The 1081994-nt window shown below is 45.5% G+C and overlaps 2 protein-coding genes across 2 annotated transcripts; one reads left to right on the top strand and one right to left on the bottom strand.

The window, feature by feature from the left end:
* Window positions 1–221054: 221054 nt before the first annotated feature.
* On the bottom strand, window positions 221055–296478 carry DERL1 (derlin 1). Its single transcript, XM_078686823.1, has 8 exons — window positions 296157–296478; window positions 252922–253033; window positions 238682–238746; window positions 238264–238290; window positions 236667–236762; window positions 228336–228388; window positions 223940–224050; window positions 221055–222068 (listed from the first exon to the last, which is right to left on the bottom strand). The coding sequence occupies exons 1-8, from the start codon at window positions 296307–296309 to the stop codon at window positions 221927–221929; spliced, it is 759 nt and encodes a 252-aa protein (XP_078542949.1). The 5' UTR covers window positions 296310–296478; the 3' UTR covers window positions 221055–221926.
* A 514-nt stretch (window positions 296479–296992) lies between these two features.
* TBC1D31 (TBC1 domain family member 31) lies at window positions 296993–967554 on the top strand. The gene is made up of 22 exons (XM_078686822.1): window positions 296993–297361; window positions 399669–399815; window positions 462269–462384; window positions 471733–471911; window positions 482267–482418; window positions 529323–529482; window positions 568134–568334; window positions 590476–590667; window positions 619834–619913; window positions 634984–635130; window positions 658930–659063; window positions 667933–668066; window positions 669477–669656; window positions 731773–732005; window positions 751111–751263; window positions 831174–831309; window positions 854327–854419; window positions 896985–897125; window positions 903770–903964; window positions 909191–909344; window positions 930200–930325; window positions 967177–967554. Exons 1-22 carry the CDS (start codon window positions 297285–297287, stop codon window positions 967320–967322), a joined length of 3276 nt encoding a protein of 1091 aa, XP_078542948.1. The 5' UTR covers window positions 296993–297284; the 3' UTR covers window positions 967323–967554.
* Window positions 967555–1081994: the final 114440 nt, after the last annotated feature.

Raw genomic sequence — 1081994 nt, 5'->3', positions numbered from 1 at the left:
AGCTCTGCTCAAACTCTTCAATTCTACTCACTTTGACTGGGATTTGAGGTTCTCTTTTTTCAGTTTTCCTTATTTGAAGTTCCTTATTCAGACCCTCCAGGATATCGCGATTTCCCGCGAAATCGGCACTTTTGTAGAAATGCTGCGATTTTTACGAAAGTGCCCGCGAAATCGGCACTTTTGTAGAAATCACGGTATTTTTACAAAAGCTAATCCATGTCCTGGGGGGTCTGACTAAAAGTGGCCTCGGAAGATGTCCCCCCAGATCCTCGGAGGTGGGAGGCATGCAGGTGCGGGCCCAGTGCTGCTCGGCTTTTAATCCTGCTCGGAGCTCTGGCCTTGGCAGTGCCTTTGATCTGTGTGTCACGCTGCAGCCCATGCTGGCTCCTGTGGAAGCAACACTTTGTATCTTGTAATCTGATATATTTTTGCAAGGGGCAGCCCGAGCCCCCGGCCATGTGCAGTGTAGTCGTCCTGTCAGCTGTGAAGCTACTCTCAGTGAAAAAGAGAAACCTGCTTCCTGAACAAAATCATATAGTAGGCCAAGATCTGAAAAGAAAAAAGTGTCATGAGTAAATTGTGTCACTAGCACTAATATAAAATAAACAACAATCCGTGAGAACTGGAAACGAAAGTACGCTACGGGAACCTGTGATAGGTACTTAGAAATAATTATAGACTGTCTGTAACAGAATTGTTTAACAAGACGCTAACATATGAGATCAATTAAGAACAGTTTTTAGATCTTGCACTGGATAGCAGTATCTGTCTGTTGAACACCTATTGTTTATACTAAATTGTATATACTTAGAAAAGGCATAGGGTCTCGCTTGCACATGACTGAATGTATTTGTTGTTGAGGCTAACATTGATATAAAATCAAGCCTCCTGATTGGCTGAAGATTTTTTGGGAGCGAGTGCTCTGATTTGCTGGCTGCAGCGTGACTAGAGATATTCTGTACTCGGTTCCATGTCCTGAAAAATATTCTTCAAAAAGTATGTACTGGGGAAGGGTAGAGATACCCTGAGCATCTAGCTATTGGGAGCCCCAAATGATTATTTTTGAATTGGTTATGTGTCCTCTGGTACTCCATCAGTACTGGAGGCAACAAGGCAGGACACATTGGCGGCCTCAGCTGCAATGTCATCAGTATGTAGGTCACACCAGAAATTAAATTAAAACGCCTAAACAAAAGTGAAGATAGTTTAATATTTCCTTTATTTGAGCCATCACTGTAAAACTAGAATTATCAATGTTTTAACTATTCATGTGCTTTCTGCATTAGAGAGGTGAAAGTACATTTACTGTAATAATGGATGCCTTTGTACTGCCACATGATGCTGTCATTTCGATGGATGAATTAGGATATTGACACTCGACAGCTAGAAGCCACAATCCAGTTGGTAGGATGTCAGAATTTGCTTCTTCCAACAAGTCAATTTGACTGCCATCTTAGAATGGTCCATGTTTATCTTAGAGCAGGGTTACTCATAGTACGGCCCGCGGGCCTCCAGCGGCCCGGCAAGCCATCCTGGGCGGCCCACGGACCTTGTAGACACCCAGGTTTAAAGAAAAATAATTACATTGTGTTAGCAAATACCGCCGCAACAGCGAGGACTCAAGAGACTCTGCTTTGTCGGGGCCGGAGAGGGTGATTTAAGTGATTGTCAGAGGGGAGCTGCAGGGGCGCTAAGAGGTGAAGTTAAGTACAACAAAGTCTCATTAACATGTAAATGGTCTTTGTAACGACCTGTGAAGTACTGGGGCGCGGCTGCGTGGGGGCACTGAGGAAGCTGTCTCAGCCCGGGCTGGCACACACACAGGACGGGGTGACAGAGGTACACCTTCACAGATCTCTTGCTTCCTTCTTGGGTTCTTCACATTGCACTCATTGCCTCCCCTGCAATGGCATAATGTTCCTCCAACTCGAACCCTCCTTTGCAGGACTCAGCTTAAATAGCACGTTGGGGTATAGGGAAAAAAACTCGGATTGCAGAAGGAGGAATACTTAAGATTCGATTTGGTTGTCACACGCATCTATTCACCAGCAACTCAAACGATATCGGGTGTCCCCCCTTTCAGTTAACGTGCCAACTTGCTATCTGCACACTTGTAGCGCCATTTTACACGCACCACTGTCTTTGTACTGGAATCTCGGCCTGCTTGGCTTGGCAGATATTACTTTCCTACCGTCCTTTCTGCAGACGAGGGTCTCCCTCTAGGGAACATGGTGACGAGGTCATGGTGCCAGGCTAAACGCATAGAACAAATCGTTCCCACGCAGTGGTGACAGTCGGGGAATCCTTTCTCCTAGCTTCAGAGGATTACACTCCTGCGCTGCATTCGTCATTATCCATGCAGCAGGGATAATTTACATTAACTCCACCTTGAGTCTTCTTTAAAAAGAAAAACACTTGTTCCTGTGTATTTATAATACAGAAAAATCCCACATGCATTCAGATATGGCATACCCTGGAGTGGGGTGGGCAGAGCATAATGGAACATAAGGCTCAATTGCAGGAATTATGGTCTCTCACATCCTGTTTATTACAGTTCGGTCCCACGGTGCTCTTAAATTTTTGGTGCTATGCAGTACTTTTAAGACCTTCTTGCAGTTTCTCTCGTTCAAATGGGTGTAATGTCTGATATTTATACGTTTCCCTCGTCTTCAGTCCTTGATTATGTTTGCGAGGAAGTGTCACTCATATTTGTGGAAATGTCACTCATAATTACACTGAAAAAATGAAAATGTCACACATATCAATCTGAAACCTTGGCAGCCATGGAGGGTGAGGGAGGGAGAAGGAGACAGAGGGAGAGGGAGGGAGGGTGACAGAGGAAGGGTGACAGAAGGAGGGAGGGTGACAGAGGGAGGGAGGGAGACAGAGGGAGGGAGAGGAAGGGAGACAGAGAGAGACAGAGAGAGAGGGAGACAGAGGAAGGGAGGGAGACAGAGGGAGAGGGACGGAGAGGCAGAGGGAGGGAGACAGACAGAGGGAGGGAGAGAGACAGAGGGATGGAGAGAGACAGAGGGAGGCAAAGAGAGGGGGGTGACAGAGGAAGGATGACAGGGGGAGAGGAAGGGAGACAGAGAGAGACACAGCGAGGGAGGCAGAGAGGGAGGGAGACAGGGAGAGAGACAGAGGGAGGGAGAGAGACAGAGGGAGAAAGAGGGAGACAGAGGGAGAGAGAGGGAGACAGAGGGAGAGAGACAGAGGGAGGGAGAGAGACAGAGGGAGAGAGAGGGAGAGAGAGGGAGAGAGAGGGAGAGAGAAGGAGAGAGAAGGAGACAGAGGGAGACAGAGGGAGAGAGAGGGAGAGAGAGGGGGACGAAGGGGGACGGAGAGAGAGGGGGACGGAGACAGAGGGGACGGAGACAGAGGGGGACGGAGACAGAGAGAGGAGGGCGACAGAGAGAGGAGGGCGACAGAGAGAGGAGGGTGACAGAGAGAGGAGGGCGACAGAGGGCGACAGAGGGAGGAGGGCGACAGAGGGAGAGAGACAGAGGGAGAGAGACAGAGGGAAAGAGACAGAGGGAGAGAAACAGAGGGGGGAGACAGAGGGAGAGAAACAGAGGGGGGAGACAGAGACAGACGGGGGGAGACAGACGGAGGGAGACAGATGGAGGGAGACAGATGGAGGGAGACAGATGGAGGGGGAGAGAGAGAGAAAGAGATCCGTGTATGCTGGGTCTGGTGGCTCAGTGGACGAAGGTGTCTGCTGCAGGGACCTGTGTTCAACCTCATGGTCACAATTTTTGCTTTAGCCCCGCCCCCCCCCCCCCTCTGACCCCGCCCCCACCGGTGCGGCCCTCGGCCACAAATCACACTGTAAATTTGGCCCCCAAGAGAAAGTTTATGAGTACCCATGTCTTAGAGAAAGAATCACAATACGTTTCAGGCTAACCAAGCTTTTAAAAGGAAGTTTATAATCAGGGTTACTGCAATGATGTGGCAGTAGAAGGCTAAATTATGCAGTAGGGTTGAGTAATTTTGTTGGCGATAAAGGGCAAATTTTGTGGTATAATGTAGCAAATTTGTCATTGGATTATGTCATTATTTCGGTACTTTTCAACTTGGTAACACTCTATGGGCATTGGATGCACCTCAGTACCAGTTTAACACCTCAATATAGCGATATAGCTTCATGTTGTTAAATAACTAAAAAAGCTAAGATATCTGTGTTTGTTGTAGGGAAAATGGCCAAATAAAATGCCGCAAAATTGCCGCTAAATTTCCATATTTGTGCCGCTAAATTTCCATTTTTGTGCCGCTAAATTTGCGAATCCATGCCGCTATATCCTGGGGGGTCTGCTTATTCTTCTACCATGGCTGATGAGGAGAAAAAAGGATTATTTAGAGCTTGTGCCACCTGCTCAAAAAAAAAAAAAGACTTTATACAGATGACCCTCATAAAGACTGCACATACTGCCTCTATCCAGACCATCAAGCAAAGGATTGTAAGGTATGTCGAACCTTCTGAAATAAAACCTTGAGGGAACGTGAGGGAAGACTACTAGTTTGGCTTCAGAAGGTTAAAGCACTTGATAGCCAAATAATCACAATCAAACGGAAATACGTCTGAAATAGACAATTAACACCACAAATTTAGTGTAAACTTAAAAAAATTGTGAAAAAGGCAAAGTGACCCTCACGGCGGACCACCCAGGGGAGAGCTGGCAGGTACTCACCAGGTCAACCCACTGTTCTCATCATTGGTGATCCCTTTGTCTAAAACAGAAAAAAAGTGTCAAACAAACATAAATGGTGTAGGTGCACAGAGAGTGATGGCGAAATACTCTCTCTGATAGTGAAAGCGGCGATGATGTAGACGGGGATCACGTTGACTGGCTCGTCGACGAGGGGAAAAAACCCGGAAAAGAGGTTTTTAGCCTGGAAAAGAACAATAACACCAGAGATTACATCTCCGTAAGGTGTCTCCATTAGTTCCTTCTCACCTTCTAGAAGAAGAGGAAGGTGGTCCTTTTGGATATGCTAGTAGCCCATCGCAGTTGAGGGTTAAATACCAGGAGGAAGACCCGGAGGGAGAGTATGAGGGATTTCAAGATCATCCCCAACAATAGCAACACTACCACCAGGAGCTTCACGAGGAGATGACCAGTGTACCGTCTTCTTTATTGAAGGATCTAAAAGGCATGTTAAAAGATTATAGAAGAAGATATCCGGTGCCTCAGACCTCTAAAGAAAATCCAGAGGTTACGCCTCGACCACGCTCTGTACCGGGTACACCAGTGCGAATGAGGGAGATCTTGCCGGAGCCCTTTCCTAAATCTCCAGCACCAAGATCTCAGCAGGATCCAGATACCACGGATGATGACCATGAAGATGGAGACATTACGGACCGTAGCAGAGAGTGGGACGATTATCTCATTCCTTCACCTTAGCGGCCTTTCTCCTGAGCACTGTGAGTTTCAGCATCTAAATATCTCAGAGGAATGTAAAAGAATCCTGTCAAAGGCTAGAGCTGATAGTACCAACAAAACCTACAGAATGAAATGGAAGAGGTTTTGTCTGTGGTGTCAGAGAAATAAAATTCATCCTCTAACTGCGGCACCTCATGAAATTATCCCATACATCTTACTTTTAGCCAAATCAGAATTGGCTCACGCTTCTATTAAGGTGCATTTAGCCGCATTATCCCGCTACAGAAGGTCTGCCTTGGGCCCATCCTTCTGGTCGGCAAGGCTCATCAAACCATTTATGAAGGGATTATTCAGAGTTTTTTTCTCCAATAAAACCTCCACCACCACTTTGGCGTCTAAACATAGTACTATCACAATTAATGAAACAGCCTTTCAAACCTATACACGGGGCAGATATAAAATTCCTATCATGGAAGATGGAGCTTCTCATTGCTTTGACATCAGCGAGACGAGTAGGAGAACTACAGGCTCTCACGATTCAAGACCCTTTTTTGCAATTTAAAGAAGACCGGATGATTCTTAGAACTAATCCAAAGTTTATTCCTAAAGTACCAACTGACTTTCATTTAAATGAACCATTAGTGTTGAAATGCTTCTTTCCTCAACCAGTAACAGCGGCAGAGAAAGTTCTGCATTCGCTGGATGTACAGCGATGTCTTAAATTCTATTTGCAAGAGACTAAGAGCTTTCGCAAGTCCTCACAGCTCTTGGTCGCTTACAGCGCACCCAGAAAAGGTTTCCCTTTATCAAACCTGGGATTGCCAAGTGGATTTCCAGTGCAATTGTCTACTGTCACCAAGGTGCTGGAAAACCTCTGAATGCACGGGTTCGTGCTCATTCGACGTTGATCCATGACATCTGCAGGGCAGCAACCTGGACATCGCTGCATACCTTCACTTGGCACTACTGCTTAGAAGCGGCTGCAGAAACAGATGTGGCAGTGGGAGAAGCGGTACTGAGAAATATCATCCAATGACTGTGAGCCCTCTTTACATCCCTCCTTCTTTTGTTCTTGATCACAAAGGCACATTTTTAGGTCTCGGGCCTAGCGTACACTGCGCAGCAGTGTTGCACAGCCAGAGTCCTTTTCTGGGGGTTTTGAAAATGGACCTGGCAATTACACGCAGCTCGTGGGTATTATTTCCTAGGTCCATTTTCATTGGCCTTTGCGTGCGTGTGCTTTTAAAACAGAACACGCAATAGGGCATGGGCTGTCGCGTAGCTCCGCCCTTGGCCTATTGGTGTCTGTTACGTGCACCAGAGGCCATATGTCTTGGCCGCGATAATTGAAGACATATGCTCGCAGTGGTGCGCGCTCACCAATTGCGAGCTTCTTTAATTTTTTTTTATCCATTTCACGGCAAAGAGTGCCCTGAGCCTCGATCTCATAACCCAAGCTCAGCTCGGCTTGAGCTCTCTCGTTTCCCAGGGCCACAGCTTTCCTCTTGCCACATGTTTTCCGTTTGTAGGATAGCAACGTGTTGGTATAGCGCATCATTCCCCAAGTGTCACTTCTAAGCGCTGTACGTACCGGAAGTTATGATGAGTCAATTTAAGACACTCTATACTTGTGCGTCCACGTTTCGATATATCCATGCATCTGCACAAGTTCCTTTCTTTACATAAGACTGCCTTAATGTCTGGTGAGTACGTCCAAGTACCGACGCGCTAATCTTTAAACGCACCACTCACGAGCTTCTTTTTTTTTTTATCCATTTCACGGCGAAGCAACTAAACGCTGATGTCTTGTTTTATTATGAAATAACAAACAGGAACCTAGGAGGTCTAGAAGCCAAGCATCTTGCTGACGAACACTGGCAGATATATCTCTATGTCAATGGGTGCTACAGTCACCATGTAACAATGTCTAAAGAATAGGAAGGGAGAGAGAGACACAACTGTGACACAGGAGAGTCGTGATGTCTAAGACCCAATTGAGAAACTGGTCAAACCAGATCCAGTACGCATAGTTTGTGGATAACCATCAAACAAACCAGGTGACCGGTCCTATCATTTGGCAGTCCACACTGTGACCTGGCAGGTCCTTCGATCATCTAGACCTCATGCCACACAGTCATAATATGTACTGGATACGGTCTACAGTAGATACTGAACCTCCAATTGTTGGTCTGATTGTGATAGTTAGTGAAAAAGAAAGAAACCAGTGCAACACACAATGAAGTGGTGAGACTAAAATAGGGTGATGTGTCTTGACAAACACTTTAATCGAAAAACAGGCATATCCCCTAATTAAAAACTAGGAACAGCGCAAACGACAGTATGGAACAAATGACTGTCGCAATTCGGGCCAACATGTTTCTGCCTATCGGGTAACTAGTCCCTTGGCTTTCATCAGGGCCACTGCTCTAAAATATTTGCTACTGTTATGTGTGAATGGAATCAAAACATATAAATATATACGTAGGAACGATACAACCTGTACCTACAGTTATATACACATCCTCCTTGTCAGTGGACGCTCAACGTGATCTGAAAAAACATATGTGATAATAATTTGACACACAGATGTGCTCTCAAATCTCTCTTCTACATATGATAGACAGTTCGAAAAAGAAGAAAGTATAATACAATTTAATTGCTCACCCAGCATGACAGGGGACTGGACCTCACCTCACCTGGACCGTGCTCAGGTATATGAGGCCCCGCACTGTAGAACAGAAAATGTGAACAGGGGAGGCATCAAGAACTCAGTACTTAATGTAGAGTATACAGATGTCATATTTTATTCCCTGCTTAGTACGTCACTTCTGTCCACCTTTAGACTCGATGGTGGAAGACCAAAAAAGGAATCTGGCTAAAACCCCATAAACTATTGCGAACACTCAAATCTGACATTGTGTATGTACTCGGTATCAGTACAATTAATCTTGATGTATATGTATATGTAGAATGAAGTGTCTATGTACAAGATGAAGGCTGCAGAAATTTAAGCTGCGAAATTTTGCCATAGACTGGCAGAATAGCTGAGATTCTAGACATTAACCACTGTTCTGAAAATCAGTATAAGTAATCTAGGTAGTGTAAAACTAGTATGTTACCTAAACAGTGGCATTAATCATGCAGTTTACTTTGTTCAACATTGCTAAAAAACGACTAACACACTAAAGAGGGACTCACCTCTCCGTCGGTGCCACCAAACTAGCCTGAGGTTTGGGGGAGGCACCGAAGAGAAGGAGGCGTGAGTTTAAATTCGAAACAACAAAGGGGACTACTTTACGTTCGTTTTTGTATTAACATTCACCACTAATGTTGTACCTCTGTATCGAATCCCACTGTGGAAGCCAATGTGTGGGCAAAATCATGGCATTACTTAAAGATAATTCACCTTATGTCATTGAAACACTACGAGAATGATCGCAATGCTTTCACAAACACCGAGCGTCCATATCACTCCGCGGAACTACAGAATGACGTCACGACGCCCATTACTGTAGTTCCAGCGGCGCGAGTGCTCCGAGCGCGTTGTTTGTCTAGTAAACACGAAGGTGGAGTGGCTACTCTCTTAACAGAATCCACAGTCAGTGTCTATTAATATATTTAATGTCTACTAAAATATTTAGAGCAGCTCGCCCATCAACATAGAAACAATGCTATTTGAAGAGGTAGAAATGGAAGTGGGAAAGGGGGAACTACATAGTGACACTAAATCGGCCATTTTGGTAGTTCCAATCATATGTGGTGCAGTTCTAAAGAGCACTATAACTGGTAGACAATTGAAACAGAAGCAAAAACCACTGGTGCACAAATCAAAACCTAGTATGAATCATAAGATATACTGGTCAGGAGGGAGACTATATTTTCTTGATCAAAGCTTGAATAATAGAAGGACAAGTGGAGCAGAGGCTATTCCCACATTAAGCGGTCTGTGAGCATAGTCTCGTAGTGGGCACATCTCATTAATATCTCCCTATATGTTGGAAATTACAAAGTGTGCCATGGTATCTGATCATTGAGTCCCTTTGTGTCTGCCGAAAGTTTAAAAACCCATCTTTGCTCTCTCTTGAACAGGTATTTGGAGACATTCTTCACATGTGAAGGTATGAATGGTTTCTCCAGGACCGCCCATACAAAGTCCGATTCACCATGTTGTTTCTCAAGAAAGTGTCTTGTGAGTTGTGTCCTGGATTTTTTACACCGGAACGAGCTCTTATGCTCAAGCATTCGTACTCGAACCTTGCGGGTAGTCATCCCTACGTATTGACAGGAACAAGGACAGGTCAATAGATAAACAAGGTTATCGCTATTGCAATTGGTGAAGCGATTTTGTGACCAAGGCCTGTCAGTGCCTATGTCTACTACAGTAGAATGTTTAGTCTGTGGACATATAGAGCAATTACCACAAGGATGATGACCAACCGTAGTAGGTATATCCCATAAAGTGCCCAAAGTTCTTTTAGGCATCTCTCTCGGGCGCGTGTGTATTGGGCAATCCGTGATGCTGTTAGATCTTTTGAAGGCAAATAAGGGTAGTGCAATCTTGTCATTGCCGTGGTTCAGGATCCGCCAATGCTTCCTAATGATTTTCTGTAGGCTGTTACTTTTTGTGTTAATGTACCCACAAGTGTAAGTCTATCAGTAAGTGCATATCCCCGGACCACGACGAGGCCAGCTGTATGGCCTGTTCCAAGTTCCGGTCGAAGAAAACGCTTCGGCTTCGGCTTCGACGCGCCACGCGACAGTCGGCCCAGCAGACAGCGCCAGACCCTGAAGATATCTTCGCGGCAGACGACATCGAGGGAGCCGATCAGGAGGATCCAGAACAGCAGTCGGACCCTGCATCGGAGCACGACTCACATTATAGTGTGGACGAACAAGAAGACTACGTCCATGAGGAAGACATCGTCTAGGTAGGAGACGACGCAGAAGCCATCGGAGCCGTCGATGACGACTCAAGCGATGAGCAAGGCCCGTCCGCAATCGCGGGGCCCAATACTGACACTATACTCTCTAAGGCTCAGGTCGAGGCATCGCCGGAAGGCCTTAGCCAAGATCTATAGCCCCGCGTCCAGGCCCGGCTAAGAATACTTCTACAGAGCCATCGGTCAATCAGCCACTTTCAGCGGCAAAATCAAAACCGAAACCGACAGCAACTGTATCGAAACAGAAACTGCTGAAGGCGGTCCTCTGATCGACAGCCTCGGATTCGTCGGCTCCAGCCCAATCTAAAAGTGTCATCAACCCTTCGGGGTCACAAGGGGGCGTCAACCCGAAACTCGGGATGCCAAAACCTGACTCTGCCGTCAAGCACGTCGCGCTGACGCTGTCGACGTCTGCGCCGAAATATGGCGACACTGGCAAAAAACTTAAGGCTAGGAGGACTGTCGATCCAAAACTTCCAGCCTCGGCGCCGATATCCAGCAAGGCCTTCGAGTCGAAAAGTGCACTCGACCCGAAGGAGCACGTCGCGTCCAAGCAGAAAGGCGTACCTGTTGCGCACCGACAGCTTGAGTCGACGCAGGGCCGCAAGCAGCCCAGTGATCCTACAAAGTTGGTTGGATCGAAGACGGCAACACCCTCAAAGGTCGGTTAGTCTCCACTGCTTACACAGCCTATTAAATATGGGCTGCCCCTGACCGCTCGATCAAAAACCTTCGAGCCACAAAAAGGCACAGACACTACCAAGAAAGTGTCGGCAATTTCAAGGAGTCAGTCCGCTGAAGAGGATGTGATGTTCCAACCACCCTCTTATGACAATCAGTCAAAACTGTTCATCGACTCGGATCCGGGTAGACTCACCATTTACAAACGAAAAATAGCTCCAGAAACTCCTTTGGAGTCATACAAAATCCCTCTAAAAAGGAAAAGAGACTCAGCAACCTCACCTGTTCTTTCTGAGCCTGTGGAGTCCTATGAACAAGACTATTCCTATTCGCCCACACGCACCTATGAGGACATAGGGGAGGGATACAATGAAGATGAGTTCAATTATCCTGCTGACACAGATCAGGATGAACAGCAGACCTGGACTGACCCTGTTGACCCTGGTGAGCCACACACCACGCCTGACACCCAGTCCTATACCATCAAAACCTCGCCTACTGAAGATACTGCTGCATTTAACGCTTTGAAAGGGCAGCCAAAAACCATGATGTGGACATGCATGCTGACCCAGTAGAGGAGGACTTTTTGTTTGATACTTTCTTGACTTCTGAAAGATCAGTAAAAACATTGCCTATGCTGAAGGGTGTCCTTAAACATGCTACTGACATCTTCAAGGAGACCACAAGCGCACGGGTTGTAAACCCAAGGATTGAAAAGAATTACCGGCCTGCACCTGTGGACCCAACGTACATCAAAGGCCAGCTCCCTTTGGACTTCCTCGTGGTGGCTAATGCTCGTAAAAGGGCAAACTCTCAAACAGTGGTGATGCTCCCCCTCCGGACAAAGAATCCAAAATCTTTGAAGCATCTGGCAAGCGAGTAGCGGCTCAAGCAGCAAATATCTGGAGGATCTCTAATACACAGGCCCTATTAGCCAGATATGATAGGGCGCACTACGACACGTTAGAGCAGCTACTGCAACACCTGTCTGAGGCTTATAAGGAGGGAGCAGAAATGCTGATACAGGAGAGAAAATTAATTTCAAATGCGTCCATCAAGTGTGCACTAGATGCAGCAGACACGGCAGCTAGAGCCATAAACACAAGTGTGATGCTTAGAAGGCATGCCTGGCTATGCATCTCTGGTTTTAAGCCGGAGATACAAACTACTTTACTCAACCAGCCGGTTAACCCTAACTTTCTCTTTGGGCCTGATGTAGACACCACCCTTGAGAAAATTAAAAAAGACACAGACAGCAAAATCCATGGGGGCTCTGCAGTCACAACAGTTTAGGGGCAGTTCCTTTCGTCGCTCCGGTAACAGGGGAGCCTCCAGAGGTCAAGCATCACAGCAAGCCCAATACAACAGAGGGGGCTCGCAGACCACCTATAACAAAAACAATAGGGGTGGCTATCGTGGGAACAGCACCAAAGGCAGAGGACGCGGAAATAATAATACCAGATCCTCTGCCACCAATAAACAGTGACGTGTTATCACTGCCCCCCGACCATATAACACCAGTCGGGGGGGAGACTTCAGCAGTTCCTGCCAGTCTGGGAAGGCATAACCACAAACAGGTGGGTGAGAGACCTTATCCAATACGGCTGTTGTCTAGAACTAACCTCACTCCACCCAACATACCCCCAAGGCACCGTCCTATGTCCGCAGAGCACATGCACTTATTGCAGCAAGAAGTACTCTGCATGCTGCAAAAAGGGGCCATAGAACTCTTGCCTTTAAATCAGCAGGGTACAGGGGTGTACTCACTGTACTTCCTAATCCCAAAAAAAGGACGGGTCTCTCAGGCCCATTCTAGACCTCAGACCCCTGAACCAGTACATCTTGTCAGAACATTTTCACATGCTGACTTTACATCAAGTTCTACCATTGCTCAGTCAGGGGGACTTCCTAGCAACCCTAGACCTGAAAGACGCATATTTCCACATCCCCATTCACCCAGGACACAGGAAATATCTCAGGTTCACCATAAACAACCAGCATTACCAGTTCAAGGTCCTGCCTTTCGGGGTCACTACTGCCCTCAGGGTGTTCACCAAGTGCTTAGCGACAGTGGCGGCGCGTCTTCGGAGACAACACATCCATGTCTTTCCTTATCTGGACGACTGGCTTGTTCAGGCAAAGTCAGCCCAGCAATGTGCCAGCCACATGTCCCGCACAATTCACCTCCTACACAGTCTAGGATTTTCACTAAATTACCCAAAATCACACCTTCAACCCGCACATGTACAACAGTACCTGGGTGCGACAATCCACACTCTGACAGCAACAGCGCACCCAAACTCTGCCAGAGTCAACAGCATGCAATTGCTCATTCAGAAATTCAGGCCCCAACACTCGCTCCCAGCGCAGGTATTCATGCAGCTAATAGGTATGATGGCCTCGTGCATCTTTATAGTCCCTCACGCACGGCTACACATGTCTGCTTCAGGAGTGCTTAGCACGACAGTGGAACCAGGCTCAAGGACATCTAAAAGACCTAGTGTTGGTGACCGGTCGTGCATACAGCTCTCTGCATTGGTGGAACACACAAAACCTTTGCAGGGGACGACCGTTCCAAGAGCCTGTACCACAGATAGTGCTGACAACGGACGCATCTCTCCAGGGTTGGGGAGCGCATGTCCTCCATTATACAGTGCAGGGACTATGGACAGCGCAGCAGCAAAAGATGCATATCAACCTATTGGAGCTCATGGCAATGAAGGCCTTCAGATTTCAACTGTGCAACAAAGTCGTGCTGATCCGGACGGACAACATGACTGCCATGTATTACATCCAGAAGCAGGGAGGCACGCACTCTCCACAATTGTCTCATCTAGCCCAGAGCATGCGGAAGTGGTCCATTCAAAGGAACATGTTCCTCATGGCGGAACATCTCCCAGGCAAAGACAACCAGATGGCGGACCTGCTCAGCAGGCACAGCCACCAGATGCACGAGTGAGAGATACACCCCTCAGTGCTCCAACCATATTTCCAGCAGTGGGGTCATCCAGAGATAGACCTATTCGCCACAAAGGAAAACGCAAAATGCCAAACCTTCACCGCCAGGTTCCCACACCCGCAGTCTCAGGGCAATGCGATATGGATGAACTGGTCAGGCAGATTTGCGTACGCTTTTCCTCCAGCACCGCTCATACCGCTAGTGGCACGCAAACTGCGGCAGCACTCCATGACGCTCATCCTAGTTGCTCCAACGTGGGCACGGCAAGCGTGGTACACCACGTTCCTAGAACTTTCAGTGGTGCCTCACCTACGGCTGCGACTCAAGCCCAGTCTCCTCACTCAGAACCGTGGAGACATTCAGCACCCAGATCCGCAACAGTTGAGCCTTGCAATATGGCTCCTGAGGTCATAGTTTGGCTACCTCAACCTGCCCCCTGACTGTATGAACATCATCAAGGAGGCAAGAAGACCTACAACCAGGGCATGCTATGCGGCCAAATGGAAGCGATTTGTCATTTACGGTTCTCATAATGACATAAATCCGCTTGATGCATCCACGCAAAACATTATATGTTAATTGTTGCACCTGTACAGATGCAATCTGGCATATAGTTCCATTAGGATACATTTGGCCGCAATGGCAGCTTATCTTCAGAACAGACACCATCTTTCTCTTTTTAGAGTGCCAGCCATTAAAGCTTTTATGGAAGGGCTCAAAAGAGTGATTCCTCCCAGACACCCTCCTTCACCTGTCTGGAATCTAAACCTAGTTCTCACCAGACTAATGGGACCACCCTTTGAACCTCTTCACTCCTGTGAGATACAGTTTCTAACATGGAAAGTGGCTTTTCTAGTGGCAGTCACATCGCTAAGGAGAGTTAGTGAGCTTCAAGCCCTAACTATTCAAGAGCCATTCATACAGATTCATGCTAATCGGGTGGTGCTGCGTACCAACCCCAAATTCATGCCTAAGGTGGTGTCGCAGTTCCACATTAACCAAACCATAGAACTGCCCGTTTTCTTCCCAAACCCAGACTCAGTGGCAGACAGAGCACTGCACACGCTAGATGTTAAAAGAGCTCTCCTGTATTACATAGACAGGACGAAGGATTTCAGGAAAACTAAGCAACAGTTTGTTGCCTTCTCTCCACAACACAAAGGCAACCCCATTTCCAAGTCCGGTATAGCCAGATGGATTAAGTGCATACAAATCTGTTATCAAAAAGCTAAACGCACATTAACAGTTCCCCCAAGAGCGCATTCCACACACAAGTTAGGGACATCCATGGCTTTCCTAGGTAACATTCCTCTAGAGGATATATGTAGAGCAGCCACATGGAACACCATACACACATTCACCAAACACTACTGCGTGGATGTACACTCCAAACAGCAAGCTGCTGTAGGTCAGGCTGTTCTCAGAACTCTTTTTCAGACTGCTGCAGCTGGCACGGGTAACCGCCGCTAAAGAGGGTACTGCTATTTATTCTATGCACAGATATAAATTCAGCAGCGCACATGCCTCGAACGAAATATGCTACTTACCAGTATGCATCTGTTCTTGGCATGTAGGGCTGCTGACATTTATATCGCCCGCCCTCCTCCCCGGTGCTTGTCGCAGCTGTAGCACTCAGAATCATTCTCAGGCATGGTCATCACTTACTGTATTACACTCCATCTCTGCCACAATGGAGAAAAACAATCTGAAGATGGAGAGGATGCCCATGCGCACTGTAGTCCAAGGGAGGAGACACCTATCTCGTGACACTTCGAAGACTCTTCCAGGACAACAATGTGCAATCATCCGGACCCAACACTAGGCAGCGATCTATGCACAGATATAAATGTCAGCAGCCCTACATGCCAAGAACAGATGCATACTGGTAAGTAGCATATTCCTTTCTGTCACCTGGATACCCTCCATACCAGTATATCCCCACAATTCGCTCCCATAGATGGCTATAGAAACACTCTTGGCTTGGTAGATTTTCAGCATTGCAGCCATTGGGGGATTGCCCATTTTAGCTGCAAAGCTAAAAATCGCTGCATTGGACCTGGTCACCTCACCCCTTTTCTTCTTGATTAAGGCGCCCCAGTCCAGGCGATCGTCCAGAAGGACGCCAAGGTAGGAAAAAGTAGGGAATATCGGTACTCTCTCTCCATTCACCCTAAAGGTGTACTGTCGTTTTGGACGGAGCCCTCCCTGCATTGCATAGGATTTCGTGTTATTTATAGCCAGATCTAGCTCGGCCATAAACCCTCTAAAGGTATCCAGCAGGATCTGCAAGCTTTTGGGGGTACGAGCCAGGAGAACCGCATCGTCTGCATATAGCAAGACGGGCAGTCCCCTGCGTCCCGCGTACGGGAAATCCGCCCCAGTTTTCAGCAGGGTTTTATCCAAATCGTTGATGTAGAGATTGAAGAGGAAGGAGGCTAAACTACACCCCTGTCGTACCCCCCTTTCTGTGTTAAAATCCCAGGTGACTCTCAAATCCTGGGCATATCTAATCTTTTCCCTAGTATCTCTATGTAGGTCCCTCATAAAGTCCACCAAATTTGCCCCCACACCCATGGCCCTCATGGACTGCCACAACTTTCCCCGATTGACGCAGTCAAAAGCGGAGGAAAGGTCCATGAAGGCCATGTAGATTGTCCCCTGGCGGGCAATGGTGTACTTTCCGAGGATTAGATAGAGGTTGACACATTGTGCCACGGTTGAACGACCAGGGCGGATATGATCTTGTTTTCTTCCGCCCAGGCAGTCAGTCTATTAAGTACGACTCCGCCAACAACCTTAACCACGGAGTCGATAAGGGAGATTGGTCTATAATTCGTGGTGCAGTTACGTTCTTCTTTTTTAAATACTGGGACAATTGTAGAGACTCCCCATGATTCTGGGCACCCTTCCTTGGCAGCCGCATTCAAAACAGCCACCAGGATTGACTACCATAAAGAGGGGTTAGATTTTAAAAGGTCCGGTGGGACGCCATCCGGACCTGGAGCTTTCTCACTTGTAAGACTAGTAATACCATCCTCCACTTCTCGTGCCGTGAATACCACCACATCCCCATTCTGGGATCTTGCCTGCAACTGGGGTAAAGTTGACGCACTTTTAAAAGTGGCACTAAAGTGGGACACCCATTCCTCCTCCGTTATATTGGTGCCCAGATCCTCCGCTCTTTCCCTTATAAAAAGAGGTCTATTAATGATGTTCCAAAATCTGGAACTACTGCAAAGAGTCAGGGGATCTAAGAGCTCCTGCCAAGTGTCCTCCTTTAATTCCCTTTTTCGAAGGGTCAACAACTTTTTATAGTTGGCACGTAAGGTACGGACCTGTGAGTTGTCCCTAGGGGTTACTTTTAGTGCAGCCTTTAGTTCTCTGGTGATTCAGAAAAGGGGGTGGTGATGAAACAGAGTGCCTGAATTAAGCAGACCACTCTTACCCAGTCCAAAGATCAGGGCTTGATCCATCACCGTTTTTTAGCTCACTGCACCATCCCAGCTCAGAACTTGGCTGTATGCAAATTAGTCTGTTCCTGTCCCAGTGCATGATGGGAACAGGGCAAACCAAACTACCAAGCCAATTCTTATACTGGGAAGGAAACAAGCTTCCGGGGACCGGTTTCTGCCATTTCAGGCGTCGTCGGCCCGGCATGCTTGAATCCTGATGGTGCAATGAGCAAGGGACTCACATCTGAGTATACCCTTCCACGCTTATGGTGGACAAAATGATTCAGAAAAAGGGCTGGTGATGAACAGAGTGCCTGAATTAAGCAGACCACTCTTACCCAGTCCAAAGATCAGGGCTTGATCCATCACCGTTTTTTAGCTCACTGCACCATCCCAGCTCAGAACTTGGCTATATGCAAATTAGTCTGTTCCTGTCCCAGTGCATGATGGGAACAGGGCAAACCAAACTACCAAGCCAATTCTTGTACTCGGAAGGAAGCAAGCTTCCGGGGACCGGTTTCTGCCATTTCAGGCGTCGTCGGCCCGGCTTGCTTGAATCCTGATGGTGCAATGAGCAAGGGACTCATGTCTGCAAATTAGTCTGTTCCTGTCCCAGTGCGTGATGGGAACAGGGCAAACCATAAGCGTGGAAGGGTATACTCAGACATGAGTCCCTTGCTCACTGCTCCATCAGGATTCAAGCAAGCCGGGCCGACGACGCCTGAAATGGCAGAAACCGGTCCCCGGAAGCTTGTCTCCTTTCTGGTGAAGAATTGGCTTGGTAGTTTGGTCTGCCCTGTTCCCATGATGCACTGGGCCAGGGACAGACTAATTTGCATATAGCCAGGTTCTGAGCTGGGATGGGGCAGTGAGCTAAATAACGGTGATGGATAAAGCCCCTGATCTTTGGACTGGGTAAGAGTGGTCTGCTTAATTCAGACACTCTGTTCATCACCACCCCCTTTCTGAATGATTTTGTCCACCATAGGCGTGGAAGGGTATACTCCGACATGAGTCCCTTGCTCACTGCTCCATCAGGATTCAAGCAAGCCGGGCCGACGACGCCTGAAATGGCAGAAACCGGTCCCCGGAAGCTTGTCTCCTTTCTGGTGAAGAATTGGCTTGGTAGTTTGGTCTGCCCTGTTCCCATGATGCACTGGGCCAGGGACAGACTAATTTGCATATAGCCAGGTTCTGAGCTGGGATGGGGCAGTGAGCTAAATAACGGTGATGGATCAAGCCCTGATCTTTGGACTGGGTAAGAGTGGTCTGCTTAATTCAGACACTCTGTTCATCACCACCCCCTTTTCTGAATCATTTTGTCCACCATAAGCGTGGAAGGGTATACTCAGACATGAGTCCCTTGCTCACTGCTCCATCAGGATTCAAGCAAGCCGGGCCGACGACGCCTGAAATGGCAGAAACCGGTCCCCGGAAGCTTGTCTCCTTTCTGGTGAAGAATTGGCTTGGTAGTTTGGTCTGCCCTGTTCCCATGATGCACTGGGCCAGGGACAGACTAATTTGCATATAGCTAGGTTCTGAGCTGGGATGGGGCAGTGAGCTAAATAACGGTGATGGATAAAGCCCCTGATCTTTGGACTGGGTAAGAGTGGTCTGCTTAATTCCGACACTCTGGTCATCACCACCCCCTTTTCTGAATCATTTTGTCCACCATAAGCGTGGAAGGGTATACTCAGACATGAGTCCCTTGCTCACTGCTCCATCAGGATTCAAGCAAGCCGGGCCGACGACGCCTGAAATGGCAGAAACCGGTCCCCGGAGCTTGTCTCCTTTCTGGTGAAGAATTGGCTTGGTAGTTTGGTCTGCCCTGTTCCCATGATGCACTGGGCCAGGGACAGACTAATTTGCATATAGCCAGGTTCTGAGCTGGGATGGGGCAGTGAGCTAAATAACGGTGATGGATCAAGCCCTGATCTTTGGACTGGGTAAGAGTGGTCTGCTTAATTCAGACACTCTGTTCATCACCACCCCCTTTTCTGAATCATTTTGTTCACCATAAGCGTGGAAGGGTATACTCAGACATGAGTCCCTTGCTCACTGCTCCATCAGAATTCAAGCAAGCCGGGCCGACGACGCCTGAAATGGCAGAAACCGGTCCCCGGAAGCTTGTCTCCTTTCTGGTGAAGAATTGGCTTGGTAGTTTGGTCTGCCCTGTTCCCATGATGCACTGGGCCAGGGACAGACTAATTTGCATATAGCCAGGTTCTGAGCTGGGATGGGGCAGTGAGCTAAATAACGGTGATGGATCAAGCCATGATCTTTGGACTGGGTAAGAGTGGTCTGCTTAATTCAGACACTCTGTTCATCACCACCCCCTTTTCTGAATCGTTCTCTGGTGGCTTTAGAGCATGAAGGGTTAAACCACTTAGGGTCACCAGTAGTCTTGCTTTGTCCTGGAACAGAGAACATTGTCCCTACTATAGAAACAATACCCTTAAAGGCGTTAAGTGCACCTAAGACTGTAGAATCAGGATTCATACAACAAACGAATCCTTCCTCACAAGATTCTTGAAGCTTTTTTATAGAAGAGGGACGGTGTTACTTGGGTCCATTTAAGGCGCCGCCTACCATCGGTTAGCTTCAGTGTTCCCGCTGTTATTACAGAATCCCTCCTTTTCAATCCATTCACTCCTAGGCACACACACACGGGGTTATGATCACTGAAAGGACTTGCTAGGATTATTTAACCCAATAAATAGATGTGGAGATCAAAATGTGGTCTATAAACGATCCACCACTGCGACCTTTAAAGGTCGGTACATTTTGTTTGCTAGATGGGGATACAAAGCTCATAGCTGAAAACAAATCAAAATCATTGAGCATGTCATTAAGGACATCTCCCTGTAGAGTGCTCAAAATGAAGGCCCTGGATCCTTGGGCACCCCAAGTCACACATTTTAGTGAGTCCAGGTTCTCCACATGGGTCACCCACGATCATAAGACTGTTTCTGTAGGGACCACAGTACTGCTTAACAAAGTTGTCCAACTTAATTATCTTACATTCCTCTTCTCAGAACCGGTCGCTCCACCCGCTCCAGACCGTCCTGGTATTGACCCTGCCTGCATCCTGCGCTGGTACCGGACTGACACTGCCTGAATCCTGTGCTGGTATCGTATTGACACTGCCTGCACCGTGTGGTAGCTCGCCTGCATCGTGACCCTGCTTTAATTTAAGTATTTGTGCCAGACTGTAGCGCCTGCATCGTGACCCTGGTTTAATTAAGTAACTGTGCCAGACTGTATCGCCTGCATCGTGACCCTGCTTTAATTAAGTAACTGTGCCCCCGATCTCGCCTTGTTGTTGTTTGGTGCCATTTTGTTGTCCCAGCCCGTCTCTCCACCCCGCTCCCTGCCGCTACTCCCCCGCGGCCCCACCCCCGCTCCCTCCAGCATCACCGTTCCGCTCCCCTCCCCACTCGCCACCCCGCTCCCACCTGCTCCTCCCTCCCTCCGCCCCCCTCCACTATCCACTTATGACAGACTCTCACGCGCAGCGAACGCGCCCTAAGCGCGCCGAAGGCGCGCCAAAGGTACGCCCGTCTACGCCCGTCTACGCCCGTCCGCGCCTGGACCGCGCCCAGCGCCAGTCCCCCGGGTACCCGCAAAGGCCATCCCTCTCGCCGAACATACGACTTCGCAACTCTCACTGCTCTCAACACCGGCCGCCACCACGAAGGTTACCGAGCCGCCCCAGGACGTACCCATGGACCCTTCACCTGCCAATCCTGCAAGTTCTGCTGCATCAAGACCCACTCTACAACCACAAACGCCAAACTGAGCTCCAATACAACCACCTGAAGTGCTTCCTGCTCAACACCCGCTCGGTCCACAGACACGCCATTGAACTTTGGAACCTACTCGACACCACTTCGCCGGACGTCGCCTTTCTCACAGAAACCTGGATGAACGCCTCATCAGCGCCCGACATCGCTATAGCCATCCCGGACGGATACAAGATCATCCGAAGGGACCGTATCAACCAGATTGGAGGAGGCATCGCCATTGTCCACAAGAACTCCATCCGCATCACGACCAGCTCCGACGACACCCTCAAATCCGCCGAACACCTTCACTTCCAGATACACACGAACCCCAAGACCACACTCAGAGGCACCCTCATTTACAGACCCCCAGGACCCCGCGCACAATTCAGCGATGACATCGCTGACTTTGTCAGCCCACACGCCCTCCCCTCCGATGACTATATTCTCCTATGGGACCTCAACTTCCATCTGGAGAATAACAACACCACCACCACCACCACCACCACCCTGCTGGATAACCTCGCCAATCTCGGACTCAAACAGCTGGTGAACACCCCCACCCACTACGCCGGACACACGCTCGACCCAATCTTCTCCTCCAGCAAGCACATCTCCCTCAATCACGTCACGGAACTCCACTGGACAGACCACAGCTGTGTCCACTTCAGCTTCAGAAAGACCACGAACCACCACCAACCGCAACGAGTTCCCCGCAGAAGCTGGAACAAAATTACCACCGATCAGCTCACCACATCTCTGAACCAAAACCCTCCCACCACATCAAAGGACTCAAATCAAGCAGCCATCAATCTCGCACAGTGGATCACTCACTGCGCTAACGAACTAGCACCCTTGAAAAACCAGCCCAACAAGCCAGGAAGCAAGAAAGCCTCCTGGTTCAACGACTACCTCAAGAATTACAAAAAGAACTGCTGCACCTTCGAGAAAGCCTGGCGAAGAAACCCCACCATAGACAACATGACCGCCCTCAAGAACGCCACACGCAAACACCACCAGCTGATCCGCACCACCAAGAAATCAGCATTCAAGGATCGACTAGACAACAACGCGCACAACAGCAAGGAACTCTTCAGCATCGTCAAAGAACTCACCAATCCTAGCACCGGAAACAACAACATCACTCCCTCTCAAGACCTCTGCGACTCTCTAGCCTCGTTCTTCCACAGCAAGATCGCAGACATACACAACAGCTTCGGCGACCATCCCACTCCCCTCTCCACGGAACCGAACCCCACCACCACCACCACACTTCGCGCCTGGACCCCGATCAGCACCGATGACACCATCCGCTTGATGAACTCCATCCATTCCGGATCGCCAACCGACCCATGCCCCCATCACATCTTCAACAAGGTCAACTCCGTCTTAGCAAACCAACTCCGGGACATCATCAACTGCTCCTTCATCACCGCTACCTTCCCGGAAAGCTGGAAACATGCCGAGCTCAGCTCCCTCCTGAAGAAACCCACAGCTGACCCCACCGAACTTAAGAACTACCGCCCCATCTCGCTCCTCCCGTTCCCCGCCAAAGTCGTAGAGAAGACAGTCAACAGTCAGCTCGCCGCCTTCCTCGAGTCCAACGATTCCCTCGACCCCTCACAATCCGGCTTCCGAGCCAATCACAGCACCGAGACCGCCCTCATCGCAGCCACAGACGACATCCGCACACTGCTCGACAAGGGGGAAACAGTGGCACTCATCCTCCTGGACCTCTCCGCAGCGGTCGACACGGTCTGCCACCGCACACTTATACAACGCCTCAGGAACGTCGGGATACAAGACAAAGCACTAGATTGGATCATCTCGTTCCTCGCCGGAAGAACCCAGGGAGTCCGTCTCCCCCTTTCAGATCAGAGGCCACCGCAGTCTTATGCGGCGTCCCACAAGGATCATCGCTCAGCCCCACCCTCTTCAACGTCTACATGAGTCCCCTCGCATCCATAGCACGCCAACACAACCTCAACATCATCTCCTATGCAGACGACACCCAGCTGATCCTCTCCCTTACCAAAGACCCAACCACCGCCAAAACCAACCTACACGAATGGATGAAGGACGTAGCAGAGTGGATGAAGAACAGCCGCCTGAAACTGAACTCTGACAAGACGGAAGTCCTCATCCTAGGATCATCCCCCTCTGACTGGGACGACTCATGGTGGCCCCCGTCCCTAGGCAACGCACCCAAACCAACAGACCATGCTCGCAACTTGGGATTCATCCTTGACTCCTCCCTCTCAATGACCAGACAAATCAACGCCGTCTCATCATCATGTTTTAACATCCTACGCATGCTCCGAAAGATCTTCCGCTGGATCCCCACCGAAACAAGGAAGACGCTCACCCAAGCACTCGTCACCAGCCGTCTGGACTACGGAAACACCCTCTATGCCGGAACAACAACCAAACTGCAGAAAAGACTTCAACGCATTCAAAACGCCTCCGCTCGACTCATCCTAGACTTACCTCGCCACAACCACATATCTGGTCACCTAAGTGACCTGCACTGGCTCCCCGTCAACAAGAGAATCACGTTCCGCCTCCTCACCCACGCACACAAAGCCCTCCACGACCTAGGACCCAAATACCTCAACACTCGCCTGACCTTTTAAACTCCCTCCCGCCAATTGCGATTGTCCGACCAAGCCCTCGCCGCGATTCCACGCATCCGAAGAGCCACCATGGGAGGAAGATCCTTCTCCTACTTGGCGGCCAAGACCTGGAACTCCCTCCCCACCCACCTCCGTCTTACACAGAACCACCTCTCTTTCAGAAAACAACTCAAAACCTGGCTGTTCGATCAGTAACAAACCCATCTCCCCTAAGCGCCTTGAGACCCTCTGGGTGAGTAGCGCGCTATATAAATTCCTGACTTGACTTGACTTCTGTATGTACTGTATTATAAAAGTTAATCAGGCATAGGCTGAGATTTCCTCGTTCAATAACAATTGCTTGAAAATCTCTATGGGAAGTGGAAATGATCTTAATCCTGCATTTCTAAGACCGAGAGGTGAAAATGACCAGACCGCCCTTTGCTCTCCCACTAGATGCTGGAATTGCAGGAACAAAAAAAAGCTTTATACCCCTCCAAAAAGAGGTTACAGTTGACCAGCCAAGTCTCCTGGAGACATATAACAGGGAAATTGCTAACAAACTGGACCCATACCGGGTGTGTGAGCTTCTCTGCAATACCCGCTATATTCCATGATAACACATTATAATCATGGGTCTTAAGTAGATCCTCTAGTGGGACAATATTTGTATCCTGATGTGAGGCAACAATAAGAGTTCCTGGCGGCTCTCGTTCCATTACCCCAATGTCTATAAAGGTTTCTGGCGGTACTGCACTGATTGTTGCTGTTGGTATATTAGGTGGAGGCTCAATACCCGGCAGAACTGGATCAATGGGCTCAGGTATCTGGACTATCTGATCTAATTGAGCTATGCTCTCCCTCAGTCAATCACAATCAATTAGCCCTGAAAGAGCTGCAAGTCTATTCTGTCCCTTGGTGAAAGGAGAAGAATGAAAGGCCCCCCCATGGATTAACCCTTTCCACCCAGTGATTGAGATTGCCGTTCCTACTAGGGTCCATAGGCTTATGAGGCCATGTATAATGTTCAGTGTTCAAATAGTTCTGCCTAAGGTTCTCCACCCTATAAAAGAATCCTAAAGGCAGTGCCTGTATACCTTATTCACTGTGTGACAATCCAGCATGGACCTCCATGAAGATTCTCTCAACAGGTAGGGGGGTTACTAAAATTTACCACAACACAATCCCCCCTTCTAGTTTTCCTGGAGCCTCCTAACCAAGCAACACGCCGAACCATGATGATGTTATGTACAGTGTTTGGTCCTGCAGCTGTGTTGCGAGCCAACCAGTGAGATACTTTGTTTTTTAGTTGGCCATAATCCTCCTTTGCTCCATCTGGGAGGGGTGGGACGTTACCCAATATTACCACCAGCGGGGTTGATTGAGGTGGTAGATCAATGGTTGGTAATTTCTGTGGAACAGCATTAATTTGATCCTGAGGCATGCCTCCTTTCTTTCCCACATCTTTAACTGCTACCCCGGAACTCTCTCCTTCATGAGTTTCGTCTAAAGGTAGACGACCCGGAGTTTTATCATTCCGCCCCCTGCACTACTAGTAATCAGGTCCATAGGCCTTGGGGCACATGTATTTTGAACACAAGGAGCAACAACCATCCCCTCAGTAGGCACCTTTACGAAATCAGAGGTGGTTGCAGCAGAGGTGGCGACTGCTGCTATACAATTATGGTGTTGAAAAGATTGTATAATAGTATACTGGTCAGCTATACTATGCTCAATATTATGTAGTTTGGTCATAATTGGGCGTAGTTTATCCTCTAGTATACTGATCAGAGTGGATTTAAACACTTCTATTAGTGAAAGATCAGGCACAGGCGGGACTTCGCCACCTGAGGGCAATGGTACAGTAGTTTTAGATTTTTTTGCTTGACTGCCCATTTCTTTTCCTTTTCTCTTGGTGAAAAGAGAAAAGTGGAGCAGCGTCCCCCCCCCCCCCCCCCCCCCCATTGTTGCAGTGAGTTAGGCTTGCTAGCAGCCTTAGTATTGCTACGAGTATTGATGATCGGGCTTTTTCCCCCCACCCGTGCTGCCGGGAGCTGGTTGAATAAGTTGAACAGCCCCCTGCTTATTAATTGTAGTAACAACAGGAAATAGGGGAGCAGAAATAATGTCCGTCTGAGACTCCAAGACCGGAGAGAGCGCTCCCGAATTGGAGATACCATTCTCCAATCCCTGCATATGAGTGGAGTTCACAGTTTCAACGGTACAATTAGTTGAATGAGCTATTTTTGCAGCGTGAATCTTTCTGGATTCACTATGCTGTGCATATTCCGCCATCTTGTGGTTGGAGTCGGAAAGTGCTTTTTTTTTGTTTGTTTTTTTGCTGTGGGAGGTTGCGAAACCTGATCCCTCTGGTGATGCTACAACCCCCATCGTGTGTGTGCAGGCTCTCAGATTATTTTTTCCGCCATGGAGAACGGAGGTGCCCCGAAGACTTTGGTGAAAAGACAGCAGCAGACGCAGCAGGCAGAAGAGGCCCACCAGAAACTCCAAGGAGATAGGTGGTAATAACAGAGTTGCATGAGGGAGAAATCTTGAGCAAAGCAGCTTGTTTGGCGCTGCTCACATTTTTCCTCATGCAGCAAGGCAAGTACACTTGGTTGCCTTTACAAAACTGTCCCCAGACGGTAAGGGAATTTTCTGCTCTGAGCGAATACTTCATCCACAAAGGAGGTAAGATTTGCATCTTGAATGTATGATAGCATCATGACGGATGAAATGCTCCACGCACAAGCGCAGGGCTTTAAAAATGTAAGCCGGATTTATTTAAACAAATTCGGAATATAGACTAGTCTGTGTAACCTGCCGGTATTTACAGCACTGTGCGGGTACGCATGCAGGATTTTGATACTGCAGTTCAAAAGCGCAAATATTCAAAAGGCTTCATGGGAAGGGATAATATCCCAGCCTTTATTTCATTTTCAAACATATAAGGTAAGGGGTGTAGTCTTGCATTAAAAGACCGTTTAACCCCTTAACAGTGGCCAGCAAGCAGGGTGCTTAATTCCCGACTATCTACCTAGTGGGCATAACAAATATTTATAAAAAGTTTAACTAGCGGCAAAGCCAAACCTTTTCGTTTGCACGTAGCCCAATTCTCAGCACAGCCCCTGCCCCCTCCCTAATACACATAGCATCAAGGAGGCTTCCAGCATTCCACTGTAAGGGCCATAAAACTCGCCCGTTCCTGGAGACTGCACGAGGCCTTCATCGACCTCCAAGGTCTCATAAATCAGGGCCTTGTCTCCGGGAAAACGCATTCCTGAACGGCCTGGCTAACTGGGCCTCAAAGGGGGTTTTAGGTTCTCAGTAAGAGTCTAAATGAATTAAAGCGCTTCATTTCCTTCCAAAAGGGGACATTTGCGGTAAAGGTGTTTTTCTCTGCAAAGCCAAGAGCATGCTATATCTCATACCATAGGGCAACATTTAGCAGTTACTAAAGCACTTGGCTATAATAATTCACTGCAAAGCTTTCTCAAGAAATACACGACAAAGCATTTCCTGCAGGCAGTACAAAGCAAGGGTTCACAGCTATGCTGTGCATAAGCCTCAAACATTGCACTGCCAAACAGCCGCTGATAACATAACACAGCGACGAGGAAACAATTATTTACGATAAAGCATAGGGCATACAATAAATGGAAGCCTCATTCCTGCGCAAACAGGCAGGCGCTGGCAAAATAGCACTAAGTACTAATATGCCCGCAATGGCTAAGTTCCCTACTGAGCCACTACATTAACAAAGCTAAATTAGTAGGGGGCCTTGTACTTTAAGCCTCATATGCACATAGACAAAGGGCCCAATAAGCCAAAGCAATATGTGTTCACAAATGCAGGAAACGATCTTGCGGCACAATGTTTACAACATATAAGTACAATATTTAGGTGTTCACAAATGCAGAAAACTTTGCGGCACAACGTGTGCAACATATAAGTACAATATTTATGCACAGTTTTCTAAATTAGATCGCAAAATAGTGATTGATAGCTAATGCTCTATGGACGCTATCCACAGCAATATGTGTTCACAAAGGCAAAATAAATTATATTTGCGGCACAACGTGTGCAACATATAAGTACTATATTTATGCACAGGTTTTTAAATTACATTACAAAACAGTGATTGATAGCTAATGCTCTATTACGCTATCATGTATGGTATGACCCCTCCATTGCTGGTAATTTAAACTTTTACTTGTTACCTAAACTTTTACTGGTTACTGCAGTACCTTCACAAGGTTTATACACTACATGTATAACAAGGAAACGGGCAGGATCACAGATCATGATTCGTCAGTTACTGCGCCAAACACAAACAATGTTTATCAGCCGGCTGCATAGTATTGTAACAGGCGATGCAAGGGAGGGACCCCTAACTACGAGATATACACGCAGTAGGGTAACTTGGCCTACTAGGCCTCCTAAGACTCTTAGGTGGCAAATAGGAGGCTGAAAGGAGATACATTCTTCCTATACCAATGACCAGGTACATTATATCAAACAGATACAATTGGGTGTATACTGCTATATTGGTAGGTATGGGTTTATGAATATGCTTGCATATAATACACAGCTACATGTTTTAGTGCGGGGTGCATACATGTAGATATACACAATCAAGAGGAAGATACCCCAAGTACTAAGGTACAGGTGAAGTTCTATATATGCAATTTTCAGGCATGTGTATATAAAGGTATTTATGTGTCTGTGTATATATATATATATATATATGTGTGTGTGTGTGTGTGTATGGATATATATATATATATATATATATACGTATTAGGCAAAATACAGTATTACATATGCAAGCAGTCCATGTATGTGTGTTAATATATACATATACGCCCCCCTTTTTACCGGTAACATGCACCGCATGGCACCGGGGAGAAAGATGAATACATAAATACAAATACGCTGAAAAATAGAAAAAATGTTTCTATGGGGAGCACATACAATGTCTTTTGGAACACTGTCACACAAGACATTTGAAACACATACCTACTCCCTCCTCTATTCACCACTAGTGGACGGCACAACCATGTTTTTAAAACTGGCGTGTGTCACATAAACACTATGCACAGTCTCTAAGCACAACAGGCATAGTCATAATGGGGAATTGAGTCTCACACAACAGGACTACAAACCCCAGAAGACAAGTACATAGTTTTCAAACGCTGCACAGCATTACCCCACCGCAACATGTACTTGCAACACAACATTAAGTTGGCTAGAATATCAATGGCGAATCACCTTCACTAAGGGGACTGATCGCCTCGAGCTGCTGGGGCATACCACAACTGCTATCCTCTCATGCACGTTATGGGTGGTTCACTGAGGCCGGTGTAAAATATACAACATACATAAGGCCTATAACAGACGGTGCTGCAGATATGACACTATGCATACTCTAAACGCACTGTCACTTCTAAGGGGCAATTGAGTCTCACTCAGCAAGACTACAAACCCCAACATACAGGTATATATCTACGCACGCTACACAACATTTATTTAACCAATGTATATGTACTTGCAGCACAACATGGTTTTGCTTCAATAACAAAAGCCGATTCAGCTTCACTAAATGGGCTGATCACCATCAGAGGGGTGGGCTTACCACAACCACACTCACCTCACACACACCATGGGCGTGGCGAGCCCAGAAAGGTGGAAGTGTTCTCCTACCACAGAGACTGATCTTCACACCATAAGGATGCCGGCAGCTCTTCAAGGGGAGTTAGCCACCGATTCCAATCAGAAAGCCGGCAACTGAGGTTCACTGCGGCCTTTCTGAACACCATAAAGAAGCCGGGGGCTCTTCAAAGGAGTTCACCGAGACTTCCAAAGGTATCCCATATGGCCGGCCAACTGCAGTTCGCCGCGACCATAAAATTCGCCAACTACAGTGGGGGGTGCACACCCTTCCACCATGTGCTGCACATACACACAGTAACACAAACGCAATCAAAGCAATACCTCAAACATTGCATATGCCTACCCTATAGCAAAGTAGGTTGACTGGGATTATGTAGGAACACGTACCCCACATGTGGCCCACCGGAGGGGACCTCCTACTCATCACAAGGTATAAGGGCAAACGCAACACACACCTACCACGGCGTGTTCCCGTTACAACTACCATTACCATCCATAAGGGCAGAATGAACACAAGCAGGGTGCAGTTCTTCAGGCTTCCTATCTAAATGATAGAAACTACACATGGTCTGCACACAGCGCAGTGAAAGGTCACGGTGTTTCTCCCTTGCACGGAATCACAAGGCAGCTCAATATCAAATAACACCAGGCAATAGCCTAATTAATATTACGAGACCATTTGCAAGTAGTTAGCCAAAAGGCCCACTGTGCGCGATACACTCAAAGAGCCGTCACCTTCCTTGAACCCAGTGGCCAACTAAGTCCAGGACAACTTCTCCTGTACAAATCAATATTTGGATAGACCACATGGGTGGAGTATACTTCGTAAGGAAAGGATAAGCGCACACATATGTGGGCCTCTGCATCAAATATATATTAGATATATAGCTGATCTAGCATCCGGTACGTTTATATGTACAAGCGAAGGCAGATAATAGGGTAAGGCCTTTCTTTCCTCTACCCTCTTTTCTCTCCTAAGAACATTAACAGGACGCATAAGCAGGTAATAGCGCCCGTGTTCTAAAATACCATAACCATGGAAGGGTGGTAACAAATTTCAACAGGGCATCAGCATACCCCTGCAGTGGTCTGGGCTACCAAGGTGAGCATCAGACAAGAAATATGTACTCCCGTAAATCAGCCAGGCACCCCAAAAAACCATTAAGCCTTATCTACTTATGGGAGTAAAACTGGCCCATTGCATTAAAAAAAGGGGGGGGGGAAGCTTGTGGTTGGTAAGGACCATTTTAAAAATAGCACGCACAGAATATAACAAGGAAATCAGGTGTTAGCCTACACAAGGATGAATGGGCCTAGGACGTTAAGCCATTTGAATAAAACATCCAAGGGGGTCGTTCCTGGTCACATGTAACATTATTAAACAAATACAGATTAATACGCAAAGTAGTACGTATATGGGTACTTTTCCTCAAAGGAAAGCCGTATGGATACCTACTAGGTAAACAGGTAGGCCAATAACTAGCAGGAGGGGCACGGGCCCACTCTACCAGGAAGAAGGGTGCAACAATAGCCTCCCTGGCTAACACCCTTTCAAGACATATGGCTGGCGGCAACATGGGCTTCAGTGCACACGTTCACGAAGCACTACTTTGTGGATATACAAATAAACAAGGAAGCAGAAGTCAAATACAAGGTGCTTCAACATATATTCAACAACCAACACTCATCTTCCACCCAGCTGCCGCAAACGTAACTAAACTGCTACAAAGTCTATGCACAGCATAGTGAATCCAGAAAGATTCACGCTGCAAAACTAATAGTTTTCTTACCTGTCGGTGTAGCAGCTTGAAGATCTTTCTGGATTCACGAGCGAACCCACCCACCTCTGCCAGAAAGATGAGCCTGGAGAAGTAGGTGGTAATACAAGGATATATATCTATAGAGATGTATGCATACGTAGGTAGACACATACATGCTAAATAAATAAATAAATAAATAGATAACAGGTGTGTACATGTCAGTATGTATATAATATTTATTAAAAAGTCACCTTTTGAAAATCGACAAGTGTCCCTGCACTCTCAGCCCCTTAGGCAATATATATAGTAGACTTATTAAGCAATAAGACAAAATCGCAAGGCAGAAGGGGAAAAAATAATCTGAGAGCCTGCACACACACAATGGGGGTTGTAGCATCACCAGAGGGATCAGGTTTCGCAACCTCCCACAGCAAAAAAAGCACTTTCCGACTCCAACCACAAGATGGCGGAATATGCACAGCATAGTGAATCCAGAAAGATCTTCAAGCTGCAAAACTACACCGACAGGTAAGAAAACTATTCGTTCCCCCTCCAAAAGCGCCACTGAGCCAGCAATTGGAGATCTTGAAAGACGTCTGTTTACCAGCTCAATCTCCCTATCTATCACCGTAGCTGCTCTGCCCAAGAATGCGTCCATCGTGGTCACGGTTACTTTAGCATTGCCCAAAACCTCGTCCTGGTTTACCTGAGTCTTGCGTCTCCCCATAGTTCTAGCTTAGTTATCAGGGACCTCTAATTATCTAGATCAGGCAATTCCCCCACAATATATAACATATACCAATTTAACAATTCTCTCCTTCAAAACACAAGTCACAATTTCAAACTGCAACCAGAGAGTGCTCTAAAAGTCTAGCAGTTATAGTTCAAGTTCTCCGTGTAAAGGGTCCAGGATCACTAACCAGCTCATTAGGGCTCCTCTGCAGCAATGAAAGGGGGGTGGCCCAGCCTCTGCCTGCCGCTGACGGGTCGGCTTTAAAGGCCTCCGATGACGTGCGATATAAGTGCCTCGCGCAGCCCCCTGGGAGATGTAGGCACGGGTGCTCGAGGGCAGTTCCCGTCACGGCGATGGCAGGAAGCAGCAAGTAAGCCCTTTATTAGCATCAATAACGAGTGGCAGCAGGTAGGTCTGTCCAGGAAGATAAGCGCGTCCCGCGCTGCGGGAGGGCCGGGCCGGCTTTAAAGGCTCCTGGCGCCCTCCGATGCCGTGCGATGTAAGCGCCTCGCGCAGCCCCCTGGGAGAAGTAGGCACGCGGGCGCTCGAGGGCCGTTCCCTTCACGGCGATGGCAGGAAGCAGCAAGTAAGCCCTTTATTAGCCGTTCCCCTCACAGCAATAGGTCTTTTACCGGCGGCGGCGTGCTAGCTAGGCCTGCAGCGGGCGTCGTCCTGATTTCCTACGCCTCCTGCTTCCAGTGTGTCAGTCTCTGTGTGTGCGTGACTGTCTGTGTGTATGTTTACATGTGCGTGTCTGTCTCTCATGCCACATCATTTCACTACACAAATACACTCCACACCACACAATTTCATGCCACACAATTCCACAACTAACAATTCCAATCCAACCCACACTACACACCACATGCTCCTACCTGGCTATCAAATTGCACGTAGGGACCGCGCGCAGGGGAAATTCGGGGGACTCGCAATCATTTATAAAGCTCAATACACTTGCCATTGCGCTTCGGACACTATTCCGGACTGTGAAAGTATGTCCTTTTCTATTAAATTCTCCTCCAACGACTGCTTCTCAGGGATCCTCATCTATCGCCCCCCAGGCCCACTGAACCAATTTCACACTGCACTACCCTCCCTTGTAGCAGAATTAGGTACGTCTCCCTCCAATTTTTCATTGTTGGGGGACCTTAACATTCACTTTGGCAATAGCTCAGATAACATGGTCAAAGAGCTGATAGCAAGTCTGGCTGCAGTTCAGCTGGAGCAATTAGTTCTAGCTCCAATGCACATTAAAGGACACTTGCTGGACCCTGTATTCAGCAACGGTACACAACTCAAGACAGGCTCCATTATCCACCTTCCATGGACAGACCACTTCTTAATTTCTCTTATCTGGTCAATACATAGACCCGTTCTTTGCACTCCCAATCCGCGAAAGATGAGAAATTGGTCTAGGCTCCCATTAGAACAGTGGACCAGGGAATTCGACAACTGGATTCGGAAATCGCTAGACTCTATACTCCCCTCTAGAAAAATCATTTTAAAAAGGCCACGAGAAACAGCTCCATGGTATTCGGAGGAGCTTAGAGCAAAAAAGCGACACTGTAGAAAGCTCGAAAGAAAGTGGCGCCTGGGATATGCCACCATAGATAAAGTCTTGTACTGGGAGACTATTAGAGCCTACAAATTAGAAATACAATCTACACAATCTACCTACTATAGTGGTGAAATCGTGAAGGCCAGATCGAAACCGAGAGAGATTTCCAAATTGTCAAGTCTTACCAAACTCCCCCCACCTATGGTTCCCAATGACAATCCACCCTCCCGCTGCAATGAGTTAGCGGAATTTTTCTATCAGAAAATAAATAAAATGTACTCGTCATTTGCAGCCACAGCCCTGGAGCCTCCCACTAATGAACCCTTCTTCCCCAAGGAAGCTGATCATTCCCCCCAAATAACCTTTGATCATTTCCCTCTGCTAGACCTAGAAACATTAGAACCTTTGAATAAAGTAAAGTCAGGTTCCCCATGCGATCCCGCCCTCCTCGCACTATGGTTGCAGCCAGCCAAATGATTCTCCCCACTCTGTGCGAGCTGCTCAACATCTCTCTAACCACGGGTAGTGTCCCACCTACTTGGAAACAAGCTATGGTGAGAGCACTTCTGAAAAAGCCTAACCTTGACCCAACCAATTTCAACAACTACCGCCCCATTTCCCTGTTACCCTGGGTGAGCAAAATTCTGGAGAAACACGACAATTTCCATCTAACAATGTTCCTCGAGAATAACCATCTACTTGAAGTCTCACAGACAGGTTTTCGCCCCAAACATGGGACGGAAACGGCCCTGTTAGCCGTGACTGAGGAAACCAGGCGGATCTTGGATCGAGGAGGATCAGTGGCAGTCATCCTCCTCGATCTAAGTGCAGCATTCGACACGGTAAGCCATAAAACCCTGCTGTACCGACTCCTCAATCTTGGAGTATCAAGGAACGCTCTGACTTGGTTTTAATCCTTTTTGAGCGGAAGGACATTCCAAGTCTTTGACGGAGACTCCATCTCCTCAAGTAAATCTCTGGATTGTGGGGTACCGCAGGGATCGTCATTAAGCCCTGTGCTATTCAATGTGTACATGAGACCACTGGCTGAGATTGTTCACCCATATGGTATCGTCACATATGCGGATGACACTCAGCTAGTGGTCTCCCTCGCACAAAAGATCTGTGAACTGGCGCAGATCAACCTGACTACCTGCATGGAAGAGGTCAAAAGCTGGATGACTGCATCATCCCTTAAGCTTAACTGTGACAAAACCGAGCTTATGCTACTCGGCCCGCCAGCATGGTCTACCATCCACCTATTATTGCCCACCAGCTTGGGTACACCGCCCACCCCGAAAGATAATATAAAAAGTCTTGGAGTCTGGCAGGATGAATCTTTGACCCTTAACACCCAAGCAACCAAGACATCCGTGACTTGCTTTGGAATCATCAGGATGCTGAAGAAAATCCTTCCGCTCCTACCGTTTGAAGCCAAGCAAGTTGTGATACAAGGCTTAATTCAATCCCGACTGGATTTCAGTAACGCCTTGTACCTAGGGGCACCGGAATATATCCTGCAAAAACTCCAGCGGATTCAGAATTGTGCCGCACGCATGCTGCTCGAGCTCCCACGAAGAGCGTCAGTAGAATCCGGGATGAGGACTCTGCACTGGCTCCCTGTTAGGGAGAGAATCAAATTTAAAGCCATGTGCATCTCCCACCAAGCCTTCTGGAAAACTGGCCCAAAGATTAATCATCTTCTGCTTTCCCCTTACCATCCCAGCAAACAACTCCGCGCCGCCAATGCATTCTTGGCCGTAGCTCCTCGGATTAGGAGATCAAGAGCTGGAGGCAGGTCTTTTACCTACAAGGCCGCCAAACTATGGAACTCGCTTCCTTTACACCTAAGATCCAATCCCAACCTGTCATCGTTCCGCAAGCAGCTCAAAACTTTCCTCTTTACTAAATAAACTAACTCCTAAGCTACTGTACCACGAGGCACTATCCTCTTTCTTCTCCAGCGCTTGGACGCCCGAGGGCAGCAGCCACTCTCAATAAAACCCCATTTCATTTCATGCATACACTCTATAACACATGGCTAAAAGACATTGCCATTTACAATGCCATTAGCTCTAACTCAAATCCGAGACCTATTGCATTTCCAATGCTTGTTATTACTTGCTGTGTATAAGGTTATTCATACTGTCTTACATGATGTTGGAATACAGAAAACAAATGTGCTTTGTTATTCACTGCTCGCTATTCTGATTCAGGCATGTGAATCTATAAAAGCTCCAATACTGGAGTAAGGAAACAAGTTACTTACCTGTAACTGTAGTTCTCCAGTATTGGAAGCTTTCATAGATTCACATGCAACCCACCCTCCTCCCTTGAGAGGCTCACCTTGGATTCAGCACGGAAAGTTTTTTATGCACAAATGCGCGACAATCTGAGTGGCAAAAGGTTCTCTCAGGAGAGTGAAGAGCTCTGATTGATTGTTTCAGGGAAAAGTTTGGTCCTTTTTACAGAACACGTGTAATGGGTTGCAAAAGGAAAAGGGGCCTAGGCCTCTTTCAGTTTCCTATACTGCTAAGCATTGCTTTTTTATATTCCCGGAGACTCCCGTCTCAGCGACGGGGAATGATTCAGGCTTGTGAATCTATGAAAGCTTCCAATACTGGAGAACTACAGTTACAGGTAAGTAACTTGTTTTCTTCCCTTTCATTGCCAAAGCAATAAAGAAGTACTTTGCTTCTGTAGAGCTCTGACACTAATTGATCCAGTGCCTGCTGGATCACGCTATGACACTATTTTACTACACGTTTTAATAGTTTTGGTTGTTCATCATATGGTAAATATTGACTATTTGACTGTAAAACGTATTACTAGTCTACATCCATTTTCTGTTTATATCGAACAAATGGGGTCTGTTTATTTTACAGTCTTGAAGTGCTCCACAGAAAGAAGTTGTCGTGGACGATGCAATTGCCTGCAGATGTTGGGACTTACACAAATCTCTTCTTTGGAAATATGCAAACCGTTTTTTTTTTGTGTGCCCAGAATGTACTTTTCAGTGAATACCCCACTAAATATATTTCTGCTCAATGATTTCAGAACCAGAATGTAGGGAAGTTATGTAATTAATTGTATTATGTAATTTCAGCAAATGGAGACTTCACTTAAATATTTTTATAAGACTATAGACTTATAGCTGGAGCAGCGTGTACCTTGGGTAGTATCATGGAAACAGAACCTCTTGGTGCCAGTAAAATAATACAAGGATAAGTATAATTCATAGATGTGACATCACACCCATCCATGCATTACAGGCTATATTTGCCTACGTTAGTTGATAAAAGTAAAAACAAAGAATAGTCCGTGGCATTTGTAAAGGGTGTTGAGAGAAATTGTCCAGGTTCATTTGGATCTCCCAAGCAGGGATAGTAAGAAACTGGAGGAAACCTGTTTCTAAGTCCTTTCAATAACTGCAGAAGAAACAGTAAAGACAAGACAATCCTAGCTTACGGAGACATCAGGCATCTAAACTGGGTCTAAATGACCTTTAAATGAAAACATTTTCAAATGGAAAGAAGCTTTCACAGCCAAATACGCACAATATAGCTAAAATCACAAAAAACACCCATTGGTAAGGCCATTAGGTCTGGCGTGTCCCGCTAGCCTTTTGGCAATTCTTGGTTTGTTCATGGTTTTTGCAAAACTTTATTATTCTGAAGCTGCCAGGTGTTCTTCAAAATATAAAAATTACTAAAGGCAAAAAAAAATTTGGGTCTCAAAAAAGCACACATTATCATAGTGCTACCTGGAACGGAACCAAACTACTGTGTATGTTGATGTGGTCCTTGTGAAAGGGTAGCAAACTGTAACAGACAATGGCTGAAGTGGGCTGTCACATTGCGTCTTGATGCATGCTGAACATAACCACAGATAAATGAATGAAGCGTGGCCAGAAACCCTTTTATGTTACTTAATTTAAGTAAAATTAAAAGGTCTTGGCTAGCCCAGAACTAAAAAGCCAGTCATTCTGCCATTGCCTGCCAATATCTTGCCTTTGAGAAAGAAGGAAAAAAATAAGGCAAGAGAGAAGGAAGGAAAAAAAACAAGCTGTTAGAAATAAAGATGGAAGGAAAGAAAAGGAAGATAAAAGGCAAGAAACATGGCAAAATAGAAGGAAAGAAAAAACAGGCATTGGAAATGCAATCTGTCTTGCATTTGTTTGCATTAGCGCTATTGGCATTGGAAATGGCAACGTCTTTTACCTATGTGTACTTGGCACACCATATTGACAAGGTGCCAAGTCCATGAATAAACACAGCATTAATATACTGCCCTTACCCTCCGTAACAGGATCAGCGTGCAGGAGGAATCCCACTTGATAAAACATGAGAAGCGTGCTGAATCTGAACGCGTTACATGCGCAAGTAATAGAAATGAAAATGGTTCTTAAAAGCATGGTAGGGATCTCCCAAAGGCGTCGTCATGATTGAAATTGTCGCCCATCCGAATTTCACTGACCAAGCTACGCCCCTGGTGTTTACATAGATCAGGATTGACTCCTACTGCTGGTAAAAGGATCACAGCTATGTTAGTGACAGCTCTGTAATCAACAAACCAGTCAGTCGGACTGGGTTTTTGTTAGGCAAAAACCTGCTGAATATCACTGCCAGTGGAGCTAAAAAGTACTTGCATGCAAATGTGAGCATCTGAACTTAATTTGGAAAAATATAAACGTTTCTACCTTGGTATCATGTGAGCATTGGACCTCTCCCACCCTGAAGAACCCTGTGGTGTTCTGGAAGGGTTTACTATGTGCAAAACGGCGGGTGTTCCCTCTGGGTAGTTTCTTCAAAACCTGAGGGATGGAGGAGGGGGCTGGCCAGTCCAATAACGATAAAGCGTTCATCTTGCTGAACGCCAACCTTTTGTCCTTGTTAGTTCCCGTTCCTTTTAACTATGACGTAAAGCACCTACAAACTTCCACGGTCTGAGTGCATTCTGTGAAATGTTACTGCTTCACAAGCAAAGTTACACAGCAAAGCTTAAACTGGTGGGAAAAACGTCTGTTTCCTATAGCTGTCAATACCTGGAAATTTCTCCGCAAGGGAGGAGTAAAAGGTACTGGGAGAGATGGTTAGACAGTCATATGCTGGCGGACGCAACTCAAAACCGTCCTGAGTAGACTTTCCAAAACAAAGGGCAGAATCAAGAATGCCTAAGGGTTGGGGGGTTGTGTTCAAGAATTCCCATCTTCCACTGTGAGGAGGGAAGTTGCACAATCGGTTTTCCGGCACTGCACCCTCGAGTGCATAGAAAATACTGTAAGGTGGGTCAATGGGTGATTCACGGCCGTCCCTAATTTTCTTTTTTTTAAAAAAAAAATTAGGTTTTATATTGCGTTGACTCTGCCTGAAGGTTTTGCCTTCTATCATCAAGTGGGTGTTTAAACATGTTTGTTGGGATGATATATTTGTGCAGAGAAAGAGGTGAAGTACTCCCGCTTTTTTTCTTTTTATGTTTTACACACAATCAATTTCATGACTTTCCTTATTAATGCAATTACAGAAAAAAGTTGTACTTGTCAAGTGGTGCTGCTGGTGTGCCAATCACACAGTTAGCTGTTTTTCAACTCTGCCCGAGTGTGGTCTTTTCCGCTGGTCGACCGAGGGTAGGGTTCCCTCCCAACCTGCACCGGGGCAGGCTTTTTAAAGAGCCAGGAGTGTTGGCACCTCAATCCAGGCTGGAGACTAGGTGCCCAGCTGCTGATGGGAGGTGCCCTCTCTGGTGTAGAAAGGTGCCTACTGTGGTGAAAGGGTGCGCCCCACCTGGTAAAGGGGGGTCCTAGGCTTGTGAAAAGAAGTTGCGTGGTAGAATAGCCCCCTTCAGTTGCAGTGCAGCGGTGTCTGTGACCTCTTATGCCTGTAATCGGGCTACCACCGAAGATTCACTGTGACTGCCAGTAACAACACACCCAGGGCACTGAGGGCCCTTATCTGCAGAGTAGGCTCAAAGCAGCAATGTCGGCGCACTACGAGTTACCACCACTCCGAATTTCAGCAGGTGATTGTGGTTTTTTTTTAGGCCTAAATGGCTTTGTTTTTTTACATTTTTTCATCTTCAAAATTACTCCATTTTAATTAGTTAATGTAGAAATGTAATTCCCTGAGTTTCTGTTCCTAAATCTTCAGCTTACCTTCTGGAAAAGACGGCATACCGCAAGTTCTGCAAAGTATTCCTTTCGTTGATTTACTTATTAAAAGGATGCCTCATCCAGAGGCTCATGTAGACCACAACTCAAATGGGGCTCCACCCCCGACCCCTCCTTCTCTCCGCGTTGCTCGAGCACAATGATGAAGAGTGAAAATTTAAGAAAGCATGTGAAGATTGGAGACATCCTGGGAACAGAACCTGTGCTGTTGTTGGAGACTTATTATGTGGCAATTTCTGGTTGATATTTGACAACTTTTCCCTTTCTTTTGCTAACTCACCTCTGTGCAACTCTAAACGGAAAATTAAAATGTCCCTATTTGTGCTGCAAACTCTCATCTTCGGAGTTCCCAGCAGTCAGGTGGACCCCCTTTAGCCAATTCTCTTCCAGGGGATCCTCCTCAATAGTCATAAGCACTGAATAATCCCGCCCATGTGCGGGGACCCCGGAAAAAAACCGAAAATTATATATGAAAACAAATATGTTCAAGGCATACTTTTGCATAGATCGCCATCTTGTGTTGGGCTCGGATGTTTGCACTTTGTTATTGTAAAAGTCTTTGTAGTCTCCTTTGGTTTGTAGTGCACATGGGCATCGACTCCATCCCCAGATTGTGTTTTTTCCACCATCGGTTTCTGATGCTCCGGGTCGGTGTCATTTCGATTCCCCTTTGACGCGCAAAGCTCTCACCGCTCGACGGTATTGTCTCGATCGGCGCCATCAACCAGCATATGGAAATGACTCCATTTAAAAAATGCAAGTGTGGGGCTAAATTCCCCCACACACATCTCCACGAGAGTCAACATTACCAGGCCTGTGATTCTTTTAGGTCCAAGAAGACCATACGTGATCGCCAGGCTCAACGTCACAAAATGTCTAGATGAACAGTCTAGGGGCCAGAAAACCTCTTCGAGGAAAGCCCGACGATCCGGAACCAGAGACAGGAGATGAACAAGCCAGCATCTCCGAAGCCGACAAATCTGATTCAGAAGACCAGTTGATTACTCCAGCTCAACGAACCGGGAGTACTGACGTCGACGCCCCAGCCCCGAAAAAACACGAGGCTTCGGTAACCCCTTCACCTTCGGGTCTGGGTCGACACTGTGATAATGCTTCAGAAGCCCCACCTCCGAGCCCGGGTCTGAAGCCCACTGAGCCTTCGGGCAGCTCAGGATCGAGCCAGTCACATCACGGTGCCGAAAAAACGTCTTCGGCACTGAAACATAAGCTCAAGGTACCATTGACTCCAGACTCTTAGGCAGCGATACCAAAATCCAAGGTACCAGAATCTTCAGCACCGAAGCAAATTCCCACCAAGACTTCGAATCCGAAAAAACAGCCGAAATCGTTGGAGTTAAAAACGCCACCTAAACAGAAGGATTCAAAAACTCCTCCTAAAACTAAAGGAAGATAGGCCAAAACACCACTCAGAGCCCAAGTCTTCAGCGCCAAAAAAAGACACTGGATCCAAAGATCCTAAGCAAAAGACACTCCATATTGACCCCATTACCGGACAAGTCACCTCTATACCACCTAAAATGAGGAAATTGGACACCCCAGAAATACCTGAGATACCCTTAAAGAAAAAAGACTCGGCCACTTCACTTATGAGGCCTTCTTCTCCACCTCCACAGCTTCCAGTCATTATACCTTCTCCAGCACACTCTCCATTACCTCCTCTATCACCTGCACCACAAGATAATGATGAGGATTTAAGGGGTGGGGATGAAGACATAAACCCACCACATCATGATACAGATACTGATTATGACACCCACAGTATTCCACCTCATGACTCTTGGGAAGATTATAATGTCCCAGATGTACGTGAGCCAGATTTATACCCCTCCAGACCATCCCCTCCAGATGATAACGTAGGGTTTGCACAGCTAATAAATAGAGCTGTACAATACAATGGGGTTCAACTCCATTCAGACCCCCCCCCCTGGAAGAGGATTTTTTATTTGAGACATTCTCACAGCCTCAAAAAACAACAAACACCCTCCCTATGCTTAAAGGATGATTAAACATGCACCTGAGGTTTTTAAAGACCCTGTCAGAGCTAGGGTACTCAATCCTAGAATTGTGAAAAAATGCAAACCAGCTCCAAGCTATCCAGCTTACATTAAATGTCAACTTCCTCTGGACTCATTGGTAGTGGCAAATGCCCGTAAACTGGCAAATTCCCACCCACAGGTGATGCACCTCTGCCAGACAAAGAGTCTAAACTACTAGGTGCATCAGGTAAAAGAGTTGCATCCCAGGCGGCAAACTTATGGCGTATCGCCAACTCACAAGCCTTACTAGCAAGGTATGACAGGGCTCACTATGATGAGCTTGAAAAGCTCATGCAGCATCTACGATACCAATATAAGAGCAAGGCAAACCATCTTATACAGGAGGGAAATTAATTACAAATACCTCAATTAAATGTGCCCTGGATGCAGCAGATACAGCATCATGCCCAATTAATACAAGTGTTTTACTACGCAGACATGCGTCGTTACGCATGTCGTGTTTTAAGCAAGAAGTAGTCTACCACCCTCAATCAACCCTTGGCTCAAGAACACTTGTTTGGGCCTACTGTGGCACATCTTTAGAAAAGATGAAAAAGGGCACAAACTGGCAAATCTATGGGGGCTCTACAAGCAACAACTAGTAGAGGTTCCTTTCGTCGCTCTTCTTATAGGGGCGCTTCCAGGACAACTGGCACAGAAAACACCTCTTCAACACACAAAAGCCCCACTCAAATTTCCCCTAGCAGAGGATATTTTAGAGGCACTTACAGAGGCAATAGCAATGGGGGCAGAGGACGTGGTTCTAAAACCCGCAACACCCCCACCACAACTTCCCTCCAGACCACTCCACTCCGGTCGGGGGGGGGAAGACTATCACAGTTCCTACCTGACTGGCATTCCATCACCACAGACAAGTGTGTAAGACAAATTATCCAGTATGGTTACTGCCTGGAACTTACTTCTACCCCAACTCCCCCACATACCTCCCAGACAATGTCCACTGTCCACAGAACATGTAACACCTCTCAACTGGAGGTTCTCTCTCTCTCTTGCAAAAACATGCAATAGAACCGGTTCCCCGACACCAGCAAGGTACAGGGGTTTACTCCCTTAATTTCCTCATTCCCAAAAAGGACAGCACTCTCAGGCCAATATTAGACCTCAGACCGTTAAACCTGTACATACAATCCGACCACTTCCACATGGTCACGCTACAACGGATCCTCCCACTGCTCCAACAAGGCGATTTCCTTGCCACTCTAGATCTCAAGGGCGCCTACTTCCACATTCCTATTCACCCTGCTCACAGGAGGTACCTAGGGTTCGTAGCGGACAGACAACATTACCAGTTCAAAGTCCTTCCATTCAGGGTAACAATAGCACCCAGAGTCTTCACAAAATGTCTCGCTGTGGTAGCAGCCCACTTAAGAAGACAACACATTCATGAGTTTCCTTACCTAGACAACTGGCTAACAAAAGCCAAGTCACACAGCAATTGTATACAACAAACACACAACACAGCTGCTGCACAACTTAGGATTCACAATAAACCTCACCAAGTCACATCTCCAACCCTCCCACACCCAGCAGTATCTAGGTGCAACAATTGATACTTCCAAAGCCCTTGCATACCCCAATCCAGCCAGGATAGCCAGTATGCAAGCACTCATAACAAGATGTTCGAGGCATATGAGCTGCAGATTGTACACTTAGCAATAGATTGCCACCTGGTGTTGGGCTCGGATGATTGCAGGTCGTTGTCTTCTTAGAAAAAGTCTTTGAAGTCACGAGATAGGTGACTCCTCCATTGGACAATACTGCGCATGGTCATCGACTCCATCCTCAGATTCTTTTATTCCGCCACTGGGTTCGGATGAAGGTTTTCTGCTCCGGCTAGAAAAGACTATTTCTGCAATCTCGAAGCGTGAAACTTTAGATAAACTTTTTTCGACATCGAATAGAGTTTTCGACATCACCAGCTACATACCGGTGCGTCGACGCGGGCCGTTGGGCTTGTCGGCGCCGTACGGCCTACGCCTCATGGACAGAACTCCATTCAAGAGATGCCCGGTATGTCCAGCATAATCCCCTCATAGCGACCATCACGAGGTCTGCAACCTCTGTCTCTCGCCAGAACACGACGAGTCGACCTGCACAGCTTGTACGTCCTTCCGATCGAAGAAGACCATTCGGGATCGGTGGGCCCGTCAAAACACGAAATGAGGAGATCAGCGCCAGCACCGGAGGCCATCTTTGAGGAGGAGATCATCGAAGAAGACGTCTCCAAGGACGAAGATCCAATCGAAGATATCTCCGAGGACGAGGCTCCACTCGTCGGCGAGGAAGACTCGCCTGATCTCCAGATCATATCGGGGGCAGAGGACTCAGACGATACGATTCGATTCCATCTTGACAACCCATGAGTACCACTGCCCCTGCACAACATACACTACCCAAGACAAAGGCAGCGGTCGGCACTCCGCCCATGGGGCCCAGTCGAGACCGAGATTTACCCTCCAACGTCTCGCCTTCGGGCTCGGCTCCGAGGAAAAAGACTACGCCTTCCGATGCCTCGGCGCCGAAAAAACCACATGTGCCAATTCCACCTCCTCCATTGGCACCGAAACATCCTTCGACACCGAAGGACTCTTCGACACCGAAGCCAAAACGCCCTTCGGTACCCAAAGACGAAGACCCTTCGGCACCCGAACCAAAAGACACATTGGTGCCGAAGCCAAGAACCGTAACGGACCCGAAAGCTTCGACTCCGAAACCCTCTGGTTCCAAAAATAAAGAAGGGAAGCTAGATCACGGCGCCGCAGGCCCAACAAAACCTGTCTCCACGCCGAAATCTCCAATATCGGTACCAAAGACTCCAAGGCATGATACAGACACGCCTAAACCTTCGGCACCGAAAAAATTACCACAGGACTCAATCACTCCTCCTAAGGCAAAGAACACTAAGCAACCCCTATCGGCACCGAAACAATCGACGCCGAAGAAGATTATAGAACAAGAAGAACTGTTTAGGCCAGATCTTAAACTGAAAAAAGTCTATGTTAATCCAAAAACTGGACATGTGGAAGCAATTCCTTATAAGAAAAGACCAGCAGACACCCACTTCCACCTGTGGTTCCTGCCAAAAAGAAGGATTGTGCAACTTCTCCAATGCACCCTTCCTCTCCTTCTTCCTCTCCTTCACCTTCTTCCTCTCCTATCCCTCCTTACATTGAACCTATCACTTCTCCTGTTCAATCTCCTGCATCATCACACCACACTGACGAGTAGTATGATTTAGGTGGAGGGAATGACGTAACATACCCTCTACGTGAGGATGTCAACCCCCAATATCCCAAGGATGACGAGGCATATGGTTTTCCACCAAACAATGCACCTGACATCCCTGATCCTCAGTACTACCCAACAAAACCTTCCCCTCCAGAGGATAGTATTGGGTTTAATCATCTATTAAACAGAGCTGCCCTTCACCATGGAGTGTCAACGCACTCTGATGCCATTGAGGAGGATTTCTTACTAGACACATTTGAGCAGTCACAAAGGTCCACTCAAATATTACCCATGATCAAAGGAGTCATTAAACATGCTCCGGACATTTTTAAAGATCCAGTAAGATGTAGGGTGCTAAATCCCAGAATAGAAAAAAAGTATAGACCAGCACCAGCTGATCCAGTCTATATTAAGGGACATCTGCCACTAGACTCTTTGGTAGTGTCAAATGCACGTAAAAGAGCCAATTCCCAGACCTCTGGTGATACGCCCCCGCCTGACAAAGAATCAAAAATGATTGATGCGTCGGGGAAAAGGATTGCTGCACAAGCAACAAACATATGGCGCATAGCAAAAACACAAGCCTTACTTTCACGCTACGACCGGGCTCACTACGACCAACTAGAAAAATGAATGGAACATCTCCCAGATCAATACAAAGATCAGGCAGCAGAGCTCTTACAAGAAGGCAAACTAATATATAATGCCTCAATTAAATGCGCACTAGATGTAGCTGACACAGCATCCAGAGCAGTCCATACTAGTGTTATTCTCAGACGTCATGCATGGTTACACATTTCAGGTTTCAAGCCAGAGGTACAAACTACCATCCTGAACCAGCCCTTCAATCAGAACGAGCTGTTCGGGCCGGAGGTAGACAACACACTAGAGAAGATGAAAAAAGACACGGACACAGCTATGTCTATGGGTGCATTACAATCCACCCAGACTAGAAGTTCTTTTCGCTGCTCCTTCTATAGAGGAGGCTCCAAGCAGACCGGCACAGGTACCACATCATCTTTTAAGACAAACACACAAACCTCCTCTAACAAAGGCTACTTTAGAGGAGGATACAGAGGCAACAACAATAAGGGAAGAGGTAGAGGTAATAACAACAACCGCTCCTCTTCCACTCCCAAACAGTGACTTCCCTCTGCCTCCCCTACAGGATTCCACTCCTGTGGGGGGCAGACTTTCACAGTTCCTACCTGTCTGGAATTCCATCACAACAGACAGGTGGCTAAGACAAATTATCCAACATGGCTACTGCCTAGAGCTCACAGCAACCCCCCAAACCATCCACCCAGGCAGCGTCCAATGTCCATAGAACACATAACTCTGCTTCAACAGGAGGTTCTACAAAAAGATGCTATTCAAGTAGTTCCTTTAGAGGAACAAGGAACAGGAGTTTACTCCCTGTACTTCCTAATTCCCCTAAAAGACGGGACATTAAGACCAATTCTCGACCTCAGGCCCCTCAACCACTACATACAATCGGATAATTTTCACATGATCACTTTACAACAAGAACTCCCATTACTACAACAGGGAGACTTTCTTTCCACGCTAGACCTAAAGGACGCCTATTTTCACGTTCCTATACATCCTGCGCACAGGAAGTATCTAAGGTTTGTCATACAAGGACAACACTATCCGTTCAAAGTCCTTCCATTCGGGGTCACAACAGCACCACGAGTGTTTACAAAGTGCTTAGCAGTAGTAGTAGCACATCTCAGAAGACAACAGATACATGTCTTCCCTTACCTCGACGACTGGCTCATGAAAGCAAGATCGTTCAGCCAGTGTGTACAACACACAAAACAAACAATTCAAACATTGCACGACTTAGGGTTTACGATAAACTACACCAAGTCGCACCTAGAGCCTTTCCACGCTCATCAATATCTAGGAGCTACCATAGACACATCTGCAGCTCTAGCGTATCCCAGTCAAGCCAGGATTCAAAGTATTCAGAACTTAGTCTCCCTTTTTCAATGCCAGCACTGTCTCCAAGCCAGAGTGTTCATGAAACTAATAAGCATGATGGCGTCTTGCATCTTCATAGTTCCTCGCACAAGACTGCAAATGCGCCCACTACAAGAATGCCTAGCACAACAGTGGAATCAGGCTCAAGGTCAGCTCACAGACCTCGTGTTGGTAGACAGCCGTACAAATTGCTCTCTGCAATGGTGGAACACCAAAAACTTGACAAAGGGACGGCTGTTCCTAGACCCTGCTCCACAGATAGTGCTCACAACAGATGCATACCTCAGGATGGGGAGCCCATCTCTTGCATTATACCACACAAGGCCAATGGAACAATCAACAGAAACAGTTCCACAGCAACCATTTGGAGTTGCTAGCAATTTTCCTAGCACTCAAAACTTTTCAAGTACAAATACAAAACAAAGCTGTCCTAATCCGGACGGACAATATGACAGCCAAGTGTTATATACAAAAACAGGGGGTACACACACTCTGCAACTGTCCCAGCTTGCACAGAACATTTGAAGATGGGCCAACCCTCAAAACATACACCTGACAGTAGAACACCTTCCAGGAATTCACAACCAGATAGCAGATCTGTTGAGTCGTCAGTCACAACAGATTCACGAATGGGAGTTGCACCCACAAGTTCTCCAACCATTCTTCCAAATGTGGGGCATCCACAGATAGACCTGTTTGCCACCCACGAAAATGCAAAATGCCCAACCTTCGCCGCCAGGTTTCCACACCCACGGTCGAAGGGGAATGCAATATGGATGATCTGGTCAGGTAGATTTGCGTACGCTTTTCCGCCTCTCCCACTCATTCCACTAGTAGTACGCAAGCTCAGACAACAGTCTCTCAAACTAATACTAGTGGCCCCGACATGGGCACGTCAGCCGTGGTTCACCACGCTACTAGATCTCTCAGTGGTTTCATATCAGAAATTACGGCTCACGCCATCCCTGTTAACACAGAACCATGGAGAAATAAGGCACCCAGAACCAAGCCAACTGAATTTGGCGATCTGGCTCCTGAAGTCCTAGAGTTTGGCTACTTAAACTTACCACCAGACTGTATGAATATAATTAAAGAAGCTAGAAGACCCACTACCAGAGCATGTTATGCTGCTAAGTGGAAAAGATTTGCAATATACTGTAACAACAATCACATTGATCCACTGGATGTTTCCATCCAAAATATTATTTGCTACCTTCTACACCTACAAAGGTCCAATTTAGCTTATTCTTCCATACGCCTGCATCTAGCAGCAATTGCAGCGTATTTACAAAATAGACAACATCTATCTCTCTTTAGAGTACCTGCAATAAAAGCATTTATGGAAGGATTAAAACGAATAATCCCACCTAGGTTACCACCTGCTCCAGTATGGAACCTAAATGTGGTCCTTACAAGACTTATGGGTCCCCCTTTTCAGCCTTTACATAAGTGTGAACTGCAATTCCTAACATGGAAAACTTCCTTGTTGCCATCACCTCCCTCAGAAGAGTTAGTGAAATACAAGCATTCACAATAGAAGAACCATTTTTTCAGATACATCCTAACAAAGTGGTTCTTAGACCCAATCCTAAATTCCTGCCAAAAGTTATTACTCCTTTTCACCTTAACCAATCAGTAGAGTTACCAGTGTTTTTCAAAAACCGGACTCTGTTGCGAAAGGGCTTTACACACCTTACATGTTAGAAGAGCTCTATTATACTACACAGACAGGACTAAATCCTTCAGAAAGACAAAACAACTATTTGTATCTTTCTCTCCCCCACACAAAGGCAATCCCATCTCTAAAGGAGGAATTGCCAGATGGATTGTAAAGTGTATTCAGATATGCTATCAAAAAGCTAAACGTACACTAACGGTTCCCCCTAGAGCGCACTCCTCTCGCAAACTAGGAGCCTCTATGTCTTTCTTAGGAAACATACCACTAGAGGACATATGCAAGGTAGCAACACGGTCTACAATACACACCTTCACTAAACACTATTGTGTTGATGTGCAAGCCAAGCAGCAAGCTGCAGTAGGCCAAGCTGTCCTTAAAACACTATTTCAGTATGCTGCAATGGATACAAGCGACCACCGCTAGGATAGACACTGCTGCACAATTGTTGCTAAGTGTACAATATGCAGCTCATATGCCTCGAACGGAATATGCTACTTACCAGTATGCATCTGTTCTTGGCATGTAGAGCTGCAGAGTTGTACACGCCCTCCCGCCTCCCCGGGACTTGTATCCGTTCCAGTACTCATCTTACTTAGATGCACACGCATGGACATCCTTTCTCTTTACTTCTACTAACTCCATCATTTCCCATCATGGCGAAAAACAATCTGAGGATGGAGTCGATGACCATGCGCAGTATTGTCCAAGGGAGGAGTCACCTATCTCGTGACTACAAAGACTTCTTCCAAGAAGACAACAACCTGCAATCATCCGAGCCCAACACCAGGTGGCGATCTATTCCTAAGTGTACAACTCAGCAGCTCTACATGCCAAGAACAGATGCATACTGTTAAGTAGCATATTCCTTCAACCACAACACTCACTACCACCTAGAGTGTTCATGCAGCTAATAGGGATGATGATTCAGAAAAGGGGGTGGTGATGAACAGAGTGTCTGAATTAAGCAGACCACTCTTACCCAGTCAAAAGATCAGGGCTTGATCCATCACCGTTATTTAGCTCACTGCCCCATCCCAGCTCAGAACCTGGCTATATGCAAATTAGTCTGTCCCTGGCCCAGTGCATCATGGGAACAGGGCAGACCAAACTACCAAGCCAATTCTTCACCAGAAAGGAGACAAGCTTCCGGGGACCGGTTTCTGCCATTTCAGGCGTCGTCGGCCCGGCTTGCTTGAATCCTGATGGAGCAGTGAGCAAGGGACTCATGTCTGAGTATACCCTTCCACGCTTATGGTGGACACCCCCTTTTCTGAATCATTTAGTCCACCATAAGCGTGGAAGGGTATACTCAGATGTGAGTCCCTTGCTCATTGCACCATCAGGATTCAAGCAAGTCGAGGCGACGACGCCTGAAATGGCAGAAACCGGTCCCCGGAAGCTTGTTTCCTTCCCAGTACAAGAATTGGCTTGGTAGTTTGGTTTGCCCTGTTCCCATCATGCACTGGGACAGGAACAGACTAATTTGCATATAGCCAAGTTCTGAGCTGGGATGGTGCAGTGAGCTAAAAAACGGTGATGGATCAAGCCCTGATCTTTGGACTGGGTAAGAGTGGTCTGCTTAATTCAGGCACTCTGTTCATCACCACCCCCTTTTCTGAATCAGCTAATAGGGATGATGGCCTCTTGCTTTTTAATTGTCCCTTACGCAAGACTCCAAATGTGTCCATTACAAGAATGTCTAGCAGAACAGTGGAACGAAGCTCAAGGTCAACTTACAGATCTGGTGTTGGTGGACAGCCGCACATATTGCTCTCTGCAATGGTAGAGCAAACACAATCTTTCCAAAGGGCAGCCATTCTTAGACCCGGTTCCACAAATAGTGCTAACAGCGAACACATCGCTCACCGGCTGGGGAGCTCATCTCATAAACCACACCATTCAAGGTATGTGGACCCCTCAACAAAAACTCCTCCACATCAATGACCTGGAGTTACTGGCCATATTTCTCGCCCTAAAGTCATTTCAAAACAACATCTGGGCAAAACTGTCCTAGTCCGGATGGACAACATGACAGCAATGTACTATATACAAAAACAGGGGGGGGGGCATGCACTCTGCAGCTTTCATGCCTAGAACACAGCATCTGGAGATGGGCTATTCCTCAAAAGATATACCTCTTCTCAAAGCATCTACTTGGGATACACAATCAAATTACGGATCTGCTCAGTCGTCCACAACAGCAGATTCACAAATGGGAACTTCATCCGCAAGTTCTTCATCCATTTTTTCAAATGTGGGGCCATCCAGGCACAGATCTCTTTGCCACACATTTAAAGACAAAATTCCTAAACTTCGCCTCCAGGTATCCACACCCATTGACCAAAGGCAATGCGATATGGATGAACTGGTCAGGCAGATTTGCGTATGCTTTTCCGCCTCTTCCGCTCATTCCGTTACTGGAGCGCATACTCAAACAAACGTCTCTCCTAATGATCCTGGTTGCTCCAGCATGGGCCCAACAACCATGGTTCATGACACTGCTGGAACTATCAGTAGTTCCACACCAAAAGATGCACCTTTCCCCAAAGCTTTTCACAAAGAACCATGGAGAGATAAGACATCAAGAACCATCTGAACTGAACCTAGCGATCTGGCTACTGAAGTCTTAGAGTTTGGTTACCTTAATCTCCCACCAGACTGTATGAATGTCATTAAAGAAGCTAGACGTCCTACCACTAGGGCATGCTCTGCAGCTAAATGGAAAAGATGTGTTATCTACTGCAATAACACAATTAATTCACTAGATGCTTCAACTCAAAACCTAATCTGTTATCTCTTGCATCTACAGAGATGTAATCTAGCGTACACATCCATACGATTACATCTTGCTGCTATAACGGTTTACTTACAAAACAGACAACATTTGTCATTGTTTAGGGTACCTCCCATCAATGCATTCATGGAAGGCCTTAAAATGATAATTCCTCCCAGAATTCCACCCTCTCCAGTATGGAATCTAAACATTGTCCTTACTAGGCTCATGGGTCCCCCATTTGAACCTTTACATAAATGGGAGTTACAGTTCCTCACATGGAAGTAGCTTTCCTTGTGGCCATCACATCTCTCAGAAGAGTAAGTGAACTCCAGGCATTAACCATTCAAGAACCATTTTTGTAAATTTATCATAACAAAGTGGTTCTTAGGACAAACCCTAAATTCTTACCTAAAGTAGATTCAGCTTTCCACCTTAACCAGTCTGTTGAGCTCCCAGTATTTTCTCCTCAACCAGACTCAGTAGCTGAACGGGCTCTTCATTCGCTTGAAGTCAAAAGAGCTATTCTTTACTACATTGAAAGGATAAAGTTTCAGGTAAACTAAACAACTTTTCGTAGCTTTCTAACCACCACATAAAGGCAATTCTATATCAAAATCTGGAATTGCTAGGTGGCTCGTTAAATGCATTCAAATATGCTACCGCGAAGCGTACATTAACCATTCCCCCTAGAGCGCATTCCACACGCAAGCTAGGGGCATCCACGGTGTGTGTGTGTATATATAATCTTCCTCCTGGCTCGGGTAACTGCCACTGCACTCCTGAACAGAGGGTGCGTCATCGGAACGGACCACACCAGCAACGTCTGTGGAAATTGCAAAGCTCCTCGCAACACAAGGGTGACGCCGCCATGTTTTGGTCAACAAAAACTTTATTAAAGTCGACTAGTAGGACGCATTTCGCCTGTCCAGCAGGCTTGTTCACCAATGGCTTGCCCGTTTCAATTAGCCATTTTAAATACAGAGTTCGCGTTTCGCCTGTCCAGCAGCCTTCCATCAAAACTTGAGAACTACCCAGAGTTCTCTCCTTTTTTGCATACTTTATGTATCACTCTATGCCTGCAAGGGTATTGTTTTGACTTATACTGGGTGCTCCCTTGTGTCTGGACAAAGCTAAACCTGTCTGAAGAGCTGTAATGACAGCAAAACACGTGTCAGGGGTTGCTATTATTCATTTCAGGTTGGCTTGGATTGTATTTTACCAATCCAAAGCTGTAATACTGTGCCTGGAATGATAAATTGCTTTTATCATTTTACAGCTTGGCGTGGATAGCACCGTGCTAATCCTATGCTTAAAGACTTTGCTGTACAAATGGCAAAAGACTTTGTCTATTTCTATCTCAGCATGGATAGCACTGCTAATCCTATGCTTAAAAACTTTGATGGAAAAGCAGACATTTGAGGTGAGCAAATTTAGAGTGTCGCTGGTGTTGAGGGTGCTCTAGACAGGAGCTGCCTTTCACCTAAACCTGGGAACTACCCAGGGTTCTCTCCTTTTATATATATATATATATGTATATATATATATATAATTTCTTCCTCCCGGCTCGGGTAACTGCCACCGCACTCCTGAACAGAGGGTGCGTCGTCGGAACGGACCACCCCAGCAAGGTCCATGGAAATAGCAAAGCTCCTCGCAACACAAGAGTGATGCCGTGTTTTGGTCAACAAAAAGTTTATTGAAGTCGACTGGTAGGACGCGTTTCGTCTGTCCAGCAGGCTTGTTCACCAACGGTTTGCCCGTTTCAATTAGCCATTTTAAATAGAGTTCACGTCATGACACATGACTGAACTACACAAACAGTGCATTAGACAAAAGACTCGTAGTTTCTCACATCTACATAGCGCGCATTCAGTCGCGTTTTAAAATTTGATTTAAAAACATGTCATATAAATTTCAATTTGTTCATGATTTAATTATTTAAATCAAAAAACAACTTCTAAATCATGAAAGCGTTTTCATTTTCAAACTCATTGCCCTGATCGTTAGCATAGCAATTTATAGTTTGACTACCTATGAGCTACATTGTTGATATTAATAACTCACATAATAACAATCTCTTGAGCAAAACGATGTGCATAAGTGATACGCATCAAGGCCGTACTTGAACGCACATCGCGACACACAATACGAGTCATAAACCCAAGTAGGTAACCTATTTTATCTAGACTAACTCTTTTCGCACTAATTGACATGTAAACTAATTCAGCCCAAGTGGGCCAATAATCTAAGATACTTCACCCCTCTTTATTACCCTGTGTGAAAATATATAGTACTAAAGTTAAAAACGGAGCAGGGAAGTCGCCAGTGCTATAGCCCATTAACTTAAAGCTTATCAACACTGGAATTATTTATAAATGTGTAATTAAATCTTCAATATTCAATCCCGAGGGAAATCGTGTATTTAATTCCAGAATATAACAGGATTACAGTTTTCGCAACTTTTTCTCTCTGTTGCCGCCCTGCATATTTGGTGGGACACAATCTATTAAAAAATACATAAGTCCTTGCGTATTTTTGTTATGATGTGATTCAAAGTGGCGTGCAACACGGTAGGTTCTATCCCCGTTTCGTTTTGCTCTGAGGTGCTGTAGCACTCTTTTATGGACCGGATGGATCGTGCTGCCTACGTACCTCTGGCCACAAGGGCACTGAAGGACGTAGACAGCAAAGTCTGTCTTACACATAAAGTATCCTTTGATCTTTTTTTACTCGTTTTGACAATCCCAAAGTGTATGACTGTGTTTTTTCCAAAATTACACGCTTTGCACTTTGTACATTTTATGAACCCTTCTTTAGCTTTGAGCCAAGTCATAGTTTGCCGGCGTGATTGTTTTTTCGGGGCTAGGTTGATGGAGCAAGGATTCGCACGTTACGCGACTTTCTTGAATTCAAGAACCTCGAATAACATGTAACAGAGTAACCCAACATGTTTGTCTTACTAACTTCCCTTTATTTTAACATTTGGGGTGTCCTAGCGAAGCTTGCCTATGTGTTTACTAAAACTTAATAACGATTGTCACTAAAAATGGCCGCTGCTTAGCGGGTTTTCTTCTGCGCATGTGTTAGTCACACTCACATGACGTGACGTACTTGCAGTTCTGGTGGGAATCTTTGCACTCGCGCATTGGCATTAAGATGGCCGCCTTGTATTCTCACATGGTGAAGCTTGTGCTGCTGCTTTTGTGTTATTGTTTGTTTTGCATTTAACCATAATGCTATAGTTTATATAAAGTAAAGGGGTATAGAGTAGCTATTCATGGTATACAGTGTAATCATTTATTTCTGTGTTTTAATTTGTTTTCGCTTACTTTTCATGTACCGCGTTCTTGAGGGTCTGAGAGACACTCGTGAATCCATCTTTAACAACCTTTCTGCGCATGACAGTCTTCTGCCGGTGGCATTCAATCCCTGCCAACCAGAGGTCTCAGCCAAGATGTGCCTGGGAAGATGCACCCTCACCTAGCAGAAGAAACTAAACTGTCCCGCAAATGAAACAAATGTATTTTATTCATTGTATTCTGTAGAGTATGTCATGGGAACCCCAAAATCAATAGGCGGTCCCAGAATATGTTAATATAGGCTTGTAGAATTGAAATGTGATTGGTGTGTTGACCTATCCTACTAGGGGACCAATCGAAATTGGGGATTCTGACACTTGCAACATTTTGGGGGTGGTACACTGACCCGAAAACGGTATAACTAGCCTAGGTTTAGCTAGAGAATTTGTCCCACTTGTCCGAATGCGTGACCTGTCACTGACCCAACGCACTCAATAGGTGACTTGATACAGAGGGCTGCGGAGCACTCTGTCCGAAATTTCCATAGACTCAAGGGTTTTGTTGAGAAACCTTAAGTGCTGGCGGAGCACTTTGCTGGGGAGTTCGATAACCCAATCAGGGTTCTGACTGATAGCTGCAGAGAGGGTGGAGCGCAGGCGTTGCTTCCAAACTGCGGGTGCCGGTCGTGCCTTGGTGGTCCTGTCCTGATCCTAATCTGGGTTTCCTGTCCTGTCCTGTGGTGTCCATTCTGCACCTGCTGTCCTACTGATGACGGGTTTCCTTTGGGGTTCCTCCTGTCCTTAACTGACCTGTGGCCAGGGTTGGTCTTCACACCATTCTAGGTAAATATAGTACTGAAACTCTATACTGCACCTTTCTATATTTTTCCTGTCTTTTTGCTTTATTAAAGTCATACTCTTGCAAAATTGATTTTCCATGCTTTTTGCATTTCTGAATGAACAAATCATACATAAAATTGTCGTTATTCTAGCATGTTCCATTTTCTTACCCATCCTTTAAGTTCATTCCTTTTCAGTTCATGATACATAGATGTTCCTTGTCTTTACCCATTATTTAGCCGATTCAAGTAATTGCACCGGTTTATTAGCATGGTCTCTTTGCACTTTACCTATAGTTCCTCTTTATGGGGAAATATTTCACTGTGAAATTCTAGTATGTTCTTTATTCTTCCCAGTCTTTTAGTCTCTCCATACTAAGTTTAACCACTTTGATGCTAAGGCCCTGGACAGATTTATTAACAATTTCCATTGAAATCAATGGAAACTCCATGACGAGTTACCCTTGTCATTAGCATCCAAGTGGTTAAACTCTGAAACTGCTGCCTAGCATGTTCCCTGTTCTTACCTCCCTTTAGATTCACAAATGGTTGGTTTTATTTACTTCCTTTATGGATACGTGCTCTTTGTAATTCTGGTTATCGATTGCTTGCTCGTTGTAAACCTCATGTTTTCTGAGCTTGATGAATTTTAGTTAAAGGTTTTCAAAACTTCCTGAGTTTGTGGTTATTATAGTACAAATAGAATATATAAGGTATAAGTATTTTGGTATCTGCCTTTCTTTTACAGCTAGCTTCCTGATCCATTGTGATCTTAGGTACCCGTAACGGTGGATTGGTAAGTCGAGTACATGAGAAATATATAGGAAGGAACTGGGATACTGGTAGTAGAGCGTAAGGTTACCTGATTAATGTATATGATAAATTGAAGTTTATGGGCCCGATACGTATATGGTAAATTTGGTAGGTCGGGTGACCTGCGCGCTCTATCAGTATTTTTCTGGTAGCAGAGGAAATGGTTAGGGACTAGTTAAAAGTAAGGTAGGACTAGTTAAGATAGGTAGGTAGGTTGGATGCTGCTAAAAAGTTATTGCTGCTAATTGAAAAATGTTGCTACTAAACGCATTTGCAAATGTTTATTGCTTTGAAAATTACGAAATGTTTTAAATTGTTTTTCTTGCTGTTATATTGATAAATGTACTAATATTACTCGTTAGTAAATGTTATATGTTGTCTGGAATCCCCGGGGAATTGAATAACGGGTGGTGAGGAGAATCCACGCCGTACTGAGGTCACTGGCTTGAGGAAAATTGGTGCAGGTTAGGCAGAACTGGAAGCACTAATTAGGGTTTTCTGAATGTATGTTCGAATAACTGATAGCAAAGAGTTCACTGGCAAAACTTCTATTGTGATATAACCTAGTAAGGGTTACACGGGAGGAGTAGCAGGTTCGTCTGAACTTGGGTGATAGCAAAGGGGTTCGCTAGTATAACTTTAGACTTAGTATATGTCCCGAAAAGAAGTGGATGAGTCGAAGAAGTAGCAGGTTCCTTAATACTTGAGTGAAGGGTAGGCAGAAGAGATCTATCTGTAGTATATGAAAAGTAGACGGAAGAGGTTTACTTGCAGTAAAACGTATCTTTCCTTTTTAGACACTCGAGTACAGTGGCGAATGTGTTTACGTAGTTGAGTAAATTAAATAACGCACTTGCACTTTAAGAGAGAAATAAAGTTTCCGTTACCTTGTGAGGGAGGGAGTCAGTTGCGGAGCTGCTCTGACGTCACTCTGTGCCGCGCTGGTATTGGTCAAAACAGCGGGTGTGTAGCAGAGCTGGAATTGTAAAGGAGGGGTGAGCGCCGAAGCGTGAGAACCTGTCTCGCGAAAAAGCCGCACACCCATTGGTCGAGATTATTTGAAACCGTGCATTTGATTGGTTGCACGAAAATAAAAGCCGCATTTGGATTGGGAGTGATTTTGTAAACAAAGTCGCTTGCAGGAAGTTATATGTGGCATACGTATAGGCCTGATGCAAGACATTTGGGGTTTGAGAACGATCAGTGGAAAGGTCATAACACCAGCATTATGTACGGAAATAAGAGAAAATTGTCCCTTGTAAATAAAGTGAAGAATTTTTCAAAAGGGACAAACCTATTAAACGTAGAGAAGGAGTTGTCATACCGCCACCAAATACTACCGCATCTTTCATGATGTTTGATAAGGGGTATCATTCATGTGTATGGTTGGAAAACTGGGCGGAGTACACAAAGGATGACTGAATTTTGGCTTTCCCATTAGAAGGTACATTTAATGGCAGGATTCTATTCAATTTGAGAACCCGAATGAATGATTTGCATCCCAGACCTAGATTGACCCAGTACGAAGCTTTAGAAGAATGGGAGATAGAGGCTTTTGAAAGAGATAAGCCCCACGTGGACAAAGGGTTAACCAAATGGTATCCGAAATTGAAGCAAGAGACAAGAGATAAAAATATGAAACAGTGGAGACAGAATATGATAGTAGAAGGACTGTATCCAATGATGGCAATGGGTATTCCTGGGGGAGAGAAAAAGACAGAAAAGACCAAGCATTGGGTGTCCAGTAGGGATTCAGATGACGATGTATTGGATGACATGTTTATGAAAAATCCGCCTCCTTATAGTGAAGGACCCAGATCTTCTAGTGTAGGGGATGCTTCCCAACGACCCCCATGTCAGGAAGGGAATAGATCTGTAAACGCAAGAGACAGCTGTCAAATACCTTCCTATAACGAGGGCCTAGGACCCATAGGTGCCAGAGACACCTGTCTAAGACCACCATTTAGTGGTGAATCAAGATATTCAGGTGAAAGAGACTTTTGTCCAAGACCTCCTTATGAGGAAGAACCGAGATCCTTAAACACAGGAAGCTTGTTCCCGAAACCTAATTATGGTGAAGGACCAAGTATGACGCATCCAACTGCCCCAACATTGACTCCGCAAATAGTACCTGAAATAAGCCTGGAAAGAATACTGCAGGAAAGAGAGCGAGAGGCTCTAGCCAAACAAAGGACCGAAATAATTCAGAAAATCTTCCAGTTAAATACAAGCCCCGAAGCCTTGACAATCCCAGTAACTATTGGACCAGTTGTTCCTTTGTATGGGGATAGACAAGGGAGTCCAAAGGCTCCGATCATTACCCCAACTGTAGTGCAGCCAAGAAAAGAGCCCTTAATTGTAGATGATCAGACGAGCGAATGTGAATCTGAAGTTTCTTTAATGGATTTGCCGATTAGGGACCCAGGAAGGAGGTTGCAGAAGAGACATAATCCTTTCAATACGGGAGAGATTCAAATGGAATCGACTTCAGGTACCAAGAGTGTCACATTGGTGACTCCTGAAGAGATTGAGAGATGGAGTCGAGAATTAGAGAGACAAACTCCTCAGACAAAGCCATTAGATATTTACAAATTGAGAATAGAAATGGAAGAACTGATGGCTGGAAATGTGGGGTTAGACAGATTAAATACTTACTCTGAAGAAGAGCTGCTGTTTATCTGCAAGAGTCTTACCCGTAATACCAGAGTGTCCCATGAGAAATTAACAGACACTGCAGCTAGTTTGGGAATAGATATTTCGAAATCAAAGCCATTACAAAAACCCTATAGAGCTGAGTTCTCAGACAAAGATCTGGAAAATATGAATGTGTCAGGGAAAAAGGTGCAGATCAAAGAATTGTTGACCGTGTTGCAAAAATGGGGAGACTTAGAAAAGTGGAAAGCCAGGTGGGCAAAGAAAAAGGAAGAGGTTAGATCCAAACAGACGACTTCTGAGTTTGTTTTAAAGGAAGCTGACAAGCCAGAACAGTTATATCCCATGCGAGAAGTGCCAGGTGGGAAGTATGTGCATGTTCCATGGTCCAGACAGGATATTGTGTCCTTTACTAATGACTTTCCGAAATTACGAGAAAAACCCGTGGAGTGGTACAGACAGGTAGAAAGGTTTGTGAAAGTACAAAAATGCCTGTGGAAGGATCTGGATGGGTTTTTCGATATAGTAGTTCCCGTAGATTTGTGGACAGAAAGTAAAATTGCCATTGGTTGGCCTAGTGAGGAATACCCGAGGAACCCTAATACAGGAGCTCCTTCCGATGAAGTAATGAAAAAATACGATCAGGTAATGTTGCACCTGAAGGGAAAGGTACCTGCAAAGGAGACTGTTTGGACCAGAATAGATAGAACTACACAGGAAAGAGATGAGACTGTGCATTCCTTTTATGAAAGACTGTTACTGGTGTTTAAAACATACAGCGGCATAGATAACATCGAGATGAAGGATATGACCCACTTCATTTACAGGTTTGTAAACGGATTAAGACCTGAAATTTGTCAATGGATCAAAGACAATAAAATCTGTTGGCAGTCTAAGAAAATAGATGAAGTCCTGCGATACGCAAAGTATTGCGAAGACGAGATGGCTGATAAGAGAAATTAGTAAAATTAGCTGAGCAACAAGAAAAGCAGTTAAATAAAATGAATACTAATACCCAAAACCAAGGTTCTGGGGGTGGAGGGAAGCCCAAAGTGAAAATGAGTCGAGAGGAAGCTAAAAAGAAGTTTCCATGTCACGGGTGCGGACAGATAGGACACTGGAGAGACGAGTGTCCATATGCACAGAGTAATAACCCCCAAACCCCTGATTTAAATCCACAGACGCAGAATGAAAAACAAAGAAAGACCCAGCAACAGGTAAAAGCGAGTCAGTTGCCTCGTGCGCCTAGACTGAATTTTAAAGGAAAGACACCGCAAGGGGAAGACATAGCAATTTGGGGAGGAAAGGAGGATAGAAATGCAGCAACTTCGCAATTTCTGTTGAATGACACTTTCCTCTGTGATGAACCTTACTGACGGTGCCTGAGGGGGGAGGACAAGGAGTGCGTACTTGGCGCCTCCTTGCCGGTAGACCAGTCAGGGCCATACATTGAAGGAAAGGTTGAAGGCAATGATGTCACCTTTCTGTTGGACACTGGCGCTACCCGGTCTACTGTAAGAACAGCAGATGTTCCAAACCTACCCCTCTCGGGAGAAGCAATCCAAGTAGTAGGTGTATCTAATCAATTGATTAGTACCCCAGTTACTGAACCCATGGAAATTACAATAGGGAATTTCAAAGAAATGCATAGATTTGTTGTCTGTGATACCAGTCCTGTAAACTTATTAGGACGTGATTTGTTGTGTAAAATGAACTGCACCATCTTTTGCACACCAAAGGGCGTCGAAATTCAAACCCCAGACGAAGATGGAAAATACTAATTAATGTTAATAAGACCTGACTCAGAAATTAAACGACTGACTATACAAGACTTACCTGAAGAACTCCAACAGACAGTGAAACCAGAAGTATGGGATTTTACTGGAAAAGATGTAGGACTAATGGCAAATGTAGACCCAATTGAAATAGCCATAAAAGAAGATGCAGTTTACCCCAATACTAAGCCATACAAAATGAGTGCAGAAGTGGCCATTGAAATAAAAAGATTGCTACAAGCCAACATCATACAAGAAGTGATGAGTAGCCCATGTAACTCACCCATAATTGGAATCAAGAAACCTAGTGGCAAATACAGGGTAGTACAGGACCTGAGAAAGGTAAACAAAATTGTTGTTCCTTGCTGTCCTATTGTTCCGAACCCTGCAGTGATCCTGTATCAAATTCCCTGGGATGCTGAGTGGTTCACCGTGATTGACCTATGTCACGCGTTCTTTTCGATCCCATTGCATCCAGACAGCAAATTTATTTTCTCATTTGCATTCGACAGTCACGTGTTCGTTTGGAATCGCGTCCCCCAGGGGTACACACAAAGCCCCTCAATCTTTAATCAGATTCTGAAAAAGTGCCTTGAATCCCTAGTCTTACCTGGAAATTCAGTTTTGGTGCAATATATAGACGACCTCTTGGTGGCGTCTAAAAGTCAGAAAGATTGTGTTGTTGACACTATTGCCTTACTGAACCATTTAGGTGAAGGAGGACACAAAGTATCACCTGACAAACTACATTTCTGTACCAATTCAGTAAAATATCTGGGGCACCAGCTAGAGAAAGGTATCAGGAAAGTTACTTCAGAAAGAATTAGGATAATTCGAAACATGCAGTTACCTAATACTCAGAAAGAAATCAGAATGCTCCTTGGAGTTGTAGGGTACTGCAGGCAATGGATTGTGGGATTTGCAGTCCTAGCAAAATCATTGATAAAAATGACAAAGAAAGGAGCAAAAGACCCAGTGGAATGGGACGAGGAAAGCCTGACAGCATTTTCTAAATTACGAGAATGTTTATGTACAGCTCCAGCATTGGGAATGCCTGATTATTCAATGGAATTTGCACTGTTTTGTGACACACGAGACAACTGTGCATTGTCAGTCCTAACTCAAGAGCATGGTTTAACTAGACGTCCAGTAGCATATTTCTCTGCTACTTTGGATCCAGTGGCTGCTGGATTACCTGGATGTCTGAAAGCAGTAGCTGCAACTTACATGAGTCTTGAACAGAGTGAATCCATCGTTATGGGACATCATGTAACTGTGTATGTTCCACATGCAGTTGTAATCCTACTGACCAGAACTAAGACCCAGTATCTCACACCTAGTCGGCTGACTAAATATGAGAGGATTCTCACCAAATATAGAGGGCCTTGTGTGCGTGGGTGAGGAGACGGAACGTTATTCTCTTGCTGACTGGGAGCCAGTGGAGGTCTTTCAGGTGACCAGAAATGTGAGCTTGACGGGGGATGTCCAGAATGAGTCTGGCTGAGGCGTTTTGAATGCGTTGGAGTTTTTTCTGTAGTTTGGCTGTGGTTCCGGCGTAAAGGGTATTTCCATAATCCAGTCGACTAGTGGCTAGTGCGTGAGTGACTGTCTTTCTTGTTTCGGTGGGGATCCAACGGAAGATTTTTTGGAGCATGCATAGGATGTTGAAGCATGAAGAAGAGACTGCGTTGACTTGTCTGGTCATCGAGAGGGAGGAGTCTAGGATGAAGCCCAGGTTACGTGCGTGATCCGTTGGTATGGGTGCGGTTCCGAGGGCCGGAGGCCACCATGAGTCGTCCCAGGCAGAGGGGGATGAGCCTAAGATGAGGACTTCAGTTTTGTCTGAGTTTAGTTTTAAACGGCTGTTCATCATCCACTCGGCTACTTCTTTCATTCCTTCATGTAGATTGGTTTTGGCGGTGTTTGGGTCTTTGGTGAGGGAGAGGATCAGCTGGGTGTCGTCTGCGTAGGAGATGATGTTGAGGTTGTGTTGTCGCGCGATGGATGCGAGGGGACTCATGTAAACGTTGAAGAGGGTGGGGCTGAGTGATGATCCTTGTGGTACGCCGCAGATGACTTCGGTGGCTTCTGATTTGAATGGGGGAGGCGAACTCTCTGGGTTCTTCCGGCGAGGAACGAGATGATCCAGTCCAGAGCTTTTCCTTGTATTCCGACGTTGCTGAGGCGTTGTATGAGGGTGCTATGACAGACTGTGTCGAAGGCGGCGGATAGGTCAAGTAGGATGAGGGCAACTGTTTCTCCGTTGTCCAGTAGCGTTCCGATGTCGTCTGTAGCAGTGATGAGGGCGGTTTCGGTGCTGTGTTTAGCTCGGAAGCCGGATTGTGAGGGGTCGAGGGAATTGTTGGATTCGAGGAAGGCGGCGAGCTGACTATTGACGGCTTTCTCAATGACTTTGGCAGGGAATGGGAGGAGTGAGATGGGGCGGTAGTTCTTAAGTTCAGAGGGGTCTGCTGTGGGTTTCTTCAGAAGGGCGTGTTTCCAGCTTTCCGGGAAGGTAGCTGAGTTGAAGGAACAATTGATGATATCGCGGAGATGGGGTGCGATGATGGAGTCTGCTTTGTTGAAGATGTGGTGGGGACATGGGTCGGTTTAAGAAACTTAGTGGATGGAGTTCATCAGGCGGATGGTGTTTTCAGTGGTGATTGGGTTCCAGGCGTAAAGGTTGTGAGAGTGCTGTTTTGGTTCGGCGGTGTGTGGAGTGGACTGTTCTTCGGACTGGTTTTCAAAGCTGTTATGTATGTCGGCGATTTTGTTGTGGAAGAAAGAGGAAAGAGAGTTGCAGAGGTCTTGGGAGGGAGTGATGTCGTTGGTGCCGGCGGTGGGGTTGGTGAATTCTTTGACGATGTTGAATAGTTCCTTGCTGTTGTGGGCGTTGTTGTCAAGTCGATCTTTGAATGCTGATTTTTTGGTGGAACGGATCAATTGGTGGTGTTTGCGGGTGGCGTCCTTGAAGGTTGTCAGATTTTCGTTGGTTGGGTTTTTTCTCCAGGTTTTCTCGAGGGTACGACATAACTTTTTGGATTTCTTAAGGTCATCGTTGAACCAGGGGGCCTTTTTGCTACCTTGTTTGATCTGGTGGTTTTTCAGGGGTGCTAATTCGTCAGCGCTGTGAGTGATCCATTGTGTGAGTTTGGTGGCAGCTTGGTTTGGGTCCGATGATATGGCAGGAGGGTTTTGGTTAAGCGATGTGAGGAATTGATCGGTGGTGATTTTGTTCCAATTTCTACGAGGAATAGGTTGTGGGGGGTTGTGGGTCGTGGTCTTTTTGTAGCTCAAGTGAACGCAGCTGTGGTCTGTCCAATGGAGAGCTGTGGTGTGGTCGAAGGAGATGCGTTTGCTGGAGGTGAAGATGGGGTCGAGCGTGTGTCCGGCTAGGTGGGTGGGGGTGTCGACAAGTTGTTTGAGTCCGAGGTTGGCCAGGTTGGCCAGAAGGGTGGTGGTGTTACAGTCGTTTTTCTTTTCCAGGTGGAAGTTGAGGTCTCCCAGTAGAATGTAGTTCTCGGAGGTGAGGGCATGTGGGCTAATGAAGTCAGTGATGTCTTCGTTGAATTGTGTGCGGGTTCCTGGTGGTCTGTAGATGAGGGTGCCTCTAAGTGTGGTCCTGGGGTCGGTGTGGATTTGGAAGTGAAGGTGTTCGGCGGACGCAAGGTTATCGTCGGAGCTGGTCGTGATTAGGATGTTGTTCTTATGGACGATGGCGATGCCTCTTCCTGTTTGGTTGGTGCGGTCTTTTCGGATGATCTTGTAGGCGTCTGGGATGACTATAGCGATGTCGGGTGCTGATGAGGCGTTCATCCAGGTTTCTGTGAGGAAGGCGACGTCCGGTGAGGATGTGTCGAGTAGGTTCCAGAGTTCAGGGGCGTGTCTGTGGATCGAGCGGGTGTTCAGCAGGATGCACTTCAGGTGGTTAGAGTTGGAGCTGTGTTTGGAGGAAGTGGGATTGGCGTGGGTTCTGATGCAGGTGAACTTGCAGGAGTGGCAGGCGAATGGTCCATGGGTGTGCCCTGGGGCAGCTTCGCAGCATTGAGGAGTGCGTCCGGGGTTAAGGGCAAAGAGGGTAGCGGCGTCATACGTTATGCGGGTGGAGTGGGTATTGCGAGGGCCAGGGGGTCTGGCGCTGGGCGCGGTCCAGGCGCGGACGGGCGTAGACGGGCTTACCTTTGGCGCGCATAGGGCGCGACCGCTGCGCGTGATCGCTGCGCGCAGATGCGTCTGTCATAAGTGGATGGGGGAGGGGCGAGGGAGGGGCAGCTGGGAGGCGGGTGCGGGGCGGAAATCCGGTCAGGGGGGCACAACAATAACAACAAAAGGGCAGCGAGCCAAAGCGGAAAGGACTGGAGCACAAACAGAAACAAGGCAAAGCAATATTAACAATCAGACACAGAAGAAAACAGCAGGCAGCACAGCACAACTGTAAAAGCGCACTTTGGCAATCTAGCGCTACGATATGTTCGGCAAAGCAATTTGATTAGGCACCAATCAGGCAATCTAGCGGTACGATATGTTCAACAGAGCAGATTAATTAGGCAACAATCAGGTAATCTAACGCTACGATGTGTTCAGCCAAGCTAAATAAATTAGGCAACAATCAGGCAATCTAGCGCTGCGGTCTCAATCGGATAAGTTAATATTGCAGAGGCGCTTGTGTGTGCAAGGCGAGGTAGCGGGTTGCAGTCAGGCTGTAAGCGCTACGATACCAGGCGGTCAAGGCAGGGCCGGGAGCAGTGTGCGGAGCGACCGCGTCTGAAAGGATCAGGGCGGTCACAGCGCAGCTGTGGGAGCGCAGGGCTTACAGTATCAGTGGGAAGGAGGGGCAGCTGGGAGGCAGGTGCGGGGCGGAAATCCGGTCAGGGGGGCACAACAATAACAACAAAATGGCAGCGAGCCAAAGCGGAAAGGACTGGGGCACAAACAGAAACAACGCAAAGCAATATTAACAATCAGACACAGAAGAAAACAGCAGGCAGCACAGCACAACTGTAAAAGCGCACTTTGGCAATCTAGCGCTACGATATGTTCGGCAAAGCAATTTGATTAGGCACCAATCAGGCAATCTAGCGGTACGATATGTTCAACAGAGCAGATTAATTAGGCAACAATCGGGTAATCTAACGCTACGATGTGTTCAGCCAAGCTAAATAAATTAGGCAACAATCAGGCAATCTAGCGCTGCGGTCTCAATCGGATAAGTTAATATTGCAGAGGCGCTTGTGTGTTCAAGGCGAGGTAGCGGGTTGCAGTCAGGCTGTAAGCCTATATTATTTCTTATATATACATATAGACCACAGGAAGGCAAGTATCACTTGAACTCCTTTTAATGAGCAGTCATGAAAGAAAAACTGCAAAAGAGCAAGCATTGTTAGCCTGCAGGCTGCATTGGAAACCAATAGCACAGAAAATGAAAGCAAATGCACACAAAAACTGGCACCCTGCCTTTAAGACAGCCATGACCCCAAGCTTCCCATCATGCCTCAGGGGTGACAGTTAGGTCAGTTGTTCTTTCCGGCTCGTTCAGTCAGGACCCTGGAATTTACAGCTGTCTTTTATTGTCAGAACATTCTTCTTGGATTGTGATTTTCTACCTCACGATGTATTTTAGGCTCTAGAGTGAGGTACAACAGCTTTTTTGACAGAAAGGGATTTATTTTCTGCCATAATGCCATCGCTTTTTGACCCTTGCCCCTCCTGTGGCAAGAAGGTCAGGTTTGCTACACAACCTGTGTGTATCCCTTGTCTCCCTGACTCCCATTCACCAGATAACTGTCAGCATTGCAAGAAACTGTCCAAGAGAACCCTCAAGGACAGAGAAAGGATCCATATATATGGTCTCACCGAAAGGGGTAGGTCTCCAGTGAGACCAAAGAAAAAGAGAGCAAGATAGACGTCGAGAAGCAAGATTCCGATCTGTTCTCCATCGGGATCGGCGTCAAACCAACCAGAGGCGAAGAAGAGGTCTCGCCGAAACCTTCTACGGTGCAGGCGCACCATTCGAATTCAAGATCTAAGACGACGTCGAGTCACAAAGTAACAGACCCTCTGTTGACGTCAACCCGACGATCAACATCTAGGAGCAGGCCTCTGTCAGCATTGGGTTGAACGTTAGTCGTAGAGGCATGACACTCCGCCGGTGCCACCTGGTAGGCGATCGATGTCAAGAGACCATTCTCCATCGACGTCGTCCTACAGACGATCAACGTTGAGGCATAAGTCTCCAACGTCGTCCCGCAGACGATCGACGTCGAGGCCTAAGTCGCTGTCATCTCAACAACGATCAAAGTTTAGGCAGAAGACTACATCAAAGAAAAAGATTCTATCCGTGTCGTCCCAGAGGTCGATGCCGAGACACGAGACACTGCCACCGCAGAGGCGATCGACGTCAAAACAAAGGGCTCCGTCTGCATCATCACAGGGATGCTAGACGTCGAGACGCACCCCTCCTCCGTTGACCCAGCGATCGACGTCGAGGCACAGATCTCCCCACAGAGAGAAGTCGACGAGGCATCGGTCTGTCTCACGTCCTGTGACCATTTCTCCGTCCAGATCACCAACGTCGAGGGTAGGATCTACAACGCTGGTGCATTCAGCGACTCCACGATCAACGTCGAGGCACTCCCACCAGTCGGTGTTGACCCATCACACTGGTTTAAGACGTTAGTCGTCCTCCTCAAGATCATCAGAGGTGGTTATTCCGACATTGAACAGCCCGCTTCTTCACATTAACGCCCCGTTCACCTGAAGCTCCTGCTAGGTAGGAGAGTCAGAAATCACCATCTATGCACCTCTCTCCTAGATGGATGTTGCCTCTACACCACTGTCAAAAATCGGGCACTGCATAGGCACAAGGTAATCTGGACTATTCCAGTCCTTTGCACAGATCACCTCTAACTCGACTGGTGCAAGCTGTAGATCTGTCTCCTACTACTCCACCTAAGGGACAAGATTGTTCACGTACTCCTGCACCCTGCTCAAAAAAGAGATCCGGGTCTCGAGGTAAGAGGCGAAGACACAGATCTCTGACACCTTCTTCCACCCAGTCTTCAAAGAGAGACAACTCACTTACCCTTACAGATAGCCCACCATCAAGTATCTCTCCGGTGGGTGACGTCTGCACCTTTCAGGATGTTCTGGCCAGAGGGGCGATGAAGCTGAACATCGTTATGCCCACTCAACAAAGTTCATCTTCAGTGATCTTTGAAACGTTGCATCAGAGGTTAGCAGCCAGGCCTTTGCTGCTTTGGTTCCGGGGCTACTTCAGCAGTTGTTGGACACTTCCCTTACGCCGGCAACTCTTAAACCCATGCCTGCAGGATTTTAAAGTAATACAGACCTGAAGAGAATCCATTGTTTCTCAAATCTGACCCTCCATCCGAACTCAGTGATTTTTGCCGCTGCCAAAAAGACCCATGCAGTGGCCTCCTCATCAACAGTCCCACCTGATAAGGAGAGCAGAGCACAGGATGCTTGAGGGAGAAAGGTCTGTTGCACGTCAGCTTCCATGCTTAAGGTCTCCAGCGTCTCAGCACTGTTAAGGCATTACGATACATCTTTGTGGGACTCTCTTCAAAGATTTACAGAAAAGTTGCCTAGAAAAGACTGCAGAGATTTGGAAGAGATTCTGCAGGAAGGCAGCTTGGTGGCTAACCAAGTTATCAGCGCTGCTGCTGATAGAGCGAGGCTGGCTGCACAGATAGAGCGAGGCTGGCTGCACATGGAATCTGTGCCAGAAGATCATCATGGCTCAGACTGAATGCACTAAAACCAGAAGCGCAATCCCGCATTTCTTAATCTTCCCTTTTCAGGCTCATCCTTGTTCAGCACTCACACAGATGAGGAGATTTCGAGGATGAAGACTGAGCTTGATACCCTAAAGGCCTTGCAAAAAGAAAAGAATTCAGGTAACGTTACTGGCCTTACGATCGGCGACCCTTCCATCAGAGGGCTCAAACCCCTCACTGGCAGAGACCGCAACATCAAAGCCAATCGAAGTCGCATTACCAAGGCCATCATACACCTAGAGGAAAAGTAACTCCTCGCCAACCTACAGCCTCAGCAGAGACACCATCGAAGCAATGAGTGCCCGCTTCCCCCGTCACTGTTACCCACTCCAGTAGGGGGAAGTATCGCCAACCATCTAGAAGAGTGGTGTGGTATCACAAAAGACAAGTGGGTGCTAACTGCGCTGCAGAATGGTTACTCTCTACGTTTTCGGCATCGGCCTCCCATGATCCCTCGAGTAAAGGCAGCGTGCCACCAAATGAAAATGCTGCAGCAGGAAATATCCACCCTCCTGCAAAAATCAGCCATCGAGGAGGTTCCTGTATCACAACAAGATCGAGGGGTATAGTCAAGATACTTCCTAGTGAGAAAGAAAGGTCGGAAATCGGACTACGGACGGATTCTAGAACTTCGGACCCTCAATAAATCCATCAAAAGAGAAAAGTTTTGCATGTTGGCTCTCCATCAAATATAGCCACATCTGCAGCAGGGAGATCGGATCTGTTCGCTGGATCTGCAAGATTCATACTTTCATGTTCCGATCAGCTCTCATCACAGAAAATTCCTGTGTTTTCTGGTGGGATAACCCAATTACCAGTTAGAGGTTCTGCCCTTCAGGTTAAAGTCAGCCACTCGAGTGTTTACAAAGTGCATGGCAGTAGTGGCAGCCGCTCTACAGCACAGAGTCATCTTTGTGTACCCCTATCTCGACGACTGTCTTCTGAAGGCTCCTTCCCCCAGATTGTCAAGAATCATTTTCAACAATGTCTAGACCTTTGTCACCAACTGGTTCTCCACGTCAATTTCGAAGAATCGACTCCGCAACCCACGTAAAGAATTCATTATCTGGGTGCAACAATAGACTCCGCAATAGGAAAAGCGTGTCCTCCGGAGGAGAGGCTGTCATCTATCATACTGAAGGGCAAGCAGATTCTACACAACAACCTGCCTTCTGTACGTCAGGTTGCCTCTCTCCTAGGGTCGATGGCATCCTGTTTCTTTCTGGTCCCCAACGCCAGGCTGAGAATGCATCCTTTGCAGCAGGATCAGGACAAGTGGGGTCAACGAACAGATCAGTGGGACGACAGGATATCCATGTCAGAAGCAGCCAGAGCATCTATTCCTTGGTGGATGCGATAGGAAAATCTGCTGGTAGGAGTTCCACACTCCACCCTCTCAATCGCTGATCACGGATGCCTCCCTCCAGGGTTGGGGAGCTCACATGTGGGAGAGGTGTGGCGCCGCGGCCAGGGCGACTGACGCTGGAATCTGGGGACCACGGTTCGATCCCCGGTTCCGGCGGCAGGTTAGCCCAGCACCATGTGACTCTGGGCAATAGCTCGCTTAATCTTCCCGACGGCCCCCCAGCGCCTAGAGACCCTTACGGGTGATTGTGCGCTTTACAAATGTGGACTTTTACATGGGGTCTCTCCAGACTCCAGGTCGAGGGTCAACAAAAGAGCGGTTGTACCACATCAACATGCTGGAGCGGAGAGCGGTTCATCTACCCCTCAAGCCTTTCCTCGCTTCGATTCGGACCAATTCCATCCTAGTACAGACGGACAATACAACCACCATGTACTATTTGAACAAATGGGGTACTCGATCAAGGACACTGTCGCTGGAGGCCCAAGCTCTCTGGCATTGGCTTTTGCAAGGAATCTATCAATAACTGCAATACACCTACCGGGAGAGCAAAATTCACAGGTAGATGCTCTGTCGTCACTTCGAGGACCAGCAGGACTGGGTTCTAAACGACGAAGTTGTAGAAAGCATTTCCCAAGAATGGGGTCGGCCAAGCATCGACCTGTTCGTAGATTACACAAATAAAAAATGCAGAGACTTCGCATCGAGATACTACCGACCAGGGTCGAAAGGGAATGCCCTTTTGATCAGCTGGTATGGGGCATTTGTTTACGCCTTTCCTCTCCTTCCACTCATACCGAAGGTCATGACCAAGCTCTCCCACTCATAAACGAGGATGATTCTGATTGCTCCGGACTGGCCAAGGCAGTGGTGGTACCCAGATCTTCTACACCTGTCAGAATTTCCACACAGGAGGCTGCCGTGCAGACAGGACCTACTGTCCAAGATGAACGGGAGCATTCATCACCCCATCTTCCATCACTGAACTTGGCAGCATGGCTCCTGAGGTCCTCCATACCATCATTTAGACCTTCCACAAGACTGCATGTTCATCTTAAAATAGGCTAGACAATCCTCTACAACAGTGGTTCCCAAACTTCTGACTCCTGAGGACCCCCACTGCATCACTACTGGAAGCCGGGGACCCCCAAGCAATTAGTACAAATTAAATTTTAAAAAATTCAAACAGTAATTCGCAAAAAATACACAAACAACTACACACCAAACAAATAATTGCAATTCTAAAGCTTTTATTATTTTATATTGAAAAATATTCAAAAATCAAAACATTTTAAGGGGAAGGATGGTGCTGAATCTCGGCGACTAACTTTTCAATGTTCGGTTTTATTTCGAAGAGCTTGATAAGTAAAGTGAGCAATCGGACAGCAGCGGGAAAATCCTACTGCTGATCCAGGCTGCATCTATTTTTACCCGCCTGCAAAGTAACGGTAACCTATACACATGTGCCTTTCCACTGCAGCAGCCACAAACACAAAAATCAACATAACCAGCTCTGATGAGCCATGTTCTTGCTCACGTGCTGTAGGTGAGGAGCCACGCCAGCAATTGCGCATTTTCATCTACCTGAGAATAGACACTGATTCTGTAGTGCGGCGTGTTAAGTTATTGAAAGATCATTTGTGTAGTCGTAAATTCGAAAAAGTAATGCAGATTAGTAAATCAGGTGACAGTTCTCTAGTCCTAACATGAGGCACTTCTTACTTAATTACTGGCAGACCAAGCACTTGGCATTAGCAGTGTGCCTATTCAAAGAGCAGCATTCATTTTGTGGAATGGCAAAGCTACCTCACTGACTAAGTAACCCATAGTGAGTTAAATAAAAATGCGCGCACAGCCCATTGAAGTCAAGTGTTTTATTTAATCTGCAGTAGAGCTGGGGCAGGGCAGGAGGTAGATCAGAAAACCCTCCTAACTGTGTTTATTCAGAAGCACTTTTAGAAAAAGCCTGGATTTTTATAGCGTCCACGTTCACTTACATCAGCCCTGCCAAGTACCACACATCAGGAGTTAGACTAATGCATTTTAGTGTGGTGGTCGGTATCACAGCACTAAAATGCATAGACACACATTAGCACCCCTTCCACACGACCAGCTTGCTGCGTGCTGAAGCCGGCCGGGAGGCTCGAAGGACGATACTGAGTGAAAGCTCGAAAACATAGCAGCGCGGTGACTATGTGTGCTTAATATAATGGTCTGGCGCCAATGAAAAGCAGCTTGTAAATATGACAGCTAATGGCTCTATTCTAACCTGAGGCCACACTAATTAGATGATGTCACATGCACCCACCTCGGGAATCAGACTTAATGCCCATCTGCCACTCTTGTTGAAAAGTAACAAAGAGGGGAAGGAAGGAACGAGAGTTTCATGCTTGCTTGTAGCAAATCCACAGCAACGTGCTTGAATCCTTTCAATTGAGCAGAAAGGACAAGCAGGTTTGCACGCAGACATGAACAGAAGGAAAGGCCTCTGTTTTTACAGTGCATTTCTTTAAAAGTTTCCTGCTCAATTGAAATGTTAAGAAAGGAAGTGTCACATTTCTTTGAAGTCTTGATGTGGTTCAGGCAGACTCTAAACACAAAGACAAAACATGCCTCTTTCTCAGGTGCTTCTATGCCTCCTCCTATGCTTTTCTTATTTATACCAACCCTTCCGTTTGATTTTTTGACACTGGTTTGTCAGTGTCAAAATGCTCAAAGGGACCCGTTGTAAACGCACAAGCGCTCAGACGGCATTTGAGCTCTCTACGGCAGAGTCCAGCGGCAGGAACTCTCACTGTTGCAGTTTAATGTTGGTAAGTGCTTGTGATAGTCTATGATTGCTTGATTTTTGCTCACAAATAAGTGTCACTGATAGTCTTTGAATATCAATCAAAATTACACTGAAATTAGGAAAAGTGTAAAGTTCCATACCCTGGTACCGTGGTCATCTTGCACAAAACTTTTCATTTAGGCCTCAAGAAGAACAATGTCATGAGTCCTTCAAATCACTGCCTACTGGTTTTAAACTTACAATAAACAAGATAAAGGCCGTAAGGTGGAGGACTGCACTAAAGGTGGACTGTCCCATGAGGAAATGAGGACAGGTAGCCGAGGTGCCGCCCTGAGGTACTCAGGATTAGGTAGAGAGCGCATGAAATGGCTACGGGTCACGGAACGAGCATCAGTGTCATACAACAAGGGAGCTAAGCTACTCTATAAAGGCTTATCTTTAAAATGCAGTGTCTTATTACACCTGGAAGCCGCTCGATGCCAGCTCACCTCCGCCATCCTCAGCAGCTGAGAAGTGACAGGTGGTAGGCTCTCTACCAAGCACTGCTTTCCTAGCTTTCCTTTTGAGTCACTAGTTGAGAAAAAGCTCCATTAAAAAAAAAACACACATGAAAATGTCACACATTAAAATGTCGCACATAGGCAATCTAAATGAAATATTTGCAGCTATGTTACATGAGACACTGATGAAAGGAAACACGTTTTTAAAGCATGCTCGCGCTTTTATTGTAAATGTTTACACACACTAATTAAACACTCACATGCAGTGTCAGATTGAGAAGAGCCCTCCTGTCCGTTTGAGGTGATCCAATGCTCTTCGGCCTCGACATACGAGGCAAAACTGTAGCCTGCTTTCAGGGCAAATGGGGACATATGGTAGCTAAGTGCCCTGGGGCTGGCTAAACAGAAGAGGAAACGCACGCACTGCCGTGCGTGCACGACTCCGTGTGACGGGCAGAAGCGAGTAATAAAATAAGGCCAATCACCCTTCAGCTTGCACCTAAAGCTGAATGATGATTGGCCAGATTGTATTGTAGTCTTGCCGCTCCTGCGCCAACATTTACAGCTCTTATGTGTTGTGAGAGCGGGCGTTACATTTTTTTACAATGACAGTAGCACTCAAGTCCTGCGGACCCCCTAGGAATGTGTCACGGACCCCTGGGGGTCCGCGGACCACAGTTTGGGAAACGCTGCTCTACAAGACACTCATACGCTTGTAAATGGAAATATTTTTATTTACGGTGTGTACAAAACAATTGTGATCCTACCAAGGAGCAGGAGGAAGTGGTGTTGCCCTACCTGCTTCATTTAGCTAAGGCAGGCTTAAAATTCTCTTCCATCAAGGTACACCTTGCTGCCATTACGGCATATAGGCGTTCCCCTTTCAGCCTTACTTTTTGCAACTGCAGGTAATAAAGGACTTCTTCCAAGGCTTGAAGAAGGTCTATCCTCCGGTTCGGCCTCCTTCTCCCTGGGAGCTGAACTTAGTGTTATCTAAATTGATGGGTCCCGCTTTTGAACCTATCCTCAAAGCAACCTTACAACACCTTACGTGAAAAGTAGCTTTCCTTGTGGCGATTACTTCAGCTTGCTTGGTGAGAGAAAAACAAGCTTTCTGCTCAAAAGAACCATTCCCAGTGTTCCATTTCAATAGTTTTCTTGAGAACCCACCCCTCCTTCCTTCCCAAGGTGATGTCGTACTTCCATGTAAATCAAACTATTTCACTTCCGACCTTCTTTCCTAATCCCTCTACTCCAGCTGAGAGGGCACTCCACTCCTTAGACCTTAAAATGGTTTTAAAGTTTTACTTGGACAGGTTGAAATCGATTAGAAAATCTGATCAATTATTCATTAATTATGGCTCGATCAGAACTTGTTTTCCAGCTTCCAAACGTTCCATCTCCAAGTCAAAATGGCTTATCAGCTAGCGCAAAAGCCTCTTTGGTCTAGACCAGAGGTCTTCAAACTGGGGGGCGGGCCCCCCTGGGGGGCCTCAAGTGATCCCAGGGGGGGCGCCAGGCTCTGGACAGAAGAAACATTACACTTTGTTTTCAGTCTAAAACAGCAGCAGTAAGCACTTCTGTAATGGGCCATCATTAACATCCTTTGTAATTTAAATCCTGGCTGGGGGAAGGTGTCAAAGGAGATCCTTGCACATCTTTTGCACATTAGCAAGGCCTGCCTCACCGGAATAGTATGTTTGGAAATCATGTTTTTTTGCATTTTTAAAACAGTGACAGAACTTAGCGGCAATGTTTAAATAAGTCTAGACATATTTAAACATTGCCAGTTAAATAGAATAATTGTGAAATATTTTTAGGGGGGCCCGGCGAATTGTTTTTCTACACTGGGGGGGGGGAGGGGGGGCAGAATCAAAAAGTTTGAAGACCACTGGTCTAGACCCAAGGCTCATTCTACAAGAGGAAAAGCTGCTACAGCTGCTTTCCTCAACAATGTACGGATTCCGAGATCTGAAAAGCAGCCACTTGGAGATCTATACATACTTTCACTAGGCACTATTGTCTTGATTCGGATACCAGAACAGACGCACAAGTAGGCCAGGACTCCTTGAGGAATCTGTTTCAACACTGATTAATACTGTTTATTTGTTGGGTTATTCCTTCTCATTTGCCCGCAGGCGGAGGATGGGCTTGCTATTCTATTCAATGCTTATGATTATTGATGAGGATCCCCTGGAAGAGAAGGATACGTTATTTACCTGTAATCCTAGTTCTGTTCCAGGTGTATCCTCATCAAAGTCATAAGCAACCCACCAGCCTCCCCAGGCAAATGAGACTGGTATTTTTGAGCTATATCTTTGTGCCCTGACTATCGGGTCTCCGCAAAGAACTGACCTAACTTTCACCCCTGAGGCATGATGGGAAACTAGGCGTCATGGCTGCCTAAAAGCACGGTGCCAGTTTTTGTGTGCATTTGCTTTCATTTTCTATGCTATTGGTTTCCAATGTAACCTGCAGGCTAACAATGCTTGTTCTTTTGCAGTTTTTCTTTCATGACTCTGCTCATTAAAATGGGTTCAAGTGATACTTGACTTCCTGTGGTCTATATGTGTATATGTAAGTAATATGTGATTGCAAAAGAAGTTATTTGTTCATTATTGCATTGTTTAGCCTTCTCTATGGGGGCTGCATTTGGATGAGGAAAAAATATATATGAGTATATACATATAGAGCTATATATATATATATATATATGTTTTCATATATACATTTTTTTGTTTTTCCAGGGTCCCCGCACATGGGCGGGAATATTCAGTGCTTATGACTTTGATGAGGATACCCCTGGAAGAGAACTAGGATTATAGGTAAGTAACTTATCCTTTTGGGTTAATGTCAATAACGACATGCATTCTTAGCCTTGCAGTTTTGCTTCAAACATTGGCACAAAAACCTCACATGTTATGTTATACAGTTTTGTATAGCGCTCGAATCACCCTGGGGCATCTCGGCGCTTACTCAGAAAACCAACCAGGAAGAAACAAAGGGAAGGAGGGGGGGCCTTAGTACAGGAATGCTTTTAGATGTTTCCTGAAAATTTGGTAAAATGGAGTCTCTCGTAGTGATTTTGGCAGGCTATTCCAATATTTCAGGACCAGGTAGGCAAAAGCCTTGCCCCCTGACCTATGGAGCCTGATACGAGGTAGATGAAGTAACTTCAGCAAGCAAAATCTCAACGGGCGACTCGTAATGTGTTTTACTACTTTGTTTTGCAGATACTTCGGTCCCTGACCCTGAAGCGCGATGAATGTCGGGCAGCAAACCTTAAAGAAGGATCTTTGTCTAATAGGTAGCCAATGTAGGAGTCTCTGCAAAGGTAACGAGGGGGAGCCAGACGGCATATTCAGGATCAACCTGGCCGCCGTATTTTGGATTACCTGCAGTTTGTTTAACAATGTTACCCCCACCTCTGCTAGTAAGGCGTTTCCATAATCCAAGCGGCTCATGACCATAGCTTGGGTCAGCGTTCTGCAGTGCTCCGTTCTGCGGTGCTCCGTGGGAATAAAAGGAAAGATTTTTAGCATCACATGCAAAACGCATGTGATTCCACCCCCCCACTCCCCACCTTCTGAAGCTGCATAGGACTCTCACAACCAGCACAGCTATCAGTTAGCCAATCGTCATATGTTAGTTGTGATTGAAAGTAATCCAAAACGGGAAACAGACTTGTGGTCCACTTTAAATGATGGAGAAAGGAACCTACAAATACTGTGGGCTTAAAGTTGGCTCTTGCTGAAAGCGGTCCGGAGGTTGTACACAAGACATCTAGCATACATGGGACTTACTATGGCTAAGACCCACATAATCCAGTCTAAACAACTGCGTTGTGGCAGTTGTAGTCTGTTTCCTGAAAGTGAATGCCACTAACAACCCTGACAGCAATCATTTTAAGAGTGTTAGCAGAAATACCCAGTTCAAAAATGTGTCTGCTCATCTCTGGACCTTCCACCAATTTTTGAACTCTTGACAATCTTTTGAGTTGCAGTTCTGTCTGCGTCATGATTGTTGTCTTCACTCTATTATATGCACAATGCTCACTACAGCGCTCTGACACCCAGTAGGGTGGGGTCTGCACAATAGGTTGCCCCCAACAAACAAACGTTCGCAAACAAAAGCCATTTGCCGTTAGAAATATCACCTCAGTCAGGATTAGTGGAAACTTGAAAGGGCAGCTAGGTGTCTGCTGGTGGGGTGGGGCTCACACTACCTTGCATAAGGGTTAGCTGAGTGAAATGGGGGCTTGTCGTATTATACAAAGGTCCGCGGCGAGATGCCGTAAACACCCAAAACATGTAGTTTGGGTACATATGTCCCAGGTGTACCCTGCCGGCGGCGGTGACACAACAGCATCCCCGGGAAGCCGGTCACTGGAAGCCATGAGTCACAGACCACCCCACCTATTCTGGGGTCTGGTAGACCATTCACCGCCTCTCTTCGAGACTTAGTACAGCAGGCAGCTAGTACCCAGTGTTCTATGCTGCAGTCCGACGGCATGGAGTGAGCTTCCCACGCAGGTGTGCAGACACAATAGATTAAGAAAAGCTCTCACCAGGGCTGCCTGCAGAATACATGTCGTCTTAACTGTGCTATGGGGGTGTGCATCACTGGGGTAGGGAACATGGCGGAGGTAAAAGTCTACAGCTGTCCCGTTCCTAGTACGAGGAGCCCCCCTGGGCTTCAGGGAGAGGCCAACAGGAGATTTAAGATAAATAAATATATATATATCGAAAACTCCACTGCCAGCCGGCCTTTGAAGTATCACAAAAGATGTAGTATGGACCACCATTCAGTGCACAGAATCGCCTTTATTTGGGTTAAACTCTGTCGGCCATTTCGCGTTTTGGCACCGAAGTACCTTGATCACATGACACGTTAGTCAGTCACCTGACTGCTTTTGTACCAACACTTTTTTTCATTTCTTTTTTTCTCTTTCTTTTCACCATGCTGTGTTAAAGTGACAGTGCTTTTACAATCTGTAACTGCAGGAGGGATGCACACAATTTTCCAGTTTCTAGATGGACAGTTCTCTGCCCCTCTGTAAACAATCAATGAATGAATTGCTGTGCTATGGGGGCGCGCATCACTGGGGTAGGGAACATGGCGGAGGTAAAAGTCTACAGCTGTCCTGTTCCTAGTACGAGGAGCCCGCCCCCCCTGGGCTTCAGGGAGAGGCCAACATGAGATTTAAGATATATAGCTTTGATAGCGCGAGCTCCTGCAGACCAGTGTACTCCGTGATGGAAAAGGAGTGGGGGAAAGGCCAGAAAGTGGCATATGGGGAGATGTGACTGAAGGGGTGGTGCACTGGGGGAAACACTGAGTGGTTCATGGTGATAGGGCACCGGACTGCAAATGTGTATTGCACGAGCCATGATGGGTGTGGTAAATCCCCGCTTCTCCTGCCCCTAAACTTTGCTAAACAGGGATGTAAAGTTACAAAATTTATAAATAAACCAGAGCACTTTTGAATTCAGTTGCTCAAGCCAACTTGAAAAAAAATAATGCGTGAAAGACCCATGCAGCTGAGAACAGCGAGGTGGAGGAAACAAAGCTGTGTATGGGGCTGCAATGCCTATACAGGAGGAGGGAAGAGAGGCCATCACACGTTGTACAATGTGATGGCCAACCAAAATGTTCTCTGAGCGAAATTGCCAGAAAGAGAGCTTATCACACAAAGGAGGGACTTTTTCAGAAATGCACCAATAACAAGCCAGCACTTCTGAATACCACAGATATCAATCAATGGCAATCGGCGGGTAGGCCAGAGCCCATTGAAGAGGAAATAACAGGTCTACGGAACAGGGCAGGGACCAGGAGTTGCTATTCCTATGCAGCAGATTGGTCAACCTGGAAGATCGGAGCAGGAGGGACAATGTTCGCTTCTTTGGATTTCCGGAGAAAGTCGAAGATCAGAATGCCAGAACATTCCTGCGTAACATCCTTCAGAAACTAGTTGGCATTACCTTTGGCCCACCACTAGAAATACAGCGCGCACATCGCATTGGCCTTTCACGCGAGGACTCTGCAATACGCCCACATCCCCTCGTCGCCTGTTTTCTTAGGAACGAACAGGTGAGACAGCTGTGGGCTGCAGCGCACGTACATGGTCCACATACATATGATGGGCAGGACATCCGTATGGTAGCTGATTTTTCCAAGGAAACCAACGAACGGCGAAAAGTATTGCTCACCCCCAGACCTCAGCTGCAGCAAATGGAAATCAAATATGGCTTAATCGAGCCCGCTCGCCTTCGCATCTCAAAGAATGGGGACTCAAAGGACTTCTACGATCCCGAGGACCTGCAGCACTTCCTAGATTGCATGAAACCACAGGATCTGGACACAGACACCATACTTCAATGGAACAATCACAACCCGGTCCTGGAATTTCTCACAGAAGCCAGACAACAGACGAAGTAACACCAGTTCCCGTCACCGAGGCAGAGAACTTGAAAGATCTGCCCATACTCATGAGGACAAGGCTCCGCCCTTGAAACAGAGTCTGTCTTCACGCAGAGCATCATGGGGACAAATCCCGCTCCCCTTAAGTCCACCTCGGATGAGAATGAGATTTAAGTAGTTACAGTTACGGTTGCAATTACACTTACTGCCATCATCTGGATCGTTACTGTGATTATAGCTAGGACCGCTAATACTAGAGCTAGAGTAGGGAGCAGGCAATGACAATAATACAATGTGGAGAAAGAAGGCAGCTGAGTATTTCCCTCCTGTTTTAGATGTAATGTGCTATTATTTAATGTATTTATGCTTACTATATTGACTGCATTAGCTATGTTAAAAGCCTGACGAGGTATATACGTAGTACATGTTATCCACAGATTTAGCCCATTTGGTCTTCTTTGTTTGTTAGGTACAATGTAACTGACGTCACTGCCACTAAATTAACCCCACTTGCAACATATAAGTAACTTTACCTTGCACTCTCAGGTATGTCTAATAAGCAACTACTACATGTTAACATGTTACACCATTGCATACCTCCCCTAATCAACAACCTATACCACATACCCCAATCCGTCGGACACAGCTACGTTTTAGTTTGCCTAGCTATTACCCTGCCCTCCTGACGGGGATGTCGAATTCCTATAGCCCGACACCCACGACATATTGTTTGTGGTCAAGGGCAACAAGTTTTCACGTGTATATTGTCCTTGGGACAAGTAGGCCCAACCCCCTGCTGCACAAACCCTTTGGCTGCCAGTTTGCAGTACCACATTATGGATCAGGGAAGGACACTTTCTGCAGTTAAGGTAATATTTTTGTCCATATGTTAATGCTGTTCAAACTTGTAATTATGGTTCATTCATTGAAAGCCTTTATTATCGGAAAGAAACACATTAGTGATAGATTCCTTACCTTAGATTTACCCCCAGGCGTCAGACTGGATCCTGAAAGTTTTCATCAGAAGTACCCCTGCGCGTCAGAAGGCTGCGTCGTGCTCCTCCGCGTCAGTTGGAATCGTGGTCGCCGAGATGATGTTGCTGCAGCTACTTAAACGCCGCCCTCGTCAGTTCTTTCTTTTTCCGCGCCAGCAAGCGCAGATCCGGTGAGAGCGGTACCCCCAGTCATTTTTGGACTTAGTTTTTTTAGGCTTTTTGTCTCTGTGTTTTTTGAGTCGATTGACTCTTGGTGCCGTAGGGATGCCCGGTTTCAAGTCCTGCAGGGACTGTCATTGTATGATGTCGGTGACGGACCCGCACCGCGTGTGTCTCTACTGCAGGGGCGCAACCACAACCCCAAGTCGTGCCTCGACTGCCGGGCCATGGCGCCGAAGACCTTGCGGGAGCGGTCCCAAAAGTTGCTGGAAGTCCGGCAGTCGGCTCCGCGCCGTTCATGGTCCCATTCCCGTGGGAGGTCGAGGGACCTGTCACGGAGCCATCACCACTCGGGTCAGGTAAGGCGAAGCACAAGAAGTCAAAGAAGCGCCATCGTTCTCAGACTTCCCGATGCGCGAAGAGGGTGTGGGTGGGGCCACCCCCCGCGGCTCCGGCGGAGCCTACACAGTCGCCGTCGGCCTACCCGCCCTTCCCGGGTCCGTCGGCGACTCCGGCCCAGCTGCAGGAATTTCTGTCTGCCATGGCACACCTCTTTCGGCCGTCGGGCCTGACTGGGGACCCTCGCTCTGTATTGTCGGCAGCTCCTGCCCAGCACCGCGGTCTGCTCCGCCATCGCAGGGCCCCCCAGGATCCAGACCTGGATCCCGATCAACACCACCTGACGTTGACCCCACCAGCACCACCTCCGATGTCGCCCGTGCCCCCGGACGACGTTGCCCCCGGTTTCAGCCCCGATGTGGAGGCGTTGCTCGACTCCGATTCCAACGCCGATGGGGCCTTTCTACCCCTCTGTCCAGCCTCCTTATTTTCGGCCTCTTCATCAGCCATCGGAGGAAGGAGAGGACTGGGAGGGGTCTGAGGACCCTCTCACAGTGCAGTGTGAGTATGACCCGGACTGGGCAGAAGAATTGTGGGAAGCCAGTGGTCTTGACACCTCTCCTGACCTTGGCATGCTATCTCCTCCTACCATGGCTATGGAGCAGGGTGTAAGCTACGCTGTGGTGTTGCGTAGGAGGAGCACTCTCATGGACATGACCTTTGATGCATACGCCTTTTTGGCAACAAGGCAGATAGTGCGTTGGAGCGTTTTAAGGACTCACAGGCTACAGCCAAGTCCTTGGGCCTTTCGGCCACCCGACCTCCTCTGCCTTCTGCTTTTCGCTCCTTTCATGGCCATGGAAGTGGCGCCCCTACACGTTCGCTTCAGAGCCACAGGCCTGCGCAGCAACAGTCTCAGCGTGGTCGTGGAACCCGCTTTGGCGGGTCAGGGGGCCAGCGGTCGGGTCAGTCCACCTCCACCCCGGCCCCCACTGCCTCCAAACCTTCCTAGTCCGGTCTTTCAGGCCCATGAAACTCCAGTGGGCGGCAGGATTAGCCATCACCTCGTCTACTGGCGCACCATCACTACGGACAGGGGTTTTACAAATAGTCCGAAGGAACTACTCCCGCCCCTTTAAGACTATCCCTCCAGCCATGCCACCCCAGTACCACTGCATGTCGGGGAATCATTTGGCACTTCTCCAACAGGAAGATGTGGCCCTCTTGGCCAAGGGGGCCATTGAGTGCTTTCCAGCGCCAGAAGTAGGACATGGTTGCTACTCCACTACTTTCTGGTGCCCAAAAACGACAAGGGCCTACGTCCTAGATTAGACCGCCGGAACGTCAATTGCTTACTCGGGAAGGAGAAGTAAAAGATGTTGACTCTGGTTCAGATCTTGTCTACCCTCGACCCTGGATGGTAGCGTTGGATCTGCAGGACGCATATTTCCATATTCCCGTCCTGCCGGCCCACCGGTGTTACCTACGGTAGGCCACGAGCACTTTCAGTTTACCGTGCTCCCCTTTGGCCTTACCAGTGCCCCTCGGGTGTTCACGAAAGTGATGGCAGTGGTCGCAGCTCATCTGCGCAGATCAGGGGTTCCAGTCTTCCCCCATCTAGATGACTGGTTGTTGAAGGCGGGCTCACCCCAGGCATTCGTTTCCCTCCTCCAGACTATGGCCGACCTCCTGCACTTGCTGGGGTTCTCCATCAATGTGCCAAAGTCGCACCTGATTCCCTCTCAGAAGCTCCTCTTCATCGGAGCGATCCTGGACACAGTTCAGTTTCGGGTCTTTCCTCGCGAACGACGAGCCAGGATATTGAGTCGATGATTCCAATCTTTCAGCTTCTATCTTGAGTTTCGGTCAGGATGACCCTGAGGCTGCTGGGCTTCATGGCCTCCTGCATCCTGCTGGTCGATCATGCCAGATGGCATATGCAGGCTCTGCAGTGGGACCTAAAGTTCCAGTGGGCGCAGCATCAGGGGAACCTGTCTGAGTGCGTCCAGATCTCGGAGGGCACTGCTCATCAATTGCAGTGGTGGCTCACAAACCAGCTTTGGGTCAGTGGCAGATCCCTCTCCCTTACCCAACCGGAGCACAACGTGGTGACGGATGCGTCCCTCCCGGGATGGGGCGGCCACATGGGAGAGGCGGAGAGGCCTCTGGCGGAGTCCCGGCTCTATATCAACCTTCTGGAGCTCCGGGCAATCCGACTTGCACTGAAGGCATTCCTTCCCTCTGTCAAGGGGAGAGTAGTGCAGGTGTTTAAGGACAACACCACCGCCATGTGGTACTGCAACAAACAGGGCTGGTGGGGTCATGGTCACTTTGTCAGGAGGCTCTGAACCTCTGGACATGAGTGGAACATCAGGGCATTTCCCTGGTGGTTCAACACCTGGCAGGTTCCCTGAACACCAGGGTGGACGAACTTAGCCGCAAGTGCATGATGGATCACGAATGGCATCTTCACGCGGATGTGGTGCAAGGTCTCTTTCAACAGTGGAGAGAGCCTTGGTTAGATCTATTCGCCACCGAAGAGAACGCACAATGTCAGCAGTTCTGCGTGTTGGAATTTGCAAAGCGGCACTCGCTAGGCAATGATTTACTTAGCGAGTGTAGTTTCGGTCGGTTGTACGCCTTTCCGCCTATGCCACTTCTACCCAGAGTGCTGAAGAAGATCAGGCGCGACCGGACCTAAGTCATTCTTGTGGCTCAGGACTGGGCTCGAAGAGTATGGTATCCCGAGCTACTCCATATGGCAATCGATCCCGCGATCCGACTGCCTCTTCAGTAGGATCTTCTGTCGCAGCAGCAGGGGACGGTCCTCCACCCGAACCTGTCCAGTCTCCACCTCCTTGCGTGGAGATTGAGCGGCGGCAGTTGATTCCTTTCGACTTGCCTCCTGAAGTCTGAAATGTAATTCTGACAGCCTGGCGTCCCTCCACAAAGTTAGTATACGCCTGCCGGTGGAACAAGTTTGTGGCATGGTGCACAGCATTGGCTGTGAATCCCCTTTCTGCCCCTCTTTCAGAAGTCCTTTGTTCCTTCTTTCTTTGGCCCAGCAGGGCTCTGCTCTGGGCACTATCAAGGGCTATCTCTGCTATTTGAGCCTTTCTCAGGCTTCCTGATCAGCCCTCTCTTTTTAAGTCCCCTGTTTTGAATCGATTCCTCAAAGGCATTACTCACCTTGTCCTTCCTATTCCTTTTGTGATGCTTCAGTGAGACTTAAACGTGGTTCCCACATATTTGATGTGCGCTCCCTTTGAGCCTCTACACAATTGTCCTCTACGTCTTTTAACTTTGAAGACTGTTTTCCAGGCGAGTGAATGAGCTTCAGGCTCTTTTTTTTGTAAACCTCCTTTTCTGTCTGTTCATCTGGACAAGGTTGTGCTCAGAACCAGTCCGTCCTTTTTGCCCAAAGTTGTCACTGCCTTTCACATCGGGCAGCCCATCACTTTGCCCACCTTCTTTCCCCCTCCGCATCCTTCTGGAGAGGAAGAGAGGCTCCACCGTCTGGACCCAAAATGTGTGCTATCGTTCTACTTGAACCACACACAACAGTACCGGGTAGATGACCAGCTCTTTGTTGGCTACGTTGGCGCAAAGATAGATCGGGCTGTACACAGGCAAATTATCTCTAGATGGGTCGTCTTGTGTATTAAAGCCTGTTATTCTTTGGTTAAAAAGGAGCCTCTGGTGGGGCTGCGTGCCCATTCCACCAGGGCGACTGCAGCCACTACAGCATTGGGATGTGATGTCCCCCTGCAAGACATCTGTCAGGCAGCTACGTGGACCTCGCTGCACACTTTTACTAAGCACTACTGCCTGGACAGCCAAGTCCGGAGAGACAGCTTCTTTGGCTGTTCTGTTTTCCGGGACTTTCTGGTGTGATCTTTGTTCGCAGTCCTACTACCGGGATTGGTATTATTGGAGTATCTATTCTAAGGTAAGGAATCTATCACCAACATGTTTCTTTCAGATGCACAAGTTACTTACCTTCGGTAACGATATATCTGTAAGAAACATTAGTTTGTGATAGATTCCTTACCTTAGAATTACCCCCAGGCGTCAGACTGGATCTGTAAAGTTTTCGTCAGCATCCTCTCATCCTCTTCCCTCCCCCTTCCTTGAAATACTGGAAATGCGGAGTAGCGATCCTCATCCGCAAATCTCATCCGGCCACGGTGTCAAAGACATGGGTAGATCCAGATGGACACTACGTCTTTTCTAAGTTCGGAATAGGAGAAGCTCATGTCTACGTGGGATCAGTTTATGCCCCGACAGGAAAGAAAAACTCGTCCCTTCTCCAATTGAACTGTTTACTTACAGAAATAGTTGCCTCGCAGTACCTTATTGGTGGTGATTGGAACTTGGTGAGAGATCCAGTATTAGACAAAATGGGTACCCTAGACCGGGGCAATGCTGCAGATAAAGCCTTGATGGGTGACATATTAGCGGATAATGGGCTGGTGGATTACTGGTGCTTTTGTCACTCAACTGATGTAGAATATACATTTACCTCCCCTAATCATGGAACACTTTCTCGCTTATATTATTTCCTGGTATCCCAAAGAGCAGTACAGCTGGTCCAGGAATCCTGCATCTTAGAGGCAGCACTCTCTGATCATTCTCCGGTCCTTTTATCACTGGAATTAGGACTCTCCAGACAGGGACGCAAGCCCTGGTGCATGAGGATTCAGTGTCATAAGATCCCTAAGGGTAAAACACAACTAAGAATGCACCTTCAGGATTATCTTTCCACCAATCAAGGGTCAGTGGGCTCGGGTAGGATTATCTGGGCTGCGACTAAAGATACCATTAGGGGCCAACTTATACGAGACACAGTACAAGCCACTAGGCAAAATGCTGCCCGACAGAAGGAGCTGGAACAGGACATTGTGTCCTATACCCGCTTATACACAGCAAAGCCAACTCTACAGCACCGCAAATCAATGGAGCAAGCCTGCATGGCGTTGAATGGCCTTTTCCCATCCAAGGCAGAGTACGCCCTACAAAGAATGAAAGGGAGACACTACGAGCGGGGAGAAAAGGCACTGAGACTACTGGCGGCACAGCTACACCAAAGATAAGCCGCTATGGCAAAACCGGCCATACAGGGGGCGTGGCTAGCAGCCGATGATGGCGTCTGTCAGAGCAGGAGAAACGAGGCAGGATGTCCGTGATAACTGTTTAATCCAACTTCTAAAAACAGATCTACCAAATGACGAGTTGGAATAACAAAATAGGAATATAACATGTATTACGGTTTATAAAAATTACGAAGACCGAAAAGGGTGTCATTTTCAGCAAGAATAAAGGATATTAAATCTTAAAATCCACGGCAAAAAGCAAATGCCCCCTCTGACTCCAGACATCAAGACAAAGAATAATCCCTGATTCTTATAACAGTGATAAATCTGGGGGTTTGTTTGTTCATCTATAGTAAAGAAAAGTCATCACCCGTACACTAAAGAAACTAGATATTTCTGGGAATCACCAAATTGAAGGTACCCTGCACACACACGCTGAGGAGAGAATAAAACTATTTCTAATCTGGTCCTGAGGAAGGTGGTCAGAGTCCACCGAAACGCGCGTAGACCTGGCGTGGAAAACAAACAAATAATACCTGTGTTACCTCAACCTTAGAAATAGTTTTTTTGGGTTTGGAAAGAATGTGGAGATGTATGAGTGAGCTAGTGTGCATGTTGATTAGTGTGTGATAGACAGGGTGTTGTTGTTTTTCTTTATAGAAACACTTGTTTTTTTTTATATGTGTATTATAATGCTTATGTAATTTTGCACTGTATTTTTAACATTGATTAGATTTCAACCTATGTTTATGAACTGATGTATCCAAAAAAAAGGAAACATTTAAAAAGAAGAAATATTTTTGATACACTATAGAAAAAAGAAAAACTAATAAAATATGCAAAATGAGAGAATTTATTGTGTTGTACCTATGTTAATATGAAGGCTGACTGATTAATTCTATGAGTCTTTCCATATAAAAAAGCACGAATTGACCACGGGGGAACTTTTCTCTTACCACATGTTTTCCTCTCTTTTCCCTGGTCACTAATTAAACCACAGAGGGGGTCCCAGAATTCATGCTATGGCGGCCGCATAAGGGACAGGCTCCGTGATTGAGGCGACCTCTCCGGCTATCCGACCAGTAATCCGATAAAACTCTGAACTCTGGGACTGAGACCCGAACCCTATGACCGGGCGGTCCAAAAGGCGGCAACTTGGAGAAACCTCCGAAACCGGGAAAGCAAGTTTTGGCAACATCCCGAAGCGGCCTGCGAGGAGAAGAAAGACCGGGGAGTGTCCTCGCGGGAGAGCCCGACTGGAAGTGGTGCTGATCCGGCGACACTACACCGGAAGTGGCCGACCGAGGCCGGGATCGCGAACGAGGAGAAGGCACCCGGAGCTGTTGAGGCGAGAAACCGAGTGGGAGGCAGCGGCTGCACCACCGCGGACGGACACAAGCTGACAGGCGCGACTATCGAGAGCGACTGAGGCGGACGAGGGTGAGGAAGGTGGCCGCCATATTGCCCAGAACGGGGCGGGGCGGGACGTAGCCGGAGCCAAGCATCGGCTGGAGAACGAAGAAGCCTAATCGAACACTGGCGCAGAGAGGGACGGTGGTCGCGGGTGGCGGTCGTTGGTACCTGGAACCCGAACCCAGACCGTGACGCGGGCCCCGCCGTTCGCCCCTTGCGGCCATCAGCCGTCCTGAGCGCCCGACGAGCCCCGAGGACATCGAACGAATAGACCGGGGCAGCAGCAGTGGGAAAACCTGCCCGGACTTACGGAGACAGCGCATAACAACTGGCCCCCGGGGGCCTGATCCTGGGTCTTTATCCTATGGTGGCGGAGGGCCCCAACAGCCACTGATTCTAACCACACAGGCCCTCCGGAAAAGGTGTTCTTGGGGACACGGTGGTGCAAATCGCTCGCAGTGCAGGACGGCGGAAGTCCCACAGTACTCCAACGACGGGGGACAGCTACACGACGCACGGAGTAGGCGCATTAAGCAGTGGAGGAGACGGCGGACCCCTGCCTAGTTCTTACGGAAGACCGACCAATGCTCGACCGGCCGCATCAGTCCCGCTTCTAATGCCGCAGGCACAAAACGCACGATAGGCCCCTACTAAATACAAAACTCGCCTGAAGCCTCGCAGGCCCCGGTAGCCCCACGAGTATCCTCTGCACAGGCGACCACGGCTGGACTTACGACCACGGACCAGGAGTGACAACACCACTAGCGACACGTCACCGCGACTGGGTGGGGAAAACGCAGCCTCCTACTCCAGTACGGGCCTTACGCGGAGCCACTCGCCCTGCGCCTGCAGGGATTGACTACACCCTCGGCACCCGGAGGGCTGGAAGACGGTGACAGGATAGTAGTGTGCAGGGGTGGCCGACAACACACCGACGCAGTGCCAACACGCTAAAGGACAGCTCTGGTGACAGTAGGTGCCTGCAGAGGACCTTAAAACAATGGCTGGTAGGGGCCCCAAGAGTGGCACCACGCAGACCCGCATCGACAAATATGCGTGTGACAAGACCACGTCCTCCCCGAAGGATGGGAAAACGCCGGCCGGTAAATCCGGAGATGGAACGGGCAGCAAAGGGGCGACACTGGACGACGTGATGAGAGCATTAGCGCAGGTGCAGGCAACTGTGGGATCGATCTCCACTGAAATTACGCTGATCAGAGCAGACTTTCATAAAAGGTCAATGAGATGGAGATTGTGACGAAATCGTTGGTGGGAGATATCTCTGAACTACAGACGGCGGTGGAACGGATGTCTGCTGAGAATAAAACTTTGAGAGAACGTCTGGATGATCAAGAAGGACGCTCCAGACGTAATAACGTCCGCATCCTTGGAGTGCCGGAGTCTGAGGGAACGAGGGCTGTGGACCTCTATGTGCAGGAACTGATTAAAAACGAACTGAAACCGAAAGGTCTGTCCACCTTCTTCTCCGTAGTAAGGGCACACCGTGTTCCGGGAGGACAACCAAAACAGGGAGCTGCTCCACGACCTATTATTGCCCGACTGTTCAACTTCCGTGATAGGGACGCGATCCTTCAGGCGGCGCGAACATCCCCTCCAGTCAAAATACAGAACGCCACGCTGGCTTTCTTCCCGGACTATACGGCGGAAGTCGCACGTAGAAGTAGAACATTCTTCGAAGTGAAGAAAGAGCTCAGGACAAGGGAGATTCCATACTCGATGCTCTTTCCAGCCAGACTACGTATTGTGGCGGATAATAGGACATGGTTCTTTGACACCCCGGAGCTTGCACAGGACTGGCTGGAAGGATGGAGACCGGCTAATCCACCACGCAGATCCAACAGGACACAGAAACATCGGGACAATGGCCACCGTCCGAGCTCCCAAGCCTCGGGAGGCGAGATGGGGGAAAATTCACCACTGAGAGAAATTGAGGGCGACAGAGAGGTCGAGGAACAATACCTTGCCGACTCGAGCAATACGACTTTAATACAAGGCTTGCCCGACGGACTGCCATTGGACTCTGGGCAGAAGGCCTCCGAGGAGATGACGAGAGGCCGCCGAATCCGGAGATTCCTTTACCCCAGCGCGCAAGTACACTGTATTGGGGATGGGTCAAGCACTCTGCTAAGTTGGGGGGGCGGGCAGTTCTAAGTCCGTACAGCAGGGAGGCAGGGAGGGGGGGAGTTCGGGGAAGGGGTGTTTTCAACCTTTTAAATAGTTTAACTAGCGAGGTTAAATGTTTGACTCATGACATTACGACAAGCCACAAGACTATCACTGAGAGGGATCACAAGCGGGTAGAACTGACACACGTAAACACGAATACATCACAGACATCTAGCTCACCACGGGTGAGACGCCACAATCCAGGCGAACAGGAATGGGTTTACCCCGCGGGAGGTTCACTCATAGAGGGATGGGTGCATTCATTCCAATGGAATAATGATGGCCCCAAGACGGAATACCGCATTAGGCGAAGTGGACTAAATGGCCCCGGTGGTGCCGCTCCAGATAGTGTCTTGGAACGTCAGAGGGTTAGGGGACAAAATAAAGAGAGGACTGGTACTTCAGGGCATTAAGAGAATGGGCCCGGCCCTGGTACTTCTTCAAGAGACACACTTAGCGGGCAATGCTCGACGGGCGTTAGATAGACGGGGGTATCAAATGATAGCACATGCTGAGTTCACTTCCGGCTCACGCGGAACAGGTATATTGTTACGAAAGTCCTCACAATTTATACTTCAGTCCACCAAGATAGATGATCAGGGCCGCTTTGCTGCTGTACACGGACAATGGGAGGGTAGGCCGCTAAACGTGGTATCGGTTTATGTCCCCCCAGCACTACATGCATTGGCATTGCCGGACCTCGGCAGGTTCCTACTAGAACTTCCGGAAGGCGATTTAATTATAGGGGAGATTTCAACGCAGTCATACACAACACACGTGATAGGTTCCCCGCACGAACGCAAGTAAATGGCGTTAATAGGTTCAGCTGCTTTTTGGAGGCACAGGGCTTGGTCGATATCTGGCGTCAGACACACCCGGAAGAGCAGCAGTACACCTATTATTCCGCGACACACAATAGCCTGTCTAGAATTGATTATTTCCTCACACTAGGCAATGGTCTGCTCACTGTAGATGATGTTCAGATAAAACCGAGGGTCTTCTCGGATCACTCACCACTGATTCTAGCCCTGTCCAGTCATGAGAAGACCCGCAGGAGGGTATATCCGGGGTATTTGAAGGTACCGTCCATTGGTAAAGACCTGAGGACGGCTACCCGGCATTACTTTGAGGAAAATCTAGCCTCAGTGGATTCCCCCTCGATACTCTGGGAAGCCTACAAAACAGTCCTCCGGGGACAAGCCATTTCCGCGATAACAGAATATAAACGTGCTCAAAGGAGAGAGTTGGTAGAGCTTGAACGGGAGCTCGGCAGGGCAAACGCGTCACACATGGCGAACCCCACGAACGACACACTACACTCCTTACAACTGTGCGAATGCCTCCACGATGACCACTTGAGACGCCAGACGACGGCGGACATTGCAGCAACCACACATAGGGTATATGACATAGGAGATAAGGCAAGTAGACTCTTGGCTTGGCTTGACAAGAAGAAGGGGGGCAGCAGATGTATACTAACTTTAAATGATGTACACGGGGAGTCACACACACGGCCTGAGGAGATGGTGGACATACTGACGGGGAGTCACACACACGGCCTGAGGAGATAGTGGACATACTGACCGATAACTTCCGGGAGGTCTACACCCCGAATATAGAGGTGAATGAAGTTACAGCTTTGGCAACCCTTTGTGACATACAAACACCAACACTGACGGATGAGGCGGTAGATGACCTTGACGCTGATTTGTCGATTGAAGAGATTCAGTTGGCTATCAACGCGACTCGATCGGGGAAAGCTTTGGGCCCGAATGGGATACCCATTGAATGGTTTAAAACGATGTCTGAATCCCTGAGTGCACCTCTTCTACGGATGTACACGGAAAGTAGGGAGAAAGGAATACTGCCCCTTGACCAACGGATGGCGACCATTGTGGCTATACCAAAGCCAGGCAAACCACCTAGCGAATGCACGTCCTACCGGCCCATATCGCTCCTCAACGCTGAAGCGAAAATCCTCGCGAAGCTGTTAGCGAACAGGCTGCTGCCATACCTGCAGCAGCTGATACATCCGGATCAGTCAGGCTTTATGCCACATAGAAGTACAGCGCTGAACCTCCGGAGGGTACATGGGGTGCTGGCGAAAGCACCGTCCTTAGAGGAACCGGCGGCAATACTGTCACTTGATGCCAAAATGGCATTCGATATGGTGGAATGGCACTACCTGTTTGCGGTACTGATTCGCATGGGGTTCGGTCCCAATTTTATTTCCTGGGTGAAATTATTATACACTGACCCCATGGCGCGAGTAGTGGCGAACGGGCACATATCACGCGAGATACGCCTGGCAAGGGGGGACAAGACAGGGCTGCCCGCTGTCGCCTATCTTGTTCGCGCTGGTACTGGAGCCGCTGGCGATTACCATCAGAACAACGCCACTGCTCAAGGGAATACGCTGGAATAACGACTGGGAGGACAGGGTGTCTTTATATGCAGATGATATGCTGATCTATCTGACAGATCTGGAGAGAAGTATCCTGAATCTTCTTGCAGTATGTGACACGCACGGTCAAGCATCGGGCTACACTATCAACTGGGCGAAGTCGATAATTTATGTACTGAAGGGCTCCCCCCCTGTGCTTCCTGACACCTGCCCTCTGGCAGTGGCCACCACAGCCTTCAAATAATTAGGTATATACATCACACTGGACTCTGCGGTGTTTTACGAATCCAACCTGCTGCCTCCCCTCACACGACTCCGTAACGACGTGAAGCACTGGAAGGGGCTTCCACTGACTCTACTAGGCAGGGCAGCCCTGTTCAAAATGATGGCATATCCTCGTTTCCTCTACATACTCGAAAACACACCGCTTCTAATACCTCAGAGTTACTTTCAAAAAGTGACGGCGGTGATGTCGGGTCTACTGTGGGGTGATCATCAGCCCAGCACGCATAGCACATATAAAGCTGAATAGGAGCTGGTATGAGGGCGGGATTGCGCTACCAAATATGCAATTGTACTACTGGGTGGCACAGCTTAAAGTTATTAATCAATGGCTCCATGCCCCACAGACCGACCCGGCATTCATGGCTGACAGGGCGCAACTAGGTGTGCATAGCCTACTGACACCGCTATATCACAAGGGAGCTGCTGGAAAACTGATAGGGCCCACCAAACATGTAGTAACACTGTGGTATAGGGCACAGGCGAGACTTAAGTGGGGAGGAGTTATAACAAAAATGACCCCATTATGGGATGCGAAAGTGCTGGGACACCTTAGACGCACTAAAGGCTTCACCCGATGGGATGATATAGGGATTTCGACAGTCGGGGACATGTGGTCGGGAGAAGGGGTGGTCCCATTCACATATCTTCAACAACACTACGAGATGGGATCCACATAAAGATTTAGATTCATCCAAATCACACACGCTCTGCAGGCAGCTATCCCACCAGGGACACACATCCCAGAATCCTCGCCACTTGAGGATCGCCTACTTACGGACATTATGCAGGAGGGCGCGACTTCCCTCACGTACCGGAAATTACTGAACAATTTGCCCAATGCGTTGGAGAAGTTGCGAGAGAAGTGGGTGGAGGATGTGGGAGCCTTGGATGATACAGAGTGGAATGCAGCTTTGGCATCGCCGCGGGAGGCTGGCGTGTCGGCTAGGTTCCGTCTTGTACAATTGAAAATCCTACATAGGATATACTGCACACGAACCATACTGCACAAACTACAGAGGGCAGATCATCCACATTGTCTCAGGGGATGCGGAGAACAGGGTGCCTTCATACATACAATTTGGGGTTGCCCGGCCATCGAGGGTTACTGGCAGCAGGTGCTGCGCACCATTTCACAGACATTGGAAATCTCAATGACCCCCGAGCACCGAGTATGCTTACTGAACATATGGGGGCCTACTGATGTATCATACCACGGACGGCTGTGGACTACGATCGGCCTCATGACTGCCAAGCGTGACATCGCGCAGAAGTGCGGGGCGGCAGAGCTTCCTACTTTGGCGCAGTGGTGCAGAAATGTAGACGCACTTATGGTAACAGAAAGGGCGGTATACAAAACAAGAGCTAACCCACGTAAGTGGAACAAAATCTGGCAGCCGTGGAACACATACAGGGGGGACATTTGTGACCCATTATCAGAGGACGAAGTGGATAGCTCCGAGGATGAGATAGAGGAGAGCTAATTGTTTCCCGTAGCTAACCGGGGATATTGTTAGAACTTTAGGGTAACTTGACTACTGTTTAGATTAGGATTGTGGACCTTCCGGGTGGGGGATAGGTGCCCATATCCCGCACTAATGAGATGCCTAGCAGGATAAAATGTGAGATCTATGAAACAAAGTAAGACGTGTGTAATTCTACTGAGTCACAAGTTGAGTTGTTGCTGGTATAAAAGAGAAAAGCAAGATGGTAACACATGTATGAAATAAAATGAATCACAGCCTGATATATGTAACAACCCGCAGAATCCGTGAACCATGTGACAGTAACAGCCGGCCTCAGGGTTGTAGGCGCAAAGATGCATGTTGTTGGAACTTCAATAAAATCTTGCATTTAATAAAAAAATTAAAAAAACGGACATACAATCAGCTGGAGGCACCATGCTCACCCGACCCCAGGATATTGTGAATGAATTTGCTCTACACTCCGGAGACACAGGCTGATACAGATAAGATTATTCACAGGGGTATGAGAGGTAATATATTTAAAAGCTCGGTCGTATGTGCATCAAGTATACAAATAATGAATGAGTCCACAAAGTTGCTTGTATTCTTTCGTTTGATTTTATTCGTGATGCGCTGGAGGTTCAATACAGCCGAAGCGAAAAGATACATAAGAAGCAACCCTTCTCTCTTGGACGTCCGATCATTTCTAGCATTGGCTCCATGACTGAAGCCATGTCCAATTTTGTAGATACCTTCCTACAGCCTTTAGTAGCCAATCTACCATCTTACGTCAGGGATAGCACTGACATTCTGAATAAACTTGAAGACCTTGAGTGAAAGGACCGGATGTGGTTCGCCACATTAGACGTGGTATCTGTCACTTGCATCAGGAAGTACCTGGGAAGAATAGCCACGGATTTCTCCCTTGGCAAGAGATAGGCGACCCTGTTTGACCATAATACCATGCTACTGACCTTGATTGATCTCATGTTGGACAACAATTTCTTTTTGTTCAACCATACCTGGTACAAACAGGAACATGGCAACACGATGGGATCCAAATTCGCTCCTTCATACGCGAACCTCTTTATGGGGTGGGTAGAGCACACCTTTTCATGGTTAAGGGCGGCCCCAGAAAGGACTGGACATATCCAGTTCAGGGGCTGCTATATTGATGATATCATCATCATATGGACTGGCCTGGACGTGAGCTGACAGAGTTCTTCAACTTTCTCAGTCAGAACACATTTAATGTCACCTTCACCATCGAGATGTCACCTTCAACCATACACTTACTTGACCTTGAACTCTATGTCCGGGACAACAGAATTCACAGTACCCTGTATAGGAAAGACACTGCTTTGAACAGCATCTTACATTACACTAGCTCCCACCAACATCCTCGACGAAGGCTATTCCATATGGGGAAATGGTATGCATTCGCAGAAACTTTAGCGAAGATGACAAGTTTGAAAGTCATACTACTCTCACTATGGACAGATAGCACAGGAGGAACTGGGCTACGAAACTCAAGAGAGAAGACCTACTCAAGAACAGTAGCAAGGTCAGCAATATGGGCAAAGAGAGACTCTCATTTATCACAACACACTCTAGACTTAACCATGAGGTGTTCAAGATAGTAGGCAAACACTGGCCACTGCTTAAGGGGGCACCAGGAGTGAGCAGCATCATATCACAGAAACATTCCATGACCTTCAGGAAAAGCAGAACCATCAGGGACGGTCTATGCCCTAGCTATACAGTACCTAAAACACCCCTTAAACAGAGCTGGCTACACAAACCTCTGGGATTCTACACTTGCAGTTTCTGCAACATTTGCAACCTAGGGTGCAATAAAACCATCACCTTTAGATACAACACTGGTACACATCACAAGATACGTCACTTCATCAACTGTCTCACGAGCTTTGTTATATACATACTGATATGTGGATGTAGTAAAATATATGTGTGCAGCACAGTGAGGCAACTCAAAACCCGCATACAGGAACACCGTAGAGCAGTTATGAATGGTGAGACTACATGTGCCCTAGTATCACACGAATGCAGGGATGGTGTAGACCGATCCAAGTTTCGTTTTCATGGCATAGATGTGGCTCTGCCAGATAAAAGGGTTGGAAACAGAGAATTGACCCTCAGACAACTAGAAGCCAGGTGGATTTGTATCCTTCGGTCAGCCACCCTGGGCCTCAACAGTGATAATGAAATGCACTACTTCTTGTAGACCTTTTTATAAATACACAGCTTTAACATCACTGCTATCCATTTTTGATATTTAGCAAACACAGTAGTGCTGACTCTGTGCAATATGAACACTGCTATATGTATTCCTATACTCATAAGATGCAATTGTGGACTCAATTTGTGTTTTTTCATGTGTCTCTCACCCAACTATTAATATGATCGCCTTCACTGCATCCAGGTACCTGCTACTACCATTTTATCCCCAGTGTTGAATGTAACATCAAACACTAGTGCTGTTTATTTTTAACAAATACTCCATATGGAATTGAAACAAGGCTGTGCTCTCCACCAATTTACTGTTTATCTACACTTATTTTTACCTTTGAGCACATTTCTTCTATAACTTCACTAACGACATTGTCACCTTAATACACTTATGTCACCAATTTGCTACTTTAACAGATGGAACAACGTCACCACAAAAGTATGGAGTACTAATACGTATTAAATGAAAGACTCGTTATTTTTACTTTTTGTTATCTTTACTTTTTGCTAAGAAGCCTACTTATGTCACACTCAACCTATGGCTGTAACACATGTTGCTCTTTCTCTTAGATCTCCATCTATCCGCTCCCAGTCCTGCTACTACTGATCAGATAAGTTCCTCTCATCTATGCCTACAGGGCACTCTCCTCTTATCGTTCAGCCAGTCTTCAGCTGTTATCACAGCGTTACTTCTTAACAACACCTTAAAAGCCAACACGTGCCCGCAGTACGTTTAATTTTGTCTGTGGCTACGTAATTCTTAGCATTGCCTGCTTATCCGATATGACTGAGTAACTTTTACCATTTTCCTGTTTTGCGATCTTGGGTATGGCAATGATGACATCACATCATTATACCACATCGGAATTACCCACCCACTCGGGCCGTACTTACTAACAACATGGAAGAGTGGGTGCTTTGGGTGACTGTCTAGTCTTCCTTCACTGGATACTGACCCTCTACCCGGAAGCACATTACCGGCACTAACACTTAAGAATGGCTTCTACACGTTTCATACGCACACCCACAACCTATGAGGACGGACCAGCGCTGAAGGCTCCCCGTACAAGGAACATTGCTTCTCAAACAAGTAAGCATCAGGACCGCTGCCTGCGTTTTGAATCTTTATGGGTTAGCGTATCGGGTGGCCACTTGATTGTGCTTTACTTTGACCTGCACCTACCCTCTTTTGCCGACCTTGGGTGATTTATTTTAGGAACTTCTCTTGTAACATCGACATAGATGTTAAAGAGTTTCTTAATCGGGTTGCTATTGCATTGTGGGAACCCCTAATACTTTGCCCCGCGTGCATGCTCAATTGCCGACATGAGGTGATTCTTCTTTATTTTGGGAAGCTTTCCTGTATTACCAGCTGATAAACTACGTTCTCTATACTTATTAAGCTCGCTATGGTGCTAGTATACTAGAGGCCGCCACACAGTACTCGTTGTGGCGGTAACTTCCGATGGTATCCCTCGGACAGTTTTCATAGGAGCAACTAACAATGGCGGCACTTAGACGGATCATTACACTTAAAGCCTTCATTGTTTTTTTCACTCCTCGCAACAATGCTGTTTTTAGTTGTTTTTAGAGCATGTTACTCTGCGCTAGAGGGACTTGCCTCAGCAACCATGCTATTTTGTTGTAGCTTTTCCTGTACTTTACATATCATTAATAGCGTCACCTTTCTCATAGATGTCGATATCCCTACCACGGATGAGCCCATAGGAGGCAGAAGACCGTGTCCTTGTAAATCTTGGATTACCTCAGTCATACCACTGAGAGGTCAGTTCGATCATCTCCCTTATAACCATATACGAAGACTGATCGTAACACTTTTCTGATGTGGCCTTTTTCTCATACCTTATCAGGTGTCTTTAGCCCATATTCTTCCGGTCGCGGACGGACCATACCTATTATTGACGTAAACTCTACCAGAGGCGCCCTTCCTTTGCTCATTCTTGGGATCCTTTTAACCACCTTTCTTTTTTAATGCACTATTCAAGGGCAGATGGCCCGGTGAACTCTACGGTCTTTCTCCACCTCCGCTGAACACTGACTCACCCTTCCCTTTTGGATTAATGGGTCTCCTTCCGTCTTTTTGCTTCGGCTGTATTGAACGTCAAGCACATCACGAATAAAATCAAACAAAAGAATACAAGCAACGACAAGTACTCATTAACTATTTGTATACTTGATGCACATACTACAGAGCTTTTAAATATATTGCCTCTCATACCGCTGTGAATAATTTTGTGATTTATGGTCATATGGCAGCTGGCCATCTGAGTCGGGCAGTATTTAACCACTTTCTGTGACTTGTCTAGGCGGTGCAGTCTTCTGCAACCCAGCTGCTTGTCTCTTGTAACTGATACAGATAAGATGGTTGCCTTCCTCACAGGGGCGGATCTTCCCTGCGTGAAGGCAGAGAGCTCCTTGAAGGAGAGATCGTTAACCTGCCTTAGCATAAAACTCCGGGGGAAGATTGCTTCCCAGCTGAATTTTATCGATGGGCAGGAGACCGTGAAATTGACACTTTACACGCCGCATTCCAAGAGGGGGTAAAGCAGTGATTGCCGTCTTACCCAAACACGGAAAAGATCCCCTACTTTGCGGCAGTCACCACCCCATCTCGCTGTTAAATTGTGACATTAAAATACTGGCTCACATCCTGGCCTTCCGTCTCCTTAAAGTTCAGCCATTTCTGATCTATCAGACGCAAGTGGGATTTGTACCAGGACGCTCCTCTAGGAAACGCATGCGCATTTTAGCCCACACGTTGTGGTCTGCCAAATGCCTTTCAAATTACGCACTAGTATTAACACTTGACACGGAGAAGGCGTTTGATTTCATCGAATGGAATACCTTTTTAAAGTAATGGAACAATTCGGATTGGGGGACCAGTTTATAGCCAAAGTACAACTGCTATACGATAACCCCACTGCCCAAGTAAATAGCGGGCGTTTTATATTGGATCCGTTCCCGATTCACAGAATAACACGTCAAGGGTGCCCCTATCTCCACTCCTCTTCCTTTTGGCTACGGATCCCTAGCATCCACAATACGTCAAGCAGCCAGCGTCATGGGCATACGCCTCCCGACGGGAGAGTCTAAACTTTACTTGTACGCGGATCACACCCTGCTTACTTTCACGGATATTCCCCACTCTCTGCCGGTTCTACTTTAAATTATAGATGATTTAGCCACCTTTTCCGGCTACAAAATAAACTGGGTCAAAGCTAAGTGCGGCACATCTCAGAAGGAACCACAAAAGCAGTTTACACGGATTTCCCTTCCACTGGCAACCCTTGCGTCTTAAAAACCTGGGAGTTTTGGTGAACAAGGGTATGGAGGGGATGGTTGCAGATAACCTAAGCCCCCTGATCACCCAGTTGCAACGTGACTTTGAAAAATGGAAAGCGCTGGGGCTTTCCATTTGTGGTAGGGTCCAAGCCGTTAGAATGGTCACCCTTCCTCGTTTCCTATACACCCTCGGTAAGCTCGCCTTTCAGGCCCCCCTGTCCACGCTACGATTAGTAGATTCTATGATAAAATCCTTTGTGTGGGGTTCAGCAAGACCTTGCTTTGCTGCGGTGAAACTGAAAGCACATCGCTCTTATGGAGGATTGTGCCTCCTACCGGTTGAACACTTTGCCCTTGCGTTGCAATTATGTTAAGTGGCGTACATGTTATCCGGCATCCCTTATGCGCTGCAATGGGTACATATAGAAAGGCAAACACAAGGAGATGATGGACGGAGTGCTGAAAGTTTTCAGACATTCGCCCCCCAGTCACACATCTGGGTTTAATCCATCATCGTTCTTTAGCCTACTTTACCACCCCAGTTAGGACACAGCTATATGCAAATCAGTCTTAACCTTGTGCCTCATGGCAACAAGCCATGTCTTCCCTGGAACGGAAACAAGCATCCTGGGACCGGTTTCGGGGTAACAGCCCTCATCAGCCAGGCTACCTTGAATCCAGTGGCAAAGTGAGCAAGGGACCCACGTCCGGGCATACCCTGCCAACTAATGATGACAAATTCAACCCAGATCTGTGACTGAGGGTGAGTGTCTGAAAAGTTTCAGCGTTCCGTCCGTCATCTCCTTGTGTTTGCTTTGTTTGCCCTTAGTTGGCAGGGTATGCTTGATTGATAATTGGCTCCAGCTACATATGCTAAACCCAATTAATGCCACCCTTAGGGCTGCACACATTAGGCCAGCACTGGATTTTCTATTATCGTTATATATATCAGTTCTCAGATTTCTTGTACTTCTCCCACCCTTCCCCTCCTTACCAGTGTTATATACCTATTTATAAGTGTTTCTCAACCATTAAGAGCTACAAGCCGCACACATTTCTTATTAATTTGTTCACTTGGCTATTGTAAAGGTGCGGCTGAAGCCATTGTTTTCATGATGAAATCTTATGCAAAATGTGAATAAAGAATTACAACACAAAAAGAAATAACAGGTCGATCGAGGCTAGACCTAAAAAGAAAGCTGGATGGAAAAAGAAATATGACAAAGGCAAGAAAAGGGAAATAACAGAGATAAAGAAAAGCAAGTAATAAGGCAAGAAGAAAAAAAGAAGCAACAGAAAAGTGTAAGAAAGAAGGAAAAAAAGAAAAAAGTTTTACAACTGCTGCAAATTGAACATTGTAAAGGCTTTTTTTCTTGATAAAGTTTATCAAAGAACCATTGGTGAAATTGAGCTCAGAATAAGCACGTTCTGAAGAATTGTCTGCTTATGAATACACATTCTGTGATAGGTTCAGTTTGTGTACTATGTGCAAAAGGGAATAAAGGATCATTTAATACAGAACCGTTTCCAAAGGAACAATCTGGGGTGCTGTGAAATAGATAAACAAAAGGAATTTACATCAGCACTGGCAGGAGACAAGAACTGACAGACCGCAGGAACGGACAATCCTGGACTGTGCCCTGTGCTTGCATCTTGTACAAAGCTCCTGTTATCACATCAATCAGCAATTATAAAGTAAAAACAGGGGCACTGAAGGGAACTATATTGTGTGTAGATGCGCTCATTGTGTGAGAGCAAAATGCAGTTACTCAAAGAGAAGTTAACCAGTTCCTTATGTAAGCTTACTCCCAACCCCAGGATAGAATGCAGATGATGGAAGCAAAATGTAAATGACAGACCAATGATTGAAGAAAGCTGGATGAAGGCCCTTTTCAGTAAGTATATTGTACATATAATGTTATTAAAATCAAAAAGTCTTCGGTAACACCAGACCAAAAACTAAACTTGAGCAATCCACTCGTGCAGTATCCACCTGATCTATATTGATGCTTAGTTTGCATAAATGTCACTGGCAGGCAGGTCAAGATTCTGTGTTTTTAAAAGATCTTTTACTCAATACAGTTGTTCTAAATGGGCTGCGTAGCTCATGTTCAAACTTTTGCCCCTTGGAATAATTAAAGCATGCACGTTAAAATTTAGGCCTACACTGCAATAAAAGACAAACCTTTCTAAACCTGCTAACTTTTTTTGTTTACATTTGGGCAAGGCTTTGAAATTGAGCCTGAGGACAACATAATGTTTTATAAGGCAATGAAACATATACCAGACACACAGAAAGTAATGGATAAATGTATGGCTGCAATATGTCTAACCATTGACGTTCGCGCGGGGTATCATTCCAACCCATGTCACCTCAGTTTGGACCTAGCCATATACAAATCAGTCTTGCCCCTGCTCCAATACTAACAGCCCTGTCCTAACTGCCTGCCCATGTCCTCCCGGAACCAGAACACAAGCAACCCAAGACTGGGTTTGTCATGACTGGGGCTAGTCAGTGAGGTTTAGCTTCAGTGGCACATTGAGCTAGGGACCCACATCTAGGCATAACCTTGGCAACCTAAGTCGTTGCATCAAACACACAAAATGTGATGGATGAATGCCATAGGTGGATGAGTGTTTGCCCGTACGTGGGTCACGTGCACACTGTGCCAATAAAACCAAACAACACTCAACTGACCATTCCCAATTGGGACAAAACCAGTCTTGGGGTGCTTGTCTTCTGGTTTAGGGAGGAGCTGGCCTGGTAGATTGGGTTGATCTGTTCTTATTGGAGCAAGGCCTAAACTAAAGTGGCATGGTGGGCAAAAAAAGAATAGGGAATATGCCCCTTCAAAAAGTACAAGATTTAATTCTTGTAGGACTGTAACACACCTTCACAAGGTATGTCTCTGATGTCTAGGGCCCTCACACGATTCCAAGACTTGTGGGTACTGTGCCTGGATAAATCCTAGATCAATTCAGGAAAACCAAAGTATGTCGCTGAACACAGTCTGAAAGAGCATAAGATCTAGTTCGCATGAGGGGGTGTGGCTTGATGCCGATGTAGGGAGAAGCGGATCTCAGAGCTCCTCCGTGGCCTCCCTCCATTGCAAATGATCCTGTCAAGCTGCGGGGGCCCCTTGTCGTACAATCTATGGTGGAACACCTGGTGCCACTGTGGCACAACTGCCAACGAACGAGGTGGCTGCGGCACAAAGTTGTCAGCAACTTCTTGCTCAGTCTGTATTCAGCCTGTATTCCATCCATGGCGGCCGCGACCTGAAGGGGAAGTCTCTGCGGGCTGCGGCGCTGGGGATGCAGCTGGCTACACTGGGCAGTGGTGAAGAGCTCCGGTGACCCCAAGATGTCGGCTCTGGGAGCTAGGAGAGAGGCCCGGTGAGCTTGCGAGCAGTTGGACAGTGCGGCGCTGTGCTGGGGCCCGTTGCCTCTGAGCGGGCGAAATAGCGTGCCCATAGTGCTCCCTGAGACTGGTGGGGCTTCGCAGACGGAGGAGTAGAGAAGACACCGTTCCTGTTGCCTTTCACTGGAGTCAGATTCTGATAGAGCATTCTAACCGCAGGCCCCCCAAGTGTCGCATTGGATCCAGAAAATCTTAAGCAGTACTCCTCCAAACCAACTGATGGCGCCATCTGATTTCAAACTGATGTCTCTCTGCAGGGAAGACCAGTAACCAAAAGCACAGCTGCAAGATGGATAGCACAAGCCATACAATTGTGCCTCAAGCAAGCAGGACAAGTTTTACAAGGGGTGCCACAGGCTCACTCAACAAGGAAGAAAGGAGCAACTATTGCATTTCTTGCTAACGCTCCAATTCAAGACATCTGCATGGCTGCAACATGGTCTTCAGTACACACATTCACCAAACATTACTGTGTGGATATTCAAATTAACAAAGAAGCACAAGTAGGACAAAAGGTCTTACAGCATGTATTTACAAACCAAAGTTCATTTTCCACCCAGCCACCACAAGACTAGCAAACCGCTACAAAGTCTATGCACAGCATAGTGAATCCAGAAAAGATTCATGCTGCAAACAAATAGTTTCTTACCTGTCGGTGTAGTTTTGCAGCTTGAAGAATTTTCTGGATTCACTAGTGAACTCACCCTCCTCCGCCAAGGAAGAGAACTATAAGGTGGAGAATAGAAAAGAAAAAAAGAAAATCCGAAGATGGCTACCAAAGGTGGGAGCTTCCGGAGGAAGCCCGTGGACGTCACAGAAGGGCACCAAATTGTACTATGTCGACGCCCACCAACAACAAAACATTTTTAAAAAGAGAAGAAAGACTACAATTCAGGACCCAACTACTAGATGGGGGAATAATGCACAGCATAGTGAATCCAGAAAATTCATCAAGCTGCAAAACTACACCGACAGGTAAGAAACTATTGGTTACAGGAGTACACATGGGTACATGGAATCACACTTCCAAAACTGGAAACGGTGTTGGGGTATGATTCCTACATGTTTGATGCCAAACATGACTGGGTTCGTACAACCACTATATATTTGGACATCTCCTAAAGAGTGATGTCCACTTTATGTATTAAAATGGCTGACTACACTTACTAAGCCTGGAAAATCGACTCTGGGTTTTGTAGGGGTGTCCTGTTCCTACAGGCACACCCTCACACTTATAACCAACCACCTTACCCTCAGGACTGAAGAGCCTGCCATAGGTGTGACCTCTTATGTTTAATGTGCAGTGACCTCGGATATAAAGAATCTTATATTTGTCATGCAGCACCAACTCACACAGGCTGCAAAGGCATGCCTGTAGTTACAGTGTAAGTGGGCTCCCATGGATGGCATAATACATGCTGCAGCCCATGGGAGACCCCTGGTGTACCTATGGCCTGGGTACCTTAGTACCATATACTAGGGACTTACAAGGGTACACCAGTAGCCAAACGTGGAGGTACAAAAGTACTTACCAGGTCAATTTAGGGGAGAAAACACAGTAACTGGTACTGATTAGTAGTATCCCAGTCAGACTAGGTCTAAAACACCAAGCAAAAAGTGGGGTAGCCAAGAAAGCAGATCCTACTTTCCTACAAATGTTATTGCTGATACTCTCAATTTAATGCTATACAATTACGATGGTTGATAATAATACAACTTTTAGAGCACATGGTTACTTACAAAGAGTCCCAGTGCTGGGAAGCTGCCTAAGGAAAGAAGAGTTGCTCGCTAACGAGGAGAAACATAGACAAATCTAAAGAGCCATTTTTCAGCTTTTTTCATGAAAATGGTTTCAGAAGAAGCTAGCCGGAGTTCCGAGGTTAACAAGATTTTGCAGCGTGAATCTTTCTGGATTCACTATGCTGTGCATTATTCCGCGGTCTTGTGGTTGGGTCCGGAATCGTAGTCTTTTCTTAGTTTTTTTGTTTTTTTTTGTTTTTTCGTAGCCCAGGTGGGCGTCAACGTCCCACCTTTTGGTGTATTTCCGGTGACGTCGGCACGCTTCTTGCGGAAGCACCCACTCTTGGGTTCCATCTTCAGATTCTTTTTTCCGCGGTTGGGTCTGGATCGTTCCCGAGAGGGCTCCAGACATTTTTGGAGAAAGAAGAAGAAAACACGCAGTTTTTGGACGAAAAACATTGGAGAAGACTTCAGGAGACTACATCATCGAGAAGATCGACGAAGGAGGGAAGGAAGTTCAAGAACTTCGAATTTCCATCGAGGAATGCGAGCGCAGGGGGCCACCTGAACGCATGAGATGTACAAGACTCCTTTCAAGTTCTGCGCAAATTGCCACCACAAGTACGCGCAGAAGGACCAGCAACCGCTTTGCAACCTCTGCCTACCGGTAGACCACGAGAGCAGCGACTGCAACGCCTGCTCCGCCTTTACGCTGAAGACTCTTCGAGTTCGAGCGAGACAGAGAGTAGCCAACGCCACGATGCAGGGCAAGGGCCAACCTCCATCCCTTCGAGACCTGGGGCTATCTTCAGATGAAGAAGACAACAACGCTGCCGAAGACGACGGCTACACGGTCGTAGAGACCGATATTACGAAGACTCCAAAGAAGGTAGGAGACTCTACGGCCCCTAAACCCCCGAGAGACCCTGAGTCTCGAAAGATCGAGGGAAAATCCCCGAAAGCGCCGACGCCGAAAGCTTCGGCGCCCGCACCTAAACCCAGGCCCAGTGGATCCTCTGAGAAGGAGTCCCCGGCGCCGAGAGCTGAAGAACAGCAAAAGCCGTCGAAAAACATCTCCGAAAAGGAACCTCTGACACCGAGGGAGAAGGACCCGAAAAAGGCTCCAGCGCCGATGCCGAAAATAAGCTCAGCGCCGAAACCTTCGACGCCGAAAATAGGTTCGGCTCCAAATTTACCGCCACAAAGACCGGCCGACCCATTGGACGCAGATCTTGCTGCCGAAATGGAGAAGAAGAAGAGGCGTCTCGAAGCCGAGATGGAAAACATCCTGCAACGAAAGAAGGATTTCGACGCAAGGATGAAAGACTTCATAATCCCGACGAAGCCCAAGCCACAGGTGCTCGAGGTGGTCGAGGAGGAAGAGGATGAAGTCGAGGAACAGTCGGAGAATGTCGAAGCATTGGACGAACCGGACGAAGACGAGGCCGCCTTCGACTACTATGAGGAGGACGACGACCGCAGGACGCTCCTGGGTTCGGCGACCTCGGAAACTCAGGAGATAGACTGGCAAGAAGTAGACACAGAGAGTCCTGAAGAAAGCATCGACACGTATCCTTCGAGGCCTTCGCCGCCAGATGACATTGGGGTGTACAACACAGTCATCAGGAATGCAGCAGCTGTCTTCAAGGTGAAACGCGACGAAGAGCAGCAGAAGGCTGACTTCCTTCTCGAGACATTGCTCCCCACACAGACCAGGAGCCAGTACCTGCCAATGCTGGAAAGTGTCATAGCACAAGGGAAAGAAGCCTTCGAGGAGCCGGCAACATGCAAGGCAGTCACCCCAAGGACTGAGAAGAAGTATAAACATTCATCCAAGGACCTACCCTATATCCAGGGCACGGTCTCAGCTGACTCAATCATTGCTGCCACAGCAAGGAAAAGGGCTAATGTGCCTACTACCTCAGGGTCACCTCTAGACAAGGAGAGCAAGAGGATGGACTTGGTAGGGAGAAGAATTGAAAGGAATGCCGCGATCCACTGGCGAATGGCTAATTCCAATGCACTACTAAACAGACATCAGTACCAGATCCTTGAGGAACTGGGCCAGTTGATAAAGAATATGCCTCAAGAATTCAGGGACAGAGCTGAAAACCTAGTCGAAGAGGGGAAGAATGTGGCAAACTCTTGCATCAAGACAGCTCTGGACGGAGCTGACACCTCCAGTAGGCTCATGATGATGGGCATCACAGAAAGAAGGCAAGCCTGGCTCAGGGTGTCAGGCTTCAAACCAGAAGTACAACACAGCATCCTGAACACCCCGTTCAACGGACAGACCTTGTTCGGGGCCCCAGTAGAAAGCTCAGTCAGCTGAAGAAAGACAATGAGACCGCAAGGTCCATGGGGGCATTGCAGTTCAGAGGGTTGAAAAGGGGCACCCCACCAAGAAGGCCCAACGGCAGGGGTGGTAACCAGCCATGAACATCGCACCAGGCGTTCCAACAATCCCACCAGGCGGAGAGCCAAACACAGCAAGGACAACAGAAGTAGTCCTGGCAATACCAGCAGAGGGGCCAGTCCTTTCGCGGGAGAGGCAATGGACGTGGCCAGAATAGGAGGGGAGGACATCAGCCCCCCGCCAAGTGACTTGGTCAGGCAATGTGTGTCCACCCAAATAAGAACTCCCAGGGTGAGGCACAAGGACAACACGCAGGGGTCAAGCGCACTAAACACCTCCGTACATGTGAGACCAGTGGGAGAAAGACTAAAGCATTACTTCCAGGAGTGGAAGGCAATAACTTCGGACAAATGGGTTCTAAACATCATGCAGTTTGGATACTGCATAGAACTGGAAAATACACCAACAAGCAGAAAGACAAAAAGAAGGCAACTAGCAAGGAAAGAGCTGCAGCTACTTCAAGAGGAAGCAAGAGAGCTCCTGCAAAAACAAGCCATAGAACCAGTACCTTACAGAGAAAGGAACAGGGGAGTGTATTCAACGTACTCCCTGGTGCCAAAGGTAGACGAAACAATGAGACCCATCCTGGACCTAAGGTTCTTAAACAAATTCATAAGAACGCAAAAATTCAAAATGACCTCCCTACAAGAGGTGCTTCCTCAATTGCAAAGAGGAGACTTCATGGTCACCATAGACCTAAAGGACGCCTACCTACACATACCAATGAACAGAAGTCACAAACATCTGCTCAGATTCGCCATAGGGGAACCCCACTATAGTTCACAACCCTAGCGTTCGGTCTAAAGTCGGCGCCAAGGGTCTTCACAAAGTGCCTAGCAACAGTCGCAGCACACCTAAGAAGGGAGGGAATACACGTTTACCCGTACCTGGACGACTGGCTAATAAAAGCAAGGTCATACCAGATATGCAAGGAGCATGCACAGAGAGTGACAGGAACACTGATGGACCTGGGATTCTCCATACACTGGGGGAAATCCTCAATGGAACCAGAACAAATAAAAATCTTCCTGGGAGCTCAGATCGACACCGTACAGAGCAAAGTGTTCCCAAGCGAGAAGAGGTTAGTTGCACTGGTGAAGGAGACGAAGCTCTACCAGAGGGGGCAAGCTCGGACAGTGAGAACAGCGAGCAAGATCATGGGCATGATGGCATCATGCATACACCTAGTGCCAAATGTGCGGCTGCACATGAGACCCTTACAGGAGTGGTTACAAGAGCAATGGTCACAAGCAACAGGTCGTTGGGAGGATCTAGTGGTTGTAACGCACACAGTGCAGAAAGAAATGGCATGGTGGAACATGGAGAACTTGACAAGGGGAAAGCCTCTTGCGCCGCCAATGCCAACGGTGACCATCACCACAGATGCATCCCAGAAGGGATGGGGAGCTCACATGAAGAGACTCAGAGTGAGGGGTCTGTGGACACCAGCAGATGCGGTCAAACACATCAATTACCTGGAGTTGAAGACAGTTTTCCTCGCTATAAAAGCCTTCCAGACAAAACTGTACAACCAGAGAGTGTTGATCCAGACGGACAACACGACAGCGATGTTCTACATCAACAAGCAGGGTGGAACACAATCGGCCACGCTTTCGAGGCTGGTGCAGGAGATATGGTCATCGGCCATCCCTCTCAACATAGACCTGCTAGCCATACATCTGCCAGGGAAGGACAACGTAGAAGCAGATTGGCACAGCAGACAGACATCGGCAACCCACGAATGGGAGCTCAATGCACAGGAGACGAGAAGGCTGTTCGACAGGTGGGGGACACAATCGGTGGACCTATTTGCAACAAGCCAAAATGCCGAAACTTCGCATCCAGGCTGCCCGGGAAGGGGTCCCTGGGGAATGCCCTATGGATAGACTGGTCGAGGATATTTACCTACGCTTTTCCCCCAATACCGCTGATGCACAAAGTCCTCAGCAAGTGCAGAGCGAGCAACATGACACTGACACTGGTCGCACCACAGTGGGCCAGGCAGACATGGTATTCGCAGATCATGGAGATGGCACAGAGCGCACCCCACAGATTCGGAAGGAGAAAAGACCTGCTCTCCATGCAAAACGGGCAGGTGCTACACCCAGAGCCAGAAAGCCTGAGCCTGGTGGCTTGGCTCCTGAGGACATAGAATTTGCGCATCTGAAACTACCAGAGAGCACCCTGAGGGTACTTCGGGAGGCACGAATGCCCAGCACCCGAAAGTGCTATGTATCGAAATGGAAGAGATTCACTCTATGGTGCAGGAGAGAGAAGCTGCACAATAAGATGCAAAGGGACTCAACGGTGCTAAGATACCTCACGCACCTACTAGACAAGAAACTAAGCTCATCCTTCTTGAGAGTTCACTTGGCAGCAATAGTCGCTTACACAAGAGGGGAAACGTGTAAGAGTTTTTTCACTTCACAAGTGGTTAAAAGATTCCTGGAAGGAGCTAAGAGGATTGCGCCTCCAAAGAGAGTGCCACCACCTGCATGGAACCTTAACCTGGTCCTAACAGAACTGATGAAACATTCTTTTGAACCAATTCACAAAGCATCCCTAGAGAAGCTAACAATGAAAACAACTTTCTTGGTAGCAATCACCTCGCTGCGCAGGGTAAGCGAACTACAGGCTCTAACGTTACATGAACCCTACATCCAAATTCACAATGATAGGGTGGTAATGAGAACGGACCCACACTTCATGCCGAAGGTGGTGTCAGGGTTCCACATGAATCAAAGCATACAAATACCAAGTTTCTTCCAGAAACCGACAACAAGCGCTGAACGAGCTCTTCACACCCTAGACGCCAGAGGGGCAGTCATGCACTACATTGAAAGGACGAAGGAACACACGAAAACAAAGCATTTCTTTGTTTCCTTCGCAAAGAGTTTTATGGGAAAACCAGTAACTAAAGGAACAATTGCGAGATGGATCGCACAGACAATACAATTCTGCCACAAACGGGCAGGGCAAGAACTGGCAGAAGGGACACGGGCCCACTCTACCAGGAAAAAGGGAGGTACAATAGCTTTCCTAGCCAACACACCCATTCAGGACATATGCCTGGCGGCAACGTGGGCTTCAGTGCACACGTTCACAAAGCACTACTGTGTGGATATACAGATGAACAAGGAAGCACAAGTCAGACAAAAGGTGCTTCGACACATATTCAATAACCAACGCTCATCTTCCACCCAGCCGCCACAAACATGAGAAACCGCTACAAAGTCTATGCACAGCATAGTGAATCCAGAAAGATTCACGTTGCAAAACGAATAGTTTCTTACCTGTCGGTGTAGTTTTGCAGCTTGAAGATCTTTCTGGATTCACTAGCGAACCCACCCACCTCCGCCAGAAAGATGAGGCTGGAGAGGAAGGGGGTTGAAAACATGGACAATTACTTGAACAAACAAACCTTGAAGGTTAAAGCGGTGAATGACTTACTAGAACATTGCCATTACTTCGGTAACAGAACAAACACGAGAAAAAAGAATCCGAAGATGGCGCCCAAGAGTGGGTGCTTCCACAGGAAGCGTGCCGACATCACCGGAAATACACCAAAAGGTGGGACGTCGACGCCCACCTGGGCTACGAAAAAAACAAAAACAAAGAAAAGACTACGATTCCGGACCCAACCACAAGACCGCGGAATAATGCACAGCATAGTGAATCCAGAAAGATCTTCAAGCTGCAAAACAACACCGACAGGTAAGAAACTATTCGTTTTGGTGTCAGCTGACTAAAAGCACAACAAACAATTCTAGCTTTTGTGTATTTTAGAATGGGAGCCTGTTTTGTAGCAGATGATCTAAGATTTCTAGTTGGGACATAGGAAGCGATCAAAGACTGTATACAAGCAGAGCCTTGAAGAAAAAGAACCTTGGAGCAATAACAGAGAGCCTTAAAGGTAATTCTCTGTTTCGCTGGCAGCCAGTGCAGGTTCCTAAATTTAGCGCTCATAGGTGTAGCTTTGAAGTCCATGCAGTGTCCAAGCTGCCGCGTTCTGGACCCGTTGAAGCCTATTTAACAACAATTAGGAAACACCCAATTAAAACACATTATAGTAGTCTAATCTGGCTATAACCAGAGCTTAGACTACCTTTTTTGGTGGATTGTCCTCAGAGATTCCCACATCCTGAAACACTTTCCTGCGAGGGCATTAATCTGGGAATTAAGACAGTTTCTCATCAAACCAGATTATTGTCTTCCAGAAACTGGAGAGATGTCTGATCACATGTTTTTCTGCTAGCTTAGAAACACGCAGCACCAGTGATAAAGTGTGGTAAAAAAACAAGTTACTTACCTGTACACTATGGTTCTCCAGTATTGATATCTTTCATAGATTCACATGCTTGTATCTTCTCCGTCATCATGGTGGGAGTCTCACGGTAAAGGAAATAAATAGCAGTAAAAGAAAAAACTGCATAAGGGTAGACTTTGGTAGCCTAGTACCATCATTATGATGACCAAATGCCAGCCAATGAGACACCAGCCCTGGGATCACAATCCCCAGCAGAGCCATCATACCTCAGATTTCCAGCCCATAGTGTGAGCCAAGAAAATATCCAGAGATAAAAATGGTCTACCTGAGTAAGGGGGAGGGGTGCAGGACAAATGTGAATCTATGAAAGATATCAATATTGGAGAACCATAGTGTACAGGTAAGTAACTTGTTTTTTCTCCAGTATTGAATCTTTCATAGATTCACATGCTTCTATCAGAATAGAAAGCAGTACTCATACAAGGAAGCGTTTCCAGGATAGAACCCTTTTTAGGTCTCGCCTATTCCATTCCGCAGGAATGAATATGCGAGTCTAATGCCGTCAAACCAAGACTTAAACCTAAGGCTCCCCAAAAGCGGATGTCCAACAGTTCACGTGAATCACGTAACCACAAGCACGTGCATTTCCCCACCTGAAAGGCATCAACCTCCCTCCCACAGGCTTCCCCAGCGTGCGCTCGGCCGGCCTCTGCCAGTTCTCCTCCCCTAATTATTCACTTCACTTTTCACGGCCACAGGCCGTGACTCGCATTTCTACTCCCCCCCTGGTCTCACATCAAAGGCATCAGCCTCCCACAGGCTTCCCTCCCACAGGCTTCCCTACCCGCCCCCCCCCCCGCCTGCACTCCCCAACCAGGCTGCCTCGCATAATTGCATCAGACCCGAGCCACATGTCATCCTCTTCCTTTTCATGCCCCCCTCTCCTTTACACTTCAGTGTTTACCCCCGTCTTTTTTCTGTGAGCGTGGACCAACCCCAGATGTATTTACCTTTAATTTCTGTCCCTCCACTTCAGGTACTGTTTGCCGTGTCTGTTTTTCTTTATCCCACTCGCCTGTTCTTGTTTCTTTATGTTGTTCCTCTTTCTTTCTTTCTTTTTGTTATTTATACCTCCCACCCGTCCTTCATTCGTGTTTCTATACCCCCGCACGTTGTTCGTGTTTCTTAGCCATTGTTTATTTACCCCACCCCACACGCAAGTTGTTTGTTTCTTTATCCGCCCTGCCCCCTGCTGGGTCCTTCTATAGTCCCCCTCCCCCCCTTCCCTCCTTCCCATCCCTTATTTCATGCTGATTTACCCCACAACCCTGTCGTCATAGCGCTTTTCCCATAACTTTTAGCTGTGTTGCATAGCTGAAACTTATGATGAAATAGCGCTGAGGTGCATTTGAGCACTATGAAAAAAACGCTATAACGTGCTAGTCGGAATGAATGGAGCCACAACACACACATCTTTTCACAGGCTTCCCTCCCACAGGCTTCCCTCCCCGCCCCCCCCCCCGCCTGCACTCCCCAACCAGGCTACCTCGCATAATTGCATCAGACCCGAGCCACATGTCATCCTCTTCCTTTTCATGCCCCCCTCTCCTTTACACTTCAGTGTTTACCCCCGTCTTTTTTCTGTGAGCGTGGACCAACCCCAGATCTATTTACCTTTAATTTCTGTCCCTCCACTTCAGGTACTGTTTGCCGTGTCTGTTTTTCTTTATCCCACTCGCCTGTTCGTGTTTCTTTATGTTGTTCCTCTTTCTTTCTTTTTGTTATTTATACCTCCCACCCGTCCTTCATTCGTGTTTCTATACCCCCGCACGTTGTTCGTGTTTCTTAGCCATTGTTTATTTACCCCACCCCACCCGCAAGTTGTTTGTTTCTTTATCCGCCCTGCCCCCTGCTGGGTCCTTCTATAGTCCCCCTCCCCCTCTTCCCTCCTTCCCATCCCTTATTTCATGCTGCTTTACCCCACAACCCTGTCGTCATAGCGCTTTTCCCATAACTTTTAGCTGTGTTGCATAGCTGAAACTTATAATGAAATAGCGCTGAAGTGCATTCGAGCGCTATGAAAAAAAACACTATAACGTGCTAGTTGGAATGAATGGAGCCACAACACACACATCTTTGGCTGCACCAGGCTGAGCCCGAGCACAAGCAGGAGATACTCCAGATTGTACTACTAAACAAGAAGAGGTCCACCCCACCGGATCAAACACTGGCCCATATAGAGTCCAATACTTTTCATACACAACTGGGAACTCACCAAGGGGCGACAAACAGGTCACACGGTATATTCGATTTTCAAATATAAATATACAAAATCTTTATTTTCTTTTTGTCATATTTTCTTTTTTATTTATTCAACACACTTTTTGGTGTCCAGAGTATCTGATAACATAATAAATTAATTGATCAATTCATAAAACATGTATTGGTATATATACATCAATGAAAACACAATACGAACACCCCACACCTCCTCAACCCATACACACACATGCTACTCTTTCAATCACACACACACACAAATCGACTAATAACCCAAATACAATATACACATTTGTCACAAAGGTCCTCAACGTAATCCCAAGAATGACAACAAGAATTAGATCCTGCAGGGTCCTCCTAGCAAATAGCCAGAATGTCCAAGTTGATAAAACAGGATCCAAGAAACACGTATGCCAACGCGCGTTTCGGTGCAAGGCCTAGATCTGCGGGCGCACCTTCATCAGGGCTCTCACGTTGAGGGAGTGGGGCGAACACAACACATAGAAATAACCTGTGACCAATCTGCTCTGTCACTCGTATCTGAGTCAGGATAACGCCGTTATATCCTCCACAGATGATATCACTAACCCAAAAATTAGGGGAACGTATCAGTCCAAAAAGAAACCAGTAATCGGAACTTCTTTCAGTAAGTCCATTTAATAAATCTCATACGGGGTCAACTTCATATTCCAGGCAGCATCCAGTCAAATCGCCGGCCTTAAACGGTCCTCACACTCGCCAACAGTCAGTTAGGGGCGGAGAGCTGCATTTTTCGGTGATTGGAATAGATTTCACGTGTTCTGTGGTTCAGAACTAGCAGTGTCAGCATCTGCTCGAGATCGAATACTCGCATGTTTCAGTACACTATACTGCTAGGTGAAATTACCTGCGTTCTCGGGTGGCTGTCTGTGGAGGGGGTTGGTCTGAAAGGGAATAGATGATAATTTATGGATGGGGCTTAGAAAAGCAGAGCCCAGAGGCCCATTAAATATGCCCGTGCTAACAATTCCAAACAAAAAGCAGAGGCCAGCGCAGGGACTTTACCACTCACCAGCTGGACCACTCACCAGCTGGCCCCCGGGTTCTATGAGGAGCTCATATTGCAAAGCATGACAAGTGCTAATATATATATATATATATATATATATATATATATATATATTATACACACACACACACACACATTCTCTTCTGTCCACTGATTGCATGTGTAGAGATTGTGTGCATCAGCAGGCAAAGCAAGGCACGCACATTTCACTGTCACGATATGGAAACCAATACAGATGTACACGTGTTTCAAACCTTTGCTCTAATAACATAATAAACAGTGCCCGCCGTCATAGCACTTTCCCCATAACTATTAGCCATGTTTCATGGCTGAAAATTATTTAAAAATAGCTCAGTCCTGCACTGTAGTGCTTTGACAAAAGTCATTACACAGCCAGCACTGTCCGCATTATACCACTTTTGTATTTTCTTTCAGTCATGCTACACGGCAGCCGTGCTGCTATACAATGAGGGTAAAAGACAATGACAAAGCCAATAGCTCTCCCATTTGCGAAACCTTTTGGCTTTGCCAATGCTTGTGGTGCTTTGTCTCTACTCAGTTCAGTGGTTTGAAATCTCATCCTCCTCATTGCTTACAGTTGTCTTCTATTCATTCTGTTCAGAAGGAACACATGCCAGACCCGGCATCATGAACCGTTCTTGGTATATTATTGTCTGCGTTTAATTGACCATTTCATTGCTATAGTGCACACTGTGCTAAATATACCCTTTTTTAAATTCAATAAATAAACGTTTGCATTAACCGCTCCTCTAGTCACCAACGAGATGCTACTTACAACTGTGCAATTTCATACACCTGGCAGAACTTGCAATTTTTTTTTATTTGTGAAGTTTGCAAAGTTTCTTAGTTTACTTACCTTTTTTCCCCTGCGAGATTTTGCTTCACAGTAACTACAAGATACTTTCACTCTAAACCAAGAAAGTGGCATACAATTAAGATACCTACCACTTTGAATCATATGTCCAATGACACCGAGCGAGCACTGCAAGCTAGCCCATCCTCCTTACAAAACTTCCCTTCCACCCTTCCTTTCATCAATTAATCTATTCGTCCTTTCCACTTCATACGCCCATCCATCCTTTCCCCTCCCATCCACCTATTAATCCATTTCTTTAATCACCATTTAATTAATCCACGATTCATGTATCCACTATTTCACCTTTCCCTCCACCCACACATTTTTCTATCAATCACTCATTTTCTCTTCTATTATCCTTTCACCTAATATCCATCTATTCACTAATTCATCCTTTCACCCTTCCCTCCTTCCTGTCCTCTATTGATCCTCCCAGTCATCCTTTCTCTGTTCATCCATTCACCCATCATTTCTTCCTTCCATTCTCAACTCATCCAGCCTCCCAACTCCCTTCCATGCACTCTTCCATCTTTCCACCCATTCATCCTTTTATTCCAGCAGTCTTCCAGTCCTATTTTCATTCATCCATCCTTTCACTCGTCCTTCTATCTTTCCCAACCTTCTTTCACCCTTCTTTGTTTTCCTCTTTTCCTCCAACCCTCTTTCCTTTTGTCCCTATTTTAATTCTTCCTCCCACACTTTGCACTGTTCTTTTGTTTCAAACTTCCTTCCAGTCTTCCCTTCACATTTCTTTGTTTCATCCTTCCATTCATACTTGTATCCTTCCTCGTTCCTTCCTTTTTTCCCTTCCTCATGTCACCATTTATATTTAGCAATCTTTTTTTTCTTCCCCCTTTGATTTTTACTTTCTTATCTTTTTCTGTACCCCTATCTGTTTGATGCCTCTACTTTTCTGGTTTTCCACATTTTATTCATTCAATCCTTTGTCTCCTTCATGCACTTGGCTGAGTTGTCAGCCATAGACCTACACGCCTCAGCTCTTTCTGTTCTGCAAACCTGAAGACAGACAAAGCCCACAAAAGAGTCAACATTTTAGTGCCTTATCAGCCAAGTGGCTCACTGCAACACCCACCACACCTCTAGCTGCTATAGTAGTTTAGGCATAGCCAATAGGTCTCGCGTTTGGGACCTTATAAGTGTTTAGTTATCCAGTGCAATATCCTTGGTGCAACAACATCAACTGTTGCATGGCTAAACACATAAGGTCCCAAAGGCGAGACCTATTGGCTATGCCAATGCTTTTTTATATATTTTTTGTGCAAAATTAGAACCCACACCCACACTGCACCCTCAAACACACTGCACCCTCACACACACTGCACCCTCACACACTGCACCCTCACACACACTGCACCCTCACACACACTGCACCCTCACACACTGGACCCTCGCACACCGCACCCACACACACCACACCCTCACACACTCTGCACCCTCACACACTCTTCACCCTCACACACTCTGCACCCTCACACACTCTGTACCCTCACACACACTGCACCCTCACACACTCTGCACCCTCACACTCTGCACTATCACACTCTGCACCCTCACACACTCTACAATGGAACATACACTCCAAATACCACTCAGTGCCACATAATTACACTGCACTCAATGCAACATACACTCCAAATACCACTCAGTGCCACATAATTACACGCCACATAATTACCCTGCACTCAATGCAACATACACTCCAAATCCCACTCAATGCCACATAATTACACAGCACTCAATGCAACAAACATTCCAAATACCACTCTGTGCCACATAATTACACGCCACATATTTACACTGCACTCAATGCCACATACACTCCAAATGCCACTCAGTGCCACATAATTACATGCCACATAATTAAACTGCACTCAATGCAACATACATTCCAAATACCACTCAGTGCCACATAATTACACGCCACATAATTACACTGCACTCAATGCAACATACACTCCAAATACCACTCAGTGCCACATAATTACATGCCACATAATTACACAGCACTCAATGCAACATACACTCCAAAGACCACTCAGTGCCACATAATTACACGCCACATAATTACACTGCACTCAATGCCACATACACTCCAAATACCACTCAGTGCCACATAATTGCACTCAACGTAATTACACTGCACTCAATGCAATATACATTCCAAATCCCACTTAGTACCACATAATTACACGCCACATAATTACACTGCACTCAATGCAACATACACTCCAAATATCATTCAGTGCCACATAATTACACAGCACTCAATGCAACATACACTCCAAATATCACTCAGTGCCACATAATTACACACCACATAATTACACTCTACTGAATGCAACACACACTCCACACAATACCACTCAGTGCCACATAATTATATTGTGGAAAATGACAATGTATATGTACATAAGCGGCGTTCATTTGTGTTCACCCTCGTCACTGTTGAAGGTAAAGCGAAAATCACGGCACAGTGGCCCCGCCATCTTGTCCCCTTTTAGGCCCCATCATGAACATAGATAGTAGCCATTTTGTGTGTCATGACCTCTCTGCCCACTGCCAATAGCCTGCATCTCTCTCTCTCTCTCTCTCTCTCTCTCTCTCTCTCTCTCCCCCCAGCCTCGCAATTACCCCCCCCCCTGCGCCCTGACAGCCCCCGGTCTCTCCTGTTCGGGCCATAAACGCACCACTAAACACGACCCTGTCTCCGTGCTGAACCCCTGCCCCCTCGCTCTTTCATCCTACCCATAGAACAGGCCCTTTTGGTAACCTCTCCCCCCCCTGCCCGATTGCCCGGCCTGATCCCAGGCCATCACCTAGTCCAACAGATGCAGTTTATTGCTCCCTACAGTAGGAACTCGCCTCACATCAGAGGAGCGGTGATTAATCAAAGCCTTCACACCCCTAGATCTGACCGACACCCCTGCATCCCTCCCAGGAACACCCTTCCTCTCTTCTGATGACCCCCCCCCCCGGCTACACCTGGCCTCTCGACCCAGTCCCATGTCATAAACCTAGGTCTCGTGGATGTACCCCCCCGGCCTCGCATAGCGAAACGTGATCTTATCGCCTGCCCAACCTTAGATCCGACCACCCCTCTTGCCCTCGTGTCCGGTTGGAATGTCCGGCTGCAGATTACGATCACATGTTACATTTGGGAGGGAGAAACAACATCAGAGCGACCGGTATGGGAATAGGCCTGAAGCTGGGATTCCAAACATGCCTTTTCGTACTTCAAAGTGTCTTTATTGCAATAAGGAATGTTTGTACATCATAAACCTGTGTATAAAAGACAGAGCCGTAGAGAAACTTGTTAGAGCATCTCGAGAAGATACCCTGTTGTCTGATTTGACGTGTTCTGTTCCGTCGGAAATAAACTCCTGTTTCCTGCCTTCCAGTCTCCAGCGCCTGCCTCTTTATTTGGTAATCGTGAGTTGGGTGAGAAGCGGCTAACGCCGGGCAAACCTAGAAAAGGGGTAAAACGACCTGATCTGCCTGAACCCTTTTTCATCAATTGGCGTCCCAAACGTGGGGCCCATCAGCGACACGTGGATCCAGTGAGAGAGGTCCCAACGACAGAGTGAACGACTGCAACGATCGGGAAGAGCTCCTGCCCGATAGACCCTTGTCTGGCAGCCGATCATCCGAACTTCACTGGTTCCGAACAGACCTCTCTCGTGTGATCTACGGTCCTGACTGGGAACCATCAGGAGTGCCACAGCAATTACGGAGAATAGAGGACGATCGGGCGCTGGAAACAGAAGACGAGAAACTGTCCATACGGTCCGGGTAAGGTCGTGTAATCACGACAAATTGCGAATTGATTGTTTGATTGTCATTGGAAAATACTAGTATTACGCGTTTGATTGTTTTGTCCTGAGAGATTCTCTGTCTACCAACGGGGAAGGATAGGAGTATTCTCCCTTTGCAGATAGTGAAGGGTGGGTAGCGCAGGCTTTTGCCCCCGTTGTAACCCGTCGCGCCTACTTCCCTCTCCATTTGATTGATTGTTATCCAAGCATTTATTGTTTTGGAATTGGTTCTCTTTGGATCATTCTCTATTTGCAAACAAGCACAGAGTCGCCATACTCTGTTTAGTCTTTGCAGATAGTGAAGGATAGGTAACGCAGGCCTTTGCCCCCGTTGTAATCCGTCGTGCCTATTTTTATCCCCCACTGATTGATTGTTTGACCGAACATTCACCGTTCGGAATTGGTTCTCGGAAAGGATCTTCTCTGCCTACAAACAGAGAGGAACAGGAAGATCTCTCTCTTTGCAGATAGTGAAGGGTAGGTAGCGCAGGCTTTTGCCCCCGTTGTAACCCGTCGCGCCTATTTTTTTCCTCATTTGATTGATTGATTGTTTGTCCGAACTTGACTGTTTGGAATTGGTTCTCTCTTTGGTATTCCCTATTTGCGAATACTGTAGAATAGAAATATTCTACCTAGTCTTCGCAAAGTAGTGAAGGATAGGTAGTGCTGACTTTTGTCCCCGTTGTAACCCGTCATGCCTATCTCCTCCCCATTGCTCAGTAGTTGGTTCAGCCTGGACCATTTATTAGAGGTAGACCATCTGGCTCCACCGGAGGACACCCCTAATAAAAAGGACATATATAAAGAAAATGCGGATTAGCTGCTGTATCGTGCTGGCAAATAAAAGAACATAAAAATCGGTAGGAAAAACAAAAGGAATCGTGTAAAATCAGTAGGCCACTGATGAGATCTCTTTTCAACCTCACTGAAATGGAAGCATTGGGAATAACCCCTCAGGAAATATGAAACTAGTGAGGAAAGCCGAGCTCAGCGCCATGATGACTGCGAGACAGCTCGGCTCCACCGACCACCCCGCCCAATTAACGACAAACCCTAGGCAAATATTAGAAATATACAACACTATAGCAAAGTAACAGGTTAAAACGTTTTTATTTGAACAAAAATATATTAAACAACTATTTACATGGCAAACGGCTGCAACAACAAACCCACAATGCATTTCGCCGTCTGCTTGACGCCGTTCCTGTCCCTCCTTCCCCAAAGTAGCAATGTCGAGCTACTTTGGGCTACTTTCTAGTAGGTTTTTGGGCATCAGAAAGTCTACAAAAGCCGTCGACGGCGGCCTGGGGTGGAGAACCATTACGCGAATAGTCCGGAGGCGACACCACGCGCCAAGGCCTGTCCCCAGGATGAACCAAGGGACCCGTTCCTGGGTCCGTGGCAAAGAGCGGCCGGCCGGAGAAGGCATGGGCCCGACCCGGAATGTACTGGTCCTCCCATTCCCTTCTTCTCCCGGCGCCTTGCAGGCCACGGGGGGGGATGTCTTGCATATGCCTCCGACCCCCCCCTCTTCTTCATCGCCTGGTCCGGCCATAACAAATGTCAGCGAGATGCCGTGGGGTGCACTGGGAGGGAGAGGCGGCGCGGACGAGCCTCTCCCGCCTCCCCAGGTGGAGGCCCCTCAGCTGCACCCCCAACGCTCCACGCACCCGGCAAAGGGTTCGTCCACTCTTGCGGTGCAGGGACGCTCAACACACCCGGCAAAGGGTTCGTCCACTCTTGCGGTGCAGGGACGCTCCACGCACCCGGCAAAGGGTTCGTCCACTCTTGCGGTATAGCGACGCTCCACTCACCCAGCAGGGTCTCGTCCACTGTGGCGGTGCCACGACACCTCGCCCAGCAGGCTGGAGTCCGTCTGCTCATTTGACCCAGTGACTGCCGGTAGCTGCAGAACTCCTAAAAATGGCGGTCGACTTTGCAGGAATGGGCCTGGCGTGCAAAGTTGGCCTGGTCGCCTGTCAACCAGAAAATGGGCCCCTGTCCAGAGGCGTTCTCCTCAGCTTTGAAGATTCTACGAGAGCTGCGGAGGGCCCTCGACCTCCGCGGGCCCCCGACCGCCCCGATGGGAAATGACTGCCATGATTGCCCGCAGAACGACCAAGACGTAGCCACGAGACGTTGGCGCGCTCATGCTGACGCCAGCCTCAGTTTGAATGACCAAAAATCCTGCAGACTACTGATTTGATCAGTTCCGGTGGAACACCAGTATGACCCGGTAGGAAAGATTGTTGCCCCCTCCCTTTTCTTTGATTAATGGTTCATGTCACCGGTCCCTTCTGTTGCCCCTTAGCGGAACTTCTGGACTGCCGAAAGAGATTCTGGACCAGCCCCGAGTTGGTGGAGACATTTTGACTATACTTGGACCCGCCTGACCCCACCCAAAATGGCGCCGGTACAAACGAAACTCGCAATTCCCCGTTGTGTTCCAGATGCTCAGACTTGATATCATGAGATATGTATGCAGTTTTTTTTTAAGCACATGGCGGGAGGGGATGAGTATTGCTTGAACATTCGGACAATGAATTGATATTAAGTTCTGACGCATCATTGATTACAGTATTATTGAAAGTTCGAATTTTTTGACACTGATGGTACTTGCCCACAATGAATTTTCGATATGATTTTATTGCACTTATCGTACCTTGATGAAATAAAACGACCACCGACTCAGTTATGTTTTCCTCAGATAAATATGCCCTCATGTACAGTTCCAGTCTGCTCCGTGGCTGGCCCACGTGGTTGTAGGCCTGCATTTGTACGTCAACATTTTTTTAAATAAAGATTTTGTGAAAGACAAATATAGTCGTAGCTCTTGGATTGGTAAGTTCGAATACATAGCCATTGTTTCCGATCTATGTAAAATACAGGCGAAATAAAGCAAGTCGATTACTGAAAGGTTAAAAAGCAAAGTACCCAGACATATTGAAAATGTGAATGGTCCAAGTTTGTTGCGTATGTTTTTTTTTACTTTTGTGCAACATAAGGCAATCGATAAAGGTCCCGTTGTTCTGTTTTACTTTGTATGCCACATATCTCAGGGAAATTGTTTCAGATGCCCCTAAACCAGACCCGGTATCACTGTAAACGCACCCCGCCTCCTCGAAGGAGAACACGAGTTCACCCCCACTTTACACTGACTGCCCTTTTGTTTTGACCCCCCCCCACACAAGATCCGCAATACCACACGTGGGCGATCTATGCAATGTGCAGTCCATCAATGATTATGCCCCCGCGCTACCAGTCCCTCTGGGCTTAAAACGCCGAGATGGAAGGGACTGCACCCCGCGGAGATAGGTCGAATACGTGGTAAGTAAAAGCCTTTTGGGTTTATGCGCGCGGATGTGTCTTAAAACGCTGCCCCCACCCCTTCTTTTTCCCCTTCTTTCTGCAGGTCACATCGGAACATCGACTAAAGTATGGAGAAGACCTAAGCAACGCGCCATGGTTCCGCGGGGACAAATGATACATTATCCATGGGGACTGCCCCTGAGGACATGACGACTTTGGGTGATATGAATGCACGCGTGTATGACCGTATGTGTATAACTCGACTGGATATACGTTGCACACTTTAACTTGATAAGAGAGATGTTTTTGTACGACTTGAGTGATGATCGAACGACCGATGGAAAGGGAAAAAAAGGGGGGGGGCCGAAACAGAAACTTGACGGGTTATTGCAGTATGACAAAAATATGACTCCAACCGGCCCCCGAATGATGCAACCAAGAATGACGTGCACCTACGAGTAGGTTCATACGATAACTAAATAGGGGAAGGTTCAGGGCTATTCCAGGGTGAGGTTTACCCAAGTACCCTCCTCCTGGAAGACTAAGAATATTGTCAATGTTTAAAGATTTACCACCTCCTTCTTGCACCCTCATGGACATGAAACTCGAAGCTGCCCATTGTTCCCCCGACTGACACCCTCCGTTGCCTCAGCCTGGATACCCATTCGCTAATAACGATTCAAAGATCCCACCGTAAGTACTAGCCCGACCAGGTTAGTTCCCGAACAATTGACGAAAGTGTAAGAATTTGCAACAGAGGCCAACAGCAAAAGACAGCCAAGCGAATTAAATAGGATACTAAGGATGCGCAGCATGCAGGAGGAAATATCTTTGGCCAAGTACTGTTCTATGTGTTGTCTTGAGTTCTGTATATAATACATGTACCCCCCGCCTGAATTCATGTGTACGTAGTATATGGATTTACGTTGTCCCTCAGTCTGTGTTTCTATATAACGTGACCCCTACTGTTTTGTGTTGTGTGCGCATTAAATGGCCTATTATTGTACACGTTTCTCTCTCACTCTCTCTCTTTTTCTCTCTCTTCATATTGTACGTGTACCGAATAGTTCATTTAAAATGCGGACGACTCTCCCTCCGAGGGTCCCCCCTGCTCCCTCTTCCTTTGTGTGGTAACGTTGTGCCCCGCCGGCACGAGCCTAATTGGTTTTCGAAAACGAAGGTGTTCGGCAAATTGACAGAAACTAAAACAATTGTGATTTGCCATATTACTACCTCTCCTTTCTGTAAAATGATGGAACTTGAATTGGCTATGAAGGAAAGGACAGGTTAGACGACTGAAGTCCCCTGATCTGGCCTTCTTACAGGAGGACTATATGTCAGTGGCTTTCTGTTCTCAGCTCGTTAGAAACAATGGCCAGATTGCCCCACCCCTCTGCACCCAAGTACGGATGTCCAAAACGTCCCCGTTTTCTCCCGATTGGCCCCAGCTCCATAACACGAAGTATAACTGATGACCCCGATTAACTGTTACCCCCCCCCCCCCCCCGAGAAAAGAATGTTTAGCCACTATCCCTCTCTCTCACGTTGATAGAAGACTGCCAGGGCTAGGGTCAGAAAGCCACATACGTCATGAATGAATGCCAAATAGACTTAATACAAACTCAGTAGACATGCCTGTATACATGCTCCACAGTGATAACTCCTGAACGTGACCGATGAAACGTACCCCCAACTACCTAGATCTGGGACGGAATTGAAATGCATAAATGTCTTCTCTTGCCAGTTCGCTAAAACCTGTTTTGTACCCATTCAAGGATACACAGTCACCGGAGGAGAGGGGCTGGACGTGACGCACAGCCTGGCCACAGATCATGAGGCGCGTGTGACCTCGACCTAAGATGGAGCCGCAGAGCAACGGGACGCGGGACGATGCACCACTCTCAAACGCAGAAAACGAAGGAATGGAAGGCTGCCTTGAAGCCCTCTACTTGTTGACCCACGCGTGCCAGAAGTCCCCGCCCCTTTGAGCCCGATTGATGGACCTGCCTGCGCATCACCCTTTTGCTCCCTTGGTCCGTCTCAAAGATCCGGTCCCACTCCGCCCTCTCCTCCCTCGATTATCCGACAAAACCCCCTTCTATCCTTTCCACGTGGATTTTGACTCCGAGAAAGAAATGCAGGTGCCCAGCATGAGGCACCCTTAAAAGAGATTAGTTAGGAAACAGGACTGTGGCCTAACGGCAAAGGACAGATCACACCCTGCGACGTGTAAAGAAGGATCCGAGCTGGACCTATAGCTCCACCGCCGGTGCTCAACAGCGCCAACGAAAGAAAACGAACTACCAGTGATGATTCACTACCAAAAAAAAAAGACACTGTGACGAAGACCCCCCCCCTTTTGTTTCGGAACTTTCTACACTCCCCCTTGACTAATTGCTTGTATTGGACTAAATTCCTCCCTCAACCACTTTTTGCCTGTAAAATGTTTCATCTGTCACTTTTTAAATACGACAAATGTAAATTTATATGTATTCCACCTCATATGTCGCATCAACTGCACACGGTTATATGCAAATTCACCAGTATTAACAAACGCTATTCCATTGACAACACACGACTATATGTACACCCCGTCAGCTATGATAAACACGCAAATGACCTAACTTATGTTAAAAAGCGGCGACTGTGGAAAATGACAATGTATATGTACATAAGCGGCGTTCATTTGTGTTCACCCTCGTCACTGTTGAAGGTAAAGCGAAAATCACGGCACAGTGGCCCCGCCATCTTGTCCCCTTTTAGGCCCCATCACGAACATAGATAGTAGCCATTTTGTGTGTCATGACCTCTCTGCCCACTGCCAATAGCCTGCATCTCTCTCTCTCTCTCTCTCTCTCTCTCTCCCTCCCTCTCTCCCCCCAGCCTCGCAAGTACCCCCCCCCCCCTGCGCCCCGACAGCCCCCGGTCTCTCCTGTTCGGGCCATAAACGCACCACTAAACACGACCCTGTCTCCGTGCTGAACCCCTGCCCCCTCGCTCTTTCATCCTACCCATACAACAGGCCCTTTTGGTAACCTCTCCCCACCTGCCCGATTGCCCGGCCTGATCCCAGGCCATCACCTAGTCCAACAGATGCAGTTTATTGCTCCCTACAGTAGGAACTCGCCTCACATCAGAGGAGCGGTGATTAATCAAGGCCTTCACACCCCTAGATCTGACCGACACCCCTGCATCCCTCCCAGGAACACCCTTCCTCTCTTCTGATGACCCCCCCCCGGCTACACCTGGCCTCTCGACCCAGTCCCATGTCATAAACCTAGGTCTCGTGGATGTACCCCCCCCCGGCCTCGCATAGCGAAACGTGATCTTATCGCCTGCCCAACCTTAGATCCGACCACCCCTCTTGCCCTCGTGTCCGGTTGGAATGTCCGGCTGCAGATTACGATCACATGTTACATTTGGGAGGGAGAAACAACATCAGAGCGACCGGTATGGGAATAGGCCCGAAGCTGGGATTCCAAACATGCCTTTTCGTACTTCAAAGTGTCTTTATTACAATAAGGAATGTTTGTACATCATAAACCTGTGTATAAAAGACAGAGCCGTAGAGAAACTTGTTAGAGCACCTCGAGAAGATACCCTGTTGTCTGATTTGACGTGTTCTGTTCCGTCGGAAATAAACTCCTGTTTCCTGCCTTCCAGTCTCCAGCGCCTGCCTCTTTATTTGGTAATCGTGAGTTGGGTGAGAAGCGGCTAACGCCGGGCAAACCTAGAAAAGGGGTAAAACGACCTGATCTGCCTGAACCCTTTTTCATCAATATGTTACATCATTACACTGCACTCAATGCAACATACACTCCAAACAATACCACTCAGTGCCACATAATTACACGCCACACAATTACACTCCACTGAATACAACATACACTCCTCATAATACCACTCAGTGCCACATAATTACACGCAACATAGTTACACTCTACTCAATGCAACATAAATACACTCCACATAATACCACAGTGCCACATAATTATATGCTACATAATTACACTGCACTCAATGCAACATACACTCCAAATACCACTCAGTGCCAGATAATTACACACCACATAATTACACTCTACTGAATGCAACACACACTCCACACAATACCACTCAGTGCCACATAATTATATGCTACATAATTACACTGCACTCAATGCAACATACACTCCAAACAATACCACTCAGTGCCATATAATTATATGCTACATAATTACACTGCACTCAATGCAACATATGTAAAATGTAAATGTAAATTGATACTTGTATAACGCACTACTCACCCGCAAGGGTCTCAAGGCGCTTGTATGAATACCGCTGTGGAACCCATCCTGGCTTTCCCTGTGAGGTTTTCACTCCTGGGCACCCCCAAGGTGGAGGCCAGCCATCCTTAGCGTTGTGGGGGCCGTTGTGGAGATTAAGCAAGCTATTGCCCAGAGTTGCAGAGTGGGACTCCATGATTGGCATAGGCACCGAGGTGAGAATTATCAGGTCCTTGGAATTTTGAGCCCAAGACCCGCCGAGGCGGGGAATTGAACCCTGGTCCCGGGCTAGACCTCTGCATCAGGGTCTGCCAATCTAACCATTGAGCCACACTTCTCCTTTCAAATACCACTCAGTGCCACATAATTACACGCCACAAAATTACACTCTACTGAATACAACATACACTCCCCATATTACAACTCAGTGCTACATAATCACAGGCCACATACTTACACTCTACTCAATGCAACATAAGGACACTTTATCTGTCTATCTATCGCCCTCACTCTATCTGTCTATCGCACTCACTCTATCGCCATCACTCTATCTAACGATTGCCCTCACTCTATATATCTATCGCCCTCACTCTATCTATCTATCTATCGCCCTCCCTCTATCTATCTATCACACTCACTCTATCTATCTATTGCACTCACTCTATCTATCAATCGCACTCACTCTATCTATCTATTGCACCACCACAGCATCACTCAGTGGCACCACAACATCACTATGCGCTACCACAGCATTACTCGTAGCCACCACATCACTCTGCGCCACCACAGCATCAATCTGTGCAACCATTCAACAACAACTGGTTCAAATATGTTCTCTCAATGTTTCAAGCTTTATTACAAATGTCACAAAAACATGTTAATATTTCACTTCAGTTCTTGGATTTTCGTCACAATAAAATACAATGAACATAATCTTCACAAAAGTTATTTACAAAAGCTACTGCCATTATAAATTACAATAACTTTTATTTAAGTATTAATGATTAAAAAAATTAAAAGCCATTGTTATTTGTAATATCAATACATCTAAGTCACGTGAATACAACACATATTGCATTACAAATGCTATAGGTGTCACATTTACGAAAGTTAAAACTATTGGCATTGTAAATGGCAAAGCTATTAATTTCGCTATTTTCAAAACCAACACATAAATAAAAAAATTGTCATTTACAATGACCAATAGCTCAAACTTTCCTAATGCGAGACCTATTGCATTGCAAATGCTTGTTTCCTAAGGCTCTGCTTCCTCATTGCGAGGCTAATATATCCTCTAGAAGCTAGAATGGATTGTGTGTCTCAGCATGTACCATATGATATAAAAAACCAAAGACGCATTAGACAGTACTATCCAATGTAACATTTAAGAGAAAAACATTAACAAGAAATACAGCATTTTTTAGAAATTGTAAGGAAAATAATGTCCCACCGCTGAATCTGCTTTCTAAGCTGTGTCCAGACAGTAGTGCCCAGTAAACGTGTGGATATTCGTCCACGTTGCCGCTCTGCAAATATCAGGGAGCGATACTCCCGCAAACAATGAGGCAGACGTCGCCATTTTTCTGGTTGAGTGACCTCGAACTGTTGAGTGTAGAGGATTTCCGGCCTTCTCGTGGCATAAAGTAATGGCTGAGGTTATCCATCTGGATATGCTAGCTCTTGATAGAGCCAAACCTTTTATTAGGTTCTGCAAGCGCTATTAACAATTGATTTGTTATTTATAGGGGAACACTGAAGACGAGCATCGAGCAAGATGGCTGTAGCGTAACTCTCGGCCACTGCTACCCACGCCTCACGCAACCTCTGACATCGGCTATGCTGTCTGGCTTGGACCCGCCGGTCTTTAGACATTGGATCTTGCTGCGAAAGGACTCCTGATACATTGTTTCAGAGGAACTGGGCTCACCGCTGACGCAGTGCAACTTGGCATTGCAGCAGGGTTAATAAGTAATCTCATCCTACTAGCATCCAAACCTCGGAGCTCTTTACAAAGAAACTTCTGGACACCCTGCAGCCGTAGAGCAGACTTCACTGTCAACCCGGCTGCAATCAGAAATGCCATCATGGTGGATCCGGGACTTTTCTCTGCTGGGAGCTGCGGCATCTCTCATCTGTTTCGCGGCTCCCAGTGATGTTTCCCAGGCCTTAAGAGGAGCCCTTTGCCGACTTTCGGAGCAGACACCTGAGCAGGATACCGCGCCAAAAGGTAAAAAAGACAACCTAAATGCTAGGAGGGCCACAGGGAAAGCTGGGGGGGTGCCCTTAAGGAGAGTGGAGGGTCTCAGACCTCAATTGCTAAATTGTTTTCCGGAGTGAGCTCCACTGCCACATCTGCCCCAACGGGAGAAAAATCTTCAAAAACTCTGGAAAGTGAGGCTCGTAACACTGAATCTCTGCAGAAAGGTCCTGAGTTGCTTGATCCTCAAACTCAGAGCCGGTTCATTCTGGGGGTACATCTATAGGAAGTTCTCCTGAAGAACCGAAAGGAACTCCTGAACTTATTGACTTCGCTGCCCCCTCTCCGAGCATAAGGACTGAATTTCCCCAGGTAGAGGTTCTAAATGCCTATTTTGATTCAACCCACCCCGGACAAGTCCAGCAATCTAGTTGCAGCTCAAAGACCCAACAAGGCTATGATCTAGATTCACACCCCCAGGGTGCCCAATCTCCCGACCCGGCTGGCGATTACTTCTTTTCAGTATCAGATGGCACAGACTCAGCAGCTGAAGATAATTCAACTACCTCTAGCGATGGTAATCACTCCGACTCCAACTGCAGCGATTCCGGCAAAGAAACTGGAACGGTACAACGCAGGAAGAGTGCACACAGTAAACAAGAGGGGCAACGTACTGGGAAGTAACGCCAATTAAAGTGGGACTATTCTAATTCTCAGATTGCCTTTCCTTTTGGCGAGGATTCCGACAAGCCCCTAGGCACAGTCAACTCGCATGCTATTTCAAATCCCCATGAAGAACCCTCGCTTTCATCTATTTTGCTATTGATCAAACAGTTCCAGCAGGAAGTTCGATCAGATAGCAGACAAACTAAGGGTGCCGCTAAAAGCTGAAAGGCGGTCTCAGAAGGTTGAGCAAAACTTGTTCGGATATCGGCGAAAGGCTCAATATGATTGAAAGACGCACGGAAAACCTGGAATATGACGTTGCGACGCTGAACAACCTATGTTCCTCCCAAAGTGCTTGTATGACAGATGTCATGTGGAAGCTGGAAGAGCAGGAGAACAGACAGCGCTGGAATAATCTCAGCTTACTTGGTATTCCTGAGGGGGCAGAGGGGGACAATCCCTGGTGCTTCATAGTGAAACTTTCGAACGGAGCCTTCTCAGATCATCCAGACTGGAATTGGGATCACGAAATCCAACTGGCTCATTGCTTCCCCCTCAGGCTGAAAAAATCACAAACAGGCAGTGGAGCTAAGCCCAGGGCCTTCCTTGTGTTTTTTGGAAACTTTCTGCTCCGACAACTGGTCTATGACCAGGCTCGACCAAACTCCCCGAAAAGCTTTGAGGGAGTGACATTTTTTGCAAAACCAGATTTTTGCCATACTACAGTGGAGCTGAGATGGCGCGTCTGCCAACTAATTACTCCTTTTCAGCAACTGGGGGGCCACGCCTTTTTGATGAACGCTGCCAAACTCAAAGTCATCCTGACCGGCACTCCTCGAATGTTCTTCTTTTAAGTTAAAGCACAAGAGTACTTTAACAAGTTAAAATCCAAGAAAGGACAGAGTTAGGCACTAATAGGTTCTAATAGTCCAATATTGTCATCATAACCTTCACTGACACTGCCTAATTTTTCACTATCTGTTTTGCTAAGGTAAGACCGGGGCAAAATGCTAGGGTTGGCAGGTCTTTTGGCTGTTCTCTTTATCATGCCATGAGGCTCCTTAGGTGTAAGCATTTGTCACCAAAAGGATCTCCCTCCCTATTTCTAGTATGACCAGCATAGTCTAGTCTGTCCTAAGGTGTGGATTCCCGAGGCGGGGCTGGGTGGCGGGGTGTTATTGCTGGCGACCATCATTCAGGTTATTCCTGATTGCTCATTTTGTGTGGGGGGGGGGGCGGCGGGAGAATGGGAGGGGGAGGGTTCAGGGAAGTTGCTGGGAAGGGCATCAAGATAGTGGTTGGGATTTTTCTGGGGGGGTTTGTTTGGTTATCACTTCGGTTTTTTACACCATTTATTGCAGAAAAGTCAAAGCTATTAGAATTTTTGATAGTGCAAATTTGATAATTGGGGCAGCATGTATTAGGTGTTCTCGGTATGTTTTTTCAATGCAAACTTTATGCATATGCTACATTTTATAGTGCATCACAATGACCAAAACAACACAATTTAGAATTGTTTCAATAAATATGTGTGGCTTGAATGACGCTCACAAAGGGCAAAAAGTCTCCCAAGGTCTAGACTCATGGGAGCGGACATAGTGTGCCTCCAGGAAACACACATCAAGGGCTTGCAATTACATCTTTTGAATTAATTAGGATTTAGCCTAGTGGGGGGACCTCGCAGGGCTCCCGGATTAAAGGGGTAGGCATTCTGGCTCAACGTAACGATCTAATGCGATCCTCTCACATTAAATCTGATCCCCAAGGGAGGTGGGTTTTAGCAGAATGCCGGCTTAACATGAAATCCTCTTTCCCCCTTTGTTCAATCTACGGTAGCACTGTGGACGATCTTGGAGTATTTAACTACATTTCCGAAGAGCTAGTCCATTGGCCCCTCCCAATAATTTTCTGTGGTGATCTTAATATCAACTTAGCCAGTAATTGGGGAACAAACAGCCATTGCAACTAAATGGGTAGGAAACCTAAAGTATTTCAAGCCTTGAAGAACTTAATGCACACGCACGGGCTGATGGATGTCTGGTCTAACCTCAATCCGAGATACACATTATTCAGCCCCTCATCACTCCTTTGCCAGATTGGATTATTTTCTGATATTAACTTCTCTACTTCATCAAAGTAAGATAGATGTTTTACCATGAATCTTGTCAGATCATAATCCTTTGATCTTAAGTTTAAGAGGCACATTGTTTCGTAAGCCAGTTTCGACTTGGAACTTCGAGAGAGCACTATTGCTCAATGTGAATTATCAAATTCACATGACAGGCTGGATCCAGGAATTTTTGGAAGTTAATACTGGGATCACCTCCAATTATGGTCGTTTGTGACGCCCTGAAGGCAGGTATCCAAGGGGAGACCCTGCAGTTCTCCTTAGGAAAGAATCCATGGGGAGACCCTGCAGTTCTCCTTAAGAAAGAATAATCTCGACCGGGAGCAGATTTTAAAACTCCAGAAAAACTGGGCCAAGCTGAAGAAAAACTCATTGGTGCAGTCCAGAAGGGGCAGACATCAAACCCGCCCAGTTAAAATTAGCCATCCATAGGGCCGAAATTGCTTAAATCTTGGCAGGAAAAGCCTCGGCAAAATGGTTCGCTGCAAGGGAAAATATATATGAATATAGTGAGCAAGTCGGCAACCTGCTAGCGGTAAGGACAAGGCAACATCTTACTACAAATGGGATACACTCTAAACAGACTCCCACAGGGGACGTCACTAGCGAGATCAGGGTGGCCTTTCGCGACTTCTACTCACGATTATACACTGAAGAAGGTAGTCATTCTCAAGCTATGAGACATGAGAAGATAGATAAATATCTAGACTCGGTGTCATTGTCACATTTTGATACCGAGGACCGTAGGCAATTAGAAGATCCCCCCTCCTGGGAAGAAATAGCTAACGCCCTGGCAAATCTACCAGATGGTAAAGCGGCGGGCGCCAACAGCATCCCAGTGGACTTTTATAAAGTTTTCAACAGTCAGATTAGTGGAATATTTACGGCTTTGGTTGAACAGATTTTTAATGGGGCCACTCCTCCAGCTTCCTGGGCAACAACCAACATAATTATCTTCCTTAAAAAAGATAAATCCCCTTTAGAAATGGGCTCGTATTACCCAATTACACTCATAAATGGTGACTCTAAAATTTATGCTAACATTTTTGCCTCCCGACTTTCCGCCAAACTTGAACATCTGGTATCCATATGGCAACACAGCTTCATTCCGGAGAGGGGTACTACCGATCACATTCGGAGAACCATCACCCTGTTTGATGTGCCACAAGCATCAGGAGACCCGATGGCACTTATACTAGTTGCATTCGATCTGGTCTCCTGGTTGGTCCTGTGGCATGCCATGGAAAGGTTGAACTTTTGACCTAATGCCATTCAAGCCATAAAAGGTTTATACCTTAATCCTACTGCAAGGGTTCTAATAAATGGGCAGTTAGCCAAGCAATTTGAAATCATGCACGGGACCCGTCAGGGCTGCCCCTGCTCCCTGCTGCTCTTTTCTATATACATAGATCCCTTTATTAGAAAACACATCAACAATCTAGAAATCCCGGCTTGAAGTAGACACGGACTGCACACTAAAATCATGGCCTATGCAGACGACTTAGCTTTCGTCACGCCCAATCCTGAGAGGGCCATTAAAGCCATAGAAAATTTCAGGGTACTCGCTAAATAAGGGGAAAACCCAGATTGTAATGAATAGGCAGATCAATTGGGCTGATCATAGAGTGTTAAAAAAGGCCAAATACCCTAGGGGTAAATATCCTGGCAGATCGCGACTTAATAGTGAATGAGAACTTGGAGCCTCTCGCTGCAGACACCAAGAAGACTCTGAATAGGCTCGCTCAACAACCTACATTTGACTATTGTGGGCCGTTGTAACATTATTAAAATGATTTTTTTCCCCAAAATTCTATACTACTTTAGAGCTATCCCTCTTAGGTTTACGAAGCAAGCCTTTTAGAAATTCTGCTGTTTGTTTTCCCAATTTATTTGGGCTTATTCACATCCCAGATGATCACTTAAATTTCTTTTTCTTCCATTAGAGAGAGGGGTCTGGGCTCTTCCAAACTTGCGACTATATTATTGGGCTACCGCTCTACAAGGGTGCACCATAGTGCTCCAAGATCAATTCTCGAACTCCCACCACCATTTGAATTATTGTTCGGTTCCGAAGCCAAAGGCTGCCTATGGCGCCAATTAGAGTTTGGGTACTTTAAGACGGTAAGATTTAAGACCCTTATCGGAGCTTACCAGGAATTAACGGCCACAAGTAAACTTCTTGGGCTGGGTAGACTTAATTATTATACCCCCACTAATAACAACTCTAATTTGCCCGGAATTTTCGAGAGTTCCTACTTCCATAAATGGTTTAGTTCATGGATTAAAACTCTAGGGGGCCTGTATTTGACCAGTGGGGTCTTGGCCTTTGAAGAACTCCAGACGAGATTTAATCTGAGCCAGAACGAAGCTCATAAGTATTATGCAATTAGGGACTTTCTTTCACAGAAGGCCGGGGGCCCTCGGGCTTTGAAAAACACGAACTCGTAGAGAGAATATCTGCACCCTGTGTTCCCCGGCTAGGGTCCATCTACACCTTGTTAAATACACTTATGACTGTTGATATGGCCTTAACTCTCAACAAATGGCAGCAGAAATTGGAAATTTCTGATAATACTTTTCATCTAGCCTTTCAATAAGCACAGAACGACCTTCTATCGGCCAACTTAAAGGCACAATTTTATAAAACCTGCTTCTTTCTTTATTATACGCCAAGTAGAATTGCTAAGTGGGGTACTGCCCCCGATGTGCTGAATATGGTGCAGACTCTGTGCATATGTTTGCTTTGTGTATAGAATTAGGGCCCTTGATTGCCCAAATACAAGTCTTTTTAAGGAAAATTGTAGCACGGGACATTTTGCTAACCCCCACAACCATCCTGCTTGGGATCTGCGACTCTATCAGCAGAAGAGAAGGGGGGCCTTCATTTGTGTTGCCATGGCTGTCTTTAGGCTCTGTATTACCTGGATCGATTCAACTCTCCCTTCATTCCCACACTGGCTGTCCCTGTTATTGTCGATAGGGAATCTGAAGAAGGCCATTTATGCTAAAAAGGGGGATACAAGCTAAAAAAAGGGAATTATAATTTGGTAACCCCTGTGCAGATGCCTCTCCCAGGGCAATCCATAATCTATACTGCGCACTGTGTACTGAGTTATAAAGATCGGACCGAATTGTATAGCCCTGCCTCTTTGGCACTCAAAACTTTTCTCTGCAAGCCATGTATACATCCTAATATGCTGCTTTAGGTCCTGTCTGGCCTTTTGCATTGTTTATATATTTTTTCTCTGTTTTGCACTCTCAGCATTGGTCACTTTTTCCAGGAGCTACTCAAAGCTGGACTTATAACATGATACTCGGACTTTATATTCTGGATGGTATAAAATTCATATAGCTGAGTTGGTATTTTAAATCAATTTACTTTGGAATGTGCAATTGAATTATCACCTTTTTCTTTTCTTTTGCCCTTCTTTTTATTGTATCTGTGATTTTACCATGTGGTAGGGTGGGGGGGTGGACGGAATGTTTTGTATCTTTGAAGGTTTTTTCTTTGCAACATGAAAATAAAAAAAAACATTTAAAAAAGGAAAAGATGATTTTTATATGTCTGTTCGCTAGCATAGGGACAGCGCCTCCATTCAATGTCTGCTCCTGCATTCAATGATTAAAGTTCGTACATTAAAAAAAACAATTGATTTGTCTTTCTAAAGGACTTTGTTATCTCAATATAACATTTTAAACACCTCTTGATATCCAATGTGTGCAAAGATTTTTCCGCTGCAGAAGATGGGTCTTCAAAATATGCAGGCAGAACAATAGGCTCATTGAGGTGAAAATCCGAAGGGACTTTCGGAATTAATTTAGAATTCATTCTTAGGATCACCTTGTCTGTTTTGAACTGAAGAAACGGCTCTGTGATGGAAAAAGCCTGAAACTCACTGACACTTCTGGCTGACCTCAAAGCCAGGAGTAAAGCCACAAATTGCAGCTCCGCTTTGTGAATTTGTTTGAAAGGTGGTTTCATGAGCTGTGCCAGGACTGTGTTAAGTTTTCACGGCACTGATGGATGTTTAATTGGAGGGAAAACTCTGAACAATCCTTTCAAGAGTTCCTGTATCACTCTCTGAGACCAAAGGGATGGATGATTCGGTCTTCTGAGGTATCTTGAAATGGGATCACTGATAGAATATCGACAGTCAGAATATCGACTTGCCAAAATATCGAGGTAAATATATAGAATGCCAGAATAACGACTTCCTATCTACAAACAGGTAAGTACAAAAATATCGACTCCAAAATATCGATAGGAAAAAATATATACAGTCAAAATATCGAATTTTTTAAATATCTTAAAAGTAATTTAAAACGAATATAATAATAAATATAATTAATTTAAACATACTTAAAATACTTAAACTTAAAATTAATAAATAATTAATGTAACTTAAAAATATTTTTTTTAATTTTAAAACATATATATATATATATATACATATTATTAACAAAACATATACATTATTTTTTCCGTAGGATAGCGAGAGGGTTACATTTACTATTCCCACTCCAGAGACTGCAACAGTAGGGAAAGTGTTGGATAGCGTAGGGGTAAAAATTAAAATTCCCAATCCAGAGAGCGCAACAGTAGGGAAAGCGTTGGATAGCGTTGGGGTAAAAATTACTATTCCCACTCCAGTGAGCACAACAGTAGGGAAAGCGTTGGATAGCGTAGGGGTAAAAATTACTATTCCCACTCCAGTGAATGCAACAGTAGGGAAAGCGTTGGATAGCGTAGGGGTAAAAATTACTATTCCCACTCCAGTGAGTGCAACAGTAGGGAAAGCGTTGGATAGCGTAGGGATAAAAATTACTATTCCAACTCCAGAGAGCGCAACAGTAGGGAAAGCGTTGGATAGCGTAGGGATAAAAATTACTATTCCAACTCCAGAGAGTGCAACAGTAGGGAAAGCGTTGGATAGCGTAGGGGTAAAAATTACTATTCCCACTCCAATGAGCGCAACAGTAAGGAAAGCGTTGGCTAGCGTAGGGGTAAAAATTACTATTCCTACTCCAGAGAGTGCAACAGTAGGGAAAGCGTTGGATAGCGTAGGGATAAAAATTACTATTCCCACTCCAGTGAGTGCAACAGTAGGGAAAGCGTTGGATAGCGTAGGGGTGAAAATTACTATTCCAACTCCAGAGAGCGCAACAGTAGGGAAAGCGTCGGATAGCGTAGGGGTAAAAATTACTATTCCCACTCCAGAGAGCGCAACAGTAGGGAAAGCGTTGGATAGCGTAGGGGTAAAAATTACTATTCCCACTCCAGTGAGCGCAACAGTAGGGAAAGCGTTGAATAGCGTAGGGGTAAAAATTACTATTCCCACTCCAGTGAGTGCAATAGTAGGGAAAGTAAATACTTCATATATAAATAACATAAATATTAATGCCAATTACAAATAATTAAAATATTTTACAATTTTATAAAATATTTTAATTAATCAATCAAAGTTACAAATAAAAATTAACTAATAATAAAAATTACCTACTAATACTAATTATTTACCAATTACCAATAAATTAATTTACAATATAAAAATTATTAAAAATTAGACACAAATAAAAATATTTAAAAAATGTAATTACTTACAATTAAATTACTTCCCAAGCTATTCACCTATAAACACACAACCCACTACAGAAAATAATGTAATATAAGTAACATATTTATCAATTACAATAAATTACAAATTATATTTTAATTAATTAACAATAATTAATTAACAATTAATTCTAAATAAATACCTATAAATCAAATAACATATTTAATTAATTATAATTAAATTACTTCCCACCCTATTCCCCTATACCCCACAACCCGCTACTGAAAACAAATTACTAAAATTAACATATTTATCAATTAATCAATTAAAATTAATTACCAATTATATTTTAATTATTTACAAAGTAATAATTAATTCACAATTATTTCCCAAAAAAATACCAATAAATAAAATAACATATTTAATTAATTATAATTAAATTACTTCCCACCCTATTCCCCTATAAACCTACAACCCGCTACAGAAAATAAATTACTAAAATTAACATATTTATCAATTAAAATTAATTACCAATGATATTTTAATTATTTACAAAGTAATAATTAATTCACAATTATTTCCCCAAAAATACCAATAAATAAAATAACATATTTAATTAATTATAATTAAATTACTTCCCACCCTATTCCCCTATAAACCCACAACCCGCTACAGAATTATATTACACAAAAATTAAAAATTAATATTAACTTACCTTAAATTCGATATTTTTGTTGTCTATATTCTGTCTAGTCGATATTATGTCCATTCTATATTTTTGATTCGATATTATGTCCATTTTATTCGATATTAAAATTTTCTAGTCGATATTTTGGTAGTCTATATTCTGTCTAGTCGATATTATGTCTATTCTATATTTTTTACTCGATATTATGTCTAGTCGATAATAAAAACTCGATATATTGACTCTATACCCTTGAAATGGCAGCAAGATGCACTTTGACAGATGCGTGAGAAAGGCCTGCCTTGGCCAAATGCAATAGGTAAGGAATAACTTGTTCCGGAGAAGAGTGCAAGGGGTGAAGAGATTGTGTCGAACACCATTGGCAAAACCTTTTCCATTTTGCCTCATACATTTTATTTGTGGAAATTGCACAAGAGTGCGAGAGGATATCTCTGCATTCTTGGGGAATATTTAGGGACTGAAATTCATGCTCATGAGGTTCCATGCCGACAAGTTGAACGAGGCCTCTGGGGACGTAGAACTTGCCCCCTGTTCGTGGAAATTAGATTTTGAATTAGAGGAAACTGCACCCTGGGAGTCACTGACTGCTGAAGGAGCTCCGAGAACCAGAATTGTCTCGGCCATGCCAGGGCTATCAGAATTAAGTGACACAGTTCCGATCTCAATTTCCTGAGCACCCTTGGGATCAGAGAAAATGGCGGAAATGCTGAGCTGAAGAGCATTCCCCTAGGATCCCTGCTGAGGGAATCTGCTTGCGAACTGTTTGGATTTTTTGTTGTTTTGATTGGCAAACAGGTCCAGAGTTGGAGTGCCCCACAACATTGACTGATTTGATCCTGATTCAGTTCCCACTCGTGACAAACACCTGCTGATCTGCTTAGCGAATCTGCTCTTGTGTTGTGAATTCCAGGGACATGTTGAACCTCCAAGAGATATTGTGCCTAGAAGCCATTTCCAAATTTCTTGAGCTTGCGCCGATAGGGGCTTAGATCTTGTTCCCCCTTGCTTTATCAGAGTAAACATTGTGTTCGAGGCATATGAGCTGCAAATCGTATACTGTGCATTATATCGCCACCTGGTGTTGGGCTCGGATGATTGCAGGTTGTTGTCTTCTTGGAAGAAGTCTTTGTAGTCACGAGATAGGTGACTCCTCACTTGGACAATACTGCGTATGGTCATCGACTCCATCCTCAGATTGTTTTTTTCCGCCACTGGGTTCGGATGAAAGTTTTCCGCTCCGGCTAGAAAAGAAATTTCTGCAACTTCAAAGCGAAACAACTTTAGAACAACATCATCGACATCGAAAAAACAACTTTCGACATCAACTACATTCTGGTGCGTCGACGCGGGCCGTTGGGCCTATCGGCGCCATACGGCCTACGCCTCACGCCTCATGGACAGAACTCCATTCAAGGATGCCCGGTATGTCGAGCAAAGTTCCCTCATAGCGACCATAACGAGGTCTGCAACCTCTGTCTATTGCCGGAACACGACAAGTCGACCTGCACAGCTTGTGCGTCCTTTCGATCGAAGAAGACCATTCAGGATCGGAGGGCGCGTCGACATGAGATGAGGCGATCAGCACCAGCATCGGAGGCCATCTTTGAGGAGGAGATCGTCAAAGAAGACGTCTCCGAGGACGAGGATCCACTGGAAGATATCTCCGAGGATGAGGCTCCACTCGTCGCCACGATTTGATTATATCTCGACAACCCGTGAGTACCCTTGCCCCTGCACAACAGACACTATCCAAAACAAAGGCAACGGTCAGCACTCCGCCCGTTGCTCTTTCTCTTAGATCTCCATCTAGCCGCTCCCAGTCCTGTTACTACCGATCAGACAAGATCCTCTCATCTATGCCTACAGGGTACTCCCCTCTTATCGTTCAGCCAGTCTTCGGCTGTGATCACAGCGTTACTTCTTAACAACACCTTAAAAGCCAACACGTGCCCGCACTGCGCTTAATTTTGTCTGTGGCTACGTAATTCTTAGCATTGCCCGCTTATCCGATATGACTGAGTGACTTTTACCATTTTCCTTTTTTGTGATCTTGGGTATGGCAATGATGACATCACATCATTATACCGCATCGGAATTACCCACCCACTCGGGCCGTACTTACTAACAACATGGAAGAGTGGGTGCTTTGGGTGACTGTCTAGTCTTCCTTCACTAGATACTGACCCTCTACCCGGAAGCACATTACCGGCACTAACACTTAAGAATGACTTCTACACGTTTCATACGCACATCCACAACCTATGAAGACGGACCAGCGCTGAAGGCTCCCCGTACACCGAACATTGCTTCTCAATCAAGTAAGTATCAGGACCGCTGCATGCGTTTTGAATCTTTATGGGTTAGCGTATCGGGTGGCCACTTGCCTGATTGTGCTTTACTTTGACCTGCACCTACCATCTTTTGCCAACCTGGGGTGATTTATTTTAGGAACTTCTCTTGTAACATCGACATAGATGTTAAAGAGTTTCTTAATCGGGTTGCTATTGCATTGTGGGAACCCCTAATACTTTGCCTCGCGTGCATGCTCAATTGCCGTCATGAGGTGATTCTTCTTTATTTTGGGAAGCTTTCCTGTATTACCAGCTGATAAACTACGTTCTCTATACTTATTAAGCTTGCTATGGTGCTAGTATACTAGAGGCCGCCACACAGTACTCGTTGTGGCGGTAACTTCTGATGGTATCCCTCGGACAGTTTTCATAGGAGCAACAAACAATGGCGGCACTTAGACGCATCATTACACTTAAAGCCTTCATTGTTTTTTTCACTCCTCGCAACAATGCTGTTTTTAGGTTTTTTTGGAGCATGTTACTCTGCGCTAGAGGGACTTGCCTCAGCAACCATGCTATTTTGTTGTAGCTTTTCCTGAACTTTACATATCATTAATAGTATCACCTTTCTCATAGATGTTGATATCCCTACCACGGATCAGCCCATAGGAGGCAGAACAAAGTGTCCTTGTAAATCTTGGATTACCTCAGTCATACCACTGAGAGGTCAGTTCGATCATCTCCCCTTTAACCATATACGTTGACCGATCGTAACACTTTTCTGATGTGGCCTTTTTCTCATACCTTATCAGGTGTCTTTAGCCCATATTCTTTCAGTCGCAGAACGGACCATACCTATCATTGACGTAAACTCTACCAGAGGCGCCCCAACGTTTACTTGCCCTGGTAAGCGCTGCCTCTTCTATTAAATCCTTCCTTCGCTCATTCTTGGGATCCTTTTAACCACCTTTCTTTTCTTTTTTAATGCACTATCCAAGGGCAGATGGCCCGGTGAACTCTACGGTCTTCCTCCACCTCCGGTGAACACTGACTCACTTACCCTTCCCTTTTGTATTAATGGGTCTCCTTCCTTCTTTTTGCTTCGGCTGTATTGAACCTCAAGCACATCACGAATAAAATCAAACAAAAGAGTACAAGCAACCACAAGGACTCATTGTGAAGCACATACTACAGAGCTTTTAAATATATTGCCTCTCATACCCCTGTGAATAATTTTGTGATTTATGGTCATATGGCAGCTGGCCATCTGAGTCGGGCAGTATTTAACCACTTGCTGTGACTTGTCTAGGCGGTGCAGTCTTCTGCAACCCAGCTGCTTGTCTCTTGTATCTGATACAGATAGGATGGTTGCTTTCCTCACAGGGGCAGATCTTCCCCGCGTGAAGGCAGAGAGCTCCTTGAAAGAGAGATCAGTAAAGAGATTTCATGTGCGATAGTTAATCTGCCTTAGCATAAAGCTCCGGGGGAAGATTGCTTCCCAGCTGAATTTTATCGATGGGCAGGAGACCGTGAAATTGACACTTTACACGCCACATTCCAAGAGGGGGTAAAGCAGTGTTTGCCGTCTTACCCAAACACGGAAAAGATCTCCTACTTTGTGGCAGTCACCACCCCATCTCGCTGTTAAATTGTGACATTAAAATACTGGCTCGCATCCTGGCCTTCCGTCTCCTTAAAGTCCAGCCTTACCTGATCTATCAGACGCAAGTGGGATTTGTACCAGGACGCTCCTCTAGGAAACACATGTGCATTTTAGCCCACACGTTGTGGTCTGCCAAATGCCTTTCAAATTACGCACTAGTATTAACACTTGACACGGAGAAGGCGTTTGATTGCATCAAATGGAATACCTTTTTAAAGTAATGGAACAATTCGGATTGGGGGACCAGTTTATAGCCAAAGTACAACTGCTATACGATAACCCCACCACCCAAGTAAATAGCGGGCGTTTTATATCGGATCCGTTCCCGATTCGCAGAGTAACACGCCAAGGGTGCCCCTATCCCCACTCCTCTTCCTTTTGGCTATGGATCCCTAGCATCCACAATACGTCAAGCAGCCAGCATCATGGGCATACGCCTCTCGACGGGAGAGTCTAAACTTTACTTGTACGCGGATCACATCCTGCTTACTTTCACAGATCTTCCCCACTCTCTGCCGGTTCGACTTTAAATTATAGATGATTTATCCACCTTTTCCGGCTACAAAATAAACTGGGTCAAAGCTGGGTGCGGCACATCTTAGAAGGAACCACAAAAGCAGTTATACAGGGATTTCCCTTCCACTGGCAACCCTCACGTCTTAAAAACCAGAGAGTTTTGGTGAACAAGGGTATGAAGGGGATGGTTGCAGATAACTTTAGCCGCCTGATCACCCAGATGCAGTGTGACTTTGACAAATGGCAAGCGCTGGGGCTTTCCATGTGTGGTAGGGTTCAAGACGTTAGAATGGTCACCCTTACGCATTTCGTATACACCCTCGGTATGCTCGCCTTTCAGGCCCCCCTGTCCACGCTATGATTAGTAGATTCTATGATAAAATCCTTTGTGTGGGGTTCAGCAAGACCTTGCTTTGCTGCAGTGAAACTGAAAGCACATCGCTCTTATGGAGGATTTTGCCTCCTGACGGTTGAACACTTTGCCCTTGCGTTGCAATTATGTCAAGTGGCGTACATGTTATCAGGCATCCCTTATGCACTGCAATGGGTACATATAGAAAGGCAAACACAAGGAGATGATGGACGGAGTGCTGAAACTTTTCAGACATTCGCCCCCCAGTCACAGATATGGGTTGAATCCATCATCGTTCGTTAGCCCACTTTGCCGCCCCAGTTCAGACACAGCTATATGCAAATGAGTCTTGACCCTGTGCCTCATGGCAACAGTCCAGCCCGAACTGCCAAGCCATGTCTTTCCTGGAATGGAAACAAGCATCCAGGGACCGGTTTCGGGGTAACAGCCCTCATCAGCCAGGCTACCTTGAATCCTGTGGCAAAGTGAGCAAGGGACCCACGTCCGGGCATACCCTGCCAACTAATGATGATAGATTCAACCCAGATCTGTGACTGGGGGTGAGTGCCTGAAAAGTTTCAGCGTTCCGTCCATCATCTCCTTGTGTTTGCTTTGTTTGCCCTAAGTTGGCAGGGTATGCTTGATTGATAATTGTCTCCAGCTACATATGCTAAACCCAATTAATGCCACCCTTAGGGCTTCACACATTAGGCCAGCACTGGATTTGCTATTATCGTTATATATATATCAGTTCTCAGATTTCTTGTACTTCTCCCGCCCCCCCCCCCCCTTCCCCTCCTTACCAGTGTTATATATCTATTTATATGTGTTTCTCAACCATTAAGAGCTACAAGCAGCACACATTTCTTATTAATTTGTTCACTTGGCTATTGTTATGGTGCGGCTGATGCCATTGTTTTCATGATGAAATCTTATGCAAAATGTTAATAAAGAATTACAACACAAAAAGAAATAACAGGTCGATCGAGGCTAGACCTAAAAAGAAAGCTGGATGGAAAAAGAAATACGACAAAGGTAAGAAAGGGGAAGTAACAGAGATAAAGAAAAGCAAGTAATAAGGCAAGAAGGAAAAAAAGAAGCATCAGAAAAGGGTAAGGAAGAAGGAAAAAAATAAAAAAGTTTTACATCTGCTGTAAATTGAACATTGTAAAGGTTTTTTTTCTTGATAAAGTTTATCAAAGAACTATTGGTGAAATTGAGCTCAGAATAAGCAAGTTCTGAAGAATTGTCTGCTTATGAATACACATTCTGTGATAAGTTCAGTTTGTGTACTATGTGCAAAGGGAAAAAAGGGATCATTTAATACAGAACAGTTTCAAATGGACACAATCTGGGGTGCTGTGAAATAGATAAACAAAAGGAATTTACATCAGCACTGGCAGGAGACAAGATCTGACAGACCGCAGGAATGGACAATCCTGGACTGTGCCCTGTGCTTGCATCTTGTACAAAGCTCCTGTTATCACACCAATCAGCAATTATAAAGTAAAAACAGGGGCACTGAAGGGAACTATATTGTGTGTGGATGTGCTCATTGTGTGAGAGCAAAATGCAGTTACTCAAAGAGAAGTTAACCAGTTCCTTAAGTAAGCTTACTCCCAACCCCAGGATAGAATGCAGATGATGGAAGCAAAATGTAAATGAAAGACCAATGATTGGAGAAAGCTGGATGAAGGCCCTTTTCAGTAAGTATATTGTACAATTTTATTAAAATCAAAAAGTCTTCGGTAACACCAGACAAAAAACTAAACTTGGGCAATCCACTCGTGCAGTATCCACCTGATCTATATTGATGCTTAGTTTGCATAAATGTCACTGACAGGCAGGTCAAGATTCTGTGTTTTTAAAAGATCTTTTACTCAATACAGTTGTTCTAAATGGGCTGCGTAGCTCATGTACAAACTTTTGCCCCTTGGAATAATTAAAGTATGCACGTTAAAATTTAGGCCTACACTGCAATAAAAGACAAACCTTTCTAAACCTGCTAACTTTTTTTGTTTACATTTGGGCAAGGCGTTTGAAATCGAGCCTGAGGACAACATAATGTTTTATAAGGCAATGAAACATATACCAGACACACAGAAAGTAATGGATAAATGTATGGCTGCAATATGTCTAACCATTGACGTTCGCGCGGGGTATCATTCCAACCCATGTCACCTCAGTTTGGACCTAGCCATATACAAATCAGTCTTGCCCCTGCTCCAATACTAACAGCCCTGCCCTAACTGCCTGCCCATGTTCTCCCTGAACCAGAATACAAGCAACCCAAGACTGGGTATGTCATGACTGGGGCTAGTCAGTGAGGTTTGGCTTGGTTTCAGTGGCACATTGAGCTAGGGACCCACATATAGCCATAACCTTGGCAACCTAAGTCGTTGCATCAAACACACAAAATGTGATGGATGAATGCCATAGGTGGATGAGTGTTTGCCCGTACGTGGGTCCCATGCTCACTGTGTCAATAAAACCAAGCAACACTCAACTGACCATCCCCAATTGGGACAAAACCAGTCTTAGGGTGCTTGTCTTCTGGTTTAGGGAGGAGCTGGCCTGGTAGATTGGGTTGATCTGTTCTTATTGGAGCAAGGCCTAAACTGAAGTGGCATGGTGGGCAAAAGAAGAATAGGGAATATGCCCCTTCCAAAAAGTACAAGATTTAATTCTTGTAGGGACTGTAACACACCTTCACAAGGTATGTCTCTGATGTCTAGGGCCCTCACACGATTCCAAGACTTGTGGGTACTGTGCCTGGATAAACCCTAGATCAATTCAGGAAAACCAAAGTATGTCGCTGAACACAGTCTGAAAGAGCATAAGACCTGGTTCCCGTGAGGGGGTGTGGCTTGACGCCGATGTAGGGAGAAGCGGACCTCGGAGCTCCTCCGTGGCCTCCCTCCATTGCAACTGATCCTGTCAAGCTGCGGGGGGCCCTTGTCGCACAATCTGTGGCGGAACACCTGGTGCCACTGTGGCACAACTGCCAACGAACAAGGTGGCTGCGGCACAAAGTTGTCAGCAACTTCTTGCTCAGCCTGTATTCCATCCATGGCGGCCGGGACCTTAGGGGGAAGTCTGCTGGCTGCGGCGCTGGGGATGCGGCTGGCTACACTGGGAAGTGGTGAAGAGCTCCGGACTTGCTCCCATGCCGGAGGATCGCGAAGCCACCGACGTTGGCAGAGCGCGCTGGAGTGGCGCCGCATTGAGACCCGGCGCTAAGAGTTGACCCAACGATGTCGGCTCTGGGAGCTAGAAGAGAGGCCCGGTGAGCGCGCGAGCAGTTGGACTGTGCAGCGCTGTGCTGGGGCCCGTTGCCTCTGAGCGGGCGAAATAGCGTGCCCATATTGCTCCCTGAGACTGGTGGGGCTTCGCAGACTGAGGAGTAGAGAAGACACCGTTCCTGTTCTTGTGGCCTTTCACTGGAGTAAGATTCTGATAGAGCATTTTAACTGCAGGCTCCCCAAGTTTCACATTGGATCCAGAAAATCTTAAGCAGTACTCCTCCAAACCAACTGATGGCGCCATCTGATTTCAAACTGATGTCTCTCTGCTCCAGAAGTGGTGCACAGGGCACCATATAGGCATCCTGCTTGTGAAGCACGCCAAATGGCATATGCAGGCTTTGCAGTGGGATCTGTAGTCCCAGAGGCAGTGGGACCAGCACAACCGATAGGGATTGTGGGCACCACAGGATGCAGTGAAACACTTCAATATCTTGGAACTAAAACGGTGTTCTTAGCCTTAAAAGCCTTTCAGAAAGAGCTTTACGGGAAAAGGGTGTTGATACAAACAGACAACACTACAACAATGTTTTACATAAACAAACAAGGAGGAACTCAGTCTGTAGCACTTTCAACGCTAGCACAAGAGATTTGGAGATGGGCAATCCCAAGACAGACATTTTAGCAATCAACCTACCAGAAAGGACAATAGAGAAGCAGACAGACTTGAGCAGGCAAATAACATCATCCCACGAGTGGGAACTGAATCAATCAGAAGTGCAAAGAATTTTCAAGAAATGGGGGACTTTGCAACACCCCACAATGCAAAATGCCAAATCTTCGCATTCACGGGACCTTGCAACCAGTCCCTAGGGAATGCGCTATGGATAGACTGGTCCGGGATATTTGCATACACCTTTCTCCCAATACCATTACTGAACAAGTTGATCAGTAAATGCAGAATCAGCAAAATGACAATGATTCTCATCGCACCACAGTGGGACAGACAGACTTGATTCTCGGAACGAATGGACATTTCACAAGGAACAATGCACAAACTTCCAAAAAGAAAAGATTTGCTAAAAATGCAAAACGGGAAAGTGCTTCATCCAGAACCAGAGAGCTTAGGCCTATCGGCATGGCTCCTGAAGTCTTAGAATTCTCACATCTCAAACTACCATAAATCCCAATGGCTGTTCTAAGAGAAGCTAGGAAACCAGCAACAAGAAAATGTTATACAGCGAAATGGAAAAGATACACACAATAGTGTCTTAAAAGGAGTCTTTCAAGAAAGATTACAAAAAAAAACAGTGCTAAAATACCGAACACATTTACTACTAAGTAAATTATATTTGACATCACTAAAAGTACACTTAGCAGAAATAGTCACGAATACAAGAGGGGAAACAGGGAAGAGTTTCTTCACCTCACATGTAGTCAAACGGTCCCTAGAAGGAGCAAAAAGAATTGCACCACCAAAAATGGTACCAACATGGAATCTGAACATAGTTCTAGCACAAATGATGAAAACACCTTTCGAACCACTATACAAAGCAATGCTACAATGCTTTCAATAAAAACTGCATTTTTAGTGGTAACAAAATCCATAGTAGAGTTAGCGAACTATAGGCATTAACATTACAGGAACCCTTCTTCCAAATATATAGTAACATGATTGTCATGAGGACAGATCCACAATTCATACCAAAGGTGGTATCAAGATTCCACATAAATCAGAGTATACAGACACCAAGTTTCTTTCCAATTCCAAAGAACAAAGCGGAAAGAGCTTTGCACACACTTGACACAAGAAGAGCCTTCATGTATTACGTGGAAAGAACTAAAGAATACAGAAAAACGAAACAGTTATTTGTATCCTTTGCAAAAAGTTTTCAGGGAAGACCAGTAACCAAAAGCAGGGTTGCAAGATGGATAGCACAAGCCATACAATTGTGCCACAAGCAAGCAGGACAAGCTTTACAAGGGGTGCCACAGGCTCACTCAACAAGGAAGAAAGGAGCAACTATTGCATTTCTTGCTAACGCTCCAATTCAAGACATCTGCATGGCTGCAACATGGTCTTCAGTACACACATTCACCAAACATTACTGTGTGGACATTCAAATTAACAAAGAAGCACAAGCAGGACAAAAGGTCTTACAGCATGTATTTACAAACCAAAGTTCATTTTCCACCCAGCCACCACAAGACTAGCAAACCGCTACAAAGTCTATGCACAGCACAGTGATTCCAGAAAAGATTCATGCTGCAAAACAAATAGTTTCTTACCGGTGTAGTTTTGCAGCTTGAAGAATTTTCTGGATTCACTAGTGAACCTACCCTCCTCCGCCAAGGAAGAGAACTATAACGTGGAGAATAGAAAAAAAAGAAGAATCCGAAGATGGCTACCAAATGTGGGAGCTTCCGGAGGAAGCCCGTCGACGTCACAGAACGGCACCAAATTGTACTATGTCGACGCCCACCAACAACCAAAAATCTAAAAAAAAGAGAAGAAATACTACAATTCAGGACCCAACCACTGGATGGGGGAATAATGCACAGCATAGTCAATCCAAAAAATTCATCAAGCTGCAAAACTACACCGACAGGTAAGAAACTATTGGTTACAGGAGTACACATGGGTACATGGAATCACACTTCCAAAACTGGAAACGGTGCTGGGGTATGATTCCTACATGTTTGATACCAAACATGACTGGGTTCGTACAACCACTATATATTTGGACATCTCATAATGACTGATGTCCACTTTATGTATTAAAATGGCTGATCGCACGTACAAAGCCTGAAAAATCGACTCTGGGTTTTGTAGGGGTGTCCTGCTCCTACAGGGACACCCTAACACTCATAACAAACCACCCTACCCTCAGGACTGAAGAGCCTGCCATAGGTGTGACCTCTTAGGTTTAATGTGCAGTGACCTCAGACATAAAGAATCTTATATTTGTCATGCAACATCAACTCACACAGGCTGCAAAGGCAGGCCTGTAGTTACAGTGTAAGTGGGCTCCCATGGATGGCATAATACATGCTGCAGCCCATGGGAGACCCCTGGTGTACCTATGCCCTGGGTACCTTAGTACCATATACTAGGGACTTACAAGGGTACACCAGTAGCCAAACGTGGAGGTACAAAAGTACTTACCAGGTCAATTTAGGGGAGAAAACACAGTAACTGGGGTCCTGTTAGTAGTATCGCAGTCAGACTAGGTCTAAAACACCAAGCAAAAAGAAAGTGGGGTAGCCATGAAAGCAGATCCTACTTTCCAACAAATGTTATTGCTGATAATCTCAATTTAATGCTATACAATTATGATGGTTGATAATAATACAACTTTTAGAGCACATGGTTACTTACAAAGTGTCCCAGTGCTGGGAAGCTGACTAAGGAAAGAAGAGTTGCTCGATAACTAGGAGAAACTTAGACAAATCTAAAGAGCCATTTTTCAGCTTTTTTCATGAAAATGGTTTCAGAAGAAGCTAACCGGAGTTCCGAGGTTAACAAGATTTTGGTGTCAGCTGACTAAAAGCACAACAAACAATTCTAGCTTTTTTTAATTTTAGAATGGGAGCCTGTTTTGCAGCAGATGATCTAAGATTTCTAGTTGGGACATAGGAAGTGATCAAAGACTGTTACAAGCAGAGCCTTGAAGAAAAAGAACCTTAGAGCAATAACTGAGAGCCTTAAAGGTAATTCTCTGTTTCGCTGGCAGCCAGTGCAGGTTCCTAAATTTAGCGCTCATAGGTGTATCTTTGAAGTCCATGCAGTGTCCAAGCTGCCGCGTTCTGGACCCGTTGAAGTCTATTTAACCACAATTGGGAAACACCCAATTAAAACACATTACAGTAGTGTAATCTGGCTATAACCAGAGCTTGGACTACCTTTTTTGGTCGGAATCAGATAGGAGATGGAGGATTGTCCTCAGAGATTCCCACATCCTGAAACACTTTCCTGCGAGGGCATTACTCTGGGAATTAAGAACGTTTCTCATCAAGCCAGATGCCCAGGTTCTTAACCTTGGGCTCAAGAGGTGCTGAAGGACAAAGACTGCCTGGCTACCAAGCGTTAGACCAGATGATAAGATGCTTTGCCAATACCAAGACCTTGGTCTTCCTGGCATTCTGCTTCAAGCAGTTAAGTAGTCCATCCATGTGGTGACCTCTGACAAACATGCGTGGAGAGGAGAGGCCTTGAGCTCACTGTTCTGAGATATAGGGATGAAAGTTGAGTGTCATCAGCCTATGAGATGAGGGAAAAACCATAACACTCAATGACCTCAGCCGAAGGACTAATGTAGAAATTAAAAAGGGTTGGACTCAATAAAGAGCCCAGTGGCACTCCTTACTGGAGAGAGCAGACCATCCACTGAAATGGTCTGTGTGAAACCTGAAAAGTGCATCCCAGCAAAAATAAGGTCAGCCAATACAACGCTTTGCCAAGGATGTCGCTGTTCCAGAGCCGCTTGACCAAGATATTCTGGGATACAGTTTAGAACACAGCACTGAGATCAAGCATAAGAATAGCTGCAGTGTCGCCCTTGTCCAAAATCCGCCTCACTGACTCTGAGGCAAGCAGCAAGGCTGACTCAGTGCTATGCAGGAGCTTATTGTCTTCCAGAAACTGGAGAGATGTCTGTTCACATGTTTTTCTGCTAGCTTAGAAACACGAAGCACCAGTGATAAAGTGTGTTAAAAAACAAGTTACTTACCAGTACACTATGGTTCTCCAGTATTGATATCTTTCATAGATTCACATGCTTGTATCTTCTCCGTCATCATGGTGGGAGTCTCACGGTAAAGGAAATAAATAGCAGTAAAAGAAAAAACTGCATAGATACCATAGATAAGGATAGACTTTGGTAGCCTAGTACCGTCATTATGTGGACCAAATGCCAGCCAATGAGACAACAGCCCTGAGATCACAATCCCCAGCAGAGCCATCATACCTCAGATTACCAGCCCATAGTGTGAGCCAAGAAAGTATCCAGAGATAAAAATGGTCTACCTGAGAAAGGGGGAGGGGTGCAGGCCAAATGTGAATCTATGAAAGATATTAATACTGGAGAACCATAGTGTACAGGTAAGTAACTTGTTTTTTCTCCAGTTTTGAATCTTTCATAGATTCACATGCTTGTATCAGAATAGAAAGCAGTACTCATACAAGGAAGCGTTTCCAGGATAGAACCTTTTTTCCTAAGGCTCTGCTTCCTCATTGCGAGGCTAATATATCCTCTAGAAGCTAGAATGTATTGTGTGTCTCAGCATGTACCATATTGTAACATATGATATAAAAAACCAAAGATGCATTAGACAGTACTATCCAATGTAACATTTAAGAGAAAAACATTAACAAGAAAAACAGCATTTTTTAGAAATTGTAAGGAAAATAATGTCCCACCTCTGAATCTGCTTTCCAAGCTGTGTCCAAACAGTAGTGCCCAGTAAACGTGTGGATATTCGTCCACGTTGCCGCTCTGCAAATATCAGGGAGCGATACTCCCGCAAACAATTAGGCAGACGTCGCCATTTTTCTGGTTGAGTGACCTCGAACTGTTGAGTGTAGAGGATTTCCGGCCTTCTCGTGGCATAAAGTAATGGCTGAGGTTATCCATCTGGATATGCTAGTTCTTGACGGAGCCAAACTTTTTATTAGGTTCAGCAAGCGCTATTAACAATTGATTTGTAATTTTTAGGGGAACACTGAAGACGAGCATCGAGCAAGATGGCGGTAGCTTAACTCTCGGCCACTACCGCCCACGCCTCACGCAACCTCTGACATCGGCTATGCTGTCTGGCTTGGACCCGCCGGTCTTTAGACATTGGATCTTGCTGCGAAAGGACTGCTGATACATTGTTTCAGAGGAACTGGGCTCACCGCTGACGCAGTGCAACTTGGCATTGCAACAGGGTTAATCAGTAATCTCATCCTACTAGCATCCAAACCTCGGAGCTCTTTACAAAGAAACTACTGGAAACCCTGCAGCCGTAGAGCAGACTTCACTGTCAACCCGCTGCAATCAGAAACGGCATCAGGGTGGATCCGGGACTTTTCTCTGCTGGGAGCTGAGGCATCTCTCATCTGTTTCGCGGCTCCCGGTGATGTTTCCGAGGCCGTGAGGGGAGCCCTTTGCTGACTGTCGGGCAATGGCGTCCCGCAGTGGGAGAAGCACAAAACCAAGGACAGCTGGCAACAACACTGCCTCCCTGAGCACGGGGGGCAGACACCCGAGCAGGATACTGCGCCAAAAGGTAAAAAAAAAAACCTAAATGCTAGGAGGGCCACAGGGAAAACTGGGGGGGTGCCCTTAAGGAGAGTGGAGGGTCTCAGACCTCAATTGCTAAATTGATTTCCGGAGTGAGCTGCACTGCCCCAACGGGAGAAAAATCTTCAAAAACTCTGGAAAGTGAGGATCGTAACACTGAATCTCTGCAGAAAGGTTCTGAGTAGCTTGATCCTCAGAGCCGGTTCATTCTGGGGGTACATCTATAGGAAGTTCTCCTGAAGAACCGAAAGGAACTCCTGAACTTATTGACTTCGCTGCCCCCTCTCCGAGCGTAAGGACTACATTTCCCCAGGTAGAGGTTCTAAATGCCTATCTTGATTCAACCCACCCCGGACAAGTCCAGCAATCTAGTTGCAGCTCAAAGACCCAACAAGGCCATGATCTAGATTCACACCCCCAGGGTGCCCAATCTCCCAACCCGGCTGGCGATTACTTCTTTTCAGTATCAGATGGCACAGACTCAGCGGCTGAAGATAATTCCTCTACCTCTAGCGATGGTAATCACTCCGACTAACTGCAGCGATTCCGGCAAAGAAACTGGAACGGTACAACGCAGGAAGAGTGCACACAGTAAACAAGAGGGGCAACGTACTGGGAAGCAGCGCCAATTAAAATGGGACTATTCTAATTCTCAGATCGCCTTTCCTTTTGGCGAAGATTCCGACAATCCCTAGGTACAGTCAACCTGCATGCTATTCCAAATCGCCATGAAGAACCCTCGCTTTCATCTATTTTTCTGTTGATCAAACAGTTCCAGCAGGAAGTTCGATCAGATAGCAGACAAGCTAAGGGTGCCGCTAAAAGCTCAAAGGCGGTCTTAGAAGGTTGAGCAAAACTATCGATATCGGCGAAAGGGTCAATATGATTGAAAGACGCACGGAAAACCTGGAATAGGATGTGCGACGCTGAACAACCTATGTTCCTCCCAAAATGCTTGTATGACAGACGTCATGTGGAAGCTGGAAGAGCCGGAGAACAGACCGCGCAAGAATAGTCTCAGCTTACTTGATATTCCTGAGGGGGTAGAGGGGGACAATCCATCGTGCTTCATTGTGAAACTTTTGAACGGAGCCTTCTCAGATCATCCAGACTGGAATTGGGATCACGAGATCCAACGGGCTCATTGCTTCCCCCTCAGGCTGAAAAAATCACAAACAGGCAGTGGAGCTAAGCCCAGGGCCTTCCTTGTGTTTTTTGGAAACTTTCTGCTCCGACAACTGGTCTATGACCAGGCTCGACCAAACTCCCAGAAAAGCTTTGAGGGAGTGACAGTTTTTGCAAAACCAGATTTTTGCCATACTACAGTGGAGCTGAGATGGCGCCTCCACCAACTAATTACTCCTTTTCAGCAACTGGGGGGCCAAGCCTTTTTGATGAACCCTGCCAAACTCAAAGTCATCCTGAACGGCACTCCTTAAATGTTCTTCTTTGAAGTTAAAGCACAAGAGTACTCTAACGCGTTAAAATCCAAGAAAGGACAGAGTTAGGCACTAATAGGTTCTAATAGTCCAATATTATCATCACAATCTTCACTGACACTGCCTAATTTTTCACTCTCTGTTTTGCTAAGATAAGACCGGGGCAAAATGCTAGGGTTGGAAGGTCTTTTGGCTGTTCTCTTTATCATGCCGTGAGGCTCCGAAGGTGTAAGCATTTGTCACCAAAAGGATCTCCCTCTCTATTTCTAGTATGACAAGCATAGTCTAGTCTATCCTAAGGTGTGAATTCCCGAGGCGGGGCTGGGTGGCGGGGTGTTATTGCTGGCGACCATCATTCAGGTTATTCCTGATTGCTCATTTTGTGTGTGTGGGGGGGCGGGCGGGAGAATGGGAGTGGGAGGGTTCGGGGAAGTTGCTGGGAAGGGCATCAAGATTGTGGTTGGGATTTTTTGGGGGGGGTTTGTTTGGTTATCACTTCGGTTTTTGACACCATTTATTGCAGAAAAGTCAAGGCTATTAGAATTTTTGATAGTGCAAATTTGATAATTGGGGCAGCATGTATTAGGTGTTCTCTGTATGTTTTTTCAATGCAACTTTTATGCATATGCTACATTTTATAGTGCATCACAATGACCAATACAACACAATTTAGAATTGCTTAAATAAATATGTGTGGCTTGAATGATGCTCACAAACGGCAAAAAGTCTCCCAAGGTCTAGACTCATGGGAGCGGACATAGTGTGCCTCCAGGAAACACACATCAAGGGCTCGCAATTACATCTTTTGAATTAAATAGGATTTAGCCTAGTGGGGGGAACTCGCAAGGTGCCCGGATTAAAGGGGTAGGCATTCTGGCTCAACATAACCGTCTAATGCGGTCCTCTCACATTAAATCTGATTCCCAAGGGAGGTGGATTTTAGCAGAATGCCGGCTTAAAATGAAATCCTCTTTCACCCTTTATTCAATCTACGGTAGCACTGCGGACGATCTTGGGGTATTTAACTACATTTCCGAAGAGCTAGTCCATTGGCCCCTTCCCATAATTTTCTGTGGTGATCTTAATATCAACTTAGCCAGTAATTGGGGAACAAACAGCCATTGCAACTAAATGGGTAGGAAACCTAAAGTATTTCAAGCCTTGAAGAACTTAATGCACACGCACGGGCTGATGGATGTCTGGTCTAACCTCAATCCGAATCAGCCGGGATACACATTATTCAGCCCCTCATCACTCCTTTGCCAGATTGGATTATTTTCTGATATCAACTTCTCTACTTCATGAAAGTAAGATAGATGTTTTACCATGAATCTTGTCAGATCATAAACCTTTGATCTTAAGTTTAAGAGGCACATTGTTTATATTGGATCACTCCCCGGTGTGGTTGGTTGTGGATGCGCAGCTGGGGACGGAAGGTCGCGTGGCCCCGATTAACTCCTGGTACCTCCGTGATCCCAAGGTTAGAATTTAACTGATTAAGACACTTGACCACTACTTTGCTGACAACGTTGGCTCCGTCTCCTCCTCGGTTTCGTTGTGGGAAGCATATAGAACTGTTATTCGAGGCCAGGCCCTCTCTTTGATTAGTAACATTAAGAGGAGTAGCCGAGACGACGTTTCCGTATCGAGGGTGAAATTACTGCCCTGGAGGGGGAACTGGAGTCCGGGGTCACCCCGAACGGACTACATCTGTTGGGTCTCAAGCAATTTGAATATAGAGCCTTGGTCACAGATGCTGCGAAGGTCATGGGCAGGGAACAGCAGGGACGCCTGTACGATGTTGGTGATAAAGCTGGGAAGTTGCTTGCCTGGCTGGATAAGAGGGAGAGTGTGATTTGGGTGGTCCCTGCGATTGTGGATGTGAATGAAGTGCTTCTTACTGATCCTGTTGAAATAGTTGAATGTTTTGCTGATTGTTTCCGGGGAGTATACTCCCCTGTGTCTGATAGATCTGAACGCGACTCCCACTTGCTTTTGCGTGATATCGGGTTGCCCTGTTTGTCTGCTCCTGAGAGGGAGCTCGTCGATGCGCTGCCCACGGTGGAGGAGGTTTCGGCTGCCATTCGTTCGGTTCGCTCCGGGAAGGCCGCGGGTCCTAATGGGCTTCCTATTGAGTTCTACAAACTCCGTCCGGACACGATAGCCCCGCATTTGCGATCGATGTTCCTGGAATCGTTAGAGATGGGTACCCTCCCTCCTGATCAGAGACTAGCCTCTATCGTAGTGATTCCTAAGGAAGGCAAGCCCCGCGACCGCTGCGCCTCCTATAGGCCGATATCGCTGATTAACGCTGAACCGAAGATCCTGGCCAAATTGCTTGCCAATCGCTTGGTTACTGTTATAGCCGACCTGGTTCATCCGGACCAATCCGGCTTTATACCGCATCGCAATACCGCGCTTAACCTCCGGCGACTGCATGGCGTCCTCGCACGGGCGGGAACGTTGCGGGAACCGGCCATCTTGGCGTCCCTGGACGCCACTATGGCGTTTGATACGATAGAGTGGCCATACCTATGGGCAGTCCTTGCTAAATTTGGTTTTGGTCCGGTTTTCATTAACTGGGTGAAGCTGCTTTACACTGACCCCTTGGCTCAAGTGGTCGTGAATGGTCAACTCTCTGCTTCCTTTGCGCTGGGAAGAGGTACGCGCCAGGGCTGTCCTTTATCTCCTCTTTTGTTTGCCCTCGCCTTGGAGCCGCTTGCGGCTTGGCTGAGGTGGGAGCCGTCATTGAAGGGCATTAGATGGACTCCGGAGTTTGAGGACCGCGTATCCTTATATGCGGACGATATCCTGTTATACCTCACGTCGCCGCGAAAATCGTTGATTGTCCTTTTTGACGTATTGACCTCCTTCCGTAAGAATTCTGGCCTTGTCATTAATTGGTCGAAGTCTTGTGTTTATGTTCTTTCGGGAGACGCTCCTCTTTTGCCTCGTGGCTGTCCCATTGCGGTAGTGCGGGAGGGATTTAAATACCTGGGAATCTTTGTTACCCTAGACCCGGGGCTTCGTTATGAACGTAACTTGTTGCCCCCCCTCCGGCGCCTCCGCGCTGATGTCCTTGCTTGGGGTAGGCTCCCTCTCTCTCCCCTGGGAAGGGCGGCGCTGTTTAAGATGATGTCGCTAACCCGGTTCCTTTATGCGCTGCACAACACACTTGACGCCGTACCTGCTAGTTATTTCCGAGAGATTGAAAGTTTACAGAGACAACTGTTGTGGGGGGGCCGCTCTCGTATTGCTATCGCTAAGATGACGCTCCCGTGGTACGACGGTGGCATCGCGCTCCCTGATATCCGCCGCTATTACTGGGCCTCGCAGTTAGGGGCTATTAATCACTGTACCTATGGGCCCTCGCCGAATCCGGCCTTTGAGATGGATAAGTGGTTGCTGCCCGGTGGGAACTACGATAGAGCTCTTTATGCAAAATCGCCTGGTGGGACTCTCACTGGCCCTACCAGGACGGCAGTCCAGGTTTGGCATCGTGCTACGGTGGCGTTGGGCTGGGCGGACCGGTTGACTCGTGCGACCCCGTTGTATGCATCGGACAAACTTGGTTCCCTTTGGCGGTCGAAGGGGTTTGACAAGTGGGACGTCATCGGTATCAGCAAGGTGAATGACGTTTGGATTGGGGGCAGGGTCAAGACGTTTGATGAGCTGAAAACTGAATATGAGTTGAATGATAGAGAATTCTTCCGGTATGCGCAAATTCGACACGCGGTCCTGTCTGTCTTTCCCTTGGGCACGGATATACCGGAGGCATCCCCGCTTGAGGATAGGATATTAGATGGGTACGTCCCTGACAGTACGATCTCGCTTATTTATAAAAAGTTGATCAACTCTAGAACTGACCTATTGTGTCGCCTTTGTGAGGCGTGGACTAGTGACGGGCTGGAACTTGATGACGAGGAGTGGCAGGCCGCGATCTCCTCCCCTCGGGAAGTGGCGATCTCGGCGCGCCTCCGGTTTGTCCAGCTTAAAATTCTCCATAGGATATATGTGACCGCCCCCGTCTTGTACGCATGGGATTTTCTGAGGATGGACTGTGCAGGCGTGGCTGTGGTTCCGTGGGAACGTTTCTCCACATCATTTGGGAGTGTCCTGTTGTGATGCGATATTGGTCGCGTGTGCATGAAGTTATGAATGAGGTCACAGGTGTGCGGTCGATGCCCGAGGCGAGGAGATGTTTGCTGAACGTTTGGGAGCCGAATGATTATAGTGTGGCGCAGCTTCGATGGGTGACCTTAGGTAATATGATTGCCAAACGAGATATCGCACAACTGTGGGGTGCCCAGAGACCGCCGACTGTTCTGCTATGGAAACAGAATTTGGATTGGTGCATGTTCAGAGAAAAAACAGTATATGTTTCTCGAGGTGCGCCTCGCAAATGGGGGAAGATATGGTCTCCATGGAATGTTTATCGTGGTGCGATATGTGCTCCTCCCCTCCTGGACTTGGATACGGAACCGATATCTCCCCGGCCCAACGTTTCCCCTATGACGATTTAGACATCTTGATTGCTTTCTGTCCCTCTGCCCCCCCCCCCCACTCATATGATGTGTTCCTAAACTCGCTTTGTAGTGCACCCCCCGCGCGATGTGACACTGTATTGTAAAGTAATGCCTTGTTTGTGTTTTTGTTATTGTTTCTGTATTTTGTCATTTTATTCTTTAATAAAAAGTTAAAAAAAAAAAAAAGAGGCACATTGTTTCGTAAGCCAGTTTCGACTTGGAGCTTCGAGAGAGCACTATTGCTCAATGTGAATTATCAAATTCACATGAAAAGCTGGATCCAGGAATTTTTGGAAGTTAATACTGGGATCACCTCCAATTATGGTTGTATGAGACGCCCTGAAGGCAGGTATCCAAGGGGAGACCCTGCAGTTCTCCTTAAGAAAGAATCCAAGGGGAGACCCTGCAGTTCTCCATAAGAAAGAATAAACTCGAACGGGAGCAGATGTTAAAACTCTTGAAAAACTGAGCCAAGCTGAAGAAAAACTCATTGGTGCAGTCCAGAAGCGGCAGACATCGAACCCGCCCAGTTAAAATTAGCCATCCATAGGGCAGAAATTGATTAAATCTTGGCAAGAAAAGCTGCTGCAAAATGGGTCGCTGCAAGGGAAAAGATATATGAATATAGTGAGCAGGTCGGCCACCTGCTAGCGGTAAGGACAAGGCAACATCTTACTACAAATGGGATACACTCTAAACAGACTCCCATAGGGGACGTCACTAGCGAGCCTAGCAAGATCAGGGCGGCCTTTTGTGACTTCAACTCACGTTTATACACTGAAGAAGGTAGTGATTCTCAAGCTATGAGACATGAGAAGATAGATAAATATCTAGACTCTGTGTCATTGTCACATCTTGATACCGAGGACCGTAGGCAATTAGAAGATCCCCCCTCCTGGGAGGAAATAGCTAACGCCCTGGCAAATCTACCAGATGGTAAACTGGCGGGCGCCAACAGCATCCCAGTGGACTTTTATAAAGTTTTCAACACTCAGATTAGTGGAATATTTACGGCTTTGGTAGAACAGATTTTTAATGGGGCCACCCCTCCAGCTTCCTGGGCAACAGCCAAGATAATTATCTTCCTTAAAAAAGATAAATCCCCTTTAGAAATGGGCTCGTATTGCCCAAGTACACTCATAAATGGTGACTCTAAAATTTATGGTAAAATTTTTGCCTCCCGACTTTCCGCCAAACTTGAACATCTGGTATCCATATGAAAACACGGCTTCATTGCGGAGAGGGGTACTACAGATCACATTCGGAGAACCATCACCCTGTTTGATGTGGCACAAGCATCAGGAGACCCGATGGCGCTTATACTACTTGACGCCGAAAAAGCATTCGATCGGGTCTCCTGGTTGGTCCTGTGACATGCCATGGAAAGGTTGAACTTTGGACCTAATGCCTTTCAAGCCATAAAAGGTTTATACCTTAATCCTACTGCAAGGGTTCTAATAAATGGGCAATTAACCAAGCAATTTGAGATCACGCGCGGGACCTGTCAGGGCTGCCCCTGCTCCCTGCTGCTCTTTTCTATATACATAGATCCCTTTATTAGAAAACACATCAACAATCTACAAATCCCTGCTTTAAGTAGACACGGACTGCACACTAAAATCATGGCCTATGCAGACGACTTAGCTTTCGTCACGCCCGATCCTGAGAGGGCCATTAAAGCCATAAAAAATTTCAGGGTACTCGCTAAATAAGGGAAAAACCCAGATTGTAATGAATAGGCAGATCAATTGGGCTGATCATAGAGTGGTAAAAAAGGCCAAACACACTAGGGGTAAATATCCTGGCAGATTCCGACTTAATAGTGAATGAGAACTTGGAGCCTCTCGCTGCAGACACCAAGAAGGCTCTGAATAGGCTCAACAACCTACATTTGACTATCGTGGGCCATTGTAACATTATTAAAATGATGTTTTTCCCCTAAATTCTATACTACTTTAGAGCTATCCCTTTTGAGTTTACGAAGCAAGCCTTACAGAAATTCTGCTGTTTGTTTTCCCAATTTATTTGGGCGTATTCACATCCCAGAAGATCACTTAAATTTCTTTCTCTTCCATTAGAGAGAGGGGGCTGAGCTCTTCCAAACTTGCAACTATATTATTGGGCTACGGCTCTACAAGGGTGCACCATAGTGCTCCAAGATCAATTCTCGAACTCCCACACGGTGCTCCCGTCACCATTTGAATTATTGTTGGGTTCTGAAGCCAAAGGCTGCCTGTGGCGCCAATTAGAGTTTGGGTACTTTAAGAGGGTAAGATTTAACACCCTTTTCGGAGCTAACAAGGAATTTACGGCCACAAGTAAACTTCTTGGGCTGGGTAGACTTAATTATTATACCCCCACTAATAACAACTCTAATTTGCCCGGAATTTTCGAGAGTTCCTACTTCCATAAATGGTTTAGTTCATGGATTAAAACCCTGGGGGGCCTGTATTTGACCAGTGGGGTCTTGGCCTTTGAAGAACTCCAGACGAGATTTAATCTGAGCCAGAACGAAGCTCATAAGTATTATGCAATTAGGGACTTTCTTTCACAGAAGGCCGGGGGGCCCTCGGGCTTTGAAAAACACGAACTCGTAGAGAGATTATCTGCACCCTGTGTTCCCCGGCTAGGGTCCATCTACGCCTTGTTAAATAGACTTATGACTGTTGACATGGCCTTAACTTCCAACAAATGGCAGCAGAAATTGGAAATTTCTGATAATACTTTTCATCTAGCCTTTTAATAAGCACAGAACGACCTTCTATCGGCCAACTTAAAGGCACAATTTTATAAAACCTGCTTCTTTCTTTATTATACGCCAAGTAGAATTGCTAAGTGGGGTACTGCCCCCGATGTGCTGAATATGGTGCAGACTCTGTGCATATGTTTGCTTTGTGTATAGAATTAGGGCCCTTGATTGCCCAAATACAAGTCTTTTTAAGGAAAATTGTAGCACGGGACATTTTGCTAACCCCCACAACCATCCTGCTTGGGATCTGCGACTCTATCAGCAGAAGAGAAGGGGGGGCCTTCATTTGTTTTGCCATGGCTGTCTTTAGGCTCTGTATTACCTGGATTGATTCAACTCCCCCTTCATTCTCACACTGGCTGTCCCTGTTATTTTCGATAGGGAATCTGGAAAAGGCCATTTATGCTAAAAAGGGGATACAAGCTAAAAAAAGGGGATTATAATTTGGGAACCCCTGTGCATATGCCTCTCCCAGGGCAATCCATAATCTATACTGCGCACTGTGTACTGAGTTATAAAGATCGGACCGAATTGTATAGCCCTGCCTCTTTGGCACTCAAAAATGTTCTCTGCAAGCCATGTATACATCCTAATATGCTGCTTTAGGTTCTGTCTGGCCTTTTGCATTGTTTATATATTTTTTCTCTGTTTTGCACTCTCAGCATTGATCACTTTTTCCAGGAGCTACTCAAAGCTGGACTTATATATAACACGATACTCGAACTTTATATTCTGGATGGTATAAAATTCATAAAGCTAAGTTGGTATTTTAAATCAATTTACTTTGGAATGTGCAATTGAATTATCATCTTTTTCTTTTCTTTTGACCTACTTTTTATTGTATCTGTGATTTTATCATGTGGTAGGGTGGGGGTGGTGGACGTAATGTTTTGTATCTTTGAAGGTTTTTTCTGTGCAATATGTAAATAAAAAAAACATTAAAAAAAGGAAAAGATGACTTTTATGTCTGTTCGGGAGCATAGGGACAGCGCCTCCATTCAATGTCTGCTCCTGCATTCAATGAATAAAGTGTGTGCAAAGATTTTTCCGCTGCAGAGGATGGGTCCTTAAAATATGCAGGCAGAACAATAGGCTCATTGAGGTGAAAATCCGAAGGAACTTTCGCAATTAATTTAGAATTCATTCTTAGGATCACCTTGTCTGTTTTGAACTGAAGAAACGGCTCTGTGATGGAAAAAGCCTGAATCTCACTGACACTTCTGGCTGACGTCAAAGCCAGGAGTAAAGCCACAAATTGCAGCTCTGCTTTCTGAATTTGTTTGAAAGGTGGATTCATGAGCTGTGCCAGGACTGTGTTAAGTTGTCACGGCACTGATGGATGTTTAATTGGAGGGAAAACTCTGAACAATCCTTTCAAGAGTTCCTTTATCACTCTCTGAGACCAAAGGGATGGATGATTCGGTCTTCTGCGATATCTTGAAATGGCAGCAAGATGCACTTTGACAGATGCGTGAGAAAGGCCTGCCTTGGCCAAATGCAATAAGTAAGGAATAACTTGTTCCGGAGAAGAGTGCAAGGGGTGAAGAGATTGTGTCGCACACCATTGGGAAAATCTTTTCCATTTTGCCACATACATTTTATTTGTGGAAATTGCACAAGAGTGCGAGAGGATATCTCTGCATTCATTGGGAATATTTAGGGACTGAAATTCATGCTCATGAGGTTCCATGCCGACAAGTTGAGCGAGGCCAACTGGGGACGTAGAAGTTGCCCCCTGTTCATGGAAATTAGATTTTGAATTAGAGGAAACTGCACTCTGGGAGTCGCTGACTGCTGAAGGAGCTCCGAGAACCAGAATTGTCTCGGCCATGCCAGGGCTATCAGAATTAAGTGACACAGTTCTGATCTCATTTTCCTGAGCACCCTTGGGATCAGAGGAAATGGGGGAAATGCATATGCAAACATTCCTGTCCAACTGAGCTGAAGAGCATTCCCCCAGGATCCCAGCTGAGGGAATCTGCTTGCGAACTGTTTGGATTTTTTGTTGTTTCGATTGGCAAACAGGTCCAGAGTTGGAGTGCCCCATAACATTGACTGGTTTGATCCTGATTCAGTTCCCACTCATGACAAACACCTGCTGATCAGCTTAGCGAAACTGCTCTTGTGTTGTGAATTCCAGGGACATGTTGAACCTCCAAGAGATATTGTGCCTAGAAGCTATTTCCAAATTTCTTGAGCTTGCGCCGATAGGTGCTTAGCTCTTGTTCCCCCTTGCTTTATTAGATTAAACATTGTTGTTGTGCTGTCTGTTCTGACTAGGACTGGTGAATCGTGAAACCTGGGGAGAAAGGCCTGGAGGCCCAAGAACACCGATTTTAGCTCTAATAAGTTGATGTGCAATTGAGCCTCTTGTGTGCTCCAATGTCCTTGAATTTCCAGGTCTTGGAGGTGAGCTCCCCATCCTTGCAGGGAGGCGTCTGTTGTCATTACATAACTGGGAGATTGGGGCTTGAAGAGCAGACCTTCCGATAAGTTCTCTCATTTTCCTCACCATGACAATGCTTTCTTTATTTGAGGATTGATGAGGATCCGATCCTCGAAGGAACCTGGATGTTGCACCCATTGAAGGTCGAGAAGTTCTTGAAGAGGCCGCATGTGGAGCCGACAATTCGGAACTAAGGGGATGCAGGATGACATCATCCCCAACAATGATTTGAATATCCTTACTGAAGTGGACTTTCTTTTCTTTCTTTAGTTGTGAATTCAGCTTCAAAATCTTCTGGATGCATTCCTCTGAAGGGTATGCTTTTGCTTCGCTTGTTCGTAATAAGGCTCCTAGAAATTGAAGAGACTGGGACGGAATTAGAGAAGATTTGTCCATGTTTATTTGTAAACCCAGAAAGTGAAAGAGAATCGTGCAACATTCCAAGGATTCTTGAGTGTCTTGATACGATGCGCCCTTTATTAACCAATCGTCCAGATATGGATATATCTGATGACCTTGCTGTCTCAGATACGCTGCGACCGGTGCCATGCATTTCGTGAACACTCTTGGTGCGGGATCTGAGACCGAAGGGTAACACTCTGAATTGGTAGTGGTGCCCTGCCATCGCGAATCTGAGATATCGCCTGTGTTTGACGTGGATTGGAACATGGAAGTATGCTTCTAATAAATCTAAAGATGTCATATATTCCCCTCTGCTCAGTATCATCAGAATTTCTTGAAGAGATAGCATACGGAAAGATTGTTTCCTGAGGAAATTTGTTTAAGCTGCTGAGCTCTATTACCTGCCTCAATTTGTTCGATAGCTTTTTCTGTATCAGGAAAAAATGTGAGTAAAATCCTTTCCCTCACTGTTGAAGAGGGACCTCCTCTATTGCTCCTTTTACAAGAAGAGACAGAGTTTCTGCCTTGCGGGGCAGAGAGCTGTTGCTGTTTTCTGTGAATGGGAGGTTGGTCCGGTGGTTTGTAGAGGAACTCTAGGATGTGACCCTGATGTATTATGTACAGCACCCATCTGTCCGATGATATAGACTACTTGAAACAACAAGAGAGGAAGGGAAACAAGAAACGCTCCTATTCCCCTTGGGTGAAAATTCAATAGAACAACAAAGGAGCGTCACTAATTAGAATGACTACAAAAGGAGTAAGCAAGTAGTCTAGCACATGGTCTAAGTCGCTTGCGAAGGAAACCTTTATTGGTTAATTTGAAAGCCCTTACTCACCGACCTGGTCGGTAACATGCTTCATCATCGGGCCCCACCAGGAGTGGCCAAATGCCACCCTGGTGTGCTGCAACGGCAGGTTACTGCAGAGCGGGTTTTTTTGTGAATGTGAAGTGACTAAAGAGTGCAAAGTTAAAATGTCACAATTGAGCAATCTGAAGTGTCCTTCCAAGCTCTGGTGATATCATGCTTAGCCACCGTAAGGACCAGCCCCAAAAATGTGCGTCTAGCGATTGTCATCAATATCATCCGAGATATGAAGTATAGCACACCTTGGACCTCCTGGCAGGGGGAGACTTAACACCTCCACCCCACGGGGTTGAGGACGGGGCAGTCCCAGATCATATGGAGATACTCGCATGGTGCAGACACACAGTGCAAACAATCAGCTGAAGCAATGAGGTCTCGTCTCCACAACCGCTCCCTGGTATAATAGACTCTATGCAAATACCTCAGTTGTATGAGGCGGAATTGAGGCGCACCCGCTGCTTCACTTGGGGAGGCCAACGCCTCTCTCCAGTCATCGTCATCCAGAGGGCCGAGAGCATGCACCCAGATGTTCCTAAGGGCCGAAAGAGTGTCTCCGGCCTTGATCACCACTGAACGGTAAGTAACTGAAATGTTTATGTTGTGGGATATGGTTAGCAAGATTTTAGCCTCTGAGGGGCCTACTCTGGAATGGGAGCCATTCGTACCAAATAGGGCGATAGCGCATGACGGAGCTGCAGGGACCAATGGAGTTGGAATTCATCTTAAAGGGTGAAAAAGGATTTGATTACAGCCCAGTCAGGGACATCCCCCAGTCTAGAGATGCTTATGAGGTCCCACCTGCGGAATCCAGCCACCTAACGAAGGATTATACCCTCTCACAAGGTGTCTCCTCAGTAAGATGGCCTTCCCATCCCATGGATCTACTCATCACCCTCCATGTCTCCAGTATCACCTGGGTCGCCGGGGGGAGTGCATGGGGTATCAGATCCCCATACAGGAAGTGAAGTAGAGTGTGCAAGCCAAATGCAGATACATCAGTCGTGTAGGCAGGATCAGAAAAGCCCTCAAACCGCCATTCATTGAGTACGCTCAATAGCGCTGCCCGATAACAGGATCTAATTTCCAGAGTGGCAATGCCTCCATCAAAGGTAGACTTATACCATTTAGAATGGTCTATGCGTGCAGGGCCTGCAGCCCACAAGAAACCTCTTAGTAGGGAATCAAGTCAGGAGAAAAAGGAAAGCGGCACAGGGAATGGGATATTCTGGCACTAATAAAAAAAACAATGGAGGGCCACCATTTTAAAGATGGCAGATCTGCCCAGAAGAGAGAGAGAGGTAACGCCGCACAGTGTTTCAGGTCAAGCAGCAGCCTGCCCAACTGCGGTTGTATGTTAGAAGACCAGGCTCGGGCCTCATCCGCAGTGAAAAAGATCACCAAGTTTCGAAGCCCCTAGGGAAGAACCTAAAGTCCTGACGCCGAAGACCACTCCTCTGCACCCTCACACACCAGGCACACCAAGGACTTACTAGGGTGAACCTGGAGTTCCGAGAAGACCCCGAAGATATCAAAGATCTGGAGCACATCATTAGCATACAACTCTATCCTCTCCTCCAGTCCAGGACTCCATTTGAACCCATGCAACTGAGCATCAATGACCATCCAACTTGCTTGCAGCTTGATGGATAAAGCAAATAGGAAAGGGGCAGTCCTAATGCGTTCCAGGCTCCTCCGAAAAGGGTATGCAAGATTCACTACCAACCCTGACCTGTGCAAACAGCACTGTATATAAGAGTTTCACATAATTTATAAATAGAGGACCACATTTTAATCTAGCCATGAGGGGAAACAGAAAGGACAAAGAAAAGGAATCGAAAGCTTTGTACAAGTTAGCGGTTAAAGCGCACTCTCAGTAGGATGAGTCAGTGAAAGGGCAATGGCATTCCACACTCACCGTATGTAATGTCTCACGGTGTGGACAGGCATAAGCCCAATTGATCGGGATGAACTAAGGTAGATATGACCGCTAATAGCCTATTAGTGAACACATTGGCCCATGCCTTGACCTCTATATTGAAGAGCGAGATCCGCAGCTCTCCGACGACTGGCTGGGTTTGAGGAGGACTACAATGTCTGCAGTTCTGAGCAGCAACGACAACAGTTTTCATTTCATGGCCTCTTCGAAAACCCTCCAACAAATGGGTGCAGTGAGCACCCAAGTGGTCTTATAGAACTCGAGAGGGGGGCCATTTGAACCTGGCAACCTCCATGGGCAGGGCTACATCAATACTGCGCTCAAGTCTCCCGCCATAATGCCAGCCACCAAAGCCTCTCTTTTGTGCGGTGAGAGAACTCGGACGGGGCGGCCCTGGATGAACAACTCCACCTCAAGGAGCTCTCCACATCCTGGCAGGAGTAAAGCGGACTGTGATAATCTGTGAAGGGCTCGGCAAACAGCCGATATCCGACAAATTGGTCTCCTTGGGCGTTGATGATTCTAGGGATGGGGTCTCGCAAGAGTGCGGCTGAGCAGAGGCCGTGGACGGTTTAGCTGGATTTATCACCCCACTGATAGATATGACTATGAGTCGCTGCTCAGGCTATTTGTGCTGTCTCCATCTGTGTTTGATGCAGCACGGTGCTATTGTGGAGTGAGTCACGGAGAACCGCCGGATCAGAGGAGGCGAGATATTGGGCCTCTAGTAAATAATCTTTGCATCCAATTCCTCTATCTATGTGGCCCCATGGTAACGTTTCATGAAGACTCTCATGGGAACTTATCAGGCTTCACACAAGACAGAGTCAACCAAACCCACGATATGGTCGAAGTAGTCACGAGTTGCCTCTTGGAGGGCCCACTTAAACCAGGCATCCACCATTATCCAATTACTCAGTCTCACATTGGAGGGGGCTTCCCCTTTCCTCTGCCTGTCTCATCTCAACCTGGGAGTGTTTTGACAAACCCCTAGGGTCCAATGTGCACCTTGCTGATGTTATACACCAAAGCCTTAGGGATGATGAAATAGTTAAGGCGAGAAGGTGAGAAAATGTAATGTGTACCCAGTGCTTGATTTGTAAAAAAAAAAGAAGTGCAGGTGCTGAAAATTTTGCCAAGGAGGCCACCGCTCACGCCTTCCTCCGGTCAGCCCCACTTTCAAAACTCTCACTGCGTCAGTCTCCATCTTCTAACCTTGATCTGTTGTCCGTCCCCTAAGTCTTTGCTCTAAGAGTCTATCCTCTCACCTCTCTAATTGTTTTCTATCATATTTGTCACACCCTGTATTTCTGATTTGCCCTCTATTCATTTTAGCCCTGCCCTTTTTTCTCTTCACTTTTATCCATGCTCTGCTCTCTCTCCCCTAGATCTTGGCTCTTTACTATCACTCTAGCAGTGATTAGCTGTGTCTCCATTTTATCATTTGTCTGCTTTTTTTCCTCTGTCCAGTCCCCCACATCCTTTCATTCCATCTTCTCTCTTCTTAATGCTCTCTTCGTCACCTCATGTCTGCTTTCTCTTTGCATCTGATTTGCTCTCCTCTTTTTCTTCTACTTCGCTCCGTTTTATCTCTCTCTTGTTGTTTCTTCTCCTCTTTACTCTTGCTGTCTCTCATCTCTAACACTGCTGCTGCCTGTGACCCCTGTTGTCAGCCTGTACATGTCCCTGCTATTTTGAACTGCGTTTTCCTGTTTGTCATTCCTAAAGATGCGGAAGATGACGTTTTTTACTTTCTTACCTACACCAAGTGCAAAAACAAAATGTACACCAAATGAAAATGCTTTTTTGCATATATTAATCAGTGTGGTATGACTGGGTTCATTGCTGAACAGGCGGCTGCTTGAGCACAGCAGGTCATGTCACCGCTAGTGCTGCCTGTCATTAGTAGGTCCAGGGATGGCAACAGCATCGACATCCACTGCTTAGCTTGCTTTGACCCTGCCTGCTACAGCACAAGCATTGTCCCCAGCAGTAATGCTGCTAATGCCGGTAAGTTTGGCTGTGGTGCTACTGGACTCACTCACGCTCAGCAATTACCATGGTGGGGTGCAGGGCACAGATTCTACAGGTGACACCATGGCGCACAAAAGTTGTGTTGGGCCACAACCGCATCGAGCACATTGATGATAGCAGCAATGCAGGGCTGCCGGATATGCTACTCTGGCTACGCAACAAGTGGAAAGTCCACTTTCATTTATTCTTCCTCAAAAGCCCTCACGTCCCAAGTTCCAAATGAGCTCTTGCAGCTTCCTTGCTTCAACTCCGTCATGAGCCAGCCCCCAGCTACAATTATCCAATGGGAGGTTTAGGCTCAGGCAGAGGCAGGGTGCAGCAGACTAGGGGAATAGAATGCAAGCCATAGTTTGTCGATGACTTCTTGGATTTGTGATCAGCGTGATGACATCATCACTAATGTGGTGATCCACAATCATGCCTGCCTGGACAGGCGTATGCCGGCCTGCCTATGAACATTTACCAGCCAGTAACTATGCAATGTATGTTATTCTTTTTATTTTGAATTTGAACAATTAATATTGAGACCACCACCTGCAGGTTCAGAAATTGTAGCCCCGGCCCTGTGAAAGAAGTGCAGGTGCTGAGCACCTGAAAGCACCTGATCAAATTAAGCACTGTGTGTACCCCAGAGTAAAACATATACTTCAGGTCTGTAGGAAAACTAGATATGCCTGTCGAGGCACGAGCGTCAGATCATAACCAACTGGGCGAACTGGAACGCAAATCCCTCCCTGACTGTCGCACAAAACTGAGCCGAACTAAGTGCCCATCTTAAAAACTTGTTTGGTTGGGATGCACTTAATTCGACAGTAGATTGGCTAAATTTAAGGACATTAATTTTATCAGCATTTTTTAATCAGTGTTTAACAATGTAGTGGCCTATATGATCTGCACACCCCTGCCCTTTTACCAGGCTTTAGAAACGATACGTGTTTCCCAAGGCAAATAATTTGTGGAGATGGGTCAACTTTGAGCATAGGGTTCAAGAGATTTGTAATTCTCAAGGAGTGTGTCAACTTTGCATGGAAGGCTGGCAACACCTAGGATTTTTGAGGAGGGTAGGGACATAATGGCTGATCTAATTATTTCTCTGTTATTTTACTAATCAAAGCTTCTTGAGAATCTGTTGGTAATATTCCTCAGTCAGCTGTTGCTAAAAATCACTTGCCTTGATCTCAGCAGTTGCTGAATACAATTTTTTCATCATAAATATTTGAAGCATTCCTTCAGGATCCTCTTCTCAAGTGCTGGACACAAGGCAAATTGACGGAGATGGATGGTATGATGACTAAAGCTGGGATAATCGTCATTGGAAGCAAGCTTGCCAGCCAGTGGAGAGACACGTAGCTGGAAATCCCCAGGAGGAAAAAGCAACAAGAAAGAAAAAAACTCTGAAATTCACTAATACAACAACAGCAAGCTGGGAACAAAGGAAGAAGAAGTGGGAACCAGGAATCCGGTAGCTTTGAGACCCATCAGAAAATCCTTCCAAGGCCTTTAAATAGAAAGAAAAGACCAGGACACAATGCGATGCCTGGAGGAAGTAAAACTCCTCCATCTTAGGTTAGGAAAGTTTCATAGGGAACACTGAATGGCGGCCATGATAGATTGGGAGGATATATGAAGCCCTGCAACCCCGCGGTTGAGTAGAGTATGGAAACCAGGAAGCATGGCAACTGTTCCCTAGATGTCAACCCTAGTGCCCCCAGACAATCTGGCAGACCTTCACCCCTGCGAACAGAGCCAGCATTGCCAGGTAGGTGCAGGCACCGACGCCTGCCGTGCTCGGATCCAACTGTGAAATACATTCGGCAAACGCGTCTCACTGCAGCACCGCTGCACGTCCTGCTAGTCAAGCCGCAGTCATGCCTGACAGTATAGCCTCCCCTAGCACCAGGTTTGTCCGGGTGGAAGCAACAAAACCTACGAATGAGCTGAGGGGCATGAACTGCAAAGTCTGGTTCCAAAAACTGTTCACTAATTTTCAACAGCCCAAGAAGTGCAACATCCCACGCCTCATGCGAGAATCGCAGATCTCAAAAACTTCAAATGCAGGAACCCTATGAACAAGCACAAGAAGTGGGGTTAATCAAACACACATTGCAAATGATCTGGAATAACAGGTTGCAACTGGGAGACTTGGAACACTGGATGAGCCCACATGAAGGGGGAAGTTAAAGGTGAACAGGAACCAAATTAATGATATGAACAATAGAGAAAGAGCCAAGGAAATGGGGACCAAGTTTTGGATGTTGCTCATGCCAAGGCAGAAAATTAGAGGAAAGCCACACTTCATCTCTCACTGAGTATATTGGGGATGGGCAACAACGTTGATCTGCTTGCCCTTTTATCCTATCCTTAGCTAGACATAAACTGTGTTTAACAGTTTCACTTACTGACACCAGATGCTGTAGTTACTTTGCAGAAGCAGGGACCAGGGAATCAGTAGGAACAACTTCTGGACACATCATAGTATGGCGACCTTGAAGACAATAAAAGCGTGACACCCCAATGATACTATGTGTGTGGTTGTGGTAGACAAACTCTGCACATGGCAAAAGGGAAGTCCAATTATCATAGGTTGTGTTACAAAAGCAACAGTATCTGATTTGTACGGTCGGTGAGCCCATTAGTTTGGGGGTGAAATCCTGACAACAAGGCTCTGGAGATTCCAAGTGCTGTACATACTGCTTTCCAAAATGGGGAAATTAATGGGGGTACCCTATTGGAAACAATGATAGATGGTAAGCCATATAAGTGAAATATGTCAGATATAAAACATTGCGTCATCTCCACAGCAGTAGGAATTTTCTTGAAGGAAGAAAAGTGAGCCATCTTGGAAAACTAGTCAACTGTTAGCATAAATAAAGTGTAGCCCTTCAGCTGTGCTAGCTCTACACTAAGGTTTGTAGATATAGGGTGCCAGGGGGCCACATGAAGTGGATGAAGGAGACCATAGGATTTGTCATAATAGACTTTTTTCTGGTTACATGGCGGACAAGAAGACACATACTGTTCCACATCCATGGCGATGGCAGGCCACCAAAAAGATCGAAGGACTAACTCCAGGGTATTCTTCTTTCCACAATGACCAGCACTTACAATGACATGACATTGATGCAAGACTGCTCTCTACAGTCTAGACTTAGGAATTGACAGAGATATCTTGAAAAAATACAAAGCATCTTGTTTCCTTGGAACAAAAGTGTCACACATTGTCCTTAATTCATCCATGGCCAATGAGGAATATTGTCAGAAGCACATACCAGAACTTAGTCTTCCACGGGAGCCGAACCGCTGAACTACTCTGCAGCTGAAGTATATTTCTCAATTCCCATTCACCACTGAGGGCGAGCAGGTACGCTGCCCACAGTACTGAGGGGGAAGAGGAATGGGAAGAAAAGAGAGACTGCCACTGCGGTGCTTCTTAGCGAATTTCCGGAGACGGGACCTTCCAGCACCTGAAACCACAAATCACAATATTACTAAAACCCCACCCACGGTACTTCTATAAACACTTCTTCAAGTTATTTAATACCTGTTAAGCACAGTGGGTTAGCTTCTCTCAAAAGGATTTGATAAGTCTTGTATTAGTTGTATTACTCCTTGCCTGCTCTCTCAAGTTCTGTCTTTCCTTCTTTCTTTTTTACTGTTGCGGTGGGCTTGATACCAGTTGCGAAGTTTAAAGTTGGTAAGTACAAGTATATATATATATATACATACAAAAAAAAAAATAATAATATATATATATATATACATATATATATATATATATATATATATATATATATATATATATATATATATATATCAGCTCGCAACAAGACACTGCTTACACGCGGAAATCACGGGCATGGACCAACTTGATTATTCAGCATTATTTTATTGTTCCCACATTTCGTCAAGACGCGTTTCGGCCGTCCAAGCGGCCTTGATCACCTGATCATGCGCAGAGACTTTCCCAAATTTAAAGTGCCAGTGCATCACATTGTTAATGGACATAGAAAAGTTACTTTCCGGTATGCATACCTAAACATTGTCATTTGTGCAACTGATCATAGCCTCATTTTTTTGGATATTTTGTACATAACTGCCTAAATGCATACAGAAATAATTACATTTCTCTAATAAAAATATTTCCTTAGCTCGTGGGCTGACCATAACAAAAACTTTTTTTGCATAAATGCTTTCTCTCATATATATGTCTTTTCCATTTGGTGTTAAACTCCTGTGATGTGTCAAAGTAATTTTTACAACATAATTTGTGCTCACCTCTAGTGTAATAGATTATCATATAAACTAAAAAAACAAAACTTAAAAACATATTATCCTCACAAAGCTAAAGTATCCATAGGCAATAATCATATCATATTTAGAAAAAAATATATATACACACAAAGTTATTGCACCAAAAGGAACCTTATATATTATATTCTTATTAGCTATCCCAATAACATTCAATTTGAAAAATTCATTGAAATGTAAAGTGCTATCGTGCTTCAATACTGTATTTCCACAGCAATTCAATTAAATATTTCATTGAAAGAAGAAAGTGCAATAGCGCAACAGTACTATGATTCAAAGTGCCATGTGCCTGAATACTTGAAAGTGACTTGTGCTTACAGGGTGCAAATATGGAAGCAAATACGAAGATTCATACCATAAAGCGGGCAATGTCTGCATATTTTAGTCGTGCAAATACGCAAACTTCTGGTAGGTCCTAAGGTGTGCAAAACTCACTAAACAGGTATATACAGAACTTTATGTATAAATAAATACGCTACACTATGTGACACTTCTAAAACAATTAATTAAAAGACACCTAAATAAAAAGTACCCAAATGTCTTAAAACCAATTGCTAAAAACAGTCTTCACAAAGTATGTTCACTAGATAGAGTTATCATCATATTCATCATATTCATGTTCCTTATACCCCGATAGCAGATTAACAATGGCTATTTTTCATCAATTCATCTAATTTGAAACCTAGCAATCAGATTACCCTTTGACATACAGGTAGACAAATGGCAGAGGGGCATTTCTTTTATATTCACTAATCACAAGAATGTATGAAGATCCTCAGTCGCATTTAAACCCCCAGGCCACTTGGAGTCGATCTCCAATATATAACTAGTTTCTGTTCTTCTTAACTTGGCTTCTCTATCCCCTCCTCTTTTGGTCGTTGGTATTGACTCTATTGCAAAATGTCTTAAATGTTTGGGGTTACTATCATGTACGGCCTGGAAGTGTCTTGCGACTGGGTAATTCTGATCTTTATTAGTGATTGCCCTCAAGTGCTGTACACGCAATACTCTGTTTTACAGGTAAGGTGTTGTTTTATTTCTATGTCTGTCCTGGAGAAAGCTGTTTTATAGGTTTTAGTATTAGTGCCAAACGGGCAGGCTCTGCATGTCAAGCATTTATAAAAACCCTTTCTAGACGATAGCCAAATGTCCCGTTTGAAGCTTTCCTGACTGTTTTTTGATAACATATTTTCAATGCTCATAGATTTCCGGAAGGCTATAGCTGGGTTTGAGGGCATTTGGTCACCAATCACAGGGTCATTCTGGATGAAGTGCCAATTTCGTCTTATTATGCTCCTCAATTCCTTCTCCTGTTTGGAGTAGGTTAAAATCAGTCGGACCCATTCAGGCTTCTTCTTTTCAACTTCCTGTATTTTGTTTGCTTTATACATGAGGAGTTCCTCTCTTGATTTTAACTGGGAATTTTTTACTGCTGCTTCTACTACCTTCTGGCTGTACCCTCTATCTAAAAACCGTGCACAACTCTCCAACTGCTTTTGCTTCGCATCCAATGGATCGCTACATATACGTCACATGCGAAGCATCTCCCCATACGGTATGCTTCTTATTAAATGGGGAGGGTGCGCACTGGTTGCGTGAAGCACTGTGTTGCCTGAGGTCGGTTTTCTAAAAAGGGTAGTTGTTCATACATTGTTTTGAATTAAAACCTGTACATCTAAAAATGTCACAGAGTGATTGCTGATGTTAAAAGTAAATTTCAAATTAAGATCATTCTGATTAATTTCATCAATGAATTTTAACACACTCTCCTCTGTCCCACGCCATACAATAAAAACATCATCAATAAAACGCAGCCAGGATATGATATGTGATGTGCAAACTTGTTCAAAGTTTCGCCTAAGGACCAGCTCCTCCCACCAGCCCATAAACAAACAGGCATAACTGGGGGAGAAGCTGGCCCCCATGGCTACTCCTTGCACCTGCTGATAGAATTTGCCATTGAAGAGGAAATGATTGTTTTCCAAGTAAAAAGACAACATATCAAGTAACATTTTAGTATGTTGGGCGTATTCCATTGATCTTGTACTCAAAAATTACTCTGTAGCTCGCAACCCACCTCTGTGCTTGATACAGGTATATAATGAACATTCGTCTAATGTTACCAATAAGAAGTCCGGACTCCATACTATATCTTTAGTTTTTTCAAGGAAGTCGCTAGTGTCCTGCACATAAGATTCTAAATTCTTCATGTGTTCTTGCAGAAAATAATCAATGTACTTTGAAAGATTTTCCAATGACCCTTCACAGGCAGCAATGATAGGTCTTCCTGGGGGAGCCGTTATACTCTTATGGACCTTTGGGATGAAATATATATATGGTACCAAAGGATGTTCCTTTTTGATAAACTTATATTCATCCCAACTCAGGAGATCTAAGCCCTTCCATGCCAATAGTTTTTTAAACAAAGTCTCCTGTATGACTTGGTACTTCAGAGGGTTACTCTTTTTATAGCATTGGACATTGTTCAATTGGCTATAGGCTTCCTTTAAATAGTCCTCAAATGGCCACAGAACGACATTCCCGCCCTTATCACTGTTCCTTATTATCAGATCTTCCTGCTGCAATTTTAAAATCAACTGCTTGAATTTCCTTTCCTCATTTGAATATTTTTTCTTCGTTCTATTGTTTGCGTGGGTCAGTCTTTTAATTTGTGCTACCACATGCTCACTAAAGGTGTCCAGACCATTGTGTGCTGCCAATGGAACAAACTTAGATTTTAATTTGAAGTGTGTTTCCGGTTTTTGCTGGTCTATCAGGGTGGATATTTCCTGAGTATTGGCCTCTTCCCTCGAAGCCAATTTGCACATATCCTGATACAAACTCAGATCTGAGACCAATAGTCCTGAGGTTACAATCTTACTTGCAGAATTGTTCTGTTGTTGTTGTTGTTGCTCTATTGCTGGTTTTTATAAATGTAATTTTTTGAGCTTCAATTTCCGGATAAACTGATAAATATCCGCCCGAGTTCTTGTGTATTTGAAATTAGATCCTGGGCAGTAACTTAAGCCTAAGGAGAGCAGTTGCGTTTCCGCTTTGGACAGATCTACAGAGCCCAAATTTATGACTGATTTTGTTTCCAGATGTTCATATACTCTGCCTGGGCTTTCTTCCTCCTCTCTTATGGAGGCTAGTTTCTCCGGGCACGCCCCCGGCCCCGCTTCTTTGGTTCTCCACTGTTTGCGGGCCTGGCGTCTCCCCCTTCTCCTTTGGCACCTTGTTTTGCCACTGTGCCTCCAAACCTTGGTCTCAATGTATCCCGCCTGCTTTGCTTTAAAATATCCAACTCTTCCCCAATGTCAGTTTAATTCCGGTAGATTTTCTTGCACCTTCATTATCAGACTCACTTTCTGGAGCTGAGCTTGACACTGAGGAGAGTTCTGTTTGCTGTTTTTCAGTCCCTTTACTTACTTCATTCCGTTTGCTCGCAGTAGCTGCCCTTAAGCTATCATAACGGCGAGGAAACGTAAAAATCTGTCCATTGGCATAATCGTCTCGATCCCTTTTAAATTTATGAATCTTCCGTTGTTTAATCTTCTCCTCCTCTTTGACCAATCTACTAGTCATCTCATCTCTCAGTTTAATTTCTTTTGTGGATTCACCTCCCTGCTGTTTTATGCTGGCTTCCAGGGCATCTATTTTTGTCTGTAGTTCTGCCCCATCAATTTCCGCATACTTAACAAGGATTTGCACAAGGCGTCTTTATGATTCGAGGTTACATTCACCCCACTCCGCCATCATCAGGGGGTTTGGCACCTCACAGCTGGGGGCTAACATGATACGCAGCCCCCTGGGTATTCTCCCCACATCTAGATATCTTTTTAATGAGCGCGCCTCCCACCATTTAGACTGCTCTTGCCTTTTGTATTTCTCCAACAATTTAAACGAATCCCTTAGACTAGTAGAATCTGCTTCTGCCTCCACATTTGCCCCCGAAATAGTAGTGGTTTCAGTCTCTAGGGCTTCCGAAAACATTTCGTCTGCGGTGAGCTCACGGGCTCTACGCACGTCTTTTGACATTGTGTGGGAATAAAATTATATATATATAGCTACGTAGGAGAATGAAAGACTCTCTTGTAGTTAATGAGTTAGAGCAGAATGAGAAGATAGTTGAAAACGCATTGTTCAAAAGCCTCTTCTGGTTAGCGTTAACAAGCTGAAAGCGTGGCAGGAAATAGATATTAAGCAGCAAGTCTCTACTGAAGTCTCTTGTAAAAAAGAAGGCGCTGAGGCATAGAGGTAAGTATAGAGCCTTGGGCTTTCTCTCTCTAATGATAGTCTTTAAGCTTCACCAAAAAGGTAAAGGCTGTAACAAAAAATAAAGGCTAGAGAAAATTCCACAGCCAGAAAACCTTCTCTTGTTCACCTTGAAAAAATACCTAAACTCAAATACTGAGGAGTTCCCAGAAATATTCAACTTTTTACAGACCTGAAAATTGCTGATGATATTACTGAAAAAACCGGACTAGAAGGCAAGCGAAAAATCTCCCTTGCAGAATCCTTTCTTCTTCTTGAAAACTGAAGCACTTCTCAGATACGATCTTCTCACTGCAAAATGACAGTTGAAGTGTGCTGCTCCTCAGGTGCAGGCACGCGATATGCTTAATGCGGTAGAGAATACCAAAACACTAGACCGCTGGCCTGAAACTCATGTGCGGCCGCCAACTTAGAATTCCGCAAAAATAGATTGGCAATTCTATTTACACTTTCCTTGACTGGAACCATCTGGCAACTAATTGGCTTCAATTAGACTGTGTATTCCGGCCTCGTGTCTTCTGCCTTACATTGGAACTGGTAAGAGATCTACTCACACTAGAATTGAGGCTCTCACTCCTGACAAATATGCTTGGGTGACTTCTTACAAAAAGGAGGTGACTGAAGCTATTATTTGTGCTGGGGCCAACAAAGTTTATGGTTGAGTATCCAGAATAAGGGAATCTTGACGGGATAGATCATCAGCTAGAACTTTACGAGAACCCAGAAAGTAAGTAATCACAAAATCGAACTGGGAGAAGAAATACGCCCACAGGGCATGTCAACTGTTTCAACATTGAAAACTTGCAAAATCTCAAGATTCCGATGATCCGTCCTGATTTCAAAAGGATGTTGACCTCCTTGAAGATGTCTCCATTCCACACAAGCTTCCTTCATTGCTAATAGTTCTATCTCGCTCAGTGAATAATTTATTTCTGAAGGTGCTAGAGATCGAGAATAATAGAAGATGAGATGTCCACGGTTGTCATCTTCTTACACTTGTAAAACTATGGCACCCAACGAGTTTCCTGGTGCATCAGTCTCCACTATACATTTCTTTGTGGAATCTGGTTGCCTCTAGACTATTGCTGAAATAAAGGCCTTATTTAAGGCTTAAAAGGCATCTTCAGCAGCCTGATCCCAATGGAATACTGTACTCAGATTCTCCTTCTTTAATAATTGAGAAATTTGGGAGGAATAATTGAGGAAATTATGGATGAACTGCTGATATAAAATAGTGACTCCCAAGAAACTGAGTTTTTCTGATGAATGAAGGGGATGGCCATTCTTAAACGGCTTGCAATTTCTTTGGATCCATCATAAGCCCTCTAGAGGAGAGCAGAAACCCCAAATCTCCACCTCTGCTTGTTCAGACACTTCTCAGGCTTGCATGTTAATGAATGTTTTCATAATCTATGCAAAACTTCTGACATGTTGACAATATTCATCTAGAGATCTTGAAAAGATGAAGATGTCATCCAAATATACAATTGCGTTGAGGTTTAAGATGTCTGAAAAGATAGAATCCATAAAACATTGAAAAATAAAAGAAACATTACATAACCAAATGGCCTTACTCTATATTCAAAGTGCCCAAATGGAGTTTGAAAGGCAGTCTTCCACTCATCTCTTGGGTGTATTCTCCGCAAATGGTAGGCCCCTCTAAGATCTAGCTTAGAATACACTTGAGCTCCTCTGACAGACTCCAAAATATCCTTGATTAATAAAAGAGGATACCGATCCTTAATCATGATCTTGTTAACTCCGCTATAATCTATGTACAGTCTTAAATCATTGACTTTCTTAGGTACAAAGAATAGAGGAGCTCCTGCCGGGGATGTAGCGTGAACAATGAGCACCACCAAAAGGACATCATTCAAAGAGCGGCTGGACATCAACACCCACAAAAGCAAGGAACTCTTCAACATCGTAAAAGAGCTCTCCAACCCCAATGCCAGCAACAATAACATCATCTCCCTCACCACGTTCTTCTACCGCAGGATCGCAGACATTCACAACAGCTTTGACACCTAGACTCCGCCTCCTGTCTCCAACTCAACGACCCCCACCACCACCCTAAGCGACTGGACCCCCATCAGCACAGAAGACACCACCCACGTCATGAACACCATCCACTCCAGCTCTCCCTCCGACCCATGCCCTCACCACATCTACAACAAAGCAGACGCCATCATCGCACCCCACCTCCGGAACGTCATAAACAACTCCTTCGCATCAGCCACCTTCCCAGAGAGCTGGAAGCACGCAGAGATCAACGCCCTTCTGAAAAAACTCACAGCGGACCCTAAAGACCTCAAGAACTTCCGCCCCATCTCTCTTCTTCCCTTCCCGGCTAAAGTCATCGAGAAGACCGCCAACAAACAGCTGACTACATTCCTCGGGGTACACAACTCGCTCGACCCATCCCAGTCCGGATTCCGAGCCAACCACAGCACCGAGACAGCCCTCATCGCAGCCACCGACGACATTAGGACCCTGATGGACAATGGGGAGACAACCGCCCTCATCCTCCTAAACCTCTCAGCCGCCTTTGATACCGTATGCCACCGCACCCTAACAACCTGCCTCTACAACACTGAGATCCAAGGAAAAGCACTGGACTGGATCACCTCGTTCCTCTCCAACAGAACCCAGAGAGTCCGCCTCCTGCCGTTCCGCTCCGCGGCCACCAAGATCATCTGCAGCGTACCCCAAGGCTCCTCGCTCAGCCCAACCCTCTTCAATATCTACATGAGCCCCCTCGCTGCCATCACACGCAAACACAACCTCAACATCATCTCCTACGCCGACGACACCTAGCTGATAATCTCCCTCACTAAAGACCCAACCACCGCCAAAACCAACCTCCAGGAAGGAATGAAGGAAGTCGCGGAATGGATGAAGCTCAGCCGGTTGAAACTGCACTCAGACAAAACGGAGGTCCTCATCCTCGGACAATCCCAATCCGCCTGGGACGACTCCTGGTGGCCCACTGCTCTGGGCACCGCACCGTCACCCACGAACCAAGCACGCAACCTGGGATTCATCCTGGACTCCTCGCTCACGATGACCAAACAAGTCAACGCCATCTCATCCTCCTGATTCAACACCCTGCGCATGCTCCGAAAGATCTTCCGGTGGATCCCCACAGAAACCAGAAAGACGGTCACGCAGGCCCTCGTCACCAGCCGACTCGACTACGGGAACGCCCTTTACGCAGGAACCACAGCCAAACTTCAGAAACGACTGCAGCGAATACAGAACACCTCCGCACGACTCATCCTCGACGTCCCTCGCCACAGCCACATATCGGCCCACCTGAAAAACCTGCACTGGCTCCCCGTTAGCAAGAGGATCATGTTCAGGCTCCTCACCTACGCACACAAAGCACTCCACGACACAGGCCCCGAATACCTTAACAACCGCCTCTCGTTCTACACTCCCACCCGCCAACTCCGCTCCGCCAGCCTCGCCCTCGCAACCATCCCACAGATTCGCAGAGCCTCCGCCGAGGATCATTCTCCTACCTAGCCGCCAAGACATGGAACTCCCTCCCCGCTCACCTACGACTGACCCTGGACCATCTCACCTTCAGCAAACACCTCAAGACCTGGCTATTTAAGCAGTAGCACCGCCCCCCGGCCCCCCTCTGCCTCAGCGCCTTGAGACCCTCGCGGGTGAATAGTGCGCTCTATAAATATATTGATTGATTGATTGATTGATTGATTGAGCCCAAAGTCCAAATGTTCATCCAGGTACTGATAAAGAACCTTCTTCTGTTTCTGAAAGCATGTACATCCAGCCATATGATATTTCTGTCTCTGGTACGAGATTAATAGCACAATCGCATTGACAAAGTGGAGGTAACATTTGCACCTTCGCTTTTTCAAAGATTTCCCAAAAGTCATGATAATGTGCAGGAATGGAGGACAAGCGAGCCACCAGCGCTGTTAGTTCCATAGGAGTAGGTAAAGTAGCTATTACCTTGCTCTCACTGGAAGAAATACAGTGGTGATTACAATATTCTCAACTGAAAGATATAATCTGAGTTATCCAGTTAATATATGGACTCAAACGTACTAGCCACGGTACTGCAAATATTACAGGATGATGAGGTGAAGAAATCACATCAAACTCTATGCTCTAATAATGATTAAAAGTCCTTACTTGCAGAGACTCTGTACATTGGTGTTATACAGTTACTAATAATCTCGTCGGACTGTCTATTTAGAACAACAACACTTCATTATACAAAGACTGAGTCTTCTTGTGGGGCGGAGCTTGCCAGCAGCTAAAATGGCTGCTTGAACCCAGAGCTCCGCACAGCACTGCTTATAATCCTGCAATATCCTGCCATAGAGCGAATATACATGCCCTGTTCCCACTCTCCCTGAAGCGGGTTCACACCAGGTCCCCAGCGACCCCGAAATCGCAGCGATCGGGTGTCCTAGCGCCCGGCTGCACTCGTGTGAGGAACCCCGCAGGATAGGCCAAGAAGCCGCGGCCCCCGGTCAAAGCCCCGCCGACCGGCGTGACCTTGCGTGCGGCAGGGAAGGAAGCGTTTGCCCCGGCCGGCGACAAGGGCGCCACGGCGCCCCGCAGATAGCACCTGGCCTCCAGGGGGGCACCGACCCGACGATAAATTATTCGTAGGGGAAGACCTACCCTCTACAGTGCCCTGGAGCTGCCATTCAGAGGAGGGGGAGCGGCGCCGACTGTATCGCGCTGTGGCGACTTGTGGCGGCAGGGCCCCTGTGGTCTGGGCAGCGCGAGACCTAATTAAAGACATCGGGCTTCGCTGCAGGTGAGCGGTGGCCATCCTGTGGGTAGGTGGGAAGCGCCCCCGCCCCCTTTTTTCGAAGGAACGCGATTGTGTCCTGCGACGTGGCAGCCCTGTGCCCTGGCAGGGGATCCCATGAGACAACTGCGGAGTGGGGGACCCAGAGAAGTGGATCTTGTACACCGGTGCGACCTAGTGGGGGTAGCGCCTGCCCCGGACGGGGCAAGGTACCAGCTGAGTGCTGCCCATCTTGCGGTAGATTGCCCGCGTGATCGTGCTGGAGTGGCCGTCGCTGAATGTTAGAGGCGTCTCCCATGGTGCGGTGAGGGCGCCTCGCAGTGACTGAATTGGGTGGCTGGAGATACGGTCGCCCCATCGCTCCCGAGTGCTGGTCATTAGCTAAAGGGCTACAGCGCTGGGCAGGCGTGTGCGAACCACAGTGGACAACTGACGCGGTTGACGGATCCCCAAGCCGGGACTACATAGCACCGACACTCTGCCAGGAGACCCCCTGAGGTACCACTGGGCGCCCCTTTCTACTGCGGAGCGACTACACGGCTGCGGTGATAGGGAAGGGGGACAAAACACAGAGCAGGCTTCCGTTCGCGCAGAGGCGAATACAAACGCAAAACCCCCCTGTGGAGCGCAGGGAGCCTACACCAACTGCGGACGAGCAGGCGCCTGATAATGACATAAAGAGCATGCTGCGCTCCATGGAACAAAGCCTACAGACCAGCATATCAGCGCTGGACGCTAAGATGGATGCCATGACATACAGGATGGATCGGATGGCTGAACGTCTCGATAAGCATGCTGAGAAACATGACATGGCCGAGCGGTGGATAACGGAAGTGGAGGAAGCGCAAACCGAGTTAGACACGGCGCACGGGAAAATCGAACACCTTATGCGCACCCTTCAGGAATAGTTGGAGGACTTGGAAGCGCGCTCGCGACGATGCAACCTTCGCATAACGGGACTTCCGGAAACCACGCAAACAGGCAAGATGGAACTCTTTGTGGAAAAGTTACTCACTACACTTCTGGGAGAAGGTGTGTTCTCTTCGATGTTTGTGGTGGAGCGGGCGCATCGCTCCCTGGGCCCTCGTCCGAAGCCGGGAGCGCCCCCCTGCCCGATTATAGCTAAGCTGCTTAATTACAGGGATAGGGACACGGCTCTCCGGCTTGCCAGATCACAGGCTTCGCTGCAATTCGAAGGATCGGCGATATCAATCTATCCTGACTTTACGGTGAAAGTGCAGGAAGCACGCAAACACTTCCTTCCCCATAAAAAGAGACTCAGAGAACTAGGTCTGGACTACGCCATGCTGTACCCCGCCAAGCTGCGTGTCAATAGGCAGGGTCACTCACACATATTCACAGACCCTAATGAACTTATGCAGGCGATGAAGCGGTGGTCAAGAGATCAGAGAGACGAAGACGCGGATAAGCCGGCAGATGAGGAGACTAGCCACCTAGACGAACAGGAATGACCAGGTCGTGGATTCGCTATGGGGATCTTCCCCTGGGATGCTGCTGTCAGGACTGAGTGCAGTGGTGCACGGATTGCCCAGCGGTGGCTGGTGCCTGAATCAGCCCCCTCGGACGATGGAACTCTGTACAGATAAGTTGCGGGGTTGGCTGCGCACCAAGGGGGACATTTGGTTGATATAGCTGCGCTGGTGTGCCCTCTGGGGCGAAATACGTAGATGCATATTGAACAGAATATGATTGAGGGGTGCGGGGAGGGGGGAGCCGCGCGATAGGGGAATAGTGCGGACACCATTGGACAATTTGAGGCACTGATAGGATGCTCTATCTTCCTATATGGCAGTGCACGGCGGGGGGAAGGGGGGACAGCACGACATAGTGCATGGAGGACATTGGACGAAACGAGCTGTTGGTTAATCTCGACCCCCGAGCGCAATGCACTACTGTCGTTCTGGTTGATAAGTTGGGAGAGTTAGCATTGGGGCGGCGAGGGAGGGTAAGGCACCTGCATGGCCGTGTTAGGGGGGTCAACTGTGGGAGGGGGTGGAGGGACGGGGGAATGTTTGGAGATGTTATGGTTTGCTCTGCCTGATTGCTCTGTCTTCATGGGTCTTTGCGATTGCTACTATATTTTACTGCATTACCCCACCACTGCGATGGCTAACTCAGAAAGTATAACAGCGGATAGGGAGGCTGGGACGCTGAGAGCATTGACGTGGAATGTGCGTGGTCTGAATGATTACAGGAAGCTTAGGAAAGTACTGCATTATTTACAGCGACATAATGTGGACCTGGCTCTGATACAGGAGACACACCTCCCACTCACGAGTAAAATGCTTCTTAGCAGGGGTCTGGCGGGCAACTGCACCGCCGCAGGTTTCACAACCCACTCTAGAGGGGTTCTGACGTGGGCTAACCCAAGATCGAAACTGTCACTATCTTTGCTGAGGGCAGACCCCGAGGGCCGATTTCTGATCACTAGATGTGTGGGGAGGGGTCATGATCTCGTGGTGGTTAACGTTTATGGCCCCAACTATGATTCCCCAGATTTTTATGGTGCTCTAGCAGAGCACTGTCACACATACTCTAATACACAATTAGTATGGGGTGGCGACTTGAATTTGGCATTAGACCCGGAACTAGATAGATCCACAGGTCCTGCGCGTAGACCTACAGCGGCAGCCTTAAAAATACACTCTGAACTAATTAAACTAGACTTAGCAGACGTTTGGAGAAGTAGGCACACTACTAGAGGGGGGTACACACATTACTCGGCCTTTTATGACATACATACCAGAATGGGCTACTGGTTGGCGTCAACCTCGCTGATGAGACTCATAAAGTCCTGTGCTGTGCTACCGCGTACCCTTTTCGATCACTGGCCGCTCCTCCTAGTCCTTGAGACGCCTGCGAAACGGATTCCGCCATTCACGTGGCGTTTCCCCCCGCACTCACTGCTGGACGAGCACTTCCGGGGTGAACTTGCGGTGGAGATCGAACACTTCTTCGACACCAATGTGGGCTCGGTGGAAAGCTTCCAACCAGTATGGGAAACCTTTAAGGTTTACATCCGGGGTATTGCTATGGCGAAGCACTCGAGTGTTCTTAAAGCTATATGCCAAAGGTTGGTACATTTGGAGTCCAGACTAACTGAGCTGGAGAAATCCCAATTGGAGAGATCCAGCTCCGCGGTAACGGAAGACATTAAGAATCTCATAGCAGAATACAATGAGGAAGCTGACAGAGAAATCCAACACATGCGGAAGTATGCGACTGCCCGAACGTATGGCGAGGGAGAACGCCCGGGCGCACACCTGGCCAGGATTCTGCGCAACTCAAGACGCCCACAAGTAATATCAGAGCTGGAGGCAACCGATGGTCGCCTCCTCACGGAAGAGTCTGAGATTATCGAGGAATTCAGGGAATATTACTCAGAGCTATACTCTTCACGTACCGCTAACAATGAGGAGGCAATGGACGACTACCTGGGCCATATACAGCTGCCCTTCTTGAAGAGTTCCGACCGGGAATTCTTGATGCAGCCCATACACAGGGACGAGATCGCGGACGTGCTAGCGACTATGCGTTAAGCTAGTGCCCCAGGTGCGGTCGGGCTGACAGTGGGCTTTTATAAGGCGTTTAAAGAACTATTGATTCCACATTTATCTACTCTATTTGATGACATTGCCGTGGAGGGGTGCATGCCTCTCTCTATGCGAGAAGCCCTGCTAGTAACTATTCTTAAACCAGGCAAGCCTGCAAACGCTTGCAGCTCCTATAGACCGCTGTCTCTCCTAAACGTGGACGCCAAACTCTATGCCAAGGTCCTAGCGACGAGATTGGCGTTACTGGCCCCATAGCTGGTGGCACCGGATTCATCCCTGACAGAAATCTTACTTATAACATCCGGACAGTCTTGGGGACTATGCAACATGTCAGGCAGGACACTAAGGCCTTGGCCGTTTTCCTAGACATGGAAAAAGCATTTGATTTTGTGGAGTGGCCCTTTATGCTCCGAGTACTGAGACGCCTGGGACTGGGCGAACCGTTCTTACAACTGGTGGGAGCGCTATACTATCACCCCACTGCCCGGATTCGCATTGGAGACCGGGTCTCGGAATCCTTTGCGATTGGCAGAGGCACTAGGCAAGGCTGCCCGCTTTCGCCACTGCTTTACGCTCTGGTGGCCGAGCCACTAGCGTGCGCTCTTCGGCAGTATCATGGCAACGAGGGAGTGAACTTCCCCACGTACAAAATTGTTATATCGACATACGCGGATGACACCTTGCTATACGTCCGAGACCCTGAGTCGAATCTCACCTCAGTCTTACGCGAGGTGGTGCGCTTCGGCGCACTCTCGGGACTCCGAGTCAATTGGCCGAAATCAGTGGCCTTCCCCCTGACACCGAAAACTGTTCAGTTCGATATGGAATACCCATTGCACTGGACCACGGAACCGGTCAGGTATTTAGGGATTATGCTCCACTCCGATCCGGAACTCCGGATCCGTGAAAACTACGGAGTTGCGTACAGCAGGCTGGAGGACAACGTGGAAAAATGGATCATCCTTCCTCTGTCCTTACTGGGACGCATAGCCATTATGAAGATGGTGATCCTCCCTAGATTCTTGTTCCTCTTTACTAAACTCCCGATAGTGCTTTCCAAGTCCTTTTTTAACAGTCTGACACAGCTCCTTATGAGACTTGCTTGGGGGGGAAAACAGCCGAGAGCGAAATGGACCACTCTAATACAGCCGTACGAAACGGGAGGTTTGAATGCCCCAGACCTGGAAAAGTACTACAGAGTGGAGCAAGCGTCACATATGCACACGTGGATACACGGGAAAGAGGAGATACCACATGTCCGGTTGGAGCGACTGTTTGCAGCACCGCTCCCAGCTACGGTGTTTTGCCCGACTGACCGCAGGATTGGTATACTGGACTCGATCAAATCCACTAACCACGCCTGGAATGCACTACTGCGAATGCAACAGGGTGCCTTGTTGTACTCCCCCCTAATGCCCATTGAATGGACACTATGGCTGTCCCCGACAGCGGAAAGAGGAGTGCTCCAGGCGTTGCGGACATTGGGTATCGTGAAGGCGGGAGATCTATTCATAAACGGAGTAGCGAAAACCTGGGAGCAGGCTGCAGAGGCTCCAGCCACTGCTACACTAATCACACGTTTTCAATATCATAGGATCCGCGGCGCCCTGCAAGCTCTCCTGGGCTCTGAGATGGCGGAACCGCCAGAAATGACGGAACTCACCTACGTTATTAAATCCCCCTCCCCCCGCAAACTGGTCACAAACTTATATCGGATGAATAGAGTATGCGACGAGCTATGTCAATCCAAGGCCAGGACCGCTTGGCAGAATGACCTCCACATTGCAATAGATGACGGCATGTGGACGCACTGCTGCCAGAGCACCAGAAAACTGTCATTGAATGGTAGATATAGACTGATCCATTTCAAATTTCTCCAGCGTGTGTATTACACCCCGGAGAGGCTGCATAGGTATGGGCTCCGTCAGTCTGCCGAATGCGAGCGCTGCCATGCGCCGACTGCGGACCTCATTCACTTATCGTGGCAGTGCCCGGGAATCCAGCGCTTCTGGGACGGGATATTCACCGCAGTGAGCGGGATACTAGGAATAGAGCTGCCGGTCGACCCGGCCCTGGCACTCTTAGGTCACTCCAGGGGCCTTCCAGCAGCAGTGCGGCGACTAACCGATATGGGCATGCTGATGGCTAAGCGAGTTGTGGCAATGTGCTGGATGAGAGGTCCATTGCCGACCATCGCGAGATGGGAACGGGACATGCAATATTGTTGCACACAGACTGAATACTACAGTGAGTTACTCCCTCCCAGGAGTCGCCCAAAGAATTTCTGGAGCCTCTACCGGGATTACCTCAGGGTTCGGGACGCGGAAAACACATTGCCCACGGATGTCCCGGAGAGACAGGAGACTTCAAGTGGCGAGACACTTGAGCCTGAAACGCACTGAAGCATTGTGAGGGTAGGACGCTGTGTTCTACGCATGGAGGTGCAGTGGTCCTGGAATAGCGGATGCGGCACGCAGTGGTGACACAGCAGATGATGCATGATCCATGCCTTGCTAGCTTATCCAGAGCGTTTCTTGCGTGCTGCGTGCTTATGCAGATGGAATAGCGGTCTTCCTTGATTTTAAAATACCTCGTTTTGTATTTGCGTTAAATATTTTATTTGTTGAGTATTCCTTGTTTATAGTATCCAGCCCCCCACTTGCACCATAATTACTTGAAACTCACTGCTGTTGAGCGGGCCCTCTTCCCGGTTCGTGTAGGATTTTGTGGCGACCATATTGGGTGTACTTAGGGACGCCTGCCGGCGCCATTTGGGAGCTTGGACGTTCTAGTCGTCATAAGGACGATAGACGTCTTCAAAAGGAGGTCATGTTGATGCGCAGCGGTCACGCGCAGCGGGGACGCCGGATTTCCACCGGAGTTACGCCTGAGTTCAGCCCGTCTGCGCCAGTCCGCGCTGAGGACGGGCTGGACGCAGGACACTCTCCTCCTACCCCACAGGTAACATCTGTCTATACTTTTCAGGAGCTAATGGCACTTAAGCCTTCTCCGTTGCCTTGTCACCATAGCTTTTCTCCTGAGGGTATATTACACTCTTCCCTCTGTCACACCTGTAAGTCGATCCTTTCGCTCCCCGTGACTTTTAAAAGTAGACCTCAGATCTCGCCGGTAGCACAGAGTGCCACTCCATCCAGAAAGGGCTTTTTTATCAACGCTAGGTCTATTATTAAAAACAATATCGCCTTTCACGAGTTTGTGACCGAAAGACAACCCGAGTTGGTTTTTGTGACTGAAACGTGGGCCTCTGACTCGTCAGGTCATGACTTACTATTGGCGATTCCTGATGGCTTTAATTTGCACAGACAGGATAGAATTAGACGTAGAGGGGGGGGGGGGTTGGCCATTCTTTGCAAAGCCTCTCTGTCCTGCACTATAAAAGCTCTGTCTGTTGCCTCGGACCCTTTTGAGGCACTATACTTCTCTATTCTATGTTCTCCGTCGGTTGCTTTCACCGGTATTCTCATCTACAGGCCGCCTGGCCCTAGAGCCAGTTTTAGCGGTGACCTCCTGAGAATTCTGGAACCCTATTTTGGTAAGCCCCATCTCACCATTCTGGGGGATCTGAATTTCCACTTAGACGATTTGGGAGCCAATGACACTGCCATGCTGGTGGACTCACTGGGAGCATGTGAGTTCACTCAACTGGTACATAGCCCAACCCATCGGCGGGCCACATTTTGGACGGTGTGTTTACTAACGACCCCAGACTCTCAGTTGGTCCTCCGGTGCCTTTGGTCTGGTCAGACCATCTGGCAGTGCCTCTTGAACTGGCATCCCTCCCTGTAGAGATGTCTTTTCCGAGTGCTATCAATAGAGGTCCTAAAAGGAGTTACAGGAATATTACGAACGAAACCCTTGCACCATATATAAAAGCTAGCGGGCACTTCTCTTCGAGAGAAGCTGGGGAAGCGGCTCAAGAGCTTTTTAATTCCATCTCTAAAGCTGTTGATGAGCTTGCCCCCGCATCTCTTCGGTATTCGGCAAGGCGTAAACCTTCAGCCCCCTGGTTCACGGAGCCGTTAAGCCTTCTGAGACAGAGTTGCCGGAGACAGGAGAGAAGCTGGAGGAAATCCTGGGATCCTATTGAAAGAGAGGCACACAAGCGTCTTTTGCGAGAATATAAGACTAGAGTAATTAAAGAAAAACAGGAGTTTTTCTCTAATCTTACCACATCCCTCACTTCGTCTAGGGAACTCTTTAAGATTGTGGACTCTCTGTGTTCCCTCCAAGTGCCTGATCCAGTTGTGGGATCACAGGAGTTGTGCAATAATATCTCAGAGTTCTTCCATAAAAAAATCGAGGATATTTATCTCGCCCTGGAAATTCAGAGGAACACTTTGGGGGATCTTTCCTCCCTAACTCTAGCCAACTTAGAGTCTTGGTCGAGAGACCCCACCAAGACCCTTACTCATTTCCCCCCGCTCTCCCTTGATGGGCTTGATCGCCTGTTAGACAGGACAAAGTCGGCTTCCGCTGCGGACCCTTGTCCACTGAAGATTCTGAAGGAATGTAGGGATACCCTTTTGCCGCCTCTTCTTGAAGTGATGAATGGTGCCATGGCTCAGGGTACCTTCCCTTCGGTTTGGAAAAAAGTAATAGTGAAGCCCCTTTTAAAAAAGCCCACCCTGGACCCCGAACAGCTTAAAAACTTCAGACCTATCTCTCTGTTACCGGCCCTTGCAAAAATCCTCGAATCTCATCTGAATTTTTATCTATCTTCTTTTTTGGATTCCTCGGGGTACCTAGACAACTCCCAGCACGGATTCAGAAAGCTCCATAGCACTGAATCCGCACTTACTATGGTGGTCAATAACATCCGCCTGAAGGTAGATCTGGGCCAAACCACTGTGTTGGTCTTACTTGACCTCACAGCAGCGTTTGATACCCTCTCTCCCTCTACTTTAATATCTCGCCTGAGGGAGGCAGGGATTGCGGGGTCGGCCTTGAGCCTTCTGCACTCTTTTTTACATCTAAGAGAGCAGAGAGTCATGCTCGGAGAGTTCCTCTCCCCTGCCAAATCCGTGCAATATGGGGTGCCACAGGGGTTGGCCTTGAGTCCGACCCTTTTTAACATCTATGTAGCCCCCCTTTCTAGGTTAGTAAAATCGCAGGGGATGGAGGTTGTGTCATACGCCGATGACACTCAAATTATGGTGTCCCTGGCCCACTCTGTTACTACATCCGCTGTCAACTTTAGGACTTGTATGCAGACAGTCGCGGAGTGGATGGTCCAAAACTCCCTAAAGTTGAACGGCGATAAAACAGAGATCCTGGTCTTTGGCAAAGACCTGGACATTTGGTCTAAGGAGTGGTGGCCTACATCTTTGGGAACCTGCCCCTCTACTTCCCAATTGGCCAGAAATCTCGGCGTTATATTTGACACATCGCTGTCCATGACTCTTCAGGTCAACAGAACGGTGGCCACTTGCTGGGGGAATATTAATAGCCTTAAAAGAATTCTGCACTATCTCTCTCCCCAAGCACGTAAGCAGACGGTTGTTGCATTAGTGGGCTCCAGGTTGGACTACTGTAATGCGCTTTATGCAGATTCCAACAAGGGCCTTATCCAGCGCCTTCAGGTCGTGCAGAACGCGGCTGCGAGAATTGTTTTGGCCCTACCTAATGCATCCTCTGCTACAATGGCCAGGAAGAGCCTGCACTGGCTTCCCATTCAACAGAGGATCTCATTTAAGATCCTTTGTCTGGCCTACAGAGCTCTTTTAGCTGGCCCTCTGGACCCTTTGGGCTCTCTTTTAATTCGCTATGCTCCTAGCAGGACCCTTAGATCTTCGGAGATGAATCTGCTTATAGTTCCCCGCGCAAGAAAGGTCAGATGGGGCAGCAGAGCTTTTTCCATCATTGCCCCTCGGTTGTGGAATGCCCTCCCTCTGGAGATTAAGGCCCAACCGTCTCTGGCCCTCTTTAAAAAGGCGCTCAAAACTTGGTGCTTTATCAAGGCCTACCAGTAAGAGAGTATATTTGCTCTAGCTAGCTTCTTTTTGGTTAGGCGCCCTTGACGCCCATTGGGCTTAGTAGCGCGATACAAATCAGATTTCATTTCATTTCATTTCATGATTCATTATGGGAGCGATGACAGCTAATCGGTAGAGCAGTTGCAAGATCCAGACCTTAGACACACACCATACTACATTTCACCACGGGGATGGGAGACGAACAGCAGAGCTTAGAACCATTTTTTAGATAAGGTAGAGTAGAGAGGGAGAGGGGAGTTTGGTTCATGGGTTATGGGAGGTTGGGGAAATATGTTAGTTAGGAACCTTACAGTTACCATGGCTATACAGGGAACGGCAGAGTGGCCCTGGGGCGTGCGCAGTGGGGTGCGGATTGCACACGTACCTCCATGGTACAGCGCAAGGCGCGCGATTACACTTACGCAGAGGCCCGAAGGGGCGAACATGATATTGCTTAAGGTGCCGCCGGACCCCCGGGTTGTCGGCTAACAGGCTGTGTATCCTCATTGTTACTAGTGATTTCGCTCCTGTTCCCGCTGCCGGCCTCCGGGTTGTGGCTATAAGCTGTGTATTTCAATTCTGCAAAATAAAGGTTTTTCAAACTTTAAAAAAAAAAAAGACTCAGTCTTCTTATATAATCAGTTTAATGTTATTCTATTAGCTATTTAGCATTCAAACTCCTAAACCTCCAGAGATATAAAATCATGAGTTATAGATGTGGTCAGAAACCTTGAGCATGACTCTCAGATTCTCAAGGAAATCATGGAAACAGATCTAACCCTTTCGTTTGTCACTCTTACAGGCCTAAAGTGTCACAAAGAAAATAATATATAATATTGCATTTTTAAACATTTATTGAAAAGCTCTAATCTTAACAAATAAACATGAACTCGATTGTAAGAAAGATTAGACAATTTATTGTAATGAGTGTTATTAGAATAGTCAAAAATACAAACAATCTGATCATGGTAACTGTAACGTTGTCAATGTTACTTCCATCTATTGCTAGCATCAATGCTAAAGAGAGCATATTGGGAGTACCCATCTGCAGGGTCTGTTGGAATGGCCTAACTCCATGCATTGATAGTGTATGTCAGGAACCCAGGATAAGTGCATCCACGGATGCAACTCTGTGTATACAGCTATCTTCCTTCTCAAGGTGAAGGTCGGGACAACGGAGCTGCATCTTTCTGCAGCATTCCACGAGGACTTTGGCAGATGTGCACCTCTCACCAACTTCAGCACGGACGTGGTTTAAATAATAAAACAAAGCTAATCAAACTGTGTCAAAGGTGCAGGACAGAGTTTTAATAAGACTGAAGCAGAAGAGTGGTCTCTTTGAGAGCACAGAAAATAAAATAATACCACATGTTCTGAATATGTGTGACCCTAGAACTAACTGTGCAGACTGTAGGGTGTCAATACCTATTAGGAATAACTTTGTGTAAGGGCCATTCTAGCAATAGAAAAACATATAACAAGCACCATTAGAAAATGAGGCCAAGTTGACATGGGAAATAAAATAAAAGCTAAATGCAAGTTGCATAACACTGGGTTGCTGGGCCAGAATAGATAGGTGAGCCAACCATAGTCTGTACCAACTCAGCCTTTGTTTTCACTTGCATGGTAATATGATTTGATAATGCCCATTCCTTATTCATAAACATGTCATTGGCATCGGAACCCAATAATGTAAGGATGGGAGCATACGGAGACTAGGGCTGGGCGTAGTTTGCGAAGTAGCGCTATGCGAAGCTACGCAAAGTGCACTTCCCACTACGCGAGCTCCGTGTAGCACTACGCGAACTGCGTAGTACCCTGTTAGCACTGTGCAAGATGCCGTTTTCAATGATTGCACAAGCATCCGGCACTGTGCGATCATTGAAAACGGCATTTTGCACAGTGCGAGCTGTAGTTTTCTGCCGCTCAAATGGATTTTTACTCGAGGGGCAGCTTTCTCAACGCGGACTGGTAGTTTCTCATCGCAAGCAGTCGTGAGCATACGCGACCACTCACAATGAGAAACCTGACCTCCCCACGTTGAATCTCGCCGGGAGTTTTATTTTCCACGCTTGCGATTGGCAACTTGATGTCACTGATCGCGAACGAGGAAAAAATCTCGCCGGGATGTCATTTTGCTTGCTCGCGGTCGCCAACTTGACGTTGAGGACCGCGAGCAAGCAAAAAATGACCGCTACGCATGTTTGTACTGTGCTACATGCAGTTCGCATAGTGCAAAGTAGCGCAAACTACACAAGCATAGCGTAGTGCTTTGCCCAGGGCTAACTGAGACGTGCTTCTGATAGTTATTCGTAACAGAAATAAATAACCATCTTCCATAGTATCTGGGGACCCAGAAGACATTATTTGAGGGAGGGTTTCTTTCTCTCAAGAACAGGACGTACTAGTTTCCAGACAACCTTCTGGGTTTCATAGGACACTGACAAAGAACACATCCCCTTTCTCCACAATACAGACAGAGCCGCTTTTCACTGCATATAGGTCTTTCTTCCTCAGATATTGGGCCTCTTGTGGTTCCAATCTGCATGGGTTCTTCAATGGCTGACATTGGCAGAAGATTTTCAGTCTTCCTGGATAGGGGTGATATTCGTAGAGTGGAGGTAGAAGTTGAGTCGGTGTTCTATGTATAATGCTGATTCGATAACTTCTGACACTGGACTGGGTTGTATCCATACATTTGTCTTCAATTTCTTCTTTGAGCCCCGGCGTAAAAAGGTTAACAACGTTCGCTCCACCCAAGTTGTTCCTACAGCCAGGCGCTTAAAGTGGGTCACATAGGATAACACATTCTGTGTTCATTGTTGGATTTCACAAAGCACTTCTGCGGAACTTTCAAGATTAGGTCTCTTAAACATTTGTCAGAATGCTACTACAGAGGCAGAATAATCATCCAGTCTAGGATCCGCAGTGGTTACTAAGGGTGTTGCCCAGGCCAGGGCAGCTAGTGTAAAGCAGCTAATTAAGTAATCTACCTTGGTTTTGCCTTGAGCAAAATGAGTGGGTGGGAATGTAAAATGTATTGTTCAGGAAACTAAGAATTCTTTCAACTTATTAGGATCTCCATCAAAATGCAGGACTGCTGCAGGAACAGGCAGGAACTCTGGCACCCTGGCTGTCAAGGCTTGACGTAATAATGTGTTCTTGTTACATAAAAAATCCAACTCTACTGATTGCTGCAGAATGGTGTCCTGTAGGGCTTGAGTAGAATCCATCCTTCCCTGGAGAAGCTGGTGTCGCAATCTCTCAAGTGCTGGATGCAAGGCAGATCGTCAGGACTGGATGGTACGATGACTAAAGCATGATGATCACCTTTGGACTCTACCTTACCAGCCAGTGAAGAAACACACAGCGGGAATGTGCCCTCTAAGGAAACCATCAGGAGGAAAAAAGCGACAAGGCAGAAAAAAACCTGCAGAATTCACAAATACAACAGCAGCAGACTGGGAACTAAGAAGAACTAAACAAACTGGAAACCAGGAATCTGGGAGCGTTGTGACGCATCAGACAACCCTTCCATCGCATTTAATAGGAAAAAAAGACCTGAAAGCAATTAGATGCATTAAGGAAGTAAAACCACTTCATCTTAGGTTGGGAGAGATCCATAGGGAACATTGAATAGCAGCCGTGATAGGCTGCCAGGGTATAAGAAGCCCAGCCCCCATGTTGCCGAATAGAATATGTCAACCAGGAAGCATGGCAACTGGTTCCTGGATGTCAACCCCAGTGTCCCCCCACTGGCCAGACATCACCCTGGAGGACACCCCCCTCCCAAAAAAAGTCATCATTGGCAGGAAGTTGCAGGCTTGCCCACCTGCCAAACCCCAAAAAAACTTTGAGACGCATTCGGAAAAAGCGCCTTACTACAGCACGTCACTCAGGCCCGACACCTCTATTACCCTTTCTGCTTCGTTATTTAAAAAATTTTTAATCAGGATTGTTGGTATTTTGAGCCTGATATTATAAGATAAAAATGCACTTTCTTTATTTTCTTTTTCAAAGTCTTGCTGATAGGCTGTTTTTAAAAATGTTCTTTTTTTTCACTTTTTTTCAAACTTTGCTGTTTTAATCTTTATCTAATAGATTTTACTTCAGATGCATTTTCTTATAAAGCCTGCTTGGGCAATCAAAATGCCTGGTGTATGCACCCTCATTTAATAAAAAAAAAAAATCATTGATTATATTTATTTTTCAAAAAGATACATGTTCAACAGAGATCGATGATAACCACAACCAGTGGTCATACATTATTTGTTTTACCACGCACAGCTCAGCTTATTAATATATCCCATCTCATCACTGTTAAGGTCAGAAATTGTTGTGTTAATTTTCAAACTGTCAGCACGCATGTTGGGTGGGTTAATAATAATAAATATAATCATAGTATTTTTACTTTTTTAATTATATTTTTATTGTTTTCAAACACAACACAAAATGAATGCAGGAGCAGTACATCAAAACCTTGACTGATCATAAATCCAGCAGTACATTTTGATAATGTATTCATCCCGCCCCCTGCTTGCACTCAGAAAACCCCCCTGATCGGCATGATCAAGGCGTGTAGTGCAGTCTAAAGTGGGACCTAATAAAGTAACTCTCCACCTGCGTCTCCGCTCTCTACTGTATATCTCCATTAGGAGTACGATCAGGTGGTCCTTTCCTGTCTCCCCTTCTTCCTTGCCCCATATCTTCTCATTTTTTCTTTATAGATCTCCTCTTCGATAATTTTACAGCGTGTCATTCCTTCCTACGAGTGTCTGAAAGTTAGAGGCACTGGTTAGGCCCCCTGCTTATGTGGAAGCATCTTCTGTGGACCAACAAGAGATTCGTATTTGAGCTATATCCCTCTTAGCCACCACGTATTCCCTGTTCACTAGGATCTTGTGGTAACTTTTGAGGCAAGGGGGTCCCACACACCCAACAAAGCCCTGCAAGGTGGTCTTTGTCCAAAACCACTGCTTCGTCCAAAGATTCACTTGGTCCCAAAATGTACAGATTACAGGGAACTGCCACCCACTGGTAAATGAAAGTCCCCTTCTCCCCGCACCTGCGGAGGCACAAAGGGCTCTCCGCCCTCCCCTCCCTGTGAAGCAGTGTTCTAGTATAGTAAGTCATGTGCAGTACCTTAATTTGTTTTAGCCTAAAACTTGCCTTCATGGCTTCTTCTGCTGGGAATCTCAGAGCCTCCTGCCAATCTTCGTCATCAAAGTCCCCAATAGCTGCCATCCACCTTTTGTTGAGGTTGTTCAAAAACCCCTGTATATTACGCATTAGCATCCCATACTTCAGCAATATCAGTTTGTGCCTAATCTGCCCATCTAATAACCTTCACTCCAGCCGGGAATCCTCCTGGGTCTCTTCCGCCTTAATAATACTGCATGTGAGTACATGGTGCAGCTGCCTATATTTCAGCCATTGTGTGATAGGCATCTGATACTTCCCCTGTAAATAGTTGAAAGGGGCGACCCCATTAGCGTCCCATACCCGAGTCAATTTGTTGATGCCTATCCTATCCCAGCCTAAGAAGCCCTTCAATTCAGCCACTCTCTTCAAACGAGTGCCCTTCCAAAGGGGAGTTTTGGGTGTGAGCCTTTTGTCCTACTCCATTTCCCTAAGCAGGCGATTCCAGCTATATTGAACCTTGGTCGTGGCTGGTGATGCTCGCTCGTCTAAGGAGCCCCCATACAACACATGCATATAACTATGGTCCCCCATTCCCTAGTTATTGACGTGACCGCCAGGTCCTCCACACCTGTAGATGTCCGATTATTCATTACCCCTCCTGTGCTGCTTCATAGTGTTTCCTAACATTATGCAGAGCAATGACCCTGTCGTACTTAGACCGCTGTATCATGGACAATGCTATGTGGGGCTTCTCCCAATTAATCGTGAACCTGGAGAACCCCCCGTTGAGCTGGAAAATCTCATGGATCTGTACCAATGACTGGTCTGGGCGGGTCAAATAAAGCATGATATCGTCTGCATATAATGATATCCGTTCTTCCCATCCTGAGTTCCCTGTCCAGACTCATATTCTGGCGCCCACCCTCCTAAGAGTCACCAGGGGCTCTATCTCCAGAGCGAGGAGCATTGGGGAGCAGGGACAACCCTGTCTCGTACCCCCTCCCCCCAAATAGGAAATTCCCTCAAAAGAAACATTTTCACTTTTACTTTAGCATGGAGTTCCTGATAGAGAAATTTGACCCAGTTAATGAAGCAAGGCCCAAGCCCATCTTCTCCCAAAGCAGGAATAACAAGCACTTGCAATGCAATAGGGCTCGCATTCTCAAGAGTTTGAGCTATTGGCATTGTAAATGGCAACGCCTTTTATTTGTGGTTTGGAAACTACCTCGCAAGGCAAGATGGCCGGGGAAGGAGCTATGAAATTGGGCACTAGGGTTTGATATCACTAACATAGTGTAAATCCCACCCGACCCCCCTGCCACAGCCACTACCCGAAAATATTCAGGACTCACCAGAACCGAAAAGGAGATAATCCAAACGGCGGTGAGCTGAAGCACTTGGAAATCATCCCTCGCCCGGTACCTCCAGGATGGCAAGCGGTCTTGCAGCGATGTCCACTGCGACGGAACCCTCCAAGTGATCCCTGGTCAGCCCCGGGTTCGATTCGCAGGAGTCACGAATTCCGACGGGGGTCCACAGTAGGGATTGAATAAACCATGAAAGTACTCTCAGCCAGCTCTGCACGGAACAGCGTCCCGCTACTATGACCGACTGACCCCATGATGGCCGCCCTTGGTCAACTTTCGGCTCCCCCCGCTGTACACCGGAGCACTCAGCGTAGCGAAGTGCGGCTCCCTCCTCCTTCGAATTGATTGGAGGAGGCCCAGGACGGAGAATAAACCCTCTTTAGACTGGCAGGAGCTCAGGTCGAAATCGAAACAGCCTGTCCCCAAGATGGCCGGCGCTAGAACACACCCATCAAAATGAGAATTTTATGCAGCCAATGACTAGGACCAAACACGATAATCATGCGCCTAAGGTCGCTTATTGAAGTGAATAACAACGGTCAATAAACATGACGGCTAGAGATGAATAAGTACCTCCTCCACGAAACAACCAGACTTGCCTGACCCATTGATGGTGGCCAAAAGAACAACTCACAGACCGCATTAGCGGCGCTGGTGACTCCCGGTCCACAGAAAGGAAGCTGGCCTTGTTTCAGGTCGTTCTCACCCCCCTACAATAGACCCGCTGGGCAATTCGCTCCATCAGGGCTGAGGTCGGTCCTCCAGCCCTAATACCACAATGTTTCGCTTAATCTCAAGATGCCCGCCCTCAGCTTCTCCAACGAACTCATCTAACACACGTAATGGTCCAAATGAGACCTGGAAACCCGATCTACCCCTGCAATCTACAAACAAGAGAGTCAAAGCGAGTGCCCCTTGCAGTAACTCGCATTTAAGGAGGCACAGACCAGCGGACAATTGACTCGGATGCCTGACCTCAAAATGCCGGCTCCGTGAGTACAGTAATCACTGATATGTATTCCTAGTCAGCGTGAGATGCGATGCTGTTACACACACCAAACCACGACTGACCCCCAAAATTAGCGGTCAGAGGAGATCAGCCCCCACTGATAAACAATTGCAGTCAGTGTGAGAATAGACGCTGTTCCTCGTCATCCCGCACTAAATCTGTACAGTAATTTTAGCAAAAATACGACCTGTTCATTTGCCCAAACTTCTACTGAGACCATAAACCCTGGGAGTGAGAGGAAGCTAAAGGGCCATACAGCAGGTCAGGTAAGCCGTTCCCCCCCCATCCCAACTTAAGGTGGCAAATCCCATCCACCCCCGGCTGAAGCGCCCAGGACCTCATTTTCCCCCAGAGCAATGCTTGCAACATTGCAAGCCCGCTCTATAGCTGAACCCGACAGCCAGAGAAAGGGGGTCCCACACTTTACACTCAATCTGCAGTGGATGAGTGCCCCCCACATCATACTCTAGCACACTGTCTTCCTTCCACCTCAGAACAGAGCAACAAGATACCACAGACACCTATTTCCACCATCCTTACGCTGAGGTTATTCTCCCCATCTAGTCTCACGGCTCCATATTAGTGAGGGCCCTCACGTGCCTTTCAGCCTCACGCCGTGACCAGCTTCCCCCAGATGACACTCCCTGACAAATGTAGATCCCCCACCCCATCAGAAGCAAGGCCCCCCTTCAAAGAAATGCAACAATGCCACCGTCATGCCAATTTCCACCAACCCCACCATTCCGACCCACTTGAAACAGCATGGCATGAACTACTTTGCAATTAGCTCCCCCCACCTCTCCCTGAAAGCAAAAAGAAACTTCAAACACAGCATTCAGAAACACTATTCGTGGACACATCACAGCGCCACCCGCCCCCCCCCCCCCCCCCCCCCCCGAGACTCACCGCTGCAGACTCACCAGCATCAACATCTTAACCCTGCCCCGCTGGCACAGTCCACTGACTTCTCTATCACTCCCGCAGACATCATGAGGAAGAATTCACGACACAACCCTTTGCACCCCCTACCGAGGGTCAGAAACAGAGGCAGTATGGTCTACACAATTAGCAATAGACACAGACGGCCCTAGCCAAGACTTCCTCACCCGGTCCCTGAAAGCATGGTGCACCGTCTAGCCCTATTAGAACGTCAGTTACATATATTATTCCTGGGCCTAAATGAAATCTTAACTAACCTCCCGGCCCAGGGCTCCCACCCCGACCAGCTCCAACCATCTAAAACACCCTATCGGGTCCTTAACCACCCACGTGACCCGGTTACAGAGACCCGCTAGAATTGACTCAGAGATCATGACACAGAGTCCCATAAGAACCAAAGCCCCTGTGTCCCGGGTACAAAGACACCTAAAAAAGGATGCAGAGATCCAGACACAAAGACCTACAAGAACCAAAGAGGCAATGTCCGCAGAAGAAGCAGCGGATCTAGCCTCAACATAAGATTCTCCTCCCACAGCATCCCCTGAATCCAAAATCCAAGTGATCACGGGCTTCAGAAGAGACTAACCCCCCCACTAAACCCACAAGACCCCCGCCCTTCCTCACCACCATACCTAGGGCCCCACCTGGAAAGAATCTCAGCAAAAAAGGTCTTTCCACTCACTGCACGCTCATTAACTGCAGATCAGCCTCTAAGCATGCAACGGAATTAGCAGAAGCCATCTTCTCGCAGGACATAGACATTGCGTTCATCACGAAGACGTGGCTAAATGAGATCTCCCCACCATGCTTGGATATGCTTGTGCCCCCAGGTTTTACTATTATCAACAAAGTCAGAAAAGATCAACGAGGTGGAGGTGTAGCTATCATTCACAAGGACAACATCGACATTGTTGAAATGGACACTTGCAAGTATAGCTCCTTTGAATGTCTTACCATCAACATCAAGACTAAGGATAATAGTACAATACTCTGCCACCTTCTTTATCACCCACCAGGCAACACCCCCACATTTGGGGAACACTTCTCCGATCTGATTGCCCATTGCTCACTCGGTGACGCTAACAACCTAATCCTTGGTGACTTTAACCTACGCTGGAACGAGGCGAACAACCCGCTAATTCAAACTCTAAACAATCTTCTCTGTGACAATTATCTATCCCTACACTGCTCAGAAAAAACTCACAATAAAGGTCAACCTTGGATGCCATCATCGCTCATCGAGACGCAATTACAATCAACTACATTCTCCCCGTGGACTGGTCGGATCCCCTGATCTCACCTTGCTCTATAACTCTAATATGGTGGTCTTGCTTGATCGACTAGCACCCCTGAAATTAAAAAAAAGCCGAGCTATTCCGTCCAGATCATGGTTCGACTCCGACCTCAACGCCGAAAGGAGACAATTAAGTGCCACAGAAAGACGCTGGAGGAGCAATCCTACTACTATCCACCGCGAACAACTGAGAACAGTCTGGAAGAAGTACAAAAGTCACATCAAGAACAAAAAGTCCATGTTTTTCCGCTCCGCACTGGATAGAGCAAAAAACAGACCCAAGGAGGTCTTTAACATCATCAGACAACAAACCTCCCAACCCGCTACGTCCTCAGTGTAGGCATCCAAAGAACTTTGCGACAACTTCACCAACTTCTTCAATGACAAGATCTCCAAGTTCGAGCTCTCACTGGACATCATTAGCGCCCCGCTTTCAAATAGCAGCCCGTCTGGGACGTATGTTAGCGCTCCCTTACCCCACACCAAGTCCTGGTTACTCTTTCATTCCATTTAAGAAGCTGAGATAGTCAAACTGATCTCCACCTCCAAGCCCTCATCTCACGACCTAGACCCTATACCGGCACAACTGACCAAAAAGCTGAAACTCTCCTTAGCCCCACTTTGGTGCAAGATTATACACAGCTCCCTAAAAAGCAGAGTCATTCCAGACTGCTTCAAAGTGGGACAAGTCACCCCACTGCTAAAAAAACCTGGCCTAGATATAAAGGATTTGAATAATTTTAGACCCGTCTCTAACATTCCTCTTCTATCCAAAATCCTAGAAAGGTGTGTACTTCAACAATTAACTCAACACATGGACAGAATCAACCTCCTTGACTCCCATCAGTCTGGCTTCAGGAAAGGCTGCAGCACAGAAACCGAGATCCTCAACATCATCGATGATTCCAAAAATCACTTGACCCAGAACAATGCTGTCTCCTCATTCTCTGAGACCTATTGGCAGCATTCGGCACAGTAGCTCACAAACTTCTCATTAACCCCTTGGCTGCGGGGCCGATTCCCCCGCTGTGCTGGGGGGAGTGGGGGCGAGCACAGTGCCCCGGTGCTCATGACGAGCTCAGCTCGTCATGAGCCACGTTTCTCGTGTGCTCATGACGAGCTGAGCTTGTCATGACCACGCCTGGTCCTTAGAACGCCAAGCACAGCAGGGGAATTAGCCCGCGTCGGAGCGTTCTAACGGTCATGACGAGCTCAACTCGTCATGAGCATGGAAGGGGTTAAGGTTCTCCAAGAAAGGGTCGGACTTGATGAGGTGGTCCTCCAATGGTTCTCCTCCTTCCTACACAACTGCACCCAGAGAATCAAAATCAAAAACTTTGAGTCTGACCTTCACCCAGTCAGTAGGGGAGTTCCTCATGGGTCAGTACTCTCCCCCCAACTTTTCAACATTTACATGGAACCCCTCACCACCCCACTCAAAAAAGCTAACATTTCCTTCCACCTATATGCTGACGATACTCAGATTTACTTGGAAATCTCCTCCGTCAAAGACATTCAAAGACTCAACGACATACTGAGGGAAGTGCAACACCGGCTGTCAAGTAACCACTTAAAACTGAATCCTGACAAAACAGAATCACTCGAACAAAGAAGAGAACCCCCAAATGGTCGATTGGCTAAAAGTTATCGATGCGCTCAATGGGAACCTCACCCTGGCCGACTCTGTTAAATCACTAGACATCACGCTAGACCCAAAACTGGATATGACCAAAAACAGTTAGGAACTCAGCTAAAAGCGCCTTCCTCAACCTGAAGCTACTGAACAAAATAAAACCTTTCATCCCGCCCAAAGATCTCAAACAAGCAACCCAAACATTGGTGCGGTCAAGATTAGACTATGGGAATGAATCCTCTCAGGAATAGCTAAATCACATCTTGCTCCTCTTAAAACAACTCTCAACGCGGCAGCCAGAATGGATACCGGAATCAAGAAATGTGATCACATTTCACCTGCACTCAGAGAACTCAATTGGCTCCCAGTCAAAATGCGGGCGAACTTCAGAACAGCCTGCCTCACACACAAAGCCCTGCACACTGGCAAACCCGAATATCTGGCTGCCAAACTCAAAAAAGCCGGTCTGATGAGGAACCGCAGAAGCTCTAACACCCTACTACTCATCCCGCTGAGATCATGAAAACAAAAAACTGCGGCCAGGTCCTTCGCCGGAAACGCACCCAAAATCTGGAACTCTATTCCCCCTCACATCAGAACTATTCCCTCTTTTGCTAAATTCGAAAGTCAGCTCAAAATCCTGTTCCTCGAGCAATCCCTAGTGAACCGATAGGAGCAGTCGGAGCGCTATAGTAGACACCTCACTCCTCTCCGAACTGGAACTCTCCGTCATTGACATTTATTAGTATTTTTATTACGGGATTTTCCGCATTACTGTATTATGTTATGTTCTGCTTTGTAACTGATGTAAAGCGCTCCGATATCCTCCGGTCAGGTCAGCGATATATAAAACTTCTCAAATAAAATATCAAATAAAATCTGCAAGCGGTGCGTAAAACACTCACTTTGTACTGATACTGCCGCTACGAAGGGCGTCTTCAAACATAAGGCGCATTGGTCTGGACGTTATTCCAACGGTTTTGTGAAAAAATCCACAGGGAGCCAGTTAGGCACCAGGGCCTCTTTTAACTTCCCTCTCAGTGAGACTTGACTCCAATCCTTCCCTCTGCTCCGTAGACAAGATTTTCATGGGGCAATCAGTCACAAATCTTCTGATTTTCAACTCCATAAAAAGCCTTCATGTATGTCGCAAATGGCTCTGTGATCTGTTTGCTTACCTTCACCACCTGCCCAGTGTTTAATCTTAGTTCCTTGACATCCATGGATTCCCTTTCCCTGCTACCAATCCATGGCAGCAGTTTGCCTCACTTGATACTTGCCTCATAAATTAGTTCCTGCTTGGCTAGGAAGGAAGTTTTGACTTTGTGGCACACTACCTCCTAATATTCTGTACATTCGCACTCTAGTGTCCCTCATACCTCCTCAGCAATCAGCACTCCCCTGATCGTGGCCTTGTATGCCTCCCATATCACACTGGCACTATCAACAGTACCCACATTTTCACAGAAATAGAGATCTCTGGACTTCCCCAGTACCTTGACCACAGGTTTGTTTACTAGTCTCATATTGGCCATCTGACATGAATGGACCTCCTTGACTTTGGCAGTAGTTGTGGTAACCTGTAGAGGAGCATGTGAAAACCCACCCCCTGCTAGGTCTCTGGCATCGGAAATTTTCTCTACACTGCCCTTGGGTACCAGAATATAATCTAGTCTGGAGGACATACTATGGGAGTAAAAATAGAAGCCCTATTCTTGACTGTGTAAATCCCTCCAAACATCTAGAAGGCCAAAGGCCTGCATAAAGCCCCCCAGTTTTCCTTTCATGCTTTACCCTTCCAACATTGTACTTATTCTGTCCAGGAGTGTGTCAAAGACTAAATTAAAGTCACCCATGATGATCGTGAATGCCTGTGGGAAACTCGTTAAAAGTGGACTTTTTTTGTAGTGTTGGTAAATGAAGAACCAGTGGTGCATAAAGGAGGATCACTTTTTCGCCCTCCCACTCCCCCATTATCGCCATGTAACATCCTGCTTTATCCGACCAGGTACGGAGGATATAGAAAGTCGGGGATCTTTTCAATAAGATGACCACCCCACGTGAACTGGAAGTATATTGTGCAAATGAGGCCTTCCGAAGCTGTGTTGTGCGCCCATCAAATGGGTCTCCTGAAGGAGAATTAAGTCGGCCTTGTATCTATTTAAGGCTCTAGCAACTAAACTTCTCTTCAGTTTATTACCCAGCCCGGTTATATTCCACAAGACTAGGGTTAAATTACGTGATTGAGCCATAGTGGGTACAATCGTCCCTGCACGCTGTACCTAGTTGCGCCGAGGGGGGAGGATTGCTGCCCCGTATCCATATTTAGTGTTGGTGTGTCAACTCCTGCATAAACTATTACATTCCCCCCAACTTACCGTGCTGTAATCCACAACTCAACCACCCCCTAAATTCACTGTGTGAACCCTTGAACCCCAAAACATAACCCTACAACTTTACACTACTTGTGTGGGGGGAATGCCTCCACAGGCACCTATTCAGATAAAATAGCCCACCTATTTGTAGACCGCCTGTCCCCTCCCGCCCACGGCAGTCTCGGAGCCTGTCAAGGTATCTTTCGATCCCCACCGGGATCCATTAGTCACTTGGTCAATTTCCTAAGCCCTTACCACATAACCAGTACTTGCATACTATATGATCCAATGTCCTTGGGATAGTCACCAGCAGGGTCTCATCGTCAGTCTCCGTGCCAGTGCCTGCAGATTCCGTCCCCCCTCCACAACCAGAGCTCTCTATTTGTTGTGTCTAAAATATCCCTGCTATCTACAGCATTCACAACTTGTGCTTGCTCACCTTTCATGTGCTCCCTCGTAGAAGATCTGCGGCCAGCAGTTCTCCATTTCCTGTGTTTTCGTTGTTGGCATTCTGAATCAGTCTTCTGGGATTCTGCTGTTTCGAATTAGAGTCCTCTGGCCTCCAGCCATTGCCATGTCTCATTCACAGACAGTAGAAAATATGCCCTCTCTTGACAAAACGCCTGCAGTTTCGCTGGGAAGATGAGGGCATTATTAAGGGCCCAATTGGCGCAGTGCTTTCCTAATAGGTGTGAAAGCCTCCCTTTGGACCAGGGATGTATAGTCTGGGGGAGTATTTGTTAACCTCTTGTCCCTTCAGCAACCCGGGCCAGTCTCGTCAGGAGAGTTGAAGGATATTGTCCCTGTAGGCATGCAATTATCAAACAGGGAGGGCGCCCTGGGGACGGGGCCCTAGCCGGTATGTGGTGTGTTCTGATCACCCACAAATTCGTGAGGGCTTACCCTGCAGCACTGTCTTTTCCAACCAGCCCTCTATGAAGAATTCAATATTCTGGCCCTCAGCCTCTTCAGGGACCCCCTCAAGTCTTACACTGTGCCTCTGAGACCTCCCTTCTGCATCCTCAAAAAGATACAGGACAGCCATATCTTTTTCCAGTGTTGCGCAGCACTTCGTGAGGTCTCGAATCTCCAGGTGGGCCACATCTAGTTTCATTTCAGCGCCTCGGACCCTCTCCGATAGTTTCCTGTGGTCTGCTCATAAAATACTGACATCATTCCCCACAGAAGCAATCTGCTCCTCCAGGGACAGCCTTGTGTCCTTAATAGCAGCAAGAATGGCGAATGTGAGCTGAAAGCGGATTCCCCTCAGAGTCTAGGGTCAAGACCGCAGGGGCCGCCACCACAGTGGACTTTGCTACATTGGGCTTCCCCATCCTGTTTCAGTCAAGTTCACAGCATACAGTGATGCAGCTTAGGGGTCCCCTCAAGGGTCACTGATTGTATGGCTGTGATGCCTTACAGCTTATCCATCCACATCTCACTCCATTCTCCCCAAGCTCCAGGCGCATATGGCCAGTAGCGCAGGCAGAACAATCCAGAATCCCTAAGAATGGATCCAACCACTCCTCAGTACAGTGTCTCCAAGGGTGTGCTGGAGAGATAGGCAATTCCTTATGTTGCCAACCACTGCTCCAGTGGTCTACAAAGGAGTCAGGGCCTTCAATTATGCAGCATTAGTGCGGGGGGTCCCCAGGCATCACTGTGTGGCCCCACCCCTACACTGCATTTCAATACTTGAAGCCAATGAGATCTGGGGCCCAAATGTCCTGGTTCTGTCCACATCCAGGGCGGCTCGGGGGGCAGGAGGGGAAGGTCACCAATCCCACCTCTCACTATGCGGGCTCGATCCAGGTTTGCAGCCCGTCCGCTGGTACAGACCGCACCCACCTTCGGTCCGCCAGCAGGATGTAGGCCTCGCCCAATCACACTCCGACGGCGCCACTTACTCTGCTTCTCCTCGTGACAACATTCGTCTTCCAGTATCCACAAGCTCTTAAGCTCCTCTATTGGTGCTCATGGCTTCAAGAGCAGCCTCTGATGAGGCCGGGGATGATCTTCGCTTAACGCCAGTCAGGGTGCTATTTTGCAGAGGTCCCGGGCCGCCACGTCCAGACTTCTTTCCTATTGCTGTTTATGTGGGGCCAGCAGCACATCTTCTACAGAGCCACCGCCGCCATAGCAACCAAGCTACAACGCACCATCAACGCCACCTTTGAATCCGGCATATTCCCAGATGACTGGAAACGCGCAGAAACCACTCTTCAAGAAACCCTCTGCAGACGTGACGGACCTCAAAAACTACCGACCCGTCTCTCTCCGACCCATTGCCGCCAAAGTCACTGAGATCATCAAGTCCAGCTGACGAACTTCATCGAAGAGAACTCCATCCTCTACCCTTCCCAATACAGATGCCGCAGCAACCGCAACATTGAGATCGCCCTCCTCGCTGACACAGGTGAATTCCGCACTCTTCTCGACCAAGGCCACACCACGGCCTATATCCTACTAGACCTCTCTGCAGCCTTCAACACCATCTCCCACCCCCAGACTCCACGACACCAGCATACAGGGAACCACCCTCATCTGGCTCCGCCCCTTCCTCATTGGCTGAACCCAAAGAATAAGAATCCCGCCCTTCCTCTCCAAACCCACTGAGATCAACTGCGGAGTACCTCAAGGATCATCGCTCAGTCCCACGCTCTTCAACATCTACATGGCCCCCCTCGCCGCCATCGTCAGACAGCATGGACTCAGGATAGTCTCCTACACCGACGACACCTAGCTCAGCCTCTCCCTCACAAAGGAACCAGACACCACCAGACTCTGCTTCTCGGTAGGAATTAAAGACTTTGCATCCTGGATGAGCAGCAGCTGTCTGAAGCTCAACTTGGAGAAGACAGATGTCCTCGGGCCCACCCCCTCAGCATGGGACAACACCTGGTGGCCCACTGCCCTCAGCAACCCCCTCATCCCCACGGACCATGCCCAGAACCTTGGCTTCATAATCTACTCCTCCCTCTCCATGACCCGACAGATCAATGCCATCGCTTCCACCTGCTTCAACACCCACCACATCCTTCGCAAGACCTTCAAATGGATCCCACCCGAATCCAGAAAGACCATCACCCATGGACTCATAACAAGCAGACTGGACTACAGAAACGCCCCCTGCTACGCAAACTCCAAACCATCCAGAACACCGCAGCAGACTAGTCCTCGGCATCCCACGGCATGAACACATCACCAAACACCAAACACCTGTAAGACTTCCACTGGCTCCCTGTCGAGAAGAGCGTAACCTTCAAGCTACTCACCCACACCTACAAATCCCGCCACAACACTGGACCCAAATACCTCAACAAAAGAGTCTCCTTCCACGTACCCAAAAGAAACCTCTGCTCCACCGACCTCACCAAAACCCCGCTCATCCGCAGAGCCAGAGCGGGTGGGAGAGCCTTCACCTACATTGCGGTAAAGACCTGGAAAGAGGTCCCGATCAACATCAGATGCTCCCCCACTCTGCACACCTTCGGGAAGAGCCTCAAGACCTGGTTCTTCGGCTTACTCAGAGCTGCACCCCCCTCCCATGAGACCCTCATTCATGGGTGAGTAGCGCTCTTCACAATTCCCTGATAGATAGCCCCCGGTGCAGCTCCAGGAACTATTATATTGGCCACCCTCCCGCGCTGCCTGCAGTAGGAGACATATATCAGGATTCTTGGCTCCGGGACCTATCGAATGACAGCTCAACCAAGCACATCCGCCACCATTGCCTTACAGGCCACACCCCCTAATCACAGTATTTTTAATGGCACTTTTCTTCCTAGTATATAAGAAATAGATAAGTGTCCTGACAAAACAGCCCGGCATATTGGTCTCCCCGCATCTACGTATCCTGGAGAAAAAGAAAAAAGGTAATCTTGCTTGACTTAAATATTTTTATTAAGGTGGGTATAATCAGCACCCGCAGATGTTTTGCGGGCCACACATCGATTAAATCACAGCTTTGATGTATGGTTTCAAATATTCACCACACTATTGTTACTCTTTTATCCATCTGTTGCTTTTGAAAGAACATCGCTAGCTCCAGAAGCAATTCTTCTAGAGGGCATGTTTCATCAGAGACAGGCCCTCAGTAGTTGACCACTGCACAATTTTGCACCCTCCCCAATCACAAGATGCACAATGATCCATCTACCAATCTTTTTATGCTCCACTCTTAACCACCACTCCCCAATTTCTCCCAACTATGCAGGCTACCTCACTTATGCGAGCCAAAGCATTTGAATACTAGCCTCCTTCCCTCACCTCTCATGCAATGGAATTTGTGCATCAATTTTAGTAATGCAATAGATTCTTAGACTCATGTTATGCATACACGACATTTACACTCATCATAAAGACCATTGACGTGCACTGAAATAACCTTAACACTATTTATCAGAGATCAAGTTCACCTTTAAAATATAGTGGATTACACAGAGGATTTTTATGCCAACTCCTGTTTTTATTATTTTCTCCCTCATCAGCCTTTCGTACATCTCTTCATCCACCATGGTACTGGCTAGGGTCCATGTAGCCCAGTGCTGAAGGTCAGGTGAATGCTTCATCATTACTCACCTATAAGGAAGATGGCCGTGGGTTTGGCAAGACCATAAACCTACATCCATAGGATACAGACTATGCATTGTGTACATATTTATTATCCAAAGCATTTCCCAGCTGTAGTTTTATCCCAATTTACTCTGCTTTATTGGCTGCATCATTGCTTCTTCCCCCGCGTCCCAAATCTACCTGGATTACGTGCGTGTTGCATATGTGGGGATGCTACATCAACACATTTTTGCAAGGAAGAATCAAGCTTCTTCAACTTCTATAAATACTTCATAGTCACCATGCCAATGGATTTTCATCAATTGTTGTATGGTCTGTGCTGGTCAACTATCATTCTTGAACTCGGAAACAAGGACTAAGATACCTTTACCAATTTTCTTGGTTTCAAATGAAAGGTCTGAAGAAATCCTAAAAGAGAAGCCGCCAATAGAAGTAAGTGACTTAGTGCTTCAAGCCTTTTCTAGAATGTGTTTTTATCCGAAAATCTATGGAGTAAACAATAATGGCCCAACCTGGTCAGCCAGTTTTTGGTTTCTCGAATGGCACTCTAACTCTCGGTAAATCTTTCAGGGCCCTGGTTGGGTCTGGGAGGATTGTTTCACTAATTTCCTGATTTCAGAAGGCTTCTACTTATATACCTCCGTCCATTCCTTTTGGTACCTCCACAAAATGAAAGCTCACCATCCTAGAGTGATCTTCTAGTTCCTCATTCTTTCTCTGAAGTCTCCTAAGCACCATGTCAGTTTCGATTTTTCTCTGTTGGCAAAGGCTCTCAAGGGTCTTTCTCCCTGTTTCTCTCGACATTACTCTTTTGGAAAACCCTTACATTTTCAATCAATGGCATCAAACTTTCAGTGCCCTCTTCATTAAAGGTATTTTGTAGTGTAGTGAGGATCTGTGCTAGAAAACTAGAATTATTGTCCCAACTCTTTATTTTGCCGTTCCCTCAGTTCCCTTTTGCAGATGTTGCCCTCAGTTGCAGCACTTTTCAATCATCTTCATTCGATCATATTAAAAGGATCATAAAAGCACATATAAATAATTCACAATAATTTTTTTTCGACATTCTATCTTTAAGATTAGATATATTTCATCACAATTTCAGAATGATGATGAAAATACATAATTTTTTTTTTAAAGAGAGCCATTTCATGTGCTCAGTCTAGATACCTGTGTTATTGTTATACAGACTCCATAATCTACGCACTATCCCTTTTCTCTTCCTCATGCAAGCCCATAGGAATGACGCAACTGAATAACAGACCAAAGGGTCAGGGAGTGTTTTTAAAAAGTATAATGCTACCAAACACGGTTTAAAATTCATTTTCTTTAAAATTGGTTTATGATGAGCATTCCTTTCCTCCTCATATAGGCTACAAAATAAAAGTAGTTGCAGCACTTATTGTGCCAGTTTTCCTGTATGTGCTGCTGTTCTTGTTGGCAGGAGGGCAAAAAAAATCTTCGTAACTAAATTAGACTTTATTTATTCTATAATAATTCCAAGGACTTCAATCATGTTGATGTGCATACACGTGTGGACATGTCTGGATCACTAAATTCGGAGGTACAAAGATCCGGTAAAGAATGGAATGAGGGCCCGCAAATTTTTTGCATATGAACATTAAAAGACTGAGCAAAAACAATGAACCTATTAGCAAATATAAATGTTATGCATGCATTTACCTATGGCACTGATTATAGAACAGTTATGCTCATCATGCACACCATTCATGACACACAAAAAAAAAGTCAAAACATGCTTACAAATGGTGTATGCATTAGTTCAATATTTACCCACAAATTTGTTAAAGGCAAAACAAGAGAAAGGCAAAAAACTTTAATGTAAAGCTTTAATTTAAAACATTAACAAAACAATACACACATGTAGAAACCCAGTACAAAATAACAGAATCCCAGCTTTAGATAAAATTGATTTTTACACGTTGCTCATTTGGAAAGCTTATATTTTAAAGAAAGTATCAAAACTATTTTGTTTGGAAATTCCGGACAAGTGAACTAGTATCTTCTTAAATTTACCAAAATAAATGATTCCCTCAGCTTGCATGCCAGCAAGGCTAGCATGTACATACCTTTATCAACACAATCCATACTTAGCAAAAGCATTGCCTTCAAGATTAAGGACTCAATATCAGAATTATGATATCAGTAGAGAGTAAAAGCAGACAACTCTCTAAAACGAGAAAAGTATTTTACATTGTTGGCAGCCAAATCAATTGTGTACTATTAATGCATCTCCCACCACTCATATACAGATTTAAAAATACACTAATATCATTTAAGAATGGATTACCATGGACAGTAACATTTTTTTTCAACAGACACTCACTTTTCAGACAGTGAAGTGGAAAATAATTACATGGATTTTGACAGTGTAAAAAATATACATTAATAAAGCTATTTACCCGGATAAGTTATTACTAGAAGTCCTCGTTTTTACCATCTCTACACTGAATTGTGATCACTCAAAATAATGACCCAGCAAACAACCTTAAATCACAGAACAAGCTAATTTCACATTAAAGATAAGGAGTGCTTAAGCACATAAAAGTATGTAACTTGGGGATAATCACAATAAAGTTTAGGCTGCAGGGCATACATATTTTCATACTGCACATATTCTTGAATGTGTCTCAGTACACCAGCAGTTGTCGATTTGTTACTATTTTCATCATATTTGCTTTAAAAAATCCAGAACACGAAGCAGGATGATGGAAGTTTTACACAGTTTACCATGCAAGGGATGATACTTATACACAATGAAAATGGAACCAAAACAAAAGTAAGCACATTAATGTTTTAAAACCAGCCAAACTTACAAACTCAACATTATTTATGCTGCCTGCCTGGCACGTCAGTTCACAGGCATACATCGTGTGCTCAACTGGCAAACCATAAAGTACAGTAGCCATGATTCACAAAGCCATTTATGGTCTAAAATGGCTCCATTTACAGCTGCCATGTATCCACAGAAGGAACCTATAATGCAAAAATGCCTTTTCTGTAATTGTATGCTCCAACGGTGTTCATTTAGAGTAGTAAGCCCAAATCAAGGTGTGGGAAGTGAGTGAACCAATGCATAATCAGAAAAACTCCTCTCTGATCCTTTTCCAACCTGGAAATGGTTGATTTGCTCCAGCAAAAGACTGGAGTAAATCCCCATCCACAGTGGAAAGAGGAATGGAACACACCAAAACTTGTTGGGGAGGTTTATGGGGAGATGCTTCACCACAGGGAAAAGTGATTTCCCAATGGAGAAAGAAACACACACATTAGAGTGTCTTTCAGTTTGAGTTTTCAAGCAGGAAAACACTTCATGGGTAAAAATGGCCTGTTGTGCTCCATGGCCATGACTACTTCCTGTTCTCTTTGATGTTGTACCGAGCAGTTGAGCTATAAGAAGAAACAACATATTAGAGCCTAAACATATAGGGACTTATCTTCGAGTGACTTAAAATGCAACCTATAAAATGTGCTGATTCTATGAATTTGATAAGATCAGTATTCTTAATAATTATAAAATTATTAAATACCAAAGTGCAGCCTTTAGTCTTGTCGGTGGAATGCGTTTTGTTCCTCAAGCTCTCACGAGTTACTTAGTGGTAAAAACGGTGGGCAAGGCAAAAATCGTCCCCCAGCCAAACATGTTGTGATTTTGTCTTAGTCATTTGAATAGGCAATTATGTTAAAATGTGGCAGGAACTAGAAGGGGGGGAAGAGAGAGAGAGAGAGGGATCAGAGAGAGAGAGAGAGAGATCGAGAGAGATCGATGAGAGAGAGAGAGAGAGAGAGAGAGAGAGAGAGAGAGAGAGAGAGAGAGAGAGAGAGAGAGAGAGAGAGAGAGAGAGAGAGAGAGAGAGAGAGAGAGAGTGTGTGTGAAGCAGAAGGATGGATTATTTGGACTGGTAGACTAAACTACTGAACAGGCTGTTCGGATGGCATGGGTCTTTAGGACACTTGCAAAGCTTTAGGATGTGTCCATGAACTCTCAGAGGTGTATGAAAACATTCCCATGTGCTGATATTTGCATGTCCTGGTATCTACCCAATCTGACAAGGCGATTCTAGGGCAACAATATCAGTTCTTTCGATGGCTGATAGAATTGCTAACCCTTTGAGAGAGTCATGTGGATATGGCACACACCATCAGGGTCATGGGAGTGAGACACATTTTCTTGAACAATGCTCTTCACTTAATAGGGAGCGAGGTATTTAGCAATCAACAAGGGTGCAGTGTCATCACAGCATTGTAGACGGTTCTTTGTAATTTACCTGCAGTAGTCTGTTTTTTCATCCGTCTTTGAGATTCGCATGCTCATTTCCACTTTCCACAGAAGTAGACGCTTTTATTTTTTTTTAAGGTTTGCTTAATAGGGGTGGAACAGGTGGGGAAGAGGGATTTGGGGAGTACAGATTCTGAGATATCCTTTGAAGCCACCCTTTTTAAATCTGTTTAATCCTTCTGGAGGAACCCTAGGCCCCCCACAATATATGCTCTTCACTGAAGATTTTTTAATTTTTGAGCCTCAGCAGCTCATGTTACTGTCCTTCATTATTTCTGCATAAGGGATGTGCAATCTATCCCTGCTTTTTTTTTAACAATGCTACAATTTAAGTACTTGCACTGTGGTGCTAAGGGAGAAATCACTTGTGGGCAGTTGCACATGATTGTAAAGGAGCATTGCTCTGTATCCTTAGGAGCTTTCTCTGAGAGGTCTGTTAGAGTGATGTTGCAGTTGTAGAATACGGATCCCACTATTGCTAGTACCAATATCATTTCATTTGGCAACAGAATAAGGGTAGATGGATTAACATGTTCTTGCAGGCCGCAGTGATTTGGGGAGTGATTAACCGGTTATGAGCAAACTGAACTCTCAGTGTATGCATATTCACGATTGGAATCAATGAAAGTCCTATAAGAGAGGGAGCACCGAATAGGAGATGTGGAAGATAGCAAGTGCCCAAGAGTAGAGTTTTTTGTCTTCTTGCTTTTGTGCTGGTTCAGTCATGGACCTCTTTCCCGTAGATTTGCACATAAAAGTGTACTCCAGATCCACTTTCGTGGTTGAGGTAGATCTGTGTGTAACCATTACAATTGTAGGTATGGTTGGGTTGCACATTCATATCTAGTTACATAAAGTAATCTGGAATGTTTCCATGCTCAGAAAAAATGCATCTTGCTACCAGGAAGGGCAATCGAGAACTAAACAAAGGATAGGTTTTAACAATTTAAATCCCAATTTGTGTCATAACATTAATAACATAAGTTAAACAGGCGCAATGAACATTAAATTAATTACAACAGTCAGAACAGTAGTTAATTGCGGTTTGATTTTGTTCTTCGTAAATGCTGGTAACCAGTGTTGCTGACCAAATTTCATTGGTTGAATAAGTACCCTTCATCAGAGATTATAAAAATAACCACAGCTTACCCAGTGAAGGGTCTTCTCTGGAAAAGAGTGTGTTCAGTCAATACTTTTTTCTGGGTAGGAGCGGGAGCATCTCATACGTGGGAGTCCTCCTGTAAATCCACTGTAATGGTATGATTTCAGTTTCCAGAGCCATCCTTTACTGCAGTATTTTTACTCGTCTTGACAATGCATCTCTGATCATCAAGCTTCTAAGGCACATTTATACCGCCCAAAGAGGCTTTGCTGGGACTGCAAAGCCTAGATTTATAGCTAACTAATCCTGCACCGGGGAGCATAGAGTTCTCTTTTCTTGTGGTTACCAATAGAAGAGAGAGTTCATTCGCCAGGTCTTCGGGCAACTATACCAAGATAAAAGGAAACCACAGTCGGGGCATGGTCCGACACATTCACAGCTCCTATAGCACTGTGTTGCACCTTGAGTAGTAGTTAATTTATAGCCAAAAAGAAATCGATTTTTTTTCCGTACCATGGGGGCATCAAATAAGGTAGTCCCTTTCCACTCGGTGAAGACGCCAAGTATCGTCGAGCCCATGGTCAGGTATTACATCAGTGAGTATCAGAGTTCAGGCCAAACTAGCAAATACATGGTCCAGAGTTGAGATCGAGACATCAACAATAAATACTTGTTTGAGTCCAAATCCGTAGAGCCTGGTGAGTCTCGATAGAAAACCATTTTTCTGGGTGTTGGCTGTGTAAACCAATCCCGCTACAATAAAATGGTTCTGAATCAAAGAAAGAATGAATCTCACTTCCACATCTATTCAAATCTGGAGCATCCTGGACTTTAATCACATGTTGTGCTTTTCGCTCTGAGCCAGTAGCTAAATGCAAAAGTAGGTCACTGTCCTGCAGGGCAGCCATTAAGAAATAAGACTTTGGTAATCATGTATGTGCTGCAGTTTAGTGATACCAAGTATGATAGTCATTGATGAATTTTCATGCCTTCAGAGGGATCAAGATTCATTGATGTGGGGTATGGGTCCTTGCCGGCTATCTTAGTATGGAATGCATCTCTTTGTCTCACAGGTGGCAACCCAAGTTGTTCTTGTGAGTATTGAACACTGGTGGGGTCCCAGTCAAGTGAATTAAGGGATTCTGCCACTGCAAGGGAGCCAATATCGACTGTACTGTCCCCCAATTTAAAAAAAGAATTGTTCCAGCTCTCTTGGGTCATAAACGTTTCTTGTTTTACCATCCACTGTAATTATCATGGTTTCTACTTCCAAGAGATCATACCATATGTCTATGTTTTTAAGCTGTTGGCTAAGCGCCAAAGATGTATTCCTGACAACGTTCGTTTCATAAGACTCTGCTGCTATGAATATTCTGCTTTCTTTGTAATCCAAGGGGCCGTGTTTCTTAAAGGCCTGGAGTAATTGTCACACATGTTGGTATTGCAATAAACAAGTAATGACTGTTGTGTTGGAGAATTCTGTTCTAGTTCTCCTAGATCGAAGTCTGTGTACTCTCTGTAATTCCACTACCGAAAGAGAATTCAAGAACGGTTAGTGCAGGAAGTAGCTTAACCAGAAACGGTATTAAATGTGTGCAGTGATTTAGGTCTGGGAGCCCAAACATTCGATTGTCATTCCATCTACTCCGGTCTTCCAGGTCTGTAACTTAACATTTAAGATGCCACAACTCTTCACCTCAGTTAGTATAGATTATGTGCTGCAGATCCTCGAGGCGCTGATCTATGGTGCATTAGTGTATTTCGAAATTGGCAAGTTCCCCCTATAAGGCTTCAGTTCCTGGTTGGTTGAGGCTGTGGACATCTTAAATGTATCCCAGCAAAAATAAAGCCCCTTCCAGTCAATCATAAGTCCTCTAATGTTATGCCTCCAGTGTTATCATGCTCGGAGGTCTGGCTGTATATTGTATATTAACTTATTGTTGGGATTAGTTGATCAGTTGTCACTCGATCATATGGAATAGCTTGTAATTGTCCACTGTAAATGAAGCAATGTGCAAGCACTAGCACATGAGAGCAGGTGACGATTAGTAGTGTTGACATAAGCTTCTAAGCACACGCAAATATGTACAAATACAGTAGTATAAATAATCCAGACGTCCTTGTATTGCCACGTTCCTTCTTTATTAATCAAAATCTGCCAGCCAACACGAACGCCCGAACGGGTGCACTCGCCGCGGATGGGTCTACGAGTTCGAGCTACACTACAGGCAAACACCGATATGAACCGAGCGGACTCGCCTGAATATTGTTGACTGTTTTGACAATTATAACATATTGTGTCACTAAGATTGGACCGCAGCCGGGAGCAGAACTCCTCCCGACTAGAGACTAACACTGACACATAGGGAGCGGACTCGATTGAACACTGATCATTGGGAAGAGTCTTGACTCCCAAAATTATAGCGTGCCACTAGGATTGGACCTCAGCTGGGAGCAGGTTTGATCCCAATTAGAGATTTGACTTATACGTAGCAGCCCTGAGAAAGTCGTGGGGTGAATTCCCCAATGACGAAACATGTGTTGGCTGGCAGAAAAATTTGGCATTTATAAAGAAGAAACTTGGGAATACAAGAACGTCTGGATGATTTATACTACTGCACTTTTACAGATTTGCGTGCGCATAGAGGCTTCTGGTTTAAGGAAAGCAGGGCTGACATCCCTCCTCTTTCAAGCACCGCACAAATTAGCATTTAAGCTTTAATAATTGTGTTTTTGAATGCTGAATTTACCCATTTGCCACCCCAGCTTAAAAAACCCCCACTGAATAGTGGTCATGCAGTTCTGCCTGTGGGTCTTGGGTGGCGTCTGCACTCCTGTTGGAAAGGAGAAGGATGGCAGCCTTCTATTCTTTGCATGACTTCTTCACTGGGTGATCTGCCCAATTCAAAATGGCAGATCTGTGTTGCGCTGCTTATCGGCTTGCCCACTTGGCTCCGAAATACTGGAAATCTTTGCCCATTGAGCTACGTAACTGCACCAATCTCCTTCTCTTTAGGAAACTCCTAAAGACAGAATTGTTTTGCTACCAGGGGCTTCGACCTAGCATACCCTTCTTCTCTAGCGCAGAGATACCTCTTAGGGGTGATTTCAGCGCTTTACAAATCTGTTACAAATACGTTACAAATACAAATTGCTGAAGGGGTTGATAAGCTGTTTTAGTGGGGCCTAACAGGAGACACTCGTTGATAAGCCCAACCACTCAGCTGTTCCCGTCTGTGCCTCGGTCATAATTCCATTGACTTACTGCTATATGAAAGAAATCTGTATCTGGATGGACAGACATTACCTTAAGTTGAACTCAGAAAAGACAGAAGTGATGCTCTTTGGAAACGATCCCTCTTCTTGCACTCCTGACTGCTGGCCATCAGAAATGGGCCCACTCCCCACTCTGAACTCAAAAGCTTAAGTGTGATTCTTGACGTTAAACTTAATCTTAATAAACAAGTTAATACTATCATATCCACCTCCTATAATATGCTAAAAATCAAAGAAAGATTCTGCCCTATAGTCCAGTCAGTGGAAGGAAAATAGTCATCCTATCACTCATTTTATTGAGAATTGATTACTGAAATGGCCTACACTCCAACTTGCAGAACCAACATTTAAACAAATTACAGGTGCTGCAGAACTCAGCTGCCAGAGCCCTGCTAAATTTGCCAAAATATCAGTCCGAGTCTTCCCCCATAAAAGAACTACACTGGTTGAAGGTCAGAAACCGCATTACATTTAAAACACTCTGTCTCACTTATAAGGTCCTACATGGCATTGGTCCAGAATTTTTGAGAAACTCAATTTCATGGTATATTCCTAAGAGGAACCTTACATCTTTGAGTTCACACTCTGTTATTCCATCAAGGTTTAAAAAAACTAGATGGGGAGGTAGTTGCTTCCAAGTAGGAGCATCTAAGCCAGTTCTGTTACTTTGCCTTCTATTAGTGCCAAGATACCCTTGGGTAAATGTTGTGCTTTATAAATCTACTTAACATAACATAACTGATGTGTATTCTCTGGGGTGTCTCAGGCTTCCGCGAGAGGCGGTTTGCTGGTCTGTAAGATCTGGAGCATTGGCAGCACCAGAACCTCTCCCATGCAGACTGGGGGTTTCTCCACTTATATCAGCAAGAGAGTTGGCCACAACTTCTTTTCTGCCACTGAGTTATGCCACGAGCATCTCCGGTGCTCACCAGCCTCCAGCTTCTTTCACCCTTCTAATCCACAAACTACATGATGAGTGGATCGTTTTGATATCTTCCAGTTCGCAACCTGTTAAAGATAGCAAGGCTATATAAGACAATGTGAACTATTGTGACTATGTCTTAAGTTATGAAACAAAGGAGATTGGCATCGGGAGCTGTTCACCCCGCCTCCACCTTCTGAAGCACTTTCAAACATTTTCTCTAATGAAGAAACGCCAAAATGCCTTTTTTCTTTAAGTAAAAAGAAAAAGGATTTAGAGTGAAACGTCTGGAACTAGTGCAAATAAAAAGAACTTACCTTTGCAATGCTTTGAATGAATCAAAGCGGGACTTATTTTAAAATCTGATTTGCTAATCATGGTAAGTACAAAATAATATATTACATTTGTTCCATCACAAATAAAAATTTGGTATGTTAACTCTGCTATATAATGCACTTCTTACTAAACAGTCCTTACTTCAAGAGGGATTATCCATGTCAGAGAGGCGCGGAACCCCTACTAACATGCATTAAGTGCTCCAAAATCATAAGTGGATTTGTAGGCTTTATTAATGCAATTATTATGCAACATTTGTACAACACAGGAGTATCTGATCAAATTTCCAAATCACGCAAATTCGGCACCCTGGCTGCTAAGAGTGTGCTTCATCGCAGGAAGAAACACTTTGAAATGCAGGGCCAATAGCTATGGACACACTTTCAAATGTACTGCCTAAGATAATCGTCAACTTCACCTTCTCTTCAGACAAAAGCCGATCACCATTTTTTTATTATACCATCGCAATGAACCTTCCATTAATAAGGAGCATGTCTTGAGGCAATTTTGTTCACATTGCAGTCCTGTATAAATTCTCACTCTATCTGTGCGAATGATAAAGTAGGACTGTATCAGGGTAAAAAAAAAAAAGACTGAACTTTTAAATCATTGAAAGAGGACACTTCAGTCTCCTTCAAGAACATGCAACACTCTATGCATTCATATTTTGGGTAAAAGACTTGGTTCAACCATCGATATGAAAGACAAACAATGTGGGATCACAATCACCTTACTTTGAGGAAAAGGACATACAAACACATTTCTCAAAAAACATATAAAAAGGATTACCCCAATTATCATTTGAAAAGAAGATTTTAATTGGATTTTTGGCCAATGTAAATGAACAGATAAAACAGGATTATAAACAGGTCAAGTGTGGTTACCTTCTTGTTCCCTGATGCAGTCATCTAGTCATTTATCAAACACCGTACTAAGTTTCTATCTCTCATACTTCCCCAAAAATTATATTTCAGCTATCTCATCTGACAGCAGCGCATCAAGGAAATTTGATTTTTGTAAAACATTCCGAAATGACTTGGGCTAGAGACATATTTTGGATGAGTTGTCCACGTTACCAGATCAAAGTATTTATTTTCCCTAGGAAGGCATCAATGCTTTATCTTCCTAAAGGAAGACAGTAGAAGTCAAGAGCCTACCAAGAAAACTAAAAATCAAGGAAATGCAATTTTGAAATATATTGCTTGCATGTAAAAGGTTTACAAAAGAGGCATACTGAACTCAAAAAATATACTGGGTAATTCTAAAAATCAGTTTTTGATTCAAAATATTTCACAAACAAGATGACTATTATATGCTCCATTGATAGAGGCCAGGCTGCAAAAAATAAAAAAAATAGAGGAACCCATTCATTAAGGAGTCCTGAATTTGCATCAGCGATAAAGAAAAAAACCCATATCCAACTCAAATGGAAAGATGCTCCCAAAAGAACATTTTGAAGATATGTTAAGATGTAAAGGCTGTGTAGAGCATTGCTCACTATTTTGAAGGGTTTTTACCTCCGTTAAAATGTTTACTTTGCCTTACATCAGAAAGTTTTCTCCAGGGGTTAAATCCAACAGCGCTAGAAAGAACGGTCCTCAAAATATTATGTGCCAGAGTTCTATGTGCAACAGCATTGTTTTTTGTGAAAAGTGCTTCAAGTGGGTCACTGTTCACCTAGCCGGAATCCTTGACCCCAGGCATGCCTTCCACCTGCTGCTCCTTGATCTTCTGGAGCCCGACGCATACTAGCTGGTGGAACACCAAATCCAGATACTCCTCCTCTTCTACTAGGAAGCCATCGATACCTGGAAGCATAAAAAATGTGTGGAGCATTAGAAACAATTGTGATGCACATTTTTAAATTTAAACTTCATGGACATGGCCTAAAATTTAATGTGAACTAACGCTTTCACTTGTAATACCATATAAGCAGCAACTTCTCCGAGAGGCCTCTCATTATTATTAAAACGGATAATGTGTGAGGTTTTACAACAAGCATGGACACACCTAAACGTGCTGCACTAAGGGTCATATTATACATGCGGGGCATTTTCCTTCATTGGCTGGGCACACCTTTTAAAATGTGCGCTCAGCGCAATGAAGGAAAATGTGTCATATTATGATGAAAGTTCTGCCCTGGGGGCAGCGCATTCATGTGAAAAACGGAGCGGCTGCTTTGAAGCCGCTCCGTGTTTTCACAGTGCAGGCAGCAACCTGCATGCACTCTGCGGTGGGAATATAGATCCTCTTGCTGGCAAGTGCAGTGAGTGGACTGCACCCACCTGCAAGGGGATGTCTGGGGAGTCCATGGGAACCCTTTTTCCCAACTTCAGAGCACTGAAAGATGGCACAGTTAGTACACCTCCTAAGAGCTTTTTTGCCACTGCGCCCACGTCTGTAATAGGCAATAGCGTCTGCTGCCCTTCTGTAATACCAAAGTTCCCCCCGGGTGCGCAAAGCAGGCGCATACGCCAGTTCGCCCACAGAGAAATGTTAAAAAATCTTGTCATACCAAATGTGTGTTGTACAGGGGAGATATTACTCTAACCGTGATGCTTTCAATTGTAATAATTTCCATAAACTAACAACTTAAGCAAGGTCAACACATTTTTTTTTATTACCTTCATCACCATGAAAGAGGTTTCTTCCAAATCTGAACTTGGAAAATTACACATTGGTTGTGCTAGAAATATCTGAATGTTGGTGAGATTCACTATATTATCTGTTTTAGGATAATAGAAGTAAACGTCAGTGTCTGTGCATTTTAACCCATTACCTGCACCGCGAATTCCGCCGTGGCGCGGGGGAGCTAGGGGGTGAGCGCGGCACTTATGACGGCTCCACAAAGTCATGAATCACGGGCCGCGTGTGCTCATGACGGCGTTGTACCGTCTTGACCACGCCCACTCATTAATTCGCCCGCACAGGAAGGGAATTAGTGCCGCGTGGGCAGAGCGACAGCGGCATGACGGCTCCACGCAGTCATGAGCACACGCCTCCCGTGGCTCATGACGGCGTCGAGCCTTCATGAGCATGCAACGCATTAAAAAAAAAAGAAGAAATTAGGGGAACCTACAATACTACTCTATTCTACCTTTTTTCGCTTGATGTTCTCCACCCCCCCATCCACTTACTTTTCTGAAATTCTTCCAAATGCTTTTTTACATCATTTTTATTTTCTTAACCTTTTTGTGTATGCACATTTAAGCAGAATTAAGCGAAAACGCTAAACAGTAAAACAGAATATATTTGTAAAATAAACACTGTTCTATAATACAGAAACATTTTGTATTGCAGTATTTCTTTTTTTAGTTTCACTGATCTAATGTTGGACTGTCTTGCTATGCTTCCGTTTAATATGTATTTCACACAACAATCAGTATGTAAATTTCACTTTTATAGCTGGGGTCACTAACTATTTCAGAATTCTACTTTATTGTTCTTACATCACTCTCAAGCAAAGTCCAAACAGACTCTGTTGCTCTCTATATGGTAACTATACAATAGCTAGTGCATGAATAAAAATACCAGAACAGAAGTACTTTTAAGTTCTAATTAAAATCCCTACCTGTTGACTCTTGTTAGGCCAGTTTTTATAATTAAAAAGAAGAGAGTAAGCCTGGACTTCTTGTTTAAAAGAATACTATGGAATACAAATAAATATAGTTAAACTCACAGAAATTGCGGGGTGGACAGGAAACTCCTTCCTCCTAAATCCATTGGATATTTGAACATTAAAAAGAAGTAGAGATGGCCAACTAGGTTTCCTATTAGTTCATTGATTATGCTGCAAGAGATAAAAACAAATAATAATATTGCATTTTGCAAGAAATATTTTAAAATGTATTTTTGTACACCACACATAGGTAATGAAATCAACAACAAGCAAGGCAAATATCAATCATTTGACATTCTCCACTTCTTACAAAGATTTTTGTCATACATGTTTGAGAATGCATAATCAAACCCTTAGAAATATGTAGGAAAAAGAGTGGACATCCATTGTGCTAGATGTACTGCAATCAGTGGAGTAATATTGTAGCAAGTTAAAAAATCTAGAACTTGAGACATACGGTAGATATTTTTTGTTTTCCTTAATGTAACACTCTAGGTGTGACAGATATGCCCAGACCCGGGTCCCACGTTCACTGTTCCATTGTGCTCCAACTATACCCAGCAGGCCAACTAGTCCGAAAACAGTCAGGGTTGCTTGGGTTCCGGGTCAGAGGGTATTTGGCCTGACAGCTTGGGCTGGACGGTTTTTACTGAAGCAGGGCCAAAGCTCATGTGTTTATGTACCAGTACCTGAGGTCCCTGACCAAGGAAATCCACTTTAGGAAACAACTAAAAACATGGATCTTCAGTCTTTCAGACGAGTATGTGCTGGGTGCCATCTAATCCTGACCAATTTCATCCTCCTTTTCACTTTCCAGTTAGCGCCAGGATGCTCCTTCCGGAGCGACAGTCGCGCTCTACAAATACCATTACCAATACCAATACCAATGTCTGGTTCTGTCTGAGGTGGCATGACGACAACTAAAAATTGTATGTTGTTCTAACTAATCAATCAATCAATCAATCATGCCATTTGTATAGCGCACTACTCACCCGGGAGGGTCTCAAGGCGCTTGGGGGGAGGGGTATGCTACTGCTCGAACAGCCAGGTCTTGAGTTGTTTCCTGAAGGCGAGATGGTCCTGGGTCAGCCGAAGGTGGATGGGGAGGGAGTTCCAAGTCTTGGCAGCCAGGTAAGAGAAGGATCTTCCTCCGGCGGTGGCTCTTCGGATGCGTGGTACGGCTGCGAGGGCGAGGCTGGTGGACCGTAGCTGGCGGGTGGGCGTGTAGAAGGTCAGGCGGTCGTTGAGGTACTTGGGGCCCAGGTCGTGGAGAGACTTGTGTGCGTGGGTGAGGAGCCGAAACGTGATCCTCTTGTCGACGGGGAGCCAGTGCAGGTTCCTCAGGTGGCTGGAGATGTGGCTGCGTCGGGGGACATCCAGGATGAGTCGGGCGGAGGCGTTCTGGAGTCTTTTCTGTAGCTTGGCTGTAGTTCCGGCGTAGAGGGCGTTTCCGTAGTCCAGTCGGCTGGTGACGAGTGCCTGGGTGACAGTCTTCCTGGTCTCGGTCGGGATCCAGCGGAAGATCTTGCGAAGCATACGCAGGGTGTTGAAGCACGATGAGGAGACGGCGTTGACTTGTCTGGTCATCGAGAGGGAGGGGTCCAGGATGAAGCCCAGGTTGCGTGCGTGGTCGGTTGGCTTGGGTGCGGTGCCCAGGGCTGGGGGCCACCAGGAGTCGTCCCAGGCGGAGGGCGAAGATCCCAGGATGAGGACCTCCGTCTTGTCCGAGTTCAGTTTAAGGCGGCTGTCCTTCATCCACTCGGCGACGTCTTTCATCCCTTCGTGTAGGCAGGTTCTGGCGGTGTCGGGGTCTCTGGTGAGGGAGAGGATCAGCTGGGTGTCGTCGGCGTAAGAGATGATGTTGAGGTTGTGCTGGCGTGCGATGGCTGCGAGAGGTTTCATGTAGATGTTGAAGAGGGTGGGGCTGAGTGAAGATCCTTGCGGGACGCCGCAGATGACTTCGGTGGCCTCGGAGCGAAACGGGGGGAGGCGGACTCTTTGTGTTCTTCCGGCGAGGAACGAGATGATCCACTCCAGTGCCTTCTCTTGGATACCGATGTTGCTGAGGCGCTGGCCTAGGGTGCGGTGGCAGACCGTGTCGAACGCAGCGGAGAGGTCCAGGAGGATGAGGGCCACTGTTTCCCCCTTGTCGAGCAGGGTCCGGATGTCGTCGGTGGCTGCGATGAGGGCGGTCTCGGTGCTGTGGTTGGCTCTGAAGCCGGACTGCGAGGGGTCGAGGGATCCGTTCGTCTCGAGGAAGGCGGTCAGCTGTCTGTTGACGATCTTCTCGATGACTTTAGCAGGAAAAGGGAGGAGCGAGATGGGGCGGAAGTTTTTGAGATCGGTGGGGTCCGCTGTAGGTTTCTTCAGGAGGGCGCTGATCTCGGCGTGCTTCCAGCTCTCCGGGAAGGTGGCGGTGTTGAAGGAGGCGTTGATGATGTTCCGGAGTTGGGGTGCGATGGTGGAGTCGGCCTTGTTGAAGACGTGGTGTGGGCAGGGGTCGGTCGGTGATCCGGAGTGGATGGTGTTTATCGTGCGGGCTGTGTCTTTGGTGGTCACCGTGGTCCAGGTGCGAAGGGTGGCAGTGGGGGGCGTTGGTTCGACGGTTGGGTGCGTGGGTGGGGCGCCGAAGCTGTTGTGGATGTCGGCGATCTTGCGGTGGAAGAAAGAAGTTACAAATATTAAAATTAGATGTGTTTAGTGATCATTGCTCCCGATGATCGAACAAAATGCAATCATTTACAATACTAAATGTTGTATTTGTATTTCTATACATGGTTAAGCACTAATGTAAGCATTTCCCCCCTCGGATTTACAAGATACTAGAACATCAAACCTCCACAATAATGGAGAATGAGGGAGGAAGGGCAATACAATGAAAATTGGTCTCAGGTATAACACTTCTATTGCTCGGCCCTCAAAAGCCATGTCAGAAAAAAACCACAAGAATATGATTCTTGCATAGACGTGTTATTATTATTTTTTATGGAATTAGATGCGATTGTGAACTGTAGCTTTACATCTCTGCAGTCTCTGTTTAGAAGGAAAAATTCCTCCAAAACGTCCATCTGAAGGGGAGCAATCCTTCCATCTCAACAACAATACTCGAAAGGTCATCTTACGAGACAGATGTATGCAGGTTTTCGAAAAGAGAGCCCTGTAACATTTAAAGCGTTGAAAATACATAGGATCTTGTACATCAGTACTTAGTGTAATAGAGAACTCCAGCTAAAGAGGCGATTAGGTTTTGATAAAAAAGTACGCTCTCAGTCAAAAATTTAGAAATCAAACATGATCTATGGAACTTATGAAAGACCATGTAAAGGGGTAGTTAATATCCTGCAACTACTAGCATCATAAGCTGTGCATAAAATGGTATTGATGGAGACTGCTACCTGCAAAGTGGTAATCTTGGCACAAATATTACAACTGGAGTATATTGTATTAACTTTCCTATGAGTAACTACATTTGAAATGTACATGATTAGGGCTTTACAGAATTTGAAGCTATATACCTCTACAATAATTCAAAAACGAAAACGAGAATAAAACAATGCAAAACAAAGGCTGCATGAACAAGGGCAGAAAAGAAAGCCATCATTAAAAAAGAAACTAGATGATTTATGTACAGGAGGACTACTCTAATGGAAATTTGATGAGGAGACAAAAGTAGCAAGATAGTGCTCCCAAGTTATAGGAGACTTAATTTGCTGTCCCTTTAAAAATTGGTGTTTTCTGATTCTCAAATCCAGACTCTGAAAATTGGAAAACAATGGGTACAATTAATAAGTATGTGGTAGAGGTCTTTTAGAAAGTTGTTAACATTTGTTTATGTTCCTTATTGACCGCAACACAAGTTCTAGATGGAAAGTATAGATTTCTTCAAATCCAGCTTTGAAAACGTGACCAATGCATTCACAGCAGGAGTGGGAGACGCTACACAGCCTTTAAGTTCAAAATATTTTTTATTAGTAGGAGGATTTTTCCTTCCTCCTCTTATCTCATGTGTTGACAGAAATGTGAAGCTTTATATATTTAGAAAAACCTTGTAGTATTAAACACAGTCAAATGACAAGTGCCAGATAACAGTTGACTGCTGCACTCATTTGCGACATTCCTGTGATAGACAAATACACTGTCTATAAGCCAATTACAAATGAATTCGAATAACAAATTGATCTAATAAAATGCATAAATGAACCGCAGATTAAGTAGGTGAAGATAGTTATCCCACAGGATTGCCCACTTATTACCACCGAACACAGATCCTGAGAAAAAGATAAATTCTCTCTCAGATTCACAAACAAACATTATTATTACAGATTCATAAGAAATATGGCCTTTTGGAAATACTAATGTTACAAAACTGAGTAGATTGTCTGTTTGAAAGTAGGTGGTCAGAAACTGGTAAGAGTACTTTCATATTTGAGTCAAACAGAGCTCTACAAATACTTACGATCCACCAATGACATAGTTGAATCCAAGAATGACCCAGGGTAGATAACAGGCCTAGTGGAAACATACAAAATACCCAATGAACGAACATAATTGAACTACCTTTAATGAGTCAAGTTATATCATAGCATTCATTAATTCTGTATAATCTATTTCAGTTACAAAAGCATTTCAGTGAAAGGGGAGGCTACTCTGTCTGAAAACAGAGAAAGTAAATTTCGAATGGCATTCACAACATCTTTTGTCCTAGTACGTTTAATTTTTTTTATAGAACAGGTGGCTGAATCCCCATTTGGCAAACAGTTTGTGCCAAACAGACACTAGAGTCTGAGTACCTTCTACAGAATACTCCTAAAACTATCACATTAAATCCACCGTGAATACTATTATGACAAGACCAGAAATAGTTTTCTTATAAAAAAAATTCTATGAATCAACACAACAAGAAAACAAAAGAAAGACATTTTCCATACTCAAATGCAACAAAAAAGACATTTATTGCTTTGGTAAGTGAGCGCATGACTATATAGGTACACATTTGCTTTGTTTCTTGCTATGATTTGAATAAATTACTTACATTTTGTATCTTCTATGTAACTTAAGGTTTCTGAAGTTTACATGGTTATAGTTGTTTTCTGTGATTATGTGCACTCCACTTTATTTCTCCCCTAATGTTCAAACTGCAACTCTCCACTGTTATGACAAGTGCAAGCACTAAACTACTTTGAGCAGAGTGGGGAAATGCTGCACCAAACGTAAGCCGCATTCTGTCCCGTGTAGAGAGCAGATCAGTGGGTATTCATGAGGATACCAACCTTTTGGCCTCGGGTACATGCCCTTGCCCGCCTAAGTTAATTATGCCCATATGTACTCTTTTGTCTTCCCACTCCCGAGTACATAGTCTGCATTAAGTACTACCACTCACTATTTTAAACATATTGCAGGTAAATATTAACTTTTTTTTTATAGATTTGGTTTTGAAAAAAATGAAACAGCAATAAACAGCATTCATAGACAATACAATATAGCATTATATAGGTAGCAATATTAGAGTGGGGTTGATTTTGGTTGGGTGAGCATAACCAATAATTTCAGAAATGAGAAAAGTTCGATCCCACCTCGGTGTAGAGCTGGTGAGTATTCAATGTCGTGGTGCATGTCTGTACAACAAAGCTAACTACAATACGAAAAGCAGCAGATATGCGTCTGGTGGGTGGGTAACTCAGGAGATCCAGCTTAGAGAGGTAAGCTTTCAAAGGTTGCCATACGTTGGTGAAACTCTTTTCTTCATGAAAGCTGATGTAATATGTGTACAATCACCGGGACCTGCCAAAGTTTGTAAAACCAGGATGCCATTGAGAGGGGGTTCTGATCATTTCCAGTATAGTGCAAGGAGTGGTTTGTCATATGTTGCGTCAGTGCCCAGTTGGCGTGCGTCATGCCCTCCAGTTCCCGAGGTTTCATGCCTAGCACCAGGATGGCTACAAGTTTGCTGGGAGGGGGTATCCCAAGACCCCTTTAATATGCCCCAGGATTTCCTTCCAGTATGTTTGAATCATAGAGCAGGACCACCAGATGTGAAGGAAGATTGGATTATCAAAGCTTTAAACTGTTGTTTTCCTAATGCCATGGAGATGTTTGTTTGTCACGGTACAGGTTTTTAAACTTTTCCTTGCCATTCCTCAACATTGGTTTGTTGGTATCTATCTGCTTTAGCATGGATGGTAAGGAGAGGGATCACAAGGGAGTAGGACATCTCATATTTCAAGAAGATCTCAAAGATTTGCTATACATCAGCAGTCTTCTCCCATGCACACAGTTCCCAAAGTCATTAGGAACTCAATGGTGCAGGTGTAAGCCTGATCTGGACTCTAAATAGTAACTAAAAAAGGCAAACTATATTTCATATAGGTTTTTCCGAATTCCTGTTACAGATGCTAACTTATTGTGTTCTTTTTACAAAAGGGTAATTAATGATTAAGATTAGGTCCACTAACAGAATATTTGGACTTAGCGTAGGAGGTTTGGCTTGGTGACATTCCAGTGGGTGTAGAGGTACTGTAACAATGGGGACATCATTGTACTGTATTGTACCACATTGCTGTATTTTGGATCGCATAAATACTGCACTTTGTTTAGAGTGTAGAGAAAGCATCTTCTTTTAAAACTGCAAATTGGAGGAAACTGAGGTCTATAAAATATACTGATTTCAGAAGGCAATGGTTCCTTTTTTAGTAACCAATTCATAAAAGAGTAAGTAACTGAACAAGCTCTATCTTGGAATATGGAATCATGGAATGTTCCCAAAGGCACGAATTGGAAAGGTCTCTTTACCTACTGCGTCCTGTAGATCCCTGAAAGATCAACCTATGACAGTGATAAAAAAAGCAACCTCTTCCTTAAAAGGTCTAGGATTTTACAACCATGCGTAACAAGGTTGGGGAAAAAGTCACTGCTTTAATTTAACGCTCCTCTTTTTTACCTCCCTAGGCAGCGACTATCCTTTTGCAAGCTAATTTGCAATTAATCACATTAGATGTCTGAATTCTAATAATGTGTTATGGTTTGGGTACAGAGTTAGACTGCACACTAAAAATCATTAAAGGTAGACTCAGATGTGGTTAGAGAGGATTTGAAGAAACGTTTCTGGAGATGAGGGTACACAATTTCTTGATCTCGGAGGGTTCTCAGAAACATTATTCTTGGACAAATGAAGAACAAGAGATTACACCCAGTAATACATTTATAGAGCTCTAAAAATGTACTATATCCTTATCTAAAAGCATAACTATGCGTTTTCTGTGAACCCTTCTTCAAGAAGATTGGCTGGCATACTTTGATTTAAAACGATGGTCACCGTTCTGTGATTTCTTCACTACACAGGGAGTCTCTCCACTTAATCTTGGAAGATTGATGTTGACGATACCCGGTGTCTGCCTTGCAATCTCTCTTCAGCTCTGCAGTATCTACAATTCTCTCTAAGACTTTGCTGTTATTTTGGAGACATGCATACGACGATCCAATTAGACCACATGTTAGGGTACAGGATTAAGCAATGCTGTGGAATCATGTAAATCTGTAATGGTCGCTTTTGAACTTCTCTAGCAACTGAAATGTGTGATCGTTTGAAGTTCTTGTTTTGAATATCCTGGTGAAAACTCAGTCATGGTATTCTTTTGCAGGTGAAGGTAAAGATCATCAAACTTGAATTTAGAGGGGCTTTGTCTCAATCTCACATTTCTCTCTGTCTACTTGCTAAACTGTCGTAATCCCAGTGTCTTCTATCCAGGATGTTATGCTGAGGCTTTTACATTATCGATTAAAAATTGTCCTTTTTTTAGATACCCCCTGTACAGATAACATTTGATCTGGACACTCATTTAAAAAATAAAATAAATTGTAGCCGGGTCACCTCATGTTACTGTTAGATGCTAACCTTTTAGAATCTGGATCTTAGTAAGTACGTTTAAGACTGAAGCAGGTGTAGTGGGGTGGGAGAGTCCACAATGAACAGCAGCTGTTTACTACAGATGGTGGTAGGATCCTCTGCTGCCTTGAATTTTCAGAAAAGAATTGTCGTATCCTTCACTAGATGGACAATTTATCTTTGGTCTAGAGAAAAAGCCTCTGCGACACGTCTCAAACTAGGATAAATACTTTTTTTAAAAGGCATTTCCACCAAGGTCCTATAATTATTATTCATATGGACTTTCTTACCGGGGTGTCCCACTTACCAGCAGGATGGCACTCTAAGCTTTACCTAGATGACAACTTTGGAAAATTTGTGAAGTAGTATTATTAGTTTTTAAAGGATTGAGGGTCTGTTCCTCACAGACTGCATCTAAGAGCACTAGCAAAGAATATGTCCCTTCAATACCTGTTGCAAATGGTGAACTATACATTTTCATCATTAATAACAAATTTAAATTTAAGAATGCAGACAGGAGCTATAATTAGTGGGGGTCACACCATCTGGATGAAATCCACCTCTTTTGGAACTATTCTTACTGGCAAGATACACAACCTGCAATGACATGGAGGTTGTGGGCCATGGAGATCTTTTGTTGGGGCTTTGGAATGCCTCAAACTATGTTTGGATTTTGAAATAACTTGCATCTGCAAATCAGTTAGGGTTGGTTGATCTCAATAGTGTTTCGCTATAAATACTGATCCCTTTTCATCAAATATCAAGGTCTTGTTAAACAACCTGGCAATCCACAAGGGAAATCTGATCATAGTTGCAATGGTTTCTAATTAACAGTTTCATCAATACACATCAAGAATGAATCCACTTGGTGTGTATATTTTGCATTGTAGACCGTAGAATGTCATACTGCTTCTGGCTAAACGACAAAGTTACAATTGTTTCTAAAACCTACTATGCTGGTTTGTATTTATTTTCTCCTCCTTCATGGGTTTGTTTCTTGGCTTTTAGAAGTATTAAAAACAGAAAGAACTTTTAAACAGCTGCAGTTTTCTAATCACCCAAAACTGTGTTTTTTTAATGTTTATGATTAAAAAATATGCAATGTCTTCTCATCTGGTCATTCCCTTCAGATAAATGACTAATTCCAGATTATGACATTCAATTGATCATATAACATAAGGAGTGAACATCTTAAGACGGTTCTGATTCATCAAGAGAGCTTTCTGAGCTATGGCTGCAGTAGGCTATTTTTAAATGGGATGAATCGTAAAGCAATTGTATTTTTTCCCCATAATAAGCCAATAGAACATGCATTTGATTACTGTTATATGTTTTAAGCTAAGAATGATATATGCCTCCGGACTAACTGTAAAATTACAGTTGCTAGTCACAACAGCAGAGGAACATCAGGATTTAATTGTAGATACCGAAGTGACCATTACTTCACCTCAGCATATTCAGTGAAAGCTCCCATTTTAGTGATCATTTGCTGTTTTTCTCTTAACTCGTTACTTCCATGAGGAAAAAGCAGTTTGGAGATGGAAGGAGTGTTTTGGGAATTGCAAGAGATGCTTCTCAATTGGCTTTTAATTTACAAAATGTATGTTCTATATTCCTTTGGGGTGCACTCTGTAGCAGAGCACTTTAAGGAAAGATTTGTCCTATAATAGTTCAAATGTATTCTCAAGTCATTGGTCGTGTTGGTTCCCTTCTAGAGGTAGTTTCTTTCAGACTATTAAGACTTTCCTTCTCAGATAAATGAGGGAAAAACAAATTTTATAATCAAACTAGGGGGAAATCACATTGAGCGTCCCACAAAAGGTATGAAGTTATGGTTGAAAGGTAGGCAGAATGCTATGAAAAGAGAGAAGAAAACAGGCTCATCATATTCAAGGGATATCATAGAAAAAGACTGAGTGAGCAAAACATTCAGTTGAACTTAATAGGTCTGATTAGCCATACTCGCTCACAAGTTTAATATTCTAGTGAATTTAATCCTGTATGCTCTGTGATGAACAGGACTAAGTAACATATGGAGGGGAACGTGTTGTGTGAGTACAATACTGGTGAGAGATTACACCATTTCCCTCCAGTACTAAGAAGCCAGTTACAATGCAGGTTGTGGTTTCAATACATAAAGCAGAAATATGGATGATGAATGGTGGACGAGAAACCTTTTTGTTTGCAGTAACACTACTCACAAGTTGTTTAAAGCATACAAATTGCAGAGGCTAGTTGAGAAAGTAGACCTCGACGCAGGATTCATTCGCATTTTGAAATTATCTATCAGATAAGTGACTCTTCCAACTGGAAATGAAAAGCATCAGTGAAACCAGTATTGTGGAAAATAATGGACTGGAATAACTCACTATCTAACCATTTCTCTTACAACGTAATTAAATGGAACAGAACAGGTTGTTTAAGATTTAATTTCTTACAATTAAAATCACCAAAATGTAATTGATCCACATATTTCATCCAAAATAGTGGAGCGGGAGAGTAAGAGTCGCTTATTGTATCTGGCATTCCTTTGTCTGAAAGTATTAGATTTCCCAGTCTCTGAGAATGTTGGCAAATGGGGGGTGAGGGCACGTGACAGATGGTGTGGTGTTCATGTTTATTGTAGATGGTTCCCTTCGTCGGGTAGAAATTAATTTCCATCATCCTCTAGAAATATGCTGTGTGGTTTACTGCTATGTGCTGGTGGATGTTGATGACCTTATCCTTGTAACTGTAAAGATTATTCATGTTTCACGGAGTCAGTTATTTGTCTGCCTCTCTAAAATGCCTTGTCGGAACTTTTACTAAACCTGCAATTTGCTTTATCTTCTCCAACCAGTTAGTCGTTTGTTGACCAAATAGGGTAGTTATGTCAAAATGTGTATTCTGTGCTTGGACGTAAGTCAGATACTTAGTCAACAGTGTTTAGAAGATTAGGCCCGATGCATCTGTATTGCCAATTTCTGAGCTTGATCTGATGTTTTGATTCTTGGATTTGCAATTGCATGATTTAGTATAATGTAAGTGCTTTAAATCTGACTGTTGTGATACGTGGTTCGGTAATCTCCTCCATGTCACCACACTGACGTCAGATGTAACTTGTAGACAGAACAGCTGAAATGTCATAAAAACGTCTGATTTTCTGCTCTTGTTAACCAGAGGTGGGCCCTGCTGCACCAAATAGCAGATCTTGGGCAGGGACTTTACTGAACAAATTGTTCCTGGTTTTGCTAATATGTCCTTAGTTAATTTCACTATGTGTGCACACTTTGGTAGATACCAAGTTACTCTAGCTAGGTGCAATATTCTTTGTTTACAGTTTTCATTTGTAAAGGAAAGAATTCACTTCTGGCTACCTTACAGGAACGCAAACAGGCAAAAACAATGTATATGGATTCAGGTATAGAATTCTCCTTTAGACTATGTTCTTCCTCCTCTGTCTTACCTTCCACTTCATCCGTCACATCAGTTCGAAGCCAAGCACAAAACAAGAATTGAGTCAGATGCATGGAATCCTCTCCGAGAATCTTAGGTAATGGTATATTGCTCATACCTAGATTTATTGGTGGTTATTTTCCCCTTAAGTCCATCATAATATTTTTCTAAAGTTGGGGCAGATTCTAAAGCTTCATTTAAAGCCATGCTTTTTTGTGACTTTGAGGTGACTCACGTTGCTGAATCAAAAGGTCCTTGTACGTCTCTATAATGTTTTCAGGCTATGTTGACATTTCATGGTTTCTTTGAACTACTTACTGATGTTCTCATTAACACTATCATTATATTTTTGAGTGGGCCTACGCTTTCAAAATGCCTGTTTCTGCCATTAGGGGTGAACGTTTTGACTATTACTAAACTCCTTCGACACTATGATCAATTTTTGTGACATGCATCATGTATAATATTTTTTAGAGGTGGAAAGATTTTCTGGTCTAAGGGTGTACAGGTCTTTGGTGCTGCTCCACTGATGACACCCTCTCCTGAGTCCTTGAAAAGCTACATGCATTGGGAAGGTGCCCTTCACCACAAGACCTTTAAGTGCAATGCTCATTCCATCCTTAGGATTCCAAAGTGGCTCTTAGTTTTAAGAATTTCAGATATCCAAGCACTTAGCATGAAAGGTCCCAGTGCTCTTGTCTCAGAAGTGTGAATTGTTTTCCGCTTGATTCTATAAGATAGCTAGTACAGCTTAATTGTTTTACAAAAATCAACAACTACAAATTGGAGGAGTTTCCATCAAGGAAAAAGTTTGTAGTTTACAGACGTCTTCCCATCTATTTCCTGTGACCAAATCTTAGAAAAATATATCTAAAGAGCAAAAGAGTATAGAAACACAGTCAACAGCATAGATAAGTCTCATCACTGAACACTTACATGGTTAGGGAATACAACTTTAAAAATGTTTAGACTAAAACAAGTGAACTTTCCCAAACCTAACCTCGGAGTGATAGTATGTGAACAGAAAAATAATCTGCAATGGATTTATGCAAACGAAAAACAATCAGCCCCTATGGCAAGCAATTGTATCTCATTATTACTGAGAAATAAGCAAGGAGTTATGTCCTGGAATCAACTTTCAGTCCCGCAGAGACTCTAGACAAGGAGAAAGCATTTCCATTGGCAAAAGACAGGCCCCAAAAGTGTAGAGTCCCAAAATTGGCATGAAATAGGAAAATCATTATAGGATGGATTTTGAGCCCCTTAAGTGATTTCTGCTAAAAAAAAGTTACCCTCCAGTTTTTAAGCGAGAAGAGAGTTACAAAAAACCTGCCATCCTTTGCTATCAATTTATTGGTGCAAATTGCTTACTGGTGTATATTTTTCACAAGGTTGTTTTCAAGAGGATGCATAACATAACATTTTGCTTTATCAACCTAGCTACATGCATGTCCAATATATCCATCATACCTTAAATCTTGTTCCAAACCAAAATGATACAATCATATCTCGATTCAGCTGGGACCAGACGTATAGCACGGACATGATCAGAGGAATCATTAGCAACTGGAAAAGAATCCAAAACCAAGAACAGTTAGTGAAACCAACTTCAACAATTGCAATGATTTTTTCTTTATCAAGTGCAATATATTATCACTTAAAGAGTTTATTAATGACAAACTTCAAACACACTGAATAGAGAAGAAAGATCTTCAGAGTGGAATGATAACATTCTATTTAATATCGCAGACACCATTCAGTTTGTATTGTGTGCTATGCAAATTGGTTCTTTCATTTTCTCTAGCTTAAAATTCAGGGGAAAATCCCTCTTCTGTGAACCTGTAGCCAAGGTATTTTGGTCCCGATCATTGTGAAATACAATGTAATAGGTTTTTTTGTTTTTATGGGATTACCTTTAAAACCTTTGTAAAGAAATATAGGATTCATGTGTCTAGAACTGTGTAGACCATATTGTAAATAGGTGCACTTTTATGTCCTGTAATTCATTTTAAAAGCTTGCAAATAAACATAAACTTGATACATATTAAGAGTCAGCAGCTCTGGGATATTATCGAGCAATGATCAAATCGGGTGATTCCTTCTGCCACGATGTATGTAAGCAGTGCACCTATCATAGATTTTGTAATACAAGAACATGTATGCTTGGTGACCACATAAATCCTCATCAGCAAAATCTGATGTGCTAATACCGCAATCGAAATTACCAATATTATGGGATACTGTTTTTAGGAATACAGTATTACCAGATCATTAAAAGGTTTCATCTACAGAAGACTGTGGTAACTGCAGAAGTATGTGTTTATGCAGCGGTTTCCAAAGGAATCCCCGGCATCCTGGGCAATTTGCCCCATGTGTTATCCGCGAGGCTGAAGTGCCAAAATGTGTCCAGAAAAAACTCATATGGTGCGTTTTTACCACAAATCCTGTAATAGAATTCACCTAAAACCACTAATCAGCAGGATTCTGTTAATGGAAATGGCTCAGGAAACTGAAGGCAAGAAACGTGTTCTTATTTTAATTTCCATATGAAACCAGCTACCTCCATTCTCAACAAGTGAGAAGATTACAAAGCAGGAGACAAGTTGGAGTATGGAAGAAGTCACTGAAAGCGTGGATTGGGTGATCATGTTTATTCAAACTACAAAGTTACCTTCAAGAGAATGAACACAAGAAAACTCTAAAGAGAAAAAAAGCAGGCCAACTGAGGAGCCTAAAATAAAACCAAGAATAAAAAAAGATTACCGTGGGGGACTGTGAAGACAATCCAACCCCACACAACACTCATAATGAGTGACAGAATGAATACAGATTTATTGTCTTGCAGTTGCCTTTTCATTATATTTGGATGGCCGCGAGTATAGGTTGATGGCTATATGATTAATTGTGCAGTTACTCCACTGTGCCTATGGTTTCATTGGGATGTATACAAGATTGATGTGTTCAATGCAAAATTTCAATACAAATATTTTTTTTTAAACAGAATTTTAAAAAACAAGATTGCTTGCCCAAAAATGACACTTATACATACATAAATGCGTCCACTCACCTGCATGTCCATTATTAAACCAGTGATCTGTTATTACATGGTTAAAGAAACATTTCACTTGACAAACAGAAATATAAGTTAGTTAAAGTTGTATGATTATGTTAAAGAAATCATGGCACAAAAAGTTGGGAGCTAGGTAAAGTGAAAAACAGCAACATGTAAAAAAAAAAAAAAAAGATTAAATCAGCTTTTTGGTTAAAGGAGGCTACAAATTTAGATCTACCTTTTGCTGTAAATTAAAAGCTGTATTTAGATGAAGCTGAATTCTGTGAGAAAATCAATCTTACAACTATTATAGTTTTACTTTCGTGTTGTATGTTTCTAGTAACTTAATTTTTGAAGTGTGTAGCACCTTTTAATTTTTTTGGGGCCATTTCAAACAGTATCAAGCAATTGTTACTCTTCAAAGAAAGGATACAACAATGCAAATCCAGTTGAATAGGAGCATAAACAAATAATCAGCGGGTCTCCCATCAAAAGCACCTAAATTGTGAAAAAATAAAATTCAGAAATGTTATAAACTTAACTTATTATAGCAAATAAAGTGTAAACATTGATACAAATAATTACAAATACCTGGGGAGAAACATAAGACATGCAGAGAGTTCAGCAAGATCAATAAGATCCACCTGTGCAAAAGTACCAATAGTCCAAGGTCTAGAGGAAACAGCATTACATCAGTCAATCCTAGTTCGGTAGGCCGCAGGGCAGGAGGGGGTTTCTGGGCCCCAACTGTGGAAGTTAAAGCTTTTTACAACTGCTGTCCTGGGGTATGCCCTAAGATAGCTCTGCAAACTGTGCCATGGACGACACTTTCTACACTTGACTCTCAGTGAGTGATAGCAAGGGAAATCTATTACAGGCTACTTAGGGAGGTTAGTGTGGGGTATGGGGGCTCAATAATCAAAAACACCTCCATAGCAGCACAATGAGTTCAAAGTCCAACACAGTGCCTCTCTTTATACAAAAGACCACCACTTCATTACACAGCAATTAAAGAAATCTACTACAATAGCCTCTTGCTAGTAACCGGCACAAGACTTTACAGTATGCCATCATCTTAGCAGACAGTGTCTTAAGACCACTTCTTTGCTAACCTGTTTCTGAGCTTCCTTCTAAAGGCGCACAAGTGTAGGGCACTTAACATATGCTTTGTGGAATTTATACAGGGTAGATTATCCACCAGCTAACATCCCCTGCAGCTCTAGCAGTGACCCAAACTCCAACACCTGGTCCGTTTCAGATATCTCACTTTGCTCTCACAGTGGATGCCAAGGTCGATGTCCTCTCAGAGTCTGCTGTGATCCGCTGTGTACCGTGTTCCAGTTTCTTCAAATAAGAAATGGCCCAAGTCTCTTCCTGAAACTGAAGTGCAGCCTGTACGCTAGTCAACACAGTAAATATAATCCAGGCTATATTGGCTTTAGCCCTGGTACTAAACTAGGAGTAATCCAATCACTGCCCAGGAGACATCTAGCATCTTGCTTCTCTCGCACCCCTATCTACCACTGAGCTCCAACTCAACTTGGGCAATCGGATACTCCATGTCCTTTTAATCGGCTAATAAGCCTCAGCTTTTAGCATCTAATAGAATCTCTTTTGGCTTGAGATACTTCCTTTCTATAATAGTGCTATTGGCTTCTGTATCCCTTGGGGCAGAAACTTTCTTCCCATTGATACTAGCCTCCAGCCAAAACCCCACTGTGTTTGGGTATGAGTGCTTCAGAGCATAATGGCTAGCTATTACGCATATAGGTGGTACAGGGTCTTTCACCTGACAGGCGGTCTTAAAATGTCCCTTCCTGTGACACTTGAAAAGATTTATCACTTTGGGCTAGGGGGAATCTTACCGTCCCCCTTTTTCCATCCTTTGTTCCGGACTAGGAACCCAATCCCCTTTTTGTTTCTGTCCCCCTGTGGAACCTTGGGAATTGTTCTAGCCTTTACCCTATGATTTGGAACCAGTCTGTGGAGAGATGCTCTTACACTTTGACTTAGAGCCATGTTGTTCCAGCCTTTTGTTAACTCTGTTGGATAGCCAATTGTCAGCCAAAACTGCAGGTTTCCCTGGATCCTTCTATGTGAGATCTGAAAAGTATGTCTAAGTGGGGAATAGCACTCCTCCATGAGTAACTTTCGAACCATTAGCTGGTTCGTGGCATAAAAACCTGTAGCCTTCATTCCTCTCACATACTCATTCCAGATATGCAACACTGTGAATCCTAGTCTCAAACAGAACACCATCCACTCGCTTGCCGTCTTTAAACTACTGCAGGTATTAAACTGGCTTCAGACCAAATTGTCTAATCACAGTTTCTTTCATCCACTCATACCAAACTGCTCCGCCACAGGCATCTTTCCAATGACTGCTATCCCTTCCAGTGGCAACGGACTCTTCAATTATGTGGCTTGGACACATCATTCAAAGACAGAGCCTTACAAGCAATCTCAAAACTCAAAAATCATGCCAAAATAGTTTGTCCTTCCACATACATGTGTACAAGTTCTTTTAGAACCTGAAAGAGCGCATCATAAGAGTGTGAAATGAAATCGCTTTTCTGGGGGCAAATGTCTCAGCTGCCATCCCAAGCTTTTCCTCATCGAAAGCTATTATATCCCGCTCCATTCTCTCTCCCTTTTCTTGTCCTGCCTTTGCCGCTCACTTGTGTTCTCTGCATGGACCCATTCTTCTCTTTCTCCCTCTTCCTGTTATCTAGTGCAAGGCAAGTTAATCTTAGCTTTTTCCTCTCAAACTCATGGTCCTTTTCTTCTTCAACCTCCACTTACTGGAGAGCCACCTTCAAGCTCAGGGTCTCTGCTAGACTTGACCCTTCAAAGGGGATCATTTCTTGAGTCTGTGCAAACTGAACAATAGAAATTGTTAAGAGAAAAACGCAGGGTTTCTCCAGGAGAAAACTGAACTGCGGGGCTTAGAGAGTTTGATTCTACAACACTCCCAACCTGGGTTTGTATCAATATACCCTCCCCAGAATCTACTTCAGTTTCTATTGTCCACTCCCGTTTTTCTCACTGGGTTTTCATTAAACTCACAATTATCTCACTGTACTTGCTTCTGGGAGCCCTCCACTCTCTATCCAGACAAAGATCCCTCAACCTATCTAGTGGCAAGGTGCCACGGTCTACTCCCTTCACCCTGTATACGGCATTCCTGATGTGTAGGTTTTACAGTTAATAAGGCTGGATCTGCTGTTGTGGCTTGTAGCGGGTCTTTGTACGATATTCCAACACCTGCTGCCAAATGTCAGACCCAGTTCCCAAAGGCCAGACAGGGCCTGCCGGGCCAAAACAGTGGAGGTTGAGTCATTTTACCATTGATGTTGCGGGGCCCGCACTCCATGCCTCTGAAAACTGGTACAAGTACAAACCTGTCCATATAATTTCATATAGAGAAATATAAACTCATCTCACTGAAAATTAAGCAAAACAAATGTGTAGACACTATATCACTAATGTGCCAAGGAATCTGGTGGGATAAAAGAGATTGAATAACATTCCAGGCTGAAACCAATGTGACAATATCCCATTGAAATTACCTGGAAACTTAATTTAATGATATCACAACAAACGCTGTTGGGTTGGAAACATTAAAGAATAGACCGAGGAACGCTTGATAAAGGGTTATTCTGAGCACAAAGGTAAAAAAACAACATCTCTATAACAACGAAACCGAGATTGATGTTTTCTGGAGAGGACACAACTAAACTTGTAACCGTTTCTTTTTTTAATAATAAAACCTATGGAAAGCACCTGCACTACGTCTCTGGAGGAAGCCATAAAAGCTAACAATTTGATTTGCAATATTTACCAAAGCAGTATTTTTCCAAGATCCACCTAAGTAAACGTTAACTGGTAAAAAAAGAGTGTTCAGCAACATAAAGGCTGCAATTTCTCTGAAAACCAGAAAATGTGTTGTGTTCAATGGAGTATTTACATTAAATTATATTTGGTTAGAATCTCTAGAACTGTAAATACACCCAAGGACGGTCAATAGCCTAATTGAAATCCCTCTAACTGTTGCAATTTGCATAATTAAATATGCGTATTGCTACTAAAATGCTTTAAATATCTGTATATATATATATATATATATATATTGCAACACAATCCGACAATGTTGTCGAAAAACGGCAAGCACGTAAAAAAAAAAAAAAAGATAAAATAAAATATATGTATATATTGAGGATATATTTATTGGCTAATTTTGATAATTTAACTGGAATCCCAGGTCTACCCCTGAAAGGCAGCAAGTTGTCAACTTTTACATTATACTAATATTTATCAGTCTTTTCTGCAGTAATGTCAAGTGCATTACAGTGCATTTTTAAAATAAACCCAAACCCAAACTGGAGCATGCCTCGAGTCGAATGAGCTATCCTGGTGAATATCTTGTGCATGAAGCCCCTCACGTTGTAGTTCTTCATACCCAATGAAATTCGTATACACCTGTTGGAATCCTTTATTTTTTATTAAGATCACATAGCTCAGTATAGCCTTGTCTAAGCGAAATGGAAATTTTGCATGCAAGGGTAGTCAGTAAAAGTGGTAGGAGGACCTTTGGGTACCGATTCCGGAGGAGAGCTGGGGTCCGTTGTGGAAAAGACCCTTAAGATATCAAGAAATGCATGACTTAAGTTGATAAACTATTATGTGTTGCACAGACCGTACCTCGCACTTGTGCGAATCAGCCTATACTTCCAAGCAGAAGAGGAGGCTCGCCCTAGGTGTGGGGAAAGAGAGGCACATGTACTGCACATGTTCTGGGACTGCCCTGGACTCCGAACTTTTTGGGAGGAAGTGGTAAACAGAGTAGGAAATATTATAAATAAAGAGATACCACAAATACCAGGCCACTGGTTATCGAGCTGGTTCCCACATACGGCCAAGACGAGGGTTACAGGGAGGTTCCAGGACCTTGCATATATATTAGCTAAGCGAGAAATCGGTAAGAACTAGAAGTCGGCAGGGAGACCGAGAAGAGGGACTTGGAAAAGAGAAATGGAGAGGTGGGCAGATGCAGAGGGCAGAACCTTGCTCAGAGAAGCGGGACGGGGTATAGGAACAATGGAAACTGCAGGGGCTTAGTGGAGACTAGTAGATGACGTATGGGCGCTAGACTCGGATGAGACAACAGCAAATCGCTCAGGCCCACCCTCGCCAGACAGAGAAGAAGGTGCAAAGGCCCAAAAGGAATAGGAAAAAGCGACCAGCACATGGCCTCTCTAGCCACAATCAGACCCCAATAAGAGCAATAGATGAGCTAGTAGACATACTTATGCACTGCTAGATTTAACAGGTTGCAATTAAGCGACTCGTTTAGGGGGAGGGGGTAGAGGGAGTTGAATTAAAACTGCAATGTTACAGGGATGAGGAATGTGAGTTGGGAAGATGCTTATATGTCTTGAACACATGGTAAATGTAATGCACTTTTAAGTAAAACCCCAATAAAATCTGTTTAAAAAAAATAAAGGGTAGAGTCAGGAAACTTTGTCCATTGCAAAGATGGGTGAAGTTTACTGACTTTGTCTAAGGACATTTATGCTCACCTGGCTCATCCCAGATCTACTGGGTGCAATGCACCAGAGAATTTCCTGCAGATGTATGTCTTAACCAAGTAGAACATATTTTCATACCTTTTTTTCCGCACTGATCGCTGTGATAATGCACAGACATGCGTATAATTATCCCTATTATACACAAGTCCATCATATTTTTATCTTACAGGACCCAATAGTATAGGGCAAATGAGCCTCCTTGCATGCTTCACGTGTGTGTGTGTGTATATATGTGAATATATATATATATATATATATATATATATATATATATATATATATATAAAAAATTGTCCAGGTTACCCCTATATGGCCGACACACCCGGGACTGCTCCTCATCACAATCAGGTTGGCAGGCAAACTCCCCGTACTTCTAGCCGACGCGTTTCGGATTGTGAAACCCTTCTTCATAGGCAATTCGGAAATGACAGCAGGCAAACCATACACTGGTATAATCCTTCTTTTATTTCAATCAAACATGTTGATCACCCCCTAGGCATTCTGGGACCAGTAGTACGTAATCCGCTTCACAAATGTGTGCCGTCAGGATTTTCCTTTTCCTCATTTATACAATCATTGGGGGATATAGTCCTGCAAAAAACAATCAAGAGGTCGTCTCCCGTTCCACTCAAACTGTCCTCTGTCTTGACAGCAAGCGAACCCATAATGCTGCGGCGGTGGGATTCCCCGCAACGAACCACGTAGGAAACACCACACCGTGCGCCAATTCATCCAAAGGCGCGTGGACCCCCGCAGTAGCAATGGTGATGCCAGGCCGTGACCAAGGGCGGGTCACTAGTATTATTGTCCAGGTTACCCCTATATGGCCGACACACCCGGAACTGCTCCTCATCACAATCAAGTTGGCAGGTATATATATATATATATATATATATATATATATATATATATATATATATATATATATATATCCAACAACGTCAGTCTCCGAAGAAAAAAACAAAATGAGCCGCAACTCAAGGTTGGAATCTGTGCTAAAACAAGAAAATAAACATAATTGTTTTGAAAAGAACAGTGGCTGTGAGTTGCGGCTCATTTAGTTTTTTTCTTCGGAGACTGACGTTGTTGGATTTACAAGCGGCTTGGTTCTGTCGCAGGAGCGACGCACCGCTATGAAGCGCCATTTCAGGGAAAACAGGAACCACATTGTTGGATAGATATATATATATATGTATATATATATATATATATATATATATATATATATATATATATATATATATATATATATATATATATATATATATATATATATATATATATATATATATATATATATATATATATATATATATATATATATATATATATATATATATATATATATATATATATAAATTCGTCTCGAATCCTCCACGTTGTAAAGAATTACCCACACTCACGGGATTTTCAATTTCCAAAGTTGCTTTATTTTTCAACAGATAAGACAGACGCCTTCGCGTTTCGGCAAACAGCCTTTCTCGATGTCGGTAGCCACCGGACATCGGCATGTTCTTAAACTAATTCCTCACAATCAAGGAAGGACTACTGGCAGTTGACATTAGCCAACACCATCTTGGAGTGGTGTGTTATTAGTATTGATGTATTCATCTTTATACATGTTATGATGACGTTAACCATGTAAACCACTCGATTAAACCAAGTACATTAGAACTTAAGATGTATATAATTCATGACCCTTTCACATATACAATTTTCGTATACTAGATCGGATACTGTTTACTTGTTGTTCGAACAAAATTAAGTCGTATATATACACACACACTGTTTGTCCTGGTTTTTTTCCTGGATGAACTGATAGTTGGGGTGATGTACATATAAACTGGTATTATTCCGGGGCATACAATAGTGATTTTGTCCTGAAGAAGCCTTAGGCCTCTCATAAAGGGCTGAAACATATCGACTTTACACAGGGTGTAGGAACATTATCTCCATAGTCTCCCCTTCTTAATCGTTCCATCCACCCTGTGTATCTTTGAAGTGACTTTGATCACTCCTCTGCTATTCGTGTGATATTGAGGAAATGTATGCTCATCTGGCTCATCACAGATCTATTGGGTGCAATGTACCAGAGAATTTGCTGCAGGTGTATGTCCTGCCTGAGTAGAACAGATCTTTCAGCAGTAGGGATTAACTTGAAGGACTATTGCTGTACACCAAAATGCTATTTTAGCTGTCAAGCTGCAGTGAGTGATCAGCTACATCTCATGGCAGTCCTTAGTTCGAGAGTGGGTAACCAACCCATACTCAGCGCCTGCACACTAGCTATTTCACTGCCCAGGTCCACCTAAAAAGACAGTTTGGACTTCTGGTGGCAGGAAACTGCAGTGATGGCTGCTGAGTGTCAGTGGATTACCCACCAATGCTCACAGCACCGACTGTATTGAGAGTGCTTTCCTCATGTTCACTCAAGCTGCCCCTTTTTCTATTGTTTATTTTAATAACTTTACAAAGCTTGTAAAGGTTTGTTTAAAAAAAGTTCTGACGTTACCACACAAAGGTGTGTATAATTTCACACATTGCTAGTCCACACAATGCTAATCTTGGCGTGCAGCAGCGACATATAATATGGACGAGTGGTAATAGTAAGGTTGCAGTCATTGGGTGTCTAATAGGACTACAAAGAATACTTTAAAGCCATGCTTCTCTGCGTTTCCAGGATACAGATATTGAACTTTTTTTTTTTAAATGATAATGCTGACACTAATTTCTTCATTAATTTTTTTTCATTCGTCTGAGAGAATTAACCCATTCCAATACAGCTTCTGTTCAAATACAGATTTTGTTCAATCTACATAAAGTTTTAACACTGAAACATATATGTTGGTGGAAGAATGAATTAACACTTGGATATATATTGGATACAGTGTGATGCAGATACCTAGACACAAACATGATGATAAATTAGTGGTCCGAGTTGCTCTTACGAATACTTGCTACACGACTTCCTTGCGCTGACTCAGAGAGATGGTTTGGATAACAGAGTGATGCACAGATCAGCAATTAGCTTCGCCTGTTTGTAATTTAATCTACTGCAAATTGTTCTGGGAACAACAAAAACTTCAAGAAATGAGATTATAGGTCTTAAAATCTTTAGTGGTAGGAAAGAGGTTCAATCTGTCAAACTGGTAGCAAAAGGAGAAAATGAATGTTTCCTTATGGCTGAAAGATCTCCCATGTTGGTTTAAATAATTATCTTTACTTCAAATTCAAGCATGTTCTAAATAGCTTTCAGAAGATCTGACTGTTTAAAAAAAAATTGATTTCAAGGCTCCTCATTAATTGACACCTTCATTGTCTTGACAAGTTACTCTATCTATACCTTTCATCTCTCCCATTGACCTTCATATCGTTACTGATTAATTGCAAGGGTTTGATATATAGCACGGAAACATTTTATCAGTTTTATTTTGTGAATTAATGGACCATGAGATGGGTCGATTAGCGTAGCTTAACACATTTTGTACTGTTAAGTTATTTACTGTAGTTTTTCATGCTGTAGCTTGCAGCTGGAGCAAATAATTGCCTGTGGTTAAAGATGTATTTAAGAAAATGCCACTAAAGGAGCTGGTAGAAGGCATCTATGATCACAAATCTGTAGAATCACAAAAAGGAGGCAGACGGAGGGAACAGATGACGAGATCACTTTAAACAACTCATTAGATGTCATATGAAACAACTACCTGTAAACACTGTGCTATGTAATGTAGAAACGTTTAGAAATGTATATTTCCCAATGTAGTAGATGTCACCATTGGAGTAAGAGGAGTCATTCTCAGATTATAAACAGCTAGATGATTTATGTGCCACAATTTCAAAGAGTTTCTGATTAAGAACTCAGATGAACGTAGATGCTAATTTATGATTTGTAACGGGGCATAAAGTGCTTGTATTTTCACTGTAATCGCATTCAGTCATTGTGCTAATCAGCCCCGCTTACTCATGACTGTTAGAATAGAAAAAGCTATGCATTATGGCAGATTACAAGCTTTTGAACCAGAGGAACTAGGCCTCACACCGATTTTCCAGCAGACAGTGAATAGTACATTTCATGAGTCTTTAGTAGGCCCTGCTCTAAACCTTTCAAAGCTCAGATTTCAATACTCACCTCTAGTCATGAGTTTGAAGGACTACAAATATGGTGTGCAAAATATTCTTGATATATGCCAGCATTAAGGATTTCTGCAATACTTAATTGGCCTCGACAAATCTACTTGCCCACTTGTTAAGGTGAGTCATTTTATCAGGGCAAGCTATATTTAGGGCCTACTTGCCTCTTGTGGCAAGCTGACAAGCAACAGATGTTCTGTTCACTCACAAAAGTGAAGGAGCATTAAAGATGCCTTTAAATCTTTTTTTAAAATTTGCCACAGTTTTTCTGTGTTCAGAGACAGAAGTCAAAAGTCAGTTTACATCTAAAATTACTTTTTTTTCTCTGACTGCACAGTTCACAGCATTTGTTAAGTTAACTGTCTGACAAACATGCTGTACAAAAAGTGTGAAATGAAAGGCGGTAGGATGTCATGTTTTATTCTAACACAAATTTACATAGCTGAAAAGTGAACTGTGCTAACATTTCAAAATACATTTTAGTAGTTATGAAAGCCCTTGGTTTGTGATTCTGTATGATGGAAAAAATAGTTTTAATAGGATGAAAACAAATCAGAACATTTTACTTGGTGATGTGCAAATGATAAATATGCTTGCTGAAACCCAATTTCCACAGATTGTTTATGCACTATATAGTTTTATATGCAAAACTGCATGTCAGTGGAAAGGTTTCTGGCCATTTCAATGGAAAAGGTGCTGCCTGTATATGACCGTGCACTACCACCTCATGCTTTAGTAATATATTTATTGAAAGTGAGTTTTTAAATATGAACTGAAAAACATTCCTCTCCTACCCTGATGGCAATGCTATAAGTGAACTAGGAGGCAAATAGGAGGTCAAATATACCCCATATATAAGAGATAGATTCTTATAATGCATGGAGCAAACGTTTTATCTATTAAATCAAACTAGATAGATTTTTTTGCATAGCATGAACACTGAACTCACATATTGGAAGGTGCTCTCATATGTGATAATGTAGAACAGAGTGGCTCTGGAAAACAAAATATTTGCCTATGATGACATAATGAGACCAGAAGATGGGTATAGTACATTACAATTAGGTCGAGTAGATTACTCAAGTTGCTAGACCTCCAGGTCTAAAACTTTTCATGATTTTTCGAGGCCTGCAAGTGCTGGATATAAGCTAAACTTATATGAATTTTCTTACACGATTGTGTACCTTCCACGAAAATCTCAATAAAATGTTTTTCAAAATATAAAAAAAAAATAAGAAAGGATAAGGGACAAATAAATACACAATGGAACTTGTCTCAAGGATCAAAGCAAAATGTGGCAAAGATTTTAATACACTATTTCCAACTAAATCTAGTTAAAACAATGCCTTGGAACATGCCGTTGTGATGTGATTCTACCACATTTTCTTCATTGTAAAATCAGTTGTTTTTTTTTAATTGAGGAAACAATGCCCTGTGGATATGAAGAAAAAGCACACTTAGCTACCCTACTCCCCCTTATCCAGCAAGAGAATACACAGCTCCTTGTAGAGAACTGATGGCCTCAGACATCACAATCCCACCATAACAAACGTAGCTCTTTCTTGACCCATTCAGAATCTGCGGGGGTTGCAGAGACTCGGTTGGCCTTTAGGGAGGCGCAAGGCCTTGATTGGTTCCAAGAGTCCTCACAGCTCTCTGAAAAACATACGGTCTCAGTAACCGCATCCTGCTGGTTTCTTTTGGGAGGATTGATCTCCCTCGTAAGCTACAGTTGAACAGGGTAAGTAGAGGATCTAAGTGGGAGTAAAGAGATTGCTACTTGTGCCTGGGTGAATTAAAACTACAAGTTACACGTGCTGTGAAAACAAGCAGCAGCAGCAGTCATGACATTTTCTCACACTATCTACGCCCTCACACCAAGTGAAACACAATTACTGATATAAACACTATGATTTACTCGCTCTTATTTCTAACATACCGTATGTTTAAACTCTATTTCCTTTATAGAACCTGTGAACAGTCAACTATGCACCGAAATGCTTGCGTCACCTGCACTTGCTCTCGAAGATTGTTTGTTTTAACTAAAATAGATCAGATAAATGTGATAATCCAGCGGACACATTTACGTCCAGGATTGTATGTCCTCTTGCTAAGTTAATCATAACATAGATGTCTGCAAGCTTTCTTATTGTTTTCATAAGAAGAAGTAATATGATAAAAAAGATAGGGTTGTTTTTCAACAATTTTCTTGATCAGATCCTATGCAAAACTCTGGTATCAGGCTATAGGTTAAAGAGGTCACGCTAGTTTGCTGCACCCGCTTTAGCGGAAAGAGACAATGCGGAAAGGTGCCTTCACAGGTTGCTGTTTGTGTTCCAGAGCTGCACAAAGGTGATAGGAAATGGCTACGTTGCTATTACAACACAACGCAACAGCTCCTGTTAGGCATGTTGTGAGCACCATCTCTGAAACTCGGACATAGGCTTAAATGGTTCAGCTAAAGTTAGCACAGCATCTAGAATTAGCAGCATGAGACTATTAAGAGTATAGATTTCAATAAACATGTTGTAGGTAATTAGAATAACAGAAATAATTATAACCTTCACATCTTTACTATTTACATTCTGTGTAGTTACCATTCACAGTTTATTTACTAAACTAGGATTTTAAAATATAAATTTTAAAATACATATCCTGTTTTTCGGTTACTCATTTATAAAAGAAGGTTGGGAGCTCCATGGTTGTCCGTGAATTTATCTTATGGGACAGTTACCAGTAAACACTTCCTGCTCAACATTGCTTAGTGTGGGTTGTATTTGGGTTGCAGTCCAACTGGATTTCTGATTTGGGTTGGTGTCAGGGGGTCCAAATCCAAACCACACAACTTTAGGAGGTAGCCCTAGAGAACGTATTAATACAGTGTTCTCCTAATGCACACAAGAGAGGCTCTGCCTCACTGTTTCCAAATCTCCACATTTCAATATATCCCTAATTGGCAAACAGGCTCCTGCACTTGTAAGCAGCATCTTTGTTTGCCTGCCCTACTCCCTCTTCTGTCCAGCACTTTAGCTGGTTAATATCACTACTCAGGCAAATTTGGTGAAGTTCAACCAATGTGGCAAATGTGACAGATTTTTTTCTGCAACATATCCTTGCCAGGCTGGTGCTATTCCTGTCTAAGAAGAATAAGTGAATAAGAACAACTGTGCCCCTGCACTAACACATACATAGAAAAAAAATTTAAAGTTTGAATTAAGTTATTCACATGTAATAGTAAGATTTGGCACATCAATCTAAACAGATAGTAGAGCTTCGTGCTTTAGTGAACAAGAACAGAGTGAAAAAATGTAATTCAATTGGTAGTCTGTTCATCAAGTATCCATTTTCTGTTTATTGTTCCGTTTCATAAGCCAACACGTGTTTCATCGCAGGGAACTACTGCGAATCTTCAGGGCTGGAGGAAGTGGCTTTCGAGATAGGACGAGCTTATTTAACGATAACAGAAGAGAGAGGGGGAGAGAGCCGGTCAGTACGTGGACTCTCGGTAATTCGCGTGTGAGGTGAAAACCGGGAGGAGATGGGTTTTCGTGGTTTAGGCGGGTGCGCTTACAACCACAGAAGCCTGAAAGGCGAGGTTCTCCCTCTTGAGGTTTCCCGGCGCCGTGTTCCGGATACGAAACGGAACAATAAACAGAAAATGGATACTTGATGAACAGACTACCAATTGAATTACATTTTTTCACTCTGTTCTTGTTCACTAAAGCACGAAGCTCTACTATCTGTTTAGATTGATGTGCCAAATCTTACTATTACATGTGAATAACTTAATTCAAACTTTAAAATTTTTTTCTATGTATGTGTTAGTGCAGGGGCACAGTTGTTCTTATTCATTGCAGACCAGTCTTCTGGTCTAATTGAGTGGTTGTGAGGTATTACCACTCGCCCCATTGCCTACACCATCTAATTCTGTTTTCCACTATCTAGCGGTTACTCAGGTGTGCGCCTTGTTTTTCTGGATCTCCTAAAAGACCTCAGCAGTTGTATATCATAAGAAGAATAAGTGATTGCTCAGGACATCAGGCTTAGTTCACTCTTTTTCTTTAGAATGTCAGAAGAAAACACCTGGTGCAAAGTTGCTACTTGCCTTCAATTCTTGACCAGAATTCCAGAGTGGCGTTGCCGAAACGAACATGAACGCATCCAAAATATTAACCATGAGTATTTTTAAGCTTGACAAAAGTAGAAATGTGAGAACCATTGTTACTGATAAAACCATGTTGGGTACCCTGAAAATTGAAAGACTGTATTTCAAAAAGTGGACTGAGCAATCAGAACCTAAGCAGATTATAAGGGAAGGCCAAAAGCTTCAGCCTACAGTCTGACTGTGGAGTAAAAACGTGAGTCAGCAAGTAGTAAAATCCAATCACTGAGACCCAGAAAGAGGTAGAACAAACCCTTTTACTGAGAAATGGATACATTGGTATTGCTCTTCCTGGAAACAGATATAGTAACAATATAATGCATTGTAGGAGTTACTCAAGACAGAGAGCCTTGCCTATTCTAATTGTCAGTGAGGTCAAACAATTACCAATAGACTGGGCTTGAAATATGGAATCAAAAAGTAATGTATACCTTCTTTCGGAATAGGGCTGGCAAAATTATTTATTTTACATTCAGCGTGTTTTACCAACAGAGGAAAGCCCTGTAGCATTGAGAACTTACAGACAAGATGCTGTGGAGAGACTGAGCTCTTCTCTTAACCTTATGTTAAGATCTTTGAGGACATACATGTGAATAAACACACACATGCAAAGGTAACAGGCCAAAGACTGTGATTGGCAAATGAGCAGTACGGGATGGTTATCTTCATCATTTTCATACATGTAAAACTTCATATCTGCAAAAGGAACAGGCATATGGGGCCAACTAAAAGTTGTAATTACAACAGTCATGTTTTACTGAAAATATCATGTACACACTTATATACACATACCTGATTCAAGCCGTGATGAATACTGATATAAGAAATATAAATTCACCATGTACAAAAATCCTGTTCCAGGACCAACTGGGAAATAAAATGTTGCAGTAATAGGTCTCCATATCTGTTCAAACAAGAAAAATATACCCAAGTCATTTCTTGTGATGCATTTATTTCATTCAATGTCTTACAGAACTATTTTCATCAGTATTTACAATAAAGACAGGATGATGCAGCATAAAATGGTAATCCGTTAGTTTATCCTGTCATTTGCAACCACACTTCTACCGATTTGCAGATGAGACGAGAAAAAATCTGCATGATCCTTCTCGACTCTGTGAGAACTGTCAAAATGTTCAGCAACACCATTAAGAAAATAACGGGTGTTTAGTAGAGGATATTCTACGTGGTCATACAGACCTTTGTTTATATTTAAGGGTGGTCAGAATATGCAGGTTATGATAGTGCAAGAAACAACCTCAAGCAGATACCGCTTCTGGTCTTCTCAGCTGGGCCTATCCCCAGTTGCGGCTCAGTATACATGTAGACAATGTATAGACTGCAAAGTAACCACAACTTTTGAATATGGTGGAACTAAATGCAGTCTCAAATTTACAAATTGTAATTCTGGGAATTTCATATGCGAATTTGGTTTCCAACTGATTTTATGTACATAGGACGAATCACTCAGAAAGTGAAAACAAGAATTCTCTAACTTGGAAGCAAGATTAAAAGAATCACAGTAGTAGCACCCTAAATGAATATTGGACCACAAACTTTTTTCTCTTTACTCCCTTCCTAAGCTGAACCAGGTTTTGTTGGCTTTTAAAACTCTAGCATTGGTTAGCAGTGTTAAAATGCACAAAGCTTGTGCTCTCTCCCTAAAACATGGTACGATTGTCTTACACCTGATTGGCACATTTAATTTACTAGTAAGTACTAGTAACATGTACCAAGGGATGTGAATTAAATGCTACTAATGGACCTGCAGCGCTCATTGTGCCACCCACTAAAGTAGCCCTTTAGTAGCCAAAGGTCTACCATTGCAGCCTGCAGTGCAGCTTTAAACTGCCATCTCGACATGGCAAAATAAAATAGAGCTTTTGCCAGATATATATATATATATATATATATATATATATTCAACTCCTCCTTACTTTCGGAAATGCTGCCACCAGCCCGAACAGCGGGCGTTTCGTCGTCTCAAAGACCTCCGAAGTCGGGTCTTTTAAAATTAATCCTCTCAAGTAGAAAACCACAAGTTGACGAAACTGTGTGCTGGCCAAAATTAATTTATTATCAGTCAGCTCTCGGACACGTTTCGCCTGACCAGGCTTGATCACCGAAGTTACAGACATTTACAATCGCCATTTTAAACTTAGTGCACCACCCCTCATCACGTGATCGGAACTACAAATTGGGTAGCGGGGAAGAAAGACTTGTAGTTTTTACACAATTATCTCATACATCAGTACAAATGTGTATATAAAATGTATACATATATGCATTTTACCACACGCTGTCACAGCACACCTGCCATTGTTATTTAAAATGCGATATAGCACTGTAGGTTTCATTTACCAGAAGGCGTTAATTCTATCGTGCAGAGTTTTTTTATCTCTTCTACAACTTTATTAATTAAAGCACATTTCCCTTTACCAGCTTAATTAAATTATTGGTAACGGAATTGCTAGGGAGATACTGCAAGGATTGTGCAAAGCTATATAGTGCTAATCTGTGAAAGCAAATTTACAGGTAATATATAACAATAGTCTGTTTTGCCCAAGTGGGCATTAGTGTCCTTTTGTAATGTGTACTGTGACAACACATTTGAAATATTCAAATTTTGCCCTAGTGGGCATCCCCCGCCCTCCAACTATTGTGCTCACCAGATAAACTACCCTTGGGTAGAAAGTGCAAAGAATTCGAAAAATTAAAACAAACTTCTGCTAGAACAGGATTACGCCGCCCCTCAACATTTTCCAAACACTTCATTCACTGTATTTCTTTGTTTAGCATCACTTGGACCCTAGTGCTAATCTACAACTGAGTGATCAGATCTTCTTCCAGGTTCAGGCCTCCCGGAACCTTTGAATTAAGCTCCAGGATGTATCTCGATTCGAGGCACCTCAGCTTGCTTAGTCTGTCTCCCCCACGAATACTCTTAGGGAAGTGCCAGCTGTTGCAGTCTTGGAGTCCTCATTGTGAATATTGATTTGAATCCTTGTCTAATGTGGGATCCTTTTCTAATGTGACGACGGTGTCGCGCTTAAATTGTTTGCTGTTCTGCTGATACTATCCTGCCCCCCATTACCCACTTTTGAATGCCCTGATGAAGGTGTGGCCGTAGATCTGGCACGGCACCGAAACGCGCGTTGGCGTTGTTCTATCCTGTCCTGCAATTACGCTATCTGGTCCCCGGTTCCTACTGGGAAGACGATACAGGACAGTGAAAGTGTGCTACATCTGAAATCTCAACAAGGATGAGTGATGAATTGTTTGATGGATATATGGGTATGTGTGCTGGTATGTGGTTTGAGAGGAAGAAGAGAATGTATTTAAGTGTTTCTGATTGAATGAAAGATCTTTAGGGTAGTGTGGGGCCTTTTAGTTTTGATTTGGTGATTGTAGTTATTTGTCTTTTGATTATGAAATGAACTATTTTGTGATGAACTTAATAAATAAAAAATCTTAATACCTTTCTATTATGTTGTTCTGTTGATTATGTGGTTTGGTGGTGCACATTAGTGAGCTCAATTCTGCTAATTATAAACTTTGGACTCTGCTTGAGCCACTTGTATAAATTAGAGGGGGCAGACTTTTCTGTTTTTGATAGCATTTGTTTTCCCCTGCCGGTCTGCCCTTGATTAGTTCTCGGGGGCCCCTACTCATTATTGCCTGTTAATTGCTCTGCCATTAAGAGTGAGCATTTGGAACATAAAGAGGACCATAGGGGCCTAGCTGTGGACAGGATGGTCCATCCTGCCAGAATGGTTGGGGGTGGAGATGCTCCCTGCTCCACTTACATTGGTGTCTAGCACCAAAAAAGAAACCCAACTTTAGTCTTTTGTGACCCTAAACTTCATTGAGCCTTTGCAGGGGAAAGGAAGAACTTTCCAGGACCAGATGTGGAGGTAGCCTAGAAAATTCTCCCACTTCGAATAGGGCACTAAAAATGAATATTAGACATCCTGAGCCACTCTTCAGAACACGGCTGTAGCGGCAGACATAACAGAAAGACTGCCTTGTTTTCCAGAGGACTGCTTAAGGTCTGCTTTTTTCCATAGAGGATTGTCCTGCTGTTACCAGAGGACTGCCCTGCTGCTTAAGGCTTGCTTTGTTATCCAGAGGACTGCCCTGCTGTATGAGGCCTGTCCTGCTCTCTGTGAAGGAAGAATGGACCTGCTCCCTTCATCGCAAACTATGATTGATTCAGAGGATCATTTAGCTGACCTCCTGTTGAGCAACAGGGGCACGGCAATCTCTGGAGGCCTCCCTACAACTGCCCAGCTGACTGTCTGCAACTGGAACTGCCTGAACCTGCACCTGGATCTGCTCGAGCCCTGCTGGCCTATGCTAGAGTGAGTTCCTGATCCCCAAGAGGTGCTTCGCCAGGTCCTGGACCCTTGGCTGATGTCCGAGTGTACTTCTCTACAAGAAAATGAGAAATCCTGAAGTTCAAGTGTCTTCTCAGGGGTCTTTGGGAAGGTAACATTTTCAGGAAGACTAACCTGGTCCCGGTTTCCGGCCTGCCCTCCATCGCAGTCGGCTTGAACTTGAGGGATTTCCCCCACAGTCTATCACGACTAGATGACTGAGAGTGGCATTTTTAGGTGTTAACCGACCTAAAACGTGAAATTGTCTATCCCTGGTTCTGCTGATTGGATTTTTGTTGTTTTGTTTTAATTTTATTTATTAAAATGTACAGTTTTGTAGGGCTCGCCTACGCAGCGAACAAACGCTGCTTAGGAGGGACCTCTTGGAAGCGCTCAGGACTTTTGTTTAAACTCGTGCATGTTTTGCACTGTTCTCTATTGGCACTCGTGCACGTTTGGCGTTTTCCTTGCAGGAGTGAGCAGCGGTGCCATGTGTCGGCTATTACCTTGCTCGCGCTTTCAAAACAGATGATGCCGCTGCTCGCTCCCGCAAGGGAAACGCTGTGCGTGTCTGGTCCTTGTTCGAAACGTTATCTGTGTGCTTTGGTTACATCACACTAATCGCCTAGCAAGGGCAGATATACAGCACTCTTCCCCGAAAGCACAGCTGTTCCTCCCAATCTCTCACTGAAGATGGATTGTCAGGGCATGTGATGGAATGCTTTTGAACAGAGATGCCCGGGAGCTTTGCTGATATGCCTTTGAAAGGTATGTATTGTATTGTATGTATTGCGTATTTGTATAGCGCGAACTGTCACCCAAAGGGTATCCAGGCGCTTTGACTTATCCAGACCAACGCAAAACACAGCACTACACTGCCCTGGGGAATAGATGGAACTTCAAGCCTTTCTTAAATGAGAAGAATTCCCCCGTGCTCCTTAGAGTAACTGGCAGAGAATTCCAGAGTTTGGCCGCACTGTATCCAAAGGAACGGCCTCCCATCCGTATCCTCCGGATCTTAGGGACTGTGACCAGATATGCCGATGAAGATCGCAGGGGTCTGGAGGTCGAGTACCAGGAAAAAAGCTCTTGTAGCGGGACAGGCCCCTGATCATGGAGGGCCCTAAACACTATACACCATTTGCCAATTGGCAGAACTCCTCATAGAGGGGGAGGGGAAAACTGTCAAGCCGTGCCTGTTCCATCACAACCTCGGGGGTCCCAGAGATGGACAAAGGGGCCGTACCCATCTGGAACTGGGAGCAGGGGGACCCTAAATCAGAGAGCCCACTCAAGATGGTGGCAATCTTGTTCTCGAAGGCCGCTGCCAAGGAGTCGCATAGGGACTGAGAGGCCGGAATGCAATTAGCCACACTGGCCGGATGGGATAAGTCCTTGACAATATTAAACAGAGTTTGGGACTTATTTACTGCCTGCCTCAGCGTCTCCTCGAGAAACTTGGCTTTGGCACATTTAATTTGCGCTTTATAGCACTGTAAGGTAGCACTGTGCGTCACCCGCCTGAGCAAATGCTGGACTTACAAAATGAGAAATACTAAATACTTCACCATAGCAGCCAACCGCAGACATCACCTCATGAGACTGTTGAGAGTGTAATGGATATGCGGTGGCGTGACGTCGATCCACACCATTAAAGATGGCTGCGAGAGCACACCATCAGCTTCTATTTAAGGAAACACCACGGCCCCTCAAGAAGCAAAGCGTCCCCATTGACTGGCGCTACTGAAAGGCGCCAGTGAAATCTAGAAATCAAGAACTCGGCCGGTCTTAAAGATGAATGCGCCTGATTGTACATGGCGGGAAGTGTCTGAAATCAAATTCACGGCGCCGCCATTTAAGATAATAGAAAGACTTAGCTCGTCCGCTTGTAATCACTGCAGCTAAAAGTGTAAATTCCTCACTAAGAGTATACATATCAACAGGTGCAGCCTTTGACAATACTATGAATGACATACACAGGGTTGTACTGTTATTCCTCGACAAAAATCACTGCACTGTCCTTGGGGTCGCTTATTGTGGGATTTCTGCTGTTCATAGTGGGCAGAAGAGAGGTCTAGTGTCTGCCTACCTATTAAAAGTAAAAAAGTCCACATTTGTAAAGCGCACAATCACCCGTAAGGGTCTCTAGGCGCTGGGGGCCGTCGGGAAGATTAAGCGAGCTATTGCCCAGAGTCACATGGTGCTGGGCTAACCTGCCGCCGGAGCCGGGGATCGAACCCTGATCCCCAGATTCCAGCGTCAGTCGCCCTGGCCGCGGCGCCACACCTCTCCCATTCGACTATTGGTTCTGAAAACAGATTTCTAATCCCAGGCCCGCACATAATTGAAGTTTCGTTTCTAGGTAAATCACATCCCCTGCGTGTGAAACGTAAAGCAGAGAGAAAGGGAAAACTGGGTGTTCTTAAACAGACCAACGTTAACAATAACATTAAACACTACATAAAAACAAGCATTATAGCCAATAGGTCTCGCTTTCGGGACCTTGTAAGTATTTAGTTATGCAGCATAATATCCTTGGATCAACCGTTGCATGGTTAAATACCTGTAAGGTCCCAAAGGCGAGACCTATTGGCTATGCCAATGCTTGTCTAAATTGGTTTGGGATTTTTCTGGTGTTATGTTTATTTTCTTTATAAATGTTTGTGTGCTGAATAAATACTTTACGCTTTGCCTCCAAATTAAAGGTGTCTGCTTTGTGCCAAGCTACCAAAGGGTTAAGCACAGGTAAATTTAGTGAATTTTGTAGTTCACCCTGACAAGGATTGTAGTTGCTGCCCGAGTGGGCCTACCCCCCCCCCCCTTCAACCAATAACCCAATTTATTACAGTGGGAAATTATAAGGAAAATTAACATATGCATGATGAAATGCACTGGCAAGTGACTGAGCTGAGTTCATGCATCTTGCTAGGGATATCTCTACTACTTTGACAGCCCTTGTATCCAAATGGATTGACAACTTGAAATCTGTGGAATTTTGTCTGAACAAACATGACCTTTAGGCAATATGGATTCCTTACTCTGACTTCTGTAGGTCTGTGGTGTTAGGTGGTGTCTAGATATTACTCATGTAAAGGTGTCCAAGTATGAGAAGCCATTATTCTTGTCTTGTTCCTTTAACATATCGTGGTATAAATGTAATCTCGTCCTTTGTCCACTGACTACATTGCTATATTCCTTTTCCCTCACAAACCGGCCAAAGTGCAATCTTTGGTTTCTTTTACTCATGCTCCTGTATTATTAGCCATGAGATCTATTGTTGATTGGTTCTGCAATTTCACATACTGCTCTTTTAGAGACAAGCCCCATTTCCTTTTCCGATTAATTACATCTTTGTAATATGTTAAGATCTTTTTAAAAAAAGAGTAATGTATTTCACTTTCACATTTGTGGCCTTTTTTAAACCCGGATGTATTAATTTCAAGTGGGGTCTCCATTTTCTCAAGGTGGTGTAAAACTACATTTTACATGCAGATTCAAACATGAATAAGACTTTTTTGTAAGATGTTAAAGTTTTTTGTATAACTTTTAGTCTGTTTTCTTTTTGGAGCACAACAGTTACTCAATGTGTTTAACGAGGCCCTTAATTGCAGATAGTCTCATAAAGGTTATGTTGTTAGTCAAGATGGTAGCAAGGACAATTGATTGCTTTATCAAAAGTCTGTACATTATTAATGACTTTAGGTTAGTGTGCATGCAATGATGCATCTGCAGCTGCCCTTCGAATACTTTCAACGCTTGTGTGTGTTTGGCCCTCTTGTCTTGTAAAATCAGAAGTGGAGCAGAGTCCTTTGTGAGCACTTTCCTTTTGTTTTCAACTACCAATCACATGTTCACTAGTGGAGTCTTTGTTATTGGATCATCAGAGCCTACGTGATAAAAAGAGTGGCTGAAAGGCTAATCCCAGGTCATTACTGAATCTTCTCTTCTTGATTTATAGCTATCACTACTACTTCTACCTATCGTAATTATTTGTATTCACTCCTTTGAACACTGACTTCTCCAGAGAGTGCAAAGTACTAAAGTAAAAGTTCACTCTGGTAAATTAGGGGAACATCTCGATTAGGAGAACATATTTTTATTTTTAAAGATTGTTTTCTTCCATTGCTAACAAACGATTTTATGTTTTATTCCTTTTTTGTCCAAGATGGATGACATTATCTGTAGGTAAGGTTTTCATTCAGGTCCACTCTTGATTGGCGAGACGTAACTTGGATCATATTTATTTGTATATATTTTTTCAGAGTGCTACCTATTTATGTTCTGAGCAAGACCCCTAGGACAAATTATTTTTTCGGGGGTTGAAACATTGTTATTGTACTGTTTTAAAATGATTATGAATGACATCAAATATTGAAATCCTACGCTCACATGAATAGGATCTTCTAACAAAACTAACAACTTAAGAGTCACTTTTTGTAGTGCACATTTCACTTTATTTCACCTCCTCTGCCTGGCGCCAAACTTCATTTGGAGCGCCTGGTAATGCTGTAATATGACTTTGGGGGATAAATACCCTGAGTTTACGCATATCATTAATTGATTGTGGTTCTTGGAATTGTTTTGATGAAATATGGATGTTTGTGAACCATTGTTTCCTATACTACTTAATACCCGGGTTCCTGGGGAATATCGGGGTTGCCAATTTTCTCTTTATACTGTAATCCCCTATGCACTACACAAATTTGGTTATTCATTAAAAAGGCTGTGCAATACATGTCATGCAATGCTAGACTTCCAACACATGAATTAAAAATCTCAGACGTCTTTGTAAGGCAAGAAAATTAGATAATTAGAATTAGACAATTGTTTAGCAGGAAAAAGGTAAAGAAGGCTTGAGAGATATGTGCTTTGAGACATTCTTTGGCAGAGCACAGGCTGCAAAAATAATGCACTTGAGGTAAAGTGAATTCCAGAGGAGTTGCTGTGGTGACACTATCCTTTTTGTGTGGATTTTGGGCCATGGTATATGTAGTTTGCTGGGAATAGATCTAATAATGGCATGCCATGTTAGGTGCAGTGTGTCTGTGTGTACATTAGGCTGTGGCATGTGAGTGAGTCAGAGGGCCAAGGATTGAACCCTGTTCTCGAGAAGTCACAACTCAGCCTGAAGGGCAGCAAAGGCTGCTGTCAGAGTAGCATATCCAAGGAAGGGTCCATACAGAAACTGTCTATACTTTACCATTTAGTAGGTGCTATTTCCCCCAAAAACTGAAATCGCAACAGGATATCCACAACCCAAAGTTCAATAAATAAAAACAATCAATGAAAATATTACCTGAATAATAAAGGACAAACATTTTGATCATTACACATTTTTAGATCAAGGAGATTGAAAATTAGTATGTTACTGTGTAACAATTATTAAAGATAGTCAATAATTTTTGTATGCGCTTACACATAGATTTAACCCTGAGACAGTGAGAAATTGAGCAATGATGTCATTGAAATGCTATTTGTATAAATATGTTCCTACATTTCTTTTCGTGCAAATGCCATTGTTCAGATGTAATAAATGTAATATTGTTCTCACTGAGATGGTGTCCTTTAAAAATAAAGATATAGATTTTATCCAGATATTGCTCACAGATTTAAAAAAAAAAAAAAACATTAAAGAGCCAACTGTAGGGGGCATGGATGAGTAGGGTGCCACCATGTAAAGTAGAAATGAAATAAAGCAACACAAATGAATCCCTAGAACTCATGGGTATTCAAACTTTGGTGGAATGTGTGCAACATCTGAGTGTCAGACAAAATGGTGATGAGCAACTTCTGAACCACAATAAGAATCAACTGACATAGATATGTTTGTAAATTGATTTTACACTGTGGAGAACAAAGTACATAGGTATACTATACAGTATGTATATATTACATACATTTGTGTGTGTATATATATCCTGCTTCGTGCCACTTATGCCCAAAGATGCGGTTGACACATTTCATGATATTGTTGTTGATGACCTTAAAAAATTGTACTATAGTGTAAATAACAGAAAACAGAAAAACATGCACTATAAGAAACGGGAATATGATAAGCTAATGAAAAAGTTGGGTGAAAATCATGACATTATAATACGAAAGTCAAATAAAGGTGGCAATTTGGTAATTTGTAAAAAGAAAAAAGACTATATTCAGGAGACGCATAGACAATTGGACAATAATGTATGTTACAGCAAAATATATATTACAAAAACAGCTAGCACAATGGAGACAAGAAGGTCTCATATCCACAGATGAATACAAATTCATGTATAATGTTTATTATTATTTATTTATTTTATATTTTTATAGGAGCGCGAACCAGACCCGTGAGGGTATCAGAGCGCTTTACAGGTTTGAGGGGGAGGAATACAAAGCGTAAGGATGGGAGGGATCACATTGGGAAAGCTAGGGATACATTGTACGGGTGGAGCACGGTGTATATAGTTCAAGCTACACGTGGGAAAAATTAAAGCAAGTAGATAACAAAATACAAGGGGCTGCATTATTCAGGAGGTGCACGCTGTCAATCGTCCAAGCTACATGTGGGATCAATATTAAAGTAGTTAAAAATTAAAGCAGGAAGGTATAATATACACGCAGTCTCAGCTCTTGAGGGGATGCCCCGGAGTGCAGGAAACTGTTTCATCCGTGGAGGCCTTGGATAATGCCAAGGTGGAGGGTGGGGTATGTCGATGAGGTGATTGGAAGGTATTCATTAGATGAGGTATTTTCCCATTAAGAACGTTTTGGTCTCCTTTTTAAAGTGTGCCAAGGACGGAAGTCTTCTGATGGAGGGTGGGAGAGAGTTCCAGAATCTTGGTGCGGCCCCAGAGAAGGCCCGATTGTACGTTTTCTTCTTCCAGAAGCATGCTGGTTGCAGCAGCAGGTCTTTGGCAGATCGGGAGTTACTGGCTCCTCCGGATATCACGAGTTTTTGTGCGAGAAATGAAGGGGAATTCGAGTATAGAGCTTTGTGAGTAATGCAGCCAGTTTAAAATTGTATTCTGGCCTCAAGGGGAAGCCAGTTCAGTGCTTTGAGGTGGGGAGAGATGTGGTCACATTTTTTGAGCCCGTTAGGAGTCTGGCGGCGGTGTTGAGGCAGGCTTTCAATGGGGCCAGAGAGTTCTTGGGTAGCCCTGCAAGAGTAGAGCATCCAAATTCAAGTCTGGAAATGACTAGGGCCTTGGTTGCCGTTTTAAGGTTGGACGCATCCAGGAAGGGTTTTAGGTTTCTTAGGTAGCTCAGGTGGAATCTAGCCGTTTTGGCCATAGAGTTTATATGGCCTTGCATATTCAAGCTGCCGTCAAGGGTTATTCCAAGGTATTTTGCCGAGTCAACAATGGCAGGAGGGCAGTTTAGTGCCGTGATAGTCTTGATCCATTCCTGGATGTCTGGATTGGGTTTGGGTGGGAGATCAGAAGAAATTTGGTTTTTTTTGCGTTGAGTTTCAGCTGGTTGGCAGTGAGCCAATGGACTGTCAGCTTCAGGGCCTCGTTAAGGGAGAGAATGTCCTCAGGGGAAGCGATTTTTATGCAGACCTGTGTATCGTCGGCGTACATAAGGTAGGAGATGTTGGCGGCACGAAGCACCTCGGTGAGAGGTTCAGGGTAAAGGTTGAAGAGGGAGGGGGAGAGGGTTGATGCTTGGGGGACTCCAACAGAAACCGGCGAGGGGGTGGATAGATCACCGTTGATGAGGACTCTCTGTGAGCTGTTTTGGGGGAAGGATCTAAACCATTCAAAGACGGTGCCATCCATTCCCATCCTGAGTTTGAGGCGTTCTAGGAGAATTTTGTGGTTCACCGTATCAAAGGCGGAGGAAAGGTCTAGAAGGATTAGGAGACAGGTTTTGCCTAGGTCTAGGGCTTGGAGGGTGTCATCCACAATGTGGAGGAGGGTGGTTTCTGTGCTGTGCCCAGGTCTGAAACCTGATTAGAAGTCATCTAGCAGGTGAAAGTTGTTGATGTGCAGACTTAGCTGCTGTTGCACACATTTTTCCAGAACTTTAGCAAGGAGTGGGATGTTAGATATGGGTCTATAGTTCTCAGCGGAGCCAGGGTCCAGCGTGTTTTTTTTTAGGATGGGGACAACTTGGCCAGTCTTGAGCGAATCTGGAATTGAGCTCTTTAAGGGGGGTGGGGTTGATTATTACGGTCCAGGAAGGGATGATAGCCTGAGAGGCGGCAGCTAGGCAGTTAGAGGGGAGAGGGTGATTAAAGTGATTGTATGGTTTTAAGGAGGCAAGAATTCCTGAGATAGAGTGATCGTCATAGACTTTAAAGTTGGACATACGCTCGTTTATTTGGTGAGGTTTGGGAGGACAATGCGGAGAGAAGAGGTGGAGCTGGCTGACTGAGTTTGGTGGTGGGATGCGGATTTACGTTCATTTCGTAGAACAGAGATTATTTCACAGAAGAAGGTGGAGAATTCCTCGCTTGATATTAGGGGTTTAGGTTTCTTTGGCGGTTTTCGCTAGTTTGTTGGATAGGTGTTTGACCAAGTCAAACAGCTTGCGAGGTAGATTTTTGGCATTCTCCAGTTCAGTTCTGAAAAATTATTTTTTAGTGTTAAGGATTTTCTTATTGTAGGCATATCTGGCCTGTCGAATAAGTTTAAGGTGTGCTGCAGATGGGTGTTGTTTCCAGATTCGTTCCGTCTGTTGAAGGGATCTCCTTTCCTTGTTAAAGGGTCCGTTGAACCAGGGATTTCGGTTCTTGATCTGGGTTCTTTTTAATTTTAGAGGTGCCAGGTCATCTAGAATATCGGTTATGGTGGAGGAGTAATGATCCGCTAGGTTGGTGACCGATGTGCACTGTGGGGGGTGGGAGAGCAGACTTGCTGCAAGTTTCTTGTGGTCGAGGTTCTTGGTGTCCCTAACCCATCGTTTGGGAATCACAGGTTGAGGTGTCCATGATTTATGGGTGCTGGGCAGGTAGGAGGTGATGGCGTGGTGATCAGACCAATCACAAGGATCAATGGAGATAAGTTTGACAGCCGATTCCTTAGCAATGATCCAGTCTAGGGTGGCACCTTTTGAATGAGTAGGGAGGGAGCAGGCTTGGGTAAGGGCTTGGTCGGCCAAGACGTCTCTGATGGCACTGACCTGAGGGTCCTTAGGATTGTTTCAATGCAAGTTAAAATCGCAAAGGAAAATGTCGTTAAGAGTTTGGGGACACCTTGGCTGTGATGATTTCCATGAGAAGGTCCGTAAAGGTGTCGTTCTTGCCAGGGGGGTGGTAAAAGATGTGAAGTTTGCACAGCTGTGAGGTATTATTGGAGATGGCGAGTGTGCGGTATTCGCAGGAGTCAGAGGGGTCCACCGGCAGTTCCGTAACAAGGAGGTTAGAAAGGTATATACAGGCAATGCCACCCCCCTTTTTTCTTTGAGGGCCGGTCCATCCTTACGATGTTATAGTTGTGCGGGACTAAGAGGTTGAGGTAGGGCGATGAGGAGTCCTTGAGCCAAGATCCAGTCAAGACCGCTAGGTCCAACTTATGACTCAGGATGAGATAGGCGACATCAGATGCATGCTTTACTGCTGACCGGCAGTTTATTAGGAGGCCGGCTGGGGAGGGGTAGGAGTGGGTGTCGCATGTAGAAGCGGAGGTGGGAACTTTAGCTAGGTTGCTTTTGACCACTCCTCTGATGCGGAGGGTAGCAGATCTGTTAGGGTTGGTTGCAACCGTGCAGATAGGGTGTTCTCCCCTCAGGTTTAAGGGGCATGGGGTTGTCAGGCCCGAATCATAGCTACTGAGGAGGTCAGCCACTTCTTCCTCTGTGAGTTCTGAGGGATTAAACGTGCCAGGGGTGGGTTTGTAGGTGTGGAGGAGAGCAAGAATTTCCTCCTCAGAGAGGAGGCAGGGTTGCTTACGAGGGCGCAAGCGTCTCAGGGATAGTGGTAGGGGGTGAAGGCGGGGCATCATGAGGGGGATGTGGGTTGCATTCTGTGAGGGCCGTAGATTGGAGAAGGAGAGTTCAGTGATGTGAAGGAGGTGCTTTAGGTCCAGAATCAATTTGTGGATGCTCAGTGTTAACTCAGAGGATCTGCGGTGGAGAATTTCAATATCTCTAAGAGAGGTATGTTCTGGTAGGCCATGGTCCAGTTGCCAGGGAGCGGTTCTGATGGTATGTGCAGGTAGCCTAGAGGTGAGGTTCAGGCGGGCTGAGGGCTGGTAGGAGGCAAGATGTTGGGTTGGCGTGAGGGGGGCTAGGTCGATTTGCATTCCTATGGGAGGGGCTAGCTCGGCCAGAGTTATGGGCCTAATTAGGCGTGTCCATACCAGAGTTGTGATCCCTAGCGGGTGTTACAGTAGGCCGGTAGCAGGAGGTTATGGGTTTGGGGACACTTATGATGACTTATGCTGGAATCGTGATGGCGGGGCTGGGTGGGCATGTGAGGTGGGCCCTAAGGGGAGTTTTGGAGTTCGACGGAGCGGGGATCCCTAGGAGGTCTAGGTTCTGTGGTAAGGGCGTGCAGTGGATGGCATGCGTGGGTCACTGACGAGGTCGCTGGCAGGAGAGGTTGGTGAGGGGCCAGGTATACTTGGCGGAGTGGGCGCGAGAAGGAGCGGCGGCAGCGTGAACTGAGATGGGTGGTGAACATGTTTTTTAAGGGTGAAGAGGTCCGCACATTTTATGAGGCTTTTGGGAGGCCCTTGAATCAGGATAGTGCCGCTATTGTATAAGGTGATGGTAAGCTCTGCACGCAAATTTGCAGATGGAGTGATTGTGAGTTTTTTTCCGTGAGGGATGTTCCTTGTTTCTTGTACTTTGAGGAAGCTCAAGAAGGCATTACGCCAGCGAGACGATTTCCTGGAATGGAAGATGAGGTCGTTGATGACAGTGCCCTGGTTTAAGCAGAGCCGATGGCCGGAGATCTGCGTATCCGGATGACTTTTTCAGGATGGAGAGCTTAAGGGTTTTGGAGGCAGATTTGGAGGGTAGATAACGGTGTAATAATTGGCTCCCGTGGAAGTCAAGCAGGGCTCAGCCATGCTGGGGAGAGTGGTGATGTTGGAGCCCCCGTGGTCGGTTTGCGTGGCGAGATGACTCCGCGGGTCTGCCCTACAATTAGGGTTTGCGTATGGAAGGTGCTACCGTGACAGGATGGCCTGTCTTGGATGAGTAGCGAAAGGCAAAGTGCAAGGGCAGGTGAGGTCAGTCCCCTTTCAGTAGCTAAGAGTAGTGCAAGTGGGTATCCAGAGCAGTAATTTGAAAAGAAAAAAAAACTGCAGAAGAAGCTGTAGAGCTTAGTCCTCTTTCCGTTGTTGAAGGGGCTTCTGGCTAAGTCCTCTTTCTGTTGTTGTAGGTGGTTCCTGGCTTAGTCCTCTTTCAGTTGTTGTGGTAGGGTTCTGGTTTAGTCCCCTTTCAGTTTCAGTGGCATCAAAGAGCAGACCTCTTACATTTACTATGTGGGTGAGGATCAGTCCCCTTTCACTCGCTATGAGTATGGCAATTTAGGATATCATCAATTATGAAATGCCCGCAGACTCACTAAAAATGCATCAGTACAAAAAATAGTTTAGATGGCCATCTCAACGACCTCCGACCTAGGGTGTCTGCAAAGTAGCGTTTCATAAGTGGTTAAGTCAGGTAAAGCTAAAGAATATGGAGAGGCGCTCACCGCTTGCTAGAATCCGGCATCAGCTGTGCTCATCGTTAAATAAGAGAGGCAGGCAGTCAGCTGCTAAGTCTCAGAGCTGGCAAGGCGGTTGTTCATCAGGGCGCCGAGAGGACATTACATCAAAGAAACGGGCAGGATGGGGTGGGCTCAACCATCGGCAGCAGAGAACCGGCATCAGCTCAGTCTAACTTGTGAGTGGAGGGCCGGCTCAGTGCCGGCAGCGAAAGCAGGCAGACAGAGATGCGGCTCAGCATCGGCATCAGAGGCGGCCCAAACGGGCGGAGAGAAGGGCATCGGAGAAAATGGCCTCAGCAGCACCGGGCCTCACTCCGGCAACAGCTGCGGTCGGTAAGGCGGGCTCAGCGTCGGTGGCGACACGGGCCGAGCGGCGGTATTGACTCCGGCTGGGGGACTTGCAACATGCGGAGTCGGTTCCTCACCTGAGCACCCCGAGCTCGACTTAAGATTCCCTGTGCGACCTCCTGGCAAAGTAAATCGAGGACCTACTTCCCAACCGGGCACCGCGGTGTCTCTTCAAGAGTCGGCCAAGATGGTCGGCATCAGAGTGCGGAAATCTTCTCCAGGGCTCCTCTACGCCGGTAGGTCCGGAATCCAGATCCATGTCTCTCTGTGTAAGCAGCTTGCGCCACCCCGGTGGCGTGCTGCAGCGAAGATATGGATGGCAGGGTTTTTGGGGATAAATATCAGTTTGGTGATCCCCCCTACCAGGCAGCCATCCTGTTCTACCTGTAATGTACTGGATTCCAAAAATACACAAAAATGTAATGCCCATTCCGGGAAGGCCCATTATTTCGGCTATTAATAGTGCAAGTGAACAAGTAGGTCAGTATATTGACTATTTTTTACAGGATCTGGTCAAGGAGTTGCCCAGCTATGTTAAAGATACAGGAGACTTTTTTATAAAAACCAATGAGCTAGTGAGGACTGATGACTTGTATTTAATTAACCTTGAAATTGAGTCACTTTATACTAGCATAGACCACAGCATGGGTTTGACAGCAGTCAACATTTTTGGGATATGAGATCCTGCGAATTCTACGAACATAATAAGGTGATCCTAGAGCTTATCTCGTGGTGCCTTAATAACAATTTTTCCTTTTTTAATAAAGATGTTTTTAAACAATTGAGAGGAGTGGCGAGGGGAGCCTGTTTCTCCCCCAGCTACGCATGCTTGCATGTTGGCTGGTGGGAGGAACAGGTTCTTAGAAAGTCACATTGGGCATTGTTTGATAAACATGTTTTATGTTACCTTAGATACATTGACAATCTTTTTAGTCTGTGGAGGAGCAGGGAAATTGAAGCCCAACAGTTTATTAAAACTATCAATGATAACTCCCTGAACCTAACCTTCAAGTCTCACGTAGATAACACTCAAGTTGAGTTTCTTGATGGAAGGCTTTACATTAAGGAGGATAAACTCGAATCCACTTTATTCAGAAAACCTACGTCTGGGAATGTCACGCTTCATGCGAGCAGTACACACCCTAAGCACCTTATAGCGAGTATATCCTATGGAGAAATCCTAAGGTTAAAACGCATTTGTAGTGCAGGATCTGACCTTACCGAATGTTTACATGACATGTCTAATAGACTAAAAGCTAGAGGATACAGCGGAAACATTATAAAAGAGGCCATGAACAAGGCCAGCATTCGGCCTATGAGCAGTTTATTTAAGAGCAGTAATATTTATCCTCATAATCATGATAATAATTCGGTATCCTTGTCTGGAAATGCTGACACTCCTAGACTCATCACCACCTATAGCAATAAGGAACGGAAAATCAGAACTATCATCAAAAAGCATTGGCCCATTGTATTAACTGATAATGTGTTGCGCAATAGAATAGCAGAAACTCCTATGATTACTTTCAGGAGAGCTAAATAAATGGGTTCTATTCTTGACAAGAATTCTCCTGAATCAAGGAAAACCATTAACTGGCTACAGCCAGCCCATGGTTTTAAGAAATGTTCCTCTTGCTGGGCTTGCAAATGTGGCTGTAACAAGACCCATTACTCAACTCCTTTCAGTGATTTACCCATTTCTATTTCTGGCAGCTATAACTGTAGGACTGAATATGCAGTTTATGTTCTGACGTGCACCTGTGGCCTTAACTACATCGGTAGTACGAAGCTACAGGTGCATGTCAGAATACTGCAACATAAACGAGCCATCCTCCACAGTGATCCAGCCTACCCAGTAGCAAGGCACTTTTAAAGAATTCATGACAATGATGTAAACTGTCTAAACTATTATGTTATCAACGCCATCCCTAAACCACGGAAGGGGGCAATAGGGAGCGTCAACTGAGACAGTTAGAAACCAAAATCATCTTGGAATTCGACAGTAAGTGGCCAAATGGGTTAAACAACGCAGAACATATGCATAATTTCCTCTGACTAATCTTGATAAGTATGCAGATATGCTTTTCTTTGTTAATAACAGCGTCTTGAAACACTTCTGGTTTTATGTCACTTGGCAAATTGTAAGATGATTTAGATAATATTTTTTTGTATTATGAAGTAATAAGAATAATTTTTCACCTGCTGCAGCCAATATTTCAGATTACAGATTTTTCAGTATAATGGATTTTTAGCAATATATTGATATGATTTTTTTTTATTAAACTGTTTATTAGTATTTCGTCATCAGGAGTGTACATTAATCAATAAACATCAATCTTCTCCATTGATAATACAGCAATACAGTATACGGTTCCCTGTTTACAGGGCAAGTAATTGCAATATGTGTTCAGTTGCTTAATGATTAACCTCCACCACACCGCTCTCTCCCCCATCATCACTCTCGGGTTGCGATATGTACTTAACACAGGTTCTCCTTCAAGTCTAGGGGCTATCTTCAGGGTCGGATAATGTTTGCTGAGGTTCACAAATATTCCCCCGGGATTCATTCCATTTCCCCCATATCCTGGACCATTTTTTGGGACATCCCCTGTGGGCATAAACCGCTCTTTCCGCCACCATAGCTGTGTCCATGTCATTTTCCCATTGTGTCTGTGTGGGCACTATCCCTGAGCCCCAGTTCCTGGCAATGTTCTGCTTAGCAATTGCCATCCCAAGCGTTGCCCAAGTCTGTAGTCCCAAGTTGAGGTCCGTGGGTTTCCAGATATTTAATAGGCAACATCCGGGGTCTCGCTGGACTTCTACCTCGTCCACTCCTGAGATTTCATTTAATACATGCTCCCAATAGGTTTGTATTTTTTGGACACTCCCATATTATATGAAAGTATGTTCCGATTAGTCCGCAACCCCTTAGGCAGAGTGAGTCGAGCGTACGTCCCAATTTGTGTAACATGGTGCGTGAATAATATATGCGGTGTAACACTTTGAGTTGCACTAGTTTTGGCCGGGATGGGATCGCTGCCTCTCTGGCCGAAGCCCGCGCGTCCATCTAGTCTGAGTCCTCTATGTCCCCTAATTCTGCCTCCCGCTTGCTACGGAGGACCACCGTAGCGTCCGGAAGATTGTTAATTAATTTACGTTTGTTTGCGATATGGCTTTTTTGTCCATGTAGTCAGTGAGGAGTCTGTCTTCGAGGGGGGAAGAATCAGTTAATTTGGTGCCTGGGGGGATTGCACTCTGGAATGCATGTCGGATTTGGATTTAGCGGTATAACTCGGTACCAGCCATTCCATATTTCTCTTGTATGGCTGCGAATGTAATAATTTCTCCCCTCACCCACAGGTCCCCTATTTTCGTAATGCCAATTAGGTCCCATTGCCGGAACTCCTTGGTGTTGGCCAGGGTGCCAAGGCGGCGTGTCTCCCAGAGTGGGGTGGCCAATGTGAGCACTCCTTCCCATCACAGGGCTCTCTGTGCTGTATGCCAAATTTTGATCGTATGGGCCGTAGGGCCTGTGAGTGCGTGCCTTCTTTTGTTAGTGTAAAGGGCCTTCATCAAGTGTTCCACCGGTAGCACGCTTCTGTCTAATCTATATGCAGGGTCGTGCTGTGGAGCATGTAGCCATTGATTAAAAATCATCAGTTGCGCAGCCCAATAATATAATTTGATACTCAGTAAGGCTATCCCCCCATCGTACCAGCTACGTATCAATTTGGATTGCGCTATACAGGCCGGTTTCCCATCCCACAGCAAGGAGGAGATTTTTGCGTCAATTGCTTTGAAATAAGAAAGAGGGACCGGGAAAGGTGTGTTTTGGAGCACATAAAGGAACCTGGGGAGTGCGAGCATTTTGAAGAGTGCTGCCCTTCCCAGAAGCGTCAGCGGGAGAGATCTCCAATGTGTAACATCCGCTTTGAGCCTCTTCAGGGGTTTCAATACATTTTCTTCCATGAATACCGAGTCTTGTGGGGTGACATATATTTCTAAGTATTTAAACCCTCTGGTCACTATTTGTAATGTGCAGTCAGGGGGAAGAATAGGCACCTGGCCGTGTGGTATAGCAGTGATTTTGTCCAATTTATGGTGTAGCCTGATACTTCTCCATATGTCGTGAGGACGTCCAGTAGGACCTCCAGTGACTCCGTCGGGGACGTTAAGTATATCAGTACGTCATCGGCATAAAGGGAGATTCGGTCTTCCCAGCCCGCCTCCCATGTTATCCCGTGGATCAACGGTGCCGTGCGTATTATTGTCGCCAGTGGTTCCAATATAAGCGCGAAAAGAAGTGGGGACAGCGGGCATCCCTGCCTCGTCCCAGTGTGATCTCTCGTGAAATATGGCCATTAGCTACTACTTGGGCTAGATGCGCTGTGTATAGTAGCTTGATCCAGCTACAAAACATGGGGCCGAAACCCATCTTCTGGAGCACTGCAAAGAGAAATGGCCACTCCACAAGGTCAAACGCCATTGTGGCGTCCAATGAGAGAATGGCCGCATCGTCCCGCAACAGTGGAGTGCGGTTAAGCACCGCATTAAGACACCTTAGGTTAAGGGAGGTGTTTCGTCCAGGCATGAAGCCCGACTGGTCCGGGTGGACCAATGTTGTGAGGTGAGGTTGTAGTCGGAGCGCCAATAGTTTTGCCAATATTTTGCGCCCGCATTCATTAGGGATATCGGACGATATGAAAAGGTCGGTCCCGGAGGCTTCCCAGGTTTGTGGATTGCCACGATTGTGGCTAATCTTTGGTCTCTGGGTAGTATTTCTTGTGTTAAACAGTCATTATACATGGAAAGCAGGTGGGGGGTGATCTTGTGGGCGACTTTTTTGTAGAGTTCCACCGGTAGTCCATTTGGTCCCAGTGCCTTCCCCGTGTGAAGCGCCGCCAGTGCCTTTCCTACTTCTTCTACTGTTAAGTCGTCTTCGAGTGTGCGCATGTCTTCTGGCGGTAGTGTAGTCAGTGGTATATCGTGCAAACATTGTGTGCAGTCCTCTACTGTCATTGTGTCTCGTGGTGTGTATATCTTTTCATAATAGGTGGCCAATTCCTCTACTATTAATTGGGGATCCGTGGTGGTTGAGCCATCTGCTAGTGTTAGTTGGGCGATCCACCTATCTGCCTTTTACTTCCTCTCTAACCATGCAAGCATTTTCCCCGTCTTATCTCCTAGCTCATAAACCCTATGTAGTGTATCTGTGTGCCTAGTTTTCGCCATATCTTCTGCATACGCTCTGTATTCTTGAGCTGCTAGTGTTAGGGTTTGTGCTGTGTTGTTGGTGGGATCTAGAGCGTGGGCCGTCTCCGCTCTTTGCACTGCAGCCTCTAGGTTCTCTCTATGCTCCCTCTTGTGCCGCGTAATAGTTGAAATGGCTTGTCCTCTGATTACCGATTTGTATGCCTCCCAGAGGATGGATGGTGAGTCTACTGTCGATGTATTTTCCTCAAAGTAGTGTACAGTGGATTTTGTTAATGCCTTGGCTATCTTGTGATTTTTTTTATCAAGCCTGGGTATACTGGGTAGAGTCTCTGCCTTCTAGAGAGTTGCGTAGTATAGGTAAGCTGAATCGGGGAGTGGTCTGAAATCCCGCTCGGTAAATGTTCTATCGCTGTTATTCTTTCTGGAGGTACTGCTAACGTCAATATGTAAACTATTCGGGAGAGACTGTTATGCGCTCCCGAATAAAATGTGTGTTGGTGCTCGGTGGGGTTTTCAAGTCTCCAAACGTCCGTCAGTCCCATAGCATCTAGGAATTCTCTAAGAGCTTGGTTGGGTCTACTTGCCTCCCTGGGTAGCTTGCGGTCTATAGCTGTGTCAATCACAGTATTTAAGTCTCCCATATAATCAATTCTCCCTCGGGGAGATCGAGCAGGAGTTTCCCAAGGTCCTGGAAGGCTGCCTGATGTAGTGTCGGGGGGATGTACACCGAGACCATGTTATAGATGCGTCCCTCCCATTGGCAGGTGACAGCAGTAAAACGTCCCTGGTTGTCCGTCCAAGTGCTTTTGATCATCAGTGGAGAGCTTTTATGTATTAGGATACCATCCCCTCGTGACCCTGAGGAGAACTCCGCATGTGCAGCCATTTTGAACCCCCATCGGTTTAATGCTTTGCAGGTCATGCCCGTCAAATGTGTTTGTTGGAGCAACACCACCGTGGGGGCCTTCCGCTTTAAATATTGCAGAACCAGTCCCCTTTTGATTTTGTGTCCAAGCCCATTTACATTCCATGAGATGACTGTCAGGGGGGGGAGATCGTCTGTGGCGTTTGGGTGCTATTCCCCGGTATCTCACGTCGTAGCATAGTGTGTGTGCTGTGATTTCGGCCGTACAGCTGCTCTCCCTATCTTAATCAAATCAAAGTGTATGTCATTCCTCTGAGTGCGCTCTATCGTTGCTAATAATTGCCCCGTAGGTGTAGAGTCTATCCATGTAGGTGACAGCAATAGTTCAAGGAGAGACTGTAAAATTTGAACCGTCATGCCTGTTTGTGTATGTGTGTTCCATAGAGTCAACAATAAGCGTTTATGAAGAGATTGTAAACCAATCAACTTAGAACAGAACAAAAGAAAACTTACAGCATCTAAACCCCTCGCCCCCCTCCCTGCCCGGCGGATCAAGAACCGTCCACCACCCCAACTGAGCAGGGTCCTTACCAGGCGCGCAACACCCATTGGGCTCACCGGGCTTCAGCCCCCCCCGTCGTGTGTGTCAGCCCGGGCTGACACAGCTTCGCGGCTGGCGACGTTTTAATTGCAGCCGCACCAGAGTACTTCACAGGTCTGTAAAAGACCATTTAAATGTAAATGAAGCTTTTGTTATGTTTTTAGCCCTTCTTACATCCACTCTGGTTACGGCTGGAAGAATAGCCCCCCCATCCCCCCCACTCTAGTTGCCCGCCTGCCTCCTGTAGTCGCCTCCACCCACACACCTCTGCTGATTATTTAAAGCAGGATTGGCTGGGATTCGGTATTCTCTGGTGCACTGTAAACCCAGCCTGATGGCGTGAAGCGAGACTTTATTTGCTGGGAGGTGTGAAGGTTTTAACGTGACAGTGGAAAGAAAAAAAAAATGTGACTACCCAGAATCGTGAATGTCCTGAAAGCTGTCTCGTAGTAAATAGGCAATAGGCGTTACGTGAATAAGGAAATTATGCAGTATTCTGCTTCAAGTTAAACAGGTCAAATTTGCTTGATGATGCTGAATCTATTTTGTTCTAAAAATAAACATTCCCTTGTGTTCAGGTTCTTAATAGCAAAGGTTGCTTAATCAAGGGGTTTCATCTCTGGCCAGAGCAACAATTCTTAAGGCTACAGACTACACTATTTAGTGCGCCTTTTACTGGAAGTAGTGCGTACCTAAACATATAGATAAGAGGTTATAGGACGACATATTGTAGATGGTAATATGACATTTCAAGTACCATCCCAATTATTTCCGCAGACTAAAAACATATAATGGACAGGGTGCAACAGTTGCTGAAAGAATGCAAGTTGTGGGATAGGGGTGGGAGGTTACACTTCCTTACCCACATATGACACAGGCGTCCTACTGAATGAATCTCAACCAAATATACATTTGTTAGAAAGGAGGCTAAGATGCTGAAGCAAGTATCGTTTTTCAGTTCAGATGAGTTATGCGCCGCCGATAAAAAAATATTGCCCCTCAGAAAGGTATGGGCTTTGGTTTTATGAGCACAAATACTATCCAGAAGTAAACTTAAGAGAATATGTTACAAACACACTTAAGTTTTCCCCAACTACATGTTTAGACTTTTGACGTTTCTGAAATCAATTTGACAACTATATCGATTAAACATAGAAAGAAAAGGCAAGAACATTTGGCAAACTGAGCTATTAAAAAGCTTCTAGGCAGGAGGCAGATGGGAATTGGGAATGCATTGAAACCCAGAATAAAAGGTGGCCATCTTTATTTAACATTACGCTTAAAAAAATTGAATATGATTAGGCAAGGTGACCAAGCAAACTTTTGGATGGAATTGCTACTCCTAAAACCAAGAAACAATTTATGTAAATGCACTCAACAACTGGTAAATGCCATTTACCATTCAGTGGCATTACATTGTGTCATAAGACCAACAAAAAATCACTAATGTATTTCCTCAAGTGGTTCTATGACAGGTGGTTTATTAACATCAAAGCAGAAAGCTACCCCCAGAGATTTGAGAGGAACTAGAGCAATAAAGTGGCAATGATTCACCTTACTAGTATTTATTTTAACATACAAATACTCCTATGCAAAAGAACACTTCTAAGGGAAATCTGTAAAAGTTGCAAGGAGATACAGGGATGAATCCCCTACCTCCCCCACACACCCCTCAGTTAATTGGACTTCATATACGTCCAGATAGACTGAATGACGTAAAGTTACAACAGCCCTTTTTATTAAGAAGCAGACAAAGCTGAAACATCTTTCCAAAATGGTCACACCGCCCTCTGTGCCAAATTGCATTGACTGAACAATGATGTTGATTTTACCCAAACGCACGTCTAGACATCTAGAAATGGTGAAAATAGGGTTCAGATAATGTCCTCTCCATCTCCGTTCTGATTAGAACAAACCCTGTTGGAGGGCTGCTTTCAACCGTGGTCTTAGAAGTAATGTTTTATTGTTCATTTTCAATTGTTGCGTATGAACATTTTTACCTAGCACAGATACCATGACAACCGCTGTGCTGTTTTTCCACGTTGAGAAGACTGCTTAAGTCATCTTACAACTACTGGTTCGTGGCAGTCAGTGCTTTAGAAATAATAGTTATTAAACTTGTTGCCTTAGAACTTTAAAAAAAAAAAAAAAAAAGGAAATTATGCAGTATTCTCACGTTTCCCCATTCCTTGCGCTAGAAATGTCCAGTTAACGTTTTCTCTGCATTCTGGTTCTTGTAACGGGATGAACACTTCTATACGTGCCTGAATTTACAGAAAAACCTTAACTGGAAAAGCTACTCGCGCACAAAAACAGGAGGCCTGAAACCTGCTTGAACGTTGTGTAAATTGCTGAGGTTCAAAGAAGGGAATAAAGGAAGCGTACTCTTTTATCTGCAGAACTTCTGCTGTTTGTAGACAATCCACGTTCACGAGCAGTTGTGAAAAAGTGGGTGTTCTCAAAGCTGCACTATAAAAAGAATGTACGTCTTCTGCTGAATGGGAATAGTGAAGCTGTTGGTGGAATGGCCAGGGGACGGCAGTGCAAAATGAACGTACCCAGCTACAGATGAGTGTACATATCTGCCAGGCTAAGATGATCATGACCGCATGACACTTTACTGACACGCATTAAAATAATTAAAGCATGGAAACCTTTCTTCCCCAGTTAAATTTCTATTTAGGCTGCGTGTAGCATGGATGCTTTAGCATCCAAGAATGTGATTTTAATTACCCTTTCGGAGAGGCCCAGAACCAACCCCTGCCAGCCCGCCTCTGAAAGGTTTCAACAACCCTCCCTGCCCCACACCTCTTGTTTTGTTTGAGACGGGCTGCCACCGAGGTGATATCCTTGACTGAATGCAGGGATTTCACCTAAGCACTTTTGGTGTGTTGAATTTGTATTCAGCTGTTTTAACAAGGCAAGGCAGCAGCTGCTTTGAGGGGAACATTGGCCCCAGACGGAGAACTATGCTTGAAGATAGGTAGTGCATGTTGTTTTGGGCACATGTCAACGGTACATGAGCGTCAAGGCACCTGGGACATCATGGGCATGGTGTTAGGATCGAGATTTATGGACGAGACTGCATAATTGCTGTCAAATTCACTCAGTCTCCTATGATGGTGAATATCAACAATGGTTGAGGTGAGGTCTGTCACTGACCCTTGGGAGGAAAAAGGGATAAGGGAGAGAGAAAAGGGAGACCCCCCAAAAGATCACCACAAGGACGCGCCAATCAATGCGTTGCCATGGTCCATCTATCAGAGGGAAAGTCTGGAGTAAGTCAGAGAAAATATGATCAAATACAAAGTAAGAAATGTGAACCAAAAGATCTCAACATTAGCACAGAGAATTTTACTGCTAACATTCAGAACAAGAGTGTGACCAGTCTCCCAGCTGCCTGAATCCAGCCAGAGAACCTAAGAGAAGAAAGGCAGGATACTTTGCTGAGGTGGAAGACACTGTCAACCCCATAGAAAGAAGTGAAGTAGCTGCAAGCTCCAGATTCAGGTCCACAGAGCCAACCCCATACGGAACAAAATAAAACTGTGGTGACACAAACATGTGATAGAGCTCACCAACTGCTGTCGCAGGTGAGAATACTCAGGGGACTGTGGCTCTTATTCTATCTCTGCTCATCCCTTCCTGGGTGTGCTCCCATAACCAGTGTTCTACCAAATCTGTGCCATATGTGTTTCCATATTTGTGACCCCAATCTATACTGTCAACCAGTGCATCCTTCAGCCATAGCCTGTTTGGAATTCTCCTTTGACGGGACAGATCAGTCCTACCAATTCTGACACTTTTCATCAATAGTTGAGATACGTTAATGCAGAGAGCAGGTACAGTCCTCACATAGTCATTGTGTTCCAAGAGAGACACACAATGCAGGGCGTATTATATTGTATTTGTAGAGCACTTACTACCCCTATGTGCGATGCTGAAGCAGTTGTCCATGCGGGTAGCAGGTTACACCTTATGCTTGTATGGTTGGAAGAGTGTTGTCTTTGCTTTGAGCCTCTGTGGAAAGCGTCTCCATGCGGTGCATGATGAATACCAAGGTGCAGTTTTGTATTGCAGAATCGCCACTTCTGTTTCTCAGGTTGGCCTGAGCATTACCTGATCCTGATTGTCTGCCATTTTAGCTCCGCCCCCTTGATTACCTTTAGCCACGCCCCTTATTTGCTATGTTAGCCACCCCCGAAGTTAAGACCTAGTTGCGCCCCTGGTCCTTACTATCCCAAACCAGCTGCATTGTTCGCGAGGGTGAGACTGCTGCGACCTTTAGAACCCCCCCGCCCTGAAATTGTCCACGCAGTGCTGCTTTAGTTCAATGGGTCCTACCTGCGGGAGTCCCTGTTTTATATGATTTTAATGGTATTTTCTAAAATAGATTTTACTTTTATTAATAGATGTGAAATTTGCATTTAATTATACTGAATACAATTTTAGATATGTTTTTGCACAATTATATATTTGCACTTTTGCACCATTTTGCATGTCATGTTTTTTTTGCTGATAGGCATTTATGCACTTTACTCTACTGTCCCATCGGAAGTGTACAGGATTGATCCTTACAATATGACAGCATTTTTTTAGCTCTACAAGTGTTTCCAACAATACATTTGGGCTTTAAACCGTGCAGTTGAAGGATCACATACCGTAAATGAATATAGATATAAAAAAAAGAAATGGTTTTGTCATGTATTTAAACAAAGTAGAATTGTAACCTTATATTTATGTATTTATACAAACTGTTCTATTTTTAAATTGTTTTTGTAAACACTTTAGCGATAGTAAAATACAATGCAATTGTTTTTAGCATTTGAGATTGTAGTCTGTCTTCAGTATCGATGGACATGTGACACGGGGCCTTGGAGGTGGGTGTGCACTAAGCAAACACTTAAAAAACCAATATGGCGATGTTGTTCTACATGTGAACATGGGCTCCTGAAGCCCGAAATGCGTCGTTCATGAGAACAAGATTTTAAATACATAACATCTTGCCTGATACTGCGGGGTGTCTGTGTCTCCATCGCCGCCTGGAGGTTGCGGGAGCTCGAGTCTTCTTGATATATTAAATATATATATATATATATATATATATATATATATATATATATATATATATATCGGTACACTACGTGGCGGTGCAAGACAGGGTCCGAGGTTTCCCTGATTAGAAACAGTTCCACAGTACGAGCGTACTTGTTGCACGCCTTCCAAAAAGACGTCATTGCAATTACGTCTTTTTTGTAAGGAGTGCAACAAGTACGCTCGTACTGTGGAACTGTATGTATATATATATATAATATATACACACACATATATACACACACACACACACACATATATATATAAACACACATATATTACCTACTGGCGGTCGCCAGTAGGTATATATAGTTAGGATTTTTTCTCTATGGGTTTTTTGAAAATTCTATGTCTAATAACTTTGGCGTTTGTGGACGGAATTGGCTGAAATTTTCAGGAAAATGGCACATTTTGTTTCTGAGCAGCCCTTGAAAATTGGGGGGGGGGGTTCGTCCAGTGGGGGCCGAGAAAAAAGGGGGGTCCCAAAACGTGTTTTTAACATTGAGTTTTCCATAGGGCGGTTGGCCTCACTTTTAGCCCGAACGGCTGAATGGATTTGCACGAAACTTGGCAAAATTGTAGGGACTGGTAGCCCGATGTGCCTTTTGTAGGTCTCAATATATGTGCTCCAGTGGATTTTGAGAAATTAACGTTTAAAAAAAGATATATATCTGTAACAGCGGACCGGTTAGCGCTCTGGTTCGCGGACTTTTCGCGCAACGGAGCTTTGTGAAGCGAAGCTGATTGGTTCTCCGGCGTCTGTCAACATTCCAAACAGTCCGTAGCGGCCGCCATCTTGTCTCTCGGTAGGATCGAGAGACAAGAGGAGGTCAAAACAAAGGGGGAAATAACTATAAGGGGGCATAGTAGATCCTCGCTGACCCCCTAGGTTTGATGTGGAGGTTTTAAAAGGGCCCCGCGGGGCAAAAAAAAATAATAAAAATAATAATTGAACGGCTGAATGGATTTGCACGAAACTTGGCAAAATATTAGGGACTGGTAGCCCGATGTGCCTTTGCTAGGTCTCAATATATGTGCTCCAGTGGATTTTGAGAAATTAACGTTCAAAAAAAGATATATATCTGTAACAGCGCTCCGCTTCGCGTAACGGAGGTTTGCGAAGCTGATTGGTCATTCTGTCACTGGGCTATAGTTGGGCTACATCTGGCTGATATTTGGGCTACATTTGTTTTTTTGTGTGTCTGGCGGCCATCTTTGGGCTACATTGGGCTACATTGGGCTTCATTGGGCTACATTCGGCTAATTAGCAAATAGCTCATCGCAAACTAGGAATGGTAAAGAATCGCTATTTATTCCTTAAAGTTCGCTATTTAGGAAATGCAAATAACTTTTATGATACATATGGCGGTTCATCTCTAACAAGATAAGAAGCATAGGGATAGATTTATGATGACTGGCGCATCACCAGGGATGTGTTAGTCATTCTGTGCCGCTGTTCCGTCACCTATGGTGTGCTGCATTTACAATGCGGCGCATCATGGGGCAAAAACAGCACAGATGCGTGATGTATCTGTGCCGTAAAGGTGGCGCATTGCTGGAGTTGTATCGCAAGTGTGATGAAGCTCCAGCAAGGGTCGGGGGTGCCCCTGTCGCAGGGTTTCTGTTCTCACACAGAACTGTGGACAGAGGATTGGAACCTCGGCGAATTAGGGTGTCCCAAAACTCACGTTAGTAATCAAAAACTATTTAGCAAGCTAGGTACAGTGTCACATTGGATATAACAAACTCTCAATGTTTAGACAATCCAGAATATGAACTTATAGTACCTCAGGATACGTGGAACTCATGAACAGTCGGTCGTTATATATTTCTTAGAAACCAGAACATGGAGTTAAGAAGAACACATGTGTATTTGAAATGTTTATTTACTAATGCCGTCTTCTCAGGCGTAGTACCTTAGATAATAAAAGTACACATATTATCAGTAGCAAAATTACCAGCATAGTTACTAGTACATAAAAAGCGAATGGTGATAGTATGTTAACATGCTGTAAATGAATAAGAGTTAGCAACACTTATAAGCAGCCGCGGGCCGTGGAGGGAGTTACGGTGGGGCAGGGAGGCGGGGAGGGGGAGGGGCAAGGTAGAGAGGGCTCCACCCTGCTTCTCCCCCTCCCCGCCTCCCTGCCCCATCGTAACTCCCTCCACGGCCCGCGGCTGCTTATATCTCACCCTCCCTAATACACATATTATATTATTTGCTAAGAAGGTCTCTTTGTGTTGGTTTAGGGCGTGTCCATACTTTAGTGTCTTAGATTTGAAGGAATCACATCAGCATACACCAGCTCTCTCTTCATGTGAACCGCATCAACTGTTGTGTATGTGTGTTCGGCAAAGCAATATAAAACCCGCCTCATGCCCAGAATTGGCAGAAGTTGCACTTATGTTATGAGTATGAAGTCGTGGAGATCAGACCTCATAACAATTCTGTATCGTGTTGTTCTTGAAACTTTAGCACTCGCTGTACAGATATAGTTTAACAAGTAAAGCAGATAGTAGACCAATAACATATTATTCTCATGTAAACCACGATGAACTACTAGGTGGAAAGCTAAAGCAACAACTAAGTGTCGTGTGCAGAAGTTGCAAAAAAGGAAAAATGGCGTTTAAACCGGTAATGAGCCCATGCTAACTTAACACGGTGTAAAGATATCCAGGACCTAGATGACACCTCCTCATGATCCGGAAACGAACTGAATAAGATAATAGAAGTGCCATCTCATGAGAGCAGATTGCAAGTTTATATGTGGACGGTCCGCAAGGTAAAGCATTAAAAACTAGGAAAATTCAATGCTAAAGAAAAATAAAACAGCCAAGTACTTTATCGAGTCTTAAGCCAATAGGCAAGGTAAATAATAAAAACTTGACAAATAAGTCAATGAATTGTCAATGAAATGCTAGTACTCAGCATATCAAACATGAAAAAGGTCTATGACATAACTGTGTATGCAAAATAAGCTGCAACAGCCTCCAATAGGAAGTCACCGTCTTCATCCGAAAACAGTTCAGCCATCCAATTTAAAAGCGGAAAAGAACATACGTGCTCTCCCAGCACCGGATCCTCTATCACCATCAGAGGACAGCTCGGTGGGTTTTCAAGAAAGCTGTGTTCCAAGAAAGACTGTGCTGCCGCCAGTAAATTCCAGGGACCAAGTAGTCCATGCATCAATGCCACAGCCATAATCCTTTCGCCAGGACAAATCAACTCGTGAGTAATGATAGGAGTCATCAGCTGATTAAAGTCGACGTCAGGAGAAACCGGTCCGCAGAGACACAAATCAATGGCCCAATCGAAATCACAGGTCAGGCAGTGAAATACAGGCTGGACACAGGTGAAGTAGGAGAACCGAAAAGATAATCCATATGCCGTGCTTAATATCGCCAACGGCATTGTGCCATAATATTCTAGCATGCGATTGCGGAACAGTGTCAGCAGCTGCAGGGTCGGAGGTTGCATAGGAGGGACATCCATATTTAAAAATGTAAAAAAGCACAAGAGCGTCCGCTGGTAATGCAAGTAAAAATGCAATCCACGAACCAGAGTGGAGAAAATGGAATGAAAGGGAGCAGGGATGACTCCAAAGATTTTCTCAAATGAAGTCACGAGACCACTGGTAACAACTTTAAAAAAGTGTGCCAGGGATTTTGTGGAGGATGCGTTAAAGATAGTCGGAAACATGTTGCTGAAATTGAAAGGCAAACCTGTGTACGGGTGTTCGCTATGTGAAGTACGAAAGTTTCACGGGCCGAACTCAAGGCCACCTCTCTCTGAGACAAAAGAGCTCTTATTCTTGTCATGCCGTTGAAACGTGTCCCAAGGTTGGTATTTGTGGCCAGATTGAAAACTCCCTATGTTCATGTGTGGGAGGAAATAGAACATTTCTGCAGCAAATAACCCGTTCACTTACTGTTACGATAAAAGGAATACTTTTTAATTAACTCAGAACAATCTTCATTATTGAGCATCAAATAACTACCATTTTCCAACAACTTGAACGTGGGGATGATAGCAGGAACTGGCGTGCCTTGCAACACGCAAGCCATATTTGGTCGGTGTTTGTTGCATGAATCGTGTAACTGTATGTGCCTACACATTAGTGAATGATCTGGCGTCTCAGTGCATTCCTCTCCATTCAGATAAACTTCTTGATCATCTTTGAAACATCTGTATGTGTATGGAAGCGACCAGACCTCATGAACAAAAGCACTACCTAAAGGTTCATAAAGACCTATTGGTATATATTTCATACAATTTGAAAACTTATATAAAGCAAAAGGCAGCGTTATTAATCCGTGGATAAGGCATGTTGCCAAAAAACCCGCAATCCTCTGCTGATGATGTCACTGAGCATGTCATGAATGATGTAATATGTGACATCATCAGTAGTGGATTATGGGTAATAGTATCTCTAGTTTACTCCCCTATAGCTGTCTTTCTTTTAACATAAGTGTGTGTTTCCTTCCCTTATACTTACTGTTTTTGGTTCGCTTCCAGTTCGCGTACCAGCGAGCGAACTAGGAAGCGAACTAAGAGAAATAGAGGTTGGCACAGTTCCAAATATTGTACCAATTTTTTAATAACGGGGAGGTAGTTCTGAAAAGAACTTTTTTTTTTATTTTTCTGAACATTTTTTTTACTGTTTTTGAATTTTTCGGAACAGTTTTATATTTTTTAGGGTTTTTCTTGGAGGGGGCAATGAAAACGATTCATTGTAAAGGGCTCAACAGGAGCAACAAAACAAAAAAAAGAAGTATTTATTATTTTGGGCGTTTCGGACAAACTTGCATATGATAGTCAATAGCTCTGTTGATCAGAGTGATGCTTCTTTCTCCGTAGGAAATGAATCCATCGCAAAATACGCAGGTGTGTTTTACTTCACCAAATCTCATTTGTATATTTGGCACCATCTCCCTGCCCTCTGGTCCCGTTACTTCCGGTACAACAGATCTTCTGGCCATAATAGGGAGATTATCTAGGTCGTTCCGAAACTGTGCAGCACTGTAGTTGTTAGGATGCCACCTAGTCATATGGCGATGCATTGTGTAGTTTCCGAAACTGTATTTTTTGTCGGTCCCTCTGGACAGTCTATCTTGACATATAAGGCAAGTTACGTATCTTGCATTTACTTTTTTCTGACCTTTGGGAATTTTAAAAAATTGCCAAATGAAGTTTTCTTTCCGGTGAGACGTCTTGGGCTGCTCAGGCAAAAACTGCCTCTCTTCGTGCTCGTCCTCCTGTTCCTCTTCTTCTTCTTCTTGTTGAATTACAACTTGAGCAGGTGGTCCACTCTTCCTTGGATGTGGTGGAGGTGGTGGGGAAGCACCAGCTGAAGCTACTAAAGAAGCCATTGCTCAGTGATCACAAAGGGTCTTTCTCTCACAATGATGAAAGTCAGAGTGAGGAAAGAAGGAGGGATTTTCATCATTTGGGAAAAACAAGAGTTCTCAACCAATCAAAAGTGTTCATTTTAGATTATATGACCTAGTCTTACATCATTAGGAAACCAAAAGTGAAATGAACCAATGAAAAGTGTTATTACCAAGTCACATGACTTGCTGTGTTTACGTTAAGCGCTTTGCAGGGCCTCCCGGTTTGCTTCCAGAAACCTGCGCTTTGGCACTCGCTTCGCGTACCAGTTTGCTAACGTAGCACGTCATATGACGTATCAAGCGACAACGTGGAACGTCATGCGGACGGGAGGCGTCACGATGTTGTTTTCTAACGCGGCACTTGCGGTAAAGAAACGTTTACCGGCTCGCGGTCTATTTCGCGGCATCAAGGTCAGCTAACGGGAAGCTTCCCGATTCGCGAAGCGGGAACGAAGAAAAAAAAATATTTTAAAAAAAAATTATTCATAAACATATAAAATATATTTTTGGATTTAAAGAAGAATACATTTTACAGCTACAGATATTAGCTGTTAAAAAACCAATGAAATTCACAGAAAAAACCATAGGTTATAGACCATATATAGTTAGGAATTAGCATTTACAAAACCTTGAAAATTCACTGAAAAAACCATAGGTTATAGACCATATATAGTTAGGAAATAGCATTTAGAAAACCTTATTTTACTCACACAAAACCATTGAAATTCCATATATAGTTAGTTGCACTAACTATATATCGCGCACCTGCAATCCACTGCTGATGATGTCACATATTACATCATTCATGACATGGTCAGTGACATCACTGATGACATCACTGATGACATCTCAAATGACATCACTGATGACATCACTGATGACAACATCCAGTGACTGTATGCTTCTGTAAAGTTAAAATATGTCTTACATATTGAAGAATGAGTGGATGTATAAGTGTCTGGATGAAGGATTTAGTAGGTGCATGACTGACTGTATAAGTGAGTGATTAAATGTGTCTCACTGAGTGCATGGGTTAGTGACTAAACTGTTTTAAATTGTGCATCATTGTGTCTGTTGTTTTGTAATCTGATGCATGTGTTGATCATTAGCTATATGACTAACTATATGGGTTATTGATTAGTTGCCCAAGTATTTGTATGGGAGACTGAGTGTGTGTGTGGGTGTCTGGGAGGTGTATGACTCTGTGCATAGATGTGTGAGCAGTTGATTCACTAGATGTATGGGTTCAAAAGTGCATGTGGAAACATCTGTATGGGCGGTTGACTGTGTGCATGAGTGTATTGGTGAGTGAATGGATATCTCAGTGCTACATGTCAAAGTAAGTACATATGTAAAACACAGTACATGTGATAGTTGACATATATAAATAACTGTGCATAAGAGCCAGTGAATGTGTGAGTGGCTGTATGGATTATTGTGAACTTGTATCAGGGATTGTATAACAGAGTAAATATGTGTTATTATATGTTCCAATAAGTAAGGTGTGTATAACTATATAGTTGAGGAAATCGAGGTGTGATTGATTCTTTGCAAGACTGACTAGGTGTGTGAGTAACTCCATGGATGAGTGACAGTCTGTGAGTGTCTGTTTACACTGAGTGTATCTAAGGTTATATTAGAGTCTGAAGAGGTTCATTGTATCATCACATGAATGATGTCATCAGTGATGTGATCAGTAATGTCAAATGAGATGTCATCAGTGATGTCATCAGTGATGTCATTTGAGATGTCATCAGTGATGTCACTGACCATGTCATGAATGATGTAATATGTGACATCATCAGCAGTGGATTGCAGGTGCGCGATATATAGTTAGTGCAACTAACTATATATGGAATTTCAATGGTTTTGTGTGAGTAAAATAAGGTTTTCTAAATGCTATTTCCTAACTATATATGGTCTATAACCTATGGTTTTTTCAGTGAATATATATATATATATATATATATATATATATATATATATATATATATATATATACCTACACACACACATACATACACACACACACACACACACACACACACATATACATACATATAAACATACACAGACACAGGCACACACACATATACAATTTGAAACAAAATACCTAGATGCATATTGAACAATATATATTTCAGAAAAGCAAGGGGGCATAGGTATACCTCAGCAAGCTTTGGGAAAATTGCTAATTATATGGCACATATGGCCAGCAATAATGGGTAACATTTAGTTCGATTTTTTTGGGGGGGGTGGGCGGGATTCTCCTGTCAATGAATCTTGAGAACATCTTGTGTTCAAAGGTGTGTCTTAAAGCAGGTTAGAGGAGTAACTTTGTAAAAACAGAAAGGAATTATACAATATTTTAGCAAATATACCATGTTTTCCCAAAGCTTTTTGTGAACATTTTGACACAACTGGCTATTTGAAAGATTTTGTCAGAAACCTTGGTAAAACTTGTCAGGATTTAACTAACGTTATGCAAGGAAGGTTTGAAGGGTTTCTCCACCAATAAATATTTGGAAAAGTTTTGTCTTCATTTAAGCTCATTTATTGCTGTGAGATACTTATCACCCACCATAAAATCCAACACCAATGTGTTCCGAACTGATTGGGTATGATAATTATCAACTATTACAGGTTTTGCACACAAAGCACATTGCATGCATATTTCCTAGGCATTTTTCTTCTGATCATTATCAGCAGGTTTGACCCGCTAAAATGTAACTCAGGAGTTTAGACTATCGCACTGGATATCTATAAGGTGTGATAAAATACATGTGACTCACATTTGATTTATATGACCTACCACTCATCAGTATTAAAAAGGCCACTCATTATGATTCGTACTGGTATTTAAACTTAGCTGAATAGAAACTGTATGCTGTACAATAGTGGGAGATGTTTCTAGATTATGTACATCAACTGGAGATTCCACTTATTTAAATTGCAAAATAACATTACACTGCACATATTTAAAGCTGTAAAGTATTTCATGTAAATTTCAATTTAGGAGCATCACACAGTGTTCCCTCAAATACTGGAGCCAGGTTTAAAACCTAAGTACCTAAATTCCAAAGTCAGTTGCCTAGTCACAAGATCATGAGGCACTACTGTGGCAAAAAGTGGTAACATCAACTAATACTGGTACAATCTTCAAAATACAGGTTTTCATAATAGACGACTTAGCAAAGTCTATTTTGCAGGGTTCCATAATGCTCCCATTATACACACACTTGTCAAACTCCCAGATAACCCAAATAGGAGTTTACATTTTTCCATAACGCCTCAGCAAACTTGCCTGCGAACTTTGCAGTTTTCTGTAAGGTTCATCTAGCCCTTCCATAATTTTCAAGTCAACACTCGTCTCCCCACAAAGGAAAGTGGATATTTGATGGCGATGGGACAAGACAGGCACTGTCCCTTGTAATTAGTTTCACACCACTAATAGAAGGTACATGCACGCAGTCCAGGCAAAAGACTGATGTAGTCACCATCAGTGGGTTAAAAGATGATAAATCAATGAGATGTTTAGGTCCACGAAGGAAAGCAAGGGTGGCATACTTCAAGTAGTGAGGACCAAACATGGGAGTGTGAAGACCAAACAAGGGAGCGTATTGGCGATGTCTTAACAATAGAAGAGGTACCTTCAACGTTTTGTTAATTAAATTACACCACAAAGCGATACGTCAAGCAATCCACAGTGGATTAAACAAAAGTTGTTGCACCTATGTTAGAAAGGGTTCTTGAAAATAGAGGTGACCCAGGAGATAAAACCTATTACTAGGTATAATTAATGGGAAAGATGAAGGTGTTTGAAGAGCAGATTTTCAGACTGCGGATCAGGAGAATCACACTAAACATAATACACAGATTAAAGGAATAATGGCAAAACAGCACAGACGGAAATAACTCAGTCCAAGTACGGAGAATTGATTCGGAAACAGGAGAGGGCTACATTTTAATGTTTTTACAAGGGATCACTATTTTCATATTTAAGAGATAGTGACGAGAAATAATAGAAGACTACCAAAACCAAATCTGGTGTGGAACAGCCATCATGCTCTTTCAAGATCTGTTAGAATAAGGTTATTAAACAAAAGGATAAACAGGACCACTCTGTTCAAATGGTTAGAATTTGGACTTATTTTGAAGGATTACATTTCTTACAACGTGGATATGGGCCTTTCTTAATGAGCATACAAATGAAGTGGTTAGGCAAAGGTGTAAACAATAGCTGGAAGGAACAATACTTTGACTCTAGTGCTGAAAGGAAGATGGTGGTGGGTATCTCGAACAGAATTCAAACTATTTATTTTTTTTTAATACCGTTTTGCTGGTGTAAATAGAGATTATGAAGGAAGGAAAACCAGGGTCAAGACAGGTTTTTCAGAAATCTATTTCCCCTGTAACCCCTGCAAAATAAAACAAAAACTCAAAAATGTATTTCAATTCATAGAAGGAAGCGTCAGGATTGGAGGGGGTGCGGGGGATATCAAAAAAACATGTAAGGTCCATATGAGTATAAGGTCCCAAACTCTAGAATTCCCATAATAGATTCATAAGAGTTAAGAGCACAGTCTTATGCTAACCCGTCCTGAACTTACCCTTTCTAACAACTTTACAAGCCTTACACTAACCATATCAATCACTATAATCTAACCACCCTCGGAATACAGTGTAATTCTAATCTACATAACAATTCAAATATGCTATGTCAAAGTTTTACCTTGCCTACACTACTTCCACACTGTCCGTCATGCGTATTTGAACAGTAAAGTACTCGTAAGCCATGGCCAGAAGACATGGGCATGTCACAGAAAACCGTTCAAATAAATACATATGAAAAGAACTGAACCTGAAACAAAATAGACACTGGTAAAGAAGACAACAAGGGTTTGTGCAAAAACTAAATAAGGTATATTAAATCTATTCAGTGATCACCACAATAAGACGTTTTCAAATGGCTTAATATACTTTATGTTTGGATTAGGAATCGGCATTCATCAAGCAACATTAGCCACAAATAATCTAGTGTCTGCCACAGTCTGTACTGTTCTTTCCCTGCTGCCGGTCGCCTCTTCTAAAGCATTTCGAGTGTTGTAGTTAACCACGATAAGAAATAATCCTTTATGCATGTGCTGATCTCTGTGTTTTTATTTTTTTAAGTATTTCTTATTTTGCGCTTGCTTAAAATACAACCCGGTCATGTTTAAAATACTAAAAAAGTATTCATGAAAGTTAAAAAAAAAATCTAAATCAGATTTATTCTATATAATACACTGGTCTCTCCCCAAAAATATATATAAGCCCAAGCACTGCAGAAACATTTAAGAGCCTCATTTCCAGTCTGAGTAATCGGAAAAGAACACTTTTTCCATTCAACAATTTTTAGACACTTAAGCTTACACCTAGTTGCATCAGCTAAAGAACAAAGGCGTACCAGTCATCTTTCTAGAAGGCTAGCAAGCGAAACCTGCATGCTGGATACAGGCCAGGGAAACAGTACTAAATAAACACTTAAGGCCAAATAAGGGCCATTTAAAAGGGAGATAAGTGTTGCTATGTGGAGGCCCTGCATTACCAGCTTTCATCCAAATTCCCCAGTCTCTGTGATGGTTCTTTTAATTTGTTTCTATTCCATTTTCAATTGGTCAGAACCATTATGATTACAGGTGGAACATACATTCCATGCCAAGTTATCATTACCAAGACTCATACGTCAAAATGCTTGTTAGACTTAGCATCTTTGGTGTGGTTCTCCTGACTTTTTGACTCTACCTCCTGTTTTTTTTATGCTGGGTTGGATTTTGTTTTTGCTGGCTTAGATGCCTTGGGCACTTTGCCAAAGTGCAAGTGCTCCCTGTGTAAATTGTTGTTACAATTGGTTCTCCCTGATTGGCGTATTTGACTTACTGGTAAGTCCATAGTAAAGTGCAGAGTGTGCCAGGGCCTGTAAATCAAATGCTACTAGTGGTCCGGCAGCACTGATTGTGCCACCCACGTGGGTAGCTCTGAAAAGGTATCTCAGACCTGCCACTGCAGTGTCTGTGTGAAGTTTAACTGCCATGTCGACCTGGCAAGTGCACCCACGTGCCATGCCCCAACCTTCCCTTTTTTACATGTAAGGCACCCCTATGGTAGGCCCAAGGTGGCCCCCTGGGCAGGGTACAGTTTGTGTGAAAGGTAGGACATGTACTGGTGTGTGTGAAATGTCAAGATGGTGAAATACTGCAAATTTCATTTTACTGCAATCTCATTTTTCACTATTTAAGGGTATCTGCCCCATAGGATAGAATGGGAAATACGTTGTTTCATCTTACAAGTATAACTTCCCATTGGGACAAGATGGAGAAATAATGTTTAGTCTCTCTGAACTCAGAATGTAATAACACATCTTTTAGTAAAGGTGATTTTTAAATTGTATGTTTGAAAATGCCACTTTTAGAAAGTATACATTTTCTTCTTTAACCATTCTGTGTCCCTCTGCCTGTTTGTGTATTGACTGTCTGGTTTTGAAGTGACAGAACTGGGGATATGCATTCACTGTAGACAGCCACTGGGGAGGTTAAGGTGTGCCTGGCCCTTCCTAGATTACTCAGAGCTAAGCTGAATGGGGCTTGGCTGCATTCACAGTAGTGTGAGAAGATTTCCTTGCAATTGAATAGGGCCTGTCTCCCTTGCACAATGCTGTCGCCACCCCCTGTGGTCGTACTGCACCAGTGAGGACAGAACTGGTTTGGACTGGGCTCAGAGACCCTTGCACAAAGAGAACAAAGACATTTTGGGGTACAAGTATTAGACCTAAAACCCCAGAACTTTAGATTACTTCTGTACTCAAGAGGAACCTTTGCCAAGGAGAAAGCTGTCAGTAGGAGTACTGTCCCTTTGCTGTGCGTTGTGTGGGGCTGGCCTGCAGTTGCGTTTTCTGACAAGGAAAGGACAAAGACTAGAACTCGGCTTTGAACCTGCTTGAAGATGATCTCCAAAGGCCTGTGTGTGCTGGCCTCATCTTCTGAAGTCTCAGGGACACAAAGACTTCAACCCCAGTTTCCTGAAACTCTGTTGCTAAGGGTTCTGATCAGCCAGGAGGTGCCTGTTACAGTTCTCTGGAGTGTGTTCCTGCTGTTTGGAGGAGGACTCGATGTACCACTCTTCTTGCGTCTGTTTTTCTAACGCAGCACCGCTGTGCGAGAACAATCTCCACAAATTCCAGCGCTGCTGCCGAAACAGACACAGCGCCTGTTGTGGCTGCCAGAATCAACGCATCAAGGGACTGAAGAAACCAATGCAGCGCTGCTCAACGCCGCATCGATCCCTGCCGCACCCACATTTCCAAACATCGCAGCTGTGTGGCAGGTTTTCCCGACTTATCACCCGCGGGCCAGAATCATCTTGGAGTCGATGCTTCACTTCCCCCTACAGACCGTTTTTGACGCATCACTTCTCCTGCATGCGGCAGAACTGCTGCATCACCCTCCCCCCAATGCTCTCAGAAACTGACGCATCTCTTTGTTAATCGAAGCTTCCCAGCTCTGTTGGTTTTTGGCCTTGTGAATTTTGACGCATCTACGGGTACTTTGTGAGAAATCACGCATCCATAGTTTTCTATGGACCCAGTTGCTTGAAACCTTTATGATGTCATATTCTTATTACATGTAAGTCGGATTTTTGTCGTTTTGGTCTTGTTGAGTTTAGATAAAGATAATTTATTTTTGTAAACTGGTGTGGTGTCCACTTGTGGTGTTATCACTGTATTACTGTGTGTTTTGAGTACAAATATTTTACACATTGCCTTTGGGATAAGTCTACCTGCTCGTGCCAAGCAACCCAGGGGGTGAGCAGGGGTTATCTAAAGTGTGTATCCCCCTTAACCTGACGAGAAGCAAGGGTCCCTATTTGGACAAAGGTACTTACCAACTAGAGGCCCCCCATTTACAACAATGCCTAATTCAAGTCATGGTTTAATCCTTTGATTTGACAACTGGTGTCACCAAATAAGCAGGAATCACAATGTGTATGGTACGCTCTTCCTAAGGGACAGTTTGTAATGCTCTCAAAAGAAGCATTTGCTTTCAACAGTAATACTGGTTTCCTACAGCATAGCACAGGGCAGTAGCCAGCATCAGTTCTAGAATAGCCAGACAGGCTGGGAATGTAAGCCAATTATAACTCAGGGAAAGAACACTATAGAAACAAAACGGTAAGAAATATTTTCTAGAGTTAGGTTGTCTTATTTAAAAAAATGGGGCACAAACACTCCCCATGTGCATGGGAAAGAAAATAAGCACAGCACAGAGGCTGGATATACTGACTGAAACATATATAGAGCAAAAGGGCCACCTTAAGTGTTTTTTATTGTTGCTGATGGATCAAAACTATGAAAACAGCCCACAGCCAATCTTCTAGGCAGAATGAGAGAAAAAAAAGAAGAAGAATATGGTCAAAAGCTATCAATACTGTCATAACTGTCACACAGCCTGCTGCATAGGTCTGTTGTGTGTTCCAATGTTGCATGAGGCCTCACATAAATACTACGAAAGAGTGCACAATCACAAAACTATTGGTAATGATTAACCCTGGAAGGCTAATCAAATCCGGTTTCTAGGATTTTTTGTTTACGTTGTATATGCATTCTGCCTAGTTGGACAGGATTCTGTGCTGTCAAAGACAATTGAGTGGTACGCATAGATTTTGTTTTCTTTTCACCTACTTGATGGTTTTCAGTCCTTATTTAGATGGATCACTGACTCATGTCAAGTGGCAAAAAAGTATTTTTTTGGTTCGATTTTTTTTTTTTATTTGATCTCACAGATGCTTCTTTTCCAGGTAAAATGAGCCAAGAACTTACGACCTAAGAAGCAGTCAGGGCATTAACGGACTGCATATCAACTGTGTGTGCAAGCTTGAGAAAATTAGATTAAACAGTACTTGTCTCTGGCAGGAGCAATAAATGATGCTCTATAATGCGCCATGGTTTAACACAAATCAAAGAACCTTGAAAAATTCTACTAAATAATAGAAAGGATCAAATCAACCTGAACACAAGTCAAGATCCAATCACCACTATTCTTAGGGACGGGTCCTGTGTCAATTCGCCTACTTCGTTTGTAGGATAAATTTAAAATCACGTCTATCCGCAGGGCTTCAGATGATCAGTGGGTCTTTAGTCGTGGCTGTTGAACCCACAGGATATTTTTATTTAACATATGCCTACAAGAAGCCCAAACGGTTTACTCTTATATTGCATACTCAGCCTCCCTGCTCCCTCCCTCAAAAAATAGTGTCTGGGGTCTAATAGGGGGATTCCTGCTTGGAAATTGTCCTCCTGCTGCGATCTCGAACAAGGGGTCCACTAGGGAGTGGTCCAGCGACACCACCCCTGTCGAATTCGGTGCTGGGGGGGAGCTGAGCTGAGATATGCCCCGGATCACCGATGCAAGTATAAGTAAATGACCCTATCGGCTCATTTTACTTTCACTCTCTGTGTGATGACGATCATCGTTGCACAGAAAGAAAAAAAAACACAGCCTCGGGTGCTGAGTAAGCTCTTCCCCAGCTCCCAAGGCTTAAAATAGTAAAAGGAAATCACCACAGGCCTCGGGTGCAGTAAGCTGTCAGACACACCGAACCGGTAAGGAACCAAGCCACAGTGTTTTGTTTTTAATCAAGCGTAGTCTTTCATAAAGCCCAATTGCTGGACTGTCCGCATTTCATGTACTTTGTGTTTTTTTTCTTACAGTTACACCTTTGGCTTTCATTATAATCATACACAGGGGACCGACTATTGAAGTGGAATTTTTTTTAAGGGAACTGAAACTCAATGAGTGCTCGCAAGACAGATGCACTCCGCTTGCAACATTCAACTCTGAAAAATACAGAGGCATCAAGCGTGACTGTTCAACGCAAATGCCTAACTCAGACAGAGCATGCAGGTGGGCAGAGTGCAAAGCAAGGCTGAGGCATGAGCAGAGTGCAAAGCAAGGCTGAGACATGAGCAGAGTGCAAAGCAAGGCTGAGACATGAGCAGAGTGCACAGCAAGGCGGAGACATGAACGTCAAAAGTTGCAAGGAGAAGGCAGGGTCAGTAAAACAGGGAAACTGTCTGGCCAAACAAGGAAACTGTCTGGCCAAACAAGTTGGAGAAGTGGGGTATTCAAGTCCAGGTCTCTAAGAAATGCAAACAGAACAATTGTTGGACAGAATGCAGAACGTCGTTTTTGCTCCCCATGCCATTCCAGTTTGAAACCAGCCATATGCACATCAGTCTTGACCCTGCGCCCCATGGGAAAAGTCCACCCTGAACTGCCAGTCCAAGTCCTCCCTGGACTAGAAACAAGCATCCTAGGACCGGTTTCATCAGCCAGGCTAGCTTGAGTGGCATGGAGAGCACTGGCCCACGTCTGAGCATACCGTCCATCATCTGTGTGTGTTTTTGCAGGTCTCTAAGAAAAGCAATAAGCAAGACCACAGGCGCCCCTGATGCGCACTCACGTGGAAGCGATGCAGGAAAGCGTCCGGCCACAGCACCAGCCAGGCCGGGCTGATCAGACCCAGTTTCCCAATTAACGGCACTGCGATCGAAGCGGCGAACCAGTAGCGCGTCAGCAGGGGGATGCTGCGGAACCAATCCCCGATGTCCGACATGACGGCAACCCGGGAGGGCACCGCTACAGCTCCTCAGCTGGGAAGGAGCGGCTTCTTCACCAGGACATCCACCCGAAACTGTCCCAGGCTGGCACCAGCAGGCACAGCGCGCATGCGCAGAGCTCCCCTGACGTGTCCACTCAGAATTCGACAACCCCACGCCATTTCCGGGTTACGGATTCAGGAACTTCCGTGTTTGCTTGGCCCGGCCGCTAATGGGCGGAGCGTGTATCTTCATCGAGTTGTTGCAATACGTTTGATACCGTACAGCCTAATATTGGTTTGATGACTTTAGAATGGCTTCCCAGTAAAGACGGGCACGACTACTGCCTCGCGCGCGTGAAACTCACAAGCGGAGCACGGAAGCGATACCCGTCGAGGGCAGGGTGTTCACAAAAAATAGTAAATATGACACGAATGTTTCCAATCCTATATGCGACAGTGGCGCTTATTAAAACAAATTAACCAAAATGCCAGGCATACATAGAGCACAGTAGGGCTTTTGACACGTGTGTTTGCAAGCCTGAAAACTGAGTTATATGTGCAGGAAATTTCGCATTTGCTCAGCAGCGACGTTCACAAACTATAAGTTTGGGTTTTCCCTTCAAACTTTATTTACAAACACCTTACTACCCAGCATGCATTTCAATCTCATAGCAACCAAGATACTCTTCCTGGTTACCGTCCAACTGTCAGCTTTGCGTGCGGCGGGCACGCTGTGTGCGTGAAGCAGCTGCTGGAGCTTAAGGCATTGACCTGCAGGATCACCGTTCTGCCGCTACATTCGTGTTCCCTGCCCAGCTTTCTTTCACAGAGACGTTAGTTCGGCTGTTTCTGGATCCACCGACCTTTCCATAAGGGCTTCACGAGTGCGGCTGAGTCAGAGTTTTGAACTTTTGCGCGGCGTGCAGCTTCTTCCCTTACCGAGGGGGAGAGAGTGAACTATCGGGTCCCTGAGATTGGCGACCATCCAAGATGCAGAGCACAGATATAGCATGCAAGGAGACTGGGAAGATCTGGCACAGGAAGCCCACCCCTTCATCCACCGCAGGGTAAGGACTTGGCTAGAGCGCTACACGAAAGACCTGCAATGGGGCAACTTAAAAGTATTGAGCGTTCTTGACACACCTTCGTTTGCTGCAGCCAGTTTCAGTATTAAAGTCTTTCTGGTGTAATGTTTTCTCTCCTTCAAGTTGGAGGTAGATATCAGTGACAACGCCATTCTTAAACAGGCATTTACCAAACCACAAGTCATGGCTTCTCTAAAGGGATTTTTAAAAAAAATAATTTGACCAGCTGGCAGGAGAGTTGTAACATAGGTACCAGGCAACTTCCAGTTTGCCAGATCCGTGTACGATTGTCCGATCAGATCTTCTCTTTGGAATCCACATGGTACTTAATAGTCCTTAATGTGTAGCGTGACAAACAGGACTGTGGGTAATAGTATCCAGACAATAAATACGGACTCGAACTCATGGCCTGTGCACAGTAGTGCAAAATTATTTTTCATGCATACAACAGGTAAAGCACAGACTGCATCAGTGGAAGCTGCTTACTTACACAAAAATGTTTATTAGTCCATAGACACCAACTTTGAGGCGAGCAATGGCACTGAGAATCTTGAAGTTCTTTATTGCTCTAAGAAGGGGTATGGTGCTAGAGTTATCCCGTATTTCGGGCAGCAACTTCTTTGCAAGTTTAAGTTCACTTCTTATTCACAAGTTCAAGTTAGCATATTGTTCGACTAGCATCATATTCACGGGTACTGTTTTATATAAAACATTATCCATTTACTGAACATCAAATAATTCTACAAACTTCGTTTATTCAGACTTTGCATTGTCATACTATGAATATATTTTTGTCAAACAAGACACATACCCATATAAAGTATATTAAGATTTACAGTGAGCCAAGTAAATTTTCCAGTAAAATATTAGTCAATTGTGCCACCTTCTAGATTCATATAAATCTTGGGAGCTGTTAAAAAACTATCTTAAGAGGTGACTCCAGTGGGTGACTCTCCTATGTAGTTAACGTCTGAATAAGTAATCATACTTATCCTACAGAAAAATCAAATTACCTCTCAAATATTTGTTTCCCCCCCCAAAACACCATATCCTCCTACAGGATCCCTGAGGATTTAGCCTCGGCCAAGTAATATTTACCCTCCAAAAGTGTGCCAACTGTGCCACCTCCAGGCAAATATTCATATGGGGTAACAGCCTTTACTGCGTTGTTTATACCATGTTCAGCCTTTACCACGCATATTTACCATCCATGTTTTTACAACTTATATGCTCTTACAACACATGCTTTACCACGCATGTATGGTAAGTTGGTCTCCCCCCCCCCCCCTCAAATCTTTTTTTTGATATATATGTATATATATATATATATATATATATATATATATATAAACAATGCATGGTAATGGCATGCGTTGTAAAAGCGTATGCATTCCAAAAAAATAAAAATCGGGATAAAATGCAGTGTAAAGGCATGCAAAGTTTTCCCCCGCTTTATTCCATCATACAACTTTCATATGAAGATTTTGACTATAAAGTAATTATCCATTCTCTCATGAAGGTCAACTTGGGTTACCAGTATTTCCATTGATCCTAATAAATGTAGCATTTCTTTACCCAACCGGTATGTCAAGTGTTTGAGCCAAGCACAATTTGTCACCTATACCTTGATCCTTTCCTCTGAAGTTGCATCACAATGTTTAGCCTAAGGCAAGCCCGTCCGCGGCCAGGGCCAGAGATGCTGCCCGTTTTATTAGCAGTCGAAGATACACATATAGCCGCTCAGAGCTGATCTCCATTAGGCCCTCACCCTGTCTCCATTTGCCTTGCTCGACACTCCGGGATCCTTAGGAGGATTATTCTTGGTCGTGTTGTGGGTTTTCTTTAAGTGCTGTTAGTCCAACCAGTTGCAATAAGGACTGTAACTCTAACTGTTAAAACCTGAGTCGGGTCGTGGACAATCGATATTTGCCCGGCGGTATTGCCTCTGTGACCCTCTAGTTATTTAATCAATGAAGAGGCAGGCGCTGGAGACTGGAAAGCAGGAAACAAGGTTTTTATTTTCTCCGGAGGAGAACACAACGAAACGGACAGAAGGTATCGTTCTGAGGTGCTCTAGATACATTTCTGAGGCCTGGCCTCTTATACACTGTTTTATGACTTTATTGTAGATTACACATTCATGTTAAAGCTTTGATGTATGGAAAAGACATTCCCGGAACTCCCCTTTGAGCCCGTTCCCACACACATTTACAGTTGAAGTCCCCACCCTAGTCACAACAGGTGATGAGTATCACGCAGCTGGATATTCCGCCGATTCACGGAATGTGGGGGGTTTGATCGGATCTCATGGAGTGGGGGCTTTGATCAACCCGGGGATCCTTTGATGGGGGAAGCTTTTTATTGTACGGGGAGGGGCAAGGAATGGTATCGGCAGAGCTGGGTGTCGGCCTGGGAACGGGGAAGACAAAACGGGCACACGGGGAAAAAAAGGGGGTTTGCATCTAAGGGCCGGAGATCATGAAAGGGAAGCAGGGAGGTGTCGCGCTGGGAACAGGATGAGGGCCTGGGGCAGAGCAGCGCCGAAGAGGGGTTTATGACTCAAGGCAGGTGCAAGCAGGGGGTGGTCTTAGTGAAGGCGAAGGGCTATGTCAGGGGCCAGCGGCATGCAAATGGGTTCGTTCTGCTCGGGGCATCTTAAAAAAATGGCGGGCGCGCACGACAAAAGTGTGGCATCAGGGGAAGAGGCAAGATGGCGCAGATAATGTTCACCAAAACGTACTAATTTTCAACAGTCCTCCCTTTAACATATTCAAGACATCTTGCTGGTTCATTTTCTACTCGGTTCTATTGTGGTGGGGTTCATTTTCTACTCGGTTCTATTGTGGTGGGCATGAGAAAGAAAACGGTAGGAACCCTAGAGGAAAAGAGTTGTAAACAATACATTTTAACATTTCTAGTTTTTAGGAGGTGGGCCTATTTGATAAACTTTGATCAATTTGTTTAGCAGGAAAGTCATAGGAAATGCAATACAAAAACGATTCTGTAGCGAGAGCAGCAAGCATATTTCATACTGGCAGGTTATTACATATATATCAGGTTCGGATTGGAGCATGATCAATACAATGGCGGCTGGGAGAGAAATGAGGTCTAGCAGAAACGGCGATTGGGGATGTCAAATGTTCGAAGTTTAACGAGTTCTCATCATTCTTTGTTGCCTTTCGTTGGCGCTGTTGAGCACCGGCGGTGGAGCTACAAGTCCAGCTCTGTTCTAAGTTCTGCGTTGCAGGGCACGACCCTTTCCTCGCGTTTCTGGTCGGAAAGGTCCTTATCACCCTGTGTCCTTTGAGGTGATTGTCAGAAAGTTCAGATGGAAGAAGAGCGTACAAAACAGTCCATAGGGTAGGTCAGAGGAAAAGGGGGATGGAGCAAGGCCAAATTAGGAACAAACTAGGGAAACGAGAGACTTCAAATAGGCGGGCGTGTGACCGAATTCAGAGAGCGGGGACTTGTCGACCAACACTGGACATCGAGCAGGGGCATCAGGTCGACCCTTTCTTCTCATGTTGTCGAAAACAGTGCCTCGTCCTGCAGCTCTTTCCTGTCGTGGTCTCGCCTTGGCTAATGTCGCAGGTATTCCTTAGTCTGCAGTCAGGCCTCGTGCTCCCACATCCGGTCCTTCTCTCCTCCAACAGCAGTACCCTTAAACAAGTTTGAAAAGACAGTCTTTAGAGAATTTGCAGATGAAGATAATCAAAAAGTCTATTTCTCTCCCAGCTCCAGGCAAAGAATGAAAATGCCCGTTATATTAGTGTTCACAACTGGCATATGAATGACCGGTGACGGGCCTGTTGGATTTACTATGATTTTCCTTTACAATTATTTATTACAGTCACGACAGTTCATCTGATGGTGACCCACCTTTGTGAGACGAACCTGGCAAAGATATGCCGTTCTCTAGAGTTTTTTCATTTACAAAGGGTACTGTGAGTCGTCAACATGGCACTACACAGGTATTTTGCTGAGAGACGAACATGGCTACCTGGTTTTCAACTACTACGGGGTTCATTTCGATGATTTCTTTACCTTGGACTAGTCTGTTAACCTTGTAAAACATCATTCTGGATCCTACGTAACCCTTTACAGCCCGATTACTTAATTAGGAAGGACAGGGGTTTTATGGGAAACAACCAGGGACATAGGAAACTTGTGGGAAGGGCATAAATCGACCCATCTCTCACAACCGGAAATGAGGGGTAGTTTCATAATTCCAGTTTTTGGGCGGTTGATACAGGGGAGGTAACAGGGGTGATCATTTTTCCGGTTTGGGTATTGCGACAATTCGGGGAGGGGAGGGTCGCGTATTCTGAGGTCCTTGTTTTATACCATAGGAGCCGCTGACATGTGGTTCCCTTATTTCGGGTCAGATTAGGGAACCTCTGTCGTCTTACCTGTCCTTTCCCTTACGGCCCAACCTCGGTTCATTGACTTCTAGCGGAAAAGGAGAGGTAATGACGCGGCCTCAGGGTGATTGTATTAAAGACACGTTTTTGTGCAAATACTGACGGTATTTGAAGCCAATTAGGTGGTGTGCTAGGGGTGGCAGTCTGCCAATTTCGGGGCTAATCACTCGGAAGAGTGGGAGTGCAAAAATAGAGGGAGAGGGAGAGGGAGAGGGAGAGGGAGAGGGAGAGGGAGAGGGAGAGGGAGAGGGAGAGGGAGAGGGAGAGGGAGAGGGAGAGGGAGAGAGAGAGAGAGAGAGAGAGAGAGAGAGAGCGCAACGGCAGGCTAAATAGTACACGTGCAACAGAGAGGGTGGCAGTGTATTCAAGAAAGGCTATTTAGTGCATTACACAGTAAAGGGCATTCACGGGTCTGCGTTAGAATCTTGTAATCATGCAGTTTGAGCATTAGACAGGGTAGAGGGGACGTGCCTTGAGAAAAAGGAAAGAAGAAAGGAGGTACCATTTTGTCGCACTTCTCGCATTCTCGGTCCTTCGACCAGTTGGGTCGACGCCTCAGTCACACACACACATTCCCTCATAGTTTCGCATCATACGTGACATGGGTTCATTCGTCCGGTCTGGTTTAAGGGTGATCACTTTTTATCAGGTTGTGCTAATTTTCCGGGTTTGTTCGATACGTGAGTAGTTTGCAGGCGTGCGTAGATACCACCTTGCGGCGCTAGTCCGCTTCGTGTATTAGACATGGCAAGGCTTCAGATCTTCGCCACACCTCGGCTGTAATCTCTGATGTAACCTGCAGAGGGAGGGAAAAGGGGGGTGGGGGAGACAGCATTCGCGCATATTCAAACACATGGGTTCATAAGTCCTTTACTTACCTCTTACTCGTCTTTCCTCCTCGGGGCAGGGTCCCCGGGGATATGGTTTCTGGAGTCGAGGGGGGTAGTGTGTCCATATAGGTCGTGTGCGGGGAAACGTAAAAAGGAAACCAGAGGTGCTTAGTGCGAGGTATCTAGTTAAAGGATGTATCTCACTATCGGGATCCTTAAACCTCTTTCAACGCTGTGGCGTTCTAAGGTTCTTCGGTTCTTGGGTCAGCTCCGTTCCCTAATACTTTGGAACGTTGTACTTTATCACATTTACATTATTTCATTTCACCCTCCTTTTACATTCCCTCATTTACACCGTTCGTTTTACCCATCCTTGGAAGTCAAGGTCTTCCTCTACGCGAGAGTTCATGAGTCAGTCGCGTACTTTGAAGGCGGAGTGTCGTGTTGTCGATCCGATCCGTCCTCCAGGGCTGGGCAACCATCTTCTTTTAACCTTAAAGAGAGAGCAGAGTAGGGTGCACAGAAAAGAACTTTCCCACCGATCCCACATTTTTTTTTTTTTTTAAATAAAGCATGCAATACCCGTCCATAGTTTCAAAAACTTTATTTTGCAAAATCATTTCAGCATGAGGATTATGAGGGTGCGGTCGTATTTGGCCGGTCGTGGCAATGGCTAAAGTGCGTACAGTGGGGGGTGTCGTTTGCAGCAATAAAAACATCGGAAAGTTTTACTCATTCATTTGTAAGAGACTAAAACGTCTATTAATTGGCTGGGGGCTCGGGGGCATTTATTTTCATAATTTAGAAGCATAATCATAATAGTGGTAATCAGATTTCCTATATGCATACCGTACGTGTGCGTCGTAAATGAGGTTTACATCAGTTATAAAAATATAATACATCGTACATTTGTAATCAACATTTGTAACGGGGATCCTTTCATACTGTTCGTCGAGTGAGTTCTCCTTGTCTTTTCTAGCCAAGTGTACAAAGGATCATATAAAATCTCAGAACATCAAGTTTATATTAGTGCGAAGGAACACCACGAGGTGTTCGTAAGTTCCGATTGATACCAGCGCCATTTTGGGCGAGGCCGGCTCAGTCCGGAAGCAGCATCAGGGGGAAATGTTTCCCATTACTGGCAGTTTGGACCAGAGTCCTTTTCGGCAGTTCTAGAATTCATGCTAACAGAAGGAGTGGCAATGTCATGTTTGCTTCGTTGGCGACCAAGGCAGCCGTCCCTTATCGGAAGCCTGCAAAGGCCGAAGGTTCCGCCGGGGACCTTTGTAGGATCTTCAAGGCTGCGGAGATGCTGTCGGAGATGGGGGCTCGTGCTCCAGGGGGCAAATGTTCGAGTTATATTGCCGGTCAAAGTTACTCTAGTGGCCGGGGCCCGCCTTCCAGCGGACCCAGACGCCATTTTGAGGCCCTATAGGGGCCACTCTCGTCGAGTTTGCAAGAGTGGGAGAGATCCTTCGGAGTGAAAGGAAGAGGTCCCTGTTGTGTGAAAGCGGGACGTTCAGCTGGGGTGCAGCTGTGATGCCCCCACCTGGGGGGGGGGGGCGAGGGAGACTCGTTCGCATCGTCTCCTTCTCCCGGTGCACTCCATGCCGCTCCTTTTCATCGCCCCGCATGAAGGTCTCTCCACATCCGGTGTTTCCCAAGTCCTGTGCTCAGTGCTGTGGGAGTATGGTCACCTGTGGCGCGCATTCGGCGCGGCACGAGTATCAGTGCAGTCATTGCAGGTTCGGTGTTCCGAAAATATGGCCACCATTGCACGTTCGGTGCTGCGCAAGTATTGGCACCATCGCCTGACTGGGGGTGTTCGGCGTCGGGCCGGGGGCTGGGAGACCTCCTATCGGTGGAGGTGGGAGAGGCTCGTCCGCGTCGCCTCTCCCTCCCAGCCCAACTTGGACAAATTGTTGTGGAGGCACGTGCAGGACATCCCGCCGTCCAGAGCTGCTGCGGCTGTTACGGAAGAGAAAAGGAAGAGGTGCCTCGTTCTTCTCTGGACATGTGGCGGGACTACTTAAGTCTATCCAGGCCCGTTGCGGCTGGCTGAGGAGACATGTGGCGGGACTACCTACAACTGCCCCGGCTGCTGGCTCCTGCCTCTCCTCCGGCTCCCCCATACGTTAAGATTTCCTGACCAAGAGTTGGCGGCCGGGCCCGCCTTATATGGGTTGCCGTTGGTTGGGCGTAGCCGTAACCCTGCCCTACTTTGGAAGGTTCCAGAATGGGGGGGGGGCGAATGTTCTGTTTGACTTTCATTTTCTACAGTTTACCGTTATCATTCCTTGTTTGTTGTGCTAAATTAAAAGTTCAAGTTCATTAATGGTCTACGGATTTTGTTTTACCATTTCTTTCTTTCCAGGTTGCTTTTATGCTAAGTTTCTGCTAACAGAGGTTGAGTAACACGGAAACACGTGTAGAGGGATGACGCAGATTTGTACATTACATACACACAAACTCAGACGGGGGACAGTACAAGTACGACATACAAAGACCCAAGACGAATATAAAACAGTTATTGGTCATAATTATCTCTTTCCGTCTGTGAATTTGAAACGAGGCTGGGTTCCCGTCTTGACGTTGCCCGACCTAGGAGAACTTGAGCATGCCGCTGAAATTGTCCTGGCGAAATCTGTGCCATCGGGCATAATCAAACATGGTGGTTCTGTCTGGTCTGTCTATGTAAGTCGGGTTCTTCTTTGTCTCGCGCTTTTTCTCGTACTGCCGGTCTGTCGTTCCTGTCGGCCCTTTGCCTTTACTCACGCTCAGTAGAGTCGGGCATTGGGCTTTCCAGTGTCCGACATACCTACAAAAAGCGCATTGGTCTGGCCCTAAGTCTGGTCGTCTTTTGCATAGTGTCGGGGGATAAGTTGTGGGTAGCGATGTCCTGGGGTTGTCCTGTCGGTATATTTCTCTACTTGGTTTGTCCTCGTCTTTTCTCTGTCGTTGCATAGCCTCTCTGCGCCACATACCGAGACTGTCGAGCATAATTGGCGTTGTCTTATTATTTCGAAGGGCTATTTCTAACGTTTCTATTTTATCAAGGTCAAAGGATCCTGCCAGTGGCCACTGTTTGTCTTGACTCTCTTCGGTATACCTGTGCCACAATTTATTATAGGCTATGGTGACTAATCCATAGTTTATGAACATGTCCTTATTAGGGGTGCCTTCTAGTGGAGCTATATGGTCCACCTCTAATAAACGGTCCGGGCTAAACAGGCTATTAATCAGTGGGGAGAAGACAGACATGACGGCTCGTAACGAGGGACTAAAAGTCAGCACTGCCTATCTTATCACTAGGTGCAAAGACTGGACAGAATATTTCTATTCAACGTTGTTTGCAGGCAGTGAATACCTCATGGATCAAAAAATAACAAAAAGACCAATAAATAACAATGGGGAGAATGAGTAGGTCCGCAAAGATCTGCGTTACCTACCCTTTTCACTATCTGCAAAAAGGGTGGTCTCTTCCTTGTTTGCAGACAGGGAATCTCCAGGAAACAATAGTTTTGCGAACAACAGTTCAGTTTCAAGTAATTATTGAGTGGGGGAGAAAAAAATAAGCACGGCTGCTGCCCTACCTATCCTCCACTGCTTGCAAAGAGAGAGCCCGTTGTTTCTCCGTTTGTAGACAGTGAATCTCCAAATAAATAAAGAACAATACTAGTATTTTTAAACAATCAAACAATCAAGCACTCATTTCGCAACTTGTCGTGATTACACGACCTTACCCGGACCATGTGGACAGTTTCTTGTCTTCCGAATCCAGCGCCCGATCGTCCTCTTTTTCTCGTATTTCTCACGGCACTCCTGATGGTCCCCAGTCAGGACCGTAGATCACTCGAGAGAGGTCTGTTCGGAACTAGTGAAGTTCGGATGATCGGCTGCCAGACGAGGGTCTATTGGGCAAGAGCTCTCCCGATCGTTGCAGTCGTTCACTCTGTCGTCGGGACCTCTCCCACTGGATCCACGAGTCGCTGATGGGCCCCACGCTTGGGACGCCAATTGTTAAAACCTGAGTCGGGTCGTGGACAATCGATATTTGCCCGGCGGTATTGCCTCTGTGACCCTCTAGTTATTTAATCAATGAAGAGGCAGGCGCTGGAGACTGGAAAGCAGGAAACAAGGTTTTTATTTTCTCCGGAGGAGAACACAACGAAACGGACAGAAGGTATCGTTCTGAGGTGCTCTAGATACATTTCTGAGGCCTGGCCTCTTATACACTGTTTTATGACTTTATTGTAGATTACACATTCATGTTAAAGCTTTGATGTATGGAAAAGACATTCCCGGAACTCCCCTTTGAGCCCGTTCCCACACACATTTACAGTTGAAGTCCCCACCCTAGTCACAACAGGTGATGAGTATCACGCAGCTGGATATTCCGCCGATTCACGGAATGTGGGGGGTTTGATCGGATCTCATGGAGTGGGGGCTTTGATCAACCCGGGGATCCTTTGATGGGGGAAGCTTTTTATTGTACGGGGAGGGGCAAGGAATGGTATCGGCAGAGCTGGGTGTCGGCCTGGGAACGGGGAAGACAAAACGGGCACACGGGGAAAAAAAGGGGGTTTGCATCTAAGGGCCGGAGATCATGAAAGGGAAGCAGGGAGGTGTCGCGCTGGGAACAGGATGAGGGCCTGGGGCAGAGCAGCGCCGAAGAGGGGTTTATGACTCAAGGCAGGTGCAAGCAGGGGGTGGTCTTAGTGAAGGCGAAGGGCTATGTCAGGGGCCAGCGGCATGCAAATGGGTTCGTTCTGCTCGGGGCATCTTAAAAAAATGGCGGGCGCGCACGACAAAAGTGTGGCATCAGGGGAAGAGGCAAGATGGCGCAGATAATGTTCACCAAAACGTACTAATTTTCAACATAACTCCTCTTCAGCACCCGTTGTAGTGAAACTAAAAGGCAGGCTGTCAAACTGCAGATCCATGCCCAAACACGCGCTGGATATTTTTCAATCCATCGAAGACAATAACTGGGACTTTTTGTTTCTGACGGAGACGTGGCTTCGGGATGACACCAACCCCGCTTTGACCTTAGCTATCCCTGAAAACTATGGCATAGTCTGTGCCAACAGGCAAAATGGGAAACTGGGTGGTGGAGTTGATACATTTATATGGGAGATAGCAGCCTCTAACTTTGATCAATTAGATTCCATCAAGGGTTTATCTTTTTGTATTAGACTTTCGGCGTCCTCTTCTTGCTCTGGCCTGCTGCTCTATAGACCTCCTAATTCTAGCCTCAACCAAATTCCAATCCTGGCTGATTATATCTCCCAGGCTAGTATAAGTTATTCTAATTTTATTATGCTGGGGGATTTGAATCTGCATGTGGATGATCTCTTCTGTCCTCATAGGTCCAATTTTATCTCCACATTAACTGGGTGCAATCTTATACACCTGGTATCCCACCCAACCGACAAAGCAGGTCATATACTGGACTTGATTTGTACTAGTCTACCTGAGATCATTGTTCACTCTCCGCTGCCAGTAGCATGGTCATATCATTTTTTGATCTTTCTTATTTCAGCTGACTAGCACTGGTAGAGTCACCTCTATTCCTAAAGAGTACAGTAGAAATAGGAGGAGACTTACTCCAGAGTACTTTACACAACATCTAGGGGACTCTACGCTCTCTCTCTCTCTAGCGATCTCAATGACAGTATTTTAAATCTTAATAAGTGGGTTGGTGTCCCGTTGCCGCCTGTCGTCCTAAGTGCCGTTAATGAGGTCGTCGATCTGCGTACATACACAGAATAGATGTCAGTTGTGTGTTATTGTTTTTAAGATGTATAAACTGAAGAATAAAGTTAAAAAAAGTGGGTTGGTGATGCGCTTGATTCCCTTGCCCCTTTGAAAGCAATAAAGTTACATAGAGCTCTCTCCGCTGCTCCTTGGTATTCAGAGGAGTTCAGATCAAAGCAATCTGCCAGACCCCTACGGATGATCATCCGAAGCTGACCCCCAGTATTGTGCTCTCAGATCTTGCTGATGTATCTGCTGAAGTCTCCCTCCTTGAGTTGCAGAAGTGCAAATCAGGTTCCCCAAGTGACCCCTGGCCAGTTAAACAATACAGCGCTTTTTCAGAACTCCTCAATCTCCATTTGGAACTCTTCACTTAGACAGGGTATTTACCCTGCAGTGTGGAAACATGCCTTTTTCTTGCCCATCTTAAAAAAAGTTAATGCAGATCCAGATATTACTAGCAACTATAGACCTATTTCGCTGTTTCCTGCCCCAGCTAAGGTCTTAGAAAAACTATTGTATCAGCAATTTGAATGTTTCACTGGTGAGAGGTCAGTGGCGAGCAGAGAGCTGAGCGCGGTCAGTGGCGAGAGAGAGCAGAGCCGAACGGGCTAACGCTCAGAGGACGCCAGCCCGCCACGCCGCGCCGTGCTGAGAGACATACCAAAAAAGGACCAAGTGGTCGTGAGGGCCATGGAACCAGGGAACCCGGACAAGGAGGTAGGGGGACTGCCAGCTTCGCCGTTAGCGGAGAAAAGGTGGTGAACGGACGGGCTACGCTTACCCGCTACTCCTAGTTCGCCTGCCGGCTGCTGCCTGCCGCCCGTCCGACGTCGGTCCGGGCTCGGGCGTGGCGAAGAGCGGGTGCAGACAAGGGTGCGAGCGTGGGTTCGGTCCCCCGATCCACAAGTCCGTCGACTTTGTTCAGCTGCCTGGGGGGGCGCAGCAGCTCGGTCTAGCAGCGCCACGTCCAGTGGTGACTTGCGGGGGGAGGCGCCGAGGCAGTGCACTGTTGGGAGCTTGTTGGGTCCCAAGTTGCTGGCCGGCAGACGATCTGGCCACCGGCCGAACTCGACCAATTGAGCACCTAACATAAACAACACTTACAGGACCAATAACATCAATCCCTACCGTGACTCCCGTTGTCACCCAACCAATCGCCAGTAAACTAACCTTGACACAGAGCGAGAGTGGCAAGTGGACTGTGGCTGCAGGAAGTGTGAGCGCTGGGAGCTAATGGAAGTCAAGAGATAGCGCTGTGACAACAACACTCCTGCATACACCCCTAACTGCCGCTCTTGTAGTGTAGTTCCTATTAACCCAATAGGCTCTGCGCATTGGAATAATATCTTCAATAGTATAGACGTAGGACAGAGGTTAACTAGGTCTTCTACTGACGATATTAGACTTAAGTTTTGTGTGCCAGCTAGCTCAGAGTTCACTAGAAACTTTCTCGAATAGGCGAGGAGGAGTTTAACCTCCCTGGATAGACAAGAAGGGATTTAGTTTCTGACAACCATAGAACATGACAACTTTGCTCTCCCTGATCAAGAGTATATCTCCAGAGTCGTGTGAAAACAAAAGACAACTATTTTACTCAGTCAGTACGTGCATACTTAGTTCCACCAGATTGTAGAGAAATAAGAGATGGGCGTGTTTCAATAAAAAGATGTTATTTATTGATCAGTCTCTTTTTCTCATACAAGAGAAATGAATCGCTACAGTAGCAATACTTAAGGTTAAGTAAAGTGCATACAGTAAAAGCAGGATTATAAAATAATACTGTAAAAGCATTGATATGGTTTCTTAGCCATATGATACTTTAAAATGGATAAAAGATATACATACATATATACATTGACTAATCGTACTCAACTGGTGCTTCTAACTACGCCTACCCCGGTGTACCTGACCTAAGCCTAATACGTGGGAGGGAGTAAGTAAGTAGCAGTTTAAGTTAAGTTTGTTTGGCCAAGAATCTGACTCAAGAATTCTCTGTAAGGGGTTAGTCAGTTCAGTACCTGGGATTTAGAAGGCAGGAGGGCTGGTATCTCTCTCTCAGGACTCGGTATCCCAGTTACCCGCGAAGGTAAGCCGGAAACGCCGGAGGCTGGATTTCTCGGCAGGAGAAAAGACAGCGTCTCTCTCAGCGCGTCAAAAAGGGAGGGGCAGCGTCCGTGGGCTTCCTGCATCAGCTGGGCTCTCCGGCAAGTAGCGCTGCTCCAAGCTCATCACCACCGTGTGCTTGCTTAGGGAAGCGTTGGTATATTTATACCTGAAAGGTGCCGTGTTTGACGTAAGGATGGACATAATACGTCAGTAAGGATGTCATAAGAACTGGTCGTTCTTGCATTCTTTACAGGAGTTCTCGAACGAAATCAAAACAATAGCTACGGGGGATTTCCCAGGTCTGCTGGAGGTTTGTTTTGTTTTGAGAACTCGGTGTGCTTTCTAGGGGGCTGGATGAATAGGGCTTGCTTAATGTGACAGCATGCACTATGACTTAATCTGAAAACGGGATACTGTGCCGTTGTATGGATATTAGTGAATTATAACTGGACAAGGGTCAGAAATAGGAGTATCGATATAGGTACCTAGATAAACACACTACACCCACTCCACGCTTTTATGTCCATATTTACTAACTAAGCAATAGTAAACATAACTAATAGTGCATGTGTATACCGAACCACCCAAAAATAAATTTTTTGCATTTGAAAATAGGCATATTCGAAATACACGAAAAATGAGTATAGGTACTGTATGTATTCAAGCAGTGTAATCATTCAAAAAAAGGATGCACAATTTCTCTCAGCATGAATGATTTGCGAAATTTACACATGAAATGACTCTTAATACAGAAGAAAAAGTGCGAGACCATCTCATCACAGATAAATACAATTACTTGTACATTAGCTAGAGGTTGAGGTAACGTATTGTCCCTAGAGTTCCTAAAGATAGAAGCTCTGTTCTCTAAGAATAGTTCTACTGTAAGCAGAAGATAAGTGCCAAAGGGTAAATATTTTGGATTTGGGAGAAAAGTTTTCACTTTCCAGGGGAGAGGAGAGAAAAAATAGTTCACAGTAGCTTTGTTTTCCCAAAGCTGAAGGCCAAATTCAGAGTTCAGGGAACGCTATGTGTTCGTTTGTTTAAAGTTATTCTCTCTGTTCGGGTGAAAACATAATTCCAGACAGACTCTCGAAAAAACAGTCTATCGCTTCTGGTGAAAGTTCGACCAAGTTGGAAAATGTCGCTATCATGCAGTCATGGGCATGTTCGCTTTCAGTGATGTTTAGATCAGTACTGCTTACAGAAGGTCGTACCTGGTTGATGCTGCTCTCATCCTGTACTTCACTACCCTTCAATCGTAGTGGTGAAGTCTCCACGAATGCCGTCATCAGGATAGGTAGACGCTGGGGACAGCACAATGCATGAGCCTTTACTGGACCCAACAAAGTATCTGCATCCAATGGTACTTCTGATTGTAGTGTAAGACAGGTGTCCAACACGCATTCTTCGCCGCATAGCATGCATCTTAATACAGGTAAGACACAATTCTGCCATATGGGTCTGAACGAAAGAAACCAGGTCATATTTAGATCTCTTATCCGGGCTAATCCAAGGACTTTAGTTATGCGGTCACGGTAGCGTATAGCTAGGATCGTTTCTTCCATTGTTGCTGGAGTCTTGTCTGTGACATGTTTTGCCATAACGAAGCAGGAGTAGCAAAAATAAAATGCCTGCTACGAGTCCCAACAGGAGAGTAAGTCCGCCAAAGATGGAATGGACGAAATTTGGAAAAATACCCAGGACTGCTTTGAATGGGGTTAACAGTCCCGAAAAAACGGTCTTAAATACACTCACGATACCATTTGTATCAGAAATGTTTAAGATTTCGTTTAGCATTTCTGCGAAGTGTAGGGGGCAATTTGTTGATAACAAGGCATGTATCTCACCTGTTGTCCTTGCAACTTGGAGATCATACGTTTCTTTTGATGACGTCAAATGGGTTGGCGTCTGTAGGAGCACAGTCTTCATTCTGCTTAAAGTATCAATTCGAATAGAAGAGATATTCAAACCGGGCCACATTTTTCCCTCCCTGTCTGGAGTGTCATTCGGAAACAATACTCGCTCACAGCAAATGACCATGGATGTCACGCTTACTAGATAAGGTTTTCCTGGCAGCAAGCCACAACATCTGTGATCCACAATTATAATATAGCTCCTTTTAGAAAGCCGTCTAAAGAATGGTTCTATTCGTGCTGCAGGTGTGCCGAGCTGGTGGCATGAAAGGTTATTTGAAGTCCCCTCGCAGGCCCCATGTAAACGTATGCCCTGACACAGAAGTATACCACTTAGTGATTTTTCACAATTGTTACCACTAAGAAATACACTCTGTCCCTTATCACTGTAACATATGTGTGTGTATAAGGTAAGTTCCATGTTGACTTGATGTATCCTTTACCCAACCTTTCATACTGGCCTGCCTGTATATATTTTTGACAGTATCGAAACTGGAAAGTTGTTATCAGAATAGTTATTATCCCATGTATTATCCATTCAATGACAGGTCGCTCTGACATTGTCAATGGTAATCTCTCAAGTTTTCAATGCTCAGAATTGTATACTCTGCACCCTTTTGTGCCAAACTGATTTGTGTATCAGTAAGGTTAAAGATACTGAATAATGACGTTGTGTTGATTAAACGCCAAGGCACGTAGCCTGAACGCAGATTTTGTAACGTCCAACCAAGCTGTACAATAGAACGCAATTGAGACTGACCGTGTTGTAACATCAGTAAGTCTTGTTCTATTATATCGATTGCAGATGATACAATACTGTCCAGTGAATATATTCTGGAAGACAGTCATTAACCCATTGTCCACAACAGAAAGTGATTTTTCCAAATTAACACGGTCAATTTCCCGTATTTTCTCTGCTGTTTCAATTGGAGTTACTTTCCAAGCTTCATTGTAAGCTGCACATATAGAGGCCGCTATGAAACGTTTTTGACGCTATTTGCGTGGTCCCATAATGAAATCACGCAAGTCAGCACCTTCTTTAAGTAAAGTCAAGTGTTGCTTAATTTCTGCCAGTGTGGATGTTTGTAGCCATTCAAGGCAGAGTTTCCCTACACTGTAAGTAGTTACAATCCCTGGATGATGTCTCTGGGAGTATCTAGGGTCTGGCCTGGTCAATTTGAACCCCTCTTTTTTTGTTCAGGAATCTATATTGACAGTTATTTGTGTGGGCCAGATCAACCATTTCTTCCAATAAGGATGTGTTCTGTTTTGGTTTAAAATATGGGATACGTCTATCTCAACATCTGTAGTGCTATTACTGTCGGGTGTTGGTTTTGGAATAGACGGTTTGTTTAAGTCTTTAATTTTGGCTAGGCCAAGACAGGTTGTCTGTTGAATTGTATCATTCAAAAATATATTTTGTTCTGTGATCATGCAGGCTCTAAATAATGATTCTAAACCTTGCACTTGCCAATCTTTTGTACCCCAGATTGTCTTCGTTTCAATATTTTTGTTCCAGAAATCAAAACCGAATGTTTTCATTTTTTCAAAAAATGTCTCTGAATAGATCAATTTTGTGTTTGTAAGCATCGTTTTCATTCCTATCTTATTTAACAATTTGAAATAAAATGTTTCTGCATCACTTGTGTTAAACCCTGAGAAATAAGAACATTTTTCATAAAATGTTTTTGAACTAACTTTTGGTGGAGTAGCACAATGTTCCCATTGGTTATAATTTAAAACATTTCTAGGTTGAGCAGATTTATGCAGATAATGGTTACCATAGTGGTTATAACAATACATCTGGTCATAATTAGATGAACCTTGTAAATAATCATGTCCTGTAAATTTAGCTGACATCACTAGATCTGACATCATATCATTAATACTTTCAAAGTCCCAATCATCAGCGAATGTGTTTGGTTTTACAAAGTCACTCAATGAAATCTTGAATTGATGAGGATACTCCAGGAGCTCGACCGGACCATAGATTTCGTAATCAGTTCTGTCCCATGCTACCCCACCGGGTATAGGATTGGCTGTGAAGTTTACTGAAGAAAGATCTATTTTCTCGATGCGTGAAGACTTGTGTGGTTTCAGGACCAAGTTGATATTCTGACTTGCTGTGTCCATTGTAACATATTTTCCCTCAATGAAATGTCCCAAGCATAGTACCATGATGAGCCAAAGTATGAGGATGAATACCCCTAGTGTCACCCAAAGTTCAATCCATGGAGAAATCAGATATGTTTTCTTTAGTTGATGGAAGAGTTCCTTTGTTTTGTTTTTAAAGGTTTTTGTTGTTGGTTCTTCCTCAGGTTCACTTGGATCCTCAGAAAAATCATCGAAGTTGATGAAGTAGCCAGATGCTGTTCTGTCAATTGTTTCAATTGCTTCTGGATTCTTTTTTGCCTTTTGAATTTTCTTTGTTTCATTAGCATAGTCTGTGGTTACATCATTGTAGACTGGTGTTTCTTGATGTAAGATTTTGATTTGGGTTTCAAGAGGTTTAAGTTCCATGGCTTTGTTGCACAGTCCTTGTTGATTCACTGTAGGTTTATCAATTGTGATTAGTCTCTCAGTTTGAACCTATGTATTTGTAGCAAACTTTGGTGTTCTACTACTTCTTGGGAGTCCACTTGGCCTACTACTTGTTATCGGCCACATGATTGTGGTTTAACCAGGTCGATGGATACAACTCGGTTCTCCTTTTTACCAGCAAGGGGCGGTAATACTACTGATCTTGTCCCGTTGACAGACAAGACAGGTACTGCTTTTCTGTAAGAAGGCCCAAATTCCTTCTTCACCGCGATCTTCTCTCTGACCAGATCCCCGATTTTTGGAATCCAGACAGGCCTTGCTGGGACAGGTGGTTTCTCTTCAGTGGCTGTTGGCTGTTGCTTCAACTTTATGTTGCTCAGGTCTTTTCTCTTTTCGTTTAAGTCCTGTAAAATAGCCAAACGATCTTTGATAGCAAAGCATTTTTCTTTAACCACTGAAGTTTGACTGTCGAGGTCCTGGATTAACATTCTAGTCCCAAACAATAGTTCGTACGGACTGAGACCTCTCAGAGAATTTCTTGGTAGATTGTTAAGACTACGTTGGACACTTATTAAATGTTTGACCCTCCCAGCTCCCGAACCTAATACCTTTGCCGTTATAGATTGCTCTATGCCTTGGTTTTTTCTTTACACCATCCCGTTTCCCTCAGGAAGGAAGTGATAAGAGTCCCGCAATGCAATGCCCATGCTGGCCATATACCCCCCATAAGCTCGAGAGCTAAAAGCAGGGCAATGGTCAGAATGTAGCATGCCCCATGCGTATATGCCATTATAGACTCGCAAATCTTTTTATAACAGTTCAGACGTCAGCCGAGAGCTGGGGTCTACATTTTAAGTGATGATAGTCTCTATATGTTAATTTGACGCATTAATCATACTGGGTTTTATATATTTATTGTTTAATCCCGTCTTGAGCGAAGCGCCATGGTAAAACACCGTCTCGGTCGCCACTGCGATCTCTGTTGCAGTTTGGACAGTTTTTTGCAAATATGTGATGTTGCAGGCTCATTCCTGGCCACCAGTATGTGGATTGCAATTCTTCCAGAGAATCTTTTAGTTTGAGGTGTCTAAGACCCGCACCCATATGTGCGTCTGCTATTAACAAGCCTCTCCTGTTCGTGTTTGGAATTACTCTATCCCCCACTCCAGGGATTTGAGCAAAAGGAACGGAGTTTGCATCGATTATGTATGTATAATTGAGTGGATAGTTGATGGGTAGCGCTGAGCAGTCGCCTTTTGATGACGTTTTCACCGCCAGCCTTGTTTCCCCCGTCAATGTATTTTCCTGAACGCTTTTTTGTAGCTACGGAAGCCGATTTAGTTGCTTCCGCTGTGGCTGTCTTAGCCAATAAATTCCCTGCAGCGTGAACGCCATCACGCTGATGACTCGGTGAGTGTACCACGTGAGTCTTTGGTAGTTCTTTCTGTAAAAGAACTACTTGTTCCCAAAGCGATTTTTGCTTTATTGTGGCACCTGTGTCATCTTTGTACCCGTTTTCAACCCATTTCTGCAAGCCGTTATTGTATGATTTGACGCAGTAATATGAATCGCACACTATTAGTGTCGGGAATTCGCGATCCGCATTATCTAGCGCCATTTTAACGCTATTATTTCAGTTTGTTGTTCTGAATTATTTTCCACTGAGTGTGTTTTTGTAAACAGAGGTTTCAATTTATCTTCGCGCCACACGTCTTTTGTAATCTCGCATGTGGCGTTATAAGCTTGCTCTCCCCAAACTGAGGGCTGAGCATGTCCGTCTGTATATATTACACAGGCGTACTGTCGTATGGGCAGAATGTCGCTAGGCAGAGGATATTCTCTTTCATATTCTAGATTTTTTAATTTTTTCATTTCCGGGTCAAAATAGTATTTCACTCTGTCTGTAGCAAGAGAATCTTCCCATTGTATCCATTTTGGATTTAGTGCCATTGTAGGTAAATTACATGGGCTTGTTAATGCCTCAAAGGCTGATTCTGCTGTTCTGACTGTAATCCGTCTGCCGTCAGCTTGGTATCTTTCTCTTGCTACAGCTGTTTGAACCGCATGAACAATGTTTTCCTTAATGCTGAATGTTTTTTCAGCTTCTGTGTACAAATGAGATTTATAAGCTATTGGTACCGTTTCTCCCTCATTAGAGGTTAGGTATGTGAATCCGCATCTTCCTGGGATGACCCGAATCACAAGGTTGCGTGTGTTATCGCGTGTTTGCAGTTTTGTTTTAACTAACATGTCTGTTTGTAAAGATCTCAAAATTTCTGTGTGTTTTTGAGTCCGATTGATTCTTTTGAAATCTGGTCTTATTAAGTCATAGAGAGGTTTAACCCTCTCCGCGTAATTTATAATGTAAGTTCTTCCGAAATTCAGGAAACCTAGAATTGACTGTAAGTTTTTCAGCGTTCTTGGAGCTTGGATTACAGCACATTTCTCCAGGAAATTGTCGGCCAGGCTTTTGCCTTCACTTGATGATTCATATCCTAAGAACAGGACAGTTAGATGGGCAATTCTTGATTTTTTTAAATTGAATTTGTAACCCTCTGCTGCGAACCCAAGTATTATGGTGTTCACTCTTTTCAAGTGAGTATCCAAGTCATCATCTGTTAGATAGATGTCATCGACATAAGATAATGCCTCGTCATCATATATTTGTAGTAACTCTGTTACTCTCGCTGAGAATAATCCTGGGCTGTTCTTGAACCCCTGGGGCAAACGACAACATTTTTTCTGCGAGCCATTTATTGAGAAAGCGGTCAAATATCTGCTTTCAGGTGCTATATTTTGACAAAAGAATCCATTAGAGATGTCTAATGTTGTTTTGTATTTTTTGCGCACTATGCTATTCATTAGTGCTGCACTGTGTGAGTTTTGTACTGCAAAGGTTTTGCAGCATGAGTTAAGGTGTCTGTAGTCCAAAACTAGACGATATGAATCATCTGGTTTGGAGACAGGAAACAAAGGATTGTTCATTTGTGAGGTTCATGTTTCAATCACCCCCTGGTATTCAAGTTGATCTAAGATCTCCCTGACCTGTTTTTTAGCTTCTTGCTTAATTGGGTACTGCCTTTGTGCAGTTGGTTGAGAATTTAACTGGATTTTGTGAGGAGGTGAGTCCTCATCCCATCCTACGTGGTTTTTATATAATGCAGGAGCTTGGGCTACTGCCCACTTTCTTGCAAGTGTATATTTTCTATGTATTGGAATGTGATTTGAGAAGGCAGGCATAATCATTTCTTCGCCATGAGGGCACTCCCTGAAAAAACTCTGGTGGCCAGTCTTTTTCAGCTAAAAGGATGTCATAGCCTTTGGAGAGGTTATCCCAAAATAGACCCCTTATTTTCCTAGTCTTATCTCCCTCTATACGTAACGTTACTTCGTATATTTTATGAGGTTTGCTAACTCTGGTATCTGCAGTTTCCACCTGAATGTACTCATTCGTGTCCACTGTCTCCAGATGATTCATCAGGATCTTGCGAGCTATGCTCACTTCTGCTGCGCTGTCTAGCATTGTCTGAGCCCACTCTCCGTTTTTCAGCTGTGTCCTCAGGATCCTCGGCATGTTTGATTACTTTAATACTGGCTACCTTCTTCTTTGGAAATTGTAACTTTTTACTTTGATGAGTAGGTTCCTTGTCTTTGGACTTGACGTGCTCTTCCCTGTGTTCTGACCGTCCTCTTCTTTCCGATTTCTGCGAGGAAGTCTGAAAAGATCGAGATGGACGTGTATCAATATCTTGATATCTATCAGGTTTCTTCAAATTATCCCTATTTCTAAGGTTGTATTTGTTCTCAGAGGGCTCCCTCTGGGGAGACTTGTGTCCTTGGTCTGGAGATCTTTCTCTCCGCCGAGGAGACCTTCCTCTGGACTGGAATTTCTTCTCTTTGGGAGTGGATTGTTTATTTCCATCCCAGCTCTTTTTTGGAGTGTTTAGATTATTTTTAATAAATACCTTTTCAGGATTTTCAGTTAGTTGGGGTTTCCCTGGTTTTCCACCCAAACTATCTCTTCCTAGTTCTTCCTAGGATTTTTCTATAATTCTGGCAAGTTCAAAAGGTTGTTCTGCTATATCTGTTTCTTTCAATCTTTGGCGGATCGCCACAGTTGCTGCTTCCCCCTTTATGTTTGCTAGTAATATTGCCGAGACCTGCTTGAAGTCTTTCAGTAATTTCATACCCAGAGTTAAAGCAGGTTCTGGACCGTATTCATTTTGAATCTGTTTTAGCACCTCTGGTATTACCGCCATGGACGGAACACCATGTGTTTTTGTGTAAATGGAAGCAAAGACTGTACCCCAAGTGTCACAGTCCTCCACATGTGGAGCGATCCCCATTGGAAGACAGTCAGAATTCTGTGTTTCTCAGTAGGGGTAGTATCCGGAAATACTGCCTCTATCTGAGGGATTTTTTTTGTGCTAACCAGAATGGAATTTGTTCCCTTTTAATGGGTACTTTACCTAGACAGGACTGTATGTTCTGTGGTGTGATTTTATTTGTGTTCCCCTGATGAGGGGTCAGCTGTGGAATTTTAATAGCTGTTTGGACTGTTGAAGTCCGCATTACATATTGGACTCATTGTCTGTGTATTTTAATCAGTTGTTTTAACTGTGCTAATAGTTCTGGTATTGACATTTTTTCAATATCTGGATGTGGTGTGTAGCTGGCTAGAACCGGCCACGTTGCTCCTGGTCTACCTAGTGGACCGAGCCTGGTGATGTGATCATTATGTTTTAGGGCACCTTTAAACCAGAGCAGGTGCTCTTGGTATTTGAGTGGGATTTCCACCTCCTCGAAAGGAGTGTACTCATCCGGTGGTTCCTCTATTTTGTAATAGTGGAACTCCTTTGTTACAGCGTTTGCTGCTGGAAAGTTTATCCATGAATAGAATACCTCTGTCTGCCGATATTCATGTGCCTCAATTACGAATATGACTGTACCACCTCTTGATGTAAGTCCATTTTCTATAAGTTTTAAAGTTATAGTTTTTCTTATGCTGACCGGGATGAGTATTGCGTCCGGGTCAGTTTGCAGGAGACTTGTGTCTTCCTCTATGAGACGAGCTGCTATTCTAGCTGTCTCTCTTTCTTCTTCAGTTTCTGACATTTTTCCTGACAGAAGTGTTTTTGTGGCAGATCAGGTTTCCACGGAAACAAAGATTAGATGCACAATGTTTTGGAACAGTGTATCCTTCAAAGTTGAATAAACCAAAAACTATACATAGGAGTCTCCTCCTACTAAGTTTGGCGGATTTAACCTTTGACCCACTCCAGACGTCTTTGGAGTTTTATGGGAGAAAGGGTCTGAGTGGAAAAGCACGACTGAGTTACTCTAATGCCTTGCGTTAGTTTTATCGCCTTACCAAACCGTTGGGCGCCATGTAGTGTAGTTCCTATTATCCCAATAGGCTCTGCGCATTGGAATAATATCTTCAATAGTATAGACGTAGGACAGAGGTTAACTAGGTCTTCTACTGACGATATTAGACTTAAGTTTTGTGTGCCAGCTAGCTCAGAGTTCACTAGAAACTTTCTCGAATAGGCGAGGAGGAGTTTAACCTCCCTGGATAGACAAGAAGGGATTTAGTTTCTGACAACCATAGAACATGACAACTTTGCTCTCCCTGATCAAGTGTATATCTCCAGAGTCGTGTGAAAACAAAAGACAACTATTTTACTCAGTCAGTACGTGCATACTTAGTTCCACCAGATTGTAGAGAAATAAGAGATGGGCGTGTTTCAATAAAAAGGTGTTATTTATTGATCAGTCTCTTTTTCTCATACAAGAGAAATGAATCGCTACAGTAGCAATACTTAAGGTTAAGTAAAGTGCATACAGTAAAAGCAGGATTATAAAATAATACTGTAAAAGCATTGATATGGTTTCTTAGCCATATGATACTTTAAAATGGATAAATGATATACATACATATATACATTGACTAATCGTACTCAACTGGTGCTTCTAACTACGCCTACCCCGGTGTACCTGACCTAAGCCTAATACGTGGGAGGGAGGGAGTAAGTAAGTAGCAGTTTAAGTTAAGTTTGTTTGGCCAAGAATCTGACTCAAGAATTCTCTGTGAAGGGTTAGTCAGTTCAGTACCTGGGATTTAGAAGGCAGGAGGGCTGGTATCTCTCTCTCAGGACTCGGTATCCCAGTTACCCGCGAAGGTAAGCCGGAAACGCCGGAGGCTGGATTTCTCGGCAGGAGAAAAGACAGCGTCTCTCTCCGCGCGTCAAAAAGGGAGGGGCAGCGTCCGTGGGCTTCCTGCATCAGCTGGGCTCTCCGGCAAGTAGCGCTGCTCCAAGCTCATCACCACCGTGTGCTTGCTTAGGGCAGCGTTGGTATATTTATACCTGAAAGGTGCCGTGTTTGACGTAAGGATGGACATAATACGTCAGTAAGGATGTCATAAGAACTGGTCGTTCTTGCATTCTTTACAGGAGTTCTCGAACGAAATCAAAACAATAGCTACGGGGGATTTCCCAGGTCTGCTGGAGGTTTGGTTTGTTTTGAGAACTCGGTGTGCTTTCTAGGGGGCTGGAGGAATAGGGCTTGCTTAATGTGACAGCATGCGCTATGACTTAATCTGAAAACGGGATTCTGTGCCGTTGTATGGATATTAGTGAATTATAACCGGACAAGGGTCAGAAATAGGAGTATCGATATAGGTACCTAGATAAACACACTACACTCTGTCAGCCGCTGCCGTCAGCGGGTCAGCGGCAACAGGTAGTGTGAGCGCTGGAAGCAATAGGAAAGCGCTGTGATAACAACACTCCTGTACAAGCCCCTAACGTTGTTTCTGTCATCATAACCACCGCCTCACAAACGCCAAAATGACAGTAGCGAAAAGCTCCAAACAGCCACAAAAATTGAAGAGACAAAGCGACCAAAGCGAACAGCAGTAAGGAGGAGGTTTGTGCTACACCTGATCCGCACCCCGTTCGGTACAAGGAAAGTAGGACCGGCACGGACCCCCTCAAGGGTACTAGCGTCGACTAGCGCGCAGACTGTCACGGCACCTTGCAAGTATCCCAGTCAGCACCCGAACTAGCGGCAAGTAAACATGAACACGCGAAAAACAACACTAATCTACAAAAAAAATAAAGCAAACCATCTGGGACCATCTGAGGGGAAAGATGAGATCCGGGAGGCCGAGAGTAAACCCACCAAGAAATATCAGGAAGAAGGCCAAGGCCAAGATCAAATCGCCTGCTCACACCCAGCAAGTCGACCAACCCCCCCAGTCTAATATCTCCCATCTACTCGATTTTTGGAACAGTGAAACCCTCCGGGAAGTTCACGTTCATGAAGGACCCGATGTCCGTAATCTATTCAACAACCGATAACCACAAACGGCCTACAGAAGCCAATGACTCCGAATATCTGTAGCACAAAGACGGAGACAAAGGACACGTCGGCCGCCCAATCAGTCCAACCTGTTACACCCACAATACCAAACGGAATTGAGACGAATCCTAACTGCGCAGAACAAGATCGCGATCCAACGATACGCACAATGCAATGCCAAGCCCAAGTCCGTAGGGACAACAACACACACGAACCAGCAGCACGAGCCGACGCAGAGGAAAAAACACATGCAACACGAGACTTAAACACAGTTCCAGACATCCTGTTTGAAGGTTGCACAAGTAAAGTATTACCAAACTGAATTTAGTCTCGCCTAGCAATCGGCGACCAGACAGCAAAAGGGACAGTCCACCTAATAATAACCAGTGTGACCCATCAGATAAAGTTTACCTAAATAATCATTCAACTCCTAGACCGGTCTTATGTTCAAACAAAAACTTAAAACTGAGGACTGCGAAAATAAAAGACCTACACTTGGCATGGAAACCGGAAATATCAACAACAACTAGCAACGACAAGACTACAAGGTATAGGGACCGCCCGTCCATAAATACAACTCGAAGTGTCACGGAGCAACTCAACACAAGCGATAAATTATCGCCAGCCGCGCTTGAGGACCCAGTAATAATAATCCATGACTCGCAGTCAGAAATTCTACCTATTTCGCCAAAAATAAAGGAAGAGTCCATACTAGAGATCTCAAGTTCCTTGACACCAGACATAGTATTTATCGAAAGAAATTCCAACACCAAACAAAAACTAACCGAAGGACAGAAACATATAACACTGCCAGGCGGTCAGAACGCCCTGGAGCAGGCTACTATTCCTAACAAAGAACATAGCACACAACCAGAAGTTCAATCGGACATCAAAATCAACTTAGAATCCATATTCACGTTACACAAAGCACTGGGGCGTATATTGGAAACATCGATAAAAACTCTAAATATGCAGTCGGACAAGCTTGATGTACAAATATACTTAATGGGCTCAATAGGCGAGCACATAGCTGGCATAAACAAAAAACTCGATGTAATGGCTGGCTCATTCAACATCTTAACAGAACAAGTCTGCTCAAGTATGCCAACTCACTCCTGCACCTGTCACCCAATATTGGAAAAACTTCAGGATCTGCCACTTATACTGAAGGACATCCTGCAAGAATGTAAGCAGACCAACCTAACTGCCACCAGCATTCAATTGAATGATGATTTGATTTCCTTTGACAACGTGACTCAAACAAGTAATCCACACAAGCCCAAGAACATAGAGGCAGCCAACATAGTTGTCCCCTACCAACAGCTGGCAGAAGGAAACGACAGACATAACAACCCGAGCTTTACTACAACCAACTGACCAGAAAAGTTAAATTTAAAATCTGACATCGCCCTGATTAATGAACAGAGCAGTACTAAACCTGTTACCATGGACCAGCCGCCAAAAGCTGACAGTAGAACAAAATTAACCAAACGTCAGGAAAAAAAAGGGCTAGAAAAAACAGAAATCAACGTCCTAGAAGCGAACCCGAGCTCAAGCAGACGTTATCAATCTTCCCTATTTTTGAACAAGCCAAAGCAAAAAGCAAGAGTGCTACAACTAACGACCCATCTCAGAAGATGACACCAAAAGACAAAAAAAAATCAAGGGTCAGAGGACGCCCGTAACAACCGAGGCACAAGTCGTGAGAATAAACCCCTCCAATAAGCGGCAACAGAAGATTTTGCCAAAACACCGTACCCAGTAGAGGCTACTCCTACAAAAGCCTTGGGCATATGGAACTCCATGGGCACAGAGCTCTGCGACCTAACGGGATCAAATGTTTCCACTGACCAAGAAGACTCCATCGATGGTCAGCCAAATAAGCCATTAGGAAATACTCAATCCACATCGGGAAAACCCGAACCTCCCCTTAAACAGATCCCAAGTTCGCAGAACAGGAACAAACAGCTCACAACAACTAAGAAAGATCCATCCAAAGACAAGTCTGGGAAAGACAGACCCAACAATCGGGTTGCTGAAAAGACAGCCATCAGTGACACAGGATCTTCACTTCCAATCACCATCTTCAGCGTGGTCACAGAACCCGATAGACGCCTGGCAACAAATGTGACCAGGGAAAACTTTGACCTCATCAAAGTAACCTTCCCAACTGACAGAAATGGTAACTCCGAAATCAGCAGGAAAGCAGGGGGCAGACGCCGCTCGGAGAACTTGCTTGACGCAAACGAGTGCTTACCAGCAATGAGTCAAGTAACAAGCACAACACATGAAGAGAAGCCATCAAGCTTTCCACACAAGCGACCCCCGCACGGTGTTCATTTCCCTATTGGAAACTGCTACTCCGATAACATGAGTCTCTGGGAACCGCAACCAAATGTACCAACGCCAAATTGTCAAAATCCGTGACAACCCATTAACGGCAAAGGAGGAAGCTCCCAACGTAGGAAAGCTTCTTTTCATTCCCCAATTCGAGCAGCAAGGCTTGCAAGACCATTTAAACCGTGGGAACATACTCCGCTTAACATCAGCTATCCCCAGTCTTGGTTACCTTACTTCAGCAGACCTCCTGCCGGTTGAATTCACAACATCGGACGACGAGCCAAAAAAAGAGTGTACAGTCACGATATGGAGGGAGGCTGGAATAGTGACCCACATTATCTCTGAAACTGCCAAATTTAAGGAATGGGGAATTCGTTTGAAGGAAATGGTCAAGGCAGCGTATCCATCCCCGCTCCTAAGAAGGCAGACAAAGAGTGCAAATCTAGCACTGAGGAATCGACCAACACGCTCGGTCCTCCAAGGAGCAAGGGGAGCTGAAGTAGTAGACCACGAGCATCTTCAACCGCAATTGCCATTCCCAATTTGAACGCCCGGTAAGTCAACTAACACTGTAAGCCACGCCATAAAAATTCTCTCCTGGAACATTGCGGGTGCTAAAGACATCATGAACAAAAACGGCAAATCCGCCACTTGGGACCCATGCGCAATAATAGCCCTACAGGAAACGTGGCAAACCGATCCAATTGACATACCCGCCGCTTGCGTTATCACGTAAGTGCGACTCGCCTACAGCGTTTTGGGCGAGCCCGTGGGGGCCTTTCCGTCTACATATCAACATCTTTAAAGATCAGAACAACACAATCGCCTGACTCAACCGCGGACATGCAAATCTTAAAACTAGAGAGTACAACAATGGCCATAACCAGAACCTTCATCTTAAAATCCCAAAAAATCTCTCAAAAAACATTATTTCAACGTATCTCCTTGGTGGTCACTAACATACGTTTGGAACACCCAGACTGGGAGATAATTCTCACGGGCGACTTTAACTCAAACCTTCTACAAGAGCCGGAGGACGAAGCCAACATTAATGCTGCAAATGAAATCTGGAATGTCTTGCCGCAGGTGGTCCCTCAGGCAAGGAAGAAGGATAAGCAGGGTAAAAAACTCATGTGGGACCTTGAAAACCTCGGTCTCAGAGCATTAAACGGAAGAACTAATCAAGACAACCCTCCCTCAATGACCTACACTGGCCATAACTCCTGCTTGGTACTGGACTACACCGTCACACTACCCCTGCTTAGTCAAATACAAGACTTCCACATCATTTGTTCCCTGGACAGTGACCACTCTAAACAACACTTTGAGATTGCGACGGATATACCTAAACTCGCACCAGCCCCCATGCTCGCAGGCAATGTCACTACCATCAACCTGAAGTGGCTCAAGTGGACAAGTGAATCCCTCCCACGGATAGCCAACGATGCCAACAATTTATTAGAAGAGTTCCTGACAGAGAACGCCCTGAACCCAGTCACTTGGAATAATTACTTGAAGAAACTTACTAGGACTAACTCAAGTAACAAAACAAGAACCTCTTTTAAATTTAACACCACATTTAGTAGATCAGTACTACCATTAAAGAGGCACTTGAAAAAACTTATACATCAAGCACGTGGACATATCCAAAACGCCAGTGTCTGGTCTGCAGTACGCAAGGTCAGGACTCCATACAAGAAACTAATATGGACCGAAAAACAAAATCTCCAAAATGAGTTCTGGTCCAAATTACTGCACAACATAAAGAGAGCGGACTCGCGGGCCTTCTGGCTACAAGTTAACTCCGTAAACTGAACAGCACAACCAATAAGCATGGCCTGTATAACCGAATCGGAATGGTCTCAACACTTAACGGACACCTTCTCAATCAATCATCCGAGCACAGCCACTACCTTGGCCTTCGAAGCAACAGATAACCCAGCGCGGTAAGTCACTGCCCCAGTTCATTATGGGAACAGCGCAAAGGTTCTTGGAACAATGGCATCATGGCCCAGGGATGACGGCGAACAAAGTATTCTAAAAATAATTGGAAAAAGCAGGCAAGACAGCGCCCCAGGTCCAAACGGCATTCCACAAGCCATCTACAAGGCGGACCCACAGTATTGGGCAAGTAAACTCAACTTACTGTTTCGAACGGTAACCAACACAGGTGGCATTCCCGAGAGCTGGAGGGGAGCGATCATAACTCCAATCTACAAAGGCGGAGAGTGTAAGGATCCGAACAACTACCGCCTGATCGCTCTCCTCGACGCTGAATCAAAATACTACGCGTCATTGATATTAGCAGACCTGGCTGAATGGTCAGAAACAAACAGTAAAATACCACTGAACCAGACCGGATTTCGCCACGGCATGGGTACAACGACGAATGCCATGGCCCTATGCCTCATTGCCGAGAAAAGTCTACAGAATTCCCAGGAGCTTCACACCTGTTTTGTAGACTTCAAGGCGGCATTTGACCGTGTCAACAGGCAAATGCTATGGGCAAAACTAAAACAACAGGGCCTACCGGACTCGATCCTCTTGCCCGTTATTGACCTCTATACTAAAACCTGGATGCAGGTGAAAATCGACAATGGGCGTTGCCTGACCAGGAAAATCTATACTGTTGACGGACTAAAGCAAGGATGCGTTCTGGCCCCCCACCTATTTAACTTATTTATGACCGACCTGGCAGAAAGCCTAAACAAGGTCAACGCGCATCCGCCCAGGTTAGGTACCCTTCATCTAACACACTTATCGTACGCGACGATGTGGTACTGTTGAGCCAGACAAGAATCGTCCTTCAACGCCTGCTAGACGACCTGTCTAGCTACACAACAAGGAACCTGCTAACAATAAACATCAGAAAAACAAAGACAATGCTCATATCACGATGACGCAAAACCCCGCCAACCTTCCGAATAAATAACGATCAGCTAGAATCCGTAAACAACTACAAATACTTGGGGGTACACCTAGACAAGCGCTTAAATTTCCTAGAGCACTTCAAAGTCATGGAAAGAAAGGGGGCCACCCTACTGCACGCCTTTGCCAGCCTGGCAGTCGAGTTAAAGGGCCCTCTTGTCTCCCCTCTGCTAACTGTAATGAAAGCAACATTTCTGCCTACAATAGCATACGGGAGTGTTTTGCACTACGGGAAAAGCGCCACCCTCCTGGGTAAAATACAAATTAAAGTCTACAAACGGGTCTTCTTGTTACCGAACAATTCCTCTTAAGCACAAGTTAGACTTGAATTTGGATTACAATCTCAAGTTTTACTGAAAAAATACGAGGCCATTAAATTCTGGTACAATGTCTGGAGGAACAAGGAGAATAAAATGAACGGTGCACTCTGGGAAGCGATCCAAACAAGCCCGAACTCTGAGTATTCAAAATACCTAAAGTTCTCACTAGAGGCAACTGAGCTGGAAACATTGTGGGAAACAAAACTGCCAGTTCCTTCGTTCAACCAGGTGGCCAAAAGGATTGCTACGAAACACTCGTTCCTCAATGACAAAATAATTTTTAGCACCCGAACCCACGCTTGGATGACTATTAAATCGTATACAAGGCCTGCACCAGCACTTTATCTAGACACGGCATTCTCGTTGACCCTCCAACGCAAATTTCTCCATTTAAGGCTGGGCACTTTGCCCACAAGACTAGACCAACCCAGATGGAGACCACAAGAAACAACGGAATGTGATCTTTGCGGTGCAGGTAAACAAGATTTCATACACATAGTTTGTATCTGTCCTGCTATGTATCAAGGTCGGCGGCACTGGCTTAAACGTAATGAGCTAGCAGTCCGCACCTGCCGATCCGCGATAGTCCAGATTTTATGTTCAGCGGATGCCCACCTGATCTGCAGATCAGTAAAATTCCTGGACAGTTTCGTGGAGAAAATGAGGCACGCCGCTTCATGCCGGATTCCCACTGAGACTTAAGAACATTGTTTGAATGATAAACTTGTGCTCTGGAAAAGTTCACTGAAACTGGCTAGACTCATTGCCACACAGTCCTCACACTTTTCTATTTATTTATTTATTTCCCCCCCTCCCCTTTTCTTATTTATTTCCTTACTATAGCCTTAAAAGTTTGTTTTAAATGCTGCAGAATGCTATATATTGTAATGGTTTTAATTAACCGAACAATAAAGAATTACTTACTTATTGTATCAGCAATTGGCCGGCTTTATTGAGACCAATGATCTTCTTCATGACTTCCAATCTGGCTTTCGTCCCGGCTGTTGCACGGAATCCGCATTGATTGAAATGGCTGATTCAATATGCTGGGCAGTCGATGGAGGATCTAAGTCGTTGCTGGTGCTGCTGAACTTGTCGGCAGCATTGAACACTGTCTCCCATTCTATCCTCTTAAATCGACTTGGGGATATTGGCATCCAGGGTACAGTGCTGAACTGGCTATCATCCTTTTATCTGAACGCAAACAACAGCTCCGGACCCACCCTTTCATCTCCCCTGTCAAACCCCTTAAATGGGGTGTGCCTCAGGGCTCGGCCCTAAATCCACTTCTTTTTAATGTTTACTTGACCCCTCTCGCAGAATTGATCTAAAAAACTGGGATCAAAATTATATCTTATGCGGATGATATCCAGTTATTGTTCACCTTTCGGGACGTGTCAGCCTCCACTTTTGAGCCGCTAAAAGAGTGCCTTAAGAATACTGCGGCCTGGATGGACGGTAACTTCATTTTTAACCAACCGTCTCCCCTTTCTTCGAAACTGTGGTGGCCTGATGAATTAGGTACTGCACCCCTACCTAAGGATTCGATTAAGAATCTAGGCGTTAGATGGGACAAACATTTGTCTCTGTCTACGCAGGTCCAAACGGTTTCGGCTGCTTGCTCTGGCAAAATTAAAATCATCAGAAAATTCATTAATTATCTGCCAAATGCAACCCGTAAAACCGTGGTCCATGCGCTGATAACCTCCCATCTGGATTATGCAAATTGATTATATCTGGGTCTTTCTCTTGGCTTGCTCCACAGACTTCAGACTGTAAAAAATGCTACGGCACGTCTGATCTGCGGGGTCCCGCCTCGTCACCACATATCTCCCTATTTAAGCCAACTTCACTGGCTGCCCTTTGCTAAGCGAATAGAATTTAAGGCTTTGACCGTAGCTTTTCGGGCAGGTAAAGGCAAAGGGCCGCTCTACTTAAGGAGGAGACTTCGTCCTTATCATCAAACCAGACTCTTGCGGTCTAATAACAAACACCTTCTGGTCACCCCTCGGTTCTCAAAAGTTGGAATGGGAGGAAAATCCTTTGAGGTGGATGCCACTCATTGCTGGATAATTTACCTCTTCACCTACGCCTGATTCAGTCAGATCTCGAGTTCTGCAAATCTCTTAAAACCTGGCTATTTAGCCGAATCGACTAGTTGTGCTTTGCACTTCCCCTGCTCTGTCTGCTACAGCGCTGGGACACCTCATTGGGGATAGCTGTGCGCTTAATAAAATTCTTTATTATTTTTATTAGCCATACTTGTCTAACTGCGTTGGCTCACAAATATATTTTTTTTCTTCTTTCAAACACATCACATGCATCTTAAGGGTGCATGATGATTTGGCCTGAGCTGAGCAAGGCTTTTACAAAAACATGGGTTCATTGTGCCACCCCAGCCAGGTTTCCTATGGGGTTATATTTATTTATTTAAGCAATTTGTAGAGCGCACAAATACCCTTGGGTGTCTCGGCGCTGCGGACTGTGTAGAAGATCGAGCCAGAGGAGGGTGCTTATTGATTAAAAAGCTGAGTTTTTATCAGTTTCCTGAAGGCAAGTAGAGTTGGGCAGGATTTAATATGCAGAGGGAGGGTGTTCCATAATTTAGCAGTAGCGACAGTAAAACTTCTGTCACCCTGGAAACTTTTTTTGTGCGAGGGACCTTCAAAAGGTTGGCCGTTGATGAACGCAAGGGCCTATTGGGAGCGTAAACACACAAAGCCTTCGTCAGGAAATCAGGTCCGGTTTTATGGATGGCCTTGAAGGCAATGTAAAGAGCTTTGAATTTAATGCGGCTTATTATAGGTAGCCAGTAAAGTTTTCTAACTACCGTTGAGATTGGTTGACACTTGGGGGTACCTGTTATCATTTTAGCGGCCAAATTCTGCACCATCTGCAGTCTGTTGGTGAGCTTTTTCTGAGCGTTGATGAAAGGGCATTACAGTAATCGATTTTTGACATTACTAGGGTGCTAATAAGGGTTTTTCCGGCACTAGATGGAAGGAAGGGCAGTTTTTTTTTTATCATCCTAAGAGTGTAAAAAGATGACGAGACAACTGTATTGGCATGTGGTGTAAAAGGCAGTTTGTCGTCGAACGTGACACCTAGATTTCTAACTTTCGTTACCGGGGGAGGCGGTGGTCCCAGATTGGTAGGCCACCAAATAACGGACCAAACAGGATACAGCTTACCAAAAATCAATGTTATGTTATGTTATGTTATGTTATTTATTTTCTTCTATAGCGCACGGCTACTCCCAAGAGCATCCCGGCGCTTTGGCGAAGAGAACTAAGTGCAGAGTGACAACACAGCAGCTAAAAACCAAGGAGAACCAAAGCTACTATTAAGCAAAGAGCCAAGTTTTCAGTTCTTTCCTGAAAGCGAGAAGGCTGTTAGCCTTTCTTAGAGACAGAGGTAGCTCGTTCCAGCCCCGCGGAGCCAGATAACGGAAAGACCGGCCTGCTATTCTGGAACGCTTGATGGCAGGCACAACCACTTTGGCCAAAGAAGCTGACCGCAAAGCCCTGCTAGGCAGGTAGAAGGATAGGCGTTTCCCAATGTACTTGGGGCCTACACCGTGAAGGGCTTTAAAGGCCAAGGTCCGGCTTTTAAATAAGATTCTCTTGGGGATGGGCAGCCAATGTAATGCTTTGAGAAACTCAGCGGCGCTGGCCCGTCTCGGGAGCCCAAAGATGGCTCGAGCTGCCGAATTCTGCACCACTTGCAGGCGGGTCAAAAGATATTTAGGTAGACCCAAGTAGAGGGCGTTCGCATAATCCAAACGCGACCCTATCAGGGCCTGCACGATGGTTTTTTTGTGGTGGAGTGACAACAAAGGAAGAAACTTCCTAAGCATCCTGAGCATGCCAAAGCATTTCCCTGAAAGCCCAATGATATGGGGTCTGAAAGATAGGTCACAGTCAATCAGAATTCCAAGGTTTTTCGCCTTCAGGGAAACATTGTCCGGGGAAAACCTATCCTGTGGCCACCAGGCCTTCCAGCTGGGATCAGGGGTACAGCCAAAAAAAAGCAGCTCCGATTTTTCGGAGTTGCATTTTAGGCCATGCCGCCGGAACCACTCGAAGACAGCACCTAGACAGTCCCTAATCCGTGTGCCGTCGAAAGCCGCCCCTGTCACACCAGAACAGAAGCTGGGTATCGTCAGCATAGGATATGATCTGGGCGCCAAAGGATTCCGCCACCACCGCCAGAGGGGCCATAAAGATGTTAAAAAGCATGGGGCTAAGAATGGAACCCTGAGGAACCCCCACCTCTAGCGGCGACATATCGGCGGAATAAGGAGGCGCCCAGATCGTTTGCCGGCGGCCGGTAAGAAAAGATTTAAACAAGTTCAAAACCGTCCCACGTAAGCCAATTTCCCAGAGTCTTAAAAGGAGGCCTTCGTGGGGAACGGTGTCGAACGCCGCCGACAAATCAAGCATAACCAGCATGGCCTTGCCTCCTGAATCTAAAACCTCCCTGATGGCGTCGGTGACCTCGAGAAGGGCAGTCTCCGTGCTAAAATTAGCACGGAAGCCAGATTGAGACATGTGTAGGAGGTCGTTCTCCTCGATGAAATTGGAGATCGACCGATGCACATGCTTCTCGGTCACTTTCGCCAGCGCAGGGAGGAGAGAGATCGGCCTGTAGTTCGCATGAATGAGGGGATCTAGGTTAGGCTTTTTAATCAGCGGTAAGATCAAGGCACATTACCAGGCCTGAGGGACCACACCAGTGGACAAAGAGGAATTAAGGAGTGGATTCAGTAAGGTGTTAAGGACTGGCGCCACTCTCCCCAGACACTTCCTTTTTATCGGAATTTAACTTTATGCAATTGTTCGCCATCCAAGTACTGATGGCGAGCATTCCATTTTGGAAGCTTGCCGCAATTGCTCCTCCATCATTGTGGATTGCTAGCACCAATTGTGTGTCATCGGTGTAAGATGTAAGAGCCATCCCGTGGGCTTTGATGACCCTGGCCAGGTCCGACACATAGATGTTAAACAGTGTTGGACTCAAGGATGAGCCTTGTGGCACACCACACGGGAGGGTAAAAGGAGAGGCCCAGTAATCGCCGAGACTCACTAGTTGTGTGCGGTTTGAAAGAAAAGAGGCCAGTAGTTCTTTGGCCTTCAGGTTGATGCCATTGTTTGAGACACGATTAATCAGAGTAGAATGATCGACCGTGTCAAAGGCTGCAGATAAATCTAGCAGCACTAACACTGCAGCAGCACCTTGGTCTAAGATTGCTCTAATTTTATCTGCTACTTTAATGAGGGAGGTTTCTGTACCATGGCCTTTCCTAAAGCTGAATTGCATCTCATCCAGGAGGTTATTATCTTCAATGTATTGGGCTAATTGCGAGTTCATCAATTTCTCAAATATTTTTGCTGGGAATGGAAGGCTTGTAATAGGTATGTAATTATTTGTATCTAACAGATCAAGGTGTTGCTTCTTCAGCAATGTTACTCATACAGTTGGGCCTGGCACCCATACCAATCAGCACGCAATCTTGGACAACAAAGGAGAATGCGAAGAACTACGTAAAAATGGTGTGCATCCCACCCTCAAAGAAAACAAGCATTGGAAATGCAATAGGTCTCGCAGTAGGAAAGTTTGAGCTATAGGTGTTATTTATTTTTTTATTTTTTATTTATGTGTTGTTTTTTCTAAATAGCTAAATTAATAGCTTTCTTCTTTACAAAGCCAATAGTTATAATTTTTCTAAATGTGACACCTCTAGCATTTGTAAAGCAACATGTTTTGTATTAACGGGACTTATATGTGACTTATATGTATTGATATAAAAAAAATCAATGGCTTTAAAAAACAATTAATAATTAATACGTAAATAAAATGGATTTTATTTTATATTGCCAATAGCTTAAAGTTTATTAAATATATTTAGTGAAGATGCTGTGGTTGCGCTGAGTGAGGGTGAGTGAGGGTGAGGGTGAGTGAGGGTGAGGGTGAGTGAGGGGTTGAGGGTGAGTGAGGGGTTGAGGGGTTGAGGGTGAGTGAGGGTGAGTGAGGGTGAGTGAGGGTGAGTGAGTGAGGGTGAGTGGGTGAGGGTGAGTGAGTGAGGGTGAGGGGGTGAGGGGTTGAGGGTGAGGGGGTGAGGGGTTGAGGGTGAGTGAGGGTGAGGGTGAGGGGTTGAGGGTGAGTGAGGGTGAGGTGTTGAGGGTGAGTGAGGGTGAGGGGTTGAGGGTGAGGTGTTGAGGGTGAGGGTGAGTGAGGGTGAGGTGTTGAGGGTGAGTGAGGGTGAGGGTGAGGGGTTGAGGGTGAGGGAGGGTGAGGGGTTGAGGGTGAGGGGTTGAGGGTGAGTGAGGGTGAGGGTGAGTGAGGCTGAGGGGTTGAGGGTGAGTGAGGGTGAGTGAGAGTGAGGCTGAGGGGTTGAGGGTGAGTGAGGGTGAGTGAGAGTGAGGGTGAGGCTGAGGGGTTGAGGGTGAGTGAGGGTGAGTGAGGGGTTGAGGGTGAGTGAGGGTGAGGGGTTGAGGGTGAGGGGTTGAGGGTGAGGGGTTGAGGGTGAGTGAGGGTGAGGGTGAGTGAGGGTGAGTGAGGGTGAGTGAGGGTGAGTGAGGGTGAGTGAGGGTGAGGGTGGGTGAGGGTGAGTGAGGGTGGGTGAGGGTGGGTGAGTGAGGGTGAGTGAGGGTGAAGGGTTGAGGGTGAGTGAGGGTGAGTGAGGGTGAGGGATTGAGGGTGAGGGGTTGAGGGTGAGTGAGGGTGAGGGGTTGAGGGTGAGTGAGGGTGAGGGTGAGTGAGGGTGAGGGGTTGAGGGTGAGTGAGGGTGAGGGGTTGAGGGTGAGTGAGGGTGTTGGCTATTGTGCGCCGGGGTTTACACTACTTCAGTTAGGGCCGCACACTGCATGTCAGAGAAGAGAGAGAAGGGGAAGGGGGAGGAGAAATGCGACACGGCGGGCAGGGGAGGGGGCTGTGTTATCTCAGCAGAGTCGAATCAACAAACGGAACAGTGCACCGCCGTTAACATTGTAGAAGTGGACATCCAGAAAAAATACAGGGATGGTTGGAAAAGGTTAATTATCTCGTAGCCCACACGCTGGAGTCAGAGCAAAGTCTTCAATGTTTATCCAGGCGTACTTGACATTAACATACCGTATGATGTTTAATATCCGCTCCCCTTTTTAAAAAAAAAATTCAGCCACAAAACAGCACATGGCGCTTATGATATATCAGTGGGTTGGAAACATTACCGGCGCGCTGGAGCGCCGCTGCGGCGCGCAGCGAAGCACTTGCCCCACTAGGTTTGGGGGAGAGATTGAAGCATTGGACAAGCTGTCAAAGATGCATTTTGGGAATGTTACAAAACGCGCAATTACCCAGCAGCTCACGGCTGCCAAGAGGCACTTCCGGAACTGAGCTCTGAAATGGGTTGGGGAATGAGAGGGGGGGAGGGGAGGGAGAGAGAGTGGGATTCGAAAGACAAAAGGGGGAGAAAAGACAGGGTAAGGGAAAAGAATAGGAGGAGAGGAGGGTAGAAAGAGACGAAAAGCGAGTGAATAAAAGGGTTTTTTTTGTGACAAAGAGGGAAAGTGGTAGTAAAAGGAAGGAGGGGGGAATTTAAAGGGAGCGACAGGAGAGGGAATGGAGGGGTGAAAGGCAAATGGTGTACACAGTTTAAGGAGGATGGATTTGTTGCAAACTACAGTGAGAAGTAGGGGAGCCCGCAGAAGAGTTGGATGAGAGAAGAAATATGTCAAACAGCACAAAATGAAGGAGTCCAGAGTGGAGTGGTAAAGGAGAATAGAAAGGGAGAGTGGGCAGGGGAGGGGGCGGAGCGGGGAGAGGGAACAGACGGAGCGAAGGCAGATAAGGGGAGGGGGGAGGAGAAATGCGACACGGCGGGCAGGGGAGGGGGCGGAGCGGGGAGAGGGAACAGACGGAGGGAAGGCAGATAAGGGGAGGGGGGAGGAGAAATGCGACACGGCGGGCAGGGGAGGGGGCGGAGCGGGGGCTTACGTGTGTGATTAAAAAAAGATCAGAATAAACCATGTTTGTGGGCTGGGTCTGCATGGCGATGTTGAAAGCTTAATTTGCTGTGTTTAATTTGGGGTTGAAAGCAATGTGGGAAAGAGGAGAGGAAGTGAGCAGGCAGACACAGAAGCCAAACAGTCTGTGTAGCTGCCTTTAAAAGAGTGGCGGAAATGTCAGGGGGTCTCGAGGAGCCCCTGCAGGATGAGGTAAAGGTGTTTATCAAAGAGGCATTGAAAGGGTTAGCTCACCCCAGTAGGCAGTTGTCTGTCCTTGAGAGACATTTCAAAGGCATGTGCGGGCAGACCTGGACTCTGTGAGGGCTCATGGAAGGGCTGGATGTTTACACCAATGCGACGTGACCAGGCAGGGGAGGGGGCGGAGCGGGGCTGTGGGAGGAGTGCGGGAACAGACGGCGAGGGGAGGAGAGTAGGAGGAGGAGAGTAGGGGAGGCACGGCCTAGCGGCCGTGCAATCAAGAAGTGAGGGGGCGGGAGAGTAGGCAAGGCAAGCGGCTGGGGGCATGTGCACGCGCTTTTAAGCTCAATGCGCATGCGCATTGAGCTTAAAAGTCACGGGCACTGCAAGGAATCGCCACGATTCCTTGCAAGTTGGACAAAGAGTGGATAAGCCCCCATAGTCTCGCTTGCTCGATGCGCATGCGCATCGACAGGCGAGACCTAAAAAAAGGCATATAAAACAAGGCAGTAATTGAGCATACTCTTTCGATCCGACCCCTACTCTAAGTGTTCCTAAAGTGTGTGTAGGTGTAAAGTCAAGAATCCCCAACCCCCAAGGAACTATCCAACCTCATTACCTGATGGGATGTTGAATCCTTACACACCACACTTTCTTACAAACTCCTTTGTATTGGTGTATGATAGTATCCAAAAGTTTGGGCAAACATAATAATGGCCCTGTGCAAGCTCTAACTATTTGCCTGGTGCCCAACCAGGTAGGTATACGAAACTCACTCGACGTAATTCGTAAGTTCAAGTTTTTCTCAGACAACACATGTTTCGCGACGACCTACGCCACTTCTTTAAGGCTGAAATTTTGGAAGAAAGAGCAATGATTTCCTTTGTTTTGTTATTGAACTTATGTATATTATATTCAAAACACTGTTAAAAATATACAAATTATAGACATGAATATTTTACTACCACTTGAAGACTCATTGCTTTAGATTCCCAAAGCAAATTCTGTGTTCATTTGTCAGTAGAATATTTGATCCTTCACCAAAAATGCAATACAAATATAGAAACATTTTCACATTGCCAGGGCTTGAAAAATCCGATTTTTTTTTTTTTTTTTTATTTTTTTATTTTTTTTTTTTTACTAGACCTGCAGGTCTATAGTGATTTAAATAATCTACTCGACCAAATTATAATGCTCTTAACCAATAAACTGGTTTCAAATTATGTGATCCTGGGCAAGTATTTTAATTCACTGAGACGCCATTTTCTTTTTTATCGCATATGAGAGCACTTTCAAATACACAAATTCTGCATGTCTGCTGTACAGAAAACGCTTTTGTTTGATTTAATAGACTAAACATTAGCTCCATATAGAATGCAAATCTAGCTACATATAAGATACACTTGACTGCAGACTTGCCTCTTAGTTAATTAAATTCATTGTCATCAGGGCTTGGCCAGGAATGTCTCTCACATATTGTTTACAAATTATCACTTTTAATAAATACATAACTAAAGCATGAAGTAGCAACCCAATGTTATTTGCAAGCAGCAGATTTTACAATGAAATCGCCACCGAATTTGTCACTGACATGTGGTTTTAAAACTATATAGTGTACCATGTTTGGAAATAAAGTTTCTGCAAATATTCATCATTTGCATTTCACCAAGTAAAGTGTTCTGATTTTGTTTTCCTCAAATTTAAATCTTTGTTTGCATCACACTTCTGATTTACAAAAAAATGTTCTTTCATAATTTCTGATCTACTTGTACTATTCATTTACAAGCTGTTCACATGTTGTATTAGAGAAAAAAAGACCTTTTATTGCATTTTGTTTCACAATTATTGTCAAATAGTTCACTTGACAAAAAGCATCAACTGTAAAAAGAGAAAGAAAATCAAACCCAGGAACACCTGAGCAACAATTAGTAAAAAGACAAACTGACATCATTTGACCTGTGTCCTTGAGCAGTTGGCAAACATGTCCAGATAAAACAGATCTAAAGGCGTTTTAATTGCTCATTCACTTTCTGAATAAACAGAACACCTGTTTCTTCCAGCATAATTTTACTCGCCAGCAGGGTCGAGTAAGTGCTAAAATTAGCTCGACCTGCAAAAATTGCGAGTGGATTTTTCGAGGCCTGATTGCTTATGTTAAAAAAATAAAATAAAAAATAAAAAATAAAAAGTTTTCAAAAACCAACATAGGGCAACATTTTCCTTTTCGTGGGTGTCTATACCCAAAAATGTTTTTTCAAAGGAAGGTATCACTTTTCAAAATTCAGAAGTTAATGTTTCAGATCATTTTATTTTTTTATAAATGTTTGATTCTTAAGCCTGTGCTTTCTGCTTAGGGATACATTGATACCTGTCCTAATTACTCCCAATACATTATCTCTACTCACCTTTCTTGTAGTAACAACGCATTATTAGTGAACAGAAAAGGAGACTTTCACACCACATTTTTAGACTAAGCAGGGGATTGTTTTTTTTTGTTATCAGTTTTACACTTGGTGCCAACTTTTCCTCACTTCTTTTTCTTTTCTTCAATTCTATTTTCATTTTTTTCCCTTTTCCTTTTACCCTGTTTTTTAGCCTCATTTTTTTAGGTCTCGTCTGGCGTTACAGCGCGCATGCGCTAGTCGCTCTGCGAGGGCTTTTTGCAATAGATATGGATTCAGAAGGGACTGGAAGCCCTGCCCCTGTTTCCCATTGGCTCGCGTCATCGCTTATGGTAAACAGTGGCTTGTGATTGGATCTCTGGCTTCTTGGTTACCTCCACTTTTAGGACGGCACATCTGGACAGGCCAACACCATCTTTGTTTGGCGTGACGTGGGAGGGTTTCACTTTTAAAGCAAGTTAAACTGTCCCCGCAACTGCTGTTCACGTTAGTACGCATGCCACTTTCACTTTTAAAGCGAGGTAAACTGTCCCCGCGTCTGCTGTTCACTCTAGCCCATGAGAGATAAACATGCCCACTGTCTGTGCTTGTTTTCTATTTATTTATGCACTTCGACTGCTGTTGTGGACAGATATACTACCAGTCCCTGGTGTCCACTGGTGGATGCCTGAAAGAGCGCATGCCCTTGGGTACAGAATATATCCCGCTGGCTGGGACCCTTTGAAACCACGGGGGCGGGGGGGCTGTAGGCAACATTACCTCACAGCCCGTGCCTCTCCATTGTTATGTTATAAAAATTTATATCGCGCACAGCTGCTCCAGCGAAGGAGCGTCCTGGCGCTTGACAAGGTAACTAACACAACACAACAGGAAAAGAACAAACTAGGAGGCAAACAGGCTCAAAGGAATAGAAAAGTCTTGATAGCCCTACGGAATAAAAAGAGATTATCAAGCGCACGAATCTTTAGAGGGAGAGAGTTCCACAGGGCCGCAGCCCGTACTCGAAATGAGCGGCCTCCAGCTCGGCTAAGCTTAAACCGAGGGACCACTGCTAAATCCTGACCTAAAGATCTCAAAGAACGGGCAGGGACATACGGCGACAAAAGATTCATGAGAATCGGGGCAGAAAAGCCCTTAAGAATTTTGTAGGACAGACAGAGCACTTTAAATTGGATCCTCTGCTTGACTGGAAGCCAGTGGAGGGAACGCAGAGTGTTGGCAGCAGAACAGAACCTAGGCAGACCCACCACGGCTCTGGCTGCCGCGTTCTGAACACGTTGAAAACGTGCAATTTCGGCCTGGTTCACCCCAACCAGGAGAGAACTGGCGTAGTCAAGCCGAGAGACCACCATCGCCTGCAGCACCAGCTGCCTGGTCGGGGCGTCAAAGAATTTCAGGGCTGGTCTTAGTCCTCGCAGAATGCCAAAACAGCAGGCGGCAGTTCTCTTAGTATGGGAGACAAAGCTAAGGACGGGATCTAGCCACACCCCAAGATTTTTTGTATCCATTACCGGAGTCGGGGTAGGCCCCAGTTCCGGAGGCCACCAAATGTCGCCCCATAGTTCCGATTGCTTGCCGATGATCATTATCTCAGTTTTTTTTGCGTTCAGCTGGAGGTAGTTGGAATTCATCCAACTGGCAAGCGCCCTCAGTCCGTTCTGGAACCTAGGGGCATCCAAGTCAGAATCCCCGCTGAGCGTGACCGCCAGCTGAGTGTCGTCAGCATAAGAGACCATAGTCAGGCCCCACTGCTTGACGACATCAGCCAGCGGCCTCACGTACAGATTAAATAACGTGGGGCTCAGCGAGGATCCCTGCGGAACCCCCTGGTCCAGCGGATGGAATTTGGACTGGTGGGGTGGAATAGCCACGCAAAAAGAACGGTCGGCAAGAAAAGAACGGAACCACTGAAGGGCAATCCCTGTGATACCAGCTTCTTCCAGGCACTGGAGGAGAATTTTGTGAGAGGGTGTCAAAGGCGGCGCTAAGATCTAATAAAACGAGCGCCGCCGTTTGACCCGAATCTAACACCATGCGCAGATGTTCCACCATGTAAAGAAGGGCTGTCTCCGTGCTGTGATCAGCACGGAAACCATTCTGCGTAGGTTCTAAGATATTTGCCCGCAAAAGGTGGTCAGAAAGGGCCCTATTCACATGTGCCTCGCTACTTTCGCCGGCCACGGGAGAAGCGATATCGGACGGTGGTTCTCTGGTTTAAGAGGATTTGAACCAGGCTTCTTCAGAATGGGCGTGACCACCGCATGCTTCCACTTGGTGGGGACCATACCAGTAGCAAGCGAAAGGTTAATCAGAGAGCACACCGGTAGAACCTCAAAAGATGACGGGTCCCTAAACAAAGCCGGTCTCAGCGGATCTGCCGGAGAACCAGACTTAGTATGTTGGGCCAATTGATTAAAACTCTCAGGCGATAAGCAAGGGAAGGTATGCAGGACAATAGATTCCTCGGGACAAAGGGACGGTCCGTTATACAATGTAGAAGTAGGAAAGGTACGGCGGATAACTTGGACCTTCTCAAGAAAGAAGATCGCCAAGGCCTCACATTGTGAAATCGAACCAGTGTCGTTAATCGGGCCCTTTTTTGCCATCAGATCTTTTAGAGCCTTAAAAATGGCTTTGGAAGGGTTAGAGCTATTGCGGAACTCAAGAGAATAGAATGCCGCTCGGGCTCTGCAGACAGCGCGATGGTAGGATTTAATAGTGGCAAGATACGACACTTTTTTACTAATGTCGTAGGCTTTCCGCCATTCTCTTTCAGCGCGTCTGCACGCACTTTTTAATGTACGTAGAGAGCCATCATACCAGGGACTAGGGTCCCTTGAGCTACATTTGCTCAAAGTCACCGGGATGAGGGAATCCAAAGCACGGGTGATCCAGTCGTAGAAAAGGTTGTAGCCCATTTCCACGTTATCAAACGGGCCGAGTGGGTCTTCAGACAGAGTACGGTACAGATCCTCTAATCTAAGTTTATTCCAATGTCGTCTAGGGACGGCTCTGGCCATGGGTTTAGAGGGGGGCTCATACAGTGGGCACTGGATCCTTACCAAAAAATGGTCAGTCCAGGCAAGAGGGGTAGAGGTTAAAACCCTGGCCTCTGTAAGGTTGGTAAAGAAAGGGTCCAAAGTATGCCCTCCCACATGAGTGGGGTAGGTGACCCGTTGGAACAATTGAAAGGCCTCCAGGTCCGCCAAAGTACTACTAACAGCAGGGATGGACAAATTCTCGAAGTGGAGATTCAAATCCCCTAGAATGGAGAAATTAGCACATCCTACGGCCAGCATACTTATCGCATCTGGAAGAGCCTCCCTAAACGCCACGTCACTACCCGGTGGACGGTAAATCAACATGCCGGAGAAGGAAAACTGGGGGCTGATAGAAATCTGGAAAGAAGCACTTTCGCAGCCCGCAATTTTTAAGCCTCTCCAGTCACAGGGGTAGCAGGACCTAACAACAAGCGCTATTCCCCCACCTCTAGTAGGGCGATTAAGAGTGTACACCGAGTATTCCGGCGGGAAAGCCAGGTTAAGGATAGCTGTATCAGCCTCCTGCAGCCAAGTCTCAGTGATACAAAAAATATCCGGAGACTCATCCTTGATCAGGTCGTAAATAGCATGGTGGTGATTCACCAGCGACCTGACATTCAGGTTCCAAATGCTAAGTTTGCGTGAGAGGCAATTACTCCTGGGTGCTGAGAATTTACCCATAGAGCAAGAGAGAGCGGGAGTACAAAGCGACCACCTACCGCATACACATTGGTAGGGGCCACACAAAGGGCTCCCAGGAGCCACATCACAACTAGGGACCTGCTGTCTAATAGACAATAAATCATCTCTAGAATAGCAGATCAACGCACTCACCGCAAATCTGGCAGGTTGGAAATTAGCCATGACCAGCACATCCGGCACGTCCAGACGCGGATGGGCGCAGACGGGCAGGACTCTGGCACGACTCAGGCTAAGCGAAGGCGCGTCCGCTGCGCGATACCGCTGCGCTTGGCGGGGAGCATTAAGTAGGTGTCACTCACTAGCTCCTGCGCACTAGAGCGCTCGCAGGTGATGGCGCCCGGTCAGATGACACCACTCCAAGATGGCGGCTGTGAAATGACCCCACCCCGGGAACCGGACCTGCTCAAACAGCGGTGCGTTCCAATTAGAGTGCGAGTGAAGGGGGCAAAAGTCCCTGGTTTAAAAACAGGATGAAATAACCAAAGAATAAAAAAAATAATAAAACAGGTAAGTTAAAAACGGAATTTCAGCAATGAGAGCGCGGAAGCATACATAGCACTCTAATCACTGTGTTCTCTAAGCCCCGTGATGCCGTGCCTGCATGCTTACAGTGTCTCAAATCGCTTTGGAACAGAAGGCAGTCAGCATACGAGCGATACATCACAATTTTTCAACCAACAAAACAGTTAAGGCAATCTTTGTCACTCTTGTTCTTTACAATGATGTCCTCTTTGTGTTCGAAACCAGACCATTAATCCCCAAACGCACACATGGCGCCCAAAAATATTAGGAGGAGCTCAGGTCACCAGTCCGGAGTCCGGTAATAGCGCCAGAGGTACATGAGGCCGGGTGTGAGGTTGAATGAAATTAATTTATTTCCCTGTGTGTCTTGCTGCGCTTTGTTAGCATTAAGTGTGACATTCTCTTTTCACAGAGCACTGTATAAACCGGATCGCTTCTGGGGGCTATATTTAAATGTAATGCTGCGAATCATGTCCCAATGAGAACATAGGAAATGAAATCGATGCAACGCAATGGCAGATCATGCTTTTCCGGTTGGGCAATGGGCATCATGGTATTCGTAGTCTCTCAATTGTCAGTCATTTATTCGCAACCCTGTAAGTCTTCACAAACATATGTTGATTTTTCTTTAATCTTTGTCCACAAAAAAAGCATCTACTCACAAGTGTAAACAATGACGCAGGTCAAAGGACAAGGGACAGAATTTCCTTGCCGGGGGCACCCCCGCACAGCAAGCAAGTCTCCAACGGACCACGTTCATATGCTTGAATGTCTGAGAGCTCACTCCGACAAATCAGCTCGTTCAACATTTAAAAGTACTCGGCCCCCGTTGAGGGATTCATTTCACCCGAGGCATTATGGGACTTGTGATTTTTATATTTTCCATTCAGTCATGTTTTTTCGTAATTGTAATTAACGACATGTACAGATACTTTGCTTTCTTTTATGCTAATCAATTAAAAACCCACATTTCCATACAGTTAAATAATTTTAAAGGCAAATAGAAGAGTTCTTTACATGACCACACTGATAAGATATTCCCTGCTGTCCATTGTCGTGAATCTAATTTGAAAGATGCGTTTGCAGCCAATTTATCAATAACCCCAAATATGAAGGAAACACATTTAATGTCTTTTACGTCATCTTTCCTTGCATTAGTTCCACATTTCTTTTTACTTTTGCACTTTCTATTGCTACCAGTAACAATGATTGGGGAAGTGAACAAAGTGAAAATAACGCTTCACACCACATAGGCGCTATGCTGAACACAGAAGTAAACATTATTTGCACCAATTGTTAGGGCGGGGCCAACATCTGAGTTAGAAGTGGGCAGTTTAAACTTCATGCGTCTCACTATGAGGCCTCAGTTGAGACAGCCCACGGGGTGCAAAGCCGGCTATGGATCCTTTCTGAAGAGGAAACCGAGCCCCTCAAACAAGCATTTGCAACCTCAATCTATCTGTTCTTGACCGGCTGCATCAATGGTTATTTATTATTACAAGCAAGCGCCAGAAAAAGAGAAAACCTGACCTATCCACTATATGCTTGCAATCAATATATTGTAAAATGAAAAATAATAACAGCTGACTGTTTTACTAGTGATGTTTTGTAACAAGCAATGCATTTCAGTTGTATTGTGCATTTTGTTATGGGAAAGGGAGTAAAAGTAAATCAAAACCCTTCTGAGCAATTAAATTAAAGGGAGCAATTTTAAAGACAATGTTTTGGGTTGTTCCTCCTAGACCGTGCAGGAGGTCTGGTTGCAAATGACCTATTGTTGGCTCATCAAGAACATAGAGGGCCTTGCAGCCATCTGCAGGTGTACTGCCTTCAACCTGTATTATTACCACGTGGAAGCAAGCAGGCTTTAAATGGAGCGTGCTATTGGGGGCCAAGACTCAGTATGTTTTGTTCTCTTACTCTCAGCTTAAGTCCCTTGGATTATTTCGTACTTAAAAGAAAACATAAGTGTTTCTTTTGTTTTTAATGAGGAATCTCTTGCTACCCTGTGACATCTCACTTTGACATTGAATATTTTTACAGCATCATAACGTTGAAAAAGCTCTCTTGAAAGGGGTTCGTTCTGGCTGTGCGCTAATCCAGGCTATTTATCATGTGACTGTTTGGCCTCTGATCACCGCAAGATTGTTAAAAAATGTTGAGTGTGTAGGCATGCTAATAGGGAATAATCTGCTGCATGGCTAAACTTATAAGGTCCCAAAGGCGAGACCTATTGGCTATGCCAGTGCTTGTTCTATTATCTTGTGGCTCCTTTCCATTCAATTTACTTTGTACTTTTTCAACCTTTCTCTTTAAATTCAAGTTATACCAATATATGGTCAAATAGAAATATGGATGTGACTTGAAACAATATTTGTGCACACCAGTAGCGACTTAGTGCTTGCATGTCCATTACCTCACCTAACTGCTTGGAGATTTGGTTGGTATGGTGTTGTGGTATATGTTTGGTCTGGATAAAATTAGAAAGTTTGTATTTGTTGTAATTTCCAAGAATTTTGTATGGTTAACTTGTCTCTGGATTTCTGCAAAGAGGGAGTTCTATTGATTTTTTTTTTTTTTGCTTGTGGGTAAGAAATACGGGTTATCACGATAGTTCAGATGATGACTGCAAGAATTGAGTGTAGTGCTTCGATCCCTGTCTGAGGATTTGGGTGTATTCGTTTTGAATGGTTGGTATTGTGTTTAAAGCGATTGCCAGAATAGGGCTATTAATTTAGTTACTATTTTCAATTTATTAACTGTTATGTAGATTTTCTGAATCAAGATCATGCATCTAAGAGTTATCTACCTGTAATATAGAAGTAGTTTTGTTTCTACTCCCCATGCAAAATCCAAAAAGCTCAAAAGCAAAAGATGAGGGAACGTTGGTAAAAGGAACTAGGGTTCGAATCCCGGGTATAAAGATTTTGATCTTTTGAAATTTAGGTGCAATGTAGTTGGTTTAAAAGTCTCTGTTTCTTCTTCAAGTATAAGAATCCTTCATAGATACGTCTTACTTTGAGGATCGTTATCAGAATGTTTCCTAGATATTACGGGTGCCACATTAAATTGATATCTTTAGTGCAATGAGTAGATATAGGCGCAACCATTGATTATTAATCCAGTTCAGATTTTATTAATGATAGAGGACAAGTTGGAGATTTGAATTTATTTAAGGTAACAGTTGCTCTAATTGTTTTGGGTATTTAAACTGTCAGAACGCAAGGGGATTGATATTGGCACAGGGAATCGACAACATGTTGGAGAAATAGTAGGTGAAAGAATAACAGTATTACTTTGTAACTGAGTATAATTAGAATTGTTTTAGATAGAAATGGGCAGCACCCAGTAAATGGACTGCTTGTTGTTTTGATCTCTCTTTATTTAGAAATTAACCCGTAGTTGAAAGGCATCAGACACGAGGAAACATGATTTGTGATGTAGAGGGTGAATAGTAGGATTAATGGAATATAGGGGGAAGCCATGCCAATTTGGTGAGTACGGGATACGTTTTGTAAGCTGTTGTTTTTTAAGTAATGCGGAGCGATGTTTGCGAAATAATTATTTATGATGAGCATAAAATGATATTTAGCTTAAAGCATTTGTTTTAGACATCTTTTATTATTTGGACCTGAAAACCGCAATATAAATTAGAGAAAAACAATAACTACAGCCATCCTCAAACATTTAACATGCAGTAGGAAGGTATTGCAGATCAAAGCCCACAGAAGGAAAAATTATAAGTGTCATGTCCCAACACACTCCTCTCATGGCACAGCAGGCGCAACAGCGCCGGTGGTAGGAGGTACCTACAACTCATCCTCAGAAGAAACTCCCCGCAAACCCCCCACCACCTTTCCATCCCACAAATGTAGTCAGCAGTGTACCCCAAGTCTGCAGGTTGTCTTCAACTATATCATCATGTCTACATTTCTGGAGGCGTACTTCTTCTGCAACTGCCCACTCATTTACATCCCTCACCCAGCCATCCACACTAGGCTCAGCCTGCCCCATCCAGCTAATTGTTACTCCTCTCTTTACCAGTTGCAAGAGTAAGTGCAAGAACTTAAATGATTTTTTTTTGTTGCCTTTATGCTCTTATCTCCTAACAGACAAACTATCGGTTCCAGCACTATTGAAGCCCCAAAGACCGTGGGCACTCGCCTCATGACAGATTCCCATAAAGTTTTAAACAAAGGACAGCACCAAGCAAGAAAGACACCATTAGAGCCTGACTCCGATGGCAACCACTGGGCCTACTGAGGTCTATCCTATGCAGCAGCGCTGGAGTGATGTATGTACTGTGCAGGAATTAAAAAGGACATTACTGAATACCGTCCAGACCATAGAACAGGACTTGCTCCACTGCTCGTCTTCCAGTGACGCCCCAATTCCTCCTCCTTGGCAACTTTGCCTCGAACGGGGTTCAGGGATTGTCAGTGATCATGGCCCTATTTAGGTGCGAGACCATGTGGCCAGCTCCCTCCAACTGTAACAACCCTTGAAACAAGAGTGAGTTGGACGGAGAAGTGAGAAATGTAGGCCATATTTCCCTAGTTATGGCAGCTATACTGGCATGCATTAAAATTGCCCATTCCCTAATCCATAGGCCCCCTGAGCTGCTTTAAAGGGGATAAAGTCCTCAGTGGGATACAAGTCTGCAAGGATCTCTCTTCCACCCCACAGCCAGGCAGTAACATCGACCAACTCCGCACGTGTGCTAAAATCTGGTTGGTCCCCAAAATGTTACTCCTGAGCAAAGGGGGCTCTCCTCCGCACTACCTTGACAGCTCGCTCCCAAAGGAACCATGTGTGCCTAATAAGGTACGAAATAGGGCCTCATCCCGCCCCCTTGATAACAACAACCGAGGGAGAGTAGTACCACATTTCTTGTTGGCTAAAAGCGCCATCTCCGGATTCTCCCCCTCTGACAACCCGATGAGCGACATGCTGCAGCTGGAAGGCCAGGTAATACATCTCCATATTCGGGACCGCCAACCCAGTTTCCTGTGTGGTAAAAAACAGGAACTCATGTGCCACTCTACTCCTCCTGCCCACCCATACAAGTGATGTGATAAGAGAGTGCAATCTCCAAAATATTGTCTGGGGTCGAGTGTCAGACTAATTCTGCATAGTATACAGACACCGTGGTAGAAACATCATCTTAGCTACGGCCACTCATCCCAGTAGGGCAGGAGAGTGTTCCAAAATTGGACCGAGTCAGTCAGACCCTCCGTGATTATGTCAATATTGCAATAACAAAATAGGGCAACCCAATATTCCCACGGAACTGGGTATAATCAATATCATAAGCAAAAAGGTTCCTGCAGGACTTATTTCACATTATTTAACAATTTATGTGTATGTCATAACAATGAACATAATCAATAGAAAACAAGAGATTGTAATTTGATCAATGTATTTTATATAATGACATAAGATATATACAAAAAATATATCCTATTTGATCAGCATAGGTAGACATCCATATGAAAATTCATGTGTGGCAACTCAAAGAATAAACTGCTACTTCAGTTTTTTATATGAGCAGTAATGACTGACACTTTTGCAAATTATATGGACAATATATACAATTTATGCCATATATACATTATTTAACAACTATATACATTCTTGATATACATAGCTTGATGATGTTATTAGCAAAAAAGTGTCAATTCGTCGACGTTTCGGTCTCACACCCCGAAATTAACCGAGACCATCATCAGGACAACCGTTGCACCATGAATCTATAGTACAACAACATATGATATAATCAATAATAATCTCCTGTATGCATGCTGTGTACCGTCTGCCCACACCGGATATGGTGCCCAAAAACTGAGAAACTATATACAGTGTCTCTATACATATATACAACTATACAACTGTACAACAAACCAATCACCAAATAACCATTCTATAAGCTTAAAAAGAGTGCAAGGGCCACAAATTATTACCGGGTGAACACCTCTAACTTATTAAAAAGTCACCTCATCTGTAGATACTCACAGATGTAATGTCAAAGTAGACCCGTCCGGTCCTACAACAGAACAAGAGTACCAATGCTTAGTACAACCACATACATATAGTCACCTAGAGCTGACATGGTCTAATAAAGCATTCAGCTTACCTCCTATGTCTTTTTTTTATAGAAAACTAGGAAGAGGTAGGTCCAAATTCTCAATCAATATCTTCGGGCATGCTTAGTTTGCCTTCGTGGAATCTGCATAACATATAAGAACAACGCATATCCCTTAGTTCGCACTCATAACATAATCAAATCAAGGACCTAAAAACGCTACACCTCAAAAGACTCTAAATAAAACGAGATAAACTTGCTGTCAGGGAATAAAGCACCAACACGGTCCACCACTCGCTCAAACAGTCGAGTGAAGGTTGGCGTCTTCCTGGAACTCTATGGCCATTTTCGCTGATCACGTGGTATCGCGTATAACGTGGCGGCCATATTTGTCTTATTATCACTGCCTGACTATCCATACAACATTAGGTGTGGGTCAGGCAAGCTTATTCGTTTGCACCCACGGCTAAGTATACTAAATACCAGTGAGATGTAAAACACACAAAGTGCCGGAAGGGTCTTCCTATCTAACTCAATATTCAAGTCGAAGTCAAAAAATGTCAATGGAACCCAAACCTGTACATTATACTATAGTAAGCTCTATTATTCCTGAACTCCTAGGGATAACAACAACCTATATACAGCCATCTTATATCAAAACTTAGAGGGTATGTTCCTACATATGAGGACTACCTAAGAGTAGCTAATGTATGCCATTCAACAAATTAATTAAGCCCACTTTCCACAGTTTTAGCTGACCATATCCATCTGTTCTCTTTTTGGGTGAGCAGACGGTCCACGTCACGCCTTCTAGAGCTTTTAACTGCTTCAAGAACGAACCACTTCATATCATGTGGAGCATGTTTTTTAGCCAAATAATGCTCAACCAATGGTGCTGTTTCTACTTGACAGCGTATCCTCGACTGATGTTGTGTGATACACTTCTTAATTTCTTGGGTGGTTTTGCCTATGTAGTAAAGAGAACAACAGCATTCTATACAATAGATGACATTTCTAGTCAAACAATTAGTATGTTGTCTCAGCGTCCAATTCTTCCCAGTAATGCAGCAGTTTTTTATGACTAGCGTTGTCTGGCAGGCACTACATGAGCCACAGGGGTAATGGCCCATTACAGGAGTCATTCCCCACATACTCTGGATCGAATTTTGTGTTGGTTCTTTGTATGCCTTTACTAGATGATCCCTCAGGTTGTGTGATCTTTTGAAAGCAAACCGAGGTACATGAAGTTGTGGTTCAATTTTGTGTATTAAGTGCCAGTTCTTTGTCACTATCTTCTTAATTAGATTAGATTCAGACCCGAATGTAGTAACACATGTAATCGGGTTGCTAGTCACGCTTTTGATACTTTTAGGTTCTAGTAGGGCTTGTCTGTCGTAATACCAGGCATGTTTCATTGAACGTTTAACCAATCGGTATGGGTAGTTTCTCATTGATAGTTTTGTTTGTAGGATCTTTGCCTCTTTGAAATAATCCTCCCTTCTGGTACAGTTTCGTCTTAGACGTAAAAACTGACCAAAAGGAAGGTTATCTCGTAGGTTACGTGGATGGTAACTTGTATATTTGAGTAATGGTGTTGCGTGCTGTTGATTTTGTAAATAATCTTGTAGCTAGTTTACCGCCGTCATTCCAGATTTTCAGGTCTAGAAAATTGATACATTCTTTGTCATACTCCATCGTAAACTGAAGATTACATTCTTGTCTATTGAGCCATTCATGGAACTCTTGTAATTGCGAAATAGGACCCTCCCAGATTAGACAAATATCGTCAATATAGCATAGGTATTCTTTTATGCAGTTCACAAAGGGGTTATTGTTATGATAACCTTATCTTCAAATGCTGAAACAAATAAATTGGCTATGTCCGGGGCAAAAATCGCCCCCATAGCCACTCCTTTCAGTTGCACATAAAAGTCACCATTGAGGATAAAATAATTATCTTCCAGTGCGATCTTGGCACAATTGACAATGAAGTCCGTCGGGACTTGGTGGGGGCCTGGTCTTTTATCTAGCACATCTCTGATCACTTCGAGAGCTTCTACTTGAGGAATGTTTGTATATAAACTTTCTATGTCCATGGTGACTAGGGCATTGATTACATGATCATACTCTCTTCCTTCTAGGCGGTTGATCACACTGGTACTGTCCCTAGTGTAAGATTTGGTTAGTATCACATCAGATTTTATGAAAAAATCAACATATTCAGCTAGTGGCTGTAAGATTGATTGGTAGCCCGCAACTATAGGTCTGCCAGGTGTTTTTTTGTAATTTTTATGCACTTCGGGAAGTGTATAAAATGCAGGAATTGAAAAATCTTTTTTGTTTAGGTAGTCAAATTCTTTTTGGCTCAACCATAAACCATCAAGACCCTGCTTCGAGAGATTAACGTAATCAGTTACAGGATTACGTTGTCCTTCGACATTTTTTCCTGCTACTAACTTAATACCGAAAGAAATAATAACGTTTGAAAATGTGGTGTTGACAGAGGTGGAACAAATGTTTAATGACAGGAAATTTGTTAAGTTCAACTTTTCTAAAGATGAACATGAGACTCTCAGAACCCTTGCAAGCCGGGATGAGCTGGTGATCAAACCGGCAGACAAGGGCGGAAGTATCATAATACAGGACAAAACTGATTATGACCAGGAAGTACTAAGACAACTACATAATCCTTCTCATTATAAAAAACTGTCAAGAGACCCTACTGATAGGATTAGATCAGAGATTCTTAATCTTACGAAGCAGGGTCTTGATGGTTTATGGTTGAGCCAAAAAGAATTTGACTACCTAAACAAAAAGATTTTTCAATTCCTGCATTTTATACACAAAGTGCATAAAAATGACAAAGAAACACCTGGCAGACCTAAAGTGCGGGCTACCAATCAATCTTACAGCCACTAGCTGAATATGTTGATTTTTACATAAAATCTGATGTGATACTAACTAAATCTTACACTAGGGACAGTACCAGTGTGATCAACCGCCTAGAAGGAAGAGAGTATGATCATGTAATCAATGTCCTAGTCACCATGGACATAGAAAGTTTATATACAAACATTCCTCAAGTAGAAGCTCTCAAAGTGATCAGAGATGTGCTAGATAAAAGACCAGGCCCCCACCAAGTCCCGACGGACTTCATTGTCAATTGTGCCAAGATCACACTGGAAGATAATTATTTTATCCTCAATGGTGACTTTTATGTGCAACTCAAAGGAGTGGCTATGGGGGCGATTTTTGCCCCGGACATAGCCAATTTATTTGTTTCAGCATTTGAAGATAAGGTTATCTACAACAATAACCCCTTTGTGAACTGCATAAAAGAATACCTATGCTATATTGACGATATTTGTCTAATCTGGGAGGGTCCTATTTCGCAATTACAAGAGTTCCATGAATGGCTCAATAGACAAGAATGTAATCTTCAGTTTACGATGGAGTATGACAAAGAATGTATCAATTTTCTAGACCTGAAAATCTGGAATGACGGCGGTAAACTAGCTGCAAGTTTATTTACAAAATCAACAGCACGCAACACATTACTCAAATATACAAGTCACCATCCACATAACCTACTAGATAACCTCCCTTTTGGTCAGTTTTTACGTCTAAGACGAAACTGTACCAGAAGGGAGGATTATTTCAAAGAGGCAAAGATCCTACAGACAAAACTATCAATGAGAAACTACCCATACCGATTGGTTAAACGTTCAATGAAACGTGCCTGGTATTACGACAGACAAGCCCTACTAGAACCTAAAAGTATCAAAAGCGTGACTAGCAACCCGATTACATGTGTTACTACATTCGGGTCTGAATCTAATCTAATTAAGAAGATAGTGACAAAGAACTGGCACTTAATACACAAAATTGAACCACAACTCCCTGTACCTCGGTTTGCTTTCAAAAGATCACGCAACCTGAGGGATCATCTAGTAAAGGCATACAAAGAACCAACAGAAAATTCGATCCAGAGTATGTGGGGAATGACTCCTGTAATGGGCCATTACCCCTGTGGCTCATGTAGTGCCTGCCAGACAACCCTGGTCATAAAAAACTGCTGCATTAATGGGAAGAATTGGACGCTGAGACAACATACTAATTGTTTGACTAGAAATGTCATCTATTGTATAGAATGTCGTTGTTCTCTTTACTACATAGGCAAAACCACCCAAGAAATTAAGAAGTGTATCACACAACATCAGTCGAAGATACGCTGTCAAGTAGAAACAGCACCATTGGTTGAGCATTATTTGGCTAAAAAACATGCTCCACATGATATGAAGTGGTTCGTTCTTGAAGCAGTTAAAAGCTCTAGAAGAACGCGTGACGTGGACCGTCTGCTCACCCAAAAAGAGAACAGATGGATATGGTCAGCTAAAACTGTGGAAAGTGGGCTTAATTCAATTGTCGAATGGCAGACATTAGCTACTCTTAGGTAGTCCTCATATGTAGGAACATACCCTCTAAGTTTTGATATAAGATGGCTGTATATAGGTTGTTGTTCTCCCTAGGAGTTCAGGAATAATAGAGCATACTATAGTATAATGTACAGGTTTGGGTTCCATTGACATTTTTTGACTTCGACTTGAATATTGAGTTAGATAGGATGACCCTTCCGGCACTTTGTGGGTTTTACATCTCACTGGTATTTAGTATACTTAGCCGTGGGTGCAAACGAATAAGCTTGCCTGACCCACACCTAATGTTGTATGGATAGTCAGGCAGTGATAATAAGACAAATATGGCCGCCACGTTATACGCGATACCACGTGATCAGCGAAAATGGCCATAGAGTTCCAGGAAGACGCCAACCTTCACTCGACTGTTTGAGCAAGTGGTGGACCGTGTTGGTGCTTTATTCCCTGACAGTAAGTTTATCTCGTTTTATTTAGAGTCTTTTTAGGTGTAGCGTTTTTAGGTCCTTGATTTGATTATGTTATGAGTGCGAACTAAGGGATATGCGTTATTCTTATGTTATGAAGATTCCACGAAGGCAAACTAGGCATGCCCGAAGATATTGATTGAGAATTTGGACCTACCTCTTCCTAGTTTTCTATAAAAAAAGACACAGGAGGTAAGCTGAATGCTTTATTAGACCATGTCAGCTCTAGGTGACTATATGTATGTGGTTGTACTAAGATTGGTACTCTTGTTCTGTTGTAGGACCGGACGGGTCTACTTTTGACATTACATCATCTGTGAGTATCTACAGATGAGGTGACTTTTTAATAAGTTAGAGGTGTTCACCCGGTAATAATTTGTGGCACTTGCACTCTTTCTAAGCTTATAGAATGGGTATTTGGTGATTGGTTTGTTGTACAGTTGTATAGTTGTATATATGTATAGAGACACTGTATATAGTTTCTCAGTTTTTGGGCACCATATCCGGTGTGGCGCAGACGGTACACAGCATGCATACAGGAGATTATTATTGATTATATGATATGTTGTTTTACTATAGATTCATGGTGCAACGGTTGTCCTGATGATGGTCTCAGTTAATTTCGGGGTGTGAGACCGAAACGTCGACGAATTAACACTTTTTTGCTAATAACATCATCAAGCTATGTATATCAAGAATGTATATAGTTGTTAAATAATGTATATATGGCATAAATTGTAAATATTGTCCATATAATTTGCAAAAGTGTCAGTCATTACTGCTCATATATAAAAAAAACGAAGTAGCAGTTTATTCTTTGAGTTGCCGCACATGAATTGTCATATGGATGTCTACCTATGCTGATCAAATAGGATATATTTTTTGTATATATCTTATTTCATTATATAAAATACATTGATCAAATTACAATCTCTTGTTTTCTATTGATTATGCTCATTGTTATGACATACACATAAATTGTTAAATAATGTGAAAAAAGTCCTGCAGGAACCTTTTTGCTTATGTTATGTCAATATTGCAGCACCAACTTAATAACTGTAGTTAGAATGTAACCTCGAACTCATTTAATTGTTGCATTTCATTTATTTATCTTTTTTGTTTGGAATTATTATTATTATTATATTTATTTTTGTAGAGCGCGCAGCTACCCAGAGGTTTCCCGGCGCTAAGGACTAAAAGAGCAAGAGTACAGAAAGGGACAGAGGGCTATTTGAATAAATTATTGGTTGAACAGCCATGTTTTTAGGTTCCTACGAAATTGGAGGTAGCAATCATCAGTGCGCAGCTGGATCGGGAGCGAGTTCCAAAGCGAGGGGGCCAGGTAGGAGAAGGAACGGCCTCCCTGTCTAGCTAGGTTGATCCTAGGTATCTGAAATGTATGTTGACTGGAAGAGCGTAAGGTCCTTGGGGGGCGGTATTGGTGAACAAGGGTGCTCAGATAGGAGGGGGCTGTGCCAGCCTTGATTCTGTGCATAAAACACAGAACTTTAAATTTAGCGCGGTGTTCAATACGGAGCCAGTGAAGACTCCGAAGACCAGAAGAAGTTGGGGATTTTTTCGGTAGCATGCATATCAGCCTAACTGCTTCGTTTTGCACTGTTTGAAGTTTCCTAGTGACTTCTTTACATGCCCCCAGATATAAGATGTTGCCGTAGTCCAATCTAGATGTAATTAGGGCTTGGACTACGGTTTTTAGTGTATTCTGGGGGAGCACCACATGATTTTCTTAAGCCACTTGAGGATAGCGAAGCAAGTGGCTGCCACTCTGACCGCTTGTTGTTTCATGGACAAATGTTCATCAAAAATGATGCCCAGATTGCGAGCGGTTTTAGAGGGGGTAGGTGTGGGTCCCATCTGAGGTGGCCAATGTTGGGGGCCCCATAGGGTGGTATGTTTCCCAAACAGAAGCAGTTCGGTCTTTCCTCCGTTGAGTTTTAGTTTGTTATCAAACATCCATTTGGCGTTGTTATTAAGACCAGAGCAGAGGGAAGACGGGTTGGAGTGGGAGTTTGCAGAGAGTGAGTAAATGATCTGGGTGTCGTCAGCATATGAGAAAATCGTCAACCCAGATTTTTCGGCTAAGGTGGCAAGGGGACTGATGTACAAGTTAAATAAGATGGGGCTCAAAGTCGAACCCTGGGGAACTCCAAATAGTGATTTATGAGGTTTAGAGGAAGATGTGGAAGAAAAGACTTGGAAGGTTCTATCTGTGAGGAAACATTTTAGCCATGCCAGGGCAGGTCCAGTTATGCCACAGGTTTGCAAGGTGTTAAGGAGGATGGTGTGGGAGACCGTGTCAAATGCGGCACTAAGGTCGAGTAAAATGAGTGCCACGGTCTCCCCCCCCATCAACTTGCCGGCGTATAGTTTCAGAAACCCCAAGGAGGGTTGATTCGGTTGAAAAACCTGCCCTAAATCCCGACTGTGATGTGTGCAGGAGGTTATTGGTTTCTGTGAAGTAGGTAAGTTGGCTAACAATGTGTTTCTCCAAGATTTTGGAGAATAGGGGCAAAAGCGAAATTGGGCGAAAGTTAGCGGGGTCATCTGGATTTGCGGTAGCTTTCTTCAGTAATGGTGAAACCATGGCATGTTTCCATGCCTTAGGAACTATGGCCTCTCCTAGGGAAGAGTTCAGGAGCTCCAGAATGAGCGTGAGGGAGGGGGTGTCAAGTGAAAGGAGAATTTGTGGGGGGAAGGGGTCAAGGGGTGAGCCAGATTTGATAGTTTTGATGATTTCGTGTAATGATGACAGGTTGAGCAGGTCCCAGTTAGCTAGAAGCTGAGGGGAGCCATCTGAGGAAGGGGCTGGACTAACATCTTCAGATTTGGAAATATTATTAGGAAAATCCAGGACTATTGGAAAAGAAGTACCATCTTTGAAGTCAGCATAGATTTTGTCTATTTTGTTTATGAAAAATTCTGCCAGAGCATTGCACTGTGCGGAGTCCAGACAGGGAGCTTTTGGTTGGTAGGAAGAGCCAGAGAGTTCCTGCACTATTTTAAAAAGTGCTTTGGGCCGGTTTTGAGCATTCTCGATAGTTGTTTTGGCATATTCAGCTCTGGCTAATGAACAATTGGCATGATATTTCAATAGGGCTGCTTTATATAGTAACTTTAGTGAAGCATCGCAGTGAACACGCCAACGACGCTCTAGATTTTTACAAGCCGTTTTCTCAAGTTTGAGTGCATCTGTAAACCTAGGGGCCGGGGGATGAAGTGGGATTTGTTTTTTATTTTTTTGTGGAAGGCATACATTAATGGCAGAACTGAGCCAGTTGTGAATGGCTACATCTTCCTCTATGTTTGTTATATTAGAGAGGGGCCTGGTGTTGTTAAGATGTGCATTCAGCTGGTTAATGTCCAGTTTTTTCCAGTTTCTCATTACCCTCGGTCCAGAAAGAGCTTCTGCGAGGAGATTGGTCGGGGCACGGCTATGGTAAATTCCACCAGGTAATGATCTGACCAAGAAATAGGCATGGGTGGTTTACATACAATATTGTCGTGGTTAAAGAATATCGGATCAAGTAAGTTGCCGGCCTTATGGGTAGGACCATCGTTGTAGAGGGTAAGGTTTAGAGCAGATAGATCCGCTATAAAGTTAGTGCTGGTGTGACAGGAGGTATCATTGACATGTATGTTTAAGTCTCCAACTATAAGAAAGTTGGAGGCATCCAACAGAAACGGGGCAATAAGCTCCGGAAAAGTGGATGCCCAGGTGCTGGCTGTGCCAGGAGCACAATATATTAAAGCACCAGATAGAGTGAAGTTTGGGGATAATAGGAGTTTGAAAGATCCGGCTTCACAGTTAGGAATGTCAAGATCTATCCATTGACATGTGTATGTATTTTGAAAGATGATAGCAATTCCACCTCCATCTTTATTGAGTCTATTTTTGCTAATGTAGCTGTAATTAGCGGGTAGCGCTGCTGCTATGTCTGGTCCCGAGCTATTGTTCAGCCAGGTCTCAGTAAGGAAAAGTGCAGCTGGTTGTGATGACGTAAGTAAATCAAAGATGTCCCTTTGTATGTTTGGGTTGTGACCTGCAATTTAGGCTGATGAAAGAGAGGTCATTTAGGGGTGGGGGTAGAAGTTTTTATATGGCGTGCCGGTGGAAAGTCGGCAGTTTCCAAATCAGTTACAGAGGGTAAGGAAAGAAGACAAAGATTGCAGTCGGTGCATGTGGTAGGGGTGTGCATGCAATTAATAACCTTACCTCGTGAACATTGAGGGGGAATGCATGACAAGAGATTCTCTCTGGTGTAGGTAATGCGGGTGTTATAGAGGTTGAGACAAAGGTTCTGGCCCCTGGTCCCGTGTGGTCGCGGACGGGCGCAGACGGGCAGGACTTTGGCTTGACTTCGGCGCGACAGCGGCGCGCCCGCTGCGTGGCCGAGGACACATGGGTTAAAAGGATAGGGGCGGAGTCAGCTGCAATCGCTGATTGGTTTGGGCACAGGAAGTCGCAATCACTTCCTCGTGGTGGGCGTGGCGCCGTCCCTCCACACAAACCAAACTTTTGGCGGTGGACCGGGGACAAAGCGCTGTGCAAATCAGTCAAGTAAGTGCTCACAAGGTTTAAAAACACATACATTTCACAAATTAAAATCGTGTGCATTACGTTTTTGCCGGCGCTCGAGATAGCGTCGTCTCCTTACTTGAATACTGGAATAGAAATCGCAGCTGCGAATATGTTGAGTTTCATGGCAACACGAATTCATGAATTGATATTGGTGTGTGTGTGGGCAATCCACGTTGCTGAATGGTTTATGGCGAAAACAATAATATCAATATGCCGATAGAGAATTGGAGTTGACCAGAACGGAATGTGTGGGGCAGGTGGAGATTTATGAGGCACCATGTGGTGCTTTTTGTGAAAACATGACACATAAAGAATAGGTGTATTCACATAAATGATAAGAACGCAGCAAAAGTGGAAAACTGGAAGGCCACCTATAGTACAGAGAGATTCATTATGGAGACTTTAGATTTTTGAATTGTAAAAAAGGACATTATGTAGAACAGCAGACAGTAATGCATATGATAAGATAGCTGCAAGATAAACTGTAAAAGGTCTATGTGAATTGAAAGCTATAGTTGTAGGGGTTTAATGACAGTGCTGATATGTAAGAGGAAAAACATGGGAACTCTAAATTTCTGTTCTGCTAAAATCTGGCTCTGATGCTTCTTTTTTAGAAATACACATACTTCATTTGTTAAACAATACAAAACGGATGTTAGTATGAAGATTTATTACTGAAACCTGTCTAAAAGAAACTGGTAAGCTACCAGTGAAGCAGTTGACTGCATTTTATGTAGTTGGGGGAGTGGGAGACCACTTGAAGACAATGATTTAAAAACTGTAAGAGACTTAGAACCTTGATGTTTCTCCCCATATGCTGAAGGTACATAGTCTAAACCAGGAACATTAATAGAACAACTTGAGAACAGGAGACAATAAATTGAGAATAGATCATTATTCGCCCTATCCTCAATTTTGACAAGAAGACTACAATTGCTAAAAATTTGCTGTTACTAGAAGAAAAGAAAGGTGACCAGGGACAAGGAATCAATGGACCCCTAAGCAGAAAGCACAGACTTGAGAATCAAATATTAAAGGTATTGCCAACGCAACTCAACTGACTGCTTACATAAATCAGGGCGAACAAAAAATTCACAGTCCAGCCCACATCTCATTTTATCAGGTCGGGCCTTCAAAAAAAATCTCATCGCGAGCCAAAAAACTGTTAAATGCTACTAATATAGCTCTCGGCTTCTGATCTCTTTGATTCGCTCTAATGGAAAAAGGAAAGCGGTGTGCCCGCTCCACCTCCCTCTCCCAATCCCATTTTGTTGTTTCGGGCAGTGCTTTCTTTAATAGTTCTATTATAAACCCACGAGGGTCTGTCCCCTCCTTGCCCTCGGGAATTTGCAGAAACCTCAAATAGTTTCTATGGGATCGGTTTTCCAAATCAACCAATTTCCAATTGATCTCCTCCTTTGTAGCGAGTTGGGTTTCAATTACCTTCTTCTGTTGTACAAGTTCATCTTCTAAGGTAGATATGCGTGCTTCCGCTTCATTTACTCTTGCCACAAACTCAGAGTGTGACTTCACCAAGCGCCTGACCGTGTTCTGAAGTTTCCTGCAGGAGTTCTGAACTCTCAAACTGTCTTCTCGAGTTTCATCCCTGTGCCGCATCATAGTCTTGTAGATCAAAGCTAATGATATATCTTCTGACTCTGGCTCAATCTCTGTCTCAGGAGGGGCTTTTCTTTTATCCGCCACTTTCTCGATATCTCCCACTGTCGCTTCGCCACTTTGATTTAATTGTAATCTCCGAACAGTACGGGAGACAGGGCCCTGATCCTCCTGGTCAAAGCTACTATAAGTACCTCCATCCTCCATACTCATGTAAGTTGCATACTGCTGCACAAGATCCTCCGATGAGGACATAGACTGTTCCGATAAAGAATAGAAATCAGCAGAGTCTGACTCAATAGCATGAGAAATCACCGCTTGAGTACTAGAGCTGCCTACTCTAAAAGCACTCTTCAAATTAACCGCAGGGGCTGATGTTAAATTTAAAGCTGGGGCGGGGGCTGCGACAGAATCAGCTTTTCCTCGCAAAGTTTCTTCATTAATCCCGTCAGTATTATTTACATTCACTTCCAGCAACACTTCCACCAGTGGGTTCACTGCCACACACCCCTGTATCTCCTGCTGTAAGATACCTCCACTTTGCCCTAACGCAGCCTCAGAGGGTAAAATAGTCATTAAAGTCCTCCCCGACACCATTCTGCTGCTGCTGCTTAAATGTTCCCTTCTGTCTAGAAGCAAAGAAGTCTGACATTTTTTTTCCCTGTATTTCCAGTATTAATTTCCACTGCATCTTTACCTTCGGCAGCGGCAGTCGCAGTTTCTATCTCCACTTCCTTGCTTCGATTCCCAGAACGAGAAGCACCTTTCATCAGTGCAGAGGTTGCCTGGTCAGACCCGTCCTGTGTCTCTGCAGCGACGTTTCCCTGCCTGTGTCCTCTCCGCCCCTTCGGCGCCATTCCTCCTTCCAGAGTACTCTGCCTCTGGCTCGTAAGGGAAACAGCCTCTCCGCTTGCCGCTGACCAGGTGAGCCGGTTGAGCCGCCTCCAGAGGAATCCCACCAACTCCGCGGAAAACACTGTGCCTCAGCCCCCGCAGCTTAAAGCAGCCACAGCCACAGCATTCAAGCTAGAAACGCAGTAATATTTTTCAAATCTCACGGTAAGCCTTTTCCTGCAGCTCAGAATGTCTCAGCCGACTCGCACGCCTTTGCTCCTCACTCGAGCAGCTCCAAGCCCCGCAAGGTCCGGCAGGAGCAGCTAGCTCACGCGTCCATCGCGGACGCCATCTTGCCTCAGACCCTAATTCCGGAATTCCAAGCCAAGGGTGCGCAGGCATACTTGTTGTTTCCTGCTAAGATGAAAATAATTTTTAGGGCGCGCACCCATTTCTTTACTACTGCTGCCACTGCTAAGGAATTTTTGGGCAAAATGTAAGGCAATATGTTAGACCTTTAAACTGTTAGGTGTGCAATGTCTCATCTCCTTTTTTCTTTTTGAGTTGCACCTCTACTGAGTAGCATTTGCTGGTTTTTTTTTTCCTATGTGTTGTAAGATGATATTATGCCCCGCGGGCGAAGGCAGGGGGTTGAGGGCAAGCTCGCATCAACAGGACCATAAGTCCTAAAGCCTCTATTAAGGGTGGGGGGCTGGGGGGGTGGGGGAGGGAGGGTAGGGTTGGGGGGATAGGGGTAGCGGGAGGTGGAGTGCACGAGGGGGGTGCAGAAAAAAGGGGGAAAACTGTTCACAGCAAATAAAGCAAAAACTATTATGCAGCAGAAATCATCAATTTGAATTGAGAGTTCTAAGAATATTTTTTGGTTTTGAAAGGGCAATGGCCCTTAAGAAGGGGTTGTATCTTGAGATTATGATTAAAAAATGGCAGATAGAGGGGTACAAATGTGTTCATTGAATGTGTCTGGCCTTAATAACTTTATCAAAAGACAAAAGGTATCAGCCGAATTGAGATACATTTCCCCTGACATACTCTGCCTACAGGAAACGCATATTCCATGGTCCAAAAGGGAGGTGTTAAAAGATTTGGGATACTCATTGGTAGTTGCGACAGGGCAAACTAGCATGATAAGGGGGTTGCTATTCTTGTTAAACAAAATTATGTTTAAACTGGCCGGACATCAATGGACAAAAATGGCCGGTGGGCTATAGCAGAATGCAGTTTTGAAGGAAAGAAACTGACGCTTTGTACAGTGTATGGAGCTAATTTGGATGATCCGGGGGTTCTAAATGAGGTAAATTTCGAATTGACCACTTGGCGGCCACCAGTGGTGCTATGTGGAGATTTTAACATTAACTTGAGGAATAGAGCATTGCAGGATGGGGCTGATAAATATAAGGGGCGTAAACCAAAAGTATATAAGGCTTTGCATAATTTAGTGGGTGATCAAGGGTTGATGGATGTGTGGGGTAATTTGAGGACACAGGACAGCGGGTTTACATTTTACTCTTATCCCCACAAGAAGTTGGTTAGATTGGACTACTTTTTTGCCCCAGTGTCACTATTGGCGGGAGCTACAGTGAGTGTTTATCCTAGGGTCTCATCGGACCATGCCCCTATAGTACTAGAGATAAAAGGATGTTTAAACAGACCTAAATGTCCAAATTTCACGTTTGATCGGAAGCTTGGGCTAAGCAATGAGTTTAAGGCCCATATGGAAAGGTGGATTTGTTTGTTTTTTCAAAATAATAAAGGAACGGCCACTGTGGTTATAGTCTGGGACACCTTTTAAAGCGGGTTTTCGCGGTGAATGTATAAGTTTTAGCTTCTGGCAGCAAAATAAATTTAAACAAGAATTAGCTATGTTATATAGACATTTAATTCAGTCTGAAATCTCTTTAACCAATGGTGTTGCTAGAGGTTTGAATGATTTAGCAGAACTAGAGAATAAGGTGGCAATGGACAGAGCGAAGGTTTTGGGCTTTTGGAGCGCAGAGAACGCTAGAAAGTATTTAATATCTAGAATGGAAAAGCACGAGTATGGTGAAATAATTGGGAATAGGTTGGCTGTCCAGCTACGGATGAAGGAGTCGGCCAGAAACATCCAGGCGATGAAAGATCCCATGGGTGTGTCCCATTCTGATCCTCAGCAGATCCTTAAAATTTTTCAGCAGTTTTATTCTGAATTATATGCACAGCAAAGAGGGATCGGGGATGGATTAGACTGGGAGGAAATGCTTGCTGCGGGCCTAAAAATACTAGATCCTATACTAGCTCAAGAACTTGAATCCTTATTAACTGAGGAGGAGCTGGAAACAGCAGTTAATAGCCTTGCTTTCGGTAAAGCAGCAGGCCCTGACAGAATACCTAGTGAGGTCTATAGACAGTTCTATAAAATTATTAAGAATGAGTTGCTAGCTGTCATGCAGTTGGCCCAAGCAGGCTCCCCTCCTAGCTCATGGTCAGATGCCACGATAGCGGTATTTTGTAAGAAGGGTAAGCCGCCAGACCAGGTAGGATCCTACCGTCCAATATCTTTACTAAATGCTGACAATAAAATTTACTCTAAAATTCTTGCCAGTGTATGGCCTCTTTAGTATCCCAACAACAGCATGGTTTTATACCAAAAATAGGAACGGTAGAGCACGTTAACAATGTTATTACGTTATTTGATATGGCTGCTGTGAATAAAAACGATCTAGCGCTCATCCTACTTGACGCTGAAAAAGCGTTCGATCGAGTTCAGTGGAGTTATATGTGGAGATTAATGGAGGAAATGGGATTCGGATCAAAATTCATTATTGCCCTACAGTCTCTTTATTTAACCCCCACAGCTAAGATTTCTGCCATGGGCCTACTTTCGGATTCTTTAAACATTGTACGGGGAACTCGACAAGGATGCCCGTGCTCCCCCCTCTTGTTTGCCTTATATATCAATCCCTATATTGAGTTATTGAGTCGAAGCAATTTGATCCCACCATATCGCGTGTCTGAATATATTTTTTCTGTGTTCGCTTACGCGGATGATATTGCCGTGGTAACAATTAATCCTGGCACCGCTGTTAAAGAGATTGAGCGGTTGGAGAAGGAGTTTGGAAGAGTAGCGGGATACAAATTAAATGAGTCGAAAACTCAGATTTTATGTTCAGATTCATTAGCTTGGCAGGATGAGAGAGTGGTGAAAGAGGCTATGTACTTGGGTATTGAATTAAAGGCCAATATGACCGAGCTAGTGGATCGTAACTGGAATACACTAATGGTTAAAATTAAGAACTCTCTGGATAGGTGGGAACTACTACATTTTACCATTATTGGACGGACAAATATTATAAAGATGAATATGTTACCCAAGGTACTCTATGTGTTTAGGTCAATACCTTTAGAAATTACCAAAGATAGAATACAGGCTCTACAGTCGTTGTGTGGTAAATTTATCTGGAGCCCAGGTAGACCTAGACAGGCAATGAAATATGACACTACCATCTGTTAGGGGAGGGATGGGGGTGCCTGATTTTTTTTTATATTATGCCGTTTGTTTCTTACTCAAGATGAGGGTATTGATAACTGGGGAGTCTGCTGAGGATGTGGCTTTTGCCCCCTCTATTTTTGAAGTGCAGTTAGGCTCAACTGCGAAACAATCATTTTTTATTGAGCCAGATGAGTTATTATAAACTGACTCGTTTCAAGGTAGTGGTTGGTGCGTTTAAGGTTTGGAAATGGTTTACCAATATAATGGCAATAGGAAAAATTTCTTACTACACTCCCTTTAATACTTTTAGGCTTCTTCCCCGGATATTTTCGGATGATATGGCAATAAAGTGGCAGAGGAAGGGGGTGAGAATGTTAGGTGATATGTATAAGGAGGATGGGACTTGTAAATCATATGATGAGTTAAAGAATCAATTATTTTTTCCCCGGAATTTTAAATTTTTTTTTTTACAAGTACAGGATTATTTATTTCGACGAGGGCTGGTCTTTCAGAAAAATAAAGCAGTAGAAGGTGTCAGGAAGCAGGTAAAAATAGGAATGTTATACCAGCTACTGCTTACTGGGAAAAGAGATGATCTAGATAAAACCAGGTTAAAATTGGTGAGTGCACTAGAGGATCCCGAAACAGTTATAGAAGATTTGCTTTTGTTATCCAAGGAAGCATTAATGTCTGCAAATTTAAAAGCTCAATTTTTTAAAACTTTGTTTGACTTATATTATACTCCGCTTCGAAAGGCAAAATGGGGAGATGGGAATGATGGTAAATGTTTTCGCTGTAAGGCTGATGATGCAGATAGGTTACATATCTTTTACAGTTGTGTAAAACTTCGATGTTTTATAACAGGAATTGAAAAGTTTCTTGCTCATGTTATAAAAATACCCGTACATATAAGACCTGCTATGATGCTGTTAGGGAAAATACCGATGGATAGGCCTGTGGAGTCATTGTATCAATATAGGCACTTTATTTTCTTTGCTATGACTGTTGCACGGCTATGTATAGCTACTGATTGGCTTCAGAAAAAACCACCTGATTTTGATCAATGGCGTGCTAAAATGTACAGTTTGTTTAAGTTGGAGTGGGGTCTTTTTTCAATTAGGGGTTTGAGGAAAAAGAAATTGGGCATAAAAATTTGGAGTGCGTTTCGGGATTACTTTGAGGACTGATATTGGATGTTGAAATGGATAGAAAAAATGATGGAACGATGAAAGACACTGGGTCAAGTACTGCGGGTGGATGAGACGCTGGATTAATATTTGAACTCTCTTTGCTGTAATGAATTTCTAAATGTAAATGAATTTAACTTGTTTGTGTATTTTGCTGTGAATGTATAAAAAAAAAGAGAATCAAATATTAAAATATAAAAAAATGGAAATGATTTGTAAACTTTAACTTTTGAAAAGTTATACCTATCTTTTGAATTTTTTTTTGTGAATAGCACCCATGAAAAGGAAAATGTTGTCCTATGTTGGTTTTGGAAATCGTGTTTTTAACATAAGCTATGTGAAAATGTTTCTATAACTATGCTTGAATTGCTTTTTGGTGCAGGATCAAATGTTTTTCTGTCATGTATACAGAATCGACATTTGAAATCTAAAGCAATTAGTCTTCAAGTGTTATTAAAATGCTCATGTCCATAATTTGTATATTTTTTGTTATATTGTTTTGGATATAATATACATGAGTTCAATAACAAAGCAAATTAAATGTATTGTTCTTTCTTCCAAAAATGTCAGCGCTAAAGATGAGGCATAGGTTGCTGCGAAACATGTGTTGGCTGAAAAAATTTGAACTGTGGCAAACAAGATAATGGCTGATCGAAAGTTCTTGTCTCCTTTTCCTAATATATTGTAATTTTGATTGCATCATTGTTTTGATTAGATTTGAATAAATATTAGCTTTTTTAATTATAAAAAGAGCAATATTGGACAGTAATGTGTTATGAAGGCGTAGCAATAATGAACATAAATGTGACACAGAAAAAAAGTCTTAAATAAATTGCAATGAAAGACAGTCCATAAAAATTATATGTCTATTGGTGATATGAAAGTGTTTTTTTTCTATAAATAGCTCCCTAAGCATTAGATTGTAGTGCATGATGAATCAATGATGTTCATTTTGTTGGCACATGATGTTGTTTGTGTGGACTTACGATGGTCAGAGTATTGGTGTATGATGGTGGGTGCGTCATGTAATAATGGTGTGTGTCTATTAACATTTGAATATATATTGGGTTTTTTTAAATGGTTTTATTGAATTTTCATTCACAGACATGTAACATAACATACACATAACTTCAAGAAGCATGTTGTTGAGCTATCATCATATTATTTTTCAAACATTGCTAGAAATGGGGTCTTTAGTTGGCAGCGGTTTGCAGCCTGTCCAAGTAGCGATCATAACTCTATTCTGGGTAAGTCGGACACATTCCCTAAATTAACCGCTGCTCACACTTTGGTAACTTGGTACAGAGCATTCAGGTTTAACTTAGGCAATGTGTAAAATATTTGTGCAGCACATTAATTACAGTAACTCAATGAAAACACAATAAAAAGACTCCACACCCGCTTAGAAAAAGAGAGAACATGTATCTGATTAAAACAAGGCCAAACGACAAAAATCACACATACACAAGTCAAGATATGAATTTTGCAAGATCCAATCACAATGCAGTGCTTAGAAAACAATAGCTCCAACTGGGGCTATCTTTTTGTGCATGACCCAGCAAATCAAAAAGTTCAGTCCAACTGTGATGGAGTATGGGCCGGATACAGGAGTTATGCAGACCACTGACAGTACCTTAGATGCGTCGAAGCTTGGGGACGATGCATTGAACAACGGAGGGGATGCAACCCTGTCGAAGGTAATGCATCATTTCAACGGTCGGGCAACGTTGTTGATGCGTCAATTTCAAGAGCGCTGTGTGTTGTGCCGAGGTGTTGAGGCCAAACCACTGGGCTGTAGGCGATGCTTTGGCGCGAAGCCATGCAGGGCCAGGAATGCGTTAGAGTTGGGGAGGTACATCACAGACGTTATTGATGCGGTGTTCAAGACTCATGCAGCAGGTGTGATTCGGGGACACTGCGTCAGCAAAGTTTAGGTTGCAATGTAAGTCAAAGTCGTTGCGTTGAGCAGTTGGTGAGTGGTGTCTATGGCTTCAGTGCAGGCAGCGGCGATGTGTTGATATTGCAGAGAAATGCGCCGGATCCGATCAACGCTTCCAAGGACCCAGGACTGGATTAGGCAGCACTTGGCAGAGCAGGGCTCACAGTAGAGGAGCCAAGGTGCTGGTAGCAAGATGCTGATGAAGCCTTAGACCTCCTCCAGACTTCAGAAACAGGAGGCATGACCAACAAGCCCTTGGAGAACCTTTAAAGATGTGGAAAGTCAAGTACAATCCTCTCACTCAAGAAGCAGTTGGCCAACATAGCAAAGCAAGCAGCCAAGTGGCAGCCCCTCCTGGCAGCATAACAGCTCTTCTTCCTGGCAGAATGTCCTCAGTTCTAGAAGTGTTCTGAGCGTATGGTGTCAGAGGTCCAGCACTTATACCCATTTTAGTCTTTAAAGTAGGGAGACTTTAAAGAAAAGTATTTGTAGCTCACAAGACCCTGCCCATCCCTGGCTCCAGACACCATACAGGTGGGTATGCAACTCTTTGTTTAGGGACAGGCCCAGCCTTCTTGGTCAGGAAGATCAATCAGCCTGGTTGGTGATGGACCATCAGGATATGGCGGGAACACCTCTGCTCCTTTTGTGTGAGACTGTCTAGAGGGAATGCACAAACCCCAGCTGTCACCCAACCCAGACATGTATTCCGGAGGCAGGCAGAGGCACTGTATAGTTAAAGTAAGAAAATGCCTGCTTTCTATAAGTGGGCATTTTCAGACCTGCATTTTAAAAACCAACTATACTAGCAAATGTGTTTTTTAAATTGCGAGTCTAGAGACACCAAACCTACTCTTCCTATCTTTTTCCAATTGATAGTTACACTTGTAAAGTGTTAAAAGGCAGCACCAATTCTAACCTATGGGAGAAATAAGCCTTGCTGTAGTGAAAAACGAATTTTGGAGTTTTTAGTACCAGGAGATGTACAACTCAAAATTACATGTCCTACCTTTTAAATACACTGCAACCTGACCATAGGAATACATAGGGCCTCCCTTAGGAGTGACTTATATGTAATAAAAGGGAAGGTTTAGGCCTGGCAAGTAGGTGAACTTGCCATGTCGAAATGGCAGTATAAAACTACACACACAGGCTGCAGTGGCAGGTCTAAGACATGTTTTAAAAGGCTACTCATGTGGGTGGCACAAACAGTGCTACAGGCCCACTAGTAGCATTTAATTTAGAGGCCCTGGGCACATGTAGTGCATTGTACCAGGGACTTATAAATAAATCAGATCTGCCAATCATGGCAAAACCAAATTCCATTTTATTTTAGACACAGAGCACATGCAGTTTAGCAATTTTCAGCTGTGAAAAAGTGCACAGAATCCTAAAGCCAGCGAAAACTTGGTTCAGCACACAGTCAAATCAGGAGTTCAGAAAGCAAAAAGTCAGGGCAAAGCGTGCCAAAAGATATCTCTTACAATAATCCCAATTGAACAGGTCTGAACTGAGGCCGCATCTGTGGAGAATAAAGTGCAACACAAACAAGTATTCCCCACCCCCCCCCATCCATCCAGTCCCTGCATGCCTGTTGATTCCCCCCTGGCCTGATGCTACGGCCTCCCCATCAATCATCAGTAGGGGCTACCTCTTCTGCTACTTCCCATGGGCCCCAGATCTTTTCAAGCTTCCTCTCTCCTTATTTAGTAGCATTTCAGCCCTTCTCCACCAATCCTTGTTATTCTCCTATTCCTGCATAGACCACAACCTTGCTTTCCCCCAGTATTTAATTAAGTTTCTTTGTGCCACCATCAAAGCAACATTGCACACAACAAGGGCGTAGCGGTCAAGGGATTGTTCTCCCCAGATACCCAGGGACGCCAATTGTGGGGTGAGCAACATTTGACAATCTATTACAGTGGAGAGTCCATGGCCCACCCCATACTCCAATACTCATGAGTTATTGGGCATTCCCATATCGTATGTAATAGAATACTCTCCGGAGGCACTGATCGTTCTCAATTCTCCTCATTTTAAATAACTGGGTTCTGGTATAATATGCCTTGTGGGGCAACTTTAGTTGGATCAACTGGTAACCAATCTGATTGCTTCTTCACCTGGGTACCAGCATGCCACTCCTCTAGGTAACATAGGTCACCTCTCATTTTTCCCTCAATGTGTCCAGCAGTGGAAGGCTATTTTGCAGGAGTGTGGAATGGATCTGGGATACCACATGTTGCACCATTTGCGAGTCCCCAATACAGTCATTGACTACTAATAACTGTGAAGCCCAATATAAATGCCAATTGTTCAGAAATGCAATACCACCCTTGTGAGTTGCCTAGTCACGGTGGCCAAGGCCATCGTAGGTACTCTCCCAACCCCCAGTAATGTGCGTGTCACCCCGTCCACTTGGCGGAACAAACTGTCTTGGACTTCCCAACACCCTTCAGGCTTTTCCTTCTCCTACTTCCCACGCTTCTCTCCTGTTTCTTCCTCACGCCACCCCTTAGCCCCGCCCACCTCCTCCTGCACTCCCCCTCCCTATCCCAGAACCTACTCAATGGCAACCACTGCATGAATGTGTGACGTGTGCTGCTATCGTGCCAAAGGCAAACCCATCTATGCCTGGACCATGTCCAGCGTCATAAACCCAGTTCAGATCACCCACCATTGTTACTCCGCCTCCACACTTTCGACCCTGGTTGCTCCTCCACCCGCTGCTGCTGCACCACACTGCATCGCACAGCATGGTAGGACCTATCTCTTGCTCCCACTGTCACTTCGCCTGCAGCAACTCCGTACCACACACCGCCTCACTCAGGCCCCCATGTCACCAGCTCACGATCTCACCTGACCCATCACCACACCTGACCTTCAGCACACCCTCACATGCATGCTCCTAAATACCTGCTCTCTCAAAAAAGGTGTAACTGAAATTCGAGACAACCTCAACAACAGCACAAAGAACCGCCACAATGAACGGAAACCTGGATGAAGCCCGCCTTAGCTCCCGACATTGCTGTGGAAGTCCCAGCAGGAAACAAACTTGCACGCCAGGACTGCCTCCATAAATACTACGGAGGTATCGCTATCATCTACCAAGACACTGTCAAATGCACAACCACCACTGACTTTCATGTAACACATGTACTTCAACCTGCAAACAAAACTACTATAGTGAAGGTACATTAAGCTACAGATCACCTGGTCCACGCGGTAACTTCAGCACCTTATCTCAGACTTATTGCCCCCTCCCCATCAACTTCAAGAGCGTCCTTCTGGTGACTTCAACTTCCATATGGAAGACCCCTCTGACCACTGCTTCACGACCTCCTCGAAAGTCTACACAACCTAGGACTTTCCCAGCTCATCACGGACACTCTAGATGCGACCCTAACCTCCGGCAACTGCATCTGCCACTGCCTCTGCCTCTGTACTAGCCTGGGCGGACCACTTACATCATCAAATTCAATATTTTTAACACAAGCCAAAGCTCCCATCAACCAACCCAGCTGGAACTGAAGCAGAATAACAGAAGCAGATTTTCGCTACTCTTTTGAAGGAAACCAACCCAACACCACCAAGAACGTCTATCAGGGGCATCACCAAATTCAACCAATGGATCTCCAACTACGTCAGCGCTGTCACATAAATCAAAACTCAGAAACACTACAGAACCAGCAACCGGACCTCTTGGTACACGTTAGAACTCAAGGACTCCAAAATAGTCAGCAAAAAGCTGTAAAGGAAGTAGAGAACCAACCACTACTCTGATGGCAGATCGAACTCCTGAGAGTTACCAAGAGAAGATCCCTCCACGATAGGATTGAAGCCAGTTCAACAGCAGTAAAGAGATATTTGCCATCATCAAGAAATTCACCTCCCAAGGTGCCTCAACCAATTCAGTCACCCCCTCCCAGGCACTCTGCGACGACCTTTCAAATTACTTCAGCAACATAATCGAGAAAATTGAAAATAATTTTGAAAAGCAACCGAACCCAGAAGAACTCCACACCTACCACTAAGACAGACACCTAACCAACTGGAGAACACTCACTGAGGAAGGCACCATTTCATTTATGAACACAGACCCATGTCCACACCATATCTACAACCTAGGAGGACCAGTAATGAGCAAATTCCTCGCTCTAATCATCAACTCGTCTATCGTGTCTGCAACTTCCCAGAGGAGTGGAAACATGCTGCAGTCACAGCCCTCCTAAAAAAAGACATCAGCTGACCCCAACAAATTAACCAACGTTCGACCCAACGTTCGACCCATCTCTCTACTACTGTACCCAGTAAAGGTGATAGAGAAAGCAATCAACCAGCAACTCACCAACCACCTGGATCTCATCAATCTTCTCAACTACTCCTAAACCTGATTTTGCATCTATAACCGCACAGAGACTGCACTTTTCGTACCACAGATGAGATCCGCAGCATTCTAAACTGAGGAGACACATTAAAGAAATGTTAAGATGGATTCACAAGAGCACCAGACGTACCGACTCCCCAGCAGACTTTACTATGGTAATGCATTTTATGGCAGAATTTACAGCCACCTCTTCCACTGTCTTCAGACCTTCCAGAACGCCATTGGCTGACTTGTTCTGGACCTCCCCCGTCACATCAATATCACGCCACACCTCAGAGAGTTTCACTGGCTGCCGATACACTAACGCTGCCAATTCAAACTCTGCACACCGCAAACAAGGCACTGCATAACATTGGACCAGCATACCTCAACTCCTGCCCCCACTTCCTTCAGCACATCATATGTCTACGCTGTGTCTGTCTCCATCTTGCACACATACCCCTCATCTGTAGAAGCAGAACAGGAGGGCTAGCCTTCTCATACATTGCATCCAAAACATGGAACGGCCTTCCTCCTCACTTCTGGAATTCAGTAAAAAGCTGAATACCTCTCTCTTCAACTAAGACCCTGCATACAACCTTCACGCCTACTGCAGTGCCTGGATGCGCATCGGGTGATTAGTCAAGCTTTACAAACCCCAGTAACATAACAATACATAACGTTGACTATCATGTAGATTATCTAAGAGATGGCAACTTCACTATATATTATGAATCTGTTGTTGCCACCAGACCTTTTTATCTGTATTGCAGGAGTAGAGGCAGTTTGATCCACTTGCACAAAGATCTACTGCTACATGCTAACCCAAAGGTAGCACTGATTTAAGATGCATTCTTGCCTCTACGTCTGTGCGAGACCTGCAAGTTCCATATGTTGGACCAGAATACATCAACTCCCTCCTCCACTTTCATCAGCCCAAGATACACCTACGCTCTGCCTCTCTCTCTCACACATTCCCCGTAAAGGAAGCCTTTGGATTCCACGTTGGAAGTCCCAAGGCTGTTAATATGCACAAGATAGAGGGGAGATTGTTTTCCCTAACAGTGGAAGTTCCTAAAGGAGAACTAGACACTGCAGAGGAGACAGGTTTCCTTTTAGAAATTCAATTAGATCCTTTGTAGTGCTAGAGACATTCATGTGGTCTGACACCCTGTGATGACCTTTGAATACCATTATTTTAATTGACTTTGGTGTGTTATTTTATCCTAGTCTGAATGTACAACGTCCTGCATATGCCTTGCTTCTCTTACAGGTTTATTTCTTGTAATCTTGCTGACTTTCAGTGGGAGCTGTCACAGAGTAGGACAGACTTGCCAAGAACAGAACCTGTGGTATGACTTGAAAGCATGAGAGGGAGAGAGAGCTGTGGAATGTACTTTTTGGTCTCGAAGTGCAGTGTTGTGATCAGTGATGCAGAAATGTGCTTGGTGTTGTACATTGAGAGATGACGTATGTCAATCTATAAGCAGTTGTTCACAATTATGCATTGTGTTGTAAATTGATGAGTATTATGAAGTTCTTGCTATTGGCGTTGACATTGCCTCATGTCATCCTGTTTTCTGACTCTGCCTTGCTTGAGCTTTATCTGCGTGCACAGCAACGCTTGCAAGTTTGGGTTAATCACGTTCAAGGATTGTTTTGTGAGAGATTGTTTAATGTACTCTTGAAGGCTTTCGTGAGCTTCGTCAAGATAAAGGCTGGAACATGCAAAATTGAAGAGGGAACATGGGAACTTCTTCCTGCCATTGGAATGCTTGCTTGGAAACTGGCCAGTTCTGGTAAGATTCCTCTGGCCCAGGGGGGGTGGGGGAGGGGGAGTGAGGGAGTATTCTTGAAATTTCTAGTGCGAGTTTTGAGACTATCAAGCTGATGTCTGTTGACAGTTGAGCTGGGCGCTTACTTACAGAATAGATGTATTGCTGTAAGACAAACTGAACTTTAGTCCCAGTCGAGAATCCAAGCCAGCTGTGAATGGACCCCTCAGCGAGAATTGGCAAAGATGTTGATTGAACGATTGGGTTAATTTGTTTCTGACTAGTGCCATTGATGTGTGTTTCCAGTGGCTGTGGTCATTTGAAGTGCTTGAGCTTTGATTATTGCCATTGTGATGTTTGCCCAGTGGCTCTGATCATTTGAGGTGTTTTCTTTGTGATGTGTGAGTGAGTTGAGGTGCACATCCAAAGTAATCTAAAACAGACTACATTCAGCTAGAGTTGATCCAACCCTGCGACTGGCCGGACCATCACATCATCACCTTCACCATTAAGGAAACGGTGAAACTGAACTCTGCTCAATACACAAGGCCAAAAGTGTGGAAAAGAGACCTGAAAAAATTCAACCCCAACACCTTGCCTTCATCCTGTTACAACCTACTGTTGCCCCCTGCAGGATCTTCCAAAGTACAGGATCTCACCAACCACTACCTCTCGACCATGACATCAATAATAAACGAGGTTAGCACCTCTGCAACTAAAAAGAGTCTCTCTGAAAGATTCTAAGCCTTGGTACAACGGTATACTCAACGAGGACAGGCGTTCGCTCAGAACTTCGGAACGGGCCTGGAGATCTATGCCATCCGCCAACCACCTCAAGATTCTCAGCACAAAGAGAAACGCATATTTCCGAATATTTCCGAAAAGATCAAATGCACCAAAGCCGACTTTTTCAGCCTTCAACTTGACCAGACAAGAAATCGTCCCACAAAACTCTTTGAACTGATCAAAACCCAATCCAAGGAGGCACCTCACCGGCCACAAGTCACAGAATGCTCGCAGCCAAACTGTGAAGAATTCTCCACCTTCTTCACCTTGAAGACCGATACCATCAAGAACGACCTCTTAAATGATCTAACCGTATACGCGAGACCAAATACACAAACCCATCCAGCTCCCCTAAACGTGCCAGGTCAACTCACATCAAAGCCTAACCTAAAAAATGATGCAGACTGGTCATCATTTACCTCCTACTCCGAAGATGCCATAGGCAAAATACTCAGTGCATTGAACCCAGCCAACCACTTCTCTGACCCGCTTCCGGCAAACGCAGTCAAAGACCTTACTCCACTGCTTCTACCTCTCTGGTCCAAGATCATAAACAGTTCAATTCAACAAGGATGCATCCCAGATACCCTCAAAGTAGGCCAGGTATCACCCGTTCTAAAGAAGCCCACGGCAGACCCCTCCGACCTAAACAACTATTGCCCTATCTCCAATATCCCTACCTTAGCCAAGCTGCTGGAGAAATGTGTGCATCTAGAGCTAACGAAGCATATTGATAACTTTGCCCTTCTTAACAAACACCAATCAGGTTTCCGTGCAGGCCATAGCACAGAATCAGCCATGACACACATTATTGACGATGCCCTGCAAATACTCAATCAAAATGGATCCTGTTTAGTCATCTTACTTGACCTCTCCTCGGCCTTTGATATGGTCAAGCATGAGAACCTGTTAGACCTACTGAAAAACAGAATGGGTTTTTCTGGGGCAGTGCTAAGCTGGTTCACATCATTTCTCTAAAATCGGACACAACAATTCAAAGTCAATAACACCCTGTCCAAGCCTGTCCCAGTATCTTTGGGAGTCCTGCAAGGATCCGCATTATCCCCAACACTGTTTAATCTCTTCCTGGAACCTCTAATCAAAATTTTACAAACCTCTAGCGTGTAATATCACATGTATGCAGACGACCCACAACTATACCTCAAGATCCACACCCTAGAGGACGTCAAACTACTAAATACAGCCCTTAGGAATACCCAAACGTGGTTGGCAGAAAATCACCTCAAACTGAATGCCCTAAAGACTGAATTCCTACTAATAGCTCCTCCGGCCCAAATCCCCAAAATGCAAGATGGATCAAGCATATTACGGCGTTCAACGTTCAACCTACCATCGTGGACTCAGCGAAATCACTAGGAATAACTTTAGACAGTAACCTCAACATGCAACAAGCATTTGCAATGCAATAGGTCTCGCATTAGGAAAGTTTGAGCTATTGGTATTGTAAATGGCAAAGTTTTTATTTATGTTTCTTTTTTTTTAAATAGCTAAATTAATAGCTTCGTCATTTACAATGCCAATAGTTATAACTTTCGCAAATGTGATACCTATAGCATTTGTAATGCAATGTTTTGTATTTACAAACCGCGAGAGGACAAAAAAATCCGGACCACCGCCTCCTCCCAGGCCTTCAAAAGTGACCTCAAAGTTCTCCTCCTCCAGAGACACCTCCAAAAGTAATTCACGTCCTCTTGCTATTTGTGAGGAAGACTTCCCACTACTGATAATTTCTACTTTCCATGACTATGGAAGTGCCTTCCCAGTGTATGCCTGTGATTGGAGGGTCTGCCTTTTTGCAGTATTTTACATGTACTGGTGTTCGGTGCCCTTTTCTAACATGCACACACCACTCTGCCCTTGCAACACACGGCTGCTACCTCTCACATGTCTTTGCCTTTGATACTTGCACAAGTGCCACCTTGCCCATGTAACGCTTGTTCCTGAGCCTGAGTGTCTAGCACTTATTGCAGGACTATACCTCTAATTATACTCTGTTTTCTCTTATAACTGCACACTTGTCACTTTCATTTCCTCTTGTGCACTTTTGACTACCTCATGTATTTTGGTTGCTCACAAATTTTACTCAAGTATTTTGTTTGCTCACGATTGTCACTTTTACCTTTACTACCTCATGTATTTTTGGTTGCTTATAGTTTTTACTACCTCATGTATTTTGTTTGCTCACAATTGTCACTATTACCTTATGTAAGTAACGTATGTTTTTGCAACCTGTTCTTTTGTAATGTTTCTCATTATGTTTCATTTCTGTTCCTAATGTGAAGCGCTCTGACGCCTCCGGGTAAAGTCCGCGCTATATAAAAATGCATAAATACATAAATAAATAAATACCGCCTTCGGGTAAAGTCCGCGCTATATAAAAATGCATAAATCCATAAATAAATAAATACCGCCTTCGGGTAAAGTCCGCGCTATATAAAAATGCATAAATCCATAAATAAATAAATACCGCCTTCGGGTAAAGTCCGCGCTATATAAAAATGCATAAATCCATAAATAAATAAATACCGCCTTCGGGTAAAGTCTGCGCTATATAGAAATGCATAATTAAATAAATAAATACATACCGCAAAACATCCTTGTTACTCTGCCGGCCTGCGACCAGGAAGTCAGGCAGGCCGGCGCGACAACAGGAAACAGGAAGTAGGAGGGCGGGAGCCTACCCGCCTCCCACGGAAGAGCCGCGATTGGAGCCGTGTTTGGAGCACCGGAGCAGGCAGGAGCCTACCCTGCGCCCCGGTGCCGAAGAGTCCTGCTACCGGGCCCTGCAGCTGAGAGCCGCCGCACGAAGGAAGCCGGTGAGTGGGTTGCTGGGGGGGGGGGGGGGGGGGGGGCAGTGCATGTGTGTGCGTGCGGGGCTGGGGGGGGGGGGGTGTGTGTGTGTGTGTGTGTGTGTGTGTGTGTGTGTGTGTGTGTGTGTGTGTGTGTGTGTGTGTGTGTGTGTGTGTGTGTGTGTGTGTGTGTGTGTGTGTGTGTGTGTGTGTGTGTGTGTGTGTGTGTGTGTGTGTGTGTGTGTGTGTGTGTGTGTGTGTGTGTGTGTGTGTGTGTGTGTGTGTGTGTGTGTGTGTGTGTGTGTGTGTGTGTGTGTGTGTGTGTGTGTGTGTGTGTGTGTGTGTGTGTGTGTGTGTGTGTGTGTGTGTGTGTGTGTGTGTGTGTGTGTGTGTGTGTGTGTGTGTGTGTGTGTGTGTGTGTGTGTGTGTGTGTGTGTGTGTGTGTGTGTGTGTGTGTGTGTGTGTGTGTGTGTGTGTGTGTGTGTGTGTGTGTGTGTGTGTGTGTGTGTGTGTGTGTGTGTGTGTGTGTGTGTGTGTGTGTGTGTGTGTGTGTGTGTGTGTGTGTGTGTGTGTGTGTGTGTGTGTGTGTGTGTGTGTGTGTGTGTGTGTGTGTGTGTGTGTGTGTGTGTGTGTGTGTGTGTGTGTGTGTGTGTGTGTGTGTGTGTGTGTGTGTGTGTGTGTGTGTGTGTGAGTGTGTCAGTGTGTCAGTGTGTCAGTGTGGCGTGCGCGCGTCTGTGTGGGCCTTCCTGCCTGCATGTGTCCCGGGGTTGGGGTGGGGGCTGCCTGTGTGTGAGCAAGTTACTCTGCGCATGCGCGGCGCTGACGCGCGCGCTCACGCGGTGAAAACTGCAAAGCACGTGTCAGATTGGTGTCCTCAAAACTACATACGGGCAGCATTAGGTCTGAAGCAGACACCTCAATGCTCACGCATTGAGCGTTCGTCTGCTCGACCTAAAAACATATCAGTAGTGCTACCAAGGGAGCAAATTTCCAAATAAACACACTGAGGAAACTGAAACCCTTCCTACCTCACAATGACTTCAAGCAAGCAGTACAGGCGCTGGTTATACCTAGAGTGGAACATGGATGTGTCTCGCTCGGTGGCCTACCCAAAGCGTCAACTGCACCACTAAGAGCTTCAATCAACACCGCAGCAAGACTCATAACTGGGTCTAAAGGTAGCTCCCACATCTCCTCAGACCTTCAATCCCTGAACTGGCTACCCCTTGAGGCGAGAATTCAGCTGAAATTGCATGCATGACGCACAGAGCCATGCATCACAAGACACCCAGCTACCTGTCACAGAAATTGACGATTTCGGGTGGGTCTAGATCCACAAGAAATGCAGAAAAATTACTACTGAAACCGCAAAAATTCCACAAGAGAAAAACTTATAATAGATCCTTCTCTGGGATGGCGCCTAGAATTTGGAATGCCTTACCCCCAGAAATCAGACTTAACCTGTCCACTACCTCTTTTAAAAGGGAAGTAAAATCCATCCTCATGGCTAAATTCAAATGAGCATGGGCTACTGAAACCCTGTTACGAGATGCACACGCGCTCCCAACCACAAGACATTTTTTTTGATGTTACATCTTACTATGCTGTTTTTCTTTTTTATAATTTGCTTTGTACATATGTTTGGATTTGCTCTTATTTACTGTAAAAGTAACATTTATTGTTTGTATAGCGCTCTGATATCCGCCAGGATCTTGTTCGCGCTCTATAAAACTTTCAAAATAAATAAATGTATCTATATATATCTTTCTAATCTCTTGCAGGACGTCCAGCATATTATATTTTCTTCAGTGTTATCTCATATTATTTGCTGCTTGTTTATTCATGGTATTGTTCATGCATTTACCTGTTATATTTACTAAGTGTGTTATTATTGCTTGTGTGTGTGTGTGTAAATATATATATATACTAGCTGTACCCGGCTACGCGTTTCTGTGGCTCAGTCTGGTTAAATGGAAGAGAAAGAAAAGCGCACGTTTCTAATATGTTTAATTTCACAATGCTTGTGGGTATACAGTATATTTTTGTGACTATTGTCTGTATGCGTCCCTTGTAGTTGTTGCGCGGCAAGCAAATCGATAGGGTCTGTTCGGCCTTTCGATTAAAAACACACGCGTATTGTACACACGCGTATTCAAATCCAACGTTGTGTATATATAAACAAGCGCTAATTTATTATTATTTTTTTTTTTAAACAATTTTTATTGCGAAACTGATACACGGCCATTTAGCCCACAACCCGAGGGTCGGGCGGCAATGTAGACACAACATATACATATAAGCCCAACAGAGGCCCTATGCGGATAAGTACTGCCCTGTGGCCAGTCGCGCTTTTACTTTAATACAAATAAGGAAAACCTATATAACAACCCCCAATATCAAAACGGCTTCCCTCCCCCTCTCCCCTAATACAGCCTATCCCACCCAATGAGCCAAGGGCAAGATGACACAAATAGAGGATCAAGTGTTCTCGATATGAGCTGTGCGTGTCGTCTATGCTCCATCCCCCCCCCCCCCCGCCATTAGTGCAACAGCAGTTCAATTGTACTTGGTGGAGGAAACTACATGGAGTGTGAAGGAGTATGCGGTTAGTCTTTTGCATTACAGGGACGCAGGAGGTTCTGCAGCTTCACTGTCCGTGTCACTGGGGGAATTGTGATCCCGCAGGGCCTGCACCAGTGTTTCCCATGCCTGCGCAGCGTCCAGCGCCATTTCATTCTGTTGCCGCCTCGCCAGCTGGTAACGCAGGGTGCTCTCTCCCTCTGCCCATTTTAGGAACTCAGTGCGCCATTTAGTGCCCGTCGGACCAGCCCGTGCCTTCCAGCGGCGCGTTATTTCCCGTTTCGCCAGGATAAGACCCATGTCTATAAACTTGCTGGTTACCCGCGTCTTAGGGGTATGGGGGAACCAATGCAGAAGCGCCACCGCAATGTCAAACTGGAGGGTACGTCCCGTCACCTCTGCAAGGGTGTCCCCAATCGTCGTCCAGTAAGAGGTCAAGGCAGAACAAGACCACAACATGTGGGCCAAGTCCGCTCCGATCGTCCGGCATCTAGGACAAGCCGCAGTGTCTGACGCAAAGTATTTCCGAATTTTCTCCGGGGTGAGATACGCTCGGTGTAGAACATAAAAGTGAACCAATTGGAACCGAGCGTTCCGCGAGCTCTTCCAGGCCCGACACAGCAGCTGGGCCCATGTGGTCTCCGGGATGGGTTTCCCCACATCCGTCTCCCATTTATTCTTGAGCGCCTCCAATGGAGTCAACTGCTCCTGGGTCATCCTAAAATATAAGCACGTTACGGCCTTGACCGTCCCGGCTGCCATCATCACATATTGGCATGTCAAGGACAACGGCGGCTCCTCCAACCCAGACTGCCAATACGTCTGCAGCGCCCTCGTGACCGCCGCATGCAGAAGGAAATCCCCCCTGGAGATGCCGAAGCGTTCCATCAGCGCCTGCAAGGATAGGAGCACACCATCTTCATATAGGTCCCCCATGACCTGAATACCCGCTTCCTCCCAGGAGCGTAACTGGGACCAATCACCACCGTGGGGGAGCGCGGTAAGCATCCCCAGTGGGATCTCGGGGGCGTATGGGTGGATTATTCCCAATCTGCGCTGGACACGGTTCCAACATAGTCTGATGGTACGTTCCTCCTGCGTGAGGTCTCCCACCGCCAGTTTCTGCCGCAACCCAATGTAGGAAAGGACGTGCCGGGGGACACCTAGGCCTCTCTTCTCCTGCGGTCCCCGGAACTCCCTCGCCACCTCCTGAGTGTAAACCTGCAGTTGAGCAGCTAAGTAATACGTCTCAAAATCTGGGACCGCCAGCCCCCCTTCCGCTTTTGGCCTCATGAGGGTCTGAAGCACCACCCTGCGGCGGCCCAACCCCCAAAGGAACGTGATCACGAGTGACTTCAGATGTTTGAATTCAGCTGGCGGTATCCATATCGGTAATGTTCTGAAGTAGTAAAGGAGACAGGGGAGCGCCACCATCTTGAGCAGCGCCATGCATCCCGCCACTGACAACGGCAGAGTTGCCCAGAAGGACATGCTGCCCCTCAATGCCCGGATGCAACGAGATATGTTGCCCTCCAGTACATCGGCGGACGAGTGATAAATATGGACCCCCAAGTACTTGAAGCAGCAGGGCGCCCATCGAATCTCCCTCTCCGTGATGGGCCGGGGTTCTCCGCTACGCACCAGGAACAAGCAAGTCTTCGACCAGTTCACCCGTAAGCCCGATAACGCTCCGAAAGACGTGAGTGCTGCATCGGCGGCGGCTAATGCCTCTCCAGCATCCTCCAAAAATAGCAACAGGTCATCCGCATAGAGGGAAATGAACTGCTGCCCCTTCACGGTACTCAGCCCTCTGTAGTGGGCACCGGTGCGAAACGACAGCGCCAGGGGCTCCACTGCCAGTGCGAACAGCAGAGGCGACAGCGAACAGCCCTGCCTCGTGCCGCGCTCTACCGAGTATTGCCGGGAGATCAACGGGCCCGATTTCACTCTCGCCACCGCCGAGGCGTAAAGCACCGCGGTCCAGCGCAAGAAGCCTTCCCCTAATCCGAACGCCCCTAACACCCTATGGAGGTAGTCCCATTCTAGGCTATCAAAAGCCTTCTCCAGGTCTATAGAGAGAATCATGGGTTGGGAGGCCTCAACGTGGCTATCCTCAAGCAGAAGAAGCAAGCGGCGGATGTTCATGGTGGTGTTGCGCTTGAGGATAAACCCCGCCTGGTCGTCGTGTACTAGGGCGCCCATGTGCCCCAACAATCTCGACGCCAGTATGCTGCTCAGTATCTTATAATCTACGGTGAGCATCGATAGCGGTCTGTAGGACGCCGGGTCATTAGTCTCCCTGCCCGGTTTGGGCAGAGGTACCACTAGGGCTTCCCGCATCGACCCCGGGAGGTATCCCAGGTGCATTGCCTCTTTGTAGATCAGCAGCAAGCGCGGAGCAAGGAGGTCCATGTAGGTGGCATACAACTCAACCGGAAGTCCGTCCAGGCCTGGGGTTTTATTGCGCGCCATTCTCTTGATGGCGCTGCGGATCTCCCCCAGCTCCACCTCCCTCCCCAGCTCCTTGGCGCCTTCGGGTTCCAGAACAGGGATAGGTAGTTCCTGCAGGAAAGTGTCAATGTGGTCAGCATCCACATCCGCCCTACTTCGGTACAGTGTTTCGTAGTAGTCCGTGAAACAGTCCATGATCTCCGGTTGGGTGTAGACCTCCACTCCCGCCGCAGCGCGCATGGCCACCGTGGGGGAGGAACGCCTCGTGGGACTAGCCAGCCAGGCCAGGAGCGCCCCCGATTTATCGCCCTCAGCCAACGATCTAGTGAGGAAGGCCTTGTAATCGAAGCTACGTAACCTTTCGACCTGAACTGCTACCGCTTCTCTCGCGGCCGCCAACTGCTCTCCAAGTTCAGGTCTGCCGGGGCGCCTGAACTCCAGATCTCGGAGGGTCCGGTCAGCCTTTTCTAGGTCCTCTAATAGGACCCGGCGCACTCCCACCTTCGCAGCTATGCAGTAGCCCCTGACAACCACCTTGAAGGCATCCCATTCGGTGGCCCTAGCATCAGTCGAACCCTCGTTGTCGTCGAAGTAAGTGGTAACCCTGTCCTCCAGTCCAGTTCGGAATACCTGATCCTCTAATAGTTCGGGCCTCAATCTCCACGTAGGGACGCATGGCGCACCCGGGAGCCACCTAAGGTCGGCCACCAGAGGGTTGTGGTCAGAGATGGTCCTCGCTAGGTACTCGGATCTTACAGCCGCGGACATCACGTCCGCCGACCCCAACAGAGCGTCCAGCCGCACGTGCAACTCGTGTAATCCAGAGTAATGAGAATAGTCCCGGGTATGTGGGTGTTGGACGCGCCATATGTCCGACAGTCCCCATTCAGCCTGCCAGGCCAGCCTACCCTTAGCCACTCGATGTGTGGGCGAGGTCTCCAGGGGGGGATGAGATCTATCAAGATCCACGTCCGCCACCGAATTGAAATCGCCCCCAATCAAGAGCGGTCCCGTCATGTAGTGGGCCAGTGATCCCGAGAGCGTCGCAAAGAAGGCCAGCTGGTCCGTATTGGGCGCCTAAACACTGCAAATGTTCAGCTCTCTACCCCCCAATTTACCCGCAATGGCGACAAATCTCCCCAAGGGTCTATCGTGTGCTTCGTCACCTGGAGTGGAACCCCCGCGCGCACCCAGATCAGCGCCCCCCTAGCGTAAGCCGAATATGTGGTGTAATATAACTGCCCCCTCCATCTACGCTGCAGGGCTAAGCCTTCCGCTTTCGTGAGGTGCGTTTCCTGTAGCAGCGCAATCTGAACACCCCTGCGCCTCAGGTAAGCGTGCACTTTGTGGCGTCTGGACATGGTGTGTAGCCCGCGCACATTCCAAGTAATGCATTTCAGGTTGGAAAATTCAACCATTATCCCACTGCTGTCCTGTTAGGCCCCCCCCGTTCCCTCCTGTCCAGAAAAAAACACACAATAATCTCACTGCCCCAACGGCGACCCATCCCCGAAACCAAAAACAGTGTAACCCCCAACCATGACACCCGTCCCTCCCCCCCAGAATAGGACCCAGAGATTGCCCCTCAGTACCCATCCAAACCATGTTCCAGAACCAGAAAACTGCAGGTGTGCCTTATGGGCAAAGGAAGGGGCAGAGCACCCACGGGAGGGCACTCACTTGCTCAAGCCACCTAGTGGCGATCGAGCCTAAATTACTGGCACAGGTCCCGGGCTGAACCCCAACTCACGTAACATACAATTATTTAGCAGAGTCAGCAGGGGTTGTGGCAGTCCATGCCGCACAGATCTCCCAGCGCCACCGGGAGCGACTCACCCAGGCTCACCCTCGGCCATCAAGTAGTTATTCCGCTGTGCCCGGGGTGACCACAGGGAGGGTCACGCTATCAGCCTGGGAGTCCTCCGTGTCCGAGCGTTCTCCACCACCTCTCGTCTCCGGTGCCTCGGTCAGTGGTTCTCCCTGGGAACCCGAGATGCTGGACAGCATCTCAAGTACACCACGCCGTTCCGCCGTAGTCACCACATCAGAAGGGCGACCAAAACCCCCCCGGCGGTTGCGGACCCTCTTAGATCTACGTTGAAGTCCAGCCGCCGCAGTGGTTTGGAAAGAAGAGGCAGGGCCGTCCTTGCCAGCCCTATAGAGCTCCAGCCAGCTGCACACCTCGTCAGGGGTGTCGAAGAATTTGGTCCTGCCAACCAGGATGATGGGGAGTCTCGCCGGAAAGAGCAAGGAATATTGGAGACCTTCGTTGCGCAGTTCACGTTTGATTGCCAGGAAGGAGGTCCGCTGACGTTGAGTCTCATAGGTGTAATCCGGGAAAATGTTCACCTTACTGTTGTCCACCTGGTATGGCCCATTTTTCCTGCCGTTGTTGAGGAGCAGGTCCCTATCTCGAAAATGCAGCAACCTCGCCACCACTGGGCGCGGCGGCTGGCCCTGCTGTGGCGGTCTGGCCGGAACCCTGTGCGCCCGCTCCAGAGTGTAAAAGGAGGAAAGTCCCTCGGGCGCTACCTCCGTCTTGAGCCAGTTTTCTAGATAGGATATCATGTCGCCATCCTCGACTTTTTCTGGCAGGCCCACCACCCTGATGTTATTCCTCCTGTTGCGCCCTTCCACCTCCTCCGCCCTCTTCTCCAGCGTATCAATTCTCGTCAGTGCATCTTTCATGACGACTGCCAACGTCTTCTGCGCCGGTTCCAGGGTACCTAACGAATCTTCCACTTCTTTGACCCTGTCCGAGAGCTTGCCATGGTCAGCCCTGAGCAATCCCAAGCCCGTCACCACCTGGGCGATGTCCCGCTGGAGCGCCGACCTCGTGTCCGTAATGGCCGCCAAGATGTTGTCCAATTGCCGTTGGAGACTCGGGTCGGTCGGCACCTCTGGGTCCATTCGGTCACTCTTGTCCGGCAGTTCGGTATCGGAGGTGGCCTGCGCGTTCCCCTTGGCGCCCTTCGGTTTGCCCATGGTCGCCCCAAGCATCAGCCACTAAAAGTCCTGGGCCCCAAGGAGTGGCCTCGCTCGACACCCGGGAGGCTCCTCGCTGGTCCACGAGCTCGGTCCAACCTCCGCTCGAGTTCCCAGTCGGCACCAACCGCACGGCCAAAGGCGAAGCAGCCAGGCCCCGGCTCAGGGCAAGCAATCAGCAGGCAGCTCGATCGGATCCCGTCAGTCAGGACCAGGGGCACCGCAGCAATCGGCCTATCCTTCCACCATGGTCGAGGCAACCCTCATGCGCACTTGGTGCAGGCCGCTCCGTGTGTGCGAGTATCCGCGCCCCAACCAACCTTGCAGAAGTCGGGGCCTCGCCGGGAACAAGGATAGCCTTAGGAAGAAGGCGGGCCCCTCACTGGTCTTCCTGCACCGCTACTACCCACTTGCGCTTCCAGCAACCACTGCCGCCATCTTGGGGCTCAGACCCTCGCCTCCGCCCTGGTGGATCGCGGTCTCCCGGCGGTCAGCTCCAGACCCCTGTGCGTGTACTCCTTCGTTCCACAGGGCCGGTCCACGTTAGAGGTCCCCGATGGGCACAGAGTAGCAGGCGGCAGCTTCCCCGGTCCGGTGAGGGTGCCCGAGAGTTTCCCCGGCTCCGTCGCCCTGCAGTGGCCCGGGGGGACCCGTCGGGTGCGCACCACAGCCAGCGAGGACCGCCAAGCGCTGGAGGCCACCGGTGATCCAGGCGTCCGGCGCGCCCCGCACCTTGTCAGGAGTAGGAAGGCGGCGGGCCGGAGCCCTCCAGTCCCGCGACCTGCGAGGGCCGCCGAGTGCCTTACGAGCTCCTGGCCGGGGCGGGCGCCATGATGGAGGTTGCGCCACTCGCTCCTCGGCTGCCCGTCCAGGCTCCCTCTCCGCTCCTCCGGTAACTCCGAGGCACTCCGGCCGCAGGTCTCCACGTAGTGCCCCCGCACCGACCCCCGGATGAGGATCGGGGGAGCCCTGGAGCCAGTATACCAGGATAAAAGCGGCTCGATCGCGGAGCCGAGCGCTCAGGCGACCTCCGCCATCGGCGCCCTAGCCACGCCCCCCATATAAACAAGCGCTAATGTTGCAAAGTGAACCAACTCCTCCCCCCTCCCTCCACCCACTTCCCGGTCTGCCATCCTGACACCTACTGTCCATCCTAATATATGTAGACTATTGTCTCTATGCGTCCCTTGTATTTGTTGCGCAGTAACCAAATTGATAAGGTCTGTTTGGCCTTTAGATTAAAAACACGCGCATATTGGACACATATTCGAATCCAACATTGTGTATATAAAAACACACGCTTAATCAAATCCAGCCTTGTGTCAAAATTTCAAATCAATCGGTGAAGAACTTTCGGAGATTTACGATTTTGAACAAACTAACATTTACATTTTTATTTATCTACTAGATATTTATATTTGTGTATGTTAATGTTGTGCATTTGGCATCTGGGAAAGCATTTCTGTTAGAGAGCATTGTGTAAAATAAACCCCAAGCCTTATTCTAGAAAGAGAGTCTTTGCATTTTGTAAAATAAAACCCTTTTCTTAAATTTGTTAGTAGTGTTAAATGTCTTTTGCTTTGTTGGGTTGAGCTACAGTGAGGGAAATTCTGTATTATCTGATAAGCGAAGCAAAACAATTCTTTCACCTTAAGGAGCTGTTTATTAGTCTGCCTGAGCACTGCCATTTGGGAGATGGCGGGGATGAAAGCTGTGACGGTAGTGTCTGTGCAGAGTGTGTCTCTTTTTCTGATCCCTCCTTAGTGTGACTGTTGATAGCCAATCACAGAATGGTCATACCTCCTTGTGCCTCTGTTGTGTGCTCTCCATCCTTAAGGTGACTGTGCTGCAAGGAGCATCACTCCACACCAGTGCTTCTTATCTTTTTGACATCTGTGGACCCACACTTCATCATTACTAGAATCCGGGGACCACCACTGAACCATTATTGGAATCCGGGGACCCCCACTGACTCTTTACTGGATGACTGGGACCCAGGCCTAGAAATTGTTGATTATGTGAACCTTAAAGCAATACACAAACAATATAGGAACAAGCATTTTTCAAATAGGTGCGCAAATGATGAACTATTTTATTTGAAAATGAGATGCTGTTGGTTTTACACTCTTCAAAGAGTGATAGCCAAAACTTGCCCTCTTCTCACAAACGTTGGGCTCCTTGTGTGGTTCATGGTTCACAACATAAAAGGGGCTTGTTGTGCACGACAGGAATAGCATCAAAGGATTTTTCCCAAACTAATCTGAAAAAGAAAAATCTACATTTTAATTTTGATGGAACAGCTTTTCTAAATTCATCTGAGGCCACTCATGTCCATACTGTAGTTTGTTTAATGCAGTTTGTTTCGCTACCATGAATCAATACGAGGACACTAACTTCATTTTTAGCTTCCAATTTCAAATGACTTCATATTTTATCATTTCCACTTTAAATTTTTTTTTTTTTTAAACAAATTTTATATGCCTAGTTTCACATAGATTGCAGGGCTCTGCAGTCCAGAGGCCTCTGCATACAGCAATTACACAATAATAATGACTTTGACTTTTAGGAAGAGTATTGAACTGCATAATACCAACCCCCCCCCCGATTGCGCCCATATCACAAAAGTCCATCAAGTTTGTAGCTGCACACCTGAAGATCACCGCCTCTCCGGGTCATCCCGTCCCCTCCACCAATTAAACATAAATACAACAAATAAATTAATCCGGCAACTGTGCCTCCACCTCCAGTGGCGGGTCCAGTTCTGATCCCCGGTAGTCTGCCCACCTCTTCCATATCTTATAATAATTGCGTGGACATATCCTGGCAAGGAAAACGGGCTGCTCAAGCCCCATACAAAAATCTAGCCCATTTTTCCACGCGGCCAAGGACGGAGCCCGGGGCGCCTTCCACGGCCTGGCAGTATCCCTTTCTGCTAGCGTGAGGCCCAGTAGCAAGAGATGGCGTTTATATAGATTGCACTCCCTCATGACAAGCAGCAAGGCCAAGCGCGGCGTGTAGGGGAGCTCCAAACCCAATACCTCCGCAAGGAAGGAGTATACCCCCCCTCCAGAAGTTATGCAGTGAAAGGCAGCTCCAGACTGTATGGAGGAGTGTACCCTCCTCCCGCTGACAGCGAAGACACTCGGGGTATGCAATCATCCCGGCCCTCCACAGGCGCTCGCTGATGAAGTACACTCTGCGTGGATATTTGAATTGAACCAGCCGCAGGCGCGTTGCTATTGCCTCCCACTCCACTTTTACATTTTGATTCTTTACATTTTCTAAGAAGACATCAACCCCCTGATTAGACTTCGCCGGTCCCCAGACAACAGGTGGAGAATCACTACTCTTGATAAAGGCTGAGTTTGAAAAATAGACTGGAAAGTGTACATGAAGGGAAAAATGACACAAAACGGCTCTGCAAGTGTAAAGAATACACCCCTCCTGAGTGCTTTATATGTATAAAAGTGGAAGCTGCCGACCCACTGATGATTGCAATTCCACGATTTATCATCTGGAACACTCCTTGTGCTGCATCTGTATTTTCTTTTGTCTCATCTAGCGGTACCGTTAGTAGTAATAGACAACAGACAGACAACCTAAGAAATAAGACACTGTATCAGCCAACATTAATCCAGAATAAGACGTCAAACAATGTTCGCTCCACTCGTTCACCATTTTCTGCAAACTGGCCATAAAGATTCTGATTTTTAAATGGGCAATCTTAAGGCAAATCAAATCTGGCAAGGAGAGGGCCTAATTAAGACAGGAAGCCTTTATGATCATGAAGTTACGTATAGAAGAAACTGGCCTAAATGAAATGTCAGAAATTGCCAATGCAGTCTAGATTATCAAAGACTACAATAAGACAACATAATACCTTTATTGATTTCAAGAAATCCAACGGCGTTTTGTAGAAAACCAGAGGATGAATAATGAAGAGCAAATTGAAGGCTTTGTCCACACATTAGGACCTTTACTAAAAATACCTATAGATGAGAGAGAAAAAAATACAGATGCAGCACCAAGTAGTGTTTCAGATGATAAATTGTGGAAATACAGTGCATGTAAAGGATTAAAGGGAATCCCTTCAAGAGCAGGCATAATCCCACACCTGTATGAAACAAAGGATGACGTTCACATACAGCGGTAATGGGCTTACATCAGATGTTAAAACTTGGCAATGTATTCTAGATGGTCGGATCGAAATAAGACATTAGCTGAACATCAGGCCTCCACATCAGAGCCAATTTTAACAATATCAATAGATGTGATAAAATAGTATAACAAAGTATATAATGCAGTGACAAGTGGGTCTCTAGATGAAAACGTGCGAAGACTGCATGTATAAAGGATTGAAGGGAACCCCACAATGAGTAAGTGGAGCCTTAGTACACATTGTAGGAAACATAGCGCAACTTTAACAATATTCAAGCTTCTAGAGACACAGGACTACATTTCCCATCGACAACCGAAAATCTGACCTCTTTGAAAGTGTTATCCAATGTACATGGCTTAAAAGAGGAAAATGCTGCAAGCCGACAATGCTAGAAAGACCCAGCGAGCAGACTAGGAAACGCTGACCTGTTGTGACCTTGAGTATCTTAGAACGCGACCGTAAGGAAGGACCGAGACCCTTTACAAAAGAAGTAAGGTAGGATGCGTTTAAATATGTAATGTATCCTTCAACAACGTGATTCACCTTTTATGAGAGCTTAAAAATGATACATTCCTGTTTCAGAAAATTTGACCAAGCATCCTGTTGGCTCTTTGAACTTAGGACTGCATTGAACACGTGTAGGTGAGCAGAAGAAAAATCTGTGTATTAAACAGGAGAGGCACTGTAGACTGCATGCAGCATGCTACCTTGAAAACATGGATTTTGGAAGCCCCATAAAGAAGAACACTGTACACTTTTTAATAACAAACCCATAAGATAACAGGCACACTAACACGGCATGGTTTGGTGTAAAAAAGAGATCCAGTTACATCTTGAGGGGGCAATCCCTAAAAATATGCACCATGGGCATTTTTCATGTAGGATTCATGGGTCACTCGCGCATCGGGATGAGTATAACAAATTAAACATATACGGGCAGCCGTCGAAATCATATGATATCCACATCACTGAGGTTTACGAGCAATATAGATTTTTTAAAAAAATATAAACATTTGAGTGGGTATAATCTCTTAACACATTGTCCCTCCCTTTTATGTTTGCATTACATTTATAGAGTCCAAACCCAGATGATATATGCAAATCCCTGATGATGACCTTCTAAGAACAAGCTTACCCAGGGTTTGTTGAGGTTGAAACGCCTTGGCAAACGTGGCATGAGGAATCCTTGAATGGCCCTTCTTTCACACTTGAAAGGATCAAGTGACCAGCATTACTGAAAAATTGATTGGGATCAGTAGAGAGGGGGCTTTTGGCGAACACTTTCAAGCTAAGCATATGATTTGTCCTATGGATAGCGTTCTTGAATATTTAGGGTAAGGACTCTGAACAGTGTTGTATGTGTCACTCACCGAATGTAAATGAATCATTAATATCTATGTTCGTGTAAGACGAGGCGATTGTGTGTAAAAGGATTATATCAATGAAAGATATGGAAAATGTTTTGCGTATCTCAATTAATCAATCGATAGCTGGGGGTGGGTTGTTGTTTTGTCCTTTGTGTCCAAAACAGACCAAGTCATTGTAACAAGAGAAGTTGGAGCAACCCTGCTGCATGAAAGCTCTTACACGGACCCCATTACTTCTGACCCCGCCTGATTCAACCATATCTGAAATCAGTGGAGGCTCCTCCTCAAGAGCGGAGAAGCATTGCGGCGCCTGCTCAGTGCAGCAGGTACACACATATAAGTAAAATGGCATGTCAATGCCATTTTACATATAAGCCGCAGTGTGAGCACAGGGGGTGGGTCTGAATACTGCGATTGCAGGATTCCAGCTGCCCCTGCAGTACACGTTGGGTAGCTCGACATGCGCACTGTATACCCAGCAATCCCATGGCTGTGAAACAACCGGGTAATTGCTGGCACAGGCCCCTAGCATCAAAATGAACACTGGGTTAACCTGCTCCCACAAATCCTGAAGCTGCTCTCGTGCTGAAAACCACATGAAAGCAGCTCAAGGATTGGTTGTTGTCGTTCCACTGAGCAGGCTAGAAGTACTTTCCTGCTCGAGGACGCTGATGGGGGACCGAAGTGCAGCACCAGGGGAGCAATATCTATGGTGAGTTTAGCGCCATCGTGCCTTACCATATTTTTATAGCTCTAGCCGCCACTGCCTGGAAGAGGGGCTGTGACCTGTCAACAACACCGGAGACTGCCTACAGGTAGTCCCAGGGTAGTGGGCCCACAGATGTTAACAGTCAGTACTTGAGCCAGAGTGCTATTGCCCTCACAACCAGCATATGGGTCTCCTGGAATAGGGATTAAAGACAAAACGCCTGCTGAGGGCCTGGCTGCTGCCTTTGGAGTACCGAAAGATTCCCATAGGTGAAACTGACATTTGGACTAGTAACTTTAAAACTGAGACCATGCACTATATATACCAGAGGGATAGCACTTGCATAGGATTAAGGGGAGTATGGGAGATAAAAGGGACCTTAAATCCTGAGTACACCGGCCCTGTGCAAGTAGATTATTGCTTGTATACTGTAGCGTGTAGTATCTAGTTTGTGAGAGTATTAAAATACTGTCTTTGAAAAAAGATAAGCACTGGGTTGGACAATTGGTTACTGTGCTGCTGGGAGATTGTTGCGTTCTGAGCATGATCCACCTTCAGACTACCTCCCAGGGGGCAGGGCATCATAGATGGAAAGCTTCTGGGGCAAAAAGGGAAGATAGAGATGATGTGGCTCAAAACCTCCAGGCAAGAAATCCAACAGTGGCTTTGATGTGCACCATCACTGCGTGGATTTGCACATATAAGCCACAAGAATCATCTCCTAAATGTATTCATTGGCTGGGCACCTGGTACCTCTCCACTGATACCGTTTTAGGGCAGAGGATCCAGCCTTAAGGCACAATTTGAACCTTCAGCTAAGTCAGGTGATTCTCAATGCGCAGGGGTGAATTCCTAGATCCTGCCAGCCACTGGCAGGTGGTGGATTTATCCCAGAGAACAACTTAAAAGCTGTACCAGGCGTAGGTTTCCAGGAATACTTTTGTTCTTGTAATGTGAAGTGACTTTTCCCACATGCTCCTATTCCCCCTGCTCAGAGTTCCACATAGCAGAGAACTCTGCGCAGGGGCAATGGAAGCATCCTGTGCAAATGCAGTTCCTTCTCTACAGAGAAAATATTTTTCCTTGCGCAAAAAGCTCTTTCCCTTGACCCCCAGCAATTTTGGGAGTGATCTTTTCCACTTTCCTTCTTGGAATGAGAGTTAATCCAGTTTTTGACTGGAGCAAAAACTCCAGCCAATTCCGAAGTGGAAAGGGGTTGGATCGGAGTTTGGGGATGCTGACAAACATACGTGTTTGTGGGTGTTCGAGAACGGTTAAGCCAAACCATTCCCGGGAGCACCTATTTCTCATCCTTTGAGTGGGATTTACTACTGCGGATTTCAGTGCACTTGGGATGCAGTAGTAATTGGATAAATGCTGCCAGAAATCAATTTGTGGCAAGCGTAAAAACCTTAAACTTACATTTATCACCGAATTTACCTTTGTGAATAGGCCCCTATATGTTGGCTAGGAGTTTATAATGATAATCTGCATCGTTCTAATTAATCTTGTTATTTCTTAAATTTATGACTAGTTTTGAGTATTTCTGTGGCTTGATTTTTAGATTAAAAAAACTTGCAACCTTATTTGGGATTAAAGGAGCAGAAGAAATGTTATAAGCTGGTGTTAATGAAATGAAAGGGAAAATGTTTTTGTTACCCGCATGTCTACCCGGAAGCATCCCAGTGCTGCGGCGATGGGTAGAAAAACAGGTGGGATTAAGGGAATAGCCATGTCTTCAGATGTTTGCGAAATGTCATGTAGTTAGCTTTCTTGCGGATAAAGAGAGGAAGGGAGTTCCAAAGCTTAGAGGCGTTGTAAGAGAGAAGGCGGCCCCCTGACCAGGCCATCTTAATTCTGGGGACCTCGGCCAGATGGAGTTCATCTGAATGGAGGTTTCTGGTGGCTTTGTATGGTTTGATCAGGTTTTTGATGATAGGAGGGCTCTTGTCCTAAATACTTTTATGTGCGATGCTTGGGGCCTTGAAATGTATTCTCTCCTGTATCGGGAGCCAATGAAGCGCTTATAGGGCAGGCTTGGCTGAGCAGCGGGTTTTGGTGCCTGTGAGAATTCTTGCCGCCGAATTTTGGACCACCTGTAGTTTAGAAAGGACTGAGTTTAGATCACCCAGATAAAGGGCATTACCGCAGTCCAGCCTGGAGAGGATAAGCGCCTGAATTAGAAGGTTTCTAGAGTGGCAAGGTAGAAGAGGAAGTACTTTTCGTGCAGTTTGTAGCAGACCATAGCAGGTGGCGGCGTTTTTTCTGGCTTGGGTTCTAAATGTAAGATCGTGGTCGAGCCAGATGCCCAGGGTCTTTATTTCCTTTTTTGGTGTTGGTGCAGGCCCTGTGCAAGTCGGCCACAGAGTGTTAGAATTAAAAATTGCTTGGTTGCCCAACAGCATGAGCTCAGTTTTCTCACCGTTGAGTTTGAGGTGGGATGAGCTCATCCAGCTAGCGACTTCTTTGAGACAGGAGCGCAGGTCCGTAGGGAACGGCTCTGCCTGGTTCGATGCCACGATAAGCTGGGTGTCATCCGAGTAGGTAAATAGTTGAATTCCAAAAGGGGCTACTATCTCTGCTAGTGGAGACATGTACACGTTAAAAAGTGTGGGGCTTAGAGACGAGCCCTGGGGAACCCCACTTTGGAGCAGCACTGGTTGGGACCAGGTGTTACCTTCGAATACCTGGAAGAATCTGTCTTCCAGGAATCATTTCAACCAGGACAGAGCCATACCTGTCACTCCCACCTTTTTGAGACTGTGTACCAAGGTGTGGTGGTTCACCGTGTCAAAGGCTGCACTTAGGCCCAGAAGGATGATGGCTGAGGACCCTCCCGAGTCAAGAATCTTTCTAGACTCCTCTACCACCGCTATTAGTGCAGTCTTGGTGCCCTGGCCAGGGCGGAAACCAGTCTGGGATGAATGGAGCAGTTTAGAGGTTTCGAGGTGCGCAGAAAGTAGGCGATTGACGTATTTCTCTGCAACCTTGCTAATCCAGGGAGTAAGGAGATGGGACGGTAATTGCCCATCTCCGTGGGATCTAAGTGTTTTTTTTTAATTGCGCCCTTTACCATGGCCTTCTTCCAGTTTTGCGGGACTATGCCCAAGGCCAGAGAGGCATTGATTAAGTTAGTGATGGGAGAGACCATGGAGGGTGTTGCCAACTTCAGGTTTTTGAGGGGGGCAGGGTCAAGCGGAGAGCCGCTCTTGATCGAGTCTAGGCTAGGGGGGAGACGTTTCTCAGTGAGTGGAACGTATGATTCTAGGTAGGGTGCGTTGATCTGAGGTTCTGGTTCGAGGAGCTCAGTGTTAGTGAGTGGGAGGAGGTCAAGAATATTTTAGGTTTTGGTGGAGAAGAAGCCTGCTAATTCCTTGCATCGGAGGCCAAACGGGTCAGGGACTGCGGGGGGTCCGGAACTTTCATAAGTTTTTTTTGCGATCTGAAAAATTTCTCTGGAGGAGTCTATGATTTTTTTACTGATAATAGGCAGCCTGGGCTGCTTTTAGTGCAGCTTTGTAGGAGGCAACTGATGCCCTGTAGTCTGTTTTTTTTTCGTTTGCAAAGTTTTTCCTCCATACTCTTTCTAGTCTTTTGCACTGTTGTTTCAGTTTACAGAGTGAACAGGGTGAACCAGGGGGATTTATTCGGTCCGTTTTTTGTTAGTATAGTTTTTCTGGGCAGTATTACATTTAATGAATTCTCAAACCATGAGGAGAACTTCTTGTTGGCTACTGAGGGGTCTGGGTCGTGTGTGGTATGGTTAATTCCAATTCACGGGTCCAGTCCTCTACGATCAATTTGGGCCAGCGGCGGGCTTGGATGCGTGATGCTAGCGCATGAGAGCTCGGGGAGGATGGTTGCCACGAGAAGGGACAAGGATGTGGCCCCACAAAGCCTACAGTTAATCTGCTCTGTTTTCAGACAGACAAACCACTGAACCCAGGCACAGGTCAAAAGGCTCTGTGCATTGGGGTCATTTACTTTTAGTACAGAGAAAATACTCAGAACAAAAAAGTTTGTCCAACTGGCCCATTAATCATGGTAACACATCAAAAGGGGATTGGGGGCAATAAAGGTCCAGCACACAAGCCCCAAGAAAATAACTGTGAATAGTAGGGTTCGCTGTTCCTAAGGAAAGAAAAGGGGACCGGGGTGGAATAGCCCCTATAAGGAGCAAGGGCCCTCACACACCCAAAGAGTGTCATGCTTCATCCTAGGGCAGCTCCTCGTTGGGCCTGCAGGGGGGCTCTTTGCCAAAGTTCTAATAATCCCATCAAACATTAAGTGAGAATAGTGGTCGACATGTTTCATGCCCTTTGTTGTCTTGAAGATCATTACATTTCATCAGGACCTAGAGCGACTGTTAACTAATCAAAAGATGGTGGTTTACATCTAGGTGTAGGAATAGGAAACCATGCCCTCAACGATACACCAACAGCTTCAGAGGTCCTCCCGGTTCAGGACCCTAGGTAAATCAAAGGGGAAAGAAAGGGGAAGGTAAAGAATAGGTAAAGGGTCAACACCAAATGTTTGTTAGGTTATCAACATGGAGTCCATTGGCGTCTGCTGCTTTAATAGTGTGACCTGACTCCTCACCTGATGAACAGTGTGCAGGTCATAAATCCGGTATACTATAAGGGAGAAGTTACAGTAAAACATTGCATGCACCTACAAACCACCCTGCATCTGTGGCCGTAGTGTCTTTCTTATGTCTAATTCATGTTTGTATTGTATCTATTTCAATTTAGGAACTTCGAGTATGGAGTGCCTTCTAATGTGAGTTGTAAACGTTTTCAATCAACACAGTGTGTGATCAATGTACTAGATGGCATAAGGGAGAGGTGCAAGTCTAATTGTTTTAGGTATTGGTAGCCCCAACCTCCACCAAATGACGGGTGATTTATATATTAGTGACTACAAGAAGACCCTCAACAAGGTTAGATGAAGGTCCTAGGATGGAGACTCTGCTAGAGTCTGGTAAATTACTGGGCGAGAGCTGTTGAGGGAGCTGAAGGCTCCGGAGTCATGAGAAGTGTTGAAGCATCGAGACCAACTCCTGCAAGTCAAGGGGAGAGCGCGTAGTCAAAGTACTGTGTGACTTCTGGTTGGGAGGAAAAACCAGGAGCGTAGGGAATTAGGGAGCAGTACTTTGACTACGTGCTCTCCCCTTGACTTGCAGGAGTCAGTCTCAACGCTTCAACACGTCTCATGACTCTGGAGCCCTTTGCTCCCTCAACAGCTCTTGTCCGGTAAGTTCCCAGACTGGATCTCGTAGTTCTCCATGTTTAAGAAGACATCTTTTGACCGGAAGAGCCGTGCCTGAGTCTTGCTACTTCAGTTAAACAGCTACAGCGTGACAAAGCGGGCATACTAACCACAGCTGGGGAGTGGTGTGGGTGCCATTTTGGAATGGGCGAGGCTCACAGAGTGATTGATAAACTATGTCTCTGGTCAGATAGTAGAAGCACCTCTGTGTGTCGGTGAAACACTGGGCAGTTCTCTAAAATGTAAGGCTAGAAGGGTCTCTCGAATTCTATACACTAGGAGTTAAGACTGAGCAGGCAGATGAAAGAGAGAGAAAAGAGGGATTCTTTTTTATCTTGTTGGGTTAGTCTGTGTCAGGTTTGGCCATAATGTGGTGTTACACCGTGGCCATGATGGATTAATCTGCATGTAATTGGAGTACCGGAAGTGAGTTGCATGTCTGAGGGTTTAGTGGGTGATCCCAGACATAGTGATATATATATATATATATATATATATATATATATATATATATATATATATATATATATATATATATATATATATATACATTATTGAAAATTATAATTTAAAATGTTAATTGACCCCTCAGATTTGGCAAATCATCTGGGACTGAGCCGGATTGTATGGATTTTTATACCCCGTAGTGGGGATAGAGTTACTCCGAACCGGTTTGTATGGGTATTAAAGACCCGCACTAGAAAAAGAGTTAACCAGACAAGACTTGGTTCTATTGTTGGAGCTCACTCCAAGGTATCTCATCATTTAACCCTATTAGGTTCGTTGACTGTCGAAAAATCCAGCGTAGTTCTCTGCGGAACAAGTCGCTTTGTTTGTGGGTGTAAGGGTTTCTAGGACTGTCCAGTTCAAATCATCTGGTGAGTGTCCTTTCTCTCTGTAGTGTGAGCTCCTCTTAGTGGTGTATTTTCTACGTTTGTCATTACTTCGGTGTTCTGTTACTCTAACATGTCTGGTAGTCATGCCAATGTATTGTTTGGTGCATGGCCATATGATCATGTATATGCAATTTCTTGTGTTGCAGTTTGTAGGGGATATCTGGGACCATGTGCTGGTGGCACTCAACTGAATTTCTTTCATGGCTTTTGTCATTTGGCACAAACTACATTAAACATGGTGCCTGCTCAGCATACTTCATTCTTGTAAAGAGAGCTTTTCACAGTAGGGATATTTCCACTAGGTCGGTCGCTATTTATGATGGATTGATCTCTGCCAGGGTAGTAGATGTCATGACTTCCACCCCCCCCCCTCCCCCCTGGTGGGACATCGGACCGCCCAGGGGCCAACTAAGACCCTTCCAGTTTAAAAAGGAGCTAACAAAGAATTTTAACCTAGCTTCCTTTAAAGGGAACATGAAAGACCTTTGTTCAAAGATATGGGCACATTTTACATTATGTACCTTTATCCCTATATCTGTCCAACTGTATTTAAGAAATCCATCAATATTACTCTAGGTTTAAATACTTACACTTCAGCCTGATCATGGTACCAAATAAAATTCCATGTGGCATGGTAGAATTCAGATTTTACGTGTTATCATTGTACACTATGAGCTTAGTGCCTGCCCACTGCTTACCATTGATTGGCTTTGTTGCCAGTCACTTCCTCTTTGTGCGTTTCTCCCTCCTCCGGCTTCCTTTCTTTGTGACTGTCCTTCCACTATGTGCGCTTGCTGCCGTGCCTACTTTTTTCTTCTACTTGCAGTGCTCACGAAGAGTAGGTGTCTTTGCAGGTCGTCTCCTTCTCCTCCCCTGAACCCACTTCACATTGTTATTTGCCCCGTCCCCCTCCTGTGTTTTTGCTTTCCTGTTTCCCCCGGTCTCCTTTCTAAATGCTTCATCTCCCAATTGCTCCGTCATCGTTGCTTGCCACACACCCTCACCGTCCCCTTCCTGTTGTTGCTTGCCCTGTCCCTCTCCCCCTTCCTCCTGTTGTTGCTTGCTGATAATTGGCTCAGTTTCTGACTTGCCTACTTTTAAATGAGGCACTGTTTCATCTGGATTCTTACATGAGTCTTAGATGTACGATAACTTTCCTATCCTGGTTTAGTAATTTGTTATATTCCCTGCCGATAATGTTTTCCAGGTTGCCAGGCGCTCTCAGTTATAACACATAAATAGTAATACTGGCGATAATGGTGAGGTGATGGATTTATATTGAATAACAGCGCTCAAAATAGGTATTCTTAGAGTAACAGCTAAACGTAAGTCTTACTGTCAGAAATCTTGTGCTGACCTTAATCTACTTAATTGATCCAGGTGCTTTCGCATTTATAGAGTGAAGTTTCATGAAACTACCTTATTTGGGTCGTTATCACTGATGAAAGTCAGGCTCCTAAGTTGTAAGGGTTATGTTGCTGCTGCTCATTTCTAAAACTTATAGATTTAGTGACTAGGTTAAGCACTAGCATTGTGTGTTTTCCACAAACAAACACGATGGGCAAAACATGGGCACATTGTTGATGCAAACATTTGCTCAGTCTCTACCTGGTCATGATGAGTATCCATTAAGTAGAGTCTATTGAATTCTGAGTAAGTGTTCTAACCAAAAATAGGAAGTGCCCTTTTTGTTAAGTAATGAAAGCTGTTTGTTTATTTACCTTGGTCGAGGGTCAAGTCATGACCGTTCTGTAGGCTGCACTGTCCTGGCTCATCAGTTTTACTTGGTGGAGCTTTCTACCTACAAGACTTTGGTCCTTCTGAAGTTGGTAGTGAGCACTATTGGGAGGCTTAATCGTAAGAACTTTTAGTCACAGACCAAGCCGCAATACGGTATGAAGCACCACATGAAAATGATTATTAAGTCATTGTTATTGAACACTTTATATTGTCTTGAATCGGGGTTTTGTATTGGGATAGTGAAGATATTATCCATCAATAATGTGATGATGTATAGAACATATAAAATATTTAATATTTTTAACCCCCAAATGCAATGTAAATTATGTGTGCTGAAAACTTAGTATTCATTATTGTTTTTTATACTCTCTTTTCAGGGTCATCGTGAATGTTATCCATAGTGCCACATCCTACCACTCTAAAACAATACGTTTTTTGCATGTGGCCTTTGACAGTACAGGTGACGACTTTCTTGCAGGAGACCACCAAGGGAATATCTATGTTTTCAACTTGAACAGAAACCGGTGAGTAGCCACATCTAGTAGAAAATCTTGCCTTAGAGTCTTAGGTGTGGTGCAGCGGCCAGGGTGCCTGACTCCGGACTACGGGGTTCACGGTTTGATCCCTGGTGCGAACGGCAGGTTAGCCCAGCACCATGTGACTCTGGGCAATAGCTCGCTTAATCTTCCCGATGACCCCCAGCGCCGGGACACCACTTCGTAGGTAGCTGTGCTCTTTACAAATACTGGTATTTCATTTCATTTCATGATGCAGAAATCAGTCACAATGGGAACATTAGAAGTTGGCAATAAACGTTTTTCTAATGTTCCCATTGTGACTGATCTCTGCATCATGAAATTAATTAAAGTAGGACTCCAGCTTCCGTCTCCTTCCCCTAACATCAATCTAAAGGAGTGCAGCTCCCAAGTCTGTGTCTCTAGAAGTCATGTTTTGGTAATGTCCCATTCACCTCCACAGTACAAATCAAAGGTACATTTCTTTTTTTTTATATCTTTAGAGACATCCGGGCAGCACTGTCAAGTTTGGGCCCCTCTTCCACAGCAGGCATAACTGCTTCCACCCAGGAGTGTTTTACCAGCATCTCTTGTTAACTCCATCCTCCAGTTCAATCAATGTTTTCATGCCTACAGTTGTCCTTAGTAAGTCAGTCCACCTCAAAGAATATTATGAGATGACATTTCATATTTGAATATCTACAGCAACACAGAACAGTGCCCACAAAGCAACCGCAGTCCTAACAAGTCCAGCAAGCATATTTTCTTTTTGGTATCCGCTACATGTACACAAGGACTTCTTGTCCTAACACCATTTACCTTACCCAAATAGGCGACCCTGTCTTACTCCACACTTGAAGTCTTTAATTCAATATGTTTTATCTCAGGAGCCAGGTATGCTAGTTCAATGATTTTTTCACCCTAATTTATGCAGCTCAGGAGATATCGATTTATTCAATCTTTTTTTCAAGACCGATAAAATATTGGATTTTGTGACTATCTCACCAAAATTAAAGGGAAATGTTACAAATGTTACTGGTATATGTAGGTGCCAGATCCGTACAGCAAATACCTGGTCTGCCCGGCATGGTTGCACTTGAACTATTGTCTTGCTTTACACTCCCAAATGAAAGAAATTCACTCCCAAACAGAGGCACTCCCCACATAAAGCAAGAAAACACCTGGAAAGGGGTCGGTCCCCACACTTACTAAATGAGGCACATCAAGAGACAGTTTTCAGAATTAAACGTGGGGTTTTATTAGTGCAACACTCTCTAACGGAAATGCTTTCCCAGAAGTCAAATGAAAACAACATGCAAGTGTGTGTGTGTGTGGGTTTGCCAAGCAAGTAATAATAACGATAATAATACTGGACGTCCACCACAAGAAATAGGCACTCTTAAATGCAAGTAATCAGACACAAGAAATAAACCCTGTCAAAGGAAAGCATGGACACATATAAAATATATACACATCAGGTGATTATAATAACTGAATACCTGAATGTGCACACAGAAACACTCACACATTGCAATACAAATAAACAGAGAAAATACCTCACCGGCTAAAATAGCTTCATCTTAGCCCACACAAGACTGGAAGATCCTAAATGACAGCACAGCCCTGGGGTCAAGCGACATCTCAAGCCGGGAAATGCAGCACTGGGTGGACGCGTCCGTCCCTCAAGAAGAGGACTCAGTTTCCAAGTCAAAGGCTCTCAGTTTTATAATATTTTCGATGCACTAGAAGTGTCCGAGAAGACCTCCTCTGTGCCAAGGAAGTTTGCCAGAGTTGGCCAGTCTCCCACAAGCATTCCAAAGGCGAAGTATTTCTCTCGTATTCTTCTGCGCTCCAACTCTAGATGTTTCCCTTATCTTGCAGCGGTTTGAGAAAGTATAAAACTTTTCAAAAAGTAGAAAAACACCCTTCATAGAGAAAAACATCTTAAACACGAATACCCTGATTAACCACAAATAACCTGCGGGCCTTCTTATGTGTGCAAAACTCAGGAGTCATAATTCAAGATGTCATGATGGCATATCACAGCAACAGGGGTGTGGAATTTAATAAAATATGTACTTGTCCATGGGACAAATAGCTTCATAAATCTACATGTCCACATGTCCTGTAACAAAATCCACTCGTCCCTTTGGTGCCATGTAGTGCGCCGTCAAATAATGGCTGCAATCTCTTTATAGAAGAGCTCTGGTAATAGCCTCTCTGGTTATGTCAGGCAAATACTATAGAAGGATTTGAATTTTGGAGTTTTTCACCAGCTCTTCTCTAATCTTTTCCAATACTGAGAAAGGTTGGCAATTTACCCCTGACAATGGCAGAAGTAAAGTTTCTTCCAGGGCTGGGAAAAATGTGGTTGGAGAAAAAGTGAACTTGTAAACTCTCAACAGATTTCCGCTGGGGCATATTGCTCATGCTAAGATGCAATTCACAAATATTTTCAAGGACTACGGGTTCCAGGCCTACTTAAGGAAATTCATGTGAATACATGAAAAACGTAAATCTGCATTAATACAAGGACATATATTATGGGTGCACTTTTGTGACTTTCACCTTGAGCCCCTAATTAAATCTGAGTTAACCAAGACCTTTTGTTTTTATTAAAATGCTATCTCTGCCTATCTGTGAGCTAGCTTCATTGTGTGTCACAGCATTCTGCTCTTTTACAAAGTAGTTTTGTTCAGTGCCAGGAATTTCTATGGCAATGTGGCCTTTATGAGACCAAATACTAGCAGTCTAGTATGAACGCGCTGGCATACAGCACCACGCCTACCTGATAATCCCACGGTAGAGAAAGGAGCATAGTGTAGGCCAAGTGAGTAACCAGAAAATTAAAGTACCCCCCACGTTGATCCAAAGTTCTTATGACACCAAGCAAGCGAAAAAAGTAATTGGAATCCTCGCCAGCATAGCTCTCTTGTCTCTTCCATCTAAGCATCTATCCATTCATCCTTTCACCCACTGATATCTAGCATTTCACCTTTACATTGGCACCCATTCATTCTTTTATCCATTATCCTTTCACCAATCTGTTTGTCCATCTGTTAATCTGTCAGTCCATCTGCTCATCCATATCCAAACCTACCCATCCATCTCCAAACCTACCCATCCATCTCCAAACCTATCCATTTCAACCATCCTGCCATCCTTTCACTCATCTATCCACCCTCCCTTTCACTCATCTATCCACCCTCCCTTTCACTCATCTATCCACCCTCCCTTTCACTCATCCTTCCACCCTCCCTTTCACTCATCCTTCCACCCACCCTTCGACCCATCCATCAATCCATCGTTCCACTCATCCATCCATTTATCCTTTACACTCATCCATCCTTTTGCTCTCTAATACTTACACCCTGTAACCCATCCACTCATTCACCCTTTACTTCATTATAACATCCTTTGTCCATCCACCAACCCCGTCACTCAACCATCCCGGTCCCTCAATCATCCATCCACCCATCTAGCTAGCCACACTTCCACTCACTCATCCTTTCACCCAAACATCTATTCATCTTTTCACATTAATTACGAATCTTTGTCTGCCGAGCTGCAGACAGAAGAGGCCCATCAAGAGCTATACCTCTACTGTAGCTACTAAAGCGGGGCGTTCAGGAAGTCCCTGTTCAAACCTATCCTGCGATCTCCAAACCCATCGATCTAACTGATCTATCCCGCCTTCCTTTTACTCTTCCATCCTTTTGCTCATCCAGCCTTTCACCCCACACATCCTCCTTTTCACTCCTATTCATCCACCCTTTCACTCATCCCTCCATTCATCCTTTCACTCATCCAGTCACCCACCCCATCCATCCTCCTTTTCACTTACTCTATGCTTGCGCTCGTCCATTCACCCTTTCACCCGTCCATCTTCCGTTTCCATCATATATCCATCCACCCTTTCACTAATCTCTCCATCACCTTTACACTCAACAGTCCACCCATCCATCCATCAACCCTTCCACCCACCCATCCATCCCAACCCACTCAGCCATCTATTCATCTACTCTCTCGCCCATTAAACCACCCTTTCAATACGTCGTCCATCCTTTCACTCATCAATCCACTTTCAACCTATCCGTCCACTCACCCATCCCTTCATTCACCCTTGCACTTATCCTACCATTCTTTCACACATCCATCCTTACATCCATCCACTCATTCATCCATGCATCTACCCTTTCACTCCACTCATTCATCCATCTATCCATCCAGCCTTTCACTCATTCATCCATGCATCTATTCATTCACCCTTTCACTGATTAATGTATGCATCTATCGTCCACTCTTGCAAGTATTCATCCATGCATTTATACATCCACCCATTCACTCATTCATTTATGCATCTAAACATCCACCCTTTCACTCCTCTCATTCATCCAACTATACATCCAGCCTTTCACTCATTCATCCATGCACCTATCCATTCACCCTTTCACTCATTAATTTATGCATCTATCATCCACTCTTGCACGTATTAATCCATGCATTTATACATCCACCCATTCACTTATTCATACATGCATCTATCCATTCACCCTTTCACTCATAAATGTATGCATCTACCATACACTCTTGCAAGTATTCATCCATGCATCTGTACATCCACCCTTTCACTTATTCATACATGCATCTATCCATCCACCCTTTCACTATTCATCCATGCATCTATTCATCCACCCTTTCACTCACTCTCCCACCCACCCTTTCAAGTCCATTATGGGCCTTTGTCTGCGGACCTGCAGATTGAAGAGGCCCATCAAAAACTCTACAGATGATGTATTTGCTACATCGGTGTGTTCACAATGCCCACGGTGCAGGCACAAAGTGAGATGAGAGGCCTAGTGCAAGGCAAGGACAGAATTAGGGGTGGCTTTAGGCCTGCATGAAAGCCCATGGGGAAACTGAGCTTTAATGTAAGCCCTCGATGACATAAGAAATGAGAGGCCAAGGGGAGTGGGTCAGGGATGTCAGAGAGGGCGGTGGAGGGCGGTGGGGTGGGGTTAGCAGATTTAGGCTCCGGGTGTAACATAAGGTGTACAGGAAACGCAAAGTGCCAAGGAGGGGGTGCATGAGAAGGGAAATCAAAGTGAGTTGAAGATGAGCAGGGCTATTGGAGCTCTATGAGGCCCAGGAGTGGAGCAGAGAATACATGACAGGGAGGGGTCATACAGTTCAAGTCAGAGCAAGGGGCCAAGAGGCAGAAAAAAAGCAGCCTCTCACATGCCATTGCTGGAGTGTACTGGAGCTGCAGAAGCTCAATGTGCATCTCATGCTTGAAGAAAATAAAAGGACCAGGGGAGGGCCTGGAAGCCAAACAAGCTGATCGAGCTGGCTCCAACTTTGAGCTCTGCTTTATCATTTTGTTGTTCTGCTCTGGGGAAATTAAAGTGCAGACCCCAGCTTTTGCATTGACCCTTTCACTGCCAATAAACTGCTCAGAGCAACTTATTTACTGGCTGTGACCTACAGTGTTGAACAGCTTTGTATCATATTACCATAAATCTTTCTACTTATCCTTTGATGTCCTTTGATGCAAATTAAAACCTCTCGCCCTAACAAATCTAGATGTCTCGGGCGTCGGGAGATAGGAATTCCCCACCCTTGGAGCCAATAGTAAAAACGTCATAAAATTCCCAATGTACAACATAATGCACATTTGTGCACCACAGCCTATAGCACCACACACCTCATTTCTCAATGTACAACATAATGCACATTTGGGCACCACTGTCTATAACACTACACTTTGAGACAGAGAAGTACATTCCACACATTTATCCCTCTCATGCTTTCAAACGCACATCCCACGCGTTCTGTTCCAAGCAAGGCTGTAATAAGCAAACACTCCCCACTCTGAGGCTACAAGAAGACACAAAATAAAATCACAAGTTAAACACATAAAGTCAATTAAAACAACGGTAGTCTGAAGCGGAGCTTGCCATGTCTGGAGATGGCTGCTTTTTGAGTGAGGTCCTCCGGTTACTGCACTATCCTGTAATTATCCTGCACCCATGAACCTGCAAACGGTCTGAAAATCTGTGATAACTGTATCGGAGATTAGTGGCTTTCCACAGACCCCTGTCTCGCTGCCTACGATAGCCTGAAGCTGGCGGAGACACGGTGCGACAGAGCTGCGTTCGTGAGGCCCGCAGGTCATGTACGTAAGTTGAAGCTGCGATCTCGTGTGATACCTGATTGTGACGCAGAGCACGCACGGCTGTGATGGCGGTTCCGCTGCGCTGCCCGGTGAATACACTGACTGAAGGGGAGTAACGAAGCTGAGGGAGCTGCTGCCCTCTACGAGTATCGGACAACTGGAGAAAGTACCCTGACTGCGGCTGGCGAGCATCAGCGGAACCCAAAGATCCTGCTCCAGAGGTGGTGGGTGCGCTGCTTTGAGGCGGCCCAAACTGCGTGGCGGGCCTGCTGCCCGACAGCTGCATAGAGGCCGAGCAGCGGCTGAGGCTCCGGGAGAGACGTACCTGCTCATACTGACCACCATCTGCAGCAAGAATGCCGTATTGCTGCCTGGGGGGAGGGGGGAGCACACACAGTGGCGGAGAGGCAGAGCCCAGAGGAGAGTCTGAGTGTGAGTGGGACGCGGCCCCCGCCATTCCCAAGGTGGTGAATTGCCAGAACAAATTTGTAGTCCAGCATATCAAATGTAGAAATACACTATGCTTGCCTAACGGAGGGCTGCGTCAGGGCAGGATCGTAGGCCCAGCACATATATTGCGGATAAAGTGCAAATGCAGAGTCAATCCTTGGTCCACCAAGAAAACGCTGCAAAAATGTACTCATGACGGTAAGCGCTCAGCTGCTGGAATAAAATCGCATACCTCTGTGGTTGTTCTGTGGGGAACTCCAGTTCACATCTGGGTGCCCCGCAGCGTCGCCACCGGGATGCGAATGGCGCTTACATGTTAAGAGCAGGGGGCCCAGCCTTCGAGCCAACTTGCACAGCTGGCATACGCTAGCCGAAAACATTCACTTCTGGACCACTCCATTTGGGAGGGATCGTAACCCCCCGCTGTGCCACTGCTGCGCACCTACCTGAATTCGCATGTTGCACAAACATAGCTGTTCTTTAACGCCAAAGCGAAAGGTCTGTTCATAACCACGTCAATTCAATGCCACCTGCGCACTGTTTTGGTGCAGACCCAGAGTAAGGAACTGGTTGGCTCTCAAGGCTGCACCATGGGCAAACCAGACGGGAACCAACAGAAAATAAACTTTGAACACTCAAAGAAATCCACTGAGACTAGCTTGGATGAGCAAAACCCCACGCAGCAGGCTGCGGCAACTGCGAACGGAGTCACTAATGGTGACGTGCAGGCCATGTTCTTGTCGGTACAAACTGCTCTCTCCAATATCGACGGCAAGAAAGACTCTTTAAGTTACAGGGTAGACCGCATGGACAGGCACACAGAAGGCATTGACATAGCGGGACACCACATCTCAGAAGCCGAATATGCTCCTCAGCAAATGGAAACCAAGCAACAGAAAATGGAAAAGAACTTAGCAACGTTAATGGCAAAGGCTGATGATATAGAGGCGCGCTCTAGCTGCAACAATCTGTGCCTTATGGGAATAGCGGAGACAACAAACCCAGGATCCATGGAACGCTGTATTTAACAACTGCTCATAACTCTTCTGGGAAGGGACACTTTCTCTGAGGGAGCACACAGAACCCTAGCCCCGCCGCCGCCTCCGGGGGCCAGACCGCAACCGATAATAGCAAAACTTTTAAAATACAGGGACCGGGATGCGGCATTTTGAAAGGCTCTGGAGCTGGAAAGCCTGAAACATGAGGGAATGGGCATATCTATATACCATTACTTCACACCACTAATCCAGGAGGCGCAAAAGAAATTTGTACCGGTAAAGAAGAAACTATTCAAACAAACTATCCCCTATGTGATGCTCTATCCGGCCAGACTACGTTTAACAGATGGCGGGAAGGCTACGGTCTACAGCGAACCAAAGGATGTGCTCCAGTACCTGCAACAGAGGATCCCAAAGCACACGCCGGACATCACCTAGAGGAGGACCAGAGGAGCAGGCCAATTCCTCGGACGTCGAATAATAGTACGGTAGTAGCAGAACAGCTCACTGATATAGCGGCGTAGAACAGTGGACACAGAAGCTGAAAACCACAAAAGGAATAATGGACGATGAAATAGGGGACTATATATGCTATGGAGGTGCAGTGATATAGATGATGCGCAGCCAAGGTTGCCAACTCATATATCGCCAAGAACATCCTCCCGGAGCTGTTGTGCTGGCGCCTACGAGACCATGAAGACAATACACAAACATATAAACAAAGGATGCAGAGAAGTGCTAATATAGGGTATGGGTGATGGCTACTGTAGCACCATTTGCATGTTGTATACATGGGTCTGTACAGCGTGCCCAGGCTGAAACACAATCATTGCTTAGGAAGGGCGATCCTGCTCTTTGGCTGTTGGTTTAACGGGAGTATGGGTGCATCAGGTTCCATGTTTAACACAGCGCCCACCTGTGTGCTATATTCATAGGGTAACCCGTCTGGCAGCTTCCGCCAACCTGTGTATACCACACTTGGGTGATTCTTTGTTTGGGGGTTGGGAGGGGGGATGTTAGGTAAGGTACAAATCTAATGGGATTGTCTTCGCTGGAACGGGAATGGCGAATTGGAAAGGCAGTGTTAATTTGAAAAACCTGATCGGCATTAGAATGGTTACTATATCTCACAACAGGACTACACGCACAAAACAGCGTCAAATCCCTCGCAAATACAACACTGAATAAGGCTAATAGAGCAAGACATACCAGACCGCTGACATTCATGACATGGAATGTCTGCACACAACCCGCAGAAAACACGTAAGGTCGTTGCATACCTAGACAGTCATAGCTTAGATGTTGCCTGTCTTCAGGAGACACATCTGACTGAACTCACGGAAAGGAGACTAGGCATGAGGTGGGCATCCTACAGAATGGTATCCTCCTACTCTACCTAGGCCAGAGGAGTACTGCTCCTTATCAGACGAGGCATTCCCTTCCCATTACACAGCTCCATTAAAGACGACCAGGGCAGGCATGTCATTGACCAGGGCGACTTCGGGGGCACAGCTCTAACCATAGTTACAACATATGGCCCAAATAGTGACAACCCATCCTTTTTTGCACAAATATGGGCTAAACTGCATACCCTAACGCCCACAGCTGTCGTGTGGGGTGAAGATTTCAATACATGCCTAGATCCAGCCATGGACAGGTCCACAGGTAACAAAAGATATGGGAAGCAAGCAGCAAAGGTGCTTAGAGACGGTATGGACGAATATGCAATGCTAGATATATGGCGTTTGAGGCATCCAGGTCACACAGAAGGCACTTGTACGTCTACAGTCCATAATACATGGTTCAGAATTTATTACTGGATAGCCACACAAGATATTTGCACATGGACAACATCTGTAGAACACTTGTCTAGGACTTTGTCTGACCACACACCTGTTCGACTGGAGCTCGCCATCCCTACACACACTCCACGACAGTTTACATGGCGGTTACAACAGGGGGCCCTCCTGGACCAGGTTTTCTGCTCAGAATTGCGCCAGGCCGTAGTAGATTACTTTGACCACAATGCGGGATCTGTGAGTAGTGCTAAAACACTATGGGATCTATTTAAAACAACAAGGGGACCCCAATTAGTATCAGCGAGGGACCTCGGGGAACTTATCGTACAGACACAACAGTGGTCCCTAGCAAGGAGACAATAATAACCAACATAAATATAGACCCAGTCAGTTCTATATTGTAGAAGACATGCCCAGCCGGACAGAGGTCTTCAAGTTTTATATTTCAATAAACGTTTTGCGAAACAATAATGCACCTTCAACAATTCACTTTCGTGGGGCACAAGCCTGTACCAACCCACGACAATACATAGACACAGACAACATACACAGAAGGGCTTACAAGGCAAAGTCAAAAAAGTCTCTGTAAAGTTTCAAAATTAAACAGAGAGATTCCAGTAGGTACCATTACATACTTTCATGTAGTAAATCATTGTACTGGTATATGGTACACAAGGTCGACGACGTTTCGGACCCCCTTACTAAATGCTGGGGTCCATCATCAGGACAGAACAGTAGTTGCCTTATTAAAATTTGAGCCTCTTTAGCCAAGGGGCATAAGGTTAAAGAGCTCACAGGCGAGCTTGAGTTAAAAATGATGGGACAGGATCGGTAATATAGTTAGTCAACGGTATGACTTGGTGAATCGGGATTACAAGAATAGTGTGTCAAGGTCCGGGGACGGAGCGGGCAGATTACCACAATACCGCTTGTACCTTGCGGTCCCGGAGATACTGGGAGCGCAGAGTCGCGCTTAGGTCCTGGATCCAGGGGGTGGCCGGGTTAGTCGGCTGCACCGGGTTTCCACTATGGGAGGCATTCAAAGTTACTATCAGGGGCCACTGTGTTGGCAAACGTGCGGGTATCTTAAAATACTTTCAGCAGCAATTGTCTATGGTGGAAGGGGATATTCAACACTTAGAAGCAGAGTACACGACCACACAGGACACCAAACTACTGGCAGAAATCAGGCTGAAGGTAGACCCCTATCACAAATTTGCTGACGATGAGATAAACAACATTTGGGGGAGATATACAGCACGCAGGTTTGGAGAAGGGGGAAGACCTGGACAGGTACTCTCAAATAGGATACAACCCGCACATACAGCGTCTTACATAACTCACATCACAAACACACACGGCCAACTCACATACGACACCCAGTCGATCCTGGGCTGTTTCTCTGCATATTATACCCGCCTGTACTCTACACAGTCAACCATGTCCCCACCTGAAATATGCCAGTACTTAGATGACATTTCCCTGGCATGGCTGTCAGAAGAACATCGTGAATATTTCTGCCATCACATAACTGAAGCTGAGATAAAGTATGCGATTAACTCCCTCCCGAATAATAAGGCTCCCGGTATGGATGGGCTTCCTGCAGAGTTCTATAAAGAATTTAGAGACTTACTGATCCCGCATCTGGCTGATATGTATGTTGAGGCCTCCGAATAGGGCAGGCTCCCTGCCTCACTGAGAGAGGCACTACTGATTACTCTCCCCAAACCAGATAAAGACCTAACAAAGTGCGAATCTTACCACCCGTTGTTCTTAATAAATGTAGACGCTAAAATATTAGCTAAAATTATTGCAACAAGGATACACCCTCTGCCACGCAATCCGATCTTGCCTGATCAAGCCGGCTTTCTACCGACTCAGTCCACAGAGCAAAATCTGATGACCATATTTGCAATGTTCCACCACTTGGATCCTGATGTGCCAGCAGCCGCGGTCCTACTGGACGCGGTAAAGGCTTTTGATTCAGTGGAATGGTCCTTTATGATCACGGTACTGCATAGGATGGGTTTTCTGGTACCGTTTATGCGCTGGATCGCGCTGCTGTATACGGAGCTTAGCGCCTGTTTTCGAGTGAATGGCAATACATCAGACTTGATCAGCATAAGTCGGGGAAGCAGGCAGGGATGCCCACTCTCGCCGCATCTATTTACACTAGTGCTGGAACCACTAGCGTGTAAAATAAGGCAATAACATGATGATACCGCACTACAATTTCAACTTGGACCAGTCGGCCTATCACTGTTTGCTGACAATATGGTTCTATATACTCGTAACCCAGATCTTAACTTAAACTCACTCATCAGAGAATACATTAGATTCAAACACTATTCAGGACTCCGCATAAACTGGGACAACTCAGTAGTGGTACCACTCACACCAAGCACAACATAGCCAAATCTGGATTACCCCTTACGCTGGCAGACTGAACCTGTAAAATACCTCCGCATATGGATTCACCGGGATCCAGAGGTAGTGATCAGCGAAAACTATGGCAGGGCAATCATCAAACTAGAGGACCAGATAGATAGGTGGATCAAGCTGCCGCATTTATTGGCTGACAGGATTGCTATACAAAAGATGGTCGTCTTACCAAAATTTCTATACTTATTTATGAATATACCGATCTGGCTCGCACAATTAGTTTTCACTAAACTTCGTACAGCCATGCTGCGACTAACGTTGGGGGGGGGGGGGAAGCAGGTGAGAGTGGGGTGAAAAGTTCTGACTAGACCATATCATCAAGGGGGCTTTGGAGCACCAGATCTCTAACTGTACTATTACAGTGCGCAGGCACAGCGTGCCATTACTGGTAACATCCACACAGCCATGTACCGCATATAGCAGTCGAACATGAGAGCGTGAGGCCAACCCTACTGATCACCTTCATGTCAAACCCAAGGAGGAACACCCCTAGAGATGTCATACACCCGGTCAATTGCACATCTAGGGCATGGTACATGCTCGCGAAACGCGCCCAGAAACTTCCAATATATGCCCCAGCGCTGCCCGCATCCCACCATCCACGAATAACAGTAACACAAGAAAAGTACATGCTAACTTTACTGGGGGAAATGGGTATGAACACATGGGCAACATATTCCCACATTGACAATTTATATCACAGGATGACCCGTCCCTTAGTATACATCGCACGCCTTTAAGGATATGCGCATACCTATGACTGCGTATGGCAGTTAGGGAATTATATCATCATTCCCAGACAAACAAACAACGCTTAACACACTGCAGATTTTGTTGACAGCACCTACACGTCAACAATTAATAACACGATTGTATAATGTGGCCCTGGGCGAACAGATACAAGTCCATAATAAATCGCTTCAGAGATGGTAGGAGGCAATCCGTTGCCCTATCACTAAAGAAGTCCGGGATTACAGCTGCGCTCAGATGCAGGGACTCACTTCAAACTGCAATTTGCGCATTTTTCACTTCAAATTTATACATCAAATATACTACACACTGGCCAAATTGCATAAATACGGGTTACGACAAGAAGACAAATGTCATAGATATGGCGCAGCTGGTGCGGATGTTCTGCACATGTTGTGGGCATGCCCCCAGCGCCAACCCTACTGGCAAGAAGTAGTTAACACTCTGGTGCTCATGCTGGCAGAGCAGATACCCAACGAACCGCTGGTATGTCTGCTAGGGATACACAAGGTCCAATTAGCCAGGAGACGCAAGCTTCTGGCTGTGGCATTACTGCTGGCCAATTGACGCTTAGCTTTACGCTGGGGGAGCAGGCGCCTACCACGATATAAGGACTGTGTCGAAGACATGACCTACTGTAAAGAGACGATGGAGACCTATGCAGAGGTACTTCCCCAGGCCTCTAGATCCTGGGTTTTTTGGGAACCATTTGTACAATACCTTAGATCCACACAAACCGACGACTAAATCTATAACACACTACATCAGTAGAGCTTTCAGGGGGTGGGCTTCTCTAGAACAGCATTGGTGACGTGAATCATAGAGAGCTGGAGGTTAAGGGGGGATGTAGGTGTGGACCGTGGACAATACGGACATACTGCAACACACTATACAGATGCTACTGGGTAAATACTATAAAAATGATAAATTGTATCGGCTGTACATGTCAATAAGCAAAAAGCATCTGTAATTTGCAGTCATATGAAAAAGGATATCTATCTGTATTTTTTCTTTCTGCTGATCAGAAAAAATAAAATAAAATGGTAGTCAAAGGTCATCACAGCTATGTACCATCAAGAGTATAAGGGGAGTGTTATATGAGATTTCTGTTTGGTTCTGGTAACTCAAAGTCAAGAACTTTGTCAAACAAGAACTCTCTGGAAAGAAAACACCAAAAGCACAAGTGGTCATCTTCCTTCTCCCACAAAGATCTTACAAGAGAAAAGATGGCCTGCAAGGGAACATATAACCTATTTTTGTTTGAGCTTACTCCTGTTTGGGAGCAGCTGAAACCCAAGTTTCTGGCCCTAGTATGGCTGAGGATCGGACGCAGGCCTTCCAGCACCTCAAATGCATTTGTTTATTTATTTGTTTAAGGAGGTTTTTTTTTTTAGTGCGAACATGACCCGTCCGAGTATAAGAGCATTGTACAAGTTAAACATTAAAAAATGAGCAATAAACAGATAAAAATACAGATTGCAAAATGTTGTACCAATAGCAAACAAGTTGAAACATCAAAAGCAAAAAGAAACAAGCAAGAAACAAAGTATAAACAATGTAACCAAATTACTTAGTAGATTCCAGATCAAGAAATGTATACAAGGGCGTGGCCGAGCCGGTGACTAAGATGGCCGACTGACTCTGAAGCTTCAGAGCCACCCGTAATGTAATCAGCCGCCTACCGCACACGCCGCCCCTGACCTAAATAAAGAAGCACGGATGGCGAGCTGCGAACCTGTGGTTGCACGGGGAGCCCTTGATGACCAGGATTAACCCAGTAATCGCGGTGGTTTGGTTTGCACTCTCCTGGGCCTGTCATGGTCCTCGGAGGCCCCAAGACGACAGGGGTCCCGGCAAGCCTAAGGGCAGGGTGCGGAGCTGCGGCAGCTAGATTAGTAGCGGGTGAAGCAGTGGTGGCATTGCCGCGTACGAGCCCGATAGCTACGGGTGATGATCGCAGCACAAATGCAGTAGTGAGTACGCTGGGTGGGGAGGCTGCCATGAAATGACACGCTGAGTTGTGACCCAGGGTAAAGGCGGGTCACAAACTCCTGGAGCAGGCCTACGGATGCGCCGAGTCTCCCCCCTCAACCCCCCCACCACGAATGGGACTTGATATACATGGAGGCTGGGAGCGGCCACGTGCAGTACTGCATCCCTGTGCTCCGTGCTGCAGGCTAAGTACCTCTTAGACGGTGCTATACATACAAGCCTACCGACCCATATCACTTAACTGAGCTGCAATATTCCCCAGATTGGACGCGGCCCTTGAAGGCCATGTGACAGGGGGTCAAAACCTGAAGAAAATGCCTGTTGCGGACCGTACAGCCATAGCGTCATCACATGGGCCCGATGGCCACGGGCGGAGATTGCCACATGCCGCAGCAGTGAGTACACGAGGTGGGGGTCTGCCCCGAAATGGCTTGCTGACCGGTAATCCAGGACACAAACGCAGTTGTGTACCTCCTGGACATGCATACAGAACTGCTGAGTCTTCCCCTCCCTGCCAGCAAGACCTGATGTGCATGGAGGCCGGATCCAGCCTCGTGCGAATCTGCAACCATATGCTCTAATCTGCAGACAAAGCACTTCTGAGATCGTCCACACAGACCCGTGTACAGATCCATGGTGTTCAACTGGGCTGCCATATTTTCCAGGTTGGACCCACTCTACCGGCATTGACTGCGTGACCTACATAGAGACCAGTCATTTTGTGCCAAGCGTACTGCAGGTAGCCATACCTCACGATGGGGCGGACAGACCCCCAAGCAGCGCCAACTGTCCCTTGATGGCACAAAGACCCCCTGGCGGGAAGAGACAGAAGGACCACCAGGCGCTGAGGCCCCCACGCCAGAGAGTGCAGCCGCCATCATGGCGGAACTACGTGCAATCGACAATCGCCTAGACACCCTCACTACATGCCTTGATGACCTACATGGGCGACTCGAACAGCACAATACCCGCATTGGCGATGTAGAACAGCGGATATCTAGCCTGGAAGACTCGCAACCTACCATCAGCAAGAGGCTAGAGAGGGCGGAGCACTTATTGAAGACAGTGGCCTCCAAGGCCGAAGATTTGGAATGCCGCTCACTCCCCAATAACGTTTGGATTGCTGGGGTGGCCGAGTCTATGAATACTGGCCCCATGGCCAAGTTTATAGAGACTTGTCTTGCTGGACATCTTTGGCAGGTAATCATTTTCCCGAACTTTTGCAGTGGAGCGAGCGTACCGAACATTGGGACCGCGGCCAGCGCCAGGGGCACCTCCAAGGTTAATAATAGCGCGGCTCCTTAACTACCACGACCGTGACGTGGCACTCCTCTGGCCCGAGAACGGGGGACCATCGCATACGAAGGCCTAGAGCTTGTGTCTTTCCGGACTTTACTCCAATAGTGCAAGAGGGACGCCGTTAATATGCAGACATTAAACATACACTACAGAAGACCAATGTACAGTATGCTATGCTCTACCCGGCACAACTTCGTATTCAGATCGCTGCAAAGGCACAGATTTCGAGACCCCTGAAGAGGCTACGATGTTTTGGAAGCAGCATCAACACTCACATAACACCCGAAAACAGGGGAAAGACTAAGCATCTGGGTCGGAATAAAGACTGGCTGCTGTATAATCGCTACCCAAGCTGCGTTCCCTTTTTTGCTTAATCGACCTCCACGCCAGACCTAAGCCTGATCTGCAAGACCAAGAAGCGGAAGCACGAATAGGCTGTAAGGAGTCATGACTGTATAAAACATGCTGGATGCCAACGAACATAGCTGCCTAAGGGACTGACACGTGCACGGCGGCGCAGTTCACATTTATTCAATACGCTTTGAGTGGTGGCTCCGCAGAGTGTTGCCTACCCCCCTTGGAAGTTTCTTCCAGTTGCTGATTTTGGGCTTTGTTTTCATTTCAGTAGAATTTAAAATGGGATTCACCAGGTGCTGTTTTATAGGTATCCGATGTGGGAGGGGGGTATGGGAGATTTTTTTTACAACTTGTTTGTTTTTCTTATGTTACGATGCAGAGCATCATTTCTATGAGTATTGTGCATTTACAATGCGCTCCACGATATGACACACCGTTCGCATGTCTCTGCTAAAAGTAAAACCTAGTTTTTTACACCTAAAGTGTTAATCCTGGAACGTAGGAGGCCTCTCAAACCCTCTTAAAGGGCGTGAAGTGTTAGCTTACATGACCAGGCATGCTATTCAAATAGCTTTCTTACAGGAGACACACTATGCACTGCACCCAACACACCAATTTGCGGCATTCTGTGGTACCAACCGTTTCTTCGCCAATTATAGCAGATATTGACAAGAAGAAACCTTTGCTGAGGAGAGGAACCAGAGAGACTGAGGAGAGATTATCCCTAAGCGTGAGGGATTGGCCTGCAGTTGTTGCCTGACTGCTAAAGAGAGGAGAAAGGTATTCGTGCTACTTTCATTCAACTTGTGAAGTATCTCTAAGGGCTTGAGATAGAGCTTGCCTCCTGCTGAAGTCTCAGGGACAACACACTTCATTCACCAACTCCCCAAGAGTTCTTTGGAAGTGCCTACAGTTGTAGTGGGCTTTCTGAGGGACTGCGTGTCGCAAGGAGCTGGAAGCGCGACTCACGAAGAAGAAGCGTGTTGCCGCCACTGCCGCAGTCGCTTCACAACGCAAAATTGCCTCATATAGCCGGAGAAGAGGATCGACGTCGCACTAGACGCCGCCACATCATCGGAGAAGCTTGTTGCAGCCGCTGTCGTCGCATCGCTGGGAAAGCGTGTCGCCGCTGCAAGCTGTTGCATTGTTGCCGAAGCTCCTTGCGTCGCCGGAGAAGAGGATCAACGTCGAATCAGATGACGCCGCATCACCGGGAAGCGTGTCACAGGGCCTGTCACCACTCACAAGACTCGTTGAGTCGCCGCACGACCGTCTAGCATGCGCGCATCGTGTTGCGTCCAAGAGAAGACGCCATCTTTGTTTCATTGCACCGGATCTTCATCGCATCACGGCGTTGCGGGCCGCATCGCCACGGAAGCGCAGTAAGAAACTGACGCATCACCTCCCCTCGCAAAGAAGAACCGACAAATCCCCTACGCATCAGTAGGGACCGAATGCATCACCGTTCTTGTGTGTAAAGAACCGACGCATCACCTTCCCTGCAACACTTAAGTTGTATAGCATTACGCATCCTAAGGTACATTGAACTCAAAGTATTGCATTTTAAATCTTAAGATAACTAAGCTATTTCTACCATTTTTAAAGGACAGTATTGTGGATTTTTGTTGTTTGTGGTCTTGTGTTAAGTCTATATAAAAATACTTATTTTTATACTACAACTTGTGTGGTGTCCATCTGTAGTGTTGTATCTGGGTTACTGTATGTGTTCACAAATGCTTTACACACTGCCTCTGAGATAAGCCTGCCTGCTCATGCCAAGCTACCAAGGGTGTGAGCAGGGGTTATTTTAGGAGTGTATCCCCTTACCCTGACTAGACGCTAGGGTCTCTATTTGGTCAAAGGTACCTACCGCTGCCAACTAGAGACCCCCAAATCTAACAGGCCGCCCATGTTAAACGTTCAGGTTTTAAGAAACGGTTGGGGGAGTTGACAGAATAAATTGCCCGGACGGAACCAGCAAATAAGGTCTCGGCACAGTCTAGTCAGGATGTAAATCAAGATGAGTTAGAGAGTTAACAGGGTGAATATTGGACCGTTCCTGAGCACAAGACACGTAAAAAAGTGAGCATTTTCAATATGGGGAGGAGAGTGGGGTGCTATTGGCATAGAAGACTAAGACCGATCAGGCCAGAAATAGAATAGACACTCTTGTAGAAGCAGGAACAGGGAGGATGCTAAAGACATAGAAAGAGCTCAGACAAGAACTACTAAGAACCCTGAGGTCAGTTATTTTTTGTTTGAATATGTTTATTGCATTTTTGTTGTATCAGTTCGTACATCACAGTACAGTGTTACATAATGGAGACATGAGAATCGATTAGTATTGCTTGATTATAATCAACAAAGCAATAGCTACTACAATCAATCACGTACAGTATGTAGCATGGCCGTGTAGGCCAGCATATAATCAGGGTAGTAAAGTAGCATGTCAATTCCACGAATAATCGGCATAGCGACAGTAGGTAGGAGGTAACATGGGTGATAGTAGAGCAAACGTTACGTTCCGGCATCCATTCAGATTATTGTTCAGTTCGGAACAAAGAATGTACAGTGATAATAGCCCAAGGCAGGATGGGCTCGTCCGATATGCAATAGACATTCAAATCTTTAGTACTAAACAGGTAAACATAAGGAACAATCTGAAAAGGTAGGTGGTAGAACCAGAAATTGGGTGGGTGCGTATTATTGTGTGTGCATGTCTACGTGAAGTGTGCAGGCCAGGCGAGTGTGTGCGGGCACGCGCACCGCACCAGTGGCAGCGGGGATTGGAATATAATGTCCGTCATGTGCTCAGCGGAGCGGGGGGGGTAAGGGGGGGAGGAGGGGGAGGCGGGGGGAGGCCGGGAGGGCAGGGGGAAATCAAGGTGGGCGGGAGAAGGGGAAAGGGTAGTAACTGGGACACGCAGGGGCAGGCAGCAGAGTCTAAACAATGCCACTACGTAAGCACTCTCGATGAAAGGCCGCTAGAAGGCCATCCCAGTCTTGCGCTATGGGATTCTTGCGGAGCCCCGCAGTTTCTTCGCTGTGTAGCGATGTGCTTTACGCTCGTGCCCAGTTGTCAAAGGACGTACGCCAGTGCAGTGTTTGAGGGGGAGTGTCGCTTTTCCAACGCCTAGTGATGAGGCGTTTCGCTGTTATCAGGCCCAGATTCCAAAATCGTTCTCGGACCTTTGTCTGTTTCGTCCGTTTAAACAAACCCAACAAGCCCGCCTCCCATGTATGCGGCAATCGTCCCCCCGTTGCGTTTGATAGGGCCTCCATCACCGCCCGCCAGTAGGCGTGCAGGGAGGGGCATGTCCAGAGGGCATGGAGGAATGGAGCGTCTACTAGTTTGCATCTGGGGCACGCTGATGTGGTCAGCCCAAAGTATCTATTTATTTTGTCAGGCGATAAATAGGCACGATGGATAATATAGTACTGTATAATTCTAAAACGGGCATTGCGAGGTACGTGTAACATCCCAGCTAGTATCCGTGACCATTCCTTATCGGTCCAGTCCCGGCCTCGATCGGCCGCCCATTTGTCACGCAGCCGTTGCGATGGGAACTGCGTGTGGAAGTGTAGCGCCTGAGCAAGCCAGTGTATCACGTGGGAGCCGTTCCCCATCACATGCAGATATTGGAGCAATAGATGAGGTGGGGGCTCCTCCGCCAGTGGTCCCCAAGCCCGTGTCAGAATGTGTAGGAGTGTCGCGTGTGTTAAGAACTGGCCAGCCGGTAGGCCCGCGTCTCTCACTAAAGCCGCGAAAGAAAGTAGGGCTCCATCTTCAAACAGATCGCCCAGGCTCTCCAGATCAGATGCCGTCCAGGTACTCAACGCCGGTCCCGTGAGGGTACCACCGTCCCAAGGCGTTCCCAGTAGCGGTAGGTTGGGTGCATATGGCCTGGTGGCGCTTGTGAGTTTCAGGGACCTGACATAGCACTTTCTGGCCACCGCGAGGTGCAGCTGGTCAGGACAGCGGGTCTTAGACAGGGGTGAGATAGAGCGTGGATTTGTGGGGTCGTCATGATCTCATCCAATGTAGCAGTATCGCCCAAATTCTTGCCGGCCAGCCAATATGTGACCCCTTGGAGTTGTGCCGCCAGATAATAGAGCTCGTGGTTAGGGACCGACAACCCACCGCTCTCCGTTGCAGCGTACATGGTTTTCAATGCTACTCTGGGGCGCCCCTTGTTCCAGATCAGACACCTGATCAGAACTTCCAGGTCTCGGAAAATACGAGTAGGGACGTATACAGGCATGTTCGCGTAGAAATACAGCCGCCTAGGTAGGGCAATCATCTTTGCTAGTGTAATGCGACTCGGGACGCTCAACGGCAGGGAAGTCCAAAAGGACACCTGGGCTGTGAGCGACGAGATTGTCCTTGTGATGTTGCCGTCCAACAGAGCAGCGGGATCGCGATAGACCCGAATGCCTAGATATCTGAAGACGGCCGGATACCAAATTAGTCGCTCCCCTGCCACCGTGATGTCGCACTCCGGGGTGTCCGCAGCGAAAGAATACACCCCCGACTTCGCCCAGTTAACTCGTAGCCCCGATACGTCGCCAAAGGTGTTGAAGATGGCAGTGAGCGCGCGAGTAAAACAGGTCAGATCTCTGACATAGATCAGCAGATCGTCCGCGTACAAGGACACAGAGTGTAGCCCGTCAGCCAGGGGGATACCCCAATCCACTCCAGAGGCACGTAACTGCGCAGCCAAGGGTTCCATCAGGAGCGCAAAAATCAAAGGGGAGAGGGGGCATCCCTGTCTGGTGCCTCTATGCACTCGGATCAGATCCGAAAAGAGTCTACCAGTGCGCACTCGTGCCACTGAGCAAGAGTAAAGGAGTTCCACTATCCGGATGTAGTCGGCACCGAGGTCATATTTTTCCAGAACTTGTATAAGGAAGGGCCACTCCACCGAATCGAACGCCTTTTCAAGATCCAATATGACCCAACCCGAACGCGGCCAGCGGGACACAGCCAGGCTCTGCACACGGAATAATCGCCTGATGTTATAGGACGTGCTGCGAGTAGGCACAAAGCCGTTTTGGTCCGCGTGCACCAGTGTGGGAACCAGAGGCGCCAGTCTCTGGGCCAGGGCGGACGCCAAGATCTTATAGTCCGTGTTGAGGAGGGCTAGTGGTCTATAGGAGCCCAAATTAAGCCCGTCTCTACCAGGCTTCAGAAGGGAGATTACATTCGCCTCGTTAAGGGTGGAAGGGAGAATGGCATCGGCCACCGCCGCTCGATACATCCTTAGGAGCTCAGGAATGAGGATTGTGGAGTAGGCCTTGTAAAATTCCGCAGGCAAGCAGTCGGGGCCTGGGGTCTTACCGTTCGACAAGGAGAATATAACTGTCCGGAGTTCCTCCGCCGAGAGGGGCGCGCCCAGCTCGTTGCGTTGGGTCGCAGTGGTTGCCGGTAAAGGCAGGTCCGACAGGTACTCCACGATGTCGTCCCTAGTGGCCCGGAGTCGGGAGCGGTACAGGTCTGAATAGTGAGTAGTAAAAGCGTCATGTATGGCCCCTTGTGTGTACACCACTGTCCCCTGTATAGTGCGGATCGACATTATCGGCAGTGATTGTGTGTCCTGCCTAATCAGCCAGGACAAAAGTTTGCCTGGTTTGTCGCTAGCATGGTGAGTGTGTGCCGAGTGTGCGGCATAATTCAGATTTTTGAGCCTATCCATAAGCTGGGTATGTTGCACACGCGTAGTTATGAGCCTTGTGTCGTCACCCTGTGCAGCCTCCTGTTCGCATTCCAACAGTGTAGAATCCACCCTCGTCAGTTCTCTATCTACCTGGCGCCTCTGCCCCGCCTGTGTGCCCAAACCGTAACCCCGTGCGACTACTTTGAATGCGTCCCACTCGACCTGCTGGGAGGACGCTGTGTCTGTGTTTTCATCAAAATATTGAAGAATGTGTGACGAGAGTGTTTCTCGGAATGGGGCATCTAGTAAGACGCCAGGTTGCAGTCTCCATGTGGGGATCGGAGGGTGTGGGCGTTCCCAGGCTAAGTCAAGCGTGTGAGGGTTGTGGTCGGAGTGTGTGCGGCCTAGATAGCAGGTGTCAGTGACATGAGGTAAGAGATCTCTAGTCAGCATATATCTGTCTAGTCTGACGCGCAGTGTGTGCGCACCCGAATAATAGGAGTACATTCGTACGGTAGGATTGCGAGTGCGCCAAGCATCATGAAGATCCCACTGAACCGCCCAGTCAGCGAATGTGCGCGAGGTACCAATTACCGGTGCGCTCGCTAGTGGAGGGAAGGAGCGGTCAAGGTGGATGTCCAGTACGCAATTATAGTCGCGGCCGAGTAAAAGTGGAACACCCGGCCATGACGCCAGCACTGTTGATAACTGTGTCAAAAAGTGTCCCTGTTCAGTGTTGTACACAGAGGCTATGATTATCTGTTGTCCATCTAGCCTACCCTGTAATATTACATATCTGCCTTCAGGGTCCAGTGTGCTATGAGTAAGAGCAAAGGGGACTCCCGGTCGAACCCACACCAAAGTCCCACGCGCATAGGCCGAGTAATCGGTGGCGTGTAGTTGTCCCCTCCACCTGCGACGCAAGGTGCGTGTCTCACATTCCGTTAAGTGTGTCTCCTGCAGTAGAGCTATCTGTACCTGACGTCGCTTGAGATATGAATATACCTGGTAACGTCGCGAGGGGGTATGCATGCCACGCACGTTCCAGGTGCAAAACCTAACAGGAGACATTACATTGATAAGGACATACTCCTCCACCCCGTCCCCACCACCCGCCCCACCACCCCACCCAACAGCACCACAGATCAATGTGTCATACCATAGCTCCCACAGCACCCGCACCGCCCCGTCGCCCCGCCCGCACACAGTAATAGGGAAGGGAAAAAGCACCAATTTCAGTAACTTGAAAAACATAAACAGAATACCAAAAGGACAACAGTCGAACATGCCGCTGTCCAAACGCTCTAGTGAGCACTAACAGTTCGTATCTTCAGGGGGGAGAGTACTGAAGTTGCAGTAGGAAGTGTACTAAGGATGCATACAAACAGGGGGAGGGTGTAGACTCCCCAACACAGGCAGTTAGTGTTTCAATGCCCACAAACAATAATAGTCAGCAACACATGGTGGAGGAAGCTCAAATGGGCCGGGCACCTGGGAAGTGACAGCGGGAGTCGGTGGGGCACACACAGGCACTCACCTCTGAGGAGGCATGTCCTCCTCGTCATGGATACCCAGGATGTGCCATTGTTCGGGCCGACAAGGAGTGTCAGTAGTGCATGCATGGGGGGATATAAGGCACAGGATCCTGAATCCTCGCGTGGTAAGTGGGCAGTGGCAGTGTCCCTACCGCTTTTTTTACTGAAGCGCTTCCAGTGTATGGGTGACTACTACCTGTATGCTGTTTGCTGATTTGGCGTGTGAGCTCCTTTTATACTTTTAATTTTTAAAACTTCATTTCTCCTCACCTGGCATTGCGGTGAGCCAGCGCGCACAAGCCTCTTGCACTGCGTGTTTGCTCCGCTTTCTGCAGTCTGCTCGGCAGTGGTCCTTTAAGCTGACTAACAACATCCGCCACCTAGCAACGGAGTGCTGGACTCGCCCCTCCCTCCCGCCTCGTTCTGACGCCGGTGACTAGCACCGTTCGAGCAGAGGGCGTGGAGGGTCCGAGCCAGACACTACCGGAAGTTACCTGAAGCGCTCTAGCTGTTGGGACGCTGGGGGGGATATAAGGCGGATGTGTTGCAGGCAGCGCAGCGGACGAGCGCAGCGGGCGCGACGAAGGCGCGCCGGAGTTGCGCCTGAGTTAAGCCCGTCTGCGCCCGTCCGCGGCCGATTGCGGCCCAGGGCCAGACCCCCTGCCCCTCCTGCAGTTCATATCAGCTGGAGTCGAGAGGATCTTCTTCTCCTCCGCCATGAGCATAAGGGTCCCTGCTTACACAGCATGGAGGCAGGTAATGACGTGGGCTGCAACTACTGCAGTTTTGCCTTCGATATAGGGGAAGCTAAAATCAGTGCCCGACACTCCCTGATATGTGGCCTGCTGAACGTACGCTCTCTACGGAAGCATTGCCTCGATATCTACGACCTCCTTAGCGGGAAGCAATGGGATCTACTTTTCCTCACGGAAACATGGTTAGATCAAGATTCCATGCCAGAAATCATTGAAGCCATCCCAGAGGGCTACTGTCTACAAAGATTAGATAGAATCAAAGGGAGAGGGGGGGGGCATAGCCATAGTGGCCAAACTAGATTATCAATGCCAGCTTGTACGCACGAACATTGAGGGTAGTGAAGCTGGTGCCTTCTCGATCACGATAAATGGCAACTCCACCATAAAAGGCCTTTTGATTTATCGCCCGCCTGGCCCTTCTACAGCCTTTACTGAGAAGCTAGTGGAGGACGTCACTGAAGCTGCATTAAGCACGGACAAATACCTAGTCCTGGGGGATCTAAATTTACACCTGGACACCCCTACGGACAAGGTAGCTAATGATCTTTGTCGTACGATGGCTAGCTTGCAGTTTGTACAGAAGGTACAACACCCTACCCACAAAATGGGCCACCTCCTTGATCCGGTTTTCGCAAATTGGAATCAAGTGGAAGCTCAGTCCCCAGTCCCCATCCCTTGGTCGCACCACCACCTTATCCCATTCACCATTGGGACTCAGGGACCTTGCCTGACCGACCCTCCTGCCGACAAACATCCTAGGCGGAGATGGGCGGCGTTCTCCCAAGCTCGTTTCAATCAGGCACTTACCGTGAAAGGACATCCCGGTGGTGTGGGCGTGGAAGATATCAATTCCAACCTAGACCAACGTATCACGGAGGCCCTGGACCTGGTGGCTCCACTTGGTGCGGCCAAAACGGGGGGCCGAGCTCAGAGATCAGCTCCCTGGTTCACTGAGGACATGCGGGTGGCTAAAGCTGCATGCAAACGGGCCGAAAGGCAATGGAGGATTGCCTATTCCACCCCAGCCAAAGCAGAGTACATAGAATGCAGGCGTAACTATCATAAGCTGTTACGAAAGGGCAAATCACTGTACTTCTGCACCAAGATTGAAGAAGCTGAACAGTCCACCAAGGAACTCTTCTCAATCTATAAAACCATTGCAGTAGGGAAGCCCGCTGTGTGGCCCGCGAAACTATGCACTACGGAGGGCTGCGACCGTATTGCAGAGTTCTTTGCTAACAAGGTTAATAACATCTACAACTCCTTTCCTCAGCGGGCAAATAACAACAACAGTCTTCTACTTGGGGAAGGCACTAAAACCAAAGGAGAACGACAGCTTACCTCCTTTGTCACCCCTCCAACTGAAGACCTAATCCGTATTTGCGGGTCAATAAAATCTGGTTCCCCAAGAGACCCGACGACTCCCAGTCGACTTAAGGGTAGCCTGCAAGTACTCGAACCCTATGTCCGCCACTTAATAGATACCTCCTTCAAATCCCAGAGTGTCCCCAAAGCTTGGAAGCAAGCAATCGTACTCCCCCTGCAAAAAAAAGCCAATGTAAATTTTGAAAAATTTGACAACCTCCGCCCCATCTCCCTCCTGCCCTACATGGCTAAAGTGGCGGAAAAAATAGCCAACGTACAACTCATGCAGTTCGTGGAGGAGACTTCGCTACTCCACAACTCGCAATTTGGCTTCCGCCCCCGTCACTCGACGCAATCAGCACTTCTTGTGGCGGTTGAAGCACTACGACAGGGTGTGGACGAGGGCCAGACTATGGCTTTGATCCTGCTCGATCTAAGCGCAGCATTCGACACTGTAGCACATTCCACCTTGCTACAGTGTCTGAATGAAGGTGGGGTTACAGGCGCTGCGCTTGGCTGGATCAGGTCCTTCCTGTCGGACAGGTGTTTCCAGGTCAGGCTGGGTGAATGTTATTCGAGGGAGATTGAGTTGGGCCAGGGCGTGCCTCAGGGCTCGTCCCTGAGCCCAACCCTATTTAATATCTACGTCTCCCCCCTAGCGGCCATTGTGGAGGGACACGGCCTTCGCCTGGTGTCCTACGCCGACGACACGCAGTTGGTCGTCTCCCTATCGCGTGCACCCGGTCTCGCAGCGGACATCTTCAGGAACTGCATGCAAGATCTTGCAGCCTGGATGTCCGCAAACTGTTTAAAGCTGAACGGTAGCAAGACTGAGGTGCTCGTGGTGGGGGGTGGGCCTTCTGCTTGGTCGTCGGCGTGGTGGCCACCCTGCCTGGGCGAGGTCCCTGTTCCTTGCAAAGAGGCCAGGAACCTTGGCGTGTGGCTGGATAAAGACCTTGCCTTTGGTCCCCAGATCAGCCGGGTGGCGGGGGTGTGTTTCGGTGTCCTAAGAGCCTTAAGGAAAGTCCTAGACCTGCTTCCCATTTCTGCTCGAAGGACGCTGGTGCACGCCCTAGTCACCTCGCGACTTGATTATGGGAACCTGCTGTATCTGGGGGCCACGAGCAAGGTCATGGGCCGCCTCCAAGTGCTTCAAAATGCCGCGGCGCGGCTGGTGCTCAGACTCCCCAGGAGGTCACCCTCCAAACCTGCTCTTCAAGCCCTCCATTGGCTTCCTATGGAGAAGAGGGTTGAGTTCAAGGCCCTCTCCACAAGTCATCGCATCCTGAGCGGTAAAGCCCCGGAACCGCTTCAGAGTCTGGTGACCTATTACGAGCCCACTCGCAACCTACGGTCCTCTCAGGCGGGACTACTAAGGGTACCCAGAGTAAGAAAGGCACGTATGGGAGGAAGATCTTTTAGACATCTTGCCCCTAGATGTTGGAATGCCCTTCCCCCAGAACTGCGACTTGAACCATCGGAAATCCTGTTTAGGAAAAAGCTTAAAACTCACCTTTTCAGCAGGTAGTCTTCAGTGGGAGGGGGGGGCGACCACTCACTTATCACAGCGCGGGGACACGCCAGTGGCGTCACCAGGCGCTTTACAAATGCCCAAAATTAAATTAATGTGACCTCGCTCAGGTGCCCGGGGGGTAGCTCCAGTTCGGACACCGTCTCCAGAAGGACATCAGCATGACCAGTATCTTGTGGGCCAGCCTTTGGAGAAATGGTATCCCCCTTTCCGTGGAGGTCGACTAGTGGGAAAAGATGATCAGTGCAGCAAATCAGCAGTTTGCGGTGTAACGTCGGGAAGGTCTCCCGACACCTGGGAGTCTGACAGTCCGTACAAATACTCATCATCACTTGGCTGACGTTCGGGGCTGGCTCCCAGGGCAGGGTCCCCCGGAAGCGATCCGCTGATTTCCGCAACCATGCGGAGAGCCTCCTGTTGCTCAGTTTGTTGATGTTCAGGGTTGGGCCCACTTCTGTGTCCGTGTGTGTCGAGGCCGTCACCGATGGTCTCCTGCGTCGGCGCCGTCGGGCACCTCTGTCCCGACGCATCCTCGGAGGCATCCCGCCAGGCTCGGTATCAACACCCGAGTCGAGCCAAGTCTCAACCTCCTCAGGGGTATTGAAAAAGTGCGTCTTGTCCTGAGCCACGACTCGTAGGCGAGCAGGGAACAGTAGGGAATATTTGAGAGCCAGGCGGCGGAGGTGCTGTTTCACTCCCAGGAATGAGTGTCGTTGACGCTGTACTTGTATCGTGTAATCTGGGAAGAACATGATCTTCGCGTTCTCGACTCTGACTTCGGTGAGCTTCCTTACTTCACGGAGGATAGCGTCGCGATCACGATAGTTCAGCACACGAATCAACAGTGGTCTCGGGTTGGAACCTTCAGGGGGAGGGCGGGACGGCACGCGATGGGCACGTTCTACAACAAAGTGCTGCGAGAGGGTACCGTCCGGGAGAATGGTTCTCAGCCAACGTTCCATGTGTTCGGGCGCCGCTCTAGGTTCCCATCGCTCCGGAAGACCCACTATGCGAATATTGTTCCTTCGGGCCCGTCCTTCCGCGTCCTCCAAGAATTCCACCCTATTAAGAAGGTCGCGGACATGCGTATCCTGTTGGGTGATGTTAGGTGTCAGTTCTGTCATCGCGGTTTCCAGGGTAGTTGTGCGCTCAGTAAGCTTCTTATGGTCAGCGCGGAGGTGGGTCAAATCTATGGCAACACTGTCAATTTTGGTTTCTAGTGAGGTGCGGGTCAACTGCAGCGACTCCTCCAAGCGCTCCATTGCCGCCAACATGGTGTCCAGCTTGGAGGCCGTGTGATCTTGTTCAGATGGCTTCATCGTCTTGCCTCGCACCTGTACGCAACTGGCCACGGCTCTCGTTTTGGGTCCTGTAGGCATGGAAGGCGTCGCTCCGTAGAACTAAACAAATGGAGTAGGTGCACGTGTATAAATGCCTGGGATCAGCGCTTAGTAGGAGGGAAACGTCGTATGGCCTCAAGGAGAGGGGGTCACCAGCGCCCGCACCGCCAACAGGGCCACAGGAGGAGCAGGGTCTGTTGTGAAATGGCGCAAGTGCCAGGTAAACGTGCCGCAATCTTGATGCATGCAGGGACGAAGAAGCGCGGGTGGGAGGAGGGGGCTCTACCTCTCAAGTGCCCAACCGTCCGTTCACGAAGGTGGCAGCAGTCATGAACAAGGTCGTGAGCCCCTGCAAGTCTCTCCGTGTCGCTGGGTGTTCACCAGTCTCCTCATGCGCCACAGCTATTCACCCCCACTCAGTGCACCGCCTCCAGCGTCTCGGCGGGAAGCACAGCGTGAATGGGCTCGCAGCAGGACAGTTCCAGGGTGCGGCTGTAGTACCCCAATCCAGAGCAGGGGGGGCGAAGGATATCGCGTAGGAGTAGGGCCACAGCGATGTCCAGGGCCGGCGTGGACTGAGGCAGCAATCAGGACCCCTGCGACAGTTCCCTAATGGCGTCCAGCACCGCGCCAGTGCTCAGGGCGGAGCCGCTCTCGAGTTGCAGCCGGGGGGGGGAGGGGAGGGGAGCCGCCAGGCGCAACTCACCACGTTCCCCGTCGTCTCTCAGTCAAGCACCGGGGGATTTCGAGTTGTAGCGGGACGATGAATATAGTCCCAAACAGGATCGCCGTCAAGGCGCCACAGTCCCCCGCCGATGACCCTCCGCGCTGCAGTGGTAAGGAGATCGAGCTCATCTTCCGAGTGTCCGCGGGCGCCGGGCAGAAATGTTCGTAGCCAGGGGCCCCGCGCAAAGTCACCAGGTTTCAGGGTGCAGAAAAGAGCAAGTGTGGTCCTCAGCAAACAGGGGAGGTCCACCGCCAGGTCCTCCGCGGCAGTCTGTAGGTGAAAGTAGTCCCGGCGGCAGGGGGCCTTGCGATTCCAGCACCCCCCTACTGCAGCACAATGGGCGGGGGCGATCCCGTCTAGCCGCCGGAGGTCCTCCGCTCACCCACTCCTTCGAGTCTCGTGGACAGCGCCGTTGAGCGTCGCCGTCTCTCTGTGCAAGGCCCAAGCAGTCGGGCGGATCCCCGGCCTAGAGTGTCGCACCACACCGGCCGGGACCGCTCGCAGGGAGGGCGGGCAGCAGTCACCTCCGCCGGAGCAGTTCCGTGGGGGCCAGCAGCCCCAAACTTTGTCAGGGGATAGACGGGTGCTCAATGTAAACTCGCTGTCAGTTATCAGGCAAAGCGGGAAGTATTCACTGAGAAATGGCCTGTGGTAGGGGAGCCTCTCACGGAGCTCTACCCAGGCACGTCGTCCACCATTGCGCGCTCAGCCACGCCCCCACCCTGAGGTCAGTTATCATGAACATTTAGATTCTGATCCCCAGGATATATAAGCTTGGGTGGCAGATAGGGGATTACCTAGTTTATCTAACAAATATAGGGACTACTTGGAAGCTGTGATTAGTGAGGCAGAGATTAGGCGTCAGGTGGCTAAAATGGAAAGCAGGAAATCAGCCGGCTCTGATAGGATTCCGGCTGAACTTTATTAAAGTTTGAGTGAGAATCTAGTTCCCATTTGTAATTTCCTATTTAATGATATTAACCTTGATAATAAAGAGGTTCCTCTATCTTGGCATGAGGCAACTTTGCTCTTGTCATTGAAGCCAGGGAAAAATCCTAAGAAAGCGGAATCTTATAGACCAATCTCGCTATTAAACTGCGACTACAAAATCTTTGCAGGAATTATCGCACAAATATTATCTAAGGTCTTCCATACAGTGATCAGCACAGATCAAAAAGGCTTTATTCTAGGGAGACATCTTCAAGAACTAACTCACTTGCTCATAGGGTCTATGGATCCCCATTAGCAGTGGCCACAATCGATGCAGTGAAATCTTTTGACCGAGTCAATTGGACCTATCTGTGGGAGACCTTGAAGCCTTTTAGGTCACCTTAAATCTAGTGAAGACCTTACAGTTATTATGATTCTTTTTTGCAAATTCTGTACTGGAAAACTTGGCCTCCATTTGGTAATTGTGGCATTTTGTAAAAGGTCAAGCTAAAATGTTTAGGGTGGAGCTGTGACATGGACCAAGATGGCTGCATTCTCTTTTTTTATTTGTTTGTAAATTCTTTTTATTAACATAGGGGTAAACATCACATGACATTGTTTGTTGCAATAGGAGCGTTGGTTTATATACAATTGGTAAAAACTGATATAATATTTCTAGGTAATTTCTATCTTTCACAGTTGAAATAAAGGTCTGTGGTGAGAGTCTATTGTAAGCATCATTAACAGGACTGTGTTAGTAGGGCAATCCAGTCATCCCTCCTCGTTTTATCAGAACGTAGGGCCTATAAAGTTGTGCAAGGAGTTGCTGCTATTGGGGCCGTACAAGGGTTTCCTCTGTATGTTTTCCATCTGCTCCAGACCCACTCCCACTTTCTGGGACACCCTCTCATATACCGATCTCTCCCCTACCATGGTCCAGTCCAGGTCTTTTTTCCAGTCGCGTAGGGAAGGAGTCTCCTTCGCCCCCCATTTTTGTACAATATTGCGTTTGCCGCCATTATACTCCACTTTACCCATATTTGGTCTGCTCGTGTCATGTCTGTGGCTTCCCATATATTTAGGAGGGATAGTTTGGCCGATGGTCCTATAGTGGTGTCAGTAACTTCGCTGATGCATGCTAACACATCGTTCCAGTATTTATGGATGTTTGGGCACTCCCATAAAATGTGGAAGAAAGTTCCTGGTTGGCCACATTTCCTTAGACACCCCATGTCTGTTTGTCTGCCCATTTTGACCCGTGTAGTGCTGGAGATATATACTCTGTGTAGTATTTTTAGTTGTACTAAACGAAAACGCAGTCATATAGCGACCACTTTCAGGGAGGACAGGGCATCTGCCCAGTCCTCCTTGTGCATGTCTTCTAAATCTGTGTTCCACTGGTCCCTGAGTTGGGTAAGACTGTCTAGGGAGTTATTGATAAGTTTACTGTATGTAAGTGAGGTTCCCCTGGTGGATAAATGTTCCTCTAACAATCTTTCTCCCAGGAGAGACGATCCTGGCAGGGCTTCATCGGGTCCGGGGGGAAGCACTGCCATGAGGGCATGCCGGATTTGTAAGTAGCGGAAAGTCTCTAACCGTGGATATTCCTATCAAATCCCTGTCTATTTGCCATCTTGTAGAGGAGTTCTGAGTCACATTAAGGGGTAGCTTGTGTGATCCTCTTCTCCCATCCCAGTCTGCGTAGGGTTGAGTGCCAGAGGGCCACTGTTAAGGCACTAGGTCCCTCCAGGGATAGGTGGCCTGATTTGGTATATAATGTGTGGCGGTAGCCCCCTGTTCGTAGGACCAGGTGATCCATACGATAGGCAGGTTCGTCTTTAGAGAAAGGGCCCAGTAGTTGATGGTTTTCAGTTGGGCTGCTTTGAAGTACATCTGGAGATCCGGAAGTGCTATCTCTCCCTCATACCAAACTCAGGTCAATTTTGCCAAGGCTATACGGGTTAAACCCCATCCCAGAGCAGTGTCCTGAGTTTGCTATTAATTGCTCTGAAATAGGAGTCTGGCACCGGAAAGGGGGAGTTCTGTAGAATATAAAGGAAACGAGGCAGCGCCATCATCTTTAACAACGCTGCCCTTCCCAATAAGGAGTGTGGGAGGGATCTCCAGTGTCGCACATTGCTTTTGAGGCGTGACAGGAGGCCCATCAGGTTTTTGTCTATAAAAATCTTAGGGTCAGAGGTTACGTGGACACCCTGGTGCCAAAACTTTCCCTGGCGATTTGGAACTCGTTTCCTGGGAGAAGACGGGGCTCTGGGCCGAAGAGGATGAACATCACTGATTTATACCAATTTATTAAATATCCAGAATATTTCTCGAAAATTGAGAGAATATTCATTAAACTGGGGATCATGGACCTGGGCGAGGCAACATATAGGAGGATGTTATCAGCATACAACGATATTCTATCCTCCCATTCCTCTGTCCAGCATAAGCCCTGAATCAGAGGGTCCTCTCTGACCCATGCCTCTAGTGGTTCACGGATCAGGGCAAAGATCAGGGGGTGAAAAGGCAACCCTGCTGTGTTCCTCTACTGTGGGGAAAATCCCCAGAGACGCTGCCATTAACCACCACACGCACCATGGGATGTAAGTATAACCGTGGCACCCAGGAGAGGAAATTTGGGCTAAAACCCATATGTTGGAGAACAGCAAGGAGTTATGGCCACTTAACTGTATCAAAGGCCATGCGCTCATCAAGAGACACAATCAGTGTGTCTTCCTTGATTCTGTGTTTTCGTCCAAGGACTCTGTGGGGGTGCTGTAAATTTAGCGTGGTATTGCGGCCAGGAATGAACCCCCATTGATCCGGATGAACCAGTTTGGTCATCAGTGTAATCAAACGGAGCGACAGGGTTCTGGCAAGTATTTTCATCTCCGCATTGAGTAAGGATATGGGTCTGTAAGTGGTGCATTGATCTGAGGGACGACCTACACCAGTGTTCTGACGTTGGGGTAGCTGGCGGGTGGGATTTATGCTTACTGATGTGCACACACACTAACAAGATGCCTTAATGGTTACCGCCACCAAGAAAAAAAGCTTGGTCTTCAGCAAGTATACATTTCTTAAAAGAAATGGAGCCTGACGTTAAGAACACCTATACAGACATCTGGATGATGAAGATAGTGTCATTAAATGTGAAATGGGTTAAATACCCCAAACAAACACACAGAGTAATGGCAGTGTATTGGGGAAAGGAAATTTGAAGTAGTAGCTGTTCAAGAGGTCCATCTAAAGCAATCAGAATTACATCATTGGGTCTCTCACGTCTCAGTTAAAGAGACAATGCTGCAATAACATATCCTAATTTTAGAAATTGGTTTGACATACCACGCAGACGAGAGAGGTCATCTCAACATTATGCAGGTTCCTCATGGAAGCATCCATGTGCAGTCACCATCCACAAAGAGGCAAGTGGAGAAAACTCATAGAAAAACGCATTAGGTAGGGGAATGGACTCATATCTGGTGGGTAGGCCACTGAAATCAACGGGAGTCGGGCTGACATCCAGTATTCCTTTGAAGGATTTCCAAACAGGCTGCCCTGAAGCTCCAGACATACACATTAGTCCATCTTAGAGGACTTTCAAGCCCATTATTTGGTAATCTCTTGGAAGAACACCCGTCTTTTAAATTATTACTTGATGTACTGCATGATGAGAGGGACGTGGCCCTAACAAAATGATGGAGACCGATTACCCCATATTGTCTCACCATAGTATATGGTGTGAATTGTGTGGCCCTGAAGAAGGGGAATTACTACCATCTTTTACCCACCGCAACACATGTTGACTGCCTTTTCAGAGATCCTAGTCCACAACACAATGGCAGAAATTGGAGATCTTTCCCCGTTGCAGTTTGTAGTGTATGTCACATGTTGCTAGTACAGGAATGAGTGGTGGAGAGAGTAGATTGTGATGTGAGGTTGTGTTTTTTCCAAAATATATGAAATAATTCCCTTTCTTTTGTATAAATGCATTTTTGGTGATTTAAAAATTCAAATGTATATGGTTAAAGTAACTGTAAATAATGTTTAGAACATGCCATTTGTAAAGTGTGGTAGGATATCCACTATGGTTATAATGAATATAAAATAAGAAAATAAAAAAAATATACAAAATAGTTTCATGATTTGAAGTTGCTTTTGGACCTGGCAATGGGCAGTTAGAGTATATATATACATAGATAGATAGATATCCTAGGAAATCACAACATTCTATTGGGAATAACTTTGGCGCCGGTTGAGGAATCTTCCTGAAATGTTCCTTAACTTTGCCTCGCAGCGCTCCGCTCCTTCCCTGAAAGTTTGGGGGGGATTCGTCAAGCGGGGGCCGAGATAAAAGGGGGGTCCCAAAACGTGTTTTCCCCATGTTAATTTCCATAGGGCGGTTAGACTCACTTTTAGCCCGAACGGCTGAATGGTTTTCCACCAAACTTGGCAAAATTGTAGGGACTGGTAGCCCAATGTGCCTTTGCTATGTCTCAAGATATGTGCTCCAGTGGCTTTTACGAAAATTAACTTTGAAAAAATATATATTGGGCTACATTGGGCTATATATATGTTAGAGCCCAAATGTAGCCCAATGTAGCCCAGAGATGGCCACCAGAGACAAAAGAGCCCAAATGTAGCCCAAATATCAGCCAGATGTAGCCCAACTATAGCCCAATGACAGAATGTCCCAGAGTGTTCTAAAGAACAACTAGAACGCTAACAGTCGTACTTATGACAAAAGTATGGCACACCTGAAGTCATCTTGATTGGAATAAAGTGGTAACACTTAATACATTTAATTTGAAAAGGAACAAAATGAGGGGTTTAATTTTGCCATAGAAATGTTATTACCTACTGGCGATAGCCAGTAGGTATATATAGTTAGGATTGTTTTCCATAGGGAAATCGCAACATTCTATTGGGAATAACTTTGGCGCCGGTTGAGGAATCTTCCTGAAATTTTCCGTAACTTTGCCTCGCGGCGCTCCGCTCCTTCCCTGAAAGTTTGGGGGGGATTCGTCAAGCGGGGGCCGAGATAAAAGGGGGTTCCCAAAACGTGTTTTCCCCATGTTAATTTCCATAGGGCGGTTGGACTCACTTTTAGCCCGAACGGCTGAATGGTTTTCCACCAAACTTGGCAAAATTGTAGGGACTGGTAGCCCGATGTGCCTTTGCTATGTCTCAAGGTATGTGCTCCAGTGGTTTTTACGAAAATTAACTTTGAAAAAATATATATTGGGCTACATTGGGCTATATATATGTTATGTTATGTTATGTTACGAACTTTTGTACTGCGCACAGCTGCCCCAGCTAAGGGGCGTCCTGGCGCATGGCAAGTAATAAGCAACACCTACAGGGAACATAACAGAGAAAGACAAAGGAAATTTAATCAAACAAAAAAGTTTTTAGAGCTTTACGAAAAGCCAAAAGATCAGAAAACAGTCGCATGTCAACAGGGAGAGAGTTCCAAAGTTCAGCCGCTCTGACCCGAAAGGAGCGGCCACCTACCCGGCACAACCTGTATCGGGGGATCACTGTAAGAGCTTGCCCCAAAGATCTTAAAGACCGGGCAGGCACATACCAGGATAGAAGGTTCACAAGAATTTGAGGGCTCCCACCCCTCAAAATCTTGAATGCCAGACACAGCACTTTAAACTGGATTCTTGACCTGATAGGCAGCCAGTGTAGTGATCTCAAGGTGCCGGAAACGGAACATGATCGGGGTAGGCCAACAATAGCTCTCGCCGCGGCATTCTGGACACGTTGGAGGCGGGTAACCTCCGCCACATTAGCCCCTACCAGAAGCGAGCTGGCATAGTCCAGACGAGGGACCTGCGGGAAACACCCGTTACACCGAATGGATCGCATCGCGCTGCCATTGCAACGCGCCTATTACATCGCGCATGGCTTTGCAACGCAAGTTATCCCGACGAATGCTGCTACATCGCATTCACATAGACATCGCTAGCCATTACATCGCTAGCGATGCCAACGTGACAACCGACGCCATGAAACATTGCTCAGCTCATGAAACACAATATGTCAATAGATAATAAATATGTCAATATATTTCAACGTGTTTTTAATAAATTGCTCAGCTTGCAGATGTCAATATATAATAAAAGCATTAAACATTGAAAATAAACGTGTATTTGTATGTGAAATCGACGCACAAGGCAAAGGGAGAGGATGTGGTCCGACGCCTAGCTCTGCCGACTTTGGTGCTGTCAACCAAGGTTCGAGCCTCCATTGCAATGCCAATGTTATTTCATAATGGATAGAATGGATTAATAATCATTAATATTTAAGGCTTACAGATGTTAATATATGCATGAATGAATGATGGGTGGATGGTGAATGGATTAATAATCATTCATATTTAAGGCTCACAGATGTTAAGATATGGATGATGCATGAATGAATGATTGATGCATGAATGATGGTGGATATGTGGATGCATGCAGGAATGAATGATGGGTGCATTCATAAGCATGAAACATTGCAAATAAAAGTGTTTTTGTATGTGAAATATGTCAATATATAATAAAAACATGGAACACATGAAACATTGCAAATAAACGTGGTTTTAATAAAAAAAACATTACATCGCTAGCGATGCCAACGTGACAACTGACGCCATGAAACATTGCTCAGCTCGCAGATGTCAATATATAATATGGAAACAATGTAATTATTAATAAACATGTAACAGCCACGCATATGTTAACATTACATTAATAAACATGAAACGGGTGTCAAATAAACGCGTATTTGTATGTGAAATCGACGCACAAGGCAAATGGAGAGGATGTGGGATGATGCCTAGCTCTGCCGACTTTGGTGCTGTCAACCAAGGTTCCAGCCTCCATTGCGATGCCAATGCTATTTTATAATGGATAGAATGGATTAATAATCATTAATATTTAAGGCTCACAGATGTTAATATATGCATGGTGGCTGGATGGATGGGTGGATGGATGCATGATGGATGGATGGGGATGGGTGCATGGTGGATGGATGGGTGGATTACTGGATGGGTGGGTGTGGGTGGATGCGTGGGTGGATGTGTGGGTGGATGGGTGGGTGGATGGATGGGTAACTTTGTGTCATGTGTGATGCTTCAGAGTGCGCTGGACTTTGTCAAAAGCACTCAGTATGCTAGCGTTACCCCCTGACATCGGGCCACGGAGCAGCGATGAAAATTCACAATGACATTTGCAACTGTAAAACAATTTTTTCAGGAAGGATTTCATTATTGTTGTGATGGGGTCCTGAATACAAAGAAACGTATTTAATAAAGGCTGTATACACATAAGGCAAACAAACGGGACTGTACTTTTATTACCCATATTTACGCCAGCCACTGTATTTTTCCACCTCATGTTCTTATTTACTTTACGCAAGCCACTGTATTTTTCCACCTCATGTTCTTATTTACGCTTCCAGCCCACTGCCCTTGGAATCTTATTTTCAGTTCAGTGGGGTAGTCCTCCTTTGTGAACTGTGCAGCTGCCTACCAGCGTCAGCGGTATGGATTATTGTTAGCTGAATCATTTGATCACATCCCGAGGCGTAAAAGAAACTGCTCACAGACATATTTAAGATCACTTTATAGATACGAAGGCATCATCTGACAAATAATCTCGGTCAGCATGCCTAGGCAGGAAGAAGGCCTTGGACGTTTGAAAATGAGATCATTAGAGTTTTGACCCCCGCCCCCTGAGTGCACCTTCATTTTCACACCTACAAGTTTTCACGTTATAATAGTAAGAGGTGAGCATTCGTCATCTTATCAGTCACACCGCACTGATATTAAACAACACATTCTACTGCTGTATTTATTGCCAGGAATTCTTTTTAGCCGTATATTTCCGATAACAACATATATTTAATGGAAGTTATATATAACAAGTTTTAACGTAGTACGAAACATGCAGGCGATATCAAACACCGCGTTGTTTTCCCATGCGACTTGGTGTACTGCGGGGTAATGTACGGGCCAATAGAAAGCAACGGAATCGCGTTGCAACAGATAGCGAGGTAAGAACAGACGATGTCATGGTCACTAATTCAGTTTATTTATTATGATAAAGGAACTCCTTGAAGGTCCACATAAGAACCAAAATATACATACCAAGCAAAAGCACATAAAAAATATCTTATCAACACTACATACAAGAAAAACAATATAAACATCTTAATACAGGTCCAAAAAACATTTAAAAAAACCATATAGTTTAAAACAAAACATTTCATTCGGTTGGTTAATCAAGGCCGCCTGCAATGATGAAGCTGAAAGAATGTTGAGTTGAAGGCAAATTGGTCGTAACCATCTACGCCTAAAAGGCATCAGGGCAGGACAAACAAAAATAACATGATTTAAGTCCTGGTCATACATCTGACAAAGATCACAGAGTGCTGAATGTCCATACCATCTAGCACAAAGATCTTTCAACGGAAGCAGATTTTGTCTTAATAAGTACACTAAGCGGCGAACGCCATGAGAGATGTTCCAGTACATATAAGGTTGAGCTTTCCGCAAAATACAGGACTCTATAACAGGAGTACCACCTTTTTTTAACAACCGGGCATCTCTATCCTGACGAAACCCCAGTTCCCATGTGGTAGATTTCAGGATAGTTTTTAATTGATAAGATGATAAAGAAAACAATGTCTCTTCATCCAGTTTCAATTGTACCACTGCGAATCTGAAGTTTTTTACAAGTAAAGAGTAGTCATTAAAGTTTCCCAGTAATTCATTTTTTATAAGCTCTCTTAAGGTGTTAGACTCACTTTTTGCTATACCTACTACCCAACGTATAACACTGGCCAAACCTTGTACCCAACTGCTGCGTAAACCCAATTCCTGTCTCAGGGAAACAGTAGAATTTGCTGTGCTAACAGATAATAAACTACGCAGAATTTTCCCTTCTGCGGAGTTTAAGAAACTCCACTTTTTTAAATCTGTTAACTCTATACCATATAATAGGGAAGCAGGAACTTTTGCTCTAAAAACATCGAGAAGAATAGAAAAATGCCTTCTACCTGTTGCTTTATATAGTGATACTAAGCTCTTTCCCTGTGAAATAGCCTTCCGGGAATTATTATCCATATGTGCTTTGTCACTTAGATTATTTGTGACAATTTTGCCCAGAAAGGTATAAACTTTCACAATTTCCAATTTTTGCTCCCCCACCATCCAAGGAAAATTTAAGAAATTTAGGTTTCTTCTTACCGGAGAAACACATCACTTTACTTTTTGCCGTATTTATCAATAGGTAATTGTTTTTAGCGTATTCAGACAGCGCTTGCAAACGATTATTCAAGCCCTTCGGGGTAAGATCCAAAATCAAGATATCATCTGCATACATAAGGCATGCAATCGGAACTCCACCCAAAGACGGGGCAATACCAGCGCATGCTGAGAGGGCCGCAGGTAAATCAACTGTATAAAGGGAAAACAGCAAAGGAGCCAGCAGGCAACCTTGCTTTAACCCGTTAGAAGTAAAAAAAATTTGGGATAAACCACGTTCACCTCCCAGTAAAACTCTACACCAGGTATCTGAGTAAAGTGCACGAATTAATTTAATAAGAAAAGGGGGCATACCTAAATCAAATAACTTTCTCCAGAGCAATATTCTATCCACTTTATCGAAAGCGGTGGAGAAGTCGATAAAGGCGCCGTAGACCTGACCACCACGGACTTTCACATATTTTTCCGTAATAACATGAAGAGCGGTCAGGTTGTCTAAGGTTCCGTGACTTTGTCTGAAGCCTGTTTGTTCAACAGGCAGGATTTTAAACTCAGTTACCCATTGGTTCATTAAAATAAGAATACATTTTGCGAAAACTTTACCAATGGCGTCAAGCAAAGCGATTTGACGATAATTTTGAGGGAGATCTCTTGCCCCTTTTTTATATAACGGAACAATGATACTTCCTTTCCAGGAGGGGGGGACTATTCCATTCGAAAAGCAAAATTTAAATACAGGAAAGAGAATTTTGCTCCAAAGTTCACTCTGGTGTTTTAAAACAGAGATGGGGACTTTATCTGGACCCATCGCACCAGAGGAACGCATGTTCATAATAGCAAGTTCAATATCCTTTACCGATGGGCACTCAAATATATGGGAGACATGATTAAATTCCATAGTAGAAAATTGAGAATTATTATTACTGTACAAATTCTCAATATATTGGACCCAAATCTGTTCCTCAATGGCAATAGGGGTGGCACTAACTCTAGTCCCACATCCCTTGCCAATTAAAGACCAGAAAGTCTTGGCTTGGCCATTATAAGAAGCTTCTCTCAGTTGTATCCAGAGAGAATCTTCCTTATTACGCTTTAAACGGGCTTTAAGCCTAACTCTTCTTCTTTTTAAAATTAACAACCTTTGCTTGGCTTCTTGGGAAAATGATAAATATTGCCCCCTTATTACTTTATTTATTTCTATGTTTAAAGCCCGCAAGGGATAAGGGACTGTAGAACATTTTTTCACATAGGGTTTCTTTTTCGCTATGGAAATTATCGATTCTAAAAAATTAGCAAAACCCAACAGCTCTCTCCCTTCCCAAAGAGATAAACTCTTGACCGTTTGGTTCAACAGAGACTCCAAACTTTCAAAGGTGCGGAAATTCCAGAAACATTTCCCAGAATTGGAGTCAAAATTCACCAGGTCCGTATCCATACTCCAAGAATCTACTTTCGGAAGACTGACAGAGACTAAAAGCATCAACGCATTATGGTCACTAAGATTAGACTCTATGACCTTCATATTTTTCAACCGGGAAAATACGGCATAATCTGCCATAACATAATCTATAATAGATTTTCCCATGTTTGATTTATGCGTGAAGGCAGCTGGGGTGTCAGAAGGGAGCCTCCCATTTACTATTAAACAGTCAACTTTATGTAGACCTTCTAGGACAAGTTTACCTCTTTTGTTGGTTTTAACATTGACTGGAAACTGGGCCGATGGTATATTCAAAGACTCCTCCCTGAGATTGTTTCTGAATAAATCCAACCCACAATTGGATATGTTACAATTCAAATCCCCAAACATTAATACATGAGGAGGTGGAGAAGCATCCATAGTTTTAGTTAAAAAGGAGAACAGTGTTTTTAGACTATCATTATAGCAACAATTTGGGGGAATATAGATGTTTATTACTACCAACGATGAATTAGGGGAATCCTTAAATACATCTTTTAAGGTTACTGCCTGGAACAACTTCCCTGGATCGAGATAGTGTGAATAGTTCCATTTTATTCTATTTGTTAACAAACATGCTATTCCTCCCTTTGCATGGCCTCTTCTGGAAGCAATTGCACCGTTTTCCAACACAAAATAATCTTTTTCAAGCGCTAATCTACCTTCCACCCATGTTTCTTGTAAACAGATTATATCTGCCTTATGGGAATATAAAAAGCCTAATTTCTCCTTATGGTCTTTAAAGCCTGCAGTATTCCACGACATAAGCTTCAACTCTTTGTTAAAAATTTGAATGCAGTTTGGGGCAGGAACCAGATGTACTTGCTAAAACTCCAGGTAACCAACTCCACTTAGACTGATCATCATTCACAGTTTGTTTAAGAGGAGGATTTTTATATAACACTCGCCTTTCATTCCTAGATATGCATATTTTTAAATCCTCTGATCTAGTACTAGAACAATCAGATGATAACAAACCTGTATTGGGGGAAGATAACAGATTGGCCACAGCCCTTTGATTTCTTTTTTCCCCAAAGAAAGGCACAACATCTATTCCTCTAATTTGCAATTCCTCCGCCCACTGTAAAATAAGATTAGACACTATTTTAGATTGAAATTTCACCCTTGTAGATCTCCCTATCAAAGAGTTAAGAAGAGATACTACATCCAAATCAGATGTTTGAACTAATTTTAAACTATCAATCTCTTTGAAACAAATAAGTAAGGCAGATCTATTTAGGATCAAGTCCGTTTCAAATAAGGGAAAAAAATCAAGAAACAAAGTATCTACATTTATTTTTTCTTTAGGAGGAATGGTTACAATTGAGGGAACTTCTTGGAAAGGCCTTGCTAAAGGATTAAGAGGGAAAAAGGAAGGATTAACAGAAGGAGAAGGGACCTTAGGTACATCTTGGAGAGACCTTGCTGAAGGGTTCAAATGGGAAGAGAAAGGATTACAGGACGGAGAAGTGGCCTTAAAAAGAAAAGGATTAGTAAAAGATGTGGGACCTGGTCCTGTACACGCAAGTTCCACCTTAGGGGGAACAATCATATTTTCCTGAGAAACAAAAGACTGCTCAGCCTGAGGGAGAACTTCCGAAATCGGTTCCAAACTTTTATCAAATAGCAGTTTTCTCTGTCTTTTTTTAGAGATTCTTCGAATAGGTTTTCTCTTTTTTAATCTGTTCTTTTTTTGTTTTGGAGGGAGCAAATTGTCAGCTATTCCAGTATTTACTATACAAATCTCCTCATTTTTTGATTGAACGGAAAATATAGGGAAGAGAGAGGGTGTTTCCGTCTTATGGTTGACTGGGGACATAGAAATTTCCTCTATCTTATCACTATTGGAAGCTACGCAATTAGCACCAAATGAAACTGCTTTAACAATTTTAAGATCAGCTGGAAGTACTGCTGGGTTCATTATTTTTTGACTATCCACAAAGAGAGGAGTTTGGGCAGAATCCCGTGCTATTTGAGCACTTGGAGAACTTATTTTAGGGATCTCCAACGAAGAAACAAGCGTTGGCGGGCAATCAGACACTGCTCCATTCTTATTCTGCAAAAGAACTTGCAATATTTGAGTTACCGTGTCAAACATACACTCAGAGCCTCCCACAAATTTTTCAAGTAGGCTCAGAATCGAAGATAAAATTGTTTCCAAAGAAAATAATGAGTTAGAGATTAACTTCCCATCATTACTTGGGGACCCCTCAGCTAAATTATTCAAAATAGGTCCAGAACAAGAGGTAAAGTTTAGTTGAGCAAGGGAAAAATCTAATTTATTAGAGGGAGTACTACTTAATGGGCCCGCACTTGAAATGGATATAATTTCATTTGAATTTGGGATACCCCTAGATTTCCCCTGAAAAGCTAACATCCTATCCTTGTGTGCTGTTAAATCGATGTCAGGTAGAGTAAAATCCCTTTCTAAAATGGGCGGATTAACTGGTAAAACTAACGAAGGACTATGGTTCACTATAACTTTAGGAATTTCCATAATGGGCGCTTGAGAAAAAACAGTACTATCGGTTTTCAAAGCCTTATTACCCAATGATTCTGAAGTAGCATTCGGACTTAATTGCAAGTCATGTGAAATCAAAGACAAATCCCTTATTAATGTGGGGCTAGAAGGTATTAATAAAAATGGACTAGGAGCCACACTCAAGGTAGAAGACACATTAATAACCATATTAACAGACTCCGGAGCATTCAAATCTGGTGCCTCACTTAGGGTCTGTGACTCTAACGGCTTGTCTTTCCCTTTGTCCCATAAATTAAAAAGCTGACACTGGCCTTTAAGTTGCATTGAGGACGTAATTTTGTTGCGTAAAGGGTTAGATTTCGTTTTAGACCCGGATTTCCCTACTAAAACACGGCCAGAACGGAGTTTTTTAGCCGTCATGGGAACGGAATAAATAAGATAAAATTAATCAAGCTCTCTAGAATATACAACAAGCCAGTAAATGAATAACAAACAGATTAATAACAAAAATCAAAGGGAGGGGGCCCAGCCCAGCCTACTGCAGCCTCTGACGGCCTCAGACGGTCCCGCCCTTGTCCCGGGCTTCTCCCGGGGCGCTCCCGCACGCTCCCGCGTTGCGGTACCGAGTGGGAGATATATAGCTGCGCTGAGGTGGGGGAGGAGCCAGCAGGGAGAGCGGGTCAGCTGTTGTAGATGCCGAGGGTAAGGCGCTCCTGGGACAGGTAGTCCTGCGCCTCCCCTCGCTCGCAGCCCTGCTTTCACCACCGCCTCAGAAGCTCAAGCGCCAATGCTTTATAGCGCCGTTCAAGAAGACCGCTGACGATGCGGGACCCGCGGAGCGGGTTCCGCGAGGAGTGAAGGCTGAAAGCTGAAAGCAAGTCTAAAATGCAACAGCACCAGGAAGAGCGAGTCCTTCGCGCTCGCAGTCCAGGACGCCTTCAGCGAGTGAAATAAAATGAGCAACAGGTGAGCAATCCGCCGGGGGAACTGAAGCGCTGGCCTTTAGCTGCGCTGAGGTGGGGGAGGAGCCAGCAGGGAGAGCGGGTCAGCTGTTGTAGATGCCGAGGGTAAGGCGCTCCTGGGACAGGTAGTCCTGCGCCTCCCCTCGCTCGCAGCCCTGCTTTCACCACCGCCTCAGAAGCTCAAGCGCCAATGCTTTATAGCGCCGTTCAAGAAGACCGCTGACGATGCGGGACCCGCGGAGCGGGTTCCGCGAGGAGTGAAGGCTGAAAGCTGAAAGCAAGTCTAAAATGCAACAGCACCAGGAAGAGCGAGTCCTTCGCGCTCGCAGTCCAGGACGCCTTCAGCGAGTGAAATAAAATGAGCAACAGGTGAGCAATCCGCCGGGGGAACTGAAGCGCTGGCCTTTAGCTGCGCTGAGGTGGGGGAGGAGCCAGCAGGGAGAGCGGGTCAGCTGTTGTAGATGCCGAGGGTAAGGCGCTCCTGGGACAGGTAGTCCTGCGCCTCCCCTCGCTCGCAGCCCTGCTTTCACCACCGCCTCAGAAGCTCAAGCGCCAATGCTTTATAGCGCCGTTCAAGAAGACCGCTGACGATGCGGGACCCGCGGAGCGGGTTCCGCGAGGAGTGAAGGCTGAAAGCTGAAAGCAAGTCTAAAATGCAACAGCACCAGGAAGAGCGAGTCCTTCGCGCTCGCAGTCCAGGACGCCTTCAGCGAGTGAAATAAAATGAGCAACAGGTGAGCAATCCCATGTCATGGTCTGTGCGATGTAATAGATGCAGGGAAAAAGCGTGCGATCTCAATGTGCGCGATGTAACGTCATACATCCCCAGACGAGATAACACTGTGGACTGGACTATCAGCTGCCTGGTGCGATGGTCAAAGAACTTCAAAACGGGACTCAGTGACCATAGTATACCAAAGCAGCAGGCCGCAGTTCTCTTCGTATGGCTCACGAAACTGAGGGAGGGATCCATCCATACTCCAAGGTTCTTCAGCTCTGTGACCGGGATGGGGGCCGGCCCCAATTCTGCTGGCCACCATCTGTCTCCCCATAGTTCCGACCTCCTACCGACGATCATGATCTCAGTTCTCTTTGCGTTGAGCTGGAGACAGTTGTTCTTCATCCAGCACGCCACCGCCCTGAGTCCGCTCTGAAACCTAGGGGCGTCCCGGTCCGCATCCCCGCTGATCGTAACCGCTAGCTGAGTGTCGTCGGCATATGAGACCATGGTCATGCCCCATTGCTTGACGACCTCAGCCAGCGGTCTCACGTAGAGATTGAACAATGTGGGACTCAGCGAGGAGCCTTGCGGCACCCCCTGTTTAGAGGATAGAATTGGGACTGGAACGGTGGGGTGGCAACGCTAAAGAAACGATTGTCTAAGAAGGACCGGAACCACTGGAGGGCCAGACCACTCAGCTCAATCTCCTCCAGGCGATGCAATAAGATGGGATGCGAGACGGTGTCAAACGCGGCGCTCAGATCTAATAACACGAGCGCCGCTGTCTGCCCCGCATCCATCACCATGCGAAGATGTTCAGCCATGGAGAGAAGGGCGGTCTCCGTGCTATGCCCCGCACGGAACCCGTTCTGAGTGGGATCCAAGATGTTAGCATGGATGAGGTGAGCTGAAAGAACCTTGTTAACATGAGCCTCCAATACTTTGGTCGGCCACGGGAGCAAGGAGATAGGCCGGTAATTTTCAAGTTTCTCCGGATCCAGGGAGGGTTTCTTCAAGATGGGAGAGACTACCGCCCGCTTCCAGCTAGCGGGTACCGTGCCTGACTCCAACGAGATGTTAATCAAGGAGTGTACCACGGCCCGGCCCACAAACGATTGATCTCTAAAAAGAGTCGGTCTGAGCGGATCAGCGGGGGACCCTGATTTAACCTGCTGAGCCAGAAGGTCAAACCCCTCAGGTGTCAGTGGGGGCAGCGTGTGCAAAGAGGTGTCTCCATGGATGTTAATCGGAGACTCAGCTGGTGGCTCTGTATTAGGAAATGTCTTATAGATGTTTTGGACCTTTTCCAAAAAAAACACAGCCAAGGCCTCACAGTGATCAGTCGAGCCAATCGTCGGAATACAGGCTCGCTTTGCTAGAAGATCCTTCATCACTTTAAAGATGGTTTTGGAGGGGTTGGAGCTGACAGCGAATTCAGCAGCGTAGTACGCCCGATGGTAAGTTTTGACGGAGGCGAGATACAAAGCTTTTTTCCCGTTATCGTACGCCTTCCGCCAAGCCCTCTCCGCTCGCCTACAACTACCCTTGAGTGTTCGTAAGGCGCCATTGTACCACGGACTAGAGTCCCTAGAGCTGATCTTACGAGCGGTGATTGGAATAAGGGTGTCCAGCGCCTTGGAGATCCAGGAGCAAAACCTGTCGTAGCCTGAGTCGGCGGCTACCAGAGGTTCTAAAGGCTCCGCGGCGAGGACACGATGTAAGTCCTCTAGCCGTAATTTGCTCCATTGCCGTCTCGCGACCAGCTTCGCAGGGGGAATAGTAATCATTCCCGGCAATCAGTGATGTCATTTGAGATGTCATCAGTGATGTCACTGACCATGTCATGAATGATCTAATATGTGACATCATCAGCAGTGGATTGCGGGTGCACGAAATATAGTTAGTACAACTAACTATATAGGAGCAATTTCATTGGTTTTGTATGAGTAAAATGTCCAGCTAACTATAACACCACTAAAACTTATAGTTTTTTGAGTGAATTTCAAAGGTTTTTTAAAAACTAATTCCTAACTATATAAATCCTGAAACCTATGTTTTTTTCAGTGAATATATATATATATATATATATATATATATATATATATATATATATATATATATATTACCTACTGGTAGGTAGGTAGTTATAGTTAGGACCGTTTTCCATAGGAAATCCGCAACATTCTATTGGGAATAACTTTGGCGCCGAATGAGGGATCTGCCTGTAATTTTCCTTAACTTTGCCTCGCTGTGCTCTGCTCCTTACCTGAAAGTTTCGGGGGGATCCGTCAAGCGGGGGCCGAGATAAAAGGGGGGTCCCAAAACGTGTTTTCCCCATGTTAATTTCCATAGGGCGGTTGGACTCACTTTTAGCCCGAACGGCTGAATGGATTTCCACCAAACTTGGCAAAATTGTAGGGACTGGTACCCCGATGTGCCTTTGCTATGTCTCAAGATATTTGCTGCAGTGGTTTTTAAGAAAATTAACTTTGAAAAAATATATATTGGGCTACATTGGGCTATATATATGTTAGAGCCCAATTGTAGCCCAATGTAGCCCAATGCAGCCCAAAGATGGCCACCAGAGACAAAAAAAACCAAATGTAGCCCAAATATCAGCCAGATGTGGCTCAACTATAGCCCAATGACTTGATGTCCCAGAGTGTTCTAAAGAACAACTAGAGCGCTAACAGTCTTCCTTATGACAAAAGTATGGCACACCTGAAGTCATCTTGATTGGAATAAAGTGTTAACACTTAAAACATTTAATTTGCAAAGGAACAAAATGAGGGGGTTCATTTTGCCATAGAAATTATGATTAGTGCTGAAGAAAGAAAAATTAGGGCACATTTTGAGTGACTTCTCAAATCCTCTTATATTTCATTAAAAAAATTCTGATATGATGGGGCAAGATGGCCGCTATGCAGCTGTAGAGAGCAGTCGCATTTACTCCTTCTCCCAAACCCATGGGACATGCGGCTGGAAACTCGATTAAGATATGCTGATTCTCCAAGGAGCAACTAAGATTAAGAATGCAGGAAGTACTGGGGGGATACAGAAGGCCCTGGCAGCTTTAATTTTCTGCTTTGGAGAGCACTGGAGGAAAGTGTACATACAAGGTATTACTACAATCAGAGGGATGTCACAGCGCGCTGGAGCGATCCCAAAACTCACAACCATGAATAAACGAGTCGCTGCTGCAAATACTGCCGCCCAAAAAAGTGAGCTCAAGAAAAGAGAGAAGCCAGACAGAGCTGTCAAAGAAAAAGAAAAGGCGGAAACCAAGTTAACGGCGCAAGCAGGAACCCCTGGAATGAAAGGAATGCAACAGCAGAGGTGCCCACAATCAGACAGCAGAGGGCTGAAAAACGCGATTGCCGTACCTGTATCTACTAAAGATTTAAGACAATCTACTGTCACGGAGGCGTTTGCAGGCAAGGCTCACCCGGTGATTTCGATTTCCGAAGCTGCTGTAGATACAAACACGGAGACAAACGCGGTTGCTGCTCTCACCGACCGCGAGGACGCAAGCACGGCAGTTGCTAAGCAGCAGGAGCTCCAATCATCCACGCCTCACGCGGGAGCCGCGCTGAGAGGGGAGAACGCTGAGAAGGCAGGCAAAGACACAGATGCAGCTACAGTTACGGAGAGCGAACCCAGTAAGTCGAATAGCGGACAGCTGGAGGAGGCAAAAGACCCGGTGAATTTTAATAATTCCCAAATGCTAGAGGCTTTGATGCAGGTAAACCTCGCTCCCACTCCTGGGGACAGTAATACTTTAACTCAATCTAACTGGGGGAGCATGAGAAGTGTCAAAAGTCGCACATCAAGGGGGCTCAAAGGGGCTAAAGGAAGGAGAGTACGCTCCCCCGACGTGGAAAAATTTTACTCTGTGACTGAAGGGTCTGATTCCTCCCTGATGGGCTCAGAAGAGGAGGGCACTACTACAGATCTTTCATCAGGGGCAGAATCAGAGAGGTCCCACTCTAGCGAACCCAGAAGCAAAGAAACACAAAGGAAGAAAAGGAGAACCATGATAAGACGTGACAGAGATATAGATAGATCAGCATCAAGTACAAATAGGAAACTCCTCTGAGATTACGGTAGCTCTTCTAAAATGTATCAGGAACATGACCCAGGTGAAGCACTTGATAATCACCCAGACAATGCTTCTCAAGATACCGCCGAATTGCCACCTCAAGCAACTTTAGATGGAATGTTTGCTATGTTAAAACAAATGCATATGGAGGCCAGATTAGAAAGTAGGAGAGCCAGGCAAGACACTAAAAAATACAAGCGAGTATTAGGAAAATGAATAAAAAGTATGAAGAGGTGGAAGAAAGAGTGGTGCAGGTTGAAGAGAGAACTGGCAGATTAGAGGATGAAGTCACAGACTGGCAGTCTTCTAGAATGGAGCAAGGAAAGGTGATCGAGGATCTACAGTGGAAACTGGAGGATTTCGAGAATCGCCAGCGGCGGAACAATCTGAGATTTCTGGGTCTGGAGGAAGGAGTGGAAGGGAAGGACCCAAGGGGGTTTGTGATCAAATTACTGAAAGGCGCATACCCAGAGGCACAGTGGCAATGGGAATTAGAAGTTCAGAGAGCACACAGATTCCCACTGACGCAGAAGAAAACAAGAGGCACTAGTCAAAATGTCTTACCAAGGGCAATGCTAGTTTTCTTTGGAAACTTCTTGGCCAGACAGGAAGTTATGGAGACTGCCAGACCAGATAAAAAGAAGTCATTTGAAGGGGTTAAATTTTTCACTAGGCCAGATTTTTGCCATACGACCGTAGAAAGGAGATGGAAACTTAGGCAGTTAATTACTCCTTTTCAGCGCCAGGGCTCTGAAGCATACCTGATGTATCCATCGAAGCTGAAAGTTGTTACAGGGGGTCGTATCAGAATGTTTTACTCAGAAATAAAGGCAGGCGAGTACCTTGCAGAAATCACGGAGAATCAAAAAGGCAAGAAGAGTAGGGATGTTGATCCAGCATGAGATCCATATTACAATACTAAGGAAGTATTGAATATGGTAATATTTGGGTAGGTTGGGTAGGAGAAGGAGGCAACACTACAGCAGTGAGCAGTCACACATAGGTCAAGATTGACCTATTTGCCTGTAGCAGGGGGGGGGGTAAGTAAGGGGAGGGGGGTTGACGGGGGGTGGGGGAGGGAGGCGGGTGGGAAGGGGGTGGTGAAGAATTAAGGTTACGTAAAGCACAAGGTAAGAAGATGCTTAGGAGTAAACAAGTGGCAGTAAATTTTAAGAGGATGATGACTGATGGCTCAACTTCGAAGATTAGATGGCGTTAAGGTTTGCTACTATCAATATTTGCGGTTTAAATGATGGTGGGAAAAGACAGAAAGTCGCGGCTATGTGTAGACTATTGAAATTGGTTGTTATATGCCTTCAGGAGACACATGTGAGAGGAAAGGATAAATATCTTATGGATCAGCTAGGGTATGAAGTCTTAGCATATACACAGCAAGATTCAAAAACAAAAGGAGTGGCTATCTTTGCGAAAAAAGGAATTATGCTGGTAAAGAAAAAGAAGGAAGATGATGGAGGGAGATGGGTGATGGTAGAAGGGGAGACAGCTGGAGGTCGTTATACAATTGTGTCTGTATACGGCTCTAATGAAGACGAACCCGAATTATTTGACTTTCTAGATGTCGAGCTGGCATTGTGGGCAGAACCGGTAATCCTCTGCGGGGACTTCAACATTAATGGATTACCAGGGTTGGGTCTGTTGGGTGGGGGGGACGCAGGGTGACCGCAAGAAGAGAACACGAAGGGCTATTGCTAATTTAATGTCTAATAATGCATTGGTTGATGTTTGGTCAGCATACAATCCCATTGGAACAGGCAGCACCTTTTACTCTGCTCCCCACAAGGTTATCGCTAGATTGGACTACTTAGTCACTAGCTCCTTAGTATCAGACTCAAAAATAGAAAGGCTCCCTCGGGTCTTCTCGGACCATAATCCACTAGTATTAACTATCCCTCAGAATTTCAGTGCTATCTATAAAGAATATAACTGGACATTTGAAAGAGGGTTACTTAGAGAAGAAGATTATGTAAATAGGATGAAGGTATGGATCAGACAATTTTGGGAGGTAAATAGAGGTACGGCATCTACAGGAGTGGTCTGGGATACCTTTAAAGCAGGGATAAGAGGGGAAACACTGGCCTATACCCTCCACAGGAGTAAAAACGAAAAACTTGAATTAACTAATAGGCTACATGATCTAATGGTATTAGAACAACAGCTTATTCAAGCGGTCATTAATCAAGAACCTCTCGAGGAGATTCTATTAGAGATAGAGCTGAAAAGAGCAGAGGCCAGCGAAAAATTGGCAAATAAAGCGGCAAGTAATTATTTAACAAAAAAGGAAAAATGTTATGAATTTAATGAGAGGGTAGGTCATATGTTAGCAGTCCGCATTAGACAAAATTTGGCAGCGGGAGAAATCAAAGAAATCAAGGATAAAGGGGGAAATGTTGTGACTAAGGTAGAAGATGTGAGGGAGGTGTTTAGGGAGTTCTATTCTGGTCTATATGACCAAGATCTGGGGAATGTTGAAGCTGAGATAGAGGACTACTTAACAGGCATTCCTCATGAGGAACTGGGTGAGGAGAACAAGGAGGCTCTGGAGCTACCATTGACATTGGGAGAAATCCATAATGCAGTAACTAAACTCCCCTCAGGAAAGGCAGCGGGGCCCGACCAAATTCCGGCGGAATTCTATAAAAAATTTTGGGACACTCTGGGGATTGATATGCTGGAAACCTTAAGTCAAGCACAGAAGGGGGAAAATGTACCACAATCATGGGCCGGAGCAAATATTATTGTTATTTTGAAAAAAAAAAAACACATCTGAATCCGGGTTCATATAGGCCAATAACACTCATGAATGCCGATGCAAAAATCTACTCCAAGGCGCTCTCACAAAGATTAAGTAGGGTAATTGAGGGTCTGGTATACACAACACAGCATGGATTCATACCCGGTAAAGGGACTACACAGCACACAAGGCAGATGGTTACTATACTGGATGCTGCAGGCGCCACAGGAGACCCTGCCTCGGCCATCTTCTTGGATGCAGAGAAGGCCTTTGACAGGGTCTCCTGGGGGTATCTGTGGAAGGCCTTGGAGTGGTTTGGGATAGGAGCAGGTTATATAAAGGCTATAAAGGCACTATATTTAGAACCTACGGCTAAGGTGAGGATAAACAGAGGGTATACTGCGGGAATACGTATAAGGCGCGGTACACGACAGGGCTGTCCGGCTTCACCACTGTTATTCGCTTTATACCTTGACCCTCTTTTGCGTAGATTGGAAGGGAACCCTAATATTCTCCCGATTAAGTTGCATTCTCACGAATATAAAACACTTGCTTACGCAGATGATGTGGCGGTGGTTACCCCAGAACCAGGGTCGGCTATCCTAGAAATTGAACAGGAGGCTGTAGCCTTTGGTACAATCTCAGGCTACTCACTAAATAAAGGAAAAACACAAATTATACAAAATAACTGGGTGAACTTTCAGGACATAAGAGTAGCTCCCGAAGTTACGTATTTAGGTGTTAAGATCACAGCTGACTTAGATAGGTTAGTTGAAATTAATATGAGTCCACTGTTGGCAAAAATAAAAACAAATACGGAAAGAATTAATAATTTGCATTTGACCTTGTTGGGTCGAATCAATGTAATAAAAATGGTAACATTCCCAAAAGTTTTGTATTTACTTAGGTCTATCCCATTATTTTTTGACAACATATGGTTCAATAAGCTGGAAGTGATCTTGAACAAATTCATTTGGGTTAAAGGGAAGACAAGGAGAGCCTATAGACACTTAACAGTATCTAGAGAAAAAGGTGGCTGGGGGGCACCGGATTTTAGGCTCTATTATTGGGCCGCCGTAATGCAGTATTGCCAGGGGTTAATAGGTGGGGGAGGTACAGAACACACAACGGAAACTGAGGCAGGGTTTACTAATGTATATACTACACTACTGGGAGAGGGGGCTGAGAATGGGTTTTTAAACACAACCGACTTCACTTATTTTAAACACACACGGTTTAAGACTTTGAAGGCGGCCTATAGGGTTTGGAAAGGAATGACAAAAAAATTTGGACTAGGCAGGTTCAACAATTACACACGACTGTACACAAATTGTTCACTACCGAGGGACATTTTCAGGGATGCCACTATGAGGGACTGGCATAATAAGGGTATAGTGAAAATAGGGAATCTGCTTGACAGCCAGGGGAACATGCTACAGTTTGGGGCGCTACAAACGAAATTCGGGTTAGAGCATAATAGTTTTTTTAAATATCTCCAAACCAGAAGTTTTTTAATGCAAAAACAAGGCGGCCTGGCAGGGCTGGGACAATGTAAAGTTATGGAATACATAGAAACAGCTAATAAGTGTACGATAAGACAGCTATATGCGGTACTGAAAGACAATAAAACAGATGAAAGGGCGAAATACTCACAAAAATGGTCAGGAAAACTGGGGTCAGGGTTAGAAACCTTTCAGTTATCTTTGGATCTGGGCAGAACGGTGTTATGCTCTGCAACCCTGCAATCACAACACTTTAAGACAGTGTTCTCACTTTATCATACCCCGGCCAGAATTGCCCAGTGGGGCGGCACATCTGGAATAACATGCCCCCGATGCGATTCAATTGAAGCAGATATTGTACATATGTTTTCACAGTGTCCACAATTGTTCACCTTGAAAATGGCTGTCGAAGAGTTTTTTGATAAATCACTTAGGATTAAGATCAAACTTACAGATGAATTAATTATATTGGGGGTGGGGGATACGGCAGATGCTCTGCCAGTAGAGTTTATTTTTGTCTCACTTGCAGTTTATCGTATATGTATAGCAAGAAGTTGGTTGGACAAGGCTCCCCCCCCATTCCAAGTCTGGATTGCAAGTCTTCTTTCTATGTACAATCTAGAAAAAGCAATCTATGAGAGGAAAGGTAGGAGAGCTAAGGTACTAGGTAACAGAATATGGCAACCTATCACTAGGTGGGAAAATAGTAGGTCAAACTTAGGATAGTGAATGAAAGGCCGTCATAATACTTTATAGATGCTTTCTTTCTGTTTTGTTGTATTGGAATGGGTAGTACATACCACACATATGTTTGGTGAATCTTTTACGTCAAAATGTAGCAGAATAATATTGTAATGTATATAACCACCTGTGAAACTGGTATGTGCTGTAACATATACAGGAATATGCGGGAAAATTATCTTGGAAATGCTTAATAAAAATATTTAAAAAAAAAAAAAAAATTCTGATATGCAGTCTCCCAAGATGGCCACCAGAGACAAAAGAGCCCAAATGTAGCCCAAATATCAGCCAGATGTAGCCCAACTATAGCCCAATGACAGAATGTCCCAGAGTGTTCTAAAGAACAACTAGAACGCTAACAGTCTTACTTATGACAAAAGTATGGCACACCTGAAGTCATCTTGATTGGAATAAAGTGGTAACACTCAATACATTTAATTTGAAAAGGAACAAAATGAGGGGTTTCATTTTGCCATAGAAATTTTATATATATATATATATATATATATTCACTGAAAAAACCATAGGTTTCACTCCAGTTATAGTTAGGAATTAGCATTTAAAAAACCTATTAAATTCACTGAAAAAAACCATAGGTTTCACACCAGTTATAGTTAGGTGGAAATTGTACTAATAAAACCATTGAAATTACCACGTTATAGTTAGTTGGACTCACTATAACTTGCGCGTGCAATGCACTGCTGATGACGTCACATTTTACATCACTCATGACATGGTCAGTGACATCACTCATGACATCACTGATGACATCTCAAATGACATCACTGGTGACATCATGCAGTGAATGTGTATCTTTCTGAAAAATAAATATTTTTTATATATGTATATCTAAAGGTTGATGGAAGAATAAATGGGTAAATAAATGTCTAAATGGATGTTTTTTTGTGTGTAAAATTGATTGGTTAACTGACTTATTAAATGTATCTTAGTGAATACATATATTAGCGAGTAATGTTTAAATATTTAAATATCTGTATCTGTGTCTCACTTTGTGTATAAGTGGCTGCATGGGTTGGTGAGTAGCTACATGAGTGTGTATATGGGTTATTAGTTGTTTTTTTTAGTATCAGTATCGGTGTCTGTATGGTTCGGTGGGGGATATTACTTAGAGCACAGATGCATGAATGAGTGACTCACTATTTGTATGTATTTTGAGGCAGCATGTGTGCAAGACTGTATGGGTGGAGGATTGTGTGTATGGGTGGGTTAGTGAGTATGTGTTTTTATAATTGATTGTTTAAGAGAGTACATATGTTTCCGTTTCTGTAGAAGTATGTGTAGTGGTGTGTGTATATAGCAATATAATCAAGTAAATGTTTTTTTTGATAGTTTATTTGCATGTGTGAATTTGTGTGTGAGTAACTATATGGATGAGTATTAGTGTGTAACAGGATGTATAGGTGTATGAGTACATATGATGAGTAAGTACATGCATGGTGACTATATAGAACTGTTGGTGAATGAGTGGATGTGTATGTAGATGTTGGAATTACCTAATAAGTTGTTGTAATTGGTATTGGTTTCTCCTTTTTTAAGAAAATGTTAGCTTCTATTTTTGAATGTGTGTGTCAAAGGTTATTTTATGCTGATAGGAGGTCTGCCACTTTGTCACAAGGATGTTGTCATCAGTGATGTCATTTGAGATGTCATCAGTGATGTCATGAGTGATGTCACTGACCATGTCATGAGTGATGTAATATGTGACGTCATCAGCAGTGCAAGTTATAGTGAGTGCAACTAACTATAACGTGGTAATTTCAATGGTTTTATGCGAGTAAAATTTCCACCTAACTATAACTGGTGTGAAACCTATTGTTTTTTCAGTGAAATAAATATATAAATACCACAGAGGAAGGCACAAGCCGAAACGCGTCTGGTGCGTTTGGAAGTCTGAAATAAAAACTTTGACTTCCCCCCCGTGAGTGCTGTGTCTTTGTTTAAGGACAAAAGGACGAGGAGCAAGATATTTGGCGGCGGCACTTTCCGCAAAACAGCACCCGTGTATTGAGTGCGTGAACGAAGTGCAGCAGGAGCTAATATATATATATATATATATATATATATATATATATATATATATATATATATAGATAGATAGAGATATATAGATATATAGAGATATATATAGATATATAGATATATATATATATTTTTTTTTTCTTCACCAAAAGAAATACTCGCACTCCACCAGAAGTATAATTATGCAGGTTTAATTTCAGCTTCACCAACGCGTTTCACAGCATCCGCTGCTTGATCACGGTTACAAACATTGGTCCCTTTTCAGTTTCACCTTTTTATACCAGTTAGTCACAATCGCCTTGTTATGAGGCATTGTGGTCCTGGTAGTTCCATATTTACATTTTTTTATATATATATTTTCAACAAAACAAATGACGTTTTTTACTGGCATATATTTACACATATTTACACATGATGTTACTAATGTCTAATCATTATGCAGATGCAGTATATTGGGTTTAAATCCTCATGTAATTTATTTCTTATTTTTATGATGGAAATCATAGTCTCAGCGCTGTGTTCTTTGTAAAACACTCGATCGACCGTTGGATCCACCTCTCTATATCTTTGTTTTTATATGTATATATATATAGGGACTTAGTGCCCTTGTTGTATAAAGATATAAGCTCCATTTACCTATCAATCTTTGCTGATGGGTATACTATTAAACTTTCATGTATAATTCCATTTATTCATTCATTTGAGGGCTCAGTGCCCTATGTTTGCCCAAACTTTGCATACTGTTCATATTTATTTGTGTAGGTCAATTTTCGTCTTTAGCCTTTTACAGGTGTACATGAAGTTCCTCGTCTCCATTGAGGCCCCCGGGTATCTTAGTTTTAAAGCGAATGATCAGCCTAGATTCCATATGCCGTAGCATCATCAGTCTGTTTCCCCCTCTTTCCTTTATTGGAACTGTGGCCAAACCACTGTATGTCATATCTCTACAGTTCTTTTTTTCTTTTTCATGAGTTAGCATGTGTTTTGCCATAGCATAGCTCAGATCATGGTTTTCTATGGCTCGGATATGTTCTAAAATCCGTTTCTGGAGGGGGCAGATGGTACTCCCAATGTATCTTTGACCACAAAAGCACTGTAGCAGATAAACCACATGGGTGGTTTTGCAGTTAATTGTATTTTCTATTGTGAAAGTTTTTCCTTTTGGATCCTTTAGTTTAGTGAGATTGCGTCCAACTTGACAGGCTTTACATTGGCTGCATTTGGTAAAGCCATTTCGTTTTTTCTCTAGCCAATTTTTAGATTTTCTTGTTCTTTCAAAATGGCTGTTGACTAATTTGTCAGATAGAGATGGAGCTTTCCTGTATGTTATTTGTGGGAACTTGCCAATCTCCTTCCCTATGTCGGGATCCTTTTCTAGGACATGCCAATCGTGTGGGACAGCCATGGGAGTATCCTTCTCTCCAAGCTACGCCAACCTAGTGATGGGTTGGTGGGAGAAAATGGTAGCTTGGAGAGAAGAAAACGACCAGTACACAGCCAGAGTAATTCTCTGGCTGCGTTTTATAGACGACCTTTTCATAATCTGGAATGGTTCAAATGAGGAGTTTTTAGAATATTTAAAAATTCTAAATGAGAATGAAGAAGGGTTGACATTCACCCATAACCTCAGTAAGAAAGAAATAATATTCCTGGACACCAGAGTATATGTTGAAAATGGTCATCTGGAGACAACAGTCCACAGAAAAACAACAGCCACGAATAGTGTCTTACATGGTCAAAGCTTCCATCCAGCAACTTTGAAAAAGAACATACCCTATGGGGAATTTATAAGAATGAGGAGAAATTGTTCTAATCAGGAAGAAATGAACAAAAAATTCAAAGAAACTGCAACCAGATTCAAGAGAAGAGGATACAAACAGTGTGATATTGATCAAGGTGAAAAACGAGCTAGAGAAAAAAGTAGACTTGAAACATTAATTCCGAAAAGAGATCAAGAAAAAGGAAAAGAAACACAGGATACAACCGGGGAGCCAATTAGAATGATACTAACCTATACAAAAGAAAGCCACAAAATACGCAAAGTCCTACAAAAATACTCGCATGTCCTAGAAAAGGATCCCGACATAGGGAAGGAGATTGGCAAGTTCCCACAAATAACATACAGGAAAGCTCCATCTCTATCTGACAAATTAGTCAACAGCCATTTTGAAAGAACAAGAAAATCTAAAAATTGGCTAGAGAAAAAACGAAATGGCTTTACCAAATGCAGCCAATGTAAAGCCTGTCAAGTTGGACGCAATCTCACTAAACTAAAGGATCCAAAAGGAAAAACTTTCACAATAGAAAATACAATTAACTGCAAAACCACCCATGTGGTTTATCTGCTACAGTGCTTTTGTGGTCAAAGATTCATTGGGAGTACCATCTGCCCCCTCCAGAAACGGATTTTAGAACATATCCGAGCCATAGAAAACCATGATCTGAGCTATGCTATGGCAAAACACATGCTAACTCATGAAAAAGAAAAAAAGAACTGGAGAGATATGACATACAGTGGTTTGGCCACAGTTCCAATAAAGGAAAGAGGGGGAAACAGACTGATGATGCTACGGCGTATGGAATCTAGGCTGATCATTCGCTTTAAAACTAAGATACCCGGGGGCCTCAATGGAGACGAGGAACTTCATGTACACCTGTAAAAGGCTAAAGACGAAAATTGACCTACACAAATAAATATGAACAGTATGCAAAGTTTGGGCAAACATAGGGCACTGAGCCCTCAAATGAATGAATAAATGGAATTATACATGAAAGTTTAATAGTATACCCATCAGCAAAGATTGATAGGTAAATGGAGCCTATATATTTATACAACAAGGGCACTAAGTCCCTATATATATACATATAAAAACAAAGATATAGAGAGGTGGATCCAACGGTCGATCGAGTGTTTTACAAAGAACACAGCGCTGAGACTATGATTTCCATCATAAAAATAAGAAATAAATTACATGAGGATTTAAACCCAATATACTGCATCTGCATACTGATTAGACATTAGTAACATCATGTGTAAATATGTGTAAATATATGCAAGTAAAAAACGTCATTTGTTTTGTTGAAAATATATATATAAAAAAATGTAAATATGGAACTACCAGGACCACAATGCCTCATAACAAGGCGATTGTGACTAACTGGTATAAAAAGGTGAAACTGAAAAGGGACCAATGTTTGTAACCGTGATCAAGCAGCGGATGCTGTGAAACGCGTTGGTGAAGCTGAAATTAAACCTGCATAATTATACTTCTGGTGGAGTGCGAGTATTTCTTTTGGTGAAGAATTGAAATTGCAGGGAAAGCCCGTCCCTGGAACTTTCACCGGCTGTCTAAAAGCGTGCCCCTGGTAACGGAGCATTTTGGTGATTAAATATATATATATATATATATATATATATATATATATATATATATATATATATATATATATATATATATATATATATATATATATATCCAGTACCTCCTCCTCATCGAAAAAGGCACGGCACACTCCGGATTTCAAGGGCAAGGGTTTTATTAAAATTGTTTGCGCATGGTGCTAGCAGTCCCCTTGAAACGCTAAGACAGATGCGTTTCAAGCCTTCCAAATGGCTCTCATCAGTGCCTGTTCCTGGGTCTCTGTGCTGGTTGAAATGAGGTGCAGGTGAGTGGTAACTTGCTCCTTAATGCTGTCATCATGCTCCTCCTCCAATGGGCGGTGTCTTGACCACTCGCGCTTTCAGCCTGCCAAGCAATGCATGCTGGTAGATGCAGTCCATTGGGGTGCCTGTACAGTCTCCCTCCAGTTGGACAAGTGGTTGAGTATGCAAAGTATTTTTTATTTATTTTTAGATTGTGTGTCCAGTTGCTGGATATGGACTGTATTCCAGCTTGAGTGCCAAGCAGGACGACCAAAAAGCCTCTCTCCCAAACTCCTTGATCAGGCGAACAGCGTCGCCTCCTCTCTCCCCAATACAGTGTATCCTGCCAAGGTGGGTGTCCGAGCTGCTAGGGGAGGGCTCCGTGTTTTTGCAGTTCGTGCAAATGTCCAAAGAAAGAATGCTGGTCTCAACACGGTGCACCAGATCGAGAGGGTGTGCCGTTAGTCAGCGACCCGCTTGCTGACAACACACAAGACCAGTACCTCCTTCTCATCGAAAAAGGCACGGCACACTCCGGAGTTCAAGGGCAATATATTTTACAGGTCATTTGGGATATTGTACTTTTGTTGTGAGGATTCCCCTTTTGCCAGACCTAAAATGAACATATAGGGGGTACATTGTTTTCTCATTTGAAGCAGATCTGTAAAGATCTAAACAAGGCTACACTGCTGTGACACTGCTTGGGAGCTGCAAAAACCACTGTGCTGGCTCATTCGAAGAAGAAATAACCCCCAGCTTTTGCACACTGGCACTCTCGACTCTAGAACTTTATGGCCATGGAAAACAGGCATGCTATCTGTCAGAGAGTGCTTTGGACTCTGAAACATCTTGGGGTTCACTATTAAACTAGCTGTCGGAAGGAACTCCCCCAATGACATACCTACCAAAGATAAAGACATTAAACTGTTCACATACTGGGAAATACAAAAATGAAAAGGCCCCCTGCAGCCTGTCTTAGATGGTGTATGGAATCATAGGCCTAACAACCAAATATGAGAAACTGTGGATGGTGATCCCTGATAGCCTAACGAAACTGTGACCCTGATGGACAGGGTGGCGTATATTGAAGGCAAGAAAGCTGGGGAACGGTGACGAATTTTGTGTGATTTGCCTGAATATCAGAAATGTTTTTTGATCATAGTCAAGAATACAACTGATTGAAAGTGAGAGAGCACTTAAGAAGTATGCTTCTGTTTTTGTCAAATTTATGATTTGTATTGAAATGTAACAAAAGATTTTAGTTCAAAAATACATTATTTAAAAAAATATTTATGGCGTTATGTCCAAATATACCTTTTGATCATGAGCTGACAATGATGTATAGTTCGATATGACCCATTCATTTTCTCCAGAAGAGTAGCAATAAAAGCCGAGCAACACCTATTAGCAATAATGGTGGACTCCTGAAAGCAAACCTTATGTCAATGCCACAGGGATCGAGTTGATATCCCTAAATATAATCATGAACGTACTAGGATCCTAGTAATAATATCTTGGAGATTCTAGTTGTTTTTAAAAGCCCCAAAAATGTTCTAGAACAAGTCAGCAAAATGAGCAGTGTAAGCTGTTTGAAGATGTGAAGAGGTTTTCATGTCTGTTTAGAACACAGTAGAGCAAAAAAGTCTGCTGGTAATGTGACAGCAAAATCTAGTTTTGTTAGAAGCCTTAAAATATATCTCAAACTCCGCACGCAACAAAGAGAACACACTTCCTATAATCGTTGTGGTTTGTCCTTTGTCAGCGGCACGAATGAACCACTATAGGCAAATCCGAATTCAGAGATTCATACATCTGCTAGCAAGGGCATTTCTAGGCCAAATATTTGTCAGGCATGAGCTGTATAAAAAACATAGAGCATAAAAGATGTTCAAATACATTTTCAACTGAGTGACCCTATCTCGTTGCTGTGTCAAGGTAGATGTTGGACTGGCAGTCATTTAGAAGGCTGTGAATGAGCAAGTGATTTTGTAGGTGTTGACAACTGGCTTTTGTTTTCACTCAGATCTCTGGATTTGAAGATAGATATTTAATCAGAAAGTTTACATGAGCTTGCCTGGGCCCATTTGGGAGGATAGCTGTGGACTAAGGTAACAATGTATTTATTCAGATAAGGGAATTTAAAAGATTGACATTGAATCACAAAAGAAGTATGGGCTTGATTGAGCTAATCGGGAAGCTTACCTCTAGACAGGGAGTTATTAAAAATGGCACAGATCTGGAGTGCAAAGTCAGTTGGTGACAGATTGTCGAGCTGGGTAGAGCATGGGTTGAGGACAGGGTTTTTATAGACTTGGCACAGATCTGGAGAGCAAAGTCAGTTGGTGACAGATTGTCGAGCTGGGTAGAGCATGGGTTGAGGACAGGGTTTTTATAGACTTGGTTATCCTTTTCGTTGTGTTGTGTTGGTCTAGTGTGGTTTCCGGCAGTGTAGTTCAATGTTAATATTTGTATTGGCTACAGCGCTTTTGCAAACCGTTAGGCATGGTAATAAAATGAAGGAATTTCATTCAAGTGTATGCTTGTCAATTGCATTTTGACAGTTTGACAGTTTATCCTTCTGTCTAGTTATATATTTTTCATTTTGAACTAAATAAAACCGAAGAATGTGATGTCCATTTTAATTTGGAGGTCGCAGACGTTTCTTTATTTTGACCTCTTTTTGTCCATTTTCTTTTAAAGGTTTGATCTTGTGCAACGAACGCTGCAAGCATGCACTGCATTGTCCTTCAATCTTCGCCGGAAAACTGAGTACCTTGTGGCTCTTGCTGATTATTCAATTAAATGCTTTGATACAGGTACGAGCATTGCATTAAAGGTCAAGGTCAAGTATTTGTAGAACCCATCTTATGTTTCATTACGTTTTCTAATTGGGATGTTTTTAAAGTGCTCTTTGACGGTTATTTCTAACTGCAGATTTCTCACCATTGGGATACCCCAGGCGCCAGACTGGATCTTGATGATTTTGACAGCAATGCCACATCATGCCGGTTTGTGGCACCCTGCGGCTACATGTTGACTGCATCCAGCCCTGGATGTGGCGATGGAGCTGGATAGAAGCGCCGACCCTGCACATCAACGTCCGCTCCTTTCTTTCTGTGCCTTCATATGCAGAACTCAAGCTCGCTCCCAATTTATTTACTCTTCCCTTGACAATTTCTTTCTCAAAATTCTCTTTTCCAATGTGCAAGGGAACTGTGTCCTCCTCCTAAAATTGCAGGGATTTTATCTCTCGGCCCTCTAAACACCTTCTTGCGGAAGGACAAATTCAAGATGCTCACACTAGCCCAGGTTCTGGATCTTGCCCACTGGATGGTGGCTTTGGACCTGCAGGATGCCTACTTTCATATGCCCATCCTGCAGTCCCATAGACTATTTTTTGTTCAAGTTCAAGGGTGCCAGGAGCATTGTCAATTATATGTGACCCACTTCAGCCTCACCAGTATCCCTTAAGTATTAACAAAAGTGATGGTGGTAGTCGCTGTAAACCTTTGGAGATACCAGTTTTCTCCTACCTCGATGACTGGTTATTAAAAGTGAACTCATCACAGTTGGTCGTGGACCACTTTCAGACGGCGACAAACCTCCTGACTGTTGGTTTCATTTTCAACATGCCGAAGTTAAATCTAACTTCTTCGAAGAGGCTCCCTTTTATCGGAATCATCCTGAATATGGTGCAGTTTCGTCCCTTCCCTCCATCACAACAAGTCTAGGACGTTCAGGCTATGATCTGGACATTTGTGCCTTGGTCTAGGGTGTCTTTGAGAGTGACTCTGAGATCTCTGGTTCTCTTGGCATGCTGCATCCTGCTTGTCAACTATGCCAGGAGGCACATACAGGCTCTGCAGTGGAAGTCTCAGTGCGCTCAGCACCTTGGGAACCTCTTTGATTCCATACAGGTTTCGGTGCAGACTGAAAAAAGACCTGCAGTGGGGTCTTAACCGCAATTCGACCTCTCCCTGCTCTCTGCTCCGCCCAGTGCTGATGGGGGTGACAGATATGTCACTGATAAGACTGGGATGGGAGGTCATCTGGGAAAGGTGGTGATCAGAAAGCTCTGGTCTCCTGTGAAACCAGCCTCCACCTCATTCTGATGGAGTTGCGGGTAATTCACCTAGTGCTTAAAACCTTCCTACTGTCAATCAAAGGGAGGCTGGTTCAGGTTTTCATCAATTAAACAAACACCACGTTTTTCTGCAACAAGTAGGGCGGCTGGGGTCCTGTTCCATGAGGTACTTCGTCTCTGGAGCTGGATGAAACATCTGGGCATTTCTCTGGTCGTTAACCACTTGGCAGGATCTTTGGATGCCAGGGCAGCCTAACACTGCTGATGGCATCTGGCAGATCACAAATAGCTGTTAAACCCAAAGTGGCACAGGACATCTTCCTGCAAAGGAAAAAACGTTGTCTAGAACTTGACACCACTGCTGAGAGCACGCAATGTCCAAAGTTTTGCGCGCTGGAATTGCCAAGAAGGCTATCTCATAAATGCATTCTGGATAGCGTGGACCACAGAACTCCTGGATGAGTTTCACCACTGCTTATCCTGTCCTGTGTTCTGAAGAAGATCAGGAACGACCAGGCTCAAGTTATTCTAATGGCTCTGGATTGTGCAAGGAGGGAGTGGTACTGAAACTTTTGGGCATGAACATCTGTCTTCTAATCAGGATGCCTCTACGGAAGGACCTCTGGTTACTTCACCAGAGCAGGGTACGACACCCAAACCTGCACAATCTGTACTTCCATGTGTGAAGATTTAGTGGCAGCAGTTAAAGGAAGATTGGCTTAGCCACATTTGGACACAACAACACTAAAATAAGAAGACTCAAGAACATCAAAATATATTAAATGTACAATTGAATTGACCTGATGTTTTTTTCTCACTTGCTTGATATTTTCAAGTATAAAAACAGGAGCAATGTTTAATAATGAATTGCACTTATGATTCTATTGAGAAAAAGATATCTTCAAGTAGACTGTGAGTTATGGAGTATCTTGTGTGAAGTAGTTGATAAAGGTATGTATGTGGATGAGAGTGAGTGGATGTCTGTGTTTTAATATGTGTTGTCAAATGAATTTGTTCTATAATCGCAAATTGTTTGCAAAATGTATAAAGAAAAATATAAATGACGAAAGGGATCATTTTTATAGCAAAGAAGGAATTGATGTATCACTATAAATGAAGAAATATACATTGTTGATGTATAAACTAATTTTTCTGAGCCTTTATCACATTCTAGTCAAATTGATGATGGTGGTCCACTGATTAAGTAATTTTAGACAGGTTCTTTATATAATTTTGAGTTGTTCTTCCTTGCCCGTCGACTCCTTTATAGCAGCCTTCGTTTTTTCAATAGTGGCTGCAGTTAACTGCATCTGATCTTGCTCCCGCAGTTGTGGATGTCTTCCTCGCTGCCAGACATCTTGCTATTAAGTCTGTTTATGCCGGGCGCTGGCACTAATTTGTAGCTTGGTGTGGCACCTGCAATACCAATCCATTGCAGGCCAAATTGTCAAATGTCCTTCTGCTCGTTTTATCTCTGGCTGAGGAGGGACTTTCATTGGCCATCTTTAAATGTTATTTATCGACCCTTTTGTCCTTTGTACATTTAACAGACCAACCGTCCATGTTCAGATCACTTGTTGCAATGACATTTCTGAAAAGCTTGACTTGTTTGTTCCCTCCAAAACCTTTGTTGATGCCAAAAGTTGGTCCTCACTTTCATGTGCACGCCATTCAAACCAATCCTCAGCTGTCCACTATGTTTCCTGACTCTGAATACTGTTGCTGGTTGTGGTGACTGTGGCTCGTCATATGAGTGAACTCCTCACAGTACAGTAGTGTAGAGGGCCAGAGCAGCCTCTTTACCAAACGTCTTGTTGCTTTTCATGTTGCGCAATCCATCACCATCCTCACTTTCTTTGCTTCTCACACCTCGAAAGAGGAGGAGACATTCCATTGCTGGACTCCAAAAGAGCTTTTACATTGATGACACTGAAGCCCATTGGGTAGACCATCAGCTCTTCGTGTAGTTCACTGGGGCAAAAGAGGGCACGGCTGTACAGAGCTGTTTCAATGTAGATTGTCCTCAGCATTAAGATCTGCTACACACTGCCCAAGGAAACAGCCTCTGGAGGGATTCTGGTCCCATTCCACTAGGGCCAAGGCTTCTACCACTGCGCTGCAATACGACATGCCTATCCTTGACCTCTGTCAGGCTGTGAAATGGGTATTGATACACATGTTTACAAAGCACTACTGCTTTGACAGCCAGGTTTGACGGGGTGGGCATTTTACCCTTTTGGTCCTGCAGGACTTTTTGATCTGAGCCATTCCTGAAACCCACCAACTTGGAAGGTACTGCTTTGGTATCTATTCTGAAGGTGAGGAATTTGTAATTAAAAGTATACTTCAGACGAATAAGCTACCTACCTTAGGTAAAACGTTTTCTGGTATGCTGTAGCTAACCACATATTTCTCACTGCCCTTCCACCTATCCGTCCTGTGGAATGGTTTCTTGTTCATCTAAAAAGTTCAGACTTTAGGAATCTACACACTAGTTCCTCTGATTTGGTTGGGCTCCACGCCTGAGGGCATGGGCAGAGTCAATCAAGAAACTGAAATTTGCACATAGGAGTGGTGCTTATAATTCAGCTCTAACGCCACTTGCGGGGTGGGATGAAGTAAATGCGGAGCTGCAAGGCACCGCATACCAGCATGTGGGACCATTACTGTTGAAGTCTTTTGGATCCAGTCTGGCACTTGGGGATATTCTAAAGGAGAGGAATCTACGGGTAGATAGAGTATCCATCAGAAAGAGCACTACTGAAGGGTAAGTAACTTGTTTGTCTTGTTTATATCTGTCGTCGAGGGGTAGTTATTTTCTAACCTCTCTGTACCCTCATTACCTTTACTTCTGACCTTCTTATCGTTCCAACTTTTACAAATCGTTTTTAGGTCGAATGTCAGCACACATGCACTCTCGGCAAGACCTATTTTAGTCTGTATACGTCATGTAATCCCACCTGCTGCTTACCACAGGCCACCCACTTAAGTAGCCCTCTAAATATGGCTCAGGCCTGCCATTACAGAACCTTTGTGGGCAGTTTACACTGCCATTTTGACATTGCAAAATAAACCTCTTGCCAGGCCCAAACCTTCCCTTTTTATACATAAGTCACCTCTAAGGTAGGTCCTGGACACCCGAGAAGGCAGGGTGCAATATATTTAAAAGGAAGGGCATATTCTTTTAAGTTTTATTTGTCCTGGTAGTGAAAAACTCTCCTTTTTCACTATTTTAAGGCCTATTTCCCGTATAGGAGAACATTGGCATTACCTTGTAACATTTTATAGGTGTAATTCCCAATTGTGAAGAGATTAAGTTTTCAAGTTTGGTGAAGTGAAGTTGGATTTTAAATTGCTATTCTAAAAATACCACTTTTAGAAAGTTGCCATTTTCTTACTTTAGCCATTTTGTGCCTGATGCCAATCTTTGATATACGTCTGGTGAGGGTGACAGCTGTATTCCCATCAGTCAGCCACACACAATCGGAGCTTCGGTGTGACTTAACGGGCCATCCTTGCCTCATAAACACCTGAATAGGCTATGTCCTGTCCCCACACAAAGGGCTGCATACCCCTCTGTAGTGAGTCTAGAGCCAGGACCGGAAGGCAGGACCTCTTGGCACTTTAAAGCAATGCCTTTACAGTCTCCTTCACTTCAAAGGCACAACTGGGTCTAAGTACTGGACCTCTGGCACTGATAGAGCACGCAGGTCACCCGACTTTTCACTTTTCACCTGGGCCCATATTCGATTATATCCATCAGTTTCTTAGAACAAGTAACCTGTGCGCTGGCTATCAGATATTTGTACTTTCTAGGTCCTATACCATAGACTTACCAATCCTAGTCGCCGGTACCTAAACCTGTGGGATCACGGAGTTAGAATAATATCGAGGCAGGTAACAATTTTATTCAAACCAAACTCATGAACTCATATAATAACCACAGACTCGAGACAGTTTTAAAACCTTTATCTAATCTTCATCAAAAGTCATGATCCATAAATTGACAGAAATTAAGCTATCGATAAGTAAAATCAAAAATAGTACGTAACTATGCAAAAGATATATGATGCCAACCATTTCGAATTCTAAAGGGAAGGTAAGAACAAGGAAAATACTGAAATGAAATTATAGAAATCAGACTTGTAATGATATTTTCTAAAGGACGGGAAAGATAAGGGACATGCTATAAGTCACAGTTTAATCGATTTCAGTAGGATGGGGGAAAAAAGGAACACGAAATGTAATGACAATACTAAATTAACCATATAACTATAGGAAAGGTAAGAAAATGGAACACGCTAATAATTCAGAATACCCACTTCAGCTTTCTTTAAAGGTAGGGTAAAGAAAAGGAACATCTATATATTCATGGACCGTACTTTATATTCAAGAGGGGAAGAAATGTCAAGAATCACGATTTTATTATTTATCCCAAAGGAGGGGGAAAGAAAAGGAACATATGCAATTAGGACTGTAGCAAGATTCAGGGAGGGTAAGAAAAGGACGCAAATATACTAATTGTTACCCACACAGATTTATATTTACCTAGAACGGAGTGAAGACCAACCCTGGCCACGGGTCAGTTAAGGACAGAAACCCCGAAAATTGCAAGCCAGTAGGCTAGCAGGTGCAGGTCAGAAACAGGACAGGAAAGCCAAATTTGGATCAGAACCGGACCACCGAAGATTGAGACCAGCACCCGCAGTTCGGCAGCAATGCCTGCGCTACTCCCTCTCTGCAGCTAACAGTCAGAAACCCGATTGGGTTTAGAATTCCCAGTAAAGTGCTTCGCCAGCACTTCAGGTCCCAGAACCCCGATTGGGTCAGCGAGTCTCCTGACAGAGTGCTTCGCAGCACCTCTGTTCCCGGCTGTTCGAGCAGTAGCGGACCCCCCCTCCCCAAGCGCCTTGAGACCCTCCGGGTGAGTAGTGCGCTATACAAATGCTATGATTGATTGATTGATTGATTGTTCTCGATCAGCTATTGAGTGCGTTGGGTCAGTGACAGGTCAGCTATTCGGACAAGTCGGACAATTTCTCTAGCTAAACCTACTCTAGTTATACTGTTTTCCAGGTCAGTGTACCACCCCCCAATGTTGCAAGTGTAAGTATCCCCAATTTCGATTGGACATGAGAGGAGGAGATAGGTATGACCAACGCATGCGCAGTCGAAATTCCCGCGTAGCAGCGACCATTTTGAATGCAAGCGTATTAGGATTAGTAAAACACATGAGCAAGCGTCTCTCGGATACCCAGTGTATACGGGAAAATATAAATTAGTAGGACAAACATGTTGGTTACTTATTAATAATATTATTCGAGGTTCTTGAATACGAGCAAGTTGCTTTACGTGCGAATCCTTGCTCCATCAATGGCACCACCACTTCAGTACACGTCTGGATCTGTGAAGACTATGCCAGGAAAAAGGATGGCTGGAATGCTGCTTTGCTGGAGCCCTGCCTTGCTGTGCTGCCCTTCTGCCTGCTGCCCCCCACCTGGGTGAGAAGCACGGGATCTGCATCACCTGAACCCAGAGTGACTGCAACATCTGGCTGGCTTGATCTGATGTCTCAGGGACATAAAAGACTTCCAACTTACCTGCTTCTGCATATGGACTCTGCCCTCTGAGTCTGCCCTGACAAGTGGTGCCGCCTGAAGCTGGCCCCTGGAAATTGAGATCTAAGGTGCTTGCTTCAGCAAAACTCATGCATCCCCTGTCGAACCAGTGCATTGGCTCCATGGTGTGGATCAGAACCAGCGCATCGGCCCTGTTGCGTGGATCTGAACCGGCGCATTGCTCCTGTTGCATGGATCAGAACTAGCTAATCGCTCCTGCTGCATGACCAGAACCGGTGCATCAAGTCTACCACGTGGACCGGCCCCAATGCATCGCCTTTGGAACCACCACTACACAAGGTCTCTGTACCTCTGTCAATGGCATCCTCAATGACATATCCCCGCAATGCATTTCTGTGTTGATCGGAGCCGACACATTGTCGCTGCTGCATGGATCAGGACCGGCGCATCGACGACCTGCTGCATGGATCAACACAGACTCATTGTTTCGGCTCCACCCGCATCTTGGACGTTGATACAGCCAGGATCAAGGTGATTTTTTTGTTCAGCGAGCCTCATTGGATCCCTGTATCCGGCCTGTGATTTATCGCGTCGGCCTGAAACTTTTACTTTGTCCTGGTCTTGTGCAACCAGATGTCCCAAGTAAGTGCTTATTGCTTCGAAGTGCTATTTTACAGTTTATTCTTTAAAAAATAATATCACAAGTTCTGGATTTTTGTCGTTTAGATCTTGTTTTATTTATTAAATTAAGCACTATGTTGCTAACCTGTTGTGAAGTCTTTGTTGTATGGTGTTTTCACTGTTTTACTGTTTGAAGTGTTGCACACATACTTTACACATTATCTCGAAGTTAAGCTTGACTGCTCTGTGCCAAGCTACGAGAGAGTGTGCACAGGTTCATTTGGGGTTTGCCTGCTTCTTACCCTGACTTGGATTGTGGTTGCTGTCTGACTTGGGCTCATACCTCAGTCAACCAACAACCCAATTTCTAACAACTACCTTGCAAACAAAATGTTAAAATACCTTTCAATATAATGAACAACTTAAAAAGTCAATATGCTTATTTGTGTCCAACTTTCACATGCTAGTGCTATATACATTTTTAAATAAGTAAATACATGTAAAAATACCCCCCCCCAGTGCACAACTGAGCACTGTGTTGAACTTTGAAGTAGTAGTAATCAAAGCTGCTAAACAAAAGTTGTACAATTTGGCGGTGATTTTTCGCACGTCCCAAGGTGCCTAGGGACTTGCAAGCCGACTGTGTAAAGAGAAATCTCTTTGAACACTGTAAGCTAAGAAGCAACATTAGCACGGAAAGTGGGTGGACTCCAGGGGAAGAATGTAATAAGCCTATGCATCTTTTTATAGTAGGTGGGAAACGGTTGAACTGTTTCTCCAGAAACGTCAATATTGCTAACACACTAATTGAAATAACTGACAACAAGTTGCAAATAAATGTAATAAAAGCCCTCTGGAGTAATACCAATATCAATTTAAAATGGATGTGGCGTAATGGCCAGAGCTGCTGACTTAGGAGCTGGGGATTCGAGTTTCGAGGTTTGATGCTTGGCATTGCCTCTTCACTAATTGTTTAAAAATATATACATACAGGTTTTATTTTGTCTGTCTCCCTAATACTGAAGATGGAGGAAAATGATAAATGTGAGATTCCTAAATTGAGAAAAATAATAAAATTACTAATTCCCTAAGGAATCTCCTTGAGTGAAAGAGTAGCCTATTTTAGATACCACAGTGGAGTGCGTGGATTCAAATTTAATTGTGCATGAGTTTGCACCAAAAAGCGTTCTTTTTGATATTGCTATGGTTTACTGGATATCCATTCCTTGCCATTTCATCCAAGATCAATTCAAAATGTAATGTTGTGAATACTGTCATGTTTGATCATAGAATTTCATCATCAGATGTGCCTCTTCCTTGTGTTGTACATTGCCATTATCCACATTAGTATTGTTACTTATATGCATGCATGGTGGTCTGAGGTAGAATTTAAGGCACATTACACTTAAACTTACTTTAAAGTCCACTCATGATGGTCTGTCATGGAAAGAACTGAAGAGTCCTGATAGCGGATCAGCTGTTCTGGGTTGGTTAGTTGACTGCCATCAGTTCTGGTGACATTACTTCTGTTCATTAGCATAGCCTGTGGTGGAGCCAGATTATTTCACCTGTGTCCAGAGAACAATAAATAGGGTGGATATGCTGCTGGATGCATTAAGGAAAATTTTTATCTTTTTGGCAGATTTACTGTAATTTATTTCCCTTTTTCAGATCAGCTCTCAGTGGGTTTAACTCCTGTCACAGCAGATATGCAACAACATGCTAATTCTGGAAACACCCTCTTCAGTAATATTGTAGCTATGTTTAAGTATTTAAATTAACTAAAATATATAATATTTCTTTGCATTCTTTAATTCTTGAAGTTCCAAGTTGGATCACACCTGCCTTATCTAGTTAACTCACTCCCGTTGTCTTTGCAGATACCAAGGATATGGTTAGCTGGATGCGAGGCCATGATTCTGCCATCTCTTCAATATCTGTCCACGGCTCTGGGAAGTATGCAGTCACAACATCGAGTGATACTGCTCAGCTCTGGGACTTGGATACCTTTGAGAGAAAGAGGAAGCTGAATGTCCGCCAGTCTGTGGGAATTCAAAAGGTATATAGAATGATAACTTGTTTTTATTTTTAGATTAAAACTCCAGCTTTCATGTTTCTATGTTATGTAGTCCAAAGCCTGATAAACTCCTGGCTGGGTTTCCAGTCTGTGATAGGTTGCATACCTTTCGGTCCCACCCTACGCCTAAGAGATTTTGTGTTAAAGAAAACTCTTTTTTTTACTACAAGTCTTAGAACTACTGCTTTAGGAACTTCATGTACTATTTCTTTACACAGATTTTCCTTGTTGTCTTTTTAAAAGCACATTTATTCTTTGAATAAACTAACGTCCTGTTGTTTTAAAAAAAAAATTTTTTTTACACCCAAGACTTTCCATGAATAGGGCCTATAGTACGCCATGCTTCCCAAAATACCAAGAATGCTTGAACCACAAACTGACAATGTTATTTGTATAAGTATACAGTTAAACAAGGGTTGCGGCACCAATAGGTTTGACATTTTTATGGTGCCTTCACGCAGACGCATACACAACATGCATGCGTATATTTCCATAAGACCACATATATAAGCAGCCCACCTACAGGCACCTGTACACCGAGCTAAATGCACACAGGCCACCAGATCTATATACACCTATCTACACACACAATCAGCCTTTCAACCATCACAATATAGAGACAAGAAATGTTCAACTATTTGTATACACAGACCAACACACAGAGATTTACACACAAAGACAACATTCACACATACCGGCTCAGCTCAGGTCCCACTTAATACAGACAGGAGGACAAATGAATCACTGGACAGACGGATGGATGCTTAATTGTGTTAGGGATTTGTATGGTCCATGGCCCTTAATAGATAACTCTTCTGCTATAGATTATGGTTGAGGTGGAACAATTTGTAGACTGTCAACACAAATTGATTCCTCTGTAAGTCACTTCTACTGGGTGATCGCAGACAGACCGTTTTTGTGCTCATAAATATACAGCACTGCCATTCACTACCTTCCATCTTTCCCGGCTAAAATATGTTGGACTTAGGGTTGTGAGATCTGTCTTCGTATCCCATTTTGGTCTTATGTTTTCAAATCATTGTTAAAATATGTGCAGGTCAGATGAAGCCAATGAAAATTGAAATTCCTAGAATGCACTTATTTCTTAAGTGCAAACCCAGGACTAGGAAGGTGGTAAAGTATACCACGTAGAGGTCGAGCAACTCTATCTTTACTTGAATATTTCATATATTTACTGTATCAGATGTAATTTATGGCTCTAAGAAGTAAACACTTAGTAGTTGATATTTGTTTCCTGTAGGTTTATCATTTAGTATTTTACTACTTAGAAATCTTACATTTTAGCAGTTATTTGAAGGGTCCTTCGCAAAAGGTATGTTTATTGGTCAAATAAGAGCTGAGAATACTGTAGGTCACTCAGTGCACTTCTAATACAACTCAAACTCTTACAGGCTTTGTTACGTCTTACCTGCCTCAATGCTTTCATTTCATTTGCGTTTTTTTCACCAGCGCCACCACTAAAACACAGCAGATGTAAAACTACCATGTGCATAGGTTAAACCCCATTTTTCATGCATGGCACTTATATTCTTCTCTTGTTCACCCTGTAGCACAGCCTAGAAATCCACATGCCCTTCCTGTTAATATAGCTCCTAAATAAGGTCTAAATGTTCTTGCAGTGTATGTAATGAGGATAAGGGCCTGATTTAGATTTTGGCGAATGAGTTACTCAGTCACAATTAAATGTAAATGCCATTATAGCCTATGGAATATTTCGGCGGACGGGATATTCGTTACCGGTGTGACGGAGTAATCCGTCCGTAAACATCTAAATTGGACCCTTCGTATGCAGGATGCATCTTGTTCTGAGTTAAAACCAAGGGTTGAAGTAGGCAGGATTGGAGGGGCACGACATGCCCATACTTTTTTAATTTAAGGATCCGTTCCCCTACTTTTTGTGAAAAGATAACCGTACCGGGACGGTTAATTCCGAGAGCTGAAGTGTCCGGCAGATTGCTAAACAAGTCTTCTTGCCTGGGTGCTTGCTTACCTAAAAGAAGTTTAAATGTATACAACGGGCTCCTCGGCAAATGTAAAGGGAGCCCGGAAACCAGTATTGGTTTTAATTAATGGATTCAATTGACGCTTCCTGATGACACAGATTTATTCTTTTTAAGTGGTATTGGAAAGGAGTTACAACCTGATGTGTGCGCTTTTTAAAGGATTTTGGAAAAAGGGGGTGGTGATGGACAGAGTTTCTGAATGATGCAGAATACTCCTACCAAGTCAAGAGATCATGGTTTTAATCCATCACCTGTTTTTTAGCTCATTGCACCATCCCAGCTCAGAACCCGGCTATATGCAAATTAGTCTGTTCCTGTCCCAGTGCATGATGGGAACAGGGCAAACCAAACTACCAAGCCAATTCTTATACTGGGAAGGAGACAAGCTTCCGGGGACCGGTTTCTGGCATCACAGCCTTCGTCGGCCCGGCTTGCTTGAATCCTGATGGTGCAATGAGCAAGGGACTCACGTCTGAGTATACCCTCCCACACATAGTGTGGATAAAAATGTTTTTGGAAAAAGGGGGTGGTGATGGACAGAGTTTCTGAATGATGCAGAATACTCCTACCAAGTCAAGAGATCATGGTTTTAATCCATCACCTGTTTTTTAGCTCATTGCACCATCCCAGCTCAGAACCCGGCTATGTGCAAATTAGTCTGTTCCTGTCCCAGTGCATGATGGGAACAGGGCAAACCAAACTACCAAGCCAATTCTTATACTGGGAAGGAGACAAGCTTCCGGGGACCGGTTTCTGGCATCACAGCCTTCGTCGGCCCGGCTTGCTTGAATCCTGATGGTGCAATGAGCAAGGGACTCACGTCTGAGTATACCCTCCCACACATAGTGTGGATAAAATTGATTTTGGAAAAAGGGGGTGGTGATGGACAGAGTTTCTGAATGATGCAGAATACTCCTACCAAGTCAAGAGATCATGGTTTTAATCCATCACCTGTTTTTTAGCTCATTGCACCATCCCAGCTCAGAACCCGGCTATATGCAAATTAGTCTGTACCTGTCCCAGTGCATGATGGGAACAGGGCAAACCAAACTACCAAGCCAATTCTTATACTGGGAAGGAGACAAGCTTCCGGGGACCGGTTTCTTGGCATCACAGCCTTCGTCGGCCCGGCTTGCTTGAATCCTGATGGTGCAATGCGCAAGGGACTCACGTCTGAGTATACCCTCCCACACATAGTGTGGATAAAATTAATTTTGGAAAAAGGGGGTGGTGATGGACAGAGTTTCTGAATGATGCAGAATACTCCTACCAAGTCAAGAGATCATGGTTTTAATCCATCACCTGTTTTTTTAGCTCATTGCACCATCCCAGCTCAGAACCCGGCTATATGCAAATTAGTCTGTTCCTGTCCCAGTGCATGATGGGAACAGGGCAAACCAAACTACCAAGCCAATTCTTATACTGGGAAGGAGACAAGCTTCCGGGGACCGGTTTCTGGCATCACAGCCTTCGTCGGCCCGGCTTGCTTGAATCCTGATGGTGCAATGAGCAAGGGACTCACGTCTGAGTATACCCTCCCACACATAGTGTGGATAAAATTGATTTTGGAAAAAGGGGGTGGTGATGGACAGAGTTTCTGAATGATGCAGAATACTCCTACCAAGTCAATTGATCATGGTTTTAATCCATCACCTGTTTTTTAGCTCATTGCACCATCCCAGCTCAGAACCCGGCTATGTGCAAATTAGTCTGTTCCTGTCCCAGTGCATGATGGGAACAGGGCAAACCAAACTACCAAGCCAATTCTTATACTGGGAAGGAGACAAGCTTCCGGGGACCGGTTTCTGGCATCACAGCCTTCGTCGGCCCGGCTTGCTTGAATCCTGATGGTGCAATGAGCAAGGGACTCACGTCTGAGTATTAAAACCATGATCTATTGACTTGGTAAGAGTATTCTGCATCATTCAGAAACTCTGTCCATCACCACCCCCCTTTTCCAAAATCGATTTTATCCACACTATGTGTGGGAGGGTATACTCAGACGTGAGTCCCTTGCTCATTGCACCATCAGGATTCAAGCAAGCCGGGCCGAAGAAGGCTGTGATGCCAGAAACCGGTCCCCGGAAGCTTGTTTCCTTCCCAGTATAAGAATTGGCTTGGTAGTTTGGTTTGCCCTGTTCCCATCATGCACTGGGACAGGAACAGACTAATTTGCATATAGTCAGGTTCTGAGCTGGGATGGTGCAGTGAGCTAAAAAACGGTGATGGATTAAAACCATGATCTATTGACTTGGTAAGAGTATTCTGCATCATTCAGAAACTCTGTCCATCACCACCCCCCTTTTCCAAAATCGATTTTATCCACACTATGTGTGGGAGGGTATACTCAGACGTTAGTCCCTTGCTCATTGCACCATCAGGATTCAAGCAAGCCGGGCCGAAGAAGGCTGTGATGCCAGAAACCGGTCCCCGGAAGCTTGTTTCCTTCCCAGTATAAGAATTGGCTTGGTAGTTTGGTTTGCCCTGTTCCCATCATGCACTGGGACAGGAACAGACTAATTTGCATATAGTCAGGTTCTGAGCTGGCATGGTGCAGTGAGCTAAAAAACGGTGATGGATTAAAACCATGATCTATTGACTTGGTAAGAGTATTCTGCATCATTCAGAAACTCTGTCCATCACCACCCCCGTTTTCCAAAATCGATTTTATCCACACTATGTGTGGGAGGGTATACTCAGACGTGAGTCCCTTGCTCATTGCACCATCAGGATTCAAGCAAGCCGGGCCGAAGAAGGCTGTGATGCCAGAAACCGGTCCCCGGAAGCTTGTTTCCTTCCCAGTATAAGAATTGGCTTGGTAGTTTGGTTTGCCCTGTTCCCATCATGCACTGGGACAGGAACAGACTAATTTGCATATAGTCAGGTTCTGAGCTGGGATGGTGCAGTGAGCTAAAAAACGGTGATGGATTAAAACCATGATCTATTGACTTGGTAAGAGTATTCTGCATCATTCAGAAACTCTGTCCATCACCACCCCCCTTTTCCAAAATCGATTTTATCCACACTATGTGTGGGAGGGTATACTCAGACGTGAGTCCCTTGCTCATTGCACCATCAGGATTCAAGCAAGCCGGGCCGAAGAAGGCTGTGATGCCAGAAACCGGTCCCCGGAAGCTTGTTTCCTTCCCAGTATAAGAATTGGCTTGGTAGTTTGGTTTGCCCTGTTCCCATCATGCACTGGGACAGGAACAGACTAATTTGCATATAGTCAGGTTCTGAGCTGGGATGGTGCAGTGAGCTAAAAAACGGTGATGGATTAAAACCATGATCTATTGACTTGGTAAGAGTATTCTGCATCATTCAGAAACTCTGTCCATCACCACCCCCCTTTTCCAAATGCGCTTTTTAAAGGGGCATAACGCAGGCCCCTGTACTGCACACTAACTATTCTCCACTGCTCCAACCAGGATTCAATCTCGTGTCTCTCTGGTTACAGACACAGACCTCTGCAGTGCATTAACTAATAGAGGTTACAAAAAGTACGATAGTGCACTTCCCTCTAATTATCTTAACTTGCATTTGTTTTACGTTTAAGCTGTGTTTTATTTCATATGTACATACCTGAAGGTGAAAGACCCCAACAAGTTACAAAATATTTTGTTTTTTTAGCCTCACCTTTGACCCCACCCCTACGCTTACTCGCTCTGCCCCCATTGTGCATAGCATCACAGTCCCTTTCTTTGGAAAAAAAGAAATTCTACTGCTGGTTACAACCTAGTGTACTGCCTTCCTTAGCCTGGATGTTTCATTCAAATAGGAAGGTTTAGAGCTAGAAATTCTCTTTAGGAGTGACTTTACTCCGCTGACAGTCGAGTGTCTTTCCAACAGTCCCCTGCTTCACCTTTACTCAGTCGCCTTGCTCTCCTGATCTCCAAGCTAGCTACAGGAAAGACTAGAAAGCCCAAACAGCTAGCAATCTTTTGTGGCGATGCTCTTGTGCAAGTGTCCCTTGGGTGTGTGAGATGTACCCTCACTTGTGCATCGCAAACAGTCTGTCCTATTCATCCACCTGTCATGCAGGACATGGTGCTTCACTTCTCTGGCACCTACCCTTTTTGTTTCTTTTGCTCTTTACCATTCCTGGAGAGGAAGAGGTTTTCAGTTTGTTCTTTCCATTTGAGAATGATTGCTTGAAACTATTTCCATGACTAATTAAAACTTATTTTATCACTCGCAAAAACTGGAAATTCGTGTGCCTGCAGGACCTAGCTTAATGAAAATTGGCTCATCTGGACTATACCCACTTTTGGTTTTCTTTAGAGCAGGCTCAAACACTTCATAAATTCCCACTCCACAGTCCGATGCTTCAATGGTAAGGGAGAAAAACACTGTAGAAAGAAAGATACTAAATTGAGTGTTTTCCAATCTAGTTACATGAATGAAAATGTAAACTACGAATTTGCCCAACTTAGAGGTCTTGTATATTTGTTTGCTAACATTGCATGTGTCTTGTTTTCACCAGTGAGGCTGCACATTTTGTTGATAGATGTGCTTTAGTTTGTGTTACAGAACATCAAATGTTTAAGCCCCATGAATTTTAAGGCTGTAGTCAACAATCGTTGACATGTACTACAACATTATGTAAGTTTCCTTTACTTTTTTTCTAGTGAACTAGTATCTCGGGTGTTTCAATACGTGTTTCTGATTCTGTCCTTGATTGATGGAGCATTAATTTTAAGGTACTTGCTAAAACAAGCATTGCCATAGTTAATGCGTCCCACTTCCCCTGTTATGTTACAATATGTGTATTTGTATAGCAGACCACTCACAGCGGAGGGTAAAGAGTGTGTGGGAGACTTTTGAATGCTGCATAAAGATCCAGTAGGATGAGGGTCATGGTGTCACCTCTGACCATCCAGATGTTGTCAGTGGCAGTGATGAGTGCGGTCTCTGTACTGTGATTGGCCCTGAATCCTGATTAAGTTATGTTGAGGAGGTGGTTGGCAGTGACAGGGGTGGCAAACCATTTGTTTATCATCTTTTTTGCCTGGTTATCTAGCAGGGATATAGGCCAGGAGTGGGCTTATGTCTGTGAGTCTGGAGAAGGTTTCTTAAGGGGAGTACTGTGGCATGTGTTTAGGCGTCCTGGTAGGTGGTTGTGATGATTGAGTTGTTCAGGATCATGTTGTGTTAAGAGCTCAGCCTAGATGTACCCCGGGAGAGCCACCTTCAGTAGCAGAGGACTGAGTGAGTGAATCTAGTGGGTTTGTAAGTCTCCAGTGTGAAGAACCTGTTAGGACACAAAGGGCTTCTGCTGCTGACAGATGCATTGTGTGTGTGTGTGTGTGTGTGTGTCTGTCTGTCTGTCTGTCTGTCTCTGGCAGTCACCAGTAGGTAGTTATAGTTAGGATGTTTTTTCCATAGGAAGAGCGTCTTATGATTTGCCAATAACTGTGGTATCGTTCGATGAATCTTCGTGAAATTTTCAAAACTAGTTTGCCGCTCACTTCAGCTGCTGTCTTGAACGTTTTGGGGCTATCCATCAAGCGGTGGCTGAGAAAAAGGGGGGGGGGTGTCCCAAACGCTTTTTTCTATGTTAATTTCCATAGGAAACTTTACATGCTACAGCCCGAACTGCTGAACGGAATCGCACCAAGTTTGGTAGAAAGGTAGCTCTTGGTCCTAAAAACAAACTTTTTGTTAAATGGTGTAAATCCGTTCAGTAGTTGCTGAGAAATTTAAAGACATTCCCAGTTGTATATATAGGGACGTGGTGGATCCAAGACCCCTCCCCATCACCTGCTGGTATCTGATTAGCTGCCAACACTTCAAACCAGGAAGTGTTAGCAGCCATCTTGTCACTTAGTTGAACCGAGTCCCAAGAAAAAAGATTTCAAAAAAAGAAAAGGAGGCAAGGTAAAAAAAACCTGACCCCACTAGGCCACTTTGAGCGGGAGGGAGGGGGGTCCCACAAGGACCCCCCAGGGCCCAAAAAGCATTTTTTTTTAAATCCAAAAAACAAAACCGAAGTGCGGTCTTCCGCACTCTGTTTACTATAGACCCCCGAGTGGGCCTGGTCCCGGGGGCATGTTTAAATATGTAGGAGGGGCTACATGGGTCCCTCCTCCTAGAATACCTTAAGCCACCCCCTGCAGCTCCAGGGACCACCACCTCCCCGGGGCTATGCATAACAGTAATGCGGGGGCCACACAGCCCCCTGCAGTCCCAGGGACCACCACCTCACCTTCTTGTGGCTAAAAAAAATAATAATGCATTGGGGGCTCCAGCCCCCCCATGCAGCCCCGGGGGCTGCCACCTCCCTGGGACACAAATACATTAATGAAGGGGGTCCTTTGCGGACCCCCAGCCCCGAGGACCCTGCCCTAGGGTATGGGGTCTCCAGGGCCTAAATTGGCCAAGGAGGGGGTCCGCACAACCCCCCCACTTGGTTTAAAAAAAAGTTTTTTTTAAAAGAATCAGGACCCAGGGATGGGGTCCCCGGGGCCCATAACGGTCCAGTAGAGGCCCCCCTTTCTAAAAACATAGGGAAAAAAAGAAAAAAAGCCAGCAACTCGCCGGAGGCCCCACCCTCTTTCTCCACCTCCTGGCACTACTGGTTGGAGGCTTAAGTCCCGTTGGCTGCTGAGGGTCTTTAGAGCCCAACAAGACCTCCTGTTACCTTCAGTAAGCCCCACACAGTGGGGTTGCTGAGAGGTGGTCTGAGGCCACGCCCCCTTTTCCCACCACTCTACAAACACGCTTCTCTGCGCACTGCTGGTGGGGGAATAAATGACATTACAACGTGTACTAATACCACACGTTCCATTACAAACTGGGTATTATTGCGTCAATGCCATTACCATGAACTACCACGAGCTACCATTACAATGCAAACTTTTACCACGCATATGTCTTTACCACGCATGCAATTATAACGCAAAGGCTTATACTTGGTAAAAATGGTGAAGGTAAATATATCTTTTTTCAAAACCCCCTCCCACCCAAAAACCTAAACTCTAAAATTACCCTTCCCTCCCCAAAACCTGAATCCACCCTAAAATTACCCTTCCCACCGAAAAACCCAAACACACACACACACACACACACAGACAGTATCTAAAGCAGAAGGAGAAACCTTGTGATTATACTGCCCTCTCCTTTGATGACCAAAACAGCATTGACTGTATTTTATGCGATGGGTAAATGTTTATGAAACCATTGTTTGCCTCAAAGGTGCCAATTCTCTTCATGGATAATTTCAGTGGTGTTGAAAAACACTGGTATATTCTTGAGAAGCAGGTTTGCAGACTGCATTTTTCTGAATACCAAAGCAACAAACGTTACAGTAGCGGACATGATGGGCTGGTTTTAGCACTTTGATTTGGCCTCTGAGCTGAGGGTCAATGTGTCAAAATATTTAAGTTTTTCTTTCTGCCAGCTTGTGCTATCTAGAATCTTTAACTATGTAGGTTACTTTATAGAATGCGATCCATTAAAATACCCGGGTTTTCTACCACATATAGACGTGTTTCCCAGGCTGGATTTTGAAGATGTGCTAGCTAGACTCAAGAGGCGTCTTACTTTTGAAAATAGATCAACACCCATTTCCAGGTCATGGCTGTTAACAGTACACGGGAAACGGATTGATGGACCACATCACTCCTTTGATACATTGTCTCTTTCATTTAGCATCTTTTGTGTGTGTTATTTCGCTCTCATTGTTCCTCTCCTTACTCTCTCCTACCCAACCTCACATCTGAACCCCACATACCCTCATCTTTCCTTCTGGTATTGCAATTATAATGAACTGCTTGTATCTAATACTTTAGTGAAGAGTACCAACTGGGTTTGCAGGGAAAGAGCCTGATCTTCCGTTCTTTAGATTAAAGAATACCCAACAGACTAGAATAAACGAAAGGTAAAGGCCATACTGATGTTTAGTGTTAACTGGAACTAAGAGTTATTTCTATATCTCTTACAGAAGGACCTGCTGCAGTAACAGTTTATGCAGGTTATTTTTGTCATTCTGAAGTAGCGTCATTGCAAGCGTATATGGATATAAAATGTATGTATACCTTTGAGTCTAAGTTTGATTTCAGAGGTCAAAGTAAAGTTCTAAGAATTATGTGGCTATTAAAGATGCATTTTCTATTTTTCTAAATGGCAACGTGTGCTGCCTCTCTTACCTGTTATTGCTAGACTAAGCTCGATGTAATATCTCTACGGTATGCTTCTCCTTGCTTCGAGCCTATGACCCGTACAAAAATCTGTCAATAAATTGTTGACTGCTATTTTTATGTATATTTGACGGGCCCCACTGAATCTTACATTTGTGTTTGGTTTTCCTTTAAGGTTTTCTTTCTACCAATGAGTAACACCATGCTTAGCTGTTTTAAAGACGGCTCCATATTTGCCTGGGAAAGCGACACTCTAACTTGTAAATACCAACTACCAGCTCTAGAAGAAGGAGCAAAGTTTGATTACAAATCTTTTGCAGTAAGCAGGTACAAGTAACACAAAAGCATTTACATTTGTACTTTTCTAAATCACTTTTGTATTTTCTTTCTTTGAACTGTTACTTTTGAGTCCTATATGAATTAATTGTATTCATAAAGCGTGCAGCTAACAATCATTATGTCACTAAGTCAACAGCAGGGGCAATGAATGCCAAAATCACGATTGTAGCTGGTAGGTCCTAACAGAACAGAAGTGTTTTCACGGCACTGCAGAAGCCCAGATAGTTTTCAATCTTTCTTAATGTTAAGACCGATTGTGCCACAAATTGGGGACTATGTGGCGAAAGGAGTGCACACCTTGGCACGATCCTTTGACATGAAGTTTCAAGTCCTACAAAAGGCCCTAACCACGCCTCCTCGAATGTCATTCAATCTTTTATCCTGTCGCAGATCGTTTTCAATTTGTTGATAAAAAAAAAGGCAGAGTTGCTTGTCGCAGAACACCTCCGAACAAGGCAAAAGCAGGGTAAGTTGGTGAATGTCCGGAGGATGAGGAAATGGAACACAAGACCAAGTCCCATGCCTCTGTAATTTGTTACACAGATTTTACCTGCCTGAAATCTTTCCTGTAGCTGTTTAGTTGAGTTTTGTAAGTCCTTTTCTCCAGTATTGGATCTTTTGTTTTTTTATAAACATACTTTATTGAATTTTCCGTGCCAAAACCATGCTCCAGGAGCCATTTTATACATGTAAAACAGGACATAATATTGGCATAAATATGGAGAATAGCGCTTTTGTACTTTAATAACATAAACCAGAGAAAAAAGAAAGAAAAGAAAACTAGCTGCGATAGCGATGGAAAAAAGGGTAACATCTTTAAGATATGACTGTGTCCCTGGATGATGTTCTGGCAATCATCCACTTCATCAACTTTATGGCGGTGCATGCAAATGTTACACTATACAAGAGGCAGAACCCCTGGGTCCGACAATGTGGACTGTGGGGTCAGGACAATTCCCCTAACTGCTTCCCAGTGTTTGCTATATATGTGTGGGTTTGAGGGCACACCCGGGCCCTAAATACCGGTTCTTCCAACACCATGGAAAAATCTAGTCCATGCTTCCAAATCCCTAACAGGAGAGGGGACTGTGCTTTCCAACAGCGGGCTATATCTCGTTTTGCCAAGGTCAGACCCTGAAACAGTAGGTGTCGTTTGTATCTGTTGCCCACGATGTCCTGCGTGATGTGAAGTAAAGCGAGCCATGGTGTACTGTGTATTGTCCACCCCAGCACCTCTGCGAAACATCTGTGAACGCCCCTCCAAAACCTGTCCAGAACCGGACATGCCCATAGTGTGTGGATGAAAGTGGCTTCCTCCACCCCACAGCACAGACATGTTGGGGAAGCAATAAGAGACCTGCCCTGTATAGCCGCACCCGGGTATAGTGTGCTCTGTGTAGGTATTTTAGCTTTATCAGGCATGAGGAGATGGCAGCCGGCCTGGGGGACTGAGCCTCCCGCCAGTCATCATTATCGATCTGTTTGCCAGGTCTCCCTAAGGGTTCAAGTGTAGACGCGCTGTGGGTGATAGGTGTTTGGTATATCTTAGAAATGTTATGGTTCTCCAATTCCCCAGTATTGGATCTTTCATAGATTCACATGCTTGAATCATCCCTGTCGTCGTAGTGGGAGTCCCACGGTATACTTATAACAGCAGTAGTTAACACTACCATAGGCTACAATGCAATGCACAGTCACTGCAATAGCCTATCCATTTCATTTTGTAAAAAGAACCAAACTTAAGTAGTAGCCAATCAGGCGACAACACCCTGTAGAACACCCAAGAGAGGCTAGGTTCCTCAGATTTGCAAGCACAAGTGTGAAACTTTCTATCTTGAGGAAATAAGGGAAGCCTCTTAGGGGAGGAGGGTGGGTCGTGTGTGAATCCATGAAAGATACCAATACTGGAGAACCGTAGTTACAGGTAAGTAACTAATTTTCTTCTCCAGTATTGGATCCTTCATAGATTCAGATGCTTGAATCAGAGTAGCTAGCAGTTGCATAGATAAATGCATATAGAAATAATCCAATATATACATATGTACCCTGAGGATGGTGGGTAATAATATACATGCTTATACTGATATATCACTGCACGAAAGGTTGCCCTCCCGGTAAGGAGCACTTGAACACAAATGCTAAGCTTCAAGCTTTATTAGGTATGCACAAAATCAACATATCGATGTGCTTTCAGCTCCGTCATGTAAAAATGCCTGCCACGTTTCTGGGTGATTAACACCCCTTCCTCAGAGGCTCCGGCAGTTCCCTGTGTGCATGTGACACGCCCCTTTCCAAAATGCTGAATAGCACGTCCTATGGGGGCCGTGCAGGTCTGGTATCTACCAGGTCTGACTTTAGGAGCACAAGTGGAGGATTGAGGACATAACTCCATGTCGAGGTCCATCTGTGGACTTTTAAATCAGAAAGCAACATTTCCAGCAAAATCATCAGTGGTTTTAATTACTGTGACACTACAATGCCCAGAATGCTTGATTTGACGTTGCATCCCAGCAGTCCATATAGGACTGCTATTCAGCATTTTGGAAAGGGGCGTGTCACGTGCACACAGGGAACTACCGGAGCCTCTGAGGAAGGGCTGTTCATCACCCAGAAATGCGGCAGGCGTTTTTACACGGCGGAGCTGAAAGCACATCGACATGTTGATTTTTTGCATACCTAATAAAGCTTGAAGCTTAGCACTTGTGTTCGAGTGTTCCTTACTGGGAGGGCAAACTTTGGAGCAGAGATATATATATATATATATATATATATATATATATATATTGTTGTCCAATGTGCCTAAGCTTTTGGGGAGGCACTCGACATTCTTCCGCCCTGCGGGCTTCTCTCTTAGCGCACTGCCTCATTTCACATAAAATCAAATCTGCCCGACGCGTTTCTGGGAGCTTGGTCCCGTCATCAGGGGCTGCATTCAAGAAATGTTCGTTCATGCGATCGTATTTACCGGGCATTGCTGGCATTGTGAGTGAAATAAGGTTTTCTAAATGCTAATTCCTAACTATATATGGTCTATAACCTATGGTTTTTTCAGTGAATTTTCAAGGTTTTGTAAATGCTAATTCCTAACTATATATGGTCTATAACCTATGGTTTTTTCAGTGAATTTCATTGGTTTTTTAACAGCTAATATCTGTAGCTGTAAAATGTATTCTTCTTTAAATCCAAAAATATATTTTATATGTTTATTAATAATTTTTTTTTTAAATATTTTTTTTTCTTCGTTCCCGCTTCGCGAATCGGGAAACTTCCCGTTAGCTGACCTTGATGCCGCGAAATAGACCGCGAGCCGGTAAACGTTTCTTTACCGCAACTGCCGCGTTAGAAAACAACATCGTGACGCCTCCCGTCCGCATGACGTTTCGCGTTGTCGCGTGATACGTCATATGACGTGCTACGTTAGCGAACTGGTACGCGAAGCGAGGCGCAAAGCGCAGGTTTCTGGAAGCAAACCGGGAGGCCCTGCAAAGCGCGTAACGTAAACACAGCAGGTCATGTGACTTGGTAATAACACTTTTCATTGGTTCATTTCACTTTTGGTTTCCTAATGATGTAAGACTAGGTCATATAATCTAAAATGAACACTTTTCATTGGTTGAGAACTATTGTTTTTCCCAAATGATGAAAATCCCTCCTTCTTTCCTCACTCTGACTTTCATCATTGTGAGAGAAAGACCCTTTGTTACCAGTGAGCAATGGCTTCTTTAGTAGCTTCAGCTGGTGCTTCCCCACCACCTCCACCACATCCACCACATCCAAGGAAGAGTGGACCACCTGCTGAAGTTATAATTCAGCAAGAAGAGGAAGAAGAGGAACAGGACGACGAGCACGAAGAGAGACACTTTTTGCCTGAGGAGCCCAGGACGTCTCACCGGAAAGAAAACTTCATTTGGCAATTTTTTAAAATTCCCAAAGGTCAGAAAAAAGTAAATGCAAGATACGTAACTTGCCTTATATGTCAAGATAGACTGTCCAGAGGGACCGAGAAAAAATACAGTTTCGGAAACTACACAATGCATCGCCATATGACTAGGTGGCATCCTAACAACTACAGTGCTGCACAGTTTCGTAACGACCTAGATAATCTCCCTATTATGGCCAGAAGATCTGTTGTACCGGAAGTAACGGGACCAGAGGGCAGGGAGATGGTGCCAAATATACAAACGAGATTTCGTGAAGTAAAACAAGTCTGCGTACATTGCAGTGGATTCATTTGCTACGGAGAAAGAAGCATCACTCTGATCAACAGAGCTATTGACAATCATGCTCATGTCTGTCCGAAACGCCCCAAACAATAAATTCTATTTTTTTTTTGTTGCTCCTGTTGAGCCCTTTACAATGAATCGTTTTCGTTGCCCCCCCCCGAAAAAAAACCAAAAAAATATAAAACTGTTCAGAAAAATTCAAAAAAAGTAAAAAAATGTTCAGAAAAATAATAAAAAAAATATAAAACAACAAAAACCATAAAAATAAAAGTTCTTTTCAGAACTACCTCCCCGGTATTAAAAAATTGGTACAATATTTGGAACTGTGCCAACCTCTATTTCTCTTAGTTCGCTTCCCAGTTCGCTTGCCGGTACGCGAACCGGAAGCGAACCAAAAAAACAGTAAGTATAAGGGAAGGAAACAGACAGTTATGTTAAAAGAAAGACAGCTATAGGGGAGTAAACTAGAGATACTATTACCCGTAATCCACTGCTGATGATGTCACATATTACATCATTCATGACATGCTCAGTATGTATGGAAAGGGGCAGATTTATATTAACTAGCACATCCCCAGAGATGCACCAGTTAACGTGCACCGCTGCTCTGCCACCCACGGTCTGCCGCATTTACAATCAGATAGGACAAAGCTGCATCAAAACCCTGCGCCTGCTTGAAGCAGGCATAGATCTTGACGCAGGTAGGCTGAAAGCTAAAGCAACAACTAAGTGTCGTGTGCAGAAGTTGCAAAAAAGGAAAAATGGCGTTTAAACCAGTAATGAGCCCATGCTAACTTAACATAGTGTAAAGATATCCAGGATCTACATCAGTTTGGGGTTCACGAACCTGGCAGGTACAAGGCACTGAGGCTTTGCACCGTGCATATCTCATCCCAAATCATATGTTGTTTGTGAATGAAACAATTTCCCAGACCAAATGCTTTGGATTGGCTACTTCTAAAAAATTAAACACCCCTACTATCCCGGAGTTAGAGGAATATGATGGTTGGAGTAATTTTACTCGGTTGTCCATTAAAAATTTACAGGCCCTACTCCATAATTCTTCCTTTAACATTTCCAGTATAAATCCAAAAGGTTGGCTGCTTTGGCAACGTGCCTTATCCACGGTTTATTAACGCTGCCTTTTGCTTTATATAAGTTTTCAAATTGTATGAAATATATACCAATAGGTCGTTATGCACCTTTAGGTAGTGGTTTTCTTCATGAGGTCTGGTCGCTTCCATACACATACAGATGTTTCAAAGATGATCAAGAAGTTTATCTGAATGGAGAGGAATGCACTGAGACGCCAGATCATTCACTAATGTGTAGGCACATACAGTTACACGGTTCATGCAACAAACACCGACCAAATATGGCTTGCGTGTTGCAAGGCACGCCAGTTCCTGCTATCATCCCCACGTTCAAGTTGTTGGAAAATGGTAGTTATTTGATGCTCAATAATGAAGATTGTTCTGGGTTAATTAAAAGTATTCCTTTTATCGTAACAGTAAGTGAACGGGTTATTTGCTGCAGAAATGTTATATTTCCTCCCACACATGAACATAGGGAGTTTTCAATCTGGCCACAAATACCAACCTTGGGAGCAGATTTCAACGGCATGGCAAGAATAAGAGCTCTTTTGTCTCAGAGAGAGGTGGCCTTGAGTTCGGCCCGTGAAACTTTCGTGCTTCACATAGCGAACACCCGTACAGAGGTGCAGACCCTTTTAAATACAGATTTGCCTTTCCATTTCAGCAAGATGGTTCGGACTATCTTTAACGCGTCCTCCACAAAGGGCCTGGCGCACTTTTTTAAAGTTGTTACCAGTGGTCTCGTGACTTCATTTGAGAAAATCTTTGGAGTCATCCCTGCTTTCTTTCATTCTATTTTTTCCACTGTGCTTGGTGGATTCCCATTTTTACTTGCATTACCAGCGGACGCTCTTGTGCTTTTTTACATTTTTTAATATGGATGTCCCTCCTGTGCAAGCTCCCGCCCTGCAGCTGCTGACGCTGTTCCGCAATCGCATGCTTGAATATTATGGCACAATGCCGTTGGCGATATTAAGCACGGCATATGGATTATCTTTTCGATTCTCCTACTTCACCTGTGTCCAGCCTGTATTTCACTGCCTGACCTGTGATTTCGATTGGGCCATTGATTTGTGTCTCTGCGGACCGGTTTCTCCTGACGTCGACTTTAATCAGCTGATGACTCCTATCATTTCTCACGAGTTGGTTTGTCCTGGCGAAAGGATTATGGCTGTGGCATTGATGCATGGACTAATTGGTCCCTGGAATTTACTGGCGGCAACACAGTCTTTCTTGGAACAGAGCTTTCTTGAAAACCCACCGAGCTGTCCTCTGATGGTGATAGAGGATCCGGTGCTGGGAGAGCACGTATGTTCTTTTCCGCTTTTAAATTGGATGGCTGAACTCTTTTCGGATGAAGACGGTGACTTCCTATTGGAGGCTGTTGCAGCTTATTTTGCATACACAGTTATGTCATAGACCTTTTTCATGTTTGATATGCTGAGTACCAGCATTTCATTGACAATTCATTGACTTATTTGTCAAGTTTTTATTATTTAGCTTGCCTATTGGCTTAAGCCTCGATAAAGTAATTGGCTGTTTTATTTTTCTTTAGCATTAAATTTTCCTAGTTTTTAATGTTTTACCTTGCGGACCGTCCACATATAAAGTTGCAATCTGCTCTCATGAGATGCCACTTCTATTATCTTATTCAGTTCGTTTCCGGATCATGGGGAGGTGTCATCTAGATCCTGGATATCTTTACACCGTGTTAAGTTAGCATGGGCTCATTACCGGTTTAAACGCCATTTTTCCTTTTTTGCAACTTCTGCACACAACACTTAGTTGTTGCTTTAGCTTTCAACCTAGTAGTTCATCGTGGTTTACATGAGAATAATATGTTATTGCTCTACTATCTGCTTTGCTTGTTAAACTATATCTGTACAGCGACTGCTGAAGTTTCAAGAACAACACGATACAGAATTGTTATGAGGTCTGATCTCCACGACATAAGGCGGGTTTTATATTGCTTTGCCGAACACACATACACAACACTTGATGCGGTTCACATGAAGAGAGAGCTGGTGTATGCTGATGTTATTCCTTCAAATCTAAGACACTAAAGTATGGGCACGCCCTAAACCCAACACAAAGAGACCTTCTTAGCAAATAATATAATATGTGTATTAGGGAGGGTCAGATATAAGCAGCCGCGGAGGGAGTTACGGTGGGGCAGGGAGGCGGGGAGGGGGAGGGGCAGGGTGGAGCCCTCTCCACCCTGCCCCTCCCCCTCCCCGCCTCCCTGCCCCACCGTAACTCCCTCCACGGCCCGCGGCTGCTTATAAGTGTTGCTAACTCTTATTCATTTACAGCATGTTAACATACTGTCACCATTCGCTTTTTATGTACTAGTAACTATGCTGGTAATTTTGCTACTGATAATATGTGTACTTGTATTATCTAAGATACTACGCCTGAGAAGACGGCATTAGTAAATAAACATTTCAAATACACATGTGTTCTTCTTAACTCCATGTTCTGGTTTCTAAGAAATATATAACGACCGACTCTTCATGAGTTCCACGTATCCTGAGGTACTATAAGTTCATATTCTGGATTGTCTAAACATTGAGAGTTTGTTATAGCCAATGTGACACTGTACCTAGCTTGCTAAGGGGTTTTTGATTACTAAGGTGAGTTTTGGGGCACCCTAATTCGCCGAGGTTCCAATCCTCTGTCCACAGTTCTGTGTGAGAACAGAAACCCTGCGACAGGGGCACCCCTGAGCCTTGCTGGAGCTTCATCACACTTGCGATACAACTCCAGCAATGCGCCACCTTTACGGCACAGATACGTCACGCATCTGTGCTGTTTTTGCCCCATGATGCGCCGCATTGTAAATGCAGCACACCATAGGTGACGGAACAGCGGCACAGAATGACTAACACATCCCTGGTGATGCGCCAGTCATCATAAATCTATCCCTATGCTTCTTATCTTGTTAGAGATGAACCGCCATATGTATCATCAAAGTTTTTTGCATTTCCTAAATAGCGAACTTTAAGGAATAAATAGCGATTCTTTACCATTCCTAGTTTGCGATGAGCTATTTGCTAATTACAAATTACCCATTCATTTCCATGCAGCAGGAGGCCCATAGGAATGAAGGTGCAATTTGCGATTAGCAATTACCTCATCGCAAATTACGAATTTTTCCGAGGGTGCAGGGGTGTCTCAAGAACACCCTGCTGCACCCCTGAAAAAGAAATTTGGGGGCATATGGCGCACATAAATTTTGATAACAGTCCTTTACCTCAAAAACGATTTTCAACTCATAATTTGAAAACACTGCACATGGGGAAATGACTTAAAATGTCCTTAAGACACATAAAAGCGTTTTTTGATTGCCTTTGCAGCATGTTTCAGTCACCTTTAACATGCCTATGTAACGCAAACATTCAAAATCTAAATTTGCCATGCACAGGTGGGAGCATATTTACAAGCAATTTGCTCCACAGACAAACTTCTTACATTGAAATGGGAAAAATAACATCAGAGACTCTCAATTACCTTATAAAGAAGCAGACACCAATATGTCCTTGTCATCAATATTAAAACCATTGCTTTTTCTCAAAAACGATTTACAAGTCATAATTTGAAAACACTCCACAGCTCCTATGCACATAAAAACCCTGTCAGTACTAATACTTCACATTTTCTCCAATTACAATTTCTCAAAGAAACAAAATCTATTTGTAAAACACTTGAGACAAAGCAACATTTGAAAAACACAACTTTCTTCATAATTTTCTCCTTAAAGCACACTATTTTCTATCTAAATTAAAGAAATCTTTTCTCACCTTAGCAAATACTTTGAGTTTCAAAACAGTCTCAGAAACACACCAATTTGTCTTCAGCAGAGCAAAAGGTATGCACTCCAGAGTCTGAAGCTATCAAAAGCACAGAAATGCTGTAATTCTTCACACATATCTCTCATGTCACTCAATCAAAACTCTTCCCTCACTTTTTTTCAAATCAAAACCCTTCCCCCCTCTGCCCCCTCTCTGCTTTTTCTGCATAGCAACCACCTCTTGCAAGACCTCTGGTGTTTCCAAGTTCACACAACAATGTTGCAATTGAACTCTGAACTCTCAGTGCACCTGCATATCCAATGCAATCTTTCATTTAATGATTTTTTCTTCGCCACTCAAAATACATCTTTCAACGAACTCATCCATGCACCCTAACTTTCTGTTTTCAGCAATCAAAATCCACCAATCACTCTTACTGCTTCATTAACACAGAAACTCCTCAGTTTTTTTCATTTTACACTCTCATTTTTTCAACTGCCATTTCATTGCCACACTTCATCTGACTGCAGGAGAACCTTCTCTCGCCATGTTTTCTGTCTGGATTGTTGGACATAGTTACATCTATTGGGCTCAGAGGTACGCTGAAAACAGGAATTTACCTAACCTCAATTTACAAGATGTGGAAATTAAGTGGTTTGGCCACAGAGGATTAAAATGTCACCAATTGATACCATTGGTGAAAACCTTTATGCATTTGCCAAAACCTGACCTGTTAATTGTGCACTGTGGAGGTAATGATTTGGGCACTTTGACTGGGGTAGGTCTGGAAATGCTTTTAAAGGACACCTTTGAGCAATTGATGGCACTTTTTCCTCAGACTGCCTTGGTATATTCAAATATATGCCAAAGACAAAAATGGAGGTGGTCGAACCAATTTTGTCCACAAATTGAGAAATCGAGGAAGCATGTAAACAAATCTGTTTCAGCTTACATGAGAGACCATGGAATGGGCTCCCTGTACAACAATAACTTGCGTTGCTACATGCAAGATATCTACAGAGGAGATGGAGTTCACTTCTCAGATGAGGGCAACAGAATTTTCACTCTGAATTTAAGACTGTGCATTGGTACCTACTTATAAGTACCTAAATGTACCATAAACCCAAAAGCTCTTCTCAGAGCTACCCTACATCTATTCACTCACAATTATTATTTTACTCTAACTTTTTTCACTAATTTTCAAGAAAGTACGCTCCCCAGAACGCTTCCCGGTTCGCGAACCGGGCGCACTCCACGCAAAAAAACTAAAAAAACGATATATTTTTTTTTTGCCCTGCGAGACCCTTTTAAAGCCTCCACATCAAACCTAGGGGGTCAGGGAGGATCTACTATGCCCCCTTATGGTCATTTGCCCCTTCGCTTTGGCCGCCTCTTGTCTCTCGATCCTACCGAGAGACAAGATGGCGGCCGCTACGGACTGTTTGGAATGTTTACAGACGCCGAAGAACCAATCAGCTTCGCAAAGCTCCGTAACGCGAAAAGTACGCGAAGCGGAGCGCTGTTACAGATATATATATTTTTTTGAACGTTAATTTCTCAAAATCCACTGGAGCACATATATTGAGACCTAGCAAAGGCACATCGGGCTACCAGTCCCTACAATTTTGCCAAGTTTCGTGCAAATCCATTCAGCCGTTCGATTATTATTATTATTATTTTTTTTTGCCCCGCGGGGCCCTTTTAAAACCTCCACATCAAACCTAGGGGGTCAGCGAGAATCTACTATGCCCCCTTATGGTCATTTGCCCCTTCGCTTTGGCCTCCTCTTGTCTCTCGATCCTACCGAGAGACAAGATGGCGGCCGCTACGGACTGTTTGGAATGTTTACAGACGCCGGAGAACCAATCAGCTTCGCTTCACAAAGCTCCGTTGCGCGAAAAGTACGCGAACTGGAGCGCTGCCCGGTCCGCTGTTACAGATATATATCTTTTTTTGAACGTTAATTTCTCAAAATCCACTGAAGCACATATATTGAGACCTACAAAAGGCACATCGGGCTACCAGTCCCTACAATTTTGCCAAGTTTCGTGCAAATCCATTCAGCCCTTCGAGCTAAAAGTGAGGCCAACCGCCCTATGGAAAACTCAATGTTAAAAACACGTTTTGGGACCCCCGTTTTTTCTCGGCCCCCCCTTGACGAACCCCCCCCCCCCAAATTTTCAAGGGCTGCTCAGAAACAAAATGTGCCATTTTCCTGAAAATTTCAGCCAATTCCGTCCACAAACGCCAAAGTTATTAGACATAGAATTTTCAAAAATCCCATAGGGAAAAAATCCTAACTATATATACCTACTGGCGACCGCCAGTAGGTAATATATATATATATATATATATATATATATATATATATATATATATATATATATATATATATATATATATATATATATATATTTATATTTTCTACCAAAGATTTGCGCCGCACTCAGGAACTTGTTTTGATTATTTATTTATTCGGCAAACTCCAAGGCAAGATGTCGCACCTGTGTATATATATATGTGTGTGTGTGTGTGTGTATATATATTTAAGCTGTTGGTTGAAGACAAGTAATGTAAAGAAAAAAACACCTCTAAGAGTGGAGGCTTACCTTATTGAAATAGATGACATAGAACTGCCTGTCTTACCGCTACTTCACTGTAAATTGTCAAATCCAGACAATAATGCCGCATGAAAGTATGAGTACTCTTCCATGTAGCTGCACTGCAAACCTTGTCCACTGGCACGCCAGTGAAAAGAGCAGCAGAAGAGGAAACTGCTCTCGTAGAATGTTCCTTGGTCTTGGTCGTAAGCGGTTTACTCACCGTAGTATGACAGAGCTGAATAGTCGCAGCGATCCATTGTGCAATAGTTCTTTTTGTGACAGAAGAAGCCAGTCTTAGAGGCTCATAAGAGACTAGCAGTTGATTCGTTCTGCCTAGCTGCTTGGTTTGTTGCAAATACAACTTAAGGCACTGTTTGACATCCACGGAGTGGAGAGATTTCCCCCCTGGTGAAGAACGATGTGGGAAAAAGGTGTACAGGATAACAGATTAATTAAGGTGCAACTCAGATGGAACCTTCGGGGTGAACGTAGGGTTTGTTCGCAGTACAACATAGTCCTCTGTAAAGCGTCAGTAGGGTTCTTTTATGATGAAGGCTTGAATTTCACTTACTCTCCTTGCAGAAGTAAGCGCGAGAAGCAAAGCCACTTTCCAGGTGAGAAATCTTTTTTTTTTGTGTAAATTATTTTATTTTTGTAGTTTCATCATAAAACACAGTACAAACAATTTTTGTTACAATGCGAAATGAACAGTGGACCACTTAGGCACAAACACAAAGCACCAATCCAAATATCACCAACTCAATCAATTTTCAATTAATCAGCGTGCACATTCCACATGCTCCCTGTTCCAAGAGCATTACCCAAACTTGGGAAAAAAGTAAATTTTTTGTCCTGAGTGGAAAAGCACCGCTACAATAAGTAAATCTCCACTGATCTTGGGAGAATAGTAAGTCTCTGCAATATCCTTCTATAAAGACGCTGAATCGTAATGTACAAAAGTCAATGTTCCTTTAATAATCCACTTGTGGACAAGACACCAGCCAACGCGTTTCGTTCTGTCACTCAGAACTTCTTCAGGGCTGTGAGTTAAAAAAGACATACAAAAATATATATAACACCAAGATTGCCACTTAAAACCACATACAAATATACAAAAAATGGGTCCATAAATATATTAAAAAAATTGTAAAAACGTTTTTTCAACAAGACAGTGCCTACAAACACACAAATGATGTGACATATGGTCCTAGAAAAACCAACACATAAAATATTCATTCAATTATAATTGACAAAATATTGTCTATTTTCTCAATAGCATTCAGTATTAACACAATCTTTAGGTATTGTATCTTATTCTGAGAGGTTACCTGTCGGTAATGAAATACCTCCTGAGGATCATTTTATACATGTATATAACACTTAAACTTTGCCAGCGTCGTTACATATCATATATCCACCCCAATCAGTGTCAAAAAATGTGGAATACATCCTGCGCACATCATATCAACATAGCCCATCTCTAAGAACACGGTTTTTAAAAATTCATATAGATCAAATTATGGCAGAACTTTGGTGGCAACTCTGATATCAGATGTTAATGATCAAATGGAGAATATTTTCCACATATTGAAGTGCCCCGTTGTCTGCCCGATCAGATAATAAGCATACATCAGATCTATCAACATTAGTCGAATTTGTCCTACTTCGCACATGTCTCTATATGAGCCTGTTCAGTTAATTCTTTATATAAGTCAACCTGTTATTTTCACATTATGCATATCACTCGAGTACACTGCACAAACTAAATTGAGAACATGAATATAAGGGTAAATAAACAACACATCCTACCGCAATCTCTTTTTCCAGTCATATAATATTTCAAACGGTTTCCTTGTTATCAAAAGTTTTTCCTGTATTTCAGGGTATTCTATCTTTGGTTATCATGTTGCAAAGGGACCGAGAGTCTAGATGCCTTGAGTAATTTCCAAATTTGTATCTAAATTGCTTGATAATTCACAATTAAGGCTCTCAACCTAATATTACCAGAAAGAGAAAGAAGACAAAATTGTAGAAATCATTAGGTCTCCAAAGTATCTAATTCTGTAATCTTTGTACACATTATGACAACACACCTACCTTATGTTTTTCAAAGGTAAGTTCGACGTTGTCAATAACCGGGGGGTCCCAAATCCTATTCCTTGTTGGTAACCAAAATAATATTATCTCCTTACGGCAATTACCTGTGAAAATACATTTGACGAACATCACATAATCATCCCTCATCTTGTATATCGACTAATTTATATCTACCGAGTGGTCCCAGCAGCACCAAACCAATGGTGCTGTCCATGAACTCGTGATAAACTTTAATACAAACGTAAAAAACAAGGTGTCTTAACACGACCCATCACGTGGTCGGTAAGAATACAAGCTAGGCTATTTAAACGTAAACCCTATCTTTATATACTCTAAGCTTTATCGGAAATGATCGTCTTCACTAATCTACTTAGCCAAACTAGTGGTACTATTACAACACATACCTTTTCGTAGATCCGGATTACGTAAAGTCGGCGTCCCGGAAATCCAAAACGCGGTCGTCTCTATTCCTGGAAACGCGGCCCGCCCTAGTTGAGTTTTAAATGGGTGGCCGCCTTAGTCACGTGTATCGGACATTATGTCGTGCAGCGATAACCAGTACTTATGAACCCAATGGTGCCGCCATCTTGGCATGGTCATTATGTACTTAATAGTCGATTGAATCTACCTTAAAACCGCACCCAAATTAGCGTAAAGACGGTTATTAAATAGTATTGTGTCAGACAGCAAGATAGTGAAAATAGATAATTATTCGAGGTATATACATTTGATTTCTTCTACATTAGTATTAACAAGCGGTCCTGTTATCCTCTATTGTACAGAGAGATATATGATCTATTTTGAGATATATTAACCCAAGAAGACAAAAAGGGTCAAATTTATGGAGATGCAGCGTATAGGTCATCCGTCCAAACATGTCACAATGTGACATATGAGACAATACATGAACCATTAGAAAGATGATGGGTAACTACTTGTCTGGAACATAATAATTAGCATGATAGTTGCAATACAAGGAACAATGCAAAAACTACGATGGTACTGTATCAATCATATATGGCAACAAATGTCACAAGGGTATTAGACGGCCGTGACGACAAAAATATCAGCTATGATGACAACAGCCAAAAGAACTCATCTTGGTCGCATGTGAAGATAGAATTTAACAATTAAAATTAGCAATAGTGCAATATGAAACATATAGATATATTATTAAATTGTGTTTTTATATATCGTCATACAGTTTTAAACAATCTGAGTTAATTGTTATCAACACCAAGGAATAGGAAACAACAATTTATTGTAGATGGTAGTGCATCTCATCTTCCGTATTGTGTCCCCTTTCCAAGCATCTCAAACGACATATCCAAGAAGCCTCCTTTTTACGTAAGGTCAATTCTCGGTCTCCCCCCCCCGGGGTGTAAAGGTACATGATCGATGCCTTGAACCCATATGGTGTTATTGTCTTTGTGATGTTCACGCATATGGTATGTCATAGGGTATCTCAGATCATAGTTCCTTATGGCACGTACATGTTCCTGAATTCTCAATTTTAACGGACGTACAGTGCTGCCAACGTAAATTTATTCACATGCACAACCAATTACGTAAATAACATGACTGGTATTGCAATTTATGTAGTACCTTATCTCGTATTCACAATTGGTATTATATTGGAATTTCTTGGATTTATTCCTTCCTAGAGGGCAGATGTTACAGCCCCCGCATTTAAAAAAGCCTTTTGGTTTTGTAGGCATCCAATTTGTGGTTTTCGCAGTTACAGGGTAACTAGGACAAAGTACATTGCGTAAGGTTTTACCTCTTCTAAAGGTGATTTTGGGAGTGTCGCTAATCTCATTTCTCAGATTAGGTATCTCGGTAAGTAGATTCCAATGTCTTCTTAGGGCCTTGAAAACCTCAGTACTATTTTGAGTGTACTGTGTAACAAAGGCCAAGTTTGGTTTTTGAGATTTTGTGTTTTTGGTTCCTCTCTTAATCAAAGTATTTTTTCTAGTAACAGTTTGTATTCTTTTCTCTGCTTTCTCCAAGATTTCTGCATTATACCCCCTGTTTGTAAATCTGATTTTAGTATCCTTAAGATGTTCCAAAAAGTTGTTTTCAGTACTGCAATTACGTCGGATGCGCACCATCTCTCCAAACGGTATATTGTTAATAGTGGACCTAGGATGCGCACTCGAGGCGTGCAGTAAACTATTACAGGAGGTGCTTTTGCGATAAAGACTGCTCTGTATCATGTTATTCTCCACATAAAAGAGTACATCCAAGAATTCAATTTGGGTATCACTTGATTTCATGGTCAATTGTACATTGAAGGGATTGTTATTCAAATACGCAAAGTAATCTGTCAACTGATCTTCACTTCCCTTCCAAAGCATTATGATGTCATCGAAATACCTCCCCCAATAGACGATCATATCCATCCAGGGGGAGGCATATCTTCCCCAGGCATGTTCTCTTTCCCACCACCCCATGAAGAGTCCCGCATACGAGGGAGCAAATTTGCTCCCCATCGCAGTGCCCCTAATCTGGTGGTGCCAAGTGTCACCATGTAGAAAAAAAATTCTAGAGAGTATGAGCTCAGTCATTTCAATCAACATTTCATTGTGTTCGACGTGGTCAGCTGTTCTTAATGACAAAAACGAAGAAAGGGCTCTTATTCCAAAATGTTGTGGTATACAGGTATATAAACCTGTCACATCTAATGTAACAAACATAAGGTCAGGAGACCACTGTAAACCATCAAATTTATTCAATATATCGCCTGAATCTTGGATGTAAGCCGGTAAGTTCCCTACTAGGGGTTGTAAAAACCCATCGACATATTGTGAAAGTCGTTCAGTGGGGGAATTAATCCCTGATATGATAGGGCGTCCTGGGGGGAAGAGCCCCCCCTTATGTATCTTAGGAAGTAGGTAAATACATGGTGCCATAGGACTTACCACTTTAAGATATCGACACTCTTCCTCAGAGAGGAGACCAATTTCACCCCAGTCGTGTACTCTTGCATTGATGTGGGCGACAAGAGAGGGAATGGGGTTGTCATTTAAAGTTTTGTAACATGTTGTGTCAGAAAGTTGTCTTTTAATCTCATTTTCATAATCAACAGTATTCATAACAACCACATTCCCTCCCTTGTCTGCTTCCTTGATAGTAATACTACTGTCCTTTGCCAGGCCATCAAGTGCCAATCTTTCCATCCTTGTCATATTTTGACGTTTATTGATATATTTGTTGGGAGAGTCGATCATTTTATAAAGGTCCTTTGTCACTCGTTCTCTAAATAGATCAATATTTCTGTGTGTATTGACTGGAACATATTTGGAACGAGGTTTGAGACCCCTTGTGATTGTTATATCCTCTTCAATGTTGAGGTCAGATCTTATTTCCTGCAAAGAAGGATTATCACCTGTTTCAAAAGACAATAATAATTGCACGTTCTGCAAATCAGAGATGGTAGTGCTACATGTAGACATAGTAGTGAAATTGTCATTATGAACACTAGGATTGTTTTGAAAGTGGTCTTTTAATTTTAAGAGTCTTACAAATTTAAACAAATCAATCATCAGTGAAGTTGGATCCCCAACTTGTGACGGGCAAAAACGTAAACCTTTTTGTAAGGTATTGATTTCAACATCAGTGAGCATGCGGTCTGATAAGTTTACAATTGTCAGGGCGTTTTCAGCAAAGGAACCGGGGTTTCTGGTGGTTGGAAGTGCATTGTATTCTAAGTTTTCTTCGACCTGGTGTCCATTTGGTGGGTGGTTACCCCTCTTATGGGGGCTGTTTTTCCACCCCCTGCCCCCCCCTCCTGGTTTTTGGTTTGGGTTGATATTTATTTTCTTTTTCCCTTGTCGGATTCGTTCCATCTCCAATAAAAAATTCTGTTTAGGGGAGATGGCCTGACATGCCCCACCATCCTTGGAGGATGAGCTATCCAGAGAGGAGATTGAACTGCTGCTAGCAGTGACAGATTCCTCTCTCGCACGTTTGCCCTCTCCCCTGGTTTTATAGTGTCAAATTTATGGGCAAAAGTGTAAATACGCCCTGTCTTGTAATCATTATCGTCACGCTTAATCTTTCTCAACTTTTTGTCACGTAAGTAAATTTGGTATCGTCCTATCACATCATCAAAGATTTCATAGTTCTTTTTTATACTGTCCTTGAGACTCGATTGGTCAATTTCTCGTTCTAATTTTACAATTTCCTGTTTCAAGGCCGCCACCTTTTTCTCTGAGTGGCGGATCAGTATCCTCATAAAAATTGGTCTCTCTGAGGAAGAGTGTCGATATCTTAAAGTGGTAAGTCCTATGGCACCATGTATTTACCTACTTCCTAAGATACATAAGGGGGGGCTCTTCCCCCCAGGACGCCCTATCATATCAGGGATTAATTCCCCCACTGAACGACTTTCACAATATGTCGATGGGTTTTTACAACCCCTAGTAGGGAACTTACCGGCTTACATCCAAGATTCAGGCGATATATTGAATAAATTTGATGGTTTACAGTGGTCTCCTGACCGTATGTTTGTTACATTAGATGTGACAGGTTTATATACCTGTATACCACAACATTTTGGATTAAGAGCCCTTTCTTCGTTTTTGTCATTAAGAACAGCTGACCACGTCGAACACAATGAAATGTTGATTGAAATGACTGAGCTCATACTCTCTAGAATTTTTTTTCTACATGGTGACACTTGGCACCACCAGATTAGGGGCACTGCGATGGGGAGCAAATTTGCTCCCTCGTATCCGGGACTCTTCATGGGGTGGTGGGAAAGAGAACATGCCTGGGGAAGATATGCCTCCCCCTGGATGGATATGATCATCTATTGGGGGAGGTATATCGATGACATCATAATGCTTTGGAAGGGAAGTGAAGATCAGTTGACAGATTACTTTGCGTATTTGAATAACAATCCCTTCAATGTACAATTGACCATGAAATCAAGTGATACCCAAATTGAATTCTTGGATGTACTCTTTTATGTGGAGAATAACATGATACAGAGCAGTCTTTATCGCAAAAGCACCTCCTGTAATAGTTTACTGCACGCCTCGAGTGCGCATCCTAGGTCCACTATTAACAATATACCGTTTGGAGAGATGGTGCGCATCCGACGTAATTGCAGTACTGAAAACAACTTTTTGGAACATCTTTAGGATACTAAAATCAGATTTACAAACAGGGGGTATAATGCAGAAATTTTGGAGAAAGCAGAGAAAAGAATACAAACTGTTACTAGAAAAAATACTTTGATTAAGAGAGGAACCAAAAACACAAAATCTCAAAAACCAAACTTGGCCTTTGTTACACAGTACACTCAAAATAGTACTGAGGTTTTCAAGGCCCTAAGAAGACATTGGAATCTACTTACCGAGATACCTAATCTGAGAAATGAGATTAGCGACACTCCCAAAATCACCTTTAGAAGAGGTAAAACCTTACGCAATGTACTTTGTCCTAGTTACCCTGTAACTTCGAAAACCACAAATTGGATGCCTACAAAACCAAAAGGCTTTTTTACATGCGGGGCTGTAACATCTGCCCTCTGGGAAGGAATAAATCCAAGAAATTCCAATATAATACCAATTGTGAATACGAGATAAGGTACTACATAAATTGCAATACCAGTCATGTTATTTACGTAATTGGTTGTGCATGTGAAAAAATTTACGTTAGCAGCACTGTACGTCCGTTAAAATTGAGAATTCAGGAACATGTACGTGCCATAAGGAACTATGATCTGAGATACCCTATGACATACCATATGCGTGAACATCACAAAGACAATAACACCATATGGGTTCAAGGCATCGATCATGTACCTTTACACCCCAGGGGGGGAGACCGAGAATTGACCTTACGTAAAAAGGAGGCTTCTTGGATATGTCGTTTGAGATGCTTTGAAAGGGGACACAATACGGAAGATGAGATGCACTACCATCTACAATAAATTGTTGTTTCCTATTCCTTGGTGTTGATAACAATTAACTCAGATTGTTTAAAACTGTATGACGATATATAAAAACACCATTTAATAGTATATCTATATGTTTCATATTGCACTATTGCTAATTTTAATTGTTAAATTCTATCTTCACATGCGACCAAGATGAGTTCTTTTGGCTGTTGTCATCATAGCTGATATTTTTGTCGTCACGGCCGTCTAATACCCTTGTGACATTTGTTGCCATATATGATTGATACAGTACCATCGTAGTTTTTGCATTGTTCCTTGTATTGCAACTATCATGCTAATTATTAAGTTCCAGACAAGTAGTTACCCATCATCTTTCTAATGGTTCATGTATTGTCTCATATGTCACATTGTGACATGTTTGGACGGATGACCTATACGCTGCATCTCCTTAAATTTGACCCTTTTTGTCTTCTTGGGCTAATATATCTCAAAATAGATCATATATCTCTCTGTACAATAGAGGATAACAGGACCGCTTGTTAATACTAATGTAGAAGAAATCAAATGTATATACCTCGAATAATTATCTATTTTCACTATCTTGCTGTCTGACACAATACTATGTAATAACCGCCTTTGCGCTAATTTGGGTGCGGTTTTTAAGGTAGATTCAATCGACTATTAAGTACATAATGACCATGCCAAGATGGCGGCACCATTGGGTTCATAAGTAGTGGTTATCGCTGCACGACATAATGTCCGATACACGTGACTAAGGCGGCCACCCATTTAAAACTCAACTAGGGCGGGCCGCGTTTCCAGGAATAGAGACGACCGCGTTTTGGATTTCCGGGACGCCGACTTTACGTAATCCGGATCTACGAAAAGGTATGTGTTGTAATAGTACCACTAGTTTGGCTAAGTAGATTAGTGAAGACGATCATTTCCGATAAAGCTTAGAGTATATAAAGATAGGGTTTACGTCCAAATAGCCTAGCTTGTATTCTTACCGACCACGTGATGGGTCGTGTTAAGACACCTTGTTTTTTACGTTTGTATTAAAGTTTATCACGAGTTCATGGACAGCACCATTGGTTTGGTGCTGCTGGGACCACTCGGTAGATATAAATTAGTCGATATACAAGATGAGGGATGATTATGTGACGTTCGTCAAATGTATTTTCACAGGTAATTGCCGTAAGGAGATAATATTATTTTGGTTACCAACAAGGAATAGGATTTGGGACCCCCCGGTTATTGACAACGTCGAACTTACCTTTGAAAAACATAAGGTAGGTGTGTTGTCATAATGTGTACAAAGATTACAGAATTAGATACTTTGGAGACCTAATGATTTCTACAATTTCGTCTTCTTTCTCTTTCTGGTAATATTAGGTTGAGAGCCTTAATTGTGAATTATCAAGTAATTTAGATACAAATATGGAAATTACTCAAGGCATCTAGACTCTCGGTCCCTTTGCAACATGATAACCAAAGATAGAATACCCTGAAATACAGGAAAAACTTTTGATAACAAGGAAACCGTTTGAAATATTATATGACTGGAAAAAGAGATTGCGGTAGGATGTGTTGTTTATTTACCCTTATATTCATGTTCTCAATTTAGTTTGTGCAGTGTACTCGAGTGATATGCATAATGTGAAAATAACAGGTTGACTTATATAAAGAATTAACTGAACAGGCTCATATAGAGACATGTGCGAAGTAGGACAAATTCGACTAATGTTGATAGATCTGATGTATGCATATTATCTGATCGGGCAGACAACGGGGCACTTCAATATGTGGAAAATATTCTCCATTTGATCATTAACATCTGATATCAGAGTTGCCACCAAAGTTCTGCCATAATTTGATCTATATGAATTTTTAAAAACCGTGTACTTAGAAATGGGCTATGTTGATATGATGTGCGCAGGATGTATTCCACATTTTTTGACACTGATTGGGGTGGATATATGATATGCAACGACGCTGGCAAAGTTTAAGTGTTATATACATGTATAAAATGATCCACAGGAGGTATTTCATTACCGACAGGTAACCTCTCAGAATAAGATACAATACCTAAAGATTGTGTCAATACTGAATGCTATTGAGAAAATAGACAATTTTTTGTCAGTTATAATTGAATGAATATTTTATGTGTTGGTTTTTCTAGGACCATATGTCACATCATTTGTGGGTGTGTAGGCACTGTCTTGTTGAAAAAACGTTTTTACAATTTTTTTATATATTTATGGACACATTTTTTGTATATTTGTATGTGGTTTTAAGTGGCAATCTTGGTGTTACATATATTTTTGTATGTCTTTTTTAACTCACAGCCCTGAAGAAGTTCTGAGTGACAGAACGAAACGCGTTGGCTGGTGTGTTGTCCACAAGTGGATTATTAAAGGAACATTGACTTTTGTACATTACGATTCAGCGTCTTTATAGAAGGATATTGCAGAGACTTACTATTCTCCCAAGATCAGTGGAGATTTACTTATTGTAGCGGTGCTTTTCCACTCAGGACAAAAAACAGTACAAACAATTGTACACACAGTTACATTGATTCAAGGCATCGTAATACATGTCAAAAGCATTATGCATAAACACAAGTCAAATAGCTGGTGGTTACCAACTTCCTAATGTCAAAATAGGGCACATCCTGGGCAGTATCAGCAGAGGATTCAATGTAACCTGCCATTGTCTCACGCGACTCTCTGCTCTATTCCGGCAGCTCTACCAAATGTGTTATATGTGTGGCCACAATTTCCCTGATCAACTATGTTCCCACCACCTAAGATGAGGTCTCGAGGGGGGTAGTCCGTGGGTCAGAGTCTGTGTCAGTGGTAGTGTGAGAGAGGTATTGTTGGTATGGTCCCCAGTAATCCCTGGGCTGACTTCTGGGAGGGAGTAACTCATTGTATACATCGGCCTGTGTATTAGAATACAGCATGTCAGCATGCCAGTCTTTAATCAGTGGTAGCGGGGCGCCCATCCAGCGCAGTGCCACATGGCATTTAGCTAGGAGGAGCCCAATAGCAAGTAACAGCCTCACTGTCTTGCTAACTGGGAGATCCCACCCCAAGAGAACCATTTTAGGTTTGGTTCCAAATCAGCACTAATGATTGTACCTAGCTCATGAAACACCTCTTCCCAAAATATCTTGATACCCGGACATTGCCAAGCGAGGTGCCAGAATCCAGCGTTCTCCGCCCCACACCTCTGACAGCAGGAGTCCTCCACTAATCCACACCGAAACTTACGTGCAGGGGTGCAGTACGCTCTTTGTAGAAATTTGTAATGGATGAGTCTGTGCCTCCCACTGAGAGAAACTGACCGGGTACGGGAACAACAATACTGCCACTCTTTGCCAATCCAGTCTGACGCGGAGGACCTCAGAACCACGAGTAGCCTGCAGGCTGGTGTAAACTTTAGTAATCAGCTTAAGGGGCTCTTCGACCTTAATAAGGGTAGTAAGTGACTCCATAGCTTGTGATTCCTGTTAGTCATCACCCAGAAGAGCGTGCCATGTGTGTCTAGCCCTGAAGAAATGAAACAGTGCCGTATCCGTCGGCTCTGCCTCTGGCCGTTGCAAAGCCTCCCAGATGGTCAGTATACCATCTCGAAAGAAATCTCCAATTTTTGTGATACCAACAGATTCTAGTGCCTGCCTTGCTCCTATGTCCTGACTCAGTGAGAGCCACAAACCTCACTGAAGTGGCATTTTGGGGGAGCACAGGAAAGTCCCTGCCTGCATGTGTAATAACCTCTGCCATGCATGTGTTCCAGATGTAAAAATGGTGTGTCTTGTGGACCGTGAATCCAGTAATGGGTGAATGTACTATTCGCCGTGTTATAATATTTTTCTAAATCTGGAGCACCCAACCCGCCGAGCTCATAAGGTAAAGTGAGCGAATCCTACCGTATGCGGTGCTGTGTACAGGCCCATGCGAGCCGTATCAGTTGTGTGCGCCAGATTTTGAATAGAGATTTGGGCATGAGAATAGGTATATTCTGGAAGAGAAAGAGGAATGTCGGTAGGATTACCATTTTCATAGTCTCGATTCTTCCCCATGAATGAGAGTGGGAGCAGGATCCATTTATCTACATTGTCTACTAGTTTTCGTGTGGCCTTACTATAGTTTTCCTGAATCACGAGCGTTAGATCAGTGTGAAATTGAATCCCCAAGTACCGTACTGCCCCATCGGTCCAGCGCAGTGGGAAGTCCGTACTGTGTACCATGGTGACGAGGGTAAGGGGAAATATGATAGATTTAGTTCAGTTAACTCGTAACCCCCGAATGCCCACTAAACTGAACCACCTCCCGCAATATAGGGAAAAATTTACCTCTGGGTCATAGACTTTTAGCAATCTATCTTCTACGTAGGCAGAGATATAAAGGGTGTACCCTGGAAAGCCCAACCCTCGCTGAGTGTGATATTCACGAATGGCACAAGCTAAGGAGTCCGCAACTATTGCTTACAAAAGAGGGGAGAGGGGACACCCCTGCCGTGTTCCGCATGTGATACAAAATGTTATTCATGTTCTGTAATTTATACCCCGTGATTTATGCATGATGTGTTTGTGTGAGGTTATTGTCTAATGCGTTTAGACTCATGAGGTTACTGCATAATGTGTTTATACTGGGGAGGTTATGGTCTAATGCGTTTAGACTGGTGAGGTTATTGCATAATGTGTTTATGCTCATGAGGTGGGCGCAGAATGTATTTCACGCTTAATGTGATGCTGCTTGCATAATGTGATTTATGTTGCAGGAGAGGATGCCCTGTACAGTATTTGGCCAGTAGTTACTGGTTGTGTTCTATATGTATTATTAGTTCTACATTTACTATTTGTGCTTGTGATGGTTCTGACAGTGGTCCAATTGGCCCTGTCAGGTGTATATAATTCCCTTAAATCAAAATCAAGGGTTAGGGAGTGAAGAGGTAGTGCTCGTGAGAGTACTATGGTGGATGCACCCTCCTCCATGTAAGGTATTAGAAAACAAAGAGATCCACCTCTAAGAGGTTTACTGTATGTCTAGAAGTGTAAGGCATACACAATGTTTGTTAAAATACCCCTCACACACCAAAAGGACCCTTGGTATCATGCTTCATCATCGGGGTCTTCCCGCCCCGCTGCGGGACCAACCCGGTTGGCGAGAGAGGAAGCATTGACTGCACAACTTAATATGAAAGTTTCATCCTACCTCTCAACCCGGAGGCTCAAGGAGCATTGACTCCTTATGGTTCTAGCTTATACTCAGAAATACTGATAGAGCTTTAGAAAACTTATACCCGTACCACATAGGTATTGTATTTTAAAATCACTTGTACATATTTTCTTCACATATTGATAGCAACATAGTGAGTGACTGAGGGATCATACCTTGTCCTGACGAAGAAGCATTTTCAGCTTTGAAACTTGTTAACACCCAAAGGAGGATCTGCACATTTCTAGCGTGATCTCTCCGACCCACACCTTTTAACAGTACCAGCCTATGACCAAATAAAGTTTTTTTGAATCCATAAGGCCAGGTATTTTTTGACATCACTTTTTCATTCACCCCTGACCCATTTCACTCACAACAGACACACCTCACATAGCATTTCCAATAACAAAGTGCTTCAGCGTAGTCGCAGCACGCCCCGTCCCGCAGCGGGGCGGGACGAACCCGATGATGAAGCATGACACCAAGGGTCCTTTTGGTGTGTGAGGGGTATTTTAACAAATATTGTGTATGCCTTACACTTCTAGACATACAGTAAACTTCTTAGAGGTGGATCTTTTTGTTTTCTAATAAAGTATATAATTCCCTGTCAATATTGTCTACTGGCACAGTGTATGTTGGGTGAATACTATTCTAATGTGTTTTATGATAATACAGAGGCTATTTTTGATATAACCTTGTGTGGAGTTCCTTTTGTGGTGTGCTTAGTGTGTTGCTGCTGAGTGAGTGTGTTGCACAAACGCTTTACACATTGCCTCCAGGATAAGCCTGCCAAGCTACCAAGGGGTTGAGCAGGGATTATCTTTGGCGTGTAATTCCCTTGCCCTGACTAGAGAGGTGGTCTCTGCCTGGCTTTGGCACAAACCAAAGCCAACCAGAGATCCCATTTCTAACGGTGGTCGATCCCGCTCCCCGTAAATGCGTGTCGTTGCATACTTTCCCATATTTTTAATTTCGTCATTGGCGGTGTCTTGAAACTCCACTAATTTTAATTTAAGGTGCGCGGCGCTCCGTGTATTCCCGGTCTCAGAGCCCGTTCCAACTGCCCAATTTCCTTAACTAAAAGATCCAACCTACCCCGGATAGAGCGCAATACTACTGCTTGCTTTGAAATTACCACCCCGTATATAGACTTTAAATGTTTCCCAGACTGTAGCAAATGATTGTACGGATCCAATGTTATTAGAAAAGAACTCTTCTATCGCCGTTGCCAGCTCTTCTTTAAATACAGCATCTAATAGGGAGAACTGAGGGAAGCGTCACTTAAACGCTAGGACGCGGGGAGCACTGTGGCTTAGTGTCAGGCGAACCGGGGAGTGGTCAGAGTATGTGCGCGTGAGGAGTATGCAGAGGAGCACCCTAGGTTCTAAGCCACCAGATATTAACCAAACGTCTATACGGGTATGAGTGTCGTGAACAGAGGAGTAGTGTGTATAACCCCGCTCTGAAGAAGATCTATGTTTCAAAATATCTAGGAGGCCATCTGTAAGCATAATGTCCTTTAAGGCCACTGCTCGGCGCCTGGAAGGGCCCCCAGACCTATCTAATGTAGGATCTAAGATAAAATTGAAGTCCCTCCCCAAATCTGTGAGATCTCACTCCATGGTATTTAGCCGCTAGTGAATTGCAAAATTGGGGATCGCCATAATTCACGCCATACAATCCCACTAGAATGAACTTCAAATCGCCCTTCTTGCAGAGAGCCTTGTGACCCACAACAAGCCCATCATTTCCACACCTGCCTTTCTATCGACCCATAACAGAACACCTCTAGCATGGGATGTGAAATCAGAGGAAAAACAAGTGCCTTGTAATTTACATTGAACATCTTCACTGCGTTCTGGAGGGAGATGCGTTTCCTGTAAAATTGAAACAATCGCAGAGTGCCGTTTCGGATAAGCTCGTATTTTTCGGACTTTCCGGTCATCATTTAGGCCGCTGACATTTGAGGTAATAAGTCGAAGACCTGTGGCCCTACCTCACCTGTGGTCATTCTGTGGAAGCAAGGACTGTGGTAGATGGAACCCCATATCTACGGTGTACACTGTGCGACAACAACAAAACGAAACAAAACCAATGCAATCATACATGCAAACATCAAGAATATTCTCTTCCACGCCACGAAAACCCAGAACAAACACATCTATTTGCATTCCCCCTCCACCCCAACCAAGAAAAAAAAATAAACAATAACCCCAAAATCAATTCTGATTCCCTTCACCAACATGACTACAATTGGATCACAATCAGGTGAACCCTGAATCCCCATGAGGTGCTAAATAACGTAGTATATGCACCCAGCAATCTGTGCCTGATTCCGTCAAACAAGTATTGTTCTTGAAGGCTTTGATCAGGCCCTCTCCCAATAGCACATACAGACCATGCCTTGCTTCAACTTTACGTGCCCCCGCATCAAGTTGCGCTGGTCACCCATAATGTTTCATGAAAAGTCTTAGAGTGTCCACAACAAGACAGTTTTTGCAGTCACTCCTCCTGTGCTCGATCCCCGGAGAGACTTGTGGAATTCTCTTAATGCGACTGCAAAGTTGTCGGTGAACCACGTCTTTTCAGGTGCTGTTCTCTATCCTTGATGGCGCGCAGGACAGCTTAACAGTCAGTGAAGAAGTCGACCTTACCGTCCAGTTTGACTCTTAACTTCGTGGGATAAAGCATACAGTAGTCTAAGTTCAAGTCCCGGAGCTTCTTTTTTGCTTGGATGAAGAGCCTTCGTGCCCTTGAACTTGCAATGTAAAATCAGGAAACAGAGATATATGGGAACCTTCATGTTGGACCGAACCCAGCTCACAGGCCTTTCGCAGGGCAGATTCTCGGACCCTTTTATTCATGAATCGCACAATTATTGACCGAGGAGGTGCCATAGGAATCGGTCTGGGTGCCAATGAGCGGTGCACGCGTTCTATTATGAAAATTTCAGAGAAGGTGCTCCAGCCCAAAAGTGTGATAAGAAGCTGCTCCACATACTGCTCCATATTGCTAAATAGATGACTCTGCCACACCCAAAATGCTAACATTGTTCCGCCTCGACCTCGCTTCAAGGTCTTCGGACTGCGCTTGGCGTGCACGTAGGATTGTGGCCCTTTCTTTGCCCGTCTCTGCGTCTGCGCGCATGAGATCTTCCATGTCTGTGACCCGTTGATCAGCAGTATTGAGTTGGTCCCCATGCTTGTCCAGCCATTCCGACATGCGGTCCAGTCGAAAAGACAGCACATCAATTTTACTGTCTATTTTTTAGAGACTTTGTTGGATGGTGCGGTATGCATGTTTCATATCTACATCTGCTCCGGCTTCCGGGTCATCTAGGGTATTGAAATGTTCAGTAGGAGCGGGGTCCTGTGACCGTGGGGTTGTGCGCAAATCAAAATGCAGCTTGGGCTGGAGCTTGTCTGGTTTGCCCATGATTTGTGAATGAGCACAAGGTGAGGTATATAAGCAGGATTTCTCGTTCGTTCGATGTCAGTCACACAGGGACTCACTCCGGGTGGGGCTCAGAGCTGTTAGAGGTCATGGGAGCAGATGATGCTCTTGTGCCACGGGTCACACTATGCATACGTCTCTTGGTTGTTTGGCTTTAATGGGGCAACTCACTTCACCTTGCTCAGCCAATGATCCTAAGCATGCGATTAACAGCACTGTCCTCGTGCACATACACCCACCTTAATGTGCTTGGCTGGATTACCAGGGTTATGGGCACACTCCGCCGGGGACACACGTCGTCAAAGGCCCCTCAGTTGCTATCTCCCGTGGGTCTTTAGTGCCCCTTGACTCAGAGAACAAGGATAGTCATGAGGTGGTACACGTCGCAGTGCCTCCACGCATCTCCGCCGCTCCTCACGAAGGGCAGCAGCCCGATGCCCTATGGACGCAAAAGCCTCCTCTCGGGGGAAGTGCAGGTTATTTACATGACAGCCCTGGACAGGGACAGTCAGCCGCAAGCCCGTGCCCCATAGTTACTCATAGGAATGCTCCAGGCCCACGACAGTTACTCCACCCGTCACCTCACGGCTGTAACTCTTCAGAGCGAGGCGAATGGGAGGAAAAGTCCTGAATAATCCCTTCATGAATTGTTTGATGATGCGAGAAGAGCAAAGGGAAAAAGCATCAGAAATGCGTCTCTATCGGGAGAGGGCCACGAGATGGACCCTGACTGACGCATACGCCAGACCTGATTTTACCAGAGGTAGGAGATGAGGCAAGATTTGATCTGGAGATGAGAGAAGAGGGTGAATGTCATTCAGGAGCGACCAAGAACAAAAACATTTCCAGTCTATACGTTTTGGTAGTGGACTCAGGTCTAGCTCTTGACAGTATATGTCTACAGTCTTGGGGAATGACTAAATCTTTGAACTCATTGAACTCTGGTGCCAAGCATGCAACTGAAGAGAAGCTGGGTGCAGATGAAGGATTTGCCCCTTGATCATGGGTAGCAGAGTCGTCGTTACTGGTAGGCAATAAGGCTTGGATTGTGATAGCGGGAGTCAACCAATCAGGGGGTTTATAGAGCATGCTACTCACCCGTGAGGGTCTCAAGGCGCTAGGGGGCTGGGGGGCGGCTCCTACTCAGTTGAAGAGCAGGGTTTTGAGGTCCTTCCTGAAAGCGTGCAGGTTCGGGGAGCGTCTGGTGCTGATTGGGAGTTCGTTCCAGGTCTGGGTTGTGATTTAGGAGAACGCCCTTCCTCCTGCTCTGCTTCTGCAGATGCGGGGGACCTCTGCTAGGGCGAGGTCGGCAGACCAGATATTCCTTTTGGATGCATGGAAACAGACTCTTTCGTTGAGCTATTGAGGCCCGATGTTGTGAAGGGATTTGTAGGTGTGTTTGAGAAGCTTGAAGGTTATTCTTTTCTTGACGGGGAGCCAGTGTAGGTCACGGAGGTGTTGCGTCATGTCTTTGTGCTGAGGAGTCCCGAGCACGAGTCTTGCCGCTGTGTTCTGGATGGTTTGGAGCTTGTGTAGGCGGGTCTTGTTGATGCCGGCGTAGAGGGCATTTCTGTAGTCCAGTCTGCTAGTAATGAGTGCGCGCGTGACGTTTTTTCTGTGCTCTGGGGTATCCATTCGAAGGTCTTTCGGAAGATGCTGAGGCAGTTGTAGCTGGTGGAGGCGACGTCATTGATCTGGCGGGTCATCAAGAGGGAGGAGTCCAGGATGATGCAGAGGTACTGCTCGTGGTCTGTCGAGTTGGGGGTGGTGGGGCTCCCGAGGGCGGTGGGCCACAATGTGTTGTCGCAGGTGGAGGTCGAGGGTCCCAGGGTGAGGACCTCTGTTTTCTCAGTGTTGAGCTTCAGGCAGCTGTCCTTTATCCAGGCCGTGACGTCCTTCATTCCTTCCTGGAAGCTGATCCTTGTGTCATCGGGATCCTTTGTGAGGGAGAGGATGAGCTGGGTGTCGTTGGCGTCAGATACTAAGTTGAGTCCATGCTGTCTGATGATGGAGGTGAGGGGGGCCATGTAGATGTTGAAAAGTGTGGGGCTGAGCGATGATCCCTGTGGTACTCCGCAGTTGATCTCTGTGGGTTCGGAGATAAAGGGGGGATTTCTGATCCTCTGGGTTCTGCCGAGGAGAAAGGAACGGATCCAGTTGAGGGCGGTTCCCTGTATCCCGGCATCATGTAGTCTGGCTGCGAGGGTGGGGTGTGAGACGGTGTTGAACGCTGCGGAGAGTTCCAGTAGGATGAGAGCTGCGGTGTGTCCCTGGTCGAGTAGCATGCGGATGTCGTTGGTGGCAGCGAGGATGGCAGTCTCGGTGCTGTGGTTGCTGCGGAATCCGGACTGGGAGGCGTCTAGGGTGGCGTTTTCTTCGATGAACGCGGTCAGCTTGGCATTCACGAGTCTTTCAATAACTTTGGCGGTGAAAGGGTGATTCCTTGACCTCTGGTCAAAGGTAGCACTCTTCCCAGCAGCGCCGCTTGTCAGCCGGTTGGCCCGAGCCTTGTGCCTCTCTCCCCTGGGTTCGAGGCTGCTCTGCTCCTTCCCAGTGTTTGCCGCTTCTCCCCCCCCTACGACACCTATTGCTGCGTGACTGTTGCCTGTATTTTAATCGTATTGTGCATCATTCACTGTCCCTGTACTTTGCCTCTGTCCCTGTAATCTCTTCCATTTCCCACCGCTGCGACCTCACCCCCGTTCAGCCCCGCCTCTCACTCCTCTGCTCCCGCACCCCTCCCCTACTAAAACGACCGCTGCAGGGAGAGCGGGTGATTCCTTGACCTCTGGTCAAAGGTAGCACTCTTCCCAGCAGCGCCGCTTGTCAGTCGGTTCGCCCGAGCCTTGTGCCTCTCTCCCCGGGGTTCGAGGCTGCTCTGCCCCTTCCTGGGGTTTGCCGCTCCCCCCCCCCCCTACCGACATCTATTTCTGAATGACTGTTGCCTGTATTTTAACCGTATTGTGCATCATTCACTATCCCTGAACTTTGCCTCCGTCCCTGTCATCTCTTCCATTTCCCGTCGCTGCGACCCCACCCAGTTCAGCACCACCTCCCACTCCTCTGCTCCCCCACCCCTCCCGTACTGCCTCTTGCCTGGTCCCTGCCGCCCGCCTGTTTTGCCACCGTTCCCCGCTCCCTCCTGCTGCTGCGTCTCTGAGGCCCGGCCCCCAGCACCCCATTGCACACCCTGCTCCCGCCTCCCAGCTGCTCCTCCCTCCTTATCCCCCTCTTATGGACCGCGACCAGCACCAGAACCCCTGGACCCCGCGAACGCCACAACACCAGACGCCGCAACGACGCCAGCACCCTCTACGCACTCAACGCCGCCCGAAACCACACCTGCTTCCAAGCCTCCCCGAAACTGACTCACGGACCTTTCTCCTGCCACACCTGCAGCTTCACCTGCGACAGAACCACCAAACCTCCAAGGACTGGACCCAACCACCTCTGCTTCATACTCCGCAAACACGCCATCGAGCTCTGGGATCTGCTCGACACCTCCGCCCCAGACGTGGCCTTCCTGACCGAGACCTGGTGGAACGACTTCTCTGCGCCCGACATCGCCATAGCCATCCCGGACGGCTACAAAATCACCCGCAGGGATCGCGCCTACGGAATCGGAGGAGGAATAGCCATCGTCCACAAGTCCACCCTCAAGGTCGCCACCCACGCAGACGACACCCTCAACACCGCCGAACACCTGCACTTCCGGATCCACACCGACCCCAAAACCACCCTCAGAGGAACACTCTTCTACAGACCCCCCGGACCCAGAGCTCAATTCAGCGACTCCATCGCCGACCTCGCCAGCACCCACGCACTCGCCTCCACGGACTACATCCTCCTCGGGGACCTGAATTTCCACCTCGAGAACAACAACCACGCCAACTCCACCACCCTGATCGACAACCTCGCCAACCTTGGCCTCAGACAACTTGTCACCGCACCCACCCATGCCGCTGGCCACACACTGGACCCCGTCTTCTCGAAAGGCACCCACATCACCTTTTACCACACCACCGAACTCCACTGGACCGACCACCGCTGCATCCATTTCACCTTCAATAAACCAACCACGCACCACCGCACCCCCGCACCCAACAGCTACCTCGCCGCTGCTGGAGCAAAGTCACCGAAGACCAGCTGATCACCCCCCTCGCCCAAAACCCACCCACCGACCCCACCAACCCAGACACCGCAGCCCGCAACCTCAGACAGTGGATCGACGACTGCGCCAACACCCTCGCCCCACTCAAGAAACCCTCCAACAACTACGCCAGCAAGAGAGCCACCTGGTACACCGGCGAGCTGCAGACATCCAAACGTGCATGCCGGAAACTGGAGAAGATATGGCTCCATGAACGCACTCCGGACAACCACACAGTCCACAAGGACGCCATCCGCAGACATCACCACCTCATCAGATTAGCCAAGAGATCCTCCTTCAAAGACCGCCTGGATAACAACACACACGACAGCAAAGAGCTCTTCAGCATTGTAAAGAAACTCTCCAACGCCAACGACATACCGCCCTCACAAGAACTGTGCAACTCACTAGCCATCTTCTTCCACCGCAAGATCGCTGACATCCATGACAGCTTCAACACCATGACTGCCCCGACTACGCCAGACCCCACCTCCCCTTTGAACAGCGCCAACCTCCTGACCTCCTGGTCCAACGTCAACGACGCCGAGACATGCAAGGTCATGAACTCCATCCACTCAAGATCTCCGTCAGACCCATGCCCACACCACGTATTCAACAAAGCAGATGCTGCCATCGCACCCCAACTAGGGAAGGTCATCAACATCTCCTTCGAAACAGCAACATTCCCGGAAAGCTGGAAACACGCCGAAATCAACGCCCTCCTCAAGAAGCCGAAGACTGACCCCAAGGACCTCAAGAACTTCCGGCCCATCTCCCTGCTCCCGTTCCCGGCGAAGGTCATCGAGAAAATCGTCAACATGCAACTGGCCCGCCACCTGGAAGACAACAACATCTTCGACTTGTCCCAGTCCGGGTTCAGACAAAATCATAGCACCGAGACAGCCCTCATCGCCGCCACAGACGACATCAGGCGCCAACTCGACAATGGCGAAACATCAGCCCTCATCCTCCTGGACCTGTCAGACGCCTTCGACACGGTCTGCCATCGCACTCTAAAGACACGCCTACTAGAAGCCGGAATCCAAGAGAAATCCCTTGACTGGACCACGTCCTTCCTCTCCGGCAGAACCCAGAGCGTCCGCCCTTCCGATCCGAGGCCACCGACATCATCGGTGGCATACCCCAGGGCTCATCCCTCAGCCCGACGCTGTTCATCGTCTACATGGCCCCCCTCCCACAAGTGGCCCGCCAACATGACCTCAACACCATCTCCTATGCCGATGACACCCAGCTCATACTCTCCCTCACCAAGGACCCGCACACCGCCAAAACCATCCTCCATGAGGGAATGAAGGCCGTCGCCGACTGGATGAGGAACAGCCGTCTGAAGCTGAATTCGGACAAGACGGAGGTACTCATCCTTGGACCCACCCCCTCAGCCTGGGACTCCTGGTGGCCGACCACACTGGGAACAGCACCGACACCCACTGGCCTTGCACGCAACCTAGGATTCATCCTCCACTCCTCCCTCTCCATGTCTAAACAGGTCAACGCCGTCTCCTCCTCCTGCTACAACACCCTCTGCATGCTCCGCAGGATCTACAAGTGGATCCCAACCGAAACAAGAACGGTGACACAGGCCCTCGTCAGCAGCAGACTGGACTACGGCAACGCACTCTACACAGGAATCCCAGCCAAACACCTACGACGACTACAACGCATCCAAAACGCCTCCGGCTGACTGATCGTCAACGTCCGCCGCCGCAGCCACATCGCCCCCCACCTGAGAGACCTACCCTGGCTCCCCGTCGACAAGAGGATTACCTTCAAGCTCCTCACCCATGCACACAAAGCACTCCACAACCCCGGACCAGCCTACCTGAACAGCAGACTCAGCTTCTACACCCCCACCCGCCACCACCGCTCTGCCAGCCTCGCCCTCGCCGCTGTGCCCCGCATCCAACGAACAGTCTCCGGCGGCAGATCCTTCTCCTACCTCTCCGCCAAGACCTGGAACACCCTCCCTACCCACCTACGGCAGACCCAAGACCTACTCGCCTTCAGAAGACACCTCAAGACCTGGCTCTACGAGCAGTAGCGGCACCCTCTCCCCTCAGCGCCTTGAGACCCTCACGGGTAAGTAGCGCGCTTTACAAGTACTCTGATTGATTGATTGATGAAAGGGAGCAGGGAGATGGGCCGATAGTTCTTCAGGTCCGTGGAGAAGCTCCGTGAACCAATGCTGGCGGGGTCAACGTGGAGTTATAAAGTCCTACAGATCTTCCATCGCTATCACAGCTAGTTTTCTTTTAGTTACAGGTAAGAAACTCATTCTCTTCCCTGCGTCCCTGTATGTCACTCTCCAGGTCCCTTTTGCCGGTTTTTGCTACAATCCCTAAAGACCTCTCACCTTGTGCTTGGGACTCTGCTGTGGAACTAACCTCGCCGGACCCGCTTCGCGGGTCCCGCAGCGCCGCATTTTAAGTGCGTGTGACACCAGGAGAGGAGCTGTGACCCCGGGGCGTGTGGAGCTGACGGCAGGGCTGCGAGCTAGGGAGCAGGGACTCAACCATCCAGGAGTCCCTGCGAGCCCTCGCTACACCTGGGCTGCTCTCCCTGCTGGCCCGCCCCCCGCCCACGGAGTGAAAAGCGGGTGTGCTGCCTGCTCTGGTGGGACCCTTTTGCCGGTTTTTGCTACAATCCCTAAAGACCTCTCACCTTGTGCTTGGGACTCTGCTGTGGAACTAACCTCGCCGGACCCGCTTCGCGGGTCCCGCAGCGCCGCATTTTAAGTGCGTGTGACACCAGGAGAGGAGCTGTGACCCCGGGGCGTGTGGAGCTGACGGCAGGGCTGCGAGCTAGGGAGCAGGGACTCAACCATCCAGGAGTCCCTGCGAGCCCTCGCTACACCTGGGCTGCTCTCCCTGCTGGCCCCGCCCCCTGTCCATAATCTTTCCCTCTCCACCTTAAAAGGAGATCAACGGGCCGCTGCGCGGGAGCGTGCCCGGGAGAAGCCCGGGACAAGGGCGGGACCGTCGGTGGCCGTCCGGGGCCGCTGGAGGCCGGGCTGGGCCACTCCGCTGATCTTTGCATAAATCTACTAGTTAACAGTCAAGCGGGCTTTCAACATCCCAATATGCCGGACCACTCCAATGGTCCAGTCCTGAGGTCTCCAACGGCCGATGTTGGCCTATCTGTGGTTGGTCCCTTGGACAAGTTTTTCAATCGCCCCGTTAATCCTATTGACAAAGAGCTATCGCTGGCTGATAGGCGCGCAGAGCGCAGACTATCAATTGAACTGTTAAAGAATTCGGGGGACAAGCGCTCTGGCCAAATTTATCCCGCTTTAGTAACACCATTGTCCTCACTCCAATTACCTGATTTCTGTAATCTGGGTCAAGATGCAAGCACGAATGGGGACAACCAGGGTAGTGTGGGTGATTCATCCGTCTCCCGTGCAAGCGGAAGTCCTATCACAACCCCAATCCCCCTATCTGTGGTAGGTGCTCCACTGACCAACTTAAAGCCGGGTCTTAAAAGGAAAAGTAACCATACACCTAGGAAAAGCCTTCCCCCTAAACCACCCCATAAACTCAGGAAAGTTAACAAAAGTATGTATCTTAGCAAGACAGCTACTGTAGAGAGTCGAGGGGGGGAACCCGCGCTAGAGGGGGTAACTACACCTTCTGGCAACATAGATCCTAGTTTACCCACCTCTATAGACACAGAGATGGTAACAGCTGACACACAGCCGTGGCTGACTAGCTTGCTTCCTGAAGTAGAACGGCTATTACGGTCCCTATTGCTTCCACTAGAAGAACGCATCACAAAGCTTGCCGACCGTTTAAACCACTTCGAGCAAGCTACTCTTGACAATTTCTTTTCGACTAAGGCACTATTAAAAACACAATTAAGGCAGGAGGGCAACAACAGCTGTAAGATCATTGCTGAAGCCCCATCACATGCTAAGGGTCAAAGGGAACATCCAAACTCTCCCCTGTCTGTAATAACTAGTGGTGGATTGGCAAAGAGACCCTCGAAGTCCCTTAATCCAGCACCACTAGGTATTGTTGCAAATGCACCCATCATTGCATCAACGGGCCAATCTGTTTTGCAACAGCCAATGCCTAGTAGTATTCGGCTGGGTACTGTAGAGGGAGGAGGATCGGAGGGTACCAAAAAGGGTATTGTTGTATCATCTGCCCCAGGAACTGTAAACCAGTCAACAACGATCAAATCGTTACCCCGCCCTGTCCCGCCTGTTCCCAGACCGCCCCTACCACCCTTGAAAAAGCCCCCACATAAGACACCCCCTATGAACCTCACCCCTGACTCCTTCCCCTATGCAGCGGTCCTGATTAATGTCCCACCACTTACAACTGGACAGAGAGAATCCTTCCAGACGCTTAAGAACAAAGCCATGCACTGGTTAAGGGTGAATCGGCCGCTGCCTGGGGACGTAGATGGTCTCATTCTGGGAGTGAGGCGAATAGATTGGATAGGCTCTACCACTAAAAACCTGGGGGGGGACTGTATTTTGATCAATTGTCAAGATCCAAGGGTGGTGGGGTGGATTACGAGACAGGGCTGGTGCACGGGCAAGGGAGGCATTGGTATTGTCGACCTTACATTTTTTTTTACCCGCGCCCCTCTTGTGTTTTGACCTCCCTGATCGCTGAGGCGAACGGCCCTGGAAATTGCCTGTGGCCAGGGATTGCAGGCCAATCCATACAGAACCCTATTTACCCTACCATCCCGTCCACCTCCGTTGTGGATGTGTGGAATGATTTAGGGAGGGGGCAGTGACAATCCCTTGACTGCCAGGTTAATAATAGGACCCCAACACCCAACAGAACGATTGGTACCCCTTATTGCGGGAATTTAAATTCTTTCGTTCAATCTATTTCGTCGCCCGCTTCTAGGGAGCATAAGGGACTAGGTGGCGCAAGGGAACTAGAGATAGTGCAGATTCCGACAGAGTCTATGAACACCTGTCCCTTGGTGGAAGTTACTGATCTGGTTAATACCATCGAGGCCGGTAGCATCCCGACTGTGACGGATCCACTTTTTAGGATTCTCAGTTGGAATGTGGCCGGGCTGGATAGGAAACTTTCAATGCCTGACTGGAACGCCCTGGTGGAGGACTATTCTATATGTCTGTTCCAGGAAACCTGGTGCAGGGAGCCTTCTCATAAGGCGGGATATTCATCCCACCACATACCAGCAGTACCAACAGAGTGCGGTCGTGGCCGTCCCTCGGGAGGCCTCCTTGTATGGGTAGCTACCGCACTCAATTGTAGGGTGGTTGAGCATGATACCCAATGTCCCGACCTTCTTAATATCACACTAAAAAATTCTAAGGGCCAGGTCATTCTTAATATATTTAACATCTATGCCCGAGGTGTAAAGGGAGGCAGAGAATCCTCCATTATAGCACGGCTGGAAGCCCTGCTACGAGCATCGCCTTACAAGCATTGTACCCTGGTGGGAGGGGATTTTAATTGTACCTTTGAGCCTCTTGGCCTTGAAGTTTTAGAGGATCAAGAGGTTGTCGACAATAGGTGGGGCATTCCGGCCTTAGAGCTTAGTCCAATCAAGAAATGGTCGGAAGTGGCGCTCCAGGTCATCTCTATAACATCTGAGTTTGACCTGAGGGCACTTAATGGTAGGACCAACTCCGATAAAGAGGGAGCTCATACCTACAACAGGCCTGCGCACTCCTCCAGGATAGATTATCTTCTCCTGCACATTCATTTGTGGACGTTTGTTAAGGATATGGTCATTATATCTACTGTAGATAGTGACCATAACCTTCTTTCACTTACCTTGTCCAACTGGTGTTTAGATGATTCTGGTAGGAACAATCTGTGCTCCTCAGTCCCGGATATGTCAGTTGTTTCGAACTGTGGCCGTCGGCTTAAATGGGCCAAGTTGTCCCTTTCACCGGAGAAATTACTTTTTATTTCTCAAAGCCTAGCGGCAGCAGTGGGTAACCTTGATCCTCGGGGGTGTGGGGTGGGGGACGTCCTTGCAAGATTTTGTACCCTAACCCTGGCGCTTAGTGATCTCTTTACTGTCCCAAGTAGCACCAAGGGAAAGAGACCAGGTTCTTGGGCTAGACAGGGGTGGTTTAACCGCGCTTGCAGTGAGGCGAAGACTCTGCTGGTCGCTGCAGTTAAATCCAAATCCCAAGAAAGGACCAGGGAGGCCAGAAGGTCTTATTTATTATGTCAAAATGCCGCAAAGAAGGAGTGGGAAGACAACTTCTGGCAGGAACTCCTGACGGCCAGTCGCGGGAGAAATGCGAGAAGTTTTTGGAATTTGGTGGGTAGTAGGAAGCGTCCTGATGACACCATGAGGACGTGTACTATTACTGCCAAGGCATGGTTTGATCACTTTTTGGGTCTCTACTGTGCTATTGAAGGCCCACTTAACGACCAATTCATTCTCCCCTCCTATCTTATGGATAGAGATATGGTTCTTTTCTCAGCCCAAGAGGTTACGAATATAATTAAAACCCTCACTCCACTAAAAGCAGCAGGCCCGGATGGGCTACCAGGGGATCTTCTTCGTGCACATCCAGGTGACTGGGGGGTGTTGATCTCCGCTCTCCTCAATGCCATCATGGGGGGTGGGTTGGTTCCAGAATCCTGGAAAGGGGCCGAGGTAGTCCCAATATTTAAAAAAGGAAATCGGGACCTACCTGGAAACTACAGGCCCATAAGCCTGATTGACTCGACCCAGAAGGTGGCGGGAAAAGCAATTTTGGGTAGGATCCTCTCATGGGTAGACGAAAACCACATACTATCCGAGATGCAGGCTGGGTTCCGTACTGGCACAGGAACCATTGAACAAGTTTTCAGACTCCTGTTACTGTACTGGAAGGTGGTGGTACTGGGCAGGGGCAGTCTTTATCTGGCCTTTATAGACCTAAAGACTGCCTTTGACCTTGTCCCCCGGGAGGAACTCTGGAGGGTGCTGTACGGCCTTGGGATGCCCCCATACATCGTGGACCTCCTAATGAAATTGCACAAAGCCACCTATGCTCAGGTCAGATGGGGCTTGAATGGGGAGAAGACTGACAAGATCAAGGTAGAGAGGGGTGTACGGCAGGGTTGCGTCCTAGCACCCACCCTTTTTTCGCTTTATGTGAATGGGGTGGTTGACTACTTGCTTGAAGATCCAGCAGACGCCCCCACACTCTGTAATGTTAAAATTCCAACTTTGTTGTTTGCTGACGACACCCTTCTCATCTCGAAAACTCCCCAGGGCCTCCAAAAACTCCTGAACCGGTTCCAGGACTTCTGTTCAATGAGAGATCTCGTTATTAATGTACAAAAAACTAAATACTTAGTAATGAACCCTCCCAGGAAATTGGGGTGTCCCCCTATCTTAAATTCGATCCCGCTGGAAAAAGTCGCCGAATTTGACTATTTGGGAATTCGGCTGAGCGACCGCATGAGTTGGGTACCCCATATCACTAAAATGACACTGGTCCACAAAAGGGTGGGGGGAGCCCTGCTCAAGGAGTATAGCACATCATCGAAACATTGTGTATCACCAATCATTGATATATACAAGGCTAGAGCGGTACCTGCATCGCTATACGGAGCAGAGCTATGGGGTTTGGGCTGCTTGGAGTCCTTGTCCAAAGCAGAGAACAAATTTATTAAAGATTTGATGGCACTCCCGATGAGCACCCCGACTGTACCGATGCTTATGGATGTGGGTTGTAAACCAATGAAAGATCTGGCCCGTCTGCGGCCCCTCCTACTGTGGGTGCGACTTTGGAGAGTCCCGGAACTCAAATCCTATGCAGATGGGCTGGCAAAGATAATGCATTCGGTTGGTTGGTCAAAGATCAAGTGGCTCAGGGACATTAAATACCTGCTTGGGGAACTAGGTCTGGGCAACTGTTGGCTTACGCACTCAGCCCCCCCAAAGGAGATCCTGAAGAAAATATACTGGGGTTGGGTGTCCACTAAGCTTATGAGCAACCATCACCACTGCAATTCCACCGCAGCATATTTAAGGATTAAAGATGTCACTGCCTTTGAACCCTTTTTGGACATTATCACCATCCCAATGGATCGGGCTTTGTACATCAAGTTCAGACTAGGAACTCTACCTCTAGCTGACCTCCTTTCTAGATGGAACTTGCAAAATCAGGTATCACGCTTTTGTGCGCTCTGCTCTGACTGTTGCGAAACTGTGGCGCACTTTCTTCTTGATTGTCCAGACTATGCGCGCCCGAGATCTGTTTGGCTTAAACCCCTCTGCAACGAGATGGGCATTCGCAAGCATTCTGAGGCCCTACGCATTTTATTGACTAATACTGCCCCCCCTATTGTTTGTGCTGTGTCTAAATTTTTTAAATGGGCCTGGTTGATACGTCTCAAAAGACTGTCCTTATCGATTTAATGCTTTTCTTAACCAAGTTATCTATTTATTCTGTTTTTACTATGATGTTTGCACAGTCTATGAGTTCTGATATGTCGTTTTTATATATTTTTGTGTAATGCTTTTATGATATACGCATATCGAAATAAAGCTATCAATCAATCAATCAATCACTCTCCAGGTCAAATGGGCTGTCTGTTTCCTCTCTTGCAGTGATTCATTAAACCAGGAGTTCTGATGTGGAATAGATTTAACAAGTGTGTTTTCAATAAACACCCTTTTGTTCACATCATCCCAAAAGGTAAACAAAAAGACATAGATCACATTTTACTCGTCAGCAAGAGGGTAACCACATATACAGCATTGTACGAGCGTTCTTTGCCAGTGGTGGCTAACCCTTCAACAGAATTTGTGATTTGTATACGGTATATATAAAAAGAAATCTATACAATTAATTATAGCAAGGATGGAGATATACATTTTAACGACAATTGATTAGAAACATCCTTTTAACGCTTCTATGTAAGGAGCTATAGATGTACTTATAAGGCTGGTTTAGAGGAAACTCTTTCTCTTATTCATTTGTTTTTTAATCCTTTCTATAAAGTGTTGATGCACTTCGAGCCAGGGAATAATTATGAGTTCCTTTAGGACATGATCTAAGTGGCTAACTTCTGTGTCCGTTTTTCCCTTTCGAGCCCGAGTGTCTCTTGCACCTTGCCTCTTACGCAATTCGTGTCTCTTCCTCCTTATATTGATTTAGCTGCTCTTTATTTCTCCAGCTGTCAATCGCTTACTGCCTGCTTGGCTGTTGCCCATAATGAAAGCAGCTGAGCAGGATGTGGCACAAGTTTGGGGCAGAAGGGGCATCTAAGGGCTTGACTTCACTGGAGATGTTAACTTCACTGCCCCAAACTAGAACAGAGGTGCAATAATATTGATAACTTTCCAAACCAGGCTATGATCCTCTCTTCCACAGGGAAGGACAGGTTTTCTTTCCATACCAAGGATGGTGTTCAGCCATATCAGAAGTCATGGATGGTTATCAACACACTAGTACCTGCTAATTTCAAGGCTGAAATCGCCATACCTTTGCAATGGCGCCATGCTTCAAAGGGCATCCAGACCATTTCCAATCTAAGCCCAGCATCTAGGTGTAGTGCACATCCCGCTAGATGCAGGTAGATCACCATTCCAATAGTACGGCCCCCTTCTCTTCTCGAAGGATGCAAAAAGGTAAGCCTCCTTATAATATTGTCTAAACCATCTGTTTCCCCTGTGGTTTGCAGTGGTGGAAAAGCCTGTGAATGGTGACGACCTGCTACCCTTGCTAACAGAGTTGAATGTACATAGATTATTAAATGTAACACTGTTGAACTTCATACAAGAATGAAACAGTATAATTATTACCTCAGCATGTTTATATGTTATTGTATCGAGTTTACACAGCTGTAAATATAGGTTGGAAATATTTATTCTGCTTTGAAGTAATTTAATTCAATAGGATAGATTCTCCTATGCACACAGTGGCTGTTATCTGCCTTTTTATGTTATATTTGAATTTACGACACATTTTGAATCATCTGTTATTGTTTTTTAAGCTGGAATTAGGCACCATTGATCTTTGAGGATTTTGTACATATTGTTCTTTTAATTGATATGAATAATATCACCCTTTCTGTAATTACTTCATTTTTTATCTTTGGGGGTGAACTAGAGAATGGATGATTTTAGTTTTTCAATATGTACCTGAATGTGATGCTTTTGTACATATCTATGTATTTGTTCTTTACACTGCATTTGTTTTTTAATTGTATATAGGCATAATTGTTTATTGAAGTGTTCCTTTGGACCTCAGTGCGAGTTATTTTTTTCTGTCTTAACATTTTAACTGCTTTTCAAATTTTTGTTTTTATATCTCCTTTCAAATTTACTGTTATCTTATGTAAAAAGATTTGGCTGCATTTACGTTTGACCCTTTTTTGATGTCACACAGCCTCAGTTTGGAGATATTCGACATCACACAGCGCTCAGTTTTAAAGGCCAATGCTTTTGTGTGGGGTGCTACCAAACCCCAATTGGACGCAGAGGCTGGCGGGGGCAGTGCCACAAGATTGAGATTAGCTTTAAATACGCAGCCGGTTTAGGTAGTTATTGTCTAACTCCTGTGTATAGCTGTTCTGAATAAGCTTACGATGTAGTCTCACTCAATTCTGGACGCCTTCTGCTCCTCCTTGAGCATTATGCACCTGATTAAGTTGTCTTGTACTGGAATGTTAATCTTCCCTGATTCACATTTTCTGTGGTCAGGTAGCTGACATGTAATCCTTAGTTCAGGCCACTTTAAGCAACTTAGCACCATGAGCTTTGTAAAATGATTTAATTAAACGCTTCTTCAGTTTGTTTTTGGCATGTACTGTTTGTGCATTATTATTATTATTATTTGGTTTTTGTAGAGCGCATGGCTACCCAGAGGGTTTCCAGTGGCAAGCGGCGAGTGGGACAGGTTAGGAAGAGAGCTCAAAAGAGCCAAGTTTTCAGCTCCTTCCAAAAGGTGAGCAGAGAGGTGCAGCAAGAAGAGATTCTGAGAGTATGTTCCATAGCTTTGGTCCCAAAAGAGTGAAGGAGTGACTGCCCACCCCAGGTGTGCCTGACTCTAGGAACAGTAAACAGAAATTGATTGCTGCAACATAGAGTACAGGAGATGGGGGTGGAAGGTAGAGGTGAGGTTTTGTAAGTACTTGGGTCTGGAGTGGGAATATAATTTGTGCAAATAACGGAGTGCCTTGAAAGTGATATGTGAGCCAGTGTAGGTCATGAGGAAGGCAAAGGAGTGTTTAGGAAGCTGGAATTGGAGCCCCTTTTTGTAATTATTTTGGAATTGGAGCCTGGCAGCCGAGTTCTGCATCACTTGGAGGCACCTGATAACAGACTTGTCTGCTCCTAGATAGAAGATATTACCATAGTCTAACCTTGACAGAATCAAAGCCTGGATAACGACTCTTTGAGCAGCGAAGGGAAGTATCCACAAGATTGTTCTAAGCCACTTCAAAGTAGCAACACATGAGGTGTTCACCATGGCAACCTGAGGCTTCATGGACAGAGTGGAGTCTTGCCAAAAACGGAGGTTCTTCACCTTGTCCGCAGGGACGGGAAGGGTAACCCAGCAAGGCAGGCTGGTGTTGGGATCCCCAGAGCTGAGGTCCCTACCTAGAACCATGACCCCAATCTTGCCACTATTTAATTTTAGAGAGTAGGAATTCATCCAAGTGGAGACCAAGCCGAGGCAGGAGTTAAGAATTTCCAGGGTGGAATCTTGCTCTGATGTCAGAGAGAAAATAATCTGGGTATCATCCGTGTATGAGAATAGAGTAAGGCCACAGCTTTCCACTAGGCCCGCCAAGGGGCGGACATACATATTGAAAAGCAGAGGACTGAGGCGGATCCCTGTGGGACACCAGAAGTGAGCTAGAGCGTATTAGCAACAATATCACAGTATTCGCAGTGCAGTTTGTTCTACTTTCTCTCCTTGTTGGGTTGCTTCGATTTCTAGTCACTTCCTATCTTCTTTTAGTTTAGTCTTATTTTCAGTTTTTTATGTTTAGATCACAGGGACAGTGTAGCAACTTTTTGTGTAATACTTCTGTTTAATTTATTTGGCCACACTCTGCAGATGCCTAATTGGTTTTGTTTCCAAACGTTTTTTATTTATAATTTTCTATTCAAAGATCTCCTTCTGTACTCAATAATTTTTTTGTTTGAAAGATGACTTTCAAATCATTTGTGGGTCAAAACACGGTCAGCATAAATGGCAAACGGATCTAAAAATGATCTGATTAAATTACATTATACTGTACTGCAATTGATTATCTTTGTAAAAGTTTCTTAAGGCTACATGGTCCATTGCCTTCTCTTGTATACACACATTCACTTTGAACTCTGTAACACGTGTGATCATTTGAGCTTTGACCTCCTTTTTTTTCCTTTCCCTGTGAAAGCAAGAAAATTAAATATTGTAATTCCTTCTCAATTGTTCTATCTTGATGTATGACCTTCATTTATATGGTGCTTTGACAATATTCAGTTTGTTGGAATAATGTAATTGTATTCTAAACACACCACAATTAACCTTTAATAGCTTCTTGCAATAGGGCGTTCCACTGGGCAGCAGTGTTGCTTTGAGGAACTCCTTTGCTGAAGGTTGCTCCTTTCTGAGTCCAGCACTTGGATAAAGTGGCAGCATGCTGTCACACATAGTGCCTGACACTTCAACCCTCCTCATGTAGCATTTCCAAATGTGCAATGACTGTTGTGACAAAGCTAATGGCTGTAGAAAGCTGACTCGTAACATGCTGTGCATGCTAACTTTGGTCGGAAAAAGAATGTGACTGACACTACAATAAAACATTTGCTAAAGGGGTTGCCACAAGTCCCTTTTGTTATACTCATTTAATTTTTCTTTTGTATTACGATCGCGAGGTCTGCCAAATAACAAAAAATGTCTTCAGGCTGGACCTAAATCCAAGCATTTCCCCATCTCTCCTGATTCCAACATGCATGACCAAAGCCCATTCACGTGCTTTGTAAACCATCAGTTATTTAGCTGCTGAAAGAGCATATCTGACTTCAGAAGGTATCGGCGCCTCTTGGTCTGTCACCCTAGCAGCGCGTGTTGCTTACCTCCATTGGTAGAAGCTGCTTCTGGAGTGTTTGTCCACAGCTCATCTCTCATAACGCCTCACCAACTTGTCCATCATGACAACAGTTCCTTTCATAGACATTCGGAGCTGGAAAAAATGAATCGTAATGATGTTGGATGTGTAGTATTTTATCAGACATTGAATGAAAAATGCTCTACTTGTTTAATTTGGCTTTTTACTACTTCACGTGTAAGAAATAGAAGATGTAGCCAATGGAAATGCATAACTAGATCTAAAAATATTGCTCCCTGAACCTTGAGTAAGGAAACTGTTGAATTATCGGAAACTAAAAAACGTTTCATGTGTCAAAGTTGTTTGTTTTAAAACATTTTTTTAAAACACTCGAAGACATGTTTTGATGCCCGTCATGTAAAAAAACCACTCCATCTCTCATTTCAGCAAGGTCGCAGGCAGACTCGTGCAGTCCAGTGGATCCAGACCCATTTAGCTAAACATTGTGCCCAGCTGGGGCACCGGTCCTTAGTAACAGAGAGCCCATATATGCCAAGTGATAGACCGATATGGAGCAGGCTTCTAGTGCTACATAGTCTCCGCAACCAAACATTTGTATGGGCCATGGGGTCAAACCCCAGAGCTGCTGTTACATTGATATAAAAGAGCGTGAGATGGCCCCCACAAGTCTCGCAGACTGAGGTAGTCTTCCTTAGTTGTACTGCTAGTCCAAGGCAGTCACTGGCCAGTCAGTCAGGGTCGGGCAATCCAAGTGTGTCTCAGCTGTGCCATGTGCGACCTGTGACATGTTGATGTTCATCTGGGATCAGGGGTGTCCCTACCAGAGTCCGGCAACACCAAGATCCCAGATAGCGGCATTGAGAGCACCAGCCCCTCCGTAGTGCGCATGTTAGAAATATCTGATCTCTAAGAAACTGGACACACAGAAGCAGGGATGGTCCATGCATACACAACCTGTTCACGCTCAGCCCACATTAGCAGGGGTATCTGGACAACACCAGATGATGGATATGTCAGCTTTAGGAACCTCTGCCTAATTTTCAGTTTGTAAATTGGGATGGAACAACTTGAAAGGAACTGCGCCCCTCTTGTACAACATATGTGTTCAAAGCGTTATGGATCTGTAGCTCATCAGTTACTTCCTATTGTTGTGAATCTTAAGTCCTATAACGCCAATAAAATAATTGTACATTTTCAAACTTGCCTAAAGAGTATTGAACTGTATTGTATGCCAATACAAATTAAAGTTTATAGTAAAAAGGCATTTTCATTATGTGGAAATTAGTGCATTCAATCTATCTTTCCTTTTTGCAGGGATGGCAGGGTCCTTGTAGCTGGAGGAAAGTCTAACTTACTTCATTTATGGTGTTTGAACACAAAGCAGCTGTTAAGGATAATTCAAATGCCTACAAAAGTGCGCGTTGTGCGCCAGCTGGAATTTCTTCCGGATAGCTTTGATGGTGGGTCAAGTCAGGTGAGTTTTGTCTTAACTGAAGAAATTTACTATAGAAAGAAGAAAAAAAATCAGTACCAGAATCAAGTCTGTTTTAGCATTGCTTTTGATGATTAAGTACCATCCAGACATTAGTCACCGAGATAGTAGGTTGCTGACCAGTTGCCGACATGCGCTTCCAACGTGCAGTGACAGGTTCTCATATCAGCAGTCTTAATCAGAAATGAGGGCAACTTTGAGCAGATTATCCAAAATCTCTTATTTAGTCCCAATAAATATGCAATCCACACGTGACGAACACGCGTTTTGCAATTCAGGGATCTCTTCTTCAAGGCCGTACATTCAATACAACATAAAGATTCTGAAAAACAAACAGTTAATGTATACTTAATATCTAAAACAGAGATTCATTTAGTAATTTTACTATCTTAGTTCACAGAAAAGTTAGCTAACGTGTATTCTAGGTTATTGTTGTGCATAGATCACTAGGCAAACATCAGTTTCTTGTTGTAATTTATTAGGATACACCATAGACAAAAGAGGCCTTCTTGGCCAGACAGCAGAATATCAACCGTCCTTGTGTTATGGGCTACTAGGACACATTCCACCAGATGTCACCCTGTTCCATTTAAAGTGCCACATCACAACATATCACCCCCATTTTCCCATGAAAGAAACCGAATACAACACAGAATTAATGTGAATAATAAGTCAATAAGGTAACATAGGGAGTAATTAAATGGGAGAGAGCAAAAAAAACTCTGGCAAAGAATAGAAATGCATAAAACAAGATACAATAGCGGATAAATGAAAATTTAACACAAACTTACAAAAGGGCTCGGAACAAGCATTGAACTACATGAATTGCAGAACTATCTACCAAACATAGTCATCACGTCTGGCAGGCGCTCTCTTGAACATGGGTTGAACATTCCTCCTCACACCTTTCAACCCAGCTTCAATGCTCGTTTCCTATCTACAGCCTGTTATATGATCACCAGGCCCTACATGTGTCCCTTAAAAAGATGCAGCACATTTCAGGCATTCTTCATCGGGCATTAGCATGGGGCCACTGCAACTATCGGAGTCATCATCTTTATAGCATACAGGATTTCCTACACCTCTTTTCTGAAAAAGAGTGTGTTGGAAATCGGGGTCTGGTTGCAATGTCACCCCACTTTTTTTCTCCCAATTTGAGACCCCCAGATGCTGTTTTTCTAACTCTGAGAGTGCCCTGGGCTCTGCTGGGCAGGCCAAGCACCAGTGCTATGTTGATCACACAGTGCAAACACACACATATGCATTAGGGCACATTATGTGTTAAGGTACACCTAAGATTGGCATGACCTACCCTGTAAGTCCCTAGTATATAATAGGGCAGGGGGATTAAAACTACCTTTAAGACTCTAGTGTATAATAGGGCAAGGCAATTTAGAGGCGAGCAATCTTTGTTACACTTGCATGTGTGCACTGCTAAGAGCCTTAGGTCATTTTAAAAGCAGCCCTGTGTTGCAGCACTGCTTTTAAATGTAAAGTGTGCACAACCTCGACTTTGGTGGTAGGGGCACTTAAAAAGTGAGACACTCCAAAATTTTCTGGCATATTAGGTATCCACTGGGCCATGCAATTATAAGGAGGACCCTTATAAAAGAGGTTTTATATGCAATGGGGATAGACAAATTGCACATTTCACTTTCCCCTTTGTAGTAATGTGCCTCCCTAAATCGACTTTGGTGCTAGGAGCACTGTGGAGTGAGGATCTACACTGTTTATGTATATGTAGGACCCCTAAAGTCTCCCCTAGATGTGCCCATGGGACATCTAGGTCATGTAACTATAAGCAGGGTCCTTATAAAATATATTTTATATGCCCTGATGGAGAAATTGCACATTGTAGTTTCCCCATTGTAGATGCCTAGTCCCATAGGATAGCGTGGCAATAGTTATTGTTGAATTTATCCTAAAGTATACAGAAAAGACGTTTCTTGTCTATAAGCCAAAATTCAGCCTTCCTGTAGTCACCCCTGATTGGTTAGAGTTAAGTGGATTTGCCAGGCTGCTTTGATTAAGTAATAAGTGTCCCACCCAGAGAGAGGCTATCTGGTAGGGAGAGCTCTGCTACACAGGAATGGCAGAGCTGGCGAGAGGGTTTGTAAAGCATGGAGCTTCAAAGAGTAAATGGGATAGGTAGGGAAAGCCAGGCCCACCTACCCACCAACCCTCTGTCCCAGCCAGATGCAGGCTTAAGGCAGGAATTTGCAGATAATAGGCAGAGGGGAGCTATGGAAATGAGCCATACTGGAGGCTGGTTTAACTCATTCTCTTTCCTCTGCTGAGAATTCAGCCATACTGAATTTTGGAGGAATAGTGCTTTCAGGAAGAAGATCATGGCACACTTTGGAGGAAGTGGTGATGCTCTAGGGTGTTCACCTGCACCTCATTGGACAGGAGTGCTCTCCTGCTTGACCTTAGAGAACACTGAATAAATATGTGAGTAGCGCAGAACCTCTCAGCTCTACTGCTTGAACTAAGAGGAGAAGCAGGATTGCCTTGCTGGAAACTTGATATGCATCATCAGGCCCTGTTTTCTGACTGACTGCGGCTGCTGCATTATCTGAAACTACAGTCCTCTGGATGTACCTCTTTTCAAGAGGAATAAAGAGGGGATGCTAGGAGGGAAACGTGATTTGCACCATCAGGCCCTGCATTCTGATTGACTGTGGCTATTGCATTATCCAGTATTATGGGTGTCTTTCATAGATTCACATGCCTGAATCATTCCCCGTCGAGATGGGAGTCCCCGGTAGATAGAAAAGTAATGTCCTATAGACAGACATAGAGAAAAGTGGGCCTAAGGGCCTTGCCTTAGTAGCCTATCTATGTCCTTTTGTAAAAAGGACCAAACTCCTGAAGTTAGCCAATCAGCTACCACCTCCCTCTAGAACCTTCCTGCCAGGAGCCTCAGTCCCTCAGATTTTCTACCGCACGTTGTGCTAGGGAGTCTCCACCTGAGTTCTCCTCAGGTTTCTTGGATTTATCTCTTTTCATCATAAAACTTGGATATTTTTCTTCCACAACCAACAATGGCTGATCAGCAGAAGAAAGGTCTGTTCAGAGCCTGTTCATCTTGTGGTAAGAAGAGACTGCACGTCGATGACAAGCATGAAACTTGCCTCTACTGTCTTTACCCTGACCATTCTCCTAAAGAATGTAGAATTTGTAGAACTTTCTCTACCAAGACTCTTAAAGACAGAGAAGGGAGACTGCTCCTCTGGTTGAACAGACTTAAAACCAGAGATGATGATGTCCTGTCCTCACAGGGCAGTGAAATGGCTTCAGTTTCATCAAAACTGTCCTTGAAGAGGCCAAGGGCTGCTTCTCCTAGCCCTACGTACGTTCCTCATAAAAAGACTGCCACAAAGTCTTCTGAGGTAAAATCTGTCACGTCTGTGAAGGATGTTCCCACCTTCAGAAAGCCATCGCAGTCATCGACGACGAGTTTGTCGACGTTTTCCTCAAGAAAAACCACCGACGTCTCCACATCGACGACGACGGTTTCGACGACAGTGGCATCGTCAGCCTCTTCATCGACGACGACCACTCAATCGTCGACGGCGGGTAAGCCACTGTCATCGATTGTACTTATTAAAAAGCAATCGACGTTGATCAAGGTTCCGTCGACGTCATCGTCGACGACGACGACACCGTCGACGTCGAGACCAAAACCGTTGACACCTTCACCGTCGACGAAGACGCCATCAACATCTGGCGCACCGTCGACGAAGACATCGACGACGGAACAAGCATCGTCGGCGTCAAAGTCAGAGTCGACGAGTACGCCATCGACGACGAAGACACCGTCGACGAGTATGCCGCCGCCACCGAAAATACCGTAGACAGGACCGTCGACGCCGAAAACACCGTCGACGACAACACCGCCGACGACTGCGCCGTCGACGAGGGCACCGTCGACGACCTCATCGTCGACGAGGGCACCGTCGACGACCTCATCGTCGACGATTGAAAAACGATCGACGTCAGCCCCGTCGACGACGACGACGTCGTCGACGACAACATCGTCGACGCCATGGGAAAAATCAGATCTGATACCGCCAAAAAAGATTGCTAAAAACCCTATTACGCCAGATTTAACATCTCCAAGTAGGGTACAAAAATTACCCCCATCTTGTCAGCTACAAGATGATGAATCAGAAGATGACCAGTTCGATCAGGCTACTAGTCCATCGGATCTCATTGTTAAATGCCAGAGCACAGATGAAGATGGAGATGAGGTCATTTTTACGGAAGAGACTGTTCATTCACAAGTCCAGACTCATGTCACACCTATGATCTGCCTTCCAGCTGCTATAGTCACGATCTACAATTCTTGATAGAGGACTATAAAAAACGATTCCCTGAATCGCCAGCGGCCCCTTCTAAAGAGAAATCTCCAGCATCATCCAGACCACAACCATCTCCAAAGACAAGACCACCACCTTTGGATATTCCTCAAGAGAGGGAAACGATTCATCACATTCAAACTTCTGAGGAAGAGGGCGATGAACCAGAAGAAGGGGAGGTTCGAGACGACCTGTCCACTCACAGAGACGATGAGGATTATATCGCTCATTCTCCAGCCACGCCTGAACCCAATACTTCCGACTCTCCGCCAGTGGATATTGGCGTATTCCATAATCTGATAGAGAGAGCAGCCACTAGGTTCCACATGACTATGGAATCGCATGAAACGGACTGTTTCCTTTACGATTTTAAGGATCCAATCAAGAAGACGGCTAGATCAATTCCCATAATAGATCACATTTGGGAACAAGGTCAGCAACTAATGCAAACACCTGCATCGGTTTCAATAGTGGTACCTAGACTGGATAAGAAGTATAAGGCACCAACAACAGCACCTACCTGCCTTAATGCCCATCCCAAGCCAGATTCGGTAGTCACCCAAGCCGCATAAAAGAATTCTAGAAATCCGTCCTCCTCACTGTCAGCACCACCAGACAAGGAGGGCAGGAAATTGGACGGCATCGGCAAACGTTTTTCTACAACGTCAGCTATGACTATCAAGGTGGCCAACGCCATTGCCCTACTAGGCAGATACAACAGACAATTGTGGGAAGACATTGTCCCGTACCTAGCAGATATAGCTGAAGATTTAAAGGATGAGGTTCAATCGCTCCTTAAGGAGGGACAAATGTCGGCATCGGAAATCATCGATTCTGCAGTAGATGTCGCAATGACAGGCTTTAGGCAGCTGGCAGGTGCAGCAGTTTTGCGCAGACAAGGATGGCTCAAAGCAACATCCTTCCGCCAGGAGGTCCAAAACAAAGTCTTGGACATGCCCTATGACGGACAACACCTATTTGGCGACAAAATAGATGAGGCCTTGCAGTCAATCAAAAAAGACACAGACACTGCAAGAGCTCTCGGCACACTACAATTCAAAAACCAGTCCTTTCGAGGGCACAGGGGCAGAGGTCAACCCTCTTACAGGGGATCATATCAAGGAAAAACCTCTTATTCCTATAATCAAAATCGTTCCCAATACCAGCAGCGGCAACAGCAACAAGGTCGTCAGACCTCCTACGGGAGATCGAATTACAGGGGGAAAACCTAGAGGAAACCAGCAGGCGGACGCCAATGACCATTTCCAACAGCCAGTCCCTCCACCGTCTCGTTCTTTCAAAATTGGAGGAAAAATGACACACTTCCTCCACAATTGGAGATTAATAACAACGGATCGGTGGGTACTCCAATTGATCCAACACGGACACTCATTGGAATTCAATTCAATCCCACCGTTAACTCCTCCTCGCAAGATCCAACACAGGCACCTAAGGTTACTCCTTCAAGAAATCTCTTCAATGTTGAAAAAAGGAGCAATAGAGCGAGTTCCATCAGCTCAAAAAGGGAAGGGATTTTATTCCCGCTTCTTTCTCATACAACAGAAGAAGAAGAAATGGAGGCCCATACTAGATCCCAGGGCACTCAATACATTCTTGAAAAGCCAATCGTTTCGAATGGTGACCATCCAGGAAATCTTGGGATCTCTAGAGGAAGGAGACTTTGTCGTCTTTAGACCTGCAAGACGCATATTACCATAATCCCAATACACAGGCGCCACAAAAAATTCCTAAGATTCGCAGTAGCAGGTCAACACTACCAATTCTGTGTCCTCCCATTCGGCCTCAAATCAGCGCCTCGCATTTTCACAAAGTGCCTCGCTCCTGTGGCAGCTTTCCTACGTCAGTAAGGACACCAGGTCTTCCCCCTACCTGGACGACTGGCTGGTGAAGGCACCATCCATGACAGACGCACGAATGTCTTCCAACGCCTGTCTCACTATTTTCAAACGCCTAGGTCTGACACTCAATTACGAGAAATCGACCTTACAGCCCTCCAAAGTTATAACATTCCTGGGGGCTACTCTAAACACGTCCTCTTCCAAAGCATTCCCATCTCGGGAAGGGAAACACAAACTGATCACTCTGGCCACCGCAGTGTCTTCAAGGAACACCATCAAAGTCCGTACTTTCAAGTCCCTACTAGGGATGATGTCTTCTTGCATACTACTCATTCCTCACTGTCGGCTCCGAATGCGCCCCCTCCAGGAGGCCTTGACCAAGCAGTGGACTCAATGTCCAGGTTCTTTCGAGGATCACATCATCATTACTCGACAAATAACCAAGGCCTTACTTTGGTGGAGAACAGACAAGAACCTATCGAAAGGTCTAACGTTCTTGATGCCTGCAACTCTACATGTCATAACTACAGATACTTCTCTAGAAGGATGGGGTGCAGTCCTTCAAGAATTGCAAATCAGTGGCAAGTGGACAGAACAAGAACAGCAATTACATATCAACCTCCTAGAACTGAGGGCAGTTCTCCAATCTCTCAAAGCATTCCTCCCTCGCATCAAAAACTCAGCAGTGCTTGTAAGAACGGACAACACGACAACAATGCACTACTTGAACAAGCAGGGAGGGACACGTTCGCTGTCACTATCTCGCGAATCGCAAACAATTTGGAACTGGCTAGTACACAACAACACCAAACTAACAGCAGAGTATGTCCCAGGCAAGGACAACGTCATAGCGGACGCTCTAAGCAGACAGAGGTCTCTGTCCCACGAATAGGAACTCAACCAAAAAGTGCTAAACAACATCTTCTCGGAATGGGGGAGACCGCAAATAGACCTCTTTGTCACCAGGGAGAACGCCAAATGCCACAACTTCGCAAGTTGGCATCCCCAACCGCGGTCCCTCGGAAATGCATTTTCCATCGCATGGCGCAACGTGTTTGCGTACGCATTTCCGCCATCTCCCCTGATACCAAGAGTCATTCGGAAAATGAAAACGGAGCACTGCACATTGATTCTCATTGCCCCTTACTGGCCGAGACAGCATTGGTTCACGGACCGCCGTCGCCTCTCAGTCCGACCATCAATCCATCTGGATCAACATCCCTCTCTACTCTCGATGTCCAACGGCCAAGTACTCAACCCGAATCTGAAATCTCTCAGATTATCGGCATGGCTCCTGAGTACCGAGAGTTCTACCAGCTAAACATCCCGCAGGAGTGCAAGGAAGTCCTCGCTAAGGCAAGAGCAGTTAGCACAAACAAAACTTATTCCTTGAAATGGAAATGCTTTTGTGTCTGGTGCAAGGACAACGATCTCCATCCCTTAAGGATCACTCCGGAGCAATTACTACCATATTTATTACATCTGGCACAATCTGGACTTGCCCATGCCTCTATTAGAGTTCATCTGGCGGCAATCTCCCGCTTTACAAAAACTTCAAAAGGACCCTCTCTATGGTCCAACAGATTAATAAAGCAATTCCTTAAAAGGCTCTATAGATCATTTCCACGGCCACGAAGAGTTCCGCCATCATGGCACCTTAATGTGGTACTCAACCAATTGAGGAAACACCCGTTTGAGCCCATCCATAGGGCTGATATCAAATTCATTTTATGGAAAACTGCACTTCTTTTGGCTTTGACCTCAGCAAGACGAGTCAGTGAGTTACAAGCTCTTTCCATACAAGATCCTTTCATGCAGTTCAGAGAAGACAGAGTAATTTTAAGAACTAATCCTCGCTTCATTCCTAAAGTCCCTTCGACTTCCATTTAAATGAACCACTCGTACTTCGCTCATTCTTCCCTAATCCCAGTACCGCAGCTGAAAGATCCCTTCACTCTTTGGACCTAAAAAGATGTCTTAAATTTTACCTAGACAAAACAAAACATTTCAGAAAAACAAATCAGCTTTTCATCGCTTTCAGCAGACCTAGAAAAGGCATGCCACTTTCCAAACAAAGCATTTCACGATGGATATCATCTGCAATTGCTTTTTGCCATGACAAATCCAGACGTCCATTACACTCCACAGTCCGAGCGCATTCCACAAGAGCTGTGTCCACATCGGCGGCACTATTCGCTGGAGTGCCGATTCTGGACATTTGCAGGGCAGCGACCTGGAAGTCGCCGCACACATTTACCAGGCACTACTGCCTGGATACGGAACTGATGCAGGATGCAGCTGTGGGCCAGGCTGTACTTCGCCATCTATTCCAGTAAGATGAGCCTTCCTCCTTCCCACCATCCTGTACTGGTATGCACATTTATTTACTTTATTCTTTGTATTTGTTGATGGTTACTAGTCGCATGATATGTATTATCTCAGACTGCTCATAATGTTCCATCACAAATGTGCAATATGTATTGCTTGCTACTCTGATTCAGGCATGTGAATCTATGAAAGACACCCATAATACTGGATAAGAAATGCGTTACTTACCTGTAACTGCAGTTATCCAGTATTGGTGTCTTTCAGAGATTCACATGCAACCACCCGCCTCCCCAGGAAGGCCTCATCTCTCCCTCTCTACCATATATTACGTCTACCGAGCTACTAAGGCAAGGCCCTTAGGCCTACTTTTCTCTATGTAAGTCTATAGGACATTACTTTTCTATGTACCGGGGACTCCCATCTCGACGACGGGGAATGATTCAGGCATGTGAATCTATGAAAGACACCAATACTGGATAACTGCAGTTACAGGTAAGTAACGCATTTCTTATCTGGAACTACAGCCCTTTGGATGCACATTGATTCAAGAGGAATAGAGAGTGGACTTCCTGCAAGCTACAGGTTAACAGAGCTCACCTGCATCAACTCCAATAGTCTCCTGCCTGGAGTGCATCTAGTGGACTCTTAAGGGTTTTGGGCAGGTGCATTGTGGGAATTGTGGACCCAAACTTTCCTGGACCATCTTAGAGCTTCCAGACCCTTGGATTGTGTTTTGGACCCTTTGATCCCTCGAGAGGAACTTCAGAAAGAAGTTACAAAAGTTTGGAGCAACTTTGGAAAAAATACTGCATAAGGTGACTGAGTGCTAGAAAGTGTTTATTCTGTAAAAAAAATCATATCTCCGGTTCCCTTTATTGGATTTTGGCTGTTTTGATGTGTGGGATTTTTATTGAGTGTTATGTCTTACTTATTTAATGAATTGTGTAAATGCTTTAAATACCTGCCTCCTAAAGTACGCCTGTCTGCTCGCAGCCACTCTACCCATGGTTGAACATGGGAATAATTTGAGACCTATCCTGAGCCCTAGACTGTGTTACTGGCCTTATTGCCAGTGGTAGATGCATATTTACCACTAACCCAATTTTCATGACAGCCACCCTATGTCTGTTCCCATTTGTGCCCATTGCCCAGCTCTAAATTGTGACTACCATATTTTCACATACCCTGGCTTAATTAATCTCTACCCCATTGATACTCAAAATGTGGCCCTCCTGACTTTCAAAATAGGCCCTCGGGTTAACAGCTGAGCTCGGCTGCTGGTCACGTCTGTGAGCACTAACATTCAGCAAGATGTTAAATAAATGGTGAAGCTTTTAATTACAAGCTAAGTGAACTTAAGTAAAATATTCTACTGAAGTGTCTTGCAACATTTAACCACCCACAAACCCCTACTCCCATCCTTCTACCATCAATGCGGCTCTCTGGCTCACCACAGACCACAATTTGCGGCCCCTCTGAATACATTTTAGGGTATCTATGCCCTGCCCAATCTCCTACACTCACCCAGCTTCTATGATTGCCCCCACGTACATTCTTAGAACCTTGGCTTTGATCCCATTCAGTGACTTCCTTCAACCAAGTGGAAATAAGTTTGGTTTGCGCAATGCGACCACTAATCATGAAGAAAGTTTTTCAGTTGTCACATTCACACAACAGCGAAGTGTCCAGACCGCATCCAATACACCTTTCACTACATCTTACCTACCTTACACAGCCATTTCTGTCACTCCCTTGACCATGCGATTAACCCTTTCAACCATACTTTTGGACTGAGGGTTGTAAACGGACATCCTACAATGCTTGACACTTGTACTCCTCAGATACGCCCTCATTTCCTCCTAGGTTAACCACATCCCATTGCCAGAGATTCAGTATGAAGGAACTTCCTCCTGTGCAAGACTTTTATGGTGTTGGCAATGGTAATGTTATTCAGAAATTCCACCTGCAACCAATGTGAATGTATATATACTGGCACCACCACAAATCTCAAAATATAAATCTCAGAGCATAAATGGGACCAGCGAAGTCTAAGCACACCCTTTTCCATGCTGTATGAGGATAATGGTTATGTAGCTAAACACCACCTCTAACTTTCAGCCTTTTTTATCTTTCAAGACAAGCTACATACTCCCTTACAGGTTGGATTATATCCCCATACATTTTAGGCTAACCAACTGTCCCTTTATATTGCTGACCATCACAGACTGCCATAAGTGGCCTTCGTGGGCAGTCATACAAATTCTTTTTCTCAAGGCAAACGACAACACAAACCTCAACGTGTATCAATACACCTTCTCCTTTAATGGTTAACTCTCCCAATAATTTGACAAATGGTCTAACTCACATTGCTTTCTCTCACACACCCCTTATTCACTAGACTCTTTACTTCTTTCAAAGCATCATCATTCTCTTGTTCTCTCAACATCTTTTCTTTGGAAATGGCTCCATTGCGCTCTCGCAAGGCATCTTCCGTATTAGCCACCACATTTTTACCATCTTCCTCACTGCCACTCAATAAACAATGCAGTGGTAACCTAGAAAAATTGTCTTCTTGTTAGTTGTCCACCCCGGGATGTGCTCCAACCTATATCTATAACCTTGCAAATGAGAAGCTAACCTTTCAGATAAATTAGACGTTGCATGAGGTGGTAGATCACATAACAAAGGCTTGTGATCAATATGAAATTTACATAGGTCTTAAACTATTTCATATCCCACACAGCGGCCAAAGCTTCCCTCTTTATGACAGAGTAATTATGCTCAGCATCTGTCAAGGAGTGGGATGCAAATGCTATAGTTTTCTCACTATCTGCTTGGTTTTGTGACAGTACCACCTCAACTCCAACTGCGGTGGCATCTACGGTCACAATGGTTTTACATTTGAAGTTAAAAGGAGTCACTATCTTGGCAATTATGTTTTTTCTCACAGTTTTCAAAGCATTAACTTGTTCACACTGCCAATCATTTTTTTCTCTTCCTCAACTAGCTTCTTAACGCCTCTGTCTTCTCTGAAAAATTCCTTATAAATTTGGCATAATACTCAATAAGACCCATGAACAACCTCAGTTCATCCTTATCCTTTGGTTCTGGTGCATTCGTGACTGCCAAGACGAGATCAGTTTTCTCCAGTTATTGTATATCCAAGATATTCAACATCCTCGCGAGAAATGGGCATTTTTCTTTTCATAAGATCATCCCTGCTTTGGCTAACATTTCTAATACTTGTTTTAACACCATGTTATGCTCATTCGTGGTTGAACCAAAAATCAATACTACATCTTGTAAAAAAAAAATACAACTTGTTTCTGTCCTTTGAAAATGTTGACTGTAATTTGTTGGAATATACTTGCAGCTGAGGCTAAACAAAAAGGTAGATAATTAAGTTAGAATACCCCCTCAGTAGTTACAAACGTTGTAAGAGTCTTAGATTCTGGATGTAGTTTGACCTGATGATACACACTTCAGAGGTCACATTTGGAGACCTTTCTCCCCCCTTTCAACTGCTTGACCAACTTCACTATGTTAGGTAGGGCAAAGCAACCTACTATAATATTTTGGTTCAGTGTACGAAGGTTGAAACAGAACCATACTTTCCCATACGACTACTTTGTTATAACTACACGGGGATCTTTCTTTGGAGACTCAACTGGTTCTATTATGCCCTCATGTACAATGTCTTCCAGCATCTTACTTACTGCCTGATGGCTATAGATATCCTCCTTTGTTAATATCAGATGGTCTGAGCATTACGTTTCAGCACAATCTTATTCTCATACCGTCTTAAAGCTCCCAATTTTCCTTCAAAAGGTTTCCTTACATTACTTATAATTCCCTCTATATTTATGTCTTCAACCACCATGAACCTACTCTTTCCCTGGAGGGTTAATGACCATCTGCAGGGCATACTGTTGAATTCAGCCTAAAATAGTGGGGCCTGATGTTTACTGTTTACCTTACCTCTGATTTCTCTGTCTCAAAGAACAATGTCAGCCCACATGTACCCCAAAATGTCAATATTACCTCCTTGATAACCAGTGGGATTCATCTCTTTAGGTTCAAGAGATCACTTTTCCCACATTTCTACCCCTAATTTCTTTGGTATTATGGTTAACATCGAACCTGATATACCACGAGTTCTACACATTTACCATTCACCAAAAATTCAGCTTTTGGCCTACATTTTCTTTTCAAAGCATTTTTCTTAACCCCTATACACAACACTTTTTCAATAAATGTCTTTGTCAACTGAAGCAACATTATTTTTCTCTTTGGATCTACACATCTTGGCAAATACGCACTCCTGCTGCATTTCCTACACTCTCTTAGTTTCACAACAATTCTTTGAGCCTGAATTGTGGAAAGTACTACCACATCTAATAATAATCCACATTTGTAAAGCGCACAATCACCCGTAATGGTCTCTAGGCGCTGGGGGCCGTCGGGAAGATTAAGCGAGCTATTGCCCAGAGTCACATGGTGCTGGGCTAACCTGCCGCCGGAGCCGGGGATCGAACCGTGATCCACCAGATTCCAGCGTCAGTCGCCCTGGCCGCGGCGCCACACCTCTCCCACTCCCACATCTACTGCACATTTTACCCTGCTCATATGTCTTATAATTCCTCCCAATTTCTTACTGGAAGATCTCGTGCCGGTGAAAATCCCTCTGTTGACTACTGTCACGTCTTCATTTGGTTGATCAGTTTGAGGATCAGTGGTAGCGGTTGCCACTTCTAGACTTATTCTTACTGCATTCTCTTCCATCTCCTACATACACACACTGGACACGGATTTTTGGAAGCGCGAAGTCTCTCCTACATCTTTTTGCCTTATCATTGAATTATAAGTAGATCTTTCATTATTTCATCTGTCAATTCACCAAATTAGCATTTAATGGCCAGTTCGCTCAGACACGTTACAAATTCTTCAGCTGACTCGTTCTGTATTTGCGCTTGTGTATATAACAGTCGCTGCTATGTTGATGGATTTAGCAAATTTGAACCCTAATCTTTGTTTAGCTGCCTTATTTAAATCTTCAGTTCATTGTCCTTGTTGATCCAGCGATATTGGTAAATATTTGAAGATGCGCTGGCCTTCTATACAAAACGTTTTCAGCATTAATGCGCTTTTCCTGGTGAGACTGAAATCTTGGCCATCCAAAGCTATTAAATAGTTCTTTCTCAAATTTGTATATCTATTCCTCCCATTGAATGGATGGTGAGCCGGTATTGGGTAAAACTGTGGGGGTTGAGCAATGCCTTGGCTATAAACTATTTTCTTTAGTTCTGCTGCGCTCTTGCCGTTTCCACTTTTATTTAATGTAACAAGTTTAATCTTCTTTTGCACAGCAGGTGGCAGTGTAGGTTAAGGGAAGCACACTATTTTACTGTCTAAGACTGCTTCCAATACTGAAAATAGTTCACCTTTTACCTTCGTGCTTGAGAAGGCAGGGATGTGGCATGGTCGATTGATACTGACTTCTCTAGGGGAAGCTGATGCGCACTTTGTCAGAGTTCCACGCACGCGGATAGAATTCATGCAGGTGACAGTGCCGGTTGGAGAACAGCTTGCGTCGATAGCAACACTACTTCACTCATAAATAAAACATTTTTATATATGTTATAAGGTCTCTTATATAGCGCACGGCTACTCCAAGGAGTGTCCCGGCGCTTTGGCAAAGAGAACTGGGAAAGAGTACACAACACAGCAACTCACAGAGGGCCGAAAGAAAATTATTGAGAGAATATACAGCACGAAAATCTCACAGTAACCACTTGTTATCTGCTTTCCTTTTCTGTCTCAATACTGTCAAATTTAATGATATCTTATATGCGAGTTAATCTCCTTTTACTCCGTGATTCACGTTTCTGCTGATGGTAATCGCCATGAAAATTGTTGTGCATAGATCACCCGGGAATAATCGGTTTCTTGCTGTAGTTTATTAGGATACTTCCACCACAGAAATAAACGGGTCCCTATGTTTACTAACCCAACCTCTTACGGGGGCCTTTACACAACTTATGATATAGGTGTTCCTTCACCGAGGAAAAGCCCTAGCTACTCTGTTCATCTGATATTTATGGACCCACACAATTGTGCGAGAAAATGTACAGGATGGCCTCACACACCATCCAGGTGTCAGGCTTCATCATTGGCCGTCCCACGTTCACCAAAGAATCTTCTAATAGCAAACAAACCCATACTAGGGCTGCGGTTCAAGCATTAGCAGGAAACTGCGGAGAAAAATAATTATTAGGATACATCGAGGCCTTACTGGTAATACAGCAGATAAATCAAAAGTCCTCCTTGTCATGGGCTGCCAGGACACAGGGAGCAACTGATGCAGTCGCATCCCACCAAATTTGCTACATCATACAGTTATTTATATTTATGTTCACAAGACTGTAGTATCTTGAAGTAGTTAGTGGTGTCAAGTAGATTCTTATAAGAAATGTTCTGTTTGTTAGACTGTTATGAGTTAAACCTCGTATCATTAGGAGCTCACTGCAGTACATGGTGCCACGTCCACAGCACACTGTGTGTGTAACTCTTGTGATGAAATCCAACTGGTTTCTATCATACCTCCTGTCCTTCTTCTCGATGTCATGAGTTGGACTGCCATAAAGTGGTGTCGAGCACAACAAGCTGTAACAACCCTGTGCAAAGCAATTATTTAATGCTGATGACTGCAGCACTTTTCCAATGGCTTGGATTTTGCTAGCTGCCTGGTTATACATTTCATAACAGGTTATTGTTGTTTCTGAGGCGAGACGAATCAATTTGGCAACTTGTCTACCGTTGAGGCCGTACTCCTCCTACAGGAAAAGCCCCTGCACGAACCGACACAAATAGTGTATCTTCCCTCCAAACTGTACCAGAACCAGTATTGCCAGATTTTGAGACCCATCCCAAGCCCAAAGCTGCTTAAGTATAAGCCCACATTTAGGCCAACACAGATCAGCATCAGCCCAAAGTCGCAACTCTCAAACTATGCAGAAATAGTAATCCGAAACCATTTTAAGGATGAATGTAAATTCTATTCAATATACAGATAGTAGGAGGGGGTTAACTGGGCACCTGTGGCACGAGACTAGCCTGCCCTAAGTCATTTCAACAGCTTGTTTAATATGTGTGCCCAAGTTGCCTTGGGGTAAAGCTAAGCATTGCACGTCTCTGTGATTAACTTGATCTTGAAACGTGTCAGTGCTGGACCTGGTCTCTCTTTCATTCCCGACCTTCTGTCGGCAAGCAGTAAAACAAAAGATTTTGGATTAGGGAAGCTAATACAATATTTACACTTGCGGACACAGCATTAGATGTGTTAGCCACTTATTCAGTCAAAATCTGCAATCACACCTCATTTTTAAACCCAAGCTCAAAACTTATGTGCAGTTTCAGTACACATTTACTGTTACATTAATGTTCAGTTGCACTGGGGTCTAAACTGCAAATATTACTTTAAGGTCCTTTCTCAAATGTGTGTATTTGTGACATTTACACGTTTACAGTGTAATTATGAGTGACATTTCACTGCCTTATGTGTGACGTTTGAGAGACACTTCATAGCGAGTTAAACAGAGCACCTATTAAATATAATGAAGTAAATAGCAGACGGGGACCATTTTGTATAAAATGTGACCAGGTTGAATTCGCCTTTAAGCATATGCAAAGCTCCTGATCTTTTGCGGTCCTAATTATGCCTATCCTTACTGGGGATAGACCACCTAGCACCTATGTTACTAAATGTTCTCTCCACTGTGTATATCTGTGCCTTGTGTTGATGAATGATTTTGGACCACGATTGATAACAATTGGCACCCTGTCCAAAATAAATACATACAGCAGCAGTCCGTGATTGCCTGCAGTAACATACCTCAACATTTGCAGGTGTGAACCATTCCCCTTACAATTTTAATGGCTTGTTGTTTTGTGTTTTAAGCGTCATGCTTCCAGAGAAGCTCCTGGGTGGGAAGGGGCCTTTTTTGTCTTTGGCCCTGCCTGTCCGAGAGCCTTATTTTGAGTTGTCTTTAATGGGAAATCCTTGGATTTCTAGAAAGTGACAAAAGGATGGTGATCCACAAGGTGGCATTTCCTGGGCAGTACTGTTCCTAAGGAAAGTTAAGTAAAATAAACTGTAGGTTCTCCACCAGATTCAGCACTCAGTGCAGGAAACATTAGATTCCGCATTAGCACAATCCGGTCTTCTCTTTTTTGTTACAAATCTGAACTCTCTTGACATCATCTCCTCTTACTCTCTGTCTCCATCTTGCAACGTCCCATTGATTCCTCTCTCTTCTTTTGTTGTCTTGTTCCTCCCCATTTTCCATCCCACCCTCTACTCTCGGTCTGCCAGTCTCATTCGCCCCCCTCTTTCCAACTCAGTCTTTCCTCTCACTTCATCTTCTCCCTCTTGCTGCTTTTCCAGCTTTTGTTTCCTTTATCCTTTCTTCTCTCCATCCTGTTATCCGTACATCTCTGCTCCTTTTACCAGTCTTGCCTCCTTTCCCATCTTTCTGGTTTTCTACTAAGTATGTCTCTCCTCCCATCACATCCCTCTCACTGCTCCCTGTGTATCTTAGTTTCCTTTCTTAAAATTGGTCCCTTTTGAATCTTTAGTGTTCTATGAATATTCTGCTCTCCTCTCATATCCCACCATCCTCCTCTTTTTGTTTCTCATTACCTTTCTAACTCCTCTGCCTCCTCCGTGTGTGTCCATTCCCTCTAAAGATGATTTCCTTCAAGTGCTTTCTTCATGCATGTTTCTTTTTCCTTAACTTGTTTTAAACAGCCTTTCTCCTAACGCAACGGCTGCAGCGTAATATGAGAATATTTTGAAAATAGCTTTAGTTGAATTTCTTTTCCGATGCATAAATGGCCAAAGTTTAAGCAAGTGCTATAGATTGAGACAAAGAATATACATTGTTTGTACTAAGAATTCCATTCAAGATAATTATTTAGACAAACAAAGGAAGAATATACATCAAAATGAATGCACAGTGCTACTCTTAGATTACTTTTTTACAGACCTGTTTATTATTGCGGCCACAGAGTGTCAGCTCTTCTCAGAGCAGCAGTTCTCACTTCTGCTGCTGGCAACGCTAATGGTAGCATGTTAGCAGTTTGTACTGCTACTGTGTATGGTGATTGCTCACCTGAAACTGCTTAGTTACAGGCCAGAGACAGACCTCAAGAGTCAACGCATGCATTGAGAAGCACTGGGACATCGCAAATGCTGCTCAGACGCTACTACAGCCAGGTCGTCCGGTCTGCCCCCCCCCCCCCCCCCCCCACAAAACATGTGGAGGGCTGGGGAGATGTTTTCCATCCTGGGCAGTGGTGATCTCTGCCTAGGGGCAGAGGGTGGATGGGGGCAGAGTGATGGAAAGGGGCAAACGTGTAGCAGGACTTGCAAAAACACCCTGCCTGGAGCCAATCAAGCATGCCAAGCTCGGCTACAGAGCAGAAATGAAGGGTTGCGCCTGGACCAGAGGAGACGCCACTCTGGCAACGAAAAATGAAGATGTTGCTAAAAGGTCAATAAAACGCACTCCTTTGTCACAGTGAGATGGTGCACTGCATTATACTATACAATGAAGTGAATACTGTAAAAGGTTGTACTAACCTTCCGTGTATACTCCTAGATAAAGCACTCTGTTACCCCGCGGTCTAGTCAACACGATAAAAAAAGCAGCCAAATAAATAAATAAATAGAGAGAGAGGCCAAGCTGTTTATGGCCAGTGCGAAAGAGCAGAAAAGGAGCTGGAGAAGGTCGAGGTCCAAGTCGCTGACTCCGCATACCTCGAAGTCGTTGAGGAAGCACAAAAAAAAGCGGCACCATGGATCCAGACGTCGGTGGTCGAAGGATGAAACACCGAAGTTGGGGTCTGTGATACTCTAACATATCTGCAAGGATGAAGTTTCTCCTTCCCCTTTGCCTCAGGTGACTCTGGCACATTATCCGGCTCCGAGAGTCTCACCGGCACCCAGAGAAGCGACGCCTTTGCCTCTGGCCACTCCACCCCCAGCTTCAGAGTTTCCAGCGCCGCAACTGGACCTATTCAGACTGCCTCCTCCAAGCGGTCTATGAACCAGCGGTACCGGATGCCTATCCACCCTTTCCCGCTCCAGGTACGGATCCTTCGCATTTCCTAAAATGCGATGTTTGGCATGTTTGCCAGAGCAGCTAACCCTGCTGGTGCACCGGTTGGCCCCATGGGACGCTTTCATTAACCTTGGAGGATTGCCACCTCACTTCACACAGGCACCTTTTATGCCTTTCATGCCAAGGGCCCCGGGGAGTTGGCCTCTCCCAACACCGAAGTTCTCGAAGCCAGTGCAATCCTTGGATGAAAGAGTGCCGTTTAATGGGTCTTCTCCAGCGCTGTTTGGCGCTGGTCCGGTGCCGACTCAGCCTCTCCTGGCGCCTTCGCCTACCCCTAGGTGAGGTCCAAAAGGGAGGCACGTAGGCTGCTGGAGGAGGAAGAATATCAGAAGCAGCAGGAAGAGGCTGAAGAGGGTGAGATTGTTGACTCTATGCAGGAATTTCAGGGACTGCAGGAGGCAAGTGGATTGGACACTTCTCCTGAATGGGAGCTCTCTTCACCGAAAGGTCTACCATAGCAGGAGGTTTCCTCTTACCACTCTATAATAAGAAAGGCAGCAGGATCTATTTAATTTGTTGTTACCTACTGCAGAGCTTTAATCCAATATTTTAATAGAAGTGCTTCATTCTCATTCTTCTGCTTTGGAACCTCGTCTTCCCTTTAATGAGGCTTTGACGGAGGCCATTTTAGAGGTGTGGCAGAAGCCAATGACTGCCTCTGTGGTGTCCATATTGGTTGCAAGGAGATACAAGGTGGCTCCTAAAGATCTTGCTTTCCTTTCCACACACCCATCTCCTAAGATGTTCGTAGTCCAGGCATCATGCTCTACTAAACAGTCTGCAGGCTCTTTGCTGTCTACACCTGCAGATAGGGAATCCAGGAGTATCTAGCAGTCAGCGAAGAAAGTGTTTTCTTCGGCTAGTTTGGCTCTGAAATCGACAATTGCAACATGTCTGTTATATCCACGCTCTGATGGATTCGGCAAAGGAGGTTGCTCCCCAAGCTTCCGGAGGATGTTCAGGGACATTTTGCAAAAGTTCTATCAGACACCCAAGCTGTGGCCCGTCAAGTCGTTCAGTCAGGACATGATACTGCAGACTCTGTCACAGAGTTATGGGTTCCTCGGTGGCAACCAGGAGGCACGCCGGGCTAAGGGAGGAGTGGGGGGGGGGCTGGGTTTTCATCTGATGTACAGGCCACCTTATTGGACTTGCCTTTTGATGCATCTCTTCTTTTTGGTGCCAGAGCGGACTCGGCACTACATCGCTTTCAAGATAGTAGAGCCAGGGGAGGAGCCAAGCTCGCGTCCGCGATGGCCGCGTTTTAGCTCGGCTCCGTTCGCTTTGCTGCCTGGAACGTCTATCCTGTGTCTTATCCTGCCCCGGGAAGTATTCTTTGGTAGACTACGGAACTAAGACATTTCGCTGGCACTTACCGTCTGATCCGTCTGTTCCTAGGTGCCGCGGATCCTGAGCTGCGCCCTTGTTTGCTTCGGGGCCTCCGGAGCGGGCGGGCCTGAAACTCCTCGGCGGCGCCCGGGTGGGGCGGAGCGCTGTAGCCGGCCCTTGGTGGAGGTGTGGGCTCGGTCGGAGAGGCCGATGTGCAATTAGACCGGTGACGGCTCTCCGGGCCTGGACCGGCGATCCTGCTGCCTGGTGTTGAGGCGCTGCCTTCCATGGACGGGGGTTGACCGTGTATGTGGCTCGTCTCCCCTTTGTTCTCCTGTCCGGCCATCTTGAGTCCCTCCGCCCGGACTCTGAGAACGGAGCCGGTGGCGTGGGGGAGCAGGCGACCCTCCTTATCCTGGTGGCCCGCCTTCCTGCCCTGGGGGTGCCTCTGCTTGTGGTCGGCTGTATCCTGTGTGACCCCGCTTGTGGCCGGACGGGGGTCGGAGATTGCCGCGGCCCCGCCGGGCTTTCAAGATGGCGGCCGGCTCCCTGTCTCTCAGCCTGGCCGAGACTGGCGACGCTGGTCCGCCGCATGGCTCGTTTGCTGAATACCGTAAAGGTGAGCCTACGCTTGGCGACATTCTCGCCGCCTTGCGCTCCTGGAGTGCTTCCGTGACCGCACCTATCGCTGGACCGGATGATGATCATTTTGCCAGGCCTGCTGGGCCCCCTCCGATGTGTGCGGCTTCATCGCTGCTGTGTGCTGCTGGGACTTTCCTGGAGGTCGTGGACCCGGCGGCTGCCGCTTGTTTGGGTGTACGGATACCCGCTGCTCTCAATCATCATGTGATTTCTCCTGTGCTGGGGGTCCGCCGGCCGGGTCCCGTCTGGACCGATCTAGTTGGATCTCCCATTCCTTTTTTGCCTCGAATGGCCGAACGAAGATCCTGTGGTTGCTCCGCCGAAACGGCTTTCCTCCTATTGTCGGCGGAACTGTGCCTGCATTACCTGCGGTGGTTACCGTCTTTTCCTGTTCATCTGGGTCGAAATCGATATGACTTGTGTGGATTGACGATTGGACTCCCTGCTATTCGCCTCTGGTTCCTCATGATCTGGTTCCTGGTGCGTTGGATGCCTACGGCTTTGGATAGACAAGGACAGGGTTGAGATGAACTTGCCTCGGTGGACTATTATTTTGCGGTATGGTCGGATGATCCGTTTGTGACTGTATGATTAGGTTCGATTCTCCTTCATGTTCCTGGAAGTTTATCCTCGTAATTATTATCTTCCCGTGGGCACTGAGTGTGTTCGGACGGGGGGGTGGGAGCTGATGGTTTTGATTATGTGGCTCCTCTCCCCGTCGTCGTCTCCCTATTTCCCCTTCTTCTTTTTGTCTTTGTGGTTCTTTCTTTACTTTTAACTCTTCTATATTTCGGGTTTCTAGTTAGGGCGACAGGCACGCTGCTGGGGGGTAGGCCATAGCCTTCTGCAGGGGTGCAGGGTGGGGTGTGCGGGGTGGGGGGGGGTCTGTCATTTTGTTTTTTCCCCTCTTTTCCTTTTTTGGTTCTATGGCTCTTATGTATCCCTTTTTTCGGGACGCGATGTCTGCATGTGGGCCCCCTGGGTTTTTTTTGCTAGCATGGGCCTTCTGGTCTCCCTGCCGTCACGGTTTACTACGCATCTATTACTCCTGTTACCACTGGTTCCCTGTGCCGGTCTATTTTTGAGTGCTTTGTTAGCCATGGGGCGCATGCGTGATGCCGCGTTCTTTCTTCTCCCCTTTTTCCCTATGTCCTTTTCCTTTTTCCCTTCCCCCCCCCCCCTTTTTTTTTTCTTCCCTCCCCTGGGTTGTTGTAGCAGAGGGCTCTTTGTTTTGTAAGCCTATTTTCCGTGCTCTGTATCATTGTGTGTTCTCGTAGTGGTGGGTGGGCGCTGGGCAGCGGTTGCAATTGCTTACTAATGTGGGACTCACGTTCTGCCTTTGTTAAAATGTAACTGTTCTTTTTGAATTTTCCTGTATTCTGTATTACTGCTTGCTCGCGGCCCGCCATGGCCCTCTGGACCTTAATGATTGCTATCATTCTGCTATACCCCTTCTTCTATTATAAAATCAACCTTCTCTCATCCTGCTCGTGGTGGTTGCTCAGTGGCTTTTCGCCTTTGATTCCCGTTTGGATTACTGTGGTATCCTGCTGGAGCTTCTGTCCTGACCATTGTGCTTCTATAATTGTGGTGGCCGGCCCGATGGGTTGTAGGCCCGTATTTGTGAGCAATTTATGCACAATAAAGGTTTAAAAAAAAAAAAAAAAAAAAAAAAAGATAGTAGAGCCACAGCAAAATCGTTGCATCTTCAGTTCCAGCCCAGAGGTTTTGGGTACCGCAGATTTCGTGGGTTTGGCAGAACATCTTCCTTTCATGCCAAAGAACAGCAGCAGTCACAACAACAGCAGCAGCAGTCACAACAGCAGCAACAGGTGAACCCTCTGTATAAGTCGTACAGAGGAAAAGGTAGAGGTTGTCTGCAAGGCACAGCATGGCAGCAAGTCTTCTCCTCCTCCTCCTCCCTCTCCCGTCCCTCCAACTGGTACCGCAGAGAAGCAGCTCTAGATCCTTCATCCTAGAGCATGTCGGTCCCATGGGAGGACGGGTGTCACATTTTCTATGAAATTGGAGATCTGTTACTTCAGACCTCTAGGTTTTGGATCTCCTAGAAAATGGGTATGCCCGTCCCTTCCGGGAGTTTCCCCCTCCTTTCCCCCGTCTCCATTGTTGGTGCTCAGAGGAACACCTGTTGCTTCTACAACAGGAGGGTCTATCTTTGCTGCAGAAAGGTGCAGTAGAGGTGGTTCCGGAGCAGGAAAGGGGTCAGGGATGCTACTTCCTGTTCTTCCTGATTCCCAAAAAGGACTGTCGACCGAGGCCGATTCTAGACCTCTGGGTCTTGAATTTTTACCTCAAGCAGGAGAAATTTAAGATGTTGACCCTGGCTCAAGTTCTTCTGGCATTGCAGCAGGAATATTGGATGGATTAGATCAATTTGCAGGATGCTTATTTTCACATACCCATCCTGAAGTCGCATCGGAAGTATTTCCGTTTTACGGTGGGATCTCAACACTACCAGTTTGCAGTCCTTCCTTTCGGTCTTATATCCACACCACTGGTCTTCACGTAGGTGGTGGCGGTGGTAGCAGCACATCTCCAAGATCGGGGATTCCTGGTTTTTCTCTATCTGGATGACTGTTTGCTCAAAGCAAAATCGCTGGAGAAGATGCTGCATCATTTGTAAGTAACAACGTGTCAGTTGTTAGACTTGGATTTTTTGATAAACGTATCCAAATCTCACAAGGTGCCCTATCAGCGGAACCTGTTCATAGGAACTGTATTGGACACTACAGTGAGTCATGACTTCCCGCCTCTACAGAGGATTTAAGACATCCAGCCCATGATTCCACTTTTTCAGAATGGAGCAGTTGTTCCAGTCCTGAAGGTCTTGCGCCTGCTTGGTCTGTTTACTTCCTGCATACTGTTGGTCAACCATGTACACTGGCACTTGAGGGCCCTCCAGTGATGCCTCTGCAGACAGTGGTTTCAACACAACAGAGATCTCAGAGGTGGTCAGAATCTCCAGAGACACTGCAGTGATGCTGTTATGGTGGAGTGTTTCGGACAACCTGTTTCAAGGGAAGCCGTTTCCATCTTCTTCTCCGGTGGCCACAGTGATAACGGATACTTTCACTATAGGGTGGGGAGCTAATCTGGGGGATCTGGAGGTCAAAGGCCTATGGTCTCCAGAGGCGGATTGTTTCCATCAATCATCTGGGATTGCGAGTGATACGTTTGGCTCTCAAGGCTCTCCTTCCTTCCCTTCGCGGTCAGTCGGGTCAGGTCGTGACGGACAACACTACCGCGATGTGGTACATCAACAAATAGGGAGGAGTAGGGTTGTATTGTCTCTGCAGAGAGGCTTGTGACTCTGGTCCTGGCCTCAGGACTATCAGATTTGCGACATTGCGAATCCTCTGAATGGAGTGCTAAATGTGCATGCGGACAGTCTCAGTCGGCAGTACGCAGCCGATCATGAGTGGAGTCTCCATCTGCTGGTAGTCCATCACATTTTCAATATGTGGGGGTTTCCTCATTTGGGCCTATTTGCCACTCACGAGAATGACTCGGTTACTTACCGGTAATGTTCATTACTCCGAGTCATAGTCTCCCTCGTCACAGTAACCATGGAGCACCCAGTGATCCAGACACAGCATTCACCCAATCCAAAAAAGGTCCTCACCCAAGATGGTCGCCCGGCAAGAAGTACCTGCCACCTGACCTATAAGGGTGGGACCTATACAGGAAACATCCTGAAATATAAAGCAAAATCCATTGTTCGTCCCCCACCAGCAAGGGCGGGCGGGAGGGAATAAGACTGTGAGGAGGGAGACTATGACGCGGAGTAATGAACATTACCGGTAAGTAACCGAGTCATTACCTACCTCGTCCGTCTCCCTCGTCACAGTAACCATGGAGCGTATACCCAAGCGATAGACGAACAAGGAAGAAACCCCAAGATGCCAGAAAAATAAAAATTGTAATCAATCCAGACAAGAAACACAATCAGTGAACAGCCGCAAGGACAGTGGAACCAAAATCCCCAGAAAAATCCTCCCCCATCCTCAACCGATAATGGGAAACGAAAGTGTGAGGGGAGGACCAGGTAGCCGCAGCACAAAGACCCTTAAGGGAAGCCCCTTTCAATGAAGCCCAGGAGGAAGCCAAACCCCGGGTAGAGCGACCCTGAACAACCGGTGGAAGGGACACACCCAAATGGCGTTAGGCCAGGGAGACAGTAGAATGCATCCAATGGGAAAGAGTGGCCGTGGTAGGGCGATGACCCTGCCGGGCAACACCAAAGGTAACAAACAAAAAATCCACCTGGCGAAAGGAGGCAGTGCGCTCCAGGTAGAACACCAGAGCCCTGGTCAAATCCAGGGAATGGAGCTGAATTTCCTCAGCAGTGGAAGGGGAAGGAAAAAAGGCAGGCAGGACAATGTCCTGAGACAAATGAAAAGCCGAGGGAACCTTGGGAAGAAAAGCCGGGTCAGGACAGAGGACCATTTTGTCAGGAAAAAAACGCAAGAAGGGAGGATGACAAAGCAAGGCCCCAAGTTCCCCCAAACGACGGCCAGAAGTAATGGCCACCAGAAAGCAAACCTTCATGGTCAGAAACTCCAGAGAGACCAAAGACAGAGGCTCAAAGGGAGAATCCTGTAAGGCATGAAGGACCAAGGGACGATCCCAGGGAGGGACAGGAGCAGCAACGACAGGCCGCCGAAGAAAGAAACTGCGCAGAAGGCGCGAAGCCAAAGGCCTCAAAAGGAACGAGAGAGGACCCACGGAGAGCCTTAATGGCAGACCACTGGCTGCGGACTGTAGAAACAGACAGACCAAGCAAAAACTCATCCGGGAGGAACTCAAGAACAAAACCCCCTTCACAGGAATCAGGGAGAAAACCCCGGCATGAACACCAAACAGAGAAATTCCGCCAGTGGCGCTCGTAGATCTTAAGGGTACTGCCTTTACGAGAATTCTGGGTAGACAACGCCACAGCAGAGGAACACCCCAGGGAGACTAGCCTTCGCCTTTCAATTTCCAAACCCCCAACGCCAACTGGGTGAGAGGCTGATGAGACATGTGAGGAAAGCGGAGAGGAGCAGGAGACAGCGGGAACCACCAAGGAGGAGCAACCGCCAGACGTAGAAGGAGGGGATACCTGGCGAGGCCAAAGGGGAGCCACTAAAAGTACCAACATCCTCTCCGACCTGATCTTTGCCAGAACCCTGCTGGGAAGGGGAAAAGGAGGAAAGGCATATAGCAGATCCTGGGGCCAAGGGAAACTCAGGGCATCCACCCCCCACGCACCCACACAAGGCAGAAGGGCACAGAACCTTGGCAGAAGAGCATCCTGAGGGGACACAAAGAGATCCAACCAGGGTCTCCCGAACCTCTCCGACAGTTCCTGAAAAACCAGAGGAGCCAGGGACAGAGAGACGGGTGCTGATCCGCACGCCCATTCTCCCTCCCCAGCAGATAGACAGCCGTCAGACCCAGCAGATTGTCCTCCACCCGAGACCCGATCTGATCCGCCAGGAGAGCCAAAAGAGGAGAGCGAGTGCCCCCCAAATGGTTCAAGTAGGCACGAGCCACCTGATTGTCCGTCCTGACCTGAACCCCCAAGTCTCGCAGGTGAGGAGAAAAGTGCATGAGAGCCTTGAAGACAGCAGCCAGTTCTTTCCAGTTCGAGGACATCCAACTCTCCACGGGGGACCAAGCACCCTGGGTAGAGAGAGACCCGAGGGTGGCTCCCCAACCCCAAGGGCTGGCATCGGTGGTCAGGGTACAGGGAAGGGGAGGATCCAGGGGAACACCCCTCGCCAGGTTTTCCGGCACCAACCACCACTGCAGCAGGAGAGACACGGCAGGAGTCACAGAAACAGAGGCCTCGTAGTCCAGGGACATCGGATCCCAGTGGGCCAGAAGGTGATACACCAAATGGTAGAGGTGTCTGCGAGCCCAAGGGACCAGAAAGAGAGAGGCAGACATGTCCCCCTGAACCCGCAACCAGGTCCGTGCAGAGGCTGAAGAGCTCGAAAGGAGGGAGTTCAGATGAGACCGAAGACGGAGCTGGCGATCTGGAGGCAGAAACACCAACCCCAACCTGGTGTTGAAGAGAGCACCGATGAACTTAAGCTCCTGAGACGGGACAAGGGGGGACTTGCTGACATTCACCGGGAACCCATGAGACTCCAGGGAAAGCCGTACCAGCGTCACATCCTCCAGGGCCTTAAGAAAAGACGAGGAAGAAATTAACCAATCGTCCAGGTAAGGAAACAATAGCACCCCCTGAGCGTGCAAAAGACCTACCAGGTGAGCCAGGACCTTAGTAAAAACCCTAGGCGCAGAAGCCAACCCAAAGGGAAGCACACAAAACTGGAAGTGTTGACCCAGGGCAAAGAATCTCAAATAACGCTGGGAGAGGGGATGCACAGGAATGTGGTAATAAGCATCCAAAAGGTCCAGGGAGGACAGGAAGGCCCCAAAGGAGACAAGTGGCAGGATCCGCTGCAAACTCACCATTTTGAACCTCTGGTAAGGCACATAGAGGTTCACGGTCTTGAGGTCCAAGATGGGGCGAAAGTCCCCAGGTGGTTTCGGCACCAGGAACATCAGGGAGTAGCAACCCTGTCCCATCTCCGGCACGGGAACAAGCACGATGGCACCCTTCTTTAGAAGATCCCGGATCCCCTAACGTAACCCCAACAACCTCAGAGGATTCCGAGGAGTGGGAGTGGGGACAAAAAGATCTGACGGAGGAGAAGAGAAGACGATAGAATACCCTTCTACCACCAGGCCAAGAACCCAGGGATCGGTGAAGTCGAGAGCCCAGGCGGAAGAGAACAGACCAATCTGGCTGCTCACCCGAAAATAGTCAGGACTTGGCAGGGCCAGCAGGTGGTTGCCGGGACTTGGCAGAGAAGAGGGTGCCACGGACACGACCCCTTCCGCGAAAGGGCTGGGAGGGACCCCTCGCAGCCGTTGGGGGATTTCCAAAAGCACGCCTGTAACTAAGACCACGCCCCCTCAGAGGTGGCCGCAGAGGAGTCAGGAGTTTACGATCCTCCACAGATTTCTTAAGGAGATCCTCAAGCCGAGATCCAAACAACTTGGAACCATCAAAGGGTAAACGGGAAAGAAGGGCTTTCTGCGAAGCATCCACCTTCCAGGAGCGCATCCAAATATTCAGGCAAGCAGAAATAATGGAGCCAGAAATGGCAGCAGCAGCAGACAGAGTCAAAAGAGATGTACGATAACAAACGAACCTGCTGTTCCATAAGGGACAGATGGGGATTAACATCCTCCCCTTCCTGGAGGGCCACAGACAGGACCTGGAAATCATGGAGCAGGGACTGTACAACATAAGAGGCATAGGCCCCCGCCCGGATTGAAAAGTTAGCAGCAGGATAGGCCCGCCTAGCCGCACCGGCCACCTTCTTATCCACTGGGTCACTAGGCGAGGCGTCCTCAGAAATGATAGATCCACTGGATGCCAGACCCACCATGAGGGAATCCACCTTAACACTAGGAGGAAACTCTGACAGAAAGTCCTGGAGAGGATATTTCTTAGCAAGGAACCGTGGGAAACCAGCCTTTTCAACATCAGCCCACTCACGAGACATAAGACCCCTGACGGCCTTGTGAACAGGAAGGGTGTCAGGCTCCCTACGGCGGTACTGGGAGAAATAATCATCATCCTCAGCCAGTGGAGCAACAGAAGGGAAAGCCAAATTGTCTTTCAGGTGCGTCAGGACCTCCTTCAACTCCGCGCCCTTAACAAAATGGCCATGCTGCTCATCATCCGAGCCATCAGAATCCGGGACAGGCAGAGAAGAACCAGCAGGTAGCAAAGGCACTGGTGCATCACGAGCCCCCAAGGCAGAAGACAAAGCCTTATGAATCATGGACTGGAGCACATCAAGGTCCACACTCCCTGGGTGCTGAGCTACAGGATCCGAATCTGAGCCAGAAGACCGACAAGGACGCTTTCCAGAGTGTTTACCCTCCATCTTGAAATAAAACGTATCAGAAGAAGGAGGTGAAGACCTTAAATAGGGAGGGAACACCGTTGCCCAGCAACCGGCCCCACCCCCTAACTTACAAAGTGTCACAGAAACTGCCCCGCGAGGACGCCAGGAGCAGGAGACCAAGGAGAGCAGGTTAGCCAAACTCACACACTACTAAGAGGCCCCACTGCCGCAACCCCAGTCGCTCAGCACGGGGAAGAGGCAAAAGCTGACAAAAGAACAACTCCGCGCCAGGCGTCCAGCGAGGGAGCTAGTTATAGAAAGATAACACCGCTGCGCCCAGCGCTGAGTTTCGAGGGAGCAGCCAATTTAAAAAGAAATACCGCTGTACCCAGCGCCCAGCGCGGGAGCAGCAGCGGACCGCTCGAGGCAATAAAAAAAAATAAAACAAAGAATACCGCTGCACCCATCGCTCAGCGGGGGAGCAGCAGCAAACACAAAAGCGAAGAAGGCAACCACTCCCCTCACTCAGCGCGGGAGCGGAGCCAGCAATCGCCGCCCCAGGAGGATCAGAGGCGTACAAAAAAACAGGGACGCTATAGCAGACCCCGAAATGCCATTCAAAAAATTAATTAAATACTTACCGAGCCGGTGCATCGAAACCTGCTCGCATCACAGAAGGAAAGTGTGTTCCAACCAGAACACAGAGAAAAAAACAGGATGTTTCCTGTATAGGGAAGCGTTAGGGGATGCGTTTGTTAGATTGGGGTTCGGAGCTTCTTTACGCGCCCTCCTTCCCCCATACCGTTGATTCTTCTAGTGCTGAGGTATATTCACCAAGACTGGGCCCAAGTCCTACTGATTGCCCCGGATTGGCCAATAAGGGTGTGGTACATAGACCTCCTTTACGTCTCATCGCACCCTCTGCTCCGTTTCCCTCTCCGGGAAGACCTCCTATCGCAGTCGTAGGACCAAGTTCTACAACCCCACCTCCAGTACTTGCACATTAATGCCTGGAGATTGAACTCTTTCTCCTTCCCGCCGGATGTAATGGATGTTACTTTATCTGCCAGAAGACACTCCACCAAATCTGTCTATTCTGGTAGGTGGGTCAAGTTTGTAAAGTGGTGTGGAGAGAGGTCAGTTGATCTATTGCGTGCCCAGTTGGCTGATACTCTGAGTTTCTCTCTTTGCCTGGCACTACAGGGTTGTGCTATAGCTTCTGTTAAAGGCTACTTGTCTGCCTTGTCGGCTTTTCTATGTTTGCCAGGCCAACCCTCTTTATTTTAATCTCCCATAGTCATGAGATTCATTAAGGGACACACTAAATAGGATTCCTCCCACTCCTTTTATCATTCCTCAGTAGGATTTTAATTTAGTTCTTACTTTTCTGATGGAGTCTCCCTTTTTTCTCTTCCATAGTTGTCCCTTGAGATTCTTAGCGTTTAAGACAATGTTTCTGATTGCAATCACTTCCGCTAGGAGGGTTAGGAAGCTGCAGGACCTTCGCTCCAAGCCCCCTTTTACCTCATTTCACCAGAGCTGCTTTCCTGCCTAAGGTGGTCACTCCCTTCCACCTGGGGCAATCAATCACTTTCCCCTTTTTCTATCTTCCCCCTCATCCTTCGAAGGGGTAGGAGAGACTACACTGCCTGAACCCCAAGAGGGCGGTCAGCTGCTACCTGGACAGGACTAAAGACTTCAGGTTGGACAGCCACCTGTTCATTGAATATTTGGGTAAAATGAAGGGCAAGGCTGTCCACAAGAGAATGCTGCCAAGGTGGATCATCCTCTGCATCAAGATCTGCTACGCCTTGGCCAAGAAGGAGCCTCCTGAAGGTATTCAAGCTCATTCCACCAGAGATAAGTCTTCTTCAGCTTTAGCTGGAGGTGTCCCTGTTGTAGACCTCTACAAAGCGTCAACTTGGGCCTCCCTCAACACTTTTGCGAAGCGCTATTGCTTAGACTCGCAGGTGAGGAGGGACAGCCACTTTGCACGTCTGTGCTGCAAGATTATTTGGTATAGATAGGCAGGCACCCTCTTCCGAGAGCGGTACTGATTGGGGATTCAATTCATAAGGTGATGAATTCACAGGCTGATGTATCAATCAGAAGAATTTTTCTGGTGGACACAGTATCTGCCTGTGGATTCTTCACTTCTGCTGAGTGCTACACACAAGGTATATTTAATTAAGTACAGGACCTAAAATGTTGTATCCTCTGAATAGGGATTCAGGTGATAAGTAGAGAGTTTGGGGACGGTTGGCACCACACTCGGAAGCGTGTACACTGGGTGGGGAGGGCTGTTGAAGGGGGGGGTCACATCGGTTGACAGAGTATGCATAGTGACATTGCGCAGCATTAAGGAGGGGTTCACGCATACAATGCATTGTGTAATTAGGTGGGGACATGCAGGAATTAGGCTGACTTGGCGCACTATTTATGAGAGCCTTTCATTGTATTTAGAGGGATTCGCAATATTCAGGCGATTCACATAGGCTTTGGTGGGAATTTACATAGCACTGGGGGATTGACACAAGATTTAGGAGCAGATGTTTCTTTCTCCTATTAGTGCTCCTTCCTTTTCATTCACAGCCCTCTTTGTGTGGCCGACCACCCTCATCAACATCCTCTAGCTTTCTGCCTCTCTGCTTACTGTTTCCGTCTTCCAACAGTGTCCCAATGTGGGACTCTTGAAGTCCATTGCCGTGTTGGTCACACTCAGTCACTTTTTCTCTAGTGCAGTGACCAAAGAGAGACAGTGTGACATGCTAACAAATCCCGACTCTAGAAACTCTGAGTCCACCGGCCCCACCAAGTGACCGTGTGGCGTGTGACCGCTACTTTTGAAGAACGCCACAGGGGCTGGCCAAATATTATTGCCAGGGCCGTCATTGTTAGCTCTATCACGCTCTACAAAATTGACAGCCCTGTGACCCACAGACTGTACATCCACCGCACCAGTACGCTACGGTGGCTGGCAACGCGTTGCAGCAGTTGCACCTGCAGTTACACTGACACGTGCTGCTGGGTTAAGCAGTAGCCTGTGTGTATAGTCAGTGAGTGACTTGTGTCCAAGTGTCCAATCATACCCCAGCTATGCACTATGCTCATTCGCCGAATTCGCCAAATCGCTGCAGACCTTTATTCAACCGTGCGGTCCCACTGACAACACAATTTGTCATCATCCTGTGCAAGATGAGTTTTGGCGCTGCCCCCGCTACAAATTTGCGCACTATGGGCTAATACACCCCCAAAAAGTAGCTACCCTCCAGGTGTGGGTTTTCCTCGCACAAATGGGAAAAATGTCGTCCATTTGTGAGGGAAATAGCCCAGTGTTGCAACACTGACCTCAACTCTGCTTGCGCCACTTCACTGCTGTGCTTGTTGAGCTCCTTGACGTCATAGATATGGGACGCCAGCAAGGGAGAGATATTTCCAGGCATGGGTGGCCTTGTGTCAAGTACTACAGGGCCTAATCAAATAGAGGAATATTAAATGTGTGGAGTCTCCAATTGTAATTCCCCAGTCTCTTAGGTCCCGCTGGAGCCTTATGGCGAACGGCTTTAACACAAAAGTCAAAAGGAGTGGCGAAAGCGGGCCCCCTTGGCATGTGCCATGCTCCATGCCCCAAACTCCTGATACAATTCACCCACTCCTGATCCTGGGGTCTCTGGTATAGAAATGTTTAAAGTTTCACCAGCAGACCAACACTTGGGAACTTTCCTTCCTAGATTTAAGAATCTTCGCATGTGATGACATGCTAGGATCAGAAGTAATATGTTATGATTTGGCTGTTTTCATCCGTGATCCCTGAGTGAAAACCTACCGTTTGGGCAATTCATGATATTAAGAAGGAATAGAACTGACAGGAAAAACTCTGAGAAGCGTAAAAAAATGAGTCCCAAGCTTTTAGAGAAAAATATTCAGAAAGAATCATCAGCAAAGTAAAAAACTGACCATGAATAATAATAGGGAACAGCGCCTACAAACCTTCAAGAGAAATCAACAGATAAGGTTGATTTGTGTGGCTACATACCGTCCCTAATCCAATTATGAATAAAAAAAATCAACAATAATTGGAGACTTATTATCTGGCACTCTGGATTTTGAGGAACTTATGTTCTCTTTAAAGAATAGAGCATTTGGGATAGTTTGGTACACACTAAACTTAAACGAAAGAAAGAACAACTGAAAGAAAATTGTTGGAACTTCCACCTGTTACCGCCCATTTTCTCGGTGGAAAATGCAATGTCTGTATCTTTACTAAAGCAAGGAAGGAGCTGGACCTACATTTGACAATGCCAGACGTTTTGAAACGACACACAAATAGTAATTAACTCAATGAATGTGATGTACCTAATTTATTGACCATGTAAGCTAAAATATATTGGCATAAGTGCCAAAAAAGTCAAGACGCATATTAATGAACATTGCAGCACCATTGGAGGCAAAAAGACTATAACAAAATTAACTAAACATTTTATAAGAAAATGAACTCAACATTTTGTTGACGCTGGACTGTGAGAATGAATTTGGGTGGTATGTGACTAATTCCTGCTCTCAAGAGATTTTTCCCGACGGGATGGAAATCGTCCTATCAAATGACACTAGACGTGTTAGATGGGCCAATTGTTTAGTGGACGAATATAAGATTGCGGCTATGAGGGCTCTGACAATTCAGGCTACAGCCGAACTCCAAAAATGTAACTACTCAGGAAGAGGTAGTGGCACACGTTAATCTAATCCACACCAATTTTTTAAAGAAACTAAAGGTTTTTTTTACAAAAAAGGTTTCTAAAAGACATAATAGGCCTCTTAAAAAAGAAGAACAATGGTACGGCAAGTCTTGCAAGGCTGCGTACAAAGCCCTTGCAGAGGCGGTAAAATCCAAGGCTAGAGAAATAGTAAAGAGTGCCCGTTCCTTTTATAAGAAAGCCCAGTACGATGCTAAACGTGCTTGGAATGAGGACTACTGGAGAGATCTATATATAGCTAGTAAGGAACGATCAATGTGTACCTTTTGGGATATGATCAAATGGGGTTGGGGCATACAAAGGGGAGAACCAATAAATTATGTTTCTCCTGACCTCTGGGTCTCTCATTATGCGTCTCAGTTTTCATCGGCATATATACCTAGAGAGACGAATGTGGATCATATTCCCTCTAATCAGGATCTAAGTCCTTTACACTTTGAGAGGACAGAGGTAGATAAGGTATTGAATACCATCCCTGGGGGCAGGGCACCAGGGCTAGACTCAGTCCCAGCTGACTTGTTCGTATATGACAAGGAGGTCTGGGTTCCGTATATTCAATCCTTGGTAAATAGAATTGCCAATGGATCGCCCATACCAGATACCTGGAAGGGCGCTGAGATCATTCCGATCTACAAAAAGGGGGAGCGCTCAGATCCAGGGAATTATAGGCCCATAAGCCTTATAGACTGTATTCAGAAGGTGGTAGCAAGACTTGTTTTGCAGAGAATCCAAGCATGGATTGAGGAGGAAGAAGTTCTTTCACCTCTCCAGGCAGGATTCCGAAGCCATACAAGCACTATAGATCAGGTTTTTAGATTTGTTTTAATTTATTGGCGGGTGGTTGTGTTAGGTGGGGGCACGATCTACGCGGCATTTGTCGACCTCAAATCAGCGTTCGACTTGGTGCCGCGTGCCAAAATGTGGGACGTTTTTGAAGAGCAGGGTATGCCACTAAATATTTTGTCCTTTTTAAAAATACTACATATGGACAATTTTGCCCAAGTTAGATGGAACCAACAGGGTGGTGTTACTGACAAGTTCAGGATTGCCAGAGGTGTTTGCCAAGGGTGCGTACTTGCCCCGACCCTCTTTTCATTATACATCAACAGGGTGATCTCCTACTACGAGCACCAGCCTACTGATGCCCCTAAACTGGATGGTAGGTTGATCCCCCTGCTGATGTTTGCAGACGACACCCTGTTGATTTCAAAAACTCAACGGGGCTTACAAAAAGCTATAAATGTGTTCGAGGTCTTCTGCAATGACCATGGACTTTTAATAAATGTGAGTAAGAACAAGTTCATGGTCCTCAACAAGTCCAAATACGTAAGAGGGAAGGTGGTCATGAACGGGGCACAACTCGAACTGACCCAGATTTTCTCATATTTGGGCATAACCCTGGCTTCAAAATTGGATTGGAAATCCCACACATCCCAGCTGGTTACTAAGCATGCGCAGCTAGCTGGAGCTTTAACAAAAGAGCTACTTCTCTCACACACCAGACCAATTACCCCTGCATTGAAAATTTACGATGCTAAGATTGGAGCTACAGTTCTTTATGGGGCGGAATTATGGGGTTATAATAATCTTGAACCCCTAACTAGGGCACAAAATAAATTTTTACGAGGTATCACAGGTCTTCCCGTATCGACCCCTCTGACCCCTCTTTTTTATGACCTAGGTTCCCAACGCCTGGAGGACATGGCCCGCTACAGACCAGTGGCATACTGGAGGAGATTGTGGGTCACGCCAGATCTCTCCCAGTATGCTCGGGCATTTCTCGAAGTTAGAGATGCGGATAGAGCACATCGAATCCCCTGGATGAGGGAGGCAAAGGCAACCTACATAGCAATGGGCCTAGCCAGCTTGTGGAAAGATCCAACAGCCCATACCTTCCCACCTAAGAAAACATTTAGAGAACTTTATTGGAGTATGGTTTCCTTGAAAAGATTTGGCAGCTGTGTTGGTCCGTCTTTGACTGCGGACTTTCTGGAACTTAAAAACTCGACAGCTTTAGAGGAATACTGGGATTGTATTACTATACCCGAGGATAGGAAGCAATTCCACCAATTCAGGGTGGGTACATTACCAATGAATTCCTTTACTGCCAAATGGAGAAACGGCAATGACCCTAGCTGCCCTTTTTGCTGTACCCAATGAGAAAGTATCGGGCATATTTTATTTATCTGTCCTGAATACAAAGCCCCAAGGCAAATGTGGCTAAAACCCATTTGCTTGCAGTTGGGACTCAATACAGGGGTTGAGGCATTAAGGATTCTTAAAACAAATAGCACTCAAACCGTGGTTACTGCTGTAGCAAAATTTCTCCATTGGATGTGGATCATCCGAGCTCACAAATTACGTTTTAACTGAGTATTTTTATTATCTGACACCTAAAACCTGTATAGGGACACGTATTGTATATAGAACACTGTCTACCCACTCTTTGTATAACTTGTTTTTAAAAAAAACAGACTTAAATTATTTTTTTTAAAGTAAAGGTGGGATAGATTGTGATCTGCCTCATTGCTCTGAAGTGTACACCGGTTCTGTGTCTTGAATTTAATTGTATATCATGTTACCTTGTTGGTTTTTAAAAAAAATCTTGATATTTCTTTGTTAACCTGTTGTCTTTTATGATTTCAACAATCGAAATAAAGACTTAGAAATGAAATGAAATGACTGAGCAAATACATGCATACAATTCTAACATGAAATTGCCACTGGTTAAATCTGAGCAGCGCCGGATATACTGGGACCACACTGTAGGGGCCTTAATTATGAGATACCTTGGTCTCAATTACAATTGGATCAACACTAATAGAACACATATGTTTTAGATGTGGTAGAGGAGTTCCTACCAATGCGTAAAACATGACTTTCAGGTTTGTCACCCATTGCTACAAGCACAACTTGCATAACTCTTTAGGGATACTTCTATTCTAATTTTGACTAAACGCCAAAATTCCCTATCAGAATATGTTTTTTTCTCTCGGTCATCCTTGGGGGGCAGGGAAATATCCTTCGTAAGGAGGAAAGGGGCAGGTGTTTTCTCTTTTCTTCCTACTTCATGGGCTGCTCTGATAATTACATGGGCATTATTCGTGCCCTTCACGACACACAGGGACTAATGGGACCATTCCCAAACCTCTTCATGGCTGCCGCCCATGTATGACGTTGCAGTCCTCGCGCCAACGCAGCGGTGCAGTACCTGATGAACAAAGGAGCAAATTCCTGGCGTATAAACTCCTCCCCGACAGCCAACTGCGACGGAAGGAGGGTAAGAAGTAGGTGCAGCAGCCAGTACCAGCTCTAGAACAAAAAAGTATGTGTTGCTTGCGTGATCAAACAATATAAAGTCAGTACCCACTTTGCGAGTATGACCTTACTCTGCATGAATAGTGCTATGAGAATGCACAATCGGAGAAGTGGTTAGCATCAGAAGGCGCAAATCATTACATGCCTTTGAGAAAAGGACGTATGGCCTTGAATGAACAGAAAGTATTAGTGATGCAAGAACTTTGGAACTTTAAGCATTATAAGGCATCTTTCCAGCAACAACTGATTTTCTATACATCATTTTAATTTTCCATAAATAAAACTGAGTAGTAGTAGAAAAGGTTTATTTCGGGGTAATACCCCATAAAACATTAAACCAATTTTTTTTTTTAAAAAACGAGATTAACGCCACTATCAAGGCAAACTTAGATGTATGAGAAAAGTATGATGTAGCACTGACAAACAATATTGAGGGGGTATGTAACAAACCAAATTTGTGTTTGGCTGTACAGTTCACTATTCCCTGTATGATACAGCTGAAAGATATTCCCTTATTTTTCTTATTAAGAGGTATACCACAGTAATGATTTCCTCTCCCATTTTTAGAACTCTTACCTGTAAGGAAAGTTGTTCTTTAGATAATTTTCACCAGTTTATCGTAGCTCAGACCACTAGCATCAGCTGCTGTTGACTAATGATCTTTCTACCTACTTAAGAGTGTGACTTCAGAGGATGCTCCTCCTCGTAATCAGGACGAAATAACCAACATTCTGGGTAAGTAGAATGGCAAAGGTTTTTCTAGCTAGAGGGCTTGTACTCTTCCCACATCTTTTTTGCAGTGTTTTCACCTTTTGTCGTATTGGCGCAATTTTCTTGCTTACTTTCATATTTGGGGTGCATGAAATATTAGAATGATTACGCTCATTGTTTTTATGTTTCCCTGGATTTCACAAATCACAAACTCATGACACAGTGAGAAATGTCATTGTTCCCTAATTAAGGCCTTGGGTGCGTGAGAGTATACATTAGTCGGGTCCGGATCCAGTACTGCCCTAAAGAAGGCCAGAACATGTTGGCACTTCCTACGATGCATTAGTCAAAGGACTCACTGGACGGCCTCCTCTCTTTTTAAATCTTAGCTTGGAACCCTTAATAAAAAACATTTTGAGCTTATCCATAAGGTAATAGCTTCTGGATCTCTTTACCTGTCCAATGTTGCTATTCGGAACTTTCGCCAGAAGAAGGTAGAGTCTGTCCAGGTAGTACCACGTTACCAGGATGAGGTTAGGTTTCCGATGATGTAACATATCACAAAAGATTGGGTGAGGTTTCCTTATCCAGAAATGCTGGATCCATTAGGACTTTGCTAGTCCCCTGTTAAGGCAGGTTGCCGCAGTCTTTGGGAGATACTGCTTAGATATGGAGGTTATGCAGGGTTTTCCTGAATTCCTGTCACCCCCGCTTTGGTGGAATAACGAGATAATTAAACCAGTTTTATTAATAATGGCTATTGATAATGGCTTCTTCTGACAGGCTTCCAAAAAATCCCCATATGGTATGCATTTGTAACAAATAATTAACTTTTTCTTCGTTTATAGCCACTTCCGCAAAGTAATATACTCAGGGTTTAACGCATATTCACCTCAGTGCTACTGCTGGTTATCTTTTTCAAATATTTGTCGTCATCATACTTCCTCCAAACACCTACAATAGTGTATATTTTCTGTTGTGCTGTTTATTGATATTTTTCAGACTATTAGCCACACTTCAGCATAAAGAACACTCCCAGTAACTCAAGTGGCATTTAGAAATGTCAAATGATTTTTTTATCTTATCCACTTTTTTGGTAAGACTGGGCCATATAGTTGTTAATATTGATTTTCATGATTTTAAAGTGCAAAACACAAACTTCATGTTATTTTATTCTTAATCAGGTTTAATTACAAATATCCGATTTTTATTTTAGGTTCTTGGAGTATTAAGTCAAGATGGTATAATGCGCTTTATCAACATAGAAACCTACAAAGTCCTATTTGATATTGGCAGCCATGATGAGGGGATCAGCACATCATCAATTAGTCCAAATGGGCGATACATTGCATCTGTAATGGAAGATGGTAGCCTGAACATATACAATGTCCAGGCATTGACCCAAGAAGTAAATAAGGTACAATTTGACAGAACAAAAATCTGTGTACAGTTTTTCTGTGGTTATTAGACATGCAAATATGTTGTAAAGTGTTCTGCCTTTAATATATTGATGTGTGTCTGGAAATGTATTCTCTTGCTTGTTCATGTTGGTAAGACCTCTGTTTACAAGATGATGAAATGTTTCTCTAGAAATTGAACACAAAATCAATGTGGATTCCACTATACTTACAATTTACTGCTTTGTGGTCTCATCTTTTATTTTTCATGTCCCCATGTTCCTTCTGAACAGCTAATGTTGCCAAAAATCTAGCTAGGGAATTCAAGAATTTAGGGTTGGATTTTCCTTTGAGTGTTTATTTAATCTTCCGGGGTTAGTTGCATGTGGCTTAATCTAAAGTGTGTAATTTGTCATTGAGCTTGTATGTGATTTGTTTGTGGCAAGCTACACAGTGGCGTCCGAGTCGCCATTCTTACCCAAGAGTTCTTAAAGCCCCAGTGAGGTGCTCTAGGTGGATTTACTTATTGTGAGCGATACAGATTTAATGTCCAATAACAGTGCACACTTTACAAGCATATTGGCATCATAGTATTCCAGGACGTTAACAAGCCTGTGAGAAATTGGGTTGTTGATTGAGGGGGGTTTGAGCCCTTCTCAAGCAACAGCCACAGGATCAGGGTGAACCACAAAAAGTCACTAAATTAACCCATGTCGTAGCTTTGCACAAAAGCAGTCGGGCTTAACTTAGAGTCAATGTCTAAAGTATTTATGCAGCACACAAACTGTAATAAAGTAGAAACACAATACAAGAAAAAACCCACTACAATTTAGAAAAAGAGTAAAATGTAATACATTATTTGACACCAAAGCAACAAAAATTGAATCCGTAGAAGCGGAGATAAGCAATTTTAGAGATTACGGTAAGTATAGCACCTAAAAGCACAAAGTGTCACCCGCAGTTATCTGGCTATGCCTGACCGGGGAAAGTCACAAATTCAGGCCAACCACGATTGAGCGCGGGACAGATACAGGGACAAGGTTAGTCCCACTGAAAGCCTCTAAAGTCCAGCACGAAGAGTTCTATTAAAGGTGGAGGAGGCCGCGAGGAACAGGGAGAGAGTTGTGGATGGTCATCGATGTAGCACGAAGAGGAGACTGAACATCGAAGATGGTCGTTGCTGGAGATTCCTGTTGGCGGTCACTCCACGCTTTTGATTCAGTAGCATGAAGTGCAGATCTTGCGTTGCCGGTTGTTGCTGGTGGTAGCTGTAGTGCGAAGAGTTGGGCTCCCCGGAACTTGCGTAAGCAGCAAGATTTTGGCGTGGACGGTCCCAGTCGTGACGAGCACAGGACTTCATGATTTCTCCTTTTATTTTAGGACGAGCTCAGCTGATGACACACTAAAGGTCCAGGACCTGGGAGGCACCACTTAGCAATCTGGAACTCAATCTAGCAGAGGCCAGCAGGGCTCAGGCAGGTCATGTTGCAGGTCCAGTGCAGCAGGTCAGTTGCAGGGAGACCTCTGGAGCATCTTGTGACCCTATAGCACAGAACAGGAGGCCAGCTAATTAGCCCTTGGAGTCACTCAGGTTGCCTGGGATGAAGGGCGCAGGACCAGTCTCCTCCTCTGACAGCAGGCCAGGCTTCTGACAGAAGGGCAGTCCTTCTTGTGTAATATCCACAGTTTCACTGAAGAGTGGGTCTATTTTTATACGTGGTGCTCCTTTTGAAGTGGAAGGAGCTTCTGGAGTTTTCCCCTTACAGAAGTGTCTGTAATTTGCTTCCTCCTCGTCCTGGTCCCAGTCACAGTAGGCTAGTGTAAAGTTCTTTGTGAGGGTACATGGCCAGTGTCATTGAAGTGCAAGTGTGGTAGGTAAAGTCTCCTCCCTCCCCAAATCAAGTCCGGATGGCCCAATTTGCCAACACCCAGACCCTCTATTGGGATGGATAAAGACCAGCTGCAGCTACACCTAGTCATGTGACCCAGGCAGAGGGCACTAATGGTTTAGGACAAGAAAATGGCAACTTTCTAAAAGATTCTGAATAACCAGAGTCCAGGTGTGTTGATAGTTTTGAGCTGTGATTCAATCTAAGGGACACAATGGATTTTATTAACAAAGTAGAAGGGCATCAATTCTCCTCACTAAGTCCTCACTAAGTCAAAGGATGGTGACATTAAATGTCGCTTCATTTTACACTCCGATCCCTCTCGATGAGGGTCTAGAGGCTATTGAGTATTACTTTGAAACAAGGCCACGACTGCAGAATCCTGGCGCGCAATGCCCGTAGGGCTCAAAGGGCTTCAGCACCCCTGTTGTGTGTGCCAGCCCAAGCTGAGACAGCTTCCCAGGCACACACACAACCACACCTGAGTAATTCACAGGTCTTTAAAAGACCATTTACTTGCTAACGAGGCTTTGATTGGGCACCTTCTTAGAGCCCATGCATCTCCACACTGCATATTGCTGAAAGAATCTGCCCCCCCCCCCCAATTTTTGTAGCCCCCCCGAAATTTGCCTCTAGTTGCGCCTCTGGCAGAGTCCCCACACAATTCTTAACCCCTTCGCAGCTAGGCAAATTCCCCTGCTGTGCTGGGGGGCGGGGGGCGCGCACAGCGCCCCCGTGCTCATGACAAGCTCAGCTCATCATGAGCCATGGTGGTCGTGTGCTCATGACGAGCTGAGCTCCTCATGACCACACCCGTTCTTTTAGAACGCTCGCACAGCAGGGGAATTTTCCCAGCATGCGAGCGTTCTAACGGTCATGACGAGCTCAGCTTGTCATGAGCACACGAGCACCGTGGCTCATGACGAGCTGAGCTCGTCATGAGACTTAAAGGTGTTAATGAAGCTGGCAACTATAGCCATTAAAAGGAATTATTTCAAATTTGAAGATGAATATTTCTTCCAGACAAAGAGGACCGCTATGGGCTGTCCTCTTGTGCCGGAAGTGGTGGTACTCCTCGTGGCTCTGTTCGAAGAAAACTACATTTACAACAACAATTCATTTTCCATCTATATCACACAATGGCTATGATACATCAACGACATTTGGTGCCTATGGAGTGGTGAGGAAGAAACGCTGATTGCCTTCTATGAGTGGCTCAATAACAAAAGCCTAGATATAAAATTCAGCATGACCAAACACAAAACTAGTTTGACATTTTTAGAAGTTGAAGTCAGGCCAATAGAAGAAACATTTAGTAACAACCTTACACAGAAAGCCAATTGATGAGAACAGGACACTCCACTACAGAACCTTTCTCCCCCGGAATTTATGAGACAATCTGCCCTACAGTCAATTTCTAAGAATCTGAAGAAATTGTTCTAGAAAAGAGGATTCTTTTCTCCATGCGGCTATATTATTGGACAAATTGAGAAGGGCTAGCCGCACAAACCTTTCAAACACTCAATGAAACAAGCGTTGTTCACGCCACGTGAGTGCTTCCCAGACCAAAAACAAAAGAAGCCATTAGAGAAATGTGTTGTCTCCACCTGCTGTCCACAGACTAACAACTTCAAAAAGATCATCCGCAACAACTGGTATTGGATAAAAAAAATCGGAGTGTGTATTTGACCTTCCATTTTCCGCGATGACGAAGAATGCCAGTGTAGGCAAACAACTTGTAAGAGCTTGCACCTGGAAAACCGGAAAAGGAGACTTAATTTGCGGACAGACAATAGAAGATTGTTTTTTAAAGGGCCAAACCCAATTTTCGAACTGCAGAATCAAAAACTTTGTTTATGCCATAATCTGGCATTATGACAAAACGTACATGGGTAAAACCAACCAAGAAATTAAGCAATGTATAGTTCAACACAACTAAAACGGCCTCAGCCACCTTAGTAAACCTTTTTGTCAGTAAGGGGCACACAGAGAAAGACGTCAAATGGAAAGTTTTGAGTGTGATCAAGCCCAATTCCAGGGGTGATGACTTGGAAGCAAACCTCATGAAAAAAAGAAACATAATTAATGTTAAAATTCAACTCTGTTAATTGAGGTCTTAATGAAATGTCCTAAGTAAATAGACTGTAAATTACAAATTACTTCATCCTTACTTTCATTCTGTAAACCCCTCGGCCAATCCGAAGTGCCACTCGATGGCTGGAGAGTATTTTTTCCACTAAAAGCCCCTTCTAACTACAAATACCAAAGTTCAGTGGGAGGCTGCGGCAGTCCTCCACCACTCAGATCTGAATGAATCTCTAAAGGAAAGGCGATCACTTCAGCCTGCTCTGAGGAAGGAGCAAGGACAGCAGTGACACGAGCCTCACACAAAATGAAAAGCAGTAAGTTTTTGTCAGCAACATGCATTAAAGTATCAGGCTTGTAGACCGGTCAATTGGAGCGCGCCCTGTTACAAGTCAATACGTTTTACGAAAAAACATTTTATACAATGTACATCTCTAAAGCAGGCAGTGCACGCCAAAAGCGAGATACCGAGGAAGTACAGAGTGACACTGCTCATTCATGCTCAAACTCCAAAAACGCCCTTCTTTAGTGCCATTCTGCAGGCCAAGAGTCGAGGTACAAGCAGGCCTGCAGTTGAATGCTACAATGTAACCGTCTTAAACGGAAGGCTTTTCCAACACTAGCTGGGACAAGCACACGACAGGCAGCGTTTGCTAATTATGACGAGAAGTTGAAAGATGTAGTTTAAATTGGCATTTCGAAATAAAAGCACACGCGTGGAACAATGTCTAATGTAAGGCAATGAAGTCAAACAGCGAAGCTCCCTGCCATATTGCTAGAATTCATTTGTTTAAAAAAAAAACCGAGCAAGTACCAATAATCATGTCCTGAATGAAGGCGAATTGTAAATGAATATCAGCTGGAAAAGAGGAACCAAAGGAAAAGCCCATAAGAGTGTATAGTCCCAGGAGACATAATGTACATAATCATGTCTACATACTGGGAATATCTAGTTGAACAACTAAGAGTCAGGTGTTCATCAGCTAATATACTTTATGTATCATTCCTCCTCTGATCATGACCAGTCATGGTCCTGAGGAGAGCCCCAGATAATTAGTGGTTCGAAACGCATCAATGAAAACCCTGGTATCTTACAAGATCATCGTCTGTTTTGTGGGCAAAATCCCACTATAATTAAATAATTTTGAAACCCCGAAGTGAGATTATCAACAAGAGGTTCATAGCGCAGAGAACAACAGTGATTGCAACCTCTGTTTTTGAAAAGATCATTTGACTGGTTTTAAGTGTATTAAATAAAGTTTAAAATTGTTGATTTGAAATTTAAACACCATTTGTTTGATGTTGTGATGTTTTATGCACAACTCAGTTTATTTTATGCAATTACCGTTGTAGTACTCAACAACTTTGTATAGTTGTGGGGTATATTTGTGTGTATGAAAAAAAGTTCAAAAGTGTGCCTTTCAAAGTATGCCTCAAGTTCATAAAATGTTTCGAAATATCAGAATTGTGAATAAATACATGGGCCAAGAGAAGTAACTTAATTGACCTGGTTTTTCCAAAGATGTTTGTTTAATCAACACAGCTGGACTCAAGGTTATGCAAAATATTTGAAGAGGCCCAATCTGGCTGTACTTAGAAGGGCCCAACCCCTAAATACATCACTTTCCAAAAGTGGCATTTTCAGAATTGACTTTACTGTTAGACCTGGCATCTTCTAGCATGGTTTCCCTTGTGAGTTTTCTTCTGGCCACCTGTTTTTTTTTAAAATTGTTTTTATTGAAAACGAAAACACTGGCCTCCTGTTTTTGATTGTGTGCAGGATTTAGTTTTTGCTGGGTTTGAGCTCTGGTCACTTTACCACTGCTGACTAGTGCAAAAGTGCATGTGCTCTGCATCTTAAATGTAATGGCATTTGGTTTCTCCATGATTAGCATATTTGATTTACTACTAAGTCCCTCGTACAGTGCAGTACATGTGCCCATTGCCTGTAAACCAAATGCCAATAGTGGGGCTGCAACACTGATTGTGCAACCCACATTAGTAGCCCTCCAAACATGTCTCAGACCTGCCACTGCAGAGCCTGTGTGCGGTTTGAAACTGCCATGTCGAACAGGCCCAAACCTTTCCTTTTACTACGTGTAAGGCACACCTATGGTAGGCCCTAGGTAACCCCAGGGACTGGGCGCTGTGTATTTAAAAGGTAGGACATGTGCTTTTAAGTTGTACGTGTCCTGGCAGTGAAAAAACGAGACACTTTGCTTTTCACTACAGAAAGGCCTCTTTCTCCCATAGATGGCATTGGAACTGCTTTGTAGCGTTTTACATGTGTATCTTCCAATTGGGAGCTGATAGAAAATTGGAGGTTGGCTTCTCTAAACTGACCATTTAAAAACACATCCTTTAATGAAGTGGGTTTTTAAATTGCAGGTCTGAAAATGCCACTTTTAGAAAGTTGACGTTTTCATACTTTTACCATTCTGTGCCTCTGCCTATCTCTGGAATACACGTCTGCGTTGGGTGACAAGTGGGCTGTGTGGATTCCCTCTAGATAGTCACGCAAAGGGAGTTGCGGTGTGCCCGGCATATCCTGATGGCCCATCACCGGGCTGATGGGTCTTCCTGAGCTTGGGTGAGAGGTAGGAACTGACACTTGCACCTGAATAGTGCTGTGCCTTTCCCCCCACAAAAAGTTGCATACCCCTCTGTAGTGTGTCTGGAGGCAGGACAAGGAAAGGTAGGGTCTTGTGCACTACAAAGACCTTTCTTTGAATTCTCCCTCCTTCAAAGGCTAAAATGGGTGCAAGTACTGGACCTTTGACACCATACACTCAGAACACTTCTCGAACGGTGGACATTCGACCAGGAAGAAAAGGTATTGGACTGCCAGGAGGCACTGCCACTTGGCTGCTTGTTTTGCTGTTTTGGCCTGCTGTGTGCGGCTTGTTGCCTGTGAGTGAGAGGACTGGACTTTGCTCTCTGCATCCTGCTTTCTAAAGTTTCTCCAAGGGTTTCATTTGAGCTTGCCTCCTGTTGGAAGTCACAGGGCCATTAAAGACTTAACCTGCAACGTGCTACCAGCACCTGGGCTCCTCTGCGGAGTCCTGACCTGCCAAGTGGTGCCAAATCCAGTCCTGGATCCTTGGAGGTGCTGCAACGCAGAAGTCTACGCATTGACTCCAAGCATCACTACGGAACCGTCAAATCCCTGTGAAATCAACACATCGCCGCTGCCTGCACCAAAGCCGTGGTCCCTGTTCGCTGAGTGCGCAACGCAAAGACCGCAACTTACAACGCAAGCCCTGACTGTGCTGCAGTGCCTCTTAAGTACCGCAGCCGCTTGAGCCTCGAGCACCGCTTCACCGAAGTCAACAATGTCCTGGAGGTTCGACTTCGACTCACCGCGCTGTGACATAGACGCATCATTGACACTTCGTTGTTTTCAGGACCCCGAGGTCTTGCACCTGAAACCAACTCATCACCTCCCTTGTGCCCCGCATCCTCCCCAGGTGTTAGCGGTTCAATGATCGTGCACTTCCTCCAGGAACCAACGCATCACTTTGCTACAGTGACGTCTCACCTCCTTTGCGCAATTCATCCTCCCGAGCGCCAACGTGCTAACGCCCTGCATAGCAGTAAGAAACTAACGCATCACCTGCCATTGCGACGCCTCCCCTCCTCTGCGCCTTGCACATCTTTGAATTTATAACGCATCTAAGGTACTGTACTAGCGTCTGTGTGACTCCGTTAACCGGCCTGTGGTCTATCGCAGACTGACTGAAGTTGTGGATTGGTCTCAGACCGGCGTGACCAAATAGCCCCAGTTTGAGCTATTGTTTTCCAAAACCTATAACCGCATTTAATGTTGAAGGATTCATCTCTTGACTTGTGTGTATTGGATGTTTATCGTTCTGGTCTTAGTTTTATTTGGATAAATATTGGCTATTTTTCTGAACTGGTGTGTACTTTTGTGGTGTTTTCACTGTTACTGTGTGTGTAACAGTGGCTCCTCTATGCCAAGCTACCCGAGGGTGAGCACAGGTAAACGTAGAGTGCATTACACTTACCCTGACTAGAGTGTAGGTCCCTACTCAGACTGAGTGCAAACCACTGCCAACTAGAGACCCAATTTCTAACATTGGTGATCATATGTGAGGATAGGACTTGTACTTATGCATTACATACAGTGATTGTTGTACACGACTTCCATATCGCAGACCATCACGTACCAACATACTATTTTTCTTTTTCCTCTTTTAGCAACCTTTTGAGTTTTTGCAATAATGTCTGTATAAGGAGCCAGCAGCTGCACCTGCTCATTTGGAGTATGAGCAGGAGAGGTTGGAAACCTAAACGTTTCTCAGCTAAAAAATAATGTTTTGCATAGATTTCAAGTGCTCTTTTAAAGGCCTCACTATAAAGGAGGAGCTGTAAAACGCGCTGAGGGCTTGGTTAGCAGCCAGGGATGCAGCAGGGCACACCGAGGATAAGAATGTTGTTTTGGAGGAAGTGGAACTGAGCTTGTATCTGGAATGGCTGGAGGAGTCAGCGTTGCCTCTGGGGTAGGGGGTCCAGCCTGAATGGTGGAAGAGCTCCCTCCAGAGTTAGCAGTAGTGTTTCATCTAAAAGCCTGTCTGTAGCAGAGTTGAGAGACAGGCGGGTAGAAAGGAAGCTCCAGTTGGGGTTGGCAAAACTCAGTGCGGATGTGGAAAAGTTCAGCTAAGTGAGCCTATGGTTGCTGAGCCTGGGGAGCCCTTGTGCTGGTAGTATTCCTGCTCTTCAGAGCCTTCCTACTAGTTCCGGGTCATAATGTGCCTCTGACAAGTCATTTGTTTATTCCAACATCTTTTTTTATTAAGTCTCAGGTTGAGACACACATAGGAAAAGGGTCACATTGACACAGCGGTAAGCCTACAACCCTCATGGGGCCGGCCGCGTAAAAGAACTCAGGGTGCAATCGCTATGTGAGACAATATCTCCAAGCACGCTTGCCGAACTGCACTTCAAGATCAATCAAGGTCCCATGAAGTCGCTCAAGAAGGGGGCCAAAAAGCGCTGTCCAGCACACCCCAGTGATACCCCGCCTTTTATATCGTCCCGCAAGGCGGGCAGGTACAAACATGTCAATCTGAAACAAATAACCGGCCCAATGGGCCCAACATTCAACCAGAGGCCTAGTAGAAGGCAGTCAAAAGAGCAGAGCAGAGGTTAGAGGGAGCAGAGAGGAAGAGCAGAGGGAGAGCAGAGGAAGCCTGGGGGGGACAGTCACAGCCGCGAGGGCGTCACAAGGTTGCGAGGGGTAAAGGGGAGCACCGCATCTTTCACCAATTGCAATGCTCGCAGCGCTGGGGGCATATTCCTAGCATATTCGCTCTTGCAAAGATAAGCCACAAGAGGCCGCCAAACCTTTTCGAAGCGGGTCGTGCGAGACTGTAGCCTAGCTGAGAGCAGCTCCATAGTGATGACTTGCCACAGTCTGCCGAACCACACAGCTAGGGGGGGTGCCTCCACCTTCTTCCAATACAGAGCGATAAGCTGTCTGGCGGCACCCAACATTTGCATCGCTAAGGTCCAGTCACTGCGGGTCAGGGCCAGCAAGTCAACAGGTTTGAGTCCCAACAGTATTGTGCTAGCAGCATCAGGCAGAGGAAATCCCAGCACCCCTCGTATGTGGCTCAACACCTCCTTCCAAAAGATAGCGATCACAGGGCAGGTCCACCAGATGTGCATGAAGTCACCAGGCACATGATGGCATCTCCAGCAGCCGGGCGGTACAGAGGGGAACATCCTGTGTAGGCGTTGGGGCGTATAATACCACTGCGTCATTATTTTATACGCGTTTTCTTGTTGCGGCACACTGCGATACACCTTAGGAACATCACTCCATAGGCGGGTCCACTGTGCCGGATCAATATCAGCACCTAGAGTCTCCTGCCAATGTCGCTGATACGGGTGAGCAGGGGGAGCAAGAGGATGTTGCAGAATCTGATAAATGTTTGATATAAGGCCCTTCGTGCCCGTACCAGAGCGGGCCAGCCTCTCAAACGGGGTGAAGGCCCGAGTGGCCCCAGGGTATATCGCGTCAGACAGGGCCCAGTGACGCAACTGCAGAAACTGCAAATCAGCCTCTGGGGGAAGACGGAACTCCTCCCGACAGTGGGCAAAGGACTTCATGGAGCTTCCGTCAAAGAGATCCGTAAGGACTTTGCAATCCTCTCGCGTCCACCCGCGAAAGGCGGGGGTGTGGTTAGCCGGTGGGAACCATGGATTATCCTCTATGGGGGTGTGCGGCGAGGGGAAAGTCGTCAAGCCTTTCCGCACCGCTACCTTGTCCCACACGTCCAGGACCGTTCTTGTGGGAACCGCCAAGTAAGCACTAGGGGACCGTCCCGCCCTATGGGTCCAAGCGAGGTTCCAGATCGTACGACCCGTGACCGCCCGGTCAAGGTGCAGCCACCCCTTCTCACTCTTCCTAATACCCCACTCTATTACAAACCGCAAGTGAGCGGCCCAATAATAGTCCACCAGATTCGGGCATCCCAGCCCTCCACGATCCCGCGGGGCCATAAGGAGTGCCTGAGAGAAGCGGGGTCTCTTGCCCCCCCAGATGAATTTAGTACAGTCCCTTTGCAAGGCTCTAATCTTCGGCAGAGGGATAGGTGTAGGAAGGCACTGGAACAGGTAGAGTATTTTAGGCAATATAGACATTTTGACCGCGTTCAATCTGCCCAGCCAAGAGGGGATAAGAGGTTTCCACCGCTGTAGTTCAGCGAGAACAGATTTGCGACATTCCGCCCAATTGAGCGCCGACCAGCCCTCCAAAGAGGGAGTTAGGGAGAGGCCGAGGTATCGGATATGTTGGTCCGTCCATCGGTAGGGGCACAGCACTTCCAGGGGAGGGACATCGGCCTGAGGGATCGTGAGGTTAAGCACCCATGACTTATCGTGATTAATTTTCAAGCCAGAGGCGCTTTCGAAGGAGCAGAGCACCTCATGAAGCGCCGGCAAGGATTGTCGCGGTTCCGTTAGAGTGAGGATGAGGTCGTCCGCGTACAACGCCACCTTATGAGTTTGCCCTCCCATCTGTACGCCGCAAATGTCCGGGTTGCGCCTGATCAGGTCTGCCAGTGGTTCAATCGCCAGGGCGAATAGCAATGGCGATAGAGGGCAGCCCTGTCTTGTCCCTCTGCCAATGGCGAATGGCTCCGTCAACCTCCCATTCACCCTGACCCTTGCCCTCGGCGCCACACAAGGCGCCATGATCCTGGCAATCATCCGTGGGCCGAGCCCCATCCTGCAAAGGACCGCTTGGAGAAACCCCCAATCCACGAGATCAAACGCTTTCTCAGCGTCTAACGACAGGAGGCACGCCGGAATGTGCCAGTGATGCACTTTCCCTACTAAATGTGCCAGTCTCCGCACATTGTCTGCCCCTTGACGGTCCCGAATGAAGCCCACCTGGTCAGGGTCAACGAGGTCCGGCATGTGGGGATCGAGTCTCTTAGCCAGTACCTTCGTGTAAATTTTGAAATCAGTATTAAGCAGCGCAATCGGGCGGTATGACGAGCAAAGCGCCGGATCCTTCCCAGGTTTAGGGACTAGAGCTATTTCCGCCATACCCATGTCCGGTGAGGGACCCTGGCCACCATCGAAGGAAGCAAAGAGTCTGAGGAGATAAGGACCCAGCTGTTCCCCGAATAGGCGGTAAAAGGAAAGCGGTAAGCCGTCCGGGCCCGGTGTCTTCCCCAAGGGCAGATCTTTGATGGCCTCAGACACCTCGGCAAGCGAAAGCGGCTCCTCTAACCTCTCCGCCGTTCCGGGGTGCAAGCGCGTCCCGCCATAGTGCTCCAGAATCTCCTCCGGCGGGGTAGCGCCAGTCGGAGCCGCCGTGTATAAGGAGGCGTAATAGTCTCGGAACGCCTTCATTTTAGCCTCCATCGTCGTCGCCCGAGACCCGTCCGGGAGTATCACATTCGCAATGTGGGATCTGGCCGCCTTAACCCTCAGTCGCCTCGCCAAGAGCTTCCCCACCTTGTCCCCGCCATCAAAATGCATACGCTTTAGAGCCAGGAGGGATTTCTCCGCCCGATTCGCACGCAGCATGCGCAATTGCCCTCGTAGATTCGCTAGACGCCTTCGCGTCTTCAGAGTGGATTCCTCTTGATTCTGTGCCTCTGCCCCCCGTAAGTCCGCCACTAGTCCCTCCTCCACTACTCTCCGTTCACGCGCTCTCGCAATCTCGAGGGAGGTGATGTGACCCCGAATGGTAGCCTTGAAGGCGTCCCACACCACCGGGAACGGCGTTTCCGGCAGGTCATTGAACTCAAAGTAGGAGGTGGTGGCCGCGCGGATGTCGTCAACCGACGCTGGATCTCTGAGGAGGTGTGGGGGCAAACGCCACTTCCGTTCCCTAGGGGGACCACTCCGCAGATCTCTGAGGAGTAACTCCACATGCGCATGATCCGAGATGGAGATGTCGGACATTTCCACATCCATCACATCACAAATCAGGTTGTGCGAGACGAATAAATGATCGATGCGGGAATAAGAGCGGTGAGCACTAGAGTAAAAAGAGTAATCTCTTTTGTCGGGGGAGAAGTAGCGCCATGCGTCGAAGAGACCTAAATCGCCTATCTGTTTGCGCAGTGCCGAGGACATCGCCCCTGCCCCATGAAAGGAGCCTGTACTCCGGTCCATCGTAGGGCACCATACCAGGTTAAGGTCACCCCCCAGAATAATAGAGGGCCCACCCCGAGGGACATGAGCGCGCAAAAGATCCCGAAGGAAGCGATCTTGTGCCAGGTTGGGCGCATACACGTTGCACAGCGTAAGACGGCGGGAGCCCACCTCGACCGAGACCTTAAGGAAGCGACCGTCACCACCCCGGAAGAGCTTGTCAGGACCCCGCCCGATGCCAGCTTTGCACAAAACTGCTACCCCAGCCGTTTTCGTATCAGCTGTAGCCCAGAATTGGAGGGGGTATCTAGGGTGTGCCATGCGCTTCGTATCTGCCCGGAGAAGGTGGGTCTCTTGTATGAAAATGATGTCCGGGTCATGTTGCAGGAAGTAATGCCATAGCTGTTGGCGCTTGTTAGGTGAGTTAAGGCCTTTAACATTGAGTGACAAAATCTTAAGGGGTCTGGCTATGTCACTCGCCATCTTGGGGATCCCTAAGGTTAGTACGCAAAGCTTCGCGCAGCAGGGCACCCATCAGCTCAGAGCCCCACCCAGAGGGCCCGCCCCCGCTCCCCGCATCATCCCCCATCCCCAGCCCCCCATAGCAGACAGAGAAAGGAAGGAAAGATAGAAAAAAGAGAAAAAGGAAGGTCAAACGAGAAAGCCAAACAGTCAGCAGCCTGAGGGACTGACGGCCTAGGCCGTAAAGACGTGGCCAACTGGGCCAAAATACACTATCTCCAGAGTAGGGCATCCTACACCCACAGGTTCGAATGTCCATTGGGATGTCACTCCCCAGGAGACAGTCTCGGTGGGACATGACTGGCCGGGAACACTAGAAGGTAAGGAGCCCCCACTTTCCTAGGCCCAGCACAAGGAGATCAGGAGTCCAAGCAACTTCCCTCCCGCCCCACAACCATCCCTGCCCTCCGGAGGGATATAAGAGAACAGTACCTCAAGGCAAGTGATATACATGTGCTGTCCATCTCACGATGTGGAGGACCGTCCCGCAGGGGAGCGGTCCGCACGGTCGATCTCAGCCTCTTCCAGCGCTCTAATGTGGGCGATGACCTCCTGCCTGGCTTGGCTCGTCGGTGGCACGTCCACAGGCGTCACACGCTGTCTCCTCGGCACCGCGGTCCAGTCCGGGGTGAGCGGTGCCCTCTTGCTCGGAGGGCGTCTTGAGGGGCTCCCCGGGGGAGAGCCTGCTATGTTGAGGAGACGCGCCGCCTCATCGTAGGATCGCAAGGATTTACGCCTACCCTCCCATTGAAAGATAAGTGCAAAGGGGTGTCCCCATTGGTACGAGATGTTCAGGGACCGCAGTTTCTCCGTCACTGGGCGGAAAGCGCGTCGCCGCTTCAGGGTGTTGGGCGCCAAATCCTGGAAGATCTGGATCTTGTGGCCCTTATATTGCAGGTCTGGCTTGTCCCGAGCACGTTTCCAAATCTCCTCTTTTTCCACAAAGAAATGCACCCGCGTGATAATGTCCGGGAGAAGCCCCGATCTCCCCGCAGGCGCCGCCACACGATGAGCACGGTCCAGTGTGGGAGGTGATACATCCTCGTCGCCCCGCACCTCGTGGAGGAGTTGCGCCACAAAGTCCATCACGTCCTCCCCTTCTTCTCCGAGCGGCACGCCGCGGATGCGGAGGTTGTTCCGCCTGCCCCGATTCTCCAAGTCTTCCTGTTTGACTTGGAGTTCAATGTTCTGTTGTTCCAGGGCCGTTAAGCGCTGCCATAGATGTTCCTGGTCCTCGGTGCGCGTGTCCGCAGTTCTCTCCAGGCTGTCCACGCGGTCCCCCAGTTCCGTGACTTCTTTCCGAAGCTCCGTGACACACGAGTGGACCTCCGACCTCAGGGATCCGATCTCAGTCTTAAGTTCGGTCATGAAGGCGGCCATGAACGCTTGGGTGACCGGGGGGGAATCGGCCATCTCCGCAGGTGGGCCACCACTGGCCGCCGGAGCTCCTACTTTGCCCCACATGGCCGTTACAGGGTTCCCCTTGGGGGTCGGCGCTGGTTCCGCCTTGCTGTTCCTGTTTGTGCGCGTCATCCTCCGCGTGGACCACAAGGTGACTCCTAGGCTGCGTCAGGGCCCTTGCCCGGCGTAAGGTGCCCGGGAGAAAGCACAAAACACAAAGGGGGGCGGTGAGGGGCACTGGCGCAAGGTCACAGCGCACTGAAAGGGTCCTGGCCTCGCAACGGCCCACCCCGCAGTAACGAGCACCCAGCACACACCCCACGTAGCAGATCAGGCAGTCCAGGGATCCCTAGGCCTCCTCGCCTCCACCCTCCATGCGTTGCCAGTCAGGGATATAAGCAGGCCCAACGGGGGCACTAGTCCCCGGGGGAGATCAGCACCAGAGAGTGACCCACACTACTGTTCCAGGCCAGCACTCACCCCCAAGGAAGAGCCGCTGTGAAGACTCGCAGCCTCGATGTTTCCCCGCAGGCTGGCGCCGTCCGCTCTCAAAAGTGCCCCGGGGGCACTGTCCGCCTCAGTTCTCCGCTCTGGCCGCTCTCACTGCTGTCCGCCGCGGTTCCGCAGGGCCGGTTGCTCGGAGCAACCCGCTGGGGAGGGGAGGCTAGCAGCTAGCAGTGCCCCCGATCCTCGTTGAGGCCAGAGGTCGGGTCCCGCCGCCTTACCGCTCCACGTTGCAGCGCGGGAAACTGGGTGTGCAGGACCAAGAAGTCGCTCAGGGGCCCCCTACCAGGCACTCCGCTACACCGCTGCCCCAGGTAAGGGCGTCACAAGGCTTTCGCGCGGGGAGGGCGGGGGTCGCTCTGGCCACCGGCAGCCCCAGGGTCCAATAGGTTCCGCTGCAGACTGTCTCCTCCGCGGTCACAAGATGGCGGACGGACCGGGCGGCCCCTCTCACTGCAAGCCGGCTGCTCGTTCTTGCCGGGGCTCAGATGGGGCACGGAGGTCTCGCACCCAAACACGCTACACAGTTGGGCAGTGGTCCCAGGGAGGTGTGTGGCGGGTCCAGACTCCAGAATCACGCACAAATAGCCAATGATGGGCCCAACGGCGGTGGGAGCTCCGCAGCCACGCGTCTGCTCACATCGCCGGTCAAGCCACGCCAATCTGACAAGTCATTTGTGACAAGACAAGACCTTTGACAGACTTGTCACCCACTTTTATTTGCCCCCAAATGAGGGAGGCCTCGTGTGTTTTGCAGGTCCTGTCCAGGTGAGTGAAAAGACAGGGGGAAGATGCAAGGCTCCCCTCCAACAGTTTCCTTTCGTGAGCACCCTTTTCGAGCGGGTGGGCACTGACATTGTGGGGGCTCTGGATCCCAAGACAGCCATGGGCAACAGGTTCCTCCTGGTCTTTGTGGACCATGCCACCTGGTACCCGGAAGCTGTCCCTCTGTGGACGGGGATTGCTCCAACCCTGGCCAGGGCACTGATGGGGATTTTTACCCGTGTGGGTTTCCCCAAGGATGTTGTATCTGACTGCTTTACGAGTTTCATGTTTCCATACATGAAGGCATGTGGAGTTGCCTATAAGTCCTCCATGCCTTATCAGCCTCAGACCAATGGGTTGGTTGAAAGGTTCAACCGAACCCTGAAAGGCATGATTATGGGTCTTTCAGAGCCCATGAAGTATAAATGGGACAACCTGTTGCCATGCCTTCTGTTTACTTACAGGGAGGTACCACAAAAATGGGTTGGCGTCAGCCATTTTGAACTTCTCTGTGGGCACCCTCTGAGAGGACCTCTCAGTTTGGGGAAGGAGGACTGGGAGCAAGCTCTCCAGAAGCCCCCAGGATGAATTCATTTACATGCTGACCTTCAGAAACCAGACAGCCCACTTACGGAAACTCGTCCAGGAGAATCTGGGAGCTAGACAGGAGGACATGAAACATTGGTACGACCAGAATACCACTCTGGTTGAGTTTCAGCCTGGTCAAAAGGTGGGGGGATGGCGCCAGTAGAGCCCCTTGCCCTACAAGACCTCTGGTCTGGTCCATTTAACATGTGAATGAGCACAAGAGTGGCGTCACCTACCTGGTGGACATGCAGACACCTAGGAACACTTTGAGGGCCCTACATGTGAACCGCCTCAAGCCACATTTTGAGAGGTTTAAGTTGACCATGCTCTTGGTCACGGATGATGGGGTGGAAGAGGAGTGTGAACCTTTCTCGACCTCCTGTCGTCCAAAGAGCAGGATTGGTCAGTGGAGGGTGTGATCCTCCCTTCAACACTGACCCTGGAATAGCAGAGACACTCTCGCTACGTGTTAGGACAGTTTGCTTCAATGTTTTCACTCACCACATGAGTCACCCATTGGTGCACTGATGACATTGACCCTGGGGATAGCCTTCCTGTTAAGCACAAATTTTACAGGTTGTCTGACTGAGTGAGGAACAGCATCAAGGAGGAAGTCACACCTGAACTCCAGTTCTTTATTGACTACCGTGGGCTCAATGCGGTCATAAAGACCGACGTGCATATCATCCCCAAGAGCTGATGAGCTCATTGCTCGGCTTGGAGATGCCAAGTTCCTCAGCACGTTTGACTTAGCATCTGGGTATTCGCAGATTGCCTTGACTGAGGGGGCACAAGAATGGTCAGCATTCTTAATGCCAGAAGGGCACTTCCAGTTCTGTGTCATGCCTTTTGAGTTGAACAATGCCCCTGCCACCTTCCAAAGGTTGGTCAACCAGGTCCTGGCTGAGTTGGAGAACTTCAGTGCTGCCTACCTAAATGACATTGCATCCTTCAGCTCCAGTTGGGAAGACCATTTGCACCAACTGGGAGAAGTGTTGAGTGCACTTAAGAGCGATCAAGGCCAGTAAATACCTGATAGGGCACTGGTCTGTTTTTTTTTGGGAACCAAGTAGGGGGCGGCAAAATGCAGCCCCTGCAGCATTGGATTGATACCATTCTGGCTTGGGGACCCCCCCAAGACCCAAACAGAGGAAAGAGTGTTAGGTCTCATTGGTTACTACAGGAGATTCGTCAAGGTATGCAGCACCATTGTTGTCCCCTTGACAGAGCTGACTTCCAAGAAGCAGTCCCGTCGGGTGATCTGGACAGAGTCGTACCAGACCACTATTGACACCCTGAAGGAAGCCATGTGCAGAGCGCCCGTGCTCAAGGCTCCTTGCTCAAAGCAACTTGTGATGCATACTGATGCTTCACAGCATGGCGGAGTGGCAGAGCTGTAACAGCTAGATTAACCAGTAGCCTTCATTAGTATGAGGTTACTTCCCAGGGAGCAGAGGTGGAGCGCAATAGAAAGGGAAGCTTTTGCTTTGGCCTGGGCGCTGAAGAAGCTAAGACCCTACTTGTTTGGGACTCACTTCTGGGATGCCGATGAGGGGTAGGAATCCTAAACTGTTGAGGTGGTCAATCTCCCTATAGGGAAAGGAACTTTACGATGGAACACTGTCCTGGAACAGAACACGCCTACACTGATGGCCTTTCCAGGTTTGTCTACCTTAGTGATGAGAACTCACAAGAGGTTGGGTAGGTCTCCCCACCTCCTGCTGGGGGGAATCGTGTTAGACCTGGTATCTTTTGGTGTGGTTTCACCTGTCTTTTTGCTTCTGGCCTCCTGTTTTTGATTGTGTAGTGGATTTCGTTTTCGCTGGTGTTTGTATCTGGGCACTTTAACACTGCTAACCAGTGCAAAAGTGCATGTGCTCTGTGTCCAAAATGTAATAGCATTTGGTTTCTCCATGATTGGCATATTTGATTTGCTAGTAAGTCCATCGTACAGTGCCCAACATGTCCCTTGGACCTGTAAATCAAATGCTACTAGAAAACCTGTAGCACTGATTGTGCCACCCAGGTGAGTAGCCCTCCAAACGTATCTCTGACCTTCCATTGCAGAGTCTGTGTGCACAGTTTTTAACTGCTATGCCGACCTGGGAAGTATCCCTACTTGCCAGGGCCAAACCTCCCTTTTACTGCATGTAAGGCACACATAATGTAGGCCCTAGGTATCCCCAGGGAACCATCTCCTGCTGTATTGTGCTCTGTATTGAGATCTGCTATGCTTAGGCTAAAAAGCAGCATCCAGGAATGCATGCTCATTCCATCAGGGCCAAACCTGCTGCTAGCACACGGTGTTCCTGTCCTAGAATTTGCCAGATGGCTACCTTCATACATTCACAGAGCACTATGGATTGTAAGGCTTGCTGAGTGGATACATTTGCCCGCTTGTTCCTGCAAGACTTTCTGGTTTGAGTCCATCCACAAACCCACCTCAAAATAGGTATTGCTTTAGTGTCTATTCAAAAGGTGAGAAATCTGTGGCTAGGAGTCTCTATCGAAAGATAAAGTTTTTTCTGGTAGGGACTATGCCTAGCCGCAGATTCTTCACCAACCCTCCCATCCTCCTCATTATGTGGTTGGCCTCTATCCTTTAATAAGATCCCAAGGCTAGAAAGCTGCACATTGATCACACCAATTTGCTTTTGGGGCTCTGCTTCTGGGAGTGCAGACAGCCTTGATATCAACTGACGTCAGTGCGCGAAGTGGCGCCTATATAGGCTCCTTATGTTATTTCAGAGCGGTATCTGCAGGGTAGAGCTGTGCTTACGAGGGATCTTTTTGTCAGTTCCTGACATACTCTGCCTGAAGTGCTCTTCTCATGTACCCTTAGCCCCATTCGGATGTGATACAGAGCCTGACTTGGTTAGCCTTTGTTCATGTGGACCTCTCCCTCTGCAGTCAGACAGTCTTTAAGAGGCTCATGTGTCTTGCTCTGGGTTATCCGAAATAGCCTGGTTGATTACTTACTCAGATTTCTATCAACTTTTGTTCAATGCTTGGTACTCTCTGTTAACTTTGTTTACACTTGTCACTGCCCTCTCACACCTTAACCCACTCCCTGGTCAATCAATCAATCAATCAATCATGCCATTTGTATAGCGCACTACTCACCCGGGAGGGTCTCAAGGCGCTTGGGGGGAGGGGTATGCTACTGCTCGAACAGCCAGGTCTTGAGTTGTTTCCTGAAGGCGAGATGGTCCTGGGTCAGCCGAAGGTGGATGGGGAGGGAGTTCCAAGTCTTGGCAGCCAGGTAAGAGAAGGATCTTCCTCCGGCGGTGGCTCTTCGGATGCGTGGTACGGCTGCGAGGGCGAGGCTGGTGGACCGTAGCTGGCGGGTGGGCGTGTAGAAGGTCAGGCGGTCGTTGAGGTACTTGGGGCCCAGGTCGTGGAGAGACTTGTGTGCGTGGGTGAGGAGCCGGAACGTGATCCTCTTGTCGACGGGGAGCCAGTGCAGGTTCCTCAGGTGGCTGGAGATGTGGCTGCGTCGGGGGACATCCAGGATGAGTCGGGCGGAGGCGTTCTGGATGCGCTGGAGTCTTTTCTGTTGCTTGGCTGTGGTTCCGGCGTAGAGGGCGTTTCCGTAGTCCAGTCGGCTGGTGACGAGTGCCTGGGTGACAGTCTTCCTGGTCTCGGTCGGGATCCAGCGGTAGATCTTGCGAAGCATACGCAGGGTGTTGAAGCACGATGAGGAGACGGCGTTGACTTGTCTGGTCATCGAGAGGGAGGGGGTCCAGGATGAAGCCCAGGTTGCGTGCGTGGTCGGTTGGCTTGGGTGCGGTGCCCAGGGCTGGGGGCCACCAGGAGTCGTCCCAGGCGGAGGGCGAAGATCCCAGGATGAGGACTTTCGTCTTGTCCGAGTTCAGTTTCAGGCGGCTGTCCTTCATCCACTCGGCGACGTCTTTCATCCCTTCGTGTAGGCAGGTTCTGGCGGTGTCGGGGTCTCTGGTGAGGGAGAGGATCAGCTGGGTGTCGTCGGCGTAAGAGATGATGTTGAGGTTGTGCTGGCGTGCGATGGCTGCAAGAGGTTTCAAGTAGATGTTGAAGAGCGTGGGGCTGAGTGAAGATCCTTGCGGGACGCCACAGATGACTTCGGTGGCCTCGGAGCGAAACGGGGGGAGGCGGACTCTTTGTGTTCTTCCGGCGAGGAACGAGATGATCCACTCCAGTGCCTTCTCTTGGATACCGATGTTGGTGAGGCGCTGGACTAGGGTGCGGTGGCAGACCGTGTCGAACACAGCGGAGAGGTCCAGGAGGATGAGGGCCACTGTTTCCCCCTTGTCGAGCAGGGTCCGGATGTCGTCGGTGGCTGCGATGAGGGCGGTCTCGGTGCTGTGGTTGGCTCTGAAGCCGGACTGCGAGGGGTCGAGGGATCCGTTCGTCTCGAGGAAGGCGGTCAGCTGTCTGTTGACGATCTTCTCGATGACTTTAGCAGGAAAAGGGAGGAGCGAGATGGGGCGGAAGTTTTTGAGATCGGTGGGGTCCGCTGTAGGTTTCTTCAGGAGGGTGCTGATCTCGGCCTGCTTCCAGCTCTCCGGGAAGGTGGCGGTGTTGAAGGAGGCGTTGATGATGTTCCGGAGTTGGGGTGCGATGGTGGAGTCGGCCTTGTTGAAGACGTGGTGTGGGCAGGGGTCGGTCGGTGATCCGGAGTGGATGGTGTTCATCGTGCGGGCTGTGTCTTCGATGGTCACCGTGGTCCAGGTGCGAAGGGTGGCGGTGGGGGGCGTTGGTTCAACGGTTGGGTGCGTGGGTGGGGCGCCAAAGCTGTTGTGGATGTCGGCGATCTTGCGGTGGAAGAACGAGGCGAGGGAGTCGCAGAGGTCTTGTGACGGAGTGATGTCGTTGGTGCCGGTGCTGGGGTTGGAGAACTCCTTGACGATAGTGAAGAGCTCTTTGCTGTCATGGGCGTTGTTGTCCAGTCGTTCCTTCAGGGATTTCTTCTTGGTGGTGCGGATGAACTGGTGGTGCTTGCGGGTAGCGTGTTTGAGGGCGGTCATGTTGTCGGTGGTCCGGTCGAGGAGCCAGGCTTTCTCGAGGGTGCGGCAGGTCTTCTTGGAGTTTTTGAGGTCGTCGGTGAACCAGGATGCCTTCTTGCTTCTGGGTCTTCTGGGAGGGTTCTTTAGTGGCGCGAGGTCGTCGGCGCAGGCACTAGCTGTGACCATTGTCTGGCTTGTTTACCTGCACTGTTCTCATTTACTATTGCCATGTCTGCCAACCCACTCAGTTTCACAGTCTAACTGTCTCTGGCACCCTGCTGCATCTCATTGCCTCTGTCTCTGTGACACTTATAGTGTATAATTCAATTCCTCCTTAATGTCTTTGTCTCTTTCCATCCAGCTGTTACCTGGTTATGTTTTCCCCAAGGCACATTTGTTTTCTCCTGCTTTAACTCCCTGCCATAGTATACTTCCATCCAGTCATCCAGCCCTGTTCTTTCATGTCCTACTCTGCCACTCACTCAGGTCACTGTCTTGCTAGTCATCCGTGTCTCACTACCTTCTCTGCTGCCTCCCCATTCATTGATGACGCTTACTTATGCCAGCATAGTCATGTTTGATCCATTATTCACAGCACTATTGAACCTAGAGTGTTATGTCCTGCTAAACTACACTTTTTTACTCTAATTGTAATCAAGAGAAGTCAATGTGGAACTTACAACGGTGTAGTGATACTAGAATGCCAATTGTAAATGTGTGTTTATCGTTTTGTATGATTGTGGCCACACAATCGTGAATTCTCTGATTATTTTCTTTCTTTACTTTAGCCACCTCCACCATTGGTTAAAGTAGTTGACAATCTACCTAAGGGCAAAGCGTCTGTGGACAGTTCAGCTACATCGAAACTTCTGGTGAAGGTATCGTCCACGCTGACAGAAAGGCCTTTGAAATCAAAAGGAGGTAAAGTTCAGACCAGAATTCTAAAGTCAGCTGTCAATTCTACACTTGAAGATAAAGAGGTAAGTGCATTGTCTTAATATTTTTTAATTGGCAAAACAAAATTCCAGTTTGTTTCTTTAAAAAAAAATATATTTTTACCTGGGGTCTTTTTTTATAGTTAATTACTAACATCGGTAAAGTTGAGAGGAATAAGAAAGATGTGATATCTCCTTAAAACAAAAAGTGGCAAATTATTTTTGTTTATTTATGCTGCTAACATAAATATGTAATTATTTGCATGCCAGTGATGAATTTCTATTCTGGAATCAATTCATGGCAAAGTATACATCATTGCCTATTGTAATGTATAGTTTAATCTTTTAGTTAATTGGCAGTCAGGTTTGGTCAATTGATGGGAGGTAAAACAAAATTTAGGATAAATATGAAGATGTTTTGCTTCATGAAATTAAAGGAAAGGTTGAAACGGAGGGATTTTAGAGTGTTTTATGGGGCAACCCACTTATGGTAGAGAGTCGAAAACTGTTCAAGGCAAAGCGGAGGATTACCCTATAAAGTATTTTCTTGATCTCCTTTGCAAGGAGCCTCAAGAAGAGCCTTTACATTTAAAGTTCTAAAGCGCCTGGTGTTGACCACGGTTGGAGAAATCGTTCTAATGTGAAAGCAAATGAATAAAATAGCCTTTGGCTGTCACTTCTCTGTGAATTCCATCCAAGGGGCTGGATCATATTCCATAATAGTTTGTTACAAGACTCAATGAGGTGAGACACCTATAGGAGGGCAGGTAATATCTAACTTGTGTAGCTCCATCTGGAGATACAAGAACAGGCCAAACTTGACAAATTTTCTGCAGTTCTAAGAGGTTCAGATGTCTACACTTGAGAAACAGTAAGTATTTTTTGTATGGACTGTGCCTCCCTATCTCTGTAATATACTATGTGAACAGAGGCAAAGATTCAATTTGCCTGTGGCACCACATACTACAGAGGCTTTCTAAAATGTACTCTGATACATTTTACATTAACTTTAAGAGAGTATGTGAAGTGAAGGACGCTTACTGGCTTGTCTGATGCGGCTGTATGTTGATGGATCTGAAGTACTTTCCAGATCCAGAGATGGATTACAGATCTAGTGTAAGTACTGATATAGTTGAACCCTCTTGATTAACCATGAGGCATCAGAAGATCAAAATTCTCCAGTCCTGATATTCTGTGCTAAAGGCAGCAACTGTCTTTGTAGCAGAGTTCTAAAAAGAAAATAGATGTCCCATTGAAGTAGAGCGAATTGGGAGTTGCATAATGGAAGAGACATACACATACATTATACATGAAATTAACTCGCATTTACTGGTAAAATTTATTCTGTTTCTGAAGGTGTACTCTGAAATAGTGGATGATGTAAGGACACCTTTTTTGCTAATACTGGGGAAACTTGATGAGGTGATAATGGGTGTCATAACATAGTTATTGTGATCGTATAATTTTGTGGAAAAATTGTTTTATAAACGATATCAAAGGTCCTTTATTGTTACCTGAACAAACAGCAGATTTTATCCTGTGATAGCCAAAGATAATTAATGTGTGCCTGAATTAGAGAATCTTTCATGTATTTACATTTGTTTGATGCTGTGTCGTTGATCGTAATTTCAGTACAGATATGGAGGGTTTAAATTATATATCTTTATTAACCTTGGACGCTCATGACGAGCTCAGCTCGTCATGGAGTGCCCATTCATTTCAATGGAAATTACATTGAAAGTCTAGGCACAGGCTTAGCATCCAAGTGGTTAAGATGTATACACACTTAAGATTACAATAGTCGAGTAGCGATCATCTCAAGGGGCTACCAGTATGTTTTCAGTGGATCATTTTGCTGTGTTCCACTCTCCCACTAATACCTGCAGGCATAATAAATAAAATAAATATGTAAATGGGAACCACGTGTAATTTCTGTGTTTGTTGTGATCCAACCAAAATGAGCATGAGTACCTGGGGAATAAGTTGCTTCATGAGATAGCCATGGATCGCGATGTTCTTGATGTTTCTATATTCATTGATACTAGTAAATACTGAATAGTCCCAACCATATGTAGGGTCCCAGTAAACTTTACAATATCTCCAAACTATTTTTTGTAAGAGCATTTATGAGGATGCAGCCTATCTATTGGTTGTACTGGCCAAATTACATTTATTAATTTATTTAATCTTTAAAAGTGTTTTTTTATTGGAATTTTGTAAACCGGACAAATTAAAAACTTTTGAAAGCTTTAAATTGCATAATGTTTCAAAAATGCACATTATAGCCGCCAACCCCCCCTCTCCCCTTCCCAAAAAACCCCAATGCCAATTGCAAACAACACTCCCTCCTCTCTTTCTCAGCTGCCCACCCGGTCAGCAAGACCTGAGTCACTGAATTGAAGCAAGACACAAACTCAGTTATGTAGCACATTCAAGTTTTGTTGCTTTAGTCTGCCTAAAGCTGGCAAGTGGTAAAGATCAGAGGCCCTCATTCTTTGAGGCGCTGGGTAGGATGTGTGCTTAACTCATCAAAAACACTAAGCGGTAAGCAGTGTTTTCAGCCTTCCTTCTGGACACCCAACAACCAAATTCTCAGGTCCTCATGGACTGAGTTTCCCACAACTTCATGAAATACCCCCAGCAGATCTTTCGTAAAAAAACAAAAAAAATGTTGCCACAAAAACACACCATATGTATAAAGGTGCCATCTGCCCACCACTATACGTTTGAGCCTAAAGCGGTGAGATACAATTGAGTCATCAACTATAGTGACTTTCCCTGTGCTGCATGCGTTTGTAGCAATGCGGAATCTATTTTCATAGGCCTTCCAACTCCTCCTGCCCAGTTATGACACCCCAGATATTTTTTCACACTGGAGTTGATACGTCTTTGACCCTAAGGTTTATTGATATGATACAGGGTTGAGATTAAGCCCTTTGCTCCCACACATGACTTAAAAATGTTTCACAGTTCCCTGGTGTCAGCTTAATCTTATAGAGACTTCTAGCCACAGAATCCTTACCTTGCAATCATCCCCTGGCATCAGACTGGATCTAGATCTTTTTTTGTGAGCGGTATAGGGCATCATTCCGCTCTGCATGACATTGTCGGCGTCATCCGCTCCGGAAGTAACGTGGTAGGGGCCTATTCCAGTGTAATTGACATCAGTTCTTTTTTTTTCTGTGCCAGTCTGCGCAGATCTAGAGAGAGCTATCTCCAGTCACTTTTTGACAGTCTTTTTTAACTTTTTGTCAAAATATTTTGGACCTCGTATTCTGGTGTGGCAGGGATGTCAACGATAAGACTGGATGGTGACGTTGGACGTACATGATGCAGACTTCCACATCCCTATCCTGCCTGCCCACAGACGTTACCTGTGGTTTATTGTAGGTCACAAGCACTTTTAGTTCTCCATGCTCCCCTTTGGCCTCACCAGCACGCTTGGGTATTCACCATGGTAAAGGCAGTAGTTGCAGCTCATCTGCGGAGGTCGGGGGTGCCAGGCTTACCCTATCTCAAGGAGTGGTTGTTGAAGACAGGTTCATCCCTGACAGTTGTTTCCCACCTTCAGACTATGGCGGACTGCCTGCACTCACTGGGGTACATTGTCAATGTGCAGAAGTCACACCTGACTGCTTTTCAGATGCTCCCATTCACCAGAGCAGTTCTGGACACAATTACTTTCGGGCATATCCTCTCAAATGATGAGTCCAAGATATTTAGGCTATGATACTGATGTTTGAGCCTCCTAGATTTCAGTGAAAATGATTCTGAGGCTGCTGGGTGTCATGGCCTCCTGTAGCTTGCTCGTGAGACATGCCTGCAGTGGGAGCTGAAGTTTTAGTTTGCACAGCATCAAGGAAATCTTTCTCAAGATCTCGGAGGACACTGTATCAGATCTGCAGTGGTGGTTAACGAACCCCTATTGGGTCAGGGGCTTAACCCCTCTCCCCCTCAACCAGATCTGACTGTAGTTACAGATGCGTCATTCCTAGGATGGGGCGGCCATCTGGGAGAGATGGAAATCTGGGCTCCACAGCAACCTGCTGCAGTTCTGAGCAATCCTACTAACATTGAAAGCATTTCTACCTCCATCATAGGAAGGTTAGCGCAGGTGTTCACAGACAACACCACCATTTGGTCCTGCAACAAAAAAAGCAGGGTGGGGTTGTGGACCCTTTGGCAAGAGGCCCTGTATCTCTGGACAACGCTGGAACATCAGTGCATTTCCCTTGTGGTTTAACACATGGCGGGATCTCTGAACGCCTGGGTGGACAAACTTGGCTGAAGATGTCCAGCGGAACATGAATGGCGTCTCTATCCAGACGTGGTGCAAAGTCAGTTTCAGCCATAGGGAGAACCTTGGTTGGATCTGTTTGCCACCTCTGAGAACGTGCAATGTCACCAGTTCTGCACCCTGGAGTTTCCAAGGCGGCTCTCACTCGGAGATGCTTTTCATCTCGAGTGGAGCTCCGGCCTCTTGTATGCCTTTCCACCCATAACACTCATTCCCAGACTTCTTCAGAAGAAAAGGAATGACCGGGTCCAAGTTATCCTTGTGGCTCTGGACTGGGGTCAGAGAGTCTGGTATCTCGACTTGCTGAGCATGGTCATCAGTCCTTCTATCAGGCTTCTCATATGGAAGGCTCTGTCACAGCAGCTGGGGAGGGTTCTACACCTGAACCTGTCAACACTCCGCCTTCATGCATGGAGATTGAGCAGCGACAGTTGCCAGCTTTCGAGCTTCCGCCCGAAGTCTGTAATGTCATCTTGCCAGCCAGTCAGCCCTCCACCAAGACGGTACACGCCGGTCGTTGGAGGAATTTTGTGGCATGGTGTTCAGAAAAACAGGTTGACACACTTTCTACCCCCCCTTTTCATGTCCTTTTGTTTATTCTCTCTTTTTGCCCGGTAGGGCTCTGCTTTGCGGCCCTTAATATTGCTATCTTTCTGCCATCTCAGCATTTCGGCGGTTGCCTGATCAGCCATCCCTTTTCAAGTACCCTATTGTACACAGGTTTCGGAAAGATCTCCAACACCTGTTCCCACCTTCACCTTTTATCATGCCTCAGTGGGACCTAAATTTAGTCCTCACTTTCCTGATGTGCGCTCCTTTCGAGCCGCTACACAACTGTCCTCTCAGGCTTCTAACTATCAAGACGGTCTTTCTAGTGGCAATAACATCTGCCCGAGGGCGAGTGAGCTCCAGGCTTTGTCATCTAAGCCCCCATACCTCAATCTTCCCATACAAGCTTGTCCTTCAAACTAGAGTTTCCTTCCTACCGAAGGTGGTCACTCTCTTTTTATGTAGGCCAGTCTTCACCCTGCCTACCTGTAAAGCTCTGCCTCCTACCTCTAAAGAACAGGAGCAATTCCACCGACTGGACCCAAAAAGAGCGTTGTCTTTCTACCTTGACCACACAAAAGAGTTCCTGATAGAGGAACCACATTTCGTGGAGTATGTTGGAGCCCAGAAAGGGGAGGCGATACAGAAACGGATCATATCGAGTTGGATCATGCTTTGTATCAAAATCAGCTATGCATTGGCCAAGAAGCAACCCCTGATGGTTTGGTTGCGCACTTCAATAGATCTAAAGCTGTGACCACTGCGTTAGCATGAGAAGTTCCAGTCCTGGTCGGGCAGTAGCATGGGCATCTCTACACACGTTTACCAAGCACTACTGCCTGGATAGTTAGGTCCATAGGGATGGGCACTTTGCCCATTCAGTCCTGCAGGACTTTTTAGTAGGAAATTGTTTTCCAGCCCTCCTCCGGGGAGTACTGCTCACGAAAGATGTTTGCATCCAGTTGGATGCCTGGGGATAATTCAAAGTTAAGGAATCTTCGGCTAGATAGAGTCTTTACCAGATAAGGCGTTAGTAAGTAACTTTAATGGCTGGATCCAAAACCCAGTGTCAGAGCTGGGAATAACCATGTCTGTCAGTCTCTTTAGGTATGTATTCCTTGTTGTACTTTGTTAAACTTTTGTTTAAAAAAAAGTCACTGACCATTCTGCAATCCCATTTGTGCCACCTCCACTTTAGGTTGCAGGCCAGGTGAAATTTGAGCATCGAAGGTTCGAGGCTTGAGAGGCATTTAGTGCAACATAATTTCCTCCCAAGTATCAAGAATTGTACAGGCCACACACCTAATGTATACGTTGTGGGGTCTATCTGCTTTAGGTAAGCATAAAGGGTTACAAACCAATCTGCTATGATCTGGTCCCTGTAGACTTACTGTTTGTTTATCAGATTCCTAACTAGTTCATTCCCTGAATAGTCTCAAGCAAGAGGTGTTGACCCTATTGAGTGTGGGCCCTCTCTACTCTGGTCTTCTTCTCTCCCCTGACATATTTAATAAGTAATGATTGGAACACTTAGAGTTCAGTATGGGGGATGGCCTTCGGCACCACCTGAAACTTTTACAGGATTCGGGGTGAAACATTCTTCTGACAGATACTTCTAGCTGCAAATTACTCACCTTCTGAATTATTACAGGCACCATTCTTGATCTGGAAACTTTTCAATAGTTCTCTCATACCTGTAGGGGTGTCTGGCTCCTCTTCGGCGCCATACTCAGCATCCGGGTGACCTCACTGGAGCCATAAAGCACCCCTGTCAGCATGCTGATGCCTGTTTCCTTTCATGTTGTATGTGCCTTCAAGACTAACCTCAGCAAGACAGGTGAAGTGTTTTGTAATATGATGGGACCACATTAAGAAGACATGGAATAACCAGCCATGGTTATCCCACAGGAAGGGGGATGGGTTAGTGAGAAACATAGGGTATCCACCAGAAAGATAGTTCCCAAAGGTTAGTAACTATTTGTTCTGATGAATACTACTACCTGCAGACTACTCACCTTGTGAATAGATTTCCCAAGCAGTCATCAACCAGGAGGTGGGTGCATGGCCGGGTATACCAAAAAATACCAAAGGTCTGAGCATTTGAGGTGAACTTTCCTCCTCCCTTCTCATTTGCAAAAGTGTGGAGAGGAACCCAGGTCACTGCTTTACAGATGTCTGCTACTGACACTTCTTTCACCATTGCAGAAGTAGAAGATTTTGCTGTGGTGGAATGAGCTCAAATACATTCTGGTGGGCTTTTGTGAGCCAGAGCATAACATAACTTGATGCATAGGACTACTCAACTTGATAATTTCCTCTTTTGCTCTGCCTTGCCTTTCATCTACCCTACGTAGTCAAAGAAGAGCTAGAAATCTAGTCTGAACTCACAAGTTCTGTCCATTGAAAAGCTTAATGTTCTTTTAGACTGAAGTAGATTAATTCGCTCTTCTTCCTTTGTTTGGTGGGGAGGAAGGAAGAAGGTTGACAGGATGATGGATTGGCCTATGTGGACGGGAGAAACCACCTTTGGCAAGATGGTAACCATGGTTATTAACACCAACTTGTCAGGAAAGAAGGAGGTTTGACACTTAAAGCAACTCCCTAGCACATCTAGATGACGTTATAGCGATCCAAAAGACTGTCTTCGACATGCAGGTAGATCAAGTATCCATCGGAAAAAGAGCACTACAAAAGATAAGTAACTTTTTCACCTTAACTGCATTTATTTTGTCAGCCAAGACACATATAGTCTTCACTCTAACTGACTTCTGCACCCTGTCAAAGCTCAACAAAATGTTATTGAGCTCCAAGTTTGCGTGATATATTTTAAACCTGGATACTACTTCAAAGTCTTCAAGTTCAGTCTGTACGAATTCTAAGGGCATCTCCGGCTCAGAAAGAAGATCATTTGCAGATCAGCTGATTTTGTATGAAGCGTCTCCAAAGAGAACACCTACAGTTTTATGGTGTAACCGCCCCCTCACCACTAAAGATTCTGTTGCTAGAGCAAAGAGGAGAGCTGATGGGGGCATCCCTGGTGTGTACTTCCACATAAGCAAAACAGAAAAATCACCCGTGAGCAATATTCTGGCTTTGAGATCCCTATACATATTTAGCGGAACCCAACAAATGTAGCATCACCCAAATCCGGTTTTGGAAATCACTTAACAGAGGAAGGACAAATGAACCCTGTCAAACACCTTTTCTGCATGTAAATCTAAAAGAATTACGAACGTGCATTTTGATGAGCATTTTCTGTGTGTTTGTCTACTAGGATAAAGCCTGATTGGTCCCCATTTACTTTAGTCTATTAGCCAGATTATTTGCAAAGATTTTGGCATCAGTGAAATCATTGCTATGGGGTGGTAAGAAGCACATTCTGAAGAGTCCTTGTCAGACTTGGGGATTTTGGTTATGTTAGTTTCTGCCATTGATTGAGGAACACATTCTTACGCAGTAAAAGTTTTTAAAAGAAATAGAGCAACACGCTTCCCATAGGTCTTGTAAATCTTACGGAGTAGCAGTCTGTGTCTGGCACCTTGCTGGGGCACGTTACTTTAGACACCTCAAGGCCCTTCTTCCTTCATTATTGGGTTGTCCAGTTCATCATACCTGTCGAATGTTGACTCTGATCTTTGGGTTGCATGTAGGCTTGATCTCAGGTCGTCTTGGAATAAAGGGATTCATAGCAGTTCTAGAAGGCCAATATCGTATTTGTCTTGGAGCAGACTATTTTCCCTTCACCATTCCTTACTTCTAATTAATCTTATTTATTTGGGATTTGAGTTTCTTGCTAATAGTTTCCCAACAGTAAAGCTTTTTCTGCAACCCAAGAAGAGATCCCTCAGCCGTTTCTGTTTGTAGCTTAAGGAGATGGCCCTTAATCCTATTTTTGCATGCTGTAACGTCAGAGGTTTTTTGTGTTTAACTCAGGACTCTACGACCCCAAGCTTCTGCTTCAAGTTTACTTCTCCTAAGCTTTGCTTGTTTTCAGAAGGCTTTCACCAATTGGAAGTATCCATGTTTGACCACTTTCAGTGCACCCCAGTTCATAACTAGTGAGATGGGGCCTTTACCTTTCATTTCCAGAAATGTGTAAATGACCTGTCTAAATTCAGATTTGTGCACTGGGTCAATAAGTACCCTTAGATTTGGGATCCCCTTGGCCGGTGGCGACGATCGGCGAACTTCCAGATAAGTCCTACATCTGCATGATCTGACAAAGAAATGGTACCCATATATGTCTCTTTCCCCACCACGCCCAGGGGAGAGGAAAAAAGCAGTCACTATATGGGTAAGATTTATGCACATGGGAGAGGAAAGTGAAAGTGCGTTTCATTCCTTACAGTGCTTTCCGTATGTCCTGTAATCCCACACCTCAGTCAGTTTCATTCAGGCCTCTACTTAACGTGCAAGATGGGTCATATCATTTGCTGGACCTATCCAAACCGCATTGCAGACCAAAGTCGCCCCAAGGACCTCATTCCCTTCCACTAGGTCACCTGTTGTTTCCAAGAGAGAAAATACCGGATTCCTGCCCAGCAATAGAAGTTGATGTGTTGACTGCTGTAAACTTTCTCCCCACACTATAGGCACGATAACTACACTAAACCTACCATTAGGGTCTCTCATCTTCTAAATGATCATGTTATAATAAGACAGAGTTGCTAAACAGATGACCACACCTGTTACATGTTATGGGGCAGATGTGTGGCACTGTATTTGGAAAACTTTGTGACATAAGCAAAACTGACCTCGATAGATGTGTTTCTTAAATAAAATTGACCTCTGATTCTAGCAACCTGAGATACTGTCACTGGCTAGTAGTGCATTTGGTTGGAGAGTTGAGGCCTCTTATGTTTAACGAAGTAAAGCACATTATCATGCACAACCTTCCTTGATACTAAAAACATCCTTGGGGTTTCGATGGAGGCTCCTTTCTTGGCATTTTGGAAACTTCCCCATGCCCTCTGACTCCCCCCTCCTTTGACCACAACAGGATGAAACAGAATTAAGTGAAGTACTAACAGTAACAAAACAAAACAGACTCAAATCTTTAGCCCACTACCTATGTTATTGGGGCGGGGGATATCATTAGCAAAAAAAAGTATCAATTTGACTCCGAGAGCATGAAGAGTTTGTATCAGGTAAATACAAAAATATGAAGAGTGCAAAAGCAAAACGAGACTAATGATGTTTGAGTAATCCTCAGTAGTGATGAACAACCAGGTAGGTGATGTGGGTCAAAAGGTCCCAGAAAATCCACTCCTCCCTCAATATAATGAATAATGACATCAAGTTTTAGGGGCCTTTTTGCCATGACCGAATCCAGGAGGGTTTATGTGAAGTATGCATGAGGGATGGGGACCTGCCAGTCAGCTAGTTCATCTTTCACAAACCCTGAATTATCATTAGAGCTCTTTAGAGGCTCCCCTAGGACCAGTCCGTAAGGTTTTCTTCTGATGGATGATCTGTGGTGGTGATGATTTACAACCCTCTGCACCATCCTCCATTGAGTCTTGTGTATCATCTTGTAGGGGATCCACATAGTCTTCCCGTCTTAGTCCCAGTATTTTCAGTCTATTTTCCATGGCAGTTACAGCCACCTCTCTGCCTGCCCACTGAAGCTGAAGGCCAGTTACAGCTTTTTAGCGGTAAGCACTGCAATCATGGTCTTAAACAGTTTCTCTTGAGCAGGATGGTGTCTGAGAGATCTTGATTTGATTTGATTTAATTAATTGATAAAGTGCCTAAATCACCCCGGCAAGTTTAGTTCAGCGCTGCTGGTGAATGGACACAAACCTGAGGGAATTTGTTGCAAAGAGCTCTGTTTTAAGTACCTTCCTCAAAAGATGTTCCGAACAATTCAGGTGGTGTGGAGGTAGTTGATTCCAGTAGTGGGGAGCTAGGTAGGAGAAGGTTTTACCCCCAGTACGTGTTTTCCTTAAACAGGGAGTAACAAGGAGGGATTTCCCTCCAGAGCGTAAAGATCTGCTCGGTTGGTAAGAGATATGTTTTTCTATCAAATAACTGGGTCCTCTGCCGTTCAGAGCTTTACGTACTATACAGCAGATCTTGAACTTAACTCTCTTATGTATGGGAAGCCAGTGCAGTAGTCGCTAAAGGGGATGAGAAGCCGATCTGGCGGGCATGTTCTGATCCAGTCGAGCTGCTGAATTCTGCACCACTTGGAGTCTATTCAATGAAGAATCATTTGCCGCAGCCAGGCGACTGATCACCAGCACCTGAATGAGAGTTTTTTGCACCGAGAGTGGGATGAGAGGAAATTCTCTACGCAAAAGACACATCATATGAAAACTGGTGCCAGTGGTAGCCACTACCTGATCTTTCATAGTGAGAGTCTCATCCAATTGGACACCCACATTTTTTACCACCGTCTTAGGAACAGGTGCTATACCCAACTCAAGAGGCCACCACTCTGGAGACCAGAGCGATTGGGCATTGCCAAAGAAGATAATCTCAGTCTTACCAGCATTCAGCTGGAGAAAGTTGTCCCAGGATGCGATTGCTTTCATGCCTTCCTCGAAGCGGGATTGAGTGGTTGTAATTCTTTTATCAAGCGATAAGAGAGGCTTTGACATATGAAATCGGAATAAATCCGAGCTCTCTAATAATTTTTTCAACGGGTGCCACATAAACGTTGAACAATGTGGGGCTAAGACAAGAACCCTGTGGCACTGACTCCTTTATTAAGCTCAAAGGTGTGAGAGCGCAAAGGTCACAGATTAATGGTCTGTGTGTGTGGAGACGAAAAGCTCGAAAACCAAGTAGAGCTCGACCACAGAACCCTATCTCCTTCAATCTTCGGAGTAGTATACGATTGGATACTATGTCGAAAGATGCTGATAAATCCAACAACACCAACAAAGTCGCCTAGTTGTTGTCAAGAGAATGTCTGATGTAATCTGTTGCTGCTATCAATGCAGATTAAGTACTGTACATAGGTCTAAAACCAGTCTGAGAATGGTCCACGCATCCAGTAGACTATGTATTCTGTAAATTGTTTGTTAATGTAACTTTCTAGAAGTTTACTCATCAAAGGAAGAAGGGAAATGGGTCGATAGTTTGATAGATCCGATACCAGGGAGTTCGCCTTCTTGCAAATTGGAATATCCTGGGCTGCTTTCCACACTGGTGGAAGTTGACCTTCACTCAGTGATAGATTTAATATAGGGCAAACAGAAGGAGCATGTTTTTTGGATAACCAAGAGGAAATCCTAGCTGGTACTATTTCCAAAGGTGACCCTAATTTGGCTGATGTCAGCATTTCCTCCATTGTATCCATCCCAAATGGGGTAAACGTTTCTAGGAGGCAGGCATTGTCTGAATTGGATAGAGTGTGACTTGATGCTTCTCGCAAAACGTCATTAGCCCCAGGAAATTTATCATAGATCAGATTGATTCTTTCTTCAAAGTGGTTAGCGATAGCATCACATAGTGCTTTAAAAGAGGGGGGTGTTGTTGGTACACGCTTTCCGGTTGGTGAAAGATTTAAGAACTTTATAGAGTTCTTTAGAAGAATTCCCTGCCTGGCTAAGTTGTGAGGCATTGTGGGCTTTTCAAGCTTTTTTTATATTCTTGTGATAAAGCGCTATGGTAATATTTTAGGTCTATTTCTTGTTCAGGTTGTGTGACTGACGACGACGTTTCTCCAGTTTTTTGCAATTCGCATTCACCTTACACAAATCAGGTGAGTACCCAAGCCGCATGTGGTCGTTGTGTGTCTGTGGTGTCATTTTAAAGGTGAAGACTACTATAGCTAATTTTTGCGCACTATGATAGTCATCTAAACTTAAATTAATACCCCCCTGACTCCTGCATTGTGGGTGTCGTGATCTCTTTCATAAAGGCGTCCATAGTGATTTTACACCATTGTCTCCTGAAGCTATGAGAGGCATTGCTAGAGGGAATAACCACCTTAGTACCCATGATCTGAAAATCAATATGGGAATGATTAGACCATACTACTGGGTGTGGGGCCTCGGTGTGGATTCAAGGAGAATTGGTCAGAACATGTGGCCGGCCGAATGATAAGAACCATGATTAATCTTTTTCAGGCCTAAGGTGGCCAAGTCTGAAAGGAGCTGAGCAGATTCTGTGTAACACGTTTTTTCTCTGTATGTTAAAATCCCCCAATAGAACAAAAAGGTTAGAGGAGATAGCAATCCATTCCATCAATTTGAGGGTGAAATCGCAAAGGGGTCCTGGGGGGGAGGGGGATACACAAGTGCACCTTTCCAACAATCTTGGGGCGAGAGATCAATTCTGAAAATACAACTCTCTATCTTATCCTCCGAGTAATTATCAATTATGGATACTTTCAAAGAATCTTTATGAATAATGGCAATGCCTACATCCACTCTGTCCTCCCTGACAATCCTTTGAATGCAATAGTTCTCAGGAAGTGCCATAGTAATAGGAGTGGAGGAAGGTTTCAGCCATGTCTCAGTAAGGAATCCAAGATCAGGTATTTCTGAGGTAAGCAAGTCCCATATTTCCACAGCATGCCTGGCCAGGGATCTCACGTTGCTCATGAAACACTTCCAAACTTGAGCAGACTTAGAAGGGGTTTAGAAGGGAGAGGAGTTATATCACAGGTTGATTTCATGGCCACCCTGTTAGGGGCAGGCTGTAGTTCTGCCTTCTGCTTCAGTCTGAGACTTTGATAGTGATAAAGGAGAAAGGTCCCGCAATAATGTGAAGGGCATCGACCATGCAACATAAATTGTTCAAGCAAGAAGCCCTACCAGAAAGTCTAATACCTGCAAGTTCCTCAACCAAATGGGAGCATCTTGGCAAAATGTCACTATCTGGCGTAAAAGATGCAGAGGTCCTGGCGACGGCTGGGCGCAGACGAACTTCCCATTGGCACACCAGCGGCGCATCCTCTGTGCGTCTGCCGTGCCATACGGTTTAAACAGGGGCCAAGACAGCAGCTAGCCCGCTGAATCCTGTAGCCCCAACCGATACCGGAAGTGAGAGTTTGCTCATACTCGCTCGCTCTCTCCACTCAAACGGGAAACCCCACGGTGGAACAGAGAGCGGGTGAGACCTGGAACAGTTGAGAAGCAGCAGCAACGATGTGGAACTAAAGGCAAGTGACAAAGTGGCAATGCTCGAGTAGACTAAAAGGTAAATATAGCTTTTCTAAAGTGCCAGTGCAATGGAAATTCATAAAGCATTAAAGATTCAAATTGATAAAAATTCACGAAAATGTAATTAAAAGATCGCTACTAGCCTGTGCGTCTGCACTGTCAGCAATACTGTCAGCAAGTGAATTTGGGCTGGTGCTCTTGCTTCCTCTATAAACTGCTTTTTCACAGTGTAATAGAACATCCATACCAGGAAGAATAGGATTTTTGGCAGCTACCATCGATTTACAATTAATATGACACATTTTGGTTTCAGTTAGCTCGCAGGAGCAGCGTTATTTTGTAAACAAGGCTGCCTTAAGATGCCTTCTCCAAACCTGAAGTTCAAAACCACATTTTTTGAATACGCCCTTCAACCGAAAGCCATTGTTGAAAAGCACAACAGTAATGCACTCCAGAGCATATAGACTGACATATATACCGATAGATCCTTTTGCGCCACGCTGCAGTGATGTTATGAGCTCTTTAGAGGTGCTGGAGACATATTGTGGTGATTATCTGAGCTGCCGGTTCCATCCATTTAACTGCAACAGTAGCAATAGCAGGAACATTTTTACATTTGCACAACAACAACTAGCTTGTAGAGCACCACCAGCAGAATCCTATAACAAAACGCAATCCAAATGTAGAGGGGCACGTCTCCTGAATTGCAGAAGACAGGACGTCTTCTCGTTCTACTCCCCCACACTGTTTACAACTGTTTGTATCTACTGGAGAGTTGGCCTCCAAGGTGGAAGGACATTTGCTTTCTGTCAAGAGTGGGTGCTAGTCACATTGGACAAATGAGTATTGGCTCTACATCAGTTCAAGTACACTCTGGAGTTTCTCCAGCTCTTTCTACACCCACCACCACTCAAGATGAAGCATCAGCATCTGCGCTTGCTAAAGCTAAAATCCTTATCCTATGGAAAAGAGCCATGAAAAAAATCACTGGAATGTAGGCTTTTCTTCCAATGTTTTCTCATCAAACAGAAAAGATCAGGAGAAAGGAGACTCATCCTAAACCTGCATTATTTCACTGTCTTCCTAAGAAAACAATTGCTTGCATGGTTACCTTGCAGACAGTGTTGCAGCTTCTGACGAACAAAGAATCTATCCTTCCAAGATTCCTGTTTCCACATACATTCAGGTTCGAGGTGGCCCTTTGCCATTATCATTTCAAATCGTTCCCTTTTGGCTTCCAATCTCCTCATAAAATATTAATTAAATATATGGCATCAGGTATACCCATATGGGTGGGCCCGCAGCTGTGTAGGGCCTTGTAGATATGGGTCAGGAGCTTGAACTGGCATCTTTTCTGTACAGGAAGTTAGTGGAGTTCCCTGTGGTAGGAGGTGATGTGGGTTCATCTAGGGATATACCGGACGTGTCTGGTCTGTAGTCATCGGAGGAGGTGAGCTGTGATCCCTGCGTAGAGAGCATTGCGTAGTCCAGTGGGCTGGAGATGAGGGCTTGGGTGATGGTTCTCCTTGAGCTTTGGGGTAGCCATTTGAATATCTTACAAAGCATGCTGAGGATGAAGAAGCACGAGGAGGATGCGGAGTTGACCTGAGTGATCATGGTTAGCTTGTTGTCTAGGTTCCTAACGTGGTCTGTAGTAGTTGGAGTAGGTCTGAGTTCTGAGGGCCACCAGGATGTGTCTCATAGGGAGTTTTTGTTTCTAAAAATTAGAATCACTGTCTTGTCCGTGTTGAGCTTCAGGCAGTTGTCCTTATTCCAGTTGGTGACGCCTGTCATGCAGTTATGGAAGTTGGTCTTGGTGGTATCTTCAGGGAGGGAGATGAGTTGTGTGTCGTCTGCATAGGAAATTATGTTGAGTACATGGGTTTTGGCGATGCCAGCCAGAGGTGTCGAATAAGTATTGAAGAGGGTGGGGCTGAGTGAGGATCCTTGACGTACGCCACATATGATTTCCTCAGTTGCAGAGGTGAAGGTTCGCTTTTTGCATTCTTCCATTGAGGAAAGAGGCAATCCATCAGAGAGCGGCTCCTTGGATGCCTATGTTGTGCAGGCTTGTGATGAGTCTGTGGTGGGAGACTGTATCGAAAGCTGCTGAGTGGTCTAAGAAGATCAGAGCCGCAGTCTCTCTTTGGTCAAGTAGGGCTTGGGTGTCATTGGTAGCCGCGATGAGGGCAGTCTCGGTTCTGTGGTTGCTGTGGAATTCGGATTGGGAGGAGTTTGAGTAGGACGTTTCCATTCCAGACGTGAGGAGGGTTGATGGTTGATGAGTTTTTCTTATACTTTGTCCGGGAGCAGGGAGCTCAATCAGTAGTACTTGAGTTCTCTGGGGTCTGCCGATGGTTTCTTTAGTAGGGCGTTGACTTCTTTCATCAAAATCGAGGGCACATTGTCACAGATCAAATCCTCATAAAAAGAGTCCCGGTAGAGCTCTATGTAGTTCATGTAGCTCTGACTTGGTTTCCTCCTTTGATCAAAGTAGGCTTAATTCTTATTCGGCAGACACTCCAACAACAATGTAAGATGTACAATATACTATCCTTGGACCCTCAATTTCAGCCTCCCTTGCAAGAAATCTCAGAATCATGCTGAACAACAACCTCGATGTAAGCAAATTACCTCTGCCTTCTTCCACATCCTTAGGATGCCACAAAAAATCTTCAAGTGGCTTCCAACACCAGGAAAACGGTCATACAGGCCTTGATCACCAGAGACTTGATTATGGCAACACACCCTACGCATGAATCACTAAGAAACTTCTGAACAGGCTCCAAACTACACACCTCCCAGGCAACTCTGCTCAGCCGGACTCACTTGTATGCATACCCCTCATCTGCCAAACCACAGCCGGCGCCGCTCCTTCTCATACCTCTCCTTCACAGCATGAAACCACGTCCCTCACCACACCATAGCCTCCTTTTGGCTTCTTGAGTTCTGCAAGAAGCTGAAGATCTGGCTCTTCGATTAACCTCACCAGGAGACAGCTGCCCATCACCTGCAAGGTGTCTGAATACCGTCACGAGCTATTAGGGCGATATATAAATACACAAAACATAACATACAAAATGACCTAGCAATAGAAATGAGATCTAAAGACGCACATATCTTCGAGCCTAGACCACACATTTAACTCTGGTGTAACATAAGACAGTTCTTCAGATAGCATCGCAAATATATTTAACTGCTTTTCCCAACAGTACTGGTTAGGAGTAGACCAAACAAACAAAAATGTAAAATACCCCATAACATCTCATCTTTACGAAACAAATGGCATGATCCCTTGCTTTTCTGCCATGCGCTGATAATTTCAGAAATGAAGTGGAATGTTTTTTCCACTGTGGTTGGTTGAAACCACTACCTGTCAAGAGGCCTGAAACACTGTACAATATGATTATTGGGTTCTGTCAGCAGTTCTGGGTAATCCGTCAATGTGGTATTGTAATGTAGTTCCTATATTCCCAATAGGCTCTGCGCATTGGAATAATATATTCAGTAGTGTAGACGTAGGACTGAGGTCGACTAGGTCTCTACTGACTATATTAGACTTAAGTTTTGCCAGCTAGCTCAGAGGTCACTAGAAACTTTCTCGAATAAACGAGGAGGAGTTTAACCTCCCTGGATAGACAAGAAGGGATTAGCTTCTGACAACCATACAACATGACAACTTTGCTGCCTCAGAATAAGAGTGTATCTCTAGAGTCGTGTGAAAACAATAGACAGGTATTTCACTCAGTCAAGCGTGCATACTTAGTTTCACCAGAGAAAAGAGAAAAGAGAGATGGGCGTTTTCAATAAAAGGTGTTATTTATTGAGCAGTCTTCTTTCTCATACAAGAGAAATGAATAGCCACAATTGCAATACTCATAGTAAAGTAAAGTGCGTGCAGTAAAAGGAGGATTAAGAAATAATACTGTAAAAGCATTGATATGGTTTCTTAGCCATAAGATACTTTAAAATAGATAAAATGTATACATACTTATATACATTGACTAACGTACTCAACTGGTGCTTCTAAATACGCCTACCCCGGTGTACCTGACCTAAGCCTAATACGTGGGAAGGAGTAAGTAAGTAGCAGTTGAAGTTAAGTTGGTTTTTGCCAAGAATCTGAGTCAAGAATTCTCTCAAAGGTTTTAGTCAGCTCCGTACCTGGGTTAATAGAAAGCAGGAGGTCTGGTATCTCTCTCTCTCTCAGGACTCGATATCCCAGTAACCCGCGAAGGTATCTGGAAACACCGGAGCTGGATTTCTCGGCAGGAGAAAAGACAGCGTCTCTCTCAGTGCGTCAAAGGGGAGGGGCAGCGTCCGTGGGCTCTCGCATCAGCTGGGCTCTCGGGCAAGTAGATAGCTGCTCTGCTCCAAAACCACCACCGTGTGTTTGCTTAAGGCAACGTTGGTATATTTATACCTGAAAGGTGCCGGGTTTGACGTAAGGTTGGACATAAGACGTCAATGAAGATATCACCAAGAACTGGCCGTTCTTAGAGTGCTCACAGGAGTTCTAGGATGAAATCAAAACAAAAGCAATGGGGAATTCCCAGGTTGCTGGAGGTTTGGTTTGTTTACAGAACTCGTTGTACTTGCTAGGAGCCTGGGGAAGTAGCCTTGCTTAATTTGGCCTGCATGGGGTATGACTAAATATGGATATGATTCTTATGCCTTTATAAGGATACTATTCATTATAACCACATAAGGGCATAAAATCAGGACTATCGAATTTAGGGTCCTAGATAGAACTACAACACCCACTCCACGATCTAATGTCCCTCATTACTTAAAACTAAGCAATAGTAAACATATAATGATGCATGTGTTTTCCAACCCCCCCCCCCCCAAATACATAAAGTTGCATATTTGAAATGGTATATGGTAATATACGAAAATGAGTAATGGTACTGTACGTTTTTCAAGCAGTGGTATCATTCAGTTAAAAAATGCATATATATATCACCTGAATGAATTGCGAAAATTACACATGAAATGGCTCTTAATACAGAAAAGAAGGTCGAGACCTTTCCATCACATAATAATACAAATTCTGTACATATGCTAGAGGCTGAGGTAAAATATTGTCTCTAGAATTCCTGAAAATAGAAGCTCTGTTCTCTAAGAATAGTTCTACTTTAAGCAGAGTACATGTGCTGGAAAAAAGGTAAATATTTTGGAAGTGGAAAAAAAATAATTTCGCTTCAGGGGAAAAAATATCCAAATATTTTCAGTAGATTTTGTTTATCAAAGCTGAAGGCCGAATTCAGAGTTCAGGGAACGCTGTGTGCTTGTTGCTTAAAAAGTTATTATTTCTGTTTGGGGGAGAACATCATTTCAGACAGACTCTCAAAAAATTGGTCTGCGGCTTCAGGTGAAAGTTCGACTAAGTTTGAAAATGCCGCAACAGTACAGTCGTGAGGATGATTGCTATCATCGATGTCAGGATCAGCAATGTTCACAGAAGGTCGTACCTGGGTGATGCTGCTCTCATCTCGTACTTCACTACCCCCTAATCGTAGTGGTGAAGTCTCAACGAATGCCGTCATCAGAATGGGTAACCGCTGGGGACAACACGATGCATGAGTCGTTACAGGACGTAGCTAAGTATCTGTATCCAATGGTACTGCTGATGGTAGTGTAAGACAGACGTCCAACACGCATTCTTCTCCGCATAGCATACATCGAAGCACAGGTAAGATGCAATTCTGTTAGATGGGTCTGAATGAAAGAAATCAGGTCATATTCAGATCTCTTAGCCGGGCTAATCCAAGGACTTTAGTTATGCGGTCCCGATAGCGTATAGCTAGGATCGTTTCTTTTATTGTTGCTGGAGTCTTGTTTGCGACTTGGCTTGCCATATCGGAGCAGAAGGATCAAAAATAAAATGCCTGCTACGAGTCCCAACAGAAGTGGTAGGCCGCCAAAGACAGAATGGACAAAATTAGGTAAAATGCCCAGAACGGTTTCGAAGGGTGTTAACAGTCCCGAAAAAATTGTCTTAAATATATGTGCGATACCACTGGTATCTGACATATTTAGAATTTGGCTTAGCATTTCTACGAAATGCACGGGGCAATTTGTTGATAAAAGGCTATGTATCTCTGCCGTTGTCCTTGCAACTTGCAGATCATACGTTTCTTTTGATGACGTTAATGGCACAGTTGTCTGTAAAAGTACAGACTTTATTCTACTTAAAGTATCAATTCGAATAGAAGAGATATTCAAAGAAGGCCAAATTGTTGCCTCCGTATCTGGAGTGCTGTTTGGATACAATACTTGCATACAGCAAGTGACCATGGAACCCACGCTCACGAGATAGGCTTTTCCTGGCACCATGCCACAACAGCTGTGGTCCACTATTAAAATGTAACTCCCGTTAGAAAGTCGTCTAAAGAATGGCTCTATTTGTGTTGCAGGTGTGCCGTGCTGGTGACACGAAAGGTTATTTGAAGTTCCCTCACAGGCCCCATGCAGGTTAATACCTTGACATAGAAGTATACCGCTTAGTGATTGTTTACAATTCTTTGCACTAAGAAATACATTCTGTTTCTTTTCACTGTAACATGTGTGTGTATAAGGTAATTTCCATGATGACTTAATGTACCCTTTACCCAACCTTTCATACTGGCCCGCTAGTATATACTCTTGGCAGTATTTAAATTGGAAAGTTGTTATCGGAATTGTAATTATTCCGTGTATTATCCATTCAATGACAGGTCTTTCTGACATTGTCAATGGTAATCTCTCAAGTTTTTCAATGCTCAGAATCGTATAGTCTGCTCATTTTTGTGACAAACTGATTTGTGTATCAGTAAGGTTAAAGATAAGGAATAATGACGTTGTGTTGATTAAACGCCAGGGCACGTAGCCTGAACGCAGATTTTGCAACGTCCAGCCAAGCTGTACAATAGAACGTAATTGGGACTGACCATGTTGTAACATTAGTAAGTCCTGCTCTATTATATCAATAGCAGAGGATACAATACTGTCCAGTGAATATATGCTGGAGGACAGAGTCATTAACCCATTGTCCACAACAGAAAAAGATTTTTCCAAATTAATACGATCAATTTCTCGTATTTTTTCTGCTGTTTCAATTTGCATCACTTTACAAGCTTCGTTGTATGCAGCGTATATACCGGCCGCTATGAAACGTTTTTGACGCTGTTTGCGTGGTCCCATTATGAAATCACGCAAGTCAGCACCGTCTTTAAGTAAAGTCAAGTGTTGCTTAATTTCAGCCAGTGTGGATTTCTGTAGCCATTCGAGGCATAGTTTGCCTACACTGTATGTTGTAACTATCCCTGGATGTTGTCTCTGGGAGTATCTTGGGTCTGGCCTGTTCAGTTATAACCCCTGTAATTTGTTCAGGAATCTATCTTGACAGTTATTTGTGTCTGTGGGCCAGATCAACCATTTTTTCCAATCAGGATGTGTTCTTCTGTTTTGGTTAAAAATATGGAATACGTCTATCTCAACATCTGTAGTGCTATTACTGTCAGGTGTTGGCTTTGGAATAGACGGTTTGTTTAATTCTTTTATCTTGGCTAGGCCAAGACAGGTTGTCTGTTGAATGGTATCATTCAAGAATATAATTTGTTCTGGGATCATGCAGGCTTTAAATAATGCTTCTAGACCTTGGACCAGCCAATCTTTGGTACCCCAAATGGTTTTTGTTTCAATGTTGTTTTTCCAGAAATCAAAACCAAATGTAATCATTTTTTCATAAAATGTTTCCGAATAAATCAATTTAGTATTTGTCAGCATCGTTTTCATTCCTGTCTTATTTAACATTTTGAAATAAAACGTTTCTGCATCACTTGTGTTAAACCCTTAGTAGTATGGGAATTTCTCGTAAAATGTTTTCGAACTGCTTTTAGGTGGAGTTGCACAATGTTCCCATTGATTATAATTAAAAATATTTCTAGGTTGAGCAGATTTATGCAAATAGTGATGTGCAAAGTGATTATAACAATACATTTCTTCATAATTTGATGAACCCTGTAAGTAATCATGTTCTGTAAATGTTGCTGACATTACTAAATCTGACATCGTATCATTAATACTTTCAAAGTCCCAATCATCAGAGAATGTACTCTGTTTTACAAAGTCACTTAATGAAACCTTGAACTGGTGTGGATATTTCAAGAGCTCGACCGGGCCATAGATTTTGTAATCCGTTTCGTCCCATGCTACCCCACCGGGTATTGGATTGGCTGTGACATTCACTGATGATAGTTCTCTTTTCTCGATGTGAGATGACTTGTGAGGCTTTAGGACAAAGTTGATGTTCTGACTTGCTCTGTCCATTGTACTGTATTTTCCCTCAATGAATTTTCCCAAACAAAGAACCATGATGAGCCAAAGTAGGAGGAAAAGTACACCTAACACAATCCAAAATTCAATCCATGGAGAAATCAGATAGGTTTCTTTGAGTTGATGTTGAAGTTCAGTTATTTTGTCTTTAAAAGTTTTTGTTGCTGGCATTTCTCCAGGCTCGCTTGGATCTTCAGAAAAGTTATTGAAATTGATGAAGTAGCCAGATGCAGTTCTGTCAATTGTTGGAATTGCTTCTGGATTTTCAGTTGCTTTTGTATTTTTTGTTTCATTAGCATAGTCTGAGGCTACATCGTTGTAGACAGGTGTTTCTTGACGAACTGTTGCAATTTGGGTTTCAAGAGGCACAAGTTCCATGGCATTGTTGCATAGTCCTTTTTTATTCACTGCAGGTTTATCAAATGTGATTAGTCTCTCAGTTTGAACCTCTTGTATTGTAGCAAGTTTTGGTACTCTGCTATTTCTTGGGAGTCCACTGGGCCTACTACTTATTATTGGCCACATGATTGTGGTTTTACCAGGTCGATGGATACAACTCGGTTCTCCTTTTTACCAGCAAGGGGCGGTAGTACAACTGATCGTGTTCCGCTGACAGCTAAGACAGGTACTGCTTTTCTGTAAGAAGGCCCAAATTCCTTCTTCACCGCGATCTTCTCTCTGACCAGATCCCCAATCTTTGGAATCCAGACAGGCCTTGCTGGGACAGGTGGTTTATCTTTAGTGGCTGTTGGCTGATGTTTTAACTTTACGTTGCTCAGGTCTTTTCTTGTTTCATTTAAGTCCTGTAAAATAGCCAAACGATCTTTGATATCAAAGTATTTTTCTTCTACCACTGAAGTCTGACTATCTAAGTCCTGAATATGCATTCTAGTCCCGAACAATAGTTCGTACGGACTGAAACCTTTTAGAGAATTTCTTGGCAGATTATTAAGACTACGTTGGACACTTGTTAAATGTTGGACCCACCCATCACCTGAACCTAATACCCTCGCCGTTATAGATTGCTTTATGTCCCGGTTTTTTCTTTCCACAATCCCATTTCCCTCAGGATGGAAGGGACAAGAGTTCCGCAATGCATTGCCCATGCTGGTCATGGCCTCCTTATAAGCTCGAGATTTTTCTGAACGCTTTTTTGTGGCTATGGAAGCCGGTTGAGTTGCTTCCGCTTTGGCTGTGTTAGCCAATGAATTCCCTGCAGCGTGAACGCCATCACGCTGATGACTCAGTGTATGTATCACGTGAGTCTTTTGTAGTTCCTTCTGCCAAAGAACTACCTGTTCCCAAAGCTTTTTATGCTTTATTGTGGCACCTGTGTCATCTTTGTAATCGTTTTGAACCCAGTTCTGCAAGTCATTGTTGTAAGATTTGACGCAGTAATGTGAATCGCACACTATTAGTGTCGGGAATTCGCGATCGGCAATATCGAGCGCCATTTTTAAAGCTAGTAGTTCAGTTCGTTGAGCTGAACTGTCTTTTACAGATTGAGACATAGTTACTAGTGGTCTCAATTTACCTCCGTGCCACCGGCATTTAACAACCGCGCACGCAGCACTGTAAGCTTGCTTACCCCAAACTGCGGGTTGTGCTGATCCGTCTGTATATATTACACAGGAGTAAAGTTGTAGGGGCAGAATTTCGATTGGCAGAGGATATTCTTTTTCATATGTTAATTTTTTTATTTTTTTCATGTTCGGGTCAAAATAGTATTTCACGTCTTCTGCAGCAAGAGAATTTTCCAATTCGATCCATTTTGGATCTAATGCCACCTTAGTCATATTGCGTGGGCTTGTTAATGCCTCAAAGGCTGATTCTGCTGTTAAAACAGTTATCCTTTTGCCTTGTGCTTGGGCTCTTTCTTTTGCTACAGCAGTTTGAACCGCATTTACAATATTTTCCGTAAGACTGAATGTTTTTTCAGCTTGTGTGTACAAGTGTGATTTGTAAGCAATTGGTACCGTTTCTCCCTCATTAGAGGTCAGGTACGTGAATCCTCATCTTCCTGGGATCACTCGGATTGCCAGGTTGCGTATGTTTTCGCGTGTTTGTAATTTTGTTTTAGCTAACATGTCTGTTTGCAATGATCTTAAAATTTCTGTGTGTTTCTAAGTCCAATTGATTGGTTTGAAATCAGGTTTTATTAATTCATAGAGAGGTTTAACCCTCTCTGCATAATTTAGAATGTAAGTTCTTCCGAAATTCAGGAAACCTAGTAATGATTGTAAGTTCTTCAGCGTTTTTGGTGCTTGGAGGACTGCGCATTTCTCTAAGAAATTGTCCGCTAGGCTTTTGCCTTCACTTGATAATTCATATCCTAAAAATAGGACTGTTAGATGGGCAATTCGTGACTTTTTAAAGTTGAATTTGTAACCCTCTGCAGCAAACCCAAGTATTATGGTGTTTACTCTTTTCAAGTGAGTCTCCAGGTCATCATCTGTGAGATAGATGTCATCGACATAAGATAATGCCTCATCATCATATATTTGTAGTAACTCTGTTACTCTTGCTGAGAATAATCCTGGGCTATTCTTGAATCCCTGTGGGAGTCGACAGAAATTTCTGTGACCCCATTATTGAGAAAGCGGTCAAATACCTGCTTTCAGGTGCAATGTTTTGACAAAAGAATCCATTAGAGATGTCTAATGTCGTTTTGTATTTTTTGCGCACGATGTTATTCATTAGTGCTGCACTGTGTGAGTTTTGTACTGCAAATGTCTTGCAACATGAGTTAAGTTGTCTGTAGTCCAAAACTAGACGATATGAATCATCTGGCATGGAGACAGGAAACAAAGGATTGTTCATGTGTGAGGTGAATGTTTCAATCACCCCCTGGTATTCAAGTTGATCTAAGATCTCCCTGACTTGTTTTTTAGATTCTTGCTTAATTGGGTACTGCCTTTGTGCAGTTGGTTGGCATTTTAACTGGATTTTGTGAGGAGGAGAGTACTCATCCCATCCAACATGATTTTTGTATAATGCAGGAGCTTGGGCTACTGCCCATTTTCTTGCATATGTATATTTTCTATGAATTGGAATATGATTTGAGAAGGCAGGCATAATCATTTCTTTGCCATGAGGGCACTCCCTGACAAACTCTGGTGGCCAGTCTTTCTCAGCTAAAAGGATTGTCATAGCCTTTTGAAAGATTATCCCAAAAGAGACCCCTTACTTTCCTGGTCTTATCTCCCTCTATACGTAAAGTTATCTCGTATATTTTATGAGGTTTGCTAACTCTGGTATCTGCAGTTTCCACCTGAATGTATTCATTCGTGTCCACTGTTTCCAGAAGATTCATCAAGATCTTGCGAGCTATGGTCACTTCTGCTGCGCTGTCTAGCATTGTCTGGGCCCACTCTCCGTTTTTCAGTTGTGTCCTCAGTATCCTCGGTATGTTTAATTATTTTAATACTGGCTACCTTCTTTCTTGGAAATTGTAATTTTTTATTTAGATGAGCAGGTTCCTTGTCTGTGGACTTGACGTGCTCTTCCCTGTGTTCTGACTGTCCTCTTCTTTCCGATTTCTGCGAGGAAGTCTGAAAAGATCGAGAGGGACGTGTATCAATATCTTGATATCTATCAGGTTTTTTCAAATTATCCCTATTTCTAAGGTTGTATCTTTTCTCAGAGGGCTCCCTCTGGGGAGACTTGTGCCCTTGGTCCGGAGATCTTTCTCTCCGCCGAGGAGACATTCCTCTGGACTGGAATCTTTTTTTCTTTGGGAGTGGATTGTTTATTTCCATCCCAGCTCTTTTTTGGAGTGTTTAGATTATTTTTAATAAATATCTTTTCAGGATTTTCAGTTAGTTGCGGTTTTACGGGTTTCCCACCCAAACTATCTCTACCTAGTTCTTCATAGGATTTTTCTATGATTCTGGCAAGTTCAAATGGTTGTTCTGCTATATCTGTCTCTCTCAATTTCTGGCGGATCGCCACAGATGCTGCTTCTCCTTTTATGTTGGCTAATAATATAGCCGAGACCTGCTTGAAGTCTTTCAGTAGTTTCATACCCAGAGTTAAAGCAGGTTCTGGGCCGTATTCATTTTGAATCTGTCTTAGTACATCTGGTATTACCGCCATGGACGGAACACCATGTGTTTTTGTGTAAATGGAAGCAAAGACTGTGCCCCAAGTGTCACAGTCCTTCACATGTGGTGCGATCCCCATTGGAAGGCAGATAGTCAGAATTCTGTGTTTCTCAGTAGGGGTAGTATCCGGAAATAGTGCCTCTATTTGAGTGATTTTTTGTGCTAACCAGAATGGAATTTGTTCCTGTTTTGCGGGTACTTTACCAAGACATGATTGTATGTTCTGTGGTGTTATTTTGTTTGTGTTCCCCTGATGAGGGGTCAGCTGTGGAATGTTAATTGCTGGTTGGACTGTTGTAGTCCGCATTACATATTGGACTAATTGTCTATGTATTTTAATCAGTTGTTTTAGCTGTGCTAAAAGTTCTGGTACTGACATTTTTTCAATGTCTGGATGTGGTGTGTAGCTGGCTAGAACCGGCCACGTTGCTCCTGGTCTACCTAGTGGACCGAGCCTGGTGATGTGATTGTTATGTTTTAGGGCGCCATTAAACCAGAGCAGGTGCTCTTGGTAATTTAGTGGGATTTCCACCTCCTCGAAAGGGGTGTACTCTTCCGGAGGTTCCTCTATTTTGTAATAGTGGAACTCGTGTGTGACAGCGTTTGCTGCTGGAAAGTTTATCCATGAATAGAATACCTCTGTCTGCCGATATTCATGGGCCTCTATCACGAATATGACTATACCACCTCGTGATGTCAGTCCATTTTCTATAAGTTTAAGAGTTATAGTTTTTCTTATGTTGACCGGAATGAGTATAACATTCGGGTCATTGTCTCGGAGACTTGTGTCATCCGCTAGGAGTTGAGCTGCTATTCTAGCTGCCTCCCTTTCGTCTTCACTTTCTGACAGAAAGGTTTTTGTTGCAGATCAAGTTTCAAGGAAACAAAGATTAGGTGCACAATATTTTGGAACACTGTATCCTTCAACGTTGACTAAACCAAAAACTATACATAGGAATCTCTTCCTACCAAGTTCCGGCGGATTTTAACCTTTTACCCACTCCAGACGTCTTTTGGAGTATTTACGGGAAAAAGGGGTCTGTGTGAAAAAGCACGACTGAGTTACTCTAACGTCTTGCGTTAGATTTATCGCCTTACCAAACATTGGGCGCCATGTAGTGTAGTTCCTATATTCCCAATAGGCTCTGCGCATTGGAATAATATATTCAGCAGTGTAGACGTAGGACTGAGGTCGACTAGGTCTCTACTGACTATATTAGACTTAAGTTTTGCCAGCTAGCTCAGAGGTCACTAGAAACTTTCTCGAATAAACGAGGAGGAGTTTAACCTCCCTGGATAGACAAGAAGGGATTAGCTTCTGACAACCATATAACATGACAACTTTGCTCCCTCAGAATAAGAGTGTATCTCTAGAGTCGTGTGAAAACAATAGACAGCTATTTCACTCAGTCAAGCGTGCATACTTAGTTTCACCAGAGTGCAGAGAAAAGAGAGACGGGCGTTTTCAATAAAAGGTGTTATTTATTGAGCAGTCTTCTTTCTCATACAAGAGAAATGAATTGCCACAATTGCAATACTCATAGTAAAGTAAAGTGCGTACAGTAAAAGGAGGATTAAGAAATAATACTGTAAAAGCATTGATATGGTTTCTTAGCCATAAGATACTTTAAAATAGATAAAATAAATACATACTTATATACATTGACTAACGTACTCAACAGGTGCTTCTAAATACGCCTACCCCGGTGTACCTAACCTAAGCCTAATACGTGGGAAGGAGTAAGTAAGTAGCAGTTGAAGTTAAGTTGGTTTTTGCCAAGAATCTGAGTCAAGAATTCTCTCAAAGGTTTTAGTCAGCTCTGTACCTGGGTTAATAGAAAGCAGGAGGTCTGGTATCTCTCTCTCTCTCAGGACTCGATATCCCAGTAACCCGCGAAGGTATCTGGAAACACCGGAGCTGGATTTCTCGGCAGGAGAAAAGACAGCGTCTCTCTCAGTGCGTCAAAGGGGAGGGGCAACGTCCGTGGGCTCTCGCATCAGCTGGGCTCTCGGGCAAGTAGATAGCTGCTCTGCTCCAAAACCACCACCGTGTGTTTGCTTAAGGCAACGTTGGTATATTTATACCTGAAAGGTGCCGGGTTTGACGTAAGGTTGGACATAAGACGTCAATGAAGATGTCACCAAGAACTGGCCGTTCTTAGAGTGCTCACAGGAGTTCTAGGACGAAATCAAAACAAAAGCAATGGGGAATTCCCAGGTTGCTGGAGGTTTGGTTTGTTTACAGAACTCGTTGTACTTGCTAGGAGCATGGGGAAGTAGCCTTGCTTAATTTGGACAGCATGGGCTATGACTAAATATGCATATGATTCTTATGCCTTTATAAGGATACTATTCATTATAACCACATAAGGGCATAAAATCAGGACTATCGAATTTAGGGTCCTAGCTAGAACTACAACAGTATACTGATCTGTCCTTATTGGGCCGCATCTTAAAACTGGTCTTGTGAGCAAGAAAAGTTTCAATGAGACTTGGAACTGAAAAAACAATTAACCAAATTGAAGGTCCTTTTCTCACTCACTCGTGCACAGTGATAATACAATATCAGTGACGAAGCTGAATACTAATTTTAACTTAACTCTCAAGAGCACAAGTCAAGCAGGATGGTTCTAGTACCTTTCTGTTACTTTTTAGATATGCATTATTTGACATGCTGTGCTAAAGTGCAGCCCTACTTAAGCCTTATAATGCAGCAACCTCTGACCATGTACTGAATGTCCTTTTCATGAAAACACTGCTTTTTTACATGCAAACTAAATGTAATTCTTATCAAAATTAAATTCACTGTTATTGTTTTTACTTTTAGAATGATCTGCCTGATGGACTAAATAAAACCCGCCTACAAGCCTTGTTGAAAGGATTTGGGGAATATCCAACTAAGTACAGGTAATCATTTTAGTTTCCCTTGTTTAGTGTAGAAAGCCGATTGAACAAGCATTGGAAAAGCCAAACGTCTCATTTTTCCACTGCTTATTGCTCTGGCGGAATTGGGTTGCTAGAGCTTTTACTCTACAACTGTACCCAAGTAGTCGGTAGGGAGATCGCTTCCCTACCTTTAAAGTATAAGAGAAGAGTTGTTACACTAGTAAAATATCTGTCTCGCAAATGGCTACAGTCAAGGAAGCACTGCCCAGGCCAGCAGCAGAACAAGTTCACATGAGAACCTTCAGTTGAGATGAGGTATCCTGGACCCCAGAATCGAAAATGCTCAATTCTAATTGTGTACATTGAATCTAAAGCTGCTCAAAACAGTCTCTTCTTTCATATAGCGAACCAAACATGCTTATGAATTTGAACCTGGTATGCAGTTATATTCAGAGGTAGACATTATTATTCCTGAAAGGTAATTTTACATTTAATAAATGTTGTTTTATGATGCAAGTAATAAAATAAAGTAAATATATTTCAAGAATAGTTTTGTAGCGAAACAAGCATATCTATTTAAATTTTAGAAACTTCACATTGATGCTGCTGGGAATTAAGGATGCTTACATGCTAACTGGGTGTGAATTGAAATGAAGAAAAACATCCTTACCCACTTTCAGAAATATTCTTTAAATAATTGGAAATGAACATTCCTGTGCATCACACTTTATTTGCCTTATTTTTATATAATGCTAAATATCCTTCTCTTTTTAAGTTCAAAGGGTGTGGGTGCATCCTCCTTTTAAGGCACCTTACCTAGCTTCATATCAAATTTGCCTTTTCCCATAGGTGTAAGTTATGTTATTCAAAGTGACAGCTAAATGTTTACAGCAGAGTACCTTTGAGTACCATATTTTAATTTTTTATTTTATTTTGAAGGTTTTATACCAGCTTCACCCGAGGGTATCCGAGCGCTTTACATCGGCAATGGTAGTACATGATAACAGTCTTGTCAGTTGAGCGAAATGGGTTGTAGGCGGTGAAACAGAAATAAGAATACATGGATTAATTAAGGAAACATAAGGAAGTACATATAGGATGGGATAGAGAAGCAAGTTGCAGTAACCAGATTGGTTATAGTAGAATAGTAGATTTAACAGTATGCCTGGGAGTACTCATAGGACATAATAGGTAGCAGTTGGTAAAGTGAGGGGGAGGGGGAGAGGGAGGCCACAGGAGAAAAGGGGTGGGAGGGTGAGTGAGTGGGGAAGGCGGGGAGGCAAAAGGAGGTGGGAGGAGAAGTAGTCAGAAAGGAGATCCGGGTTTTGGTTTCCCTAAAATTTTGTGAGAAGATTAATTTTAAGGTCCTTTTTTGAAACTGGAATAGGAGGGGTTGCATCGAAGGTCTTTGGGGAGGGCGTTCCAAATGGTTAGGGCCTTGCCAGAGAAGAAGGGGGACTTCAAGGCTGTTTTTTAAGTAGGGAGGTTTGAGAAGAAGAGTGTTGGTGCTTCTCAGTGTTCGAGTACAGCCTGCTTTTTTAAGTTTAGTTGTGAGGTAGGATGGGGTCTTCTGGTAAAGGGCTTTGTGTGTAATACAGGCAATTTTATAGGAGGATCTGCCTTCAATGGGGAGCCACTTGAGGGACTTAAGGGCGGGGGCGATGTGGTCAAAACGTTTACAGTTTGTTGTTAGTCTGTCGGCGAGGTTGAGAACGGATTTGATGGGGGCCAGGTGGATACTGGGGGTGTCGGAGAGAAGGGCGTTTCCATAGTCTATTTTGGTTAGAACAAGAGACTGAATAATTAATTTGAAGTCTTAAGCTGGGATAAAAGGTTTGATTTATTTGAGGTGCCGGAGAGTGAAGAGTGCACTTTTTGCTGAGTTCTTAACAGGGAATTTAGTGTGAGATAATTGTTGATGGTGATGTCGAGTGATTTAACCTAATCGGTTAGGGAGAGAGAGAGCAGTTTAGTGCGTTAAGGTCAGTGATCCAAGATTGAAAGGGGAGAGGGTTGTTTTTGGGGGAGAAGAGGATGATCTCCATTTTGCTGGGGTTGAGTTTCAGATGATTGTTGTGGAACCAGGTTTGGATTTTTGTTAAGACCGTGTTCAGATGCAGTATATCAGCCTGGGATTTAATTTTGTAGTACAATCGGGTGTCGTCAGCGTATAGGTGGCAGTTGATTTTTTCTTGTTTGAGTATCCAGGTAAGGGATTCCATAAAAAGGTTAAAGATCGCGGAAGAGAGGATGGAGCCTTGATGGACACCAAGGGAGACAGAGTTTGGGCTAGAGAGGCAGTTTGGGATTTTAATTTTTTGGGTTCTATGTTGGATGTAGGAGGTGAACCAGTTAAGGACAGTGGCATTAAGGCCGAAGCAATTTTTGAGTGTGTTGAGTTGGGTTGGGTGGTAGACTGTGCCAAAAGCTGTGGAAAGGTCAAGAAGGATGAGTAGGTAGGTCTTGTCCTTGTCCAGGTCTAGGTGAATATCATCGACTATGTTGAGAAGAGCAGTTTCCGAGCTGCAACCTTTGTGGAAGCCAGATTGAAGGGGGTCAAGCAGGTTGAACGAGTCAATGTGTTTGTCGAGTTGGAGAAGGGCGCATTTTTCCAAGGACTTGGAGAGTAGTGGGAGGTTGGAGATGGGGCAGAGATTATTCGGGTCGTTGAGGTCAGCTTTGGGATTTTTGGGGATGGGAGTGATTTGCTCGAGTTGAAGGGAGATGGGCACACTCCCTGTTGAGAGCGAGGCGTTGATGATGTTGGTCCAGTAGGGGACAATGACATGTTTGAGATCTTGGATGCTTGTGGAGGGGAGCGGGTCTTTAGTGTGGGAGGAAGGCTTGATTTTGGCTAAAATGTTGAAGACATCCTGTTCAGAGACAGGGTGGAAATTTTAAGCGGGAGGGAAATGGGTTCTGGAGGGGTAAGAGAGGGGAGGAAGCCTGGGGGAGGCAGGGATACAATCCAGCGGAGAGGTGGAAGAGGTGTGGTAGTCAGGGGAGGTAGAGGGGTGGGCGAGGGTAGAGTATCGAGGAAAGTGCAGTCTATTTTCGTAATTTTTTCACAGAAGAAGTTGGCAATTTCTTTGCATTTGTTAATGGAAGCCACCGGGTTAGGGGGTGCAGGGGCGGTTTGATTTCTAATAATGTTGAACAGTTCTCTGGGTCTGTTTTTTTGTGCGAGAGAATTGTAGACGAAAGAATGAAGCTTTCTCTGAAAAGATGTGTTTCTTGTAGGAGGATCTCGCAGTTCTAAGGAGGGCAAGATGAGATGGGGTGGTATGTTGTCTCCACGTTCTTTCCGCTAGTCTCAGTGAGCGTCTTTCTTTATTAAAGTCTAGGGTAAACCATGATTTAGAGGGGGCTTTTTTTAATGTTTTATTTTTCAGAGGGGCAAGTTGGTCTAACACCTCTGAAACAATATTGTTGAAATGTTCAGTGAGTTCATTTGCATTAGAAGAGATAGGGGGTGACACTAAGTTGGGATTGGAGGTTATGTTCCTGTGCACCAGGTGGGATTTGTTTAAAATTTCTTGTTACAATTGTAGTTTTGTTGGTTTTTGAAGGGGCAGGAGGGGTTGGGGGCGATATTGTGAACCGAATAAGATGGTGGTCAGACCAGTCGATGGGGTGATGTTGAATAGGGATGTAAGATCTGGGTTGGAGATGATTGCGTCTAGGATAGCTCCTTCGATGTGGGTAGGGGAGAGGCAAAGTTGTTTGAGGTCGCTAATGTCAAGGAGATTATTGATGAGGTTCATTGCCGGGTCATCAGGTTCGTTCCAGTGGAGGTTAAGATCTCCTAGGAAGAGGTTTTTGGAGCTGGAGAGTAACGATTTAGTAAGGAGGTCGTAGAATTCTTCTGTAAAGAGAAGGGGTTCACCAGGGGGATGATGGATGTTATGCAGTCGTATTGGCGGGGAGCATTTCATTTTGAGTTCGGCACCTAAGTATTCAAAGGTTGTGTAATCAGTGTTATTAATGGGGTAGAGTTGTAGTTCTTCTTTAAAAATGATTGCTAGGCCACCCCCTATTTTTTCAGGTCTGTCTCTTCTGATAATAGAGTAGAGCCAGGGGGGGTCAGAGGGTCGATGATGGGTGACGAATGGTCTTTGAGCCTGGTTTCCGTGAGGAAGGCGATGTCGGTGTCTTCATTAAGAATGGTTTCAGAGATTCCGGTTTCATGTCAGACTGCTGAACTACAGTTCACGAGCATGGATGTAAGGGGGTTGGGTTTGGCGATAGGGAGAGGGAGTAATTGAATACTGGTGAGTTGAGTGGGGAGTCTGGGGGAGCAAAGAGTCTATGGGGTACTTCTGGTCCCCAAAATAACAGGGATTTTAGAGTGAGGGGTGGGAGATTCTTTCAGTTGGGGTCATTGAGGTAGGTGAAGCAGAGGGCAGAGAGGTCGAGGGCGGAGTAGGTGTTAGAGGTACGAAGGGTCTATGAGAGCGGGTAAGGGTGGCGTTGTTGACCCATGTTTGGGATCTAAGTGTTTTCGAGACTTAGCACATGGGGGGTGGGGGGGGCAGGAGGGGCGGGAAATGGGTTTGTAGAATTTAAATTGATTAAAATCTTTTCTGAGCAGGGTAAGTTCAGTAGCTAGGGTAACAAGATTATCGTCCAGGTTACGAAGTGACTGGCTGAGGTTGAAAAGGAGGGAAGTGGAGGTGTTAGGAGTGGAGGAGGTGTTAGGGACAGAGTGACAAGGAAGATGAGGTTGACATCTTGGAGTGCGCGGTTCATCAAGGGGGATTAATGTGAGTGGGTTGGTGTGTGGATGAGGCCAGGGGAGGGGAGAGTAGAGTGGCCCGGGAGTGGGAGGGAGGGATGGGAATGAAGTGCGAACGTTTGGAGTGGGGGGAGGGGGAAGAGGGGATTTGAGGGGAGTATGTGAGGTGTGAAAGGGGATGTGTTTTCGGCGTAGTGGGTGGGTGAGAGGTTAGAGGAGGTGGGGATCAGGACATGAGGGCTAACGGTCGTAAGGGGGTGGATTATAAGGGGAGGGGGTGTTAGGGTGGTGATAGGGTGTAGGAAGTGGATGGTCAATTGGGGATATGGAAGTTTGAAGGGGTGGGATGGCGGGGAAGGAGGGGGATGTTTCCAGAGCAGTGGGTGAAGCCGGAGTTGTGGAGGGGAATGTGTCTTTACGGGGGGGGGGGAATTGTTGTGGGGGGTGGCGTCAGTCTCTGGGAGGTGGAAGTTGGGAGTAGTTGGGAAGGGGAGCTGGAGTGAGGAGAGGGGACCGGATTGCGGCAAGGGGGTACGAATGAGGGTGACATAGAAGTTCCATTTGTGGAGGCAGGGGCCAAGGACAAGAGGAGTTTTTCTAGTTATCGGACAGTTTAGAGGGGGAGGTGGGGTACTGGGGAGGTGGTTAGGTGTAGGTGGTGGACGGGCATTGGAGGGTATGGGAATAGGGAGGGGTGTATTTGAGGGGTAGTGGGGGGAGGATGACAGAGTGGAGGGTGGGCTAGGAGTTAGAGAGCAGGGAGAGTCATAGCGGGAAGGAGTGATTCCCTGGGATGTGGAGGGGAATAGGGAGTGGATGGGGGGGTAGCTTGGAACAGTGGAGGGGATAGGATTGAGGTAGGAGAGAGTTCAAGTGAGGGTGCCAGGGTAGTAGTAGTTGTTGGGGGGTCCTGACGTTAGGGAGAGGGTTAGGAGATGTGGCGGTTGGGGGGTGCTCGGAGGGATTGAGGGGGTACGAGGGTGTTGAAGGAGGAGAGGGTAGTGACAGCTGGTTAGACAGAGTGCTGAAGAAGAGTTAAAAAAATTGTGAGGTGCTGTTCGGAGGCTTGGATCAGAATATTGCCAGTTTTGTAGATGGATATGGTTATTTCACCAGGGAAAGACGAGGAAGGAGAGGTGGCAAGTTTAAAACCGTGGGGGATTTTGATTGCGCTAGCTACTGGAAGGTGGTGTAAAAAGTTGCTCTTCCATTTGGAGGGGCGTTTGGTGTAGAAAATATAGTTAGTTTTAATGAGGGATGTGGGGCTGTGATAGTTGTCTTCAATGAGGGTTTCGGGATGTTGGTTTAAAAATGTATGTTTAAGATTCTTTTTGGCATTTTTCGAAAGATTTGGAGGATATGGAATGGTCCAGGAGTTGGGTCCTTGTTTGGTGTGGGCGGACTGTTTGTCTGTGGGGGTCAGAGGGGGGGGTGAGGGTGGTAATGATGCGGGACATGGTGGAGAGGTTAGGCTAGAAAAGGAGCGGGCAAGAATTTAAGAAGAAGGGGGCTAAAAGGTAAGAGCGCGGTGGGAAAGGGAGAATTAAAGAAGAAGGGGGCTAAGGTAAGAGCGCAGAAGGAGAGGGAGTGGGAAGGAGGGTGGGGTTGAGTTCTAGGATGTCACGGCATCCACACAGGGGGGTCGAAGGTAGGAGAGTAGAGGATTAGGGTCTTGGAGGGGGAAAGGGAGATTTGGGGGTAGTAGTAGGGTAGGACGGGGGATATTGAGATATTGAGATTTGGAAAGTCGTCAGTATAGAGCGGAGAGCGATAGAGGTAGGTGACCAGGCTAGTAAGATAACAAAGAATCACATATTATATATGGGTTGACACTGATTCACACAAGATACTCCTTGGAGTGGAAGTTGCGCGGTACAAATGTCATTTACATTACATTACATTACATTACATTATAAACTGATTGAACAAAGCATGGATAGAGGGGGTCAATGTAGAGCATTAATCACACATTATATAGTCTCACGCTATTACAGGGTAATTGTTCATCAAAGGGTTCTCATAAGGGCCCGAAAGAGGCGCTGGGCTCCAGAGGTCTCAGTGTGGTGCTTGGAGCCACTGTTTGTACCTATCTATCCGTTCCCCGGCCTGGGTCCAGGGGCTATAATGGCCCAGTATTTTTGTTAGACCGTCACGGTAGGGACCCGCAGTTAGGCACTATAATTGTATGGGTCTCAATCAACAGTGTCAGACAGGGAGAGGACGGGGGAGACTCTGCATGTTACAGACGGCAGGTCTCAATTCGGTTACAAGCAACATCAGGGCCAATTAGCGGCAAGCCTACCTCAGGGTCAAGGTGTTCTGGTGGACAGCCACAGGAAATTAAAGGGTTTGTGAGTTCGAGGTGGTCTATTTTCAGTAGGCTCATCAAGGCTCCGATCGCCAGCCCCCGCACGGGGCAAGGACTGTGGAGTATCAGCAGGCCACAGTCGAGAGGCCTCCGCCTGTCATCCAATAACGTCGGGGATTACAGCAGGTTCAAGGCGCTTTTCTCGTTGGGGCAAAGGAGGAGATATGTGTGTCCTGTAGGACAAAGCAATCAAAGCGCAACCCTTGACGTGGGGGACTGGGGAGTATCAGCAGACCACAGTCGAGAGGCCTCAGCATGAATCAGATTACTTCAGGGATTTGCCTGCCTCGTAGGGACAAAGCAGCTGAATATTATGTGTCCTGTCCTGAAGGGAGAGCAGTCAGGGCGCAACCCTCGAGGTGCACCCTCAGGAATTACGGGTTGCGGGCTCACCTTCAGGGCACCGGCCTCCGGGGGCTGAGTTATCCAGGTGCGTCCATCGGCAGGCTCATCAAGAGCCTCGGGTCCAAGTCGTCAGAAATCAGGCGAGGCGCAGGGCGGGGGGAGTCACAACCGGCCTCAGACGGATCTCATACAGCTCATACGATCCCAGCTGAGTCGTTCTCGGGGGCGCTCGGTCTTGGTTTGTCGGTTTTCTCGCTCAAATAGGCCTCAGGTGAGGCGCGGGCATGGGAGACAACAGGCCTTGGGAGAGCCCGGCTCATGCGCCAGGAGGCGACGGCGGGATATTGATTATCCCGAGGTGTTACCACTTGCCCAAATCAAGGGGAAAGGAGCTCTCCCTCTGTAAGAGCTCCATTGAGGCTTAATGTACGTGCGGGCGCCAAGGAGCAGCGAGACAGAGGGTCAGATGCAGGAGAGCGGCCGGAGAGTTATGTCGGCGTCTGGAGGCTGGAGCAGCCGTACGAAGTGGCGGCATCAGGAGGCCCGGAGGCCCGGAGGCTGCAGTGGCCAGAAATCAGAGGCGGCGTCTGGAGGCTTGGGCAGCCATTGATCAGTGGCGGTGTTTGGAGGCTGGAGTGGCCATTGGTTAATGGTGGTGTTGGGAGGCTGGAGCGGCCATTAATCAATGGCGGCTTCTGGAGGCTGGAGGGGCCGGTAATCGGAAGCAGTGTTTGGGGGTTAGAGCTGCCGTTACTCAATGGCGGCTTCTTGTGGCTGAAATGGCCAGAAATCGGAGGCGGCATCAGGGGGCTTGATCGGCCATAAATCCAAGGTGCTAAAATAGCTGTGTCCACAGAGGCTGGTCTAATAATAATAGATTACAGTATGCTATGTCGAATTTGTGTGTTCACACACGCCTGAGTCTGCTCTCAGGCCTCTATACAGGTGTAGCTTTCTTCTTGGTGTTTGTCGCTCCGGTTCTGGCCTGTGTTTGTTGCTGTTGTCAAAAGCTAAAGTGTGAAGCAAAATATGTACATCATCAAAGGATGCAGACACAGTTATTACAAATAATCCTAATCGAGATATGACCGGTAAAAGCGAGAATGTGGAGTGTGCTGAATATTGGCTTGAATATCAGCAGGTGTAGAGTACCAAGGACAAAGATAAAGGGAGCAGGGAATGACGTGAAGGAAGGAGCGAGAGAGGTTAGCATGGAGGCAAAGTCAAAGAAGAAAAGGACAACAATGAAGGGGTGCAAAGGTGACAAGGAGTAGGTGGGGGCTGGGCAGGGCACAGCATTGAGGAGCATAAACAAAGGGGAGGTGAGAACAATTTTTGGGAGCAGTGACCAAAAGGTGCAGGAGGGAAAATCAAAGTGAGGAGGGAAAAATGGACTGGGACAGTGGAAATGTTATGATAGGATGGAGACTTACAAGGATAACAAAGAAGCCTCTTCTTGAGCTAGTGAAAACAGGATTGGCATGGGTTTGATGGACTGCCCATCAAAGCAAGGACAATCCTTGAACAACACATGAAAACCAATGACTGTAGCAGGCTGACCCAAATCCCATTCTCTCTTTCTGTACTTCTTCGGATTGTTCTGTTTGATGTATTCATGACATGAGGTCTCCCAGATAAGTTAAACTGTCTGTAGGGTCACACTTAGCAATATGAAGTTGTGAATTCAGCAGTGGCAATGCAACTAAGAGCGTGAGAGGTTGTCTTAATAATTTACGGCTTCAAGCCTTTCATGCATAAATAAAATATAAATAGGCTTCAAACCGCCAATTCCTCACCTTTTGAATTTCCCCAGCTACCAAACTGGATCCAGAAACTTTAATAGCAATTATCTTGCGCTTCTACAGGTGGCCTTATGCAGCTCTGCCTGGTCCAGTCCGGCCTTGGCATGATGTCGGGCCACTCTTTGTCTGTGCCATTTCACGCACTGATGCCTGTGCCTTTCTTTCTGCTCATGCCTAAGCAATTCTGAAGCTTAACGAATTCTGTCACTCTTGGCATAGATTTTAGCTCACATCTTCTCAAAGTGTGCAGACAATGTCATCCTCTAAAACTACAACATTTGAACTGTGTTGTGACTGTCATTGACAGATGTTTGTGGTGCTTCAAAAATGAACAAGAATATTCCATCCGCCACCGTGAGGCTTAACGTGCCATTGCTGAACTCCTGAGGTTGATAAAGCCATAACAGTTGAAGCTGAAACCATGATTGTCCTAGTCAAAGTCGAGGGCATGGACTAGTTCCTGAGGCTGTTCTCAATACCAGTGATCATCGAGGTGACAGGGCTCATGTATGTGAAGTATGTGCTACTAGAAGCATGAATAAAAATTAAAGCATATCTCCTTCAGCCTGCCACTGCTACCACTCTGAGTCACACAATGCCCAAGGCACCTCTAGGTCAGGAACTCTCCCACCACGATCCTATTTCAACACTAGTCCCACTTTACTCCCACCCTGAACATACCTCAACTCCACCACCACATTTTCGGTGCCACACCTTATTCTTCTGGAGCACCTTCAGGCCCTATGAATCTGAGGGGTCCTCCAATCGGTCTACCATCGGCAGATCCGTCCTTGACGTCTTCTGCGCCCCCCAAACTCGCTTTGAGGCTGACCATGTCTTCAATTTCTTCTCCGTCTAACCCAGGACCATCGCTTTCGATAGTCTCACATTTGGCACCATGCCTGACGCTGCATTTAGCACCATGACCGACGGCACTTGCAGGCCCATAGATGCCTCAGACACTGAAAGGGAATCCAATTGTTTTGTCTGATTCAGATACCCACTCTTCGCTGCACAGCCCTAGACAGTATGCCCACTCTGAACTGGACTATGCCCAGATTATGAATAACTAAACACCAAAAAACAGGTTGGTAACCCATAAACCTAGCTGAACCTGGGTAGCAAGCATATACAACAAATAACAGTGTCTCAACAGGTGTAAATACAAGGCAAGTTTAAATGTGTACACATTATTTGTAGAGGAGCAAGGGGATAAAAAAGCAGAGAGACATGAATTGATTAGCAAAAAATGCTGAGAGCGTTTTTTATCTACAGCTTTAGAAAAAAAGGAACAAAAAAAGCACTGGGTTACATTTAATGACATGTAACCTGTACCACTTGTGCAAATTTGTGCTCGTGAAGACAGCGAACGGCACGATGTGACAAGTGAAAACCAGTGAGGAACGGCGCAAGAGGGACAGTGAAATGTTATATACAAGACATTAGTAATGGTCCAGTCACAGTTAACAATCACTCATCAACAATGTACGTGAATGAAGTACAAACTGGTATCAAATTTCTCAGCACATTAAACCCACACTCATGCCAGTATGGGATTTAATGGAAAATGCACACAGAGGGCATATCAGAGATGCCCCTTGAAAACGAACCTACCACTATTGTCCAGGCTGGGTGGCTGCTTTCAGCTGCCACCACCAGACATGTTTCTGGTCCCCTGGGTCGAGAGCCTGCTGCTCTCTGGGGCCTGAAACAATGCACATCCTGGGACAAGGTGCCAAGCCTCCTGCCCCAGGATAGGCAGGGTTCACAAAAGGGAAGCTTCAAGGCTTGCCACCTTTGTGAGATTCCCCAGGCCACGTACTGCTTTCAGCAACTGGTCCACACTGGTTCTGACCCCCACCTTGGGCGGGAGAACCAGTGGGAAAAACAAGTGAGGAAGAGAGGTGTGCCCACCTCTGCCAACACCACCCCTCAGGTGGAGGAGGCGAGGTGAAGCACAACTCTCAGTCCACGCCATCTTGAAGATGGGGGTACTCAGCCAACCAGGGACAGGCTCATGCCCCCCTCCCACTGGAGGGTGGCATGATAGGGGGTGTACCCATCCCAGGGAAGGGACCTATTGGTCCCTGCCTTTTACCTACCTGTAATGCCCCTTAATATACTATTTAGGGGCACCCCTGATCCTTGCTTCCTCAGACAAGAACCTGCAAGAAGAAGAAGGACCAAACAGTCGTGCAGTAGCTAACAAGAGGAAGACGCCCACTGACTTCCCCCTTGAACCTGCTCCTACAAAATCCTGGTGTGTCCTGCAGCCAGCAACCTCGAAATCCCTGGACGACCTGCCTGCCTTCAAGCACAAAGACTTTGTCTCCCGTGAACACGGGATGTGTTAATCTGCGACCTCTGGCTTTAGCCGGACACCGAGGATCTGTCCCACTCTGCACCCGCCGTCCACGGCCTGAGCTAGAGTGGGTAAACACAACGAGGAGGTCACCTTGGTGATCCTGACCTGAGATCCGGCGACCTCTGACCTGCCCCCAGCCCACGCCTGAAGTCTAAACCCAGAAGCCCCCCCCTAACTTCGACCAGGAGCTGGTAAGATGATCCGACCCCAAAAGGCACCTCTGCACCCGATGCCCCACGGCCTTGTGTGCCCAAACCAACAGTGCCTAACCAACCCCTAACTTCCCAACGTAACTCTCGAAATGGTGGTCGCACCCAAAAGACCTACATTTCCCTGCCTGCAACACTTTTGCAAACCGGAGGTTCTCCATTGAAACCAACAGGGCGCCCGACGTCGAAACAGCACCCTGTACCCGACCGCCCTAGTGCCGCTGAGGGTGCACCTCTGGTGCTTATTTGTTTCCCCATTTGCCCTGAGCTAAAGTCCAGGAGCTTTGCTCCCACAGCCGAGTGGCCTGCTATACCGCACCCACCAACCAGAGGCCCCCTATCCCCATTGGATAACATTGGGCCTCAGCACTCTGCACCCGGCCGCCCTAGTGCCGCTGAGAGTGTAACAAGAGTGCATCCTTGACCCTGGGGGACCCCTCAGTCTACCTCCAGAACCTCAACTCCCACTACCAAACACTTACCTCAAAACCGATAACCCCATTTTTCTCCATAGGATAACATTGACTGTTTATCTGTGAAAAGATTCTAAGTGTGGAGTTTGAGAAACTAAAGAAATTCTTTAAAATTGCATAATCTAAAAAAAGCAATTTTACTTACCTATTTTCAGGAAATGTCCCAGAGCAGTATATAGGTATACTACTCGGTGTAAGCCTTGTATTTTCAAAAGTTACTTACCTGCTATTTTACTGAAAAGCCTATGCAAGTCTATGTACTGCATTTACTAGTTATTGCATTTCTCTGCATCCATACGGTAAATCAAATCAAAGTGCATATACAATTATCATTCAAACTGTATTTCAATTGCATTACTACTGTAAAGCACTTATTCCTGTGCCAGGCTTGCTTGGTTCTAGAAAATAAAATAACTCAAATAATTTTTTTTTACAAAAACAATTGGTCTGAAGTTCAGTCTTTGAGTGTGTGAATTCATTTGCTGACTGCGTTTGTACAACAAATGCTTAACATTGTCCTCTGCTACTGCCTTATTGCTCGACCACACTACCACAAATAGAGAGTAAGGTTCTATCTAACTGTACCTCTGCCTACCTTTGGGGTCTAACTGGACTCTGTGCACACTATACTTCACTTTGATATAGTATATACAGAGCCAGCTTCCTACAACCGCCACTTAACTGCGAGAAAGGAGCTATGTTGTTTCTTCACCAGTACAGTGTAGTACGGGAAAAACATTACCTTTGCGTTGTACACTGTGATCTCTCATAGCTTTTGTGTTTCACGCAAGATAGCATCCCTGTCTCTGTAGAGTAGTGGGTGAAACAAAAACGGTCTGGAGTTAGAGCCTGGTTGCGTACGGGGTGCCAAAACCTGATGGGCACGCTCCGCCAAGAAAAGCTATGAAAGAGTAACCTGAGGTAGCACCTGCTGCAACTGTTGCTCCACATATGCAACGGCATCCGATTACTCCAGTCAACACAACACATGTACATGATTGTGGCGTGAGCAGCTCTCCGAATCTTCCACACAGCATTCCAGAACCTCCACTCGTTCTGCCATCAGGCGCATCGAAGAGTCAATTTCACGAGTCCTCGGCAGAAGCTCCGCGATGGTCAGCTCAGCATTATGAACCTTGTCAGCAAGTTTGCAGTGATCTGCATGAAACAGCATCAGATCCGTTGTCACTGCATCTATTTTGCTTTCAGGTGATGCCCGCATGGTCTCCAGAGTCAGCCGCGGCCCGTGCAGGTAAGAGCGGTGGCATGGATGGTAATCTGTCGAATCCCCCCCCCCCCCAGCCTGCCCCACTGCTCTTACCTGACTGGGCCGCTCCGGTCCAGAGTGGTACTGTTGTATATTCTTTCTTGCTTCAATATGACTACTTGGTGTCTGTAGTCCTTTCTTAGTGTTCCTACCTTCTCTATCTCCCATAGTTCCTAAGTGTGTTCTATCTGGTGTGTGGCAGCCTTGGCAGTTGGTCTGGTCAGCTGTGGGGGTTTACTGCTCTGCTGTCTTATTCTTTGTAACTTAATAAACCTATCTTAATATCTTGAAGACGTGTCCTGCTGCCTACTTAATCTATTTACAACAGGTACCAATCCTCTCCACCGCTGCAAGCACATAGTCCAGTGTGGCGCTAATAGAGAGCAGAGGAGCGGCTCCATCTGAGTAATTCACACCACTGAGCAGCCGGTCATGATCAGCAGGGGGCACTGAAGATGCAACATGCGCAACTCTGCATTGGCGACCCATTTCACAGCAACCCAACAGTCTGGTACAAGGCAACACCGGCCACCACCTGAGTGCACTGGCCAGTATCCAACTATCTGAGGGATATGGCTGCACGAGCAGCACCAATGCTCTGGGATTGCAGCAACAGTTATTGCACACACATAAAAGTCCAGGTCAATTAAATATCTCTCATGTGGTGTCTGTCGCTGGCTGAGGGAGCTCCAAGCCTATACCTCTGACTGAATGCCGCAGTTGACAGTACATTTATTTATTAGACGGTCCTGCGCTGACCAAGTCCCTCAAGCGTAGTGGCAAAAGCAGCCCCATCGGTGTGAAGGATAGTAAACCATTTGAAATTCTTCAAAGGTAGTATCAAGGGAGGGAAGCATGGGAGTAACAACCACTCACAATGCCTTGCTATGTTGCAGTTTAGGGAAGATCTCCGGGGCCGTCAAGGGCAGCTTGCAAGATTGTGTACACCAAAAATAAAGAGCAGCAGCCAAAGGGTGATTATATAGCAGGCTCAATAATGTATGCTGGAGGGGCTGTAAGCTCACAGAAATGTCCAGTACTGTAGAGGTCAGTGCACCTCTTCAGGAGTGCCCCGCCTGAACCCTTCCTCGGGGCAACCGTGTCCCATGTCTAGGAGTGGAATCCCGTGTGGAGGCCACAGCCATCCACAGGCATATTTAAGCCGGCTCATGGTTGGCACTGTTAGAAACGAGCCACTGTTTATTTTTGAAGTAAAGGAATAAAGATCAAACAGCGATCACCCTTTGAGTGCTTACTAAGGGGGACTGGTCATCATTCCTACTAGGCACTGGAGGGGGCATGGGAGAACACAAATTGTTTTGTACTGTTTAAATGTTGTGACTTTAATGACAAATCCCTAAATAAACTTTAAAATACCCCAAGTCCATATTTTTAAAAACATTTTAATCCATGGTAGAAATGAATGCTGTAGAATTCTATTTACCAGTAAGTAGTTTATTATGTTTCATTTCAGTGTTTTAATTCATTTTAAAGACATGCTTGTTTAACATCCATTTTGAATTGCAGGATGTTTATTTGGCGCTCATTGCTGCGACTGCCAGAAAACAACACTGCCTTTAGTAGTTTAATTGACAAAGGTACACATCCTGCATACTTGCACCTTCAAGAGGAATACCCTATAAAAAGCCGAAAGCTATTGCGAGTGTTGCAGAGGTAAGTGAGATTTTCAAACCTACTGTCTTGTTCCAATCACATACTTATGGATTAGGATGATGTAATTTGATTTAGGATATTTGCAGTTTGATTTCTAAGTGCAGTGTGTGGGGCTTTGGCAAGTTATATGGGCAAGTTTTTCCGGTAAGTTTTTTAAATGAGTCAAAAATAATATACTGGGGACGTGTCTTGGCCACGAATTAAAGATGGTCACACTGTAGTTGGACTCCGCCATTAATGTCGCATAACCCAGCAATCCGATCAGCCATCCAAATGTAACTCGACATTCAAATAACAGAAAAGTGTTACAGACCAGCTGGGGCATCTGAGGACCCAAAGAGAATCCTGGTAAAGCGATGGTAGACATGGTGAGCAGGGAGACATAATAGGTGTGCGGAAGCAGCCGCCGATGCCATTGACAAGAGCCGCCCAAGAAGACGCTGACATCTGCAGCGATGACATCCTGGATCAGCGGGGAAGCGGGTGAGGCCCCTGACCGCCCAGACGGATTTGTGGTGAAAGGCACTGTACAGCAGCTGAGGAGGCCGGGCAGCGAGGTGTGGCTGGGCCTGCCGGGGACCGCACTGACTGAGAAGGCTGCCCTCAAAAATGTGACATAGCGGCAGGTGAAACACATAAAGCAAGGGTGGCTAGGGAGTTAAGCGTGCTGCGTCGAATATACAAACCTGCACTTCTCGTCCACTGGGCCGCAAAACACAAACAGCCCAGGAGACCGCGTAATACCCACGTCTCCGCCCCTCCCTCCATCCCCCCCACTCGATCCGAAGTCATAGGACGTGGCTGCACATAGGTCCACATGGGGAGCATACCGGGGGCAGCAGGAACCAGGCAGCAGTCACTGACACGGTCTGAAACGCGAGTGAGGCACGTGACCTGATCCCCGGCGTACACAGACCAGGCCTCAATAGTGCATACAGACCATAGGCGAAGGGGGTTAAATTGAATCAAATAAAAGAGGACCTGCAGCAAGGGACACAGGCTGAGCAGAGGCAGCAGCCAGCCAATTCGTCCACCTGCCTCCCACCCCATTATCACAGCTGACCTGAAATGAACAGCAACAGGGCCCGGGCGTGTTGGACACCAAAGGTGGAACAAGTTTGGCCAATATAGTCAAAGACCGACAACGCAATGGTGAAACCCAAGGGGCCAGGAGCCATGCAGTCAAACAAGATGAACAACTAAACAATTCCCAAACCCCCACAAATAGAAGGATCAGAGGAGGTAAGGGAGCCCTCCCTGGGGGTCATAATGGCCGCTATAAAGGACCTGAAGGGTACACTGGACCCAAAATAGATACAGTGACTATTGAGGTCAACCTGATCAGGACAGAGCTCTCAGAACTCAGGGATAATGTTGTGACAGCAGAGACACACGTCACCCAGCTCCAGTCCACGACTAGACACCTGGAGGCACAAATACAATCTCTAACCCATCAGACCAAGACAATGGCAGCCAAACTTGAAGATCAGGAAGGACGGGCAAGAAGAAACAACATCAGAGTTGTGGGGGTACCTGAAGGGGCGGAGGGTCCCAGGGTTGCCCTCTTCCTGGAGGAATTCATTGTGAATATGCTGCGACCCAAGAGGCTGTCCAGATTTTTCTTGATAGAGACAGTGCATCGGGCACCTGTGCCTCCGCTCAAACCCGGGGCACTGCTGAGGACAATAATTGCCAAGATGTTTAACTACCGCGCCCGCGGTGCCATCCTGCAAGCTGCCAGAGCAAAAGGAGTCATTCATTTTGAAAATACCCTGATCCGGTCCTTTCCCGACTTTATGCTGCAGGTGCAAAGACAGAGAAGGAGCTTTGAGGCAGTGAAGAGGGAACTCGGAGAGTGGGAAATTAAATATATGATGCTCTTTCCAGCAAAGCTCAGAATAATGTCAGAGGGGAAGGCCTGGCACTTTACTTTACTTTCCCATGAGGCATGGGATTGGCTGGAGGGGAGGCGTACTACCAACAGGAGCGTCATCTAGGGGACGAGATCAGGCCGAGGAGGCCCTGACAGAGACTAAAAGAATGGAGAACAGCCAATCCACCAAGAAGCAGAGGAGGCACATGCAACAGAGCTGGACATTGATGGGAGTAGTGCAAGTTGAGGACACTGATGACCTGGTTTAGGGGGAGCCCGACGCTAAGGAAGTTAGCATGCAACTGTAAGCAGTACTTAATGAAGGGATGGGGGATTAGTGCTATCGAAGGGAATGAAGACGGAAAAGTAAAAGAAAGGGAACTACACAACATAATTGTAAACACTGGGGTTCAACACAAGTAACTGTACTAGTTGGAAATCGGAAGTGGCCAAAACATTTCCCCACTGTGTTTGGTAAATGTTAGCAATTGGGCGACAGGCTCTCTGCAGGTTGACAAGTTGGGGAATGCACAGCCTTTACAGCAGGGTAGCAGGGAGGGGGTTGTAGGTTGGGGAAGTTCTTGTATTATCATGTTCTTAGCAGACAGTTACGTGCTCAGGGAGGGGTATAAGAGGAACAAATCCGAGATATAAAGTGTCCTCTACAGGAGTGGTTGCACACAGGGGGGCGGAAGGGGAAGTAGGAGGATAATCTTACATGATGGCGACACTTAAAGCATCTTTTAAATCAATAAAGATATGGTCCTGGAATGTCAACGGCCTTAACATTGGGTTGAAATGGACAGTATAACTACAATTTATCGAAAGACATCATTTTAATACAGGAGACACATCTCCGGGGGAATCAGTACAGTGCGCTGAATAGGCTACGATACATACTGCTAGCACACACAGGCTTCACGACTGGTTCACGGGGAGTTGGAATATTATGAGAGAGATTTTGTCCATTTTTATTTCTTACTGAAGAGACCAACACAATGCGAGTTTGGTATTCAAGGTAGTAAGACTAGTCTGCTTGCATTTTGGTGTTCTGCAACGCCACTAAAATGTTTGTTTCCTTTTGCCTCTGCCAAATATGTGTGCTTGGATTAAAGTTGCAGGGTTTAGAAGCATATTTTCAAGTCTGACCTTATTATTTCATACATTGCTGGGAACCTGGTAATATTAAATCATATTTGATCTTTTGGCCCAGTTTAATTCTGTCACTGATTGGTAAAAATGGCTGACTCATATGAGTCTTGGTCAATAAATAATATAACATTTTCCCATAGTCACAGGATGAGTAAAATTATTTGATATATCAGACCCCCTTGCTCATAAGTCAGTATTGATAGCAGGTCAATTGCTTGATTTTAAAATTTACGCTGACTAAAGCAGCGGTTTCCCGAATATCCATTATTTTTGATTTGCCCTAAACTTGTTGTTTTAAACTTCTTGTTCGGTGCCTGTAATTAAGAGCGGGCCTGCCACTAGAATTCGACATTGGAGGTTAGTGTACTAGTGTTTGGGCACGCAGGGACATAAAATCGCATAATGACGTGACCATGAAGCATTACCGAGGATTAATTTTTAAACTTAGGCTGACTAAGCAACGATTTCCCCCATATCCATTGTTTTAGATTTGCACTTTGACCTAAACTGCTTGTTCTTAAACTGCTTGTGCGGTGTCTGTAAGTAAGAGCTGGCCCGCTGCTAGAATCCGACATTAGAGGTTAGCGTGCTAGCGTTTGGCCACGCAGGGACAAAAAATTGCATGCTCACGCAACCGCGCAGCGGACGCCCTGTAGGCATGCCAAAGGCAAGGATGTCTGCACCCAGAATGCTTCATGCACCAGAAGAACCCCTGGTCATTTCCATTACCATGTCTACTCACAGGAGCAACTACTTGCACTTAAAAGTAAGAGCTGTAATTCCCCTCTACGGGATGGGGAGAAAGATAACTGTTCCTACCGATGTAATGTATGCAATTTCTTCTCCTTGGTAAGTGTCCCAGTAGCCGTGCCTTTAGAATCAATTATTTTTATTGCGTGGTAAAGCATCTTTATACACAGCTCAGCTGCCTACATCCAGTTGCCGGCAGAGCGTAATATCCTGACAAGTACACAGCGTACGGGTCTACAGCCCGGAGGGCGATCCAGCGAAAGAAATTTCAAGCCATAGCATACAGCCAGGGCAGCTGCTTAGACACCACTTTTATAAAAAAATAAACAAGAAATAGACAAACACCCAAACCCTCCACCCCCCAAACCCTCCCACCCCCACCCTGCTCCGCATCAGTCTCTAACTCCCCCTTCCACCCTCCATGGCCGCCAGTCACATCTCAACATTGCACAGACTACCTTAGTGGCCCCCCCAAGGCTCCAAAGGAATAAGCTGTAGAATTTGTAGGTATTTCGGGCACCTGACTTCCCTCAGATCTTTAGAATGGAGTTGTAAGAATGGACCCCATAGCTTTGCATATTCGTAACCCTTCCCATCAATGCTCAGCGAAAGACGTTCCATTGCCAAAAGATGCCAAAGTCTCTGGATCCAATCCCGCGGATCAGGTGTGGTCGAGGAACCCCATTGCGCTAAAAGAACCTGTCGCACCACAAGCAAAGCTAACGCAATCTGTCTACCCCTCAGCGAGCGTAAAGGAAAGGACTTGGGATGAGGGAGTCCCAACAGCGTGTGCTCAGGTGCCCGGGGAAATGTGATCTGAAAGGCATTGTCAAGGTCATCAAGAATCGCTTTCCAATATCGCACCAATTTCGGGCAATGCCACAACAGGTGCACCAAAGTGCCCGTAAGGCCACACCCCCGCCAGCAGAGGCCTGACTTCGCTACATCCCAAGATTTGATGCGCGCCGGAGTATAGTACCAATAAGCGGCTACTTTATAGGCCGATTCCGCACCCGCGGTGTTAGAGGCAGGGTGGTGCGCTCGATAAAAGATATGTTCCCATTCTTTACGTGTCAAAGAGCGCTCTAATTCAGTCTCCCAGCGAACCTGCGCCTTCGTACGCTGTTTCTTGGGTTATGTCAGGATCATCCCATACAATTCAGATATGAGCTCACGGTCATCCTTCTTGCAGGCTAACCATTTTTCAAAAACGGTCAAGGGGCGGGACATTGAAGCGAAGTTTGACGGTTGGGTCACCCAGTGTGCTAACTGCAAATAATGAAAAGCGTCGGACTCTGGCAAATGGAAGTAGTCTATACACAATTGGGGGAAGGGGATCAAGCCTTCAAGGTCGAATAGGGAGCCAACCCTTTTGCAGCCCTCCTCGCTCCAGCAGTGGAAGACTGGGGACGCGCACCCTGGCGAAAATTGGGATTGTCAACACTAGGAGTCATGGGGAAGGGAAACATAGTCCATCCTCTGCGCTGCGCTAATTGATCCCAAGCTTTCAAAGTCGGTGAAGTCACCGGGGAAGAGTAAAGTCCCCACGCTCTGTATTTGCGCGGCAGCCATTGCTCACGCTAGATATTACAGCCTGCTACGGTCTGGTCCATGAAGTTCCAGTGTTTGCTGGACAAGGGCCTATTCCACTCCGTGACATATCGGAGACATGACGCCTGATAATAAGCCGCCAGCAGGGGAAAGCCCAGCCCACCCTCAGCTTTCGGCGCAGTGATGAGTGATAATGCCAGCCTCGGCCGCTTGTTGCTACACAGGAATTTGTTAAGGAGCCCCTGTAGCTTCCGAAGGGGGCCCGGCGGGGGGCTCACTGGTAGCATCTAAAAGCGAGATAGGATACGCGGGAGCACAGTCATTTTTACCGCCGCCAGCCTCCCATACCAGGCCAAGTTGAGGCGGGACCAGTCCGAGAGTGCTTTGGCAATTTGATCCACCAATCGTTTATAATTAAGGGAGGCCATGTTAGCGATAGAGGAAGTCAGCCGGATGCCCATATATGTAATATCAGAGTGCACCCACTGAAAGGCGAAGTCCTGCTGCAGATCTTGGACCTCTGCAGCGGGTATAAAAATATTAAGAATTTGCGATTTTGAGAAATGTACTTTAAATCCTGCAGCCTTCCCGAATTCGAGGAGCTCCGCCGATAGGTACCGCAGTGTGGAGTGAGGTTGGGTAAGAGTCAGAATAACACCGTTGGCATACATACTAATTTTATGTGTGTTGGCACCAAACTTAATTCTCGCGATACCCACATTTGACCGTACGCGTTGGGCAAAAGGCTCCATATAGAGCGCAGGAAGCAACTGGGACAATTGACACCCCTGTCATGTCCCTCTAGTGATGGGGAGAAGGACTGATTTACACCCATTCACTCGCACCGCTGCCGTAGGGGCGGCATAGAGGCATTGATCCCAACTAAAAAAGTTATCACCCAGCCCGTAGGCCCTCGACTGCAAACCGGTATTCCCAGTCCACCCGATCAAAGGCTTTCTCTGCATCCATGGAAAGAAAAAAAGCCTTAGCCCATGATCGGCGGACCAGGTCTATGAGGTGATGGAGCCGTTTGGTATTATCCCCCCTGTCGTATTGGGACAAAGCCTGCCTGGTCTGGGTCTATGATACCGTCCATCAAGGGGCTGAGCCTCGCTGCTAGGATGCTCGCGAAGAGCTTCGCATCAATGTGTACAAGAGAAATCGGCCTATACGAGCGGCAGTCTCTAGGATCCTTCCCAGGTTTAAGGATGACCGCGATAGCTGCCTCTGACATGGAGGGAGTCACCTCCCCTGTATCGAGTAAGGAGTTGAAGAGTTGGGTGAAAAGAGGAGCCAGCTCCACACAATAAGTTTTGTAGAAAATGGCAGAGAAGCCATCCGGCACCGGGGATTTGGCTACCTTCAACCGAGCAATCGCAGATATGACCTCCTCTATGTGAATCGCAGTATCAAAAGCGTCCGCCGATGTTTTGAAGAGAGGTGTAAGGTTACAGGACGTCAAGTAGTCTGCCACCACCCCAGAGTCCATCGCCTCCCCCCTGTACAGGCCCTGATAGAACTGCCGGAAGGATTCCACAATATGGGTGTCAGTGGTATGCTTAACTGCCTGAGGGTCTCTAATGGACAAAATTGTCATGATCTGAGCTCGCGCTCGTAACCTATGCGCCAGCATACCCCCCCCTTTGTCCCCGCTAAGGTAAAATTTGTGTCGCAAGCGCAGGAGGGTGTGTTCTGCTCTATCTAAATCGAGGTGTTTCAACATGCGCCGCTTTGTCTCTAACTACCTCCCAGTCCTCTTATGTATCGTCTCCAAGGCACCCACCTCCTTCTCCAACTCTGCGCTTCTCTTTGCGTAATCTCGCAAATGATGCGAGCGCAATAAACTCCCCCCGCACCACTAATTTCAATGCTTCCCATACTGCCGCTAGGGGTGTACCTTCCTGGTCGTTATCTGTGAGGTAGTGGGTTATAATGTCCATAGCTGTGTCTTTAGAGGCACATACACCCATACTCACAAAGAGGGAAAACAACACTCTCGACTCCACAATCAAATCGCTAACCTATATACTGCTAAACACATGATCATTAATCAAGCAAAAATACGAGTTTGAGTTCTTGATACCAATCCTGATCTGGTTTACCTAACGGAGCCCGACTGGATCGCGGCGCTACCAGCAGGATACGAACTGGCCAGTGTAGACAGGGAAGGGAAAAGGGGTGGAGGCTCAAGCCTGAAAGCTACATTGAATCCCATCCAGCATCTGGTAGTAGAAGCTATGACCTTTAATTTCAAACTTAATAACACCCTATCCTTCCCTGGACTACTCTTATACTGGCCCCTGGGTCCTAGGGCCCCATTCACATAATCGCTCCAAAGATTCACGGAATCATGCACAGACTCCCCCACTTTCACGGCACTTGGAGATTTCAACTATCACCTAGAATGCGTAACCAACGCGGACACATACCTCCTATTAGATAATATGGCAGCCTTGGGGCTGTCCCAGATTGTTATGGAGCCCACACAGAAGGGCTATCAAACATTAGATGCAATCTTAACAATAACCTAAACATTACCTTGAAAAAAATACTTCCATTGACCTGAACCGATCATAAGGCCCTCTTCTTTTCCAGAGAACAAAGTCCCCCAACAAAACAAACTACTTCCTTCTAAAACCAGACCGTGGCACAAAACTAACCTAGTAGAGGACCTAGTTAAATATTACCCTCGGTTGGTTACACGATAATAACAAGGCTGCTGATAATGTCGACAGTTGGATCAGATCAGCTATTGACTTTCTGGTCCCAGAAAAATATACAAAACAATGTAGAGATCTAGCCTCAGCCCCATCGTACAGACCAGAACTTAAAAATATAAAATCACAGTGTAGGCTCCTAGAACACACCTGGAGGCTAGACTACAGTGAGCAGGGAAAACTTTACTCTAGACTAGCCCTAGCTGAATATAAAGAAGCAGTTATAACCGCTAAAAAGAACTATTTCACCTCCAAATTAGGGGCAGCAAAAAACTTAAATACGGAGTAGTCATCTTCCTGTCCAAACTCCAGCAGGAGAATCAGTCATCTCCAGATCAAGCCTTCTGTAAAAATTAGCCAACTGGAGCAGCAGCAGCAGCAGACCGAGAGGAGCCAGGCCCGGCAGCTGTGCAATCAGAGAGCCCCGTGGAAATGCTGTGACTGGCAAAAGGTGATAAGGGGTACTTGGAGGAGGGGGCAGGATGCATAGGGTGAGAGAAGCAGGCTGGTTGTGGGCAGTGGCGTCATAGGGGGGGGGTGGAGTCATCTGCTCTGCACAGCTCAGAAGGAACCCATGTGACACAATCTGTCCAAGCAGTGCCAGGCATAGATATGTGCTGGTAACAAGGACCTTGCACAGAATTTAAAAGAAAGAACCAAAAATCATAAATCCCTCAAAATAAAACTATAACCAGTGACTACTGCTGACCTACTCCAGCCACGCAGCAGGGAGCCCGCGAGGCAGGCCTGACAGGAATGAGCCATCATAAACTTTTAGAGCAGTGGCGCCGCTTTTCTGTTTGCAGTCAGGTAGCACCATTGATTTCTGCTTGCTTTACACGCTTCATGGCACACGAACAACAAAATTAAAATATATGTTACCTTCTGCGTGTGTGAAAAGAATGCCGCCTATACTAATCCGATCGCCATGGATGCTTTGATAATACCGTTTTAAGCGTTGCTCAGGACTGCCAACACACTTATTAAGAAACGTGAGCTTGGTGAGCTGCTTTTCTCTCCTGTGGCTGTTTCAATCCTGCCATCTGCTTGGCCCACTCTCCAGGTCTCTCTCCCTTCGCCTCACCTGGCCCTCCAGTCTCTGGCCCCGTCTTACTCCCGCCACTGTTCGTCACGCTGTTGCTATGGTGGTATTTACCACTCCACCAAGTGCTAGGCGGGACACTTGACGCCGCCGCCCGCCCCTCGCCCGCCCCTCCCGCCACTTTATTATGGCTGCTCGGAGGGGAGTTATATAATCCAGGAGAATTACCCATGCCAAGCCCCGCGATCCCTTTTGTTTTGGGATCGGGGAAAAGTGCGCGCGCCGCTGCCGCTGGGACGCGTGTACCTCCGTGCCACCCCAGTGATCCCATCCAGGCCGGACTCCGGATGACCAGCTGGTTTGTTTGCCTATCATTCTGTCACACGCCGATAACTAGCCGTCTGGGCAGAGAGGGGCGGGAGACTTTAGTGCATGCAGGCTCCTGTGGCCACGGTACGGCTATTAGGGAGATAAACAAGGAAGAGGGCAGCACCGTACAAGCAGACGGGAAGAAAATAAGATATTGAATCAGAAACAAAAAGTCAACATAAATCCAGGGGGAAAAACATGGTTTCCCAATCACCAGAGTTATCTGCTGGCAGTGTGCCCAGCGGTGGAAGTAACTACCCTCTACTGAACGCAGATAACACCACAGGCTAAATAATCCCAACAAAAGTATCCTGAAAAGCTAGTTTTACTGGTGAGGGAGCGGGCTTTATACAGGGCCCTGGCGCTAAGAGATTTCTCCCGAGATAAACACGCGCTGGCCATTTGCTCTAAGCCCTGTCCTTTGCAGACTGGGGGGCATGTTTTTCTTTCTCCCCTCTTCTCCATTGGCTGGAATGTAAACAACGGGCGTGTTTTTGACTTGTTGTTTAGCATTCCAGCCAATGGAGAAGAGGGTAGAACAAACCTAAAAAACACGCCCCAATCCGAAAAAGACGGGCCTTAGAGCGAGACAATGACGTAACTGAGACTTCTTCTCCAATGGCTGGCCGCCGTTTAGGAAGTCAGCCAATGGAGAAGAGGGGCGGGGTTAACCCTCGCTACTCGGTCATTAAATCTCGCCAGCGAGACTGCGCATGTGCAAATGGAACAAAGGATAAAAACTGCACAAAAAGGGCAAGAGAGCAGGAGTTATGTGGAGGACTGGCGCCAGTTTATAGGTAGAAGTGCTAGTGTATCGAAGGGGTGATCTACTAGACCACTGTTAGGGGTAGAAGTATTAGGATATAGGGAGGGCTTACAGAGAAAAACATAGTTCTTGAAGAAGGGGAGGGGGTGAACCGGGCTGAGTATAGAGATACAGTTTCTGAGAGTAAGAAAGAAAACAAGTCACTTAAATGCAATAAAATAATTGCATTTTTTCAGTTTTGCAGATTACCAGGGAAGAATAAATACATCTTCCTTACAAGATGCACAAAAAGATGCCTGCCTCCATATCAAATGCAGTAGCAGACCGCCCATGCAATGGAAACCGCCTTTCTCCTAAGTGCAGATTTACTAACCGGATCGCCAAGCCTCTATATGACAGAAAGATGCAGCTTCCCATATCGCGTGACAAGATAAAAAAAAAATGAATGGACAGCAAACAAACCATTGCTACACCTGAAAAGACATGGCAAATAGTAAAGCCCAAACTGTTTGTATAAGAGTAAAAGTTAAAAAACTTTCTACACTCTTCCCCACAGGAAAGATGTGAACAGAAACAGTCCCCCAACAGGCCCACATGTGGGGATTGAGAGCGAGCGTACCTGGAGCAAGGCGGTCTCTTGCGTCTCTCCGGGCCGCAGCTGGAAAATCTGAGGGACTTGCCTCTCTGTGGAGTGTTCTAAAGCGTGCTAGAGTCGGATTGGCTGCGTTTCAACTTTGGTTATTTTTACAAAAGGAGAAGGATGGGCTACTGCAGTGACTGTGCAGTGCCTTATAACCTATTGTATTATGTTTCATTACAGTTATGTATATATTTATTTGTACCGTGAGACTCCCACCTTGATGGCGGGGATGATTCAAGCATGTGAATCTATGAAAGACACCAATACTGGATAACTAAAAGTTACAGGTAAGTAACTTGTTTTCTTCTTTTCCACACACACACACGCACACACACACACACACACACACATATGGAGAAGCAATGGCTCCCTTGAGAGAAGCATTTCCAGTGGCCTAGCAAATGGGGTGCGGTCCACCCTCGGTGGCACGAGATTTGGATGCAGCAGCCTCCTCCCGCTCTTACCTGCCGTGTAGGTATCGGAAATCGGTAGAACCCCACCACTCTACATTGCAACCCTCGTGGCAATTTCAGATAAACCCGCCAGCACCCCCACTCACTCTACATGCGGCCACAGGCGGCAAACCCAGGGACCGCCAAGGGCGGCGAAAGGGCTAGCTACGCCACTAAGCATTTCCCACCTTAGGGCCTGTTTTATACTATGGCAGATGAGGTTTTAAGATGGCAGCAATTCAGTCCATTGTTTTTCTCCTTCCATGCCCTCTCAGTATGAACCAAAGTATATGCAAATTACTCTTGACCCTGTTCCTCATGAGAACAGGCCGGCACAAACCGCCAGGTACTCCCTGAACTGGAACACAGGTAACCTAGAACTGACTTTGCCCTACTTAGAGCTCTCCAGCCAGAAGTAGCTTGGTTCCAGTGGTACAGTGAGCCCAAGACCCAATTTGTGGCACGCTTAGGGCATCAAATGAAAAAACAACAAAGTGATGGATGGAATTCTTGACTTAATCTCAGTCACTGACAATCATGGACCAGGCCACCTCAGTTTGGACCCAGCCATAGGCGAATACATTTTGACCCTGCTCATCATGGGATGCTCTGCATTTTATGTGCAAGCAGTAATGAATTATTAAACAACTTTTTAGAAACGTTTTGCAAAAACTTATTTTATTTGTGCATAAGGAAAGAAATGTAACATTATGAGCAACTGCTTCATGTATGTATTGAGGGGGACAAAATGTTTAAGTTAACTAAACATGTTGATAGAAATGACGTGAATGAACATGAAAAAAAACTCAATATGATTTTATCCAGAATAGGTACGACATTACAAAGAAGCGTTTACAAATGAACAACCCCAGAAGTTATTTGCAAAAATGCCTACTATATGGAAATCAGACTAATATTACGGCCAACTGTAGCGTTCATATTAAGAAATAAGCAAAGAACAAAACTAAGAACGAACCAAGAAGATCGATTAAACCTTTTGATGCACTGAAAATGTGTATTCTATTGCCTTTCTTTCATTATCTTCCTCCCAAAACATGCTTCCCTGCAATGCAAGTTAACAGCGAAATACATTCCTCCATTGCTGTTGCAAAGCCTTCTTGGAGCGTTTCCAAATGCTCGGACGTCCGTCTACAGCCCCCGCAAATGCATATTTTGGTACAAAGTGATGCAGGAGCCCCGGGGTGTCCCAGGCGGGTCTGCAGTGCACAACGGGGCCTCCGCAGCTCGCGCTGCACGTGCTCGGGATCAACAGTGCGCCGAGCTCATCACTGGCACCTTGAACTTTCCGTCAGACACAAGGCGGAACAGCGGCACAGCAGCACCCGCAGCGCACAATGCCAGGGATTGCACCACTGCCACGCACGCACATGTCACCGCTTGCGCGAGCCATGTTCGAATAGAGCATGCGCAAACGCAATGAAAAACGTTAGCGGTACGCGGACTGATGGTGGGCGTGGTGGGGTGTATTGTACGCATGCGCACCATTAATGCGCATGCGCAGAGTGAAAGGGGTACACCGCTCGATGGGGTCCACTCCTCTATAGAACACCGGCGCGAGCCTCACTGGTGCACGGCCATCTTGGTCGCGCACCACCTAGCGACCCCCCAACTTTCAGAACGTTGAACGGCCTTCTGGTCTCAGTAGTATGGGCTGGAAAAAGAAGTCACGTGGTGCTAGATACATTTAAACCGTATCAGTGAGAGGGAAGTTTGGGGCTCTGTGACATAGCCATGCAGTATTATGGAGCGCATATACAAAATGCGGCTGAATGGGCAGCAGATATGGATAACCAGGAGAAACGATTGTTACAAGGGACATGTGAACCACTCAGAGACATTGGCCTTGGCATGTTAATCGTACAGTAGCAGGAAGTAAGTCAACTACTGGGTAACCCGTATCCCTGGGAACAGTTTATCTCCTTGCAGGAGGCACCGGAGGCTTTTTCGGAGGGGATTGTGCATTGTCTGTGGTACGCAAAAATTGCAATGGCTGCCATGAGTTCTGGACTGAATTTCCGGAGGCGCAACCCAACCCCAGAGCCGAGACCCTTCTAGTGACTCTTGGCATGGGAGGGGGCGGGTACTTGCGATTTTAGATGTGTAAAGCCCTCATGGCAGACAGACAGAAGGAGCTGTTAGCCAGAACGGTGTGGAGTGACGATTTAAATGGAAAGCTCACAGCTAATGAAGACCTAAACCTTAATAAAGGGGGTAACCGGTAATTCGAGATTCAGACTAATTCATTTCAGTGATGTGCATTGTACCTATCTAACCACGATTAAACTAAGTAGCGTTTCTTGGGTCGGTCAACAACTTTTACACATTATGATTAGAAAGGAGCTGCTGTTGTCCATCTAACATGGTACTGTGACAAGATGTTGACTTATTGGCTGGTGTTAGTAGCTCTATTACACAGAGCAACAGGAATTAAAAATTTGCAAACATTCGTGACAAGAATTTTCAATTCTATTAAGGACTAGGAGGCGAGGATTATGCTTTCTCATTTCTTTAATGAAATGCTCAGCAGCCAATAAAAACAATCAAAAAACTACATTTCCCATCAACACCAGGGAATGACCATAGAGACTACGCTATAAAAGGTCCAAACATTAGTCCTTCTTCCTCTTTCTTTGTGGAAACAGTTCCATATCGAAAAACAATCCCAAGTAAATCAACAAAAACAGTTCGAAACATGCCGCAGAAATCCAAAGGATCTTGTAGCAGAAGATCGAGGAACCCTGGGTCCGAGAACTAGGAAACACAGGAGACTCCCAAAGAAGACGAAGATCATCATTTCTGGTCTGAACCTGAAAAAGATACAGAGCCGTAACATCCAAATAATGGAGAAAATTAAAGCAAGTCAGGGGGGGGAAAAACAAGGAAAAAATAGACTTGTATCAGAATGTAATCATTATACAGTACATAACAATGTAACAGAGTCATAGAAAAGGGTGGGATAATCCTCGCCTCCTAGTCCTTAATAGAATTGAAAATTCTTGTCACGAATGTTTGCAAATTTTTAATTCTATGTCAGGACAGGAGGCTCCGATTATGCTTGTTCAAAGCTGGTCCACCACAACAGAGGCAACACTAACAATAGGTTTATAATAAAACTGTTTGAAAACAGAGTCTGAAGACCAATCTGCAGCTTTCATAATATCAAACAGAGTGACACCCATGGAAAAAGCCTTAGAGGCCATTGCCCCTCTTGCGGAATGAGCCCCAAACACAGAAACATCAATGCCCGCCTCGGACATGAGCCAGCGCACCCAGCGAGCCAAAGTAGCCGGTGCAACAGGGCGAAAAGGCTTCTGCAAGGCAATCAACAATTGACCATGCATGTCCGTACGCAAAGAAGCGGTACTCACCTCATAATCCTTCAAACACTGGACAACACAAAGATTGGGATGATCAGGAAAAGAAGGATAAGTAATGGAGGAAGTGTTGGACTTAGTCCTCCTAGAGAGAGTGAACGTGACACCCTCAGGGGTGAAACTGCGACCCGCAAGGTCCAAAGCGCGGATATCAGAAACGCGTTTGCACAATACTAGACACAGTAACATGGTCAATTTTGCAGACAACTGTTTACGAGACAAGGAAAGATTAGAAGGCCAAGCCTCCAAAAACCGCAGTACAACCAAAACATCCCATAAAGAAACATATTTAGGAGTGGGAGGTTTCGCCAAACGAATCCCTTTAAGCAGTTTGGAAAGTAAATGATGTTCACCAACAGGTTTACCATCAATCTGGACGTGTCCAGCAGAAATAGCCGAACGAAAACTATTAACTGTCCTATAGGCCAGACCGGAAGTGGCCAGGGAAGTCAAAAAATTAATGATTAGACTGACATCCGCTGAAACGGGATCAACTTCCCGTTGAACACACCAATCACACCAGCGTTTCCAAGCCCCTCTATATCGCTTGTGAGTATTGGGAGACCAGGCGTTACTAATGAATTTGGCAGCGTCGCTAGAAATGCCCGGGATCGACCAACAATCCCCGAGATTCGCCACGCCAGCAACTGGAGAGAGCCGGACAGAATGAGGGGATGCGGATCCCCGAGAGGATCCTGCAACAGATTCCACTTCAGGGGAAGAAGGAGTGGAGAGTTGCAACACATCTCCAGGAGAACTGGGAACCACGCCTGAGCCCTCCACAGAGGAGCAATCAGAATTAGTTCCGCTCGAAACCGCTTGGTGTAAGCTAGTACTCTGGGAAGCATCATGAATGGGGGAAACGCATAACAAAGAGTCGAGGGCCACTGTTGAAGAAAAGCATCCTTGGCCAGAGTCAAGGGATCCGGTCTCCAACTGTAAAACCGGGGAAGTTGCGCGTTGAGGCGAGAGGCAAACAGATCCAGGTGACACTGGCCCCACTGCCGAAGAATGGCACGGAAGACTCGAGGATGAAGTCTCCAGTCGCTGAAATCCCGGAGATGTCTGGAGTGCCAATCCGCAACTTGATTGTTGCGACCCGGAAGATACTCTGCAATAACCGTGATCTTCCTTTGCAGACAAAAATGCCAAAAATCTTTGGCTATCTCCGCCAATACCTTGGACCGTGTCCCGCCCAGCTTGTTGACATAGCGGACCGCGGACACATTGTCGGTTCGGAGAAGAATGCAACAACTCGTCTGAAGGGGGGGAAAACGCCGTATCGCAAAGGAACCCGCCAGGAGTTCCAGACAATTTATGTGGAGAGACAACTCCTGGGGCGACCAACGGCCCCCCGTCGAGACAGACCCACAACGGGCTCCCCAACCCCACTGGCTCTCATCGGATTCGACCACCAGTTCCGGAGACGAACCGAACAGGGCTCGACCGTTCCAGGCCTCCATGTGGTCCAGCCACCACTGCATCTCCCCCCGCACTTCCTCCGAAAGAGGAATCTGATCCGAATAGCGGAGGCCTTTCCGGAGATGCTGAATCTTTAGGCGTTGCATCGCCCTGTAATGGAGAGGACCCGGAAAGATCGCCTGAATGGAGGACGCTAGAAGACCAACCACACGTGCTAACGACCTCAACGACACAGTCTGTTTGGAAATAACAGACGTCAATTCTCTCCTGATGTAGCGCAGCTTCTGGCCGGGCAAGAGAAGTTGACAAGTCACCGAGTCTATCCGAAAGCCCAGAAAATCTATAGATTGAGTGGGGACCAAAACCGATTTCGGAGCATTGACCAGAAAACCTAGAGACTGCAAGAGTGCGATGGACCACTCCAGATGCTGCAGAAGCTGGAAAGGACAATCCGCCATATGAAGAATGTCGTCCAGATATATGATCAGTCTTACTCCCTGCGAACGCAGATGTTCCACAACTGGTCTCAGCAATTTCGTGAAGCACCATGGTGCTGACGAAAGGCCGAAGGGGAGAACCTGATACTCGTACCAACGCCCCAGCCATTGGAACTGGAGAAATCGACGATGGGGCCGGTAAATCGAGATTGACAGATACGCGTCCTTTAGGTCCAGACGGACCATCCAATCTCCCTCCCGAAGGAGATCCCGCAAAAGATGGATGCCCTCAATCTTGAAGTGTCTGTACACCACCCCGCTGTTGAAGTCTTTCAGGTTGAGAACCAGGCGAGACCCGCCCCCTTTCTTCTCTACCAGAAAGACCGAGCTGACAAAGCCCTTCGGATGGCGTGCGGTAGGAACAATCGCTCCTTTTTTGAGGAGAACCTCGATTTCGTCTGATAGACAGGCTTGAGAGTGACGGGGAAAAAAGCATAGGTGGGGGAAGACGGGTCTGATGTATTGGGTGATAGAACTCTATTTTGAAACCCTGAACGGTTTCTAGCACCCAAGCATCGCTGGAGATCATACGCCAATTGTTCAGGAAAAATTGCACTCTGCCCCCCAACATCACATCGCATGCTTGAATTAAGCTCACCTGTAGAGCCGGAATCTTGGTAATGGCCTTGTTGTCCACCTGATCGCCCTTTGCCATATTGACCCTTTCCTTTGCGGGACGGATAGAAATTGGCACGAGAGGAGTATCCTGAGTTATACTGACCACCACGCTGCTGCGAGGCTCCTCTCTGGGACTGCTGCTGCGACCCACGGCCGAACGAGCGTCCCCCTTGTCGTCCGGCCTTGGCAAAAACCGGACGCATGGACCGGCGCAAGGATGCCTGTGCCCTCTCAATGCCGCTGAAGGCGGACACAAATTTCGTCAGTTCCTTTAAAAATGGCTGACCAAATAAAAGGCCCTGCGCCTCTGGACCCGCTTCTGAAGTCGCCAATTCTGCCAACTTGGGATCCAGCTTGAGTAGAATGGACCGACGCCTTTCCGCAGAAACTGCGCAATTAACATTCCCCAGCTGGCAGACAGCCCTCTGCGCCCACTCTATGAGCTCATCCGGGTCCACGAGAGCTGAAGCTTCCTTAGCTTTGAAGCCTAGATCTAGGATCTTGGAAAGGGGGCCAAGCATGTCCAGCAACTTATCCTGGCAAGACCGCCAGAAACGGTCCAGGCCCTTCTTAGGATCTCTCGAATATTTTTTGAGGTAGGTGACCATCATCGGGTCCACCTCCGGAGTCTCTGCTAGGTGGTCCGCAAGGTCCGGCATCGGACACTCGGAACGTAGCCTGGCCCTGACTGACGCCTCAAATGGTTGGCGAACGTGCGCCTCAATATAAGCGGCCACTGCAGGAGAGGGCAACCAAGACGTCGAGTTTGGATGGAGAATGTCCTCTGGCTCAAAAGTCAGCAGGGAAGGACGCTCAGGGGCGTCAACAAAATGTTCCTTGCGGAGACGCTTCTTGGGAGGGGGAGAATACTGACCAGAAGAGGCATGAGCATGGTCTGACTCCTCCGCATAGTGTGACGCAGGCGATTTAAGCTTCTCCGAAGCCAAAGTCTTCGCCAGCCTCTGAAAGTCCGACTTATGTGGATTATGGGGCGATTTGGTGGACTTCTGGGAAGGAGGCAACCAGCCCTGTTGCACTGCATACTGATTCAAATGTCGTTTCAGGGGATTTATAGCCCAAACAAGTGCCTTATTTACTGAAAGTTGCACACCCTTATCCAATTCCTCCACCAGATCATATCCAAGAGAGTCATCCTCATCATCATAATAAACACAGTCATCATCTGCGTCATAGTAATCCGCCATTGCACTAGAGTGCAGATATTTAGAGCCCACAAGATGACTGGCACCGATATGGTGTATCAAAGATACAAGTAAGGGGGAGTGACCACCCCAAAGCAGGCTAAATTGAGGTTGAAGGAATCAACTCAAGGCAAAACAAATTAAATGTGGAGGGAGACAAGCCTGCCAACCAAAATTCACTCTAGGCAGAGCCTATGCACACATAATAGCAACCAAAGCACTTCCCTGTGCTCCGGCGTCGAACGGGGTCGAAAGTTCAGGGCTGTGGGCGTGAGCGCTGGTAAAAGCGTTCCTTCACTGAACCGGCGTGAGGAGAAACAGCCTGAAGCCGGAAATAATGCAGCGCGCATGCGCGACGCTGCTGCCACTGATACACCGGCTCGAGAGCGCTCGCACTCTCCGAGTGAGCCGACGACCCCTGCTCCCACTCCACTACCGCAACCGGGCACAAGCGGCCAGGCGCAGGGAGGCGAACACACGCTCCCAAGAAGACACGCCGCTAACGGACGCCTAAAAACACCGGCACACACGAGAAGAGGAGCCGAGTGCCAAAGTATACACAAGCACCGCGCACAAGGGGAAACAAAGCAGCGGTATACAAGGCAAGTGTATAACAATAGTCAACAAACAGCAACAACAGCAAATGCAAGAGAATAAATGTAAAGAGACTTAACTGGCTGCGGAGCAGCAAAGAAAGAGGAAGAAGGACTAATGTTTGGACCTTTTATAGCGTAGTCTCTATGGTCATTCCCTGGTGTTGATGGGAAATGTAGTTTTTTGATTGTTTTTATTGGCTGCTGAGCATTTCATTAAAGAAATGAGAAAGCATAATCGGAGCCTCCTGTCCTGACATAGAATTGTTCTTAACCTCTCTCTTCGGCAGAGCCTATTGGGAATCAAAAGCAAACCCCAAACGAGGAAGATGCAATTTTAAATTTCTCCACCTGGCATTGATCTTAGCGAAATGGCAAATAGCCATAGGTTGGCTGGGAACTAGAAGCATGGCAGGGTCACTTTAAACAAGAGACTCAATTGAATGGGCCATAGCAGAAGAGAGACATATTACGATGTCCCGAAGAAACGCTAAGGCGAATGAGCGCTTAGGGATGTGGAGAGAGACACTGAAAGCATTTGAGGAGGTGGGTACGATGGTGGAACAGACATACACTCCATCTCAGCCTTCAGAGATGGTTGCCTAAGAGTACTGTTGCCAAACTGGGCCTGTTGGGTGGGCGGACATTACAGAGCATGTACGGAGAATGGAATATCCACAGACAAAGGAAAGAATGTGCAGTATGTTGGATGACAGGGGTAAGGCTGTACGAATAATGTATTCAATGGAGGGTGAGGGCCCACATACCGGCATGGATACTTAAGGATCTTGTAGCATGACCTATGGATGATGAGGGACTTGTTGACATAGCTGCTTCTGTTATGTATTGGTTTGTAAATGTGCATGCTTGTAAAAGGATACAAAAAGATACATATTTTAAAAAAGATATTTGCAATATTATATGCAGAAGCAACTGGTTTATAAATTTTGACTGCACTAAAGTTGGCACGCTGAAAGGCTGAATTCTGAAGGTATGTTTCAGAAAGTTTGGGGCAAATTAATCAACAGGGTATTGTTACAATGAACATAAAAGTGCTATTTCCTATTTAGTACTATAGAAAAATTCTGTAAATTGTAATAAATAAATCATAATAATTAGAACTGGAGTTATGAATGTTAGCGTTTTACTAGTAAAATAACCCCTAAAACATCAAAGCGACACCCACAGGTATCTTGTCGTGCAAGACTGGGGCAAAGTCAAAGGTTATGCCCAGTTTCAGACTTGGAAGAATTTTTAAAGAAAAGTTTAGTAAAGTTCAGTGGGGCAGGGCAGCCGGCAATGTTTGAGGAGGCGTTGTTGTAATCAGGGAGCCATTGGAAGAAGTTGCTGTGAAGATTTCTACCTGCGTACTTTGTCACTTTTTTGGAAATAGAACTACGGTGGGATGAAGCTGCAGGCTGTAGAAGACCAGGGCTGCACGAGGCAAAAAACCTTCAGTGAGCGGTCTAGCTGAATAGGATTTGCTGCTGCGGAGAAGAATGTAGCTTGAGCTGCCGCATAGTTAGGCTTACCAGCGATGCACTTAGGTGGATCGGCTGTCAGGTAGGTCCGAATCTTCTGTTAATAGGGATTTATAAGCATGGCTAATCACCCGAGAGGGAATCCAGGTGCTTTCAGTTCTTCTTCCACTCAATAGCTGTGCAAGGCTAACTAGCCCAGTCTTTATTCCAACATCCCCTCTTGTATAAGGATACATCCCCAAGAGTGCAGCTATGGATTTTGGTGCAGTAGGAAAGACCATCAAAGAGGCCCCCTCCGCCTTGTGTTCCTATCTAAACCCCCCATCCCATTCCACTATATCAGTATTTGCCTCAGGAGCTCTTGGGAAGCCGCATCCTCAACTCGCCCCAGATATTATCAAATGTTTTCAGCCCTCGTGCACCAATCCATACCCATCTCCCATTACCGAAGAGATGGGCTTATTTATCTCTGCATCAAGTCATATTGCACCACTGTCAGAGCGACATTGCTAAAAAGGAGCATATATCGCTCTAGTGTCTGGTCTCCTCGCACTCCCAAGACCACCAATTGGGGTGAGAGGTGTATCGCAATGTCCAGGGTATCTGAGATATTATGCCGCACCTCCTTCTAAAAGCCCTGAATCTTCGGGTTGCTCCAAATCGTATGGGGTAGTGTTCCTCTGTGTCGACACCCATGGATAATGGTCTGTCTCTATTCTACCCATACGAAACAGCCAGGTCCCTGTGTAGTATGCCCCGTGCAGAATCCTCAACTACATCAGCTGGACTCCAGTCCTGATCGCCACCTTACGGGGGTAGCTGCTAGCCACCCCCCAATCGTCATCCTCCTACCTGGCCAGGTCCTCCTCCCATTTAGCCCTTAGGCAGTGGAGTGGAGGAAGACTGTTGTGTAGCAAGGTTGAGTATATTTGTCATACCGTGGAACTAACCTGGGGAGATCGTAGGACTCCATATTCAAGAGGTGTTTCCTCTGGGATCTCTGCCATGAGGCCTTTGTAGCTCCGTAGGATATATGACAGTTGTAGGTATCGGAGGTCTTAAGTGTCTACCAGCTCATATTGTTCTTGCATTTCAGAAAATGATTTGGTGTTACCATTGTGGCAGATGTCAACTATTTTGGATATGCCCAACAGGTCCCACTTTTTATACCCTTCTATTATGCACCCCCTCTTGAGGACATCTGCCTCCTACATCAGGTTTTCAGTGTCACTTTACCTTTCCATACCAGGGAATTTGTTACCCTTTTCCAGAATTCTACCACCATCTCCATCGGTGTTGGAAGGGGTGCCCTCTCTCTACGCTCATATAGTTGGCGGACATAGCCCTCAGGGTCCATTGTCTGCTGGTCTGCCATTAGTAATGGCTGTTGTCGGGATGAGAAAGCCCAATCATTAACTACCTGGAGCTGGGTCGCCCAGTAGTAGAGACTCAAATTTTGAAGTGGACTCCCCCTCTTTAGTGGTTTCTTTGTCAGCATGAGCAGGACTATCCTTGCAGTGCTTCCCACCCCACAATAAGGTTCTGCCCACACCGTCCAATGCTTTGAAAAACTCCTCTGGAACCTCAAAGGGAATGCTTTGTAGGATGTAAAGAAATGTCGGCAGGCGGATCATCTTATAAAGGGCGGCTACGCCGAGCAGCGACAGCAGAAGCTTCCACCACCAACCCACATCCCCTCTGTAGTTATCCAGGACCCTGGTGTTTCCCAGATAAATAGCTCCTTGTCCGTGGCCACAAAAATGCCCTAGTACTTAAGCCCATCTAGGGGTATATTTCAAGACTCCTTTCTTCCCCTCTTGCAAGAGTGGGTAGACTTTCAATTTGCACCAATTGATGTAGAGTCCTGAGTAAGACCCAAAAAAGTCAGAATGTGGGGATTCGTGTTATGGGTCAGTCAGGTACAGCAGTATGTCATTCACATAAAGGGATATAAAATCTTTCCACCCAGGGTCCCATCGCAACCCCCTAAGGAGTGTGTCCTGGTGTATCCAAACTGCCATTGGTTCAACTGCCACAAAAAAGGATAGTGTATAAGGGGCTAGCAAGTGCTGCTGCTGAGGCTGAATTCTGTAGAGACCGACCCTTTAACTGGCGATTGAATGTTTATAGGGCAGCCCAACCCAGGGCAAATAGTTTGGGCAAATGCCATGTTTTGTAGTAGTGCCCACAGATGGGGCTATTCAAGGGAGTTGAACGCCTCCAGACTAGTCCGTCTCCACCAGGCAGTCTATCACTTTCATCAAACGATTTGCAAGGACTTTCACCAAAGTCTGAGGCTCCAGGTTGAGCAAGGAGATTGGCTGAAAGCAGGCACACTGCCCAGATGGCTTCCCCAACTTGTGAAACCTCAATATTGTGGCCTTCCTCGGATCCCACGGGAGGACCTAGTCTTGATGGGCTTTGTAAAACATATCTTGCATTGAACCCGCCACGAAGGGTTGAACACACTTGAAGTACTCGGCGGGCAGACCATTGGGGCTTGGAGATTTCCGCCCTTTCATTTGGCCCATAGCCTCCGAGATTTCTATCTTCGTGTGCCCTGCTTCTAAAACATTCCTCGCATCCCTCCTCACTAGGGGATTGAGAGATCTACCACGAAGTCCCTCAGGCCGATTTCATCCCCTCCGGTCAGGGTTTGGTATAGACCCTCCAGATAAGCGGCAAAAGCTTGTGCGATTGCCGCTGGGGTTTTGACACATAGATAGAATTAACAACATTAGAATAATGTTTTTCAAGATGGTATAAAGGACTAATATTCAAAAACATATAGTAATTTGATATATTAAATATTAGATAGATCAATAATAGATATTAGAAAGAAGCAATATTATAAATGTTATTCAACTGAGTGTCAGTCATTAGTGTGTGTGAGCAATCTGATAGCATGATAAAAATGTGACATTTAGCTTAGTCTCAGTAGTCAACCAAATTGAGCTTTTGATTTGTTGGCAGATTAAGTAATTGCTTTAAGTGTGAGCTATGTCACATGGGATCCATTTAAAATAAAATATGAACTGTCACATGATCAATTTCTTTCAGTTTAGTACTGCACATTTCATTTTAATGTGGGCTTTAACAAAATAAGAGAGCTAAGATTTAGAATGAGTGGATCTCACTGAATAGAGTGCCAGTTAAAAAGAACATTATGTACAATTTTCAGTTCAATAGTGTTTTTATCAAGTTATCAAAGTTAAAGTTGAAATGTGTGTCACATTCAAACCAAGCGGTTTGACTGTTTCTGTTTCTCACTCTCTACAGAACTCTGTCAGCATTGTCTCACTGGTCAGCCATCTTTGGTGAGACACGATACCTTCCACTACTTGCATTCCCATTTGCGAAATTATTCCAGAACAACCAACTGATCTGCTTTGAAGTTATTGCCACTGTAATAGGTGAGTGAGCACCATGTATGGATTGATCTACTTAATGGATTTATCATAGGAGGTTAACAAAGTCATCCAGTCTTCGTATGAGAGTAATTTTACAATGTCGACTGCCAGAAAGCTCTAGTGGCCAAAACAACAGGTTTAGCGTGAATGTGATCAATAGGAACTCAGTATGGCACTAAGACTACACCCTGAGCATCCTCCATTATTGAGATAGTTCTGTATGTGAGACTAAAATGACCAGGGGCTCTGCCCCCAGACGTCCTTTAATACCATGGGGTAGTTGACTTTGACACGAAGGAGGTAAGCCAAAACTCGACGCAGAGAGCATTTAAGAATAGAGTGAGTGATACCTCCCATATGCCAACTCTTTTAGTCATTCAGTCTCCCAAGTGTTCTGTTGAATGGTCTTGTCTCTTAAGGTCAAATCTCCACTGATGGACTAAAGTGTGAAATCCAGGTCAACTTTTAAATATTTTAAAATTATTTTCAAGTTGCCCAACATGGTCTTTAATATCAGATTTTCAATTGTGATTGATAGTGACCTGTGCTTGAACAGCCTGTTAAACCCTTGGGTGAAGCTCAGAAGGCTAATCTCTCCGTCGACCAACATACATGTCAGTTGGGTCAGCTGGTGGGCCATGTAGTAATACCCCGTATATGGAAGGTGGAGACCTCCGGAACCAGTGTGGGCTTGTAGTTTGCTAGGTTTCCAGTCTCAGTTTCTTTCTGTTACAGTTAAACATTTTGATTTCAGAACCAATGTAGTTCAGAGTCATTTTCTGGATCAACAATGGCAGCGTACAAACAACTATTTGAATCTGGCACCTACTACTATCTTGATCACTAGTACCCTCCCTCAGAGTGGGAGACGTTGATGTGACCATCACGCACAGTTGTTAAGGGTCTTTTTTAAGAGGTGTTGTAGATTACTGTCAACTGTCTTATTTAGACCTCTGTTGCTTAGTCTCCCTAAGTAGAGTTAAGATAATCTGTACCCTCTTCATGCCGAATAATCTACTGTGGGGTTTCGATGTAGCATAGAACATGGGCATTACCTCACAAAGCCCCCTCCAATTTCCCTCTCCCGTCAATTAACTTCATATTCAGAGAAAGGAGACAAAAATCCTATTATGGACATTAAGACAAATAGGGAAGATTTAGGAGACATTGGTGGTTAGAATGTGATCAGCATATAGAAAGGATTTTACAGTGCCTGCAGGGGTGGGAACCCCCAGCATCTGCTCCAAAGTTCTAATCGCGAGATGACACAGGCTCAGGTATAAGCAGAAACAGGAGTGAAGATAAAGGGCATTCCTGCCCTGTGCCATGTTTATGTAATAGGTTGAGATGGAATTCCCCCTCAATTCACCTGGGCAATAGAGTGATTATATAATCATTTCACCATATAGATAAAATCGTTACCTGAGCCAAATCTCTCTGACTTATGTATGTAACATGGTTGAATGCTTTTCCAGCATCAGGAGATAGAATGAGGATATCGACCTCGGCGACCCTAAAGCAAGCACAAGAGATGTACAAGTGTCAAGTGGTACCTAGAAGTCTGTCCAGGTACAGACCCATCTTGGGATGGGTATACCAGTGATGGGATTTTTCTACACAACCTAGTGGCCAAGATTTTGTACAGAATTATGGTATCATCATTGATATGGCAGATTAGCTTACAACTACTGCATTCAATAATGTATTTTCCGTCTTTAGAAATAGAACTTATGATGATTTGTTCCAAAGTAGGCCTAAGAGAGCCAGTCGTTTTGGCCACTTTCAAAGCCTTTTATATAGCATTGGCACCATGAGTTTTGCACATTGTATAGAACTTTCTAGGGTATCCCTCCTCAGAGGCAGATCTACTGGTTAGCTGATTAGGAATCACAGTGGTGAATTCTTCCATGGTGATATTGCCTTTAAGGAAGACTCTCCTTTTCAAATTCAATGAGTCTGGGGACAAAGGGCTCAAGCAGTTTTCTTCTAGTGTCATGTCTGATCTGAGTCATACAGTGCTTCATGAACTGCAGTCATCTATATTCTCCTCATAGTGTGTCAGTATGCACCTCACATTCCTACAAATAGCAGGTATGGCTAGATGTCTTTTCCCTGGAACTATTTCAATGTAATCAACCTACCCACTTTTTGGCTGTGCTCGTAGTTCCTCAACTTCAACTTTACTTAAGCTTTTTGCTGCAATGTAGATGAATAAGAACTCAGATGGACTTCAAGCTGCAGATTCCTTACCTTGGAATTGTCCGGAAATGTTTCGCTAGAAGTACCCTTGCATGACGGTAGGTGGCATCGTTCGGCCCGCATGGCATTGCCCGCGCCAGAAGTAACGTGCACTGTGCCTTTAAGGGTGCCATTTAATGGACCCCTATGAATACCAAACGCTAGACCCCAATGAGGACACTTGGTGTGAAGAATTGGCGGATGCCAGTGTACTGGACACCTCCCCAGATACTGGTTTTGTTTCTTCTCCTACTGTTGCTACAGAGGAGGGAGCCTCATTTTCTATCAAGGTGAAGATGGTGGCAGAGGTCCCTGCCCCCCTGTCTGGCAGTCAAGACTAATATCTTGATCGAGGTTCTTCAGCCGGGAGTCACCCCCTCAGAAGCACTTCTTCCATTTAATGAAGCCTTCACGGACATCCTGCGTGGGGCCTGAACCAAGCCCTAAACAGGGACTCCTGTGAACAGGCAATTGCCCGCTGACCCAGGTGACCACAATTTCCCCACCCAGCACCCTACCCAGAGAACTTGGTGGTCCAAGCCTCCAACTCCCGAGTAAACCCTGGTGCATTCCCTACCACCTCACAGGATAGGGAATCCAAAAGGCTGGACAACTTGGGCAAGAACATGTTTTCTTCCACCAGCCTGGCACTGCGGTCTGTGAACACTGCATACCTTTTGGACCGTTACCCCCATTCACTCTGAGATTCCGATGCGCAGGTGCTGCCTATGGTCCCGACTGATGGGAAAGTTGCAGCTGCGTTCACGATCACATGTTGGCTGGACAGAACAGACCCGCCTGGCTGGAGATGACTAGTTTTTTAGGAGGTGTCCAAGTTTTGCTTATGGATATTCCCTTTGATGTCTCCTGTCTCTTCGGAGAAAATGCGGACGTTGAGCTGGAGCGCTTCAAGGATTGCAGAGCTACAGCCAAGTCCTTAGATCTTTTCATGGTCCCTCGCCTACCCCAGTCCACCTTTTGCATCCATGGAAGGAGTTTCCAACCATGCCCCTTACCACCCAGCCACCACAGCATGCAAGCTTCCCAGCTCCTGTGTGGCCATAGACGCTGTACTCACAACCACCCTTGGGTCGGGCAGCCAGAGGCTGTGTCAGTCTACCATCATCCCCCGGCACCGCAGCCTCCAAGCTCTCTCACCATCCTGGGTAACATGTGAGAGGCAGGACCATCACCTGCACCATTGGAGGTCGATAATATCAGACTGCTGGGTTCTTCAGATTGTCTGAAGGGGCTACTTCCTCCCCTTTGTGACTACCCCCTCCACCCATGCCATTCACTTTAGACAGACTGACTGAGGGCCATCTCTCCTTACTCTGCCAGTTTTGCATGGTGGGTCACAAGCACTTTCAGTTTGCCATGCTCCCTTTTGGCCTTACCAGTTCCCCATGAGTGTTCACCAAGGTAATGGTGGTACTTGCACCTCCTCTGCGGAGATCAGGGGGTGGGCAGTCTTACCCTATCTGAATGGCTGGCTTATCTTCCTGATCAACGAGGCCAGGTTTTTCAGGCTATGATGTTTTAGCCTCTATCCTGGGTTTCCATGAGACTGACTCTAAGGCTGCTGGGCTTCATGGCCTCCTGCATCCTGCTTGTGACACATGCCCTCTGGAATATGTGGGTCCTGTAATTGGACCTGAAGTTCCATAGGATGCAACATCAGGGAAATCTCTCTGACATGGTCCCGATCTCTGAGGGTACTGGAAAGATCTGCAGTGGTGGTTAATGAACTGCGATTGGATCAGTGGGAAACCCCCCTCCCTTCCCCAACCAGATATGATAGTAGTGACAAATGCGTCACTCCTGGAATGGGGCAGCCACCTGGGAGATGTGGAGATCAGACTTCTCTGGTCTCCGGCAGAATCCATTCCCCACATTAACCTGCTGGAGCTCTGAGTGATCCGGCTGGCATTGAAAGCCTTTCTACCCACCATCAAGGTAAGGCTAGCACAGGTGTTCCCGAGCAACACCGCTACCATGTGGTACTGCAACAAGTAGGGTGGGGTGGGGGTCATGGACCCCTTCTCAAGTGGTCCTGTGCCTCTGGATATAGCTGGAACATCAGGGCATATCCCTGGTGGAACAACGCCTGACAGGCTCTCCGATTGCCAGAGCGGACAAATTCAGCCGCAGATGCCTAGCAGATCACAAATGGCATCTCAATCGGAGGGGGTGCAAGATCTGTTTCAGCAATGGGGGGAGTCTTGGTTAGATTTGTTCTCCATCGCAGAGACCACGCAATGTCAGTGGTTTTGCATGCTGGCGTTTCCAAGGCTGCTTCCGCTCAGAGATGCTTTTTGTCTCGAGTGAGGCTCAGGCACCCTGTAAGTCTTTCCTCCCATATTACTCCTAGCCAGAGATTTCAAGAAGCTTATGAACGACCGGGTCCAAGTCAATCTTGTGGCTCTAGACTGGGCTCGTAGAGTTTGGTGTCCCACGATGTTGATCATGGCCATTCTTCCTCCGATTAAGCTGCCCCTTTGGAAGGATCTTCTGTCACAGCAACAGGGGAGTGTTCTCCATCTGAGCCTGTCAACGCTTCAGCTTCATGCATGGGGAGTGAGCGGTAACAGTTGACAGCTTTCGACCCTCTGCCCGAAATCTGTAATGTCATCTTGGCAGCCATGCATCTCTCCACCAAGACAGTATATGTCTGCTGTTGGAGAAAGTTTGTGGCATGGTCTGCAGAAAAACAAGTTGATCCCCCTTTCTGCTCCCCTCTCTTAGGTGCTTCTGTTTATTCTTTCTTTTGCCCAGCATGGTTCTACTTTGGGCACCTTAAAAGACTATCTTTCTGCCATTTCTGCAGTTGCCATATCAGCTATCCCTGTACAAATACCCTATTGTATATAGGTTTTTGAAAGGTCTCCAACACTCGTTTCCTTCTTCACCTTTATCATTCCTTATTAGGACCTAAATTTAGTATTCCCTTTTTCATGTGCACTCCCTTCGAGCCACTACACAACTGTTCTGTCAGGCTCCTTACCATCAAGACAGCCTTTCTGGTACCCATAACATCTGCCCGGAGGGTTAGTGAGATCCAGGCTTTGTCATCTAAGCCTCCGTACCTCAACATCTTTCCTTACAAGCTGGTCCTTCGCACTAGGGCCTCCTTCCTTATGAAGGTGGGCACTCCCTTTCATGTAGGTCAATCCATCATCCTGCCTACCTTTTTCGCTCTGTAGCATCCCTGTAAGGAAGAGGAGCAACTTCACCCACGAGACCCAAAAAGAACATTGTTGTTCTACCTTGACTGCACAGAAGAGTTCCGGGTGCACAACCAACTCTTCGTGGGGTACGTCTGCGTCAAGAAAGGGAAGGACATGCCGAAACAGACCATCCCCCGATGGATTGTGCTGTGGACTAAAATCTGCTACACATTGACTGAGAAGCAACACCTAGAGACCACTGCATTAGCATGCCAAGTCCCGGTCCTGGACATCCGCTGGGCAGCAACGCAGGCTTCTCTGCACATGTTTACAAAGTACTACTGCCTGGCTAGTCAGGTATGTTGGTACGGGCACTTTGCCTGTTCAGTCCTGTAGGACGGTTTGGTATGATCCTCTTTCGCAGACCCACATTCCATAAGGCATTACTTGGGTATCTATTCAAAGGTAAGGAATCTTCGGCTAGAAGTCTCTATCAGATGAACAAGTTACTCGCCTTCGCTAGAACTTTATCTGGTAGAGAATCTGTCTAGCTGCAGATTCCTTACTGACCCACATATCCTCCCTGCTCTGCGAGCAGATTCCTAGGGACAGGGTTTTTACCCCTTTTTAGGGCCCTATTGTTACACACCAGGTATCCAGTGTTTTTCGTGGCAGTGCACTCCCGTTGCGTGGAAAGTCGGGGAAATGAAACTGACGGCAGCGCGATGGGGTGGTGTCATATAGGCACCGCACTTGTCATTTTTGGTGCTGACGACCTCACACGGAGCCGAATGACGCTACCTACCAGCTCACAGGGGTACTGCTCACTAAACATTTCCAGATCCAGTCTGGCGTTTAGGGATAATTTTAAGATAAGGAGTCTTCAGCTAGATAGAGTCTCTACCAGATAAGGTATTTCAGAAGGCAAGTACCTTGTTTGTTAAGGGCAATCTTCTCATCCTCCAATATGTGCTAACGGTCTGGTTAGAGGCTGTTGTACTCTTTTGTAAGTGGTGCAGTGGACTGTTGTAGCCTGCTTTGCTCTTCTCAGGATTTTCTCTTTTCAGTGGTAGACTTGTGCATCAACGCGTCCCTCCAGATAACTGTGTGTTCTGTCCATAACATCTTTGCAAGGGAAACAAAGTTCTCATGCTCTTCATTATAGAGCTGCACTTGTAGGTTTATGGATTTTACTCATCTAGCATTTTGTATCTAGAAACCTCCAATCTTCAGTATTCTGGAGGAGAGCTTCATGGTTCAGATTAATATCAAACTGAATGAGGGCTTAATCTGATATGCCTACTTACATTATCTCAGTAGAAAGTCACCAGTAGTAAAGCACCCTAAACAGATAAAGCATGAGGACATGCCAAGGACAAAGTTGAAAAATGTGTTAACCCTGTCAACAGATTGGGTAGGCTCCACACATCTATATAGATGTGGCTGGGTTGTAGTGTCTTGTCAACATGGTTGCATTTATCAGTAGAACCCAGTTTGTCTGTCATTTGGTCATTAGTGAGGTTCAGTCGCCCACCAGGAGCACCCTCATTCTACCCAACTCAGTGAGCAGTCTGGATTGAAGGAGTTGAAACCCATCTTGTTAGAATTAGTGAGTATACAAAATCTAGACCCAGGGTCCTTGCAACTGTTCTCATTTTGACAAAGGCTTAACTTGCCTAGTGGGCCTTAAAAAACGAAAAACTGCATCGGGCAGGGACTTTTTGATGAATATTGTGACCCGACATATCCTGGCACTGCCAGGAGTTGGTGGTTCTGCATTGGGGACAGTCTATGTTTGACAGTAGGTCTCATTGTAAGTTTCTCCGTTCTAGGTGGAGAATGGTGTTTTTCCTGGATGAGAGTTATGCCTGGAGCCCCACCTTCCCAATTAAGATATCATAATACTTCAACTTAGTACAGTGGACATACCTTTCACATTCCTAGAAACAACATAGAGGCCTAATATGGTGGGTCTATAGGTTCATGGTGTAACTGGGTGCATGCTCCAAATGGGCAAGTGGTGGAAGCAGTGACATATGCCGGGCCTCTTGCAAATGAGAAGCGGTCTTTGTCATGTGGAGCAAAAGAGGTGTAGGTAGCAATATTGCATACATTTCTGTGGGAACACAAAATGTCTTGGCTATAAGATGTAAATACAGAAAGGAAGAGAGAAAGGGCCACAGGATATAACCGAGTCAGGGACGCTGAAAAATAAAGGGACAAAGAAATGCAAAAGTTGGACTACAAGGGTGAGTAGATTTAGATTGTAGGCCTTTCTTCCATCATACCTGCTGGGACTACCAGGGATAGCACAAATGTGAACGTAGAGGGTCCAAGGATACAAAGGAGCAATATTAAGTGGGAAGTCTGATGGATGAACAGTAAGATGCCATCTATGTGGGTTTATCAAACTGTAAGAATCAGAGGGCAGGTTTCATTCAAACAGAAGTGAAGGTCCCTAACAGTGCTCAAAAGAACCATGTTGGGGCAACTGGTCTAACTATAATGACTAACATCAGCATACCAATAGTGCGGATATAATTTGTAAATGTTGGAGTAGATATCCAACATACATAAAATTAACAACACATAAGCATATTACTCAGCATCATGCATGAGCAGTCAGGATATACAAGCAACCACTTACACTTTAATAGGAGTGCCTGGAATGGAAATCCTGAGGAAAGAGTTGCTGGTTGTTCCTGTGGTACTTGAGGTTCCGCATCTTCATACTGATGTAATGTTGGCCTTCTGTTAGTGTTGTGCCCACCTTAAAACAAATTTCTGACAGCTCCTTCGTGGTCTCACCAAGTATCACATATGGCATTTTCAGGTGTCAGTTGACGGAGATGATTGCTTCCTTCTAGGCCTGTGTAGAAATTAGTTGCTAGGACGGTCGGGATGAGGACATGGAAAGTCAGGTGCACAAACAAGAGGCATCGTCCTCACTCATTCCAAGATCATGTAGTGTAGTTCAATGTTCCTTCACTTTCAAAACAGTTGTCACACATCAGCTGGTAGCCATCAAGTGCAAAGATATAAGCTGAAAGCAGAGCACAAAGGGTGGCTCCAAGCAGGTCATGCACAATTTTACAAACTCACGATTAAGTCAGCCCCTATGACAATTTCTTTGAGTTATGACCCCCCCCTAACTCTGAGTTAATGAAAGTGCTCTATCATCAGGTAAGGACTGTACCACATGTCTCAACACAGCAGTTGCAGTTTTTTTGGCCAAGAAACCATTTATGGTATAAATTGCATACTATTAAATCCGTTCCATTAAATAGAGATGTATATTATTGACCTAACAAGAGCTTCAATATTGTCTTTCTGGCATGTGTTGAAAAGCAGATGGTGCTAATTTTGTTTAGCTGTCACTGGATGCACCAATGAAATATGTATTGGCCTTGAAGAGTGTTATAATAGAGCAAACACAAAATCTACTTTTTATTTTATCCTTCATGTAGTTAATTGGTGCCAACATTGGTTTGAGTACTTTCCTAACCCTCCTATCAACATCCTTAGTATGGTTGAAAATGTGTTGACCCACCATGACAAGGAAATCCTTAAACATTTCGTAAATTATGGAGTCACTTCTCAGGTAAGGGCAAGGCAAATTACATTTTTCTTTTTTTGTTTGATTTCTATATATATTGATTTTAATATTTACATTCACTTTATTATAATTCGATATAAGCTTTCAACCAGGCATTGATTTGAGCACAAATAATAACTTGAATCAGTGGCTAATATAAGATTCTTAAGACTTCTGATTTTTTTCTTTTGGGTGGTGTTTGGGACTGATTATCTTTTCTTCTGAATTGTTTAATGAGACTTTTGGAATTTCTAGAATGTTGATTAACTAATGCCTGGTGCTGTAGACAGCAACTGTTAACCCTAACAATCTGGCAAACTTTTTTTATTGTTGAGTAAAGTCCTACATGTGTGAGGGATGCTACGTACAGGAATATAATATTCTGATGACGGGTTTCTCATGTCCTGCTTTGTTGTATACGTTGGTTCCTCATTTTGGTAAAAATGTCTTTGAACTCTTATCAAATCAGACTGCACACCTCAGTATCTTGCATGCTTTATGGTCAGTGCTTTATAAAGGCATTTAATTGTGGAATAAGGGGATCTTTGTCCATGAACTTGGGTGGCGTACTTCAGGTTAATCATTCCTGCATAAGTTGAACATTGAGATGATGGCTGTCCTGGGTGTAGAGAAAACACTGACACCCCCACCAGTCTCCCATTCATGACCATGTTGGGAGAGATTGACCTCACAAATGCACAATGATTTTGTGTGCTTATTGGCTAATGTGGAACTGTAGAGACATAGCATGTGTGTGGGATAGTACCAAGGTCCTTGACATAGACATGTGGAGAATGAAGAATGAATAGCTGCATGTCCGTGCAAAAGCAGCACATGAGGTAATGGGATTTTCTAGTAATTGGGGTAAAATGTGGGCTCCATGGGACGTGTTGTAATGAGTAGATTTGAGATCTGGTGTCCGTATGTTGGGGAAACGTACCAGGGTTTTGGCAGTGAAACACGTGGGTCCATGGAGGGATGGGAAAGTGACAAGGGTCCAATAATGTATTCCCTTGTATCCCATGACATAATTATCTGTGGAGCATCAACTGCAATCACTTGTTCCTATCTCTTACGTTTACCTGATGAAAATTTGGATAAATCTGCAAAATTATGTCTCTGTGATAAAATATGTTTAACAAATCATAATTTGTGTCCCCTTCATACCAAAGGTTGTATTTATGTGGTGCTGGGTCTGTGCTTTAATTATGTTATGCTATGTTTACATCGTTGACACTCTTCCTCTTTCTTATTAATATGATTTGGGATTCTTGAGGGTATTGGGTGGCTTTCTCAATACAACAACATAGAATTATTTCCATGTTACAGAATGAAGTGCATTCACTTATTACAGGGTCTTTGGGTTTTGCTAAATCTTGTTAGTGTGAAGCATTGAAATATCATTTTCTGTTTTAGATCTATGCCTGGCCTCTTCTCGAAACCCTGTTTTCTGAGGTTCTAACAAGGGAGGAGTGGCTGAAACTGTTCGATAATATATTTTCCAACCACCCTTCTTTCTTTGTGATGGCAGTAGCAGCCTACATCATATGTTTCCGCGCTCCGTTGCTTCACTGTAACCAGAAAGAAGATTTTGAGGTATATTTTGTTATCAAAGTGTGCATGTATATTTTATCTGTAAGAAGAAAATATGTTCCCAGACCGCGCCTTTTCTGTTCTTCACACTGTAGTGACAAACAAGACTAGATACCTCTCTTCTGTGAGCAAAATTAACAGCTTATGCAAAAGAAAAAAAAATTCTGAAAGAGAATATGTTATAGATTCCTTACCTTAGAATTACCCCCAGGTGTCAGACTGGATCTGTAGAAATTTTTCGGAGCAGTACCGCAGCACGTCGGTAGGTGGTGTCGGTCAAGTTTGCGTCGTGATCGCCGGGATGACGTAGTGGTATCTACTTAGATGCCGCCCCTGCGCGCTGACGGCCGTTCTTTTTTTTTTCCACGCCAGCCGGCGCAGATCCGGAGAGAGCGGTACCTCTAGTCAATTTTTGATTGTCATTTTTTTACTTTTTATCGACATCTTTTTCCGAGTCGTTCAACTCCTGGTGCACAGGGATGCCTCATTGGCAGACTGCCTTCAAACCTTGTGATTACTGTCACAAATTGATGTCGGTTACAGACCCGCACCTTGTGTGCCTCTGGTGCCTGGAGCGCGACCATGACCCACAGTCGTGCTCAGACTGTTGGCCATGAATCCGAAGGCTTAGCTGGAGCAGTCCCGAAAGCTTCTGGAGGCCCTGCAGTCAGCACTGCGCCACTCGAGGTCCCGGTCGAGAGGGAGGTCGCGTGACCGGTCGCGGAGTCACCACCAACACTCCATTGAAATCTTCGGGTAAGTCAAAGTACAAAATGAAGGCGAAGAAGCACCATCATTCTTCCCGTTCTCCTCTGGCGACGCGGGATGCGGAAGATTGTCGTCCTTCGGCTACGTCCACGGAGCCTACTGGGTCTGCTCGGAGCTACCCTCTGGTCCTGGGAGCCGGAGTGACCCCTGCTCAACTACATCGGTTTTACGAAGTCCTCCACTCCATCTCTGGGCAGTCTGACTCTGTGCCTTCGGGCCCTGCGGACTCAGCTGGGGCTTCTAGGCCTTTGATGCTGGCGTCTTCGTCCCAGGAGCTGCAGGGCCTCCAGGAATCCAGGCCTGGATCCGGATCAGTGCCCGTCAACCTTACGACACCACCTCCAGCGCCGATTTCATTGGCAACACCTGCACCCCCTCCGATGCCGGTTGTGTCCCTAGCCAGCGTCGGCCATGGCCTCCTCGACTTGGACACTGAGCCGGACCAGCGTTGAACGACGCCGTTACTGGCGCCGACCGGTACTTTTGTACCACTGGTCTACCCTGGTGTTTCCTATTGCCCAGAGTGGCAACCAGAGGAGGGTAAAGAGGACTGGGAGGGGTCTGTTGATCCTTTGGCAGACCAGTTGGATGAACTGAACTGGACTGAAGAGAGGAGTTGGGTGAGGCCAGAGGTCTGGACACCTCTCTAGACCGTGGCATGCTTTCTCCCCCTACCATGGATACGGAGGAGGGAGCCTCTTACGCTGTGGTGTTGCGTAGGGCGGCTGAGGCTTTGAACCTTGAGCTTCCTACGGTGGCGGTCAGGACCAACCTCCTGAACGAGGTGCTTCAACCGGAAGCGACCTCTTCAGATCCCTTGCTGCTGTTCTTCAATGAGTCCATCACGAACATTCTTCTGGGCACTTGGTCCAAGTCCAGCACAGGGCCTCCTGTAAATAGGATGATTGCCAGACGCCGCCGTCTGGCCCTGGCCGACCCCATTTTCCTCTCCCAACACACTACCCCCGTGAGCTTTGTGGTCCAAGCCTCAACTTCCAAAGGCGCGTTCCCTACTACTCCACCAGATAGAGAATCCAAGAAGCTGTATCATCTTGGGAAGAAGATGTTTTCTTCCGCCAGCTTAGGACTGCGGTCGGTGAATACCGCATTTTTCTTGGGCCATTACACCCACTTTGTGTGGGATACGGTCGCGCAGGGGTTGCCACAGTGCCCGGGGGAGGCCTGGGCCGCTCTCTCCCGTGCAGTGGCTGAGGGTAGAGATGCACCCAAGTTCGCCATACTATGTGGGCTGGACATCGCCTACTCCCTAGGCAGGACAATTTCAATGTTAGTAGCCCTGAGATGCTACCCCTGGTTGACGTCCACTGGCTTCTCGGGCGATGTCCAATCAACTCTTTTGAACATGACCTTTATTGGCCATTGCGTGTTTGGCAACAAAGCGGACAACGCGCTTGAGCGCTTTAAGGATTCTAGGGCTAATGTCAGAGCCTTGGGCCTTGTTACCACCTCTTGCCCAGCGCAACCTGCATTTCACCCCTTCCGTGGTTACGGAAGGGGTGCCCCACCACGTTACACCCAGGGCCAATGGGACCAGCGGGCAGGCCAGTCCACCAGCACCCCCTCTGCAGCAGCCTCTAAACCTTCCTAGTCCATGGTTCGCCATCACCTCCCCCACTGGCACAACATCACGTCGGACAGGTGGGTTTGGCAGATAGCCCGAAGGTGCTACTCCCTACCCTTCGAAACTACCCCTCCCTCCCTCCATGCCACCCACACTCCATTGCATGTTGGAGGATCATCTGGCCCTTCTCCATCAGGAAGTTACGGCTCTCTTTGCTAAGGGAGCTATCAAGCGAATCCCTGTGCCAGAAGTAGGTTGTGGTTGTTATTCCCACTACTTCCTGGTACCCGAGAAGGACAAAGGCCTGCATCCTATCTTGGATCTCAGGGGCGTCAACCGCCTCCTCCGGAAGGAGATGTTCAAAATGTTGACATTAGCTCAGGCCCTCTCTGCCCTCGACCCTGGAGACTGGATGGTAGCGTTAGACTTGCAGGACTCCTATTTTCACATCCTCGTCCTTCCTGCCCATCGGCGTTACCTACGGTAGGCCACAAGCATTTTCAGTTTACAGTGCTCCCCTTTGGCCTTACCAGCGCCCCTCGGGTGTTCACGAAAGTGATGGCGGTGGCCGCAGCTCATCTGCGCAGATCAGGGGTTCCAGTCTTCCTCTATCTCGATGACTGGCTGTTGAAGGCAAGTTCGCCCCAGGCTGTCGTCTCTCACCTTCAGACAACGGCGGACCTCCTACATTCGCTGGGGTTCACTATCAGTGTGCCAAAGTCGCACCTGATTCTCTCTCAAAAGCTCCTTTTCATCGGGCGGTTCTGGATACAGTGCAATTTAGAGCTTATCCTCTCGAACAGCGCAGGGTATATTCACAAGGTGAGGAATCCACAGGCAGATACTGTATCCACCAGAAAAGGTAAGTAACTTTTCCATTCGGGCTATGATTCTGATTTTTCAGCCTCTATCCCGTCAGAATGATCCTGAGGCTGCTTGGCCTCATGGCCTCATGCATCCTGCTGGTGGATTATGCTAGGTGGCATATGCGGGCTCTGCAGTGGGACCTGAAGTTCCAGTGGGCACAGCATTAGGGGAATCTTTCCAATTGTGTCCAGATCTCTCAGTTAGTGATGCCCTTTGGACTCTTTCCAATTTCTATGAGGAACTCTTGTTTCTGCCCCAGGTGCATGATCCCATTCTACACCTAAGGGATGCCAGGCAACTGTAGAGGGCTCTAACCTGACTCAATGGCCCTACTAATGGCTGCTTCTCCATCTGTCTGAGCCTTAGTACCATCTAAGGAGAGTCGTTGTGCTTTACCAAGAATTTATTAACATAACATAACATACAACCCCCAATCTAAGGGGTAACGTACACAACATCAACAATCACAGTGTACATGGAGGACAAGTCATGGCAGACGACACCAGCCCCCTCAGTCATACAGGCTCCCATAACAACAATGAGTCACACACCTTTTCTGTTTTCCACTACGGTGAGAGGGAGTGTGAAAAAACACCTGGCAGAGTAGAGTAGAGAAGAATCACAACTAACAAATGGGTCTTGCACATTATTCAGGGCGGCTTAAAACATCCAGTTCAAATATCTGTCATCCAGGATTCCACCGTATTGAGTACCATGACATAAGTTGCGCCATCAGTGGGTAGAAGTAAAATCACTGCTCCAAAAGCATGCAGTAGAAACTGTTCCTCCATCACAAAGAGGAAAAAGTATTGTTTGGTACCCAAGAAAGCCCCCAAATGAGTATTTAGAACTATATTGAACCCAAGACATGCCAACAAGTACATCTAAGGCAAAATTGTAGGATGCTTGCACTGCATCAGATCTTTCCATAGTTCATGAAGGGAAACTGGATGAGCTCTGTGGATCCTCGGGATGCTTATTTCCCATCCAAGTAGCAATAAAGCAGAGAAAGTGTCTCAGATTCCTTGTCTGCAAGGCTCACAACCAATACCAGTTTCTCCTTTAGGGCCTGGATTCAGCCTCAAAGACAGTCTCAAAATGCATAGCAGTAGTGGCAACCCATCTCTGAAAAACCAAAATCTTTGTCTACCCATAATTAGAGAACCGGTTAATAAAGTCAAATACTGCATCTCAGACAAAATGACATCTTCACTGTTGCATGATTAGACTGACTAGGTCTATGTGAATCTAGAAATATCTATCACATCTCTGGGTTCAAAATCTGAACTATCGGGGAGCATCTCTGAACACCATCAGAGGTGAAGTGATTCCTTCGTGTAACTTTCCAAAAATGTCAGCCAGTTGTTACATGCCACTAAACCGACAGTGAGGCAAGTCCCTTCTCTGGTAGGGTTCATAGCCTCTTTCATTTAGCTAGTGCCCCATGCCTGTCTCTACATTAGACCACTACAACAGTGGTTGGAAGTCCAATGGTCACATTCGACTGAGAAGAAAAAGATCTGCTTAGATCAACAAGCACAGTTTCAGTGATGACTCAACAGATGCAATCTACTCGAGGGAGTCCATTCCATCAAGATGTTCCTACTTAGAGCGTTGTGACTGATGCCTCACTCACCAGGTGGGGAGCACACCTGGACGATCTCACAATTCAGGGTCAGTGGTCAGGGCAACTACAACAATACCACGTTAAAGTTTTCAAACCCAAGGCAGTCCTCCATGTCCTCGGGGCTTTCCTATCACTGCTGCACACAGGCAGACTAGACAGACTAAACCACCACAATGTACTCCTTGAACAAAAAAAGGAGAAACAAGGTCAAACGTCTGCCATTGGAAGCCCAAGTGATTTAGGCTGGCAAGGATTCTCTAAAAGTGATGCATCCGCCAGGTCTGTAAAACTATCATGCTGATGTACTAAGTCAGCAGATACTTCTACAAGAATCACGAGTGGGAGTTTGGCTACAGGATTGCTTCCCAAAAATAGACATTCGCCATTGGACAAAGCGCAAAACATAGTGTGGGACCCACAGTCGAGTAATGCCATTTTGATGCCTTTGTTGAACAGATGTCTGTACTCTTTTCCACCGCTACCACTAAAGCAATCAGTCATAATGAAGTTTAAAGGATCCTTCGTGAGGCTGATCCACAAAGATCTGGAGTGACCGAATCAACAATGGTTTCCAGAGGTACTTCCCATTTGCTTAATTCCCACAAGAGACTGCCATGCAACCACCATCTACTTTCCAGGATGGGTGGGAAGATGCGCCTCCCGGTATACAATCCTTACATTTAGCAGCATGCCTCCTGAGGTCATATAGTATCAACAACTAAATCTACCGCCAGACTGTATGAAGATTCTTAATGAACCAAAGAGACTGTCTACCAGCAGCTCCTATGCTTTCAGTGGAAATGACTTGTGATTTTGTGCCGTAACAACAATCATGACCCACTCATATTCTTCCACAAGTATTCTTCCTTACCTGCTGTATTTGGCTCAGTAAAAACCTCAATTCTCTTTTATCAAAGACTATTCAATTGGCTCAAAGTTCATCTAGATGACATAAACACTTACCACAAAGGCCCAAATTAAAGGTCATTCTTCGCCATCCCAGTTATCAAAAACATTATGGATGAATGAAAAAAGACCTTCCATCCCTTTTAAAGCGCCTTTTCCACCATTGAAGTTAAATCTGGTTCTTTTTAAACTCCTCCCTTGACCCTATTTATAAGGCCTCATTGCAGCATCTTTTTTGGAGTATATTTGCTTTCTTAGTTGCAATTGCATCAACAAGGATTAAAGAGTTGCAGGCTTTATCCACTGTTGAGTCCTACTTGATTTTCTATTTCAACAGGATAGTAATGCCCTAAGTGGCAAGGATGTGCCCAGATGTGGGTCCCTTGCTCACTGTGCCTCCGGAACCAAGCTACACCTGACTGAACAGCCCCAATAAGGGTGTAAACAGTCTTGGGTTGTGGAGGATCGGGCCTGGCAGTTCGGGCTGTATTATTCCTTTTGGAGCAGGGTCAAGACTGATTTGCATACAACTGGGTCCAAACTGAGATGATATGGTGGGCAAAAGATTGGTGGCTTGGAATGCTACCCTGAGTGATTGCCAGCATTCCTGTTGTCACTTTTTGTGTGTTCTATGAATTTTCTCTTGCAGAGTTGGTTGTTACCAGGTAGCAAACAAACCTCTAAATGGCAAATCCAAAGCCCATCCTGCTAGAGCAATAGCGCCCCTTTGTTGAAATCTGTATGGCAACATGCTACTAATCTATTCATACGTTCAATAGATAATACTGTCTTGATGAAATATCTTGAGCTGACACATTGGTGGGTCAGGCAACTCAGCATGATTTAATTAATTAGATACCCAAAGCTTACCCCACCTATAGTGCATGCCTCAATGAGCAACAGTGTTTCCTTACATTGACAGTTGTGTAGTGGGGTATGCCTACTACTCTTTTCTACATTTACGGATATCAGTGAGTATCCTACGATGCAGAAGGAAATGTGCTTGTAATCCTAGATCTGCATCATAGGTATTCTCACTGAAGTCATAAACAATCCTTCCTCCCCAGCTGTCAATGTAGGCTATCTTTTCTTGATATCATACCTTACTGGATGTCATATTCTCCCGTTCCAAAAGAACTGAGGCTGTGAGGCAAAGCATGCTTTAGGTCCGATCAAATTGTTTTATATGCTGTAGAGAACCTAGAAATATTAAAATCATGCTTGATCTTTTGTCTGTTTAATTCTTACACTGATTGGTGAAATGGTTTGCTCATACGAATCTTGGCCAATATGTACTATCACATTTACTCACACACACAGAAACCCTTTGAAACACCATATTCTATTTATAACAAGCAGTATTGATAACCAGTCAACTGCCAAACACCCCAGGTTGTAAACATTCAAAGCAGCATGTAGTGACAAGTAACAGTGAAAAGAGTGTTGACATAATGGGATAGTGATAAAATCATAAACCAATACTTTCCACATAACAATAAAATTCATAGCTGCCAGATATCCCGCTGATATGTATGATACCTTCAGCTAATCCTGCCTTTTTGCCAATGGCACTTCACTGCTGTGGTTTGTTATCTCATATTTAGATATAAACAGGAATGTTTCAAATCCCAGAGTACAATGAGATGTCTGTTAAAAGGTCAGGACTGACTCAAAGTAAGTAATTTGCCATGGGGATACTTCGCAGCTATGAATGTCCTCACAACAGCAGCATCACCTTAATGTAGTTCAGCAAAGAGCATCGAAAAGCAGCAGTGAGCTTGCTTGAAGCATCAAGTTTCAGGTGCCTCGGATTAGAAAGGTACAAATTAATCTGATGTAATTCACAATTTTTTCTTACAAACTTTATTTTCATTTTGAGTACATTAACAATCAGGCCACATGGAATAGAAATTCCAGCACAGGCGTGACATTACAGACAAATTGAAGATTCATCGCAAATATGTGACTTACAGGCTGCGGATCTGGCCAAATACAAAGTGCAGGAGTATACATGTGACAATAATCACAGGCTTAACCAACAGAGACATAAATGTTTGTTACACAGTCACCAGGGGCTGTCCATATCCAGAGTGCTTTTATATAGCAGTGGTCAGCATCTATACCAGGAGAGTTTTCTTTGCAAAACACAATCCTCTGCAGAGTACAAGCATATTCAGTCTCAGGCAGCATTAAGTCAAATGTGGCTATGGGCAAGAATCCTCCTTCAATGCCATTCAACCCTTCATATGCATCTCCTTGATCCTGGATGCGTGCTAGGTATTCCGGATATGAGCCCCAAGTTTTCTTTTGGGTGGCTGCGTGGTGGCATAATGTGGTGATAGGCATCCAGTTGGATATTCCAGTATGTCATGTCACAATCTTAAAGCTTTACAAGTTACTATACTGTTGGCAGGGTTGACCACCCATACAATGTTATAATATTCCATAAGAAATAAGTGAATAACCCCCAATTTAGTCCAGGAATATGTTTAATGAAACGTTTCACAAAATACATTAATAGACCCGTAAACCAGGCAGAGAGACTGATTTAGACCCTTGCGGGGCTCCTGTTGTCCATCCGTGGTGTAGGTTACAAGTACTCTGTCAAGCTGACGGGGTCCTGCCCACCGGATTTAGACCTGGGCCGGCTAAATGGCTGTCCGCAATCAACAGACTGTCTACTATTGCGTAAGCCGCGCACCTCCGTCGCCGTGACAGACTTCTCTCCTGGCTAACAGTACTCCGTCGCCGTCAGGCCAGCGGGCCAGCGGGTTTGTGCCAAGCCTATTTAGATTTCCCTGTTGTGCTGGTGTTGTGAATGTGTGACATTGATCCACATTCTGTCCATCACTGTTGTGTTTGCAATTACCGCTCTAAGTGTACTGGGGATGCTCAGACGTGAGTCCCAGGCACTCCACACCACTGGTGGAATCAAGCTAGCCGGGCTGATGAGAGGTGTTACCTCGAAACCGGTCCGGTCCTCGGATTCTTGTTTCCGTTCTGGGAAGGACATGGCTTTTGTAGTTCGGACTGGACTGTTCCCATGGGGCACAGGGTCAGCGCTGATTTGCATATCGCCATTGTCTAACCCAGGGTGGTGTGGAGTGGAAAAACGATGGATTTGGGCCCAGATCTTTGGACTGGGGTGAATGTGTGACATTGATCCACATTCTGTCCATCACTGTTGTGTTTGCAATTACCGCTCTAAGTGTACTGGGGATGCTCAGACGTGAGTCCCAGGCACTCCACACCACTGGAATCAAGCTAGCCGGGCTGATGAGAGGTGTTACCTCGAAACCGGTCCGGTCCTCGGATGCTTGTTTCCGTTCTGGGAAGGACATGGCTTTTGTAGTTCGGACTGGACTGTTCCCATGGGGCACAGGGTCAGCGCTGATTTGCATATCGCCATTGTCTAACCCAGGGTGGTGTGGAGTGGAAAAACGATGGATTTGGGCCCAGATCTTTGGACTGGGGTGAATGTGTGACATTGATCCACATTCTGTCCATCACTGTTGTGTTTGCAATTACCGCTCTAAGTGTACTGGGGATGCTCAGACGTGAGTCCCAGGCACTCCACACCACTGGAATCAAGCTAGCCGGGCTGATGAGAGGTGTTACCTCGAAACCGGTCCGGTCCTCGGATGCTTGTTTCCGTTCTGGGAAGGACATGGCTTTTGTAGTTCGGACTGGACTGTTCCCATGGGGCACAGGGTCAGCGCTGATTTGCATATCGCCATTGTCTAACCCAGGGTGGTGTGGAGTGGAAAAACGATGGATTTGGGCCCAGATCTTTGGACTGGGGTGAATGTGTGACATTGATCCACATTCTGTCCATCACTGTTGTGTTTGCAATTACCGCTCTAAGTGTACTGGGGATGCTCAGACGTGAGTCCCAGGCACTCCACACCACTGGAATCAAGCTAGCCGGGCTGATGAGAGGTGTTACCTCGAAACCGGTCCGGTCCTCGGATGCTTGTTTCCGTTCTGGGAAGGACATGGCTTTTGTAGTTCGGACTGGACTGTTCCCATGGGGCACAGGGTCAGCGCTGATTTGCATATCGCCATTGTCTAACCCAGGGTGGTGTGGAGTGGAAAAACGATGGATTTGGGCCCAGATCTTTGGACTGGGGTGAATGTGTGACATTGATCCACATTCTGTCCATCACTCTTGTGTTTGCAATTACCGCTCTAAGTGTACTGGGGATGCTCAGACGTGAGTCCCAGGCACTCCACACCACTGGAATCAAGCTAGCCGGGCTGATGAGAGGTGTTACCTCGAAACCGGTCCGGTCCTCGGATGCTTGTTTCCGTTCTGGGAAGGACATGGCTTTTGTAGTTCGGACTGGACTGTTCCCATGGGGCACAGGGTCAGCGCTGATTTGCATATCGCCATTGTCTAACCCAGGGTGGTGTGGAGTGGAAAAACGATGGATTTGGGCCCAGATCTTTGGACTGGGGTGAATGTGTGACATTGATCCACATTCTGTCCATCACTGTTGTGTTTGCAATTACCGCTCTAAGTGTACTGGGGATGCTCAGACGTGAGTCCCAGGCACTCCACATCACTGGAATCAAGCTAGCCGGGCTGATGAGAGGTGTTACCTCGAAACCGGTCCGGTCCTCGGATGCTTGTTTCCTTTTTGGGAAGGACATGGCTTTTGTAGTTCGGACTGGACTGTTCCCATGGGGCACAGGGTCAGCGCTGATTTGCATATCGCCATTGTCTAACCCAGGGTGGTGTGGAGTGGAAAAACGATGGATTTGGGCCCAGATCTTTGGACTGGGGTGAATGTGTGACATTGATCCACATTCTGTCCATCACTGTTGTGTTTGCAATTACCGCTCTAAGTGTACTGGGGATGCTCAGACGTGAGTCCCAGGCACTCCACACCACTGGAATCAAGCTAGCCAGGCTGATGAGAGGTGTTACCTCGAAACCGGTCCGGTCCTCGGATGCTTGTTTCCGTTCTGGGAAGGACATGGCTTTTGTAGTTCGGACTGGACTGTTCCCATGGGGCACAGGGTCAGCGCTGATTTGCATATCGCCATTGTCTAACCCAGGGTGGTGTGGAGTGGAAAAACGATGGATTTGGGCCCAGATCTTTGGACTGGGGTGAATGTGTGACATTGATCCACATTCTGTCCATCACTGTTGTGTTTGCAATTACCGCTCTAAGTGTACTGGGGATGCTCAGACGTGAGTCCCAGGCACTCCACACCACTGGAATCAAGCTAGCCGGGCTGATGAGAGGTGTTACCTCGAAACCGGTCCGGTCCTCGGATGCTTGTTTCCGTTCTGGGAAGGACATGGCTTTTGTAGTTCGGACTGGACTGTTCCCATGGGGCACAGGGTCAGCGCTGATTTGCATATCGCCATTGTCTAACCCAGGGTGGTGTGGAGTGGAAAAACGATGGATTTGGGCCCAGATCTTTGGACTGGGGTGAATGTGTGACATTGATCCACATTCTGTCCATCACTGTTGTGTTTGCAGGTGTTGTCCTAGCAGCGGGTTCCTGGTGGCATGAGTCCATGGCGGAGTAGTTACTGGTAAGTACAACTTATTAATATAACACTACATATATGCATGTTGTTTTTGCTTCAAAATATATATGTAGGTAATGTACCCCTTATTTTATATGAGGCATAGCACACAAACAACATACATACACTATTGAATGTACTCCCATCAGCACCACAACAAACAAATATTTTTTTTAAGTGTCAATACAGGTGTGTTCATTTTACATTGATAAGTTGTAAAATGAACACTACTGCATTACACATAAGAAAAAAATTTGCCTGTAAGAGCAATGTAAAAATACACAAGGTCAATGTTATGCGGTTACACGGCAGGAGTCTCCACTGCCCGTGTGCTTGAAATCCCGGATTTGAATCCACTACTAACTCTACAGACGTTCACAAGTAATATCACCCCACTTTGGAATTCTGATTCACGTATATGGCTCAACACAAGATCTGCATAGAAAGTAACTTGATGGGCCCTCGATCAACACTGACTTGAGCGAAACCAGGAATCTCTCTGGTTACCGTTAGGCTGTCATCCCTCTCCCCCACTCCAGTCCTGAAGAAGACCCGCCATGACCATTTAATATCGCGCACATAGGGTTGAAACGACGACAATACCTCCTGGTCCAGTTCAAGGCCCTGCTCACAAAACACTGAAATTGAATAGAGCAGCAGGGTCATTGTGTTGGTGTTTACCCTGACCTATTCCAAACGTGTATATATTTTAACCACCTTGTACATATCACGCACTTATTGTGTCACTGATCACACCGTGTCACTTGATCACAACTCACTTTAATTTTCACGTTGTTGGCAGCCGTGTATGCAACAAAATTCCTTATATGTGGGTAAATATAAATGATGAAATTTATATAAAATATCCTAACACCCAGAAAACCCGATTTCATTGTGGTTACTGTGCCTTTATTGTGTGTCACCTCAAAACGTTTTCACATTCAACCTTTGTAGAACATAACTTGTTCTTGAAATTGAGTTGTAATTATAAGAAATATTGTGGTTATACCCGACAGAACCATTGTACCTTTTGCATTACTATACCCAGGTTCTGAGGGACACAGGGTGACCCCATTGTTTATTGAGCTTATTCTATATGAGGCATAGCACACAAACAACATACATACACTATTGAATGTACCCCCACCAGCACCACAACAAACAAATATATGTTTTAAGTGTCAAAACAGGTGTGTTCATTTTACAATAATAAGTAATAAAATGAACACTACTGCATTACACATGAGAAAAAAATTGCATGTAAGAGCGATGTAAAAATACACAAGGTCAAAGCGAAAGTTAACACATGAGTCAAGTGAAAAAGAAGCTTACCTTAGATCCTGGCGACAACAGACTTGATAGCGTTGTGTTCAAGTAGTAGCATCAAAGGAACGACCTGGATAATAGGGTTCAAGACGGAAAAGTAAAACAGAAACAAAAGGTAAGTGTCTAACTCATTTCCTTCGATTCTGCCAACTCAAGTTTAGAGGTGTCCCCGCCACAGTTTCCTCGATGGAAAGGTACATCGTGAATGGGTCAACTGTAATCTTGGCTGGTTTCCCTCAAACACTTGCTTTTGCCTATGACGTTGTGGACGTGGGAGGAAAATTATGGCGGGGACGGCGGCACTCAGACAGGCTATCTTCCATAGACCCTCCAACATCTAAATCGAGCGGGTGGAACACCAAGTAGGAGTGGGGTGAAACCGTCAGAAACATTACATAGGGACCAGATCCGCCAAGATCTAATTCAGACCCAGAGTCCTGACAGAGTGAGTGTGAGAGTAAATGAGATGTAAGAGGGGGTAAAGAGATGTGAATGAGAGTGCAATATACAGACTGCCTATTCCTAAACTAGTCTAACACAAGTCTATTGGACATACTGGCTCTAGGAAGACACTACATACCTATATTCTTTCTCCTTTAGGTTAAATGTGTGGTATATAACAATTCCTGCAAGAACAACATGTTTAGTAAACAGTGTAAAAACACAGTTTTGTGTGTTATGGGGAAGATTGGGCAGCTAAATAAACAATGAAAAGCAGTAATTTCGAATGTTTTGGAAAATTCCACTGAAATCCACAAAAATAAACTGAATATATATAAATGGGCATTGTGCTCCACTGAGAAATACCATTGATAGTATTTTATATTGGGCATTGTGCTCCCCTTAGAAATACCATTGATAGTATTTTATATTCTCTTAAAAGTTCTTATCAACAATTGTTGGCTTTTGTACTTATGCGTAAATGTACTGCATGGCTGGTGGGGGCCGTACTTAACACTGAGATACCGAGTGGTGACGAAAGCTTGATTCTACAGTTCTCACACCTACGGGACCTAGTAAGAATAAACAAGCTCACAACTGGGCTTGGGCTAGCAGCGATTCTTCTCAGTAGAGTATAGGATTTTTCATTATGCGTCTTCGGACACTTCCCTCGGATACTTATTCTCCCTAACATGCAGAATTTTCTTTCCAAGTCATAGTATCTGAGCCTCTCACTTGATGCTCCGTCTTACCTGTTTGCTTTGCGGATCAGAGCTCAGTGGTGCGCCCTTCGCAGTTGTAGTTAGCCCCTCCAAACAGCCGCGGGATGGCAGATAGTAGCGCTGCCTTTTGGAACTTGCCACGGGGGGAAGAAACACAGCATGCCTCGCTAGTGTTGTCCAAACTCGCAGTACTTTAGGGGCAGCAGCATAAGAGGGCTTTCTTGTCATGTTGCAGTGATGACCAATGACATGCTCTTGCTTTGGGGTTGCACACATGAACCATGCAGGGAGAGGCCAGGTGACCCCTCACACTTTGGGTCACTGCTGATCACACTCTTGTTAAGAAGTCCACTCTTCTGGGTGCTCCTCATTGCAGAAACATGTTCTCGTCCTGGACATTTCCTCTTCTCCTGCTTAGCCAGGCACACTCCTTCCCACTCTGAGCAGACAGACCGTCTTCTAGATGCTAGGCAGACCCACAGCTTTTCCAACAAGTGGCACATACTTCGGGTGATGTTCCTCACCTCTGAAATGCTGGCTCTTTGGCAGACTCAAACTCTGCATCCGATTTTTCTTTTTTTAACATATTTTATTGAGTTTGAAAGCTAATTAGTCAAACCTTTTGAGATGGCCATTCCACAATAGTTGTATAACAAATAATAAAGCAATATCAAAAGAACATTGTGTAGTAATCTGCTTCTTATGTAAAGCATCTCCCTGGCCCTGGTTCTCTGCCTGATGATCTAGCTATATGATGTCATTTGGAATGTTATGGATGTTTGTACTTGAAGGTGGAGCTGTTGGAGAAGATGGGCTGAACAGCCAGGAGGCTGCTCCTGGTGGGGCTTATATTAAGACTTTATTGATTTCTACATTGGCGACGATTTAAAAAGGAGAAGAACTTACACATGGAAAAAAGAAGAATATTTGGCAGCTACTGGAACTTGAGCTGAAGGTACTAATATTACTAAAGACATTGAACTATTCAAGCTATCTGGTACCTGCCCCACCAGTGACCCAGACAACGGTCGCCCTAAATAATTTTAGGTGTCAGATCCACCTGTGTATGAAACTGTAAAGTGTATCTGCAGTCCTGTTTTAAAACTGTGAAGCCCAACGAAGAGGTATGTGCTAAATCAACCTCAACGTGTTGAAATGGACTGTGATGTAGTGATGTCGGGGGCACACATCGAGCCCCGGTAGGGGCGAAGGTCATGCCCCGGTGTCGAATGCTGACAAGGCTCCGGTGTGTCCTGATGAGAAGTGGCTGCACATGGTAGAAAATAATTGGGGGCAGATTTTGATCATATGCTTTTAAAGAATCATCAAGCCCCGCTGTAAAAAATGTGACAGAGAACAAATGTGGAGAAAACTGCAGTCAACAAGAATTTACAGTTTCAACTGTGAGCAATGATTGCATATTTTGATCACATGCCTTTAAAGAATCATCAAGCCCTGCTGTTAAAAATGTGACAGAGAACAAATGTAGAGAAAACTTTGGATTGAAGTCTACAGGCCTTTGCACAGTCTGTTGTAACTGTGCAGTGTTTGCCAACCACGACTGGCGTCTCCATGGTTTGTTGTTGTGTCTCTGTGCTCTGTAGCTGACCTGGATTGCCATTAGAGTTAATTATGTGAGTCAAGTACTGGTGATAAATATGATTTTAATGTGAGGGTTGCCATGAGCATTGCTGCCTGAAGATCATCACAGGTACTGTCATTTACACTAATTGAAAACTACATATCACTGAGAATGTCTCTTTGAAAAACCTAGAACTAGTGCAACAGCGCCATCTTCTGGCTATGGAGCACAATGGCTCCAAGAAAAGGAATTAACTGGTACACTCTCAGAGAAAGGAGGATTCAAAACTGGCACAGTAATGAAATATTCCTATAAGGAGTTAGAGTGTGGGTCAAAGGAAATAGGAAACCCAGAACTGTACTGTGTGAAATGATTGTTAAGTATTAAGTCGCTCACTCGTTTGTTGTGGTGCATGTGATGACGGCTAAGTCACTTAGTGACACTGCATTGAATTTGGTGATATATGCCAATGTAATGTACATCTGCTTTTGATTTGCAACGTGTCATATTCTAAATTGATACTCAATGTGTATTTTCATTTTACAGGATTATTATAGGGAGGTGGAATTCCCCCTTTATAATTATTTGGGAGGTTACTGCAAGTGTGTGGTTTATAGGGAGGTAGATTCTCCCTTTACAATTATTTGGGAGGTTACTGCGAATGTGTGGTTCATAGGGAGGTGGATTCCCCCTATACAACTATTTGGGAGGTTACTGCAAGTGTGTAGGTTATAGGGAAGTGAATTCCCCCTTGGGTTACTGTGTGTGGTGGTTTATAGGGAGGTGGATTCCCCCTTGGGTTACTGTGTGTGGTGGTTTATAGGGAGGTGGATTCCCCCTTGGAAGGTTACTGTGTGTGGTGGTTTATAGGGAGGTGGATTCCCCCTTGGGAGGTTACTGTGTGTGGTGGTTTATAGGGAGGTGGATTCCCCCTTGGAAGGTTACAGTGTGTGATGGTTTATAGGGAGGTGGATTCCCCCTTGGGTTACTGTGTGTGGTGGTTTATAGGGAGGTGGATTCCCCCTTGGGTTACTGTATGTGGTGGTTTATAGGGAGGTGGATTCCCCCTTGGGTTACTGTGTGTGATGGTTTATAGGGAGGTGGATTCTCCCTTTACACGGAGGTGTGTTCTCTTATTGGGAGGCTACTGTGTATTAATGCGTGTGTGGTCCTGCAATAGTAAACAGACGGAACATTATAGTATGTACATTAGAGGATATGTAAATTTCCCTGGTCCTGCAATAGTATGCAGTAGAGGGTGTTCCTGGTAAGTGGACGGTATATTATAGTGTGTGAGTAGAGGGCGTATGGTATTCCCTGGTCCTGCCATTTGTTTAAGTTTATGACTTCTATATTACTACTTTATTACTTATATTACTACATTTACTATGTCATTATTATTATTATCATTATTATTACATAGAGAAGGCTGTCTTACTGTTTAATACTTACATTATTACTATTGCATCGTTATTATTATTATTACATAGGGAAGGCTATTTTATTACTTACATTACTATTTTCTCGTTATTGCATTACTTTTACATTATTATTAGTATTACATAAGGAGAGTTTGGCTCATGTTATTATGGTGTTCTTTTACGTTTACTTCTGGAATGTTTATCTTCTCTTCCTATGTTTATATATGTGTATACTATTTCATTTTGTTAAATATTATAAAGGGGAAGATGTGTAGTAATCTGCTTCTTATGTAATGCATCTCCCTGGCCCTGGTTCTCTGCCTGATGCTCTAGCTATATGATGTCATTTGGTATGTTATGGATGTTTGTACTTGAAGGTGGTGCTGTTGGAGTAGATGGGCTGAGCAGCCAGGAGGCTGCTCCTGGTGGGGCTTATATTAAGGGCTTATATTAAGACTTACATTGGAACTTACTAAGCTGTAACTTGAAGAATAAACTAAAACTACAAGCGCTGTCTACCAGACCTCATTGATTTCTACACATGCCTACCATCAGACATTGGAACTGGAAAAAAGCGGGATTGTATGAGTTTTACCTTTTTAACTAATTTTCCAAAAAAGATGTTGAGCCACTGACTAAAGTTAAGAAACCAATTTGGGGTGGTTCCTTTCCGTATTTAATTTCCTGACTGAAGTACAGAAACAGTCTTTATTCATCTGGATGACTGTCAACAGGTAGTAATGATGTTGGCACCAGATATCAGAAATACGTCTTTGCCTATTAGGTGTCATAAGCCTTCCTCAAGTAGCACTCAAGGTAAGACAAAAAAGCAGGCTCTGCCTAGAAACTTCCCTACTTCTAACAACAGAATTTGCTGACTGACCCCGTACTCTACCATAAACCAAATTGCAGTGCTCGGAAAGACTAATCAGTAATCACCTGCTAAATAAATAATCCTCATAGAATTTCTAATGATATCTCGGTCTACATCCTTTCACACTTCAGTGTCAGGAGCAACTCTGTTCAGAAAGCTTTGCAGGGGGTTGAATCAGTATTTTTCCTGCTCATTACTTTACCATCTGCAACATGTCTTTGTTGAACTATAGTGCACAACAGTATGTGAAGTTTAGGTTATTGGAAAAAGAATAGTACACTTTTCCGATGTAGCATTCCCGTACCATTGTGAAGTATTTTTCTATTTTCGTTTCTACCATTTGCCAGATGGTTATTCCATTATTGGATTTTTTATTTTTTTACCACTACTGATTGCGGAATATATTGAGATTCAAGAGTTCTCCAATTTCGGTCTTTGTGATACTATGTAGGATGATACTTTGTATTTACTCGCTGCTACTCGGATGCATTCTACTGCACCTGTTAAGTCAGGTTTTTACACCCTAAGGAAGCTGTGTGCTCCCCGACTGTTTTTGACATTTGGTGGCATTAAGATACCTTTATAACAACAATGGACCAGGTTATGTGGGACAAACTCAACTTCCTTACATAGGGCTGGTGTTTGGGGGGGGGTTTATCTACCTCTATCCAACCGCTGGTCTAGTCAATTCACCAGTCTAATCCAGTCCTAAATACCCGCGATCTTAAATATTTTTAAATGTGAGATTTGTCAGTTAACTCGTTACAACAATACCCTTAACTAAAGAAGGTATATAGAAAAACACAGAAAAATGTGTTTGAAGGTGAGAAAGTCCCTCACATGTGCAACCCCAAAGGAACAACTGGCCGGTTTTCACCAGCGTGCCCACGTTTCTCATCATTGGTAACTTTCTCACCTATAAAATAAAGAGTGTGCCCAGTATAAAGGTAAGAGGTGAAAATGGTGATGCGTGTATCAACAAAGAAAAAGACCCCATGATTTGCAAGAGATAAAGTATATCTCTGATTAAAAATTGATTTAAGACTCACATATATGACATAACCCTTTAATTCAAAATCATGAGCTTACTCAAAAATAAAAAACAGCATGTTACAGACCAATTCAAGCTGGGCCAACATGTTTCATTGCCTATCCTTCGTTGCGGCAAATTCGCCAGGGCTCGAGGTCAACATGCACCTCACTGGACGTCTGACTTTGTACACAGAGTGACTGAGAAACACAAACAAACACAAATTGTTCCGATTAAAACCACCAACCAGTTAGGACATCCTACCATAGCAGGTACTGGTATGTCAGGTCAGCAATTGACCCGACATCCTACATAGCAGGTACTGGTATGTCAGGTCAGAAATTCTCCCCGACTTCATTAATTTCAAAATGTATTTACCAGGTGGTAGCTAAGGGCCCTCCTACCAGCTTCCCACCATGCCAAAGGGTATTTTTCGTAAACAATGAATCCCCTTACATCACTCTCTGTTGCCTAGAATGCACCTGTGAAGACATATAGCCACTATTCATTTGTTAACCATCTCATTGGGTCAAAATATGGTGATCTTATCACCCCATTATTTTTAACATGGGTTTAAAAGCAAATTACAACCCTCGTGTTGCCCACTGACTGCTTTTACAATCTAAACATTAGAAATCCGACAACCGTCCTAAGTCTCTCCACTCACTAGGGTTTGTATGCCTTACACCCCTCGTTCACACAATGAACGCTAAAATCAGAATACTAAAAATCTATCAAGCATCCTGACTATCCTCATTCATATCAAGGGGTTGTATGCCAATTGCAGCCTTCGTTTACAGACTGTATGCTTTTATAGACCGAATCTTACAAATCTATTAGGTGCCCCAACTCTCTCCGTTTGTATCCAAGAGCAAGACAAACAGCGGGGAAACCCGTCCAGTGACCAACAGTGCATACATACTCTTACCGTGTCCGCGCGTATGGCGAGCTTCGTCTCGTCCCAACATGCAGACGCGGTCCCGGCTCTCCATTTTCAAATGTGTGTTTTGATGGATAAGGTCATGTGACTAATCCTCCGGTCACCGCGCAACAGCATTAAACAAGGTACAACACTGGGCGCCATTTTTAAATTATTTTCGCCAACTTTGCATCACAGAGTTTCTAAGGTGATGACACTGGCGGCAAATACTCGTAAAGATCGTATCTCAAGAAAATGTAATGATTAATCAAAAGCATTACTTAAGGGCCTGTATAATCATCATGGATATATGCTGGCAAAATTATTTGCCAGTATATATCCATATTGTGGACTGTCCTTGAAATGTGTAAAATACTGATTTTATATACAATTATGTTTCTATGTAACAGAGCCCATCAGGTCAATAACTATGAAGATCATCTTCTAGAACAAAAAACAGGGACACATATCCATGACTCCACTTATAGGCCATCAAGTTCACCATTAATCACAGAGCATCACCGATAACAAGGCAGCAATCCCTCCTCCATTCACAGGATGCTTGAGAGAGTATGTAAAGAGTCCTCCGCACCAGATCAATTATCTGCTGATCTTATTCAATTTTATAAAATCATTCAATCCAAGTCAGCCTTTTCAGAAAAAATCCAGCAGGCTTCTTTTATAGCGAGTATCTTATCAAGATTACATGTCTCGACCTGCACTGTCTACGCCTATGTGGTGAAATAGGTACATTCTTTCACACTCTGTGGGAATGCCCACTGCTTACACCTTAGTGGGCAGCAGTGATGGACACTATTACAGAAGTCAGCGAGAAACAAGTCCCGCTCGATCCTAAATGCTGCCTTTTGAATGTATGGGAGCCTACAGACCTTAACCATGCTGAACGTCAGTGGGCAATTACGGGAATGATGATTGCCAAACGAAATCTAGCACAGAAATGGGGGACGGCACATGCTCTAACTCTACTCGAGTGGTGTAGGGATTTGGATTGCAGCGGAGAAGGCTTCATACATTAACAGAGGATGTCCAAAGAAATGGGGAAGAGTATGGGGCAAATGGAATGCCTACAGGGGGAACATATGTACACCCCTGATATTGGATCATGATTCGGATGATGAGTTATAACGCTACTGAGGTAATTAAATCTATATTATCTTTGTGTGGAATATTTACAGATAGACTGTTTACAACTGTCAACTCGATTGTAAGAAATGTATATGCCGATTGTATTTGCTTTCTAATAAAAATGTTTTAAAAAAAAGAGAGAGATTACATGTCTCTCCCCCTACTTTTTCCAGCACGACCCATTTCAATGATCTATAATCAGGGTGTTGTTCCCGGAAGTGCTGCACCAATTGTGTGGTTAATTTTCCTGATTTTATTTTACTCCGATGCTCTTGAATACGCATCTTGGTCTTGCATGTAGTGAGACCTATATAGTGTAACCCACATTGACACGTGAGGCTGTATATCACGTTAACAGTGTTGCAGTTGCTAAATTTGATCAAGTGCCATATCTTTCCACTCTGCAACTGTACACTGTTAGTCTTTTCTGTCAGCTCACACACTGAACAACTACTACATGGGTAGTGTCCAGGTGGAATAGATGTTTTTTTGATGCGCTGCACAGGCTGCGTATGCTCAAGTTTATCCTTCAAATTACATGTGCGCTTAAACGCGAACCTGGGCTGTGGCATCTTAAACTCAGCTGTGGACAGGAGTGACCAATGTTTCCTTGTAGTCTTATGGATTTTCAATGACAAAGGGTCAAAGGGCATGACCACTGGCAGGCAATCACTAGTATGTTTCACATTCCTTTCAGGAAAAGCTTCCGGAGGTGTATTCCGAGCTCTCTTCTGTGCTTTATTCACCACCTTTCTTGGATAAGCTCTCTGTACCAGCTTTTCAACTATGTTTACTCCAGTATTGGAACTTTCATAGATTCACATGCCTGAATCATTCCCCGTCGTCGAGACGGGAGTCTCCAGTATATAAAAAAGTAGTGCTTAGTAGTGTAGCAAACTGAAAAGAGGCCTAGGCCCATTTCCCTTTTGCAACCCATAGCCTTTGTTATGTAAAAAAGGCCCAAACTTTTCCCTGAACCAATCAGAGCTCCTCACCCTCTAGAACACTCCTGAGAGAACCTTCTGCCCCTCAGATTTTTCTACCGCACGTTATGCTAGGGAGTCTCCTTTGAGCTCTGCTCAAACTCTTTACTTATACAGTATTTTGACTTGAATTTGAGGTTTCTATATTAACTATGTCTGAGAAGGAGAAAAAAAGGATTAGTTAGAGCTTGTTCAACCTGCTCCAAGAAAAGGCTGTTTACAGATGACCCTCACAAGGACTGCATCTACTGTCTCTATCCAGACCATAAGGCAGCAGATTGTAAGGTATGTCGTACCTGTTCAAATAAGACCTTGAGAGATCGTGAGGGAAGGCTACTGATCTGGCTCCAGAAGGTCAAAGCCAGGAAGGAAATCCTCTCAAGTGAGAGTGAGGAGGAATCTGTGGCGTCTAAGAGATCTCAGAAGAGAAGTAGATCTCCTCAGACACATTCCTCAGGGGAAAGACCTGAGAAGGCCCCAAAAAAGACCACTCCAGGGTCTTCAGGGCGCAGTCCCTCAAAATCCCCTTCAGTCTCATCTCAGGGGAATAAGGGATCTGCTGGTGAGGTGAAAGGAGCAAAATCCACCTCAGATCTACCACAGTCTCCTCAGAAGATCAAGACTACCATCAAACGATCTTCTTCTGCGCCTTCTGAGGAGAAATCAGCTCCGTCGACGGGACCGTCGACTAAAAAGGGATCATCGACGACGACTAAAACACCTCCGTCGTCGACGAAAGAAGGATAAGGCTGGTGAGAAAACAGCGTTGATGATTTCACCGTCGACGACTATACCGTCGACGGTTTCACCGTCGACGAAGGCGTCGACGACTGTGTCTACGGCAGCGTCGACGATGGCAGTGTCGACGAGGACGACGACGTTGACGAGGACAGCGTCGACGGTCACTTTCACGTCGACGGTAGCGTCGACGACAATGACTTGGTCGCCGACGGCGATGGGAATCTCGTCGACGTGCTCGTCGACGAGGGAAAAAACACCAGAAAAAAGGTTGGTGCCTTGGAAAAAACCTATTACACCTGAGGTTACATCTCCAAGCAAGGTCTCCCCATTGCTACCGTCTCATTAACTGGAGGAAGAAGATTCGGAGGAAAATGATGAGTATGGTATTTCCAGTAGCCCTTCGCAACTACAGGTCAAGTGCCAGGAATACGATTCCGAGGAAGAATATGGGGGTTATCAAGAACAACCCCAGGAACAACATGGATATAGACAACAGCAACGAGAGGAGATGACCAGTGTACCATCCTCTTTGTTGAAGGATCTCCAGGGAATGTTGGAGGATTACAGGAATAGATACCCAGCGGCTCCAGTCGCTCAACAGACCATGGAGGCTACTCCACGTCCACGGTCGGTTCCAGGAACTCCGATTCGTAGGAGAGAGATTGTGCCGGAACCTACTGTTAGGTCACCACCACCTACAACACACCACGATACCTCCGATGAAGATCAGGAGGATGGTGAGTTTGCGGACACAAATGCAGAATGGCATGATTATATTGCCCCATCACCTGCAACTCCTCCGCAGAGACCAGTGAGTTCTCCACCAGAGGACATTGGTGGATTTCATAGTTTGATGGCTGAATGTTTTCTATATGACTTTAAAGACTTGTATCGGAGAACTGTGCGATCTCTACCCTTAGTGTCTCATATCTGGAAAGAAGGATTGAAAGTTATGGAGACGCCAGCGACGGTAACACCGGTTCTGGCCAGACTGGGAAAAAGTATAAAGCACCAGTCGATGCTCCAGCTTGCCTTTTAGGTCATCCCAAACCTGATTCGGTTATCACGCAGGCGGCACAACAGAAATCCAGGAACCCATCTGCTCCGATTGCAACACCTCCAGACAAGGAGGGCAAAAGGTTGGATAACGCAGGGAAGCGTTTCTCATTAATGTCTGCTCTGCTTGTAAGAGCAGCTAATGCCCTTGCAATATTGGGGAGGTATGACAGGCAGATGTGGTGCGACCTGTCTCCCTACGTTAACTTGGTGCCAGATCCAGAGAAGCAGGAGGTGAAGAAAATTCTCATGGAAGGAGAGAGGACTTCGGCTGAAGTCATAGACTGCGCTATGGATATAGCGACCACGGCTTTTAGATCCCTGGGGGGAGCGGCTGTCTGCGTAGGCAGGGTTGGCTGCGAGCAACAGCATTTAGGCCGGAGGTACAAAACAAAATATTAGACCTCCCTTTCAATGGAGAAGAATTATTTGGGAAGCATGTAGATGATACGCTGGAAAGTATCAAGAAGGATACTGATACGGCAAAGGCTCTGGGAACACTGCAGTACAGAAAAAACCCTTTTCGTAGCTCCAGGGGTAGAGGTCAATCCTCGTATAGAGGAGGATACCAACAAAGGAGATATTCATCTTCTTATCAGTCCTCATCGCAGCCGTACCGTCAGCAATATAACCAGCGTCAGTCAGGAGGATACCCAAAATCAACTCCCAAGAGGACGTGGTGGCCGAGGAAAGGACAACACACGTCGGCAATGACAACCTCCATCTTCCGGCTCTGTCAGATGCTCCCCTGGGTGGAAAGATTGCTCACTATCTTCAAAATTGGCGGAAAATAACAACGGACCAATGGGTCCTAAAAATTGTTCAATTCGGTCACACCCTAGAATTCCTTCAGACTCCTCCTTGTATGCCACCGATGCATCAGAGAGCCAACCATCTGCATCAACTCCGGCAGGAGATTCGGAAATGCTCCGGAAGGGAGCAATAGAACCGGTACCGAAATCCCAGGAAAACAAGGGGTTTTACTCCCGGTTTTTTCTTATCAAGAAAAACAAGCTCCAGTGGCGCCCCATTCTGGATCTCAGATCCTTGAACACCTATCTCAAGAAACAATCTTTCAGGATGGTATCCTTGCAAGACATCCTTCCGTTATTAAACCCAGGAGATCATATGACCACATTGGACCTACAGGACGCGTATTTCCACGTGCCGATACATCCTGCACACAGGCAGTACCTTCGGTTCTGGGTAGCCGGAAGACATTGCCAGTTCATGGTACTGCCATTCGGCTTGAAGTCAGCGCCAAGAGTTTTCACGAAATGCCTGGCTCCAGTGGCGGCTGTGTTGAGGAAACAAAGACATAAAATATTTCCGTACCTCGACGACTGGCTAGTCAAAGCACCATCAAAGACTCAGGCCAGAGCGTCAACGCAAGCTTGCATTGACTTATTCGCCAATTTAGGTTTGACTCTAAACGAGGGAAAGTCAAACCTCCACCCAGCAAGAGTGATCACATTCCTGGGGGCAATATTGGACACAGAATGCAACAAAGCGTTTCCCTCCGAGGAAAGACAACTGAGGATTATGTCCCTCTTCCAAGACTTGGGAAAAAGAAAGTCTCTTTCAGTCCGCAGGTACAAATCCTTACTGGGCACAATGTCCTCTTGTATTCCACTGGTACCTTGCTGCAGGCTAAGGATGAGACCATGGCAGGAACAGATCGATCTCCAATGGCGTCAGGCGGAGGGATCCTTCGACGACACAATAAAAGTGACACCAGTCATGCTGCAGGCGGCAAAGTGGTGGACGCAAAGGGCAAATGTGTCTCAAGGACTGACTTTTCTAACAAGAGCAGCTCCGCTAGTGGTAACGACGGACGCGTCGTTAGAAGGATGGGGAGCTATCCTTCAGGACCTTCAGGTCAGCGGCCGTTGGAAGGCAAAGGAGCAGCAATTACATATAAATTTGCTGGAGCTCAGAGCGATCCGCTTGGCATTACTGGCTTTTCTGCCAAGGATAAAAGGTGCGCCGGTGTTGATAAGAACAGACAACACCACGGCGATGCATTATGTAAACAAGCAAGGGGGAACAAGATCTCTCTCCCTGTCTCAGGAAGCCCAGGAGATATGGGAATGGGCGATTCCGCAGGAAATATCATTGACAGCAGAACACCTCCCGGGGGATCAAAACATCAAGGTGGATACTCTCAGCAGGCTGAAATCGTCCTGCCACGAATGGGAGCTAGACCAGCCTTTCTTGCAATTTCAAGAGGATAAAATGATTCTCAGGACAAACCCGAAGTTCATTCCGAAGGTGCCAACTGATTTTCATTTGAACGAACCATTGGTGCTGAAGCGTTTCTTTCCTCATCCATCAACAGCGGCAGAAAGAGTATTACACTCGCTGGATGTTCAGAGATGTATGAAATTTTACTTGAAAGAAACTAAGGCGTTTCACAAGTCTTCCCAGTTATTTGTCGCCTTCGGCACACCCAGGAAAGGCTTCCCGCTGTCAAAGAGGGGAATTGCCAGATGGATTTCCAGTGCAATTGTCTACTGTCATCAAGCTGCTGGAAAGCCTTTGAATGCACGAGTCCGTGCCCATTCCACGAGGGCAGTGGCCACATCCACTGCATTGTTTGCAGGAGTGCCAATCCAGGATATCTGCAGAGCAGCAACCTGGGCATCTACGCACACCTTCACCAGGCACTACTGCTTGGAGGTCAGCCGCAGAATCGGATGCGGCTGTGGGAGAGGCGGTACTGCGGAATATCATCCAGTAACGGTGAGCCTTTCTTGCATCCCTCCATCCAGAATTTCTTTTGTTTACCAAGTCACATTTTTTATAAGTATGTATATATGTTTATGAGATTGTTTCATTTTCTAATGGTATTGCATGATTATGTAATGTATTAGGAAAATGTGCTTTGTGTTTTCACTGCTCGCTATTCTGATTCAGGCATGTGAATCTATGAAAGTTCCAATACTGGAGTAAGAAAACAAGTTACTTACCTGTAACTTTAGTTCTCCAGTATTGGAATCTTTCATAGATTCACATGCACCCACTCTCCTCCCCTCAGAGGCTCACCTCGGATTTAGCACAAGAAGTGTGTTATATGCACAAGTGCGCGAAAAATCTGAGGAGCAGAAGGTTCTCTCAGGAGTGTTCTAGAGGGTGAGGAGCTCTGATTGGTTCAGGGAAAAGTTTGGGCCTTTTTTACATAACAAAGGCTATGGGTTGCAAAAGGGAAATGGGCCTAGGCCTCTTTTCAGTTTACTACTAAGCACTGCTTTTTTATATACCGGAGACTCCCGTCTCGACGACGGGGAATGATTCAGGCATGTGAATCTATGAAAGATTCCAATACTGGAGAACTAAAGTTACAGGTAAGTAACTTGTTTTCTTTCAGACTGCTGCATATAGGCACTTATGGTTGAACAATTCCTACGGTTTCGTAAAAACTGGCCCACAGGAAGGTTGTCATGCAAGGCTCGTGGATGAAACGACTGGTAATGAAGCAACAAGTTTCTATCTGTGGATTTCTGATGAACAGTGGTGCATGATTTATTATCAACTGCTGAGATGTCTAAATCAAGATAGACTGCCTGTTGGGTACTCATAGTCCAGGTGAACTTAGGACACACATACAGGCCATTATGCCAGTTCAGAAACTCAAGAAGACAGCTTTCAGAGCCAGGCCGTATGCACAGCACACCATCTATATACCTCTTCCAGAGGCAAATATTCTTTTGGAAGGGGTTTGATGCATGGTGAATATAGTGTTCCACAAACTGCCCCACATAAATGCAAGCCAGACTAGGAGCAAAAGATGCGCCCATAGATGTTCTGGATACTTGTAAAAACATCTAGTTTTTATAGCTGAAATAGTTTCGTTGCAGGGCCAACTCTATACACTGTAACATGAATGACTGGGGGTATCATAAAACCACTAGTGGATTTTGTTCCGCATAACCAGGGCCATTGTTGTCAAGTGATTTATGAGTGGAGGGCGACTTGGCTATTATTTATCCCTCTGAAGCTCCTTTGTTGTTGGGCATCTTTTTATTTCTTGCACACTTTTCTCCACCTTCCGCAAGTACTGTGTCACATCACTTTCTCATCTTCAAGGACCATCTACATAAGGATTTGTTTACTTAAATGAACAGCTGTGTCTAAAAACCTAACTTATGTTTCATTATATTTAAGGATTCTAAACAAATGTGTGCTTAGTTCTTTCATTCATTCGATATCTTCAACTTCGATTCTCACTCTTCATTGCCATCAACCAATTCAGTGCTTTGTGATCTCTCTGGACCGCACACTTCCTACCTAGCAAGTAAGTTGGGAACTCCTCAAATCTCACACTATCTCAAACCATCCCTTTTCAATGGAATCCCAGGTCTGTTTCCTAATCAGCAGCCTGCACCTGATGAATGCCACCAGATGCTCCCTACCTTTTTGCCAAGTTGAGCTAGGACTTCTGCAAAACCCATGTCTGAGGCGGCAGTCTGTACACTGAGTGGTTGACCGTAGTCAAGTGCCTTCAGCACAGAAGCATTGCACTGTGTTTTCTTTAAGTGACTTCTGAAATTCCTCTGTCCAAATCACTTTCCTAGGCTGCTTTTAGGTTATCAGGGCTGGACCCATAGTTGGAAACAAAGTTCATGTAATATCCTAGAATGACTCTCACCTGGGTTTAGGTAGTGGCGTGTCCCACTTCTATGAAGACTGGAAATTGGTATCCAACAGGCGGACAATCCCATTTGCCCACATGATGTCATAGCCCACAGAGGACTGCCCCACTTGGTTTCCTGGATGGTAAGTTTTGTCCCTTGTTATAGGTGCCTCAGCTGGTCCTCACACAAATTGCCAAAGATGGCAGTGATAGAGCGCGCAGGTCACCCGACTATAATTTTACCATATACGTATCGAGCCCATAAAAAAAAGAAAAAATTCAATTTACCATATTTATTGATCGGGTAACCTTACACTCTACTACCAGTAACCCTGTTCCTTCCTATTGTATTTGCTAATGTACCCGACTTACCATTCCACTGCTACGGGTACCTAATGACCACAATGGATCAAGGAGCTAGCTGTAAAAGAAAGGCAAACACAAAATACAACCACTATTTACTCTATTTGCACTCCTATAATAACCACAAACTCAGGAAGTTTTAAAAACCTTTATCTAAAATTCATCAGTTTCATTAAGCATAAGGTTTACAGCCAATACATTTTCAATTACTAAAATTATAAAGAGCACGTATCCATATAAGAAATAAATCAGACCAACCGTTTAGGATTCTAAAGGAAGGTAAGAACAGGGAACATGCTAGTAAGAATTTTCAGGAGTTTAGACTAGTAATGGAGTGACTAAAGGACGGGGAAAAATAAGGAACATGCTAGAATGTACCCCTTCAAAAGTGACAGTACGAGAATTTAGTCAGTCTATGGAGACTCGAAAAGTAACATGTGACTATAGGAAGGGTAAAAGTGGAACACGCTAATATTTCAGAGCAATCACTTCATTTAGCTAAAGGACGGTAAAGAAAAGGAACATCTATTTCATAAGCTTTATGCAGGAACGTACTTAAAGGATAGGAAAAAATTGGAACATGCTAATATAACAACTATAAGGTATGACTTTTTCATTTGTCGGTGCAAAGAAAGCATGGAAAATCAATATGCAAGAGTATGTCTTTAATAAAGCAAAGAAAAGAGTGAAGGATGCAGAATAGAATTCCCAGCACTATATTTACCTAGAACGGTGTGAAAACCAACCCTGGCCACGGGTCAGTTAAGGACAGGAGAAACCCCAAGGAAGGACAGTTGCCAGTAGGCCAGCAGGTGCAGAATGGACACCCCAGGACAGGACAGGTAAACCAGATTAGGATCAGGACAGGACCATCAAGGAAAGGACCAGCACCCGCAGTTCGGTAGCAACGCCTGCGCTACACCCTCTCTGCAGCTATCAGTCAGAACCCCGAATGGGTTATCGAATTCTCCAGCAAAGTGCTCCGCCAGCACTTAAGGTTCTTAAAACCTCCGCTTGGGTCTGTGGAAATTACGGACAGAGTGCTCCGCAGCTCTCTGTATCAGTCACCTATTGAGTGCGTTGGGTCAGTGACAGGTCAGCTATTTGGACAAGTCGGACAATTTCTCTAGCTAAACCTAGGCTAGATATACTGTTTTCGGGTCAATGTACCACCCCCCAAATGTTGCAAGTGTAAGAATCCCCAATTTCAATTGGTCCTCAAGTAGGACAGGTCAACACACCAACCAGGATAAACTTCTACAAGTCCCAATTTGCATCTTTTGGGAGTGCCTATTGAATTTGGGGTTCCCATGACATATTCTACAAAATACAATGGAGACTACAGAGATTATATACAATTGTGTCAATTGCAGTACAGTTCAGCTTCGTCCTGCTGGGTCGCAGGTCATTTCTCATGAGCATCTTGACTGTGGCTGCCAGCTGGCTGAGTTCCACTGGTACAAGGTTTTCTTCCCTCTGCTAGGATGACATGCGCAGTAGGGACTTCTAAGATGGGGTTCTGAATCCCTCCCAGGCCCAAGGGTTACGATACATGAAAAGTAAAGAAAAACAATTTAGAACACAGAAATAAATGAATACACTGTATACCAGGAATCCCTATATGACTCCCCTTACTTTATACTAACTATAGCATTAAGATTAGTGCACACGAACAGCAATGCAGAAAACGATAGTGCAAGCTTCGGCATGTGAGAACACACAGTGGCCATCTTAAGTCGAGTGCGCAAGCGCAAAGATTCCCACCAGAACTGCGAGTACGTCACGTCACGTGATTGTGACCAACGCATGCGCAGAAGAAAACCCCGCCAAGCAGCGGCCATTTTTAGTGGCAAGCGTATTAAGGTTAATAAACACATAGGCAAGCATCATTAGGATACCCAAGATGTCAGAATAAATGGGAAATTAGTAAGACAAACATGTTGGTTATATTTTATTACTGTTATTCGAGGTTCTTGAATACAAGCAAGACGCTGTACGTGCAAATTCTTGCTCCATCAATCCCCTCTTTGATGATATTTTATATCATCACAAATCAGTAGAACCAGATGCCAACTTTTCACAGTTTGCCCAATTCAATTTCTTCAAACATTCGGTTCAATTTCTCTTTTGTCTCTTTATTAGGGTGAGAATTCTTCACCCTTTTATAAATCTGATTGTTCATCTCTTCTAATTCAAGTTCATCCACATTTCCCTTTACCCCTCTCTGGTTCACTGTATACTTTTTCTGGTGCTTTCGACATTTACAACAGATGAATATGACGAATACTACTAAACCTATTCCTGCAATTGGCATTAGTACTTTAATCAGGAAACTTTTACCTAAATTAGCAAACCAATGACCTACGGCGGAAAGACCATCAGTAAGTCTCTTCCAGGCACTGTCAACCTCCAGTGGTTTGAGTTCCTTTGCCAAATTAGATAATGTTCCTTACATACCTTTGGATTTCCACACCTTTATCAGGTATGTAAGTGCAACAATGTTGCGCTTTCAACATTCTGCAGACTCCGCCCTCTTTTGCCAATAGGGTATCATGCGCAAGTCTGTTCTGTAAAACCATTGATCTGACCGCAACCATTTCGGTATTTACCATCAGGAAACCTCCAGCAGTGTCAGTAGATAACCGATCTACTACTGTTGACAATTTGCAAATTTTGTGTGTGTTCAGAACCACTCCCACTGCAGGTATTATTGCGCTAAAAATATCTCATGCAATTTCACCAGCACTTTCTCTTTTATTGCGTACTAATTGGTTAGTTTCTTCATTGCTTCCAGTGATTTTCCCCACATGGTATATCTTTGGGAAGACAATACCAAAATAACAACTCCCGTACCAATGGTCGTGCAATTTGAAGTAAGCCTTGTTCCCACAAATAAAGTAAATTCCAGGAAACACAGGCTCTGTCCCATCTTTAAAACCCCAACCTCCAATTACCTTGTAATTATGATCGCAGTCACTGGAACCGATGAAAATATTGTTATAATAACTAGTCATTTCCCTTTTAAGACAGGTCTCCCCTTCTTTTCGAAATCCAGAAGCATCGCAGCATTAGCTCCACCATTTGGGGTGCTCCCTATACTCTCTGCTTATTTAGGAACTTTATGGTTATTGTCTTTGGCTTTCTTTTGGAAACTCTCTCTTCTCTTCTCTACCATGTCCATAAATTCCTTTTCCTTTTCATGTAAAGAACAGATCAGGTTATTTTTATGTGCATCATCTATATTAATTTTTCCTACAGTTAGAAAATAATCACTCATGTACTTAGCTACATCTCTAGTCGTATGTACAGGGTTCAGGTTTCTTCGAACAGGAAGTTCAGAAAACGTTACGTCAGAGTTTGAGTAGTAATACTGTAAAGGTCCTCTTTTATAAAATAAGCTAGTTAGTATACTACAGGAAATTCCATAGGTTAAGGGCAGGTGATAAGTCACACCTTCAGCTACAGAAGTAGGTAGCTTCATGCAGACATAACAGTTGTCTATTTCCATAGTTTCTACATAATGCAATAACAGGTTTGCGAAAACATTTAAATGAGTTTTGTTCTTAATTTTGTTAAAGTGTAATCCTTCCTCATCTGGTGCTTCTAAGTTTAATTGTCTCCGTTTCCGGCTAAGTGGTTTGTCCAATGAGTCTACTCTTCGTGGTGTCTTTCGAGTATGTGATTCTACAGTGTCGTCAGGTAAATTATTATTTGGGTACAAACTTGGGTTTTTGCTCATCATAGAAGGAAGGGTTATTGTTAGTCCTATCCAGAGGATCAGTACTATTGCTACACTACATAAACATACTTGGCAGCATGTTTTACAACAACCTCGTCTCGGTCTCCCATTCTCAGAAGAATCAGACATTTCGGCTCAAAAGAAGCTTCAACCCCTCTTTGTAAATCTGCACAATTTGCTTACTTGAGTAACTTTTTCAGGGTGGTTCTGCTTCGTCTTCGCTCTGTTCAGCAATCAATTCTCCGTCACTTTCAGTACTTGCGTCACTTATTTCCAGATTCTCAAATTCTTCCAGTACATAGTAAGTCCATTCAGGGCTCGAATACTTGTTATTCAGCTTTTTAATGCGAGCACTTCTTCTCCTTTGCTTTGTCACCACTGGGTCAGTTTGACTCGAAACCTCATTTATTTGGTTAGGTTCTTCGTTTATTGTCTTCAAACGCAATCTCAGCCTTTTCACAAATCGAGGTACTGAGTCACCTTTTCTGAGTCTTTTAACTGGCACTGTGTCTTGGCCTTTTCCAAACACTCTTTTGTTTTCGTTCAGTTGTGGCACATTTGGATCAAGTTCATCTCCTGTATTGTTCCCTAACTGACTAGTCAAGGTCTTTCATCTGTTTCTTCTGCCTGGTCCCTAAACTGGCCTTGTTCAGGTGTTTGCTGAGCTTGGCTTTGATCTGTTTCGGTCTCTTCTTCCTAAACACAATTGTCTAACCCTACCTTTTCCTGTTCAAGCTCTTCGAACTCTTGATTTTCTTCCGCATGAACTTCCGCCCTAATTTCTGTCTGTCCCTTTTCTGGTGCAGGTGTTTTTGGAGGAGTGTCAATTACCTGCTCTCTCCCTACCTGGTCCTCCTCAGAATCAGATTTTACATGGATTTCGATGATCTGAGTAGCTTCTTCTTCCCCTGCCTCGTCCTCACTATTATCCCACTGTCTATCTAGTTGAGCTTGACTCCTAGTTCGTATAGGGTCGATTGTCAGATCAATAAATGGAATCCAATCTTCTTGACTGTAGCTCGGTTGTTCTTCAGCTACTTCAGGACCGATGTCTTGGGATCCTTCAGCTGCACAACCTTCAGCTTCAGTTAGGTCTGGTTCAGTCACTTTCTTCGTGTGGCTGGCATGGATCCAGCGAGGTACTCCTGCACACTTTACAGCTGTGGTGGTTACCAGGATCACCTGTCGTGGCTTTCCCCACCTGGGTTCAGGCCAACTTTTCCGAGTGTGCTTCTTTATGGCGACCCAGTCACCTGGATTCGGGTTATGTGCTGGAGTTGTTGGCCTGGCGACGTCTTCTCCCCCAACCTGGCGAGAGATAGAACGCTCTTGGTCAGCCAGTTCTTTACAGTATTCCAGTATCAAATCATCAGATATGCTTATTAATTTGTATCCTGGCACCCATGCTTGCCGCATTGCTCTTCCCATCAGGATTTCATGGGGACTCAAGCCTGTTTTCCGATCTGGAATACTTCTGAGTCCCATCAGCACTAGAGGCAGAGCATCTGGCCATTCCAGTTGAGTGTATTCACACATCTTTCCCAATCTTGATTTGATTGTGCCATTTATCTGTTCTACCACTCCAGAAGCCTCTGGACGATATGCACAGTTCAGATGTTGCGTGATTTTGAATGCTTCACAGATCTGTTTTATTATTTCATTTTTGGAAATGACTTCCTCTGTCCGATTCAATTAAGACTGGGAAACCGTAACGAGGTATTAGTTCCCTAAGTAACAATTTTGCCACTGTGATACTGTCATTTCTTCGTGCAGGGAAAGCTTCCACCCATTTTGAAAACAGGCAGACAATGACAAGTAGGTATTTCATTCCTCGACAAGGGGGCAACTGAATGAAGTCAAGTTGTAATCTAATAAAAGGGCCTTCTGCCTTTCCAATTTTTCCTGGTAATACTATGGTTTTCTTTCCAGGGTTAAATTGTTGGCAGGTCAAATACCTCTGGCAGAGTGCTTCCGCTACGCTTCTGAATCTCGAATTGAACCATGTTTGGCAGAACATGCGAATCATCGCATCTCTGCCTACATGGGTGTCTCCATGGATCAGCCTAGCCATAGGAGCAAGCATACAGTCTGGCAACACAGGCATATCATCAAGGTACACAATGACACCATCTTCATGCCTCCTACGACAACCCAAGTTTCTCCATCTTTGCCTCTCCTGTGGGTCTGCTGCTTCCTGTAAGTCTCTCACTTCCTCCCATGTATTCACTCCCTCTAGCATCAAAAGTGGTCAGCTGCTTCCGTTTCCCCCAACCTTTATGTTGATTGCCATTTTGTATTTTGCACAATGTTTGACTAACTGGTCAGCATAACAATTACCTGCTGTCACATCGTCATTGTCATTGATTTGTGAGCAGCACACTTGACCACAGCCAATTCTTTTCGTAACTGGATTGCTTCCAGTAAATCCTGCACGTATTTTCCATTTCGGATAGGGGTGCCTGAAGAAGTCAGGAACTCCCTCTGTAGCCACAATTGGCCAAAGTCATGCACATCCCCATAACCATACTGGCTATCAGTGTATATATGGTTATTCTCAAATTTCTCCCAAGTTTACAAGCTTTTGTCAATGCAATTAATTCGGCTATTTGTGCAGACTTGACTCCATACAAATAAGATGCTTCCACTGGACGCTCTAGAGTGCACACTGAGTAGGCAGCGCTCAGGCCACCGTCCTCATGTCTCATGCATGAGCCGTCTACAAACAGCTCATAATCTTCACTGTACAGAGGGCTCTCTTTGATGTCTGGGCGTGGTTTGGTACTGAACTCAGTCAAATCAATGCAATTATGTGCAAATTCCTCCCTCACTTCCTCTGCAAATGAGCTGGGCAGTAAGGTAGCTGGATTCAAAATGTTACATTGTTCGATGGTTACATTTCCTGCACCTACAAGGATCCTCTCGTACTTAGTCAGCCGACTAGGTGTGAGGTACTGGGTTTTCGTCCTTGTCAGTAAGATTACAACAGAATGGGGAACATACACAGTTACTGGATTTCCCATCACAATGGACTCAGTCTGTTCAAGACTCATGCAGGTTGCAGCTACAGCTTTCAGACATCCAGGTAATCCAGCTGCCACTGGGTCCAATGTGGAAGAAAAGTATGCCACTGGACGTCGAGTCAAACCATGAATTTGGGTCAGGACTGAGAGTGCACAATTATCTCGTGTGTCACAGAACAGTGCAAAATCTTTTGAGTAATCGGGCATTCCTAAGGCAGGAGCAGTACAGAGACAGTCTCGTAATTTTGTGAAAGCTGTTATGCTTTCGTCATTCCAATCTACAGGATCACTTGCTCCTTTCTTTGTCATTTTTATTAACGGTTTTGCTGGGACTGCAAATCCCACAATCCACTGCCTGCAGTACCCTACAACTCCGAGGAACATTCTGATTTCTTTCTGGGTATTTGGTAATTCCATGTTTGAATTATCCTGATTCTTTCTGAGGTGACTTTCCTGATACCTCTCTCTATCTGATGCCCCAGATATTTCACTGATGTGGTACAGAATTGCAATTTTTCGGGTGATACTTTATGCCCCCCTTCACCTAAATGGTTCAGCAAGGCAATTGTGTCAGTTACACAGTCTCTTCGACTTTTAGATGCCACCAAGAGGTCGTCTATGTATTGTACCAAAACTGACTTTCCGGGCAAAATTAGGGTCTCAAGGCACTTTTTCAGAATCTGATTAAAGATTGAGGGGCTTTCTGTATACCCCTGAGGGACGCGATTCCAGACGTACACGTGACTGTCGAATTGAAATGAGAAAAGAAATTTGCTGTCTGGATGCAGTGGGATTGAAAAGAATGCATGACATAAGTCAATGACGGTAAACCATCCAGCATTCCATGGAATTTGGTATAGAATCACTGCAGGGTTTGGCACGACAGGACAACAAGGGACCACAATTTTGTTAACTTTGCGCAGGTCCTGTACTACCCTGTACTTTCCACTAGGTTTCTTGATTCCAATTATTGGCGAATTACATGGGCTGCTCATTACTTCTTGTATGATGTTTGCTTCTAACAATCTTTTTATTTCTATGGCAACTCCTGCTTTTACTTCTGCACTCATTTTGTACTGTTTAATATTTGGGTATGCTGCATTTTCCTTTATGGCTATTTTAATTGGGTCAACATTTTCCATTAATTCTACATCTTTTCCAGTAAAATCCCATACTTCTGGGTTCACTGTTCCTTGGAGCTCTTCAGGCAAGTCTTGCATTGTCAGTCTTTTAATTTCAGAGTCGGGTCTTGCTAACATTAATTTGTAAATTCCATCTTCGTCAGGGGTTTGAATTTCGACGCCATTTGGTGTGCAAAAGATAGTACAGTTCATTTTGCACAGCAAATCTCGTCCCAATTGGTTTACAGGACTGGAGTCACAGACAACAAATCTATGCATCTCTTTAAAATTTCCAATTTTACTCTCCATGGGTTTTGTAACTAGGGTACTAATTTACTGATTAGAAACGCCCACTACTCGGATCGCTTCTCCCGAGAGGGGTAGGTTTGGAACGTCTGCTGTTCTCACATCAGAACGGGTAGCACCAGTGTCCAACAGGAAGGTGACGTCATTTCCTTCAACCTTTCCTTCAATGTATGGCCCTGACTGGTCTACCGGCAAGGAGGCGCCAAGTACGCACTCCTCGCCCCCCCCCCTCAGGCACCGTCTTCAGGCAAGTCTTGCATTGTCAGTCTTTTAATTTCAGAGTCGGGTCTTGCTAACATTAATTTGTAAATTCCATCGTCGTCAGGGGTTTGAATTTCGACGCCATTTGGTGTGCAAAAGATAGTACAGTTCATTTTGCTCAGCAAATCTCGTCCCAATAGGTTTACAGGACTGGAGTCACAGACAACAAATCTATGCATCTCTTTAAAATTTCCAATTTTAATCTCCACGGGTTTTGTAACTGGGGTACTAATTAACTGATTAGAAACGCCCACTACTTGGATCGCTTCTCCCGAGAGGGGTAGGTTTGGAACGTCTGCTGTTCTCACAGTAGAACGGGTAGCACCAGTGTCCAACAGGAAGGTGACGTCATTTCCTTCAGTCTTTCCTTCAATGTATGGCCCTGACTGGTCTACCGGCAAGGAGGCGCCAAGCACGCACTCCTCGTCCCCCCCGCCCCTCCCCTCAGGCACCGTCAGTAGGTGTCATCACAGAGGAACGTGTCATTTAACAGAAATTGTGAGGTTGCTGCATTCTTATTTTCCCTTACTTCCCACATTTCGGTGTCTTCACCCTGCTGTGCTTTGCTCCTAAAATTCTGTCTAGGTGCACGAGGCAACTGATTCTGTTTTACCTGTTGCTGGGTCTTTCTTGGTTTCTCATTCTGCGTCTGTGGATTTAAATCATTAATTTGGACGTTACCATTCTGTACATGTGGACACTCGTCTCTCCAGTGCCCTATCTGTCCGCACCGGTGACAGGGGAACTTCTTTTTGGCCTCTTCTCTGCTCATTTTCACTCTGGGCTTTCCCCCACCCCCGGGGCCTTGATTCTGATTACTGGTTAATTTACTCAACTGTTGTTCTTGTTGTTCTGCCAATTTTACCTGTGCCCACATGACCTTTTCCTTCAATGCCTTTCGTTTGTCTGCCATCTCATCCTCACAATATTTGGCATACTTCAGGACCTCATCAATTGGTTTAGACTGCCAACAGATTTCATTGTCTTTGATCCATTGTGAAATATCAGGTCTCAACCCTAGCACAAATCTATAAATAAAGTGGGTCATGTCCTTCATCTCGATGTTGTCTAGACCACTGTACGTTTTGAACACCTGTAACAGTCGTTCATAATAGGAATGCACAGTTTCATCTCTATTCTGGGTAGTTCTATCTATTCGGGTCCAATCAGTTTTCTTTGCAGGCACTTTTCCCTTGAGATGCAACATTACCTGGTTGTACTTTTTCATTACCTTGGGTGAAGGAGCCCCTGTGTTAGGGTCCCTCGGGAATTCCTCACTTTTCTAATTCTCCCCATTTTTGCAACAGGTTCAACAATTCTCTGATCTGTACCTTTTTCCCCCCCGACACATTCATGTTTTCCAAATCTTTGTCTGAAAACTCTGCTCTGTAGGGTTTTTGCAACACTTTAGATTTACCAATATCTATTCCCATGCTAGCCGCAGTGTCCATTAATTTCTCGTGGAACACTCTGGTATTACGGGTGATACTCTTGCAGATAAACAGCAATTCTTCCTCAGTAAAAGTATTCAATCTGTCTAACCCCACATTTCCAGCCATCAGTTCTTCCAATTCTATTCTTAGTTTGTAAATGTCTAATGGTTTTGACTGAGGATTTTGTTTCTCTAGTTCTTGACTCCATCTCTCGATTTCTTCAGGAGTCACTACGGTGGCACTTCTAGTACCAGAAGCTGACTCAATCTGCACTTCTCCTGAATTGAAAGGAGTGTTCTTCCTCCGTGAACCCCTTTCTGGTTCCTTTATTCGTAAATCCATCAAGGAAATCACAGATTCGCATTCACTTGCCTGGTCATCTACAATTAGGGGCTCTTTTCTCGGCTGCACTACAGCTGGGGTAATAATCGGAGGGTTTGGGTTATTCTGCTTATCCCCGTACAAAGGAACAACTGGTCCAATAGTTACTGGGATTGTCAAGGCTTCAGGACTTGTATTTAGTTGGGAAATTTTCTGAATTAATTCTGTTCTCTGTTTAACTATAGCCTCTCGCTCTCTCTCCTGCAGTACTCTTTCCAGGCTTGTTTCATGCACTATTTGCGGAGTCAGGGTTGGGGCATAAGTCGGGGCAGTTGGATGCGTCATACTTGGTCCCTCACCATAGTTAGGTTTCAGGAATGGATTCCCTGTGCTTAAAGGTCTCGGCTCCCCCTGATAAGGAGGTATTAGACAGCCGTCTCTTGCACTTACTGATCTTGATCCCTCCTGGTAAGGAGGTCTTAGGCAAGCATCCCCTACACTTGAGGCTCTGGGTCCTTCATTATAAGGAGGTGGATTCTTCATTAACAATTCCTCCAAATAATCATCATCTGAATCCCCACTGGTCATCAAATGTTTTGTTTTCTCTGTCCCTTTTTCTCCCATTGGCGCTTCTAGAGCAATTACAGGGTATAGTCCTTCTGTTATCATGTTCTGTCTCCACTGCTTCATTTTTTTCTCTTTGGCTTCCCCATGCATTTTCGGGTACCATTTACTTATTCCCTTGTCAATTCTAGGTCTATCTCGTTCAAAAGCCTCTATTTCCCATTCTTCTAAGGCCTCATATTGCGTTAGTCTGGGTCTGGGATGTAAATCATTCATTCGGGTTCTCAAATTGAACAGAATCCGGCTATTAAAAGTACCATCTAATGGAAATGCCAAAATTCCGTCATTTTTTGTATATTCCACCCAGTTTTCCAACCATACACATGTGTGATACCCTTTGTCAAATAACATGAATGATGCGGGAGTATTTGGTGGTGGAATAACTATTCCTTCTCTAGTTTTGATGGGCTTATCTTTCTTGAAATAATTTTTAACTTTGTCTACTAAAGTCATTTTTCTCTTGCTTCCGTACATATTATAAGGTCTGCCTTTTAGCATCTGTTCTTTAGCGAACCCTAAGTATTTCGGATCAGGTAAAAATTCTGGATACCACATATACTTTGCAACCCTAGATCGTGCGCAAATGCGTTCTTCTGTTTACTATTTTCTTCCAATGTTAACACGTCTTTCAATTTTTCTCAAACCAATCAATTGCGCGATTTCAAAATAATTCAACCAATGGGTGCGCGGCGTTTCTCGCCTACGAGTTCTCACGCTCCTGTGCTCACCCCTCCTTTACAATTCCGCCTCAGCTACAGACCCGCTGTCTCAACCAATACCAGCGCGGCACTGAGTGACGTCAGCGCAGCTCCGCAACTGACTCCCTCCTTCACAAGGTAAGAAACACTTTGAATTCTACCTTTTAAAGTGCAAGTGCTTAGTTAAATTTACAACGAAAACACATTCGCCACTGTACTCTAGTGTCTAGAAAGAAAAGATTTGTTTCACTGCAAGTAAACTTTTCTATTTACTTTTCAAATACTACGAGTAGATCCCTTCTGCCTACTCTTCACACAAGCATCAGTGAACCTGTTACTCCTTCGACTCATCCACTTTGGGATATATATACTAAGCCAAAGGTTTCACTAGTGAACTCCTTTGCTATCAATCAAGCTTAGACGAACCTGCTACTCCTTCCGTGTGACCCTTACTAGGTTATATCACAATAGAAGTTTTGCCAGCGAACTCTTCGCTACCATTTATTCATACATTTATACAGAAAACCCTAATTAGTGCTTCCAGTTCTGCCTAACCTGCACCAATTTTCCTCGAGCCACTGACCTCACTGCGCGATGGATTCTCCTCACCACCCGCTATTCTTTCCCCGGGGATTCGAAACAAACATATAACAATCACTAACGAGTGTATTAGTACATATATCAATATAGCAGCAAGAAAAACAATTAAAAACATTTAATAATTTTCACAGCAATAAAACCTCAATTGTACATTTTCACAATTAGCAGCAACATTTTCACAATTAGCAGCAAATAACCTACCTTCCTATCCTAACTAGTCCTACCTATCTTTATCTAGTCCCTAACCATACCTCTGCTACCAGAAAATTACTGATAGAGCGCGCTGGTCACCCGACTATAACTTTACCATATACGTATCTGGCCCATAAAAAAAAATAATTAAATTTACCATATTTATTGATCGGGTAACCTTACACTCTAGTACCAGTAACCCTGTTCCTTCCTATTGTATTTGCTAATGTACCCGACTTACCATTCCACTGCTACGGGTACCTAATGACCACAATGGATCAGGGAGCTAGCTGTAAAAGAAAGGCAAACACAAAATACAACCACTATTTACTCTATTTGCACTCATATAATAACCACAAACTCAGGAAGTTTTAAAAACCTTTATCTAAAATTCGTCAGTTTCATTAAGCATAAGGTTTACAGCCAATAAATTGTCAATAACTAAAATTATGAAGAGCACGTATCCATATAAGAAATAAATCAGACCAACCATTTAGGATTCTAAAGGAAGGTAAGAACAGGGAACATGCTAGTAAGAATTTTCAGGAGTTTAGACTAGTCATGGAGTGACTAAAGGACGGGACAAATAAGGAACATGCTAGAATATGCCCCTTCAAAAGTGACACAGTACGAGAATTTACTCAGTCTATGGAGACTCGAAAAGTAACATGTGACTATAGGAAAGGTAAAAGTGGAACCCGCTAATATTTCAGAGCAATCACTTCATTTACCTAAAGTACGGTAAAGAAAAGGAACATCTATTTCATAAGCTGTATGCAGGAACATACTTAAAGGATAGGAAAAAATTGGAACATGCTATTATAACAACTATAAGGTATGACTTTTTCATTTGTCGGTGCAAAGAAAGCATGGAAAATTAATATGCAAGAGTACGTCTTTATTAAAGCAAAGAAAAGAGTGAAGGATGCAGAATAGATTTCCCAGCACTATATTTACCTAGAACGGTGTGAAAACCAACCCTGGCCACGGGTCAGTTAAGGACAGGAGAAACCCCAAGGAAGAACAGTCGCCAGTAGGCCAGCAGGTGCAGAATGGACACCCCAGGACAGGACAGGTAAACCAGATTAGGATCAGGACAGGACCATCAAGGAAAGGACCAGCACCCGCAATTCGGTAGCAACGCCTGCGCTACACCCTCTCTGCAGCTCTCAGTCAGAACCCCGATTGGGTTATCGAATTCTCCAGCAAAGTGCTCCGCCAGCACTTAAGGTTCTTAAAACCCCCACTTGGGTCTGTGGAAATTACGGACAGAGTGCTCCGCAGCTCTCTGTATCAGTCACCTATTGAGTGCGTTGGGTCAGTGACAGGTCAGCTATTTGGACAAGTCAGACAATTTCTCTAGCTAAACCTAGGCTAGATATACTGTTTTCGGGTCAATGTACCACCCCCAAATGTTGCAAGTGTAAGAATCCCCAATTTCGATTGGTTCTCAAGTAGGACAGGTCAACACACCAACCAGGATAAACTTCTACAAGTCCCAATTTGCATCTTTTGGGACCGCCTATTGAATTTGGGGTTCCCATGACATATTCTACAAAATACAATGGAGACTACAGAGATTATATACAATTGTGTCAATTGCAGTACAGTTCAGCTTCGTCCTGCTGGGTCGCAGGTCATTTCTCATGAGCATCTTGACTGTGGCTGCCAGCTGGCTGAGTTCCACTGGTACAAGGTTTTCTTCCCTCTGCTAGGATGACATGCGCAGTAGGGACTACTAAGATGGGGTTCTGAATCCCTCCCAGGCCCAAGGGTTACGATACATGAAAAGTAAAGAAAAACAATTTAGAACACAGAAATAAATGAATACACTGTATACCAGGAATCCCTATATGACTCCCCTTACTTTATACTAACTATAGCAGTAAGATTAGTGCACACGAACGGCAATGCAGAAAACGATAGTGCAAGCTTCGGCATGTGAGAACACACAGTGGCCATCTTAAGTCGAGTGCGCAAGCGCAAAGATTCCCACCAGAACTGCGAGTACGTCACGTGATTGTGACCAACGCATGCGCAGAAGAAAACCCCGCCAAGCAGCGGCCATTTTTAGTGGGAAGCGTATTAAGGTTAATTAACACATAGGCAAGCATCATTAGGATACCCAAGATGTCAGAATAAATGGGAAATTAGTAAGACAAACATGTTGGTTATATTTTATTACTGTTATTCGCTGTACGTGCGAATTCTCGCTCCATCAGCAGTATCGTCAAAGTAGGTCACAAGCAACTCTTCAAGATCTGATAGAACATTGATCCCCTGACCCTGGAAAGTGCCCAGAAGCATTTGTGAACCTAAAAAGCCTGTCCCTAATCTAAAACAGATCCTCCAACATCATTACTGTGTCCTTCTTTTTGGGACGAGGAGTCAGTGCGATCTTCCAGTAGCCACTGGTCAGACCAAATATTCCATTAAAGCAGGCAGCACCCGTTCGGTAAATCAACTCCTCTGCTCATTGGGATTGAGTGTGCGTCTGTCTTGGTGACTTCATTGAGAGCAACCTGTGCCTTGAAGCACTCCTGTACCCAGTCTGTCATCCTGTGCACAATGCTCTTTCATAGCAAACTATCCTGTGTCTCTGTCATGTGCAGAGATGAGTGTCAAGCCTTGGGTCAGTGAGAAGAGATTTTACATTTGCCCCAGTACCTCTTTTGCTACTTATTAGTCAAGTTGCGTGCAAACTGTAATCTTTCTATAGAGACTTCTTTCTCATCACTCTACAGTAGGAAGGGAAGTGGCTCACTGTTCTCCTGAACTTCCTCTGCCATTGTAAGTATATGTTTACAGTAGTCCTTTTAGGGGTATAACCAGCTGGTTCACATAGAGCAACCTTCTTGCTTCCTGTGGGTACCAAGTAATTTACTTCAGAAATCTTCTACACCACCTTACATGGCTTGCACCGCTTAACCTCCAATCTTGTTTATAAAGGAGCTTCCTCACCAACACTTCCGGTCTTGTCTAGTACCCAGTCAGCATTACTGTATGGTAATATAGTCCCTTCATCAGCTCTCGGCTTACCTGAATATTTCTTCACCTTACCCATGATCAATGCCATCATCTACCGGAGTCCAGTAAAATAGTCCACAACGTCCTTCTAGGGTGGCTTGGAAGTTCATTCCTAACCTTCTCTGACTAAGGTGAGTGGGGCATAAATTGGGTGCCCAAACATGTGACGGAAGGAATTGAACCCAACTCCCTTCTTTAGAATTTCCCTGTTGGCAAGTAAGAAACATGGCAAGAGAAGATCCCACATTCTCCTGAGGTGCTCTGGTACGTTCCAATCATGCAACCAGAGAAGGGGAGCACGCGGATCAGTGATGTTCCCTTACCTTTCATTTGGCACAGATGACAGATCCTGCATAACCTCTCTGTCCCGGCGAATTCCTGACCAGTAAATCAAAGTTCACTATCGTAAACCCTCCTTATTTGCCATGAACATCAAGAAGTTCCTCTGTGCTATGGGTACTTGTAGCCTCCTGCTTACTCCTAGCTCAGGATTAACAGACCCACGATAAACCATTCCCACCCTACAGCCAATGTAACTTATTCAACCACTCCTGTGCATACCTGTTCCTGGGTTTCCTTCGAGGTTCCACAAGTGTAGCACCTTTAAGTTGTGCCTAACTGAATTCCTCTGAGGTAGGTTATGAAGCAGCTCAGAAACATTACAGCTCTGGCAGTGACGTAGCATACAGCACTTGGTATGCTTCACATGCCTCATCCTCCTCTCTGTCTGGACCAGGGGCAATGGTCACCATGGCCTCTGCCTTCTTACAGTCTGCCCTGATCTGCTTGCTACAAAGAAGTAGGGCAGGGCAGATGCACAGCTGGTTCTGATAGTCTTAGTGAATTTCTCAAATTTGTAGGTGCTACATAGGTTACGTCGACGGTCCTGCGACGTCTGTGAGAATGAGATTTCAAATGTGGGACACTAGTTCCATCCCTATGTGCACACCATCATTCCTCACACAAAACTGAGGATTCGTTGTCTGTTGTGTTCATCCAAGTATTTGGTATTGCTTATTCAATCAATATATTGCAAAAGCATTTTCCACATTAAGCGTTCGATAATCAGTCTGTTATTTTCAACATTTTCAATGTGTGACAAAGTCCTTCAATCAAATCCAATGCATTTCGGGCCGGTAGTTGTGCCCTTCATCAGGGAACAGACACTGTAAACATAAAATAATAACAAACTATCAGTAAGACTCCTGTCTGAACCGGGATGTGGAGGGGTGTGTGGGAGTCGCATCATAATAGGTCGTGAAAGTGGTATGTGGATAGTTACGGTGTCACCTTAAATAGCCTCGATACCCGTGTATATCAAGCAAAAAATTATCTGAAATGTCTCACGTGTCACGTTTGCCGGATTAACAAGTTATTCCTATAGTTCAGGAATCTGAGAAGAAAAAGGCTAGTAAGGAAACGTTTTGAGAACAATAGCGGCTTTACTGCTATGTCTAGGTCGATATTACCGGGAAACTAACCTGAAAGTTCGTCATAGTGTCTGTCCGATCTCACTCGATTCAAGAACGCCGGTCGGGACGTGTCCGCCATAGACCGCGTTTGATGAGTTTACTTAGTTCCGATCACGTGATGATTGAAACTGAAGATAGACTGATGTTCGGGTTGGTGGTCGACCGGGAAAGTAGACGTGATAATGGTGTGATGCTAATAGTAATCTAGCAAAAAAGTCGCTACGTGCTGGTACCTGGTGGGTATAACTGTTTGTCAAAAAGAATAGAAGTGGAAAATTGAAGAAGTAAAAATAAAAATAAGGTGGTGCGGACGATCGAACCCAATCGGGCTGGCGTTAGTCATCTATGTCATAGATGGGTGAGCTAGTGGATGAATGGTGCAATGGAGTATAGGACTGATGCATAGGAGATACTTATTTACAAATTTACAAGTGCAAGATCAAAAGAAAAATAACATACAAAATCACAAGAGTTACTAATTCGACTTTGGAGCAGTTTTAAAAGTAACAAGAAAGTTCGATTCTATCATTTAAGCCGAACGGCTTGTGGGTTGAGAGTTTTTGTATCCAGGCGTTTTCTCTTTGGAGTAAAAATTTGGTGTTGTCTCTGCCTTCAATTTTCGGAATGGTTTCCAGTATGATAAATTTCATTTGTGAAATGTTATGTTGTTCTTCAATGAAGTGGGTTGCCACTGAGGATTTCATGTTTTTAAGATGTATGTTTGATTTAGGTTCGGTGAGTCTAATTTTGATTTTGCGCTCCACTTTTCCAATGTATAGTTTGCCGCATGGGCATTTAAGGGCATATATGACATTACTGGAGTCACATGTAGCATTGACCCTCAGTTTCAGTTCGTGTCCTTTCATGGGGTGGTTAATTTTGTTGCCCTTGATTATGCTGTTGCAGTTTCCACAGTTTATGCAAGCTTTGGTGCCAGTGAATATGGTTGTTGTGGCCGGTTTGTATTGAAGAAGTTCTCCTAAGTTGCGTCCTCTAGTAAAAGCGAATAATGGGAGCTCGGAAAAGATCTGGTTGAAATCTGGTTCAAGATTTAACAATGGCCAGTGTTGGAGTATGATCTTTTTAAATTTGGCAGTGGAGGTGGAGTATTTTGAGACTACCACTATCCGGGTCTGTTGTTGTTTTTGACTGGGTTGTAGCAGTTTTTTTCGGTCAATGTTTGAAATCCTGTGTTTGGATTCCTCTATGATATCTTTAGGGTATCCTCTCTTGTGAAATTTGGTTGATATGTCTTCGATTCTTTCTCCCAATTTGTTGGGGTCCGATGTTATTCTTTTGACACGTGCCATCTGTGAAAATGGGAGATGCTTTTTAAGGTTAGGTTCATGAAAACTTGAAAAATGGAGCATATTGTTTCTGTCTGTAGGTTTTGTAAAGAGATCAGTCTCAAGACCGTTGTCATTGATGGAAATATTAACATCTAAAAAGTTTACTGTTTCATCTGATATTTCCCAGGTCAATTAGATACGTTCATCGATTTGATTGAATTCAGTGAGAACTGTTTGTGGTTCTTCCTTAGTGTTCTTCCAAATGATAAATAGATCATCAATATAACGTATCATGAGTTTAAGATTGTCAGTCCATCTCTTGTTGGCAAAGATGTGAGTCTCCTCGTAGTGTTGCATAAATATATTAGCGTATACAGGTGCCGCTGAGTTGCCCATGGCCATTCCGACTAGTTGTTGATACCATTTGTCTTGATACACAAAGTAACTTTGGTATAGTGTGAAAAGCATAAGCTCCATCAAAAATGTTTGGAAAGGTACATCTAAATCAGTGTTTAATAGTGCCAGTTCGATCGCTTCGATTCCCAAAGAATGGGGTATAGTAGTGTACAGTGAACGCACGTCGGCAGTGCAAAGTACCAATTTGTCTTCTGCATCAAATGTTAACTCTTGTAGTGTGGAAATGAAGTGGGTAGTGTCCTTTATGTATGTTCTCATCTTTTGTACCATAGGTTGGAGATATTTGTCCAGAAGTTGGCCTATCGGTTCATGTAAACTTCCACATGTGGAGACTATGGGTCTTAGTGGGGGATCCATGATATTTTTGTGTATTTTTGGTACCATTCTTAACGTCGGACTCCTCGGATAAGGTTTTGTGAGGAAGTTCTTAGTTCTATCGTTAATGGTGCCGGCTTCATGTGCTTTCTCGAGAATATTTTGAAAGTTCTTCATAAATTCTTGTGTCGGATTATTTTCTAACTCCATATAGGTTGTGGTGTCAGAGATGTGTTCCATCACTTTCAATTCATACATATTTCTGTTCATAATAACTAGAGCTCCTCCCTTGTCAGCTTTTGTGCAGATGATTTCACTGTTGGATGATAATTTCCTAAGATTGTCCAGATCCTTTTGTGTGATGTTTTTACCTCTTTTGTTGACATGTTTAATGCCATGCAGGTCTTGTTTCACCCTGTTTTCGAATAGGTCAAGTGCTTTGTGGCTGACCGGTGATTGAAAAGTGCTGGTTGGTCTTAGGCCCAGTAGTTGATCAGGTTCATCTTTTTTTTGTTGAGGTAATACGTTGTCAAAAAAGTGTCGAAGTCGAAGCTTACGCATGAATTTAAAGAAGCTTACTTCCAATTCTAGGTTGTCGGTAGTTGTGGTTGGTACAAATGATGTGCCCTTTTGTAGAAGTTGAGTTTCATAAGGGGTAAGGTGGTAGTCACTGATGTTAATGACCAGTTGTTCCAAATCTAAATCTTCTTCCCTTTCTTGTCTTTGATGGTGCCCGTCATGCTTCTCGTGGAAGGTGTCTCTTTCTCTTTTTCTTTTGTTTTGTCCTCTCAGGGGTCTCCTTTTTGTGATTGTCCTTGTTCTAAAAAAGGATTCGGTTCAGTTTGGATACTGGTAGTTGGTTGTTGTAGTTGTGTGGTGTCCGGGAGTTTAGTAATAGGTTGAGTTTTCCGCGGTCTTTGGGTGGTATCGCTATCTGAAGAGGAAGTCTCAGTTTGAGAGGTATAGGGCTTATTCCTTCTTTTTTGGGCATAAACCTCAGCCCATGTATAGACGTAAACAGTTATACCCACCAGGTACCAGCACGTAGCAACTTTTTTGCTAGATTACTATTAGCATCACACCATTATCACGTCTACTTTCCCGGTCGACCACTAACCCGAACATCAGTCTATCTTCAGTTTCAATCATCACGTGATCGGAACTAAGTAAACTCATCAAACGCGGTCTATGGCGGACACGTCCCGACCGGCGTTCTTGAATCGAGTGAGATCGGACGGACACTATGACGAACTTTCAGGTTAGTTTCCCGGTAATATCGACCTAGACATAGCAGTAAAGCCGCTATTGTTCTCAAAAAGTTTCCTTACTAGCCTTTTTTCTTCTCAGATTCCTGAACTATAGGAATAACTTGTTAATCCGGCAAACGTGACACGTGAGGCATTTCAGATCATTTTTTGCTTGATATACACGGGTATCGAGGCTATTTAAGGTGACACCGTAACTATCCACATACCACTTTCACGACCTATTATGATGCGACTCCCACACACCCCTCCACATCCCAGTTCAGACAGGAGACTTACTGATAGTTTGTTATTATTTTATGTTTACAGTGTCTGTTCCCTGATGAAGGGCACAACTACCGGCCCGAAATGCATTGGATTTGATTGAAGGACTTTGTCACACATTGAAAATGTTGAAAATAACAGACTGATTATCGAACGCTTAATGTGGAAAATGTTTTTGCAATATATTGATTGAATAAACAATACCAAATACTTGGATGAACACAACAGACAACGAATCCTCAGTTTTGTGTGAGGAATGATGGTGTGCACATAGGGATGGAACTAGTGTCCCACTGGTCCCACATTTGAAATCTGATCTGCTTGCTAGCCTTCTCTGGTTGCTACAAATCTGAGAATATCAGTCTCCAGTTGAGACAGACGTGCAGCCTATGCTGTGGTCCGCAATGCTGATGTGGTCCTAGCCATGTTGGCTTCTGTTCTTGGTACTAATCTGGGCACAATCTACTGTTTGCCTAAGAAATATGCAGCTCCCGATTTCTCTCTACTGTTATGATTTGTAAGGCACCCCAACATAGGCTTAGGAAGTCACCTAACCTTTCACCTACATTTTACCATGCCATTATACAATGTTACAGGTTTGCGCTGACCTTTTACCTAGTTAGGTGCAGCATCATTGTTGTGTGGTTTTCCCAGAAAACTAACCTCATTTATATTATGCATATGGATTCTCGGAATCACAGCAGAATTACCATCATTTGCATAATAACTAAGGGGTCCTACAGTTTCTCACTTCAGGTAATGGGGTTGGCTTCATCCTAGGGGGATTCTTCGGTATATGGCGATACAAAAGGGGATGATGGACGGAGCGTTTGAGCAAATCAAACACTCACCCCCAGTCAACTGATCTGGGTTTAATCCATCACCATTCTTTAGTTCACTCAGCCACCCCAGTTCAGACATGGCTATATGCAAATCAGTCTGACCCTGAGCCTCATGGGAACAGTCCAGCCCGAACTGCCAAGCCATGTCTTCCCTGGACCGGAAACAAACATCCTGGGACCGGTTTCGGATTCATAATCCTCATCAGCCAGGCTATCTTGAATCCAGTGGCCAAGTGAACAAGGGACTCACGTCTGAGCATACCCTGCCAACTTAGGGTGAACAAAGCGATACAAAAGGGGATGATGGACGGAGCGTTTGAGCAAATCAAACACTCACCCCCAGTCAACTGATCTGGGTTTAATCATCACCATTCTTTAGTTCACTCAGCCACCCCAGTTCAGACATGGCTATATGCAAATCAGTCTGACCCTGAGCCTCAAGGGAACAGTCCAGCCCGAACGCTCCGTCCATCATCCCCTTTTGTATCGCTTTGTTCGCCCTAAGTGTGGCAGGGTATGCTCAGACGTGAGTCCCTTGTTCACTTGGCCACTGGATTCAAGATAGCCTGGCTGATGAGGATTATGAATCCGAAACCGGTCCCAGGATGCTTGTTTCCGGTCCAGGGAAGACATGGATTGGCAGTTCGGGCTGGACTGTTCCCATAAGGCACAGGGTCAGACTGATTTGCATATAGCCATGTCTGAACTGGGGTGGCTGAGTGAACTAAAGAATGGTGATGGATTAAACCCAGATCAGTTGACTGGGGGTGAGTGTTTGATTTATACAAACGCTCCGTCCATCATCCCCTTTTGTATGGCTTTGTTCGCCCCAAGTGTGGCAGGGTATGCTCAGACGTGAGTCCCTTGTTCACTTGGCCACTGGATTCAAGATAGCCTGGCTGATGAGGATTATGAATCCGAAACCGGTCCCAGGATGCTTGTTTCCGGTCCAGGGAAGACATGGATTGGCAGTCCGGGCTGGACTGTTCCCATAAGGCACAGGGTCAGACTGATTTGCATATAGCCATGTCTGAACTGGGGTGGCTGAGTGAACTAAAGAATGGTGATGGATTAAACCCAGATCAGTTGACTGGGGGTGAGTGTTTGATTTATACAAACGCTCCGTCCATCATCCCCTTTTGTATCACTTGATTCTTCGGTATATACCTACATACAGGCTAGGTACATCTATTTAGGGTTAGCATCGAAGGAGTACGTATTTTTACTGTCATGTATCTATATACCTAACAGTATCTATTGTTTAGCACTATGGTAGAAATCTACTATCCATTCACTCTTTTGGTGCTTTTAACCGTTTATATCTATTTCTGACTTTTGGTTGTTACAGCACACATTTTACACTAGAATGACACTGACTCAATAAATGCTTATTGAAAACATCACCATTGTTTACTCTGTGCATCTCTCGAAGACAAAGTGATCACGAGTGACTGAGCGAAAAGTACTGTACTGTTTCCACGATCCCTGAGGGGACAGGATTGTCATGTTGGATAGTTGCTAGAAAGTATTTTCTCCTTGGCTAGAGGAGTTCATAGTGGCACTGTGAGCTAGCTGGTATACACACGAACATATCCGGTGGGGGCGTCTGGACACCAGTCCCATAGTTTATTTTGTCTAAACGCGCAGATCCTATATAGATTAATAGAAACTGCACAACACTACTCTGGTGAGCACATGCTCTTTATTATCCACACTGTCTAGGAAACTTCTACTATTGGCACCAGGGAGAATCTCCTCAGGTTTGAAATATTTCCTCTGTAAGAACTCTACCTCACAGGACAACTCTTCTTCTCCCTTCGCATCTGTTAACAGACGTGTTATGGTGGGTGCAAGATGTTTCACCTGACCGTATTTTTCTCTCTTGTAATTCCCTTGCTTGTGGCACCTTTAGCAAGTAACCACTGTGGGCATTAAAGGAACCTTCCTTGTCTTTTTTGTTCCATCTAAGAAACCAGTACACTTTGTGTCTGTGTCCTTTTCTGGACCCCTGGGAATAGTCCTGGCCCATACCCTCTAGTTTGGAACTATGTCTCCTGCTAATTCTTTGCCCCTTTTTGATTAGAGCTTGCTGCTCCAGCCAACAATGCAAGTTTCTCTATCTCCCTCTCGGTCAATTCAGACAGTTATTGGCCAAGTGTGGTGTAGCACTCTTCTCTGAGTCGCTATGTTACCATTCCAGTCGATTCCCTGGTTAAACTGCAGACCCCTGATCCTGTTACCCCTTCACAGGATCTATGTGATAAGATCGCCTCCTTCTTCCACACAAAAATCCAGGATATTCACCTGGCCCTTGAGGAACAAAAAGCTAGTCTTAGTGCATTTACATCTGGGGTAGAGATGAGTTCCACCACCACAGAAATCTCCCCTTCAAGCACGTTGGACTCTTTTCCTCCGCTGATTCTGCAAGATCTAGAACTATTACTAAGTAAGACCAAGTCTGGTTCTCCCTTGGATACCTGCCCTCTGAAAGTCATAAAGCAGTGCAGGGATACTCTCCTTCCCCCGCTGCTAGAGGTAATGAATCTTGCTATTAGAGATGGTATCTTCCCCACAGAATGGAAGAAGGCGGTAGTAAAACCCCTGTTGAAGAAGGCCTCTCTGGATCCGGGGGTATTAAAGAACTTCAGGCCCATCTCCCTGCTCCCTGCCCCAGCAAAGATGCTTGAGGCTCATCTTAACAAGCATCTTGCTGGTTTTGTGGAAAGCTCAGGATGCCTAGACCCCTCCCAGCATGGATTTAGGAGAGAATTCAGCACCGAGTCAGCCCTCACCATCGTGCTCGATAAAATCCGCACGACAGTCGATGAGGGCCAGACCGCTCTCCTTGTCCTGCTCGATCTATCTGCGGCCTTCGATACCCTCTCCCCCTCAGTCCTTACATCTCGGCTGAGGGAGGTGGGGGTGAAGAACGCAGCTCTGGATCTTCTGACTTCTTTCCTTATAGGGAGGGAGCAGAGAGTCAAGCTGGGGGAGTTCCTATCTCCATCCCAACCTGTGCTATGTGGGGTCCCCCAAGGGTCGGTACTCAGCCCGACCCTCTTTAATATCTATGTTACCCCACTAGCCAAACTAATAAGATCTTTTGGGATGGAGGTAGTCTCTTATGCAGACGACACTCAAATCCTCGTCTCTCTTCCCAATTCTGATGATCTGATCGCCTCCAAGTTCAGATCTTGTATGGAGGCGGTTGGTCATTGGATGATTCAGAACTCCTTAAAACTGAATGGTGAGAAGACTGAGGTGATGGTGTTCGGGGGGAAAGATAATATCTGGTCAGCCAATTGGTGGCCTGACTCTCTAGGAACCTGTCCTTCCCCTACAACGTCTGCCAAGAACCTCGGGGTGCTGATAGATCCTGCCCTTGACCTAGGCAGCCAGGTGAGCAGAACCGTCTCCACCTGCTGGGGTCTGATCCACACCCTACGTAGGATCAGGAAATATCTCTCCCTCGAGGCAAGAAAACAAATAGCTGTTGCTCTTATCGGCTCTCGCCTTGATTACTGCAACGCGCTGTATGCTGGGCTTAACAAAGGCCAGCTGCAGCGCCTGCAGGTAGTCCAAAACGCGACGGCTAGATTTGTTTTGGATATTCCCAGACGCTCCTCGGCCACCGCAGCCAGGAAAACACTGCATTGGCTGCCGGTTGAACACCGGATTCGGTTCAAGGTTCTATGTATGACCTACAGAGCCATTGTCAAAAACAGCGACACAGGAATCGGATCCATTATTTCCCACTATACTCCCGGAAGGAACTTGCGTTCCTCTGGAAAACAGCGTCTGACCACCCCCCGTGTACGAAGAGCCAAATGGGGTGGTAGAGCTTTCTCCACTCTTGCTCCTAAGTGGTGGAATGAACTTCCCCTAGATCTGAGATCTCTCCCTTCTTTACAGCACTTCCGCTCTGCGCTAAAAACCCTTCTTTTTCGGCAAGCATATATGTAAAGTTCCCTGGTTCTTTTCTTCCCTTTTCTGATTATTTTGCTAGGCGCCTTGATACCTGCGGGTCATTGTTCTGCGCATTATAAATTGCCTTTCATTCATTCATTCATACCATCAGTTGGTTAAGAGCAGGAAAATCCTTAACCTCTATACATCACACCCACTCATTCCAGTCACACAACACACCAGATTTCACACTAAACTTCATCCTTTCTCTTACTTTCTCTGGGTGTCAGAAGGTACTGAATTGGCTTCAACCCAAACAGTGTTATCAGAGGTTAATTTCTTCTCTCATAGTTCATCTGATCTGATAGAGACTTCTATCTGCAGATTACTTTCCTTAGAATTTTCCCCAGGCGTCAGACTGCATCCGGACATTTTTTGTGAGCAGTACCTCTGAGCACCAGTATGTGACGTTATCTACACCGAAGTGTACTGACATCAGTTCTTTTCTTTCAGCACCCATCAGATCTAAAGTGAGCTACCCCTCCTTTTTTTGGTCTTTTTCAACTTTTTGTCAAGTTTTTTTTAGACATGTCTCCTGGTGTGGCAGGGATGTCAATGAGGAAGGCTATGTTTAAGCCATGTGGCGCCTGCCGCCGGCAAATGTTGGTAACAGACCCGCACCTCTTGTACCTCTGGTGTCTTAAGCTTGACCGAGACACGAAGACCTGCATTGATTGTCTCACCATGCACCCCAAAGACTTGAGGGAGTGGTCCGTCAAGCTCCTTTCTGCTTGACTTGCGAAGGTCTCAATCACGTTTGGAAGGAAGGTCCTGGATTGGTTGCGGAGCCATCGATCTATATCGCAGTCAGTCGTCTCACTCAGGTACGTCCTGCAAGGAGAAGAGGAGCAAGAAGTCGAAGAAATCTTCGACTTCACCTCGTCTGTTGAAGTCATTTAATGAGACGAGGGAGCATCGTCACTCGAGGCCTGGCTCCATGGTTGGGTCGTTTCCATGCCTCCTTGAGTTTCTGGGAATCTGTGAGCGCCCCCCTCCCAATTGTATGAACCATGTGCCTCATATTTGGGTGGCCCGTCCCCGCGAAAGCTTCTTTGGGCTCCACAGGTTCGGGAGGGGACCTACTGGTTCCTCTTCAGTGAGTCAGCCCTCAGCACCAGTCGGGCCCCTTGGATCCACAGAAGGACAAGTCTGGTCACCTAAACCTTCCTGGCTCTGGTCCCACTATCAACGGTGGTGCTGTCCGCATTCTTATAGCATACAGAAAAATTCCCTCACGACCTACACAGTTTAAAGATTAACAATTTTTATACTTTGACGATTATTATTTGACACAGAGTGGCAACATTAGCTTTTTTTCATATATAATTTTTATTATTTTTTTATGTATGAAATATCGTTCATCTTTTTCTTCTTTTTACTTTCAAGTTATCACAATCATTTGATAAAACATATAGTACTTAGTTGGAACAATAAAAAACATAACCATACCATGCAGAGAAAAGAACAAAAGCCTGATCAAATCTTACAAATTCCTGAAACAAACTATCTCACACACACTACATTCACTCCTTATTCTGCGTCTGAGGGATCGCAAGTTGTAACACGAAGTTGTTACGCAAGGTCGACGCGTTTCGGTGGAGTAGAACCACCTTCCTCAGGACCTTTTAGCAGAATAATCAGATATTCACAAACGAATTTTAAACCACTGCATGGATGGATATCTGTAATGATAAATAACATACATTTACATCATTAATCTAATTTATCTATCTCACAATTTGATCGTACATTACATAACCACTATGACTTAAATTACCCTGTGTAAACATCAACGCATACTAAATCACATTTCTTATTTCAGTGTTTTTTGTCTTTCATCAGTGATCCAGTAACCAGCAGAACAGCACATTTCACACACTCCCAAAATTGAGAATATAAGCGTGACGTGAATTTAAACAAAGGATAGAAAAAGTGAGAAAAGAGAAAAAATTCACAAGAATTTTAAAATTTGTAACGAGACTGCCTCTCAGCTGGCTTAATTTAAAAGACAAATGTGTGAGTGGGTATCCTATTGGTAATAACCAGACATACAGTTATTCCTACTTTGATTGTCACAACTATGACAGGTGATCTTACCCTGATGTTTTCAGTAGGGTAGATCACCGCTTCAGTTATAAGTTCATGTCAATGAGGTATGTCACACTAAAGTGTTCCTAAATTGAATTAAATCAAAAATATACATCAATCAAACACTGACTTGTGGGCATGTGGGAAACATAATTATAATTTATACTCTTGCTAATCTTGTTGCTTACCACGAACACGATCTACCCATTCATTGAATGGTCAAAAGTATGGGGATTGTCTGGAGCTGTGAGCCCTTGTCGGAGGATATAGTTTTCCTGAAAAAACGACAGCAGTCCTTAGTCCAAAAGTAAGAGTTCTATGTTGTCTAAGTGTTTATTAAATACAAAATACTGCTACTAACCTTTTTAATTCACTGAAACCGCCCAAAACACTTCTTTCATTTACGTAGGCTGGTTTCTATTCCACAATCCATTCAAGTTAAGTCCTTTATTTGATGGCAGTTAACTATGACAAAAAATAATAAAAATAATAATAATAAGAAGAAGAGTCGAGCATGAGATCCCATTAAGACTAACTTGTAACACATTAACCGCTTATCCGTGTGACTTTTTGCTGATTACAAGTTACCGGCATTGGTGCCAAAAATATCTCTACTACGCCCTATCCCAATTGGTCCCGACATTCAACTAACTTCTTAGATGGACTGCACGCTCCCCTGAAAATTTAAACCAGGCTCGGATATTAAGGCTCTGTCCCGTATTCTTATCCACAACTCCGACACAGAGCTTGAAGGGTGTCGCCCAATGCGGACTCTGGTGCAGACTGAAGCCATTCCCTCCGGGCCTGAGCCTTATTCCTATAGGCTGGGACTTGGGACCCTGAAGAATAGCAGCCCCTAGACCCCTAGACTCAGCAGTGAAGCGTTTCAAGGACAGCAGAGCTACGGCCAGGTCCCCTTGGGCCTTGTCATGGCCTCCTGTCAACACCAGTCCGCATTTGTGGCCATGGAAGAGGCTTTCGGCTTCATCTCTACCCGTCCAGACACAATGGCACGCAAGCTTCCAAACCCCTGTGATGCTGAGGACCCTTTACCCAATGACAGCGTGGGTCAGGCAGCCCGAGGTCAGCCCAGTTCACCACCCTGATGCAGCCGCTGCTTCCAAGTCTCTTTAGTTTGCCCTCTGAACATCATGGGCCACCAGTAGGCAGCAGGCCACGCCTGGAGGTCAATAATATCTGCCCGCTGGGTTGTCCAAATAGTCCAAAGAGGCTACTTCCTTCCCTTTGTGACCACCCCTCCACCCATGACACCAACTTATGACAGGCTGACAGTGGAACATCTCTCCTTACTCCACCAGGAAATGCGACCTCTATTGGCCAAGGGAGCCATAGAGTGTGCCAGCATCAAAATCACGTCATGGTTGCTATTCCCACTGCTTTCTGGTGCCCAAGCAGGATGGAGGCCTTAGTCCTATCAATTTCTTCCTGAAATAGGACTTGTGCGAGCGTGTTCATTTTCAATTTCTCCTATCTGCCCTAGACCCAGGAGACTGGATGGTAGTGTTGGGCTTGCAAGATGCATACTTCCACATCCCCGTCCTGCCAGCTCACGGACGATACCTGCGTTTCACAGTAGGTACATCACTTTCAGTTCATCGTGCTCCCCTTTGTCCTACCAGTGCCCCTCCAGGTGTTGACCAAGGTTATGGCAGTGGTTGCAGCACATTTGCGGAGATCAGTGGTGCCAGCTTCCCTATCTCGGCGATGAGCTACTGAAGGCGGGCTTGTCCCAGGCAGTCGTCTCCCACCTCCAGACCACAGCAGACCTCCTGCACTCACCGGGGTTCACTATAATCATGCAGAGTCATACCCGACCACTTCTCAGACCTTTCATCAGAGCGTTTCTGGACACAGTGCATTTTTGGATTTATTCCCCCCAAACGGTGAGTCGGTGTATTCAGGCTATGATACCAATGTTGCAACCTCTGTCCTGGGTTTCGGTGAGACTGACTTTGAGGCTGCTGGGCCTTATAGCCTCCTGCATCGTGCTTGTGACACATGCCCTCTGGCATATGTGAGCTCTGCAGTGGGAACTGAGGTTCCAGTGGGTGTAGCATTAGGGAAATTTCTCCGACATGGTCCGGATCTCAGAGGGTACTGCAAAAGATCTGCAGTGGCGGTTAACAAACAGTTATTGGGTCCATGGCAGACTTCTCTACCTTCCCCAACCGGATCCGACAGTATTGGCAGATGCGTCTCTCCTGGGATGGGGCGACCATCTGGGAGAGGTGAAAATCGGAGGCCTCTGGCGGAACCTGACCTCCACATCAACCTGCTGGAGCTCTGAGCGATCTGGCTGACATTGAAAGCGTTTCTATCCTTCATTAAGGGAAGGCTAGTGCAGGTGTTCACTTACAACACCACCACCATATGGTACTGCAGCAAGCAGGGTGGGTGGGGTCATGGACCCTTTGTCAAGAGGCCCTGCACCTCTGGACATGCCTGTAACACCAGGACATATCCTTGGTGGTTCAACACCTGGCAGGCTCTCTGAACACTATGGCGGGCAAACTGTAAAATCTGCTACGCATTGCCCAACCTCCAGAGGGTTTGCGTGCTCATTCCACCAGAGGTAAGGCTGCGACCGCTATGTTAGAATGGGGAGTCAAGGTCCTGGATATCTGCCAGGCAGCAACGTGGGCCTCTCTGCGCATGTTCACTAAGCTCTACTGCCTGGACAGTCAGTTCTGTCGGGAAAGGCACTTTGCTCATTCATTCCTTAAGGACATTTTGGTGTGAAATGTTTGCGCTGACCCACCTAAGGGAAGGAAGGTATTGCTTTGGTATCTAAGGTAAGGAATATGCAGCTATGAGTCTATATGAGATAAGCAAGTTAATAACTTTCGGTAACACAATATTTGGTTGATACGATCTAGCCGCAGATTCCTTATCGACCCACCCATCCTCCCCACTCTGCAAATGAATTTTGAAGACAGGGCTGCTCCCCTTTCAGGGCCCTAGTTTTACACACCAGTGGTCAGTGTTCTTCATAAAAGGTAACGGAACAGTAGTGTGGGCTATATGGGCTGCTCTAGTAAATAAGTCCCCAAAATCTGACATAGCACAAAGCAGCTCACACTTAACCTGACCCCACTACTGAGTGTTCAAATTTCAAAGAAAACGAATTTCTCTTCTAATAGCAAAGATAGTATCCAGGAGCACAATAATATCTAAAGCAATTCAAATGTCAAGTACAATATAATCTTTTAAATCATGGCATTAATGAAACCTATGTAGACAGGAGTCTTGATAGTTCTTGAATTCAGTTATGTTACTTTTATTTTCAGATTAGAAGAATGAATACAGCCCAGCCAACACATTTCGTCCGTAAAAGGACTTCATCAGGGTTGAAATATGATGTGGGGTCAATACCAATGAAGCAGGCCTTCCGATGGAGAATAGTTATATTTTGTGTTGTGAATCCCCGTAGCGTGCTATCAAGTCACCCAAATTAAAGCCTCGGTTCTTCGGTTGAGATAAGAATTTCCAAGAATGGTGTGATTATTGATAAATAGATGCAGTTGAATCTTATCAGAAAAAAACCTTCTAAATATATTATTTCTGGGATTCCTCGTAGCGTAAAGAAGGTAAGGTCTCCTGAGCAATTATCCTCAGTCTTCTTGCCAGTTGTCTATCTGTGAGTGTTCTTCATGGCTGCGCTCCTGCTGTGAAAAGTCATGAAAAGAAACTGTCAGCACGCTGAGGTGGCGCCTATATGAGCACTATCACCAACACCACACAGAGCCAAATGGCGCCAACTACTGTCACACAGGGGTACTGCTCATTAAAATGTTTCCGTATCTAGTCTGACATCTCGGGAAAATTCTAAAGGTAAGGAATCTGCGACTAGATAGAGTCTCAACCAGATAAGACGTTATTGAAAGTAAGCAACTTGTTCATTAGTCACTGGCATGCTCCCAATGCCAGCTGTATCTTCCATAGGCAAGCAGCTCATAAACACAGTTGCCGTAGAAATTTAATTTAAAGCCTGTCAACTGCAATCAATGTCAATGCTTATAAATCATTCCAAACTGATCTGATGTTGTACATGTATGTGCAGAAGATGTTTTCGAACATGTACGGGAGTCTTTCATAGAATTGCTTTTTCCAGAAGTAGCTGTCTCTGATTCCATCCTGAGGGTATCTTTATCCAAGGCTATCCTTTTTCTCTTTCTCTCCATTTTTTTTGTTTTCTTCACTTTTCCTTTTGCTTCTCCTGTTTCCTCTTAGCTTTCCTCTTTGAATCATTCCACCTGTATCTCCTTCCTCCTTTCCTCTTGTTCTTAGCAAGCTAATTGCAACTTCTACCTCTCAATCTCTCAGGCCTAATCCTTTCAGCCTAACCGACCGAAACAATGACTTAACATACCCGATGGAATAACCCTTGGATTTGGTGACACTGGTGCCCTTGAAATCCAGGAGTGGGAGAATATTTTGGGGATAACAGAAAGCAAATTTGGGTACAAACGGGGGTATGTCTGGAAAAGACCTGGTCTAGGAGCACTAACAGCACTCCCTGTATGTGTCCTACCATGGTACCTTACCAACAGTATATCCGTTTCTTCCCCAATGCCCGGTTTCTCAATCTAGCTCTTAACAAATCCCACAAGTTCTTCCTATCCTTGTTACTGGTTGCCCTCCACCGTCTCTCTAGACAAAGATCCATTGGAACTTGACGTTGGTGAACTCGACCGAGAGTAACGCGGAGTGCGAAAACACTGCGAGCGGAGTTCACCGCCCAGGGAAACACCAAATCTATTTGTGCTACAAGGGGAAATCTGTCAAAATCAAAGTACTCTACACTTGTGAGTCTCCCCACCACAATTTTTGTTGGAGAAATCAGTGCATGACTTCCAAATTGTGCACTGAAACACGTCGGTCCACTTCAGTCCGTAGATGAATACCAATATATATATTGGTAGCAGTTTACTTGTGCACAAGATTCATATTGCTTTCTAAAATGAATTGTAAAAAGTGCTGGAAGTGATCCAGTTCCATAGGATGCTGTGTTCCTTATTGAAGCCCCGGGATGCCTGTTTGAGGCAGCTGTCATGCTTTATAAATAACAATTCATTCATTTATAGGTGTGGCCCCAGCACCATGTCACACTCCTTCCTACTAGGAAGACCTCCACTTTTCTGGCAAGTTGTGTGGATCTCTGGTGATCTCCCCCTTCCCTTGGTGCACAGTAATGGGTCTCACAGTAGGTAGTGACAATGCTTGCTCCAAGCAGGATCATCCACCAGACCAGCACAATAGTTTGAACTCCTGAATCAGCCTTCATAAAGTAGCACTCAAGAAAATGTAAAAGAAATAGCCTATATCTGCTGCTACACCTGTCCCTCCCCTACCATCCACCAAGTGTCAGTGCTCGGGAGGTCATTTAAGATAATGTCTGAAGTATCCTCTTGGGGGAGTGATGCCCTAAGGTCCCAGTTTATTTGTTACCTCTGGTGGCTGCTTCTAGGAAACAGACCTAAGAGCCTTACACCGCTCATTTGGTAATCACAATTTTGGTGGTATCGATTTGTAAAGGACATTTGAACAATCATATGCAAGAGGCTGTGTGGGCTATATCACATGATTTCATATAAATGCTCTGCGAAAGTATGTTCATGAACTGATGCTCAGCTATGTCAGGATGTCCTCAAGAACGTATTCAGATGACTTTAAGACTAATAAGATTACCTGCACTCTTGATGTCCCTAAAGATTCTAATGATTCCCATGAGTCTGAAGGATGCAAGACTGGGAATCAATAGGTACAGGTTCTATAGTATTTTATACTGTACATGTTCACTTGTGAACCCCTCCCCTCCTCACAAATCTAATGTGCAATAGTTGCTATTATAAAAGGTGCTACATCAAAAAAGTTGTATCCAAATATTGTAATAATAAAACAACTGTCGACATCTGAACTTGTTGCTGTGGTATGGTCTATTGATCTAGCATGACGTAAGGTAATGTCAAGGCCTCTTGATGCTAGGGGAAAATAATATTTTGGATGGGGACTGCTGTGGTAATTTCCTTTGAAGATTCAGCACGGCAACTTTCCAAGATAAGGTAGTGTCACCATCTTTTGCAAATGTGATAATTTAAAAATTCCCATAGCATGAAACATTTATATGAGACTCTGATTGAATGCACACTTCAGCAGTATGTCTACAAAGTAAAACATAGTAATGAATGTTGTGATAGTGCCTTGAAAACATTAATTATGGCAATAAAATCTATGCTGTGTACTCTATAAATTTAGGAAAAATGTTTCAGGATTACTGGAACTAATTCATGGGCAAACTTTGTTTGACAGTATTTCTTTCATCACCGGAACAACTTGGATATAAACCTTATGATTAAAGAGACCTATCATCTTATGAATGCCACTCCTGCAGACATCCATCCACAAAGGTTGCTTGAAGACTTTGTGCCTCTGACTAAGGGACAGTATCCAGTGTACAACAAATATCCCAAGTTTGTGGTCGACTATCAAAATCAGGAGCGAGAAAGAATCAGGCAGGAGGAAATGGAATATCTACGTGAAAGGTATTTAGATTTTTGTTATTTCCATTAGGACTCATCTCAAATTACTCCTCCTAGCGCCCACTTTAAGTACGTGTTGGGCATGACAAAATGCATTTATTTAATTTGTTTAATAGTTTGCTTTATTGGTTATCAACTTGTATTTTTTTAACTTGAAAAAATCTGTTCGGATTTGTCTATATATCCTACTAACCAAATCTGTAATTTCTTTGGGGTTTTCCCCATACATTAATGTATTCCCTGTGCACGTTTTGCTGTAAGAGAAGCCATATAAAAAAAAGGACCTCAAAATTTTGAATTCCACAGTTGGAATGTTTGCATTTTTTCCATCAAATATGTTTCATACTCAACTGTTGACTGCAAATAACCGAAAGGAAAGATTGTCTTAAAAAAAAAAAGTAAAAGATACAATGGGCAATCACTACAAGAATTAATCACAGAATGATACAGCATAGAATCCATGCCATAAGTGTGCATGTGCATGTGCATGTGTCTGTGTGTGAACATGGCTTCCCCCAATGATAAATTAGACTTCCTATCGCCAATTAAACTTTAGAGTGACAATATTAGAAGGTTGAAAAAACATATCAAAGTTAAGGTGTTTTGAGTAAAAAACAAAATGCATTACCTTATTGCATCTTTAAAATATATCATGTATTCTTGAGTTAACATAACAAACCCATCTACCATATATTCAATGCCGGTTCTCAAACTGTTTGTGTATTTAAAAAAGCGTTATACTAGTTACAGTGCAAGACAGGTGGCTTCAGCTACAGGTAACCTATTAGTTTTTTGTAAAAAAATGCCTTTGGTTAAACAATGGGAATATGTAGCCTTAAGTACAAATACTTAACCCTAGTTTACATTTTATATCTAGAGTATATACAAGATGTCAAAAATATAACCTCACATTTAGTTCTGTTTCATTGTAAACATTTACATTGATTGGTAATCATTGCATCAATGTGTAAGGGATACGTAAAAAAATATATCCGATTTTATTTGGCATTTTGAATTGAATTTACATACATGGGTGCTACTGGTCTAATAGTATGTGGCTATAGCAGAATAAGTAGTGTAGTGAGAAATGAGAGTGTTCATACACAGAGGGAAAGAAAACCCATCAGCCCACCCAATGGCGGAGCATCATCATCTCAGATTTTAGAAAGACGACTGGTATCTACTAGGTATCTCACCGGATGTGAGCGTGACCTCTTCCACCATTTGATAGTTAATATTTTTTCAATACTATCTGCACACTGTTTTTAGTTTTGGCATTATAATGATCCTGGAATAAAAATTGGATTTAAGCATTATAGTAGCCAATTTTAGCCTCACACTTTTTCACACATACCAGCACTGCAAATATTTTTCAGCACCACCACACCACTTTTTCCCTGGCTTTCCATCACTGGTGGATCTAAATTAGGATTATTCTCATGCTCACATCCGGTGAGATACCTAGTAGATACCAGTCGTCTTTCAAAAATCCCAGATGATGATGCTCTGCCATTGGGTGGGCTGATGGGTTTTCTTTCTCTCTGTGTATGAACACTCTAATTTCTCACTACACTACTTATTTTGCTATGGCCACATACTATTAGACCAGTAGAACCCATGTATGTTTTGTAATAGATGGATGGGAGGATAGGTTGCAACTAGGTCTTTAAATATATATATCCTCTACTGACCCTCTGTTAAGTTTTTGTATTGTATATTTTGAATTGTTCACCAGTGCTGTGAGCTGAAGTCTGCGATCACTATGTGCCTTGTAAAACTGATATGTTTTTATATGAAAGAAACAACTTTAATTGTCACAGTGCTAACTATAATGTCCTGTAGGGATCCCTAACTGCAATCTGCATAGGAGGACTGACTTATCTACCCACGCAAAGGGTGTATAATAGGGTAAATGGAGAGCAGGAAGGACTTCAGCTAGAAGGTCAGTGAGGATCTGGTAGCAGCCACCAATCAAGCACAAGTGACAAACCTTAGTGCTTCCCATCCCGCAGGTCCAAATGGATAAGACTTTGTTCAAAACATTAGTGCTCATAGTTCTAACCTATACCACAAAGACTGCCATTTTTTATTGTTGGAAATTAAGGAGCTGAGCTAGAAATAAACATACAGACTCCAGTGATCTTGTGCCACCACTATTGAAGACAATAACCTTACAAACTAAGCTTGCCCAGTCAATTTCCTCCAAAGCAATGAAATTGTGCTCCACGTCTGCAAATGGAGATCCCTCAGAACTATCAAAATTGATAATTACAGACAAGATCGAGTCTTTGTCTCTTACACTGGCTCAGCCTAGTAACCCTCTGTAATTCTCCTCAGGAATACGATCTTGCCGGAGAGCAATTCAAACAGACCTCCACTCAAAAAGGACTAAGGATATAAATGACACATAGAGCACCACACAGTAGGCTTCTTTTAATAGGAAACTACAAAGAGGTTATGGCCATTGTTTGTAAATAGGAAAAATGACCCAGATTCCTGAAGGCCCACTGCCAGGGTCAATGTTGTCTATGCCACATATTAGGAACTAGACAATTTTGTTCCTCGTAATTGACACCATAAATCTCGTGATCACTAAGCTGCCCAGAATAATATATAAGGAGCCATTTAATGCCCTGTGGAGTAAAGTATTTTTCTGGCTAAAAGAAAAAGTGTCCATGCTACTGTATGGGCACAGCATGTGAAGTTTGTAAGTAGGGTAGATTGGGGGCATTAGTCTGATTGTTACATGATAGCTGTGAGGTCAGCAATTTTCCAGATTTTCTGAAAACTCAAATCTCAAAACATGGTGCCTCGAACATGAAACTCTTAGTGTGATTGGAGGCGCTTGAATCCTAAACAACAATTTCACCCCATTATTCTTTACAGCACTCAGTTTATATGAAAAAAAGAAATCCCCTTTTCTACCTTATTTGCAGAGGTAGTACTTTCAATTGTAGTATCAGATCATGTGTCCATGTTTAGTAATCTTTCCATCACTTTGTGTTTCGTGAAATAAAATGCTCTCCTAAATTTTGCGTTAGAATGTACAAATTTACTTTGAATTCTATAAAATTCCTCTCTCCTAATCTACCCCCATTTTTAGGAATGGCATTAGTCAAGAACTTTTGATTTTACAAAAATTATATGTATACTGTATTTACTGAAGGGGGCATTCAGCCACCTCTTTCTTCCATTGGTCTATTGTTGTGCCATTCACCTTTTACTTGCGCCCACTATAGCATACAGCATGGGGCAAAGGGTCAGCCTACTTAAGCCACTGGTTAAGTTCACTTTGAGCGACTGCGTTGTGCTCTTACACAAGGAGCACACCCTCACACAAGATAGTTCCCTTCAGTGCCAGTGGTTTTATTTTTTACTTTGTAATTACTTTTTGTGGTGCCTCTGTATTTAGAGCCTGGTGTGATAGCAGAACACTTTTGAAGTTAACACAGGGCACATTCAAGCTTTATCAGATTCCAATCCCTGCTAATGCCATTGTAAAAAATGTATTTCCTTTATTCTTTCCTTCCTTCCTCCTTTTTTTTTTTAATTTAATGAATTATTGCTTTGTCTTTCCGCCTTTCTTTCCGTAATTCTTTTTCATGTAATCCTTCTTTCCTTCCTTCTGTTCCTCTTTCTTTAATTAGTGGCTCTGGGCACTTCCCAGGTGCGGACGTGCGCAGTCAGGCTTGCTTCGCGTCTGTGGTTCACTAAGTAGGTTCTGGGAGGAGTGTAGCGGGAGGTGCGAAAAGGAGCAGGTAAGTAATAGGGGTAGGAGCAAGAGGCACAGAAGGTGGGAAAATAAGCGCGGGAAGGAGGCAACACAGATGGCAAAATGGCAAAGAAAAAGAAGGAAAATGAAAGAGCAAAAAAATGGCATGAGTCAGATAAAGGCACAGAAGGCAAGAAAGCAAGAGAGGGAAGAGTGAGAGGAAAAAGAGAAAAACAATTCAGAGATGAAAGACTCAAAAGTCAAAGGAACAAAAGGCAAAAAGAGCAGAATCAGAAGGCACAAGAATCGAAAACAGCAAACAAAACAAGCATTTACAATGCAATGGACTCGTCTTTGTTAAAGTTAGAGCTATTGGCATTGCAAATGGGATTTTCTTCATTTTTTGCTTTTTTTAAACATAAATAAATGGTATTGTCATATATAATGTCAATAGGTGAGCATTAGAGAGTAGTAGAGAGTATTAGCAGACACAGAACCCCACATAAACACACAGAGAGCCACACACACACACACACAGAGCCCAAAACACACACAGAGCCCAGAACACACACAGAGCCCAACACACACACAGAGCCCCCCCCACACACACAGAGCCCCCCCCCCACACACACACAGAGCCACACACACACACACACACAGCGCCCCCACACACACACAGAGCCACACACACACACACACAGAGAGAGCCACACACACACACACACACACACACACACACACACACACACACACACACACACAGAGCCACATGTAGGAGAGTGGGGTCTGCAATCCTATGGTCACCCCAGATTTTTGCTTTTTGCTTCACTGGTTTACGACTTTCCCTGGCTGTGGGCCTGCTAATCAGACCCACAGCCTAGCTGTTCTCTCTCTAAATTGACAACCATGTACTTTAGGTGCATTTACCAATTGGTACTGGGCCAACTTATCAGTCCCTGTACAGTGTACCTTAGGTATCCAGGGCATAGGTGTACCCAGGGCCTACCTGGGGCTGAAGCATGTATTATGCCACCCCTGGCTGGCCATCTAAAACTGACAACTGGCTGCACGGCAGCTGGGGCAAGGTGGTGTAATCACCCTTTGCTGTAGATATAGTATACCTATATCTAACCCTAAAATGGACACATATCCTCCTATCAGTCACTCCTATGGCAGGCCTTAACAATCCTGAAGGCAGAGTGCTTGGAATTATGTGAGATGGTGCTCTGGCATGAGCTGAGCCCGTCTGCAGCTTGCGGAACCAAGTCCTAATAGCTGTTCCATGATAACGCTATACCATATACTCTTAAAGTGCATTATCAACCTCGCGGTTAAATGCTAACTCTGGTATAACATTATCAAAACATGTCGAGTAAGGTGTCCTACGAATTGGAATACTACCCCCTCGCCAATTCTGGCGACGGGGGTAGCATTCCACCCTTCTAGAGGGACACGACATGTATCTAACGGAGAACCCCGGTTAAAGTTAACTCAAGCCTTGGCATCACAAAATGGATGCTGACACAAGTCTGACCTCCTGCTGCTTGGAGTCCTTCCAGCGAGGGCGGCTTGGACAAAGGGTTTCCTGCCTTGGGAGGTGCTAGCACCACCCCAGACAGGATTTTGTGTATTGGGTAGGATAGGCCTGAAAGGAATGAGACATGCCTGGGGCACACAAGGTGCCCTGTGCATACACCGGTTCAAACCAGTTGCTGGGGCAGTCCAGCCCCAGCTCTGGCGGGAAACCGGACAAAGGATAGGGGGTGTAACCACCCCCCTTCCTGGTCCCACCCAGGGGAGGGACCTAGTCAGTAGTGCAGCCCCCTTTAGCAGGATAAAGGTAGGAGCTGGTCCCATTCCAAATTAGATTAATCCTGAACTACTCTACAAGAAGAAACTCTGGACTTCGACATTCTTCTCCACAGAAGACTGAAGAAATCTCCCTTGTGGGCAAGGAGTGTCCACCCTGCAACTGCAGGCACCATCAAGCGTCCAGCGGCTTCCCTTTGTCGTCTTCCTTCCAGGATCCAGACTTCAGAGCCCGACGAGACCCGGACTCCCAGACCTCTCCGACCTCAACCTACATCTGCAGCACAGCTGAGATCCGTGGGTGCGACGAGACCCGTGGGACCGGCCATCTTCAAAGAAACTGCACTTCGCTTCCAGCACGACTCCCGAGGTAAACTCGACCAAGTGCTTTGGGGACTGAGAAGCCCCAGCCCCGAGCAGCCCCTGCACCGAAGATCAGCCCTCCAGCATCCACGAGATCTGCGTGGGGCCCTTCTGCTTGTCTGCTGCTTGACGCGATGTCTGGTCACTTGCCGGCTGGCTAGTGGCCTCCTAGACTACGAATCTTGAAATCTTTGCTGCTGGTCTGGTTGCTCCAGACTGGCCCTTGCTCCCTTCCAAAAGAGGGGCACCCCGGACTCTCCTAGTCCGCACCAGACGTCTTTTCCACTCACCGCGTGGGTTGCCTTTGCCAAGGCATGTTGACTCCAATTCCGGATCCGAAACCGCCGACAGCGAGAGCCTGCGTGGGACAGCTCGTGCCTCCATCCTGGTCGTCGAAGACCCCTCCTGGTCCACGTGGCTGCAGAGTCAAGCGTCCACTCTTCACCTGATCGCGACGACAGCATCTGGTTCCTTCCTGGTTCCACGCCGGTCACTGGCTAGTGACTTTGAACACTGTCCCCTCTGCTTTCAGGTCTTCTTCTTCACCGATCCACCCTTGGATCGCACCGAACATCTTCCTCCTGGTCGCCTGCAGCATCTTTTCTTTCAGGCTCCATTGACTTCAACGCGGGAACCCGACACACTTTGGCACCTATGCACCCGCAGCCCGTGGGTGAGGTAACGAGAGCATTTCGGTGCTCAAGGGTAGTTCAACTGTCCTAGTGTCCAGTTCCACAGTCGTTTGTCCTAACTAGTCAGGATTGTCCGTACTCACCTTTAACTTGAACTGTACTGTCCATAGACGTTGTTACGCATCTCGCGTGTGAGTTCACACTCTGCACACGCGTTCCGTGGGCCTCCTATTACTTACCTAGAGTTAGTGTAGCGTGGTCCCATCGATCCTACAGCCTCTGGACAGCTCCATTCCTTTTATCGACTTTCACATTCCACTTACTTAGTATATGGTTTGTCGTGCCCCTAGGGCACCATTGTAATTTCGTGCAACTTATCGTATTTTTCGTAAGAGATTGATCATGTGCTTAGCCCTCTGACCTCATAAAGAGTTCAGAGGTGTTGTTATTAATAAATATACTGTTTATTTTCATAACAACCTGTGTGGTGTCCTTTCATCTGGTATTCAAGGGGTTATATTGTGGTAAAACAGCTGGCTTCACATGGCAAAAGAGTTTAGCCTAAGACTGCTTTGTCCATGCTACCATTAGGTTAGCTGGACTATAAGGTTGACTTACAACCAATCGCCATAAGGGTTGTTTGGACTGATACAAGGTGATCACTAGAACTAGTGAGCATCATATATCAGGCCAATTTCTCACACCACACAACACACAGAGCCACACACACACACAGAGCCACACACACACACACACAGCGAGCCACACACACACACACACACACACACAGCCAGACACACACACACACACACACACACACACACACACACACACACAGGCACACACACATACACAGAGAGCCACACACACCGAGCCAAACACACATCAGCCACACACACACAGCCACACACACACACACAGAGCCCACACCCACACACAGAGCCCACACACACACAGAGCCCACACACACACAGAGCCCACACACACACAGAGCCACACACACACAGTGGCACACAGAGCCACACACAGAGCCACACACACACGGCCTCCTGAATGTCTGGCATAACGGACAATCCAGGCCAGACTGACAGGCTACAACTGTCGCGCCTTTTCGATAGATCCGCCTCCAAAGTGCATTATTGGGGTGTCTTTTTAATTGCACAAACCTCCTGAACGCAGACATGGTGAATCCCATTCACAAAAGTTGGGGTTGGGAGCTTCTCGATTGGATTTAAAGTCCAAAACAGTAAAACAGCACCAACATCATCATTAGCTGTACCTTCATGGTTTTGAAAAAAGGAGAATACTTGATACCGCGTGACTTCCATGTCTGAATCACACATGCATCCTGTATGCGATTCTAATGTAATTCCCATTGTGTTACGAAAACGGACAAGGTGGGCTTGATGGGTCAATGTTATCTAGCAATGTGTACGGCTAGAATGACCTGCTTACTCCGTGAATCGCCTGCATGACTAGCAACACCACACAAGGCTCTGATTTCAGGTGATCAGACAACATATGGGAGACCGCTCCAAACCCATTCGATCGCAGTGTTTCCCCCCACACGAGCATGGCCTGTATGGGAAAGTGCACACTTTACATCCCAAAACTACCTCACAAGGGCACATGACAAAGCTCTTCTCCAATGGCTGGCCGCCGTTTAGGTTGCCAGCCAATGGAGAAGAGGGGCTAGCTTCAGCCCACCACTAGAAGACATAAAATCTCGGCAGCGAGACTGCGCAAGCGCAGCCTACGCTAGCCGAGACCTAAATAGCATAAATACCTCGCATACATGAGCACACATAGTCCCAGGGACGTACCCCAGGCCACCTGTCCTGCACAAACCAGAGTCTATGAGCTGCAGGATTCCTCGCAGTGAGCACTCACACCCCATCACTCGCACAGTAAGGGAGGGTCTATAAACTGCACAATGGTCCCAATGGTCCCAAGGGGGTGACACGCCCCCTCTATCGCTACACAGCAGGGAGAGTCTCTAAACTGCACAGAGCACCCCGGAGTGTGTAACACCCCTTATCCCCAATACAGCAGGGAGAAAACCCAGCAGACTATAGGAATGTGTACCTGCTGCCCGAAATCTACCACTAACACAAACACACAACGTATATTGCACACTGAGTTAAAGCTGCATGAACTGAATAAAAGAGTAGTGGACAGATCCAGGCGCCCCAGAACCACCCGGAGGACGTGCCCCTCACACGACAGCGGCTCTAGTGGTCAGAGCGGCAGTAACGGGCGTGCTGTGAAGGCGTGACATACATACAGATGCTAGGGTGACCCCAGGCCCCGGTCCCAAGGCTCCAGTTGGGCTGCCCATTCTCCACCGCTAATGAGGCGACTCTGCAAGCATGCTCTCCTCTGCTCACCACCTACGTTGGATAACCTGATATCCCGGCGCGTCCTATTCACGGTGCGCACAGTTGTCCTGGGCAGTCCACACGGTGAAAAAAAAACACAACACCAACCGAAATAGTTTCTGACAACCTTTAAAACGTCCGTTGTCCAGATTGAGCCGGCCTTGGTTGGGGTTGTGTGTGTGGGGGGGTCGAAGGAGGGGGGCACGCACCAAGTGGCTGTCACTAAAGTGCCAATATGGGAAAGATGCCAATGGGTTTCTTCTTATTGGCCATGCTCAGCCCAATAAAACCAAAGACACTTAAGGGGGTGGAGGAGTGTGGCTCACTGATTAGAGCGGCAGACCCTGATGCAGAGGTCTGGCCCGGGACAAGGGTTCAATTCCCGACGCGGCAGGGTCCTGAGCCCAAAATGTCCACGGACTCGATAATTCTCGCCTCGGTGCCTATTCTAATCATGGGGTCCCACGCTGCAACTCTGGGCAATAGTTGCTTAATCTCCACTACGGCGGCCCACCCGCGGCGGGATGCTTGGCTTTCACCCTGGGGATACCCATTAGGGGTTATCTCACAGGGAAAAGCCAGGACGGGTTCCCAAGGCAAGCGCCTTGATGCCTTCGGGTGATACGTGCGCTATATAAGTCGCAATACATTACATTACATTACAGGGAACTCGCCACTTGACAGGGGCACGGTGCACCCACAGCCTCACCACACACCAGCCTCCCCCTTCCCCCCCCCCCCCGCATAGCACGACGCACGCATCACACCCCAAGGGGCGTCAGCCGGGCTTTTAATACACTGCCTTTGGGTTGGAAATAGACAGGCCGGCGGCACGGCCCACCCGTGAAGGGACCCGGCCCTCCCCCAGCACGAGGGGTGCCCCAAAATACCCCCTGAGGAGCAAATGTCACACCAGACACAGGACCTTCATTGCGGCAGCTGGCACCTGCCCCCCGGGGCACGGAGGTTTTGCGGAGCGGGGGCGGTGGAGGGCGAGAGACGGCCTCGGTGGTCGGGAGGAAGAGGAGCAGAGCACTGAGGTCCCCCCGGCTTTCGGAGGGTGGATACTCTGGACGCGCTAAATGTCAGCCTGCTCCCCTGTGCCCGGGGGCCGGGGGGGGGAGCTTTAGAGGATAAAAATATCAGGCGGGAGAAGGTGTCATCCCGCCCGAGATAGAACATTACTGGCCACAATGGAGGGAGTGAACACCGCGCTGGGCAGGGGACCAGCGCGAGGGGGCAACCGGGCACATAAGCAGCACCAATTTGCTGAGCTATCTTGTCCCTCCCCCCACTGGCACCCGCCCCCACACACACCCCGAGAAAATCTGTGCCTGGTTGAGACGCTGCCTCGTGCGCTGCAAGCCGCTCGCCTGCACTCCCTCGACTCCGCTTCCCAGTCGTTGCCCTCTCCCGTCTCCAGAGCGCCCGACAGCAAACAGACGTTTTCTGGCAGCCAGCAATAACGGTGCGTCACTTCCGGCAGCCGCTGCGCAGATCGAGAGTCTACTCACAATAAACGGCCCCGGCTTTTTTGGATTGGGGGCGTGTTTTGGAGGGATGACGTCACGGAGAGAAAAGACCGCAACAAACAAGCCCCCCAATCCGAAAAAGCCGGGGTTTAAATTGACTGACAAAGCTCTTCTCCAATGGCTGGCCGCCGTTTAGGAAGCCAGCCAATGGAGAAGAGGGGCTGGCTTCAGCCCACTACTAGAAGACATAAAATCTCGGCAGCGAGACTGCGCAAGCGCAACCTAAGCAGGCCAAGACCTAAAAAAGCAAAGAGTAGAAAAAGGCACAAAAGATAAAAAGAGCAAGAGATGAATGAAAAGAGCAAAATGTGAGAAGGCACAAACGTCAGAACAGAGAGAAGGGGAAGAGCGTGAGTCATAAGGCACAGAGGCCCGAGAGGGAGAGAGCGTGTGAGAACGGGAAATAAGGTAGGTGCCTCGAGCCCGGTCCACAAGGGCCAAGACGGGTTGGCGACTTGCCACAGCTTAGTCCAGGGAAACAGACCAGGACATCTTCAAGGCAACCAAAACAAGCATTTGCAATGCAACAGTCTCGCCTTTGGGACCTTATAAGTATTTAGCTATGCACCATATTATCCATGGGACCACCTGCACACACTTTGTAGTTAAAGCCCATTGCTATCAAATACCCCGTCTTGTTAAGCACTAACTACGGCCGTGAGGCCAACCTATTGCCCACTTTTACTACTATTATCCACCTCACCTCTGCATTTTCCACAAAACATTAGGCCAACTGTCTCTCCTGCTGAAGTCACTTCCCTACCACAATCACCACTTACTAATCCCACAGTGTAGTGATATTTTTTACATGTTTGGTGCAATATTAGCAGGACAGTACTATGAAAGTACAGGGGCACCTGTAAAGATATAAATGTACCCAATAATCTGCAAATTCTGGAATTGTTTGTTTTCTAGCAACTTTAGTGTACACAATTTTTTACCCCCCCACCCTTGCATTTATTGGGCATAATAATGACTAATAATTTGCCTTTGATTAAGTCATAACTTGTACAAATGCATCTGACAGATTCAACATATCCTAAATGTTAAGTCTGTAAAGGGCTTAGGGCAAACATGTACACTTCAAAGAATGTTAGAGAACCATGTCAAGTAAAGTGTTTTACAGTTTATGCCTGTTAAGTTAAATACTGTTTTGAGTACTTTCTTTCGACATCAGGAGAAGGCAGTGCTTTAGTAACTGCAAGAATGACACTCGCTATATGTTTGGAATGACGCCTTCGCCAGTTAAAAGGATTCAAGTTGGTACAGTCGGAGGGGTGGTGCTTTATTTTAAGAAAATGTAAATCTTGTGCAGATTTTCACATGGGTTCAAAGAGTTCAGGTAAATTTGCCTCAGACACCAAGCAGCACGAGATTCTCTTCTGTTTACTCCTCATATCGTCCCCACTGGTAAAACTGAAATGCTTTTCCTGTCACTTGTACACGATTAACATTGAAGCAGGTGCTCTTGCCCTTACAGTGACTGAAGGAATTAAACAAGTGCTGCAGCTGCAAAAATGATTTATCTTGATAAACAGACGCGATTCAGTTCCACAAAGGAACACTGGAATGGGAATTTTGAGTAATCCCTTAATCCCTCCCTTATGCCTTAAACAACCTCGAGATTTGTTATGGGTACCCGACACAAACCTCAAAAAACCAATAAAACATAATTGTTGATAACTGTAATGCTTCATTTCATTCGCCGCATGTCTCCTGGGTAACCTGATGTACAAACACTGCAGCCGTACATTGTAGATTTTCGTCTCATGAAACTACACTGCGCACAAACATGCCTCTGAGCAGGTGAACATTAAAACAATGGATGCAAAGCAAGAGGGTGCGTTAAGAGGCCTGATGACAGGGCCCCGTTGCAAGTGTCTACTTAAATCATATGCAGAAACATCTAGGCAAATACTGATAGCGTTCAGCATTGGTTTGGGTTTTGTGTCGGATTGCAAGATTTGCCCTGTGCAGTAACAAATATACAACAAAAACTGCATTTTACTACCCGCAGTTTTGCTCTTACTGCACTCTTCTGCCACTGAAATTTGGTCCATGGAGTGCCTGCTTAAACCAGGGTCTGAGTGCAATTTGCGTGACCCTCCTAGGAGGCGCTATGTATACATCCGGAAGCAAAGGAGATTCCGCCACACGCCACATGCCACTCGGTAACTCGTATTCAAAGTACAGCTATGACAAAGAGAACCGTACGTTTTCAAGCAGTTTTAGAAATGCAGAACTTTTGTCTTCAATATTCATAGTCAATATCCTCAGAAAGTGGAAACATCCTATTCTCTTCAAATTACAGACAGGCCACGCCATAGATACAAAATAGAAAATAAGAGTGTGTAGGTAAAGCTATTACTGAAGGGAGACAGAAGGCGGCAAGGTCACAAAATTAGCAAAACAGTGGTAACAAAGTGGAGGGATCATTCGGTCAGTGTGGTTAAGATAGAAGAAAAGGAAACTTGAATCTGATAATGAGTCTGATCCAGAAGTTGTTCTGTTGTCAGAAACATAGAAGAAGTGGAATCTTTACAAACTAATTCCAGGAAGGAGGTTGTTGAAGGGGATCCCCCTTCTTGTGTTGATCCAATAGTGGACATCAAAGTAGGTAATCACACTGTAAAACTCTTAGTCGACTCAGGGGCTAAGGTTATAATGATCTCCTATGAGGGACGAAAAATAGATTTTTCTGATGGATACATCTGCCAGTGGATTCCTCACTTTGTGAATATCCCCCTGCGTCAGCAACATTCGGAAAATTCTTCTGTAGCACGCCGGCGTGGACGACATCACAGGAGCACAGCTTCGCGCGCGACTCCGGTGAAGTCACCGACCCCATAATAGGCCTACGTTGGCGTGATGACATCAGTTCCCTTTTTTGTGCGTCGTTGACGCTAACAGTTTCGAGGGATCTTCTGTTTCGTTTAATGTCACTTTGTTGCTTTTGAAGGATTTCTGTATCTTTCCAGTGTCGCTGTCTTCTGTGGAGATGTCGTCTAAGAAGACTGGTTTTAAGCCGTTTGAAGAATGTGGAAAAATGATGTCCATCACAGATCCGCATGATGAATGTATATGGTGCCTGAGTTCAGATCATGATGTCCTAAGTTGTCGATCCCGTTTGAAGATGAATCCGAAGGCTCTTCGTGAATATGAGGCTAAACTCCTGATTGCCAAGCTAAAAGGTCAAGAGACCAAGAAGATCGAGGCGCTCGAGGTCGAGGTACCGGTCGAGGTCCCGGTCGAGGTCAGCTTCGAAGTGTCTTCGGGTCATGTTTCCAGATCATTAAAGAAAAAACATAAGAAGAGGAAGCATGGATCAAGGCACCATTCGGGTAAGGAGTCGGATTCGAAAGCGAAGTCATCGGATTCGAAGGCGAAGTCGTCTGGTAGACGGCATTGTAAGGACATGGTTTCTCCCTCTCCGGTTCGAAATCCTGAAGGGGAGTCTGTACCTCTGGAGTCTAATCCTTCTCCGGCTCCTTATCAGTCTCCGGGACATGAAGAGGAAGAGGTTCCTCATGACTCGGCGACTCTGGTTCACCAGCCCGAGGAACAAGAGGAATCTATTCCGGTGCAGCCTCCCCAGGATCAGCCGGTGGGTTCGTGTTCCCCTTTTCCGGGTCCAGGACAGGACCCCTCGCATTTTTTTAAACGCCATGTATGGTGTTTATGCGAGATCCATGTACCCCTCTGGCGCACCGGCTGGTCCCATGGGTCCGTTGCAGTGAAAGGTCTCAACATATTAGGTTGTTTTCACCAAGGCTTTTTCGGCATGATACTTTAGCCTGGAGCCAAAGAGCAAGTTTTGGTTGTCGATTGTGATGATACTGGTTTTGCATGGAAGAGTAAATTCCCTGAAGTTTTTAGCAAAAATGTAGGAAAAAATCAAAGGTTTTAAGCACAAAATAATTATTAAAGAAGGTGCTCTTCCCGTGAAACATAAACTCAGAGGTGTGCCATTCAGTGTGAGGGAGGACTTAGAAAAAGAATTGAAGGGGCTATGTGCCAAAGGGATCATCGAACCAACAGATTCCTCACTATGGCTTTCTCCCTTGGTTGTAGCCAGAAAAGGGGAGGAGATCTTCGAGTCTGTGTGGACCTGAGATCTCTTAATAAAGAGATATGGGTAGATTCTCATCCCCTACCAAAAATCAGTGATTTATTCTCTTCCACTAAAGGTGCAACATTTTTCACTAAACTTGATTTAGCTAGTGCTTACTATCAGGTAGAACTGGACCCTGAATCACGCCATCTAACTGCTTTTGTGTCACCTTTGGGAACATTTCGCTACTATCATATGCCATTTTGGCTTGCGTTAGCAGCATCCGTTTTTCAGAGGATTATGAGCAATATTCTCAGGAATATAGAAGGAGTCTTGGTGTTTCAGGACGATGTTCTTATTTTCGGTAAGGATCTTGCTTCTCATGATGTGGTTTTAGGAAAAGTTTTAACTTTGTTCAAGAAGCGAGGTGTTGTTTTGAAAGAAGAGAAATGTCAATTTTAGTGTTATAAAGTTGAATATTTGGGACACGTTATTTCTCATGATGGAATAAGTCCCCGACCAGGATTGCTTCAAGCTATAATCGATGCACCAGAACCAGTGGACAAAGCCAGTGTCAAGTCGTTGTTGGGGTTATGTGAGTATTACTCACAGTTCATTCCTAACTTTGCATCCATTGTGCGTCCTACAAGTAACCTTCTTAAAAAAGGTGTAAAGTTCGAAAAGTGCAATGATTGTATTAGTGCCCTCAAGTTTGTGAAATCTTCTTTAAGTGATGGTCCTGTCCTGAAACCGTTTGACCCTTGTCTTTCTTGTTGTTAGTGTTGACGCCAGTCAAGTTGGCATTGGTGCAACTTTAACACAATGGGACAATAACTGTCAAAACACAATTTGGTTTGCATCCAGAGTGTTGAGAACTCCAGAGTTACAATACTCTGTTATTGAAAAAGAGTTATTGGCGTGTGCATGGGCTATTGAGAATTTTCAACCTTACATTTGGGGAAAACGTGTTTTGCTTTTGACTGACCACAAGCCTTTAGTAAACATTTTCGGGGGGACTATAAGTAAGCTTTGTTCACCTAGGATCATGCGTATGGTGACGAAACTTCTTCAGTTTGGAGTGGAGCACATTTCTGGTGGTAAAAATGGAAGAGCAGATTTCTTATTACGTTTTCCCATCAAGTCTAATGAGAGTGATGATGTCAATTTGTATGAGTTTGCTACTGAAGATTGTGACGATTGTCTCGTTGCTGTGCTAGATCTACCTAATCTGAGTCTAGGTTCTGAGACTGATTGGGTGCAAGCTCTTGAATCTGAATGTGTGATACGTGAAGTTTGTGTTTTTATCAGAAATGGTTGGCCCAGAAAAAAAACACTTCCTCACCCTCCTGAACCTTTCTGGAAAGTTGAAAGTGAACTTTCCATCGAAGATGGCTTGTTACTTGGAGCTGACAAGTTTGTGCCCCCAAGTGTTTTTCATAAAACGATCATTGAAAGAGCACATGATGGTCATCTTGGCTCTCCCCTCACCAAGCGGCATATCAGAGACATTTACTGGTGGCCGGTAATGAATGGAGGAATTGATTCTGTTGTTGCAAATTGCTGTGTCTGTGGTGCTGCTGACAAAAGTTTGAAGGTCTCCGTTCCACCATTGATGCCGATTCAGTGCCCCAAAGGCCCTGGTTGAAACTTGGCATCGATGTAATGGGGCCTTATGAAGGCCTCCCAGGTAGGTGTCATTTTGTTTTGGTACTCATGGACTACACATCAAAGTGGCCTGAAATTAAACTGGTCAAGGAAGCCAACACAAAGGTTGTTATTGAGTTTCTCAAAAACGTTTGGTTACGAGAGGGTTGTCCAGAAGTTTTGTTGTCTGATAATGGCAAGCAGTTTATCAGCACTGAGTTTGAAGCTTTTCTTTTGGAGTCTGGTGTGAAATATCACAAGAGTTCACTTTATCACCCACGAACAAATGGCCTGGTTGAGAGAATGAATCGGGTGGTGGGGGAGTGTATTAGGTGGGCTAGGGCTGGTTGTCATGATATCTGTAAAGCATTAGATGCCATGATCTGTTTCTATAGGACTACACCTCATTCTGTCACTAAGATTTCTCCTTTCGAACTGTTTGGGGGGAAGGAAACCGAACACTAGTTTCAGATCTGCTTGGATGAGTAAGAGGCTCAAGTCTGAATCTAATGTTGCTCATTTAATGTTGTTGGCAAGAGAAAACCTATCAGTTTCGCAAGCTAGACAGAAGATCTGGTTTGATTCCCGTAAAGGTGTAAGAGTGGCTCGCTTGAAGTGGGGGACATGGTCAAAATCAAGAATGCTGTGCATGCCAAGAAAGGTGATAGTAAGTTCAGTCGACCTTTCAAGGTTACTAAGATTCTTGCAAATGCAATAATGGTCGAGGGAGGTCATTGATGGAATCTAAATAGGGTAGTGAAGATTCGGGTACAGAATGCCTCTTCATCGTTTGAGGAAAATATTTCAAAACCTGTTGAACAAAAAAGTTGTAGAAAAAGTTCTAGAGATAATGTTAAACCTACCAGGTACAGGTCATGATGCTTTTTTCTAATTTGTTGAACAAATATTTTGTAAATAAAAAGTTCTAGAGATATTGTTGAACCTGTTTTTTTTCTTTGTTTTTGTTTTGGAGGAAGAGAAGATATGTTGTACTCTAACTTATGTATCCTAGTGATGATGCTAGGACTCTAGAATGGTGGTGTCTTGGCAACCGTGTTGAGCCAAGACATTCCTATTTGAGCTGTTGGCAGAGCTGGTCCTCCTGGCTCTGCTATCCATGTAGCCAATAAATAACCAGCTTAACTTATCCTGTGTCAGCCTGCTTACTACAGAAACGTAGACAGGAAGACGTGTTGAGAATCTAGACATGGGTTCACGAAACAGAAGGAAGTGGACCTGGTCGTGAAGGAGGGAAATGATCTGGCCAAACAGCCAGAGCTGACGATTTTAGAACTAATCGCGTTCGAATCCAGGCCTCGGTTTAGCATCCTGTGATCTTGGACAAATCACTAAATCTCCCAGTGTTTAAAGAATGTTAAATCTTATCCCTTTGGTCCAAGTTTCAGCTATATAAAACGTAAAACATCCATAGAGGAAGAGTCACACTAACAAAGGTAAATAGATCGTTAATGGCTATAAAACAGGTGAAGAAGGTCGCTTACAGGGTCACTAGAGAAACGAGGGCCGGCAGTTTGGTAATGCGGAGCTGGCGCAAGTGTGCACTTCCGAGCCATAAAGAGGGAGTAATCAGACAGAGACCGCACACCTGAACACAGTGAATCTTATTGGGACACGGCAGGTCAGACAGCACTTTCCCGCAGACCTGCACGGTGCAGAGGATGTTGCTTCGCCCCTCCTGTGTCAAGTCGGTAACAGACGTCTTCACGATCTCCCAAGCTCAAGGAGTCCGTGTTGTAATGAACTACGGCTTTCACTTTCTTCCCCTTTTCACCCCGTCGCACAGGCTAACGAGCTGCTACAGAGTTAAAAGCTCGTAGATCTATCAATGATTAAACATGATTTTGTGAGTTTTTACACGGACTCCAGTCAGTAGAGAAACTGAATCTGCAGCAGATCACGTGCACACAACAGTAAAAAGTGAACCTGAGGAACGTAGCTAAACGGCACACGGGAAATGGAGTGTGGACGATCGGGAGTGTGTGGGAGGGGGGCAGGGCCCCAAGTAGTCACGGAATGAGGGAGCGAGGGATGGGAAGAAAGTACTCTGCGTAGTGAGGGGGTCAGTAGCCATGGAAGGATACAAATGACTGACATGGCTGTCATGGGGAGGGACTAACAAGCTCAAAACCAATCGGAAGGCATCATTTATAACCTAAGCCAATGAAGAAGATGGGCCAGATAGTGGGCGGAGCTTCAACGAAGCTTCCACACTATAGTGTATACTGCATGCCTCACAAAGGGATGGCAGCACATTCGTGCTGCATCACTAGGTGAGACCTAAAAAGCTACCATCAGAGAAACCGAAAAGAAGGCCCTAACCTATTGTCGCTGTTTTACTACAGTCGAGAAATGTGTCTCCCACAACACAAACATACCTGTAGCCAAGCTCTGTCTTGAAAATAAGCAATATCTTCCTCAGCCATACACCTTAGGCCTAAACCTCCAGAAATCCAAGATGTTCAACACTTGACAGATGTGAGATGTGAAACATACACTCTTAGATGGAATTCTGGATATTAGAAATAATGTGCAATTGTTCAACAAGTGTGTATTTCTTCTTTTCTGTCCTAATTTGAAAATCCAAATATATTTTTTAGTTAAAATAAAAAGAGTGACTGGGTCCCACTTCATTACATTTGCAATTCACTAGCCTCCCTGCATTCTGAGCTGACAGACGGGACGTAGAATGAAAGTGGCATCGTGCTATCAGTATCAACAATAACATGCCTGTCTTAGGGTTGTTCCAACCATGGTTCTTGCTGTGGGAGAGCAAGCGGTTCAGTATTATCAAGCCATTTGTTTTGTACACAGGACTTTTCTGTCACAGTTGATTTCCTTGTTTGCCATGTCAGATGTAGACAACATTAAAAGATGTATGAGATAGACCTTGATCTAGTTTATGAAGTTCATGATGACATTTCTATTCCATTCCATGTCTTTGATGCATTGTAGTTTATATTGTATAGGCAGATGACGCATGAAATTCAAGCTGAGGCTTTAAAACGTAAAGTGGAAGATGATGCTTGGTACCAACAGCAAGAACTTCTTAAGGGAGCAGAAGAACAAAGGAGAAAAATTGTGTTTGAAGAAGAACAAAAGCTTGCAGATCAGAGACAAAGGTAGTTCCAAGTTTCTAATAGACGCATGATGCTGTTTGACACACATTATTCATTAATTCATGAAACCGCAAACCCCTTTCGATTTCTGTTTGCCAAAGTTATTCCATATTTTCTTGAAAACATAGCCATTTATCACATGCTAGAAAGTAAAAATACATTATTATGGTGCCCATGTCTGTAGAGTTGATTTGATTATAATTGTAAGGTTAAATGATGTGTTCCCTTCAAATTCAAAGAAAATATATTTATGTGAAGATATGCATATAAAATCAGCTTCTCATGAAATAACCACATAGACTGTTCATCAGACATAGATGCTAAATAAAAGAATCCTCTTCAAGTAAGCAGGTCCTGTTTCCCCTCACATTGCATCCCTTAGTCTTCTCATATACAATACCCTGTTGCTCTATAGATTAGTGTGCATGATATAAATACTCATACATGCATATTCACCTTGAAATCTGTTTCGCAGAGCAAACGGTGTACTAGCATTACTATAGGGCCAGATGTACGCCCCTTTTTAGTGGTCGTAAATGGGAAATGGGACTGTTTGCAACTGCGAAAGTGTGTGGTATATGCAAACCCTATTTTCCGAGTCTGTAAACCATTAACGACTCGTAAAATAAGGTTTGCAAGTCGCTATTAGGAAGGTGCGTGCCAATGGTGTCCCTTCCTAATAGCGAGTTGCAATAGTATGTCTGATTGTTTTGCGACTGCAAATGCGGTCGCAAAACACTCACAGTTTAGCACCTACTTCAAGTAGGTGGTAAGCCACAGGCAAACAGGAAGGGGTCCTGATGAAACCGAAACATTTAATTTTTCTTTTTTAAATGCATCCTGTATTCCTTTTAGGAAAACTGTCTGCATTGGAAAAAAACTGTCACAGATATGGGGGTCTGCTAACCCCAGCAGGCCACCATCCCTGTGAGTGCTAGCCATTCCCAATGGGTCACACATTGCGACCTGCCTCATAAATATTAAAGAGGCAAGTCATTTGTGACCCATTTGGGAATCGCAAACAGTGTCTCAGACACTGTTGTACATCACAATTTGAGACTCGCAAAATGGAGTGGTCGTACATCTGGCCCCTGATTAATTAGCTTGAAAACCATAAAATAGATAAATATTGACTATAAAGTTTAATAAAAACAACTCTGGAATTGTTTTGGATTGTAAATTTAATAGTTGCTGTGCTTGTAGTTTGTCATATTAGGGGCCTTTCACACCAAAACACCTACCACTTTTGGTCATTTAAAGCTTGCTTACATTGCAGCATAATGTGTGTAACACCTACAGGGATGAGGATCGAGGAGTGCTTTATTAATTGGTACCTACAGCAGTACCTATGCGCCTCTGTAGAGGGCTTTGAGCGACTCCATAACAACGAAGTCCACCGGATGTGACGTCGGCAGAGTCCATATAAGCTCTCCAGATGCAATAATGCTGGTTTCTTCCTTTCTGTGTTCCCCGAGGATCTGGAGAGCGGTACCTCTGACCATATTTTTGCCTAACTCGACGTTGTCGAAGGAACAGTGTGCTTATTCTGGATATTTTTGGGGTCCTGTGGACTGCGATGTCGACCCCGCTTCCTCAGTCTATGTGCATGTTGTTTCTAGCCGTGCACCCCAACACCAAACGGTGTGGCTCATGTCTTCTGCATCGGACGTTTGCTTTGCAGGAGCACTGCATGACACTGCTAGCGGTGCGATGGTTGAAGGCCGTTTATTGGTCGCAGTACTCTTCTGTCTTCAAGGACACCTCGAGGGCCAGCTCCTGAAGTACCTTCGCCCTCGCTGTCGGCTGGTAACTCATGCTGTAGGCGGTCAGCATCATGACCTTCCCCGACTTTACAGCGTATGTGATGCTCCCCTGACCCGCCTTCTCTGATTTAGAGGTTGGAGTGAGAATCCGTCCCAGGCCTTCCGGTGTTTCCCAGCGCTGAGGCAACTCTGGCTCAGATGAGGGAATACAGTCCCTCCCTTAATGCCATTTTGCAGCACGTCTCTGCACCAATGAGGTCGGTGAAGCCTTGGCCGACTCCAAACCGGCGGGACCTCCCTCACTGTAATTGAGGCCCTCTGAATCCGTGATCAAATTTGTATCAGCTCCGATGCACAGCCCTTCAGAGATTCCACCTGTGATACCAGTGTTGGGCCGAGGGCGCTGATCGTCTCTTCTTTGTCTCTCCTCCCCAACTTCGAGGTGTCACCTCTTTGAAGTCGGTCAAAATTAGGAACGGGGTTGGTGGAATAGTTATTTTCGGGCTACCTTCCTCTGCTTTCAGAGGAGCCCCCTTCTATTTTCCCCCTGGGACACGAGTATTTTTTGTGATGTTGGTGATGACGTAACTGACATTCCTCAGCCTGCTTCAGGGTTTCACTGGATGTCTGACTTTGGTGAGGCAACTGACTATGATTTGTTCCCCATCCGCAGCCTTGTTTTCTCCTCTTAGCCTTGCTTCGAGGCTTGTTCGGCTTTTGCAGAGAGTTCCTGTGGTTTTGGGACTGCAGCTTCCTTCTGTGGAGGTAGCCTTTGGTCTCCTACTTGGGGTGCCTAATCAGAGCCAGATGAGGACTGAACCTGTTCTCCCCTTCATTGAAGCCCTCTTTGATATTCGGTTGAGCACTTGCGCTAAACCTGTTTCAAGCATTTCCGTGGACCGGTCTACAGCTGATAGGCACCATCCTGCCCCTGGAGATCCGCTATTCCGTTTCCGCCAGTCTACTCTGCACAGTTTTGTGGTTCAGGCTGTTAAAGCCTCTTCCGACATCGGCGCCGTGCCTGACGCCCCTCCAGACAGATAGTCTAAAATTCTAGATGTTCTTGGTCGGTATATCTTTTCTGCCACCAGCTCCACTTTGCAGTCCCTTAATACCGCTTTTTTGGGCTGTTTTTCTGACGTGTTGTGAGATTCGGTCTTGTGCCCTCTCCCCTCTCTCCCTGGTGATACTCGGACACTCTTACTGAGCTGGTCCAGGATGGCCGTCTGGCGTCTAAATTGCTGATTCTTTGTGACATGGATACCACGAGCCATGTTTCTTTCAGTAGCTCTTCGCCGACGTACCTGGCTGTACCCCTCTGACTTTTCGGAGGTTGTTCAGTCAGCCTTGGTGGACCTGCCTTTTGATGTTCAATATCTGTTAGGCTCTCAAGCTGATTCCACTTTACTCTGTTTACGGGATAGTCACAGCGGAGCGAAATCTTAATCCATGCTTGCTATACCTCCCCCCTCCCGCCCCCCCCCATACTCAGTCTTGTTAGGGATGGTCTCCTGTATTTCTTTTCTGAGTAAGCCGTTATAGGGCGAAGTCCGTTAGCTTCTTCCTTTCTCTCGTCGCCTCTGAGTAGCATCTGGTGTGGTGCTCCTGCTCCGGCAGGTATTTTCCTTTCTTGCCCTCTACCCTGTCAATGTCAGTTTGTGGTTCCCGTTTGTTTTTATGAAGCAACTTATTTTTTGGCCCTGTTGGGTTTCTACACCAGTGGCTGCACTGTGTTCTTTTGCTTTTTTCCTCAAGTTCTTATTGGGGTATTTTCATGATACTGTGCGGATACACTGTTGCCTTGCTCCCTGCCATGCAGGGTACTTTGTCTGTCTGCCTTACAGCTACTACTCCATCTGTTTCTGACACAGTAGTACCTCTTATGAAGGACTCAACGTGCAATGCTGTGGTGCACGTTGGAAGATGGTGTATGGGGGTCTTATCCTTCAACTACCCCCCAGCCCTACGACACACTAGCGGAAACAGAAATCAGATATTTGTCCAAACGCCATGTTGCTCGCGCATATGGGGAGGGAGGTATACCAGGTAAAAATTTGGCGGACCGATTACAGCGCAGGGCAGAGAACCCCCCCATTTACCACATTATAGACCGCGCTGGCACATCCCACCACACACACGACGCAGTCGTTCAGCAGTTCAGACAGTTCTATGCATCGCTGTATTCCACTAGAGGAGGTAAGTCGGAGGAGGCCATGACTGACTACCTAGAGGACACAGCTATTGCGTGGTTATCAGATGGCCACAGGAAATACCTGGGGTCACCTGTAGATGAAAAAGATGTTAGAGAGGCCATTCTATCTCTCCCAAACAACAAAGCTCCGGGGCCCGATGGTCTAACTGCGGAATTCTATAAACACTACGCGGATCTTCTCGTTCCTCATTTACTTGAAATGTATGCGGAAGCCCAGGACACCGGCTATCTTCCCCCCTCCCTCCGGCAGGCCCTCGTCATTACTCTGTTGAAGAAAAATAAGTCCCAAACAAGTTGCGACTCATACCGCCCTCTTTCGCTAATAAATTTGGATGCCAAAATTTTAGCCACTCGATGCAACCTTTAATGCCCCTCTTAGTACTCCCTGACCAATTCGGTTTCATCCCTGAGCGTTCCACCTCCCTAAATCTCCGAACTATATTTGCTATGCTCCATGTGTTAAATCCTGCTCTACCCGCTGCGGCCGTATTATTAGACGCGGCGAAAGCTTTTGATTCTGTGGAATGGAAATGCCTCTTCTTCATGCTTCGCCGTATGGGCTTCCCCCCGGTTTACATCAGATGGGTGCAAGTTCTCTATACCGACCTCACGGCTAGGGTCCGAGTTGGTGGGACTACTTCAGAGTCGTTTCCTATGGAGAGAGGGACCCGACAGGGCTGTCCCCTGTCCCCTCTCCTATTTGCCCTCATTTTAGAACCGTTGGCTTGCAGAATCAGACAGGATCATAGAGCAGCCGCCTTGTCGTTTCACAATCGACCTGTGGAAATCTCTCTCTATGCTGACGATATGGTTGTCTATGTCCGGGAACCCCACACATACCTCTCTCCGGTGATCCGAGAGTACATAAAATTCGGCCTCTTCTCAGGTCTCCAAATTAACTGGGAAAAATCCATCATTATTCCCCTGACACAAGTCACCACTTCACCGCAGCTGGAATACCCTCTTGTATGGTCGGTTAAACCAGTGAAATATCTCGGAGTATGGGTCCATAGGGACCCAGATGTGGTCATTAGAGAAAACTATGGCCGGGCCTACATTACGCTCACAGAACAGGTTGATAGATGGGTGAACATGCCTTTTTCGCTGTCAGATCGCATTGCCCTGATTAAGATGGTTGTCCTTCCGCGGTTTTTATATTTAATCTGTAATGTTCCCGTTCGCCTTACACAACACTTCTTCAAACAATTTCGGTCTCAGTTGCTGCGACTAGTATGGGGGAACAAACAGCCTAGACTAAGCTGGCATACTCTTACACAATCCTTTGACAGGGGGGGCTTTCAAGCTCCGGATTTTTACGTGTATTATCCATGTAGTCAGGTGCAATATGCTTACTTCTGGTTTAAACCGCATGATTTCTTGCCTCATATCGCAGTAGAGGAGGGCGATGCATACCCAGTGCCGCTAACGGGAATTCTTACTCACGTTAACCGTCATACACCTAAACATGAGATTAACACCAATGACATCACGGTGCGAGCATGGCAGGAAATTGGGAGGAGAACCAACAGACTTCCACTGTATGCTCCTAATCTGCCACTATCTGGGCATGCCGCCATTTCGGTAGCGCAAGAACAGGGCCCCATGTTGACACTGCGAGAGGTGGGCGTAACACTAATGGGGGATCTCTACGTTGACGGGAAATATATCATGGAGCACAACTTTGATTATGTACAACATCCCACACCACTCTTTCAGTTCACTTGTCATAGATTGCGTCAGGCGATAAATGCTCACTACACTACATTCCCTAAGGAGCCACCTGCTTCTCAGGCGCTACAGATGGTGATAGTCACCCCCAACCGGAAGAGGTCGATAACTAAACTCTATAAAGTGGTACAGGGAGAAACGGCCGTTGGCCACGATAAGCGATTGGCCCGCTGGAATTCGATACTGCTCCCTCCACTTACAGAAGACCTATGGGAACAAATATGCACACTGACGGGAAGATTAACATCTAATAATAATCTCCGCATCATACACGTAAAATTCATACACCAGGTCTATTACTCCCCCCTAAAACTACACAAGCTAGGTCTGCGTGATACGGCCTGCTGCAAGAGGTGTGGTTGGGATAAGGCTGACTTTCTGCACCTCGCATGGCAGTGTGGGGCGGTTTTCAGGTACTGGGAACAAATCACTGCTCTGATACATAAGATGACAAGACAGGCCCTACCATGTACGCCATTAGAATGTTTACTAACCTACACTCCTCAGTGTACAGCGTTAGTGGGCCGTTATGTGCGAGTGGCTTTATTACTCGCCAAAAGGCGGGTATTGTTCACGTGGGACAGTAAACTGAAACCGAATGTGGACTTGTGGCTTAAGGGTATGGCTTACTGTCATGAACAATTAGAACTGTATTCAGAAGAACTGCCGTCATCATCCCGGCCCAAAGACATCTGGGCCCCTTTACGGGAGTACCTATGGTCTCAAACGGAGCAAACCTCGGACTGATTGTCGGTCGTACTATCGACCTTGCCCCACTGTATGTACTTTGGAACTGATTATTCTGCTATTGCCTCAGAAGTCTGGATACATTTGTGTGGCGTTGTAAACAATCACTGTAGTTTTTTTTATGCGGCTAATGTTTGTTATTATTGCACAAACTAGTTATGTCTTCTTACGCGAAATGAAGCCATTAATCTTTGCTGATATATTATGATTGCATTGTATGCTATGTGTGTAATGCTTCAATAAACAAAGTTTTTAAAAAAACTACCCCCCAGCCCCACGCCATTTGCTGTTGAATGTTTCTTCACACTGGCCAAGGGGTTCTTCCTGCCTCTTCACTTAGCACCCTTCTTCCCTATCAGACGCAAGGGAAAGGGTCATGGTTCATGGCTTCAGGTGCATTCTCTGGCCCTGACCTGGATGGTGTTCCTTCTTTTCTTTCTTCAGGTGATAGTCCTTCTTGTGCTGGCTCTCACTATGCACGGGCAAAACTGACTCCTGCCTCTTCTCTTATAGGCCTCTTGTGGATGTGCCATGTCCATACCTTGGCATGACGGGCCTAGTCTGCCGATCCTTTCTCTTCTATGCCTCTGTATGGCGGTTTAATCTGCTTCAGCCCTGCGCAAAGCTACTGTGGCTTTTTGCTTTGGTTGATGTGTTGTTGGAGACGTTTCCATCACACCTTCAATGCCAACCCCTATGTTGGTACGGGCTTGGCTATTCTTCAGATGTGCATCTGCCCCTTTTGGGGTTTCTATTTAACAACAAGGGGTGGTGATGGACAGAGTTTCTGAATTAAGCAGAATACTCTCACCCAGTCAAGAGATCAGGGCTAGATCCAACACCGTTTTTTTAGCTCACTGCACCATCCCAGTTCAGAACCTGGCTATATGCAAATTAGTCTGTTCCTGTCCCAGTGCATGATGGGAACAGGGCAAACCAAACTACCAAGCCAATTCTTACACTGGGAAGGAAACAAGCTTCCGGGGACCGATTTCTGGCATTTCAGCCGTCGTCGGCCCGGCTTGCTTGAATCCTGATGGTGCAATGAGCAAGGGACTCACATCTGAGTATACCCTTCCACGCTTAAGGTGGACAAAATATTTAACAACAAGGGGTGGTGATGGACAGAGTTTCTGAATTAAGCAGAATACTCTCACCCAGTCAAGAGATCAGGGCTAGATCCAACACCGTGCTTAATTCAGACACTCTGTTCATCACCACCCCCTTTTCTGAATCATTTTGTCCACCATAAGCGTGGAAGGGTATACTCAGACATGAGTCCCTTGCTCACTGCTCCATCAGGATTCAAGCAAGCCGGGCCGACGACGCCTGAAATGGCAGAAACCGGCCCCCGGAAGCTTGTCTCCTTTCTGGTGAAGAATTGGCTTGGTAGTTTGGTCTGCCCTGTTCCCATGATGCACTGGGCCAGGGACAGACTAATTTGCATATAGCCAGGTTCTGAGCTGGGATGGGGCAGTGAGCTAAATAACGGTGATGGATCAAGCCCTGATCTTTGGACTGGGTAAGAGTGGTCTGCTTAATTCAGACACTCTGTTCATCACCACCCCCTTTTCTGAATCAATTTGTCCACCACAAGCGTGGAAGGGTATACTCAGACATGAGTCCCTTGCTCACTGCTCCATCAGGATTCAAGCAAGCCGGGCCGACGACGCCTGAAATGGCAGAAACCGGTCCCCGGAAGCTTGTCTCCTTTCTGGTGAAGAATTGGCTTGGTAGTTTGGTCTGCCCTGTTCCCATGATGCACTGGGCCAGGGACAGACTAATTTGCATATAGCCAGGTTCTGAGCTGGGATGGGGCAGTGAGCTAAATAACGGTGATGGATCAAGCCCTGATCTTTGGACTGGGTAAGAGTGGTCTGCTTAATTCAGACACTCTGTTCATCACCACCCCCTTTTCTGAATCATTTTGTCCACCATAAGCGTGGAAGGGTATACTCAGACATGAGTCCCTTGCTCACTGCTCCATCAGGATTCAAGCAAGCCGGGCCGACGACGCCTGAAATGGCAGAAACCGGTCCCCGGAAGCTTGTCTCCTTTCTGGTGAAGAATTGGCTTGGTAGTTTGGTCTGCCCTGTTCCCATGATGCACTGGGCCAGGGACAGACTAATTTGCATATAGCCAGGTTCTGAGCTGGGATGGGGCAGTGAGCTAAATAACGGTGATGGATCAAGCCCTGATCTTTGGACTGGGTAAGAGTGGTCTGCTTAATTCAGACACTCTGTTCATCACCACCCCCTTTTCTGAATCATTTTGTCCACCATAAGCGTGGAAGGGTATACTCAGGCATGAGTCCCTTGCTCACTGCTCCATCAGGATTCAAGCAAGCCGGGCCGACGACGCCTGAAATGGCAGAAACCGGTCCCCGGAAGCTTGTCTCCTATCTGGTGAAGAATTGGCTTGGTAGTTTGGTCTGCCCTGTTCCCATGATGCACTGGGCCAGGGACAGACTAATTTGCATATAGCCAGGTTCTGAGCTGGGATGGGGCAGTGAGCTAAATAACGGTGATGGATCAAGCCCTGATCTTTGGACTGGGTAAGAGTGGTCTGCTTAATTCAGACACTCTGTTCATCACCACCCCCTTTTCTGAATCTTTTTGTCCACCATAAGCGTGGAAGGGTATACTCAGACATGAGTCCCTTGCTCACTGCTCCATCAGGATTCAAGCAAGCCGGGCCGACGACGCCTGAAATGGCAGAAACCGGTCCCCGGAAGCTTGTCTCCTTTCTGGTGAAGAATTGGCTTGGTAGTTTGGTCTGCCCTGTTCCCATGATGCACTGGGCCAGGGACAGACTAATTTGCATATAGCCAGGTTCTGAGCTGGGATGGGGCAGTGAGCTAAATAACGGTGATGGATCAAGCCCTGATCTTTGGACTGGGTAAGAGTGGTCTGCTTAATTCAGACACTCTGTTCATCACCACCCCCTTTTCTGAATCATTTTGTCCACCATAAGCGTGGAAGGGTGTACTCAGACATGAGTCCCTTGCTCACTGCTCCATCAGGATTCAAGCAAGCCGGGCCGACGACGCCTGAAATGGCAGAAACCGGTCCCCGGAAGCTTGTCTCCTTTCTGGTGAAGAATTGGCTTGGTAGTTTGGTCTGCCCTGTTCCCATGATGCACTGGGCCAGGGACAGACTAATTTGCATATAGCCAGGTTCTGAGCTGGGATGGGGCAGTGAGCTAAATAACGGTGATGGATGAAGCCCTGATCTTTGGACTGGGTAAGAGAGGTCTGCTTAATTCAGACACTCTGTTCATCACCACCCCCTTTTCTGAATCATTTTGTCCACCATAAGCGTGGAAGGGTATACTCAGACATGAGTCCCTTGCTCACTGCTCCATCAGGATTCAAGCGAGCCGGGCCGACGACGCCTGAAATGGCAGAAACCGGTCCCCGGAAGCTTGTCTCCTTTCTGGTGAAGAATTGGCTTGGTAGTTTGGTCTGCCCTGTTCCCATGATGCACTGGGCCAGGGACAGACTAATTTGCATATAGCCAGGTTCTGAGCTGGGATGGGGCAGTGAGCTAAATAACGGTGATGGATCAAGCCCTGATCTTTGGACTGGGTAAGAGTGGTCTGCTTAATTCAGACACTCTGTTCATCACCACCCCCTTTTCTGAATCATTTTGTCCACCATAAGCGTGGAAGGGTATACTCAGGCATGAGTCCCTTGCTCACTGCTCCATCAGGATTCAAGCAAGCCGGGCCGACGACGCCTGAAATGGCAGAAACCGGTCCCCGGAAGCTTGTCTCCTTTCTGGTGAAGAATTGGCTTGGTAGTTTGGTCTGCCCTGTTCCCATGATGCACTGGGCCAGGGACAGACTAATTTGCATATAGCCAGGTTCTGAGCTGGGATGGGGCAGTGAGCTAAATAACGGTGATGGATCAAGCCCTGATCTTTGGACTGGGTAAGAGTGGTCTGCTTAATTCAGACACTCTGTTCATCCCCACCCCCTTTTCTAAATCCTTTTGGGGTTTATAGCCATCTTTTCATCTTTCGTCTCTTCTTGAACATGGTTTCCTTGGCCTTCCACTCTGGGTTGGTTCGTACGGAGGTTGGTGATCCCTGGGATTCTTTGCCGGGGAGTTTTTCCCCTCGCTCTCGCGAGAGCGGATACTGTTCCAACCCCTAGGTGGTTCGCTCTCCCTCACCTAAAGAGAATACCAATTATGATTTTGGGTGACGTCAGGACCCTTACTCGTGATGTCACATGGATTGTTTTCAGGACTCGGGTCGTCCAGTGCACCAGAACGTTTCCTATTCTTTTTAGGCCACATCCTCGTTAGGCTTGCTGTGGACCTTTAATTGTAGCATTGGTCTTTCCATGCTATTTCCTCCATCTTTTCCGCTACTTCTGCCAGGTCCCTTCCCTGTAGTTTATTCTTCCTTCAAACGGGGACTAGTTATCTGCAAAGGCCCTCCTGTGTTGGCCTTGTTCAACTTCACCCTTTGACAATTCTACCATAGTGGTCTTATTTTTCTATTCTTGTCGTGTATTTCTATAGGTTCTGAATCAGTCCCCCTATTCCTGACCCTATTCTGGTTAAACTAACTATCTAGTTAACTAACAGTCAGCCCATGAGGCAAGAAATCCCCCATGATGCAGATACCGTTATCTGACGCAGTCACACTACGGCACAGGAACGTGTTATCTGATTAGGTCATAACGCTTGAGATCTAATTAGACAAGCGACATTCCTCCAGCCCCTGATAAGGCATACGACGTTCTCATAACAAATCAAACCTATGACAACCTGGATAATCCGTGCGGCCATTGTTTTGATTTCACAGAGAACTTTAGTAAAGAATGTGCTAACGAGCAAGTCGTATGACATCTTTATTGACGTACCTATGTCCATCCTTACGTCAATCCCGGCACCTTTAAGGTATAAATATTGCTGACCTTGCCCTATGCAAACACACGCGTGGTGACAAGACGGAGCAGCCATACTTGCCGAAGCCGAGAGCAGAAGCAGACCCCGCTGGCAGCAGCCCCGCCTTCCTGACGCGCTGAGAGACGCGCTGCTATCTCAAGCCGAGAGACCCAGCACCGGCGCTTCCGGGTAGCCCTCGCAGGCAGCCTGGAATATCGAGAGCAGAGAAAGAGATACCATTCCTCATCCATCCTAAATTCCAGGTACAGAACTGAATAACCCCTCACAGAGAATTCTTTAGTTATTCACTTGGCAAAAACAAACTGAACTTAAACTGTAACTTTCTATTCCCGCCCACGCATTAGACTTAGGTCAGGTACACGGGGTAGGCGTATTTAGAAACACCAGTTGAGTACGTTTAGTCAAATGTATATGTGTATGTAAATATATTTTAATCATTTTAAAACATCATATGGCTCAGAAACCATATCAATGTTTTTACAGTATTATTTTATACTATTGCTTTTAATGTATGCACTTTACTTAACTATAAGTATTGCAATAATATCGATCCATTTCTCTTGTACGAGAAAAGAGACTGATCAATAAATAACACCTTTTATTGAACACGCCCGTCTCTTCCTTTTCTCTACATTCTGATGAGACTAAGAATGCACGTACTGACTGAGTAAAATAATTGCCTTGTGCTCACACGACTCTTGAGATTGACTCTTGATTAGGGGAGAGCAAAGTTGTCATGTTCTATGGTTGTCAGAAACTAAATCCCTTCTTGTCTAATCAGGGGAGTTAATCCTTCCTTGAACATTCGAGAAAGTTTCTAGCGAACTCTGAGCTTAGCTGGCAAACCCAAAAATTAAGTCTAGTATCGACAGTAGTAGACCTAGTTAACGTCTGGTCTAGGCCTTTACTGCTGTAGGTACTATTCCAATGCGCAGAGCCTATTGGGAAAATAGGAGCTACACTACATGGCGCCCAACGCGTTTGGAAAGGGCGATAAAACTAACGTAAGACATTTAGAGTAACTCAGTCGTGCTTTCTCACTCAGACCCCTTTTCCCAAATACTCCAAAGACGTCTGGAGTGGGTGAAAGGTTATATCCTCCAAAACCTCGCAGGGGGGAACTCCTATGTATGGTTTTTGGTCAAGTCAACGTTGAAGGATAAAACAGTTCCAGAATATTGTGCATCTAATCTCTGTTTCCATAAAGAAACCTGATCTGCAAATAGACATAATACCATCCTGTCTGTAAAATGGGAGACAGTGATGAAGAAAGAGAGGCAGTTAGATTAGCAACTGAAATAGCAGATGCTGATGCTACCATGCAAACAGCAGACCCGGATATAATACTCATCCAGGTCGCCAAAAGGAGATCTATAACCTTAAAACTTATAGAAAATGGACTGACACCTAGAGGTGGCACAGTCATATTCGTAATTGAGGCACACGAATATCGGCAGACAGAGGTATACTATACATGGATACATTTTCCAGCAGCTAATGCTGTAACAAAGTACTTCCACTATTACAAAGTAGAGGAACCTCCTGAAACATACACTCCTTTCGAGGAGGTGGAAGTACCACTCAAATTCCAAGAGCATTTGCTCTTATTTGATGGCGCCCTAAAACACAATAATCACATTACAAGGCTCGGTCCTTTAGGAAGACCTGGAGCAACGTGGCCGGTCCTAGCCGGATACACACCACATCCAGACATCGATAGGATGCCTGCAGCTGAATTATTAACACAGCTGAAACAATTACTAAAAATTCATAGACAATTAGTTCAGTATGTAATGCGGACTTCAACAATTCAGCCAGCGATTAAACTTCCACAGCTGACCCCTCACCAGGGGAACACAAATAAAATTACACCACAGAACATCCAATCCTGCCTAGGTAAAGTTCCAGCTAAACGGGAACAAATACCATTTTGGTTGGCACAGAAAATCACCCAAATAGAGGCGGTGTTTCCTGACACCACCCCGCTGGAAAAACACAGGATTCTGACTATATGTCTCCCAATGGGAATCGCACCACACATTGAGGACTGTGACACTTGGGGTACAGTCTTTGCTTCCATCTACACAAAAACGCACGGTGTTCCATCCATTTCGGTAATACCAGATGTGCTAAAACAAATTCAAGATGAATACGGTCCAGAACCTGCTTTAACTCTTGGAATGAAATTACTGAAAGACTTCAAGCAGGTTTCGGCTATATTACTAGCCAACATAAAAGGTGAAGCAGCAAACGTGGCGATCCGCCAGAGGTTAAAAGAGACAGATATAGCAGACCAACCAGCTGAAATTGCCAGAATCATAGAAAAATCCTATGAAGAACTAGGCAGAGATAGTCTAGGTGGAATACCAGTAAAACCGCAACTGACTACAAGTCCAGAAAAAATATTTTTTAATAATAATAATTCACCAAAAAAGAACTGGGATGGAAACAAACAATCCAATCCCAAAGAAAAGAAATTCCAGTCCAGAGGAAGGTCTCCGAGGCGAAGAGAGAAATCTCCAAACCTAAGACAGAGGTCACCGCAGAGTGACCCCTCTGGGAATAGATATAACCTTAGAAATAGGGATAATATTAAAAAACCTGATAGATATCAAGACATTGATACACGTCCCTCTCAATCTTTTCAGAATTCCTCGCAGAAATCGGAAAGAAGAGGACGATCAGAAGAGCACGCCAAGTCCAAAGACAAGGAACCTGCTCAACTGAAAAACAAATTACAATTTCCTAAAAAGAAGGTAGCCAGTATCAAGGTAGTTAACAATGCCGAGAATACTGAGGACACAACTGAAAAACGGAGAGTGGGCTCAGACAATGCTAGACAGCGCAGCAGAGGTGAGCATAGCTCGCAAAGTCCTTATGAATCATCTGGAGACAGTGGACACGAATGAATACCTTCAACTGGAAACTGCAGACACCAGAGTTAGCAAGCCCCACAAGATATACAAGATAACATTACGTATAGAGGGAGATAAGACTAGGAAAATAAGGGGACTATTTTGGGATAACCTCTCAAAGGGTTATGACATCCTTCTAGCTGAAAAAGACTGGCCACCAGAGTTTGTCAGGGAGTGCCCTCATGGCGAAGAAGTAATTATGCCTGCCTTTTCGAATCAAATCCCGATTCATAAAAAATACACACTTGCTAGAAAGTGGGCAGTGGCCTTAGCACCTGCTTTATATAAAAATCATGTAGGATGGGATGAGGATTCTCCTCCTCACAAAATCCAGTTAAAATCACAACCAGCTGCACAAAGGCAGTACCCAATTAAGCAAGAAGCTAAAAAACAAGTAAATGAAATACTAGATCAGCTAGAATACCAGGGGGTGATTGAAACTTGCACCTCACAAATGAACAATCCTTTGTTTCCGGTCTCCAAACCAGACAATTCATACCGTCTAGTTTTGGATTACCGACACCTTAACACATGTTGCAAAACTTTTGCAGTGCAAAACTCACACAGTGCTGCACTAATGAATAACATAGTGCGCAAAAAATACAAAACAACCTTGGACATCTCCAATGGATTCTTTTGTCAAAATATAGCACCAGAGAGCAGATATTTAACTGCATTCTCAGTAAATGGCACTCAAAAACAATTCTGTCGGTTAGCCCAGGGGTACAAGAACAGCCCAGGGGTATTCTCAGCGAGAGTAACAGAATTACTACAACTATATGATGATGAAGCATTATCTTATGTCGATGACATTTACTTAACAGATGATGACTTGGAGACTCACTTGAAAAGAGTGAACACCATAATACTTGGGTTCGCTGCAGAGGGTTACAAATTCAACTTCAAAAAATCCAGAATTGCCCATCTGACGGTCCTATTCTTAGGATATGAGCTATCAAGTGAAGGTAAAAGCCTGGCAGACAATTTCCTAGAGAAATGTGCCGTAATCCAAGCTCCTAAAACACTAAAAAACCTACAGTCAATTTTAGGCTTCCTAAATTTCGGAAGAACATACATTGCAAATTACGCAGAAAGGGTGAAACCCCTTTACGATCTAATTAAACCAGACTTTAAAAGATCCAGTTGGACTCAAACACACACAGAAATTTTGAGATCCTTACAAACAGACATGCTAATTAAGACAAAATTAGAAACCCGTGATAATACACGCAACCTTGTGATCCGAGTCATCCCAGGGAGATGCGGATTCACATACCTGACCTCTAATGAGGGAGAAAAGGTACCAATTGCATTCAAATCACACTTGTACACAGAAGCTGAACAGAAATTCAGTAATACAGGAAAAATCATTCGTGCAGTTCAAACCGCAATAGCTAGAGAAAAAGACATAGCTGACGGTAGACATATCACAGTCAGAACAGCAGAATCAGCCTTTGAGGCACTAACAACACCGTGTAATTTACCAACAACAATATTGAATCCGGAATGGATACAATGGGTGAATTCAATCACAACGGACAAAGTATACTACTACTTTGATCCAGAACTAGAAGAATTAAAAAATCTAAAATATGAAAAGACGTATCCTCTGCCAATCGACATTCTGCCTCTACGACATTACGCCTGTGTAATCTATACAGACGGACATGCTCAACCCTCCGTTTGGGGAGAACATGCATACAATCCCACATGTGAGATTACAAAAGAAGTGTGGCGCGGAGGTAAACTAAGACCTCTATTAACAAAGTCACACTCAGTAGTAACTAATTCAGAACTACAAACTGAAATAATCGCATTGAAAATGGCGCTAGATAATGCGGATCGCGAATTCCCGACACTTATAGTGTCAGATTCATATTACTGCGTCAAAGCATATAACAAGGATTTGCAGACATGGATTCAGAACGGTTACAAAGATGACACAGATGCACCAATAAAGCAGAGACTGCTCTGGGAACAAGTAGCTCTTTTGAAAAAAGAACTACCAAAGACTCACGTGACACACTCACTGAGTCATCAGCGTGATGGCGTTCACGTTGTGGGGAATTCATTGGCTGAAGCAGCGGCAGCGGCAGCCACTAAATCGGCTCCCGTAGATCGAAAAAAGCGTACATTAAAATACATTGACGGTGAAACATTGCTGGCGGTGAAAACGTCATCAAAAGGCGACTGCTCAGCGTTACCGATCAACTATCCACTCAATTATACATACATAATCGATGCAAACTCCGTCCCTTTTGCTCGAATCCCTGGAGTGGGGGATAGAGTGATTCCAAACATGGACAGGAGAAACTTGTTAATCGCAGACGCACACATGGGCGAGGGTCTCAGACACCTTAAATTAAAAGATTCTCTGGATTATTACAATCACGGTACTGGTGGCCAGGCATGAGCCTGCACTACACCATGTTTGTAAAAAACTGCCCAAACTGCAACAGAGATCGCGGAGGGGAGAGAAGCAGTTTAATACCTCGTCGAATCAAGGCAGATAATATTACCAGCAAAAAGAATGGCTTGCGATTAACATATACAGGCTAGTTTCCACTTATAATGTAGATCCACGGCACTCGGCTGACGTCCGGACTGTTATACAAGATTTGCGAGTCTAAATGGCATATACGCTAAGAGCATGCTACGTTCGACCATTTCTTTCACTCAGGCAAACCAGCCTGGGGGGGAAACATGGCCAAATGAGCACAGCCCAGCGGGAATCTTCTCACTTCCTTCCTGAGGGTATGGGATGGTGTAAAGAAAAAACCAAGGCAGAAAGCAATCTATAATAGAAAGGATATTAGGTTCGGGAGCTGGGTGGGTCAAACATCTAATAAGTGTCCAACGTAGTCTAAATAACTTGCCAAGAAATTCTCTGAAGGGATTCAGTCCGTACGAATTATTATTCGGAACTAGGATGTTGATCTCTGACCTTGATAGTCAGACTTCAGTGGTAATAGAAAAAACCTTTGATGTCAAAGACCGTTTGGCTATTTTGCAGGACTTAAACAAAACAAGAAAAGACCTGAGCAACATACAGTTGAAACAACAGCCAACGACCACTGAAGAATCACCACCTGTCCCAGCAAGACCTGTCTGGATTCCAAAAGTCGGGGATCTAGTCAGGGAGAAGATCGCGGTAAAGAAGGAATTTGGGCCTTCTTACAGAAAAGCAGTTCCTGTCTTGTCTGTCAACGGGACAAGATCAGTTGTACTACCGCCACTTGCTGGAAAAAAGGAGAACCGAGTTGTATCCATCGACCTGGTAAAACCACAACATGTGGCCGATAACAAACGGTAGGCCAAGTGGACTCCCAATAAGTAGCAGAACACCAAGATTTGCTACCAGTACAGAGGTCCTATCAAAGAGGCTCATCACATTCGAAACGCCTACAGAAGAACAACAAGGACTATGCAACAATGCAATAGAACTAAGACCTCTGAAAACCCAAATAAAAACATTTAGCAGAGACACACCAATCTACAATGAAGTTCCAAGTGAAAATGCAAGAAACAAAAATCCTGAACCAATTGGAACAGTTGACAGAACTGCATCTGGTTACTTCATCAACTTCGATGATTCCTCTGAAGGTTTCAGCGAACAAAAGACACAGCCATCATCAAAATCCTTTAAAGACAAAGCTAAGGAACTTTTGAAACAACTGAAAGAAACATATCTGGTTTCCCCATGGATTGAATTTTGGGTGGGTTTTGGTGCATTTATCCTCATACTTTGGCTCATCATGGTATTTACTTTGGGACGCTTCATTGAGGGAAAATATGCTAAAATGGACACAGCAAGTCAGAACATCAACTTGGTCCTCAAACCACACACATCTTCACACGTCGAGAAAAGAGAACTTTCTTCAGAACTTTCTTCAGCCAACTTCACAGCAATTCCAATACCTGGTGGGGTAGCCTGGGACAACACTGACTATGAAATTTATGGTCCGGTCGAGATCCTGAAATATCCACACCAAATCAAGATCTCCTTGAGTGACTTTGCAAAACCAAACTCATTTGCTGATGATTGGGACTTTGAAAGTATAAACAATATGATGTCTGACTTAGTAATGTCTGCTAAATTTACAAAACATGATTATTTGCAAGGTTCTACAAATTATGATAGTATGTATTGCTATAACCATTATGGTAACAGTTTTTTGCATAAATCTGCACAACCAAGAAATGTTTTAAATTATAATCAATGGGAACATTGTGCTACACCTCTAAAAGGGAGCTCTAGAACCGTTTATGACAAATATTCATACTTTCAAGGTTTTAACACTAGTAATGCTGAAACATTTTATTATAAATTGTCAAACAAGACAGGGATGAAAACCATGATAACCAACACAAAATTGATATATTCAGACATATTCTTTGAAAAGATGAATACTTTTGGATTTGATTATTGGGACAAAAATGTTGATTTGAAAAGTGTTTGGGGTACAAAAGAATGGCAAGTACAGGGTTTAGAAGCTTTGTTTAGAGCCTGCATGATCCCAGAACAAATGATATTTTTAAATGACACTGTTCAACAAACCACCTGTCTTGGCTCAGCCAAAATCAAAGATTTAAATAACCCGTCTATTCCAAAGCCAACAATGTTTAGCAATAGCTCTGAAACAGATGAAGAAATAGACATAAACCATATACTTAACCAAAACAGAACAAATCCTGATTGGAAACAATGGTTGATCTGGCCCACAGATACAAATCACTGTCAAGATAGATTCCTGAATAAAACACAGGGTTTCATAATGACAAGGCCAGACCCTAGATATCCCCAAAGACATCACCCAGGGATAATAACAACCTACAGTGTGGGCAAATTATGCCTTCAATGGCTACAAACTTCCACACTGCCTGAAATTAAGCAACACCTAACTTTACTTACTGATGGTGCTGACTTGCGTGATTTCATACTGGGACCACGCAAACAGCGTCATAAGCGTTTCATAGCAGCCTCTGTATATGCAGCATACAATGAGGCCTGGAAGGTTACTCAAATTGAAACAGCAGAAAGAATACGGGAAATTGACCGTATTAATTTGGAAAAATCACTTTCTGTAGTGGACAATGGGTTAATGACTCTGTCCTCCAGAATATTTTCATTGGACAGCATTGTGTCTTCAGCAATCGATATATTATCGCAAGACTTACTGTTATTACAACATGGTCAGTCACAATTGCGTTCTATTGTACAGCTTGGCTGGACGTTACAAAATCTGCGTTCAGGCTATGTGCCTTGGCGTTTAATCAACACAACGTCACTATTCCAAATCTTTAACCTTACTGATAGACAAATCGGTATGGCACAGAAGGGTGCTGATTATACAATCTTGAGCATTGAAAAACTAGAAAGATTACCGTTGACAATGTCAGAACGACCTGTCAGTGAATGGATAATCCACGGAATCATAAATATTCCAATCTCAACCTTCAGGTTTCAATACTGCCAAAAATATATACAGGCTGGCATGTACGAGAAATTGGGAAAGGGGTACCTTAAAACAACTTGGAACCTGCCCTATTCACATGCATGTGTCAGTAATAAAGGACAGAAAGTGTTTCTTAGTGGCAACAATTGTGCTATGTCACTAAGCGGCACACTTCTGTGTAACGGTATTAGTTTGCACGGAGCCTGTGAAGGGAATTCATACAACCTTTCATGTCACCAGCAAGGCGCACCTGCAACTGAAATAGAACCATTCTTTCAAAGACTCTATAATGGGAGTTACATTCTTATTGTAGACCGCAGATGTTGTAGTCTTATGCCCGGGACTCCTTATCTCGTCACTACGACGGCGAAGGTCAAGTGCTGTGGACGTGCTTTGTTCCCCAGCTCCTTTCCAGACAGGGAGGCGAGGGCATGGCCCAGTTTGAAAATTACTTCTATTCGAATAGACACTTTAAGCAGAATGAAAACAGTGCTTCTTCAGACGCCTACAAGGCTCACGTCATCAAAAGAAACGTATGATCTACAAGTCGCAAGGACGACTGCAGAGATACATACATTATTATCAACCAATTCCCCCGTACATTTCGCGGAAATCCTGAGCGAAATCTTAAATATTTCTGATACCACTGGGGTCTCAAAGGTATTTAAGACAGTATTTTCGATGGCATTAACACCATTCAAAGCCATACTGGGTATTTTTCCAGATTTCGTCCATTCGATTTTTGGCGGACTTCCCCTGATCCTGGGACTAATTGCAGGAATCCTATTCCTAGTCCTTATTTTTCGTTATGGCAACCCATGTCACAGATCAAACTCTCGCGACAATGGAAGATACGATCCTAGCCATTGGATACCGGGACCGGATATAAAAAATCCTGGGACTCTCCCGGCTTAGAGACCTAAATATGACTTGGTTTCTATCATTTCGACCAATGTGGCAAAGGTGTGTTTTACCTGTACTAAGGTGTCTGCTATGCGGAGAAGAATGCGTGTTAGACACCTGTCTGACGCTACAATCGGATGCGCCGGTGGATGCAGATACACTGTTGGTTCCTACCAAGGTTCACGCTTTGTGCTGCCCTCAAAGGCTGCCAATCCTGATGACGGCATTCCTGGAATCTTCACCACTACGATTGAAGAGTAGTGAAGTTCAAGATGAAAGCAACATCGAACAGGTACGACCTTCTGTCAGCAATGCAAATCAGAATGTCAATGCAGACAATCATGCGCATGAATGCATGGTTACACCTATTTCCGACTTAGTGGAACTTTCCCATGAAGCTGTTGACAGTTTTTTCGAAAGCCTGAATGATATGATGTTCTCTCCGGAACAGAAATAGAGACTTTTGAGTAAACTCGCACACGGCGTTCCCTGAATTCGGCCTTCAACTTTTAAAAAATAAAGTCACATGAACAATTACAATCCAGTTCACGGACAGCAACTTTTTTCAGCAAGCCCCTTAAAATATTTTTCTATATATTTTTTTCCGGGACACTGATCTTCTGCTTAAAGTAAGAAACTATTCCTAGAGAACTAAGATTTCTATTTTTAGATACTTTATATAGACTTTAGCTGCCCGCTGGTATGTTCACAAATATTTTATTATGTGATGAAATGGTCTCGACTTTCCTTTCTGTATAGCTATATTAAGAGCCATTTCATGTGTACTACTCATATACCAAAGAGCAATAATACATAAAAATGCGTGTTTACTTTTGCATTTACTTCATAGCTTAAGTGCATACAATATATATGACTGCAATTTTTCAGTATATTTGAAAATTTCGAAATGCATTTATGTATTTTGGGGTGGTAAGGTATACACTATACTCTATAGTATGTTGTACTATGTTATACTATGCATAGATTAGTAGATATGACCATAGTTAGCGTGGTGTGGGTGTCGTGTATTTCTATAGGTTCTATAGGTTCTGAATCAGTCCCCCTATTCCTGACCCTATTCTGGTTAAACTAACTATCTAGTTAACTAACAGTCAGCCCATGAGGCAAGAAATCCCCCATGATGCAGATACCGTTATCTGACGCAGTCACACTACGGCACAGGAACGTGTTATCTGATTAGGTCATAACGCTTGAGATCTAATTAGACAAGCGACATTCCTCCAGCCCCTGATAAGGCATACGACGTTCTCATAACAAATCAAACCTATGACAACCTGGATAATCCGTGCGGCCATTGTTTTGATTTCACAGAGAACTTTAGTAAAGAATGTGCTAACGAGCAAGTCGTATGACATCTTTATTGACGTACCTATGTCCATCCTTACGTCAATCCCGGCACCTTTAAGGTATAAATATTGCCGACCTTGCCCTATGCAAACACACGCGTGGTGACAAGACGGAGCAGCCATACTTGCCGAAGCCGAGAGCAGAAGCAGACCCCGCTGGCAGCAGCCCCGCCTTCCTGACGCGCTGAGAGACGCGCTGCTATCTCAAGCCGAGAGACCCAGCACCGGCGCTTCCGGGTAGCCCTCGCAGGCAGCCTGGAATATCGAGAGCAGAGAAAGAGATACCATTCCTCATCCATCCTAAATTCCAGGTACAGAACTGAATAACCCCTCACAGAGAATTCTTTAGTTATTCACTTGGCAAAAACAAACTTAACTTAAACTGTAACTTTCTATTCCCGCCCACGCATTAGACTTAGGTCAGGTACACGGGGTAGGCGTATTTAGAAACACCAGTTGAGTACGTTTAGTCAAATGTATATGTGTATGTTTCTGAATCATTTTGTCCACCATAAGCGTGGAAGGGTATACTCAGGCATGAGTCCCTTGCTCACTGCTCCATCAGGATTCAAGCAAGCCGGGCCGACGACGCCTGAAATGGCAGAAACCGGTCCCCGGAAGCTTGTCTCCTTTCTGGTGAAGAATTGGCTTGGTAGTTTGGTCTGCCCTGTTCCCATGATGCACTGGGCCAGGGACAGACTAATTTGCATATAGCCAGGTTCTGAGCTGGGATGGGGCAGTGAGCTAAATAACGGTGATGGATCAAGCCCTGATCTTTGGACTGGGTAAGAGTGGTCTGCTTAATTCAGACACTCTGTTCATCCCCACCCCCTTTTCTGAATCCTTTTGGGGTTAATAGCCATCTTTTCATCTTTCGTCTCTTCTTGAACATGGTTTCCTTGGCCTTCCACTCTGGGTTGGTTCGTACGGAGGTTGGTGATCCCTGGGATTCTTTGCCGGGGAGTTTTTCCCCTCGCTCTCACGAGAGCGGATACTGTTCCAACCCCTAGGTGGTTCGCTCTCCCTCACCTAAAGAGAATACCAATTATGATTTTGGGTGACGTCAGGACCCTTACTCGTGATGTCACATGGATTGTTTTCAGGACTCGGGTCGTCCAGTGCACCAGAACGTTTCCTATTCTTTTTAGGCCACATCCTCGTTAGGCTTGCTGTGGACCTTTAATTGTAGCATTGGTCTTTCCATGCTATTTCCTCCATCTTTTCCGCTACTTCTGCCAGGTCCCTTCCCTGTAGTTTATTCTTCCTTCAAACGGGGACTAGTTATCTGCAAAGGCCCTCCTGTGTTGGCCTTGTTCAACTTCACCCTTTGACAATTCTACCATAGTGGTCTTATTTTTCTATTCTAACAAGATTTTCTCCCCTGTTTTTCTTTTCTCCGATCTCTCAGCTGCCTGAGTATCATGCTCAGTTGGTGATGTTGTTTTCTGCTTCTTCTCCTTTTGTACAAGGCCTTGTGGTTGGTTGCCAGCTCACTGTTGTTCTATCTTGACCCATGCCTGACATGGTGGCAGCTCATATGTGCCCTTCTTGGACACATGTTGTTATACAGTTTTTCTTCTGTATACGCATTGGTGTGTGTGTGTGTGTGTGTATATACATACATACATACATATATGTGTATATATAATATATATATATATATATATATATATATATATATTACCTACTGGCGGTCACCAGTAGGTATATATAGTTAGGATTTTTTTGAATAGGGATTTCTGAAAATTCTATGTTGAATACCTTTGGCGTTGATGGATGGAATTGGCTGAAATTTTCAGGAAAATGGCACATTTTTGTTTCTGAGCGTCCCCTGAAAGTTTGGGGGGGGTTTCTTCAAGCGGGGGCCGAGAAAAAAGGGGGTCCCAAAACGTGTTTTTAACATTGAGTTTTCCATAGGGCGGTTGGACTTACTTTTAGCTCGAACGGCTGAATGGATTTCCACAAAACTTGGCAAAATTGTAGGGACTGGTAGCCCGATGTGCCTTTGCTATGTCTCAAGATATATGCTCCAGTGGTTTTTACGAAAATTAACTTTGAAAAATATATATTGGGCTACATTGGGCTATATATATGTTAGAGCCCAAATGTAGCCCAATGTAGCCCAATGTAGCCCAAAGATGGCCACCAGAGACAAAAAAAAACAAATGTAGCCCAAATATCAGCCAGATGTAGCCCAACTATAGCCCAGTGACAGAATGTCCCAGAGTGTTCTAAAGAACAACTAGAGCGCTAACAGTCTTACTTATGACAAAAGTATGGCACAACTGAAGTCATCTTGATTGGAATAAAGTGTTAACACTTAAAACATTTAATTTGCAAAGGAACAAAATGAGGGGGTTCATTTTGCCATAGAAATTATGATTAGTGCTGAAGAAAGAAAAATGAGGGCACATTTTGAGTGACTTCTCAAATCCTCTTATATTTCATTAAAAGAAATTCTGATATGCAGTCTCCCAAGATGGCCACCAGAGACAAAAGATCCCAAATGTAGCCCAAATATCAGCCAGATGTAGCCCAACTAATGACAGAATGTCCCAGAGTGTTCTAAAGAACAACTAGAACGCTAACAGTCTTACTTATGACAAACGTATGGCACACCTGAAGTCATCTTGATTGGAATAAAGTGGTAACACTTAATACATTTAATTTGAAAAGGAACAAAATGAGGGGTTTCATTTTGCCATAGAAATGTTTTTTATATATATATATATATATATATATATATATATATATATATATATATATATATATATATATATATATATATATTACCCACTGGCGGTCGCCAGTAGGTATATATAGTTAGGATTTTTTTGAATAGGGATTTCTGCAAATTCTATGTTGAATAACTTTGGCGTTGATGGACGGAATTGGCTGAAATTTTCAGGAAAATGGCACATTTTGTTTCTGAGCGTCCCCTAAAAGTTTGGGGAGGGGTTTCGTCAAGCGGGGGCCGAGAAAAAAGGGGGGTCCCAAAACGTGTTTTTAACATTGAGTTTTCCATAGGGCGGTTGGACTCGCTTTTACGGCTGAATGGATTTCTATGAAACTTGGCAAAATTGTAGAGACTGTTTGCCCGATGTGCCTTTGCTAGGTCTCAAGATATGTGCTCCAGTGGATTTTGAGAAATTAACATTAAAAAATATATATATATCTGTGACAGCGTCCCGATTAGCGCCCCGGTTCGCGTACCAGACGCGTAACGGAACTTCGCGAGGAGAAGCGGATTGGCTCTCCGGTGACTGTCAACATTCTAAACAGTCCGGAGCGGCCGCCATCTTGTCTCTCGGTAGGATCGAGAGACAAGAGGTGGAAATAAACGAAGGGGGAAATGAATGAAAGGGGGCAAGGTAGACCCCTCCTGACCCCCTAGGATTGATGTGGGGGCTATTAAAGGGCCCCGCGGGGCAAAAAAATAAAATACATTTTTTATCGATTTTTCGCGGTGGAAGCGCTACCCGGTACGCGAACCGGGTAGCTCACCGGTAGCGTGACGGGAGTCCGCCATCTTGTGTTTCGCACAAATTTAGTCACAAGATGGAGGATAAACAATGTTGGGAATCGGTATAAGGGGGCACGGGAGACATATCCTGACCCCCTAGGTTTTCTGAGGGTGGCTGAGGAAACCCATATATGTAAAAAAAAACACTTTTTTTTTCAAATTTTCGCACGGTTAGCGCCCGGTCCGCGCACCGGGTAGCATTCCGGAAAGCGTAACAAGGGGAAAACAAAGGAAAATATTAAAATAATATTTTAGAGTGCTTTGAGGTAGGGTAGCTCTGAATAGAGCTGTTGTGTTGTGTGGGTGATCTAAGTACCAACATGTAGGTACCAATGAAGAGTCTAAAATTCAATGTACACCGTCTCATCTGTAGATATTTTGTATGTTCTAATATGGGTTATTTAAATGTAAATGTGTGGAAAAGCACTTCATGCTTTAAAGCAATTGTATTTTTGAACTGATTGTTCTTTCCTCTTAGTCCTCCTCTTTGTTTTTTTCCCCACACTCTTCTTCAGCATAATAGTTGATAAATTCGTTCCCTCAAAAAATGTATATACATAAAAAAATTATATTAAATACATATAAAATATATTTTTCCTTTAAAAGAAGAATACATTTTACAGCTTTTGATATTTGCTATTAAAAAAACATTGAAATTCACTGAAAAAACCATAGGTTATAGACCATATATAGTTAGGAATTAGCATTTACAAAACCTTGAAAATTCACTGAAAAAAACGTAGGTTATAGACCATATATAGTTAGGAATTAGCATTTACAAAACCTTATTTTACTCACACAAAACCATTGAAATTCGCATATATAGTTAGTTGCACTAACTATATATCGCGCACCCGCAATCCACTGCTGATCATGTCACATATTACATCATTCATGACATGGTCAGTGACATCACTGATGACATCTCAGATGACATCACTGATGACAACATCCAGTGACTGTATGTTTCTGTAAAGTTAAAATATGTCCTACATATTGAAAATGAGTGGATGTATAAGTGTCTGGATGAAGGATTTAGTAGGTGCATGACTGACTGTATGAGTGAGTGATTAAATGTGTCTCACTGAGTGCATGGGTTAGTGACTAAACTGTCTTAATTTGTGCATCATTATGTCTGTTGTTCTTTAAACTGCTGCATGTGTTGATCAGTAGCTATATGAGTAACTATATGGGTTATTGATTGGTTGCCCAAGTATTTGTATGGGAGAGTGAGTGTGTGTGTGGGTGGCTGGGAGGTGTATGACTCTGTGCATAGATGTGTGAGCAGTTGATTCACTAGATGTATGGGTTCAAAAGTGCATGTGGAAACAGCTGTATGGGCGGTTGACTGTGTGCATGAGTGTATTGGTGAGTGAATGGATATCTCAGTGCTACATGTCAAAGTAAGTACATATGTAAAACACAGTACATGTGAGAGTTGACATATATAAATAACTGTGCATAAGAGCCAGTGAATGTGTGAGTGGCTGTATGGATCATTGTGAACTTGTATTAGGGATTGTATAAGAGAGTAAATATATGTTAGTATATGTTTGAATAAGTAAGGTGTGTATAACTGTATAGTTGAGGAAATGGAGGTGTTGATTGACTGACTAGGTGTGTGAGTAACGCCATGGATGAGTGACAGTCTGGGAGTGTCCGTTTACACTGATGTATCTAAGGTTATATTAGAGTCTGAGGAGGTTCATCGTATTATCACATGAATGATGTCATCAGTGATGTGATCAGTAATGTCAAATGAGATGTCATCAGTGATGTCATCAGTGATGTCATTTGAGATGTCATCAGTGATGTTTTCAGTGATGTCACTGACCATGTCATAAATGATGTAATATGTGACATGATCAGCAGTGGATTGCGGGTGCGCGATATATAGTTAGTGCAACTAACTATATATGCGAATTTCAATGGTTTTGTGTGAGTAGAATAAGGTTTTGTAAATGCTAATTCCTAACTATATATGGTCTATAACCTATGGTTTTTTCAGTGAATATATATATATATTCACTGAAAAAACCATAGGTTATAGACCATATATAGTTAGGAATTAGCATTTAAAAAACCTTATTTTACTCACACAAAACCATTGAAATTCCATATATAGTTAGTTGCACTAACTATATATCGCGCACCCGCAATCCACTGCTGATCATGTCACATATTACATCATTCATGACATGGTCAGTGACATCACTGATGACATCACTGATGACATCTCAAATGACATCACTGATGACATCATTGATGACATCATCCAGTGACTGTGTGTTTCTGTAAAGTTTAAATATGTTTTACATATTGAAGAATGAGTAGATGTATAAGTGTCTGGGCGAAGGATTTAGTAGGTGCGTGACTGAATGTATGAGTGAGTGATTAAATGTGTCTCACTGAGTGCATGGGTTAGTGACTAAACTGTCTTAATTTGTGCATCATTATGTCTGTTGTTCTGTAAACTGCTGCATGTGTTGATCAGTAGCTATATGATTAACTATATGGGTTATTGATTGATTGTCCAAGTATTTGTATGGGAGACTGAGTGTGTGTGTGGCTGGCTGGGAGGTGTGTGACTCTGTGCAGATCAATGTGTACTTGTATCAATGATTGTATAAGAAAGTAAGTATGTGTTAGTATATGTTTGAAAATGTAAGGTGCTCTATGTTTAACTGTATAGACAAGAAAATGGAAGTGTGATTGATTCTTTACAGGACTGACTAGGTGTGTGAGTAACTCCATGGATGAGTGGCAGAGTGTGAGTGTCTGTATAGGTGTATGAGTGCATATGATAGTGTTGTAAAGATGAGTGATTGTATGTATGAATGATTGTATGGGTGAATGAGTGAATGTGTGTGTAGACGTAGGAATCAGTGAGTGCGTATGTAGTAACTAGTATTGGTGTGTCAATGGTTTCAAAAATTATACTCTGTATTTAACACTGGGTGAAACAGAGGTTATATTAAAATGTGAGGAGATGCATTGTATTGTCACATGAATGATATCATCAGTGATGTGGTCATTGATGTCAAATGAGATGTCATCAGTGATGTCATCAGTGATGTCATTTGAGATGTCATCAGTGATGTCATCAGTGATGTCACTGACCATGTCATGAATGATGTAATATGTGACATCATCAGCAGTGGATTGCGGGTGCGCGATATATAGTTAGTGCAACTAACTATATATGGAATTTCAATGGTTTTGTGTGAGTAAAATAAGGTTTTTTAAATGCTAATTCCTAACTATATATGGTCTATAACCTATGGTTTTTTCAGTGAATTTTCAAGGTTTTGTAAATGCTAATTCCTAACTATATATGGTCTATAACCTATGGTTTTTTCAGTGAATTTCAATGGTTTTTTTAATAGCAAATATCATAAGCTGTCGAATGTCAAGTACGTGGTAAGTGAAAACATTTTCGTGTTTATGCACACTGATCTGCTTTGAATGGTGCCCCCCCCCCCTCATTTCTATTAGGAGTACTCTCTCTTTGCAGATCCGTTGTAATACGTCGTGCCTGCTTCTCTCTCCATTTGATTGATTGTTATCCAAGCATTTACTGTTTTAGAATTGGTTCTCTTTGGTTCATTCTCTATTTACAAACAGACACAGAGTCGCAATACTCTGTTTAGTCTTTGCAGATAACGAAAAATCGTGTAAAAAAAAAAGAAAAGGAATCGAGCAAAATCAGTAGGCCACTAATGGGATCTCTTTTTGACCTCGCTAAAATAGAAACATTAGGAACAACCCCTCATGACAAATACAAAACTAGTGAGATGAACTGAACTCCACACAATGATGGCTGCAAAACAGCTCGGCTCCGCCACCCACCCCGCCCAAAATAACGATAAAGAGCGGCTGCCATGATTGGTTGCGGAATGGCCACGACGGAGCTACGAAATGGTGGTGCTCTCATGCTAACCCCAGCTTCAGTCTGAAACATCCAGAAACACTGTAGACTACCAATTCGATCAGTTCCGGTAGCGCCCCAATGTAACCCGGTAGAGAAGAACTAGCCCTCCCCTCTTTGACTGATGGTTCTTGTTGCCTGTCCCTTCTGTTGTCATTTAACAGAACTATTTAGCCTGCTGAAAGGGGTTGTGTTCCGACCGCTGGTTGGTGGAGACATTTTGACTATATTCAGGACCTGCGTTGTCGCGTAATGCGTCATATGACGCGCCGCGTTAGGGCATCCGGAAGTCATCCGGGGCGCGACGCGCGTAACGTAAGCATAACAAGTCATGTGACTTGTTAATAAAACTTTTCATTGGTTCATTTTACTTTTCTTATTCTAATGATGAAAGGCTTGGTCATATGACCTAAAAATTACGCTTTTTATTACTTCCGAACATTATTTTTTCTTAAATATATGTTATAATGTTCCAGGCTAATGTACTTTCCCGGAAAATTTACAACTGTCCTGCAAGTAAAATATATTCTTTTTTCGAGAAAAAGAGCGTTTCTTCGTCCCATGACGGAGCCGTTGAGCAAAAGAGGGTCGACCTGCTGTCTTAGTCGCCGATACGCCTGAATATGAGATTCTTATCGATCACTTTATGTTGCAGGAGTAGAAAACACAACAGCCCTTGACCATTTATCTCTACTGCGTTCCTGCGTATTATACCTTTTGCCCTTCATGTAATTGGTCTGCTTTATTTCACTTGCCTTTTAATGATTCTAAAACAGTGACTATTATTACAAACTTTACCAATGTATATACTACTACCATGTTTTCTTTTAAAAACCTTTATTGTGAAAATTTCATTATACAAATACGAGCCTATAACCACGTGGGCCGGCCACGGAGCAAACTGTAATCGTATATGATGAGTAGACATTTACACTGTAGAGGAACGTAACGGGCGGGCCATTAGGTTGCAAGAACTAAGGTGTCTAACAGTTGCGGAATCGGTGGACGTACATTTTATAATTAAAATACGACAGGGCCAGTTACAATAAAATTATCTAGATATACATTTGCGGGCAAGTACCATGGGTGACGTTAATTCGAACTTTCAATAGTACAGTAATCAATAACACATCAGAACTTAATATCAATAGGGATGTCGAAATATTCAATCAATTCTCGTCCCCGCCCGCCATATGCTTCAAAACTGCATACGTATCTCGTGATTTCAAGGTTCTGCAACCAGTACACAACAAGGAGTTACGAGTCCCATTTATTCCGGCGCCATTTTGGGCGAGGACGGGCAGGTCCAGGATATAGTCAAAATGTCTCTACCAACCATCGACTATGATGATGTTCATATGCTGTATTTATTAGAGTAACACTCATCTGTCCACATGAAATTAATTTGCCACAATCTAAACATGTCATTTTAATCTTTCCAAAGTTCTAAATATTTGGGACCATTTCCCTTGCCTCTGATGCTGTCAGTGCCACTTCTTTGATGAATGTACTGGCAGGTCGGGGGTTCTCCTCCAAATCTCTCTTTTATGCAGCACTATAATTAATTGGTGTCACCCATCCATATGACGATGCATGGTATAGTTACCATAACTATATTTTTTTTCGGTTCCTCTGGAGAGTACATCGTGGCAGATGAAGCGTGTAACGTACCGGGCATTTACCTTTTTTTGCATGTACAGGAAAGGAAAAAAAAATCGAGCGTCCGAGTTCTAAAGTGTCCCAGGGCCATTTTAGTAGACCAGGCCCAAATCCAAAGAACAAGCCGCCATTTTGAGAGTCCTGTTGCAGCCGCCTGTCGCTGTAGCATCAAGAGCAGCCGAAACTCAGCTGAATGGCAACTGAAACGGTAAAGGGGCGCCCCACTACAGCAGACGAGCCTCCACCTAGGAAGGCCCGTTCACGCCGCCTCCCCCCCCCCCCCTTCGGGCACCCCACGCCGTTATTCGGAGCAGTATTGTAGGATGGCCACACCAGTGCGGCAACTTGCTAGACATCACCTCGGTGGTAACCGAATCTCAGCGCCTTGTGGTGTCTTCTATTCAGAAAACATTGTTGTGCTGCCTTCGACCTATTCGCCGCAAGTGCGCACGCAACTCAGCTGCATAGCTTGCTAGACACCACCTCGGTGCCATCCGGATCTTGGAATCTCAGCGCCTTTTGGTGTCTTCTCTTCAGAAAATATTGTTGCGCTGCCTTTGGCCCCATTCGCACATCGGTCCGCTACTGACGCCATCTCACAGGCTAATGGGGCGCCCCACGCCGAGTTTCAGCATTGTAGGATGACCACACCAGTACAGCAACTTGCTAGACATCACCTCGGTGCCATCCGGATCTTCGCATCTCAACGCCTAGTGGTATCTTCCATACAGAAAATATTGTTGCGCTGCCTTTGGCCCCATTCGCACATCGGTCCGCTACTGACACCATCTCACAGGCCAACAGGGCGCCCCACGCCGACTTTCAGCATTGTAGGATAGCCACACCAGTGCACCTTACTAGACACCTCCTCGGTGCCATCCGGATCTTGGCATCTCAGCGCCTTGTGGTGTCTTCTATTCAGAAAATATTGTTGCGCTGCCTTTGGCCCCATTCGCACATCGGTCCGCTACTGACGCCATCTCACAGGCCAACGGGGCGCCCCACGCCGACTTTCAACATTGTAGGATGGCCACACCAGTGCGGCAACTTGCTAGACACCACCTCGGTGCCATCCGGATCTTGGCATCTCAGCGCCTTGTGGTGTCTTCTAGTCAGAAAATATTGTTGCGCTGCCTTTGGCCCCATTCGCACATCGGTCCGCTACTGACGCCATCTCACAGGCCAACAGGGCGCCCCACGCCGACTTTTACCATTGTAGGATGGCCACACCAGTGCCACAACTTGCTAGACACCACCTCGGTGCCATCCGGATCTTGGCGCGTTGTGCTGCCTTCGGCCTATTCGCACATCGGTCCGCTACTGACGCGAACTCACAGGCCAACAGGGCGCCCCACGCCGACTTTCAGCATTGTAGGATGGCCACACCAGTGCTGCAACTTGCTGGACACCACCTCGGTGCCATCCGGATCTTGGCGCGTTGTGTTGCCTCCGGCCTATTCGCACATCGGTCCGCTACTGACGCCGCCTCACGTGCCAACGTATTTTCTCCGCATTTTATACCCTATGCCGCATAACAGGTCATGTGACTTGTTTATAAAACTTTTCATTGGTTCATTTTACTTTTGGTTTCCTAATGATGGAAGGCTTGATCATATGACCTAAAAACAACACTTTTCATTGGATGAAAACTTTTTTTTTTCCCCAAACGATGAAAGCCCCACCTTGTTTCTGGATGTTTCAGACTGAAGCTGGCGTCACCATGAAAGCACCACCATCTCGTGGCTCCGTCGTAGTCATTCCGCGAGCAATCATGGCAGCCGCTCCCCACCAGAAGGCTGCAGGAGTCGGGGGCCCCCAAAACTTTTGATGAATCCTCAAGGCGGAGGGGACGCTTTCGAGAATGGGGTCCAAGACCTAGCAGACAAGCGTCCGATTTCCAAGGTGTCCCAGGGCCATTTCAGTGGACCAGGCCCAAAAAGGAAACAGCCTGCCGCCATTTTGAGAGTCCTGTGACAGCCGCCTATCGCTGCACCGCAAGAGTGGGCGCAACTCAGCTGAATTGCGGCTTTTGACACAGTGGACCAAAAGCGGACGGAATGGCAACTGAAACGGTAAAGGGGCGCCCCACTACAACAGACGAGACTCCACCTGGAGAGACCCGTTCACGCCGCCTCCCCCGGGGCGCCCCACGCCGTTATTCGGAGCAGCATTGTAGGATACCAAAACCAGTGCGGCAACTTACTGGACATCACCTTGGTGCCATCGTTCTGCTGCCTTGGAACTATTCGCACAACAGTTTGCTACTGATGACCCACCCCCCGCGACGCCCCACGCCGGATGCCGAAATCAGTGAAATCTGGACGTTGTGCTGCGTTGGGACTATTCGCACAGCCGACCGCTACTTCGTTGTTTTTCCCTAAAAATTTTTATATGTTATTACTGTTTTTGTTTTCTTGTATATATTTATAAGTTATTAAAGTTTTATAATCTTACTACTTTGTTGGAGTGCTATATATTTTTAATGTGACACATAATTGTAAAAACTTTGATGTACAAAGAGTCATCCCTGGAATCTTCCGCTTCAGGCTCGGTCCCCTCCCCAATCACAATACAGGATGGTTTTCAGATAATAGGAACGCGTCTGCTGTGACGGATCTCATCGAGTGTGGGCCTTGATCTACTATAACTCCTTTGAAGAGGGGTGATTCTTTACAGCTGGGGCCATAAACTACATCTGCAGGGCTAGCTGATACCCTAGGACCGGACTGGACAATCGGACACAGAGGAAAAGGAGTGTCAGAGGGTGCGGTAGTGAATAGGGCGAAAGGGAGGTGTCGGGCGGGCACAGGGTGTGATTCTCAGTGAAGAGCAGCGCAGATGGGGGGTGGTTTATTACCCATGCATAAGACAGAGAGCGGGGGTGACCACTGCCTGGAGGAGATGCTTGCGAGGGTGGGGAGCCATGCTAAGGATCGACAGCGTGCAGAGAGTGGGTCTGGTCAAGGCATCTAAAATGACTGCCGTGCACGACAAAAGTGTGGCATTTGAAAAAAGGCAAGATGGCGCAGACAATGTTTTTCAACACTTCCTGATTTCCTTCGAATCGAACGTTAACAGACGTTGGGGCATATTACCAAAGTTAAGCGATATTTATCCCTAACGATGCTTAGCAACGAATTTTTTACCGCTAAGCATCTTCAGAAATTATCGCAGATAAACCTTGCTATTATCAAGGTTTATCGCAAATACGATAAAAAACGACCGCAATGCATTAATATCGCTGAAAACTCAGCGATATTCATGCATTACCGAGCTAATGCTCTTAGCCATGTTATCCACCTCCCATTGGATAACATGGCTAAGAACTGCTCAGGGCAGGTGGTAGCTTTTGGAGATATTCGCGCTTATCGCGAATATTTCCAAAAGTTGGTAATAGGAGATAGCGATGTTAGCGACTGTTTCCAGTCGCTAACATCTTGGCATGCCCACTTTGCATGTCATTAGTGATAAATATCACTCACATGCAAAGTGGGGCCCAAGATGGTCGCTATCTCCTACTAGCCGTCGCTAACTGGTGTTAGCAACAGCTAGGTAATACAGAGATAATTTTATCTCCGCGAAGCGGAGCGCTGTTACAGATATATATCTTGTTTTTGAACGTTAATTTCTCAAAATCCACTGAAGCACATATATTGAGACCTAGCAAAGGCACATCGAGCTACCAGTCCCTACAATTTTGCCAAGTTTTGTGCAAATCCATTCAGCCGTTCGATTATTATTATTATTTTTTTTTTTGCCCCGCGGGGCCCTTTTAAAACCTCCACATCAAACCTAAGAGGTCAAGGAGGATCTACTATGCCCCCTTATGGTCATTTGCCCCTTCGCTTTGGCCTCCTCTTGTCTCTCGATCCTACCGAGAGACAAGATGGTGGCCGCTACGGACTGTTTGCAATGTTTACAGACGCAGGAGAACCAATCAGCTTCGCAAACCTCCGTTACGCGAAGCGGAGCGCTGTTACAGATATATATCTTTTTTTGAACGTTAATTTCTCAAAATCCACTGGAGCACATATATTGAGACCTAGCAAAGGCACATCGGGCTACCAGTCCCTAATATTTTACCAAGTTTCGTGCAAATCCATTCAGCCATTCGATTATTATTATTATTTTTTTTTTTTGCCCCGCGGGGCCCTTTTAAAACCTCCACATCAAACCTAGGGGGTCAGCGAGGATCTACTATGCCCCCTTATGGTCATTTGCCCCTTCGCTTTGGCCTCCTCTTGTCTCTCGATCCTACCGAGAGACAAGATGGCGGCCGCTACGGACTGTTTGAAATGTTCACAGACTCCGGAGAACCAATCAGCTTCGCTTCACAAAGCTCCGTACCGCGTAAAGTCCGCGAACCGGAGCGCTGCCCGGTCCGCTGTTACAGATATATATCTTTTTTTGAACGTTAATTTCTCAAAATCCACTGAAGCACATATATTGAGACCTAGCAAAGGCACATCGGGCTACCAGTCCCTACAATTTTGCCAAGTTTCGTGCAAATCCATTCAGCCGTTCGGGCTAAAAGTGAGGCCAACCGCCCTATGGAAAACTCAATGTTAAAAACACGTTTTGGGACCCCCCTTTTTTCTCGGCCCCCCCTTGACGAACCCCCCCCAACTTTTCAAGGGCTGCTCAGAAACAAAATGTGCCATTTTCCTGAAAATTTCAGCCAATTCCGTCCACAAACGCCAAAGTTATTAGACATAGAATTTTCAAAAATCCCATAGAGAAAAAATCCTAACTATATATACCTACTGGCGACCGCCAGTAGGTAATATATATATATATATATATATATATATATATATATATATATATATATAGATAGATAGATAGATAGATAGATAGATAGATAGATAGATATTCACTGAAAAAACCATAGGTTTGACACCAGTTATAGTTAGCTGGAAATTTTACTCGCATAAAACCAATGAAATTCCCACGTTATAGTTAGTTGGACTCACTATAACTTGCGCGTGCAATGCACTGCTAATGACGTCACATATTACATCACTCATGACATGGTCTGTGACATCAGTCATGACATCACTGATGACACTATCCAGTGAATGTGTGTCTTTTAAAAAAATAAATGTGTTATATATGTATATGTAAAAGTTGATGGAAGAATAAATGTTTAAATAAGTGATTACTTGGATGTTTAAAAAAAAAAATTGTTTAACTGGTTTATTAAGTGTATCTTAGTGAATACATATATTAGAGAGTAATGTTTAAATATTTAAATATATGTATTAGTGTTTCACTTTGTGTATAAGTGGTTGCATGGGTTGGTGAGTAGCTACATGTGTATGTATATGGGTTATTAGATGTTTTTGTTAGTATCAGTATGAGTGTTTGTATGGTTTGGTGGGGGTATTACTTAACACATAGATGCATGAATGACTGACTCTCTCTTTGTATGTGTTTTGAAGACAGCATATGTGCAGGACTGTATGGGTGGAAGAGTGTGTATATGTGTGCGTTAGTGAGTGAATGACTGTCTCACTAGTGTCTTTATCAGTAACTACATATGTTTTAATCTAATATATGTGAATATTGATGTATATAAGTGAGTATATGTGAGAGAAAGAGATTGTAAGAGTTCCTGTTTAGATAAGTATGTGTTTCTATAAGTGATTGTTTAAGAGAGTAAGTATGTGTAAGTTTCCATAGAAGTAAGGTGGTTGTGTGTGTATAGCTGTATATCCAAATAAATGGATGTTCAATAGTTTATTTGCATGTGTGAATATGTGTGAGAGTATCTTTTGGATGACTGTCGGTGTGTAACAGGATGTATAGGTGTATCACTACATATCATGAATGAGTATATGTACGAGTGACTATATAGAACTGTTGATCAATGAGTGGATGTGTATATAGATGGTGGAATTATTGAATTGGTTGTTGTAACTGGTATGGGTATCTCCATTTTTTTGAAAATTTTAGTTTCTATTTTTGAATATGTGTTTCAAGGGTTACATTACAGTGAAAAGAGGTCTGTCACTCTGTCACAAGGATGGTGTCATCAGTGATGTCATGACTGATGTCACTGACCATGTCATGAGTGATGTAATATGTGACGTCATCAGCAGTGCATTGCACGCGCAAGTTATAGTGAGTCCAACTAACTATAACGTGGGAATTTCATTGGTTTTATGCGAGTAAAATTTCCAGCTATAACTGGTGTCAAACCTATTTTTTTCAGTGAATTTCATAGGTTTTGTAAATGCTATTTCCTAACTATAACATGTGTAAAACCTATGTTTTTTCAGTGAATTTCATAGGTTTTTTAAATGCTACTTCCCAACTATAACGTGTTTAAAACCTATGGTTTTTTCAGTGAATATATATATGTATATATATATATATATTTTTTTATTTAAACAATTGCCCAAAAGCTTTTCAGAGGGCACACGGCAAAGTTTCCGCCATTCGGCATTGCACACAACAGCTTGCAGTGAAAGTTCCGATATAATTTTTCAAAGCCGACGCGTTTCGAGGCGGGATTGCCTCTTCTTCATGGGCTGTTTGGTTAGGGCGTGCATCAAGGGCTCACATAACTCTGGTTCCGATATTTAACAGGAAGTGTCCCAGCCCCCAGTGGGCGTTGTTCTTGCCTAGTGGAGTTTAATGTTACTCACACAACGGACTACGGTTCCCAGAAAGCACCGATTACAAGACTGGCAATTAACAACGCCCAATGGGAGCTATGACGCTCCTAGGCAAGAACAACGCCCACTGGGGGCTGGGACACTTCCTGTTAAATATCGGAACCAGAGTTATGTGAGCCCTTGATGCACGCCCTAACCAAACAGCCCATGAAGAAGAGGCAATCCCGCCTCGAAACGCGTCGGCTTTGAAAAATTATATCGGAACTTTCACTGCAAGCTGTTGTGTGCAATGCCGAATGGCGGAAACTTTGCCGTGTGCCCTCTGAAAAGCTTTTGGGCAATTGTTTAAAAAAATTCTTACACGGCGGCCCTGCCGTGCAGATTGAGCACCATCGCGAGACTGAATGCGAGGCTGTGGAGTAGCACTAATCTACACCTGTTCAGCGCAACGCTTCCTATGAACTTCAGCGAGCAGCAGTTCTGAAATCCTACTAAAGGTTTAAATAATGGTTGAATTCAGGACGTGCATTGATCCTACTAATGGAGTTTAATGTTACTCACACAACGGACTACGGTTCCCAGAAAGCACCGATTACAAGACTGGCAATTAACAACGCCCAATGGGAGCTATGACGCTCCTAGGCAAGAACAACGCCCACTGGGGGCTGGGACACTTCCTGTTAAATATCGGAACCAGAGTTATGTGAGCCCTTGATGCACGCCCTAACCAAACAGCCCATGAAGAAGAGGCAATCCCGCCTCGAAACGCGTCGGCTTTGAAAAATTATATCGGAACTTTCACTGCAAGCTGTTGTGTGCAATGCCGAATGGCGGAAACTTTGCCGTGTGCCCTCTGAAAAGCTTTTGGGCAATTGTTTAAAAAAATATATATATATATATATAACATTTCTATGGCAAAATGAAACCCCTCATTTTGCTTCTTTTCAAATTAAATGTATTAAGTGTTACCACTTTATTCCAATCAAGATGACTTCAGGTGTGCCATACTTTTGTCATAAGTAAGACTGTTAGCGTTCTAGTTGTTCTTTAGAACACTCTGGGACATTCTGTCATTGGGCTATAGTTGGGCTACATCTGGCTGATATTTGGGCTACATTTGTTTTTTTTGTCTCTGGTGGCCATCTTTGGGCTACATTGGGCTACATTTGGGCTCTAACATATATATAGCCCAATGAAGCCCAATATATATTTTTTCAAAGTTAATTTTCTCAGCAACTACTGAACAGATTTACACCATTCAAAGAAAAGCGTAATCTGCGAGCCGGACTCTACCTTTCTACCACATTTCTTATAAATCCATTCAGCCGTTCGAGCTGTAGCCGTGTCTAAACGTCCTATGGAAAATAACATGGGGAAAACAGGTTTTGGGACCCCCTTTTTATCTCAGCCCCCACTTGACGAATCCCCCCCAAACTTCCAGGGAAGGCGCGGAGCAGAGCAGGCCATCTTCTTTGAGAAATTCGCAAAGATTCGTCCACCGGCGCCAAAGTTATTCTCAATAGAATGTTGCGGATTTCCTATGGAAACTAGGTCCTAACTATAACTACCTACTGGCGACCGCCAGTAGGTAATATATGATAGTCTATGATTTATTTAGTACACAGTATCGGCAGGCCTGACACTGACCTTTATCAAAGGTAAGCCTTGGCATCTGCTGAATAATCACCACACGACATTTGCATCCATTTGTAGTTTTTGCCCCCTGGTGGACGCCCGATGGGCCTTTTGCATTGCATGCTGGTACTTGTGGTGCACTGTCCAGTGTATTGGTTGCCAGCTCACTGTTGTTCTATCTTGACCCATGCCTGACATGGTGGCAGCTCATATGTGCCCTTCTTGGACACAAGTTGTTATACAGTTTTTCTTCTGTATACGCATTGGTGTGTGTGTTTGTATGTGTGTGTGTGTGTGTGTATATATATATATATATATATATATATATATATATATATATATATATATATATATATATATATTTATATTTAATAGTCTGATTTATTTAGTATGACGCTGACACTGACCTTTATCAAAGGTAAACCTTGGCATCTGCTGAATAATCACCACACGACAATTGCATCCATTTATAGTTTTTGCCCCCTGTTGAACGCCCGATGGGCCTTTTGCATTGCATGCTGGTACTTGTGGTGCACTGTCCAGTGTATATTAATAACCCTCCAGTGGGTGATGCCAAAATGTTTAAATTGCTGTAGACGTGGTAAGTTATTTACTTGTGCTCAGGTATTTTGTGTATATATATATATATATGTTATGTTATTTTTCATACATATATCTATTTTTTCCTGATCTTTCATACCTTCCTTTGTTGGGTATCTCTACAGTGAATGATCTTCTCCTACCTATCTTATGGAGGAGTGTGTTTCTGCTTACTTTGTTGCGCTCTCCCTCGTAACTGGGGAGGCCTCCATATGTTTGTTGCTTGGCTCTGGCTCTCTGCCTCTCCGTCGGAGAATCTTACGTTGAACAGTCCCAGAGAGCTCCTCTCCCTCTCTGAGTGTTCAATCTGACCATGTGTTGTCTGTGGCCTTAATTGTTGTTATTGCCAGCAATGATTCTCTTATACTATTAGTGTGTGCGCTCTGCATTATTTGCTTCTATGGCTAGGAGCTTTGACTACTGCCCTTGGCCTTCCATTCCGTTTTCTTGGCCCGGCTCAATTTGAGATAACGATTTAGTAATTCTAGCCTAGACTGGCACTGCTTCCGAGCTAATGTCAGATCATTGCCCAAACATGCTTTTGAAATCTGGGATTTGCTTTCCTCAGAACATACCGATATTGGTTTTCTGAAAAAAACCTGGCTCAACCCTCGCTCCACCCCCGCAGTCGCGGTGGCAATCCCTTATGGCTACCGTATCCAAAGGTAGCTCTCAGAGGCGGTATGCCTTTGAAGCTTCCCCCTGTCCATCCTGGGGGAGGAGATATAGCACCTCGCCCAGGATGTGCTTTGTTGCAGACCCAGGAGAACTGGGGGCTCTCCACCCAGGGGTCCAGCAACATGTCTGCTGTTTCGCTGCCTCTTCAGCCACTCAGCCCAGACGTGGATTGTAGGTTCAGGTTTTTGGAGGACATCTCTAAGATAACCTCTCGTGCATTTTACATTAAATCCCACACTGGCATCAGTGCGGGTTTAATGTGCTGAGAAGTTTGGTATCAAACTTGTCAGTCTTCAGTGAAGCCATTATGGTGCTGTGGAGTTCGTGAATGAGGAGAAGTGTGGCTCAATGGTTAGAGCGGCAGACCCTGATGCAGAGGTGTAGCCCGGGACCAGGGTTCATTTCCCCGCCTCAGCGGGTCTTGGGCTCAAAAATTCCACGGACCTGATAATTCTCGCCTCGGTGCCTATTCCAATCATGGAGTCCCACTCTGCAACTCTGGGCAATAGCTTGCTTAATCTCCACAACGGCCCCCACAACGCTAAGGAGGCCTGGCCTCCACCTTGGGGGTGCCCAGGAGTGGACACCTCACAGGGAAAGCCAGGATGGGTTCCACAGCGGTATTCATACAAGCGCCTTGAGACCCTTGCGGGTGAGTAGTGCGCTATACAAGAATCAATTTACAATTTACATTTACAACCTCCCAGCACCATATACTCTTAAATGGCAACACTGCACTTACAGGGCCCAGGAATGGCCCTGGGGACTGTAGGGGCACAGGGCTCATGCACCTGGGCCCTCACCTCTGGCATAGGGCACCCAGCTAGAGGGGTGACTGAAGTATGCCAGGGCAGTGGGTTCTGTGGGCATGGCACACAGGGATGTGTGCCATGTCGACTCTTGCTTTACTTTTACTTAGGCACTCAGCCTGCAAAGGCAGTGTGTGGGAGCCAGGGTACAGGGCCCCTGAGGGTGGCACAATAAGTGCTGCAGCCCTCAGGGGTCTTCTCTGGTCACTGTGCCCTGGGTACCTAGGGTACCATTTACCAGGGGCTGACAGGGGCTAGAGATGCCAATTGGGTATTTTGTTGCAGCATAGCTGTTCTTTGTAGGGAAGGAACACAGGCCCCGGGTACCTGATTGGCAGGGACCCAGGGCACACTCAGTCAAAATACATCAGCAGTTCAGAAAAAAGTGGGGGCATACCAAGGCAAGAAAGATGGCACTTTCTCACACAACCGCCCCCCCGCCCCCCAATACCCCCTCCATCTGCATTGGCATGGGCAGTCCCTGGTCGGTGTTCCACTTCAAAGTCCCTACCCTGTAGGGAGATGAACCATCTCAGTAGTTTTGGATTTTCCCCTTTCATCTGCATTAGCCATCGGAGAGGTCTGAGGTCAGTTTGAACCAGGAAGTGAGTCCCAAACAGGTAGGGTCTCAACTTCTTCAGGGACCAAACCACAGCAAAGGCCTCCCTCTCAATGGCACTCCAATGCTGCTCTCTGGGGAGTAGTGTTAGATTCCACCGGCCCAAACACTGCAGGAACGTAGTACGGCCCAATCCACTACCCTGACTCAAATGTCACTCATAAGACATATAACCATGAGACAACACCTGAGCCCAGGACAGGGGGTGGGAAAACAAAACAAGGGAAAGAGACGTCAGGACAGCTTCGCCCCTAGAACTGGACAGCAGACCAATACTTGCTACCACCTCCACGCTTCTGTACCTGAAGGAGTAATATACAGAATTACTTCTTGAGCCCCCAAATCCCACTAAACAGCCTCCCTCCTTAATCCATGACCATACTCCGCCATATAGAATACACAACCTCCTTACTTGTTATAAAGACAGGATTGGCCTCGGGAATTTCAGGTAGCAGGAAAACAATTGTATCCCCAAAAGCAGTCTTCTTTGTCCTGGGGAATACACCAAGAAGCTCTCTCTTCCCTACTCTCTTAAACGTGTTAGGGGGAAAAAGCCAACCAAATGGCATAAAACAAACCCTAGGGACAGTCTTTGGAATGGATATGGGGCACGGGGACAAGAAGGACACAAAAAACAAAACACAGCGTCCAGCGCGAACTCGCGCTATTCTGATTCTGCCAGCGCGTCGGAAAACGACCAAACAGCCCACAACGATGTTGACTGGTACGCAAGATGCGGAAGCCGAGCGCGCTACTCGGCAAGCTCGCAGCGTCTTCCGGGTGGCTCCTGTCTTCTTTCACGAAGTCCCAATACGCCGCGCTTCTTCCTTAGGTGAGTGTCCGAGGGGGCTGGAGCCCCAGCTATCCCTCGATAATCCAAATAGACGATAGTCACAAACCGAGCTCCAGAGGCAGGGTCCTTAACACTCAAAGAATGACTCGAGGATATCAAAAAGTTCAAAAAGAAGGGGAACAATGGTTCAAAAGAGGGAAAAACAAAACGGGAGTCAAGGAACAGAAAAATGAATAGGGAACATGAGCCCGTGAACCCAACAGACTAAGTCAATGAACCCAGAACCTGGAACCCAATATTCTAAGATACCAAGCACTGGTTCATGGGCAGGGCCAATCTTAAGTCCCATAAAGGCAGGTCATGTGATGGCAAAGCATGGCCATAGAAAGCGGACCGGACCTAATTCCTAACAGTAGCCTCCTGCTTATAAAAGCAACAGGTTGGTCTTTGCCTTCCTCATTGATCTGGGAGAGGACTGATCCTATCCCCAGCTCTGAGGCATCAGTTTGCACTATGAACTGCTTGGAGTAGTCTGGTGCTTTTAGAATGGGTGCAGAGCACATTGCTACTTTCAGGATGTCAAAAGCCTTTTGGCAGCTAACAGTCCAGTTCACTTTCTTGGGCATTTTATTGGTGGTGAGCTCTGTGAGGGGAGTCACAATAGACCCATATTCCTTCACAAACTTTCTGTAATATCCAGTCAAGCCAAGGAATGCCCTGACTTGAGTCTGGGTGGTTGGAGCTGCCCAGTTCAGGATGCTCTGGATCTTGGCCTGTAAGGGTTGGACCTGGCCTCCACCAACAAGGTGGCCCAAGTACACCACAGTGCCCTGCCCTATCTGGCATTTGGATGCCTTGATAGTCAGTCCTGCAGATTGCAGGGCTTGCAGAACCATCCCAAGGTGGATCAGGTGATCCTGCCAGGTGGAGCTAAAGACGGCAATATCATCAAGATAGGCTGCACTGAAGGATTCCAACCCAGTCAGGACTTGGTTCACCAACCTCTGGAAGGTGGCAGGGGCATTCTTTAACCCAAAAGGCATCACAGTAAACTGATAGTGCCCATCAGGGGTGGAGGATGCTGTTTTCTCTTTGGCTCCTTGGGCCATGCCAATTTGCCAGTACCCTGCAGTCAAGTCAAAGATGCTTAGAAATGTGGCTGCCCCTAGTTTGTCTATCAACTCATCTGCTCTTGGAATGGGGTGAGCATCTGTCTTGGTGACAGAGTTGAGCCCTCTATAGTCCACACAGAACCTCATCTCTCTCTTTCCACCCTGTTGATGAGGTTTGGGGACTAGAACCACTGGGCTGCCCCAGGGGCTCTCAGAGGGTTCAATCACCCCTAGCTCCAGCATCTTGCTGACTTCAGCTTTGATGCTTTCCTTGACTTGGTCTGATTGTCAATAGATTTTGTTTTTGACAGGGTTACTGTCGCCAGTGTCCACGTCATGGGTACACCAGCTGGTCAGGCCAGGGGTCAAGGAAAAGATGCTAGCAAACTGCTGCAAGACCTGCTTGCAGTCAGCCTGCTGTTGGGGAGTGAGGGTGTCTGAAAAGACTACTCTATCCACTGACCCATCTTTTGGGCTGGTAGAGAGGAGATCAGGGAGAGGTTCACTCTCTGCTTCCTGTTCCTCATTAGCATGGTGAGGTCAGCCCTGTCATGGTAGAGCTTGAGGCGGTTCACATGGATAACCCTTTTGGGTGTCCTGCTGGTGCCCAGGTCCACTAAGTAAGTGACCTCGCTCTTTTTCTCCAGGATAGGGTAAGGGCCACTCCATCTGTCTTGGATAGCCCTTGGTTCCACTGGCTCCAAAACCCACACCTTTTGCCCAAGTTGAAATTCAACCATGGCAGCTTTTTGGTCATACCAGTGCTTCTGCAGCTCCTGGCTGGCCTCAAGATTTTTGGATGCCTTATCCGTGTACGCAGCCATTCTGGACCTTAGGCCAAGCACATAGTTCACAATGTCCTATTTGGGTTCTTGGAGAGGCCTCTCCCAACCCTCCTTCACAAGAGAAAGTGGTCCCCTTACAGGATGACCAAACAGAAGTTCAAACGGTGAAATCCCCACTCCCTTCTGTGGCACTTCCCTATAAGCGAAAAGCGGGCATGGCAACTGGACATCCCATCTCCTTTTAAGTTTTTCAGGGAGCCACATGATCATACCTTTCAATGTCTTGTTGAAACTTTCTACAAGATCATTGGTTTGTGGGTGGTATGGGGTAGTGAACTTGTACTGCACCTCACACTCCTTCCACATGTGTTTCAGGTAAGCAGACATGAAGTTGGGACCTCTGTCTGAAACCACCTCCTTGGGGAACCCTACCCTGGTGAAGACACCTAGGAGGGCCTTGGTTACTGCAGGAGCTGGTGTCACCCTAAGGGTAATGGCCTCAGGATACCTAGTAGCATGATCCACTACTACTAGAATGAATTTGTTCCCTGGGGCTTTGGGAGGTTCTAGTGGACCCACAATGTCCACACCTTCTGTAGTAGGGGATCTCTGTGTATAGTCATAATCGAGTGAATAGTCCCGCCCATGTGCGTGGACCCCGGAGCAATCAAAAATAATCTCTTAAGGTGTCGAAAAATGCAGAACTGCACAGACACTTAAGAGAGAATTAAAGACCGATAATGCAGCCTATATCCACAGGCTACACTGTCCAGTACTTCGACTGGAAATTCCACCAAAAATCCACAAACAGCAAAGCCTGTCCAGATTTCCCTTGCTTTACCAGCAAAAACCCTCTGGAATGATAGAGAGGAAGACATGGACAGACAAGCCCCATAGGCTGCCATTATGTGGCTCAGAACAGGATACTGTGCCTTTAAGAGAACTTTCCAGAACTTCACAGTATCCCAGAATGCACTGCAGGTCCCTTTTTACTTTCAGTTCTTTTTTCCGCTCCTGCAAGCAGGACCCTGGAGCATTGAGCTCTCGCTTTTCAAGGGTTTATTGGTGATTTGTTCACTTTTTCAAGTTACTTGAGTACTTTTCTTGAAGTACTTTGGTTGTTTCTTCCTGTTTGTCTTTTGGTGCACTCTTTAATTGTCAAATATGCCTGCATTATTCGACAAATGCCCGGAGTGCTCCAGGAAGAAGGCCAAGTCTGACCCACACGAGGTGTGTATCATCTGCCTTCCTTCATCCCATGTCCCAGAGGAGTGTGACATCTGCCAGGGCTTCTCCAGCAGGATCCTGAGATATAGGATGAAGATCAGGCTTCAGGGCCTCGAAGACAGAAGACTGAAGGCACAAGGTGGGTCTGGAGGGGCTTCATCTGCCCATGCTGAGGCCTCTGGGGGGCTCCCCAGGGGCAGGAAGACCAGCAAGCGTCCCCATTCTCCGTCTGTGTCGATTGCACCGACTACGGCGTCGAGAGGGATGACTGCAGTCTGTTCCCCGTCTCCCCAGGGCTCTGGATCGAAGCGGCGTCGACGTTCAACGTCGAGGGAACTGAACAGGCTGCCGTCGAGATCTCCTGTGACGATGTCATCGTCGGAGTCGTCGTCGAGTTATCGACGTCGAGAGGCCCGGCGTCGGCGCTCGCCGTCAAGGCGACACCGCCGTTCGCCGTCAGCGAAGAGGAGAAGGTCGTCGTCGAGGGGATCCTTGACGTCGAGGAGAAGGTCGCCGTCGAGGCGAAGGAGCTCGCCGTCGAGGCGAAGGAGCTCGCCGTCGAGGCGAAGGAGCTCGCCGTCGAGGCGAAGGAGCTCGCCGTCGAGGCGAAGGCGGTCGCCGTCGAGGCGAAGGTGATCGCCGTCGAGGCGAAGACATTCGCCGTCGAGGGATAGGCGCTCGCCGTCAAGGAGACTAAGCTCGCTGTCGAGGGGCCGACGTTCGCCGTCAAGGAGACTAAGCTCGCTGTCGAGGGGCCGACGTTCGCCGTCGGGTCGCCGTTCTTCGACGCCGAGAAGGCGCAGAAGGAGTTCTGGCGCCAGGAGTCAGTCTGACAGGCATCAAGTGCCTTTGGGAGACTCTCCAAAGTTCCAGCCTAGTAAGGAGGGCGGGTCACCGGGCTCGGTGTACTCTGTTGTGTATACCCCTGCTAGGCCGAAGACAGTTACTCCTCCTCCTCCTCTGTTACCGAGAGCCGAGCGCGCTACTCGGCAAGCTCGCAGCGTCTTCCGGGTGGCTCCTGTCTTCTTTCACGAAGTCCCAATACGCCGCGCTTCTTCCTTAGGTGAGTGTCCGAGGGGGCTGGAGCCCCAGCTATCCCTCGATAATCCAAATAGACGATAGTCACAAACCGAGCTCCAGAGGCAGGGTCCTTAACACTCAAAGAATGACTCGAGGATATCAAAAAGTTCAAAAAGAAGGGGAACAATGGTTCAAAAGAGGGAAAAACAAAACGGGAGTCAAGGAACAGAAAAATGAATAGGGAACATGAGCCCGTGAACCCAACAGACTAAGTCAATGAACCCAGAACCTGGAACCCAATATTCTAAGATACCAAGCACTGGTTCATGGGCAGGGCCAATCTTAAGTCCCATAAAGGCAGGTCATGTGATGGCAAAGCATGGCCATAGAAAGCGGACCGGACCTAATTCCTAACAGTAGCCTCCTGCTTATAAAAGCAACAGGTTGGTCTTTGCCTTCCTCATTGATCTGGGAGAGGACTGATCCTATCCCCAGCTCTGAGGCATCAGTTTGCACTATGAACTGCTTGGAGTAGTCTGGTGCTTTTAGAATGGGTGCAGAGCACATTGCTACTTTCAGGATGTCAAAAGCCTTTTGGCAGCTAACAGTCCAGTTCACTTTCTTGGGCATTTTATTGGTGGTGAGCTCTGTGAGGGGAGTCACAATAGACCCATATTCCTTCACAAACTTTCTGTAATATCCAGTCAAGCCAAGGAATGCCCTGACTTGAGTCTGGGTGGTTGGAGCTGCCCAGTTCAGGATGCTCTGGATCTTGGCCTGTAAGGGTTGGACCTGGCCTCCACCAACAAGGTGGCCCAAGTACACCACAGTGCCCTGCCCTATCTGGCATTTGGATGCCTTGATAGTCAGTCCTGCAGATTGCAGGGCTTGCAGAACCATCCCAAGGTGGATCAGGTGATCCTGCCAGGTGGAGCTAAAGACGGCAATATCATCAAGATAGGCTGCACTGAAGGATTCCAACCCAGTCAGGACTTGGTTCACCAACCTCTGGAAGGTGGCAGGGGCATTCTTTAACCCAAAAGGCATCACAGTAAACTGATAGTGCCCATCAGGGGTGGAGGATGCTGTTTTCTCTTTGGCTCCTTGGGCCATGCCAATTTGCCAGTACCCTGCAGTCAAGTCAAAGATGCTTAGAAATGTGGCTGCCCCTAGTTTGTCTATCAACTCATCTGCTCTTGGAATGGGGTGAGCATCTGTCTTGGTGACAGAGTTGAGCCCTCTATAGTCCACACAGAACCTCATCTCTCTCTTTCCACCCTGTTGATGAGGTTTGGGGACTAGAACCACTGGGCTGCCCCAGGGGCTCTCAGAGGGTTCAATCACCCCTAGCTCCAGCATCTTGCTGACTTCAGCTTTGATGCTTTCCTTGACTTGGTCTGATTGTCAATAGATTTTGTTTTTGACAGGGTTACTGTCGCCAGTGTCCACGTCATGGGTACACCAGCTGGTCAGGCCAGGGGTCAAGGAAAAGATGCTAGCAAACTGCTGCAAGACCTGCTTGCAGTCAGCCTGCTGTTGGGGAGTGAGGGTGTCTGAAAAGACTACTCTATCCACTGACCCATCTTTTGGGCTGGTAGAGAGGAGATCAGGGAGAGGTTCACTCTCTGCTTCCTGTTCCTCATTAGCATGGTGAGGTCAGCCCTGTCATGGTAGAGCTTGAGGCGGTTCACATGGATAACCCTTTTGGGTGTCCTGCTGGTGCCCAGGTCCACTAAGTAAGTGACCTCGCTCTTTTTCTCCAGGATAGGGTAAGGGCCACTACATCTGTCTTGGATAGCCCTTGGTTCCACTGGCTCCAAAACCCACACCTTTTGCCCAAGTTGAAATTCAACCATGGCAGCTTTTTGGTCATACCAGTGCTTCTGCAGCTCCTGGCTGGCCTCAAGATTTTTGGATGCCTTATCTGTGTACGCAGCCATTCTGGACCTTAGGCCAAGCACATAGTTCACAATGTCCTATTTGGGTTCTTGGAGAGGCCTCTCCCAACCCTCCTTCACAAGAGAAAGTGGTCCCCTTACAGGATGACCAAACAGAAGTTCAAACGGTGAAATCCCCACTCCCTTCTGTGGCACTTCCCTATAAGCGAAAAGCGGGCATGGCAACTGGACATCCCATCTCCTTTTAAGTTTTTCAGGGAGCCACATGATCATACCTTTCAATGTCTTGTTGAAACTTTCTACAAGATCATTGGTTTGTGGGTGGTATGGGGTAGTGAACTTGTACTGCACCTCACACTCCTTCCACATGTGTTTCAGGTAAGCAGACATGAAGTTGGGACCTCTGTCTGAAACCACCTCCTTGGGGAACCCTACCCTGGTGAAGACACCTAGGAGGGCCTTGGTTACTGCAGGAGCTGGTGTCACCCTAAGGGTAATGGCCTCAGGATACCTAGTAGCACGATCCACTACTACTAGAATGAATTTGTTCCCTGGGGCTTTGGGAGGTTCTAGTGGACCCACAATGTCCACACCTTCTGTAGTAGGGGATCTCTGTGTATAGTCATAATCGAGTGAATAGTCCCGCCCATGTGCGTGGACCCCGGAGCAATCAAAAATAATCTCTTAAGGTGTCGAAAAATGCAGAACTGCACAGACACTTAAGAGAGAATTAAAGACCGATAATGCAGCCTATATCCACAGGCTACACTGTCCAGTACTTCGACTGGAAATTCCACCAAAAATCCACAAACAGCAAAGCCTGTCCAGATTTCCCTTGCTTTACCAGCAAAAACCCTCTGGAATGATAGAGAGGAAGACATGGACAGACAAGCCCCATAGGCTGCCATTATGTGGCTCAGAACAGGATACTGTGCCTTTAAGAGAACTTTCCAGAACTTCACAGTATCCCAGAATGCACTGCAGGTCCCTTTTTACTTTCAGTTCTTTTTTCCGATCCTGCAAGCAGGACCCTGGAGCATTGAGCTCTCGCTTTTCAAGGGTTTATTGGTGATTTGTTCACTTTTTCAAGTTACTTGAGTACTTTTCTTGAAGTACTTTGGTGTTTCTTCCTGTTTGTCTTTTGGTGCACTCTTTAATTGTCAAATATGCCTGCATTATTCGACAAATGCCCGGAGTGCTCCAGGAAGAAGGCCAAGTCTGACCCACACGAGGTGTGTATCATCTGCCTTCCTTCATCCCATGTCCCAGAGGAGTGTGACATCTGCCAGGGCTTCTCCAGCAGGATCCTGAGATATAGGATGAAGATCAGGCTTCAGGGCCTCGAAGACAGAAGACTGAAGGCACAAGGTGGGTCTGGAGGGGCTTCATCTGCCCATGCTGAGGCCTCTGGGGGGCTCCCCAGGGGCAGGAAGACCAGCAAGCGTCCCCATTCTCCGTCTGTGTCGATTGCACCGACTACGGCGTCGAGAGGGATGACTGCAGTCTGTTCCCCGTCTCCCCAGGGCTCTGGATCGAAGCGGCGTCGACGTTCAACGTCGAGGGAACTGAACAGGCTGCCGTCGAGATCTCCTGTGACGATGTCATCGTCGGAGTCGTCGTCGAGTTATCGACGTCGAGAGGCCCGGCGTCGGCGCTCGCCGTCAAGGCGACACCGCCGTTCGCCGTCAGCGAAGAGGAGAAGGTCGTCGTCGAGGGGATCCTTGACGTCGAGGAGAAGGTCGCCGTCGAGGCGAAGGAGCTCGCCGTCGAGGCGAAGGAGCTCGCCGTCGAGGCGAAGGAGCTCGCCGTCGAGGCAAAGGAGCTCGCCGTCGAGGCGAAGGCGGTCGCCGTTGAGGCGAAGGCGGTCGCCGTTGAGGCGAAGGTGATCGCCGTCGAGGCGAAGGTGATCGCCGTCGAGGCGAAGACATTCGCCGTCGAGGGATAGGCGCTCGCCGTCAAGGAGACTAAGCTCGCTGTCGAGGGGCCGACGTTCGCCGTCAAGGAGACTAAGCTCGCTGTCGAGGGGCCGACGTTCGCCGTCGGGTCGCCGTTCTTCGACGCCGAGAAGGCGCAGAAGGAGTTCTGGCGCCAGGAGTCAGTCTGACAGGCATCAAGTGCCTTTGGGAGACTCTCCAAAGTTCCAGCCTAGTAAGGAGGGCGGGTCACCGGGCTCGGTGTACTCTGTTGTGTATACCCCTGCTAGGCCGAAGACAGTTACTCCTCCTCCTCTGTTACCGAGAGGACTTCCTCCGCGGGCTCCCACCCCGCCTCCACTTCCGCCTCCTCCTCCTCCTCAACCTGAGCCTCAGCCTCAACCTCAGCTGCCGGCTGACGAGCCTCCTCCGATTCCTCCGAGGACAGGTTCATTGCCATGATTTCCGACTCCTTCTAAGGGGACCTGTTGGACCTGGCCCTTTTGGCAGGTTCACCCCGAAACTTTTTGCTTTTTCCTAGCCTGTTTCTAGAACCTGGTGTTGGTGATTTTAGGCCTCTGCACACTTTTTCACTGTGGTACAGTGTAAAGTGCGTGAGCTCTCTGTGTATGTGTGGTGAGTGACCTGCCCTCCCATAGGAATGAATGGGGAATATGTATGCCCATGGTAGTTCCTGATGTGTGGGGAGTGCAGGGTCGAGTTTGGTATGTGCGAACTCGTGAGATTAAATGCTGCGTAATGGTGTATGCGGCCTGATTGTGTCTAGTCTAGTAGTGCCACTTTTAGAAGTTGGCATATTTGTGTAGTCTGTGGCTGGCGTGTGATTGGCTGGTGAGCTTGGCCCAGGAGTGCCTGGGCCTGCTTGTGGATTGACTGTCTGGTTTGAGGATGACAGGGGCTGGGGAGCCCCAGGGGCTTGTCTTGAGTCAGCCCGTGGATGAAAGGCAGCATCTGCTGCCAGGGAAGTGGGAGGAGATAGCGCCTGGGTGTGAATGAGGCTGTGCCTGCCTGCCACAAGGCTGGCTCCACCTCCCCGCTGTCCCTGATACTGAAAGGACTTCCCTATAACCAGTTCTAGCTGGTTCTCACACTCCCTGCACAAAGACTTCAAAGACTTTTCTCTGTATAAGAAGGGGCTGGGTCCACTTCCAAAATGTTCTTGTTTCTGACTTGAATCCTACCAGGGGCGTGCTGCTGCTTTGGCCCAGGGGAATCCCTGGGCCCTGCCCAGCCCCTAGACACCTGATGGACTTTCCTGGATGCCTGGAGGACTTCTGGGGGACCCCTCTGCCTTGCCTGGGCTGATAGGGGGGACATTGCTTGGCCCCTTGAAATCTCTGGGACCTTTGGCAGCATGGAGAAGCTGCATTTTCCTGCAGAGACCTTTTTTTTCTTGCCTTTACCCAGGCTTGTTGAAGCCTAAGCGCTTGGGAGCGCTTGATTGGTATTTATAGCGCCTGGGAGCGCTGTATATTACTTATAGCGCTGGGAGAGCGCTTTATTTGAACCCATTGCGAGCGTGTCGCCCTCACGCATTTTGCGTGAGGTTTGGCAGGTGCCTACCCTGCGACTTTGCCCATTTATTTAATTATTTAGCGAGTGCCCACCTCGCTTCTATGTTTATTTTTAACTTCGAGGGTGCCCACCCCTCGTTATTGCCTCCATTTGGTCACCGCCGCAGCCCGGAGGAAACACCGGAAGAAGATGTCCGGCCCGCCGCCTGGTCGTGAGCGGGGCCGGGAGGACGCTGTTTCCGCTTCCCCCTGCCTGGGGGAAGCCATGCGGTGTCCGGTCGGTCTCCCGTAAGGAGAGGGAGACCGGAGATGCTGGCCTGTTGAGGAAGTGCCGGTGAGCTGACTGCGGGGCTCCCATGCGGAGGGGAGAGCCCCGCGATTGCGGCGAGAGGAAGCTGAGCGGCCGAGAGAGGAGACGGGCTGCCTTGGAGCCACGAAGGCTCCACCTCGAGTCCCGGTCCCGAGATGGGGGACCGGGTGGACAGCGAAGCGGGCGCTTTGTAAAGGCGGGGCTCCCATGAGGAGGGAGAGCTCCGCCATGCGCTACCGCTGCCAAAGGAAGAGAGCCGCAGATCGCCCCAGAGCCGGTGAGTAAAGGCCGGCTGGGGGGGGAAGTTGAGTGAGGCACCCTGCCGGTGTCCCGCTCTCGAGCAACCCCGCATAGAAGGGGGCCTGCCCTGACGCGGCCGCCATAGTGATTCGGGCCCAGAGGGCTTTGTTGTACAAAGGGGGTGATGTCGGGGCACATGATCGGTGCCCGCCCCCGGGCCCCTACAGCTGTTGTTGACCCCCCTCATTGCTCCTAGAGCCTAGAAGGCTCCCAGGGGCATTTCTGTTCTCTGAGTCCAGGAGGGACTCCAATGTTGGGGCACCTTTTTGTTTAAGAGCCCCAGTGGGGGTCCCCACGGCCAGTGGTGCCAATGCCTGGTGGATGAGGGGCCTGATTGGTTAAGGAGCCAGTGTGCTCCCTGGGGGCAATGTTATCTGTAGAGCTTGTGGGCTCCAACTAGGGCATATTTGTTTCAGAGCCTGTGTGGCTCCAACGTTCTGCGCAATGTGACACGAGTGTGGTGTCCGAGCCTGTGTGGCTCCAACGATTGGGCGCAGTTCTGTTCTAGGGTTAGTGAGGACCCTGTCGCAGTTTTATTTCCCAGCTGCCCAGCAATTAGTGTGCAGCTGCACCGTTTAGGCGCTTGGGATGTTCCCAGGTGCCCAGCAAGTAGTGGGCACCTGCACCGTTTAGGCCTCTGACATTGAGACACAGGGCGTCCTAGCCCCAACAAGGCCAGTTAGCCTAGGGATTGCCACAGGTGGTGGCTTATGTAAGGTTTTGCGCAATTGTGTGGTTTTTCCTTGCACCTCTGAATGTTTTGGGCATCTTGTGTCTTTGCGCTATTGAGTTGTGTTTTCCTTCCTGGCACCTCTGAATGTTTTTGATGCATCATGTGTCTTGTTATTACACCTCTGAATGTTTTAACGCATCATGTGTCTTCCTGGATTTTACACCTCTGAATGTTTTATGCATCATGTGTTTTCTTTCCTTACACCTCTGAATGTTTTATGCATCATGTGTTTACCTTTTTCGCTACACCGCTGAATGTGTTTTTGATGCATCATGTGTAATGTGTTCTTGCTTCTACCCCTAAACGTATTTTATTCTTAGGTGGTTGTGTTTTGCCTAGTATAGTTTATACTAGAGAGGTTATGTGTCCATGCGTGATCTAGGCCTATGGTTATTAGTATTGCGTAGTGTGTATCTACCTTTACAAGTAGTTACTGGTTGTGATTTATAACTGTTAATTTGTGCTACAGTGATTTTATATCCTTTTATTCTAATTTCTGACAGTATTTCTATTTCTACTAAGTGCTGATTATGACAGTGGCCCATGTGGCCCTGTCTTGTGAATAGTCCCTTGTGAATATTGCCCGTGCCAGTTGGCACAATGTACATGTGTGATTTCTATCTGATGTGTTTTGACAATACAAAAGTTATTTTAACATAACCTTGTGTGGAGTTCCTTTTGTGGTGTGCCTAGGATGTTGTTGCTGTTGTGCGCTGGCGCAAGTGCTTTACACATTGCCTCCGAGTTTAGCCTCACTGCTCGTGCCAAGCTACCAAGGGGGTGAGCAGGGGTTATCTTGGCGTGTGACTCCCTTGCCCTGACTAGAATGGTGGTTTCTGCCTCTCTTTGGCGTCAGCCTTAGCCTACCAGAAATAGCCAGGTCTAACAGGACCCCTCGGCCGAGGGCCCCTGCCAAGCCGAAGTCACCTGCCCCAGTCAATCCGGCAGGGCGACCGAAGCCATGGAGGTCGCGATCCCGCTCCGGACGGAGGGGGAGATCGCGCAGTCGTCACAGATCCTCCACGAGGTCAAGACGGCGGCACAAGAGGCGCGGATCACGGTCCCGCACGGACTCTTCCAGGACCCGGTCCTACTCCCCGACTTCAGAACTTCTAATGGGACTTAAGCAAGGCCCTACCAGAGGTTTAGTATTTTTGGAAAAGACCAATTTCAGAATTCTAAAGGTAATTTGAGTTCTGTCGTGTGATCAGATGGTAACCAAGTAGTCCAACAAATGCAAGTTTGTATCCCACCGCTGATCCACCAATGTGAGAAAGTGGCTCTGTACATACTGGACTAGAAGGAAGTACAGTGTGTATAGAGTCCACCAACTCCAGAGGTGTAGCAGAGGTTAAAGTCAGAACTGACCTTACTCTCCAAAGTGGTAGCTTGGTCGAGCAGTAAGGCAGTACCAGAGGACAGTGTAAAGCATTTGATGTACACACTCAGTCAGCAAAAGGTTTCACACACTCAAGGGCTGAACTCCAGGCCAATTGTTTGTATATCCAAAGATATGGTTGTTTCATTTTTAGAACCAACAGTTATAAAAATATACTTTTCAAGTTACGAGTACTCTCATGTAAATACTTTGCAGAGGAGCAATAAGTTTGTACACAAAATAATCACAGGTTAGCTAATAAGCAATACAGTTCTGAAACACACTTGAGTATTGAGCTCAATGGGTTTTCATAGGAAAGTACAGTTGATTACTTTATGGATTACTTTATAGTTCCAGGACTAGATCTTGGATTCAGTCCTGGGGTCTGAGCTGAAACCAGATTAGCAAAAACGTTTTAGTTACAGTGATGATTTTTCCTGAATATAAAGCGGTTTTAAAAGTTGACTCTTAGAAACTTTTCGAGGTGATTCTCACAATGTTATTCAATGGGAGGAAATTCAGGTTACAGGTAAAGTACGGTCGTGTTACTTTTGTAACCCAGCACTAGTCTCCTAGGGCCAGCACTGGGGGCTTAACTCAAAAGGTAGGTAATTGTGTTTCAGTATTTCGTACGATTTTTAGAGAATATTTGCAGTTTTCAAAAGTAGACAAAGGAAATTTCATAGAAAAGCAGACAATGGGTTCCTATGGAGAAAATACAAGTTACTAGTAAACCCGCTAGGTATTACTCTTGTGGTTCAGTACTGGGCTGAAAGGTACAGTACTGGCTACCCTCCTGATCACAGGTGAGTATTTTCGAATTCGGACTTTGGCTGATTTTATAGGAATATTTTCCGTTTTCAAAACTTCACACTTAGAAAATGTTCGAGTCAAAAATGGGTCAATGTTATCCAATGGCAGGTAAGTGAGTTACCGGTTTCCAGGTGAGTACTTGGCTGGTGACATTAGGGTTCTGGGCATAGACTCAGGGGTCCTCCAGGGTCAGGTGAGTACAGTTAGTTCAGTCCCAGTGGCGCAGGGGCGGCCGGGTGCAGAGGTAGGTTGGCCCAATGTTATCTAATGAGGGGAAGGGGGCCTTCGGTTGGTGGCTGCTGGCGAGCAGGCCACGCGGCTCTGAGAGCTGGGCTCCTGGTCACTTGCTCAGGGCAAGAGGGGAAGTAGGATAGGGCAAAGAGGTCACAGCCAACGGCACTCGGGCGGCTGGATGCAGGGTTCTTTTGAGCCGTCGGGCGCTCAATGTTATCCAATGAGGATGTTGAAAAAGGAACAAAGGCTGCAGGCTCGGGGACGGTGACTCTCCAGGGGCGACCAGCACTTCGAGAGGTAAGTTGGGATGATGGTGCACAGGTAGGTACCCCAAAGGGTGGCACAGGGGGCCGCGGGGCGCCGGGTGCAGGGGTGTCTTTAGGGGTCGGAAAAGCTTACCCTCGGCAGGTTGCGGTTGGGGTGGCCCCTGGTTCTGAGTCTGCAGGCTTCAGCTATTTCATTGAGGAGGGTCTTTGGGCACTGGACTTCGGGTCCCAGTCGCCGGGGGGACGTCCTCGTGGTCTTAGTTCGGGTTGTCCCAGACCGGGCTCGGCTGGTGCAGAGTGGGCTGGTCCGGAGCTTCCTGGTGGGCACCAGGTGGGTGGTTGCAGCAGAGCCTCTGCTGATGGGAGTCTCAGTCGTCGAGAGGGTCAAGGCAGGCAGGTCCTCTGGGTGTCCCAAGGTTGCTGTCCGCGGAGGTCGCCGGGTTTAGGCAGGAGCAGGTTCCAGGATCAACAGGCCGGTGGGGGTGGGGCTGGGGCCAAGTCAGTTGTTGTTGTCCTGTTGTTAGCAGCTGCACGGCGGGTCTTCTTCTTCTTGATCTTCTTTCTTTTTTTTGATATCGGGATCCGAGGGAGGAAGGTTCAGAGGGCCCCTAAATACTAAATGTAGGGGAGTTACAGGTAGTGCAAGGGCAGGGACCAATGGGTCACTGTCCTGGGGTGAGTACACCCCCTAGCCTGCTCCTCTCCTGTGGGAGGGGGGCAGGAGCCTAGCTGGGATTGGGCAGGACTCCCCATCTACAAGATGGCCGGAGCCCGGGGTCGTGCTTCACCTCGCCTCCTCCACCTGAGGGGTGGAGTTGGCACAGGTTGGCACACCCCCCTTCCTGACGTAGTTTTTCCCGCCAGTCTTACCGCCAGAGTGGGGGTAGGACTGGTGGGGGGCTGGTTGCTGGGTACAGTAAATGGTCTGGAGAAGCTCTCAGAGGCGGTATGCCTTTGAAGCTTCCCCTGTCCATCCTGGGGGAGGATGTGTGTAACACCCTAATCTTTAGCCATGTATTTTAATGTAATATGCTACACAGCACCACGAATGTAAACCGCAAACAAGTTGTCCATAGCAACAAATATGTATAACTATATGCTGTTGTAGAATAGGACGGAGACCACACAATAATGAATGTATAAAATATATTGGTCCCTCCCTTTCCTTCCCCTTTTTTGATATATGATTGTTTAACAATAAAAAATAAAAAAGATATGAAACCTAACTGCACCGTACACGTTTTTGTTGATTTAGTGTTCCTTTTCTCTTGTCAGTAATTATCCGCCCTTTTATCCTGTTCCTAATTATTGTATTGACACACCATCCTGGGGGAGGAGACATAGCACCTCGCCCAGTATGTGCTTTGTTGCAGACCCAGGAGAGCGGGGGGCTCTCCACCCGGGGTCCAGCAACATGTCTGCTGTGTGGCAGCCACTCAGCCCAGACATGGATTGTAGGTTTGGGTTTTTGGAGGGCATCTCTAAGATACCCTCTCGTGCATTTTACATTAAATCCCACACTGGCATCAGTGCGGGTTTTATGTGCTGAGAAGTTTGGTACCAAACTTGTCAGTCTTCAGTGAAGCCATTATGGTGCTGTGGAGTTCGTTAATGACAACCTCCCAGCACCATATACTCTTAAATGGCAACACTGCACTTACAGGGCCCAGGAATGGCCCTGGGTACTGTAGTGGCACAGAGCTCGTGCACCTGGGCCCTCACCTCTGGCATAGGGCACCCAGCTAGAGGGGTGACTGGAGTATGCCATGTCAACTCTTGCTTTAGTTTTGTACTTAGGCACTCAGCCTGCAAAGGCAGCATGTGGGAGCCAGGGTACAGGCCCCCTGAGGGTGGCACAATAAGTGCTGCAGCCCTCAGGGGTTTTCTCTGATCACCATGCCCTGGGTACCTAGGGTACCATTTACTAGAGGCTGACGGGCCAGAGATGCCAATTGGGTATTTTGTTGCAGCATAGCTTTTCTTTCTAGGGAAGGAACACAGGCCCTGGGTACCTGATTGGCAGGGACCCAGGGCACACTCAGTCAAAGTACATCAGCAGTTCAGAAAAAAATGGGGGCATACCAAGGCAAGAAAGATGGCACTTTCTCACAACGGAGATCATGTTATTCGGAGAAGCTCCTCTGTTCTGGTCCCCAGAATGGTAGCCTACTGAACTGAGTGCTATCAGCGTACATCTGGATCAAAAACTCAAGCTGAAGGAGCACGTCACTACCACCGTAGGCTCATGCTTCCATACTATAAGCCTTTTATGAAGGGTTTTTCATTTTCTCCACCTGACAGTAAGTAAATCACTCCTCCAAGCATTAGTAATAAGTCGCCTAGACTACTGCAACGCTCTTCTGATTTCTGATAACTAGTCTTCCCTCAATAGACTGCAAGTGGTCCAAAACACAGCAGCTCGCCTTGTCTCCAACTACCCTGCCAGGACTGCCTGTTTTCCGCTACTTCAGGGATTACACTGGTTACAATCCACAAGCCAATCAGAGGTAAGGTCTTCTGCACTGTGCACAAGGCACTAAACGGCAATGGCCCAAGCTACTTAGCTGATAGACTCACCCGCTATCATCCTTCCATAACACTCCGTTCAGGCTATAAGTCGCTTCTTCTGGTACCTCGTGTTAAGAAATCCCGCGTAGGTGGGAAAGACTTCCGTTATCTAGCCCCCTCCTATTGGAACCAACTTCCCAGCCACCTTCGAAAATATCCAGGCTATCTCCTTTTCCGTAAGCTCTGAGCATTTTTGAAAATCTTTTTTCTCCCTACCTGTGCACCTCCGTAGCGCGGAAATACCCCTCTGGGAGTGATTTGGGTGCTTTATAAGTCACACAAATAAATAAATATATAAATGTTCTACGGACTGTTCTTCCTGACTCATCTTTACTCTTCTGCAATAGTATCTTCTGCCCAGGGTTTTTCTCAAGTTGCGGATTCAGTTCCATACAGGCTTCTCCTCAATTTTCAGTTGAGATATCTTCTTCCTCACCTCCCTTTTTGGCAGCCGGTCTCTCTTTTTCCTATTTCAGACCAGTTATCAAAGTTGGGGATCTTTCCTAAGATCAGGTGCGCAGACCCTCCTCCGGGGATGGTATTGCTTAGTGTAGGAGGCTGGCTCTATATATGATATTATCAGTAGGTGGTAATACTGTGCACAGAGTTCAGGGGTTCCCCAAAAGTGTACGGGGATCAATTTAAAACCCAAAGTGCTCCATTAGTGGTAGTGTGGGTGAGCAGCCTTAGGCCCAACACAGAGGCTTGTAGGACATTTATTTCACAACAATGATCAATATTGTACACACGACTCAAGAAGGAGAAATATACTTTGTACTTTATTTCAGGACCAAGGTCTTCGTAATAAGGCAAGAACATTGTTAATTAAAAACACTTTTCACTTTGATCAAATCAACACTTTGAAACCTTTTCACACAGTTCAATGCTATCCTATGCGGAAAACAATATTGCGCTTAATCAGGGAAGTATTTAACTTACAATCTTCGGAACCAAAAGTTAGTAAGGGCCAAGGGTTAGGTAAGTACCAAAACTGCGCCACCAGCGGCATAGGAGTGCCCGGGTGCAGAGTTCAAAATCTTATTTCGACCCAATTCTTTCCAATGGAGACAGGATGTGCCTGGAGCCACACTGCATGCAGGTAAGTAAATCGATTGCAGGTGCCAGTCTTTGGGGTTCGGACAAGCACGGGGGGCCCACAAAGCAGCACCAAGCATACACCACCCGCGGTACAGGGGTGGCAAGGTGCAAATTTGACGTCAAACGCCCAGTGCTTTTCAATGAGGGACTTCCTGACGGTAAAGAGACTACACCAGCGGTTGCAAGAGGAAGGCCAGCGGTAGCAGAGATAACTTGGGATGTAGGCGGCTGTAGGGGCACCGTCGGTTCAGCTCACCAATGCCCAGGGGAATCGGGTGCAGGGGTGCCTTTCAACGTCGGAGTCTTCGTACCACAGCTGGTAGAGGTCAGGGGGCGCCTCTAGATTCACACTGCAGGTGCCGTTGGGGAGTGCAGGAGAGGTCACCCACTGCTGGGCACAAGGTGAGGATCGCCGGGGAAACTTCACTGCACAGGTGAGCCACTCAGACTCGGGCCGTGGGTGTCGGGTGCATTGTGGGAAGGAGACGTGGATCCACCTTGATATGGAGTCTAAGGAGTCGGTCTCTTCTGGACAGGCCCACTGTCCACAAGAGATTGGAGTCTTTTTCGAAGGCAACTGTCCTCCCAGGGGTTTCAGAGGGGACTGTTGAAAGACAAGTCACAGGGTCGGTAAAGCAGCAGACAGGCTGGTAGGGCTGGGGGCCAAGGCAGTTGACGTCTTCTGGCTTCTTCTGCATGGTGTCTTCTTTCTTCTTAGGTCGTTGCAGATCTAGTTTCCAGGTCTGGGGTAGCCACCTAAATATTAGATTTAGGGGTGTTTCAAGGGAATAGCAAGTAGAGCCATTGGGCACCTTACCTGGGGTGGAAAAACCCTCTATTATGCCACCTTCCTGCGGTAGGGGGCATAGGTCCCATCATCTTCACCTCGCCTCACCCACCTTTGGGGTGGAGTTGGCAAAGCTGGGCACACCACCTATTCTTCTAAGTTTTCCCGATGGTTTCCAGCCCAACGTGGGGGTGTGAACCAGGGGCTGCCATCTGCTGCTAGCAGCAGAGGCTGGGGTTGCATTACAAAGGCAGCAGGCCTTTGAAGAGTCCCTCTTTGAGCACTGGACCATCCTGGGGAAGGAGGTTTGACACCTCTGCCCAGAATGTGCATTGTTTCTGGTCCCATAGAGCAGAGACTCTCCACCCAGGGAACCAGAAACATGTCCGTGTATGGCAGGCTGTGTAAATCCAGTCAGTGCCCACACCAGGGTCAGCAGGTTTTCAGGGGGCACCTCTGAGCTGCCCTCTGGGTACATGTTTTAATAAATCTCACACTGGCATCAGTGGGGATTTATTAGAAGGACCTGTTTTGTATCAAACACTCCTGGGTTGTGGAATTCGAGTTGTCTAGTTCCCAGGCCATGTACTCTATATTACTTCCCTGACACTTACAATATTACAATATTATCATACATATCATACAGATATACCCACACATGGGATATAGTGCACCCTGCGTTAGGGCTGGTAAGACCTCCTAGAGGGATGACTTACCTATATCTTAGGGAATGCTAGCTGGCATGGCACATAGGCAGCGTGCCATGTCAACTTGGTCATTGTTTTACCTCACATAGGCATGCCAGTTGCAGGGACAGTGGCATGGTCCTAGTGAGGGGGTGCCAGGGGGCCTTCTTCAGCCTCCAGGCCCTGGGTACCTAGGGTACCACTTTCTAGGGAGTTACAGAGGGGCAGAAGTACCAATTGTGGACATGTTTCTAGGGGGAAAGGCTGGTACTGGAAACCTGGACAGCAGGGACCCAGTACTGTACAGTCAAAGGTGTATCAAAAGCCAGGCAAAAGGTGGGGTGAGTATTGCAACAGAAACCCATTTTCTCACACTTGGGTATCCCGTTTTGGGGTAAGGAATCTGCGACTAGACGTTTCTATCAGATGAACAAGTAAACTTTGGCGTTTCTTACGGGGGACGGTCCGGTTGTCATCCTTATGTGAGACTTAATATATCCTGCAGCTTATCACGGACTGCTCACCATCATGACGGTACTCACATTGGCCCATATGAATATGTAATACATGTGACCTTTACAGGTATCTGCACACTATTGCATCTTGACTATAGCGATTTATGGCCCCCTGACGTGTTTGGACACACACGAGGAATAATTATTCATCTCTACAAATGTTCCCTGCCCTGACGAAGCTCCCAAGGTTGGGGAGCGAAACGCGTTGGCTGTATTGTGCACCTTCAAAAAAGAAAAAAACTAATAAAAAGAAAAATAATTTTTTTACATTATTCTTCGCCTCTGCAAATTACTTTGAATTTGGTGCTGCCTCCACGTGTCTTTTGAATAAGTAAACTTTCCTTCGGTAATGCCTTATCTGGTAGAAGACAAGATTTAGCTGATGATTCCTTTATTACACTCCCATCCTCTTTGCTCAGAGAACTAATTATCTCTTTAAAAAAAAAAGTATTGTGTATATATAACACTGAAACAAATCTGACCATTTTTCAAAAAGAAGATTCTTTTTGGGCACAGAGTTTCCATTGCAGTTTCTGTACGTGGTTCCCTGTTTTAGCACGAAAAGTAGTCACGGAAGACACTGACGTCCACGCGTCGCGGGAGAGCTTATATGGGCTCTGCCAAAATCCCATCTGGCGGACAGCATAGTTACCGAGTCGCTCCACACTCTCTACCGATGCGCAGAGTTACTGCTGTAGAAATGTTCTTGGATCCAGTCTGGCACCTGGGGATAATTTCAAGTTCAGGAATCTGCAGTTAGGTCTTGTCACCACTGAATAAGGCATTTCTGAAGGTAAGTAACGTATTCTACAAAACCTAGCCACAGCGACTTCCATGAGTTAGGGTTTGATTACAGCAATATGCTAGCTGGTACCAGACAAAAAAGAGAGTACATGACACCGAATTGTTACTGAATCCAATAATCAGTTTAAAGAACCAATTCCCTATAAAGTGGGCATGTCCTAGAGTCCAGAAAAATACCATAACTTACCATTGAAGCTTTTATGTCGAAGGTCCCACTTTGTCAGAATACATTATATGCCAGTTAGACCAGCAACAGCGGTTGCAGAGTTTCAATTAATCAATCAAAATTGTTTATATAGTGCAAAATAAAACTGTGGCAAACAAGCCATTCATGGGATCTGTGATTCAGAACACAAATATTTTCACGTTTTTCTTAATTGTGAGGAGTTTATCTGTGCCTTTCACCAGACACAGAAGCCTGTTCTAGGCATGTCGGGCGATCTCAGAAATGCTTACCCCGAGCCCTTATCAATCAATCCATATAGTACCTCGGTCATATGTGACAAATTTAAATGGTCAAGTATTTGCTTCCAATCTCCACTTTCTAATCTGCAAAGTGTGGATTGGTCAGTTATGAGTCCAACATGGCTAATTTTGATCAAACGTCCAGTGATTTCTCAGCGGAATCATTGCATATATCGGTTTGAAAGCTAATTCACTGCTATTGAATTCTCGAACAGGTGGTTGAGCAAAGCATTAAAAACAAGTGATTGAAGCAGTGAACTTTTCACAACTGCTTCATACTGATCAGTGAACATTTATCTTCTGTTGGCATTGAATCAGGAACCTGCTGTTTATGTGGGAATTATAGACACTAGAACTGCAGAGATTGGTGGCATCATAATCGTATATGCAAGACAGGTTGGTGAATACATACTGGACAGGAGACAATAAGTTACATTATTGTGCACTGAAGCCTCTGACATACCTGGCTTGTGAGTCTGGATAGCTGTGTTAACAACTTGAAAATAGGAATAGTGAGGAGGCCCTTAGTCCTTTGCATTGGTACTTTGGTGAATAAATAGTCCTTTCTTTTAGATCACCTGTCCTGCCCAGATAACCTTGCATCAGCGTTATTGTCATGGGTATCAAGACTGATGGCTATAACTGTTTTGGTGTTCTTTTCCCAGTCTCGCTAGGCATGTGGCATATTAGAACATTCTCTGTCTTTGTTGTAAACCCATCCATGAAGCCTATTTCTTTATCCAACCACCTCCCTTTCATGGTGAGTTGCAGCTTTTAACAATGTCTCCTCTGGTGAAGCCATGTTAGGGCAACTTTAGTTCTACCACTGTCTGAAGACTGTTTTCCATGTGGTTAAGATGCATTATGTTGGATGTTTATTGCAGCTAATGTGAATCTTAGAATATTAGGATACTGGATGGTTGGGAGCGTAGATGAATTGGCTTTTGAGTATTGTTCTCTAGAGACTCATGTTCTTTAAGCTGGTGTAAGCAGTCTCTCTCTCTATCAGGACCACAAATCATCTCTGCTTCCTTAGTAGTATGAGCTGATAGGTAATGGCAATGACAGACACCTTTGATGTGCCACCCCATATTCTGTTTCCCTACCACAGAAAAGAATATACGACTGACCTCTGAAAGTGCACGTTCATTCAGTTCCAGGTTCTCCAGGGAGGGAGGTACTAAAATATAAGAGAACCACAGAACTGGACGTTTCTCCGGCTCTGACAGAAGAACTCAAAGAACCCCTGCCTCCTGTGTTACACCTAGATTCTGAAGGATACTACTAACTGCATATTCCTCGCTTACAAAATATCCCTCGGTGCCAGACTGGATCTAGAGAATTTTCCCAGAATTGCTCCCAACCATGTGGCACAGCGATAAGTCTGTAAAGCCCTAAAAAGTGATGGAGCAGAGCTGCATGTAAGCCTCACCCCTGTGCACTGACATCAGTTAATTTCTTTCTACTCCCTTTGTTGCAGATCCGGAGCTCCTCTCCCAGCTTTGTTGATTTTCAAACGACTTCTAAATTATGTTGGGAAGTATTCCAGGTAGGATGATACTGCCAAAAACAAGAGGATTTAAACTGTGTCGTGACTGCAGGTAGCAGATGTCGGTTGCAGACCCGCACAATAAGGGCTAGTGCTTCTTTGGCTCATGTCACGATTCAAAGTAGTGTGATAGGTGGGCCCTCATGCATCCAGAAGTGATCCAGGAGCAGGAGGCAAAACTCTGCATTTCCAAACATAAGAAGAAGAGGTTGCAGTTAAAATATAGATCGCACTCTCTTCCAAGCAGCGAGCCCATTCGCAATCCATTTTAAGGAGTCAGTCCCATGCAAAGCCCTGTTCCCCACTGTAGTTTTTCAGTAAGTTCAAAACAAGCCCTAAGTGCAAAAAAGTCAAGCTCGACTGAATCCCATCTTACCACTTAAAATCAGATAAGAGGGTGTGAAGTCATCAATCAAAAGCCTCTTCTGCCTCCAATCCAGTTCTGCAGTTTATTCTGGTGTACCGTGATTTCCATGGGCCGCCACCAACCCGAAAATTGCCGCCCTGGAGGTCACTATGCTGCAGCTCTTTCAGAAGCTTCTGGTTCCCTCTGGTGCTCCTTCGAGCCTCACTGAACCCCAAATAGTTCCAGTTAGACGTCTTCCAGGTAGCCATCCCTCTGTGCCATCTATCTCTGTGGCATCTATGTTGATACTGGTTCATATCATACTCCGGCCACAAGGCCCATGTCTGTCACTTCTGTATCCTCATCCACACCAATTCTGTTGGTGCCAGGCCAAGAACTGTTTCTGACACTAGTCTCTGACCCCATCCCATCATCGGCTCGTGCCAGGCCTATTTTGGGCTACAAGATCTCAAATGCATGGCTGGATTCTAATCCTCAGCCTCTGCCTCAATGACAGTATTATGTGAGGCTAAAGGACTTATGTGGCTCAGACTCTGATGCAATTCAAGGGATGCAAAATGTTCCACATGGCACTGATGATGATGATGCGGTGGATAATCTGCTCCCCCCTTACTATACTTATGACCTGGATTCACAAAATGCCAGTGGGCTGGATGCATTCCATGAGACTATGCTACACTCTCCACCTCGATCACCAATGGAAGAAAGTGCTTCTTTTGCAGAAGCTGTGCAAAGGGCAGCAGAAGTACTTAATTTACAGCTGCCAACTGTGGAAGCCAGGGAGGACCTGGCTTGGCAGTTCGGTCTGGACTGTTCCCATGAGGTACATGGTCAAGACTGATTTGCATATGATTGGGTCCAAACTGGGGTGGCGTAGTGGGCAAAAGCACAATGGATTTAACCCAGATCTCTTGACTGGGGAGAATGCTTGAATCATTCAGCATTCTGTCCATCATTTGTTGCAGTTATACTGTTGAAACCGAGGCATACTTGTTAACTGATAATATTCAACCAGATCCAGCTTCTTTTCATACCCTTTTGCCATTCAACGAGGCTCCTACAGACACTGTTATTGGCACTTGGTCCAAGCTGTGCTCTAGCCCTCTGGTCAGTCGACCAGTTTTCAAGGTGTTCCTGATTTTCTGACATGGTATCTTACACCGGAAAGCCTTGTAGTTCATGCATGGATTTATAAGGTCACGCCAAATTTCTTTCCGCTGGCCCTCCAAATAAAGAGTCAAAAGTTATTAATGCATTTGGAAAGAGAACGTTTTGTTCAGCTGGTTAAGCCTTACTAACTCTAAATGCTGTGTGCCTTTTGGGAAGGCACACCCATGCTTTATGGGACATAGGAATCTAAATCTTGCCAGTTGTCCTGTATGGCCTAAGAGTCTCATTGGCTCAAATGATACAAGATGGCCTAAACCGGACAAAGTATGTCTTGCATGCTGGTTTCAAGCCCTGCAGAATGTGTGGTCAGAGCTATGAACCCCAGTGTAGTGCTTAGGAAACATGCCTGAATACGATCAACCGGTTTTGAGGGAATGTCCAAGTGTCTCTAATGGACATGCCCTTTTATGGCTCGAGATTGCTTAAGTGCTGAGTCTTTTCTACTCCAGTGATGATTCCTTTTTGGCAATTTGGAGTACTTCGTGCTAAGGACTCCATAACTTTTTTCCACATATGGTATCCATGCCAAATCTGTGCCCTTTTTTCTGTTATGTTATGTTATTGAAATTTATAAGAAGCGCGCAAATACCAAAAGGTGTCCTGGCGCTGAGCTTTGTCTGAACCATGAGCCGAGATGATCGATCATTTCCCTCACTGCGAAAATAGCCAGTTCTTCAGGCTCCTTCTAAAGGCGAGCACATTATCAGCGTTCCTTATAGTGAAACGGCAACTCGTTCCATGGCTTGGATGTGCATGTGATAAAGCTCCTCCCTCCCCAACCCGCATTTTTAAAAGTAGGCGTTTGAACAAGTTTTGCCCCCAAGGATCGGAACGTCCTGCTGGGGTATACCATTTGAACCTTTGCCTCAGATGGTCCGGTCCGATCCCATTAAGGGCTTTAAAAGCTGTACACAGGGCCTTAAAGTGAACCCTTTGTTTCACCGGGAGCCAATGCAACCGCTCCAGTTCTCCTCGGACTGACACAAATTTTGGTATACCTGACAGTGATCTGGCTGCAGCATTTTGAACCATCTGAAGCCTATTAAGCTGTTGTTTTTGGGCATTCAGATAAATGCTGTTACAATAATCTAAGCGTGTCATTACCAGGATGGTAACTACCATCCTAAATTTAAAGTCCGAGAGATACGGTTTCATTTTCCTGTGAACTCGAAGGATCATAAACAGGAGGAGGCAACTGAACTCATGTGATCGCAAAAAGTCAGTTTGTTGTCCATTATGATTCCTAGGTTTTTCGCTTTGAGAACTGGGGTGGGATAATTCCCCATGTCTGTAGGCCACCAGTCTGGGGTCCAGACATGCGGGTTATTACCAAAAACAATCACCTCTGGTTTGTTAGAGTTCAATTTCAAACAGTTTGCCGACATCCAGCATGTGATCGCCTTCATGTACTCGTGGAAACATGCACCTGTTTCTTTTATCTAATCGTCATTGAAGGAGAGGACGATCTGAGTATCGTCCGCGTACGAAGTCAGCTGGAAACCAAAAGATCTAATCAGGGCTGCCAGGGACGTCACATAGATGTTGAAGAGCGTTGGGCTCAGTGGCGAACCCTGTGGCACCCCACATGGAAGACTAAATGGCTGGGATTTCTTGTTATCCAACTCGACTGTTTGAATTCTCTCTGATAGAAAGGAACAGAGGAGATTCCAGGCGACCCCCCTTTACCCCGTCCCTCGACACCCGGTCCATCAGAACTTTATGATGGACCTTGTCGAAGGCTGCTGAAAGGTCTAACATTATCAGTATAGCCTTCCCACCACTGTCCAAGACCTCCCTTACCTCCTCACAGGATTTGATAAGGGCTGATTCAATACTATGGTCGGCTCTAAAGCCGTACTGGTTGGAATCAAGTACATTATTTCCGCGGAAAAAACTACTGAGCTGGGCATTCATTGCTTTTTCAGTAATTTTTGCGGGCAGGGGAAGTCGTGAGATGGGCCGATAATTTCCCGGGTCTAAGGGATCCAGCGAAGGCTTCTTTAGAAGGGGGAGGATTGAGGCCTTTTTCCAAGCTGTGGGAAAAATTCCGGAGGTAAAATTTTGATTTATGAGAGGGTTCAGGACAGAGCAAATCACTTCAGAGACCCCTTTAATTATGAGGACCGGACAGGGGTCCGAGGGTGAACCAGAGCAAACAGAGGACAGTAGCTTAGTGATTTCCTCACCCCCAAGAGGGGAAAAATTTTCAAAAACTGGTCCCCCAACTGGGTCCACCAGATTAGGGTCCACGGGGTGAGAAACAGGCCCTTCTAGCTGTGGAGTGAAAGTGCCAAATATGGCCTCTACCTTTTGTTGAAAAAAGATGGCCAGATTGTCGCAAAGTTCGGAACTACTTAACTTTTTTGGGCTGGGCGGAGAAGTTAGCCTTTTTACAGTTTTAAAAAGTTATTTTGTATTAGACTTGGCTAGGAGGATTTCACTGGTGAAAAAAAGTTTCTTAGCTTCCATCAGTAAATCTTTGTACTGTTTTAGGCTGGTTTTGTAATTACCTTTCTCAACCGAGCCGTCACCTCTCCTCCAGGCTCGTTCAAGTTTTTTACAGACCCGTTTCTGGCATTTAAGCTGGTCTGAGTACCAAGGTGCCGAGGGATTGATTCTCTTGGGAGTCCATATTTTTGAAGTAACCAGTTTATTGCATGCTTTATTGAGCCAATTAGTATAATCATATGTAGCTTTGTCAATATCACCCGAAAGAGGCTGGGGGGGGTAAAGTGTTCATAAGCTCCTCCTTAAGTTGTGCCTTATCTAGGTTTTTCCACATCATTATTTCCATATCTTTGGGTGGTGCCATCTCTAGTTTAGCAACCTTGGGTGTCTTCAGTCCGAATATGATGGCACTATGGTCAGACCAAGCCAAAGGAAGGACCTCTAGACAGGATATATCGGTATTATTACAAAATATCCCATCTAGGGTGTGACCCTTCAAATGTGTGGGACCAACTACCAGTTGTTTCAGGTCCCCGGCTTCCATTATTTTGTTAAGGCCCCTGGTGTCTGGGTCATTTATATCCTCAAGATAGAAATTAAAGTCCCCCAGAACCACTAAGGAGTCAAGGCACAAGCCATCTTCAAGTAAGGTCCCTATTGTTTCCAGAAATCCCGGACGAGGCCCTGGGGTCTATAGAGCAGTATCCCATTAAAGATGTTGTGATGTTCAAAACTGACAATAACTGAAAGGGCTTCATAAAAATAATTCAATGCCGGTTGAAACACTGGAGTTAATGAGTTATGATAAATCACCGCTAAGCCCCACCCTTTCCTCAACATAATGGGGATTTTAAATGGGCCTAGAGTTCGTGGATTGCCCTGCAGGTGACTGAGAAAATAGCTGAGATATTGACGAATTTGAGACTTTTGGGGAAGAAATTGGAAAGAAGTGCCCCATGAAAAAGTGTCAGTTTCCCTTCCTAGAAATGGCATAATTGAAATATTTGCTGTGCTAAAATCACCATCGTCCCAGCTTTCAGGAAAACGCAGAGCTGTATATAAAAACATGTTTGCCACTGTTTTGTCATTTTTCTAAGAGGTAGCCCATTTTTCATAATTTTTGTGCTTTCAATCTACTTTCAACTTTGTGGTGGAAACAGGTGTGAAACCCATAGGTGATGGAGGGAGAGCTATATATTTAGTAACAAAATTCTCAATTTAGCAAGGGATCATTTGTGTAGATCCGACAAGGTTTTCCTAAAGAAACCAACTGTTTAGATAAGAAAAATTGAAAATGAGTTTGTGTCAACATGACTTGCGCATGACACTCTTTTTTCCTCACCTAAGCTTCATAGTTGGTAGAGACATATCACTTCTGGGGTATGAGTCACAGGGAAAGGTGAGATCAGAGGTCTCTGGCGCGGAGCCAGCTCCACCTCACCTTTTGGGCTTCCTGCCAACCATCAAGGACAGGCTGGTGCATGTCTTTACAGAAGACACGACTAACGTAGTTCTGCTACAATCAGGAAGAGAAGGATCATGGGTCATATGCCATGAGCCCCTAGCTGTGCCTGGACCAGCTGAACATCTTTCTGGTAACCAGCCATGTAGCAGGATCTCTGAGTGCCAAAGGCGACGAAGTTGAGCAGATGTCAACAGGCAGATCACAAGTGTCATCTCCACTCCGAGGTGGCAGTGGGTATTGTTGATCATTGGGGTGTGCCCTGCTTAGTTCGGATTGCCACCAGCAGGAACACACATTTTGAGCTCTACTGCATGCTAAAGTTTCTTCCAGAAAAGTCTCTGTGAGATACACTCTCATTTTGTTGAGATACTGGACTCCTTTTTTTTTTTTATATTTTTTTTTTATTGAGATAATTGATGTCATACAAAAGAGAGATATCTACAAATTCATTATATCCTTATTCCAATTAGACCTTAAGGAGAAGTTCATGATACAGGTTAATAACAATTCAGTAATAAATATATGTTATCAAAAAACTGTGCTATTAAAATATTCAGACAGTAGTTCAATAAACAATACATAATCGGGATACAATTTAAAACCGTACTTAGCCACTCCAACTTCTCCACCTAGCAAGTGGTGCCCAGATATTTCGTCCTAATTCCCTGTATTTTTTACCTTTTAGCTCATAGAGGCACGCCTCGATATTATGCAATCCTAGCAGCCTTGCAATCCACATTTGAAAGGTGGGGGGAGGAATCTTTCCAACCTGCTGAAATAAGGATGCGAAGTACAGCAGTAGATATAAAAACCAGAGCTTCAGCAGCACTTCCCAAATTCAATTTCTTATCTACACCTAATAACATTAGTGAAGGAGATAGAACAATCCTACATTCTAGCAGCCCCTCCAAAAATTTTTCAATTTCCCTTAATGTTAAAGATAGCCGATCACACTGATGGAACATGTGAATTAAGTCAGCTGGGCCCTTATCACATCTAGGGCACTTATCGTTCTCCACCAGGCCCCAGGCATGCAGCTTCGCCGGAGTATGATACAAGTTAAACAGCGTTTTGTAGTGCTGAGCCCGTAGGCTAGAGGATCGAAAAAGTCTCTTATCTAGTGCAAGTGCTAGATCTAAATCAATATCTGGATCGCCTAACTTCACTGCAATTGCAGATTCCGTTTTTTCCAAATCGTCCTGGATGCCCACCATTAAATGGTTATAAACTAGTTTAATTTTATTGCCCCCATTCCATAAATAATCAATTAGGGGGATACGATTCATTATTGAAATCCTCGGCCTAAATGCCATCACTGTTTGAGCCAGTTGTCTATAGAGAAACCAGTGATTAGAGGGAATCCCAAACTTATGCTGAATCACTTCAAACCTAAGTACCTCCCCTCCCGCCATGATGTCCCCTATGGTCCTTATTCCATGTTCTTTCCTGAACTGGCCATTCCTGTCCGAACCCAAATAGGGGAACACATTAGAGTTCCAGAGGAGATGATGAGCATTGATCTTAGGGATTTCCAGCATTTTTTGGGTAGCTTTCCATGTCCCCCAAACCCCATCCAGAATCTTATACCGGGCCTTCTTATAGTATCTCCGGTCTACCTCACTCAAAAGTAAACCAACAGCCTTCTTCCCTAGTAAAAGCTAAAAAATGGATGGGGGATCCTGCCTATCTCCCCGAACCTCTTGCGGGCTTGGGACCGATTGAAACAGTATAGACATTTGAGCCAAAAGGCAAGACAGATGATATAAACGGAGGTTTGGTAGGGCCATGACCCCCCTTTCGAACGGGAGCGACATAAGCTTCATGGAAAGCCTAGTCTTCCCATATTGCCAGATAAACATGTTGAAGATTGATTCCAGATTTTTTATTAGTTTTTCATCCAGCAATAATGGGATGGCTCGAAACAGGTATAGGACCTTGGGGAATATTGACATTTTAAGGACATTAACCCTCCCTACCAGAGAGAGGTATAATACATCCAGCCTTTTTAATTCTGTTTCAATCGATCCCATAAGGGGGCAGTAGTTATCAGTGATGATCTTATCCACTGAGGCATTAATTCTTACCCCCAAATAAACTGCTGAGTCTGTGTATCTGCTGTCTGACTTAAAGATGTTCGGGGTGCAAATAATCTGGGTTTTCCCCTCATTTAGCAGATACCCAGACCTACTTCCAAAATCCTTCGCCAGCTCAACAAGTACCGGCATCGCCTGCTGTGGATCGGTGGTGAAAACCGCCAGATCGTCAGCGTATGCTAGCAGTTTATTTGTGAACCCATTCAGCATCACAGGATTAATCTGTGGGCATCCCACGATTTTTTGGATCAGGGGGTCTATATATAGTGAGAAGAGGATCGGAGAACAGGGGCATCCCTGGCGAGTTCCTCTCTTGATCACAATTTTCTCCGAGCTCTCTCCCATTACTGACACCCGTGCCACCGTGTCTTTATACATTGCTCTTAGATCTCTAATGGTCTTAGGGCCAAAACCCCTACCTACCAGGATTCCCCACAAGTTCTCCCAGACCACGCGGTCGAATGCTTTCTCCGCGTCGAGGAGGATCATGGCCATCCCTCCCCCCCCTGGCGGCATGGGCATCAAACAGCGTTATAGCTCGTCGAGTATGGTCGGTCGTGCCTCAACCCGGCACGAACCCATGCTGCCAGGGAGAGACGAGACCGCCAATGATCCTCCCCAACCTTTTGGCCCAGATTTTCGAGTATAGCTTGGTAACCGCGTTAATAAGCGAAATAGGGCGGTAAGAGCCCAGGTTCTCCTTGGGTTTGCCTTTCTTGTGAAAGATAATAATATTGGTCTCTTTCCAAGAATCGGGAATGTCCCCTGTACACAGTATCCCATTGAAAAGATCTTGTAAAATTGGAACTGTCTCAGATTCAATGTTTTTATATACTTCCAGGGGAATTCCATACGGACCTGCTGCCTTTCCGGCAGCAAGATCCCTTAGGGCAGCCTGAATCTCACTTCTAGTTATGTCCCTTTCCAACTCCTCTCTAGATAGTGCGTCCAGCATTGGGCCCCTGTCCCCACTCTCCGCCACGCCACTTGCTGTTCTTGACGGCTCTCTTCATCATACAGTTTTTGATAGAAATCTTTGAAGACCTTTAAAATTTCCTTTGACTCAGAGTAGTTCTTACCATCCTCTTGTATGCTCTCTATGATATTCCTGGTTCTATCCTGTCTGATACGAAGCGCCAGCACCCTGCCTGCCTGTTCCCCTGTCTCATACCTCTTTGCCCTAGATGCCTGATAATTCCCTACAGCCTTCTGCGTAACCAATTTTTGGAGCTCCGCTTTGATAATTACCAGGCCTCTTTGGCTCTCTGTCCCATCGACACCCCTACCTATATCACTAATATGCAGTTCTTCCACCTTCGCTAGTTTGCCCAAAAGTCTATCTAGCTCTCCCCTATCCGCTTTCCTAAGTCTCGCCGTGCAGCTAATGGTTTCCCCCCTAAAAGCCGCCTTAAACGTATCCCAGACGCCATTCCTGGATGTACTATAGCGATTTGCGTCAAAGAACTCCCCTGTCCATTTTTTAATATGTTCTAAAAATCTTTGATCCGATAATAACCTCCTTTCAAAGGTCCAGCTGGAATGCCGTTTCTCTGCTTTAATTACTTCACAGGTTAAAATCAGCGGATTATGATCCGAGATTATTCTAGGTATTTTCCTTATACTGACTCTATTCAATTCAGGAGAAGAAATAAAGAAGTAATCTAATTTTGAATATTTTTGAAACGGGTGCGAAAAGTAAGTTAACCCGGGATTCAGAGGCTCCTTTTCCCCCCAAACATCCTTTAGCCCGTGTGAGCTCATTAAAGAGGATATAGCCCGGAACACCCTGGGTTTCCGCCCTGAATACTTATGCACATTATGCCAATCGGTAGATATGTTTAAATCTCCGCAGACTATCATTGGGGTTGGCCAGCCCGCTAACTCCTCTTCCAGAAAATCAAAAACATCAGGATCATCACAGTTTGCCCCGTAGATTGAACAGATTGTATACCCTAAGCATAACTCTGCAATGACCCACCTTCCCAAGCTATCGCTTTTAACCCGCTTAGCCCCCCCTAAACATGATCTACCTAAAATTGCAACCCCCCTAGTTGTTGATGTCTGTGATGTGCAAGCTATCAGGTCGAAACCCTTGATAAATAATAGATTCCGTTTGGCCCAAGGGAGGTGAGTCTCTTGCAGACAAAGTATATCAATCCCGTTGTATTTAACGAAAAAGTCCAACTTTTGTCGTTTCTTCCAGTCATTCAGACCGCTGACGTTGACTGTGCAAATTCTAATGTTCAGCATTAAGTAGTTTACTGACCATCCTTACCACTGTCTGCTCTATTCTTCTCCAAATATTCAATAGCATTATTTCAACCAACACAATTATGTCACTTAAAGAGTCGGGCTCGTGAATACCAATCTCAACACAACACCAGATTATCTTGTTTTTTTCCTTTTCACCCCTCACCCCGTTGCCCCTCCCCACTCCCCACTCCACCCCCCAACCCCCAGCCCCACTCTCTGCCACTTCCACAAACCCCCCTGACCCACCCCCCCCCTGCACTCCCTCAGTCGAGGCGCTCAGACCTTGTCTATGCGTGTGATGTAAAGCAGTAGTCGCAATGAGGAATAGAAAAAAGATACAAAATAATTTCAACCTAACATCCCACCCCAGGAAATAAACACACCTAATCACTGTGAGATCCAGTACACAACCTGAGTACCTGGAAAATAAGAAGAGGATGCGGCATCCTGGTGTTTATCTGGAAGATATCCTTAACAAACACAATGCTCAACTCATGCACTTTCAACTAGAGCCTAGTTGCACAAAGAGTCAAGGTATTCCTTCGCCTTTATCTCAGAAGCAAAGTAATGGGTCCTCCCTTCATTAATAACCTTTAGCTGGGCAGGGTTTATCAAAAAGGCCTGCAGTTTTTTTCCTGAAATGGTTTAATGAGCTGCCGCAACCTCCATCTCCTTTCCACCGTCACATGGCAGAAATCCGGCCGAACGAAGAATGAGATCCCATCACTAGTCCTCCGGTCTTGACTTCTCTGCAATTAATTGCCTTAGTACAAAATTGCCAAGGAAGATTAGAATGGCCCTTGGCTTATCCCCTTCCCTTGCGTTTTTCCGAACTTTGAAAGGGGTGCGATGTACCCTCTGAATTTCGGAGAGCCAGTTCCAGCTGGAGAGCTCCGGAAATGCTTGATCGAATAGCTTGATGGTATACGCTCTGATGTCTGACCCTTCCACCCCTTCTGGAATCCCGAGGACCCTAAGGTTGTTACGTCTCATTCTATTCTCCATGTCCTCGAGTTTCCATTGAATATCTACCACTTGTGCGCAGTGGGCATCCACTTTAGTTACAGCAGGTACTGCCTCGGCCTCAGTTGAGACAACTCGCTCCTCCAAATTTGAGACTCTGTCCCCCAGATTCGTGCAAGCTTTAGATAATAATCCACATTTGTAAAGCGCACAATCACCCGTTAGGGTCTCTAGGCGCTGGGGGCCGTCGGGAAGATTAAGCAAGCTATTGCCCAGAGTCACATGGTGCTGGGCTAACCTGCCGCCGGCGCTGGGGATCGAAACGTGATCCCCAGATTCCAGCGTCAGTCGCCCTGGCGCCACACCTCTCCCTCACCACCCCCTGCATCTTCCTCACTGCGGCTTGTGATTTCTTACTGTCTTGGCGAGTCTCCTCACGATGGGCGATAATTTCCTAGTGAATCAATTCCAGGAGCGACATCTGGGATACCGCCGTATTTGGACTACCTTGTAATGGCATGGCCGATGAATGATCCCAACTTAGTTCATAGTGTTCTTGCCCCTTCGATGCCGCCCCTGGCCTGACAGCTGTAGTAGGGGGTTCTTGCTCCATATCACTTTCTGAGTCCTGAATACTACCTTCCAGGTAGGAGCTGTGCTCATCCTCATCTGACCATTCTGCATTTTCGGACACCGAGAAAAAACACTCACTTGGGACTTTCTCCACCAGGCCCCTCGATGCTCCACCTGGGGTAGCCTCAATGGTAGCCTCCATAGATGCTGGGTCGAGATCGCGGGGACCCGAGGCTACCGCCACCTGGGGAGGACCACTGCTGGTATATTGGCCTGCCTTGGGAGAGGTGCCTGCAATATTGTCCAGAATCTCTCGGTCCTTTACAGTCTTTCCCACTGCAGGGCACCCACTTATATCGGCCGCTGGGGCGGATACAATCACTTGCACGCTGTCACTCTGAGGAGCTTCAGTGGATACTTGCTGGGCAGCCGTACCTTCAGCACCTTCTTCTATGCCGACTAGACTGGTGGATAATGCATCTTGGCCCCCCGTATCCTTCGTTGCCCCATCTACTGCCTGGGGTGGGATCTCCTTTACTCCTTTTACCTTGCTGTTTTTGGAAAACATCTCTGCAATTGTGGCAGTTGCCTGGCGTGTCTTAACTGCCAGCTGCTGATGTTTCCTTGCAGTGAGTGATTGCTGTTTCAGCCGGGGGTCTCCTTCATCCTGCGCAGCCAACACCGCCGTTCCCCCCTCTGCCCCTCCTTTTTTCTTGGATATTGCCGCTTTGGAGTTGATTGGTTTGGGGGCCATAGCTCCTGAGTGCAGCAAGCAACCTCCTCTCCTAATCCTTCTCAGGCTCGTCGGGCATGTCAGGTTCCAGGAATTGCCGCCACCCAAATCCCAGCCGTGGCTCCTAACTCCGCTCCTGTGCTTCGTCTCAGCACGGAACTCCGCTCTGCTCCGCTGCCTCACTCGCATGCCCCGCCCACCGATGCTCGTGGAACGCCAGCGGCGAGAGCAGTCGCAGCCTGCGCCAGAGCCCGGAACAAGAATCTCCCGGAGCCGCTGCACACAAGTACGGCAATCATATTGCCCTCTGGGTGACAGGACTGCGCTCTATAAGTACACAAAAAAAATTAATATTTTATCGCCGGTAACTTTGTTCATGAAGTCATGTCCACAGGTTGCCGTAATCCCTGCAAAAACATCACCCTGGGGCTACAAACCGCTTCCTCATCGCGACCTGCTGCTAACGGCCGTAGCTACACGGCTGCCATCTTGCCTCCGAGGCCGGGTAGGGGCCGATTCCAATCTGAGATACTGGACTCCTGTTGCGTCTTCACCACTCCTTATCCTGCCTCAGTTTCTGAGGAAATTCAGAACCGAGCAGGCCCAAGTTATGTTGATAGCACCATGGGTGGACTCTGCACCGAATCTCTGCAACCCACACCTCTGTACATGGAGTTTGAGCAGCAGAGTTGAATGCATCTTGTATGCCGGCCACTCTGAATAATATTATCCTTGCAGCATAACGGTCATCGACAAAGTTCATCTATGCTCGCCGCTGGGAGAAATTTGTTGCCTGGTGTAGTGCTCTTCATACCGATCCTTGGCAGGTCAAACTTTCAGAGAGTGGTTTGTTTGGGTTATTGCTGGCCCAGGAAGGCCTTGCAATGGGCAAAGTTAGGGGTTAACTATTAGCCCTTTGGAACTTTCTGTGCTTACCTGCTCAACCATCACTATTTAAATCGCCTGTTGTGGTGGGTTTTAGCAAACGTCTTCCTCCGTTGTTTTCCTTCAAGCTGTTCATCATGCTGCAAGGGAGTTGAATTTAGTGTTAACATGTGCTATGTGTATGCCATTTCAGCCTATGATGGGCTTTTCACTGCGACTGCTGATGCTCAAAACAGTCTTCCTAACTGCCATCATCTCTGCGTGCCATGTGAATGAAATGCAGGTGCTTGCAGTGCAATCTGCTGTACACCACTGTCTTTGCAGACACGTTTGTGTTGAGAACACAGGTAGATTCTTTATCCAAAGTAGTACTGCCTTTTTGGGCAGAGCAGTCTATCACTCTTCCATCAGATCACATAATCCCCAAACGGCTGTTAAGCTTTTACATTGACTTCAATAAAGACCTTTGTGTTGATTTCTGGAGCAAAGAAAGGAAAGCAGTACAGAAAGCTGGTGAAGATGGATAGTCCTCTGCCTAAATAATTGCTGTTGGGCTGGCCGGAAAGCAAACTGTGGGCTTGTTTAACCAGAGCCATTGCTGCTACAATGGAAGTGGCAAGAGTGTCGCTGTTTCTGGACATCCTCTAGGCTGCAACGTGGTCATCCGTGTACATATTCACGAAACATTGCGACCTTGACAGGACAGCCATTTTGCCCACTTGGTCCTGAAGTACCTTCTGATTTGAGTCCACTCCACAGACCCTCCACTTTTGGAAGGTATCCATGCTTAAGGTGAGGAGTCTGCCATATCCATCAGAAGAACAAAGTACTTACCTTTGGTGATGGGTACACTATTTAACCCCAGGTTCCTCACTGAACGCCCACCTTCACATTCTGTGGAGTGGACTCCCGTAGATAATAATGAGGATTCAAGTTAAATTTTGGTCTTCTGGCTTCTATGTTTTTTCATAGTACTGCACGTCTGAGAGCTTAAGGGCTTGAAGTATTAAAAATAAAAAAAACAGCCTGATCTGAACACGCAGGGGTGGTGCTTATCTGCTGTTCCGTCACTTTCCGGGCAGTATGGAGTAATTGTGGCACTGCATAGCGCCACCTATTAGCATGCTGGAGCATTGCTGAGGAAGTTCTCCGGATGCATTCTGGCTTCTGGGGATATTGTTAAGGCGATGAACATAGCTGTTATGTTGCCCTTCTACCTGCAGATATTCTTCGCCAAAGCGCCGGGATGCTCCTTGGAGTAGCCGAGCGCTATAGAAGAAATAATTAACATAACATAACATAACATGAATCTGAGAGTAGATTAGAGTGTCCACAAGAAAGAATGTTAATGAAGGTAAGTAAGTGGCCCTGTGTCACCCTGAGACTAACCCACATAAAGATGCAACCCTGAATCACAACAAGGAAACCAGTGGAGAACTCAGGCCGTTTGCCTTTGGCGCAAACTTAGTTGTTTTTCTTCACACAGCCTATACAGTAGTGAAGTGAACCTTATCTCTGAATGCCGCACCACAACTTTTCTTGTGTGCACCACATCTCTCTCGCACACACACACACACACACACACACACTCTCTCCCTCCCTCCCCCTCTCCCTCTCTGTTTCCCTCTCCCACACTCCGCCTCTCTCTCCCTTCCTCCCACTCTCTCTCCCTCCCTCCCTCAGAGGCATCAGAACAGTTTGTCTTATTCTAGGGAAGGAGCCACCTAGTGCTGATGGAAACAATTTATTTAAAAGCATTTTTACATTTTTATAGTTGTTTACATCTGTTGTTACTTATGCACCAATATTAAACATTTCAATAACACTTATCTTGTAGTCTATTTTCTGAAAATCACAACTTTTTTAAAATCCATGGGTTTACCAAGTTTATTGCTAATTAGCAATGTTTCTGGACTTTCCAAAGCCTTTGTGTTTTTAAACAGGTTTTAGTTTGAGATTTGTGGTGCATTTTTGAATGTGTGATACTGTTACTGAAAGTTATTCACAACAAAGAGAAAAGGAGTGTTTTTTTCACATTTGCTTCAGTTATGAGTTTTTACTTCTGAAACTTGCCTCATGTGTTTTTTCCTGAAGACTGGCTGCAATGAAGAAGGAGCTGAGAGTCAAGGAGCTCCAGCTGCTGGATGCTGCAAGACGTCGATTTCTGAAGTACCAGCAGGATCAACGCAAAATGGAACTCAGGAGGCTGGATGATGAAATTGAAAGAAAGGTGTGTACATCTCGCCTTAACATTCTGTGACAACGATCTGTTCAAAAGGATAAACGCGTTGCACAACAAAGGGCCTACAGTAGCCCGTAGCAAAGTCTAGGAGTAGTAAATACTAAAGGCCCGATTCATGGGACCGTTGTTGGTGGTCCGACCGCCATATAAGGTGTGTGGTTGCACGACCGCCTCCAGACCGCCGCCACCACCAAGATCGCAGCTCCCATGGCGGCTGTGGTCAGTGGAGGCGGTGCCAGCATCAGCACCACCGAGACATTATGACCTGCCTTTCTACCGACCTTTTCATGGCTGGGACACCGCCATGGGCGTCCGGAGGGGGGGGCAAGAGGGGGCGCCCTGGATCCAGGCCGGTTCTAGAGGATGGGCCCACATACCTGGGTCGACTTTCCTGCTGGGGCGACACCTGAAAGGCTGCTACAGTACAGCTCGAGTGTGAGTCCCAGCAGGTCACAGAGTCAGCCGTTCCATTGTCATGGGCAGTATGACAATGGGCCGGCAGAGGAGACACAGCATGGAGCATCTCCCCCCATCCCAGGCCTCAGGATATGACGTTGAGTTCTTGGGGAGCTGCTGATGCTTTCAATTAGCAGGGGCCGTGAGCTTTAGTCCCTCACAGCAGGCCACAACGATCAGATAAAAAGCTAAGGGGCGTGGGTGGGGGCGTCGTTTGGGGAGCGGGGTTAGTGCCAACATTCTTAGTTTAAAAACTGTGAAGTGACAGACCGGATTGAAATTGAAAGTTTCATTCTCATGAATTTGTGCAATCGGGAGAGTGCTGTATACAGCTGAGAGTGAAAATACTCCGGAAAAAATACTAAGGACTGAAATAACTACATTTAAAGAACAATATGACTAAAAATGGAAAAAATGAAAATTCGATTTTGACAATGTTGTAGTTGAAAAATTTAACTAACCCTACATGTTGAGGCTAAGGGAGACGTAAGAGTAGAGGAGAGATAAAAGAGAGAGGCAGAGCCAAAAGGAAAAATAAGAGACGGAGTGGGGAGTAGAGACAAACGGAGAGGGGGAGAGGAAAGAGGGAGAAATGATTGACGAGAGAAGATGGTGAAAGAGGCGAGGGGGGACATTATTATAGATAAGCACAATGAGGCAGGGAGACGGAGGGAGACAGAGGGCGACAGACAGAAGGAGACAGACAAAGGGAAGGGGGCAACAGAGGGAAGGGGGCGACATAGGGAGGGAGGGAGACAGACAGACAGGGAGACAGATAGAGGGAGATACATGGTGGGAGACAGAGACAGACAGAGGAAGAGAGACCTAGAGAGAGGGAAAGAGAGGGAGACCGAGAGAGACCGAGAGAGAGGGAGACCGAGAGAGAGGGAGACCGAGAGAGAGGGAGACCGAGAGAGAGGGAGACCGAGAGAGAGGGAGACCGAGAGAGAGGGAGACCGAGAGGGAGGGAGACCGAGAGGGAGGGAGACCGAGAGGGAGGGAGACCGAGAGGGAGGGAGACCGAGAGGGAGGGAGACCGAGAGGGAGGGAGCCAGTGAGGGAGGGAGCCAGTGAGGGAGGGAGACAGAGGGAGGGAGGGAGACATAGGGAGGGAGGGAGACAGAGGGAGGGAGGGAGACAGAGGGAGGGAGACTGAGGGAGGGATACTGAGGGAGGGAGACAGAGACAGACAGAGGGAGACAGAGAGAGAGGGAGACAGATAGGGCGGGGGACAGCGGGAGAGAGACAGAGGGAGGGGGGCGATAGAGGGAGGGAGACAGGCCAAGAGAGAGACAGACAGAGGGAGCGAGACAGACAGAGGGAGCGAGACAGACAGAGCGAGACAGACAGAGCGAGACAGACAGAGCGAGACAGACAGAGTGAGGGAGACAGAGTGAGGGAGACAGAGTGAGGGAGACAGAGTGAGGGAGACAGAGTGAGGGAGACAGAGTGAGGGAGACAGAGTGAGGGAGACAGAGTGAGGGAGACAGAGTGAGGGAGACAGAGTGAGGGAGACAGAGTGAGGGAGACAGAGTGAGGGAGACAGAGGGAGGGAGACAGAGGGAGGGAGACAGAGGGAGGGAGGGAGACAGACAGAGGGAGGGAGGGAGACAGACAGACAGAGGGAGGGAGGGAGACAGACAGACAGAGGGAGGGAGGGAGACAGACAGACAGAGGGAGGGAGGGAGACAGACAGACAGAGGGAGGGAGACAGACAGACAGAGGGAGGGAGACAGACAGACAGAGGGAGGGAGACAGACAGACAGAGGGAGGGAGACAGACAGACAGAGGGAGGGAGACAGACAGAGGGAGGGAGACAGACAGACAGACAGAGGGAGGGAGACAGACAGACAGACAGAGGGAGGGAGACAGACAGAGGGAGGGAGACAGACAGAGGGAGGGAGGGAGACAGACAGAGGGAGGGAGACAGAGGGAGGCAGACAGATAGGGTGGGGACAGAGTGAGAGAGAGAGAGAGGGGAAGACAGATGGAGGGAGACAGGGCAACAGAAAGAGGGAGGGGAACAGACAGGGAGACAGATAAAGGGAGACAGACAGAGGAAGGGAGACAAACAGAGGGAGGGAGACAGAGATAGAGGGAAACAGAGAGAGAGGAAGACAGAGGGGGGCGACAGAGGGAGGCAGAGGGAGACATAGAGAGAGGGAGACAGAGAGGGAGGGAGACAGAGAGGGAGGGCTGACAGAGAGGGAGGGTTGACAGAGAGGGAGGGTTGACAGAGAGGGAGGGTTGACAGAGAGGGAGGGAGACAGAGAGGAAGGGAGACAGAGGGAGGGAGACAGGGAGGCAGGGGGGGAGGGGAGGCAGAGGGAGGGACACAGACAGAGGGCGACAGACAGAGGAAGGGAGACAGAGGGCGACAGACAGAGGGTGACAGACAGAGGGTGACAGACAGAGGGCGACAGACAGAGGGCGACAGACAGAGGGCGACAGACAGAGGGCGACAGACAGAGGGCGACAGACAGAGGGAGGGAGACAGAGGGAGGGAGACAGAGGGAGGGAGACAGAGGGAGGGAGACAGAGGGAGGGAGACAGAGGGAGGGAGACAGACGGAGGGAGACAGACGGAGGGAGACAGACAGAGGGAGACAGACAGAGGGAGACAGACAGAGGGAGACAGACAGAGGGAGACAGACAGAGGGAGACAGACAGAGGGAGACAGACAGAGGGAGGGAGACAAAGGGAGTGAGACAGAGGGAGGGAGACAGAGAGACAGGGAGACAGAGGGACAGGGAGACAGAGGGATGGAGACAGAGGGATGGAGACAGAGGGATGGAGACAGAGGGATGGAGACAGAGGGATGGAGACAGAGGGATGGAGACAGAGGGAGGGAGACAGAGGGATGGAGACAGAGGGAGGGAGACAGAGGGAGGGAGACAGACAGAGGGAGAAAGAAAGACAGAGGGCGACAGACAGAGGGCGACAGACAGACAGAGGGCGACAGACAGACAGAGGGCGACAGACAGACAGAGGGCGACAGACAGACAGAGGGCGACAGACAGACAGAGGGCGACAGACAGACAGAGGGCGACAGACAGACAGAGGGCGACAGACAGAGGGCGACAGACAGAGGGCGACAGACAGAGGGCGACAGACAGAGGGCGACAGACAGAGGGCGACAGACAGAGGGCGACAGACAGAGGGCGACAGACAGAGGGCGACAGACAGAGGGTGACAGACAGAGGGTGACAGACAGAGGGTGACAGACAGAGGGTGACAGACAGAGGGTGGGAGACAAAGGGAGTGAGACAAAGGGAGTGAGACAGAGAGAGGGAGGGAGACCGAGGGAGGGAGACAGAGGGAGGGAGACAGACAGAGGGAGACAGACAGAGGGAGACAGACAGAGGGAGGGCGACAGACAGAGGGAGGGCGACAGAAGGAGGGCGACAGACAGGGAGACAGATAAAGGGAGACAGACAGAGGAAGGGAGACAAACAGAGGGAGGGAGACAGAGAGAGAGGAAGACAGAGGGGGGCGACAGAGGGAGGCAGAGGGAGACATAGAGAGAGGGAGACAGAGAGGGAGGGAGACAGAGAGGGAGGGTTGACAGAGAGGGAGGGTTGACAGAGAGGGAGGGTTGACAGAGAGGGAGGGTTGACAGAGAGGGAGGGTTGACAGAGAGGGAGGGTTGACAGAGAGGGAGGGAGACAGAGGGAGGGAGACAGAGAGGAAGGGAGACAGAGGGAGGGAGACAGAGGGAGGCAGGGGGGGAGGGGAGGCAGAGGGAGGGACACAGACAGAGGGCGACAGACAGAGGAAGGGAGACAGAGGGCGACAGACAAAGGGCGACAGACAGAGGGCGACAGACAGAGGGCGACAGACAGAGGGCGACAGACAGAGGGCGACAGACAGAGGGAGGGAGACAGAGGGAGGGAGACAGAGGGAGGGAGACAGAGGGAGGGAGACAGAGGGAGGGAGACAGAGGGAGGGAGACAGAGGGAGGGAGACAGACAGAGGGAGACAGACAGAGGGAGACAGACAGAGGGAGACAGACAGAGGGAGGGAGACAAAGGGAGTGAGACAGAGGGAGGGAGACAGAGGGAGTGAGACAGAGGGATGGAGACAGAGGGATGGAGACAGAGGGATGGAGACAGAGGGAGGGAGACAGAGGGAGGGAGACAGACAGAGGGAGAAAGAAAGACAGAGGGCGACAGACAGAGGGCGACAGACAGACAGAGGGCGACAGACAGACAGAGGGCGACAGACAGACAGAGGGCGACAGACAGACAGAGGGCGACAGACAGACAGAGGGCGACAGACAGACAGAGGGCGACAGACAGACAGAGGGCGACAGACAGACAGAGGGCGACAGACAGACAGAGGGCGACAGACAGAGGGCGACAGACAGAGGGCGACAGACAGAGGGCGGGAGACAGAGGGCGGGAGACAAAGGGCGGGAGACAAAGGGAGTGAGACAAAGGGAGTGAGACAGAGAGAGGGAGGGAGACAGAGGGAGGGAGACAGAGGGAGACAGACAGAGGGAGACAGACAGAGGGCGACAGACAGAGGGAGGGCGACAGACAGAGGGAGGGCGACAGACAGAGGGAGGGCGACAGACAGAGGGAGGTCGACAGACAGAGGGAGGTCGACAGACAGAGGGAGGTCGACAGACAGAGGGAGGTCGACAGACAGAGGGAGGTCGACAGACAGAGGGAGGTCGACAGACAGAGGGAGGTCGACAGACAGAGGGAGGTCGACAGACAGACAGAGGGAGGTCGACAGACAGACAGAGGGAGGTCGACAGACAGACAGAGGGAGGTCGACAGACAGACAGAGGGAGGTCGACAGACAGACAGAGGGAGGTCGACAGACAGACAGAGGGAGACAGACGGACAGAGGGAGACAGACAGAGGGAGGGAGACAGACGGACAGAGGGAGACAGACAGAGGGAGGGAGACAGACAGACAGAGGGAGGGAGACAGTCAGACAGAGGGAGGGAGACAGACAGACAGAAGGAGGGAGAGAGGGAGAGGGAGGGAGAGAGAGATAGACAGAGTGAGTGAGACAGAGAGAGGGAGAGGGAGAGAGAGAGAGATAAAGAGAGGGAGGGAGACAGAGAGAGAAAGAAAGATGTGTGTATGCCGGGTCTGGTGGCTCAGCGGACGAAGGCGTCCGCTAAAGGGACCTGTGTTCAACCTCATGGTCATAGTTTTTTTGTTGCTCTAGCCCCACCCCCTCCCTCACTGACCCCGCCCCCACCAGTGCAGCCCTCGGCCACAAACCACACTGTAAATTTGGCCCGTGAGAGAAAGTTTGTGAGTACCCATGCTCTAGAACCGCATCAACCTGATTGAGAATGTTTTTGTTTTTTTCCGGTCATTTTTAGTTTTTCCCTCTGTTTATTACTTGCCAGGTTGTCTGATCTGGCACCTCACAAGATTTTTCTCTTCCCCCTATGGATTTCTTTGTTTATTTAAGCTCTGTCATATTATATTTTGTCGGAGGATGGTGATGAAGTTAAAATGTTGCCCCCCCCGCGCCCCCGGAAACATTTCTGCGGATGCCCATGGACACCGCCATGAAAAGGGCGGTGGAAAGGCAGGCGTTGGGGGGGCACAACTGTCTCCAGGCCTAGTTCATCCTTGAGATAAGTTGTCGGTGTTGAAACGACGCTGTATTTCCAAGTTCATATGTTTAGTCAGGTAAACCGCGTATCAGCACAGCACACACTGTACAGCAGGATGCCCCTCTCTGGAGTGAGTGATTCATGGGATGACAAGCATCACCACATTCCATGACATAGCAGGGTTCCATGCATCTCTAAGATTACACCACATCCCCTTTCAATAAGGGAGAAAACAATTAAACAAAAAGAACACAAATATTTAAATGCAGGAAGGAAAAACAAGATAAGTTGGCAAAAGGAAAACGGTACAAGGGAAACATTGCATACATATAAGACATAGTCTCTTAGCTTCACAGGCAGATACCTACATCTACCAGAGGAAGTGTCAGCTTTCCTGTTGCAAGTATCTTCACTCAAGTGGTCATAATCATCAGAAAAACTTCTCTCATGTGGTGCATGTATATTTGAGGATTTACCAGTGTATCTCACCAGTCTAGACATGCAACCCGTGCCCACTTTCACAACATTCTTTCTGATGGGTGTCAGCACTGTTTGCCCCCATGCCGTCAGGTCCTCTGTATGCACTGTTTCCTTTGTAGTATGTGCTGCAAGAAACAGTGCGCCCGACGTACTGGGGGCAGTGCTGCATGGCAGACAAAGACTTCAGGCTCTGTATCAGAGCTAAAGCATGCCGCTGCCGTGCTGCACCACCGGCTCACCACGAGCCCTGCTCTAAACTCCGGTTAGAGTGCTCAGGATGCCACCGGCTTGGGGGCGTCCTCTCAACGGGCAGGGGGCTGGCAGTGTACTTGACAATCTGATTATCAGGCCCTAAATCTGAAGAAAAAAAAAAACATAAACCCCTGATGTGCAACTACATTTCTTGTGATCCTGCACCTCCCAATAAAATGAGAATGAAAAGCATTAAAATTGCTCCGAATAGAATTCAAGTGTGGGAAACTCTAACATCCCAGATTGCTTTTTGGTAACACAGAAACTCCATCTTTTTTCTATCCCATGGTCTATTTTTGTTATCTATTATGTATTTATTTATTCTTAGACGCAGTTAAGTTTTGCTTCCCATGCATTATTTGTGCAAGTCTATCTGTCTACTGGCTTCCATTACGCCAATTTGGCTTTATTTAGAACACATAACGACCAATCGCCACCAAACAAAACCTCCCTCTGCAATGGAATGAGACTGCGAATGCACGAAATAATAATTATTTTTAAAATGAAAATTTGACATAAGTAACAGTGAATTCGGTGAGACAGCCACGAGGTTTGCCGAGTTGAAAGTGCCTACCATACCTTCAGGCAAGCTGCAGCTCAATGCTCTGCTGATTTACTAAACCCTGGCATCGTGAACAAACTCTAATAATCATCTCATTGTCAGTACCCTGGAGGAGGGTGGCCTGCTTGACTTAGTGGATGTCCCATGAAGGAGAACAAGGAATACAGGTAAATAACGTCACCTTCTCCGGTATGAGATTTTCATTGGAAGTCTTCATCACAATTTTCCATTTATTTAAGCTTATTTGTATTTATTAGTATGGTACATTTGATGATATATAGCATAAGAAACTTAAAAGTACAATTAAATAATAAAAACAGCACAAACAGACACATCCATCCAACAGCTAAATATTAAGATCAAGCACAAAAGAAATCTTGTTAAAACCTTCTTGCAATCATTCAGAAATAAGACAGCCACTCTTGCTATCCTTTCTGTGCTTATCTCAATCAAAAATTTAAGTGCAGCAGTGACTGTGTGGGTTTTAGTGACTGTGTGGGTTTTATTTTCAATAAATAAAGGTTTTAAATACTTTACCCGTAATATTTAAAAACCGGGCATAGCAGCATAATATGCACATGGCCATCAGGTCTCTGTGAAGAACAATGACACTTTGCTAAAAGCTTTGCCCTTATTTCAATGTGTTGGTTTTTGATGAGCTCCCAATCTTAGGAGCAGAATTTCATGTCACATATTGGGACTGGGACTAGACATGGCGAGATTCCAAAAGTAAGCTTCACTTTGTGTAAGTGTTCAAGAGCCATTTTATTGTTATTATGTATTAAGTCAGCGTTAAAAGACAATTTTTTTGACTTGAGTGTCCCTTTAGGTGCTATTATTTGATTCCCATTTCGTAATTGTCAACTTTATTTATTACTCTGTGATTAGAGCACAGTTTGGGCAAGCTAACTCGTCTTGTGTGCAAATAAAAACTTGCTTTTACACCGTAGCGAGCAACTGGGACTCTGTTTGATAAAGCTGAGGTCAATGTAATTGCAGCCACTTCTACTGAGGTAGCTAGAAAACTGTCTGAATTCACTCTGGCCATGCTTGAAGAAGTTTACCACCTTACGAAGTGGGTGGCCTTCAGAAGCTTTGAGATCTGCAGATGGCTTAAAAACAATGTAGAATGACCCAGCTCATAGGTACAACCTTTGTGAGATACGCCGTTAGAAACTGTAGATCTGAGGAACTCTCATATTTTCAATTGAATCTGTGTAAGCCAAACAAGGCTGCTTGCACCGAGGTTGTTTAGCATTTCCATTGAAGAGCATGGTCGTATCAAATACCACCACCACATATTTTGAAGAATTCTATCTCCTCTAATTTAAATTTGGAGAAATTAGGTCAAATCAAACAAATAAACATGTGTAGAGCGCACTACATACCCGTGAGGGTCTCAAGGAGCTTGGAGGGGGGGCACTACTGATCGAACAGCCAGGTCTTGAGTAGCCTCCTGAAGGTCAGCAGGTCTTGGGTCTATCAGTGGGAGGCTGTTCCTGGTCTTGGCGGCGAGGTGGGAGAAGGACCTCCCGCTGGTGGTTGTTCTTCGGATGCGCGGGACGGTGGCGAGTACGAGGTCGGCGGAGTGGAGCTGGCGGTTGGGGGTGTAGAAGGAAAGTAGTTTGTTGAGGTAAGCTGGGCCGGTCTTGTGGAGTGCCTTGTGTGCGTGGATGAGGAGGTTGAAGGATATCCTCTTGTTGACGGGCAGCCAGTGCAGGTTTCTCAGGTGGGGGTGATGTGGCCATGGCGTGCTACATCGAGGATCAGTCGTGCCGAGGTATTTTGGATGCGTTGCAGTCATTTGATGAGCTTGGTCAGGGCTCCCGCTTAGAGGGCGTTTCCGTAGTCGAGTCTGCTGCTGACGAAGGCCTGGGTGACTGTTCTACTTGTATCTGTCGGGATCCACCTTTAGATCTTGAGGGGCATGCGGAGGGTGTTGAAGCAGGAGGAGGAGATGGCGTTGAGTTGCTTGGTCATGGAGAGCGTTGAGTTGAGGATGATTCCCAGGTTGCGTGTGTGGTTGGTGGGTGTCGGAGCTGCCCCCAGTGCCGTCCGCCACCAGGAGTCGTCCCAGGCTGAAGGGTTGGAGCCGAGGATGAGGACCTCCGTTTTGTCCGTGTTCAGCTTCAGTCGGCTGGTCTTCTTCCAGGCGGCGACGGCCTACATTCCTTCGTGGAGGTTGGCTTTGGCGGTGATGGGATCCTTGGTGAGGAAGAGGATCAGTTGAGTGTCATCGGCATAGGAGATTATGTTGAGGTCATGCTGTCGGACGACGTGTGCAAGCGGGCCATGTAAATGTTGAAGTGTCGGGCTGAGGGAGGAACCCTGGGGTACGCCACAGATGATCTCGGAGGCTTCGGATGGAATGGGGGGAGGCGGATGCTCTGGGTTCTGCCGGAGAGGAAGGAGGTGGTCCATTCCAGGGCTTTGTCTCGGATCCCTACGGCGTGCGCGACGGCAAACTGTGTCGAAGGCGGCGGAGATATCTAGGAGGATGAGGGCTGCGGTATCACTGTTTTCCAGCAGTATCCTGATGTTGTTGGTGGCGGCGATGAGGGTGGTCTCGGTGTTGTGGTTGCTGCGGAACCCTGATTTGAAAGGGTCCAGGATTCTGTTTTCTTCGAGGTATCGGGTTAGCTGGCTATTGACAATCTTCTCGATGACCTTGGCCATGAATGGGAGCAGAGAGATGTTCCGGAAGTGAGGTCTCCAGGGTCAGCCTTGGGTTTTTTGAGTAGGGCGTTGATCTCGGCGTGTTTCCAGCTCTCTGGGAAGGTCGCGGTCTAGAGGGAGAGATTGATGACGTTGCGCAGGTGTAGTGCGATGGAGATGCTGGCTTTGTTGAAGAAGTGGTGCGGGAATGGGCCTGACTGGGAGCCGGAGTGGATTGTGCTCATGGTCTTGATGGTGTCAACGATGCTCACGCTGGTCCAGGCTAGCAGGGGATCGTGGCCGATGGTGTGTGGAGAGACTGTTGTGTTGCTGTCTTTTGGGGCTGTCTGGGTGTTGAAGCTGTCGTGGATGTCTGCTATCTTGCAGTGGAAGAAAGTGGCGAGGGATTCGCACAGGGCTTGCGACTGCGGGATGTTGTTGGTGTTGGAGCTAGGGTTGGAGAGTTCCTTCACGATATTGAAAAGCTCTTTGCTATTGTGTTCGTTGTTGTCGAGGCGGACTTTGAAAGAAGTCCTCTTGGCACTCCTGATGAGGTGATGGTGGTTGCGGGTGGCTTCCTTGTGGGCTGCGTGGCTGTCCGGAGTCTGTTCGCTGTGCCATTTCTTCTCTAGCTTCTGGCAGGCTTGCTTGGAGACTAGGAGTTCTGGGGTGAACCAGCTGGCCCTCTTGCTGGTGTTTCTGTGAGGGGGTTTCTTCAGCGGGGGGAGGGTGTTGGAGCAGCCGTCGATCCAGCGTTTGAGGTTGCAGGCACGTCGTCAGTGTTGGAGGGTTCAGTGGGTGGGCTGGGAGCGAGGTTTGCATGTAGTTGGTCTTCAGAGATTTTTCTCCAGCAGCGGTGAGGGATCTGTTGGGTGCGGTGGTGTATGGTGGGTTTCTGGAAAGAGAAGTGGATGCAGCGGAGGTCCGTGCTAGGAGTTCGGTGGTGTGGGTGAAGGCGACGTGTGGGTTGGCGGAGAAGATGGGGTCAAGCTTGTGGCCTGCGCAGTGGGTAGGCTTTGTGATGAGTTGCCTCAGTCCGAGGTTGTAGAGATTATCGATCAGGGTTGTCGAGTTGCTGCTGTTGTTTTCCAGGTGAAAGTTGAGGTCTCCGAGGAGGATGTAGTCGGTGGAGGTCAGGGCGTGCGTGCTGATGTTGTCGGCTATGGAGTCGCTGAACTGGGGTCGGGGTCATGGGGGTAGGTAGACGAGGGTGCCTATGAGGGTGGAGTTGGGGTCTGTGTGGATCTGGAAATGCATGTGTTCGGCGGTGCTGAGTGTGTTGTCGGTGCTGGTCGAGACCCTGATGCTGTTCTTGTGGACGATGGCAATTCCTCCTCCGACTCAGTTGGTGCGGTCTCTGCGGGTGATCTTGTAGCCGTCTGGGATGGCTATGGCGATGTCTGGTGCGGAGGAGTCATTCATCCAGGTCTCTGTTAGGAAGGCGATGATCGGGAATGATATGTCGAGTAGGTCCCAGAGCTCGATGGCGTGTTTGCGTGCGGAGCGGGTGTTCAGTAGGATGCATCGGAGGTGGTTGAGGTCTTTCTTGGCGGGTTGTTCGGCGGCTCTGAGGCTGGCTTAGCTGCAGTTCCGGCAGTTAAAGGGACTGTGTGTGCGTTTCGGGTGGCCTTGTAACAGGTGTGGGTCCGTCCGGGGTTGAGAGCGTGGAGTGTGCTGGCGTCGTAGCGGTGATGTTCGCCGTGGCGGGTGCAGGGACCAGGGGTTCTCGCGCGGGGGGGGCGGTCCAGGCACGGACGGGCGCAGACGGGTTTGCTTTAGGCGTGCCTGCAACGCACCCGCTGCGCGCGGCTACCATATATGGGGATGTGGGATGGAGGAGCAGCTGGGAGGCAGGAGCAGCGAATGGGCAGTGAGGGGGCGGGGACGCAGGGGACGCAGCGGCGGAAACGGGAGCAGAGGGGCCACCTGAAGGCAACCGGACACAACAGGGGCACCGAGGGGGAAACCAAAGGCAAAAAAACAAGCACAAATCAAGGGCAGCGAGGGGGAAACAGAAGGCAAATGGGCACAAATCAAGGGCAGCGTGGGGGAGACCGAAGGCAAATGGGCACAAATCAAGGGCAGCGAGGGGGAGACAGAAGTCAAATGGGCACAAACCAAGGGCAGAGAGGGGGAGACAGAAGGCAAATGGTTACAAATCAAGGGCAGCGAGGGGGAGACAGAAGGCAAATGGGCACAAATCAAGGGCAGTGAGAGGGGGACAGAAGGACAAAACGGGCACAAGATACAAACCTATGGCCTACCACTGGCCACCAGGAATGAGGCGCAGGTGGTAGCCTGCGGGTGGAGGAGATCCTCAACTTCTACAGCAGCAGCGTCATGGCACACAGGTGGAGCTGTGTGGTGGGGGAGCGACCTACCAGCAAGGTCAAGGGGCTTCTTCCCTTGCTGCATTACTTTGTATTAGGTTGTATTAATAATTAATCAATTTTATGATCATTTTCCAGGGAATGCCACTGTATTTGCAACTTTATGGACGTGCAATCAAAAATTACCAAATCATCACTATATGATAAAGCATTTACTGGTTGTTGGACTTAGCCCTTTTTGCAGTGTCATCCCTGAACTTTTTGCCTTCTTCCTATATTTTTTCTGACCTGCTGTTGGTTATTTTATGACTCTGGGCACTTTACCACTGCTGATCAGTGCTAAAGTGCATATGCTTTCCCTAATATAAATTAATGTATGAATTGGTGATTCCATGATTGACTGGTTTGGTTTACCTGTCAGACCCTAGTACAGTGCACTAAGTGTGCCCAGGGCTTGTAAACCAAATGCTGCTAGTGGGCTTGCAGCACTGGTTGTGTCACCCACAGAAGCAGCCTATAAAAGCATGTCTAAGGTCTGCCATTACAGAGCCTATGTGCAGTCCTGTACTGCCATGTTGATTGAGCACGCGCACCCACTTGCCAGTCCCTAAACCTTCCCTTTTCTTCATATCAGACACCCCTATGGTAGGCCCAAGGGCAAGGTGCATTGTAAGTATAAGGTAGGACATGCCCTGGTGTGTGCGGCATGTCCTCATAGTGAATTACAGCCATTTTCGTTTTTCACTATTGTAAGGCTATCTGTTCTCCATAGGCCAGAATGGGCATTTAGATTATTACATCTTATAATCCTAACTGACTCAGGGAACATGGTAGAAATTCGAGTTTAGTATGCCTGAACTCAGAATGAAAAACACAGCTTTTAGTAAAGTTGATTTTAACATTCTGTGTTTGAAAATACCACTTTTAGAAAGTAGGTATTTTCTTGCCTAACTAGCTAAGCCGGCCTCTGCTAGGATGTGTATTCCTTGTCTGGAGTTTGAGTGACAGGGCTGAGTCAGCCCAGTGGTGAATAGAGAGATCTGCATCTAGATGGGATGGAGGAATTGCACCTGGGACCTGAATAGGACTGTGCCTGCCCCCCACAGTGCAGGCTCCACCCCCTGTGGTGCGTCTGATGTCTCTGCCCTGCATTTTGAAAGGAGAGAAGGAATCATGTCAACAAGGTGCTCCAGGGCTGTGCTTTTCCTCCACAATGCTGGCTCCACCTCCTGTGGGGCGTCTGATGTTTCTGCCCTGCACTGTGAAATGAAAGAAGGAGTCATGTAAACAGAGTTTACAACAAGGGGTGGTGAGGGACAGAGTGCTCCAGAACTGGTTTGGACTGGGTAAAGGCCCCTCTGCCCTCAGAGGACAAAGGATGTTGGGGTATAAATATTGAGACCCTGATCCCAAGAAATTAGATCACTTTTGGACCAACAAGAAGAAACCTTTACTGAGGAGAGGAACCTGTAGAAACTGAGGAGAGACTATCCCTAGGCTGAAGTGCTGCTTGGGTTATTGGCCTGCAGTGGTTGCCTGACTGCCAAAGGAAGGAGAAAGGAACTCTGTGTACTTTATTTCAACTTGTAAGGATCTCCAAGGGCTTGAAAGAAGAGCTTGCCTCCTGCTGAAGTCTCAGGGACAGCCGACTTCAACCCTCAGCTCCCCAAGAGTTCTTTGGAAGTGGCTGCTACTGTTTTTGGCCTTCTGAGGGACTGCGTGTCGCAAGGAGCTGGAAGCGCGACTCAAGAGGAAGAAGCATGTCACCGTCGCAGCCGCTGCCGTCGCATTTCTGAACAAGGATGTCGCCGCTGTAGCTGACGCATTGCACCGCATCGAGAGAAGCATCTCGCACCGAAGAAGAGGCGGGTCGCAGCCGCTGCCGTCGCATTTCTGAACAAGGATGACGCCGCTGTAGCTGACGCATTGCACCGCATCAAGAAAAGCTCCTGCATCCATGGAGAAGCGTGCCGCCGTCGGAGCCGCTGTTGTCGCATCTCTGAACAAGGGTGTCGCAGCTGCAGTTTCCGCATCGAGCGGAAGCGTCTCGCATCGAGGGAGAAGAGTGTCGCCGCCATCGTCGCATCTCTGAACAAGGGTGTCGCCGCTGCAGCTGACGCATAGAGCCGAGACTTCTCGCAACATCGGAGAAGCGTGCCGCATCTGGAAGATCTTCACGTCTTTGTCTTTGCACCGGAACTTTGCCGCATTTCTATCGCTGCAACACTTTTGTTGTGGAAGCGTCACGCATCGTAAGGTACATTGACTTAAAGTGTCGCATTTTTAAGAACTGAACAGAACTAATCTAAAACTACCATTTTAAGTACAGTACTGTGGATTTTTGTCGTTTGTGGTCTTGTGTTAAGTCTATATAAAGAATACTTATTTTAGATATAAAACCTGTGTGGGGTCCATCTGTAGTGCTGGCACTTGATTACTGTATGTGGTCACAAATGCTTTACACACTGCCTCTGAGATAAGCCTGTCTGCCCGTGCCAAGCTACCAAGGGGGTGAGCAGGGGTTATTTTAGGAGTGTACCCCCTTACTAGACTCAATGGTCCCTATTTGTCACTGGTACCTACCTGTGCCAACTAGAGACCCCCAAATATAACACTGGTCAACAGTTTTATTACAGGTGGATAAAAAATAGCTTTCCTCATGGAGGAAGGTAGATCATCTACAAACAAGGAAAATGGAAGTGGTGACAGCACACACCCCTGTTTAAAACAGTTGTGTGTTGTGGCCCGAGCAGCCTGTGTACTCCAAGGTCCTACTGTAACTTGTGCCTAGGTGCTTGTGTGAAGTGCAATTAAGAGTTTGAGTATGCCACTTGCGATATTCAAACTTGGCTCAGTGGAGTCCTTGGTCCACTGCATCAGAGACTGATTTAACATCAACAAACTTCCTTTGTAGACAGCTGTGCATTTAATGTAATTCAGTTCAAAGTTGTGATGTGAACTGTCCTGGTCTTAACTCTGCTTGAACCTTGGGTATGAGGGAACTAGTTGGTACCTAGTTCTCAAATTCTTGCAGCAAAAGGTGGGCGGATATTTTGGATGATGAATGAAGCAAAGAGATAAAGAGTTCTGTTGCTGGACGATCTGTTTCTGTTTTTTTAAAACTGAGTTATTAAGGAATCGTGCCAAATGAATTCAGTGCTAACTGCTTTTTGTATGTGATTAAAATGTCGACATAAAAAATTTGACTATATTTCTGGCCCTTTCTTGTAAACCACATTTGGATTGTGATCAGGTCTGGCCACTTTACTCAACTTAGTCGTATAGACGGCCTCCTTAATTTCTTTGGACTGTTCCCTACCTAATCGAAGTCCATAAAATGCAAATCCAAGTTTTCAAAACTTTGTGTCAACACAAGTGATGCCGTAGACAGTTTGTCTAGATATTATTCTCTCAGGGAGTTTGTGATGAACAAGTTACTTACCTTTGGTAACTATGTATCTGTAAGAGACATATGATAGTTATAGATTCCTTACCTTAGAATTACCTCCAGGCATCAGACTGGATCCAGAGAATTTTTTCTTACCACTACCCCTGCGCATCGGTAGGTGGCATCGGTCGATCCGTGTCCGCCGTTGGCGTCGCGTTCACCGGGATAAGATGTCTCTTACAGATACATCATTACCAAAGGTAAGTAACTTGTTAATCTGAAAAAGACTGTAGTAGTTATAGATTTCTTACCTTAGAATAGATTCCCCAGTAATACCAACCCCGGAGGAGGGTCTGCGAACCAATCTTACACCAGAAAGTCCTGGAGGACTGAAAGGATAAAATAGCCGTCCCTTCGGACTTGGCTGTCCAGGCAGTAATGTTTGGGGAATGTATGCAAGGATGCCCATGTGGCTGCCTGACAGATGCCAGGGAGTGGAACTCTGCATGCAAGAGCAGTGGTGGCAGATGTAGGTCTGGTGGAATAAGCTTGTAGCTCCACTGGAGGTTCCTTTTTCGCCAAAGCGTAACAGACTTTAATACAAAGTACACCCATCTAGAGATGGCAAGCTTTTGAACAGCCCGACCTTTCTTGGCACCTACGTACTCAACGAAGAGTTGATCATCCACCCGAAATCGTTTGTGCAGTCACGTAGAAGGAAAGTAGACCCTTTAGGGTCCAGATGGTGGAGTCTCTCTTCCTCATTGGAAGGGTGTGTAGGTGGGAAAAAGGTGGGCAAAGTAGTGGTTTGTCCAATTTGAAAAGGTGTAACCACTATTGGAAGGAACAATGGTCTCGTCCTAAGCACCACTTTGTCCGGATGCACAGAGAAGAAAGGGGGCTTAGAGAAAAGAGCTCACTCACTTTGCGAGCAGAGGTGATGGCAACAAGGAAAGCTGTCTTCAGAGTGAGAAGCCTGAGAGGACAGTTGTGAAGAGGCTGGAAGGGAGCACACATGAGATAAGTTAAGACAAGGTTCAAGTCCCACTGGGGCATTACGAAGGGAGCTGAAGGGAAGAGATGAGTAATGTCCTTAAAGAACCTATTTGCAATAGGGGACTTGAACAAAGATGGATGATCTGGCAGCCGAAGGAAAGCAGAGATGGCCGCAAGAAAGCCCTTAAGAGTGCCCAGGGAAGAGCTCTGCTGGGCCAAAGAAAGTATTTACAAAAGGACCTCTGAAAGAGGGGCAGAAAGGGGATCTATAGCCTTTGCTGTTCACCGTGCCACAAACTTATTCCATCGACGGGCGTATACTATTTTCGCGGATGGACGCCTGGCTGCCAAGATAACATTGCAGACTTTGGATGGAAGGTCAGAAGCTGTCAACTGTTGCCACTCAATCTCCATGCAAGGAAATGGAGGCTGGACAGGTTCGGGTCAAGAACCCTCCCCTGCTGCTGCGACAGAAGATCCTCCTGAAGAGGCCGTTTGAGTGGAGGATCGATGGCCATGATCAGGAGCTCTGGGTACCCGACTCTTCGTGTCCAGACTGGAGCCACAAGAATAACTTGGGCCCGGTTGTGCTTGATCTTCTTCAGCACTCTGGGCAGAAGTGGTACATGCAGAAAGGCGTACAGTAGGCCACAGTTCCACTCGCGGCGAAAAGAGCTGCCGAGCGAGTGCTGCTTTGGAAATTCCAATGTGCAGAATTGCTGACATTGTGCATTCTCTTTGGTGGCAAATAGATCCAACCAATGCTCTCCCCACTGCTGAAAGAGACCTTGCACACCTCTGAGTGAAGGCGCCATTCGTGATCTACCAGGCACTAGCGGCTGAGTTTGTCTACCCTGGCGTTCAGAGAACCTGCCAGGTGTTGAACGACCAAGGCCATGCCCTGATGTTCCAGCCATGTCCAGAGACGAAGAGCCTTTTGACATAAGATCCACGACCCCCCCTGCACTGTTCATTGCAGTACCACATGGTGGTGGTGTTGTCCGTGAACACCTGCACCACCTTCCCATTTAGAGAGGTAAGGAATGCCTTCAGTGGCAGGCGGATTGCCTGGAGCTCCAGAAGGTTGATATGGAGCCCGGAATCTGCCGGAGACCAGATGCCTCTGATCTCTGCCTCTCCCAGATAGCCGCCCCATCCCAGGAGTGACGCATCTGTCACTACTGTGACTTTTGGTTGGGGAAGGCAGAGGGATCTGCCGCTGACCCAAGCATGGTTTGTTAGCCAGCACTGCAGTTGTTGCGCAGTTCCCTACGAGATCTGGATATAGTTGGAAAGATTACCCTGAGGCTGCGCCCACTGGAATTTCAGTACCCACTGCAGAGCCCCCCTATGCCATCTGGCATTATCCACCAGCAGGAGGCAATGAGGCCCAGCAGCCTAAGGGTCATTCTCACAGAAATCCGGCAAAGAGTCTGAAATATCGGTATCATAGCCCGAATAGTCCAGACTCGCTGCTCGGGAGGATAGGCCAAAACTGCACTGTGTCCAGAACAGCTCCGATGAAAGGGAGCATCTGAGAGGGAGTCAGGTGTGACTTTGGCAAGTTAATAGTGAACCCCAGCAAATGCAGATCTGCCGTAGCCTGGAGGTGGGAGACGACAGCCTGGGGTGCGCCAGCCTTTAACAGCCAGTTATTGTGATAGGGGAAGACGAACACCTGATCTGCGCAGACGAAATTAGACGATCACCTTCATGAACACCTGAGGGGCACTGGTAAGGCCAAAGGGGAGCACAGTGAAATGAAAATGCTCGTTGCCTACCGTGAACCGTAGGTAGTGCCTGTGAGCTGGCAGAGCGGGATGTGGTGAAAATAGGCGTCCTGCAAGTCCAGCTCCACCATCCAGTCTCCAGGGTCGAGGGCAGTCGGGACCTGTGCCAAGGTTTGCATTTTGAACTTCTCCTTCCCGAGGAAGCGGTTGAGGGCCCTAAGGTCTAAAATAAGATGCAGGGCTTTGTCCTTCTTGGGCACCAGAAAGTATCAGGAATAACAACCACAACCTACTTACGGTGTAGTAACCCTCTCAATAGCTCCCTTGGCCAAGAAAGCTGAGACTTCCTGGTGGAGAAGAGCCAAATGATCCTCCGACATGCAATCGAAAGACGGTCTCTCCCCTAGTCTTGAAGGGGAGGGAGTAGCCCGTTCAGACTATTTGCGAAACCCACCTGTCCGACGTGATGTTTTGCCAGTGGGTGAGGTAATGGCAAATCCTGCTGCCCACTGGCTATTGGTGACCCTGAAAGGTCGGACTAGGAAGACTTGGAGGAGGATGCATGGGGAGAAAAGGTGGACTGGCCCGCCGCTGGCTCCCAGACCCTTGTCGATGGATCCTGCGTCTGCGGCTACGCAGAGGCTGGGCAGCTTTCGGGAACCAGTGGCTGCACTGGGCTGGAAGTGGTGGGGTACCCCTTTTGTAGCCACGAAAGGGGAGAAAAGCAGACTGTGGTAGACGGGACGACCCTGCAAGGCCCAAGGATCTGGCCGTAGCTGGGAATCCTTAATGCGTTCTAGCTCTGAGTCTGCTTTGACACCAGAAAGGTAACGCCATCACAAGGCATGCCAGCAAAGTTGACTAGTCATCCCCCGAAAAGCCAGACGTCCTCAACCAGGCGGACCACCGAAGCATGTACCACAACCTCCAAAGGTAGTTCAGAGCACCCACCTGGACCTTGGTGGCTCAGTTTAGATGAGCAGCATAAGTGACTGCCTGATATGGAGGCTCTGCTATGTGTATCGAGACCGGGAACAACGCAGAGCCGACTGCCAGGCCTCCAATAGCTTTCAGGACCACTCCCGTAAAGACTTTGGATTCATGGCCCGGCAGTCGGAGCACGATTTTGGATCGTGGTCACGCTCCAGGCACCAGAGGCACACGAGGTGTGGGTCTGTCACAGACATCAGTTTGTGACAGGCCTCGCAGGGCTTGATGCAGGTCCAACAATGGGACATCCCTCGCGCACCAGGAGCCGAAGGCTCAAAAAGAAAGTAAAAAAAAAGCTTAGTCAAAAAGCGACTAAAGGGGAATCTCTTTCCGGATCTGGACTAGGCTGGGGCTGAGAAAGGAAGAACTGGCGTCAACTCGCAGGGGCTGTGTCTAAATAGACATGAGACGCCATCCCGGTGAACACGACGCTGGACACAGAGTTGACTGATGCCACCTACCGACACGCAGGGGTACTGCTAAGAAAAAATTCTCTGGATCTAGTCCTTAAGATAAGGAATCTATAACTAACAGGCTCTTTCAGATCAGGGAGATAGTGTGGTGTCTTGGTGTTGTAAAACCATCAACTACTAGTTTCCAAAATTACTTTGATCCTTATTCTTGATGGCATTGTTAATCTTTTGTTCCAAACATGAGTGATCAAGTGCACACCAATTTCACTGTGTAATCCCCTTTCAAGTAAACATTTCAATGATTTAAACTTTTTTGCGTGCAACCTGGACAGCGTGATCTACCCTGATACCACACACTTGTAGAAATCTCAAAAAACTGGAGCGGAGTTTCACTCCTTTGACAGACGCACAGCGTTATCCATGATTCTCACAAATATAATACGAACATGTTTCAAAATGGCTTTATTCCTTATCCTCCAACAATTCAGTTGCTCGTCATTTTGGTTCGTTTGTTTGTCATTTCACATGTATTTAAACAGATATAACAGATATGTCAATTCAGGCCTTCTTTTGGCGTGCTCCAGAACAAGGCCTGGATTGGCACATCTTCCTCCCACTTCACTTAACAGACAGCCTATTTAAACTGCTTTAATGAGTTCTCATAGTTGCTAAGATGCGCATTTTGTCCTGTAAACATCTGCCTTTCGGGTTTTTAAATGTGACCCCCAAATCTCTTATTTAATGGTATATGATAGATCTGTATAGAGGAGAAGTGGAGGTTTGCAGGTAGGGCTGGTAGACTGAGCGGTGATCCTACATGAAAGTTGGATTATTCATCTCATATGTAGATGATCACTCCCCCCAACTGATCTAAAATATCAAAGGACTTTATATACCTGTGTTGCTCAATTGTCTGAAAAAACTAACTCTTTTATACGAACTAGAGTTTTACCATAATGAAGATCATCTCTTAAACCAGAGGTCACAGAATTTGAGTCATGATGAACACTTCTTTTAAAAAAAAAATTCTGCATCCAGACATTACCCTGTACGTAATGGTTGTGATTCCTGCTTTTAATTTCAATTTGAGCTTAAGCAGCTTACGTCTAGATGTTTATATACCTCCTGATGTTGTGTAATCTATTGGAATATAAGGCCTCTTCAGTTGGCCCTGACTAAGTTGTCAGTCTAGGTGGTTAACATAACTATTTGTCCTATTTATGAACTTATTTAAATCTATTGGAAGGTCTGACATTTATTCTTCTAACCCTCAAATTCAGGCGGTATTAGATGCATCATTAATAGCATAGTATCCTTACCTGACAGTTCTTTATGTGTGTGGACCTTTGTCGGACAGGGTGAGACAGCTCAGTTAAAACCTTTAAAGTAGTCAGGCACTTACTATGTTCTTCCCTCTGGTATGGAGGAGGCAAGTGTTAAAACTTAAATATAATACACCTGTCATGCACCATGCTAAGTAGTGTGGCTGTTTGGTCTGCATCAGACAGTCATGTATGCTGCTCATCTAAAATGGGCTACCAAGGTCCAGGTGGATGCTCTGAGCTGACTTTGGCGGTTGTGGCACTTTTACCCAAAAGTTGTTTGACGATGTTGTGGATTTATGGAACTCACTAAGTGGATTCTGAGTCATGCAGTATTAGTCTTGTGATACTATACGGATTCAGAGAACTCTACAAGGAGGGTAAGGAAGAAGTATCTCTTTTTCCTCCGACAAGAGAATCCTTACAAGTTGCCCTTGTTTCCTTCCCAAATGTGTTAGGATTCTGAGAGGTTATGATTTTCGGGCTGTAGGGGCTAGATATACAACTATGAAACGTTTTTGTTCCAGCAGGTGGTTGATACTCTGGAACTGGAGGAACAGTAACCATTGATCCTGTTATTGGTGGTATTTGAGCTTGCATTGCAGCCAGGAAATGAGTGTTTGCAGCTATCTAATCCAAAAGGTTAACTCTGCCTTGATCAGGAGCTTTTATTGTTTATGATCCCCTTAAAAGGTTTGGTGAAGACACTGCCTGTAGAACCTTAAATTTCTGTGCTGTGGCCCTTTGACAAAGTACGAGCACAGTTGATGACTTCACCATTCGAGACTTTTTTTTAACTGTATTGTTAAATATCTAAATCTTAACCACCTTCTGATTGCAGTAAATTTAGCAACAAATGTTAGCGTGACATTCAGGCTTTGGCTACAGACTTAACTCATGCTATTTTCTCTAGTAGTACAATGAGCTTGAGAATGAAACCTACTTGTTTGCAGAAAGTATTGGCAAAGTTTCACTTGAAGAAACCTGCACATTTTGTACCTTCTTTCCAACTATTGATGTGTTATCCTCTTGCGTTTCTTCCTTGACCTCTATTGCAAGTAAGTGATCTGCCAGGTAACGAGTATTCAGACCAAATGGGCCATTGCCTTTAAGCTCTCAAGTTAAAGGTTTTTACAACATTGACCCTGGTCAATACATAAGCCAGAAGTGCCCCGTCTGTTTCGGCTTAGTAAGAGATGACTTCGGTGTCTGGCAAGCATTTTTCCTAGCAGTTCTAGGGAATAACGTGTTATCTGCGAGAGGGTACCTCTGGCGGCCATTTTGCAAGGCTGGGCAAAGAACGGAGACTACAAACTAACAAGTCTATATTTTTTCAGAAATGATTTTTCTTCTTTTACTTGAATGTTTTCTAGGAAATCCCACAGGCAGGAATATCAAGCAAACGGAGAATCAGCCTTCAAATATTAGCATTGGCACTAATGAATTAAAGTGCAAGAAACTGTTTAATCTAAGTTATTTTACACTGAGCAACTTTAAAGGTTAGTCTAGAAAAGTCACCTAATTTACGCTGCACTGCAAACCAACCATGGGCCTTATAAACTTCAAATAACATCCATTATTTCATTTGGTACAGTGATTTGTAATCTATGCTATGTAAATGTCCATGAGAATTCAGTTGAAAGTGGAGTATGGAAAACCTTAACATTTAAAAATAAAAGTCTAAATCCTGCTGAAAATAAATAAGGCTCTTTCGCCTAATTTTCTGTAATAAGGTATTTTTGGCCTTTTCTAATTTCAAAATGTATTATGCACTGTCCATTTCTTTCAACACTTGATTTAATCCGAATTGCTACTACACTGTTTGTACTGTGCCTGTTTATCTTCTAGATGCGTATGCGTGAACAGGAAACTGCAGCTGTAGTTCAAGATATAGAAGTCAGAGAGCTGGAACTTGAAGCACAAAGGCGATTTTTCGAACAGGTTAGCAATTATGATTTTCAAACCTTTGAGCTTTATGATTTTGAAATATTTCTGAAATACTAAATTTGTATCATTATAATTCATGCTAGTGTAAGTCTTGTGAACGCTTCCATTTTAAGAATCTACTTGTACTGTATTTAAATATACTCTGTACAACTAGAAATTGATCGGCGACATTTGTCTTTTCGATTGCTTTAAGTGCTTGAGTGCCGAGAAGAACAAAGAGAAAATAACTGTTTTCTTCAAATTTCGTGTAGAAAACAGTGGTGAATAGTAACTTTTCCAACAAGTTGAATACAGTGCTTCAAAAAGTACATAGCTATTAGTGCAAGATGGTAGTGTGATGTGATAATACCATACAGAGGTGTTGTATACAAGGTACGGAATGCTATTCAATGATTCTTGCAGATGTGGAACAGTTTCTCTGAACTGTTGGCAACAGATCCATGCTAAATCTGTAATAAAACCTTCGCAGATCCAAACAGAGAAGGAGAAGATGGAATATCCAACAGTAGTTGCTTAAAAACGATGCTTATGATGCTGAACATTAGTGTGACCGAGTTTGAGCTGCAAAGTCCTCAGCACAGAAACACAACACAACAACTGGTTAAGATCTTTGGACATGCCTACTCTTACTTTCATGTGCCTACCTACTGAGCCCATAGGTTTTATACAATATGAGCCTAATGAATATGCAGTCTTTATCCACATCCAGATGAGCAAAAAGAAAATATAGTGGGCCTGTGGTAGTCATCTTGTAGTTCCACAATATACACTCCTCTTCTTATTTAGTTAATTGCCTGATAACATTATCTCAAACCTAATCTCATCCAGCTCACCGATGGTACTTCGTCACATTTTGAATTTAGGGTTCTCACTGTAGGTTTAAAAGCTTTGTTTTCATCCAAGTGTATTCATTCCATTTAACTGTTCTAGAAACTGGACCTAGAGAGTTAATTTGCCAAGTTGAAATGGCATCTTAAAACTGCCCTACAGGCTGCAGTGGCAGACCTGAGACATTTTCTGAAAGACTACTTTAGCAGGTGGCACAATGAGTGCTGCAGGCCTACTAATATTTAATTTACAAGCTCTGGGTACATAGTATCATCTACTGGGAACTTACAAGTAAATGAAATGTACCAATCCGGTAGATGCCAACTGTACAATGTTTTAGAGAGAGAGAGAGCACAGCCCTTTACAACTAGTTAGCAACGAGAAAGTGCAAAGAGTCCTAATGGAAACCGAAACGAGCTCAGCAACAGAAGGCAACAATCATGGGGTGACCCTGCAAAAAGGCCAGGTCTAACAGACCCAGATGCATGTTCACACCTAGTGATTAGTATCTCAACCAGGCAGTTCTCTACTCCATTTTGCAGCCTGGGGCCCGTCGGAGACCTGGCGATGCACTATGGATCAAATGCAAGAGCCTCACATAATGGATTCCTTTAAAACCTGTTTTGTATTAATTGTTTATGGAAATTCCTCTGTGGCTTACCTCTGGCACTCTTTATCCTGAGAGGTATCCAGAAATTTAAGAACACAGGTCTCGCAGCCATCCTAATAGCTCCAGCCTCACAATATCACTGCTGGTCAATGGACCAGCTACACGTTCAACACTGGGGCTCCACCTGGCTTACCTTGAGGCGAGATCTTCTAGCAATATGGATAGTTCTTTGGCTGCCAGAAAATGTATTGTCCAAGACAGAAAACCAATGTGCTGTCAGATTACGTTCATCAATTGTGTGTCTTTTGCTTTCTCGCATTAGGTATGCCCAGACATGGGCCCCGGGCTCACTGTGCCACTGTATTCAAGCTATCCTTGCCGATGAGGGGTGAAACCTCCGAAAGCCTTTAATAGGACGCTTATTTCCGGTCCAGGGAGGACCTGGCTTGGCAGTTCGGGCTGGACTGTTCCCATGAGGCACAGGGTCAAGACTGATTTGCATATGACCAGGTCTAAACTGGGGTGGCATGGTGAGCAAAAGAATGAAGGATTTAACCCATATCTCTTGACTGGGGTGAATGTTTTGATTTGTTCTGCATTCCGTCCATCAATTTTGAGTCAGATTATCAACATTTATCTAACACATTTGTATTGTACCCTAGAACGTCTGAAGCTTAGGACCCATTTCTGTTTGGTTCTAGGATTCTCATCAACTGGATTCAAGGTGATTTAGTGTCATTATATTTTCTTAGTGGCATTTTGACATATATATATATTTCTTAATTCTTTTTATTAACAAAAAGAAACAAACAATACATATACAAACATCGACCAGAGAGCATCGGTCGACCACTGTTACAAATATAGAAATGCAGGCTTCCAAAGGCAATAGCAATCAATTAAAAGAAGAAAACGGGCCTAGGCATCCTCTTGGTCCACACTGGCAGGATCCAATTCCGGTGGTTCATAGATATCGCCTCGGTAGGCATTCCAGGTTCCCCAGATCTTGACCCATTTGCGGGGTCGCCCCCTGGACACATACACCGACTTCTCACGAAACATACACCAGTCAAGGTCATCCATCCATTTCCCAACCCGAGGTGCCAGAGAAGCACCCCAAAGCTGTGCTATATTCCGCTTAGCAACCATACAAGTGAGAGCCACCCAGACCTTACCATGTCTCGGCAGGTCCGTAGGCTCCCACACGTTCAACAGGCATCTCCTCGCCTCCATCTCGACCCTCACTCCCCATTCTTCACTCCTCTTCGAATGCAGCTTGGCCCAGAAGTCAAGAACCCTTTCACACTCCCACAGAATGTGCAGGAACGTCCCAGGCAGCCCACACCCCCTCCGACAGTCAGCAGACCCAGCCAAACCCATCCTCAGCAATCCCGGACCCGTGATGTAGGAGCAGTGCAAAATCCGAAGTTGAACCAATCGAAGTCTCATGGGGACCGCCACTTCCTTAGGGGACGACACCGCCTCCCTCCAATCCTCCTCATCAAGAACAAAGCCATCGGCGACCCACTGTCCGCGCAACAGCACCAAGGGGTCCTCGGTGTGATTGACCAGCTTGCTGTATGTTAAGGAAATCGCCTTAGTGGGCACATGGCCATCAAGCACTCGATCCTCAAGCGGGCAGGCCACCGGCGGTGTCTCGCCCCTGGGGAAAACAGCACACAAGGCATGACTTACCTGAAGGTATCGAAACCATTCAGTCTCATTCAGCTGATATTTAGCCTGCAGCTTCTCAAACGTCAGCAGTCTGCCCTTACCCCACACATCACGCACCTGCGTTATAACGATCAGGTCCCAACGATCAAACCTCTTCGTTTTCCAGAACATCCCCAACATCTCAGAACTCCACAACGGAGTGCACAGTGTCAAGCGCCCAGCCCACTTAAGGTCCCTGTTGGCCTCATGCCACACCCTCGTGGAGATCGAGGGAGGCCCTACCAGCGGGAAACGACCGCGCTTCGCATATAATACCCGGGTGTACTCTCCCCCCCCGGCACTTGACCACGGTCCATCGCATTACCCGGATCGACCGGTGAGCCGTAAATAGCATGGTTGATAGGTGCCAACAGGGACGCCCAGTAATATTTCCGGATATTAGGCAGACCAATACCCCCGTCATACCAAGGAAGCATCAATTTCGACATTAGGGCCAGAAGCCCTGCCAGAATGGACCCCTCTAATAGCCATCGCTACCTCATCCTCCGTGAGGGCAGAGTCCAACAATTTCCTATGATCATCCGATAAGGCAGGCATCGGTATATCCTGTATCATGTCAGCGTTATCTACCTCAGTAAAAGTGCCAGCCGAGGAATACACCTCCTCATAATATCGAGCAAACTCCTCAACTATCAACTGAGGATCCGATGTGGCCCCGGAGCCCGCAATATGCAGCTCCGGCACACACCGGGACCCCCAGTCACCCTTTTCCAGCAAAGCAATCAACTTCCCTGCCTTGTCCCCATGCTCATAGATCCTACTCTGTGTGTTGGCGTGCTGTGCCTTCGCACCGTCACGTGTCGGAGTCTTGTGTTCTTGTGTTACCCGTCAGCACCATGGTTCATTCACACCATGGTGCTGACGGGTAAAGTGAGGAACATCCGGCCCAAGTCACGAAACGTGTCAACCTGCAGCGCTGGGGGGAAATAAATAGACACAAAGATGATAGGCCTACCCTCCCAGAGCCCCGACATGCCAACATAACGGCCACGGTTATCAGCCCAAGTCGATCGGACCGTAAAGGGAAAGGAGTTCTTCACTAAGATGCCCACACCCCTAGAGCCAGACGTGAAACCAGCGTGTGCAACAAGCATACATCGCCTTCCCATGAGATGCGTTTCCTGCAGCAATACTACGTCTGGCAAGTGCCGCCTAATTAACTGACTCACCATAGTGCGCTTTATCTTATCACCCAATCCATTCACATTCCAGCTGAGGATAGAGAACCCCAGACCCTGTCTAACAGAAGCCATACAGCATACCAATGAAGAACAGATCCGAAGGCACCCATAGCAATCCCTGGTCATACAAAACAAACAAACCAACACACAAAAACCCCCCACACCCAAACCCCCAACCCCCCACCCTGCACCCTTCATGTAGCAAATGCACATCCCCAACTCGCAGTGTGCCTGTCACCCCCAACTAACTACAATTATCTAAAGGTAGAAAAACGGAGGAGGACCTTACAACAGGCCGCCCGCCCCCCCCACCACCCCAAACCAACCACTGTCCCCCCCATCTGGTAAAGGCACAAAAAGAGTCGCGAACAAAAATAGTCCAGAGGGGGGGGGAGAATGAACAACCCCTACCAGACCCTCTGCGCCAGCGACAGCATCAGTGTGGCTTATAGTCTAAAACAGTTCACTGTTCCTCACTGTCCGTTCGGGCCTGAGCCCCCGAGTCCGAGCCCTCAATTCGATCCAGCCAGTCCGCGGCCACATCAGGAGTATCGAAGAACCAAGTCTTTCCATCGTGTTCGATCCTCAGACGAGCCGGATACATCATGGAGTACTTCATGTCCCGGTCCCTCAGCCGCCGTTTGAGGGACATAAACCCTTCCCGTTGTCTCTTCACCATCTGAGTGAAGTCCGGGAAGAACAACAGAGAAGCGTTCTCGTAGGCCAACGGGCCCGTGGACCTCGCCGTTTGCAGGATAGCGTCCCGGTCCCGGAAATTCAGGACCCGGGCAATGATGGGACGCGGAGGCGCCCCAACCTTCGGGCGGCTGCCGGGGATCCTGTGTGCCCTCTCCACAGTGAAAAAATTACTGAGGCCTTTAGGCTTGAGGTGTTTCAGGATGAGCTCCTCAACAAAGAGGTCTGGGTTCACCCCCTCGGATCGTTCCGGAACCCCCAAAATGCGGACGTTGTTGCGGTGCGCCCGACCCTCATACTCGTCGAGTTTCCGATCAATTTGATGTCGGGCCGCCTTAAGGTCACGCACTTCCTTCTGGAGCTCGGAGACATCCTCGAGGAGACCCGCCGTCTTAACCTCAAGGGTCTTGACCTTCTCAATAGTCTTGCTGAGGTCAACCCTGATGAGACCCACTTCAATAGCGACAGTGTCCAGTTTCGTGTTCATCTTGCCCAAGGAAGAATGTACCCCAGTGATGGCAGCCATCAGATCTTTCATGGTGGGATCGTCACCGACCGAAACCCCTTCCGCACCCCCAGCCGGGGTTCATTTCAAATCAACTGGGGACCCCTTGGAGACGGCATTCTTATCAATTCGGTTTGACTGGACCTGCCGAGTAGATTTAGAGGATTTCGGCGGAAGCTTTTCAAGGTCTCTCGACGCCATCTCGATCGCAAAGGCAGGAGAAACCCACCACTCCTCAGTCGAGCGTCGGCAGGCCCTGCGATGGTTGACCTCTGAGCGGGGTAGAGAGGCCCAAGACATCCCGACCGCCACCCGGATGCGACAGAATAAGATCCGACCGGCCACTTCCGGTCCCGGAGGCCGATGTTTTGCACTCCACCCCGGATGGCTCCACACCTGGGGTCCCGGTCCCCGAGACCACAGGCCCCAATTTTCCCAACGACGATATTCGGTCGCCGAAGCAGCCAATCGAGCCAGAATTTCACCTAGCGACTCAGGTGCTGGTCCCCCACCCGATGGTAGGGACGGGGTTCAGGAGACTGTGCCAGATAGTCGGTCAGGATGTGGCGGCCGGCGGAGCCGATGCTCAAGCGGCCATCTTGGTCGCCGGCGCGGCTCCTCCCCGCATTTTGCCATATTTAGTTTGTGTAGTTTTGTGTAGTTTTGTGAAAGTTCACATTGAGTGCAATCTGCAATTTAGCCTTAAAACAGTACTGTGCATATGTATGCCGTGGTTTTCCTTATGACTCTGCTACTGGGAATGGTCAAGAGAAATGTAACACATTTTTCCTTCTGTGGACATCTTTGTGCACACCTTCTTCCCATATCAGGTACACACCTTTTGACTAAGTTAACTCTTGTGACTGTGAGCTTCAGCCAAATCTTAAAAGCACCAGTTTTTACTACATTGTAAAAATCATTCGGACAGAGGCCAGGGCAGTCGACACCAGATCAAGCAGCAATCACAGTAATCTTACCATTTCCATAGGTTGAAGCATAAACATCGAACAGGAACATTGGTTACCGGACTGCTAACAGATCCACTCAATCCTCAAAGAAAATATGGGAACTATCGCTCATTGTCTGAGGCACTTTCTGGGCCAGATTTGAACACCGTTTCAAGCCCAGAAGTCCACACACCAATAATATAGTATTACGGTGGTTCGGTCCGTGATTGTGATAGTCACTCTGCACAGATGTGTCTGGATGCTTCACAGGCTTTTCAGAAGAGTTCCAGGCAACCATTTTTAGCATACACTTCAGTAGCAGGCAGCCCTTCAGGGAGATGGCCCTCTCTACCCTGGAACGCTTTCAGAACACCCTCACCACGTCAACCTCGCATGGCCTGGACTCCATGGCAAGGCAATTTCACCATCAGTACAACTGTCTGTGGGCCATTTCCATAGGGTAAATGTGAGAAAGTTGTTTTTTATTGAGGTGGATGGTAATGTCATTGTTCTTCTTAGGGCCTGTAAAGGTTTCAGCAATTTAAGCCGGAGCTCCATCCTTTGGTAGCTATAACACAGAGAAGACAGGCTTATCTTCAGACAATGTGTAAAGCATGTAGAAGTACCCAAAAAGTTGAAAGTACCATACAATATAACTCACACTTCCATTCACACCTTTAATGACCCCAAAAATTTGAGCATGGGGTAGAATTAACACTGTAAAACTCAAAAAGACCCTGCTAATCACGCTACCTATAATTATTATTATTTTATTTTTTTATTTCAGTTTATAGCTGACAAAAAAAGAAAAATAAAGCAATAGTTCCATAACATTAAGACAATACTATAGCACTTTAACAAATAATAAACAGAAATATTATCCAAATGACAATTCAAAATGTTGGAGCATTGGCTGCCATATCTTCAATCCCAGTTGTTTTTTTTTCCGTAGATTTAATGCGATATAAATTATATTCTAAATGGAACACATTATAGATCTTAGCTCTCCTCATTTCGAAAGCAGGTGGTTCGGGTTTCAGCCACATTGTAGCAATGCATAGTCTAGCTACCGCCATAGCCATGAAAAGGAAAATTCGATGGGGATAACAGTTCTGTGCGATTTCATCATCAATACCAACCCCGAAGAGCAGCAGTTCTCGACTTACATGAAATTGCACCTTCAATATAGTAGATAAAAATTGCTCTATGCTTAAAAAAACGGAGAAAGTGCATTGCAATTATAAAATATATGAACAATATCGGCTGCATCCACTTGACATCGAAAACATTTACCATCATAATTACTTCCCATTTCATCATTTTCACGGGTGTATGGTACAGATTAAATACAGTTTTGGAATGTTGCGTACGCAAATCGGCAGACTGAACTATTGCGCCTGCCATATCTATGGAATCTTGCAGAAATACGCCCGAAAATCCCAATCGGTTTTGCCATTTGGTAACCTGCAGTTGTATATCATCCAATTGTTTTGATAATAGAATTTCATATAAGACACCTATCTTGACACCTTTTGAGAGAGCTTCAATGAATTTGTTAATTACAATGGGTTGTAGTTGGCGTTTATACATAAAATCCCGTATTTGCAAGTATTTAAAGAAATCAATTTTCAGCACCGAATACAACTCCATTAAATCCGTGAATTGGACCATTGTACCATCCTTAAAGAGATCGCCCAAATGGGATATCCCTTTACTTTTCCAAATTCACATCTTGGCATCCCAAGATATAGATGGTAATATGTTCCTAGAGTCTAAGGGTGTATAAAAATTAACCCGCTGTATATCCAAGATTTTCCGAAGTAGCTACCACCCCTTATAAGCCGCAATCATGATTTTAAATCTAGTACGTTTAAAATAACTAGGCTCCAAAAATTTCAACAGGGCTTCGCGAGCCGATTCTCCCATTATCATTTAATAGACATTAGGTGTCTCATACAACCGTGTGGTTCCCCCAGTTAACATAAACCTTGAATTTTGTTTAAGGCAAACTAAATAATAAAAGAGAAAATTCGGGACACCCCATCCTCCACGATCCAAAGGTAATGTCATATATTTAGATGCACGACGGGGTTTCTTTCAGCCCCAAATAAACCATTCCGAAATGCTTTGCAATTTCGTCAATTGTGGTCTAGATAACTCCAAGGGACTGTCCGAAAATAATAAAGTACTTTGGGGAGAATGCACATCTTAAGTACGTCACGCCGCCCAACCATTGACAGATGCAGACATTCTAACTTTTCTAACTGGCTCTTAACCGCACCTATTATTTCATTCCAGTTAACATCAGTTATCTCCTGTATGCACATCCTGATTTTAATCCCTAAATACTTAGCCTCTTGCGTCACTCGTGGCTCACTAATACACAGTCCAGTTGAACAAACAATTTGGGTTTTTGAAATATTAAGTTTATAGCCAGCAACCTGTCCAAATGATTGCGTCAAAAGTTCAACCTCCCGTATTGCTAGCTCAGGATCTGATGTTATCAACGCGATGTCGTCAGCGTACGCAAGTACGCGTGCTTCATAATCACCCACCATCATAGATTTTATTAGATTGGTAGATTCCAATCGCTGCAGTAGTGGCTCTATATAAATCGCAAAAAGTAGAGGCGAACAGGGGCACCCCTGTCGCGTGCCCCGGGTGATATGAACAAATGATGACTCCTGTCCCATAGTGCAAATTTTAGCCCGGGGATTCCTATACATATTCTGAACAGCCTGCATAAATAACGGACCGAATCCCATTCTAACCATTATGGCCCATAAAAATGGCCAAGCAACCCGATCGAAGGCTTTCTCCGGGTCTAAAAAAAATAATACCCACATTTTTTTGTAATGCGGTTGCTTAATCAATTAGCGCTATAACGTGATGGAGATGGTTTATCGTACTTCTCCCAGGGAGGAACCCATGTTAATGGTGAGATACTAGCTTCGGGGTAACTTGGAGTAATCGTGTGGCTAATATTTTAGAATATATTTTTACGTCAGCATTAAATAATGATATGGGCCGGTATGACCCAGGCAATTCAGGAGGCTTATCTTTTTTTTTTTTTTTTTTTTTTTAAACTACAGTATTAGCATCGTCCCAAGATGCCGGCGAACTACCTCGTTGAGCCATAATAAAAGTAGCAAGCATGTCCTCCTTAATAACACTGAATAATACGTGATAAACCTCTAAAGGAAGTTTGTCACGCCCAGGTGCCTTCCCTTGCTCAAGGTCTTCAAGGGCAAGCTGCAGTTCTTGTATAGTGATTGGAGCCTCAAGTATTTCTCTCTCAGAGGGTCCAAGTTTAGGAAAATCCAAATCGTTAAGATAAATTTCCATCTGATCTTGAGAAATTATATCTTGTGTATATAATTCTTGATAGTAACTGCGAAAAACTTCCATAATACCATCTGGGGTTGCCACCAACTCTCCCCTAGCATTCTCCAGCAAGACAATACGTTGAGCCGCCTTTTTGCCCCGCATCCTTTGAGCCAAACATCTCCCCGTTGCCTCTCCGTATTCATATCTTTCGATTTTATAAGTATTATACTGAGAGGCTATATCTTGACTCCTCACCCCGTTAATCCTAGCTTTACAACTAGCGACCTTAGTTTGTTGGGCTTGGGGGTCAGCATTAGTCTGAATTATCGTCATAAGTTCAGTTTCTGCTAGTCTAATGTCCTCCAGCATTTCAGCAATCCTATCTTTTTGAATTTTTTGTTTGGCCCAGCCATAGCTACACGTTTCCCCCCTAATCCCCGCTTTCAAAGAGTCCCATACCATCGGCTGGCTAGCAGTGCCTCTATTAAAATCTAAAAATTGTGCAGCCCATAGTTTAAGATGTGTAACAAACTCTTCATCGCTTAAGAATTTTTTATTGAAAGTAAATGAACGTATGAGACGAGTCGGTTGCATAAATATCACCTCCAGGACAATCGGGCTGTGATCTGACGTTATTCGGGGCATAACTTGAATCTTCGCACCTATGGTTAAATGTTGAGGTAGAAAAATACAATCGAGGCGCACATACCTGAAATGGGGAGTGGAGAAAAATGTATATCCTGGATTACTAGGATTGAGCTTAGCCCATCCATCAATTAAACCTTGTTGGGATACTAACTGGTATAATTCCTGATATACCTTTGGCTTACGACCATAATATCTCTGGGGCCGGGAGTCCCAAATATGAATATCACCATGGATATTAAAATCTCCCAGTAGTATTAAGGGCGTGGGCCATTGCGCTAGTTCAACATTTAAAGATTCTAGAATATCTGGCTCATCAAGATTAGACCCATACACAGTACATATAGTAGCTTTCATGGCCCCAATAATACACTCGCAAATAGCCCACCGTCCAAAATTGTCGACCAGTATCCTACTCGTACCAATTACAGCTTGGCTGCCCATTATAACTACCCCACGATTCGTAGTAGATTGTTTAGACACCGCTAAGATTGAATAGCCTAATTCTAATAAAATCTTGTAGTTAGACCAAGGAATGTGCGTTTCCTGCAGGCAGAGTATGTCTGGGTTAATTAAACGTAATACATAGTTCACCCTTTTTCTTTTCAAAATGTTATTAATACTACAAACATTGAAGGAGTAGATTCGTAGCTTCCTAGCCGCCATATGTAAGAATTAATTGCAGGTCATTAATAAACATACATAATTGTACTCTTGCTCCAAAAAATCTAAAACAGCTGCTATGAACTGATGTTTTTCCCCTTTTTCCCCCACGAACCCCTACCCCCCTATCCCAGTAAATCCCCCGGTGACCCCAACCAACCCAGATCCACACAACACCACCCAGATCCCCCCCAGTCTCCAACAATGCCCCCCCCTTAACTAAGGCAATTGGGCAAATAGCCCTGTGATGCTCGGTGAGTTGTTCCCATGCAGCTCGGCTCACCAAATCGAAAAAGAGAAAAAAAACAGAATATATATATCTCTTTTGACCTTGATTGAAATACTAAATAACAAGAGAAATGTGGAATGTAAAATAAGCCAATACCAATTAGAACAAAAGGCAATGATAAGAAGTCCACAACAGTCAGACCAATAGTTGAGCCCTTCAAGAAACAGTTTGCATGTAAACATTGACAGCAGCCTCAGAAGTGAAGAATCGACTCTTGCCCTTGTTCACAATTTTTAGAGTTGCAGGTTGCAGTAGAAAAACTTGTAGCCCTTTTGCTTGTATTGGAGCAATTAACTGACGTAATTTCCATTGCTTTTCCACTGTAGAGTGGCAAAAGTCTGGCCTTACAAAGAACTGAATACCTTTCCCTGCTCTCCTTTTATCGGGCCGGGCCTTATCGTACAAAACTTGTCTTGCCAAAAAGTTATTCAAGGATATCAAAATGGCCTGTGGTTGTTGTGGGCCAGCTTGTCCACTTCGCATTGGTCGCTGCCGAAAAGGAAACCTGTGGGCTCGCTGTATCTCGTAGCTCCATGTCCATTCAGTGATTTCAGGAAATGCTTCCTCAAATAGTTCTATAACAAATTTGCGCACATCCTGGCCCTCAAGGACTTCCGGTACCCCTAGTAGCCGCAGATTGTTGCGCCGAAGGCGATTTTCTAGTTCAGCCATTTTATCATGTATATCTTCTTTATGCGCCTTATTTTCTGCCATGTCGGCTACTTGAGTCACCACCTGGTCTTCAAGTGTTGAAATCCGCGCCTCTGCCTCGATCATACGATCTGTAAAGTCGTTACAGGTTTTTGCCAAACGCCGAACAGTATTTTGAAGCTTTCTACAGGCAGTATGAGTTTTTTTAAATGCTCGGCTCTAGCCTCTAATCGATGGTCATTAATAGATCGGTAAATTTCTTCCAAAGATACTGATCCAGGCTTTTGGTTAGGGTTGGCTAGTTCGCCGTCCTCGCAGGCTTGGCCAGACAGATCTAGCTGCTCAAGTACCTGTGTACCTACAGATAAATCCCAATCAGTTGTTTCAGTTGGAGTTATGGTGGAGTCTAAAGCACCAGCCCTATCCTTTTTCCGAATGGTAGAGGCTTGGGCTGAAGTATTAGTGGAGAAAGTATGAACCGGCATAGTTGGGGTATTTTCCCCCACCACATCTTCTGGAAATGAAGTTTCCTCCAAATCAGATCCTTCAGAAGCTTCTGAAAGTGAATAAAATTCACCGTCCTTACTGCTCAGCGGATCTTGAGTTTCGTCATCGCTGGTTACACCACCCGCCTCCTCCGTTACCTCTTCAGTGTTTGGCCCTATTGCAACCTCTGCGTCTTCAAGAGCCACTGACAAACCGGGAGGCGCAGGAAATGGTGGTATGGAAGTATTGGGTAGTAACTGCAATGACTCATCCTGCTCCCCTCCAGTTGCATTATCTATACCGTCAACCCCGCTGACCACTATAGATTTATTAAATAAAGTACTATTTTTTGATATTCCAGTAGCCATTTGAAACATTTGAGGTATCTTCGGGTGACCTATAGCAGAGTCTTTGGGTTGAGCAGCACTCCCAGCCTCTTGTAGACACTGTGTTTCCTTCTGTAGCTCTTTCTGTTTTGCAGCAATAGCGGCCCGCGTGCCGACAACGTTATCCCCTGCAGGTCGAGTTTTTCCCTCATGGGCAACCTTAGGAGGCATAATGAGCCTTCTCAAATTATGTTACTGGCAGAAGCTATGTACACTCCCCTTTTTTTTTGTCCTTGTTATCCTTTTTTCCTTTAGTCCTTTTAGCTTCTCTTTACACCCAGTTTAAATATTAATAGAATCACAGCTCACGTTGCAAAATGGAGAGCGAGTTAAAGTTCGTTGAAGTTCGTAAGCAAGAGGAGAACTGCGCATCAAGCAACACAATGTTGTCACAAAGTCTCCAACACTGCGATATTGTAGCGCTCACCTCTGTATTTTTTGTAGCTGCCACGAATTCGCCAGCAGCTCTCCACCGAAGCCGTGTATTATTCACGCGTAACTGTTCACTGTTGTCCGGGAGCCGTCGAGCCGTTGGGAGTGTTCGCGCTGCTGACCGCGGGATGAACCGCCCCCGAACTCCGGCTCCAGCACTCGGCGCTCGCCCTCCGACACTGGCTCCGACTCCGACACTCGGCACACGCCCTTCCAGCACCAGAGTCCGCCGGCAGAATGAAAACAGCACAGCCCGCAAACAACCAAATTGATCGATAAAGGTGCCAGCCGACTCCAGGCACCTTCACGCTCCCTCTCAGCCCAGTCAAAGTGAGCTATCAGCACGTAGAAGGTGAGCCAAGCATCCACACACAGGAGCTCCTCACACAAACGTCCGCGCGGCGAATGCCATCTTGCCTGGTGATCCACGCTACCTATAATTAGTGTAGATCCTTATCAAGATGTTGAAACAGCTACACAGAGGTACACAACATGGGTAAAAAAGGCCATGGATATTCTAGCACCAGAAAAAATGCAAAAAAAAAATGTTGGACCACCCCCTCTGAACCCTGATTTTCTGAGGGCTCAGAAACGACTATGTAGGAAACAAGAGCGAGTATGGAGATCCAAGTATGCACCTCATGACAGAGAGGTCTACAAAAGAACCGTTGCTGAATATAAAACTCTCATCCAAAGAGAGGAAACAAAGTACTTCGTTGATAAAATTCACCAAGCAGAAAACTCAGCCAAAGAACTCAGTACGGTAACAAAACTATCAAAAATGGTCACCAAAACGGATGTCACTGTAAATAGTACCTTCGGTGATACTCTTGCAAGCTTTTTTCAAAATAAAGTAACTGAGGTTTTCTATTCCTTTACCCTGTCACAAAGAACTACCTATACCTCAAATGTATAACTCACTACCATCAGATACAATACTGGATAGGTTCACGCCCCTGAATAAAGGGCAGGTTATGAAACTAATAAAGTCATGCAAATCAGGTTCACCATCAGACCCCTGCCCCCCAAAAATCGTACACTTAGCGCCCAGGATCTTTGGAGAGCAGTTGACAAAAATCTTAAATAAAGTGATTAGTACAGGACTTATTCCCTCTGGATGGAAGGCAGCATCAATCCTTCCTCTACTGAAAAATCTTGACTCCACAGGAACCTAGTAGCTACAGGCCCATTTCCAGACTTTCTTTTCCAGCTAAGTTGCTAGAAGAATCATTCAATAACGAACTCATGGCATGTATTGACAGGAATAATGTGCTGGATCCCTCCCAAAATGGTTTTAGCAAGTCACACAGTACTGAAACAGCCCTGCTCACCGCCTCAGAAGAACTCAGATGGATCATGGATAATGGCGGTCAAGCCGTCCTAATACTACTTGATCTTTCCGCGGCCTTTGATATGGTCAACCATACCATTCTGATCAACTGCTTAATGGAGTTGGGAAATCCGAGGTGCAGCGTTGACTCTACTCAAAACCTTTCTAACAAACAGAACAACCCATGTAGCCATGGGCGAATTTACATCAAAGCAATTCTGTCTGCCTTGTGGGGTACAGCAGGGCTCCTCTTTGAGCCCCATACTTTTCAACCTGTATGTTGCCCCTTTGGTCAAACTGATAAAGTCTTTAGGTTTCTCAGTGGTGTCGATGACACCCAAATTGCGGTGTCAATCTCCAAAGATCAGGAGGAAGTTGGACATAGATTCAACTTCTGCATGGTCCAAATAGATCATTGGATGAAAGCAAATAGCTTCAAATTAAACGCTGGTAAAACAGAGGTCCTACTGTTCTGAAATTTGGTGACCCCCGAATATGGGACCCGTACCAACCCCAGTACAAAAAGGAAGGAACCTGAGAGTTTTCATTGATGATAAACTCAACTTTGATCATCAAGTAAAGGCACTTACATCTTATTATTATTATTGTGTCTTTTGTAAAGCACGCAGATACCCCAACGGGGTGTCCCGGCGCTGATTGAATGATAACCGTCTCGAAGGCTAGAAATTACAGGCGAAACAGGAAGGTTTTCAAAGATCTGCGGAATTCTCGTTCCGAATTGCTCCTTTGAAGATCCAGAGGCAATTTATTCCATCTTTGAGCAGCTCCGAGCTCAAAGGTCTTTCCACCCGCTCGGGCTTTCCTGTATCTTGGGGTGGCCAGCAAAAGTTTGGTGTTGGAGCGAAGGGTTCTCAGATTGCTGTAGGGTCGCAAGGTAGATTGAAGGTGAGCCGAACCGAGGCCCTTAGTGGATCAGAAGGCAAGTATCATTGCCTTAAACTCAATTCGTTTGCCCATAGGGAGCCAGTGTAGTTCCCTTAAGTATGGGGAAATATGCTGTCTGCGGGTAAGGCCACTGATTAAGCGTGCAGCAGCATTTTGGACCCTTTGGAGTTTCTGTCAGAGACCTTTATTGAGACCCAGATACAGTTCATTAGCATAATCGAGATGGGAGATGATGAGGGCATGAACAATGGTTTTTCTGTTAGCACAGGGTAGATAGTTGATTAGTTTTTTTAAGATCCTTATCTTGGAAAAACAGGCCGCTGAGACAGTTTGAACCTGACTGTCAAAAGATAATTTGTTATCCCAACGAACTCCACAGTTTCTCACAGAGTCCTTTGGGGTCGGGGCTGGGCTCAGATCTTCCGGCCACCACAGGTTCGAGCTGAGAGGAGATGGCTGATTAAAAAAGAGCACCTCTGTTTTCCCAGCGTTAAGTCTCAAGGAGTTAAGGTCCATCCAACTGGCGATATCTCTCAGACATGTTTTGAGTGGATCCAAAGCACTAGGGGATGGATCCTTAAACGTAAAAAGCAGCTGGATATCGTCCGCATAGGACGTTGTTTTTATTCCTGAGCGGGAGATCAGCTCTCCCAATGGTGAAAAATACACATTAAATAATAGTGGGCTAAGAGAAGAGCCCTGGGGGACACCCCATTTCAATGGTCTAGGTGTTGAAGTAAAAGGAGGGGTGTGAACCTGTTGTGTGCGGTTGGACAAAAACGAGCTGATCCAATCAAGGACCTTGCCTTGAATGCCAATGTCCTGCAATCTATTAAGCAGTAAGGGGTGAGAGACGGTGTCGAATTCTGCTGATAAATCCAGCAGCACCAACACCGCCCTCGATCCCTGATCTAAGGTCCATCGCACAGAGTCGGCCATCTCAATGAGTGCCGATTCCGTGCTGCAGCCCCTGCGAAAACCATGTTGGGAATCATGGAAGAGGCCATTCCTCCCAATATAACTGGCAAGTTGCTGGTGAGCAAGCGGTTCTAGAATTTTGGCAGGGGCTGGAAGAAGAGATATCGGTCTATAGTTAGCTGTATCCTCCGGGTCCGCAGTGGCCTTTTTCAAAATAGGGATCAAGAACGCATGTTTCCATGCCTCTGGATAGATCCCTGAACTTAAGGAGGAGTTCCAAATAGAGTTAAGGAAGGGATTTAAAAAAGAGGCTAGCACTTTATAATATTTAGCAGGCCATGGGTCCCCAGGGGAGCCTGATCTACATCTGAGTAGCTCTTGAAGGGAAAGCTCAGTAGAGATTTCGGCAAATTCAGTTAGAGCAGGACCAGCAGAATATGGCACTGTCCGAGCCACAAGAAGGTCCGTATTATCTCTGATCGGAAAAGAAGCCTGAATCCGTGCAATCTTGTCCTCAAAGAACTCTGATAGTTTAAAACAGAGTTCCTGGGAGACTGGCTGCTTGCGGATCAGAGCTTGGGGGTCAGTGAATGATCTAACAATTGAAAAGATTTCCTTGGGAGCATTACTAGCTTTGTCAATCTTTTCAGCTAGGAAATCTCTTTTGTGTTTTATAATCTGTTTCCGGTATTCCTTTAGGGCTTTACGATAATTAATTTTGCTGTTGTTAGAGTAGTCCAATCTCCAGCGTCTCTCCAGTACTTTGCAGGCAAACTTAGATTGGCGTAGTTCATCCGAGAACCATGGGGCCGCTGGGGCGGATCTAAAAGTTTTTATCGCCTAAGGGGTGCCAGAGAATTGATAGCCTTGCTGATCCATTCATTGAAATTAACAATACGTGAATCCAAATCCCCGCCCAAGTCAGGGTAACTATCTTTAAGATGATCTTCAAGGGTCAAAGATGTAATTTTGCTCCAATTTCTCCCAAAATCCCTAGGGGTGGAAGAAGGTCGGTCGTAGCGAGAGATAGAGGCCGAGAATGGTATTAAAAAATGGTCTGACCATGTGACAGGGATTGGATCATCAATTTTCATGCCCGAGAGATTGGAACAAATTAGGTCCAGAATATGTCCAGCTCTGTGGGTAGGATGGGCCACTAGCTGGGGCAAGTCACAAGCAGAGAGTGTTGATAGCAAATTCGAGCTCATAGAGCAAGAGGGATCGCCTACATGGAGATTACAGTCTCCCAGAACAGTGAAATTAGCATAGCGGGTGGTAGCTAGAGTGATGTAATCTAACAAGGCCAGGAGATGAATAGGGCTGGAATTAGGCGGTCGGTACAGCAGCAGGCCTGCAAATGAGACAGACGCCGAGAGGTTGATACAAAAAGGAAGCCCCTCAATGCTATCGATGGGATTAAAATGGGGAGAGTTAATTGTCCACTTGTCTTTATAGACAATTGCCACTCCTCCTCCTCTTTTTCCACTGTGCCGATTTGCACACATGATGCTGAAACCTTCCGGAATCGCCATGGTGATCTTCCATGTTTTATACACTGAAATTAATAAAGAAGATCTGTCCATACATTCCTGTGAACTTCAAAAAACAGTTGTCACCTCTCTGATGCCATTTTTATTGGCATCCGGAAAAAGTCTTTAAAAAAAACTCCAAATGCTGCCAAACGCTGCTGCTTGACTCCTTACCTGAATCCCTAACCATAAGCTTTGGTCAATTTGCATTGGCTAACTAAAGCCGAACGACTGGAATTGATGCATTACCTTCAAGGCACTGCGCAATACAGGACCAAGCTATTTTTGCTTGAAATTTGCCTGGTACTCCCCTGGCAGAAGTCTCAGATCCTCAGACGCGATGCTACTAACCCCTCCAAGAGCGAAGTGTGCTACCATGGGTGTCAGGAGCTTTCTACTCAGAGCTGTTACACAATGGAACTGCCTACTGATTGCTATAAGGAAATGCTCTGAATTCCTAGCCATTCGGAAATCAATAAAGACCTGGCTATTTACACGTCAGTAATAGCAGCAAATCAATCTTCCCTCTCAGTACTGAACACAAGACAGCAACAGCGCCAAGACGCCTCAGCGCATTGGAGCGCTATACAAAATCAAATCAGATCATAACAATAGAGAATATTTTAAAGAACAAAATAACAACAAAATGACAAAACTTCAATTGGAAAAACCTGAGATGTGAATTTTTAAAGTTCGAATTACATTTTAGTACCAAAAAGTGCAAAGCGCGAACTGCAGGCAATTGGTCGCACTAGACTGGGACACTGGTATAGTTTAAGGCCAACCACAATGTAGCATGGGTCGGATAAGAAGCCATTGTAGGTCCTAGTCATAGTCTCCTTCAGACTTCCCACAGTGCCCCACTCTCCCTAAAACCAATGTGGCAGAACCTTTTACCCTGGCTCCCCTCGGTAGAGCTCCCTGTGCCCACCCAGCGACTTAACTATGATAATGGGCTAACACTCCCTTGTGGTCACCCCAAACCGATTCTGGAGTGGATTCTCCTTCCACTGGGTTTGGAGACAAGGTGGTTATGAAATAAAAGGGAGGCATACCTAGTTATGAGTGACATCTGCCCGTGACCATTCTGATAATGGTGGAAAAACATTAGCCCCACACCCTATGCCTTTTCCACTATATGGGAGAAATCCACATCTCACAACAGGAGAGCCATCAACAGATTGGTGACTGATCAATTGTGGAAAGATACATTTGGCTTAGGAAGGAAAATGACAACTTTCTAAAAGTGTTAGTTTGAAAATATTAAAATAAAATCTGACTTTACCAGATTTTTGAATTACTATGAATTATATTTTATTAACTAATTAATGCATTTATTTATTAACTCTTTTTATCATGTTCCTAGCTACTCCCAACCTGAAGTTAAGCATTTTAAGGTGTTATAATGTAACCCGGTGCTTCGTATGGGAGAGTCAGCCTTGCCACAGTGAAAAACGACTTTGGAGGTCCTTCATTACCAGCTCATATTAAACTGAAAATATTCTTGCCCTTCTTTTGAAATACCATGCACCCTGCCCAGAGGGCATTTGGGGCCTACCTTAGGGGTGACTTGTAAGTCATAAAAATAAATGAAGGTTTAGGCCAAGCAAGAGTTTTATTATGCCATGTTGAATTGACAGTTTTAGAACTGCACACCCATGCTCCAGGGTCAGGCCTGGAGACATGTGTTGCATTGTCACTTTAGTGGAGGCACAATATGTGCAGCGGTCCACTAGTGAGAGTTAACTTACAGGCCCTAAGTACACTTTTGTACCATATATTAGGGACTTGTAGGTAAGTTAAAAATGTCAATCAGGAGTTTAACCAATGTTGACACTTTTCTTGCACTGAGGCCTGTTTAGCAGTTTCCCACTGTGTAGTCATAAAACCAGCAGCATCAGTCCAGAAACAAATTAGGGTCACCATACATAGGGTTATTTTCTTACAGCAACTTTCATGACAATGGCAATCTTCCCAGCTGGTCCAGACATCCTCGTAGCTAGATTGCTCCTTTTGGAGCAGAGGTTGAACCGCAGCTCCTCAGGCTCCTCCACCTTAACTGTTACTGACACTTTCGGATCTCTCAAACTCCTCAGTCTTTCGCCACAAGCTTATGGTACATAGGAGGATCTCCCCGTTAGTAGATGATTACTTCAAATTGCTCTGTGCTTCATCATATCCACAAGGGCTATGCCATTCCCATCCTTTCTCTCTATCAATAATGCCCACCTTCCTCAAGAATGTGGTCTCTGACACTTGCCTCAAACTTGGAGACGGAGTCTCACTCTGCTGAACAAAAGAGCCATACTGCTGGTGCCTGTGCAGAAGAGAGGCATCGGATTTTAATATTCATCTCCTATATCTATTCCTTCAGCAGAACTTGTTCAACATGCTATCCTTGAGCCAGTTTCTGTTGGCCTCCAATGCAGGAGAATGGTTTGTGTTCCTAGATATACTTGATGCCTGCTTCGATCTGCCAATTCTTTCCACCAACCGGTGCTGCTACTTATTCATCTGGAGATCTACCTCTTTTAGTTGACGGCTTTGTATTTTGGTCTGGAACCATAGTGTTCATCCAAGTGTTGGCCCTGGTGAATGCTTCCCTCAGAAGCTGAGGTATTTTCATGCTTGGATAACTGACTGGTCTCCTGCTCCAGGCTCAGAACATCTTCAGCACACCATGATGCGTGTGTATTTTCCTTCCCCTGAGGCGTGAGCCGGGGGTTCTAGGCTGCTAAATAACGTTTTTAAAAAACTGTGACAGAATTAAAATTGGTGTAGTTTTATTTAAGAATCTGATTTACCTTATGTAATTTTAAATTCACTTCGCTTTTGTGGCACTGTGATCCTCGATCTCCACCAGGAAGATCCGACGCTGACATGCTCCCACAGATGGTACTGCCATCTTTGCTGGATTCCAGGGCAGCCCTCTAGTTGCTCGCTCCCCCCGCCCTCTGAGTACTTAAACTGAGCTCATTCTCGTGCGCTTAGTGCATGTGTATTTTCCTTCCCCTGAGGCGTGAGCCGGGGGTTCTAGGCTGCTAATTAACGTTTTTAAAAAACTGTGACAGAATTAAAATTGGTGTCGTTTTATTTAAGAATCTGATTTACCTTATGTAATTTTAAATTCACTTCGCTTTTGTGGCACTGTGATCCTCGATCTCCACCAGGAAGATCCGACGCTGACGCGCTCCCACAGAAGGTACCGCCATCTTTGGTGGATTCCAGGACAAGGCTCTAGTTTCTCGATCACCCCGCCTTCCTTCATTGCTATAAAATGAACACCCGGCCCCGGAAGCGCAGTGGACGGGCGCAGCGGGCGCGCCAAAGGAAAGCCCGTCTGCGCCAAGTCCGCGACAGGCGCAGGATATTCTGAACAGATCCAACCCAATCCCACTCCTATTCCACCTACTCATATGTACAATGGGACAGATCTAGCAATGTATAGGGACTCTAACTCATGCTCCAACTGCCCTTCTTTGGAGTTCATCTGGGGCCCCTTCAGTGTATATCCTGTAAATGGACCACCCCATGGCTTTCAGAGTCTTTGCCATGTGTAGTCCCTATGAAGGCAGGCTCTTCTAAATTTAAGGGTGGATTGATTAACGCCCGGTCTATAGGCTGTCATAGTCAGGACATCAGGGATTTGATCCTTGAGTGTGACCTGGACTACCTTTTTGTGACGGAGACCTGTCTGAATGACTCCAGCAATCCTGATCTCGCAATTGCCCTTCCAGCGGGCTTTACCATCTTTAGGCAGGATAGACAGAACGGCAGAGGGGGAGGGGTCGCCCTAATAATCAGAAGTACCCTTAAATGCCACACATCTAATTTAGGTCCTTTAAAAGGGGCAGAGGCAATAGGCTTCTCGATTACGCTGAATGCTTCTGCTTCATTCTCAGGAGGTTTGATTTATCGTCCTCCAGGTAACGCCACTCCATTTCTTGATTCAATAGGAGAATGTCTAGGACAGCTCCTGTTGCGTTACCCTCACTTTACGCTCATGGGGGATTTCAATCTCCAGTTGGAATCCAAAAATGATGCGCAATTTACCAACTTTTATCAGACCTTGGATATTTTCGGTTTGCATCAATTAGTTGACCTTCCTACCCATTCTGCAGGTCATACATTGGACGGCGTTTGTTCCAATCTCCCGGCATTATCCACTCTTAGCCCTGTTCCTCAAATCTGGACAGACCATAGTCTGATTCCGTTTAATATCTGCCTCTCACGTCAGACTAAAACACCCAGGGTCAATCAACAGTTAACTACTGATATTAATTGGAAGAAGGTGGCTGAAACTATAAAGGAGAATTCTCCGCGACAGTTGCTAGCTGCCAGTCTGTCGGGAGATGCGACCCAAGATTCCAGACGTTTTAACTCCTGGATGCATAAAATTATCATAGAATGTGCCCCGCCTAAAGAAGGCCAATATAAGGGTACAAGATCAAAACCGAATGCCCCTTGGTTTTCACATTTGTTGGCAGAAATTCACCTACTATGTAGACAAATGGAACGTAAATGGAGGAAATCCTATGACTACTCAGCCAAAATGGCCTATGTTCAACAAAGAAAATCTTATCTTGCCAACATCAAATTGGCTAAAAGAGATTACTACATTAAAGCCATTAACAAGGCTCAGCAAAAGCAGAAAAGGGTTTTCTCTATAGTTAAATCTTTTACGCATTCCAAAGCTCTCCAGCCGAAAATTCCCCCTTCGGAAGAATTCTGCAATCAAATTGCGGATTTTTTTGAGGAGAAGATCGTGCTCATTCAGAGGGATTTTCCTGACCTCTCCTCACCGCCTCCCTTTAGTCATGCAGGGAGGGGGGACAATTCTACTCATATCTTGAGTGCTTTTCAACCAGCCTCCCTTATTCAAACTAGGGAATTCATCTTGGCCTGTAAGTCAGGAGCACCCTCTGATTCGTGCCCTCCTCAGATTCTCCATCAATTAATTGATACAGTTAACCCTTCTATTAATGCTATTGTAAACGCATCATTAAACTCAGGAGTGGTACCACTGGAATGGAAAAAGGCAATTGTCAAACCACTAATGAAGAAATGCAATAAACCCCCCACCGATTTGTCAAATCTTCGCCCAATATCACTTCTCCCAGTCTTACGGAAATTAACAGAGCAGATAGTGTATCAGGAATTAAAGGACTTTGTAGATACCAATAACATTTACACCCCCAACAGTCAGGCTTCTGACCTAGACACTCTACAGAAACTGCGCTCATTGAGCTCACTGATTCTATTAAATTCCTGCAGGACGATGGGAGAAAGGTTGTCTTGATTTTGCTAGACCTCACGGCAGCATTTGATACCATCTCTCATGAAATCCTGATTGGTAGACTGATAGATATAGGTATATCAGATGTTGATCTGGCATGGATGGTTTCCTTTTTGACCAATAGAACCCAAACGGTCTCCTTGGGCCCTTTTCTTTCTAACGAAAAAAAGGTCTCATCTGGGGTCCCGCAGGGGTCGATTTTGAGCCCATTACTATTTAATATTTATATGGTTCCTCTTCTTGCATTGATAGTCATACGGCATAATAGTAACATCATATGCCGATGACACCCAACTTGTGGTCTCTCTGGATAAAAACTCCACCAATGCGGAACAACATTTTAAGATCTGTTTGACGGATGTATTCCGCTGGATGGCAAATAATCATTTAAGATGTAATGCCAACAAAACTGAGATTTTACCTTTGGGCAAGGAGGTTTTCTTCTGCCCAAAGGACTGGTGGCCTGAAGAGTCACCTGCTCCGCCTCACTCAGTTGAAACTGCTAGAAATTTAGGAGTCCTATTTGACTCCTTTCTTTCATTCGACCAACATGTCAGGAATACCGCAGGAAGCTGTTTTAGTCTCATTAAATCCCTTAAGAAGTTTTTTGACTTCTTGCTTACGGACTCTAGAAAGTCAGTTGCAGTAGCCTTGATATTATCACGACTAGATTACTGTAACGGGCTGATGGCTGGAGTCAAAAAAGCTACGCTAAAAAAATTACAGACCGTGCAACATGCGGCAGCAAGATTAGTCATTAAATCGTCTAGAAGATCTTCTGCCTCTGCTGCTCTTCAGACCCTTCATTGGTTACCCCTTCATGAAAGGATTCTGTTTAAGATCTTACTAACTGCTTTTAGATCCCTCAATAAGACAGGCCCGAGATACCTCACGAAACGTTTCACTCGCTATGATCCCCCGAGATGTCTGAGGTCGTCTGGTGGTAATTTAACTAATATTCCAAGATTTAAGCTTAAAACCAAAGGAGGAAATACCCTTACAGTCCTGGCCTCTAAAGCCTGGAATGCTATGCCCCTCAGCCTCAGACACCTTGTACAGGAAACTGCCTTCAGGAAGCATTTAAAAATGTGGATTTTCAGTCTGCCAGATGGCTTTGTAATGGCTGCTATTTAGATCTTGATATTTGGTTTGTACACTTGTCCAGCGCCAGGATGCTCCTTTCGGAGCGACAGTTAGCGCTTTAGAAATATCCCATACAAATACAAATACAAATGATCCTCCTGCGTGACTTGGGCTTTACCATTCGCTTCCAGAAATCACATCTCATATGCTGTTGTGTAGTTCCCCACTTCCCAGTCGGAACTGTGCTTTGTTGGGCAACATAAACCGAGGAATGGTGCCAGACTGACCTGCGCAGGATATGTTGTCCTAAAGACCAGCTAGCCCACAGTACCACCATATGCACTTCTAAACCTAGATGGGTTGCAACTGGTTTAGGGAACCACAACACATGCCAAGCCTGAGCTCTCCCAGAGATCGTGGTAACAGACCTAGACCCCTTTTGCTCAGTCACTCATGCTCTCTTTCTCTCAGAGAAATATACAAGGAATACACTGTGGGGCGTTTTCAATATTTATTGAACCAAAGTGATTATTGTATAAAATATTTGTGCTACAATGAGCAATAGACAGAAGCAGATGTAAGGGATTAGCAATATCAGGACAGTGAACTGAATGAAAAGTTCCAGCATCTTGCTAAGACTGTATATATGCAGGCATGTAAAAAAAATATATATATATATTCCAGGCCACGCCCACTGAGGCGGGGTGTTTGTGAACATTTATGATGCCGCCGAAATTGCCCTGCTGTTGCTGCCTTCTCCTTAGCCCCTGATGAAGTAACCACGAAACGCGTTGGGTCTGGAGTTTGTACCTTGTGGGCATGGTTGCACTCACGCTGCTGCTTCCTGCAATAAAACAGATATGGCGAATATTCACCAGTGGTGAGGCGTCCTCCATAACAAGGAACTTTTTGGTTGGATGTGTAGCGGCTATCCTGAGTCGCGGAAGACGCTCCGATGCTGTTCACAGCATTTCTGCAAGCTCGTCAACCGGCGGGTTTGCGTAAGACACTGGTGCCGTTTTTTGAGGAATACAAGCGGGAGCCACGAACTGTGACCGGATACCACGATCCACTGTGATGACAATTAAGTTTAATTTGGTCAGTAAGTAGCAGGCAGCTCACTTGAGATTAATGGTGACACTACAAATACCAGCAGGCCTGATTCCAGGCCACGCCCACTGAGGCGGGGTGTTTGGAACATTTATGATGCCGCAGAAATTGCCCTGCTGTTGCTGCCTTCTCCTTAGCCCCTGATGAAATAACCACGAAACGCGTTGGGTCTGGAGTTTGTACCTTGTGGGCATGGTTGCACTCACGCTGCTGCTTCCTGCAATAAAACAGATATGGCGAATATTCACCAGTGGTGAGGCGTCCTCCATAACAAGGAACTTTTTGGTTGGATGTGTAGCGGCTATCCTGAGTCGCGGAAGACGCTCCGATGCTGTTCACAGCATTTCTGCAAGCTCGTCAACCGGCGGGTTTGCGTAAGACACTGGTGCCGTTTTTTGAGGAATACAAGCGGGAGCCACAAACTGTGACCTGATACCACGATCCACTGTGATGACAATCAAGATTAATTTGGGTCAGTAAGTAGCAGGCAGCTCAATTGAGATTAATGGTGACACTACAAATACCAGCAGGCCTGATTCCAGGCCACGCCCACTGAGGCGGGGTGTTTGTGAACATTTATGATGCCGCCGAAATTGCCCTGCTGTTGCTGCCTTCTCCTTAGCCCCTGATGAAGTAACCACGAAACGCGTTGGGTCTGGAGTTTGTACCTTGTGGGCATGGTTGCACTCACGCTGCTGCTACCTGCAATAAAACAGATATGGCGAATATTCACCAGTGGTGAGGCGTCCTCCATAACAAGGAACTTTTTGGTTGGATATATATATATATATATATATATCAGATAATCCAATCCACTACCTGAAAGGAAAGATTGTAGTTCTCCGTTGTGGTCACGAAGTTTACGGACTTATTTTGTATTGTTTAGAAAGATGGCATATTTCTCCTCTTAGCCCTGTGTGCTTGCAGCCTGTCTCCAATACACAGCTGGGGTGGGTGACAGCTGGACTTTGCACATTTCCTTTAGACAGCCACACACAAAAGTAGCTTAGGTGTGACTGAGTGGCCATCCACATCCTGATTGGTCAGTCCTTAGCAGGATGGGAGGGAGGAGCTGACATTTACACCTGAATAGGCTGTGTTCTGTTCTCACACAAAGGGCTGCATTCCCCCTTGAGTAGGTCTGGAGCCAGAGCTGGGAGGGAGGACATCTGTGCACTTTAAAGCCCCTCTTTGAAGTCACCCCCATTTCAAGGGCACAACTGGGTCTCTGATCCTACTAAATGAGACACTACTGGATCTGTGAAGAACTCTGCCAGGAAGAACTGTTGAGCTGCTACAAGGACTGCCCCTCTGCTGATCTGGAAGAACTACTTTTCTACCTTTCTGCCCTGCTGCCTGCTACCCACTGCCCAGCTGGGAAAGAACTGGAATATCTCGCTTGGAACTAGAGTGATCCCCAAGGGCTTGCTGGCTTGCCTCCTGTTTTAAGTCTCAGGGATATCACAGTTTTACACCTTACTCCTGTGCCTGGTCCATTCAGGTACTTGCTGCAGTGGAACCGACACATCCCCTGCTGCTTGAGCGCAATCAACGCATCGCCGCTGTTGTGCGAACTGAACTGGCGAATCGTACTTGGAACCAGCACATCGCCATCGGCGCCACTGCAGAGAGAGACTATCGAAGCATCCCCTTTACTGTGCAGAGAAACCTGGTGCATCGGCTTCGGGACCAACGCATCTTGGAACCAGCCCATCGCCATCATTGCATGGAGAAAATTGATACATCACCTTTAGATACAGATTGACACACCGCATCGCTCTACTGCCCCCTGCATCTCGCGATTTGTAACCAGGATCAAGGTACTGTTGTTCATCTGGCCTTGCGTGGCTTCTGTATTCGCCCCATTGCGGTTGGCCTGAACTCTTGACTTTGCCTTTGTCCAGTGCGACCAGATAACCCTCTAGATGCTATTGCTTCTAAACACCATTTTTCTCTTTTAATCTTTAAAAATGTATATCTTGACTTATGATTATTGAATTTGTGTTGTTTTGATCTTGTTATATTTAGATAATCAAACTATTTTTCTAAACAGGTGTGGTGTTTTTTTGTGGTGTTGCCCCTGTATCACTTTTTGAAGTGTTGCACATATACTTTACACATTGCCTCTTAAGTTAAAACTTCCTTCTCTCTACCAAGCTACCCGAGGGTGAGCACAGGATAATTTAGGGTTTGTTGTGACTTACCCTGACTAGGACCATGGTTCCTGCTTGGACAGGATGCATACCTCTGCCAATTAGAAACCCAATTTCCAGGATCAGTGGTCAATGGTGAAGATAGGACTTATATTTGTGCAGTGTCATACAGGGACTTGGTGTACACTACTACTCCATATCTATACCGATTTGAGTAGATTTACTCTGATTGAAATTTTTGTATTTTTCCAACGTTTTCCCATATCCCATTTTTCTACTGTTGTGTCTGTGACCTCAGCTGCCAAGATGGAGTTTGAGCTGGTCAAGCCAGAGAGCTACAGTGTGGCCCAGCATAAGGGATTTTGCCAGGAGAAGAGGCTGTTTACCAAAGGAAGTGCTATGAAAGCAGAGTTCCAGGGAGGTGGGGGGGGGCTTACTGTAGTTTTGGTATCTGAATTGCTATCCGGTCACTTGTAACTTGACTGTGTTGTGCAGATGTAAATGTCTTTTACATGGTGGATTCTAAAACTTAATCAAATGTGTAGTTAAAAAAAGGAAAGCAGAGCTCCAAATAGCTTTGAGAGCATGGGAAGAGGACCTCGATACCCACACAGAAAATTAGGAGGTAGGGTCAGGATCTGAGGAGGAATTAGAACAAGACCTGCCTGTGGGTCTTGACATGTGACCTGTTTCAGAGGGGAGAAGCTTCCTTTCAGGACCGGAAGTACATTCACATACAGTACACCGTTTATACAATATGTCAATTATATTGATGGTTCACAGCTGGATTGTAGTGTAGTTCCTATTATCCCAATAGGCTCTGCGCATTGGAATAATATCTTCAATAGTATAGACCTAGGGCAGAGGTTAACTAGGTCTTCTACCGACGATATTAGACTTAAAGTTTTGTGTTTGCCAGCTAGCTCAGAGTTCACTAGAAACTTTCTCGAATAGGCAAGGAGGATTTTAACCTGCCTGGATAGACAAGAAGGGATTTAGTTTCTGACAACCATAGAACATGACAACTTTGCTCTCCCCTAATCAAGAGTGTATCTCTAGAGTCGTGTGAAAACAATAGACAACTTATTTTACTCAGTCAGTACGTGCATTCTTAGTTTCACCAGTTTGTAGAGAAATAAGAGATGGGCGTGGTTAAATAAAAGATGTTATTTATTGATCAGTCTCTTTTCTCATACAAGAGAAATGAATCGCTATTATTGCAATACTTGTAGTTAAGTAAAGTGCATACAGTAGAGACAGAATTATAAAATAATACTGTAAAAGCATTGATATGGTTTCTGAGCCATATGATACTTTAAAATGGATAAAATAGATACATACATATATACATTTGACTAATCATACTCAACTGGTGCTTCTAACCACGCCTACCCCAGTGTACCTGACCTAAGCCTAATACGTGGGCGGGAGTAGATAAGTAGCAGTTTAAGTTAAGTTTGTTTTGCCAAGGGACTGATTCGAGAATTCTCTGCAAGGGGTTATTCAGTTCTGTACCTGAGATCTAGAATGATGGAGGGCTGGTATCTCTTATCCCAGGTCTTGATATTCCAGCTGCCTGCGAGGGCTGCTTGGAAGCGCCGGAGCTGGATTTCTCGGCAGGAGAAAGGCAGCGTCTCGTTCTCAGCGCGTCAGGAAGGCGGGGCAGCGTCTGTGGGCTTCGCTCTCTGCTGGGCTCCTCAGCATGTCTCGCTGCTCCGATCTCGTCACCACCGCATGTGTTTGCTTAAGGCAATGTCGGTAATATTTATACCTGAAAGGTGCCGAGATTGACGTAAGGATGGACATATATACGTCAATAAGGATGTCATATGAACGGGCTCGTTCGCACATTCTTTTGCTGAAGTTCTCAGTGAAATCAAAACAATGGCTATGGGAATTTCCCAGGTCGCTGTAGGTTTGATTTGTTTTGAGAACTCCGTATGCCTTATCAGGGGCTGGAGGAATATCGCTTGTCTAATTAGATGGCATGCGTTATGACCTAATCAGATAACGCGCTTCTGTGCCGTGGTGTGGCTTAATCAGATAACGGTTTTTGCACCGTTGGATGGCTGCTAGTTAATTATTAACCAAACCAGGGTCAGGAATAGGGGAATCGATACAGTACCTATAGGAATACATCACACCCACTCCACGTAGACTATGTCCATATTTACAAATCTAGGCATAGTGAATATCAGTAGCGTTTGTGTATACCGTACCACCCCAAAATACATTTATATGCATTCCGAAAATTGGATTTTATAAAATATACGAAACACAATCACATGTACTGTCACGTATACTATAAGCACAAGCAGTCTAATAATGCTACTCATATGTTAAAAAGTCAGCATAATCTAAATGCGAAAACCACACATGAAATGGCTCTTAATACAGAAAAAAAAGTGCGAGACCATCTCATCACAATCATAAATTTATGTATAACAGTGCTAGCATAGCGAATGTCTTGTGACTACCTAAAAATAGAAATTTAGTTCTCTAAGAATAACGTCTACTTTAAGCAGAAGATAAGTGTCCCAAAAATCGTAAATATTGTGGAATTTGGGGAAAAAGTTCTTGCAGTCTGAAAAAAAATTATGAGAAACATTTTTTCATATCGCTTTTCTTCAAAAAGTTGAAGGCCAAATTCAGCATGTAGGGAACTCCAAGTGCTAGTTTGCTCAAAGTTATTCCTGCTGCTCTGGTGAAAACATCATATCATTTAGACTGTTGAAAAAACTGTAAATAGCTTCTTGCGTAAGTTCCACTAATTCGGAAAAGGTTGTTACCATGCATTCATGAGCCTGAGCATGATTGCCTCCAATGATGTTTGGATCAGCATAGCTGACTGAAGGTCGTACCTGATCGATGCTGCTTTCATCTTGTACTTCACTACCCCTCAATCGTAGTGGTGAAGACTCCACGAATGCCGTCATCAGGATTGGTAGCCGCTGGGGACAGCACAATGCATGAGCCGTTACCGGACCCAACAAGGTATCTGCGTCCATTGGCACATCCGATTGTAGTGCCAGACAGGTGTCCAACACGCATTCTTCGCCGCATAGCAAGCACCTTAATACAGGCATAACACAACTTTGCCACATTGGTCTAAATGAAAGAAACCAAGTCATGTTCAGGTCTCTGAGCCGGGATAGTCCAAGGATTTTAGTTACCCGGTCCCGGTAGCCAATGGCTAGGATCATTTCTTCCCTTGTCGCAGGTGTTTTGTCTGTGACATGGTTTGCCATAGCGAAATAACAGGATCAAAAATAGAATACCCGCTACTAGTCCTAAAAGGAGAGGAAGTCCGCCAAAAATGGAATGGACAAAGTCTGGAAAAATACCCAGGATGGCTTTGAATGGAGTTAAAGCACCCGAAAACACTGCTTTAAATACACTGGAGATACCAGTGGTATCAGAAATATTTAAGATTTCGTTCAGTATTTCTGCGAAATGTATGGGGGAATTAGTTGATAATAATGAATGAATCTCTTCTGTTGTCCTTGCAACTTGGAGATCATACGTTTCTTTTGATGACGTGAGCCTGGTCGGCGTCTGTAGGAGCACAGTCTTCATTCTGCTTAAAGTATCTATTCGAATAGAAGCAATTTTCAAATCGGGCCATAACCTTGCCTCCCTGTCTGCAGACTCGCTGGGGAACAATACATGTTCACAGCACATGACCTTCCTAGTCACAGTTATGAGATAAGGTTTTCCGGGCAGCAAACTACAACATCTGCGATCTACTATTAGAATGTAACTCCCGTTCGAGAGTCTCCTAAAGAATGGTTCTATTCGTGTTGCAGGTGTGCCTAGCTGGTAACATGAAAGGTTATTTGAAGTCCCTTCACAGGCTCCGTGCAAACTAATACCCTGACACAGAAGTGTACCGCTCAGTGATCTTGCACAATTATCGCCACTGAGAAACACTTTCTGGCCTTTATTGCTGACACATTCGTGTGTATAGGGCAAGTTCCATATTGACTTAATGTATCCTTTACCCAACCTTTCATACTGGCCTGCCTGTATATATTTTTGGCAGAATTGAAACTGGAAAGTAGTTATCGGAATATTTATTATTCCATGTATTATCCATTCAATGACAGGTCGTTCTGACATTGTCAATGGTAATCTCTCAAGTTTTTCAATGCTCAGAATTGTATAGTCAGCACCCTTCTGTGCCAAACTGATTTGTTTATCAGTGAGGTTAAAGATATTAAATAATGACGTTGTGTTGATTAAACGCCAAGGCACATAGCCAGAACGCAAATTTTGTAACGTCCAGCCAAGCTGTACAATAGAACGCAATTGGGACTGACCGTGTTGTAACATCAGTAAGTCTTGCAATATTATATCGATTGCTGAAGACACAATGCTGTCCAGAGAATATATTCTGGAGGACAGAGTCATTAACCCATTGTCCACCACAGAAAGTGATTTTTCCAAATTAATACGGTCAATTTCCCATATTTTTTCTGCTGTCTCAATTTGAGTTACTTTCCAGACTTCGTTATAAGCTGCATATATAGAGGCCGCTATGAAACGTTTTTGACGCTGTTTGCGTGGTCCCAATATGAAATCACGCAAGTCAGCACCTTCTGTAAGTAAAGTTAGGTGTTGCTTAATTTCAGCCAGTGTGGACGTTTGTAGCCATTGAAGGCAGAGCTTGCCCACGCTGTAGGTGGTTACTATCCCTGGATGTTGTCTTTGGGAATATCTAGGGTCTGGCCTAGTCAATGTGAACCCCTGTTCTTTGTTCAGGAATCTGTCTTGACAGTTATTTGTATCTGTGGGCCAGATCAACCATTTTTTCCATTCAGGATGTGTTCTGTTTTGGTTTAATATATGGTTTACGTCTATCTCAACAACTATAGAGCTATTACTGTTCACTTTGGAATAGACGGTTTGTTCAAATCTTTGATTTTGGCTAAGCCAAGACAGGTAGTTTGTTGAATAGTGTCCTTCAAAAATATAATTTGTTCTGGGATCATGCAGGCTCTAAACAATGATTCTATACCTTGTACTTGCCAATCTCTTGTACCCCAAACAGTTTTTGTTTCAATATTATTGTTCCAGAAATCAAACCCAAATGTATTCATTTGTTCAAAGAATGAATCGGAATATATCAATTTTGTGTTTGTAAGCATGGTCTTCATACCTGTCTTATTTGACAATTTGAAATAAAATGTTTCTGCATTACTTGTGTTAAACCCTGAAAAGTATGAATATTTATCATAAAATGTTTTCGAGCTATCTTTTGGAGGAGTAGCACAATGTTCCCATTGGTTATAATTTAAAACATTTCTAGGTTGAGCAGATTTATGTAGACAATAGTTACCATAATGGTTGTAGCAGAACATCTGATCATAATTAGACGAACCCTGCAAATAATCATGTTCTGTAAATTTAGCAGACATCACAAGATCAGACATCATATCATTAATACTTTCAAAGTCCCAATCATCCGCAAATGAGCTTGGTTTTACAAAGTCACTCAATGAGATCTTGAATTGGTGTGGATACTTCAGGATTTCAACCGGACCATAGATTTCATAATCAGTTTTGTCCCATGCTACACCGCCTGGTATAGGATTGGCTGTGAAGTTTACTGAAGAAAGTTCTCTTTTCTCGATGTGTGAAGATGTGTGTGGTTTAAGGACCAAGTTGATTTTCTGGCTTGCTGTGTCCATTTTAGCATATTTCCCTTCAATGAAATGTCCCAAATATAGTACTAAGATGAGCCAAAGAATGAGGATAAATGCACCGAAGGCCACCCAAAATTCAATCCATGGAGAGATCAGATAGGTTTCTTTCAGCTGTTGAAAAAGTTCCTTAGCTTTGTCTTTAAAAGTTTTTGTTGATGGCTGTTTTTTTGCTTCACTCAGGTCTTCAGATGAATCATCGAAGTTGATGAAGTAGCCGGATGCTGTTCTGTCAATTGTTCCAATTGTTTTTGGATTTTGCTTTGTTTCATTAGCAAAGTCTGCAGTTACATCATCATAGGTTGTTGTTTCTTGATGAAAAGTTTTAATTTGGGTTTTAAGAGGTTCAAGTTCCATTGCTTTGTTGCATAGTCCTTGTTGATTCACTGTAGATTTTCCAAATGTGATCAGTCTTCCAGTTTGAGCCTCTGTATTCGTAGCAAACATTGGTGTTCTGCTACTTCTTGGGAGTCCACTTGGCCTACTGTTTGTTATCAGCCACATGATTGTGGTTTAACCAGGTCGATGGATACAACTCGGTTCTCCTTTTTACCAGCAAGGGGCGGTAGTACTACTGATCTTGTCCCGTTGACAGACAAGACAGGAACTGCTTTTCTGTAAGAAGGCCCAAATTCCTTCTTTACCGCGATCTTCTCTCTGACTAGATCCCCGACTTTTGGAATCCAGACAGGCCTTGCTGGGACAGGTGGTTTCTCTTCAGTGGTTGTTGGCTGTTGTTTCAGTTTTATGTTGCTCAGGTCTTTTCTTGTTTCATTTAAGTCCTGTAAAATAGCCAAACGATCTTTGATATCAAAGCTTTTGTCTTTAACCACTGAAGTCTGACTATCAAGATCTTGGATCATCATTCTAGTCCCGAACAATAGTTCGTACGGACTGAACCCTTTCAGAGAATTCCTTGGCAGGTTATTTAGACTACGTTGGACACTTATTAGATGTTTGACCCACCCAGCACCCGAACCTAATACCTTTTCCGTTATAGATTGCTTTATGTCTTGGTTTTTTCTTTACACCATCCCGTATCCCTCAGGAAGGAAGTGAGAAGAGTCCCGCTATGCTATGCTCATTTGGCCATGCTTCCCCATAAGCTTGAAGGCTAAAAGGAATACATTAGTCAAAACATAGCATGCTCCTAGCGTATATGCCATTATAGACTCGCAAATCCTTTTATAACAGTCCAGACGTCAGCCGAGCGCTGGGGTCTACATTACAAGTGAAAATTAGTCTTTTTATGTTAATATAACGCTTTTTTTTTTTTTCCATGATGGGGGCTTTCTTATTGTTATTGTTCATCTGGAGTGAAATGCCATGGCAATAGTCCTCCCCGCTCGCCACTGCGATCTCTATTGCAGTCTGGGCAGTTTTTTACAAAAATGTGATGATGCAGGCTCATGCCTGGCCACCAGTACACTGATTGTAATTCTACCAGAGAATCTTTTAGCTTAAGGTGTCTGAGACCCTCACCCATATGTGCGTCTGCTATTAACAAGCCTCTCCTGTCCGTGTTTGGAATCACTCTATCCCCCACTCCAGGGATTCGAGCAAAAGGGACTGAGTTTGCATCGATTATGTATGTATAATTGAGTGGATAATTGATCGGTAGCGCCGAGCAGTCGCCTTTTGATGACGTTTTCACCGCCAGCACAGTTTCACCGTCAATGTGTTTTACTGTACGCTTTTTTGTAGCTACGGAAGCCGGTTTAGTTGCTACCGCTGTGGCTGTCTCAGCCAATGAATTCCCTGCAACGTGAACGCCATCACGCTGATGACTCAGTGAATGTATCACGTGAGTTTTTGGTAGTTCTTTCTGTAAAAGAACTACTTGTTCCCAAAGCACTTTTTGCTTTATTGTTGCACCTGTGTCATCTTTATAACCGTTTTGAATCCATTTCTGTAAATCGTTATTGTATGATTTGACGCAGTAATACGAATCGCACACAATAAGTGTCGGGAATTCGCGATCGGCATTATCTAGCGCCATTTTTAACGCTATTATTTCAGTTTGTTGTTCTGAATTATTTTCCACTGAGTGTGTTTTTGTAAGTAGAGGTCTTAATTTACCTCCGCGCCACACTTCTTTTACAATTTCGCATGTGGCCTTGTAAGCCAGCTCTCCCCAAACTGAGGGTTGAGCATGCCCGTCTGTATGTATTACACAGGCGTACTGTCGTAAAGGCAGAATGTCGATTGGCAGAGGGTATTCTTTCTCATATTCTAGATATTTTAATTCTTTCATTTCCGGGTCAAAATAGTATTTTACTTTGTCTGTAGCAACAGAATTTACCCATTGTATCCATTCTGGATTTAGTGCAGTTGTCGGTAAATTACATGGTGTTGTTAATGCCTCAAAAGCTGATTCTGCTGTTCTGACTGTAACCTGTCTACCGTCTGCTTGGTATTTTTCTTTTTCTACAGCTGTTTGAACCGCATGAACAATGTTTTCCTTAATGCTGAACCTTTTTTCAGCTTTTGTGTACAAATGTGATTTGTATGCTATTGGTACCTTCTCTCCCTCATTAGAGGTCAGGTATGTGAATCCGCATCTTCCTGGGATGACTCGAATCACAAGGTTGCGTGTGTTGTCACGTGTTTGTAATTTTGTTTTAATTAACATGTCTGTTTGTAAAGATCTCAAAATTTCTGTGTGTTTTTGAGTCCACTAAGTAGAGAAATTTTATCGGACTGCCTAGAGAGGGACAAGTGTATGCGCATCCCCTGGCTCCTTTATGTGAAGAATACCCTAGAGGAGCTAGGCTTTGGGAACCTGTTTACTCACCCTGCAACTATTGTAGCCCAGAACAAACTGCAGGTAGGGAGAATTTTTCTAGAGCGGAAAAACCTACGCAGAGATGAGGCTGAAGGGTGCAAAAAGACAGTGAGGGCCCATCACCTAGTGAAGAGTGTGGAAGGTATGGAGCCATACTTGTACCTCATGCATAATGCACAGGACAGGTTCTTGATGTGCCGTTTCAGATTGAACCTACTCCCATTTATGCTGGCATCACCAGCGGGATTTGCTACATCAATAGAACAGAAGGGGTCCTGCGGCTGCGACAATAGGTCTCCGCAGGACTCCCTTCACTTTGTTTTACTCTGTCCCTTTTACTCAATGCCCAGACGCAGATACCTTGTAAACCTTTTGAAAAAAGCTAATCTGGTCCACGTTAGGGAGGCACTAGTATTCTTACAGAAAGCTACGGAACCATTAATACTGTGTAGCATTATGAATTTTATCAAGGTAGCACTCCGTTTAAGGCTTACTAGAGGAGAAGATTGAAATGTTTTTATCCTAACTTTTAAGTGTGAATTATGGATATATTATTGTATTATGTTTTGTAAATTTACTGTACAAAGAATCTTGAAATGTTTAATGATTTTTTACTATGTATATTTGAGTGTGCTTTTATGGTGTTTTTTAATCACCGAATAAAGATTCTTGAATTGAATTGAATTGAGTCCAATTGATTCTTTTAAAATCTGGTTTTATTAGATCATAAAGGGGTTTGACCCTTTCTGCATAATTTATAATATAAGTTCTTCCGAAATTCAGGAAGCCTAGAATTGATTGTAGGTTTTTTAGTGTTCTGGGTGCTTGGATTACAGCACATTTCTCTAGGAAATTGTCAGCCAGGCTTTTGCCTTCACTTGATAGTTCATATCCTAAAAACAGGACTGTTAGATGGGCAATTCTTGACTTTTTAAAGTTAAATTTGTAACCCTCTGCTGCGAACCCAAGTATTATGGTGTTCACTCTCTTCAAGTGAGTATCCAAGTCATCGTCTGTTAGATAGATGTCGTCGACATAAGATAATGCCTCGTCATCATAGGTTTGTAGTAACTCTGTTACCCTCGCTGAGAATAACCCTGGGCTGTTCTTGAACCCCTGGGGCAAACGACAGAAATTCTTTTGCGTGCCATTTATTGAGAACGCCGTCAAATATCTGCTCTCTGGTGCTATATTTTGACAAAAGAAACCATTAGAAATGTCTAAGGTTGTTTTGTATTTTTTGCGCACTATGTTATTCATTAGTGCAGCACTGTGCGAGTTTTGTACTGCAAATGTTTTGCAACATGAGTTAAGGTGTCTGTAGTCCAAAACAAGACGATATGAATTGTCTGGCTTGGAGACAGGAAACAAAGGGTTGTTCATTTGTGAGGTGCAGGTTTCAATCACCCCCTGATATTCAAGTTGATCTAGGATTTCTTTTACCTGTTTTTTAGCTTCTTGCTTAATCGGGTACTGCCTCTGTGCAGTAGGTTGTGATTTTAACTGGATTTTGTGAGGAGGAGAGTCCTCATCCCATCCCACATGATTTTTATATAAGGCAGGGGCTTGAGCTACTGCCCACTTTCTTGCAAGTGTATATTTTTTATGAATTGGAATATGGTTTGAGAAGGCAGGCATAATTATTTCTTCGCCATGTGGGCACTCCCTGACAAACTCTGGAGGCCAGTCTTGTTCAGCTAGAAGGATGTCATAGCCCTTGGACAGATTATCCCAAAATAGTCCCCTTATTTTTCTAGTCTTATCCCCCTCTATACGCAATGTTATTTCATATATTTTATGAGGTTTGCTAACTCTGGTATCTGCAGTTTCCACCTGAATGTATTCATTCGTGTCCACTGTCTCCAGATGATTCATAAGGATTTTGCGAGCTATGCTCACTTCTGCTGCGCTGTCTAGCATTGTCTGAGCCCATTCTCCGTTTTTCAGCTGTGTCCTCAGTATTCTCGGCATTGTTGATTACTTTAATACTGGCTACCTTCTTTTTTGGAAATTGTAATTTTTTATTCAGATGAGCAGGTTCTTTGTCTTTGGACTTGACGTGCTCTTCCCTTAGTTCTGATCGTCCTCTTATTTCCGATTTCTGCGAGGAAGTCTGAAAAGATTGAGAGGGACGTGTATCAATATCTTGATATCTATCAGGTTTCTTTATATTATCCCTATTTCTAAGGTTGTTTTTTTTCACAGAGGGCTCCCGTTGGGGAGACTTGCGTACTTGGTCGGGAGATCTTTCTCTCCGCCAAGGAGACCTTCCTCTGGACTGGAATCTTTTTTCTTTAGGATTGGATTGCTTATTTCCATCCCAGCTCTTTTTTTGAGTGTTTAAATTATTTTTTATAAATACCTTTTCAGGACTTTCAACTAGTTGGGGTTTCACTGGTATTCCACCCAAACTATCTCTTCCTAGTTCTTCATAGGATTTTTCTATGATTCTGGCAATTTCCGATGGTTGGTCTGCTATATTTGTCTCTTTTAACCTCTGGCGAATCGCCACATTTGCTGCTTCTCCCTTTATGTTGGCTAATAATATTGCAGAGACCTGCTTGAAGTCTTTCAGTAGTTTCATACCGAGAGTTAAAGCGGGTTCTGGACCGTATTCATCTTGAATCTGTTTTAGCACATCTGGTATTACTGACATGGATGGTACACCATGTGTTTTTGTGTAAATGGAAGCAAAGACTGTTCCCCAAGTGTCGCAATCCTCCACATGTGGTGCGATTCCCATTGGAAGACAGATAGTCAGAATCCTATGTTTCTCAACAGGGGTGGTATCTGGAAACACCGCCTCTATTTGAGTTATTTTTTGAGCTAGCCAGAAAGGAATTTGTTCCCGTTTTGCGGGTACCTTACCTAGACAGGACTGTATGTTCTGTGGTGTAATTTTATTTGTGTTCCCCTGATGACTGGTCAGCTGTGGAATTTTAATTGCTGGTTGGATTGTTGAAGTCCGCATTACATATTGGACTAATTGTCTATGTATTTTTATTAATTGTTTTAGCTGTGCTAAAAGTTCTGGTGCAGGCATTTCTTCAATGTCTGGATGTGGTGTGTATCCGGCTAGGACCGGCCACGTTGCTCCTGGTCTACCTAGTGGACCGAGCCTGGTGATGTGATTATTATGTTTTAGGGCGCCATTAAACAAGAGCAGATGCTTTTGGAATTTGAGTGGTATTTCCACCTCCTCGAAAGGAGTGTACTCACTAGGAGGTTCCTCTATTTTGTAATAGTGGAAGTCCTTTGTTACAGCGTTTGCTGCTGGAAAGTTTATCCATGAATAGAATACCTCTGTCTGCCGATATTCGTGTGCCTCAATTACGAATATGACTGTACCACCTCTTGGTGTCAGTCCATTTTCTATAAGTTTTAGGGTTATAGATTTCCTTATGTTGACCGGGATGAGTATTGCATCTGGGTCATTTTCCAGCAGAGTATTGTCTGCTACTAGGAGTTCAGCTGCTAGTCTAACTGTCTCCCTTTCTTCTTCACTTTCTGTCATTTTACTGACAGGAAGGTTATTCTGTTTGTTTGCAGATCAAGTTTCCACGGAATATAAAGATTAGATGCACAATATTTTGGAACAGTGTATCCTTCAACGTCGAATAAACCAAGAACCATACATAGGAGTCTCCTCCTGCGAGGTTTGGCGGATATGACCTTTCACCCACTCCAGACGTCTTTGGAGCATTATGGGAAAAAAGGGGTTCTGTGTGAAAAAGCACGACTGAGTTACTCTAATGTCTTGCGTTAGTTTTATCGCCTATCCAAACGTTGGGCGCCATGTAGTGTAGTTCCTATTATCCCAATAGGCTCTGCGCATTGGAATAATATCTTCAATAGTATAGACCTAGGGCAGAGGTTAACTAGGTCTTCTACCGACGATATTAGACTTAAAGTTTTGTGTTTGCCAGCTAGCTCAGAGTTCACTAGAAACTTTCTCGAATAGGCAAGGAGGATTTTAACCTCCCTGGATAGACAAGAAGGGATTTAGTTTCTGACAACCATAGAACATGACAACTTTGCTCTCCCCTAATCAAGAATGTATCTCTAGAGTCGTGTGAAAACAATAGACAACTTATTTTACTCAGTCAGTACGTGCATTCTTAGTTTCACCAGTTTGTAGAGAAATAAGAGATGGCCGTGGTTCAATAAAAGATGTTATTTATTGATCAGTCTCTTTTCTCATACAAGAGAAATGAATCGCTATTATTGCAATACTTGTAGTTAAGTAAAGTGCATACAGTAGAGACAGAATTATAAAATAATACTGTAAAAGCATTGATATGGTTTCTGAGCCATATGATACTTTAAAATGGATAAAATAGATACATACATATATACATTTGACTAATCATACTCAACTGGTGCTTCTAACCACGCCTACCCCAGTGTACCTGACCTAAGCCTAATACGTGGGCGGGAGTAGATAAGTAGCAGTTTAAGTTAAGTTTGTTTTGCCAAGGGACTGATTCGAGAATTCTCTGCAAGGGGTTATTCAGTTCTGTACCTGAGATCTAGAATGATGGAGGGCTGGTATCTCTTATCCCAGGTCTTGATATTCCAGCTGCCTGCGAGGGCTGCTTGGAAGCGCCGGAGCTGGATTTCTCGGCAGGAGAAAGGCAGCGTCTCGTTCTCAGCGCGTCAGGAAGGCGGGGCAGCGTCTGTGGGCTTCGCTCTCTGCTGGGCTCCTCAGCACGTCTCGCTGCTCCGATCTCGTCACCACCGCATGTGTTTGCTTAAGGCAATGTCGGTAATATTTATACCTGAAAGGTGCCGAGATTGACGTAAGGATGGACATATATACGTCAATAAGGATGTCATATGAACGGGCTCGTTCGCACATTCTTTTGCTGAAGTTCTCGGTGAAATCAAAACAATGGCTATGGGAATTTCCCAGGTCGCTGTAGGTTTGATTTGTTTTGAGAACTCCGTATGCCTTATCAGGGGCTGGAGGAATATCGCTTGTCTAATTAGATGGCATGCGTTATGACCTAATCAGATAACGCGCTTCTGTGCCATGGTGTGGCTTAATCAGATAACGGTTTTTGCACCGTTGGATGGCTGCTAGTTAATTATTAACCAAACCAGGGTCAGGAATAGGGGAATCGATACAGTACCTATAGGAATACATCACAGGATCATTGCACTGACCAACATATTGTTGAATTGAGTATAAATAATTCCTCTAGGAACACTTTTTTGTACGTTGTATTACCCAGTTCTTTGAGTGAAGATTGGGTTGCCCTGTTGCATAAAGAATCTTTCTAAAAGGGTCATTTCTAAAAGGGTCATTTTTGAAAGTGTAGTGATAAATTCAGTTTTACCAGTAAAGTTGATTTATCACTACCATTCCAATGATGTGAAACATGACGGATGTATTTCTTCTCAATCCGGAATTATACCTTAATAAGTGTAAAAAGGAATTCCTAATGTTAACCTATCAGAGGGGTAGGCCTCAGTAGTGAAAAATAAACGTGGGTGTGTTTCACTACCAAGACGTGCAAAACTTAGAAGTACGTGTCCTACCTTTTGATTACACAGCACACTGTCCTATGGGCTACCTAGGGCCTACCGTAGGTGTGACTTATATATGTAACAAAAGTGAAGTTTAAGGCTTGGCAAGAAGTTTTAAATGCCCAGTCGACATGGCAGTGTAAACTGCACACACAGGTTCAACAGTGGCAGGCTTGGGACATATTTAATGTGCTACTTGTGTGAGTGGCACAATCAGTGCTTCAGGCCCACTAGTAGCGTTTAATTTACACGCCCTGGGCACAGGTAGTGCACTCTACTAGGGACTTACAGATACATTAAATTTGTCAATTGTGGATAAGTCAATCAAACCATGTTTTAGGTCAGAACACATGCAATTTAGCAATGGTTGGCAGTGGTAAAGTGTTCAGAGTCCTAAGGCCAACAAAAAGAATTCAGCAGGATTGGAGGCAAGCAGGCAAAATGTTCGGGGGAAGACCACCCTAAGGCTGTCAGGTCTAACACTTTTGCTAGTCCACATTTCTGTCAAATTTTTACATACAGCGGATGAATTTATTATTGCTACGGTATATATGTGACTACTCTTGCTTCCGTTTTTATTTACCTTAATAAATTTGGGATTCTCCCCCTGGTATTGGTAGATATTTAAATGCACTTTTGACATTGAAATATTACAGAGCAAAGGGTCGCGAATGTATATGAAGGTGTAAACTATGGAGATATATGTGAAACCCATGTTGTCACTCAGGAGCAAGACTTTACTTATTTGATTGCTAATTTGTCATAGTAATAGATAACAGCCGAATGAATATAAGTATTGCAATAATTTAATAATATTACTTTGGCCCATTTTTCCAAGCAACTTTCCAAAGATCATGAAACTAGGACTCAGGACGTAAAAGGAGTGCTGGATGCTAATCGAAAAAAGTCTGAACTCGAAGAGCAAATGTTTCGGCGTTTGATGGAAGCTGGTGGGACAGAGAACTTTGAAATTCAGAAGGTCAGAAAAATGGCCATTTATACAGTTTGTCTTGTGTGAAAAGGCTTTTGTGATTTACCAGTCTAATACAATTGTATGTTTTAGAAGACCGGCTTATTGAACACCAATTTTGACAAATCTTCCTTTCCCAGGCTCGACCGCTATCTACCCAACGAAAGGAAAGTATTCATGCAACACGTACAAGTATTTGAAGCGAGCACTGGCAAAGTCAATAGGCCTCACCTGGGAAGTTTTTAACGAAGAGAAAAGAGGGGGAGGAGAAAGAGGGATCAGGTATAGAATAGCCTTTAATATGCACGGCAATGCAATAACGCCAGTATTGGAGACATGCTCTATTCAATCAGAATACTGTGAGACAGAAACGCACCTGGGCAAGTTGAACCCGAGAACAGGGGAAAAAGCTGTCGAACTGGGAGGAGGAAGTGAAATAGACCAGAATGTTATGCAGCCATGAATATGGGGCCTGGCCCAAAGCCCGCTCTATAGATTGCACTGTTCACAGTGATCTTTGGCAACAGACAGCTAAAGGAGATCTGAAACAGAAACATTCTGACTGGTTGCTCCAACATTTTCTATAGGTCCCATCTTTATGTTGCCCACCATTTTTACACGTGTCCATACCCCCATGCCCAGCCCATCCCTACCCGGTTCAGGAGTAGAACGAATAAGGTAGTGCCCAGATCTTAATCTGCGCTCCACTGTACTTGGAATGAATATTTCTTAGCATAATTCAAGGCGTATTACCCTTCGCCCCAAATAGCCGAGCAAGTTGAAATATGATATATTTTGACTATCAATAATGGAAGAATACATGCTCAGAGCGGTGATTTGTCAAAGAAAGACACAAAGCCTGTACTAACCAGAAACTTCAGAATTGGGACGTATGTTTACTACTGTTTACATTTCTCTTCTGCTTCCCTGACACACGGTCATCAGAGTGGAAGTGTGGTGTGTCTGTGTAGAGATTCTCCAGATCTTCTGCAATGTTTGACAATCTCTCTCGAGATATATATATATATATATATATATATATATATATATATATATATATATATATATATATATATATATATATATATATATATATATATATAATGCTCCAAGCTTTAGGATGCACTCCCCATCTGCAAACCTCCGGTATATTGGGCTGCAACAAAGACCATCATAGCATGAGTTCAATTATTAAGTGCCTTAGTACAATGCAGCCTGTTCGCTTTGTCCATATTTAATTATTTCATGCCGACGCGTTTCAGGATACCAATCCCTTCTTCATGGGCAGCAGGCAAGTAAATGAAAAGTGCACCACCTTGTACTTTTCTCGATTTTTAATCACTCATTTAGTATGCACGCCCCCAGTGGGCGTGTACAATTGCCTTGTGGGACATTGAGTCTCGTGGTGCGCTATGATTCTTTCCTTTGGTAAGGTCATTAATCTTGCTTGCATTTCAAAACCATTATTCACCTTAGTAGGTAATGGAGACCAAGGCAGCAGGCTTAGTTAGCATGGCGCTGTGCTTTTCACGTTCAGAAAGTTCCAAATTGCAGACTCGCAGGCTGGTTTCTTTTCTCCCTGGTATCCTGAAACGCGTCTGCATGAAATAATTAAATATGGACAAAGCGAACAGGCTGCATTGTACTAAGGCACCGTGGAGTGACCTCCTATGCGCAGGCACATTGGTTAAAAGATTTCACACTGCAGCCAGCAGTGGGGAGGAGCACCGTCTCAGGCTGGGGAGAAAAGAAACCAGCCTGCGAGACTGCAGTTTAATGACCTTACCAAAGGAAAGAATCATAGCGCACCACGAGGCTCAATGTCCCACAAGGCAATTGTACACGCCCACTGGGGGTGTGCATACTAAATGAGTGATTAAAAATTGTACTAAGGCACTGTGGAGTGACCTCCTATGCGCAGGTTCATTGGTTAAAAAAATAATTATATATATATTTATATACATACATATACATACATATATATATATACATATATATATATATGCATATACTTTTATACATATACATATATACTTATACATATATATACATACTTATATATATGCATATACTTATACACACACACACACATATATATATATATATATATATGCGTGGCGCATTGCTCTTGAATATATATATATATATATATATATATATATATATATATATATATATATATATAATGTGTTTTACAGGTCTGGGTGTAGCGTGTGTGCACATCCTCCTGGATTGCTACGACTGAAAATAAACGTTCTTGTCTACAGAAGGGTGCTAAGTGGGGACTGGACTGGAGGGCGTGCGCGCGCTGAGGTGCAACCATCGATTTGTGCGTTTAAATTTCAATTAAACGTTTTCATTTTTGACGTCCTGCGATGCAAACAGGAATGTGTATCAATGATACAAGATTGCACTTTTACTAGCTATTGTGATCTCCTAAAACAGACATGGCATCTCTGGAAACGTTAGGCTGCAGTTGTGCAGTGGCCCACTGAATGAATGAATGTGTGTCTTTATGTGTACATATACATAAATGACTTTTGTCCCGAGTGTAGCGCTCTCCAAGACAGACAAATATACATGTCAGCAAGTCCAAGTCGGTACTCTCAGAAGTACGTATCATATTTCTTGTGAAGGCTTTCTATGATTAGATTAAGACGAAGGCCTTGGTTAAAACAAAACAACAACAAACACACACACACACACACACACATACAAGGTTTACTGTGCCATGAAAACCAACTCTAAATTACAAATCTATGGTAGTCATCACAGCACAGTAATTATCACAGTGCTCCTTAGGTCTGGGGCATACATGTGACCTGCAGCAATCTAGGAAGCAAGCATTTACCTAGCTAATAGGGCTCGCCTTTGGAACCTTATAAATGTGTAGCCGTGACGCACATTATCCTAAGTGGAACAACAAGTATGCAGGTTTAATTTAATTCCCCCACTGAAACCTGCTCCCACTTATAAAGTAGCTTTGTTAGCCTTTTAATCTGTGCATTTTAAAAAGCGACACTCGTCTTCTCCACTCGGCCGCTGGGATGGCTCTTACCATGCGTGTAAATAAATGGTAGAGTCTGCTTTAGCCTGATGACCGACCATTATAGGTATGCATGATGGCCATTGGCTGTAAAGAACGATGGCACGCCGCACAAACAAGCAGAGGCAGGCAACAACAAGGCACAGCGTAGGACCATTCAATGTAAAAAAGGAGTGCACCAAACCAGGGCTTTAAGTAGGATGAAAGAACTGGGGGGGTCTTATAAAGGGGCATGGCCAATGTAACTAAGAGAGTGGCTTAAAACACCTAAGCTAAAAATCTGTGTTAAGCATGGTAAGTGCTACATTTAAAGATCTTAAGAATGATTTGGAACGACTCCATGACAAAGACTTATTAGAATAAGGCTGGATCAGAAAAGTGAAGAAAAATGACAATTTGAATGATGAAAAACATTTTTAGAGAAAGAATGTCCAGATAAAAAAGATCTGCAAAGTGAATGTCAGAGCTATGGCAAGGTGAAAGAGCAACTGATGGTGTGTGAAGATATCATCATGAAAGATTGGGGAGAGGATGTAGCCTAACAGCTAGAGCGGTTGATCTCGAATTTGGGGAACCAGGTTTGAGTTTCAGGAGGGACACTCAAAATCCTGTGCTTCGCAAATCACTTAATCTCCCCGTGCCTAACAAAAATCAATGTATCCTTGTGTAGCACAACTAGTGCTCATGTAATGCGCTCTGATACCTTCGGGTCAAGTTTGCGCTATATAAAACTACAACAACAAAAAAAGATGAAATGATTTTGCCTAGCGGTTTACATTCTGAGATCATTAATATGTGTCATGATGGAAATTGTGGCATATGTGGCACAAAGAGAAAAACTAAGGAATACTTTTGGTGGCCTTGTATTGACGCATCTGTCAATTTATGAGAGAATGTGAAGTTTGGGACAAAAGTGATAAGCCTGAAATGCGTCTAGTGGTCCTGGTAGCCCAGTCAAGGTACCTGCTGGTCTGTATAGGAAGTTGGTCATTGATATTATTAGTCCGTCTTCATTACCTCCTGAGAGAATATTTTGTTATTGCCCCTGTGGATTATAATACCAACTGGCCAGAGGTTGGAATGGTAGGTAGTGTAAATCCTGAAATAGTGATACATTTCCTAGAAGATCTATTCATTCCATCGCATTCCGTAAATCAGATTTCCCATCATGGAGTGCAATTTCTTTAGTGTAAAATACGGGATTGCTTAATAAAAAGTAGTGCGAAACATTCTAGGGTGGTATTGAACAAACCAGAGGACAATGTGGTGTCAAACTATTTAGTAGAGTAGCTAAGGAGTCTATGCAGTTTGCATTACATGTTGTGTTATGCTGCAGGAAGCAACTTTGTCAAATAAGATTGCGTTTAACATATTTACTAAGAAATACCCTTTTGAATTGTTGGGAGAGCTTAAACCTACTACTAAGTTGCTACCTCGCTGGTTGATTCGAAGACCGGAGGTTGAGTGGAATTTGGGGAAAGATGATGAAGGTAGAGAAAAAAGTCAAGAAGTACCAGAAGAAAATCAACAATTATTTGTATAAGAGTTGTGGGTTGCATGTGATAAATGGCCAAACATTTGGGTGGGTCAAATGGTCAGGGTTAACATACCCGAGTTGGTAAGGAAAGGTTTGACAGGTTGGTCGAATACACAGAAAGTGATTAGAGTTTTGAAATCCGCTAAGAAAATGGAGGTGGGAAGATTTGAAGCAAAAAGAGTGTCAGAACGGAGTTGGAAGTAAGGCAACAGAAAGAGTACTGGCAGAAGAAGAGACCAATATATTTCTGGATATGGGGGTGAGTCAGGTTGTAGCTGTGACGTAATCAGTATAGCCTGTGTAATCTCGAGGTCTGTGAGGTGCTGAACAAGCGAACGTCACGTTGAATGAGAAATTTGAGGATTATTTTAGGGGCTAATCTGGAGTTGAGTTTTGGAGTATTTGTCATTAGGAATATAAGTATATTTATTTTGTTATGTTTGAAGGAAAATGTGTGGTATCAGTTGCTTGAGCGATGTGAGGAATGGAAATGTACAATCTTGTTAGGTGTTGAAGAATGAGTTTGGGTTGAGTAAAGATTAGCAATCCTTGGTATGCAACGTCTTCTTTAGTGATCCTGACTTAATGGGTTGCTAAATCAGTTGCTTTAATCTATCCAAACACTGCATGGAAAAACAATGAGCCCTCCATATATTGATCTTCTCACTGGAGCAAAGTGCTTATTAAGGATTCAAATACATTTGTTAAAAACTGCAAAGTGATTTAATTTGCATAACTCTCATGGCCATGGCCACAGTGGGATTCAACATGTTAGGATTTCGCTTTGCTTTTTCATGTTTGAAAAATTATTCTCATGTCCGCAGCAGTTTCTATTGACATGCCCAGCAGGTTAGGCCAGTGCGCACAGCTACTGGAAGGGTTCGGTAAATTTTGATGCTGCTGAGTGACCGCATTAAAGAGGACTCTTTGCCTACTTAGGTCTTATGCTGCAACTTGTGAATAGGCACTTTATTACGTACTATCTGAATCCCTCTGCCTATAAAAGCTCTGTACAAGTGTACAGTTAGGAGGGATTCTATGTGCCTGGGCCACTTTCACACTGCGAGGGTAACTGCACCAGTTAGGTACTCTCGTGAAACTCCTGTACCAGCGCATTGAAGATCTATTCTGTGCCCCAGTGGGGTCCTATATTGCCCTGCTTGCAAGTTCACCCAGTAAGCCATGCTGTAGCTCGTCATAGGTGTTGTTCCAGAAAAGACTTCCTACGGCTCGGAACAAAGCAGCACCCTGCAGACAACAGGCATGATGAGGAAGACCTCAAGAGCAAGGATAGATGATGGGGAAACAAGAGTGGGTTACTGATATATGCTTCAGTCCAGGTTAGTGGGCATAAGGCATACTCACAGGGATTAGACTTGAAGGAGCGATATGGAGGGGAAAGCATCAGGAGGAGGGAGGTGAATAGTTGTAGTCTGATTGTGGCCAGAAGGTAGAGCTTAGGGTAGGTAAATGGTGGATAGAGATGAGGTGGCAAAATGTGATGGCTCAAGTGGTGGGTTTGGGAGGGTGGAGAGGCTGAGCTGAGAGGGACCACTGGTTTTGGTGGCAGATAGTGGAGTAGAGCTGCTGCCAGGAGCAGGTGGGAGTGAGGGGTTTGAGGAAGACTGATGGAGACTAGATGGGAAGTTGGAACCGGGTGTGGATTCTTGCATGGGTGAGCATAAAGAAGGTTGATTGGGGTAGACCTGAGGGTGGTGAGGGAGCGATGAGAAGTCAAGGTGCATGAGGAAAGGATCAGGCCAAATATAACTGTTAACTCTGGGTATTGCACATGTTCACAGATTCAAGCAATGGTTTGGACTCTTTGCGTTAGGAAATGCTTGCAATCTATTCTGATCAGGGTGACTCGAGTAGAGGATCTCTGGTAGCTGATAAAAGATTGTTGGAACTTACTCTATGATGACGGGCACCACTGTGAACTGGGCAATTCTTGTTCTAATGAGGTAAAGCATAGTATTTAGTCTCTCCCTACAAGTCACAAAGTCTGCACTCTTTAGGAGAATTGAAATTTGATAGTGTGTGGTAATAAAAAATGTGTTTCTGTTCTAGGCGCTTGAGGAAAGTTTAGTGCAAGCTGATCAAATGCGTGCTGAAGCTGAATGGAAAATCAAGGCTTTGCACAAACAACAGTGCGATGACTTGGACCGTGGGGATCATTATGAAGAATTGATGAACCTCACTGATACCAACAGAGCCAAAGAAAAAGAGCTGCTAAATGTCATGAAAGAAGTGGAACTAAAAAAAGTGAGTGCTAAACGCAGTTGAATCACTCATACTATTGTATATACTTAATCCAACCCCACCACTGTTCATCTTTTGGGTAAACACTCACTGGACAGGTCGGTTTAGACGGGTCCCTTTAACTTCTTTCACAACCTCCACCCTAAGAATTGCTACCACTAAGGTGGGACTTAAGGAGCCACATCATAGACATGTTTCTCTTGTTTCAGGTTTGGTTTTAATAAATGCCCTGTAGCCCAAAAAGCAGTATTTAATTATAACGAATGTTGTGGTATTTAATATCTCAAATGAGCCATGGTGTGAGAAGTTCATAGTTAGTTTTTAGATTGGTTTATGTTGCCAGCCTCATTCTTCAGGAATTGGGTAGTTTCATTCATAAATACTCTCTTCACAGAAGCCATCCAGTTAGTCTCTTATCTTACACACGTAGTCCCCAAGCAATACCTATATGTCCAAATTCGCAGCCACAGACTTCTATTTATATGTATGTCTGTTTTCTCTGATAAAACGACGCTGTCTACTTTGACTTTGTTTTAATTTCTGTGTAGGGCATTTTTCTCTTGTAGAGCATCTCTGTTCTAAATACATTATCTGCCAAATAGATAGATAAATAAGTAAATTCAGTTTGGGTGTCAAATAGTTTAAATATTATTCAGAGTTGCTAGAGGATTTTAATTTCAGGGATGACCACGTCATTTTTCATTTACTGACTGGGTTAGGTGGGTCCTGGTGAGCAACCTTTCTATGCCTCTTTTAAATAAATTAATGCTAAATTAAGACATGAACCTTGGGTTATTAAAAAAAAAATGTCGGTAAAGCTTATCTTTGTTAAAAAATTTTAACGTGGTCCTGGAGGCGAGGTGCGGTACACTTTTCAGTGCCTACCATCTTGAAGATGGTGGGACTACAACAGTCAGGATCAGGGGTATGCCCACCCCCAACGTGGGATGAGCTTTTTGAGGGTGTAGTCACCCTTAAGGTAAGTAGCCCATTGGCTTCTACCTGGCACCCCTGATAAAGGCCCCTTAATGTAGTATTTAGGTTGCCCCCATGAGACCTGAACTTCAGTCCCTGACAACCTAAGAAAAGCCAGACACTACAGACCCGCACCAGCAGAGACCAACTGACTTGGCCCCAGCCCTACAGGCCTGTCGCCAGCCCCAAAAACGACTCATACTGCAGCCCAGCAGCCTCCAGAAGCCTGGGAAGACTGAACTGCCTTTAACAAAGATCAAGATTCCTGAGAACAGTGGACCTGCTCACCAAGCAGCCATCTTTAAAGTAAGAACTGTGCAACCTAAAGAACTGCCGATGCCTGCCCCGGTTCCACCTCTGCACCCCACGTCTCCCACTGGTATCAGCAAGTTTCCCCATTGCTCCAGAGCCCGAGTCCACCGTAAGCTGACCTCTCCTAGCCTTCTCAACGTTGCATGCAGCCTCTGCACGGAACTCCCTCTCCCCCACGGCGACCTGCTTCAGTTAGCCGTTTCCTACACCAAAAGGCCCCCTTGCACCCGTCCATTTGTCCTGGGCCTTGGTGAAGAGGCCAAAAGGTGGCCCTACGTCCGCAAGCATCACAATGTACCTCTGCAGTTGTAAGTTTTCTTCGACCGGCCTCACTGGCCTCAACCTACAGCCTTGTTCGGATTTTGGTTTTCTCCATTGCTATACTTTGGACCCTCAACGCTGTGTTGGCCCCCTGCACCCGCCCGCGTGCCCCTGGTGGTGTAGTGTTGGTGCTGCTTTGTGCCCCGTCCAGTGCTTGCTTCAACACCCAGAGACTGGCCCCCCCCAGCCGCTGTTATTCACTTGTAAGCAGCCTCTGACCATTTGCCCCCAATCCTCATTGATTTTTGTTGGGCACCTGACCTTGAACTTGTACTTGGCCGCCCCTGTGCCGCTGGTGGTGCGCTGTTGATGCTAAACTGAACCTTACACAATAAATACCTTAACTTCCGAAGACCGGTCTTGTAAGTCAATGTTATCCCTATGTATGCTGAATGTTTTCTTCCTCCCATAGGTTAACATTGCAAAGTAAGAAAATTACACTGTGTCCATTTTGTTTAAACCAAAAAGTATTTCTATTGATAAACGTATTTACCTATGACAAAGTTCTATGGTTCTACAAAATAAATATAATTTTTTTTTTAATTAATCTCTGATTTACTCATTTAGAGTGTGTCTTATTATTGCCACTGTGTGTACAACAAATGCGTAACACTACCCTCTGATAAGCCTAACTGCTCTCCCACACTACCACAAAATAGAGCATTGGTATTATCTCATTTTGGTATAGGATATAGAGAGCCATCTTCTTACAGTCATGCACGCTGGCATATTGGAGCCCTCCATTGATGCCTCCACAGGCAGTGGCTTCAACACAATTGAGATCTCAAAGAGTTGGTTAAGATCTCCAGCGACACAGCAGTGGATATTCAATGGTGGGGTGTGTTTGGCAACCTGTATCAAGGGAAGCCGTTTCACCTTCTACCATCGGTGGCCACAGTGATTACGGATGCCTCCACTCTAGGGTGGGGAACTCATCTGAGGGATCTGGGGATCAAATGTCTTTGGCCTCCAGAGGAAAGATTGTTGCATATCAATCGTCTGGAATTGCGGGCGATACGTCTGCTCTCAAGGCCTTCCTCCCTTTTCTTCGCAGTCAGTTAAAGTCATAACAGACAATACTACCACCATGTGGTAAATAAACAAACAGGGAGGATGGGGCTTGTATCCTCTCTGCAGAAAGGCTCTGCGAGTTTGGTACTGGGCTCACGACCACCAGATCTGCATCATGGCAGATCACTTGGCCAGAGTTCTGAACGGGCAAGCGGAAAGTCTGTTGGCGCTTTACTGCCGATCACGAGTGTGGTCTCCATCTGTAAGTAGTGCAACATATTTTCTGGCTATGGGGTACCCCTCAGATAGACCTATTTGCCACTCGAGGACGCACACTTGCGCATTTCAATTGGACAGGGGGCCCTTAGCTGTTTTACGCATTTCCCCCCTTACCTTTGATTCCTCAAGTTCTGAGGAAGATTTGCCAAGACCATGCTGAGCCATATTAATAGCTCCGCATTGGCTGCAAAGTGTATTGTATTCAGACCTTCTTCATCTCTCTGTCTCCCTCACTGTGCAGACCTCCACTTGCAGCCGCAGGGGCAGGCTCTATACCCCTACCTCCAGAGCCTGCACCTACAAGACTGGAGATTGAACTGAGCAACCTGAGTTATTTTTCTATTCCTCCTAATGTGGTGGATGTTATGCTATTAGGCAGAAGACTCTCCACCGAGTTGGTTTATAGATGGGGCGAAGTATGTAAAGCACTGTGAAAAAAATTCCAAGCCCATTTTTCTGACATTTTGTGCTTTGCACTGGCCTTAGCATAGCAAGGTTGTGCGGTTGCGACAGATAAGGTATACTTGTCTGCCCTTTCGGCATTCCTCTGTTTAACAGACCAACCATCCCTTTTTAATTCCGCTATCGTGTTAAGGTTTATTAAGGTACTTACTAACAAGTTCCTTCCCAGTCCGTTTATTATGCCTCAGTGGGATCTTAATTAGGTGCTAACCTTCCTTATGGCTGCTCTGTTTGAGCACTTACATAGTTGTCCTTTGAGGTTGCTTACTTTCAAAACAATTTTTCTGGTTGACCGTAAAGTCATGCAGGCGTGTTAGTGAATTGCAGGCATTAAGTGTGAAACCTCCTTTCATGACTTTCTATGCAGATCAGTTGGCACTGAGAACCAGGGATGCATTCCTGCCAAAGCAGGTCACTCTCTTCCACTGGGCCCAGCCTATCACCCTTCCAACATTCCATCCTCCTCGCATCCATCTAAAGAGGAGGAGAGGCTTCATCTTTTGGATCCTAAACGGCCTGTGAGCTTTTATGTGGACAGAACTTGTGATCTCCGTCTGGATAATCCGCTGTTTGTTGGCTATGTGGGCAGGATGAAAGGAAAAGCAGTGCATAAGAGCACATTGTCCAGATGGATTGTCCTGTGCATCGAGATCTGCTATGTCATTGCTAACAAGGAACCGACTGAAGGCTCATTCTCATTCTACTAGTGCTAAGCCTTTTACTTCCCCTTGGACTAGAGATGTCCCTGTAATTGACATTCGCAAACGGCAACTTGGGCTTCACTCCACACTTTTGCGAAACACTACAGGTTAGACTCTGAAATGAGGAGGGATGATCACTTTGCCCACTCAGTGTTGCAGGATTTTTTAGTATAGGGAGACAGGCACCCACTTCCAAGTGCGTGACTGCTTGGTGATTCTATTCAAAAGGTGAGGAATCCACAGGAATGTGTATCCATCAGAAGAACAAGTTACTTACCTTCGGTAACCCTTTTTCTGGTGTATACGGTATCTAGCTGTGGATTCCTCACTGACCCACCCGCTTCCCCGTTGCAATTCTGCGTATGCCAAAAAAGAAAGGTATTTGTTTATATAGTATTTTGTTTATTTTTCTTAATGTATATAAATAGATATTTGTATGTCTGCATATATGGTATGAATATATTTAAGTCTTTCATTTGAGACCTACCATGTGCTTCCACTTGGGTACTGTTGGTTTCACCCGTTCTCCTCAATACGCGAGAATTATGGGTGGAAACTGACATCAGCATGCCTACGAGGGATTCTCATGGCTCCGATGTCATCACGCAGAGTCGCATGCAGAGCCCTGGCATTATGATGTCCTCGACGAAGTGGGAGAGCTGTAAAGAAAAGTTTCAGTGGAATGCTGTTTTCCGTGGAATGCTGGTGCACTGGGATATTTAAAAGGTGAGGAATAGATACCGTATCCACTAGAAAAAGCATTACCGAAAGTAAGTAACATGTTCTTTGAGATGATATGGGATGTCACCAATGATCTGTGATGTGATCTTTGACATCATGTGTGAGAGGATGGTCATTGAATTTGGGTGAATTAAGTGGTGTAGATCACCATAACTGGTGTGTTCCAATGTGTTTTTTCATCTTCAAAATCATGTTCTTAATATCACTTTGTAAGAAATAGGTAAAGTAAGCGCCTTAAGCAACACTATATGAGAACATAGACACATATATAATATTTCTATTTCTTAAATGCTCTTTTGATATACTTTATAGTGCTTTTATTAGGGTGACAGTTCATGTTTTTACCTTTAAATAGTGCTTCAAGTGGTATATGTCATGTATCTGAGAAGTTATTAGTGATCATTTAAATGAATATATTCTTCTTTAGTGGGCAGAGGTTGCAGAGACAAGAGCTCAGCTTGAGGCCGAAGAATTTCAAACTGTTGTCTTGGAAGCTCAAAGAAAGGATCTATTAGATGATGAAAACAATCCTGTTGTCGAATTTGCTGGAAATGACGGTCCTACTGAAATGGAGTGTTTTGGTTCGTAAAAGATTATTATTTCCACCATTTATTAAATTTGTTTCCGGTTGGACAATTTTCTTTGCATGAAAAGTTTTGTAAAAGTTGTGCTCCATCAGCAGGATATGAAGTTTCGATATTTCCTCTTTTCTAGATTTGACATTACTCTCAGTACAGTTACAACTTCCATCTATTGAAGTAAAATGCAAGCATTGGTATGCTGAAACATCTAACAGTAGTTAATGTCAATTGAATCATCTCTTTGAAAGGTCACTTTCACACGTGTGTGTTTTTTTCCTAAGGTATGTTGGGGAAAGACCACACATGCTTCCTGAGCTGTATATAAAATAAAAAGCAATACTCTAGCACAGTAATAGACACGTGATGTAGACTCACAGTTGCAGAAATATCCTTCCATTCCAGGCTGGATCTGTAGAGTTTTTCTGCTCTGCTGTTCAGGCTCTTGACAATGTCGGAGGTAATAGAGGGGCTGAAACACACAGACATAATCGCAAGTGAAGTATATGGCCGATAGAGGTGCAGGCTTTGGGTGTCCATGGCTAGCCACATTTTTAGGTGGGTTTTTAAAAACATTTTGATGTTTTAATTGCTTATTACCACCAGGGTACCAAATTCCTCACTGCTTAAAGTCTGTGGAGTTTTAAACACAAGACAACACCAGTTAACGGTGTCCGAACTTAATCAAAACTAAATTTTTTCACTGAAGGTCTTGTGAGTCCTGTCTTGTGATGCATTGTAGATGCTTTTGGGAGCTATTTGAAAATCTTTCCAGCCTTCCATGACTCTGGCCAAAGTCAACCAGTTTTGGTGAAGTGATGGGGATGGAATTCCCCCTCCCATCCCAATATGATATTGACTTTCTATTTGGACCTAAAAGAGGCCAGTAGGTTAGACACTTTCCCTTGGGCCTTCAACAGTGCCGACAGCCTAATTTACTGTAGTCATAGGATTAACACCTGAAGGTCCGGACTTACAGTTGCTATCTGTTTTGGGTGAAAACCAGTGTCCTCACTGACGTTTTGCTGCCTGGGCAGACCTTGTTAAAGCCCTTGCTTCTGTCTAGTGAATCCATGACTGGCACTGTTAGGTTAACTGGGCTAAACCTTGGCCCTGCCCAAATGTAAATAGACTGATGGCATGATGCCACAGACCTACTCCTGGTGACCCGGCTTTATTGAAGCAGCACCCTACTGCTGAGAGCCTGGTAGTTCAGGCGTCTACAAAGCAGTATTAATCCCAACTCAGTCCCTGCAACCCCCGATAGACAGAGAGTTGGGGAGGACCAAGGCATTTGGGAAACGGATGTAGTCCTCTGGTAGCTTCATCCTTCTTTCAGTCAACGCTAGCTGCCTTGTAGAGAGGCATTCTCATGTGTTAAGTCTTTCTCGCTGCCTTGCAAGTGGTTCTAGTTCATTGGAATGATTCTGGGCATAATTTGGGAGAGTTTGTCACCCGTGGGAGCGTTCAGCAAGTCTACAGTCTGGTCCATCTTTTCAGGCAGGGCTGGTTCAGATTTTTCCTTGCCTTTAAGGTACACTAGAAATTAAGGTCTGCACTACAAACTGGGCAATCAGTAGCCACTGTAGGAAGCATGAGGCGAGTAGTATGTAGTAGTCCTGATCTCCCAGAAACTGTGTGGATTTCTGGTGTTAATGTCTGGGGGAAAAATCCTACTCACAGTCGGCCCTATTGCCAGCTGTGGTAAAAGGTGAAAGTGGTTAGATGGCTCTCTTCCTGGCTCGGGAGCCAACATCTGCAGCCCTGGGAGCTTGTTCTGCCCTGCAAAATCAGTGCGAACGGCACCAAGTAGCGTACCAGAGGGCACTGCTTTTTCTGCCTCTCGAGTAGATTTTCTACTTGAGAGGAAGCTTTCTCTCGAACGGTAGGGGCCTGTTGCGACCGCCCGCATTGAGAAACTTGTCCTAGCACTCGATTTTCTCACTCGCCAACTTAACGTTGGCAAACCATGCATGAGGAAAGCTCTGCCACATGCCCTTTGGCAGAGTTTTTTGGCAGAGTGGGCAAAACTCTGCAAACTTTGCCGGGGGAGCGGAGTTTCCCGCCCACTCCTATACAAAACCTGACTTTCGTCTAAATAAAAATTGGATAACTGCAGTGCAATCTTCAGGTTTTCAGCCTTGAATTGCTGAATCTGCCACATCCTTAGATGTCACATTAAGACAGAAATAATCCTGAAGCTCACATTAAGAATCCAGCCAGGGGGTAGTTCATCCGACTGAAACTCCTCATACGGCAATCATGTCCTACCAATAAATGATCTAAAAGCTGCAGTGGATTCCCTTGTTGCCCAAATTATGAAAATGCTCTTCTCACTGAACTCACAAATAAAAGCCTTGCACCTTTAAAGGCTATTGTTCTGCATGCTGCCCTCAGGCTTTTTTCAAAGGTCGAACCGATATGAACATAGCTCTCCGCTACTCTCCTTAAAATGGCTCCTATTTGAAGCAAGGCACATTTATTAAATTGGCAGTTTAATTTGCAAGGCGTGACAACTAAATACGCCTAAATATCTCTCGTAGAAATAAACCATCCTCAGGACCTCACACAGGGTGAGATGCAAAGCTAACTATTGCGTGCAGAGCAAACATTTGTATGAAAGCATCCAACCCTGCCAGTTTCTTCTCGGGGCATACACCTAAGATATGAGACGCCTTAGACTGCTTAACCCCCTCAAGTAGTTTAATCTCACCTGCTATAAAAATACATTGATACTCAAACTCTTTCTCAAAGCACCTTTTCCAAACAAGTATCTTTAAAACCAAGGAAATATTTAGAAGGACGCAGACTCCCTGAATGTATCTTGTGAGCTTTGTTATTCATGTTAAAATATTTCTGTAATGTGTGATGCAGTAACGATGCAAGCTGACACAGTACCCCTCGCATTGCTTCTGTAACAGCATGAGGTCCTGTATTTCATATGTATTGTTTGTATATGCTATATTATAAACTGTATAACTGTGAGTCACTGTTTTTTTGGGGGGGTGAGGTAGGGGTATCTGAGAGCCATGGGGAGACCCAGGGATAAGTGGAATTAATGGTAAAAAACATGGTTAATGTTATTTTTTGATGAGGAGAAATTTGACACAGTCCTCAGTAGACATATAGGGAAAAACAAACCTGTAGCCCCAGAGTTATGGCAAATGTCCACTATATTGGGCAGAAACACATAATCCTGCCCAACGTAATGTCCCTGAAAGGACTGAATAGAAGGGATCCTTGTTGATGGTTCTGTCTGGGCATACGCTTTCTAAACACCAGTGATGCAAGCTCCAGACTTCGTGGTCCAGAGATAACTAGATCAGGTACGGATGGCGGTTCTTGCGATCTCTTGCTTTTGAATTCCTAGGGAGAGTTCTCATCTCCACTTGTTTAGACACAGTAAGGGTTATAGAGACTGTATTTCTAGGACCGTATGTCTTTGAAATAGACAAGTTGATGTGGTTTCTGAAGTTCTTTCAGGTAATACTCTTCCGGAGTATCATTCTGACCGTCTTATGGTTCAGCGTGTATACCAAATCATAAATCAAACATCTCAGAGGTGAGCTCTGAAATTAAAAACATGGGAGCTGTTAGAAATGGGAGAGAAAGGGTATGCCTTTCTCAACTTAAGTGATCCAGCGGATGGAGAAATACAAACTGAGTAAATGCTGTTCTAAGTTATAGCTCTCGCCCACTACCCAATTTAAAGATTCTCATTTTATCGACTTTGAGTATGAAAGGTTGAGTCAGACTTGCCATGAGTGGAATGTGTGACCTGCAGCGGACAGATGTCCTGTCTTCTCTACTTTGAGTGTATACATTCTGGAGACTGAGATGAATGATTTATGGGGAACAAAAACCTTCTAAATCAGAATGTGGCCTATCCCTCACGACACTCTTATTTTACAATTGAACTACACAAACCGTTAGGGTGTGTGCATAATAGTATCACTACCCCTTCCCTTTTAGTGTTGAGGCTCTTAGTTCATGTAGAGGTGTCAAACTAGGTCAAAGTACACACAAGGTCAGCAATAAAATTTCAAACAACCATCACCCACACCACCAAAAAATTGTGGAGAAAGAGAGTGAGCCCCTCACGGTAGAACCGCCAATGGGGTTGTCTGGCTAGTGATTACCAGTGTACCCACTTATCATCATCGGTAGCTCACTCTCAAGACAGTGGAAAGAAAAAGGCACAAACACAACGGGGAAAAGGACCAACACCATGTAATAATCCTTTTGCTTCACCACAGTCAAGCAATGTATTAGGTGTTCGTGAAACAGCGAATAACAACTTCTAATCGCTGTTGTATTGTACACATTCACAAAAACCCCAGTGAGAAAATGTTTAAACTAGTAAACGATTCAATAAGCACACTGAGCTACCTCATTTCTTTTGTACTTTGTTTGCTACCCACTGTTTCACATTAATTTCACAAATCTGATTTTAAAAAAACCTTAAAGGAAATGGGGCCTGACCAACTACAGATGGTTCCTTTTGCATCCAGTTGCAGCAAATTGGCTTCCTACATTGTACCTTATGTGCATGCAGGCTTTTGTATCATTAAACACCAAAACAGTTCAAAGTTGCAACTGGAATCAAATGAAATTTCTCCTGATCAGTTCAGTGGTTGCCCTAGATTCCTAATGCCAGACACTGGCTCCAGTGGAACCCTTATTTTACTTGTTAGCTGGAACTTTCACCAGGTATAAGGAGTACATATTTCTATAGGAGGCATTACTATAGGCCATCTGGGGCAGCCAAGTACACACGCTGATCCAAAAGGTACCACTGTCTGTATCATTCCTCTTGTTTGTACCGTCCCAATGCTCCTGGAGGCTCTGCCGTCAGATGGCATACTGGTGCTCTATAAAAACAATGTATTTGATGACCATATGGACTGAGTTGGATTGGTATGGCATATGTATTCAACCAGTAAGCTATCATACTAAATTAGCAGCCCGACGCAGTGGTCTTAAAAATTAAAGCACAGCTTGAGATTCCTTTTTCCATTGTAATATTTGTATATAAATGATCTCTTTTTGTTGACTGAGACAGGTGGAGTCTGCAAATGGCTGGACATTGCTATTGTACTTCACTAATGACTGTTCAGGTTGCTTCTGTTTAACTAAAGTAGCCCTAGTTGCAACCTGTTACCTTTTATCTATTGATGGATGTACTCTCCTTATTTGCACTGCAGACAGGTGCAAACTAGTTGTTTTATTTGTTGGATGTTGATCTAGTGTATAAACTTTATATTTTTGCACTTACTTTGGTCTCCCTATCCGGGTTTTTGAGACTGCCTTCTCACGTCAGCATGAGCTATCTTGCTCTGTAATTGTAAGTCTAGTGGGTCGTTGATTCAATTTATACATATATATATATATATATTGCTCCAAAGTTGTTATATCAAGGTATGTTGTTTTGAATAAAAAATACTTTTTTTTGCATTTTGCACAGGTACATTAAAGCAAAGAGCTGCCCACAAGTTTTTTGGTTCCTTGCAAGCGAGCTAGAACGTCAATGTACCAAACCATCAGGGCGCTTCTGTTGATGCTTTTATAACATGTCACAACCTTCTGCCTACAGAATATTCTCGGTTAACAGACACACCTCAGTTCATTCTCACTCGATAGAGCCTCCTCTCTTCGGAAGAGTCCAGAAGACCCTTCCCCCATTCCTCTGAACTACAACAGTGCAACATAATAATACACATATTAACATATGACATTTCAGCTAAAACTCCTTAAAACTCCAGTTTCACAGTACATGGAGTGAGCTTCTGTTTCAGTAGCTCTGTAGTCAATGTTTTGTCTTTCTCAAACTCTGGGGCAATGACCTTGCTAGCCAGTTGGGAGGGTCCTGTTGTATTTTAGTAATGTGTCATTAGAATATAATGACGGGCTTGTTGGATCACCGTATTCCATCATAAGTTGTGAGTTTTTATAGAGTAAATTGGAGGAGAGCGAAACTAACGGAGGGCTGTGCAACCTAGTTGTTACATAGGATATTAATTAAGATGAATACATTCAAGTTTTACTCTCTTTCATGATTGGATTACTTCAAGAAGTGATTGTGAAAGGTCCCCAGGCTCAACTTTTGAGCTCCTTCCGGCTCTAGTTGTCTGTCCTCCTTCGGGGGTTTTGTCCTTAGTCCTTTGTCCTCTCCTCAGTCATCATCATGTGCTCCTTATTCCCGCTTGACCTAATATCTTTAGCCATGCATACGTTCACACTTTGTGTAATTGATAGCATAGGCAGGGATACTCTGTGCTCTGCCCACGGTAATAATCACTCCCAGAGTGTGAGAGTGTTTGGATGCCAGACAATAGAGGCTTGATTTCTGCAACACCCAGGGTAAAATATCCAGCACATTGCCACTACTACCTAACAAGAGAAGGCTTGCCTTCAAAAAGGAAATCATACTGCCTATGCACAGGCAAAACATATACTCCCTAAACCACCAATGGATCACTCTACACACAAAAAGGCAGCCACTACAGCTTTCCTAGCTCGCATTCCTTTGGCAGATATCTGAAAAGCCGCTACCTGGTCAACACCACACACATTTACAAACCATTAGTGTGTAGACATCTTAGCTATTCAACAAGACATTGTTGGCCAGACTGTACTCAAAACATTGTGTTCGAGGCATATGACCTGCATATCTCACACTGTGCATTAGATCGCCACCTGGTGTTGGGTTCGGATGATTGTATGTTGTTGTCGTCTTGGAAGAAGTCTTTGTAGTCACGAGATAGGTAACTCCTCCCTTGGACGATAGTGCGCATGGGCATCGGCTCCTGCCTTAGATTGTTTTTTTCCGCCACTAGGTTCGGATGCAACTTTTCCGCTCCGGTTCGAAACTACTTCCAAGTAGTTCGACGCTTCAGAAAACGTACTTAACACTCTTCTAAACAACTTTCGACATCAAAAAACATCGACTATGTCTCATCAGCTCGATTTCGGTCGTCGACGCGGGCCGTTGGGCCTATCCACGCCGTGAGGCCTACAGCTCATGGAAAGGAAATGTTCAAGAAATGCCCCCAGTGTGGAGCAAAATTCCCGCACAGTGACCATCACAAGGTCTGTAACCTGTGCTTATCAGCAGAACAGGACGAGTCCAGCTGTCCAGCCTGCGCATCCTTTCGATCCAAGAAGACTATTCGAGATCGAAGGGCCCGTCGACAAATCATGCAGAGATCAGCTCCGGAACCAGACGACATCTTCGACGAAGGTCCAGATGTCCCAGAGGAAGATTCCGAAGATCGCGAAATCGTATCTGGGGCAGACGACTCCGATGACTCCATACCTTCGAGTCAACGCGTGAGTACTACTGCCCCTGTCCCATCCCCAACACCCAAATCGAAGGCAAAGGTCAACACTCCGCCTCCAGGGCCCAGTCGCGACCAGAAAACGACTTCAGAAGCCCCGCCTTCGAGTTCGGCTCCGAAGAAAAAACAAAAGCCTTCCGGTAGCTCGGAACCGAGCGAACCGCATGTGCCAATACCACTAGCTCCATCTGCACTGAAACCGAAAGAAGTCCCGGTTCCGAAAATAACTCCGAAACCGTCGACTCCAAAAGATAAATCGGCTCAGAGTATAAAAAACATTGTTCCGACGCTTCAACGCAGACGAAACCAGCTTTGGCTTCAAAGCCAAAATCTTCGGAGCCAAGATCCACGCCAAAGGACCCTGCCACAACTCCTAAGGCTAAAGACACACAAAAGACATAACCCCGCTCGGAACCAAAAAATCGGCACCGAAAGCGGTTCCTGAGGAAGAGGAGCTTTTTCACCCTGATCCTCGACAGAAAACTATCTATATTGACCCAGACACAGGACATGTGTCTACTGGGCCACACAGAAAGAGGAAATTGGATACAGCACATGAACATCCAGTGCTTGTAAAGAAGGACTCTGCTACATCACCAGTGCGCCCTTCTTCTCCTATACCTCAATCTATCTCTCCTCCTCTTCCTTCACCACCTCAAAATTCTCCATCTCATTTCTCTCCACAACATACACCGCCTCATAATAATGACAATGATGATATTACGGGGGAAGGGAACGACCCAAATAACCCTTTTAACTACCCAACAGATCCACCTGACTGGGAGTAGCCAATCCCACCAGATATTCCTGATCCATATGCAAACCTTCTCCTCCTGAAGATAATATTGGGTTTGGACACTTACTTAATAGAGCTGCCATTCATCATGGGGTCACACTGCACTCAGATGAGGCAGAAGAGGATTTTCTACTTGACACTTTTTTTTAAAATGTTTTTATTATATTCAGTCAACATATAGGCAATAGTGACAGTAAGCAGAAAATCATCTAGTACGGTTAGGTTACATAGTTCCGAATATAGTGCCGTTATGAAATCAATAGTGATCTGTACAGTCTGTAGTAGTCCCTTCGGCAGATCAGTCCCTATCAGGCTTCCCACCCCACCCATAGTCCTTATCTGAGCTATCCACATCAGACTCTGGTAGCGGGTCACAGATGTCCCCCCGAAAAGTATTCCAGGCCGCCCAAATTTGAGTCCATTTTCGGGGGCTTCCCCGAGTAGCATATACTGTCCGTTCTGTGACCATTGCAAGATCCATGTCCCTACACCAGGCCGCCAACAAGGGCAACTCCACAGCACCCCATTTCTGCGCAATATTCTGTTTTGTAACCATGAGTCCCGACGTGACCAATGTTTGTCCGTGGCGCGTGAGATCATTGGGCTACCACATGTTGAGTATGCATCTGCGAGGTTCTGGTAGAAGGGACACCTCCATAGCCTGCGATATTGTACCTTGTACCTGTCGCCAGTAGTCTGCTATTGCTGAACACTCCCATATTGTGTGTATAAAAGTACCCTCTTCCCCGCACCCTTTAAGGCAATATGGATGTTGTGCCCTTTGTAATCTATGTAAGGTGGTTCTGGTGTAATATATTCGATGCAGGATCTTAAGCTGTACTAGCAGAAGCCTTGCGGGTATTCCCACCTCCTTGGGTGACGCCAGGGCTTCCTGCCACTCTGAGTTATCTATGTCTCGACCATCCGTCACCCATTTACCCCGTAGAGAAACTGTCGGGTCTGGTAGATGGTTAAGCAACTTCCTGTACGTGAGAGATGTAGCGCGATTTTGCATGTAGTCAGTAAGTAGCCGGTCTTCCAGCGGGGCGGCCTCGGGGACCTCAGTATCTGGCAGGATCACTGCCAACAACGCATGTCTTATTTGTGCATACCTGTAGGTCTCAGTCGGGCCCAAGTCATATTGCTGCTGGAGTTGGGCAAATGGTATCACCGTCCCTCTGTCCCACAAATCCCCCACCGTGGAGATGCCTATATTGTCCCATTGTGTAAATCCATTGCTGTGTCGCAGTTGCCCTAGTTTTTTGGTGTCCTAGAGCGGGGTAAGTTTAGTTATAACCCCCCTCCATCCCAACCAACATGGCTGTATGTTTTGTGGGGCCCTCTAGTTTCAGTGTCAGCCCTTTGTTATAAAGGATTGCAAGCATGTTATTCGTGCCCAATTGGGCTCTATCTGCCCTATATGCTGGGTCATCCTGAGGTGCATGGATCCATTGGTTAATGACCTTAAGATGTGGCGCCCAATAGTACAACTGTATGTCAGGGAGCACTATCCCGCCATCGTACCAACTTTTATGTAGTTTTGCCTGCGTTATGCGAGCAGGTCGGTGGCCCCAGAGAAGCACTGAAACCTGTGCCGCTATTTGTTTAAAGTACCGGGATGGGACCTGGAAGGGTGTATTGTCAAGGGCGTAGAGAAACAGGGGTAGAGCCATCATCTTATATAACGCCGCCTTACCAAGGAGCGAGAGGGGCAGGGACGCCCAATGTATCAAGTCTCGCCGTAGGCGCTCCAGAGGGGGTGCTAGATTTCTGGAGAAGAAGTCTGTCGCATCCTTTGTAATATGTATACCTAAGTATTTAAAGGAGTCCCCAGCAACCACAAGCGGGCAATCGGTAGAGAGTTGCGGTGCAGGCCCCTTCAGTATGTATAGGACAGACTTGGACCAATTTATTGTGTAACCTGACACTTTCCCGAAGTTATCGCAGATGTCAAGGAGCTCTGTTATCGAGTGCTCTGGATCTGTGAGATATACTAGTATGTTGCCAGCGTATAAAGAGAGACGGTCTTCCCAGCCCTCCCTCCACCGGATTCCTTTTAGCAACGGGATCCCTCTAATCGGTGTTGCCAGAGGCTCCAGTACCAGCGCGAATAGGAGCGGCGACAGGGGGCAGCCCTGGCGCGTCACTCTCGCCAACGGTATCCCGTCCGATATGTGCCCATTGGCCATAACACAAACCAGAGGTTTGGCGTATAGGAGCCGTATCCACGCACAAAATTTAGGACCAAATCCCAAATGTAGAAGGACCGCAAAGAGGTACTGCCATTCTACCATATCGAAGGCCATCTTTGCATCTAAGGATATCACCGCCGGTTCTGACAGCGAGGGAGCCTTTGCCAGCGCTCCTTGTACGCGTCTAAGGTTGAGGGCCGTGTTCCTATTCGGCATAAATCCCGATTGGTCTGGGTGTATTAAGTGTGTTAAGTGGGTCATCAATCTGTTGGCCAACAGTTTAGCTAAAATCTTAGCTTTTGCATTTAGCAGTGATATTGGGCGGTATGAGGTGCATTCGGTCGGGGGCTTACCAGGTTTTGGTATTGCCACTATTGTTGCTATTCATTGGTCTAGTGGTAGTTCGCCCTTCTCCAAACTTTCGTTGTACATTGCCAACAGAGGCGGGCCTACAGTCTCTGCCATTTGTTTATACCATTCTACCGGATCCCGTTGGGTCCCAATGCTTTACCTGATTGTATCAAACGGATTGCAACTCGTCAATCCTTAGGTCTGCCTCCAGTTCCAGGGAAGCTTCTTGTGTTAGTGTTGGCATTTCTATATATAGTAGGGATTCCACAACCTCCGCCTCTGTCGCCTCCGAAGTCGGTGTGTAAACTTCCCGGAAATAATCTGCTAGTGTGTGTACTATGTCTTCTGGGTCCGTCGTGAGTTGTCCCCCCGCTTTCCGTATTTGTCGTATTCCCCTAGTGCTGCTCTCTTGCCTATCGAGCCAGGCCAGCATTTTACCCGCTTTGTCTCCTACGTCATATAGTTTATGCCTCGTCGCTGCCAGGTTAGCCACTGTCTTTTCTTGTAAATAGTCCCTGTGTTGTTGTTGTCAGAGGTGAAGGGTGTGCGCCGTTTCTGGTGTGGGATCTGCTGAGTGGTCTGTGTCGGCTGCTTGTAGTGCTATTTCTAAATCTAACAGTTCCCTCTGTTTTGTCCGCTTGTGCCCCGTGATAGATGCTATTGCTTGTCCTCTAAGGACGGTTTTGTACGCTTCCCACACTATTGATGGCGAAGTAACCGATGCAGTGTTTTCCTCAAAGAAATGTTTTGTGGCTTTACGGAGTTCTTTTTTGACCGCGGGAACACAGAGATATCTGGGATAAATAGGGTATATCCTCCGGCGAGACCTCTGGCGGTAGGAGAAAGTTAGTATCACCGGGGAGTGATCCGAGATGCCCCATGGCTTGATTTCTACCTCTTCAACGTTTTGTAGTCTGGCTCCCAGCATCATAAAATAGTCTAACCTGGACAGACTGTTATGTACAGTGGAGTGGTACGTGTACTGGCAAGCTGTGGGATGTGTGTGTCTCCAAACATCTACGAGCCCCATTGCCTCTGCGAAACTCCGGAAGCGGGAGGTCCGGGCGTCGGAGACCTAGCCGGGAACTTGTCTATGGTGGTGTCCATTATAGCATTGAAGTCCCCCCCAATGATAATGGGGTAGTGCGAGGAGGAAGTCGCTGAGTGCTGGGAGTGCCACTGCATGAAGTGCCGGCGTGATTTATACCGATACTACATTAAGGAGTCGGTCTTCCCACTGACCCTGTAGTGCTGCAAACCGTCCCTGGTCATCCGTCTTAGTCTGGAGAAATATGAAGGGAGAGTTTTTCCTCACCAAGATGCCTGTCCCCCTGGACCCCGAGGAGAACTCGGAGTGTACTGCCACTATATACCCCATCTGTCCAATGCCTTACATGCCGTCTCTGTGAGATGCGTCTCCTGCAGCAGCGCTAACGTGGGGCCTTGGCGTTTTAGGGCCTGCAGCACCAGACCCCTCTTTATCTTGTTGCCCAGACCTCGGACGTGCCACGTTACAAATTTTAGAGGGGTTACTTGAGCTTCCTGGTTTGCAATCTGGGTACAGTCAGGTCGTGAGCCTAATGCCATGGATGTGGTGTGTAGATACCGGGAACTGTTGCCTCATCAACTCAATTAAGGATCTGCCGATCCATCGATTCTCCGCTTTACTATCAGTGCCATTACAAACTAGAACAACACTAAATAGAATCCGAACCCCCCCCCCGCTGTCCCTCCCTCCCACCCTGCCTCCCTGCTAAACAGACTTAAAACCGCCCGCCACCCCAACCATAGTACTTGCTTGACGGGGGTAAAGAGTCCAGAGGAGGCCTCAGTCCTTCCACCCCTCCAGGGCCTGCTTCAGTCCAGTGTCCAAAGTCGGCACGACCGTGGCTTTGCATGCGTGGGCGCTCTCTCCCAGGTATCATCGGGGCTAGTAGGTCTATCCTTGACCGATCTCCTTCGCTTCCGACCGTGGCGAGCGGTCCGAGTCTTGGCGTCGTGTTGCTTGGTTGTCTGTGTCGTCCTCCTCACCCCGGCGTTGGCGGTCTTCATTCCCGCGACGCGGTTTATCCACTCGTCGCCAACCTTCTAGCCAGTCATAGGCCTCTTCTGGAGTCCCGAAGAACCACGTCTTGCATTCCGCTACTACTCTGAGCTGTGCAGGAAACAGCATGGAATAGGGCAATTCTTGCGCTCGCAGTGCTTTTTTCACTTCCAGAAAACTCTGTCTACGCCCGGAGACCGCTGCTGTATAGTCCGGGAAAAAGGCTACTGTTGAATTGTGGATCCGAATCGGTGGGGAGACTCTCGCCGTTTGCAGGATGGCGTCCCTATCCCGAAAATTGAATAGCCTAGCGAGCACCGGTCTGGGGGGGCGCTCCCGGTTTAGGCCTTCCGCCCGGAACCCTATGTGCTCTCTCCACTGAGAAGAAACTGGAGAGGCCCTTGGGCTGCATCCGCGTTTTCACCAGTTCTTCAACATAGAGGTCCATAGCTTGAGCACCTTCGCTTTCCGGAATTCCAAGAATGCATACGTTGTTCCGGCGGGAGCGCCCTTCTTGGTCATCAAGCTTCTCGTTAGCAGTTTGTTTTCTACCTCGAGTCGGGATAGGGCTTTCTGCATCTCCGTGGTATCTGTCACCAAGGACTTGGTGACTATCTCGACTTCTTTAACTCTGTCCGCCATTTTATGAAAGTCCGCTCGGAGTAGAGTGACATCTGTCGAGATCGTCCCCACTGTAGTTTGGACGCTTGAAAGTGCTGCCATGATGTCCTCCAGTGTTACCTTTTCCACCCCTTCACCATCCGTCCCTTTGCCCAAGGAGGCGCTCCCCTCCGGAAGTGGCGGAAAGCCTTTGTCGTAGGCATATTTGTCCAGTTTGGCTTGTGTGGTCTGAGTCCTTGGACCCCTGCCCGACATTGTATCGTCGCCGGTGGGTTGCGTAATATTCTATACAACGTTGTTTGACTCTTTATTTTATGGGCCTTGCAGGTTGTTAGGCGTCGAGTCCTATATTGGCACTGGTATGTGGAGCGACAATGGAGTGTGCGGCCTCTCCGCTGCTACCTGGTACCCGGAACCCCGAAGCTTGCGTCTGGTTTTTGCTGCAGGTGCGGCCTCCAGCCTGTGTCTCTCGCTCCCTTGACTGCGTTGTCTTAGCCGGTACCACAACTGCCAGTCACTGGGGTTGTCAGGGGCGATTAATGTCCCCAAGTTTGCCGCGTTGCCAAAGCACCACCATCTGTTGGGGGGGGCAGTTCCTCTCGGCGCGATGGGCGCCCTCCCAGCCACTGCTAATTGCCGAGCCTCCGCTCCCTTAAGGCCGACAGCAATCACGGCCTCCCGCAATTCAGGCTCCTGGTCGCCGCCCAGTCTCCAGGCCTCTCCGCGTTGTTGTCTCTCTCCCCGCGGTATTTCCCCTATCACTGGTAACTTCAGGGCCCCCCAGGGAGGGTCCCGGGCGTGGCAAGGCGCGCTGGTGCAGGACGTGTCTTTTGCCTCTGCATCTGCACTCGCCTCACTCCGCCGTCTCCCCGCTGCAATCTCGGACCTCAAATCACTTTAGGCCCCGGTCTCTGCCCGGATGGTAGGCCGCCACAGGTCTCGCACCGTTCCTTCCGTTCCCCGATGTCAGATTCGCCGCAGAGTTTCTCCGATCAGCGCCGCTTGGTCCCGGGCCTCAGCTCAGGCCCCTGGAGCACCGTGAGTCACCGGATAAGTGGTCGGATTTATGTGAAGGCCTATACCGTAGCCGGAGCTCTTCGGCTAAGCAGCCATCTTGCTCGGCTGTTCTCTACTTGACACTTTCGAGAAAGCCCAGAGGTCAGTGGAAATTTTACCTATGACCAAAGGAGTAATTAAACGCGCACCAGAAGTGTTTAAAGACCCTGTACGGGTTAGGATCATAAACCCCAGAATAGAAAAGAAATATAGGCCTGCTCCTGGGGATCCTGCATACATTAAAGGACAGTTACCTTTAGACTCACTAGTCGTTTCCAACGCTAGAAAAAGAGCAAACTCACAAACATCGGGTGATGCACCACCTCCTGATAAAGAGTCAAAGATGATAGATGCTTCAGGCAAGAGAATAGCTGCCCAAGCTGGTAACACATGGTGCATAGCTAATACACAAGCCCTCCTCGCAAGATACGACAGGGCTCATTATGATCAGCTAGAAACACTCCTACAGCATCTACCTGACCAATATAAAGCACAAGCTAATGACCTTATCCAAGAAGGTAAGCTAATTTCTAATGCTTCCATAAAGTGTGCACTTGATGCCGCAGACACTGCAATAAATACTAGCGCTCTCCTCGGACGACATGCATGGCTACGCATCTCAGGATTTAAGCAAGAGGTGCAAACTACCATATTAAATCAACCATTTGATCAACAGCAGCTTTTTGCCCCAGCTGTAGACACAGCACTTGAAAAAATGAAAAAAGATAATGAGACTGCCAAATCTATGGGAGCTTTGCAGTCCACACAAACAAGAGGCTCCTTTTGTCGCTCCTTTTATAGAGGAGGATCCAAACAAGCTGGAGCAGACAACTCAGCTTCTTTTAATCCAATAGAGGATACTTTAGAGGAGGCTACAGAGGCAATAACAACAAAGGCAGAGGAAGAGGTAGTAACAACAATCGGACCTCTCCCAACACAAAGCAGCGACTTCCTTCCGCTCCCTCAACAGCATTCCACTCCTGTAAATCCAGTATTTGTAAAGCGCACAGCTACTCAATTGGTGTCCTGGCACTGGGGGCCGTCGGGAAGATTAAGCAAGCTATTGCCCAGAGTCGCATGCTGCTGGGCTGACCTGCTGCCGGAGCCAGGGATTGAACCGTGACCCCAGCGTCCAGTGTCAGTCGCCCTGACCGCAGCGCCACACCTCTTCCACATGGGGAGAATAGCACAGTTCCTACCTGTCTGGAATTCCATCACAACAGACAGAGTATCCAATATGGCTACTGCCTAGAACTCACAGCTAACCCTCCACATATACCACCCAGACAGTGTCCAATGTCTACAGAACACCTTGCGCTGCTCAACCAAGAGGTTCTATCATTGCATCAAAAAGACGCAATAGAAATAGTTCTATTACAACACCAAGGGACAGGGGTTTACTTGCTGTATTTCCTAATATCCAAGAAGGACGGGACACTAAGACCAATTCTAGACCTCAGGCCCCTCAATCTGTATATACACTCAGATAATTTTCATATGATCACTTTACAACAAGTGCTCCCACTGTTGCAACAAGGTGATTTTCTTACTACACTAGATCTCAAGGACGCCTACTTCCACATTCCCATAGATCGTTCTCACAGGAAGTATCTAAGGTTTGTGCTACAAGGACAACACTATCAGTTCAAAGTCCTTCCATTTGGGGTCACAACTGCACCAAGAGTGTCTACAAAGTGCCTAGCAGTAGTAGCAGCACATCTCAGAAGACAGCACATACATTTCTTCCCATACCTAGACGATTGGCTCATAAAGGCCAAGTCATTCAACCAGTGTGTCCAACTCACATCTCAAACAATTCAAACATTGCACGACTTAGGGTTCACAATCAACTACACCAAGTCGCATCTTCAGCCCTCTCATGTACATCAATACCTAGGGGCCACATTAAATACGTTGACAGCTCTAGCTTATCCCAGTCCGGCCAGGGTACAGAGCATTCAAGCCTTAATCACAAGATTTCAGAACTAACACTCTCTCCAAGCCAGAGTGTTCATGCAATTAATAGGCATGATGGTATCTTGCATTTGTATTGTACCACATGCAAGACTGCAAATGCGCCCACTGCAGGAATGTCTTGAACAACAGGGGAACCAGGCTCAAGGGCAACTTACAGACCTGGTGTTGGTAGACAGCCGCACACATCGCTCTCTGCAGTAGTGGAACACCAAAAATGTGTCCAGTGGGCGGCAGTTCCTCGAGCCAGTTCCAAAGATAGTGCTCCCAACAGACGCATCCCTGACAGTATAGGGAGCCCATCTCCTACACCATACAACTCAAGGAAAATGGACCACTCAACAAAAAATGCTCCACGTCAATCACCTAGAGCTGCTAGCAATATTCCTAGCACGCAAGTCCTTCCAAGAACATGTAAAGAACAATTCTGTCTTAATCCGGACGGACAACATGACAGCCATGTACTACATTCTAAAACAAGGAGGCACACATTCTCTGCAACTGTCCCAGTTTGCACAAAACATTTGGAGATGGGCCATTCCAAAAAACATATATCTGCTATCAGAACACCTTGCAGGGGTTCACAACCAGATTTCAGATCTGTTAAGTCGACAGACACAACAAATTCACGAATGGAAACTACATCCACAAGTTCTTCTACCATTCTTTCACAAGTGGGGTCACCCAGACATAGTTCTGTTTGCCACATATGAAAACGCAAAATGCCGAACCTTCGCCGCCAGGTTTCCACACCCGCTGTCAAAGGGCAATGTGATATGGATAAACTGGTCAGGCAGATTTGCATACGCTTTTCCGCCACTCCCACTAATACCACTAGTAGTGCGCAAGCTATAACAACAGTCTCTCAAAATGATCCTAGTAGCTCCCACCTGGGAACGCCAACCGTGGTTCACAACGCTACTAGAACTCTCTCTAGTTCCGCACCAAAGACTGTACCTGACACCATCCATGCTAAAGCAGAACCATGGAGAAATCAGGCATCCAGATCCAAGTCAATTGACTCTGGCGATCTGGCTTCTGAAGTCTTAGACTTTGGTTACCTTAACCTACCACCAGACTGTATGAATATCATTAAAGAAGCCAGAAGACCTACTACTAGAGCTTGCCATGCAGCAAATTGGAAGAGATTTGCCATTTACAGTAACCATAATCAAACTGATGCCCTGGATGCTTCCATCCAGAACATCATATGTTACCTTCTACACTTAGAAAGATGTAATCTAGCATATTCATCCATAAGATTACATCTTGCAGCCATTGCTGCGTACCTACAAAATGGACATCTGTCATTATTTAGAGTACCTGCAATTAAAGCATTTATGGAAGGATTAAAAAGAATCATTCCTCCTAGGTTACCACCTTCTCCGGTGTGGAACCTAAACATTGGTCTCACCAGGCTCATGGGACCCCCTTTTGAACCTTTACACAAATGTGAACTACAATTTCTCACATGGAAAACAGCTTTCCTTGTTGCTATTACCTCTCTCAGGAGAGTAAGTGAGATTCAAGCTATCACTATACAAGAACCATTTTTACAATTACACCGTAACAAAGTGCTCCTAAGAACAAATTCCTTCCTAAAGTCATTACTCCATTTCATCTAAACCAATCAGTAGAATTGCCAGTGTTTTTTCAAAACCCTGACTCGGTAGCAGAGAGCTCTACACACCCTAGACGTAAAAAGAGCCATTCTCTATTACATTGATAAGACCAAATCCTTTCGATAAACAAAACAATTGGTTTTATCTTTCTCACCACCACATAAAGACAACCCCATCTCTAAAGCTGGAATTGCAAGGTGGATTGTAAAATGCATACAAATATGCTATCAAAAAGCAAAACGTACATAATCAATTCCTCCTAGGGCGCACTCCACACGCAAACTAGGAGCATCTATGGCTTTCCTAGGGAACATTCCCCTAGAAGACATATGCAAAGCAGCAACATGGTCTAAAACATACACCTTCACTAAACACTATTGTGTTGATGTGCAAGCCAAGCAGCAAGCTGCTGTAGGCCAAGCTGTCCTCAAAACTTTTTTTCAAACTACTGCAACAGATACAGGTGACCACCGCTAGGGGAGACACTGCTGTACAATCAATGCACAGTGTGAGATCTGCAGCTCATATGCCTCAAACGGAAAATGCTACTTACCAGTATGCATCTGTTCTTGGCATGTAGAGCTGCAGAGTCTCACACGCCCACCCGCCTCCCCGGGACCTGTATCTGTTCCAGTTCCATCTTAATTAGATATACACACATGGACATCCTTTTTTCTCTCTACTAACTCTATCATTTCCCATCATGGCGAAAAGCAATCTAAGGATGGAGCTGATGCCAATGCGCACTATCGTCCAAGGGAGGAGTCATCTATCTCGTGACTACAAAGACTTCTTCCAAGACGACAACAACGTGCAATCATCCAAGCCCAACACCAGGTGGCGATCTAATGCACAGTGTGAGACTGTGCAGCTCTACATGCCAAGAACAGATGCATATTGGTAAGTAGCATTTTCCTTTAAACATCTGCATCATCTGCCCCATAATCACTTGCAAGCAGGAAACTGCTTTAGAGTTGATGCAAATCATGTGCATCTCCAGACACAGATGCTACAAATAGAAAATGTTATTTACCCTGTAAGCATCTGGTGTAATCTTTAGTGTGGTTTATTCACATGCATCCACCTCCTTCGTGGAAGTGAGCAATTATAGCACGCGTTTCTTGCATTAAATACAAATATCTTCTCCAAGACAAAGTGCAAAGCACATACCGAATATTCACCACACTCCACTTTCACCTGCTGACCAAAATGGAATTGGTGCCCATACACATTTGAACTCCAAGGGGCTTGAAGCTTCTTTGTAGAAAAAATAGCTTTTAATGTTCGAGCTCAACCCTTAATGCCGGGAGTATGCAAAGCATGTCAATCTGCAGCACTACAAGCTGTGAACAGATGCTTACAGGGTATCATTCTCCTTACATGCCTCATATAATGATAGATTTCTTTGTGTAATATCCTCGGTATACGAAACCGCATAAATAAATAAACCCCTCCCCCTTACATTAGCCATTGAGGGAAAGTTCATGTCAAGCAAGGGAGGAAGGGTGGATTGATGGGACTGAACTGGTTCCACACTTTCCTCACCTGAGCTCCACAGCCATTGTTGGAGCACGTTGGAAGCCCAAGGCTTGGCTAGGCTGCAAGTTAGGGCTGTCTGGTGCCAGGTATAGCAGCACATCCTGAGAAATTAATCTGTCACACGCCGTCTTAGGTAAGGCCTAGCGGGATACTGTTGTTGACTCCTGTTCTCTTCAAGGAGGAGTATAGGCCTTAGGGTAGGCCTGCACTGGAAGGGGGTGGGAGTCCACCTCATAGTCCAGAGAAGTACTGCAGTGGTTCACTCAATGCCAGGAATACCATCGGACAGAGAGAGCTCCACAGAGAGAGGGAACTGAGTGCAACACGTGGTACACATCTCCGGGGTACACAATTTGACTCAGAAGGCGCAGGTTGTTGTCTAGGAAAGGAGAGGGAGGTCTAGTGTAGAGCCTCCTCGAAAAGTTACACTATTCCCAAAGTTCTGTTAGGAAGTAGGGGCCGGTCTAGGTATTCTGCTGCTGGAGGCTTATAAAAGCCCCGTGGGGAGAAATGAGTGATGGTGCCTCCCTTTGCCAACCACCGGCTAAAATTGAGTACTGTTAAACACACATAATGAAGTCCAGCACAAAAGAAAAAATCGAGACTCCTTGTATTACCCATGTAGCTCACCTAATCACCTAGCACAGGTAGGAGCAAAAAGATAAAAGGTTTATTAACTTAAACAGATTAGAGTGTAGGAGCTCAAGTGGCAAACCAGTTACGAAAGTCAGAACTAATGGGTTATTTCTGGTTTGGCCAATGTGGGGGGTCCACCAAAAATTGGCAGATGTCCTCTCTGCTCTACTTTGAATTTACACCGTCTGGAGACTGAGATGAATGATTTATGGGAAACAAAAATCTTCACAAAGGTAAGTAACTCATCTCTTCTTTTATAACTGTCATAGCAGGATGAAGGAAATGCTGTGTAAAATGTTCAAAATAGTTCCCTTTCAACAATCGCCAATGCAGATCTTTTTAGAAGACTCTTGAAGACTTGGCTATTTGAATGATGGTACCTTTTCTCTTTTTCCTGTGCTGGACTGCTTAATTTCAGTACCGGGAAGCCCAAAGGACAGCTGCTCGCTTTATATATCCAATTTGAATCACAGACGTATTCCATTTCTTTCAGCAGTACCAAGTACTCAAGACTTTTACAGTTTCTTCATATAGGACAGAAGGCAAACACAAGGCCTAGATATACTTTTTCATATCATCATATTGTTGCAAGTGAAAATTTAGCTGGGCATCACCCAATAATGACTCGCATTTAAATGTGCATACACAAACCTTTTGGCAATTTTGACATATCTATGTTTTTTACAACAGAGAGGCTTCGGGATATGAAGATTGGAACAATGCAGAATGTTCAGGAACGTCACAACTATGATTCCAAACAAAAGCCTGGAAATGCATGCTTGAATGATCTGTCATCAGTTGAGACTTCAAGTCATTGTAAGTAGTTTCCCTTTTTGGGTAATCACACCTCTGAAATGCTAGTTACTTCCTCTTCCTTCTTTATCTCTGGGTGCAGACTGCTTTAGTAGTGTGCTTAAAATCATGTCATAAACACACACAAATACACAGAGCGTAGGCTTTAAGTCAGTTACCGTCAAGCTCTGCTTGATTTAAGTGTCCTTCACATTTGTATCAACGCTGTGGGCTCTTGCATAGTTGTTGCGGTGGTGGTTAGCGAAACATCTACACCGTTGTATATATGCTGCAAAGTATAATGCGTTGCAGATTTGTAAAATGCACTACCACCTGGGAGGGTATCCTGGTGGTAAGCCGGTGTGAGTCTAGGCACCTAGTGGGACAACTCCAAAAGCCAGGTCCTCCGCTTCTTGTGAATTCAGTAGGTGAGGAGGAGGCTCTTATGTGTAGAAGCAGATTGTTCTATGCTTTAGAAGTGATGTAGAAGGCTCGACCTCCAGATCTGTTTGTTTGTGCAAGTAGGAGTGTGGACGAACAGAGGTGTCTGGAAGGTTTGTGAAAGCAGATTTGATTGTTGAGGTATGCTGGGCCAGTGTTATTTAGTGCCTTGAAAGTGTGGTTGAGGAGTTTGAATTGTGCTATTGTGTAAATGGGAGCCAGTGGAGCTCCTTCAGGTGTGGTCTGAGGTGAGTACAGCATGGGAGGTTGAGAGTGATTCTGGCTGCCAGAACTGTATGGTATTTAAAGGTGTATTCTCAAAATAATTCAAACAATTGGTAGAATTGAGAACAGAATCTTCACTGGGTGTAGTTTAAAAAACAAATAACTGAGCATATAATTCTTTCACAGGTATCACTTTTTAGGTTTCCACTACAGCAGCTTTAGATGTCTGTTAGCAGACTTACTGTTTCCAATACAGAGCAAATACTAAGAGTGGGCTTTGGGTTAGCCCCTTGCTCATGATTGGGTGGCTTTGTTGTATATCTCGTGTCTGCTTTTCGTTTTTATAGTTTGCCTCCCAGTTATTGTGTTTATTCTGCCTAGGAGCATTTCAGTCTCATTGCGTTCTGATTGAATGGGTTGTATCCTTCCACTGGTCTCTTGAGAGGACTATTTTTTTCCCTTTGGTGTTCAGCTCTCCACTGGAGTGTATGTGTTTCTTGATGGATACTTCTACCTGCAGATTCCTCACCAGTTAAATAATCCTAGACATCAGAAAAGATCTGGAAATTTTCAAAGCTTTATGTCACCGGTAAGGGGTGCTGACTTTGTATCACCGCTGGAATAAACTCATACTTCCCTGGCACCACAACATCAGTTTCCATCCATGTTTCAAGCCTTTGAGGCAAGCAGACTGAGAAACATTGATTAGATAAAGTCAGTGTTTAATTTGTAAAATAAAGCGTGCCAGTGCCCAAAACTCTGCTTAGAGGCCCATGTCCGGTGCAATTAAACATTGCTGTGCCAAATACCAAGCCTTGTAGTTTTAAATCCATCTAATAACTCTGTAATCGACTGCCAGGCACTCCTTGCCCCTTTATTGCACTCTGCAGGTTCCTGATTTCCCCTTTGTGACATTTTTGCTGTCTTTCTCTTCCTCTGTATTTCTGATATGTGTGCTTTCCCTCTATTGCATTCAGTAAATATCTGATGTGGAAAGTAACTGCCAGTCAATAAAAATAAGTGATGGTGGCCCCTACTGGCAATCACTGGCTCAAATTGAGCACTGTATAAAGTGTAGTGCCAAACGACTAATGAACCCTTATTACGCAATCTCTGTACTTACAGCTACAGATGGAGGGATGGGTGAGATCACTGAGGAATCTGAGGTAGGTAGTGTATCCAGCAGAAAGATAGTTACCGAAGGTAAGTAACTTTTTCTTCTGATAGATATGTCTTCCTGCAGATTCCTCACCTGTTGAATACATTCACAAGCAGTACGTTCCCTGGAGGCTGATGGATGGTTAAATAGGGAAGACTAGTAGCACAGACCTGGCAAAGCGCTTGTCCCTGTGCACCTCTAAGTCTTTGGTGAAAGTGTTTAGGGACGCCCATGTCTCTGCCTTGCAGATGTCTGCAACAGGAATGCCTCTTGCTGGTGCAAAAGACAAGGACTTGGCTCTGGTGGAGGCCGTCTGATTTGCTTCAAGTGGCTCCTTCTTGGCAGGTGTGAGGCAAATTTTCATAAAGCGGATAACTCAGCAGGACAATTTCAGCATCTATACCGCCTTTTTGGAATTGACTCTGATAATAATTATTACCAAGGCGAGGAGTTCACTCAACCCTATGCCGATGACAATTGGTATGATGACTTGCAAAAAGCGAGTGGGCTAAATGCTGCCTCAGAGACAGCCCTTTTCTCTTCTCCAGTCCCAGCCACTGAAGACTCTGCATCGTATGTCATAATTATGCTGAGGTCCTGAACCTCCATCTCGCCACTACGGAGGTGAAAACAAACATCCTGACCCTTCAGTTCCTTGCTGCCAGGTTGGAATTATCACCGGCATCTCGATCACACTGCTTTTGTTTACAGTATCTCAGCCCTGAAGAAGTCAAGGGATTATTCTCCTAGACGAAACACGTGTCGGCTGGTTGTTTATGTGCTGACTATAGTCTACGTGAATTAAATGGATAAGAACAAAGAACGACTCTTCTGCAAACTTTTTTGAATACGGAACTTTCATATGAACTTACGTAACACGATTGCCTTTTGACACACCGCTGTACGTGTGCCCAGGACTCAAGAGTACAATTTTGGTGTAGGTGTTCCTACACTCACATAGGGGTTACAGGGGTCTCCTCTACCTGGTTAGCACCATACTGATCCTAACTACTCCTTCACACGTTTGCAAATATAGCAGAGCGCCACTTCTTCCTATCTACTAAAAACCATCACCTGTGGACGGGCTATAGGCCCTAGTGTTGCCATTCATTGCCATGTGTGGCTGCAATCAACTGGTTCTCTGGCAATGTCCAGTCCTCCATGATGTGCACACTGGTCGATGGAACTTGCTTGTTCATGGACATGTCTGACTCTGCCCTTGAATGTTTTAAGGAGAGTAGCTCTACCACTCACTGGCTGGGCCTTTCTGCCTCTCCTTGCCTGCAACAATTCAAATGTTGCTTTCATGGCTTTGGACGAGGCATTCCTTACCACTAGCCTGTCCCACCCCAACAGGGAACCCAGCAGCTTCATGGGAGAGGCCGTGGTGCCTGCCCACCACCCCTGTGGCCATGGTCTGCATGCTGCTCAGTCCATCGTTTCTACTCCTGACCACACAAGCAAAACTTTTTTAGTGTACCCTTACAGGGTCACAGCCTCCTGGTTGGAGGCAGAATCCCCCCATTCTGTCCGGGTTGGCAAGCGATCCCATCGGGCCGGTGGGTCCTTCAAATTGTTTGCAAAGGCTACGCCTTAGCCTTCATTTCGTGCCTTCTACTCCATGCACCAGCTATCCAACGGCTAACAGAGGGCATCTTTCCTCTTTGCAGTAGTAAGTGCAAGCCCTTTTGGCCGAAGGGGCTATCGAGAGGGTGCTAGCACCAGAAGTAGGACGCAGTTGTTATTCCCACAACTTTCTAGTGCCCAAGAAAGATAGAGGTCTTTGGCCTGTTCTAGACTTGCACCCTCTCGATTTATTTCTCTAGAAGGAGAAATACAAAATACTCATCCTGGCCCAGGTCTGGCCTGCCTTCGACCCTGGAGACCAAATGGTAGTGTTGGACATGTCTTTGCATTTTCTCATCCTGCCGGCCCATCGGCGCTACCTGTGGTTCGTTGTGGGAGAAAATCATTCTCCGTTCGCTGTGCCCCCCTTTGGTCTCACCAGTGCACCTTGGGTGTTCCCAAAGGTGATGATGGTGGTGGCAGGACACCTTCAGAGGTCTGCGAGGCCAGTCTTCCCGAACGTCGATGACTGGCTGTTAAAAGCAGGGTCACCCCAGGCAGTAATCAACAACCTCCAGACTATAGCAAACCTCCTGTCATCTTCGGGATTCACTATAAACTTGCTAAAGTCACACCTGCCTCCTTCCCAGATGCTCCCCTTCATCAGAGCTATTCCGGACATAGTCTAGTTTTGTGTCATTCCCACTGAGTCCAGAACATTCTGGCTATGATCCCAATCTTTCAGCCTTGGTCCAGGATTTTCCGTGAGGTCCACTCTGAGTATGATGTGATTGATGGCCTCCTGCATCCTGCTGGTTGAGCACAATAGGTGGGAAATGCAAGCTCTGCAGTGGGATCTGGAGTTCCAGTTGACCCAACTTCATGGGGCCCTATCTGTCCCCGTCTAAATTTTTGGAAGAGACTGAATGATCTCAAGTGGTGGCTACTGCACCGCAATTGGATAAGCAGCAGATCCCTCTCCCTTCCCAACCCACAGTTGACAGTGATGATTGATGAGTTACTTCTGGGCTGATGCGGCCACCTGGGAGAGGTGAAGAGGAGAGGCCTCTGGTCTGTGGCGGAGTCCCATTTCTAAATCAACCTTCTGGATCACAGAGGGCCATCCACTTGGCCCTGAAAGCCTTCCTACCATCCCTCAGGGGAGGTTGGTACAGGTGCTCACAAACAACACCACCTCTATTTGGTATTGCAACAAACAGGGCGGAGTGGGGTCACAGACCCTGTGCCAGGAAGCCTTGCACCTCTAGATAAGGCTGTACCGCCAGGTAATCATCCTGGTGGTGAACGATCCGGCGGGTTAATTGAATTCAGGGTGGACAAACTCAGCAGCCAGTGCCTAGCAAGTGGCAGTTACACTCAAAGGTGGCGCAATGTCTCCTTCATGAATAGGAAAAGCCTTGATCTGTTAGCCCCACCAAGAACACGCAATATCAGCACTTCTGCGCGCTGGAGTTTCCAAGGCGTCTCTCGTTTAGAGATGCATTCTGCCTTGAGTTGAACTCGGGACTCCTGTATGCCTTTCCACTGATATAACTCCTGCCCTGAGTTCTCAAGAAGATCAGGATACACCAGGTCCAAGTCATCCTAATGCTTCTGGACTGGGCACGGAAAGTATTGTATCCCGAATGGTACGGGCTGCATGTGATGGGGGTTCCGGTATATATCTATAGCCTGAATGTAGTACTGTATTGATGGGGCCTACCTTTAAAATGTTAACTTGAAACGTGAGAGTTCTCCCTAGCCAGGTGAAATGCAATAGAGTGTATGCCTACCTCTGCATTTACGAAATAGCGGTAGCATTCCTGCAAGAAACACACTTATGGGGGGGACTGTATTAAATATCTGAGGAAACGCTGGAGGGGACAGGTGTATGCCACATCCTACCCTGGATATGCCAGAGGGGTATTGATATGGCTGGCTCAAAGGAGTTCCATTCAGACACACCGCTCATAGGTTGATAGGAATGTGCTAGTGGAGGCGCAGGATTTACTTACAGCGGAGGTCCTCATGGCAGGGGTTTTTAATTGTGTCTTGAATAGCCTGGTAGACAGAACACCCTGGCGCCTGGGTGCTAGACCGCGCATGACAACAGCGTTGATACAGGCAAGTTTGGAGCTAGCAAACTCACCATCCAAAAAGCTTATAGTATTCATGTTACAACCCAGCGGCGACCCCAGATGAAGAACATAACATAATCCTCTAAGGGATAGTGTCATCTGTTCCCATTTTAACCCAAAAAAACTTAAGGCAACGAAAGCTCCTATGCTACTTTAAAGAAAAATACAAGAAAACTGCAAATAAATCTCCTAGCTTTGAGCCCGATGAGACAGCATCTATACAGCGGTGAACAGTATTGTCCCTGTACATCTGTACAAATTTAGAAATTGGATGGTTTAAGTCCCGATGAAGGCATATTTTATGTCGAAACGCGTCGACCGGATGCCACCTCACCTCCTTTTTAATTAAATTGTTTTGTGAATATACATGTATCAATATACAATCTTTTATCAATTCTGATCAATGCACTGTTTTTTACTAAATCCTTTTTAATCAAATTAAAAATGTATATTTTCTAAAAACTGCACTAGTTTGTTTTGTTTAATCTATTGGTCATTGCTCTAATATATGCCTGGGATTGTTACTCCACATATATTGTTTACCCTGTCCCAGGATAAATATCCGTATCAGGGGGTCCTTGTTGCTAACACAATACAACCCAGCGGCGAATACATACAGTAGGTTGGACTCATTCTTGATTTATACGAGCGCCACACATAGAGTTTTGAGGCACAAGTCTTAGCTCGCTATATCTCTGATCATTCTCCGCTCATGATCACTTAAGCTTTGGAGCGACCTGTGCCGTGGGTACCATTGTGGACGCTTAATGCTGAGCCCTGTCGGATCGGGTATTGCAGAAGGCAGTGTCGGAGGACATAACACAATATTTTGAGCTTAATTGGAATAGTACAGGGCACAGGGTGACTGAATGGGATGCCATGAAGGAGGTATTGAGGAGGTTATGTATGGCCAAGGCCAATGTCGTACATTGAAGGGGGACTAAACATGTCAGGAAACTGAATTGGAAACATTGGAGAGACTTCTTTCCGAAAACCCAGCAATGCTAAGCGATTGGGATAAACAGCGTCATAAGGTGTGTGAATTATGGGATCTGCTGGAGAAGTATATCCGCCACACTGGACGGAGGCGCTGGTACATGGAGGGGTACAAATAAGGTCACCTATTGGCGAATCTGATCCAGTAGGACATGGCTATCCACCCAGTTCTGGCGCTTGGGGGGGAAATACGATATTTACCCAGAAGTGATAAATGATGTGTTTGCGGCACATTTAAGGGCATTCTATACTGCGACGCTTTGTGAGGAGGGTTTTGCCCAGCTTCCTGAATACTTGCCGCTTCTTTCTCGTGAGGACCGGGATTCTTTTGGGGCCAGTTATCATGACAGGAACTGCTGACAGCCACGGGAGCACTGAAATACAGCAAATCAGGGCAAGATGGGCTCCCGGCAGAATTATGTAAAAGTGTTTGCTGGGACACTGGTGGGACGCTTGTTAACGGTGTACAATAAGGCATTGGAGAGGGGGGTGCCCGCGGATCCCATGAATACCGAGGCAGCGAAGGACCCCCATAGAGGCAAACTCATCCCAGCCTCTTTCCATGCTGAATGGGTATTTAAAGATCATAAGACACACCCTGGCGACCTGGTTGCTCCCACATCTCCCCCAGTTGGTCCACACAGACCAGTCTGGCTTTATACCACACCGAAAACACTGCAAAACCTTTGCCATCTGCTGAACGTTATAAATGCCCCGGTATTGTAAGAGGACCAGTGTGCTCTGGCCTTTTTGGACATAGAGCAAGCTTTTGATACGGTGCGGTGGTACCATATCTGGTAGGTCCTGAATAGGGTGGGGCTGGGGAATAATTTAATTCGCTGGAAAAATACTTCTGTATGGTTGTTCGAGGGCGAGAGTACAAATAGGCAGATATGTTTCCACTGAAATTCTTCTACAGATGGCAATGGAGCCTCTGGCGTGTTGCCGCCGACAGACACTATATATATATATATATGGGGCATACATGTTGGCAGCTAAAATCATGTAGTGTTATTATATGCATGTGACGCCATGATATACTTTGTAGATTTGATATAGCGTCCCATATCACTCAATGTAATGCGTGAATTTTGGGAATTCTCAGGACTCCGGGTCAACAGAGGAAAGTGGGCCCTCTTCCCCCTGGGGCAACTAAGGGATATATATCTAGCCCCTGTTGCCAGACATTGGGATACCATTGCAGGTAGATAGTGTTAAATATTTGGGCATATTTTTCTGATGGATACACCTGCCTGTGGATTCCTCACCTTATGAATATCCCCTGCGCCAGCATTCCGCGGAAATGTTTTCCTGGCTCTCCACGCCGATGAGGTCGTCACAATGCCTTGGCTCCGCATGACGTCACTGGGGCCATAAGAAGACCACATCGGCGTGATGACGTCAGTTCCCTTCTTTCCGCACTGTCGACACTAACTTTTTTTCTGGGACTCTCCATACTTTCGACTGGATACTTTGTGATTTAGATTGTATCCTTCTGTGTTTTGGCATGTCTGCCCCGAGGAAGTCTGGCTTTAAGCCTTGTAAAGAGTGCGGGGGTCATATGTCGATCACTGACCGTCAGGAGGACTGTCTGTGGTGTTTGTCGTCTGACCACGACGTCGAGGGCTGTTCTTCTTGCAGGAAGACTAACCCGAAGGCTCTGAAGGAACGGGAAGCAAAGTTGTATATGTCTAAGGCAAGAAAAGAAAGAAGGGGTCGTAAACAATCGAAGTCAAGGTCGTCGATGTCACATGACTCCAAGAGGAAGCATAAGAAGAAGAAGAGGCATCATCTCTGTGCCATTTGTCGAAGCCTGTCGTTTCAAGGTCGCCTTCTCCAGCACCTTGGCGTTGAGAGAAGGACTTTGTCTCTCTTTCTCCTTCAGTGTCTCCTCAGGTGACTCCGGTTCATTTTCCTTCTTACAAGGGGACTCAGGCACAGTCACCAACACCGAGATTTTCACCGACTCCAGAGGGTGTGTTGAATCCGGCTGATAATGAGGTTTCTTCAGCTCCTGTGGCTCCGGCAGCTCCGACTCCAGAGGTGCCTCGTTTGGATCTTGAACCGGCTCGGTACCCACATTTTCCGGCGCCGGGTTCGGATCCATATAATTTTTTTTATGCGATGTATGGCTTGTTCGCCAGAGCCTCGTAACCCTCTGGTGCACCTTCGGGTCCCATCGGTCCAATGGCATTTTATTTGGGTGTGCCTCACCAGTATCCTCAGGTCCCCTTTGTGCTATTTATGCTGGCGACGCTGTCCTGGCAGTTTCCAGCTCGAAGGATGTCAACGCCGTACGGGCAGTCTCCCGCTCCATCCCGTGAACCTTCTAGGATTCGATCGGCTCCGGTTACTACCGCGGATCCTCCTTAGACGCCGCTCCCGGTGCCATCGACGCTTCAACCGAAGATGAGCTCGAGGAGAGAAGCGCAGAGGTTGTTGGAGGAGGAACAGTACCAGGCTGAAGAGATGGAGGTAGGTGAAATCTATGATACAGAGGATATGTTTGATGGTTTGTGTGAGGCAAGTGGACTTGATACTTCCACAGAGTGGGACTTTGCTTTACAGAATGCTTCCCCCTCAAAAGAAGCTGCACCTTACCATACTGAGATAAGGAAGGCTGCAGAGCTCTTGGATTTGCAGCTCCCTATGGCTGAGTATAAGCCTACTTTGCTCACATAGGTGCTTCAATCTCTGTCCTCTGTGGTTGAACCACTCTTGCTGTTCAATGATGCCTCGACTGAGGGAATCCTTGATGTGTGGTGCAACCCTCTTTCTGCTCCTGCAGTTTCAAGGTCGGTGTCCAGAAGATATAGGCCTGCTCCAGGGGATCCGGTGTTCCTTTCATCTCATCCCTCTCCTGAGAGTTTGGTGGTACAGGCTTCTTGTTCCAAGCAGTCCACGGGTGCTTTACCACAGGCTCCTGCTGACAGGGATTCAAAGAAGTTGGAACAATCTGCAAAAAGTCTTCTCATCAGTTAATCTGGCTCTAAAGTCTACCAATGCTACCTGTCTGTTGGGTAGATACATTCATGCCCTTATGGACTCTGCCAAACAACTTCTTCCTAAATTATCTGAGGAAGATAGGGGAAATTTGAGTGAGGTGCTGGCAGACACACAGGCTGCGGCTCGCCAAGTCATCCAGTCTGGCCTGGACACGGCGGATTCGATTGTCAGGGTGATGGTTTCATCCATTGCAACAAGAAGAAATGCTTGTTTGAGGTCTCTGGGTTCCCTCCCGATGTACAGGCTGCCCTTCTCGATCTACCTTTTGTTGGGTCTAGACTGTTTGGAGAGAAAGCTGATTCTGCTGTGCAAAGATTCAAGGACATTAAGGCCACAGCGAAGTCTTTGGGTCTGCAGACTCTGGCGAGGGATTATGGATATAGAAGATACCGTGGCTTCGGGAAGTCTTCCTTTCGAAGTTTCAGACATCCACAGCAACAGCAACAAAACCCCTTGTACAAGTCCTATAAGGGTAATGTCAGAAGTCGCCTTCGTGGATCCAGATGTCAGCCTTCTTTCTCCTCCTCCTCTACCTCCCCAACCCCTCCTGGTAATGCGGAAAAGCAGCCCTAGATCCGCCATCCTGGATCATTCATGTCCCGTGGAAGGCCGACTTACCCATTTTCTACAGGATTGGAAATTGATCACTTCGGACCTTTGTGTTTTGTATCTAGTAGAAAACGGGTATGCCCTTCACTACAGGGAATTCCCTCCTCCTTGCCAAGGGTTTTCCACGGAGGATCATTTACTTCTCCTTCAGAAGGAGGTTCTTGTCCTGTTACAAAAAGGTGCGATATAGGTGGTTCCGGAGCAGGAAAGGGGTCAGGGATGCTACTCCAGGTATTTCCTGATTCCCAAAAAGGATGGCAGGTTACTTCCTATCCTGGACCTCAGAATCTTGAATCTGTTTCTCAAGCAGGAGAGATTCAAGATGCTCACCCTAGCGCAGGTTCTTCAAGCGCTGCAACAAGAGGACTGTATGGTGTCCATCGACTTGCAGGATGCGTATTTTCACATTCCAATCCTGAAGTCGTACAGGAAGTATCTCCTGTTTACGGTTGGTTTGCAACACTTCCAGTTTGCAGTCCTTCCGTTTGGTCTTACTACTGCACCTAGAGTCTTCACCAAGGGGATGGCTGTGGTGGCTGCCCATCTCAGGAGGTAAGGGATCCTGGTTTTCCCCTACCTGGACGACTGGCTACTGAAGGCAGAGTCGCCAGAGATGGTCCGTCATCATCTGCAGGTAACAACCCAGCTGTTGTACAAATTGGGTTTTTCAATAAATGTGCCCAAGTCTCACTTGGTGCCCTCACAGCGCAACCTGTTCATAGGGGCAGTACTAGATACCACTGTGTGTCAAGCTTTCCCACCTTCGCAAATGATTCTCGACATTCAGGAAATGATTCCCTTGTTTTACAATAGAGCGGTTGTTCCGGTTCTGAAGGTCCTTCGCCTGCTTGGTCTGTTCGCTTCCTGCATTCTGTTGGTCAACCATGCACGCTGGCACATGAGGGCACTCCAGTGGTGTCTCCACAGGCAGTGGTATCAGCACAACGGAGATCTCGGCGAGTCAGTCAGGATCTCTGGAGATGCTGCAGCGGATCTGTCTTGGTGGAGCGTGGAGGGCAATATGTCTCAAGGAAAGCCCTTTCATCTTCCTCCATCGGTGGCCACAGTGATAATGGATGCCTCTACCCTAGGGTGGGGTGTTTATCTGAGGGATCTGGAGATCAAGGGTCTTTGGTCTCCAGAGGAAAGATTGCTTCATATCAATCTTCTGGAATTGCAGGCGACCCGTTTGGCACTCAAGGCCTTTCTCCCTTCCCTTCTCGGTCAGTCGGTTCAAGTCCTGACGGACAACACTGCCACGATGTGGTACGTCAACAAGCAGGGAGGAGTAGGGTCGTAGCATCTCTGCAGAGAGGCGTTGCGGCTCTGCTCTTGGGCTCAGGACCTTCGGATTTGCTTGATGGAAAATCATCTGGCAGGAGTGTTGAACATGCCTGTGGACAGTCTCAGTCGACAGTTCTTGTCGACCACGAGCGGAGGCTTCATACGGAGGTAGTTCGACACATCTTCCGGACGTGGGAGACTCCTTGGGTGGACCTGTTTGCCACTCTTGACAATGCGCACTGCCCGTCATTCTGCAGTCTCCAGTTTCCGGTGGAGGGGGCGTGGAGGGACGCGTTTCAGTTGAGTTGGAGCTTACAACTCCTTTACGTGTTTCCTCCCATACCCATGATTCCTCTGGTTCTGAGGAAGATTCCCCAAGACCGGGCCCAAGTTATATTGATGGCCCGGATTGGCCAAGGAGGGTGTGGTACACGGACCTTCTTCACCTCTCATTGCACCCTCCGCTCTGCCTCCCTCTCCGGGTAGGCCTCCTCTCGCAGTCGGAGGGGTCAGGTTATACACCCCTACCTCCAGAGACTGCACCTTCATGCTTGGAGATTGAACGAGGCAACCTGAATTCTTTCTCTCTCTCGCCTGACGTGGTTGATGTTATATTATCGGCCAGACAACACTCCACCAAGTCTATCCACTCCTACAGCTGGTCTAAATTTGTTCAAATGTGTGGAGAGAAGTCTATTGATCCCTTAAGAGCTCATCTTTCTGATATTCTTTGTTGTTCGTTGCATTTGGCCCAGCAGGCTTGTTCTGTGGCTACTGTTAAAGAATATTTGTCTGCTTTATTGGAATTTCTTTGTTTGCCTGATCAGCCGTCTCTTTTTAAATCTCCGATTGTTTTAAGGTTCATTAAGGGGCTTACTAACATGTTTCTGCCCTCTCCCTTTATTATGCCCCAGTGGGGTTTAAATCTACTTTTAACTTTCTTAATGGGTTCCCCTTTTGAGCCTATGCATAGTTGTCCTTTGATACTGCTGTCATTAAAAACGGTATTCCTTGTGGCTATCACCTCGGCTAGGAGGGTGAGTGAGCTTCAGGCTTTGAGTTCAAAGCCTCCGTTTCTGACCATACATGCTGAAAGGATGGTCCCCAGGACCAGGGCTGCTTTTCTGCCTAAGGTGCTAAGTCCCTTCCATCTAGGGCAGTCAATTACCCTCCCAACTTTATATCCTCCCCCTCACCCTTCCAAGGAAGAGGAGAGGCTTCCTCGATTCGATCCTAAGAGGGCGATTCGTTTCTTTCTGGATAGACTGAAGGACTTGCATCAGGTCGATCAGTTCTTTGTGGAAAATAAAATAAATAAATAAAAACTTTATCCAGATGGATCATCTTGTGCATCAAGTTCTGATACGCTGTGACTGGGAAGGAGACTGCCGAAGGCATTAGAGCTCACCCCACTAGGGCTAAATCGTCTACTTCTGCCTTGTCCAGGGGTGTTCCTGTGTTGGACACCTGTAAGGCCGCAAGTTGGGCCTCCCTCCACACTTTCGCGAAGCATTACTGCTTGGATTCCGAAGTGAGGAGCGACCGCCATTTTGCCCGTTCTGTTTTGAAAGACTTTTTGGTTTAGAAGGGTGGACACCTTCCTCCTGGAGTGGGACTGCTGTGGGATTCTATTCATAAGGTGAGGAATACACAGGCAGATGTATCCATCAGAGGAACAAATTACTTACCATCTGTAACGCTTTTTCTGGTGGATACAGCATCTGGCTGTGGATTCCTCACTGACCCACCCTCCTCACCGTTGTCCACCCTTTTATACCTTAAAAGAGGTATTGGTTAATATGGTTGTTTCATATTGCCATTTTGTATTGCCTCTATTTGCCTTTGTGTAGGCTTATAGGAAATTTTTGCTTTCTTTGCTTTTCTATTTCACTTTACACTGTGTGTATTTGTGTGAATACTGTGTACTATGTATACATTGTCTCTATGGTCGGTCAGCCCGTTTGCCTCGGAGGCACAGACAAAATGGGTGGAACTGACGTCATCACACCGACGTGGCCTTCTTATGGCTCCAGTGATGTCATGTGGAGCCGTGTGCGGAGCCAAGGCATTGTGACAACCTCGTTGGTGGGGAGAGCTAGGAAAAATTTTCCGCGGAATGCTGGCACAAGGGATATTCATAAGATGAGGAATCCACAGGCAGATACTGTATCCACCAGAAAAAGCGTTACCGACGGCAAGTAACTTGTTCATTACCCACATAGAACAATAGGCGTATGACTTAAATCTTGGGCATGTGATTGAGAATCTACGCCCCTGTATAGCATTCTTGAAGCAGCTGAAATTGACCCTGATGGGGAGAATGTCTCTCATAAAGGTGGTGGTCCTGGTATTTGTTTGCTTGTGGAGCTCCTTTGGGCTGGTAAACGCAGCAGGGTAAGCCTTAAAACCCTCCAGATAGAATGGGACAAGGGTCGCATGGAGGTTCCTCATATGGAACTTTTTTACCTAGCGGCAAATCTTCAGCACAAGGAACGGGATTGGGAGAGGGCCTTGTTAAATGACACTCATGATGGTCATCAGATAGGGGTGTTGCTGATGCTCAGTGGAAATATTTCTTGCCTGAGATATTTCCCCACGCCTGATAATTATACAGGGAAGATTAAAGGTGATCCGGCGTTTGATGACACAGTACACACAGTTCTTCTAGAGTGTCATATTAGTGCAGTGCTAAAGGAGAAAAGATGTCAACCCTGAATCCGACATGAAACAAGCAAGAACATAAGTCTCCCAGCACACGTAAAATTATATAAACACAGCTTTTTGTATTATTCTTTTTATTTGATTTCGTCTGCCAGCCAACACGTGTTATATCAATGGGTGTGTTACCCTAGGACTTCCTCAAAGCTGTAATTCCTTAGTATCCTCTCAAGCAAATGTAGAAAAGTGGGTAGGAAATTCATAGGTATCAAATGTCTATATGGCGTCTCCTTTGCCCGGGTGCGGACTCTGGAGTTTTCTGGGCGCCGTCAACCCGGTTGCATGTCCACTGCTCGTTCGTTTTTTCGCATGGTCAACACTCCAGAGTCTGCACCCGTGCATAGGAGATGCCATATAGACGTATAGTGTCTTTTTATTCCAAGGTTACAAAATCCCTCAGATCTCGTAGGAAGCTTTTTAATGTAATTAACTCTCTCTCCTACCCTTCAATCTCTGGTCACATGGACAGGTCCCAGGACCTCTGTGACATAATGGCTACTTTTTTCCATTCTAAGATCACAGAAATATATTCTGCCTTAGAAACTCACAATACTGGGAGCACAACTCAGTCCCTGACGACCTCCCCCCCCTCCTCCTGATAACCCCTTAACACTGGCAGAGAAATGCAAGTTTCTTGCCTCCCCCACCCCCATGCCCCTCCCCCCCACCCACCCCACCCCCACTTGTCACTAAAGGATACAGAACGCCTGCTAGGGGGAATTACTTCCGGCTCCCCTTTGGAGCCATGCCCACTGAAGTTTATGAAATTAGGGAGTGAAGTCATTGTACCTCACCTCACCTCTTTGCTCAATGGAGCAATTTCAGCTGGGCAGTACCCTATCCCTTGGAAGACTGCGGTGATCAAACCTCTTTTGAAAAAACTCTCACTTGATCCAGTTGAGCTAAAAACATTACCGCCCCATCTCCCTCTACCCGTCCCAGCAAAAATTCGAGAGAAACATTTGAATTTCCCTCTCAGCTCCTACCTAGTGGAATATCAGCTGCTCGATGGCTCGCAGCATGGTTTTAGAAGTGATCACAGCACATACACGGCATTAACTTCCGTAATCAACCACATTCGTGTTCAGGTTGACGCTGGACATACCACGCTGTTGATTCTGCTTGACCTTACGGCAGCCTTCAACACTATATTCCCTCTGAGACTGGTGGACAGGCTTAAAGAAATGGGGGGCGGTGGCGCTGCCCTTAAGCTGCTCACCTCATTTCTCAGTGATCTGGCACAAATATTGAAAATGGATCAATTTTATTTGGCCCCTGGCCAGATGTTTTATGGAGTGCCTCAGGGCTCCTCATTGAGTCCGACCCTTTTTAATGTTTATGTCGCTCCTCTGGCCAAGGTCGTTCGATCCTTTGGACTGGAGTTGTTGTCCTATGTGGACGACACCCAAATTATAGAGGTGTCTGCCACCAATTTTAGAAACGATATGCAGGCATTCTCCTCCTGGATAGTAGAAAACTATCTTAGACTTAACGGGGACAAAACAGAGGTTTTGATCTTTGGGAACCAACAGCCTTCTATCTGGGTAGAAACAAAGGGCTCATTCATCGTCTGCAGCTGGTACAGAATGCCACAGCCAGACTGGTGGTGGACCTTCCTAAATTCCACTCAATCTCTGCCACTGTCAGTGAGGTGTATTGGCTTCCTTTAAACCAGAGAATCCTGTTTAAGGCTCTCTGCCTTATTCACAAGGCCTTCTACAATCTAGGTTGAGAAGGTATTAAAAGACTCTTTCGTCACTACGCTCCTACCAAGTTGCTAAGATCAGCGAACAAAAATCTGTTGATAGTCTCCAGGTTTAAGAGAGTCAGATTGTAGTGGGTGTGGGGGGGTGGGAGGGGGTGCAGAGCCTTATCTGTCGCCGCCGCCAGGCTCTGGAACTCCCTCCCCTCTATAATTTCGGGGCAAGAGTCTCACTCTTTTCCGCAAGTCTCTAAAGACCTGGCTCTTTACCAGCCTATCAGTATGAGCCCCACAGGTGCCATTGTCTGATGGCCCTTCCACAGTTCCTTGATGCCACCAGGCAAAGTTTTCCCTTTATAAGGCTAACATTCATTCATTCATCTAGACCTTTGATACCTACGGATTTCCTACTCGCTTTCCTACATTCGCTTGGAAGGATACTGACGGATTATAGCCCTGAGGAAGTCATAGGGTAACACACCCTTTGATGAAAAACGTGTTGTCTGGCAGAAGGAATCAAATACAAAGAATAAGAAGAATACAAAAAGCTTTGTTCATATAATTGTGCGTGTGCTTGGAGACTTATGTTCTTGCATATTTCCACATCTGATTTGTCCGATGAGGCTGTTGTAGGAGAGAGCGGTGCAGTGGCTAATAGGTAGAGCAGTCTATTTGCTGGAATTAGATATATGGATAGTGCGCCTTTTGAGCAGATGTCCTAAACGATGGCAGTGGACCGGTGGCAGAAGAGAGGTTGTATTATGCTGTTGGACTTGTACCCGTCGGGTCGCTTTGTAACCCTGATGGATGTGATGGAGATGTGTGATCGAGGGAGATGTCAATTTTCCCAAAATGCCAAAATAGCAGCCACTGCCCGACCGCTTTGGCCATCATCCCCTGAGCCTAAGAAGTCTTTGGTGACACTTCTTTCTGTGGCGGGGGGACACAAGTTCATTACACATATTTACCGCGCACTCTGCGCAGATTGTATTGTATTGTAATTTCATTTATATAGCGCTTACTACCCCTGACGAGGCATCAAAGTGCTTTTTCGGCGAGTAGCACGCTATGCTAGATGCTTGACCCTGCTCCAATTGGAGGCATTCTAGCAACGCGAAAGTGGAGACAGTTTACTCTTTATTGATTGATTAATAAAAATCATTCCAATTAGAAAAGAAAGAATGAGGACATGTTCATATCGATTCATATTTTACAGGGAAATGCAATATAAAATACAGTAGAAATTCCATAGAACTCAAAACAGTATTACTACAAATGTTATGATACTTTGGGGGTAGCATGCAGTGCTGGGAGCATTGATACCATTAAATACATACACATCATACAAAGTAATCTTTTATAAATAATAGCATACCTTGTAAAGCATAAATACCACCTAGTCACATCTTAAAAATCCACATCATAAGGCGGAAAAAACAATTATAAACCAACTATTGTAAGCGTATCCTAATCTAAAAGGTATCTATTTTTTATGTAAATTACCTAGAAAGTAATAAAAGTGACTGTGCGTATCATCCCATGGGGGTTTTAAACCCTGGTTCAGCATTGTATCTATTATGCGAATAAATTTAACAAATAGGGTGGTTAGGCGAGCCAATTGTCCGGAAACACAACTTATTATCGCTTGTCAGCAAGTTCTCTCCCACTGGTTAATAAGCAGGTTTCAGCATAGCTTGCTGCTCTTTTAGTAGGCATGGGCTTATGCACAACATATTTAATAAAGTTTCATTTGGGGCGCCACAAAGGTGGCAATTATTTGAAGTCCATTTTTTTACCCATACAGTGGATATCACAGTCGGATATCTACCAAGTCTTAACCTAAGAAAATGGTCCCTGATAAATGGTTGAAGGTATGTCGATAAATATGTTTGAAGCTCTATTATGTTAAATGAATTAATAACCAACCAGGCATGCTTTTTCCCCACAAGTGCCTCTTTGTCCCAAAATAATGATAAAAAATTGGTTGATCAATTTAGTATCCCCTTAAGTGAAGTTTTCTTTTTTTCCAAATGATCAAACGCCCGGAGATTAACCCTTTGGGTGCGGCCGGAATTCCCCTGCCGTGCGGGCGTAATTCCACGCGTGTGCAATTTGGACGCACACGCCCACCGTAACGGATGCATGCAAAGGGTTAAAGGTCCGAAAACTCTTTCAGGTAGTTTCTCCAGGCACTTGTATAGTCATATTTAATTAGTCCTTGCCTGCACTTATTTTCTTAAGTACCGGTTTCAGAGCAATACAAAGGATATAACTTTTTTTTAAATGCCACAATGTCTCACAAGGGTTTGGCTGGTCAAGCCAAATTCAAATGGACATTATCATGATCAATACTGTTCGGAATACTGAAAGTAGATTTGAACACTTTAATTTGCAAGCTGAAGTTTGGCATCTTTACTTCAAAAGATTACAGACCCGTAGGCCAAAGAGGGGCTCAATTTTACCTTATTGGCTTTAACTAAAAACTCATGACTCTGGCATAAAAGCTTATTTTAGAATGTAAGGAAGGCAAATATAAGAGATCTAGCCTTTGCTCTTAAAATGTTAAAATGATTTTCAAAAGATACTCTTATCGTTAAATGTAATTCGTAAATACTTGTAAATTTTAACAGATTCAATTGCTGGCCCATTTCCATACTCTCATGCCGGGTTTGGAATGGCCTATTGACATTATTTTTGTTTTCTTTACATTCATTTGAAGATTATTGGCTATAATATCATTATTAAGTGAATCAATTAACCGTTGTAGTCCTACCCGAGTCCGGCTAAGAAAAATGGTATTGTCCGTATACTGTAAGTATTGTAGGTCCGTGCCAGAAAAATTTGGTGACTGCCAGTGAACTTTTTGGAGAATGAGGGGTAGATCAGCCAAAACAAATTAAAAGGACATGGAGCTAATACACAGCCTTGTTTTAGTCCCCTAAACGTTTAAAAGTGACGAATTGTACATCTACCATCAACCAGCTTTACCCTAACCCACGTATTTGTGTATAGCAATATGATTGTGCTAAGCAGTTTCGGCAGTACACCCCTTGCTGCCAACTTTGCCCAGAGAAGTTTGCGGGAACAGAGTCAGAGGCAGCTTTCAAACCTACAAAGCAGATATATGGCTTTTGCCGTTTATATTTCGCCTTTTCTTCAAGCAATGTCAAGGACAATACGTTTGTGGTTGTTGATTGACCTTTTCGAAATCCCGATTGCTAAATTGTGATTATTTTTAATGTTGGGGCCCGCTTTTCCAAATCCTTTAGTTGGGATGTCACAAAAACTTTGGCCTCCCCATCTGTCAATGCTATTAGCTGATAATTGGACGGGCGGTCTGCTGGACCACACTTATAGATAGGTTGGATAACACTTTCTTGCCAGGATTCCAGAATCAGTTTGGTGGTCACTACATCTTTGAACAGTGGGGTTGAAGCTCTTGCCCAGAGATCTGCTTTAAAAACGGGATTAGGAATGCCATTTCGGGCCTGGTACTCCATTTGCTTTGATCCCACCTATTATTGTTATTAACATTTCCTCATTTAGGGATTTAATAACTAATACATTTTCATCACAAATGTTTTCTTTCTCCATTTTCTTTCTCGATGCTCCCACAATATATGTCGGTTAAGTTATCTGAAAAAGTCGGCTGCCCATTATTGCCCATATCGGTTTCTGACAGATCCCCATACAGTTTAGAAATGTAGGTAGCCCAACCTGTTCCGGAGATATTTGCACTGTTTGCTCTCATGCTGCCATATTCCAAGTTCTTGATTATTCCCCAGAAGGCTTTTATGTTGTTTTGTTTTACAGGTATGTTACAGTTTTGTCCAGTTTTGAAAATCAAATATCTCTTTGTGAGATATTTTGTCCTTCCAGATTTCCTGTTTATACATTTTCCTCAAGCCTTTCAATGTTTGCAATTTGGAAGATTTGAGAGCGGAATTTGATAACTTCTATAATGACCTCATTGCTCTTTTGGGGGCTTTCTTATGCAAGTATATCCTGTGGGAGTACCATCTTTTATGTAATGTCCTAATATGGTGGCCCATAGAAGAAGTATTGGTTCAAAAATTGTCTATTAATGAGGTGCATAAACTAGGCCAGATTTCCATCATAGGTATTCCCAGACTTGGATCATGGGCTGCTGAGTTAATTTGGTTCTCTACAAAGTCCATCATTTCAGATTTTTTTGGTAACTGCCATGTCAGTCTTTTTAAATTAAAAGCGGTTGGTAATTGTTGGAGATTTTGTGACTTTGGATGATATGGTACTGTTGATGACAACGTTATAACTTGCTTTCCAAACGGGGGTGACATGATACCGACCTATTCTAGTTACTAGATCTTTAGAAATAATTGTATAATCAATTATGGAGTTTTGTTTTACATTTTGATATGTAGGTACCCTTGTTACATTATTAAGGATCTTCCTGCAGAAGCGTTAGATTAAATGTATGTAGTTAGGTGCAACACATCTCGATTATATTTCTATTTGTTTGCTGGAAGGTTCCCTAAAACCATATGCATGTTAAAATCACCCGAAATAAACAAACCGGTAGCAGGATGTTGGTATGTCAGGGTTTTGATTTTTTTCCCAGAGTGTCGAAACTTGAGTTATTTTGGTTGTTCTCTTTGTACTCCGGTATACATTCATGAATATAATTGATGATTGTGCATACATTTTAATGCATAATAGCCACGTTACTTTGAATTCAATTACCTTTGGTTTAGCATTTATTTCCAATGAGGCATAGATTGAAAGACCACCTTCTGCCGTCCATATGTGGATGAACGATTTGCATTGGCTGGAATATTCTTGAAAGCCAATGATGTTCGCATTATCGGTTATCTACGTTTCCTGTAGAATTAGGATTTCAAAGTTCTGTAGGCACGCTATAGTGTCTCTGTCTTCCAGCAGTCTAAACAGGCCATGGACATTCCAGGATCAGATGTTGATTGGTTTAGGTGGTCCTGCCTGACAGTTTGCCCATCAGTCATTCCTTAAGTATCTCCACTTAGCAAGAGTTGTAAGTAGCCATGACCAATCATCAATTAAGCCCATCTTTTTCTGTGTTTGTGGGCCATAAATAGAACTTGTGACTGTGATTCCAGAGGAATATACTGGATTGAATAGTTGACCAATTGCACCTTGTAACACGTTAACATTCTCTCCCTGAATTCTAGTTGTCGTAAGACTTGTCTCCACCCACGCCTCAGCAGCTGGTCTAGAGATTAATAAAATTGGATACTTCTTGTTATTACATTTCTTAATCTCTAATCCCCATTCTTTCAAAAGAGTGCCATCTTCCAGCTTTTGTGATCGGTTACCTTGAGGCAAATAATTACATATATTGCGGCATAAATACGAGTCAGTATTCAGGACTCCGGGACTTTATATAATCCAACTGAAGAACGCAATCAAGAATCCCATTACTAAAAATGTTTTAGCTCTACATCCCTTAGCACTGGCAACTGAGCATGTTACTCTATGATTTTTCATTAAAGTGAGGCCGATAGGGCTACTAATATCAAAAGTTGACGATATTACCAATATAATATACTAGAATTGAAAACAAGGATTCTGAATACTTTTTTTAAAATTTGTTTTATTTAAGGATTCTGAATACTTGGCATCCACAAGTATCTTTAGAACAATGCACACAAATTGAATAAGATCCTGTCCCGTAGAAGACCCCCTTTTTTTACACAAAATACAGTCATTTATTTGTTCCTTTTTCTGTTTTTGGTTTAACATAAATAGGTACGAATAACCTAGACAAGAATAAGTAGCTACATCTTTTGCAACCCTCTGTTGATATAGAAATAATGAAAGTTGAACCTGTCCCCTGATGAAGGCACCCCAGCCGAAACGCGCGTAGCTTCTACCTACCTCCCGCCTTCCCATTGTCCACAGTAAATTTGGATCTCCCTACTTGTTCACAATATACAATGTAACAAATTATTTGATTATCTGTCTATATCCATTGTACTGTTTCTTATAGATTCATGATTGTGTTGTATTGTTTTCTATGCACTGATGATTGTAATGCTTTATCATATGTTAAGAATAATGTTTTGATATTGGATATAAAAATATATATATAAAAAAACTAAAATAAAAAGTTTTGATAATAAATAAATCAAAATGGTCATGTTTGTCACCTTATAATAGTGCACATTATTTTATGCATCATTATTGTTGTGTTGCCTTGAAATTTACAATTTCTGATAATTGTATACTTGCTTCAAGTCTTTTTTTCCCTTCAATGTCAATTTCCCTACGACTAGCAAGTTCATTTTTGCATGTAGGGGTCCCCATTTTTCAAAACTATAACTCCTCATTAAACCATGTTGTGCATGTCATTTCCCATGGAGAGATGAAAGAATCATATTTTAATTGAATAGAATCTAGAGATTCAGTTGTAATCTGAGCAAGTGATGGGAATGAAGTTAGTAGCTTTAATATGTTGCTACAGTTTAATATGTTGTGCAAGAACCTTGATTCATATCAGCGAATATAGAGTAGATTTGCGGTGTGGGAGAGTCTTTTATCCGAGTTTTTTAATATGGGATTCCTATTATGACAGTCAAAACTTGTTGTCCTACTTTGTGACCACCTATGCCTATGGGAGTCTTCTATTAAAAGGAATGTTGTTAAGAATAGACCTATTATCTTGGTTATCTTCTTGTGCAAGCTGTTGCCTATTTGCAGGTGATGAAGTGAAGTAAGTCCTGCCTCGCTGGGGAGTTAATGTCTCGCTTCTGATTCGGAATTGCCCCTGATTACTATCTAGGGTTGAAGGATCGTTGTGAGGCAGCCCACCTCTCTAATTTTTTTACATCTTTTTGAGTACTTCATTCCATGGACTTATCTCCGCCTGGCTGCTTAATACTTCGACTGATTCATCAGCCGCTTCTTTCACTGCTGTTTTTATTTGAGAGTTAACTCTAGGACTAGATATAAAGATTGAATAGTTTTTCTTCGTGCTAACGAACAGATTCATTATCACTGACTGATTTTTTTTGTTTTGTTATGTGCTTTTCTTTGCCTTGTGAGAGATCTTTGAGCCTATAGATTCAATACCTATACATGCAGCAGTGCATAGGGTCTGGGCGCACGGTTTAAATTAATTCAATTTGAAATGGTGCACATGATATATCTCTCATCTAAGAGCCTACACACAACCTACCCCTCCAGATCACGGGCTGTCCTAGATGCAGGGCAAGTCAGGCTGATTTTCTACATGTGGATTTTGCAATGCCCCGTTATCATATTACACCAGGCTGGGATAATGCACCACCTTCATAGGGTGATTGGATGGAAGGTGACAGGTACAATTAAACAGTGTGTGCTGGACCTCCTCCCAGATAACCCAAAAAAGAAACTGAGCTGCTCTTTTACAACTTTAGGGTTAATAGTTACTAAGAGGCGCATAGTGATCAACTAGATCAGCTACAGACCTCCTAAATATGAGGACTTGTGCAGGGATTTACTCGAATGGGCTGGAGAGGAGGAGGTACACATGAGGCAAACCAATGGGGATGACAGGATTGCAGACGACTTACTCTCCTGGGGAATTATGGTATGGGCGGTGCTCAAGTATCCCAATGAAGCTACACCGGAGGTGACAGACTATGAGGATGCGGAGGTGGTTGAGACAGGCGAGTGGAGTGCATCAGTGCTGCGCATGGATGAACACTCAGGGTCTGTGTGACCTTCTCACGACATACACAAAGGAGTCTGAATGCCCGATTAATAGCAATTTAGTTGGCAAGTGGAGGAAGGGAGTTGGGAAGGGACATGTGTGAAATGTTGATGGTCCTTGCAGGATTATCCTTTGTGTTGTATATTTATTTTCATGCAAGAAGATGCTATATGGTATTGAATATTTAGCTTCTCTCCCTCTTGTATTACGACTATGTACTGCTATCATGAGATGGATATTGATCTTGCAGCATGGGGGGGGGGGGAAAGGGGTCATAGCATGGGTGAGTTCACTGTGTAATGTTTTCCAGTATGTTTACAAGATTTAAAACACCACTGTTGTGTAATGCTTTTTTGTTTTTTTATTTTGACGATATTTGTGGCTGGTGTTCTTCTCGCACTTTGAGATGACAATAAAGAATTGTAAAAGAAAAAAAACACAGACAAAAGCGACTTACAATGCCAAGATTTTACTGGCACCTAATAGTACTAAAGCACTGTTCAATTGATTGATGAATAAGAGATTTCAGTAAAATCCTTAAAAAATTGCATGGTATTCGGGAGTAATCAACTGGCAGATTTTTTACTTTTTGGTTTTGGTAGCAGTATATTACAGGTTCTTGCTAAATTGCACAAACAGCTTTAATTGACCTCCTTGGCCCCAATTAAAACTATCATAAATTCCTCTTTACTACAAAGAGTTATTTCACTTGAACTAAAAAAGGACAGAATTTGACCTCTCCTAAAGAAACCCCTATTAGATCCAGACTGTTTTGAGAACTACTGCCCGGTCTCTCGACTTCCTTACATACCCAAATTATTAGAGAAGGCTCTGTTTAACCAATTCTCAACCTTTGTGGACTACCAAACAGTGCTGCACTCAACTCAAGCAGATTTGTTAGTGGGATTCAGCACTGAAAGTGTGGTGGCAACAGTCTTAGATCAGCTCTGTCTGTACATCGACAAAGATATTCCAGCTTCATTGATGATGTTTGATATGTGTGCCGTATTTAATACCATGGACCACCAGGTACTTTTTACAATGCCTGGCGGAATACTTTATTGATGGAACAGCATAAACTAGTTTTAGAGCTTTTTGTCAGATCGGTCTGTAAAAGTTGAACGGGTGTGTGCCATAGCTATCTGTTCTCTCCCTTATGCCATTTAATGTTTATGTGACCCCTTTAGGTCAGCTAATAGAGCGATATCGCTTTGTATCTTTAATGTATGCTGATGATACCCGCATTCTATTTGCATTACATGGGGATCCTGAGGTTTGTGCTCCAAACTTACAAAATTGCATGTCTAAGATTCTGAGCTGGATGGTGCAAAAACAGCTCAAGGTATAATTTTTACGCTCCAGGCCGCAGTTTGCACCGAAAAGACCACTTTTGTGACTGGTCCCTGATTTCGCACAACTTCTCAGGATGGTGGGAAAGAGTATTTATGAAGGAATGAAATAATGAATAAATATTTCTTGTATTAAAATCAATCAAATGCAAATAAGTCAGGATAAAATATCAATTAATCATAAAGAAATTGTCTGAAGATCCACTTACAGTAAAGAAATGATCATAAAAACGAATCCCTGAGCCTGGAACATTATGCTTGGCCTTGATTCAGCAGCTCAGTGAGACACCTAGTTAAGGTGCGATGGCAGTCAAAGAGGCCTCTGATAGGTAAAGTCAATATATTTCACCAGTATACAGATGAAGCAGTTTTTCTGCAGAGAGAAGCAACAGCTCATTGCTTCTTTGATCACTCGTATTTTGTTTTCAATGAAAGATTCCAACAGACATTTTCACCTCCAATCCAGTAGGTTTGGGCAGATTCCTAGTATGTGTTCCAAGGTTTCTGATCTGTAGCCGCATAGCCAGCACCCAGCATGTGGACACAGTGTTGTAGACAAGGAGCCCTCTAGTTCAGCGATGGAGATGTAAAAATGGTGAAACCGTAAATATTTGATTTGTATGACTGCCTCCAGGTCTGAGTCGAGGGAAAAGTGTTTTGTTGCACAGGAAATGTCAAACACTAGATGGATATGTTTTTGTTTAAGAACTGCTTTTAGGTTATTGTGACTACCTAGCTGAAGAGATGTTCATATTAAATGTTTGCGAATGCCTCTTGGATAAATTGTCCAGAGAAGGCAAATTGTGCTCTTCCAAGAGTTTTCCAGTATGACAGAGATTGGAGGTGCTATGTGTTGATCGATCGCTCCATCAGGATCAATGTTTTTAGCTTATCTTTGTGTCCATAACAAAGAGAGAAGTTAAATATCAGCTGCTTATTATTATAGGTTCAATTCCAGGCACAGGATTGTCTGAGGAGTGGAGGAACTTAAGTTGAGTAAACGCCTGATGTTGTAGATATAGAGGGTGTTGAGGATATTGATCTGTTTTGCTGGAAATCCACTGTGGCATAGAGAAGAGGCAGAAGGAGTTTGACATTCAAGGCCAGAAGAGAAGGTGTGATTATATGTCTGCCATAGATGGTGGAGAAACATTTGGCTCCCTTAGTGACTGTGAGAGCTTTGTTTTTAACCTGTCAGGGTAAGCCGATTAGGTTTTATGTAGAGTCAATCGTGATGCCTGATAGTTGCGAACTATGTCTATTTGGTGTTTGCCTATCTGCCAACCTAGATGCTTCCCCTTTTTGCCAAATTTCAGAAATGTTGTTTTAGAGGCGTTGATAGGTTGTTGGCATGATTAAACAGATTCAGGTTCATTAGTTGGGTCTGATGGCCAGAAGGAGTTAGGAAGATCAGTTGTGCAAGGTGAAGATAGTACTTTCCATAAAGCTTTCCTGTAGCGTTGTTTTATGTTGGTGAAAAGATGGTGTTATTTAGCCGCATTAGATGATTAAATTATCAGATGAGGCAAAAGAGTTGGTTTTTAAGGATACATAAAGAAGAATCGCGTTGACCAGCCTTTTCCAGGTAGATAATCAGTCACCCTTACTTACTCCAGTCAAGTGAGGTTGTTGCATATAAGCTGGATTGATAAAAGCTTGCTGTTCCAGTGCCACTAGTTTCAATTCACAGTGGCTTTTCCAGACCAGTGTTCTGTTTTTGTTGAAATATGTTTCCTCTGGAAAGCAGAGTGAAAGCTGGCCATGTCTTGTGTGGTGAAATTGCAGAAGGTTTTGTTTAGGATGGTAGTTGTACTCATTCCTGGAGATTAAGTTAAACTTTTGTAGGTGCAGAATTTGGAATAATGAATAAAGGTATAATCACTTTTTGATTTGGCAACGTTTGTCTCAAAGGTACATTTTGCCAATAGGTTGCAACCAAATTGATTGTTCAGTGGGCTAAAGCCATGATCGCTTAGTAGCTTGAGAATGTATGTAGCCTTTTTGCAGATCTTCTGATTTGCCTTGAGGTGGTATGTTGAAGGCCACGTCAGGTGAGTCCGTCATGCGTGTATCTGCTGACCCTGATTCTAGTAGGTACTCGTTGAAGACCCCTGTCAGGATGATTGTGGAGTTGCAGTATAACTCAATAATGGCTTTGATTTCTTTGAAAATTACTAAAGTACATTTCCGATCCTTAAGCATGTTCGGGGTAAGATATAAATAAATGTTAGTGCTATTTTGTCTGGGGCCCCTAGTAGGACAGTTAAGAAATAGTTTGAGGTGGGGCCAATTTGCGCACAATTGACCCTGAGGTGATTGTTAATTAGCATCAGAATGCCACCAGTTGCTTAACTCGTAGTGTTTTTTTTTTGTCTCTGACTTCAAAAAAGTTAAAGTTTGTTAGATGGAAGTGACAATGGTCCCAAGATTCCTGTGGGCAGACAATGTCACAATTGCTTAAAAAAAGCTGTTAAATTGGCCTCTCCATGTTTCAGCTGTCGTTGAATAGCAGCAATATTCTAGGAGCAGATTAGGAGCAAATGATTGGGCTCACTGTTGATGGATCCTGTGCCATTAGGTAGAAGGTGTATTGCCCCTTGATGATGGGTGAATGCCTGTTGTAGGAAAGTTGATAGACATGTTGAGGAAGCTCCTTCGGGATGGTAATGTTCATGGTGTCTTGTGGGTTTATTGTCAGGGCTTTGGTAGAAGTTTTTTATTTAAGCCTATCCGGTCGTGTTGTGATTTTGTAGCGTGCTCACAGGCTGTATGAGAGCATCGTCCTCAGTGATGTGTATGCCCCAGGCTTCCAGGTCTGTGCAGTGCCCCCAAATTCTCGATGTAAACATGGTGGATTCCCAGGTTGTCTGCGTAAGAGCATTGATGTTATATATCCTGTCTATAAACACGATAATTAACTAATTAAGCCAACTGACTTGACTTCTTCTAGTTTTGGAAAGTGACAAAAACAGTCTAATAATATTTTGCCAATTGAGGATATCATGAGTCCCTTGAGATTTGTACATTGGGTGGAAATCGATCTCTATAGAATGGTGTTTGCCTACATCAGGGGAGTGAGAGATTGGAAGTTACACCCAGAGAGCCTCTGATGGTTGCCGTTTTGGATGGACAACTGTTGCTGTCTCTCCTATTAATGAGGTTGAGTAAAGATGAATGATCAGTGCATTCAATTTGACTGACCAGACTAGTAGTGGTGCCTGAGAGTAGTTGCACGAGTTAGATAGGATTTTGAGGAACAAAGCCAGGCCGTCAGCAATGGTTTTAACTGGGTCTAGGGTAGAACTGACTGACCTGGACTTAATCTCATTATGTGTACTGTCGTGGTGGTGAGGGGTTGGTAAGTAAATCTTTATTGGGCCTGGATCCAAGGCCCATGCAGGAAGGCACAGCTGATTTGTGTGGGACATCTTTTTGGACAGCACTGGTTGATGTAGAAGGCTGTTAGCAACTATTTGGCTGTCTCTAGATTTCATACTGGGAAAGCAAGACTTTGAAGAAGAGCTTGTTTGCTCTTAGAAGTTTTAGCATATTCTTCGTTGTTTGACGTTTGCATTGTTGAGCGTTCTGTTACATTAGATAGTGGAAATGCCTTCCTTCTCGCTGCCTCATTCATTGTCGGAGACCCGGGAGGCTTTGCTGATGATCCAGTCCGGTTTTTATTTTGCTTCCTTATTTATTTTTTTCAGGTGTTTCTTACTCATATACAGTTGAAATTTGCCCACACACCCTCGGACACTTTTATTGCCAGTTGGCTAAGTGAAGTTTCATGGGTAGCAGCTATATTAAATCAATGATTTAATTCAAGTGTGCAAGTTTGGAGATGCATTGTCCAAAGGACTGTACAGTTTGGTTCATGTTCTCCACCAGTTTAGTGATGTTTCAGTAGTCCTAAATATGATAGAGCCATCTAGCCATAGATTCCTTACCTTTGAATTTCCCAGGCGGCATACGGGATCTGAAAGATATTTTCTTGAGCAGTACCCCTGCGTGCCGGTCGGTGGTGTCAATCGATGTTTGCGTCATTCGCACTGGAAGGGACGTCCGTGTCACCTATATATGCCCACCTCGGCATGCCCATGCCACCTCTTTTCTTTCCTAGGCAGTTAGCACTGATCTGGACAAAGAGCTACCCCTCTGTCGGTTTTTGACAGAATATTTGCGACTATTTCTTTTTTGCTGAATTCTTCCTCCTAGTTATGTCGAGGATGACTTTGAGAAAGACATGGTTGAAACTGTGTTGCACATGTCATTGCACCATGTCAGTTACAGACCCACACCTCGTGTGTCTGCGGTGTCTCAGGCGCAGCCACGACTCAAATTATGCCTTGACTGCTGGGCCATGGCTCCGAAGGTTTTGAGGGAATGGTCCCTGAAGCTGCTCGGCAGGCGATGCTGTATTGCACGACTCTTCAGCGATCTCGGTCCCGATCAAGAGGGAGGTTGCGAGACTGCTCCAGGAGCTCCAAGTCATCTTTCTCCCATTCCAGGTCATCGGCATATTCGGGGAAGAAGCATAAGAGGTCTAAGCATGCTTCAACTCTTCCTTGTCTGTTGGCTGACACGATGACGGAGCATCAACGTTCGAGGCACTGTGCTTCAGAATCGATGCAAGGGCCAACTCCGAGCCTCCAAGCTTCTCCAGGAGTCGGAGAGACCCCCTCTCAGGTAAAAGAATGTTGAGGCTTTGCGCAGTGTATATGAGCGGCTCAAACCCGTTGGCACGCCTTCAGGCCCCTCTGGGTCAGAAGGGGCCCCATTCGGTTCCGCGCCGGCCACTTTGGCCTCTGCTTCAAAGGGCCCTCGTGGAGCCGTTCCCAGATCTGGGCCGTCGTCGGTCGTGCCACAGGACCTCTCCTGACACATAGCCTGAACGGAGACGACCGATGCTAATTCTGGTGTCGCCAGGAAGGACACCTGTGCCTTAGGTTGGTGCCTGAGCCCTATTCTGAAGGCCTAGGCCTCGGAGAAGAATGAGAGAGTTTACAGGACCCTTTAGAATACCAGTTAGCAAGTTAGGAAGGTATAGATTGGTATGAGGAACTCAGTGATGCCATTTGTTTGGACACATCCCCAGATACTGGGGGGGTGCTTTCTCCCCTACTGTGGCTACAGAGGAGGGAGCATCATATTCAATGGTAGTGAAGAGGGCTGTTGAGGTCCTGGATCTCGAGTTGCCCTTGGTGGCAGTCAAGACTAACATCTTGACGCAAGTGCTACAACCAGGAGCTTCCACTTCCGAACAGCTGCTCCCATTTAATGAAGCACTGACAGATGTCCTACTGGAAACTTGGTCCAAGCCCGGAACAACCCAATGAACAGGACAACCACCCGCCGCCACCCCCCTAGCCCCTCATCCCCCCACCTGGGGACCCAAACTTCCTCACCCAACACCCCACCTCTGAGAGGTTGGTGATCCAAACCTCTACATCGTCGCCCGCTCCTCGGGACGACGTCGTTCCCAGGTTCAGCCCCGAACCGGATATGGTGCCGGTTCTGTGCTCCTTCCGACGCTGATGAGGCCCTTTTTGCCCTATGTCCCTCCTCCTTATTTTAAGCCTGTTCCACAGACTTCGGAGGAAGGGAAAGACTGGTAGGGGTCTGAGGACCCTCTAGCACAGGAGTGTGCTTATGATCCGGATTGGGCAGAGGATTTGGGGGAGGCCAGTGACACCTCACCTGACCGTAGCATGCTGTCTCCTCCTACCGTGGCTACGGAGGAGGAAGCCAGTTACGCAGTGGTGTTGCGTAGGGCAGCCAAGGCCCTCCACCTTGTACTCCCTACAGTGGCCTTCAGGACTAACCTCCTGACAGAAGTGCTCCAGCCGGCGTCAACCTCTTTGGAGCCCTTGCTGCCCTTTAATGAAGCACTGTCTGACGTTCTTTTGGGCACCTGGTCCAGGCCCAACACAGGGGCTTCTATGGACAGGAACGTGGCCCGACACCATCGCCCGGCTCCGGGCAACCCCCTCTTTCTCTCCCAACACTCCACCCCTGAGAGCGTGGTTGTCAAAGCCTCTACTTCCCAGAGTGTGTTCCCTTTCCGCCCCTCTGGAAAGGGAATCCAAGAAGCTTGAGCTGCTTGACAAGAACCTGTTTTCATCTGCCAGCTTAGGACTGCGGTCGGTGAACACTGCACGCCTCTTAGGCCGTTATTCCCACTCTCTGTGGGACACGGTTGCGCAGGTGCTGCCTAACTACCCGGAGGAGGCCCAGGCAGTCCTCTCCCAGGCTATTGCTGCTGGGAGAGACGCAGCTAAGTTCACCATACGTTGTGGGCTGGACACCGCTGACTGGCTGGGCAGATCGATTTCCCCGACTGTGGCGCTTAGGCGCCACACCTGGCTGAGGATCACTTGCTTCTCAGGGGATGTACAGAACACACTAATGGACATGCCCTTTGATGACATTCGCCTCTTTGGCAATAAAGCGTTGTAGCGCTTTAAGGATTCCTGGGCTATGGCGAAGTCCTTGGGCCTGTCGGCCACTCGGCCTCCTCCGCCTTCTGCTTTTCGCTCCTTTCGTGGCCACGGAAGGGGTGCCCCACCACGTTCGCAGGGCCACAGGACACAACAACAACAACTTCAGCGTGGCCTAGGATGTGGGGACCGTTGAGGTGGTTCAGGGGGCCAGAGGGCGGGTCAGTCCACCTCCACCCCGCAGCATCCACTACAAAGCCTTCCTAGTCCGGTCTTTCAGGCCCACCAAACGCCAGTGGGCGGCAGAATTCGACATCATCTCCCCCACTGGTGCAACATCACATCAGACAAGTAGGTGCTGCAAATTGTCTGAAGGGGCTACTCCCTTCCCTCCTAGACTACCCCTCCAGCCATGCCACCTCAGTACCACCGCATGTCGGGGGATCACTTGGCACTTCTCCAGCAGGAAGTTGCTGCCCTCTTGGCCAAGGGGGCCATCGAGCGTGTTTCAATGCCAGAAGTAGGTTAAGGTTGTTACTTCCACTACTTTCTGGTTCCAAAGAAGGACAAGGGCCTGCTTCCTATCTTGGACCTTCGGAACGTCAATCGCTTCCTCCGGAAGGAGAAGTTCAAGATGCTCACGCTTGCTTAGATCTTGTCTGCCCTAGACGCGCAAGACTGCATGGTAGCGTTGGACTTGCAGGACGCTCATTGCCGACCCACCAGCGTTACCTGCGATTCACGGTAGGCCACAAGCTTTTTCAGTTCACCATGCTCCCCTTTTACCTTACCAGATCCCCTCACAAAGGTAATGGCGGTGGTCGCAGCTCATCTGCGCAGATCGAGGTTTCAGTCTTCGCCTTTCTTGATGACTGGTTGTTGAAGGCGGGCTCGCCCCAGACTGTCGTCTCCCACCTCCAGACTACGGCCGACCTCCTGCATTTGCTGGGGTTTTCCATCAACGTGCCGAAGTCGAACCTGATTCCCTCACAGATGCCCCTCTTCATCGGAGCGGTTCTGGACTCGGATTTATCCTCCCGAACAGCGAGCCCAGGATATTCAGGCTATGATTCCGATCTTTCAGCCTCTATCCCGGGTTTCGTCAGGATGACCCTCCGGCTACTGGGCCTGATGGCCTCCTGCATCTTGCTAGTGGGTCATGCCAGATGGCATATGCGGGCTCTGCAGTGGGACCTGAAGTTCCAGTGGGCACAGCATCAGGGCAACCTGTCCGATCACATCCAGATCTCGAAGGGCACTGCATGACGCTTGCAGTGGTGGCTCACAAATCGCAATTGGGTCAATGGCAGATCCCTCTCCCTTCTCCAACCGGAGCACACAGTGGTGACAGATGTGTCCCTCCTGGGAAGGGGTGGCCACATGGGAGAGGTGGAGATCAGAGGCCTCTGGTCTTCGGCGGAGGCCCGACTCCATATCAACCTTCTGGAGATTTGGGCGATTCAACTTGCACTGAAGGCATTCCTTCTCTCTGTAGTCAAGAGAGTAGTGCAGGTGTTGGGCGGGGTGGGGTTGTGGACCCTTTGTCAGGAGGTTCTGCCCCTTTGGACATAACTGGAACATCAGGGCATGTCCCCGGTGGTACAACACCTGGCAGGTTCTCTGAACGCCAGGGCGGACAAACTCAGCCGTCGGTGCATGATGGATCACGAATAGTGTCTGCACTCGGACGTGGCGCACTGTCTCTTTCAGCAGTGGGGGGTGTCTTGGTTAGAGCTATTCGCCACCGAAGAGAACGTGTAGTGTCCTCAGTTCTGTGTGTTGGAATTTCCAGGGAGGCACTCACTAGGCACCGCTTTTCGTCGCGAGTGGAGTTACGGTCTACTATACGCCTTTCTGTCTATACCACTTCTACCCAGAGTGCTGAAGAAGATCAAGCTCAACCGGGCCCAAGTTATTCTTGTGGCTCCGGACTGGGCTCGAGAGTATGGTATCCCGAGCTACTCAGCATGGCGATCGATCCCCTGCTCCGTCTGCGTCTTCGGGAGGATCTTTTGTCGCAGTAGCAGGGGAGGGTTCTCCATCCCAACCTGTCCAGTCTCCACCTCCTTGCGTGGAGATTGAGCAGCGGCAGTTGACGTCTTTCGACCTGCCTCCCGAAGTCTGTGACGTTATCTTGGCAGCCAGGCATACCGCCACTAAAACGGTATACGCCTGCAGGTGGAATAAATTTGTGGCATGGTGCACAGCAAAGGCTGTGGATCCCCTTTCTGCCCCTCTTTCAAAAGTCCATCTATTTCTCCTCTCTTTGGCCCAGCAGGGCTCTGCTCCCGGCACTAGCAAGAGCTATCTCTCGACCATTTCGGCCTTTTTTGGCTTCCAGATCAGACTTTCCTTTTCAAGTCCCCCGTTGTAAATAGATTCTTTAAAGGCATTACTCATCTTTTCCCTCCTGTTCCTTTCATAATACCTCAGTGGGACGTGAACCTAATTCTAACTTATCTGATGTGTGCTCCTTTTGAGCCACTTCACAACTGTCCTCTTCGTCTTCTCACTTTAAAGACTGCTTTCCTGGTTGCCATCCCCTCTGCCAGAAGAGTGAGTGAGCTCCAGGCTCTTTCTTCTAAACCTCCTTTTCTGTCAGTCGATCCGTACAAAGTTGTTCTACGGATTCGTCCATCTTTTCTGCTAAAGGTTGTCACTGCCTTTCACATCGGACAAACCATCACTTTGCCCACCTTCTTTCCGCGTCCGCATCATTCTAAAGAGGAAGAGAGGCTCCACCGTCTGCACACAAAACATGCGCTCTCATTCTATCTCAACCGCACACAATAGTTCCGGGTGAATGACCAGCTCTTTGTTTGCTTCGTGGGTACCAAGAAAGTTCGGGCCGTGCATAAGCGGACCATCTCTCGATGGGTCATTCTGTGCATCAAGGATTGTTATTCTTTGGCTAAAAAGGAGCCTCCGGTGGGGCTATGTGCCCATTCTACTAGGGTGACGGCAGCCACTACTGCTTTGGGACGGGGAGTTCCCTTGCATGACATCTGTCAGGCAGCTACGTGGGCCTCGCTGTACACATTTCCCAAGCATTACTGTCTGGACAGCCAAGTTTGGAGAGATAGCTTCTTTGGCCGTTCTGTTCTCCAGGACCTTCTGGTGTGATCTTGGTTCGCAGACCCACCACTGGGGTTGGTATTGCTGGGGTATCTATTCTAAGGTAAGGAATCTATTGCTACGTGTTTCTTTCAGATGCACAAGTTACTTACCTTCGGTAACGATATATCTGTAAGAAACATTAGTAGTGATAGATTCCTTACCTCCCCATTCTGCAAACTGATTTCTAGGGTTAAGGTCATCCCTTTCAGGGCCCTAGTTCATGGCACCAGTGGTCAGTTTCTTGCATGGCTCTGCGTTCCTGGCGCAAAACGTCGTGTACAGAACTGATGTTAGCGCGTGGGCGCGTCCAAGTAGCTCCATCAACGTCATCCCGGCGCCAACGACGCACCCAGAGCCGCACGACGACGCCTACCAACGTGCAGGGGTACTGCTGACGAAAACTTTCCGGATCCAGTCTGACGCCTGGGGGTAATTCTAAGGTAAGGAATCTATCACTACTAATGTTTCTTACAGATATATTGTTACCGAAGGTAAGTAACTTGTGCTTCTTGGTTAATGGGCAGCTTTGACTTAGAGTGGTCTGTCTTTGTTTTTCTTGACCATAGATGGAATCAGAGTCTACGTTTGAGTTTAGAAAGGAGCACTGCTTCTGTAACCTTCAGAAAACTGGATTGATTTCTGCAGTAGTTGTAGTGGTTGAGATGGTTGTGCACTTATGCTTGTGGCTCCGCAGTGTTATCCATGTCTGGTACCTTGGAGTGGGTTATGGGTTTGTGTTGTTTAACCCCTTCAGCGCTAATGACAAGGGTAACTCGTCATGGACTTTCCATTGATTTCAATGGAAAGTGAATGGACCTCGCACACACCCCTTAGCAGCCAAGTGGTTAATTTGATGCAGTTGGTGACGTGCTGTCATGGTGAGCTGCACATGAGGGTAACTGATTATTTTTGTTGTTCTGGGAAGCCCAGTAGTGCTCAGCAGTTTCCAATGGCCTACCCAGACCTGGAGCTAGCCCTGGACAGGAACTGAGACTGCTGTGGTGATGCACTGAGATGAGCTATGAAGGAATGATCTGCAGGGCCATTGAGCCAGCCTTGAGCCGACACACCCAGCTTGATGCAGCTTTGCCCACCCGCCATGCTTCAAGGGCCAGTGTCTCCAATGCAGTGTGCTAAAGACGGGCGGCTCTTTTTTGGAGCATAAGGCCTGATGGGTGTTTGGTGGGAAATATAAGATCACCGGCAGCACAAGCCACATCGGCTCCAGCCAACTGCTTCGGTGCACTGTGTCAGCCGCTGGCCTTTCCCTCGCAGGCTTGCTCAACTTGGCTCTATCCCCTGGGGAACTCCATAGGCACAAACTCCATAGGCACAGGCTTGCCCATGTGGGGGGGGGGGAATACATTACTCGGCCAGAACCCTGTGCCCAGCTCGACCCTCGATTCAGCTGCCTGCACACCGTCATAGAGATGCAGCACTGAACACTGCTTGGGAAATCTTCTAGGCAGAAGTCTTCAAACTGGGGGCCCTAATTGATCCTGGTCAGGGAGTGGGGGTTGGGCGGGCGGGGAGGGGCTCGCCAGGCACTGTCCAAATGTAAATGTAGTTGAGCTTATATAGCGCACAGCTACCCGCAGTGGGTTTCCCGGCGCTTGCTTAGGGAACCCTTCCTGGTATTTCCCTGTGAGATAGCAGGGTATCCACAAGGTGAAAGTCAGGCATCCCGCCGCGAGGGGCCGTTGTGGAGATTAAGCAAGCTATTGCCCAGAGTCGCAGAGTGTGAACCCGTGAGTCGAGGAGGCACCGGGGCGAGAATTATCGAGTCCGTGGAATTTTTTAGCCCAAGACCCCGCCGAGGCGGGGAATTGAACCCTGGTCCAGGACCGATCTCAGCTTCCGGGTCTGCTGCCTCTAACCCCTGAGCCACACTTCTCCACGAGTCCAAGAGAATCATCATGCTGATAACAGTGCTTTAATTTTACTGAAAGAAAAAGGGGACAGGAGGCCACTGTGTAATGGTTCATTACTAACATCTTTTGTCATTCATATGATGACTGGGAGATGGTGTCAAAGGGGGTGGGTCACTGAATGATACTTTTACACTTTAGTAAAAACCTGGTTGACCAGAATCGTATGTTTGCAATCATGTATTTTGATTGTATTTTTTTAATGGATATGCAATGCTTAAACTTGTTTATACATATTTAAAGATTGTCAGTGTTATAGAATAATTTGTAAAAAATAAAAAAAGGTTTTATGCAGGGGCCACTGTGTTTTTGTTGTTGTTTTTCTTTCTTTTTTACACCTCAGGCGCTGTGGCATTAAAAATGTTGACGACCACTGCTCTAGGCAGAGGGTCATGATCTTTCTTTCGGAGTGTTATGTTACTTATAACTCACACTTGAGAGATATTTTCTACTTTTGACCACTTTTAATTGAAACCTGTTTTTCCTGTTAAGTTTCCCTAGACCGTGGAAGAGGCGATTTGGAATGCAGAGAACGTGAACTGATGACGGAAGTGCGGGAACTGCGGAAGAAGCTGGCAGTGCAGGCGCGGGGTCGATACCCCGCACCGCCCTTTTCAATGACGACGTGGGCTACGTGAGCTACGTGAGCCTCGAGCTGCACTTGTTAGTGTTGAACCCCAAGACTGCTCAAGTTGTAATTATGAATGGCTTTGAAATTGTCCGCTTTTGTACAGCACATTTTAAATTACTTGGAAATTAAGAATGAATAATATAATATTTTATATGAATGTAGTGTTTTGATTAAATATTTTTTATTACCAAAGAAGTGTTTTATTGTGAAATTAAAAAGGATTTCTAGTAAGAAAACAGCTGTTGTTAATGTCTTGTGTTATTGATTTTGTAACCAGTTGCATAGCTTTTTGCCATAAGTAGTTGTGTTTCTGCTTTTACGTGCTGTTCTGATTCAAAGAATTGTGAATCTTATGGATATGGCTTTGCTTACTCCTTTAGCACTCAGGTTTGGGCCCTACAGTTGACCTGTCGAGCTTTCCCAAAGTGCACCAGAAATCTACGGTTGCCCAACTTTGAGGCAATTTCGCTGAATATGTTATCGACCATCGTTGACATTCCCCAGAGGGATGGCCTGGCTGTCTGTGGACGTCATCGACGGCGCCCTGCATGGTCACTGCTGAATGAATGGCAATCTCATTCTCCATCAGTGTTCATAAACACTGAATCTCTCCATCCATGGGCAAGATCCAAAACCGGCCTTTCAAAAAGAGTGCCACATCAAAAAACGACATGCCCTGCCTTTTTATAAAACCCTGTTAGAATAAAAGGCAATGGGAGACCATTAACTGGAAAGGTGATCCCTGCACCAAGGGCGCCCGCAGAATTTTTTCCAGGGGGGGGGGGGCTAACCTAGCAAATGAAGGGGCGTGGATAATGTTAATCAATAGGGGCTGGGCTAAAATGGCAGACATTCAGGATCGGGTAATGCTCAGGCCAAGCTGAGAAAAAAAAGTGGTGAATTCTGCATTTGAAACTGGACAACAATTACAGCACGCATGAACCCTAAAATTACCCCCGGCCCCTTAAAACTCATACATTCCCTGATCCCTAAAATTAGGCCCCTGGCACCCCAAATCCCATAACCGCGCTGACCCCTAAAATTGTCCCCCTGGCACCCCAAAAACCCATCCCCACCCTGAACCCTAAAATTTCCCCCTGGTACCCCAAAACCCATACCCACCCTGAACCCTAAAATTACCCCTCCCCCCCAAAAAAAACTCATACCGCCCTGACCCCTAAAATTACCCCCCTTAAAACCCATCCCAGCCCTGAACCCTAAAATGACCCCCTGGCACCCTAAAACTCATTACCACCCTGAACCCTAAAATTACCCCCAAGCACCCCAAAACCCATACCCACCCTGAACCCTAAATTTACCCCTGCCCTCCCCCAAAACTCATACCCGCCCTGAAACCTAACATTACCCCCCTGGCAACCCAAAACCCATACACGCCCTGAACCCTAAAATTACTCCCTTGGCCCCTAAAACCCATACATTCCCTGATCCCTAAAATATCCCCCTGGCTCCCCAAAACCCATATCCACCCTGAACCCTAAAATTACCGCTGGCACCCCAAAACCCATACCCGCCTTGAACCCTAAAATTACCCCTGGCACCCCAAAACCCATACCCACCCAGAACCCTAAAATTACTCCCTGGCACCCCAAAACCCATACCCACCCTGAACCCTAAAATTACCTCCTAGCACCCCAAAACCCATATCCACCCTGAACCCTAAAGTTACCTCTGGCACCCCAAAACCCATACCCGCCCTGAACCCTAAAATTACCCCTGTCACCCCAAACCCACCCTGATTCCTAAAATATCCCCCTGGCACTCCATTACCCATACCAGCCCTGAACCCTAAAATTACCCCCGGCACCCTAAAACCCATTCCCAACCTGAACCCTAAAATTACCCCCGGCACCCAAAAACCCATACCCATCCTGAACCCTAAAATTACATCCTGGCACGCCAAAACCCATTACCACACGGAACCCTAAAATTACCCCCTGACCCCTTAAAACCCATACATTCCCTGAAACCTAAAATTACCCCCTGGCACCCCAAAACCCATATCCACCCTGAACTCTAAAATTACCCCCTGGCACCCTAAAACCCATTACCACCCTGAACTCTGAAATTACCCCCTGGCACCCCAAAACCCATACCCACCCTGAACACTAAAATTACCCCACTGGCACCCCAAAAGCTGAAAACAACGGAGCAGATTTACAATCCCCTTGTGCCACTTTTTAGTGACTTTTAACATGGGAAAAGTGACGCAAAAGTGGCGCAAGGGGCTTGTAAATCTGCCTCTACAAGCTTAAACTATATTTGCATAATTCGGAGGGGACTGTCCTTGACGTTTCCATGCATGTAAGTCTAGAACACCGTTCACTTAGAGTAACCTAGATATGCAGCCAGTAGGTAATGCTGGTGATGCTGTAGAATGCATTAAAGTTACTGGAACTCACTTAAAAACTGCTGCCTGCTCTTCTGATACTATTCGGTGGTGTCGGGCTGATCAGCAGCACCGTCGTCCTTGCATCCAGCCCCTCCCGAAGGTCTCACTGTGTAGATAGATGTGGGTCAAATGTCTCCTGGTTTCTCCTTGCCAGGGCCTCCTCTACTTCTTCGTTGGTGCCCTCGGATGCAAAAAGAGACAGATCCATGGCATGTTAACCATTTATCTGGTGAGCAGCGCCGTGGATGTGTATTCCATACAAGTGGCACAGACAGCAGGGGGAAAGGGATGGCAGTGCAGGTGACGCTTTTCCTTTGTAAAGTCATTCCTGCTGGCGTCTTAGCCCAGGGTTTGCTGTCTGTGCACTTGTACGGAATACACATCTATACAAGTGCACAGACAGCAAACCCTGGGCTATGACGCCCGCAGAAATTTCTATACAAAAGAAAAGCGTCACCTGCACTGGCCATCCCTTTTTCCCACTCCCACCCCATGACGAGGCAGCTAGAAGTGGTGATTTGTCATTCTGAGGGGTGTGAATGTTATGAGAATGACCAGAGGTAGTATGAGGGTGGGTGCGTTGGTGTGAGGGTTACACCAGGTGAAACGACGGTTAGGCGTTGCTGCTTGGCATTTAGAAGTTATTATCCGACTTTTAAGTGTATTTATGTTGACATTGCAAAAGAAACACTGAGCGACATACCAATGTGCGTCTGTAGCGTACAATGCATATTCCAATATTTCTCTGCTCGATAATATAGTAAGTACCATTGCACCATGTTATAGGCCATTGATTCCATCATCATATTGCAATTACCCAAACGAAACAGCGATTTACTAAACTTTGCCCCTATTCCTAAGTCATTGTTACTTGGGAGTTAGAAGTTATAATATAAATAATAGATGTGGTGTGTTAGTAGGTAAAAACACAAACTCACTGCCATGTGCAAGGCGTCAGTGGCGTTCCATGCCCCTCTGGGGCATGCTGCTTCATTTGGTGAGATGTTCTGCACAGAACGTTCCTTTTTTCAGTTACTTTTTGTTTGAAGGCGATGTGGCCTGGGAACAAAATTACCAACTTCGGAACCTTCCTTCTAATTAACTGAAATGTGTTTAACTCTGGAAAAATCCCTTAATTTCCCTTCGCTTAAAAGGTATCAAATTGAAAAGTATGAAATCTAATATATATTTTTCCAACCAAAAACAAGCAACTCTCATAGATGTTCAATGAACATGGCCAGGTTCTGCCCTGTTTGGGAGCCGTCACGGTATATAGGTGACCTACTTTCAGACTCGTCACGCTCTTAAGCTCTTGAGGTGACTGCTAGAAAAACACTGAAATGTATGGGAGATTACAAAAGTGGGAACACCCCTTCCGAATATATGAGCAGGGTTGTAGGTTCACTGTCATGTCCCGGGTTAATTCAACAAATCCCTCCCTATGACTTGCTTGTACTGTCATGTCTATAGTGATGGTGAATGGAATTTCCCTATGTAAAGGGTGGGTATTTGAGTGAAATCCCCAGCTCACACTGTGCATCGGTGGGGGCGGGGGGGCGCAGACATTTGAAACCCTGGCTATATTAGGGGCGGGGCGTTCTGAACCAACGAACCACAGCCCAGCCCTGTAACATCCATCTCCATTCGCCCTTCTCATTTTAAAACGTGATTTTATGTTAGTTGTTTATATGCAAATGTTACTTATGTCGTCATGCAGCACTGGCAGCTGTGAGGTGATCAGTGACGTGTTGCAGGTCGGTCTTGTTGTTTTACTTCTCCCACCCTGAATGAAGGACTATAGGTACCATGCTTCAAAGAGTGTAGGTGGCTGTCATGGAAGAACTGAAGAGTTCTAATAAAAGTGTTAGTGGCGGTTCGAAGCGACACTATGTGCTTCTGTGAGGACACAGTACTTACCAAACATACTTACATCAGAATCTGAATTTGGGGCATTTTTCTCTCGTTCCTTGGAGTCTCAGTTGCTGAGGCACGGGTGTTAGGAGCGGTGTATGACAGAAGGGGTGGAACTTGGAGGGCACAGCAGAGTGTTTAAATTCAGGCACACAACCCTCATTGCACTCGGCTTCACCTCCCCCTCATCGTGTGTGTCAGCCTGGCTGAGACAGCTTCCCGGGCGCACACACAGCTGCACCCGAGTACTTCACAGGTCTTTAAAAGACCATTTACTTGTTAATGATTATTTGTTGTGTTTCACCCCTTCTTAGAGCCCCTGCATCTCCACTCTGCATATGGCTGGATGGATTAGCACCCCCCTCCCCCCCACCCCCCGAAATTAGACTCTAGTTGCGCCTCTGTTTAAGGTAGAGGTAGGAGTGAGACGATTTGACATGAGGTTTAAAAGAGAGGTGAACGAGGGATTGAAGACGCCGCATGGTGATGGTCATCCGCAGGGGGGCAAGGAGGGGTGCTCCAGGGGGGGCAAGCGCCCCTCCTTGCTCCGCCCCGCGGACACCCATGCCCTGCTCATATCTTCTGCTGAGGTGGTGTATGTGGTTTGTACTGCAAGGGCTGCTTGCCCTCTCCCTTCTCTCCTCGGGTTCTGAGCAGTGGGTATTGTATGTGCCCTGAAACGTCCGGGAGGACGTTAGTGTCTCACTATTGTGGCACTGCAGCCTTTATCCGGTACCCCGATTCACCTTTAACATTTTTTAGTTGGATGGTCAGAGAGGTTTTTACCTTTTTGTCAGCTTCCAGTGCCCCACATTAGGAATTATGAGGTTTTCCCTTATCGTTTGCCCTCGACACCAACCAACCCACCCCGTGCCGACCGCCTCCCCTAATTTCTGGTACAAAAGGGGGTGGTGATGGACGGAGCATCTGAACCAATCAAACACTCACACCCAGTCAACAGATCTGGGTTTCATCCATCACCGTTCTTTAGCCCACTCCGCCACCCCAGTTTAGACATGGCCATATGCAAATCAGTCTGACCCTGTGCCTCATGGGAACAGTCCAGCCCGAACTGCCAAGCCATGCCTTCCCTGGACCGGAAACAAGCTTCCGAGGACCGATTTCTGGCATTTCAGCCGTCTTCAGCCCGGCTTGCTTGAATCCAGTGGCAAAGTGAGCAAGGGACTCACGTCTGAGCATACCCTGCCAACTTATGGCGGCCAAAGTGGTACAAAAGGAGGTGGTGATGGACGGAGCTTCTGAACCAATCAAATACTCACACCCAGTCAACAGATCTGGGTTTAATCCATCACCGTTCTTTAGCCCACTCTGCCACCCCAGTTAAGACATGGCCATATGCAAATCAGTCTGACCCTGTGCCTCATGGGAACAGTCCATCCCGAACTGCCAAGCCATGCCTTCCCTGGACCGGAAACAATCTTCCGAGGACCGGTTTCTGGCATTGCAGCCGTCTTCAGGCCGGCTTGCTTGAATCCAGTGGCAAAGTGAGCAAGGAACTCACGTCTGAGCATACCCTGCCAACTTATGGCGGCCAAATTGGTACAAAAGGGGGTGGTGATGGACGGAGGATCTGAATCAATCAAACACTCACACCCAGTAAAGAGATCTGGGTTTAATCCATCACCGTTCTTTAGCCCACTCTGCCACCCCAGTTCAGACATGGCCATATGCAAATCAGTCTGACCCTGTGCCTCATGGGAACAGTCCAGCCCGAACTACCAAGCCATGCTTTCCCTGGACCGTAAACAAGCTTCCGAGGACCGGTTTCTGGCATTTCAGCCGTCTTCAGCACGGCTTGCATGAATCCAGTGGCAAAGTGAGCAAGGGACTCACATCTGAGAATACCCTGCCAACTTATGGTGGCCAAAGTGGTACAAAAGGGGGTGGTGATGGACGGAGCATCTAAACCAATCAAACACTCACACCCAGTCAACAGATCTGGGTTTAATCCATCACCGTTCTTTAGCCCACTCTGCCACCCCAGTTCAGACATGGCCATAAGCAAATCAGTCTGACCCTGTGCCTCATGGGAACAGTCCAGCCCGAACTACCAAGCCATGCTTTCCCTGGACCGTAAACAAGCTTCCGAGGACCGGTTTCTGGCATTTCAGCCGTCTTCAGCCCGGCTTGCTTGAATCCAGTGGCAAAGTGAGCAAGGGACTCACGTCTGAGCATACCCTGCCAACCTATGGCGGCCAAAGTGGTACAAAAGGGGGTGGTGATGGACGGAGCATCTGAACCAATCAAACACTCATACCCAGTCAACAGCTCTGGGTTTAATCCATCACCGTTCTTTAGCCCACTCTGCCACCCCAGTTCAGACATGGCCATATGCAAATCAGTCTGACCCTGTGCCTCATGGGAACAGTCCAGCCCGAACTGCCAAGCCATGCCTTCCCTGGGCTGGAAACAAGCTTCCGAGGATCGGTTTCTGGCATTTCAGCTGTTTTAAGCCCCGCTTGCTTGAATCCAGTGGCAAAGTGAGTAAGAGACTCACATCTGAGCATACCCTGCGAACTAGATCAGTTGACTGGGGGGGTGAGTGTTTGATTTGCTCAAACGCTCCGTCCATCATCCCCTTTTGTATCGCTTTGTTCGCCCTAAGTGTGGCAGGGTATTCTCAGACGTGAGTCCCTTGCTCACTTGGCCACTGGATTCAAGATAGCCTGGCTGATGAGGATTATGAATCCGAAACCGGTCCCAGGATGCTTGTTTCCGGTCCAGGGAAGACATGGCTTGGCAGTTCGGGCTGGAATGTTCCCATGAGGCACACGGTCAGACTGATTTGCATATGGCCATGTCTGAACTGGGGTGGCTGAGTGAGCTAAAGAATGGTGATGGATTAAACCCAGATCAGTTGACTGGGGTGAGTGTTTGATTTGCTCAAACGCTCCGTCCATCATCCCCTTTTGTATCGCTCCCCTAATTTCTGGGCTCTTTAATTCAACTATGGCATCTCACCTGAGTGTAGCTGTCACAACACCCTCAAACAGCTAGATCAGCATGTTGGTGCATGAAACTAGATTTTCTTGGTGGGACGCAAAATATGGCATTTTTAGCCTTTGTGTAACACACTTTGTGAAACCAAAATATTAGGATCCTGCTTATCATTAATTTCTTGTTCTTGGCATCTGTACAGGTGAGGTGGCTTCCACTCGTATGAAACTGGGCTTTGTTGTTTTAAAATGGAGAAATTGATGCGGTTGTAATCACAATGCCAGAGAGTAACAGAAAAGAAAGGGAGAAAAAGCCAAGGCTCGACCTTTACGCAGCATTAGGGAACACCGCTAAAGTGGAGAGGAAAAACTTTCCAAACTAAGCAACATCTATCATGTCTATGCACAGGGAACATTTGCATTTACATTTTTAGCTTTTTGTGAGAACTGTGTGAGAAAATATGTTTTTTCTTTATAAATTTTTTTTATAGAGTTTAAAAACCACAAATGGCATCTTTGCCTATGCTGGTCTCTTTCCAGGATCTGGAGAGAGACCAGTTACAGGCAAAGTCCGTAGGCCTGGCATCAAAGACCATAGACAAACATGCATGAACGAATGTTGTTTGCATTATCGCGTGTTCTCATTAAAGCCACATCTGTTGGCTTTGGCAGTGCTTGGATTGCACTAATGTACCTCTTACAATGAAGTATTACTTAAGGAGTCCCACATGAATCATACATAAGTCATGGAGAGTGTGGGAGATTGGCTTAGTATGTGGTAACACTTATTTAAGTGATGCACCTTGCACTAATCCAGGCAACCCTTATGATGGTTTTAGTGCTCTGTGATCACCATAGAAAGCACTTAAAGTAGTAGCTGTGGAGGTCAGGCTTACCTTGAAGGAGTGTTATGCAGCTTGTTTTATCAGTTTAACCTTAGGATGCAAGTTAAATGACAGGAAACCACACAGTGCGTATATACAAATATTTCTGTTCATTACACAACATTCACTAACAATTTGGAATATCTCCTACCAGGAGATATCAACACAAATACAGAAAAATACTTCAATTGCAATAAGGTAAGTCACACAAAATACAGTGGTCTCCAGGGAGAGACCAGACCACATGGTAAGGAAGTTTAATGCGAACTGTAGAAGAGGACGGGACTTGGACCAGAAGACCCAGAGGAGCCGGGGACCCAAGGAATCACCCAAGGTAAGTACCCAGGAACCCCACAGAGGCTGTGTGCAGAATGGAAGCATAGGCGCTTGACCAATGAAAGTCAATAGAGAAGTCGTGGTTGCAGTTTTGCAGTAGATAGACCCTTCCCAGAGGACCCCAAAGAATTCCCTTGGAGTACAGAAAGTTGGAGAGTCACCCCCACCTGTGGGTGCCCTGGAGACCTGGTTACCTCTACCAGGGAAGCCAGGTGCATAGGGGTGATGAGACGTCGAAAACCTCCTTACATGACAATAGAAGACTTGGAGAAAAGTGCCTCGGGAGACAAAGGTGAAAAACACTGGTGGAATCCAAGGGTGGATTCTTGAAATGAAGAACTTGTAAGCAGATGGAACATAGTCTATGGCACTCAGCAGCGACCAGGAGGCACAGAAGAGCAATGCCCACCAATGTCAAACAGTTCAAAAGTGTTGACGATTACCTTGTCGCTGTAGCTGTGAGGACCAGGCGACACCAAGGAAGACCAGGAACTGTGCATGAGCTGTCCCACATTGGTGACTAGGTGCTCGGTGTACGGCTGGAGCACCAACAAGCATTGGTAGCCACAACTGTTGTGGGGAGCGAAGAAGGAGCAATGTAGGGACTAGCAAGGTTCAAGAGGCTCACCAACAGCATGAGAGTCCGAGCAGGCTCCGAGCAAGCAAGTGAGCTCACTGAAGCAGGAGGAGACCCTCAGGAGGACCCACAGGCAAAGGCACAGGAGACGCAAGAGGACCTTGAGCAGCTCACCAAGAAGGAAGGCCCACTGTGCACAGAATGTGGTGAGGATGCTGTACTTGGCAGGAAGAGATGCTGGAGGAAGGAGCTTCTTGTAGCCGAAGATTTCTGCAGTGGAGAACCAACAAGCCTTGGCAGCGGCAAGTCGACGCAGTGCACAGGGGTATACTGGCCTCAAAATTGCAGAGAGGACAGGTCAGGCCTCAAAGGAGTTGAAGAACCACCACCTGTGTTGCTTCGTCTCAGGAAGCCCGTGGGACCACAGGAGCAGCAGACCGGTCAGTTTGGTTGTGGTGCCTGCAGATGCAGGTGAGTGTCTCCATCACTCCAAGAGAGATTACTTCAGGTTTCCTTGATGCCCACAGGTCTGTCAAAAAACCTGCATGAAGCACGGACACAGATGACGAAGTAGACTTGTAGAACATGGAGACCAGAAGCAGTAGTAGTCTTCCTTGATGCAGTCTCGGTTCCAGAATAAGTCAAAGTGTCTAGATGGTTGAAGAATGGCATTGTTTCAGTCTTGAGTCTTGTCCCATGATGAATCTGGGGACCCACCCACAGGTAAGTTTTTAAGTACCTTAAGGGAACTTTTGGAACAACTCAAGGGTCCAACTCGGAGGAGGGGCTGGACAGAGGGGAGGATACTCCCATGTCCTTTGTCCAGTTTTGCACCACAAGGTTTCCCTTGAACTGACTCAAACTGGGGTATGCAAGGAGGGCACTTAATGTATCTTTCAAAGCAGTCTGGTAGCGCTGGCAAGCACCCCCAGGCCAATACACTATGTCCTATTTAGGAGGTGGTCACACCTCCCTGCGACAGGAACCCTATTGTTCTACCTTCCCCTGCTTGAGCTTAGCTCAGCAGCAGGAGGGCAGAATCATGTCTTTGGTTGGCAGTAGCACTAGCTTGCTGTCAGACCCTGAAAATCTGTTACCGGGAGTACAGTAGGGGTACCCTAGGGGAGCCCCCAGTACATGGGATCATACTTCCTACACTGGAATCTGTGTTGGGGAATGAATCCAACATGTTTGATACCAAACATTACCTGGTTCGGGGCAGTCGCTATATAGTTGGACATCTCGTAATGACAGATTCCCGCTATATGTATACCTATGGCTGACCGCACTTACCAAGCCTGGAGAATCGACTCCGGGGTCTGTAGGGGTGTCCTTCTCATGCAGGGTCACCCTCACACTTATAACTAAGCACCCTGCCCTCAGGACTGAGGAGCCTGCCATTGGGGTGACTTATAGGTTTTAAGTGTAGTGACCCCAGATATAAGGAAACCTATCCATTGTGAAAGGAGCAAGCACCAACTCACGCAGGCTGCAGTGGCAGGCCTGGAGTCACTGTTTTTAGTGGACTCCCATGCGTGGCACAGCACATGTTGTAGCCCATGGGAGATCCCTGGTGTACCCTGGGTACCTTCGTACCATATACTATGGACTTACAAGGGTATACCAGTAGCCAATTGTGGATGTGCAAAAGCAGTTTCCATGGTCAATTTAGGGAGAAAGCACAGTGACTGGGGTCCTGAATAGCAGGATCCCAGTCAGACTATGCCAAAAACAGATATATCAAGCAAAAAGTGGGGGTAACTATGAAAGCAAATCCTACTTTCCTACAGTAATGCAGACCCTTCTTGGGTGAAATGTATACTCTGCTGACACTGGTAGAAGTTAGCTGCTGGCTGGGGTCGGAGCAGAGATTGTTGGGGGCTGTGGATCAAAAGAGCAACAGGAGCTTTCAAAGCTGTAAGGGAGAGGAGGAAAAAGGGGGTACTACGTACAGCTTTCCCACGTGGGAGAAGAAATGTTAGTGTATATGTAATCTGGTGCTATTATTAGGGTACTTTGAATCAGGAGCTCATTGCAAGAGTGCCTGTGCTCCTGAAAACTTCAGACGCAGCTCGCACCCCAGCAGTGGGCACCGTGGTAAGCAGCAGTCCAGATACAAACCACCTGGTGCTGGGAACGAGAGGCTCAGAATTTCACCAATCTTCAACTGCAAAGCCTCACTATTCACTTTACTGCGACATTTTTTGGTTTACATTCCTATTTCCTTAGAATACTTTCCCTAAGGGAAGGGTGTAAGCTAACCATATGAATCACATCGTTTTATGCGTTTTGTTTTGTTGAACAGACATCCAAACTCTGTCTGTAATTTGTTTTCTGCGTGTTTTATTGTGCATAGACTGTAGAACTTGTTCCATGCCGGACTGAATGTCTCTGTGGCTCTTTCTTTCAGTGTGGCCTCGCCTGCTGATACTGTGTGGCTTGGGGATCTCTCAGAGGCTTCAGCACCAGGGATAGTTCCGCATGTCTCTTTGTATGGGTGCCCCAGCTCTGTGTGAAGGGCAGGTTAGCCACTGTGCTATTCCTGAATCGTGGGCATGTCCTGCAGATTAGTGTCCCTGCATAGATGGTGTCATTGAGAAGGACAAATGGGCCCAGCAGCATGTGGACCAACAACTACCAATAAATAGGAAGGAACACTTTTCATGCTCGCTTGTACCTTAAGTCAAAGAAGCTGCTGCCAATTATTTTATACTGCTGATTTTTTTTCTAAAGAAAAATAACAGCTATTTACCAGTCTAAGCTGACGTGTGTGACATCTTCAACAAGTTCTGGCTTTTTAGACGACAGCTCTTGAAAAGTACAAGTTCCAGAACACAACATCATATTGGCTGAGAAAAGTCGTGACCAACTGAGCATGTCACAGATGATGGGGCGTCTTTTGGCGGATGTGCAGGACAGCGACTCACCTGCCAAGTTACGATGACTCAAAGCCAGCAGGTAGAATCCAGCTCTTCACAGTGAAAATGAGCTGCGGAGGATCACGCCAAGAATAGAAATCTAATTTGACAAAAGGAGTATGATATATTGTTGTTTACAGGACGAATTGTTAGTTTAAAATGATATGAAAATAGAAAAAGATGCACGATTGGAGACATTATTCATTGTGACTCCCTGTGTATGGTGCACTGTGTATGATGATGAGGTGTTGTAAGTCCAGGAAATGGCTGCCAAATAGGTGTGACTCATGCATGGGCGTCGTTTAGGGGGCACCAGGGGTCGCCGCTGCGACTGCTGGCTTACCCCTTGAGACCCCTGGCATAAGAGAGGCTAAATAAGTGCCTGGAATACAAGGGCAGCTCTTCCTAATGGGCGCCGGTTGGGGCTCTCCTTTCCTGGTTTTCTGTCACTTTTTATTACACTAATAGTGACTTATGTTATTCACTATTAGTATAATAAAAATGGACTGCAATTAGCTGGACGGTGGTCCTATCTAAGGTAAGTAAAAAATGCTTTTAAATGTATGTTTTATGTATGATTGCAGGTGAGAGAGTGTTAGTGAGAGGGTATGTGAATGTGAGTGAGCATGTGTTTATGAGTCAAAGTAAAGGTAAATTGCCATGTGATGTCACTTCGGCTTCGCCTTGCATTTTGGTGAATTGACGCCAATAGGCTCATGTGGCCCGTCCTAGCTTTTTAGCAAAACGAGCATGTTTGGACTTATATTCACACTTTTCCAAAGAATGGACTAGCCCTTAAATTCCGTTGGCTGGACAAAAGGCATCACTAAACATAAGCATCGTTCTGAAGCTACAACATGCATTATAGCTTATCACCCCAGCCGTTCTTGCCAGTGTCCAATGTAAACAATTGTGCGTGTCACTCATAGGCACTTGTAGACTTGTCCGTACTAATCCATTGCGTGCCTGATTGTTCCTATTATATAAAGAAGACAGGGCTCAAAGGATTTAGAGTGCAAGAAAATGCTCATATTCCAAAAGGGATAGAGGTGAGTGATCGTCTAGAAGTACGTCTGGTCTGTTGAGGTTAATTTAGTGGCATTTCTAGACCATAATATTGCACTAAATATAGTAATTTGAAGGATGTGATGACTCGTAAATTGTGTCACACACAGGGCAGTGAAAAGTCACACAGAGTGACCCTGAACAACTGAAATGTCAAATATAAGCAAACAGAAAACTTGGCAGCTATGTTTAAATTCTTTTTTGCTTTTATAGTGCTTCTCCCATGAAAAACGATGTGCCCATATTACACAAGCATGAACTTCATCAGACCACGAATGGAATGTCAACGCACCGCGATAGATGTATTTTTGTCAGGTGTTAAACTACCAGCACCAGTAGATGGCAGTGTTGTACCACTTTATTCAAATCGTTACCTGGGAACATTGCTAGTAGCTGCATTCTATTTTATGCTGCGTTTATATAATGAGAAATAGAGATAAAACGTGGTTCCCCAAATGTGAAAGAAGGAAATATGCTTGATTTAAGATGCACAATTTGCTAAACTTCATGAAGGAAGGCCTAATTCTAATAAAGTTATGGATGCAAATAATTTGCCTTTTACTAAACAGCATCAAAACCCTGTACTTCGCTTGACCTCTAGGTAGTAAATGTGACAATAGAAATACATAAGGCAGCGGGGGCGTGGCTTGGACGGCAATGGAGACGGTCGTCTAGGTCCGGCAGCTCCGCATCCCTGAGGGGAAAACCACCAGCCAAACAAGAAAATACCGACAACCCCGGAACAAAAGAGAAGGCACAAGGTGTAGGAAGGTTTCGCGCAACTAACGGACGTGCAAGAAGAGCGGGAAGCGCAACAACGGCGAAGAAATCAGCCCCTGAACATACCGGGCAGGCAACAACAAGATGGCGGTGTGAGGCGAGAAGTGAAAGACAGCGGAGAACACGGAGCGAGACGAAGGAGCCTTCGCGTCGGAGACGCGACCGCGGCACCCCCAAGGCTGACCTGAGGGACCGGAGCAATCCCAAACACACCCGCGACTGGAGCGGGCGAGGCCAGCCGGCTAACAGTGGGAACCACCCAAAAGGACGACAACAAAGAGAAGAAGCCAAACTGCAGTGCGGAGAGAAGGAGCGGAGAGCAAGTGCCCCATACCTTGCAGGCGGGACGTCCCCAAAGGCAAAGCCCGGAGGGTCGACGCCAGGCAACCGGAAGTGAGTGGAGGCGAGGCGCCATTACCGGAAGTCTTCCCCGATCTAAAGCGGAAGGTGAGAGGTAGGCTGCCAAGCGACCCCGGAAGCGGAAGTGAGGAGCCAGTCAACCGGAAGCAATTGCGGCCAAGCAGAGAGACGGTGAGACTGAGGGGGCGAATGCCAGAGAGCGCCAGCGGAACCCAGCGAAGCTCAAGGGAGAGGTGAAGGGCGGCGGCAAGAGCACCGAAGGTGAGCGCTGGGGGCGGAATGTCTATCACGCCAGAAGCAGCGAGATCACTGCAACGCTGAAGCCGAGGGCATAACGAGCGGCACAAAGGCCAGACAAACGGTCAGCCACAACAGTAGAGCACACCGGAAGCCGCAAGGACAAGCAAACAAGCACTGATACCGACGCAAGCCGAGTGCGGGGGCAACATCAAGAAAGGGGGGCCGCACAAGGGGCGGACTAAGGGCGATCCGCGCAACGCAAGAAAAAGCGCGATATAGAGCCCTGTGACATGCCAAAGCCGCAATTGAAGCGGGATACACCGCCTCGGTGAGGCAACGGTGAGGCAACGGGCAACGGGGGCAGAAGTCAGGAAGCGAGCGCCCTAAGCCTGAGAAGCCGGAGAAGCCCATAAATCCGGTCCCACGAGCAACACAGAGACAGAGACAACATACATCGCAGTCCACAAGCCCGCTGAGCCGCAGCGGGATGCGAAATACCTAGCCCGTCAACACAGACACCCCAGCAAACCCCCTCAAGGGAAGCCGAAATAGCTAAAAAAGAAACCAGCGAACCAGTGGCCGTGCAAGCCACAACCAGGCAGCCAGCACGCTGGCTGGTCCAAAGGCAAAAACAAGAACAAGACACATCAGAGAGCCAAGCAGATACAGACAAGCTGTCCAACCCACTGCTGTAAGAGTAAAAACAACGAGTACACCCAAGGTGGTGCAAGCAGGAGGGAGGCTGATCAACATCCTGTCAAGGAGGGGCATCCGAACAATGGCAGGCAGCGACGGGAAGCTGGCAGGTGATCAGCAGAAGAAACCCAAATTTGACAACCAGGGGTCCCCGACCAAAGCAAGAGGCGAGCCGGTTACGCTAGAAACGATCCTGCGGAAGGTAAACGAGGGCAATGAGGTGGGAAGAGAGACAAAACTCAAGCTGGAGAACATGCAACTGGAGATGGCGGCCATCAGAGCGGACCTTCACAAAACAAACACAAGAATAGAAGCTGCAGAAAGCCGAGTAAGCCTGGTAGAAGATGAAACGAGCAGAAACACCAAGGCTATAACAGAGCTGAGAACAGCCACGCAGGCTGTACAAAAACAGCTAGCGGAGAAAGACGACAGGGCTAGAAGGGGCAATATAAGAATACTGGGAGTGCCAGAGGGAGCTGAAGATAAGGCAGGCTCCTGTGCCGCCATGTTGGAGGAGATGATCCCAAAACTCACAGGTATCACTTTCCAGAGAGGCTTCGAGGTACAGAAGGCCTACAGAATACCAGCAGGGAAACCTGCCACAGGCAGAGGCCCAAGAGCGATAATCTGCAACCCGCTGAGATTAAATCAGACAGAGGCCATTTTTGCCTTCGCCAGGAAAAATCAGAATCTAACATGGGCCGGCAGCAAGATAGTACTGACCCAAGACTATTCGAAACCGACAGTGGAACTAAGGAAAGGCTTCCTGGCGCAAAGAGACACCCTGCGAAGAAGAGGAGCCACTTTCAGCTTTGTCAGCCCGACGAAATTCAAGGTGATAGACAAATGGAAGACGATGTTTTTTGAATGCCCGTAGGCCCTAAAACGGTATCTGCAAGGTCCAGCAGTGGAGGACATGGAAGAGAACAAAAGCCCAGGGGCACCAAAGAGGAGCGCGTCGCCGCTAAACGAACAATTAGAGTAAAGAGACGAACAGTGAGGACCGACAAGATGCACAGAACAGCGTATATACAGCAAATGGAAATGTAGGAAAGGCCCAGGTTACAGATAGAGACTGAGAGACTGAAGGGCTGAAGGACATAAAAGAGACCCGAACATGGAAGAACACAACTGCCGAAGATATAACCAACTCTACCTCAGGGATGATGCGGGCAGAGGAACTTTGTCGTCGCACACCCCTTTTGCAAGTAAGGGAGGGAGGGGGGTGGGAAGGCGAGAGTGGGGGAGGGGGGAGGAGGGGAAATGGGGGGGGGGAGGTTTTGTACATGGGCTTACTGACTATCTTTTCTTTCTCTGCATCTCTTGCATCTTTTATTTCTCTTTCACACTTGCACCAAGTAGGAGCAGAAGGAAACAGGGACACATAAATAGGCACATGGCCAGAGAAGCAAACGAGCCTAAGGGAAGCCCACCAGCACAGCGAACACAAAGCAGCATTAATGACACGTAACGGGCAGAGTAGCATAGGGTCAGATATCAAAATAGTCTCCCTAAATGTCAAAGGGCTAAATAGCCCTGTTAAAAGAAGGAAGGTGCTCGACCACCTAAGGAAACTTAAAAGCGACATTTATGTGCTACAAGAGACCAGACTAGAAGAGGCAGACATCTCGCGATTAAGGGCTAACTGGATAGGGGAGGTGGTGGGATCGCCGGCCCAGAACAAGAAGAATGGGGTAATAACACTAATCAGCAAGAATTCGAACCTGTCTCTCACAAGCTACCAAGCTGACACCCAGGGCAGAACACTAGTGACCAGCCTCAAGAGAGCAGGAGAGACCTACCACGTCGCAAACATATACGGCCCTAACAGTGAAGACAAACAGTTTTGGGAGGGGATAGGGGCCCAGCTACACAACTTGCCAATGGAAGATCTATTGATCGTTGCCGGAGATTTCAACCAAGTCCTAGACCCAGCTATAGACAAGCACCCCTGTAGACGCCACACAACCACTAGCCCTAACATTCTCAGGAACCTGTGCACGAAACTGAGCCTGAAGGACCCATGGCGCCTAAGCAACCCGGATGCCAGGGAATACACATTCTACTCCAACCCCCACAACTCCTACAGTCGGATAGACTACATACTGATGTCAGGAACACACACGCACCTTATAGACCACACAGAGATAGGACCCAGAACGATATCAGATCACGCACATATAAGCCTATCACTATCAGGCAGACACAACGAGAAGCCAACACGCAGGTGGCGTTTTGATGACGGCCTCCTCCAACACACAGGGGCGAAGGCAGAGATAGACACAGCAATTCGAGAATACCTGACAATCAACGACACACCAGAGACGCCTAGAGAGGTACTATGGGATGCTCTTAAAGCAACCATACGGGGGGTAGTAATGACAATAAAAGGGAAAATGAACAAAGCAAGGAACAATAAGATCGCAGACCTAGAGAAAGAAATCAAAACACTAGAGAACAGCCACATAGCCAGCCTGGAAGACAATAACACACTCACAGAGCTAACCAAACGGAAGTATGAGCTCAACAGGATACTGAGCGAAAGAGCAGGGACCTGGATCAACAAATACAAATCAATCAACCTTTGCACCGCCAACAAAGCGGGGAAAAACCTAGCAACCTACCTGAAAGGGAAACAAAAACAGCACACAATTGGGGCAATCAAGGACAAGCACAACAAAGCGCAGACTGCCAATAAGGACATCCTCGAGGTATTCAGGGACTTCTATGAGGGTCTATACACAAAAGATGACACGCTAAAGGAGGATGGGGGCGAGGAACTGCTCAAAAGCATAACTACACCCACACTAACAGACAGAGAACGAGACATCCTAGAGCTCACGGTCACAGAGGATAAGATAAAGAAAGCCACGGTCGGCCTCAAAGAGAACAAGGCTCCAGGGCCGGACGGATTCACAGCTGGGTTCTATAAACAACACCTGACAACACTCCAACCCACTCTGAAACAGGTATTCGAGGAATGCGTCCTCAAAGGACGCATGACCCCATCAATGGCTGAGGCAAATATAATAGTCATACCAAAGGAAGGGAAAGACATGACAGAGGCGAAGAACTTCAGGCCGATCTCACTCATAAATGTAGACTGCAAGATATACGCGAAGATACTAGCCAATAGACTTAACGCCTACCTACCTAAACTCATACACAACTCCCAGGTAGGATACCTCAAAAACCGCATGTCCCATGACAACACCAGACTACTATGCCATATAATCAACCACTCGGCCCAGAGCAGCAAAGCGGCCGTCATGATAGCCCTAGACGCCGAAAAAGCGTTCGACAGAGTCTCATGGCCCTACCTGGATCACTGCATGGGGAAGTTCGGGCTAGGACCCAACTACAGGAGAATGGTGATGGCGCTTTACAACAGCCCCAAAGCGCGAGTGGTTGTGAACGGGGGCACCTCAAACATACTAAACTTAGGCAGAGGCACACGACAGGGCTGCCCTCTCTCACCCGGCCTCTTCCTACTAGCAATAGAACCGCTCCTAACAATGATACGAACTAACGAAGATATAGCGGGGGTGCCAATAGGAGGGGAAAATTTTAAACTGGCTGCGTACGCAGATGATGTGCTAATAATGACAGAGGACCCCGAGAGATCCATCAAGGCACTGACAGACACAATTGAGAGGTACGCCCAGGTTTCAGGGTACAAACTCAACAAGGACAAATCAGAATGCAAGCCCCTGAACATCCACACAACAAGGACAGTACTCGGCACGTCAGGTCTAGCGTGGCAAAATAAACCTATTAAGTATCTGGGCATCCTCTTCGAGAGGAACTTGAGCACGACACTAGAACACAATGAACAGGTGATAATCCAGAAAATCAAGGCCAAGGTAGACGGGTGGTCGCCCAAGTTCACAACATGGTGGGGGAGGGTGGAGACAATAAAAATGATGATCACACCAATGGTCAACTATATGCTAGCCATGCTACCCCTCACCAACACAGAGGACTTCCACAAAAAGATAGACAAGATACTGAACGATTTCCTATGGAGAGGGAAGAGGGCCAGAATAAGCATGCAAAAACTCAGATTATCAAAAGAACAAGGGGGGCTAAACATAACAAACTTCAAGCGATTCCACGAGGCGTGTCTAGCTAGACAGGGACTGCACTGGCTAGACCCAAGACAGGACTACACCCCGGCATGGTTAACATTAGAACAGGGGTTGCTAAACGGTATGAAACCCATCACCCTCCTCACGGCCACCAAACACCCGGCAATAAAAGACAACCCGATACTAAGAAACACAAAACGAGCTCTGCTTAAGATTGACAAACTGCTAAATACGAGCATCAAAAGAGGACCTTTTGAATCAATCTGGCATAACCCATCCCTAAAATACAGGGGTAAGGTCCTAGACATGCATGACTGGTACAGCCAAGGGATATCCACAGCCAGTGACCTTAAGAAAAAGGGCGCCGACGTAACGTTCGACACCCTGAAAGGAGAGTACAACTTAGAGAGCGTAGAACTATACAACTTCCTGAAGATAAAGGTCGCAATTAGGAAAGCAAACCTCAATACCCAGACACCCTCGATAATACAGCTGGCTAACAGCCTGAACACGCTAGGACACCAGGTAGCACACCTCTACAAGATCCTAAGCCCCAAGCACACCAAACTCAATGACAAGGTCATGAACTTCTGGGGGGAGGCAGCAGGTCAAGCACTCAGTGAGGAAGCTAGAGCAGAGCTTTGGAGGTCCACCAGTCGGAAAAAAGTAACAGCCACGCTAAACCAGACAAAATTCTGGCTGATACACAAGGCATATTGGACACCAGCCCGATTAGCCACCGTAGGCATTAGAGACAGCGACGTGTGCTGGAACTGTGATAAAGAAAGGGGAGACTTAGAACACCTCTTACTAAAATGCCCAAAAATCAAGGACTTCTGGGGGAAGATCAGAACACTTATCCACGAGATCACAGGAATAGACATACAAACAGACCTCACAGGCCTAGCCCTAGGGTTCACGTCCCAGGCAATCACTAAGACGGAGGACCGGGACCTCATAGATCTCATGCTGACAGCCGCAGTCAAAGTAGTCCTAACTAACTGGAAGGACACATCAAAGGCGGCTCCACAGGCGTGGCTCAACTGGGTCACGTTCCTGAGGGGGGCGGACAACATAACAGCAAAACACACACCGAAGACGCACAAACAGTCGACCATGTGGGGATCCTTAGATCACTACCTGGCATCACACAAGCCGCCATGAACACCTGGGGTCACGGGCCGAAATAGGCTAGCGCCAACAGAGCACCGAGCACATCTCCTACTCAACCTACAACCTATAACCTAGACTTCTCTCCACTGTCCCCCGGGGTGGCGCGGGGAGCAAGCCGCCTGGTCACAAACGCCAAGGAACACCAATGGGCGCAATATGGACTACAGGACTATGAGACTTTGGGACTATGAGACCACGAACGGGCGAATGATCTCAAGAGTATGGTATGCCCCCCCCCTCTCTCTCTTCTTTTCTCTCTTTTCTTCTTTCCACTCATGTATAAGCCTCCTCCATGTATGTAAAATTATATTTTTCTATATACAATAAAGAATTTCAGAAATAAAAAAAAAAAAGAAATACATAAGGCAGCAGACTCTATCCCAGCCTGCTTTGCAGTGAACAAGTCGTGTGTTCAGCTGATGCAGATCGAGAACCTTCAAAGAAGGAAAGAAAGACCGACACACACACACAAACACACTCTCTCCCCCACACACACACACACACACTACACTCTCTCTCTCCCCCACACACACACACACTCTCTCTCTCCCCCACACACACACACACACTCTCTCTCCCACACACACACAATTTCGAAAGAAAGTCCTGTTTCTGAAAATTCAAAAGCCATATACACACAAAGAAAATGGGAGAAAAAAGTGACAATGTGATTTAAAAGGAGACCTAAATTTACATATTTGGTCTGTGCCGGCTGGACCCGGGTCTAGCAGAGCACATTACAATAGCAATAGGAAATGTTGCACCAGATAGGGAGGCATAAATACAGGACAGGTTACATAAGTTCACAGGAAAAGAGGCACTCTTCCATTTACAAATAGCTCAGTGGGACTTTGATGTTCTTCGTGGAAGATTTGATTGAAGGACTTGTGCATACCTCTGGAGTGCTGAAGTTCCAGATTCTGGGACATAAAACTCAAAATTGGCCTCATAAAAAGAAGGCGCATCCTCTATTTGTAAGTTTTGAGTTTGTTGACTGACGCCACACATCCATATAGAATGGGATGCAGTTAAAATGACCGGCATAAACTGTCCATACAGTGGGGAAGTGGCTTGCACACATTACCCATTAAATCAGCAATGTGTCACCAACTAGGGTACTCATGTTCGCTACACAAATGCATAACTTAAGGAGATAGCAAAGAAATACAAGGCCTTTTTGTTTGAAATGCCTTTTATTAAAACCAGTGTTCTCTTCTGGTGCATTAATTATGTATAGCTGAAACTATAAAAATTGGCAATGAAAAATATTTTAAAAATGAATATTAATAACAATTGCAACATTGTAGCAGTAGTTCTGAATTCTCTTGCGTGATAATGGAGTCTGTTTCTAACACCTAACCCCTCCATTCTTGCCTGTAGATAAGCTCTTTTAGCACCATACGGGCTTCTATGAGTTTCTACAGTGGCCTCTCAGCCTCATACCTCAGTTGAACACCAAAGTGTTCTTCTTTGTCAAGAAGGTCATTGCTTATCTCTACTCGGTAGCCAAGCAAGCTGACAAGGCTGTCCTGGCTCCGAGATGCCATCCTGTGGCCTTTACTAATGGTGTTTACAGCTTCCGCTTGGATGATCTGGTCTCCTAGGGAGTTGAAGAATTCCTCTCTGCCTTCCACTTGCCTGTACACAGCTTAAATAAATGTTTATTATTTCAAAAAGGTCAGGCCTTACATCAAATGATGTCAAATGTAAGAATTAATATATTAATCTTGTGACACCTTCACCTAAATCAATAAAGCCCCAATGGTAATATTAATTAACATGTTTCTTAACTGTGTTGCTCTCCTCTGGAGTTACATTCAATCAGGCAATTGTGAAGCGCGCTACTCACCTGCGAGGGTCTGAAGTCACTGGGGGGAGAGGAGTTCAGCTCCGAGTCAGACGAAGAGCCAGGTCTTGAGTCTCTTCCTGAAGGTGTGCAGAGTGGGGGAGCGTCTGATGTCGATCTGGAGGTCGTTCCAGGTCTTTGCTGCAATTTCGGAGATGGCTCTTCCACCCGCTCTTGCTCTGCGGATGCGCTGGGTTTCGGCAAGGTCATTGGAGCAGAGGTTTCTCTAGGGGCACGTGGAAAGCGACTCTTTCGTTGAGGTATTGGGGTGCGGTGTTGTGGAGGGATTTGTAGGCGGGGGTGAGTAGCTTGAAGGTTACTCTCTTCTCGAAGGGGAGCCAGTGGAAGTTTCGCAGGTGTTGGATGATGTGTTCATGTAGTGGGATGCAGAGGACAAGGCTGGCCGCGGTGTTCTGGATGGTCTGTAGTTTGTGTAGCAAGGATTTGCTGCCTCCAGTGTAGAGGGCGTTTCCGTAGTCAAGTCTGCTTGTTATGAGTGCGTGGGTGATGGTCTTTCTGGATTCAGGGGGGGTCCATTTGAAGGCCAAGCGAAGGGTGTTGAGGCAGGTGGAGGCGACAGCGTTGATCTGTCGGGTCATGGTGAGGGAGGAGCTGAGTATGATGCTGAGGTTTTGGGTGTGGTGGTCCATGGGAGTGGTGGGGTTGTCGAGGGCGGTGGGCCACCAGGTGTTGTCCCGTGCTGAGGGGGTAGTTCCGAGGACATTCTAAGGAAGGTATTTGCTTCTTCTGAAGTATTGTTCAAGATTGTTACTAACCAATATACAAAATAGGTCAATCAAATTTCCTGGCTCTAAGGAACGGGTGGATATAGATTTCGTTTTTCTAATTCTCTTCTTTCTTTTAGAGGAGGCAGGAGTGCGTGTCTTCAAAGTCTCCCAAAGTTAGCTTATTAATGATGTGTAAAGGAGACTGAACAAACTTTAGTGTCAGTTTATCATTAAAAAATGCATTGAATTTCAACTTTCTTAGACACTTGTAGAGGTTAATTTTAGTGTGTGTTAGATCCCATCTTGCTGTTTGGCAAAAGGAGAGTCCTGTATTCATGATTTCGACTTCCATTATTATGTCTTTCAAAGATAGTTTAGTAATTAGGTGTTTTTTTTTTAATGACACATTTTATTAAAGGGTAAGTAAATTACAATGCTATAAGGTAAAAGGAGAAAAGAGGGGAAATAAAAAGCGGAGCAACGCCACAGACAATGTAACAGAAATAGCAGCAGTTAGTAATTAGTTGCTGTTCATTTGTGTTGACTTTCTTTCTTCTCGACCCTCCTTGAATTTCCTAGAATAGTGACCTTGGTGTTTTCTTTATTTGTTTGGCTTCAAACTGGTTTTTGTATCTGAAGCGTTGTACCCTTTGCGATTTCTGCTTGATGTTCCTTGTCAATGTCTCCTTACTTCCTTTAAAATATTCACTCTAAACCTTGATGTTGTAGCTTCTTCTGCTAGGGTGGTCACTGAATCAGTGTCTGATTGTGATGTCATGAAAACGTGTTTGTTTACCGGTTACTGTTTATCTGGTTTGATGTCTTTCTGTAAAGGTACACCCTCCCTAATTTGTAACCTAGCTGGTTTCTCTTGAATTTATGATTATCACATTTGATAATGTCTTCTTCAAAACCATCAAGTACTTTGTTTGAAATCTCATAATTTTTCTTGGTAATTTCCCACAATTTTCGTCTATTCTTTGCATAAAATAATCCACTGTTTTTTTGTATTTTTCACATTCTTCCTCTGCTATTTCTATCAGTTGTCTTATGTTATTCAAGGCTATACATACCTTGTCTGATCCTTTTTCAATTCTAGATGGATAAATAGTTTCTACTGCAGCACTGGGTGATAAATATCGGGATCCCTGGACCCCTTGGGCTCCTACCCACTACTAAATAAGTGGCTTCCCACCATTCAGTGGTTTCTTGGTTTTTTAATGCTCTCTCTGGTATGTTTGGAATGTACTTCTTTCCTATGTCTCCTCTTGTTGGATTCAATACTTTACTCTATTCTATTGTCTCTGTTCTCTCATCTATTTTTAAATTCTGCCATATGGGGTAGCGTTGGGAGCTATATTCAGAAATTTACTTTATCACGGTAATAGGCCATGAGTATCTAGAGTCTTTAGACATATGATTCCACTTAGTTCCATTCAGAGATATGTACATATTTCCTGTGGCAAGTCCAATTATAACTTTAAATTAGATGGGACAGAGCCTCTTGCATACCTCTTTTTTTAATTAAAGCAACCATTAAGTAGAAGAAATCTTACTGTAGTCCAACAGCCTACCAAAAATGTTTTTAAATGCACTATGACCTATTCACATACCCATATCAGTTAGTCTCCAATACAAATTCATGACATTTATGTAGGACTGACAGGGGATAGCATAAAAGAGAAATACAAAATGATAAGTATAAATAATGCTTCATTGTTAGTTTCTAAACAAATGCCATATAATTGTTTGACAATTATGAAAAATGTTTATTACTTGTGCACTATCATGAGTGCTTTCACCTTTTTCTTTTTAACTGTGTACCTAATGTTTTCCGCGCCTCAGAAATATTGTTATGCTCTATATAATTTGCGAGCATTTTCATTTCACATAAATATATTAGAACTGTCTCAGCCTTGAGGAATCCCTGGCCACATTAAGTCTTCTGGGCAAAACAAGTGTTGGCTGAGTTGGTGCATCGTGTAGTCGTGACATACAGTAACAAGGAGACCACAACAATAATAATAATAAGAATGACGATTATACAAAAATCTGATTCATTCTGGGTACTCTGTAGTCTGTACCCGTCTTCTCTTTTATATGTCGGAACTGGAGGTAGGGCCTTCTCTACAGCAGCAACTAAGTTAAGAAGCTGTCAGCTTCAACTATTGTGAAATGTGCATCTTCTGCTCCAGTTCGTTTAAGAAAAGCCCTGTTTTTCAATCTGTAGGAGATGCTGGTACACAAGTCATGCTATGGATTCCCAGACAGTGCCAGTTATCTTTGACGTCCAGGCACTTTCTAAGTATAATTCACATCATCATCATCATCATCAAATAGTCTTTATTTCGATTATTCATCTTAAAAGACATATAAGAGTTCATATATACTCTTATACTCCTTAAAAACAATGAGATATGTTACATGATTATATCAAAAATGACATAAGAATACCTATAAATACAATTTTTAAAAACGCACACTAAGACCGTATTAAATAAATCGCATACAAAGACTTTCCATAAAATGAGTAGTTTGGATAAAAAAAGAAACAAGGCTAACAATTCATATCATAACATTATCTAGGATGATACTAACCCTCTATTGGAGACCCCCTATTTTTCTCCCGTAAAGCCCAGGACCAGCTCAGAAATTTAGCAACCCCTCTGATTGCTATGTCGTGACACCCATTTTTCAGCAACCTTCTGGCACATAGGGCTGAACTGGTTCCCAGGGATCTGCAAAGGGGTTTGAGCCACATACTTCGTGGTTGCTGATAAGCGGGACAAACATAAAGGAGATTATCAATATTTTCAATATGCTCGGGACAAAACGAGCATTTATCTCCTGTTCCTATAGCCCACTTACATGTAAACTTCCTCAATGGGAGGCACTCGACTCGGAACTGATGGAAAAGCTTGCGATCTCTTGGTTTTGTTATTAGATCCCAATAGCTTTCCATACTAGGTACATCTTTAAACTCACAACATTCACTAGTCAGAATCGAACTAGATATGGCTGAGAACCTATTGTCTTTAATGTAGTTCCAGTAGGCTGCTCTATAAAAAACTTTAGTTGGAAATACAGCAGTCTCTGGACTATCCCACAAGTCCTTCATACCCATATTGGTGAGTAAAGCTTTAATACAAGTGAGCCATGAGATTTTATGAGAGCCTTCCATTCCCCTAACTTCTAGGAGACCTTTAGCAAATAAGGATAATTCAGGGGTTATCCAAATCCTTCTCCAGAAGGCCAACATTCTATAGCGTGCAATGTCCTCTATGGCTTGGCAACCAAGGTCGAGCAAGAGGGGGCTACGCGGGGTAGATTTCGGTAGGACCACAATTGATCTTATAAATGTGTTCTGGGCAAGTGCCAAATGGTACAAATTAGAGGCACCCCAGATCTCAGCCCCATAGAGAATCGCAGGGACTATTTTTGTAGAGTACACTTTAACAACAGGGGATATAGGCTTAGTCTGTGACTGCCTATGTTCTTTTATTAAAGCGCCCACTAATTACGATTGTTTAAGCGCCATTAACTTCAGTTGTGGTGACCAACTCAGTCTATCACCAAAAGTAACCCCCAGGTAAGTGAAGACGTTGGTTTGCTCCAAAAGCCTTCCGCTCATGAAGACTCGAGATGTAACGGGCCTACCCCCATGGAAAACCATGAACTTTGTCTTCTCTACATTAATAACCAAGTCATGATCGCAGCAGAACTCCTCAAAACGAGACAGGGCCAACTGTAGCCCCTGTCTCATTTTGGATAATATCAGGGTGTCATCTGCAAACTTAAGCAGAGGTACCCTATGGCCAGCAAGTAGGGGTGCTTCCGTAGGAAAGTTCTCAAAATACCTCACCACCCCATTAATAAATAACGAAAATAGAGTGGGGGCCAGCACACACCCTTGGCGCACTCCCTTTCCCACAGCGAACTTCTCCGTAACCTCTCCTGGTTTCCCCCATCGAACTTGGGCATAATTCTCACAATGGAGCCTAACCACTAATGAAACCAATTCACATCACATAACTTAACAGGTAGCTGGAGGCAAGCAAGTGATGTCTCGGTTTGCAGATTATATCATTCACTGTGTTGGTTATCCATTTCAGAATACCCCATAAAGACAGAACAATGAGGGATAGTGCTTGGCTTTAGGATTAATATTTACAAGTCCAACGTGTTTCCAATTTCGTCTTTGGTTGGCAGAGGTGCGCAGATGGCGAGGTTCCACTTCAATTGGTGATGGACAAATTCAGATACCTTAGATTTTGACTGTATCGTAGGTTTTGTAGACCACAACGGAAGCTGAGCTGTGCAAATACTAAAGAATACTGTAGAATTCCTTACAAGGCTTCGGCTGGGGTGGATTACTGATTTGTTTTGCTCTTAGCACGATATCTGTGCCTACTGCATATACACCTGATCTATCTAGGAACCAGGATCTTTGCTGAACCAGACCATCTCATGAATAGGTCATGCTCCGCGTGGGAAGTGTGGGGGCAAACAGAGCGTGAAGAATCAAGATGTCTTACCCGAAGGGTGGAGTGTGCCTCCCGGATGGCACATATCTTATCGCTGCAAATTGGGGTCCAATGGCTGAGAAAGTAGGTAATAGCAGAGGAGAGATTATTGGAATACAGAATATCCCCTAGGGAAATGAAATAACTTCTTTTCTGCCAGAAGGGAGGCGAGGAGTCAAACTAGAGGTTAGACAAGCATAAGAGAACTGGCAGAGAGCCACAATAAAATTGATACTTCCACAACCATGCTACCCAATTCTGCCACTATAAGTATGCTTGAGCTTTGAAATGACAACAGATCTTATTGTCAGATGATGAAAAGAAAATTCTAAATCAAATGTGTGGACTCCATAGGGATAGATTTGTGCAGCATTGAGAGCCTAATGCTGTGTTCTAGTGATGCTATGAGTTTCAGTGAGTACTAGCAACATTGTGGGGGTAGGCTGAGCAAGTCTATGGAAGAATCTGAGGGACTCGTATCCTGTAAATCTTAGAAAGAATAGACTCAATGGAAAAGAGACTTGTAGAGATATACTGGATGACTTGTGGGTCAGAATTTGTGAACACATGATAGGGATCCTAAAATGGCAGATTCAAATTATCACAATTGTTATTTCTACACCTGTATAAACAAAATTAATCTTGACCAAACAAATGTGAGAATGAGGTACTGTATTGAACACACAAAATGTTGCCATATGCTATATCCTAGCATTTAGCAGGTGTGAGTTTAGCCACACCTAGGACCGAGTGGGACTACTCAAAAAGCCAGGTCTGCAGCTTCTTTGCAGAATTCCAGAAGTCAGGAGGAGGCTCTTACGTGTGGCGGCAGGTCATTCCATGCTTTAGGAGTGATGTAGGAGAAGGGTCGACCACAGGATTTGGTTTTCCGTATGTGTAGGATTTGTGCAAGTTGAAGTACAAATGAGCAGAGGTGTCTGGAAGGTTTCTGAAAGCAGAGGTGATTGTGGAGGTATTCTGGCCCAGTGTTATGTAGTGCCTTGAAAGTGTGGGTGAGGAGTTTGAATTGTGGTTGTTGTGATGGGGAGCTAGTGGAGCTCCTTCAGGTGTGGCGTGATGTGATGCGAGTGTGGCGTGGGAGGGTGAGAGTGATTCTGGCCGCTGAGTTCTGAGTAGTTTGCAGCCTTCTGGTGATTTTTTGTTGATCCCAGTGTGGAGGGTTCCCATAGTCCAGCTTTCTGGTGACAGTGGTGTGTGTGATGGTTTTCCGGGTGCTGATTGGGAGCCATTTGAAAATCTTCCTCAGGATATGGAAGCATGAGACAGTGACTGCATTGACTTGAGCAGTCATGTCCAGTTTACTGTCGATGATGACCCCGAGGTCCTTGGCGTGGGTGGTGGGTGTTGGGCCTAATTTTGTTGGACACCAGATGGAGTCCCACCATGAATGCTCCTCCAAAAAATCATGATTTTGTTCTTGTCAGGCTTCAGCTTTACACAGTTGAGCTTCGTCCAGGAACCGATTTCAGTGTTGCAGGCATTTAACTTGATCCGGGTACTGGGTGTTTTGTCTGTGAGGTAGAGAATTAATTGCATGACATTGGCGCAGGAGAGGATGTTGATGTCATGGGCGTGAATGGAGCTGGCTAGAGGAATCGTGTATGTGTTGAAGAGGGTCGAGCTCAGGGAGGATCATTGCAGAACTCCGCAGATGAGATCATGGGTGTCCGAGGTATGCAGTTCCGGGCTGACTGACTGGGTCCTTCCAGTCAGGAAGTAGAAGAGCCATCAGAGTCCATGTCTTTACTTTTGGTGGCGTGTAGATGTTCGATGGGGTGTAAAACTATGTCAAATGATGTGGCGATGTCCAGGACAATGAGGCCTGCCATGTCTTCTTTGTCTAGAGTCATGCAGATGTCATCCATGGCGTCAATACGCGGAGTTCCCATTTTGTACCCGAGGCTGAAACCAGACTGAGTGGTGTGGAGGAGTTGGTGTCCATTGAGGTATTCGGTGAGATTTCTGTTAATTATTTTCTCTAAGACCATGGCCAAGAATGGTAGCAGGGAGATCGGTCTGTAGTTGGTGAACATTGAAGGGTCTACAGAGGGTTTCTTCAGTAATGGGAGGACAATTGTGTGCTTCCAAACATCTGTGAATGTCGCAGAAGAGGTGAAGGCATTGAGAATGGGTGTAAACATGGTGCTGATGAATTGCAGTTCCCTTGAGTATGCGTGGAGTGGACACGGTTCCAATGGGGCCCCTGAGTGGATTGACTTCATGGTGGTGACTGCTGCTTCTGGGGTGGTGACTGGCCATATGGTTAGTAGTTTTTTGCAGTGGCATTTCATCAGTCTGAGTTCCTCTGTGTACCAACTGGCATGGGGTCTGGATCTTGTTGTAATGCTGGGTTTTAGGGGGGCTAAGGAGTCGGCGCAGAAGTTGACCGAATTGTTGAAATTCTTGATGGCTTTGGGGAGGCTGTTGCTGTGTTCTAGTCGTTGGGTGTTGAGAGCGGTGTTCTAGTCCTTGTCAGTAATGCTGTTCCACTTTTGGTGGGCTAGTCTGCCAGTGGTCCCTATGTGGTGGACCAGGACAGGGATGCTGAACTTGACAAGGGCATCATCTGTCAGGGGCTGGTGTGGACTTGCCAACTCAGATGTTGTGGAAGTTGGTGAAAATAGAGTGCAGTAGGTATCCTGCAATGTGGGTAGGTCCATTTACTCATTGGGTGAGGCCCAGGCTTCAGAGGTCGTCAATGAGTGCTCTCTAGTTGGGGTTGGAATAGTCTTCTAGGTTGGAAGTTCAGGCGTCCAAGTTGGGTATAATTGCGTGCATTGAGGGCAATTGGTGCAATGATGTCCGTGATGGTATCGCTGAAGTTGGTGCATGGTCCCTGTGATGTTGGTGCATGGTCCCTGAGATGTTGGTGCATGGTCCATGTGATGTTGGTGCATGGTCCTGGTGATCTGTAAATGAGTGTTGCTTAGGGTGAAGTTGGCTGTAACATGGAACTTGAACCACAGGTATTTCATGCTGGAGGATGACATGCTCATGGATATGGTGCAGCTGTTGGTGTTCTTATGGATAATGGCAATTAAGTTGCCGGGCTTGTGAAGGTTGTCCTGTATGTTAATCTTGTAGCTGGGGAAATGGCCTTGGTGATGTCAGGTGCTGATGCAGGATTCAGGCAGGTTTCTGTGAGGAAAAGTCAGTCACATGCTAGTTCATATAGGTCATATGCTATTGAACGCCATGAAAGTGCAGAGGTTCCAGATTAGGGAGTCAATTTATCGAAAGTAGTCTCCAATCACATGTGTCTTCTAGAACTGTTGCTAAACAGAAGTTTCTCAGGTAATGCAGTGTGTCCCCAGAGCAATCAACATGCCCATGTGCTCCGAGCGGCAAGTTATAGAAACCCAGTAATGAGCCATCTACTGGACAACTTACTATACCTAGCCGAGGAGAGGCCGCCCACAAGAATAGAGACGCCAGAAGCATCATATAGGCACCTGGTATTCAGGGAGGTATATCAGATGTGAGGGGTGTGAGGGACTGGGGGTCGGTGTGAGTCAAGGGGTGTTGAACGAACAAGAATGTAAAAAGCCAGAGGAAATGGAGAACGAGGCAGGTTTGATACCGCTGGTACTTACACCCAGTAACTGTTGGTCCAGCACATGTATACCACAAATATTATAACCTGAAAAGAAATTATGATGATTGATGTAGATAGATATTTGCATACAAAGAGGGTGTGCTGAGTTCATTTAAGTCAATTAAAATGTAGTATAAAGGAAATGACATATTTGTTGGTAAAATAAGCTATGAACTCCCATGATCCTCACCTTCAGGTCCCGATTAGATTGTAGACTTGCTTACCTATTGTTAAGGATAAGTTGTAATATTAATAACAAGGGAGGTGAAGGTACAACTAATTATGGGTTTATATGAACTGGTGGTTTTACATGGCATACTTAAAATGTGGATTTGTTTAGACCTTCTTGGATTTGTTCTTGCAGGTGTGGGCGCTGGTGACCCAAAAGCCCTTGACAAACATCACAATTTACATCCATAGAATGCCGGCAATTTGATAAATTGAAGAGGATGTTAAACCTCAATTTTCATGAAGCAGTGTGTCCCCAAGTTAAGGAACGTCCCAACATATCCAAAAATCTGAAATATAGTCAATTAAGCAAAGGGCCCAATCAATAACGAATTCTAGATCAGCTGAATAGTTAAAGTTTTATATTACAGGAATTCAAAATAAGTGGCACAGAGTTAACGTCATAAAGGTGCTCAGGAAATAGACCATTACAGAAAATTACAAAATCGGGAATTATTCTAAGTCCAAGTGAGCAGCCAAATCAAAGGAAAACAGATACCAACCCTAGCAGCATCTAAGAATTTAGATAAGTCTTCTGGGCCCCCCACTCCCAAATTGAGTGTTTTTATACACTATGCATATGAAATTAACAGGACTGCAGACAGGGCCAGACTGGAAACCGAAATCGGCCCTGGCAACCAGCTCCCCCGGCCACCCTGTGGTGTGATCAAAAGTATCATTCCTTTAGCAAATCTGAGCACCACTTAATTCAAAGTCATATTGTCTTAGCACCGTCCCATTACATGAATAATTATGCTACCCCTTCTATGCTCATCCGGATATGGTAGAACAAACTAGTTACATGAACAACTGTGTGTTATATGAATGAATAGGCACATGATCTAGCGGAAAGTCCTGGATGCAATAGTTGCAGTTTTGCGACTTGGCTAGGTAAATTACTCAAGAACAGCATAAAAAATGGCGATGGAAATAAACAAATTATGTGTTGCTTGACTGTGTGCTGCAGAGTAGGGAGATGGCCAATGGGGAAAAGACACTGAGGAATCCATTTTGGATAAAATGGCTGACAGTCCCTAATTGAGGCCTAGTTAACAATTGTCAGGGAAACATATTTCTGAATTTCATAGAAAACTTGTTTGAAAGAAATCTGCACTATATCATAATGTACTTATAGAATAAAGTGTAAAACCACATTTTGAACGTTGCTGATTATGCAAGGAAACACAAATGTATAAAAAAAATCTGTAATTCAGCAATTGGTATAAAGTTGGCAGCATGGCCCTGTGCACAGCCAAGACACCCAGTAGGCATCATGAGATCCAGTATGGAGGAGAGGGAAAGAGCATCAAAGTAAAAAAAGAAAAAGAAAGGCCTGAATGAGTGACCGGGGACAGGAGGCCATCGGGGACTCATTTGGTATGCAGGCGACCATATGTTTATCTTCTTTAAAATTATACCTATTTCCATGTATTTATGGGAATTATAACCTGTGAGTTTAGGTAGCTCTGCTACTTCAAAAATTAGGAAATGGCATTTGAACATATTCCTTGCTTTCTTTGAACTGAAGAAAAATATGACTTTCCCTTCACATTAAGAAGGGAAATCTCTCCTTAAACGTTTAGGATTTGGACAGGAACGACTGCTTTGTTCTTTTAACAAATGCGGAGTAATGAGTTTGTATTTTTCAATTGTCCCCTTCCTGAAGGAGGAGATTAAACTTAGATAATTAAGGGAGAAAAGATGATTATTTCGGTAACATGTTGGACGTGAATTTTAATTGCTATGCAAATGTTATAAATCATGTGGATTGTTCATTATGAATGTTATATTGATTATAGGTTTAGCCTTTTTATTCGTAAAGATGTTGTATCTGGGCCTTTATCATTAATTCTTTTAATGATCGCTTTTATGAATATTTTGAGATCCGAAATAAAGATTATGATGAAGAGGGAAATCTACCTTATTCCGCATATTTGTTTTATATGATCAAAACCACCAACCACTATGAAACGAATCCAAAAGTAAAATGTTTTGGTGTATATTTCTTTTTGCACCACCTTTCCCACCACTAGGCATGTATTCTGTACCCACTGTACGCACGATGTAAGCATGTTATGTCCTGTAGTCGGTAAACTGTGCCAACAGCTTGAAGAATTGCAAAGGTGCTACCTCTGCATTGTGATTGATTGATGATGACAGCCTGTCATTCCGATGCCTAATTAAGTTTGGCAAAATCACTGTTCACATAAATGAGCACACCTGGCCTGGTGACTAATTACTAATCCTTTCGATGAACCTTTAGGGCAAACCTCAGCAGTAAGTGAGGCTGTTTTCAGCATCCCAGAGCCCCAGAAATGGTTCGAAAGAAACGTGGCTTTCGAAAATGAGGATTAAACTCTATCCAGCATAGGGGTGTTCATTTGACCTTAAAAATATTGTTATGTGTTCAGAGGTGGAGTCAAAATCTGCTGGTTTCGTTTTGACCATAGGCGAGATGTATTATGTCTCAGACACGCATCAAAATGTATGTGTAGCAGGAGATCTATTACATAAAGGTGGTTGCATGGAAGTGAAGTGTGGAAGTAATGTGGGTCTTACATTATCCCTGATGCTCAGAGCAGCAGGGGTCTGGATGAAAGTAAGTGAAAAATGGGGATTTAATGCAAGAAATCAGGTGTGTGGTATACAGATTCCCCTAGTAATTCCACATTTCGTGATGGGCCCTCAGACTCCTTCTTGTAATAAAGTAACAGGAGGCTACCCTTTCTAAAACTGTCCAAACCCATTAAAATTGTTAACTTGGAGATGGGGGGATTACAGGCTGTTCTCCATCTCACTCATAAAGGAGCCCACTTTACAACCTTCTTTTTTTTTAGTGTAAAGAGTGCCAGGGGTGTAACGCGGATCTGGGAAATCTAGGAACTTCTGCCAGAGGCTTTCCTGGCTTCTCAAGTCGCTGCCTCCCTCCTGAAATCATCCTCAAGTTGTCCATAAGGTATTGAGACCCAAGAAATAAGAACATATTTGGCCTATAGAAATTCGCCATCAGGCCTAGAAATCCCAGAGGACTGACCTGCAGTCCTGATGTTGAGGTGCGATGGAAGGGGTGATAACAGGAGCAGCTGACTAGAGTACGAGGAAACCAATTTGCTAATGTGCAAATAAAAAGTACGTGAAGAATGCAAAGTAAATCCCAGGACTTTATAATGAAATACTCATGTTTAATCGCGGTATGATTTTCATATCAACTTTTGGAAACAGAAGAGTCTCCGTCAACCATGCCAGCATTTAAACCTGTGCCACTGGCTTGGCCGGTTTTACATGATGTTTACTTTTCATCTCTCTTAAGCAGTGGTGAATTAAAATACAACCAATCAGATCTTTGAAGTGTTCTTCAATTTTGTTAATTGTAATCCCATTTATGGTGGGCAGAGAGTAGGATAAATCTATTGACCAAGTTGCTTCTCTCTAAAGCCCATCCTAAGCTTACGATGCCTGCCTCGGTGATGGAATGTAACTGTGTCCATGGACAACCATTGACCATATGGTTCAGAGATGTTGAAAGGTCTGAGATTCGTTTATTGAGACCCTGCAGCGGATGTTTCTCACTAGTGGTCCACTCTATGAGGCACAACCAACTTTGAGTCTTTAGGATAGTGGAAGACAACCAAACTTTCAGTGCAAGCGAATCGCTAACATGTAGATCTATCTCACCATGGCTGTTACCGGAGAGCACAGATGCTGTGGGAAACAACTTAAAGTAGGTTTAAGTTCAATTTTCGGACAATATGGGAAAAACCTTTCATCGTTAAGCCTTCTAGAACAGCAAGTAGTTGGGTAACTCCAGGTTCATGTAGAAAGAGTTTCAACCATTAATATTTACCATTGACGCAGTGGATGTCTAGGTGAAATTTGTCTTATTAGCCATATGTAATTCCTCTTACATGAGTTTACAAAGAAATCTACACAAGTGGCAATTTTATGAGAACTCTTGAGGCAAGCTGGTGGAGGGAAATAATAAGTAAACAAATCCCTTATAGTCCACATTTGAAGGTGATTCTTTGTCTCCCAGTGACTCTGTGCATTGAGTTTGGCAGTGCCTGGTCTACAAGACAACAGAAACAACGGCACCTTGTGTCAGCTGCAACACACAGTCACAAATCCCAAAGATTTTTCTGTGACTTACTCTTTCCTTTCTTCTGGAATTCAATAGTGAGAAAAGAGTAATACAAGAATAAGTCACATCTACTCACAGCAACATCTTTGTGAGTCTTATTAGTTAACTAATCAAAGAATCGTAGCAAAACCATTGATTTAGAACATTTAATGACTCAAGCTTGTGACACTGGTTTGAAACCAGATTTTGTCGTTTAGTGAACTTCTAACACATTATTTGTATATGGAGGCATTTGATGCCACGGTTCGTTTTTCTTTTCCGCAAGGATCTTTGTTTGTTATTCCTGGTACTTCCTGGTTCCTCCTCTGTGTAAGATGACTGTGGTTCCAGTGTAGTTCTCCAGACCCACTAGCATAAGACCCGAACTGTGTCCACAATCTGGTAGCATGAGTGGACTAAGAGCCCCAAACATGGGCGTATGCTGTACAATGCTCTCCAGTGTAATACTTTGTTTGGTGCTGTCAATAGGTACAAGTATGTTGTGAGGTAATAAAGTTCCAGTATATTTTAGAAGTGAGGGTTCTCTATGCTGGCAGTTGCTGTCTACGGGGGAGAACTGGTGGTTTATATCTTATGTGCTTCTTTAAACAAATGGGGAAATTGTACATGCTACAAGCGTACCTCCCATCTTTTTATTGGCAATGAGTTTGAACACAGCACTAGAGGACCCTCTGAATCTCAGCGCCTACAGTGGCAGTGTGCTGAGCTCAATCAACATTCCATTCAAGATGGCCTCCGGAAACCTGCTGACACCATCTTCACATCAACTTCCTGAAGAAGTAATGATCAGCTCAAATTAAAGGTATTCACTGAGTGCAGTGACTGGGGAAACCTAAGATATCTATATAAAGGACAGAACCCTCACCCTCCCTGAAGTGGCATGCTTCATCACAGGGCCCCTCCTCCCATCGACACCATGAGTGGGTGCTGGTGTGGGCTACTAAACTGGTAAAGGCGAGGACTTGAGGTTTTTTCAGTCCCTAACGAGAGACGGATCTCCTAAGAAAAATAAAAACATAGATGTGGGCAAGGCTGGCTTTTGGCATGGGCGAGCTGGGCTCAGGCCGCCACATGTTCAGAGAGGCATAAGGTGGTGTCTGCATTCAGGTCATGCAGACAGCAGACTCCCCTTCATCTTGCTCTGGTGCTGCAGGCGCGGTTTGTAACACCCCCTCAACTCGCCTCCCATATCTGTCTCCCCTGCTGCCAACCACTATTAAACCCCCACAACAAACAACTTGGCACCAGTGTGAGAAGGTAATGTGAGTGATTCAGGTGAGTGACAGGAGGTGTGGCCATGTTTGTGAGCAGAGACCAGCCACAACTCTGATGTAATCAGACCTCTGAGCACTAAAGGGGGCTCCCTGATGGCTTATTTTATCCACCAGTAGCAGTGCGGGTGCCAAATTTCTTTCTGCCCAGGACGCTACCTTGAAGAAGCATTGGCATAGCCGATAGGTCTCGCTTTTGGGACCTTATAAGTATTTAGTTATCTAGCACAATATCCTTGGTGCAACAACATTAACTGTTGCATGGTTAAACCCTTATAAGGCCCCAAAGGCGAGACCTATTGGCTATGCCAATGCTTGTTTAAAAAAAAATTCAAGCAGTGCTGTCTGCCTCCGGCTGCCACTTAGAGGTAGAGAGAGAGGTGTGTAGAGAGAGAGAGAGAGAGAGAGGTGGGTAGAGAGGGGTAGAGAGAGAGGTAGAGTGAGGTAGAGAGGGAGAGAGAGAGAGAGAGAGAGAGAGAGAGGGAGAGCACTGCATAGGCGAGACCTAAAAACAGGGTGAGAGGTCAGGAAGAGGGAAGTGTGAATCTTTCCATTTTTTTCCCAGGGACACCATGTTGTCTTAAAACTGGCCCGTCTCTCTTTACAACAGACAGAGAGACTTTCTCTTTTCTACTGGAGCTGCTGTTGGCTTCCCTTGCGATTCTGACAGTTAAATTAAGAACCTTTCCTTTTTCCTCCCAGTGATGCTGGCCATCCCACTTATGATTTATGCTGCTTATTGGGACTTTAAAAGTCCAGATTTCTATGTACTCTGTACCTGATCCATCATGGAATATATTTTGCATTTCTCTGTAATGCCTCTATTGAGATTTGCAATAAAACTCTTTAACTTTCTTTGATCTAGAACTCAGTAGTGGAGTGGCCCTAGTCCCTATTTTAATTACTTGAGATTATGGGCCTGATGTCAAAGAGAGTGGTGACTTAACACAAGATCATGGCTGCCAGAGCTTAGCTGCCAAAGGTAAATATACGGATGACCCAAATATTGGGGTGCTGTACATTACTAGGGTTCTGCTCCCTAGAGTCACAAATATATTGCATAAAATTATAGTAGACTCTGCATTGCTGGGGACTTGTTAACAATACATCTGCCACACAGCATTTTCGATCTGCTTAAAAATGTTAATAAGACGTCCTTTCTGACATTGTGCTCTTCTCTTTCAAACATGTATTTCATGAGCAGGCTCATCAGTAAGAGGCAGAGCATCAAAAGGCAGACTACGAATAAAGTGATCACAACACAAAGCATGCAGTATTCACAGGGGTTGTAAAAAATTATAATGTACTGCTTTCAAACGTGTATAGGTTTTCAATGGCGTTAAGCAATAAAGTTATGAATGTGGATTGGAAAGCATGAAGAACAATGAAAATCATTGCTAAGCGGCAAGGAAATGTTTCTTATTACACTATGAGTGGAGTGTATTTTAATTTTTTTCTCAAAACATTTAAAATAGGACTATTAAAGAAGGAATTGCTTATTAACCAACATCTTTGAATGTAACTAAAATGTTATCAAGTCGATGAAGAAACAGATTAGTTGTGGTAATCGGAAGTGCACCCATAATATAATAAATTGACAAGCATGATTTTCAGTGGAGTTCCAGGAATACAAGAAAATATATACAAAACTGAGCTTATATACAAATGAGAACCCAAGTGTAAGCTGCTAAATCTATTATTTAGTTTGCAATTTGTTATGTGTTTTACGTAACCTCTGAGCACAAATATATTTGTAAATGTACATTTGTAATTGAAAAGTTTGACAGCGCAAGAAAAACATAACTTGATGAGCTACTCAGAAATGTAGCAAATGCAGGATCTTTGTATTGTATATGTTGTGAAAAATATGAAGATATGTTTTTTGCTCGAAACATTTTTCCTGTTCCAAAGGAATACACGTCTAAGCCACAAATATTTTTTTTAAAAATTTGAACATGTCTGTCTGTACCATGTCAAGTGCAACTGTTTCGCAGTGATTCAGGCCACAGTGCATTAAACCCTCACTAGTGGAATAAAATATGATAGGCAAGTACCAAGTTCGAAACCTAAGCCATCCTTTAGAAGTCGGTAAACTTAGTACTATTCAAATGGGCAATAACACTTGCTATTAATAATGTTTAGAAATGGCTGAAGTGAGGTATGAAAAGTTTTAAGTCGATGTTGCCATTACAATCGGGTACGTATACGTGTTTTCTTAATAAACATAAAACAGCTTTAGCTAAAACAGTATTACACCACTGTCTGCAGACAACAGTGTTCACATGATGTACCAAGCTTCACACAGGAACCCAGCAAACACAAATATTATGCATCTAGAAAAATCCAGACAATGCGGGCCAAGTGGGCCAGCAGTCCAAATATAGTGGTGGTTGTCTTTTGAAGGCGAGAGTCGAAAACATTGTACTTTCCGCAGGCAGCAAGGCACACAAGCGGCTTTTCAGACCAACCCAGTGGGGAAGAGGTGAATGCATAAACGTCAAGGGCCGATGTGGGGGAAGCACTCATGTTCTTATGGAAGAAAAAATGATACAGACCTGTTCAAATTTAAGTGAGCCCGCTTTGGGGAAATCTACCCGCCAGAAAGCCGGGGAGGTGGAGAGCGAGGGCTCTCTGTAAACATACTGAGCAAATTCGAGTTGGAAGAGGGTGGGGCGGAGAAGGAAGAGAGCGAGGGCTCTCTGTAAACATGCTGAGCAACATCGAGTTGGAAGAGGGTGGGAGCGGAGAAGGAAGAGAAAGCCGGGGAGGTGGAGAGTGAGGGCTCTCTGTAAACTTTCTGAGCAAAATCGAGTCGGAAGAGGGTTGGGGCGGAGAAAGAAGAGAAAGCCGGGGAGTTGGAGAGCGAGGGCTCTCTGTACACATACTGAGCAACATCTAGTCGGAAGAGGATGGGGGCCGAGAAAGCCGGGGAGGGTGAGAGCAAGAGCTCTCTGCGCGCAGGCGCACACAACGGCAAAAGTGAAAGCAGGCTGGTGAGTGGCAAATGTCAGCTATGCACGTCGCGCGCGCTTGGGCGCGTAACAGCAAGCTGGTGGCTGCCAAAAGCCTGTTGGTAGCACTTTGAAAAGCCAGTTACTAAATGTCTCGACAGAGCAGCACATGCGCTGGGTCAGGCGAGACCTAAAAAGGCCGACTTTGGCTGTTATAATGTAAACATGCATTGGCGAAGCTAATAGGTCTCGCCTTTGGGTCCTATTAGCTTTGGCAATTGCTTTTGGTGGGGTGGCCCTGGAAGACACTGGACACTAAACCACACAAGGATAAAGAGGGATGGGCACTGGATGCACCCAGACAGGCTGAGAGGCCCTAGAGGCTTTCCCAGATGCCCTAATGTGGGCCAGCCTCTAGGCACAGCATGGTGGCAGATGTACCTTTGTAGAAGAGGAATCCTGGACTGGCAGCTGCCCGAAACATGTCTGTGCAACACAACTGTGTGCCGAAAATTGGAAGTGCATTTGCGGAGTGCTACAGCAGATAAGCCATGTGGCCCATGGCATGAGTGGGCAATGCTGCATGTACCCCTGTGCATCTGTAGACAAAGCATGTAATGCTAGCCTAGCCAAGCAAAGGTAGATGTGCACAGCACAAGACACACATGCATCACCAGGTATGAGAATGAAAACACAGCGCTTTTGTGAATGACCTGTATCTAGGCGCTGAGCGGCAACGCACATGCATATCTAAAAGTATGCAGTGCTATAATCATGCATGCATCACTATGCATTCACTCAAGGAGCTATAATGTGGCCTTACTCGTTCTTTGAAGGAGTGGAGTGGATATATATATATATATATATATATATATATATATATATATATATATATATATATATATATATATAAGGATTGGTGTCACTACAACGCGTTTTTTTACAACGCATTCCGTTACATCGGAATTTTTACAACGCAGGATCCATTACATCGGATGCCATTACAACGCATGGCATTACATCGCAGATGCTATTACAACGCATGGCATTACATCGTAAGTATAGGTAAGTATACCTTTTTAAAAAAAATGTAATTAATTTAATTTAATTAATTTAATTAATTTAAATAAAATACATTTTAAAATAGTAATTAATTTAATTTAATAGATTTAAATCTAATATAATGAAAGTAATTTAATTTAAATATTTTTAAAATTGTAATTAAATTAAATTAATTTAAAAAAATTATTTAATTTAATTAATTTAATTAAAAAATGTCATTAATATAATATAATTAATTTTATTTAATAAATATATTTTAATTAATTTATAAATGGTAAATATAATTTAATTAGCCCTAAGCACAAACCCAACCCTGAAACCTAAAAACACCCCTGTACCCCAAAACCCAAACCCTACCCTGAAACCTAAAAACACCCCTGTACCCCAAAACCCAAACCCAACCCTGAAACCTAAAAACACCCCTGTACCCCAAAACCCAAACCCTACCCTGAAACCTAAAAACACCCCTGTACCCCAAAACCCAAACCCTACCCTGAAACCTAAAAACACCCCTGTACCCCAAAACCCAAACCCAACCCTGAAACCTAAAAACACCCCTGTACCCCAAAACCCAAACCCTGTCCTGAAACCTAAAAACACCCCTGTACCCCAAAACCCAAACCCTACCCTGAAACCTAAAAACACCCCTGTACCCCAAAACCCAAACCCTACCCTGAAACCTAAAAACACCCCTGTACCCCAAAACCCAAACCCTACCCTGAAAACTAAAAACACCCCTGTACCCCAAAACCCAAACCCTACCCTGAAACCTAAAAACACCCCTGTACCCCAAAACCCAAACCCTACCCTGAAACCTAAAAACACCCCTGTATCCCAAAACCCAAACCCTACCCTGAAACCTAAAAACACCCCTGTACACCTGTACTTATTTTAAAAATTACTTTAATTAATATAATAAATAATAAATTAATAATATTAAAAAACATAAATAAATATATTTAATTATAATTAATATTAATAAAATTAAAAAAATTAAATACTTACCTATACTTACGATGTAATGCCATGCGTTGTAATAGCATCTGCTATGTAATGCCATGCGTTGTAATGGCATCCGATGTAATGGATCCTGCGTTGTAAAAGTTCCGTTGTAAAAGCCTCCCGTTGTAAAAGTTGCGATGTAACGGTGCATCACCATATATAAACACACATATATATATTACGCTCCATGGGGTTGTCCAAGTAGCGGGTAGCACCCGAGCCTGCGTGCGCCTTCCCCAAAGCGTTAGTTGGTATGGGCAGTTGCGTGTTTGAAATAGGCCCAATGCGTTTCGGAAATTTATTTTCCTCATCAGGGGCCAGCAGTAAAGTGCACGACGTCTACCATCTCCCTATATGAAAACACATATTGTGCTTGTGGGAGATGTAGTCCATATATCCTGGATGGATGCACTTTCAAATTACTGCTCGTTCCAAAGGCTCTACCATGAGCCCCAAACATCACTCCTGTCCTCATCCATCACGCAGCTTCACATACGAGACTCCTTGGATAGCGAGTCTCGTGGCCCCCGTTTCTTCGGGGTGGTGCAACCCAGAGGCAGGACCGCCGCTAATGTATTACGCTCCATGGGGTTGTCCAAGTAGCGGGTAGCACCCGAGCCTGCGTGCGCCTTCCCCAAAGCGTTAGTTGGTATGGGCAGTTGCGTGTTTGAAATAGGCCCGACGCGTTTCGGAAATTTATTTTCCTCATCAGGGGCCAGCAGTAAAGTGCACGACGTCTACCATCTCCCTATATGAAAACACATATTGTGCTTGTGGGAGATGTAGTTCATATATCCTGGATGGATGCACTTTCAAATTACTGCTCGTTCCAAAGGCTCTACCATGAGCCCCAAACATCACTCCTGTCCTCATCCATCACGCAGCTCCACATACGAGCCTCCTTGGATAGCGAGTCTCGTGGCCCCCGTTTTTTCGGGGTGGTGCAACCCAGCGGCAGGACCGCCGCTAATGTATTACGCTCCATGGGGTTGTCCAAGTAGCGGATAGCACCTGAGCCTGCGTGCGCCTTCCCCAAAGCGTTAGTTGGTATGGGCAGTTGTGTGTTTGAAATAGGCCCGACGCGTTTCGGAAATGTATTTTCCTCATCAGGGGCCAGCAGTAAAGTGCACGACGTCTACCATCTCCCTATATGAAAACACATATTGTGCTTGTGGGAGATGTAGTCCATATATCCTGGATGGATGCACTTTCAAATTACTGCTCGTTCCAAAGGCTCTACCATGAGCCCCAAACGTCACTCCTGTCCTCATCCATCACGCAGCTCCCACAAGGGATAATAAACAGAACAACATGCCGCCAAAGAAACCACATGTCCCAGAATTCCATCTGGGCTCAACCGAGCCGCTCATTGAATGCAGAACATTCAAATGGATGGGCATGTGAAATGATATGACCACGCCTCTGATGAAGTGCGGAAGCACTGAAACGCGTCAGGCGTTAAGAACTGAGCAGACAGGAAGACTCTAATGCCGCTGCAACTTGCCGCATGCTGCCTCTGTTTTTACCCGTGATCAGTGGGAGTTGGTGTGTGTTTTCAAGTTTGGGACAAACTCGGAGCGTTGATATTTTGCGGTGGTCCAGCCGCAGAAAATGCACCACCCTGCTAAAGTGGGGGCCATGGGACTATTGATACACAGAGCCTAAATATGGGAACTGCCACAAGGGATAATAAACAGAACAACATGCGGCCAAAGAAACCACATGTCCCAGAATTCCATCTGGGCTCAACCGAGCCGCTCATTGGATGCAGAACATTCAAATGGATGGGCATATGAAATGATATGACCACGCCTCTGATGAAGTGCAGAAGCACTGAAACGCGTCAGGCGTTAAGAACTGAGCAGACAGGAAGACTCTAATGCCGCTGCAACTTGCCGCATGCTGCCTCTGTTTTTACTCGTGATCAGTGGGAGTTGGTGTGCGTTTTCAAGTTTGGGACAAACTCGGAGCATTGATACATATATATATATATATATATATATATATATATATATATATATATATATTATATATATATATATATATATATATATATATACATATATATATATTCACTGAAAAAACCATAGGTTATAGACCATATATAGTTAGGAATTAGCATTTAGAAAACCTTATTTTACTCACACAAAACCATTGAAATTCCATATATAGTTAGTTGCACTAACTATATATCGCGCACCCGCAATCCACTGCTGATGATGTCACATATTACATCATTCATGACATGGTCAGTGACATCACTGATGACATCACTGATGACATCTCAAATGACATCACTGATGACATCACTGATGACATCTCAAATGACATCACTGATGACATCATGACACACCAATACCAGTTACTACATACGCACTCACTGATTCCTACGTCTACACACACATTCACTCATTCACCCATACAATCACTCATACATACAGTCACTCATTATTACAACACTATCATATGCACTCATACACCTATGCAGACAGTCACACACTGCCACTCATCCATGGAGTTACTCACACACCAAGTCAGTCCTGTAAAGAATCAATCACACTTCCATTTCTTCATCTATACAGTTAAACACAGAACACCATACTTCAGTGACATCACTGATGACATCACTAATGACATCTGAAATGACATCACTGATGACATCTCAAATGACATCACTGATGACATCATGACACACCAATACCAGTTACTACATACGCACTCACTGATTCGTACGTCTACACACACATTCACTCATTCACCCATACAATTACTCATACATACAGTCAGTTATTATTAGAACACTATCATATGCACTCATACACCTAGTCAGTCCTGTGAAGAATCAATCACACTTCGATTTCCTCATCTATAGTTAAACACAGAACACCATACTTTTCACACATATACTAACACATACTTACTCTCTTATACAATCACTGATACAAGTACACATTGATATGCACAGAGTCACACACCTCCCAGCCAGCCACACACACACTCAGTCTTCCATACATCCACTCATTCTTCAATATGTAAAACGTATTTAAACTTTACAAAAACACACAGACACTAGATGATGTCATCAGTGATGTCATTTGAGATGTCATCAGTGATGTCATCAGTGATGTCACTGACCATGTCATGAATGATGTAATATGTGACATCATCAGCAGTGGATTGCGGGTGCGCGATATATAGTTAGTGCAACTAACTATATATGGAATTTCAATGGTTTTGTGTGAGTAAAATAAGGTTTTCTAAATGCTAATTCCTAACTATATATGGTCTATAACCTATGGTTTTTTCAGTGAATTTTCAAGGTTTTGTAAATGCTAATTCCTAACTATATATGGTCTATAACCTATGGTTTTTTCTGTGAATTTCATTGGTTTTTTAACAGCTAATATCTGTAGCTGTAAAATGTATTCTTCTTTAAATCCAAAAATATATTTTATATGTTTATGAATAATTTTTTTTTTAAATATTTTTTTTTCTTCGTTCCCGCTTCGCGAATCGGGAAGCTTCCCGTTAGCTGACCTTGATGCCGCGAAATAGACCGCGAGCCGGTAAACGTTTCTTTACCGCAAGTGCCGCGTTAGAAAACAACATCGTGACGCCTCCCGTCCGCATGACGTTTCACGTTCTCGCGTGATACGTCATATGACGTGCTACGTTAGCGAACTGGTACGCGAAGCGAGTCGCAAAGCGCAGGTTTCTGGAAGCAAACCGGGAGGCCCTGCAAAGCGCTTAACGTAAACACAGCAAGTCATGTGACTTGGTAATAACACTTTTCATTGGTTCATTTCACTTTTGGTTTCCTAATGATGTAAGACTAGGTCATATAATCTAAAATGAACACTTTTGATTGGTTGAGAACTCTTGTTTTTCCCAAATGATGAAAATCCCTCCTTCTTTCCTCACTCTGACTTTCATCATTGTGAGAGAAAGACCCTTTGTGATCACTGAGCAATGGCTTCTTTAGTAGCTTCAGCTGGTGCTTCCCCACCACCTCCACCACATCCAAGGAAGAGTGGACACCTGCTCAAGTTATAATTCAACAAGAAGAGGAAGAAGAGGAACAGGACGACGAGCACGAAGAGAGGCAGTTTTTGCCTGAGCAGCCCAGGACGTCTCACCGGAAAGAAAACTTCATTTGGCAATTTTTTAAAATTCCCAAAGGTCAGAAAAAAGTAAATGCAAGATACGTAACTTGCCTTATATGTCAAGATAGACTGTCCAGAGGAACCGAGAAAAAATACAGTTTCGGAAACTACACAATGCATCGCCATATGACTAGGTGGCATCCTAACAACTACAGTGCTGCACAGTTTCGGAACGACCTAGATAATCTCCCTATTATGGCCAGAAGATCTGTTGTACCGGAAGTAACGGGACCAGAGGGCAGGGAGATGGTGCCAAATATATGAGATTTGGTGAAGTAAAACACATCTGCGTATTTTGCGATGGATTCATTTGCTACGGAGAAAGAAGCATCACTCTGATCAACAGAGCTATTGACTATCATATGCAAGTTTGTACGAAACGCCCAAAATAATAAATACTTCTTTTTTTGTTTTGTTGCTCCTGTTGAGCCCTTTACAATGAATCGTTTTCATTGCCCCCTCCAAGAAAAACCCAAAAAAATATAAAACTGTTCAGAAAAATTCAAAAAAAGTAAAAAAATGTTCCGAAAAATAATAAAAAAAATATAAAACAACAAAAACAATAAAAAAAAAAGTTCTTTTCAGAACTACCTCCCCGTTATTAAAAAATTGGTACAATATTTGGAACTGTGCCAACCTCTATTTCTCTTAGTTCGCTTCCCAGTTCGCTCGCCGGTACGCGAACCGGAAGCGAACCAAAAACAGTAAGTATAAGGGAAGGAAACAGACACTTATGTTAAAAGAAAGACAGCTATAGGGGAGTAAACTAGAGATACTATTACCCGTAATCCACTGCTGATGATGTCACATATTACATCATTCATGACATGCTCAGTGACATCATCAGCAGAGGATTGCGGGTTTTTTGGCAACGTGCCTTATCCACGGTTTAATAACGCTGCCTTTTGCTTTATATAAGTTTTCAAATTGTATGAAATATATACCAATAGGTCGTTATGAACCTTTAGGTAGTGCTTTTCTTCATGAGGTCTGGTCGCTTCCATACACATACAGATGTTTCAAAGATGATCAAGAAGTTTATCTGAATGGAGAGGAATGCACTGAGACGCCAGATCATTCACTAATGTGTAGGCACATACAGTTACACGGTTCATGCAACAAACACCGACCAAATATGGCTTGCGTGTTGCAAGGCACGCCAGTTCCTGCTATCATCCCCACGTTCAAGTTGTTGGAAAATGGTAGTTATTTGATGCTCAATAATGAAGATTGTTCTGAGTTAATTAAAAGTATTCCTTTTATCGTAACAGTAAGTGAACGGGTTATTTGCTGCAGAAATGTTCTATTTCCTCCCACACATGAACATAGGGAGTTTTCAATCTGGCCACAAATACCAACCTTGGGACAGATTTCAACGGCATGGCAAGAATAAGAGCTCTTTTGTCTCAGAGAGAGTTAGCCTTGAGTTCGGCCGTGAAACTTTCGTGCTTCACATAGCGAACACCCGTACAGAGGTGCAGACCCTTTTCAATTCAGATTTGCCTTTCAATTTCAGCAAGATGGTTCCGACTATCTTTAACGCATCCTCCACAAAGACCCTGGCGCACTTTTTTAAAGTTGTTACCAGTGGTCTCGTGACTTCATTTGAGAAAATCTTTGGAGTCATCCCTGCTTCCTTTCATTCTATTTTCTCCACTCTGGTTCGTGGATTGGCATTTTTACTTGCATTACCAGCGGACGCTCTTGTGCTTTTTTACATTTTTAAATATGGATGTCCCTCCTATGCAACCTCCCACCCTGCAGCTGCTGACACTGTTCCGCAATCGCATGCTAGAATATTATGGCACAATGCCGTTGGCGATATTAAGCACGGCATATGGATTATCTTTTCGATTCTCCTACTTCACCTGTGTCCAGCCTGTATTTCACTGCCTGACCTGTGATTTCGATTGGGCCATTGATTTGTGTCTCTGCGGACCGGTTTCTCCTGACGTCGACTTTAATCAGCTGATGACTCCTATCATTACTCACGAGTTGGTTTGTCCTGGCGAAAGGATTATGGCTGTGGCATTGATGCATGGACTACTTGGTCCCTGGAATTTACTGGCGGCAGCACAGTCTTTCTTGGAACAGAGCTTTCTTGAAAACCCACCGAGCTGTCCTCTGATGGTGATAGAGGATCCGGTGCTGGGAGAGCACGTATGTTCTTTTCCGCTTTTAAATTGGATGGCTGAACTGTTTTCGGATGAAGACGGTGACTTCCTATTGGAGGCTGTTGCAGCTTATTTTGCATACACAGTTATGTCATAGACCTTTTTCATGTTTGATATGCTGAGTACTAGCATTTCATTGACAATTCATTGACTTATTTGTCAAGTTTTTATTATTTACCTTGCCTATTGGCTTAAGACTCGATAAAGTACTTGGCTGTTTTATTTTTCTTTAGCATTAAATTTTCCTAGTTTTTAATGCTTTACCTTGCGGACCGTCCACATATAAACTTGCAATCTGCTCTCATGAGATGGCACTTCTATTATCTTATTCAGTTCGTTTCCGGATCATGGGGAGGTGTCATCTAGGTCCTGGATATCTTTACACCGTGTTAAGTTAGCATGGGCTCATTACCGGTTTAAACGCCATTTTTCCTTTTTTGCAACTTCTGCACACGACACTTAGTTGTTGCTTTAGCTTTCCACCTAGTAGTTCATCGTGGTTTACATGAGAATAATATGTTATTGCTCTACTATCTGCTTTGCTTGTTAAACTATATCTGTACAGCGAGTGCTAAAGTTTCAAGAACAACACGATACAGAATTGTTATGAGGTCTGATCTCCACGACTTCATACTCATAACATAAGTGCAACTTCTGCCAATTCTGGGCATGAGGCGGGTTTTATATTGCTTTGCCGAACACACATACACAACAGTTGATGCGGTTCACATGAAGAGAGAGCTGGTGTATGCTGATGTGATTCCTTCAAATCTAAGACACTAAAGTATGGGCACGCCCTAAACCAACACAAAGAGACCTTCTTAGCAAATAATATAATATGTGTATTAGGGAGGGTGAGATATAAGCAGCCGCGGGCCGTGGAGGGAGTTACGGTGAGGCAGGGAGGCGGGGAGGGGGAGAAGCAGGGTGGAGCCCTCTCTACCTTGCCCCTCCCCCTCCCCGCCTCCCTGCCCCACCGTAACTCCCTCCACGGCCCGCGGCTGCTTATAAGTGTTGCTAACTCTTATTCATTTACAGCATGTTAACATACTGTCACCATTCGCTTTTTATGTACTAGTAACTATGCTGGTAATTTTGCTACTGATAATATGTGTACTTGTATTCTCCACCCTGCTTCTCCCCCTCCCCGCCTCCCTGCCTCACCGTAACTCCCTCCACGGCCCGCGGCTGCTTATAAGTGTTGCTAACTCTTATTCATTTACAGCATGTTAACATACTATCACCATTCGCTTTTTATGTACTAGTAACTATGCTGGTAATTTTGCTACTGATAATATGTGTACTTGTATTATCTAAGATACTACGCCTGAGAAGACGGCATTAGTAAATAAACATTTCAAATACACATGTGTTCTTCTTAACTCCATGTTCTGGTTTCTAAGAAATATATAACGACCGACTGTTCATGAGTTCCACGTATCCTGAGGTACTATAAGTTCATATTCTGGATTGTCTAAACATTGAGAGTTTGTTATATCCAATGTGACACTGTACCTAGCTTGCTAAGGAGTTTTTGATTACTAACGTGAGTTTTGGGACACCCTAATTCGCCGAGGTTCCAATCCTCTGTCCACAGTTCTGTGTGAGAACAGAAACCCTGCGACAGGGGCACCCCCGACCCTTGCTGGAGCTTCATCACACTTGCGATACAACTCCAGCAATGCGCCACCTTTACGGCACAGATACATCACGCATCTGTGCTGTTTTTGCCCCATGATGCGCCGCATTGTAAATGCAGCACACCATAGGTGACGGAACAGCGGCACAGAATGACTAACACATCCCTGGTGATGCGCCAGTCATCATAAATGTATCCCTATGCTTCTTATCTTGTTAGAGATGAACCGCCATATGTATCATCAAAGTTTTTTGCATTTCCTAAATAGCGAACTTTAAGGAATAAATAGCGATTCTTTACCATTCCTAGTTTGCGATTAGCTATTTGCTAATTACAAATTACCCATTCATTTCCTTCATTTCCATAGGGCGGTTGGACTCACTTTTAGCTCGAACGGCTGAATGGATTTCCACGAAACTTGGCAAAATTGTAGGGACTGGTAGCCCGATGTGCCTTTGCTATGTCTCAAGATATATGCTCCAGTGGTTTTTACGAAAATTAACTTTGAAAAATATATATTGGGCTACATTGGCCTATATATATGTTGGAGCCCAAATGTAGCCCAATGTAGCCCAATGAAGCCCAATGTAGCCCAATGTAGCCCAAAGATGGCCGCCAGACACACAAAAAAACAAATGTAGCCCAAATATCAGCCAGATGTAGCCCAACTATAGCCCAGTGACAGAATGACCAATCAGCTTCGCAAACCTCCGTTACGCGAAGCGGAGCGCTGTTACAGATATATATCTTTTTTTGAACGTTAATTTCTCAAAATCCACTGGAGCACATATATTGAGACCTAGCAAAGGCACATCGGGCTACCAGTCCCTAATATTTTGCCAAGTTTCGTGCAAATCCATTCAGCCGTTCGATTATTATTATTATTATTTTTTTTTGCCCCGCGGGGCCCTTTTAAAACCTCCACATCAAACCTAGGGGGTCAGCGAGGATCTACTATGCCCCCTTATAGTTATTTCCCCCTTTGTTTTGACCTCCTCTTGTCTCTCGATCCTACCGAGAGACAAGATGGCGGCCGCTACGGACTTTTTGGAATGTTGACAGACGCCGGAGAACCAATCAGCTTCGCTTCACAAAGCTCCGTTGCGCTCAAAGTACGCGTCCTGGGACGCTGCCAGGTCCGCTGTTACAGATATATATCTTTTTTTAAACGTTAATTTCTCAAAATCCACTGGAGCACATATATTGAGACCTACAAAAGGCACATCGGGCTACCAGTCCCTACAATTTTGCCAAGTTTCGTGCAAATCCATTCAGCCGTTCGGGCTAAAAGTGAGGCCAACCGCCCTATGGAAAACTCAATGTTAAAAACACGTTTTGGGACCCCCCTTTTTTCTCGGCCCCCCCTTGACGAACCCCCCCCAAATTTTCAAGGGCTGCTCAGAAACAAAATGTGCCAATTCCGTCCACAAACGCCAAAGTTATTAGACATAGAATTTTCAAAAATCCCATAGAGAAAAAATCCTAACTATATATACCTACTGGCGACCGCCAGTAGGTAATATATGTGTATATATATATTCACTGAAAAAACCATAGGTTATAGACCATATATAGTTAGGAATTAGCATTTACAAAACCTTGAAAATTCACTGAAAAAACCATAGGTTATAGACCATATATAGTTAGGAATTAGCATTTAAAAAACCTTATTTTACTCACACAAAACCATTGAAATTCCATATATAGTTAGTTGCACTAACTATATATCGCGCACCCGCAATCCACTGCTGATGATGTCACATATTACATCATTCATGACATGGTCAGTGACATCACTGATGACATCACTGATGACATCTCAAATGACATCACTGATGACATCACTGATGACATCATCCAGTGACTGTGTGTTTCTGTAAAGTTTAAATATGTTTTACATATTGAAGAATGAGTAGATGTATAAGTGTCTGGACGAAGGATTTAGTAGGTGCAAGACTGAATGTATGAGTCAGTGATTAAATGTGTCTCACTGAGTGCATGGGTTAGTGACTAAACTGTCTTAATTTGTGCATCATTATGTCTGTTGTTCTGTAAACTGCTGCATGTGTTGATCAGTAGCTATATGATTAACTATATGGGTTATTGATTGATTATCCAAGTATTTGTATGGGAGACTGAGTGTGTGTGTGGCTGGCTGGGAGGTGTGTGACTCTGTGCAGATCAATGTGTACTTGTATCAATGATTGTATAAGAAAGTAAGTATGTGTTAGTATATGTTTGAAAATGTAAGGTGCTCTATGTTTAACTGTATAGACAAGAAAATGGAAGTGTGATTGATTCTTTACAGGACTGACTAGGTGTGTGAGTAACTCCATGGATGAGTGGCAGAGTGTGAGTGTCTGTATAGGTGTATGACTGCATATGATAGTGTTGTAAAGATGAGTGATTGTATGTATGAATGATTGTATGGGTGAATGAGTGAATGTGTGTGTAGACGTAGGAATCAGTGAGTGCGTATGTAGTAACTAGTATTGGTGTGTCAATGGTTTCAAAAATTATACTCTGTATTTAACACTGGGTGAAACAGAGGTTATATTAAAATGTGAGGAGATGCATTGTATTGTCACATGAATGATATCATCAGTGATGTGGTCATTGATGTCAAATGAGATGTCATCAGTGATGTCATCAGTGATGTCATTTGAGATGTCATCAGTGATGTCATCAGTGATGTCACTGACCATGTCATGAATGATGTAATATGTGACATCATCAGCAGTGGATTGCGGGTGCGCGATATATAGTTAGTGCAACTAACTATATATGGAATTTCAATGGTTTTGTGTGAGTAAAATAAGGTTTTTTAAATGCTAATTCCTAACTATATATGGTCTATAACCTATGGTTTTTTCAGTGAATTTTCAAGGTTTTGTAAATGCTAATTCCTAACTATATATGGTCTATAACCTATGTTTTTTTCAGTGAATTTCAATGGTTTTTTAATAGCAAATATCATAAGCTGTCGAATGTCAAGTACGTGGTAAGTGAAAACATTTTCGTGTTTATGCACACTGATCTGCTTTGAATGGTGCCCCCCCCCCCTCATTTCTATTAGGAGTACTCTCTCTTTGCAGATAGTGAAAGGTAGTTAACGCAGGCCTTTGCCCCCGTTGTAATCCGTCGTTCCTGCTTCTCTCTCCATTTGATTGATTGTTATCCAAGTATTTACTGTTTTAGAATTAGTTCTCTTTGGTTCATTCTCTATTTACAAACAAACACAGAGTCGCAATACTCTGTTTAGTCTTTGCAGATAACGAAAAATCGTGTAAAAAAAAGAAAAGGAATCGAGTAAAATCAGTAGGCCACTAATGGGATCTCTTTTTGACCTCGCTAAAATAGAAACATTAGGAACAACCCCTCATGACAAATACAAAACTAGTGAGATGAACTGAACTCCACACAATGATGGCTGCAAAACAGCTCGGCTCCGCCACCCACCCCGCCCAAAATAACGATAAAGAGCGGCTGCCATGATTGGTTGCGGAATGGCCACAACGGAGCTACGAAATGGTGGTGCTCTCATGCTAACCCCAGCTTCAGTCTGAAACATCCAGAAACACTGTAGACTACCAATTCGATCAGTTCCGGTAGCGCCCCAATGTAACCCGGTAGACAAGAACTAGCCCTCCCCTCTTTGACTGATGGTTCTTGTTCCCTGTCCCTTCTGTTGTCATTTAACAGAACTATTTAGCCTGCTGAAAGGGGTTGTGTTTCGACCGCTGGTTGGTGGAGACATTTTGACTATATTCTGGACCTGCGTTGTCGCGTAATGCGTCATATGACGCGCCGCGTTAGCGCATCCGGAAGTCATCCGGGGCGCGCAGCGCGTAACGTAAGCATAACAAGTCATGTGACTTGTTAATAAAACTTTTCATTGGTTCATTTTACTTTTCTTATTCTAATGATGAAAGCCTTGGTCATATCACCTAACAATTACGCTTTTAATTACTTCCGAACATTATTTTTTCTTAAATATATGTTATAATGTTCCAGGCTAATGTACTTTCCCGGAAATTTTACAACTGTCCTGCAAGTAAAATATATTCTTTTTTCGAGAAAAAGAGCGTTTCTTCGTCCCATGACGGAGCCGTTGAGCAAAAGAGGGTCGACCTGCTGTCTTAGTCGCCGATACGCCTGAATATGAGATTCTTATCGATCACTTTATGTTGCAGGAATAGAAAACACAACAGCCCTTGACCATTTATCTTTACTGCGTTCCTTCGTATTATACCTTTTACCCTTCATGTAATTGGTCTGCTTTATTTCACTTGCCTTTTAATGATTCTAAAACAGTGACTATTATTAAAAACTTTACCAATGTATATACTACTACCATGTTTTCTTTTAAAAACCTTTATTGTGAAAATTTCATTATACAAATACGAGCCTATAACCACGTGGGCCTGCCACGGAGCAAACTGTAATCGTATATGATGAATAGACATTTACACTGTAGAGGAACGTAACGGGCGGGCCATTAGGTTGCAAGAACTAAGGTGTCTAACAGTTACGGAATCGGTGGACGTACATTTTATAATTAAAATACGACAGGGCCAGTTACAATAAAATTATCTAGATATACATTTGCGGGCAAGTACCATGGGTGACGTTAATTCGAATTTTCAACAGTACAGTAATCAATAACACATCAGAACTTAATATCATTAGGGATGTCGAAATATTCAATCAATTCTCGTCCCCGCCCGCCATGTGCTTCAAAACTGCATACGTATCTCGTGATTTCAAGGTTCTGCAACCAGTACACAACAAGGAGTTACGAGTCCCATTTATTCCGGCGCCATTTTGGGCGAGGACGGGCAGGTCCAGGATATAGTCAAAATGTCTCTACCAACCATCGACTATGATGATGTTCATATGCTGTATTTATTAGAGTAACACTCATCTGTCCACATGAAATTAATTTACCACAATCTAAACATGTCATTTTAATCTTTCCAAAGTTCTTCTAAATATTTGGGACCATTTCCCTTGCCTCTGAAGCTCTCAGTGCCACTTCTTTGATGAATGTACTAGCAGGTCAGGGGTTCTCCTCCAAATCTCTCTTTTATGCAGCACTATAATTAATTGGTGCCACCTCTCCATATGACGATGCATGGTATAGTTACCACAACTATATTTTTTTCCGGTTCCTCTGGAGAGTTCATCGTGGCAGATGAAGCGTGTAACGTACCGGGCATTTACTTTTTTTTGCATGTACAGGAAAGGAAAAAAAAATCGAGCGTCCGAGTTCCAAGGTGTCCCAGGGCCATTTTAGTGGACCAGGCCCAAATCCAAAGAACAGGCCGCCATTTTGAGAGTCCTCTTGCAGCCGCCTGTCGCTATAACATCAAGAGCAGCCGAAACTCAGCTGAATGGCAACTGAAACGGTAAATGGGCGCCCCACTACATTTCAGCATTGTAGGATGACCACACCAGTACAGCAACTTGCTAGACATCACCTCGGTGCCATCCGGATCTCGGCGCCCCACTGCAGATGAAGTGCCTCTCAACTATGAAACCACCACGGTGACATCCGGATCTTGGCGCGTTGTGCTGCCTTCGGCCTATTCGCACATCGGTCCGCTACTGACGCCATCTCACAGGCTAATGGGGTGACCCACGCCGAGTTTCAGCATTGTAGGATGACCACACCAACTTGCTAGACATCACCTCGGTGCCATCCGAATCTTGGCATCTCAACGCCTAGTGGTATCTTCCATACAGAAAATATTGTTACGCTGCCTTTGGCCCCATTCGCACATCAGTCCGCAACTTAGACATCACCTCGGTGCCATCCGGATCTTGGCATCTCAGCGCCTTGTGGTGTCAGTCAGAAAATATTGTTGCGCTGCCTTTGGCCCCATTCGCACATCAGTCCGCTACTGACACCATCTCACAGGCCAATAGGGCGCCCCACGCCGACTTTTACCATTGTACGATGGCCACACCAGTGGCACAACTTGCTAGACATCACCTCGGTGCCATCCGAATCTTGGCATCTCAACGCCTAGTGGTATCTTCCATACAGAAAATCTTGTTACGCTACCTTTGGCCCCATTCGCACATCGGTCCGCAACTTAGACATCACCTCGGTGCCATCCGGATCTTGGCATCTCAGCGCCTTGTGGTGTCTTCTACTCCGAAAATATAGTAGAAAATATTGTTGCGCTGCCTTTGGCCCCATTCACACATCAGTCCGCTACTGACACCATCTCACAGGCCAACAGGGCGCCCCACGCCGACTTTTACCATTGTACGATGGCCACACCAGTGCCACAACTTGCTAGACACCACCTCGGTGCCATCCGGATCTTGGCATCTCAGCGCCTTGTGGTGTCTTCAAATCAGAAAATATTGTTGCGCTGCCTTTGGCCCCATTCACACATCAGTCCGCTACTGACACCATCTCACAGGCCAACGGGGCGCCCCACGCCGACTTTCAACATTGTAGGTTGGCCACAGAAGTGCGACAACTTACTAGACACCACCTCGGTGCCATCCGGATCTTGGCGCGTTGTGCTGCCTTCGGCCTATTCGCACATCGGTCCGCTACTGACGCAAACTCACAGGCCAACGGGGCGCCCCACGCCGACTTTCAGCATTGTAGGATGGCCACACCAGTGCGGCAACTTGCTACACACCACCTCGGTGCCATCCGGATCTTGGCATCTCAGCGCCTTGTGGTGTCTTCTACTCCGGAAATATAGTAGAAAATATTGTTGCGCTGCCTTTGGCCCCATTCACACATCAGTCCGCTACTGACACCATCTCACAGGCCAGCGGGGCGCCCCACGCCGACTTTCAACATTGTAGGATGGCCACAGAAGTGCGACAACTTACTAGACACCACCTCGGTGCCATCCGGATCTTGGCGCGTTGTGCTGCCTTCGGCCTATTCGCACATCGGTCCGCTACTGACGCAAACTCACAGGCCAACGGGGCGCCCCACGCCGACTTTCAGCATTGTAGGATGGCCACACCAGTGCGGCAACTTGCTACACACCACCTCGGTGCCATCCGGATCTTGGCATCTCAGCGCCTAGTGGTGTCTTCTATTCCGAAAATATTGTTGCGCTGCCTTCGGCCCCATTCACACATCGGTCCGCTACTGACGCCATCTCACAGGCCAACGGGGCGCCCCACGCCGACTTTCAGCATTTTAGGATGGCCACACCAGTGCGGCAACTTACTAGACACCACCTCGGTGCCATCCGGATCTTGGCGCGTTGTGCTGCCTTCGGCCTATTCGCACATCGGTCCGCTACTGACGCAAACTCACAGGCCAACGGGGCGCCCCACGCCGACTTTCAGCATTGTAGGATGGCCACACCAGTGCGGCAACTTACTAGACACCACCTCGGTGCCATCCGGATCTTGGCGCGTTGTGCTGCCTTCGGCCTATTCGCACATCGGTCCGCTACTGACGCAAACTCACAGGCCAACGGGGCGCCCCACGCCGACTTTCAGCATTGTTGGATGGCCACACCAGTGCGGCAACTTACTAGACACCACCTCGGTGCCATCCGGATCTTGGCGCGTTGTGTTGCCTTCGGCCTATTCGCACATCGGTCCGCTACTGACGCCGCCTCACGTGCCAACGTATTTTCTCCGCATTTTATACCCTATGCCGCATAACAGGTCATGTGACTTGTTTATAAAACTTTTCATTGGTTCATTTTACTTTTGGTTTCCTAATGATGGAAGGCTTGATCATGTGACCTAAAAACAACACTTTTCATTGGATGAAAACTTTTTTTTTTCCCCAAACGATGAAAGCCGCACCTTGTTTCTGGATGTTTCAGACTGAAGCTGGCGTCAGCATGAGAGCACCACCATCTTGTAGCTCAGTCGTGGTCATTCCGCGAGCAATCATGGCAGCCGCTCCCCACCAGAAGCCTGCAGGAGTCGGAGCCCCCAAAACTTTTGATGAATTCTCAAGGCGAAGGGGACGCTTTCGAGAATGGGGTCCAAGACCTAGCAGACAAGCGTCCGATTTCCAAGGTGTCCCAGGGCCATTTCAGTGGACCAGGCCCAAAAAGGAAACAGCCTGCCGCCATTTTGAGAGTCCTGTGACTCAGCTGAATTGCGGCTTTTGACACAGTGGACCAAAAACGGACGGAATGGCAACTGAAACGGTAAAGGGGCGCCCCACTACAGCAGACGAGACTCCACCTGGAGAGGCCCGTTCACGCCGCCTCCCCCGGGGCGCCCCACGCCGTTATTCGGAGCAGCATTGTAGGATACCAAAACCAGTGCGGCAACTTACTGGACTTCACCTTGGTGCCATCGTTCTGCTGCCTTGGAACTATTCGCGCAACAGTTTGCTACTGATGACCCACCCCCCGCGACGCCCCATGCCGTTATTTGCTGGGTGGCAACTTACTAGACATCACTTTCGTGTCATCTAGATTTCGGCGCGTTCTGCTGCCTTGGAACTATTCGCACAACAGTTTGCTACTGATGACCCACCCCCCGCGACGCCCCACGCCGGAAATCTGGACGTTGTGCTGCGTTGGGACTATTCGCACAGCCGACCGCTACTTCGTTGTTTTTCCCTAAAAATGTTTATATGTTATTACTATTTTTGTTTTCTTGTATATATTTATAAATTATTAAAGTTTTATAATCTTACTACTTTGTCGGAGTGCTATATATAGTTAATGTGACACATAATTGTAAAAACTTTGATGTACAAAGAGTCATCCCTGGAATCTTCCGCTTCAGGCTCGGTCCCCTCCCCAATCACAATACAGGATGGTTTTCAGATAATAGCAACGCTTCTGCTGTGACGGATCTCATCCAGTGTGGGCCTTGATCTACTATAACTCCTTTGAAGAGGGGTGATTCTTTACAGCTGTGGCCATAAACTACATCTGCAGGGCTAGCTGATACCCTAGGACCAGCCTGGACAATCGGACACAGAGGAAAAGGAGTGTCAGAGGGTGCGGTAGTGAATAGGGCGAAAGGGAGGTGTCGGGCGGGCACAGGGTGTGATTCTCAGGGAAGAGCAGCGCAGATGGGGGGTGGTTTATTACCCATGCATATGACAGAGAGCGGGGGTGACCACTGCCTGGGGGAGATGCTTGCGAGGGTGGGGAGCCATGCTAAGGATCGACAGCGTGCACAGAGTGGGTCTGGTCAAGGCATCTAAAATGGCTGCCGTGCACGACAAAAGTGTGGCATTTGAAAAAAGACAAGAAGGCGCAGACAATGTTTTTCAACACTTCCTGATTTCCTTCGAATCGAACGTTAACAGACGTTGGGGCATATTACCAAAGTTAAGCGATATTTATCCCTAACGATGCTTAGCAACGATTTTTTTACCGTCAGAAATTATCGCAGATAAACCTTGCTATTATCAAGGTTTATCGGAAATACGATAAAAAACGACCGCAATGCATTAATATCGCTGAAAACTCAGCGATATTCATGCATTACCGAGCTAATGCTCTTAGCCATGTTATCCACCTCCCATTGGATAACATGGATAAGAACTGCTCAGGGCAGGTGGTAGCTTTTGGAGATATTCGCGCTTATCTCGAATATTTCCAAAAGTTGATAATAGGAGATAGCGATGTTAGCGACTGTTTCCAGTCGCTAACATCTTGGCATGCCCACTTTGCATGTCATTAGTGATAAATATCACTCACATGCAAAGTGGGGCCCAAGATGGTCGCTATCTTCTACTAGCCGTCGCTAACTAGTGTTAGCAACAGCTAGGTAATACACATATAATTTTATCTCCGCGAAGCGGAGCGCTGTTACAGATATATATCTTGTTTTTGAACGTTAATTTCTCAAAATGCACTGAAGCACATATATTGAGACCTAGCAAAGGCACATCGGGCTACCAGTCCCTACAATTTTGCCAAGTTTCGTGCAAATCCATTCAGCTGTTCGATCCTACCGAGAGACAAGATGGCGGCCGCTATGGACTGTTTGGAATGTTTACAGACACCGGAGAGCCAATCAGCTTCGCTTCGCAAAGCTCCGTAACGCGAAAAGTACGCGAAGCGGTGCGGTGTTACAGATATATATCTTTTTTTGAACGTTAATTTCTCAAAATCCACTGGAGCACATATATTGAGATCTAGCAAAGGCACATCGGGCTACCAGTCCCTACAATTTTGCCAAGTTTCGTGCAAATCCATTCAGCTGTTCGATTATTATTATTTTTATTTTTTTTTGCCCCGCGGGGCCCTTTTAAAACCTCCACATCAAACCTAGGGGGTCAGCGACAATGTACTATGCCCCCTTATGGTCATTTGCCCCTTCGCTTTGGCCTCCTCTTGTCTCTCGATCCTACCGAGAGACAAGATGGCGGCCGCTACAGACTGTTTGGAATGTTGACAGACGCCGGAGAACCAATCAGCTTCGCTTCACAAAGCTCCGTTGCGCGAAAAGTACGCTTCCTGGGCCGCTGCCCAGTCCGCTGTTACAGATATATATCTTTATAAAAACGTTAATTTCTCAAAATCCACTGGAGCACATATATTGAGACCTACAAAAGGCACATCGGGCTACCAGTCCCTACAATTTTGCCAAGTTTCGTGCAAATCCATTCAGCCGTTCGGGCTAAAAGTGAGGCCAACCGCCCTATGGAAATTAACATGGGAAAAACGCGTTTTGGGACCCCCCTTTTTTCTCGGCCCCCCCTTGACGAACCCCCCCAAAATTTTCAGGGGCTGCTCAGAAACAAAATGTGCCATTTTCCTGAAAATTTCAGCCAATTCCGTCCACAAACGCCAAAGTTATTAGACATAGAATTTTCAAAAAACCCATAGAGAAAAAATCCTAACTATATATACCTACTGGCGACCGCCAGTAGGTAATATATATGTGCATATATATATATGTGTATATATATATATGTGTATATATATATATATATATATATATATATATATATATATATATATATATATACACCGCGCATCAGTAGATGGGCATGAATTTATAGCATGAGGCAGTAGTCCAAAGCCACAAGATTTTGACTCAGCACTACAAACAGAAGGTTATAAACAAAGTGTGTGGCAAGCTGCACATTAGCAGCAACGCCAAAGGAGCAGGTCTATCAGGCATCCCAGTGTACTATTTTATTTTCAACCGTGCCCCGAAGCAGGACACACACTGCACCATTTCACAATCGTTAGAAGTTGCTAAAAACAAAACAAAAAAAATATTCATGCAATGTCCCAAAACAAATACTACCTCAAAGATCTGCTACCGTGGTGAAGTCCGATCGCAGGTGTTATACCATAACTAGACAAGCGAAAACAATTAAAATGCATATAAAATAGTGTGCTGCTATGTGCATTTTGCTGTATGTCCGGTGATTATTAGTATTTAAAGAATCTAGTTTAAGTTTCTGCTGCGATTCCTTGCAGTGCTTTTATCCTTGGTGGTCGTACCAAAATTGTATATTGCTGCGGACCAATCGCGTAACCAAACAGTTGTAAATAAAAAGTAAAATGTGGACTAACTGAAATGATATGCACCTCTTTCACAGCAGCCAACCTCCCTGTGTCCCTGGGAGACACTGAACACTAAAGCACACAAGCACATTTAAGAAAACAGGGTTCTGATTGGGAGAATCATACATAGTTGGCACTCAGGGCCTAACTCCTTATGTTCACAACAATGGACTAATTGATGGCTCGGGACTAAGGGACTGGGGGAGTGACTGGTCCTCCTTGGACTTTCCCACCCCTATACATATATGCTCTCGAAGTTTCAGGGTTGGGGTACTAAGCGCTCTTCTGAGTTGGGGGGCGGGCAGTTTAAAGTCTGCATGGCAGGGAAGGGAGGTGGAGGGGGGAATTTGTACATGTTTTTTGTTTAATGTTTATGTGATGAGCAATTGTGAATTTTGTTGCACGATGTCACTACTCACAGAAACACACAGTAGTCTTCACATAAGACAAAATGATTCAGAAAAGGGGGTGGTGATGAACAGAGTGCCTGAATTAAGCAGACCACTCTTACCCAGTCCAAAGATCAGGGCTTGATCCATCACCGTTTTTTAGCTCACTGCACCATCCCAGCTCAGAACTTGGCTATATGCAAATTAGTCTGTTCCTGTCCCAGTGCATGAGGGGAACAGGGCAAACCAAACTACCAAGCCAATTCTTGTACTGGGAAGGAAACAAGCTTCCGGGGACCGGTTTCTGCCATTTCAGGCGTCTTCGGCCCGGCTTGCTTGAATCCTGATGGTGCAATGAGCAAGGGACTCACATCTGAGTATACCCTTCCACGCTTATGGTGGACAAAATGATTCAGAAAAGGGGGTGGTGATGAACAGAGTGCCTGAATTAAGCAGACCACTCTTACCCAGTCCAAAGATCAGGGCTTGATCCATCACCGTTTTTTAGCTCACTGCACCATCCCAGCTCAGAACTTGGCTATATGCAAATTAGTCTGTTCCTGCCCCAGTGCATGATGGGAACAGGGCAAACCAAACTACCAAGCCAATTCTTGTACTGGGAAGGAAACAAGCTTCCGGGGACCGGTTTCTGCCATTTCAGGCGTCTTCGGCCCGGCTTCACATAAGACAAGTCACTTACAGTTCTAGCACTTTTGAATATGACAATGGGGGACGACTCACTAGCTAACTCGCAGGGGGGCTCTGATGAAGTGACCCCATCCCTGTCCATACTCATATGGAATGTATGCAGGCTGGGCGATAAAATCAAACGAGGCCTGGTTTTACAATGCATAAAAAGGGGAGGAGCAGCGATGGTACTACTTCAGGAGACACACCTCACAAGCACATCTACTAAAGCTATGGATAGAGGGGGTTATAAAATGATGGCTCACTCTGAATTTACTTCAGGATCTAGAGGGGTTGGTATATGGGTAAAGAAGCATTTCCCCATAATCGTCAGCAACGTTAAAACTGATGAAGCAGGTAGATTTGCCACCATACATGCACAGTGGGAAGGGAGGCCCTTTAATATTGTTTCTGTTTATGTACCTCCAGCATTACAAGCAATGGCCCTCCCGGATCTCAGAACATTCTTACTGGGGTTGCCTAACGGTGAGCTGATCCTTGGGGGAGACTTTAATTCAGTGGATGATGATTCAGTGGACAGATTCCCTCTCAGAGCAAAATCCTCGGGGACGTCCAGTTTGGGAAGCTTTATGGCAGCTATGGTATTGGTGGACATTTGGAGGAAGTATCACCCCCTTAAGCGTCAATTTACCTATCACTCCAGTGTTCACAACAGCCTCACCAGAATTGATTACTTCATGGGGTCGCTGGGTAGCCTTTGTAATATTAGCAGTGTAGAAATCAAACCAAGGGGCATATCTGACCACTCCCCACTGATGGTTAGCTACGTCCATCACCAGCAGAAAAGGCGTCAGACTTATCCGATACGCCCTGGATATCTCCACAATCCCAAGATTAGAAGGGAACTTAAGAAGGTGACAAAGCATTATTTTCATGATAACGTTGGTTCTGTAACCTCCTCTGTCACTTTATGGGAGGCATACAAGACAGTTCTCAGAGGACAAGCAATAACCTCCATTGTAACTTATAAGCGAGAAAGACAGTTGGAACTACAAGCTTTAGAGGCTGAGGTGACTATTGCAGAGACACAGCACACTGCTGACCCAATCCCTGATTCGTCCCGTAACCTGCAGAATGCACAGCGCCGACACAAGGAATATCTGACGGTAATGGCCAGACAGCAACTTGCAAACACGGGACATAAAATTTATGATGTAGGGGACAAGGCGGGTAAACTGCTGGCGTGGTTAGATAAGCGGGAGCAGAGGGACAGGTGGATAGCGCAGCTCACAATGGAGGGTGGACAACTCACCACGGAACTGCATGCGATAGTAAGCATGTTAGCACGCCACTTCTTGAAAATCTATTCCTCAGATTCGACAATCTCGGAGGAGGAAGCACTGACCTACATTAAAGACCTTAAAATGCCCAAACTGACCCCTGAAGCAGCGCAATTGTTAGAGGGTGATCTCACGACAGACGAGGTGGTCATGGCTATTAAAGCACTACAGTCGGGCAAGGCAGTGGGACCCAATGGCATACCAGTTGAATTATATAAAAAAATGACTGACTCCCTCGCACCCCACCTGTTGAATATGTTTAATGAAAGCCTAGAGATAAGAGAACTCCCGCTGGACCAACGCACGGCCACCATTGTAATGATCCTAAAGTCTGAGAAAACGGTGGATCAGTGTACATCATATGGGCCTATTTCCCTCATGAATGCTGAAGCCAAAATACTGGCCAAACTATTAGCACTACGACTCATGCTGCACCTGTCTAAACTAGTGCACAGGGATCAATCAGGCTTTATGCCTGGCAGGAACACAGCGCTAAATTTAAGATGGCTACATGGGGTGATGACACGTGGGGTATATCTGCAGGAGCCGGCGGTGATACTCTCCCTAGACGCCCATATGGAGTTCGACATGGTCCATTAGCCTTTTCTTTTGGCGGTGCTGCGCCATCTGGGATTTGGACCGAGATTTTGTGCCTGGGTCCGACTGTTGTACACAAAACCTATGGCACATGTCACAGCTAATGGCCATATTTCAGCAGATTTTCCCTTGGCCAGGGGCACACGTCAGGGCTGCCCGCAGTCGCCACTTTTGTTTGCCATGGTATTAGAGCCCCTGGCGGAATGGATAAAATGGGAGCCGACTATTAGGGGCCTCAAATGGACAGTGGACTGGGAAGATAAAATCTCCCTCTACGCAGACGATATACTGCTGTACTTCACTTCCCCCGGGCGTTCTATAAATACACTTCTGGATGTCTGCACGGCATATGGGCGGGCATCCGGATATTCTATTAACTGGTCTAAATCCTCCATGTACGTACTTCATGGTCCGCCACTGCGCCTGCCAGACGGTTGTCCACTACAGACTGCCGAAACCACGTTTAAATATTTGGGGGTTCACATCACAGCTAGCTCTGATGACTTTTATAGACGAAATTTGCTGCCACCACTCGAACGTCTTAAGCAAGATGTACAACATTGGGAATCACTGCCACTGACCCTGCTGGGCAAGGCAGCGCTTTTTAAAATGATGGCTCTGCCACGCTTTCTATACATCTTGGAAAATACGCCCTTTCCCGTGCAGGCCTCCTACTTCAAAACAATTGTGGCGCAGGTCTCTGTCCTACTATGGAGCCATAAGCCCGCACGTATAGCACAGGCCAAGCTGACACGCAACTGGTACAATGGTGGTATAGCGCTACCAGACGTACACCTTGATTATTGGGCAGCTCAATTGAAGGTAATTAATCAGTGGATACATCTTCCACAATCTGAACCGGTGCTAAAAGCGGACAGAGAGCAGTTGGGGGAGTCTGGTATACTAGCTCCTCTTTACGATAAAAAGTTATCTCTGAAGAAGTTTGGGCCATTGCGACACACACACTCTGGCATACAGCGCAGGCAAAGTTGGGGTGGCAGGGAATACTAACACAACTTACTCCACTGTGGGACACAAAACGGCTAGGGAACCTTAGGCACACCAAGGGTTTCGATCGCTGGGATGCTATAGGGATATCGACGATTGGGGATCTGTGGGAGAAAGGAGGAGTGCTTCCCTTTGCTACACTAAGACAACAATAAGATTTAGCCCCCACTGAACAGTTCAGATACATACAGATTCGACACGCCTTACTGACAGCATTACCACCAAACTCGGAAGTCCCAGAAGCGTCTCCCCTAGAGGATAGGTTACTGAGTGACTATCTGCCAAAGATAGCGATCTCCCTAATTTACCGTAAATTGCTTAATAATTTGTCCGGTCCAACGGGGACCTTACGGGAAAAATGGTCTCATGAATGTGGGGAATTTGATGAATCAGAGTGGCAGGAGGCACTGGCATCCCCGAAAGAAGTCGGTATTCCCACATGTCTCCGTCTGGTGCAATTACGCATACTACATCGCTCATATTATACTAGAAGCACCCTCCACAAGATAGGTAGGATAGATCATCCCTACTGCCTGAGGGGATGTGGCGAGGAGGGGACCTTTTATCACTCCATATGGGACTGCCCCAAAATAGTTGAGTATTGGACACAGGTATTAAGAACTATGTCTCAGTCAGTGGGAATCTCACTGCTGCTGGAACCTAGACGTTGTCTTCTAAATGTGTGGGAACCCAATGATCTTACCCGTTCTGGTCAGAGCTGGGCGACATTGGATATATTATGACGGCCAAAAGAAATATAGCACAAAGTTGGGGAAGAGCGGAGAAGCCCACCATGGCGGCGTGGAGGGGGGATATGGACGCGGCCATGTTCACGGAAAAGGCGGTGTTCAGCAGTAGGGGTTGCCCCCGAAAATGGAAGAGAATCTGGGGGCATGGAATACATACAGAGGTGATATCTGCGATCCACCATCAGAAACTGAAGATGATAGTACAGATTCAGAATAAGCCCATGAATATACGACGGGCTGTGATAAGTCTGACCTCAACTGTTAGAATACTGTGTATTTGTGACTTCATTGGATTGGAAACTGTTTCTAATGGGAAGATATGGTGCAAAATTTACTGTGTATGTTTACAAAAATGATGCTTTATCTATGCAAAAACGAATAAAAACGAAGTAATAAGAAAATAGGGGAGCCAGGAGATATGAGTGTGCACCTCTTCCCTTTACAGACGTTTTTCGAGCTGCTGAAATTCACAGAGCGTGAGCGTGAGCTTCCTTAATAGATGCTGAGTTCCAGAATTGTCAGTAGTCAAAAACAAGCAGCGTGGAGGGAATGGGCCAGGAGGGGATGGATGGAGAAATGAACAGGGCGGGAGGAGTGAGGCATAAAGGCCACGAGTGATGGTCAACAGTCAACAGAGAGATGCATTCGACATACTGCTTTATCTTGCATCCCCCAAGCCCTCGCTCCACAGAGTACTTAACATATTCACCAACTTTGGGAAATACTCTGGGTATACGATAAACTGGAGCAAATCCCTAATGTATGTCCTCATTGGCGAGCCACCTCCCCAACCAAGAGGGTGTCTCATGCAAGAAGCGAATGAGGGCTTCCAATAATTGGGAATTTTTTATCCCAGTAGATCCCAAAGTTAGCTATGAACGTAACCCACTCCGCCCTGCTGCAGAGATTGAAGCGAGATGTGGCCAGTTGGAAGACTCTCCCACTCCCATTGTTGGGAAAGGCTGCATTGTTCAAATTGATGTCACTGCCACGCTTTCTCTATGCGCTTCCAAATTCCCCAGATCCGGTCACGCCAAAATATTTCAAAGAGTTAGAGAGTCACCAGAGGGAACTGCTTTGGGATGGTCTCCCTCGCATAGCATTGCCAAAACTAGTCTTGAGCTGGTATGATGGGGGATTATGCTAACCAACATTAGGAAATACTACTGGGCGGCCCACTTGGCAGCTAAATATCAGTGTACGTACCATCACTGGGATGACCCCTAATGGGGCCGACCAGGCTTTCATGACACGTGCAGCACACAGTTAACAGAAGCCTGGGGGGGGAACAGAAGCTCACAATGGCCATTCCTTTGTGGGACTCGTAGCAATTGGGCACCCTGAAAAGATCAAAGGGGTTTGATAAGTGGGATCTGATTGGATCACGGAAATAGGAGACCTAAGGCAGAAGGAAGAAATTATCTGATTTGCCATCCTGCAACAAGAATACGACCTGGCGAACACAGAATACTTTAGATATTTGCAGATGAGACATGCAGTAACATCACAGTTGCAGAAGGAAGTGACCCCCCCCTTGAGTCCTTGCCGTTGGAAGATAGACTGCTCTATGGGTACCTACAAACGAAAGCAGTGTGCCTGACATAAGAAGCTGGTTAATAATGCACCAGATCCTCTCAAATTGATCCGGGAGTACTGGGTTGGAGCTTGACGACGAGGAGTGGCAAGAGGCAGTGGCCTCCCCACGAGAAGTAGCAATCTCCTCCAGGCTGCGACTGGTCCAATTGAGGATCCTCCATAGAATTTACATCACAGGGACTCTGCTTGTCAGTATAGGAAGGGCAGGTGAGGGCATGTGCAGAAGGCAATGTAGTCCGGCTGGTACGTTTATGCATCTCCTGTGGGAATGTGTGTACATCCAGAAATATTGGAAGGGGTACACGACTGTTTCGGAGAGGTCCTTGGACTAGTAATAGGAATTGAGGCTATGAATTGTCTTTTGATTGTCTGTGAACCTATTGATTTAAATAGAAAAGACCAAATATGGGTTACACTGGGGCTGATGGTAGCCAAAAGGAACCTAGCTAGACTGTGGAGGGCGGGGTGCTCCCAAAGTGGAGGCGTGGAAAGCTGAAATGGACTGGTGTATGCTACGGGGAAAAAACGTATATGTTGCTAGAGGATGCCCCAAAAAATGGACTGATATAAGGAGCAAATGGAATAACTACCATGGTAATATGTGTGTCCCTCCAATTATTCCCTCTTTAGAAATCCCGTAACGCCATAATGATCGCCACACTTCTATATACTGTATCATATTGTATAATAGTGATTTGTATGAATATAACGGTGTAATGTGATTTACCCCATCAAACTCTGATTGGTAATGTCATCTTTTTGTTGTTTAATAAAAAAACAATCAACAAAGAGTGTGGGAAGGATGGCAGCGACGGTGCAAAAAGCAACACAGGGAGAAACAAGAAAAAACAGATAATCGAAAATGTTATTTATCTCTGAGAAACACGCACTTTTAATCATAGCAACGCCGAGCAAAAGGTCTATATAATAGTATAACACAGCCGCAAAACCAAAAAAGTTACACTTTACAATTACGGGCCGTTTGTGGCCCGGGTGCTGTGCCCGTGGGGAGCGTAAGAACAAGAGACTGTTCTGCTCCTCACACCCCCTTTTAACAGGGGGGGCACTGGCCAGTCTAAACTGGTCTGACCCCGCTGTTGGGTGTCCGTGTGAACCGGAAGCACTTAAAGTGCTTCCGGTTCACGCTCCGCCGTAACCGGGCAATTGGACGATAATGGGGGAGGTGAGGTGGGAGTGCTCCCATCTCCTCCTTTCCCCCGGGGACAGGTTCGACCACCATAAGGGCGGCCCACGCTATTTTAGCGTCCGGCCTGGTCCATATGGCCTGGTACTCCCCAAGTACATTTTTTACCTTTGTTACCTACGGCCAGCCCTTGCCTGGATGGGGTCTGCCTCACTCCTTCAAGGCAAGAATTGAGACCACACCAATTTTTAGATTTTTGGATTAGGGAGATGTAACCCCCCCAGCCGTATTTATTACAAAATTAAAAAACATTATTTATTAACATTATTTACAATTACGCAGAAAGGCCAGATACATTGTTAGGCCGATGATGTCACATGGCTAACCTTAACTCTAATACACATGACACTCCTACTGTAAATCTAACAATGCATATATACACTTTCTGCGTGTCCCCTCTAGAGCCTACGGCAAGGTCAATGACTGGCAGCCTCCTGATCCCAGCAACCTATGAGAAATTACTCCGCCGGATTCGGCTTGCGCAGGGGGTACAGCTTATCGGACGGATATTTTCCCCCGGGCCCCCCCTACGCCCTGTGCTTTAAACTCCATAACAGGGACTGTAGAAATTCTGCATAATTGCGCCCTGATGCGCATGCGCTTGCGGGGGTGGTCACAGGCCCACTGGCAAGAATGCCTCCCCCGGCCCGCACCCTGACAGCCTACCTACCGGCTGTCACTGCCCCTGGAGTTACATGTTTGACCGCTAAGGACCGAAGACTATGCTTACCAATCATGACCTTACCGCCACAGGACAGCATAGTTGCCTGACTATCTGTCTCCCCCCCTGAGCCCACTAGGAAGATCATACCCTGTTATTCGCCTGCCCCCGGAGTCAACAACAACCCTTCGACCCAGGCGAGCCGGGTCGTTACCCCCTAGGTTTGTGCCTACAAAGTATGTTCTCGTTTCCAAATTACGCACCATGGCCTTGGGAAATTGCAAGTGAACATGAAAATGGCACAAGCGTCAGTGTATTGCCCTACTGACAGCTAAAAACGTACACAACTGTACATGATACTATCTAACATTGTACCAATCCAAACTTCTCCATGAGTCACTGGGTAAAGAAACTTGCAATTCACGAGAAACAAAGCCAATGGGCTACAGAATGCGCAGCTGCACATAGTGTTTAGAGCACAATTGCTTAATGCTCCTAGCCTTTGGATAAGGGATGTGGTTTGTATGCCAGGCCTCTTGCCTATCACATGAAACTGCATCCCTCTTGTTCCGCCCACACCCCCAGCCCACGCTGCATAAGTATGATCCTGTGTGCCACCACATATGCGTCTAGTGATTAAAAATGTGTACAAACCAGGGTGCCTAGATATTGTATGTTACGACCTAGGCACCTTATCCCGGAATGCGCCCAAGGCTAGGTACCGTGACACAAACATGGACGTCCACTGCATAAGTGTTACCAGGGTGCTGAGATACTGTGTGGCACAATACATTAATAGTATAAGTGCAGGAGCTCAAAGGGGGGTGACTCACCCCAGGCATATAAAGCTTGATTGCACAAGCCCAAAGGGTGCATAGGTACCGTGCGACATGACACGGACCTCCCCATGCTTCAGAACTCAAGCACAAGAATGCCGAGATATTGTGTGCTACAATACATATTTCATCATAAGTGAATGAGCACAAAGGGTGCATAGATACTGTGTGATAATCCCTAGGCATAACTTGCGTACGTGTACCAGCACACAGGTGCAGAGCTATAGGGTGACCTAACCAGCATCAAAAGTGTCCGTATAACTGCGACGTGTGCATGTATGCTACTTGACAACAGACTCCTAATACATATTAATATTTGTAACAGCACCCGCGTGCCTATGGCACTCTCGAAGGTGTGAGAACGAGGCCTGGTAAATAATGACATCATAAGTACTGATACTGTAAGTAAGCGACCACAGAGGCAGGCGCCTCTCGAGGCTGACATCAAAAACTTGTAGTATATTGACGTGACATCCCCCTGGTTTGAAATATCTTGATGTAATGCCCATAGTAAGCAGTCATGCTTCAACCTGAACACGTCAAAGGTTTGACCATTCCGTGGCAAAACAATGGACCCCCCCTGTAAGCACCGCATTGTGCTCCTCGCGCCTCAGATTGACCAGACACATTTGTACCCCACAAGTAAGTTCTAACCACAAAAGGTGGCATGAAATTAGAGCGAGCTAACCAGGCTGTCTTCACGCGTTACCAAGCAGGGATATGTTCGCATTAGCTAGGCTTTGTTTGTGGAACTACAACAAGAATAACGTGTAATATACCATATATATACCTTGTTGGTTGACCTGAACCAAGAGCTTTTTAACTTTGCTTTTGACAGCATGCTTACCAATTAAGGGTGCCTAGCATCGCACCACTTGCATATACTTGAGGAACCCTGAACTCATATTTTTGATTCTGTCCTATTAGCATAGCCTACATAGGGAAAATTGCATGTGACTGTCAATGAGAGCTCCTAGCATAGCGCCATCTGCCACAAAATTGAGGAACATTGAAAATCAAATTACCAATTAAGAGAGCATAGCAGAGCTCCAGTTGCATTTACATAGGGAACATTTGAAAACCGACTTTCAAGTCTGACACTTAGCATAGCCTACATAGGGAACCTTGCATGTGACTTCCAATGAGCGCACCTGGCACCCACTCTTCCCTTTTCCCGGGTTTTGCCAGTATATCCCATGTGCCAGCTATGGTAACACCCATCCATGTCACCAGATAGAAGGCATATACCCTATCAGTACTGTTCAGTAGTGCCCCTGAATCTAGAGGCCTCTTGCCGCTGCCCAGGATGTTGCGATACATTGAACACACAGCTAGTGAGGTACTGTGGTGTAAAAAAAGTACCTTTTTCGCAGTGATATCTGTGCTAAATTCAGTTGGTTTCATAGAATTGTTAAGTATACTTCCATTGAGACTTGTAAACCTATGACTTACTCTGCTTACATTTTACCCCTTCTGGAAGTTGTTTGGCATGGTTGATGATCCTAGGAAGTCTGTCACTGGTTGGAACTCTGATGCAGCAATATTCCCATCCACTTAAAAACCCATTGAGATCCATCTTTGGGAGTCTTGCCACCTTTTAAACAAAACATGCAACTGTAGAGCTCTTGTACACCAGCAGGCGTGTTGGCGCCGAATCACAGATGTTTATTGTTACCCAACTCAATGGCACGCAGTTTATCAATTTAGAATGATAAAGGCTGGATGATACACGCTGAGGTCTGCGCCTGGGACCATGAGGTCACACACAAGCCCCTTATAGGGGACGCATTAGTCATGCTATAAAATTATCGGAACCATGCGGTAACACACCGATGGACATGCCAATATGTTTTAACCACCCTATGGTCACCCCTGCGGACACACATACGTAGTACTACCCAATAACGGCCGCTCGGTAACCTCACTGCATCCACCTCCATTCTGTAACAGCCTCTTAGACAACACACGGTAACACTCAACCAGTGATAACCCTATGTGAGAGTCAACAGTACAGTACTGTATCAGCGAAGATATGGTGGTCCTCACTTTCCCAGCGGTTGTGCCTTATCATGCCTAACGCCGGCCACACTCCTTTGCACCATAATGAGGAGATGCGGGCCTGGGGTGTAGCATACCTTCGTTCTGAAAGGTTCCACCTCAAGTTCATACACACTATATTAGCGAAACGTTACAGCCTGCATGCAAAGAGCACAGTAAAAAAAAAACGTATACCCATAGTGGGAAATTCTGGAGAAAAACAACACCTTTCTTCTATTTGTAGCCTCTTTAAGACAGGCAATTGCTTTGCCTACCAATGTTAGTACATAAGGCGTTGCATGAAAAGCATCGCTGGGAGCATGGGAGAGTCCATCTACCATCCACAGGACCCCCTCCTGGCAAAACGATTTTCATCTTGTCAGATTACTTGCTTTAGGCCAAAACATTACTGTCACGTCCTCATTTCAACCACCCGAAAAACGTCTGCAGTGTTTTATTGTTGGCCAGGTCAAAGACTTACTGATGGAAATGATATGGAAGCCATAGTGCCTCTTCAGAATAACCTGGAAATGGCTGAATATTTTTGGTACCGTTACTGGTCAAGTGAACATCAAAATCCCACGGTGAATGGGAGCTATGGCCTTGCATGCAGGATTATTATAGTTCTTGATGCAGACAAATCATCATGGAGTAGAACTCATTGCAACTATAAAGCGCAAGGCCCTTGACAAACCTGTTCATCCCACGTCTGCTATCATTTGTTAGACGTAAGTAGATATACCATTTGATGTGCGTCAGTTAGAGGTAAGATTCGGCTTATAAATCCACCTGTGGACCATACTGTAAGTTGTAACCACAGTTGTCCACTGCGCTCGGAAATTGCCCATACTATGGTATGACGAGCTACATACAACAATTCAAACCTTATTAGCGGATGCCCCCTACTATGGTATGACAAACTGCACTCAATAATCTAGTATTATTAGACCCTCTCCTTTTCTTCTTGACTTCCGCAAAGCTGGGCGGACGCCTTAGCCGTGCTGCAATAAACCTGCTTTTCCACTTATATTGGATTTGGCTTCATTGTAATACTTGCGCATATTCATTTTTCCACTGGATCGCCCCTCCACCTTCGGCGCCCACTGTGCAACAGCTGTCTCTTCAGTTTGGTTGCCAGCACACCTCATTTCAGGATCTGTCAGGCAGCAGCAGTGTGAAAGGATGCTTCGGTTGTGGGAAAACGTCTTTTGGGGTCAACACTTGTCGTCCGGTGCCTACTTGATTCCTGGGGCTGCGCTTGCTGTCCTGTTTCTTGTGGAGTGTGCTTCTGTCTTCAGAGTGCACCATCTTGCAGCTGAAGATAACCAACTCAAGTTTACTGTGATGCATGGAAAGTTAGGAAGGACTTCTTCACCAAAACTCATGCTGCAGGTCTACACGTTGTACAAGGGGAACTAAGAAAGAACTACTGTACAAGGTGTAGTGCTTTTTAGCATTGCAGTATGCATTCATTTATTGCAATGTTAATACTATAACTATTTCTTTTAATATAAAATGTGGTTTTTAGGTGGACCTCGAGTGCAAGACTATGCACTGGTGATTTCTTGTCTGTGTCTTCTATTACGTTTAGCGTAGATGTTTTTACTTCTTTCTTTTTTGGCATTCACTAATTGCTATCTTTATTCTTCATCTTCCTTTGCATTGCCTTTATTTTGCACTTCTTTTTCACTCTTTTATTTTACTCTTCTCTTTTCTTCTCCTTGCTAACCTAAGGATTTTTCTTTTTCTTGCTCGTCTTCTCTGTTCCGCACTATGAAGCATGTTACCTTGTCTCCCTTCTTTCTTTCCATTCCTGGAAAACCCTCAATAATGTGGGCAAAATAAAAAAAAGTGTTCACTGATTATTTAAAAACACGTGGTCCAACTTTTTCTGCAGAAAGAAAAAAGTCCTTGTTGATACATTGTTTAGGGGCAGAAGGCCAAGATGTGAGAACTTACCTGACATAAGTAAGGAGGAGGATTGTGATGCGTTAAATGAATTTGAGATTGAGGTAAAGAAATTAGATATGCACTGTTTGCCCAAGATTTCTATAATAGTACAAAGGTTTTATTTTGGGAAAAGAAGGCAGAATAAAGGTGAATCATTTGAAAATGATGTAACTGTCCTTAGAAAATTGCGACCAATGCGACAAATTTATGTTAGAGTGTAGGAGTGACAAAGTAGGGGACGAATTGTGGGTCAAAAATGATGCAGTACTCAACAATAATGGTTATTAAAAAAAGGTGTCTTTCCTCCACTCTCTAAACAACTTAAGTATATATCATCAAAGTACATATATGTGGAGTTAAGAATGGTAAATCTATACTTACCTTTATACTTCTCTTTACAATGTTTTGGTAATCGATAATTTGGCTAATATATTTTTGTGGGACGATATTAGAACTCAATAATCTTGTGTGTTGTGTTGTGCCCTGAGCAGTGTCCCTGTGTCTTGTGACCTGATGTGAATCATGTGTATGAGTGTGACACATCTCCTATATGCTGTAATATATTTTAAATATCACTTCCTACTTCAGGAGTGCAGTTCTGTTCAGTTAGTGTTACTTTATGGGGATCTTTGAAATCCGTGGTGTATCATGCAAAAGGTATTTTCAACATCAGTGCAGCCTGTACGTGAGCACGCTGTGCGGGGAGGTCATGGTGAGGTCAGGTCAGCCATTGCTGTAACGCCACGCGGCCGTTTCTGTTTATCAGCACATGTGAACCAATGCTTTGTAAACAACGGTTTCTACGCACTCCTAAGTCCTTTGATGCAGTAAAAGCTCTTTTACCGAAACTCCAGCTTTCGCGGCAAAGCCAGGCTATCTCTGAGTGCAGCAAAGTGTCGGCATCTGACGAGCACCCATTGTTCTTGTTGGAAAGCATGATCTACCTTTGTTACTAGGTTCCCATGGTGAGTAGACAGTCCACCAATTATGTACACGTGTTGGCGTCTCTCTAAGACAGAGCCTCTTCAGCCAGATAGTAACTCCCTTTATCTCACTCCTGAATCACTTTTCTTGTCTCTTTGCTAAAGGCAGACACAGGTTTCACTCAATCATGTTTTGAACACATTCTACTCCTTGGAAATATGTGATTATAGGCACTGCTGACCTACGTCTGCAGTTTGCATACATTTGCACTTGTTTTGATAGATTCGCAGATTCCAAATTAGTGTACATTGAAATATACACAAGGTGCTCTTATTGCCAGAGATATGTATGTATGTCAGAGAGAGGAGTGTGTGTACATGCCTGGAGCATGAATGGTGAAAAACTATAATACTTTTTTTTACTTTGTCTTCCACGCGAAAAACGTTTACTGCTTTTCGGAAAATCTATTCCTCTAAAATAACATAAAATATTGGGAAGCAGCCATCCTATTTCTGTTCTGTTCTTTCAGGAGGCTATCCAAGTGTTCAAAACACCTGCAAAACTGTGAATACCCTACACCCAGGAGTTTGCGGGACGGCTGCCCGGGAATAACTCCTTTCTCACCTGTGGTCAGGGATTTACTCCAATGGACAATATGCAGACTTTATGTTCAGGATTAAATTTAAGCTCACTGGGTCAAAGAACGGTGATCTTAATTCTGCAAATCAGGCTTGAAATTGGAAGATTTCTTTATTCTGCAAATCAGGATTGGAAGATATTTTCCCGCCTGTAAGTTCAACTAACATTCAATAAAATGTTGAATTGGGCCATTTATTATTAAATCGGGTTTAATCAAGCCATAGTGGCAACCTGTCCGAATTGTGGTGTGCCTAGAAAGGTCTGAGTCACAGTAGCCTGAAAACCATCCTCTGCACCTCTGGCCATATTTGCTCTGGTGCTTATATCAGTGGAAGAGGTGTGGCGCCGCGGCCAGGGCGACTGACGCTGGAATCTGGGGATCAGGGTTCGATCCCCGGCTCCGGCGGCAGGTTAGCCCAGCACCATGTGACTCTGGGCAACAGCTTGCTTAATCTTCCCGACAGCCCCCAGCGCCTAGAGACCCTAACGGGTGATTGTGCGCTTTACAAATGTGGATTATTATTATTATTATTATTATATTGCTGTCTTTGGTGCTCGACATGGCTTATTTACCAGCGGGTCAATAAACTCACGGTACAGGACTGGAGGCAGAAAGTTTCTCAAGAACAGCACAATGAAACATTAATTTGACCAAAAGAGTCAGTCTAGTAGGCAGTCAGCCGATGCTTTTGTGTAGTCGCACTACAGACCATACTGTTGTCCTCATTCACAAAGAGCAGGGGGGACATGTCAGAAATGCTCTTCCGTAGGATTACCCCTAAGTGTTGGGCACGAATTTCCAGCCTTTATGGAATTCTCAAAGAATTCTAGTAGTGCTCCTGGAAAGATATGTTAATAATATATTTTGGGGGCATTACTATCAGATCTATAATATTGCATTTGTGGAACTTCCATCAAGCAGAACATGTCTCACAGGGAACTGAATCACAAATATGAACTATTAGCACAGATAAAATGTTTTGTTTGTTTTTGGGCAGAAACCCTTCTTTTTTACGGATGTTAATGTTCGGGGTGTTACATCCCCATTGCCTTACTCTGAACCCATTGGTTTCTGCCCCTAAGAGAAGAAGTCTTGTGAGTGTTTTCAAGATGGGAAATTACCTGCAAAGGGTATTTGAACATCAAAAAACGTGTGTTTGTGGCTGTTCACCTACCTTTACATACACAGCTCCATACAAAACCCACACACCCACCCCTCGCCGAAAGAGTGCCAAGGCGTACTACTAAATCTCATTTGCAACAGTAGAAATCTGGATTTTGTGAATCAGGAATAAAAAAATGGCTGTTCTAATTTTTTTGTGTGCAGCTAATTGAGGAAAAAGGTTTGTGAATGGATCTGTCTGTCTAGATAGATCATTAAAACATGACAGCCACCAACACAGTTTACCACATAGACCGGGAAAGTAATCGAAGGACTTTTGAGGCGAGGAGTTGGCCTAACGGCTAGGACGGTCGACCTCGACTCTGGGAAACTGGGTTTGAGTCTCGGCAATGACGCTGAACATCCTGTGATTCTGAGCAAATCACTTTATCTCCCTGTGCCTAATAAAAATCAATGTGTCCTCATGTAACGCAACTGGTGCTTGGGTCAGGTACGCGCTATATAAAACTCCATTAAAAAAAAACAAAAGAAGGTTGGTAAAAGTTCCATGATCATCCAGTGACCCGGGGAATATGTGACCAGGCCACCAAATGTCTCCTTCAGCTCACCTAAGTCTTCTCCAGCTCATCTATGCCTTCTCCAGCTCACCTATCATACGGAACAAGAGTTGCGATCAACCACAGGAGTGATAATATGGGTTACTTCAGCAGAAGCAAGCTGGCTGGCTGATCCTTCACTCGCCAGTATGTATACCTCACAGGGCTTTATTTAACCCCTTTGCTGCGGCGGCAATTCTGCCGCAGCGCTAGGGGGGAGGAGGTGCCGCGCGGCGCTCCCATGCTCGTGACGGAACCGCTCCGTCACGAGCCTCGGGCGCGCTGTGCTTGTGACGGAGCGGTTCCGTCACGGCCCCGCCCGCTCAATGGAAAGCGCCGCGCAGGCACGCCGAGCGGGCCGTGACGGAACCACTCCGTCACCAGCACAGCGCAACCGAGGCTGGTGACGGAGTGGTTCGGTCACCAGCATGGGAGGGGTTAACAGAAAAGGCAAAAACGGAGGCAAACAGCCCTATGCACATCTGCAAGGTGTACAAATACCTTTACTTAAACACTGAATTAATGTAATGAAAATAGCAGACCAAAATGTCAATGATGATTGTCTCCAGAAAACATTATACATGCTCCCTCCAGGGAAGCAGGGCATCAACAATTTCTAATGGCTGTTTAGGGGCATATTTATAAAATGTTCATGCAGTGCAACACAGCAAGCCACCTTGCTGCGCTGCACTGTGTGAAAGGGAAAGGGCAGGAGTGCGCCATATTTAACCTCATACGACGCATTCCTGTCCTTTCCGTGCACAGGCACACTCTTGCCTGTCTAGTGCTAATGCAGGCACCCTGCGTTGGAAGCAAGATTGTTTTTGTGCAGGAAGGACACCTTCCTGCACAAAAACAATCCTCAGGTGCATTTTCCTCTTTCTACAAGTACTGCATTCTGCAGCACATACAGAAAGAGGAAAAAAACGAGGAGAACTAAAGATATTTCTCCTTGTTACACCTCTCCTGGGGAGACGTAGCATTTTGATGCATTTCCAGGTCTAACAGTAATGGTAAATCTGGGAATGCTCCAAAGTCCATGGATGGTTCCTGGGAACACCCACGCTCCACCCATTGAACCCAGCGATTCGCACTGCCTGTGTTACTCTAGATTTCTCAAGCCACTCAGGGCCACGCCTTGCATGGGTTGATAAATCTGACTTTGTTGTCGTGGCCCTTGCCGGCCCTTGCATGGTGCAAGTGCAACACAACAACAATGATAAATATGCTCCTTAGTAAATAGTCATAAGCCAGGCAAATTCAGTTGTCACCTGATCTATGCTCACTACAAAACATGCTGTACCTCAGCTATAGTGCAGTTTACTTCTGTCAGCATGTTCAAGCATGGCATTTTATATTGTATCATGTGTTTACCACCTGCATTTTGGTGGAGTTTTTTTTTTTAAACCTTTTTTTTTAAAACTTTATTTTCATTTTCAAATAAATTGGCTGCAATACATGATGATTAAATAGCAATGATCAGTTAGGGCATCTAGAGGCAAAGAGTACACTTTATCAGGATACCGTCCAGGAAGGGGCGCTTCAAGCGCCATCACATCCGCACATTACCACAAACGTACATTATCTACCTTAATGATCTGCCCTTCTCATTCATCCTCTTCCACACTCCCATCTGAGCTACGATCGTCTGCTAAGTCAGTGCTTACACCCGCTGTAATAACAGCGTTACTGTTATCGCTCCAAACACCCAGGTCATCAACCAATTTGTCATCCCACCTGTTTAGTTTCTTGTGCGACTCTTGCGCTAAGGCCCATTCCAGTACGTCTGGTCGCCAATAGTCCACTGTGGGATAATGCTGTCCCTTCCCACGTAGAATCAACCCTACGTCTAGCTATTACTATGGCAAGGTGCAAGAATTTATAAGCCATTTTATTCTTTTTCGGTCTTGCTTCGTGTCCCAATAAGCAACATAAAGGAGTGTCGTCGATATGGATGTGTGTAAACCTACGCAGCTCCGACACCACCTGCGCCCAGTAGTCTCTAACCTCAGAGCTGCCAGCATTCAGTGCGCACCTCGAGGAAGCAAGGGACCATGCCCGCTCTTCCCCCATCAGACTCAGTCCTACGGCCTGACGTCTAAGTGAACATTTGACAGCAGGAAATAACTTAATTATCCTCCGTAAGCAACATGGCTGTGTCGCTTTTGCATCACCTTACGAACCATTACCAGATAGGATTTAATGAATGTTGATGGCTACAGGGGAGGCCTTAGGCATGTGCAAGCTGTGCACCTGCACAGGGCCACCAAAACCCAGGGGCCACTACGCCACTACGCCAATATATATCCTTAATATAATAATCCTATGAGGATGGATACATATTTGCGTGGCGGCCCCTGGCAGGGATTTGGCGGCATCCGGCTCTGTTCCACTTCCAAACATCCTGACCCCCCTCTTCACTGGCCTCCGCACTCCGCCCCGCCCGCTGCCCGGAACCCCTCTTCCGGGGCCCCCTACCTACGCTCCCTGCCCAGGGCCGCCATGAGCCTAGAGCCGCCCCTGATGGCTACCTGGTTGCTCCGAAGGTGAACAGCCGACGGCAGAAATTAATTATTCTCCGTAGGCAACACGGCTGTGTTGCATCTCGTATCACCTCCACTATCATAACCCGATGGGAATTTAATTCGATCGCTCCACCTAATTGAATATGCTCCAAATAATTGTTACTCAACCAGCACTCCTAACAGGAACTCCCCCTGTGGCTCCAATCGATATTCAGGAAGACACCAGTGCCAGCACCCATGACGAAGAGGCCTCTCTCCCCGCCTTAATTGCGGTTATCGCCTCCCTTCATTTATTAGCCCTCCGGCTATAATCCGGATTGCTCACATACGCTATGTCCTGAAGCTGATCACTAATAACGGAGATCGAAAACACAGTGGACCCTCTACAACCTGACCTCTTTGTATTCTATATACATTTTTAATAAGGAGCTCACCTGTGTGTTGTCAATACGTTGTATATATTTTAAAGTCACACTCACTGAGCATTGCACGTTTGTTGTCACTTTTTATATGTAAGCACCTGATCTATTACTTCTACTTATATAACATTGAAATAAATAAACGTTGTTATCCTAATCGAGAAGTGTCCCTGTTTACACCCTTTCTTGCTCCCTCCAACATTAATTGATGCCCCAGACTTAGTTGCAGTATTCCTTAATTTGACGCAACCCTTGCGTCCTTCTAGGACTGGTTTTGGCCACACCTGAACCATTGTTTTTTAAAATACTACTCCACCCCAGGTTCTATTATTGGGGTACCCTTGTTTTCCTATCTAGGTGTATAAAGCCAGCATTATTAGCCCTACATCTTGGGCAGTAATCTGGTCTTATTGGGTTGATGCAGTGAAGTGTTTGTGGGGTCACATAAGTCCTATGAAGAAAGTTATAATGAATCGAAGTAAACCGTGCATTACATGACAATGTGCATGTAAGCCCAGCAATGGCTGTCCACCCTCTATGCTTCAATGGGCCTTCAAGATCAGCATCCCATGCTATTTGTGCTTTAGGCAAAAGGATCATGTCTCATGACCCTGTAGAGTTGGGTTATCAGGTGGCGACCTGCACCACAGGTCAATAGAACGTCCATTGTACATGTGGATTGTGGGCAGCCAGGTATGTGGGCCAAATTGTCCTGGCAGTATCAGCAAGTCCTGCGTAATGTAAATATTGTCATTGTTCTAGCGCAAACACATCAAAGACCTGTTCATATGTGAGGAAGAATTTGCCCTGGTACATGTCTTCCTGAGTCTCAAAACCATGCTCCCGCCAAGCATGAAAGGACATATGCTCCATCATTTGACGAATTGGTGAAGAATTTTCTTGTGGTATTAGCCGCTGCCTTAGGTGATGCCTTGGGACTGTAAATCTGACAGATTTACTATTTAAACCCTGGATGGGGTACACTGATCCTATAATTCTGATACTGCTGATCTTTGGAAAAAATATTGTAGGGATACATCTATCTGGGTGGTCTCCGTGACTTTTTATTTTTATGAACTTAGAATGCTGGCATATTTTGACTCTGGGCATAGCGGTAATGGTGGGAATGGTAAGGGCTCTGCTAAATATGTCACAGTGCATTGACCTTGACACCAAAATATTCAAAAGGATCAGTAAACACCAATTGACTCATTTAGCCTCAGGTCAAAATGCTCATTAGATGCTCTTGTAACTTAAATGTCAAATGCCATTTGTGGACAGAGGGAACATGTAGGATTTCACGCTCATAGGGAATGGCTCTAAGCTCTGCAGACATGTCGCTCATTAACTAATAGTCTGCCCTACTGAAACAATGTAATTTACTGTAGTTACTTTAGAAGTTCCTGATGGCCTGTATATGAAATGGGAAGTGAGAGGAGTTCCTCTGTTGGGGCCTGCTGGCATACAGAGCCGAAATCTAGAGGAATATGCAGAGCTGGAGTTGTGGCCACTATCTTCCGGAGACTCTGAAAATGGTGCCCATGACTTTGGGGGCTGAGAGCGGAACCCTTTGCTAAGGGAGTGGAGCCTGCAGACTGTAGAGGTGAGTGTGTCAGTGGCTAAGCACAACCAGAGGAGTCCATTGGGAATGCTGTGGGATCCCTTTTATTTACAACAAGGGGTGGTGATGGACAGAGTCTCTGAATTAAGCAGAGTACTCTCACCCAGTCAAGAGATCAGGACTAGATCCAACACCGTGGGATCCCTTTTGACAGCACTCCCACATGGAAGGGACAAGTGTGTGCTTCATGTGATCAGCCTTTTGGATCATCTGGTGGGTAAGGAATAAATGGTGTGCTTCCACCTGACAGCACAGCTTGTGGAGGTTTTTTGCCACTTCTAATCATCTTGCATAACAGTTCTCCAATCAGACATTAAGTGTGACTTCAGCACTCAGGTTGACCTATCCAGGTCCTCGGTGCTTACGGAATTGTGGCAAATATTAACCTCCTCTCACACAAATCAGATTCTTGGTTCCTCTCCTGCATTAGGTTTTGTATGAGAATTATGTGTCATTAATTGTGTTTTTTTAGCGGAGTCCTGAATATAAACTAAAGCTATAACACAGAATTTCGATTGTTCTTAGTTAATATAGAAATACTGCCCCCCCCCACCAGCTAAACAAAACAAGGACTAGTCCCCATTTGGTATTGGAATGCTGCTAAAAATAACCTTCATAAAGGTTTGCTTTAATACCTAGCCATGGCAGGATCTGTGGAGCCTAGAATAGGAACGCCAACTTTGGTGGCAAATGCAGTCCCACAGATTTCTGAAATGGCTCTCAGTAAGACGAATATGCTTGACAGTTTAGCAATCTTTAAGAAAGTGTTGAAGAAGGAACTGAATCAAGATCTATCAAGTGAAGCTATCAAAAACTGAGAACAGAACACTAGGCTGAACTCTTTATGTTGATTATGTGGGCCTGAGCAAACTGAATCTTAGCAATGAAGTGCCACGATTAGATTATTCAATCTCAGATGCATTTTGTATAAGTGTGTTACTGCAGGAAAAAGTAAACCTGACCATTATGAAATGTGAAGAGGTGGAGAACTACCCAAGAAGGGGGAATATGTGAATACAAGGCCTAACAGAAGAAGCTGAGGGCCAGAATCTGAAGGCAAACAAACATGATGGACAGCCGGTACTCCTGAATTTCTTGTGGTGTACGCAAAGAAGACCCATGTTGACATCGTTAATTAATGCATATTGTCAGGTTCGAAACGTCAACGGTTTTTGGTCCATGCATTAGGCAACCTAGCACACCATTTTATGTAATTCATTGACCAAGCTAGGGTGACCGCCACTATTTGATGTGTAATTGGACCTATTTCTCAATATCTCCTTGTGTAATCACTGGTACAATATTGGTTCACTTTGGCACTTTACTCACCATGTGGCTATAATCGCGCCCACATGCGCCGCTTTTTTAATTGAGTTATCGGACAGCTCTCATGTCATGGTAATTCTTGACTTTATTCAGAGATTTACAAATATGAATTAAATACCTTATTCTTTATGAATGAGATAAATGTGTTTATTCTCTTTTGGGTTCAAGTTGTTTGCTTTTATTCAATCACGTTTTAATTGAATATTGAAAACTGCACAGAAATAGTTTGAACTGACAGAACCGATTGTTACTTGTATCATATACGCCCAGGTTCTGCGGATCCTGGGTTACCCCTTTGCTTTAGATACATGGGGAAAATCGCCTCCCCATACGTGCCTGGCAGCGTTGCGATTGGCTTCGGGGAGGGTAGGGAGGCTGCCTGCTTCCTGTTCCTGCCAGAGGCAGGAGAGCAGGAAATCGCGGTACCCACGGACAGATACATTTTAAAAATGTATTAAACCCCCCTCCATGCGACCATCCCGCGATTGATGCCCGCTGCAACTGTTTAAAAACTCCTCTCACTTTGAAGTCAAAGAAAGAAAAGTAATCCCCATTCGTTCTTTTAAAAGAATAAGCAGCTATTTGTCAGAAGACATAGCCTGACATTTTACCTGTTTTTGAAGCTCTGGCAATTATGACAAGAGAAACACCGATTTTAAAGGCATCTTTGTGTACTACTTGGACTTTCCTGACTGACCAGAGTTTGGCAAATGCTGGTTTAGAGATTTTATTTAAGTTAAAAATGTGATCTTCTTTACCTGTAAGTGCACTATTAAATTAATAAAATAATATTCAGCATTAAATACACTTACATTTTTTAACCTAGAAATGTATGTATATATACGTATATATTTCACATTTTTATTTAATTTAATTTACATTATTTACTATGGGGTGTTGGTGTTATACAGACACCCCAGAATATTGCAGCATAGATAAGCAAATCTAGTCGCAAAAAGAAATTTAGCGGCAATTTATTTTGCAATGGTCACACTTTGCCTTTAAGTTAAACCTGTGTGCTCTGTGCCATCGCTACCAGAGAGTTGAGCTCAGCTTTAATTTGTTTCTTTAGTGGTTCACCCTGACAAGGATTGTGACAATTACTTGAGGGGAGTTCTTTCACCTCTCAACAAATACTCCAACTTCTTACAGTCGTGTTTGGGTGTCGGGTGGCAGGATGGGGAATAGCGTTTTGGGTGGTGGTGGTGGGGTGAAGGTGTCACCTGATGCTACTCTTCCAGCGGGTGAGCGGCAGGTATGGAGGAGCCCGGGACTTACCCACCTCATCCCCACTCACCAAGGAAGCTCTCCTAGACCAGTGGTTGAAATGGAACTACAGAAGTGTAGGTACTCACTGACCAAGAGCATCTGTGTGCTTTTAAGAAGCGCCGGTACTCTCCCTTTCAAATTAAACATTGCCAGCATGCTAAATATTGCTAGGTAAAAGTTAATGTGTGCCATGTTATGCAATACTTAATGCGATTTTGCAGCTCTGCAATTAATTAAAATGCAGATATTTTGATTACGTGCTCGGACTATGAATTTGTATTCTCTGAAAACAAACGCCTTAAACAAAAGTAATCATGTGTTGGTTGCATAGTTGAGTAGGTTTTGCCTAGTCACTCTATGGTATGTATTTCACACTGTGTAAAATTTAGTAAGTGTTGTAGGAGTAAACACGTTTAATAACTTGTGTGTGGTTAAACACACTAGTTACGGTAGCAATATGCATTATATTTTTTTACCAAGTTATTGGTCAGTTGGATATGGGTCTCTAATTTCCATAGTTAGTAGTAGATATTTTAAGACTTCTTCACGATATAACCGTGTTTACAATTGGACTGTGACCTGTTTGTCCTTCAGGGCAATCTGTGCAGTATTTCAAAAAGTACAAATTTGCGTTGGAATGCATTTAATAAACAAGAACCTCTGAAGGGGTCAATCCTAGTCCTGTTTACTGCGGCCATGGCTTCTTTAAAATGGTCTTGTTAGCACGTACATAGCCCTCAAAAAGCGACATAGAATCACAAAACATGTCGGCCACGCACGGTGTGCAGAAGTATACCTGATTTTCCTGTTACCAGTAACTATCACGAGGAACTATTTCTTTACGTGTTACAATTACTGTTCCGCTTGTAACCACAAGATGGCAGGAAAGGCACGTATGTTCATTTGTGCCAAGCAGCAGAATGAGCGCCAGAAGTGCAGCTGCTACCCAGGGTTGGACAAGGAGCAGACCCCGCAGGATATAAAAAAGAAAAACTCTATTTTTGTGGGCACTTTTGTAAAAATAGCCAGATTTTTTACTAAAGTGACAAGTTTGTGATTTAGTTTTTTTGTAAATTGCTGTATTCTGGGGGTCTGGTTATAGTTGGCCTCCATTGTTTTCTATGGTCGGGCTTTGGTATATTTAAACCCATGTTGTCTTTATCACAGCTGTGGCAGGATTAGCAGAGTATTTTATGAATACCAATTTTCTCACTCTTTTGTGGGTGTTTGTTTTGCATAGCATGTCACACCCTCAACCCTTGCCTAAATTCCATTAACTCCACCCATTTAACAGTAATGATTTCCCATATTTCCACCACTCCCATATGTCCCTCCAACATTTACTACTAAATCCTATACTTACATGTGTGGAGCTCTCCGCCACAGAGACACTTATCTCTATATATAACAGATAGGACAGGTGGAAACGTCCAGCCCTAAGCTTACGAACTGCATTTTACTTTACATACTCCAAAGAGACTTTTGTGAATCAAGGCCCTTATTACTCATGTTTTATCACCTGTATTGGATTTGGATTTCACTGGTCAAAGTTTTATTTAGCAATCGTTTCTTAGGTATTACCTTTTAAAGAAGACACTAATTATACTGTTACTAATGCTTGTAGGTTTATTTATGGATTATTTTGGGAAGGTTATTATTTTTATGTTTCAATACAATATTTTATGTGTATGTATTTTTATTATTTAAAGTGAAATTTTAGTCTTCGATATTTTGGATATTTATGTTTTGGTTGCTTTACATTCATATAATGTTTCTCGATATTTTAGCACTCTAAATTTCGGATTTCACTATTGTTGTATTTCAGTTTTTTATTAACAATATTTTTGCGGTCGATATTTTGGTATTTCCAGCTGGATTCCGAAAGCTGATATTTTGGTAATCAGTGTTTTTACAAAACATTTTAGTATCTAATGTTTTTGTGATCAAGATTTACAACCATAGGAGATGTTAGTGATGATAATCTGTATGATATCAGATTCACTCAGGTTAATCCAACCCAGGAAGTAAAAACAAAAACCCTAGAAGCACAACTAGAGGGGTTCCATAAAAGAACATCCTCCCTTAAGATTGGACACTTGCTCTTAGCGATAAGAGCCTAAGTCAAAATGTTAGCTACTGATAAAGTAGACTATATCTTGCTTTGAACCAAGCAGTGATATTACAGTAGGGGCAAGATGTACGACCCTTTCAATTTGCGAGTCGCAAATTGCGTTGTTTTGCGATTCGCAAATTGGAATTTACAAAGACTCCCAAATTGCGTTGTTTTGCGACTCGCAAATTGGAATTTACAACAGTGTCTCAGACACTGTTTGCAATTCCTAATGGGGTGTCAAATTGATTACCTCATTAATATTCATGAGGCAGGTCACAATGTGCAAGCCTGTGACTTCTTTTTAAAGAAAGCAGTATTTTTTTAATGCAGACTGCTTTCCTTAAAGGAATACGGGATGCATTTAAAAAAGAAAAAGAAAACGTTTCAGTTTCATTTTTTTAAGAGTAGACAGTAGTCCCTGGGACCACTGCCTGCTCTTAAAAAACAAAACATTTTCACTGCCAGTCACAAAGGGGAAGGGATCCCCAGGGGACCCCTTTCCGTTTGCGAGTGGCTTACCACCTTTTTGAAATGGGTGGTAAACTGCGAGTGTTGCGGCCGCAAAACAATCATACATTGAAGTATGACTCGCTGTTAGGAAGGGATGCCCTTGGCACGCCCCTTCCTAATAGTGAGTCGCAAACCCTATTTTGTGAGTCGGTAATAGGTTACTGGCTCTCAAAATAGGGTTTGTACATAGGACAGTTCTATTTTGCGGTCGCAAACCGGCCGATTTCACATTTGCGACCTCAAAAAGCTGTCGTACATCTGGCCCTAGAAGAATAATGCCAGTGAAGAAGATATATCTCATTAGTTCATAATGTTTGCTCAACATCATGAACATTTGACATTAAAAACAAAAACACTGCATTTATAAACTGTATTTTTCCTTTAGTTGGCTAAACTAGGCTCAAACTTTCTGAAACGTAACACAGCCATGATGTGTTTTCATTTTTTGTCTTATCTCACATAGCAAAATGAGCAGTAAGAAAAAGGTGTGTTGACATGCTATTGTCGAAGAGCTCTGGAGGTAGCCTTCCTTACAGCTGTAACTGGTTGTACCACTGTAAGGCTATTCATTTATAAGCTTGTAATTGTTTTTTGTATAACTAGATTTGTACTGTAACCTCCTTTGACATAGGGTCAAATATGGAATAATTATTATTTTATTAAGCTTGATATTGTTGGATATTTTTATTCTATGATTGGTTGAGCCATGCAACAATTAGTTCCTTTTATCCTAATGCCCATTTTTCTATGCATTTTGCTATAAAAGATCACAAAAGGTGAGACTATCTAGTTAACCCTGACTCTTTGAGAGCAGACTCTTGTCAGTCTCTCTTGCTTAAGACTACACTTTTTTACTGTGAGACTTGGCTTTCTGTCAAAATCTTTGCTGCATTTCATTGAGCCTTATGCTAATTCCCTTCAAGACTTACCATACATTTTGACTATTATTTTACTTCTGTATTGCACTTTGATTATTTACTAACCTTTCATGGTTTATAACTTTTACTGGTTTCAACAAGGCTTATTTAACTGAGTGTGTTTTTATTTGCTCTTCAACTAATCTCCTTAGGGGCACATTGCCTCATATGTTTTTGAGGAGATCTGCGTCGGTGCTTCATCAAAGATTAATGTTCCTGCTGAAGAGAGATCGGAGTTTTGTCTAGTGGCAGTTTAGACTCAACATAAAGTAGCACAAAGGGTTAATATGCCTGCTGCAAAGAACGTGCACAGTGCAGATCACAGAATTGTATTCTATGTGGATAGCTGAGTGGATTGCAGCTTTTGTTACGAGATCTTTTTGTTAAATCAGTTCAGAAGTTACAATAATATTATAGAACAGAGACTTATGAACTGTCATTAAAGAGCTGCATGTAACCTGCAAGGTATAGTAAGGATTTTTTTTCCCCCTGTGTTCCATTAGCTATTCCACATATTGCTATAAGGGTTTGTTTGGGTAGGTATACATTCTTTTCAGTAAAGTCAACCATCCAGCGCTTTAAAACAAACAAATTAAATGTATGCAAGAGGGGACATGGAGGTATATGGGGCACTGTTGGAGGGTGGTAGTGAGGGAATCCGTGGATCAGGTCATTGGGAAGTGGGGGCATCTAAAAAGATTGTCACACCAGCATAAAAGCTGGCCCTGATCCTTTAACCAGGCAAGGACCACTCCCTGTGCAGCAGCAGCACTTACAGGCCAATATGCTGGTTCAATGTGGATGCAAAGATATTCACTGGCACTCGCCTGGGGGGGTCACTGGGCAGGAGGTCATTAAGGGGCGTGCATTACAATGAATCAAACAGGGTTTGTAAAGTGCAACTACTCACCCATAAGGGTCTCAAGGTGCTGGGGGGGGCAGCTCCGTTGAGTGCTAGGTTCATCCAACAGTGTGGGGGCTTGCCATGGGTGGAGGGGGAGGTCATTCCAGGCTTTGGCTGCGAGGTAGGAGGACTTTCCTCCCATTCTGGTCCTGTAGATGTGTGGGACGGTGGCTAGAGAGAGGTCGGCTGATCGGAGGTGTGTTTTGAGTGCGTGGAAGGAGAGGCGGTTGTTCAGGTATTTTCGTCTGGTGTGATGCAGGGCCTTGTATGCGTGAGTGAAGAGCTTGAAGGTAATTTTTCTTTCGAGTGGGAGCCAGTGGAGATCGCCGAAGTGTTGGATGATGTGGCTGCGAGGCGGGATGTAGAGGATCAGTCTGGCTGAGGCGTTCTGTACATTCTGGAGTTTGCGAAGGAGTTCTTTGTTGATACCGACATAGAGCGCGTTGGTGTAGTCTAGTCTGCTTTTGATGAGGGCATGCTTGGCGTTTTTTCCGGATTCGGGTGAGATCCATCTGAACGTCTTTTGAAGCATGCAGAGGGTGTTGAAGCAAGTCGAGGATATAGGGTTGATCTGGTGGTTCATTGTGAGCGATAAGTCCAGTAAGATGCCAAGTATTCATTCATGGTCCATCCTAGGGCGGGGGCCCACCAGGGGTTGTCCCATGTGGAGGTGGTGGACCTCAGGATGAGGACTTCTGTTTTCTCTAAGTTGAGTTTCAGGCAGCGGCTCTTCATCCAGGTGTCGATGGCTTTCAACCCTTCTTGGAAATTGTGTTTGGTGATGTTGGGTTCACTCATGAGGGAGAGGATAAGCTGGGTGTCATGGGTGTAAATGGCGGTGTTGAACCTGTGGTTCCTGACGATGTTTGCGAGGGGGCCCATGTAGAGGGTGGGACTGAAGGAGGAGTCCTGGGGCACTCCACAGTTGCTCTATGTCAGTTCCGATAGGTGGGCGGGAGTCTGGCCCGCTGAGTTCTCTTAGTGGGGAATGAGCATATCCAGTCGAGGGCCTTGTTGCGGATGCCAGCGTCATGGAGTCTTGTGGCTAGGGTGCGGTGTGAGACGGTGTTGAAAGTAGCCGAGAGGTCCAGGAGGATGAGGGCTGTCATTTTGTCCTGGTCGAGGAGGGAGCGTATGTTGCCGGTGGCGGCGAGTAGGGCGGTCTCGTGCTGTGGTTGCTGTGGAATCCGGATTGGGAGATGTTGCCGCTATTGTTAGCATTGATGAAGTTTGCTAGCTGTGTGTTGACTTCCTTTTCGATGACTTTGGCTGCGAATGGAAGCAAAGAGATGGGCCTAAAGTGTTTGAGGTCCGGCAGGTCGTCCTTCAGGAGGGGGTTGACCTTAGGGTATTTCCAGTCGTCGGGGAAGGTGGTGGCCTTGAGGGAGCAGTTGATCATCTGACGTAGTTCGGAAGCGATGGCCGAGGTGGCTCTGTGGAAGATGTGAGGTGGGCAGGGGTCTGATGGTGTCCCAGAGTGGATGCTTTTCATGGCCCTCAAGGTGTATTCTACTGTGAGCGGCATCCAATTGAGCAGGGTTTGTCGGGTGCCGTTGCTTGGAGGGGCGCAGGAGCGGTGTGGAGGTCATGGTTTTCGAAGTTGTCGTACATCATCTTTATCTTAAGGTGGAAAAAGTTGCAGAGTCTGTTGCAGAGGTCTTGGGATGGTGGGACGTCTGTTGTTTTGCTGCAGGGTTTGGTGAATTCCTTGATAATGGAGAAGAGTTCTTTAGTATAGTGGGCCTTGGTGCGGATTCTGCCTTGGATGGATTTCTTCCTTGTGGATTTGATGAAATGGTGGTGTGCGTTGGTGGCTGTTTTGCAGGCGCCCCGTGTTTCTGGGGTTTTGTTGTTCGTCATGTCTTTTCAAGTCACCGGCAGGAGTGTTTGGGTTCTTGGAGCGCAGAGGTGTACCAACTTGCTTTCTTGATGTGCCTTCCTGTGGCTTTCTTGAGGGGGGCAAGTGTGTTGGCGCAGTTCGTGATCCAGCGGCGGAGGTTGCGTGCTGCGGTGTTTGTGTCTGGCGTAGTCGGAGGTTGGGTGCTGATGAGGGTGGAGGTGAGCTGGTCTTCGTGAGTTTGGTCCAGCTTCTACAGGGGAGGTGGTGGGAGTGCTTGTGCACAGTGGTTTATTTATGGAGAAGTGGATGAGGTGGTGATCTGTCCAGGGAAGTTCTGTGGTGTGGCTGTAGGAGACGTTGTTTCTTTGGCGTAGACAGGGTCGAGTGTGCGTCCCGCTGTGTGCCTTTTCCAGTGCCATAAAAAGTTGATCAGGAGAAGAGATATTTATCAGTGCTGGTGCCCAAAGCACTGTTCAGATGTCAGCAGCTGGCATTATTAAATGTCAGCACGCCAAATATCAAGGCTGCATAGTCCCAAATCCACCTCAGGCCTCTTTAATTCACTACCACGCTCTCCCTTCCCTCTTATTCCACTCTTGCTGGTCTCTGCTTTCTCCCTGGGTGACTGTTTGTCCATCTTTTTCTCCCTCCATTTTTAATGTTTGTGTGTCTTCCCTCTCTTTTTCTCTGGAAATGTATGATGAGGAAAAATAAGTGTCGGTCCCTAGAAATGAGTGCATCTGACCCCTACCCGCAACCCCCGGCTCAAATTAAGCACTGGCCCGCAGGAAACAATCTAAGCAAATAAAAAATGGAAAAGCAGCAACTACATTCTTAAAGCAACCTTTTTGCTACTCTTGTTACTGTTCGTAGTTTCAATGATGGTCTGGCTTTCTTGCTCCTAATTTGAGATATTGCACATCTCTGTAATCACTATGTAGAACTAAACATGACCCTCTCCCAACCATCAGCTATTCCACCTTCTGTTCTCATAAGTTTATTTCGGCCTCTCCAAAGATAATAACAGGCCATATTGCTGTGGAAAGAAACGCGTTTGTAGTGTGAAACATCTTAAATGTTTCTTTATATGCACCTGCTTTAAGCATATGTGAGCAGCACCCAGGGCTCTCACAGTCTTCATTCACCTTCCATGCCCAATCGTGAGTTATCTGCATGGGATCTGAATTATGCAGCAGTGGAGGACCAAATTATATGGCAGGGTTAACTGAATGTTGCAGCAAGAAAAGGCAAATTATGCGGCACAATGTGGCACTTTTTGTGATAGTATTAGCTCAGTATTTTATAATTTTTACAGATATTAACGCTATATGAATAAAGGTTCCATTTCATTAATACCAGTTTGCCATCCAAATACTACAGTAAGTAAAGGTCACCCAGTCAAAAGAGAGAAACGGAGAGAGTTATTAAAAGAAAGATTGCAGGAGGGTGTTGTAGATGGTAAATTGTAGAAACTGTGTTAGAGTGTGAGAAAGAGACTGATGAACTGGGGCCTAGCTTCAGGGGAATGTTTGGGGTGTAACACTCCCCAAATAAATGCATTCGTAGCTTGGGAGCTCTGAGTCAGAACTGCTATCTCTGTCGATTTTTCTCCTTGTGAGCCAAGAATGAAAGACAGAACACTCACCTCTGATGTAAATGGGGGAGAGAGAGATAGAGATACCCATCTGGTGACTGAATTCCAAAATGTGAAACCAGATAACGTAACCAATACCAGCTTCCCTGCTTGTCCAGATTGTGTGATCCTAGGCAAATCTTTAATTTCACACAACCTCCTTTTTTCTTTATTCTCACATATGAGCACACTTTTAAATACTTTAGCACATGATGTGTGCTGTACAAGTACCTCTTATATTTCATTTAATAGACTCTAATGTTGCTCCATCTATAAAAAGAATCTAGGCCATCTTTAGGGTTTGTATGACAACTGACTTGCCTCTTAGTTCACTAATTAAATTGTCATTGGGGGTGGAGCTATGGATTTTTCTAAAAACAAACTCTGTTAATACATGTCTGTCTATGCAGTGATATAATCTGATGCACTAAGGTAAAAAGATCCGCCTGCCTTTCTTGCACGATATACATTCCAAATGTTTTCATGGTTCGGCTCAGGCACTGACCTATGTCTCTGCTCCGACTTGGCTCGCCCTGTGAATTTGGTTGCGTGCCCTCCTCCATTTGCCACTCTGACTTAGTACATGGGCCGTCAGTCACTTTATACAATAATCTTTAAAGGGCGCGACTAATACATGGAGCCCTGCCCGCATGAACCAACTTGACAACTCTACCATCAAGGCGTCTTGTAACAGAGACAAAGAAGAGTGCATGCAGTGAAAATAGATTTACAATATGTGAGTCCAGGGCAGGGACTAAAGGCCATTGTGTTGTATGTGACCATAGTCATGATTTCCCAGGGAGAGCTGCCTGGCCCAGGGGTGAATGGCTTGGGTGTAGCTTCAGCGGTGTTGTTTGGGGGTGTGAAACCCCTCAAAATACATTCTTGGTTTGGTAGTTGTGTCTGAGGACCATGAGTTGGTTCCGCTATGCCCGTGTCGGTTTTTCTCATCGTTCTCATTTCACTAAGAGGTTTTAACTTGTTTATTTTTATTTTTTTATATCGAAATCTTAGAAATCTGGGGGCATATTAACAAAAATGCAGTGCAGCAAGTCACCTTGCTGTACTGCGTGACAGGGAAAAGGCAAAAATGCACTACATTTAAAGGAATACAAAACATTCCTGTCTATAGTGGCGCCGTTTTGTCTGCCTAATCGCACATTTTTGTGGCTAACACTTGGATTTCTATTGTATTGGAGATAAGCGTTGGTGATAGCACACTATCTCCGCGATAGAAACCAGCGGTAGCCGGCGATAATTATCCTAGCGCTAAGTGCGCTTAGCGATAATTATCGCCGGTTGTTGTTGATATGCCCCGCAGTTTTTTGGAGCCTTTCAGTACCATGCGAAGTAACTTTATATGGCTTCATAAATCTGCTGTAGAGGTTTGCATCATGCATGCACCATGTTACATGGTGCAAACACAACAGAAGCCTCCAGTAAATATGCCCCATAGTGACTGGTAAAATAAGAGTAGTGAATTTGCACACATAGAAGTACTCCTTAAATAGGTGCAAATGTAAATTTTTTTTTACTTCTCAAACATTGACAGTAATAGGCTTGGAAAGCAATTCACAAACATTGGCATTAGTGAGCCTGAAAAGCTGTGCCAGTCTCACGTTTCCAGGCATATTACTGGCAATCAAACACCCAAAAAACGACAGACTGAAATGTTGCAAGTAGTCTAACCAGTGGCAATCGCTTGGGTAGCATTCCGACCGATTGTTTGACACCCATCACCCACTGTGCCATAAGGCTGCCCCCTATCGCCACTGCTTTTCGCCATCGCTACGGAACCCCTTGCGGCGCGCCTGCGGCAACATCATACCCAGCGTAGCATAGGTTTCACCTCCAGAGGACTCCTGGTGTCCCTCTATGCCGATGACGTGACAATCTTTGTGCAGAACCCGGCCGATAATTTCGACCCCGTCATGCGGGAACTAGTGAGGTACGGAGGATTGACGGGCGTTACCATTAACTGGTCTAAGTCTACGATACTGCCGTTGACGGACGGTACGGTAAAATGCAATACCGAATTCCCTATAACCTGGGTGACAGACGAGGTGAAATATCTGGGGATACACATACAAGACCTATGGCTATTGAATTATGGAAAGGCAATGGACTGGCTCGAAACTAAAGTGAAAAAGTGGGTCACCTTGCCGCTGTCGTTGACAGGTAGGATAGCCATAACTAAAATGGTTGTACTACCAAAATTCTTATATTTATTTGCCAACATACCTCTGCCACTCACCGTATCCTTTTTTAAACGCCTGCGCTCTGCGATTTTGGCCTTAGTGTGGGCGGGCAAACAGCCCAGAATCCAATGGAAGGTACTAACACTACCCTTTAAACAGGGTGGACTGGCGGCCCCAGACTTTGAGCTATACGCGTACAGTGCCCAGGCACAGTACCTGCATTATTGGCATCACCCGATCCCGTACCAACCTCATGTGGCTATCGAGACAGACGTGTCGGCGCCCACTCCGTTCGCCACGACGGTCTACCATAAATACAAACGCTCGCCGGAGGATGTGAACACAGTTGAAACAACACGGTGGGCCTGGCAAAACATAGCGAAACGGGCGGGCGTTGCTAAATTATATGCTCCGTCGATGCCGCTAGGTGGTAATCCGTTACTGAGTCCCTTGCAAGATGCGGCGATAACTGAAAGGGCACGCAAAAGTGGGTTATTGGTCGCTAGTGATCTATACCCGGATGACACTTTTATGGAATTGGGAGGCATCTGCAGTTCAGACGTCCCTACGGCATCTGAGCTACTCCTGTATTATCAACTCAGGGCGGCGTGTAAAGCCAGATACCCGATGTTCCCGATGGTGCCACCAACGTTATCAGCGTTGGAAAACGTCTTGGCGAATAAATCCTCAAATAAATTGATCACCAGGATCTACAGAGTAACACAAGAGACAGCACCGTGGATACGGCCCGACTCAAAGACTAAGTGGGAGGTAGACATAGGTCTCGACATAACGGACAACCAGTGGACGTTCAGCTGCACTCAGCTGGAGAACCTGTCTCCAAATTACAGGCTGAGACTGATCCACTTGAATTTTTTACATCGGCTGTACCGCACACCGGCACAGCTCTTCAAACTGGGGTTGATAGCTGACTCTCGCTGCTGGTGTTGTGGCGTCATGGAGGCGGATTTCTTTCATCTAACCTGGACATGCACTCCTATACAGCGATACTGGGCTGAGGTGTTCTCTACATTGGGACGGATCCTGGGAGAGCAGTTACCCCCGGACCCCTTGATGGCACTGTTGGGAATGGTGGCCTCTATACCCTGTACATTTAGGAAATTGATCGCTATGTTGCTGCTACTGGCGAAAAGACAAATTGCACTACATTGGAAGCGGGAGGTCGCTCCTGGGGTGACTGGGTGGTTGAGCTCGGCATTATACTGTCGGGATCAACTGACTACTTACTGGGACCTATTACCACCACGATCAAGACCTGCTGATATTTGGCAGCCCCTGACGTCCTTGCTGGCTGGCACCGTGTCGGATGAGTGAGGAAAGAACGTGTGGGGATGCGAGAGTTGTACGTTTTGTATGGCAGGAATGCGAGGGCCTGGGTGCAGGTAAGATGTGACTTGAATCGCTAACAAAGGGGTGTTGTGCTTGTAAGGGCGTACATACAAACCCCACATCTGAGATTGACAGGTTGGTTGAACTGCCTGAGGTGGGCTACTTGACTCCCCACTGCCCCCTCTCCCCCTTCCCCCCCCTTTTTCTCCCCATTCTATTGGATGGTGACTTGAGGGCCCACACCGGAATTGGTGACACGTGACCCACTGGGTTGACAAGATGAACATGATAACACACATGAGCTTTAGGTTTAGTTCCAACTGTTTGTTTTCTGTTTTACTTTTATAGTTATTTCACACGCAAACTGTTGTAGATTGTATGCAAGAATACAAGACATATGGCCGCGAGGCGAGGTCTAATGGTACTTTTTGATGCTGCCTGCCTCCGGGTTGTTGGCTAAATAGCGGTGTGCAACCTTGCAAATCTAAATAAAAGTCTTTACCCAAAAAAAAACAAAAAAAAACACCCACTGTGCCATTCCATATAAGATTCCACCTAATTCAAATCAATAATTACCTTGTTCATTGTGGAAACTGTCAGCGGTGGCTCCTCTGTTATGGCGGAGGAGCATCGCCCTACTGCCAGAAAATGAAAACATGTAATATGTAAAGTAAAATGATAATAAAGTAATTAATAAAACTGCTTTATTATCATTTTATTTTACAATAGGAGCCGGAGCAGGGCAATCCTCTGACAGCAGCAGGACGAGCGGTGGTCACAGGGCACTGCAAATGCGCATGACAGTTTGGCCGACTGTCTTAGGAAGCCCAAACCATCATGCACCATCATGCACACTTAGCTGTCTCCATGCTGATGCATGGAAAGCAGCAGCCACAGGCTCCCATTCTTTGTTGTTGCGCAAAACCAGCTTGCTCCCCCAAATCCTGGCGCTTCTCTCATGCTGAGTAAAACCAGCAAGAGAGCAGCGTCTGGATTGGCGCAGGACAATCTGGAAGCCTGTGCATTGGGGGCTGCAGAACACCGAGTTGGCAAGCAGGTGAGGCCGCAGGTCCTTTTTCTTTTCTTTTTGTTTTATTCTTCTCCCCAGCGGTGCTCACCACTTTTTCCTGCTAGCAGCCGGCACTGGAAGCAGTCCATGCAAACCTTGGTCTCTCACCCTGCAGCCCTCTGTTTTCTTAGTTGGAACATTTGAGTCCCTCCCTCAATCCACACCCTTCTGAATTTTACTGGCTAGGCTAAACCCCTGCTGATGGAAACAATGGGTGATGGAATGCAAGAAATAATGACTAAAGTATGAAAGATTGAAAGCACCTACGACATGATAGGATGAATGATGAAGCTAGAGAGCACTTCCGGTATGTATATAAAGGAAGTCAGAGTGGGAGGAAAGGACTCCCACACAGGCCTGCTGGAAGCAGATGCTGGGGGATATGGGAATGTAGAAAGGACAAGCATTTGCAATGCAATAGGTCTCGCATTAGGAAAGTTTGAGCTATTGGTATTGAAAATAAGGAGGTGAGAGGGTGTGTGAGGGTTTCAGGGTGTGTGAGGATGAGAGTGTGAGTGAGGGTGTATGAGGGCGAGAGGGTGAGGGTGTGTGAGGGTGAGGGTGTGGGGGTGTGAGGGTGAGGGGTGTGAGGGTGAGGAGGTGTGAGGGTGAGAGGGTGTGTGAGGGTGACAGGGTGAGTGAGGGTGAGGGTGTGTGAGGGTGAGGGGGTGTGAGGGGGTGTGAGGGTGAGGGTGAGGGGGTGTGAGGGTGAGGGGTGTGAGGAGGTATGAGGGGGAGGGTGTGGGGTGGTGAGGGTGTAGGGTTGTGAGGGTGAGGGGGTGTTAGGGTGAGGGTGAGAGGGTGAGTGAGGGTGAGGGAGGGTGTGGGTGATGAGGGTGACAGGGGTGAGGGTTAGGCTGTATGAGGGTGAGGGTGTGTGAGGGTGAGGGGGTGTGAGGGTGAGGGGTGTGAGGGTGAGGAGGTGTGAGGGTGAGAGGGTGTGTGAGGGTGAGAGGGTGTGTGAGCGTGAGAGAGTGTACGAGGTTGAGAGGGTGAGTGAGGGTGTGTGAGGGTGTGGGGGTGTGAGGGTGAGGGTGTGTGAGGGTGAGAGGGTGTGTGAGGGTGTGAGGGTGAGGGTGTGTGAGTGTGAGGGTGTGTGAGGGGGTGTGTGGGTGAGGGGTTGTGGGGGTGTGAGGGTGTGAGGGGGTCTGAGGGTGAGGGGGTGTGAGGGTGTGTGAGGGTGAGGGTGTCTGAGGGTGAGGATGATGGGGTGGGAGGGTGATGGGGTGTGAGAGTGAGGGAGGGTGAGGGGGTGTGAGGGTGAAGGTGTGTGGGGGTGAGGGTGTGTGGGGTGTGAGGGGGTGAGGGTGAGAGGGTTATGAGGGTGAGGGGGGTGAGGGTGTGAGGGTGAGTGAGGGTGTGTGAGGGTGAGTGAGGGTGAGAGGGTGTGTGAGGGTGAGGGTGAAAGGGTGTGTGAGGGTGAGAGGGTGGGTGAGGGTGAGAGGGTTGGTGAGGGTGAGAGGGTGGGCGAGGGTGGGTGAGAGGTTGAGTGAGGGTGAGGGGGTGTGAGGGTGAGGGTGTGAGGGAGGGTGAGGGGGTGTAAGGGTGAGGGATGTGAGGGTGAGGGGATGTGAGGGTGAGGAGGTGTGAGGGTGAGAGGGGGTGAGAGGGTGTGTGAGGGTGAGAGGGTGTGTGAGGGTGAGAGGCTGTGTGAGGGTGAGGGTGTGTGAGGGTGAAGATGAGGGGGTGTGAGGGTGAAGGGGTGTGTGAGGGTGAAGGGGTGTGAGGGGGTGTAATGGTGAGGGTGTGGGGTGAGGGTTTGTGGGGGTGTGAGGGTGTGTGGGGGGTGAGGGTGAGTGAGGGTGAGAGGGTTGTGAGGGTGAGTGGGGTGAGGGTGTTAGGGTAAGAGAGGGTAAGTGAGGGTGGGTGAGGGTGTGAGAGTGAGTGAGAGTGAGTGAGGGTGTGTGAGGGTGTGTGAGGGTGAGAGCACGTGAGGGTGTGTGAGGGTGAGGGTCCTAAGTAAATGGTGGCAGGGCAGACATCATAAGACAGAGAGAAGAGACTGTGTGGTGACTGCATTGGTCAGTTTCAGAATCAGGAGGGGCGGAGTCAGAAAAGTCTGCGAGGGATCAACGTGTCTAGAGGCAAAGCATACCAGATGTAGCATTACAGCTAGCAAGTCGAGTGTTTTCAAGCTGAGTGTCCCTAGAGAGATGGCAACACAGCAACAGCATTTGAGGAGCAAGGCTACTGTAAACAAGCTTTCACTTTCGTCCAGAAAAAAAAACGAGAAAGGTGCAGAGAACGCCGAACAAAACACGGCTTCCCCGCGAAATGGATGCAAAAAAAAAACAAGCCACGCTCAACCACGACAGAGTATAGGCAGCATGCAAGGACAACGGAATACTATTAAAAATAAGCATCTTTTCCGGCCGAGGCGGCGGACAAATTTATCGCGGACCTGCCCCCGAGGGCGGTCTCCGACGAGGCGCGGGCGATTTTGGACCTCCCTGTTACAGGGGAGGAGGTGGGGGACGCACTGGCGCAACTCAACACGGGAAAGGCGCCCGGACCGAGTGGTTTCCCATGCGAATTTTACAAGAAATTCCAGCTCCAGCTAGGGGCTCACTATAAGGCGGCCCTGGAGGCTGCGCGTGAGTCGGGCCGGTTGCCCGCTGATTGGCGACATGCTGAGGTGGTGGTGTTCCAGAAACCGGGTAGGCCGCCTGCTAAGCACGACTCGTATCGCCCCATATCGCTGCTTAACATAGAAGCTAAACTACTGGCAAAAGTGCTGGCGAACCGGCTTCTCCCCTACGTAGCGGATTTAGTTCATCCGGACCAGGCAGGCTTTATGCCGCACAGGGCGACGCGACACAATGTTAGACGGGCCCAGACGGCCATAGATGCGATGGGGGCCATGGGTGAGCGAGCGGCCCTGTTGCTGGCGGATATAGATAGGGCGTTCGACTCCGTGAGCTGGGCCTATTTGTTGGCACTCCTGCCCCGCCTTAACCTGGGCCCGGTTTTCATTTCATACGTTCGGTTGCTTTACACTGACACCACGGCGGCCGTGCGGGTCTCGGGTGCTGTTTCTGAGCGGTTTCCAATCGGGCGGGGGACCCGTCAGGGCTGCCCGCTCTCCCCCTACCTCTTCGCGTTAGCAATGGAGCCCCTTGCCTCTTGGGTGCGCATTGATGCACAGCTGCAAGGTTTTAGATGGGACCGGGGATGCACCGATAGGATTGCGCTGTATGCGGACGATGTCCTGTTCTTCCTTACAGACCTAGATAGGTCGGGCCCGCGGGTGTTAGAAATCATGCGCATTTTCGGGGAAGTCACGGGTCTGTACCTTAACTCGCGAAAGTCCACCCTATGGGTGTTGGGCGATGGAGCGCGCGCGGGCCAATGGGCGTCGGCCCTGAAAGTGGCGGTTGGAGGCCTACTGTATCTGGGTGTCTTCTTATCGGAATCTGCGTCGATCTCCTGGGAGCGGAATGTGGTGCCGGTCTGGGATAAAGTCCAGTCGGACCTTAAAACGTGGGCGCGAATGCCCCTTACTATTTTTGGCAGGTCGGCAATATTTAAGATGGTTGCACTCCCGCGCCTCTTGTACCAACTACAGAATCACCCGCACCCGATTGCACCCCAGTGGTTTCGGCAGGTTAACTCTGCTCTGGGACGCTTCCTGTGGGCTGGGGGTGCCGCCAGGGTGGCACTGCGTACATGTTTTCTGTCCACTTACTGTGGCGGGCTTGCGACGTCAGACGTATTGTCCTACTACCAGGCCTCCCACTTGCTGGTCCTCAATGAATGGTGGTATGGAAATAGAGGGGACCCGGCATACGCGTTGGAACATCTGCTGATGAGAGGCCACACTCTGCACACGATACTCTATTCGGCCGGACTGCGGCGGCGGCTACCCCGGGCCACTCAGGTGGTGTTTACGATATGGCGCCAGGCGCTGCGCCGTATGGGCTGGTGGGGCAGACTGACAGCCGAGACCCCGCTGTGGCATAATGGGCAGCTTCCTGCATTGGCCACGTTATCCGGGTTTGAGGGATGGGACTCCATTGGGATCTCATCGCTGGGCCACGTCGTATCCGGCACGGCACTTAAGTCTTTTCAAGAGCTCAGAGTTGAATATCATATGCCTAATACCCAATTTTTCAAATATCTTCAGCTCCGCCACGCACTTGGACCTAGCTTGGTGGGCCTGGAGTCGCTGCCGGAGTTCAGCCCTCTGGAGGCTAAAGTTTTTATGGGCGATCTGGGCGATAAGAAAGTGTCCCGCATATACCAAACATTGGTTACTCACTGTTCCTCTTCCCTCCTTAAACTGCGGGAGGCCTGGGAGCGAGACATTGGCCCAATGGATGAGGATGATTGGAGGGAGGCTCTGGAGTCTCCGCGGGGTGCTGCTATTGCGGTGCGTTTGCGCCTGATACAGTTCAAATATCTACACAGGGCCTATTATACACGAGAGCGATTGTGGAAGGTGAGCTTGATTGGGTCTCCGGAGTGCTTGCGATGTGGTGCTGGCATGGGCACGCTGCTACATACTGTGTGGTCCTGTGTTGGTTTGTCCCGGTTCTGGGGGGGTGTATGGAGCTGTCTATCGGAGGTGCTGAGATGGGATCTTCCCCGGACTCCTCGCTTGGCCCTTCTCCATGTCCTAGAGTGTGTTGGGGGAAACATTTACAAGCGTCATCTGTTGCTGTTGGGCCTTGTCATTGCCAAACGAGACCTGGCGCAGGCGTGGAAGAGTGAGCGGGCCCCCCCATTGAGTGCTTGGAAAGCAGGGATTGATTACTGCATGGGATTGGAGCGCCCGGTATTTGAAGCAAGAGGGTGTCCCCGTAAAAACTTCAAGATATGGAAAAGGTGGGCGGAATATATAGGGGTTTGATACTTGATCCCCCGGTGGAACCAGAAGGCGAAGAAACAGATTCAGTGGACGGGCTGTGGGCCTGAGGGGACACTGGCTCTCTTACCAGATTTGACCGATTATTGGTGACTAGAAATGATCACGTGCACGGGGTTGGGAGGGATAAAGGGTGGGTAGTGGGCTCGTCTGGGAGCGTTGGGTGGTGGGGGGGTTGGGTGGGGTTGTTTCTGATTGGGCTTGCATTTTGCTTCTATATACTTAACGCTGTGGCAGGACTCTCCTGACTGTGGAGGTCTGCGGTTTTGCTTACCCGATCTATAAAATCAATAAAAATGTTGTTGTGAAAAAAAAAAAAAAACATCTTTTGAGAGGCTGCGGGCAGGTTCAGCCTGCGGGCATTCGCTTCCCTGAACAAATTGTTAAGCACTTCATCATTTCGTGGCAGGGAAAAAGGTGGAAGTGACAGCAACCACGGTGTACAGTGTATTGTGTATTGCATTCTGTGATGTGATTTACCCAGGGCGCACGTGCACTATCTGTGCCCTCTCTTGGTTTAAAACGTATAAATAAGTTCATCAACAAACAAGGGGGGCTTAAGGGAGGAGAGGCTGCCCGCGCAAATCACAGAGTCTGCCGGGATCCCCCTGCCCTCTCCGTGACGTGACGCGTGCACCTCTGTGCTCGGTGCCTGCTTCGCAGCTGACAGTGAAGAATGTTCTTATCTACTTGTTAAATAAACAAGCAGATAATAATACTCTTCACGACAAGCCCCAAATCAGGCCACAGTGTCCGGAGGGGCAGTGCGAAAAGCAGACAGGGTGACACCCAAAACCCCTCTTTTCCAATGGGAAGCCAGCTTTTACCATGAACGCTGAGGCTACCCAATGGAAAGGAGGGGCAGGGCTTAGAGTCCCTTAGTTGTTTACAAGATCTCTCGCAGGGCGGGGCAGCTTCGCTGCCAGCCCACGCTCGACCTAAAAAACGATAAAGAGGACATGAATGGCACTGTAGGGAGTTGAGAAGAATTCTATTGGCAGTAACTGCTGGCTCAGGAACATTTGAGGAACACCTATGATGTCCAATACACCTGACAGGTTTGCCATCCCTATGCACAATAAATGAATGGCAGACATTCTTTGGTACCCTTATAGCAAGCATTCTCTTGTGAAGTAATGCATGGAAGAGCAAAGTAATTGGTGGCACTATCGCCACATTACCTGTATCCAGGAGACACTATGGGATTCAGACTAACAAAATCTGTTACATGGTAAATTTGATAAACACATTTTCTAACCACAAGCATTCAGATGTACAAATCTGGCGAAGTTCATACAATGGGTATTGTATCTTCTGTCACAGAAAGTATAATGAGTCATGATTCTAAAGGCACATGAGCTCAGACTGTCAACATCTGTGCTGTTTCTTAAAATGGCCCTGTGGTGCTACAAATATGTTCTGTGCTGACTCTGGCAAATATGTTGTGCTTTGCAAGTAAAAGCTTTTCTGATGCAGATGAGTAATTCTTATGAGCAAATCTTGAAGCGTTGTAGATGGGTTCATGAGCCCCCAATTAGAATAGTCACAAAAATATAGGATGACTACCTCCCTCCAGATCCTTACGGACACTGCTTCTAGTCCTGGACTTAGAAATAATACCCTATGGGTGCTATAGTCTTGTTTTGTTTCCATTGAGCTAATTAGACTAACAAACCTGAAATCAATTAGTTGTAGATGAAAAGTTCATGATTGGTTCATGACTTGAAGTGAGATGGTCACATTAATAACATGTGTGGCTTTTTACCTAGCATAGTTAGAAAATATACGTTTTAATAGTTACAATTCAGCATGATTTTATAAAACAAAAGTTCTTGGAGGAGTGTTCAGCACAATATTCACTTTGAAGTGACAGTTCACCTATTCACATAGTAGCTAACCTGAACATGCTGCTGTGCACACAGCGAGAAAAAGGCCACACACGCATTCCATTCCAGCAAACAGGAAAACAGTTAAAGGGAACATTGGTCACAGAGATTAATATTTGGAAAGATCCGTGGCTTGTGAAAAATACAGATCCTGGGGACTTTATTCATCACCCACGGCAAGAACAGTGCTAGCAGTGTGCAATAGGGTTGTGGGGCATTTTCTACCTCTACAGTGCCTTACCTTTTTCACTCTATAAATAGATAACCCTGAATTCACTCCAAAACAGAGAAAGGACCATTTAACATATGGAAGACTGAAGGTTGCCAGAGAGTGGGTGACCTTTTTGACGTATCAGGTCAATTGAAAATCTTATAAGAGAGTACAGTATAGCCCTCTGCCGGGACAGCCATGTGCTCTACAAATTACATAACATAACATATCATAGCATAACATACATATCATTACATAACATAACATAGCTCGACCAGAGTGCCGCCTTTGATACGGTGTCCCATGGCATCCTTCTTCAGCTGCTAGAGTAAGCTGGGGTTACTGGGTCGGCCTTGGAATGGCTTAGATGCTTTTTGACTGAAAGATCCTTCCGAGTGTCTGCCCCCCATTCCTCTCCCAGACCCATTCCATCGGTCAGGGGGTTCCCCAGGGCTCAGCGTTGAGCCCATCGTTGTTCAATCTTTATGTTCGCTAAACAGTGGGACCCTTTTATGGTCTCATATGCGGACGACACGCAGCTTGTTGTTACCTTAGCTGAAGGGTCCTCTACAACCGCCTCCAGGGATGACGGCAGTAGCCGAATGGATGGCCACAAACTGCTTGCAATTGAATGCTAACAAAACGGAGATTTTGCTGGTTGGGAAGAATGCAAGTTTGTGGAGCGAGCATTGGTGGCCATCGGTTCTGGGGGATATCCCCATGCCTAAGGCAGTGGTTAAAAATCTTGGAGTCTGGATGGACTCATCCCTAGGTTAAAACAAAGACGCTGATATACGAGTACTATCAGTCCCAGGATGCATCACACCATGTCGGTTGGTAACCTTAGTCGTAAACGAATTAGTCCACAATTCATATTTCTGTTCCATATTTTTAATAGTTTATAGTTCGTTTTGTAGATAAGTTCAAAACAAGGTAATTTCAATTTTCAAATGACTGTATAATGCACAAACGCCTTTAAATACAGCATGTAAAATCCCTTGCGCCGAAAGTATATGATAATGTTAACCCAATGCATTTCAAGCCGTTAAGGCCCTTCGTCAGGGGTTCATATCTGTAGGTTAAAATCAAATATATTGCCATTAGCATTATTAAGCTTGTATCCACATGTCAAATATACATTGTCAAGCTATTTTCGACGCGCCATAGCGTATCTAGTGGTACCACCCATAGTCAACGTTTTCCCTCTACAAACAAAATTACTGAAACGGTGTCGTGGATTACGCGCTCTGTGCTTAACATTTTAAAATAAAGATTACAAGTTTTGTCGATAGTTTGCGGTAGATTGACATACCTTTCTTCACTATTCTGCTGCGAGCTTAACATTCTGAATCTTCTCCCACAATTCCTGTTCTAGTCCTTCTCTAATTTCGACTCGTGTTATAAACACCTTGATCCCGCCCACTTGAATCTCCATTACTCGACTTGCTTCACAAGGTTTAGAAACTCCCATGATTTACTGGCCTCTAGTTGTCCCTCCCCACTAGCGCAATCCAACTCCCTTCAGTTACTCTTCTTTGCCCCGCCCTACCCTCGAGTGTATCATCACAACGCTGCTAACGTAATAGCTGTTTACCGGTACAACCATGAAAATATACATGAAAATATACATAACATTTAGATCACGTCCAACAAATACACATTTCATGTGTTGGCATTTTGTTCAGAGGTTGAATATATTGATTTCAGTGCTGGTATGTAGTCGAATGTTTATAAGTTCTCAACGATATTCGATGTTCCAAAGTTTTAATGGGTGCTGAGTCAGGTAGGATGATCATTGTTAGAACCATAAAGAAAATTCTGTCTCGCACACCGCTGTTTGAGCAAATTCATCTTTGTTAATTCTCTTGTGGAGCTATCCTGGTGTGCGCTTCATCCAAAAAAGTGCCAGAGTTGTAAATCAAAACGAAGACGCTGATATACGAGTACTATCAGTCCCAGGATGCATCACACCATGTCGGTTGGTAACCTTAGTCGTAAACGAATTAGTCCACAATTCATATTTCTGTTCCATATTTTTAATAGTTTATAGTTTGTTTTGTAGATAAGTTCAAAACAAGGTAATTTCAATTTTCAAATGACTGTATAATGCACAATCGCCTTTAAATACAGCATGTAAAATCCCTTGCGCCGAAAGTATATGATAATGTTAACCCAATGCATTTCAAGCCGTTAAGGCCCTTCGTCAGGGGTTCATATCTGTAGGTTAAAATCAAATATATTGCCATTAGCATTATTAAGCTTGTATCCACATGTCAAATATACATTGTCAAGCTATTTTCGACGCGCCATAGCGTATCTAGTGGTACCACCCATAGTCAACGTTTTCCCTCTACAAACAAAATTACTGAAACGGTGTCGTGGATTACGCGCTCTGTGCTTAACATTTTAAAATAAAGATTACAAGTTTTGTCGATAGTTTGCGGTAGATTGACATACCTTTCTTCACTATTCTGCTGCGAGCTTAACATTCTGAATCTTCTCCCACAATTCCTGTTCTAGTCCTTCTCTAATTTCGACTCGTGTTATAAACACCTTGATCCCGCCCACTTGAATCTCCATTACTCGACTTGCTTCACAAGGTTTAAAAACTCCCATGATTTACTGGCCTCTAGTTGTCCCTCCCCAATAGCGCAATCCAACTCCCTTCAGTTACTCTTCTTTGCCCCGCCCTACCCTCGAGTGTATCATCACAACGCTGCTAACGTAATAGCTGTTTACCGGTACAACCATGAAAATATACATGAAAATATACATAACATTTAGATCACGTCCAACAAATACACATTTCATGTGTTGGCATTTTGTTCAGAGGTTGAATATATTGATTTCAGTGCTGGTATGTAGTCGAATGTTTATAAGTTCTCAACGATATTCGATGTTCCAAAGTTTTAATGGGTGCTGAGTCAGGTAGGATGATCATTGTTAGAACCATAAAGAAAATTCTGTCTCGCACACCGCTGTTTGAGCAAATTCATCTTTGTTAATTCTCTTGTGGAGCTATCCTGGTGTGCGCTTCATCCAAAAAAGCGCCAGAGTTGTAAATCAAAACGAAGACGCTGATATACGAGTACTATCAGTCCCAGGATGCATCACACCATGTCGGTTGGTAACCTTAGTCGTAAACGAATTAGTCCACAATTCATATTTCTGTTCCATATTTTTAATAGTTTATAGTTTGTTTTGTAGATAAGTTCAAAACAAGGTAATTTCAATTTTCAAATGACTGTATAATGCACAATCGCCTTTAAATACAGCATGTAAAATCCCTTGCGCCGAAAGTATATGATAATGTTAACCCAATGCATTTCAAGCCGTTAAGGCCCTTCGTCAGGGGTTCATATCTGTAGGTTAAAATCAAATATATTGCCATTAGCATTATTAAGCTTGTATCCACATGTCAAATATACATTGTCAAGCTATTTTCGACGCGCCATAGCGTATCTAGTGGTACCACCCATAGTCAACGTTTTCCCTCTACAAACAAAATTACTGAAACGGTGTCGTGGATTACGCGCTCTGTGCTTAACATTTTAAAATAAAGATTACAAGTTTTGTCGATAGTTTGCGGTAGATTGACATACCTTTCTTCACTATTCTGCTGCGAGCTTAACATTCTGAATCTTCTCCCACAATTCCTGTTCTAGTCCTTCTCTAATTTCGACTCGTGTTATAAACACCTTGATCCCGCCCACTTGAATCTCCATTACTCGACTTGCTTCACAAGGTTTAGAAACTCCCATGATTTACTGGCCTCTAGTTGTCCCTCCCCACTAGCGCAATCCAACTCCCTTCAGTTACTCTTCTTTGCCCCGCCCTACCCTCGAGTGTATCATCACAACGCTGCTAACGTAATAGCTGTTTACCGGTACAACCATGAAAATATACATGAAAATATACATAACATTTAGATCACGTCCAACAAATACACATTTCATGTGTTGGCATTTTGTTCAGAGGTTGAATATATTGATTTCAGTGCTGGTATGTAGTCGAATGTTTATAAGTTCTCAACGATTTTCGATGTTCCAAAGTTTTAATGGGTGCTGAGTCAGGTAGGATGATCATTGTTAGAACCATAAAGAAAATTCTGCCTTTTTCCCAGACAGTCGAACTGAACTTGCCTGCGGTGACTCCTAAGCAGGATGCTAGTCCTAATTCCCCCACACCGGTAACTTTAAACACACACAAGGGTAAGCAGGATGTTAGCTCTAATTTCCCCACCCCAGTAATTTTTAACACATCCAAGAGCACTAATACTAATGGAAAACTACCCAAAAGGAAACGCAATTCCCGGTCTGCTTACTCTCGTAAGAAGGCTAAAATTGCGGTGGTTCAACAGCCGAATCTGGTCTGTGTACCGGTTCCCATTGTAATAGGAGGGTCTACCCCCAGGGAACAGTCGCAGCGAGTGGGAGCCAATGAGGGGACAGCCTCTGACCTTACTACTATAACTGCAGAGGATGAGGGCTTACATGATGAGGGGCTGGAAGGGAAGGATGGGGAATTTATAGGTTTAGTTTGGGAAACTCTTAAGAAACTTCTTTCTCCCTTTGCTTTTAGACTCTCATGTATCGAAAACAACTTGCTAGAGATGGAAAAAAGCATTATTGCCTTGGCCACTCTTGGCTTGAGAAGTCTAGAAAATCAGGGCTTTGCTGTAGATGACCCAATACCACAAGCCCCACACGTTCCTCTTCCAGTACCAGCTTCTGTACGCCCAGTTCCCAAACCGCGGACCATGGGTGTGAATCAAATTACCACTGCTCACAAACCTAAGGTTCCCAAGCGTCCCCCCCCCTCAACCACCATTAAATTCTACCGTAGGTCTTTTTCTTAGACCTCCTCCCAGTGAAGCTCCTCGCCAACAGACCCAGGGCCCTCCTGTTAAGAATAATTTTAGAGGGGGCTACATTGATCTTCCTCCAGAGGCCAACGACTATGTGGCTGTATTGACGGGCGTCCCCCAGATTGGAAATGGTCATTACGAGAACCACTGGTCTCTGAAGAATAAGATAATGCACTCGCTCAATGTGAACCGCCCAATTCCCAACGGTCAGAAGAGCAGAGTCCTGATGGTGCGTCGTGTCCCCTGGGTGGGCCCCACAAGGAAAACCACTGCCGGGGATTGTATAGTGGTGACCTTTGACGACCCACATACGGCACACCACATCTGCTCTTGGCACACTGGTGAAGGTTCCCGTGTCATACCTAGGCCTCTGTCTTTCTTCTATCCACCACGCCCCAAACTCATACGGGAAGATGACTGGTCTCTGGTTCAGCATCATGCATGGAGGAGCCATCCTATTAATTACCAAGATCTCTCTACATGCTGGAATGGCCTTCCAACCTCGAATAGGTTTGGTGGTCTCGAGGAGGTAGACTGACTTCTAAGGCAACCTACCCTTGAAACAGTGGAAAAGGCCTCTCCACCCCTGACCTTAGGGACCATCGATTCTCTTTCCTTGTTGACTGAACCTACTCTCGCTAGCCACCCAGCCCTGGAAGAAATGCCATATGCTCTGCCTATAGAGGAGGGATTAAACATATTAAACACCTTAACCTCCCCAGAATCTCATGATGCAGTGCACTCACTGGTCCCACCTCTTACGATTCCCTTGTCACCCATCCAGAATGCTCCATTTGACGGGAACCCGACCGGTGTTACAAGGGCTCCTAACCAACAGCAGATTGAGCCACTGCAAAGGTTAAACAGAGCGGCTGCAGGGGCGGCTGCTCTTGCGCCTAACTCGGTTGCAGTTGTTAATCCACCAAGGCTGACTATCCTAGGCGAACCTCTGTTAAAGATTTTAAGCTGGAATGTGGCAGGGCTTGCCCGCAATTTTGACATCCCTGAATGGAATATTTTCTTGGACTCCTATAACATCTGCCTTTTGCAAGAAACCTGGTGCCATGAACCCAGGCACAGAGTAGGATTTACAACCTACTTTGTCCCAGCTTCCCAACAACATGGATGCAAAGGTCGCCCGTCTGGCGGCCTTTTAATATGGGTTAGCATCGCACTAGGTGTAAGTGTAAGCCAAAAGACCACTAATTCTCCAGACCTCCAGAGGATAACTATACGCTGCCAAGGGGGAAGGAAGCTAGAGGTTTTTAATCTCTACCTAAGGGGGGCTAGGGGTGGGGCATCATCGCTATCCTCCACAGGATTAAATAGTGAATTAGTCGCTTACAGTACTGACTCCTATGTGCTCCTTGCAGGTGACTTCAATTGTTGTTTTGAGCCACTGGCCAGGGAGGATATTCTGGACTCTTGGGATGAGGATACAAGGAGAGGCATCCCTACTTTGAACCAAGACCCGATCCGAAAATGGACGCAGACTGCAATTGACATCAATGCACTCTGCATGGAACATGATCTGAGACCAACCAATGGTCGATCCAAATCAGACTCTATGGGTGCGCACACCTATAACAGAACGGGACACAGCTCCAGAATAGACTATACTATGTTGAATTACAACCTTTGGCCATTTCTGCAAGACATGGAAGTCATAGCATCTTGCGATAGTGACCACAACCCTCTATCCCTAATCCTCATCCCACCTTGGCATGTTAGGAAGCCAGCTAAGACTACCTATTTGTGGAAAACATCCCACGAAGTTGTTCCCTCAAACTGTGGCAGGCGCTTAAAATGGGCTAAAGCAGCAGCGGATGAGGAAAGGATGGCACAAGCAGGGACCATAATGACAGCGGTGGGACTACGTCTCGATGCTCCAGGTATTACCAGTGCAGCTGTTTTAACGACATTCACAGAAACTATTGCTGCATTAAGCGAACTGTTTATCATTCCCCAAACCAGTGCGAGGGTTGTAGTGAAAGGTGCTTCTAAGGCAAGAGACAAGTGGTATTCCTCTGAATGTCGGGCTGCCAAGGGGGAACTTATTTCCGCAGTGAAGACCAAGGACCCGGGCAATATCAGACTTGCGAGGCATTTCTATAAAAAAACTGTGACCATGGCCAAGGAGGCCCATGATTACAGTTTTTGGAGGGAGTTAATGGAGGCGAGCACTATGAAAGATTCCAAGGGGTTTTGGGATCTATTGAGAGCCAGGAATAAGCCTCTCGATCTCCAACTTACCTGTAACATTCCTGGCGATGTTTGGTTTGCCCACTTTTCCAAACTCTACTCTGTCCCACTAGGTGTACCTCAACCAAGCTTGGGTTTTTTGGTCAGATCCCCAGTCACTACTACAATCAACGACTGTCCCTTCAGTAGTAAGGAAGTCGAAAGGGCAATTAGGTGTATTGTAACCAACAAGGCTGCAGGCCCAGATGGAATTCCGGGTGATTTGTTGAAGAAAAACCCATCATTGTGGAGCAGATTAATCGCCTCACTCTTGAATGCGGCTGTTCTGGGAGGCTCTCTTCCTGATTCCTGGCGGGGCGCTGAGGTCGTCCCTATTTTTAAGAAAGGCTGTCGGGACGACCCAGCCAATTATCGCCCAATTAGCCTGCTTGACTCAACCCAAAAGGTTGCGGGCAAAGTGGTATTGGGTAGGATTTTGCAGTGGGTGGAAGAAAACCAGGTTCTGTCAGATTTCCAGGCAGGTTTTAGAACAGGGACAGGTACCAACGAGCAGACATTCCGCTTCTTAATGTTATATTGGAAAGTGGTTGTACTGGGTGGGGGCAGCTTGTATTTAGTCTTCATAGACTTGCGAACTGCCTTCGACCTGGTCCCGCGAGCCCAATTGTGGAATGCCCTGGATGGGTTGGGTATACCCCCCTATTTGTTGGCCTTGCTTATTAAGTTCCATGAAAGCAACTTTGCCCAGATCAGATGGGGTCTCCAGGGGGAAAAAAACATCTTGTATCCCTGTAGATAGGGGCGTCCGCCAGGGCTGTGTGCTTGCCCCCACTCTGTTCTCTCTTTACGTGAACGGAGTGGTGGAGCATCTCCTTCAACAACCATCTGATGCACCTTCCCTGGCCGGTAGGAAAATACCGACGCTCCTATTTGCGGATGACACCCTTCTAATCTCAAAATCACCAGCAGGCATTCAAAAGTTGCTCTCTAGTTTTAAGGCCTTCTGTGACATCAAGGGCCTGTCTATAAATATAAGCAAGACCAAATTCCTTGTCCTTAACCCTCTCAGGAAATCTGTTGTCCCCCCTGCTCTGGACTCTGTCCCACTTGAAAGAGTTAAAGAGTTTGACTACCTGGGTATTCGACTCTGCGACACCATGAGTTGGAAGGCACACCATCAAAAGGTGTTTCTGACCCATCAGAGGGTTGCAGGGGCCCTGCTTAAAGAACAACGCGCCTCATCTCTTAAACCCATCGGGGCACTATTAGACATCTACAGGGCAAGGGTGGTGAGTGCAGCTTTGTATGGCGCGGAACTGTGGGGTGTACAGAGAGTTGACACCTTAACCTACCTCGAAAATAACTTCCACAAAGATCTTATGAAGTTACCCCACAGTACCCCTACACTCCCCCTCTTGCTTGACGCAGGTACACGCCCAATAGGTGAGCAAGCTAGGCTACGTCCCCTTTTATTGTGGTCTAGGATATGGAATGATCCAGAACTGTGCAGCTATGCAGATGCCCTAAGAGAACTACTATCCTTATCGGGCTGGCATAAGGTAACCTGGTTCAGGGAGGTTAAGCGGCTTCTCCACGAATTGGGTCTAGGAGATGCTTGGGTTAACAGAACAGCACCCTCTAAGCAAACGCTGAAGAAGGCTTATTGGTTATGGGTGGCTAATGCGAGAATGTCCAATCCGAAGCATTGTAAATCTGTTGTCCAGTTTCTTTCATTTAAGGAGCTTCCATATAGAGAATCCTACCTGGACTTAATCCATAACCCAGGAGACAGATCATTGTACTTCAAATTTAGGGTGGGAGTCCTCCCACTAGGGCTGTTAACTTCCACCTGGAAACCACCATTGCAAACCATACCTTATTGCCCCTTCTGTGACCTAAGGGTTGAGTCCATTGCCCATCTGCTGTTTGAGTGCTATGCGTATGCGGCCCCCAGGTCGAGATGGCTGAAGCCACTATGTAGGAGCTTGGGTACTAGATCACACTTGGAAGCCCTACGTATATTATGTTCAGATGCCCGACCCTTCATTGCCTGTTGTATGGCAAAATTCTTGGGCTGGGCCTGGCGAATCAGAACTGCAAAGAAACTATTGATTCAGTAAAGCGCTTCTTGCCTGTAAAAGACTGTATGATCTGGTTAACTATTCATTCTCTTAATGCCACTGTTGATTCATAGGTTTTTATATTTGTGCATTGCTTAATTGATTCTGAAGGTTTTTTTTATTGTCTACTGTTCAAATGTTCTTACCAAATTGATGTAACGCAATGCTTTTATGATATGTTTTTATATCGAAATAAAGCAATACAACAACAACAATAATGCTAATGGCAATATATTTGATTTTAACCTATAGATATGAACCCCTGACGAAGGGCCTTAACGGCTTGAAATGCATTGGGTTAACATTATCATATACTTTCGGTGCAAGGGATTTTACATGCTGTATTTAAAGGCGATTGTGCATTATACAGTCATTTGAAAATTGAAATTACCTTGTTTTGAACTTATCTACAAAACGAACTATAAACTATTAAAAATATGGAACAGAAATATGAATTGTGGACTAATTCGTTTACGACTAAGGTTACCAACCGACATGGTGTGATGCATCCTGGGACTGATAGTACTCGTATATCAGCGTCTTCGTTTTGATTTACAACTCTGGCGCTTTTTTGGATGAAGCGCACACCAGGATAGCTCCACAAGAGAATTAACAAAGATGAATTTGCTCAAACAGCGGTGTGCGAGACAGAATTTTCTTTATGGCTCATCCCTAGGTTTCCAGACCCATACAAGGAAAGTAGCCGCCACGTGCATTGGCCTGTTGCGGGGTCTTAATCCTCTTCTGAAGTTTTTTGATCCGCCGTTACGACAGCTGATTGTGCAGGCGACCATTTTATCATGCCTGGACTATGCCTGCTCCCTTCTTTTGGGGACAAATAAGGCGGAAATACTTCGGATGCAACGTGTCCAAAATTCTGCAGCTAGAATTTTGGAGGGTCTTCTGCGTTCTTGCCCCGTTGCTGCCACTATTCGGGGGCTGCATTGGCTTCCTATGGAGAAGCAGATCCTTTTTAAATCTTTATGTCTATCCTTTAAGATAGTGAAAGCTTCCAGCCCTGACCTATTGAGCAACCTACTCACCCCTTATGTCCCTCCCCGCCAGCTTCGCTCGGCGGGGCAACACTTGGTTGTTGTCCCACGGGTTAAGCTTTGCCATGCGGGTGGGCGTTCTTTCCGCTGTCTTGCTGCTAGGCTGTGGAACTCTTTGCCTGAACATATTCGGGGCATAGACTGCCTGCTTGCCTTTAGGAAAGCTATTAAAACTTTTCTTTTTCCCTCAGTGTAGTTTTCTGGCTGTGAGACGGCAGATACGGCATTGAGCTGTTGTGTGTGTTATTCCACCTA

This window comes from Lissotriton helveticus, chromosome 4_1 (genome assembly GCF_964261635.1).
Source record: "Lissotriton helveticus chromosome 4_1, aLisHel1.1, whole genome shotgun sequence".
Lineage (NCBI taxonomy): Eukaryota > Metazoa > Chordata > Amphibia > Caudata > Salamandridae > Lissotriton > Lissotriton helveticus.
Note: the sequence above shows the minus strand (reverse complement) of the source record. Positions and strands in the feature narration are given on the sequence as shown.

Coding starts and splice junctions, on each gene's coding strand:
- TBC1D31 (XM_078686822.1), top strand. CDS start 297,285: ATGCAGAGCACAGATATAGCATGCAAGGAGACTGGGAAGATCTGGCAC. Junction 619,914..634,983: donor GAATATCCAACTAAGTACAG/GTAATCATTTTA, acceptor TTTGAATTGCAG/GATGTTTATTTGGCGCTCAT. Junction 668,067..669,476: donor ATTATGGAGTCACTTCTCAG/GTAAGGGCAAGG, acceptor TTTCTGTTTTAG/ATCTATGCCTGGCCTCTTCT.
- DERL1 (XM_078686823.1), bottom strand. CDS start 296,309: ATGTCGGACATCGGGGATTGGTTCCGCAGCATCCCCCTGCTGACGCGC. Junction 238,747..252,921: donor TTCATCACGGCTTGAATCAG/GTATGTGTATAT, acceptor TTCACAATTTAG/GTGCTTTTGATGGGAGACCC. Junction 228,389..236,666: donor GGTTTGGAACAAGATTTAAG/GTATGATGGATA, acceptor TGTTTCCACTAG/GCCTGTTATCTACCCTGGGT.